The 898,062-nt window shown below is 50.6% G+C and overlaps 274 protein-coding genes across 274 annotated transcripts; 128 read left to right on the forward strand and 146 right to left on the reverse strand.

Moving 5' to 3' along the window:
- Nucleotides 1-1,780: 1,780 nt before the first annotated feature.
- Nucleotides 1,781-7,651, reverse strand: TRIVIDRAFT_161911 (uncharacterized protein; the record flags this gene model as incomplete). The annotated part of the gene is made up of 1 exon (XM_014095636.1): nucleotides 1,781-7,651. A coding segment is annotated over one exon (5,871 nt), but the record flags the coding sequence as incomplete, so codon positions are not given.
- Nucleotides 7,652-8,660: 1,009 nt separating this feature from the next.
- On the forward strand, nucleotides 8,661-11,621 carry TRIVIDRAFT_42199 (uncharacterized protein; the record flags this gene model as incomplete). The annotated part of the gene is made up of 1 exon (XM_014095637.1): nucleotides 8,661-11,621. The coding sequence occupies one exon, from the start codon at nucleotides 8,661-8,663 to the stop codon at nucleotides 11,619-11,621; it is 2,961 nt and encodes a 986-aa protein (XP_013951112.1).
- Nucleotides 11,622-11,954: 333 nt separating this feature from the next.
- TRIVIDRAFT_42361 (uncharacterized protein) lies at nucleotides 11,955-13,937 on the reverse strand (the record flags this gene model as incomplete). The annotated part of the gene is made up of 2 exons (XM_014095638.1): nucleotides 11,955-13,741; nucleotides 13,799-13,937. 2 exons carry the CDS (start codon nucleotides 13,935-13,937, stop codon nucleotides 11,955-11,957), a joined length of 1,926 nt encoding a protein of 641 aa, XP_013951113.1.
- Nucleotides 13,938-15,454: 1,517 nt separating this feature from the next.
- Nucleotides 15,455-17,183, forward strand: TRIVIDRAFT_80426 (uncharacterized protein; the record flags this gene model as incomplete). The annotated part of the gene is made up of 3 exons (XM_014095639.1): nucleotides 15,455-16,232; nucleotides 16,315-16,494; nucleotides 16,546-17,183. 3 exons carry the CDS (start codon nucleotides 15,455-15,457, stop codon nucleotides 17,181-17,183), a joined length of 1,596 nt encoding a protein of 531 aa, XP_013951114.1.
- Nucleotides 17,184-17,918: 735 nt separating this feature from the next.
- On the forward strand, nucleotides 17,919-19,378 carry TRIVIDRAFT_173456 (uncharacterized protein; the record flags this gene model as incomplete). The annotated part of the gene is made up of 1 exon (XM_014095640.1): nucleotides 17,919-19,378. One exon carries the CDS (start codon nucleotides 17,943-17,945, stop codon nucleotides 19,263-19,265), a length of 1,323 nt encoding a protein of 440 aa, XP_013951115.1.
- A 654-nt stretch (nucleotides 19,379-20,032) lies between these two features.
- On the forward strand, nucleotides 20,033-21,952 carry TRIVIDRAFT_231965 (uncharacterized protein; the record flags this gene model as incomplete). The annotated part of the gene is made up of 4 exons (XM_014095641.1): nucleotides 20,033-20,105; nucleotides 20,186-20,340; nucleotides 20,399-21,510; nucleotides 21,589-21,952. 4 exons carry the CDS (start codon nucleotides 20,045-20,047, stop codon nucleotides 21,626-21,628), a joined length of 1,368 nt encoding a protein of 455 aa, XP_013951116.1.
- A 207-nt stretch (nucleotides 21,953-22,159) lies between these two features.
- Nucleotides 22,160-24,346, reverse strand: TRIVIDRAFT_194948 (uncharacterized protein; the record flags this gene model as incomplete). Its single annotated transcript, XM_014095642.1, has 3 exons — nucleotides 22,160-22,467; nucleotides 22,537-24,149; nucleotides 24,180-24,346. The coding sequence occupies 3 exons, from the start codon at nucleotides 24,344-24,346 to the stop codon at nucleotides 22,160-22,162; spliced, it is 2,088 nt and encodes a 695-aa protein (XP_013951117.1).
- Nucleotides 24,347-26,134: 1,788 nt separating this feature from the next.
- On the reverse strand, nucleotides 26,135-28,415 carry TRIVIDRAFT_42523 (uncharacterized protein; the record flags this gene model as incomplete). Its single annotated transcript, XM_014095643.1, has 3 exons — nucleotides 26,135-27,158; nucleotides 27,232-27,917; nucleotides 27,996-28,415. The coding sequence occupies 3 exons, from the start codon at nucleotides 28,413-28,415 to the stop codon at nucleotides 26,135-26,137; spliced, it is 2,130 nt and encodes a 709-aa protein (XP_013951118.1).
- Nucleotides 28,416-29,165: 750 nt separating this feature from the next.
- On the forward strand, nucleotides 29,166-31,332 carry TRIVIDRAFT_231966 (uncharacterized protein; the record flags this gene model as incomplete). Its single annotated transcript, XM_014095644.1, has 3 exons — nucleotides 29,166-29,874; nucleotides 29,930-30,107; nucleotides 30,169-31,332. The coding sequence occupies 3 exons, from the start codon at nucleotides 29,421-29,423 to the stop codon at nucleotides 31,250-31,252; spliced, it is 1,716 nt and encodes a 571-aa protein (XP_013951119.1).
- Nucleotides 31,333-31,609: 277 nt separating this feature from the next.
- TRIVIDRAFT_42043 (uncharacterized protein) lies at nucleotides 31,610-32,543 on the reverse strand (the record flags this gene model as incomplete). The annotated part of the gene is made up of 3 exons (XM_014095645.1): nucleotides 31,610-31,693; nucleotides 31,759-31,952; nucleotides 32,333-32,543. The coding sequence occupies 3 exons, from the start codon at nucleotides 32,541-32,543 to the stop codon at nucleotides 31,610-31,612; spliced, it is 489 nt and encodes a 162-aa protein (XP_013951120.1).
- Nucleotides 32,544-33,331: 788 nt separating this feature from the next.
- Nucleotides 33,332-34,912, forward strand: TRIVIDRAFT_231968 (uncharacterized protein; the record flags this gene model as incomplete). The annotated part of the gene is made up of 1 exon (XM_014095646.1): nucleotides 33,332-34,912. The coding sequence occupies one exon, from the start codon at nucleotides 33,366-33,368 to the stop codon at nucleotides 34,815-34,817; it is 1,452 nt and encodes a 483-aa protein (XP_013951121.1).
- Nucleotides 34,913-34,942: 30 nt separating this feature from the next.
- TRIVIDRAFT_75569 (uncharacterized protein) lies at nucleotides 34,943-37,133 on the reverse strand (the record flags this gene model as incomplete). The annotated part of the gene is made up of 7 exons (XM_014095647.1): nucleotides 34,943-35,806; nucleotides 35,880-36,434; nucleotides 36,493-36,535; nucleotides 36,588-36,673; nucleotides 36,765-36,786; nucleotides 36,848-36,980; nucleotides 37,072-37,133. The coding sequence occupies 7 exons, from the start codon at nucleotides 37,080-37,082 to the stop codon at nucleotides 35,115-35,117; spliced, it is 1,542 nt and encodes a 513-aa protein (XP_013951122.1).
- Nucleotides 37,134-37,566: 433 nt separating this feature from the next.
- Nucleotides 37,567-39,468, reverse strand: TRIVIDRAFT_65884 (uncharacterized protein; the record flags this gene model as incomplete). Its single annotated transcript, XM_014095648.1, has 4 exons — nucleotides 37,567-37,609; nucleotides 37,741-37,818; nucleotides 37,951-37,973; nucleotides 38,173-39,468. 4 exons carry the CDS (start codon nucleotides 39,466-39,468, stop codon nucleotides 37,567-37,569), a joined length of 1,440 nt encoding a protein of 479 aa, XP_013951123.1.
- Nucleotides 39,469-40,121: 653 nt separating this feature from the next.
- On the reverse strand, nucleotides 40,122-41,339 carry TRIVIDRAFT_56998 (uncharacterized protein; the record flags this gene model as incomplete). The annotated part of the gene is made up of 2 exons (XM_014095649.1): nucleotides 40,122-40,309; nucleotides 40,382-41,339. The coding sequence occupies 2 exons, from the start codon at nucleotides 41,337-41,339 to the stop codon at nucleotides 40,122-40,124; spliced, it is 1,146 nt and encodes a 381-aa protein (XP_013951124.1).
- Nucleotides 41,340-42,735: 1,396 nt separating this feature from the next.
- Nucleotides 42,736-44,039, forward strand: TRIVIDRAFT_216854 (uncharacterized protein; the record flags this gene model as incomplete). The annotated part of the gene is made up of 2 exons (XM_014095650.1): nucleotides 42,736-43,058; nucleotides 43,180-44,039. 2 exons carry the CDS (start codon nucleotides 42,977-42,979, stop codon nucleotides 43,806-43,808), a joined length of 711 nt encoding a protein of 236 aa, XP_013951125.1.
- Nucleotides 44,040-44,257: 218 nt separating this feature from the next.
- TRIVIDRAFT_82809 (uncharacterized protein) lies at nucleotides 44,258-45,178 on the reverse strand (the record flags this gene model as incomplete). The annotated part of the gene is made up of 6 exons (XM_014095651.1): nucleotides 44,258-44,380; nucleotides 44,433-44,603; nucleotides 44,660-44,772; nucleotides 44,831-44,913; nucleotides 44,985-45,015; nucleotides 45,080-45,178. The coding sequence occupies 6 exons, from the start codon at nucleotides 45,122-45,124 to the stop codon at nucleotides 44,344-44,346; spliced, it is 480 nt and encodes a 159-aa protein (XP_013951126.1).
- A 1,438-nt stretch (nucleotides 45,179-46,616) lies between these two features.
- TRIVIDRAFT_88235 (uncharacterized protein) lies at nucleotides 46,617-51,086 on the forward strand (the record flags this gene model as incomplete). The annotated part of the gene is made up of 3 exons (XM_014095652.1): nucleotides 46,617-49,380; nucleotides 49,473-50,320; nucleotides 50,378-51,086. The coding sequence occupies 3 exons, from the start codon at nucleotides 46,617-46,619 to the stop codon at nucleotides 50,501-50,503; spliced, it is 3,738 nt and encodes a 1,245-aa protein (XP_013951127.1).
- Nucleotides 51,087-52,580: 1,494 nt separating this feature from the next.
- On the reverse strand, nucleotides 52,581-54,166 carry TRIVIDRAFT_125459 (uncharacterized protein; the record flags this gene model as incomplete). Its single annotated transcript, XM_014095653.1, has 3 exons — nucleotides 52,581-53,278; nucleotides 53,361-53,823; nucleotides 53,948-54,166. Coding segments are annotated over 3 exons (1,380 nt in total), but the record flags the coding sequence as incomplete, so codon positions are not given.
- Nucleotides 54,167-57,419: 3,253 nt separating this feature from the next.
- Nucleotides 57,420-61,341, reverse strand: TRIVIDRAFT_82811 (uncharacterized protein; the record flags this gene model as incomplete). Its single annotated transcript, XM_014095654.1, has 2 exons — nucleotides 57,420-60,818; nucleotides 60,916-61,341. 2 exons carry the CDS (start codon nucleotides 61,339-61,341, stop codon nucleotides 57,855-57,857), a joined length of 3,390 nt encoding a protein of 1,129 aa, XP_013951129.1.
- Nucleotides 61,342-63,952: 2,611 nt separating this feature from the next.
- PKA4 (uncharacterized protein) lies at nucleotides 63,953-65,937 on the forward strand (the record flags this gene model as incomplete). The annotated part of the gene is made up of 3 exons (XM_014095655.1): nucleotides 63,953-64,130; nucleotides 64,232-64,877; nucleotides 64,975-65,937. The coding sequence occupies 3 exons, from the start codon at nucleotides 63,953-63,955 to the stop codon at nucleotides 65,300-65,302; spliced, it is 1,152 nt and encodes a 383-aa protein (XP_013951130.1).
- Nucleotides 65,938-66,181: 244 nt separating this feature from the next.
- Nucleotides 66,182-67,842, reverse strand: TRIVIDRAFT_41569 (uncharacterized protein; the record flags this gene model as incomplete). The annotated part of the gene is made up of 2 exons (XM_014095656.1): nucleotides 66,182-67,541; nucleotides 67,706-67,842. 2 exons carry the CDS (start codon nucleotides 67,840-67,842, stop codon nucleotides 66,182-66,184), a joined length of 1,497 nt encoding a protein of 498 aa, XP_013951131.1.
- A 2,383-nt stretch (nucleotides 67,843-70,225) lies between these two features.
- CK1a (casein kinase I) lies at nucleotides 70,226-71,613 on the reverse strand (the record flags this gene model as incomplete). The annotated part of the gene is made up of 2 exons (XM_014095657.1): nucleotides 70,226-71,326; nucleotides 71,602-71,613. 2 exons carry the CDS (start codon nucleotides 71,611-71,613, stop codon nucleotides 70,226-70,228), a joined length of 1,113 nt encoding a protein of 370 aa, XP_013951132.1.
- A 4,830-nt stretch (nucleotides 71,614-76,443) lies between these two features.
- TRIVIDRAFT_205553 (uncharacterized protein) lies at nucleotides 76,444-78,699 on the reverse strand (the record flags this gene model as incomplete). The annotated part of the gene is made up of 1 exon (XM_014095658.1): nucleotides 76,444-78,699. The coding sequence occupies one exon, from the start codon at nucleotides 78,697-78,699 to the stop codon at nucleotides 76,444-76,446; it is 2,256 nt and encodes a 751-aa protein (XP_013951133.1).
- Nucleotides 78,700-80,466: 1,767 nt separating this feature from the next.
- On the reverse strand, nucleotides 80,467-81,340 carry TRIVIDRAFT_205554 (uncharacterized protein; the record flags this gene model as incomplete). The annotated part of the gene is made up of 2 exons (XM_014095659.1): nucleotides 80,467-80,612; nucleotides 80,701-81,340. 2 exons carry the CDS (start codon nucleotides 81,338-81,340, stop codon nucleotides 80,467-80,469), a joined length of 786 nt encoding a protein of 261 aa, XP_013951134.1.
- Nucleotides 81,341-81,614: 274 nt separating this feature from the next.
- Nucleotides 81,615-82,794, reverse strand: TRIVIDRAFT_216857 (uncharacterized protein; the record flags this gene model as incomplete). The annotated part of the gene is made up of 1 exon (XM_014095660.1): nucleotides 81,615-82,794. One exon carries the CDS (start codon nucleotides 82,756-82,758, stop codon nucleotides 82,228-82,230), a length of 531 nt encoding a protein of 176 aa, XP_013951135.1.
- Nucleotides 82,795-92,273: 9,479 nt separating this feature from the next.
- On the forward strand, nucleotides 92,274-92,648 carry TRIVIDRAFT_226772 (uncharacterized protein; the record flags this gene model as incomplete). Its single annotated transcript, XM_014095661.1, has 1 exon — nucleotides 92,274-92,648. The coding sequence occupies one exon, from the start codon at nucleotides 92,274-92,276 to the stop codon at nucleotides 92,646-92,648; it is 375 nt and encodes a 124-aa protein (XP_013951136.1).
- A 3,047-nt stretch (nucleotides 92,649-95,695) lies between these two features.
- Nucleotides 95,696-97,389, forward strand: TRIVIDRAFT_205556 (uncharacterized protein; the record flags this gene model as incomplete). Its single annotated transcript, XM_014095662.1, has 6 exons — nucleotides 95,696-95,883; nucleotides 96,184-96,289; nucleotides 96,389-96,621; nucleotides 96,688-96,802; nucleotides 96,898-97,118; nucleotides 97,341-97,389. 6 exons carry the CDS (start codon nucleotides 95,696-95,698, stop codon nucleotides 97,387-97,389), a joined length of 912 nt encoding a protein of 303 aa, XP_013951137.1.
- A 3,096-nt stretch (nucleotides 97,390-100,485) lies between these two features.
- Nucleotides 100,486-101,341, reverse strand: TRIVIDRAFT_65898 (uncharacterized protein; the record flags this gene model as incomplete). The annotated part of the gene is made up of 3 exons (XM_014095663.1): nucleotides 100,486-100,505; nucleotides 100,598-100,678; nucleotides 101,113-101,341. The coding sequence occupies 3 exons, from the start codon at nucleotides 101,339-101,341 to the stop codon at nucleotides 100,486-100,488; spliced, it is 330 nt and encodes a 109-aa protein (XP_013951138.1).
- Nucleotides 101,342-101,909: 568 nt separating this feature from the next.
- TRIVIDRAFT_123419 (uncharacterized protein) lies at nucleotides 101,910-104,630 on the reverse strand (the record flags this gene model as incomplete). Its single annotated transcript, XM_014095664.1, has 3 exons — nucleotides 101,910-102,169; nucleotides 102,383-103,230; nucleotides 103,297-104,630. Coding segments are annotated over 3 exons (2,442 nt in total), but the record flags the coding sequence as incomplete, so codon positions are not given.
- A 2,963-nt stretch (nucleotides 104,631-107,593) lies between these two features.
- On the reverse strand, nucleotides 107,594-109,296 carry TRIVIDRAFT_214216 (uncharacterized protein; the record flags this gene model as incomplete). Its single annotated transcript, XM_014095665.1, has 2 exons — nucleotides 107,594-108,991; nucleotides 109,056-109,296. The coding sequence occupies 2 exons, from the start codon at nucleotides 109,280-109,282 to the stop codon at nucleotides 107,692-107,694; spliced, it is 1,527 nt and encodes a 508-aa protein (XP_013951140.1).
- Nucleotides 109,297-109,993: 697 nt separating this feature from the next.
- TRIVIDRAFT_88251 (uncharacterized protein) lies at nucleotides 109,994-112,270 on the reverse strand (the record flags this gene model as incomplete). Its single annotated transcript, XM_014095666.1, has 3 exons — nucleotides 109,994-110,865; nucleotides 110,948-111,282; nucleotides 111,706-112,270. 2 exons carry the CDS (start codon nucleotides 110,967-110,969, stop codon nucleotides 110,237-110,239), a joined length of 651 nt encoding a protein of 216 aa, XP_013951141.1.
- A 2,854-nt stretch (nucleotides 112,271-115,124) lies between these two features.
- Nucleotides 115,125-118,520, forward strand: TRIVIDRAFT_10609 (uncharacterized protein; the record flags this gene model as incomplete). The annotated part of the gene is made up of 3 exons (XM_014095627.1): nucleotides 115,125-115,157; nucleotides 115,235-115,549; nucleotides 115,632-118,520. Coding segments are annotated over 3 exons (3,237 nt in total), but the record flags the coding sequence as incomplete, so codon positions are not given.
- Nucleotides 118,521-118,828: 308 nt separating this feature from the next.
- Nucleotides 118,829-120,186, reverse strand: TRIVIDRAFT_124186 (uncharacterized protein; the record flags this gene model as incomplete). The annotated part of the gene is made up of 2 exons (XM_014095667.1): nucleotides 118,829-119,128; nucleotides 119,209-120,186. Coding segments are annotated over 2 exons (1,278 nt in total), but the record flags the coding sequence as incomplete, so codon positions are not given.
- Nucleotides 120,187-121,600: 1,414 nt separating this feature from the next.
- On the reverse strand, nucleotides 121,601-123,263 carry TRIVIDRAFT_75597 (uncharacterized protein; the record flags this gene model as incomplete). The annotated part of the gene is made up of 2 exons (XM_014095668.1): nucleotides 121,601-122,837; nucleotides 122,905-123,263. The coding sequence occupies 2 exons, from the start codon at nucleotides 123,178-123,180 to the stop codon at nucleotides 121,977-121,979; spliced, it is 1,137 nt and encodes a 378-aa protein (XP_013951143.1).
- A 2,022-nt stretch (nucleotides 123,264-125,285) lies between these two features.
- Nucleotides 125,286-126,611, forward strand: TRIVIDRAFT_41863 (uncharacterized protein; the record flags this gene model as incomplete). The annotated part of the gene is made up of 3 exons (XM_014095669.1): nucleotides 125,286-125,820; nucleotides 125,879-126,083; nucleotides 126,146-126,611. The coding sequence occupies 3 exons, from the start codon at nucleotides 125,286-125,288 to the stop codon at nucleotides 126,609-126,611; spliced, it is 1,206 nt and encodes a 401-aa protein (XP_013951144.1).
- A 1,915-nt stretch (nucleotides 126,612-128,526) lies between these two features.
- On the forward strand, nucleotides 128,527-131,541 carry TRIVIDRAFT_183269 (uncharacterized protein; the record flags this gene model as incomplete). The annotated part of the gene is made up of 6 exons (XM_014095670.1): nucleotides 128,527-128,807; nucleotides 129,656-130,094; nucleotides 130,147-130,192; nucleotides 130,243-130,914; nucleotides 130,992-131,257; nucleotides 131,315-131,541. 5 exons carry the CDS (start codon nucleotides 129,675-129,677, stop codon nucleotides 131,408-131,410), a joined length of 1,500 nt encoding a protein of 499 aa, XP_013951145.1.
- A 449-nt stretch (nucleotides 131,542-131,990) lies between these two features.
- TRIVIDRAFT_161465 (putative polyketide synthase) lies at nucleotides 131,991-139,649 on the reverse strand (the record flags this gene model as incomplete). Its single annotated transcript, XM_014095671.1, has 11 exons — nucleotides 131,991-133,379; nucleotides 133,446-133,486; nucleotides 133,541-134,935; nucleotides 134,999-137,984; nucleotides 138,041-138,420; nucleotides 138,462-138,702; nucleotides 138,760-138,962; nucleotides 139,035-139,100; nucleotides 139,168-139,255; nucleotides 139,318-139,374; nucleotides 139,431-139,649. 11 exons carry the CDS (start codon nucleotides 139,647-139,649, stop codon nucleotides 131,991-131,993), a joined length of 7,065 nt encoding a protein of 2,354 aa, XP_013951146.1.
- Nucleotides 139,650-143,252: 3,603 nt separating this feature from the next.
- TRIVIDRAFT_183270 (uncharacterized protein) lies at nucleotides 143,253-145,745 on the forward strand (the record flags this gene model as incomplete). Its single annotated transcript, XM_014095672.1, has 6 exons — nucleotides 143,253-143,425; nucleotides 143,469-143,602; nucleotides 143,660-143,783; nucleotides 143,852-144,058; nucleotides 144,127-144,468; nucleotides 144,520-145,745. The coding sequence occupies 6 exons, from the start codon at nucleotides 143,253-143,255 to the stop codon at nucleotides 145,289-145,291; spliced, it is 1,752 nt and encodes a 583-aa protein (XP_013951147.1).
- A 107-nt stretch (nucleotides 145,746-145,852) lies between these two features.
- TRIVIDRAFT_41812 (uncharacterized protein) lies at nucleotides 145,853-146,407 on the reverse strand (the record flags this gene model as incomplete). The annotated part of the gene is made up of 1 exon (XM_014095673.1): nucleotides 145,853-146,407. One exon carries the CDS (start codon nucleotides 146,405-146,407, stop codon nucleotides 145,853-145,855), a length of 555 nt encoding a protein of 184 aa, XP_013951148.1.
- Nucleotides 146,408-146,696: 289 nt separating this feature from the next.
- Nucleotides 146,697-147,449, reverse strand: TRIVIDRAFT_75606 (uncharacterized protein; the record flags this gene model as incomplete). Its single annotated transcript, XM_014095674.1, has 2 exons — nucleotides 146,697-147,092; nucleotides 147,278-147,449. 2 exons carry the CDS (start codon nucleotides 147,380-147,382, stop codon nucleotides 146,859-146,861), a joined length of 339 nt encoding a protein of 112 aa, XP_013951149.1.
- A 2,198-nt stretch (nucleotides 147,450-149,647) lies between these two features.
- On the forward strand, nucleotides 149,648-150,951 carry TRIVIDRAFT_65910 (uncharacterized protein; the record flags this gene model as incomplete). Its single annotated transcript, XM_014095675.1, has 2 exons — nucleotides 149,648-150,681; nucleotides 150,762-150,951. 2 exons carry the CDS (start codon nucleotides 149,648-149,650, stop codon nucleotides 150,949-150,951), a joined length of 1,224 nt encoding a protein of 407 aa, XP_013951150.1.
- Nucleotides 150,952-152,249: 1,298 nt separating this feature from the next.
- Nucleotides 152,250-153,167, reverse strand: TRIVIDRAFT_160998 (uncharacterized protein; the record flags this gene model as incomplete). The annotated part of the gene is made up of 3 exons (XM_014095676.1): nucleotides 152,250-152,739; nucleotides 152,880-152,955; nucleotides 153,065-153,167. 3 exons carry the CDS (start codon nucleotides 153,165-153,167, stop codon nucleotides 152,250-152,252), a joined length of 669 nt encoding a protein of 222 aa, XP_013951151.1.
- Nucleotides 153,168-153,784: 617 nt separating this feature from the next.
- Nucleotides 153,785-155,311, reverse strand: TRIVIDRAFT_216864 (uncharacterized protein; the record flags this gene model as incomplete). Its single annotated transcript, XM_014095677.1, has 4 exons — nucleotides 153,785-154,207; nucleotides 154,276-154,601; nucleotides 154,666-154,867; nucleotides 154,965-155,311. The coding sequence occupies 4 exons, from the start codon at nucleotides 155,235-155,237 to the stop codon at nucleotides 154,046-154,048; spliced, it is 963 nt and encodes a 320-aa protein (XP_013951152.1).
- Nucleotides 155,312-156,046: 735 nt separating this feature from the next.
- Nucleotides 156,047-158,559, forward strand: TRIVIDRAFT_88274 (signal recognition particle receptor alpha subunit, Srp101; the record flags this gene model as incomplete). The annotated part of the gene is made up of 4 exons (XM_014095678.1): nucleotides 156,047-156,533; nucleotides 156,604-157,561; nucleotides 157,633-158,159; nucleotides 158,233-158,559. The coding sequence occupies 4 exons, from the start codon at nucleotides 156,300-156,302 to the stop codon at nucleotides 158,476-158,478; spliced, it is 1,965 nt and encodes a 654-aa protein (XP_013951153.1).
- A 962-nt stretch (nucleotides 158,560-159,521) lies between these two features.
- TRIVIDRAFT_112157 (uncharacterized protein) lies at nucleotides 159,522-166,379 on the reverse strand (the record flags this gene model as incomplete). Its single annotated transcript, XM_014095679.1, has 5 exons — nucleotides 159,522-163,187; nucleotides 163,227-165,040; nucleotides 165,137-165,897; nucleotides 166,018-166,109; nucleotides 166,167-166,379. Coding segments are annotated over 5 exons (6,546 nt in total), but the record flags the coding sequence as incomplete, so codon positions are not given.
- Nucleotides 166,380-169,461: 3,082 nt separating this feature from the next.
- On the reverse strand, nucleotides 169,462-171,177 carry TRIVIDRAFT_80446 (uncharacterized protein; the record flags this gene model as incomplete). Its single annotated transcript, XM_014095680.1, has 1 exon — nucleotides 169,462-171,177. The coding sequence occupies one exon, from the start codon at nucleotides 170,703-170,705 to the stop codon at nucleotides 169,788-169,790; it is 918 nt and encodes a 305-aa protein (XP_013951155.1).
- A 2,776-nt stretch (nucleotides 171,178-173,953) lies between these two features.
- Nucleotides 173,954-177,426, forward strand: TRIVIDRAFT_42143 (glycoside hydrolase family 35 protein; the record flags this gene model as incomplete). The annotated part of the gene is made up of 8 exons (XM_014095681.1): nucleotides 173,954-174,465; nucleotides 174,521-174,770; nucleotides 174,823-174,855; nucleotides 174,909-175,004; nucleotides 175,068-175,202; nucleotides 175,277-175,345; nucleotides 175,402-176,014; nucleotides 176,087-177,426. 8 exons carry the CDS (start codon nucleotides 173,954-173,956, stop codon nucleotides 177,424-177,426), a joined length of 3,048 nt encoding a protein of 1,015 aa, XP_013951156.1.
- An 835-nt stretch (nucleotides 177,427-178,261) lies between these two features.
- Nucleotides 178,262-180,792, reverse strand: TRIVIDRAFT_11250 (uncharacterized protein; the record flags this gene model as incomplete). The annotated part of the gene is made up of 2 exons (XM_014095629.2): nucleotides 178,262-180,323; nucleotides 180,377-180,792. 2 exons carry the CDS (start codon nucleotides 180,790-180,792, stop codon nucleotides 178,262-178,264), a joined length of 2,478 nt encoding a protein of 825 aa, XP_013951104.1.
- A 2,827-nt stretch (nucleotides 180,793-183,619) lies between these two features.
- Nucleotides 183,620-184,213, reverse strand: TRIVIDRAFT_42615 (uncharacterized protein; the record flags this gene model as incomplete). The annotated part of the gene is made up of 2 exons (XM_014095682.1): nucleotides 183,620-183,821; nucleotides 184,143-184,213. The coding sequence occupies 2 exons, from the start codon at nucleotides 184,211-184,213 to the stop codon at nucleotides 183,620-183,622; spliced, it is 273 nt and encodes a 90-aa protein (XP_013951157.1).
- Nucleotides 184,214-186,664: 2,451 nt separating this feature from the next.
- TRIVIDRAFT_205577 (putative phospholipase C) lies at nucleotides 186,665-189,779 on the forward strand (the record flags this gene model as incomplete). Its single annotated transcript, XM_014095683.1, has 5 exons — nucleotides 186,665-186,688; nucleotides 186,831-187,337; nucleotides 187,430-188,937; nucleotides 189,049-189,213; nucleotides 189,608-189,779. The coding sequence occupies 5 exons, from the start codon at nucleotides 186,665-186,667 to the stop codon at nucleotides 189,777-189,779; spliced, it is 2,376 nt and encodes a 791-aa protein (XP_013951158.1).
- Nucleotides 189,780-195,157: 5,378 nt separating this feature from the next.
- Nucleotides 195,158-197,427, reverse strand: TRIVIDRAFT_65919 (uncharacterized protein; the record flags this gene model as incomplete). Its single annotated transcript, XM_014095684.1, has 8 exons — nucleotides 195,158-195,603; nucleotides 195,899-195,956; nucleotides 196,089-196,099; nucleotides 196,158-196,181; nucleotides 196,718-196,751; nucleotides 196,791-196,920; nucleotides 196,984-197,150; nucleotides 197,281-197,427. 8 exons carry the CDS (start codon nucleotides 197,425-197,427, stop codon nucleotides 195,158-195,160), a joined length of 1,017 nt encoding a protein of 338 aa, XP_013951159.1.
- Nucleotides 197,428-199,748: 2,321 nt separating this feature from the next.
- Nucleotides 199,749-201,108, reverse strand: TRIVIDRAFT_65920 (uncharacterized protein; the record flags this gene model as incomplete). The annotated part of the gene is made up of 4 exons (XM_014095685.1): nucleotides 199,749-200,015; nucleotides 200,494-200,574; nucleotides 200,712-200,873; nucleotides 201,046-201,108. The coding sequence occupies 4 exons, from the start codon at nucleotides 201,106-201,108 to the stop codon at nucleotides 199,749-199,751; spliced, it is 573 nt and encodes a 190-aa protein (XP_013951160.1).
- Nucleotides 201,109-201,932: 824 nt separating this feature from the next.
- TRIVIDRAFT_214226 (uncharacterized protein) lies at nucleotides 201,933-202,721 on the forward strand (the record flags this gene model as incomplete). The annotated part of the gene is made up of 3 exons (XM_014095686.1): nucleotides 201,933-202,466; nucleotides 202,527-202,642; nucleotides 202,700-202,721. 2 exons carry the CDS (start codon nucleotides 202,350-202,352, stop codon nucleotides 202,623-202,625), a joined length of 216 nt encoding a protein of 71 aa, XP_013951161.1.
- Nucleotides 202,722-204,900: 2,179 nt separating this feature from the next.
- TRIVIDRAFT_205579 (uncharacterized protein) lies at nucleotides 204,901-206,036 on the forward strand (the record flags this gene model as incomplete). Its single annotated transcript, XM_014095687.1, has 4 exons — nucleotides 204,901-205,315; nucleotides 205,389-205,507; nucleotides 205,607-205,666; nucleotides 205,908-206,036. 4 exons carry the CDS (start codon nucleotides 204,901-204,903, stop codon nucleotides 206,034-206,036), a joined length of 723 nt encoding a protein of 240 aa, XP_013951162.1.
- Nucleotides 206,037-207,933: 1,897 nt separating this feature from the next.
- Nucleotides 207,934-209,037, forward strand: TRIVIDRAFT_88276 (uncharacterized protein; the record flags this gene model as incomplete). Its single annotated transcript, XM_014095688.1, has 4 exons — nucleotides 207,934-208,051; nucleotides 208,149-208,320; nucleotides 208,377-208,524; nucleotides 208,596-209,037. 4 exons carry the CDS (start codon nucleotides 207,934-207,936, stop codon nucleotides 208,923-208,925), a joined length of 768 nt encoding a protein of 255 aa, XP_013951163.1.
- Nucleotides 209,038-209,884: 847 nt separating this feature from the next.
- On the reverse strand, nucleotides 209,885-212,111 carry TRIVIDRAFT_113898 (uncharacterized protein; the record flags this gene model as incomplete). The annotated part of the gene is made up of 2 exons (XM_014095689.1): nucleotides 209,885-211,805; nucleotides 211,873-212,111. Coding segments are annotated over 2 exons (2,160 nt in total), but the record flags the coding sequence as incomplete, so codon positions are not given.
- A 1,803-nt stretch (nucleotides 212,112-213,914) lies between these two features.
- TRIVIDRAFT_194983 (uncharacterized protein) lies at nucleotides 213,915-215,001 on the forward strand (the record flags this gene model as incomplete). The annotated part of the gene is made up of 3 exons (XM_014095690.1): nucleotides 213,915-214,001; nucleotides 214,101-214,862; nucleotides 214,978-215,001. 3 exons carry the CDS (start codon nucleotides 213,915-213,917, stop codon nucleotides 214,999-215,001), a joined length of 873 nt encoding a protein of 290 aa, XP_013951165.1.
- A 266-nt stretch (nucleotides 215,002-215,267) lies between these two features.
- Nucleotides 215,268-217,038, reverse strand: TRIVIDRAFT_115373 (uncharacterized protein; the record flags this gene model as incomplete). The annotated part of the gene is made up of 2 exons (XM_014095691.1): nucleotides 215,268-216,066; nucleotides 216,128-217,038. Coding segments are annotated over 2 exons (1,710 nt in total), but the record flags the coding sequence as incomplete, so codon positions are not given.
- Nucleotides 217,039-217,602: 564 nt separating this feature from the next.
- Nucleotides 217,603-218,204, forward strand: TRIVIDRAFT_42099 (uncharacterized protein; the record flags this gene model as incomplete). The annotated part of the gene is made up of 2 exons (XM_014095692.1): nucleotides 217,603-217,635; nucleotides 217,749-218,204. 2 exons carry the CDS (start codon nucleotides 217,603-217,605, stop codon nucleotides 218,202-218,204), a joined length of 489 nt encoding a protein of 162 aa, XP_013951167.1.
- Nucleotides 218,205-218,964: 760 nt separating this feature from the next.
- TRIVIDRAFT_42176 (uncharacterized protein) lies at nucleotides 218,965-220,285 on the reverse strand (the record flags this gene model as incomplete). Its single annotated transcript, XM_014095693.1, has 2 exons — nucleotides 218,965-219,996; nucleotides 220,217-220,285. The coding sequence occupies 2 exons, from the start codon at nucleotides 220,283-220,285 to the stop codon at nucleotides 218,965-218,967; spliced, it is 1,101 nt and encodes a 366-aa protein (XP_013951168.1).
- Nucleotides 220,286-221,763: 1,478 nt separating this feature from the next.
- TRIVIDRAFT_42518 (uncharacterized protein) lies at nucleotides 221,764-222,921 on the forward strand (the record flags this gene model as incomplete). Its single annotated transcript, XM_014095694.1, has 2 exons — nucleotides 221,764-221,903; nucleotides 222,000-222,921. The coding sequence occupies 2 exons, from the start codon at nucleotides 221,764-221,766 to the stop codon at nucleotides 222,919-222,921; spliced, it is 1,062 nt and encodes a 353-aa protein (XP_013951169.1).
- Nucleotides 222,922-223,553: 632 nt separating this feature from the next.
- On the reverse strand, nucleotides 223,554-225,270 carry TRIVIDRAFT_41678 (uncharacterized protein; the record flags this gene model as incomplete). The annotated part of the gene is made up of 3 exons (XM_014095695.1): nucleotides 223,554-224,942; nucleotides 225,020-225,099; nucleotides 225,174-225,270. 3 exons carry the CDS (start codon nucleotides 225,268-225,270, stop codon nucleotides 223,554-223,556), a joined length of 1,566 nt encoding a protein of 521 aa, XP_013951170.1.
- A 2,301-nt stretch (nucleotides 225,271-227,571) lies between these two features.
- Nucleotides 227,572-229,004, reverse strand: TRIVIDRAFT_14632 (uncharacterized protein; the record flags this gene model as incomplete). The annotated part of the gene is made up of 3 exons (XM_014095633.1): nucleotides 227,572-227,648; nucleotides 227,706-228,750; nucleotides 228,807-229,004. Coding segments are annotated over 3 exons (1,320 nt in total), but the record flags the coding sequence as incomplete, so codon positions are not given.
- A 3,598-nt stretch (nucleotides 229,005-232,602) lies between these two features.
- TRIVIDRAFT_41721 (uncharacterized protein) lies at nucleotides 232,603-234,964 on the forward strand (the record flags this gene model as incomplete). Its single annotated transcript, XM_014095696.1, has 4 exons — nucleotides 232,603-232,995; nucleotides 233,149-233,253; nucleotides 233,313-234,684; nucleotides 234,765-234,964. The coding sequence occupies 4 exons, from the start codon at nucleotides 232,603-232,605 to the stop codon at nucleotides 234,962-234,964; spliced, it is 2,070 nt and encodes a 689-aa protein (XP_013951171.1).
- Nucleotides 234,965-236,784: 1,820 nt separating this feature from the next.
- On the forward strand, nucleotides 236,785-237,664 carry TRIVIDRAFT_65931 (uncharacterized protein; the record flags this gene model as incomplete). Its single annotated transcript, XM_014095697.1, has 2 exons — nucleotides 236,785-236,802; nucleotides 236,876-237,664. The coding sequence occupies 2 exons, from the start codon at nucleotides 236,785-236,787 to the stop codon at nucleotides 237,662-237,664; spliced, it is 807 nt and encodes a 268-aa protein (XP_013951172.1).
- Nucleotides 237,665-238,154: 490 nt separating this feature from the next.
- On the reverse strand, nucleotides 238,155-238,925 carry TRIVIDRAFT_120882 (uncharacterized protein; the record flags this gene model as incomplete). The annotated part of the gene is made up of 2 exons (XM_014095698.2): nucleotides 238,155-238,621; nucleotides 238,757-238,925. Coding segments are annotated over 2 exons (636 nt in total), but the record flags the coding sequence as incomplete, so codon positions are not given.
- A 675-nt stretch (nucleotides 238,926-239,600) lies between these two features.
- Nucleotides 239,601-240,303, forward strand: TRIVIDRAFT_82826 (uncharacterized protein; the record flags this gene model as incomplete). The annotated part of the gene is made up of 2 exons (XM_014095699.1): nucleotides 239,601-239,746; nucleotides 239,822-240,303. 2 exons carry the CDS (start codon nucleotides 239,737-239,739, stop codon nucleotides 240,142-240,144), a joined length of 333 nt encoding a protein of 110 aa, XP_013951174.1.
- Nucleotides 240,304-240,424: 121 nt separating this feature from the next.
- Nucleotides 240,425-240,876, reverse strand: TRIVIDRAFT_42597 (uncharacterized protein; the record flags this gene model as incomplete). Its single annotated transcript, XM_014095700.1, has 2 exons — nucleotides 240,425-240,697; nucleotides 240,760-240,876. 2 exons carry the CDS (start codon nucleotides 240,874-240,876, stop codon nucleotides 240,425-240,427), a joined length of 390 nt encoding a protein of 129 aa, XP_013951175.1.
- A 634-nt stretch (nucleotides 240,877-241,510) lies between these two features.
- On the forward strand, nucleotides 241,511-242,554 carry TRIVIDRAFT_6465 (uncharacterized protein; the record flags this gene model as incomplete). The annotated part of the gene is made up of 2 exons (XM_014095624.1): nucleotides 241,511-242,240; nucleotides 242,295-242,554. Coding segments are annotated over 2 exons (990 nt in total), but the record flags the coding sequence as incomplete, so codon positions are not given.
- Nucleotides 242,555-242,778: 224 nt separating this feature from the next.
- TRIVIDRAFT_82827 (uncharacterized protein) lies at nucleotides 242,779-243,865 on the reverse strand (the record flags this gene model as incomplete). Its single annotated transcript, XM_014095701.1, has 2 exons — nucleotides 242,779-243,617; nucleotides 243,697-243,865. The coding sequence occupies 2 exons, from the start codon at nucleotides 243,772-243,774 to the stop codon at nucleotides 243,024-243,026; spliced, it is 672 nt and encodes a 223-aa protein (XP_013951176.1).
- A 2,163-nt stretch (nucleotides 243,866-246,028) lies between these two features.
- On the reverse strand, nucleotides 246,029-247,754 carry TRIVIDRAFT_65937 (uncharacterized protein; the record flags this gene model as incomplete). The annotated part of the gene is made up of 4 exons (XM_014095702.1): nucleotides 246,029-246,960; nucleotides 247,142-247,267; nucleotides 247,331-247,468; nucleotides 247,562-247,754. 4 exons carry the CDS (start codon nucleotides 247,752-247,754, stop codon nucleotides 246,029-246,031), a joined length of 1,389 nt encoding a protein of 462 aa, XP_013951177.1.
- A 1,527-nt stretch (nucleotides 247,755-249,281) lies between these two features.
- TRIVIDRAFT_226812 (uncharacterized protein) lies at nucleotides 249,282-253,556 on the forward strand (the record flags this gene model as incomplete). Its single annotated transcript, XM_014095703.1, has 7 exons — nucleotides 249,282-250,569; nucleotides 250,639-251,613; nucleotides 251,682-251,915; nucleotides 251,983-252,042; nucleotides 252,106-252,153; nucleotides 252,228-252,383; nucleotides 252,448-253,556. The coding sequence occupies 7 exons, from the start codon at nucleotides 249,282-249,284 to the stop codon at nucleotides 253,554-253,556; spliced, it is 3,870 nt and encodes a 1,289-aa protein (XP_013951178.1).
- Nucleotides 253,557-254,456: 900 nt separating this feature from the next.
- TRIVIDRAFT_161679 (uncharacterized protein) lies at nucleotides 254,457-255,725 on the forward strand (the record flags this gene model as incomplete). The annotated part of the gene is made up of 2 exons (XM_014095704.1): nucleotides 254,457-254,735; nucleotides 254,790-255,725. Coding segments are annotated over 2 exons (1,215 nt in total), but the record flags the coding sequence as incomplete, so codon positions are not given.
- A 2,594-nt stretch (nucleotides 255,726-258,319) lies between these two features.
- TRIVIDRAFT_194996 (uncharacterized protein) lies at nucleotides 258,320-260,843 on the forward strand (the record flags this gene model as incomplete). Its single annotated transcript, XM_014095705.1, has 21 exons — nucleotides 258,320-258,391; nucleotides 258,461-258,483; nucleotides 258,606-258,635; nucleotides 258,693-258,731; nucleotides 258,793-258,829; nucleotides 258,888-258,937; nucleotides 258,995-259,086; nucleotides 259,145-259,203; nucleotides 259,259-259,496; nucleotides 259,554-259,582; nucleotides 259,673-259,701; nucleotides 259,779-259,901; nucleotides 259,953-259,989; nucleotides 260,044-260,078; nucleotides 260,135-260,139; nucleotides 260,204-260,229; nucleotides 260,288-260,323; nucleotides 260,383-260,451; nucleotides 260,506-260,646; nucleotides 260,701-260,727; nucleotides 260,790-260,843. 21 exons carry the CDS (start codon nucleotides 258,320-258,322, stop codon nucleotides 260,841-260,843), a joined length of 1,251 nt encoding a protein of 416 aa, XP_013951180.1.
- Nucleotides 260,844-261,186: 343 nt separating this feature from the next.
- TRIVIDRAFT_42584 (uncharacterized protein) lies at nucleotides 261,187-262,429 on the reverse strand (the record flags this gene model as incomplete). The annotated part of the gene is made up of 4 exons (XM_014095706.1): nucleotides 261,187-261,323; nucleotides 261,394-261,546; nucleotides 261,621-262,295; nucleotides 262,360-262,429. 4 exons carry the CDS (start codon nucleotides 262,427-262,429, stop codon nucleotides 261,187-261,189), a joined length of 1,035 nt encoding a protein of 344 aa, XP_013951181.1.
- A 2,507-nt stretch (nucleotides 262,430-264,936) lies between these two features.
- On the reverse strand, nucleotides 264,937-267,986 carry TRIVIDRAFT_161862 (uncharacterized protein; the record flags this gene model as incomplete). The annotated part of the gene is made up of 4 exons (XM_014095707.1): nucleotides 264,937-265,077; nucleotides 265,123-265,526; nucleotides 266,928-267,041; nucleotides 267,125-267,986. 4 exons carry the CDS (start codon nucleotides 267,984-267,986, stop codon nucleotides 264,937-264,939), a joined length of 1,521 nt encoding a protein of 506 aa, XP_013951182.1.
- A 2,337-nt stretch (nucleotides 267,987-270,323) lies between these two features.
- On the reverse strand, nucleotides 270,324-271,125 carry TRIVIDRAFT_161460 (uncharacterized protein; the record flags this gene model as incomplete). Its single annotated transcript, XM_014095708.1, has 3 exons — nucleotides 270,324-270,755; nucleotides 270,814-271,009; nucleotides 271,061-271,125. 3 exons carry the CDS (start codon nucleotides 271,123-271,125, stop codon nucleotides 270,324-270,326), a joined length of 693 nt encoding a protein of 230 aa, XP_013951183.1.
- A 934-nt stretch (nucleotides 271,126-272,059) lies between these two features.
- TRIVIDRAFT_161834 (uncharacterized protein) lies at nucleotides 272,060-273,384 on the reverse strand (the record flags this gene model as incomplete). The annotated part of the gene is made up of 3 exons (XM_014095709.1): nucleotides 272,060-272,742; nucleotides 272,815-273,087; nucleotides 273,144-273,384. 3 exons carry the CDS (start codon nucleotides 273,382-273,384, stop codon nucleotides 272,060-272,062), a joined length of 1,197 nt encoding a protein of 398 aa, XP_013951184.1.
- Nucleotides 273,385-274,845: 1,461 nt separating this feature from the next.
- Nucleotides 274,846-276,449, reverse strand: TRIVIDRAFT_134508 (uncharacterized protein; the record flags this gene model as incomplete). The annotated part of the gene is made up of 2 exons (XM_014095710.1): nucleotides 274,846-276,107; nucleotides 276,185-276,449. Coding segments are annotated over 2 exons (1,527 nt in total), but the record flags the coding sequence as incomplete, so codon positions are not given.
- A 1,619-nt stretch (nucleotides 276,450-278,068) lies between these two features.
- TRIVIDRAFT_214232 (uncharacterized protein) lies at nucleotides 278,069-279,289 on the forward strand (the record flags this gene model as incomplete). Its single annotated transcript, XM_014095711.1, has 2 exons — nucleotides 278,069-278,845; nucleotides 278,914-279,289. The coding sequence occupies 2 exons, from the start codon at nucleotides 278,352-278,354 to the stop codon at nucleotides 278,993-278,995; spliced, it is 576 nt and encodes a 191-aa protein (XP_013951186.1).
- A 613-nt stretch (nucleotides 279,290-279,902) lies between these two features.
- TRIVIDRAFT_88285 (uncharacterized protein) lies at nucleotides 279,903-281,766 on the forward strand (the record flags this gene model as incomplete). The annotated part of the gene is made up of 4 exons (XM_014095712.1): nucleotides 279,903-279,939; nucleotides 279,994-280,425; nucleotides 280,557-281,164; nucleotides 281,346-281,766. The coding sequence occupies 3 exons, from the start codon at nucleotides 280,304-280,306 to the stop codon at nucleotides 281,534-281,536; spliced, it is 921 nt and encodes a 306-aa protein (XP_013951187.1).
- A 4,406-nt stretch (nucleotides 281,767-286,172) lies between these two features.
- On the forward strand, nucleotides 286,173-287,767 carry TRIVIDRAFT_210509 (uncharacterized protein; the record flags this gene model as incomplete). The annotated part of the gene is made up of 1 exon (XM_014095713.1): nucleotides 286,173-287,767. The coding sequence occupies one exon, from the start codon at nucleotides 286,173-286,175 to the stop codon at nucleotides 287,184-287,186; it is 1,014 nt and encodes a 337-aa protein (XP_013951188.1).
- A 775-nt stretch (nucleotides 287,768-288,542) lies between these two features.
- On the reverse strand, nucleotides 288,543-289,776 carry TRIVIDRAFT_57040 (uncharacterized protein; the record flags this gene model as incomplete). Its single annotated transcript, XM_014095714.1, has 3 exons — nucleotides 288,543-289,131; nucleotides 289,191-289,331; nucleotides 289,445-289,776. The coding sequence occupies 3 exons, from the start codon at nucleotides 289,774-289,776 to the stop codon at nucleotides 288,543-288,545; spliced, it is 1,062 nt and encodes a 353-aa protein (XP_013951189.1).
- A 1,356-nt stretch (nucleotides 289,777-291,132) lies between these two features.
- On the reverse strand, nucleotides 291,133-295,826 carry TRIVIDRAFT_82830 (uncharacterized protein; the record flags this gene model as incomplete). The annotated part of the gene is made up of 2 exons (XM_014095715.1): nucleotides 291,133-295,609; nucleotides 295,666-295,826. The coding sequence occupies 2 exons, from the start codon at nucleotides 295,824-295,826 to the stop codon at nucleotides 291,358-291,360; spliced, it is 4,413 nt and encodes a 1,470-aa protein (XP_013951190.1).
- Nucleotides 295,827-296,516: 690 nt separating this feature from the next.
- Nucleotides 296,517-297,648, forward strand: TRIVIDRAFT_111432 (uncharacterized protein; the record flags this gene model as incomplete). The annotated part of the gene is made up of 4 exons (XM_014095716.1): nucleotides 296,517-296,746; nucleotides 296,819-296,907; nucleotides 296,971-297,102; nucleotides 297,170-297,648. 4 exons carry the CDS (start codon nucleotides 296,694-296,696, stop codon nucleotides 297,343-297,345), a joined length of 450 nt encoding a protein of 149 aa, XP_013951191.1.
- A 242-nt stretch (nucleotides 297,649-297,890) lies between these two features.
- TRIVIDRAFT_161136 (uncharacterized protein) lies at nucleotides 297,891-298,453 on the reverse strand (the record flags this gene model as incomplete). Its single annotated transcript, XM_014095717.1, has 2 exons — nucleotides 297,891-297,920; nucleotides 297,971-298,453. Coding segments are annotated over 2 exons (513 nt in total), but the record flags the coding sequence as incomplete, so codon positions are not given.
- Nucleotides 298,454-299,122: 669 nt separating this feature from the next.
- On the reverse strand, nucleotides 299,123-299,898 carry TRIVIDRAFT_120935 (uncharacterized protein; the record flags this gene model as incomplete). Its single annotated transcript, XM_014095718.2, has 3 exons — nucleotides 299,123-299,462; nucleotides 299,520-299,578; nucleotides 299,653-299,898. 3 exons carry the CDS (start codon nucleotides 299,896-299,898, stop codon nucleotides 299,123-299,125), a joined length of 645 nt encoding a protein of 214 aa, XP_013951193.1.
- A 409-nt stretch (nucleotides 299,899-300,307) lies between these two features.
- On the reverse strand, nucleotides 300,308-301,280 carry TRIVIDRAFT_187281 (uncharacterized protein; the record flags this gene model as incomplete). Its single annotated transcript, XM_014095719.1, has 3 exons — nucleotides 300,308-300,928; nucleotides 300,996-301,138; nucleotides 301,231-301,280. The coding sequence occupies 2 exons, from the start codon at nucleotides 301,122-301,124 to the stop codon at nucleotides 300,614-300,616; spliced, it is 444 nt and encodes a 147-aa protein (XP_013951194.1).
- Nucleotides 301,281-302,053: 773 nt separating this feature from the next.
- On the reverse strand, nucleotides 302,054-302,540 carry TRIVIDRAFT_161869 (uncharacterized protein; the record flags this gene model as incomplete). The annotated part of the gene is made up of 4 exons (XM_014095720.1): nucleotides 302,054-302,152; nucleotides 302,201-302,260; nucleotides 302,309-302,349; nucleotides 302,405-302,540. 4 exons carry the CDS (start codon nucleotides 302,538-302,540, stop codon nucleotides 302,054-302,056), a joined length of 336 nt encoding a protein of 111 aa, XP_013951195.1.
- A 1,730-nt stretch (nucleotides 302,541-304,270) lies between these two features.
- TRIVIDRAFT_173557 (uncharacterized protein) lies at nucleotides 304,271-306,043 on the forward strand (the record flags this gene model as incomplete). The annotated part of the gene is made up of 2 exons (XM_014095721.1): nucleotides 304,271-305,308; nucleotides 305,371-306,043. The coding sequence occupies 2 exons, from the start codon at nucleotides 304,304-304,306 to the stop codon at nucleotides 305,689-305,691; spliced, it is 1,326 nt and encodes a 441-aa protein (XP_013951196.1).
- A 210-nt stretch (nucleotides 306,044-306,253) lies between these two features.
- Nucleotides 306,254-306,913, forward strand: TRIVIDRAFT_173559 (uncharacterized protein; the record flags this gene model as incomplete). The annotated part of the gene is made up of 3 exons (XM_014095722.1): nucleotides 306,254-306,322; nucleotides 306,398-306,700; nucleotides 306,756-306,913. The coding sequence occupies 3 exons, from the start codon at nucleotides 306,311-306,313 to the stop codon at nucleotides 306,834-306,836; spliced, it is 396 nt and encodes a 131-aa protein (XP_013951197.1).
- Nucleotides 306,914-307,998: 1,085 nt separating this feature from the next.
- Nucleotides 307,999-313,140, forward strand: TRIVIDRAFT_205611 (uncharacterized protein; the record flags this gene model as incomplete). Its single annotated transcript, XM_014095723.1, has 4 exons — nucleotides 307,999-308,821; nucleotides 308,880-309,510; nucleotides 309,619-310,584; nucleotides 310,641-313,140. The coding sequence occupies 4 exons, from the start codon at nucleotides 307,999-308,001 to the stop codon at nucleotides 313,138-313,140; spliced, it is 4,920 nt and encodes a 1,639-aa protein (XP_013951198.1).
- A 464-nt stretch (nucleotides 313,141-313,604) lies between these two features.
- On the reverse strand, nucleotides 313,605-314,258 carry TRIVIDRAFT_42533 (uncharacterized protein; the record flags this gene model as incomplete). Its single annotated transcript, XM_014095724.1, has 3 exons — nucleotides 313,605-313,690; nucleotides 313,803-313,909; nucleotides 314,173-314,258. The coding sequence occupies 3 exons, from the start codon at nucleotides 314,256-314,258 to the stop codon at nucleotides 313,605-313,607; spliced, it is 279 nt and encodes a 92-aa protein (XP_013951199.1).
- Nucleotides 314,259-314,816: 558 nt separating this feature from the next.
- TRIVIDRAFT_65955 (uncharacterized protein) lies at nucleotides 314,817-315,576 on the forward strand (the record flags this gene model as incomplete). Its single annotated transcript, XM_014095725.1, has 3 exons — nucleotides 314,817-315,053; nucleotides 315,238-315,374; nucleotides 315,453-315,576. 3 exons carry the CDS (start codon nucleotides 314,817-314,819, stop codon nucleotides 315,574-315,576), a joined length of 498 nt encoding a protein of 165 aa, XP_013951200.1.
- Nucleotides 315,577-316,642: 1,066 nt separating this feature from the next.
- Nucleotides 316,643-321,863, reverse strand: TRIVIDRAFT_112252 (uncharacterized protein; the record flags this gene model as incomplete). The annotated part of the gene is made up of 3 exons (XM_014095726.2): nucleotides 316,643-317,620; nucleotides 317,686-318,339; nucleotides 318,405-321,863. 3 exons carry the CDS (start codon nucleotides 321,861-321,863, stop codon nucleotides 316,643-316,645), a joined length of 5,091 nt encoding a protein of 1,696 aa, XP_013951201.1.
- Nucleotides 321,864-324,901: 3,038 nt separating this feature from the next.
- On the forward strand, nucleotides 324,902-326,491 carry TRIVIDRAFT_195017 (uncharacterized protein; the record flags this gene model as incomplete). Its single annotated transcript, XM_014095727.1, has 2 exons — nucleotides 324,902-324,941; nucleotides 325,032-326,491. 2 exons carry the CDS (start codon nucleotides 324,902-324,904, stop codon nucleotides 326,489-326,491), a joined length of 1,500 nt encoding a protein of 499 aa, XP_013951202.1.
- A 726-nt stretch (nucleotides 326,492-327,217) lies between these two features.
- On the forward strand, nucleotides 327,218-328,389 carry TRIVIDRAFT_183329 (uncharacterized protein; the record flags this gene model as incomplete). The annotated part of the gene is made up of 5 exons (XM_014095728.1): nucleotides 327,218-327,311; nucleotides 327,584-327,763; nucleotides 327,837-327,988; nucleotides 328,046-328,142; nucleotides 328,204-328,389. 5 exons carry the CDS (start codon nucleotides 327,299-327,301, stop codon nucleotides 328,224-328,226), a joined length of 465 nt encoding a protein of 154 aa, XP_013951203.1.
- A 977-nt stretch (nucleotides 328,390-329,366) lies between these two features.
- Nucleotides 329,367-332,021, forward strand: TRIVIDRAFT_195019 (uncharacterized protein; the record flags this gene model as incomplete). Its single annotated transcript, XM_014095729.1, has 1 exon — nucleotides 329,367-332,021. The coding sequence occupies one exon, from the start codon at nucleotides 329,367-329,369 to the stop codon at nucleotides 332,019-332,021; it is 2,655 nt and encodes an 884-aa protein (XP_013951204.1).
- A 1,118-nt stretch (nucleotides 332,022-333,139) lies between these two features.
- On the forward strand, nucleotides 333,140-335,032 carry TRIVIDRAFT_80466 (uncharacterized protein; the record flags this gene model as incomplete). Its single annotated transcript, XM_014095730.1, has 6 exons — nucleotides 333,140-333,289; nucleotides 333,504-333,522; nucleotides 333,583-333,594; nucleotides 333,745-334,028; nucleotides 334,104-334,487; nucleotides 334,557-335,032. The coding sequence occupies 6 exons, from the start codon at nucleotides 333,251-333,253 to the stop codon at nucleotides 334,791-334,793; spliced, it is 975 nt and encodes a 324-aa protein (XP_013951205.1).
- A 402-nt stretch (nucleotides 335,033-335,434) lies between these two features.
- On the reverse strand, nucleotides 335,435-336,664 carry TRIVIDRAFT_65961 (uncharacterized protein; the record flags this gene model as incomplete). Its single annotated transcript, XM_014095731.1, has 1 exon — nucleotides 335,435-336,664. The coding sequence occupies one exon, from the start codon at nucleotides 336,662-336,664 to the stop codon at nucleotides 335,435-335,437; it is 1,230 nt and encodes a 409-aa protein (XP_013951206.1).
- Nucleotides 336,665-338,037: 1,373 nt separating this feature from the next.
- On the reverse strand, nucleotides 338,038-338,497 carry TRIVIDRAFT_42401 (uncharacterized protein; the record flags this gene model as incomplete). Its single annotated transcript, XM_014095732.1, has 2 exons — nucleotides 338,038-338,411; nucleotides 338,473-338,497. 2 exons carry the CDS (start codon nucleotides 338,495-338,497, stop codon nucleotides 338,038-338,040), a joined length of 399 nt encoding a protein of 132 aa, XP_013951207.1.
- An 866-nt stretch (nucleotides 338,498-339,363) lies between these two features.
- Nucleotides 339,364-341,045, forward strand: TRIVIDRAFT_133319 (uncharacterized protein; the record flags this gene model as incomplete). Its single annotated transcript, XM_014095733.1, has 5 exons — nucleotides 339,364-339,395; nucleotides 339,477-339,556; nucleotides 339,611-339,706; nucleotides 339,792-340,087; nucleotides 340,152-341,045. Coding segments are annotated over 5 exons (1,398 nt in total), but the record flags the coding sequence as incomplete, so codon positions are not given.
- Nucleotides 341,046-342,121: 1,076 nt separating this feature from the next.
- On the reverse strand, nucleotides 342,122-345,750 carry TRIVIDRAFT_226841 (uncharacterized protein; the record flags this gene model as incomplete). The annotated part of the gene is made up of 7 exons (XM_014095734.1): nucleotides 342,122-342,333; nucleotides 342,405-342,621; nucleotides 342,676-343,124; nucleotides 343,182-343,340; nucleotides 343,407-345,065; nucleotides 345,126-345,206; nucleotides 345,267-345,750. 7 exons carry the CDS (start codon nucleotides 345,748-345,750, stop codon nucleotides 342,122-342,124), a joined length of 3,261 nt encoding a protein of 1,086 aa, XP_013951209.1.
- An 823-nt stretch (nucleotides 345,751-346,573) lies between these two features.
- Nucleotides 346,574-354,175, forward strand: TRIVIDRAFT_82840 (putative myosin type II heavy chain; the record flags this gene model as incomplete). The annotated part of the gene is made up of 4 exons (XM_014095735.1): nucleotides 346,574-346,707; nucleotides 346,774-347,059; nucleotides 347,115-353,387; nucleotides 353,453-354,175. 4 exons carry the CDS (start codon nucleotides 346,574-346,576, stop codon nucleotides 353,912-353,914), a joined length of 7,155 nt encoding a protein of 2,384 aa, XP_013951210.1.
- A 371-nt stretch (nucleotides 354,176-354,546) lies between these two features.
- TRIVIDRAFT_226843 (uncharacterized protein) lies at nucleotides 354,547-355,467 on the forward strand (the record flags this gene model as incomplete). The annotated part of the gene is made up of 2 exons (XM_014095736.1): nucleotides 354,547-354,861; nucleotides 354,949-355,467. The coding sequence occupies 2 exons, from the start codon at nucleotides 354,547-354,549 to the stop codon at nucleotides 355,465-355,467; spliced, it is 834 nt and encodes a 277-aa protein (XP_013951211.1).
- A 1,880-nt stretch (nucleotides 355,468-357,347) lies between these two features.
- TRIVIDRAFT_232012 (glycosyltransferase family 69 protein) lies at nucleotides 357,348-359,004 on the forward strand (the record flags this gene model as incomplete). Its single annotated transcript, XM_014096113.1, has 2 exons — nucleotides 357,348-357,532; nucleotides 357,589-359,004. 2 exons carry the CDS (start codon nucleotides 357,376-357,378, stop codon nucleotides 358,929-358,931), a joined length of 1,500 nt encoding a protein of 499 aa, XP_013951588.1.
- Nucleotides 359,005-359,125: 121 nt separating this feature from the next.
- TRIVIDRAFT_42568 (uncharacterized protein) lies at nucleotides 359,126-359,422 on the reverse strand (the record flags this gene model as incomplete). Its single annotated transcript, XM_014095737.1, has 2 exons — nucleotides 359,126-359,272; nucleotides 359,336-359,422. The coding sequence occupies 2 exons, from the start codon at nucleotides 359,420-359,422 to the stop codon at nucleotides 359,126-359,128; spliced, it is 234 nt and encodes a 77-aa protein (XP_013951212.1).
- Nucleotides 359,423-360,879: 1,457 nt separating this feature from the next.
- On the reverse strand, nucleotides 360,880-361,924 carry TRIVIDRAFT_183342 (uncharacterized protein; the record flags this gene model as incomplete). The annotated part of the gene is made up of 2 exons (XM_014095738.1): nucleotides 360,880-361,481; nucleotides 361,549-361,924. The coding sequence occupies 2 exons, from the start codon at nucleotides 361,922-361,924 to the stop codon at nucleotides 361,111-361,113; spliced, it is 747 nt and encodes a 248-aa protein (XP_013951213.1).
- Nucleotides 361,925-362,593: 669 nt separating this feature from the next.
- Nucleotides 362,594-372,860, reverse strand: TRIVIDRAFT_161348 (uncharacterized protein; the record flags this gene model as incomplete). Its single annotated transcript, XM_014095739.1, has 17 exons — nucleotides 362,594-363,148; nucleotides 363,206-363,298; nucleotides 363,368-363,466; nucleotides 363,528-363,600; nucleotides 363,654-363,755; nucleotides 363,832-364,008; nucleotides 364,106-364,220; nucleotides 364,595-364,638; nucleotides 365,115-367,337; nucleotides 367,399-367,882; nucleotides 367,938-368,409; nucleotides 368,464-369,702; nucleotides 369,755-370,003; nucleotides 370,061-370,916; nucleotides 371,248-371,531; nucleotides 371,588-372,240; nucleotides 372,296-372,860. 17 exons carry the CDS (start codon nucleotides 372,858-372,860, stop codon nucleotides 362,594-362,596), a joined length of 8,283 nt encoding a protein of 2,760 aa, XP_013951214.1.
- A 490-nt stretch (nucleotides 372,861-373,350) lies between these two features.
- On the reverse strand, nucleotides 373,351-375,294 carry TRIVIDRAFT_42380 (uncharacterized protein; the record flags this gene model as incomplete). The annotated part of the gene is made up of 7 exons (XM_014095740.1): nucleotides 373,351-373,692; nucleotides 373,741-373,801; nucleotides 373,852-374,294; nucleotides 374,350-374,631; nucleotides 374,682-374,949; nucleotides 375,007-375,158; nucleotides 375,214-375,294. 7 exons carry the CDS (start codon nucleotides 375,292-375,294, stop codon nucleotides 373,351-373,353), a joined length of 1,629 nt encoding a protein of 542 aa, XP_013951215.1.
- A 1,443-nt stretch (nucleotides 375,295-376,737) lies between these two features.
- On the reverse strand, nucleotides 376,738-377,442 carry TRIVIDRAFT_214252 (uncharacterized protein; the record flags this gene model as incomplete). Its single annotated transcript, XM_014095741.1, has 1 exon — nucleotides 376,738-377,442. One exon carries the CDS (start codon nucleotides 377,330-377,332, stop codon nucleotides 377,108-377,110), a length of 225 nt encoding a protein of 74 aa, XP_013951216.1.
- Nucleotides 377,443-377,725: 283 nt separating this feature from the next.
- Nucleotides 377,726-378,796, reverse strand: TRIVIDRAFT_210527 (uncharacterized protein; the record flags this gene model as incomplete). Its single annotated transcript, XM_014095742.1, has 1 exon — nucleotides 377,726-378,796. The coding sequence occupies one exon, from the start codon at nucleotides 378,725-378,727 to the stop codon at nucleotides 377,726-377,728; it is 1,002 nt and encodes a 333-aa protein (XP_013951217.1).
- A 1,085-nt stretch (nucleotides 378,797-379,881) lies between these two features.
- Nucleotides 379,882-381,110, forward strand: TRIVIDRAFT_57063 (uncharacterized protein; the record flags this gene model as incomplete). Its single annotated transcript, XM_014095743.1, has 3 exons — nucleotides 379,882-380,122; nucleotides 380,246-380,808; nucleotides 380,955-381,110. The coding sequence occupies 3 exons, from the start codon at nucleotides 379,882-379,884 to the stop codon at nucleotides 381,108-381,110; spliced, it is 960 nt and encodes a 319-aa protein (XP_013951218.1).
- Nucleotides 381,111-381,436: 326 nt separating this feature from the next.
- TRIVIDRAFT_210528 (uncharacterized protein) lies at nucleotides 381,437-383,896 on the reverse strand (the record flags this gene model as incomplete). The annotated part of the gene is made up of 3 exons (XM_014095744.1): nucleotides 381,437-381,658; nucleotides 381,728-381,806; nucleotides 381,882-383,896. 3 exons carry the CDS (start codon nucleotides 383,894-383,896, stop codon nucleotides 381,599-381,601), a joined length of 2,154 nt encoding a protein of 717 aa, XP_013951219.1.
- A 471-nt stretch (nucleotides 383,897-384,367) lies between these two features.
- TRIVIDRAFT_42384 (uncharacterized protein) lies at nucleotides 384,368-385,186 on the forward strand (the record flags this gene model as incomplete). The annotated part of the gene is made up of 3 exons (XM_014095745.1): nucleotides 384,368-384,475; nucleotides 384,555-384,729; nucleotides 384,786-385,186. The coding sequence occupies 3 exons, from the start codon at nucleotides 384,368-384,370 to the stop codon at nucleotides 385,184-385,186; spliced, it is 684 nt and encodes a 227-aa protein (XP_013951220.1).
- Nucleotides 385,187-385,651: 465 nt separating this feature from the next.
- TRIVIDRAFT_88338 (uncharacterized protein) lies at nucleotides 385,652-388,200 on the reverse strand (the record flags this gene model as incomplete). Its single annotated transcript, XM_014095746.1, has 3 exons — nucleotides 385,652-386,099; nucleotides 386,170-387,523; nucleotides 387,588-388,200. The coding sequence occupies 3 exons, from the start codon at nucleotides 387,856-387,858 to the stop codon at nucleotides 386,030-386,032; spliced, it is 1,695 nt and encodes a 564-aa protein (XP_013951221.1).
- A 4,370-nt stretch (nucleotides 388,201-392,570) lies between these two features.
- Nucleotides 392,571-395,390, forward strand: TRIVIDRAFT_80473 (uncharacterized protein; the record flags this gene model as incomplete). Its single annotated transcript, XM_014095747.1, has 2 exons — nucleotides 392,571-394,124; nucleotides 394,182-395,390. The coding sequence occupies 2 exons, from the start codon at nucleotides 392,571-392,573 to the stop codon at nucleotides 394,575-394,577; spliced, it is 1,950 nt and encodes a 649-aa protein (XP_013951222.1).
- A 351-nt stretch (nucleotides 395,391-395,741) lies between these two features.
- Nucleotides 395,742-396,639, reverse strand: TRIVIDRAFT_65978 (uncharacterized protein; the record flags this gene model as incomplete). Its single annotated transcript, XM_014095748.1, has 3 exons — nucleotides 395,742-395,976; nucleotides 396,080-396,563; nucleotides 396,630-396,639. The coding sequence occupies 3 exons, from the start codon at nucleotides 396,637-396,639 to the stop codon at nucleotides 395,742-395,744; spliced, it is 729 nt and encodes a 242-aa protein (XP_013951223.1).
- A 1,435-nt stretch (nucleotides 396,640-398,074) lies between these two features.
- TRIVIDRAFT_183357 (uncharacterized protein) lies at nucleotides 398,075-399,484 on the forward strand (the record flags this gene model as incomplete). The annotated part of the gene is made up of 1 exon (XM_014095749.1): nucleotides 398,075-399,484. One exon carries the CDS (start codon nucleotides 398,075-398,077, stop codon nucleotides 399,011-399,013), a length of 939 nt encoding a protein of 312 aa, XP_013951224.1.
- Nucleotides 399,485-400,634: 1,150 nt separating this feature from the next.
- On the forward strand, nucleotides 400,635-402,793 carry TRIVIDRAFT_65980 (uncharacterized protein; the record flags this gene model as incomplete). The annotated part of the gene is made up of 3 exons (XM_014095750.1): nucleotides 400,635-400,721; nucleotides 400,788-402,448; nucleotides 402,508-402,793. The coding sequence occupies 3 exons, from the start codon at nucleotides 400,635-400,637 to the stop codon at nucleotides 402,791-402,793; spliced, it is 2,034 nt and encodes a 677-aa protein (XP_013951225.1).
- A 186-nt stretch (nucleotides 402,794-402,979) lies between these two features.
- On the reverse strand, nucleotides 402,980-403,831 carry TRIVIDRAFT_42424 (uncharacterized protein; the record flags this gene model as incomplete). Its single annotated transcript, XM_014095751.1, has 3 exons — nucleotides 402,980-403,340; nucleotides 403,437-403,559; nucleotides 403,698-403,831. The coding sequence occupies 3 exons, from the start codon at nucleotides 403,829-403,831 to the stop codon at nucleotides 402,980-402,982; spliced, it is 618 nt and encodes a 205-aa protein (XP_013951226.1).
- Nucleotides 403,832-404,063: 232 nt separating this feature from the next.
- TRIVIDRAFT_80474 (glycoside hydrolase family 18 protein) lies at nucleotides 404,064-408,148 on the reverse strand (the record flags this gene model as incomplete). Its single annotated transcript, XM_014096114.1, has 3 exons — nucleotides 404,064-407,332; nucleotides 407,402-407,864; nucleotides 407,936-408,148. 3 exons carry the CDS (start codon nucleotides 407,987-407,989, stop codon nucleotides 404,553-404,555), a joined length of 3,297 nt encoding a protein of 1,098 aa, XP_013951589.1.
- Nucleotides 408,149-410,567: 2,419 nt separating this feature from the next.
- Nucleotides 410,568-411,425, reverse strand: TRIVIDRAFT_65983 (uncharacterized protein; the record flags this gene model as incomplete). The annotated part of the gene is made up of 1 exon (XM_014095752.1): nucleotides 410,568-411,425. One exon carries the CDS (start codon nucleotides 411,423-411,425, stop codon nucleotides 410,568-410,570), a length of 858 nt encoding a protein of 285 aa, XP_013951227.1.
- Nucleotides 411,426-413,421: 1,996 nt separating this feature from the next.
- TRIVIDRAFT_65984 (uncharacterized protein) lies at nucleotides 413,422-415,987 on the forward strand (the record flags this gene model as incomplete). Its single annotated transcript, XM_014095753.1, has 2 exons — nucleotides 413,422-413,464; nucleotides 413,526-415,987. The coding sequence occupies 2 exons, from the start codon at nucleotides 413,422-413,424 to the stop codon at nucleotides 415,985-415,987; spliced, it is 2,505 nt and encodes an 834-aa protein (XP_013951228.1).
- A 509-nt stretch (nucleotides 415,988-416,496) lies between these two features.
- TRIVIDRAFT_232022 (uncharacterized protein) lies at nucleotides 416,497-418,055 on the reverse strand (the record flags this gene model as incomplete). Its single annotated transcript, XM_014095754.1, has 1 exon — nucleotides 416,497-418,055. The coding sequence occupies one exon, from the start codon at nucleotides 418,053-418,055 to the stop codon at nucleotides 416,805-416,807; it is 1,251 nt and encodes a 416-aa protein (XP_013951229.1).
- Nucleotides 418,056-422,109: 4,054 nt separating this feature from the next.
- Nucleotides 422,110-426,011, forward strand: TRIVIDRAFT_195041 (uncharacterized protein; the record flags this gene model as incomplete). Its single annotated transcript, XM_014095755.1, has 2 exons — nucleotides 422,110-422,317; nucleotides 423,802-426,011. The coding sequence occupies 2 exons, from the start codon at nucleotides 422,110-422,112 to the stop codon at nucleotides 426,009-426,011; spliced, it is 2,418 nt and encodes an 805-aa protein (XP_013951230.1).
- A 1,191-nt stretch (nucleotides 426,012-427,202) lies between these two features.
- Nucleotides 427,203-429,203, reverse strand: TRIVIDRAFT_133414 (uncharacterized protein; the record flags this gene model as incomplete). The annotated part of the gene is made up of 2 exons (XM_014095756.1): nucleotides 427,203-428,989; nucleotides 429,041-429,203. Coding segments are annotated over 2 exons (1,950 nt in total), but the record flags the coding sequence as incomplete, so codon positions are not given.
- Nucleotides 429,204-429,894: 691 nt separating this feature from the next.
- On the forward strand, nucleotides 429,895-430,930 carry TRIVIDRAFT_183364 (secretion-related small GTPase; the record flags this gene model as incomplete). The annotated part of the gene is made up of 3 exons (XM_014095757.1): nucleotides 429,895-429,963; nucleotides 430,026-430,089; nucleotides 430,161-430,930. The coding sequence occupies 3 exons, from the start codon at nucleotides 429,895-429,897 to the stop codon at nucleotides 430,715-430,717; spliced, it is 690 nt and encodes a 229-aa protein (XP_013951232.1).
- A 641-nt stretch (nucleotides 430,931-431,571) lies between these two features.
- Nucleotides 431,572-434,872, forward strand: TRIVIDRAFT_214259 (uncharacterized protein; the record flags this gene model as incomplete). The annotated part of the gene is made up of 5 exons (XM_014095758.1): nucleotides 431,572-431,802; nucleotides 431,884-431,993; nucleotides 432,060-432,394; nucleotides 432,460-432,775; nucleotides 432,843-434,872. 5 exons carry the CDS (start codon nucleotides 431,762-431,764, stop codon nucleotides 434,870-434,872), a joined length of 2,832 nt encoding a protein of 943 aa, XP_013951233.1.
- A 718-nt stretch (nucleotides 434,873-435,590) lies between these two features.
- On the reverse strand, nucleotides 435,591-438,904 carry TRIVIDRAFT_57076 (uncharacterized protein; the record flags this gene model as incomplete). The annotated part of the gene is made up of 5 exons (XM_014095759.1): nucleotides 435,591-435,630; nucleotides 435,704-435,908; nucleotides 435,977-438,416; nucleotides 438,525-438,711; nucleotides 438,825-438,904. 5 exons carry the CDS (start codon nucleotides 438,902-438,904, stop codon nucleotides 435,591-435,593), a joined length of 2,952 nt encoding a protein of 983 aa, XP_013951234.1.
- A 2,000-nt stretch (nucleotides 438,905-440,904) lies between these two features.
- On the reverse strand, nucleotides 440,905-441,144 carry TRIVIDRAFT_9375 (uncharacterized protein; the record flags this gene model as incomplete). Its single annotated transcript, XM_014095626.1, has 1 exon — nucleotides 440,905-441,144. A coding segment is annotated over one exon (240 nt), but the record flags the coding sequence as incomplete, so codon positions are not given.
- Nucleotides 441,145-443,895: 2,751 nt separating this feature from the next.
- On the reverse strand, nucleotides 443,896-445,438 carry TRIVIDRAFT_210537 (uncharacterized protein; the record flags this gene model as incomplete). Its single annotated transcript, XM_014095760.1, has 4 exons — nucleotides 443,896-444,713; nucleotides 444,775-444,853; nucleotides 444,906-445,165; nucleotides 445,268-445,438. The coding sequence occupies 4 exons, from the start codon at nucleotides 445,392-445,394 to the stop codon at nucleotides 443,896-443,898; spliced, it is 1,284 nt and encodes a 427-aa protein (XP_013951235.1).
- Nucleotides 445,439-446,304: 866 nt separating this feature from the next.
- On the forward strand, nucleotides 446,305-447,690 carry TRIVIDRAFT_82848 (uncharacterized protein; the record flags this gene model as incomplete). The annotated part of the gene is made up of 2 exons (XM_014095761.1): nucleotides 446,305-446,437; nucleotides 446,528-447,690. 2 exons carry the CDS (start codon nucleotides 446,305-446,307, stop codon nucleotides 447,022-447,024), a joined length of 630 nt encoding a protein of 209 aa, XP_013951236.1.
- Nucleotides 446,459-447,690, reverse strand: TRIVIDRAFT_216889 (uncharacterized protein; the record flags this gene model as incomplete). Its single annotated transcript, XM_014095762.1, has 1 exon — nucleotides 446,459-447,690. The coding sequence occupies one exon, from the start codon at nucleotides 447,612-447,614 to the stop codon at nucleotides 447,126-447,128; it is 489 nt and encodes a 162-aa protein (XP_013951237.1).
- A 359-nt stretch (nucleotides 447,691-448,049) lies between these two features.
- TRIVIDRAFT_88351 (uncharacterized protein) lies at nucleotides 448,050-451,607 on the forward strand (the record flags this gene model as incomplete). The annotated part of the gene is made up of 2 exons (XM_014095763.1): nucleotides 448,050-451,075; nucleotides 451,139-451,607. 2 exons carry the CDS (start codon nucleotides 448,661-448,663, stop codon nucleotides 451,208-451,210), a joined length of 2,487 nt encoding a protein of 828 aa, XP_013951238.1.
- Nucleotides 451,608-452,605: 998 nt separating this feature from the next.
- TRIVIDRAFT_216891 (uncharacterized protein) lies at nucleotides 452,606-453,416 on the forward strand (the record flags this gene model as incomplete). Its single annotated transcript, XM_014095764.1, has 3 exons — nucleotides 452,606-452,708; nucleotides 452,853-452,990; nucleotides 453,064-453,416. 3 exons carry the CDS (start codon nucleotides 452,699-452,701, stop codon nucleotides 453,225-453,227), a joined length of 312 nt encoding a protein of 103 aa, XP_013951239.1.
- Nucleotides 453,417-453,521: 105 nt separating this feature from the next.
- TRIVIDRAFT_42183 (uncharacterized protein) lies at nucleotides 453,522-454,155 on the reverse strand (the record flags this gene model as incomplete). Its single annotated transcript, XM_014095765.1, has 2 exons — nucleotides 453,522-453,828; nucleotides 453,971-454,155. The coding sequence occupies 2 exons, from the start codon at nucleotides 454,153-454,155 to the stop codon at nucleotides 453,522-453,524; spliced, it is 492 nt and encodes a 163-aa protein (XP_013951240.1).
- Nucleotides 454,156-454,488: 333 nt separating this feature from the next.
- On the forward strand, nucleotides 454,489-454,893 carry TRIVIDRAFT_41848 (uncharacterized protein; the record flags this gene model as incomplete). Its single annotated transcript, XM_014095766.1, has 2 exons — nucleotides 454,489-454,768; nucleotides 454,841-454,893. The coding sequence occupies 2 exons, from the start codon at nucleotides 454,489-454,491 to the stop codon at nucleotides 454,891-454,893; spliced, it is 333 nt and encodes a 110-aa protein (XP_013951241.1).
- Nucleotides 454,894-455,312: 419 nt separating this feature from the next.
- Nucleotides 455,313-455,955, reverse strand: TRIVIDRAFT_41964 (uncharacterized protein; the record flags this gene model as incomplete). Its single annotated transcript, XM_014095767.1, has 3 exons — nucleotides 455,313-455,661; nucleotides 455,723-455,820; nucleotides 455,866-455,955. The coding sequence occupies 3 exons, from the start codon at nucleotides 455,953-455,955 to the stop codon at nucleotides 455,313-455,315; spliced, it is 537 nt and encodes a 178-aa protein (XP_013951242.1).
- A 555-nt stretch (nucleotides 455,956-456,510) lies between these two features.
- On the forward strand, nucleotides 456,511-459,260 carry TRIVIDRAFT_80481 (uncharacterized protein; the record flags this gene model as incomplete). The annotated part of the gene is made up of 2 exons (XM_014095768.1): nucleotides 456,511-456,849; nucleotides 456,942-459,260. 2 exons carry the CDS (start codon nucleotides 456,511-456,513, stop codon nucleotides 459,258-459,260), a joined length of 2,658 nt encoding a protein of 885 aa, XP_013951243.1.
- A 1,880-nt stretch (nucleotides 459,261-461,140) lies between these two features.
- Nucleotides 461,141-463,010, forward strand: TRIVIDRAFT_111446 (uncharacterized protein; the record flags this gene model as incomplete). Its single annotated transcript, XM_014095769.1, has 2 exons — nucleotides 461,141-461,270; nucleotides 461,340-463,010. 2 exons carry the CDS (start codon nucleotides 461,180-461,182, stop codon nucleotides 462,716-462,718), a joined length of 1,470 nt encoding a protein of 489 aa, XP_013951244.1.
- A 1,421-nt stretch (nucleotides 463,011-464,431) lies between these two features.
- TRIVIDRAFT_57087 (uncharacterized protein) lies at nucleotides 464,432-465,361 on the reverse strand (the record flags this gene model as incomplete). The annotated part of the gene is made up of 5 exons (XM_014095770.1): nucleotides 464,432-464,514; nucleotides 464,569-464,803; nucleotides 464,869-465,005; nucleotides 465,060-465,086; nucleotides 465,160-465,361. 5 exons carry the CDS (start codon nucleotides 465,359-465,361, stop codon nucleotides 464,432-464,434), a joined length of 684 nt encoding a protein of 227 aa, XP_013951245.1.
- Nucleotides 465,362-466,300: 939 nt separating this feature from the next.
- Nucleotides 466,301-468,501, forward strand: TRIVIDRAFT_42239 (uncharacterized protein; the record flags this gene model as incomplete). Its single annotated transcript, XM_014095771.1, has 5 exons — nucleotides 466,301-466,501; nucleotides 466,568-467,850; nucleotides 467,903-468,202; nucleotides 468,286-468,374; nucleotides 468,428-468,501. 5 exons carry the CDS (start codon nucleotides 466,301-466,303, stop codon nucleotides 468,499-468,501), a joined length of 1,947 nt encoding a protein of 648 aa, XP_013951246.1.
- A 214-nt stretch (nucleotides 468,502-468,715) lies between these two features.
- On the reverse strand, nucleotides 468,716-469,900 carry TRIVIDRAFT_41594 (uncharacterized protein; the record flags this gene model as incomplete). Its single annotated transcript, XM_014095772.1, has 1 exon — nucleotides 468,716-469,900. One exon carries the CDS (start codon nucleotides 469,898-469,900, stop codon nucleotides 468,716-468,718), a length of 1,185 nt encoding a protein of 394 aa, XP_013951247.1.
- A 799-nt stretch (nucleotides 469,901-470,699) lies between these two features.
- On the reverse strand, nucleotides 470,700-472,022 carry TRIVIDRAFT_117849 (uncharacterized protein; the record flags this gene model as incomplete). Its single annotated transcript, XM_014095773.1, has 2 exons — nucleotides 470,700-471,068; nucleotides 471,156-472,022. Coding segments are annotated over 2 exons (1,236 nt in total), but the record flags the coding sequence as incomplete, so codon positions are not given.
- A 3,730-nt stretch (nucleotides 472,023-475,752) lies between these two features.
- TRIVIDRAFT_42602 (uncharacterized protein) lies at nucleotides 475,753-477,450 on the reverse strand (the record flags this gene model as incomplete). The annotated part of the gene is made up of 2 exons (XM_014095774.1): nucleotides 475,753-476,057; nucleotides 476,124-477,450. Coding segments are annotated over 2 exons (1,632 nt in total), but the record flags the coding sequence as incomplete, so codon positions are not given.
- A 1,037-nt stretch (nucleotides 477,451-478,487) lies between these two features.
- Nucleotides 478,488-479,637, reverse strand: TRIVIDRAFT_66007 (uncharacterized protein; the record flags this gene model as incomplete). Its single annotated transcript, XM_014095775.1, has 3 exons — nucleotides 478,488-478,765; nucleotides 478,823-478,901; nucleotides 479,086-479,637. 3 exons carry the CDS (start codon nucleotides 479,635-479,637, stop codon nucleotides 478,488-478,490), a joined length of 909 nt encoding a protein of 302 aa, XP_013951250.1.
- Nucleotides 479,638-481,427: 1,790 nt separating this feature from the next.
- On the reverse strand, nucleotides 481,428-481,955 carry TRIVIDRAFT_41799 (uncharacterized protein; the record flags this gene model as incomplete). The annotated part of the gene is made up of 1 exon (XM_014095776.1): nucleotides 481,428-481,955. One exon carries the CDS (start codon nucleotides 481,953-481,955, stop codon nucleotides 481,428-481,430), a length of 528 nt encoding a protein of 175 aa, XP_013951251.1.
- A 1,325-nt stretch (nucleotides 481,956-483,280) lies between these two features.
- On the forward strand, nucleotides 483,281-484,361 carry TRIVIDRAFT_42534 (uncharacterized protein; the record flags this gene model as incomplete). Its single annotated transcript, XM_014095777.1, has 3 exons — nucleotides 483,281-483,329; nucleotides 483,492-483,736; nucleotides 483,804-484,361. The coding sequence occupies 3 exons, from the start codon at nucleotides 483,281-483,283 to the stop codon at nucleotides 484,359-484,361; spliced, it is 852 nt and encodes a 283-aa protein (XP_013951252.1).
- Nucleotides 484,362-484,667: 306 nt separating this feature from the next.
- On the reverse strand, nucleotides 484,668-488,655 carry TRIVIDRAFT_183390 (uncharacterized protein; the record flags this gene model as incomplete). Its single annotated transcript, XM_014095778.1, has 6 exons — nucleotides 484,668-485,806; nucleotides 485,873-487,534; nucleotides 487,617-488,203; nucleotides 488,260-488,322; nucleotides 488,385-488,510; nucleotides 488,568-488,655. 6 exons carry the CDS (start codon nucleotides 488,653-488,655, stop codon nucleotides 484,793-484,795), a joined length of 3,540 nt encoding a protein of 1,179 aa, XP_013951253.1.
- A 531-nt stretch (nucleotides 488,656-489,186) lies between these two features.
- On the forward strand, nucleotides 489,187-490,347 carry TRIVIDRAFT_183392 (uncharacterized protein; the record flags this gene model as incomplete). Its single annotated transcript, XM_014095779.1, has 1 exon — nucleotides 489,187-490,347. The coding sequence occupies one exon, from the start codon at nucleotides 489,187-489,189 to the stop codon at nucleotides 490,168-490,170; it is 984 nt and encodes a 327-aa protein (XP_013951254.1).
- TRIVIDRAFT_80487 (uncharacterized protein) lies at nucleotides 489,526-492,440 on the reverse strand (the record flags this gene model as incomplete). Its single annotated transcript, XM_014095780.1, has 7 exons — nucleotides 489,526-490,282; nucleotides 490,373-490,712; nucleotides 490,820-490,994; nucleotides 491,059-491,478; nucleotides 491,558-491,704; nucleotides 491,761-492,233; nucleotides 492,344-492,440. 7 exons carry the CDS (start codon nucleotides 492,438-492,440, stop codon nucleotides 490,279-490,281), a joined length of 1,656 nt encoding a protein of 551 aa, XP_013951255.1.
- Nucleotides 492,441-493,438: 998 nt separating this feature from the next.
- On the reverse strand, nucleotides 493,439-496,083 carry TRIVIDRAFT_183397 (uncharacterized protein; the record flags this gene model as incomplete). The annotated part of the gene is made up of 1 exon (XM_014095781.1): nucleotides 493,439-496,083. One exon carries the CDS (start codon nucleotides 495,781-495,783, stop codon nucleotides 493,612-493,614), a length of 2,172 nt encoding a protein of 723 aa, XP_013951256.1.
- A 2,012-nt stretch (nucleotides 496,084-498,095) lies between these two features.
- Nucleotides 498,096-501,553, forward strand: TRIVIDRAFT_41658 (uncharacterized protein; the record flags this gene model as incomplete). The annotated part of the gene is made up of 2 exons (XM_014095782.1): nucleotides 498,096-500,911; nucleotides 500,992-501,553. 2 exons carry the CDS (start codon nucleotides 498,096-498,098, stop codon nucleotides 501,551-501,553), a joined length of 3,378 nt encoding a protein of 1,125 aa, XP_013951257.1.
- Nucleotides 501,554-501,815: 262 nt separating this feature from the next.
- Nucleotides 501,816-502,712, reverse strand: TRIVIDRAFT_41996 (uncharacterized protein; the record flags this gene model as incomplete). Its single annotated transcript, XM_014095783.1, has 1 exon — nucleotides 501,816-502,712. The coding sequence occupies one exon, from the start codon at nucleotides 502,710-502,712 to the stop codon at nucleotides 501,816-501,818; it is 897 nt and encodes a 298-aa protein (XP_013951258.1).
- Nucleotides 502,713-504,841: 2,129 nt separating this feature from the next.
- Nucleotides 504,842-505,486, reverse strand: TRIVIDRAFT_66016 (uncharacterized protein; the record flags this gene model as incomplete). The annotated part of the gene is made up of 2 exons (XM_014095784.1): nucleotides 504,842-504,872; nucleotides 505,029-505,486. 2 exons carry the CDS (start codon nucleotides 505,484-505,486, stop codon nucleotides 504,842-504,844), a joined length of 489 nt encoding a protein of 162 aa, XP_013951259.1.
- A 1,096-nt stretch (nucleotides 505,487-506,582) lies between these two features.
- Nucleotides 506,583-508,123, reverse strand: TRIVIDRAFT_66017 (uncharacterized protein; the record flags this gene model as incomplete). Its single annotated transcript, XM_014095785.1, has 3 exons — nucleotides 506,583-506,707; nucleotides 506,769-507,933; nucleotides 507,983-508,123. The coding sequence occupies 3 exons, from the start codon at nucleotides 508,121-508,123 to the stop codon at nucleotides 506,583-506,585; spliced, it is 1,431 nt and encodes a 476-aa protein (XP_013951260.1).
- Nucleotides 508,124-510,213: 2,090 nt separating this feature from the next.
- On the forward strand, nucleotides 510,214-510,993 carry TRIVIDRAFT_42592 (uncharacterized protein; the record flags this gene model as incomplete). Its single annotated transcript, XM_014095786.1, has 3 exons — nucleotides 510,214-510,500; nucleotides 510,586-510,752; nucleotides 510,845-510,993. The coding sequence occupies 3 exons, from the start codon at nucleotides 510,214-510,216 to the stop codon at nucleotides 510,991-510,993; spliced, it is 603 nt and encodes a 200-aa protein (XP_013951261.1).
- A 164-nt stretch (nucleotides 510,994-511,157) lies between these two features.
- Nucleotides 511,158-515,522, reverse strand: TRIVIDRAFT_112751 (uncharacterized protein; the record flags this gene model as incomplete). Its single annotated transcript, XM_014095787.1, has 8 exons — nucleotides 511,158-511,776; nucleotides 511,928-512,230; nucleotides 513,033-513,617; nucleotides 513,678-514,003; nucleotides 514,058-514,543; nucleotides 514,604-514,906; nucleotides 514,969-515,185; nucleotides 515,245-515,522. Coding segments are annotated over 8 exons (3,117 nt in total), but the record flags the coding sequence as incomplete, so codon positions are not given.
- A 9,745-nt stretch (nucleotides 515,523-525,267) lies between these two features.
- TRIVIDRAFT_66021 (uncharacterized protein) lies at nucleotides 525,268-526,476 on the reverse strand (the record flags this gene model as incomplete). Its single annotated transcript, XM_014095788.1, has 3 exons — nucleotides 525,268-525,494; nucleotides 525,553-526,297; nucleotides 526,357-526,476. 3 exons carry the CDS (start codon nucleotides 526,474-526,476, stop codon nucleotides 525,268-525,270), a joined length of 1,092 nt encoding a protein of 363 aa, XP_013951263.1.
- Nucleotides 526,477-536,599: 10,123 nt separating this feature from the next.
- On the reverse strand, nucleotides 536,600-540,057 carry TRIVIDRAFT_183402 (uncharacterized protein; the record flags this gene model as incomplete). Its single annotated transcript, XM_014095789.1, has 4 exons — nucleotides 536,600-539,222; nucleotides 539,278-539,307; nucleotides 539,400-539,715; nucleotides 539,985-540,057. The coding sequence occupies 4 exons, from the start codon at nucleotides 540,055-540,057 to the stop codon at nucleotides 536,798-536,800; spliced, it is 2,844 nt and encodes a 947-aa protein (XP_013951264.1).
- An 817-nt stretch (nucleotides 540,058-540,874) lies between these two features.
- TRIVIDRAFT_173647 (uncharacterized protein) lies at nucleotides 540,875-542,672 on the reverse strand (the record flags this gene model as incomplete). The annotated part of the gene is given in 4 exon segments (XM_014095790.1): nucleotides 540,875-541,217; nucleotides 541,292-542,086; nucleotides 542,102-542,271; nucleotides 542,325-542,672. The coding sequence occupies 4 exon segments, from the start codon at nucleotides 542,632-542,634 to the stop codon at nucleotides 540,945-540,947; spliced, it is 1,548 nt and encodes a 515-aa protein (XP_013951265.1).
- Nucleotides 542,673-543,032: 360 nt separating this feature from the next.
- On the reverse strand, nucleotides 543,033-544,104 carry TRIVIDRAFT_42490 (uncharacterized protein; the record flags this gene model as incomplete). Its single annotated transcript, XM_014095791.1, has 2 exons — nucleotides 543,033-543,873; nucleotides 543,932-544,104. 2 exons carry the CDS (start codon nucleotides 544,102-544,104, stop codon nucleotides 543,033-543,035), a joined length of 1,014 nt encoding a protein of 337 aa, XP_013951266.1.
- Nucleotides 544,105-544,545: 441 nt separating this feature from the next.
- On the forward strand, nucleotides 544,546-546,809 carry TRIVIDRAFT_42068 (uncharacterized protein; the record flags this gene model as incomplete). Its single annotated transcript, XM_014095792.1, has 6 exons — nucleotides 544,546-544,587; nucleotides 544,640-544,735; nucleotides 544,809-544,914; nucleotides 544,978-545,594; nucleotides 545,662-546,458; nucleotides 546,539-546,809. 6 exons carry the CDS (start codon nucleotides 544,546-544,548, stop codon nucleotides 546,807-546,809), a joined length of 1,929 nt encoding a protein of 642 aa, XP_013951267.1.
- A 270-nt stretch (nucleotides 546,810-547,079) lies between these two features.
- Nucleotides 547,080-548,081, reverse strand: TRIVIDRAFT_57100 (uncharacterized protein; the record flags this gene model as incomplete). The annotated part of the gene is made up of 1 exon (XM_014095793.1): nucleotides 547,080-548,081. The coding sequence occupies one exon, from the start codon at nucleotides 548,079-548,081 to the stop codon at nucleotides 547,080-547,082; it is 1,002 nt and encodes a 333-aa protein (XP_013951268.1).
- Nucleotides 548,082-549,051: 970 nt separating this feature from the next.
- On the forward strand, nucleotides 549,052-551,154 carry TRIVIDRAFT_226907 (uncharacterized protein; the record flags this gene model as incomplete). Its single annotated transcript, XM_014095794.1, has 4 exons — nucleotides 549,052-549,181; nucleotides 549,276-550,009; nucleotides 550,060-550,455; nucleotides 550,522-551,154. The coding sequence occupies 4 exons, from the start codon at nucleotides 549,052-549,054 to the stop codon at nucleotides 551,152-551,154; spliced, it is 1,893 nt and encodes a 630-aa protein (XP_013951269.1).
- A 595-nt stretch (nucleotides 551,155-551,749) lies between these two features.
- Nucleotides 551,750-553,731, forward strand: TRIVIDRAFT_42427 (uncharacterized protein; the record flags this gene model as incomplete). The annotated part of the gene is made up of 6 exons (XM_014095795.1): nucleotides 551,750-551,918; nucleotides 551,986-552,460; nucleotides 552,541-552,609; nucleotides 552,682-553,118; nucleotides 553,197-553,460; nucleotides 553,595-553,731. The coding sequence occupies 6 exons, from the start codon at nucleotides 551,750-551,752 to the stop codon at nucleotides 553,729-553,731; spliced, it is 1,551 nt and encodes a 516-aa protein (XP_013951270.1).
- A 722-nt stretch (nucleotides 553,732-554,453) lies between these two features.
- On the forward strand, nucleotides 554,454-556,065 carry TRIVIDRAFT_42205 (uncharacterized protein; the record flags this gene model as incomplete). Its single annotated transcript, XM_014095796.1, has 3 exons — nucleotides 554,454-554,746; nucleotides 554,804-554,861; nucleotides 554,920-556,065. 3 exons carry the CDS (start codon nucleotides 554,454-554,456, stop codon nucleotides 556,063-556,065), a joined length of 1,497 nt encoding a protein of 498 aa, XP_013951271.1.
- A 1,001-nt stretch (nucleotides 556,066-557,066) lies between these two features.
- TRIVIDRAFT_161840 (uncharacterized protein) lies at nucleotides 557,067-559,147 on the forward strand (the record flags this gene model as incomplete). The annotated part of the gene is made up of 7 exons (XM_014095797.1): nucleotides 557,067-557,392; nucleotides 557,575-557,904; nucleotides 557,956-558,203; nucleotides 558,275-558,393; nucleotides 558,475-558,732; nucleotides 558,853-558,913; nucleotides 558,978-559,147. 7 exons carry the CDS (start codon nucleotides 557,067-557,069, stop codon nucleotides 559,145-559,147), a joined length of 1,512 nt encoding a protein of 503 aa, XP_013951272.1.
- A 92-nt stretch (nucleotides 559,148-559,239) lies between these two features.
- On the reverse strand, nucleotides 559,240-562,421 carry TRIVIDRAFT_216898 (uncharacterized protein; the record flags this gene model as incomplete). Its single annotated transcript, XM_014095798.1, has 1 exon — nucleotides 559,240-562,421. The coding sequence occupies one exon, from the start codon at nucleotides 562,196-562,198 to the stop codon at nucleotides 559,427-559,429; it is 2,772 nt and encodes a 923-aa protein (XP_013951273.1).
- Nucleotides 562,422-562,813: 392 nt separating this feature from the next.
- Nucleotides 562,814-563,634, forward strand: TRIVIDRAFT_42052 (uncharacterized protein; the record flags this gene model as incomplete). Its single annotated transcript, XM_014095799.1, has 2 exons — nucleotides 562,814-563,008; nucleotides 563,077-563,634. The coding sequence occupies 2 exons, from the start codon at nucleotides 562,814-562,816 to the stop codon at nucleotides 563,632-563,634; spliced, it is 753 nt and encodes a 250-aa protein (XP_013951274.1).
- A 268-nt stretch (nucleotides 563,635-563,902) lies between these two features.
- On the reverse strand, nucleotides 563,903-565,148 carry TRIVIDRAFT_42564 (uncharacterized protein; the record flags this gene model as incomplete). Its single annotated transcript, XM_014095800.1, has 4 exons — nucleotides 563,903-564,040; nucleotides 564,107-564,637; nucleotides 564,838-565,020; nucleotides 565,086-565,148. The coding sequence occupies 4 exons, from the start codon at nucleotides 565,146-565,148 to the stop codon at nucleotides 563,903-563,905; spliced, it is 915 nt and encodes a 304-aa protein (XP_013951275.1).
- A 1,378-nt stretch (nucleotides 565,149-566,526) lies between these two features.
- TRIVIDRAFT_88377 (uncharacterized protein) lies at nucleotides 566,527-567,712 on the reverse strand (the record flags this gene model as incomplete). The annotated part of the gene is made up of 3 exons (XM_014095801.1): nucleotides 566,527-567,466; nucleotides 567,529-567,589; nucleotides 567,650-567,712. The coding sequence occupies 3 exons, from the start codon at nucleotides 567,710-567,712 to the stop codon at nucleotides 566,586-566,588; spliced, it is 1,005 nt and encodes a 334-aa protein (XP_013951276.1).
- A 3,199-nt stretch (nucleotides 567,713-570,911) lies between these two features.
- TRIVIDRAFT_41605 (uncharacterized protein) lies at nucleotides 570,912-573,689 on the forward strand (the record flags this gene model as incomplete). The annotated part of the gene is made up of 3 exons (XM_014095802.1): nucleotides 570,912-571,319; nucleotides 571,392-572,118; nucleotides 572,281-573,689. The coding sequence occupies 3 exons, from the start codon at nucleotides 570,912-570,914 to the stop codon at nucleotides 573,687-573,689; spliced, it is 2,544 nt and encodes an 847-aa protein (XP_013951277.1).
- Nucleotides 573,690-575,008: 1,319 nt separating this feature from the next.
- Nucleotides 575,009-575,880, forward strand: TRIVIDRAFT_232043 (uncharacterized protein; the record flags this gene model as incomplete). The annotated part of the gene is made up of 1 exon (XM_014095803.1): nucleotides 575,009-575,880. One exon carries the CDS (start codon nucleotides 575,009-575,011, stop codon nucleotides 575,675-575,677), a length of 669 nt encoding a protein of 222 aa, XP_013951278.1.
- A 95-nt stretch (nucleotides 575,881-575,975) lies between these two features.
- Nucleotides 575,976-576,715, reverse strand: TRIVIDRAFT_216900 (uncharacterized protein; the record flags this gene model as incomplete). Its single annotated transcript, XM_014095804.1, has 2 exons — nucleotides 575,976-576,331; nucleotides 576,422-576,715. The coding sequence occupies 2 exons, from the start codon at nucleotides 576,642-576,644 to the stop codon at nucleotides 576,153-576,155; spliced, it is 402 nt and encodes a 133-aa protein (XP_013951279.1).
- A 243-nt stretch (nucleotides 576,716-576,958) lies between these two features.
- Nucleotides 576,959-579,056, reverse strand: TRIVIDRAFT_183414 (glycosyltransferase family 2 protein; the record flags this gene model as incomplete). The annotated part of the gene is made up of 2 exons (XM_014096110.1): nucleotides 576,959-578,499; nucleotides 578,562-579,056. 2 exons carry the CDS (start codon nucleotides 579,054-579,056, stop codon nucleotides 577,186-577,188), a joined length of 1,809 nt encoding a protein of 602 aa, XP_013951585.1.
- A 2,754-nt stretch (nucleotides 579,057-581,810) lies between these two features.
- Nucleotides 581,811-583,340, forward strand: TRIVIDRAFT_82861 (glycosyltransferase family 31 protein; the record flags this gene model as incomplete). Its single annotated transcript, XM_014096108.1, has 1 exon — nucleotides 581,811-583,340. One exon carries the CDS (start codon nucleotides 581,811-581,813, stop codon nucleotides 583,338-583,340), a length of 1,530 nt encoding a protein of 509 aa, XP_013951583.1.
- A 578-nt stretch (nucleotides 583,341-583,918) lies between these two features.
- TRIVIDRAFT_226920 (uncharacterized protein) lies at nucleotides 583,919-584,347 on the forward strand (the record flags this gene model as incomplete). The annotated part of the gene is made up of 1 exon (XM_014095805.1): nucleotides 583,919-584,347. The coding sequence occupies one exon, from the start codon at nucleotides 583,919-583,921 to the stop codon at nucleotides 584,345-584,347; it is 429 nt and encodes a 142-aa protein (XP_013951280.1).
- Nucleotides 584,348-584,803: 456 nt separating this feature from the next.
- On the forward strand, nucleotides 584,804-585,151 carry TRIVIDRAFT_226921 (uncharacterized protein; the record flags this gene model as incomplete). The annotated part of the gene is made up of 1 exon (XM_014095806.1): nucleotides 584,804-585,151. One exon carries the CDS (start codon nucleotides 584,804-584,806, stop codon nucleotides 585,149-585,151), a length of 348 nt encoding a protein of 115 aa, XP_013951281.1.
- Nucleotides 585,152-586,260: 1,109 nt separating this feature from the next.
- TRIVIDRAFT_57114 (uncharacterized protein) lies at nucleotides 586,261-587,741 on the forward strand (the record flags this gene model as incomplete). The annotated part of the gene is made up of 3 exons (XM_014095807.1): nucleotides 586,261-586,362; nucleotides 586,457-586,654; nucleotides 586,716-587,741. 3 exons carry the CDS (start codon nucleotides 586,261-586,263, stop codon nucleotides 587,739-587,741), a joined length of 1,326 nt encoding a protein of 441 aa, XP_013951282.1.
- Nucleotides 587,742-587,968: 227 nt separating this feature from the next.
- On the reverse strand, nucleotides 587,969-590,572 carry TRIVIDRAFT_66042 (uncharacterized protein; the record flags this gene model as incomplete). Its single annotated transcript, XM_014095808.1, has 3 exons — nucleotides 587,969-588,721; nucleotides 588,812-588,840; nucleotides 588,904-590,572. 3 exons carry the CDS (start codon nucleotides 590,570-590,572, stop codon nucleotides 587,969-587,971), a joined length of 2,451 nt encoding a protein of 816 aa, XP_013951283.1.
- Nucleotides 590,573-591,021: 449 nt separating this feature from the next.
- On the reverse strand, nucleotides 591,022-591,952 carry TRIVIDRAFT_216901 (uncharacterized protein; the record flags this gene model as incomplete). The annotated part of the gene is made up of 1 exon (XM_014095809.1): nucleotides 591,022-591,952. One exon carries the CDS (start codon nucleotides 591,901-591,903, stop codon nucleotides 591,082-591,084), a length of 822 nt encoding a protein of 273 aa, XP_013951284.1.
- An 801-nt stretch (nucleotides 591,953-592,753) lies between these two features.
- On the forward strand, nucleotides 592,754-594,010 carry TRIVIDRAFT_41902 (putative PQ-loop G-protein coupled receptor protein; the record flags this gene model as incomplete). Its single annotated transcript, XM_014095810.1, has 4 exons — nucleotides 592,754-592,812; nucleotides 592,870-592,892; nucleotides 592,954-593,096; nucleotides 593,153-594,010. 4 exons carry the CDS (start codon nucleotides 592,754-592,756, stop codon nucleotides 594,008-594,010), a joined length of 1,083 nt encoding a protein of 360 aa, XP_013951285.1.
- A 1,381-nt stretch (nucleotides 594,011-595,391) lies between these two features.
- Nucleotides 595,392-596,683, forward strand: TRIVIDRAFT_88386 (uncharacterized protein; the record flags this gene model as incomplete). The annotated part of the gene is made up of 2 exons (XM_014095811.1): nucleotides 595,392-596,107; nucleotides 596,173-596,683. 2 exons carry the CDS (start codon nucleotides 595,466-595,468, stop codon nucleotides 596,230-596,232), a joined length of 702 nt encoding a protein of 233 aa, XP_013951286.1.
- A 420-nt stretch (nucleotides 596,684-597,103) lies between these two features.
- On the forward strand, nucleotides 597,104-599,047 carry TRIVIDRAFT_195091 (uncharacterized protein; the record flags this gene model as incomplete). The annotated part of the gene is made up of 3 exons (XM_014095812.1): nucleotides 597,104-597,217; nucleotides 597,666-598,329; nucleotides 598,602-599,047. The coding sequence occupies 3 exons, from the start codon at nucleotides 597,104-597,106 to the stop codon at nucleotides 599,045-599,047; spliced, it is 1,224 nt and encodes a 407-aa protein (XP_013951287.1).
- A 1,319-nt stretch (nucleotides 599,048-600,366) lies between these two features.
- Nucleotides 600,367-601,877, forward strand: TRIVIDRAFT_75728 (uncharacterized protein; the record flags this gene model as incomplete). Its single annotated transcript, XM_014095813.1, has 2 exons — nucleotides 600,367-600,991; nucleotides 601,123-601,877. 2 exons carry the CDS (start codon nucleotides 600,442-600,444, stop codon nucleotides 601,803-601,805), a joined length of 1,233 nt encoding a protein of 410 aa, XP_013951288.1.
- An 84-nt stretch (nucleotides 601,878-601,961) lies between these two features.
- TRIVIDRAFT_42120 (uncharacterized protein) lies at nucleotides 601,962-605,197 on the reverse strand (the record flags this gene model as incomplete). Its single annotated transcript, XM_014095814.1, has 3 exons — nucleotides 601,962-602,252; nucleotides 602,319-605,093; nucleotides 605,150-605,197. The coding sequence occupies 3 exons, from the start codon at nucleotides 605,195-605,197 to the stop codon at nucleotides 601,962-601,964; spliced, it is 3,114 nt and encodes a 1,037-aa protein (XP_013951289.1).
- Nucleotides 605,198-605,730: 533 nt separating this feature from the next.
- TRIVIDRAFT_75730 (uncharacterized protein) lies at nucleotides 605,731-606,924 on the forward strand (the record flags this gene model as incomplete). The annotated part of the gene is made up of 3 exons (XM_014095815.1): nucleotides 605,731-606,142; nucleotides 606,209-606,456; nucleotides 606,519-606,924. 3 exons carry the CDS (start codon nucleotides 605,792-605,794, stop codon nucleotides 606,796-606,798), a joined length of 879 nt encoding a protein of 292 aa, XP_013951290.1.
- Nucleotides 606,925-607,686: 762 nt separating this feature from the next.
- Nucleotides 607,687-612,605, forward strand: TRIVIDRAFT_66050 (uncharacterized protein; the record flags this gene model as incomplete). The annotated part of the gene is made up of 4 exons (XM_014095816.1): nucleotides 607,687-607,992; nucleotides 608,062-611,998; nucleotides 612,091-612,159; nucleotides 612,274-612,605. The coding sequence occupies 4 exons, from the start codon at nucleotides 607,687-607,689 to the stop codon at nucleotides 612,603-612,605; spliced, it is 4,644 nt and encodes a 1,547-aa protein (XP_013951291.1).
- A 13,441-nt stretch (nucleotides 612,606-626,046) lies between these two features.
- TRIVIDRAFT_161209 (uncharacterized protein) lies at nucleotides 626,047-627,774 on the forward strand (the record flags this gene model as incomplete). The annotated part of the gene is made up of 4 exons (XM_014095817.1): nucleotides 626,047-626,167; nucleotides 626,222-626,674; nucleotides 626,736-626,966; nucleotides 627,020-627,774. Coding segments are annotated over 4 exons (1,560 nt in total), but the record flags the coding sequence as incomplete, so codon positions are not given.
- Nucleotides 627,775-631,560: 3,786 nt separating this feature from the next.
- TRIVIDRAFT_127669 (uncharacterized protein) lies at nucleotides 631,561-633,058 on the reverse strand (the record flags this gene model as incomplete). Its single annotated transcript, XM_014095818.1, has 2 exons — nucleotides 631,561-632,202; nucleotides 632,441-633,058. Coding segments are annotated over 2 exons (1,260 nt in total), but the record flags the coding sequence as incomplete, so codon positions are not given.
- Nucleotides 633,059-634,714: 1,656 nt separating this feature from the next.
- Nucleotides 634,715-636,170, reverse strand: TRIVIDRAFT_214285 (uncharacterized protein; the record flags this gene model as incomplete). The annotated part of the gene is made up of 2 exons (XM_014095819.1): nucleotides 634,715-635,598; nucleotides 635,657-636,170. 2 exons carry the CDS (start codon nucleotides 636,147-636,149, stop codon nucleotides 635,258-635,260), a joined length of 834 nt encoding a protein of 277 aa, XP_013951294.1.
- Nucleotides 636,171-641,297: 5,127 nt separating this feature from the next.
- Nucleotides 641,298-641,783, forward strand: TRIVIDRAFT_226936 (uncharacterized protein; the record flags this gene model as incomplete). Its single annotated transcript, XM_014095820.1, has 1 exon — nucleotides 641,298-641,783. The coding sequence occupies one exon, from the start codon at nucleotides 641,298-641,300 to the stop codon at nucleotides 641,781-641,783; it is 486 nt and encodes a 161-aa protein (XP_013951295.1).
- Nucleotides 641,784-643,308: 1,525 nt separating this feature from the next.
- Nucleotides 643,309-648,521, forward strand: TRIVIDRAFT_195099 (uncharacterized protein; the record flags this gene model as incomplete). Its single annotated transcript, XM_014095821.1, has 14 exons — nucleotides 643,309-643,521; nucleotides 643,581-644,097; nucleotides 644,169-644,389; nucleotides 644,442-644,721; nucleotides 644,784-645,017; nucleotides 645,079-645,845; nucleotides 645,910-646,072; nucleotides 646,125-646,493; nucleotides 646,552-646,675; nucleotides 646,730-646,801; nucleotides 646,969-647,033; nucleotides 647,087-647,705; nucleotides 647,765-648,229; nucleotides 648,305-648,521. The coding sequence occupies 14 exons, from the start codon at nucleotides 643,309-643,311 to the stop codon at nucleotides 648,519-648,521; spliced, it is 4,326 nt and encodes a 1,441-aa protein (XP_013951296.1).
- TRIVIDRAFT_75737 (uncharacterized protein) lies at nucleotides 648,477-650,440 on the reverse strand (the record flags this gene model as incomplete). Its single annotated transcript, XM_014095822.1, has 4 exons — nucleotides 648,477-649,460; nucleotides 649,527-649,981; nucleotides 650,042-650,175; nucleotides 650,306-650,440. 4 exons carry the CDS (start codon nucleotides 650,438-650,440, stop codon nucleotides 648,949-648,951), a joined length of 1,236 nt encoding a protein of 411 aa, XP_013951297.1.
- Nucleotides 650,441-651,014: 574 nt separating this feature from the next.
- On the forward strand, nucleotides 651,015-654,165 carry TRIVIDRAFT_183439 (uncharacterized protein; the record flags this gene model as incomplete). The annotated part of the gene is made up of 5 exons (XM_014095823.1): nucleotides 651,015-651,040; nucleotides 651,130-651,245; nucleotides 651,340-652,495; nucleotides 652,548-653,277; nucleotides 653,336-654,165. The coding sequence occupies 5 exons, from the start codon at nucleotides 651,015-651,017 to the stop codon at nucleotides 653,870-653,872; spliced, it is 2,565 nt and encodes an 854-aa protein (XP_013951298.1).
- Nucleotides 654,166-654,194: 29 nt separating this feature from the next.
- Nucleotides 654,195-657,189, reverse strand: TRIVIDRAFT_161776 (uncharacterized protein; the record flags this gene model as incomplete). Its single annotated transcript, XM_014095824.1, has 7 exons — nucleotides 654,195-655,514; nucleotides 655,576-655,761; nucleotides 655,813-655,904; nucleotides 655,967-656,081; nucleotides 656,139-656,291; nucleotides 656,356-656,827; nucleotides 656,882-657,189. 7 exons carry the CDS (start codon nucleotides 657,187-657,189, stop codon nucleotides 654,195-654,197), a joined length of 2,646 nt encoding a protein of 881 aa, XP_013951299.1.
- A 443-nt stretch (nucleotides 657,190-657,632) lies between these two features.
- Nucleotides 657,633-659,670, forward strand: TRIVIDRAFT_42056 (uncharacterized protein; the record flags this gene model as incomplete). The annotated part of the gene is made up of 3 exons (XM_014095825.1): nucleotides 657,633-658,030; nucleotides 658,082-658,388; nucleotides 658,456-659,670. The coding sequence occupies 3 exons, from the start codon at nucleotides 657,633-657,635 to the stop codon at nucleotides 659,668-659,670; spliced, it is 1,920 nt and encodes a 639-aa protein (XP_013951300.1).
- Nucleotides 659,671-659,815: 145 nt separating this feature from the next.
- On the reverse strand, nucleotides 659,816-660,460 carry TRIVIDRAFT_66059 (uncharacterized protein; the record flags this gene model as incomplete). Its single annotated transcript, XM_014095826.1, has 1 exon — nucleotides 659,816-660,460. The coding sequence occupies one exon, from the start codon at nucleotides 660,458-660,460 to the stop codon at nucleotides 659,816-659,818; it is 645 nt and encodes a 214-aa protein (XP_013951301.1).
- A 3,686-nt stretch (nucleotides 660,461-664,146) lies between these two features.
- cdc42 (GTPase Cdc42) lies at nucleotides 664,147-666,121 on the forward strand (the record flags this gene model as incomplete). The annotated part of the gene is made up of 4 exons (XM_014095827.1): nucleotides 664,147-664,320; nucleotides 664,618-664,737; nucleotides 664,995-665,373; nucleotides 665,523-666,121. The coding sequence occupies 4 exons, from the start codon at nucleotides 664,301-664,303 to the stop codon at nucleotides 665,586-665,588; spliced, it is 585 nt and encodes a 194-aa protein (XP_013951302.1).
- Nucleotides 666,122-666,961: 840 nt separating this feature from the next.
- On the forward strand, nucleotides 666,962-668,324 carry TRIVIDRAFT_57134 (uncharacterized protein; the record flags this gene model as incomplete). Its single annotated transcript, XM_014095828.1, has 4 exons — nucleotides 666,962-667,093; nucleotides 667,158-667,284; nucleotides 667,343-667,672; nucleotides 667,741-668,324. The coding sequence occupies 4 exons, from the start codon at nucleotides 666,962-666,964 to the stop codon at nucleotides 668,322-668,324; spliced, it is 1,173 nt and encodes a 390-aa protein (XP_013951303.1).
- Nucleotides 668,325-673,541: 5,217 nt separating this feature from the next.
- Nucleotides 673,542-675,899, forward strand: TRIVIDRAFT_42055 (uncharacterized protein; the record flags this gene model as incomplete). The annotated part of the gene is made up of 1 exon (XM_014095829.1): nucleotides 673,542-675,899. One exon carries the CDS (start codon nucleotides 673,542-673,544, stop codon nucleotides 675,897-675,899), a length of 2,358 nt encoding a protein of 785 aa, XP_013951304.1.
- An 893-nt stretch (nucleotides 675,900-676,792) lies between these two features.
- TRIVIDRAFT_42126 (uncharacterized protein) lies at nucleotides 676,793-678,388 on the reverse strand (the record flags this gene model as incomplete). Its single annotated transcript, XM_014095830.1, has 2 exons — nucleotides 676,793-677,305; nucleotides 677,366-678,388. 2 exons carry the CDS (start codon nucleotides 678,386-678,388, stop codon nucleotides 676,793-676,795), a joined length of 1,536 nt encoding a protein of 511 aa, XP_013951305.1.
- A 2,322-nt stretch (nucleotides 678,389-680,710) lies between these two features.
- On the forward strand, nucleotides 680,711-683,191 carry TRIVIDRAFT_41718 (uncharacterized protein; the record flags this gene model as incomplete). Its single annotated transcript, XM_014095831.1, has 2 exons — nucleotides 680,711-682,524; nucleotides 682,681-683,191. The coding sequence occupies 2 exons, from the start codon at nucleotides 680,711-680,713 to the stop codon at nucleotides 683,189-683,191; spliced, it is 2,325 nt and encodes a 774-aa protein (XP_013951306.1).
- Nucleotides 683,192-684,046: 855 nt separating this feature from the next.
- On the reverse strand, nucleotides 684,047-685,762 carry TRIVIDRAFT_57138 (uncharacterized protein; the record flags this gene model as incomplete). Its single annotated transcript, XM_014095832.1, has 2 exons — nucleotides 684,047-685,411; nucleotides 685,535-685,762. The coding sequence occupies 2 exons, from the start codon at nucleotides 685,760-685,762 to the stop codon at nucleotides 684,047-684,049; spliced, it is 1,593 nt and encodes a 530-aa protein (XP_013951307.1).
- An 889-nt stretch (nucleotides 685,763-686,651) lies between these two features.
- Nucleotides 686,652-687,400, reverse strand: TRIVIDRAFT_118802 (uncharacterized protein; the record flags this gene model as incomplete). Its single annotated transcript, XM_014095833.1, has 2 exons — nucleotides 686,652-687,038; nucleotides 687,107-687,400. Coding segments are annotated over 2 exons (681 nt in total), but the record flags the coding sequence as incomplete, so codon positions are not given.
- A 499-nt stretch (nucleotides 687,401-687,899) lies between these two features.
- On the reverse strand, nucleotides 687,900-688,928 carry TRIVIDRAFT_92543 (uncharacterized protein; the record flags this gene model as incomplete). Its single annotated transcript, XM_014095834.1, has 2 exons — nucleotides 687,900-688,413; nucleotides 688,482-688,928. The coding sequence occupies 2 exons, from the start codon at nucleotides 688,821-688,823 to the stop codon at nucleotides 688,108-688,110; spliced, it is 648 nt and encodes a 215-aa protein (XP_013951309.1).
- Nucleotides 688,929-695,423: 6,495 nt separating this feature from the next.
- On the forward strand, nucleotides 695,424-696,950 carry TRIVIDRAFT_75749 (uncharacterized protein; the record flags this gene model as incomplete). Its single annotated transcript, XM_014095835.1, has 2 exons — nucleotides 695,424-695,626; nucleotides 695,708-696,950. 2 exons carry the CDS (start codon nucleotides 695,462-695,464, stop codon nucleotides 696,374-696,376), a joined length of 834 nt encoding a protein of 277 aa, XP_013951310.1.
- Nucleotides 696,951-697,116: 166 nt separating this feature from the next.
- On the reverse strand, nucleotides 697,117-699,693 carry TRIVIDRAFT_195114 (uncharacterized protein; the record flags this gene model as incomplete). Its single annotated transcript, XM_014095836.1, has 4 exons — nucleotides 697,117-697,811; nucleotides 697,863-699,380; nucleotides 699,449-699,585; nucleotides 699,680-699,693. 4 exons carry the CDS (start codon nucleotides 699,691-699,693, stop codon nucleotides 697,117-697,119), a joined length of 2,364 nt encoding a protein of 787 aa, XP_013951311.1.
- A 345-nt stretch (nucleotides 699,694-700,038) lies between these two features.
- TRIVIDRAFT_41568 (uncharacterized protein) lies at nucleotides 700,039-701,789 on the forward strand (the record flags this gene model as incomplete). Its single annotated transcript, XM_014095837.1, has 2 exons — nucleotides 700,039-700,457; nucleotides 700,511-701,789. 2 exons carry the CDS (start codon nucleotides 700,039-700,041, stop codon nucleotides 701,787-701,789), a joined length of 1,698 nt encoding a protein of 565 aa, XP_013951312.1.
- Nucleotides 701,790-703,406: 1,617 nt separating this feature from the next.
- TRIVIDRAFT_42145 (uncharacterized protein) lies at nucleotides 703,407-705,069 on the forward strand (the record flags this gene model as incomplete). The annotated part of the gene is made up of 4 exons (XM_014095838.1): nucleotides 703,407-703,532; nucleotides 703,594-703,990; nucleotides 704,082-704,625; nucleotides 704,685-705,069. 4 exons carry the CDS (start codon nucleotides 703,407-703,409, stop codon nucleotides 705,067-705,069), a joined length of 1,452 nt encoding a protein of 483 aa, XP_013951313.1.
- Nucleotides 705,070-708,605: 3,536 nt separating this feature from the next.
- TRIVIDRAFT_42428 (uncharacterized protein) lies at nucleotides 708,606-710,083 on the forward strand (the record flags this gene model as incomplete). The annotated part of the gene is made up of 2 exons (XM_014095839.1): nucleotides 708,606-708,913; nucleotides 709,021-710,083. 2 exons carry the CDS (start codon nucleotides 708,606-708,608, stop codon nucleotides 710,081-710,083), a joined length of 1,371 nt encoding a protein of 456 aa, XP_013951314.1.
- Nucleotides 710,084-710,995: 912 nt separating this feature from the next.
- Nucleotides 710,996-714,047, forward strand: TRIVIDRAFT_57142 (uncharacterized protein; the record flags this gene model as incomplete). Its single annotated transcript, XM_014095840.1, has 3 exons — nucleotides 710,996-711,209; nucleotides 711,298-713,896; nucleotides 713,963-714,047. 3 exons carry the CDS (start codon nucleotides 710,996-710,998, stop codon nucleotides 714,045-714,047), a joined length of 2,898 nt encoding a protein of 965 aa, XP_013951315.1.
- A 357-nt stretch (nucleotides 714,048-714,404) lies between these two features.
- Nucleotides 714,405-715,064, reverse strand: TRIVIDRAFT_41674 (uncharacterized protein; the record flags this gene model as incomplete). Its single annotated transcript, XM_014095841.1, has 1 exon — nucleotides 714,405-715,064. One exon carries the CDS (start codon nucleotides 715,062-715,064, stop codon nucleotides 714,405-714,407), a length of 660 nt encoding a protein of 219 aa, XP_013951316.1.
- Nucleotides 715,065-717,684: 2,620 nt separating this feature from the next.
- TRIVIDRAFT_42399 (uncharacterized protein) lies at nucleotides 717,685-720,231 on the reverse strand (the record flags this gene model as incomplete). The annotated part of the gene is made up of 1 exon (XM_014095842.1): nucleotides 717,685-720,231. The coding sequence occupies one exon, from the start codon at nucleotides 720,229-720,231 to the stop codon at nucleotides 717,685-717,687; it is 2,547 nt and encodes an 848-aa protein (XP_013951317.1).
- A 477-nt stretch (nucleotides 720,232-720,708) lies between these two features.
- Nucleotides 720,709-722,922, forward strand: TRIVIDRAFT_66076 (uncharacterized protein; the record flags this gene model as incomplete). The annotated part of the gene is made up of 2 exons (XM_014095843.1): nucleotides 720,709-722,449; nucleotides 722,723-722,922. 2 exons carry the CDS (start codon nucleotides 720,709-720,711, stop codon nucleotides 722,920-722,922), a joined length of 1,941 nt encoding a protein of 646 aa, XP_013951318.1.
- Nucleotides 722,923-723,410: 488 nt separating this feature from the next.
- Nucleotides 723,411-725,092, forward strand: TRIVIDRAFT_66077 (uncharacterized protein; the record flags this gene model as incomplete). Its single annotated transcript, XM_014095844.1, has 2 exons — nucleotides 723,411-724,299; nucleotides 724,353-725,092. The coding sequence occupies 2 exons, from the start codon at nucleotides 723,411-723,413 to the stop codon at nucleotides 725,090-725,092; spliced, it is 1,629 nt and encodes a 542-aa protein (XP_013951319.1).
- Nucleotides 725,093-725,421: 329 nt separating this feature from the next.
- On the reverse strand, nucleotides 725,422-726,439 carry TRIVIDRAFT_42357 (uncharacterized protein; the record flags this gene model as incomplete). The annotated part of the gene is made up of 2 exons (XM_014095845.1): nucleotides 725,422-726,161; nucleotides 726,226-726,439. 2 exons carry the CDS (start codon nucleotides 726,437-726,439, stop codon nucleotides 725,422-725,424), a joined length of 954 nt encoding a protein of 317 aa, XP_013951320.1.
- An 808-nt stretch (nucleotides 726,440-727,247) lies between these two features.
- Nucleotides 727,248-728,300, forward strand: TRIVIDRAFT_42027 (uncharacterized protein; the record flags this gene model as incomplete). Its single annotated transcript, XM_014095846.1, has 1 exon — nucleotides 727,248-728,300. One exon carries the CDS (start codon nucleotides 727,248-727,250, stop codon nucleotides 728,298-728,300), a length of 1,053 nt encoding a protein of 350 aa, XP_013951321.1.
- A 56-nt stretch (nucleotides 728,301-728,356) lies between these two features.
- TRIVIDRAFT_57148 (uncharacterized protein) lies at nucleotides 728,357-728,818 on the reverse strand (the record flags this gene model as incomplete). Its single annotated transcript, XM_014095847.1, has 1 exon — nucleotides 728,357-728,818. The coding sequence occupies one exon, from the start codon at nucleotides 728,816-728,818 to the stop codon at nucleotides 728,357-728,359; it is 462 nt and encodes a 153-aa protein (XP_013951322.1).
- A 725-nt stretch (nucleotides 728,819-729,543) lies between these two features.
- Nucleotides 729,544-732,116, reverse strand: TRIVIDRAFT_226964 (uncharacterized protein; the record flags this gene model as incomplete). The annotated part of the gene is made up of 4 exons (XM_014095848.1): nucleotides 729,544-729,614; nucleotides 729,670-730,655; nucleotides 730,717-731,668; nucleotides 731,714-732,116. The coding sequence occupies 4 exons, from the start codon at nucleotides 732,114-732,116 to the stop codon at nucleotides 729,544-729,546; spliced, it is 2,412 nt and encodes an 803-aa protein (XP_013951323.1).
- Nucleotides 732,117-734,211: 2,095 nt separating this feature from the next.
- Nucleotides 734,212-735,612, forward strand: TRIVIDRAFT_161046 (uncharacterized protein; the record flags this gene model as incomplete). Its single annotated transcript, XM_014095849.1, has 5 exons — nucleotides 734,212-734,503; nucleotides 734,602-735,090; nucleotides 735,166-735,288; nucleotides 735,359-735,476; nucleotides 735,555-735,612. The coding sequence occupies 5 exons, from the start codon at nucleotides 734,212-734,214 to the stop codon at nucleotides 735,610-735,612; spliced, it is 1,080 nt and encodes a 359-aa protein (XP_013951324.1).
- A 190-nt stretch (nucleotides 735,613-735,802) lies between these two features.
- Nucleotides 735,803-737,124, reverse strand: TRIVIDRAFT_66082 (uncharacterized protein; the record flags this gene model as incomplete). The annotated part of the gene is made up of 3 exons (XM_014095850.1): nucleotides 735,803-735,906; nucleotides 736,048-736,138; nucleotides 736,336-737,124. 3 exons carry the CDS (start codon nucleotides 737,122-737,124, stop codon nucleotides 735,803-735,805), a joined length of 984 nt encoding a protein of 327 aa, XP_013951325.1.
- Nucleotides 737,125-737,528: 404 nt separating this feature from the next.
- TRIVIDRAFT_205738 (uncharacterized protein) lies at nucleotides 737,529-738,765 on the reverse strand (the record flags this gene model as incomplete). Its single annotated transcript, XM_014095851.1, has 3 exons — nucleotides 737,529-738,419; nucleotides 738,510-738,553; nucleotides 738,756-738,765. 3 exons carry the CDS (start codon nucleotides 738,763-738,765, stop codon nucleotides 737,529-737,531), a joined length of 945 nt encoding a protein of 314 aa, XP_013951326.1.
- Nucleotides 738,766-742,235: 3,470 nt separating this feature from the next.
- Nucleotides 742,236-744,332, forward strand: TRIVIDRAFT_205739 (uncharacterized protein; the record flags this gene model as incomplete). Its single annotated transcript, XM_014095852.1, has 5 exons — nucleotides 742,236-742,239; nucleotides 742,298-742,667; nucleotides 742,743-742,850; nucleotides 742,918-744,076; nucleotides 744,141-744,332. The coding sequence occupies 5 exons, from the start codon at nucleotides 742,236-742,238 to the stop codon at nucleotides 744,330-744,332; spliced, it is 1,833 nt and encodes a 610-aa protein (XP_013951327.1).
- A 1,601-nt stretch (nucleotides 744,333-745,933) lies between these two features.
- On the reverse strand, nucleotides 745,934-746,479 carry TRIVIDRAFT_195125 (uncharacterized protein; the record flags this gene model as incomplete). Its single annotated transcript, XM_014095853.1, has 2 exons — nucleotides 745,934-746,174; nucleotides 746,271-746,479. The coding sequence occupies 2 exons, from the start codon at nucleotides 746,477-746,479 to the stop codon at nucleotides 745,934-745,936; spliced, it is 450 nt and encodes a 149-aa protein (XP_013951328.1).
- A 1,202-nt stretch (nucleotides 746,480-747,681) lies between these two features.
- Nucleotides 747,682-748,062, forward strand: TRIVIDRAFT_41771 (uncharacterized protein; the record flags this gene model as incomplete). The annotated part of the gene is made up of 1 exon (XM_014095854.1): nucleotides 747,682-748,062. The coding sequence occupies one exon, from the start codon at nucleotides 747,682-747,684 to the stop codon at nucleotides 748,060-748,062; it is 381 nt and encodes a 126-aa protein (XP_013951329.1).
- Nucleotides 748,063-748,208: 146 nt separating this feature from the next.
- TRIVIDRAFT_124432 (uncharacterized protein) lies at nucleotides 748,209-750,370 on the reverse strand (the record flags this gene model as incomplete). Its single annotated transcript, XM_014095855.1, has 4 exons — nucleotides 748,209-748,646; nucleotides 748,700-749,108; nucleotides 749,164-749,586; nucleotides 749,637-750,370. Coding segments are annotated over 4 exons (2,004 nt in total), but the record flags the coding sequence as incomplete, so codon positions are not given.
- A 1,584-nt stretch (nucleotides 750,371-751,954) lies between these two features.
- Nucleotides 751,955-753,559, reverse strand: TRIVIDRAFT_57150 (uncharacterized protein; the record flags this gene model as incomplete). Its single annotated transcript, XM_014095856.1, has 1 exon — nucleotides 751,955-753,559. The coding sequence occupies one exon, from the start codon at nucleotides 753,557-753,559 to the stop codon at nucleotides 751,955-751,957; it is 1,605 nt and encodes a 534-aa protein (XP_013951331.1).
- Nucleotides 753,560-754,348: 789 nt separating this feature from the next.
- On the forward strand, nucleotides 754,349-755,099 carry TRIVIDRAFT_42222 (uncharacterized protein; the record flags this gene model as incomplete). The annotated part of the gene is made up of 3 exons (XM_014095857.1): nucleotides 754,349-754,450; nucleotides 754,535-754,870; nucleotides 754,947-755,099. 3 exons carry the CDS (start codon nucleotides 754,349-754,351, stop codon nucleotides 755,097-755,099), a joined length of 591 nt encoding a protein of 196 aa, XP_013951332.1.
- Nucleotides 755,100-756,611: 1,512 nt separating this feature from the next.
- On the reverse strand, nucleotides 756,612-757,431 carry TRIVIDRAFT_42563 (uncharacterized protein; the record flags this gene model as incomplete). The annotated part of the gene is made up of 2 exons (XM_014095858.1): nucleotides 756,612-756,922; nucleotides 756,987-757,431. 2 exons carry the CDS (start codon nucleotides 757,429-757,431, stop codon nucleotides 756,612-756,614), a joined length of 756 nt encoding a protein of 251 aa, XP_013951333.1.
- A 733-nt stretch (nucleotides 757,432-758,164) lies between these two features.
- TRIVIDRAFT_57153 (uncharacterized protein) lies at nucleotides 758,165-760,080 on the forward strand (the record flags this gene model as incomplete). The annotated part of the gene is made up of 4 exons (XM_014095859.1): nucleotides 758,165-758,267; nucleotides 758,329-759,100; nucleotides 759,178-759,407; nucleotides 759,467-760,080. The coding sequence occupies 4 exons, from the start codon at nucleotides 758,165-758,167 to the stop codon at nucleotides 760,078-760,080; spliced, it is 1,719 nt and encodes a 572-aa protein (XP_013951334.1).
- A 279-nt stretch (nucleotides 760,081-760,359) lies between these two features.
- On the reverse strand, nucleotides 760,360-761,480 carry TRIVIDRAFT_41640 (uncharacterized protein; the record flags this gene model as incomplete). Its single annotated transcript, XM_014095860.1, has 3 exons — nucleotides 760,360-760,795; nucleotides 760,871-760,963; nucleotides 761,017-761,480. 3 exons carry the CDS (start codon nucleotides 761,478-761,480, stop codon nucleotides 760,360-760,362), a joined length of 993 nt encoding a protein of 330 aa, XP_013951335.1.
- A 508-nt stretch (nucleotides 761,481-761,988) lies between these two features.
- On the forward strand, nucleotides 761,989-763,400 carry TRIVIDRAFT_42039 (uncharacterized protein; the record flags this gene model as incomplete). Its single annotated transcript, XM_014095861.1, has 4 exons — nucleotides 761,989-762,164; nucleotides 762,229-762,338; nucleotides 762,433-762,544; nucleotides 762,653-763,400. The coding sequence occupies 4 exons, from the start codon at nucleotides 761,989-761,991 to the stop codon at nucleotides 763,398-763,400; spliced, it is 1,146 nt and encodes a 381-aa protein (XP_013951336.1).
- A 2,096-nt stretch (nucleotides 763,401-765,496) lies between these two features.
- TRIVIDRAFT_41607 (glycoside hydrolase family 27 protein) lies at nucleotides 765,497-767,279 on the forward strand (the record flags this gene model as incomplete). The annotated part of the gene is made up of 5 exons (XM_014096107.1): nucleotides 765,497-765,589; nucleotides 765,670-765,940; nucleotides 766,015-766,226; nucleotides 766,298-766,540; nucleotides 766,608-767,279. The coding sequence occupies 5 exons, from the start codon at nucleotides 765,497-765,499 to the stop codon at nucleotides 767,277-767,279; spliced, it is 1,491 nt and encodes a 496-aa protein (XP_013951582.1).
- A 412-nt stretch (nucleotides 767,280-767,691) lies between these two features.
- Nucleotides 767,692-768,657, reverse strand: TRIVIDRAFT_57156 (uncharacterized protein; the record flags this gene model as incomplete). The annotated part of the gene is made up of 2 exons (XM_014095862.1): nucleotides 767,692-768,089; nucleotides 768,150-768,657. 2 exons carry the CDS (start codon nucleotides 768,655-768,657, stop codon nucleotides 767,692-767,694), a joined length of 906 nt encoding a protein of 301 aa, XP_013951337.1.
- Nucleotides 768,658-769,268: 611 nt separating this feature from the next.
- Nucleotides 769,269-771,602, reverse strand: TRIVIDRAFT_75751 (uncharacterized protein; the record flags this gene model as incomplete). The annotated part of the gene is made up of 4 exons (XM_014095863.1): nucleotides 769,269-769,880; nucleotides 769,949-770,700; nucleotides 770,784-771,270; nucleotides 771,431-771,602. 4 exons carry the CDS (start codon nucleotides 771,545-771,547, stop codon nucleotides 769,662-769,664), a joined length of 1,575 nt encoding a protein of 524 aa, XP_013951338.1.
- A 5,920-nt stretch (nucleotides 771,603-777,522) lies between these two features.
- TRIVIDRAFT_226980 (uncharacterized protein) lies at nucleotides 777,523-777,933 on the reverse strand (the record flags this gene model as incomplete). The annotated part of the gene is made up of 2 exons (XM_014095864.1): nucleotides 777,523-777,709; nucleotides 777,869-777,933. The coding sequence occupies 2 exons, from the start codon at nucleotides 777,931-777,933 to the stop codon at nucleotides 777,523-777,525; spliced, it is 252 nt and encodes an 83-aa protein (XP_013951339.1).
- Nucleotides 777,934-784,724: 6,791 nt separating this feature from the next.
- Nucleotides 784,725-785,813, reverse strand: TRIVIDRAFT_216911 (uncharacterized protein; the record flags this gene model as incomplete). The annotated part of the gene is made up of 1 exon (XM_014095865.1): nucleotides 784,725-785,813. One exon carries the CDS (start codon nucleotides 785,645-785,647, stop codon nucleotides 785,138-785,140), a length of 510 nt encoding a protein of 169 aa, XP_013951340.1.
- Nucleotides 785,814-787,924: 2,111 nt separating this feature from the next.
- Nucleotides 787,925-789,908, forward strand: TRIVIDRAFT_205752 (uncharacterized protein; the record flags this gene model as incomplete). Its single annotated transcript, XM_014095866.1, has 3 exons — nucleotides 787,925-788,170; nucleotides 788,251-789,462; nucleotides 789,516-789,908. The coding sequence occupies 3 exons, from the start codon at nucleotides 787,925-787,927 to the stop codon at nucleotides 789,906-789,908; spliced, it is 1,851 nt and encodes a 616-aa protein (XP_013951341.1).
- Nucleotides 789,909-791,938: 2,030 nt separating this feature from the next.
- Nucleotides 791,939-795,136, reverse strand: TRIVIDRAFT_66098 (uncharacterized protein; the record flags this gene model as incomplete). The annotated part of the gene is made up of 1 exon (XM_014095867.1): nucleotides 791,939-795,136. One exon carries the CDS (start codon nucleotides 795,134-795,136, stop codon nucleotides 791,939-791,941), a length of 3,198 nt encoding a protein of 1,065 aa, XP_013951342.1.
- A 1,169-nt stretch (nucleotides 795,137-796,305) lies between these two features.
- Nucleotides 796,306-798,959, reverse strand: TRIVIDRAFT_11204 (uncharacterized protein; the record flags this gene model as incomplete). The annotated part of the gene is made up of 3 exons (XM_014095628.2): nucleotides 796,306-796,934; nucleotides 797,019-798,746; nucleotides 798,806-798,959. The coding sequence occupies 3 exons, from the start codon at nucleotides 798,957-798,959 to the stop codon at nucleotides 796,306-796,308; spliced, it is 2,511 nt and encodes an 836-aa protein (XP_013951103.1).
- Nucleotides 798,960-800,765: 1,806 nt separating this feature from the next.
- Nucleotides 800,766-803,664, reverse strand: TRIVIDRAFT_75754 (uncharacterized protein; the record flags this gene model as incomplete). Its single annotated transcript, XM_014095868.1, has 3 exons — nucleotides 800,766-801,921; nucleotides 801,997-802,971; nucleotides 803,362-803,664. The coding sequence occupies 3 exons, from the start codon at nucleotides 803,608-803,610 to the stop codon at nucleotides 801,115-801,117; spliced, it is 2,031 nt and encodes a 676-aa protein (XP_013951343.1).
- Nucleotides 803,665-806,051: 2,387 nt separating this feature from the next.
- On the forward strand, nucleotides 806,052-808,388 carry TRIVIDRAFT_214294 (uncharacterized protein; the record flags this gene model as incomplete). The annotated part of the gene is made up of 2 exons (XM_014095869.1): nucleotides 806,052-806,060; nucleotides 806,515-808,388. 2 exons carry the CDS (start codon nucleotides 806,052-806,054, stop codon nucleotides 808,285-808,287), a joined length of 1,782 nt encoding a protein of 593 aa, XP_013951344.1.
- A 14-nt stretch (nucleotides 808,389-808,402) lies between these two features.
- TRIVIDRAFT_216912 (uncharacterized protein) lies at nucleotides 808,403-809,162 on the reverse strand (the record flags this gene model as incomplete). The annotated part of the gene is made up of 3 exons (XM_014095870.1): nucleotides 808,403-808,695; nucleotides 808,789-808,854; nucleotides 809,003-809,162. The coding sequence occupies 3 exons, from the start codon at nucleotides 809,078-809,080 to the stop codon at nucleotides 808,609-808,611; spliced, it is 231 nt and encodes a 76-aa protein (XP_013951345.1).
- Nucleotides 809,163-811,995: 2,833 nt separating this feature from the next.
- On the forward strand, nucleotides 811,996-815,207 carry TRIVIDRAFT_41642 (ARK family serine/threonine protein kinase; the record flags this gene model as incomplete). The annotated part of the gene is made up of 4 exons (XM_014095871.1): nucleotides 811,996-812,875; nucleotides 812,924-813,021; nucleotides 813,087-814,177; nucleotides 814,220-815,207. 4 exons carry the CDS (start codon nucleotides 811,996-811,998, stop codon nucleotides 815,205-815,207), a joined length of 3,057 nt encoding a protein of 1,018 aa, XP_013951346.1.
- Nucleotides 815,208-815,643: 436 nt separating this feature from the next.
- TRIVIDRAFT_42610 (uncharacterized protein) lies at nucleotides 815,644-817,170 on the forward strand (the record flags this gene model as incomplete). Its single annotated transcript, XM_014095872.1, has 1 exon — nucleotides 815,644-817,170. One exon carries the CDS (start codon nucleotides 815,644-815,646, stop codon nucleotides 817,168-817,170), a length of 1,527 nt encoding a protein of 508 aa, XP_013951347.1.
- Nucleotides 817,171-818,082: 912 nt separating this feature from the next.
- On the forward strand, nucleotides 818,083-819,474 carry TRIVIDRAFT_226990 (uncharacterized protein; the record flags this gene model as incomplete). Its single annotated transcript, XM_014095873.1, has 1 exon — nucleotides 818,083-819,474. One exon carries the CDS (start codon nucleotides 818,083-818,085, stop codon nucleotides 819,472-819,474), a length of 1,392 nt encoding a protein of 463 aa, XP_013951348.1.
- A 1,204-nt stretch (nucleotides 819,475-820,678) lies between these two features.
- On the forward strand, nucleotides 820,679-821,986 carry TRIVIDRAFT_226991 (uncharacterized protein; the record flags this gene model as incomplete). Its single annotated transcript, XM_014095874.1, has 1 exon — nucleotides 820,679-821,986. One exon carries the CDS (start codon nucleotides 820,679-820,681, stop codon nucleotides 821,984-821,986), a length of 1,308 nt encoding a protein of 435 aa, XP_013951349.1.
- A 761-nt stretch (nucleotides 821,987-822,747) lies between these two features.
- Nucleotides 822,748-824,094, forward strand: TRIVIDRAFT_226992 (uncharacterized protein; the record flags this gene model as incomplete). Its single annotated transcript, XM_014095875.1, has 1 exon — nucleotides 822,748-824,094. The coding sequence occupies one exon, from the start codon at nucleotides 822,748-822,750 to the stop codon at nucleotides 824,092-824,094; it is 1,347 nt and encodes a 448-aa protein (XP_013951350.1).
- Nucleotides 824,095-824,660: 566 nt separating this feature from the next.
- Nucleotides 824,661-825,605, reverse strand: TRIVIDRAFT_42510 (uncharacterized protein; the record flags this gene model as incomplete). The annotated part of the gene is made up of 2 exons (XM_014095876.1): nucleotides 824,661-825,346; nucleotides 825,407-825,605. 2 exons carry the CDS (start codon nucleotides 825,603-825,605, stop codon nucleotides 824,661-824,663), a joined length of 885 nt encoding a protein of 294 aa, XP_013951351.1.
- Nucleotides 825,606-826,136: 531 nt separating this feature from the next.
- Nucleotides 826,137-827,159, reverse strand: TRIVIDRAFT_24738 (uncharacterized protein; the record flags this gene model as incomplete). Its single annotated transcript, XM_014095877.1, has 1 exon — nucleotides 826,137-827,159. A coding segment is annotated over one exon (1,023 nt), but the record flags the coding sequence as incomplete, so codon positions are not given.
- An 816-nt stretch (nucleotides 827,160-827,975) lies between these two features.
- Nucleotides 827,976-829,241, forward strand: TRIVIDRAFT_88418 (uncharacterized protein; the record flags this gene model as incomplete). Its single annotated transcript, XM_014095878.1, has 2 exons — nucleotides 827,976-828,667; nucleotides 828,738-829,241. The coding sequence occupies 2 exons, from the start codon at nucleotides 828,164-828,166 to the stop codon at nucleotides 829,062-829,064; spliced, it is 831 nt and encodes a 276-aa protein (XP_013951353.1).
- A 395-nt stretch (nucleotides 829,242-829,636) lies between these two features.
- TRIVIDRAFT_66108 (uncharacterized protein) lies at nucleotides 829,637-830,356 on the forward strand (the record flags this gene model as incomplete). Its single annotated transcript, XM_014096115.1, has 3 exons — nucleotides 829,637-829,776; nucleotides 829,833-830,009; nucleotides 830,071-830,356. The coding sequence occupies 3 exons, from the start codon at nucleotides 829,637-829,639 to the stop codon at nucleotides 830,354-830,356; spliced, it is 603 nt and encodes a 200-aa protein (XP_013951590.1).
- Nucleotides 830,357-830,516: 160 nt separating this feature from the next.
- TRIVIDRAFT_75759 (uncharacterized protein) lies at nucleotides 830,517-832,058 on the reverse strand (the record flags this gene model as incomplete). Its single annotated transcript, XM_014095879.1, has 2 exons — nucleotides 830,517-830,831; nucleotides 830,886-832,058. 2 exons carry the CDS (start codon nucleotides 832,056-832,058, stop codon nucleotides 830,610-830,612), a joined length of 1,395 nt encoding a protein of 464 aa, XP_013951354.1.
- A 313-nt stretch (nucleotides 832,059-832,371) lies between these two features.
- Nucleotides 832,372-834,570, forward strand: TRIVIDRAFT_88422 (glycosyltransferase family 57 protein; the record flags this gene model as incomplete). Its single annotated transcript, XM_014095880.1, has 2 exons — nucleotides 832,372-832,600; nucleotides 832,683-834,570. The coding sequence occupies 2 exons, from the start codon at nucleotides 832,372-832,374 to the stop codon at nucleotides 834,218-834,220; spliced, it is 1,767 nt and encodes a 588-aa protein (XP_013951355.1).
- A 322-nt stretch (nucleotides 834,571-834,892) lies between these two features.
- TRIVIDRAFT_205766 (uncharacterized protein) lies at nucleotides 834,893-836,201 on the forward strand (the record flags this gene model as incomplete). The annotated part of the gene is made up of 5 exons (XM_014095881.1): nucleotides 834,893-835,016; nucleotides 835,073-835,144; nucleotides 835,201-835,275; nucleotides 835,337-835,919; nucleotides 836,015-836,201. 5 exons carry the CDS (start codon nucleotides 834,893-834,895, stop codon nucleotides 836,199-836,201), a joined length of 1,041 nt encoding a protein of 346 aa, XP_013951356.1.
- Nucleotides 836,202-836,927: 726 nt separating this feature from the next.
- TRIVIDRAFT_139551 (uncharacterized protein) lies at nucleotides 836,928-837,334 on the reverse strand (the record flags this gene model as incomplete). Its single annotated transcript, XM_014095882.2, has 2 exons — nucleotides 836,928-837,104; nucleotides 837,176-837,334. The coding sequence occupies 2 exons, from the start codon at nucleotides 837,332-837,334 to the stop codon at nucleotides 836,928-836,930; spliced, it is 336 nt and encodes a 111-aa protein (XP_013951357.1).
- Nucleotides 837,335-838,193: 859 nt separating this feature from the next.
- Nucleotides 838,194-839,329, forward strand: TRIVIDRAFT_66113 (uncharacterized protein; the record flags this gene model as incomplete). The annotated part of the gene is made up of 2 exons (XM_014095883.1): nucleotides 838,194-838,199; nucleotides 838,280-839,329. 2 exons carry the CDS (start codon nucleotides 838,194-838,196, stop codon nucleotides 839,327-839,329), a joined length of 1,056 nt encoding a protein of 351 aa, XP_013951358.1.
- A 1,334-nt stretch (nucleotides 839,330-840,663) lies between these two features.
- TRIVIDRAFT_12401 (uncharacterized protein) lies at nucleotides 840,664-842,629 on the reverse strand (the record flags this gene model as incomplete). The annotated part of the gene is made up of 2 exons (XM_014095630.2): nucleotides 840,664-841,534; nucleotides 841,602-842,629. 2 exons carry the CDS (start codon nucleotides 842,627-842,629, stop codon nucleotides 840,664-840,666), a joined length of 1,899 nt encoding a protein of 632 aa, XP_013951105.1.
- Nucleotides 842,630-843,333: 704 nt separating this feature from the next.
- Nucleotides 843,334-844,154, forward strand: TRIVIDRAFT_66115 (uncharacterized protein; the record flags this gene model as incomplete). Its single annotated transcript, XM_014095884.1, has 5 exons — nucleotides 843,334-843,345; nucleotides 843,407-843,505; nucleotides 843,572-843,668; nucleotides 843,724-843,874; nucleotides 843,932-844,154. The coding sequence occupies 5 exons, from the start codon at nucleotides 843,334-843,336 to the stop codon at nucleotides 844,152-844,154; spliced, it is 582 nt and encodes a 193-aa protein (XP_013951359.1).
- A 74-nt stretch (nucleotides 844,155-844,228) lies between these two features.
- On the reverse strand, nucleotides 844,229-845,194 carry TRIVIDRAFT_41875 (uncharacterized protein; the record flags this gene model as incomplete). The annotated part of the gene is made up of 4 exons (XM_014095885.1): nucleotides 844,229-844,404; nucleotides 844,470-844,631; nucleotides 844,683-845,077; nucleotides 845,148-845,194. The coding sequence occupies 4 exons, from the start codon at nucleotides 845,192-845,194 to the stop codon at nucleotides 844,229-844,231; spliced, it is 780 nt and encodes a 259-aa protein (XP_013951360.1).
- Nucleotides 845,195-845,612: 418 nt separating this feature from the next.
- TRIVIDRAFT_42016 (uncharacterized protein) lies at nucleotides 845,613-846,393 on the forward strand (the record flags this gene model as incomplete). Its single annotated transcript, XM_014095886.1, has 3 exons — nucleotides 845,613-845,649; nucleotides 845,713-845,996; nucleotides 846,061-846,393. 3 exons carry the CDS (start codon nucleotides 845,613-845,615, stop codon nucleotides 846,391-846,393), a joined length of 654 nt encoding a protein of 217 aa, XP_013951361.1.
- A 1,040-nt stretch (nucleotides 846,394-847,433) lies between these two features.
- On the forward strand, nucleotides 847,434-848,344 carry TRIVIDRAFT_42299 (uncharacterized protein; the record flags this gene model as incomplete). The annotated part of the gene is made up of 2 exons (XM_014095887.1): nucleotides 847,434-847,503; nucleotides 847,554-848,344. The coding sequence occupies 2 exons, from the start codon at nucleotides 847,434-847,436 to the stop codon at nucleotides 848,342-848,344; spliced, it is 861 nt and encodes a 286-aa protein (XP_013951362.1).
- Nucleotides 848,345-850,401: 2,057 nt separating this feature from the next.
- TRIVIDRAFT_195155 (uncharacterized protein) lies at nucleotides 850,402-852,460 on the forward strand (the record flags this gene model as incomplete). Its single annotated transcript, XM_014095888.1, has 6 exons — nucleotides 850,402-850,686; nucleotides 850,749-851,129; nucleotides 851,191-851,439; nucleotides 851,509-851,997; nucleotides 852,062-852,377; nucleotides 852,438-852,460. The coding sequence occupies 6 exons, from the start codon at nucleotides 850,402-850,404 to the stop codon at nucleotides 852,458-852,460; spliced, it is 1,743 nt and encodes a 580-aa protein (XP_013951363.1).
- A 1,953-nt stretch (nucleotides 852,461-854,413) lies between these two features.
- TRIVIDRAFT_161339 (putative polyketide synthase) lies at nucleotides 854,414-862,008 on the forward strand (the record flags this gene model as incomplete). Its single annotated transcript, XM_014095889.1, has 8 exons — nucleotides 854,414-854,925; nucleotides 854,975-855,147; nucleotides 855,193-855,488; nucleotides 855,556-855,679; nucleotides 855,735-855,847; nucleotides 855,900-860,018; nucleotides 860,181-861,080; nucleotides 861,136-862,008. 8 exons carry the CDS (start codon nucleotides 854,414-854,416, stop codon nucleotides 862,006-862,008), a joined length of 7,110 nt encoding a protein of 2,369 aa, XP_013951364.1.
- Nucleotides 862,009-863,044: 1,036 nt separating this feature from the next.
- TRIVIDRAFT_216915 (uncharacterized protein) lies at nucleotides 863,045-865,176 on the reverse strand (the record flags this gene model as incomplete). Its single annotated transcript, XM_014095890.1, has 1 exon — nucleotides 863,045-865,176. One exon carries the CDS (start codon nucleotides 864,779-864,781, stop codon nucleotides 863,609-863,611), a length of 1,173 nt encoding a protein of 390 aa, XP_013951365.1.
- A 2,031-nt stretch (nucleotides 865,177-867,207) lies between these two features.
- Nucleotides 867,208-867,948, reverse strand: TRIVIDRAFT_42092 (uncharacterized protein; the record flags this gene model as incomplete). Its single annotated transcript, XM_014095891.1, has 1 exon — nucleotides 867,208-867,948. One exon carries the CDS (start codon nucleotides 867,946-867,948, stop codon nucleotides 867,208-867,210), a length of 741 nt encoding a protein of 246 aa, XP_013951366.1.
- Nucleotides 867,949-868,581: 633 nt separating this feature from the next.
- Nucleotides 868,582-869,346, reverse strand: TRIVIDRAFT_66123 (uncharacterized protein; the record flags this gene model as incomplete). Its single annotated transcript, XM_014095892.1, has 1 exon — nucleotides 868,582-869,346. One exon carries the CDS (start codon nucleotides 869,344-869,346, stop codon nucleotides 868,582-868,584), a length of 765 nt encoding a protein of 254 aa, XP_013951367.1.
- Nucleotides 869,347-870,801: 1,455 nt separating this feature from the next.
- Nucleotides 870,802-871,994, reverse strand: TRIVIDRAFT_16448 (uncharacterized protein; the record flags this gene model as incomplete). The annotated part of the gene is made up of 3 exons (XM_014095635.2): nucleotides 870,802-870,909; nucleotides 870,972-871,573; nucleotides 871,724-871,994. The coding sequence occupies 3 exons, from the start codon at nucleotides 871,992-871,994 to the stop codon at nucleotides 870,802-870,804; spliced, it is 981 nt and encodes a 326-aa protein (XP_013951110.1).
- Nucleotides 871,995-877,737: 5,743 nt separating this feature from the next.
- TRIVIDRAFT_227013 (uncharacterized protein) lies at nucleotides 877,738-879,684 on the reverse strand (the record flags this gene model as incomplete). Its single annotated transcript, XM_014095893.1, has 3 exons — nucleotides 877,738-877,899; nucleotides 877,960-879,185; nucleotides 879,327-879,684. 3 exons carry the CDS (start codon nucleotides 879,682-879,684, stop codon nucleotides 877,738-877,740), a joined length of 1,746 nt encoding a protein of 581 aa, XP_013951368.1.
- A 6,684-nt stretch (nucleotides 879,685-886,368) lies between these two features.
- Nucleotides 886,369-887,311, reverse strand: TRIVIDRAFT_66126 (uncharacterized protein; the record flags this gene model as incomplete). Its single annotated transcript, XM_014096116.1, has 4 exons — nucleotides 886,369-886,479; nucleotides 886,575-886,678; nucleotides 886,955-887,103; nucleotides 887,247-887,311. The coding sequence occupies 4 exons, from the start codon at nucleotides 887,309-887,311 to the stop codon at nucleotides 886,369-886,371; spliced, it is 429 nt and encodes a 142-aa protein (XP_013951591.1).
- A 5,631-nt stretch (nucleotides 887,312-892,942) lies between these two features.
- Nucleotides 892,943-893,847, forward strand: TRIVIDRAFT_227015 (uncharacterized protein; the record flags this gene model as incomplete). Its single annotated transcript, XM_014095894.1, has 4 exons — nucleotides 892,943-892,963; nucleotides 893,073-893,165; nucleotides 893,287-893,370; nucleotides 893,557-893,847. The coding sequence occupies 4 exons, from the start codon at nucleotides 892,943-892,945 to the stop codon at nucleotides 893,845-893,847; spliced, it is 489 nt and encodes a 162-aa protein (XP_013951369.1).
- Nucleotides 893,848-898,062: the final 4,215 nt, after the last annotated feature.

An 898,062-nucleotide genomic window follows, 5' to 3' on the forward strand; every position in this document is an offset into this window, starting at 1 on the left:
TTTAAAGGAAAAATATTTTAATAATTAAAATAATTTACTATTTATTTATAAATTAAAATCTAAATAAATAAATTTTATAAAAATTTAATAAAAATACAAAAATTCTTTAAAAATATAATATAAAAGTATAAGTTAAATATTTAAAAGAAATATATAAAATAAATATAAAAAGTTAATAAAATATATAAAGTTTAATTATTTAATATATAAAAAAAAGGAAATTAATATATAAGTTAATTATTTAAATAACTGCAGTTAATTATTATTAAAAAGAAAAATAATTATAATAAAGTTTTACTATATTAATAACTTTAATATATTATTTATTAATAATAAAAATTAAGCTATATAATTAATAAAACTTTATTAAGTTTTTTTTATAAACTCTTTTTTAAGTATAACTATTTAACTCCTTAAGTTTTAATATATTAATATATTATTACTTATTTAACTAACTATTATTAGTAGTATTTTATTATAAAAATATAATTATTTATTAAAATTTAAAATTAAAATTAAAATATATATATAAAAAAGTTTAAATAATAAAGTTTAAATATAATATAAAAACTTTAAATTATAATTTAATAATTTAATTAAAGTAAAAAAATTAATTATTTATTAAATAATAAAAAATAATAATAATTTTTAAAAATAAATTATATATTTTAAAAAATTTAATAAAATAATATAATATAAAAGTAAAAAATCTTTATAATAAAAAATAATTTAATAATTAATTAAAAATTTAATATATAAATAATTAAAATAATTAAAAATAATAAAAAACTATTTATAATTATAATAAAATTAATAATTATTATAATAAAAACTTATAATAAAAATATAATTAATATAGTAAAAAAAATATATTAAAACTTTAAAAATAAATAAAATAAAAAAAATTTAATTTAAATTATTTATAAAAAAAAATATAAATTCAGTAGGTTAATTAATAGTTAATAATTAAAAATTTAATAATAATTATTTTAATTTTAGTTTTTTTAGATAGTTTATTTTTTATATTTAGGAAAAATATTTAATTTATTATATATATTATTTTTTATTTATTTAATAATTTAATTAATAAATTATAAATATAAAAATATAAAAAATTAAAATAATATAAATAATTATAATTATTAAAAGTTTTTAAAATACTAAATTTAAATTATAAATTTATATTAATAAAAAAAAGTAAAAAATAGTTTTTTAAATAATTATAATTATAAATATATATATATATAAAAAATATAATTTAAATTTATTATTTTAATATTAAAGTTTAATTTTTTATTATTATATATAGTTAAATAAATTTAAAAATTTTAATTTTAATTAATTATTTTTTTATATTTTATTTAAAAAATATATTTTTTTAATTAAATAATAATAATAATAATAATATTAATTAAAATAAATTTTTATAATTTTTAAAACTTTATATTTTTTTAATTAACTTTATAATTTAATTCAATTAAATATTTAATAAAACCTTAATAAATATATAAAATAATATTTTTAATTTATAAATAAATTAATTAATTATTATACTATTATTTTTTTAATTTTAATATAAAAATAATATAATTTTTATAATATTTTTTTTTAAATAATTAAAAAAAGTAAATTTATATTTATATAAAATTATATTAATATATTAAAAATATTATTTTTTTTATTAATTACTTTAACCTTTATATATAAAATTTATATAACTATAATATAATTTTTTTAATAATTATAATTAATGTTTAATAAATTATTTTTGTAGTTGAGTTTAGTTAAACTTCAGCCATTGGGAATACCAATTCTGAATTTGGTTATATAAATCATACACCAATTCTTCAGCCACCCAAGTTGGTTTGACTAACCCTACACTCTCTTGCTTATCTTCTTTCATTTTGGTAGGCATTTGTATAGAGATCCTTGTCTGACCAAAAATCCAGCTCTTGGCAATATCGTCTCTAATGCTGGTTGAGAAACTATTGACGTGTAAGTCAAAGGTTAGAGGCTGTTCCATGTCAAAGCCTTGGAACAAAAGGTCAGTATCTAGCGAGCCGCTTCCTATCTCAGTGACATCGACAAGATATCCTTGTGCGGCTGTTGCAAATGAAGCAATATGGCGAATTGTGACAGCTATCTCAACAAGGCATAAATCTTCAGGTCTTTCTGCCTTGATAATCAACAGTGATGGCCACAGTGCATTCAAGATGGCCAGCGCCTGTCTCAATATGTGCACCTGAGGACCAGATATACTCCCATTACCATGTCGCATTATTCTCATACCTTCCACAATAGCTCGTGTGGTAACAACAACATGAGGGAGATCATTGTTGTCAAGCTGCAGTGGCAACATCCGTCCACGTAGTAGTAAGCGTAAAGCTTCGGCATATACATCCAGAAGGGCGAAGGAGGAGCTGTCCGTGAATGAGACTCTGAGGATGGCTGGTAGCATCTTTCCCAGCACAAAAGCCAATATACTCTTATGTTTCATGCCTCTCCGAAGCATACTGACATCATGCGTAAGATTTCCATTTACCAGTGCGTGCTTAAAATTGTTGAATAGGAGAAAGAACAATTCATGGGCTGCCCTAGGATCTCCTTCTTCTATGCGAATGCCATACGAGAGCATGCTGGGAATCTGAAGTTGGAAATCTTGAATGGGCGGAGAGTATTCTCTGCTGACCTGGAGAAAGAAGTTGTCTATTGTGCAAATATCCGATCCGTGCGCCTTGATTGATGATATAATGTGTTGAACCAAGGTAACGTAACGCTGATGGTGTAGAGTATCTCCATACATCAAGTTCAGGTCATTTCGCATCTGTTTCATTGCAAGCTTGAGTGTTTTAGAGTATTCTAGATCAAGGGCTCGTTTAATACTGGGGTCTGCGCGGCGAATACTTTTGCGCATTGACGTAACCGCAAACTCAAATAAGAGTTGATTGGTTTTATAACTCGGTTGAGTTATTGACTCGGCCATGTCGTTAGGAACGAAACCTTCGGCATAGCAATAACGTTGTATGCCAACGAGATTTTCGTACTTCATATATTTGAGGGGCCCGATCAATGATAGAACCCACACTTCAAATATTTTGAAATCAACGTCAGAAAAATCATCAAATCTGTGCTCCAGGAGTGTTGATATGAACAGTGTAAAATGCTGTCTGTGTGAGGGATCCATCGTGTGTAACTGGTCTTGGAACAGGCAGTACTTGCCAGCCTTGAACATGTCTGATATTTTCAACAGGCCACCATTAATAAAGCCTATTCCCATCCTTGCAGATAATATGATAATCTGTCTAACACACCAGGTCTTATCAGCCACAGATCCCCTCATGAGGTTGGACGTTTCTGTCGGAAGTGATAAGACACATCTGGCCATTGAGAAATAAGTGCGAGAAATATCTTGCTCTAGGATGAAGAAAGCATCATCCGCTTGCGCAGAATCTAAAATTTGGCTTTCGCTCTGTTGGCTCTCCTGGCTATCTTTGAACTTTTCGACTGTGAATACAAAGGTGTCCAAGATAGTCAAGGCTGCCCGTAGTATAGACCACTCTAATTCAGAAGGCGCAACTGTAAAATACTTGAAAAGTTGTTCCAAGTGAAGGGTATTTAAGCAGTACGTCGCCGCCTCTAAATCTGGAGCGTATCTCATCACGTCCAACGACGCTGTCAATGATAGATGGAGAATGTCCATCACGGCTGCCTTGTTCTTGGATATTGTGGCTTCAACAGCTTTCTGAGTAACAAAACTACTCTTATCCTTGGATAGAGTTAGATATTGTTGATGGATGTCCGCCGCGATACCATCGAATTGCACTAACATCTGCTGGAAAAAAGTATTCCTCCATTTGTTGAAAGGTTTGAATGATGCTTTTGCTTCACCAGAAGAAACGACAAACCGTGCAAGTTGAGCCCATGATCTGATATTTATCAGGCATGCCTCTTTATGAGAACTAGCAGGAGAAATAAGCCCCTCTATGAGAGCCACAGAAGGTCGGACATCAGGTGGTGCCGCCCAGAACAGAGTACCAATGAGATCATGGTGATTTCTTAAAGCGGCCAAATCTCGTTCATGAATGTCGTGTTCCTTGAGATATAAGCGACTATGATTTGGTATTGTTCGAGTTATTAGATTGCGTATGTCCTTCTCTGAGCCAAAGTTCCCAAGTTTTTGGATGCTTATGGCCAGCAACTTTAGGAATATATGAAAGCAGCAGTCATCCTCTTCAACCTTGAGGATTGGCCCATCAGCTAGAGTCTCCAGAAATTGTGGTGACCGGTAGACTTCTTCATTCCTGAGATGAGCAAGCCTCCGTGATCCAAAGAAGTCAAAGATAACGCCAACAACGGAAGCGCTACGAAGCCAACCCCATTGTTGAACTAGGTAGTGGCATCGCGAAATAAGAGCCCGGCAGTAGCTATTGAAGCTCGCAGTCTGCTGATCATTCTCTTGGTACAACTGGAAGACGCGCCGGATAAGCTTCTGAGGAATTGACCAGCCCTCATTTTCTGTCTTGTGTCGTTTCTCGGCAGCTATTTTCCCAGCGCCATCAAAATCAAAGAGCGGGAGGAGTGTGAACAATGTCTCCCAGATACGCTCAAATTCACGAGCGTCTGCACTAGAGAGAATGTGTGGCTTTAATATAACTGTTTCCAGTGCAATCCAGAAAGAAACTTGTCGCGAGCCTATATGCTCAAAAGTTTTGATCAGCATGGCCCATGAATGCATTTCGACAGCACTTTCCCGCAATACACGACCGCCGTAATTGAGGTGGCTAAAGTCTTTATAAATTTGCCTGACTTGATTGATACCGCAGCGGAGAAGGACCGAAATCATCAAGTGCGCCAATAACAATGCCGTTTGTTCTGCGTTAGGGTGCTCATCCACGAGTTGTGGTGTAATTTGACAATGTTTTACCACCATGGATGACATTAGCAATACTCTGTCCAGTATTTTAAGAAGAAGTTGACGATTTTGGGCATGATTAAATGAAGCCTGCCCAAGCCCGACATTGATTCGATCGATAAAGCTGCGGAAAACTTCTTGCAGCCGCGGTATAAGAGGGGGCATTTGCGATTCTTTTCCCGTTGAGTTGAGGGTATCTTTTACGTAGTTCAAGGTAGAATGGACGGCATCGATAGCGTAACGTCCGTCGTGGAGACTCCCCTCCTGACCTTCCTCCAGTCGCTCAGCGATTAAATCAAATAAAATCCCAATTTCAGATGACACTTTGGGATTCCAGGAGCCCCAGACAAAAACCTGGTCACCCAGTTTGACTGAGATTTGTGTTTCAAGGTCAGATATTCTCATTTGTGAATCTTCGATCAAGAAAGTCTTTAGAATACCACTGCCTAGCACTGTTGATTTGTGAAACTGGACTTCAGGGATGAGAGGAAATATTTCGAAATGATGGGTGTATCGGGTACCATAGGGACCTAGGCCATAGAGTTTGCTTTTCTCTGATGGAGCGTCGTTGATTGAAATAGGAACATCCAGTGGAAGGGGGTCAGCAGCATGGGTATATTGAGGTGCTGTGACATCAATTCGACGAGGCTTGGTGCTTTTTCGGGGTCTTGCTTGCCTTGCTTTTTGCTCTTGTCCCTTGGACGTACGCCACACCGCGTGCTCTGTGGTGTAAGATGTCGTAACACCACAAGCAGAGGCTAAGATGTTGTTATTTCCAGCCAGCCGCCAAGAATGTTTCTTTTGCTTTTGCTTGTTGAAAATATGGTCCAGAGCCCTCTTCCTTGAGCGAAAGGAAGCGACGGCTTCCCCAGCTCTCCCATCCAGCTCCAGCTGAGCTTCCCTTAAAGCACGCGAAGGCAGATGATTGTTCTCGCCTATTGTTGACGTGAAGAATTTGCTGGTACTTTTAAATGATTGGTTCCGCCTGTAGCTAACAAAGCCACTCTCACCATGGTACTTGACAAATTTTCGGGAAACGCCTCTGAGTGCACCGGACGTGGTCTTTGAAGCCAATTCACCATTTGAAAGCTCTTGATCTATATTTGCGGTCTGGCGCCACCTTGTATTGGACCTGCTGGCTGCCGATACGGAAGGTCGCTGTGCAATCAACCCTGACTTCCACTTCTCCATAACAGACATAGCATCTAACTGGTCTTGCCTTGTAGCCAATCTGATGCTTTTTTGCTGTACGCTACTACGTCCCTGATTCATAGTTTGTTTAGCAGAGCGTGCAGCAATACGTATGAATCTAGGGGCATCCGGCTCTATCGTATCGAGAATACTCAGTAAGAGAGGGGATTTGAAAGGTGGTTTTAGTTTGCTGATTGACTTCCCGTAATTATCATTGTTCGACGACAACGAGTCATCCGAGAAGTGATCAACCGCCAATGATGCAGACAATTCGGGATTAGAATGGAAAAAACCGGTTATCGTCTGCTGCCTTGAACGAGACTTTGCGAACTGACTCCGAGATCCGCTTGACACTTTAACTCGTTTCCTGTTTCTTTTTGATATCTTAGGAAGCTGGAGCTGACGCTTGCTACCAATGGCTACGGGAATCATAGGGTCTTCTTCTGCAGCCGAATGTTCATCGGCCTTATCGTTCTCTAGGTCTAGAGGATGTGAGGATAGCATTTCAGATTGACGCTCAGATGTGTCATCCGCTGTATACCGAACAGGGCTCTCTTCGTCGAGTTCCAATAGAATCGCATTGAAAGCAGTAGAATCAGGGGCTACCGGTTTGGTAATAGCTATTCCCCGCTGTTGTTGGTTAGGAAACCGATGCTGGAGTTTCCTCTTGGAACTCCGGTAAGAATTATTCTTATTCGTTTGCTGATCTAGTCGAAGCCAAGAGGCGGGAAGGACACCTCGAATATGACGCCTGAATTCAGTCACCACCTGATGTATATCACTCTCGGCTTCACTTATGGTTTCTGAATTTTCTCGATGCCTTTGCTGGCCTTGTCCGGTTTGACTGTCGCGCTCCTGAGACGATACTGAGATCACAGAAGCAGAAGCTAGAGGTCTAGGGGACATTTCTGGGGAATAGCTTTGCTGGTTGATGACTTTACTGGGGGCAGCCTGCTGAGTATCTGAATCTGACCACTCTGCAAAAGGGCCAGGAGACCTTGGTACCCGGCCAACGGTAGAATTGGGTTCCGGCGAATCACTGTAGATAATATTTCGCCTCCTGGTTCTCTGGGTCAAGAGTTGGATTTGGGACACTTCTCGTATCTCTTTATTCTTCCTGCTAGTCTGTGAGTTCCGTCTCAAGAGCTGATTCAAGTCTGGCAAGTCTTGGTCGAAAGCATCATCATCAACTGCGTTCGCCGGCGGGCTGGTTGAACTGTGGCTGGCATTTTGATTATTGGGCTGGGGCATATTTGGCCAAGTCGGAACAACATCTGGCGTACGAAGCTCTCGTAGGGAGGTTGTGAAACTGTTAAACTCTGTGTTGTCGGTTCCTGGCGGCAAATCATTATTTTGGCTGTCCAGATCAAAGTCCTCATCCTGTGAAGCTTCTGGTAGCCGGCCTCTCCCCGTATCAACTACCAGCTTCACGGGTATAAGTCCATGCTGCCTGAAATCATTGCTATGACGCGCAAGGTCAATAGCATATGGATGTTCTTGGATCAGTGTTCGAGGTCGTAATGATCGTCTGTGGCCGGACGTGGCCTCTGTACGCTCCCAGTTCGCATCATAATGGCGAACATCATCGCGTCCAGATGTCGCTGAATAGTTACGGGAGGTTGAGAGTGTTGAGACGAGGGAGACGACGTCGTTGCTCCTCGAGGTACTTTTATCTCCAATTATGGAGCTACAGGCATCTTGTGTGTCCTGGTTGCTGCGGGAAGCTACCTCGTTAAATGTAGATACGAGAAAGGGACTGCTTGTCTCTGGACCATTCAGAGGGGACGGTTGTACCTGATTCTGAGAGGTATCCTCGGCTAGGGCAAATGAGATGGTTGCAGGGTCGGACTCGGGATTTTCTCGTGAACCTGGCCCTCGTGATGATGGAGGGATATCCAAGATGGGGGTGTCATCTTGCCCGTCATTGTCGGATTCAGGGACGTCCCAAATATCGTCTGCGTATTGGGCTTTGGAGGCGGAGGATATAACTGGTATTCGCGCGGGAGATGGAGGCAGCGTTTCATCATCGACAAAGTAATCGCCTTCATCTTCGGAATCTGGTATTACTCCAAGCTCCCTCCAGTTAGACATTGTTTGTGTCCATGATGCTGGTTTACATTAACGCCTGTATCGATGTTAACGCGTAAAGAGCTACACGCTTTACGCGCCCCACCAAGCAATTCACACTGGTACCTAGAGGAACGTACAGTGTTAGAATGTCTACTGAATATCGTTCGCACACTGGCTTTGCCTCTTTATGCCCCACTCTACAAGCAACTTCAGACTCTACCAGTTCGCCAATGCTGAATATTGCGGTAACCCTCCCATCTATACGAACACGAGTATATATTCCATAACTATCCATTGTACCTCCTTTCCAATGAGTATTTCATTCCGCCCGATACACTTGATCGTACTCGAACACATTCATAAAGTTAGGTTCGAAGTACTGGCCATAAGATCCACCTGCTCTCTAATTGCTTGATGGTGAGGTTTGTAAGGAACTCTTAGCCAGCTACTCAATTGGATGGGGATGCAGACTGCTGGAATCTTGCCAATGGTTCCATTGACCGTCAGGCTATCAACACGCATTCCACGCGCCTTACATACGTCTGCCATCCACCTAAACAACCGCAGTGGGGGAAATGGCGTCAAACCCGCCGAGGACTCAATAGATCAGAATGACGAGGTCGAAAATCAACCCGGTACAGAAACATCTGGTGGGCGATGGAGAGGGAACGCAACAGGCTCCATGAGAGCACGCCACCAACGGAAAAGACAGGTTTCTGCTCTGCCTCCCGTTGAACTATCTCAGAGCTTTCTGCAAAGTAACGTATCTCTCTACTCGCCCCAAGAACCACCACGACTACCCACTGCGCTGGTAGAAGATGCAAGATACGCAAAATTGTCTCCACTTTCAGTCGACCAAGGGCCGTCCTTCAAGCAGAAGTCTGAAGCTCTGGAGATATATTTTGAGACGGCGTTGAAGCACCTCTTGGGTAGGGGTCGTGAACTCGCTATGGACTTGGAAAATTCTCGTTTAGACAAGGATGATCGAAGATGGGAATCTCCAGAGATAATAGCAAGGGCAGTTCGGGTCGGGGATATGACTATTGACTCGGCCACGCATTTGGTAAACGCCATATACCCTATCCGACAATCTGAATATTCCTACCAAGTGCGGCCCTTTTGGTGGTCTCACGTTCCTAAAATTCTCAGCAGTGGCCTGCCGGGCCATCGTGACCAGCTCTCCTCCCTTCTGGCTTCTTTGGACGATCAACTTGACTTTGCTGAGCAATATGAATATCCCCTGCCCCATGTTATCGCCGACCTCCCTGTTGACACATTCGTCGCTCTGCGAAAGTTGGTAAATCGCGAGTTGACTATATCACCCCCGCCAACATTCGATTACAAAACGAGCAAGAGGCCAATTACAATTCTTGCTACATCGGGGTACGGAGGGAGGTCGATTTCAGAAGCCATCGGAAGATACTTTGCACACCACAGCGGCGCAGACCTGATTCAATTGGATGCGTACGATCTCTCAGAACTTGTGGGTGACTATTTGGGTCAGAATTGGGCTTACTCGCGTGGCCCCCTTTCAATGCTGGGATTCAGGGCTGCTGAGTTGAATGGCAAAATCGCAGGCGGTCGGGATGAGAGGCCCCTTCAGACCCAGGATGACGATTCTGATGCGGACGTTGGAATCGCCACAAGTAACTCAAGCTCATCGACTGTCGTAGAAGAGCTTCAGAAATTACGCCAGGGAGAGTATGAGAGTTTCAGTAAGTGGGAAAATCTAAAGATTGACAAAATATTGGACCAAATTATTCGGTCGGCTAGCCTTGGATCCTCTCAATCTCGCACTCGACCAGTATTGATCCATCTTCATGATATCATTGAATTGGGCATGACAATTGAAGGATCTCTACTGATTAACCGACTGCGAGCCCTCGTGGACATTGCCTGGCAGCAAGGGTTGCAAATTGCTATACTGGGTTCCTCGTCATGTGAGCAACAGTCTGAAGAATACCAGAATACGATCAAGGAATTTGCTACTAGCGATTTCGTCGTCACCCGCCATGTCCAACCAGATTATGTTGAACGATATATTACACCCAAGGGGAATGTTCGAACTCAAATGCCATTCCATCTACAAAAGGCTGACTATCTTGTTGAGAATGTTAACAATATTACTCGTATGCTGAGAGCTCTGGATCCCGGATCATCGTCGGAGGTGTCCGGCCTGTCACTCGAATCCATATTATCCTATCTGCGTTCATCAAACCCGAAATTTTCGATGCTACAGAATTCAATTCTCCCGGCACCGGAGATTTATCACTTAGCATGTGCCTTCAAGTCACAAGGCAAGACAAGTGCTGATAGCTCGCAATCCGGCTTCCAGGAGCGTTTTACCCTGGGCCGTCTTCAGCAGTGGAATGGCGATAACCTCTTCAACGAAGATCGTGCTGAGGGAGATGCTTTTAATGGAACTCCTTCGGCTGGCGATGACCCCAATATTTTGGAGGGCCGTGCTACCCTGAAATTGAATGAATACGAGAAGCGAATAGCTTCTGGTCAGATTAATCGAGAGAATCTTCGAACAACATTTGCAGACGTTCATGCTCCACCCGAAACTATATCTGCTCTGAAGCTTCTCACCTCACTCTCCCTTGTGAGACCGGATGCATTTTCATATGGTGTATTATCACAGGATAAGATTTCAGGGTGTCTCCTATATGGACCCCCTGGAACAGGTAAAACTATGTTAGCAAAGGCGGTTGCTAAGGAAAGCGGCGCAAACATGCTTGAAGTCAGCGGCGCGTCGATCAATGATAAATGGGTTGGGGAAAGTGAGAAGCTCATTCGCGCAGTCTTCACCTTGGCCAAAAAATTGACCCCATGTGTCGTGTTTATCGACGAGGCAGATTCTTTATTGGCCAGTCGAAGCATGTTCGCCAACCGGGCTTCTCATCGTGAACATATCAACCAATTCCTCAAGGAATGGGACGGGATGGAAGAGACAAACGCCTTCATAATGGTTGCGACCAATCGACCTTTTGATTTGGATGATGCCGTCTTGCGGCGGTTGCCGCGCAAGATTCTTGTTGATCTCCCTCTTGAGGATGACCGACGGGCGATTTTAAAACTACAACTCAAGGGCGAGATATTGGATGACTCTGTGTCGTTGGATGAATATGCGAAACGAACCCCGTACTATTCGGGATCGGACCTTAAGAACATGTGCGTCGCTGCAGCAATGGCGGCAGTAGAAGAAGAAAATGAAGCTGCAGCCAAACACAAAGGCCCTCATCCCTTTCAATACCCAGAAAGACGGATTCTTCGGAAGGTTCATTTCGAGAAGGCCCTGAAGAGTATTCCTGCGAGTATCAGTGAAGATATGGTATCTCTGAAACTAATCCGCAAATTCGATGAGGAATACGGCAACAGAAAAAGAAGCGCCAAGAAGTCAAGCATGGGTTTTGGCTTTGCTGAGGATAAGCGTCATATCAAATGATTGACGGCCTATCTAACCGCAAGGAGTTCAGTAAACTATTAGGGAGTTATAACAAAACATAAAAACTCCTGCAAATTTTCGAGGGGTTTCAGGGACATTGTTAGACCTCGATTGCATTTATTAATATTAGAAGTGACGTACATACATGAATCTGTCTAGCCGGACTTAGTATGTCAAGTATACGGTGGGACGGTAAAAGTAACTGGTATCAGAACCACAAACTCTCATCAACTACAGCACTTGAGCGTGTAGATATGGGCGTCTAGCATTTTCGAGCTTACTTATACCTGGGCTGCTGGTCCCAGGCCGTGAGACATCGGGAACTCGAGTTTGTTATGTGCTCTCCGTCGATATTTGGACACCTTCCTCGCCCAATGCCCTAGAATAAGTGTCCTGTGCTCGCCGTAGTGCATCCAGCGTCGGTTGCATTATCTTGCCAACGACATCACGACCACCCCCAACCATATCTGGTTTCCATCGGATTTTCTTCCCCGTGCGTTCGAAGTGGTTACGAATCTCCTGCTTTCGTTTTTGGATGGCATTCTCTCTTTCAACCTCGGCCTCGTCAGCCACAGCCTGAATACGTGTCATGGACCTCGTTAGAGATTCAGCCAAGTATTGGACCTCTATGGCACGGTCAGGGTCACCAGAAAGAAAGCCATCCCAAAATTGGTGAAGAAACTCAATCGTTGTCGCATGAGTTAGAGCACACTTGTCGGAAATCAGAGGAGGTATCCCCATTGGAGAGGTATCATCCGAGGCGCGTCCGTATTTTTGAGAACGTTGTTGTTGTATGCCAGCCATTACATCCTTCTCTGCTTCTTTAATTGCGTTACGAGTCGTGTTGAGTCCAGATCTTGACTCGTTGTCACTATCACTATCTATGTCGAGATCTATGTTAATTTGAAGTCCAACATCCCCAGTTTTGTCAGGCCTGATAGTGTGCAAATTTTGCATTTTGGCGAGAATGTCTTCAGGTCGTTGATTCCTAAGCATGTCTTTTCCTTTTAGAGCGGTGGAATCTTTTGATGAGAAGAAGTTATTCCGTTCTTTGATACTAAGCATAATGCGCTGTTCTTCACCATCCCCTCTTAAATCACGTAGAGTTAGCTCTCGAGATGTATTATAGAGTCCCTGAGCATCATATGCCGTGTTGTCCGAGGGAGGAACATTTGCCATGATCTTTTCGCTCAAACTGTTGAGTGTCCTAACGATAGGGATATTAGCTCGAGGTCGCATTTCGACATCCTTGGCGTTGCCGCCTTTGAACCCTCCTTGGTTCTCTTCGTTGCCCTCAATGTCGATTATATGAGGGACTGGTTGGACCGTAATCTTAGAATGAGCATCCTGGATATTGCTATCGACATTGTACTTGTCAAAGATAGCATCTGCAGGGTCATTATCAGTGACACGCTCCCCCTTAAGCTTCTTAGCAAGTTTGCTGAGGAAAAATCGCGACCAGAATTCCGCCTCCGTAAGTCTCGGTACATTTTCATTATATATTCGTTTGATTAATGGATGCTGGGCAAATATCATCTGAACCTGCTCGACGCTAATGTTCAGTTTCAATTCCCCGTCCACGGTTCGAGGTTTGACAGTCGAAAGGACGTTATATGCGCCTTTTTTTTGGTTTGTTTCAATAGCATGGGCCCTTAGCAGATTTATCCTCATGGACCAGAACTGAGAGTTGAAGGCAGCACTAGTCATTGAATCTGGCTTAGTCGATATGGCGTTCATGTACGTTTGGTGCAAACTTCTGTCTTTCTTCATGAGGGACTGCTGTAGCTCAATATTCACTTTCAATTGATTATCATCGAACCATTTTGGAGGAACGGGCTGTGCGTTTACACCACCTGAGGATGCCAGTGTGACGGAGCTCCCTGCTCCCTCTCCATTTGCAACGGGCGTTGAGGTTGCAGTCGCCAGCTTGGATACGTTTGCATCGCCATTCCTGAGATCAGCCAACAGTCGCGAGAGGAGATCTTTGACAGCTTGAGCTTCTGCTTTGGCTTCCTGAGTGTTGAAATGAAACAGGTAGGTGATAGGGTCGTTTGCATTCTCGGACTTTTCAAATATTTTCAGCATAACTTTGGGAGAGCTGTCAGGAGTTTGTTGAAGATCTGACAGTCGTTAGCTGTAGTACTCAAATCTGAAGAAACGCCGCGGAGGATGAATACTGGTTATGTTGGTAACAGGCAGCGAAACAGTTGCTGGGCCTCCCGAAACTGGGGTCCATGTTATGGCTTTGTGATCAATTGTGAATGACAGGATGCCCTCTTTTTTTTTGAAGAGAGTGTGGCCCGTTGGGCTCGCCATTGCATTTCAGTTTCGGGAGTAGGATGGTTGATGCAATCTGGAGATATGATGTGAGGCTCAAATGTATCTGAGTTTGGCTTTAGATTATAAGTTGCATCGTTGGAATAAGTTTGCTGCGTCATGGAATGCACAAGCTACTAGTATGCAAAGTAGCGATACTGTGGGCACTAAGTGCGCGATAAGGGAAGTGCAGCGTGGAACTTCATAAACTAGCCTTAACAGGGGTAATTATACTCAAGTAGCAATGAAATATTGCCACAAAAATCTAATATTTATTAATATAGTACTATCTTATTTAAAAAGGGGTTTTATTGATTTTTTTTTTGATTTTTTTTTAAAAAAAAACATATTTACTAGTCTTTAGATTTTATACTTCAATAAAATGCAATATTTTATTATTTTTATGTTATTTTTTAAACAAAATTTAGTGTATGTATATAAATGTACATATATGTATATATATGTGTGTGTATGTATGGAGTATACTCCGTAGGTAAGTATTTAAACAGAAAAACAGGTACTAAGAATTTAGATTGACTATGTTAAGTCCCCTCATATACCCACGACCCCTTTTGCTTACCAACCTGTGGGGCGGCTGGTTTACTTCCCTAGGTTCCCATACCTCTCCTAATCCACACAAGACAATCCACCACGACTCATTATTTACGACTGTTGTAGATTGTCCAGTTCTACTGGCCCTGTTGACCAACTTGTTTCTTCACGAACGGGATTATTTTGGAGTATTGGTTGTTTTAACTCGGCTAGAACCGGCATTATCGGCCTCGAAGCCTCTGCTTGCTCATCGTCCCGAGTGTTTTCCTGCTTTGCGCCCGCGCTTGGCAGACTTGCAACATCAAACCCTTTGAAGAAAACGGACTGCTATCTTCATCACGACACAAGCATAAGTTAGAGCCTTGACAGGAGTTTGCTTTACCGAACTGTCTCTTCCGATTAAAATCTTGCGCGACATCTCGCTTGCCTATCGTCTCATCTTCACTCGACTGGCAAGGAACGCTGCGCTATCTAATCGAATCGGCCGATCCCAATCTCACTTCAACGATACAAGCCAGAACGTCAAGGCCCGGAATATTGTTGAAGCTGGCAGGCCATACTCTTCTGCCAAAGGCAAGGCCGTCGACGCACATCTTCCGTGGGTTGCTGCAGTTGAGGGTTGCTGCAGTCCCTGGACACTGCTGCGGAAGCCTAAGATCTCCCTTTTTGTACGATATGTGGTAGGTGTGAGTTCCCCGACTATGTGCACTCATCAAACAGGCATACCGGGAGCAAACCATCCTAAAGTTCAGATCTTTGGTTAACCAGAGGTCTTTTGGTGCCCCGCTTTATGATATCACACTGCTTTTACCCTTTTTTTTTTTTTTTTTTTGCAGTTGCGATTACTCTCAATCTGGATATCTATCTTTTACCCCACACTCAGATTCCCTACTCTCGCTACCCTGCTAAATGTTTACCTACTAACAAATTGTATGTTAACTGCTTAAGCAGAACAACGAATGATAATGTCTCCTGATGCCGTGTCGTTGTTATTTCCCGATCGGCCTATTCGGCCCCTGCCGAAGCGTCGACTTCGCGAGAGATTATCACCTGAGGTTGCCAACTCGATCAAATATCCCTCCTACATCCATGACCACGTTCCTCTTTTCTACTACCCATCCTACACCACGAGAGATGATAATGGAACATCAACCTTGACGACAATTGGCTCCACTATTCAACACCACCGTGATGATTCTAAGCGGAACTCTACGTTACGGCGGAATGGAGCTGCCATGACGGCTGTAATCAATGACGAATTGCGAGGATCGCTTGTAATGGGACCCTCACCAAAATTCCAGGGAATGGTCATACAGTCTTCATTGACATTGGACCCGCTTCGCCAAACGATTGAATTCCCACTAATAGCGTCCACTGCTTCCTCAGTGGATGGCTATGAGTCTTTCGAAAACACCAATAACAAAAAGAAACGGAAAATCCCCACTACTGGAGACTCAATAGCGAATAACGGCCTTTCTTTAAGCAGCGACGTTAACGCATTGCCGACTTCTATACGACCTCGATCGCCGGTGAACGAAGTACACATTGGTAGAGCGCAGCTGCCCCCGGCAGGGCTTTCGGGAAATACTTCCCATGTGACAGGCAGTCAAGGATTGTCTGGTTCTGGTAGAGGGAGACTTGGACGGTTAAGAAATGGACGTAGCCCCTTACGAGCTTTGCCAGACGGAAGCAATGCATGGTCCAATCGTTCAAAAGCTGGTTCATCCCAATGGGCATCGTCTGGTATGTGCCTTTGCTTGCTCTTCGTGCGCAAATGTGCGATAGGCGCGGTAAGCTGTGCGTCGGCTGACAAGTTCGCGTATAGGTCAAACCGGAAGCGGTATTATATCTACTGCAATCGCTACTGCTGAGAAGGTACCTCTACAGGGACAGGAGAATGGAAGTCTCTTGCAACCACGCGTGGCCACATACAGGGAAATGCCTGCCTCTACGCAGTTCACATTCACTTGTGAATCACAAACACCCGGTGCTATACAGTGGCCTGGTGAGTTTCTTGAGCCTCTACTATAACTGTCATCCACTAACCGCCTTCAAGGTCGTCCCGTAGGCCATGGCACCCCAGCCCAGTCGTTACAGCACTTACCAACTGTGGCTCCCCCGAGCCCTGGCTTACACCAGAGTGCTTCATCGAAGCAAGCTAATAGGCTCCCCACTGGCTCTACCAGGAAAACTCGCAGTCGCTTAGAGAGGGAACTTGTCATAGCTGCGCGCACTCGGCGGCAGATTGCGACAGAGAACTATTATCATAGCCTCCCAGACTCAACGGAGATTTGGATATGCGAGTTTTGCGAGTATGAGCGTATTTTTGGCGAGCCACCTCGTACTCTTATTCGAGATTACGAAATTAAGGATCGTCGACATCGGCAGGAAGAAGCAGATCGAAAGCGATTACTAGAAAAGGCCAAAGCAAAAAGCAGGAAGGGGAAGAAGAACAGTAAAATAGCCACGAAAGGTGGCCATTCAGCCGAGCATATCACGGATCAACCCCACGCAGCAGCTCGACCATCTGATATTTCCCCTGCTCTAACAAATGAACGGGGTCGCTCGACCCATTCCGATGACGGATATGAAGACGACTATGAAGATGATTATTCAGACGCACCGCCTAGACACATGCCAGCCGTTGCGAGTACCCACGCAGATCCTCTACCTCCCCCTCGAGCGAAAACATAGGGTTTCGGTCAGCTACACGAGCGGCAGGACTTGGCTAAGCAGTTATTCTTGAGCAATGATTATCATTTATGTGCATTGTACACCCGTCATGACTATCCCCCCCTTACATGCGATCAATGACCATCGGACATGGTGTCTAGATTTTATGATTTTAATACCCTGGGGCCATTGCAGCGGGTTTTGCATGTGACACTCCTTGAAACACCCCCAGACTGGACTGAAAAATTAAAGCACACAACACACTTTAGGCGGTGATAATTGAACTACTCAGAAATATAGGTCTAACCAATTGCTAGTCAGTATTTCCTTCCATAGCTGGAAACCGTCTCCTACAAAGATGCTAATCTGGAAGCTGTCTTATGCTTCAGTTCGACCGGCTTACACCGCGAAGCTGCGAAGCCAGCTTAGGTAACTGATATTTGTATGGCATAACCTCGGTAGGGCAGCTAAGCAGTTTTCCTGTAGATGTTAGGTGAATGTTATGGATTATTTTTCCCGGCTTCCATGAAAACACGACCGTTGCCATACTGGCAGTGGGGATGCAGAATAATCCATCGATTTCCAAATCTTATATAAGGAACATTGATAGGTATGTGTGTCATCGGGTCTAGCTCGGATAGTGCTGTGGGGGTTTTAAAGAATAGATGAGGGGCATTTCATCCCACCTTGAACTACTACGACTTTGAACCGAATGCAGTCACTCGAGAGCTTTTCCCACAGTGAGCCGGCAGGGATATTCCTGCCCTGATAGGCCCAGCTATGGCCTCTGCTAAAATTGTTCAGCTGCAGTCCCTCAAGCCCGATCTCCACGAGCGTGCCTGGGTATCGATACCGCATCCGAATCTCCCTCTGATTGCAACCGCTCACGGAAAGAATGTCACCGTCTTCTCCCTGTCCACGCTTTCTTTGCACAGCGTGTTAGCCGATGGCCACTCACGTTCCGTCCGGAGCGTTGCGTGGAAGCCTAGCCTGCCGCCGAATAATCTATGCCTCATCACAGGCAGCTTCGATTCCTCCGCCGGCGTGTGGCGCTGGGCCAACGGGGATGATGAGAGCGCCGACTATTCTGCCGATGACCTTAGCCAGGACATGACGAGAGGGATTACGAAGGAAGATTCTGCCAAGGCTGGCGACTGGGACTATAACCTTGTGCTTGAGGGCCACGACTCGGAAATCAAAGGCTGTGCTTTTTCTCCATCTGGCGCTTACCTCGCAACCTGCTCGCGTGACAAATCTATTTGGATTTGGGAAGACATAGCCAGTGCTGAGTCCGAGGACGACTGGGAAACGATTGCGGTTCTCAACGAGCATGAGGGAGATGTAAAAGCCGTAGCCTGGTGTCCTGACGTCCCCGGGCGCAATAACATTGGGCAGCGCTATTACAGCGTCGATGTGCTCGCCAGCGCCAGCTATGATAATACGGCACGCATCTGGCGCGAAGACTCTGATGGGGAATGGGTTTGCGTTGCTGTCCTACAAGGACACCAGGGAACGGTCTGGGGAGTAGAATGGGAGCCACGGCCAATGAATGATGCATTTCCCAGACTCCTGACATTTTCGGCCGATGGAACTATCCGTGTATGGACGCTTGAGCAAGGAGAGGATGGTGCGGATGACGGAGCGATACCACAAGATCGCCTAGGTGGTATACCAAGCACAATGAGAAGGTCCTTCAGGGAACAGTGGAATTGCACAGCCGTGCTACCAAAGGTACACGACAAGGACGTATATTCAGTTACATGGAGTGCCGAGTCTGGCCTTGTAGCTAGTACAGGCAGTGATGGCGTTGTCGCTTTGTACAAGGAAGACAGCGACGATGTATCAAACTTTCGGCCTCCACCAGGAGAGAATACCGCTGATGGCTCTTCACGCTCGAATCACGATGGTTCCGCTGCCGGTGGTCCACAGTGGCAGCTTTTGACAACGGTACCCAACGCTCACGGCCCGTACGAGATCAACCACATCACCTGGTGTAGACGACATGATGCGGGATCAACAAGGAGAGGAGAGGAGGAAATGCTAGTCACCACAGGCGATGACGGAGTAGTTCAGTCATGGCAAGTTGATGTGAATTCTTCATAGCCGACACAGTAATGCAATTTATTGCATTAAGGTAATTTAAGTATACCGGGATTCTTGTCGAGATGGCTAGTACCTAGTAGCTATTTCTGTACATAATACATGATGATAAAGATAAACAATTTAAGTGACGCTCATAACAAGGCATTTTGCGAAGGTCAACTACTAGGCATAGAATAAATTAACACATTTATATGAGTAATTATACATACCTATATATATCATATTTATACATCATTTGTATTATATTTATATTATAAATATTTATAATTATTCAATAGTACGTTTTAAAACTCAGTTAAGCAAACATATAAATACGAGTACGATATACTCCGTATAACACTTTCAGTACCGTATGTCAATAACTAGGTACCCCCAAGTGGCCCCACTTTCGATTAAGCACGGAACCTACCTAGGCAGTACTCCGTACCTACCCAGAGAAGAGGTCTAGGTACCTTGCTTCCTAGGCCGTACCTGTAGCTACAACAGCTCTTTTGAGCCGTCGCTGCACAGGCCCTGCTGCCTCCTCGTCTTCTTGTACTTGTACATGGAATGTCGCATCTTGGATACCGACATCGTATCCCTGTCAGATATTCACAAGCTTCTGCCCACCAGCATTACCTCCTAGCGGACTGCGCTCCGCCTATGTTGCTTCCCTTGACTCATTTCTATTGGCGCGACGCTTCGAAGCACCATCGACGTCATCTTCCCCAGCGATAGTTCCCACGAGCGGCCTCACTTTCCAGATCTCTTCTCGGAGCAACTTGTGCCTGACGACGACGATGGCGACCCCAACGCTCAACTTCATTACGTTCAACCAAGACCATAGCTGCCTTGCTGTTGGTAAATACTTTGGCCCAGATACCCGGCGCTGCCCCCTCTTCTGCCTACGCTGGCATCGTGGACTGACTGGCTGCTTCAAGGCACATCGAAGGGCTTTGGCATTTATCACACGGACCCGTTCTCACGCATATTCAGCAGCGATGACGGAAACATCGCCATCATCGAAATGCTCTTCTCAACCTCCCTAGTCGCCCTTATTCTTTCTCCTCGCCATCTTATCATTCAAAACACCAAGGTAGGTGCCTAGCAGCAAACTAACCAGATTGACGTGTTGCTCATTGCTGCAACTGTAGAGGGCTTCGGTCATATGCGAGCTGACCTTCCCATCCGCCGTCTTGGCCGTACGACTAAATCGCAAGCGGTTGGCCGTTGTCCTCGAGGAAGAAATATACTTGTACGACATTAGCAACATGAGCCTTCTATACACCATCCCTACCTCGCCGAATCCGTCGGCCATATGCGCGCTATCAGCATCCTCCGAGAATTGTTTCATCGCATATCCACTTCCCAAACCTAGAGAAGAGTCTGATAGCAGGCGGCCCCCTCATGCTCCTCCACAGTCGGCATATGTTGCTCCCACGTCTGGCGAAGTTCTCATGTTTGACACCTTGACGCTCAAAGCCGTTAACGTTATAGAAGCTCATCGCTCGCCGCTATCCTGTATCAGTCTCAACAGCGAAGGCACGATGCTGGCGACTGCAAGCGAAACTGGTACCATCATACGTATATTTTCGGTGCCCCGAGGCCAAAAGCTCTATCAGTTCCGGCGTGGAACATATCCTTCAACTATATACAGCATGTCCTTCAATCTCAGCTCAACGCTGCTTTGCGTCTCCTCCGCGTCAGACACAGTACACATATTTCGACTGAGCCCTCCGCCTGGGCATACCACCCCGGCAGGTGCCCCAATTGAATCCCTAGGTTCTCCAAGACAAGATCGGTGGTCCCGAGCTCGCAGCCACGATGGTGCAGATTCACCAAGTAATAGCACAACTGAATCCCCTAAGAGTGAAACCGCAGAGCTTGGAAGCAATGGTCCTGCTCTAGATGCCAGTGCCGCACCAGCCAACCGCAGCCAAAGTGGCTCCTTTAGCAGTATGCTGCGACGTTCGTCTCAAATCATGGGCCGCGGAGTTGTCGGCGTTGTAGGCTCCTATCTTCCACAATCAGTCACTGAGATGTGGGAACCACTCAGAGACTTTGCCTATATCAAAATTCCCAAGACCACTGGACTCGGAGCTGGAGCTCGATTACCCGGAGGGCAAAGCTCTAGTCCACTTCGCAGTGTCGTCGCAATGAGTAGCAGCAGCCCCCAAGTTATGGTGGTAACCAGTGATGGTGGCTTTTACGTCTATAACATTGATATGGAACACGGTGGAGAGGGATATCTCGTAAAACAGTTTTCGTAAGAAAGCTCCCTTCCAATCATGAGTCTATCTCGACCCAGCGTTCAGATTTTGCTAACACGATTCTTCAAATGTAGAGTTCTAGAGGGAGATAGCAAAAGTGATCCTTCGGCATAAACAAGGTTAGGTGAGCAAATGTAACAAGTTCCAGCTGATTGTTGCTTCTCCAAGCATTTTCAAGACGGGTATAGGTAGTATCTTTTAGGGGTAATAGGGCAGGTCTTTGTGTGTTTTTCCTCTTCTCGTTTTTCCCTCTTGTTTTTACTTAATGATGTATTCAAGCAATGCCGTCGTCTCTGGTGCCAGCATCTGGGGGGTTCATTCAACTGTAGTGTGTGTCTTGTACGTTGAGGTCTGGGACGTCACTGGCAAGTCAATTGTACAGCCAACCCGGTCAGGGATGGAAAAGTAGGAATACTTGGCAATCATAATTATGATTATATATAATAAAGCGCAGTGAGAACCAAACTTGGACAATCAAAAACAGGCTCCAGATGCGGCAGGTCGAGTTCCAAAAAGCCAAAAAGCCAAAAAAAAAAAAAAAAAAAAGAAAAAAAGAAGAGGAAGAGGAAGAAAAAGTGCGTTCCATTCAGAAAATCCACAGGTGATATCAGAAAACAACATCGCCAAAACTACAGCCTGACAACATCATCTAGAATAGGGGCGGTTCATGAGGGCAATTTCTCTGGCAATCTCCCCCCATTCCATTTCCCTTCTATATGGCTCCGAGGAGCCTCCTTTCTGTCGAAGGAACTCCTCCCAGCGCAAAAGCTCGTACGCAAAAAGCAGATGTGGCTGAATAATAACATTGAGGCGGCGAGCCCTGACGAAACAGTAAGCGCGTGGAAATGAGAGATTAAGCGCCCGCATAACCTCCGCTATGCAGATAGTAGCACTTCTGGAGACCCCGACGCGGCAATGAACCAATGTGGCCGTGCCTTTCTGAACTCCTCGGTCTATACAGCAGCCAGTTAGCCTTTGTGTTGCCCGCCAAAGCCAAACAAACTCGAGAGGATCAATCTCACCAATGAATTCAAGACAGCGTCCAAACTCTTTAGTTAATGGGTCGATACCATTGTCCTGAATACCTTCGACAAAGCAAATGTTTCCAGAGCCCCATTTCTGCAGGTCCTCCTCTGACCACGACGCAGATTCTCCAATACTAAGTATCTGATGAATGTTAAGCTGCGCTAAGAGATCCGGGTTGTTTGCGTGGACGAGGTTACCAAGATAGAGATAATCCAGGATTCTGCTAGGAAGCGAGCCATCCAAATCAGAAAACCACGACGGTTCGGCTCTCATGAGCTTCGTCATGTCATCCAGGCCTTTTCCCGAGGACATTGGAGATTGGCACAGCAAGCGAGGACCTATGGCCGACAGGAGCGATACATCGGAGGGATAAGCAAAGAAATTGCGACGTTGAGTCGTATGAAGCTTGAGCCAAGCATCGGGTACAGGCAACCCGGTGTCATAACTGAAATAAGCAATAGCAAGCAGAGTTGATTCTGTATATCCGTCGGGACAGTGGATGAGGATTTTTCGGCCTCCCGCGTCGGCGGTCGATTTATGAGACTTGAAATGCTGAAGAGCATCGCTATCGCTATTCTGGGAGCTAATGGAATGGGATTCGGGTACAGTGTTATGGGAGATGTGATGGATCCATTTACAGGTGTTAATAATGGCGTCGGCCTCAGCTTGTGACCAGGTCGGGGGCATGATACTCCCAGAGGAAGGAAAGCAAATAGAAGTTGGACGGGGCAACTCGCGAGGATGCTCAGCAATGAATTGAATGGCACTTGGATCCAGCCGGCCCGTATCACTGCATTCGATGAGGACATCAAATCGTTGCTCCTCGACACTACCAGGCTCCGGGCTAGGACCCAAGTAGACGTTGTGGCATATCTCGGAGGTTTCTGTCATGTTCCGCATCTCTTGGTGTTCTTGCTGCACCAGGTCCAGCACCTGGCCGGTAGAGTTACCGGAGACATCGATGGCTACCAGGCTACCATGATTTTCCTCAAAGGTAGAAAATGGACTTGTACAGACGAAGGTATTATACACGGGCATGTTTTTAGCCTGTGCATGCTGTTTATCTCGCCATCGTTGTTGAGCGACAGCAATCTGCCACGCAACCCTCCGGGTCTCGTCAGGATTCAACCCATAGACGATGATGTCCGAGGTGGCAGCAACTTTGGCAGGCTGGATGTGAAAGTTACGAACAGATAGGCCCATCAGGGGATCTGCATCGATGAATTCGGGAGCTGCCCCGGGCCGCATGAATTCCGCCGGGGCAATGGCGCCCTTGAGGCGAGCAAAGCTGAGGTCGCCATCTGCCTTGACAATGGTGATTGCCCTCAGGCAGTTTGGCGTATTCCCAAGGGGGCACTGGTGGCCATCGAAATAGGTCCGCTGCGTGTGGTTGTCCGGATGCAACCCGTGCAGCCAGGGGAAGACCAGCGAGGGGGGAGGGAGGAGCTGTCTCGAGGCATAATCTAAGGCTTCGGCCACGCTCGCTGCATCTATCTCATATATCGAAACGTGGTCGCCATCAATACAGACAAAGTCATCGGGCGGGTAGAGCAGGGAAGCCTGTGACAGGGCTCGGGGATGGCTTGGGGAGGGAGAATGCGTGTACGAGCTGGTGTCTTCCTCGGAAGTGTACTCGTACAGGGAGACAGGGCTATTGGGAATCGGAATGGGAACGGAGCCAGGCAATTGTGGGGGCGATGCCAACCCGAGCGTCTGAAGTGGAGAGGGAGAGTTGACGGGAGTGTTTCCGCGCTGAGATGCGTTCTTTGGAGGCAGAGCGGGTCTTGGGACGGCAATTGTCGCCATGGCTGGATTCGGCAGTCGCAGCTTCAATGGAAGATGATGGTCAGAGGCTGGGAGAGCAGCAGCACTGGCATTTTGTCCGGGGGCGGAAAGGGAGTCTATCTCGTCCAGCGCTTGCGGAGGTTGGCGATAGTTTGCTGGCGGCTAACGGGTTAGGAGAGGGCTGGGCCGGCGACAAGAGCTGGGTACTTGTATTATACCAGGCTAAGGAGTTGGAGGTTACCCCAAAGGCTGGCGGGAACGACCACGAGACAGGGATGTGTCGCGACAAGGGCGACAAGCTGGGATTCTGCACACGACCAAGAAAGAAAGAATAAAAAAAGAAACGACGCTGAGGATGGATTAGTCAAGAAAGTAGCGCGGCCTGCGGGAAGCTGTATATTGGGCGGGATGGTGCATAAAGTAGGTGGCTGGACGAGAACAGGATGCGCTGCAATGCGTGTGTGAGAGGCAGAACCAGAGATCGTTGGATATGGATACGTACAATACATACGAGTACAGTAGCACATGAGCTAGTACGGCATGTAAGATAAGGTAGCGCAAGCAAGCAAACAAAGAAACTGCGGCCTGCTACTGGTAACGCCCCAGGTAAACCGTACAAAGTAACCGTGGCACCATACTGTGCGCGCTGCCAAGATTATTGGCTGGGCAGGCAGATCAATTGAACCTAATACACGGAGACGGTCGCATGATGAGGTGCAACGGACGGTGATGCAACAGGCGAGATGCTATTGGGCGTGGCCTGGTCGCCACTGCAGCAGCCCGTGAGCTCAGAAATAGGGCCCCTCCTTTTTCCACAGCTGTACTGTACAGTAATACATACTGCTGTAACGGGAAATGCGGGGAAGAGGGGTTGCATGCATTTTGCATTCTTGCGCTTGATGGTAAAGAACTGGAATGCTTGCAATATAGAATACCTAAGCATTTCAAGCAGCACTTGATTACTAGTAGGCATGATAGGTATCTTGCCTTGCATACAAAGAGAGAAGGTAGGTCACTAATGTAGCCAAGCCAATATGACAGGTAGCAAACCAGTAACCGTAAAACTACCTAAACGTAGCAGCGGCTGCAGTAATACCAGCAAAAAGCATCCATGGATCGATATGACAGCTCCCTCTTTTTCTTTGTGTCCTTGTTTAGGCTTAGTCTGCTTCACGATAACCTTATGCCCCTAACTAACTACATGGTACTAAGCAACTAACGCAAATCCATGGTCAGATCCCTTTTCACCATATTGCACTAACGCGATTACTGATAATCCGGTTCTCAACTCAATGCAAATCTCATCGCCCGAGTATTACTACTACTAGCTACTCTCTATTATCGCTACTATAACCGTTGCCTACCTACCCTATTACTTCGCCCACATCATGAGTGGTGGCTTTCAAAGGGCGCTGCCACTTGCGCTTACTGTATTCTGTGGTGTTGTGGGTGGTCAGTAGCCAAGCAACAGCCCTGCAATTGACACAATGCTGATTCTCGGAAAGGTTTTTACACTTTCCAACCTGTATTTGCTCCCCAGGACAACTCCCAACCAGAAAAATTGCGAGGTAAGAGGTTCCATATAGTAATACCCTCCCATAACCGGTAGTTAATGTGTGTTCGTCTATAGAATCAACAAAGAAATAAACAAGGCACAGGCATAGTAGAGCCTCTCCTTTCGAGGCCTCATTTCCGCGGGTGCAAGCCACTGCTTACTGAAGCCGGGAACCATCTTCTGCTCATACCACATCTTCGGCGTCAAGTAAGATTCATTGATTTCATTAGAATATTATATGTCATGCCGTGATATTAAATAAACGGGGCGTCTATACCCCAGAATAACTTGTCCCAATCTATTGTATTCAAGTCCATCTTCCCTTCAAGCATCTGCCAATGTTGGTCCATTAGGACGCTGTCAGGCTCAGGGCCTATGTTCTGCTGCTGCATCGGATTCATACGGAGCTCATGATTTGTTGAATCGGGTGTCATTGGAAATGTTTCCCCGTAAGGTGACATCCCCGACACCTGCTGCTGTAAAAGATCCAGGGCGCGATGCTTGATCTTGTACTTTTTGAGAATCTGAATGGACAACTCCAGCAGCCTCGCCGCCGGTGGAAACTGACCCTGTGCCTCGTGCAAAATCTTCCACGCACCAGTCACTTCATCTTCCTCCTCGCCATTATCTTCCGCATCACCCTTCAGACAGGCATTCAACACAAGTGCAGTGCTGGCAAGGAACAGGCTACGCAGGACCATTGCCAACCTCAAACGGGAGTTGAAGAAGGGAAGACATTGCGCTTGCAGCTGGTGATCAAGCTCGAAAACCACCCTTGCTGACCTCAGGCAGACGTCGCGTGAATATGCATATGCAGGATCGACAGTCCCCTGGGCTAGATAGGGGAGGTGAATCTTGCACAGCTGACGATGAAGTAGCAAATTTAGCATATAGCGTTGCGCAGTGATAAATGGCGAGCGTCTGGGATCAGTGATGGGAAGATCATCTAGACTTGAACAGTCGAGTGCAAGGAAGTCTGGGGCTTCCCGAATGAACTGGTTGAGCTTTGCGTCTGCCTCCAACACACCTTTATACACCTCGGATTCGGAGGTTGGCGTGCCCAAAGGCGTACGGTCAACCAGCGCCCGACACACTTCTGCCAGACGGATGCGCTGGACAAAGTAGGAGACGCAGGTGGCCTCAGTTGCTGGCCGATCAACAATTTCTGCCCCCTCCATGATGTCCTCGTCATTTGCATTTCGTGGCTTGTTTACTGCCATCTGGTTTTGGTGGATGAGATAAAAGCCTTCTTGGGGACAGTTGAATTGAGCGAGTGTCCTTGAGGATCGGTTAGCAATCTTGGACAATGGTATGTCTGTCATCATATGCAAAGAGACTCAGTCAGACTTACCAGTCAGTTGCAACCATGAACCACCACACTCTCCTACCAATCTCCTTCCTAGCCTCGCTCATCCGAAGAAACGTTAGCATTGGGCTGCCTTGAGGGTCATCGAGACGATGCAGCGACAGCTCCGTGGCCATTGCAACGGCCGACATGAAGACACTACGGGCACGGAATGAGACGCTCTCGTAATTACAGAAGACGAGAAACAAGATGGTGAGGCCCTGGATGCATTCCAATGACGCATGCGCAGTTCTCTGTGCATGATCGACGACGTCCATTGCCTCCTTGACCCAGAAGGTTGACTGCGCATTCGCCTCGGAATAGTCTGAGAACAAACACCTGATATCATCGGGGGCCGACCACGCATATGTTGTACTTGCGCAGATGCTAAGGAGCAGCAATATGCCGCCAACGTCGACACGAACATTTGCCTCCAGCCCTGCGTATATGTCTTCCACGAGACTCTGCACTGTGGGAACGTGTATGATGTGGTAGAACAAGGAAATATCAGCTATGTACTTCTGCAGTATGATGCGCATCTCATCTCGGCGAGGCAGCCAGATGCACTTGACGGCATCCACCGGCCCAGTCATGGACGCAGGATGCCCATTTTGAAAAGCATAGGATGGCTGATTTGGGGCTAATCGAATGGGACAGGTACGGAAGATGATGGGGTCAGATATCAGGGAATCCTACTCTAGATCTCAGTCTCACGAAGCACATCTTACCGCGCAGAGACAGCCCCTTGGGGATGGAATGCTCGGGCTCACCATCAACTTTTGGTCGGAGCATGACCGCTCCAGCTCCAGCGCATCGGCTGTCAGGCGCTGCAGTCTAGGTGGCACTGGGCGCGAGGCCATGACAGGAGCTTGCGCTTGTGGTGCTGGCTTCTCAACCCCCTTCTTGGCGCTGTCTTCCCTTTCGCCCCCTTGGGACGCGACGAGGTTCTCCAGGCGCTCCAGACGGGCCAGAAGCTCCAGCGTCGACGCATCCTTCAGAGCAGGAGAAGCAGGAGACTTGACTTGCGCTTGAACTCCCGCAGCCGCTGCCGCCGCGACCGCGATTCCTTCATGTTGGCAAACAACGCCGCGAGACGTACAGTTGGAGCATGGAAACTGTCGGCTGCAGCGCAACTTGCGTACCCTACACAAGTGGCACGAAATTGGACGTTGTCTCGGTTGGCGTCCCATTCTGGAATATGATTCAACTGGATAAGCCAAGAATTTACTACGAAGAGTCCATGGAACAAAAGGAAGCAATTGCCATCAATGCCCATGGGCATTGGGGGAGACGCTTATCGAAAGATTTTCCGCGGAGTTTCCGCGGGCATGATTTAGTTTCTGACATCATGCCATGGCACAGCCAATAATAATAGCCCAATCCGATTTTCTGCCAGAGTCTTCTGCGACATAAAGAGGCTTTTTTACTCATCAAACTCATGCAAAAACTCAGCATACTCGTACAGTTGTCAAGGCAGTAGCCAATGTGTTGATTAATGTTTTGGTTTGAGTTGCTTTATTGTTTGTTTTAATAATGCACTACTATTCAGGGATAAATATTCTGAGTTCACAAACCAAATTTCCATGTGATATTCATCTATCCCTCATAGCCACTAGTGTCTTTACATTACTGAGGTTGCAGCGAACTCCTCCGTACTATTGGGTATACTTACTACCTGACTATAATGTTTAAGAACATATATTCCCCCCAACCTGTTCGACACTCTATGCACTTATTCAACTAAAGCCCCCATGCCCAAAGCAGAGCTCTAACGCAAACAAAAGTCAATCTCAAACTAATTGGCTGGCAAACCGGTCTACGGAGTTTAAGCTTTTGGGGAGCTGCTTACCTCAGCCTGATATCTCCAGCGTACTCCGACATCGTCTCACTGCTTGCGGATCTTGGCTTTTAACACATCAGCTGCTGCAAGACAGTATAAACCAAGACACTTGGTGTGCTTGAGAGCGCACTCTAGAAGATATTCGATTCTTGTTTACAATCTGAACTCCTAATAGCGTTGACCCCGCCCATCCCTTCTGCACAATTTCTACATATTGATACAATATCTTGAGACCCTATACGATGACCTGAGCGGGTCGCCACGCCCATAAGTCAGACCGTCCAACTGCTTGGACCCCTGAACACCACCACTTCCATTGTCTAGATATGCCCTACCGCACGTCTCATTATTCACGATGATGGCACTAAGCCGGGGGCGTCTCTTGTCCCATTGGTGCTCTTCCCCAATCCAGAGATATCGAGTCACCCTGCAACCAGGTCGCTATAGCCGTCATCTATCGATATGCCCGTCTCTTCGGTCTAAGCAGACGCCAGACTTTAGCTCTGGCTTTACCAGAAGCTATGATCCTGCATTGGAATCTGGCCGTGGCCCCATGTTTAGAAAAGTAAATTTCGGAGTGCCGCAGTTCTACCCTCGTGACTTGAAAAGGCGTGTGGATGAATACGTCGTGGGCCAGGACCGTGCTAAAAAGACAATCTGTTCTGCCATCTTCAACCACTACCAGAATCTGAGGAGGAGGCGTCAGTACGAGCAGGAGGACAAGGAGAAACATGAAAAACTCATGCGCCAGCGGTTTGCCCGTGATAGGGAGCTGTCTCAAAGGCGCTGGGATGCTCTCCCTCTCGAAGGTAAGTTCACTGCTCACAAACGTCGAGATCTCTGCCGGTAACACAGTCTATCCAGACGAAGTTCCCGGACAAAGTTCCTCGGCCCGTCAAGCATCTGAGCTCGCATCCGAGGCAAGCCCTAATGCTCCAATCTTTAAGCCCGAGGAGCCGGCGGCTGTTGAGCACGTCAAGATTGACAAGAGCAATATCCTCGTGATTGGCCCGACTGGCGTTGGTAAGACGTATATTCTAGAGTAAGGGGCCTACTCCTAAATGCCATGATTGCTGGCGCATTCAGCTGATGGAAAATCCCAGAACTCTGAGCAAGAAGATACAAGTACCGCTCACCATCTGCGACTGTAACTCCCTAACCCAAGCAGGCTACATCGGACAGGATGTGGAATCTTGCATCGAAAGGCTGCTTATAGAAGCCAATTATGATGTCAAGGCAGCAGAGCACGGGGTAGTGGTTCTAGACGAGTTTGACAAGCTGGCGAGAAGAGAAACAACAACGGGTCGGGATGTCAGCGGTGAGGGCGTCCAACAGGCCTTGCTCAAACTCGTCGAGGGGACCAAGGTCACTATCAACGTCAAGGACAACCGCTCGTCTCGTGCTGCTACACCCATTCCTACAAACTACAATGCATCTGGTGCTCCAACATCATCGATGCCAGTTAGCAGCCCGCCAGGCAAAGTGGACCAGTACACCGTTGATACCACCAACATTCTCTTTGTCTTCTGCGGTGCCTTCGTGGGGCTAGATAAGATCATTCTTCGGCGAGTCTCAAAGCCGGCAATGGGGTTTGGAGGAGACGTTCAAAGTCAACACGCCGGGACGGGAAGCACCCACAGCCTGCCAACCGAAACATACGCCCATCTAGCACACTACAGCCCACAGTCGGCATCAAGTTTCACCCCACTAGACTTGGTAGTGTCTGAAGACCTCCAGCGGTTCGGCTTTATTCCTGAAATAATAGGCCGCCTACACAACATCTGCGCTCTCAGCCCCTTGTCGAAAGAAGACCTCTATCGAATTCTCACTGAGCCACGCAATAGCCTAGTGGCCCAGTATACTGCGCTGTTTGAGACATACCCATCTCAGCTATACTTTACAGAAAAGGCACTGAGCGCCATTGCAGAACGTGCCCTCGCAGCCGAAACGGGTGCCCGAGGGCTGAAGATGGAGATGGAACGCGTTTTAGCTGAACCAATGTTTGACGCTCCAACGCCATACGTTCTTATCACTGAAGCCTGCGTCAAGGGGCTTGAGAAAGCGGCATATTGGGGGAAAGACGGACGCCATGAGCTTAGCCAGCGGCTAGAGGAAGAGCAGTTCAATGCACACAACCCATTGCACTCACTAGAGCAACTGGGGCAGGCAGAGGAAGGCAGGGGGTGAGGCTTGGGAAGCATGTGGAAACATAATTTTTTCGGAATAGTAAGTGCATAAGGGCAGCTCGAAGACTTTTCGAAGCAAACATTTTTTTTTTTTTTTTTTTTGTATGTATCCGTGAATTTGTTTGACACCACCATCTCCACGGGTCGACGGAGAAAGTGATGACATGGAAGAATGGCACTGGCTCCTGATGTAGCATCATTCTAGACTCGTCACTTGAATAATCAACGCCATGCGAGAACCCTGTCTTGCATACTCTCTAGGACTAAGCTATACATGTACAAATATCGTTTTGATAAACCTCTCCCATGCCCGCCTGGATCGTGCGAAGCATCGAGTTGTATTATCTTGTGTGTTTTTTTACTGTTTAGGGGGGGACTGAACAACGCCCTTGCCAGTATAGCCAGGGGAAGAGATACCAGTGAGGGGATCAGCACCTTGAGCCTATTCGAACAGGTTAGTCATGTCCTGGCAGCGTCAAGCAGCATAATGAAGAAATATATATATACCTTGAGAAGCTCGTTAGTGGCCTCCTGGTACTCCTTGTTCATGGTGTAAGGCGCAGGCTTGGCGGCAACTCGGATACCGGCGAAGAGAGCGAGACTGGCGGCGAGGCCAATGGCAACTCCCCAGGCAACACGAGCGTTGGTTCCGGGAGGGTCAGCGGTGCGGGGGCCGTGAGGACCGAAGGCGATCCAGTAAGCTATCGCCATGATATCGGGTCAGCAGCTGAAGATGATGACAATGGTAGCAGTAGCAGAAGTAGTGACATGTGTAAGGAATGTTGTATGTGTATTGAGAAAAGCTCTTTGTGTTGATTGGCATGAATGAATTCTCAGTCCACTCGGTCCAAGAATTGATGGTATTGAACACCTCGGCCCGTTTCGATTTGGCGAACAGTTTCCATATCAATCAAGCGCGGATTGCCGGATCGTCGTCGTATGAGCTGATGTAGGTTCTCGCGAGTAAAAAAAAAAAAAAAACGGAAGAGAAAAGATGTTGCAGCTCCCGGTCGAGGCGAGAAGCTCAACCCAGCTCCTCCGGGAGGGATTTTCGCAAAAAAACTCTGCGGTGCACACCTACCGGCTTTCTTCTCCTGCAGGGTCAGGTCGTTCCAACTGCCCTTCATACGGTCACGCAGGGCCATCCACAGGTCGGCCTGCTCCTGGAGAGGCATTCCCTCCCAGCGTTTTTCGATGTTGGCCAGGGTCGGGTTGGACAGCGCCTGGCTCGACATGGCCCTGGTCGCAGCCATTCGGGTGGTCTGCGTCAAGGCATTGCCTCGCAGAACCATAGAGCGCAACATGTTGTAGGGATTGCGATTGACGGAGCTCGAGGGAGTTCAATTGAGAGGTAGCAGCGAGGTTGACGGTGGTTGCGGTAGTGCAGCGAGGGGATTTAATTCCCGTGCTCCATATGTCCTTTACTAGACAAAATCATACGACTTCTAGTTGGCTGGTGATGAGTATGGAGCGATTAGCGCAAAAATCTTTGACTACCTCTCTCTGCCTACCTAGTAGTACCTACCTGTGGCCAGCTAAGCTACACCCGCACTACGAAAATGTGCTGTAATGTGTGGGTAATCTGGGAAACACACAGGAAATAGTGATATTAATTTGCCCAATTAAATGCTTCCTGGTTTTATTACTAGATTACTATATATTATTGCTATTAGTATTATTTTATTAAATACTTTTAATTTGCTGAGATAACATTATCTTTTTATTTATTAACTTTTTTGTTTAAATAAAGTATAATATTTTCATATACAATGCCACGTTTTAAAAATAATAATATTATAAATTCCATCCTTTATTTCATTAGGAAATAAATTTTCTTTTAAAATTCGGTTAAATATCGGTAAATAACAAGTACTAATTGGCCTAACCGAGGCTATTACGCAGCGTCAAAACAAGCGTTTTTACACTCATCATAACCGTGGTGGGATAGGGCCCTGTACCCGGGCGCAGGCTCGTTCCGAACTAGCGGGCTGTGCATCGCATGGCTGATCTGCATTGTCATCAAGCAGCAGGCCTTCCAAAACCGCATCATCACTCTCTCTCTTTGCGCCAATAGTTCCACATGGAATGTCTAACAAGGCTTTTCGCCGGCAACTATGGCTGAGACATCGCTTGTGAAAGCCCCAGAACTAGATAGCCCGCCGACAAGGCCCTACCATGCGAAGCGCCCTCACAAAAAGTCCAGGTCCGGCTGCCAGAACTGCAAGGCGCGAAAGGTGAAGTGTGACGAATCGAGGCCCGTCTGCCGGTCATGTAAACTGCGAAAGGCCGAGTGTGTCTATGTCTTACCCCAAAAGCCGCATCACTCCCCCGTGACGGCGTCAGCGTCATGGCATTCGAGCTCGAGCTCGAGCTCGAGTTCGAGTTCCTTCGAGAGTCGACCACTTACACATCTTATCAAGTCCGCGACGTCTTCAACAAACCTCGCCAGCATATCTTCGGCATCGTCGTTTCTATTTTCCTCGCCCATACTCCCATTGGACGAGAGGGTTAGTGACCAGACTGTTACTATACCTGCTGAGCTACTATGGTGTCCGATTGGCATTGACAAGGCGGATATGAAGGCGTTATGGTTCTATTCGACTCAGACATGCGGCTCTTTTTCTACTGTCGCAGACGACGGGCATAAATATATCATGAGAAGCCTATTGGTTCGATATGGATCCGAATCTCCGTTTCTCCTCGACTCCATCTTCGCCCTCGCTAGTCTACACATGCAACGTCTAAATCAGCGGTTCGATCCGAAGCGTGCTCTGGCATACCGGGTCAAGTCGTTGGCGGGATATCGCAAGGCAATTGAAGAAGCTAACCCGGGAGACTTCCCTGCTCTGCTTGCCAACTCTCTGCTCCTAACGGCTTTGTCATCCGAGAACTTCCGGGAGCCAGACGGCGCTCATTTATATATCCTCGACTGGCTTGTTGTGTGGAAGGGCATCACCCTCGTCATCGATCTTGTTTCCAAGCCTACTGTGGTCGAGAGTGGTTTAAAGAGCCTCTTCTACCGTCCTCCCACCGACGTGGTAAAATCTGCCACCTTTATCCCCCGTCAACTTCTCCTCCTGGTTTCCTCCATCACTCCAAGTGACCCCGATTACTCCTATAGTGAGGCATATATTGAGACGTTGAAGTACTTAGGCAGTCTATACATGGACTTGGTTCAAGGGCCTTCATCCATGATGAGTTTAAGGATTATAACCATCTTCACATTTCTTCCTACCAAGTTCATCGATGTCGCGCGTATGTCGCGACCGCGAGCTCTGATCATCCTTGCTTACTTTGCGACTTTTTTCAAGCTGGTTCAACGGGAAGTTTGGTGGCTGGAGGGCGTGGGAGACCGCACAATAAGAGACATTTGCGGCCATCTTGATCTGGAATGGCAAGACTTCTTACAAGTTCCATGTGCGGCCCTTGATGCTCAAGGCCGCAAGCAACTGTCCAAGATCATACTTGAAGATACCGAGCTGGACTCGCCTCAAAACTACTTTCTAGAATACGAAGCACACGTGGACCAAACACAAGATTTGCTGCGAGATTACTGTTCTCATTAGCTTCGTCTTGTCATGTCTCTAGAGTCTTCGTCATCTAGAATATTTGAACTTGTTTGGATAGAACTTTGATAATAATATGATGAATTTAAAAATGGACAAAACATATGATGCTACATCGATATTTTGAATGATTTTTTTTTATATATTAATGGTTGCAAAATTTCTCAGCTCTTGTACATATAGCCCATGGATAGCACGTTTGAAGAACTCTTACTATCAGATAGCTGTTTACTACTATACTAGTCTATACACAGGCCAACTATTCCCAGCTCTTGGGACGAGCTAACTGAGGCCTTTTTAATTCTTCTCCAGCTCCGCCAGAATCTTCTCACCCTTGGCCTTGGCTGAAGCCAGGTCACCAACCATGTAGAAAGCAGCCTCAGGAAGGCTGTCACCCTCACCGTTGAGGATAGCCTTGAAGGAGGCAATGGTGTCCTTGAGGTCAACGAGCTTACCCTCGATACCAGTGAAAACCTGGGCGACGGTGAAAGGCTGGCTGAGGAAACGCTGGATCTTTCGGGCACGCTCGACGGTAAGCTTGTCGGCTTCAGACAGCTCGTCCATACCCAGAATGGCAATGATATCCTGGAGACCCTTGTACTCCTGGAGGATCTGCTGGACGCGGGTGGCGGTCTGGTAGTGCTCCTGGCCGACAATACGGGGGTCAAGCATACGGGAGGTAGAGTCAAGAGGGTCGACGGCGGGGTAGATACCCAACTCAGAGATACCACGGGACAAGACAGTGGTGGCGTCCAAGTGAGCGAAGGTGGTGGCAGGGGCAGGATCAGTCAAATCGTCAGCAGGGACGTAGACAGCCTGGACGGAAGTAATGGAACCCTTCTTGGTGGTGGTAATACGTTCCTGCATACCACCCATGTCGACGGCGAGAGTAGGTTGGTAACCGACGGCAGAGGGAATACGACCAAGCAGAGCAGACACCTCGGAACCGGCCTGGGTGAATCGGAAAATGTTGTCGATGAAGAGCAACACTGTGCAGGAGAAATTAGTTATGTATATTCAAAAATGGAGCGAGAGCGCGCAGCAAAATAAATAAAAACTTACCATCCTGGCCTTCCTGGTCACGGAAGTACTCAGCAATGGTCAGACCAGTCAGGGCGACACGAGCACGGGCTCCCGGGGGCTCGTTCATCTGACCGAAGACCAGAGCGACCTTGGACTCGCCATCAAGCTGAATGACGGAGGTCTCCTGCATTTCGTGGTACAGATCGTTACCCTCACGAGTACGCTCGCCGACACCGGTGAAGACAGAGTAACCACCGTGGGCCTTGGCGATGTTGTTGATCAGCTCCTGAATGAAGACGGTCTTGCCGACACCAGCACCGCCGAAGAGACCAATCTTTCCACCACGAGCGTAAGGAGCGAGCAGATCGACGACCTTGATACCAGTGACCAGAATCTCGGCAGAGGTGGACTGGTCAGTGAAAGACGGGGGATCAGCGTGGATAGGCAGGAACTTGTCGGTCTTGACAGGTCCTCGCTCGTCAATGGGGTCACCAGTGACGTTCAGGATACGACCGAGAGTGGCAGGGCCGACAGGGATGGTAATGGGAGCACCAGTGTCGGAAGCCTTGGCACCACGGACAAGACCCTCAGTACCTATTATGCTCATGAGTTTTCAAAGTCCAATGAGAAGACGAGAGTGGGATGTCCTTACCGTCCATGGCAATGCAACGAACGACATTCTCACCCAAGTGTTGCTAGACAAGACGTCAGATGAGCTACTTAACAACAGCCACCAAATGTACTTACAGCGACCTCGAGGACCAGCTTCTGGTTGTTGTTGGTGGTCTCAAGAGCGTTCAGGATAGGAGGCAGCTTGGCAGTGTCGAACTTGACTATGGAAAAATCAGCCGCCTGCTCAATGGTGCCGCAATGCTTCCTATACACGTCTATATAAAAAAAAAAAACGCAAGGGTTTTCACTAACCGTCGACGACGGCACCAATGACCTAGAGCGGCTATTAGCGAACAGTTTTCACCATTGACCGATTGATCCCAAGCACGGCTTACCTGGTGGATCTTGCCATCTCCAACGCTCTGGGTGCTGGCGAGCCTGACGAGGGGGGATCGGGGGAAGGCTGGTCGGATAGCTCGTCGAGCGGCAATTGATGGGCGGGCAGCCCTTGCGAGGGACGAAACGCCGCTGTCGGGTTGGCACGGTTAGAGGATTGTTCCAATTCGCATGCAGGGCAGGGGATCAATGCCCAGCGCCACATTGAAGCGTGAGGACTCACCTCTTGAACATCTTGGCAGATGACAGAGAGCAATCAGCGATGGATATGCAAATGAGTTGGTTAAGGCCGGGAGAAGTTTTCAAAATGAGCAGTTTAGGACGGGAAAGCGACTACTCCGGTAAGAGCTTTCTTCCGGGTCACGTGCAGCCACTAGCAATGGGTTTTCGGCCATCGACCCCATTCCCCCATCAATCCGGCCGCCCACTCAAAGGCTGCGAGATTTCCAGCAGCCTGCTAACGGTACGACTCCGTGTCTTTCCGGCTAGCAGCGCTGCCAAGTTTCCTCTTCGACCACCTTACGGCCAACCCTATTTGTTGATGTTGCTGTGCTGCGTGCGCGTGCCTCAGTGCGTCTGTGAGGGGGTGATGTTGAAGAGGTTGTACCCCGGAGTATACTTGATAGATACTTGGCAGGTATTGTCTAAAGCAAAGGTATAAATCACTCGGGTCAAGCATTTCTACAGACATTTTTGGGAGGTTCCTTTTTTTTTTCTCTTATTCCTTTCCCTTTTCTTGCGCGTGTTTCTGGACAAATATGCTATTTCGTATCAGGTCGCATTGCTCAACGCCTGGGTATTCAGGCAATAAGGCTTACAAGCCTCGTCGCAGCTCTAAACAACAACCGAGAGTCGCGGGGTGCAGTGGGGCGGAAAGTTCCTCGGTACCTACACGCTGTACTCGATGCGCGCTTGCAGCCAGCTTCTTGATATGATGCCGAATACATGATCAATTGATACTGAACTTTCCCTATACATACTACTAGTAGTAAATTACCCGATCAAAACGATTCCTCCATGCTCCGAGATCTATTTTCTGACTTCCTCTCTTAAACTCCAAACAACAGAGTGATTATGTAAGTGAAACCATCATACTACCCACTTAGGTACTGTAGTAGTACCTACCTAGTATGTTTCGTTATATCCATTTCAATGGCAACTAAAATTCCACTACCCAGTGCTCACTACTAACTACACATACCTATCCAATCATCTTATACTGCCAAAATCATCCACAAGTGTTCAAACATATCTATTATACAAAAATCATGCTCCCAAAGGCGAAAAACACGTCCCAATTCAATCCTCCTGATGCCCCACTTACATGCCCTAACAGCTGTTTCCTAGTCAGAGCATTCGCCTGCATCCACACGTTCTTCTCATGCTGTATAGACAGATACAGATAAAAGCTCATGACCATCCAAAACGGAGTTGCTAGAAAAACCACTGCTGATTGTGCCCAATTTTGCAAGAAATCCGCTACTCCCTTGAAAGAGGCTGACCTTTTCACACCCGAGAGAAACAAGTCTTGTCCTGCCAGTGACCCAACGTTTATTACGCTGATAAAGTCGAGATATGACTTCTTCGCCGTATCGAGATAAGCTTGAATGAACCGGACCACCGTAGATATTTGCGCCGCAAGTGAAAATGCCGGCGTTGATGAAGGCTTCTTGATCGAGATGGGTTGCTGCTCATTGTCGTCTTCTCTCGGGTAGTTTGGTTGCCGAATCTGTCCAGTGGGCGTCTCAGTATTAGTAGAAGCATCTGCAAATGAAATTGGCTTGACTGCTGTATTCACGAGAGCGGCGTTCTCTGCCTCCAATGCTGTAATTATCTCATTGCGAGACTCCAGTTCTTTCTCTAGAACGGCGCATTTTTGACTCATTGCTGCCATTCTCTCATCTCGAGACTCTAGTTCTTTCTTCAAGAGATCACGCTCATGAAGAATCTCTTGAAAGTTTGCCTCCGAGTTCTGTTTCGATTCTGCCTCGATAGAGTTGACAGTGCTGTTCTCAATATCGCTCACAGCGTCCATCGCAACATCGCTTGATATCGACCGACTCGAATGTGATAAGTCAACTGGAAGCGCATTCTCGTCGACAGCGGCGTTGTATATGCCCTCATCATCGCTCTGATCGCTAACATCGGCCAGTTCCTCGTGAAGTGATTTTACAGCTGTGCCGTGATTCACAGCGGGAAAATACGTTTCCATGTCATCCAAAATAGGGCTGTTCTCTCCTATAACAGAAGTAGCATCATTATCCATTTCGTCCTTATTTTCGTTTTCGTACATCCTCCCATCATCGTGTTCCCAGGCCTGTTCATCCGAAACTGCTTCTCCAGCAGCTGCTGGGTTGGTACGCTCGTCCTTATTGCTTAGAAGCACAGCTGCAGCTCCTGTTGATTCATCATATTCGTTCTTATTCGTTAAATTGGTAGTTGTAGATGCTGCTCGGCCGCCATGTTCATGTTGTTTGGTTGAGGTTCCAGCTACCATTCTCATCCTGCGCTTGGGAGGAGACTGCATTCCCACATCCCGTTGAGCAAATCTTTCAGGAATATCGTTGCTCCAGTTGCCTGGCTGCTCGACGCCAACCTGGTTTGATTTGTTGCTGGACATGTTCAATTTAGCTCGTGGTGATAGATGTGATAATTCAAGGATTAGTCAATAATAGAATGCCTTGGAAAATGACACAAGTTGGACTGTGATGCCAAATGAGAGCGCACAAGTATATATACGCTCAGCTGTGCAAATAGTATGTCTTTATTTCGAGATCATAAAAATGAGTGTCTACTGCTAGCAGAGGCACGACGTATATATAGTCAATCATGAAGCTTGGTATTCTGCCTTATAATTAAAAGCAGACGGCCAAAACAAACATATGCCTTTGACAAACCTTATAAAGAGTATTTTAATCAAGACATGTCTCTTCTGTTCAATGGCGATGTTGAACAACTTCCTTGTCGCTTTGCTTGATTTCATTCACACCGGCTTCCTTATCATTATGCAGCCTGTGAAGAATAGAAGAGACGTTTCCACTTTCTTTATCATGCAGGCCACAAGTTATACCAAGGGAACAAATAGTAGGGGGGGTGAAAGAACGTTGTTCATAACATACGGGCACGGTCCATCTGACTCTTCTTCCGGCCAAATCTTCATCCCTCTTGTTCCATTCCCCCTTTGTCTATAATTAGACATGAAACGCCAGGGGTAAGCAGAATTTCCACAGACGCAAAGAGTCAAGTTCAAATTCAGCTATCCAAAGGCCATATTTAGCCATACCAGCCCCTAGCTCCTGGGCCAGAAACCGCCAATTCTCGCCGGTGTTCAATCATGGGCTCTTTTATGCCCATTGTGTCGATTATGTCTTGCCATGTTTCCATATCCATGGATAAAATAGCTTGATGTTTAGATGTTGCCTGACGAATAACGCCGTCATCATTCTCTCGGTCTACGGGTGCTGCAAGTGGTATCAGTATCAGCTGCATATTGCAGAAGCTCATTGTGTGCTTTGCATCGATAAAACACTTACCTAACGCGGGGAGACCGTGCTCGTCGAAATCAATCTCCACCCTCCCATCGCGGATAAGAAAGCTCACGTAGAACAGATTCTCGATAGTCTGCCCAAAAGATTTTGGGTTAACTACGAATCGCATCAAATCGATTCCTCCTGTACTCCGAAGCCCATGCTGGTGCATAATCCGGGTATTCTCCTCTTCGTCCATGTCGTCTGTGATCAAGTCTGCCACTGTTTGCTGTGTATCTGCTTGAATCTTGTAGAGCTGTTGAAGAATTTTTCCGCATATGACAGTAAGGTCGTTTTCTTTCTTGGCTAGGTCATCAACGTTGAGTATTTCGGGCCTCGTCTCTGTCAAACTATTTGGGCGAAAGGGGGCATTTCGCTTTGCTGTTTTGCGTGCCTTCTTTTCCACTGATAAGGGGCCGAGAAGGAAGCCGGGCAGCGCAGGCCGTCTGATGTATGGCAAGCAAGCAAAACGGCCAAGATGAGCCCAGTTCATCATGTCTCCCTCGTCTCCTACATCGCCATTATCGTCGTCGTTTGATCTATCGTGTATTGTCCGCCTCCGCTGCCTCTGAGTGCTCGAAAGTTCCAAGGATTGATCACTAGTAATCCCCCCACCATTTCGCATATATGCGATGGCCTTGGAGATGAAGTCATCCACGTCAATCCCCTGTGATAGGCTGCCTTGGGTAAGGCGCAATGTTTTCCGGTATGACAGGTCGGTCGTACTGACAAGCAACCGTGAATCAATGGTAGCTTCTGTGGTTTGCCGTACTTGCTTGGACAGTTCATTGGCCCGTAAGATAGTCTCGTGTAAGCCGTGAGAATCGCCCTGCAGATATTCCTCGCTGTTTTCTGTGATATCGCGGAGGAGATCGCGGAAACCCTGCTGGACCTTCCGTCTTTCTTCCAGAGGTTGATCCGGATCATACACATCGTCCAGATCGTCGTCGTCGTTGTCGTCCATCGTAGAAGCTGGTATGGATTCTCGTTCTCGTGAAGTCACATCGGTGCGCTTTCGTTTAGCGCTCGTTTGAGCTTGTGAATCTTGTCTCTGCCGCACAGCTAGGCTTCCTCGTGAGGGCAGACGGTGCGATTGCTCTGAGCCATCAGACTGCGCACCTGGAGATTCTGGATTCCGGGCTGACATGGCTGCAGATGATTGTTGTCATAATCGTGATTGAAGGACAGACAAATTTCATAAGCAGAGCATAGCTGGGGTTCTGGTGAGGGCAATGGCCTCTCGCTTATTTGGTAGCAGAGGGGTTGACGAGGCCAAGATACATGCAAGATGTAGGTCTGCATGCAGCCTAATTGATACCTTGAAGTCTCAACTCAAAAATGCTATAGCGGCATGACAAGCACTGGACGCGCTTTGCGTGTGAACCCTTTACGCGGTAAAAGAGCGCTAGCCTTGGGCGGTAACCACCTACACAAATACGCTAATTCGCGCGTGTCAAAAGGCCCGTTAGTGCCCCCAGAATGTACATACCTAGGTACCTAGTAGTATTACTCCGGGCCGTTCTCCGTATCAATCCTGAGATGCTCCGCAATCAGATACAGCAAAGACCGAACGAATATGCAACATGGTCAATACCTAGTACCTGGCTTAGCACTACTGCACTTCGTACCTGATAAACCGAACAAGGTCCCGGTTAGCAAGGAATTGCGCCATGTCGGCTAATCGGGCCAATTACTAGCTGTTTTGGCTGCAACGTGCGCTACCAGTGAGTGATATTCTTGGAGCTGTTGCTGGATTCACAACATCATATACATGTAATGGCTCAGAAACATTAAGCTTGCCAAGTACCTACCTACCTACATCGACCTATAGTAGTGTCTCCGTTTGTACTTGGAGCATCGGCCAGGACATTTCTCTCTTCGTTTCCTACCTTAGGCACCTAGTATACAGAAGGTACAGTATCCATTCACTTATTCCGCCTTGGGGATGGATATCCCAGAAGCACATGCCAGCCAACCAACCTAAACGGCGGCGGGAACCAAGCCCAACATTCCATACATAATCCGCGGTTCAACGGAGCATTTTTACCTGCAGAAGCCCCAATAAGCACAACAGGCGGTAAACCTTAGCTGCCTGACCTGTCCACTAAAGGCCAGCTCTGCATTTCTAGACCTCCTCCATGTGCTCTAGGCACAGCGCCAAGGTTTGCTCCGCCGCTCTCCCCGCCCCCACGGTTCTCGATAACCACCTGCGGAGAGGCAGAGTCGCGTGATGACTCGCTGGCCTGCGCATTTCAGCCCAGAATCCGCTGTGCAAGCAAACATAAATCGTACATCTACCCCTTTAACTGAGCCCGAGCGTCGTCGTCACCCTCGCCATCCCGCACAATACCAGTGTTATTCGCCAAGGTCCCGCTCCGACAGTGATCAGGCTTATTCGCATATCATCCTTGTTACGGTCTGGATATATATATATATCTCTTCTCTTGGTTAACGCCGTGCTGCTTGACATTTGCTACACTCTACATCACTCTGCTTGTATGAATCAGGCTGAAGGACATATTTCTGAAATATAACCACTGCATCCATCATATTCTTGTTGCTGTCTCATCCGTACTCTCTACCAACTGCCTCGCCGTCATCATGACTGGACTCGTGTCTGCGCCTCGTTACAGCGCAGATGACTTTGATACAGCCTCGATTCGCTCTGCGGCTCCTTCATATGGTATGTGTAAATCTGTGGTTAATGTATACACAGCTGCATGGATGTTATTGAGAAAGACTCGGCCGCCGATGCATCCTGGCGGTGAATGTCCTGAGAGAGGAATTACTAACGGAAATGGCAGTCTCGGAGGTGCCCTCGTACCGTTCCAGGACTACATATAACGAGGCCTCTCCGGCATATACGCCAAGGGTAACAACTACACCGACGACAACGACAACAACTGCAGCAGCAGGGCCGTCGCAGAGGATTTTCTCGGGAGCATCAAGCTCCCTGGCTGGAAGACAGACAATCGGGCTACCACCGCTTCCTCCATTGGCTTCACCGAGGGTCCTAAGCGAACATAGTTTCCGTATCCCTACATGGTCAGCTGGCAATGCTCCAGCAGCCCGTCACTACCGCAAGGTCGCAGAGAGACGGGTCATTGATGGACGAATCCAAGCTGCGGCTGAAGTGATTGGTATCACTGCCTCCACGATTAACAGGCAGAATGAGAGCAACGAACCTCCTATTCTCCGTCCGCTGGAGGATCCTTATTTGGTGGGTGAGCAAGCTGCTGCTGAAGCCCGCCAGCAGAGGATAGCCCGCGAGGTTGGTGAGGATATGTTGAGGGAGGAAGATAAGCAATGGGATTGGATGTTGGCTCAGATGAAGCGGCAGGAACGCGATAGGAACTGGACCCGACTGCGACAAGAAGCAGTCAACACCCGGCGGAAAACGTTACTTCGACGAATTGGCGGACGGCTACTATAATGACGATTTGGTCTACCATCTACCATCTACCATCTACCTATCTTGTTAACCATGTTAACCACGCTATCATAGTCTTTTTTCAGGAGTTGACATTATATGGGATTTACTTACAATTATTTACCTTACTTACACCTACCAAAGGCAGGTCACATCTGTGTATATTCAGTCTCTTGAAGGAATATTCTCACGTATCTTGTACGGGAAATGTGGTAGTAACATATCGTTTATCTACAAGCCACTTTGATTCCAACGTCTGCACCACCAGTACTCTAGGAAGTGTATTACTCTTTGTCACATTTCAGATGGGTTAACAAAGATCTCTAACACGGACAGCCTGAATTCCAACCCTCGTATTTACGCATTTCGCCCTTTCGCACAGCGTGTAACAAGTAAGACATCACCTTTGCCAGTCTGCTGATGTGCACGATGTCCAGACACACAAACACTTTAAAAAATATTGAATATTGACCGGAGCCATTCAGCTGTAAACATCGTTTAAACAGTAAAAAACATGTCCGTCTCGGTGCTGTCGAATTTAACTCTTTGTGTTGAGCAAAAGTGCAACAATAAGTCTGAATCAGTAAAAGTTAGCATAGGTAAGATGATACGAGCAATATTGCATACCCATAGAGACCCAGAACTTCGCCAAAGATAAGAATCAACACCATGCCAACGAATATTCTAGACTGTGCCATAAAAGCACGAACGCCACTATCACCAACAATACCGATGCAGTACCCAGCTGCAAGCCCAGTCAATCCCACCGATAGGCCGCAGCCAAGGTGCATGAAGCCTCTAGGTTGGATGTTAGCAGATATGAATCAGGGAGACTCTCGATCGACTCGACGAACGTAAATAGACTGTAGCTCTTCGCTGAGGGAGCGGCAAGGTCTTCGGCTATGAGAACTGCAATGACAAGCGAATAAACCGCCAGGATACCGGACATAATGACGGGGATCAGACACTAGTATTTGTAAGTAACATCCCATTTCCAAAATGCAGGACGAGCTTGGACGCCGCACCTTCATAATGAGATCCGGCCGAAAAGTTCCCACACCGGCGATGCCGATACCTGACTTCGCCGTACCATACGCAGCACCGATACCTATTATTTCGTATAGTCCTTAGTATAATCGAAGACGATAGAGGGGCCAAGTGGGCGAAAGGAAGTCGTACATCCAAATATCATTGCAGCCGCGATGCCGCCCTTGACGGAGCGTGTCAGTCAACTGCTGTCAGGGGCCTCATTTCGCTCAGAGGAGAAAACTCACCATGCCGATGAACGGCGCAAACTTGGGAGCGAGTTCTGACTCCATGATTGTAGCTGTAGCTATCGTCGTAGCAGGAGAAAAGGTAGAGACGGTCGACGACACAACCACGCGCGACAAGATGGGAGAAGAGATGCTTCGGCACCCGGTGTTGAAACAGGCGTCATCACGGCCAATAGACGCAGCGCATATCACGTGACAGATCTCTGTTCTCTTCCATGATTGGCCAGACTGAGCTACCCTGCATCCTTGAATGAGCTTCGGAGTGCAGACTAGTGCTCCGTGTGCTTGAAAGGCATCTGCAACTAAAGCATTGGGATTCGTATTGCCCGAGGTTCTCCCAGCTGAGTGGGACGCTGGATACCGCTAAAGTTGCACTTATTCGCTTGGCCTTATCTGTATGTTAGCATTAGCATTAGCATTTGGGAGTTGAGTGATCCGCATGATCCTTAACTGTGTACTCTGCCTATCAGAATACGGAGTCGCAGGTTCCATTCCACCATCTCAGTGTACAATGCACGGGGAATTTACTCGGTACCTGCCTTGTAACTGCTTTGAAATGTCCATGGAGGTACCAATTCGTGGGTTTTCAGGATCCGATCCTCCTACTCGTAGTGTGAGGCAGCAACAGCAACAGCACTGCCTGCAGGTTATGTAGAGGTTAGAGGTACTTGGCAGGTACAGGTAAAAGGACTCGTACTAACCGGGGCCAAAAACGTGCCTAGCTCCAGGTCGCTTTGAATGCGCAGTGGCCCCCATAGTGGCACGCTGCATTGTCTTCCGGGTATGTCAAGTCCCCTGTAGGCGGTGCGCCGGTGCCAACAGCACGCCGCCAAACAGGTACGGAGCACTCAATACCGCCTGTATCCCTTAGTATACGTCTGCACAGCGACCACTTCTCATTCCCCAGCTGCCTCAAGCAGGTCATCAGAGACAACAGCAAAGCCGCCTTACTGACCATAAGGTAGGTCGGTCGGCCGTCAACCAACCTCTGCCGATCCAGCTGCCAGGCTCTGTCGATTTAAATTGCTGGTTGTGCATCGCGAGGCGTCTGCTTTGTTGCATTCGAAAGGCTACCGGGGGCTCAAACCGCGACCGCCATCATCACCCACGCCACAAGCAAATCTTGCGCCCACTCCCCTGATGCCACCCTCTTGACACGACGCAGCGTCTTTTCTTCCTCGTCTCAAGGCTACGAAATAGCGACATCGATAGAGCCGTTGCATATTCACCCATCTTGGCCCGGTGACTACAAACGCCCGGGAAAGGGAGACGAGCGCTCCACCACCCGCTCCCCTTTCTGGCACGGCCGAGAATTCGTTTTCAAGGGGAACGCTCGACTCTAGGCTCGGAACATCGAACAACTTCTACACTGCTTCACGACTAGACGCGAGGCAACGCTACTGGCTGGATTGGAGAAATCCCGACCACCCAGTAGCTGGCTTGACGCATCACGCCCATCTTCGTTTGTCTCCCCTCGCCTTGGCCTTCCGAGTGCCCGCCGTCTGACTGATCTCGTCCCTCTTGCAGCGCAGCGAATATGGCCGACTATCAATACAACTCACGGGCTCCTCCTGGCCAACGCCAGCGGGGTTATCCCGATCAGAATGGTAACTACCAACGAGATGCCGCGTTCTCAAACATCTTTGGTGCTGCCCCCCCTCCTGGGAGGTCCCAAACCATGACATCGTCCTCCGTCCCACCAATGCTTGACCAAGGCAGGACACATACGATGTCGTCTGCCTCTGGCATGCGCCAACCGCCTCCTCGCCCCGGCCAGGGATACTATGATGATCGTGGGCAGCAACCACCGAGACCTCGACCGGCCGATAATTACATGGCAAACGGCCATTATCCGGGTCAACGCTCTGCTTCTGCTTCTGGTGGGCCTCAAGCTCACTCGTCTCAAGGACAATATCTGCAACAGCAACAGCAGCAAGCAAGGCGCCCATACCCGGGGCCCCCAAGCGCGGCGCCTCCACGGTTTGATTCTCGTGGCCCGCCGTTGCCATCTGGTGGCCCCAGGGGTCCAGTTCAGAGACATTACCCAGGAGGAGGACCAGGTCCTGCGTTGAATAGTGACCCATACCGATCGCAGTCTTTGGCTTCAATGCCTCGCCCACAGATGTATCCCCCAGCGCAAAATTCTTACCAGCAATCGTCCGCAAACCATTTTCGACAAGCACCCTATACGCAGCATGCTGCCCAGTCGAGGACGACCGCTCAGGGCCGGGTGGTGCCAGATCGTCACGAGGATCGCTCAATGTCCTTGACTGGAGTCTACCATCCTCAAGATCGCGATGGCCAACAAACTATGAGCGGGCGAGTTATTCCCAATCGGCGGGCACCCACTGAGCTCAACTCAGGGGCCGGATATCCGGTTCAAAACAGCGGCTACCCCCCTATGCCAGGTTCTCAGACGCGGACAGCAAGCATGGCCTCTTCAACTAGTGGTGCGGATCATGGAAGGACTTTCTCCATGGCCTCTGTGGCTTCGACAATAGCTCCATCCGAATCTGACTCGGCCACACTTGTGCAAAGACCGTCCAGGAGCAAGTCAATTGAGAGCGAGCGCCCGACGACTGCCACAACGAAAATCCGCCCTCCGCTTGTATACCCAGCTCTGCTTTCACGAGTGGCCGAGTGCTTCCGGCAGAAGATTATCGTGGGCGACAGGACGAAGAACGAACTCACGTACAAGAATGCCTTCAGCGGCTCCGAGGCAGTTGATGTGCTGTCCTACATCATCAGGACCACCGATCGAAATTTGGCTTTACTGCTCGGTCGGTCTCTGGATGCGCAAAAGTTCTTTCATGATGTCACCTATGAGCATCGACTGCGAGACTCACAATCAGAAATGTATCAATTCCGAGAAACTCTCATGGACGAGCCCGAAGGAAAAAACCCCGTCGATGGTGTATTCGTATTGCTTTCAGAGTGTTACTCTCCTACCTGCACGAGAGACCAACTCTGCTATTCCATTGCTTGCCCTAGAAGACTAGAGCAGGTTTCTAGACTGAACCTGAAGGTTAATCCTGGTGGGCTGCGTAAGGAGGACTCGGCCAATGTCAACGACGACGAAGTCGACCAAACTGATGAGCAAAAGCTGTGGATCAACTCCGTACCCAAGGAAGTTGCTGACGCGGTGAGCGAACGAGAAAAGAAGAGACAAGAGGTTATATCTGAGATATGTTACACTGAGCGAGATTTCGTAAAGGATCTCGAGTACCTCCGTGATTTCTGGATTATTCCTCTGCGATCAAAGGCCTCGCCCATCCCCCTGCAACGCCGAGAGCGAGTTGTCAAGAATATTTTCAGCAACATTATCGATCATCCAAGCGTCCATAATGTCAGCTCGCGGTTTGCAAGCTCTCTGACCGCCCGACAGCAAAAAGATCCCATTGTGCAAAACATTGGTGATATTTTCTTGGAATTCGTGCCCCAATTTGAACCCTTTATTTGGTACGGCTCTAAACAGTTGGAAGCTAAGTTCGAGTTCGAAAATGAGCGATCAGTCAACCCTTTCTTCTCCAAGTTGGTTGACGAAATCGAGCGGCGAAAAGAGTCACGAAAGCTGGAGCTAAACGGTTACCTTACCAAGCCAACCACACGTCTGGCTAGATACCCTCTACTGCTGGAGAATGTGTTGAAGTATACGGAAGATGGCAGCCCTGACAAGGAAGACATTCCGAAAGTCCTCACCATAATCCGAGATCTCCTTGGAAGAGTGAATGCGGAGTCTGGTAAAGCCGAGAACCGTTTCAACCTACGAAGACTTCAGGAGCAGCTTCGATTCCGACCCAACGAACGGGTCGATTTGAAACTCACTGAAGATGGTCGCGAACTTGTGTTCAAGAGCCAGTTTAAAAAGTCGCCTACTGACCCTGCCGAGTTGACTGCTTTCCTCTTTGACCATGCTGTTTTGCTTGTTCGCATAAAGCAGACCGGTAAGACGGAAGAAGTCAAGGCATATCGACGACCAATTCCGCTAGAACTGCTTGCTATTCGGGAGATGGAAGAAGTCATCCCGTCCGACGGCACCGTTAAACGCACATCTTCTAGCATAATACCAGTCATACGGGCCAACGCGTCTGAGACTAAAAAGGGAGACGGCTGGCCGATTACCTTTAAGCATCTTGGTAAAGCTGGATATGAGCTTACCGTCTATGCCTCGAACCAGGCAGCACGGAAGAAGTGGCTCGAGTATATTGATGCCGCACAGCAGCGCCTCCGGGCTCGTGCGGACTTCTTCACCACCAACATCATCTCAAGCAACTTCTTTGTTGGAACGAACCAGGTCAACTGTGTCTCGCCATTTGGTAAGTCTTCAATACATTCTCGCTTTTCCCTCACTCCATTTTTCGCGCTTGACAATCTGTGTCTAACCCATTTGCAGACGGTGGTCGCAAACTTCTTTACGGCACCGATAACGGCGTCTACATCTCGGATCGCAAGAACAAAGATGCAGTGCCCCGACGGATTCTTGAAACAGCCAGTGTTACCCAGATTGATATCCTCGAAGAGTATCAACTTCTTCTCGTACTCTCTAACAAGACACTACAATCGTATTCACTGTCTGCCCTGACGTCCGATGACCCTGCTCTGGCCAAGAGACCTAAGAAGATTCAGAACCACTGTAGCTTCTTCAAGACTGGCATCTGCATGGGACGGCATCTCGTCTGCTGCGTCAAGTCCTCAACACTATCCACCACGATCAAGGTGTTTGAGCCTAATGACGCCATGACGAAGGGCAAGAAGCAGAAGGGTCTCGGAAAGCTCATGGGTGGTGGCTTTGATGAGCTGAGGCCATTCAAGGAGTTCTATATCCCAACAGAATCGTCGTCGGTTCATTTCCTCAAGTCAAAGCTTTGCGTGGCCTGTGCCAGGGGCTTTGAAGTTGTCTCTCTGGAGACTCTGGAGACACAGTCGCTCCTTGATCAAGCGGATACCTCATTGGATTTCGTGGCTCGCAAGGAAGGAGCTAAGCCTATTCACATCGAACGCCTCAATGGAGAATTCCTGCTTAATTATTCCGAGTTCTCCTTTTTCGTCAACCGAAATGGATGGAGGGCTCGACCGGAATGGCGAATTGACTGGGAAGGCTCTCCTCAGAGCTTTGCGCTCAGCTATCCTTGGATTCTTGCGTTTGAGCCCAACTTTATTGAGCTGCGCAACATTGAGAATGGCGCTGTACACATTGTACCACACAAGAATATTAGGATGCTCCATAGCAGCACTCACGAGGTATGTACCAGTGGCTTAACTTGTTCCACCTACTCTGTTACTAACCCATTCCACCAGATTTTATTCGCCTATGAAGATGAACGGGGAGAGGATGTAGTGGAATCTATCGATTTTTGGCAGAGCAACAGACGATCAGACGTCTTTGGTGCCCTGCCGCCATCACAACCTGCCCACCCGCGATAGTGGTCGCGTTTGTTCTACGACATATTAGAACCCTTAATTTCCAGGAAATCCTTCTTGTATCCCATGAAAGCGCAAAGATATTGTGGCTCATCGCTGAGAGCAATATGTTTGAGTGGACAGTTGTTTTCAACCTATTTCCTTATTTTTTTCTCTCTCCCCGATTACATACACCGTATAAAGCGCTGCGACTCTAGCTGGGTTGGGACAGGGGTAACCTCTTTACATAGGCGCAGAAGAATCAAGAGACATCCTTTCAATCACCGATAAGCGTCTCGCAGAGGCTTGTCTCATATAATTCTGCGGTTCATTTTCTACTTTCCCTTGAATGTTTTGGGTTCCCCTTTCAGTTTGTAAGTGGGCGACGGAGGAAGGCTGGTGAGTGAGTGAGTGAGTGAGCTTGCTCAGGGTTGTTTTGAGAGCGCGAGGCGAAGCTGTGGTATTGAAGTGGAGGAAAGACATGTACTTAAGTCATGGACAAGGAATTTTTGCAGCTTTTGGAGGATACGTCTGGAGCTTTGAGAGAGAGCCGTAGCGGCAGATAGGTTTTGAAGCGGAGGCTTTATAATTGGAGGCGGATTGATTCACGTGCATAGCATATTCGTATTTTATAGTAGATGAGGCAGCCCGCAGCTTTTTTTTTTTTTTTTTTTTTTTTTTTTTTTTTTGGCATGTTTGTTCAAGATTTTACTTGTTATATTTGCGTTTCTCGATCTGTGCGGATGGAAGGTCAACGCTGCCTTGGTCTATATAGTGTTTGAACCTCGTTTCTCAGGGCTGAGCATAGCATAGCATAGCATAGCATATAACCGTTTATTTGACAAGTTTGGACTTCTCTAGTATCAACTACACGCCCTGTTATTGGTAGTTGTGCATACTCTCGGTAGTATCCAAACTACCTAGGGTAGTACTATATCTAAAATACCCAGCCGTTTCCTCATCAAGGATGCAATGGTACTCTGCAGTCCAGGGAAGCGATTTGGTAAAGGTAGTAGCCAGTTTCTGTCTACCTGCTACTATCGCCATGTATCTTTTCACTATCATTACTTACAACCTAGTAGATGGTACGTCTTTTGATATCTACCATCATCACCACCTTACAGCATTAAACTTGGATCACGGGATGCTGGATAAGCAACTTGGACTACTGGTTGTTAGTAAATCTCCAGGCAGTTCAGAGAGTTGTTTGTACCTACATATAGTAGGTGGCAGAAAGAAGCGACTCGCACAGCAACAACCGAGTCTGCCACGAGAACTGATTGAGAGATGGCACGTTATGAAATAGCTTCACGTCATGAATTGTAAGAATAATCTTTTTCTTCGTAGCAATCTACGTCTTCTAATAAGGAAAACCAAAAACCAAAATCCCGGTCACCCTGCGTCAAAGTTTCTCTCTCTCTCTCAACCAAAAAAAAAAAAAAAGGAGAACAAAAGGGCCAACGTCGAGATGGAGGGCGTCTACCGGTTTCAAGACATTCTATCGGAGCCTAAGTCGACGATGTACCCAGCCAAAGCTGCTAGTCACTGAAATTTCTCCCTGTTCGCATCTCCGGCACCAAAAAAAAAAAAAAAAAAAGGTAAAACACAAAAGGAGAAGGGAATAAAGAAAAGCTCCAAGCTGTATGTTTCCCCAATCCCTTTCCCCCACTCGTTTCTCCTCGTTTTGTCTGTGTTAGAGAAAACAATTCGAGCAACCCCAAATTCTGTCATGCATGGCAAGAAGGAGAAAAGGAAAACAGAGAATCAACGTCGTCCAGAAAAAAAAAAAAGCAATTCCATATATTAAGTACACAGCCCGCTAGGATCAAAACAAAAAGAAAAGAACTAGTCTTCATATGCGGGCCTGATGAATAACCAAGACTGAACTCTTAAATCGACAGGCTCCTTTCTGCCCGAACGTTACTCCTCTAGGGAGAGACCCCCTTTGCCGGCTCTCCCATCATCATGCGGATATCATATTTATTGACCATAGAACTGAGCATTCGTATCGTCCAGCTACTCTCATACTCACGCGCCCTGCCAACTGCAATACTGATATTGCTTAGGTGGCCATCCCTCCCGCCTCAGCATTTCGGTTTGGTCGCCTGCCTCCCTTCAAACTCTTCATTCGGCCTAGGAGGCCGGATGGCTTAGCAGGAGCCTCATTGGAAGGGGATGGTAATTCGTCCGCGCTTGTTCGTCGCTCCAGAGCACTTCCTGAGCCTCGTCGTGGCATGGGCGGCGGCGAAAGTCTGCCTTCTCGTTCGCGTTCGCGTGGGGGAGGTCTGGGGACGGTGATGCGCTCTTCGCCAAAATCGTCCGAGTCGTAACGGCCATGGCCAGGCATGGGCCTACTGCTATAGTCTGGTCGCACCCTCTGTTTGATTCTCTGAGCCACAGACTTCTTCCGCTGCAAACCGCCTTCGGCCAATTCTTGAGCATGCTCTACTTGTCGGCGAACAATGGCCGATCGCGCAGCCGGCGTTCCTTCAAGGAAAGTTGAAGTGCCCAAGCCATGGCTCTCATCACCGTGCACCAAGGTTGTGCGTGCCTGAGCATCAAAAATGATGGGTTCTCGAGAGCTCTTGCCCTTTCCACTGGCAGCAAAGTCCTGGAACGCCTCATCACCACCGTGGCCCATAAAGGTCGAGTGATCGGCCTGCGCATTGAGGGGGCCGGAGCCGCCCAGTGTGTTATTGAGGGAGCCCTCAGGAAATGCTTGCATCGGAGACAGCTTTTTGCTGTTCTGGCGATTCCGATGAGGGTTCAAAGCATCAAAGGGTCCATCGTGGTGGAATACTGCAAGGATAAGGTCAGAATACAACACAAAGAGCTACGGAGGTCATAGTCAAAGGGTGCCAAGGATAGTGGATATACGAACAGCCTGTGCCGTAGATGCTGGTGGCGTCCAGCTGATCAATAATGTCCATTTTACGGCTGGGACGTGTTGATTTGGTCTTGCTATGCTGGCGGCGCCTGGCCTCAATCATCCTCTTTTCTTCAGCCGTGAGGGACTTGCTATCAAAGTCCATGACAGACGAGTCGGAGTTGCGCCTTGGGCGTCGCTGCACCGGCTTACGAGGCGGCGAATCATCCAGAAGGCTGGGGCGGGTTGTCGGCTTTGGCGCTGGCGGCTTTGATCCAGGTGGAGGCGGCTTGCGAGCTCTCAGGGCCTCCTCCTGGGAGCGAGTAGGACGATGCTTCTCAGCAGCTTTGCCAGACGCGGTGCTCTCGCTTTCACGGCGAGGAGGCGCGGGTCGGTCTGTAGGGCGCTTCTTCAGCAGTGTTGAATCAATGGGCTGCTTGACTGAAAACGCAGGAGAGTCGTCAAGCGTCAGAGATCCCTATGTGGTAGCCAAAAACGAACGGTTAGCGCTTGGGTCGGTCAGATAGTCTCTGGAGCTCTTCCTCGTCCCATATCCAGGGCCGTGGACGTGCGAGAAGGGAAGGCCACGAGGGAAAACGCACGAAGATCTCCTCAGCAGTGAGAGACTGGGTTTTGGCTGCAGCTGCCACATCGGCAGGCCGTGGAGCGAGCGGCTGGTCCAGGAACGGGTTCCGCGACAGAGGGCGCGAGGACGGCATTGGGTCGTCGAAGGGGGATGTAGGCGTCGTGGGAAAGGAAGTGTTGAGGTGGCTTGGAGAGGTAGCGCGATAGTTGCGGAAGGGATTGTTGGATGCGAGGCTGTCGGCATTGTTATCAATGCTGCTGCCATTGAAGGACAGGCTGGGCGTCTGTCCTGCGGGTTGCTGCCCTATAGGAGTCATCAGCTGGAGTCAACGGACAAGTATAGGCAAGATAGGCGAGCGATGGGCAAACATGAAACAAGACGGCATCCCGTCTCGTCTACATGACACAGCAGGAGGGTCGAATGGCGAGATGCTCTGGCTGGGCTCCTTGGATCTTGCTTGGATGCGCCGCCTGGCCCGCTTCGGCCCCTTGACTTGGTCTGTTTCGACGGGATGATGAGAGGCTTCATGCAGATGCCCCCATTCGTCTCGATAGCCCCTTTGCGCGCGTCTTTGCCGCCAGCCATTCGTTGTCGGCAACACGGCAGCGGGACGACGAGGTCCAACGAGGGCCAAGCAGGATGCAAGGCCGACACGACAACGCAATCAGATCAGATCAGGGCAGGGCTGGCGCTTACCGGCGAAGTAAAAGCTGTTGGCGGACATGATGGCTATCAATTGATGGTGTCCAAAGGGGTCTTGAGTCGGTTGACTCGCGACACAGGGGATCTGGCAGGTTAAATTCCTTGGTGCAAGGCCGGGCCTAGCGTCACTCCAGGCCAAACAAAGCAGCAGCTACTGTGATGGCATCTACCCAATAGCGGTACTATGGCCGGGACTGGGACTGTACTGTAACGGGGACAGCAATTCAAACAAGACAGGCGACCGAGTTGAGGGACTGGAGCGAAAGTCACTGGAGGGTTGGTGCACGAGGGAACAAATCTGTAGCGACGGTAGCTGGTTGATTGGCTGAAACACTCCAGATTTGCTTGGAGCAGTCCAGAGTTGCAGCTGTACAGTAATTAGAGCCGCTACCTACTAATGTACCTGTATGTACGAGAAATGATGAGCTGCACAGTCCCGCGCTCCGCAACGAGGCCTCTCCACACTGTGCCAATCCCACTCCAACCTTAGCATAGTAGTGCTCCGTAGATGTCCCTCCAGATCCAGAAAAGGGGGTCTGTCGCCCCCTGTTGTGCTGCGAATTTGGCGATCAACACGCAGCAACGCAACCGGCCAAAGAGACGCAGCGGCTGGACGAGCGGCTTCGCTTGGGGGAGGGCACGGATGCAGCAGTCAATGCAGTATACAGTGCCTCTACTACGGTACTACCAAACAGAGATCAATGCTAATCTGCCGCGATGCTCAAAGGGTTCGGCATGTCCCCCCCCCCTTTTACTGTACTCGAGATTATCGCTTGGAGTGGTGGACCCCCAGCATTATTGAACTCCCAATCCGCCCCAAAGAAGCAAGGACTGAGTGCTGGAGCCGTGCCAGAGTTGACTTGCAGACGCCGGGCTAAGGCCCAAGAGTGCTAGAGCGTCTTCCGCATGAGGCAGCTGGCCGCTATTGATGCATCGGTTCGCAACGAGTTTGGAGATGCAGGTCCAGGCACAAGCAGCCTCCATCTGTTCTTGGTACTCGTACAAGGATGTACATGCAACCTCGGAGCACGCCGTCAGTCGCAAAAACAAAAAAAAAAAAAAAAAGAAAAGAAGAGAGATGAGATCAAGTGAGATTAGATGCCCAGCCAAGCAAATGCCAGATGCCGCCCAGGAATGTTTGAGGCCGAAACCAGGAGCCCCCAACGCCAGGGCGGCAAAGCGGCCCCGTACCCGGTACAGTACATGTACGAGCGCTCATACGCTCATACACTCATACGAGTACTCGTACAGCACAGGCACGCGCAGTGGAGGGGGAACATGACATCGACCTGAAACATGAGTGTATCACGCTCGCACGCGCAGGTACTCCCTACTTTGTGCCTGTTGACTGAGTGTGTGCATGGCCTGGCGATTGCTGTCCACCTGATGCTGTACCAGTGACTTGTGCGCGATGCCTCCCAGTGCGAGCTTCCAAACTCGAAGCAGCTGTTGAATGTGTGCGAGGTACCGACTTGTATTGTGTTGGAGTTTATCCAAGTACTGGGTATTCCCCCGCAGCCCTTCCATTTCATCTGCTAGTTTTACTCCATTGAAGGCAGTTATAGTTGCTCCGAACTGCAACTCTTTGCCGATTTTAGCCATCCATGATATTACTCTAAATCAATAGCCGCCTTTAATCACACGATCGTACTCGTACATACGCATTGCTCTGCAGATTCGAGTAATTTTAAGAGAGCAAAGGAATCGACCATCTCTTCTCTCCCCACTGAATCCCGAGTATGGTACTAAAAACAAAGAAGCAACTAGCACTCCTCAACCCCTCCAAACAAATTGAAGACCAAAATCAAGAAACATGGCCTCGCTCACCTTCCAATCTCCAACATCTCAGCGGGGGAAATGAGAGATCAATGCCCTCCCCCCCGTGATCCCGCTTGTTTTTGTTCTTCTTCTCCTAGGGAAATGAACCAAAAAAAATGCCCATCCACCCGAACCTTTTTGCTGCTCTGCCTTTGGCTTTTGGGCTCTACTTTGCGAGAAACAAGCAGGGGGGGGATTCACCCGCCGCTAGATTCCCATGTTTAATGACGGCGATCCCTGCTCCTGAGAGGGGGGCAACCCGACATTGATATGGACGCTTAATTCTCGGCATGAGATGCCGCAAATATAGCCCTCGAAAAATCTGCAAATGGCTGATGAGAGAGACAGGCCCTGAAACAGTTGAGCGTTGCCAGAGGAGGCGAGTGGCCTCATGCCATTTGCACGGATCAACGCCTGCACTCTGTACAAACAAGCGATTCAAACGGGTTTGGCCATGGATTCAAATTACACGTAAATAGCACTGCTACCTTGCCCATACAAGGGACATGCTATGTACTACTCGTACTAGTCTAGTACTGTATATTCCCGTAGACCTGCTCCGTACAAGTATTGCGTCCAAGTCGCCCCGTTGCCAATTACGACCAACCCGAATTCAGGGTCCTCATCAATCTTGGCCTGCCGACTAGTATTCACGACTGGCATTAACTCGCATTAGGGCCGTTTCTTGGTCCCAACAGCTGCAGGTCTCTCTCTCGGGGTCTGGCTTTGTTTGTACGGACGAGCCATTGGGTGGGTATGCCTGTTACCTAGGTATTCGCATCGCATTGCATTAATGATACCTGGTAGGTATAAAGAAGGCATGGAAAGATGCTATATTTAATAAACAAAACGACACGTGGATTTAGTCTGCACTTGATTGGTATACAAAAATATATAAAGCCAAGCCCAATTACAATTGGTCAGTAAAATTGAATGCAGAACATGCCCTCAACAAGTCGTTACAGACTACAACGAACTATTGGTTTTTCATGTATATATCTCATGTCTAGGCAAAATCCCACAGCAGACCACGCACATCCATAGCCTCCAACACACGCATGGAAAGGGAGAAGGAAGAAAAAAAAAAAATCCAGTTGTTGGCCATGGCATCTCAAGCCAATCCCGTGCCCCCTCCTCTATCTTCTTCTGTTGATTTATTATGTACAAGTGCTCCCATCCTATCCTGACTGGCAGCGTGAAAAAAAAAAGAATGAGAAATGATTAAAATGAAAAAAAGGAGAGAGAGAGAGAGAGTGTGTGTGTGTGTGTGAGTGAAAGAGTGAGAAAAGAGGGGTGAAAGCTCGCAACATGCATTGGAATCCGATACTTTCATTTCCCATCAGAGAGATCAAAATTACCTGACATAGCTGTGTAACATTCATCTCCATGCTTCCAGTAACCCGTTACCCTTCAAATTCTACGACACCAGGCCCCCCTGTAGTCGATGAGCTATTTGCTCGGCGCCGCCCAACTGCCGCGTCAACCTCTAATAAGTTGTGATCGTGTCCTGGCTCTTTCGAAGCCGTCACTGACCCAGCTTCCGCATCTGCTCCATCTAAAAGATCACGGTCTGTGCTCATGACCGATCGGCGTTCAACGTCTGTGCTGGCACCTCCTGTTCCCCTCCTTACACCAATCGCAACACCGACATCATCATCGTCCTCCTCGTCCTCCTCCGTCCGCTGGCTGGGCAGAGCATTCTTTTCAAGCTCCCTTTGGGCCTCTTCCATTCGCCTTCGCACCTCGCTCGCCACGCGCATTCCGTCGGTAACAATATTATCCAAAACGCCGCGCAGGCCACGGCCACCTCCAATGGGCCCGGCCTGAGCCTGTGCCTGTGATCGCGTACTAAAGCCCAAGTTGGAAAATGTTGTAAGTGGGCCATACGAAGAGCTACTGGTGGTTTGAAGGCCCTCGATGATGTGGAGCGATGCTGGGAAGGACGACTCAAAGAACTGTTCGAGAAGTTCGTCTGCCAGCACAACCATTCGGAATGTCGGCAAAGTGATGTGAAGGGGATGGGCTGGGTCGAGCGCCGCGTTAGCTGCTTCGGCCTTTTGCCTTGACACCCGCCGGCGAGATTCGTTGTCGACGCTGTCGCCGCGGGAGTCCTGGTCACTCGGACTCAATAGATCGACAGACTTCTTGGCTTTCGTGGGGGTGGCCGTCGGTGATGAATCAAGCGCCAAGAGGTCTTCCTCTTCGTCTTCACTATCATCGTCGTCCCCAATGGCAAAGGCGTTTGGATCAACCATTTCGTCATTCGACACCAATGAGTCAAAGCCGGTGCTGTTTTGGTTCTTTGGGTGATCAGGGTCGGCGTACTCAAAACAGCGTCTGATGAACGCACTAACACTGCCCAAAAACCGCTCGGCGTTGGAGATTTCAGGAGGTAGACTGGTCTGCGAGTCGCTGGCGCTCATTCCATCGCCGTTCAACCCCATGGTTGAAGCCCCCGGGCTCAACGTCCCCTCCAGGCCGCGACGGGATAAGAAGAGCAGGGCTTCGGATATACGCAAGATGCCCTCTCGGTCCACCTTACCATCGTTGTCGTCATCATACAGCTCAAAGAAATACGTGATTGTGCCCATGATGTCCCTCTTGCCTTTGATCCTGGCTAGACCGGTTACCACATTTTGGAGGGTCAAGGCTGATGTGCCGTCGACATCCCACTTGTTGAAGATGCGTCGTAGAAACTCATGCTCCGCAGGCTCAGGTCCGCTTCCCCAGGGCGACATAACGTCGGGCGTCTTCCTGGTGTTGTAGAGCCTGGCTTCGTTTGCCTGGGAGTCTGAGATGGCCCATTTCGACATGCCGGCCAAGAATTCGCGGAAGGCATCGTAATCCATCAGGCTAGTGCTTGGTCCAAGTCCGACGCGGCCCTTTTCGACTTCGTTGGGGGCGGCCGAAGAGAATATGTCGGAGCCTCGTAGTCTGCTACTCTTTGCTTGGCGCTGCAGCTCTTCCTGAATCATTCGATCTCGTTGCTGCCGCTCGTACAGGACATTGTAAAATCGGTCGTACAAGGAGCCCAGCTCTTCAGGGCTCAGCAACTTGCTGTCAGGCCCCAGGTTGCGAATTGCCGTTCTCTTGGCGAAGCTCTCGATATTGCTCAAAACGGCATCCTTATTCTTGAGTCGAAGCTCTGTAATACTGCTATGAGTAACTCCGGCAAACTCCTTAAAGGCCACAACCATGAGCTCCTGAAATCTTGTCACCGCCCTCAGTTTGGGATTTTCTGATTTTGGATGTGCAGATTCGTCGAGCCTGGCAAAATATGATTTGAGAACAGATATGAAGGCACCGTCATCGGCCGCGTCCAGCAACTCTTCGCCATTTATCCGAAGGATGGCAAGGCCAACTTGGAACAGTACCTTGGGACCCTCGACGAAAAAGACGTCGAGCACACGGAAAGCAAACACCAGGGGCATTGAATTAATATAGAGAGAGAGAAACCAAGGAAGCGATACGACGGACAGCTGTACGTCGCTCTTTACAAGATGCTCCCACAGAATGGGCATGGTCTTTTCAACAAGAGACTCAAAAACTTTTTGATCCAAGAGAGTGCCGTACATGGTGGTGGAATAGTAGCCAGGAACCAGACGATCGCACAGAGCGGAGAGAAGGAAGAAGGCCTGTGGCTCGGACATGTAAATGAGCAGTGCCGCCACGACAATATTCATAGCCTGGCAGTAGCCCACATCTGGATTGACCCAACTGTAGGCCGTGAGAACGCGGCGGAGTCTGCCGATGCCCTCCTCGCTCTGAAAGCCGGGGTACTCGGGTAAACTGCGATTGAGATCCTTTTCAATCTCATCAATTGCAAGCGATTCCTGGCCTTTGAACTTGGCCAACGTATCACTGTACAATGTTGGGTTTTCCAGTCGGAGATATAAAGAGCCAGAGGTTACCTCCCATATCTCGCCTCGCAGGCGGTTAGGGAGACCAACACGAATGAGCTTGTGAAACGTGGGTTGACGGATCAGCATCATGTTTCGGCCGTTGTCGCGAAGATATTCAGCCCAGAGCCTCATCTTGGCCCTGTCGCGGAGCTTCTTTGGATCTCCAGGATACCGGAAGGCCATGCCCAGTCCCGCATCTGGAGGTGACACGCTCGCCCTGTCGTCGGTCCGCAAGAGATGTTCGGAGTAGCACTCGGCCACCACCTTGCGCAGCTTGCCCACGTTGCCCACTCCGGCTCTCAGACCTCGCTTTAGGCCATCGCAGAACCTTTCACAAGCTTGCCGGGTGCCTGCCAGGTGGATCGTAATGCGCTGTTCTCGAACATCCTTGCCGCCGTTGTTGCCATCCTTTGGTTTCGCGACGTCCGCCAATAAGCCATTCCAAGTAGTTATTGCGAGAGCGAACTTGGGTGATATGCTTGTCAGCCGTACATCTTTACTGACGTAGATTTCGAGGGGAGGGTGAGGGGGGAGATGCCGTCATCCATCCAACTACACATACCTGAAAGTTTTGGCTATTCAGTCTCTCCACTCGCCTGACGGCGCAGAGGGGGAATGTGAAGCCACTCCCACTTGGCCCGCTGCCATTGGTCTGCCCGGTAAAGGCGGAAGACGTCGAAGTGCTCGCCGATTGCGTAAAGCTCGTGGGCGTTGTCGAGAAGCAAAGGTAGGCCTCTGAAAGGTGTAGCTTTCCAGCATAATGCCACCCCCTGTCATGGTCCGGATCGCCGCGCGTAGTGTTTGAGGGCGGTATGGTCAACTCGGCATTGATCTCATATAGGGGCGTCTGCGAGGATGGGAGGCGGAACTGGCTCTGGAAGAGGGAGGCTTTGGAGGGATTGCGGTCCGAGTTGGAGAGGTTCAGTCCCTGAGTGGGATCGATGAGCTGCTGGGCCCTCTGGACGATGTTGGTCAGGTTGGAAAACATGGTTTCGAAGGCGTTCAAGGACGCATGACGGTGTTATGAGAGAAGCAATGGCACCAGCCCACGCGACCGCAGAGAGACTGCCGGCCGTCGGATGGCTGAAAGAGCCGTTGGGTGCTCCGTTTGCTGGCGTCGGGCTGCCGGATCGGGCCGTTGCGAGGGAGAGAGCAGAGCAAGATGCTGTAGCAGAGGCCGGAGACGCGGCAGAAGGCGGCAGAGAGCTGGCAGGGCGAGCAAGAGGGAGCGGATGCGCGGGAGCTGAGGATGATGCCGGCGATGGTGGCTTCGAGGGGGAGTTGTGGTGGTGAGGGCCAGTTCAGTCGGGAGTTCAGCAGTGACAGCAGCGGTCCAGGCTGCAGCTGTCTGCTGTTAGCGGCCGTTGGCGGGGCTCGACGGAACCCTGTGCTGAGTTATTCAGCCTGGTCCCCCCTCGCCAACCAGCGAGTCTGCCTTAGCTGCAGGGCTGCAGTTCCACGGCCAACCACTGCGCTGCATTCCCGGGCGGCACTGGTGGACGCTGTAGCACCAGACCATCGAGTGCCTGGAATGCACTAGCAGGTCCGCTGATCCCGCGCAACAACAGGGGGGCCGAGGTGCCCATCTCGGCACCTGGAGCTGTTCGTACTCTAAAATTCAATTCCGCCGTGCAGCGTTGAGACGTCAGCAAGAAGGGGTTCAGGCCAGGGGGTGAGGTGAGATCTGGTGTTCAATGCTTCGAGCTCGGTGAATACCTCCTACTTAGTAAGGTAGCTGGCAACAGTACAGTTGTGCGAGTAATGGTGCTGTACAGTACTATAGGTACTCGTATATTGACCAGACATGCACCCTGCCTACCGGTTCTCCGTGTTAATTTTTGCTTCCCGGTCCATGCTCGTACTCTTACGTGTATGAGAACCTGAAGCTGTTTTAAGTTGAGGTCTGGTAAGAAGCCAAATTGTCCCTTGTGCCAGTGACGGGGCTCAGACAGGATACATGTATCGTCAGGAATTGTCAGAAATTATGAATCACCAGCACGATTGATTGAATTCAACCCCATCGCAGCATTACATGTACCCTTTTGCGCCTGATTTTGATCTTAAGCCGGCATTGGCACCTACTGTACAGCAACCTGAATCCATCGCCCGGCCGCAGAAGCCGCGAGCCCTTGGCAATGGATCAATCCAAGACTCCGACACGCAGCATCTCCATAAAAAGGCCGCCATGTGGTCTTTTATTGGCCCTGGGCCACTGCACCTGAAAAGGGCACAGTCGCATCACTAATCTCATCCAGGCCCTGTCAAATGCGGTTTGATGACTTACATATTTGATGGAACTGCATGCATGCCCCAACCCAAGGATGGAGATGGATGTATTGTGATGTCAACAGCGAAATAGGATATATGCACTTTTGACTTATAAATCAAATCTGGCACGGAATAGAGAATGTGATGCGATCGATACTTTTTACTATGCCCGAGGCTTACCAAGGCCAAGGCAACCTTAATAATCAATTGATGCGATGGGGGAGAAAAAAAAAACCCTGCTCTAGTCCAGGTACTGATTGACTCGTATTTGCCGCGTACCGTAATCCACCAATGTGACAGGTAGATGCTACTACGGTACTAAGCGTTCTAATAATACAACCAGGTTAATATAGTACCAATACCTAGGTAGGTAGTAGACAATAACAGGTGATCTACCAAGCAGTCCATATCAACAACCTGATGCGGCAGAAACCTCTTGTAATAAACAAATGCACCATCCAGAGTGCCAAATACGCAGCCTCGCCCAATCGATGGCATCCCCAACATCTCCATCAATCATCAACATCAGCTCCCCCAAAAAATTCCGGTCCCTCGCGATGCTAGCCGGTAGCGCATACATAGCGTGCCCCTTGGTGTATCGACACCAGCTGCTAGGGCCCCTCTAGCATGTCGCCCTGTTGCGTCATAACCGCCCCTCGCCGAATCCCCACGATGAAATGGATGCTGCTTGCACTAGTTTTAGTAGATATTCATCAGCCTCAGCCTCTGCTGTCTTTTTTTTTTTGCTTCTGCCTCAGATTCCGCCTCATTATTCTGCCTCTCTGCATTTCACCCTGTGCTCACCCTACGATAACCCGAAGCTCCAGAGGCATCGGACAAGAGCAAAAGCAAAGGCAAAGCAAAGCCAACGACCTGCTCTTGTTTCAACCCCCGGCCAGAGAAAGGTAAAAAGAAACAAACAGCAACAAGAGAGAGCAGAAGAAAAGAGAAAAAGACATCCATCAGTCAGCGCCAAGTCCGACGGGCCAACCGTTCCTATCGATCCCACCCGTCATCCGCCGGATTCCTGTCGCCAGATCCTCCGCTGCCTCTCCCGCCATGCTTCGATTGATGCTATAGCCCGACATCTCCCTCCGATCCTTGCGCTTTTTCCTTTGTGTCGCCTTCCACAAATCGCATCCGATCTTTTGCACGCGCAAAGCTCTCCCTCGCCCTCTGTCCCTCCGTCCACCCGTCTCCTTGTCCTCTTTTCTGTCCACGAGGCCATGGACCTCCCCTGAACCGCATCTGCCAACCAACTCACCAATTCATCGCCGGAAGCACACCTACGGCCGGCCTCGTAGCCATTTTTGCAGCCCACGGCCTCGCGGATGGCGGCTACGGTTGCTGAAACGCAGCCGGCAACTCCTGCGCTATCGATCGGCATGGCATCGCCTCATCAGCTCCATGCCGGCAGCGCTCCCTCTACCGATTCCGCTCCCGCACCTCTACCGCCTACTCGCAGCTTCAAGCTGTCTGATTTCAACCGGGTGCGGACGCTGGGCACAGGTTCGTTTACACCTTCTTTACTCCCCCATTGTCCCTGTCTAGTAGCAAGACTCGAATCGCGATAGCTGGGTTTTACTAAATAGCCAAATCTTTTTATATAGGCACGTTTGCGCGAGTGTGTCTTGTCCGCCCTGCCAGCGCCACCAAACCTCTAGAGGAGGAAAAGAACCCTGAAGTATACGCTCTCAAGATCCTCAAGAAGACGGAGGTGATCAAACTAAAACAAATCGACCACGTGCGCAATGAACGAGCCATACTGGCAGACGTGGCTGGCCACCCCTTCATCACCAATCTCCTAGGCTCCTTTTCCGACAACGAATCATTATACATGCTCCTCGATTACGTCCCCGGCGGCGAGCTTTTCAGCTATCTACGGAAGTACCGCCGGTTCGACGAGCAGGTTGCGCGCTTCTACGCCGCTGAGATTGTCCTTGTATTGGAGTTTTTGCACGAGCGGCAAGGTGGTGTGGCTTATCGAGACCTCAAGCCGGAAAACCTCTTGCTGGACCAGGATGGACACATCAAACTCGTTGACTTTGGCTTTGCGAAACGGCTGGGCTACAAGGATGACAGGCCAGTCGAGACTTACACGCTCTGCGGTACGCCCGAGTATCTTGCGCCAGAGGTCATTCATAACAAGGGCCACACGACGGCGGTGGACTGGTGGGCGTTGGGCATTCTGATATACGAGTTCCTGACGGGCTACCCTCCGTTTTGGCATCAGAATCCTATTGAGATTTACAAGCAGTAAGTTTTGGACGTTTGGCAGTTCTTATAAGCTCCCTCGCGCTGCATATTACCTACTCCCCCTTTTTTTTTTTTTTTTTGCTAACCTCGTGCCAAGGATCGTCGAGAAGCCCGTCGTATTCCCACAAGAGCCAACCATCTCAGACGAGGCCAAAGACATCATCAAGTCGTTCTGCACAATCGACCGCTCCAGGCGCCTGGGCAACATCAGCGGAGGGGCCGGCCGCGTCAAGGCCCACCCCTTCTTCAACGGAGTCAGCTGGGATGATATCCTCAGTCGTCGGCAGCGCGGCCCGATTATCCCCCCCCTTCGATATCCCGGCGACGCCCAGTGTTTCGACATGTACCCCGAGGAAGACGGGACTCGCATCCCTTACACCGCCGACATGGCTAATAGATACGACCGCTACTTTGAAGACTTTTGAAAAAATACTACCGTCATAAGTTGTGCAATCTTTTTTTTTGTTTTTGTTTTATTCTTTTGGCTTTGTGTTTCAAAAGGCACTGTTCTAAATTTACTCGGCGAGGGTGGGTGTAATAGGTAATCGCGGTTGCTCTTCTTTTTATGATATATCACCGCTCACCAGTAAATGACTCGCATTGTGCGTGCGCTTCTACTTGGTATCTGCTTTTTTTTATTATTCCCAATACTATTGCCTTCATTTTTTTTTTTTTTAAGGGGGGGCCCTTGGCGCATACTCCCTTTTGGGGCGGGGAGGACCTTTGAAAGAGATGAGAGACGTCGATGACTGCTAGGGAGACGTAGCGTATGACGACGCTTTTCACAAGTACATGGTTAATTAATGAACAAAAGAAAAAAGGAAACAAAGAAGAAAAAGATAGCGGAAGAGGAGATGAGTCTCTTGGGAGCCAAGTCAGTCTGTGTTGTATAGCCTCACAGCAAAGGGGAAGGAATATTATTAATGTGCGCGCCCTGGGTGTGATGAAACGACGTCTCTCGACCGTGTGTATGCATATATATACATGTATATATTACCATGTTACTATATCTATCTACCTTGGCAGAATAGCCAGACGATAATGATGAATCATTATGCAGAGCGAACTGCAGCAAACAAACACTTCTAACACATGCTCCAACAATATCCTCAGCCGCCATTAAGAAAAACAAACCCTCCCCCAAGACAAATGGAAATGAAAGAAGCCACGCAACGCCAGCCCTCCAACTGCACTGCCGCGTTTAAACAACAACCCCTGTCTATGCTCCGGTACCGAAAAGATGTGAATTCCAAGCCAATTGGGAATTAGATGGGCCCTGCCCCCCTCCCCCGGTTCACACAGCCTCACATGTACGCAGCACGATATAGCCAGTATCCGCCCGCGCCTGTGGCCAGCAACGAAGCCAGAATATACGCCCCTTGCCTCGTGCTCCCCAGAAACATGGTCCACCCGGCCGCAATCTCGCGCCGCCGCGCAGCCACTCGGCGATCCCAGGCCTCCGGGTCGATTTCCACAGGCAACCGCACTCGCGGATCCACGCCGCTTCCCCCGGGTGAGGCGGATCCGGCAACGGACTCACGGACCGCGGCAGGGGGTGCGAGATCGCCGGGGGAGATGAGGGGCACGTCGACGCGGAGGAAGACGGGGCGGTGGTCGCTGGTCCGGATGACGGGCAGAGCGTCGTATTCGCGGACATTCATCTTTGCATCGACCCACGACGGGAGCTCGAGGTACAGGATGCGGTCTGTCCAGCCGGGGTACCGGTGCGAGGCAAACTCCCATTTCACTTCGTCGACGGAGCTGCCGGCGCTGCCGGGAGGAGGCGTCTTTGAGTCCACGACGTACTTGTATGTTGGCGGGAACTTCACAGGATACTCCGACATGCCATGGAGTGTCCGGCCGGCCAGACGCTCCCGAGTGAGTTGATCGAGATGCAGGAACTTTGTGTAGTAGTTTTCCGATCCCGGGTCCAGGTTCGGGAACGCAGAGTAGGGCGTCGGAGACGTGGTGGAGATGCGGTAGTTGAGGTCTCCGGCAACAAACAGGTGAGACGAAGGCTTGAAGACGGAAAGGTTGTGAAACTGCTGCTGCAGCCGGAGGTCCTGCTCGTGGTGCTCCTCACGCAGCAAACGGGCCTGTTCTGAAGCATCACCCTCCTCGGATGACAGGCTCTGGCTCCTCGACTCGGCGTCTCTCCTCATCTTGGTCAGCACCTCTTCCGGGTTCTCAAATGTCAACCCTCGCATGATGGCCCCCCAGTTGGCATTGCGCCGCGGGAGATTCCACTCCATGGCTGCCAGGTGCGTCGCCACAAATGTCAGCTCCGTCGACTCTCCACCGACCTCGTACAGCGCCCTCAGACCAACAGCCCCCTTGTTGCCCATCTCGGCAGCACCGAATCCCACCTCGGCCTCCTGGACGTCCTTGAGCCGGGTCGGATCCCTGGCGAAGAGCATTATGGCAGTGTATCCCACGTTGAGGGTTCTGATGAGCGTGAAGTGGTTTCCCCCATTTTGTGGTTGTGATTGCGATTGTGATGCAGGAGTAGAAGCAGCAGCGGCGGCTGAGATGCCATTATTCTCTCCATTTTGTGAGTGCAGTGAAGCTGCGAGGTTGAGAGCCTCTTCATACCGTTCCACGTATGGCTTCAGAAAGTAATCCCCAACGAAAGCATAGCTCAGGGGAGCAATCTCTTGTAACGACCTTTTGCCGAATAAGTACACGATGCAATCATTTTTCGTTTTTGTTTTGTTTTCAGAAATATAATCAAAAGACGAAGATGTTATAATGAAAAAAGAAGAAGAAAGGGGAAAAAACATATAAAACAACCTTGAAAGGATCGTGATGAGGTAATCTTCTCAACTTACAGGACAACCACCTCTGGCAGTTCCGCGGCATTCCGCGCCAGCGCAGTCTGCAAATGGCCCGCGAAAACAGGCACGTTGATGAGCTTTGCAGCGCAGTTAAACGTCAGGACCAGCAGGTCCAGCGTCGAGGGCGTCATCTTTGCCGCGTCGCTCGGCTGGTCGGTTCCCATGCTGCGTCTGATTGAGAGAGGAAAAAGAACGAATGTCGATGACGGCTAGAGCAGTCTGGTCTGGTCTGGTCCGAATATTATAGCTGGTTTTTTTTCCTCGCTTTTTGTTGGATTTTGGCGGCAAAGCCAAAGCACCGTGCCGGACACCGTGTTCAGACAGAAAGAACAAAAAGAGGCCGCTCAAGCGGGGTTTGACGCTCAATCAAAAAACGAGGAGACGGGCGAGGAAATGGACAAACGGCTGAAGCAACAATTGAATCTGGCCGTTGCGATTGGACTGGAGCTCTTGCAGAACCCAGACACAGCCTCCCAATATATATACCTGATCTCTTCAGCTTGGCTCTCCAGACTCCAGACAACCCAGCGGGTACTTTGCTGTACGCCCAACGCCGGTAGGCATTCCGTGTGGCTGAAAGGTACAGCCAAGTACTCGTACCGTCTCGGCCATGCAGCTGCTGCCAGGGTTGCCAGGACGGAGCGGTCGACTTGCCGGCTAACCCTGCGTCAGCGCATAAGAATAAATGGACGACTCAGGTCAGCTGCAGGCAGTGCATGCTGCTAACCTCACTGCGCGACTGCTTAGGTGGTGCCAGGCAGTAGCACTAGGTGCTAGTTACCACGGGAATTCCACTTACAGCGGCTGTAGGCACCTGTAGGCACACTGTCAATACCTGCTCAGGCAGCTGCTATAGGTACATGTAGTTAGTGCTCCAGCTAGGACCCGACTGCAATTGCCACTACCACTTCCACTAATTGGCACAACGCCATGGGGCTCAGTCAGGCAATGGAACATGTGATCATGGGTGGCCTCGTGGGACCCTTTGCTGGCCCACGCACGCGACTACATCCTCCATTCGCATACACGCATTTCTACAACACACTTTGCGGGTGAGACACCAAGTGGCACTTGCATCGGCGGTGTAAAAGGAAAAAACAAAAAATCAAATTTGATTGCAGACTATATGACCTACTACTGGCTGAGCTGAGCGTGTTTCTTAGCGACAAGAGATCTTTGTGGATGCCTTGACCGTGCCATGAATCTTTGACCGTCTTCTTGTCTTCTGTGCCGTCAAAACCATTGCCAAAAGGCGGCGACCTAAACGACAAACACCCAGTGGTAACAAAGAGTTGGCATCAGATGCCATGGCCGTGATCCGGATACCATATAGTAAGCCATGGTAGTGATTCCTTCAAGACACTCCTCCCGGACATATTAGGCTAATCCACCACAAGGTGAATCTTGTCTTGCCGGTAAGCCCAATTGCAAGCGGAATCGTGTCAAACTTGTCGCCATCGCCGTCCTCCACCACGTCCCTCAAGGTGAGCTTCGCGGACAACCTTCACTATCAAAATAGTAAAATGTTGATGTCTCCGCACCAAAGAGACTGCCCCTTCCACTTGCAGGCCAATCTCATCGACTTCCCCAGAAGCTGCCCTTCGACACGCCGGCCTAAAAATAGAAAACAATAAAATCGAACCGAGAAGTAGAAAGTATGATGCGTAGTATTAATGACCAAGGAAAGATAGGAGAACGCCTGCTCACTGAGACGCAGCTGTACCGCAACGACTGAGCTTGGGACCATGGCAGAAGAGTATTGTCAAGAACCATGGGTCCAAGCCCGGCATCCTAAGCGCTCGAGCTGGCAAGGCGTATACGGCAATCTCTCAAGCGTTGGCGAGCCATCAGAGAGGGCAGCCATTGAGTTTCGAGATTGCTGCAAACAGTCCAACAACCAAATGTTACCGGACGTGCCGTTCAGATTAACGTCTCCAAATCACAAGGAAGGTGCTTTTGGGTGGAGCATTGAAAGGCTCCATCCAAACAAAGCACTTCCCGGTTATTCAGAGTAATCCGAGCCATGCGTCAAGTCGTGAATTTAGAGATGCGTCGAAGAACAAGATAAAGCGATGCGTAGGGGCAAATGGAAAGAATGAAACAAAAGGGAGGGGGCAGATGCATAAAGGCGAATTTGAGAACCACAAAGATCGACCACGGCCTTAAGACGACCAGAGCCACCGTCAGATGACTACTGTAGGCTTGTTGAGTGTCTGGAAATGTCGATCTGGGGAAATAAAGAGAGGTTCTCGCAGCAACCCGCCATCACTTTGCTCAGATCCCACAAGAGAGGTGCAGAAAAAAGCCCAGAGTGCTATCTTTCAGTTTGGCCGATAGCTGCCGGAGGCATATCCCGCTCCCTTTGAAGCAGAGCGAAGCCTGTTTAGCGTCCACTGAGTCAGCCATACTTGTCAGCAAAGTTCCCTTCAGCGGTATCAAGAAAATACAAATCGCACGGAGGAAAAGTGACCCCTTACGATGAAAGAGCTGTTGGGCTAAGCTAAAATTAGAAACTCACATCCTATCGCTTCCACCGATGGCACGGCTAGTGTCCGGGGTATCAACGCCAGCGCCAGAGCCACGCTCGAGCATCTTGCGGCGAGAGCTGGGCACAGCACCAGGCTTGGCCGTAGTAACGGCGGCGGCAGCAGTCATGCGGGAAGCCCGAGCCTTGTCCTCATCCTCGGGGTTCGCCTGGCCGGCAGCCTGAGCAATGGCCTGGGCGTTCTTCTGGTACTTGTAAACAGTCCAGTCGAAGACGTAGTCATACTGGAAGCCCTCGCGAACAAAGAGATCGCGGAAGATCTTGCGCAGGTAGCTGTAGTCGGGCTTGTCGTCGAAGCGCAGAGATCGGGTGTAGTTGAGGTAGATGGCGAATTCGTTGGGGAATCCACGGCAAAGAACCTCGGTAGGGGTAGTCATCTTCTTCTCCATGATGCGGTCATACTTCTGCTTCTTGGTGGCAGCCTTGAGGCCCTGCCAGGGGAGGGAGCCTCGGCAAAAGTACAGCATGACATAGCCGAGCGACTCCATGTCGTCACGACGAGACTGCTCAACACCAAGATGGGTGTTGATGGAGGCATAACGGGCAGTGCCGGTCAAGTTCTTGTTCTCTCTGTATGGGATGTGGAAGTGAGTCTTGGGATCGCGGTACTTCTTGGCAAGACCGAAATCGATCACGTTGACCTGGTTGCCACGCTTGCCAATACCCATGAGGAAGTTGTCGGGCTTGATATCTCGGTGAATGAACGATTTGGCATGGATGTATTCGATGCGGGAGATGAGCTGGTCGGCAAGAAGGAGGACCGTCTTCAGGGAAAATTTGCGGTTACAAAAGTTGAAGAGATCTTCCAGACTGGGACCGAGGAGGTCGAGAACCATGGCGTTGTAGTCACATTCAGTTCCAAACCAGCGGACGAAGGGAATTCCAACGCCGCCGGCAAGGGACTTGTAGACACGAGCCTCATACTCAAGCTGAGGATGCTTGGCCTTTACGGACTCAAGCTTGATGGCAATTTCCTCTCCAGAGATAATGTTGGTACCAAGGTAGATGTCGCCAAAAGAACCAGAGCCGATCTTTCGGCCAATCCGGTATTTATTACCGACGCGAAGGTCCTGAACAAACGCAAAGACAGATTAGCCGGTGATTGATGAAAAAGAAAAGCATGATGCAGATGAAATTGGTTGCTCCACAGATGGAGCCATCTCTCGAGCAGAGCAGCGGTGAGTTCAATCGGGGCAGCCGATAGGTGCACTGGCCAGCGGTTCACACGCTGAAGCCGATGCACCCAGCTTGGAAGTGTACCACGAAAGAGAGAGAGAGAGAGAAGGAGAGAGAAAAGAGAGAGAAAAAAAAAAGAACATTTCCAGAAAGAGAGTATGATGCTTACCATGGTCGTCATGGTGACTGTATTGATCGGGTACTTCGTTCCTCGTGGGAAGGAAGCAGGCTCGTCGATTTACGCTGGGTATCGGAATCGGTGAAACTGCAAATCCTGACGGGGTATTAATATAGGCCACTTGATATTCACCAGGTAAATGAGAATAGGGTAAAGCCCGGCAGCGAAGGATGCAAAATGCAAATGTAGACAGGGGGAAAAAAATAAAAGAGATGAGGGAGAAGAAAGATCAGAGAGGCTGTGATGAAATGGTTTGACAAAGGGAGTGGGCCTAGGGGCCTGCTGAAGGGCGGTGGCTAGATACGCCACCAGCAAAATCCGGTGCTAGGCCGAACTATGCATGACAAAGAGCCTGACGAGGCCAAATGTTTGCTCCAGGACAGGAGCAGAGCAATGCCATCAAGGCCGCGAATACAGCAGAGAAGAAATCAATGCAAAACAGGGGAGAAAGACAGAGATGGGTATGAAACCATCGAGATGGAAACCGCAGCGGCCAACTAACCTGCAGAGGAGAATTTGGAACAGCAGCCGATGAGGCGGGAGCCGAATTTGATATGTCGGTGACGAGGTGCGGCTGCGTGGCAATCAAGGGCAGGCCTGAGCGAAAGAAGAGGGAAAAAAGCGTATTGCAAATCGAAGATGCTGCAGCGGGGCGCGTCGATGAATCGAGCGGGAAAGCGGCGATGCTCGAAAAAGCGTGCGGTGATGGGCCGACGAAGCGATGCTCTCGTCGGTGCGAAGGATGTCAGGGAGAGAATGAAGGGAAGAGGGAAAAAAAAAGCGGAGGGAGGAATAGTAGAGTAGAAGAAGGGGGGAGCTGAGATTTGGAAGGGCGCCTGAGCCTGAGCCTGTGCGCGGGCGGTCGAGTGCTGTGGCGCGCGCGCTGCTGTGGGCGCTGTAACTGGGCGCTTGGCGCTGAGCTGCAGTGGGTAGTGGGCAGAGCAGTGAACGAGTAGCAATCCAGGCCGCTGGTGACTGGCCAGGCGGCCAGGCGGGGGAAGCATCGGGTGCTACCGAACAGGGCCCATGGCAAATTGCTTGGGCAATGCAACACGGCGGCGGATTGTCCACAAATAGACAAACATGGATGGAATACCTTACAGATGGCATTGACTGCTGGCCGGAGGATTGCAGCTTCTGCGTCTGCGCTGGTCCACTGCTGTTTGCAAAGGATGCAGTTGCAGGCCAAGGTAGACTTGTGGTACCTGCAAAGTACCGCAACGGAGCATCGCTCTCAGCCGCAGTTGCTGGGTGGCGCTGGTGTCGCTGGTGTCGCTTGATGCGTCCACGCAAGGGAACAGCGCAGTGACCTGGTGAGTACTTGTACAGCCATCACAGCAGATAGATGGCCATCGGTCCAATGCTTATAGTGCCTGTGCGGTCTCGCCAACTCGCCTACTCGCCTACCACTACGACTACGACTACCTCCGGAGGACCAGGTTGCTGAATCGCGCCCAACCTCTAGTCTACTTGCCCATTCAAGACATTGATGTTTGAGCAGCGCACTGGCCCTTTCTTCCCTTTTTTCTTCATCGCCATCTTCTCTCCCTACTCTTTTTTCAGGCCATCCTTTTCCTTAATTGTTATCACTTTTCTTTCCATCTGCTCACATAAAAAAAATGGGTCGAGATGCAAGTCACGTATCGGGTTGATTTCGTGTTCCAACCAGTGCTCATCGTTTAAGCCCCTCTCCCCCGTCGTTGCAGCCTGGTGAAGCCCAGTTCAACCCAAGTGTGGAGCTGAGCGGTCGCTTAGGTGCCTTTGCTGTGCCTACGAGCCGCGTCGGGGAGGGAGGGGAGACGCCAAAACAAAAGTGAAACGGAGAAGAGAGCACAAAAGGGAGAGAGATCCAACCAGAGGCTCGAGTCCATGACCGCTCTTCTGATGGTGGGCGATACAGCTGAGGCTCGGTGAGGCATGGCGGCGCTAAAATTGATTGTCCTGGGAGGCTATATTGAAACAAACATTCAAGGACGGGGAAACAAGCATACAAGAGTCTGCGAGAGGCGCCCTCAGCCGCATCAACTGGCTGCCAGTGGCAGGGTTGTTGAGCCACAACGACAGGGGAGCGGCTCACCGAGATGCCTCATTTACCGCCTTGCATATGATCACTGTTGTAGCCAGCCAGACGTGCAGTGCTGACGTGCGCTGGCGATGAACTGGCAAATATGCCTCGAAATGTGGCAAGCCCTCGGGGGTTTGTCGTCTGCCCGCCTGCAACCTCATCTCGGGATACGAGGGTCCCGAGAGCGAGAGGGCTCGCGAGTGGGCTGGCACCGCATTCATGCATGATGTGGCCATGATTTTGCCGCCTCGGACAGCGCAGTCTCCTCACGAGGAAACACGGCCAACATTATATTGCGCAGTGCCCGGCCTCGTGGTCTCTTTGAAACCTTGAAACGCCGCTGGCCATATCTGACTTCTACTACGGGCCAAAGCTCCAAGCCCAAGCTCTCTCTCAGTTGGCGCGTGCCCGCGTCTGGTCCGGTAGCGAGAAAGGCTCAGGGCATGCGCTCGTCATCTGGACGGCAAGCGAGAGTGCACAGCAAAACCCCAAGGGAAAATGCCTGCATCTGCAAGTCGGACAGCCTCACCACGTCGCCTGCAACCCCCTCAAAACGCCACCCTTGCGCTCTCACCTGACCACCTTTGGCATGCGAAGCCAGATCGGCACCTGTTGACCAAATTCCTGGGGTAGTCGAAATCCCGAGCGCCCATGGCTCAACATTTTTTTCCCTTTCGCTGCGCCCTTTGCAACACGACCGTACCTGGTGTTCGGTCACACCGACCGGCGATCTGAGCCTCTAGGAGGAAGAAGGAAAAGTGTCTAATGTGAAATGCAGAAGAAGAAAAAAAAAAAAAGTCTCGCCCGTGTCCTTCAGCTCGCTAATTCCGTCCAACAAATCCGATGTTTACTTGGTCGTACGAAGCGAACCAGGCCAGTAATCCGGCCAGACAAGTCGACTGATGGCTATGCACAATGCATGCGACGTGACTACCACAAACGTGCTCGTGTGTCGGTTTCAGCACTCGCTCAGCTCAATCGACAAAAAAAGACCCGAAAGCACAGGGTTGTCGCTTTGGGCGCCTCTGCATTAGTAGTATCTACACTTGGCCTGCCTAGTGCCGTTTAAGTGATTACGCAGAGATAAAAGTCTCCGCGGGTACGTCAATGGGTCTCTAAATCCCTTGTACGAGTCGTGCCGGGCTTCTCGCCTTGATTCACCACCAATGTCTCGGAAGCCCTTGTCCGCCTTCGTATCGTCGAGAAATCGGTCAAGAAAACAGCAGGTTTCCCCCTTTTCTCCCTTTTTACGAATAATTCCCGCTGTCTAGCATCGTGCCTCGGCCCCTCACCTGGAACCCAACAAGCTCTCTCTGTCCTCTACAGTATACTGTACGAGTACAGAAGAGGACATGCAAAACCAACACCAAAATCAACAGGCTCCGCCTTCGTGTATGCGTAGCTGCGCACAATGTCGGGCCGCCAGCGGCTACCTCTTAGTCGCCGGCCCTGTGCACAGCCCAAAATAGATTGTCCCCCACATTGATCACATCAGCCTTCAAGCCTCGAACTTTGCAGCCATTTCTGCGTACATACTGTAGTAGGCAGTATGAGCACAGAGTTACCAAGTACGAGTTACCAAGTACTCGTAATACTTGGTCTTACGTTTGGTCCTAACGTATAATACTTGCTGCCCAGTGGTAGGTAGTCTACTGCAGTCCGTGTACAGAATACCCAGTGTCACAGCATTGTAGTACCTACTAATATATTGTGTGGACGAGACACACATAAGACACAAGACGCAACTCGCTACTTGCGGCATCACCAGGCCATCGGCACCTCATGTGGCAACCAGAGCCTCCGTCACAGTGCGGTCGCACAGCGTCAAAGTAATCTCAGCCGTGCTCGACCGCTAAGTAATAATCAAGCATGCTGACCAGCAGTTGCTGCCGTCCACCCCAACAAGAGAAGGAGAAAAGCGAAATTAATCAACAAGAGAGAGAGATGCCCTCCCCCCTCATCATGACTCTTTCTCTCGTCACTCGTGACGTGCCAGCCAGATTTTGACGTATCAAGTGGACTCTAAAAAAAAACAGAATCATGCATAAAGCTCAAAAACTGGGGACGGGAGGGAAGCCGCGCTTTTTTATCTCCCTCCGTGCGGCCGTAAAATCTCTCACTTATAAAGATCGGAGGTCACTCTCCTTTTTTCTGTTTTTGCGGCTGTGCGGTTATTTCGTTGGATGGTCCGTCTTCGGAGAGCCGCAGCGAGGGGCAAAAACTGATTACATGATTTGTACGTCTTTGGTGATTTGATGGTGGAGAAATGGCACGTCATTTAAAACGGGCTTGCAGAAGTCGATTGCTTTCTGTGAAAGTACTGCTCTCTTACAATGCCCTATATAAAATAACTTGATACCAAGGTAAGCAGCTTATTTAATGTAAAATCGTGTTCATATATCCACGTCTAGTGCAAAAAGAACAGTAACCGCATAGATATGAACTGCGTTTGATGACATCTCTCCATACCAATGATGCAGCCCCAATATGTTGCAACTCCCAAAGCTTTCCAACACGCATATATCTGTTGTGAAGGTCATGGTATACGTAGCTATCCCTGAAATATGATTATGCCAAAAACCAGCCCCCCAAAAAAAAACCAAGCAGCACGCCGCTTGCCTATAATATTCTCATTCGCACACATGATAGACATGTCAGCCCCTTATCAATGCAAAAAAAGAATATTTTCGCCAGATATGCAACATCTATACAATAGATATTTGATAGTAATAACAAAATAAAGCAAAAACACAAAACTTCATTACCGTCTAACTGGGGCGAGGAGGCTGAGGGGGTGGCCGATTAGACGACCCCTGAGAACCAAGCACCGCATCAAGCTTATTCTCCAGCCCTTTGCCCGTCTTGTCTATCCACTTCAACGCCGACGAGCTGCTGAATAGCCGGCCGCTACTCGTCCCCCCGGACTGCCGCCGAGGAGGTTGAGGTGGGGCCGCAGGCGGCGGACTGAACACTCTCTTGGGCGGCGGAGGATATGCCACGACGTTTTGAGAGGTAAATCCCGCGAAGAACTGGGGCTGCGTTGTTGCTGGACGCGGTGGCAGGGGAGGAGACACGTATTGACCCTGCGGCAGGTTTGGAGAGGAAGGGATGTTGCCATTAGCCGCCGCATAGGTAGGCTGGGTTGGATATTGGTGCTGATGGGGGGCTATTGCCGGTCCGTATGGTGCGTTGTAAGCGGAAGGGTACGTAGCAGAAGGAGGTAGCGTGCCTGGCCTTGGGGCACCAGCATACCCGTAAGTCGGCGACGGCTGCGGAGGCGGATATTGTTGATAGGCGCCCATCGCTGCCTGTTGGAATTCCGGTCGCGGCGGCTGAGGAGGCGGGCTCACGGTTGAAGATGCGTAGGTAGGTTGCGGGATATCGTAGCCGGATGTCGGTGGTGGAGGCGTAAAGTGCTGAGTAGGCAGGTAAGATACCGGAGCCGGGGGAGCTTGCGATGCCACTGGAGGCGTGGGAGTCGGGGGAGGATACAGATTTTGCGGCTGGGCTTGGTTGATGGGCTGGAATTGAAAGGAAGCCATCTGTGGGCTAGGGACGGATGAAGCTGGCGCAGAATTGGGCAGTCCGTATGCTGGGTGGCCTGGAATGGGGCTTGAGGTTGGAGGGTGGCCTATGGCAGGACTTGGATGTGAAGGGCTTGGTAATGGGTGAGGGTAGCCTGTGACAGGGCTTGGGTTTGAAGGACTTGGTAACGGTTGATACGGAGTGCCAGTTGGTGCTGGATGAGGAGGCACGGGAGGTTGAGGGTTGTGATATGGGGTTGGAGCGGCCATTGGTGGATGATTCGCTACCGCTACCACTGGAACAGGTTGCTGAATAGGGGGAGCAGTGGGAGGAAGTGAAGGCGGAAGAGGGGGCGGAAGAGGAGGGGGACCTGTTGCTGCTGGCGGCGGCGGTTGATTTGGCTGATGATACTGAGGTTGTGGCGGCATCACTCCAGCCAAGGGCGCCTCCGCTGAACCAGGCGAATCGATTACCGGGTGTTGTTGCTGTTGCAGTTGCTGCTGTTGCTGCTTGGCGAGATCCGGAGATGCAGATCCCGCCCAAGTCGTCGCCCCCTGAGGAGCAGCTTGAGAAGCAACAGCTTGAGCGGGAGGAGCCTGGGGAGGAGCCTGAGGAGGAACGGTCCCTACCGCCGGAGGCCCGTGAGACTGCGCAGGCGGCGGCGGCGACGTAGGCTGTGGAGCCACCGGGGGAGTCGGAGCCGTCACCACCTCATCCTCATATCCAGCAGGACGATACGGCCGATACGGCAACGTGGTTGCCCCATCACCATGGGGACCATCAGACGGCCTCTGGGGCTTCACACTAAGCGGCGCAACCGGTGCGACGCTCTCTTCCGGGGGGAGATATGGCTTGAATGTCGGCGCGGCGGCCGCGGCCGGGACTTGCTTCCTGGATAACTTGAGAGGCGCAATATAAAATGGTGCCGGCGGCGACGAAGACTCGCTCGTCGCTGGGGGGAGAGGACCAGGAGGGGCGGGAGAGGCGGGAGAGGCGCCATCTCCTGCGGGTTTGTTGTGATTACTACCAAGATGTAGCGGCGGGGGTGCTGCGGAGGCGTCTTCGATCTTCGCTTCCGCAGTTCTAGATTCCTCCGCCTTGGTCCCTGATCCACCAGCACCAGGCCCTGCTGCTGTTGCTGCTGCTATAGAAGCCTTCGGTCCATCTTCCTCCTCGCCCGGCGACATGGGCCCAAAATACGGCCACGGATTCGCCAGCGGCTGTTGTTCCTCACTCTTCGCATCCGCCTTGCCGGGCTTCTTCTCCTCCTCCCCATCGACGCGCGACTCTGTCCTGACGTCCTGATCCAGGTAGAAAGGCCACGGGTTCGCCTGCACGGCGTCTCCGTCCTGCGCCTGCACCGGCTTCCTGGTTTGCCCCTCCGGCCTCGGCACCATGGACTCGCCAGGCATCTCGAAGATTTCGCCGTCAAGCTGAGACCGGCCGGAGGTGTCGAGCTCGACAGCGCCACGCGGCGGCGGGTATTGGCGATGCGCCATGGCTAGGGGGGGTAGGGAATATGCACAGGTTTGTATTATTTTCCGCTTCTTTCCCCTCTTGTCTTCTCGCCGCCGTCGCCCGCTTTTATCGCTTGTTGCTGTTGTGTGCGTGTGTCGTAGTCGTCGTCGCTTTCGTCGTCGTTGGGGGGCGCTGTCGCAATCACAATCCGGAAGACCAGAAACCGACAGAATCACGCAGATGCCGCCACAGCCATCAAGACTCGACCAGTAAACTACCTGAGCTTGCCTCTCTTCCCCCTTTTGCAGTTTCTCGTAGAGCGAATGAAAAGAAAGAAGAAACGAAAGAAACGAAAGAAACGAAAGAAACGAAAGAAACGAAAGTAGAGAACAACAGGCTCGTCGTTGCAATAGACTCAAGGATGTCGCTGGCTGGTGTACAAGTACAAAGAAAGCCAAGCAACGAAAAGGCACATACGACGAGCCACAGCCGCGCAAAAGCGGGTCAAAAGCCAGCCACACGCAAGTTGGGAAGCTACTTATAGTAGTACCTTGCAAGGTACAGGTATAGCTGCAAGTACCAAGTACCTCCTGCGGTGCGGCTCCATATTGTGTCCTCGTAATAACCCAAGTTACTTCTCCCAGCCCTGCGGCCGTTGGATCGCGCTGCTATTATGCTAGCCCCAGATACAGTGCAGTGCATGTACTCCATAATCAAATTAATTGCATAATGCCGGCAATAAACTGCCTGCTGAAGCTGAAGCTGAACCCTGCTCGGCCTTGGCCTTGCTGTGGGCTGTGGGTGCGGCCAAGTAATGCTAGCCGCACGATGCTGTCGAACCTCGTCGTCTTTTTCTGGGGGGCCCGAGACACTCGACAAGGCTCGTGACGGAACTACTATAGTGCTGGCATGCGATCTGCGCAAGGGCAGGGAATAGCCATGTGCCGCCGAATCCACTTTGTCTTTGCCTCTCGTTTGCAACAACATGGGCCAGTATGTAAGTGTATGTACGAGTAAGTACTACCTACTGCTAGTATACATGCTCGTACATACCTGCGAGCCCCCTTGCATTGCCTCCGTCCCGTCCAGATGGATGTACAGGATACGGAGCATGTACGAGTACTGCATATACACCACGGCGGCAGACCAGCATACGCCCGGCTCCTATTGGACACGAGGGCGTGTCGAATCTGCGAATCACATTGTCACGGCCCAGCCCGATTCAACCTCATTAAACCTTGAAGGATAACCTACTCCTACTTCAGCTTCATCCGCTGAATACACACACCCTCGACTCTTGGACCGAAACTTTGCATGACAACGGCGTATTACTTCACCAAACAGTAAGTAGAGCAGTAAAGCAAGGCCATACAAACAAAACCATGAAAAGTGAAAACATGTCGTCAATAAATTTCATCTTGAGACGTTAAATCCTGTTCGTCTAGCCCTCCGCACATATATCCTCAAACAAAGTAGCCTTGCCGGCTCGTCATTATATCTCGTCATCCGCTCCATAGAAAAAAAAACGCTTGCAAAGCCGCCAATTAATTCCATATCCCAGCGCAGCACATAAATCGCTTGCCCAAGATGCTTCCGCTCCAAAGCCGTAACATACAAACAGGGGAAATACATTCCGTCGACCAAAAACAAATGACAAGAAATACCGGATTTCATTATAATCCCAACATGGTTGAAAGCAATCCAGCCAAAGGAACACGGGGGTAAAATCACCGAATAGCTACAAAGTGACAAGATACAAAAAAGTAATGTGAAATGGAGTCGTCGTGACAGGCATCGCCTGAAAAGCTTTAGTCGTCGCCGTTCTTCGCTCCACGCTTCATCCGGCCGGCCCATCGCCGTTTTCCCGGCCTCGTCTCGAAATGAGGCGCAACAGCGTGGACGTCGGCCATGGTACTCTCAATGGCGGCACGAGTTTTGTTTCGGTAGCAGTCAACTAAATAATTCTGTCAGCACTTGCTCTCTCATAACATGAAGAAAGTCGCGTGGAGATTGGGTATTGAAGAGAGGGAGGGGATACTCACGCGCTCGCTGGAGGAACACAGTCCTTCCAGAAAAGACTCGGCTCTGCAACCAAGCCATACGGTATCCGAGATCATTCAGTCGCACCTCCTTGGTACGGCCTGACTTCCTCAGTCTTGGAATGGTCGCCTCTCCCTCCTGGCCCTCTGCCATGGTAACTTTAACCACTTCACCTCTCAGCTTTTCAGCACCACGACGGGACGCCTCACGACCTTCAGTCTCCTGAGTGCCATCATCCGAAAAGTCGTCAACGAAGAACCGTGAGCCCGTGGCACTGGGGGGTGGGCTCTGCATCTCACGAGGGAAGTAGCTTCGGGGAAATACGCTGGCTCCCTTGCGGAAGCTGTCGGGGATCTCATTGGTATCAACGCCGTCGAGCGTGACACGCACGCGAAGGCGCGATCCCCGCACATTGTCCTCAACCAGGATGAACTTGCGCCTCTTAGCCTCCGGGATATCGGGGAACAGATCGTCACCGGTATCGTCAGCGCGACTGTGGCTTCTCGCCGGTATGGCCCCGTTAGTCCGAGGAGCCATATGAGACATCGACCCGCCTTGAGGACCGACAGGGTATGAGCCCGGACCCGCGTATCCCGCAAAGACGTGAGCCTGTCTCACATCGTCACTACCAACAGGGGGCATCTGAGCTGTTGGCGCCTGGTGGTGGTGATGGTGATCCTCGTAGGAATTATTTCCTTCGCCTCAACAAACGCGTTAGCCTTTACTCTCCATAATTACTACTCGGTGAGCAAACGCGAATGACGGTGACAAGGAAAAGACCAATACTATGAACATAAAGGACAAGAAAGGACACGAAACGTCTTCAAAACTTTTATAGAGCAAAATGCAAAAAGAAGACAGCAAACAAGCAGAATAAATGAAGAACGAGAGCAGCGCGAGAGGGAAAAGAGTGTTTAGATGCGTAATTGAATGAACCCCTAATTAGCCATAGCAATCTGAGCTGCCAGCGGGAGGAAGGGGGGGATAACTTTTTATAGCCTTAAGGCGTATTTGAACTCATCTAAGAGTCGCGCGAAAACCAGCAGCAAAAGCAGACAACTTGACAGCAGCGGCAGCCGATGCGACTTTTATGGTAATATACAGGATTGTGCCAACCGAGGGACCGACTATCGACCTCTTGCCATTAAGGCATGCTGTATAAGATAGGTAATATGATGCGCGGTAAGACAAGCGAAGCCGGCCCATTGCTATTTAACAAAAAGACGTCAAGAACACAAAAAATTGTTACAGTACCCCAATTCCTAAGAGTCATAGAGAGCCGAAGAGGGAAAAAGGAAAAAGGAAAAAAGGTAAAGAAATGATATAAAAAAACCAGCAGTAAAAAGCAAAAGGGGCCGATAAATAAAGAGGGGCCCCCCTTCAAACAAGAGTGTAAAGTGCTTTTTGGCAGTGGGTTAAAAATGAGTTGGTATCATTAAATCAACACAACGTTTCGACGGCGTAAAAACTGTCTAGTGAGGTTTGCAAAGCAAAAGTGATGCAAATACAGCAGATGCGACAGCAAGAAATCACATCTGGTGAAACATACCGACTTCTTCTCCACCCGGTGCGCCGTCAGGGTGGCCCCCGGCATGGTGATGGTGCATAGGCTGCCCCATGCTGCCTATCGTTGGCTTGCCCATGTTGGGTGCATGAGCTGTGGGCATGGGTGCGGGAGCGGCAGAAAGGCCTCCTGGTCCACCAGGGCCCGACATGTGGGCGCCGGGGTGCGGAGCGCCCTGGACCTGCTGCTGCTGCTTGCGGCTGTTCATCTTGGCCATACGGCGGACTCGTCGGCTTCGGAGCCGGGGATCTTGGTTGCTGTTGCGCCAGCTGTCCACGGCGCGCTGGATCAGACCTCGCTTGCCGCGCAGAGGGATGTTGAGCTGTGCCAAGGCCCAGCCGACCCTGTTGCAGTCGGTCTCGTAGATGAGACGGTTTCCGCGGTACTGGTCCTTGGGGCAGCACGCTCTTGGGTAGACGCAGTTTTCCTGCTTGAACTCGGGCGAGAGCTCGTCAATGTTGACCGACTCGACGTCGCAGCGGATCGTGTACTCCATCTTGACTCGGTCTCGAGAGTACTCAAAGGCAATCCACTGGACGCCATTGCCGTCCTGCCTCACGACGAGAGGAGTCGTCGCGGGGATGGGGCCGGGGGCAGCATTGGGGTTGACCGCAGGACTCGGGTTTGAGGGGCTCTGAAGCTGTGGCGGGCCTTGTTGATGGTGGGGTTGCGCCATGGGAGAAGGCTGCGGCTGCTGTTTCTGAAGCTGCAGGGGAACTTGGGGCTCGATCTTGGGCCGCGGGCTGCCCGTCATGCCGGCCTGCGCATGCTGTGCGTGCTGCGCCGCGTGCGGCGGCATCTGATTCTGCGGTGCCGCATGCGACATCATCATGTTGGGCTGCGAGGCCATTGACTGCTGGTGATGATGGGCGTGCTGCGCGTAGGGAGAGGGTGCCGCCTGATGGGGCATTGACTGGTATTGGGGAGGAGGCTGGTAGTACATGGACTGCTGCAAATGCTGCGACGGCGGCTGGCCGTACAAACTTCGGTGCTGGTCATGCTGCGATGGTGACGCTACTGATGCGGGAGAATTGGACTGTGGTGTATGATATGACATTGGAGGGTAGGGAGGTCTAGGCATTTGGGCGGCGGCCATCATGTCGGAGGTATCTGGGAAGCAAATCCTGCGTTAGCAAATCCTGGGACGCCGAGGAATCGCGCGTGCAAGCGTGCGTTTGCTGGCGCAGGGCGACGACTTACCGGCGGACGTGTATCCGCTCGTGGCACCTGGCGTGCTGTACGGGCTCGGGTGGTTGTAGTAGTTCAAGGCTTCGGGCGTGCTGGTAGCCTGGTTGCTGGCCTGGTACGCCTGCGGGAGAGTGTGCTGCGACGAGTATGCGCCCTGGTGATGCTGCGGCGGCTGGTGTTGCGGGTGCTGCTGGTGATGCTGGTGAACAATGCTTGGTGGGCGCGAGTGCTGGAGCTGCTGTGAAGGCGGGTGACCTTGTTGCTGGTGGTGGGCTTGATGCTGCATATGGAGAAGACGCATCAGTAAAACTTCAACGTCGAATAACTCATTAAGCTGGTAAAGAAAAACATGTTGAGATAGGACGCGTTTGATGTTTTATCTGCCCCCTTGACAGACTGATGGCCCAGGACGGCGTGGTGGGGTGGGCCATCCCCTGGCGACTGACCGGGATGACACGGGTGAGGCGTGCTAGGCCTGAAAGGACAACGCCGGTAGAAGCAATCTTGGTCTCGCGTACCGGAGGGCAGGGCTTTGGGGTAGAGGCAACGTGGGGACGTCGTACCGCCTAGCTCCAGATGATGAATTGGGACGCCAGCGAGGGATGAGCGGGAGACCGGGGGGATGGCTTGCGAAGAAGGGGAGAAGGAAAAGTGGCAGGGCGGTTTCTTGAGCCGTCGCAGGCACAGAGACGACCAGCCAGGGGGAGAGCAGGAGACCTGGCAGCAGGACAAGGAGGGGTGGTGGTTGAAGAGGAGCAGGGGATCCAGCAAACGTTTGGAACCAAGGACTGACGTGGTATGCAAAGTACAGACAGATGCTTACCGCCGTACCGTACAGAACGGTGTGGTTGAGAAGCTATCGTATGTACGCTTCCTTGAAACGAGACGGCTTCTATGGGGAATTGCAGCGCAGAAAAGAACGCAAACGCAGAGGCAAACGCGCTTGGCAAGAAAAGAGGCTCGGCTTTCTCTCTTCCGAGGAATTGTCAAGCGGGCTTTTAAAAAGAAAAACTCGAGGAACGCGCAGAGGATTGAGGAAAAAAAAATTGGAAAAAAGAAAAAGGGCCTAGGTGACCCAAGTCCCATATACTTTTTGGGTCTGCTAGCAGGGGGAGGGGGTGTCGGACGGGGGAGGCAGCTTGAGAGCGACGGGGAGCAGGGATAGGCCAGGACCGGGGCAGACCAGTGCATGGGAGACGCGACAGGGGCGCAGAGGTTTTGATTAAACGGCCAATAACGGCCGTGGGAGGTCGAGCCAGGGGCGACACGACCAGGACCAGCTGCCCAATCAGGCATTGGCCAGCCGGGCCTAGCCAGCCGACCAGGATTGCGCCGGGATTGCCATCACCATGTTCCGTCTCGTTAGCCCACAGGCGGTGTGTGTGAGTGGGCAAGACAAGTCGACAGCATGTACCGGTACTCGCTCGCTCGAATCTCTCGACGGCACTAGCATGACGAGCGACAATGCGGACAGGGAGCCGGCCATGCATCATCATCGCCATCCATAAGCCGGCAAGTCAAGCTGGACTCAGTGCCGTATGAGTACAGAAAAGGACAGGACAGTACTGCATAAGCACCTGGACCGACACGTACAGGCAGGTACGTACGAGTACAGGCACAGCAAGTCGTACGCTCAATGTTGGACAGGAGGGCATGGGAGGGCCCAGGCAACACAGAGACAAGACAAGACAAGAGACTGATGATAGACCAGATGAAGGTTCCCCGGTTTCGGCTACCGGCGCGGCGGGCACCGAACCCCCGACGAGACCATTCTCTGCCCCATTCTTTCTTGTCTTGTGTTCTTGTTTGCGTCTTGCGCCGCCATGGTAGAGATGAGATGGCTTATGTCTCTGCAAGCAAGAAAGCTGCCCTCGTCAAGCCAGATGCTTCTCGTCCATCAGCAGTGGCATGGCATGGCGCCGCGGCGCGCCACTCCGGGCAGCTGAATCAGCCTTGGGACGAGACAGGCTTTGTGAGAGATGCAGTGCTTGCGGCCCCCCACTCAGAGCTTGACGATTGGGTCGTATTGGACCCGTGGAATCCAACGCTGTGTTTCCGTCCATTGCTGCTCAATCTCCACTGGTCTTGGGCATGTGCAGTCCTCGTAGCCTTGCTCAGGTCTGCCCTTGTATGTACCAGGTACTCCGTACTCGTACAGGCATGCTTGTACTTGTGCTTGTAAGCGCGGCTCAGACCGATGCCAGCAGTCAACGTGATGCTAGGTACCTGTACTCGGACGAGTACAAGGCGGCCCCTTGCCCTTGACGCAACTGTGCTCAAAATAAAGATTGTGGAGAGCTGTGCTATTCGGTACAACCACGCCAAACAGCTCCCAAAGCTGCAATCGCTTGAAGATGCAGGTTGATTCTAGCGACGCAATGAGTGAGGGCTGTTGGCCGCAGCCCTCTTTGCCTCTTGACCACTGGGTCATGTCTGTCCCAATGGCAGCAGTCAACCAGGCCAGGGCTCTTCTTCTCGCCTAGCTTCATTGCTCCAACATCATTGACTGACACTGCGGAGCACCAGACCGGTGTCATTAGGCCCACTCGACCCTGTCGTAGGTGGCGCGCCCTGGCCGCTGGTGAAACAGGAGCTGCCCACTCAGTGAGTCCCGGCCTGGTTAACCTTGCGACATAGGACGCTAGCGAGCTTCATGGCCACTGATCACACCAGGTTTGAATGATGATGGAAGGCTTTACGAATTGCTTGCTGACACCGCTTGGTGCTGTGATTCTGGATGGAAGTTGCAGGTGGAAATAGTAGTGTTGAGAGTGAAGAAAAGGGGGCGCAGGAAGGTCAAGAGAGAATTTGCCTACTAGTTCATTTGTGTGGTCCTGAAAATAAGCCCGGGTCTGGCTGAGGGTCGCCATGATAGCAAAATCAGAAAATAAATCGAGGGCTTGGAAATTCTAAACAGTGTCAAGATCAGTTGGCTTGAGTTTAAATGAGTGAAAATGTCAAGGTTATGGTATGAAAATTTTGGCTTGCAGACAAGCTTGCTTACCTTCTTCGAGGGTGTTATTTTAGCAGCCGGCTCTTCAAAACTAAGTTTAGGATGAAGCCGCAAGCCAGGTCATCCAGTGAAGAATTAGGGATAGAGGGATAGGCTATTATATCTGGCCTTTTTTTGGGTTCGCTGATTCAAAGGATCAGCCGCCACGTCTCTCTCTCATTGCTTTTTTCTTTCTTTCTTTCTTTTTTTTTTTTTTTTTTTTTTTTTCCTTTTTCCCTTTTTGGGAGCCGCGGGATAAACGCGTCCGAGCAAACCCAGCGCAGAAGGCAATATGTCTGGAGTAAGGCGACAAAAAGAAGTGTGTGTGGTTTATGCAGAGAGAAGAATGTGATCAATCCACTCTCGCCATGATACATGCATGGGAAGGAAGCTCCGAGAGAGTGTGATTGAATTCCAACAATGGATATTTATAGGCGGCATGAAATATATATGAAGCAGTACTCACTTGGAAGACGAGATGCTTTCGACGATATCCAACTTGTGCCAGCTATAAGGACCAATGCGCAGAGTTATCGCGTCTTATTAAAGTGTGCTTGTATGCCGAATCGCCAAAATTGAAGCAATATCCCGTGCTGTACAGACCAGACTGCGGATGCAAAGCCACACTCGTCGCAAATGGCTTGTGATATCTCGACCGCCCAAAGTCGAAGGCAATTGGTTGCTTCGACTACTCGTACCTAAAAGGCAAGCCTCCTGCAGGCGTCTCGCTCAGGTGCTAGGTTCTGCGGTAAATGCTACTCGAGTTGTTACATTAGTTCATGCAAGTCCAAGGATATTGCGGCATCCCATCAGCGACGCTCGTGGCAATGCGTACAAACCAGAGCAAAGAAGAATGACGGCAGCCGGTATCACCGCGGTACAAGCACTCGTACAAGAGGACTGAGCTGGTTTGCAAATGTCTAGATGTAAAAAGACGCAGTCCGATTTAACATGGAGCCACGCAGAGTAAATAAGCAAATGAAGAATGATGGAGGGGAAAAAAGCGAAACCGGGATAAGCTCAATCACAAAAGAAATTCGAAGGTGATCATCCTATGCACACGACATCGCTCGAAGAGGGTAAGGAGATAATACTCGTACCTGGAATAATTTACTCCGTAGCGGTGCTAGCTACCTCCAGCAAGAAGGTACAAGTACCTTCTCTGTCAGGACGGGGTACAGGTACCTGGTCCAGGCAAGGTACTGTACCTCTTCTTTGCTGCTCAGTCCGTCCTGTGCCATACAAGTTTGGTGCTGGCCCCTTTTACCCTGGGAGGCGGGCGATTCCGAGGCATCGGCACTCAAGCTTCGGCTTACAGACCTGAACAGGGGTGCTCTCCAAAGCACTGATGCCAGTAGTACATACACGTACTAAAGGAATAGTTGTAGTATATCGATCGGCCTGTATCCAGAAAACTGGTAGAGCTCGCCGACCGACCAAGGAGCCTCCTTTTTTCCAGAAACGCCGGCCGACGCTGTCTGCGACCTGGCAATGGTGCCTAGCTGATACTGTGCCAACGGCCAAGCTAAAAATGATACCTCGAAGCATACGAGAGAGTTACAAGTACCTCTCCGTGTACCTTTCTGGCACTCTCCAAAGGCCAAGCGCACAAAACGACTTAGCAGCATGCTAATGTGGCTAGGTCGTTTCTTTTGGACATGGTGGTGGATAGCAATGGTGGAACCCATCCAAGGAGAAGACCTGCCAAATGGTTAGCGGATTCGGTCAGCACTAAAGCCCTTGTCAAGGCGCGGCAAGATGCCTGCAAGTTCAAAAATGCTACAATACTGTCTTTGGTAGTGCCTATAGAAGATCATAGCCACAGGTACCTAGAGGCTGAGGCAGGTGTTGCGCAGCGGCGATGCCATACATACAAGTATTAATAACAGCGTACATAGTAGTGGTGGCAGTACGAGTAATCCTGTGCTTAGGTCAGTCGGGAGGCGTCACGCAAAGCAGTGGCCAAGTCGCATGTCCCGGTTTGGTCATCCAGGAATAGAAACTGCTCTGCGAAATATTCACGCCGCCACTCTAGGCAGATTGGCCGTGGGGCCTCCCTCTGCAAGTAGACAATGGCTGCACATGTACGATATGTGTAAGTACTACAAGTATGTAGCGATATTAACCTGTATGGAATGGTACTGTACATGCTCTTTTTCGGATACGGCGCGTGGGAGTGGCGGGGAGCCGTCGACCGCTCATCTTCCAACTTCTATTGGCCTGGGACATGTCAGAGCCTGTTTGTGTGAGGAATATCTGCGCAACATTTGTAATTGACCTCGTGCCGATGCGTGTCGACATTAAGCCCGGCTTGGCGTCTCGAGGCAGATTGTTGCCTGTTTCTCGTTAGCTTTATTACTTCGTCCTCAGTCCTTGAGGAGAGTGGTAGCCACCTCTGCAGTGCTGACTGCTGCTTTGTTGCAAGCGGCTTACAAGAGGCATGTTGCACAGTCGCCACAAGCGTAATGAGCTGAGGGCATTGTTAATGCAAACTGGCAAAGGTATATCTCGTAGGTTGGTAGTGAGTGCCACCGAAAGTGCAACGCCCATATGGTATCGGCAATATTGATATCCCTCGCCCTCTCTCAGGTGATCCTCCTGTTCGGTACCTATGTTTCGGACAGAGTGCAACACCGCTTGGTAAACCGTTGCCAATTGAACCAAAGTAGGAACAAAAGCATGTCCACTCTTGTCAATTTCCGTTTCTGTCGTGGCTGCGGAGAACCTCACACAGTTTAGTCGCGGTTAGGTCCCCTCTCAGATACCCACATGCACAAAACGGGCCGGACCAGCCGCCTGGGCTAAAGATTTTTTGTCTGCGTGCATGGAACGAGCAAACAAAGGCATGCGGCATTACCGACTCTTCTCTACAGGTCATTCCGTACCTTGCGTCGTCAAGTTCACGATACCAGACCATGGAGGTTAGTAGACGGAGTCCCGGATGGATGCCGCATTTCTCTCTTAGCCTGATGCGTGTATGCTGTCGGGGAGAGGCCTCCTCTTTTGGCCGTCGTTCATTTTTCCTCTCCGTTTGGCTCTCCTCTTGGCTCTCCTCTTGGCTCTCCTCAGCAAAGAATATCAATCAGGTCGACATTTGCGCTACAAGTCAATGTAGTGGCGCCCACGCCGCCTATACAGTGCAGCACTGTAGCTGCGAGGCACGCAAATGCTCTTCGTTATTAATAGTAGCCCATGGTCCGAAGCACCGCACACGCTGGGCGTGCGTGGCGCGTGCCAAGACTTGGATGAGGAAATTGTGGTGTTCCACAAGGTTCATAGTTTCTCATGCTCAGCAAAGCTCTCATGATGAAGTGGCACGGCACGAGATGAGGGGCCCGGAGTCACTTCTGCCGCCTCAATTCGGCGCAGATGCGGAGGATAACACCCTCTCGTAGCCGCATAAATCCAACTAGTGCCGCTGCTACCTGCCTTAGTATGCCCCAATGCCACTAAGGCAAAATGACACATTTTTTAATTTCCTTTTGAATGTCCGCAGTACAGTAGACAGAGAAGAAGGCGGTAAAAAAATTTTCCTCTGCCCACTCGTGCAGAGATTCTTTCGAGTAGAAGCGAGTGCCCAAGCACCACTTCTTGCGTAGGGCTTTGCTGTGCTGTATCCGCTGGCAATGAATGGCCAAGCGGTCCTTTGACTCGCAGAAAGACACAGCTTTGCCGGCTGCAGGGCGAGGAGGCTGATGCACGTGGAAGCATGGAATGCCACTAAGATGAATGGGCCTAAACAACGTTGGCGCCGCCCAGGATCATTGACAGGCAGTCAACCCTCTCCAGATGCGCATGCCTGTTCGCACCAGACTTCGTGAGATCGTCTAAGATCCAGCCAGCCTTCTTCCTTCGTTGCGCATCTCATCTGTGGTAGCAGCGGCATATCATATTCCGATGCGGCGACGAGGGGTCATAAGTGGATAGCTCGTCCGGATTCCCAATACCAGTTAATGCCCGCACAACACGATGCGTATAGCGTACCGGAGTATACCTTTTCGTACACTACATTGAGCGGAGCGGTCAGATGGGGAGAAGCCGGGACAATCTCCCTCAGACTCCGGTTCGTCGCCGGCGGAATTCGCAGCAATATCCACGCAGCTTTCTCTGATCTTGCAGCTTGTCCCTCTGGCGTGTCGCCCGTGCACGCGGTCATCAATCGCTAAGACCGCCGCTGCCGAATGGTCCGTCAAGGGCCGACGCGCTTAATGCTCAAGCTCCGGTGATTATGCTCGTTCAAGGAGGCCCTTGTGTCGAGAAATCTTGGGGTATGTCCGTTTTCTTGGTAGGAGCTTGACTCCGGCGTCATCCCCCCATGGCACGGACATCTTTAGAGTTGTCGACGCAGGACGGTGCAATACGCGTGCTTGTTGCAGGGATTTGGCACAAAGGCCAACATCTGGCGGATATGCGGTCGAGCGGCAGACCGGGATGGACAGAGTCCAGCCATTTGGTTGATGGAGAAGGAAATCCTTGCTCGTCTCTTGTGGAATCTCGAGCTCGTCTGGCGGGGGGCTCCTGGTCGCTGTTGCCTCTCCTAGCGCGAAGATACGAGGGTCCTCTTCGCCCCTTCCCATGCCTTCTGTTACATGGCATCCACTACACAAGATGCAGTACTGGGTACTTTGCATCTCGCTTTCTGCTGCGTCTTGATCAAAGTTCAGGGTACTCTGCATCCTATCCTTAGTACATTGCATGTATCTTTTTCCTTGGGGCTCAACAGAAGGATCTTGGGCATGCTTCTAGAAACTCAAGATCTCTCTTCATCAAAGACCCTAGATATCCCTGGCGACAAAACCACTACCACCTGCTAATGGAGAATTTGAAGGCAAGGTAGAATCGGTACATTGGTGGTACATCAGCACCAACCTGTGAAACCACCATCCGTTTATTTCTCGCAACTGACGCCGTGGCGATCCGCGGTGGTTAAAGCGACGATCCGAACCCAGAAAATATGTCAGCGCCAAGACTGCAATTGAAACGGCGAGTTTGCTTCAGAGGACGGCGTTATCAGTGTAAAACTCGCCTTGACCGTTAATCTCATCGGCTTCCGGGTCCTTACTGGAGAGGGAATGGACACTTCAGATACAGTACCTGTACAGCACTGCCATGTACCCGTTCAACTTACTCTCAACGCAACTACACGTACGCCGTCGGTGAAATCATACTGACATTGTCCGGAGATGCCGACTGCAGGCATGTCATTCGCACAACTAAAACAGGAAATAGCCATTGCTCAAGTCCGCCTCGGTGTTAAGGGGCAATATCTGGACATGCTCAGCGACTGATATTCCCTTAGTTGATTCTTCTTCAGGCTGAATATTTGACTAGCCATCATCGGGGATGCATGTCCCTTTGCAGGTGGAGAGGCACTGGCAGGCCGATTCGCAAGTTTCGGCCAAATGACCGTTTTGGTTGCGGCTCAGTCGCGGCGCTACTGTGATTTTTGCAGCCGGCAATCGTCGATTTCAATTCATCCGGTGTGAGATCTTTTTTTCGAGGGGTGAGATAATCCAGCTCTGACGCGATGGCAGGCCATCTAGAGAATAGGGGCCAATAGTACTATCTCTTACGAGGGCGTGGATGAGTAACCATCCATATCTACCTACCTTACTTATCTGGACTCAGCGTATTGAGTAAGGGTTAGCGGTAAGATCTTAGTACCTGTAACGTTTAACTCCTCTGTAAAGAGCAAGGCGTCTGGATCATCGAGTACAGTAATATGATAATGTACGATGAAAAGTGATGAGCTCGATGGAAGCAAAACAGAAGATGCTTACTGCCAATCAATAATAACGCCGGCGTGTTCTTTTACAGACCCGCCAGGAACCATGTCATCGGCTGCTCTCAATGGTGGCAAGCGTCACGTCGATGTCCTTGCGCAAGGCTGGAGCACGAGCAGTGGTAATCCTAGAACGGCAGATGCTGCTCATCGACGGCGCCTCGGCCGCCCCCTGGCTTGGCCCCGTGAAGATGGGCGGTTGGTACGGAGTAGAAGATTGATAGGCCATCAAGCTATCTCCATCAATCCCTACCGCGTGGCTTGTGCAGAAGCAGGCTCCGAAGATCTCAACCGCGGTACGGAGAACAGGCTATGGGTTCTCCCCGACGATTCTGTCAGCGCTTACTGCACACAGACGCCGACAGGTCCTACGGCTGTTTTTGCAGCATTTTGCACCCAAACTACAGAGTACAGTACAACTTAGACCATGGCGGCGCATTAGACACGATACAAGCTCATGTAGTATCAAGCGTGGACAATTTCTCGGACAACAAGACAGTAAGTGATTAGTAACGTAACCTCAATAACAAATCATGCCACTTTTCATCCCCCTTCCCCTCTCTCTACAAAATACCTGTACCGGGTAAGTCTGTCTCTCGATCAATGCTCTTCAACACCACATGATTCAGCGTGCCATCCTAGCTCCACACTTTGCGAGTTGTAATACCAGACTCCGTACTCGATATATATTGGTGCTGTGCTGATACATGTACAATTAGTAGGTACTCCTCGCACGTACTCCGTACTCCGTACTCCGTACACACAGAAGATACAAGTACAGTACATGCGAGTATACATAGTACTTCGTACTGCTCCTATGCCCATTACCACTAACACACGTTCGCTAAGGCAGGGAGGAGACAAGAAGGGTGCGAGCAGGGATCCTCGGCCGCTGTGGGTGTGCTTCGGTAGAAGATTCGTGGCGACATGGTTTCCGGCAAGGGCTTTCCGGCCCCACGAAGAGACCAGTCCGCCGGGCCATCTGAACGTGGCTTTGTTCTCCTTGGCTTGCACTTGTTTAGTTGAGACAATAGGCGCCCAGTAGCTCTCTGGGAGGTCACATCAGGACTCTCGGATTGTGACAAGCGCTTATTCTTGGACATCTTTTTTTGGTGGAATGATTGACAGAGTTAGTGCTTCGCTGATACTCGGGCTCGGGCGGTACGAGGTCAATACCTCTTTGGAGGTAGCATTAGCAGGTGACCGGAGCGCCGATTGCTCTACGGGTACATGTACAGAGGTACAGGTATGTAAGACGCTTCATGCATGCTGCACTGTTTACCGCTCATTGCGAGTATCATCAAGTCGCCGAAGCTGCTCCATCCAGAGGCTCAAAAGTTCTCTGGAATTAAGCCGAATTGCTTGGCATATCCCAATCCAGATAATGGAGGTAATTCTCTACCAACTACGATGACGAGGAGAATGGTTGTAAGAATTCGGTGGTGATGAAGTACAGTATCTTGATTCACAAAGTCCCTGATACAGATGCTAGGTACTGTAGGTACTAGGTAGGTACCTAAGCTGCAGCACAACGTACAGCAATATCATAGCAGTTCACATCAACAATAAGGAATTGGGAATCAAATTAAAGCATAGGTAGGTTTTATACTACCTAACTTCTTCATCTTGTACATACGAGTACGAGTACCTTTCTGCATTACCATCTACCTACCTACCTACACCTATAAGCAGTGGCCTGAATAATGGGGGGGTTGGGGATACTGACTGGCGGACAGACGTACCTACTTGGCGTGGCGTGTGATACCTGCAACATGGCAAGAGCCTTCGAGGCAACGAGCAAGTGCCATGGGACGTGCAAGTACAGTACTTTGCTCTTCTACTCCGTACAGGTACGGGAGCGCGCGGGATGCAGTAAATCCGAGCGTCATTGCGTTTGCTCTAAGCTTAGTGGGCTCAAATTTTAAACACGAGAAACCTTTAACATAGCGCTACACCACAATGGCTGACATTTCATCTCACGTCTCAAGCTACTCCACCACGCGATGCCCGATCCTGCCAGGTCTGACGGAGCAGATGTCCCTGGCAAATTCAACTTTCGATTGGCGGACAATCAATCACGGCGATGCGGGTTCTCCAATACGGCGTAGCACCAGACCATCGCGTACTCGTACGAGTAGCTCTGCAAGACGGGTGCGTAACTTCAAAGTTAGCACATGCGTCGTGCACAATTTGACCTGTACGAGACGCTGCGCCCACCGTGAGCGACCGGAGGCACTGCCATGAGAAATTGGTTATGGATATGGATGAATATGAATATGAATACCTGTATGAATATGAATAGGCGCTTTACCCAGCACCAATGATTCATACTGACGGAGTACAGGCACAGCCGGAGTCGGCGCGGTCAGAATGGCTCTTGTCTGCCTCTGCAACCAAGCCCTAGGTCCTCGTACGCACACACAGCGACTCTTTCGCCGTTTTGTTGCCTAGCCATAATTCTACTAGGCGGACTGTCTGTCCGTATCAAGTGCCGATTTCTTGGCCAAGCAGAGTGGCTATGATACTGGCTAATAAGAGCTATCACAAGTAGTGGATACTCCGAGCCATGGACGCAGATTGGCCGATCGCCGTTATTGAGATGTAACATGATGTCGGTCAAGGAGACCCAGCATTACCAAAGCAACAAGAGTCACAAGACCGGAGGCTCTTTCGTCGTGTGTTGCAGAAACGGCCCCCAAAAAGAAACGGCCCCATCGCGCAAGTTCGCCGTCTGCAGGGCTTATTGCGGTCACCCCCCTTCACCCTCCTCTTCGTCTGCAGTGCATGTGTACTGCTCGTACGCACACATGTACCAGTACTTCGTCAGGTACTTCCGCATCTATACGCGAGAATCGTCACTGGCGAGTCTCAGTCCCATCCTACTTGGGATGTTACTGAATCTATTAGCTGCATGCGGGAGATGGGAGCTAGGATGACTTTCCGGCTCTCCGGTCTCTGCCTGCATGAGAGGGAGACAGGCCTTTTCATTCGAAGCATGTACACGATTAAACGTGCAAGCGGTGCAGGCCGATTGAACTCGGTGCTCACATCAAGTGCATTGTTCCAATAGTTGGAACGAGTCCGCGTCTTGCGACAGGTAATAGCTACCGACCTCGCTACCACCTAGTACTTTTCCGTTCCCAACTGCCACGCGCTTCATGTCATCAAAAACTTGCATTGCCTCGCATATGGCGGTCTGACGCTCTTCATTGTCTCTCGACACTTGCTTGATGCATGAAGTCAACCTCCGGCCACATAAGCAGCTTTCTTTTAGCTCTGCCGAGGTCTCGTGGAGTCCGTCATCATCATTATGCCAAGATTCGTTGTGCGTTGCCTTGAAAGCCGCGCCTGCCGTTCTTCTTCGATATCGGATTATTCTCCAAATGGCAGTGTTATTCTGTACCATGTGGTTCGTACTTGCAGACGATGTTACTTGGCTTGGACGGATTCAAGCCGAGGTGGGAGGCCAATATGCACACCCATGTACATGCTTCAAGGCATGCTCCTGAAGCGATTGAGGGCCGTGGGGGTATCCAACTCAAAGCCCCCGGGCATCTCCATGTATACTTGATGCTCTACGGCAGGTCAAGCGAGCGAAGCAAGCAGAATGAGTTGGCTTCCTCTTACGGGACTTTAGTTTCCATATGCGCTGGCGTTCCGTAAGTGGCATCCCAGCGACAGATCCGTGCATAGAACTGACCGTTTTCTCTCCCTTACCAGCGCAGTCCCCAAGACACATCTGAGATGCATGGCATCCAGGCACTAATACCATCGTCCACCTGCAGCCGTTAGCTAGGCACGGTTCGTGTCCTTAGGTCGAGAGTAAAATATGCATACAGGTATGGCACTGCGGAGTATTACTCGTAATTGTACCCGTAGTAGGAGGCGTTGATTGACCACTCGCGTTATATGATACATCACTCCGGCTACCTGTATACAGATGCTAACTTGGTGAACAGGTACCAGTACAGCACACTTGGATTTTTAACTGCCAAATGCGACAGTGGCCTGACACGTCCCCGCCTCAGCTCTTCGTCTTCCCTGGCTCTGAGCCCCAAGGTAGCGGTGAGTCGGTGAGCTTCGAGAAACTTGTTGCATACGGAGTGGCACTGCATACACATGTGAGTTGGCATATTTGGCGATGCACATGATACGCGACTGCAGTGTTGTGGCAGTTTCCCCCAAGCACTGCAGCCGTACCTGTACTCGTATGTGCTGGCGCTTCGATCTTCAGCAAATGACCTCGGGGTATCTGTTACCTCATATCTGTACTTCGTACTTCGTACGAAGTACGGAGTACACTTCGCTAAGATATATGACAATTGTGTCATACGAGTATTAGGCGGCGAGCAAGTACCAGTAGGCTTCGTACGGGAACTTTCCTCTTCGTTTCATTTGTGAGTGCAATACCCCATCTTTATTCTCATGGCCCATACTAGTATAACTCTATGATTTCGACGGAGTTTGGCCCGCTATGCCAGACACACGAACCTGTTTGTCGGAATCACTTTCAGGAAATCGAGAGAAGTTGGCAAAGTACTCCGTACCGCATGGGGTGAGGTACTGTATGGAGTTCCAGTAAGTACCAAGGGAGCTTGTTGGAGAACAAAGTGGGTAAGAGATCTTCCAACAGCGCCCCAAGAACCAGCCCCTATCCAATATATCTGCCCTAGAACGAACAGGGCAACAGGGGTGCTGCAATGCTACCACAAGCAATTTTCTACGTGCATGGAGCCCTTCCCAGTCTTATTCCTGAGAAATCTGCATCCCCTGCCAGGCAGCAAGCGGCCCGGACGCATTGGGCTACACCCTGTGCAGCACCCACTACACCCGTCAAAAGGCATCCATTGATCCCTTCTTGCATCCGAGACTCCCTGCTAATCTTCGTGGGGAGGTAAGACGGCCAGCACGGCTGCAGCCGCGTGTATGTCATCGTGACCAGGGCATCATTCGCCACGGTATAGTGGAGAGAGAAGCGTGCACTCTCGCCGCAACGAGTTAGCCTGCCGCTGGCGCGATTTGTTGCTGTCAAGGACTAACGGAGACTTGACGCTTCTCACCTCGGGCTCAGTTTCGCTCCGTTATCGACGGTCAGCATACCTGTGCTGTACTGTAGTCCGTCGCGACTGCACGCCCGAAACTTGATGGCATATGACAAGGTGTAAGACAGGAGCTTTGAAGAACAGCTCACGCTGCAATAAAAGGTACAAAGCGGTATTGCTCTTCTTTGAGTTGCGCAATACAGAGTGGGCATTCATGTTTTCATCCACCTTTTTTAACTTCTCCTTTTTTTTTTCTCTCTCACTAATTTCTCTTTTTTTGTATTTCTTCTTCACTGTTGCTCTCTTTTAGCGGCGTTCGATAGCTCGAAGACTAATCATACGTCCTGACACGTTATTATTATGCATGGGCACCGCAACGGCCCGCCGATCCCCGTTACTCATGTCAAGTACTCCGTACGAGTACTCATACAAATGACATTGGCAATGTGAAAATCTTTTGGTGCTATCAAGTGGCTTACGCTAGGTACCAGCTACCCACCGCCAGCAATATCAACCAATTTTCAAACGTCTTCATATGCTCCATCGCAGCGGCTCCCCCTCCTGTGAAAAGAACGCGTCCCACAAAATCAACTAAGGCAGGCTCCGCGTCAACCTGGCACACGATTCATTGGTCCGGTTCTTTTCTTGTGCGGTGAGATGGTGATGAAGGGGGTGGGGGCGACTATACCCAGCCATCATTGGGGAAATTTGATATGGCAGTACGGAGTGTAAGGGCACAAGAAAAAAAAACCCGCAGGCAAAGGACATTTGAGGGTATTGTTTAAAGTTTGGAGCTGGGCAATTCGCGTGATTGGTAATGCTTGGGAGGGAACTTTTTGAAGAGGGGCTGGCGTTTGACATACAGGTTCACGGCGAATTACGCAGCACAAGTATACAACACTCTGGTCCTGATGCTTTGCTGATCTGGATGCTAGGGTATACGCGCTTGAGCCACAAACGATGAAGAATGGGATTGATATTGTTTGTTCCCCTGCTATCAAGCCATGGAGGCTAGAATAGGCGCAGGGCAGGGCAGGGCAGGGGAGAGTACCGGTGTGTTCCGGGGGTTGACGCTGCCATGAACAAGGACGGAGCGCTGTACCGCAGTCTGTGTACGAGTACGCTCTTCCGTGTGCCATATTGACATTGGGTTCCAGGTATGCACATGTGGTATTGTGTGCGCACATCGGAGTACACATGCGACAGCATCATGTGAGACTAGCAGAAATCTACTAGGAGCAGAACAGAGTAGTACAAGCGGCATACCACCACAAGTACAGTACGGTGCTAGTACTTGTACGAGCTTGCTAACCCGCAGCTACCCTTTCGCGTGTCCAACACGGATGTGCTCCGTCCAGAGCGGCGGTTGGACAGACAGAGTACAGCAGCAGCATGTACGAGTACGGAGCGCTCTCTGCTACCATCTGTTACCGCCTGTTTGTCCACAGCTTGTTCTACTCCTTCTAGACTTGTTCTTCAGTCTCCTTGCGCTGTCAGGCAAGCAAGGGGAGAGTGTGGGCCGATGCTAACGGATGTGCATATTATTAGACTGACTGCCACGACGGACAGCCAGGCACTCGTACTAGCACTAGTACGAGTACAGTACAGCACGGTCCAAAGGACAGGCAACACGACGCAGAGGAAAAGCAAACCGCCACGACGCGCCGGGAACAAGCAGACAGGAAGCCGGTCGGCGCTCCAGGACAGAAGTAGTGAGATTCCCATGCCTGTCCTGTGCGTCTGAATGAACTGCACAGATTAAGGGGGTGTGGGTGGGTTTGGTGGAGAGGCGAGGGCTGGAAAAGGGGCGCGGGGGCCTGGCAGAAATTTTGTCTAAAGCTCACCCCCCTGGCCAAGTAGATGATACTTGAGCCTCGCTGGAGCTGGAGACGAGAGAGACGGTGGCGGCGTGGGGTGTCGCAACGGTCTAGACGAGTACTCGGTACCTGCTTTGCTGTCCACGAGCTGGGGGCGAAGAGCTTACTGTACTTGTACAGATGTGCGTACGCTGTACTCTGTACATGTACACATACGAGTATAGCACGATCAAGGGTGCCTGGCAAGTCGTCAGTGTGCCATTTAGACGTGCTGGTAAGGTTTTGAGCCATCTTGTTGGCAATGACTGGCAACTCGCGGCAGTGGTGACATTCCAGAGGAGGGGAAAGGCAATAATTGGGGGCTGGGAGGAAACAACGGGCGAAAACCGGCTTGCCCACGGCTGGAGGCGACCGCGGCGGCGGAAAAAGGCAACGGCTATTCGTGATGCGTTATAAAAAGCAAAGAGCAGCGAGGCGAGCATGAAAAAAGGATCGATGGAAAAGCAACAAGACGGAAGATGGTGGACAAAAGAGGGTAGGGCGGGTTAATTGGTTAGTTGATTTGCCCCCGTAACGGGATACTAGCGGTGACATTTAGCGCTTGGCTGGGCACTGATGGCGCTGGAAGTCGATGCTTTAGCAGTGGTGCGCGGCCTGGAAGAGGGGTATAGTACCTATACTGGACCACTACGGAGTATACTACTCGTACTACGAGTATACTATTGATAGTATCCAAGTACACGTACGGGCAGAGTACCTTGGGTGCCTACTGCAGGGTGCGAGTACAGGACCACTCAGGTGGGTTTTGATACTGATGCTGATGATATCATGGCACCATGAGCACATGCTGGAGTAACAGCCGCCCACCACTACGAAGACCAGAAAAAGGAACTTGTGTGGTTACAGATTTGGTGGTGCTTAAGCTGCCACACTGGGGGGAGAGAGAGTAGCAGTGTGGAGTATTTGTACAGAGGAGATGAGGGAATAGAAGGGAAAAGAAACGGGATGTTAATGGGAGGAGGGGGGGGGGGGCTCCTCTGTGAAGAGACAGAGGGAAAAGAGGGCAGTATTACTACTTGACGGGTACATGTCGGGCTCATGGCAGATACAAGCGACATTGAGCCTTGAAGATCAAGAGCCGACGGGCAAAAAAAGATCTGTCTACTATAGGTATCTAGGTAGGTAGGTAGGTACTACGGGTAGGTGCTTGTCGCTAAGAAGTAGCCGGTACAGGTACAAGACAAGTTGTTGTGTTCCAGGTTGGGAGAAGGATTCAAGGAGGAGGAGGGTGGTTTTACCAAAGCAACAGATCGGCCATTGGATTCGGTGGGAGGACGTCATTTGCAGCTGCGTTCGTATTCCCCTTGGGGGTTTTTTTTTTGTCTCCCTCTCTTTTCCTTGTCTACTCTTGTCGTCTCTTTTCTTTTTTCTTTTAATTTAAATTACACGTCGTACGACCAACTTCAATGGTGAGGAAGTGGTGTGGTTGCATGTTTAGTGCTTTGTACTCGTACCTTTCCATTCGTACTTGTAGCGAACTCCAAAGTATAGAGTACCGAGTGTACTTGAGTTGCTCTTGATGAATATTGCCTGTACTGTAGCCATGGAGATCTGTAGATGTTATACGCGAACTTCCCAGTTATCCCACCCACCCACCTACCCTGTACCACTCAATCGCATCCCCGACATCAACTCCATTCCCCTTCATCAACAGCCCATCTCGTCCCCGGAAATCAAACAGTCCACAAAATACACCCTTTCGTCAATCTGAACCCGATGCGATACACGAGCACAGCCCGCAACGATCCTTCCCCCCTCCCTTCTCCGGGATAAGAGGAAGGGGGTGGTAACACCAAGCAGTACAAACAAGCAACAAGAGAACAAGCACCAACACACAGCTGTTGTTTATTTTATTTTATTTTATTTATTTATTTCATTTTTTTTGGCCTGCTACACATCGCCACACATTGTATCGCCCCCAGCCGAGACAGGGTTCGGGGGGCGACAATCTTTACCTGCACGAGTACTTACTCGTATGCCCTCTTGCCCCTCCGCAAGGTGTGTGAGAAGGGGGCGGAAGGGGGAATGCCTGCAAGGAACTGCTCGTGCTCGTGCTTGGGGCCGAGAGAACGGGACATGGAGTTGTTGCTCCGTCTCGCTGGGATAGCCGAGTATCTTACCCATGTTCCCCCCATCTTGGCCATGCGAGGGGGCATGAAAGAGGAATGTGCCAGAGGCAAAGAAACAGTAGTCTCCATTATTACGGCATGTCTCAGATTGACGAAGCAGATGAATTGTAGATTCCGTTCTTGGCCGACAGGAAGAGACAAATAGTGTGTATATCGCGAACGTTGGATGCAAGCAAATCACAGGAAATCGTCGCAGTTCTGACATGCCTATGCAGGAGAAAAATCAATCCAAGCTTTTATTCCCTTAGAGCCATGTGTAAAAATAAATCCAAGAATATGAAGAAACCAATAAATCCAAATCTCTCGCTCGCCATCATTCATTCATTGGCACATAACCCTCTACTTACACAAGCGTAGATTCGTCAACCCATTTTTACTTCAACATATAAAAAGTAAGAAAAAAAAATCATTTGATATAGCCCAAGCAAAACGCCTTGTGTCGTTTCAACCCGTTTGGAGATGAGAGGGAAAAAAGAAAAAAAGAGAAGAGAAGAAAAAGAAGAAGGAAGATGGGAAAAGAGAAATAGAAAGAGGAGACATGCTCATGATAACACGCACGCAACACAAGTTTGCACGCCTAGGTAGGAAAATGCTGTAGCTTCGCTCCAAAAATGCTTTTCATAAAACATCATCATGCCTCTCGATGGGATCGGTGATGATGGTGGTGCTCCGCGTCTCGTGACCTGGACTCATACTCATCATCCTCATCACGCCTGTGTCGGCGTCGCCTCTCTCGGTCGCGGTCACGGTCACGCTCGCGATCAGGCTCACGAGGATCTACCACCTCGAGATCGTCTCGATGACGGCGATGGCGGTGGCTTCCTCGTCGTTCCCTATCGTCCTCGTACTCTCGATCGTACTCCCGATCATATTCGCGGTCGTACTCACGACCATACTCTCCATCATAATCCCGGTCATCGTAATCACGGTCGTGGTCTCGACCATGGTTGTCTCGGTCTCGATCTCGGTCACGATCGCTGTCATGATCACCGCCGGACTCCTTGTTTCGCCGCCGCTCTGTTTCCACGGGATCCATATGTTAGTCATGTAAAAGAGTGAAATAGGACTCAGGGGGAGATGATGGTTATGTTCGCTCATCAGTCGCCTTACCTCTCAAGACCTGCGTGGCAGCAGCATATGCCTGAATCTCTTCCTTACTCAAGACTCGAAGGACAATGACAAAGTCATCACGGAGCTCAAACCTCTCCTTGCCGATTTCCAGGGCCTCTGGGTTGACAATCTTGCGGTTGATCTTGGTCCATCGAGCGCCCGGTGGGACTTCTTTCAACTTCTTATCCTCCTTGTGCGGCGCCACACCCTCGCGAATAGGATTGAGTTCCTCGGGGAATTTAGCGCTTGGCTGCTTGAGAATACCCTTGAGAGGCTTGTCCTCCTTCTTCTCGCGCGGCGGCGATACCACACGGACTTGCTTTTCCTCTGGGGAACGGAGAACTAGATCACGCCCACGGTTGTCTTCCCCAGCAGGTGACTCAGACCGACGATCTTCTTTAGCAGGAGGAGATACGCGTTCTTTGCCATTGGTTTCAGCCTTCTCGCTATCAGATGTCTTCACAGCGGCGAGCTGCTCCCGGATTTGTCTTAGATCTCCAGTGTCATTGGGATCAAAGCTGTTGGAGGGACGATGTCTGCGCGCTGACTTCTTCCCCTCATCAGAATCCGAGGATACAACTGCTACCGAATCGCCATTCAGCTTGGCTTCGGCTGATCGCCTGTTCCGATCTCTGGCCTCCACATCTTGCTTTGTGGCACGACGCTCTCGGTCCTCATCCCGCTCGTCAGACTCATCAGAAGCCCGGCGTCTCCGTGACTCACTCGGCTCTGTCTTCTCATCCTTCTTCATATTTGATGAGAGGCCACTGGCTGCTGCAGTGGCGGTGGCAGTGACAGCAGCAGCAGCACCTGCGGAAGCAACCTTTTCTCGGGCTCGGGATCGGTCACTGTCTTCCTGATCCGCGTCTCTCCTACCGTCTAGCCTCTCACGGAGGTTATCTTTATTTCGGTACCAATCATCTCTCTCGCGGTCAGATCCCCGCTCTTCTTCATCGCGAGGCCGCTGTCCTTCCTTGCCTGGAGCCTCTATTCTCTTACGAGAATGCTCTCTCCTGGACGACTCATCTCTCCCTTGGTCGTCTCTTGGATCCCAGTAGCGGCCCCTGTGGTCTTCAAGGTCGTCAGGCTGGACCCGTAGACCGAAACCTCGGGAGGTGACGCTGTCGTCATAGAACCGCCGGGGTTCAAAGCCGTCATCATCGTAGCCTCTGTAATAGTCTTCGTGATGAGAGCCGTGAGCTCCTGGCTCCTGCGTGAGCGAAAGAGGTCTGGGACGCCTGATGGTTCGCTGCTCTGCAGATCCTCCAGCAACATCCAGAGGCCCGGATGAGTTGGGGTTGGGGGGAGCTGGTGCCGCAGGGGGAACGTCACGACCGTTTTCATATGCTCGGCCAATCTTGTCAAACCCACGGGTCGAAGGTGGAGGACCACCTCGACTGTCATAAGGCCGATTGGCACGCGTGGGATCAAGCGTCGTGTTGACGTTGAAGCTTCGCTGGTCCGCATTATAATTGATATTGGGGCGGGAATATGTCCTGTCAAAGCTGTCATGCCTGCGGGAACGGGCCGGGGCGGGGGCGGCCCCATGGTCTAGATCATATCGAACCAGCTCGCCGGCATTTGTATACTGGTATCCGTCATCCCCGTAGTCAATAGCGGCGTTGCTGTGCCGGGAGTTGCTTGGGTAGACAACGTGAGGCCGAGAGTTGCGATAGGCATCGGCATCGCGACTGGCCAGCACGATCTCGCCTTGCTCTCGGGAGCGGCCAAAGTCGTCGCTAGCAGAGGAGGTATGATATGGACGGGCGGTGCTCCGGGATCTGATGGACGACGCTGGCTGAGAATAGAGCCTCCCGTCACTGGATCGATAGGTGTCTTGGAGGACAGGGCTTCCTCTGTGGGCGGCAAGGACATCGGCAGTGTGCGGAGCTGAAGGGTGCGGGCGGTGGTCCTGCATGGTCGTGACGATGATGGGAGGCCTGGCTGACGCATCGAGAGTAGAGCGCCGGTTACGGCTGGGCTCACGAGGGCCCGGCCTGGGAGCCCGCGGCTCTGGGTTGACGGTCGAGTATGATCTCGGAGGCACAACGACGCCTGCAGGAGGCGCAGCTGCTGTGTAGCCTCTGGGGGTGGCTGCGGAATATCTCGTGGGCGAAGCGACGTAGTCCGCGTCGTTGGCATACAAGGCTCCATATCCGCCCACAGCGGGCAGAGAGATCCGGGCCGGGTTGTTGAAGGTGGCGGACCGGCCAGCCGCAGGATACCCTCCTCGATATCGGTCAGTCATGGTGCTGCTGGGCCCGGACACAAGACGAGGCGTCTCCCAGACAGATGCGAACGGCGGCCGACCCGATATAAAGGATGATGCAGAATGGAGACCACTGAGAGCGGCCTGAAGTAGAGCAAAGCAGATGATGCCAGAGTCACACGTCACAAGCGGCTGTCAAAATCCTGTCACAGCCAGCCGAGCAATGCAAAGAACCGGATTTTTAGGAATGAGGGGTCGCCGTCCACGTCGTGAGATAATAATTCTGGTGGGAGAAAATCCTTGTATATATGATCGCGGGGTTCCCTGTCAGCCTTAGTACCAGCAATGCATCTATCGGCTCTACCAGGGGTCCGGGGTTACGAGGATAAGAATTGAAGGCACTCGGCAGGGTAAAAAAAAATTTCAAAGGCCCGAGCCATGCAGCGCAGGGTCCAGAAAAAAGAAGGGTTTGCTTCGTGAGTGATTCGCCGACGCAAGGGAGAGGGGACGTGGACGGTTAATGTGCGCGATGCAGGCAAAACGGTCTGGGGTCATGACGACTTTGCCTGGTGCCAGGGGTCGATAGTGGGCAGAGTCCCCGTAGAGTTACCGCTAGGGAGAGCCACCAACGCCACTACAGGCGCTGTAGGGGCACCGATCAGCGTGCTAATTGTGCCTATTCTTAGCGGGACAGGGCGCCCTAGCAGCGGTCCGGTAGTTGCTAATCAGCGCCCGCTGCTGTGGCTCGAGCTGATGGGAGCTGCGAGATGCTGTGGATGGCGATGGAAGCTTGTGGTGGCATCAGAGTTGCGGTTTGTGATGATGAAGCTTTGTCACGGAGCTGTCCCGCTGAGCTACACATGATTAAGCTCTGCGATTATCCTCGGCTCTGCTGATTCCGATGCAGCTCTACTGGACTTGGTAAGCTTCTCCCGGACGTTCGGATGTGGAGGAACAACCACATCAGCGAACGACAAGGAAGATGCCAGAGCGTTCTTGGGCTGGTAACTACATGTATGTACTGTATTTGCCCACCTAATGAAAACCTGAAAACGGGCTCAATTCGTTATCCGGCCAATTTGGGCTCCAACATCTAGACTCAAGCCTTACAATTCCGGAGGAGCTGCCTTGAATCCTTGGGCGCAGAACTACGCTGGTAGACCGGAATAGCCTCGTTTGGCAAATCTGGGACAAATACGATGATGACGTCGCGGCTTGATATCGCCACCACGCCAGCGTCAGAGCCACAGCTGACTGCACGCCTCCGGTTGCCTTTTTCTCTTATCGGGGCCATGTGCACAGCTATTCCAATCTCGTCGCGCCCAATGATCGAGATGATTGTGTTTCTCGTCTCCGTACCGGCGGAGTGGCCCCCTTGCTAGCCATGTTCCCAAACCCGTTCGTGCGAACAATTAGCCAGGAACACCACTGGATGAGCTAATATGCCGCATCTCATCTGGTGTCACCTCCGGGTTCTGTCAAATTTGCCGGGCTAAAGAGATTCCCATCTGCTGAATTGGGAGTCTCTAAGCAGGACAAATACTGGTATGTGGGAGACGACCTACACGATACGGAGTCGAAGATGAAACCATTCGGGAGCCACGGCTTCTCTCTCTCTCCCTCCCTCCCTCCCTCCCTCCCTCCCCTACAATGAGTCTTCCAACTAGCAAACCTTACTCCACCGTCATACGAAAACCAAAGTTCGGCGGCTTTCATCTTCATAACAAGAGCACGCCGTCTGATTGATCGCGGCACTCTGGTGCCTTTCCCCTGGCCACACCAATCCTGATGGCTAGTTCTCGAGTGGATCTGTGTCAATACACGGCCGTCAGGTTGGGCTGCCATACTGGTCCATGCTTGTGCCCAACTTGACCGGGGGGCTTAACAAACCTCGGCCTTTTCTTACCAAGGAGCTTCGATCCTGCTGGAGAATTTATAAAACATGTGCGGAGATGTGACCCCCTCGTTGTCTAGCCGAGACACAAGCATGGATCTCTCGCCTGCTTCCATCAGAATGAATGGCAAGCTCTTTGGCTACGAGCTTCGGACGACTGGCCCCTCAACACGCAATAGTTTCTGCAAAGAAATGCTATTGGAAGGCCAACGTCTTGTCCTAATGCCGTGCTATATATACACGCATCTACATATATACGAATGTATGGATTGGGTTCATGTTTATTTATACATCAACCTATAGGCATGCGGCATACCCAATACGGCACTTGATATCGTACCTCCCGTCTGACACGTGCATGCACGGGAATATGCCATGCATAGGCAAGAAATACATACAGGTACTCTACGTACGCCCGTATGTGGGTGTATGTGGGCAGGAGGCGTGCTTGCATGCCCGTTGCATACTTTGGCAAGGTTGGCTTCAAACCTTGATAGCCGGGAAACGGAGGGACATGCGAGTACGGAGGGTTCAAAACGTTGGGCAGGGAGGACATGGACGTAACAACCCATGGGAGGATGGACATGGCATGGCATTCCCTGCTCTGCCGTCTCTCGTTCAGGATAAGACAGTCTCTGGGCATTCCCAAAACCTTGGTAGCATCGACGTCGAAAGCCCACTCAACAAGTCCCACACTTAGCACATGCCGGATCCCTGTTCCCGTTGAAGCCCAATGCGGCCATTTCCCGCCAAGAACAAGCGCGGGTTGGGCACATATGACAAGGGGGGATGCCACGGTATTTCCAGAAGCCATGAGACGCTGAGCCGTCACGGTTGCGTTCGAGCCCGTATTCGGATCAGTTACTTTGGTAGTTTTGGAGCTAGGGAAAGCGTTGTGGTTGTTGTGAGAACTGGCTTCGTATTCTGCTGTGAGGACGGGTGCTTCAATGAGACGTTATCCTCGTTGCCCTTAAAGATGTGTTGGTAGGTATGTATGTAAAATTGTGACATTCTTATCATGGTCATCTTGAACATGTTCATCTCTCCAGTCATTACATGCAAGGCGTGATGAGATACAGATACTGGAAGTTGCTGGACTCGACAAGTTCGAAATTACTTCCATTCAACATACTTATAACTTACAACAAGCGAATAGACATACAGAGTAAGTCGGCATGGAAAAAGAACTAGTAGACAACTCATAATTTAAGCCAATGAACCCATCGGATCCCACAATGGCAAGACAATGGGCTCCTGCTTCAGCACATCTCTCACCTCCTTGCTGCAGAATCTGGGGTCCACGACTGCCTGATAGACAAACTCGTCCATCCAGGCATCGCTCATGACAAACCAGCCCTTGTCGCCAACTGCAGTGCCCCAGCTGTTTTGTACTCTCCATCGAACTGGCTTGCCCGTCTTCTCATCCACATGCACCGCCGTCAGGACCATGGCGTGCGTCATGAGACTCTCGCCTGTCATGAGTCTCTGCGCCTTGGTCATGCCCTTCAAACCGGTGTTGAAGCCCGCCTCGTAGTCAAACAGATCCAGATCCATGATACCCGCAACTCTGTCGCTGAACTTGCCAACATCACAGCCAAAGAAGATGGGCAAGCCGGACTTGAGCATCTTTACACACGTCGACTTGAGAGTGTCCATTTCCACGTTGACATATGTAATGTCCCGGCCGCCGACGATGTTGCCGAGCCTGGAGACGGTGAGCTTTCTCAACGTATCGTTGCGAGGGTCGTGGACAAGAGAAATCATGCTCGTGATGGCGTCCGAGGTGATGCGGAACTCGGAGCTGTAAATGTCCTTGGAAAAGGCCTTGGGCGTCGTCTTGACCTCGCGAGCCTTGCCGTCCTTATCCAGGAACTGCCACGTAAACTCCTCGCTCGGCTTCGGGGGTTGTCCGAGCAGGAGCGTCATGATAAGGGCGATTTCCTTAATCGCATACACCTTGTATGCGCTGACAACGGAAGACGGAATAGGGACGCCGTTGCACAACTCGCGCAGCTGCAACGCGAACTCGCGGAGCTTAGTCTTAATGATGCTGTTGAGAATGCTCGAGTTCATGGCGTTCCAACTATCAGGATACAGACTCTGCGGGACAAGGCCGTACTTCTCGACGAGGTTGTACACCATGTCCCACTGGCCGCCGTCCGAGATAAGGTCCCCGAGCAGCCTCTGCACAACACGGCTGTCGAGGTCATCCTTGGCCGTCTCGACAATCTGCTCGAGGAACCAGTTGGCCTTTTCAAGCTTGTCCCAGTAGAAGAGATAGGCCTGGGACAGCTCAAACGACGCCAAGTTGTGGCGCTTCATGAGCGCAACGCGGAAGACGTTTGTCGAGGCGAAGAGCCAGCAGCGCCCACTGGACCGCTGGTTGGTGATGGGGTCGCCCTCAAAGGGGATCTGGACGTTGAAGACGTGCTGGTTTGCAATCTTTGTTGATGGCGAAGTCAGAGCTTGCCGAGGATCGGACGAGCTCAAGGCAGCATGCGCCAGTCTGAAGAGGTAGCCCTCACCGTCAGCATCCATGATGCCACCATTCAAGAGAACCATCAACTCACCTGTTCTTGGGATCCTTCATCACACTGTCTATAAAGACCTCGAGTGACGAGATGGGTAGACCCTCGGCCTCCCGCTTGATCTCTTCGTGATACTCCGTCTTCTCGGCATCGCCGCTCATCTGGACCTTGAGATAGTCTCCATCTTCCACCTTGAAGCTGCGGAGACGCTCCAGGATGAGCTTCTCACTCTCCGAGGCAGTGACTGGTTTAGACGGTTGGCCACCCATAGTAACGAGTTGAGCAAGATTCTTTGTTGTGTGTCTGCCACGTATTTCCTCTCGCCGAGAATGATTATATCATTACCTATATATGGACTTACCTATCAAGGTGCGTCGGAAGCAGCAAACTCTCGGCACGCGATCGATGAGTCGACGTAACGCTGGAGCAGCCTCTTATCATCCAGACATGGTTCGCCTGCATACACTTTGCTTATCCGGCCTCTCCCCCTCATTCCCCTCCCTACAACTCAAAATCGCGAGCTGTCATTTGTCGGCTATATTCCCATGGGCTGGTTCTTTTGCCGCGCTATCTGCTTTTGGCGATTGCCTTGTACCGCCCATAGGTCTAGGGTATCTGCTTACGTATGGTCCTCCTTCAAGGCCATACTTTTCTGCTATTAAACGATTGCAGCTGCATTGAAGGCATCTGGAACAACGACGAAAGATAATAAGTACAGGCGTAGGGTAGGTTAGTAGCATCAAGTAGCAAAGCAGCATACTCCAGGCACGGTGGGGCCAAGCAAAGAGCGCTATCAGCTCTCACAAACCAGCCATCGTGTACTAATATGTGGGGTTTCCCCATGTATCCCATGACCATTCAGCTGGTTAGGGGTACCTTGGTGGTACATGGCCATCATGTTGTCTACGCGTTTGGGAGCAGCGTCGAGTATACGCGACGACAAGGACACACTTCACGACATAATACATCACTGAGACAATGCAGCACAAAGACATTATGCAAAATCCATCTTAATTACAGTGCGGCATATAGGTAGATCCTATCTACTGGGCACTCTGCCTCATGACCAAAATACAACCCTAACCGATCCAAAAATGACAAACATCCGTTCCGCGCACCCTCCAAACCCATGGGGTATATTTCACATTATTCAGACTAGAACCGAGCCTGGAATATCCATAGGATGGATGTATAACCCTCCCTGAGAACAAAGCAGAGAGTGTTTACAAGCGAGAGCCGTGGATGACCTTCATCTCGACAGCGAGCTCACGGCCGCCATCGTTGAGGACGAGGACACGGACGCTGCCGCGGCCGGACTCGAAAGCCTGCTGGAGACGAGACCAAAGGTTGGACTGGTCAATGACAGACAGACCCTGCTTGACATCGCCGGTCTCGGTCATGGCAGTGACGAAGCCATCAGACATGTCAAGGACACGGTACTGCTTGAAGACAGGGCCGAGCATGGTCTGGACAACGACGCTGGGAGCGGGGTTGGCAATGAAGGAGGACTCCTCGTGCAGCTGCTTGGTGAAGAGGTCAACACCAAGGTAGCGGTACTGGCCAGTGGCAGAGGAGGTCGAGATGCGGATGACCTGGCATGGTCGGCCCTGGAGCATCAAGAAGTCACCCAGACGGATGTGGTGGCAGGGGATGGACACAGTGTTAGGCTGCGACTCGGTAGCGGGAGCTGGGCGGCGCGAAGGATTAGCATCGTGGCGGACATCAATGTCAACATGCTCTGTGATGGTAGTGTTATTATTGTCACTGTGGTGATGATGATGGTGATGGTGGTGATGAGGGAGCAGCTTGTCCACAGCCTTGGCCACGCCTTGGCGGATGGAGTGGTAGGAGCCTACCGGCGACACGCGTTAGCGTACGCTTGCACGCGTTGGCAGACAGAAGGAAAACAACAAAGAAAGGTTAGTATAGCTTACCCTCGTCGTCGTAGTAACCCATCTTGGCTGATTGTTCGGAAGGATACGGAGTAGACTCGCGGATTTCCTCAGTGATCTTGATTTCCTCACGGAACTTAGGACGGGCGATAGAAACACGCTCGTCGACAGTGATGTCGGTGACCTTGTGGACAGGCTTCTCGTGTCGAGGACGGCGGACCTGAACTAGTTCAAGACCGGTGGTGGCTTCAGGCTGTTGAGGACGGAAACGTTCTCGGTATTCACGCTCAGCAACGTCAATGGGGTTGGACAGGCGGCGAGAGGAATCGACTTTGACCTGAGTCTCAGTGTAGTCGCGAGGAGGAGGTGGGATAGGTCTAAAAGTACTCGAGTTAGTTGGAGAGATTCCCTTTTGTGCTTGAGCTTCCCTCGTCTCTGGGCCAACACCTGTGGGCCCGGACACCCCTGAGCCGGGATAAAATAGCATGGCTGGGAACCCTAGCTGAACTCCCACCCCGGCTGTCAGCTCCCCATAGTGAGCTCCGCCGCCCTCCCCGTGCCCATTCTCATCTCCACTCGCAATTGACGCGTTCTAGAAGCCGCGGCAAAAGCTGCAAGGAGAATACGAAGGGCAATTTCAGCAGCCGCTCTGGCAGGCGGTCCATCGCTTTGCGTTTGCTCGGGGTCCCCATTACCGCCCTCTCTCGCCCCTTTTCCTGCTCCAAGCGGCTCACACCGCAAGGAACAGAAAAACACGGATAGAGCGAATCTGATGGCAAAGAAAAAAGATATCAACTTACCGGAACTCTTCCTTTACGAAGCGTTCGGACTGGCGGGAACCGGGACGGCGGTGACGTTCTTCCTCACGAGTGATACGGACCTCTTCTTCAAAGCGCTGTTCAACGCGAGGAGGAGCTAGGTCGGTGCTTGGGGGGAAAGAAGAGAGTTGACCCTCCCGTCCGGCTGGTTTCTTTTGAGGGAGGGTTAGTTGAACCTCCTCGTGAGTGGTGATTTGAGTCTGAGGGCGTGCTGCTTCGTTGTCCTTGTAAGTGGACGGGAAGATGCTAAAGGGCACGGGAACTCGGGCTTCAAAGTCCAGGTTGACGGCTTGCGCTGGCGCGAGAGAATCTTCTCATACAACCTTCCGTAAGATCACGAAAGGAAGACAAGAAGGATCCTCAAGCTTTTGTTCCTGAAACAAAAGTCGAAGAGAGAGAGAAAAGAGAGAGGGATTGAATACCTCTGAGAGTCTTTTCTTTCTTTGTTCCTTTGTTTCTGGCGGGCGATTGAGATAATTGGAGGGAAGGAATGGCGGATCAGAAGCAACGACGCTCGATGGGCTTTTGAGGTCGGGGGCCAGGCCTGCGATTGTGGGCGTGCTCGCTGTGTTGCGTTGCCAAGGAGGGTAAGCCTATCGGCCCTCCATGTTTACCTGCCACCGGGACTGGCCATGTTATTGTTTATTCTCATCACAAGCGGCTTAGTCTTGTCGTATCCTGGGCTTCTCGTCTCCGCCATCGTCTCCACATTCAGCCAACCTCATCCAACTCCCCTGCAAGCTCAGCAAGCTCAGCAGGCGTCTCGTCCACTGGTTTCCCGAGGCTGCGTCTCAGGCGTACTAGAGTCTCCAGTCGCCAGTGGACTCCTCGGACATGATGCTGCAACCCAGCGGTAAGCGGATGGGACCCCAAGGGCGACCAAGAGCTCCCCAGCCTCCTTGCTTCCCTGCTTCCCTTGCGTCCCCCTGAATCGACCGCTGATTGACCAGTCAGGCTCGGCGATTGATGTTCATGGCTACTCTGCCACTAGTGGCAGTAATAAACCGGTAATGTAATCTAGTACCTGTAGTACCCCATAGCTGTGGTAGCTCCCCATATTGGTGTGGTCAGCTCCGACCCATTTTTAAGCGCGACTGTGGCCTCTCTGTTTTTTGGCCAGCAGTTGGCGCGACTGGTTCCTGGCCTAGAGGGTTCCCCGATCCAGCCTCATCTGCCTGCGGGCGAGAGAGCGAGAGGGGACAAGACAGCAAGCGAGAGAGGCTGGGAAGCCAACTCAACCCGTGCCGTGCCATTGAGTCTGGTAATACTGAGAGTCCTGCTAGTGACATGTGCCGCACTCGTATGGCGCCACCGGAAAAGAGTTTTGGCTTATCAAGGGAGGGCAGGCTCCGTCCGAGCTGATGCTGCATCTCTGTCCATCGTTTATCCCCCTTCGCCAATACCGGCTGGAGGAGGTCTATCAAGCGCCCACTTTTGTGATGCACATGCAGTCTTAGCTGCAGCAGCGCAAAACAAGAGATGGCTGGGGGAGGGCTGCTCTCGATCTTGTCGCGCGTTCTGGCTATTAGCTGGCCACACTCGAGGCCCAACGCTGGTCGGGGAGCTGCACTCGCACGGCTGCCATTGGCCAGCTTGGCGTGCCGCCCGCCTGAGACTATGGCTGTGGTTTGCTGCATGTAAAGGGTGCTCGCTCCCTGCCACCCGTGCGTGTTGACATCGTGTAAAGCCGCCATTGGGCTGTTTGATGCTAATGCAGCAGGATAATTGCGTACTCGATTGTACGGCAGCTGTGCTGTAGCACCCGAAATATGTGGCTGGGTGGCAACAAGCCGACAGACTCGTCGGATCGGTCTAGAGGGGGGCCTTGCCTAGCTCCAGGCTCAGGCTCAGGCTCAGATAGAGAGATGGCTGGCAAACTAGTCGACCAGTCGCGGGCCAGGCCTCGGTCCGCTTTTCGGGCAGCTCATTTCCCTTCAGTTGGCCATGACGTTCTGGTGGGAATTGCAGCGGTTCCTTGTGCCCAATCCATGACAGATCTGTCCCTTTAAGCTCCCTGTGTCGGCCGCCCCTGGTTTGCCTGTACCGTACCGTATACCGTACTCGTACATTCGTCCTCAACATTAGCATGGATCTCGTGGGCATCGACTTCTCGTGCATACTGTATCGTACAAGGAGCTGCCAAACGCTGGGAGCCTTGGCTGTCTTCCCGTCTCCTCCACCTCAATTATCTGGTTGCTGGGACGACATTTGTCCAAGATGATCCTTCTGCCTCTGGGGGGTGACAAGGATATCGCCAGCGTTTCAATCTGTACCACTTGGACAGCACCAGACGTCCAACAGAGCGGCAGGGAGCAGGTCCGTGCTGCGACGCGTCGTGCTCGCGAATCGCGGGACCGAGGAAGAAGCTCAGTTTCGCGTTTTCGATTGGACTGGTGACATGGACGCGGCGGGTCCAATCGTGGCAACATGTGCCTCGGTCGAATGGCTTCAGCTGCTGATTTCCCCAGAGGTTTGCCCGGAAGAGAGTGAAGCCTTGTTCATTGCATTGGAGCACCCGTCACACCAACTCAAGATTAGCGGCCGCGTGGCCTAATGGCTAAGGCGCTAGATTTCGGTTTCAGAGAATTCACCCTCTCTAGAGATTCCAGGTTCGACTCCTGGCGTGGTCGTCTGCTTTGCTTTTTGCTCCCATTTCTCACTTTTCTTTTTGCTCTGGTGGTTGTCAAATGGGCCAATTGAGTCGACGTGTTGTTTACAGCTGCTCTGCAAGGAGGCGACGAGAATTTCGGCTGCAGAGGTCCTTCCCTAATAACCCCCAGCCTCCTCTTTTGACTGTTATGTCCGCTTTAGGTAACTTCTAGTGTCTCTCACTCGTATCAGAATGTCTCACCTTTTCGCAGACTAATTTCTCGACCGCATGTTTTACTGAATGCTATTCGTCAGCCGGTGGTTCATCTCAATTACTGCCATGGACAGGGCAATCTGCCACCTCAGTCTTTTTGCACTGCCCGCCTTGGGCTCCGGTGCTTGCACGTGCTGCAAATCAGCATCAGCTGCTGTCACTACTATGCACAACAACTGGCGTGTTGTGCATAGCACTGTACAGTAGCTGCCTGTGCTACTATAGCCAGAGCTACATATGCTTGGCTTGCAGTTGTGTCCCCGTCAGAGAATACTGCTACTATCTTTTGCCTACGTAGATGCCATGCAAGCTTCATCTAACAGCGACTTAGTTTTCGTAGCTTCTTTATAACAATCACTCGTTTCTTATATCGTTGGCCACGACGAGCCATTATGCGTTATGCGAAGCCACGTGATGCCCATGCTTATGTCGTCACAGCTGCCCCGCGGCCAAGTGCCCCACGGATCCAAATGCAGTTTCCCACCATTGAAGCTTCAAATATATACGCTTCAGGGTCTGCGCAAACTCAAATCCCAGCATGAAGCAGAGGTTTTCGTCTCTAGATGTCAAGGTACTTTGCAATTCTCTCGCTTCCTCTCGGTATGAACAAACGTGACCAATCGCCTGCTGACCACATCCTTGGGTTAGGTCATTGCGCACGAGCTCCAAGGGAGCTTGGTGACTCTACGGCTAGCGAATGTCTACGACCTCTCCTCCAAGATCCTCCTCCTGAAATTCGCCAAACCGGATAACAAGCAGCAACTTGTCATAGACAATGGGTTTCGCTGCCACTTGACTGACTTTGCCCGAACAACTGCAGCGGCACCGTCTGCCTTTGTAGCTCGGCTACGCAAATATCTCAAGACCAGGCGATTGACGTCCGTTGCGCAAGTGGGAACCGATAGAATCCTCGAATTCCAGTTTAGCGATGGCCAATATCGCCTGTTCCTCAAATTCTTCGCCGTAAGTACATTGCTGTGTTCTGCCTCATGAGCGTGCATCTATTCCTGAAGCAGTTGGAGGCTAACTTTGGGTGTTGCTATAGAGTGGAAATATTATTCTCACAGATGCCGACCTAAAGATATTGGCTATTTCTCGCAATGTTAGTGAGGGAGAGGGGCAGGAGCCCCAAGGGGTTGGCCTACAGTACTCTCTGGAGAATAGGCAGAACTTTGGTGGCATCCCTGCTTTGACAAAAGAAAGGATAAGGGATGCCCTTAAGACTGCTGCTGAAAAGGCTGAAGCAAGCAAAGTGGCCGCTACTTTCTCCGGTTCGAAAGCGAAAGGCAAGTCTGGTGGCGATCTACGGAAAGCGTTGGCAGTATCTATAACAGAGCTGCCTCCTGCCCTGGTTGAAAATATTCTTCAGGCAAATAGCTTTGATGTCTCCGCCAAGCCGGCTGATGTGGTTGATAATGAGCTGCTGCTGGATGAACTGGTTAAACACTTGTCTGAAGCTCGTGATATTGTTGAAAACATTATCGCATCTGCCACCTGCAAGGGTTACATTTTCGCCAAGAAAAAGACGGCTCCTTCGAGTGGACCGGACGAGACGGATCAGGCTCAAAAACATGAGGGATTGCTCTATGAAGATTTCCATCCATTTGTCCCTCAAAAGTTCAAGAATGACCCCTCTATTCAAGTATTAGAATTTGAAGGGTATAACCGAACGGTTGATGAGTTCTTTTCCTCTCTAGAGGGCCAGAAGCTAGAATCTCGTCTTAGTGGGAGAGAGGAAGCTGCCAAGAAGAAGCTTGAAGCAGCCAGGCACGAACAGGCCAAGCGAATCGAAGGTTTGCAGGATGCACAGGCGATGAATCTTCGCAAAGCAGCTGCGATTGAAGCAAATGTGGAGCGTGTGCAGGAAGCCATGGATGCGGTTAATGGCCTTCTCGCTCAAGGTATGGACTGGGTAGATATTGGAAAGCTCATTGAGCGAGAGAAGAAACGACAGAACCCGGTTGCCGAGATCATCAGCCTTCCCCTGAAACTAGCAGAAAACACCATTACGCTTCTCCTCGCAGAAGAGGAGTTTGATGAGGACGAAGCGGCAGAGGACAATCCTTTCGAAACGGACGATAGCGATTCTGAAGCAGAGGCGAGCGAAGTCACGCCAACCAAGGATAAGAAAGCCGACAAGCTTCTCACTGTTGATATCGTCCTCAATACAAGCCCCTGGAGCAACGCAAGAGAGTACTATGAAGAGCGAAGGTCTGCTGCTATGAAGGAGGAAAAAACTCAGCTTCAAGCGAACAAAGCCCTGAAGAGCACCGAGCAAAAAATTGCAGAAGATCTGAAGAAGGGTTTAAAGCAGGAGAAGGCTCTTTTGCAGCCCATTCGCAAGCAGATGTGGTTTGAGAAATTCATCTGGTTCATCTCTTCGGATGGGTACTTGGTTCTTGGAGGGAAAGACCCTCAGCAGAGCGAAATGCTTTACAGAAGGTATCTGCGCAAGGGAGATGTTTACTGTCACGCTGATATCCGTGGCGCCGCGCATATTGTGATAAAGAATAACCCAAACACGCCGGATGCCCCTATCCCTCCCGCAACTCTATCACAGGCAGGGTCACTGTCAGTATGCACCTCAGACGCCTGGGACTCCAAAGCGGGCATGGGCGGATGGTGGGTGAATGCGGATCAAGTATCTAAATCGACCCCGACAGGAGACATCCTACCAGCTGGGAACTTTACGATTCAAGGAAAGAAGAACTATCTTCCTCCGACGCAACTTTTACTTGGTTTGGGTTTTACGTTCAAGATTAGCGAGCAGAGCAAAGGCAAGCATTTGAAACACCGAGTGCATGACGAGCGCTCTTCATTAGCCACAGAGACTGCGACGACGGGTGAAGATGAGTTACAAAACGCTGAAGAAGTTGATAATTCAGAAGATTCGGGCGACGAGTCGGAAGAAAATCAGCCTGGAGACGACAAACGAGCCAATCCTCTGCAAGGCTCTGGCGACGAGGACGAGGTTATAGAGGACGCATCAGACAAGTTGTCAACTGTAAAGATCAGTGACCAGCCTCAGAGCGATGAGGCTGAGCTGTTGCCTGTGGATACAACTAAAGAGGAGCAAGGAGAGGGAGCAAACGAGGCGGATGCAGACGAAGAAGAAGATGACAATGAGGAAGACGAGGTAACGCCTTCTGAACCAGCCACGGAAGTTTCTGAAGCCCCTACCCGGGCTTCTGATGTTACTTCATATACTACAGGAGCCTCAGAGGCAACAAAGAAAAGAGGCCAGAAGCGTGGACAAAAGGGAAAAGCAAAGAAGATTGCTCAGAAATACAAGGATCAGGATGAAGAAGACCGCGCCACAGCAGAAGCTTTGATAGGAGCAACGATAGGACGACAGCGTGCTGAAGCAGAAGCTGCCGCGAAAGCCCAACGGCTGGCCGAACTGGAAGCCCAGAAGGAGCGCCGACGGGCTCAACACGAACGGAAACAAAAGGAAGTTGCAGAACAAGAGGAGATTCGCCGCGCGATGATGAACGAGGGCCTAGATGTTCTGGAACCTGACGAGGCAGAGAAGGCGACAAACCTGGACACGTTGGTTGGCACGCCGCTGGCTGGAGACGAGATTCTGGAAGTCGTTCCCGTTTGCGCACCTTGGAGCGCCCTGGTTCGATACAAATACAAAGTCAAGATGCAGCCGGGCTCCGTGAAGAAGGGCAAGGCAATCAAGGAAGTGCTGGAGCGGCTGAAGACGGACTCGGCCAGGAAAGGAGTCATAGACGAGGCGGCGAGGGATTCGGAGAAGATGTGGCCCAGGGAGATTGAGCTCATCAAGGCACTCAAGCCAGAGGAAATCGCCAACAGTGTACCCGTCAGCAAGCTAAGAGTCATGATGGCCGGTGCGAGTGGAGGGAGTGGCTCTTCTGGCGGAGGCGGGAAGAGCAAAGGTGGCGGAAAGGGTCAAGGAAAGGGTGGCAAGGGAGGCAAAGGGTCAAAGAAGTAGAGAGCCAAGCGTCCAAAGAGAAATTGAGGGGAGTAAACAAGCTTGTATATGTGTGTGTGTATATATCTATATCTATATATGCCTAAATATATAGTTATAAATACTAAGTTATTGCATCCCGGGAAATTAGGGCGCAATTGTAGTCGTGCCATGTCATTCGTTTCCTAGCCTCATGCCGATCCCAACCGGCGTTGTTCGAACAAGACCAAATCAAGTAGAAGCCATCATACTTCATACATCTCACTAACGTATATCTAGTCTTACCAATTTCCTTACCTACTGTTCTCCATTCTTCGTATCTCATTGGGCATCCGCGCAATGCACAGCTCGCGGCAAAACAGCCCCCACTCACCACTCGTGGCTTCACGCACGGCATCCTGCAAGTCCTGGCCATAGCGCTCGCGGTAGGCCCTCTTGACGTCCTGCATGTGGAACGAGTCCCAGTGGAAGCGGACGAGGCGCGAGATGAGCAGCTCTCGGCGGAGCGAGTCCTTGCGCGAGGCGGTGATAGCGTGTTGCAGGAGCAGGGCGTCTCGGACGGGGCGGTTGATGATGCCGTTGAGGATATGTGCGAGGAGTTCGCCCTGGATTAAATGAGTTTGTTAGCATTGGCGATTTCATACAAAAGTTTTCGGTTCTTAGTTGGAAGGGGAAAGCTACATACCACAAGGTTGCCGCTCTTCTTGAGCGCATCACGAGCAAAGTTGCTCCGGTATTGGTGTTCGTACTCCTTGAGGACAGCACGCAGATGGCCATCGCTTCGCTGGACGACAATGGAGATCATCATCGTCTCTCCACCCTTTTCGGATTTGACCGCCTTGTGCAGGTCTTCGACATCCTGATCAATGAGCTTATAGTCGAGAGGCAGTCTGCGGCCCTCGTAGTCGTATTCCTCCATACGACGCTCATCCAGGACCATCAAGACGGCCTTTTTGAACTTGTCCTCCTTCAGCTCCGTCTTCATGCACTTGGTCAGGCTGTTGTCGTACTTTTTGTCGGAAAAGGAGTCCTTGATGCGGCGGATCTCTTCGTTTGTCCGCCCCATGAGCGACTCAATGAGCAGCTCGCGCCGGGTCTTGTCGCCTTGGTACCAGAAGTTGGCCCAGTAGGCCTCGCTCTCCCATTTGCCAAGAGCAACGGCGTAGCACGCCTTCATGAGAAGTGGATCTTCGTCCTTGAAGCGGGCGCGAATGTGCTTGGCGATGTTGACGCCCTTGCGGTCCGTGCCCGTCTTTACAATGTGCTTGTACTCGGAACGGAGCTCCATGACCTGCTCGTGCGACAGGCTGGGGAGGATTTCGATGAACGGCGCAACGTCGGGCTTGTGAGTGCCCTTTAGCGCTCGCGCAAGGCGAGACGCAATGTCCTCGGCATCGTGGAAGCGAGCCCGTCGATTGAGCCTGGTGCCGTCTTCACCATCCGAGACGGGTGAAAGGGCATCCACGACTCTCGGAAGCTCCGACGGATGCTTGGACGCAAGCAGGAGAGGCGAGGGCATGGGCGAGCAGTTCTGGTATGTGCCATGGTATGATTCAAGCAGCGGAGAAGCCGGTGCCGAGGCGAGCGACAGGCTTGCGCCACGGCCGGTGTTAACCGTCAGCGTTGACATGCGGCCTGTGGGCGGCTGCGGTGATCGGTCTCGGCCGCTTCGCCCGTCCCTTGACCGCGAACGCGAGCGGTCACGGCCGCCGGCAACATCCACGCTCAGAGTGTTGGACCGTCGGTGAGACCTGGAGTCGTCCCGGTCCGAGTCCGAGTGCTTTCGCAAGTCCACAGACTGGGAGGGGCGATGGCGGCCCGAATGTGGCGGCGGCAGGCCGTAAGCCAAGTCGTCGTCCTCGATTCCGCGGCCATATTTTTGGGGTAGATACTTCAGCTTGTCATCGTCCGGGTACGGCAGATGGCTGCCAGATCCACGGGGGGATCTCAGGTCGTCGTCCGGGTATACATAGCTGGACTCGCGGGAGTCGCCGTACGCAGGGCGCTGCGGCTGCTTGGGCTCTTCGATGAAGCGGCCATCGCGAGACCTGGACCTGGCCCTAGGATTGGTGATTGAGGCCAGGGAAATGGTCGCGCCGGGATGGTCCATGGCGGGAGCTGGGCGCGGGGTGGCGTCTGGGGGAGGGGATTTGGGTTTGTGAAGCCGCTGGTTAGTGCGATCCACCAGGCGCTGTCGAGGATCAGCGAGAACAAGTGCAGTATCGACCTGGTCTCGGGCGAGCAGCGACAATGGCGACGGCGACGATGGTGATGGAGGAGGAAGAGAATAAAAAGGCAGGACGAAAAGACAGCGGCCCATGAATATGGATGGCGGTTACAGCACAGGCTCAGCGCATATGCACCTAGCAGTAGCAGGTGGTGCTAGTAAACTCCAGGCCGCCTGCATGTGCGCTACGCCCTACCGTGGTTAGAGCGCAGAGCCGCTGCAGGAGTTGCGGCAGTTCCAGCGAGCTGAGGCGCGGTGAAGGGCCACCAAAGAGGGACCAGGGCCGTGCCTATTGCGCTGATCTCTCGCTTCTATTTGATCACGACGGAAGCTGAAGCTGCTGCAAACAGTCTATACGAATATGACTGCTGGGCATTGATGCCTTGGGTACTTTTGGCAGTTGAGTCATTGTCATTGTACATACGCAGGTATAATTAGGCATCATCGCCATCACGAAACAAGAGAGGCTGTAGTTGTGGGAATCCTGCCTGCAACAACACACACCCACAACGCAGCAGAGCAACCACCACAAGCGCGCGCTCCAAAGAAGAAACATGTATGGCTGAAACGAGCCCCGTCATACGACTCAACTGCTCTGTTTCCTCCCACCAGCCCTACGAGAGTTGGTGGGAAAAAAGTCAATAGCGCCCTCTCATGGCCGTCATCGTATCCGTATAATGAGTCTGTGCTCTCCATCTCTACACCGACTAGGCAAAGGTCAGCATGACCCGAAACTAGTGCCCTTGCAGAGCCTCAATCATGTGCGCATGTGTGCCTCGCCATAACGATTGACGCATATTAGAAATATGGTTCCCGTGAGTCCGAGTAAGCTTACTCGGCCATTAAAGGTACATGCATCGCGTGTTGTTTGGCTCTATGATGGGGCTCGGGCAGCGCCGAAAGGGCGGCCTATATCTGAAGGAAAATAGTACATGTACATATACATACAGGTGGATTGGTTGCATCTCATCTCAACAGGAAATGGGCAGCAGTCCAAGATAACCACATAACCATATACATCAGATCTGTGCTCAGCTTAGCACATTGATTTTGTATTTTATTCATCTCATCTCATCCATCTCATTTTTCCATACTTGGTTCCAGTAGTGTGTCCACAAGTCCGAGCTTGTATGTATGCATGTCCTTCCCCTTGCGTCCCTGGACACGTCATTTTCATGTCCACTTCCGCTTCCACTTCCACTTCCACCTCGACTCGATTCGTCATCTCAACTTGATTCGTTGGGTGCTCTGCCGCCTCGCTGAAAGACGTACAATGCTTCATCCTTGCCCGCAAAGCTTGGCAGGGGAATCTGTACCACCTTGGTCCACTCCGGGTGCTCTTGCTCCATAAACACGTCCATTGTCATGCTCTTAAAGCCCGTGTATCCATTTGCATTCTGTGTTCCAACCACGGCAATTGTGTCTCCTTGGAAGGCATCGACGAGACCCCTGGTAAAGCTGCCCTCTGTGCCTCCTCCGATGCCGCCTCCGACAACGGGATAGACGAGCAGCAGGACCAAGTCTTTGCCGTTGTCGTTCTTTCGTAGCCATTGGACGCCGTCCATGATGACGGTGTCGTCGACCCAATTGACCCTCCACTCGCTTTGCATGTTATCCACTGGGTAGACGGTCAATCCATACCGCCGAAGCAGAAAAGTCCAGTACCCGTTACCCGAGCCCATATCCGCAATGGCTCGGCCGTCTGCCAGGAGTCTCAACACTTGCAAGCTCTCGTGCGACGGTGTAGCACAGCCAAAGTGGTGCATGAAAATCGGGAGCACATGGTGGCTCGTCGCCACCCGCTCAGATGATGTGCACGGCCCGCACCACTCCAGATTGCGGCACGACCAGGCCCAGAAGTCAAAGTACGGGTTCTGGCTGGGCGGCTGCTTGGATTTGGGAATTGTTAGCTGTGAGGCGAGTGCCGGGTGCACATAACGCTTCTCTGCCATGTGCCGCGCAACCTCGGACCGGATCGACGCCTTCTTTGCGTTGGTCTCAAAGTTCTTGAGAGCCGAAGCCGTGGCCGTCGAGGGGCTGAAGATGGAGATGTACGCCTCGATGTCTGGTAGCGGCGGAGGTTCTCTCTGAGAGTTTGCTTTCAGTTCCGGTTCCATGAGTTGTGCAAGGGAGGAAAGAGGGCATTGATCTTACAGCTGTGCCATCCTCGTCACGATACCAGGTGTGCAGGCCATTGACGCCGCCCAGCCCGACAACGTGCTGTACCTCAGCCAGCTTGACACTTGTCACGGCATGATACGTAAAGGAGTCCCTCTCGGGCAGGCTAAGCAGGGCGCGGCTGGCGTTGTATAAGTCGTTTGCTGCCAACAACTCGCGGGCCTGCTGGAGTCTTGGGGCGTCTTGGATGACTTCATCTGGGACGAAGGACGGGCTGCCCACGCAGCGAGGGGCCTTGGGAGTGCGCGACATGGAAGTGGACGGTTAATTTACTAGGTGAGAGTCGCACAGAGATATTGAGCTTTCGAGTTGAGAATGGGAGTGAGAGAAAATCATGAGCTGGCGTTGATATGATGGACTCGAGCATCTAAGACTACCTAGTACCTATGTCCGATAAAAAAAAAGTGGGCTTCAGACTGTGCAGCGGTCTTATTCTTGTGTATCCGGTAGAAATGTCGGATTTAAGGAAAGGAAACCGTGAGATGTGCTAGTAGTCTAGTAAATTCTCAAACGGGGAAAACTTTAACAGATATCTTTGAAGTAATGGATTGTCTAAGATACAGGGTAGTTGGGGTGGATGAGCAGATTGGAGTGAGACGTCGAGTGAAAGTGAAAGTGAAAGTGAGAGTGAGGGGAGATGAGATGAGAATGTGTGAGTGAGTACATGTGGTGACCTCTTATGATACAGTACTACTACCTGTGAGTGCTTGCCGCTCACTCACCCGCGCTGTCCAGTAGCTGATCAAGGTCCAGGGATTGATGTGGTATAGTTCAACACAGCTGGAGACAGACCCGCCGCCACTGAAAATCCCCCGCCAACCACCAGCCAGATGCGAGATGAGAGTACTGTAGCATCAGAGCTATTTCACACCAGCCCAACATGACCTTGTCGAGCTCTTCTGCAGGTACGAAAGCCCATCTGGACACGCGTAGTTGGGCTGCCCAATGAATAGTAAATGAATGAATGAATGGATGAATGAATGAATACATGGGTGGATAATAGTATGGAGCAGTACGAGTACATCTATTCGTATACTACTCGTAAGTGTGAGCTTCCCGCGTTGGACAGGGCAAACCAACGTACCTCTCGGCTATTGTTGGTTAAGTGCCGTACCGAGCTTGCGCATCCTCTGAGCTTGTTTGTTGGCCCTGTAGCAGTACCAGTACCACGCACTACTACCTATAGGTACCTACATGTATGTATTGACACTGTCAAGCACTCCGTACCGGTACCAGTACTCGCAGTGAAATTGATCCGTCCTGGTTACCGCATCGAGAGCCTTTGGCGTCCTTGCAGCCTTGCTCAACTGCTGTTGGCGCTGTCCTCCTGCACGGATCACAGATCAAATCTGAGTGTGACGGCCATCAAGCCGGTGGCGCCCCCTAATGGCTTCGCCCCACGCCTCTAGAGCTGCCTGTATCGAAGCCTTTCAGCTGGCGTTGCATTGGTGATTGGTGAACGGCGACTATATCAGGCCCTGTCCTGCTAGCTCGAGTGCAGGTGGTCTTGTCTGGCTCGTCCGTCAAATGCTAATGCAGAGCGAACCTTCTTTCCAGCTTCCCCACCACCGATCCCTCGACATCTCTTTCATACCTCGAATCTACGCTGTTTGACTTTAATCAGATCCAACAGCTTGGGCGCCTATTCATCCATTCTTTCATTCTGTTCTGTCATACAGTCCCTCCTGGAGCTCCCCTGGAATCGTGCAGCCAATCTCCATCTCGCCTCTGAGGGGCGGCAGGCCTCTCCGTACCTGTCTTGTGCTAGAACAGCATAATTGTTCCCCCGAGACATTGCGGCCTCCAGTCTCCCGAATGAAGACAACTTACGTATTTTGCCCAACGAGCGCTGTACTAAGCAGTCGATAGATAAATACATGTCCCGGCGTACCGTCCGTGACCTGATCCCACCGCTTGGCCATTAAGCGACACTCGTCCTTCTTCGAGCGACTGCGGCCTCGCCGTTCTTTGCTTTCCCCCTTCTCTCTCACATCAGATAAACTATGCTATACACTTCCACCTCATCTCACTTAACCATGGATGGATATTCACAAGATGACTTGAAGGATTCGCCTCAAATGATACCAGACTCTTCTCCCGCCAACGGCACGACGGGTGCTGGTAGTCAGTCGGCCAGCTCTCCAAAGGAGAACCATACCACCGCCAACAACATCACTGGCGATGCTTCATATGGCGAATATAAACCTCAGCATCTTACTACTTCACAAGTCAACCATCATTTTGACTATAAACTACCACCCTTGCAACTACCCGACACTAGGGAAGAGCTGACAGACAAGCCATATGGCCAAACATACCAAGATACACAGGGCGAGATCGTCATGCCGCCTCTCAATATGACCAAGGAAACCGATGAAAAGCCAGCAGATGGCTGTCCAGAAGGATCCCCACCGTTGGGAAATGCTGCTAGACCAGAGTCTATATTGGTTCCTTTAACTCACCCGAACGGCGTCTCCATATTTCCGGAGCTGTCCCCTTCTGAGCAAGAGCAGCTATCTCTCGAAGCGCTTGACCAAGCTGAAGAATCAATCATCGCCGATAGTGCAGAGAGCACCGATGGCGGAGCTGGCGACAACACATCTGATGGCACGGCATCTGACGCCGGCTATGACAGTGACAGTGCCACCTCTGCCAGCACATCTGCCATGTCCTCGGTCCGCGATTACATGTATGAGAATGGCCGGCGGTATCATCGATTCCGTGAAGGCAGCTACAACTTCCCCAATGACGATGTCGAGCAGGAGAGGGAAGATATGAAGCACGCCATGGTCAAACTACTGTGCAGCCAGAAGTTGCACTTTGCCCCCATCGGTGAGAATCCCCAAGAGATGCTCGATATAGGAACAGGGACGGGCATTTGGACGATTGAAAGTGAGTATCTACCTTGGCCACTTTGCTCAGCGAATTACATTAACGTCCATTCAACTAGTGGGAGACAGATTCCCCAGCGCTCACATTCTGGGAATCGACCTGTCGCCCATCCAGCCGGACTGGCTGCCGCCCAACGTCCGATTCATGGTCGACGACGTGGAATCACCGTGGCTGCATCCCCGAAACCATTTCGACTACATTCATTCTAGGCACACCGTCATGGCAGTACGAGATTGGATGAAGCTCTTTCGAAGAGCCGTAGAGTAAATCTAACCCCCACCATCATCCCACGATCATCACTGCTAACCGGCACGCGCGCCATTAGGCATCTCAAGATCGGCGGCTGGATCGAGCTCCAAGAAATCCACCACACCCCCAAAAGTGCCCTTGCGGGTGGAAACGGGGAATTGCCCTCGGATCACCCCGTCGCCCGCTTTTGGAAGCATGTGACGGACGGGCTAGCCGCCCTTGGCATTGATCTGGATGCCGTATCCGATGGAAGGCTATCCGACATGATGCACCGAGCAGGCTTCACCAATGTCACGGAACGCGTGCTACATGTGCCCATCGGGACATGGCCCAAGAACAAGGTCCTCAAGACAGTCGGTCTCTACTGGCGGACCATTCTCCTGGACGGGCTGCAGGCGATTGCCCTGGGCCCCTTGACTCGGGGCCTTGGGTGGAACCGGGAGCAGGTCGAGTTACTCCTGATCGAGGTTCGGCGGGCGTACTTTGACAATGCTCCGCTCATGTACATGCCGTTTCACGTCATTTACGGACAGAAGCCGTAGTTCTGTGTAATCATTTGTCATTTTCTTGGCAATATATAGGTCTTGGATTAGTACTTGGATCTGTCCGTACTACCCTACTGCAGGTGTCATTCTATGGTAATTTAATTATCGTTCTTCTAGATAGTGGTATTTATTAAAAGCTAGGTACAAGATACCTCACTAATATGGACAACTGGGCTGAAAGGGTTCATTATACATGGGTAGTACTACTCTGTGTGCCCCCTTTTCTGCATTGTTTTATTGACCTACTCGTATACAGTATGCTGCAGTGTGAAGCACAACAATGGCGAATAATTTGCACACTCGTAAAGGAAGTCGCTGGACAAAAAAAAGAAAAGTGACAGCCCCGCGCCTAAGCGATGAATGTGGTTCACTCTGACCTAGCATGAAGTCAGGGATGGCTGAGGGAGAGAGACCAACTAACCGCAGCCGTGATATACGAGTTGGCCAACGAAAACACCCGCTGTGATCCACCTACATCTGTCATAACTTACCAAAGAGGAACATGTCCGAGACCTTTGCGGCCAAGACTGCGTCTCGGCCGCAGTTTTCAGAGCCCGGTGTAATCTGGAGCTGCACGTCTCTCTACTTTGGGAGTGCTGTGTACATCCTGTATTACGAGTACACCACTTCCCCTATATCAGAAGATGCAATGACAGCAAACAGTCTCACAAATGGCTTCACTCACCTACAGCACTTCTCCCTCGGGCAGTGGCGCGGCGGACCAGCTCCCGGTGGCGTTCTGACCAGGGTTCCCGGCGATATCTCAATATGGACAGCGATGTTTGCGGACGCAAGGGCTGAGCGAAAGCTGAAAACACGGCAGGAGATGGATACCACTTGTAGCAGTGCGGGTATGGCTTGTCGTACCAAAAAAAGTGACAGGTACTTCGTCCAAGACGCCGAGTGCCACGCTAGTTCATATAGAAACCCGATAGCGGTGGAAACTGGCTGAACTATTCGCTGCTCTCCTGTCAGTTTGCGAGAAGTTAGTGACAGATCATTAATCGAGGTGGCACAGCGTATGTATCTTTGCCAGGTGGTACAGTGGTTAATGGGGATTGTCCAAGTCCACTTCTGCCGGGGTGGCGTGCGGTCCGCGCCTTGGATGTCTGCCGCTAATGGAGGAGCGTATCAGCTTCGTATCAGCTTGGGAACAGGGCACGATGGAGAGCCAATCTGCGGAGAGAAGAAAAGGCTGAATACTGAGGATCCAAGAACCGCACTGGCGGCTCCAAGCCGTCGTGGTTTCAAGTCATGCTGCCTTAGCTTGAGTAGCGCAGTATTACTCGTAGCCTGATATTTGTTGCATGATACTCGCAGCTTCACCCCTGCCATGGCCGGGACCAACACATCGCCAACAGCAGTGATTTGTGATGATTTGAACATTGTGACCCCGTCGTTGATTTTGAAGTTGCTCAAACCCGAACGGAGGTTTCGGGTATATTTTCCTACAGGGTCATGATCTGATCTTACTGACGGCGATTAGCCATCCCGGTGCTGCACGAGAGCTGACTGGCATTGGGAACGGGTACCTGGTACCTGTGAGAAGGGAGCACCTCTACAGCACTACGGCTCTGGATTGGATGCTCCGTAATTCTGGAGACTGAGGCCGCTCTAGTCTGTCGGGGATCGCGGATTAGGACACCATGCTTGCATGCTTGACAAGGGTTGTGCTAGTCTCCGGTTCTTGCATCGATCGACCCAGGCTTACCGCGGCCTGGATGCGGAGAGTGTCGGCCATTTGGACGGAATATGGTGGTGCTCGCAGTATCAGTGCCAACAGCTGCAGCTGGGCCATCTGGGATTGGGGTTAGTTTAATTGCTGTGAGTCTCCGTGTCTTGAAAGCGTGACATGGGCCTCTTCTTCTTCTTCTTCTGACTTCTCTCTATTTCTTTCTCACTGCGGCCGTATCTGGAGACTCGACCTGCATTTCTCACCTGAAAGCTTTGCGCGTGTTATGAGCACAACGACGGCCGCATCGAGGACCGCAACTCGTTGAAACGAAAACTCTGGCTAGTGCAAGCGGTAATAAAGCAGAGGAGAAAAGGTCGGCGTCTAAGAGAGACTCGACGGAAATAGAATACGACACATCATATCGCTCTTTCCCCTTACGCAAGAGGGGTATCCCCGAGCTCTTGCCACTCCTGGTAGCATCGTCTGCAAAAGCAGCCTCAGGCAGATTTGGCCTCATTGTATGTGCAATTCCTTTTTACCAAGTGCTTTTTTGCTCTAAATTTCTCTCTCGCAACATCTCCTTTGTCTGTTGATCGCCGAAGCCATTGCGTGAATAATTGAGTGCCCTTGCCAGCTCGATGGCCCTTCTATCTATGCATGAGTGAGAAGAAAGGAAACGGCACTGTCTATCAAAGACATGCCCTCTTGCATATGGCCAAAGCTTCGTGAGGCATCAGCTATATCACAATTGTCACCTGAATGTGAGACTTGAAGGTATAGGGAAGTACTCAGCTGGGCACTTGCTTCACGAGACTCGTCTTCTTCCCCATTGCCGAACTTGCTTCCCAGACACGTCTATGAGACAAGAGACATGTCTGATATGCACGATCGGAAAGGATAGATGAGCATCTCCCATGGCGGATGCACACCAGAGCTTCAGCTTCTCTAGTTGCTGAAGTATGGATATTGATCCTCAATAGGGCAGTGAGATCATGAGAGCTTGGGACAATGGCCATTAGGGCTGTTTCCATATGCCGTGAGTCATAGCTACATGAAGGCGAACTCTTCCTTCACGCAAGTGCGCGGAATGGAACAGATGATGACTTCCTACTCTTTATATTTCGTGGGCATGGATCCTGGAATATTTACTTAGTTTCAATGTTGGACATATCCCTGACTGCCTGACGATGGGCAGATCTGAAAGAACATCTGGCAAATACAGCCATGGCTATACTATTTGTTGCTCCTTTCTTTCTTTTTTAATTTTTTTTATTAAATACCTGAAGGGTTGCTCTCAACTATCTTTCTCTTTCTCTTCAATATTCGTTCTAGAATTCAGGTCGTTTTCTAACCTTGTTTCCTCCAGCTTTTGATTTGAACCTACAATGGCCAAACTCAGAGTCCCTTCGTGGCTATCCAGCGAGCGCAATGGATCCACAGCCAACATGGATGTTGACAAAAAAAGACTCAATCGGCGATCATTTCCTGGCCTGGCTACTACGAGGTCGAAAGAAGAATCTCTGCAAAAGAAAGAAGAAGAGCAAAGCGAAGTTTCGAAAGTAGAATCTCCTGAGTCTCGAATGCTTGTGCTGGCGGAGACGATCCGCGTTGAAACCGAGAGGCTGCAGACTTACCTCCAGTCGAATGGTATTGCTCAACCAAGTCTCAGCGTTGACGGACCCGACGATTTCCCTCTCTTACCCGACGAGATTCAACAGAGTCGTCAAAAGATTGTTCTCGCTACTAAAGAGCTTACAAATCTCGTCAGGGGTCCTCGTGAAAGCGTGAGATACGATGTTTGGAGTGTAAGATCTGGTGCACTTTCGTCTTTGCTTTTGTACTAACTTGACTTGATAGTATTTGGATACTTTGAGCTTGCAGCTCATCAATAGCTATCAAATTGGTACGGCGAAAAAAGCATTTATTCCAGGACCTTGACTAACCGTTGTATAGCTAAACTGGTTCCACTGGATGCTCCTATCAAGCTAACTGAACTTCAATCCAAAACTCCATTGGAACCTGTCAATCTTGCCCGTGCTCTACGGCATGCCATGACTAACAATATATTCTGCGAACCATCTCCTGGTCTCATTGCCCACACTGCAAATTCACGTATCTTGGCACAAGACACCTCACTTCAAGCTTGGATTGGCTTCAATTCAGAAGACATCTTTCCCGCTGCTGGTCACGTAATGCAAGCGTTGAAATCCCACCCCGAAGCAACCTCCATAACTCACACAGGATTCAATTTTGCTTTCAGTACGGTTGGCGAAGAGCCCATGTTTGTGACCCTTGGTAAGGATCCAGTCAGGGCCAGGCGCTTTGCCAATGCGATGCTCAGTTTCACAAACGGAGAAGGCTATGAAGTCAGCTACTTTGTAGACAACTATGACCTTTCCGATGTGAATGAGCGCGGAGGTACGTTTGTTGACGTCGGCGGTAGTCATGGCTTCGTGTCAGTGGAAATGGCCAAGAAGTGGAAGAACATGAAGTTTATCGTGCAAGATTTGCCAAAAATGATAAGCAGTGCGCCGCAACCCATTTGCGAGGATGCCACCGTAGCAGAGAGAATCTCCTTGCAAGTCCACGATTTCTTCACAGAGCAACCTGCAAAGGGCGCTGATGGTAAGTCGAATCTCATTGGCCGTCTTCCTCTAGTTCCATGGGCATGGCTGGCTGACTGACTTCGAAAACGATGCTAGTTTACTACTTTCGGTGGATTTTTCACAACTATTCCCAACCATATGCCGTTAAAATTCTGAAGAGTCTCATTCCTGCACTAAAGCCCGGAGCTCGTGTCGTCATCAATGATTACTGCATACGAGATCCAGGATCAGAGAATCCTTGGGATGAAAAGCTCATGAGAAGCATGGACATGATCATGGGCACTCTTTTCAACGCACAGGAGCGAGAAGAAAGAGAGTTTTGCGAGTTATTCAAAGCAGCTGATCATAGGTTTGACTTCAAGGTATGATGGTCCATATTTTTAGCTCTGAAAATTGTACGGTCGCTAATATTCTTTTAGGGAGTCTACAGGGTTGAAAGTTGTAAAATGAGCGTGATCGAAGCAGTGTGGAATGAGAATGGGGTTGAGGCTCAGGTCGACGAGTGCAAGGAATAAGGCGTTTTGACTGCAATGAAGGTGATGTTTGGAGCGGGAATAACGGAGGATGTATTGCTTAATATGCTGTTGGCGATTAATTAATTGACTAGATAGTGAGCAGATGACAATGGTTTGTCTTTAATATCCATAACTGAGAAGCCGTATCCAGAGGCATCGATACGATCTGATTTAATGATTCTGCAGCTAGAATGTTCATAGCATGATACTGCAATTGTATCATCAACAAGAAATCCGCGTAATTGGTTTAGTGGTAAAATTCTCCGTTGCCATCTGAGCAACGTCGGGGAGCCCTGGGTTCGATTCCCAGATTACGCAGTTCATTTTCTTTTGCCCCTGTGAGCTTTTCTTTTTTTCTTTTGCATCATTAATTGCCTCGATTATTTTCGACGGAATGTATCAGAAATCGCATGAACTTTTGCCTGCCTGCCTGCCTAGTTACCTAGCATCTAAAGAGATGGCTCGCCTGTTTTCTCCCCGTCCGTGAACTGGCTATTACATTTTGCTGTCTTCATATCCGCCCTTTAACCTGACCCAATTTTCCTTCCTTGTCTTTCGTTAATCGTCACTCCATTTTGCTTTACTCCGATTTCCCTCCTCCATAACCTCCCTTCACCGCGATTGTGTTTGCCATCTCTGTGATGGGCGAATCACTGAGAATCTCAAACACAGATAATTGGACGCCGCAATTATTTAGAATCCAGCTTCGAATAGTGACAGCCACGAGAGAATCCACGCCATAAGCAATCAATGACTTATTCATATCGATCTCAGAGGGCATCGTATTCATTGCCTTAGCTAGCATCACGGAGAGGCCGTCGCGGACAATGGATGATGCCTCATCAAAGCTTACAACAGAGGCTATCATAGTCCTCATGTCTCTATTGCTTTCATCTCCATCAATGAGTAGATTTGGCGGAGCAATGTCAACCAAGTTGAGGTACGAGTAAAGGGCAGTGCGAGTCCAGTATGGGTCTGCAGCGTTGATCTGCGCATTAATACCTCCTGTTCCAACAGCCACGGTGATTTGAGGAGGAATAGGCACTCCCGGCGTTATCTCTCCTGTGATGGCATGCTTGACAACTGTGAGAAAATCTTCATGCTGAATACCAAAGAAACCGTTGGATCGTAAAGTATCCAGAATATCTTCATTCTCAGCAAGCATACCAGCTCCCAAGACCGGACCGAAGTCAATGGCCACAGCACGCTCCCCTTGCTTCTGGAGATATCTTGCAAACGAGTCTTGAAAACAGTTGCCTGCAGCATAATTGGCTTGGCCGCGGTTGCCTATAATGCCTGAGGAACTGGCAAGAAAAATATAAAAGGGATTTTGATCTGCAGCCGATATGCTACGATATAAATTCCACGAGCCAAGAGTTTTTGGTTTGATGGCTGTGTCCCAATCCTCAAATGTCATGTTATTGAAGACGGAATCCCTGAGTACCGCAGCACACTGAAATACACCGCGGATGGGAGGCTTATCCAAGGCAATAACATCCTTGATGAGGGAGTCTAACTCAGATTTGTCGCAAATATCCACAGCATAGGCTCGCGCGTCAACACCTCTCGACCGCAGATCCTCGATGAATGCCTTCGATGCATCTGATGATGCGCCTGATCGAGAAATGAAAGCTAGATGCCGGGCGCCATTACTCACAAGAAGCTCAGCTATGCTCCTCCCGAGGCCACCCAGACCACCTGTTAGCAGGTATGTCCCATCTGACTCAAGAGACTCCTGAAGCGACTTTGTAATATGCTCATTCAATACAGGAACTGTGCTCGAGTCGTCCTCAGCCATACATAGCGAGACAAATCCAATATATGGCGTTTGCTGAAGGTGTAGTAGACCATCTTTCAATTCGCCAATGTCGGAAACTTGTTTGAGTTCGGCGGGTAAGGAGAGTCTGAAGGCAACAGTCTGGATAAACTGAGTAGCTCGTTCTAGGAGTTCTGCTACAAAATCAGGATCCTCTCTGAGGAATTGATGTAGATCCCAGTTGGAAACGGTTATGGATGTTGGCGTACGACTAGAGACTGGAGTCGCAGACTTACTCGCGAATCGGACGATGCTACCACCTGTTGTAATATTAGCTGAGAGTTGGAAGTGAAAGGGGCACAGCCACGACTTACATTTTCGGACGCAATCGAATTCCACGTCGAATGCTTCCAAAGTTGGGTTAAATAGACAGTCCACTCCTTTACCATCTGTAGCTCCTAGCAGACTGGCGACGAAGAGTCCAGAATCTGCTTCCAGTATATGCTCTCTCGGAACGCCATGTCGTTCTAGAATCTCTCGCTGTCGATCAACCTCTGGACCAATAACAGTAGCAAATACCTGAGCTCCAATAGCCACTGCCAACTCAACCGCAACGAGGCCAAAAGCACTAGCACCGCTATGTATTAACACCCTGCGGCCTCGTTTTACTCTCCCTATATGAATGAGGGCGAAGTAAGCGCTGACAAGAAAACTTGGGACAATGTCGGCGTCAACGCGTTTCACGAATTGAGATTTGACTCGCACCAAGTTTTTGATCGAGCCATTAGGAACCAAAGCAACAACGTTGTCGCCTACAGACAGCCCTCTGACTTCGCTGCCAACCCGAGTAATTTCGCCCCTAACATCCAACCCGATAGTCGAACCCTGAGATCTTCCAAGGACAATCTCGAGATCAAGAATGGATAAAGGTGCCTCCTTAAATGCGATTTCGACCTCGTCTGCTCCTAAATCTTGCCGTTCAGACTTGACGAAAAATAAATTATCGTCACTAATACCCGGTGCGTTGATCGTGAGTTGCAGACCAAAGTCGCTAGCGAATGGCTTCTGAGAGATCTTCCCAGAGAGGACTTCGCCTTCAATGATGCGGTTGATGGAACGGAGTGTTGTGAGACGAGGGATGTAAATCTTTCCACCATCTTCGGCGAACTCTGTATCTTGTACGGGCCCTTGCTTAGATCCAAAGGTCGTATCCAGAAGAGACGATACGTTGTTAACAACGGCGGAATCATCGAGCTTTGATTTATCCGCCAAGTCGAAAATGACAATTGAGTTGAGGAGATCTTCGGAGATTAGAGTCCTAGAAAGTCCAATGATGGGACTTCCGCGAGGATTCTCGCAGCTCATCAGGGCTCCTCGAGTGACCCAGAAGACATGATCTGCCCGTTTCTGTATCACGCAAAAGGCGTTGAAATCTTCTTTCTCCCAATCAAAAATGGAGTAACCACGAGGCACAAGTCCAGAAAACTCAAGCAGCGAAATGACTGTCTTGCCATCGATTGCACTCGGGTCTTCAAGTAGTCTGTCGACTGCTATAGACGAGACACTGAGAGGGAGTTTGCTTGCTTCTTTCATTCGACTGATAGCAGAGATAAACTTTTGAACTTCAGAGCCAACTTCTTTTGGGGTGATGATGATGACAGGACTGGTTAGACGAGAGCGTTGGCTATGTCTATGAGCTTCCAGGAGAATTTCGACTTCGCCCTCCACGAAATGGATGTAGTCCCCGCCACCTCTTATAATGTGGTTATCTATAATCGCCCGGGCACTGTCAATGTCGGATGTGCTTTTTTGTTCGCCAATTTGCTGCTTACTCGACTCTGTAGGGACGGTGACTTCCATTAGTAAGACACCACCAACTTTCAATTTCGTTTTCAATAGGTCGATATCCGCCTGGATGTCACCGCAAGCAACGATTAAGTGGTAATCATTGCTGATAGCTGAAAGATCCGATATTCTCTCAATGAACGGTTGCAGCGAGGTGTCTTTTACAGAGGAAAGAATTTGTGACGCGGTATCATCTCTGTCCACTTCAAGAATGGTATATCTCAGGAGCTGAGGAGTCACGTCAGGATCTGAGCTGACTGCCTCGATAGTTGCCTGCGAGAGCTGATAACCGCCGCCGATTTGGAGAATCGACAATCCCGAATACTTGTGAGCCAGAATAGTGACTTGTTCGACGTACGAACTCGGCCGAGCAAAAGTAGCGTCTTCCTTCCAGAGGATCTGGCTGCAAAGATTGCGATTGCTGGGTAGGAACCCCCCTTCTTCGGGCGATGGATGAGGCAATGCAGTAAAACTTAGGCCTTCAATGACAACATATGCTTGATCTAGTGCTGTCTGCCTCATGACAATAGTGGCTTCTGCGTTTCGAATACCAGTGGTGCTAACTGAAGAGTAGCCGGTAAAATCCGCGCCAGACTCTGCACCACCCAAGTTTTCTGCCACAAAGAGACTTTTAATGAAAACAGGAACCATTGGCGATGGCTGTATAGCCAAAAGAGTTTGGATCATGGAATCCAAAGTAGCCGGGTGTAAAAGGTGTGGATACTCGAACTTGCAGGGCATTTTGGACTTCGTATCTGGGATCTTGATTCTGCTCACACAGTGGCCATCGCACTTGCGAACCTCTGCAATATTCTGGAATAAGGGTCCGTAGTTCATTCCGATGGAATCAAGGTGCTCGTAAAGTTGTCGTGGAATGATTGACTCCTTGCAATTCTCGCTTATAGCATTGTGGCGAACCTCATACGATCGGAAAGCAGCTCCCCAGTTTCCAACCTTGTAATGGAAACGTAGGCTGCCACTGGCGTGTCGATTCCATGATTGACCCTGAAGACGAGAGTAAATGGCAAATGATCCTTCTTTAATCTTTCCGTGACCCTCCGTATTCACCGGATATTTTTTTATTCTTAGTGAGACTTCCAGGCCGTAAGCGGTATTGGGAATGGTCATGGCTTTCTCAATGCTCATATTTACAAGCTCATAGCCCAGAAGATTCTGGGTGCCTTTGGATAATTGCTTTGCTCCCTCCAGAACCATTGAAATCATGCCGGCGGCCGGATAGACGATTGTCTTTTGCACTTGATGATCTTGAATCCAAGGGTTTTCTGAGATGCGCAAGAAACCTCGCCATATAGGCTCAAAGGATGCAATGGAATCAACTACTCTGTAGCCGATAAGGTCCATTCGAGGATTCTCTCTCAGACGGCTCTCACGACTCATTTCAGTCTCGTGCCAGTACTTTTTAGTGTGATCCCATACATATGATGGCAAATTGGAGAGACACCTCAAAGACTCATGCCCATGGCCCTTTGATACGGTGTTCTTCATATTCACTGGATACCCTTTGGACCACAAAGTACCAACAAGATTGAACACTGTTTTACACCCATTTTGTTTCCGTTCAAGGACTGAATGGTATGATGGGCCGGCAACACCAATCATGGCAAGCACATCGGCCGTTGGCGATTGAAGAACGGCACTGGGACTAAGTTCCACCAAAGCGTCTGGACGATCATCCACCGGAAGGTTCATTAGTGACTGAACTGCCGCAACATATTGAACAGGAGAAACCATGTTATTTGCCCAATATTTGGCGTTCAATTCACTTCCCATGATCTCTTTGCCGGTGACAGAAGAAAACATTTTGACTCCTTCGAAGCAATCGTTGGCAATAATCTCGTCGAGAGCTGCAACGTAATCGTCTTCGACAAGCTTCATATGGGACGAATGATAAGCAACCTTGACATTTAGGACCCTGTTGAATATGTTCTTTTGGCGCAGATCATGAGCGATAAATTCGATGGCGTCAGCTTGACCAGAAATTGTAATGGATCGAGGACTGTTGATGCAAGCGATTTGCGCCGACTTATTAACCCTGGCGAGATACGCTGATACCTCTTCAGTTGACATTCCAACTACCATCATGCCTCCTTTCAGCTTCGAAGCTCTGAATGGAATACTGGCAGCAGCGAGGCCGCGATAATAGGCAATTCTCCAAGCGTCATATCGTGATATAGCCCCCGAGGCATAAGCAGCAGCAATTTCTCCCGAAGAATGCCCAAGAACATACTTGGGTTGAATATCAAAAGATTTGAGCAAATCGACAAGGGCGACTTGAAGAGCGGTTGTTGCCGGCTGGGAGATTTCAGGATCAGATATACGTGTGTCTTCGCCTCCTCTAAGAATCTCTTTCAAGAGATCGAATCGAGATCCCAGTACAATTTGTAAGAAGCAACTGGCCTCCTTAAGACTGGCGCTATACACGTTGAAAGACATGAGATCTGTACCCATTTGCGCCCACTGGGCACCCTGACCACAGAAGACAAAGCCAAGCTTTGACTGCTTCTTCAGCGACGAGCGAGTCAAATGAGTCGTATCGAAGGCTAGAATTTTAGCCACAAGGTCTGACGCAGATTCGGCTATGATGAACCCTTTCCACTCGAGATTAGATCGACGGCAGCCGAGAGTGTACGAATAGTTGCGCAAAGAGTCTCCGGTGTCTTTTTGAATGGATTCAAGAAACTGAATATGAGATTTCATAACGCGGGAAACACCAGGATTGTCATTTGCCGAGTAGCAAAACAACCGGGCTTCGGGCCTTGCTTCGGTTGAGGCTCCAGCGCTACTCTGTGGTGTAACGTCGGTAGAGGAGTGGTTTGCTTTCAGACCTTTCAGCGTAAGATATCCTGGGGCTTCATCTACCACGACATGGGCGTTTGAACCACCAAAGCCGAAGGAGTTGACACTGACACGACGAATGCCTGGGATAGGCCAATCACTAACTTCCGTCGGGACCTAACATGCAGTTAGTAAACAAGAAATTTGAATGACCGAAGATTGGGAATTATAACCACCTTGACTTTCCATTTCTTGAAATCAATTTTGGGATTCCCCTTTATGAAATTAATGTTTGGTGGCACAAGACCGCGTTCCAAAGCCAAGACTCCCTTGATTAAGCCAGCAATCCCGGCTGCACCTTCAAGGTGGCCGATGTTGGTCTTGATAGAGCCCACCATGACAGGGTTATCAATAGTGCGGATAGAAGCGATGCTTTGAGAGATAGCTTGGAGCTCTTGCCAATCACCTGCCTGCGTTCCAGTGCCATGACACTCGATGTAGCCAGTCTGAGAAAAATCAAGACCGGCTGAATCATAGACAGCACGGATGTTGGCAACCTGAGCGTCTCCGCTAGGAAAGGTAATGCCTAATATCTCGTTAATGTACCGTCCATCTCTTGGAAGAAGATGATTGTTGGATGTTGTCTCAACATACCTTTGGTTCGGCCATCCTGGTTAACATTGCTAGCCCGCATAACGGCGTGAATGGTATCGTTGTCTCGGATAGCATCTGTCAGACGCTTCATGACTACAACACCAATCCCTTCACCTCGGCCATAACCATTTGCTCGCGAATCGAATGTGAAACATTTTCCGTCCGGGCTTAAGAAATTTAACGCCGTCATCGGCAGCATAGTTTCAGGAGACAGAATCATGCCAGTTCCTGCAGCTAGAGCCTGATAAAAGGTCAGTCACAGGCCATTCATGCTGTGAAGTATTAGTTCAATTCTTACCAATGACGTCTCGCCAGTTCGAAGGCTCTGTGCAGCCAAATGCACTGCAATAAGGCTGGAGCTACAGCCAGTGTCTACTGTCATGCTCGGGCCATGCAGGTTGAGGAAATATGATATGCGATTCGACATGATAGCAATCCCATTTCCTGTTGCGGCGTATTTCGGACCCCAATTCTGGTCACGGAGACTGATGTATTCATAGTCTAACGTTGTGCAACGTAAGCTGTTATTCCTGAAGGATCTTCGGAGAGACAAGTGGGTATTATTTAACTTACCTTTGACAAATGATCCCACATAGACCGCAGCATCACTACCATCAATATCTTCTTTACGAATACCAGCTGAATTATTGCATACGTCAGCGTTCTTAGGCTTGTGGAACCAGCTCAAACTCTGAATACAACGTACCATTCTCAAGAGCTTCGTACGAGACTTCAAGGAGCATACGCTGCTGAGGATCAACTGCGTTTGCTTCCTCTGTCGGGATTGAGAAGAACTGGTTCATTTTTGTTAGTTTGTATTCGACGCTAGTCCATGGAATTTTGTCATTGTTCTCACAGGAGCGTCAAAAGCACTGATATCCTCCTTCAAAAAATGTCCTCCTCGAAACGAAAGCTGTAGCAAGTCAGTACGGAGTTCATAATATGTAGAGAACTCAGGCAAGAGCATACACTTCCCAACCTCTGATTGCTTGGGTGATAATATCCGTCAATATTAAGTCGGTCTTTAGGAAATTCAGACCACTGAGACTCTTTCCGCTCCAACACATCCCAGAGCTTTTGTGGCGAAGTAGCTTCGCCAGGAAATCGCAACGCCAAGCCAACAATGGCGATATCATCTACACTGTTGGCACCGAGGCTTGGGACCTCTCTTCTTGGTGTTTCGCACATCATGTGGCATTCCCAGATGAGGAGTACCTACTCCCCCTCCGCACAAGTGTACCGGAGCCTCTGAGAGGAAGTAGTTTTTTGGGCCAAGTGGAGGTGTAGTAAGATAAATCAAGAAGGACTCGAGGGATAGATGGAGTTGAACAAAGAAAATGCCCAAAGAAGAGGAGTGCAGAAGAGTGAGTAAAGAGTGGAGCAAAGAGTCCTCGAAGTGTTTTTATATATTGAGGGAAGGGCTGATGAGGGCCGTTTGCCCACCTGCATAACCCAATCACACCCACACTCATTCTCCTGTACAAACGGAGTTATCAACGCCTCGCTGCGTCAACTGCAGCCTAGTCAGCCTTCCTATCCATAGTGACGCAGCCAATTGCATGAAAGGCGCTCTTACGCACACACGGTGAATGGACCGTCGGAGCATCATCCAAAAGGAGTTGGTTGAAGGCGAACGGCCTGCGAACGGGCATTCCAGTAGCGGTAGCCAGGCGCGCAAAGCTCAACCAATAGATCAAGATGCGGATCAACTACTCTTGAAATAAAGTGTGTGCACTACCCGCACTAAGTGGCCAGAACTGCAGCTTCTAATCCGGAAACGGGCCGCGGTGGTGACGATATTTGCTAAAGTGTTGACCCATGAGACAATGAGTCGCATTGGGAATCCTGCAGGAAGCTGACCCATGCTCCTGCAGATGAAACATGGAGCATCGGAGTAGATAGATCGTAGGAATGCCCGCAGGCTTGATTCCCGTTTATCTGACAAACCCATACGCAATGCCCCGTCGGCATCTTAGCCCCAGTACTTTTCAGCAAGTAAGAGACTCGCAGGTATTGCCCAAAGGAAGGGAATCCTCCCGAAGCTTGCATCTGAGGCATCCGATCGACCAATGAGGGCAGGCCGTCTTGGCTGGAGCGGCTGAAAAGAGTAGCTGCATCTCCGTTGACTCGGGTTACTGCTCATTAATCCTTGTCGATGACATATACGGTAATCGTTATAGATTTAATTTCCTTCACGCTTCCACTCTTGGGGTATTAGACACTGAACTGCATCTCTAAGTGGTAGAAAGTGACTATCGGTCTTTGACGTCTCTGGATTTAAAATTCCACCACATCGCAATGTTACGGCCTGCTGAAAGAACATGCCATAGAAACACCGATACCGTTCAACAATGGAATCAATACTAGGATTTGGTGATATACATCCGACCGTACAAGCTGCGGTTCAAAACCTCTGTTCAACATACATCGAAATAATGTTCGGGTACAGACATTTGGCCTTGGTGCTCGCTGACCGATGTTGCTGCGTGACGGAATAAGGAACTCAAAGATTGAGGTGCCTAGAGAAGGGAGAAAGAGACGGTGTAACAGCGTTCGAGATAGGGTAAAGACTTATATGGAGCTGAATAGAGGAGCTGGTATTTTTTGTTTGTTGTGTTCATGCGCAATTCTTCACATATAAAACTCGAGATTGATTGATATGTGGTGATAAAGTTAATAGCCCTTCAGAAAGAAACATCCGCAAAGCTCGGTGTCAATATCAAGTCGAGGCAAGCTCACAACATGAAAAGAGGCAGATGAGCAAAATGCACGTATGCGGGGGTGAAAACACATGGAACTCTAGCAGATGAACTCGAGGCCCTAGTACGTCCGGAAGGTATTGGCGGTAAGAGGCGGCTCCAAACTAGAGGTGGTGGCGGAAATTGAAGCTCTCCAGTAAGAACTCGAAAATGATCTAAGTTTAGCTACGGAATCAAGCATCGATTGCGCAGTTCCCCGTTCAGGGGTCATCATATGATGGTTTCCAGGGCCCGTTACCATGGGACTGGTTTGTCAGATCGATATGGAAGCCTCAAATATTCGACCCGCCAACACCGCCGGACAGAAGCAGAATCTCTCGTGGGCTCAATATGTGGTATGCCGTAGTATTTCATTCCTTTCCCCAGCATTTACTAGAAACTCTTGTCCACCGGGTCTTGTGAGCATGTCTGACTACAGAATACAAAGGTTTCAAAGTTTCATGATACTTAGCTGGATTGACATAGAGCATTTGCCATTATTTCCAAGGCCAGCCTGGCAGGAACGCAGGAACGCAGGCAACCTGGTAGACTGTGCTGGCTCAATGTCATCAATCTAGAGACCATGGGACTGTAGCTCGTGGTTCGACCGCTTCCTAGTTCCCGCGACCACGTAACACATGGAACGGCCAAGCCGAGCATATGCCTAACGACTTCGTTGTATTAATACCACGGCGAGCTTTGCGGGATCTCCGTCGGCGCCATACCTTCTTCACTAGAGCAAACATTCTGGGTTTGGTCCATCAATCCGTTCCGCATATGTTCGAAGCGCGAGCCATAGACTTGATGGCCGAGTAGATGAAATGCCGATGCAACGGGCCGTGCAATTGGCTAGTTGACTCCAGCCGTTCTGGATACCAGCCGCCAGATCTGTTGCAAGGTGGCTTGAGCGGCGGCATGCTGGTCCAGATCCTCGTGCGATGAAACAAACCCCTAGTGGCACAGATTCAGCAGTTGATCGCTATTTTCTCACGCAAGTGCTCTCTCATCGCAAGCATCTGACTGGCCGGAAGACATGATGTGTAACCCGAACGCAAACGAACGGCTCGGTGCTGGCGTCAAATGCCAGCCAGCATCTGGCACGACGTGTGCATTTTGCGACCTGTCTCTAGCGGTAGCGGTATAACGTCGCGACATATACCAGAAAGGCCGTTGCCACGCAATTACTTCTCTGGCATCATACAACAGTGTCACTCTGGCTCAGCTACCCTTCCGATACCCACTGAGCCGTCCGCTGATAGAGTAATTGGCTGTTCCTAGTGTCCATTAAGCATAGAGCGTGGGAAATCTGAAACACCCAACAAACCTGTGAGGTCGTCGCCACCGAGACGTCTGGCCGATGAAATGCATTGATGCTGGCATACGTCTTTTCGAGAGCCTGCTGGACAACGTGGTCACGCATCTCCTGTAAGACACAGGCTACATACAGCGCCATGAGCCGCACAGGTGCAACCGAGTCCAGAGATGTTTCGGATACTTATTCAATGAGCACCCTCCTCTTGGACAGGGACCGTCATCCATCGCCCCAACTCGCCGGCCTGTCTCAGCACGACTATGTCTGACTTCGGCTCCCACAGCTCCCACAGCTCCCACAGCCTGATGATCGCCATGACCGTATATGATTTATCATAGGAACAAGAATAAACGCAAAACGGTCTGAATTGTGATCAATTTCCGTATTTTGGGGTTCAGACATCTTTGAAGCTGATAGTTTCACGAAGAAGTTGCATCTTGTCTCAGGCCCTGAATTTGTAGTGTGGGCAGCTCCTTCCCTATGACGGCAAGTCGGGGCGCGATTGACCTGCTTTACCAGCAAAAATTCTCTTTGCCGGCTTTTCTCCTCCTACTTGACAGCCCTCGGCAGCAAAGAGTCCAGCTTCAAAACATAAGCCTCTCTTCTTCCTTTCTTCTACATCCACTTGCTCAAGATCCAAGTGCTGAACAGCTAAGCGGAACCCCGATTTTGGCATCTTTGGACAGACCCAACAGTTGCCTACAAAGAGTTGAGAAAAGACAGCCACCTTCCTCAGGAATCATGACGACGACAGAGTATCGTGTGTCACTCTCATACCCAAATCCATCCCTGGGCCAGATGGTTGCAGGATCGCAGGCTTCCAACTCCATAGACGACGAGGCTTCACGAGCAAAACTCGGCTATGGAGGCTCGACAAAGGTGAAGGGTGTGCAGCAGGTAGTTCTAGTCATAACGTATGGCCTTACCCCTCCAGTCTTGCGGTTCTAACTGATACAGGCTCCTTGTTGGCCTTCTAATCTCGACCCTCGATACGACGATCGTGTCTACATCGCTTGTGACGATATCGAATGACTTGAGTGACTTTATCAATGCACCATGGATCGTGTTGGCATACCTGCTGACATATATGGGTTCGGGCCATGTGTTTGCACAAGTACAGATTTGACTTCTCTAACAGAGCTTTGTAGGTTTCGCCGTCTGCATCTCCAAAATGAGCGACATATACGGACGAAAGAACATTCTGGTTCTTTCTTGGGTCATCTTTTCTGGATTCTCTTTGGGCTGTGCCAATTCTAAACACATGACTGCACTGTACGTATAGTCCCGATCTCAAGCATCGCAGGACAAAAGGAAGGACGATAGTGACTCAAGCCCATCAGCATTGTGTGTCGTGCTTTCCAAGGCATAGGGGCATCGGGGTTGTACAGCTTGACCCAGATAGCACTTGTTGAGGTCGGTCCCATCCACCGCCCCAGCCTAATCGGGGCTATGATCGGAGCAACACTTGCCATAGCCTTCGTCCTTGGCCCTCTTCTTGGAGGCCTAATCTCCAGGCTCTCTGATTGGAGATGGCTCTTCAACCTTAAGTGAGTCTGCAAAAACGCCTGACGTGCTTGATCTGCGTTAAACGGTTATTTACATTTACCTACTTTAGTATTCCCTTTGGACTAGTTGCCATTCTCGCCATCACGAGTTTCTGGCCCCTGGAGGAAGTCTCTCATCTTCTCTCTTGGGAGGCTTTTGCGAGCATAGACTTCATCGGCAGTGCCACTCTGCTTTGTAGCTCGTCTTTGCTCGTCTTTGCTATTCAGCAGGCTGGTTCTCAGACATTTGCTTGGTCCAGTCCGGTAATTATATCAGCCCTTATTATATCAGGGATAAGCTGGTCTGCGTTCATATACTGGGAGGTGGTTTTAGATTCGAAAAGGCACCGTCACATTGAGCCAATATTTCCAATTCGGTTAATGTTGCACAGGGTCTATGCGGCGAGCCTCTTGTAAGAGTACAATTTCCCTGGCACCATTGAACATGTTTTGACGCGCGGCAGGCTCACCCTTCTCACTGGATTTCCGTATATTTCTCTTACAATCATTATTCCGGAGCGGTTTCAAATCGTCAATGGCGAGGATGCTCTCATGGCTGGCATTCATCTCTTTCCACTCCTTGGTGCCTGTGCTGTTGGGTCTTTCTTGGGTGGCGCTATATCCAGTAAACAAAACAACACGTCGTATACGCTCATTGCATCATCCTGTCTCCAACTCTTGGGACTTGGGCTGATGACGACCCAGTCGGGAGCAAACAGTGCTGAGCCGTCTCAGTATGCCTACCAAGCAATATTCGGACTGGGAGTCGGTCTCTGCTTTTCGGCGACGACAATTGTGACGAGCATTTCCACGGCTGAGTCGAGTGAGAAAGCCACAGCACAAGGGGCCGTTGCCCAGGCTCGAGTGTTGGGGGGAAGCATAGGCCTCTCAATATGCACAGTCATTTTCAACATTCACGTTAACCGATATCTAGAAGGTCACCTAACCGAAGCGCAGCTCGAGAGCCTTCACCGGTCTCCACTGTCAGGGCTGCAGCTTCCAATTGATCAGCGAGATCTAGTCAGGACGGTCTATGCTGGAGCGTATTCCGAGGAGATCAAGATACTAGCTTGTATTTGCTCAGTCATGGTGGTTGCCGCCTTTTTCACTCTAGAGAGGCATCCCACACCGTTGAAAATCGTGAGTTCAAGATCGAAAGACGGACAATACTCGCGGCGCGGCAGTGATTCGGAGACGGAAATGACAGATCTTCGCAATACCCACCGAATCGTCTGAGTTGGCTTGCAACCATTTGGATCACAACTCCTAATGCGGCTTTGTTTCGGCATTGCGCTGTACCTCCGAAGGACCTCTTTTCAGCCTATACAACATGATAACCTTCACATCCAAGGTAAAGTTATGGTATAAGCTCAAGTTGTGGTGGACCTCTTTTTCATTTTATCCGCTTTGTAAGATGCTTCGCTATGCTATGGGCTTATTTTTTGGAACAATTTGATCAAGAGCCAGCAAATCATATGCTCTCGTCTGGTGTTATAGCTTTGATGTCATAGGTGACGGTCGATTAGATCAATGTATGATATACGATATGAGATTCTTGCTCCGCCTTTGTCATAAAAGAATGAAGACATAAATAAGATTGAAACAAGATTGAAACCAGGAAGGACTTCAGGGCTTGGTCGTGCGGTGATGGAGTAAATTGCATGTACTGGAAAGTAAGACATTCTTGGAGAATCCCATCCTTGGGTTGAGATGAACGTGCGCTGGCGGTTTGTTGAGGAGGGCCGTGATGCTAATCCTGATCTGCTCTGTCAGAGTAAACGCAGCTGCTGTCAAGACTTATGCGCTCAGTACAGGGCCCTCATCGCCGTAAATTGGGTCTTTGCTGAACCACGGCAGTTCCTTGATGTTGTTAATTATCGACTCTTCACCGTGTTTACCGTAGCACATGTCCCAGTCCTTGCCGTTAGGATAGCTTCCAACCATGAGAAACGGATCGCCGTCCTTGTCTTCCAGGAGACGATGGCTGATGCCGGCTGGAACGATGATGATGTCTCCCCTCTTGACCACCGGCTCGACACGTCCGGGATTGCAATCACCTCCAAAACACAGCTTGGCACGACCGGCTGTGACGCACAGGACCTCGTGAGTCGTACTGTGGAAGTGCGTGGTGTCATACATGGTGTAGCGCCATTGAGGGGTGACGACGCCGATTTTGAGGAGATGAGACTCGATCTGTTCTGCTGAGGCGTCTGTGGGGGAGAAGGCGGAGTGGTAGATGATGAGGGGCTTTGACTGGAGCGAGGAGTTGGGGATGAGGTCGTGAGCTGGGATTTGGTGTTTGGAGATTCGGAGCTTGGAGAGGGGAGTTGGATTCAGGTCGGAGGCACTCATGGTGAGCTACCCTGGAGAGATGGGGATGGGGAGCTGGGAAATGTGAAACAAGCGGGATTGATTCGGTGTTTGTTTCGATTGAAGATCGATATCGTTGGATTTGACGGTTTATGTTTGACGCGAAAGCGAGAGGCTGGTTGGATTTGAGAGTTGGAATTAACATGATGTAATGATGGTGTTGCGTGGGGGTGTGGCAGGGTTAATATGGGACGTCATTTCACTTTGCCAAGCAATTCTAAATACGATGGAAAACGAGATCGAGATAACAAGTAATAGTACCTGGTTGGTTAGTATAACGGCCATTCTAATCACTATGGAGCAAGGCTTATGCCAGGACAATAAAGTTTTGCTGAGTTTACTTTATTTCTTCTTCTAAAGTGGGCATCTATTTCAACTCAATGCAAGCGCTTACTTGCACATTGTCCCGGCCCCATCAAAGAGGAACGGCTTTTCAGGGCGCAACACCTCCGACGACCTGGGGCTTGAAGTAGACGGTCATGATGCCCTCAACACCGAGAGTCATGGCTGTCTTCTTGAGGGCCTGGTGCGCGGGACACTCCTCGTCGTAGTACTTCATGTCCTCGAGGCTGGCAAACTCGGACTTTGCAACGAAGGTGAAGCCCTGGGAGCGCTGGTCGGGCTCGGCGGGACCAGCGGCCACGGAGAGGATGTAGGGCTTGCCGTCCTGGATTGTTGTATACAAGTCAGCATTTTATTTGCATCTTGATATAACATGATTTCTTTGCATTTTTGAATCTGCCGGAGAAACATGAGGGGCGATATCGGGATATCAATGAGGGGTCGCTGCCGCCCTAGTATGTGTGTAGCTTCATTTTCAGAAGGGCAGGAGGAAGGGAGGGGTCAATTAACCTTGCTGTTGTTCTCCTTGAGGGTCTGATACAGTCCAACAAGCGTCTTCTGGCTCTCCTCGCTTGGGAGCTTAAACATGGTAATTCGGTGGACGCGGTCTGCCATTTTGCCGGTTGCTGACGAAAGGAATCTGAGGGTCGCGGGGTATTGGATTGAAGGGCGCGGGGTGATTTGCCTGGAGTTGAGAAGCAGAGGCCGAAGGACACGGGAGGTCATGGAACCTATATATAAGCAGAAAGAAAGTGAAGGAGACGGGGAGAGAATCGGAATCGGAAAAGGCAAAAAAAAAGGGACCCAACAGCCAGAGAGAGCTGAGGTGAGCTCTACTAAAATACGACAAGCTACGGAATACAGAGCCCAGATCCGTCACTAATTGTATTATCCTCGGGGGAATTAGCCCCGCGGCTTGGATCGGGAATGGCAGATTGCCTAGTTTGACCGAGTAAACAGCAACGGCAGCGGCTATTGCGGCGTTGAAGGGTGAGGTGTTTTGTAGATGGATTTACTCATTGATTAATTAGGATTCTGACATGTGTACGTAGTAGATATCATATCAATAGGATTCTGTGATTAGTGTTTGGTCACAGTAAGCAAGCCGTTGTTGGTACCTCGGGATTTGTGTCGTGATCCGGATAGGGCTGGAGAGAGATCCGCTCGGGAGATGGAAACAAGCGGCGCGGAAATGCGAACCGCTTTAGAGCGACGGTGGGTCCTAAGCCGTTGAGGCGATGAACGGTATCCTGAGAAAACGAGAACGAGTACATATCTAGTATACTAAAATATGCCAAAATAATGTAGATGGCGGCATGTGATTGGATGCATTTTCGCCGGGATTTATCTTGTCGTATCTGGTAGTTGTTACTGCAGACAAGGGCCCTTGTTTTAGGGCCAGCACTTTGCCGTATTTGATTGTGTTCGGCCCAGGGGGCATCTGTGTGTTTCTCCATCATTGACAGGCAATATGTAACCTGTCAAAATCTGATTCTATTTTCTAGATAGATTAGGCATTTTCTTTGAGATTTGCTTGGGGTTGACGACGGCGCATTTGATGTTGGTATTCTTGGATTTTATAAAATGGTAGACGTAAGAGAAAACGGAAGGGTGAGAAGAAGTACCAGATAGAAGGAGGAGGAGAAGACAACTTACCTTGGTATCTTGGAAGTAGCCATCAGGGTTTCATCATAACAGTATTAATTCCTGTGCTGTCAAAATGACATCACCTTCATAGACATGTGAGGCTATTCACAGTGGTCGTCGTGGCGAAAAGAGTGCCTGCTCCAGAGTACGTCGATAGAGAGGCACAGAGAGATGGATCTTCATATCTCGGTAGGTGTCCAACACGACTTGATGAAGTGTAAGTAGCGATATTAAATGCAGGTGTAAGGTACATGTGCCTTCAAAGAAAGCGGAGTGACGCATTAGAGGGGGCGTTGGGTACCGATGGATACAAATCCCAGAGGTCTTTCTCCTGTCCAGCCCGCACAGCGTCGAGATATGCAGCTCTTCAGATCTTCAAATCTTGTGAGGAGCTCTGCAAGTCATGATAATGATGGCATAATGGGAAAATAAGTCTCGCAGAACACACAAAGGCGGCGATTTCTAGATATCATGTGCCTCCTGCCAGTACGTGGCTTGTCTGCACTGAAGAAGCCAGCGCCTCCAATGCCCCCCCCCCCTTAACTCTGCCGCTGTCTTTCTCTCTATAAATGACATCCGGGCTCCCACCTTTCATCCAAAAAATTCATCCCTCCTTGATATCCACCATCTACCGCCAACTTTCAGCTTCAGCTTCAGAATTCTCCCCCAAGCGTTCACGTTGCCCCTGACAATAGCAGCCTGCCAGCTGGCGACTGATTGAACATCCCATCACCCACATATTCTTTTTTCCTATTTTTCTTATTGGATAAATAAATCACTGTAGCAGCTGGCAACCGGCCTCTATCAGTGCTTTGCCTTTATTTATGCCCAGCACGCGTCAAGGCGGATACTTTTACTGATCTGCCAGCTGGCGGCGCCTCTGCCTCGACCGTGTCGTGTATTTCTTTCCCTCCCACACGCGCTCCGGCTGTTTACTTTCTTCTTCCTTTCTTCTTCCTCTTCACACTTCCCTCCGCAATCATCGCCAAACCCCTATCATTTCATCAACGGTGCCCTTTCCAAAGCATCGTCACCATCTTTTAGCAATCAGTCACTACAAGCCAAAAGGCCCTTATCCTGCTACCAGTATCAATCTACACAACCTCTTTCGTGAGCAATTTCCCCCCTTCCATCGCTATCATCACCGTTGCCGAGAGAGTTTGGCCTCTAACTTTGAGTACCTACCTATTGGTACGCCAGACTTTGGTACACCTTTAGCATCTTGACTTCAAGATGGACTTCTCCCTTAGTTACCAGTCTGGCTATCTTCGAGACTGCAATTACGGGTGCTACAATGTTGCACATGCTGGCTCCCAGCAGAAGAACCCTATCTTCCATCACTGGGAGATGACTTCTCCAGGATACAACTACCATTTCTGCGTAGTTCACCGTGTCTTCCACTGCATGGCTACCGCGTCAAAGATTGACCAGCCATGCTGTGGCGAGTGTGCTCCTGCATACTACAGTGGAGTCCCCGAGGTAGCCTGGATCAGACAGAATGACTACCACTTCGCCTTCCAAAGTGTACAGTCCGGATTTATGCAGATGATGATCTCTCTCAGTGATCGAGGAGATACTCGTGGCTACGTCTCAACAGGTGATCAGCCAGACTTCCAACCCAGCATCATGTTCGTCTTTCCCTCCGACGCGCTTGAACATGGCTCGGCACTCGAGGCCATCCCACGACAGTCCGCCAGCTACACAGGGCTCGGTTCTGTCACCATGGCCCACCGACGTCAGCGCGGCTTGATTCTTCTGAGATTTACTGACTACGATGGCTTGACTGGCTGGATGCTCTGTGGCCGCAACATGACTCGGGAATCGTTTGCGCACCTGGTCGAGGCCGAGCACAACGGCGATGTCGTCATGAAATCTGCTCGGCTCTGGGCTTGCCAGCAGCTGGGCGGCCCTATGCTTCAGGATATTCGCTGGGTGGTTTGGACCATTTACATGATTTCCAGCAAGGCCCTGGCAAACCCCCTCCCAACTGAAAGAGAATTCTGGTTCTGGCGCGCCTGGCTTTGGTATTGGTATTCCAAAGTTAACGAGCTCGCGGAAATTTACCATACGACCATCTCCAGCCCGGAAGAGGACTGGTTCAACCGGTCCCCATCCGACAATCACCCTGTTCCTCATCCTTCCAACGATGAGGCTGAAGTCTCTGCTGAGCGACATGACACTCCTGCGCCGCCTTACCAGGTCGACGCACCGGATGTGTTCTTTGTGTCTGATGAAGAGAACGAGGACAATGCTGACTCCGCTGACCAGTAAGTCGGTGCTGCTTGGGCCGCCAACATCTATTTCATCCATGTAAAAGAACAGAAACTGACTTCGTTCTCTTCTTTAGCCTCAAGCATTCTGAGTCGCCTTCTACCGACTTGTGGTCTACCGAGTCGTCCTCCACCGAGACTTCGTCTTCTGGAGTTCCTTCTTCTGAGACTGCCGTCCACGACTCCTCCCTCTTAATGACGGGGCTCGCTACCACTCTGGCTTCCATCGATGAGGATGAGGATGCTGAAGCCGATGGCGATCAGTAGGTAGTGGTTGACTATGAGATGTCTTCCTCTGTCTAAAAAAAAAAAAGACGCTGAGGAAGACGCTCCCGGCGAAGATCCAATCCTCTCACCTAAAAAGCTAGAGGCTATCTTGTGGCTTGAGCTATGTCACTCAACCTTTCATGTTCTGCTTTTTTTTTACTTCCTTTATTTCCTTTGGTCGCCTTACACCTTTTCTCTCTGTTGCTTGGCTTCAGGACGGAGAAGAATTTGTTATTTGTCTTGCTTGCAAATTTCGGTTACAACCAGCTATCGGAAAATCTGGGTTCGTTTACTGTTGTTTTGTTTCTTGCCTTTGCCTACAAACCATGTCCAGGATCAAAAGAAACTTGGAAACAAAAATTGAGAAAAAAAGAAAAAAAAAAAATTGAAAAAAACAACAACGATACAAAAGAAAAAAAGAAGTCTCGGTCGGGTTGGTTTTCTTTCTTGTTGTTCTGCATATTTCGGCCAGGGTTTATCGGCCAGGGGTCAAAATGGAATCTGATCTTTTTTTTTTCTGTCCTCTTTCTTTTCGGCATATCACGGTCAGGGTCGGTAACATGGGAAAAGTTTAGTTTGGTCTGCTGTTTTGTCCTTTTCGGATGATGATAGGACACAAACCCTTGCAAAATGACGAGGGGAAAAGGCAAACCTCTTGTGGTTTACTTTGGGGTTCTTTCATTGTGGCATATTCTGGTCAAGATCGACCAACAACAAAAAAAAAAAAAAAAAAAAAAAAAAAAAAAGGCGAGAGAGAGGGAGGGGGGGGATTACGGTTTGATGTGCTATTTGTTCTGTTCTGGTTTCTTCATTGGAACTGCACTTTGGGGAGGAAGACATCCAAGAGGCATCTTGTACGCATTCTTTTACTTTATTCGCTTTGAGATGAGGTCATACCACAGGCAGCGGTGGATTAACGTGAGGGCTTAGGACCTCTTGGACTTGGCAAGCGAGCGAGTATGATCACTGCAAAGGATAGCTGAGCTTAGGGATAGCGCTGGCGTAGCAGCGGTGTTTGAGTCAATTGAATGAGTTTTGTATTATTAACCAAGTGCCAGAGTACATGTTGCAGATGTGAGAGGGCCACTATCTTGTGAATGAAGTGGTGCATTATTCCTTTCTATTTTCACGCTTTTTACTCCAGTAGGTGTCTACTCTATCAGAGTCTATCTAATGACATGAACGGTGCTTGCTCGACTCAGCCTTCACCAACCAAGCTGCTCAATCTCCATCGACGTCTGCTCTCAGCTATGCCTCCTGAGCGTGAATGAATAAAGTATCCAAGTTTCTCAGTCATCTCAGTTGCCCATGGCCAAAGAGATGTAAATCCCCCACGCAACTCCCGCCAACGCACCCACCAAGTTCCTCCCCTGCACAGACTTGACGAGCGTAAAGTTGATGAGCGACACGGCGGGCCAGAGCTTGGCGGCGGCAAACATGAGCGCCCAGAACTCGGCCTTTGCCTCTGCCCAGACAAGCCCAAAGTCGACGCGGTTGAAGTCGACGGCGCCGGGGCTGGACCAGAACTTTGCGGCGGCGGGCAGGTTGGTGATGCGCGGGGCGTGGACCATGGCGTGGCGCAGGGAGCGGGTGAAGGTGCTGAAGAGGAGCGTGTTGAGCGCGGCGCCGACGGTCTGGTCGAGGAGGAACTTGAGGATGGTGTTGACGATGGAGAGTTTTGGGGCGGGAGGGGGCTGTGATGATGGGGATTTCTTGGAGTCTGAGGGTTGCTGTTTCTTGGAGGGGGGTTGGGGATATGCGGGGAATGTCGACTCGAGAAAGTCTTGCCTGTGAGGGTGTTAGTTTACTTGGTCAAAGATATGTCGTGCCATGGGATATTATCATGCTGTGATGATGGGAAGTATATGATTTGGGTGTTTTTGCGGCTGAGATGGGAAAATAGCCGACGGTAGAAAAGAAAAACTCACCAGAGAAAGTTTGGCGGCGTGCTCACCACGGTGAAGATGACATATTGGAACACGGGCACCCAGTCTATCGTCACGGCTTCCTATAGGTCACGGATCGTATTAGTCGATGATCGTTTTGTATATACAGCTTCCACAAAGAAACGTGGTATCCGAATATCATCAATCATGCTGCGGATGGTTTTCACTCACGTTGTTCCGGTATGCGGTGATGGCTTGCGCTAGAATGTTGGACAAGGCTGCCAAGAGGGAAGATTGCAGCGTTGCCTGGATGATGGGTGATGGTGCCATGGTTGGCGATGCTGTTGGAGATGCCAAGTTATAGATGGATGGTATATATGTTTATGCGTATAGATATTTATAGAGGAGAGGAGGAAGAGGAAGAAACGAGAGGGGCGTGTCGGTTATGAATGAATCAAGAGTTTTTAAGAGGACTCGAGGCTGGACTATGGCGAGCGACGGATAGAACAATCCAGCGCAATATCTAGCCTAGCACTAGGGCGATAAAAAAAAAGCGTCTACGAGTATGTGTTCCACCAGGCTGCAGAACTCCATCGCAGCCTAATCAAGCAATAGGCCAGCACGTCACTCTTATAAAGCAGCAATTGGCGATGACAAACTGTTCCTGCAAATGCTGACACGTGCAAAGCAACATTACCATCAGCTCAATGCAACGGCATCTAATCATGCATTTGATGTCATTTCACTTGAGAACACCTGTCATTACGGACAGTGTATAAGTCTTTCCTTGTATCTTGTGCCGCTGATTAAATTCCCGAAACGTGTCCCTCCAGCACCCGCCATGAGGATGGAGGATGCCGGGCACATGATCGTTTCCTCTCCTCTTCTCTTCTTGAACAAGCCATGGCTTCTTCTTCTACTCAACCAAGAAGCTTCAAGTGTCATTTGGTGAATAATTAAGTGGAACAAGTCTAACCCCCGCAGTGGAGCGGAAACCCCCAAAACGCCGCCGATAGCGCCAGCCTCACTCTTCAACGCTGGTCCCTATGCCTATACCATATATGCACACCACCGCTGGACCTCTTTATGCCGTGTCTAACGCCTCTCGTGATATCCTATGGTGTTCTTTCTTCTTCCTTCATACATGCAAAAGCTTTTGTTTGGTGCCTCATTCCTGTTTTATTTCTCTTTCCCCCATCAAGGCGGTTTCAAGGTCTGGTGAGAAGCCACATGAAGAACAGCTGGACAAGGTAGGAGTAGAAGAAAAGGAACTGTGTCCTCTGGTTTCGCTTCACCCTGGTGTCCGTCTGCATAGGTCCTCCGGAGTTGGCGGCTGTTTCAGGTAACAGGACGTATTTCAGCGATCGCATCTAAACATCAGGTTAATTAGCACTGCTATATCACGGAATGGGGGTTGAGAACCGATGTTGTAGCATACCAGGAAAAGGGAGTTGGCCAAGAAAGTATAGATAAAGACCAACCACCCAACCCAGCCTCCAGTGCCCTTGCCACCGTTGACAATCTCGGCAATGGCAATGGTGACAATAATACCAACAAACTTGTAGCCAGAGTAGGCAATCAAATCAAGTAGCTGGGACTGGCTGGAGATGCTCAGGAGGTAGCATCCGACTTTCAACGCGATGATTTCGAAGATGACGACGCCGAGCGCAATTGTTGCTGTGTATCCAAGAAGTTCGGGGTTAAACTTGCCCCTGACACCGGCAACCAGAGTAGATAGGAGAATGTACGTGACCAATGCCATGACTACATGTTCATGTTAGCTGCCGTTCCCTTGCATATAACTGGTGTTTCGATGCGCGCAACCGACCTGGTATGTACATATCGGGGCTGTTGATGTCGTCTCGCGGAGGCAGATATCGCAGCTCCTGGCCGTTTGCTCCCACAGCTTGTTTGCGGGACCAGGGCTTGTGCCTCCAAGGGAAGAGGACCAGGAAGAGCTTGTTGACGACGTAGAAGTTGGAGACATTGAAGTAGTACTTGAGCGCGGAAACATTGACGTAGCGGCCGATCTTTGAAGCAGAGTACCTGGTTAGCTGGATGGACACAAGAAACGGTTCTGTCCAAAGAGAAGAGACAGAGACAGAGACAGGGGCATGATGAACACACGTTCTGTTCCACATATTCCTGGCCGTGCTTGAAGGCAGTCTGGCCAAACTGCGCCGCGACCTGGGCCGTGGGATCGTTCATGAACTGGCCGTATGCGCCAAAGGCGTTGCCTATGTTGCCGCCCTGCTGCTGCTGATACGGATTCCCGCCATAGCCGAGCTGTTGCGACTGCGCGGACCCCGGAGGCGGAGGCGGTGATCGGAGCTGGGGAACCGTGGAAAAATGCTGCGGCACCGGGTGGTGCAACGGAGGGGACTGCGCCGCCCGATGCATTGTTGCAGCTGAAAAGAAACGGTAGAGGACGAGAGAAGGAAATACTCTTTCGGTTCGGGGGCGAGGGCGCGTCGAGGGGGGCGAGGCCGCTGGTGTTCTTACAGGGAGAGGTGAAGATGGCGATGTCGAGATGCCAGGTTGAAGTGGTTGATTTGGCTGCTGCAGCGTCATACATGCGCTGAGCTTGATGCGCGCATTGGGGGCGTTGCAGGGGAGGAGTACTTCCAGGTACGTGCGGCCATGCGCTAGACACCCTGCTCAGTGCAGGTACAGGCCCCGTACTCGTGCTGGGCACTAGAGCCGCCGCGGGCCTCTTGAGTGCTATACCGTGGCCTCTACTAGCAGCTCTAGGGCCCTTTTACACTTTACTAGGCGCATGGACTTTTACTCGTGCAGCCCATCCCGTTGACACGTGATCCGGCTTCTGTCCTTTCCGCGCGTCGGCATCGGACCATGCCATGTACAAACTAAAATTCCCATCGCGTACTCCGGGAATCCGATATTCAGATGGAGAATCCAGCATTGTGAAGAGGCCAGAAAGCTCGGAGACGCTTCGGCTACCGATGGAATTAATTGAGCATGGCGAAATGCGCGAGAGGGTGTGGCGTCTCTAGACCTGATAGACCTGATAGACCAACGAACTGACTTGCCTTGATTGTGCCTTGCATCTTGCTATCTCGTATCGCATCTCTCTCCGTCTTATTAGTAGTACTTGTTCGCCACCTCACAACTGCTAGCGCAACTTGTCTCTCGACTTGCGACCCAACTCTGCGTCTGCCTCTCGCTGCAAAGACAAAGAACGGTGTGAGATTGTAAAACTCTCCGTCCTACATAATTACCATCGCTTGGTATCTTGATTTTTGCCAGGGCTGGGACTTCCTTGCTGGCCTCTTGTCGTTGCTTTGCTCTTCCACCACCTTCCACTCCTTATCGTTTATCTTGATGACTACACCTTTTCCCTGACCTCTTCCAACGTCCACTCTCTTCCTCTCTCCACGGCTCCGACCAGCTCGCAAACTCAGCCTCTGGTTTCTCGAATCGACAGCGACTGGCTAATTCAACATGTTGGATGCGTTTGAGATCCTCACCACCTCCGGCGTGGTTCTCTGGTCGAGGACGTATGCGCCCGTCAGCCCCTCCATTGTCAACAATTTCATTGCCGACACGTTTATCGAGGAGAAGTCGGGCAGCATTGCGCCCACCGATTCGCAGTCGGCCGCGACCAATCCTGCCTACAGAAGCGACCAGCACACTCTAAAATGGACCTTTGTCAAGGAATTGGGCTTAATCTTTGTGGTATGGACATGATCTGGGCGGTCCGGATCTTCTGCGCACACCGGGTATACTAATGACTTTGCTACATCAGGTTGTCTACCGTTCTCTGCTACACTTGTCATGGGTTGATAAGCTCGTGGACAACATCAAAACCATCTTTGTCGAACTCTACGGCGATCAACTTAAGAAGCCCCATACGACCCTCGTCGAATGCCACTCGTTTGGTGAATATTTCGACCAGCAATTGCAGGAGCTAGACAAATCGAGTCATGTCGGATCTATAAGTCCTATAGACGAGGAAGCTTCCTCTCGCTCCTCGGCGTCGGGCCTGAAATATAGAGGCCATGCGCCCAATGGCACTGCCCAAGATACATCGGCTGATTCGACGCCCATCCCAACACCTAACGCTTCACGCCCCTCAACTCCTGGCAACTTGGTTGTTGCCAAGGCTGGCCCCGTAGCCAAGATGTCCAGAAGAGCTCGCAAGGCCCACAACACTGGTTCAGCACCTGTATCGTCTGGAGACGAGGCTTTGGCTTCAACTCGACAGAAGAAGGGCGCCAAGGCCACGAAGAAGGGGCGTAAATGGAATGCCGAGGGATTCGCTGACGAGGAAGACGACGACGTACAGCTGGATTATTCCCGGCCTAATCTCACAAGTGACTCAGAGGCTGAGGCAGTCGGGCGGTCTAGCGCTCTTGATGCTGTTGAATCGTCCACCTGGGGATCCACAAGCAAGGGCAAGTTCATTCTCAAGGACTTGGGAGACGAGGTGCACGACATCTTGGCCTCAGCAGAGGCCCAGAAAGCCGAGAAGGCCGCGCGAGCAGACTCAAAGACTGGTCTTTTGGGCACTGGAGTCAATGCCATCAGTGGGCTGTTCCGAAATGTTGTGGGCGGCAAGACGCTGACCAAGGAGGACCTTGACAAGGCCATGAAGGGCATGGAAGAACATTTGCTACGCAAAAATGTGGCGCGCGAAGCCGCCGTTCGTCTGTGCGAGGGTGTCGAAAAGGAGCTGGTTGGCGTCAAGACTGGAAACTTTGAGAGTAAGTGCAAATGCTGGCCCCCTTTTTATATCGTCTGTCTTCTAGGAAAGGTTACTAATTACATATACTAGGCATCAACGCCAAGATCCAGACGGCAATGGAATCGTCTCTTACCAAAATGCTCACTCCTACCTCCTCGCTCGATCTTCTTCGCGAGATCGACTCCATCACAGCTCCTCCAGTCACCTCTCTGCGCAAACCCCGACCCTACGTCATCTCCATCGTCGGAGTCAACGGCGTCGGCAAGTCCACCAATCTGTCCAAGATCTGCTTCTTCCTGCTGCAGAACAAGTACAAGGTCCTCATCGCCGCCGGCGACACTTTCCGTTCGGGTGCCGTGGAGCAACTCGCTGTGCATGTGCGAAACCTCAAGGAGCTCACGGCCAGAGAAGGCGGAAAAGTCGAGCTGTACCAAAAGGGATACGGCAAGGACGCCGCCGCCGTCGCGAAGGATGCGGTTAACCATGCTGCTCAGGAGGGTTACGATGTCGTTCTCATTGACACGGCTGGCAGGAGACACAACGACCAGAGACTCATGTCGTCTCTGGAGAAGTTTGCCAAGTTTGCCCAGCCTGATAAGATTCTCATGGTTGGCGAGGTACGTCTCCCTCATCTCACACATATATACTTACTTGATGTATATCGCTCAATTGCTAATATCTTCTTTCCAGGCCCTTGTGGGAACAGACTCTGTTGCCCAGGCACGCAACTTTAATGCGGCCTTTGGCTCTGATCGCGCCCTAGACGGCTTCATCATCTCCAAGTGCGACACCGTGGGCGACATGGTCGGAACCCTGGTCAGCCTGGTCCACGCGACGAACGTGCCTGTTGTGTTTGTGGGAGTTGGTCAGCATTACTCTGACCTGAGGAACTTTTCGGTCAAGTGGGCTGTAGGGAAGCTGCTGAGCAGCAATTAATGTGTAACAAAAAAAATTCATGAGTAGACGACAAAACCTTGTCCTAGTAATTGGATATAATACGAGTTAATTTTCACCTCTACCACTTCTCTCTGATTCGCTCTCTCACACACACGCTGCCTATCAAACATCACATAAATGGTAGCAAATGTATATCAAATCGACAAAAAAAGGATTCCTAAGTCTCATTGCAAGCTTCATTTAGTCCATTAATACTATAAGTCTGCAGACGAGTTCCATACTCTGCATCCGCCGCCGTTTAGGCTACGACTATCCATTTCATGCGTCCATTCGTTTCAACCCCCTTTTTAAGGTCACATTAATCACTAGGCAGCATGAAAGAGCGACCTGATTTCATATCCATCCCTCCCACCATGCATATCAAAAGAGGAAAAATAAATAAATAAAGAAAAGCAACAAAAGGGAAAAAGAAAAAAAAAACAGAACTTAGGAAAAAAAAAGGCGAAAAGAAAAAGAGTATCAAAAGCCCAACACGGCAAGGGCCAGCGCCAGTTTATAAAGATAATCGAAATGTAACAGTAATTCAAGAAAGATAATATGTACCAATATCAGCCACCAAACACTTCCAATATAAACACCTCTTTTTTTGGGGGGTATGTTTTTCATATTTGTGAGTTGTCGGGGTTGTGATGTATGTGTGCGTGCGTGTAGTAATACCAATCTGAGGGATCTTTTTTTTTTTGTTTCGTTTTGTTTTTTAGAACTTTGCGTGTATCTTCAATCATGTGAATATCAAGCAAACAGCACAAAATCCAAACGGGTATCTCTTCTAGGGCTATGTGTAATCGCAGTCTGGTATTGATTTCGGGGGGTGAATCGTCTCAAAGCACATCGTAGGTGAAATATATATCTCTTCTTCTCGAGCCATAACAGAGGGCATAAGCGTCAAAAGCAAGATACAAAGGAAAGGTTATAAAATAAAGACGAACAATGCCACAGGTTATGATCAGACATTGTTCTAGTAAGCCCCTGACATTTCATGCCATCTTCTTTTCCTTCATCGCGATACAGCAGGTTTAGTCCTCTTCAAAGAAGTCATGGTCGTCAAAATCCCCAGGCTGCGCGTCCTCGTCATATACAGGTTGGTGCATAATAGGAGGAGGTGTCACTGGTTCAGCCGCCAACTCTTGACGTCGATGAGAGAGGTCTGGAAAGCGAGATTTGTCAGATCGATGGGATACGTTGGACTCTCGACGTGTCCGATCCTGAACGCTCTGACCTGTAAATCGCCTTCCAGTGCTGGAAAACGCGGTAGGCTGTAAGCGGCCGTCTGGGGTGGGAGACTGTCGAAGAGCTGTGGCCGGAGGGGTAAGGAGTCCGCTCAGAATGCCCCCGTTCTGCACCGGGTCATTTCTGCTCTTAGAGGGAGTGGAATTGCCCGTAACAGCGGGCGAACTCAACACTCCTGAAATGCCTCGGAAGCCAGACTGGCCACTCTTGCGCCAATTGCCCCAGGCGGCTGCGATGGGAGCAATGGTTTGCGCTACACGCGGTGTTGCAGCTTGAATTGTCTGAGCAATGTTGGGGAGGCTGATGGCTGAGCCACCATTCATGGCCCTCTCACGCTCTTGTTCTTCCATTTGCAAGTTGGCCTTTAGTCTGATGGCAGCATCCTTGACGGCGGCGCGGTCAAACTTATCTCCTGAGAGTGCCATGATAATATCTTGGAGATCTCCCTGTCTCACAGCAAGAAGCTCGCGCAGCCAGATGATCTCGTCGTCACGCTTAGCGATCTTGGTCGCAGCGTCGGGATCAAGCTCGGCGACGGTCTGCTCAAGCTCCTCAATGCGCTGTTCGCGGGCCTGCAACTGTTCTTGGAGGACCATGATGGATTCCCGGAGAGCTTGTGGGGAAATCTTTTCTGGCATTTCAACCCTCTCTGCTGGTTTCGCCATCGTGGGGCTCAAGAAGGAAGAGTCAACGCCAGCCGACTTCGCAGCTTGAGCTGCGGCGGCAGCGGCCTGCTTCGTAATCTCAAGCTTCTCCTCAAGATGAAGTATGCGGTCCTGGAGGTGTTCAGTCTTGGATGTGGACAGACTGAGGCGCTCCAACAGGTGTTGCTCTGTTCGCTGTCCATCCTCAACTGCGTTGTGGACTTGGCGTTCATAGCGAGTTTGGATATCCTCCAGTTCGTTTTGGTGCTTGCGTTTGAGTTCATCTAATTCGCTGGCACTGCTAGATTGAGCACCCTCGAGAAGCATCTCATTCTGTGCCTTGGCGGTGTCGATCTCAAGCTTGAGATGGTCAAGTTCAGCGCGCAACTTCGCATTTTGCTCCTCGTACTCTTCACGAACGACGTTGACTTGGTTGTTGGCAGCGTCGAGCTCAGTCTGCAGAGACATGCGAGTTCTCTTGACTTCGCTAGCCCCTGATTCTCGGGCCTCTTCAAACTCACGTTGATATCGAGCAGAAGACTGCTGGAGCTTGGCATTTTCGGTGCGTAGCTCGGACAGCATTTCCTCAAGACGGTTGCATTCATTGACAGCACGCATACCGGCTCGCTCGTTATCTTGGAGTCGCTCCATCTCAACCTCTAGGCGTTCTCGGGTCTTGGATTCAGCCTGCAGTCGCGCTTCTAAGACATCTTGGCGTGCCAACATGGCCTGATCCCTCTTGATGCGTCGCGCATTCTCTTCGGCGACCTCGCGGGCGGCCTGGCCCATGTCCTCTTGAAGAGCGAGGAACTTGCCACGCCATGATTCGCGAAGTCGCTCGTTTTCTTCGAGTTGGGCAATGACGTTGTTGAGCGACTTGTGAAGTCGCTTGTTTTCATCCAAGGCATGGCCAAGCTCGCCATTGCTGCGGCGTGCGGCCTCATCAGCGCGCTCAGTCTCCGCTCTCCAGGTATTATTGTCCTGGCGAACGTTGCGCAGATCGGCTTCGAGGACGTTGATCCTGTTGACCATTTCGGCCTGATGGTGGGTCCAGTTATCACGAGCAGCCTCCAAGGTAGTCATTTGCATGGTAGTCTTGCTAGCAGAGTGCTCAAGTGTCTTGATGACCTGTTCTCTTTCTTCCACCATTTCGCGTAGTCGAGCCTCCTCTTCAGAAGCATTGCGGAACAGGCGCTGAATTTCGGACAGGTTATCCTCAGCAATGCGTCTGTTCTTGACTTCCTGCTCGTTGGTATCCTCCTGGGTCCTCAGCCTCTCTTCGAGGTCGGCAACACGCTGGTCGAACACACTGCGGTTGATGATTTCAATTTCCACCCGAGTCTCTGCGGACTGCAACTTTCGGTTCAGCTCAGCTGCTGCATCTTCTGCGGTTCTGCGATCGGCAATCTCCCTTTCAAGCTTCTCTTGGTCCTGGCGGTGTCGCTCTTCCAAGTCTGCGGTCTTTGCCTGAAGTTCGCGAATCTGGGCGGCAAGCTCTTCATCGGGCTTCGCTTGGAGCATGTTCTCAAACGGAGCAGGAGAGGTGCCGTCATCACGAGGTGTGGGCCTGGCACTGGAAACCAACAGCTCCTTGATCTCGTCAAGAGATCTCAGCAGCGTTACATCATCGTTAGTCTCCGTGTTGGGAGCTGGCTGGCTGCGTTGCTGTGTCGCTAGAGCTTCGACGACAATTGAGCGAATCTGATCCAGCCTACGGTCTCTCTTAGGGCTCGTTGAGCGACGAGGAAGTGGTTCGTCATCTTCGTCGTCAGCATCACTTTCTTGATACTCCATTGAACCGCCACGGACGTCACGTCGAGAAGAAGGAGCACGTTGGCCCTTGGATGCCAAAGATTGATGGAGAGAAAGCAAAGCTTTCTCAAGAGGCTCGAGTCTGGATGCCAACAGGCTACCAACGACTTCGTTAACGTGACCATCGAAGAATTGGGCACGGTTCTGAAGCTTCGAGTGTTCATCCTCAGAAAAGGCGCCTTCCCAATCGCTTACCGGCTCGCTATCAAGTTCGCCATCTCCAAACGCGTTGCCACGTCTGAGAACTTGGGCACTCAAAGGTGGATCCACAAATGGATCTTCCAGCTCGGTGCTCAGCATTGGCTGAGAGGCATTGTCCGGTACGTCCCTGTACTGGCGTGGAACAACACTCCTTCCTTCGCGTGCATGATCTGAAGGAATATTCAATTCCTCAGACGACTCGTTGATCTCGACGGATGGCTGAGGATATTTGAACGTCTCAATGGACTTGTTAACACCCTGAGAATGATCCATCTCCATTCGCTGCATGACTGCATCAATCTCCTCAAAGGTAGGCTCGCGCCCTCCACCGTTAGTGGTCGGTGTGGGATTCAAGGTGCTGACATCTTCCTGTACCAGCTCAACTACGGCATCGTCTTGCTCAGCAGTAGGAGCAGGAGTCGGTTCTGCAAATCGGGAAGCAGCCAAGCCCGACGATTTAGGCAGAGGCAATGCGAAACGAGACCCAGAAAGACCCTTGGGAGTAAGCTTGCGTCTCGTGTCCACAAGCCGGGGGTCTTCGGGGGCAGAGAGAACCTGAGGCTGTGTAGATTCGGATAATCCTTCTCCATCGGAGCGAGGTTCGGTTTCTTCTGGGAGAGATACTGGGGTGGCCACCGACAAAAGCCTAGGAGTGTGCTCAAATGACGATGTCCACTTGGCAGATGCTTCCGCCGGTGAAGTCTCGGAAGGAGCCGCAGTCGTAACTTGAGTGTCAATTTGATCGACAGATGACATGGAAGTGTCGGCGGGCAACACGGCTTCTCCATCAACAGAGCCTTCCTCGGCAATGCTTCGTGATTCCTTAACCGATGACTCCACCATTGCAGTCTCTTCTTCCTCGACCAACTCCTCAGCAGAGTCGTCTGGCTGATCAGCAAAGAGAGGCACGTCATCAGAATCGGACAGATTGGCACTCTTAGCCCTCTTGACTCTGGAGATATCACCAACACGTCCGTCAGGGTCTCTCACATCACCCTCATAAGCCGCTGATGCGTCGGCAGACGCAACACTAGAGGGTCTCATGATGGGAACAGCCTTAGTCCTCTTAGTGATGTAATCATCAGGGACAATGTTGATATTGTTGATATTAAAGATGGAATCGGTCCGCCTCGGGAAACCCTTGGTGTTAGACTCAGCAGGGGCTGGGGCTGAGTTGCCTTGGGGCTGGAAAGGTGTGAAGGCGGGAGCATCGGGTCGGAACTTGGGCCCGGATGAGGAAAAGCTGAATTCGCTCTGCCCAGGAGCAAATGCTGGAGCATTGACGTTGATCTTGCTCGCTGGGGGCTGTTGAGGCGGGACTCCAAAGGGAGTCTGGTCCATGTCCTCGGGAGGAGCAGCATGGAAGACAGCAGGCTGGAAACTGCTGGCAGAGAAGTTGAAAAGACCAGGAGTAAAAGTGCTGGTGGGGTTGAACTTGAACTCTGGCGCTTCCACGTTGAATTTAGACAAGGAAGACTTGCTGTCCTGAGCTGAATGCTGACCGCCACCATTGGCGAGTGACACAGCATCCTGCCAGGGGTTGCTTGAAGCAGACATGTTCTTTTGGTGCTGGCTAAAGGCTGCAGCGAAGTCAATGTCTTGTATCGGGGTGCCGAGATTGCTCGGGTTGGTCTGGATTTCATCATAAGCCTCGTCAACACGCTGGGCCTCTGGAATTTCATTCAATGGCGCAAACTGCGGCAAGCCACCCTGGTTAATGCCCTCAGAAGAATCGGTCTCCCGATAGAAGTTTTGCGTAAGAGAGTGGCCGCGGCTGTGAGGTCGTGGATGATGCAAGACAAGAGGCTTGCCTGGCTCGTTAGCAAAATGCTCAACCGGGGCAAAGCCGCCGGTGGAGGGCTGATGAGCATGTGCAGACACAAAGGGCTGGTGGTTGATGGACTCAGCTCTGGTCTGAGGATTGTAGTCTTCGTGCTCCAACTCATTCCGCAATTGTTCTTCCAGGTGATACTCGGCATCATCAATCTCGGCTTGCAGCTGGTCGGCATTGCGCTGTGCAGGCTCCGGAGTCTTTGAAGGGCTCTTGCCCACATGTTCCTCCTCCTCTTCATCCTCCCTCACGTCTTGAAGGCGAGGCGAGGCTCTAGCATATTGCTGTGGCAGGTATTGCAGCGATTGATGCCTCTGGTGCAGATTAAACGCCGGGCTTCCAGCCTGGTTGAATCCATCGATACCATAAGGAGATTGGGGAGAAATCATGCCGTTGAGGCTCATGATTGACGGCGAATCGTGAGGGCTTAGACCCTGCAAGACGCCAGCCTGATTCTGCCATCCTTGAGGTGGTTGCTGGAAAGGTGAGTTGTTGGCAGGGAATGAGATGGACTGCCGTGTATTGAACTTGCCATGCACACCAAAGGGAACTGGTGAAGCACCCGTCGGCAAGCCAGGGCTCTGGGCGGCTGCGGCGCCGGGGATGAAGGGAGACGGGAACGGGAAGCCGGGTATCGCGTGATTGCTGGATGCTGAGGATGTCGGAATTGGAGGAGAGAAGGGGAGTGGAGGATATTGAGCCGAGGGCATGCGAGACGGTTGTGAGGATATTGAGGGCGCAGCTTCAGGCTCATCGCCGCCAAATGAGACGCCAAGGGCTCTTAGCTTGGCTTCTTGCAACTCATTGACGTAGTTCTTCCATGCTATGGGTAAGTGGTAGCGTTAGTCGTCAGCACGCTCCAACAGCAAAAAGACAAGAAAAAGAAAAGAAAGGAATTTTAAACCGTTATAAAACTTACCATTCAAGTCCGGCAAGACCACAGTAAAATCTCGGTCGTAGCGCTCTTGCGCCAAGTCCTCAAGGCTGGGCCAGAGCTCTCTGCTTTGGGATTCACCCACAATGTGTTCCTCGGCCGGCAAGTCGAAGCCGTCTACATTGTATCCCAGCTCCGTCCATGAATCAAACATGCGTTCAATCTCGTCCTGGCGAAGTGGGAGCGGCGGCTGTCCTGGACGACCGCGCTCATCATCTCGCGGGATTAAGATCATAATGTTCTTGCCCTTCCATGGTACCTTTTTCTTAATTCGGGGCGCGACGACGGGCGGTTCCCTAGGCAAGGGTTTATCTGCGACTTTGATGGCGGGCATGGTGAAATGTTCAGCCTCTGCGGTCGCCATGTCGTTGTGGTGCTCGGAGATAGGCAGGGCTATAACTGAGCCCGTCTCGGTGGCGACTGAGCTTGCCATTTCGTCGTCGATTTCTGCCTGAGTGGGATCACCGGCCTTTAGAGTCTCGATGCTGGAGATGGCGCGGGGATATCGAGAGGTGGATCGAGACTTTGCCCTATATCGGCCAGAGGGCGTAGGTGTTCGAGGGTCTCGACGGCGGTACCACTCAGTTTCCGAGCCGCTCAATGAAGAGTGCTCGCTGCTGTCTCCGTCGCTGAACCAAAGTCGAGCCTCAGTATTCTGGTCGCCGGCGGTGTGGGTGCGGATCCAGCCCTCTGTGAGTCCCCTGTTCCTTCGCCTGGCCCTGTGCACAAGAACGGCGGCAGCGGCGCTGGTAGGCAAGAGCGCCTGTGCTGGTGCTGGGGTTTGCGGTCGTCCCCCTACGAGAAGAGGCGGCGGGCGCAGGAAAGGAGTGTTGATATCCAAGGAGTGGATGGGGGAGCTTTCAGACCCCTCACTCTCAGACTCGTCGCTGGCGTAGCTCTGGCGGCGGAGGTTGAGGTCGTTGCGCAGGTAGGGAGAGCCCCAGCTGGCGGTACCAAACTGCTCGTCGTCAGAAGCGAGGTTGTCGTCGCTGTCGTCCTGGTCGTCGTCGTCGACCTGGAAGTCGTGAAGATCAAAAGCAGGTGCCCTCAAGATCGCCGAAGCCCGTTCGGATAGCTTGGGGGCGGGAAGAAGAGGAAGGATCGGAGACGATCCGATGTCGTCGTCTTCGTCGTCGGCCGTGGAGGCAGTCGACAAGGCGGGAGACGTCGGCGTTCTTGATCCCTCGCTGGAGTCTCCGAGGCCGTCCTGCGCAGGTGCAGCAGGAGGAAGAGGGATTGTCGACGACGGGGTTGAAGACGACGTCGTAGCGAAGTTCTATACGGGGACAAAAGGAAAAAGAAGACGAGAATTAGCTACTCTGCACTTTTAAGGCACATACATGGCGGTGTTGCTGCATAGGAAGCGGGCCCCCATGCCGTGCCGGACTGGAGATGTTGCTCACCAGGTGAGATCAGCGCAGACGAAAAACGTGTTCGCCTGCAGCTGATTCTCAACATCCGCCTACTCGAGGTCCCTCTACTCTAACTCGTCCGTCCAGCCGACCGTCAACTGCCAGGGACACCACAAAAAAAAACAGCAGCGGTTGGCCGTCTGGGGGGGTGAAAATACGCGACGCGTTGGCAAGCCGCCGCAGTATTAAAACCTGGAACTAAATAAGAAAAGGGGGGGCGGTGGGAAACTGGGGACAGAAAAAGGCGCGGGTGTGTGAGTGCGAGAGTGTGTGTGTGTGTGCGTATCGTACAGTATCTGGCCTGGCTATCTGGAGTCGGGAATAGCAGAGTTGGACAGCCTTGCAAACATGAAACGAGCGCCGGGACGAACAGACAGGACGATTCGATGCGTGGCCGGCCACATTGAGAGGGCGGGTCTGGGGTGAAGGAGAAGAGAAGCTGGAGACAGATTGGACAGCGAGAGATGCAGAGAGATGCAGAGAGAGAGAGCGGAGGGGAGTGAGCAGCTGCACGACGAGCAAGGCCAGGTGTCGTGGCCCAGTGGCCAGCGAACAGCGAACAAGCAGCTCCAGCGCCCTGCTTTGGGCGTGAGATGTTTGGACAGACTGGACCAGGCCCTATTTGCTACTGGCCCGATGGCATGTATGGCCACATCGTAGCCACATCGTACTCCATAGCATATGCCCGTATTATGGAGTCGAGTCGGAGGGTAGCAGCGGCAGCACTAGCACATGACAATGCAGTCTCTCGTCGCAGTACAGTAGCAGCATATGTTGCTACCTACTTTTGCACACCGGTGCCAGAATTTTAATGAGGCCCGGCCATAATAGCCCAATGCCGTCCGTGACAGAGACGGGGGCGGGCGGGGTACGAAGCTCGGAGTACAGGTACTTAGCACCGAGGTGAAGTGGACATGAAAGATGGAGGCAGAGAGAGGCACTGCTGGTAACAACGCCTGTTTCACCAGAAGCACTGCTGCTCTCTCCCAAGGCACCAAAAAAGCTCGCTTCATGTTGCTCCTACTGTACATACAGTATTACCGACAACGACGCAAAAGCCCAACTCTAGACTTTTCCAGACGCCAGCGCCACCACATGCGGCAAGGTGGACGCCATGCATTGCAACTTGTCAACCCAAGGGACAGTATGCCAGTTGGTGGCTGAAAAAGGCTCAAGTGTTGGCGGTGACGAGCGGCTTGTCCGCAGCCATGAAAACGCAGAGGTATCCGGTACCTAGACACATACGGGGTTGCGGTACTTGTACGCGGTGCAAACGTACCAAACGTGGAGAGACATCTCGAAACGCTCGGGTAAAAAAAAAAAAAAACAGAGTCCTCCATGACTTGCCAAACTGAGCTCTCTAAGGTAGTACTCGTACTATTGGAATTTGTTCCCCATGTCGAGTGGGAGCTGCTAAATAAGGATACCCGTGCTAAGCATGAACCAAATGCTATGGATACTTCCATCCTTAGTACCTCTGGGCGGCGCGCCAATGGTCTTTAGAGCACTCGTGTTAGCAGCGCCTGCGTGTAATCGCAGCTTTTGGGCTGTGGTTAATGGCCGGGCGCTAGCACAAGAGGCAATGGTACTCCGAGAGCGTGTACCAAACCGCTGCTGTGAGAGGTCACTCACCTGCGACGACGTCCGCTAAAAGCTGTCACGCTGAGAGCCAAAGCGATTCACGTGCTGCGCAGATCGATGCTTGATTCTCATGACCATCCATGCCGATTCGGCCACCCTTAGCTATTTACATACATACCTACGAGCTGCTCCTTGTTAGTCTTGCGTCAGCGATTTGATGCGACGCGAAACAGACATCAACCCTCAGCATCTCACGAGCATTCTCCAGTCCCAAACTTTGTCCCCTCCACCAGCGACGCTCTTGTACCTCTACTTCCCCAATTCCCTAGCTCCAGGGGTTCGGGGTCGGACCTCGGGAGCTAAGACCACATAGCAGGGGCCACAATCCCACGAAAGACGAGGCTACAGATACAAGTATGAGCCACCGTCTTGGAGTTTCGTGCCACACCCAGCAAATCCCAAAAGTTTTGCGGAGCATGGGGAATCTTTAGATTGGCCCTAGCGCAACCACCTCTCCCATGCCTCATGGGAATATCCCTGTGCTCATTTAATGAGCAAAAGATGCCACTGCCCTTCTGGGCGATGCTAAGCAACCCAAGAAAGATGAAAAACGACGGCAAAATTGGTCCCCCAAGCGTGCCAAGTACGAGGTAGAGGGCGTGCAGGAAGAGATGCGATTACTATCTGTACGGCTGCCCGAATGCAGGCATTGGCGCCCACTTGGATGCGACGCGCTCGCGATGCATCACGGCGGCTAGTCCTGCATTGTCCTGTTGGAGCAGCGCCATTGGCTGTCTAGATGAGACCGACGCGGCATCTGGCCAGGGATATGTGGCCAGGGCTGCAGCTTTTTTTTCGAAGCAAAAGAGAAAACAAGACGAAAAGCCTACGCCGAGCCTCATGGCATTGCGTTTGCCTTGGGTATCGTGGGTGAGAAATTGGGTAGCAGTAGCCTGTGCTGACGTCTGCTCTGAACCTCGCCACGAAAAAAGATGTGCGAGAGAGAGAGAGAAAGACAGAGAGACAGACAGATCTGCCCACTTCGTTGCTGCAAGGGAAAGAAGGCGTGATGAGCCTCCAAGGCCAGATGAAATGTCTCTAGAAACAATGCATCGAAAAATCCACCTTCCCCATTGTGAGGAAAAGGAAATAGCATCACCTCCACGTAGCCATTGTGCTTCAGACATTCCAAGGGAGAGACACATTGCGACATTGTCATCGCATGGTTACAACGGCTTGCCTAAACCAATGATTGATCATGTCAAACCCAGGCGATCGAATAATGAAACAGAATGAGCAAGTTAGACACATGACCATGGGACGTAAAAGAAATATTTATATTCAGTGTTCCAAGTAATTAGTTAGGTATCACGCTTTCTTTCCCTATAAACAGTATCAATTCTATATGCAAAGCAACAGAAAAATAAAAGAGCTCGCTATGCAGTTTGCAAACCAGTCTCGCATACACGTATAGTAGCCTCGCTCAGATTCTTTTTTTTTTAATTTGTTCCTCCGTCCTTCCAAAGTCTGCGGCATCGCTTGTCAAAATCTTCTCGACATACATCGTAACCCATGCTTTGGGGTGGACCATATCCGCATGCCGCAACAGCTGCAAAAAGAAAAAAATCCCACCGCAAAATACCTTAAAAGTTAGCCGATGCATTTACTGGCTGGTGGTAATTCTCCAACGTCGACTGGAACGGATTCCGCTGGCCACCCGACGAACTACCTCGGGGAGACTTCTCCGCGGCAACGATATCAGCGTTGTAAGCCATGAGGCCATCGGCTTCCTCGGCATGCTTCTTGCGGCCCCAGACTCGGAAGGCGACCAAAAGGAGGGCGCCGAGGATAGCAGCACCGCCAACGCCGACAACGACACCAATGATGGTGTTGCGAGTCTTAACCGACATGCCGGTGGGCTTAGAGGTATCGGCGTTGAGGGCCGCAGTCTCCGTGGTCTTTGTCGTGGTAGTATGAGTAGTCTTGGAGCCATCGGTGTTGGTCATAACAACTACTTCAACCTTGGTCGAAACAAAGGTAGTTTGTTGCGAGTCTCCACCCTTGTCATCTCCGCCATCGGAAGTCTTGTTGTCGCTGCTCTCCTTACTGCTGGACGTGGTGCTTCCAGGGGGAGGCGTGGTGGATGGAGCAGAGGCGGAAGTTGAGCTCGAATCAGGACCGGCAGTGGTAGAACCAGCCGAGGTAGAAGAAGGAGTAGTAGTAGTGCCGCCCGGTGCAGGAGTTGAAGAAGAAGATCCGTCCGGGGTTGGGGTAGAGGATGGAGAAGCAGAGGTGCTTGATGATGAATCGTCGGATGACGTGGTCTCAGAGGGCGTTGAGCTGGAAGTTTGGGAGGGTGACGTCGGAGTCGAGGATGAGGATGGGGTTGCGTTTTCCGAACTTGAAGAGCCGGTCAAACCATTCAGAGTGTCAGAAAGGGAATCTGCTCGTCGGATCAACGCTCTGTGGTGAACTTTTTGATTGTCCCACCAGGTGGCCTGCGCTATGCAGAGGATAGACACCACCACGACCAGCACCTGAACAAGCCTTGAAGAATACATGATGAATGTTGTTGCGTAGCGTAAGAAGAGATGATAAAGAGAGATGAGTTCAAGTTGACGTAGAGCAAAGTCTCTGAGCTCTCGTTAGTCGGATTCGTCGGGGGACGCCTGGGAACGTCGACAAGAAGGTCGGGTCGAAGCCACAGGGCTGGTTGACGCGATACTGGGGTTCTCCCTTCCTGGCGCTTTGGCTTTGGTAGACAAGACGGCAGGCTAGACGGGCGTGTTGCTGTCAAGAAGCTCCCGATGATGAGGCCAGGAAAAGAGAGCGGACGGCCGAACGAAAAGAGTAAGAATGAAAGAAAATAAGGTGCGTTTGTATTTTGCTAAGTGGAAAGAACGAATGGCGCCGATATGCGAAATGAAGCGATGACCTAAAAGGCCTTGTTTAGGGTGTGCAAAAGCGTCAAAACGAGGGACGAAAAGGAGAATGATTGAGAAGTGAGGATAAAACGAGAGTATTTTAATATTGAGGTGACAGGGTTTGACAAACAAAGGAACGGCGAGAGCTCGTATTCCAGCCAGCGGGAAAAGAAACCCCCCAAAATCCCACCAGAGCCGTGCCACATTGACAGCACTGTGCGCACTGTGCGCGGATGGCAGAAACGACCCGGCGCTTTGTTGTGCTGGCCCTGAAGGGACTAGGGCTCTCGGGGCAGGCCGCCTAGCTCGCTGTAGCGGCCTGCGCCTCCGCCATCTTCTGCCCTGTGGACCTGCGCCAGCCAGTGCGAGACGGGTGGCCGGCCACGGTGCTGCGCCTCTGGTCTGCGTTCTGGGGGTCTCTACAGCTGTCTGTCACGCGACTGGCCAGCGATGTGCTTGTGCGATGCCTGGGGAATAAAATACAGCTCTCACTTTGCCTCGCGACAGCATCAATAATATCAACAACATCAGGCCAGAGCAAATCGTGGGCAGACGACCATGATCACATCTCATTTGCCGGAGACGTTAGCTATTGCATTAGCCGTCTGTGTTGCTTCTAGCGCGAGCTATTATTAGCTCAGCTGTCTTATCCTCAGCTTTGCACAGAGCTATGCAAGTCCAAACAAGCACATGTACGTGCGCGAGAAGCAGCAAATAGACGGCTCTCTTGCCTGTTTGACCAAGCTTGAAATTGCATGCACTACTGATACAACCCAGATCATTGGCTGGGTGCGCGTCCCGTTCAGGTGGGATGAGTCGGAGCAGTTGTTTGCACACTGTGCTGGCATCTACTAGGTAGGTACCTTACCTATCCTATATGGATCTGTATAAAATGATGTTGTACCGTATATTTGTACGCGCAACACTCTGCATGCAGGCAAGTAAACGCCGTGTACTCCGTACGACTCCGTACAGATCCAATGGAAGCCCGAATGGCCTCGTGCTTTGGCGCCCTCACAGCGGATTGACGCCCAGGGTCTGTCGTCTCTTCTCTCCTGCTGTCCCGATACCCGCCGAACCGTGACACGTCGCTCTCCTGCCCAATGATTCCTAGGGTTTCATCGATGCCGAGTCAGTGCGACAATTGTCGCAAGCCTCTGCACGCTGCCTCTCCTGAGCGCTGCAGCTGAACCAATGCTCGGTTGTAGACTCATTGGAGAGACATGCCGCTGCACTCGCACTCGTACGACTTGGCAATCCTCTTACAGCTAGATGAGTACGTATGCTCTGCAGCACAGTGCGCCATCTGCCAAGCAACGTTAATGCAGATTAAGTACCGGACAAACGCAACACAGCCCAGGGACCAAGGCCGTAAGTAGCCACAAGATTCGATCAAGGAACGGCATGACAGGTAATTATGGTGCACAGCCACGTCTTGGCTAGGTACCTACCGGTAGCTTGGTGTCTCTCCGATCGACAGAAGTCGACGGAGTAGTTCCGAGTTATGACGAGCCTGTTCATGCATCGCTTGAGAACACTCGTATATAACCAATAGTCTGTCAATCAATTATATCATCAAGGACGACAAGTTCTTAAAATCAAGAAAAGGTAGAAAGGGGAGCCGTTTGCAATTTGCGCATCACGACTTGGATCCTACTCCTGAAAAGTACCCGAGTACGGAGCATATAGACATTGCACGTAGCATAAGATAAGGATCAAAGCCTCAGTCTAGAAAGTGTCAAATTGACGACCCAGTCAGTTTGTTTCACACTGACCACTACAGTGAAACAGGCACGGCCCAGAACAGGAAGGAGAAGATTACGGGCAATGGAAATGAATGAGATAAACCAAGGTCAAATACTAAGGGTAGTACTATTTGCCTAAAGCACAGTAGATGGTATATATCAGGTAGTGCTCAATTGAGTTTGTAAGCATCGAAAGAAGCTCATTCTAGTGCTGGTTTTTTTCGGCACTAAGTGGCAGAAACCCGGCGGAAAATAGGAGGTTGTCTCATGGGTCAGGTTTATTGGGTATTTCGGATGAGACAACGGAAGACAGCTATGACGTCAGGCGGATTTATAGCTAACAGAGGGATGAAGTGCGAAAAGAGCCAGCAACAGTTGTCAATGGCGTGTTTTTGCTAATTTCGGCATGTAATCGACTCTTTCTAAAAGAATTGAACCGAGGCGGAAATGCCCCGAATTACTCCAGAAGAGAGAGAGGCAAAGAAACCCCCAGCGCGCATTTAGAAATAGCAGCGTCATTGCCTCAGGAACGAAAACATTCAAGTAACGGCAAAGGGAAGGTGCGACAAGCGATTGCCGCCTTCGTAGAGATGCCACCGGCAAAAGATATATCACATGATATAACCTCGTCTAAAATGCAAAAGAAAGGAGGCGAAAGAACTGCAATTCGGTCAGTCAAGACCCGAAATCCCATGATGACCAACCACGGGAAATGATGTCTGAGAGATTCCAAGGCGCGCCGGAGCAGGCCGCCACAATTCCGCTGCCGGCAGGATCCAAAGATCCGCATGTTTCTCTTTATAGGCAAAAATCAGCTGCAACTCCGAGTACGCGCTCCAATGACGAGACACGCTCACCTCAACCCCGCGATCTAAATCTCGCCTCGTTTAGTCCATCTACCACATCAGTCTTTGTATACAGCACTGCCTAACCGTGAGAGCAGCATTGCTACCATGCAGTGGAACCTGGAGACTTCGGTCTTGTCCCGAGCCCCTCATGTGTGATTGGCATGGCGATCTGGGTTGAAGAGAAGCATAAATTGGCTGTTGTCGCGGTTGTTGGTCCAATTGGGGGTTTCAATATTCTTCCTCAGGGCCACAAAGGGAGAGAAAAACAGACAAGAAGGATACGGACATAAAAATGAAGCCAGACTCTCTATTGTCGGCGTTTGCGCTGCTGCTTACAGGCACCAGTGCCTCGAGAGCCGGCATCCATGGCGGCCGACCTCGTGAGGTTGTGCTTGACAGCGCAAAAGGGCCGCTTCAGAACATTGTTACATGGGACGAGCACTCTCTATTCATTCATGGGGAGCGTGTCATGATCTTCTCTGGCGAAGTCCACCCTTTTCGCCTACCGGTACCGTCCCTATACCTTGACTTGTTCCAGAAGATCAAGGCCCTTGGTTTTAACATGGTGTCGTTTTATGTGGATTGGGCACTTTTGGAAGGCAAGCCAGGCAATTTTCGTGCCGATGGCATCTTTGACCTGGAGCCTTTCTTTGAGGCTGCCACCAAGGCTGGCATTTACTTGCTAGCTCGTCCAGGGCCTTACATCAACGCCGAAGTGTCAGGAGGCGGATTTCCCGGCTGGCTGCAGAGGGTCAAGGGCATTCTTAGAACCGATGCTCCTGATTATCTGCATGCCACAGACAAGTGAGTCCAACCTGCTTCTGAAGACTACAGGCTCTTTTCGGCTGATGCATATTAGCTACATGGCACACATCGCGTCGATCATTGCAAAGGCACAAATCACAAATGGGGGACCGGTGATTCTGTATCAACCGGAGAACGAGTATAGCGCCGGCCATGCGGGCGTTGTGTTTCCAAACAAACCTTACTTTCAATATGTTATTGATCAGGCTCTAAATGCCGGCGTCGTTGTCCCTCTGATCAACAACGATGCTTTCCCCGGTGGCACAAGCGCCCCTGGTACAGGTCTAGGATCTGTAGATATCTACGTATATCTTCCTATGAGATGTGACTTGACGGCATTAAGCTAATATGCTACAGGGCCACGATGGTTATCCTGTTGGTTTTGATTGTGTATGTTGAAGGCATCATCTCTTGTGTGAAGATTTATTACTAAACATGATTAGGCTCATCCTTATTCCTGGCCAGAAAACGGTTTACCTACGACGTACCATCAGCAGCACCTCAGCATAAGCCCAAATACGCCATTCTCCCTTGTTGAGGTTGGTATCACTTCTCTGCTACTTATTATACTCTTTAGAATTATTATCTAACACCCATGTTAGTTCCAGGGCGGTTCTTTCGATCCATTTGGTGGATGGGGTTTTGAACAATGCTCTATTCTAGTTAACCATGAGTTTGAGAGAGTCTTTTATAAGAATAATTATGCGGCTGGCGTGACTATATTCAACCTATACATGGTATGTATTCTCCCATCAGCACATGGATGCTACATGTAAGGCGAGAGCAAAAAGTACTGACGCTATCAAACTAGATATTTGGCGGTACCAACTGGGGTAACCTCGGCCACCCTGGCGGTTATACATCATACGACTACGGATCTGTTAGTATTAAAAGATGCCCTAACTTCCAAACGGTCGAATGCTGATTGATCGATAGAGCATCAGAGAAGACAGGACAGTCGATAGAGAAAAGTATTCAGAACTGAAATTGCAAGGCCAGTTTATGAAAGTCTCCCCTGGGTATATCACCACCACTCCAGGCAACACAACCCAAGGTGTATACAGCGACAATCGAGACATTGCGATAACGCCACTCTTGGCCGAAGAAAGCGGTAACTTCTTTGTTGTGCGCCATGCAAACTACTCAAGCACAGCGTCGACATCGTATACAATCAAACTACCCACTTCCGAAGGAGAAATCACCATCCCTCAGCAAGGCGGCTCGCTGACTCTAAACGGTCGGGACTCCAAGTTTCACGTCACCGACTATCCCGTTGGGAACTACACATTGCTGTATTCAACTGCGGAGATATTTACGTGGAAAGCCTTTGCCGACAAGACGGTTCTGGTTCTTTATGGCGGCGCGGATGAGCTACACGAATATGCTGTCAAGAACCCATTTGCAGGTACAAAGGCCACCAAAATCAACAAGATTGAAGGAAGTAGTGTTACCGTTCACACTACCAAGGATTTGACTCTTGTTCTTCAATGGACGGCTTCCCCCGCCAGGCAAGTTATTCAATTGGGTGACTTGGTCATCCACATGGTTGGTAAGTATTGATTCTGTAATAACACTCATCCGTATTTCATCTTCTGAAGCAAATGCTAACCACCGGCTGTAGATCGTAACTCTGCATACAACTACTGGGTTCCCACTCTCCCTGGAAGCGGTAACCAGCCCGCTTACGGCAGTTCCTTGATGAATCCCGCTGCTGTCATTGTGAACGGGGCCTATCTCGTCCGCTCTGTAGCCATTGAAGGCTCAGCTCTTTCCCTGCAGGCGGATTTCAACGTCACAACTCCGCTAGAAATCATCGGCATCCCACAGGACGTCTCGAGACTTATCGTCAATGGAGAAGAGTTGAAATACACAGTTTCAGAACTCGGAGACTGGATCACTAACCCAACCATTGAGCTTCCAGATATCCAGGTCCCAGACCTATCAAAGCTCACATGGTATCGGCTAGACTCTCTTCCAGAAATTCACAGCAACTATGATGATTCTCACTGGCAGCTTGCTAGCCACAGAACGTCTAACAATTCCATTGCACCTCTCAAGACACCTGTGTCGCTATACGGCTCAGACTACGGCTTCCACACCGGAACGCTCCTTTTCCGCGGCCGCTTCACGGCGTACACCGCGCAACAGCAGCTCTTCCTCACTACCCAGGGTGGATCCGCCTTTGCCAGCTCCGTCTGGCTCAACGACCAGTTTGTCGGTTCCTTTAACGGCTTCGACGCCGCGGAAAGCTTCAACTCGACCTACGAGCTCAACAATCTCGTCCGAGGCCGGCGCTACATCCTCACCGTCGTTGTCGATTCTACAGGCCTCCACGAGAACTGGGACATTGGTCTCGATGGCATGAAGGGCCCCCGTGGCATCATCGACTATACCCTCGTCTCCTCCAAGGGTTCCAACGTGCCCATATCCCCCTGGAAAATCACCGGCAACCTCGGAGCTGAGGACTACCAAGATGTCTTCCGAGGCCCTCTCAACGAGGGTGGCCTCTTCTTCGAGCGCCAGGGATTCCACCTCCCGTCCCCCCCGCTCCACGCCTTCTCTCGCGGCTCTCCCTACAATGGCATTTCACGCGCGGGCATCGCCTTTTACGCAGCCAAGTTGCCCCTTGACATCCCCGCCGACAAGTATGACGTCCCGCTGTCTTTCGTCTTTGACAACACCACCAGCACCGCGCCATATCGCGCTTTGTTGTACGTCAACGGCTTCCAGTATGGTAAATACGTCAGCAGTATTGGCCCTCAGACCGAATTCCCTGTCCCAGAGGGCATCCTCAACTACAATGGTGATAACTGGATCGGTGTTGCGCTCTGGGCACTGGAAAGCCATGGTGCCAAGGTCCCAGGGCTTACACTCAAGAGCCGCTCGCCGATTCTTACGAGCAGGAACAAGGTAGAGCTAGTCAAGGGACCAGCGTACAAGAAGAGACACGGGGCATACTGAGCATTTGTTTTGCTTCCCAAGACAAGATTTTTTCAAAGAAACATTTACTATTGAAGAAAGATCATCAAGTCATGTTAATTCGAGCTTCTAATAATACACTGTCCAGCGTCCTTAGATGGTGCCCAGACCGCGTGCAAAAAATAATACCCAATTGTATTTCCCTCCGTCGCGTATTTTCCGTAATTTTTACCCTGGGTTTTTTCTCTTTTTTAAAAAAAAAATGCAAACAAAACATATGCAGATAGCCCACAAAAGAAAGGGTATCGAAAAATCCCGTGTGTTAGCCAAACCAATGCTGAAAATTAATGTACAAGGGCGCATGGCTTATGGACGCAGTAGAAATGCCGCCAAATAGCAAAAAGTATCAAAATATGAACTTGTTGAGGAACTGAGAGAAGGAGAGCGAGGGAAAAGAAATAGAAAGAACTCTGTGCCCGCAGATGTGAAAAAAAAAAAAATAAAAAAAAAAAAATAATAATAATAAAAGAGAAAGAGAGAGAGAAAAGAGAGAGAGAAAAGAGAGAGAGAAAAGAGAGAGAGAAAAGAGAGAGAGAAAAGAGAGAGAGAAAAGAGAGAGAGAAAAGAGAGAGAGAAAAGAGAGAGAGAGAAAGAGAGAATCTGTCGTTTTGAAGAGCACCAATATGTGTGATATCAATACTGCAGTCGACAAAGGATATCAATACAGCAAGTGAGTTCGCAGAAAATAAAATGGCAATATAGCTAGCCGTTTCGGCAATGAGAGTCTGAAAGATATAAAGATAGATGCTCCAAATGCAGAAAAGAGACGATGATGTCGAAAATTATAATTATGTTATTATATCTGTTTCAAGACAGTTCAGATTCGAACTCCCCTGTAAGTCGGAGGATTGCCGCGTGTAGGCTGATTATGTCTCGGAGAGATGGGACTTTCGAGGACGCCGTGTCCGCTGCGCCGGATGGCTTGTGCATCTTCGGCTTTTCCTCGCTGTGCATGAATTCCGTCCCAGGAACGGTGAGGCTGGGCTAGCGGCCAACCAGAGGAGCGGCTTGGAGACGTTCCAAAAGCTGGCTCCCTGAATTGCGGCGGGATGGGTGGTGGGACGCCAGAATCCATGATACCACGGGGCCGTGGAGTCCTCGGTGACGGTGTCCCAATGGTTGAATAGGAAGAGCGGTTTGCTGCACCCTTGTTGAGGGGGGTGCTATCCGGTATCGTAACTCGTAGTTCTGGTGCTGACGATCGATCTTTCAGAGAAGAGTCTTTGGCATGCTGATCCGGCAAAGCAGGGGTGTGTAAAAGGGCAGCCGCTGACGCCGAGTGAGAGTATGGGCTGTTGCTGCTGCTCGCCGCCGCGGAGCTTACGAGTGAAATCGCCCGTTTTCTCTTTTCCATATCGGCCTTGATCGAAGAAGTTGTCGTCCCTGCAGCGGATTTCCGGCGACTCAAACTCAGGGATGGCATTCTTGACGTCGCGGCTTCAGCAACTTGTCGCAGCGAGCGTCGCTTTTTCAGCGATTTAGACCCATCCATCCCAGAATCTGGTTCAGGAATATCGTGGCCATGTGCGGCACTGTCAGGGGGAACCAAGTTGTCAACGCTCATGATTGTGTTGAGGGTTGCGCGGCCTCCATCCGTTTTGCGAGAAGGCGATCGAGATGAGGAGGCAGTGGTGTGGTGTTTTTCATTGCGTTTCGTTCTCGGCCTCGTAAAGGGAGAAACAGATTCGATGGCTTCCTTAGTCGTGCCATTTGTTGGGACACTGGTTCTCTCCCTTTCTCTTTCTAAACGGACAAATGGCTTATATAGCTTGCCTTGTTTCTTAATTCCATCCGCAGTAATGATTGGGGTCATTGTCGGCTGCTCCAAGGCTGGCCGTCGTATTTGGTTTTGGCGAATATAGCTATTGTCATCGATACTTTTCGAACTCGGAAAAGAGCGCTCCGAAGCATTAGAGCTGTAGCCACTGTCTGCCTTGGAGGACGCGCGTTGCGAAGACTCAGATGACGTTGTAGAACCGAAGCCACTGTTAGATCTCCAAACTCCAACACCCTTACCAGAGACTCTTTCGTTGTCTTCCATATCGGAATATCCTAAGAGAGGGCTAGGGACTTTTGACAGCGGACTGGGCATCAAGTCAATCAAGGGAGGCTGTGCCTTCTGGCTTGACGGCTGTGAAGCCTTTTCGCTCAAGTTGAAACCAGAGACAGACGCCAAGGCTCGAGATTCTACCCCGGAACCAATGACGGTGTGACGATGTTTGCGACGCGCCATGTTCAGTTCAATGCCCGCATCCTCAGGCGGCGGCTCGGAGCTTGATTCGTGTTGCTGGTTAGTTTTGTCTTGCGGGCTTGAAGGAGGAGATCCATTCATAATCTTCAAGGACCCAAATTTGATACCCCCAAGTTGCTTATAGTCTGATTCGCACGGAGTGACGGCTCGCTCCAGTGGCGCAAATCCCACAGACATGGGAGGCAGGGACATGGGAGGCATGGAAAGATGTCTTGGCGATTTGGAGCTAGGGTTGAATGAAAATTGGCCATCTCCAAAAACCGGCTGGCTCTTCCGAGAACTTTTCCTATCTGGAATGGAAAGCCTGTCCTCTCGCCTTGGCCGCGTCGCTACGCCAGGCGTTTGAATAACAGAACGTCGTCGTACCGGAGCGTAGAATGATAGATCCGAGGTTGTCCTTGCCAGTGAAGCGCCTGCAATACTAGAAGCTCGCCGCTCTTGGGTTTGGCTGTGGCTTTGACTCTGTCTCCGGCTCTGGTTCTGGCGCATTCCAAGTTGGCTGTTCATGGCGGCTGTCTGGAGCTCTTGCAAGAATTCTGAGCTTGACCGAGGCAGCTGCTGAGAAGCGTAAAACTGTAGCAGTTCAGATTGCATCGACGTACCCCTTGACAAGCGATTGCCATGCCAACTAGTTTTTTTGTCAGTTTCACCAACGGTTTAGAGAAGCCAACATGAACAGACCTTTGAGTCCGTGTAAGAGGCCGCTCGGCATTGCTGTGCATTACGGAGCTCGTCCTGCGCATCTGGCTGCTTGCCGTCGAGTTTGCATACAAAGAGTGCGATCTCGTGTTTGTAATGGGTGACTCTGGTAGAACGGGGCTCCGCATATAATCAGATTCGCGCCGAGAAAGCCGTCTGGTAGGCTCATACAGCCTCTCGACGTAAGGCTCTTGTGTCGTATCACTGCCACATTGTGAATCTCTCGAGGAGAATGGTATTGAGGCTGCAAGGTACGATTCTGAAATACGGGTGCTGCTTGACGCAGCTGCTCCCGTGGGATTCTGCGGCCTCGGCATTGCTCCATGGCTAGCCGCTCGAGGTTTAGACAGCTTCTGGGAAGGCTTCCGAGGCGCCTCTGACGACGGTGTATTCCCCATCAAATGGATTGCCCGGGTGGGAATTTAGAAGAAGAGGAGGAGAGGGGAAGAGGGTGATGGTTTCGGAGAATGGGCGAAAATCGTGGGGAAGTGTCGTGGGAAACAACAACCAGGCCAGCTGTGTGAGGTGCTCAAATCAGGTGTGGAATGTAGTCGTCGCCATGTCTCTCCAAACGTGGGCACAGAATTCAAAACATGGGGATGTACGGGGTACTCGGCAGGGGAATTTGTAGGAGAATTGTAAGAGAGTTCGACGTCAAGCCGGAAGTTAAAGATGAAAGAAAATAGTAATAGTACACGCAGAGCATGAAAAGAAAAAAAAGGTTTGGATGAGGGCGTAGCGCAGTCGGGTATATAGTTTTTTTTTTTTCCTCTTCCTCCTTTCCTTCCGTCTTCGCTTCCCAGAATTGAGGCGACAAATGGCACCGTGATGCTTAATCGTGGGGAGGGGTGAAGCTTTTTGACCAGAACGCCACCTCCGAATGCTTGTTCTAAGCCGACGCCGTTGCGCCTCGAATCCGGTTCCGGCGTCAGTATTCTCGCCTGGTAGAGAGGATCAATGGGGAATCAGATTGAAAGGGAGTCAGTTGGACAAAGGAATGACGCGTTGGAAAAGCAGCTGGCTCAATGCGAAGAAAAAAAAAAAGAAGTCTGGAGGGCCGAATAAACAAGCCAAACAGCCCAAGGTCGCGACACCAGGGCCTGGCGATGGCCTTCGCACATCATCTCCCAGAGCAATCCAACAAGCGGCTAAGCTATCGTATATGCGCTGCGCTGCTCCACAATTCTCGCACGCCGCTGATGGAATTGATGAGGCTTCCTGGTCGACGGTGACAGGGGCGACCAAATTACAACCGAAGCTACCCCTGTGAGATTGCCTGGTTGGTCGCATTGCAGCCAAGAGTTCGTCATGCTGCATGTCTGAGACAAAACAGATTGGATTGGCACGACAGCCGTGTCCACCAGAATGCCGGAGCACCCTGTCCCCCTCGTCGTTGCGTTGTTGTTTTCTCTACCTCTACGGAGAAGCTCCTCCGTTCAATGCGACAGCGACTGACGGGTGGTGAGACGACGAAGGTGAAAAGAAGCATCGTGGAAAGCCCCATCAATCGCAAAAACCTTGGCAGCTGAACATTCGGAGCATCGTTATCCTTATTCGCCGGCGGCTGGGCTTCGTCGCGGCCAGCTGGAGAGCAAGATTCGGGGCTAGCTGGTCTAGCGCGCTCAATAGCTACGAGAGAGTCAGCCCATGGCATTCAAGTCCGAAATCCGGATTGACAGTGGGAGAATATATCACATCATCGCCTACCTGTCTGGCTGTGTGTCTGTCTGGCTCTCTCACTGTCTATTCGTCTGTCTGTCTGTCTGTCTGTCCCGGTCGAGTCCGCGCGTCTGCCTTGGTTCTGTGTGCCGAGTAGCGACTGCAGCGGAATCCAGCCAACCAGGTCAATCAATCGATCAATCAATCGCGTCCATCACCAGTCCCATCAACCAGCGCTAACGTCAACGACGGATCATCGGATGCTGCAAGACTGGCGACTTTGCGGGCACGTCGGTGCAAGATCTCCATCTGGCCTGCATGGCGTGTGGGGAGCCCTCATTACAGACAACGGATCCCACCACGATCTAGCGATAATTACCGGAGGCACCCCAGCAAGATGCGGCGAAAACGATGAGGTGCTTCTAATTTCAGCGCGGCATTCCAAAAGCCCGACCAGCACGTTGAGCAAAGTCACAATGGCAGTGGAGGGGAGAGAAATGAGCTGGGCGATGACTAAGCTACCCCTTTTGCTGCTGTAACTCAACTGCAACCTGTAACATGGAGCAATATCGAGTACGAAGCATTCCCTACTAGCAGTTGTATCAGGCAAGCAGTTTGATGAGGCCAAGGTTACAGGTGCAGCGCAAGCAATTACTGTCCGAGACAGAGAGCTCTTGTCTCCATTGCTCAAGCTACTGACTCGGAGTGCTACTCTTAGGACGTGCTAATACGAGTAATTAGTAGTAATTAGTAGTGAAAAGAGGCTGGATCCATGAACCAGTCGCAATACTTGTACTCCATCTGGAAATCACCCCATCCATGACAAACCTGCGGGCGATCCAATCCCTTCTGCTGACTGCCTCCCACAAAAATGAAGCAAAAAAGCTTGGGATTGTGCTGACTGGCCGCCCCCGGCAAGCGAAATCTCGGTTCCGCCCAAAGACATGGTTCCGTTGCCCATTGACGGTGGAAATAGCATTGCATCATTGGGCGAACGGCACGCGCGGACGAGAGGCTGCCGTCGCCGAGCAATCAGTTGGTTGAGGTTGCTCGCGCCAACTCCAAAGTAGAAAACATGTCTCACATTAGAGTTACCCTAGACCATCGTGAGAGTAGAGTTTGGAGGAATGGCTTTTTTTCTCTCTTTCTTCTTTTTGTTTTCTTTCACGTGCATCTTGGCACTTTTATTCTTTGCCCTATGACGTGATGTAATGATTTCGCTTTTTGCATTACCAATTGCTTGCATGAATAATGCTGGTTTCGATCTAGCTGTCAGTTCGACTCTTGCCATAGTCTCATTCTGATTCTACATAATGCATCGTTATTAGTGTGGTTTTACTCAGCAATTGAAGTGTTGATGCACCCAAAGCACGTGGCGTTTATACAACAAAGACAGAGCCATTCAATGCCTCTGGCCACTTCATTCAGCAACCTGTATCATCTCGGCTCTCACCATGACGGCGGCATTCGTAAATGGGACTAAATGCTATCTGCATGTCTCAAATCTTCTGCTCCCAAGCTGAGTGAGTGGCGTTGCACACTCAATCCCCTCCAAGTCGCCGAAGCTCATTCTCCAATCACATACGTGCAACCTTGACTCCCAATCCAAACCTCATGCACTCGCCCAGCCTCCACGTCCACCCTGGAGCCGACGCCATAAGTCACCTTGTTACGATCCGCCTCGTTAGGATACCACAGTGTCATCTCGCCCTCGACAATCAGATGCGTTGTCAGCCCGCCATGCGAGTGGGGAGGGTAGTGAGAGTTTCTGCAGCAGCGCATTAGCGACCGAGCACACAGCCACCATTTGACCTGCTGGCGATGGAACATGAAGAGATGCTTCCGTAGAGGCCGAACAACGAAGTGAGGAGGGAACAAGACAACGCCATCAACTGATCATTTGAATGAACGTGATGCAGCCGCTCAATGGCACTGGAAGCATTACAAAGGGAACCACATGAAGACAACAGCATGATGTTCGTGCAGCAGACTATTACCAGCACTAGATATCCGGCTAATACGCGTATCAACCAGTCACGACGACTGACACCTGGGCATGCAAAAGAATCGATGCTCTGGTTCGACTTACGGGCCGTCACTCCAGGTAAAAACGCTGCCAAACCCCCACGATCTGACCTGCGCCTCATGCCGGTCACCCATCTTGGCGAATGCGTGCTTTTTCGATTGCACGCCGCGCCCCGCAGGATTCTTCAAGGCGAGCCTTTGCCGTTGTGCTTGACGCCCGTTTGGGCAGACCGAACGAATGAATAGGCGAAGGGGCTGCTGATGCGGCGTGAGAGGGTGGCTGAGTTTAGTTGTTGTGTCTTGTGTCCCGTCTGCGGGCACAATCGAGGCATAACAAAGAGAAGAAGAAGTTTGATGAGAGACGCAGAAGGGGCAGAAGCAGGAATGAATGAATGCAAGAGCAGATGACGCTATTCACAGTGGGTGACCTCACTGGCGCTGCCCCACTAGCCCCAGGCGAGAAGCACCACCAGCAACGGTGCCACGCCCCGAGCCGCAGCGCTGGGAGGCTTGGACAACCTTAAAAAATTATTGGACAGCGTCACTTCACTTGACGGCGATGGCGATGTTGACAACCACCCAACGTGTTGATGTTGACATTGACATTGCCATTGACATTCATCACCGTCATCCCCTTCATTTGCATGAATGAATGAAAGAAATGAACAGGTACCTAGACTTGGCCAAGCCATGAAACAAGAACAAGACGAGACCTGGACCAATTACTTGCTGTCCTGCTCCGTCCAAAATCTGCCCAAGGCATTATCTCCGCCCTACGAGGCCACCAGGCCACCACTTTTTCAGCTGGCATCGGTCCAAAGCAACCTAGCCTCACCACACATGCATCGCAAAGGTTGCATTGGGAATCCCTCCCCGATAGCCCTGCTTGCGAGACTCGTAGAATCGTGTCACTTTGTGTGATTTTGGTGCCCAAGTCGGATCCGACTACTGCTGTATCTGGAGTAGGGCGGCATGCTGGGAACAAGCACCATCCCCAGTTGCGCCTTGCAGGTGCTCTTGTCCAGACAGATCATTCATCATCCGCAAAACATGGCCATCTCATCTCGCCCTATCAAGCCAGCCAGCCAGACACGGCAACCAACCAACCAACCAACCCGGGTCCAGCCCTGCCAAACGACTGATGGTACGTACCCTGGCCTGGCTGTCCCTCTCATTCTGACTCCCCTCCAATCCCGTTGCTCGCATCCGACGGCATCTCCGCTACCGCCAGCCTCACTCGACCCAGCGCCCAATCACCGGCGACCGCATTTCAGACAGCAACGCAGAAGCACAGCAAAGCCTCTTTCCCTCGTTCTCACAGGCTCCTCACAGGCTGGACACGGGAACAGCACAAACGGGAGGCACTTGGTTCAGACAGCAAAGTGGGAACCTCGAATGGCCCTCGGCGATGGCGACTGGCCTTGAGTAGGGCTGTGCACGCGCCCCTCTAAGCTCTAAGCAGCACAACACGGTCCCGCCCCATGCAGAAAAGCAAGACACCAGACAAGCCCAGGCGAAAGAGACGATGTTCGAGTCAGGTCGCTTCTGCCGCTTGGGTCTCGCCATGGCCGTCCTCGCACTGTGCGCCCTCCCCGTCCGCCACAGCGCCGCAGCCCGAAACTTGAGGCTCAACAAGGCAACAAGGCGCTGCCCTCGCACGGTGCGCGCCGTCGAGCCGCCCCGAGAAGCCCAGCCCAGCCTCTCTCTCTCTCTCTGCCAAATTGATGACTGCAAATGCCTGGATCCAAACCGCTCCACTAAAGACCCTCCCCGGAACGCCGTCCCCCAGCAAAGCCCCCCCAGGGAGAAGCTGTCAGTACACGGCACATTGCCAGTGGCCCTTACTGCACAGTGCAGTACGAGTGCTCGTACGAAAGTGACAAGGTGCTGCTGCCGACTCACTGCACATGCACAAGTACTAGAAGTACGTAGTCCCAGACCCTTACCGTCCCAGTCCCAGCGAAGAGGGGACCCTCCGCCAGCTTACCCAAACGAGAACCATTGGCAGCTGAAATAGCACCAGACCTCTGCTAGTGAGCTTTGCTAGTAGCGGCACCTAAATTAAGAAGCTGACCCGATTCCTCTCTCACCAGCTCGTTTCGTTTTACCCTCTCTCGCTTCCTTCATCCCTCTCTCGAAACCTGCATTCTTGCGTCGATATTGTGCCTTTGCAGACGACCGGAGTGATTGACAGACTCGCGCACAAGATAGAAACCAAAAAAATTAAAAAAAATCCCTGCGGTTACACAGCTGATCCAGAACGGGAATCGAGAGCCGCCTTATATAAGACAAGACAAGACGAGAACACACGACAAACGCCGGGCAGCTTATCCACCCCAAGGGCAGCAAGGGAAAAAAAAATTATTGAAAATCCCATCTCAACACCGTCATCCTCCGCCGACGTCTTGATCCTCTGAAGCCCCTCATCACATTTCGCCCAAACCCTCTCGTTCCTTGTCCGCCTTCCGAGAGCGGCTGGCTTTTGCTCGCCTCTCATGCGCTCCTCACCACGATAGCGACAGCGACAGCGGTAGTATCTCGCTTCTCGTCCTTGTCTTCCTCCCCCACCACCCCCAGCCAGCTACCATGTCTCTCTCCTGCGGGCTCTTTGTAAGTCTCCAACTAATCTTGATATTGTTTTCCCTTTTTCTTTCCAAATATATCAGCAACTCCTATTCTCTGTCTATCCCTCTCTGTCTACAGTGCTATGCGCAAGACAAGTCACCACGCTAACACATGGCCAACCCTCCAGCGCCGTCGTTCAAAGACGGACGAGAAGCCGCCAAAGCCACGGCGGGCCCGCACCTTTTCCATCTTCGACCCGAGTCTCGATGCCCTCAAGCGAATGATCAAGAACGCCACAATGATCTCCCCGATAAGGCTCGGCGATGGCGAACCGACCCTTTCGCGCGTCAACACCCTGACCCGCGAGCATTCCATGACGCCCGATATGATTACTATTCTAGAGAGTGTATACGACGATCTACGAAAGGACGACCCTGAGTTATCGAAAGAGGCATTCATCAAATTCATTATGGAGATTCAGGGCGAGGTCATTGTCCAGCTGGATAAGGAAACATACACGTTGGGACAGTTTCTCTACGTCTTGGCACACGAGTATCGTTGGGACGCCATTCGGAAGCCGTCACAAAAGGACTACTCGAAACCCATCACCAACTACTTCATCAACAGCAGCCATAATACTTACATCAGCGGCAACCAATTGGCATCCAAAACCTCTCCAGAGGCCTACATGAATGTACGTATCAATATGCTTCATGAGGCTGTACAGAGGCGAATGGGGACGGGCTTAGTGTGTGTACTGTGATACTGACCGGCTATCTCATCTAGGTCCTAAAGAGAGGCGGCCGTTGCATCGAAATCGACGTCTGGAACGGCGACGATGTTCTGGTCAATGGCAGATCCAAATCCCCATCTGGCAACGGCCACTCGAGGGCCATTTCTGGTATTTCTGGAAGCTCTCTTCCCTATGCGGCCGCTGCCGTAATCGAAAAGATGGAAGACAAGCTTGAATCCGCCAAGGGCACTGCGAAAGGTTACCTCGGAAACTCCAGCGGCAACGGACGCTCAAGAAGCACCAGCACCCATAGCAGAACCATGACCGACGACACATCGTCAAGATCCAGCAACGTCTACCTTGCTCCGGTGGCCAATGTCTCCAGCGAAAAGTTAGAGGTCCCCCGCCTGTCTAGGACTCGTCACTCTCTGCCTCCGGGAGAGCCCATTGTCACCCACGGCTGGACATTTACCACTCCGTGTGGCTTCCGCGAGGTGTGCGAAACGATCCGGGATCATGCGTTTGCTCACGGCAACGACCTGCCCATCATCATCAGCTTGGAGGTTCACGCGGATCACAACCAGCAAGAGGTCATGGCAAGAATCATGATAGAGGTCTGGGGAGATATGCTTGTCCAACAGCCCTATGAAGGCTGCGATCCCAAGTTCAGAGTACCCACATTGGACGACCTCCGGCGCAAAATCATGGTCAAAGTCAAGCGAGCAGTCGCCAAGATCAACAACCAGCACGACGTCACGGCTTCCCTGCCCGTTTTGCAGACAGAAGACGACGGCTCGACCTCCGACGACGAGCACGCCCCCCCTCGTCTCCGCCCAGCCGCCTCTTCGCCGGCCGGAGCCCTACCCCAGCAGGATGAGAACGGCAAGGTGACGATATGCAAGCCCTTGAGCGACCTCGCCGTCTACACCCGCAGCGAGCGGTTCAAGAGCCTCAGCACCCCTCAGGCGAAACAGCCCACCCACATCTTCTCCATCAGCGAGGACAGGATTCTGGACCTGCACGAGAAGTTCCCGCGCGAGGTCTTCACGCACAACAAGAACTTCTTCATGAGGGCCTTCCCGGCCGGCCGGAGGATCAACAGCTCCAACCCGGACCCGAGCCTGTTTTGGCGCAGAGGCGTCCAGATGGTGGCCATGAACTGGCAGAACATGGACGAGGGCATGATGCTCAACGAGGCCATGTTTGCCGGCGAGGACGGCTGGGTCCTGAAGCCCGCGGCGTACCAGGGCGCCGACAAGGCCAGCGTCACGCTGGACCACGCTGCCAAGCACACGCTGGACCTCACCATCACCTTCTTCGCCGGCCGCAACATTCCGCCCGAGGATGGCGAGGACACGAGCGCCCTCCGTCCCATCATCAAGGCCGAGCTGCATATTGGTGAGGACGACAAGGACGGCCATGAGCACTCCTACAAGCAGCACACAAAGGCGGCCAAGTCATCCAACCCCATATTCATGTCCAACTCGCATCACAAGAACGCCGGCGACAAGTTGCAGTTTCTCAACATCCCCATGGTGGTGGAGGAGTTGAGTTTCATTCGGTGAGTTTCTGCAATCAAATTTTTTTTCTTTTCCCCCTCCTCTGTCAACTCCCCTTCTTCCCTTCTCCTTGACCCGGGTTTTTGCGCAACAGAGGACTCTTTGTGCCACAGGATAGCTGCTGTTGAGCTACATGTTGGACAAGTACGACGTGATGCTTTGGGCGGCAGCTGGCAAAATCGACCAAGTGGTCGGGGGAGAGCCTCTCTGATTCCGGTCTCTAGGCTCGCGTCACATCGTATCTTTCCCCCCTTCCTGTTGCTGTCCAAAGCTCTCGTGTGTGTGCGCGAGTGTGAGAGTAGCGCTTCGGATCCAGCTTCTCGGGTCCCGTTTGCGCAACCGTTCCCTCCCCTTCCCCCCTTTCTACCTTTTTGGCCTCGCGGCAAGTTACCGTCGGGAGGTTACCAGCAATAGGAGCTATATTCTCGTTGGTGTCCGTGGCTTGCATTTGCTAGCTACTAGCTCTTGGCTGGCTGGCCGCACCAGATACCCCTTAGTTTATTTTAGCTGCATTTTTACCTCATAGACAAGCTGCTTGAAAGCAAAGTGCCTCCCCCCCCGTTCAACCGCCGCCCTTCCCCCCGGTGGTATCACAGCTTACGGCCGAGAATGACAAGACCAAGCTTTTAAAAAGGAGAAAAAAGAAAGAAGGCTAACCAGGAAACAAAATAGACTCAAAATTGAGGACAACTCGCACACCGTTAGTTCACCGTGTCTCGCCTGGGCATGCATCCGCCTTGACCGGCTGCAGCGAGGCTACCGCTTCATCCGCCTCTACGACATGAAGGGCAACGAAATCGTGGGCGGCAAGCTGCTTGTCAAGGTTGAAAAGGTGTTACGGTAATGGCCGTAAGATGACGCTGGCACCCAAAACACGGGCCTCCCTTGTTTTTTTTTTTTCTTACTTCACATTTCACAGAAACCTGGAGGATATTTTCATCCTTTTTTGATTTGTTTTTGGTTTTTCCAACTCAGCGGTTAAACAGAAAGATGACATTTTTATTCAGCGGCCTTTTCTTTTCTTTGTCAATTTGGTTTCCTTTATTCCCCTTTTTCGGAAACCTCTTAGAGAGTCTTGGGAAGAGAGAGAGAGAGAGAGCGTGTATTCCCTCCTCGTTAGCGTTATGGAAACGGCGTCCCTCGTTTGGTTCATCTTAGATATTTCGGGCTAGAGGGGGCTCATGCATTATAGAAAAACGCATCTATATGCCCCCATTGGATTATCGGGGGAAAGTCTTCTCGGCGAAGACGAATATATTTTTTATTTTATTTTCTTTGGGAGGGGAGGGGGGGCGTTTGGAGGAAGACAGTCTTCGTTTGCCGTCTTGGCAAAAACATCAAATTGATATCAAAGGCCTTAGGCCATGCATTGCCTGCGTCACATACCATCCACTGCGTTCTTGTGCATGTTGTCTGCTGTGAAGTTGAAATCTTGTTGATTGGCCAGGGCGTATGCGTATGCGTATGCGTATGCATATGCCTGAGACGGCAGACTGAAGGATGCTGTGTAAGAAAAACGCAGTTTCTCCTCTCCCAGCACACACACTCCAACGATCCTTTCCTTTCGGGCTACCAACACTTTGTAAAAAAAGCCTTAAATCCTCCTCGGGAATGGCACACGGGTGTAGCCACGCTTCATCCATGGTGTAACAGGCCATGCAGCTCTAACGTCGGCCCTGCTGAAGATGGCATGCCCCCCCCCCCCCCCTCCTCGTCCTCTTTTCTATTCCATCCACACCACCGTCAAGGGTAGACGCAGATTCTGCTGCCAACTTGTTGCAAACTAGCGAAACGTCGCCGCGTGAAAAAGAAAAATGTCACCATCTCGGGGAAAAAAAAAATTAGAAGAAAAGAGCATGAAGAATGGCCTGCCCGCGCAGTAGTGCGGCCGCTGAGCGCGGGAGGCTCCCGGAAATTGGTCGCAAACCGTCACGATCCAGTAGCGAACCAATTGGCTGCATCGCTCTCCGCTGACCAACCCGCTTCAGGCCTTCGGACTTGATTCGTCTCCTTCTTCTTTGCTTCGTTCTTGTGCTCTTTTTTTTTTTATCTGCGCCGACGCGGCTAGTGGCATCGGAGCAAGGGCTGCTACTACGATATCACGACGCTGTTGACCGACGCAGGCGATTGGGCGACCCCCCCTTCTGCCAGCTCGGATGCGGCTGTTTCCGCAGTGCTCCTAGGAACAAGCCGCAACGCCGGGCTATTCACCGTCGGCAGACCTGTGCCTCAAGGTGTACGGAGTAAACGTCGCGGTAAAACATGGTCTGGGAGACACGGAATGGACCAAGCGTTGCACTGCCGACGGTCGGTGGCCGGACACGCAGGCAGCCGAGTACGAGTCCTCCACCATCAACTCAATTGACAAACCACAGCCCGCGGGCTGCCGATATTGCTTCGTGCCGGCTTGGCTGCCAGTGACGCAGTGAAACCTGCTAACTGAGCTCCGGTGTGTACCAAGTATGGCACGAAATGATGACCTGTGCGTGCTACTAGCTGTGGTCTGGCAAGCTGCATTTTGTCATGTCCTAGCCGCCGTCGACACGTCACAGAACGTGCCAGCACCCCATCCATGGTGCGACTTTTTTTTTTTCCCTTTCCAAGTCTCTCTCTGTCTCCTTCTCTCTCCTTTCTCCCTCTCAGTTTGAAGTGGGGGAACAAGTTTAGGCATAGCAAAAGCACGTCTGGTCAAGAGAGTTTGGCGTAGCCTGATAGGTCGTGGCCATTGGCTTTTCATTGGTCCAGGTGTCTTGAGCTATATGCGTCCGGCAAGGAGATGTCTGCAGAGCAGGGCATCTTGACGGGTTCCAGTTTAACCGGATAGCCTTGCCTCTTTCGAATGCTGTAGAAAAAGGGCTCCTTTTCAACGCCATGCTTTTCACCGGTCAGGCCGTCAAAGATAAACGACAGGAAGGAGATGCTAACTACCAACGGTAACCTGTCGCGAGGTTCCTTGCAGCTCGAAGCCATGACCTAATAGCCGCTCAGATGAATTGTGACCGGTGGCAGGACTCGCCGAGGTGGAGAGAGAGAGAGGAGGAAGCCAAGCGTGGTGTATCTTCATGCAGCCGGGGTCTGGCACCTGCGTCGACACATGAAGACGGACTCCATCCATACCAATTGAAAGTATGCCTTATACGCCCATCAAAGATCCGCAAAGCGACAGCAGGAGTGGAAGGCTACTGCAGATTCTATATTAGCCACACAAGGGATATTGACCGTTGTGGTTAGCAGTCGGCGGGCTATAAGTCAAGCGCCTCTCAAGACGCATGTATCAAAACAACCGGCCCAACAAGTCGAAATGGCCTATCAACCAGACCAAAACAGTGGCACCTTGGCAACAGTAAGCCGTCTGGCTGCGACAAATCAGTGACACTGGGAACAAATCCTCAGAAAGCTGTTCCCATCTCACGCCCCCCCCCGGACAGGGCCTGTCTAGCAGAATAAGACAAGTGGACAGCGAGGTCCGGTCACGAGGGCTGGGCATATATGCACACCTTGTCAATGGCGAGATTTGGCTTGGCCCCCGAATTAGAGTCACGTCGGCGATTGGCTTGTAGCATATGGCCTTTGCGTAGCCACGGGTTGGTGGTCTCAGTTCACTCTCCAATACCTTTCACCGTAGCTATCTGGTCCAGCAAATGGGGACCGCGGCGGTGATTTCGAGTCCATATCGGCTCCGCAGGAGGCACCACTTTGTATATTTCAAACGTAAGATGTGAAGACGGGGAATGCCTGCTTAGCCCAATAAGACGGCTGCGGTTAACTGTGATGGCAGCATGCAGCATTGCCGGGTGCGTAGGTCATCGTTTCCTCGGGCAACTAACTGACCGCTTCATCCAATCACTTCCTAGGCGCTAAGGAAGCTCTTCGAGGGGGTTGCCCTGTCATGGTACGGCTTTAAAATGTGGTTTGATACTCCTCCCGCTGGTGAAATGTGAGACATGCTTCCGCCGGTGGCTTGGCCGATCTTATCCCCTGGTCAATGGAAGCTCCGCTTTGATAATCCAGCTTGGGCCATTGCATTCTTGTGAAGCTCTTTGGTCCTAGTTTGAGAAGCACGGCTTTGGACTCTGCCATAGGGGGGTTAGGACTTTAGGTGACACGGGATTCTAACGGGAGAGCAATTTAGTATACTTGGATTGCCCTTGTTCCGCCAGCCGGCTGGTAATCTTTCGCGCCACAAGTCAAGGCTCTCGTAGGTTGCGAGGCTCGAATGCTTGTCCAATAGGGGGTTTCAAACCAATGCTGCCATCCATGTTTGAATCGAGGGCGAAAAGAGAGGCGTTTAGGAGTCACCAATGTGCATTAACTTGTCATTCAGAACCTAACACCCTCCCCCGGTTGCATTTAATATGCACAACCACCCTGCAAAAGCTCAGTGGCACGGACAACACGGACATGTCTGGGCACCTCTTTGATGCGGCATACATCATACTATTGTAATAGAAGCAGGTTGAAACTCTGTTTCGACAGAGCGTCTGGGGCTCCGTAACCTATAACTTGGCAGCACTACTGCCAGGCAAGAGGTTGATTCATTTCCTTTGGCATTGGTTGAATCCCTTGAATACGAAGGGATCCCCTCCTAAACGCTCTCACGCTTGGCCACTAGCAACTCAATCTAGAATTTCTCTAGGAGCTGCAACCAGACGACCGTTTGCACTATTTCCCAGTAGTTTAGCATTTCCATGTAGTACTCCACACATGCCTGCACTTGTAGTATAGTACGCATTTCGGTATAGAGTATCCGTAATTCCAAGGAAACTTCCAGCCCAGGCCGGGGCAAAAGTTCAACTACAAGGTAGTTTTGCTAGCTATGACCCCACTAGCCTTTGCAGCCGCTGAGATGATCAAGTGGGGTGCGAGAGCATGGGGTGAGGGTCGTCTGTTCTCCAGGTACAGAATGCTGGATTTCATGAGCCAGGAGCGCGTACGGAAAAAAACAAGGACGAAAGGTTATTTGTCTTGCAGAGACGCCTGGGACGGTGGCTGGTATCTCCTGGGTTTGACTCGCCATCCAAGTAAGTAGGCTTTGTCAGATGTTGCACGGCTTTCACGATATGACAGACCGGTGTTTAATTTCAACGACCGCTAGCACGGGACGAAACTGGCAATATGAATCAAAAGAAATCAGATGTCGACCCGGCTCGGAGACGTATCCAAGGGGGGGAAATCGGTGTCTGTGCTTAACTAGTTTAAAAAAAATAAAAAGACAAACCATTGTCAGCTCATCAGAGTCGTCATATGTTACAGCAGTTGCGGCAACGAAATGCTACAGCATGGCTGTGGTGAATTTTGCCCTGCAACACGGAACAAAGAGCACATACCTGTAGGCAACCTCTGACTAAACCAGAATGCCATACAGTATAGCGGCTCACCATGGGAAACATACCGTCGTGTGCAGTTTGCCGAGTGGAGGGAGAAAAGGGGATCCGCTTTGTCAATAGCGCTCTGGCTGGGTTCCCCTGGCCAAGCTGAGCAAGCCAAATTTTGCTTTTTCATACACTCGTCAAAGCGACCGCCTGACCGTCGAGCCATCTGAGAACTGACAGCCGCAAGTGTCTCTCGTGACACCGGGTCCCGCAATGTGTGGCCATCGGCGTTTTTCTTTTTTCCCTCTTGCTTTCTTTTTCCATGGCAGTGCGGATTCTGTAATTTTGGATGGCACCCCACGGCAAATTTGCCATCACCCGCGGGTTTGAGTCCCGTCGAAAAAGCATAAGGGAAAAAAAAAAGAAAAAAAAGGCAGCGAGAGAGTGTACGAGGCGGAGAGGCAATCGCACTCCGGGGGTTGGCTGCCGCGAGCCAGAGAGCAAAACAAAAAGTGGTCACGAGCTGCCGTCTACCTAGAGTAGTTCGCGGCAGCTAGCTTGAGAAACGGAGTGCTTGTACGAGTGAGTACGAGTGAGCACTCGTATGCCTTTGCGCAGATCGCGGTGCTGGGTTGGCGGAGAGCAATCTGAATCAGTCGCCGGCCGGAAGAGGAGGTTTACGGCGAGGTCGCAGCTATTTTGCATCGCAATGGCGTCAGGCGTCAGGCATCAGGGGCGAAGAGGAGAGATTGTCGAGGCCTGAAAAGAGAGTGGAGGGGGTTTGTTTATTCCAGTCACGGTACTCGTCCTGGTACTGTACCAGGGAGGAAGTACAGTAGAGGAGAACAAGCTGGAGGATTGCCAGCCCCAAAATTTGCTTCCCTTGCAGCTTGGCCCCCGTTGTGCTTGCCTATTCCAGCGGCGCCAGCCCGTATCTGGCAAAGCAGATGAGCCGCCTATCTAACATGAATCCTGGCCGTGGCCATGATGACCTCAGGGTTGGAGGCAGGTACTCGTACTTGTACTTGTGCTCCATCCACATGTGCTCACCCATCTCAATACGACGGCAGCACATTACCGGGTGGTAACCCTTGCGGATCCCCGACCAGCCCTGAGCTGGATGGCGCCCACGTCCAGAGGAGGCAGCTGAAGAATGCAACGTCGAGACAGCACACAGCTCCGGAAGATATTGAAGGTGTAGCCGCGTAGGATTGAGACTTTGGTCCAGCCAGATTCGGCTCCTCCAGGCCAGAACAGCCTCCTTGGCGGAAAGGGGGTGCACCTGGGAGTTGTGCCGGCATGTACGAAATACGGAGAGCGCAAAGTCATTCGTCCCGGGCGATGCCAAGATGCTGGAGAGAGGGCTAGACGGATTCAGGACTAGAGAGGCCCAAGTGCTTCCGGAGCATTCGAAGGAACATGCGAAATACGCATCGAAAGACAAGTTGGAAAAAAAAAAGGGTCGACCAACTCGTCATTGCTTCTAAATGATGACTTGGAGCAATAGCATATCTGACTTGAACTTGCTTTTGAGCCGAGGCTCAAGCCCGAGCATCAAGGTGAGGCACTAATAAACCTAGCCCAGGCCATGTACTCCGTAAGTTAGCACATTTGATATGGACCAGACATGGCCTTTGCCGCACTTACATGGAGGGAGCAGGGTTAGGCCAGGCCAGGCCAGGACGGAGCAGAGCAGAGCAGCTCGTCAGCTGCGAGGCATTGTACAAGAACAGTATATTGCCAATTTCGAGTCGTCAACCATGACTGCACATGATTTGCCAGCAAATAGGCGGGTGACTGCGGAGGAAATAGAGGGCGGCTCCGTATTCCGTGCTCCGTACCTTGCCAGTACCTGTACGACGGCAGAGCATGACCACTACTACAAAATAAGGTAGTACCTGTAAGCATACATGGGCAAGGGCATCGCCAGCGATCTAATTAATTACAGATATGTGGTTACTAGATGGTGGGGTCAGAGCACCAACATGACCTTAGTACCCGCGCCTGTTCCTGTACTCTGTACCTTTTGCAGTGGTTCCATGTTGGAGCAGTGGAGCCAAATCCAGGGCAAAAGACGAGGATGCTCGGGTAGAGGAGGTGGGGTTTATTGCGTCTGCGGGTAGGTACCGGTACGGGATGACGGAGTATTCGATACAGTGAAATTATTGGTCGTTGGTTGACACGTTTCTGAAAGATGATAAGCGATGGCGAGAGATGATGAGTGAGGCAGACGGTACGAAAATATGGAGTACGCAAGAGAGCGAGGGAGCGAGGGAGCGAGGGAGATAGGGAGAGGAAGAGGAAGAGGGAGAGAAAGAGAGAGAGAGAGAGAGAAGGACGACGCTCGAAATTAACTAGCAGCATGCCGTGTGAAATTGGGCTGGGCTGCGACCGGCATGGCCCAGAAAATGGACACGGGTTAAATAATGCAACTGTGACCATTCATCATCACATCTTCACCTGTACTTACATGCCGGCAGCTGCACGCCTTGGCGTATTCGTACCTGTACTTGAAATTGTAGGGACGCATGGGGCACTCGTACATATGTATGTATGTCCAACATGAGCCAAGGCCCGCGTCTACTGCCTCTAGGTAGTAGTAGAGCGAGTGCAATGTCGGGACTTGTGCGCTGCGCATTAATAATGGCAACGGCCAAGTACATGTTGTCGTACCTGTATAATCCCGATTCGATATTGTCGTGTCATCTTTTTTCGGCAGCGCCCCAAGGCTCGTACCGCACATTAGACGGCACCGCGCCTCGTTTAGCCTGCGAAAAGCCTCTGTGCATGCCCAATCGCAACGCCTCGAGTCCTGTTAGTCGTGCTCGTAGAAGTTGCGGAACCTTTCCGACACGTTCACGGGGTGAAAGAAGCATGAATGAGACGACGTCCTCGACCGCAAGCTACTTGTTCGGAAAAAGCAGTCCTTTTCCCGTTGTGCCTGCAATCTAGCATCAGGCTCTCATCGGCAAATATGCAGCCCCTTGCCGGTAAAAGTGGCATCGATATCAAGTGGCACTTCGCAGCACATACATCTCCGTGCCTCGGAGGACGAGCAGCAGTCGAGGTATTATCCGTGGCGCTGACTGTCATGGAGTGCTGCTTGACACGAGGCGTCAGACTATCAATCGACATTTGAGTAATGGCCCGCCAAGCAACAGCATGATGCTCCATAAGCATGTTTTACTGTGCCAGGCCATGACGATACAGAGCTGCACCCACCACCCGCTTCCGCATACAAGCAGTAGTCGGCATTCGATCCCATTCGCAAGTCGCCTTGCACAAACCGGCTGTGATCCGCAGGCAGGCCATTAGCAATCTTCTGGTTGGGGTTTGCTGCTAGTGGCTTAGCCTTCCTGTGCCGGCAGCCAATGCGGTGCCGCGGCCACCCTGGTCCATCTCTTGAGAAGTTTTCCCATCACCGCGGAACCTAGTTACACCACCTCTAGCCTTGATATTCCGTACCTGTCATCGGCGTTGTGTGTGTTTCCGTTCGGACTAAAGGTTGTACAGACACGCACGCAGTACGAAAGCATGGAGCGGTGCATCCTGTAAAATTGGTCCCTGAAGAGGTAATTTGAACAGGGAAAAGGGTAACCGGGTATGCAGAGGCACAGAGTACGAAACGCTCGTGCTTTTCGCATTGATGATGGCCAAATGTTGTGTGTGCAGTGCTCGTATATCATGTATGTGGCACGTGGTCCCGCCGTCCTGGGGGATAGGAGGAGTGCGCGTATGAGAGCCATCGAGGGGAAAAAAAAAATAAAGATTAGATATGTACCATAATACCCAGAAACAAGGACTGCGGCCGCCTCTGCCTTGGCCCCCCCCTTTTGAGCACATGGTGCACGCCGCAAACTTGCAGGAGTTTCATCGAGAGACTACACAACTAGTACCTGCACGGAGCGTTCGTAAAGTTCCCGACGACCAGGATCGCTTGTGGCTGGAGGGGCGATAGCTGGATAAGATGTCTGATCCAAGATGTAGGATGATGGAGCTGGTCTTGGTGGATCTGGTAGCGCGGGAGATGCTAAAGCAAGAAGCACCTTGCCATGTATGGAGCCCTTTGCGTGCCTTATTCTCGTTTCGTACCGCCAGACTTGCTCCTGTAGCTCGTATCAAAGGCTTGGGTAGAGTACCGTAACATGAGAATTTTTGCTTGTGGCAGCGCTCTTGGCGATTGGCACGGTTGGACCACTCTTCGCTCATCGCCCATCGCCCATGACATCCGTAGGCCAGACGGCTAGTATTGGGTCTCAGGGGTTATCTGAGAGGATCGTCGCGGGGGTTTGGGGTGAAGCTGCAGCAGACCGTCATCGTACTAGTAATCGCCGACAAGGAGAGTGGAGGCAGGCGGCATCGCTCACCGTTGCAGCCCAATACCATCACCCATCGTCAGCGGTGCTGTGTGCTCGCGTAAGGGCAGATTCGCCTCGATGCCGCCTGTGTCGACAATGCTGCTCGTAAGCGCACATGTTGCTCATTTCGGGCTCCGTAGAAGGAGTGCGGAGGCTAGAAATTCATCCGCCCCACGCAGAGCAAAGCAGAGTGGCTCTCTTGAAGCTTGCCAAATTGTGTCTTGCCCCATGGTGCTTGGATATGATCCGTGTAAGTCATGGCCGCCACTTTGCTTACCTCGAGGCACCATTACTATTCCCTCTCTTCTCCTCGCGCTCACCCAGTTACTCCGTGTCCCTTTATTCCCCCCATACCGTCTCCGCTTCGGCCCTGTGTAATCCGGGAGAAGTCGGCGCTGAGATTGGGATTTCGCCTCGGCGGCAGCATGCATACTGGAAATGAAGGAGGCGCCTCGTCGATGGTCTTTTGTCGCAGAAGAACAGGCATGCGGGAAATCACGCGCGCAAAACGTACGACGGCAGAGCAAGTGGCCTCTTGGTGCATCATACGTTTGTGTGCAGAAGTGGATTGCGCATGCCGGTCTGGAGCCGTTGATTGATTCAATGATCTGCGTGTCGTCCCAATCGTCTGTTCCAGCGAGCCAGGGAGCTAGCGAGGCAATTGGTAGGGCTCAATCGCTCCATGATGCCTGTTGCTGGTGGTGCGTGTAACTGTACAGTGCTGTATGTAGGTGGTAGGTAGTAGGTAGGTTTAGCAGCAGGTGAGGGGTGGGGATTCCGTGCCTAGCTTCCAGGTTGAGGCTTGGCAGGCTCACAGGTAAATTGCAGTCTGCCACAACGGCAAGAGTACGAGTGCCAAAAAAAGAAAGAGAGAGAGAGAAAACTAGAGGTGGGAAGAGTAATCCTGACTGACTGATGGGCAATTACTCGTGTATTGCAGTGGCATTAGCACCCGTCTCCTCTCTGTCAGGTACTGTACGAGTACCTACGGTACCTTCTCTGCCGTGCCCCTCCACCTCCAAGCATCCTTGTCTCTGGTTCTCGAACAGCGTCAGCAGGATTCTCTCAAATTTTCATTGCCCTTTCCTTTTTCTTCTTTTGCCCTTTTTTTCGTTTCTTTTTTTGTTAAGCGAGCACCACGACCTAAGTGTGTGTGAGTGACTGAGTGTGTGTGGGCAGGCAAGACGCCAATTTGAAATTGCAGTAGCCAAACGGAAGCAAGAGAGATAAACCAAGGACGAACCCAGTCCCAACGCCCTTTGCAGCATTGGGCATCCGGCCATGCGCTGCCTTTTGCCGGCTAGCAGCCAGCCATGGACGCTCATTTGTTGGGCCCTGATGCCTCCAGGCGGCTCCATGCACTTGGGACAGGCCACGGCCGGCGCCAGCAATGACACCAAGTGGCTTGCGCTGGTGGTGGTGCTAGCACGACTAAAATCGAGAGTCTGCGATCCTCAGATGCCGAGTGTCGATGTCAGCAGCTGGGGAGGGACAAGGGCTCGATTCCATGTGTCCTGTGCGTGCGAGTACCGGTACCAGTGCAGGTACTCGTAGGGTATTGCCTCCAGTACTTGTAAGGTACCTATGCCTATTCGTACTATGGAATGGCATGGCATGGCATGGCATGGCATGGCATGGGGTGGTATCGCGGCATCTTCCAGCTCCTCTCCAGCTCCATCCAGTCCACCAAGTACTGTACTGTACCTGGCCGGCAAGATGAAGCGCACAGAGTTCAGCACCTCCATGTACTGCAGCCTGCGAATCAAATCACCACAACCTCCCTAGTACCTGCCCAGTACCTTAGGCCCTGATGCTAGCACCTGCTAGTGGGCTGCTCGTCCTGTCGGTAGCGTCACTCCTCGACATGGAAACCAAGATCGCATCGCACCCATTCGCGCTGCCCATTGGCCAGGCTCGCCAGCAGCTTCGCTGCAGTAACCCAGCTGGGCAATTGGCGAGGTCGGCGGAGCTGGTACCGAGCAGGTACTGCCCAAGTTAGCTGGGTACTGCGGCTGCATGCTCAGCTCCTCCAGGGAACATGCAAGTACAAGCGCTCGTACCATTCAGATACGATGCTCTACTGCACTATACGGTAGGTACTCGTACACTGAAGTTGCTCTCTCGACATCCAGATGTGATATACGACAAAGCCATTCGCCGGCCGAGTCCTCTCCTCTCATTCCCTCTCCTCTCCTCTCCTCTGCATTCCTCCATTCCACCACTACATCTCGCATCGCCAGCTCCAAATCCAAATCCCAATCCAAAACACTGTACAGTACAGCGTAAGCATCAAATCTCCCGTCCTTTCTTCTCCTCTCCTCTCCTCTCCCCCGCTAACGCTGCCCCTCCCTGTGGCCGGTTCTCGTCTCGACCCTTGCCTCACACCCCTTGCTCGAGTTGCGGGTGCTACCAGCACAACACCTCTGTCTACTTGACGTACATGCAGCACCATGTTCAGCGGGTGGCACAAGAGCTGTCCCGGCAAGCGGATGGCAGAAGCCATCGTGGCGTGCATGAACAAGACGACAGGCATCACGCACTCAAGTCACTCCCATGCAATGCCCTCATTCATACAGTACAGCACACACTCCCATACTACGCAGTACTGTACGCTCTCCTGCGTGTGCAAGCCACCGGCAGTGCAGCAGCGGCGAGAGAGCATCAATGCCGTGTCAGTTCGTGTGCACAGCTAAGACTTGTGCTTGGCCAGCATCATGCGTCACGTTGCCAGAGACCAGCTCCCTTGCCTGGCCCTTGATACCAGGTTCCTGGACCGGTGCTGCCAATGGCAAAGCCGGCCCATGTCTGAATCGCTCCACGGCCTTGTCATCTGTCCCCAGGCCCGCACCCCTGCCCCTTGCCCTGCCCTGCATTCCCTTGGATAGCTTTCTTTTTCTGCTGCTCCACCCAACGCGCCTCTGCTGTCTGTCTGTCTGTCTAAACAGTCCGTCTCTCAAGCTCAAGAGCCGCCGCACGGCGCCGCTGCACACCCCCCCGGGCCACAGTACTTGTACTTGCTGCCAGTCCCTTCGTAGAGCCACCCCAGAGGAGGCTCAGGTAGCAGTACTGCCAGGTACAAGGCCCGGCCGCTCTCAAGCGCCGTTGTGCTCGGTAGCGAGCAATGAGATGAGGGCATCGTCTCACAGCCGATATGACATGTCTGCTCCCACACTGCGGGCAGGGCCAACTCGGAAATCCCACCCCCAACAAGCACCTCGAGACATCGCCTTGCCTCCCGATCAACGGACGGATAGCCATGGCCGCTGCCCGCATTAGCTCGTCTGCTGGTAGTGGTACTAACAACGACACAAGGGCCTGGCCTGCTTTGCCTCTGCCGCCGCCCCCCAGTCCGTTTTCTAGCGCCATCGACTTGTCACTCACAACTTTGTTCCTGGAGAGTTTGCCAGCCGCTAGCACTCTGATACCAATCTGATTGCCCCCGACCAAAAACCATAAATAAATAACATAAATGCCAATGAGCCCCCACACTTTGGCCCAAGATCGATCAAGCCTCTCTCGATTCAATTGTGTCTAGAGCCATCCGCCGGGCCCTTCCCCCTAGCCAACCCCACGTTGAATCCTCTGGACATATAATACGCCTATCTTCCCGGCCCCAACACCATCATCATCTCGCTCGCCAACTACCACTCTCACACCTACCATTGCTTTCTCTCTACTATATAACATTGGACCAGTCTTAGACTTCTTGTCACATACCTTTGCCTCTTCAGACATTCACCAGCCATGCCTATCTCACATACTCACCGCGGCACCCACGCACCCATCTTCCCGCTTCTACCGGAACACCCAGTTCCTTCACAATCCACCATGTCTGACGGCATCATCATGGTGGGACCCAAGGTCAGAAAGAGTTCCTGGCTGTGCTGGTCACCACATGCCCAACTTACTAACTCTGAGTAGGTCCCCGGCACAAGATGCCCAACCTGTGCCCTAGATGGCAAGGAAGTCTGGGTCATCCCAGGCCGATGCTGCGGCTATTGCGGCACCCCATGTGACTGAGTACCATCTTTATACGCGTGAGTTGAACAAATCATGGATATTCTAGAGCCAACTTACTAACACTTGCTTCCCAGATCGCCAACCTTTTTTTTTTTTAAAAAAAAAAAAAAAAAAAAAAATACAACGCAGAGCAAGAAAAAAAAGAATCATCTGCTTCAAAGAGACGGCGTTATTGGAATGACAGCACACCACACTTTTTTCGCCTTGATTTCGATATATGTCATCTCCATTCCACAACGGGAAAACCGACAAATCCCTTCTTTCCTGGCACCCTTTTAAACGTTCAAGACAGCCGCGCCTGTTGAGGCATCATGCCAAATCGATCTACACACGAGGTGCAGCCAGCACGAGTGGTCACCCTTTTTCCCCTCCTTCCCTGCTCTCACTCTTCCTTTCCCTTGCAATTGTTGCCTTATATCGTTTCTTTCCTTTAAAACAAGAGAGAAAAAAGTCGTCATGTGCGGACAGAACGGGCAGTACGGGTTTAGTTCCATGTTCAAAGGGCGGAGTCTGGAAGGCCAGGGGAAAACACAAAATTCTGGGCTTTTTTTTTCCTTGCTTGCTTTCTTGTTTTCCTTTTGTTTCTTTTTCCTATATTCGGACAGGGCGAAATATTTGGCACGAGCACCGCAGCAAGTCAACCTTTCTGCATAGGTGCTCTGCCTGGGGAATAGGGCGCTTTCTTGATACCAGCATGTTTTACGTGTAAATTAGATGTAGCATGTACACTAATACTTGACGATCTTACGAGACCACTCTTGCCTTGCGATTTTATTGTGGTGCCATCACGAGACCCGGTGCACAATGGTCGGCGAAAGTTGTTGGGCACGAGTGCCTCAAACATGGACTTACTTGGATTGGCATGAACCAATTGCCCGGTACGGTTGCTATTGTATGCAGGGAGAGCCAAATCATGATGCCGTTTCCAACATGCAAGGATGTGTTTCACAGACAGATGGTTGAATGCATCGTTGCATACGAAGAAAAAAAATATGCACTGACACCCCGTATGACGTGGGGGGTTTGGGGGGGAACACAGGTCCTGCTGCGGCTTGTACTCTGGAAGCCGTGCGAAGTTCCATGCGAGACATGGGCTCTGGCGCCGGGTATTGAATGACGAATTTCCGGTCATGGAGCTAAAGGCTGTCAAGGTGGCATGCTGCACGACGTAATTCGCCAGACGGGCTCGATGCAGAGTACCCCTTCGGTATCACAGTAAGTAAGGTATGGGCACCAGGGAGTGTACCTACTACTTCGTAAGGAGGTTAGGTTGAATAGGAGGTAAGATGCTACCAAAGCATTTAGTAAGACATGGAAGATGCTGACCTCTCACAGACGGGCAGGCTGAGTTGTGCAAGTAAGGCGGGAAAAAAAGAAAAAAAAAAGGGGGGTGAAACGGCGCATCGTTTGCTCTTCTGATACTAGTGGTGCCGTCGGAATAGACGGGAGTGAATTCCGCATCAAAATAGCCAGGCTAATCTTTTGCTGGCGGCGGCATTGCAGACTGGACCGACTCGAAACAGATGGCTGGCAATATTCGTGGGAAGATGACATTTTGGATGGGGGGGAACCAGACCAGGCCGGGGGAGACACCTAGGTGGCTTTTTTTTTTCTACCGTGTGTCTAGAAAGCGCAAAGACCAAAGACCATGACAGGCCATGTTCCCACCCCCGTCAAAATTGACCTGTCTTGCCTCTCCTAGACGCTACAAGTATAGGCCGTCCAGGGGCTCCCATCTTGTGACCTGTTGACAGGTTGGAACTGATGGCGCCGGAGACATCTGATGCGTAATGGCGACACTAACGATTCGTGAGTGTCAGGCCTGGGCTGTGAGCTGAGCGCGGTTTGGCGTTGAGGAGAGCTGAGGCTGAGGGGCCACGCCTGGACTGACTTCAGCTCATCGATGACGCTTTGTCTTGCCGCTGCCAATAGCCCCTGCCGTTTCGCATCTGATGTTCCCGGATCCCTGGGTCTTGGGAGCCCTTTTGCGAGCAATCGAGGTTCCAACTATACGGAACAACACGTAGGTGCGGCTGTATAAATTGCATGTACAGATTGGATATAGCTAGCGCTTAGTTTTCCGACCAGTCGGGTCTCAGCTGAGCCGCTGACGGCACTGCCGGGCACGATTAGCTTTAGCGACGGAGCACTGCTGCGTCTCCCGTGTTTGCGAGTAGCCCCCCGGGGGATATCAAGGCTGTTTGATCCATGTGAAGCGGCCATTCCGTACGAGAGCGCCACCGCTATGGAGTAGTTGACAGCAGTTGTCTCAAACATGACATATTTGTCCCCGGGCCAGCAACGACCGGCCAACCCTCCCCACCTCCCTAACCCCGAGACAGCCTTGGGATACCCACCGGACAGGCAAGGTAATGAAATGAGGCGAACCTGCAGCAGCCGATCGCCGACGGAGAAAGATCGCATATTGCTCTACCAATGGCCTGTTCCAACACCCTCCCAATTGGGTATTACTGCTGCTAGTAGCAGCAACAACAGCAGCAAAGTCTCCGGGACTGGACACGGCGGGGCAGACGCACGCACTCCTCATGCTGAATCCGTGGCGGTGACCGCCTTTTTGCAGATATCTCATGACAGATTGGGTGAATATGTGGGCATGGGGAGACGCTTTGGGGAGGGGCCAACTGGGAATGCTATGCAGGGACCACTGACCGCCAACAGGAGACCCAGTGGTGTGTCTGGTCAATGCTTTGGGTCGCCGCTGGCAGACAGATAGTCTGGGTCACTGGACCGCACTAGCTGCAGGCCAATATGCCGAAGAGATGGAAAATTACCAGCTAGCTGGGTCCCAAGTGCTGCAACAAGGCATGGGTGTTGGATGTAAGGGGGAAAGCTTGGACATGATGCAAAAGCCGGGTTGGGTGGTCTGTCCTGACGTTGTCTGAGGTTCGATTTTGGTGCATTAGCTATTTTCCTTTTTGTTAGTGACAGGTTGGTTTACGAGATACTAGTTTCGGGCTTAGGAGTGGGCTACCTTGAGCTATCCCCCGAATCGTGATAGCGGCAACAGCAATGGCTTTGAAGTGTGTGGTGTATGAATATGAAGTGCTTCGTATATTTGTGAATTGTGTGAGAAGGAAAAGCCACTTTGGCGCTTTTAGTGTTGGTGGTTTCAGCACTCTCTGTCTCGTCTGATTCCTTCTTTTTCTCGCTTTGGTCTCTCATGTGGCCTAGTTTCCATCCGCCAATGCAATTCGGACAGGGGTGTGCTGATGCAGTTGCTGCTAAACCAACTCCAGAGAATAAACTGCCCTCTCTCCATAGATCAGCAATCCAAAGGGAGGAAAATGGAAAAATACGGAACAAGGGGGGACTACCTGGAACCCAGAGAATTGGGATTCGAAATTTGGTGTCCCGGAAAGTGTCCGTTGGCATGGCGCTAATGCCGAGTAAAGGGGATTGTGATTCCAAAAAAGGGCGAGAGTAAGTGAGGGCTCGTGATTCGTGACGCGAGGTGAAGGTAAACATAGTCATGATGGTCTGTCTGTTTGTATGAAGAGGAGAAGAAAGATGGTGAAAAAGAGACAGAGGGGGATATTGAGAAGCTTTGGTGCCTTGGTGTTACAAGATGGGTAAAAATCGTCAAGTGAATCGGAGGAAGGTACCTTGGGGAGTTGCAATGCGTTCTTGCTACATGTTGTAGATACTAGGCCAGGAGGTGCCTCGGGCAATATTAATGGATGACATTTGGTAATTCATACCTACAGACGGAGAACAGTCTGTAACTTCACTTTTTCTTTTCTGCTTTTCAATTTGCCCATGGAATACGGAGCACTGTGGTGATCATTCTCTTGATGGACACTTTCATCGTTTCATTTTCGTCTCTGCTAGAATTACGCGCTTGTATCTTCACTTAGTCGGCAGGCAGGTACTTCGATAAGCAGCGGCGTTACTGCATGCAACGCCCTCCAATCCAATCCAGATGATTGGATAGAAGACAACGAGGGAGTCGACAGCTCAGATCCTACCAAACCACTTCCAAACGTCTCGTACCAGGCGATTTACAGCTTTTGGGTTCCTGAGCCCTCCTCTTATAGACAGTAGATGTTCATAAAACGCGAATCACGGAGATGATGAAATCACTACCCAACATCAAAAACGAACCCTGAGTAGCGCACGTCACTAATAACCCTAGCATGATTTACACGAGAGGCCATTATCCGTCAGAGACAAGACAAAGCACTAGTTAATACGACCAAGGGAGCAAAGCTTGGAGGGAATGGCGATATCGCAGCTGCCGACCAATAGCTAGTGCAGGCGTTCTGGGAATGCTACAGAATTCCTCTGGCTTTTGGTCGGGAGATGGATAGCAGGGAGGGTAACGATGGCATTGCCTTGAGTGTCGTGCATAGCGCGTCCCATGCAAGTTGGCCTGAAGCTACATCTTGCCCAAACAATTCCAGGTCACAATGGTGGATTTGTAGTTTGACTGGCTTGAGAGTTACATGAGACGATGCCTTGAAGAAGGACGCCGAATTTGGCTTTCATCTTGACAGTGAGATCCAGAGGGTCTGCACCGAGTGCGATTTAGTTTCTATGATGACTATGAACACCATCAAAAGCCTTGCACATGCTCAATTCAGATTGATTAGTGACAATGGAAACATTGATTGATAAGTACTGGTACTTGGAGATCTTCTCTCGTCTCTTCTGTGATGCTCGGTTTGCAATATCCTGACATCACCAGGCTAACAGCCAGCCCAAACCCCGCCCCCACCTCAACCTCGGCCTCTAAGCTTCTCGTAAGCTCTGCGACAGCTCCAACCTCCACTTGGAAGCTTGACAAGGGCCTGTCTTGTCATGTATCCGGTGGTAGGTCATAGGTATGGATGATACTTGCATCTCCACCGAGTGTTCGGCCTATCTACTTACCGTACGAGTCGATTAGTATGCATGCACTATCCGAGTGTTTGGACATACGTCAGCGGCCATGAGCAGCGGATGAAGCAATCATTGAGTGATAGTGACAATTGACAAAACCCAACTACACCAAACAGCAGCATCTCCCCCAATATTGCAGCCCAACTACTTGCTCGTCCGGCCCGACCCGCGCAGTTTGATGAGGCATCTTCGTCTTCTGTCCTCAGTGTCCGCCTCCATCGCTGGCCCCCGCAGCCTCCACAGCTGCCCCTCCAAGCTCATCTCATCCCACCGGCAGCTCCAGACCTGCTGTCAACTTCGCCCTCAACTTCGCCCTCAACTTCGCCCTCATCCTCTCTCTCAGCCCAAGCCTCAACACCATCGTCACTACCACCGCCAATCCGTCGCAGCCGCAGCCCAAGCCCGCATCATGTCTACCATGCCCGCCTCTCACGGCCACAGCGCCGCCTGCTGCAACATCCCCCCCATCGTGTCCAAGGGATACCAGCCCAAGGGCTCGTATGAAGAAGTCGGCGGCTACAAGACGTGTATGTTCCCCATGATCACTATCCGATGCACATGACCACCATCCTCCCGGTAAAAAGTCCTTGTCACTGAGTCCATTTGCCTCTTGTCCTTGTCTAGATGTCACTGGCCCCGCCGACGCTACCAAGGCCATCGTTGTCATCTACGACATCTTTGGCTACTTTGACCAGACTGTCCAGGGAGCCGACATCCTGGCCTTTGGTGACGACCACCAGAAGTACAAGGTGTTCATGCCCGACTGGTTCAAGGGAAAGCCCTGCCCCATCGAATAGTAAGTCAGGTGAACAGTTGGATTCTAGCAAAAACAGCTGACCTGACCTCTCGCAGCTACCCTCCCGATACCCCAGAGAAGCAACAGGCCCTGGGCAAGTTTTTCGGCGAGTTCCCTCCTCCCAAGATTGCCGGCTATGTGCCCGAGTATGTGGATGCTCTCAAGGCCCACAGCCCGGCTGTTTCCAAGCTGGCCATGCTAGGGGTGAGTCTATCACTATCATGGTTGTATTCGTGATGCTAGCAGAATACTAATGTGTTTGTTGCGAAATAAAGTACTGCTGGGGCGGCAAAGTTGTTGCTCTCACAGTCAAGGCGCCAACCAACCCCTTCACTGCTGCGGCCTCGGCTCACCCTGCCATGGTCGACGCTGCTGATGCCGAGGGCCTCACCATCCCCTTTGCCCTCCTGGCATCTGGAGATGAGAATCCAGAGGACGTCAAGAAGTTTGAGGAGAACCTCAAGGTTCCCCACCATGTCGAGACGTTTGCCGACCAGATCCATGGCTGGATGGCGGCTCGGTCTGACTTGACCAAGGAGCGGGTCAAGGCTGAGTATGAGAGAGGTTACAAGACGCTCTTGGAGTTTTTTGGCAAGCATTTGTGAAGGGGGACTGTAAAAGTTTGAATCATGTGCAATGGCAACTTGCAACAAAAGTAAATGAGAATGAGGCAAATGAAAGAAACTGCAGCAGGAAGCTTTACTTCCACTGCAATCTAAGGAGAGCTACCCGTCCGTGATGCCATGTGTCTGTCCTTGATGTTGCCGGATAAGTGTACTGCTACAATGGATGGACCAAATAACAAGACCACAAGAGAGGCACTTGGTGTACAATTGTATTTTGAGTAGAATGAATGCCGATTCATAGAGCCATTATTTTCAAACAATATGTGTAGATTACTACACTGTGACAAGATCAAATGGCTGAAACCAATGCCGATAAGATCAACCCATTAAGGACAAGAGATGAAAGCTCAAAGATATCAGGTTGCAGATCAAAGCCACTTACACCAGAAGGCAAAAGGATGATGTACAAAACCAAACATAGGTAGATTTACTATAGTTATGAAAATACAAGGGTAGCTTCCTCTTTTACAACACACTCTGAAACCGAACAGGACTCCAACATAATGTTCATTACTAAGATCACGTACGGTATATCATCACTGCGACTCGTTCACTTTCAGGGTCGTGTGTACTTGGTCAAAATATGGAACGGATCTAGGTTTCAGCAGACCATCAGGTGGCATAAGTTAATAAAGTCATAAATCCCTGCCCAACATGCCACCATTAATCTCTCATCACCTTTCGTGTATTTCCTATCTTTTGAATATTCTAGCTTTATTTGTAAGAAACTCCCTGACAGTTCTGCGGCGTGGTTCCTGCTCATTAATTTGGGCCTGGGTATGCCGTATTCTTGCAAGGACCTCCATGCTCCAAATCGTATCGGGATGCTTCTCCCCAAGCACCTCCCGCCGAAGATCTAATACTTGCTTCGCTAACCTCTCAGCTTCATTATATCGGCCTTGTGCATTGTATGTTATCGCGAGGTTTGCCATATTCCAAATCGTATCGGGATGCTTCTCCCCTAGTACCTCCCGCTTAAGATCTAATGCTTGCTTCTTTAACCTCTCATCCTCATTATATCGGCCTTGTCTATAGTATATTGCTGAAAGATTTGCCATACTCCGCATTGTATGAGGATGCTTCTCCCCAAGCACTTCCCGCTGAAAATCTAATGCTTGCTTCTGTAACCTCTCAGCCTTATCATATCGGCCTTGTGTATAGTATACTGCCGCAAGGTATGTCATACTGAAAATCGTATCTGGATGCTTCTCCCCGAGTATCTCCCGCTGTAGATCAAATCCTTGCTTACTCAACCTCATAGCCTCATCAAGTCGGTCTTGTGCAAAATATATTGCCGCAAGCTTTGCTATGCTCCAAATCGTACTCGGATGCTTCTCTCCGAGGATCTCTCGCTGAAGATCTAATCCTTGCTTCGTTAACCTCTCAGCTTCGTCGTATCGGCCTTGTACATAGTATGTTGCCGCAATGTTTACCATACTCCTAATCGTATTCGGATGCTTCTCTCCGAGGATCTCCCGCCGAAGATCTAATACTTGGTTCTTTAACCTCTCAGCCTCATCATATCGGCCTTGTTCATGGTATGTTATCGCAAGGTTTGACAAGCTTATAACCGTATCGGGATGCTCCTCTCCAAGCGCCTCCCGCCGGAGATCTAAAGCCCTCCGGTCAACTGGCTCCTTCTCTCTCCACCGCCCTCGATCATATAGAAAATCCGATACTCTTCCGAGTAATGCTGATGTTTCAACCGCCTTCCCGCTTATCTCTGCCCACTCTCCTACTCGTATAGCATGTGCTATAAACTGCTCACATCGTGCCCATGAGTCTTGCTTTGATACCGGGAAAATATCATCCACCATCTGCAGAGCTATACTCGAGTAGTATGCCTCTGCATTCTGCGGCTGATTATGCCGAGTCGTAATCTCACTAAAGGCCATTTCCATCGGCCCTTGAACCCACAGACCGTATCGAACAGCCTCCTGGAGAAGCTTGTGCATCTCATAGATCCGTAAACCTCCCTCCCCTCGACGCATATCGAGAAAAGAAAACTCCACCAGTCGCATAACAGCCTGCTGCACCTCAAGCTTGTGAACCTGCTCAGCCCTACCCTCCTCGTCAACGCTGTACCGGCTGGCTGCCACTATCAACTCGTGCGGTATGTCTTGGCTATCTAGGTATGCAATGACGTTGAGAATTCGGTACGACAGCTCACTTTCCTCTCGAATTTTCTGGGTTGAGATTTTCCAAGTCTCGAGCACGCTATTCGACACCTCGGGCCGTCGATGCCGATCAAAACTGTTCATCTTAAGTAGGTCCCATCGGCTGGAGCCTTGTGTTAGCAGATCTAGGTATTCCTTGATCGTCATCGATGTCCGCCGTATGTATGCTCCAGCCTGCGAGACCGCCAATGGAAGCCGCTGCAGCTCTTCTAGCAGTTGATCGATTCCCACGTCTTCCACAGCCAACCGATCACCTCTAGTTGCCGCGAGAAGAGCTGTCGCCTCACCCCTTGTCATGGATGAAACCTCGATACCTCGAGACGAGCCGACGAGCGTGCCTGTGATATGAGCATCACGGCTCGTCCATAATATCGTTCCCTGCGGCCCCCCGGGGATGTACCTAGATAGGCGCTCGTTCATCCCTTCTTCGCGATCCACTCCAAATAGCTTCAGATTATCAGCATTATCGAGGATGATTACCCATCGCGGCTGTGCTTCAATGCTGCTGCGCACCGCATTAAGCAGATCTGACCCATCAAGGCTCTCGTCGACTCCGAGCTTCTGACCAATCGCCTTATAGTCAGTTATAAAAGTCGCTTCACTGTCTGCATGCACCCAGAAGACACAGCAGTTACTATCGTCACACCGTCGATATGCATAATCAAGCGCAATCTGTGTCTTGCTGTGTTTTTATTAACACCCGTATGATTGCCTGTAAGATAGAATAATCGACCAAGAAAAGAACTTACCCTGAACCTCCTAAGCCCCAAAGAGCAGCGCTATGGAACCCTGGGGTTTGCGGCAGGAGCTTGTCTAGTCTGTCGATAAGACCCCGACGACGAACTAGATCTTCGTTGGGGGGGTATGGAATAACGCGGACGACCTCAGCGCGGGCCGGCCTGCGGGGCAGATGGAGGTGGACATTGCCCTGGTGGATGACAGTGTTGTCGCCGAACTGACTATGGCTGATATCGCGCCGCTCATGTCCCGAAGCTGCCATCGTAAAAAGTCATTCAGCCTTAAAGCTTGAGTTGGGGAGATGAACCATAAGGCTAATTAAAGAGGGGGATTAGCCATAGGCTGCGGGATAGGTGAGATAATAGTAGGTAAGGCACTGATAGAACTACCTAACACGGCCAGCCTGCTCCCCTCACGTGATAATATGCATTATATATTACTAGAAGCCTTGTGGGAAGCATAAGATAATACGCTCTATTCACTTCTAATATCTTTGTATCGGAGGGCGCTTTGTATTTGCTATGTTGTATTTAATTTGAATTCTGGAAAGAGCTGTGTCGCCACTTCTCTTATTAGTCTGTTGATAAAGTGAACCAGCGCAACTCAAAGTGACCCAAGCAACTGTTAGTACAGAGAGGCTTTTCAGGTATAAAGAGCTACTTACTAAGGTAGGCAATGGTTTGTTAGGGACAATTGTGAGAATGCTACCCTAACAGCTCAACAGATGTATGCATTCGGCACTTTGGAGAGCTCAACTTCAAGCTGTCTTGCGGCCTCAACCGCTGGCCGACCGCTGGATCTAAGGACTAATAGGCTCAATAAGGCCGCCTTAGGTCTCAGAGTGCCACAAATGGCCTTGACGGGTGCAGCTCCAACAATAAGGGCATGGAGGATAATGTTTGACTTCGTGCGGCCATCAGTTGTCGCTATTTGTACAGGGAAGTCTAGGGCACCGTATAAGAGTAAGTGCCTTCCTAATACACACTCCACGGCTGGGAACGGTTTCATCTCCAGCCTTGAAGCTGTTTCTCAATCATTGGTTCAATCAATATATAGGTTCAGGAGACGCTTTCGGAAATCTGCGGTTCTATATATGCATACAATAAGTGTTCGACATCATCATTGTCTGTCGTCTACATAGCAGGTCTTCTTTACGCTCGCCTGTCTAGCTTCAGCGACAAGTTGCGTTTCTAAAAACTTGCAGGCGAAATAACAATGCTAGGTTTAATTCGCCTGTCCGGCGCTTATGATTTATATACAATTTACACTCGATATTATAGAGTGTTGTTGATTCGTCTTCGTCAGGTGTTTCTGGCCATTGACCAGCGTATGGCTGAGACACAGGAGCTTTCTTTGCAGACCTAAGACCTGCTAAGCCCCAGTCGACCGCATTCGCTCTCCTAGTATTGCTCCAAATGCTAGGAATGTAGATCAGTACTAATATACAGAGCTGGTACTGCACAAAACGACTCTCACTGCCGTATCGCGACGATAAGACCATTGACTAAAGTGTACTTGTATACTAGTACTAATAATGCACCTGTATTGGTACCTAGAGACGACCCAGCATGATTTTAGCTTCCACACCTTTTTAGCCCCTTGTGGTTTTCAGCGTGTGTAGAAGTACAGCTTGGTACATGTACCTTCATGTACCCTCAACTTGATTTTCTGAGAGAGTATCAGAGAACACCGGAATCTCATTATGCTCACAACAATACATACAAGTAAACATATAGAATATAAAAGACATAGCAGAGACATGTAAGCAGAAAAGCAGAGCCCATGAATTGCGGCTCTGCGGGCCGGAGCGGGGAAGCGGCAGCTAGCAAGATGATTGGCAGCGTGGAGCTGAGGCCATCTCACGTTCCTACCAACGTCTCATGAATGAGTCTGACGTAGCACTCATACAAAGATTACGCAAGTCAAGACCAAGACGGGCCATCTCTCGTCTCTCGTTGTTGGCCTTGTGTTGAAGTTGATCACAAATCTTTTTCGTTTCTTTATATAAAACACGTTTTTAGAGGGTAATCGGTTCGACATATAAATCGCAGCCATGGCTCAGCCCAGCGTCTTCCTCTGGGCCCTCGACACTCGCAATCTCTGGCCCGAGGCGAGCAACACCAAAGATCTCCCCAAATACGTACGTTTTTGTCTATTCGACACGTCTCTTCATCATCGTGAATCATTATCATCATAAATCAGCATCATTCCCAGCTCACGGCTAACACACAACCCCCAGGCCCATCGCGCCCTCGCCCTGCTCTCCCCAGACGAACAGGCCGCCGTCCTCAAATACTACTTCGTCAAGGACGCAAAGCTCTCCCTCGCATCCGCCCTCCTCAAACGCCTCGCCATCTCCCGCCACTGCCGCGTCCCCTGGCGCTCCGCCACTGCCGTGCGCGACGCCCGCACCAAGCCCGTCTTCCTGCTCCCCTCGGGCGAAGAGCCGCTCCTCTTCAACGTCACCCACCAGGCCGGCGTCGCGGTCCTCTTCGGCGCCTACTTGCCCCCCGCGGGCGTCGCCATCGGCACCGACATCGTCTGCCCCGGCGAGCGCCGCGACCGCGACGTCAAGCACGTCCAGACCCAGGGCTGGCCGTCCTTCATCGGCATGCACGCCGAGGTCCTGTGTCCGCTCGAGGTGCGTCGCATGCGCGGCCTCCCGTTCTCCACCCAGCAGCCTGCCAAGCTGCTCGACTACTTCTACGCAAACTGGTGTCTGCGCGAGGCCTACGTCAAGATGACGGGCGACGCTCTCCTCGCGCCCTGGTTGCACGACCTGGAGATGAGATACTTCTCGCCGCCGGGGGAGGCGCCGCCCGAGGGCGCGGACAAGTCGCTCGAGGTCTGGTTCAAGGGCGAAAAGTTGACCGACGTCGACGTCAAGCTGGACTGGGCGCTTGGAAACGAGTACATGATTAGCACGGTGGTGAGAAGGGGCGAGGGGGGTCAAGGCCTGGAGGTTCCGGAACCGGAGGTTTTGGATTTGGAGGAGACGCTGGCGAGTGCAGAGGCGCTGTTGAAGGAGCTGGGCGAGTGAGATGGCGATTGGGCTGCCATGTTCATGAGTTGAGATGAAACAAGAAGAGATGGAATGAATGAATGCATCATGACAGGATAAACGGGATTACAATTGGTAAACAAGACAGTTACATCTTCTAGATAAGAAAGAATCCTTATTTTTCTCTTCCTATATATCTGTGTCTTACCTATATCTGCTTGATTTACACATACATATATGTAAACGTACATTTATTTGTCAAGCACAGACACTTGTAGCCGATCATGAAACAGAAACAAGGAATTCCACATTGATTCTTTATTCATCTAACTAATGTTGTATTTATATATAAAGGGCCTATGTTGCCGGAATCCCTTACGTCTCGTAATCCTTTTCCTCTGCCCCCTCAGACGGCGCTTCTAGTGAAAAGGAAAATACCTTGTGCCCTTTCCTTCCCGTTCGTCCCTCTTCCGCACTTTTGTCTTTGCTCTTTTCTTTCTCCTTATCATCATCTTTCTTCTCGTCATCCTTCTTCTTCTCATCTTTGGTCATGTCTACCACGCCGTCCTCCAACTTGCCAATCGTCTTGACAGCCTTGCCATTCCCGTCTAGGTCAACCACCACGTCTACCGTGTCTAAGCTTCCATCTTCCGTGTACATCCACAGCTCCTTAAACTCCCCATGCACCAAGCTAGTCAACAGCAAAGATCCAAGCACGCCCGGCACGAGATACAGCAACGCCGGCTGTCCATGCTTAAAGATGAGCAGCATGGCCAACGTAACTAACATGCCCAAAAAGTATCCCACCATGGCGGCGGTAAAGTACGTCTTGGGGAACCTTGACGCGGCAACCTCGGGGGGGAGGTTTTGTGAGCTAACAAGGCCCAAGGCTTGACGAGTCCAGATGCGCTCTCCCCAGTTTCCTTTGACGTCGACATAGGAGGTCTTAACCTCCCTGTGCTTGGTCTCGCTTCGCGTGGTAATTTCCCCAGAGCTAGAGTCCTTCTCGATTATCTTCAAGTCGGTAGATTCGTATTTGATCTTCCTGTAGTAGTGGATCCAGAGATCAAGCCGAAGTGCCCAGCCAATGACCATTCCTGGGATGACAATATCTCCCAGTCCGAGGATGCTCTTCCTGGAGGCGGCTTCATATGTGAGCTTGATTGGTACATCAAGAGTCGTAGCCACCGTCACCATATAAGGCCTACGGAAAAAGATTTGTTAGTCCATCAATATACACAGATAATAAGAGAAGAGTAACTCACGTGTAAAACACCATAAAAATGTCATAGAAGAAGAGACCCCACAGCACCAGCGACCCCGTGAGGAAATCAGTAGGAGAGAGAATCAAAAACGACCCGTAGCACATGCCATAACCCAGCATATTGGACAGGAACGGCCACGAGGTCGCAAAGTAGACAATCGCCGTCACCACAGCCATCAGCAGCGCCAGCATGTGCGCAAACTTGACGTGCGCCGTCTCCTTGCCCATTCCATGCACAAACATTTCCAGCAGCCAGTGCCTCGTCAGGAGATCCCTCAGGTTCCAGGCCTTGTTCTGCAGCCACGCCACCGGCGTAAGAAATCCCAAGGAGCCGGGAAGCGGGTTCGTCTCGCCAGTGCCGAGGCTCTCGATTTCGTTGCCTACATCATCGCAAACCGCAACCACCCTCTTGGCCTGATCGACTCTGCGAAGCTTCCCGTCCCTCCCACGCCAGAAACGAGGGAACACAAAGGACGTCAGCACTTGGATCCCGTGTGCATAAAACGTCAGCAAACTCGCCATCGACATGGTCGTCATGTAGGAGCGAAGAATCTTGTTGATGATTGCCGGGTCCTGGAGCCACTGGATGAGATAGTAAAGGCCGACAAGGACACAGGCAGCCATGATGGGAAATAGGATGGCGTCAGAGAGCTCCAGGCCCTGGGTGAACGTCTCATCGTCCTCCTTCCGGCGTTTCTTGTCCTTTGAGACAGCCGCCGATGGTGGACGACGTAGGGATGCATGGGCTCCGAGATATATAATTCCCATGGCACCGCTCACGAGCTTCAACTCAAGTAGGAGGAAGCTGACATCTTTCAAGGTATCCAGTATTGTTGTGGGAGAGGTAGATGCTGTGGTATTTAATGTGACGTTGAGGCTGTCCAAGCCCTCCATGAGGGTGACGTTTGTAGCAGCCATCGTCTCTGTTCAGATGCTGCTATGGGATAATGATCAGAATGCCAGTTGCTGAAGATATTTTGTGGACATGCCCAGCAATCGAAACGTGGTCTGAACTTGACACGGCTGGTTCTATGACGTTGACGGCGGCAGACAGAACATTTCAGGATCCAGATGGTGCAACACTGTGAATCAATATAGTCCAATGTTGTGGGGAAAAGAACAAGTAAGAAAAGGAATGGTTGTGGTTTGCGTAAACAGTATTTGACACGGAAAAAAAAAGAACGAAACCCAAATCCCCCAAATCGTTGTCCTCTATAATGGAACCTCGAATCCTAGGCTTTCAGGTCGTGTGCGCCACAGGAAATGCAGTGGGTTTCAGAGGAGAAGCCACTAATCGGCCATTGCTGCAGCGCCCAGACAAGGCAGCCAATGGCGCGCCACGATAGCGATAACACACCAAGCTCTCCAGCACCAGCATCGCAGCCTCGTCCTGCAGTGACAACCAACACTTGATCCTCCATACATCGTTTTTCTTTCCAAGCTGCAACTCCTCTAACCAACCCAATCTCGCCAACCATGACTACAAACGTCGTTCTAGAAACCTCAATGGTAATTCCCCTCCTCCCAATTCCTCCCATCTCCAACAACAAACCAAATCACAGCCAAAAGCAAAAAAAAAAAAAAAAAAAAAAAACTTACTGACCCTCAATCTCTCTCTCAAGGGCAACATCACCCTCGAGCTCTACACAACCCACGCCCCCAAGACCTGCAAGAACTTTGCCACCCTCGTCACTCGCGGCTACTACGCATCCACAATCTTCCACCGCGTCATCCCCGACTTCATGGTCCAGGGCGGCGACCCCACGGGCACCGGCCGCGGCGGCTCCTCCATCTACGGCGACAAGTTCGAGGACGAAATCGACCCGGCCCTCAAGCACGCCGGCGCGGGCATCCTCAGCATGGCAAACGCCGGCCCCAACACAAACGGCTCCCAGTTCTTCATCACGCTCGCCCCTACGCCCTGGCTCGATGGCAAGCACACCATCTTTGGCAGGGTCAAGAACGGTCTTGGCGTGGTGAAGCGCATGGGCATGGTGCCCACGGGGCCAGAGGATAGGCCTGTTGAGGAGGTTAAAATTTTCAAGGCGTGGGTGGTGGATAATGAAGAACAGCTTTGAGAGGCTTCTAGAAGTTCAGATATTCGGTCGGCAGGGAGTGGCATTGTGAAAAGGAAACACGAGTACGATCATCTGGATGCATTTAACGCGGGCTTTTACATATTATGTGCATTCAGATGTTCATGTATATATGGCTTGTGGATTGGCATAGACGGCACGGCATGGCGTTTTGTTATTCTTGCTATTATTTTATTTGGGAAAGCTATTCACCCATTTCTTCAACCCACGCGTCAAGGGCGAACCAAAATGACAATGAAACACCATCAAAAAGCATTTCACGCGACAGTAGACTGCACAATAGAGCTGAATACAAAAGAATGGGAAAAGGAAAAGAAGGAACCTCCTTGGTTTATACATACAGACTTCATTAACCTAGCGCAAAAAGAAGCAATGAACTGAAATCATGATGCAAAGAATCGTTTTCCCCCCCAACGCCAAAATTCCCGGTTTTCCTCGGGATGCTGGTTGTATCGTCGTCTTTATATAAAAGCCAGTCAGCCAGCCCAATAGCCAACCTGCCCCCAGAGCTGCGAAATCAAAAAAACGCAAAGCAAGCAGTCTGGGGGTTCATTTTTCCGTTTTTCGTTTTCCTCTCTTGTATCTCTGAAAGAAAAGGAAGTAATAGTAGTAATACAGTATCCATGGATATCAAAACTCCAAAGGCCCTCCGCTTCGAGTCTATCCCGTATCCAATCTGCCGGTAGTGATCACGCAGAGCAGAAGCAAGCATGATTTCCAGATTGCTTGATTTGGCCCCCCCTTAATGATGTCCAGCAGGTGGGGAGGAGAGCGTTCCCGACGACTCGGATTCCCCATCGATATCTCGACCGTTCTTCGACATGGGTGAGCTCAGGGCCGGCTTGGTCACCTTGAGCTTCTTGATCGGGCTCTCCGTCTTGGACTTGATCTTATTCAGCACCTTTGGCGAGGGCACGTCGTAGTCGGCCTTTTGTTCCTGGCTCAACGAGCTGCTCTTGATCTTGTCCTTTTTCAAAGAAGGCTTCGTCTTAATAATGACCTTCTTCGTCTGGCTGTGTTTAATCTTCTTCTTCTTGGGGCTGGTTTCCGAAGAGGAGTCGTCGTCGCTCACATCTCGCTTCCTGGGGCTCTGTGCCCGAGACGTCGGCGTAGGCGTGGCCTTCTGAGAGGGAGGAGGCGTCGGCTCGTTCTGGGAACCACTGCCATTCATCCTCTGAGCGGCTGCTCGACTGGCGTTGCGGCCACTGTTGCCAATGCACGATCCCATGTGATTATTCAGCCGTGTAACCAGGATGCACCTCTTGCACTTGCTGCAAGTTGCAGAAGGGAACGAGAGAACATTGGGAGGGCGTTGTTCGGGGGCATCCGATCCGTCCTTCTTGTCCATGTCCTTCTTCTTCTTGCCCCTTCCTGGGCCTGGTCCAACCCAGCTCTGGCCGTAGATGTCGCACCCAGGCTTCTCGATGAAGGGGTGCTTCTTGCAGTAGACAATCGTAGGGTCGGGCTTTCGGGCGCCTTTGCCGTCGGTTGGATAGAGCAGTCGCGGCAGATGGCATCGGGGACACAGGATATCCGCCGTTGTCTTAAGAGGGTTGCCCTTTAGGAGCACCTTGCCGTCTTCGTAGATGGCGGCATCCGTTTCGACTCGCACATCGGGAGCTGAGTCGGGAGTCGAGCTCTCTGAGGCATCCGAGGCCAGCTTCTCTACCCGAATGGCAGCGGTTGTCGCCCTCGCCGTCTTCTCCTCTCGATGCGTCTTCATCAACAGGTCCGACACGATGTTGTATAGCATGTCATCGAGCACCGAATGCGCCTATAGCGACGAGACAGGGAATTGTCAGCAGCAGCATCTCACCGAAGAGAGCATTTCCAAGTTTGATTGGTGATGCACGCATGCAGCAGACTGGTCCTCGTCCGCAGGACACGGGCAGCGGGCAAAACGCAACGCCAGCGCCGAGGCTCTGGACCCAGCCAAAGTGGTGCCTCGCAGGCAACGGGTGGGAAATGGGAATTGCATCAGATCGACGACTTACCAGCTTATCCATGCTGCCAGCATCATCCCGGGCACGGATTATGCCCGCCCGACCCGAGGCTGAATTCATGATGTGCCGCAGTAAGCCCTGGATAGGGGAGGAAGGGGTTTTAAAAAAAAAATGGTTCCAAGAGCTGAGGTGTGTGTGTGTGTGTGAGTGTCGGCTCTGTGCAACTTGGCGTCGTGTGATGGATGACCGAGCAATGCCGGGCGGAAAAGGCGGTCCCGGATTCTCGCCCCCGGTTGATCTGACGGAAAGGCTAAACAGAGGCAAACAGAAGCGATGGTCGACTGCACGTTGAGGATTCGAATCCGAACGCTGGTGCTAGCATCAAAGTACTTTTGGTAGTGGTGCGCCGCCGGCGGTTCTTTCGTCACTTTGCACTAAGCATTCCGCTGAGTAACTTTGGGGGGTTGGGCTGGCGTGAGCGAAGGGCGATCTTTTTTTATTGCTTTGGCAGCGCTGATATTCCCTCCCGAGCGATGGAAAAATAAAGCGATGGTTGGGAATTAATGTCCGCGCGCTCTCCTCTCCTCCTGTCTTGGCGACTTGGCTCTGCCCGGATTAATTGCAGTGGCTACGCAGAGGGAGATACTCTGCTGGCGCAAAGCCGTGAAGAAAAAAGGTGGATTAGAAAAGAATGGAGTGTCAAGGCGATTGAGTGCAGAATCGGAGTTTTGGGGTTTAGGAATCAAATGCACGCCAGCGTGCTGACTCTCCAGTGGCTGCTCTGCGCTGCAAAGTGATAACCGGCATGCCGCTAAGGCGCTTCGTGGTAAATAATTGCGGGATCCCCCCGTGGCAATTTTAGGCATTTAGGGGACGAGATGCCTTGCGCTGCAGCTCTCCAGCGGCTGGCTACCGCTGAGTTACAGCGCGCACAGGCCCTGTACTGTACGTTGCATCCATGTACCTTGTATCGATGTCAACTGATACTGTCCGCAGCCAACCAATATAGACAAAAACGCCCAGCCGTCCACCCCTTACATACAGCAAACGAGAACGGAAAAACAGGCGATGAGACGCCAAATCCGGGAGCCCAGATTGTAGATTCCAGATTGCAGATTGCATCCCCCCTGACTAGCCATGCGATGCGAGCCCAGCATCCCGCCCAAGTCCCCTGACGCGGAACATTTGCAGCCTTATCGCTGATAAGCACCCGCTGGAAATGGCCTCCCGCGAGCGCCGTTTGCAGCGGCCTCCACCAGTAAAGCCCCTGAACGCGCTGCGAGGCAAACGGACCTGGACCAAAGAAAAAAAAGAAAAAAACCTAGCCCGATTAAAAGCCAATCCAATCGTAAACCTTCAACAATCCTGCACCTTTTTCGTAATTTACATTCTTACGGCACTTCTCCGGAGGACGTGGCTCCCTTGACATTGATTCAACTACATTCTTTACAGGCCCTTTTTATAACCGGCAGGCTTCGCTCTCCGTCTTTTTGCCTTTGCAACTTTTCTTCCGTCCTGCATTTACATCTTTTTTACTGCTCTCATCACGCGCGTGAGCCTCTCTGGTTTCTCGGCCTCGGCCCATTTTTCTATTCATCATGTCACTCCCTACCACCGCCAACAAGCCCTCGCAAATGTCCATCCGATCCTTCTTCCAGGCCAAACCGCCGCAATACGCTCCGCCGCCTTCGAGCAAAAGCAACGGCTCGACCATCTCCCTCGCGCCGGCGCCTCCTCCGTCTCAATTGCAATCTCAGTCTCAATCACAGGCCCAGGCCGCCGAGTCCGCCCCGCCTCCGGATTCTGCATCCCCACACTCCGCCGCGCCGCCAAGTCTCTCTTCATCGCGAGCGTCACCTCCGGCGAATCGAGACCAAGGCCAAGATCATAACAGTCAAGCCTCAAAACACCCCCGGCTCCCTCTCGAAGCATCCATCCGTCCCATCACCACCGCCGACGTCAACGCCTTCCGCCGCCTCAACTCGCTGCTGCTCCCCGTCAGCTATCCCGAGACCTTCTACAACCGCGCCGCCGACCCCGTCACCGGCCGCTTCTCACGCCTCATCTCCTGGTCGCACCAGGGTGACGACCCCAAACCTGTTGGCGGCATCGTCTGCCGTGTCGAGCCCGACGTCGACGCGCGCGCCGCCGGCTCCCAGGTCGTCCAGAATATCTACATCCAGTCACTATGCCTGCTGTCGCCATACCGCTCCCTGGGCCTCGTCTCCGCCGCCCTCGACGACATTGTCGCCGCTGCTGTCACCGACCCAACCCTCAACGTCCAGACCGTCACCGCCCATGTCTGGACCGAGAACGAAGAGGGTTTACACTGGTATGAGGCGCGCGGCTTCCGCAAGCAGGAGCCCGCCATCCAGGGCTACTATATCAAGCTGCGCCCCGACTCGGCCTGGCTCGTCTCCAAGCCCGTCAGCGCCTCCGTCCTCAGCTCTCTCCCCTCTTCGGTGCCCCCGGTCTCTCGCCCCGACATATCTAGCACCACCGCTGCCGTGTTGAGCCTGCCGCCCATGGCAAGCCAGCCCCCCGTCAGGCCACCTGCCAGAGTCGCATCCGGCAAGTCGTTCCAGAACCAGCGGCCCGAGACGGAGTGGAATGATCTCCCTGCAGACATGGCGCCGTCTCTCCTTGGGCCGCCGAAGAATGGCAGCGAGCCGGGATCCGGCGCAAGCTCCAGGAGCAGCTCCACCGTAAGAAGGAAGAAAGATAGATCATACCCAGCTGCTGCATTTGGACAGTGAAGCGCATCACAATATAGAACTGCTAGGAAATCATGCATTATCTGATTGCAAGTTCGTCAAGGGAAAAGAAAGAGAAGAACAAAAAAAACACTCAAAGAAATAGACATGGAACCTTGGGAAGAATCTTAAACGAGCATCGTAGAATCTTTAATTACAATCAACTACTATCCATCCTTCCCTTCAAATAGACATCGCCTTCCGGCGAATCCCAGACAAGCTTTAAATCCAAAGACAAAAAGACCTGCTCTCTCCATATCATGCATGACATCGTACAAAATCGTCCCAACAGGAATCTTGATATACAGAAAACTTTTTGTCCACAAGTGCAAAGACGCCTCCTTTGGATATTCCCCGGAAAATGAAAAATGACCCAAATTATGAAACAACCCAAATGACAACACCACCTCAACACCATTTCTCCTCTTAATTCCTTAGGGTCCATGTATTATATCTGCTCCACAAAAATGCGGCAAGTGCGCCAACTCCGACGCCGGTGGCAACCAAGACTGGAAGGGATAACAATGAGGATTCTTCTACTGCAAAGTTTGTTAGCTAAAATGCAAAGGAAAACGGATGGGGAGAAAAGGGAGAATGCAAGGAAGACGAAAGAGGACAAAAATCTTTCGAATAGGTCACATACCAGGAGACTCGAAAGGCTGAGAAAGTCGGCGCTTGATATCCCGTCGCAGGTCAGCAAGGAAGTCTCCAGGCTTCTCCATCTTCTGCGCCATCAGAGCGATCAAAGCGGCACCAACACCGCTGCCGTCCTTGGCAATACCAATGCGGATCTTGTCCGCGCCGCTGGGGCCGATGCCGTCAATCGCGCGCAGGGCCTCGTAGATCATATCCCGGAAGAAGGGGTAGTGCTCTACCAAGCTGCCGTCCACGCCAATGTCGACAATCTCCTCGGCGGGATCATTCAGCTTTCCTGACTGGAGAACGATGGCGCCAATGGCGACGGCTGATAGCCTAGCCGCTCTGCGGACGACAGCGCCAGCAACGGCCTTGAATGCCTGTGCATCCTCCAGTGAGGGGGTGTACACCTGGAGCGTGTTCTCCAGCTCTTGTCGGATAGCCACCAGCTCGGGGGTGTTGTCGGCAGCAGCCACGGACAGGACGGCGGTGTCCAGTCCCCACTGGAACAGGAGCCCAGACTTGGGGCTGAGGTTCGTCGTCGTCGACCAGTCATTGGTGCTGGAGTTTGTGTCACGGAAGAGGGACGTCTCGTCGTCCTTCATCATGTCGGCAACCGCGAGTCGCACAATCTCACCCAGGAACATGCCGGATACACGCTTCTCGTACATCTGGATGCCCGGGTTAACACTGTCGCGATCCAGCGCTGCGTCCCAAGTAGTAGTAGGGAGAACGTTGAGCTGGTTGTCGAATGAGCCCCACTCAGTGTTGATGACCATTTCACCAGTTGAGGTATCGTACTCGCCCTGGATGGGCTTGGTAATGTTTGAAGTCTTCTCAATGTAGGCGCCGTTGGTTCCGGTGCCGAAGATGGCACCGAGGAGAGATCGGTGCTTTCCTGTAGATGTGTACGAACGCGCCATGAGGGTTCCCACAGTATCGTTGACCAAGGCAGCCACCTTGACGGGAAGATGAAGTCGGTCAATCTCGTCTTGGAGAAGCTTGCAGACATCCTTGCCAATTGCGTCCGGAATGTCGAAACCCTTGGTCCATCGGATAAGATTGCCCTTGTTGATGCCAAGCTGCTGTACGGGGAAGCTGAATGTGAAGCCGAGGCGGAAGATCTGCTCATCGCGATAGCCCTCTGGGAAGCTAGTCGTGTTGCGACGGTGGGCGGCGCTCTCAAAGTGCTCTCTGTGGTGCTCTCGGAGGAAGAGCTCAATTTGTTTCGCCAAGAAAGCGAAAAGGTCTCTTGCCGTCTTGGCCACCATGAGATTCTTGGGAATGGCAACCTTGCTGTAGGTCAGGTTGAAGGTGCTGTCGCCGTTTAGTGTAACGGAGCAAACGCGAAAGTTGGTACCGCCCAAATCAACAGCTAGATAAATGCCCTGCAAAAGAAAAACATCAATTTCGTCAGCTAGGCCGTCCCTCGTCAGCGAACTTGTAGAGCGGCGGGACAACTCACCTTTTCTGTGCCGTTCGGTACAGCAGTCACGTAGGAGGGAATCTGACTGAGACTGGTTCCATCCGCCTTTAATCCCTCGTCTGCGATGACGTTAGTGGTGAGCACACACACGAGCGACGACCAATGCGCCCGAGGGAATTGGCGCTGAGCTTACTGGTCTGCTTCAAATATTCTTGGACATGGCGGTTGAGGTCCTCGTCCGAAAACTCGAACTCGGACACAACCTTGTTGGTGTGCTCTGCTAGGCCCATTGTGAGGACTCGCGACGTAGGGGGTGAGAGTGCGTAAGGCGGCAGCGGGCAGATGAGCTCGTCGTGGACAGTGAGTTGCGAGGTCAGAGAAGAGAGAGAGAGAGGCCACAGAACGTTGGGATGGAGATGAAGGAGGGAGAAAAGCTGGCAGGCCCACGGCAGTTGGAGGATGGCAGATTGTATCTTGGCGTCATGGAGCAGCAGATGGGCCAGCTAGTTGTTATAAACATTAGCGAACCGGCCACAATCGTGCGTACAGTATACTTTTCGCGTGATTCCGTGGAAGCGCATTCAGAAAGCAAGCATGGATAGCACAGGGATTAGCCCCAACTCTGGGGACGGCGCGGGGCGTTTGGCCGAGAGCTCCATGCTTAGCGTAGCCTACCATTGAGCGTCTCCCGCATGCGTAGAGGCGGCGGGCGAATCAAGGCGTCGACACGACACGTCTCTCCACTCGTCACAAGGCTTGTGGGAAGCTCACGGCCACCGGAATATCCGTCCTGCTGGGCAAAAACTCTGGAATGTTCCTGTTCCCCAACGAGGCGGCATCCACTGAGGAGGAGGCTGTTACGTCGAGACGGGGCAAACAGATGGAGTAACGCGGGCAATGGGGTTTTCCAGAAGGCAGCCTGAGACGCCCGGGCAACGAACAAGAGGAACCATGACGCTCACTCACCGTGGACAGCACAGACAGTACGAGGATGGACAGCAGCCACACTCGACTGGCGACGGACAGTGTCGACTTCGGCCGTTCGTCTTTTCCTGGCACCACCCTGTCGCCGTGGCCGTCGCGCCACACGGCGCCGAGGCCTCGAACCTTGTCCTCGTGGCACGCCGTCTTGACGGTGGTATCGTGTGCAGCTAGCAACGCAATTACTATGTAAGCATTTCGGACCCCAATCCCGCCAAGCTTCTCCAATTTGCGCCGTCACTCACAGTACATGCTCCCACTTACACCCTCACGATTGTCTCCGGACAACAAGCTCGGGCAGTTGGGCGTGGAGAGACAAAGGCCATGGAGCCACCCGCATACGCAGCTGCGGAGCGAATGTGGCCCAAGCTGGAGACTCTGAAGAAAAGGGCCGTATACCGCGTATGTACTCCGTCCTGCGTACGAGGAGTCTCGTGGTAGAGAGAAAAGCGCGCGATTTTTGGCTTAGCAACTTAGTTGGGCTGGCGACTCAGCGTCCTTCCAGTGGCGTTCATCAAGTGGTGCTGCGGACTTGGCCCCTGTACCGTTTAATTTCCCCCCAAATGGCCCGAAGATGCAGGATGCAGGCACAGAGTGCCACTCCAACGCCAAACAGCCACCGCCGTCTCCTGGATTTGCCGGTGATGACGGGCGATCACGACGCTGCGATGGCACGGCCAGATGCAAAGTTTCGCCGAGTAGCCTTGCTGTTGACCCGGGAACCCTAAGCTGCAGAAATCTCTCGATCCCGTATACTAGCGTCAGGTGCAAATACTACTATGAGTATGTATCTACTCGTATATGACGCAAGGCAAAAAGCAGGCCGTCTTGACAAAATATCGAGCGAGTCCGACTTCGCAGAGGTTTGGCTGAGGATTCGATAGGGACAAGGCGGGCCAGACAGATAGAGCTGCAGGTAAGAAAGGACGCAATTTGTGCCGTGGCGGGTAGCAATGCCTTCGCGAGGAGAGATAAGACACCCAGAGGATCGAGTATTCCGGCAGACTCGTCAATTGTGTTCGGCTTCGCTTAGATAAGGGTCCTCGTCGATTCGATCTCACAAGACAAAAAAACGCCTACTCGATTCACAGAATCACGAACGAGAGGGGGAGCTTCAGCGGCCCGAGCCAGGAGCTGTCTTACTTGGGGGCCTTATATCATCGCGGCATGCAGAGAAAGATGGGGAACTCGCCTCCCTCAAAAACGAGCAATCAATTATTGGGCGCGGGGAAGCTGGTCTCTTTCGACAAAGCGACTGGTCTCCAGGTTTTTAAAAAGGCGGTATTCCGTAGTAGTATCCCCTCGCTCACCCACTTTAGCCTGACCCGGAGACCTTTTTTTTTTTTTTAATCCTACATACTGTACGTGTGGATAACTGGCCCATAGCTTCAGGCTCTTTCGAGTAGAGGCTGGACGGCATCGAGCCGCCACTACACGTCGTCGTACAGAGGCAATCGGACAGGCAGTCAGAAAATGGACCAGTGCTAGGCCAGATCGCAGCAATGTGGACAAGTGGACCAGCTTCCATAGGAGAAGCAAGAGAGGCCAGATGGCAAACACCTACCCTGGTTAAAAAAAAAATCAATATGGAAATAATATCCGCCTCAAGCCTGCCCCGAAATGACGAGAAATGCAACCAACAAAAGACCCGCGCAGAATAAGAAAACAGAGTTCCGATGTTCATCACCTAGGTGCCACAGAGTTTTAGAGAGAGGCTAAAACAGACGAAGTAGAGTTTTCTTACCGTCACGGTCCAGGCTGTGTGCAACAACCACGAAGACATTTAAAGGCAGCCTGAGAGCGCTATAGACTCCACCTCGAGCATAGTCGTCGACTACTCTGCTTTTGACAAGGGCCATTTTCGGAAAATATGCACCCACACAGGCTTCGATGACACAAAATGCCCAAAAGAGCACATATTCGTGGTCTACCACTGTCGAAACGGCGAATCCCCCAGATGTTATAGCAAATACGAACATGAGCGTGTTCAATGTGTTGTCATTCGAATACAAGGAATTCCGAACCGTCGTAATGTTGGATCCAGCCATCATGGCGCACATGAAACTCGAGAAGATGAGACCGAAAGGGAGCTCGTCCTGATGTCCCGATTTTACCCTCACACCCTTCAAGGCAGCTGACCAGAAAAACACGAAAAGGTACATTGGACCTTCGAAGCAACAAGAAACAAAGTTCACAGCCATAACCTTAGGGCTGGTTAATGCTGCAAGCATGCGATGCTTCAGCTTCCAAGCATCTGGGGTTTCCTTCGACGTCTCGATGCTACCATAGTTTTCACGCCACGTCGCCAAGATGAGCATGCTGGCCCCGATACAGCAGCCAAGGCTGGCAAGAAAGGGTCCCAGCCGAGAGTCGAACCATTGGACGAGGCAATTCCCAAGTACACCGGAGAATATTGCCGTAATACTGCTGGTGGTAGTCATGTTTGCAAAGACTTGGCTGAGAGAAACTATGCTCTCGTCAACTCGCAATAGATTGTATTCGGCAATCATCCAAGCCTCGAAGACACTAAACAACAATGTTGTAGCAATGCCCCCGAAGAAGCGGCCGAGATATAGGATGTTGAGGTTCTGGCTAAGCATAGTAAGGCATGTTATCCCGTAGCAAATGCAATATGCAATGCAGGCAGCCCGCCTCCCATAGCAATCCGCGAGCTGTCCTGCAAAGGTGGCGCTCACGGCTCCCGAAACAAAACCCGAGGCGTATAAAAGTGCGACTGTATGTTCTTCGAGTTGCTTTTCGTACTTGTAAATCGCGTATGTATAGGGTCCCTATATTGGGGTTTGTGTCAGGACAGTTTAGTTGGAGAAAAGTATTTTTTGCACACCTGAAGCCAATCTGCTGCGACCACTAAGGTGTATACAAAGAGGAATTGCCGTTGAAACTTTGTAGCAGCTGCTTTGCTTTCCTCATCCTGAGGGACACCACGACGCCGCCGCTGGTGGCACTGAGCGCGATGTCGACAGATGAAAGAACACAGGTTGACGACAACCAACACAACCAGGTTCACTTGATAAAAGTCCATTGTGGTTGGTTATGTGTCCTTCCCCTTCTCGTGCTTGAAATTGCTGAAGTTTAGAGGGCAACTCTAACTTTGTCAAAGGAACAAATCATGGAATTATGTGTAGTCCGGGCTACGTGGAGTTGTTCATGCATCGTTCTTTCCAGATCTATTACCGACTCGCACCAATCGCCTCTTGAGACGAGGCAGGTGCCCAAGCTGAAAGAGAAATGCAACATGAGGAAGGCACCTGACTAGGTACCTGTCTCTCTCTAACTGCCCGCGATACAATTGCCACTCATGATTCACCTCGTTACTATTTTCTTCTCGTTGCTTGCTACCTACCCTGGAATAGTGATGATTCGTTTAAGCGACACCGTTTCGCACGACAACGCCTTCACAAATATTGTCTATTGGCTGAATAGGTACTCTGTAGCCTAATGGGGTGTACTGGACTCACTCGTGTAGAGATTGTCTCCGAGCCGAAAGTTTGAGCTCATCTGTTTATTTAATAATTGGGCTGGCCATTTATACTTTCCATAGCAACCAGCAAAAAATAATTTGTGAACCAAGAGAAGAGAAGGGGGATAGAGGCTGAGAGATAGATATTCATCCCTACGGAGAGAATTCTATCACATGAAGCGAGAAAAAAGGTTTGAAGCACACACACAATATAGGAAGAGGGGAAAAAAAAAAAAAAGACTTTCCTCCATCGGTCAGTCAGTTCGCAAGAATAGAAAATATCTGTCTGTATGGAATGATGGGTGGGTTTTTTGCTCAAATGGGCAAAAAGATGCGACCTGTGTGGATCGAACACACGACCTTCAGATAACAGGCGATTGAAGTTATAGACTTCAGTCTGACGCTCTCCCAGCTGAGCTAAGGTCGCAAGCTATTTGTTGGGGCAAATGCGAGAGTTAGACGGTATTAGTACCATTCATTGCTGGTGAAAATTGTGTGGGGACGAAGGGTTTTTGCACCTAAAATTGTTTCCCTGCAAGTGAGGACAAAAACAGAAACAATAGCGGCGGCGGTGGAGACTCGTTGCGGCTCTGCACCGGCCCCTTGGAGAAGGATAAGCTTACACGTGATTGCAGATTGCTTTGGGGCATATTATTGAGCGAGCGAGGGACGAACGAAGTTCAGTACTATGTAGACGCGGATTACTAAATGAAAGACTCCCTATTTCAGGCCAGTCTATAAATACCGCCTATTACCACATGGGCTTCATCCTCATTCTCATCAGCGAGAGTGGACTTTCAGACGATTACTAACACTAACAATGCTCGCTGCACACAATTTCTGTCCTGTCCTGTCCTGTCCTTTCCTGTCACTATCAGACGCCCCACCGTTCTGCAGCCCGAACAACCCCGCCTTGCCCAAGGCAAAGTCCTACCCGCCAAGAGCCAAAAGTCCTGGGCTAACATTCTCTCCGATGCCCCTACAGACACGAGAAGAGAGGACTCTTGCCTGTGGGTGTGGCACGTTGCATTACTTTGTACTTTGGCTGCAGGTGCTACTGTATTGGGTCTATGTCCTCTAGGTTAGCAGCCCGAGGCCTCCCTCCCGGGATGGTGAATGGTGGGAGCTAATAGGGAGGGCTGGATGTTGGAATACGGCATGTGCAAGTATTTTGTCTCTCGGGCCATTTGGAAACAAGAGTGGGCGGAATATTTTATTTTTGCTTGACGCTTGGGTCGATTTGCGAGTGGCTTCGCCCCGCCACGATCAACGCCTCCACAAATCGCAATGCCAGTGGGAGTGCATACGAGAGTAGGTGCGACAAGTTGGTTGGCAGAGCCCACTTTGCCCACGCACGCACTCGCTGTGATATGCTGAGCGATTAGAAAGAAACGAAGCGGCGACTTTTTGCGTACTGTAAGTATTACTGTACAAACAGCATTGGATTTGTCACGCAGACAGAGAATGAGGGCATTCGCTCCCTTGGATTGCTTTTACATTCTAGATCTGGCCCATCTTTGACTGCATCGCTAGCAGATGGCAAGCTCGCCATTAGCCCCGCCACTGAACCATGCCATTGGCACACAGAGCTGCCCGATCCAATATTCGTGTTACTGCTGCTGCTGATCGCTGTCCGACTTTCTCAGCCGCACCTATTGCACAGGTACGAGGTAGGCCTATGAGAGGCCCTGGATGGGGCACCCTGGCTCTTACACGGCTGGCTAGACATCCATAGCTCCAGAAGAGCTGCATGTACGGAGTAGGAATGGCAATTGTTTTTTTTTGCACGCATAGAGGAGCATGAAAAATAGCAGAGGAAAAAAAGGGAGAGAGAGGAAGATAGCAAAGCAAAGAGGCACGGGGAGGCACGGAATGGAATCATGTCAGTGCTGTTAGCCTTTCGTGGGCCCCGGATCGAGCAAAGCTAGCGCGCGCAGTTGCTCAAATGTCTACGCAATACGGAGTGCATATATGGGGGAGAGGCGCCTTGACGTCAAGGCCGCGGGTGATTTCGTCTTGATACGAAGTACGAAGGTGTCTGTGTGATCCCAATCTGCGCTTCGACACGAGGGTGCATGTTGTATCGCAAAGTGGCATTTGGTAGTAACTACGGAGCCGGCCGTCGTCAATCGAAGCCATGTGCTGTCATCGAACGTCAATGTCAACGTCAGTGTCAGTGCCAGTGTTAGTGTCAGACGGTGTGGTTCTTGCTGGGGCTGCTTGCGCAAGGCACATCGCCAGCCCCAAGGCTTTCTCGAGCTGCGGCTCAGCCCTGCCCAGCAAAGGGCACGGATTGATCTTTTCTGAGGGCCGGTTTGCTGCTCGCGGCGCTGCACAGCCAAACTGCACCCTTGGCCGTGCTGCTAAATGCTGACTGCCAGGTCGGCTTGGCCCTATCCCAGCCCTGGTGGGCGTGGGGGAATGTGCAGTACGAGTACTTGTACAGTAATTCGGGTGCGGTACTTGCATGTAAGCAACGTACGAGCGAGAGCGCAAGTCCTGTGCCTTGTCCTGTGCAGTCCTGGGCTGTTGTTGGCTTTGGCCACTTCTTGGTAGGTACCTGGTAACAGGTAGGGGACTGTACCTACCTACTCCGTACCTTATCAAATCAAATCAAATCAAACTAAATCAAAACCAAACCAAACCAAACCGGTTGTGCGTGCGTCGTGCATTCTTCCCTCCAGTCCTTCTGCGCGCTGCTCCGTTTCCCACCTGCTAAATTACCCGCTGAAAGATTCCCGTCCTCCTTAGGACTGACTCTCTGCTGCGCGCGCCAGACACTAAAAGGCGCCAGACACTTCGCAACGGACCTGATCTTACCAGACCCGATCTAAGCCCAATCCTCTCGCCCCGGCAAAGCACCCTGCGCCTTCGTCCCCCATCAGCCCTTCTTCTCCCCTCCACTCCTCCTCTTATTTCCCCTTCCCGAGTTGCCCTTCTCTTCCCTCTCCATATGAGTTCTCTGAACTCTCGTTTCAAGAGCCTTGGTCTCGGCAAACGCAAATCCACCGCCAGCATCCAGAGCGTCCAGGGCGTCCCCCCCACCAGCACCAGTACCCCTCCTCCGGCCCAAATACCTCAACAGCTTCAACCTCAGTTCCCGCAGACGCACTCGCCGCATCCCCAGACGCCGCCTCCTCCAGGCTCGTCCACCGGCCCAATGAACCACCAAGGCCCGGGCGCCCGTCCGCCCAGCTACACGGCTGGCAGCTATCCCCAACCGCCTCAGGGTGCCATGGGCCGCACCAGCCCTATGGCTCCAGGCCAGAACCGCACCCCGCCATCGCAGATGACTGGTGGCCCTCCGCCCATCAACACAGGCGCTCCCGTCGGCTACCCGCCCAACATGAATCCCTTGGGCCAGATGCCTCCTGGAATGCCTCAGGGCGGCCCTCCTCCAGGCGCTCCAGGCTTTGGCCAGCCTACAGGATATCCTCCTGGACCACCACCCGCGGGAGGTCCCATCGCGCAGCAGTTTCAGCAGAACAACCCAGCGGCCGAGGTCGAAGGCGCGAGCAGAAGCAAGGCCCAGCTCATCGTGGGCATCGATTTTGTTAGTAGCCCCCGATTCTCAAACTGTAAAAGCCTGTGCTGCTCGACAGAGCGAGAAGCAGGAGGCAGGAAGGAGGAAACTAGAAAAAAAAAAAAGACCACGAAAGCAGAAAACAAGAGCAAGACTATGTTTGCTAACACGACGTATCCATAGGGTACGACTTTCTCCGGTGTTGCCTTTGCCTTTGCAACCAACAACGAGGCCAAGGAAGACATTATCACAGAATGGCCAGGCGCCGGTTCATACACCAAGCAAAAGGTGAGGAGTGCCGCGCCCTTGTTGACTCTACAAGAGGATTGGAGCTGACGCGCAAGCAGATTCCCACTGTTCTCTATTACGACCAGTACCAAAAGGTGGTTGGCTGGGGTCCGGATATCGCTGATGCTCTGGCTCCCACTGGTTACCCCAAGCCGGGTGTGCAAAAGGTTGAATGGTTCAAGTTGCAGCTGATGCTCAGCGGCAACACATACATTGACCCCATCAACCTGCCCCCTCTGCCTCCGGGAAAGTCCGAAATCGATGTCGCTGCCGACTATCTCTTCAAGCTCCGCCAAGCTATGCGGTCATCCCTGCAAAAGACTCTTGGAGAGGTGTTCAACAGAGAAGAGCGCAACATTCGATACTACCTTACCGTGCCGGCCATCTGGAACGACGCTGGCAAGGCTGCCACCCGTGCTGCAGCCATTCAGGCCGGCTTCCTCCGCGACGAAAACGACAACCGCCTGACTCTCGTTTCTGAGCCGGAGGCGGCAGCTCTGTTCTGTTCCAAGACGGGTCTGCTCAACCTCAAGGTCCACGATGCCGTCCTGATTGTTGATTGCGGTGGAGGTACTGTTGATTTGATTGCGTATGAAGTCGAAGATGAGAATCCCTTCACAGTCGCCGAATGTACTGCTGGATCTGGTGACTCATGTGGCTCCACCGCTCTGAACCGTAACTTCAGCAACATTCTGCGGACCAAGATCCGAAAGATGAAGCTTCCAGATGGATCCAAGACAGCCGGCCGTGTCTACGCCAAGTGTATCATGGACTTTGAGAACCGAATCAAGGCTGATTTCCGAAACAACGGTCAGAAGTGGGCCGTTGATGTCGGTATCGAGGCTGAGTTCCCCGAGGCTGGCATCGAGGAAGGTTACATGACCTTTACCAATGAAGAGATTCTGCAGTGCTTTGAGCCTGTCGTCAACAGAATCTTGGAGCTGGTGCGAAACCAGATCATTGCCATCCAGGCCCAAAACCGGACGCTGCAAAACATCTTGGTTGTTGGTGGATTTGGTGCCTCCGAGTACCTGTTCCAGCAGATCAAGCTGCATGTCCCCCCTCAGTTCCAGTCCAAGGTTGTCCGACCCATGGACTCGGTGGCCGCTATTGTCAAGGGCGCAGTCACTGCTGGTATTACGGAGCGTGTTATTACTCACCGTATTGCTCGACGCCACTACCTCATGGCGACCCTGCAGCCTTTCAAGGAGGGCTACCACCCCGAGGCCTACCGAGTGCCGTCACTGGACGGAAAGGACCGATGCAAGTTCACTAGACAAATCTTTGTGCACAAGGGCCAGAAGGTTAAGAACGGCGAGCCTTACAAGGTGTCCTTCTTCCGACAAGTCGCTCCAGGAGCTACCCTCATGTACGAAGACGTTTTGTATGCCTGTGACGACGACGTCTGCCCCGAGTATACAAAGGATCCTCGTAAGTTTCTCTCTTATCATTATTATCACCACTTTCCCCTTTTTTGATCACGAGCAACACTAACGCATACAATTCTCTAGGCATCAAGGAAGTTGTTACTCTCACATCCGACCTGTCCCGCAAGAACCTTGAAAAGGACTTTGAGCGAATGGATACTCCCCAGGGTACCTTTTACAGAGTGTACTTTGATATTTACCTGACTCTGGACGGCTCAGAGTTTAGCGCGGAGCTCGTGTGCCAAGGCGAAGTTATGGGCCGCTGCCGAGCCCGCTTCAGGTAAACAGTGAGAGACAGGATGAGGAAGCTTTAGCAGTACATACCTCTTTACACGTTGGGAGCTTTGATGAAGACAAGACAGCTATCACGCCTTGAAGTCAAAGATATATACACACATGATACCTATCCGGGGGACGCGGCCAAAACGAGGAAGATATACAAGGCCCAGCGCTATCTAGATAGCCGGCGGGGCGCTGAGAGAAAAGCCAAGGGGGACTGTGGGCTCTTTGTTTGCTATTTTAGCAAGATGATTTTTTATTGTTGTTGGATTCGAGCATAAACAAGCTGAGAGCAGAGCATGATTCGACAACCACTCTTGCTTGTTGAATGGGGAGGATGATGAATGAAACGAAAGAAGATTACGATTGGCAATGTCATTAGTCATTAATAGATAGTCGGGCACGGCTAGACCAAGGAACATGTTAGTCCACAGCGTTGTGCCATTTGGTCTTGCAAAGAGTTGTAGCGTCCGTATCCTCCTGCGTGGTTTCTTCCTCCAATTCGACTATCAACTCCTATGGATAATATGCCCAAGACTATTACAGCATTAAAGTTGTATTGCGAGATTAGATACCAGTAGTGTACATCCGATAAATTCTGGCGGGATTTCGCACAAGTGCCGCAAAAAGAAAGTCTGCAACAGCACCTGCTCTTTCACGGAGTCACACGCTAAACACTCTCTGATACTCTGCAATCGAGCGGAAGGAGGAAATCAACACATCGTCCATTCGACCAAATATTTGAACTCTGTCTCCTTTTCTTCTTCCCATCAATATTATTATTATTACTATCAATTTCAAAATATCTCCTTTGTAGCCAAGCTGCTTGGCTATCTATCTATTTTGCAACCCTCATCTACGTTCCTGGATTTCGATTCGCTTTCTTTTCTTCTATTATATTCTTTTCCCTCTTATTGGTTTTGAGAGATATCATCAGACGCCGCAGTATCCAATCACCGCGCGTTGATTTTCGGCTCTGTTGAACATCTCATGCACCTCCAGGAACCCTGAGATCCGCGCTGTCGATCATCAGCGCATTCTCCGCTTCAGTCTGCTTCCTCTTTCAGCTGTCCCTTGGCCCTTATTTCTGGCATCAGCAACACTATAGGTTGCAGTGTTCTCCCTGTTCATCTACGAAGGCGCGTCTGTCCCGATTCTCCTAGAGCCGGCAAATCGACTGATCCGGAACAAGATTCCAGCTTTGTCAACTCCTGCCCCATCGGCCCTTCTGGTCGATCGTCGAGTCTTCACAAGCGGATCATCAGGCTTGGGTTTCCTCATATCTTGATTCTACATTTCCCTAGATATACGGCTGTAGCTTGCTTCACGGAATCTAGGCAGCACGGGTATTCGAACTCGAATTCACATCATACGGAAAGCCATGCCGCATACCTCAAGTCGCTGGAGACGAAGTACTAATTATAAACATTCAAGGATCAGAAAAGTGATCCTGGCATTGGTAAATACCCTGTTGCTACTTCCGGATACTCAAGCAGCAAAAGATTCATCTATGAACCACAACTGGCAAGCGGCCTTCTTCAGCAGTGCCTTGGAGAAACCACAAAACGCGAAAAAGAGAGGCCCCCCTAGTGAGCTGGATGAGAAGGTCCCCCTAGTAGTGACCAACAAATGTGATTCGACAATATGGCCTGGCGTTGCTACGCAGTCTGGAACAGGGCCTGGAATTGGAGGATTCGAATTGGCAGCCAACAAAACCAGGAACCTATAGGTAGGTCCTGATTGGCAAGGTCGAGTATGGGGCCGGACAAACTGTACTGTCAACGGAGAGTCGTGCGCCTGCAAGACAGGAGACTGCTTCGCAAAGATGGACTGTGAATTCAGCGTATGTGACACACCCTGACGCATTGGAGTTGCTAAGAATCATGAAAACGAGTCTTAACGAACTATACATGTAGGGAGCTACTCCTGCAACACTGGCAGAGTTTAACCTGGCCGGTGGAGTTGACAATTTGCAAACGTTTTACGACATTTCTCTCGTCGATGGCTACAACATACCCATGGGAATAAATTATATCCCTGCCAAGAACACCACCTTTATTCCACCGAACCTCACAAACTGCGCTTGCATTGCTACCACGGGCTGGGTGTACTCGCCCACAGGTAACGGCACCTTTTACTCCAACGTCACCTATCCGATCCCCTTGGAGTCGGAGGAGACAAATGAGAGCGTCAGTGCATGGTGTCCGTGGCTGAATCTTGCCTTTCCTCCCACCCATCCTGGAAATGGCATATACCCCTATCCTGACGACAACGTTCAACGGCCTGCCTTTGCTCCATGCAACAGCGCCTGCGCGGCCACCGGAACAGACAAGGACTGCTGTATCGGCAAGTATCACGACCCCAACATCTGCAAGCCATCGCAGTATAGCAAGTCAGTCAAGGCCGTATGCCCGGACGCCTATAGCTTCGCCTTTGATGATCAGCAGTCAACCTTTATCATTCCCAAGGGTGGCGGCTGGGAAGTCGTCATGTGTCCTGAAGGCCGGTCGACTGATATTCTCCGCAAGCTGGGTTCGGAAATGTTTGAGTTGGCAAGTGGTGGTAAATTGTCGTCACACTCTCTCAAAAGGCTCCGAAATGCAACCTATATCATGGAAGAGCGTGGGTCTGCAGGCGTTGTGAGACCATGGACAGTCATGGTAATGGTCTGTGTCGTTGTTGCTTGCACCTGGGCAACTTTCTAAGAGTGCCTGAACAGCGATGGCGACAAGATTGGCTGAGGCGAGACGCTTTTGCATATTCCTTTCATCCCGCAGACGAGCTTTTCTCCCCCTATAATACCTAGAAGTTATAGATACTAATCACTTTAATCCCCCCTCTATCCAAGTCGTGACACATGAACAAGCATACTTGAAATGTCTATCTTGAAGTATTTGATTTATTTTTTTCTCTTTTCTTTTCTTGTTATGATGGCGTGTATAAGAGTGCGAGTCTAGTCACTCCGACGTGCTTCATCTCGTCTCTGTGGCAACATGTATTCCAACATGGATTCTTCCTCCTTTGAAGTAAATTATACGATAAAGCCTCCAACGCCTGCCTCGAATCAATCAAGTTGCTCGGCTAGTATATCTCTGCCATCTCCTTTCTTGACCATGGGCCTGCCATTGTGCGTGCTATTTCTTTTATAGCTCAGGGTTGGCTTTAACAAGGGTTTCTTTCTCTCTTTCGCAGCACCTACCGCTTGCCCTTGCTCTTTCTCCTGCGCTCCCACTCGGCCCTCTCCTCCTCGTCGCTACCGCTGAACTCGGCGTCGTCGTCATCGTCGCTCTCCGGGGCGCCATTGGCCGCGAGATCCGCGGGGTCGACGGGCCTGCCAGGCGGGGGCGCGCTGGGGGGCGTGCTGACGTTGACGAAGTCGCCGGCGTTCTGGTTGGCGTACTCGTGGCGCTGGATGAGGTCGCGGAGCTCCTGGTTGCGGGGGTCGACGAGCTGGAAGGCGGTGAGACCTCCCTTGTTCTTGATGCGCGGGTTGGAGCCGGCCTCGAGCATCATGTCGATGAGGTGGTGGCCGAAGGGGCGCTGGGCGGCGGGTTCGGCGTTGAGCCAGCGGACGGCGGAGTGCAGGGGAGTGTCGCCCTCGAGACGGTTGATGGGGTCGCATTCGAAGTCGGGCTGGTCGAGGAGGTGGTCGATGATGTCGTCTGGAGGGAGAGGGGTGTGTTTTTTAGTTTTGATCTTGGATATATCGTGGAAGGACGAGAAAGGGGATTGGGGGGCCATGGCAGCATGATGAGACGGGGAAACCGGGAGAGGGGGGGAGGGACGGTTAGGCATACAGTTACCGCGGGAGGCAGCCTCGTGGTAGAGGTGGTTGCCCATGACGGTTGTGGTTTCGTTGAGCAGCTTGGAGATTTCGGGATCGGACTTGTCTTCGAGGAGTTCGGTCAAGAGCTCGACGTTGTCGCGCCGGCAGGCTTCGATGAGCTGCTCCTCGATGGAGGCGCCCTGTGAGAAGGTATTAGCATAGAGGTCTTGCGTCTTTTCTTGCTTGCTGGGTTTCGCTATATATGCGTGTTGTGTGTATGTATATGCTTGTTTTGTGTTTTTCGCCTGGGCATGTTGTTTATGCGTGGTAAATTTGGGGGGATGATGTGACGCACCTCGTGCTCCTCGCCACTCATGATGGGTCGTTTATGAGACTTTTTGTTCTTCTAAAAGTGCAGGTGAATAACAGACCAGTTCGACGGGGGCTGGACAGGCTCGGATGCGCGCGGGAAGAAGGCGAACGACGCTGGGAAACAGCAGAGAAAATAAAGAAAGAGAAGGAAATTGGGACGAGGCGAAGCAGTTTGATAGCGATACGGATAGGAAATGGCTGCAAGTAGCGGTGATAGGCCGGGGAAGAAGCAGCGCTGGGCTTTTGGTGGAGGGGTTCGCAGGTTTGGCTTGGACAGCTAGGGGGGCAAGGGGGAGGCTTAGCGGGGTCGGTTAGCGCTGTGGTAGCAGCTGTTATAGGGCGTCTTTTTGTTGTGTTTGGTTCTGCTTGTTCCCTTTTTTTTGCTGACACGGCGCTTGGGCTTGGAGGGACGGACCCCACCACGGAATTGTTTGGCTCATCGACTTTTTGACTTTTGGGATGCCGAGCTTCAAACAATCATTTTTTTTCTTCCAAGACTACAACTGCATACTCGGAGACTGCTGGTTATTCTGCAGAGCGCGCAACGGATCGCATCACTTGCTACTATTCCTGCCTGTAAATCCACATCTATCCTTTCATATCTTCTATCCCGATCCGGGTACAAATACCACAGCAACCATGCTCCTTTGTAAGCTTAAAAAATGATTCCATATCGTCTGACGTTGCGCACATCTAACCAAAAGCCCCTTCACCCGGCCTCCAGTCTGCCCGCACTGCGCAAACATCCTGACCGTCTCCCTGACGCTCAACCGCACAAACCGACTCGAGTGCCGGACATGCCCGTACGAGCACGCCATCACCGACCCGGTCTTCTCGCGCCGCGTCTTCGAGCGCAAGGAGAGGGAGGACGTCTTTGGCGGGCCGGGCGCCTGGGACAATGCGCAAAAGTCAAAGGCTCAGTGCCCCAACGAGGGGTGCAACGGCGAGGAGGCGGCGTTTTTCCAGGTGCAGATTCGAAGTGCCGATGAGCCCATGACGAGTTTCTTCAAGTGCATGACGTGCGGTCACCGATGGCGCGAGAACTGATTGCTGCTCCCTTGGGCTCGTCATGATGATTGGATTTTTTTTTACCCTTTGGTATTTCGGCGTTTAGGATGGGATATGGGATCCTTATGGAGTATATGTGGTATATTTCAGCCGCCGGGTTCGCTTAAAAATAGACATTGAGAAGCGTTTTCTTTCGATAATCTCGGCAGTTTGTTCGGCTGTGCTCGCTTGTTCGTAGTTGTATCCGTATGCATCGTCCGTAAAGAAAAAAGATTCATTGCTGTCCATGCTCAAGCCCAATCGTAGCTTATGCAAACTCTCATGGCTCGCGATGCCACTGCACCGACGCCTTCATCTCGTCCTCTACCAGCCGCTGGACCAAATCCGGGCTCATGATATCCTGCCTGAATCTCTCGCGCTGCAGAAGCTGCAAGTGGCGCAGCGTCGGCCCCGGATACGTCAGATACTTGAGGTATGGCGGCTTGGACCAGTACTGGAGATAGTCGAGGTAGGCGATGAAGGCAGGTTGGGTAAGGAGCTTCTGCGACGCGAGGTGGTTGAGGTAGTAGGGATTGGCGAGCGACTGCACAAACTACGGCGTCGAGGTTAGCGGAGCTTTTGCGAAATGCGTGGGAAATGGAAGTTACGGCGTACCTCGAGCTCGATCTCGAAGCGCGAGTAGCCGCCGTATTTGGGCTCTTGGTCTTGATCGGCGGCTGGAATAGCAGGTGGAGAGCTCATGGAGACGTCCTGAGGTGCCTCTGAAGCCATTGTTGTTGTCCTTGAAAATCAAAATAGTATCTCGGGAGTTCTGGTGGCGATGCGGATACGTGCTTGAGCGAGTCTCGAGCCAGATGTTGAATCGCAAGCTGTGCTTGGAGAGGAAGTTGCCTTGCAGCACCAAAAGTTGTCGATCCTCGTAGGCTCTAACAACAAGCACAGGGCCCCACTAAATTCCCCTGGGATAAGCGCAGCTCCCCCACACTCGCTCTCATGCTGGACCGAGCTACTGACATCAACCTCGCCCAGTGATTTCACCAGGTGCTGATAATAAAACTCACCATATTTTCGCCTTCTCACCTTGTTGCCTGCTGTATTTCTTCTATTTGAATATATACTGCCCCCTGAATCGACCTTGATTCCGCAAAAGGGCCGCTACTCTAATGCTCTAATGCTTCTGAGCCGCTGGTTCCGGCCCGTACATGCTGCCTGGAGCCTACCGCGGAAAAACATCAGCTGCACTTATAAGCCGAGCAGCAGGCATCAACATCAAAACTACAATAAAACCCCAACATCATCATCACCCACACCTACAAGTTCATCATTCTCAGACAAACCAGCATCATATACCACTACAAGCATTGACAGAGTCGCCTCCATCATGCCAATTCCTCCCTTGTCTGCTCCCTCTTCTCCCTCCTCCGCCACCATCAAAACCCGCGTCCTCATCATATCTGATACGCACAGCAATGTCCCACAAACCAAAGAGGACAATCCCGTCAACACCGAGGATGAACTCGCCACTCCCAGAGGCAAGCTCTACGCTCCCTCGGGCTTCAGATTCCCGCTCCCAGACGCAGACGTCGTGCTTCACTGCGGCGACCTGACAAAGCGCGGTCGGCCTAGCGAGATCCGCAAAACATTCTCCATGTTGAGAAAGCTAAGCTCGCCTCTGAAGTTAGTGATTGCGGGAAACCACGACTTGGTACTTGACGAGAGGTACTACTGCGAGCAGATCGGTGACCGGAGCGATTATGAGGAGGTGGTGCAGATCATCAAGGAAGCTGAGGAGGACGGGGTCAAATATCTCACCGAGGGCACGTATACCTTGGATCTTGCCAACGGCTCACACCTGCGCATCTTTGCAAGCCCATATACGCCTCAGTATGGCTATTGGGCGTTTCAATACCCTCCCGGAGAGCACAGCTTCGACATTCCGGCCGACGTCGACATTGCCATGACCCACGGCCCTCCCCTAGGTGTCCTCGATTACACATTCAGCAAGAACAACGCAGGCTGCGGAAACCTCTTCCGGTCAATACACCGCGCAAAGCCCAAGATCCACTGCTTTGGCCATATCCACGAAGCATGGGGCGCTCACCTGATGCGGTGGAAGGCCGATACCGACGTGCCTGGTCTGAATGGCTCGCCACAGCAAATTGACAGCTCACAACCAATCATCTCGCCAGCTACCGCTCTTGACTGGGATAACTCCCGCCTCATTTACACACTCACGCCACCCCCTATAGCCATCCCCACAAACGATGCGGTGGCTGATAGGGAGGATCAGAACCTCATAGAGCTGAGCAAGGACCGCGGCTGCTACGTCGACCTGACAGAAGGAGAGAATATACTCAAGCAGGGCGAGGAGACACTGTTTGTCAACGCCGCGATTATGAGTGTTAGGTACCGCCCATCACAGATGCCCTGGGTGATAGACGTCGACTTGCCGAGAGCGACGGCATAAAGATGTGATGAAGACATCAATTGAGATGTCGGAGAATCATACATGATGAACAAAGGATGAGAGAGACAATACAATTCCACTTACATTCCACCTCGTCTCCAATTGGACGCTTTTGCGATTCCTTCTCCGAGAAAGAAAGACACTGCAGTGTCTCCAACCAGCTCAATATTCAAAATAGATACGATTAATGCTGTGAAAGAAAGAGATGCCATAATATATCAGCCTTCATATTATTGCATTGTGGTATTAAAAAGCGCTCAGTCAGAATCTGCATTACAAAAACAAAACACCAAAAAAATCCTTGACCAGATTAATCAATCATGGTCCCAAAAGAAAAAAGAAAGGCCGTTTTGAATGTCCACGCCACTTCATATTATAAACTCGTCACATCATGATTACATGCTATCCCAACACCTTGAACCATTAACGATGAGTATGATAAACCGTGCATTTACAGAGCCATCAAAGCGGCCAGGACGGCACCGAGGACACCAGCCACAGGGGCGGAAGCATCGTTGCCAGCGAGGGTGGTGGACGCAGGAGCAGCAGAGGTCGAGCTGCCTTCGTCGCCGCCAACAAAGGCGGTAGAGGTGCGGGTGACGACGGAACGAACACCAGAGGTGGTACTGTTGGAAATGCCGCCGGGGGCAGAGGTTGGGATGGTGTGGCCAGCTGAGGTGGGAGCACTAGAGGCGGGAGCAGAGGTCTCTGAAGCAGTAGTCTCGGTGGCAGCAGTGGAAGCAGGGCCAGTGGTGGTTTTGCCGGCCTCAGTGGTGGAGTCGGTGGTAGAAGCGGCAGAAGTCTCGCTTGAAGGTGCAGTGGTGGAAGCGTGAGAAGAGGCTGCAGAAGAGGAGCCGCTGGTGTCCTTCTTGCAGGCCTCAGCGGCAGCAGATTGAGCCTTTGCGAGGTCGCTGGCGCTGCACTTGCTGATGAGGCAAGGGGCAACAAGGCCGGCGAGCTTGGCCTGGACGTCGGCCTTACAGGCGCAAGCGGTGTCTGTGAGAGCGCAGCCGGCCTTGGGGATGGCGTCCTTGAGGCAGGGAATCTACATGTGCGTGTTAGTGCCGGAACGAACAAGAGCTTTATGACGAGCCTGTGTCCATCTCGTTTGAGATTCAACTTACAGCGCAGTCAGGCTGGCCGGTGAAGTCTTGGGCGGCAACCAGGCCGGCGAGGAGGAGGGTGATGACAGAGGCCTTCATGGTGAGGGTTTTGTTCTGGTTTTCTTTTCTGTGTGAAGGAAAGCAAGCGAGGTCTTTCAAGAGCAAGGACGGAGAGCTCAGGAGGGAGAGGTATCAAAACTTCTGCGAGTGAAATTGGGAGGGGAGGAAAAGAGGTGAAGCGAAGTCGGTGGGAAGGAAGGCCTCTTTTTATCAGTCCACCCATAAGTTCTGGCTAGTACGGGCGAGAGTAGGATTTTTTTGGTCGGGGGCAGGGGGAGGAGCAACCGGGGAAGCGAAGCGAGCAGAAAGTGCTGGCAGCTCCCCCAGAATGCACGGCCTGTTCTAGCTCTAGCGGATGCAGGGCCCTGATATTCAGCCGTAATCGCTGCTGAGGGCGACTGGAGCTGCCCCATGAGTGCTATAAGCTGGATTGAGCCCACTGATGTGATGCGTTAGTGCTGTCCATTTCTCGTACTCGGAACGTGCCTAAAAGGAGCAAATGCAGTTGAGCTTTAGCATGAAGGGCACCTCTATCCAAGCAAAATCCCGCCACAGCCCAACGAGCCAAAATCCCGCCGCGTAACAAAGAAAAGCAGCTGGCGAGGACGGTCGCTGATTGGATCGTGGGCGCGGTGGCGGGGGGAATAGAGACGGCGCCACCTGCAAGGTACATGCTGCTAGTCTTTGCAGCTATTTGCTGCCCTTTTTTGCATGGTTCGTGTGGAGGCCAGAACGGAAGCGTGCTAGGCTGGAACCTCGTTGGGGGGGGACGTGTTTCGGGTGTATTTTTCACTGGTTTTTTTCTTTTTTCCTTTACGAGGTGGGATTTGGAGGGTCTGTCTGTGTTTCTATTGATGTAGGTGTAGTAGTAATACACGTATGCCCCTGCATGGGTTGGTTAGTACTTGGTGAGATTTTTGGCACCAGTATTATACAAAGTTTGAGCATCCGTGGCTAAGCTAGCAACAGTAATACTATTGGTAACACCGGGATAATAATAACCATGCTGCCCGTCTCTGTCATTTCGGATTCTGCCGTGTCTCAGTGAGATGGAGAATAGAGTATAGACGTTGACAGCTGGTGGAGACGGGGCGGGTTTTCGTTTGTTTGATGTTTGAGGCGGTGGATGACTGTGTCTGTTCGCCCCCCTTGCCGTTGCCGCTACTGGCAGATGGTGTAACGCGTTCCGGTATTGTAGCGTTGTCATGGATGTACTCGTATTATGTCAGTTGTCGAATGGGAAAAAACTAGTGGCTGGCCTGAGGGGAGAAGAGAATGTGATGGAAGTGAATTGGTGTGGTGTATTACTCGGCTCTGTGTTTACGTTTTGCTTGTACTTTCCCGGTCTTGGGCTAAAGTCAATTGATTTCCGTGCTAGGCTATGGGAAAGAGCATCAACTGTGGATTTCAAAGTTGTCTCATAGACCATGCTATACGAGTACTGTACATGAATAATGTACTATCGCAAAGACATGTATATGAATAGGTACCTGCCACTTTGTCTCTGTACCCCGATTCCGTAGCATCGGGAGAGGACCCCTAAGACTTGATACAAATTCGTACCGACAATCATAGGGCACATGCCCAGACTGTCGCACATTTGACTAACAGTATCTGTTCTGAGACACAGTAAGTGAGCATCTTTTCTTGAGTATGATTCTCTCTCTCTCTTTCTCCGCCCGTACTCTGGTCGCCTCACCCGCGTATTCGGGTCGTCGGTGTCTCGCGTCCTCATACTTACATGTACTCTCGAATATGAACAACGCCACCCTCGTACGACTTGATAGATGCCGCCTCGGAGATTTGCTCGCGACACAGACACATTTCATGTATTAAATTGTAGACTCCTAGCAGCCCTTTCCAATACCCCGACAGCCGTCACTCTTGTACTATACTTGGCAATTGGGTGCGGATAGCATAAAACCCAGCACGCGCCGCAGCCACAGCCACACCCAGCTGAGCAGTCCATCAATGCAACCTCGTATAAAGAAAGACTGACACACTTTGCGGGGGTCTGTTTGATTCCAGCCCTTTTCGATGGGGCGAGACGGGCCGACGGCTTGGCTGCACTAATCCGGTAATTGTTAACCTTGAATGTGTTGCCTTGATGACATTTGGCGTAGAAGCTCCGTGTATTAATAGCACGCAAACACAATTTGGATTGGGAGACATTACGCTGCGAAAATACAATAAAACTAGCCGTGATTTTTTTTTTTTTTCCATTATTATCTGGAGAGATGGGGGTATATGTAGTTGGCGGAATGCCTTAAAACTCATTTTCCTCGTAATGATCTTATTCGCCTTCCTCATTATTCTCCCCAAGTCCCTTTTCATCAAAAGCTGGTCTCATCTGTCGCCTCATGCGTCTTTTAGATGGCCCCCCTCTCTGATGTGCTGCGTTCTCAACATGTAGGGTTAGCCCTCCCTGCTTGAACGCTTCGTTCAAGAAAGTAACCTTTCGAGTGCTTGTAAAGAGCAGTTTTATGACACTTTGAGTCGCTGCTTCATTTACCAGTTCCAATAGCTCATTAAATATGCTAAGCTCGTCCTGGAATCCATCGCGCTCGTAGATGTATGCTTCATCAACTAGTATCACGAGGGTGATGTTCCTCGGTAATGAGCTTATAAGCCGGTAGAGGAGTGTGAACAGCTCTCTTGGATCACGTTCTCTTATAAGCCTTTTGTTGGTATCCGCATACTCTCGCCCGAAATCGAAGCAGTGTTGTTGGCATAATTGACTGATCAGGCTAGCAAGCATCGCTCGGGCTTCATCGTTTCCATGTTTGGAATGAAGGCCACAGAACCATGTAAGACAGATGAATCGGTCGTGTGAATTGAACATGGGCTCTAGCGAGGCGCAGAAGGCTGATATAGGGGAGATGCCTGCATGGGTTTTTGGCTGGCTTTGATTCCACAGGATAAGGAGCTTTCCTGACTGGAGCGACATGAACCAAGCGCGGAATTTCCTGTCGTTGACTAGTTGTTCAGCGCGTGATAGTTCTTCGGCCTGAAGATGAGCCTTTCGCTGGTTAATAAACCTCAGGTCGACGTCCGTATTTTCAACATCGAGGAGTTTTTGCAGCTCCTTTTCATCGAGGTATGTCTTAGATATATCGTCTTGCTGCTGCACCAAAATGAGAGCATTCGGACTTGGTGATCTGGAGCGTAGTATCTCAATCTCAGCATGGAGGTGCACATTCTTTTCTTTCTCTCGTGCCAATTGAGCTGTTTCGAGATTATTAGCAATGGCTATCAATTGTAGGTCTCCTTATCTGGATGACCTACCCATAATCCGTCTCTCTCTTTTTTGTGCCTCTTTACCAAGGTTGGGAAAACATTAGTTAGTCAGCGGCATTGTACACATTTATACAGAAAATTCTGGGACTCAAGGCTTAAGAGGGCTTACCACTCTGCTTTTTGCTATATTCATTCATCAGACTAAGCATTTCGTTATGCAATAAGTCAGTCTTCTTTTCAGTTCGTCGTACATCCTTATGTATTAAGTCAGCCTTCGTTTCAATACGTTGCCTATCTTTTCAGAGGTAGAATTATGTTAGTCAAGTGTATAGATGATCATCTCGGTGATTCAACTTACGTTGCCGAGAGGCCGCATAATTCGCGGTGCTGCTTTTTGTTCGAAGGGTGGTAATCTTTTCCTCAATGGACTTGAACGATTCTTTCAAGTCTTTGATGTATTCGGAGCCTTCAAAGACACTTTTGGCCAATCTCTTTCCTTTGGCTTTGTCAGTCATGACTCACGATGACTCAATCATTGAACGAAGTCCTGTTCTACTCAAATTCTTTCATATTATGCTCTTGGCCATACCTCTCGAGGTGCTGAAAAATGCAATTGTGTTTTCAACAGCACAAAGAACAGCCACCGTCAAGTCAATCGCGGCATTCCTCACAGTCTGGCTCTCCAAAAATGATGACAGTAATGACTCAGTTTCGGAGAAAATCTCTGGAAGATTGTCGAAGGCACCGAGTACTTGAGTGCGAGCATCGGCCGATGTCTGCATAGCCTGAGAATATCACTTGTTAGCGGTGTCGGCGCGGCCGGACGTCATCAGACAGTTGTACATTCAATATGAATTGAATAGCTCCAAGGACTGGCGATGAATAGGGGTTACTTGGCGCAACACCTTGGGCTATTTTAACAATATTATTTCCCTTCGTTGCATGGTCGGCACCCCAACGAAACGCTTGTCCGAGTTGGCCACTTTGGTTTAAGTAATCTGACCGAGCTTTTTCGAGCTTAAGAGATATGCCTTGCCAGCTTGTATCGTCTCTGATCTGAAGTTCTACCTTTTTTATCTTGGGAGGGGTAGTTTTTTGAAACTTCGTTATAGCATCGGGAAATATTTCATCCCAATATTCCATTTCTTCAGTACGAGTACTGGGTTCAGAAACCATAAGAGAAGAGTCGTCTACTGGAGAAACCGCTGGTAGATGATCGTTAATTTGCACCGCATTGGGTTCAGGCCCTTCACGAAAAGCTTCATTTGGTCCATTAGTGACGTATTCAGAGACAAATTGCTGTGAAGCTACATCAAAACGAATATTGGGATCATTGAAGGCTTGGGAATATTTTGGTAAGCGGTTTTCGATGAAGTCAACTGATGGCGGCTGGTTACCCAGTTCAGGAATTGCCGAGCGTGGCCTCGTCATGGAAAGTGGCTCCGAAAAATAGGATAAGACAGAATTCTCATTTAGGAACTTGGATTTTAGAGATCTTGAATACCGAGCTGGGGCTGATGATAGCAAAGTCAATCTCTCCTTATGGGAGCAGGATAACGAGAGAGCTAGAAATCGCGTCCTCGAAGCCACGAATTTGTCACCATCCTTCACAATACCCAAAGAGATATCTAGCCCCCAATATAATCCTACAGAAGTTTCCTGGATCTAGTTGTGACGTGTCATTGCAATTGGCCGAACCTGATTTTGGTGAGCCATTTTTGTTGTTGCATTGCACTGCCCGTTGTTCAGTCATCGAAGGCAGTGTCCATTGGTCAGCTGTTGATTAGGGCCGCATAGTGGTGTGCAATAAATGCAGCCAAAGAATGCGCCTATGTCGGCAACCAATTATTGTCATTTTTAGAAGCAATATGGCGTCTTAAGAGTAATAAATCATATATTATTTGAGTACATTTCGGAGGCACCGTATGTCGTTGAGCCTATTTTGGTGATCGTCACACTGTCACACTGCATTGCCAGCTGTTGTGTTACCGAAGGCAGTGTTCATTGGTCGACTCTTGATTCCAGCGCGCATAATGGGTGCATTAAATGCAGCTAAGCTATGCTCAATTGTTATACCTGATCTTTTGTACTTGCTTAAAAATGTGTGTAGTTTCAATGTCGCATATTAGGCACCTCGGCTGTCCACTGATGATATACATCCTGGTTCTAACTCTTTAATATTGATACGCGAACTTTATTAACTGTATTCTAACAGGATATCGGTTTTGTTTGTTTGCCTGATCTCTTCCATTATCAAGGATTCCTACTCCAGTAGCCGTGTCGAACGATACCTGTAGTACACGCGTACCATGGCAGCTACTGAAATCGTGACGGTGCGGCCAGATTGCTCCGATGGCCTCACAGTTGAGGTCCAAAATCTCTTTGATGCCTCCAATGGACAATTACATGATGAATCTCAACAAAATAAATTGCACCAGCAAACTTCAAAAACCGCGGAAGTTGCTGTATCGGCAGACATTGCTCCGATTGATCCCAATTCTACCGTATTGGATGAGATTCGAGATTTGAGAGAGCAACTTCAGCGTCTGCAAATGCAAGCCAGCGTCGACTCATCGAATGCAAAAAAGAATATATTGCAACCCTCACCTGACGAATTCAAGAAGCTGCAGAGCATCAAAGATTGCCTGCGTAAGCATCGGCACGAGTGGGATGATCTAAATGGCTTGGAAGCCCCCTTGAGTGAAATTTCACTACAAGAAGCTATTGGCCATCTAGATAATTCTTCCAGTTATAAGCTAAATGCCAGTATTAGCCTTGCGCAAGGTAGCAGATACTGGGCAAACTACTATCTCAGTCAAATCACTGAGTCCGACGATGAGGATGATGAAGACTGTGGCGATGATTGGGAACGATCTCGACGCGAGACATTGATGATGAAACGCCGCGAACATCTGAGATCAATGGAGTTGAATGTAGAGAGTATCACCGAAGAGTTGATGCGAATGCGCCTAAGCAGAAGGCTGCGGAAGAAAGAGAAGGCCGCCAAGTTGCAGCAAGAAGCTGAAATGAGAGCTGCCAAACAAGAAGAAGAACATAAAAAAGATGGAACGTCTACTGCAGATGAAGAAGAAATTCCGACTAAGCCTGAACCGATAATTTATGCGGTGCCGAAGGCCAACTTAATTGATTGGACCTCATTCAAAGATTTAGGCCGGGCAGCAGAGAGTATTTCTTGCGTTATTGATGTTCTTGTGGGTGAGCCAGTGATCGAAAAAGAAAGTTGGGAACACAATTGGAAAAGGCGTGGTCGCCTTGCGGAGAAACCTCAAGCCCAGAAACCTCAAGCCCAGAAACCTACAGCAGTGTCTTCGGGACCACGAGGTCAAGGTCCTTTACCCGAGAGGATAAGGATTCACTCTAGCCTATTTTTGAAGATTTTTGCGAAGCTCATTGACCCTGATGGAGTCACGCTGGATATTAACACGACATCTGTCGTATTCCTTCGGCCGTTCAAAGCAATCACCCAGTATGAAGATAGAATACGAGAGTGGCTTACAAGGAGGGGAGAGAGCATTGAAAAACAAGATGAGATGGTTAACCCCACCGTTGAAGTCAATAATGATGATAAAGAATTGGGTGAGATAAAGCGCTGAGAGCACTTTGGCACCATGGTTTGGAATGCATTACAGACTAACGAAATCATAGAGTCACCGACTGCAATGGCGCATTTAAGATGTGTCTTGGATTTCTTCGATGCTCATATTGCGGCAAGGATTGAGTTTTTGCAAAGTCCCGGATGCCGCAAAGTCTTTTACTCGGACCTTTGGCATGTTTATCGACCAGGAATGGAGGTGATTGGCCTCGACGGCAAACAAGCATACCGCGTTATTCAAGTCACCAGTTCTAGACACCGGCCCATTTCTAATCGTCAATTCTATTACAACTATGCATATGCGCGCAAGGATGATACCAATTCTGAACCTGCAGAATTCACTATATATTCCTCTTACATCGACTTTGATGGAAAATACATCGGACCGGTTCTACGCACATTCGAAATCAAAAGATTCGAAGGGGAAAGGGATATTACCTCTTTAGAGGTTTATCCGCTCCGGTTTCACAAACTTAAACGAAGCGAATTCAATAGTATGCAATGGAATGAGCTCGAAAAGCATCCAGAACAAGATCGATGTCGCGCCAATCTTATTCAACGAGGGGCTAAATTCGTTGAAGCCGCCGGCATTAAGCACATGTATTATTCCGGCTCGACTATGGTCGTTAGAGAAGAAGTCGAGAGTCAAGTAGTAGTTGACTTTGAGACATGTTTTGCGGCGGAAGGCGAATTACAGGAACACATAAAACGACCTTCTCTAGAGAGCTTTATTGGTGAGAGTATTGAAGGCCGGGACAACCAAGGATTATCTCTCGAACGGTGTGAGTGCTGTCTCTATGATACTGTCTATGAAGATGACAAATTTGTGGACAAGAATCAACGCAACGAGTATATAAACTCCGTCCTGTCTAAGAAGAATAGGGAAGAGCCCCCATCTGTGGCAATTTTCCCGAGGCTATTTGACGAGATAAAGACATTGTCACCTGATGATTCTGCTTTCTCAGATGATGAACTGGTCATCATGTCTTATCGAGTATTCGGATTTGTTCTGCGTAATAGAAAATGGGGTATGTACCGATACGCTGAAACAAATTTTGATGTCGCAAGCGACGAGCAAAAGCTGACTCCATGGCAGCACAGCTAGATCTCACCTACTTGACTGAAGTGCGGGAGGCTATCCCGCCAGCTCTAACTGATGAGCAGCGAAAGAGAGATGACAATGGTGGAAAAGAAAAAGATACCGCATTCGACCATCTTGTTTTGGAGGATGGTCATAAAGATATGATTGTCTCGCTTATTACTCAGCATTTCCGAGACAAAGAGGTAAAGGGGGCTCAAACGGAACAAGTAGATATTGTGAGGGGAAAAGGTGCGTTTGTTGTCCCTATGACTCTTTTCCTGTTTCATCTTGAGTCGTTGTTTTAACTAGACTATAGGGAAGGGCTTGATTCTGCTCTTGCATGGTGCTCCTGGTGTTGGCAAAACATCTACTGCAGGTAAGCCTTATTTAAGAAAACCTACAAATATAGGATATGAAAATAACCCTGAAATCCGCATAGAGGGCGTGGCTGAGCGTTTTAGAAAGCCTCTTTTTCAAATAACATGCGGTAAGAGGCATCCAGTCTACGAACTTGAACCAACTTTCCCATGTCATACTAATACTGATCAAATTGTCGACTAGGTGACTTAGGAGTGACAGCAAGAGACGTTGAAAAGACACTCCAAACTAACTTTAATCTTGCCACAAAATGGGGATGTATTTTATTATTAGATGAAGCAGACGTTTTTCTTGCTCAAAGAGATAAATCAGATTTTGTACGGAATGGAATGGTAGCAGGTGAGTATATAAACCGCTTGATATTCGCTCAGAGGATAAAGCTAATCAATTTATATCTTGCCAGCATTTCTACGGGTTCTAGAATATTATGCCGGAATCTTGTTCTTAACAACAAACCGCATTGGTGACTTTGATGAGGCTTTTACCTCGCGAATCCACATTAGTCTTTATTATCCCGAACTTGATAACGATAAAACAATCGACATTTTCAAGCTTAACCTTGATCTCATTCAAAATCGATTCAACAGAATGGGCCGTACAATTCAGATAGATTATAAGGGGATCGAGCGTTTTGCAAAAATGCACTATTGGTGGTATTACGATTCCCGATGGAACGGGCGTCAGATCCGCAATGCGTGCCAGACAGCCTTGGCGCTCGCAGAATATCAAGCCCAGCAAGACAGCAAATCAACCGAGCTCGATTCGAAAGTCCCCGTCAAATTAGGTGTCGATTATTTCGAAACCGTTCGCAATGCTTATCTCGAATTCACCAAGTATTTGGTTGATCTTTATGGCGCCAGTACCGCTGCAGTGGCTGAGGAGAGATACCTTCGCGCGAAAGAGAAGGCAAATGGAGGACGAGATCCATTATTTACAACAAATCAACTTCTTCGAATGAAGAAAGATGGAGCCGAGCCTGGGCGCTTCAAATCGCCTACTCTGCAGCGAAAGCCGAGTCAGGGAGTGTACAACTCCGGAGAGGCTGATCAAAGAAGCTGGGAAAGGCGATCTCTAAAGTCTCAGAATGCCAGCTCCATTCGCGATCGCAATCAAACTGACTTTTCGTCGTCAAATCCAACGGCTGGCCCGATCCAGCGTTTCTTGCAATCAGAGAGATTGGGACAGCCACGAGATTTATCTCAGCAGCTGGATATAGAGAGGGAGTCGAGCAGCCGAAGCTATAACAATAGTCAGCGGAGCAAAGGAAAAAGAGGGTCCCAATCAAACTGGGACCACGATGACTTTGAAGAAGATGGCAGCGAGTATTCTGATACGCAACGGCGGCGCCAGAATCAGCGCCAGAAACGGCGACAACAAGAGCCAGATGGGATGTCGGAAGAAGAGCAAGAAGATGACGACGATGATTTCAGTCTTGAAGAAGAAGCCGCACCAGCAAACAACCGTGGTCGAAGAGAGCCAGATGAACCCCGATATACCAGGAACAGGAAGTAATTGTGCAACGCTGGATGTTAGTGAAGATGATTACAGGACTGTTCAGGACCTTCTGGTAACCTGGGCTTAAAGTTCACTTCGTCACTTTCGTTCAAACATGTACAGACACGCATTTATGTAGATATTAAATTAAAACCTTGATAAATGAAAGTCGGGTTACGGCTACGGTAACGGTCACAGGCCTGCTGAAGCCCTTACAGATTGAACGCGAGCATCGTGATCAGATCGTGATGGTCTCGTTCCTTCTAACTTGACCTACCTATGTTACCCAAAATTACAGCACTTTAAGCGTATCTCACTCAGTAATGGCGTAGGAGCCTACACTGTAAGCCAATTGTCGCGATCTATGTATGTTGGGTTGTATTAACAACTGGGCGTAGTAGAGCCCGGTCATCCTCGATTTGCTCGACTACACCCGATCAACGTGGGCCTGTCTGATATGTCCCTCATTAAGCCTTACTTATGGCACTCAATTTGTACACCGTATCAATGCAGCGTGCAGAAACGAATGAAAATCACAGCCACCTCTTGTGTGACATTCTGGCGATGGCTATGTTGGGGTTTGGGATTTGATTGGCCTTGCTATCCTGCATAGCTACCAAGGCTCGACTGCATGTTGGCTGATGCCTAACTGCAACAAAATCACACGTATGCGCACACTATTGGGCCATATGGCCATCGGAATCAGGGCAGAATGATCATATAAGTATTCCTGACGAGCCTACAATGCTAATGTGTTTTTAAGTGCTTCTTCATTCATCTCAATCCAAAACAAATATTATTAATCTGCTTCACTAGGTAGCTCACTGCCTTGGCCCAAGCTTTACTGAAGTGGATAATGCACTTGAGAAACTGAATTTTGACGATCGCTCAACTTCACTGGCTGCGAGGTCGACCGCTATGGATTCATCTACAGAAGTTGGGTTTTTCCGCCTAATCACGCTATCACCAGGCCGATGGGCCGACGAAATATGTTGTACACTTAAACCTTACAACAGATTTCGCGACCAATTTCCTCCCTACAAAGCCCTATCATATGTCTGGGGGCGTTGGGGACGACGAAACATCCCAGAGATCTTGGTTAATGGCAACAAAGTCAAAGTGACAACCAATCTTGAAGCTGCCCTAAAACATTTGCGAGAACAAGAAAAGGAAATAACTCTCTGGATAGATGCACTGGTAATAAATATCCCTATCAAACGAAGTAAGGAGCATCATCTAACCGAAGCATAGTGCATTGACCAAAGTAACATCCCAGAGCGATCATCGCAGGTTGCTCAAATGCGAGAGATTTATAGTATAGCTAGCGAGGTTATCATATTTCTCGGCAGTGAGCAAAACTGCACCAAATCAAATCCTCGGTCGTCCGAAAGTCAGCGCCCTCTCGAGAAATTTGGAATTGGTCCAACAGATGCTTTGCTTGCAAGGCAAAACTTCGACATCTGGAAGACATCACCCTTGAAGGTGCCAGTCCAAGCCTTTGAAGTTTTCTCTCTGTTGACTATCATCGCCGGATACGAATCCTCCTCGAGCCTTTTGAAACTTCCAAAGGATATTCCAGAAGCTCATATGGCTGCATTTTGTGAGGCATTACGATGCACACTACTTGTCCCCTGGTGGGAGCGCATATGGGTGGTTCAAGAAGCGGTTGTCGCTAAAAATATTACTTTAAGATACAGCAACGCTTCGGTTTCATGGGAGTTGCTAGTCAAAGTTGCAGAAGTCTCCTCTCGATGGGAGGATGGGTATGGAGAATATCGTACTTTTATCTCAGCCAGCGACCTCAAAGTTTTCAACCTTTTCTCGCGTGTCTCCAGCCTCAATCAATTCCGCAGAAACTGGAAAGAGTCTGGGGGGGCAGATATCCTTTCACTACTACGGAATTTTGGTCATCGCAAGGCTTCTGATGATCGAGACCGAGTTTACGCTCTTCTAGGGTTGTGCAACCAAGGAATCTCCATTCAGCCTGATTACCAGCTAGATGTGACAGAAGTGTATACGGCGCCAATAATCCAGACCATAAAGAGTACTAAATCTCTGTCTGTTTTATATGGCGATCATAGTCGCAAAGGGAGACATGATTTATCGTCTTGGGTTCCGGATTGGAGTGCAAACCTTGATGAAGATGAACGCCGACGTGCTGAGCTTTTCACTCTTTATGATGCTTGTGGCGGCGTCATTCCACTGCTAGTGGAGAGTAATACCAGCGATGCCAGCATACAGGAAATCATAAAAAACGAGATGGCCTTGTTCCTCGACTCTCTTAAGATTGAGCGCGACCCGAAGCGCCTCTTGCGTGAAGGTCTTGCGCCAAAGTTACGACGTTTAAATATTCAATCGACTTCGCCTATTATGCAGCAAATTAAGAACATTTGCAACTCCTTAGTGGATTACTGTCACAAGGACGGCTGCAGAGATTTACCAAAATATAGCCTGATTGCAAGGGGTTACACGGGGAGATCTCTAATAGTTCATGCTATTAAGATCGGAAGAGTATCCAAAATCACAGAGCCATTATATTCACACTCCGATATGAAAACGGCTGTGGAGGTACTTGATAGCTGGGCAACAGGGCCTAGGGCAGAGAGCGTCAAAAAGGCTTGTCACGAAGGCTTTTTGAAGGTCATCATGGCTGATGTAAGGAGATCTCCAGATGGGCTCTTAAGACGACTGAAAGATGAGGATACAGCCATCATGAAGAAATGGTTCAATCAAAACATACTGCGTGGAGCCCTAGATGGTCATCAGCATCAGGCAATGAAGTCTGACGATGATCAATTTTTTGAAGTCATGAGACTAACAACAACCAAACGAACATATTTTTCCCTTTATGTTTCTAATGAGATCCATTCAATATTACAACGCTGGATCAACGATCAAGAAACATTACTAGCAAGAAGCAGGGAAATGTTGAACGAGAAGGCCACCATATACACCATTATTAATCAAGATTATGAACATAGAAACCTCTTGCGCAAGCTCAGGGAGCAATGCGACATCTTAAAAAACAAAAGTAATGAGGTGATCCATACTGAATTCTACGACATGGTGATGCGTATAATCAATGCATTTAAAAGGTTTCTGGATGATCACATCGAGAAAGTCAATAATGATGCTATGCTCGATGATGAAGAATTTCGTAATATAGGACGAAATAAGATTGCTGAACATAGACTATTTCTCAATCAACAGAGGAAGGATATTGAATATACGGCTATGTGTGGGCATGGCCTGGGTCCAATGCTGATGAAGGAAGACGACGAGATATACATTCTGCCAGGCAGCAGCCTGCCGCTGGTTCTACGGCGTGTGCGCTACAAAGGCAAATTCTGCCATCAATTAGTTGGAGATTGTTTTCTTCGTGGCGCAATGGATGGGAGAACAGCCTCTCCGGGCGGTAATGTTCTCGATTATATTAACCATACAAATTCCAATCTCGAGTTTACTGACTACTTAGGCTCCAGCTCCCCCAATGCTGGCCAGTGTTTTTCTTTACCAAAAGGTAATCGACTAGATTGGTTTAGTGGAAGAGGAAATAATGGACGCATAGTTACCTTAGAAATTGTGTAAATAAATATAATCTTTGTATTTGGCATAAGTATAGATATAGTGCAGCGATATAAGTATGGAGTCTGTTCTATACTTATAAGTAGATACAATCTGCGACAGTGTGAAACGGGAGAAATAAATCGTAAAGTAGTCCATAAATCCGGTGATATTAGTTAAAGTAATGGAAATATACTATGCGATAGGATCGTATTATATTGCGAGCCTCCTGCATAGATTGGCCTCCTGTAATCACTGGCTTACAAGTCGTGGTGAATGAAGAATCACCATTTATGTGTAGCTTCCATAGCTAATACAAATTACTACACGACATTCCCCGTCTGCTCCCAATTCGGACGTTTAGGTTGTTTTCACTTCGACTAAAATCTTTTAATTAGGCAGGATCACTTCAGATGTTATCTCAGAGCTCCCGCCAACAAAACTCATCGCCTCCGATCAGGAGACCCGGAGACCCGCGTCCCCACCATTTGATGGTTGTTTCAATTATATCGTCTATCAGAGCTTAAGACTGCGTTTTATGTTTTGAGAATGTCACTGATGTCAAACCCCCTCCTGCTACTACTTTTATAGTTTTAATTGTAGGTAGAGTAGCGCAGGGATTGGTTAACTTTAACCACCAAAAACGAGATTTTTAGGAGTCTAAGGGTGTAAAAAATGGAAGTCGTTAAACATAAGAGAGCTTGATGGGACCCCGAATTTTCCATCACTTATGGTCGTATGTGCCTGAAAGTATTGCAAAGCTAGATTATATGGAAAGAAAAGTATTTATCCAACAAGCCAAGCTATCCAGCATAGTTTTTTGTTTCTGGTGGGAAATACTAATGCAGTCCCTCAGCTTTGCAGCCACGGCGGTGCGATAAGATAAGCCCCCCACTAGAAGAAAGCTGCAGTGACTCAAATGGCTGCTATAGCACATGCGTCAAATCTTGGATCTTTCAAACCAGCGAAAGCTGCAAACAGAATCCGAAGCAGCCATGGCTACGATCATTGTAAGCTGCTGAAACTTGGTACACTATGCGGAATACGAGTTGACATTAAATTCTCCAAAGCTGGGCGCCCAATGGGGTTGGTATCTCTTCTTCTGTGTTCCCATGCGACTGATATCGTACTGTACTAACATGATTGCGACTCTGTAGGCGACGAAGGCGTACGACCATTTCCATATTGCTACCATTCCTATGCGACTGCTACTAACAATGGTGACCCGGCAGAAAGGAAAATTGACTGACATCCTTGCCCCCGAGGCACAACTTTGCGCGCGAGCTGCGGTGAGTCTTATCCCAAGCCGACCAGTATAAGACGTCTCTATCAAGAATACATGCTAAGACGACATCCAGGGTGGCCACAATGCCGGACGTGGGTCGATTTACCTTACAAAGTTAAATATTATAACTAACCATAAATAATATTTAAAAAGATTCCATTGTGTGAGCTGAAAATGTTCTCATTGTATCATCTTTGATCCTGAGTTGCTGACGATAGCTTCAATAGTGCCAATGGTGTCTCGTACAGGTATGCGCAAACAGGAGACATTACATTACGGCGCAAAATACTTATTACAGCTTCTAGCTTCCACTTGCTTCCTTCCGGCCTGGTCAATCCCAACTGGTATGTATTCGTGATTTGGCGATTTGCAGTGGATATAACATACTAATTATGCTTCTTAAAGTCGGAACCTTATCGGTTCTTCCGTGGTGGCTCACATTGTACATGCCCCAAAATTGCTCGATACTCAGTCAAGGGCTTGTCTAATGCATCAAATAGCCTTCTTTCTTCTCGGAATTAGAAGAACTGGAGCGAAAAGGACTTTCAAAGTATTACTAGTCTAGATATTCTCTCGATCGTCAGAGACCATGCTAACAATATACTAGCGTCCATGATCGAATCTTCATCAGCGACAGAGTCCACATTGATCTGGACCTCCACGTTGCCGTTGACGGCTTGGAAGAAGTCGAACTTGGAGGTGATTAGCTATATCATTGATACGGGTCAGTTATATATGCTGACTTCCCATCACTCAGACCGCAAGGTTGGAACGACAGGCCGCGGAATTGGTCCTGCTTACAGCACGAAAGCGGCGGTAAGGACCCAGTCCGAATGATGTGGCTAGATGAGCTTTACTGAACTAGATATAGCGAAGCGGTATCAGACTCGCAGAGGTCTTCAATGAGGAACTTTTTGAGTCGAAGCTCCGACGACTTGCATCAGGTTACCAGAAGCGATATGGCGATCTGCTCAAGTACGATGTTGAGGAAGAAATCGCCCGATTCAAGGTGTACCGACCCAAGCTTCGCAAATATACTGTCGACGCCATTGCTTTTATGAAGGACGCGCAAGCGAAGAATACGAAGATCCTTTGCGAAGGAGCAAATGGTAGGCTAGATAACCCCTCTTACCATTATTCTTATTTAGATGTCCTGACCTTGTTAGCTCTTATGTTGGATCTTGATTGGGGATCCGTAAGTCAAGCCTATAGGAGTGATTCAACTCTTGCTACTATTTATAAGAAGGCATGCAGCTTTGCGCGGGTATTTGTTGACTTTGTCTAGTACCCATACGTGACCAGCAGTTCTACCGGGTTCGTACCATTCAAGAGGCGGCAGATGTCCCTCATCCACTCCAATAGTTGATGGATTTGGTACTTACTTGAAATAGCATCGGCGGCATGGTTACTGGACTTGCTCTTGATATCAGGAAGATCGGTGAGGTTATTGGCGTGGTCAAGGCCTACACCACTCGTGTGGGTTCTGGCGCGTTCAAGACTGAGGATCTCGGAGAGTACGGTATTTCTCATTCTTAGCAAGCGAAGAGAGCTAACCACTCCGATAGGATCGGCAAAAAGCTTCAGGAACGAGGTCGAGAATGGGTGAAGCTTAAAGTCCTCCATCCAGTTGACATGACCGCAACTGACGGGCCATAGGGTACTTCAACTGGTCGAACACGGCGCTGCGGCTGGTAAGCATTCACCTGTCTAAGAACTTGTGATGAATAGTCTTGACTAACTGAAACAGGCTTGGTATGTGCTCTCTCTATCTTAATCTCATGACATCTAGAACCCATTATTGACTAGATTCTTGTAGATCTCGTCGTCGTCAAATACACCACGGTATAGATCGTATATTCACTGTGCGAAAAAACTATTGTGGGTATCTAACGTACACTAGGACGTCAACCATTATACGGCGCTGAATCTCACAAAAGTAAAATATTGCGTTTCTTATTTTTTAATTAGAGGAGCATGTACTAATTCGATTCTCAGCTTGATGTCTTGGACACTTTCCCGACCATCAAGATCGCCATTGCATACGAAGACCCTGAGACCGGCGAGGTGAGATTCTGAGCTCTTTTTGGCAAGGAAATGGCATTTACTAACCCTTTACAGAAACTCGATTCGTATCCTGCATCATTGGATGTTCTTGACCGTGCCAAGGTCATCTATCACGAGATGCCTGGCTGGAACCAGTCGACTACCAACGTGAAGACCTTTGAAGAGCTTCCCAAAGAGGCCCAAGACTATATCCTGGTTAGAAATGTCATATTTGCCTTAATTCTTGATCTCACTAATTTGTTTGACTAGTACATTGAGGAATTCATTGGAGTCAAGGTATGTTTTTGTTTTTCTTTAAAAGGACTTAACCCATAAAGATGCAAATTGACAATGTGTAGATCAAGTGGGTTGGTACCGGCCCGGACCGCAATGCCATGATCACTCGATTTTAAAAAGGCTACGAAAGCACATATTTGGTAAGTGAAAAAAGCAGAAGTGTATGTGAAGCGTCGCCTAAAAACATAATATAAGCAAAGCCAGAAGAGCATTCTAGAAGTCTTGAATAAGACACGCCAGGTTATAAGATAAATTAAATAAAACCAGCTTTTCTAATAAATAACATGGTTTGCTATTAGACCTGTATGGCTTGTTTTTTTGTAGGGAACTTGTAAAAGGCCGCTGCAGTATCGCGCCTGTTATCCAACTAATACGTAGGCATGATTCAGCATTTAAGCTTGAGAATGGAGACTTCCAAAGGTAGTTGCATCTTCCCTGTACTCTAATTCTTTCTATGTCCTACTCTCCTTTCAGTGAGAAGCTTTGCCCAACAATTAGTTCACTGAGTTTCCAGAGTTTAGCTGCCGAGTCGAGGTCGCTAGCGTAAGCTTCAGCAATACCATTGTGACAGTCTTCCAAATATATAGATGATTCAGCTAGAAATATCAGTAAGCACGTTATCTGGATGTAGTATGCAACGACATAGGAAGATTGCTTAAGGCGCACCATTTAGTGATGGATCGAAGGCGGCAAAAATTGAAGTTGCGGCGCCCTGGTCGAGAGATTTGAGGGCGGGTACGTTTCCTCCTGCTGGCGCATTCTTAATGGAGGCTTGCAGTTTAGACAAGTCCATGTGCCGGATAAGATTTGACATTACGGCTAGAAAAAGAAATTGTCAGCCTACATAAAGATATCAAGGGGCATTGCCCATCAGGCGCAGAGACGTGGCATACTTCCTGGATGTACACTGAATGACAATATTCCACTCTCGGCTAGGGCATTCCGCAGATATAGAGAGAAAAGAATATTGGCTGTCTTGGACTGGCCATATGCTACAAATTTCTCATATCCGTTGCTCCATTCCAAGGTCTGGCCTCGGCTTTTGTATGCTTCTTCATCTGCCTGCTCTTCCGGAGGTACGGCCTTGTTCTCAAAGTTCCAATCACTGAATCGAACAGGCGAAATGCGATGGCCATTGCTGCTGAGGTTAATAACGCGTGTGTCACCTTCGTTCCTGGCATCTTTTGCTGCAGCTTGAAGATTCTTGAGAATTAAGTTGGTGAACAGGAAGTGGCCAAGATGATTGGTCGCAAACTGAATTTCAATGCCGTCTTCAGACAGTGTGCGATCTGGCACGGCCATAATTCCAGCATTGTTTATCAGAACGTCCAGCTTCGAAATGCGAGAATTAACGTCTGCTGCTGCTGCACGAACAGACTTCTGCGATGATAGATCAATCAACACTGGTTCTACAGTAGTGGATGGATACACGGAATGAATATCGGCCATGACAGAGTGGATGTTTTTCATGGTGCGCGAGCCAAGGAGCAGCCGCTGCGGCTGTTGTGAGGCAATAGCCATAGCCGTAGCAGATCCAAGACTCCCGGGGCTTATGCCAGTGATTAAGACTATTTCATGATAGTAAGATACTTGTCTTAAAGCGTGGCGGTCATATGTTCGAAGAAGTCTCACCCGTCTTGCCGCGAATTCGTGTTGCCAAAGCCTTTGCAACTTCTGTTGCTGTAGATCTAGTGTTAAACATTGTTGGGGTATTCGGGTAGTCCAGAAGAAGAAGAGGGCGAGATACAAATCATTATGAGCGAGGCCACTAGACGGACGAATCGATGTATTTATATTGTTGTCAACTACGCAAATCGCACCAAACAGAAGTTTGGAGTTAGTTCTCATCCCCTGTAGAATAATGATTGTTCTACCTAATACAGGTTGCTAAAGACACAGGGGGGGATCCACCGACAAGATTCATTCCAACTACGGAGTAGTTAGTATTGCTTGATTAGACCGATTATAATTGTGTCATCATTCTCCGCTGCTGCGTCTATGTCGAATCAAAATTCGGTCAGCACAGTGAACAAATATACCAGCTTGGACTTGAGCAATCCTCCGCTCCGCATCCCCACCTCATACCAAGCCATTATAGTAGAGGCTCTTCCCGGGTGTGGCATTAGTCCAGCAGAAAATCAGTCAGCATCCCCATGAGATGTGTGGACATAACCGTCTGTCCGTATGAATGACGACGCGTTTTCGCAGCGATGAAGTATCATCCGCAATAACACCAGAGACACATGAGCCCTTCTGGTATGGGTGCACAATCACGCAATGCCTCACAAGACGGGCGGAAGGACGGGGCCGAAGTGGCGGATCCTATAGTTCGACGAAAGCTGCAGAATCGTGTGAATCAGAGGGTTTCCAGTACGTGATTACCACTCCATTTCTCCGCTATGCAGTTTGTTCGCGCTCCTCACCATCGAGCAGGAGAACGAAAGTTACGACGAGAGGAACAGGCAGGGATCCAGCGGAGGTCCCGAGGCCGACCCAGGACGAATGCTCAACCTGTCAATCCTCGCGTCTCCTCAATGCTGACGTCGCAAAGCGCCAGCAGGTGTGTTGATAGTGAAACAGGCATTGAGCTTGTTGGATTTGCTCCAGGAAGCTCTTCGCCTTTGCAATTTGCCTTTGTGTGTTCCCTTGACGGCGCTCAGACCATGGAGGTTATGGATCGGCTGGCCTACGCTGTGAACCGTAGCCTCTTACAAGGCAATCCCACATCTGACCTACTCCTGTCTGTGACACAGCTTAATAGCTTCCGGGCTATAAGGTACAACATGGATGCACTTAATCTCAATCTAGAGACAATAAAAGATCAAAACGCAATCTCATCCTTCAATGCACCAGCTGCAACATTCAACATGTATTCCGTACCACCGAGCCTTCACCCAACAAGTCTCCAGAAATCTCAGGTTCATCATCCTTACATAGATCCTCTACCCGTTCCTTCGCTCCGAGACGCTCTCTTACGCTATGAGGGGTTTTACAATGACTACGATTTCTGTAGGGACATGATTGGGGAAGTTGGGAAAGCTGGCATTATAGTTTGGGGAGATCCTTGGGATCCGTATGGCTTGGAAGTGTCAGAGGGCTTTGCTAACAAGTGGTTGTGGCTGTTGCAGAGTTGCCACGAGGTACTTGTCTCAACAAATTACTGGCGGGCGCAGCGTGGAGAAGCTGACTTGTTTTTTCTTTGACAATGTCCAAAAACACTACTGGATATGGTATATAACTGCTCACAATTTCGCTGTCACATCGACATTATCAACCCCCCCCCCCCCCCCCCCCCCGCCTAGTTCCGGAGTAGAAGCTTAATGCAGTCTCAATACAGAGGTCATATTCATTCTAGAATCTTTCCTTGGCTTAATTGAATCGGCAACAGCCCGTGAAACTAAAGTCTTGGATATCAAAGCTATAGTACTGGTAGAAGCGCAGAAAATATGTCCGATGAAGGTTCAAGACCGAAGCAAACAAGCCTGTAGCCAATATCGATGGTCTTCTCATAGGTGAAACGATAGCAGACGGCTAGAGCACAGTAAGGCATCCCTAAGTCCCCATTCTGCTTCCTCTTCGTCACCATTTGTATTAGCGTCCAAAGCTGCATCAACAATGGAGGACAGATCTGTGGTAGACGACTGATTTAGGCTTCGACGGAATGGCCCCTCGTCAATAGGTCTGCCTATACTTACATAAAAATACACCTTAGCCAAATAGTAGTCATCGTGTATGAGCCTCGATGTCTATTCCACTATGCTGAGAGTTCCAGATGTACTACACTAATCTAAAGGATCAAAGGCCTTGACACGTGTCTCATTTCTTCTGAGTTATATGTGCTGGGAGTTTGTCACGCAGATCCCATAATACCGTGGCAATATGATTGTGGATAGTGACGCCGCGTCGTTGGATTATTACCTTCAGGCGCCAGGGGGGTTTTTAGTGATCCTTACCAGGTAGAAAGCGATGAAGTGAGCGATGACCGAACCATTTTCTACCATTCGTAATGGTTACCAGGACTCCGTAATGGTACGGTCATCGCCCACTTTTAGAAGCAACGAAGAGTCCTGGAATTTTTCTATCTCGCTCTATAACTCTTACTATTTATTTGGCTGTTGGTTTGTCTATCCTAGGCGGGAGGGAGATCTGTGTGATCTTATATTATGCAATGACACTGTATGTTTCTATCTATTCATAGATAAATCATTCTTACACTGTTTCTACGCTCTCTAGGGCACTCTGTTCTGTCTGGATCTGCTGCAACGAGATAGGCCGAATGACCTGGCCTGAAAGCATAAGGTGTCGAATTGCGTCACCGTGAGATTTGATAGTAGCTCCATCCAGTAGTTCCTAAACTAGATTAAATCTCCAACCATCTTGCTAATGTGTAAGAACTTCCCAAGCCTGGACTATGGAAGATTCCATGACAAGATTCCAGGTGCCTCTCCAAGTGATTCTAGCTTGCCGTATATTGTAGAACACCTGATATTTAAAGAGCGCTGCTAAGCCCTTTCGTCCGTTCCAAATTTCCATTCTTTCCAGTTGTGGCATCTTTGTAGTCACTGCCGCCGCAGCCTGAAGCATAGCTCTAATCTTGATTGGACTTTCATCTGGTGAAAGCAAGTTTGAAGTCAGTACAAGCGAAGTTAGGTTTGGCCATTCCCAAGACGGTTTGATGATGTTAAAGAAGTGGCTAGCATCTACGATAAATGATGCTGCAAGATGCTCAAGCTTAAGGCTAGTAAGCGCGACCATCTGGCTGACAGCTGGTGTTGGATTGCGAATACTGTCGCATTTAGCTACAGTATGAGGACAAAAGTCTGCGACCACCCCCAAATTTCCCCACACCTGCAATTTTCACCAACAATTACAACCTCAATTTTCTCAATCAAAAATAACTATTATTCAATAAAATTATAATCATTTAGTAGCCCTGAATTTACCATTTAATATTTTGTGTACCAACCCCGTACACGAATAACTGTGCGTAAGAGGCGAGGGAGTGACTCTAAGAGGTCTCAAATCTAGTCCTGGGGTATTACATCCCACGCCGCCTTCGCACAGGCTTCAAATCTTGCTTTATCTTCTTCGTTGTTTTTTAAATCTCGAAGGTCTGGAAATAAAGAACGCATCTTCCTCTTCAGCAAGGCCCAGGCATTCTCAATGGGGTTGAGATCGGGCGAGAACGGCGGCCAGTCAATCCATGAGATTGCATTACAAAGCAACCAACTTTGAGTTGCCGCTGCATTGTGTAATTGAGAGTTATCTTGTTGAAATTCTCGTGTTCCATCGTACAACGGTAGAAGACCTTCCTCGAGTGCTTGGCGATAACTCCAAGCAGAATAGCCCTTATTTTTACTTCTCAAATCTCGTCTCATCGTCACCAACGGGGTCCTTCCCGTTTCCCAAATTGCCGCCCAGAACATAATAGAAATTAAAGGTTTAACATAATCCAATAGATTGACTAGACCCTGATTGTATTTCTCTTTAGGTGCTCGGAAGAGAAAGACGTTGGGGTTGCTTGATTTATTCGCTGCCGTAACTTCGTCCAAGAACATCACTTAGTCTAAGTATTAGCCCAAAATCATCACTAACTTCAATCGACCATACCGTCATCAATTCTTCAACTCTTAGCAACCAAGTACGTACAAATTGAAGCCGACGAGCTGCTGCTTCTTTTATTATCTTTAGACGGTCTAAAGCTTTCCATTTGCGCAAGAAAACACCACGAATAGCACATTTAATAGTTTTGTAAGACACATGACCGCCGGCCTTATCAACTAAGGCATTCCAACTAACCGAACGGTCTTTTTTAATCATTCGCACGATGTAACGAACCTCTGTACGACTAAGCTTCTTTGGCCGGCCGCTGCGTGGCTTTTTCTCTTCCGTTTGGTCAGTGGTCCATCGTTTTTTAATGGCTAGGACCGTCAAGTGTGTAGTCGAAAACTCGCGCGCAACAGCCCACGCAGACTTACCGGCTTCTAACATCGCGAGCATTGCAGCTCTTGCTGAATTATTAAATTCATGATTTCTTTGACGATTTCCCGATATAACGGTACCAAAAGTTCTATTTTCTGACATATTTTGATAGAATTATATAAGGTTGAAGTTTGGGGGTGGTTGGGTTACGCGTTGCGGGGAAACGCAACCGCGTCAAAGTGGTCGCAGACTTTTGTCCGCAGACTGTAAATCAACACCAAACTGGAATCGCTGCATAATAGTTGGATACTGTTGATTAAAGTTCTCAAAGACCACAAGTCTCTTAAGATCACTGTTAAAACGTTGGATAGACTCGAAAAGATATAGATACTCTGAGGATATATATTATTAGCAATAGTGTACCTATATAAAAGGGATCGGGTAATAACTTAGGCTGATGTGCAGCCACACTCACTTCTATCTGTATGCATCTTCATAAAGTCCCATTCTCTCCAGGGTTCATAATGGACTTCTTGAAGTCTGGGAAACCAGGCAAACATATGTGCAAGCGCTTCTGGCTTCCATCTCCGCCGGTTCTGTTGCCGGAGAAGTAATGTGGTTACCGCCGGGACCGATGGAAGCTGATCCCACCATTGTAGCTCTTCCTGATCACTATCAAATGGTCCCTCTCCCATGACTGAATGAAAAACTTTGAGAACTGCCCTTGAAGGCGGAGCGGAATGTCGGAAACCATTAACCCATCCATTTTGAGGATCATTATAGACTGGTTTGCTTGAGACTATCTGATCTATGCTGTGCCGACTGCCTAACGGGTCTAAAGGAGTATCGGGCATAAAGGTCCGATATTTAAACCAATGTTTTGAGTCACTAGGCAAATAGATACTAATATCGAGTATCAAACCGGCGCCAGGACCCCATCTGCTGAGAACGGAGAAGAGATTCCGAAATGATGTGGTGATAGGACAGTGATCTGTATCACTGATAGTGGTTGCTTCTTCATAATCCGAGCCTGCACCGGCTGGCGCGCACTTGGTGCAATCGTATTCATCAAGTTCCAAGCAGAACCAAATATAGCTAACAAAAGCCCGATTGCGATGAATTATCGAATTGAAATTAACGAGTCGCGATGGTGTCAGTTTGATTTGAGCAAAGTTATGTCGCTCGAGCTCGGTCTGCCACTCTCTGGACACTGTGGCCAAGCGACTCAGTCTGCATCCACCTTGCACCAGGGCTTCTAAGATGAGAAGTCGAATTTCTCTAGGCAAGCCATCCCAAGTTGAATCCCATTGTTTGTTGCTAAGTGATGTTAAAAACATCATATGATAGACCAAAAGCGGTGATAGTTGTGGCAATGGAGCGATGTAAGAATACGAGTTGGAGAGTACAAGATATAAACGTGTGCGATAGCTGTGAAGAGGAATGGAATTCGGCGACCATCAGATATGCGAAATAACAGGTAAAGGGTCGGGTTAAATACATGTACCCATCTGCGTATCTCCGCTCCATGCCGGAGTGAAAGGTTATGAGGCGTAACAAGCTTAAATGCTGGCCTGGCTCAGCGCCACAGAGCTCATCGCAAGCCCCATAATCGAGATGCTATGAACTTACGTGTAGCATGTGGAAATATTTTAAACAAATAGAATTTGAATTGCATTTATTGTCCACGCCTGGCTGCTACACGCGTCCAATATACATGTACTCGCCAGTACATTAGTTGTAACGCGCTTTCAGGTGATGGGCTCTGGGCTAGTAGGTCTCCATCAATAGGTTATTATACATAGTAATCTCAATGACTACGAATATTTATGGAGTGTCTGCAGCGAATACTGGCTCCTGTACTATCTGCATTTGTAGTTTATTATGTATATTCAACGTACGAAGTCAACGTTGTTCCTTCTATGACCAGGCGCATACAATCATACGCTGTAGAAAATATAAAGTTCAAGTGATGTCTATTACTTTTAGTGTATGGGGCTCTAACTTTAGCAATGAATAGTTTGTATCTTAGTTGCAACCAACCAAACCAGACCAAACTAAAAAAAAAAAAAAAAAAAAAACTCCCCTAACCAGCTACATAATCATTATATCATATCTATAAAAGAAAAGATCTAATAAGGCTAGGTAGTATATAATAAAAATAGCTTATTAAGGAAATATAAAAAAATAATGCACAAGATAAGTATATAATTATACTAATCAAGCAGTATTATAATTATTAAAACACCTTTACGGCCTATCACATACGACCATATCCATTAGAAAATACGGGATCCTGTCAAGTTCGTGTATCGAGTTCAATTGCCTCTACAGACGGCAGCTAGTGCTGCTCTTTTCGGTGGCCGCCACCTCGTTTGTGTAGACCGGTGAACCGACATCTGGAACTCGCGTAATGCTGCCGTGGCTTGTATACTGTAGATAGAGGGAAAAAAAGATCATCACCTCATTTGACGCCAAATAATTTTTCTAGAATAAGTGATGCTTGACTGAGAAGTAAGCGTATGCATGGAAAGGTTAACGTTATAGACATAAAATTGTATGACCAGTACCTCCGCGATTTCGGTATTAATATTGAGCTATCTAATCGTAGTACTACTCAATCGTAACTATCCTTTTCAGATTCGTCTTGGGTCATGATATGCCAATTCTTCCAACACCTCATGCTAGACCTATAACATTCTGAACATATCAACAACGAGCTATTTATACTTTGACAGAATTTATAGGGCATGAACGCTCTGCCTTCAGGAATACATGTTATGCATGTATTACAAAAATCGAATTCTCATTAAAATCGAATTCTCATTGAATGCAACTGAAAAATTCCATTTAAAGCCTCGCTAGCGTTAGGATGTTCATCTGGACCTTGACCATGTTGGAGCAGATGGCTGGATACTTCCTCTTCATTCTTGGCTCCCCAAAATAGAGGCCCCTCTGGCTTGTTAGGTACACCGACATGTCCCTCCAAAATCGGCAGAGCTAAGTCGACAATATTCTCATGGCCGTTCATTACAGCAGCGGATAGTTTCGTTATGCCGTAGTTATCCTCACACCTCAAGTCAGCCATGGGGTTGCTAGCTAAGAGGCCAAGAACAAGACTGTGCCCTCGCCACGATGCATGAAATAGCGGCGTCCGGCCGTCAGCATCACGAGCATTACAATTAATTTCCGGTTGCTGAAGTAACATTCTCACTGCATCAGAGTACCTGTGAGATGATGCCAAATGTAGTGGCGTTAATCCGCTACTTTCTGTTGCAGTAATGTCTCATCCTGACTCTAGAAGAATCTTTACGGCGGATGTCTGGGCCTGCACTGCGGCCCATAATAGGGGCGTTCTCTTTGTGTTGTCTTCTGATTCGATATTCGCTCCCCATTCCAAATGTAGTCTTATAATCGCTTCTCGGCTCCAAAGGGCAGCGCGTGAGAGCGATGTAAGACCGTCTACATCCCTTACGTTCCACAGCCAGACTTGCGACGGTGGCAGAGCTAACGTGGTTGACTGGCAAGACAACAGTTGAGCAGTGTTTTACAGCAACATGTACTTGGTTCTCAATTGTCGCACAGCTGAAGGCGACATTAGAAAGGTATGAGGGTTGTCTCTTTTACTATTTGGCCTGTCTTGCCCTCTTAAATCTCGACGACATCATATGCCAGTCTCACATACCATCAGCGTCGTTTTCATAATCAACCTCCCGAACTGGCCAGCCGCCGATCGTAGACATCCTCGAGACAGGAGTTCCCTCTCCACCCCAAACCGTGTGTGCAAAAGCATATACCATATCAGTGCCGTTTAAGAAGGCCCCGCTTGTCCACAGTTTGCCATCCCTAGCCCATCGTTTCTCAACCCAATTAATGCTTTGCGCCCGTTGGCGTAGTAGATCTATCATGAAACGCGGGGCAGTTGCTGTTTTCCCCCCCAATATACCGGCTTGGGCTGCAACCTCAACTCCAGCACAGATTGTGAGAAAGGCAGAGCAGTCATTCCAAGCCTTTCGTACAAAGGCCAACTCGGCATCATTTGGAACGTAACCAACATTATGCGCACCAATGAGAACTATATCCAATGGCGGACAAGTCTCGAAGGAATGCTAGTTTGTGTAAGCCACGAGTATGCAAGGAAAATTAGCGACAAACTTCTGAACTCACTGTTGGAACCAGAGATATGGCACTAGTCAGGCGGCTTTGCTTTGCGCTGCCTACCTCAGATACCCAATGAAAATTGAAATCAAGTGCCTGAGCCTTGACTTCCTTTGAAACCCACACATCTGGCACGGTTTCAATATATTTCTTACTGAAACTATGAAGCATATCTACTGGCGCAACATCAAGAATTTCTGTCTCGCTGTAGAGTTATCAGTGGCGAACACGATTCATAAACATGAGAAATGCAAACCCATTCATTAGTATAACGCCGACTTCGATTGGCCTGTCTGGCTTCGCAAGGTTAAAGACGGACATCTTATAACAAAATTGGAGGGAAGATGTTAAATTCTTAATCACGAAAGACTTTTTCATATGTCTTTTTGCGAAGCTCGCTTAAGTCTGGAAAAGTTTCTGGACTTTATATACTGCCCGCCACGATGTTACCAAAAGTACATCCGAGACTCCTCGGCAACGAGGTTGTCAGCAAGCACTCTCTGGAACTAGTGCGATTAGGCCAGTCATATTGTACCGATTGGGCGTGTGTCAAGATTGCATCGCGATCGTCGCAACATCTCAACAGGCTTATGAATTACATCCGAGTCATTTCGGATGTAGATGATTTCATGTCGCCGGAGTGTGTCGCGTTCTATCTTTGTAATTGATGGGAGTTGGAGCTCCGCAGAAAGAAGATGGCTAAAGGCTAAGGACAAGGGCTCTTTTTTGGCCAAGTCATTGATGTGATCTTCAGATATGCAACCGGATTGGCTGACGCGGCCGACTATGTCAGAAGTGCAATAGCCAACATGGCCCAAAGAGAGAGATGGCCCCAGGAGTATCGAAAATTATTTTACTCTTACCTACTTATAACTACATTATAACTGCTTAAGAGCTACTCCCTGTCCTCTCTGATAACATAAACCTATAACCTAGGCTTATTACCTTAGGAACCCTTACCCTATACTAGGAATAGGTATCAGGAGGTTACAATAGGCGCTGCTGCCCTTAACATTACTAAAGCATACATAAAAGGCGGCGATTAAAAGGCAGGATAAAAAAGATCTTAAATAATAGGAGGAAGAAAAAGTTTAGCTAATCTTAGGTATAATAGGCGAATGTGTTAAGGGGCTAGAAGGGGACAGGCCAGAGCCAGCCGTGGAGACCGTGGTATGTCGTTGCTTATTGTAGTTAAGTATTTATTCGCGACGCTCGTTTGCCTTTTATTATATATGTTGCTTCTAATAATATCATTTTATAATTCATATCCCAAACCAGGCTGGTTAAGCTCATTAACAGCACTTACATTACTTCTTTTATAATGCTTGGTGTCCCACTTAGCCTTCCAAAGAGCAACAAGATATACCAAGCAAATAATAAGTACAGCAATAGAATACCCGATAACAACTGACCTAGATGCATAAGACCAAGTCAGTCCGATGCCACCATTAATAATACCAAGTAGTATTACAATATGTCCAAAGTAGCGATGAATTCTGCCAAATATAGTGGGAGAGTTAGTCCTCTTAAAGACCCAATGGTGCCAGGATCCCATTCCTAGCTGAATGATTAGTGCGAGACCGATCATAATACCGATGATTTGATGTGTCGAGTTAGCTTTCTCCGACTTGGTAAACATAGTGCTGAGGTAAATCCCGATTATAAACCCCACAAAGGTGATTGTAGAGGAGAGAGTTTGATTTATCCAATGCCATCGAACACTTCGTGGGAAGATGCGAAGGAATGTTACACCAAGAGGCATCATTATAACAAATGTGCCACAAAGGCAGAGAGCGTGGATGATGCTTGGCCAATTGCTATCAATCGTGATGGATCCGTCCATATTAGAGCCAGCTGCAGTTGTAAAGGATGCAGGGAGTCCTGCAGAGTCACTAATTGCACGCACCATATCCATGGTAAAGCGCCCTAGCAAGACAGCTTAAATTAGCGGCCAAGTTCGAAAACAAGAAGTGCTGATGAGGTGATGGTGTAAAAGGTACTCTGTCTAACCGTATCTTGAATGTCTCTCAATGCTAGCAGTTTTAGAGTTGCTCCGAAGCATTGCAGCCGTTCCACCACTTGGACCCAGGGCATAAATCCATGACTGAGACGAGGATTTAAGATCTAGCGAGCCAGTTCCCCAGTGTACGCAATTCGAGCATCGTGCGTTAAGTGTCATTGTATTCCCATATATACCGGTTCCATTTAGGATATCGACCGCTAGTGCAGACGAATAGACCGGCTCTTGATGACCAGAGCAGAGACGAGGGCTAACGGTAACATCTGCGATGTAACATTAGCCAAGCTAAATCTCTTTCCACAGGTAGAGATGAGCGGACTCTTCCCGTTTGCAGCGGCATAGAGCAAAACCATAAGTGAATTTTCCATATTGCGCCCTGTTCCCACCGCTACCCAAGAGTAGTCAGTCGGTCCGGATAGGTGGAAGTAAATATCGGTTGAGTTCTTGGGAATACTAAGTGCGAAAGTATAATTGGGCGAGTTCTGCCCGAGAGGCAGGATAAAGGTGCTGGCGCTAAAAGCATAAGCAACAGGTAGTAATTGAAAAAGAAGCGCTTTCATATATGAATTAGCAATAAGACTTTTGGAGTTGCAAATATATTTCACAGCTGGTAGGATCTAACAAACCTAAAGAAAACATTCTTTTGTTAGTAGATGGGGAAAATAGTAGCATATTGAAAATTTGGTAAGAAAAAAATATATAGTGAAGGAAAAACTTATACCAAAGTTCAAGGAGGATATTGGCCATGTATAACGTGGTGTTATTCAATCTCTCCTATTCAAGATCTGACAATTACCTAGCCTCTGGTTGGTCAGAGAATATAGAAAGAGAGATTTCTTAGGCTTTCTAGTATGTTTTACAAGTCAAGGACGGGTGGGGCCGATATCCACCAATAATCATATAGTACGCGTAATCAGTTGCAACGCCACAAACCAAAGTAAGATTGGAAAAGCAAAATCTTAATGGAAAACAGCATTATTACAGTACTGTATATTATTAGCCATGCCGTCATACTAAGTTATAATTCTCACTCCGTATCTTCCACCATAATACGGAGTAGACCACCAAGAGGCCTGGATGTTTTGCGACTTGCACAGCTGCCATTAGTCATAAGGTATAGCGGGGTTGTAGCCAATCATACCGTGCATCGTGTTTCTCCAACAGGTGACTCTGCCCCACTAAGCCGTGCACAATTAGGTTCATAAGTCAAATTTCTGCAAGGTTGAAGCCCATGTAAGCGTAGATAGCAGATAATTCGGCATTCTGTCTGCTCTCCCAGAGTCAAGCTAATAAGAGGCAGATTAGTAGTCAGGTGGGTGACTACTGGCGAACACCGGCTGTTGTATGTTTTTTTTTTTAGTTGTAGATGCCTTCCATAGCAACTTAAGGCCAACTACCCCTGAGATCAAGCACATACGACCATAGGTAGTGGAAAATTCGGGGTCCTGTCCGCTCTCCCAGTGTTAAGCTAATGAGAGGCAGATTAGTAGTTGAGTGGCTGACCATCAGCGAACACCGGCTGTTGTATGTTTTTGCCTTTTTGCTGTTTTGATTCAGCTTGTGAATTTGAACCCAGTTGTCCCTATGTGTGTGCCATCAAGCATATACGACCGTATCCATGAGAGTGTACGGGATCTCGTCCAGTCTATCCAGGTAGCAAAATTACTTTTGAAGATGAACAACTAACTTGCAAGCAAGTCCCACTTGGTGGAAGTGGAACCCGTTCGCTTTAGAACAACTGAGCGTAGTACTACTATGTATATACTACATGCCCGTGGTAAGGGGGAGGAACATACGGCGCCGGAGCAGTTGGCCTGACCTTGGTCAACAAGTATTGCCACTGCTCTTCATCATTACGTTCACTATGCCGGATAGGCAAAGCACCTGATACGAGATAGTGCCTATTAGTATTCAGGCTCGTTGAATCATGTCTAGCGATGTCACCTATACGCCGCTCTACAAATCCCATAAATTACTCCTCATAAAACTAACATGTCATCATCCTCCGTACCAAATCACCGATCGTCCCAACGCTGCCGGCTCATAATAATGGGCCTCGCAGGATCCCAAGGCCCTCGAATCTCGTTCTTATACCTCTGCAGTCCAATGAGCCACCAGCTGCATCCACCCGTGGCTATTGCCGCAATAAGGATAGACACCACCATGCCTCCGATACCGCGCTTCCACGGCCAACCGTCAGGCTTCGGTTTGGCCATTACGACTCCAACGCCCCATCCGGCCCCCAGAATCAGCAACACGGTTAGAATCACATGCTGCTTGAAACTACGGTGCTGAACGTATCGCCGGAACACGGGAAACAGACCAAAAACCTCAATACTGAAAAGGGTTAAGCAAAACACCTGCTTAGTAGAGGGTAAACGGCTTGCCAGCACGGTCGAGGCCATGAGGGCTGCGTTTGTGGACAACGACGCAGGGAATTTAGCTCCGACGCCGCCCGAGTAGTCAAAGAAGAATATGTTGATTGCCAGCAGCCAGAGGGACATGGCCCAGATGCTGTCGCTAGAGGTGGACTGAGTCAGGGATTTGAGAATGGGGCTGAGCCCGAGGAGCGTGCAGTAAATTAGCAAAGCCGACTTGATCGTGCCGAGGCGCTGATGCAGGCGGTTAGACTCGTTTGGTATTGACGGAAAGTCGGGTATCACGTCCGAACTCGCTCTGCGCAGTAGAGGTTGGCCATCGGCACCGATTCCGTGTTGAGGAGTTCCCCTTGGTGACAGCGGCGATGTGGGCGATGTCGGAGAGGTGGTGGAAGAAGGAGACGGAAGAATAGTTGCCCTCATCTGCTCGTTATCTGGAATCTGAACTCTGATATTAATCGTCGAGTTTCCAGCCGACGGACGCGAAGAAGACGACTCTGATGTCGGACGGCTCGACGACGTAGTAGAAAGGGGACGGGGCGTGATGATGGGTCGGCGAATGCTAGCTGCACGAGCTCGTCGCCGTATGCTCTCGGTCTTGTTCACAGAGGCAGCAGCGCCGCCCGCGGTTACTTCGTCCTCCTTGTCCTCCTCCTCCGAGACCCATCGCTCCCAAAGGATCCATCCCAGAAAGGTGGCGAAGCTGCTCCCGCTGACGAGCGACACGGGCGACACTCGCCCGTGGAAGATGCCCCTGAAGCAAACAATGAAGAGGACGACGGAGCAGACGTGCTGCAGGATCACCGTGGAGTCGGCCACCAGCGGCCAGAAGTCGTAGGGCTTGAGCCGAGGGTTTCGCTGCAGGTTTTCGAGAAATGTCGCCTGATCGGTGTAGTTGTCCGGATCTAGAAAAGGGGGAAGAAACGAGATCGTGCCTGTTAGCCTTCTGATGGATTCCAATTCCACTGATAGGCAGACTTACACGACTGCTTCACCCACATGAGCTTCTTCCACGCCCTCTTGCGCCGCCGGCTCCTGCTGCGGTCGTCCTTGAGGTGCCTCAGATGGGACAGCGGATCGGCCGGCCCGTCGCCATCGTACGGCTGTCGCAGCGGGTACGTGAAGGCATCGTGCGGCGACAGATGCGAGCGGTCCAGCGCATTGAGGCCCGCGGCGTGGCTCAGCGCGGGAAAGGGCGTTTCGTCGTCGGTCGGCGAGGGCATCGCGGCGAGGCTGCTCGGGAGGGCCTTTTGGGGCTTCGCCTCAGCCCGGCGCTTTCTGTCAGCTGCTAGCAGTGTTTGGGGCTCTGGCGACGGCTGCTAGCATAGAGCTGGAGAGGGCATCTGGGGCGTTTCATGTGGTGTTGGCCGTTGCTTGCATGCGACACAGAGTTTGGGCGCAAGAAGTCGTGTGTTGTCAGGACAAAAGTGCCCTGGCCTGAACGTCACCCGCGGGGCTAGGGGGACTAGTGCACCAAGTACCGGTCACTGGATGCAACGGTTAGTGGCCACCAGCCAACCAAGTACCGAATACTTTGCTGCCATGTCCCGTTAGCAGCTGGAAGCCCCAATACGGAGCACCAGCGATTGAGCTCTAATCCCTCCCAGGCACGATTCTCAATGCCAAAATTCAATTCAATCGCCTATATCGTCCCTCAATTGCCCCCCTTACGTAACGTCCCAAGTCCGCCTCGCCGTCGAGCTTCTAGAATGCGGACGGACGCTTAAAATAAACAAAATTGCAATACGAAGGCCAAAGCCTCGGCACTTCACACCCGGCGCCATGTGAAGAGAAAACAGGCAAAGTGCCAAGAGAAATGCATATCTCAAACTAAATCGTATTGGCGATCAGCGTGTGTTAGGGTTACCCTTTCGGGAAATGGGGGCGTCGACTGTGAGAAATAGAAGCCTTCTGGTGTTCCCTCTCTCTCCTTTCTTGTTTCGGTTTTTTTTCTCTCGTTATTAACCCCAAACGGGCCCAGGGCATTTACCAAACATAGCCCTCTTTTTCCCGTGTTGAAGAAATCTCTTTCCCTTTCAGCCACCAATGGCTTGCTTCAGGTGGTTGCTGGACGGGGGCGTCTAAGACAGGAACGGACGTCCAATCTCATGCAAACAAAAGGCATGGCCGGATGGCCCGTGGATCGGAGAGCATCTCTCTAGCAAAATGACGGCTTCAACGGCTTGCACTTCCGCCTCGTAATCCCATCTTTGATGGCTTCTGCTGGTCTTACCTGTTCGGATACCTACCGAAGCGGAGTGGCCTTGCAGGCCCACTATCACGAAGGGATCCAAGTTGCTAGTCGAGTCTCGCCCGCAACGCACTTACACGTATTCACTCTTCGGTAGCTAATCTCAGCAACACCATCGCTAAACCAGTAAGCAGCATCACGAACCTCAATTGCTGGGGTGGTTTTGTTTAGTAGAAACGAGCCGTGAAACCAGCTGCTCTCGTGTCCATCGCCCAAGTCTCCTGCTCTCCCCCCCTGCCCTTCCATCGTCAATTACTTGCAACCGCCGTTGAAACAAACACCCTCAGCCATTCATCTTCATACTCGCTGGCCCACGCAGCGATGCGGCAATTTGCATGCACACCCCTGTTCACGTCAATAAATCTCTGTGCTGTCCATCTCCTCCCACGGGCCATTTGCCCGTTTGTGGCCACCAAACGAGGCATGGCCGACGTTTGCTGCGCCATGCTTAGCGGATTTTCTCACTCACGCATATTGCTCCGACCCAGTCATTTGCAGGCCGTCAACGATGATGGGCTGAGCCCCCCCGAGACTGTCTCCTCCGCCCCTCTTGTTTAAAAAAGCTTAGTTGTTTGTGTTATTATGTGTCTTTTTATTCTCCTTGTCTTGGCTCCTTTTTCTGGGTCGAGTCTTGTCAAGTTATCCTTGGCATATCGTTCAATCGTTATTATCATATATCATCACATCTAGAATCTTTATTTGATAATCAAGAAAAACATCAAAAGATTCTACAATCATTAGGACTTTATGCTACGGTTGAGCAAGTTCCCTATTCTACGTCTACCCGTTGATTCGTCATCATATCCAGCCTCCGCTTCGGAACTCCGAGGAACAAGATAAACCACAAATCACTCTTTCATTCCTTTCCATCAACATCATCGACATCTATCTATTCAAAATGGCCATCAGAACCACTTCTCTTCTGTTGACCATTCTCTACGTCACCGGGCTAGTACTAAGTGCCCCAACGGCGAGGGATGTTTCTTCACCCCTTGACGCCATTGCAAAGCTCTCCCAGGCTACGTCTAAGCGAGACTCGTTAACGGATCCCAAGAAATATCGTCTCTTCAGAGTTGACAGGGCTCTGTGGGAGAAGGTATCCAAGACTGACCAGCCAACGAAATACTTCCTCGACGCAACTCTCGAACTTCTCGAGACGAGCCAAAACACCGAGGTGGTGCCCGTCTTTCCCTCCTCTGACAAGGGGAAATCCGTCATCATCGATACCAACGGCGACTTGATGGCATCGTATGGGCATGACAAGTTTGTCCCTGTCTGGAGCCGAGAGCGGAAGCATCGTCATCACCTCCAACGTGCCCTGGGCCAGCGGTTTGCTTTGTTCATCTTGGGCTTTTCTCTTGCCCTTGCCATTATTTGCTCTTGCATGAGAAAGTAAGTCCACGGTAGCATTACAACCATTCCAAATTAATCTGTTGGTTTCTAATTTGATTTCTCCATAGTTTGTGCCGTCCGCAAGATGATTCTGAGAGCAAAGAACCTGAGCCTGGTGCGGTCGAAAAGGGGGTTGATTCCCAAGAATGAGAAGTTTGTAACAAGATAGCAGTCAACTTTACACTGAATGGAGTACACAGCTGGCCGATGAATGTGTGCCAGCCGAATCGATGACAGACAAATGATGGGATGGAGGCCCTTGGGATTGATTTACACTTGGGGCGTTGAGGGATTTATCAAGGGCACTTGGACGCCAACCGAGATGGATACAATGTGGGTTTGTGTAAGCTGGACGAGAACATGTATATCAAGCACTGAACATTTTACGAAGCATAAACTCTATATATCTATATATATATATAATTCTAATCATCTATATTCAAGAAAATCGAAGAAGACGCATGAAAATGAACTGCCAGATCAGATATTTAGAGTCATAGATTAGAATTTGATTACTAGGTCTCGATAGACGCGTGTACACCTACATCTAGTGGTTCGCTAGTCCTACTAGTTTAGCCCTAAAATCATAAGGTTATTTACTGCTTATACGTGCCATCCTTCCCGTTCCTACGAGAGTCTCTCCATACCAACCGCTCGGCTTTTGGGATTAACACGATTATACTAATGCAAGCCATCTCTTCATTCGCCTGGAAATTGCCTGATTGCTACCTCTGATACGATAAAGTAAGAGCAGCCAAATATTATATCCATCAAAGGACAGGCTACTCTATGCTGAAAACGCTTTTCCCCTACTACATCTATTCGTCTTATATCAAATTCAAGCAGTCAAATGTCCACATTTGGACAGAACGCTGAGTGCCAAGAAACTAGAAGGCAGAGGAGCAAAGCTGATTAGCCCGCTGGTTCCACACTTTCGGCGAGCCGGATTTTTCTTTTAACCTCGGGCCAAGACATACAAGCCGCACTACAATTACGCTCCCTCTTGCAATCCGAACAAGAGCGCGGGAAAAAAGAAGGGGGAAAGAAGGGGGAAAGAAGAAGAAGAAAAAGAAAAGAGGGACACTGATGTCTAAGTAAATGCCCATGCCTCATCTAATTTTATTGTCTATGGGTTCCTAACCGACAAGAAACGGCAAAATCACCTGACGGGCTACTTGAAGATTCTCGGCGTAAGGTGGACAACAGTGGGTTAACTTGGCGCTAAGTGCACTATAAGTGCGGGAGCGGTTAATTTGGCTGCGGAGTATGGGGTAACATTGAATATAACTACCTACTCCGGACTACCAAGATATCGACGGCGCTTTGACTGTTGTTCTTTCGCCGTTTCTTGCAGGGCGTGTTCGAGAGGCATCTCATTCCTACAATTCGTGTTTCATCTACGGAGTACAAACTTACCGATTTCATCGTCTTTCTTCCTTCTTATTTGTTTCTGTGGACATGGCCATGGCTACTTACGACACGGCGAAAACTCAGTTCGTCAAGGTGGGCGGCCTTACCTTTGCCTATAGACAACTCGGCATATCGCATGGCATCCCGCTGGTATTCATCCCAGGTTTCAAGTGAGTCGCCCAGTTGATAAATCTTCATTCGGTTCCTCCCTTCTTCCTCGGAATCCCGCAAGATTGAGACGTGGTCGTTGAAAATGGCCACTGCTGATACCGTCGACTTTGCCTCGGCCGTTGCGATACAGACAAACAATGGATCACTGGGACCCAGCGCTGGTCAACCCCCTTGCGGCTCAGCGTCCAGTATTACTCATTGACAACGCCGGTGTTGGCCGATCCGAGGGCGACATTCCCGATACTTTTGCCGGTTGGGCGGCGCACTACAGCGCCGTGATCAATCAAATCCTTGGCCAAGGCAACAAGGTTGACGTATTAGGCTATTCCATGGGCGGCTGCGTTGCGCAGCTCATGGCTCTGAACGCGCCGGAGCAGGTACGACGATTGGTGCTCTGCGGGACGATTCCGAGCTCCGGAGACGGCGTTAAACCTTCGCCCGATGGTAAGGCATTCAAACGCCTCAAGGCGGCCAGAACTGTGCAGGAGGAACGGCAAGCTTTCGAAGACGGTTTCTTTGTGCAACGCTCTGAGCGTAGTCGGGAGGCGGGTAAGCGAGCATGGGAGCGTATCGCCAACAGTAGAAGCGACGCCGGAGAGGTGAGATGCGAACCAGTACCTCCGGGGCCAGCTCATAAGCAGGCGCTTGCGTTTGTCAGGTTCATGGATAAGAAAAACGCTTCCGAGGGGAGTTATGACCGGCTCGGACAGCTGCGTCTTCCGGTGCTAATCGCCAATGGTGAGTCCTCTCGCGTCTCCTTCTGCCCCCCTCCCTCTCCCTCTCACTCTCCCTCTTTCCCCCTAAATCTAATTCTAGCGGCTGCCCTCTAACCAATGGATCGAATATCCGTCGGGCCACTGCGTAAAACAAGAGAGAATCGGGTGCTGATATGCAGCTAATTTGCTCTGCGCGTCTGTAGGTTGCGAGGACTTGCTGCTACCTACCGACAACAGCATCCTGATATGGAAGATGCTTAGCTTCGCGGATGCACGGCTGCATTTGTTTCCGGATTCAGGACATGGGTTTCTGTACCAATACGCCGACGAATTTGCGAAGCTTGTGAATGACTTTCTTGGCGGCAGCAGCTCGAGTCGCGGCAGTCGGCTTTGAGCGCTCCGGAACGTCCACCGTATGAATGATACTAGTGTCCATGCCTGTCTCGTACCTTAGTGAGCATGCAAGTCGCGTCTATTGACGACGACGCGACACCACTGGTTTTCCTCATTGGTCTTTCATTGCTTTTGGGTCGCTGCAAGCCCCGCCGCGAACAGCTAGGTCGTCATGTAACGAGAAAAATGATGACCCAGGGGCAGGTAGATTAATGGTAGCATTTTGGTCTGAACAATACCGCGACGTGCTTCGTAGCCATCCCCGGGCATCCTTGTGCGTGCTTCCCATGGTGCATGATTCCCCCTTTGAAGTTGGTATCACATGCAAGACGGGCCATTTGTTGCGAAGTTGTACATGGTGGTCCGTAGGTTAGTACTCAAGGTAGGGAGGTAAGGGAGCCAGCCAATCATTTACGAGCGTTGACGATAACAATGTTGCAGCTCGCAGTGATTGATCAATGGCGGCAATGCAGCTGAGCAAGTAACCAGTCACCCCTTGAGAAGGAACATTAAGGGGGGGCCTTTTTTTCTCTTTCTCTCTAAATTCAGCGGCAAATGTGACGGGAGCAAGAGTCCTTCCGAAGGACGGTTGTCGGGATAAAATCACAATGCTTGGCTCTGCCTTTGCTTCTGTGCCTCTCTCCACACTTTGCTGACGAGAAAATGGGTAGCACGAGCTATTACTAGTAGCAGCTCCGAAGGGTGGTATAGTTGTGCTTTGTGCTGGTTTGTCTTTACTAGTGATGATCATAAAGCTTGTGCACTCTTGGTAAGCATCAAGGGAGGGAGCTAGCAGGCAAGGTTAGGTAGCAGAGCGCCGCTGCCGGCTTTTGCGTTACAGTCGTCGGCCCGTATGTCATGTACGGAGTGCTCGTACTGGTAGGTAGCAAAAAGTAGGTAGTACGGAATGATGGAAACCGGGGGCGTTTGGTCATCTTGCTTGACAATGACGACGTCTTTGTCTTGCAAGAGTGTCGGGCAACGACGACATGACATTGGATTTGGCGCCGATCCAGCGAAGCATGAAGGCGAAGAAGATTGGTTGGTTGTTTAGCGTTGTCTTGTCAGAGTATCGGCTGGCCACCAACTTGCAGCTCCCTCCGCCTCAGCCGCTCTTTATTCACGAGGACAGTCAGCCACCTGCCCGCTCCATCCAGCCGAGCGAGCCTTGCTTGGGTCGACGAGTCCCTTTCGACGAACGAGAAAAAGAGGCCAAGTGCAGGATAGGGGCCAGCCGGTTCCCGCTATTGGCGTCCGTCACGCCACCCGGCGGTCCCGTTGGCAGCACACATTCTTATCCTGCCTAATGAACGGCGAGACAGAGCTGCGGGTGACAAGACACATCCGCGGCCCCCAAAACAGCAGAGAGAGTCGCGATTGGGAAGCTGCACGAGTGTGGAAGTGAATCTTGACTGCTGGACACTCAGGCTGGCTCAGGAAGACCAGATGCCGTCGTTATGGATCCTGGCCTCGTACAGTACGGCCGCGGATAAAGAGGCCATGTTCCGTTTTGCCTTTTTCGCTGCTGCTTTGCTCGTAAACCTTGGTGCGTCTTTCGAGGCCCACGCACGCAGCAGATGCAGATGATGAGGTACGACAGACGCAAGCTGCACGCCTCAGAGATGGTACCTACATAAGGTAAGCAGCGTCAAGGCATGTACGAGTATGTACAAGCAGTGCTCCCAAGCACAGCTCCGTACATGTACGAAGCTGTAGCGGGCGGCAAAGACGAGATGCAGATGCAACGTTCAAGGCAAGGCAGGGAGAGAGAGACGAGACAGGACCGATTTGATTTGACCGGACAAAGAGGAGAGGGAGGGAGAAGCGGGGAGAAGAGAGAGGCAAAAGGCAACTTTTTGAGCATCCGAGGGCTGGACTTGGAGCCGACATTAGTATTATTCCATGGCAGGCAGCACGTCTGATTGTGACTCCGTACAAGCTGCCCAAGTACCAGAAGGTACTCACGCGGCATCAACTTTTGCTTGACTCCATCCCCGTCCTCGTGTTGGTGCGCCCGCGGCTGATGCTGATGCTGGCAGGCTGAAGCCCGTAGGTTCCAGGTTGATATATTACAGATTACAGCCGCCTCCAATTGGCAGCTGAGCTGATGAAGCCAGCTGGAGCTCTGCATCGCTTCCGGCAGGGGGGCTCCAGCGCAGCGTCGCCAACATTTAGGCGTTCACCCACTGCAGCGTGCGCTAGGCTCTGGCGGGCACCCTGCCTGACGGGCGAGTGATCAGCGCCTAGGGAGCAGAGGCTTGCAGGTAGCCGCCGTCACAGACCGTCGGTGAGGGCCAATGGCAGTGAGCAATTCTGACCTCATCCCTGGCCAGCTGCACAAGCAATTGATGGGGACTGATGGATGGCAAATGGGTGTGTGGCAGGGGCTGGGCTTGCCGGGCCGCGGTTGCCTTTTGGCTGCCTCGATTCTGTCCAATCCTGCGCGTCCCCGTCCCCTCCTCTCAGGCCCTGCTTTCCCTTTTTTCTCAGGCTGGTAGTGCACCACCACTGCACCACTGCACCACTGCACTGCACCGCACCTACCTGCAGTGGCCCTTTCCGCCGCCCAGGTCAGCCGGCCAGGGTAGGTACTGTACGTATGTGGCAGTCGCGAGTGCAGTCGCGAGTGCACACGAGTAATTCATACCTGCCAAACCAGAGCAGAGCAGGTCCATGGGCACCAGGTACCTCTGTACACTACAATCCTGTACTGTACTATACGAGCACTGCAAGTACATGTCTCACGAGTGCTGGTATCTGTAGTACATGCGCCTGTAGTATTCCTCCGTACAGTGACTGGCAGCTGACCTGGAACAAGCTTTGGCGGAGGCAGGCGCAGCTCCGTCAGCAGGCCAGTACCAATACTCGTACGGTACTTGTACCTGTCGCAAACGCGGCGCGACTTTGTCCTGCCCCAGCGCACTGCACCCATTCACGAAACATCATTGAATGGAATTATGGATTGTGCGGTGCGGTGCGTGCGGTGCGTGCGGTACCGCCCGTCTTGTACCGTGCCTGTCCCTACCTCCCGTCCTTGCTCCCGCCCACACCAGCGGTGTTCCGTGTCCATCAATCCTACTGTAGCTGTAGCTGTGCGAGTAGCTGTACGAGTACTAGCTGGATGTACCTCTCCAGAGAGAGCTCTTCTAAGCTCTCTCTGGTGCTTGCTTCCCTGTATTACAGTAGCACCCGTAAGCTGTGCCCCTACCCGTGTCTGTGCTCCATGGAGGCGGCCCGCGGTCCTGATGCAAAACCTCCATGTCACCTTGTCATAATCAGTCATGCACTCGGAATTGCTTCGTCTCGTCTCGTCCTGCGTCCTGCATCGCCTTGCCTCGCTTTCGCGCCCTGCGTCGCCTTTCCCAAGTCGTCTCTAGCCGCAGTCGCCGTCTCCATCCACTGGCCGAGCCGGCGAGCTCCGCAGACGGGCTCGACTCGTCGTTTGTCTTTGCCTGAAACGCCGTCGAGCCATTAGTCAGTTACTGTTCAGCTGCAGCCGGACCAGCAACCAGAGAAGCGAAGCCGGGGCGAGGAGCAGGCAGGGCAGCTCGGCCTTCCCTTCTGCTCAGCTCGAGCCCAGGATTCGCCCAAATGGCGCCGCCACTCGCTTGCCGTCGATGGTGCTAACTCTGCTAACACTGCTAATTCTGCTAATTCTGCTAATTCAAGCACCAGATGATGTACGAGCACAACCTTGTCGACCTGTATATCCACCCACGCCCGCGATGGCCTCAGGCGCCGGATCCAATAGCCAGGTACGGACCCGACAACAACGAGGGATGGATCTGTTTTCGGTTCTTGTGGCCCCGTTCTCGCCAATCCCACGCCCCCGGGATCCCTAGCCTCATGCTCGCACCCATCCGCACATTGCCTGGTGCTACCTCAGGGACTCGTAATACACCGCATGCATAACAGCCACGAGCATGTACAAGTATTACTCGTGCATATACAAGGACATGGCCTCGTATGCGCCGAGACGACGCACCCCGTTTCGCTCAAGCCGTTTTGCGGCTGCTGCCAAGGTACTCGTACCGCGAGTGGCCGTAGCTGTACGCAGCAGCTCCAAGTACACTGCCTTGTACCTTGCTTGCTCGGTATGACCATGACCACCGTCTGCGCACATCCTTGGCCTCTTGTCTGTGTCTCACACGCGCACATCCATCAGTCCATCCTATTCATCCCACTCATCCATCCAATCCATCCCATCCTCCCAAGACCCTCCCCCCGTACTGTACTTGTGCCTGCCACGCCGCAAATGGCGTCTCCCCAACAACGTGCTCCGTCAACCTACATGACGCTGCGCCCGACGTCCGGCCTTGTCACACCCCTTACATTCTTAAAGGGACGGGGAGACCCTGCGGCTGCTCTCTTAGCTTCTCTCACCTCCGCGTGATTCGAGTCCTTTTGGTGATAGTGTCCGGATGAGACTTGGAGTCGTGATCCGATATCCAGCATACTCGTATCTTCTTTGTACACCTCCTGCTCCTCGCTCGCCAGAGCACCCATCATACCATCATACCCTCATCGCACACGCGCCCACACATATACGCGCGCATACGCACACACATAACCATAACCCATTCCATATACACATACGTGCCGCAGCTCACTTGACTTGCTGTGACTCCTGGTTCGCAATGATACCGATTCATTCGCTCCCCAGCGCCGCCGACGGCGAAGCTGATGACCAGTCCAGTTTCGACGACGACGTCTCCTCCGCCGGCCCGGGCTTCTCTCATCTGCCCGCTGAGCTTCGTCTCAAGATATGGTCCTGCTCGGTGGAGCCGCGTATCGTCATTCTCGACGATCTTGTCCACAAGCCAAAATCGTATCCCATCCCTGTTGTCACTCGCCTAAACGCGGAAGCTCGCATTGAGACCAGAGAAGGCTATGAGCCAGTAGGCCGTGGATCTCACATTCACTTCGCCAGAGACATACTCGTCTGTGACCCCAACATCTCTGACCAGAGCTCCAACACTCCCCTAGAAAAGCTGGCCCCGCGTGTCGAGAGGCTTGCCTTTTGGGATTGCTTCCCCGACGATGGGCGTATCGAGGGGCCGGGCCACTACTCTGCCTACCTGGAGAGGTGGTATCCTCAGGAGCGGCCTGGAAAGGTTGAGTTTGACAAGTTCTGGTTCCCAAACCTCAAGGACCTGTGGATCGTTAAAGTTGGCGAGGTAGACAGGTCTTGGATGGTTGGCGTGGACCAGAACCTGCCGTACGACGTGCGTCTAAGAAAGACAGCCCGGCAGTTTCGATACTGGATAGATGAAAACATTGTCGAGATTGCGCCATTGGACTTGGATGAGCCGGAAACCAAGGCCGTGTTGCGGCAAGGGCGATGCGGCAAGGAGGACTGCCAGGCGCTGAACCATGGCCGGTCTAAAATGGTTTCCAAAGTCATCTTCATGGATGGCAAGTATCGCGTCATGGAAGGCTCCGAGGGCTGGCAGCGCATCATGCCATGGTCTACCAAGATGGCACAGGCTACCGAGAAAGACACCTCAGAAAACAGAATGAGATGGATCATTGTGGAGAGGATATTAACCTTTTCATTGAGATGGGAAGGCCCTGACGACGAGGTAGCGACTCCAGCTCGACGAAAAGCGCCAGAGATGCCAGCACGACGGATGATATATGAGACAAGATAAAAGGGGGAAGAAAAACCTCTTCGCTCAATCCAAAATTCTGGCGACCTACACAAATCTACATGGCAGCATTTCTATGAATTTTTCATGGATGCTTACTTTTCGCAGCACAAACTGGAGCTATACTACCTACACCATCGGAAAATTGCACGCTCAGCAGAAGCGTGCTTCGACACTTCAAATACAGCCGCGATATGACGGCACATCCTCAATGAAAACAACACACTAATTTTTGATCAATGAGCACTAATCTCTCGGGAAACGCGTCTCAAAAAACACCATTTGGCATTCAAGAGACACGCAACCAAACGGAACAAAGTCGAGACAGACAAAAATATACGCGATTTCAGCTAGCCCGGTCATTACAGCATTGCGCAAACCACTTGGAACATCATTTGTCAAGCTCAATTTAATTATTCGTTTACGCCGTGAATTACGAGGTTGGCACCGGGCTATTCACCAGAAATATCATCGTACGACATCATCAGCTTAGATCCCTTGGCTAGCTTGGCAAGCATTGGGCTTCAACGATATTGCACGAATGGAAGGATATTGCGGAATCAACACTTGAACCGCTGGACTGGACAGGAAAATTAATCATGGTGACAGTTTATGCATTGGAACGGCACATGACGGTCGACACGCGCTCGCGGGCGATGAATGAACTTGGAACCACTTCTTTTTCACTTTACGTCAGCACTAGCGATTCTCATCGCCCAAGCCGTGATATTCAAAGCTACCCGGCCCATATGCAGTAAATGGAAAGGCGAAAACGAAATGATGGGCTTGCAGAGTTGACAATGTGAAGGTACTGTGATTTCTCTGCATTTTGCCTCGTTTCTTCTTTTCCTTCGATTTTTCTTCTCTTTCTTTCTTTCTTTCTTCTTTTCTTCTCTTTCTTTTTCGTTTTTTTTTCTCCGCTCAGTTTGTTTTTTCTTATACGGAGCTTTTTCTAAGTGTTTGAACTTTGGATGGAAAGGAAACAAGATTGCTCTTTTACGGAAAGGTGTTTTTGACAATCCCTCTTCAAGGGGAATATAGGAGTCATTCACGGCAGGCTAAGATTGGAAGCGGAGAACTAGCAGACTAATAAGCCCTTCGCAGGGACGAAATGTACGAGTTTGATGAGTTAATGCAGCAACGAGGGAAATGCTTCATGAAGGTACCTCTTTGCTTATTTATATAAATCGTACCTGTTTGAGATGACTCGGTGGGTGAAATCTGATAGTTATGATTTGACAATGGGAAGCTAGTTTAATTTGGTATATCTACGTCTATGCATTGGGAAACACAGCATAACAACGCCCGGATCTCAGATGCAATCTTTCGTGCTTCTTAGTATGTCCTTTACGCAATTCTTCACCTCTTGATTCGATTAAGCAGGGGTTCTCCCTTATCCCACCTCTCCAGATTCTGGAGCATTACTTCTGTTATCCGCTCGGTCAACTTGGTAGACCGCCAGCTGATGTGTGGCGTGATGAAGACGTTGGGAGCTTTCCACAGCGGGTGTCCTTTTGGCAAGGGCTCCGGGTCTGTGACATCCAGAGCGGCTCCACGTAGCAACCCTCCTTCAAGAGCCTCAATCAAGGCGGGCGTGTCGATAATGGGACCTCGGGCGACGTTGATGAGGAATGGCTTCTTCTTTCCAAGGATCTGGAACTGCTCTGCCCCAATGCAATGTTTGGTCTGGGGACTCATGGGGAGACTGAGAACGACAATGTCCAAGTCCTGGCTGAGGAAATGGTTGACTGCTTCGGGGCCGGAGCCTGAGAACCACTTTGTGGGGAGGAGGCCGTCTGGGTCACTGGTGCCGGGCACGATGTAATCGGAGAGCTTCTTGGACTCTGGGGTTGGCCGAGGACTGAGAGTTTGGACGTATATTTCCATGCCGAGGGCATGGGCTAGGCGGGCAACTTGCCTGCCGATTGTGCCGTAGCCCATGATGCCCCTGTTTGTTGCACATGAGCTGGGGTATTCGGCCGGAGAGCATTCTTTGAGGCTACTTACATGCGGAGACCGACGGAGTCAGTGACGGAGGGTCCTGAGAGGCCCATTTCCCAGACACCTTTTTCTGCTTGGTCCATGTAATTCTTGAAGTGATGTGAGTGAGTGAGCCAGGCACCGATGGCCCATTCGGCAATCTGAGGGCTACGGTTATAGACTGCACCGTTAGCACCGTTCTTGATCACATCGACTCGTTCTCGTCCCATTTGGCTCATTTTCACCATCACAAAGAAGGGGGGGGGAAGAGAACAACCTACGGGTGAACGCCGCTCGTGCAGCAAAACGCCACATCCTTGTTCAGAAATGCCTCATGCTCCAACCAAGGATCCCAACCTGCAGACCCTAGCTGGACGAACTTGACGTTCTTCATCTTGGCCGCGCTGGGTGGTGGGAGGATGGAGAGCATAGTGACGCCCTCCCAAACCTCGTCTGGTAGTGTGTCGGCATTTGTCATGCGGTTATTGACGATGGGGGCGATTTCGAAGTGGACGCGGAGCTGGGGGAAGCGCTTTGCGAGGGTATCGAGGAAGCCATCTGGCAGGGGGAAGGGGAAGTGGATGAGGAGTTTGTCGTCTGCTGTGATGGCCATTTTGGGGGTGGATATTATGCCGAATGAAAATAATGAGAATTGAAATTGACAGCCAGAGAGAAGGGTGAGATTGCGTCTTGTTGTTGACTTATATAATGTTGGAAGCTGCGGTTTGTTTGGAGCTTCACCAAGCCTCAGTTATATAAGACCTAGTGAACTCTAAGTTTTGGGCAATGAGTGAGACACAGAGGGAATGGCGAAAAGTGTAGTAGCAGGATGAGATGAGAAAGCAGCACAAAATAAAAAAAGAACTCTTAACAGATTTTTTATGTACTTTTGTCTCTTTTCCTCCCCCCTTGTTTATTTTCTCACAATTCCTATGTCAATCATGACAGCTCACAAGGCGTTCCGCGGACTTCATCAGCGCCGACTGAAGCCACACGGAATTTGTTCCGACTTGGCATATAACAAGCCCAGTTCATGCCGACGTGGGGGTTTCGTTGAAAAGCATGACCAGGGATGGATTTCTACAATAAGAATATTCCAGCGTTAATAGCTGTTACAAGAGGTGAGAGATGAACAAGGCGTTCGTATAGGAATAGTATATACGATTGATGGATCCTCAGGGTATCCGCCTCTCCCGATCCACCCGAGTCAACGAATCGCCGCGCCACTATTATCCAAATACTTATACAGTTGATTAATTGGATAATCCAACATCCTTCACTAACTAGATAAGTGTAGGCTGATCTAATCCTTCTCTCAGCAACGGCCCAATGAGCAAAAAACGTTCACACTAGCAGGGCTGTGTAGGTTAAGATTAGTAGGTAGCCATAGCTTTTTTCCATTTTCGATGTTATCATTTATTCCCTATTCTGATCCTTGTGAGATCTTAGAGCTGAGTTTAATTGGAGCTGGTCGCGATATTAGCTCTGGTGAGATTTTAACACGGGATCCTACTCGAGGCAAACTTACTGCCTTTTTCGAAGACATCTCTCGCCTGGCCCATAATCGCCACTCTGCTTGCTTTATTCTGCTAATAAAACGGAGATAAACTGGTACAGCACAGATACACGTAATCCCCAATTTCCAAGCTCCAGCATATCCGAGGAAAGCTCACATCGCATCACATAAGCTGTTTTCTCGTCATCTGTAACCTGTCATCCTTGCGAGCCAGTATTTTTTCGGATTCCAAATGTCGCACAACCTCCGGAACGGCTTGATCAGTGGTGGAACGGAAACTCACGGCCTTCGGCCCGCGGCCGAGTTCCGCAGTCTCCAGCTCCGGAGGTGCGGCAACAACCACCGCCGGCTCGTGTTCCGTCTGCCTTGTGAGACGACTCCATGTCTCCTCCAACGACATTCACCATGGCTTTGCGTAATCTGTAGACTTGACAACTATAAAAACATAATCATCAGAGTTAATGCCTTCTCGATTCCTTGGCAGGGAGTCATTTTGATATTAGCAGATCAACAGGTACATGTAGTTAAAACTTCTATTCCTAACCATTTCCATTCCAAGTCCTTGCGGGTAGATGACAAGAGCAGACTGGCCCCATACGCCATTCTCAATTACTGCCTGCACCTGCAGTCATCTATAATTATACACCTCGCCCCGTCAGCCCCAAAGCACTATAACCGTCAGCTCCCCCTCTTCCCATTTCTCCTCTGGCTCGAGGCCCTTGACCAAGGTCCTGTAGGTGTTTTAAAGCGTACAAGACTCAATCCAGGCGATGCCGTTGCACCTTGTGCCCTGCTTGGTACATTCCTACCTACACGTTCCCAGTCTCCGTTGGCGCCGCCTTTGCGATGCTTTTCGCTCTCTCCGTCGCTGTCATCCATAGCCGAGCCTGGCAGCAGGAACGTCTTAGACTGTGATTTCCTCACGGCACCTTGAAGAGCGGCCCACGACTCCACCTGGCCTCTGACAGCTTCTTCGACGCAGTTGCATTCATCTCCAGCCGGGCAGAACATCTCGCCCGCAGCATGCCACTCTGCGAGGCAATCTTCGTGACTCGCGCACCCGCACGACAGGCACGGCGGGAAAAGGGCGTCGACAGGTTCCAGACAGTATACACAGCGGAGTTGATTCTGGACGCGATGACACCTGTCGCAGGTTCCCACTGCTCCTCCGACCTTGGAGTCGGATGAGGTGTATCGTAAGGGGTCCAATTGGGTCTCATGAACGCGGCAGATACCCGTTACGTCCAACCCACGGCCCGAGGCAGCCAAAATTTGTAGCTGATCCTTCTTGCCCATGATGATGGGTGACGAACCGGTCTTGAGATGAGATGCATTCCCACTTGCCCCGTCGTGGAGGGTAAACGAATCGTGAAAGCTTCCCTCCACTCCACCAAAAGGTGACTCGTCCTTCAAGACGTTGAATTTCATGACTTCGAGCCGGGCAAGGGGTTGTCGCCACATCTGCAGCATCTCGGCATATGCATATCGGTAGTTGGCGTAAATGTTGGCTCGGCTCGGCTCCAGCAGAGGCTCACTCAGCCAGCCGTCGTCATCGAATATTGTTTGATCTTCCACAAATACAGAGACGCTCACTGGTACGAGGGACATTAGGTCATCTCGGCGATATTCATCGTCTGACACGGAATTCCTGCCTCCACTAGAATCTCCCACAGGATACGGCTGCCCCGCGCTGGAATATCCCGTACGCGGAGTCAGCGTATTCAAAATCATCTCTGCTGGACTTGGTTTCTTCCTCAGCTGTCCTGCAGGCGGTGACGACGAACTTGCCCCCGTGAATGACCGCGGGAAGTTTGTTGAGAATGCGCTTAGTCCGGTGCTGACCCTTGAGAGAGGTCGGTTGGAGGGAGATCGCGACAGCAATGTTGAAGGGGGCTCTGCATCGGCGGTTGGAGGCCTCATTTTTGATGGCGGCGTCTCACCGCAGGAGTAAGAATTTGTGCCAGGCTCGCCAGCCCACATGATCCCATCGTCTGATGCGTGTGAGCCAGCATAGGGAAGCGGCGTGTGAAGAGTGCCCGGGGTGGTCATATTCGAATGCGGTATACCTCTGCCATAGATATTCCACATAGTGGCATCTGTAGGGAAGTAATCTAGTGAGAAAGATGGTGCCTTGAGAGGAAGCGGTGTTTCCTGGGACGGGAGTTGTGACTCCACGTAGGCAACACTGTCATCGGCTGATGATTCACTGAAGATGCATGAAAGCATCGCCAACATTTGTATGTCGGCAATCATTTCAAAGTAGTTGAAGAGCTCCTGGATAAAGTCCTTGGCCAGAGGGTGCCGGCCCCATTTCACTCGACCTAGTAAGGCACCGTCTCCTGCTGGAGTGTTGGCTTGGTCATTATCCAATGCGCGAGTCTTGGAGACAATATCGCGAGCAATTACAAGGATAGAGCTCCGTCTCTGATTGCTGGCCAGGACTTCGAGGGGTATGCCCTTCTTCAAAAGCAGGGCCAAGTACTGCCACACATTCATAAGTTCAGTATAGCCGTATTTCTCTGCAACTCTTGCGTTATGCTCGCAGACATCTGCTCCGTCGCCGAAGATGGCATACTCTTGCGCAAACTCCTTCTTGGAGGGCAAATCTGGTCGTAAATCATGGATAGATATCACATTTCGAGGTCGGCCGATCCGTCGGCGGCTTGTCCCCGTACCTGTGCCGGTGCCTACTCCTGTCCCTGTTCCACCGCCGCTAGATCGAATAGATCGGTCCTCGCTCCAAGTCTTCCTAAGATGGCGGCTTGAATGATACCACAGGCTCATTTTATGTATTGATGTAGATTCAGAGTCGCTTGATGAAGAAGATGACTCGTCGGTTTCTTCAGAGTCTGATTGATCTTCTGTAGCGGAAGCTTCTTCAGTAGTATACTTGTATCGTGGAGGAGGGTCATGTGTCAAGCGGCCAAAGCCTGCGAAGTACGGTTCCATCTTGGGGCGATCTTTATTTACATCCGCACTTGTTTGGAATAAGACCCGTGCCTTTTCTTCTTTTGTTGGGAAGAAGCAAATAAGTCGACCATCATGCGAAAACCGAGCGCCGCAGGTCAAAGGAGGTGGCGGGATAATCAGACGGGCAGGAGTTGCAACTGCGAGTTCTGCATCGGCAGGAGGAAGCTCCTGGGACATGGATGCCGATCCACCTGCGGGAATGTCTTCCTCCTCTTCTGTCGAACTATCATCGGCCAGGCCATCAAGATCATCATCTAGATCGCGAACGTTCTTAAAGAAGGTAGTGCTGGATTCGAGATCAACCTCACCTAGCAGGTAGGTGAATATTACTTCCAGACAATTTTGCTTTCTTCGTAGAAACTGTTCAGCAAGTTCATGTAGCTCTCGGTCAAGCCGCTTATGCATTTCCTCTGGCATGAATGAGCTTTTCTCAATAATGAACTTTGGTGCTTTAAGCTTGGGATACTCTATTGGTATATCGATCTTCACCTTGATGAAGATGGCTTCTCCATCTTTTCCCCATGGGCCATTGAGCGAGGCACTCAACGTCAAGTTGTCCATGTCGATATTGTCCCATTTGACCTTTGGTATCTGGGTACTAACACGCAGAAGCTCTTCTTGAATTGTGTCTGGCTCACCCCATTGGTCATCAGGATAGCCGTGGCCCATAATGCCGGAGTCTTTGGACATCAGCCGCCTTGGTCCATCCAGTAAACCTCTTCTTTTTGTTATGCTGATGCCTTTCATCCACCCGATTTGGGCTTGACTTGGGTCAAGCCTCTTGCCCGAAGCACTCTTGACTTTCATTGATGGCCCACGCCACGCCGGTCTCATCTGACGACCAAAAGGCGCAGAGGATCGTGCGGCAGCCGTAAGAGCACTTTGCTTGTGGCCTGTGCCAGTCCTTGCATCTTTCATCGTACTCGTCCGCTTGTCAAGCGTGGATGCATCATCAACTGTGCGGAACGTTTTGTATGTCGCACCCTTCCGAGTAAGGCTGATGCCGTCCAGAGCCGGGGCGCCTTTCTGGTATCCCACGGCTGAGAAAATGTTAGGGTCGATGCAATGAAGTCTTAACTCGTTATCCGTTCCCCAGGAAACAAGTTGAAATTCCCGCTCGTCAATGTTATCTTCTGAAACTCCACCTCGAGTTCTCCATAGGAACTCCTTCGCTTGGTGACCTCCATGCCCAGGAAATACGGCAACTGGCTTCTGTGACTTTTCGATAGTCTCGTCCTTGGACCACAAGCGGTCATACAAATAAAGATCCCCAGGTTCGTTCTGAGGCATTGCAAGAAGGCCGTGGCCAAACGGCGTATGGCGGGCTCTCCAAACTGGATAGTCCGTGCGAATAACATGCTCCAATTCGTTGCCGTCATTGCTGTAATCCCAAAACTTCATACTCTGGTCCAAGGAGCATGTTACAAGACCAGTCGCTTTGGTTCGGTTCCAATCCAAGCCATAGATTTTGGACGTATGTGCGGTAATAGATTTGACAGGCTCCGAAACCTTTCGCTCGTCCCAAATGCGCAGCCAACGATCATGCGATGAAGCTAGGATATGGGGGTCGCGACGATTGTATTTGACTTGAGTAGCACCGGCAAAGAAATCACAAAAAGTAAGTACGGGTTGGCGAGGCCGACGTAGATCCCACCAATGCACATAGCCATCTACGGAGCAAGTTGCAAGGAGATCGGGATGGTGAGCTGAGAAATTGACGTCGGTAATGGCCCTGGTATGGCCCTGGAGAGAGTGCTCAATTGCGCCAGTGCTCGAATCATCCCGGAGATTGAGATTCCACACCAGCGCACGGTGATTTGCCGTTGAAACGACCCAATAGTCTCGAGCTGCGAATGGAGACCATTGCACGTCGACAACCAGCCATGGCTGGCCAGAGCCTCGAAGACGCCGTGGTGGGCTGTACGGCGAGTCTAAATCAATAATTGCAAGTCCTTCAGGTCTAAGGGGAGGCTGTCAGCATTCATTGCGATGTTCCTCGACGCGTTCTCGACTTACGATGCCAGGGCAATGTCCCTTCCCGAAGGCGATATGGTGGCAGAGCCGACGACGCCCTCAACATGGATTGAGCCGTCGGCCTCGAAGCTCTCACTGTCATACGCCGATTTAATGATCCGGCCCTTCTTGGGCGAATCAGCGAGCTGGTCAAAGGTCGGCATCGTCCTCTTTTCTCTCCTGCAGGTTGAATGTGTCTCGCATGTCGCGGCTCATTTGCGAGCCCTGGGCAGAGTGCTTGTCCAAGCTGAGGTGGCAGTCGTGTTGCTGCCGGCAGCTATTGGCAGCTCGCATTATCCATTCGACTTCATAAGAGCGAAACGGGCCGCCTTCTGGCTACAGAAAGTAATCAATCGGCTGAGCGCCGTCAGATGATGCTGCGATGGTGGTTGAGTTAGGCTGAATGCGCGCCATGATTTGACGGCAAGGGGCGTTGACGCTACAAGTACCCTGCAAGTCACTAGGTTGGGTGGTTAATTCGCATCGGTACCTGAGCTGGACTTTCCCCTTCTGTAGGGGCCTATCAAGGTGCTGTACCGCCCACTACAGCCAGTGTATCGCTTCCAGGTTCTGATAAAGCGAACTGCGCCGTACCGGTAGCACCGAGTAACGGGCCGTCCAGCACAGAAAACTTTACTCTGATCGTCTCCGAACAAACATTCAGCCTTATGCAAAGCAAGCAGGCGTCATAGAGAGCACTCATCAGGCAAATAAGAGACTCGTCGATACTCCACTGAACCAGAGAAGCCTTTAGAAACAAGCAAAAGCAAAATCTTGCTCTTCTTGTCGCCCTCTGTTTCTGCGCCTCTTATCGCAAACAGCCCCTCTGCTGCTGCCTTTGCCGGGCTTGTCTTTTCAGCGTCGCATGCCCCGCCTCATCTTTCTACCCTGCACAACTCAGCCTTCGCGCTAAACAGCGACAACTGCGATCTGTGTCGTCAGCAGAAGAGTCTCAGACCACTGTCTTTCCTCTATTCCTACTCTTCTAAGCAGACCTGTGTTGCTCCTAAAGCCGACGAGAATACGCCAAGATGGCCCTCCCAAAGCGCATCATCAAGGAGACTGAACGCCTTATGGCCGAACCGTGCGCCCCTCCATCCAGACGCTCCCAGTCATGTCGCTCCTGTCCGTTTCACTGACATCTCGCTTGGTGTAGAGTTCCCGGAATCAGTGCTGTACCTCACGAAGACAACCTGCGGTACTTTGACGTCGAGATCCACGGTCCCGCGTCGTCACCATACGAAGGTATTATGGCCGGTCCCTTGAAGATGGCGCAAGCGGGAGCAGAGGTACTGACAGAAGCATAAGGCGGCATTTTCAAGCTCGAGCTGTTTCTCCCAGATGATTATCCCATGACTCCGCCCAAGATTCGATTCCTCACCAAGATTTTCCACCCGAACGTTGACAAGTTGGGCCGCATTTGCCTGGATGTGCTGAAGAGTACGTTATTAAGAACGAGCCTCTCGAAGTTTGAATCTTGTACAAGTATGCTTACATGTCGTCACAGACAACTGGTCGCCTGCGCTGCAGATCCGAACGATTCTGCTCTCCATCCAGGCCCTCCTAGGTGCTCCCAACCCCGATGACCCTCTCGCCCCCGATGTTGCCAAGAGCTGGAAAGAAGACGAGGTGGCAGCCATAGCAACGGCAAGAGAGTGGACAGATAAATATGCAAAGGCGTAGACTTAGAACCGGAAGACGAGGGACGAGGGGATGAAAAGAGAGAGATATATGCATATATATTTCCAAGATCTGTGATATGTTTTGCGATCAAAACAGGGGCTTGCTACGGGGTACGAGCATTACTATGGGAGGAGTTGAGAGATTATCCTTTTTCTTTGATTTGGTTTCATATATTTAGAAGGCTCAAATTTGTTTCGAGATGGGCCGCAAGCGTTATTGTCACGCTTCTATGGTGTATGTTTTAGACAGTACAAGTGGTCTTGCAGACAGATATACCACTGGCGCAATACATCATCACATAACACTTGCTGTTAGAAATTCATTATTAGAATTGATCCTCCCACACAGTAGTGCCCCTCCATTTTAAGTCTATCGCCACTTCGAGATTTATGTTTTAATTTTTTCTCTCTCTTCTTGTGCACAAATACATATGGGGACGCAGGAGATGGAGAAACAGCAGAAACTTGACGCCCCTGCCCCGAGTTCTTGTATCTACAATGCTAGAGTACACATAGGGAAGTTGAAATTGGGTAATAATGAACTTCTTAGACAATGGCAAGATCGCCAAACTTCTCCTGCACGGGGTATTAGCGCTGCATGTCACAAAGCCGGGAAATGCACATACCTTGTAACCAGGCACCATCCATCTGCCCTTGGACACCAGCTCGGCGGTCTTCTCGTCGATGGACTTCTCAGCGGCGGCAACCTCATCAACGGTAAGCTCGTCGAATGGTCGGGCCTCCTCGATGTTCTTCAGGGTAGCGGCCAGGTCCTTCAGCTCCAGGTCGACGGCCTGCTTGGTGGCCTCTGCGTTCTTGACGGCCTCAACCTCGAAGGCGTCAATGGCCTTGATCTGGCGGGAGACATCGTAGGTGACGGGCTTGAAGGCCTTGAATCGCTTCTCGATCTCGTCAATGACGGCCTGGTTCTTCAGGACAGAGCGGTAGTGGGCGAAGTCGACGGCGGTAGGCTGCTCAGACAGCTGCTGGACCTTTCGGCGGGCGTCCTCGTTGCGCTTCTTGAAGGCCTGGAGGGAGGTGACGGTCTGGCCGCGGAGGCCCAGGGACGAGGAGACCTTGACCCAGTCGAGCTTGAGAGCTGCGCTTCGCTATTCGGAAGAAAATGAAAATTAGCTCATGAACGCCGAACGCAATGTTGCGCATGTCGGTCGGCCGTCGACCGCCACGTTTCTCCGTGCGGCATTCGACAATCGAAACATCTTGCGCCAATTGGGGAACAAACTAACCGTGGCCGCCATTTTGAGATGTGATGTGAGGTCTCTTTTGGGATCAGAGAGCGAGATCTTTAACGGAGGTTGATTGACTTTGCCGAACTTGCCAGCCCGGGGCCGCTTGCACAAATCGCATCACGTGACTTTACGCATGACTCTTTTCTAGCCGGCCGCTGCTAGTTTGAGCTGGATGCATTTGATACCCCCTCCTTGATGAGCTTGTGAGGAGCTCAGGTCGTTCATTGGGTGCGGGCGTGCAAAATAACAAGGGATTAGACTATCGTAGAGCACTGCAAGATTTACCATCTTGCATATATGTAGCCGCTTATGAGCGTCATCTTCATACTGCTCCTTAATTTCTCGAATGCCGTAAAAGCTTTGTCACAATGGCTCATAGAAACATGCACAGTCTCGTCTTTCATGCCATCATTTTCTTTCTTCAAGGACGAGTAAAGCTCTTGGATGAACAATAATACAGATCCCTAGGCGCATATAGTTGCGCAGACTAATGAGATAATTTCAAGCACCCTGCCCATATCCACGCCATTAGATACTCAATGCCATAATGGAGTTGACAATATCATTGTCGTTCTCCTTTAGTGCTTTTACGGCCTTCTTGCGGCTGACGTTGGCCTGGGTCATGACGAGCTCGATGTCCTTATCTTCCAGACCCTCGGCATCAACCTCCTCACCGTCATCCTCTTCCTCTTCCTTCTTGGCCTCGGCCTCGCCCTCCTTGCCGTGGTCGTGGTCGTGGTCGTGATCGTGGTCGTGGTCGTGGTTGTGGCCAGCGTGCTCAGCCTCGGCGTTGGCCTGGGCAAGCTGAGCGGCGGCAGCCTGCTGAGCGGTGGCGTTGATGTCCTCGATCTTAGCCTCACCAAAGACACTGCAACTAGGTTAGATGCATGCTACACCATTCCCCGGGAGGATTTTTTTTGCTCACATGTAGGTGTTGCTGTTGGGGGACTTGTAGACTTCGGGGTTGTTGATGACAAAGAGGATCTGTGCATATCCGTTTAGTCTCCATTTCCAGATCTCAACCCAGGCAAGCCGCCTTCAAATCTCGAGAGACCTACGTTCTTGGGGCGGCGGAGAGTGACGCGGGTGATGCCAGGGACTCGGACCAAGTTGCCCTTCTCCAGCAGGGCCTTGCGGGCCTTCTTCTCGTAGCGAGAGTGGACTACAGCAGTAGAACCGGCGGGGAGAGATCCATCGCCAAGCTCTTCAGCTTCGGATTCATCGCTGGAATCATCCTGTTCCTCGACCGTGGGCTTGGTCTTGGTCTCGTCGTCGGGAAGCTCTTCAACTCGAGGGTTGGCCATTTTGGTGACTGGTGGGGGATAACGGGATTAGCTTGTGTCCCCTCTTTCTTTTCGCACGAAAATATTCTTCTTCAGCGAAATGAGCCGGGCGAGCTTCTCTGTCACCTGATGCCGCCCTAGCCTTTTCAAGAGGGAGAGAAAAAGCTGCAACGATCGATACTCACATTTGATGCGATTAGCTTGAAGATTAATCTATTTTGTTACTCCGACGTGACGCTGCGCAATGCCGATTTGTGTTGGAGATTTGAACTGCGAATTTCTAGGGTTTGGGTGGATGATGCCGGCTAACCCAAATTAGGTAATCAAAGGCTTTTTGGTCGCAAGGCGTGAGCCAAGACAATTGCGCTCTATGGCAGTAGAACTCGGAGTCCCAAAAAAAGGTACAAGTCGCATGTGGTATATCAGGAGGAAAAGGAGAATTCCGTAGTGTTTGATTTACATGCATTTCATAGATATTTTTTGACTACACGAAATCACAGTGATCCACAATGAGAATCCTCCCTATAAGCTTTGAATTCATTTTGTCTGAATTTCCGTATTGACGCCGTTCATCATAAACGATGATATGTGACAACATACAGCCCTTCCAGAACGGGAGCAAAAATGAATCCAGCAGATCTTTTGCTGCTGTAAATGCGTTTCCTGCCCGGGCCCATGTCCCTCATTCTAATACCATCCGATCAACCTCTCCGTGACTCCAGAGCGAACAACCCAATTATGCGGAGGCCTTGATCTTGGCCAGAGCCTTGCGCTCCTCGAATCGTCGCTGCTTCTTGAGGCGCAGAACCTTGAAGCGGTCGAAGTCGGTCAGGGCCTTTCTCCGCTCAATCTGCTCGCGCTTCTTGGCCCAGTTGCTGCCCTTCCACTTGGCGTCGATCTCGGCCTTCTCCCAAGCCTTGGTCAAGGCGGTGTGTCGGGAGCCTCGGGGCAGGTTCTCGATGACGAACTGGGAGAGAAGAGCCTTGCTGAGGTGCAGGGCTTGTCGGGGAACCTTGAGCTTAGGGTCTGAGGAAGGGCCCTCAACGAGAACCTAGATGTCATCGGATTAGCCATCCGGTTTGCGGATTCGCATTGCGCCAGGGAACACGTCAACGTACTCGCTTGTGGTCGATGATCTCGACGATGGCAGCCAGACGGCCGTTGTAGGGGTGCTCGCCGTTGATCAGCAGAACACGGCCGACCTCAACGAGGCGCCAGTTGGATCCCTCAATCAGTGCTTCGCCCATTGTGACGGAATCTACTTCGATGTCGTGTTAGTCGGCTGTGTTCATTCGACGAAGTCGCAATTCATTCGGTGTATGAATGAAGTGGAGGAAGACGCGTGTATCATACCAGATGTCGACGATTATCTGCCGTTCGGGTGGATGTTCTCTGGAGCAGCGTTCACCTTCCAATGACTTTTTGAGGGCTCGGCTATCTAAGAGTGTGCGGGCAGAAAATACCCATTTGCCCTAATTGAAAATTTTCGGATTTTCTGTTTTGCCTTGCTGACTACGCATTTGGCGCCTTTGTGGCGCACGGACCAATTGCTGTTCCTTTTTCTTTGCGTCGACTTCGAGCTAAAATTTTCGAGCTCTTCGTTAATTATCTTTGCTGGACCTTTTGAGGTCGAAATGCAAGATTCCTAGCCAGGAATCGATCAGATATTCCTGTGATTGTCAAGGTAAGAATGCATTTTTCTTTTCCATCAAGCAACAGTACTATGATGAGGTAATTTGCGGTTGATCACATGCGGTGGCTCCCTCGCCGGGGATGCTATACCAAATGAACAAATGAGAAACTTTTCTTACATATTCTGAACTTTTGTTGTTTATCCTCGTTTACTATTCATTCTTCGTTTGGCTTGAGCCATGGCTGACAGAGATTTACAGATGATATATATATGTATAGCGTTCAATTCAATTCAAAATGTTATTCATTCAATCTTTATCCTCTCTTCCGCAGTCGTGATCTCTCAGTGATGCATGCAATCAATCTATTTTTGTGTTTTCTTCATGGTCTCGATATCGTGAGACCTGTCCATGGCCATGGTTCCACTCATGTTACTCGTCGTCGTCGAGCCCTACTGTGCTGAGTGAGACTGCGACTCTCCCCCCAGACCTCACCTCTGATCCTGTGTTGACAATGCACATGATGTCGACCCATCCGAATCCAACTATGCCTTGCTTTTCCGTCTGAGATATTCTTCATCGTCAGCCACTAGCTCAGCGTCGACTTTGGCCCCCTTTGAAGGTTCATTGCCGTGCATTTTGGCCTTGGTCTTGTTAGTTGATGGTTCAGAGACAGGGAATTGAGCACTGACCGGCAGTGTCGGGTCTTTTTTGATAGATGTCTCAGTGTCATATCCAGGCTCTGCTCTCCGCTTCAAATAGATCAGATGCTGTTCCAAAGGTGAGATCAAGCAACCTACCTCTTCTGCAGCTAGCCTATTCGCAATGGAGCATTGGTCTTCTGAGCTTAGGTCAGCATAAACACCAGTATAATGCGATCTATGGAAGATATTTACTTGAATCAGTTCCGATATGTGATCCATGTTGGCCCTCGTTGTATCTCTCTGCTTGTTGCATCTCAGATCTCTTTGCATTTCTTTGATCACCTGCTTCGTATACTCCAGATGTGCCGACGCTGGGATACCCGGACATGACTAGTTGCTGTTTTTATCAGTAAGGTGAAATCGGCTGATACGGTTGCTAGTTGTAACTCTTTGCAGTGCGTACTACAATTGGTGTCAAAAAGTGTTTTCGAGTAACTATTGGGGCTCTCAGATGCTCTTAAATACATCGATCTTGAGCAAAATCGACGGTTTTGAACGATTCTCCACATTATTATGTGACTTCATCCTACGTCATGGTTGTTGAATCTCAATGATTGACATAAAAACTAATGTGTAGAATCTGACGCTATTGTATTAATAGACAAATGATATCTGTAACTGATTATCAAGTTTGGTGGACTTGTGGGTGTGTTGATGTAAATGTAGTGTCGAAGGTCGTTCCCAGCGAATCTCATGCCGTATTCCGGACGGCATCCATGTATACGCAGCACGATGGCACAAATGTTCGTTCCACCTCGCAGCAAATGCAACATCGACCACTTCTATAATTCTATGTTTTGATCTCTGCACTCGCACCTCTGTGTAAACAGTTCTGATGTTTAGTTGTGTTGACCCAGACTACCCTGCACGGGCAAGGTATAGAAACCACACAGCGCCTATACATGCCGAGTCATCTCTGATGGCTGCATTCGATTCCTCGATATTCTATCGTCCTTGAAAAGAAATATCCCTCTGCATTTTCTTCCGAACTGTCAAACCCAATTATATCGTACCACGCACTTGGGAGCTTTTACATGATTGGATCGAAAATGTGATATATGACTATGGTTACAAGCAACCATGGCGCTAGTGGCCCATGTCTTGCCCCTTTTAAGATGAGCCTCTAGCACCTTGAAGCGAATCAATACTATTCGTCCTTCCATTGGTTCTAGAATCTCTCGATTCTACATGTATCGCCAACAACGCCTGAAATGAGCATCTTCAGGAGCGGCTCAGCCCCAGGGACTAGTACCCGTCTGCGTTGCTGCGTTACGTGGAACGGGAAGCATTTTGGGGCTAAACAGCTACGGAGGATCATGAGACGGGGGTGGCTCATCACTGCTACAATCAATTATAGAGCGAATGGAGCCCCTAATGACGAATCTCCATAAACACGCAAGATGCAGAATAGCAATATGCCTATTATAGATTGAGGATGTGAAACTGCTAGTTAATGCAGTTGTCCATTCGGCTGAAGAACTTGCTCCGCAATACGACTTCAAGACGGTGGCGCCCCCGTATGTGGTACAGATTCACCGCAACATGGCCAACGCTGAGATCCACTATTAGGGGACCAAGTTGATCTACTAGCTAGTAATCTACCGAATAGTACGAGAATGTACTCTTTTGGCCTCCTTTTCCGGTCTGCATCACGGCAAAGGCAGCTGTTCTTCTCCTTGGAGAGACCGGCAGCCAATCAGTGGAGACGCAAGAGCCGGGCGAGCGGCCGGGCAAAACTTTGGCGAAATTGAGCAAAGCTTAGCAGCTGTCAGGCGCAAATCAAGCAAAACCGCAAATAGCCTTTGTTGCCATTGTAAGTTCAAGCCATTCCAAGCGGAGAGGCTTAGTCCAGACTAGGTTTCGCAGCTTGGAATCTGCCGTGGGCGTGAAGGATACCAAAATGCGGAGCCCCATGCAATCTCGCAGGTGGATGCGCTGGCAGGCGTGTCCGAAGAAAGCGGTTGAGCGATATTAGGGGGATTTTTTTTCTGCCATGGTTCGATTTGTTTATAATATCGTTGGTGCGCTTTTCTAGGAGCTTGGTTCCGTTTTGTGAAGCTCTGGCTGCTCTCCAATTGCGATACGCTCACCATGACAAGTGCCTTGGTTTACGACCGCGGTCTCACCCGCGCAGACTATATTGTGCTGAAAAATCTGGAAAACGACATTGCTCAGAGACGGGATGCCCAGCCAGATACTAAAATCGACAGCGACTGGCACCATGTCTCACCCGGGTCTCAGACCGAGTCACAGCAGGGAGAGGAGACGGACTCAGCTGCAAAAGACATTGGCCTCCTCAAGTCCATGAGAAATCCTGGAGATGCTCACTTTGAGCCTACCATATTCGTATCCATCGATGACCTCCCTGGCCGTCTCCCCAAATCAGTCAACAAGCTGGTTCTACAGCCGTTTATCAGCTGGGCACGGAAAACAGCCCGTTTTGAGACAGACGTGGTGTTCATCGTTCATCTGATACTGTACTTCACGACCTCAGTACCAAGCGCAATTCTGCTGTTTCGAAACTTCAACCTCATCCACGGAATTATTCATGCCATCATGCAAGTCTACTATGTTGGCACCTACACTCTTATGATGCACCAGCACATCCACCAGCGTGGAATTCTGGCCAAGAAGTACTCCACATTCGACAAGTTGTTCCCATACATTACGGACCCGTTGATGGGACATACCTGGAACTCATACTACTACCACCATGTCAAGCATCACCACATCGAGGGCAACGGTCCGGATGACTTATCCTCCACAATTCGCTATCAGCGAGACGACATCTTCCACTTTCTTCACTACGTTGGACGGTTCTTTTGCCTCGTTTGGCTGGACCTTCCCATGTACTTTGCCCGAAAGAGCCGCTGGGGACTGGCTGTGCGTGCGGCAGGGTGTGAATTCGGAACTTATTTCTTCTATTATACCATGGCAACCTTTGTGAACAAGAAGGCCACCATTTTCGTGTACATCATCCCCTTCTTGTTGCTACGACTGGGATTGATGGCGGGCAATTGGGGCCAGCATGCTTTTGTTGACCCCGATGAGCCGGATTCCGACTATCGATCCAGCATCACCTTGGTGGACGTTGCAGTGAGTACAGCCTAAATCTTTTGTTATGGCTTCAATCCGAATAGGAACTAACTTGCTTACAGAGCAACCGATTCTGCTTCAACGATGGCTATCACACTTCTCACCACCTCAACCCACGCAGACATTGGCGTGATCACCCAATCCATTTCCTGGAGCAGCGAAAGACGTACGGCAAAGAAGCCGCAATCTTGTTTCACAACATTGACTTTCTCATGATCACCTACCGCTTGATGGTCAAGGATTATGAGCACCTTGCCAAGTGTATGGTTCCTCTTGGAGCCCAGGCCGATCTCACCATGGAGGGGCGAGTCGAGTTCTTGAAGCGTTTAACGCGCAAATTTTCCGAAGAAGATATCCGGAAGAAGTTTAAGAAGCAGGCGTAGAATTTGATGCCCGTTATAACGGTGACGGCAGAGTCTAGTTCAATCTTCATTGCCGTGGCTACCCCTGATTTTCTAACTCCTAGTGGCATAATGGCTGCCTAATGGAGGAAATCCGGCAATGAAGACTACATATTGAACATGGAGGGAGTTCTTCACAGAGCTGGTATATCTGGTTTCGGTATTATGGTTGACGCATTTGGGTCGCTCGTCGCACGTAATTGCAGATGGGGATGGCGTTTTGGAATAAGGGCGGGAGGAAAACAGACGTTGGGTCGAATCAACGCATAGAATTCTCATGGCTAGAAGAATTATGGGAATAGGATCAGAAATTAGAAATGCATGAATGCCGCATTGTGGTAATTTGCCCAGAAATTACATTCCAGGCATGAATGGTTACATTTGGTAGCTTAGCTGATGCCTTGCCTGTTTAGTAGCGGCCAGAAACAGGTACTTGCAGGTACTCTTTTGGAGCTCCGCACGGGCCACTTGAGCTTCCACTGCTGCTAATGCGCGGGATAAGTTCTGAACGAAAATAACGTCATTCACGGCAACATAGAGCGCAAAACGAACTGCCGCTTACAGCTTGAGATTCCGCAAATATCCTCCATAATAGCCCAAAATGTTCCGATTTGTATGTCAATTTGGCTACCCCAGCTGTAACATTATTCTCTGCAGCAGCTGTTACTGACCAAGGTCCGTCGTTTAGCACAAGACGCTCGACATCATCACGCTCTTCCACAAGGCCAGCTCCCCGGCCTCTGTGCGAGTTTCCAATCTGCTGAAGCAGGCTTCGACAAGCGCCCAGAAGAGCGCTACTCAAGATTCCGAGGCTCGCCGTGATCCGTTTGAGCTGAATATTACCGAAGACGCCCCCACTGTCGACCAAGTGCAGACAATCTTGGAGTATGTCGGCCAGAGCGGTGCCTCTCAGATCGTCAAGGGGGCAAGAGATGACAAGGATGCGCTGAAGAAGTTCAAGGAGAACAAGGAGAATCTGCTGCGACCATTGGTAAGTGATGCGACGAAAGGCAGCTTGCGGAATCCGGTAACTAACGCCTCGATAGACCGTTGACTGGAGTAATGGCAAGGCGATTGCGGGAGACAACGAGTCCGAGATCTTGAAGCTCCTCAATGCTCAAAAGTGAGCACCATAGAAAATCATGTATAAACAGCTTTTGACTCTGTATCTTTTATGAATGTATACCCCACTCTTACCATGGACATTTGGGCATTATAGACGGCAGTAAAGAGAGGGGGAAATAGGACTGCTCTTTACAACTGATACTTTGACGCTCCCCATGGTATCTTGAAGCCTAACACCGCACAACAACCTGATAACGTAACAACGGTAGGTCTTTCAGTTAGGCTGTACTACCTTGTAAAGCCTCTGGAACTGAACTTGCGCTTCAATTGACAGGCATCAACGCAGCGAGCCAACTCGTTGCATGTATTATTTCTGCAGCATCAGGCACCTGGTAGTAATCAACGTCTATGGAGGGATTGGTATGGCTATCAGTATTAAATTAAGATGAATCTAATAGATGCCAATATTCGCGAGAGAAAAAGATGCCATCTGAGCAGCCAGGTGGAGCTCTATCGAGACAACTGTCAACCAGCTGTCAAATTGGTCTATCAGGCCGATTCACCTCGCCATCACTTTCTTCTCTGTGCCCTGATAGATCAGATGAAATATTAGTAACCGCACAATAAATTCACCTGAAAAAAACAAACATACAAACAAGCAAAAATCCTCTCACTTCTCTCTCCATCTCGTCTCTTCTCGTTACAGCGACTTCATTCTCATCAAGGCAGACCTTCATCGTTCGATACAACGATCCTTGGATAAGCCAACAGAGTTACTAGTTGCAATTCGTGCCAATTGCCTCTCAAGATCGCATTTCGCCTCTTTTCAGTTGCCCGATCATCGTTTCGGAACAAAGCGAGGATACTACTCGTTGCGCAAGTTGCACCTTCCTCAAAAGAAAAGAGTACTTGCACCTGAAGTAAGATATTTTACAGTCATCTCATCTCTGCAGCGATTCCTTTCTCCACAAAATCATCCCGTTCTCGTTCTCTCTCTCTCGCATCTATCTTGATCGCCACGGGCTCTTTTTTTGGATTTCATTCTTGCTGCTTTGCTTGAGACTTTGCTTGCGTGCGAGTAACCTTTGATGCTCGCGTCCTCTCCCTTTGTTGATCCTTTCAACCTTCTTTTGTCTTTTCTTTGTTTTGAATCTCGAATTTCCTATTCTTTCAGAAGTCCTTTCAACCTTTGTACTAACTCTTCCGTTGTCAAGAGCCTCCATCATGGCCGAAACCATCAAGATGAATCTACAGCCGGCTCCACATCCTGTTCTCTATGCGGCTGGGTTTCCTCGAGTTCATGCCGAAAACTTCCCGCTCGGAGATCGCGCAGCATTTGCTAAATATTATCCATATGGAATTCCCGTCACCTATAAAATGATGCATGGCGTGCACTCTCATGGAGTGGCTCAGACCTATTTAGAAGACCACCTTCCCGTTGGATTTTATACCAATGTGCCGTCCAAGGCAAAAGCCTTCATTTCAACCTCGAATGGGAGTCGTCCATTTCGCAAATTGGATCACATTTTACCCCAGCGTCGAATCCATCTGTGGTCCAGAGACGAAATCCAGGCCATTTGTAACTCGCTCCGCAAAGTCTACTGGAATGAGCTGAAGCATATGCAGCAGCCACACTGCTGGGATGATTTGTGGACATTCTTCGACGCCCATGACCTCTATCATAACGGCTGCATAAATCTTTGGAACGTCATCAATACACTCTGGGATGAAAACAAGCTCATATCCGTGGATGTAAGGCGAGAAGTTGCTGCGCATATCGGTCACTGGGCGGATGAGTGGCTGAAGCAAAAGCAAAATCGGGAGAAATTAATCAAATGGCAGGAATCTCATGGCCCCATCTTCCGCATTCTGGATGACCAAGACCATAACTCTCTGGGATTGATACACGATGATGTGGTGCCACTGATAGCAAGCGCGTTGAGAGGCCGTCGCAGCTTTCTCCTCTCCAACAAGGAGACGGAGCAAGTTGAAGAGCCTGCAGACTTGATGACGGCATGTCGGACAAACAGCATTGAAAACTGGCTTAGTAAGTTGTTTAATGATTGAATGAATCCAAGTGACCACAAAGACTAATTTGTTTCTAGCTGGACAGCGAGTTTTTGAGAGCAATGGTTTGCCGCCCCCTCCCGTGTCTGAGCCCCATCGCGGCCCGTCGGCGCTGAACGAGCCAGCTCCCTGCTTTGTGGAAAATGGGAAGCATTACTTTCTCCCACAGCATTGTTTCTCACATCCAGAGCCATCTCACAGACCTGTTCAAGCTGTTAAAGCTTTGCAGAAATCCGTCGAGGCCGCTGTACCCTCGCGACAACCCGAACTTACCAAGTCTGGTGTAGTCATCGTTAACGGCAGTAATATACCAAAACAACTGCAAAACTCCATCAACAAAGCAGATAAGAAGAAATTCGGTGAACTTGAAAGTCAGAATGATCCCCGAAGAATTGCATCTATGCCAGAGACATCATCTCCTGTGGCTTCAGGCTCCAGTCTAGATACAAAGCGCAATGAGACTTCGATGGCGGCTGTTAATGGAGCTACTTCCGTCACAGAGACAAGACGAAGTTCTGAGTCAGCGACGTTGCCAACTTGTAGCAAAAAGTCTCCAGACCACACCTTGGCCTCGGAGAAATGTGGCGGAGAGAGCATGATGGACAAGCTCACCAGGGAGGTCGCCGAGCTGGAACAAGTCAAGCAAAACATTGCATCTATTGACCAGCCGTATGATAAGAGAGAAACTTTCGTACCCAATAGGAATCATCTCTATCAACCTCGAGCTATCGAACGACCTGATTAGTACTCAGGGGCGGCTCGAAAACTCGAAAGCAGAGTTCACCCGGGAGATGAAGGCCAATTCCCACCATATGAAGCCATGAGACTTGAACGATGTCAAACTCAGGTTACAGATGGGCCTCTTGACAACCATGCCACAATGAGGTCATTGCATTCCTCCCAGAGAGTCCGCAGGTTAACGCAGGATCAAAGACAACATTTTGGGAACTCGCCGGATGACTTCACGAGACAAAACCTCGCGGCTCCCATGAGAGCGTCACCGGAGCCGACTCCTTTCTATATGCAGCCGGAAAAGCCTTTCATACAGCACCTTGCATCAACCAATGGATTCCCACGACATAGCAGCAGCCAATACTCTTCCGCAAATAGACCGGCACCTCATGCTGGCCCATATAGGGAGTTTTCTGGGGCGTCTGAAATCACCCCTTTCCAACAAGTCACTACTGGAGCGCATTCTGGCGCTATGCCAGCCATAGCACCAGCTTCCAAATCGCGCAACTTGGCTAATAATGGGTCTGATGAAAGTATTCAGTTTGCTCAACCAGCTCGGCCTGAATTATTGCATGGATCCTCAACCTCCTCCTTGCACAACGAATACCGAAGTGGCGGCCAATCCTATAATAAGGTAGCCCAGCGTCGAGAATCGAATGGCCGAAAGGCTCAGGGTTGGAATTCGGGCCAGCAGGCTCAATTGGAACGTCATACTGCTCCTCGCGAGTCCTATTTGAATAAATCATGGAGACGAAGTGCTCAACCGGATAGCACTCGACAGAGCTCTTGGTGCCTCAATCCTGCAGGTCCGAACAATGTGGAATACACTCCTTGCGATTGCAGTGGCTGTACCGAACGCAATAGGAGCATATGGGTTAGGATTCGCGCTGAGACTCTTGGGCCGAATATGGATATTCAAACGATCCTCAAATTTGGAATCGGCAATAGGTTTGGCCCAGTGGAAGAGGCTTATCCGGCCCCATCGCAAAGTAGAGATGCATTCATCGTGAGGTACTGTATTTTGGCTATGTCTACTGCTTGTTGATTTATACTAATCTTGCAAATAGATTCGCAAAGGAGTCATCTGTGCCACAAGCTCTTGCAGTTGGTTCATGCAAGATTGCAGAGAAGGGCATTGAAGTACTCATTCGGCCTGTCTATCGATCGAAATGGATGAACATCCACCAACACCAGCAGACAAGGAGGCTTCCATCAATACCAATTATACATCAACAACCAATGTGGGCTTCCTCAAGCCCATCAGGCATGAACATTGATCATGGGCATACAGCAGGTCCTAGTCCGTCGTCGTCGGCGACTGCTACACATACTCCAGAACGAGGCCAACTTGGCATCTCGTCAGGTCACAAAAGTACCGAAGTCTTGTCCCATGCAATGGAATCAAGCCAGAGTATGACTCAGGATACTGCATTGCCCGTTGTTGAGTCCGCTATTATACCAGATAACGACCAGTCAAGGGAGATCTTGGAGACCGCTCACAGTCATGGCCGAGCAGCCACTGTAAAAGACGAGAAGCACCACGAGCCCGAACAAGATTTCACTCGGCCTGCAGTTTCCATGCAAACAAAAAAGTCCAAGAAGAAAGAGATTCTGTCTCAACCAAAGCCTCTGCCGGCGGAATCTGCTGGCGGGAAAGACAGTAGCTGCAGTCAAACGACGCCGGGGAGCGAGGATGGCGGATATACTTTGCCTAAGAAGGCTCGTATTGCATTACCAAGCAGTCCTCTGATGCCAGCTAGTGTGATAGTGGAAGTCTCCAAAGCAAACTTATCCACTGCTGCTTCTCATTCAGATACAAGAGATGACAGTGGCACGCCGAAGAGTCAGGAGGGAGAAAATAAAGAAACTCCAACACCTGAAAAGGTGGCCAGCCCTCTCCCATACACTAGCACTATTGACAAAGTTGTGCAAAATGACACGAGCGTGGAGATAAACAAACTAGCAGTATCAGCCGACTTGAAGAAGACACAATTTTCTGCTTCCAAAGTGGTCGCAGATTTACCGTCAGCAACGAAAACCTCTGAAAATATCTTCACAGAAGATGAGATCAAAGAACGAAAACAGGCCTGGAATAGGATTCCTATGCCATTGGATCCACGGAAATCCAAGAAACTAGGAACGTCTGTCACTTCCGGCCAACTAACTCAAAAGAAGCTCTCAAGTAATGCGATGGAGGACACGAGCATTTCTGTGGCGTGTATTGAGGAGCAGGTTCAGCTGGAGCCATCTGGCATTCCAGGTGTGGACGAAACAAAACCCGAGCAGTTCAGGAGAGGAATTGAGGAACCGGTCAAGGATGGAGTTCAGCAGCTTACGAAAAATGAAGGCCCCGGCCTTGAACAAAGGCACTTTGTGTCAAAAGAGTTGCCAAGGGCCAGGATTAAGAATGATGAAGATTCTTCTTCTTCTAAACTAAAGCCGTCTGAGCTATTCCAATCAGTATCAGTGCAATCGATTGAGGATTCAACCATACCCCCTGGGACGGTGTTGTCCATTAATGAGAACAAAGCAAGTGATGAGGCAAATAACCAAGGCAAGCCGAAAAGTAAATGGGGCAAGAACAAAAAGGCCAAGAAACGCCTAGCCTCAGCACCACAGAATGAACTGCAAAAAGAGACTGGCAGCCAGGAGGTGTCGCCGTCCGCCTTAGGAATATCCACGATGCCTGCGAAGGAGAAGCCTCAGATGAATCATGATACTCTCATACTGGCCCCTACAATTACCGAGTCCCCTCTTAATTCTATTTGTCTGCCTCTAAAGATTGATAGATCATCAGTTGAGCCGTTCAAAGAGTCCAAGGAGCAGGCAATAACGGGTAACAGAACTCAATATCCCTACGATACCCTACCGCGTGGCCGACCGGATTTCAGGAATAATGCGGGCGGCTCTCTGAAAATTCCGAAGAAGCGAAAGAACAAATACCCTACCATCACTTCAAAGACATTCGAAGCATCGGCAGCTAGCAAATTTGCACCATCACAGTCCAGATTTGGTGCCGGCGGCCTGATGCCAACACCCAACACCGAGAGTGCAAGTACAGGCAGTTTGGCAACCCACGCAGGAGAATCTGATACTTCCAAGAAAAGCCGCTTGAATCCACTCGCAACTGCTTTCGTGTCTCCTCGCAAGGCGACTGCCGGCACTGAGACCGTTTCGTATTCTCCTAGAGCAGCCTCTTCCCGAGCAGGATCAGGAGAGGCCCCTCTCGAGAAAATCCAGCCCCCCGCTACGTTCAAGATCATAAAAAGGCCAGTGACGGCACATAACTCGCCGTCAAAAGCGCCACAATTGAGAGAAAAGTTCAGCCAAGGGTTCAGAGGGGCTGACAACTTCGAGAGCTCGACCAAGCAGCAGGAGAACAGTCGTAATGAAATCCAGCGCGACTGGTCCAAAGACAGACACCAACGGGAACGCGAAAACATCAAATTGGCGAATTCGAATGCTGCGTCGCCTTCAAAGGATGGTAGAAAGAAGAATGTTGATCTCGATACGCAGGATTGGCCTGCATTGCCGGTGTCTCGGGTGAGGTCTTCTACTCTTCAGTAACGACATGTCTTTGGAGAATATGAACAGACCATTTCCCCTGTTAACAACAGAGCCTGCCTTTATATTTTCTAGCTTTTCCTAGAACGCTATTGGGCATATAATCATGAGTTAGAGTGTGTAGCTTTTGTTGCGATATAAGCATCTGGAAGCCTTTTACATGTGTAGAAATTCAGATATTCAGTATTTTTTCTCAGTCTTTTTAGTTTGCGTCTGACTTCAATTGATGACGTTGTAATGTACGACTCTCTGCTCAGCATCGCAAGATGTTTTGTTAATAGACACATTTTCCATGGAGGGCAGCATTGAAACATTGGTATAGTTTTCATCTATGCATTTGGACTCTTACATCGTGGCGCATATACCGTTACGCCATTTGATATCTTTGTTTCCCCCTCACTCGAACGCAGTCAAAGCTATGCAGACAAGTTTTCTTCTTCTTTTTTATATATACAGTCTCGTCACATTTACGCCTTTACCAGCCCTGAAACGGTATCCTCGATCTGCTTGTCTGTCAGGCCTTCGAGAGACTGTGACTTTTCGTTGCCAAACTCTAGAATCATGTCTATCGTTAGCACGCGGCTTAAATTGCCTTTTCCTCTTCTTTTATTCCGCCTCATATGTTTCTCTCTGGGTTTGGACGGGGAAATATATTGCAAACGTACCGAATCTGGCGTAGACTTTGGGGAGGGTGCCGGCGGCTTCGCGGAGGAGGATCGGGGTGTTTGGGTTGGCCTGCTTGATGACAGGGTATTGTTTTGTCAGGAAAGATCTAAGACGAAGCTTCTGGTCAGTCTTGTGTGTCCGTATAATGCTTCTCTTCTCCCTCCCCCACCATGGGGGGTTGTAAAATGCGCTCTTGGGTTCGAAGCTTGGTAGATAGTTGGGCTGGCTAGCTCCGTAGCATGTAATTGAACAGCGAGATTATAAAATGCGAATTCTCCGAGGATTTCGCCTGCGACCATCATGGCTGCCATGCAACGAAGGGGGGGCTGTTGGTTTGGCTGGGAGGGAGATTTGGAGGGTTTTCCGTACCGGACGGCGGCGCTCTGCTCGGAGGTCTGGCAGAAGAGGAAGCGCACCTCCTTGAGGGACTTTGCGAAGGCGAACTTGGCGGACATTTTGGACGGGAGGGAGTTGGAGGGGGTCAATTGGGAGAGGCGGAAGCGGCGAATTGTCTGGAAGCCTGCGTTAAGATGCTTGTCGTTGAGAGAGAGGCTGCTTGGTCGTTATTTTGGTGGAGCGACTTGTGCACAGCCTTGCATAATTGTGCTATGCAAGGGACGAGAGGTTGCACAAATCTGACATAATCCGGGAAATGCAGCTAGCGATGCGACGCATATCGGGTGCATAAAGTAAAGTCCGGTGTCGCTATGGCCGGGTGAATCCCGGCGCTAACGCCCGCGCATTATTCGGAGCTGCTGGGACAAGTTGCTGCTGCTCTCTTTATCTCGTCTGCTCTGCTCAACCTCCAGAAAAAGGGCCGCGTTTGCTTCGTCTCTTGATTCCCCCGGCGCTTTTTTTCGAGATAGCACATCTACAGTGAGTCGCTTGCTTCCCCAATAAGACAGCATTTTCTCTTTCAATTCCGGAAACAAAACTGCGCGGAAACATATACACTATACATTACACAAAACACCAAGAAAAGGCTGACTCGGGACAAAATCGCAGAGCTCGTCATGGCCCCAACGAGCAACATCCTGCGCGCCGCCCGGCCGCTGTTCCGCCAGGGCGCTGCTGGACCCTCGCCCTTCTTCAACAGCCAGACGCAGCACATGTTCCGCAACCAGTTCCGCCAGCAGAGCAAGCGATGGCAGAGCACGACCTCGGAGCAGCAGTCGGCCAGCTGGTTCAAGAAGGCGTGGGAGAGCGAGGTCGGCATCAAGACGGTGCACTTTTGGGCTCCCGTCATGAAGGTGAGAGGAAAAAAGACGCCCTTTATTATTATTATTTTTTATTTCCCTTGTCTTCCGGCCGTTTTTACTTTGCGCGTTTTCGCCTTGTTGGACGTTGCCATGTATAGACATATAACCCCCCCGAAGTCCTTATGTCCGTTGTGAGATTGATTCATCTCTGGCTGACTCAAAGCCGCCATAACAGTGGGCTCTCGTCTTGGCAGGCATCTCTGATCTGACCCGACCGGCCGAGAAGCTGTCCTTTGCGCAAAACTTCTCCCTCATGTGCACCGGTCTCATCTGGACGCGCTGGTGCTTCGTCATCACCCCCAAGAACATGCTGTAAGTTTTTATATCTCCGATACTACTCGCCGGACTTGTTATGTGGGATCAGCATTGACATGTTTTGGATTGCTATAGCCTCGCTGCTGTCAACTTCTTCCTCGCTCTGGTCGGAATTGCTCAAATTTCTCGTATCACCATGCACAACCTGTCCAAGAAGGATGGTGACGAGGCTGCTGTCGAGGCCAAAGTCAAGGCTTAAAGAGATGGAGGTATTCCTTACCTAAAAAACACACACAAATAACCAAAGATACTACGGGGGAGAGGGGGAGAGGAGGGGAAAAGTATGGTATACCTAATACATTATTTCGCGATATCATGAAAACAATCTCGAGCTTGATAGAGACATCGTCACGCAGAGATTCGCGACCAACCAAAACAAAAACACTCCAAAAAAAAAAACAAGGGGGAGGGCAGAGCAGTTTACCTATGCTTATTTCCCGTGGCAAATGTTATAGGTTGCTTGTACGTGCTTTATCGCCTAGAGGAGGGCTTTTTCATTGTGTCTTCACCGATTGGCAACATCGGGCATCGAGGGGATTTACTTTGTTTTCGGCAACTTTTTTTTTTCCATTGGATAGTTGCGTAGGGCCCTAGAAGCAATTTTACGTTTCCTATCCGATACTGACGTCTCCGTTTCCTCTTCATCACAAGCAGCAAACGACTCCTATGAGAAACTCGTAATCACACTCATCATGGTGCAAATGGCATAACAAGCTGCTCATATATTCCAAAGATGTATAGTGGTATAAGGAACACACTCTCCTAGCAGACTATTACCTAGACAGATCTCTTACATTTTTTGTATCAAAAAGGGAATGAAGGAAAAGGAAAAAAAAAAACCATCCAGAAGCCTCGTCCTTCCCTCTCCACAGGCGTTCTTCCCGTCTTCCTACCAGCGCCACGCAAAAGGTGAAGAGAAAAGAGAAAAAAAAGAAGAAAAGAAAGGGAGAGAAGATTAGAGGGATCTACTGCTCCAAGATCCTGGGGAAAGGGGATATAAAAAAAAAAAAGAAAAACAAGAAAATTGTATGGAAAAATAAGAGGACCAAGCCAACATCCCATCCTTCAGATGGTGGGCAGCCCTCTTTACCCCTCTGTCAGCTGCATCTCGTCAAGGGGGGGACAACACCGAAAGAAGCCCGAAGAACAAGGCAATATTGCAACCATGAACCAACCATGCTGGTTTATAGGCTAAAACAGCGGCGTAGACATGCCTCATTCGTACAGCGTCCCTCTACATGTCCATTAACTGCGCGTCTATTTCATCATTCGACATGTCCGTCATTAAGAAGCATCTCCAAAATGATTTGTCTTCCTGACAGCTCAGGGTGCGACATGGCGATCTTGACAGTTCCCTTAGAAATGTCACCCGCCGTGGACAACCCGCCATTGTGTCCGTAGACCTGCGAAGCCTGGGCCGCATTGTCTCCAGTCGGGCCTCTGATGCCAAAGTCGATCAGTCGCACGTCCCGGCCAGCAATGATCTGTCGTAGCCGTCCGTTTTCGGCATTTCGAACCTCGACGTAGTCATCGTTGTACAGAATGAGATACTGTCCGTACATGGTTGCGCCCTTGGCCTTCTTCTGCTTGCCTGTATATTCCATGATGAGGGTCCTGCTGACCTCACCGTGTTTATCGACATACACAGCGCAATCTTCATATGTTAGGATGAATTCGTTCTCATTAAGTCGGAACATTCCCAGAGGATGCTGCTCTCGGATACGATTGGCAATATTGGCAATTGCCGGCGCTTTGAGATCCGGAATAGAGATGGGTTGCTTCTTGTCAAGCGTTAACATCTCAATACCCTTGGCTGTGGACACGGCAACATAAGTCTGGAAAAGGCTCAGGGAGAAACACTCCGTAGGGAAGAAGAACTCGTCAAAGTCACGGAATGACTCAGTACTTCCGGAAGCACCCTTGCCCCTACCGAAGAATCGCGACTTCTTTTCTGTAGACTTCTGAAGAATAGGTTCGAGGACCTTGAACATGGTGTGCAGACCTTCCTTTCGTTTGTGGAAGAGCAGCGTCCGGTCCTTCATCCTTGCCGTTGCAAAGTATGTAACATCTTTGGCCAGCCTCTGGGGAGCTCGTCTGGGGTTATCATTGACCGGCGGAGCGTATTCTGAAACTGGGGCGATTACGTCCAATGGATAGGATATTAATGACTTGTCTGCAATCACAACGCACACGTTGAACTCTTCTAAAACGGCGATCTGCGTGACCCTGGCGATCTGGACAGTCTAGATTTCCAGTTTGTTAGATTTAAAATGTCCATGGGTTAACACAAGCCTCCGGATACACTTACTCGAGTCCATCCTCGCGGATTGGAAGGGTCGGCAATATAGATGCCATAGTCTGTTCCGATTGCAATGACAGCCTTGCCAAACGCTGAAAAGGCGGTAGCGCAATTCACTTGGGCGCGACACACGGGGGCAACACCTTGTGCAGAACCAAGAACGCCTTCTAGTTCCTCAATTGCTCGGTCAAGTGGCGTACCCTTGACAGGAACACCGGCTGATCTTGCATGAGGAGAGCTGATGTCGTAGTGGAACGCAGCATCAGCAAGGACACGAAGCCTAAAGGGCTCCGCATTTTGGGAGAACAGCCCTTTGGCATGTGTTGTTTTCGCCTCAACAATCTTTGAGCACCAGTCTGCCCGATCTCGGGCGGATGATGCATACAGCGTGTACACTTCATGACCTAGATGCTTAATCTTGAAGGGGTAAAGAATGTTGCCCTCGATATCGTTGGACTGTGTTGGGGTGAGCGCTGCTACTGAACCAGTGGTGGAATTCGTCGCAATGTGCTCAAGGCCTGGTCGTGAGCTGAGTTGAGTTGTGGATCCAGCGCCAGCTGGTCCGACGGCTGCTGTACGGGCCAGAGGAGCTGTGATTCCCTTTTGTTTAATAACAGGATCGTCGTTCATGCTTTCCAGGAATAGAAGAGGCATCGGTATAGGCTACGCAGATTAGCATTTTCGTCTTGAACGTCGAAAATAGGAGAAAACGGATAGGAAAAGCTCACCTCTCTGGAAACATCATACTTCTTTTCTCCTCTGCCATCTCTAGAGACGACCACCTTGGCCAAAATGAGATAGTGGTCAAACAGCAAGGCATGAGTGTCCACCCATTTGATACCGCTTGAACTCAACCTCTGCAAGTCACCCTGTATTATAAGGACTCTGCCAAGATGGTCAAGGTTCAGCAAAGCCTGGAAGCCCGGACGCAATATGAGCATTCTGTCAAGCTCCATCATTTCCACTCTCTTGTTAGTCTCGGCAACCTTGGCATCACATTCCAAAGTAACGACACGGACTTCTTCAATAGCTCTCTTGAGAATCGTCATCTCTTCGCTTTCCCCAGCCATTTTCCGCTCTACCGTTTCGAGTAGGAGGATATAACGCTGGAGACGCTGCAGCGGAGTGATGAGGAAGTGAGTCCAATCTTGCTTCAGAGACGCCTTATCTTTCTGCTTGTCTTCCAAGAACTTCTTGAACAAGAGATTTCGACCAGCCTCCTTGCGTATCATATACGCAGCACGAGGGTATTGGGTCGCATACTCAATGTAGTCAGTCTTGGCCTTTCGAATCCACTCTCGGAAGATATCGCTGAAGCCGACGATCCAAGGTCCCTGCTCCTGCTGGCGATACTTGAGCTGCGCCAGGAGATTTTCTTTGTTGATGCGCAAAACCGTATCGAGTTTTCCAAAGACTGCAGCGAGGAACTTGTCACGTTTTTCAGGGTTGATGATGGGCGGATGTCTAGTGCGCAAGTCGTCTCTGTACAGGGTACGGAAGATGTCCAGCTGCTTGATGTAAAGCTCCTCACCAGTGACGATTTCGTGTAAGATATTCTGGCGTTCCACCTCCTTCTTTGAGCGGGATTCGATGTCTTCTTTGGTCAGCTTATAAAAGACGTGCCAGTCGTCCGCTGGCTTCTCTGTCAAGCCCTCAAGGTCCACCTTTTTGAGGGTGCGCATACAATGGGTGGAATAGCAGCGGCCATTAATCTCCACATCATGCAACTTGGGCGCATAGCATCCAGACCCAGTCAACTGCCATAAAACTCCTGAGATGTGACCGGTTCCAAATTTGATCCATTCCTCATCTGGCAAAAGGACGCCGTACTTGAGCATGTGAGCCAGTACAGTGCTGCTGAGGGCTTCAGCATCAGCGACGTTCATGGTCGGAACTTTGAAGGTGAACATAATGGTCAGCGCCTCTTCGACAATCTTCTCCTTCAGGTCAAGCTCTCCTTCAGCCATCTCACGGACCCAGGCCTCAATACCACTGAGCGCCCAGGGTTCTGGGCATCGCTTGAAATCAGCAGGCGTAAGTTTCGACGGGATAAACTTCTTCCTTCTACCGCCAGTGGGCAGAGTAATGCTGTCGAAGCCTCCCACTGGCGGATTCATGCCACCATCATATTCGGTGATTGGTACTCCCGGCGTCGTTTGCTGTTGCCTGGCCATCTTCCTGCGCTCTTCAGCCGCATCGGTCCTTGATCTTGCAGGTGCTTGCACCTGCGGTGTATGGCTGTATCCCGCCAGCGAAACTGATCTCTCTGGCTGGTGTGAAAGGCTGGTAGTGCTAGTATAAAAGTTCTCTGGATTATCGAGCTGCTGGCTTCTTGAGTCTGAACTCCGAGAATACGAATGATAGCCGGTGCGACTAGTAAGTTGCCCAGAAGTCATGGAACTGGTGTCGGACCCGGGAGCCGGAGGGAGGGATGGTAGCGGCCGGCTCGACAGGCCAGGGTGATAAAACAAGTCTTCATAATCGTCCTTTGACGGGGAATCGGTTCCGCTGAGGTGTGAATGAATCGAGACTCTCTCATCGCCCTCATCGAAACTGAGCCGCTTGGCACGAGGTGCCTGTAGGCCACCTGTGTCACCATAATCCACCTGGGCAGGTCGGGCATGACTTGGCGTTGGCAGAGGCCGTGATGGATCCTGGGAGAAAGAAGAGCCTGTGTAGTTTCCAATATCATTACCATACGTAAGTGTACCAGCGTAACCACCACTAAGGCCCCCTAGGTCCATGAATCCCCCAAAATCACTATCGCTGCTGTTATCTTGCTCTTCGGGCGGCGGGGGAAGCGGGTTGGATTGTGGCGGGTGCGCAATGGTGGGCGCATCGTTGTATATAAAGGTACTCCCACTGAACCGTCTTTCTTCTAGCTCGGCTTGCTGCATCGCCAGTACGCCAGCAGCTCCTTCTAAGTCATCAGAGTCATTCCCATCCTCATATACGGCTTGAGACGCTGCCCTGCTTGATGGATGATGGGCAAGCGTCATCTGGCCATTGGCGGGGAGCGGCGAGGGGAGTGGCCGAGGTTCTGATCGACCATCTCCTCTTCCTAATTCAGCTTCGATCTCTTGCATAATGCTCTCCTGGTCATAGGGTTCGTCGTCGTGGTAATTGTGGGGTTGAGGAAGTGGACGGCCATTAGCATCCCATGGAGTTACTTCCTCAGGCAGATCGGCCATAGGTCGATTCGGCAGAGGGGCATTTGTTGGATGTCTCGTTATCCCGGGAGATCCAAGAGGCTGCATATATGGCGACGCCAAGGAGGACCCTTGTGAGTCTGATCGACCGGGCCGGTTAAAGTAGGCACCGCTATCATTCGTGGGGTATGCTGGCATATGGGAAGTTGTAGGATATGGAGCCTGGGAGTTGGAAGAGTAAGCTGCGGGGCCCGGGCTGCCACCGTTGGAGCCGTATCCAGTGCCGTAGCCTGGAGAGGCATATACCGAGGACTGTGATTGAGTTGCGAATGAAGATGGACTCGTGGGCATAGTCTGTTGGTATGAGGCCGTTCTTGTTGGGGAGTGCGTGGGATATGGCACGCCTGGAGACTGAGGCGGGAAGGACGGCGATGCCTGCCCTGCTCCAGCGCCGTAAGACTGATCATGGCTGTTGTTGTACCCATGATATGTGGGATGTCGCTGTGGCGCTGCGGAAGCGTAGGCGGCGGGGTTGTATGCCTGAGGGGCGTAGTTGGTCGGCGAGGGGCTGCCATAGGCGTTGTTTGAGCTGGACGAAGACGCAGAGTATCGCGACGACATTGTCTGTTGGTGCATCGGGATATTGGTCGACTGAGAGCGATGGAAATTGGAAGGCTGGGCGAACGTCTGGGGGTTGTACGCAGCGTGCGAGGGCGTGGGCGGTGCCTGCTCCTGCTGGTATTGGTGTGCGTATCCAGACAAGGCGCTGCCAGCGCCAGACGGTGACCGGCCAGGAGGGTAGTTGGTCGGGCTCGATATGAAGAGGTCATCCTCGCCGCCGCTGGCAGAGGGCCGGTGTGTTATGTTCGGGTTGTAGTGGTTATGGCCACGGCCCTCATAGTAGGTGCCATCGTCGCCAGAGTTGAAGCTCGCCTGGCGGGTCATGCCGGGCTGCTCCGCGGGCTGCTGGCTTGCCACTGGATACTGGACTGGCGGGACTTGCCCGTAACGGTGGCCCTCGTTGTTTCGAAAGGACATTGTTGGTGGTGAGGCGAGGGAAGCGTCGGCGACACGGGAGCTCTGCAACAGCTGACGCCTTTTTTTGGAGGGGGAGGGCTGTCCGAGACGAGACGAGCCTCACGGGTCAACTTTATCGCGATAACGTGGCAGAGCGAGCGACGAGCAGCATCAAATGCAAGCAGCAGTAGACGGCTAGGCTGCTCGAATGAATTTCCCTCCGTTGTCTCCGAAAGGCTGACAGGACAGCCCGACAAGGTGGAGTTTGCGCGAAGCTGCTCTGTTGGCTATGCTCTGCGATGCGAAGCCACTAGCAGCACTGCGCCCGAGCTCGTCGTGGAGGTCGGTCTGGCAATGCGGATCGCAGCGTAATAGTAAGAGGACTGGGAGAGTCAAAAATAGGCCCTGACACTGAGAGGAACCCGTCGACGCCAGTCAGCCGTGCTGCGGGAGATGGCGCTTTGATCAAGCCTCAAAAGAGGAGGCTTACATTGACAGCAGAAACGCCTTGGGGTTGGTTGTTGTGCGCTGGAGACGGCTGCCAATCCTGGAAACCACGGGGCTAGCCCAGCTGGAGGACGCTGGAGACGCTATAAAGGACGATGTGAAACCCGGCCCAAGATTCGCACTTTGTTGCAGGGAGCGTAGCGTATCGACATCTGGCACACCACTTTGCCTGCTAATGCCCACGAATGGGGCTCGTCTTCTACTATAAAAAGCTCACGGGTCCTCTTGGCTACAGGTAACGAAATATGCCTATATAGAGCCTACGGTCCCTGAAGAAGCAGGAAACCTTCCATGGACAGCCAAATGCGACCCCACGCGGGAGTCCCCCGGCTGATGCTCTCGCCGGTAATCGCACATCCCACGGATCGACTAAATTTAAATGTCGCTTATTGGCACCTTGGTGTGAACCAGGCGAGGGCATTTCAATGAGAAAAGACCCGTTTGCATCCATGGAACACGTGGAGCGCGCTTTCTCTGCAGAAAAGTGAACATTAGAAGTGAATACGAAGCCTCGCTCTCAGGCCTCGGATCGCCGAGCCAGTATCTACCTGGCCTCAGATGTTTTGGAGGGAGCATCGAGTGAGTGGAATTGACACTGTGTCTTTCAGAGCCTTGCCATTAAGTACGAAGGCGCAGGTACTTCGTATATACGAGGAATGAAGGGCCCGAAAGGGGTGGCTGATGAGGATCAGCACCGTTGTCGCTTGTACACATTCAGGCGCGCCGCAGCAAGCAGGACAGTGCGTAAAGTGCCAAGACGAGGTCGCCCATTTCCCAAGAGAAAATTACCAGAGTGCCAGAGTGCCGGTCTCATATTGGCTGGACGAGAGAGCATTGAACCGGGCTAATGGCTCATGGCCCCAATAACAGAAGGCCTCCATCCTTCTTTAATCTATTAATATGGCGTCGAAACTTGGTTGAAACAAGAACACGCCATCGCAGGGGCCGTGACCTCTTGGGAGGCCCAAGCAATACGAGGATGCCACCCTGGTGTCCCCCCAAAACGCTCGGGAAAAAAATTCACCAAGAGAGCCAGATGATTAGGTTCCGATAGCGATAATGCTCCTGGTCATTTGAACCCAAGTAAATACTAAGCTTGTTTGGTTCGTGACCACTGTCTTCCCCATCACGCACCAAACCCGTCATGCCCCTGCATAATACTTGAATACACATCTCAGCATCATATCATGGGTATTACATATTGCAACAACACCATGCATCCACGGCCAGATGTACACTGTAAACACTTGTGTAACTGCCGATGCTACCTGCGTCACCGACGTCTCATTCGGGATTAAACACGCATGCCAGGCAGCACAGTTTGCCTCGACAGAATGATGTCCACAGCCCGTCACACAGCCTGCTGATGTCATACAGCGCCTCGGGTCTTTTCCAAGCTGGCAAGTTTTGATGCATATCAGTCAGTCTACCAGGTAGATGTAGATTGCTACGTGCTACAGGATATGCAGCAATACCTAAGCAACACCGCAGCTGAATTACCCTCTTCAGCCTTCTTACTTCAACATCCTGCTTGCGCCATTCATGATTCTCCCTGGCAGAGATCCGCAAGTTGTAGTGGCTTCCAGCTCCACCTACCCGGACCGCTCCGTGCCGAGATGCGCCGTAGAAACTTCTATCTCCTATGGCAGTCGATAGAAAAGATATGAGGCCATGTGTGAACGCAACCATTTCGAAGAGTCTGTCCATATACTAGAAACTGAATTTGCGCGACGGTTCTCAGTGTCTTTGTGATCATCCTTTATGCCCGCTATGATGCGAGGCATGGCAGGCTGATATCAGCTTACCACAGGCCTAGAAAAATGGGGCGATGCCGGATTCCGATTCCCCGTCTTTCTCCAGCTGCATCTCGACCAAAAGCATTCGATTAAGTAACCTATGAATTGATCATCTATTTGTTACACCAGGGATTGTATATTTTGCTTCCTGGCTTTCAGCTCCGACACACATATAGGCAAAACACTCAATTAAACTGGATAGAATGGTGAATGGGACTAGGCTATTAGGAACGTATACCATACATGCCTACTAGAGGTAGGTACCTACCAAGGTGGATGTAGGTACTAGGTACATGTAGTATTGACACACTGAAAAGCGGTGTCCTAAAGTACATGTAGTTGTTTCTGATAGAATCAAGTAGTCTAGTTTATTTGTCTTCCGTACAGCACTCATGCATGACCACGGAAACTCCTTGTTTCTATGTTTTGTCTTGTCTCAGACCTCCATACGAGACACACAGCAACTTCCAACGGCTCACAGACCGCCACGTCACGGGCCGCGAAACTGTAAGTCTCAGCTGCATCCAACAATGGATCTATATAACCCTAACATGTTCTTCCGGTTTCTTCCTCAATTTCTCTATGATCTCCAAAGAGAAAACCGGGCCATTCTATCTGATTCGCCAGGTCCTTGTTAAGCTTATTCTAATCTTTAACTCTCTCCAAATAAGGCCCGTAAGACAAAATACCAGGCTGGGCTATGATTACGTTTCGCCGCATTACGGCTATTCATTCAGGGACAAACTCTTGTAAACCATGACGGCGGTTGCACAATTAATATTAGGCAGCCCGCTTGGTCTGTTACCGTTTACTTTCCTGCTCATTCTAGTTGTTGTCAAGATTGTGGCACATCAATGGAGAAAACGACTCGGGCACCTGCCCCCAGGACCCCCCGGCGAACCAATTATAGGCCATCTGCGTATTATACCAACTGATAATCCAGAGTACTTCTATATGAGATTGGCTAAGGAATATGGATCCGACATCCTATCATTCAATGTTCTGGGCCAATCCGTCATCGTTCTCAACTCGGTCCGGGCAGCCACTGATATTCTCGACAAGCGCGGTGCCAACTATTGCGATCGACCTCGATTCGTTCTTTTCGAAGTCATGGGATGGCACAAAACGCTTACCTTCCTAAGATGGGGCCCTTCATTCAAAATGCACCGTCGTATTCTACAAAAGAGCTTTCAAAAGAGCAACATTGGACGGTACCGCGGCTTACAAGAGCGAGAGGCGATCATATTGCTCAGAGGAATTAATGACAAACCAACAGAATGGGAAACAATTCTTCGACGTTTTGCTACGGCCATTGCTCTTGGAGTAGGGTTTGGTATCAAGGTTGAGACGGACACAGATCCTTTTATTCGAGTTGCTGCGGACGCGGCCTATGCGTTAGGTCATGGAGGAGCTCCTGCCGGGACACCAGTCGATTTCTTTCCGCTGTTCAGGTTTCTACCGAGTTTTCTTCATGACCGATCTCTCAAGTTTGCCAACCAATGGAGATTTGCCATTGTCAATTTGCGCAATAAACCATACGAGACAATCATGGCGTCAAGAACTCGAGTACAGTCTTTAGTGCAAGAGATGTTAGACCAACGGCAAAACCAGGTGGAGCAGGGCCAAGCTCCTGATATATCCGAGGAAGACATAAAGGGTGCTGGCGCTGCTGTGTTTGCAGCTGGCCAAGATACTACCTGGAGCACATTGGTCGTGTTTATACTCAACATGGTGCTACATCCCGAGGTCCAAAGCAAAGCCCAGCGCTTATTGGATCAGGTGACAGGAAGAGATCGATTGCCTACCTTTGACGACAGACCCCATTTGCAATATATAGACTTCATAGTCCAGGAGACCTTTCGGTGGTGTCCTGTAAGCCCATTAGGAGTTCCCCACCGCTCATTGAAAGATGACTTTTACGGAGACTACTTCATACCAGCCGGCTCGTTTGTCTATGCCAACGCTCGCGCCATGACCCATGATGAGACGGTTTATAAGAATCCCGACGACTTTGACCCAGATCGCTACTCTCCCTTGGAGGAAGGCGGCCGAGGAGAGCCACTACCAATTGGGCAGTTTGGCTTTGGCAGAAGGATATGTGTCGGTAAACATTTTGCAGAGGCTACGGTATGGATTGTGGTTGCGGTCATGCTGAGCACTATGAATATCGAGAGGGAAAAGGACGCCAACGGCACTGAAATCATGCCAGTGGTTGAGTTGACGAATGGATTGACTAGCCATCCCAAGAGTTTTCCTTGTCTGATACGGCCGCGGGATGAGAAGAGTGTTGCCGTTGTTCGAGATGCACTGCTATGTATAGCGGGGCGGGATATTCCAACTACGTGAATGAGAAAGTGCCTGTTTCGACATTGGCTGAGACAAGCGTCGTGTTGAAATCGTAAAGTTGAACCGCCGCTGTATTGTAAATATTTGTTCAATTACTCGTCGTCGGATTCTGCATGTTGATTAGTCCATCTAGTTCCCTTGACTCTCGTCCAATCACGATAAGAGGAGGGGTTGATATGTTGGTACGACAGGCTGAGAACCGCCGCGCCCTTCCACGTCCTGATGCTTCCTCTATCGGAACCCCTGCTTCGGTCATGATTGCCGGTAAATGATGCCCAATGTCTGCCGCATTGCGGAATCGCTCGCCCTTTCCTCATTTGGCATTTGTCAGCGGCCTTTGGCTTTGCAAGTTAGCGTTGCCGGCGTTGGAGTGACACCGTCTGCAAGTCAGGATGACGCCAATGACGCAGCGGGGCAGAATGGAGCTGACAGAGCTCCCGAGAAGCTCCAAAGGGTTCCCCCTCACCACTCGTACTCGTACCTAAGGCAACGCAAAGCCTCTACTGGACACTTTGGGAGCCAAGATGGGACGGGGGCCCGGAATTGTTAGCAGCAGCAGCAGCAGTTAGCAGTAGTTGGCAGTAGAATGCAGCAGAAAGGCTATGTGCCGGGCGAGGAGACAAGCAGCAAGTGCCTCGGATTCGGAGCGCCCCCCACCCTGAAACGAGCTTGATTTCGTAACTCCGGAGCCCAAAAGCTGCCTTTTCGCTGGTCCGTTCCTCTTCAAAACTCTGTCCTCTCCACCTCTTCATCATCGTCATCAGTAGCTCTCCGTTGAACGAAGCAATTGTAAACACCACCGCCAAAATGGTCAAAGCAGGTAAGACACCTCCAAGTCCAACAGCTCCCAGAGCCAGCGCCTTGCCCGATTATATATGGGTAGCTGTCGCTAGTTGAGAGGGGCGGCATGCTGTGCCTCGTCTTGCGCTCGTTTGAGGGGGTTTTTGTGCTCAAACGGCATCGCTGGAGGGCGGGCCGCGCCGCAACCTTGATAGACACGCGGGCCTGTCCTGCCATTGAGAAGCTGGCGTGTCCCTTGATAGTCCAGCTGTTTGCGCCGTCACGACACATCTGGCTAACCCCGTGTCGCAGTCACTGTCCTCCGAGGAGACGCCAAGGTCTCCGGCACCGTCATCTTCGAGCAGGCCTCGGAGGGTGCCCCTACCACCATCACCTACGACATCACCGGCAACGACGCCAACGCGAAGCGTGGCTTCCACATCCACACCTTTGGTGACAACACCAACGGCTGCACCTCTGCCGGCCCTCACTGTAAGTTGTCCCGAAGCAGAGTGCCTTGTGCGGACTCAATTCGGCTTTGCTGACTTGCCAAACCACCCGACAGTCAACCCCTTCGGCAAGACTCACGGCGCTCCTTCTGATGAGGCCCGTCACGTTGGTGACCTCGGCAACATCGAGACCGATGCTCAGGGCAACGCCAAGGGCACCATCACTGACTCTCTGGTCCAGCTGATTGGTCCCAACAGTGTCATTGGCGTAAGAAACGTCCGTTCAGCATTGCCCCAAGAAGTCTGCTAATGATCCATTGCTTAGCGCACCGTTGTCGTGCACGCCGGCACCGACGATCTCGGCAAGGGTGACAACGAGGAGTCCCTGAAGACTGGCAACGCTGGCCCTCGCCCTGCTTGCGGTATGTGGTCCATTTGATGTGATTCATTAACAGCCCAGATACTAACGTGGGTACTACCCAGGTGTTATTGGCATCTCCTCCTAAGCTCGCTCAAAAGTTCTGTAGCTATGCTTGGCCTAAGCTCCTTGAAGATTGAAACGAATCTATAGAGCAGCGAAATACATGTAGCTCGGGTCGACATAGGTTCTGAGTAGTTATAGTAAACGAACAAATAACAAGAAAAGAAATGAAAACAGCTTATCTCAAGAAACGTGCCTGAATTGCGTACAAGCTGCATCGTGAATTCGTGACGATGGAGGGGTAATGCTGGAAGCGCAATTACATCACATCTTGCCCCGGGATGCTGCTTCGAGCTCGTGGATGGCCGCAGTCGTTCATCGCTGCAATTCCAGCAGATCCATTATCGACATGCTGTGCAACCTGCCTAGGTGCAAGATAAGTTAAGCAGACTCCAGTAGGCATCATCTTTGCCCAAGGACCCAAGTATTTGCCCTCCAAATCGATCTTTAGGCGCAATTCCCGTTGCCCCTCCCAAACCTGTTGCGCCAGCCCCGCGCTCCGTTTCGCTTAATTGCCTGTTTCGGGGCCTTCCAGCGCTGTCCATCCGCCACCAGCCAGCAAAAGATCCCCTGGGCTCCAGAACCCCACAATGAAGCCACCTGGAGCAAGCTCGGGCTAACTCGAGCTACCAGATTGTTAGCTGGCAACTTGACACAATAGCAGGTACTCGGTACTAAAGAGTCTTGACACCTTTCCAAAAGGCACACGACAAGTTGCTTTCTCCAACCGCTCTGCAATTTGCTCCTTGTTACTCAATTCATCATTCCAAGCTCAATCTCGGCTTGGTAGAATCCCAGATATCCTCCCATCTCTTTCTTGGTCTTCCGCTCAGGTACGTTTGAGGCTCAAGATACACCAATCCCGGTCCGCCTGCTATTCCTCCTCATTGTCCCTCTTTCTCCGCATGGCGGTGACAGCTTCCAAGCTGCTGTGTCTCTTCAAAGATCGTAAAGGGTCATTGACATGCACTGTCATCTCAATCACTCCGAGAACTCATCTACCTATGCCAATTGTCATCTCATTCTGTTGTCTGCCAAAATCATCTACTCCACAGCAGAAGAGCATCCGAATAACATACAAGCCATCTCTCCCCAAGACAGCTGCCGTTGCTAACCAGAACCGACCCAATTAGGTCTCCCCTTGTCTCCCCCTTACCGGCCCATCATGTCGAAGACTTTTATCGGCAACGTCAAGAGTGTCTTGAGCGGCGACACCTTGATCCTGACCAGCCCCAACAACCCCGCGGCCGAACGCACCTTCTCCCTTGCCTATGTATCAGCTCCCCACCTGAAGCGAGAGGGAGACGAGCCATTCGCATTCCAATCCCGTGAATATCTCCGAAACCTGGTGGTCGGAAAGCCAGTCCAATGCACAGTCCTCTACACAATTCCCACGACCGGCAGAGAGTTTGGTTCTGCTCAACTCAAGGACGGAACTCTCCTTCCCGATGAGCTCATCAAGGCTGGTTGGCTCAAGGTCCGTGAGGATGCTGGCCGCAAAGAAGAGTCAGAAGAGCTCCTTGAGAGGCTCGAGAAGCTTCGTGCTCTCGAGGCCGAGGCCAAGGGTGCCTCCAAGGGACTCTGGTCAGGCGTCAACGGCACCATTGAGGTACAAAACGACCTGGGTGGCCCCGAGTTCTTGACACAGTGGAAAGGCAAGACTGTGGACGGCGTTGTCGAGAGGGTGTTGAGCGGTGATCGCCTGTTGGTTCGACTGCTGCTCTCTGAGAAGAAGCATGTGCAGCCCCTTACCCTCCTCGCCGGTGTTCGAACTCCGTCCACCGAGCGTACGCTTCCTTCTACCGGTGCCACACAGCCTGCTGAGGAATTCGGAAACGAGGCCAAGGCATTCGTCGAGTCAAGACTGCTCCAGCGACAGGTTAAGGTTGAAATTGTCGGCGCCAGCGCCCAGGGACAACTCGTCGCCAGTGTCATCCACCCCCGAGGCAACATTGCTGAATTTCTGCTCCAGGAGGGATTGGCCAGGTGTAACGACTTCCACTCAACCATGCTGGGAGAGAAGATGGCACCTCTGAGAGCCGCCGAGAAGCAAGCTCAGTCCAAGAAGATTCGTCTACACAAGCACCATGTGGTCAAGGCAGAAGCCGGAAACCAGGAGATGACTGTTACCAAGGTTGTTGGCGCCGATACGATTATGGTCAAGGCAAAGGCCGACAGTGCGGAGAAGAGAATCAGCTTCAGCAGTATCCGAGGACCTCGCACCAACGAGCCTTCCGAGAGCCCCTTCAAAGATGAGGCTAAGGAGTTTGTGCGATCAAAGCTTATTGGCAAGCACGTCAAGGTGAGCGTTGATGGAACCAAGCCCGCTACCGAGGGCTTCGACGCCAGAGACGTGGCCACAGTTACCGAGAAGGGAAAAAACATCGGCCTTGCGCTGGTGGAGGCTGGATTGGCCTCTGTGATCAGACACAGGAAAGACGATACTGACAGAGCCCCCAACTACGACGAGCTGCTTGCAGCTCAGGAGAAGGCCAAGGAGGAGAAGAAGGGCATGTGGTCTGGAAAGCCTCAGAAGGCTAAGCAGTACCTGGATCTCTCAGAAAACACACAAAAGGCAAAGATTATGCTTGCCACCCTACAGCGACAGAAGAAGGTGCCTGCCATTGTTGATTTCTGCAAGGCTGGCTCTCGATTCACCGTTCTCATTCCTCGTGAGAACGTCAAGCTGACACTGGTTCTGGGCGGCATTCGTGGCCCTAGAGCTCCTCGTCCCGACGGACAAGGCGGTGAGCCATTCGGCAAGGAGGCTCTCGACCTAGCCAACCGACGATGCAACCAGCGAGACTGCGAGGTTGATATCCACGATATGGACAAGGTCGGTGGATTCATTGGTGATTTGTACATTGGCCGTGAAAACTTTGCCAAAGTCCTCGTTGAAGAGGGTTTGTCTTCAGTACATGCCTACTCTGCTGAGAAGTCCGGCAACTCTGCCGAGCTATTCGCAGCCGAGAAGAAGGCAAAGGAGGCCAGAAAGGGCTTGTGGCATGACTATGACCCCTCACAAGACGAACAAGTCGACGAGGAGGCTGAGGCGGACGCGCCCGAGGCAGAAGTCACACTGGACAAGAAGCCAGCCGATTACCGAGATGTCATCATCACCAACATTGATGGTAATGGAAAGCTCAAGATTCAGGAGATTGGAAAGGGCACAGCGGCGCTGGAGTCTCTGATGAGCGACTTCCGAAAGTTCCACATCGACTCCAAGAACAACAAGCCCCTGACAGACGCCCCCAAGACTGGCGAGTTCGTGTCTGCCAAGTTCTCGGCCGATGGTCAATGGTACCGTGCCCGAGTCCGAGGCAACGACCGCACAGCCAAGGTGTCTGAGGTCATCTACGTCGACTACGGCAACAGCGAGAAGGTCGCCTGGTCCAACCTGCGATCCCTGGACCAGGCCCAGTTTGGTGTCCAGAGGCTCAAGGCTCAAGCCATTGATGCCTCTCTGTCGTTTGTCCAGCTGCCCACAGGTGCCGACTACTTCAGTGAGGCTATTGGCTTCATTGCTGAGCTGACCGAGAACAAGCGCCTGGTTGCCAACTTTGACTTTGTTGACAACAAGGAGAATGTCAGCTACATCACTCTGTACGATACCAAGGCAGACGGCTCTCTGCCCGGCCCCAACGACTCCATCAATAAGGAGATTGTGTCCAGCGGATACGGCATGGTGCCCAAGAAGCTCAAGGCATGGGAGCGCAGCAAGGCCTTTGAATCATACCTGAAGCACCTGCGAGAGATTGAGAGCGAGGCCAAGCAGGACAGGCTAGGCATGTGGGAGTATGGTGATATCACTGAGGACTAGAGCATGGGTTTTGATCCAGGTAGTTAGGAAGGAAAAGGTCTTTTTCATAGTTGACACAGCATAAAGCGAGAAACTGCATTCCCAATTATTAATCTCTATATAGGCAATGGAGGTTGAAAAACATTGTGTTGCCACAGGTGGGACGGTTGCGGAAATTCTCTGTTGCGAGCATTAAAGAGACTGGCAAGTGAGTGAGTTGTAAGTTGACACACTGCATACAGTACTAGGTCAGGTTCAACTCGTGGCAATGGCGCCGAAACCACCGGAATGTGCCGACATTTAGACCAAGGCGCAACCCCGTGATGTGCAGCTTTACTATTTCCGGCGTCGATTCTCCTAACGAAGCGATGGAAGCGATGATCACGCCCTAAAGCTCGAACACCACGGAAATGGGGCGGAAGCAGAACTTGGCCAAGGCCCCGTTGGTCAGCTGGCGCTTGTGCATTATTAACAGAAACCGAGCGTGGCCGGGCGAGGCCGGAGTCTGATCCGGGCAGATAGGCTACAGGGCCTCGCATAGCCTTACGGCGGAACCTTACGGCGGAACCTTATGACCGTTGAAGGGCGGCCGTAATACCCCAGTATGGAGAGTATACTCAACCCACTGGACTCCCGGAGGAGCAGCTTCAACTGCCAAATGGCGCCCAGCCAAAAGGTTCCCAAAGTTCCCGCCGGGGGTCGGTGGAGCCGAGAGGCGAAAAGCGCCGTGAGAGAGACGGTGACTGTGGCACGTTCCCCAGTCGCGGCCACCGATATGTTCGCAGGCATGTTTGGCATGGTCGCCCGGCAAAACAGCGGGATGTGAATTGTGATTACCTCAGGTTACGCGATGGGTGACAAAGGCAAACGCAAACCACTGGTGCTGCTGGGAACTTTGGGAACTTTGCGACTAAGGCCTCAAGGCCCGGCGACTGTGGGGGGGCCACAGTGACTTATGACTTAATGGCCCCCGCTCCGGGCAAGGGGGGCGAAACAGTTGTTGAGCTGTTAGGAAGACGGAGATGCTTGTGGATGGATGGATGGATTGCTGGGCTGCTAGTAGGTAAGGCACTAATTGGCACGGAGGCCAGGCCAGGCCAGTCGGTATATATCATCTCATCCGCCAAACTCTGTTGTGCTGCTCTCCTACTTCCATCTCCATACCTCCACAACACAACCACTCGTCCTGATATCCTCCTTTCTACCAGCTTCTTTTTTCCCTTTCCAACATTCCTCCTCACACAGACACAATGAGCAGCTCTCTTGACCAGCTTAAGGCCTCTGGCACCGTATGTTCCATGTTCCCCGACCTACCCCGCCAAAAATTGTACCCCTCCAAACGAGGGGCGAATTGCTGCGAGCTTCCAACGCCCGGTTTCTCTGCTGGCCTTGAGCTCAGCAATTCGGCTTCATTGACCGACAAGGCTCGGCAATTGGCAATGGCTTCTCGTTTCAATCATCGGATCGTGTGCTGACCATTGATTTTCTTTTGGCGACAAACAGGTTGTCGTTTCTGACACTGGTAATTCCCGCACCATCCGCCCAACGTGTGATGCATCAGCTAACTAACTGCTTCTCACAGGTGACTTTGCTGGTTAGTCTGCCCTCCTCTCTCATTGAGAATCGTGGCTGCTTTTCTGCGAGCGACCTGCGTCGTCGGCTACAGACAGCAGCAGCAGTGCTCTCTCCCCCCCCCCGACTGAGTTCGACGCAACAGAAGCTGACCTGGAGACGCGTTTCACAGCCATTGCCAAGTACAAGCCTCAGGATGCCACCACCAACCCCTCTCTCATCCTGGCTGCCTCCAAGAAGCCCGAGTACGCCAAGCTGATAGATGTTGCCATCGACTACGGCAAGGCCCAGGGCGGTGACATCGACCACCAGGTCGACACTGCTCTCGACCGCCTGCTGGTCGAGTTCGGCAAGGAGATTCTGGCCATTGTCCCCGGCAAGGTCTCCACCGAGGTTGATGCCCGATTCTCCTTCGACACCAAGGCCTCCGTCGACAAGGCCCTGCACATCATCGAGGTAAGCTTTTGAGGGAGACGTTTATTTTCAGTCTTCACGACAAGAGGAGCTAACCGCCTTGCCACCGAATCATAGCTCTACAAGGACCTCGGTATCCCCAAGGAGCGCGTCCTCATCAAGATTGCCTCCACCTGGGAGGGTATCAAGGCTGCTGAGATTCTGCAGCGCGACCACGGCATCAACTGCAACCTGACCCTCATGTTCTCTCTCCCCCAGGCCATCGGTGCTGCTGAGGCCGGTGCCTTCCTCATCTCTCCCTTCGTCGGCCGTATCCTTGATTGGTTCAAGGCCAGCACCAAGAAGGAGTACACCAAGGAGCAGGACCCCGGTGTCGCCTCTGTCAAGAGCATCTTCAACTACTACAAGAAGTTCGGCTACAAGACCATTGTCATGGGTGCTTCATTCCGAAACACTGGCGAGATTACTGAGCTCGCTGGCTGCGACTACCTGACCATCTCCGTAAGAGCCCATGATGAAATACCTCTGCTTACATAGATCATTGACAACTAACACGTCTCTCTTTAATAGCCCAACCTGCTCGAGGACCTCCTCAACTCCACCGAGGCTGTCCCCACCAAGCTGGACAGCGCCGCTGCCGCTGCTCTGGACATTGAGAAGAAGACCTACATCAACGACGAGGCTACCTTCCGATTCGACTTCAACGAGGACCAGATGGCCGTCGAGAAGCTGCGTGAGGGTATCAGCAAGTTCGCTGCCGATGCCGTCACCCTCAAGGACATCCTGAAGCAGAAGCTGTCTGCTTAAATTGTGAGGTATGAGCGGTAGGGTGTGTGTGTATGTGTGGCGCGGGTGCCTAAGTTGCTAGCGAGGGAGAATGCCTACAAAGAATCGGCAACTCGAAGGTATATTTGCGATGAGATATGGTTTGGCTGTTGAAACAAAAATGCAGAGGGGTCCTAAAATGTGGTTAGCGGCCCGTGACTTTTATGTATCTACGGATTGTTTGAAAATAGCAAAAAAAGAAAAACGATTGTAATGCCCAATTCAGCGTTTGTTTTTATTGTAAGATGGTATTCTTGTATCATTCGGAATTTACGCTATACTGTGCTATAATACCATGTCCGCAAAGTGATATCCTTAAAACGCAATACAATGTTGGTATCTATGCCCACCGGTATCTTGCAACCAGCCATATAAAATAACAAAAAGAAAAAAGAAAAAGGGAGGAAGAGGATGGAGAGAACGCCGACAGTGTTGTCTCATCAAAGATCCCAAGTATATCAGCCCAACAGAGATGACAGAACCCATAGGTATCCAAGAACCATTTCTATCCATCAAATCGTTATATCCTCCTCTCAAACCAAAACCAAGAGCAAGCCGTGTATAATAAATCTCCATGGTGGAAAATCAACAACAAAAAAAAAAAAAAAAAAAAAAAAAAAATCTCAAGATTTCATATCCTTGCAGTGCACCTGCATCACCGTATGCGTAAACCCCTTACCGCCCTCCTTGCCCTCGACCACGAGCGCCGTCAGGGCACCGCCCCTGACGCAGCCCGAGTCGAGGCCAAACGTGTAGCGCTCCTGGCGGAACCCCCTCTTCGCGTCGTGGCCGTAGACGACGGTGTAGCGGTGCGACTTCTTGAGGCGCTTCTGGAAGCGGTTCCATGCGTGGGCCCACTTCTCGCCGTCGCGGCCTTCGACGGGGATGGCGATCTCGCGGTCTGTGTAGGCGTCCTTTTGCTCGATCGACTCGAGTGTCTCGCCTTCTTCTTCTGCTTCTTCTTTCTCAGGTTCGCTGTTGTCGGATGGTTGGTCGGTGGGGGAGGGTGATTGCGGTGCTTCGTCTGAGGTGTCGTCTGAGTCGCGCTTTGCTTTGGATTTCTTCTTCTTCTCGTTCTTGCGCAGTTCTTCGCGGGGGTAGATGAGGGTGCGCATGTTCATGACGGCCCAGGGATCCTGCAGCTCCGGCCGCACGCCAGGGACGAGGCCGGCGTGGGCAATGAACATGCGCAGCGGCTCGACGGAGAGGATGACGGGCAGCTTGAGCAGCCACTGGACGTGCTCCTTGCTCAGCTTGCGGCCCGTGGCCAGGAACTCGGACTCGCCACGGTGGGATTCGGCGTCGGCAGACGAGAGGTCCTTGCTGACGCCCGTCTGGGCCTCGGCCTCGGCCAGGGAGAGCAGCACACGGTCTTCGTGGTTGCCGCGCACGGCGCTGGCGTTGAGGCGCATCAGCCGTGAGACAACGCCGGGCGAGTCGGGGCCCTTGTTGATCATGTCGCCCGTCGCAATGAGGTGATCCCGCTTGGCGTCGAAGTCGACCTTTTTCAGCAGCGTCTCCAGCGCGGCGTCCATGCCGTGGATGTCGCCGACAATCACCAGCCGGCGCTTGTTCTCAAACGTGGGCACGAGCTCGTCGGGCAAGCTCGCCATGAGCGTGAGGCCATCCATGCTGGGGCGGCGGAACGAGCCGTATGTCATGGGCAGGTCGGCGTCGGTGAGCTGGACGTGGACGGGCTTTTGAGGAAGCACTGGGAACGGTGGTTTCTTGTCGTCCTTGGCCTCGCTGGCAAACGGCGTGGTGTAGAGGCGCGTTACGCACAGGTAGGAGCTGACGATGAGGAACAGGACGGCGGCGACGATGAGGAGTCGACGCTGCGTTTGGTGGGCCATGGGTGGCGAGAGGCGCTGTTGGCCAGTGACGTTCTGGTGTTGATGATGGGCTGCTGTTTGGGCCAATGTAGATACAATACGTGGCAGAACAAAAAGACTAGATCACCGGGAGATGGAAGCCATTCAGTCGGATTTCGAATTGGGGGGTCTTCAGTTGAAGCAAGGTCGTAGAAAGGGTCGTGACTCGAAAAGAGAGAAGAGAAGGCGAGGCAAGGGAGAGAGAATGCTAATTTTAACCAGATAAGACTATTGAAAGGAGACTCTTTTTTTTTACTCTCCTCAACCCAGTCTATAGTGTTTTTCTTATTCTGCTAGTACAGAGTACGCGTAGCCTTTATTGGTTTCTTTGTACTCGGCAAGATAGAGCCGAGTTTTACATTTAAAAACAAAAACAAATAAGGGTCTCGTGCTCTTCTGCAACAATCCAGGAATGCCTTTTTTGGGTGATGACGACAGCAGCTGAATGCCAAGGCGCTTAGAACTCTGGAGCTGGGCAAGCTTCTGTGTCGTTACGGGTTTTAGGTGGTATTTAGTACTTGTGCTCCATATCTACTACACCGTACATGCCACGCTGAGCGATGTACCCTGTACATGGATTACAATATCGGGGATTATCCAGATTGATTGATTGATTGATGCTACGCCAATCCATAAAGAAAGAAAAAGGAACAGAAGCTGTATAACAGTACGCAACTCTCTCTTCTCCGTATCTCTCTCCCTTTTTCGCTTCATCCCATTTCCTCCTTTTTAGTTTCATCTTAGTGATTTGGCTAGTCGTTGATTCTCGGATATCGGCAACGGACGACACGTGAGACGGCGGTTGCGGAAGCGCCGATCCGACGAGAGGCATTGCGTGGATTTGCTGCGTCTGGTTCTGGTTACAAGGAGGGATTGCATAAATGGTTTGTTGTTTGCGTGGTGGGTTGGAGTTTGAGATGGGATGAAAAGGTTGGATAAAGAGATTGGGGCTTGGTGTTGAAAGAGTGGCTGTATCAGAATAAAAGTGTGAAAAGGCTGTTTTGAGTTGCAGGTACTAATATAATATACACAGGTTCATTGGACAGTACATCACCAATGCCTCCATCATACAATACAGCTTCGCAGCCCGTCCATCATCCTGGTTCGAGGACCATGTAGGAAGCATATACACACAGGCTCTATAGAAAAGAGATTCACCACCCCCTTGTCTCTAAGTGCCCCCAAGTGATCAATTCCCCGCCTTGCAAGCACCAGAGATGAGTTGCCCCCGATTCAACGCCAAAAACGCCATACCATGCACCATAATTCGTTTTAATCTCTTCATCATCCCCTCTCCTCTCTTTTTTTCCCTTTACCCATCCCCTCTCTTCTTCATTCAAAACTTGTCCCCCTTTTTATTTCCCGCTCTGTGCCAGCCTCTGCTGCTCTAGCCGGTACTTTTCGTTCTCAGCCTCCCTCCAGTCCTGCGGAATGGGCTCATTGCCGTCCGTCTCCTTGACGCTGCCTCCAAACGCGGATTTGCCTGCATACAGCTGGTATCCCTTGCCCTGCTCCGAGGCTTCCACCGAGCGATACGTCACGGGCATGTTCCCCCGGAAGCGCTTCCGCATGTCGACCAGCCCGCGCTTGCACTCGCCGTAGCCCTTCTTGAGCTGCTGGCACTTGGTCGGGAGGGTCGATGACAGGGGCTCGCGGAGGCAGTCGGAGGCTTTGTTGCGGTAGATCATGACGCAGTCGGATTCCTGGAGACATTGCGCGAGGGCATCGCCTGTGGAATTTATCAGCGGGACGGGGCTCTGGCATGGTTTTTGAGGCGGGGGGACACATACGGAGTTCCTGGCACGAGTTCGGCATGTTGGGGGATGTTGCGCGCAATGGAGAAATGCGGATAGTTTGGCCGTCGGGCGCGTTGTCTTGCGGATCTTTGGGCGAGGCTGGCTTTTCTAAAAAAGTCGTTCGATGAAGCTTCCAAAAGGCTATCCGTGGGGTTGCTGTTTGATTGGTGGGCTGTGGGCTGCAGCTAGAATCGATTGACTTTGTAGCGCCCCACAGCCTCGTCAAGATGCCCATGATTACGGATCAATAGAACCTGCAGCAATCTCACCCCTGCATTTTGGTCTTGTCTTTTCCACTGATTCCACTATAGGTACCTATAGGTAAAGTACTCTGCTATATTACATGGTAAGCAGTTGTATCTACTAATGTGTATAAAAAAAAAAAAAAAAAAAAAAGGGCTACAAAGACATAGATCTCATATCGACCACAGCTTATGCCCCATACTTTTAACATTGAAACCATAAGACCCAAGGCGTCACAACATCATCCGCCACAATTCCTTTATCCGGTCCTAACTCAATACTGTATTAGCCAACTTGCCAACTCACTCTTCCACGTTGCCAAACATCTCGACCCAATCAGTTCCACTCCCGACTGCGCACAACCTGCTGGTTGGTCTAATCCCTTTCACCCCAGCTTTCTCTAGGGTAAGCCTCTAAAAAGGGCCCACCTGACACCCTTTGGGAGATTTACATGTGACATCACTTGGCGGCGATCCCCTAGATTTATTAGATCCTGCCTTGACTTTCTCCCAGAAGCCTCATTTCGCTTCCCATCTTCTTCTCTCTTTCTCTTGACGCAGGTTGCCTCGCCAGCACGAGGCGATAATGGAACACTCCTCATAGCACACATAGAACTAAGCGAGGCCCCGTTCTCTCCTCACAATGCCTCTTCCATTTATCGGCAGGCTGCATGCGTATGTACCGTTTCTAATCCCACGGCCTCTGTTCCGCAGGCGCAAGGTTTACCGCCGTTTGCTCATCATGGCTGTGTATAGCACCGAGTACATTTCGATTGTCGTTTCCTTCTTCCTTGTCGGCCTCGAAGCAATCGTCCGAGTCCTGACACTGGCATTGCGTTAGTACGAGCCATCCAACAGTGACGACAACTTGCTTACCCCTTTATATCTAGCCTCGTTCCTCGTCACCTTCTTCTACCGAGCTTCGCGACGACTCTTTAACGTATTTTCTTCGCCGGCGCAGAAGAAAGCGGAGAGCAAGAAGAAATGTCAGTTGTCACATGTCTGACGAAGCTCTCAGCTCAGCGCATGATTATCTCCCTTGTCTGTTGAGTACTGACACTTCTCTCCCAGCTATTTCTACTTCTGTGCGCGATGCGTCCGATTTCGTTGAGCTTTGCCAACTATGGGGTTACGAAGCGGAAGAGCACATAGTTCAGACAAAGGATGGGTTTCTGCTGGGCCTGCACCGCTTGCAGTGGCGAAGAGGCGAGGAGGGCACGAAAGTCAACTGCGGCCGAAACAGCGCCAAGAAGCGCGTTGCTTACCTTCACCACGGCTTGCTGATGAATTCTGAAGTCTGGGTCTGCCTGACGGATGAGCAGAGATGCTTGCCATTTGAGCTTGTGGAAAGAGGATTTGACGTCTGGGTGAGTCGAAATCCATATCCCCCTTTGTGCTGGCGAGAGTCTCTTCGCTAACGACTCGTCACAGTTTGGAAACAACCGCGGCAACAAATACTCTAAGAAATCTATTCACAGCTCTCCTACGTCGGTTAAATTCTGGGACTTTTCCATCGATGAGTTTGCCTTCCATGATATCCCGAATAGCATCGAGTACATCCTTGAGACGACCGGCCAGGAGAGCCTTTCATACATTGGCTTTTCGCAGGGAACTGCTCAGGCATTCGCAACCCTGGCCATCCACCCCAAGTTGAACCAGCAGGTCAATGTCTTTATTGCTCTCGCACCTGCCATGGCCCCCGCTGGACTGTCCAACGGCGTCGTCGACTCCTTGGTCAAGGCCTCACCATCGGTTCTCTATCTCATGTTCGGCAGACGGTCCATCCTCAGCTCCGCCACCATGTGGGAGACTCTCCTGTACCCGCCCTTGTTCTGCCGCCTCATCGACATGGGTCTGTCGTTCCTCTTTGGATGGCGCACCAAGAACATCTCCGCGAGCCAGAAGCTGGCCGCATACCCCCATCTGTACTCTTTCACAAGCACCAAGAGTGTCGTCCACTGGTTCCAGATCATCCGCAACAAGTGCTTCCAGATGTACGATGACGACGTCTACCAGCCTATGAGCTTGGCTTCGTCGAGCAAGTACTCAAAGGTCGCCAAGTATCCCACCCGCAACATCAAGACCCCCGTCGTCCTCGTCTACGGAGGCAGCGACTCCCTTGTCGACATCAAGTCCATGCTCAAGGAGCTCCCGCGCCAGACCGTCGCAACAGAGATCCCGCACTACGAACATCTCGACTTCCTGTGGGCGCGCGACGTAGACACGCAAGTCTTCCAGCACGTCTTCGACGCCCTAAACAGCTTCACCGACGCGGAGCACACCGAGGAGGAATACGATAGGTACCACATCGTCCGCCAAGAGAGCCTCGTCGGGTCCGCATACACTCTCGCCCATCCGCACAGGGACAGCGAAAGCGACGCCTCCATCGTCGCATCTTCGTCAGGCGAAGAGGCAAAGAATCTCCGACATCGCGCCCGAGAACAGCACGTGCAGATTGCATCGGACAAGGATTCCCCAAAGAAGACGGACGAAGCCCAGCCTGTCGAGAAGCTAAAGGGCGTCGGCGTACGCAGAGGAAGTGGTCTTCCGATTAATGGAGATGTCGTCGATGGTGTACGTGATGAATGAGCGTGAGTCGCTGCAAGTTCGCTAGAGCATCATCTAGACGGTGTCTTTTTTTCTTTGATATCCATATATATTCTTCTCCAATGATCTCGCACTTGGGTTGGTATCGATAATCTGGGCGTATTTTTTTTTTTTTTTCTTGATTGGGGATTGAATTCCACTTCTGTCTATAGCCATGTCACTTGAAAATATACCTACCTTATAGTAATACCAAAGCAAATCTTTTTTCATCCAAAGGCTTCACAAGGCGGAACAAGCACACAAAGTCCATGAAAACAAATATGCATTCAATTCAAATACTACTGATTCGCTTTGATAGCCCGCTCAATAGCAGCGCCATGACCATTCATAAAATGGAGACGCAGTAGCTTGCATAGCAAACCTCATCAAATATTATCAACCATCCATGTTCCAACTCTTTCTCGTTCGTGCCACGGTCCACGGCTCGAATCGTTCTAAGTAAGTATGAGATGCCTCCTACAAGGGGCTAATTGACCAAAAGAAAAAGAAAAGTAGTAGAAGGGGTATATCGACATGAACAAAGACATGTCTGTTCTAAACAATATGCACTGGCTGAATGCAGCAGGCAGGTTTCCATGTCAAGGAAAGACGCAAAACATCAAACCCAATGGTTGGCTTCCCATGGGCTGAGGCATTGGATGCAACTCCGATTCCGACGCCAGCTAATGTTGTGAAATGGATAGGATGGCTTAAATCTCTTACGCAAGATGAATGTGAGGGATGGTTAGAGTTACGTATCAAGGGGTGGCTTAAGGGGGAGGGGGAAATGGGATAGGCTTCATGACAAGGTCACGTCAAATCGTAACGCCACCCAGGGGGAGAATCTTGCTCTTGTCTCCGAGGAATTGGGCTCGGTAGTCAATAATGCCCTGGCTGATGGTTTGGAAGTCCTTGACTTTGCGGTTTCGGAAATCCGTCAACAGATGCCGCAGTCCGCTGATGTACTCGTGTTTCTTCTGCTCCTCAAAGTCGCCATGAGCGCCAAGCTGGAGGAGGATTTGGTCATCTGATCAACGTTATTTTTTCATGTCAGCGTTCTCTATACAACAGCTCGTAAGAGCTCCGGGATATACATACCCGGAGCTTGCATGCTCTCAAAGTGCTGAAACTCGCACTCTTTGCCCCTCGGACAGCTGTTGTTGACCAGTTCATCAGGGCACATCTCCTGCTTCACGTCTATTTTATTGCTGTATGTTAAAGAGCGAAGGCCGCCAGCGACGGATTGGGAATACTCGGGATGGAAGCGATATGCGTGAAAGTATCGAAGGGGCGATTCATACGGTACAAAAGTGGTCTGGAGGGCATCAGAGGCCGGGGCCGGGGCCGGGGCCGCCATTGCCTCACTTACTTGGTCAACCTGATTAGCTATTAGATATAATGATCGGCCATTCGCTTGCAGGGCAACGTCTACTTCTCTTCCACTTTCAGAAGCTGTATCCTGTTGAACGGTCGAGATCTGCTGCGTGGCGATAGCATTTGTCATATTATCTTGATCTTGAAAGCCATGGGGGCTCGTTTCGGGGATCGAAACAAGATCAGCTGGTGCAGGACTAAACGGGGTTGACGCTCGTGAGAGATTCCTTGATGGGCTAGATAATTCAACATCTGGAGGCTCGTAGTCATCAGATCCGTCGTCAGACTCTGAATTATTGGAATCGCCGGCTTCCGATATGGCCATGTCTTGCGCTTCCTCTACTGCTGCTGTACCGTTGGCGTCGTCGTCTGTCGACATGGCGCTCTGGATAGCGTCTTGGCTGGCGTTACCGACGATTACAGTTGCAGTATTGGCCGTTTGGACTGTGGTTAATCCATCAGTTGGTAGAGTTTGCTCAGCTTGCGCGGTTACGAGTATACCGGGCTGGTGCTCTTCCAGTGATTCTTCGATTTGATGCAAGGATGCCTCTTGACCATGTTGAGCAGAATTATTACTTTGAGGCGATATGCTCGCGATGTCCATTGCGTCTGTTAGCGGAGAAGAAGGACTTGGTGGCTTGGACGGAGTCAGAGCTTCATCTGAGAGAAAGATTAGTATCGATGGCATAATCAAGCTCGTATTGTAACCTGCAGATGAAGACGTACCTTGCTGCTCTTGTGTCTGTTCACTGTCCGACTCAGTGCCAACATCCAGCTTTAATTTCTCTTCTTCTTCTAGGGTTCGTTGAATTTCGCGTTGAATGTTTGCAACTTGAGCCTGCAAGAGTTGCAGCTTGAGTTGTTGCTCTCGACGGCGAGCTTCAATGACTGGGAGACGCTCACTGGCCGCACGCGATCGACTGCGCCGTCGTTCGTTTCCACTTTGAGGGCTCGATTCTGATAACTGATGCAGCACCCCAGGGGATGGGCCCGATATTGAGGGCGTTGAACGAGAGAGCTCTCGAGGTTCGATAGATGAGAGTGCAGGCACAACCGTATCCTTGTTGGCAATGGCCGCCTCAAAACTGCTATTGGGAGAATCATCATTCAATGTTGGTAGAGCCGGTGACTCTGGTCGCGACTGCCTTGCTTTCTTACGGGCCTCAGCCTCTGCGATCCTTCGTTTCATGGCTTCAATTTTCTTGGTCATGCTGTCCAAGTTATTTCTTGCGTGATTGTCGCCACCGCCGCTAGGAGGCGATGTTAGTGGGCTCGAATATTGCTGTGCTGCAGCCGCGCTGTCGCTAGCCGATGGAATGCTGCGCAGAGAAATAGAAGTCTTTAGCGTTGGATGTGGCCTCGAAGCCAACGATACTACCTTCTGCTCGGGAGAGTCAATATCCATTTCAGTATCATCTTCATCGTCGCTGACATCAATAAGAAATGGACGAGATCTTCTGGTCTGGCCAAAAGGACGCTTAAATGGCCTGGGATTAGAATCCACCAAGCTCGTCGAAGCTGGACGCTCCAAATTCAATAGTTGTATAGAGTGTGAGGGCTGTGGCGTAGAAGAGAGGAAAAGTCCAGGGATGGACTGAGGAAGCTGTCCATTGGGGCTCTCACTCTGGCCAGGCGTATGTTCCCTCGAGGCAGGATGCATGCCGCTAGTGGACGTATCGAAGGAGGCTGTCGCGGTGACGGTAGAACCATCGACATTGCTCTTTGCTGGGTGATTTCGATGGGAGAGTACGTCTGAATGAGGACGCTTTTGTCCTCGCGCCTCAAGCTCACGAGCCTTTCGCAAAGCCTCCATCTTCTGATACAAAAGCTTTGATTTCTCAGATTGCGTCTTTGCTGAACCTTGCTGTCTTGGAACTGGTGTGTGAGAAGAGGGAGTTGATACGGAGCCAGGTGCACGAGTGGGGAATGAAGCCACTGCCGCTGAGGTGCTTGGCTTTGAGTTTTTTGCAGCTAGGAGTCGCGCAATACGATCCTTGCGCTCTTCCGACTTGTCTTTCACCGGCGCGCTGGCAGGGTTCTCTTCGGTGCTATTTCGTCGTTGGTTGCTGTCGGTGTGCAGTGTCTCATCTTTTGTTCCCGATGTTGCCTCTTTTTCATGGCTAGACTCGGTAGCCGTGATATTACTTGGTAAGGCCTTATCAAATCCTAACTCTTCGAAGAGACCACCTAATAGCGTCTCGTCGATTCCTTCATCAACGTAATTCTGATATCGTACGTTTAATGGCCAAAGTCGTAAGATGGCATCCTGAGCCTGTTTTCGCGCAGTAGTAATGCTCTTGGCAGGCGATGCGTTGGATACAATATGGTTCGGTTCGCTTGTTTTGGGGGACGACTGTGATGATTTTGGAGGGTTCGATTGTGGTTCTAATGTTCGGTATTAGTCGTTGCATCAACTCTGCAATGCTTGGTCTTGGCAATGCTCACTATCAGGAGAATCAGCCATGGCTTGGTGGTCGATTTCTTGGGGCGATAGGTATGGGGAATATGAACCTGATCGATCCCGACCTAATGCTCGGTTAGCAATCTGGGGGACTGACAATTAATATGTAATATGCAATAACATACCGGCAGAGAAGGCGGCTGATGGATCTTCAGCCACCTGTATGCCATTCGGATTGCTAAACCCAGCGGAGTAGCCTGTATTTCCATGTGCGTATGGTAAATCGGCGATAACCTCAGCACCTCTTGGCTCATAAACATCCTCGACTTCGCCTTCGCTGACCTCGCCTTCCTCGCTCATATCAGTTTGCTGCGAAGGGCCATTTTTTTCAGTAGCGGCAGGAGGTGCCCGCCCAAACGAAGGCTGCTGGGTTGCCCAGGGAGCCGGCCACTGTGCCGTATTTTGCGAAAAATTTAGGCCTAGTCCGGGAATCACATTGTGCGGATTATACGAATCTCTGGGAGCTGGTTCGTTGTGTACAATGGTTTGCACAGCGCCATTTGGATAACTGTGAGTTGAAGCGGGATATGAGGGGTACGGCTGATGCGCATACGGAGCCTGTGGATGGTAGCCATGCATCGGGTCGTACCCATAACCGGATTGAGCCATCGCTGAGTTGAGGGGACAGCCCGTGGGACAAGCTCAACGAGCAGCAAGGCACGGCTGTTAACAGGGAGAGAACGTTGAAACTGGTTGCGAGTGCATGCGGGGGCGATGCTAATAGCCTGTAGAGGGCCTTGGCTGGGGTTGCTGTGGAAGTTGATATTGAGGTCGAAGCAACAAACACTTCATCTAGGCAGGAAACGAAACGGCGACGGAAGCGGACACGCCTAACTATGGAGAAGGAAAAAGAGCTCGGGAGCTGAGAAGTTCCGCAACAGCGAACCGGATCGAGGAAGCCTGATACACCAGACTAGCTGTCCCTTGCAGAGCGCGAATGAGGGAGGATTGACGCGATGATTGCCATGTGGGATGAAAAGGCAATTTCGTTTGGGCAAAAGAGATCAGCTAGCTGTGGTGGAAGCCATGCTATTCTTTGCTAGGACTAGTGCATCTCTAATCGCTGTTATCGCGATTGCCAAAGTCACGTGCGGCGCCTCTGTTTACTTTCGCGGGGTCTCGCCCCAGCAACCAGGGTGCTGTAAGCTGCATGTATACATTTACGGAGCTCCCCCCAATTGTCACCGCACCTCATTGTTGATTGTGTTTCTATACCTGATGCTTTAATTTTGGCCAAAGTGCCCGTGCATCTTTCTTGTACTATTTTCTTCTTTTTTGTCTAGCCTCCAGCAAGGCTTCGTTCTCTCTCTAATTTTCCCTTTGACTGCCTCCTATCCAGCAACCGAAGGTTACGTGAGGGGCCAACATCAACGCTGCTGCATTACAGCATACCGGTATGAGTTGGTCTGGGAACTCTAGTTGATAATCGACAATGTCATTCACCCCCAACGGCTCGGCGCCGCGGCGGAGTAATCCGTTTGCGAGAAACGCCTCTCCCTCACAGGCAATGCCCTCCTCTAGGCCAAAGTCAGTTCTCTTCGCCTCGCCATCGACCTCCCCCAGCGTGTCGACACCGCCATCTACGGCCTCCACAGCCTCCACAGCCTCGGTTGCACGGCCCCGAGCCAATAGCTCTTTCGGTACAGCGATTGTTCCGGCCGGCATAGTATCAAGACACCATCGAACCGACTCAAGGGCTGGGATGAGCTCGAATACAAGCACCTTTGCTCCCTCCTTCATCAAGGAGGAGGAAGACTTGAGACAGAACCATGATGCTGTCAAAAGCATTGAGGGCGAGAATGACTTTTCTGGCAAGCGATATGTCTGGCTTAAGGACCCGCAAGAAGCTTTCGTGAAAGGTTGGGTTATTGAGGAATTGGAGGATAACAAAATCTTGGTGCAGACCGACAATGGAGCTGTGAGTTATCTCCTTAGCATGGACATGTGCAATCGATGCTAACAAAGGTATATAGCAACGCGAAGTTGATGCCGAGAGCGTTGATAAAGTGAACCCCGCCAAATTCGACAAGGCAAACGATATGGCCGAGTTGACCCATTTGAATGAGGCGTCGGTCGTCCACAACCTGCACACGCGATACCAGTCAGACCTGATCTACACTTATTCAGGCCTCTTTCTTGTTACCGTCAATCCATACTGTCCTTTACCGATTTACTCCAACGATTATATCAATATGTATAAAGGTCGGAGTCGAGACGACACAAAGCCTCACATCTTTGCCATGGCTGATGAGGCGTTCCGCAATCTGGTCGAAGAAGGTCATAACCAGAGTATTTTGGTCACTGGTGAATCTGGTGCTGGAAAGACGGAGAACACCAAAAAGGTTATTCAATATTTGGCAGCGGTTGCGCAATCTGAGTCTCCAATCAAAAATCAGTCTCGGCACACAAACCTCTCCGAACAAATTCTTCGTGCCAACCCTATTCTAGAAGCGTTTGGCAATGCTCAGACGGTGAGAAACAACAACTCGTCGCGATTTGGAAAGTTTATCCGAATCGAGTTCAGTCGAGATGGCGCTATTACTGGAGCGTTCATCGACTGGTACCTACTTGAAAAGTCTAGAGTGGTAAGGGTGAATGCGCAGGAGAGAAACTACCACATTTTTTATCAGATCTTGAAAGGAGCAGATTCCAAACTTAGAAGAGATCTGCTTTTGGATGGACTAGATATTGGTGACTTTGCGTACACCCGCAACGGGCATGATAGCGTGGCTGGAGTGTCTGACCAAGAGGAGTGGAATGCGCTTCTGGAAGCTTTTGACGTTATTGGCTTCTCTGATGAAGATCAAATCTCAATTCTTCGCACCATCGCTGCTGTGCTGCACCTGGGAAACATTGACGTTGTCAAGGAGAGCCGGAGCGCAGACCAGGCTAGGCTGGCTGCGGACGCCAAATTACAAGCTGCAAAGGTTTGCAAGCTCCTTGGCGTGCCACTCGACCCGTTTCTTCAGGGCTTGTTACACCCCAAGGTAAAGGCTGGACGCGAATGGGTTGAGAAAGTCCAGACTCCCGAACAGGTTCGACTCAGCTTGGACGCTCTCGCGAAGGGTATATACGAGCGAGGATTTAGTGACCTTGTGGCTCGGATCAATCGCCAACTCGATCGCACTGGCATGGGCTTAGAAGACTCTCGATTCATCGGTGTTCTTGATATTGCCGGTTTCGAAATCTTTGAAAAGAACAGCTTTGAGCAACTGCTTATCAATTATTCCAACGAAAAGCTCCAGCAATTTTTCAACCACCACATGTTTGTTCTTGAGCAAGAGGAGTATGCCCGCGAGCAAATCGAGTGGCAGTTCATTGATTTTGGCCGAGATTTGCAACCAACTATTGACTTGATTGAACTGCCAAATCCAATAGGAATTTTCTCTTGCCTAGACGAAGACTGCGTCATGCCCAAAGCCACCGATAAGTCTTTCACAGAGAAGCTGAACTCTTTATGGGACAAGAAGTCTACGAAATACCGTCCCTCTCGACTAGGCCAGGGCTTCATCCTCACGCACTACGCTGCCGAAGTCGAGTACTCCACTGAGGACTGGCTCGAGAAGAACAAAGATCCTCTAAACAACAACATCACACGCTTATTAGCAGCTTCGACTGATAAACATATTGCAAATCTTTTTGTGGACTGTGCTGATTCCGATGACGATCACGGCGGACGGAGGAGCCGTGTCAAGAAGGGTCTATTCCGAACCGTGGCCCAGAGACACAAAGAGCAGCTTCACAACCTGATGTCTCAACTTCAGTCTACGCATCCTCATTTCGTCCGTTGTATATTGCCCAACTACAAGAAGCGACCGAAGTTGTTTGACAAACTACTGGTCTTGGACCAGCTTCGGTGTAACGGTGTGTTGGAAGGTATTCGTATTGCGCGAACTGGCTTTCCCAACAGATTGCCCTTTACCGAGTTCCGCCAGCGATATGAAGTTCTCTGTCCTGATATACCAAAGGGTCACCCGGATGGCCAAGTTGTGGCCTCACTAATGCTGGAAAGGCTCGGTCTTGACAAGACCATGTACCGCGTCGGTCTCACCAAGGTTTTCTTCCGAGCCGGCCTCCTAGCTGAATTGGAGGAGCAACGAGATGCCCTGATTACACAGATTATGGCCCGATTCCAATCTGTGGCCAGGGGATACATTCGCCGTCGCGCAGCCCATAAGCGACTTTTCCGCACGGAAGCCACTAGAATCATCCAAAGGAACTTCCAAGTATATCTCGATCTTGTCGGCAATCCATGGTGGCAGCTCATTGTAAAGATGAGGCCTCTCCTCGGCGCCACTAGAACTGCGGCTGAGGTGAAGAAACGAGATGCCATGATCAAAGACCTTAGTGAAAAGATGCGACTCGAGCTAGAAAGCCGTCAGAAGCTTGAGGACGAAAGAAGGAATTGTCAAGCTGAGATTGCCCGCATCCAGAAAACCCTGGAGAGCGAGCGCGCCCTTGCTTTGGACAAAGAAGAGATCTTCATGCGACTTCAAGATCGTGAGGACGAGCTGGAAGAGAAGCTGGCAGGCGCGCTGGAAGATCAAGAAAGATTAGAGGATCAGCTAGACAACCTGATGGAGGCAAAGAACCGGGCAGAGCAAGAAGTTGAGAAATATCGTGCACAGCTTGAACAGGCGGCTTCCCTCATCTCTAGGCTCGAAGAGGAAAAGACACGCTTGTCAGCCAAGGCAGTGGAGCTCGAGGCGGCCATCAATGATCTATCTCGGAGACAGTCTGAGCATTCTGATAAGGAAACCGCTATGGAAGGTGAAATCAAGATGCTCCAAAGCCAATTGGCTCTTAAAGATCGAAAAGCCAAGGATTTGGAAGACAAATTGCTCAAGCTGGACCAAGATCTCGAAGTCAAGCTATTCACCGTGCAGAAAGATCTTGACGCCGCTAAAGTTCGAGAAGTTCGCCTCTCTCGAGAGAACCAAGAAGTGCACGAGCAACTCGCGGAGCTTTCCAAGACATCAACAGATTACGAAGATCTTGTCCGATCAAAGGAAAGCGAGCTGGCATTGCTGCGTGATGATAAGCGGCAATCGGAAGCTGAGCGCCGAAGCCTCGAAGAGCAAAAGAGGGCTCTTACTGAAGATATGGAGAAGAATTCTGCCAGATTCCGCGATGTTCAAGCTGAATTGGTGGCATTGAAATCCAAGCAAATACAGCTAGAACGCGAGGCTCAGGATGCCAAAGTTTTGCTTGAAACTAGGCTATCCGAGGATGCGCAGGCTGAGAAGAACCGCAAAGTTCTCGAATCTCAAATCAAAGACCTTCAGGACGAGCTCTACACAACGCAAATGGAACTCAGCAGAGAGCGACAGTCCCGAGATGACGTCTTGCTGCTTGGGGAGCACAAGTACCAGGCACTCAAGGACGAGTTTGATCGTCTGAATGACGCAAAGATAATCATCGAGAAGGAAATGTATGTCCAGCAGGATACCTTGAGGCGAACCATGGAAGCGCGAACCTTGGTCGAAAAAGAGCGGGACGATGCCAGAGACGAGATTCGAAAGCTTCGTGTAGCCAAAACAGAAGCGGAAGAGGCTCGGCTACAGGCTGAAATGGCTGGTGAACGCCAAGCTTCGAAGGCGGCACGCGAAAGAGAAACCAGCCTTCGGAAGGATCTCGAAGCTGCCCAGGAGCGGCTCCAATGGTTTGAAGAGGAATGCAACAAGCTGAATCGCCAAGTTGAGGAGCTCAACAAGCTCATCCTCACATCGGGAGAATTTGGATTGAAGAATGATCAGGCCAAGGAGAGAATGGAACGTGAGCTCAACACAATAAAGAGCCGACTCGCGGCGTCAGAAAATGACAACAAAACACTGCTCAACAAGTTGCAACAGAAGGGTCTCGAAATCGCCAGAACCAGCTCTCGTGCAACAGAAGCCTCTCGGAGCCAGCTTCTATCTCTTCGCGGAGAAAAGGCGAAGCTCGAAGAACATAATGCAAAGCTGAACAAGCAACTAGGCGATGCTCAACTTAACATTGCGACTTTGGAGAAGAAGGTAGAGAAGCTTCACCTCAACCTAGAAGATTTAAATCACGAGGTTGCGAGGGAGGCGAAAGTTAGTAGGAATGCGGAGAAGGCTTCTTCCAACTTTACCGTTCAACTGGCAGAAGCAAACCGACTGATTGATTCGGAGCGGCAGCTACGGAACCAAACACAATCCACGGTACGCACACTGCAAGCGTCCATAGACTCACGAGACAAAGAGCTGGAAGACATGAGGGCTCAGATGCTCAAAGCCCTCAAAATGGTTGACCCCGAGGTTCAAGTCCCCCAGTCAAATTCCAGTAACGAGAAGGCTTTGCTCAAGAACTTTGACCTTGTGCGCATGGTTGAAGAGCTACAGCAGAAACTGCGAGTTCAAACCGTAGCCAGGACGAATGCGGAAAGCCAGTTGAACGAGATGAGGGCATTGAGAAACGAGAGCCCTAGTCGACCAGGGCTTGGAGAGTTGCATCCGAACGAGGCACCATTCCAAGACTCTCCTGGGATGAAGAAATCTGGCAAGGCAGGCCTGCATTCTAATTCAAATGGCGTGGGCCCTGGCCGGCGCTTCCATGATGCCAATTCCCGAGATCTGTCACAGTCTGACAGAGGCTTTGGTGCATCGGATATCAGGAATGGCTTAGAATTGAAAGCAGAAATCGAAGATCTCCAGAGTCAGCTACAACTAGCTCAGATGCAGAACCGACAGCTTCAGAGCCAACTCGACCGAAACTCAGGGTCTGATGATGCATACGAGGACGAGGCCTCAATCCTGCGAGTGCAAAAGCTTGAAAAGGCCAACAACCGCCTTCACGACATGTTGGACGATTCGGCCAAGAAAGTGGCTGCTTTAGAGAAGAGCATGCGAGCTGGTGAGCTCTCCCTGCGGGATATTCAAACACGCTCTCATGAGGAGCTTTTGGATATCTTCAATAGCCAGGAGGAAGCACGCAAATCTCTGTTGCATAGCCACAAAGATGCTGTTGCAGAATTAACCGAAGTGAAGGCTCATTTCGACAAGATGCGCCATGATCGAGCGAAGCTGGAAGTTGAGCTCCGAGATTCAAAGTCTGACCTTCAGGAGATGACTGCCGCACGCGAGCAGGAGGCTCAAAGCCGAAGCCAGCTATTGCAAGAATTCACCGACCTCCAGATCAGACTTGATGCGGAGACATCCAGGCTTGCTGACGTATCCTCAAGCCTAGAGATGTACAGAGGCCGAGCGGATGAGTACTTTAGCAAGCTTGAGCAGGCCGAAATTGCTGTTTTGAAAGCGACGAGAGCAGAACAGTTTGCCAAGTCACAGGCCAAGGAGGCAGAAGACACGTACGCCGAGGTTATGTCTGAGAGGCAAAGGATGGATGCTCTGATTGAGGATCTGCAGGGCCAAAACCATCGCCTTGAGGGTAGGGTAGAGGATCTTTCAACCGACTTGGACGCAGCAACGCAAGCCAAGAAGCGTCTTCAACACGAGTTGGAAGATTACCGTAACCAAAGGGCCATGGAGATTGAAGACAAGGAGTCGAGCATGGAGCAAACTCGCAAGAAGTATCAGACTGAGTTTGCTACCCTGGCCAAGGAGCTTGATCTTGCTCGAGAAGAGAAGCTGTTCAAGCAAGCAGAGATTACTAGGCTTCGGGAAGAACTTGATGAGCTTAGGTCGAAGTGGGATGATGAGGTGCTAAACAGCTCAACGTGGTCCAAGGAGAAGGCTCGATTAGAGTCCACATTGGTCGATGTGGCCTCATCGCGTGATGAAGCAGTCAGTGCGCATAACGAGGCCCAAAGCAAGATTGTTTCTCTGCTGTCGCAGGTGCGAACTCTTCGATCGAGTGTGGACGAGATCACCACCGAGCGCGACCTTCTTATCCGGGAGAAGAAGGGCGTCGAAGCTCGTCTCGAAGAAGCCAAGGCAGGCTTCGATGAGCTTGTCAAGGGTGGAAGCCCATCGCTCCGTGACGCTGCGGGTATGGATAAGGAAATCCTAAACTTGAAGTCTAGCCTTGCCCGACAAGAGGACATTGCACTCGCCGCGGTGGAGAAGATGCGGCGCGCTGAGGCACTGGTTATTGAGGTTCAGAAGGATGTGGCGGCCGAGCGCGAGAACGCTGCGGGCTTGCAGAAGCAGAAGACGTCGCTAGAGAAGAGCTTGAGCGAGGCGCAACTCAAGTTAATAGACCTTGAAACCAAGGGTTATTCGAGCGGCAGCCAGGACATCAAGTTTTTGCATAAGCGCATCCAAGAGGTAAGCTGCCACTCTCCCCCTTGGCCAAAAAGGTTCACGGTATCCATGTACTAACTACTTCCTAGCTTGAATCACAATTGGATAGCCATGAAGAAGAAAAGAACAAGTCTCAACGCTCTGTTCGAAACGTGGATCGCACTGTGAAGGATCTACAGACGCAGATTGAGCGCAAAGATAAGCAAAACACTCAGCTTACGGATGACGTGAACCGCATGCGCGACAGGGTCGACAAGCTTCTCAAGACAATCGATGAGCTGCAGGCATCGGAGTCGACGAATCAGCTCTCGGCTCGCCGTGCCGAGCGTGAATTGCGTGAGGAGAAGGAGAAGTGTCACCGCCTGGAGCGAGAGCTGGAGGGGTGGAAGGGTCTTCGTATGGAGAAGGGTTCGGCGCCGGCGGGAAGTGTGCGAGGCCGAGGCGTCACCTGGAGAACCGGCAGTGAAGGGGAGGATTCGACGCTGATTGACGTTCCACAGAGAAACAGCAGCCTGAACAGAGCTCCTAGTATGACCAAAGGCTTTCTGTAAAGCTGCTGGAGCGCGAATGACGTCTGCCGGATGAAGGGGTAAAGCGGAAGCATTGATGAAGCATGGCGTTTTGTGGCAGGTTTGTGCGACAGTCTTGTGTAATTAGGTATCAGGATAGGGGGGAGGAGGACGGTAGTAGTCATCACGAGCTGCAGGCATGCTCTGTATAATATGGGATTGCCATTGTTCATGATTAAGGGGGAAGATTATGTTATATTATATGATTGGTACGATATTAGTTAATGAGAGACGGATGAACATATGCAGAGAATTGGCTCTACGTTTCCTGGGAGTGTGACTGTAGACGAACGCCAGACTTGAACTGTGTGTGTGTATTACAGGTATTACGTGTTGTTGTGTATGTTGCCGAGGATTGAGGAAAGGTGCAACGCAAACATTTGCGGCGTCGTAATCGAATATTGCTTACTTAGTGCTGTTGCTGATGAGTATTTAGAGGCCCAAAACTCCGTGATGGGATCTTGAGATTCTCAGAGAGAGAATTCTAGCCGGCTATGCCCTTTATCGCTCTTATATCTTGACATCTCGATACTCTCCTCTTTTTCTTGTTATTATTCCAAAGTTTATTCAACTTTCCTTCCATCTTTAGAAAATAGAACCGTCGTCTAATAAAAATGACGAGCAGCGGCAGAAACTACGACTACGACGCCGGGTTCCAGCGCCCTCACCGCGACTCGATGAGGACGGGATACGTGCTCGTGTCAGAAGAGCGGGAGTCTGGCTCCGAGTACTCGGGCTCGACGTGCTGCTGCGAGAGCTGTGGGTCGAGCTGCTGCAGCTCCGAGAGCAGTGGCGAAGACGACGATGCGTATCTGAGCGACTGCTCGGCTTGTTGGGCGCGGCGAGATGCGTTGCGCAGGGGTAGGGCGGGATGGAGCGAGGGAGAGAGGGGGTATGCGGATTCGGGGCGTAGGGCTGAGGCGAGGGATGTGAGTTTTTGCTTTTCCGTCTGTTTTTGGGGTTGTTGAGTAGCGTTTTTTTTTGGTTGGATTGATGATATTAACGGGTTGTAATAGCAGGATCGCCATCATCACAATCACCGCCATGGACAGCACAGACATGGCGAAACGCGTCAGAGAGGCCAGCAGAACAGCGGCCATACGTCTCGAAACGACACCTCTAGCACAAATATAAACACAAACACAAACAGCTACAATATTACAGCGACGCCGGCTTACCGCAGCCTCACGGAGCACATCCTGGCCTCCACCAGACGCCTTCACCAGGACGAAGAAAACCTCCGCCATTTTCGAACGTGGATGCGCGTATTGGAAGATATCCAGCGTCCGTCACACGTGACCCTGAGCAATAGTAACGCTGCCCCTGCCCCTGCCCCTGCTGCTGTTGCTGCTGCGAGGACTGGCCAGGGCTCGTCTTCGGCGACAGCACTTGGAAGGGCGTCTGATGCCTCGTCTCGCGCGATTGCGGGTGAAGAGGCTGCAGCGAGACAGACTCGGGTGTATCCGCGAGGAGCGCGGGGATACTTCATGTCCGGGGGCAGAAGCATTTCCAGCAATCGGCGACGGAGACTGTGAGAGGCCTATTGCAATTAAATAGGATGTCATTTGTTCGTATCAGTTGGGTAGCATCGAGCAAAAGGATAGATTATCCATGGCTCGTGTGTGTATGATTAATCAACTGCATTGATGATACAATTGCTGCTAACTCGTGAGAGTAAGCATAACGATTGGTTCGTCCGATTGACAAGGGCAAAATCGCCGACTCCTAAAAGGAATTTCGGCCTGCTTTCTTACTCGTAATTACAAGTATACGGGGTACGGGCAGATGGAGATGGATAGGTCATCGATGCTTTTTATAGATCAGAGAGCCGCATGCGGTAATCGCCGAAAGAAGCAAAAAAAGAGAAGGAAAAAAGAAGGGTCTGGCCGGGGATTGAACCCGGGACCTCTCGCATATCAGCTGTAGGGTTTTCCCTAAGCGAGAATCATACCACTAGACCACCAGACCAATCAATCGTCTGATTGAATGTTGGAGAACGGCGCTGGGATTAAGGTATATAGACTCTATCTTGATTGTCTCGAAATGTCTTTAAGCTCAAGACGGAAGTAGGTACATAAGGTTGCGTCCACACCATGCACACCCCCTCGTATTAAAGTAACGCTACTAAGAAAACAAGCATTTGTCCCTCCAATCCTAGGCTAGGCTGCCGATAACAACGACCAGGGTGCATCTCAGACATTCGCAAACAGCACCGCTCTCCTGTGCGGCATAAACAGAAACGCCACGATGCCCAATCGCAGGCCACGCTGCTGCATGTCCAACTGGTGATGGGATTCGCTGTCCACGCCATGGGAAACAACGTGTTTCGCGACAAGAAACACGGCACTCGACTCGACTCGACCTGACAATGGCCCGCCCCCATCTAGTCGTGCTTGCGCGCTGTCACGATATTGTCCGACCGTGGCTAAACCGAAACGATAAGACCCTGCTTGCCTGACACGCAGCTAAGCTTTTTTTTTTTTTTTTCTTTTTCACATGGGTATGAGAGGGCTGAGAGAGATGGCGTCTTGGAGCCCGTGCTCTGGAGACCGCTCGGCTTGACCAGTGGGGGCTTAGCCGGTGCCAAAGAGCCCTGCCACATCAAGGCTGGCCAATAGCTCTGAGCTTGTTCTCGTATCCTGCCGCTGGAGAGACCGTTCCAGATGGTTGGTTATGTCCAGGGTTGGGGGGCTAGCGGCCGTGCAGGTACGAAGCAATTACGAGATGAAGCCCATTGCAACATTACGAGATTGGTCGAGCGAGAAACAAAGAGAGTCGGGGAGTCAAAGAGAGAGGGGAGAAGATGGGGGGGTTTGGGGAGGCAAGCAGGCTGACGAGAGAGAGGGAAAAGGAAAATGGGATGGGCTCGCTCTCCTCCTATCTCAGAGTGTGGGAAGCGAGATGCTGTCACACCGTGTCTTTGTCTCGCAGCTGTCCGTCCACTGCATGGCCATTCCGCCATTGGACCGGCCGCCTTCAAGTCGAGCTCCCAGAAGAGTGCATTAAAGCCGTGCCATGCTTGACATATATCTCGTATCAGCCCGGCGTATCCGCCATCGAGTCCACTTTGCTTGCTAGGAACGAAACGAGCATTTGCTTTGCAGGCACAGTTACCAACAGGTACGAGTAAGAGTAAGCACTTGAGGACTGCGAATATTATCACCATCACGACGACCCACCGCCTGTGGTCCGATAGCCGAAGGATCACTCAGTTAAGCAACAGACACGACACAGCCTCTTCTTCATAACCTTTCTTTGTTCCTGTGGCTGCACTGCGTTGGAGCCTTGGTGCGTCCCCTATCGAGGACCTCCGCCCAGTCCTGCTTTTGACTTTTAACCAATAGCTTTCTCCACGCCTGTCAAAAGCTCTCAGTTCCTGAGAAGTGTTTCCGGGCTCCCAAATTCTTTCCCTGTTCTCTTCTCGAGGGTGCCCAGTCTTTAAAATGCGCAGCAGAAGGTTACCGTTGGTGGCGGCTCCATTCATTGTCCTGCTATTATTGGGAAGCTTATACATTGGACGCGATCGCCTGTCGTGGTTCCCAAGCTCTCAAAGGCGCCCGATCCCATACAAGCAGCTGTCCAAGGAGGTTATACACAATGGTAAGCGGCTTGGCAAAGACACAGTACAAGTGGTGAACGAGGCTCTGACTGTCCAGGCTCTATCCTACCGGCGGAAACCATTAGCGAGTACCTCGAGACCATCTACAATGTGAAGCAATTCCCAACACTGGAGAATCTCGAGTGCCCGGCTATCAACGTCACACGATACAAGTCGCTCAAGTCTGGGAAACCATCGCCGAAACGACCGGCACCCTCTTCTCCTCCCCCAGTTCCATCCTCATCAACATCTCCATCAGCATCGTCGTCTCTACCTCTGTTTTCATTGCCTCCTTCATCTCTGTCTACATCCTCGCCCTCATCTTCAGCTCTAGCGTCATCGGCATCAGCATCTTCATCTCTCCTAGAATCTTCTCCATCATCACCATCCAGTACTCCTGCTTCTCTTCCTCGTTCACTCTCACACACAAGGCCCGCCGACGTCGAGATCCGTTACTTCTTCGCTCTCGACTTGAGGAACTGCATCGGCCTACTCCCTCGTCTCATTGGCAGCATCATTGAAGTCATTCAGTTCCTCGGCCCTCACTCATGTGCTCTCTCTATTGTAGAGGGAGACTCCCCTGACGGCACCGGGGATGTGCTCGCCGCTCTACGACCCAGCCTTGAGGCGCTGGGCGTCACTTACATCTACAACTCTTCCACCGTCCACTCGGCCGAAGGCAACCGCATAGCCAAGCTTGCAGCGCTGCGCAACATGCCCCTGGAGCCCATCTATCAAAAGACTCTGCCCATTTCCGACGACGCCAGCGTCATCTTTCTCAACGATGTGGCGGCGTGTCCCGAAGACATTCTCGAGCTGCTCCTGCAGAAAAAGGACCTCAATGCCGACATGACTTGCGCCATGGACTGGACGTATTCCGGCGACGATCCCACTTTTTACGACGTCTGGATCGCACGAGGAATGAATGGAGACTCGTTTTTCCACATCCCGGCCAGCGGCAATTGGGGCGAAGCGCACAACCTCTTTTGGAATGCGCCGGATACGAAGTCCCGCTTTGAGCAGCTGCGCCCTTTCCAGGCGTTTGCATGCTGGAACGGCGCCACCGTCTTTAGCGCCCAGCCGATTGCTGAGGGCCTTCGCTTCCGTACCAACTACGACAAGACGGGAGAGTGTTTCCAGGGCGAACCCGTCTTGTTTTGCAAGGACATGTGGTGGCGAGGCTACGGCAAGATTGCTGTCGTACCGAGCGTCAATCTCGAGTACAGCGTCAAGAACGGCAGGAGGCTCAAGCAGCTCAAGGGCTTTGTCTCCGATAATGTTGTCAACCACGACGCGCGAAGCGATAGGATTGAGTGGGCGGGCCCTCCAGATACGGTGCGATGCATGCCGACGTGGAAGGATCAGTTTTTCCAGCGGTGGAACAAGAGCTTGACGCCGTGATGAGTTGGAGCAGGGCAAGCAGAAATAGCCATTGGCTAAAGTAAAATAATATATAATGTATATCATATAGACGGGGTTGGTTCATATTGTTTGCGAAACGCGTTATGGATATGTCTTTTTTTTTTTTTTTTATTTGTTCATCCTCTCATTTCAGGATAGGTATATATATAACAATTTATTATGTATTCATACAATCAGTTGGAGCTTCCACGTCCGCCCTGGCCAACATCAGGGCCTTCTTTAATGCCTTGACTCTGTCCGCCGCTCGCATTCATACCCTTAATGCCAGCGCCTTTCTCGTGGATACCCTCCGGCAAGGGGGCAGTCTTGTCCTTTGACTTCTACACCAACTGCTGTTAGCATCGATTCTTGGTCTTGTGCTTCCACTCGGTTATAGAACTCACATCATCAGAAGTGACACCGTGGGCGACATTGTGAGTAGCCTCCTCAAAGGGCCCATTATCGCTTGAACCGTCTCCCTGGCGAGGCATATTGTGCGGATTTCTGTTTTTCAGTTTTCTTTTGCAGAGAGTTTTTTTTTTGGTTGAGCTGAAACAGAGGCGTTTTTGGAGAATAGACTTTGATAACAAATTGGAATGGGATAGAACTCTATTTATTATACTTATGCTTCTGGTTCCTCTGGACTATAGTATTTTGAGTTTCCGTGCTTTGCTCGTTTGTTTGACGTCATGTAAGTCTTTGTCGTAACCATGATGCGATTTTCTGTGGAGATGCATTTCTGCCACTCATCATTGCTGATTCCTCGATTACATCACTTGTCCCCAAACTACACGTAAGTTTTATATAAAAAAAGAGAGTTTCATTTTTTCTTCGCAAAACGTGGGAAAGAAAAAGGGGCATCAGTAAAACTGAATCGCCAAAAAAATTCCGTTGATATCATCGAGGAGCCCCTAAAGTCTTGGCAAAAAAGTGACGTCAGTTCTAGAAGAACGTAAAAAAAAAAAAAAAGGCATATCCATATTAAATCCAGTAATCCATGTGCCCTGTTTGTCTTGGCGATTTGGCCAGCTAGAGATCTCCCGGCCGACAGCGCCATCCCAAAACGGCAATACTTTAAATTCCGTTCAGCTTATTACAAAGCCGGACGAGTATTATTGCAGTATATTGAACGAGGATTTAATGAATCTTTCATTTTGGGGCTGTGAATTTGGAGTGAGATACTTTTTCACCCTAATACAGGGTTGCATTGAGTATATAAAAGATGATTAGTTCATTGGTGCTATAGAAATACCTGCATATTCTCATGTCTCCTGGTGTCTGTATCTGATGTGGTAAGCTTGGCAGCTTGTCATATATCAATTTGTCTTTAGCTAGAATGGACCATACTGTATTTCAACCAACCCAAACACTCAACAACAATAAATGCGTTATCAATATTTACTATTCTAGTTGCGACTCACTATATCATACCAGTAATTGGACATCCATGGCGCCCAACACTGATATAACACAAATAATCATGTCCAACTTCAAAGCAGACAGTATCGACACTACATCACCCAACATGGCCACCCGTATTCTCCAAATATCCAATAACATGTCAAACATGCATATAAACAAAGAGCTCAAAAACGTTCAAGATAGTGAGAAACGAGCTTACATGCATCTCCGAAGATAACTGGGCCTCAGTCCCTCCCTGATGGAGCAACACCAACACCAACTCCATTCGCAATCCAGCTCGTGTGGCTCATTACCTATCCACATATCCACATTGACACTTGAGATATCAATTAACCATTGAGAAAACTCGTCTCGTTGAAGGAGCAGGAACAACAACAGGTATTTGGTGCAGGTGTAGTAACAGCAAGCGACAGAGGCGGAGACAGAGAGGGGCAGAAACTTCGACATACAAATCATTAGAATGACATCGATATAAACCTTTTAAAGAGAATTCTAATATCACGGTTGACGCAATTGACTCGGTATTAGATGAGTGGGCAGATATCTCATATTACGAATAGCCCAAATCTTCGCTTGCTGCATTCACAAATGAAGTCTTATCCTTTCATAGCCCCATCTCTAGTGCTATGCCTGGATACTCATCCCACGAGAAGCTTTCCCAATAGAGCCTTTCCAAAAACATACTACTCAAGAAACTCCGAGACTCAATGCCCCTCGTCTTGCGCCCCCTCTTTCTTCATTCAGCAATACAGCCCAATCAATCCAGCGTCCCAGCCAACGCCACGGCACTAAACCTCAAATCTCCACCCTCTCTCTCCAAAAACTTCAGCGCTCCCAAGCTCAAGCCCTTTTCACTCAACACGTCCTCATTCTTGTCCAAGTCTCCTCTCCGAATGGGACCTTTTCTTCGTCCATCAAGCTCCCACAGGCCGCCATCGTTGCCCTTTACAAAGCAAACATAGTGCAGGTCGACGTCGTCTTGAGCGTCCGGGGCTGGGGTATCTCCCTCGGTGGCAGCCGCCTTGTGTGCATCAGCCAGTGCTGGTGTCTGTTCGAGCAGTTTGGAGCGTTCGGCAGGACGGAGTGGGGTGCTCTTCTTGATGAGATCGTCGAGTGTCGATCCCTCGGCTGTAAGTCGTCAACGTCATTAGCTAATGGACTTGTCCAGGACTCCCAAGATCAACACTGCACATACTGATAAACTCTCTCGCCGGTCCATTCGTCACGGCATGCAACAGACCCATCAGCCCGCACGCATTCCGAATCGTCTGCCTCCACCACAGCACGGGCTCCATGTTCCCAGTGCCGCTATACTCGGCCACCAAGCTGTCCTCTGCCATTCGGTGGCTCTCATACACCGCCGATATGGGAAACACTAGTAGAAGCGCCAGTGCTGGCCGTGGGATGAAGGCAAGTAGCTCGGGCTCGGTAAGGGAATAGACGTCATGCATTTGCAGCGCGGAAGACACGCCGAGCTTGTGGATGAGCGTCGTCAAGAGCTGCGGGTTGGCCTCGAGGGGGATGAAGGCCGGAGCTGTGGCGGCGGGATCGGGATTCGTGTTTGTCGACATAGTGGAGGGTTTGTTTGTGTCTTCTGAGTGTATCTGTGTGCGATATAGTAGGGGAGGCAGAGAGAGTCTATGCGACGCGATGCAAATAAGCAGAATGTCCAAGACCAAAATCCATATGTAAGTGGAGAGATAGGAAATAGCAGCTGCTTCATTTCGCATTGCGGGGTGTGCCTGATGACGTCTGCACGCGCTAAGCTGTGTCTGTAGTAGGCGCTAGAACAGCTGCTAGAACCACTGCTAGAACAAACAGAGTGGCTGTTGGCCGCCGTCGTCGCATCTATTACCAGACATAGACATTCCATCCTTTTCAAGTGATGTTTGTTTTGACGCCAATAACTGCAGTCGGATTGGTGAGGTCCAGGGACATCATCAACATGCTTCAACAGTGACTTTTCATTCATTCTCTAGGTGGCTTCGAGGGCTAAAAGTAAAGCAACATCTGCTACCAAAGACCACCTGCCATCCACGGCTCATTAAACTAACTATCCGTCTTCTCGAGACTCAATGACAATGGCCATGAAAAAGAAGAAATAACCTCCGGGCATGGCCTCTGACATATTACTGCACATTACCCTGTGCCACTTATCAATCGATGCAAGCATTCACCCCTGGTTATATAGCACACTTCTCATATGTGAAACGTCCGTAAACAGGACTCGAAGGCATCCTTTACGCCGTCGAAGCATCAGACTTGCGAGGACGACCTCTTCCTCTGCCCTTGGGAGCCGCCTTGGGCGTGTCCTCTTCTGCCTCAACTTCCTCCGCAGGCTCGGGGGCAGCCTTCTTGGCGGGAGTGCTTGACTTGCGTCCTCTCTTGACAAGAGGCTTGGGCTCGTCCTCCTCAACTTCGTCAGTCTTGGTCACGGCAGCGCGCTTGCGGCCCCTGGGGGCAGAGGCTGGAGCGGCCTTTCCGGCGTCTTCATCCTCATCTGCAATCGCCGCCTTAGCCTTGGGGGCCGATGCCTTTCGTCCGCGCGCAGTCTTGGCAGGAGCAGCCTTCTCCTTCTCTTCGACTTCATCCTCTTCCACAGTCTCCTCTTCAGGTTGTTGAGTCTGGACAACCTTTGCTTTCGTAGCCTTCGTGGCCTTCTTAGTGGCCTTCTTGGCCGGAGCTGGCTCCTCAGCCTCTCCGCCCTCTACCTTTTCGTCCTGCTGATCGATCGATTTTCTCGGTCGTCCTCTCTTGGCAGAAGCAGACCCTTCAGCATCTTCCTCGCCTGCATCCTTGGCGTTAGCCTTGGCCTTGGCTTTGGTCTTGGGTTGTTCCTCATCTGCCTCGACGTTCTTGGACTTCCTAGCTTTCTTAGGCTTAGGCTCATCTGCGACGTCGGCAGCCTTCTTGCGGCCACGCTTGTTGGCCTTGGCTGGAGCAGCCTCATCCTCACCCGCATCCTATTCAAGGTCAGTAACAATACGGGAATATATTGTGGAAACCTGACATACCTCTGCAGCAGCCTTCTCCTTGGCAGCCTTCTCTTTGGCAGCCTTCTCTTTGGCAGAAAGATAAATGCCCTTTTCGCCCAGCTTGTTCTTCTCAGGATCCTACAGTTTGTCAGACTATGAAACCCAATTTGTAACATGCAAAGCCAAAAATGAAACTCACCCCCTTGAAATCTTCGGGATCAATGTGGCCTTGCTTCACGCAGCGCCGAACCTTCTCCTTGATCGCATCGTCACTATTTGGCATGTCAGCAAACTCTGTCGATATGTTCAGGAGGCCTTGACTTACTTTAACTCGTCAAAACCGTCAATGGCATCATAGTCATAGTTGTCAGGATCACCACCACAAGATTCCTGAAGACCGGCAATCTGCGATCCAGATACGCAGCCCCTAAAAGATGATTGTCAGGCTAGAGCTCCATAAGAAGAATGCAAGCTCCGCATTAAGGGAAGATGGAGTAGCTCACCAGTGCTTCCATCGCCAAGAACCGCGATCTTGGATCTCAACCCAAGTGCCGAATCTGATTTCGTTCTTGAGAATCTTGACGCCTTCTTTCTTGCACACGGTGTCTTGACAGCCGGCACGGTTGTTGGGCGAGACCTCTACATAGTAGCATAACGAGTTTAGTTTCACTTTGGTATATCTCAAGTCTGCGACGCCCAAAGGGATGTTTAAAGCGCAAGGGAGAAATAAGGGGAAAGGAGGGGGAAATATTTATGCCCCAAAGGCAACAGCGGGACTTACCAATACGATACTGAGGCATGTTTGCAGCAAGACGAAATAAAAGCTGCGGGTGCTGTGAAGACGGATAGAATAGAGAAGAGGCAATATCTGTTGCGGTGGATGTTTCGTAGGCTTCAGACCAGACAGACTAAAATACGACGATGCAAGTGGGAAAAAGTCGGTGGCCCAGGCTGCAGCTTCTCCCTTTGAGACTCTGCAACAGGCGCACAGAAATGCAGAAAATTAAAGAAGCAGAGGTAGATCAAAGAGTCGAGAAATCCGCACGCAAAAGGCGGATGAATGTGAAAATAAAGTGAAAAAAGAGGATGAGGATTTTCTAAAGTTGAGTGGGAAGGAAAAGCTGGGGGAGGAGCTTGGTTTATCTGAAATTGGGGGTGGCGCGTCGCGTCAGAGAAAAGAGAGAGAAAAAAAAGTGACCTGGCCTAGGCACCTTGACCTCAGCTCACTTCCAGCGCTTCACACCACCAATGAGACAGTGATGCAACGTCGTGGCAGGTGGCAGCAGCGGCAGTAGAATCGGAGGGGGAAACTTCTGCTTATAAATAATTAATTGAAATAAAATAAAATAAAAATAATAATGTAGAGAATATTAAAATACATTAGTATTTAATTCACACGCAGGCCGATTGCGGTTCTGCGACTGATTGGCCGACAGGGGGCGAGCAGAGTGATTGATAGCCTTGGAGGTGATTCGATTGATCCCATCACAGCGCGGTCAGGCATTCGCCCGGTGACATACAGCCATGCGCTGTGAGAGAATGAGCAGAAACATGACACCTTGGGAACCTAGATGAAAGAAATAATAATAATAATAAAGAACACAGGCAGCTGTATCATCTATGCCAATAAATGCTTGTCATTTGCTCTGCTTTCCCCTCTCCCCCCCTTTATCAACGCAACGATATCAAATAGCTTTTCAAAATGTGGCAAAGAAAAACAAAACCCAAATCACCGTAAAATCATACCAGCCATTACGCTACCCATCATCTCTACAGGAATGGGCACCATCCAATGTACATGGACGCCAAGTTCCTTGGGTTGACCGCCTGTTTAATCAGCTCCTCCACTTGTCCCTCTACACTAAGGGGAATGCTCTCATTCGGTAGCAATCCCTTGACCTTCCTCTTGATGCTGTCAACCACGCTTTGCGGCTGTAGCTTGACCCCAAATTCACTCCGTTTTGCGGCTCGTTTATCCTTCTGCAGGTCCAGCGTGGGATCGTAAATAAACGCTTCCAAGATAGTCACAAGCGTCTCCTCCTGCTGTCGGAGAATACTCAACGTCAGCTCAGATGACTTTCGAAACGGCCCTTCATAGCCGTAAATACCCATCGCGGCTACCATGTTGTGCGTGAGCCGGAAAGGCACACGCTCTGGCTTGGCAAAAGTGAGGCCCTTGTCAAACAGACAGTTAAAGTCCACGTGGAAAACTCCTCCGCTTCCCTCCTCCAAGTTGACGTTCTCTCCATGTCGATCGCCCAGTCCGAGGATCGTGCCAACCATAGACATGACCGCGCATGATCGAGTGTATCTCAAGCGCGCGCTAAACCAGGCCGAGGGGTTGGGGAATTGTTGGATAAACCACAAGGGAAGAACGGGAGGGAAGCGCCCCAGCACGTCATCTGTAAAGATGCCAACCTTGCTGTCTGACGTCGACGCCTCTTCCATGAGCTGTTTAAGAGCGTTATAATCTGGGTGAATCTTTTGCGCGGCGTAGAGATTCAGCAAGATATCTCGCATCGTCTTGATTCCCGGCACCCATTCGATGATGCCGCACTCTTCGTTCAGTGGCACCACGGCATAGGTTCGTATATATAGTTGCCTCTTGCTGGATTCCGCATCTCGTTTTAATGACCGGTTGATGATACCATTGAACTCCATCAGCCGCTGGTCTGTACGGAGGTCATCCTTCGGTTTGATGAGCAGCATGTACGACTTCCCGTCACTTCCTCGCGCTGTCAGGCGTCTTGGTTTAGCTAGGGAGCTCAACACCAACACATCGTCCAAGAAGCAATCTATCGACACCACGTCACGCGAAAACGCCTTGTGCTTCTTTACGTGCTCTGAGACGGCCGGTAGAGTGGCTGTGAGCGAACTCTCCACCGGAACAACCAAGGGGCACGGCGTGCATTTTTGATTGAATCGCAAATCCTTGAAAAGGCTGGCATGCACAGTTTTGTTGCCGTGGAAGTCGCCGTTGTGACACGCCAGCAGTAATTGTTCTGCCAGCTTCTCTCCCGCTCTGATTAGATACTTTAGATCGTACGATGCCCCATCCACCTTCTTGGACACACTCTTGAGAGTCTGGAGGACCTGAGAACCGCGAGTCTTCCTTTCAGATGCCTGCCGGGTTGTCATAATACCAATTAAGCTCCACAACGCCTGGCGAGGATGGGCCTCCACAACTTTCACAATGATGTGCGTCAAGCGCTCAAAGACATTGGCGTTGGGGTGCGCGATACGAGCGACAATCTGCGACAGGGCCGTGTAGAAAATATAGGCCGGCAAGCGATGTATATACTTGTCCAAAAACGAATGCAGCAGACCTAATTGTTCGAGTCTCCGCTTGTGAAGCTCGCGAGATAGCGAAACCTTGCCTTCCGGGGCCTTATCAACTTGCGCCCCGAGATCAAGCCAAAGAGTGAGTATTCTTGGCAGAGTTTGGTACAGGTACTTGGTTCCCGAGTTCAAAGACCGCACGTAGTTCTCAATGACAAGCCTAGCGATCTCGCCAGTGACATAGTTGTCACTTTGATCATCCACCCTCAACGGCTGTTCGGATTCCAGTATCTTCTTGTAATGGCGACCAAGGTAATAGTGGCCTTTCTCCCATGTGGAATACGTCTTAGGTGGCTGTTGGTATTTTTCACGAAGGGCGCCTGCGTGTGTCTGGCCCGCTGCATCAAGCCATTTCGCAAGCAAAAGCTGTGCGCGAGCTGTGAGCAGCTTTTGATGGGAGTTCAAATTGCTTGCAGAGCCCATACTGAGCGATGACCCCGACTTTGTCATGAATTTATTCTGCTCAATGGCTCCTTGGAGGAGCTGGATAGCTTTACGGTGGTGAGAATCTCTGAATAGCAGCTTTGCGTTCTCAATGGTAGCTGCATCATCTCCGAGTTGAGACGCATGTAGCACTGCATTGAACGACTGATGTAAGGAATTTGTCTTCCTAGCAAGTCGAGAGCTGGCTAACCACAACCCAGAGATGTCGAGATCGGAGAATGTTGGTCTAAAAACTCATCATATCAGTGACAGTCCCTTAAACGGGGGCTTGAGCGGACAAAGCTTACCGCAAGAGTTGCATAGCTGCTCTTTGTATACCTAGGACGTATTGTCTGTCGTTGAAATATGCCCCAATAACTTCGCATCGGCCTTCGAGGAGCGACATCGTCTTCATACGGTCTTCATCGCTTTCTGGCTTGGCGCCAATGATGATTTCTAAATCCGTAAGAACGTGGCACTTCAACATTATTTCATGTGCCGCTTGGAGTGACGCAGTTGTCGACGATGTCATTGAAAGAGCGATATTCTCTTTCATCATTTTAGCGGTCTCGCTAAAAGTTTGCGTAGGAGCGCTTTTGTACAGGGATTCAAAGAGAACCCCTAAAGACATGTTGAAGTCCTGCAAGACGTTGCCTTGAAATCTATTGATGAATTTTTCCAAGCTTTCCCAGCGACCTGTAACCCAAGCAGCTTCAATTGCAAAGGGCATGATCCTGTTGTCATTGCTGAGTGAGTCTGTCCTCATTCCCTCGATATGGTTGAGCAGAACGTCTATATTTTTTGTTAGTTTCTGCGATTCTCAGGGAGAGATGTATTTGGAACATACCATGCTGGCCCGCTTGTTTTAAGCAGTTGAGTAAATCTATCTGAACCTCTGTGTTATCTGGCTTTTCAGCGAGCTGCATCTCATACCAGGTTTGTGCCGCAGCCCATCGCCCTGCTTTCTTATGACTCAAGATCTGTTGATTGATGTCCAAGACATGTAAATGGGCCGAGATACCCTCAAGTCCATCAGGTTCATCGATATTGGCATATATATCTTGTAGCTGCTGTAACAGCCGCGTCCGATCACCTGGTTCTCTCTTAACCTGATCCATCTTTTGTGCATGTTGCTCTAGATGAAAGAGAGCTCGAGCATACTCGTTACAGTCGATTGCGCGTTGTGATATTAGCTCAGCGGGAACGCTATCCAGCATGGCTTGGATTCTAGCCACACTTTCTTTTGCGGCCCCAGTCAATCGACCTGACCGCTTGGCATGAATCCATCTCATAGCGTAGTCAAGGAACCGGAAAACAAGCTATATAGCCATTAGATTGAAGATTCTTCGTCACTTTGTTATCAACACACTTACATGACAAAACCGCTTCATGTCTTCTTTTTCTTGGTAGGACGCATCCGGAGAGAGTTGGCATTTCAATATCTGCGTAATCTCTCCGAGAATTTGATCTTTCTCTGTCTGGCTACTCCTTGGTCCCAAAAGGACATGCAGCACAAGATACGGAAACAGAAACTCTGCAGTAGATAAATCCTTGACACGGATAATTCGTGTTAGAGGTTCAAAGATCATATCGGCGTGCGGATGCTGCCCTTTTCGTAGGAGATCTACAACGAACGCTCTCAACCAGTTGCCATAAAGTCTTCCTGGATGAAATATCGGATATTCCACGGCTTGAGGATTCATCGGTGCCACCATATATCTCGAGTTTAGAAATGGTGCAACCACTTCCCTCACGTATTCAGGTAGGGTCATCCATTTCCGATGTATTTCACTGCCGCCAGATATTCCAGCGGCATGGTTGGCACAAGCCGACCTAATTTCGCATCTTTCAAGTAGTTCCTGCATAGCATAAGATAGGAATCCCTGAAGCTTCATATCGGTAGTAGATAAAAACGACGGTACCAACACCTCTTGGAGCAAAAATAGGACGAAGTCGGTGGCTTCCTCCATAACTTCAAAATTATCCAAGACCACAATAGACCGCTGCTCCCGTACCGCTTCGGTTCGGTTCGAGTCCAAGCAGCCAATAAGCCCAACACACTCAACGCAGAGCCGAGTAATGTCGATGTGGACTCCATTGTATTTGCAAGCGCAGTCTAGGAGAGCCCGCAGTAATGTGGCAATGACGCTGTCTGGTCGCTGACTGATAGCAGATGTGTAGAGTGCACTTTGGTTATCTCGTAAATATGGTACCAAGTCGATTAACGCTTGGTGGACAACACCGGAATAGTCGTGGCCAATTCTGCCAGAAAATACCCCCAGAGTTTCTTCAAGGGCAAGAGACGGTCGAAAAGCACTGAGCTTAGCTTCAATATCACTCAAAGCTGCAAGGTGAGATAACGATGGGAGCCTCGCAATGTGTTTTTCCACAATATGCTCATATTTTCCCAAGAGATTATCGAGCATATCTCTTATTATGGTCATCGCTGCGGGCTTTAGTTCAGGCCAGTAGCGCTTCACAATGAAAAAAGTAGCCTCAAGCAAGGCCTCAACGTCTTCTTCATCAAAGTACTTGAGCATTGCTGCCCAGCATGAAATAGCTGGTTCGCGCAACGAGTCTTGAGACGCAGCAGATAAAAGACAAGCTGATATCTATACCTGCAATTAGTGAATTTGTGGCAATTTACCTGTTACTCTGACATACCTGCGGACGGGCAATTCTTGCATATGCTTGGCAAATTCGAATCATTTCCTCCAAAGCACGAATGCAGCTCCTTTGCTGCATCACCTGGGGATAAATCGAAATTGAATCATTTATAACATCTGTAAAGCGTGCCATAAGCCCGAGAATATGTGACTGCAGGAATCGTCCCACTAAATCTGTCTTCTTATTTCTTGTCTCCTTGATGGATCCTAATACCATAGATGCCATCATGGCCAAAGCTTTTTGTATCTAAATCTTGTTAATACCAGTCGTAAATGGAACGGCTATATGGATAAGAAAACGGACCTGGCGTTTACGCGAAGCATCGGCGTCCGCTGCAGCCTTTAATAGCTCTATTGCGGTCAGTACAGGCTCAGACTGGACAATGTCGGCAAGGCTGAGAGCGTGAAAATGAGGAGATATCTCATCTAGGCTAGATTTGACAAATTCTTCAATACTGCCCGACTCTTGCAGCATTAAAAGTGACAATACTGAGGCTGTATTGTGACTGTCCATAAGGGGTCGCCAGATTTCCGTCTCCTGACGTGCTTCTGCAATCTTTTGGATCACATCTTTACGTTTATCCAAGACGAGCCATGGGAGTGCATGGGATTGGATCAGAAGCAGGAGCTCGTTAACAGATATTTGTAGTAGTTCTGCTATGGCCCGACTTCGCTGTGGGCGTTGAACTATGTCTTTGGTGGCCATGTAGGCAAGACTTTTCCAAAATGGCTCAAAGAGGCGACGAGGCGTGGAACGCCGAGCCTCAGCAAGACTTAGCAGCTCATTGAAAGCGAACGCCGATTCAATATTATTACTGCTGCCCAAATATTCTAAGAGCTTTATCAGGACCAAGTTCAATTCATCTTCAGTGACGACTCTGCCAAGTTGACCCCAGGCCAAAATTCGAGTTTCGATTAAAAGTGGTGGGTCTGCCTCTGAAGCTGACTTTAGAAGAGCGATAGAATTCTTTCTATTCCTTGAAAGCAACGCTTCATCCATATTATGAGTGGGTTTTGGGGGCATAAAGAGTGCCAATGTTCTTCCTGCTGAGATACGAAGCTCCCTTATAGAACTGTTTAGCGACTGGAGACACCACTGCCCCGGGCCAGAGGTCTCCAAATTCAGAAAGGCTGCATCTTCGCAGTGCAGTATGAGCCTCCTGAGGGCAATCATAGCGGCTATCCGTGGCCGCCTGGATTCTGAGAATGATGGTAGGCGAACTACTTTGGAAAATATCTGTCTGGCTTCACCTTTTGCATTGTGTGACGAAATCTTCGGTGCGCTAGAAGCGCTCTCGTCACAGATAGGACACGTTATGGGGGCCGAAATAGAACCCAACGAACCCTTCATTCGTGTGTTATTATCGACGACGCAGCAAATCCGAGATAAAAGATCCAAAGCGAGAGACTGATTTGACTGGTTGCATTTTTCATAGCCGTTCCTATTCATATATCAGACTAAGCAATGCAACGTCGGTATAGAAAACTTACAGGAAGATCTGCTCAAACAGCACCACATCGTCGTCCGATGGCGGAGTGACTTGAAGGGTCTCAAATATACCATGCGTCAAAATTGTCAGAAAGTCTGTTGATTCTTCGGAGAGCTTTTGCCTTTTGTTCGCGTTCGCCGCTTGGTTAGGGGCATCATAGTTTAGGTGCAGATCTTGAATGCACTTTCGAAGCTCGGCATCCTGAAATTTCGACGGGCGTATGCTATCTTGGAAGGATTCTTGTGAGAGAGAACCAATTGATTGCCTCAGAAAAGTCACACTTCGCTCGAGGTTTATTAGTATCCAAAGCATTCTCTTGATATCAAGTGTGCACCACTTACCCAAATATCTGTATCTTCTCCAATAGTGGAGTATTGTGATGACAGTAAAATGAGTTCCTGAACAAGTTTCGACGCCGCAAAGCGGCCTATCGAGTAAGATTTTAAAGATGCTTGGGCAATGATTATAAGAGCCATGCAGTAGATTGACCTTGCCTGGTCGCCGGCAGGAGTTGGTTGAACCAGCTCCTCAGGGGGGGAAATCATCTCGCTACAGAGTAGAATGAGGAGAGCACACGATTTTTCAATGAGTGAGGCACTTGGGTGGTCACTAGTAATCGAAGATTTGATGATTTCCATAGTCAATTCGGCAAGTGGAAGAGGGGTGCTTTGGGATGGCAGCTCCCATCGCTTTTGGACATGACGCAAGTCCAGATAGGAATCTATAAGCCATGGCCCATTCTCCAACAGAGATACGCTGCTTGAAAAGGCCGAATCAGGCGATGTCAGGGGGTATGCGAGCACTCTCGCCAGGCTTGACGCCAGATGTAATCCCTGTCGTACGGTATAAATCGAGTACGATAGGCGTTTAGTCGTGGGTTGTTGATCTCTGTCCAAAATTTGATCAAGGGCAAAGGATGGGGGGAGTTCTAGATTCGTACGAAGATCTGCATGAGAAGGGACGAGAGATGGGCTTTGGAGATGGTCAAGAAGAGCTACATCAATTCGGTAATATTAGCCCCTGCCTAGAGAAGCAATGGAAGGACATACATGTTAATGATGCACGAAGATACAGTCCCAAAAACGGGGCTACTTTCCACAAACTCCCGGTTCGTGCGACTAGCAGGAGGATATACTGGAGAAATCCTTCAATGGAGCTATCCAGTTCAAGACATTGAGGGTGTCCCAAAAGTCTCAGCAGTTGTGGCAAAAGCCAAACCCACAGAGGCTCTTGGCCACGGAAGAGCAGTCCACGATTTTCATTTTGATGGAGCAATACTGATGGCGTTTCTTTGATTGTAAATCGCAAGAAATTGATGGCCTTCTGAGACTCGGTTCGTACATTCGCTCGATCAAGAAATGGGTCGTCGAGCTTTATGTTTTCGAGAACAACTCGACAGTATACATAGATAAGCATATGGTTGTGCTCAATTCGATCATTTGGTGATTTGAGGAGGTCTGGATTATCCTTCACGCGCTGGATAGTGGCCAAAAGTCCCTTGAGCTCGCTATTCTCATCGGTTCGGGAGACTTTGGTTGACGCCGCAATGCTTTCCACCAGCTGCGCCGCCAGCGTAGACGGCGGTGGACCGCCCTCGCGTGTGTCGGCAGCCATGTCCACGCGCTTGAGAAGCACAATGGCAATTTGGATCTCGGGTCATTGCCTGCTGGCACCGAAAGCGACGTATGCCGCGATTTGGCGTGGATGAACAAATGTTAGATTGTCTCAAGAGACGCGATCACGAAGAGGGGCAGAACGCGATATCACGTGACGCACTTTCGCATGCCTGGACCTCTATAGGCAGCACCTACCCGAGAACTTACAAGTACTAGGAACGAAGAAAAGATCAACTGCATCAACATGACAGCGTCAGAGATTCCGGTTGCTTCGATAATTTTCGTCTGATTCCCAGCTATGGATAGAAGAGCCATTACGACAACCAAAAGAGCAAGGCACACCTTCGAAAAATAGACACCCTTTATGTGCATCGACAGTAATCATCAAAATCAGATTCCTAAAGCCACAAAATTGACCAGATTACTCATATCGAACCTTGATAACGTCGTGTGTTACACCTGTGGTAATGTTAGGTTTAGCCTCATGCTCATTGGAGGTTGGGTAATAGGGCGAGCGAACCTCCAAGTTTCACCGTGTAAGTTATCATTGCGGACCCATAGCTTGCTTCAATTGCCCCGGTCAAGCAATAATATCGGTGCCATCCCATTTTCTTCTTTTTCGCAGATGTCTTTGCTGACTTGGGTATCTTATGCAGATCGAGAAATAGCGTAGCTACCCGTTTGGTAGAGCCGGTGATGTGTATTGGTGCTTCACGATCATCATCGTTGCTGAAGATCTCGATATCTGCCTGTGGTTTATGCCCCATGAAAACGGGTATATCGCACTGATATTCGATCTTAGAAGGCTTGCCTTCAGGGTACGATTGGCCCTGGACTTCGTTATTAAAGAACCATCATCTGTTCTTCTTTCGGCATACCTTGCGGATGAACCAACACATTTCAATAACGACCCATTCTTCTTCTTTGTCGGACCAAAATCTGTTCGCATCGTTAATAAATCCACATACGTGCTGGCCATGTTTTCTCACGCTTCGTTCCGGTCGTGCTTCGCCGGATCGTACTTTGCCAATAGGCAGGTGCCGTATGACCGTCTGGCGACCCGAGATGCAATGCCCACCGGGGCCATCGCGGGCTGGTAATTCCCAAGGCCATAGATAACGGCCCCCTTCACTACTGCTGTGACACCATTTTCCGGCTGAAGAACTCGCACTCCGGGAATGATGGCTTCTCGGACGCGAGCCTTCAAGTATTTACTCTGGCCAAACCCACCAACGAGGACGACAGCAGCAACCTCCTCGTCTGCCATTGATATCTGTTCATTAATCAAGCAAATTATGTCCTTCATAATTGGGTCCCATATCTTGAGTGTCATATCGTCTTGTGGTATTGTGAATCGATTTCGTCTCAGGCCAAGAGATGGGTCGACTTTCAGCGTAAGTGGCTCACCTCTAGGGGAAAAATCCTTCTTAAACTGAGCACAATTAAATTAACGTGTACCCGTCAGAGCCCCTCAAAAGCTTACGTACCGATTCAAAATCTCCCAAAGCAATGACGAGTCGCTCATCTGTCCAATATTTATCCCCGTGTGCCTGTTTCAAATATCGCCGGAACCTCATGTTGAGCATCGAAGACCCACATTTACCTCCAGTGCCCTCTGTGACCTCTCTCATTTGTAGGGGCTGAACTTTGGCAACCTCATAGGTGATGAGATCAACTGTTCCTCCTCCTGCGTCACAAACCACAAATCTTCGACCAGTTTGTAGGACAGAAGGGCTCAGGTATTTGACAGTGTATAACGCTGCCGCTTCCTGCAAACTGTTAGCGTCATCGCTGATCTGCAGTCTTGGTTGACACAAACAGGCTCTGATATAAGTCTAATCTTATTCTCTCCACCAAAGCCAGCTAATGATGCTGCTTTTTCCGTTTCCTGCTTTGCGCTATTTGACCAAATAGCTGGAACAGTAACAACAACATCCATTGGAGTTGATTGCACCACGCTGGGCGACATCTGGCCCTCCAAGACGCTGATAAAGTGGGCGTAGAGGCATGATAGATATACCCTTGTTAGTTCTTGAGCCGATTCTCCGTCTGTCTTTGCATTTGTATCCGGCGGTTCATCTAACCTTCTGTAGGTCATGGGATTAACTCAAAGTCGCCTTTGATTATCACGATTTGCAACTCACAGCTTGAAGAATCGACTTCTCTTTGCCGCTTTCGGGATCTGGAAGCCCCATTGCCAACCTGTTGCTATTTTCCGCAGCTCTGTCGGGACTTTGGGGCTATTTTGGGACGAACCAACTGACGGCCAGTCGGATAAAACATGCTGGACATCCGGCTTGGAGGCTTTAGCGCGGCGTGAAATATTTGCGTGCTGCTGCTTCTAGACTTACTTGAGTCGTCTCTGCCCAAGCGACGCCCGAAAAAGTGGTACCAAAGTCAATAGACACGACAATTCTTCTCTCTTCGCTCATGCTCAGGCTTTTTAGCTCGGAAAAAAAGCCTGCCACAGGAAATCCTTGGACCAAAATGTAGGTGACACCAGAAAACTTCCCTGTAAGTGGTGGGAAGGCTCGCGGTTACCCAGGCTTGGATAGTCAGATGCGCTATACACGGTGGCTTAGTAGAGAGGCATCGTCTCTAGGCATGCTATGAACTGGGGCTGCCGTTCAGTTCCCGATGGTGCCAATGGGATGCTTCCAGTAACCTTGCTGGGGCTCCGCCAGATATTAGGATAAAAATATGCCAAGCTTAGGACTCTTATGCTGACTGGTTGAGCTTCCAAAACAGTTATACAGACAATCATTGGTCTGGTGTCTCAATGCTGGCCTTGGGGCATAAACGCGCGCTTTTGCAGACAAGGCACCCCGGACCTGCATGCACAGAGCCGATCCCTTAACCCCATCAACGGGTATGTGGTGGAGCCCAACGGATGCCTGCTTCGGGCATGAAGATGCCATCCAGCCGGTAAGGGGGAAGATCCACCAGGATGACATGGTCAGGCTACGCACCGACAGTTCATCGTCTGGCAACCCAAGCCAACTGAGACTGTATGGAGTCATTTACGCCTCTGCCGAGTCGCCAATTCAATGCACAGGGATCAAGGTATTGGCCAAAAGGAAACTATTACGCACCATAAGCAAAAATAACAGGCGTGATCAATCAATGGCTTTCCCGTCACTTACTCCATAAACTTCTAGAAAACCATACTACCCCATTAGTTCCATTCCCTCACTTCATACCATCTGAATCATACCACACTCGAGATATTTACAGTTCCAAAGAAAGGGCAAAAAAAAGAGAATAATGGCACCCGCCCACGCAGAGACACCACACAAGCAAGACGACAAGAGCAAGCTGGAAGATGAAATTCGACTGCGCCAGTTCACCGAAGAAGTTTTAGATTCACGACAGGAAGAGCTTGAAGTACAGGAAAAGGAGAACACGGCGCTATCAAAGCAGGTCGAATCTCTACAGCAGGAGCTGAAAGAAGCGCAAGCCCAGCTCGCGCAAGCTCGAAGTCAGTCTAGTAAAAAGGACAAGGCTGTCGAAGAACCCAAGGGCCAGCCCATTCGCCCTTCTTCGCTGAGAAAAGACATTACGGAGGACGAAGCTCGGGAAGCATATGGAAATCTATGCGAAAACATCCAGCGCTGGGTTGAGCATCGCATTCGGCCTGTCCTGGACGATCTTGCTAGTGGTCACTTCCGCTGCCAGCCAAGCCCGGCTCAGTCAACAAGATTTGTATCGCTGATGAGAGAGCCGGCAACAAGCTGCCTTAATGTCTGGCATTCCGACGAATATCATTTAAGAGCACTTATAATGCAATACCTATGGCTCGTGTTCTTTTCCAAGTCTTTCTATTGCCCTTTGGATGATGGTGACGGCGAGACTACTGCTGCGTGGATTGATGAATTAGAGGGCGCGATGTCTAAGCTTCCCCGAGGTACGTTCTATTCTATGTAGCATTTCTATGGGGTATGGTAGCTAATAAAAACCGAAACTAGACATTTTGCACTGCAGAGAATGGAGATCTGAGACGCTCACAGCATTGACCAGCCAGAATTCATTCAAATCCAGGAGAGCTGCATACCTCAACCTTATCACCGAAGACCTTGCCTCTCTTCTATCGGTTGTAGTGCCATATCTAACCGCTGCAGAACTGCAAAGCTCTCTTCGGATAAATATCGTTGACCCAGCAGTGGATCTTGCCCACCGGCTTCAACTTTCACCAAATATTTTCACTTTCAGGTGGCCTGCACGAACCGCAAGAACAAAATTGGACACCTATGAGTGTCTCAACCTTGCTAGTGACGGTGTGCTTATTCCTTCGGGCGGGGCTGGCAAACCGTCCGAGGCTCTAAAGAATGCCTCGTATCTATTCGACGTTGCCCCTGGCCTCTTTGTAGAGGCGGTTAGCGGGGCAAAGAAGTCAGCAGCAAAGATTGTCTGCAGACCCACGGTATTGGTATATGGAGGAGAAAAAGATGGCGATATTCCACAAAAGGCCATGACCTTGACAAGACTCTTATGGGATTATTCGAATGGATCGAAAGCACGATCTCACGGTCCATCGCGAAATGGATCACCCAAAAGTAAGACCCTGATCTTGAGGCGGCATCGCTCAAAGCTCTGATTTATGACCCTAGGGTCTTCCAGAATGCGCCTTGACGGCGGATGGAGCTGGTGAAAAAAAAAAAACCTAAAAGACAAAAAAAGCTCGGATATCTTGACGATATTCCTAAAATCGTATAGAAAGCGTCAGCAATACTGGCCGGAAAAGCAATGACAGACGAACAATAGATTTCACAACAGTTAGACACTTACATTACAATGGATCTCAGGCTCCAACACCTTCTTCACCGCATCTTGTTTCCACAGCCTCTGGGTCCTTTCTACCATCTCTCATGAAAATGCCGGCCACCAACCCCAGCTCGAGAGGTGTACCTCCTGTACCGCCACGATGGGAATGTCACGAGGTTGGTTTGACTGTGGTCGCGGAGGCAGGGGTGGCACCTTTGGCTTTGTCGCCTGATCTTTTTTCTGGTCGTTCTCCTTCTTAGGGGGTTGCCAGGATTGAGATCGCCGCTCGAAATGCTGCTTCGATCGGCTCACCGATCGGCTCACCGATCGGTCTTTGCGTGCCGGAGAGCGGCCATCAGACCGCGCGGGTGAGTTCGCGCTTCTACCCCGGGAGACTGCTAGAACTTTGAGCCTGGGGGTCCCGGATGCCGGGCCCGAGGAACTTTTTTCGGTGCTCTCCGGGATAAAGGGGCGAATGCAGTTCCGGATGTAATCCTCGTCGACACCTAGGGCCCTGGCATCCGCAATACCCAGATTGATCCGATTGACGTATTCCTCCTTGGGATTGCTGTCAATAATGCAGCTTGGATTGACATATATGAGAACATCGTCTTGCCAGTGCACCAACGAATTCTCTCGCCGCCCCTGAGCCACGAGCCCGGCTTGTCTGCCCACCGTCGCGGGCCCGCCCTTTTCGACAATCCAAGCGATGGGACGGCGATACAAGGCGCTCTGAGCTCGATGGAGCAGAACTGTCATGTATCGCTTTTTGTATGCATTCTTTGCAACGCCTTCGTTTATGTCCAGTTTGGCTTCGTCGATGTCATCAATTTCGTACACAAGTCCATCTACCCAATGTCCCTCTGCCTGGGCGACGTTGGCGTATCCACGTTCGTTGATCTGCCATCGGTAGTTGCATAGACGGGCTATTCCGATGAATTTGCTATTGGGGCAACGACGGTTCATCTGCTTGATGTGCAAGTTACTCCCATAAGCAAAGTATAACTTGGTTGGCCGGCGGTCTAGAGACAACGCTGACGCTGCTTTCTGGGCTGGCACTTTGGACTTCTTCCTCCCCACTGATTGGCTGCGGATGGCCTCCATGGTCGAATTGGGAAATGGGCGGGGTGGCCCAAGGGTCGAGCTGTCGTGCTTCTGAGACCAAGTCCTACGGGCTGGCTTGAACGCGGAGGAGGCTTGAACTGTCTGCGCACATCCTGCGCACAATACCGCTGTCTTACATATTGCTAACTATTGCCAGTGATGTTAATTGTGAGGCGAAAATACGTCATGGCACGAGAATCAATCGTTTGCTCGACAGCCAGCCAGGATGCTCCGTTGGAGTGCGGCCGCCTCTTATTGTGGATCTCTGATGCCGTGCCACAGGTTGGGCAGCAAAGGACAGAATGACGACGGCCATGCAGGGCATGGGATTGCAGGCACCAATTGGACTTCACCACGTCTTGACCCGGAGAGACTGGGTGCCTCCTTCGTGGCAGTGAGCTCACAACCTCGGGCGCCTCTCTTTTGTTTTACCATTTGTTTGAAAAGAGAGTCACGGACATGCCCGGCTTCGGAGCATAATGCGTGATCCCTAGGTGCCACGTTCCCTACCGCCTCATCCACCGAGGGCCACCGTATTATAGGGGGACCGCTGTTCGCCTGTGGATTCCGCGCAAAGGGCAGTACAGGCACAGGCAGTATTGTCTCAATAGGAGGTAGGGGTGAAGATGGTGTTGGACAACGCAACGGTGGCTGGGCGGCTAGAGTTTTGCTGGCCGTGCCGCCCCATGCATGGCCATGATCCCTGCTGCTCTTGCACGAGTACGTGTAATATGCTCTGTACAAAAGCACGGGCACGAAGATGGTTACTATGCGTCACACAAAACGAGAAGTTGAGAAGAAGTCGACAATGTCATGTGAGCATGTGCATCCAATCTAAATGAATTGACCAATTATCCGCGCAAGCGTGGTTAATTGTGTCTAGAACCACGGGAAGAGCCAAGACCTGGCCGGCGAGTTAGAAAGCATGAAGTCGAAATCAGATATCAACGACCTCAATTAGGCCGTTTGGCAACCAAGTTTTTCCCTCACTTTATCTTCCCAACCCAACCTCTCTCAAATTAGCTCCGTACGTACCTGTTTGGAGTGGACCTGTGGTTGTTTTGCTCGGGCTGTAAGTGCAGCCTCAGCCTCATCTTTTTCTGGATTTTGGGTTCGAATCCGCCTTGACGACTTACACCATCTGCCTGACGAAGATGCCACATGGCATTAGGCACTACAATTTCGGCGTAGAGATCGAGGCCGTTACCAGGCCATATGGAAATTGCAACAGCTTCACCAACGTGGACTGGTATCGACAATTGGCGCAGAAGCTACGCAACAGGGGCATCCAAGCGGTCCATGACGATTGCTCCAAGTATAGCAAGCACCCCGAGTATTATGGAGGAAAGTGGTTCGTCACGCGCGACGGGTCGCTCAAGCGGCCACGACCATATGGTTGGTAATTCCGACTTGCACCCAGCTTGCTGCACGATGAGATTTTCATGTACATGTGCTTCATGTATCTTGTCATGCACGCACAGAGAAATATGCGCTGACGCAAATGCAAACCGGAAAAAGTGTGCATGGAGGTTGTATCCCCAAAGCTCGATACCATGCAGGGCGTGAGCCCTATCATATCCGACTTTTGGGAGGCCATGCGCGTGCACTTCAAGCCTCAAGAAGACGATTCATGCGGTGGGCATGTTCATGTCACGCCCGTCAACCTCAAAAATAAGTTCTCGCTTAGGACTCTCAAGAAGATTGCTTTCGCAACAGTCGTTTATGAAGACTACGTGGCAGAAATTCTACCTGCCGCCCGCCGCGATAACCACTACTGCCGTCTCAACAGCCAGAGCCTCGACTCTGGGCTCAACAAGACGCTGGGCTGGGAAAAGAGCGTCAGTGCGTTGCGCAAGGTGGCTGCTGAGATTCGATCCAAGAGCAGAAAGGCAGATTTATGCCATTACATGCAAGGCAACCGATACGTTCTATGGAACTTCCAGAACATCTATCCTCATCGCAGGAGAAGGCGGTGCACGGGGACGATAGAGTTTCGAGGCGGCAACCAATTTCTCAACACCAAGGGGACGTTGGCGTGGGTGGCCTTTGTGCTGGGATTCATCACCTTGGCGAAGGAAGAGGTAAGCTATGGTCCCCCCCGTCTGGGCTATTTCTTATTTTGCACCGACCGGTGAATTCAGGTAATGATGGGAATATCACGGTGGTGAAAGGGGATGGTGGTCCAACCTAGAAAAGTCATCTCGCTTATTGATACGCTTCGACACAGGACCTTCTCAACAATTTCTGTTCCTACGTCCCACCTACCGATCCCGGCTGGCCGCGCCGCGTCAAGGACTGGTGGAAGCGCATCCGAGAAGCGGCTAAGCAGTCGCGGATGGGCAGGCATTTGCCCGACACGTATGCGGAAATGCAGACAAAATGATGGTGCTTGTGCATGATTCTGTGGTGGTTTGGGCTGCTTTGCGGGACGCTTCTTTTTCGACGGCGGATGGCTTAATATGGATGGTTAGTACTCACTATGGTTTGTCGGACAGCCCGTCCGGTCAGTTTGATGAGGACCGATTATGAAATAACGATGTTACGACTATGTATTTTGCTCTGGGGAGTTTGGGACAGGGAATTTCTTGGGAACAGTCGGCGTTTTGGGATTGAAATCAGAAAAAAAAGAGGGACAGAAAGAAAGAAAATGGCAGATTACGGAACCTGGAGGTATATCATGGCAGAGCAAACGAACAAAAGAAAGCAAAGAAAGGTAGGATAAACTTTTTATTTATTTTTTATTTCTTTCTCTTTTCATTGACACTACAATGTCATTGACTCGACAGATGAAATATCTCGCCAAAAAAGGAACAAATATACATAGATTCATGACCACCGTTAAACGCCTGTCGTATATCCCATTTATGATGATTACTCTTTACTAGCGTCCTCTTCGAATAAGACAAGAACGGTTCCGGCTTTGCAGATATCCTAAGGGAGAGATGTGTTAGCTAAATGGGCACATGGAGTGGCATGGATATTTTCATGGAATGGACTTACTCCTTCCTTATGGGCGAGCTTCTTGATGACACCGTCCTGCGGCGACCGAATGACGGTTTCCATCTTCATGGATTCAATGCTATAAAGCTTTTGTTAGCGATGTTGTGAAATGGAAAAGTAGAGAGGGAGAATGCTTGTAACAAAATCAACTTACACAACAAGCGGTTCACCCTTCTTCACCGTCTGTCCCTCAGTAACCTCGTTCTTCAAGATCTTGCACGGCATCGGCGCCGCCACGGAGGCAGTCAGCTCCTTCAGGCCCAGGGCCTTCTCATACCACGACGGCGGCAGCAGCGCCAAATCCGTCTTGAGGCCGTGCTGGAAAATAGCCAGCTTGGTCTCGGTGCCGCTCTCCTGGGGAACGACGGTGGACTCGATCCTCTCGGCGGGGAACCGGGACTTGAGCTTGGTCACCTCTCCCTCGATGGTGGGCTCGCTGATGATGTTGCTAAAGAGCTGGGGCTCCTCGCCCTTGCGGGAGATGGTCACGTTGTAGAGGTTGTGGCCGGTCTGCGAGACGGCGGCCTCGACGACCTCGCCCTCCTTTTCGCTGTAGCCGTCGAGGACCTTGAAGGCGACCTTGCGCTCGCTGGTCGAGTTTGTGTTGCCGAAGCCGAGCGACTGGCCGTGCGGGCTGGAGCTGACGGTCTGCAGCTGGTTGCTCAGGACGCCAAGGGCGGCCTGGGCGAAGACTTCGTTGTTGATGTGTCTGGGCTTGAAGAGCTCTGCTCTCCACTTGTCGATGAAGCCAGTTTCGACGTCGCCGGCGATGAAGGCCTCGGACTCGCACATCCTCTTGAGGAACTCAATGTTGGTGCTCAGGCCGACGATTTCAAAGTTGCGCAGGGCGGAGGCGAGCTTGGCAATGGCCGTCTCGCGGTCGTCGCCGCGGACGATGAGCTTGGCAATCATGCCGTCGTATGCTTCGGAGACGACGCTGCCAGAGCCGAATCCCCAGTCGAGACGGATATCGGGATCGTTCTTGGCAGCATCCAGCAGGACGGCGTGGACGAGCTTGCCTGAATCGGGCATGAAGCCCTTCTCGGGGTTCTCAGCATAGATACGAGCCTCAATGGCAGCACCTCGCTGGTTCATCTGCTCTTCAACCTCGGCTTGGGTCAGCGGCAGCTTTTCGCCGGCGGCGATGCGGAACTGCCACTCGACAAGGTCCAGGCCAGTAACCATCTCAGTGACGGGATGCTCGACCTGCAACCGCGTGTTCATCTCCATGAAGTAGAACTTGCCGCTGTCCTTGTCCAGGATGAACTCGACTGTTCCGGCACCGACGTAGCCCACGGCCTCAGCGGCCTTCCTTGCCTTGTCCCAGAGATCTTGTCTGGTGACCTCGTCAAGATCAGGAGCGGGAGACTCTTCGAGAACCTTTTGGTGTCTTCGCTGGACACTGCAGTCTCGCTCGCCAAGGGCGACGGTGTTGCCGTGCTTGTCGGCGAAGACCTGCACCTCGACGTGTCGCGGGCGGACAATGTACTTTTCGACGAGCATGACCTCGCCGCCGTCGCCAAAGGAAGCCTTGGCCTCGGCTCTGGCGCTCTTGAGCTGGGTGAGGAACTCATCCTCCGTCATGACGATTCGCATGCCCTTGCCACCGCCGCCTCGCACGCTCTTGAGGAGGACAGGGAAGGTGATCTCCTTGGCGTATGCCAGCAACTCAGCCTCGCCCTGTTCGGATCCGTGGTATCCAGGAACGCAGGGCACGTTGGCCGCATTCATAATCTCTTTGCTTCGCGCCTTGTTGCCCATGTCGGCCATTGCGGTGGCGGGCGGGCCGACAAAGACAATGCCCTCCTCCTCGCATCGCTCGACGAACTTGTAGTTCTCAGACAAGAAGCCATAGCCCGGGTGCAGTGCCTGGATGCCGTGCTTCTTGGCCAGGGCGATGATCTTCTCGCCGTCCAGGTAGCCGTTTGCCGGGCCCAGGCCAAAGGACTGGAAGCCGGACGAGGCGTGCCATGAGTTGGCATCGACGTCTGTGTATACGGTGGTGGCCTTAATGCCCATGCGCTCCGCCGTCTTGTTGATTCGGATTGCGATCTCGCCTCTGTTGGCGATGAGCACGGAGCTCAGCGCCGCAGGCTTGGGGGCTGCAGACGTGGACAGGAATCGAGGCACGGGCCTCAGAGAGAGGCGATTGGCGCGGAGAGAACGCATGGCGACGGGCTGCAGCTGGCGATGGACAGGAAGGAGTTGCAGGAGTCGAGAATTGGACGCTGAGGAGGAATTAATCAAGGCCCAGGGCTCGTCGCCTTGTCGAGGCTCAACCGGGTAGATGGTCGATAGAGCCGAGCGCCGCGTGCCGCAAGTAGCCGCGGCTGCTTAATTGCTTGCCAGCAGGACGGTCCGAGTGTTTTCCCCACGACGTCATGCCGTTTTGGCCCGTTTTGGACGCTGGTTAGGTAATCGGGGTACTTGCTGTTCTGCGGGGATGCTCCATACTGGGCCAAGTATCTTAGCGATTCCCCTTTGCGGCTACCGTTTGCTTTCTTCCTCCTCCCCCCCACATACTGTACTCGGATCTTCCTCTAGCTTGAAGCATCGGCTGATCGGGCTACACAGCTTTCCCAGACGTCACGAGAGAAAACGGCTGTATCTCTCGGCTCGACACGATCCAGCATGGCCGCCATGGACAAGATCCCGCTCAACTACGAGGCGTCCGAGGGCGACACGCACAAGCGCCAGACGAGCTCGCTGCCCACCGAGGTGGTGCAATGCCTCGAGAATGCGCGATTCGTATGTTTGATGCTGCTGTGGCCAAGACGAGGATACACGAGGATGGGCGCTGACTAGATACTCGTGCGATTGCGAATAGCTTCACCTGGCAACATGCACCGATAACGTGCCCAACGTATCCCTCATGAACTACACCTACCTCCCCTCCTCGCCCTACTCGACCTCTCCCGTCATCATCATGACCACCAATCCGGCCTCTCGCAAGACGACCAACATCACGACCAACCCAAACGTCTCTCTCCTGGTCCACGACTGTAAGGAAGCTCCCAGGCACCAGATTCCTATTCAATGCTGACAACCTTCTCCCCAGGGGTCTCTCACCGTCCTCCTACCCAAGGCCGCCGCCTGTCCGGCGGATCCCCCGGCCCCGAAGCCCGATCCAGCCTCGCCGCCCTGCTCCTCAACCTCAACACATCCGCAATGTCCAGCATCAGCGCGACGATAGGAGGTGCCGCGCGGATAGCTCCTATTGGGTCCGCCGAAGAGAAGTTCTACGTCGAGCAGCATCTCGAGAACAACACCTTTGAGGAGGGCGTGCCTCTCTTCCAACCGCCGTCCAATACCGAGAATGCCGGAGGGCATTTTGTGGCGGGCGAGGAGGTGCGCGTCATTGTAGTCGATATCCAGAGGGTGAGGATCAGCGATTGGAAGGGAACTGTGAGGGACTGGGAGCTGGTTTCGGATGCTCCATTGCTCAATGGTGGTGCTTAAGGACCTTACCTGTGGTATTGTTGGGATAGGCTGTAATTGTATCATTCATGTATGAGGCGTACCTAGTTTTGGGCATTGGAAACGGATATGATGGAATGATCGAAATTTCAAAAAAGGAAGAAAATGGAGAAGAAAAGAAAGTTGCTGAGCCGCATACCTTTGACATCAAAGTAACATAGCTTTTTCTTTGGGCATGCTGGCTCACATACTCTGCTTTGAATGTGGCAAATGAAGTTATTGCAAATGAAGTAAATTCTGCAACAATATATGCTTAGTACGTAGATGGTATTCAATGGAGAAGAGGATTTCTGCTTCGCTGCTGTTGACAATCTTGTCCTTGTTCACCATGGCATCTTGTTTCATGTGTGCCTAATTGCTACTGTAAGGCAATGTTATTTCTCTCATTTTCAACGAGCAGCATACTACAAACAAAAAGATAATGCTTCATCTGCAAAAAGCTCTTATCGCAGAACATAATATCGTTCAGTGTAAAATTCATGTCGTACTCCCAAATACAGCTCCTTTGCATAACGATGCACAAGGCATGTCATTCCAAAGCTAGTCCTTTAAAGCTTCCATCGAGCAAAAAGTAACATCATCCACTAGATCCTACCATACTAATACAATTTGGTATCCTCTCACCCCTTATTGCTAGTCCATACCAGTCTATCCATGCCAGATGAAGTGTGGCTTCTAATTCACCAGTCCATCCCGTAAACGCCGAATGATGTATGCATTTCAGCAAAAGCGAAGCAAAGAAAACAGAAAAACAAGGCTCATATCTCATAAGAATCCACAGATGGGACAGTGGTCTCATAAGAATCCACAGATGGGACAGTGGTATTAATACACCTTGGCCCACTCGATAACCTCGAGCGCCATCATGACAAGAACAAGAGTAGAAGGAAGAATCCTATTGGATCTGTTAGTAAAAACCGCACAGTGATGTAAAGAGTTATATATCGACATCTTGAGATGCTTACCAGACAACATAGCTCTGAAACAGGATCCTGCCCATAGTCTGCTCAAACACATTGTTGATTTGGCAGATCTGCGCAAGTTGAAGCGCACTCGGCGCACCTGTGAGCAGGAAGCAGACGATGATGAAGATGGGATCATCAAGAATGCTGATAGGCAGGTACTTTGCAGTGAGGGCCAAGATGGGCGCCATGATTAATGTTGGCAGAACCATTCTGCTCAATAACGAGGCGATCAAGAGCTTGTTTCCAATCTTTTCCTCTTCCGGATCGACGGGAGTATCGTGAGCGGCAGTGTTGCGAGCCAGGTTGGCGCCGAGAACAACCAGGATCAAAGGCACTGCGACGCCTCCACTAGATTGAACTGCGTTGGTGACGCTGTTCTTTACGAATGAACCCTCTTCGAAAAACAACTGCTGAAGCCTCGGGACAGACGCAACAATGACCGCAAAGAGCATAGCCCACAGAGGAGGGTTCATGAACTCCCAAGCGAATTTGACAGATTTTGTGATCGATGCGTAAATGAAAGAGAGAACAGTCTGTACAGGCTGAGGGAGTCGCTGATACTGGCGAGTCATCGCACCGCCTGCTCGCTCTTTGAGAAATTTCAAATATTTCTTGACATGGCCAAAAACTCCTTGTTGGACTTCAGTCTCATCTCGAAGACGGATCTGGGGAAACGAAAGAATATCATCCTCCGGGTCGCTATCTGCAAGCGCATGTCCATGCGCAGCAAAGTTGCCCTTCTTGAAATTCAGCATGTCGGCATCCTCGACGGTCGAGCCAGCCAGCGAAGCCCGGGAGGTGTTCGCAATAGGCGTTCGTCCAGCAGGTATATAATCTTCGGAATCATTGCTATCGCCATCGTTTTCGGTGTCGCCGTCCAGGCCACTGATGAGAATCTCGGGCTCCTGCTCGTTGTTCGGCTCTTCGTCGCTGTATCTATATTGGCCCTCCTCGATCAATTCGTCCTGGTACTCTGGGTACTTGTCTTTGGTGGCCAGCAGAACGTGATAACCCCAACTCCATCTGACAAGCTGGCCAAGCTGCTGGAAGATGAGCAGATACAGGATGCCACGTGCGCCGACCTCGTCATCATTGTCGCCGGGTATCCTGTCCCAGTGGAGGCCCTTGATTGTTTGCGATAAGGAGAGCACAAGGGAGATTGGGAGCGAATTAGAGTTGCCAAAGACACCCATAGCAGTGACAAAGTTGGAGGCTCGCTTATTGAATCGAAATCCTTTGGCAACGAGAATCGAGACTATCCATGATACAAGCGTCTGTACCACAAAGATTGCGGGAATGATGGCGAGGTCGGACAGCTTGTCGGCGTTGAGCTGGGAAGCTAATTTGGTGAAGACTAGGAGAATGATGGGTCAGGCCGCGATTCAACGTTGGAGCGCAAAGGAGAGAAAGGAACATACTGAGGCAAGGCGTAAACAGCATGACATTTAAATTGGCCAGGAATTTTTGCTTATCGGCATCAAAATGACCAAGGCGCGCGACGATGTATCCCGGCAAGCTCACGCAGACCACCTCCAAGACGGCTTCAAAGACGAGCAAGCAGAGATACGATAGGGAGGGATGCGACGGCGCCGGCGCCTCAAAGACCTTGAGCGGCATCTCGTATGCTTTTTGCGCCATCACAGCCAGCCGAAACGACGTCGGCGGCGTGAGGGAGACGACGGAATCCATCAAGTGTAGTCGCAATTGATCGTACGTTCAGTGTCGTCAGCGTCGTGGTGGTAGGCTGTTGGTTGTTTTGTTTGTTGCAGAAGGGAAATCCGGATGATGGGCCAGAAATCGGCAGAGCAGGGGTGAAAGGGGACGCCCAATTTAAAGGACAAGGAAACAAAGAGTATGTCAGATTGACTTTCCAAAAAAAATCACAGACCGGGAAGCGCCGGTTAGGTGCTTCATAATCAGATCAAAGCGTCGTCAGCTAGGGACAGGTCGATGGCAAAACAACGGAGCTGAGGTGAGGCCAATGGGATGTCCAGCCAGCGTTCAAGGGTGCCTGATCAGGTCCTCGTCCTGGTCATTTATCAGGTAAGGCAGGTGTCATGGATTGTGCAAAGGTGCGAGGATGCAGGTTAAATGGGCTGCAGTGAATGCGAATGGGGCGTTGCGGGAGCCCATCTGGGCGTCTGGCTGAAGTGGAAATACCTAGGTATTAGGGGCAAGAAGAATGCAGGTCGCACAAGGCAGCAACCAACGTGTAGAACCCCAGAAAAAAAAATACCAGTGCCCTATGTATTCGCTCGTCTGACGATGCACCCACGACTCAGAGATAAGAGAGGCGAATGGTCGCGAAACACGCAAGAGTGACATGAGATAGGTGAGGCGCGGAAGAGCTGGGCAAACAAGCTTCTGGCTAGCGGGCCTCTTTGGGCTTTGGGGGGCCTTGTAGAGGCTTGAAGGGGCTTGTAGGCCCTCTAGCAGCCCTCTAGCAGCCCTCTAGGTGCCATTGACCCTCTTAGCGGTCCCCATCTGGCGTGCCACCGGCGCGTTGATATCACTCCCAATGGGTGTTTGCGCTGCCAGGTACTTGCGCGGGAGGCTTCCGCCGGCCAATGGAAATCGCCAATGCGCCCATGAGCCCTGTCCAGGGGCGACGGGGGCGTAGGGCTATCACAGTGGGAGCAGATTGGAGCGTGGCTGCAGAGGCTAGAGTCACGTGTATCCCATCGTTTGTCTGTTTCGTCAGCCCGCAAGCCACGGCGGCCAAGAGGCTTGTACGTGGCGGTGAAGCGCAGTGCTAGGTAATACAAGTCTGACAATTGCGAATCAAGTGAGACATGGAGGAGATAAGAGGCCTTATCTGTGCGATGCCAGCCCCCTTGGCAAAACATGCCAACTCAAGCACACGCCAGATTTCAAGGCAGTCTGCCGTTATGCTCCGTACTTTGTACCCCGGAGATGATCAAGCCGGCATTTGCTATCAACTTGATTTCAAGAGGACGGCTAGCAGCAGCTGAGATTGTCTCATTTCGTCAACCAAGAGGCGGCCAGTCAACGACTGCCAGCGAGCATAGCGGTCCCAACTCCGTCACTCCGTCACGTCCCAAAGCCTCGTTCTTTCAGGCAAGGGATGGGTACAATTGTATTACCAAGATGCGCAGTGGCATTTGATGTATAAATTAACCACCACTTTTGATAATTTCCCATGCTGCGCTATGTTCCTAAGCAAGATGCATGCATGTACAGTATACGCTCTATATCAAAATGCTCACAGCTGTAATCACAACGTGGAACCGCATAGTTAGGCGTGCCATGTACTCCGTATTCGTCACCATGATATGAGCTTGTGTTCATGCCTGTTTCAATCCATCGCCTCGCCTGCCCGATCGCCATCATAGTAAAAGAGAACGTCATGACAGACACGATGGAGGGGGGATTGCCCAGCAACCCAGCAAACGTTGCACACAACATAGCTGTTTGAAACGAATACAGCGCCGATCGCTTCTCAACTGGGCTCCCAGCGCAGACCTATGATGCATCATCGAACCATCAGACGTATTTCGCCGATAGCTTATCAGCTCTAGCACCGCATTAAACACTTCAGTGCCCTTTGTACACACGTTTATGCTCGAGTTCCAAGCTGTGCGTGTGCATCTCATCTCACCAGGTACCTGGTACTACGCTCTGCTGGTACCTGACACCTAAATTAACCCCATGCCAAGGTCTAAACCTAGCTGCAGAAGCGTATTTACGCCATCTCAGAACGAGATTGCAATTGACTCAAAAAAGACGGGAAAAAGCAATAGATGAGAGACAGCAGATGCAAGGGCAGCGCAGATTTGGCTCGTCATTGGATGCCGCCGTCAGCTCTTCAGGCAGCCACTGCGTCGCTATGCAGTGCCTGTCGCAGCCTCATCTTAGTAGCCCAATAGCAAGGCTCCAGATGCCCGATTGCATCCGGCATCACTCAGAAAACGATCCTGGGGTAGCCCTGCCTCCAGTAGCTTCGGTCTTTTTTGGTGACTCTGGGAAGCAAGGAAGCAAACGGAAAAATCGCCCCCCCCCCCTTAGGCGAAGTGGCCCGTTATTGTTCAAAAGCCGTGATAGGCCACTATCGCCCGCTTGATAGTCCAAGGCACGGCTCGGGGACCAGAGGCGGTTTCATCATGAGATCTGTCTGATATGGATCATCGGGCTTGCCAAGTACCATCCCATCTGGCGATACCTGGACCGCCGGTGGCGATGGGCGCCACGGCCTCGTAGATGGTGAGCTGCAGATACGAAACACATCGGCGGCCCAAAGTACCTTGGGGGTGGAGTCACGACAGCCACTTCAGCGCAGCAGGCACAGAGCATTCCGCCCGAGAGGCCTCAGAGTCACCTATCAAACGTCGTCGAGGCCACAAAGTCATATTAAGCATGCCGCGATGAGGGCAGATTGTCCCGCCGCTGGTCTGGGCACTGGACAAGATAGACAGTAGCGTGTGGTTGAGCGTTTCTGGTTAATAAGCGTTTGATTGTCATTGTGGGAAACGGCGATATATAACGCCAACAGCAGTCATCCACATGGGATCCTCCCGACCTCCTTACCTCCCTTTCATTTCCATCAATCACTCTTCTTTCTGTCCTTGACTATCCATTTGTCCTAAACTATTTATTACTGGTTTACGGTACTACGTTTCCTTTGCTTCCCAGCGGTGAACCCTGGTCTTCCTTGACATACATTCCCTCACTGTCCAGCCCAGCCCAAAGCTGACGGGCAACCTCACTGCACCACGTCACGTCACACAGCTTCAATACACAGCCAGGCCAGCTTCGATTCTCTGCTTGCCATTCGCCATTTCTCTGTCCCCTGTTGGCAAGATCCAAGGCATCCATAGGTCATTAACCACTCCAGCACTTTTATCCGGTGACATGACACTGATGCCCACTTTCAGGTCACGATAGTCCAAAGTCGCCACAGCCGCCCAATCCCGGCGCTCCAATTGAAGGCGCATGCAGCGTGCCCTGCTTCTACATGACGTGCCGGCACCAAGCCGCCTCCTGACGATATCTTGCAGCTCCTCGGCGCTATTTTGCCCATTTGACGCACGTCGCAGCTGTGTCTTTGCATCGTCATCGTCATAGTCTCATAGTCACTCCAGCACCAAAACTCCACACCAAAATACCCGTCAATTCCTTGGACAACCCCGCACAACCTTGCGAAGCTCTGCCATTGCTGCTAATTTCGTACTCCATACGACGCCCAGAGCAGGTTAGCACATCGACAAGGTGGTGCCGAGGCCTGATCAAATACCGGGCGCCTTCAGGTTTCTTCACACGACCAAAAATAGCCAGGGAATTGGCCAACGGCCGTTCCTGATTGCTGGCCAGGGAGGTGAGATTTGATTCCTGCTTCTCGTCTGATGCGCTGTACGTGTACGAGCACCTGGATGGCACCCTGACACCGCCGCAGCTTCAACTTCTCTCATCCATACAAGTGTATACATTACCATACCCGTAGTATCGTGACGGGCTTAAGCTCGGGCAGTTGTCCTTCCTTGTATGTATGCTTCAACCCCATTATAAACCATTAAAACCTGCCTTTCGTTGGGGCAGAAGAGAGAAAATTTTTTCTTTGCTCTTCGCAACTGCCGGGAGCACGGAGAGCAAAGCCTCATTTCACTTGGCAGACTGGGGCTGATTGTCGATAGCTCCGGGCGCAGAAACAAGGCAAGCGCCGTTTCATCCACCGTCATCCAGAAGCTGAAATCCGCATTGCTGCCATCGCATCCTGACGAAAATCCAATTCCGCAGTAAGCAAACCGTCACCTGCAGCCTTCGCCTTCTTCTTTCCCCGGCTGCCTTTTCGGATTCTTTTCCCCCTCTCGCCATTCTCTCTTCTCTCGCTCTCTCTCTCTCTCTCCCCTCTCGTCGCATCGCCCCCACGAACAGAAAAAAAAAACTAATCCTGTCAGAAGGCACACGGCGGTATAAACCGAGCGACAGCCGAAGCCAGCGAGCATCTGGAAAAAGTATCGACCTTTTTCTCTCTAGCCCAGCCGCTGGGTTGCAAAAGTCTAGACTGGCCTAGCCTTCGACGAGCGTAGCCCACAGGACCAAACCATCCGCCGTCCGCCTCCCGCATATCGGCCGTTGAAGCGATTGTCAGCGACGAAGCATCGTTGTCGCCTCCGAAACCCCACCTTGGTCGAGCTTCAAAACCTCCACCTCGGGCCACCCGCTTCGCCAACGTCCACCGCAAAAACCTCGTCCTCGTCACTCTTGCTAGGGTCGCTGGCGGCCCTTGCCTTTGCGACGCCATCACCCTCGATCGAGCATAGAGACTTCGGTGTATGGTTACTACCTTTGAATACTGGGAGGTCCTTGGTCGCCCCCATCTCTCCATCTCCCATCACGCCCACTCTGAGCAATAGCCGCGCAACTACATCTCTTCAACCGTCACAATGAGCGGCTCCGGCTCGATCCCAGCCACGCCGGACAGCGTGTCCGATGGCACTCACGAGCTCTCGCTGCAAGCATCGCCATATTCGGAAGACTCGTCTGTGGCCGGAACACCCAACGGCGATGAGCTTGGCGACTCTCCTAAGCGATTACCATCATTGAACACTTTTGCCGACCCTCGGAATATGAATCCCAACTCGACTACGTTGGGAATCCTGGGCAAGGCGAGACATCCTCCGCAAGCAACTTCGTCTTTTGCGGGCGGCATTGGAGCCATGGACAACAGCGTCATGGCCAAGGCACGAGCCCTTCATCAGCAGCGAATGCAAAAGGGCATGGCAGCGGCGGGCAGCTCGCCTGTCTCACCGATGCCCTCGCCCGGAGGCCCTGGTGCGCCCGGTTTCCCCGGCCTCCGCATGCCCCCAACCATGCAGCGTCCTGGTGCCGTGCCGCACCCCAGATCGGCACCTATCCTGCCAAAACCATCTCTTAGTGAGAGGAGAGCCAACATGGGCATGGGAATGAAGCTCTCGGATATGGGTGGCAGCGGCAGCGCCAGCCCTGCAGGTGGACTGCGCCGAGCCGGTGCTCCTTCTTTCACAGCAGGAATGCCTGGAAATGGCCCAGCGAGCGTTCCCAATGGCAAGCCTTCACTGGGATCCAAACTAGACGACTTCAAGAAGTACATCGATACAGAGAAGGGCTGGATTACTTTTGACGGTGCCGCTACGATTACCCGGACGGGAGTCAACTTTTCGAACGGTCAGACCTTCAGCATATCGCTGGATGAGGTGGAAATAATAGACGAGCTCGGAAAGGGCAATTACGGAACCGTATACAAGGTCAAGCATGCGAAGCCGACTGTGCCGCGCTTTGGTCAAGGTTTATCTGGAGCCAAGCTGGCACCCCATCCACACCGTAGTCAATCGGACTCGGCGGTCCCAGATGCTGCAAGCGCGCTGGACGGACGGACCGGTAAAGTCATGGCGATGAAGGAAATTCGACTCGAGCTCGACGACGCCAAGTTCACCACTATTCTCAAGGAGCTAGTCATATTGCACGAGTGTGTGTCTCCATTCATCATCGATTTTTACGGAGCTTTCTTTCAGGAGGGCGCTGTTTACATGTGCATTGAATACATGGATGGTGGTTCCATTGATAAGATCTACGCCGGAGGCATTCCCGAAAACGTACTGCGCAAAATTACCTACTCAGCCATCATGGGCCTCAAGTCACTGAAAGACGAGCATAACATTATCCATCGCGACGTAAAGCCGACGAATATCCTGGCCAACACGCGAGGCCAGATCAAGATCTGCGATTTCGGCGTCAGTGGGAATCTTGTGGCTAGCATAGCCAAGACAAACATTGGATGCCAGAGTTACATGGCGCCCGAGCGGATATCCGGAGGTGCCATGGCACAACCAGGCAGCGCGGACGGCACCTACAGTGTCCAGAGCGATGTTTGGAGTTTAGGCCTGACAATCATAGAGTGCGCCATGGGCCGATACCCATACCCACCTGAAGCCTCGTCCACCATTTTCAGCCAGTTGAACGTAAGTTTGCTACCGACTAGCGTTATTGTAAGCCGTTTACTAACTAGATATTTACAGGCAATCGTCGAAGGCGAACCGCCAGCCATGCCTGATGAGGGTTACACGGATCTGGCAAAGGATTTTGTCAAGAGCTGTCTGCATAAGATCCCCAAGATGCGGCCGACGTACGCTATGCTGCTCAAGCATCCCTGGATTCAATCCTTATCCAAGCCGGAAACAATTACCGAAGAATCCGAAGACGGTGAGGCCGCAGAAAAGATAGCAGAGGCGGTGGGACATATAGATCTAAACTCGGGCACCGAAGATGCCGAGGTTGCTGAATGGGTCAAGTCGGTGCTGAAGAAGAATGCGGAAGGGCATAACGGTGACGGTCCTAGCAAGCCAGCACTTCATGCCGCGCCTCTCGACAGCATTAGCCCCTTGGGAAGCCCTGTTATCAACCAAAGTCTATGAAGTACTGACACACGAATTACTTGAAGTCCCAAAAGACAGAAACAAGGAGGGGAAAAACATACGAGGGATGGAGTAGAAACCTGTTTGCCCCAATCGCACCGTTAGGCCAAGTATTTAGCCTCGTTGGGCTGGCCTACCAAAAAGCAAGGAGTCGGCGCCATGACATATGCCAACAGGAGCTGGTATCTGAGTTGGTTGAATTTATCGACAAGAATCAGATCAAAGTATCAAAAAGCGAAGGGGGGGGAAGTGAAGGACGGAGGAGTCATTAACGATTGTGTTGATGACTCTTCCTCTGTACAATTTAAGCAAAAGGGGTCATGAAGAGTGAGAGAAAAAGAAGAGCTGTTCACGTTCTCCTCTCCAATCACTGCAAAATAGTCGCCTGCATGTACACACAGCAACAACTTACCTACCTACTTACCTATTGGCCCCAAATTTTCTTAGACGGGGGGATTTTTGTTTTTTTCATCAAAGGGAGCTATAAGCGGATGATACTCGAACTTTTTTTTCTTCTTCTTCTTCTTCTTCTTTGTTTCATTTGCTCCATCATGGCACAAATCTCTTCGTCTTCTTCTTCTTCTTTCGGCCTCCTTTTTTTTTATCATATCTTATATATATATACATGTTTTCTTTTTGTAGGCGAAGCGGGGATGGAATGGACTGGGATGGAAGGGGGGGGATGCTAGGCATGGTGTATACGGCGGGAAGGATTTTGGGAGTTTTGTACGTATATGAAGACAAACAAGGCCAAGAACACGAGGGCAAGCTTGCAAAGTAATTATTATATCATTCATGTATATGATTGATCAAATCAAAGACGTACGGCATTTGCTCTCTGGTGGTGATATTTGTAGAGACCAGTTAAACTGAACTAGCAATTGTTATTTTCAAAGCCTATGTAATGATATTTGCGTGCTACTAGCGAGTGTAGGTGTTTGTAAAGAGCCATCATGACAATGGTCTCTAGGATCTGTTTCCTCCCCTGCTCCGTCATTAACACTGGGAAATCCTTCTCCATCGTATTAGGGCCATCTTGGCATCATCGAACACCCGTAGGCTGGTATTAGTAGTATTGAGTTTTCTTCTTTCTTTCTTTTTTCCTCGTCCTCTCCTACGCTTCTGTTATAGTGACTGTAACAAAATGATCTGCCGCCGTCACATTTACGAATAGTCTTCCTTAACCCGATGACCGTCATAAGAGCGTCCGCGAGAGCCCTTCTCACTCTGCCCGCGTTTCAGCCCAAAACTGTTGCTTGAACGAATACCGAGGGCGAATAGAACAGTAGAGAGGATAAGGGCCGCGTATGAACCCCAGAGAAAACCAAAGGCATAAGCTCCGATCTGGGCCGACCGGCCAGCATCGTGAAAACGGTTGCGAGCTTCAACAAAAGTAGCACTGTGTAACGACCGTTAGCGAGTGACCGTGCAAGCGGTTACACGAGAAGAAACCCATTTCTAAATCCATTGGTCGGGGAAATGGGACTTGGGGCTCAACATACGTTATAATAGATACGGCGAGGGTGTAGAAGAAGAGAGCAATGGCACAGATAACAAAGGTAAGCGCAGCACCTAGACGGCCGAAGAAGGCCAAGACGGAGGCGAAGAAGGCCAAGACCTCGAAGAAGAGCGTCATAAGCAGGAAGACCCATCCAAAGCGCCACATGTAAAAATAATGGAACGACGTTGTGTCGCTGCCATGGCTTCCACCAAGTCCCGGTGGCACGTTCTGCGCATTGCTGTCCCAGGCAAACCCGAATGGGATGGCAGGATGAGAATCTCCGCAATCTTGGTTGTCGAGACCACAGATGAAGAAGTATGTCCACTGGGAGATGGGTCGGGCACCTGTGATGCCGCTGGTGTCGGCGCGAAGATAGTATGTCTTTCTGAAGGGGGTATCATTCGTGACGCCGGGGAGGATGATGAACCAGATGAACAGGATGGAGGTGGAGAGGAGGATGAGGCCGACGGTGCTTAGAATGACGTCTATGGACGGTTTCATGGTCAGCCTGGCTTGCCTTTCATTATATGTGGGATGGGGATCAGACGTACTCTTGGGCATTTTGGTAGTAGTGGGCAGTCCGAGACGCAGTAATAATAATACTAAGTGTTGTGTCAAGACGCAGGGAAGAGATATAGGGATGCGGGATGCTGCAAGAATGACGACGGCACAGATCCTGCAGGGGACCCTGCTTCAGCTGGACTTGATCAAATGCTCATGAACAGACTCTCGTCGAGAGTAGAGAGTATAAACCAGTAGAGTAGAAGCGATTGGGAGAAGATGTAAGTAAGTATGTTGGTGATGGGGATAAAGACTATAGCAGTGCTGGATAGTGGAAGACGGAGAGACAAGAGAAACAAGAGAAAAGAAGCTGAAGCTGAAGAGAGCAAAGCTGATACTCGGACAGAGAGGGAGGAATTGGGGCAGGAGCGGCGGGGCTTGATGATGCAGTTATTGAGCCACGCAGATCCAAGGTTACGTTGCTCAGCTCCCAAGTACAAGCTACATCTACGTCAAGTGGATTCAATGGCTGGGGCTGCGTACAATGTACGCGACGTGTGAGTGACGATGTCGCCGCGAGAAGTCATCCACAATCACATTCTGGCGATCGCGCTGCTGCAGCTCCCGATGCTAGTCGAAGCCATGAAGCTTTTGGCGGGCTGGCGCTTGTTGTGGTTGGCTGGCGGCATCGTGGAGCAGGGCGATGACGACACGGGCAGCCGAGAAAGGACGAAGCCGTTCAATTGCGCTGCCAATAGTTTGCAATTGGATGCTGTTTTGTGAGGGTAAGCTTCTTTTTGCCTTTCTACAGTTGCCCAGCGCAAATTGAATTTGGCCGATGCTGAGACTCGAAGAAGCTACAGCAATCCCGTCAGCATCTTAAGTGCCAAATACGAGACGTCACTGGCACAGCACGAAGAGCTGCCAAAGGTACGAAGCACCAGCACCGCAAGGCAACTCGCCATTCATTCCATCCTTGTACGTGTATCCTCTCAGACACACAGCTGGCCGTCTTTGGCGCAAACCTTGTTGGCCAGCTCCACAGCGGATTCTCGAGCCGTTTGATGTTGATGTCATGAGGCCGGTGATGCGGCCTTAGCCAGGCAAAACAGGCAATGGATGAGGCGTTAGCATGTGGTGTGCCGAATTGCTAGAACGCGGATTAGCATTTCACATGACCAGCCCGGGCGGACTTGAAAGGGGCATCGAAAGCTGAAGCCCTTGATTTGCTGCTTGGACTCGGACTCGTCGTCACCGTTGAAGTTCGCCGGCAGTGTCATGTCACGTCAGCAGCATCCACAACCTTGCTTTAGCGTCTCGCGGGGGCTACAGGTTTTGCCTTTTGGTGCTGCCGAATACCGACTAACGTTAGCATGTACATGCCTGCGACTAACAGGCAATGCTGCGTCAACACCTGGCCTGGTCAACCTTTTTTTTGTCTGGTCCCATTTACGGCTGCTTTAACTGCTAGGAGGCACTCAATCCAGGTCACAAGATGTGGCACGTGCCTCGCCTGCAATTGAGGGCGGCAGCATTGTCGAGACGGCATTTGGTGCAAAAGACCGCTCTGTCGACAGAGGGCCGACGATGGCAGACGACGCCTTCAAAAGCTTCTCTGCTGGACCACCAGCATCTCACAGAAGATGGCTCTACTGGCCTGACAAGCTATGAATCCGCCGAAGACGCCCAGGAGCGGCATCGGGGTGCGTTTCTGACCTGGAAGGGCCTCCCCGAGAAGTCGAGGACGGAACATGACTGTCCTCGGCCTCTTCTCATATCATTTGAATCTACACCCACCTTCACGCTGGGTCGTCGACAAGACGAGCTTACTCAAGACCAGAAGGCGCACCTGGAGCGGCCGTTGGACGTCCATCTCCTGCGGTATCCTCAGCCCATCAAGAAGCTCTTTCATCCTCAGGTGAAGAAGACCAATCGCGGAGGTCTCACCACCTACCACGGCCCGGGTCAGCTTGTCCTTTGGCCAGTGCTGGACATGCATTCCTCCCTCTATCCCAAGTATAGTGTGGCCACGTTTGCCAGTCATCTTGAGGCGACAACACAACAATTCCTCTTAGACATGTTTGACATCCAAACGTATACCAACCGTGATGAGCCTGGGGTCTGGGTTCGGGCATCCTCGGGCCAGCCGCGCAAGATTGCGGCTCTTGGGGTTCACCACCGGCGGTACGTCACGGCTCTGGGTACGGCTATCAACATCGATGTCTCCGTAAAGGGCGGCGAGGATGTCAATCCGTGGGCTCGGTTCGTACCCTGTGGCCTCGAAGGAAAGCTGGCGACATCGGTTGTGGCCGAGCTCGGTAGTGCTGCTCAAGGCGTTTCGTTTGACTTGTCAGACTTAGCACGGCGCTGGGCTAGTATATTTGAAGAAGGGTTGATGGATGCGTCAAGAAGAGGTGCCGACCTTGGACGGTGACATGTTTACGCGCTCTTGACAAGTAACAAGCGGAGAAGCGGAGAAGCGCAGAGCGAGCATCACCTCGACAGAGAGCTGCATATACCTTCCTATCGATCGATATCATCTCTCAAGAGGCTATTCCTACCATCTCCGAGATCGACAGACAACGAGATAGCGGATCACGCCGCAGTGGCCGCAGTGGCCGCAATGATCCCATGAATCTGTTATCGCCAATCAATCACACTCTCTGGGAAGCCTCTTGGATGAACAACACATGGACATGTGACTCCTTCAACTCTGCCTTGCTTCCCCCACGATCGCATCTCGCCTGGAGAAACAGAGGATCGATTTAGCCGTGGCAGATGATACCAACGTCGTTAACATCATGAAACACTATTACGTGTAATCGCAATCTGTCCGAGAAGATTCTTCCCAGGATAACATTGACATTAGCCTATGGAATTACTATGAATTTACGAGTTTCCCTTGACTAAACTCTTGTCTTGACCTCATCGGCCTTATCAGTGTCGCTATGTGTGATGCCGATAGCGAGCAAGAGCCGGCCGGTATTGCCCGAGGTGGTTTGTCGTGTGTATCACCAATTGATGTTTCTGTTAATAGCTGGTGTTATTACGAGTATACCGCATCTGCTTATCTCCCATATCCGGCTGAAGAGTAGAGTGGAGCCCTGTCTTATCCATCTCTCTTATTACAGCCTCGAGTACTCATTAATCACTGCATCGCCAAAGATAGGGAAAACGAAGCGATTAATAGCCCGATGACTGTTATCTCATCATGCGTTGACATTCTATCTTATCTCTGCCATTGCATCCATTGCCGGCGGCCATCAGGCCTTCTCCGCGGTTCGTGTCAATCCCTAGAGCATGGGGTAACTTTGCGGGGGGGGCGGCACCTATCCATAGCAGCATCTGCTATCTCGACCTTATCGGGACCACTAACCTGTCAGGATCCTTCCATTCTCGAGCCAACCAGATCTTCATTCTGCCAAGGGCGCAGCTGATAAGCAGTTCTCTTACAACCGCTTTCATCGTCTAGCTTGCATTTGCATTTGCATTTGCGTTTGCATTAGGCATGGCCTCGATCCCATATCAGCTCCCTTGCAACTATCAGCGCTACCCCAGAAGCTGCGTCTTTGATACGCTTCACTGCCGATCGGCAGCCCTACGATTGCTTTGTGACACAAGCTTCATGTAATATCAGATTGCCGCAATTGCAATTCACAGTTGCGAGATCGCTGCTTTCCGATGACTGGTGTAATAGATGCTTTCATCCTTATCGTATCTCTTTAGTGAGAAATATCGCAATCTACAAGATGGAAAATCACCAAGTGGGAGTTTGGGGGTTACTCATGTCCAAGGAAGAGATTGTTGGACCTGGCAAGGCCTTGCACCACCATCCATCCGGTACTGGCCGAATCTGCGAAAGTCGTGATCGAATGCAGAATATCTAGATAAACTGCTTGTGCAAGATGCTACATATCTATGTATACCCTCCCTTATTACCTTCCTTGTTCTCTCCCATGTCTCCGGATTTGGACAACTCGCCGGCATAAAAAAAGATCTTGAATGAAACATCCTGGACAGCCTCGCCGGTGAAGAATCAATTCCTGGGTGGAATCATGTCGGACTCACCTTCTACCCCACTGGGCCAAGGCTATGGCTATGGCATTGTTCTGGGTCTCGGTTTCGCATTCGCCATCTTCATGGTGAGTCTAAGACATGCCTCTCTTGATACCCACCGGAACAGTATATCCTAATATACCTTGCAATAGATTACCGTCACTCACATTCTCAAACGGTTCAACAATGAAGTTCAAACGTCTGAAATGTTCAACACTGCTGGCCGTACTGTCAAATCCGGTTTAGTGGCCTCAGCTGTCGTCTCTTCTTGGACCTGGGCAGCAACTCTATTGCAGAGCTCTGGTGTATGCTACCGATACGGCGTTTCTGGTCCCTTCTGGTATGCCTCTGGAGCTACTGTTCAGATCTTACTATTTGCCACAATAGCCATCACGCTCAAGAAGCGAGCACCAAATGCGCATACGTTCCTGGAGGTCATCAAGGCAAGATATGGCAAGCCAGCACACTTCACCTTTATCGTCTTCGGTCTCATGACCAACATGCTGGTTTCCCTCATGTTAATCACGGGAGGAGCAGCAACCGTAAATGCGTTGACGGGGATGCATGCTGTAGCAGCCATCTTCCTCATTCCCATCCCCGTGGTGGCATATACGGTTTCTGGTGGTCTCAAGGCCACTTTCATTACTGACTATATCCATACGTTTGCCGTACTCATTATTATCATGATCTTTGCACTCAAGACCTACGCCACTTCGGATATCCTTGGCAGCCCCGCAGCTGTATATGATCTCCTCGTCAAAGCTGCCCAGGCCCACCCCGTCTCTGGCAACCGCGACGGCAGCTACCTCACCATGAAGTCTCAGGGCGGCGCCATCTTCTTCGTTATTAACATCGTTGGAAACTTCGGTACCGTGTTCTTGGACAATGGGTATTATAACAAGAGTATTGCAGCAAGCCCTGTTCATGCTTTGCCGGGATACATCATGGGTGGTGCGGCATGGTTTGCTATTCCGTGGTTGACAGCCACCACACTCGGCCTCGCGGCGCTGGCCCTCGAATCTAGCCCTCGATTCCCGACCTACCCTAACCGCCTCACGGACTCGGAAGTCTCTGCAGGACTGGCTCTTCCTTACGCCGCCGTGGCTCTCATGGGCAAAGGCGGCGCCATCGCGACTCTTATTATGCTGTTTTTGGCCGTCACATCGGCTTTCAGTGCTGAGCTGGTAGCAACATCCACCATCTTCACCTACGATATTTACAGAACCTACATCCGCCCCAGTGCCAGCAGCAAGAGTCTCGTATGGATGTCTCACATCTCCATGGTCGCTTATATGATCGTTGTTTGCTGCATCTCCACAGGCTTATGGTATAACGGCATCTCCATGGGCTACCTCTATCTACTCATGGGCGTTCTAATCTCAGCCGCTGTGATCCCGGCTACGTTGACGTTGCTGTGGAACGGCCAAAATCGCTGGGCAGCAACGCTCTCCCCTATTCTGGGTACAATCTGCGCCATTGTAGCCTGGCTGGTGACTGCCAAGAAGAAGTGCGGTAAGCTGGATGTCAACTGCACGGGGTCAAACGATCCGATGCTGGCTGGTAATGTGGTTGCGCTGCTAGCACCTGTTGTTCTTGTGCCGCTGCTGTGTCTCATTTTCGGCCTGGACAAGTATGACTGGCAGTCCATGATGGAGATTCGAAAGGTGGATGATCATGACATGATCCAGGCGTCGGGGCTTGACAGCGAAGCGCAACGAGAGTTGGAGAGAAACCAGGAGCGGACGGAATCCGAGGAAGAGCGCCGAAAGCTCAACAAGGCATTCAAGATTGCCTGCTTTGTCACTGTCTTTATGTAAGTTTGACCCATCTGGACATTGTAACAATGATTTAGGTTACTAACCTGTGAAACAGGGCGCTTGCGTTCCTCGTTCTCTGGCCGATGCCCATGTACGGATCCGGGTACATCTTCTCCAAATCGTTCTTCACCGGCTGGGTGACTGTGGGCATCATCTGGATCTTTTGCTCATTTATCTGCGTTGGATTATACCCGATTTGGGAGAGCAGAGCAACGTTGACAAGAGTGCTCAAGGGAATTGTCACTGGCAAGGCGCCGCCAGTGGTCACGATGGCTTTGGAGGGCGAAACAAGCGGAACTATGACGCCTGAGAAAGAGGCTATGAGGGAGGGATCAATTTAATTTGAGAAGAATTTCAAGTCTTGTTACAGGTTACCTGACTTTTCTTTCTTTCTCAACGACCTTAGTAATAATTCGCTAATAAACAAAAACATTGTATATTGTATATTCTATCAAAGTGGCCCAGCGCAACTCTATACTCTATCTATAGCATAACCAACACCACACGCCACCCCTCCTATACATCCCTCAAGCACTTCCATTCTCCGTCTCCTCAATCGTCTTCCTCAGCACTCTCGCCGGATTCCCCGCCACAACCACGCCCTCGGGCACATCCTTGGTCACGACGCTGCCCGCGCCAACCACCACCCCCTTGCCAATCGTCACCCCCGGCAGGACCGTCACGCCGCCGCCGAACCAGCAGTCCTCGCCGACGCGGATGGGCTTGCCGGACTCGGGCCCGCGCGTGCCGTTGCGCACGCGGTGGTCCAGCGGGTGCGTGCCCGAGTAGAAGCTGCAGTTGGGGCCGATGAGCGTGCGGGCGCCGATGACGATGGGGCAGGTGTCGATCCAGGTGCTGTTTGAGTTGACAAAGACGTTTTTGCCGAGTCTTTGTTATGTGACGTGAGATGTTAGTTTTGGGGGGGGGTCGTGTATAGATGGATTTGGTTTGTGATGCAAAAGGGGGGAGTTGAGGGGGACGCACTCAACGTTGTATCCGTAGTCCATCTTCAACGGCCCTTCGACCCATGGATAATCCTCCAGTAAGGCCTCATCTTCATCCTCACTGGCAGCCTTTGGCGGCAACGCATTTTCATCCCTAGTCATCCTACAAAACAAATAAATAAATAAATAAACACATCAGTAAGAACAACATCATCCAAAGCACCCAAAAATAAAAAAGTTCACGAGTGAAAACCCGCATTCAGTTCAAAGGGAATGAGCAACAAAAAACAAGTATACATACTCTTTCCACATCTCAACGAGCTCTCGTCTAGTAGCATCCTCGGCCGTGTTCAGCCTTCTGCACGCCTTGGCGCACTTCTTTCGGTCCTGGATGAGATCCGGTGTGAATGCCCAGTAGAGCTCGCCGCGGGCCATTCGGCGTCTGTTCTCTGCAAGGTCGATGGGTGTGCCGTCCGGGGTTTGAGCTGCCATGGTTGGTGGTTGAATGTTCGTTATTCTACTCTAAGTTGTTATGCTACGCTAGAAAAACAAAAATGTATATAATTGGGAGAAAGTTGGTCAGCTTCCGAAATGGTTACGAGATTGACCAAGTAGATCAAAGGGCGGACGAGCATAGTGCGGGGGAATCAGTTATAGTGTCAATCCGCTCTGGATAATTGACCTAGTCGAAGTGGGCCTTCGTATTCATTTGGTTATGATGACAACTTGGCTAAACTCGCGGTTGGCCAGGTTGTCAACTCTGTCAACAGCCCGGCATCTATACGACGTTTCCAATACAAATACGTTATGTGAAAAGATCTCTAGTGTAAACACCACTATACACTGCAAATAAGCTACACCGAGTCACTTTTGAAACCAGCCATCAGGATGAAAAATATAACATATTGAACCCGGAATGCGCTCCGTTAATGGCCTGTGAAATCATCGTCATAAGCTAAGGTATACAGCAAGTCCTACACATATCCAGACCGTATCGACATAAAAAAGAAAAATATATAATAATAAAAAGTTCTTCGTCAACCCATGATTAAGGGGCTCAGAAGACCAAGTATTTTAAGAAGAATGTCTGAAAAAGAATAAAGGCTCTCTTGGGAAAACCCATCCGTAAAATGCAAAAATCGAGCACGTCTATCTTCTACAGAACAAAAACATGTGCGGCCACAGCCATGACCAAACCAAGCAGGCTAGCACTCATCATAGAAGCACCGCTTGTCCCGGGGATGCTAGGGATCGTAGAAGGACCAACGGGCACGCCACTCCAGCTTCCAGAAGGCGATCCAGAAGGCGACGCGTTGCCAGGGCCGCTGCTAGGGTAGCTGGGAGATCCAGAACCCACGGGGTAGGCTGGCTTGCTTGGAGAGCTGGTGGCAACACTGCTTCCACCATAAGGACCTTGGGGAGCGCCAACAGAGGTGGTGGGCTTGGCAAGGGTTTGGATGCTGCTGGGGCCAGTGGGATAGGCAGCCTCAACGACTGGAGCACCCCCGGAAGGCTGGCCAATGTCGGTGTTTTGAGGGAACTCGACACTACCAGGTCCGACAGGGGTGCCAGTAGCAGTTGCCGTCACAGGGCACACAGTGGTGTACAATGGAATCGTCTCCGTCGTGACTTGGTTCGCTGGGCAGTTGGTGACATCAGGAGCGCAAGATGTGATGGTGTAGACTCTGGTCGTGTACACGGTGCTGGTGGTCCAAGGCTGGGAAGCCTCGGTAGTCACAGGCGCGGCGGTCTGAGTTGCCTCGCTGACGGGGCAGACGGTAGTGTACAGAGCAATAGTCTCCGTGGTCACATAACCTCCTGCCGGGCAGTCGGTGACGTAGGGCGGGCACTTGGTAACGGTGTGCACAGACGTGGTGTAAACAGTGCTTGTCGTGAGGGAAACAGTCGCAGAGCCAGCAGGGGTCGTTGTGGCCGGGCCGCGGGAGATTGTCGAGTTGGACCACTTGCTCGTTGTCGTGGGGTACACGACGGCAGAAGAGGTGGTGGTAGTCACATCCCTACCCACATTCGTGCTGGAGGCCGGCACCGTAGGCTTGCTTGAAGTCGACGCCTTCACCGACGTGGTAGAAGTCGTAGGCTTGGCAGAAGTGGTGGGCTTGGTGGAAGTGGTAGACGCCTTGGAAGTGGTGCTTGCCTTGGAAGTAGAGCTGGCCTTGGAGGTGGTGCTAGGCTTCACGGTAGAGCTCGCCTTGGAGGTAGAACTAACCTTCGAGGTGGTGCTAGGCTTCACAGTTGAGCTGACCTTGGAAGTAGTGCTAGGCTTTACGGTAGAGCTGGCCTTAGAAGTAGAGCTTGCCTTGGAAGTGGTGCTAGGCTTCACGGTAGAGCTCGCCTTGGATGTCGTGCTGGCCTTGGAAGTAGAGCTGGCCTTGGAGGTTGTAGACACCTTTGACGTGGTGGAGGCCTTGGAGGTAGTGCTCGCCTTAGAGGTGGAGGAGGCCTTGGAGGTGGAAGAAACTTTAGAAGTTGAGGAGGCCTTGGAAGTTGAGGAGGCCTTGGAAGTTGAAGACGCCTTACTAGTGGAGCTTGCCTTGGAGGTCGTGGACACCTTGGAGGTAGAAGACGCCTTGGAAGTGGAAGATGCCTTAGAAGTGGTGGTCGCCTTCGAGGTCGTAGAAGCCTTGGAAGTGGTGGACGCCTTCGAGGTAGTAGAAGCCTTGGAGGTGGAGCTTACTTTAGAAGTAGTGCTGGCCTTTGAAGTGGTAGACGCCTTCGAGGTGGTGGATGCCTTCGAGGTAGTGGAAGCCTTAGAAGTCGTAGACGCCTTGGAGGTAGTAGAAGCCTTGGAGGTCGTAGACGCCTTGGAGGTGGAGCTTACTTTGGAAGTAGTGCTGGCCTTTGAGGTGGTGGACGCCTTTGAGGTGGTAGAAGCCTTAGAGGTCGTGGACACCTTAGAAGTTGTCGATGCCTTGGAAGTAGAGCTTGCCTTCGAGGTCGTGGAGGCCTTGGAAGTTGTAGAGGCTTTTGAGGTGGTGGAAGACGCCTTGGAAGTTGTTGATGCCTTGGAGGTCGTGGAGGCCTTGGAGGTCGTAGAAGACGCCTTGGAGGTCGTAGAAGACGCCTTGGAAGTGGTTGAAGCCTTGGAAGTGGTTGAAGCCTTGGAAGTGGTTGAAGCCTTGGAAGTGGTTGAAGCCTTGGAAGTGGTCGAAGCCTTCGAGGTGGTCGACGCCTTCGAGGTAGTAGAAGCCTTGGAGGTCGTAGACGCCTTGGAAGTTGTCGATGCCTTAGAGGTAGAGCTTACTTTAGAAGTAGAGCTTGCCTTGGAGGTGGTGGAAGACGCCTTGGATGTGGTGCTCGCCTTGCTGGTCGTCGACGAAGCCTTGGACGTAGTGGTCGCCTTGCTAGTCGTCGACGAAGCCTTGGAGGTCGTAGAGGTCGTCGAGGCCTTTGTGCTAGAAACCGTAGTTGCCGAGGTGGTGGTGGTAGGGAAGGGGTTACATCCGACCTGCAGCGCCTCGAGCGCCCACTGGTTAAAAGTCGTTCCGTTGATGTTGTTTTGGTTACCAAGAGAATAATCCCACAGGGAAAGACCACCAAAGTGCGCCCTGTCCTTGTACTGGCAGACCAAGCTCTTCACAGCATTTGGGTCAACATAGCCTGTCTCGAATGACCCTGGGGCTGCCGGTTTGGCCTGAAGACCAATGTACAGCTTAGCCGACTTGCTCTTGGCGCTACCGGCAACAATGGCCTCCCAGTCATCGTAGTTGAACTTATCGCCGGCCGAGTTTCCAGGAATGGGATCACACGACGGGTTGTTGTAAAACTGGATGAAAAGCTTGTCAAAGGAGGCTTGTTGAATCAGGTCCTTCAAGACAAAGAATTGAGGGTTGGTAGGGCATTGGGGGGCAGCAGTCAAAATCAACGACGAATCAATAGAACGGAACGTCTCAACCATCTTGATGTAAGGCGCCATTGCTGTTGAGTGAAAAATATTAGCGTTGAATTCCAATAAGAGCACATTTCAAGAATAGGGGGGAATCTTACCCCAAGTTTGGTCGTTCGGCGGCTCAATGTCAAAATCGAAACCATCAACTTGGGTGTGGAGAATGGCACTCTGGTCAAAAGGGCGAGGGCCTCCCCAGTTTGGGTTGTAAGGACCAAAAGCATTGTAAAGGAAGGTGGCAAAGTTGGTGGCTGTGGTGTTGTCTGTAACTTTGTAGTTGGAAGGGAAGAGAGTAGAGTTGCTGTACACTCCTCCGATACTGAGAATGACCTTGACACCCTTGGATCTGCAGTAAGGAATATCTTGCTGAAGGCCCATGCAATGGCTCAAGAGTTGTGTGGGCAAGCCAGTTACGGGGTCAGGATATGAATCTGCCCAGCAGTTGGGTCCGAAGTTGATACCGGGATACCCAGAGGGGCCAGGGGCATTGTTAACAAAACCAAGAGTGATGGAATCAATACCACTATCGCAGTACGGCTTAATACTCTCGAGTGCGGTTTGTCCCTGAACATTAGTTGTGAGCGACGTGTCCAGCAGTTAGGGGGGAATAAGAGAGGCAAATATGGCAAACATACCCAGTAGCCGTTGAGGAGGCCAAAGGCCGCAACACCAGCCCTTGCGGAAACCATATTAATGACTGACTGTCCAGATTATACTAGAGAAAGACTGTAAGGTGGCCGAAGCCAGGAAAAGAATGAGTGTGATGATGATTCTAAGATCAACGAAAGGACGCAAACGAAACCGTCTGCAACTTGGCCTAGGAACCGAGCCGTCTCTGAGGTTGACAGAGCTAGAGTTGATAAAGAGAACAGAAAGAAGAAGAGAAGAAGGGAACAGGCAACGGCCGCAAGGCCACCCATTCGGATTTTTAGTTGCCCACACCTGCTCGGGCCTTACTGTAAACTAACAGCCCAGCCTACTCCCAAAATGCATCCATCGTGGACTCGGCCATTTCCTTTCTCGGCTTCCCCTGGGGCCTCACCTCACTAAGCCCATCTGATTGCGCCGCGGGACTGGGCTCATATGCGCGTTTGGTCTTGGCCCAATCTCTCCATAGTAAGCCATGACGGAAGAGCGGCTCCGTGAAGCCTAATTTGTCCATTCACAGCCTTTCCACTGTAAACCAATAAGGCAAACGGCGAGAGTGGGCAGACGAGCCCATGGACAAAGTAGCCGATGCTGCTGAATTCAGGAACAGGCATAGTGGTTTCTACAGACACAGCCAACAGCCCACCATTGGTCCAATCTAGGGTTCCGGCCGAGATTGGGTGGCCTGGAATGTGTATTCCCGTTGTATCCGTGTATAGAGACTTGGAGTTGCGGTCTTTTTTTCACGCAATGCCCATAACCGATTGCTACGTACAGTTGGTCTTGCAACCAACAACAGACAGGTACAAGCACAAATGTACCGGTACGAGGGCTACCTTAGTACCTAGTAGGGCCCGGCGGGAGACGACTTGATGTCAGTTGTCAGCTTGATTGGCCGCTTGTAGAACTAGTAGTGCTTAGAGTGGGCGAAAATAGCCCGAACTCACGACAGCTGAAAGCTGAACCTTTCCATGACATACATAGTACTTGAACGGGTATATAGATCCATCAAGCAGCCAGTTCACGAAGCATGATCCATGTTGATTGACAGGCTTTGATCAGCCATCACCAACACAACGACGTCGTCGATGCTTCACGTCTCCTCTTTCCAGGACCAAAGGCGAGCAAATGCGACATGAAAGGTATGAGGTTCGTCTCGCCTATTAGCATCCCGCGTTGGTGAAAACAGCGAAGGATCTGGACATGGATGACCCCCCATCTTGCCGTACGATGGCGAATCACAGGCGCCGGACGTGAGGAAAACGGCGTGTCCCCGTTCGCATGTGTCGTGTCCAGGTCCCCTGCAAGCCATTGTTTAGCGCGTGGCGCACAAGTAGCGTGTTCTTAGTCTCTAACTGGCAGTTTCTGCCAGAAGTGAAGTGTTTTTCTCGTAGGGCTAGTGCCAAGCCGTCCAATGAGGAAGACCGTTGTGCCGTCTTGGACGCCGCGTACCTGAAAGACCAAGGCGCTTAGATCTCTCGAGGACAGGGGGAACCTGAGTTCGGATTTCAGCCGGATTGTCGTGAGATTTTCCTATCATGAGCAAACCGTCCCACGTGTGTGTGCGGGGGTTGGCAGAGGAAGATTCTGCAGTGCAGGCTGTGCAGCTGCGAGGGGCATCTCTCACCTGTTTGCGTGCTTGCGTGCGTGCGTACATACCATGCTTGAAGCCTTGCAAGTACAGTCGTGTACCGCACCCGTACTCGTATGCGTGCAGTTTCAAGCATGGATACAGTCACGACACAGATGAGTTCTCTCGTGTCAGCCTATCGCGGTTCACGCATGGTACTTTGGAAGTGGGCTTCATTTCAGTCGGCCACTTCTACTTTGGGTGTTGTTGTTGGTAGAGAGGCGGAGGTCGGAGTTGTAGTGGGCGGAGCATTTCCCACTCGACTCGAAGCGAGCAAGTGCGAGTAACGTTAAGCCAGGAACTGGTTTTGCGCCCCGGGTTTATTACTAAGTTGCTAAGGCACAGCACCTTATCTTGTCTCTACACGACGGCGCCAGGCCAGAAGCAGTATGTCATGTCCTAGCACGATACAAGTCTCATTATGCATAAGGGACTAAATACATCCGGAGAAGCCCGTAGTGGTACTGGTTTCGAGTTTTTTCTTCGTCCTGTGCTCCTCATTACGTCATGGACCATCATGCTTAACCACTGCCAAGGTTATCTCGTTCTACAACGTCAAAAACACGAATAGCCTGCAAACCCATCAAGTTCGACAACGCTGCCCTCCCTCTTCCTCCTCCCCCCTTGCGGCTGCATGCAAACAAAATTGCGCTTCAAACACCTGCAGCCATTAACGTGCTCGTGTCTGTGTGCCTGCGTCGCCAAGACACACCACCGGATCTAAGCAGACAGGGGACCCTGGCCTGGAAAAACTCTCGTCACACAAAGTTGGGCCCGCGCTTTGCCTCTGCTTCGGCCGTTGCCTCTTTGATCAGCAGACAATTTATTGGCCATCTCTCTGCCGCTTCTTGAATTTGACTCATACGGGCCTTTTATTTCCATTGTGTCATGCTAAATTGCTAAATTATTGCAAACGCTACCACTACTGCTAGTACATATAATATACAACTCGGTGAACAATCTCTATAACAAACGGCATACGTGTCTGCTCAAGCCGTGTCAAGCACAACCACCTCGGCCTCGGCCTCTCCAATGCTTTCCACTACCAACTTGTCTCCAATCTGAACTCCCTCAATAAATGCGCCGTCTCCCTCAGAAAGCTCCGCGTCCTCTCGCCCATCAAGTCGGATCTTGGCCCTTCCGCCCTTGAGCATTGGTACGTGGACGTACACTTTCCGCTGTGTTGTTTGGGTTGCGCCGCCTCCAACAGTCCACTCAAACTTGCCATCGGGTGCGATGATGCCAGCGCCCATGACGAAATCTGCGTGAATGGGGATTGTGTTGGGAATGACGGGCTCTGCTTCTGCTTCCTCTTGTGCGGTAGCATCCTCGCCGGCCTTGAGCGGGCTGAGGATCTTTACAAAGCCCTCTCTTTTGTCCTGGTCTGGGAAATTGCGAGTGTGATATCGCGGAGTCAAGCCCCTCTTCCATGGAATAGCCCAGATCTGAAGGAAGTGGACCGTATCCTTGTTGTGCTCGTTGAATTCTGAGTGGGCTATTCCCGTGCCGCCTGTAGTGAATTGCACGTCTCCACGGTGCATGCGGAAGAATTTATCGGATTGGCCCCCCTCCTTGCCCTTGGCGAGCATAGAGTCGCGATGCGTCAACTCTCCGGATAGAATGTAGCTGAAGATTTCAAAGTCTCGATGAGGGTGGGTGGGGAATCCAGTGTTGGGCTTCACTCTATCCTCATTCAAGACCCGTAGGGATCCAAAGTGAGTGTACTTGGGGTCGTACCAGTCGGCAAAGGAAAAGCTGTGGTAAGTGTCCAGCCATCCTAGTGAGTTGTGGCCCCTGGTCGAAGATAGATGAGGTGTAATCTTTGCCTTTCGGAGAATTGAAGCCATGTCTGTGGCGTTTGCGGGTGTATGTAGATCGGAAGATGCGGCTTGTGTGTTTATGGGTGATGTAGAAGTGTTGCTGCTGAATATGGCTTTATAGTAAGCTGAGGCGTATTGCTCAACAGGTAAGATGTAGATGAGTGTGGAAATTGAAGCAACCAGAATTGCAAAGAGCAGAGGGAACCGACTCATTTATGCTCCGCCTACGAAGAGGATACGACCGAGAACGAAGACTACAGAATTCTCCAGAATGAAAGAGGTGCAAAAAGAACGCCCCAAGATATACGTAGTTTATTGGCGATAAATTTCTAAGGCTGACAATATGCTCTGTGTAGGTGGTACTGCGTACTAACGCGCCGTTCTATGTCAAAATTTCGTCACTCGCCCCATTACTAAAGCTTTGCTCAGCAGGTAAGCAAATCAGAGCCGCTAAAATTCATCACCAAAAGATTACACTAGCCTTTCTAATGGCCTTGCGCTTTGTATTTGTCTACTTTGCCGAGGTAGGGCACAGCGCGAGATGAAATCGCCGAAATATTATTCCCGGACCTGTTTCAAACACTTGTAAAACAATTGATTGGAAATTAAAGACTAGAGTCGCCGGAATCTGTAGATCCAGCCTTGTACTCCGTAAACGATACTGCTAAGATCGCCAAGGTACGGGTATGCTCCACTTTTGCTTGTCGCTCAGCGGTGGCTTACTAAGTGGTGTACGCACGTTAATTGGATGAGCCGCCCAGAAACTGATGTACATGAGGTACAGTCTTGGAGGTGATACATCTACCCTGTATCCAAAGGGCTGGATACGCGTTTCCGCTTTATAGAGGCGGCTCGAGTGGATTGACTTGAAATGCTTGATTTATGCAGTGGAGCTATAGGATATAAAACATACCTGGGCACTATACCCCCCTATGTTGTTGAATAGAGCAGAGTTGTAGTCTAGGTACCTATTACCAAGAGAGTTTTTATGATGCCTAGGTACTAAGTACTTAGTTACTCAACAGTATTATCTTCGAGAGAGTGCAGTTGAACAATTGCTTCTGAGATTTTGCTTCCTGAGGCTCAACAAGCATATTCATTTCAACCCCATGCTTGACGTATCCATTATCTTCAATTGCATTACGCTTCGTAAACGCCCGTAATCGCCAACCACAGGCGATATTCAGCAATGCATGCAAATTCACGTGATCAACCACCCACGCGTCCAATGAGACAGCCAGTCGCTCGTCATTGGTCTGATGCCGTCTTAAAGTGGGCCGCGACCACCTCATCGCCAGCTGAGCAAAGTGAATGCGTTGGCAAGAGCACCCCGCCAGATGCAGTTGTGTTGCCATGCTTAAATCAACCATGCTCCTCGTCTCACAAAATTATGCTCGTCAACCACTCATCCTATCCTGTCCAGTCCTATTCTATCCTCAGCTGCTCGTCAAAAGCCTCCATTGGCGGCTCGAATCTCCAAGTCAGCTTCAGCTTTGTTAGGCCGGACCCCTGCCATCCCAGCCACCCGATTTTGCGGGCCTCCGGCGGCTGCCTGCGCCACCCGTTTGCTAGAGCTTCACTACCGAAGCCCGATTCGAACGAGCCCGACCTTGCACGACGGAAGACAGAGGCGATTATCCTTGGGTAGATTAGCAGAAAATCATGCATATCATGGTCCATTGTTAAATACCAGATCCCGTTTTAGCTTCTATTCGGTATGTTGCTTCCGCCGTTTGTTTTCATGGCCAGGTGCGGGACGGCAAATCTTGCGCTGTTTCGGCCTGCAAGGCTCCTATTCGGCCCCATCCTGACAGCTTCCGAGCGCTACGGCGCTTCATGCATCTTTCGGTGGCTGGGACACCCTCCTGCGTCAGATATCCCCCCAGCCTTTTTAAAACCTAGCCATACACCTGATAACCCATCCCACACCGTACATCTTTCCCTCACTCTTGCATTGCGTCCTGCGCAAGCAATTGGTCAAACTCTCTCTTAGTGCAGTTTGCCTGCGCCCACCGCAGCAAGAATGAGCTACCAAAACACTGACCGTGACTATGCAGAGCCTCCTCGTACGTTGGCGCAGCATTGCAGATTTGCAGCGCACCCGCTAACATTTCTTCTCTCATCTAGGCTGGCGGCAGTCAAATACTCGATATCAGCCCGTCCCCGACAACGAAGCCTCCCCTTCGACACGCCAAAAACGCCACCAGAGTGGACGATCGAAGCGCGCCTCCCCAACAAGCCGACGTTCTAACCGCCAATCCTCACAAATCGACGATGAATCTGATGGAGTAGAAGTAGCTCCCCTGAGAATAATAAAGTCACGCTCTTCCGAGTTGCACAAGCCAGACCGGTCGTACGCGAAGCCATCCGCACAGCCTCAAGGATACCATGCCATTGAGCCAGAGGAGGACCCAGTAGTGCGTTTCGACGAAGCCCAGTTAGCAATGTTTGCTGCGGATAACGCCTCCCGCATGCCTAATATCAAAGATGAATTGGCTTTGGCAGCGGGCAAAGTTACTCCTGGCATTGACGACACACCGTACATTCAATATGCTCTACAAGCCCTAGTTGGCGGTCAGAGTGTATCGTTTCCATCACATCTCGTATCCAGCTCGTCTGACGGACATTCTGATCGCTATGAGCCGCTACGGGGATTTGATGAATCTGCGGCATACACCTCGCCAATTCATCAGGATCGATCAGTGAGGGATAACAACCCCCGACCAGAGCCTCTCCCTCAGAAAGGCCCTCCTACCCCTGGGCAACTTCCGCGGCGCAGCACGGCCTCGTTTGATCCGACGGGAGCAAGCTCATCACGATGGATTCCTGTTTCCAAAAACATGCAAAAAGATCTCGACCCACACGGCAGAACCCTCCAGTCCCTCAACTTCAAACCACGGATCCTACGGGCATTCTCAATGGTAATCCTAGCTATACTAATTCTACTTATGATGGCAGCTCTCATCTTCTCGGCCAGGTACTCGTACGCGCACTCTGGCTTGACGCCATACCCAGGCAGCATCTACTCGGGTCAATACTTTTTATTCCGCATATTGCCACAGCTATTGGCTGCTGTTATTTTCATTTACGCTCAGAATGTCGTAACTGCCTCTTTACGAATTTTACCCTTTACTGCGATGGCTAGTGAAGACCCACGAGCTAGATATTTGGCTCCTTTTCAGAGACTATATCCCAGTACGTTTTTGCTACCCCAGTTCATTGGGCCGTGGCAGTTCAAGATTTTTGATGTTGCAACGTGGCTGGCCATATTCACGATCCCCTTGCAAAGCTCAGCTTTCACTTGTATTCTCGTCCACGAGAAGTGGATTTGGGCGCCTGTTCAACCGGTTGTATGGGCGCTTGTCGGCCTGTATGGTATTCTGTTGCTGGCAACAGTCAATTTAATGGTGTTCTGGCTTGTGCAATGGACAGGCCTTGTTTGGGACATTCGTTCGATCGGAGATCTTTTGCCCCTATTGAACCGCAGCAATATCATGGCTAGCTACCGACGCGACGATCTTGCCGAGAACGCCAAAGTGTTTAAAGGCCAACTGCGCGAGAGATGGTTTGATCGACTGGGTTACTGGAAAGCCGAGGATGCGACCACTGGAGGCATTTGGTACACTATTGGAGCATCGCCTGTCCAAGATTCAGGGTTCGCGTCTGGCGCAATGGGCAAAGGGGCTGGCAACGATGTGTTAATCGGCTTGAAAGGGGCGGCGCCTCATCTTTTGATCGACAACACTCTTGGCAGATATCTGCCGCTGTATCTTCGTGATGGTCCACTCATCTTTTCCGTAGCAGTCACTTTTGTTTTGCTGGCAGCTCTGGTGGTTGTTTCTTTCTTGCCACAGACTCGGCTAGAGTCTGGGTTTCTGCCGATGCTGAGCGCAAGACCTGATCACAATGCCTTTTCGCCCGCCGACTTTGTCTTCAGTTTCGTGCCGGCTCTTGCTGGCATGATTCTCTTTTTGCAGTTTCAAATCGTCGATCAGTCGCTGCGCATCGTCCAACCATGGGCTGACTTACACGATGTGAATGGTTCTTTGGCTCAGAGATCGCTTTTGGCAGACTATGCAGCCTGTCTTCCCCTGCAGGCGACATGGAGAGCGTTGAGAAATGGACACTGGAGAGTGGCGGCCGTATCTCTGCTGGCTGCATTGTTTATTTTCATCCCAATCCTAGGGGGCGGGCTCCTGATGGCTTTAACGGGTCCTGATAGGGCGGTCCGGATGTATCCCAGCATGCCAGTCTTTGGCGTCCTGTTGGCATTCCTCTTCCTCTATGTGGGCGGACTCGCCTTGATGGTGCCCCACCGACGCCAATTCCTACTGCCCCGGGCCGTCACCTCGATTGCTGGAATTATCAGTCTCTGCTCTGCTGAGGAGCTCACACAAGATGCCGCGTTTCGATCTGTTCGAGGGCGGAGAGATCTCGAGAACCGACTGGGTGTCGGGCGCGACGACTCCCGGGATGAGAGTTCATGGTTCTTTGGCCCTGTGCTGGGAAAGGACGCAAACCGGGCGAGTATCAGACGCATGGTCGATTTTTCAGAAAAGATGCCAAGATCTTCAAGATCCATGGTTTAATGATTTGCTTTTACGTTTTATTTCCTTTTGTCATCCTTTCTCCTTGTTGAAAGCGCAGAGAAAATGAGCATGGCGTTTGATTGTTTGTATTGGTTGCATGATTTCAACATGCGGATGGAGTTGGGAGAGCTATCGAAGTTTGACATTCATGAGATGTGCTGGAAAAGGGTATACGAGTACGAGACGCGATGGGAGATATGAATGATGAGTATATAATGTGGAATGCACGGTGGTTGGAGATGGGAGACGACACGATGTAATGTCGATATGATACCAGTTTTGATGTGGCTGAAAACTACATGTACTCATTTCGTAGAAAACATGTTTTAAACCTAAGTCTTTATTTTGGCGCACAGTAAACACAGACAGGCTAAAGTTGTGACAGCAACACATTTTTTATGTATCCACATCTCAACTGTACTACGCCTTGGAATGTTCCCGCTGTTTGACGGGCGATGTTTCAATCTTGGCTCTAGAGCACTATGGAGGGAACGGGGGGAAACAAATTTATGCAATTGAATTTCATTATGGGCTTCATGAGCCACTGTCTAACTCCCCCAAGTAGGTACTTAATAATACTCCTTCCAATGCTGCCGTGTTGAACCCCAGTTCAATATTACAAAGGAAAACCAAGACGTAAGATAATCGTGTGTTAAAAGCAAATCATAATGAGTGGCCATGGTCCGCTTGCTTTGTAAAGAGAGACGTGAACAATGAATGAGTGAATGTGGTTCAAGTTGGCCCTGCCTCCTTGAATCAAGATGCAAACAAGATAATAGAAAACAAGAACAAGAACAGCTGAAAAGGTGCAACGCCGTCAACGGCTCCGCAGGCCTAGCACTGATTGCTTTAGGCTTTCCATAGTGTTTGTCCGCTTGCGTCGCCGGCGGTCCTTTGCGACGGTGGCAGCGTCGACGAAGGATTGCTGGACGGGGGCTTTGGAGGCTGAGCCGCGGCGGCGGGCGAGGATGCCTTCGGTTGTGTTGGGGCTCTGGCTGCGCCTGTGGAAGCGAAAGAAGGGCAGCGTGGGGGATCCCGAGGAGCTGCTTTCGTTGTCGTCGTTGTCACAGTCCGAGTCTGTGTCGTACTCGAAGACGGAGATGGGGAGTGGCTCCGGAGGTGGCTTGGGGCGGAGCTGTGTGGTTGATTTGTAAGGGCGGAGGGTTTGGGTGAGAGCAGGCTCAACGCTGATGAGGTTGGAGGATCGAGGCGTGATGAGAGATGAGTGAGGGGATCGATTGGCGAGAGGCGGCAGAGCTGGTAGTGGTGCTGTTGGTGGAGGAGAGGGAGGGGGATAGTGATAGTCCAGGGGGGTGGATGGCCGTGAGCCGTTGGAGCTGGTAGGGCGATGAAATGCCATGAAGGAGACGGGGGAGAAGGCCCTGGGATGAGGGCTCGCTGAACGATGTTGATGGGCGGCAGGTCTTGGAGGAAGAGGAGGAGCGTATTGAGGAGGATAACAAGCGTCCGTTGAGCAGGCAGCTGAGAGCTGAGAGCTGGAGCTCTGCCTTGAGCATGTGTTGGATGGCATTGACACAATCTTGGGGAATGCCGAGTATATTGGCGATGTTCTTCGCGACTGAATATCTGAGAGTGGCCAGGAGTTTTCTTGAGAGTGATGTCCCTGAGGAAGAGGCCGTCTCCTCACACACTGAGGCGAAGGAATCAAGGCCGGATAGTCTTTGGGTGGGACCATGGGCGGGACGGCACCTAGCACTGCAACAGAAGCCATTGCCACGCCTTTATTCTTGGTGCTGCCGTGAATGTGAAGTCCGGATTCCAGGAAGCTGTCCCAGAGCTCGTCCCCATGCGCGTGATAACGGTAATCGTCGTCGTCTGCCGAAGCCTCGGAGTCGGTGCGGTCGTCAATCAGGCCCGGCGGCGACAAAGGAACGGCGCCTGCACTTGCCTGCGAGCCGAGCGACGTCCTCTTATCCTCGGACTCATTCGAAGATCTCCTGCTGTTGTAGGGAGTGCGGGCGCCCTCGCTGCGAGGGTACGAGTAGTTTGCCACGGGGTAGTACTTTGATACGAGGGTGAGCTGGGCGAGCTTGCTGGTTCGCTCCATGACACTTCTCTCTTTTTTTTTTGGGTGGTTCAATGCTGTCTAGGGTTCTCCAGTTGGGAGTGTCGAGGTGTATGACATGGGTGTATTTTCCTTTTTTTTTTTTCTGTCAGTGCGTTTTTTGGTGGTTGGAATAGCATAAAGTCTTGCGTACTGAGACTTTATGCGAGAGGGAGGGTTCAAGGAGCAAGGAGGCATGATATACAAATAGTCTGTGAAGAAAGCAAAGACAATGTACACAATAAAGATACATAAACACATGCACAGTTGACGATAAACAACAAGAGACATGCATAACAGACAACTCTCTCGATCGATCGGATGAGACATTTTTCCCTGCGGGGAGGGCAAACGCACCTCCCCTTGCTCGTCCTCCTCTTTTTGCCCAAAGTTCGTGGCGTCGCAAATGTCTGGGTTGGGGCGTCGGAGGAGCCGCGCGCTGCCCTTGACACGGGAAGCATTCCTTTGCTCGACGCCGGCAAACATTGAGTTGAGGGCCTGTGCTGGGGTGTACGAGAATATTCCCCTCAGCTTCTAGGGATACTTGGGCTCTGCCTCTGCAAGGCTCTCTGGGGGTGATTTTTGCGGGTACTCGTTTGCATTCTGGATGGGGGCTTGGCGGAAGGGCGGAGGCATTGCAGTGGGCAAACATCATGAGGGATAGATATTTTTGGATGGGAAGATGGTTTGGAGGCGGGAGTTTGTTACGAGGGGGGAGAGCATGGATCAAGGGCTGGTCTTTGTATGGCATATGTTGGTTTGTCACTACGTAAGAGTTCTTCTTCTTCAGGTTTGGTGAAGGTAATCTGTAATATAAGATATATATGCAAAACACGAGGCGACGGAGAATATACACGTAGCAAGTACTCGTAGGAATAATTCGAATAGATGATTTCACCACCCAGAAAGTAATCGTGTGTAACATATAGTAGAACAAATATACCAAGTAGCTCCCTTTTCTCTGCCCATCAAGGTGCTCTCGTTGAGAAAAGAAGTCGAATTCCGGCCGTCGAGAGATCGGCACGTCCGCGGCCTGACACCAACTCCAGATCGGAACTCTCAGCTAAGAAAAGACACCATTTACGGCATCGCCGTCGCGCTCTCGCGTCCTCACTGGCAGCTAAGACTGTGCAAAGACCAAGCAAACGCCTGAGACTCAGACCCTGGCAAACGAACACGGGCGCGTCCCAATGCTTGGTCAGTGGCGTTAGGTACGACTTAGATGGCAAACAAACCTACGTGTGCGGTGAAGGGGCCACATAAAACATGTACTTACATGTGTAGTGAGATGTATCTCAACGTGAACGACCGAGCGCGAGACGTACTAGGTAGTAATTGAAGGCAGTACTTCGTACTCTGACATACTGTACGAGTACGTGTAGCCAAAAACAGAACACTATAGTTACGAGTTTATACGTGCTCCTGGAGTAACCAGACCCTCTCTCAATGAGGGGGATCCCTGTCTGTCTTTTGAACCACCGCTCGCCATCTCCCAACCTGCCGCCTGATCGGGGCCAGCTTAGTTCGCTATCCCGGTCGATCGGGATACTCTAGACAAGGGTAGGGGAGGATTTTGAAAAGCCAAATCGCCCAAACTGAGACATGCATGTAGAGACTGGTGTGAGACCGGATTGCTTCCGTGGGCGCCGCGAGAAATGGAGGCAACCAGTCTTGGACTTTTGAGCACTAGGCAGGCTTAAGACGTATTTCTAGATTAGGCTACCGCCCAACAATGAACTACAGGGAGATTTTCCATTTCCTTCTCGTGCCTCTTTATGAATGCATTAGAAAGGCTATATGTGGTTGGAGGCTATTAGTTCTGTGTAGACCTAATGAAAGCTACTATACCCCCGTACTGAGATTGAAATGGCCTTGCCACAGTTGCCCGTACAAATCGCAGCAAGAGACTCCATACTCGTATATTTCTTATCAATTGGTTCACTTCTCTCCTGATCTATTGGGCAAGACAAGGCTCTAGTATCCAGCTCTTGTGTGTCGGTGACACAGGCAATCGGCCCATCCACACGTGGCGCAAGAACAAGGTGCATGCCGCACGAAAGGCTGGGTCTAAAGAATGCAAGCCTCGTCTCTATGGCTACGCTTCACCTTGAGGAGACCTTCATAATTCCTGGAGAGACACAAAAGAGTACGTATATATGTAGGAGACGCCGCGCATTACGTACGCCTTCAGGCGCGTTCTATGATGGCTGGCACAGGGCATCGCGATGAAGATTTCAGTTGCTGAGCACAGGGCAGGAATTATACTGATAAAGGGAACCAGCCTCAAGGGCAAAATTCTCTTAATCTGAAGAGGGAAGAGATAAGGATAGAGTCCATGTGGTGCCGGTGGAAGACATGATCCGACCACATGTACGGCATACGAATCTGTATAACATAGCTTAACAGAGCGGTGATACCTCGTATGGGAGCAGTGCCAACGCTACGGAGGCTGGGGGGATCATTGGTGTCAAAAATTACCGTCACGCAGCTCCGTATATGTACCTTGGCTCACCTTATCAATATACCATCTCGAACTGGGCGCCAGCATATATGTGACGCCAGACCAAATGCTTGTGTAGAATATGCAGCTACTAGGGACACGGCAGTGGCAATTAGTTACAGATCGAAACGAAAGTGAGTACGATGTACTCGTGACTTGATTTTCTTCTTTCTTTCTTTCTTTCTTTCTTTTTTTTTTTTGAATGCGTTGGCCGGTCCTATGTGGACTCTCCATGTGAGCAGTTCTCATAGCCTACCCTACAAATATATGATTGCTATGATAGAGCTTGAACAAGGGCACGCACAAAATTGCATATTCTCCATGAAATTTGAGCCACTAGTTGATTCCTTTCTCTCCTTGCCGTTATAATTGATCAACTTCACATCCACAAGATATGTGGGCAGTGCCAATGCAATGGCGGCGCTGGTTGCAGGAGAAGAGTCCGTCCTAGTCGGCGTGTATCATGACAACATCGATTACCACATTGTGCAGAACAAGTACGAGGTCCACAGCTAAAGCCGCAATGCTGCATAAACACATCTAATTCTGGCAAAGGTGACGTCGTCTAGGTGATCCCCAAACCCTAGGCCTCCGGTCAATGGTAAAAGACGTCGATACTTGCCAACGATTGGCTCGCCCGACCTGAAGCTTCGGATATCACCTTATTTTGGTCCGAGCCGTGCCGCGCCGCTGCTAGACAATATTTGATACATGACCCGTGGTACAATTTCCGCAATGGCAGCGAATTGAATGCAAAGAACATGAGCTGGCCTCTCTATTCGACGAAGCTGAGAGACAAATGAAACAGACTGATTATTACGTCCAAGGCTCTACCTACTCCTGCGGTAAGCGTTAAGATGAGGCAACGGCTGTGCCAAGGGACGGCATATTGGGCTGTGGCAGAAGCTGTGTAACACACGCAGAGGCGCGCAGATACGGGAGGCACAACGCCTCGCAGTGAGTTGTACAGCTTCAAGATGAAGATTCATGACGTTTTGAATACAGTGAGCCTGATTCCTGGGCATCTTGGGTGGTGGGCGGTGATTTGCATGAGCGGCATTGTATAAGTGGTACCCGCCAGGTACTTGTATTAGGCTGTATAAGGGGGTAGAGGGGACAGGTACTGGTTTGGTATCAGACAGACGTGGCGCTTGCGACGTGGCGTACTAACCATGAAGGTGCCAACCTGACAAGATCAGCCTCATTTAGCGGGAGATCGGGGTGTTGCTGGCACTGACAAGCTGTCATCAACCCTCCATCCACTGTATTTTTGCGCTGAGTCTGCCTTGGGCGGTCCCTTTTTGATGCCCGTTTGCATGTATCTGCCGTCTTGTATTGTCATTGCCACTGCCATTGCCATCGTGGTGCTTGCATGAAGCAAGGTACAATGCATGCATCATGCATACCCAGACAGACAGACAGGCCTGAGACCTGATATATTACCAGGAACACGGCGAGAGACGCCCAAAAGTTCGAGTCAGGGATGGCCCTGGCCCCCTCCTCCTAGATCCCATCTCGGCGATTCGCATCGCTTTCCCCGGCCCACCGAATCCATCCATGGATCCCTCAGCTACTGGTGCTAGTGCTAGCAGATTTTGCTTAGCTGTGGAGGGTGATCCTCTTTTCCGAGCAGCTTTGCAACTTCGGTGCTGCTGGTCTCAGCTGGGGGTTGCGCACAGGTTGCCGCGGCTGGGACGATACATGATGCCGCCGTTGCGTAGCCGCAGAGGGCGCATGTACTTGCTCTGGCGATGCGACCTGCTGGGTACGCCGGAGCAGAATCCGCCAAGATGGCCAAGATGGGGGCCGTGATGCAGAGTGCTTGCTTTTCCATTGGGTGCCCAAATCGCATTTGAATCTTATCGTGTCCGCCTCCAGACGGTCGACGTTGGACCTTGAACCTCGCATCTTACCTCCAGAAACCGCTGCCTCCTTTCCAGCACATCCGCTCGCTGCATCCCCTGAGACGATGCCGTGGTAAAAAGTCAGCATTGGGCCTCAAACAGGTGCCAGCTCGCCGGCCTGCAGCCTGAAGCTCCACCAACTGAGCTTTGCTGGCCGTTTCTGTGACCTCGTGGAGAACGGGCAAGGGGGAAAAAGGACGGGCGAGAGAAAGTGGTTGCTGCAATACGGAGAGTACTCGTACCTTTACTGTACAGTCCCTTGCTTGTATAGCACCAGCAGCAGCACCAGCGCATCATCTCGACGCCTCGCCCAACAACGACACCGTCACACCCCCTTCTCTTGATTTTTCCGTCTTCTTTGTTTTCCCTTTTTGACGCATCGAGTCTTTGCTTGGGCCACGAGCCCGAGGCCAGCGCGGGAGGCATCCGGTCTGCTTGGGCCGTCGCAACGCAGCAGAACAGACGAAGAGACACACACCAGAGAGAGAGAGGGCATCTGCGCTTTTACCGCCTGTCTGTCTGGACATTGGGAGCCTGAAAAAAAAAGAAATAATAACCGCTGCACATCCATTCGTTTTCTCCATTCATTCATCCATTCACTCATCAATCAATCAATCAATCAACCAACCAATCTACCATCGATCCACCAGACCAGACCAGCCAGACTGGATCATTTCTTTGTTCAATCCATCCCCTGCCTGCTCTGGCCGCTGACCAGCCACTATAAACGCTACTGAATCCCAGCTTCAGTTGCGCGGAAAAGACGTGCGGTGCCGCGCTTGCGCACTCCAGCCCCCCATTTTCCAGCCGGTTTTCCCCTGCCACCAGCTTTTTTGACATCACCGCCCTGGCTCTTTTGCGCCTCTGTCTGTCTCTGCTCTGCTTCTGAGCTGAGCCAGCCTTCTCCCATCTCCTGCGGGCAATTGGGTCTTCTGCCGCCTTTCGCTGCACGATTCACCTGCTTGCATATCGCGTCCGGCTTCTACCCTTGACTCACGCAACTTTGTCTCGATATCCTAGTGCCTGCGCTTATCAATCCTCCCCCTCGGGTCCTTTTGGCGCAAATCACCTCATTGCTGGTCTGGATCTGGATAGCAACAATTTTTTATTTGCCTATCCTTTTTTTTATTGCTCTTGCTGAAAACACGCGCTTCTAGGGTTCTTCGGCTCGTTGGCTACGGCACCCAATTCGCCCACGAAACTGAACCCTGTAGTGGCATCCCTCGACGACCTCGCGCCCTTGTGGTTTTTGCCCTCTCCTCCTAGCATCACCGCCGGTTAGCCTGGCGGTGATCAACCTCATTCAACTTGTCTTTCCTCCCCCCTACGCTAGGCGGCGCCGCAGACTTGTCCCAACGACCTTCCCCCGTTTCTAACGACCGTTACGCGACCCACGAGAACACGCATTTCCCAAAGCAACGCCAGCAGCAACAGCCGCACTTGCAGACTGCACAAGAGCCTCCCAGCAGGCTCTCCACCCCGTCTTCGCAGCACAGATCTCTTCGCCGCACGCCGAAATTCGACTCTGTGCCCAATCACCAGCCGGAGCCGGAGCGTCGAGTTCACATCGCCGCTGCCTCGGCGGGCTTCTACCCGAGCATTGTATCGCTTTCGCACGACTCCGAATCGTCCATCACTGGGCTTGGGTTGTCGCTGTTTGACGAGTCCAACGAGGATAAGCGCCAGCGACCACAGACCCAGGGGCCGCGTCACGAAGCCTCCAGCTCTGCGGGAATCCAGAACCCACCGGCCTCCACTGGCGTCGCGCATACAAGACATCAGCCTAGAGTTCCTCGCATTTCCAAGCATACCCACAACGCAATCCTTTACGCTTTAGAGGAGGCTCTCCGTCAACCTCGCCCCTTCACAGCCGACGAAATTGAAGAGACTGCCAGCATGTCTGACCTCATGACTGGTGGCCTTCCTGCCACCTCCAATGGCACTTCCCTTGGCCCTGGTCGCATGCCAGCGGCCGCTCCCGCACCGACGAGCTCGCCATCAGGCATCAAGGGTCCTAGGGCGATCATGCAGGAGAGAGCAGCGAGAGAAGCGCGCCAGAGGGCAGAGGCACGGCAAAGAGCCGAAAGTGAACAGCAGGCATTGGAGAAGAGCCGTGCTGAGCAAGAAGCGCGAGTGCAGCAGGAGACGGAGCGTCGCAATGCAGACCGGCGCGCTGCTGGCGTTGCTGCTGGCCAAGGCATCACTGCTGAGGCTCAGCAATCTACTAACCCTTCACATTTGGGTCAAACAGGCCTGGACCCTTCACAAGCCCCGCGAGCGACCGCCGCACACAACCAGACCCTACCGCAGCAGCATCCGGCTCAGATGGCAAGCAACCAGCAACACCATTCCCCTCCTCAGGCTTTCCCGGCTGGGAACTCCTCGACGCAGCAGCCTGCATCTGGGACACTTGCCGGTGATACGGCGTCCGATCCCACCAAGCCACGCAATTCGTTTCCCCATGCTTTCGAGCGATGGGAAACGTTGTCTGCCCATTGGGAGGGACTGACGAGCTACTGGATCCGCAAGCTGGAGCAAAATAAAGATGACATCAATCGCGATCCCATGAGCCAACAGCTGGCGCGACAGGTTACGGATTTGTCGGCGGCTGGCGCCAACCTCTTTCACGCCGTAGTGGAGCTTCAACGCCTGCGGGCCAGCTCCGAGAGAAAATTCCAAAGGTGGTTCTTTGAAACCAGATCCGAGCTGGAGCGCGCCCACGAAGTGAATGCCATGCTGGAAGCGGCCCTCGAAAAGGAGAGGAGGGACCGCGAGCAAGCAATCCGCGAGGCTGTCGACCACGAGCGCGGAGTGTCCAAGACTCAGAAGCAGCTAGTGGAGATGAGAAAGGAGCTCGCCATCTCAAAGGAGGAAGCCCGTCGGGCCTGGGAGGAGCTCGGGCGTCGTGAGCAAGAGGAGCGTGATAGAACCCTGTCTCTTCAGTCAGGGCACCCCACGGTCGTGGGCGGAGTTCAGGTAGTGCCAATGACCCAGGGCGGCGGCCCCAGTCGACACAGCAGCACCAGGGAGCAAGGAAGCTACCAGTCCGATTACCAACGACCAACTTATTCCATTGAGCAGCCTGCCCAGGGCCGAGGACAGACCACCGCAGGAAGCAGCAGCTCCGGACAAGGACAATACCAATCTGGCCACCAGGAAGAACCGAGCCGTCGTGCAGGCGCTGGCTCCGAGGGCGGTTACAGCGAAGGTGAGTACCTTATCGATGCGCAGGGAAATTTCATCCTAGACGGGGACGGACTTAGAATTCCCTTCGCTGCGCCGCCCTCAACGTACACAGGTTCTGATTTGGATCCAGAAGACTACGACACCCCGGCCACGACAAACCCCAGCGGTGCGAACATGCCCTCGTCAACATCCGCCCCGCAAAGCCAATGGACCGGCGCCTATTCGAACCCTCAGGACTATTCTGGCCAGGGCTATGGGAGTGCTGGGTGGGAAGCGGTGCCTCGGCATCATCACCCTACTCGACTGAGCGATGTCATGGAGGAAGAGGATGAGAGAAGTCGGACCAGCGCCAGCCACAGCCGAATTTAGGAGATCGACTGACGCCATAGCCTCCTTTTCTTCTCCTCTCACCCTCCCAAGAACACCTAAATTCCTTCTAGCGTTGGATATTTTGAAAACGAACTTTGTTACATAGGAGCGCAGATGACCTTGTTACGACTACGAAGCCTTTTAGGCGCACACATTTGCATTTTGAACCGACGAGGGCTATGGTTTTGAGCTTTACGCCCCTCTGTTTCTCTTTTTCGTCTCTTCTCGTTCTTCTTTTTGCGTTAATAAGGCATAATTCCTTGGGATTAAAAAGACTCGTCACATTTGAATCAAGTTCATGACCGCCTTTTTTCTCTCACCCCCTGGTATAAATTTGCGAAAGATGGGACAGTTTTTCATCCGACGAGCTAGGCATCAACACCTTAGAGCAAGAAAAAGCCTGGGAACCTGTTTTGTTGATACACACACCTTTTTTTATGATACGCTGCGTTGATTTGCATTTTGCATTTTATTTTGCACTTTTGCTTCTTTTGTTTTTCCTCTCTGGGATGGGATATTCCTCTTTGCCCCATGGATTTTTTTTTCTCCCTAGCCGAAATGATTCAGGGAAGAGTGTACGTGTTTTTTGTTTGAGCTTTTTTTTTTGTGTTTGCTTTCTTATTTTTCAGAGAGAAACCGATAGATGAAAGATCGACGGGCCATTTTTTAATGTTTCTGCTGGAACCCCTTTTGCTTGCTCGTTTGCTAAGCGGCGGAGTTTGAGGAGAATTCAAAACCGTTGGGAACATTTGGGGGGGAGAGATGGTGAGGAAGTGTGAAGGCAGATTTTGGGGGGAAAAGGGAGTTGGGGGGCGTGTTTCCCTTGAAGTGTATTCATGTAAATGCCTAACGTTTATTCTCACAGGATATGATTATTCTTCTTTTACTTTTTTTTTTAATATCGCGTGTGCATGTATGTACCTATGTATGTGTGTTTGTGTTTTGAATGTAAATTGAGTACCTGGTTGTTTGATAGGGAGAGGCAACTCTCGTATGGTAGCTGGAAAGATACACCAAAGGTGAGGTTCATATTCAGATGGCATGATATTGTAAATACAAGTAGAAATCTAAATCCCATCTATATGACACTATTATGAAACCAAGCCATAGTATGATTTCTTTTTCCCCAAAATGTACACATAAGGCAAAAAAAACAGACCAAAAAAAAAAGTTCAATCAGTTGTCGCTCTCACCCTTGGCAGCCTTCTTCCCCTTTGACCGCTTCCTCTTCTTCCTCGTCCCGTCAACATCCCCGATAATGTTGCTCACCTCCTCGCCGTCCTTTGCTACTGACTTGCTCTTCTTCTCTCGCCTCCTCTTATCTTTGGGCTCCTCCTCGCCGACCTCCTTCGCAACCACCCGCTCAAACCCATACGTCGGCCCCGTATGCTCAAACTCGCCGCCAAAGACATCCCTTCGCCACTGGCGCAGCCGGGCCTTCTTGCCCAGGTGCTTCCTGTCCCGGCGCTTCTTCTCCACGTCGCGGAACGTGGCGAGCTTCTTCAGCCCAGCGAACTCGTTGAGCACCTTGTCCGACGGCGCGAGCAAGATGTCGCGCGCCGTCAGGCCAAAGGCCTGCGGCGAGGTCTCGCGGTACCGGAAGCCGCCGGAGCCGTTGCCCTTGAGCACGTCGTGGTCTGTGAGGTGCATCTTGGCGTCGACAAGGGCCTCGAGCTTGGAGCGCTCTTGGCGGGCCTTCTTCTGGGACTCTTGACGGGCCTTCTTGTGGTCTGACGACTTGAGCTTCTTGGCGGATGGCTCGTCTTCGTCATCCTCATTGGCGTCTTGTGCTTCGTCGTCTGATAAGGCGATGTTTGGCTTTGCCTCGCCATCTTCGAAATCGGGGATGATATCGTTGATGTCGATGTCGTCGTCCCACTTGGGCTTCTTGGGACGCTTCTTCTTGCTCTTTTTGTCGTCGCCTTCCCCATCAACGTCCATCTCATCGTCATCTGAAGCGACATTGGCTTCGTTGATAGCGTAGTAACCCTCGTCGAACCACTTCTTCATCTCATCCTCCCACTTGTTGTTCTCCCACGCATCATCCAGGAACTTCATCCACTGCTCATCCGTCAACTCCTTACCAAACGCTCCGGCCGCCTGCTTAATCTTGCGAAGCTTGCCCTCGGTTTCCTCGAGCTTCAGCTTTCGTAACCGGGCCTTGTCTTCACGGAGTTGCTCCTTCTCTGCCTCCTTCTTCTCGCGCTCAAGCTCTCTCTGGCGCTTTCTGCCAGTCTTTTCCTCTCGTCTGACGGATCGCGCAGCCGCAAAGTCTCTGGCATATGATTTTAGAACCTCGTTGCTCTTTTCTGGGTCCTCAAATCGCAAATTGTAGGCCTGTTCAAATTCTTCTGCCCGGTTGTCCTCTTCTCCATCATCAGACTCAAAGGCCTCCCATCTTGAGCCCTCATCCGCTACCCAAGCTCTCGCGGCCAAGAAATTCGACAGAAATGTTTCCGGATCCCTGTCTGCATTATTCACGTCGACTTCAGAGAGCTTCACGGCCTTTGCTCTAGAGGGGTGTAGACCGTTTGAATCTGATTGTGCTGGCTCTTTTCGTTTGATGAAGCCGTCCTCATCCTCGTCCTCTTCATCAGAATCTTCAGGTTTGGCAGCGTTAATCTCAGACAGAAGGGACTTTTTAATTGCGTCCTGCTCTTGTTGGTATGTTTTTGGTGCCTCCTCCTCGTCATCTGAGCCACCAATGTCGCCTCTTAACAATTTCTCTCGCTGATAGTCGCGGAGAAAAACAGGCTTCTCTTTCTTCTCTTTGGTCATTGTGTCGGCGTTCTCGTCATCGGGGTTATAGAAGGTAACATCCTTGTCGTAGACGCGGGGATCTTTGTTTCGAATTGCTTGTAGTGTGGCAGAAATTTGAACGTCTAGGTCTTCCGTTGCAAGGAAACCATCTTCGTCTTCTGTCTCATCGGTGGAAGACGAATCATCATTCTCCTCTTCCCTCTTGATCTTTTCTTCCACTTGTAGATGTTAGAGAGGGACACACTGCCTTGGGTCTTATTTGAACATACATCTTTGCTTCTCCTCGCGCTTTTTGTTATGCTCAAAACGGCGCGCATATTCTTCGTTCACCTTAAAGCTCGAGCTTCCAATGGCAGCTCCATCGTCTGATTCTGAGTCGCTGTCGTCAAGGAGCTTTCGTTTATTTGAATTGGACGGCTTGTCCTTGGGTGCCGCTGCTCGTGGCCCAGCCATTTTGGCAACTGTATCAATCCCCAGCTTTCTTTTGGATTCAGAAGCCGTAGGGAGGTGTCGATGCTGGCGATTGGGTGTATATGGAAATAAAAATTGCTTGAATCTTCAACAGGATTCGCGCCTGCAGCAGAAACTAGTCCCATACCAACTTTTTTTTTTCTGCCGGCAGATCAGGCCCAAAAAGTTTGGCGGGGAGCAGCCGGGCATAGGCGTAACTTTTGGCCGAGGCTGCCCCGCCGAAACCGACGACGGGAAAGTCGGGTACGCCCAAGCGGTTGCCGCACTGGGTAGAAAGTACTCGCTATGACGTAGATATGGTACGATTTAGCAAGTACTCTCTACCCTCCAGGCAGCTCGGCGCCTTGTACCTAATGATGTGGCTGGTGCGTAGGCTGGTTCGCAGAGACCTCGTCATCGTTGCGCCTCTTCGCCATGCAACCGGTACTTCGTACCCACCAGGAATTTGCTTGCTAGAAGCAGCGCCAATCCTCGCGCATACTTGCAGTAGCCTCTGTACTTACAAACCTCGCCCGCAGTTGAACGGCAGCAGTGATCCGCCAGCCCACGCACATCTCCAGGCAAATCTGTACTCTTTCGCCCTCCTAGAGGAGTCGCTTTTGCTGTATCTTACAAGTCGCAAGCAGTAGCCGCCGAACCGAGCCGGTAAAAGATGGCGGAAGCTCCAAAGCCCAGCAGCAGCGTCAAGCTGGTGCTCCTCGGTGAAGCCGCAGTCGGAAAGGTCGCCAATCCTTGCTTGTCGATTCCCCCGTGGTAGACAGCATTATTGACTTGTGCTTGCAGTCATCCCTCGTCTTGCGATTCGTCAACAACGACTTCCAGGAGAACAAGGAGCCGACTATTGGTGGTAAGCCATGTCTCCCCCGGCCCTCCCGCCAGACCTCCCGCTCTCGTCATCAGCTAAATCTTGCCTGGCAGCGGCGTTTCTGACGCAGAAATGCAATCTGCCCACACGAACCATCAAGTTTGAGATCTGGGATACCGCCGGCCAAGAGCGATTTGCCTCTCTGGCGCCCATGTACTATCGAAACGCCCAGGCCGCCCTTGTCGTCTACGACATCACCAAGCCCACATCTCTCGTCAAGGCCAGACACTGGGTCGCCGAGCTCCAACGACAAGCCTCGCCTGGCATCGTCATCGCCCTGGTAGGAAACAAGCTAGATCTGGCTGGCGAATCGCAGGGTGCAAGCGAGGAAGCCGAGGGCGGGGAAGAGGGCGATGCCCGCAAGGTGTCAACGGAAGAAGCCCAGGCGTATGCCGAAGAGGAGAGTCTGTTATTTTTCGAGACAAGTGCCAAGACGGGCCACAACGTCACCGAAGTCTTCACAGCCATTGCAAATGCGATCCCCGAGACATCTCTCAAGAGTGCTAGGGGACCCGGCGCAGCAGGCACGGCCAACAGGGCTGGAGAGGAGCAGAGAGTGAACCTATCAGGACCAAGGGATGCGGGCGCAAAGGATGGATGTGCCTGTTAGAGGGGGGATGTTTGATTTGTTATACAAGGTACAGGCTACGCTACCCGCCAGATGAGGTCGGATTTGTTATGGCATGTCATTCGGGAGTCAGAGTCTTGCGTTCCAGGAGTCATTCGCGTGTTATAGTTTTGTGCGCCATATCGTTTATTATTTAGACGTCTAGTTTCTGCTACAATAGTACCTCGCCAGCGTCCGACTGTTGTTGTGGCAAAGATGGGTGTGTTTCTGTAGCATTGCATTAGTGCCAGGAACTGTAGAGGTGCTCTCAACTACTCGTATATATTACCTGGCAATACCACCTTGATGCGTAAATGTATACATCCCCATCTTTGTCCAATGCTACTAGGCAAGACACCTACATTATTTACCTTTCATATGTACCTATGTATCTGAGCTATAAATCTGACTAGGCACCTATTTATTGGACGATGCAACGGATAGGTGTTTAAACAGTCAACTGAGTCGCCCAGGCTACAGCTTCAGGCCGCAATCGGCCACTTTGGCCATCTCGATTGGCTGCCTACCTGCCTCAAATCCTCAATACAAAAGAAGAAGGAAATAACAAAAGCCGTAAACAAGTAAACAAACGCCACTGAGTTATTCAAATCACCACGCACAAAACAAGCTTCACGTATTACTGCTACACAAAGGTTTTATTAAAGTGTAACCCATATCAGGCTTTACTACAGGTATTGCTCTTCTCAGAGAAGAAGGCTGGCACGTGACCCCCTGATCGCTGTTAGCCGCTGCTGGTCGTGCTCGCCGTCCGCTGTCAGATCCACTTCTTTTTTTCGAAGCGCGTCAAACTCCTCACAATCTCAGAACTTGCACCATACTTTCTTCATAGGGGTTGACCGATTGCTGACTTGCGACTGTGGCCCGTTGCTGAATGATTTGTGGTGCCGAGGCTCATTGAGGTCACGCCGTGACGTGGCCCTGCTCTGCTTCTTCCGGGACATTCTTCGGCCTGCATCTGGAGTCCTTGGGCCTTTTCCCCCAGAAACCTCATGGTCGTCAAGCGCAGATAGACCTGGTGCTGGCGACATGGCCGTGTCCATTTCCGAGGCTCAGGCTGAGCTGATCAAGTATGTTTTTCTTCTTCTTCCGCCCTGCCTGGCTGAGTTCCCGGCATGCAATGCAATGCAAGATACTGACTGGGCACGCAGCTCGTTGGCTCCCGACGATATCCCACACAAACTGCGATGCGCCAACTGCAGCAAGCTGGCTGTCAACGCCCTGCGGCTGCCGTGCTGTGAACAGGCCATCTGCGAAACATGTACGTCGTTCGGTCGAATCCTGCTGTGAATCAAGGTGCTTTCGGATCAGCTCTAATCGTTGATAGGCCACTCGAACCTCCCCCAGTCGTGCCCCGTTTGCGAGCATTCTCCGTTATCCGCTGCGGATTGCAACCCCAATAAATCTCTGCGCACTACCATCAGAGTGTTTCTGCGCACGGCGGAGAAGAAGCGAGAGGCATCTCGGCCAAAAGAATCCAATGACTCTGCGCCTCCGACACCGGTCGACGCACCGAAATCATTGCTACCCGACGTGGGTACTATAGCCTCTGTAGAAGGCCCGGCCGAGAAGGCAGCAGATGCTAGTGGAGAAGTGCCTGTACAAGATGCAGTGCCGCAGAGGGCTGATGAGCCAGCCACTGGCCACGAAGAGGAGAAACAGGTATGGGCTTGACCAACGATCAGCAATCACATAATCAGTATACTAATCTACCGCATCGTCTGCAGCAGGAGACAGTGCTAAACAGCGCGGAAGAGCCCTTGAAAGAGCAGTCGGCTGCTGCTGAAGCTCAGGAAACCGAGGGCCCCGATGATGAAGGCGATGATGCAGCCAACGGTCAAGAGCAAGACGCTGCTGCCGAAGGTGACGACGGTGCCGACCAAACTGGCAACGACCAAGAGCAATATGGTGCATCTGATGCAGCGAATGGTGGATTTCAGCAGAATATGATGTTTCCTGGTGGCGATTTCAACCAAATGCAAATGATGATGGCTATGCAAAATGGAATGGGGCCCAATTCATTTGGTGGGTTTCCTATGATGGGTAAGGCTCCCGGCCGTCTTGGCTTTCCCGTTTGAACCATTGTTTCAAGTTACTGACCATGGAGCAGGCATGCCAGGAATGGGCATGGACCCGATGCAGAACATGTACATGAACGGAGGCTTTCAAGGCATGGGCATGAACGGCATGGGGGGCTTTGGAGGAGGATTTGGACAAGGCTCCAATGATAACTGGAACGGTGCACAGTCATGGAATTTCGACCAAAATAATTACAATCAAAATGGCCCAGGCATGGGAACTGGGGACTTTGGGAATTTTAACTCAGGATTCCAGACAGGATACAATCAAGGTAATTATGGCCACTTCAATGATTATCGTCGCAACAACTACGGTCGTGGCCGTGGGCGCGGCCGCGGATTCTACGGGGGGTATGGCCGGGGGGGCTATCATCAACAAGGCGGCGGCATGAACTATCATGACCAAGGCCAATATTCCCAGTACAACCAAGGACAAGGGGCAGCAGCCTTCCAGGGCCAAGGTGAAGCTGGGCAGCAACCGACTTCGACGGCGGCAAGTGCTCAGGTTGACGAGAATGCCAGCGAAGGTGCAAGCCAGACCAAGGCATCGGATGCCCAAGGCGGCGCTAACACTGACGGGTCCAAACAAGATCCCTCCGAATCTGCATCTCGTGAGACCCTAGGCAATGAAGCGTTTTCTGGAGGCGCCTCGCGCCCATCAACAGCCCAACCAGACGGATCTAGTATGCAGAATCGAAATGGCGTGGCGGCCATTCGCTCCATCTTGACGGCGCCGGATGCACCTATTAATGCTCCCAAAGGCCCCAAGGCCATGCGTCAAGGACTGCCTAATACTAGCCTGCTGAATCTGCGAGCCAGGGGTTTCCAGGTTGAAGATAGTGGCCTGCCGGTGCAAAAACCTGCTGCCATCATATCACAGCCGCCACAGGCGCCGCCGTCGAATCCAGCTACTCAACCGGGCTCTAGAAGTAGTACCCCCAACCTTGACAAAATGCGAGACCGTGATCCCCATCGTGATCGCAGCAAGGAGCGACCCAAGGATCACGATAAACGTGATAGAGGCGGGGCGTCTGAGGACCCCCATAGCGCTCAAGAGAGAGACCGGGAGCGGGACCGAGTAGACCGCGACCGAGGGAGGGAGCCAGAGCGCTCCGGCTCCAGGATTAGTAGTAGAAGCCGAAGCCTAGATCGCAGCAGCCGCAGCCCGAGCCGCAGCCGTGGACATAGGAGCTCCCACAGGCGACAACGGCGTCAGCGTTCCGAATCTGTAGGAGAGGAGGATAAAGATGACTCGTACCGCCGGAAGAAGCACCGGAGCAGTAGAAGACACTACTACGATGACGATGACGAGCAGTCGTCTCAACGGCCAAAGGACGATAAACCAGCTGAACGGTCCAGATCGGCCTCCCCAGATGATGCCAAACGTTCTAGCCACCGCAGCCGCAAAGACAAGGACAAGGATCGAGACTATGAACGACGCAAGGACAAGTACAGAGAAGAAGAGGACGACCGCCGGGGATCGAATCACCGCTCATCACACCGAGACCGGGGAGACTATGAACAAACCTCCAGACGTCACGATAAGGAGAGGGACAAGGAGAGGGAGCGTGACAAGGATAGCAGCAGTAGCCGCAAGGAAAAGGACCGCAAGGACCGATACCGAGATCGGGATCGGGATCGAGACCGTGACCGTGATCGAGACCGTGACCGAGACCGAGACTACACCCGGCACGGAAGCGGCAGCAGGAAGCACTCTATTGATGGCACTGCAACCCCGAGCGGCGACAAGGGCTTTGACCCGCCCACGGGCCCGCGTGGCTTTGACATCAAAGGGGGCCCTCGAGCAGCCGGTGCTGGCTCTGCCCCGCAGAAAGATGCGCACACTCTAGAAAGGGAAGCTAGGAACCGCGAGCGTCTGCTGAAAGAAGCCCAGCGTATGGCCGGGCTCGCAGGTTTGGCGGGCTCGAAACGCAGCCGAGACGACGCCGATGATGGGGGCCGCAAGGGGCGGCGCAGCCGACGCAACGACATGGTCGACGGCGATAGCGAGGAGCGGATGCGGAGGTTAGAAGCTGAGAGAGAGGGAGGACGCTGGGGTTAGAAGCTATCCCAGACGGTGCCAAACACGAGCAGCAGTGAGTCCAGAGATGATGACAAGGCTGTGGCGCGGCGCATAAGAAGCCGGCTAGCCTGGTGGGAGAGTAGCGAATCTCTTATCAATGGATAGCCTGGACCCGCGAAAATATCGATAGAGGAAGAAACTGAGCGGCTATCAGGGGGGATACGAGAGCGAGAGGGTATGACTCGGCTGGACTTGAATGCTGAATGATGATGGAGCAATAATCGACTCCACGTACACTTGGGAGCCAAAAGGCTAGCAGGCGGGTAAATATTACATTTATAGCACAAAAATAGTCAAGAACTATTCTGCATTTTACTCGGTATTTTCAAACATAACTTTGTAGACGTCTAATCACTGTGATGTGTCATGTCATGGCTTGGTTAAGGAGTACTGGGTAGGTAATATTTCTCTCCTTCTAAGGCTTGTATTTTCGCCTTTCTCCAAAAAAGCAACGCCGGTCGCATATATGATATATGTATAAGCTAGAACTGCTCAAAATGTAGCCAAAGTATATTCCAAGTTTTGCGTGTCCATGGAAGAAAAGGCCCCCCTTATCCTTTCTTCCCACGCTTTCAGTTATAGAACACGTCCCCTTTTTCCCTTTTCAAAGTTGAATTTCATATCCTCTCTCCCGCATATTCACAGCTTTCCTTATTAGGTTTCCCCTGAGAAAGGGGCCACTGGCTACGGATTTTACCTAGTATATACCTTGAGTGCGATATTGGAAAGTATCGTACCTGTTGTTGCGCCCGAGCATGTTAGTCTTCTGGTCAATGAATGTGTAGGGAAAAAAAATATCTACAAACTCACAGTCGCGTGTAATAACTGCCATACGACTTGGCAACCAAGTCCGTCTCGACGAAATTCTCCGCCTCGTCGGCGCTGAGATGCAGCTGGAAGCGCTGGCGGAGCGTCGTCACGACATGTGTGACGCCGACGGCGAAGCAGGGCATTTTCGAGTTGAGGCCCATCATGGCCACCAGGTCGATGATGTAGTCCGCGGACCGTCGAAGTGCTGAGAGAGGGAATGTTAGAGGAAATTTGCCATCTAAATCAGTCAATCTGTGGTGTTGTTCAACTTACCCTGAAAAGCTTGTTTACACATCCTCTTGTAGTCTTCAAAGTCTGGTGAACCTATTCCTCCAAGGACATCCACGTACTCGTGTGTGAGCTTGAAAGGCGCAGCCTCGAACCCAACTGAGCCAGGCGAGTTGGAAAGCATGAATCCAAAGTCGATGTGGATAATGTGCCCCTCGCTATCAATCAGCACGTTGCCGTTGTGCCGGTCTTTCAGCTGAAGGATATAGGAGATGATGCTATACGCCGCTAATGAGCGTTTGAACGCCTCAAGCCCAGCCTTGTAGGGCTTGCTGTCAGGCTGGCCGAATGCCTTGATGAAGTGGTCCTTTAACGTGGCAATTCGATGCCGGGGGTTGTTTCCAGCCTCGATCGATGCAAGCGTGAGACTTCGCTTGAGCGAGTGCAGGGACACACCGTTGGCTATCGTTTCGACGAGTCCAGACGACTCTCCGGTTACGAGAATGCGCATCAGCTTGACCCAGACATCCACCTTTGCATCCACCCAAATCTTGTGACAGACGTTGATGAGCTGGCACGCAAAAGCCTCCTGACGCAAATCGGCGCCTGTTTTTACAATGACGCTCATGAGATCCCAGTTCTTCATCCACCCGTAGGGCGAGGACTTGCGAATTCGCTCCTTTTTGGCCTCCCAGGCTTCTCCAAAGACAGCCGCACTAGGGTCGTCGCGATCACCACGGCGCTGGACACCTCCCGTCTTGATGTCGTTTTCCATCCTGTCCCTGCCTGCACTAGCGTTGATATTGGGATCAATTGGTGCCGCTTCTTCTTCATCCAGATCCGCGTCTATGCCCTGCATCGCGCCGGCTGTGCTGGCTTTAGCCATGATGGTGTCAAACGTAGGACCGTGCTCGTCTGCGTCAAAGCTCTGCTCCTCGAGGCTTTGCATGCTCGCAATGATCTTGGCCCTAATCGCAGCCACTTCGTGTTTTGGTCGCTTGCCGCTCGTGGCCTCGAGTTGGGCGAGCATCTGAGACGCTGTCCTCATGTGCGTAGCCAGCGCTGAGAAATCTGGCTGGTCGGCGCGAGCCATGTTGAGCGTCATCCGCCGCCGAGAGCCGGGGCTGGGCGATCTCGAAGAATAGGGCCCTGACGTGCGCGGCGTAATGGCATCCAGTGTTGTAGACGCAGTTGTCGCTCCGCTAGAGAATCGCTGGTCAGAAGAGTGCTTTGAGTGATAGCCGGTGGAAGGAGGCTCGTCGTCAAACGCCTTGAGAAGCGGCGAGCTCCCTAAATCACCAGAAGTTGGTTCGAACACGCTGTCTATGATGGGCTCGGGAGGCTGAACAACCTGAGCGGCCCTGGGTATCTCCGAAGAGAGATCAAACAGTCTTTTCGTGGGCCCGCTGCCACCAAGAAGACTGGTCAGCAGCCGCTGGTTATCCGGGGCTTCGGGATCAAAGTTAAAGTCATCTCTCAACACCTCGACCATTAGTAAATAGGGCACCTTCTCAGCGCTGTTCAAGACCGTTGCCTCGGCGGGATTTAGCCGCACAATTCGATGGTGGCGGCTCTTCCCGGGCGCGCCGTCGATCAGTGTCGGCGGGCAAATCATGGGAATATCGACCTCAGCCGGTAAATCCCTTCCAATGAGGGCCAACTCGGCTCGCAGAGCGCTCATACGGGCGGGTTTCGGCACGGCGACAAGTCGGTTGGAGATGCCTTCAAGGGCAGACAAGAACTGAGTTTGCGATCTGAAGTAATGTTGCCTCAGAAGCTGTGCTTTCTGGGCCGGAGACATGTTGTTAGTGCCTAAAGCCGATTTGAAGTGGTGAGAATGTCTTCTATGGATGCCGTCCGTGGGCCTTGAGTTGACTCCTGCAGAAACGGGAGTTGCTGGCCGGGATGGTCCTCGTGGGGATGGCAGAGGCAGAGATGCGGTGCTGAGCCTTGCTTCTAGGGATTTCATATCCAGGGCAGACGGCCTTTTTGAATCCGGGTTCAATGGCGAACGAGAGAGCGGTGCTTGGGAACCAACTCGCCGTGTCGAAGGGCGGCTGTCCATGACCAAGCTGCCATCGGATGCGCCAGGTGATTTTGGTTCCTTGATGCGCCGGGATTTCGAGGTCGGACTGGTCACGGTGTTTGCCCTCGTGGGCTTTGTTGAGGAAGCTTTTGCCGTGGGCTTTGGAGTTTCACTCCCGTCTGAACTATCCTCAGTGATGGGTTGAGGCTTTCGGGCCTGTGCGACAGCAAGGGGGCCGGCCCATCTTGGTATCATTGGAAGGGCTACACTCGCAAGGACGAAGCTGGAGAGCACGGTGACGGGCAAGACGTTTTCCTTGATCTTGTGGTGCCGCGCCGTGTCTGCAAGTCCAAACACGATGTGCTGCACCTTGTTGTAGACTCGACGACATGTCTGAAAGGCATTAGACTGCGGATTCGACGACAAATCGTGCAGATATGTCTGAAAGAGCCAAAACGTCTGTAGCAAACAAGCCAGGTTAGCATTCCAGGGTGCGCGAACAAGCCTCGTCTCGTTTCATCTCATGTCGCAATTGGCGACCCATTTGGCTATACCCGTAGTACGTACCAGCAATGCGGCTGTCACAGACTCCTCACACAGATCCAACAAGAACTCCTCCAAAGCCATTGACTCGTTGTCGACGCTGATGATGAGGTGGCATAGCTGCGGCAGGAAGAACTCGATGTCCTCGTAGGGGAACTGTCGCAGCTTGTTGCATAGGACATAGTGAATGCCTACATGGTCGGCATAGCGACTACAAGACAAAAAAGGGCACGGGTTAGCCTATACACACAAGAGCTTTGCTGCTGCCGAGCTGCCGGAGCTAGGTAAAGCTCCAGAAGGAGAAGAGAAAAGGTGCCAACTCACGAGAGGTAGGAGACGGAGAGGAAGGGATTCGCATTGAAGACGTCGGATTCGAGGAATCGCTGCAGCAAGTCCCACGACATTGGGTCACGCGAGGCGGCAAGCAGACACTGAGGAATAAGAAGGATCGAATTGGCGGCTGCGATAGTGGTGCCTCATCTAGATGAGGGCGGAATGCGATGCAGGATTCAGCCGGTCTCGCATGGCTCTCGAAGCGGGGGATTGGCGACGGCTCTTTTGTCCAGCGGCAGTGAGGGCGCGCATGCAACAGCAACAGCAGCAGCAGCAGCAACAGGGCCGAAGCAGAAATGGATGCACTGTGAAGCTGGCAGAAATGAGCGTCGAGGTCGAGGGGGGGGAAGCAGAGCACGAAACAAGCGTTGGCGTCGAGGCGGCGGACGAGGCGGAGATCAATCAAAGTCCAAGTATTTGGCCTCGCACATACTTGGTGCAACACAATTGGAGGAGTTGAGTGACCTGTCCACTTGTTGCCGCTTTAGTGCCTAACCTTTCTGGCGGCCACCACTATCTACAGCACTATTGCTTGGCGCCGCCAGTCTTTTAGGGGTCCGCCAGGGGAGCTGCGAGCGTCGAGGCGTTGAAATGGTGGCACCGTTTCAATTCCTCTGCCGGATGACTTCTTTTAGCCCGAGTTGGTAGGTGATTTTGCAGCAGAGACGGGAGCCGTGGGCGGGAACACGAACGGTCCGCCCACACAGGGCTGGATTCATGTAATACTAGAGTAGATATAGGTAGGTACAGTAATCAAACAAACCGAGCGGACTTTCATGGTAGCAAGTACCTGGAATCTAGATATTACAATTGAGTGTTTCCCCATCTACTCCGTACTGTCAATATGTAATGTACGAGTAATGAACATGGTGTTTAATTCCGTCACCATGAGGCGGCCCGGTAATAAAACACACAGGCCAATGGAGTCGTCGGCGCCCGGAGTAAGGAGTTTTGCTCTCCGAAGTCCTGGCCAGCTGCCTCTGGACGCCCAAGTAAATTTGTCGAATTGCAGGCATCTCGCACAATACAACCTCTTAGATACCGTGGTAATACGGAGTGCAGCAGGCCTCCGTCAAGTGTCTGCGTAAGGCAAGGCAAGGCAAGGCAAGGCAAGGCATGCAATGTACTCAATTGTACACGCATACCATGCCGTTTACCCCATTCAGCTACCTACCTTAATAAGTCGACCTGACTCTGCTGCACGCACTCCAGGCGGAGGCTGGCCAAAGCCGTCCCCTGAACGCTTACTCGCTCGCCTCCAGCTTCCATATCCAATGCAATGCAGCTCATCTGATCTGGGCACCACCGACAACGTACACGTGCATAAACGGCGGCATTTCGTACGTCGCATAGGATTTGGACATTGATTGCTTTGCGCATCAGCAGACACAGAAGGACTCCCAATGGAGCGCCGTTGCAAATACGGACCAAGTGCTTGTCAACTGCACATGTCAGACAATACGCACCGTTGGCAGCTCCGTTTTTGCTGTCGCAGCCAGCCTGTGAAACAATGCGGCATCACCCGTCACATGCCATCCACTGTATCAGAAATCGAACCCATCCATGCCAAGGGCATACGGTAAGGATCCTGCAACTTTCAAGCCGCACGCGTTATTTTTGTTTTGTCTTCTTCGTCTTGAGCTGGAAAATACTAGTACTTGAGTTGTCCAGAGCGAAAGCTATTGAAGTGGAAATATGGCAACAGAGAAAAAAAAAAGGTTACAGTACTAAGACACCTCACGCAGTTGTCGTGTGCATCCAGATAGAGAGCCTCACAGCTACACGGCCATCTAGAATTCCGCCACCCCCTCCCGAATGTGTCCGTCCCCAACGCCGCTGTATGATAATAACAATGTGGTATGTTTTTGCCAGTAAACGCCAGTCATCCCAATCTTCGTTCCCGTCATCATGTGTGTGTGTGTGTGTGTGTGTGCTCGAGGTCATTGTGCTATTGTACCTTCTTGCGGCGGCCACCTCTGCCTCGCTTTTTGGGCTCCTCCATCTCTTCGTCGGTTTCGCTGTCGGCCTTGGCCTTGGACTTGCTGCCCTCCTTCTCATTCTCCACGCGGCCGACAATCTCCCTGAGAAAATCCCACTGCTCGTCTGCCTCCACCACCTGCTTCAGCATGGATGCCGTGACTCTCTTAGATCCTTTGTCCTTGGCAACATCCGCGCTCTTTGTGACGAGCTGGATCATGAACAGCTCTAATGCCTTGCCTACAGCAATGGGGGTTTGCTGAGCGACCTTGCCTACTTCCTCATCGGCCTGCATGATCCGCTTGATCCGGGCCGTGGGAAATTTTGTCCGGACAGGAGATGGTTCGACGGCCGGTGCAGGGGGCGGTGGCGCCACTAACTTTCGCGGCGGCATATCGAACGACGAGGACGGAGGCTGAATGGCGCTTCCGGAGAATTGGTAGGGCTCGTTTGACGTGGATAATGGCGGCAGCGGAGGTCTGAAAACCCGCTCCTCAGGCCAGTACGATACGGGAATTGCGGCGTTTGGAATGTGGGCGTCGAAGCTTTGCGCTCGCTGCGACTGCGATGGCGGGAAATAGGGCTCGTACTTGGGTTGGCTCGTGGGCGTGGCGACCGGGGTTTGGGGATACGCGCCGTAGGAGGGAGGTATATAGTAGGGGGAAGGGTCGGTTCGTATAGCTCCAAAGTGGTCGGCGGGAGGCTGTATTTTATATCCAGCCTGGCTGTGGCTTGCTGACGCTTGGAGTTGCTGAGGTGCGGTCTGGGTGGGGCTGCCCGAGAAAAACGACGACAGGTCCGGCGACCGTGGCGCGTAATTCGACGATTCTTCGGCCGACATTGTTTTTTTTCCAGCGGCCGTTTAGCGCTGCTTTAGTGCATCAACCTCGCCTGCTCAGGGCAACGACCGCAAATCAGTGGCCCAGGAAACAATGGACCGGCACCAGATTCTCCTCCGACAGGGAGCCTCCGTCGTCTCTTTTTCCTTTTTCTTCCCCAAGTCCGCTCCCCTTGCAGCGATTTTTTTTTTCTTCAGCGGCGGCGCTAGTGCTGGCTGCAGCCGATTTGCAGGTCCGGCTCAATGCAAAGCGACTGGGTCAATCCAAGCCAAATGACGCGCTGCAGCGAGATGCTAGTCTGCTGAGATGATGCTGAATTCGCGGGGGATAAATGATTTGATGGCGATGCCCTGTTGCTGTTGGTTGAGTAGGGTAGGGCAGGGCAGAGCCTAGACTAATGCACGGATGGACGGTCGATTACTTTCTTCTCGTTCTTCCTTTTTCTTTTCTCTCTTGACCCTCGAAGTCGCATGTCTTCATTTGGTACCTACTCAAGTGACGGGGCCAACAGACGGACGGGTTGCTGGCAGACAGGAAGCGGAGGCGATGCGACGGTGCAGGTGGTGTAAAGAATTGGATGCAGCCAGCTTCTACTCGTATGAGACGCTTCTTTTATTCAAAGCTAGACATCTAGCTATTGACGAGGAAAGAGGGCCTGTTCTCAATCGATGAGTTTGAATCGCCTTTTGTCCTTTCCAACGTCCCTTCTCTTGTCTTCCCTTTTTGTTTTCTTTCTCGCTAGTGGGGAAAGGGAAGGCGTCCAGAAAGATCCTGCCCTGCTGCGATTTATTTCTTGTTTTGGAATAAGAAGCCGGGCGCGCGACTTGAACCACTCACTCAGACGACGTCTCGGCAATATTTCAGCCAAGGAGAGTGAGAGTGAGAGTGAGGATGAGAGTGAGAGAAGTATAGAAAGTATTGCGGGATACAGTCATATGGCAACGGCTAATGAATGAGATGATGCTACACCAAGCGAGGACAAAGAAACGGCTTTCGGTGACGGAGCGCTCACCGCAGACCAAATGTGGAAATGGGGGTGGCTGCGATGCGGCGTCAAAAGCCGCCTTTTGCGCGCATGAGAGGAAGTGCGCACTGCTTTTGGGGGCGCGGTTGGAGGGGTCAACATGGCATCGACAGCAGGGAATGGCCAGGCGTTTATATGCGCATCCGTTCGCATTGAGCCTGAGTTGGGCCACCTGGGCTAATGGCCAAGTTGCACCAAATCGGGAGGGGGCGACAGCCACGAGGAGTCGATTCGCAAACTGCTCGGCGCGCACAGGAGGGAGGTCGAGGTAACCAACACCTGCTGGGCGCCCGCCCTAGGCTGAGCTACCGAGAACGGAGAACTGCCTTGGATGAGACTTGGAGCCGTGGCTGGTGGCACGCTGATGACGGTGGGAGGAGGGGGTGTGTCGCTATGAAGGATGGACAGCCTCGAATATCTGGGCTCGCTCACTGCCTTGCACTGGATGTCCTTTTCCCTCCTTCAGCCCTCCTTCAGCCCGGCTTGAGGTCGACACCCAAGTCCCCGTTCGTGGCATCACATCTGGCGTGGCGCTGCGTCGATGCGGCTCTTGGATGATACACACACCATCGGTACTATCTAGTACGATTCCATTCAACACGCAGCCTTACTGATTGTCGTCATGCATCCCAGCCGGCGTTTGTATCTCTTTCACGTCATGGCTGTTACAATACCTCTGGTCTCCCTCTACCGGCACAACAACCCACACGCCATGCTTACTTTTACTTACATGTCCATATCTTTTCCCATCATCAAGGCGGTTCCCCTGGCACGCAAGGGATGTGCGCATTCTCTCCGCCCATTGCCAGGCTCGCATCTCGCCCTTGGCCTGTCTTAACGCCAACCTGGCATGCGGTCGAGCCTCATCACATCACTCATCTCACCCGATCAGACGTGTCCAGTCCCAGGGAAAAGAAAGCTCAAATGTGTGGCTGGCACCGAGCTGGCGCTAAGCTGCCTGGAGCTGCCTAGAGATGATGCAGAACCCGCACCAGGCACCAAATCGCACCTCCGGTAAGCTGCAGTTCCTTTGATTCATTCCCGACCAACCACATCGTCCATGATCCTCGTCTCTTCCCTCTTCTCTCGCCCTGGCTGTGCGATGATAAAAACTAGTGAGCTTTAAATCTGAGCTGATCAGGAAATGACGAAGCCGAGCCCCAGCGCTCTGGTTCCCGACTTTCCGTTTATTGGTCACCATGATTACATTGTAGAACTTGATCTAATCTGACAGCCTCCCGTCCTGCCTTGCTTTGCCTGCCGGTGCTTTGTCGAATCGTTTTCTAATCTCCCCTACTATAGTTCGCAACCCGTATAGCCGCTTCCTTCTCGTGCTGGACAGGAAGAGCGACGCCACAGGCCAAGCGTGAATCCCACCGTCGAACCGCCGAGCTTCGATTTCAACCTTGCCGGCGCCTAGACGCCCGACGAAGTTCTCGATATCCGGCGCCAAGACCTCCTCTCCGCCGTACGTGATGAAGTAACCGCGCTCCGGGCTGGCTGCTTTCCACAGCTTGACGTCGTCACACCTTCCGGGCGACGCCATGCCACCGTGTATCATTGTGTCTCCAGCGTATTGGTGCCCGTACTTCCAGAGAGTGCCTCTATTCAAGTAGTCGACCGGGGATGGGAAGTGGAGGCTCGAAGCTAACGTGATCCAAGGAGAGATGAGCATGGCCATTCGCGGTATGGCAAAATTTGGTCGGATCCCCTCTGGCATGCCCTTCTTGCCCAATTTAAGTCCCATAGCCTGCTGGCTCTGCACCTGAATGCCAACCTCGAGCAGCATGCTGAGGATCAACGTGCCACCGGCTGAGTCTCCGGCAACACACACCTTGGAGGCATCCTTGGCTACCTCCAACACGTGCTTGTAGCCCTGGAGCGTCTGAAGAATCTGCGTGGGATAAATCTCATCCGGAACTAGGCTATAATCCAAGGCAAAGATGGCAGGGTTTTCGTACCCGGCATCAACCAGTAGGCTATGCCATGCTAGAAGAAACTCAAAGTAGAAGTAGCTCGATCCCATGGCAAAGCCGCCGCCTTGTTGTCGCATGCATGTGTTAGCGCACTTCGGCAACTCGCGTATGGACACAAGTCTTACCATGGGCGTAGTATATCACAATATCCGGCTCATCCTCGCCGCGCTGCTTGATCCAAATTCCCTTGACCTTGGCGTCTCCCTGCATACAGAACGTTAGCTAGGCACGTGAAGTTTCAAAAGGGGGTGTGAACCTCTCCAATGGTTTCTTCTTTCCAATACACCGGAAAGTCGTTGAACCCATGCCTCTTCATGCGCCACCTTAGAAAGGGCAGCGCCACGTCCTTGGAAAAGAAGACTCTGCCGACGTTGGCTGGTATGCTAGCAAATGCATATCGCACGCACCGGACGACGACGTCTTCAAAGATGGTAGAGCCCTTCAGGTGAGAAGACTTGTGGGAAGCATAGCTCCTGCAGTAGCGGTTCCACACGAACTGAATAGGAAGTGTAAGTACTGCAGCATCACATTATGTTTGTCAGATCATTTTGTCTCAGCTGTTGTGATTCCCCAGCGGTAGTAGCACCAAGGGTGGTTTATGAGATGGGCGTGGCATACAAAGAAATGGGATGGCCCTGAGAACGACAGCTGCGGTAGGGAAGAAACCTGCTTGGCGAAAGAGCTGTGGAGTAAGATAGATACAGAAGACGAGGCAGTCGATGAGAGATATGGGACCGAGGATCATGTTGGTGGTGGGATGCTCATAGCGGTTTATTATCACAAGATATTATTGTTTGGGGGGTTGGATTCAAATCATAAGAAGTAAGTCAACGAATGAGGTAAGAAGAAACAGCCCCTAGTACTCTGTAGATGCCGAACAAAAAAAAAAAAAAAAAGAAAGGAGCAGAAGGCGAATAATAGGAAAAGGAAAGGAAACAATTTAGGATTCGAAGATGATAGTATACAAGAAAAATGAAGAAAAAATAAAGAGTGTGAGTGAGTGAGAGAGCATGTGAAGGAATGAGTATGAAAGAACGAAGTGACACAACAATTAAAAGCAAATTTCGAGACAAGAATGCCGATACTTTAGGTAATATTCAACAAAAAAGACGGGCTCTGGGGGGCGCAGATTACAGCAAATCTGGGGTGATGCCTCTAATATTAAGGGTCAATCAAATCCTCCGAGTGGCTCGCAAAGGGTCTCCCCCCCGCCCCGATTTGAGAAAGCCCCGGATCGGGCGTCCTATAACGGCAACTATTTGGGAATTTTTAGCAAGGTTATGCTTTAATTTGCTTGCAAGACGTGGGTGGCTGTTTTCTATTTTAGAGGAGGACCTGATGCATACTTTTTTTATTTTTGTACGAGGCGCGAAGGATCCTGCGTGAGGCGTGGGCTTTGGGATGGATATGGGGTGTTTGGTTAATTATGTTGGGATACACAGGCACAGGCCCATGAACTTCCATTGCGAGTACGAGATTGCGAGGCGGTGGTCTGGTTGGCAATTACATAATACGGACACGAAGCTGGCTGGCTTTTTTGGTCGCATGAGCTTGTTCCCCCCCTGTCCATCAGACCGGGCCCTTTTAGGCTCTCACCATCTCCGTGGCTTCGATCAGGTCGAGCTCCATTTGCATTGGATCTCAATCCGGAAACGATGGGGGATCAGAGCACCCTGCAGGCCGTGGCGGACGCGCCTTTCCCCTTGACCGAGGTGGACAAATGGGTGCTTTCGCAGTCGGACGAGGATTACAAGCTACACGATTGGGACGACCTCAAGCACATTATCGGTGTGTGGATTCACGCTCGTTGGGCTTCATTTGTCTATCAAGAGGTGGCGATGGTATCGCTGATGCAGGCTAACACGTGCTGAAAAAAAGACACAAATGATCTTGGTGTTTTGAAGAGAAAGCCCTCGGATCTCCGCCGCTACATTGCCTGGACTGCAGAGACCAAGGCCAAGTACGGCACTATAACTGAATTCATCCTCCAGAACCGTCTACCCAAGGCATGGGGCCTGCCACCTTTCACACCCGAGTCCCAAGTCCCCTTTACCGCTGCGTCGGACTACAAGGTCCTGTTGAATGACTGGCCCTATGGATTGGCTCCAGGAATCACGCACATCGTTGTGTGGTCTCGCACCCCGATTCCTACCGACCCTGAGTCGGGAGACTTGACGGCTGAGAGCAGAGCCCGGGTGGAGAAGTTTGTCAATGACTACTTTATTAGAAAACTAGGGCTTGGGGGAGAGCAGCAGGTGCTATGGTTCAAGAACTGGGTTGCTCTGCAGAGCGTGAGGACTCTGGAGCATTTCCATGTGCTGGTCCGGGATGTTGATGATGATATGCTGGAACGCTGGACGGGAGAGCGGCCTTGACGGGAGTGAAGAATGAATTGATAGACGTTAGACACCTGCTTTTTTGCATATTTCCCCAGCCTTTTGAATAGAACACGCCCGAATAGATCCGTACATGGCATCTAAGCAGTCCTTCGTGATCGACGGTTCCCCTGCGGTGCAGCATTGCCGGCGTTGCCAGTATCCTGCATTTGGGCCAGCGCATTCTTGCCCATGCCCAAGAGTCCATAGCCCAGGTAGGCGCCGTAGGCAGGGACCACGGCAAATAAGAGCCAGCCCCAGTTTCCAAAGAGGATGACGGAAACGAGGGATGCCCATGTCACCCAGATGACATCAAACATGTACTCCGTCAAGCCGGCAGCCGCCAGATCCTCTCCCGACGTCTTGAGGGCCCCAGTTGCGGCATCGTATTTGGGTCGACCGGACGTTTCCAAGATGTATTCGCAGACGAAGCTCGGGACGGAGAGGAGGCCGTAGACGAGGAGAGACCGGGACCGGAGCAGGAAGTGGGAGAGCAGGAAAAGCACGTGGACGACGAGGGACCCGATGTGCAGGTTGTTTAGAGACGCCGCGTTGGACTTTGCGCGGTCCTTTTTCGCTTTCTGAGCCATTGTGTGAATTGTTCAATTTGGTGTTGAATGGCGCAGGATCTTGCAAATGGAAGCTTTTGGTGAAATCTGGTATCTTTGGCCAGTGGAGAGTTGACAAGGTGTACCAGCTCCAAGATTGGCGCAAAATGGCTGGGGTGTGGCGCCTTGTGTGGCGGCCTGTTGTCAACATGCACAAACTAGGTTCGTTGGTGGCGGCTGAGATCATCGATTCATGGTACAACACAGCGGGATACAGTGGGCTGCCGCCTGTTTCGTTAGCGGGCTGCCCGCTGTGCAATCGCCCATCCCTTCACTGAATGGCGGGGGGCCCCCTTGTTGCTAGGCAATGGAGGTACGTCGCGCCTGGAGCCAGCCTGAACCACACCACAACATTTGAACCTTGCGCGCCGCGACTCGAACCAAAAGTTGCAAACTCTCACGCTCCCTCCCTTGGCCCGCCAAACTCGAACTCGAACCCAAGACGCTGCCTGCTGCCAGGCGCTGAGAATCGCCTGTCGGAACTGCTGGAGCGCAGAGGCAGGCAATACTCGCTCCGGTTCAGGAGTCTGTTTCTTCCCGAAGCGCCGCTCGGCCTCTTCCATTCACGCTCGCTAAGACCCGCCATTCCATTCCATCCGCGACACTTCTTTTTCGCCTTGTGACGCATAGCTGCTGCAGCGCTCTTGTATTTGCTGCGTCCATAAGGGAAAAGAGGGACGAGTGACCTAGGACTCAGGGCAGAGCGCTGAAAGCAAAGCTGTGCATGTGCTTCACTCCCGCCGGTAGTTTTGTTGTTTATTCGAACGTCACCAACTTGCGCCTGCTGCCCGCCCATGTCCCGAACATAATATACGCAATATATCTTGTCTGCTCATTCGACCTCCTCCTCGAGATTCTCCGGCGGCTGCTCTTATCACGACGGTGCGGCACGATCTGTCCAACAAGTTCAACAGCCCGGCGTTGCCCCTCGTCATCTTTGGAGTTCTATAGTCGACCAGAGTCTCATGGCCCAGATACATCGGTGACGACCTTGCCAGTCTTCAGCGACTTATACCCTCACCACCAGGATGGCGCCAAGCCCGACTGCTGTCGGGGGCCTCCTGGGGCAGGTGGTTCATTATCACCTCGACAACGGCTCCTACGACAACGCCCTCTTCTTTGCCGAACGATACGCCGCGCAAGATTCTCGATCAAGTGAAGCCCCATACCTCCTGTCGCTATGCCACCTCCGACTTGGCGACCACCGATCCGCCTACGATGTCAGCAAGCCGATGGGATATCGCGGCGTGAACTTGGGCTGCAGTTGGGTCTTCGCCCAAGCCTGCTTGGCGCTGGAGCGGTTCAAGGACGGCATCACAGCTTTGGATAAGGCCAAAAGCTTGTGGTCGCAGAAGAACACCATGGGCAAACACAGCGCGACTACTCGATCTGCATATCCCGACGCTCCTGCGGTTCTTTGCCTGCTGGGGAAGCTGTACCGCGGCTACGACGATAAAAAGAGAGCCGTGAGCTGTTTCGAGGATGCGTTAAAGCTGAACGCCTTCCAGTGGGATGCCTTCAAGGCTCTATGCGACATGGGCGTCAAGGTCCGCGTGCCCAACATCTTCAAAGCCAGCGACAGCTTACTGCAGAACCTTGGTCAAGACTTGACTGCGTTGGTACATGCCGAGCTGAGCCAGAGCACTACCGCAACCTTGAACTCCTTTGAGCAGCCTCCTCCGAAAAAGTCCTCTATGAGATCCATGGCATCTGACGTGGGGGCTGATCCGTTTGGCATTAGCTTTTCCGCCGGGGACATGACTCCCATGACCGAGAATATGCTGGCGAATTCGGAGAGCGACTTTATTTCCAAAATGCACAATGCGAGAGTTAGGCTTACGAACTCGGCCAACAATCACCAGTCTGATATGGAAGGCCTAGAAACCCCAACAGCGCCACCGGCGGAGGCAATGATGTCCCGGTCTAATAACCTGCAGGAACCGCCCCATGCGCCCACGAGGAGGACTCGAAACGTCCAGCACATTGACCAGACGCTCGAGGCACCGCCGCGAATGAACTATCGAATGGGATCGAAACGAAGCGCTGCCACGCGGGAGAAGAGCAACAGCCAAGAACAGCCATTGGAGCCCATCTCAGATGCGCCTAGCGCCCCTACCGGAAACTCGCGATCCAGCGTCATCCCGGCGACTGATAGGAAACGAACGCTTGCCGGTCATCCGGTATCGCGATCAACCAACTTCGAGGAGCATGCAACCAGACGAAGCGCCCGATTGATAAAACCGTCGGGCAAGACGAGCTCGGTTACACCAGCCCCTGGAGGACCCCCTGCTGGACGAGAGTTGAAAAAGGCTAGACCCCCGGTCTCTCGAATCGTTCGGCCGGGTTCCAGCGGCTCCAACAATGTCGGAAGGGTTGTTAGCGGCAACCGAAAACCGCTGGAAGACCACAACGGAGACGGAGACCACGGAGAGACGGGCAAGGTTCAGGATGCTCCACCTCCCCCGGTCCCCAAGATTACAGAGCCCGATACGGCAAGGCTCGAAGAGGCCTTAAGATGGGTAATGGACTTGATGAAGAAGCTGGGGAGCGGGTACTATTTGCTGTCCCAGTTCCAATGCCAAGAGGCTGTGCAGGCGCTGGGTTCACTGCCTGCGGCTCATCAAAGCTCGCCCTGGGTTCTGGCGCTGATGGGACGTGCTCACTACGAGCAGGCGTCATACGCCGAGGCCGAGAAGTACTTTAGGAGGATGCGAGCGCAGGCTCCGTCACGGCTGGAAGACATGGAAGTATACTCGACCATTCTCTGGCACCTGAAGCGGGAGACTGAGCTCTCCTTTTTGGCCCATGAACTTGTGGACGCCGCATGGCACTCCCCCCAGGCATGGTGTGCTCTTGGCAACGCGTGGTCTTTGGCACGAGACCCTGAGCAGGCCCTCAAGTGCTTCAAGAGGGCCACGCAGCTGGACCCAAAGTTTGCATACGGCTTCACGCTGCAGGGACACGAGCACGTAACCAACGAAGAATACGACAAGGCCCTCACCACCTATCGGCAGGCCATCTCGGCGGACAAGAGACATTACAACGCCTACTACGGTATCGGGAGGGTCCAACAGCGGCTGGGCGCTTACGACAAGGCCCTCACGCACTTCCAGGCCGCCCATCTGATCAACCCCAACAACGCAGTGCTGGTAACGTGTATCGGAACAGCGCTTGAGAAGCAGAAACAAATCCTACCCGCCCTGCGTGCTTACTGCAAGGCAGTTGAGCTTGCCCCTCGCGCCGCTTCGACACGGTACAAGAAAGCACGGGCTCTCCTTGCTGTTGGGCAGATTGAGGAGGCACAGAAGGAGCTTGTCATTTTGAAGGATTTGGCCCCAGACGAGGGCACTGTGCATTTTCTTCTGGCGACGCTGTATAGGAGTATGAATGAGAAGCAGGAGGCGGTCCGCCACTTTACTATTGCTTTGGCATTGGATCCAAAGGTGAGAGGAAGCTCTATTTAAGATGATTTCCCTGACAAGACTGACTAACATGACTTTGCATAGGCTGGTCCGCAGATTAAGGAGGCGATTGAGAGTTTTGAGGACGATATACCAATGGACGACTCACTGATTTGATGATGCTCATGAGTATTGCTTTTTTTTAGGGGGGTTTGGATGGTTCTTTTTTTCTTGGGCATTTGATAATAGGGGCGCATAACAGCCACCATGTGTAATATGAAAAAAAGGGGGGTCGGTTTTTCTTTTTTTCTTTTTTTCCTTTTAAGAAAAAAACATCCCATTTCTGGTACTCACTTGCTTGGGCATGGGCTTTGGAAGCTTGCCGGCGGCTTGCAAAGGCTAGAATGAGGGTAAACTTGGGCTGGTCAAGACACGATCACGACACGGGGCCAGGGTGGTGAGTCTTTTGGCATGGCATTGGCGTTCTTTGGGGGCCTTGGAAGCTACTTGGCCGGCTTGGACTAGGGTCGAATTGAGAATCGAGAGCAATGGGTTGGTTTGCCTTGCTCGATGTATTGAATACTATAGTATGATGGGGAGGAGTGTATTGGCTGTATACCACTTTTTGCAGGCGTTTGGACCATGATGTGCAGTGATGTGGTGTTTTGACTGAATGAGGGAAGACGATGGTTGCCTACTTGTGTACTATCCCTACCTATTTCTCTACCTGCCTCTTACCTGCTAATTAACCTAAGTAGCATGTTATCAAGAACGCAAAGCTATTATTACTATACATGGTTGAGGCGTTTTGCTGAGCTTCATCGCGATTCATAAGGTACCTGTATTCCTGCTGGAGCTTGAAGCGTCTCTCTGACGCGCATAAACAAGGGGCTACGTAAGGGAACACACTGCTCTGCTCTGGTTTCCGGCAATTGGCGCGTATCTGCAATGTACCTACTGCTTTACAGAAGGGAGGCTTGCACCATCGTGTTTGTTTACAGCGCACTTTTGCACTGTGGCGAGTCGCTAGGTACCTGCGCGCTAGAACACCGTTTACTGGATTCAGCAATGGGCGGTCACCGTTTTGTTTTCCTTTCAGGGAGGGATAGAGTGCCTAAACGCGCCTCGCCCCCTGGCCGATGTTTTCCCGGGCTAGCTTTTGGGGGAAATCAGAGCAGTTTCGGCTTGGTCAGCTCGTAATAATTGCTGCTGAGCTGGAAAAAAGGGAGCCCCGCCAAAGCCAGAAATAGTCGCGTGTGTTGCATCCCGCCCTTCCGAGCAGTTTAAAAAAAAAAATAGGTGCACAAAGAGAAGAGAGAAAAAAAAAAAGGACACTAACAAAGAAAAATAGCACTTAACGGGCGGTACCTCAACCACAAGTAAAAAAAAGCAAAGCACCAAGTACCTTTCCACCAAAAGTCTGCTGCCACCCCACCCCCAAAAAGGGAATAGGGGAACGCTCAGCGCGCAACAAAGAGAGCAAAGCAGTTACTGATCCGGCGCTGATTCCCTGCGCGTATTTATTGCTCGCGCCCGCCCCCCGCATCTTTGCTCTCGCAACACTTTGTCTCTTTTTAACTGGTGAAGAAAACGTCATTGCAAAAGTGACGCGTTTTTAACGGATTTCTATATATCCCGACTTTTTCACATTTTAATACATTCATCATGACTGGCCGTAAGTATTCTTCATTGTTGTTTGCCTCGATGTGTGTTTGATGTACGCCTGTGTTGGATGTATGCGTTTATCTGCATTGCGTCGAACGCGTGTCGGGTCGAGAATGGAAAGTCGAGAGCTGTGATGCTGACTGTCGTGGTTTAGGTGGAAAGGGTGGAAAGGGCCTTGGCAAGGGTGGTGCCAAGCGTCACCGCAAGATTCTTCGTGACAACATTCAGGGCATTACCAAGCCTGCTATCCGACGTCTCGCTCGTCGTGGTGGTGTCAAGCGTATCTCTGCCAGTAAGTTTCATCCTTGCATCATCGGCTGCTGTTGGAAAAGAAGCGATGGGTAGCTAACGCGTTTGATTACCAGTGATCTACGAGGAGACCCGCGGTGTTCTCAAGTCCTTCCTCGAGGGCGTCATCCGTGATGCCGTCACCTACACTGAGCACGCCAAGCGCAAGACCGTCACCTCGCTGGACGTTGTCTACGCTCTGAAGCGACAGGGCCGCACCCTCTACGGTTTCGGTGGTTAGAGCGTTGGACGCGTTGCTTTGTGTCTGCGCGATGGCGATGTGGAGCTGGGGTTATCTGTGCAAATAACATGGACTCTTCTGTACTTTGATCGATTGGCGTTGGGGGAATGGGCTTACGAGGAGGCGTCATGGTAGACGACCTTATAAATGAGAATACCACATGAATACAACTACGATAATCATTCCGTGAAAAACACGTTCTCGCATTGGGTGTCTGTTTCTTTGTTTTGGCAATCGTGACGTTGACGTGGTCATTATAATTCCATCATTCATTACGTGTAACTTGAAAAAAATCTATAGGTATTTCCGTCCAGCAGCTGCTACCCTCGCTCTAAAGATGGGACTCCGAACCTCCATGTTTGCCTTGTAAAACGGATTCATGATGGCCTTGACCCAGTTGTCGTACACTTCCGTGAAGAACATCTTGATTGCCTCTTCGGTGGCCGGGCTCGTCGGGTTGGCGCCAATAGCGGTCGACGATCTGGACGTTGCCGTCGAGGTCGGGGTGGTGGGCTGATGCAGCAGCAGGAACTTGACGTTGCCACCGGTGACGAAGCAGGATATGTAATTATTGAAGAACTTGTCGATGCACTTCAGGTACCTGCGATGCGTGGCGAAAGGAAGTCAGCCTCGGCCATCTCATCTCCATCCCTTTCTGTCTTGCCACGGCTTTCACAACCACGAGGTTACACGCCAGAGAGCAAGCTACCCATAGGCAAAAACAGACTGAGCCAGATACTTACATCTGACCACTTGACCACTGCACCTCCTCGGCTATGTCCAGGCTCGAGTGAAGGATGAACTGGTTCAAGTGTCGCACTTGTTCAGTGAAGCGGGACTGGCCATCGCCGCCTTGCTTGGAGGTGCCGAACTCGTACTCGAACAGGGGATTGTCCTGGGTGCCGACAATGGCAAAGTAGTAGCTCATTGTGCTGCAGCGCCAAACATCGGGCGAATGCGCGGGGCCCAGCTGGTTCGGCAGTCCTTTTGCGGTTCGTGGTTCGCGATGCCCGGAACAACAGATGAGCTTATCGGATTGCGACTGTTGGAGTGGATGAGATACATACCTTAGTTGCTTAGCAGAGGTGGGAGGAGGGTGTGTGCGACCGCCATGGCGCATCATTGTTCCGCCCGGGACACACGCCCCCCAATTCCGGAGGGGCCAATCCGATGCGACCAAGTCCGGAATAACTGCATTTTGAGAGAAAAGCTTCTAAAACGCAGCGACTCTTCAAACCAGCACCAAGAAGAAAAGCACAACATGTTCGGCCCATTCCGCGCCACGAACCCGCTGTCGGGAGGTCTTTTGTGGAAGATCCCCTGGCGGCTGTCGAAATTCCAGAAGAGGCGGCACAGGCTGCGGCTGCGGGCCGTAGACAGCGTGGTTGCTACGCTGGACGCAGCGCTGGCGAAGAAGGGCCAGACGCTCGAGGCCATTGAGCGGTGGAAGGCCGAGATGCCGGTGGAGGAGGAGATGCTGCCGAGAGACAAGTACACCATGTTTGACCGGAAGGAGAAGAAGTACCGCAAGGGCATTCACAGTATGGCCGTGGCCCTCTGTCGCTGTTTTTTTTTTTTCTTCTGTACGAATGCTGACGCTGGGGAATTGCTAGAGCTGCCAAAGTGGACGAGAGTTTCACAGAGAGTCAACCCTCCTGGATACTAATGCGGGATGAACCGAGACGATTATACAACGAGCGATTTGCAATTTTATCCTGGATTGGGGAGAAGACATGGAGGGGAAAGATGGGAGACGACAGTTGCGACGATATAAGCAGAGACTTATTGTATACTACCTACTACCTTGCACTACGACGGAGTACTTTTGGAACTACGGCTGTATGGGATTCATGATGGAGAGAAGAAAGAGATGAAAAGAAAAAGAAAAGAAACTTGAGATTTGGCTGCATGAATCGGCGGATGACTGTAGGAATACCCGGATGGTGGTGCTCAACCTGAATGGCGCGATGGATTAAAATCAAGATAGAAACTTGCGCTGAGAAAATTCCAAATCTATTCCCGTAAAAGGTATCATTCCAAATATCAAGATTTCATAAACAAAACACTTCATCTGATAAACCTCTCCTAATCGTCGTATCTCGACTTCTCGCTCTGCAGCGCTCTACCCACACCTCCTCGGCCCTCGTCGAAGTCTTCCCGGTACTCGTCTCGGACCTGGCCGCCCGACTTGCCTCGGCCATACTGTCTCCCCTCCTCAAATCCAGGGTCCAAGTCTGTTCGGATGATGCGCTCGTCTAGCTTTGTGCCGCCAATGTACTTCATGCAGTCCAGAGCGTCCTGGTGGGTGTAGTACTCGACGAAGCAGAAGCCGCAGGGGGTCTTGTTAAACCGATCGAGGCCCATGATGAGACGCTTGATTTCGCCGCACTTGGAAAAGAGCTCGTAGACTTGCTCTTCTGTGGTGTAAAAGGAGCTATCGAGGTCATGTTAGGCCATGTGCCGAGAGACACGATGGGAGGGAGGTTGAAACGCACAGGTTGCCTACGTAGAGAGTCGTCGCGTTGGCGAGGGGATCAACGGCGGGTTCAGCAGCTTCATCTGCATTGTCGTCTCGGTCGCGTCTGCGCTTGTTCTAGAGGCTGATGAGCATTCATGCTGCGGTTTGAATGCGGATCACGGGGATGCTCTGGCTTGCACGTACTCTGCTGAGATAGTATGCACTCGGTCTGTCGAGGCGCTCGACGGTGCTTCTAACTTCGCCACGCATCGTGTGACCGGTGTGCGAACTTCAGATTGGGAGGGAGAATCGGAGCGAAGGGAAATTAAAGCAGTGATTTGAGATTGACTGTCGATGATTGCGTAAATGAGGGGGGAAGATAACGGCTGAGATGACGGAGAGAAAGTCAATTGATGTGAAGTCTTGTGCAACAAACGAAAGCTTCCAGCACAAGCACAAGCACAAGCAAAAAAAGGCTGAGCCTGTCGCTGATGCAAGGCACCTGTAGAAACAGCGCACTAACGGATCTCATAGGCGGGTACAGCGATTGCGAGTGGGCCCCCTGCCACCCAGTCGCCCCAGATAACGCGCTAAAGCTTTCTTGCTTCGCTGACAGCCGCGCTTTTTTGCAAAAGCTTCGAGCCAGCCTTGGATTGTTTTTTGGGATCCGGCAAGACGCCGCTCTCTTTGAGCCGTCAGGGCAAACACAGCTTCCGCCGGTTATTTCACTGAATACGAAGGGGAGAGAGAAAGAGCGAGAGAGAGAGGATACCAGCGGGAACAGGGACGAGGGTCAGTCTGACTCTCAAGCAAACAAACAAAGCCATGCCAAAGGTCAAGACCTACTCGGCAGCTTGGCTGTCGAAAAACGCCCCCGGCAACCAGCTCTTTGAGCCCTCGGCCGAATTCCTTCGATCCAGAGCCCTGTCACCGGCCAAGAAGAAGCAGGTTCCCGGGCCCAGGAGGACGATTGCTCGACGCGGAACGGAAGTCTTCGTTGCTGTGGGAAGGGAGATCCGATGGGGTGATCTGGTCTACCTCAAGGAAGAATGGACGGACAAGCAATCGCGGAGGAGGAGCAGCGTGGGCGTTCGAGTGAAGCGCGAGGACGATACTTTACAGTCGATTGATACGGATGCTACTGATATGGGGGCCGGATGGAGGGTGAGTTGATTAGTGTTCTAACGAGAAAGAAAGAAGGGATCAATATGCCGTGGCGTGACCACGACAAGACCTGCTGACACGACATTCTGCAGATAATCAAAACCCCAGTGGCCGACGACATCAGGCAGCTCATCATCTCGCCCAATACCAATCTTCTGGCGATTCTCACGACACACACTGTTCACATCTGCGCACTGCCCGACTCATCTCACCTCACGAGCGATGACATTAGCCCGCTGAAGCCCAAAACATACACGCTTGGGCCCACGACACACGTCACATCCCGCTCTGCCATTGTGTCCGCCCTATGGCACCCTCTGGGAGTTAACGGCTCTTGCATTGTGACCGTCACAGCCGACGCAACAGTCCGCGTGTGGGAGCTTTCGACGCAGGACCGCTGGTCGTTTGACTCTCCGACGACGTCGATAGACCTCAAAAAGTTGGCGGATGGCACAAACGTGGACCAGGACTTTTCTGCGTCGGTGTCAGCCACCAGCAAAGCCTTCTCGCCCGATGAGTTTGAGATGGAGGTGGCCGCAGCAAGCTTCGCGACTAAGGGATCCGGCGGCTGGAATCCGATGACACTGTGGGTTGCCATGCGCGAGGGTGATGTGTATGCGCTGAGCCCCCTTCTGCCACAGCGATGGGCACCACCGCCAACGCTGATTCCTTCTCTTTCGGTGTCCATCGTTACCACCGTTGGTGCCATCGAGGACGACCCCAGCGTAGACGACAAGGAAAAGCTCCTGGCTCAGCAGCAGCTTCAATGGATCGGCGAGATTGACTCCCAAGAACCTCAGATCATAGATTCTGTCATTCCAGGGGAACCTGCTCTCGAAGTCTACACCAGACCCTCGCGGCCCGGCGCCATCCCTCGCCTCCAGGGACCTTTTGACCTACTGTCGAGCCCGGAAACAGGAGATGACTTGGATAGCTCCATCACAGACATCCTGGTCATTGGAAAGAAGACGGAGACGGAAGACCTTATGCTGGGCGAGGAAGACGAGCTGGACTTTGACAACGGAGACCAGGAAGGCCTCTCGCTAACCATCATTTGCTTGTTATCCACGAGTGGCCAGGTCCGTGTGTACTTGGACACAGACGGAGTCCAGGCCCAGTGGCTACCTCCCAAAAGCAAGAGCAGGCTTAGCCGCGTATTGAATGCTGCTGACGCAGAAGCCCCTACTCTTCTGGCGTTCCAAGCCATTGACACCATGACCCCAGTCGAGGTCAACGAGGGTAGCTGGCCAGTCTTTAGCACGGACGTCGTTTCACGATACAACTTTTTCGTCACTCACCACGCGGCCATTACATTCATTTCTCTCGCTCCTTGGATTTTCAGGCTTGAGAGCGAGCTGCGTGGCGACCATGAAGCCGGCACCGACTTCCGCATTGGTCTCCTGGTCAACTCACAGTCCACCAGAGATAGGGTATACGCACAGCAGGCGGCAGATGTCGGAATCCCACTAGCAGCCTGCGTTGCCATCCGAGATCCCGACCTTGGCTACTTCCTCCTTTCGGCGACGCCTTACGAACCCATTGCGCTTACATTTGAAACACCCGACGACGAACAGGTCACCATACGACAGGAGAGCCCCGTCCGTGAGCGTGAGATGAGCATGGCACCTTTGGACTTTTACGAACCTCGACCAGTGTACAATCCTCCGCATACCTTTAGCGAATCGTCCATTTTGCCAGAGCTGCTGGAGCGCCTTCGCACATCTCGCCACAAGACCATTGTCAACCAGGAGGTGAAACTCAGCCCACTAACGCTGTCCATTTTCACCGACGCACACAAGGTTCTAAGTGATGAGACATACCGACTGGGTGTGGCAGCGGCCGAAGTCTTTCGCCGTTGCGAACTATTACAAGCGGAGCTACGGCAGCAGGTCAGGAAGGCAAACGAGGTCAAGGGCAAGATTGACACCATCAACGGATCTCATAGAGAGGATAACGAGCCGGATAACAAAATGTATGAGAGGCGGATTTATGAGGCCAAGGAGCGACAGGAGAGACTGACACGGCGGATGGAGGACCTGCGAAAGATGGTCAGCAAGACCACTTCGCGTGAACTCAGCGCCAAGGAGCGAGCGTTTGTTGAGGAGGTCAAGGCGATGGAGGCCAGCGTATCTGGACCAGCTCCCGGGGCTGAAGTCGGGACTAGAAACCAGGCCAAACAGCTATGGAGGCGGCTGGAAGAGGTCAAGAGATTGCAGGCAGAGCTGGTGGCCGAGGGCGAGGCCCTCAAAACGGCGAGCGGCACCTCGTCCCCGGCTAGCAGCGTGGAGCTGCGTATCCCCCAAGACATACGACGCAGCAAGCTGCAGCAAGTGCAAGGGCTATTGTCCCGAGAGTCTGCGCTAGTTGAAGCCGTAACGTCACGACTGGAGCGGCTCCAAGCCAGCTTGTAAAAAAGAAAAGAAAGAAAAAAAATCCCGGATTTGACTTGGGAAGAGGTTGGGAACCGATAGGACCAGAAAGGGCTATGATGGCCAGGGCAGGGAAATATGACGACTGGCAATAAGGACGTGTTGTTAATGAGCTCGAGGGTAATGGATTTACATGAGTGGCGAACGAACATTGGACCAATGCATTTTTTGACTCTAAATAGATGAACGTTTGTCACTTGGTTTACGTTGCCGTGGCTCTCCCTGCTCAAACCACAACCATGTACAGTAGATAACTAACACTTGAGTTTACGACCTACATACGAGACTCGGAGGCCGGGTGCCTAATCCAGGTACATGGGTTGATGGAAAGAAAGGAGTGCAACACCCCTGCCGGTGTCTCTGCCTGCCGCCAGCCATCTGAAATCAGGATTCGGAGAACTGACGGCACGAACGCCACAATAGAGGCCCACGACGTCTAGCGGACACAGCGCAGGAAGCTATTTACAGACGAAGTACTTGTATGGGATGTGATATCTGAGAGAGGGCTTTGTTTTCTGATGAATTCGTAACATGATTGGCCTTTCTTCTCTTTCTACTTGGACCAGCTCGCCTCCCATGCTGATAAGATACTCCCAGGAACCTGGACAAGATTGACTGCAAATAAAAAAGCGAGGCTATTAGTGGGAACGGGCGGGATCGGAAGGCAGGGCGAAGCGATTGCAGTTAACCTTGGTCGCGATGCTGGCCAGGCATGTTCCATCCACGACCAGGCGATTGGCCCCAGAGACAGACGCTGCGGCATCATTCTGCCATGCGCTGTGACGACAATACCGCAGAGATGATAGGAGAAGATGGTCCGACGGGGTGAATAGACCAAACAAACACGGCAGAGATTGAGGAGGAGCCGGTTTGGGACAATCATGCATCTCCGGGGATGCAGCTTGGCCAAACACAGGGGAGAGAGAGAGCGTGATGAAAGCCAGGCGGCAAACATGACATGTCCCTCTTTTTGAGACTTGCCTCGGATATGGACAAATGAGCATCTCGAGTTGAGCGAGAGCAAGGGTCTGTGATTTGTTTGCGACATGCAGCCCATGGTGCGAATTTGCGTGGTGAGTACACGTAGTCACAAGACTGCCTGGAGAAGAGGAGGGGAGGGGAGGGGGACGGGAGAGGAGAAAAAGCAAATATGGGCAGAAAGGACAAAACAATAGTTGGGGATGCTAACAATGCAGCTCTCAGCCTCTTGGTTGGCCTTGTTTGCCTTTTTTCGGCCACCCCTGGTCGGGGTCTGGTCTCAGCCTGACTGTCTGAGTGCAGTAAAATACTGCGGCTAAGACATGTGTGTGTGCGAGCGGCAGCGGCACGGGTTTAGGCTCGGCTTTCTCAGTCTTTTCTTTTCTTTTCTTTTCGAGTTATGCTTGATGCTTGATGGTTTGATTTCGGGAGAGAGCAAGGTTGGTAATAACCAGGGGCAACGCAGCCAGGCTATGGCCATTTGTTTGACGCCTTTTTCCGTCCCCAAGCGGTCTGAGAACGGGACAATAGTGCTCCTCGGTGGCTTGTTATGGTGGTACAAAGTATGGGGTATTTTGAGGAGAACACTTACAAGGTGGCGGGCTGGGATGCATGGGCAGTCATGTAAGGGAGTGAAAGCGTGGAAACGAATCGAAGCCAGAGGTCGACGCTGGCATAAAAAGATATGCAGAGCAAACGAGACGGGATGGATAGATGTTTATGCCATGTATCCAGGCCGTGGTGTCTTTTCCCTCCCAAGTATATAAGTCGTGGTGTTTCCCTTCTGGCAGTTTGGATTCTCTCTTTTCTTTCTCTTTCCTTTTCAACCATCAGATCGACCATTTTACGAAACTACTGTTCAAGTCTTTTTTGCCTCGTTTATCATTTTTTGCTACTGCTTTTATCTTTGCTTCTTTTTCCTTATGGAATTGACATTGTGCCATCCAAACACAAGCAACATGACTCAAACTACCTCTGACCATGGCGCGTTGCACTACATTGAGCTGATCAAGTGTGAGTTGAAACCACTTTCCCATACCTTACTTCCTATGAATAACATACTGACTTTTTCATCAAACACAGCGAACCTTCACGTCGTCTACGGCACCGAATGCTTGCTCGAGGTCCTCTCCCAGGTCCAGCCCCCCGACGAGTGGAGAGTCAGCATCCTCAAGTCCGAGGGCGGCGACCGCTCCGTCACCTATTGCGAGACGGGCGACGGGCTCTTCAACGTGCTGGAGAAGGCCCACCGCAAGTCGGCTGAGATGCTGAGCAAGTTCTTGTCTGAGAATTCGGACGATCCCGCTGCGTACGTGAGTCGCAAGAAGGCGGACACGAAGGCGAAGGCGAAGGCGAAGCCCGCCCCGGCTGTGCCTGAAAAGGAGAAGACGAAGGAGACTAAGAAGGAGACGCCCGAGGGCAATAATCTACTTTCTGAAGTGATTGCTGCCGCTCTTGGGCCGACGCCTGCTGGCACGAGCTTGTTGAGCTTGATGGGTTATGATCCGGAATCTGACTTTATGCAACAAATGGCCAACTATGAGAAGAATTACATGATGCCGGGCTTCATGCCGGGCTTCATGCCGGGCCACATGCCGGGCTACATGCCGGGCTACATGCCGGGCTACTTGTATGCCAGCGACCCGACTCAAGAGACTGTCTCCATCGACAGCGATAGCAGCCTTCGCTCGAGAAGCATCGTTTGCCCTAACTACGGACCAGCGAGTGCCTTCTATCGCGTAACTCCTTCGTATGGCTTGGAGCGCATGAATAATGAGTTCGAGTCCACCAACGGCTCGAAGGCAGCAGAGAAGAATAAGCCTGAACCTGTCAAACCGGCTCTGACTCCTGTTGCTGCTCTTGTTGCTACTCCTGTTGCTGCTCTTACTCCTGCTGCTCCTACTCCTGCTGCTCCTGCTCCTTCTACTCCTGCTGTTCCTGCTCCTTCTACTGAAGCAGTCAAGACTCAGGCTCGGGGCAAGGATAAGGGCAAGGAGAAGGCTCAGTCGGAGGGCCCCAGCGACATTGTCCGCATGCAGATGGAAAACCAAAAGGGCAGGCGTCACGTTCCTCCTTCATCGGCCTTCAGGAGCGTGCTCTTGTTTATTCGATGGCCCGGCTATGGCGAGACGGTGGTGGCCGACGAGTGCCAGCTCAGCATGCGAGCGGTGCAGAGCCGCGTGAGGCACATGCTGCGAACTCACGGCGCAGGTCTGTTTGGCGACAAGACAGCCATCCCGCCGGCCCCGTTTACGGCTGATGGGCTGGCCAAGTTCACTGTGACTGTCAAGACCTTGACTGTTAATGACCAGGTGGTTGTTCTGGGCCCCAGCTTTGGAGACGACATTGCGGTGGTCGCCAATGGCTCGGACAAGTCCAAGGCTATCAAGATTGAGATTGAGCTGACTTGGAACGCTCAGAGTTTCGCTGATCTGGTGAACATGCGGACTGCCGGCCTCTGAGTGAGTCTTGGGGAAGCTTGCCACGTTACATGTTGGTATTGTCTCTAGAGCGTGAGAATCGAGTCAAGTGGTAGATTGGTATAGGTGGAGGAAACGCAGTCATGATTGGATACGTGTATGCAGCTCAGGAGGAGCAGAGAATTATTGGCGAGAGGATATTCTTTGAATATTGCGCCTCTGATGACAGTTCTCTGCTCTGCCATGCGGGTTCTTTCTAGTGTGTTGGCTATGGGCACGGGGGTTTTACGAAGTGCGCCGGTTACCTTTCTTAGGAGATGACAATTGACTGTGTAAAAAAAGTTCTTTGCCATGTTCTTTCTTGTGTGAGTGAATGTAGATGTTGATTCATACCCCGAATCATGTGTAGGATGCACGTTATACTAGACGTCCATGTTGATCCCATTAAGCTGTGAATGAACCTGATTTCATCTCTCCAAAGATCATCTGCTACGGCGCTCTGTAAGAAAACCAACCAGGCTAAGAATGCTGTGAAAAGAAATAAATGAAGCCATCCAATCCATGCAACCTGCTTTGTCATGCCTGTGCAGCTGCATGCGGTCCCCCTTGCATGAGTTGCGCGGGTCTAGATCGATTAAGAGGCAGTAATTTATGCAAACGGCAGACCGGTCTGAGTCGTCATTTATGACAGACCACTCAGCTGTACAGGCCGATACCATGCGGATCGGGGACCAAAGTCTCGGCTTATCATGGGCCGATGCCAGACGCAAGGGAGAGAAGGCTTCCATTTTACTTGAAACGCCACATCATATGTCACGACGCTTCCACGCTAGGTCGATGGACACGGCACGTTTGTATGAATAGCATGTTGGGCTCTCTCGAAGTGCCGAGGACATGGACGGAGATGCTTCCGATGCTTCAATGGGAATGATCTGATTGAACCAAAGGCGTCCACGTGCGTTATACTACTGGTAGTGCGAGCAAGCATCTAAGCATATGCTGTGTAACACCAGCCACAAGAATGTTGGAGCTGATGAGCTTCGCACGAATCACATAGACTCGAGGACAATCTCGACGCCACCTGCAGCCGAGCTACACAGGAGAATAGGGGGAACGGTGTAGGCTTCTCTCGCTTGCCTTGTTTTTCTTTTATTATAGCAGGAAGAAGAAATATCCGTATACATCAAACATCATGATGGCGTGAAATCCCGATACTCCTCGGTGACAAGCTTACAACAGCACTATGAACCAGGTACTAGCTGCTTTGCTAGGAGAAAAGCAAGCTTAAGTACCGGGACGGAGCGGCTCGCCGTGCCGATCTAGTCTTTTTTTATGAGAGGGGGCACTCTGTCTCGCGCACTGACACTTTGACAGCCATACATGTATGAGTGCCTGGTGCGAAATTGGGCGAGAGTGAGGCTGAAAGATGGGACGCAAGGGGGTGAATTAGTGCCACCGGATGGGGGCTCCGCGATTGGAGAGGCCAGAAATTGACCTCCGGATGGTGCTCCGCTAGGACGCATGCTCCCTGCTCATTGTTTGTGTTTTTTTACGGGACTTGTACGAGTACGGGTAGGTCAAATGGGTACAAGAGTCGAGCTGAGAGCAGGGGACAGAGTCCCGTTGACCAATGCTAGATGGACGCGGACAAGATGAAGCATCACAGAGGTGGAGGGCAAGCGCCGATACGAGAGAAGGGTAGCACCAATGACGCTCATTATTCTAATGGGGCAAGTTGTGTAAAATGAATGTACCCTACTCATTCTTCTGCTGAGACTCCTTCTCATGCAATGTTCGGAATGCCGTCACTATCCGACTGTAGCTATCCGCCAATAAAACTGTCACGAGACGGTCAGGTTCACAAGCCATTCTGCAAGGGGGTGGTCACTCACAGAAGGGGACGACGGCCCACGGGGCGTTGAATCCAACGTAATATACCCAGAAGTAGAGAAACTCGGGTCGACTGTAGGACACGCTGTGGAAGCGCTGCTCAGCCCAGTTGGTGGCATAGTACAGGGCCACCCCGTAGAGGTGGGCGACGCAGACGACTATTTGGAAGAGGTGTCTGGATGGGTGGTTGGTGCAGATGCAGAGGAGCGTGATGAGGCTCAGGGGACCCCAAGCAAACTGGATGGATGTGTTAGATAGTTCTAAGAAGAGGTTTCAAGACTAGAATAGAAGAAAGGACTAACGACGGTGATGGTTTCGACACAAACGGTGAAGATGTCGGAGGTGAGATAGCGCGAGTCGGAGAGAGTGTATTCTTTCCAGAGCTGGGCAAAGAGGGTGTTTTTGCCAGAGATGTCTGTACGGTGAAGGATGTAGTACCCTAGATGAGGGTCAATAAGAGTCATTGCTTGTGTAATTAAAAGCGAGCACAAACCTTCAAAAGCAATATGCAAGAAGCCACCTGGCAACGAAGACTCTGCAATTAGCCATGTGTTTGAACCTAGATTCAACGCAATTGAATAGAAACAGCTTACACAAGGCAAACCACGACGCGGCAAACCGGTCTACGGGCCGGACACGGCGCCGGGAGTCGGAGGCGGAGCCGGCGAGGAGGTAGGCCGAAAGGACCACGGCGCCGATGAGGGTCCCGAAGATGGGGAGGGAGCGGGAGAGCGGGAGGTCATTCGGGCGGTAATTGGGGATGGAGACACCGAGCGGGTAGTAGGGATGGTCCATTGTGATTAGTAGTACTCGTATTAGGGCAAGTATCGAGTGACGAGGGTGTTGGGAGTTGGTTGAAGGAATGAGGGTTCTGGGCGGTTTGTGGAGCTTCTTGGTGGACAGGGTATTATGTAGCGGTATATTATTGCTTACCATTATTCAAAGACAGCAGCGGCTGACGGGCGTGAAGATGAAAGGCAATGTATTAAATTTTAACAATTTTTTATTTATTTTACTGTTTGTTGTTTTCCATGTTTCCAATTGATCAATTGCTCTATGAATTGACAACTCCATCACGAATCTTGCGTTGCTTCATTCTGCCTCACCTCCATCGCAGTCCCGGCTAATGTCAATCGATAAGGCCCACGTGGATGGCAGAGACACAAATATGGCTGCCTGGCCCATGTCGTCAGCTCATTCACAAAGCTTTGGCTCTTTCAAAAGTCCCTACCAACAATATTAAAATACTCTATTCTGCCCTAACAATAGCTGGACTATGGAGTTCACAGCCTCTGGCTGAAGCGCCTCGGTGACCCATTCGAGAAGCACTAACACAAGCAACCTTCTTCGATATGCTTGTCGGCAAGCTTCTATGCAGCCCACATGGGCCAGTCAGGAACGCTGCTTGGCTCGTCCGACAGCGGATGCCTCGGCCTAGGGCAGGCGGCTCAAATCGCTGAGTTCCGAAGGCCGTGATGCTGCTTTAGGAAGGTCGCCAATGGCCACCGCAGGGCCACCGCAGACCACAGAGATAGGCAATGCCAAGCTACCAAAGTTCTTCAGCGACGTGCTGACTTGCGGAGGCAGATCGGCTTATCGGGGAGGAGCTGCAAGGGTCCGGAGATGGCCGACAATGGATATAAGACAATGTCTCTGGCCGCTGTGTCTGTGTCTGTGTCTCTCTGTCTGTCTGTCGTCCAGAGATCTTGTCAATTGGCCCACAAACTCGCCGACATGAAGACTCTCGCCATTGTCAGCGGACTCGCCGCCCTGCTCCCCTCGGCGCTGGCCTGTGGGAGCGACTCGTCGTGCTACGGCCCTACCAACACGGTCGAGCATGTTCGCCATGTCAAGCGCATCCAGCCCGGAGCGCCCAACGCGGCATACGGACCCAAGGCGCCTCTTGAATGGGGGCAACTCAACTTCCTCCACACGGTACGCCGATGCCATCGTCAGTTTGGTTGATTACATGTATACTAACTCGCGTCTTGCTGCTATTAGACCGACACCCATGGCTGGCTCGAGGGCCATCTCAAGGAGCAAAACTATGGCGCCGACTGGGGTGACTTTGTCACCTTTACGCGCCGCATGAAGCAGACGGCTGGTAACATGGGCGTTGACCTGCTCCTGGTGGACACTGGTGATCTGCACGACGGCAACGGCGTCTCAGACGCAACCAAGATCGACGGCACTGAGTCCATGCCCATCTTCGACGAGATCGCCTACGATCTGCTGACGATTGGCAACCACGAGCTGTACGTGTCCGAGGTGGCGTATGAAATGTTCAACAAGTGGGCGCGCAAATGGGGCGACCGCTATGTCACGTCCAACGTCAAGGCCTTCAACCAGACGTCGGGCCAGTACGAGTACATCGGAGCCACGCACCGCTACTTCACCACCGAGAAGGGACTGCGCGTCATGGCCTTTGGCGTCCTGTTCGACTTCACCGGCAACTCCAACGCCTCGCAGGTGCTCAAGGCCGCCGACATGATCAAGCAGGAGTGGTTCACGGATGCCATCAACACCTGCGACCCCATCGACGTCTTTGTGCTCTTTGGCCACAACCCCGTGCGCCAGACGGACTTCTCCAACACGTTCAAGACTGTCTTCGCCGAGATCCGCAAGGTGCATCCCATCACCCCGATCCAGATCCTCGGCGGCCACAGCCACATCCGCGACTTTGCCGTCTACGACGACAACTCGGTGGCCATTGAGTCCGGCCGCTACTGCGAGACGCTGGGCTGGATGTCCATGACGGGCTTCAGCGACTGCAACAGTGCCTACAACGGAGTCAAGAACCCCCACGGCGTTGCCAACCCGACCCGTCCTGCCCGGACTGGCGCAAACTCTCCATTTGTGTACTCGCGCCGATACCTTGACTGGAACCGCCTGACATTTGCCTACCACACCAAGCAAACCGAGCAGGCGTTTGACTACGGCTCCGGTCTGCGTGTCACTCAGGAGGTCACCAAGGTGCGCGAGGATCTCAAGCTGGGCGATGTGTACGGCTGCGCGCCCCAGACGTGGTGCATCTCTTGCGTGCCCTTTGACAACTCGAGCAACATCTTCCCCGGTGTCGTTGTGCCCGCCGTTACTGCCATTGTCCTCAACAAGACGCGTGAGGACAAGTCTCGCCTCATCATTGGCAACACTGGCGCGATCCGCTTCGATCTGCACCAGGGACCTTTTACTTATGACGACAACTTCATCGTCTCTCCTTTCCGTGACATCTTCCGCTACATTCCCGACGTGCCATATGATTTGGCCAAGACTGTTCTGCCAAAGTAAGTTTATTCTTTCCCGTCGCAGCATGTTTGTGATGTTAATACGCCTTAGGCTTAACAATGGCCCTGCTGCCAAGCGTGATCTGGCCACCATGCCCGTCCCCCGCGACTCATGTACTGATCCTACTCTGGGTTACCTGACAAGGCGTGAGATGCGCCAGAGCCACGGTGTCGTCCGCCGCCAGGAGGTCGTCACCTCGGGCTATGCCACCACGGATGACTGGGGCACCGATGGTGACGACACTGAGCACACAGGCATTCCCAACTACCCCCTGCCCGGCTACTTCCAGGCTCAGGCCAACTTCCCCGAGGGCAAGGACCCTGAAGTCGTCGACCTAATCTTTTTCGACTTGTAAGCTTCTTCATTTTTTATTTTTTTTCCTTCTACAGTATATTGTAGAAGGCAATGGCAACATGTGGCTGACTTGTTTATAGCATCGAGTCAAACATCCTGTCGGATCTTGGTTCCAACTACACTTCCGCCATGGTAAGCTGCTACATCGACTGCAACTTTAGCTCTCAAGGTACGTCTCCCTCGTATGATCCCAGTCGCTCTGTGACATGAAGCTGATTGTAGTAGACTTTATGCTTCCTTATGCAAAGCTTGCGTGGCAAAAGAACATTGACAACTGCCCTGTTGCAACTCAATAGAGTGTTTCATGAATTAATGTATACATGAATAATTCAACTTAAAAAAATCAATAACTAGTCTTTGAAATGATGGTGCGTCATTAAAATACAATGAATACGTCTCACAAAGCAACCCGACTTTAAGCCACAACGCTACCGTTTATGAGTGATGAATAAAGAGATAGCTCCATTCTACTTCCCAAAAGCAGCCCCTTTTCAAAGCCATGCATGATACTTAATAGTATACATCTCCCTTCATCAGCACCCTCGCCGTTCGCAAGAGCTTGGCCTCCTCAATCTTGCCATTCTTCACCGTCGTGCCCACGTCCACCACGCCGCTAGGATGCCCAATCCTGACAACCTGCTTCTTCTCACCCCCCATCAACTCCGCCGCGATCGTGCCGTCAATCTGCGACGCCGCGCCCAGGCACAGGGACAGTGTCAGGGGCGCAGCCTTGTGCGCCTGTCCCATGGACATGGCGAGGCACTGGATGTCCGTCTCTGCGGATTTCCTGGCGCTGGCCGGCAGTAGCATCACCACCTTTGGCACGCTCTCGGTTTTCGGGTCCAGGCCCATTGCTGAGGCACCAGCCTGGCGGACTTGCTCGAGGCGGGCTTTCAGTGCCGAGTCTGCTTCGACCAGGGCCGGGGTGAGGTTTGCCGCCGCCGCGTCGTCGATGCCGAGACTCGATGTGGTGATGAAGACGCCCGGGTTACTGACGTCGACCAGCGATGCCCTGACACGGCTCCCGTCGGGAAGCTGCAGCTCGTCCACGGGATTCCCCGTCGGCAGCGCCCGCCCCGTCTTGGCACCCGCGGGATCGACGAAGCTGAGCGTGATGGGCGACTGCGTCCCCGGCACGCCGTCCATGGCGTAGTCGCCGCGCGGGGCGTAGGCGAGCGGGCTGCCGTCCAGCTGGAAGCGTGACACGACGACCTTGTTGGTGTTTGTGTTGAGGATGCGGAGCGTCGCCCAGCGGGAGCGCGTGGCGCCGTCGTACGAGACGCGGGAGGCGACGCGGGACGCCGGGACGAGGCCCATGTCCCATGCGGCGGGGCCGACGATGGCGGACATGTTGCCGCATGTGCCCGCGAGATCGAGGGCGCCGTCGCGGATGCCGACTTGGACAAAGGTGAATTCGGCGTCGATGGCGGCGTCGGCGGTGGAAGATGACGGCCCCACATCGGAGCCGGGACCGGAGGAGTTTGAGGACGGAGGGCCGACGACGACGACTTTGGAGGTGGAGGAGATGCCGGACCCCATGCCGTCGAGTTGGCGGGCGTATAGGGGGTCGGGAGAGCCCATTGCGGGAGCGAGGATGGGTTGCCACTGGCAGGGAACGGGGGGAAGGGAGGCGCGGTTGAAGAGGAGGCCGGTGGAGGTGCCGCTGCGGACGAACCAGGCGGGGAGGCGGCGCATTGTGTGTGTTTGAGTTGTGGCTGCGACTGCGTGGATGTGTTTGGGTATATATGAGTGAGGGGGGGGGGGGAGAGGGTGAGTTGTGAATATTAGCGTAGCGGTGGTGATGGTAATGCTGGGGAGTATTTGGGTTATTAGTCTATGTAGGTAGTTGATGCTATGTTAAGAACAAAATGGCAAGGAACTCGTGCGGCTTGTATGATATGCGGGTGTATTGAGACAAAGATGATTTACAGGATTGATTTACCTCGGCTGTACATTCTTCACAAGGCGATTGGAAACACACACCATTTGTAGCGGCAATTAGTCATCTGAGAATTCGTGTTTACTGCAGGGTAGTGCAATTCCCCAAGTGTTTGCAAAACCTCATGCGTCGTGATAACTCTCTGTAATACCGAAATGCCCTCTATAAAGATTTCCGTCATGGTAAACGAGGTTACTTAATACATTGTACCCATTTCCCTTGTTGAAAAGCGCCGTCATCCCTAAAATTGTTCCGTTGAATAAACCGCAATAATACCTGTCCAGGGTATCCGCTATATAATGCATGCATGCCATCGCTGCTCCGGAGAGCCCGACTCCAAAGAAAGAATAAGAAAAAAAAATGCAAAATGAAAATGCAAAATGCTTGTCCAGAAATCCCGCTTTGACCCTTTACCAGTTTCCGTTTCCATGAGGCTTTTCCCAAAAGTTCTGAAAAATAACCCAAGAAAGAAAGACCCAAGAAGAGTTTTGTTGAAAAAAAGGTTTCATGACAATGGCGTTAAAATCATCATCGGCTGGAAAGCTGCTGTCTATCCCAGCGGCCCTTTGGTTTGCTCTTGGCTAGTCTTCGGCCAATGTTACCGAAGCAGAGGCATGTGCAGAACAGCACGCTGAGGATCCAGATGCCCGCCTCGACCGTCTCTTGGCTGGCGATTCCGCCCAGCATCATTGCCGGCTCGGCATGGGGTTGTGCATAGAAGCTGCTGTTGGTCTGCATGAACGTGGTCGAGGGAGCCCGGATCATGTCGGGACTGACACTCAGTAGGAAGAGGGTTCCGACGAGGCCAACGACGGTGGACACAACCAAGGCAGGCATGGTTCTGTCAATCAACCACCAGAGAAACAAGTTGGCCAGTGCCACGGCTAATGAGACTTGTGAACTTGATGTCCACGAGAGACGACGCTGCATTGGTCATGGCATGTTAGTTAAGTTACGTTACGTTACGCAACGCAAAGCTCCACAAAGGGTGACACGGGAGTTTCGACTCACAACTGCAAAGGCAACACCGACAAACACGCCGATTGCTCTCATCACCAGCGCCCAGTCTGTTTCCAGCAAAGACTGCTCCTCATCCTCATCGTGCAGAGACTCGACCGACTCGACCTCTGCCTCGTCGCCGTCGCACCCAAACACGCCGTCCCACTCGCCGTCAACCCACGGCTGCAGCGCGCCCATGCCAACGCCAGCAAGCGCAAACCCCCACATGGCAGTGTACGATCCGTTGTATTGCGGCATGCCGTTGCCGGCGTCGGGCAGCTGAAGCAGGCCCTGCTCCCGGTGCAGGTGCGTGACGAGCACGCCGTAGCCCGCTCCCAGAACGAACAGAACCAGGGCTCGCGAGGCTAGCCACAGCGCCCTGGAGGCGGGAGTTGTGGATTGCTTCGAGCGGCTCGACTCGGCGGCGCTGGCGTGTGACTGGCGTCTCGAACGGTCCCGCATGAGCTCGTATGTGGCGCGGCTGACGCTTTCGCGACGCTTCACCGGGGATCCGGCGCCGGTCCCCCAGGGGTTGTGCAGCTCCTCGCCGTCATCTGCGCCATTGAAGACGTCCTCCTGGTCTGAACAGTCGTAAATGCCCGCGAGTGTGGACGAATTGAGGTCTGCAGTGGAGCGTGACTCGGTGAGAAAGGTGGGAGAGTCGGGGGGAGAGTCCTCGGACGGCCGCAAGCCAAGGAAGCCAGTCTTGAGCAGGTCGCGGCGGAAGCGGGCGAGCAGGATCTCGTCTTCGAGACGCTGCTCTTCGCTGTCACTCTCGTCGTCTTGGGGCGGCGTGATGATCTGGGGCGTGGGCGTGGAGCACTTGAGGTCGAAGACGAAGGGTCGGCGAGGGACGGGGCGAAACAAGGGAGGGCCGTCTGGTGTATCGCTCATGTTTATAGGTTTTTTTTTCGTGTGTGTATGTATTTTTTTTCTTCTCGCTGAGTATGTCGAATATGTCTCGAAGAATAGCAAAGGTACGTTGTGTTGTATGCTGTCAATGGTTCGTGCTGAGGTGAAAAGGCTAAGTTTGCCGAGCCCGTGTTTTGAAAATAACGGCCTCTAGATAGCGCAGCGATGACGGTGTGGCAGCTCCACCGCTAAGGCTGGGAACTTGGGCTTCCGGATGCGAGCAATGGTCTGATTAAGCTTCGGACTCGGTGGATCCGCGACGAAAGAAAGGGGATCGAACGATGATGTGATGCTGCGAGGCGAAGAAAAGACGAGAGCAGAGTCAGCGTTGCATTATTACATGCGAGGCCATTCAGATGGGAAAAGTGGTTCTTTGATGACACTCGGGTGGTAAGTTTTTTTTCTTCTTCTTTCTTGTTTTGGGCGGCGTCATGTGTTTTTTTAATGCCCCGACAGACAGGGGGGAGGATGGAGCCACCAAAGCCGAGACGAGATGGAGATTGGAGATGGAGGTGATAGTTCTCGGGTTGTGCCTTTTTCTTCTTCCTCTTCTGGTGACTTACATGGCTAGCTTGTTGCTGGCTGTGCTTCTGCTTCTGCTTCTGCTTCTGCTTCCTGCTGTTGGCCGTGCGTTTTGCTTGTGCTACAGCTACAGCTCCAGCTCCAGCTCCAGATCCAGCTTTGGGCACGACCCTGCGCAGGGCGGAAGGATTTGAGTGCTGCGTGCGCTGGAGATGGGGCGGAGATGTCAGCTTCGGCAGAATCCGATGTACGAGTAATCAATAGGTACTATATGCACGTTTTCGCGATGATGATGATAATGATAATGATATTGATGATGCAAATGCAAATGCAAATGCAACAGAGCGGTAACAATCACAACAATACCAGAAACTAAAGGACAAAAACGGGGAGCAGAGTCCAGAGTCCAGAGCCCAGAAGAGGGGGCACGCTTTAAATGGGCGTGTTCCAGCCGGAAGCGAATGAAACTCGTCTCGGCCCAATCTCTGCCATCACCACCTCTCGCCTCTGCTACCAAGACCAAGGAACGCAGCACATTCGTCCACGCCTCTCTTGCCTGTGCATGCATTGCAGCGCGCCCCTCAACAAAAATACCCGAACATTGAACCCAACGGCAGCACATGACTGGGCCTGGGCGGGCCATATTGCCCCCTTTCAACGGGCAACCCTGGTCGGACAGTGCGAACTCAAGCATTGAGTACCTATAGGTGTGTGTGAGTGAGTGTGGGTGGTACTACGTACTTAAGAATTTCAAGATGCAAGGAGATGGAGAGAGATGGAGAGAGATGGAGAGAGATGCATTAGCAGATGTAAACTTATAAAATACGAAGTCGCTTTGAATTAGTAGCTCGTCTACAGTATAAGGTTTTCTTGTATGCAGCAATCCGGCTATGTACTTACATGCCCTACATGTACACTCACGGAAGAGGCAACAATCCCGGGTACTTGCAACATTGAGCTCGCACAAACTGCAAATAGCCTCTTTTGACAGCGGGCAACTGTTTTGCTTCAGCCAGTTCAAGCGCATTTCCAGCTGGTTTCGACCGGGTTTCAGCTCCCGCAGCTCAGCTGTTTACTACCGTTTACTACCAAGAGATCCATAGGCCCGTGCTCATCTTCCACACATCATCTAACAATGGTGTAGCAATACTAAGCTCAGCGCCAACCGCTGAAGAAAGCGCCACAAAATTCTTGCCCAATTCGAATCCTCACATAATACCTAGTACTCCGTCTACACAACATACATATCCAATAGTCAAAATGCACGTCATACACCCACGTGTCTCTCTCTCCTGCAACGACGACAGCACGAAGTCACTACGGGTAGCGTAGATTTTATCCTCGTCGTTAGCCGCCGATTCCCGGCACTGTGCTGGGGCTGTTTAGGGGATAGGGCTTTTTTCTTTAGGCGGCTGCTCCGCATGTCAAGCTGCAATGTCCGTCTTCGCTGCACATCACGAGGGGGACGGACTGGCTCCGCGTCTTTCTCAAGGGATACACCCGTCCTATCCACACCCAGGGATCCGCCAATATCGAATGGAAGAAGGGACAAAGGGGGCATCATTTGGCGCTCCTTGAATGTTGAGCTGCTTCATTTACTTTACACTACGGCGTTTGAAACAGGGAATAGGTACCTGCTAAATAGAGGAATACGAGCACAGGTGCTTGTACTGTACCTTTTCTGGGTAGGTACCTAGCTACAGAAACAGCCCTCCAGCCAAGTACTACCTCCTCATGCACGAGCGGAATTAAAAATCTCAATCTATCGAAAATACAACGACGTCGAAGAAGGGGGCGGAAAAAAAAGTAAAATAGTCAGCTGGGTTGCAATTTCTCCGCACATTTTGCTTCGAAACCCAGCCGCATAAGCGACCCCCGGACACAGCTTTATCCACCGTCAAAAATTCACTGCCGCCCCCCCGTACTTGTATATGCATTGGCATTGGCACACGTATGTACGAGACAAGGTTAAAAGCAGCACAGCACTAACCATGCGGGCGACAACATAATTACAACGCTACCTTTCACATCCATACATATTTGTAGTGGCAGACCGGCGGTGTTAGGCTTTCTTTAACCCCCTTGAGTACTCCGTATATAGCCGCCGGAAGGAAGAAGCGCCCCCTCCCCGCCTTTCTCTGAATGGCTCTTCTTCGAGGCCACCTGTATGATTATTATATAGCATATATATACAGGGAATAATGTCGCCTCTGCCAATGGGAAACCTCGCATTAGGAATCGGGCGCCATTTCATCTGCGGAGCCACGAGACAACGGACGGCGCTTCAGAAGCACGTCGGCATGTGACGATGCCTGTCTCTCCCCGCATTTCAAATGCCAACTACTCATGTACGATCCCCATACTAAAGTAGACAGTTGGGTACTATTGCCTTGTCGGTGCTCGGCAACGCTTATCCATCAGACAGGTTTTTTTTTTTCAACTTCTTTCTTCTTCACAGGTACCTAGGTAGTATTATGTAGGTAGGTAGTAGTAGTAAATACAGGTAATAGCACCATTAGGTACGTACCTGTGACGATGTCAAACAGCAAACGCAAACGCAAACAAAAAAAACCCCCCAAAAAAACCCCAAAACGCTCCAGCCAACCATCGGGCAGACTTCTCTTCTCCTGTGGCGCCCCCTCGCGTTCCTGGTCCGCGTGGCGTCTCGTGAGCGGTCCCCAGATGCGTTTAAACTTTTGTCCATGCAGAATTCCCCCTCTTGTCCAGTATGACAAGCGTAAACCTTGAGGCTGCAGCCCGCTTCAAGGGCATTCCGCCTCCGAGAGACCAAAAGTCCCAACGATGCCGCAAAAGCTGTGTGGCTTGAACGAGTCAAATAAACGCATATTGTTATTGCTATCTCAGCTACTCTAAAACTCTCATTTGCGCAAAAGAACAAGGGTGAAAAGAACAAGGGTGAAAAACACTGTTGGGAGGGGGTCCATGTACAAGTGTGATGCCGCGAGGCTGTGGCTTGACGAGTCGATAAACGCAACTTGTTACCACCCAAAAGTGGTTTGCAAAAAAAAAAAAAAAACAGAGGGACTGGGACAACGATCGGCACACAGAATTGCGCAGTACGCATACATCAACCGCGCTAAATACCTCGAAATAGTGCTCTTATTGTCTCCATGATGCACATATTCATTTTGCGGTCCTTCTTTTTTTTTTTTTTTCAAATTAGTTCCCACCATGCAGGATGTCGAGTAAAGACTTCCCCTTCAGGCTTCGCTGGATCATTGACCCAAACGAACGAGTCTATTCCGCTACCGTCTTTGTTTGGCTGGAACCGGATAGAGTAATACTCTGGATGGTAGCTGACACGAAACTCACCCTTGAGCATTTTATTCCACGACTGGAGCCATGTAAAGGTATCTCCATGATGATAATGTAGTGGATGCTCTGGGAGAATACTCCCTGTGAAACAGATCATGAGAGGGCTCTTTCTTCTTTTTTTGCCCCCCTTTGCTAAATCTTCGTCTTCCGAGTCCGTTTCGTGCTGCATCCTTCCTAAAAGCGATCGCGTTCTGATATATATGTCTTGACCCGAAGCGTTTCGGTACAAACCTTTATACTGGTCAAGAGGCCTCTGAGGCCCTTTGGTTTGTCGGCCTTGTTCTAATTTAGCAACGAGCTCCCAGTACTTCTGGCGCGCGTTGAGTGCGCTCATTGAAGCGAGGAAGGGGTAGTCATTCTTGCAGGGACTGTCCAGAAGTGCCTGGATCAAATGCTGCCCAATCCAGTCTGCCGTGTCACTCCCCGTCGTCGTATTGCCCAACACTATGACTGCGGCTTCGTATTCCGGCAGCAGGGCGACAAAAGCGTTGGCACAGTCGTACATGCCCTGATTCCAGATCATCCTGACTGGAGCGCTGCCGCCTCCGAGAATTGGCATGTCTATCAGTCCTGGGTTGATTCCAATATCGCCAATGGCAGCAGGTAGGGTGCAAGTCGCCCAGCCGGCGGCATGGTTTTTCTTTGCCTTTCCATCGGTTGCAATGTCTCCCATGGGTTGGAGCGGGTTGAACAGCAAATCCACATCAGGAAACACCTCATTGCCTCTGAGGTTCCGAGCCTCATCATCTGCTGCAGGACCACGGCGTTTCCATGCTTTATTCAGAGCGATACAGTACTTGGCCAAATCATTTGTGGTGCTGGTCATGCCTCCAACAGCCGCTGATAGCTGAAAATCTTCCGTGTCAAGGCAATTCACTACTTCATGGGCATACTGCGAGCCATTAGACCCAGCACTGTACCTTGGTCCCGACTGATGTTTTTCTAGCCATACCGTTTTGGTATGAGCCATTTGGAGAGGTTCCAGAATATTCTCTTTCAGTTGTCTCACATAGTAATAGTTATTTTTCGTTCTAACGACCCCTCCGAGCAGAGCATATCCTATGCTATTGTGAAGGAATTGAGATCGTAGATTCGCCTGAGGCTGAAGATCATTGAATAGCTGTACAAATTTGTCTATTGGGCCCCAATCCATGCTGAAACGACAAGCATACTTCGCCTGTAGCAGGTTATCAGGTGTTTGAAGTCCTGTGCGATGGCCGAGAAGATCACCGATCGTTGCATCCTTGTTTTTAACTTGGGGGAAAATAGCTGAAACTTTGGTATCATAGCTTAACTCTCCTCTGTATACCTGCTGAGCCACGCAAGCCGCTGTGAAGCCTTGACTCAAAGCGCCGATGGGGAGAATGGTGTTCGAATCCATGGGCACTTTGAATTGGAGATTCTCGTAACCCATGTTTGCTGTCCATATAATTTTGCCTTGAAATATGACGTGGGTAGCTAAGCCGACGATGCCAGCGTTTTGGAATATTTTGACGACCCCAGCGCGGGCCTTGTTGAGATCCTGAACTATTTTGTCCGCAGACTTGGTAATGGCTCCCGCCCTATTTACGCCTGGCTCAGTCACATCGTCTCACTTGGAATATGGGTGAAGAAAAAAGGGTAGGGGAGCGCCTTACATTGTGTAGGTAATGAATGGTCCTGGACTGTTGTAGTATAGAGGGGCTTCGATTGCGCAGAATTAAAGATTCTGATGAGCCAATACAACTGGAAAGTGAGGCCATATTTATATACTTATCCCTGGTGCGTAAAACGATGCAAAGAGGCTTCAATGGGCATCCTGCTTTGGTAGCGTCCTTTGATGGGCAAGGCAATGCCCAGTCCATTTGACCAACAACATTGTGTGCCTGAACAACCTGAGCACGGAAAGCAGCTGTATCTACGGCCAAAGAGAGGTCAGTCTGCATCCAAAGCTCGCGAGTCCCGTCTTTGATGAAGCTCGTTTTTCTGCGGTCTGGAGTAGTGCTCGGGACACGTTGCGGCCATTGCAGAGAATGCGTCTATTTTTGTCGCTTCTTTTGTTCAACGCCGTTGCACGTTGTTCAAAAATAAAAATGCCAATGTCAAAAGTTGAGGCATGACTGGGACAAAAGAAGAAAAAAGGATAAGATACTGTCTACTCCGTATTGGTCATGGATACAATCTAAGGACGTCAAGTAGCCCCGCATTATCAGTCTAGAAACAGGAAAGAACGCCCCCGCGACAATGCCCCGTCTAGAACAGCAAGAGTGCAAACGAAAATGAACAAAGAGCCATGAATAGAAACAGAACACATGCGACACCGGCAATTGGCCCGCTCGTGCGTCGCTGAAAAGAGAAGAGACAAAAACAAAAAAAAAGAGAAGAAGAAAGAAGAAGAAGAAAAAAAGACAACAGAACAACAAAAACACAGAAAAACAAAACATCGAATCCCAAAGGAATCAAGCAAAATCGTGTGCTAAATCACACATCTTCCTCTTCCGCCCCCCCCCCCCCCCCTTCCTCCTCCTCCACCAAAGAAGACCTCTGCGTCCAGCGCGTCGCGTCTCCTCCCGGATGACGAACGGCTGGTATCCGCTAGGCGTCTTGCGCCGGATCAGCTGTGGCCGTCGAAGCCGGGGTTGTCGAAACTGTGGCCGGATCAGCTGTGGCCGTCGAAGTTGTGGCTGTCGAAGCTGGGATTGTCAAAGCTGGCGCTCTCCCACTAAGGGACGATCGGCCATGCATGATATGCATGGCCAAAGCCAGCATCGTCTCGTCATGGATAATCCTTTCGAATTTTTCCAGCTTGGCAATTGCAGCGGTAAAGTGTCGACCGTCGCTACCGCATCTGACAACTGCTCGGAGATAGTTCCCTTCGAAGAGCATACAAGGTTAGCACAGATAGGGAGGCATGCAAGTCGGATACTCACTCCAAGCTGCCCTTTGAAGATGGTGTGCCGTGCGAATACACGCCTCCAGGTAAGTTGTACACAGGTCGCTAAATTCTTCCTTCAGGCGTGTGTTGTCAGGGAACATGTTGAAACAATCTTTTAGCCGTGGCATCATTTTGTCGAGGCCGCGAAGCAATACTTTGATGCTCGATAAAATGTCGTGGTTGCTTTTCGCACTCTTTGAACTGGTAACCCGAGACGACTCCTCAGTTGGGAGTAAGAGGAACAAGGGCACTACTCACCTCCAACAAGATCTGAGTTCCACCCCACAACAAAGGTAACAAGTAGTCTATCTTTGCCAGATTTGTGATAGCTTGGCTGATGGACAGCAGCCCGTCAACAACAGGTTTGATGGCAGTCAGACACTTGGTGTCGCCTCGTTCCTCATACTTGCTGCACATGTTGAGAATGGACTGACGAAAAGATTCGTAGCTCTGCCCACTTTTAAACACATCCACCCCCTTCGTTTCCATCCACACCTCGTTCCAGAGCTGATCCGCGGGCCTTATGTCGCCAGACGGGGGGCCTGTGGCGGGAGCGGCGTTATCCTCAGACGAGCCGGGCGCAGGAGAAATAGCATCTTCCTGAGACGGGACCATCGTAGGAGGAACGGCATTTTCCTCAGACCGGAGGATCATGGTTGGTACAGCAGTTTCTTCGCCGGAGGGGAGTATGGGAGGAACGGCATCTTCCTCAGACGAGGCCGGCGCGCTAGCCATAAGAGCGGTACTGGTGGCACGCTCCCGTCGACGTGCGAGCAGGGCATTGACGAACTGCCTGGGATGGCTCTGCATTTTGTCGACGGTTTCTGTTCGTCCTTGTCGCTGTTGTTGAAGTGGAAGAGGACCAGACTTTGCAATCGTTTATCAGACACCAGCTGAGCAAGACCTGGGCCTGAGCTGAAGGACATCTTTTTATATATGTATGAATGGCCATGGCCAAACCCAAACGACCAATGCTCAAGATGTCACATCAGTCACTACAGTTGCGAGTACCCGTTCCGCCCGTGATGCAAAAATAAGTTGAAACGTCAAGCCAGCCGCAAATCCAGAGTACGGGCCAACAAGCCGACATGGACGTAGAATGCATCAACGCAGTTCTTCCGTGTCTGCCTCTGAGTGCCTACCTCTTGGATCTAGATATCAGTAAAAGCACCTGCGGAAAGTAAATTCACTAAGTGATTCAGCGCTTTGGAGGCCAGAGCGTTTGCACGTACTCAACAAGCAAGGGTCGAGAGGAGAGCCTCAGACCAATGTGAAGTATAGGGACGAGGGGAAGCGTTCTCCCAGTCCATTTCTCTGCATGCATTCCTGTCATAATGTATCTTGCGTACTCCCTTTCCCTGTCATAGAGCTCTTGCACTCTTCCATTCCCTTCATACGAGGATGTGCAAAGAGGTGCCAATTACGACAAGCCTTCTGGATTATGGAACAATGAGGCAGTTTACACGACGCTTTGGGCCAGAACCATGTGACATGCCGTTGGAAATGGCCAATTCGGTTTGCATGTACATAGAAATCAGCATCCTAGCTGCAGACAGCCGCGAACACGATCTCTGGCGTTGACCAATGTTTCTGACGCTCCCATGGTAGAGGCAGTTACTGCCTTGTCAGCCGTGTTGAGGCGGTGATCAGAGATTGATGGGGGTGGAGAGTGAGATGGGAAGGGGGGATGAGAGACGGGAAATGGGAAATGGGAAACGGAAAACGGGCAAAAGGTGAATGCTGGCTGGCATTCATCTAGGTTGTGGCCGCTTGCTGCTGGGAGCCCATACAACTACAGGGATTCCTGCTGCTACTGTTGCTGCTACCGCTGATGCTCCCTAGGTTTTCTCTTTCATGGACGGTTCGAAGGAGATTCTCCTTCACTAGAAGCGTTCGCAGTCATGGCAAGCACGCGTGCTGCGCGCGTGCTTTACCTACGCGCGGCTCCGTTTGACTGCGTTGTGCTACGTGATTTGAGTCCGGGCTGCCGGTTAGAGATGCGGCCCGGATGGTCCAATCATCAAACAGAATTCCGCATTCGCTCACATGTGATACTGCTTTGTACGGTGACTGACGCTGTTGTGTTCAAACAGAGGAACAGCCAGTGCCTGGCCACATACGCGGTCTCATCCCACCTTGCCCGGTGCGTTTATCGCATGCACCTACCTGTCCTCTCTTTGCAATGCAAGTCCATGCAAGATGCCTTCACATCACCACCAAGGTATAGCAGAAATGCTCTCTCAGGTCGAAGACATGCCGCTCTAGACTTCCATAGCAGCGCTCCTAGACGCACTCTTGGGGAGCAATGGCGGCTTCAAGAGAATGGGCACCGGATGCTTGCAGCTGGTCGTTTGTCATGAAGACAGAGCAAATCCTCAGTGGAAAACAAGGTGAGTGGCGACGAACAGACAGATTCGAGAAACGGAGTCAAGCGCTCTGCATTGAACATGGTTTAAAACACATGAGCCAGCCTTCATGTCCTCCCTATCGATGCGGCGATGCATGCGGCGATGCATACCATCAACAATCGAGTTTACGAATGCTCCAATCTCAATGCCACCGAACGCTCCATCAATACAGTCGACCGAATACACGTCTGATCAAGCCTTGATGGCCGTTGACTCCGCCATCAGCTTCCGTCGCTGCCACCTCTGCTGATGCAGCGCCTTGACCTCCAGATCCAGGCCCGGAACCGGTCCTTCAACCTCAATGTGCGGCGCAACGGCATTGATCGGAAGCGCCGCCACGGGCCCCTTTTCGACATTCGCCTCCTCCATCCAGCTCTGGTACTGCGCCGTGGAGGAAATGTACACGATCCGGCCCAGCCCGACATACGCATGAGCCGCTGCGCACATGGCGCAGTGCTCGCCCGACGTGTACACGACGGCGGATGCGCGCGCCTCGGGCGTCATATTGAGATGCGCCCATCGAGCAAGCGTCAGTTCGGGATGCAGCGTCGCATCGGCCTGGAGGTTTCCGGCTTCTCCTGTGACGGTGCGGTTGCGGTCTTGGTGGATGATGGTGCCGTTGGCGTCGACCAGGACGGAGCCGAAGGGGGCGTCGCCGGCTTCAAGGGCTTCGCGGGCGAGGCTGATGCAGAGCCTGAGGGCTTCTTCTCGGGATGCCATTATGGTTTGTGAATGTGATTGTTTGGTGTTTGAGGGGATTGAGGGTGAGAATGGCTGGGGGAGTCATGTCGTTGAAAAGAGGTGAGGCGCAGCACAGATTATGGGGTCGTGTAAGTGGTGGAATTGCTGCATGAGAGGGGGGGGACTATGGGGAAATAGACTTTTTGAGCATCTGGACATCAAGCAGATGTGTTTTCCTACGAGTTCATCTACGTGCTATTCATCAATTACGATCAGTGTTCGAATGTAGTTGTAATTTACCTCTATAGGTTCATTCCTGCGGCGGGTTTCCGCTTGTGCTCGTGCTCATGCTGTGGTTGGCAGCAGCTTATATCCGTATGCATCAAAGGGATATCGTCGGGCTCGGCTAGTTGCAGGTGCTGGGGAAGAAACTGCTGTTCATGCAGGTGTTTTTCCTCGACGGGATTATTCAGCGCACCGCGAGAATGTCTTGAGAGGGCGCAGGAGACCGGGCTGGACTCGGTGATTAATTGTATTTTGGCACTACGTCGAGTATGGGGGGAAATCCATGTATCCCACTGCGGCTGGCTACCTATCTTAGTGCTTCATGGTGGGTTGGTGAGTTGATCGACTAATACTTGGAGGTAATACTTTGCACACGGATGACAATCACGAATATCCTCAGCCGCTAAAACCAAATGACATTGCAGCTACTACTACTCCTAGCCAATCAATTGTAAATAAAGACACAACAAAATATCGCTCGTCCTGCAAAGAACATGGATACCCAAGCCCAATAGTCCATCCAAGAGACAACTGAAGCCATCTCCTCCGTACTGCATATATGCATGTCGGGCCGACATGTGGGGGATCCCCCGCATATAGCAATTCGCAACAACTCGCTAACCGCAGCTGGCGCCCCGGCTAAGCGCATACAAGTGCGACTCGGCGAAGATGAGGTGAGCCCAGAATAGGAAATCCACGACGAACTAACGGCTGACCACAGAGGACGCCAAACCCAACTTACGTCAGGCTTCACATCAGCCAAATGGCCATTGGCCGTCATCGGAAGCCTCTCCACCCCTTGCATCTGCTGTCTGCGAGACCGACGAGTATAAACACCCGTGAGATGGCCGTTGGGCATGAGCCGGATGCTCGTACTTTGTATCCTCTGTAACACAAGGAGCCATCTCCCGCCTCACCCACTCACCCTTTGATCCCCCCGGCTGTTTGTTATCTTCTGCCTATAAAACACCATCGTCGTCGTCGTCATGGCGCCACCCACTGCTACAGCCACTGAGGAGGAACAGAGCCAGCCGCAGAGCGTCCTCAAAATGAACGTCGCTGCTGCTGAAGAAGAAGAGATGGAGTGCCAGTTGGCCAATCTTAGCCGCGGGCCCAATCCTCTGCGAGGTACATCCATCCCATTTGTCATTCGCCAAAATAGCCCACCATTTCTCTGGTTTTGAGAACAGACCTGTATCATCTTCTTCATCCATTCATCTTCATCCCATCTCATAAACATCTCATTACAATGCCTCATCCAGACCCTCCGCTAACCACTCACTGCATCAGGCATCCCTACTTTCCCCTCCTTTCACGAGCACCGCAAGCACATTGTGCTGCACATGGCCGCCGTCTTCCGCAACTGGGCTCGTCATGGCTACACTGAAGGCATCTCCGGCCACATCTCGGTTCGCGACCCAGAGTTCCCGGACTTGATCTGGATGAACCCCATTGGCAAGCACTTTGCCCTCCTCAACGGCAGTGACATGGTCTGCTTGAGAATTAGCGATGGCGAGATTGTCGGTGGTAACAGGGTATGAGAATCTAATCCGCATCTATTTGGATGAATCGATCAAGGGTATACTGCTGACTTTGTTGTAGACTCGTCCTGTCAATAACCCCGGCTACTATATCCACTCTGAAGTCCACAAGGCGCGCCACAACATCCACGCCATCTGCCATGCTCACACCATCGCCGGTCGTGCCTGGTGCGCCTTTGGTAAGCCTCTCGACATGATCACCCAGGACGTTTGCGACCTCTACGGTGTCCTCGCCGTGGACACCGAGTACGCCGGCATCGTGACGGCCGAGCAGGAGGGCAGACAGATTGCAAAGGCACTTGGTCCCAAGGGTAAGGCTGCCCTGCTCATTAACCACGGCATCATCACTGTTGGACAGACTGTCGATGAGGCTGCCTTTTTGTTGGGCTTGGTGGAGCGCAGCTGTGAGATTCAGCTCAAGGTCGAGGCTGCCTGTGCGGGCAATCCGAGCTTGAAGAAGAGCATCATTCCGCATGAACTTGCAATGAATAATTATATGATGGCGGGTGAGAAGCATTGGCTGTATGAGGAAGCTCAGCCGGATATTGAGCTCGAGATTGAGCTGGCGGGAGAAATCATCTCGCGGGGTCTGGACGATGTGAAGATTGATACCCCGTAAGGATAGGGCGCGATTGCCAGGAGGACAAGGAAACAATTTTTTTTTTTTGAATTAATGAATGAATGATGCGCATGTAGATTTGGCTATGAGTTTCTCCTCCTCCTCTTTACTACCCCTTTTCTTACTTCATGAGGCCTCAGAATGATGACTGCCACTCTTCACAAGAGTCATTCTAGACAGAGTATGTTCAGTAGAGACTCCATTGGTGCTGCTCGATGCCCTGATATAGTGGTAGCAGATATCATGAAGACGAATTATCTTTATCTGCTACCGCACTTGAGCGGTTCATGTCTGGAACAATTTGGTGTCATCACAACAAAGCGTAAAGTCTATCCATTTCGGCCTTGTCTAACGCCCAATATCTCCACCCCAAATTCTCTCCAAAATATCTATAAATACTCTACAGTGCTTTGTCCCACCGTCATCCTACCTTATTTGATTTCCGTCCACGCGGCCCGGGCCATTCTCGCCAGTCTCCGCAGATCCCGCACCGGATGCCCGCATGCCAGGGAAAGCTCTCTCCGCACCTGTGGAACAAACGGTACGACGTGTCTCGACTCGAACAGCCGCGGCAGCGCACCGACAACTTCCAGGGCCAGCTTTCCGCACTCGGCCTCGACCTCGGGGCGCATTTTTGCGGGGACGTAGCCCGAGGGTAGCCAGTCTGGCCGCGTCAACTGTGATGCGGCCTTGAGTGAGAAGCAAGGCAGCGAGATGTCGATCAGGCTCTTGGCGTATTCTTGGGCTTTTTCTGGAGATTCTGCCAAGATGTTTTTGAGTATCTCGAGCGCGGGCAGGGTATCAGGACCAGGACCCAAGCTTTGCGACAATGCCATTGATACGCGAAGGATCTCCACGCAGTCGTCTTCCCAAATGGAAAATGGCATGTGCTTCACCATTGATAAAACGGCAATCCTATAATTGGTCTTGACAAGCTGACTTCCAGCTTCGGCATCTTGGCTTGTTGCAATGTCGAGCATGGGCTTGACCAATTCGAAGTAAATCCTCTGCGTCCAAAGCGGCTTCACAACGGCAAAGCTGTCTTTTGTCAAGAACTTTTGCGGTGCAACAACCATCTCCAATCTACGAGCCAGCAGATGACCGGTGGTTTCATTTCCGGGGGCATCTCGCAACCGCTGAATCAGGGCTCGAGCTTGTGTGCCGCCTGGCCGACGTATCAGACCGCTGACGATTGCGTAGATGGAGGATACCTGTTCCAGATAGCGTGAGGCGTCATCGTTGTCGGAAGAATTTTGAGCATTTTTCAAGGCAGCTTCTAATCGACTTTCCAGCCTGGCCATCAGATAACCGAGGCTCTCAACCTTGTACTTGTTCGCCAGAATAGTCAGGATAGATCTGGTAATAGGTCTTGTGACCGAGTTCTGGGTGAGAGATGCACTCAAAGTACCGCTGATTAAAAGCTCTTGCGCAACTCCAGAGTCAAACTATTCAGGAAGTTAGAATTGAGGGAGAGATTCAGGAGACAGGGAGAAATATGGGAGATGACTCACGAGCTTTGCAACAACAGACGGTCTCATGGCCTCCAAGAGTCCGAAAGAAAGAGTATTGACCGTCTTTTCCGTCAACCAACCCCATGATGATCCTTGCTCATCTGTGTACTTCTCCAGCTTGGTCTTTCTCTGTTCCTCTGATATGGAGGGAGGCACGGGTACTAGTTCCTCTTGGAATAGATTCAAAAAGTAATGATCGAGTTTCAGTGAAGCCTGCTGTGCTTCACCCATCTCGCGAGCAACGAAGCCGGCAAAGTCGGAGACAAGATGGAGATACTGATACTCGGATGTCTTGTCAGAGCCATCAAAGTCGCTGCTGAGCTGAAGTGCCGGACTCTTAGTACCCGGGATAGGGCCAACTACAGCCGTGGCGCGGCGATAAAGACTCCGAACAACCACCAGAGCAATGAGCAAAAAGTCATTGCGGAGCTCAGTAGCAGTTACTTCCTTCGGCGGTGTTGCACTACTGTAACTTGGCGCCGAACCGTCATCTTCTTCTCCTGCAATGATTCTTAGCTCTGGATACTTGTAAGTAACCCGGTACAACCACATAGAGCCATCGAAAGCCTGGTCTGCCTCTGGCTCATGCTTCAAGCAAGCGTCATTGAAGTAACGAGAGGTAGTCTGAATACCGATAATCAACGCACACCAAATCTTTGGGCTAGCTTTTGCGTCTATCGCCGCAATTAGTTCAGTAGTCATGATATGAACCAGGGCCAGGAAATTATGTCGCCCAGCGATAAGAGATTTGGGTAATTCGGAGCATCCAACATAAGCCAACAGAGAGCCAATCTTTTGGATTTTCTCAGCAGCTTCATCACTCTGATTCTCACGACTGCTCTGAACGACTGACACAAACTGGTCTACCAGAGGTCGGAAACCTGGTGCGTAGGCTTGGATGGCTCTGTGTAGGGCCTTGGCCGTCTCGTTCAGAAGATCATCCGAATTCGAATTTGAAGAATGGTTACCAAAGCCATTTAGTGCAATGGCGAAAAGTGCTTGGCAGATTTCGGAACTTGTTGCTTCTGGCAGAAGCAGCCCACTATCTTTCTCCAACCCAAGCGGCACAGTTCCTTGGGAGACCAACGCACCCGCCCCCTGAACAGCCTCTGCTGCAATTTTCATGTCGTCGAAATTAGCGTTTTCATTGCTTCCAAGTGCGACGGGGCCTTTATACACCTCGTGGTAAAGATTCTTGAAGATGCCGTCAATAGCCACGAAATCGCTCTTTTGCTCATCTGTCATCTGTGTCTGCGATAAGAGAAGTCGAGTTTCCAGGATGACATTAAGTATTTTCAGCAGGTCTTGGCTATGGGTCACTGATTTCCGGTGTCGTAGATTATCCTTAAGGTGCGTGATTGTTGGCGCCACCATGAGAACAAATGCGCTTGGATTTGCGCTGAGAACACTAACGATGAGACGGCCAGCTGGAGTAGTGTACATTGGATTCGAAAGGTCGTTAACGCAGTCGCGTGTCACATCTAGCGTGTAGTTTCGAAGATCGTCCCCCTTGAGCCTTGTTGCGAGCGTTTTCAACACTTCGAGAGTAGCCCAGATGGCATCTTCGATTTCTCCGTTTCGTACTTCATACTTGAGACTACCCCAGGTCCGACTAACGTATGGAATAATGGATTCTTCTGGGTTTGTGTACTCTTCGAGACACTCTTTAATGGTTTTTAAAACATCGACCTAAAAAAAACATGAGATTCGTCGAATACTGAAGAAAAGAATAAAACCAGCCTACCTTGACGTTGACCGTGACACCGTCTCCTTGGTCAAGCTTGCCTATCAAAAATGGCAGCGAAAGAGATGCGAGACGATAAGTTGACGAGAAACATTTCCGAAGCTGAGATTTAAGATCCTCTGGGGTAATGCCGCTTTGTGACAAGCGCGGTAGGGTGATGGGGTAGTATGCCTTGAAGGCAGCAAAGACAGCCTCAAGGACCTCCTGGGAAGGCTCATATTGCTGGAGAAAAATCCTCAGTATGTCAAACCACACAATCAAACAGTCTGGGTCTCTCTCATTCCGGCACAGCTCCAGCAGATTGGTCATGAATGTAGAGGAGGGGCCGTCCCGTTGCTGTAAATTGCTCGCGATTTCAGGGGTGACAATGAGTGTTCTCAGCAACTCATAAACTGCAAGACGAGTCTTGGCAGTCTGCCTTTGGAAATCTTCCTTCATACCGCACACTTTACCGATGATGTCGTAGCCACTCTGCGACTGAAATGCCTTCATTGCTATAATCCGAGACAAGGCCGTGGCCGAAGCTAGGATACCAGCTTTGTGGTCAATATCGAGCATGGCGCCGAAGAAGGCAATCAAGAGTTTCACTAGAAAATACTGTAAGTCGAACTGGGTCGTGTCAGCATCTAAGGGTCATGTTTACCTTGGCTCAATTTCAGGAGATCTGGTTTCACAAAATCCAACGTATGAGACAGAAACTCCAAAGCTGAATCGCATTCAAATTAGTACAGCATCGCTATGACCAGAAGATGAGAGCTATTTTCTCACCCTTCGCTCTTGATGTCCAATCAGGAGTTTCTTGTGAATCTTCAGTCTCGTTACCAGGCATCCACGGCTGAACAGCCTCTACCCACCGGGCAACAGGGTTGGAATTGGCCGGAGCTGTCTCGAGCTCTAAGGAAGGACACAAGTTAGACATATTACGTTTCCAAGCTTCAAAATAAAACATACCCTTGGCCGCCCTCTGGGCCAAATCCGTTAGTTTGGCCTCATCTTCCTCGAGAACAAAGTCGAGGGCCAGCTGCCGAAAGTCGGCCATGACTTCTATGCGCCTGAGTAAAGCCTAAACAAGAACCCGGGTGGTTCCCAAATGATTCAGAGTCCAAAAAAAGTCCAGAGACCTTTGTCTGTCAGCTCTCTTGCAGCGAGCGCTCCCCCAATGGTCGATCCAACGTTATCATGCAAGTCTCGGTGAGTCTGAGCGTCCAATCCCAGTCACTATCGCGGGGTAACTTTTGTACGACCAGCCGCTCTCTGCCGACGACTACACCGCTCCTTGTGTCCCTCGGGATGAGAATTGGAGTTTCCAGCAAGGATTCTCTTCTGTAGAGCGTCGCTTCAGGGCGTTTTAGGCCACTCGGATGCAGAGCAAGGACGGATTTGTAAACATTAACGAGCGGAAGGACGCCAAAATCGCAATTCCGCCAGGACGAACATCGGCCATGGTGGGGTGTTTTTTTCTTGGGACTCGGGCCCCACTTTTGGCAATGACGGAAGAATCCCGCGTTCGACTTGCTTCTTTGCTTGAATCAGCACTCGCACAACCAATTCCAGCTTCATTGCCTCGACCATGATTCGAATACCGACATTGAGGCATCTGGCGACCAATTCGGTGCGCTTCGCCACTCGATCCGCCCAGCAGCGGCGCTGGGCGCAGGTCGTCGACGTCCGATTCCACACGACGCAGCCTTCGCAGGTGATCCTCGAGAAGTACCGCGAGAAACTCAGCCAAAAGGCGTCGCAGGAGGGCCACGGAAGCATTGAGGACCTCAAGGCCGCGTATGCGGACAAGATACAAGAACAGCGCAAGAATGACGCCATAGACGTTCCTTCAATAGAGGATCTGTCCTCGGCATCTATCCCGCAGACCGAGGGCACACCAGTCTCCCAGCCGTATCGTGGGCCTGTGCCATCCTCCCCCAAGCCCGCTCCGAAGGGCTCTTCTGGCGAAAAGCCCGCTATCAAACCCCTTGGCGATATTCTCGACCTCGAAAAGGTCGCCGACCTGCCTGAGAAGGAACTCACAGCCATCTGGCGCCTTCGCCATGCCTCGTCTCCGCAGACGCTCTGCGCCGTCATCCCTGCGCCAACATACGAAGCGATGGAGGATCTGGCGCGCAGCAGTCCCTTCTTTATCCTTCCGGTGCCACATGAGGACCAGGGCGCAGAAATCCACCTTCTGCAGTGGACCTTTGATTCAGCGTCCAAGACTAGCACGGTGCTGTTCACGCAGCTGGTTGAGTACAAGACCAGAGGGGAGTTTGCGCAGCCACATACCACTGTGACGCATCACCTCGATCTGATCAAGGATAAGGGCCTGGTTCTCATGCAGGGCCAGGTCATGGAAGGGCGGGGCGTCCAGCCGGACCACGCAAGATGGTTGGTTATGTGCTTGCAGCGCTTCTACGGCGGGTGGGAGCAGAAGGGCGACGAGCTGGATGGACATAGAAAAGAGAGGGCGGAAGAAAGAAAGAAGCTGCTCGAATGGTTTACAAAGGGCGATCCGAGATTCAGCGTTGAAAAGCTTCTAGAGGAGGCTGAAAGATTGGGATGATTTGACGTGATGGAAAATAGACAGCTTTATGAACACCAGGATAGATGAAACGGTAGACCCGTTCATGTGTATTTCTTATATTGGCACTAGATGAGACTTCTTACAAAGTCATCTGCGGCGTCGAATTGTACAATTAAACAACGGCTAAAATTACACGACCTCTTCTACCATGAACCCAAAACGCCCGCTCTCTTCCACTTACAGCTTCGCCCTTGGTGCCGCTGCCTCCGCCTCCTCCTCCTTCTTGACCTGGTCTCTCAACAATCTCCGCAGAATCTTGCCTGCCTGAGATTTAGGAACCTCCTTGATGAAGCGCACGCCTCCGCGCAGCTTCTTGGACGGTGCGACCTTTGCATTGAGCCACTCGGTGATTTCCTTGGCCTTGGCCTCAGACTCCTCGACGCCGGACCTGAGCACGACATAGGCACGCGGAATCTCGGTGTGCTGTTCCTTGTCCCAGATGCCGATGACGCAGACGTCGGCAATGTCTTCGCGGCCAATGAGTTTCTCCTCGAGCTCGGCGGGGGGGACTTGGAAGCCCTCTGTGGTGGGAGAGTTAGTTTCTCACATACTGGATAAGACAAGCACGGCTAGAATTCGCCTATTGTTGAAATGTGCCTGATGATGTGGGTGAGGATGTTGTACTTACTGTACTTGATGAGCTCCTTCTTGCGGTCGGTGATGTAAAAGTTGCCCTTGGGACAGCAGTAGAAGATGTCACCCGTCTTGTACCAGCCATCCTCAGTAAAGTTCTCTTTGTTGAGTTCAGGTCTCTTCCAGTAGCCTGAGAAGACATTTGGTCCCTTGAGGAGAAGCTCTCCAGACTGTATTTTCATCATTGTTAGAAAGAATCTCAGCAGTAGAAATCTCCGCCAATATGCTTCTTACCTCGTTATAGCCCAATTCTTTACCGTCCTCATCCACAATCATGGCCTCCATATTCGCATACAGCCTTCCTACGGAGCCCTGATACTTGTACCACTCTTCCGGCAGCTGTACCATGACGCCGGGAGACGTCTCGGACAGTCCGTATCCCTGCTTCACACCGACTTTGAGGCGGTCCCACACCGAAACGGCCAGCTCCCTGCTCAACGGGGCAGCGGCTGACGTGATCCATCGCAGCGACGACAAGTCGTACTTTGAAATGACGGGGTGCTTGCCCAGGGCGAGGACGATGGGCGGCGGCACATACATGAAGGTGACGTGATTGTCCTGGATCAACTTGCATGCCTTTTCGATGTCGAACTTGGGCATGATGACACATTTGGCGCCGGTATGGATTGTGGTGCCCAATACAACAAAGAGGCCCTGGATGAATGAAGATATTGATGTTAGTATATGATTTAAAGCATTGCGGTTCTGTTTCGTCTCCCAGGGACGCACGTACGTAGATATGGAAGAAGGGAAGAACGCCCAGCTGAGTGTCTACTTCTCCTAAGATGCATCTGATGTCGTTTTGTTTCTCCGCCTGAGCGGACTGAGCAACCATGTTGTAGTGGCTGAGCATCACGCCCTTGGGCATGCCAGTTGTTCCCTAATTGAACGTATTAGTCGCCAATGAGAAATTCACATGAAAATGGGCACACTCACAGAGCTGTACACGAGATAGGCCAGATCCTTCTTGGGGTCAATCTGGGGCTTCTGAGGCTGGACTGGGGCTCCCTGGGCAGTAATCTCGGTCCAATGCCTGTGGACTCCCGTCTCATCCCGTCCGTCTCCCATCAGCAAAACCCGGTCCGCGGACAAGCCTGCAAGCGCCGCAGCCTTGCGGGCAGCCTCCAAAAACGGCTTCTGAGTAAGAAGAGCCTTTGAGCCAGAGTCCTTCAGCTGCTGAGCCAGGTCCTCGGGCGTGTACGTCGGGTTGGCAGGGCTAGCGATACCACCAGCCCAATGAATACCAAAGTAGAGTACGGGGACGTCAATGTTGTTGGGCGTGTAGAGGCCCATGACGTCGCCCTTTTGCCAGTTGAAGACATGGCGAAGGCCCTTGCCGAACTCGTGGGCGAGATGCTTGAGCTGGTTGAAGGAGTGAGACCTGCCAGTGTCGCAGTCGACGAAGATGGCTGGGATATTGTGTTAGCTGTGAGATATTACGGCACCTTTGTCGAAGAATGAGTAGTAATTTCAAGACAAAAAATGAGACGAGAAAACAGTCGCTTTGTAATATACTGACGTTTGTCGACGGGGTAGCTTTTGGGCTGCTCCAGGTGATATGTCCAGAGGTCGACGAGAGGGATCTGGACTGGTGCTTGAAGCGATGGGATGGGCATGGTCGCGGTCAAGTCGTTGTGTTATGTATATGTATCCAGATTTCTAAGTATTGGTAATCGAAAAATCGAAAGGCGGCCTTACACCTCTCGAAGCCGTCTATGCCAACAGAAACTGGTCAAGGATGGACAAGGGGGTAGAGACAATGCTGAAGTCTGGAACTGGCTTGCTTTGGCTACATGTAATATGAAGGCAATACTAGGATATCAAAGATATTTTCAAAACATGGGCACGCGGAGGGTATTTAGTATTATAAAGTAGGATAAGCAAGAGCTAGCCCTAGCACCGCATCGTGACCGTGCTTAAATGGTAGTAGTCACCTCGTTCCTTTTAGTACGAACCACGTCTCCGCGCTCAACCTAGGTATAATTGGAAATAACATCTAGTCCAGAGCTATACCTTGGTTGGTTTCGCGTCGTCGGCCCCAGCCCCGAACTACCGTAGCCTTCTCCGCGGGCTTGTACGGAGTATGCAGTTCTTGATGCTAGTTGGCCTTCGGATGTCAATCTTGTCCGCCTGGGGAACTCCGAGTTTGCCCGGCTCCAGACAGAGCCTAACCCGGGCTGATTCTGACTCGGGTATTTCTACATAAAGCACTCCGTAATACTATGACAAAAAGTCACATAAAGCAACATGAACCCTGTTAGTTGGATTCGGCGCCACGGAGAAGACGAGGGCGGTTAAAGCGGAGCTCTTTGCATCTTTTAACCTCGGTGCCGTGAACGGGGCGTGTGGGGCACCGTGAAAGAGAGCCAGAAATGGATTTCAAGCGCATGTCAAATGAGTCCACAGAGGGTTAATGCGGGGGAATAGCAGTAAGGGGAAATGTGCTTGGATCTGACCTACCTCTCTGGCGGATGCTGGCGAATCAAGTGTCGATGGTCTCGTGGATGATGGCAGATTGTGAGAAAGATTAATAATCACAGGTTGCTGAGCTCAACTGTCGGTAATTCATCCGAGTTTATGGAGCTTCAGTCCTGCCGCAATCCCTGGTTATGTTCCGACAAAGGCAAAGATGCTCTCTTGTCTTGAATTGACTCCATCTATAACTCCACATCTATGGTAACAACAAGTGGCATCCACCCTAGACTCCGAGCTTTTTGGTTCGCATTCGCATACGAGTACAAGTACAAGCTAACAACAAGGAGAAAACTGCCGTATATCCATGATCCCCTATTCGCTCGCCCCGGTCGCCACAGCCTCGGCTGGTTCCCACTGTGGCACCATATCGCAGCCCTCTGGAATCCTGCAAATGTCCCTGACGTCGCACGTCTTCCACAGCACCTCGCGAATTTCTCGAAATACCTGGGATGGCGCATCCATTGCCCAGATGACATCCAGGTGCTGGTACTCGGGAATCACTTTGCTGTGCACCACCTTGACGTGCGGCTCGCGGCCTGCCTCGAAACGCTTAAGAAGCCTCTGCCCGTCTACCAGATGATCATCGCCGCAAACCCACAGCGCAAATGGAGGCACCTGGTGATTGTACCATGCCGTGGAGCCTTTGATGTGGCGCCGCTGCTTGGTCTTGTGAGCCTGATCTCCGGATTGGTGCCTTTCGTTGCTGGTTTCGGACTCATCTTCATTGCTGCCGCTTTCATCTTGACTTTCTTCATCCCGCAGCACGTCTCTCGTCGCCAGGATGCACTTGTGTCTGGCAAAGCATTCGCGGCCGAGCCACCACCTCATCGACTCGGCACTTACATACACAGGCGCAAACTGAAACATGCGGTTGCGCAGGCCTCGATCCCATCTTTCATCAGTCCAGTCAAAGAGGAACGAGAAGACCTTGTAACCCAGCCATCCGTACAGCCGTGCATCCAGCAGCGCGTGCATCTGCATCATCAGGGGGATGAAGGCATGGATCCCAAACATGAGCCTGAACATGCCGGGTGAGATTATGCGCATGAACTTGAAGTACATCTTGCCAATGAGCGGTCCAGCATATGCCGCAGGGGCCAGAGCGCAGAATACGGTCAGCTTCTCACCCAAATCAGGTCGCTGCTCCTTTGCTAAGGCCACCAACGTCTGAGTTGTTCCCTGTGAATGGCAGATGAGGCCGAGTTTTTTGAATCCCGTCTCGTGCAGGACACGCGATACAAGCGCCGGTAGGTCAAAGACGCCCATCTGTCGAATGTTCCAGCACCACATCCGTGGGTCGCTGTACTCGAGCAGTACGTGCTTGGGCTTGAAGCCGCACCGGTTGTTACCCAGCCAAACATCGAATCCTGATTTACAGAGCCAAAATGCCAGACTCTGGTCATCGTTGCAACAATATGCCCCTGAGCTCTGCAGCAAGCCGTGCATCAGCAGCACGGGGAACTTTCGTTTCTTGCCCGAATTTCCCAGTCGTTGGGTTGGCTCCTGGAAGACGGTCGGCCCAAGCTTCTCTCTGCTTGCCTCATCCAAAGGTATATGCTCTCTAGGATCATAGACGTGCCAGAGTTCAATGATGAATCCATCCTCAGTCTCGACTTTGAAAGTCTCCACGTCAAGGCCAACTCTGCGCGCATAGTAACCAACATCGCAGATGATTGGGTCTTTGCCGCCCTCAGTCGGTGGATATTCATCCACTATGCTTTCGTTTTCGACATCCAAGCGCCTCTGGATACCCGTCGGGTCCCAGTCTTTTTCCTTCTCTTCTCTGATGGCTGCGTTTTGGCGCTCCTGCTCATAAAAGGGCCGCTTTTTCTCCTGACCAGGCAGAAACATTGCCTTGCAGTAATTCGGAATGCTTGTGAACAGCGAGCCGAGTACAATTACACCAAGAAACTCCATGCTCAGCACAAATGACGTAGACCTGAAAAACCAGCACTGGATATTGCGTAGCAACGACGGCGGTCCGTATAGCGGTAGGGGCGGAAATAGGGGATGCGTATGTGATGGAGGCATGGCATGTCTCAACGTTCCTTGTGATGCCTGTTGCCAAGACTGTCCATTATTCTGATCTTTTTGGGCCTCGGGTAGCTGTAAAGTCTTCCGGCCGCCCTCCCTGTTGTGGTGGTGCACAGCCGGATTTGAGACATTTGCTTGAACTTCGCTTCCCTTCTTAATCTCTACCTCTGCTGGCTGTCCTTGCAGTTCTTCGCGCAGCACGTTGAGCCTATGTGCTTCATGCAACGGCACGCCTGGCAGCCTGTTTCCATCCGATGTGACTATAACGGGATCCTGCGGCGTGACAAAATCTGCCTGCACAGCTACCGCTGCAGAGCCATCTTCCATTCGCTGGTGTGAGAGTTTCTCGGCCTGTTTGGCAAACTCAATTGCCTGCTGTGCAACCTCGAACGTCGATCGAGGCGACATGTCGTGTTGCGCCGAGGTTGGGGGATCTTCGTTGTGACCCATTTTAGCCAATTGGCGTTAACTGTGCTGAGAATTATTTCCCTATATCGTCTTGCTCTTTTTCAAATGCTTTCCCAAAACCCATATAGTCGGTAGCTGCCACTAAGTGTTGTGGTAATGCCTCACAAATGGACATCCAGGAGGTAGGGCGATGACATCAACGAGGTCAGGCCAGTTAGCAGTCAAATCCCTGCTATAAACAGGTTATCTCTCTGTAGATAACTATTAAAATAATGGATGTTGTGAAAGAACAGATATGGACAATTGCCATGAATCGTAAACCGGAGCAATTGGATCTAAAGAGTGAAACACCGGTAGGGCTCTAACCAGACATCATGAGACAATTGATAAATGCGGTGAGTGGAGGGGAAAAGCTGCATCTAAATCCAGAAAGCCTAGAAGGGCTTCCCCATTTCCAGAATGCATGCATTGATGTGTTTGGTAGGCGTGACGCAATCGAGTTGCGATTCATTAAGAGTCGATCCCTGTTAGGTGGCTCCATAATTTGCATCGATACTGTAATTCTCCGGTATTCAATCCAGTTTTAGCTTGTGAAATTGGCGATGTTTTTTGCCTCCTTGATGGCAGTGCTGGCCCAGTTGGTGGGGTGGAGGTGGCTGACTGGCCTGGAGATACGTGTATCGCTAAAAAATACATGTGAAACCTCCTATTGGGATGAATCTTGGACGGAATAGTGCAGCAAGGCATGACGAAATAATCAAGTGGAAAGCAAACAAGTTTCCCATTTGACATGATAGTATGATGCTAGTTCTTCACTTGGAATGCCTGCAAATAGAATCTGTACTGTATAGATGATGAGGCGAGTAAATACACCTGGGCAGGTGATTACCCCTTTACATCAGTAGGTAGTCCAGGGTAAGTCCACCCGCAGTCGAATCGCAGCGTGGGAACATTAATGTCCAACTCGAATCAGTGCTGCTGCAAAGCACCGCATAATGCACTCCAGTCCTGTAGATTAGCAGCTATCCATCCATCCCCAACTAAGCCATCCACTAGACTATTACCTGTACAACTTCTCCCCATGCCGTGGTAACTCCAGCAGCCGCTGGTGGAGCTGCCCTGCTGGTAAGCGTCCAGCTGAGGCCGGAAATCTGGGGTGCCAGTCCCTAAGCCGAGGCTGCCACGGCTACAGCCGAGCCAGTGCTTATAGTGGACATGGAATCTGCAGCGACACGACACGCATCTGCAGGCTTTTGATCTTCATCGCAACGCATCGCGCCCAGCACGCGCCGAATCCAATTGCCCTGGATTCCCTGGTGATCTCGTTTCCGTCCTTGATCACCCGTCTTGGTGTTTGACCGTGATTATTCTCATCTTCTTCTGACCTTGCCTGCGCCATGATCCAGCGGCTGCGGGGTCTTGTCAACTATTGAACAGCTCTATCCACCGACTCCTTTCCAGCTACAACGGCTCCTTGCGCCCGATCCTGCCCTACCTTCCCCTCAAACCTCTAGAAACCAGTCGAGATGGCTGTCTCAGACGGAGCGCCTGTCGTGTCACACAGGAGACGGAACCGCAGGCGGCGCCAGGACAAGCCGGCCATCACCGCCCGACTTGTGCTCGACGACCGCACCAAGGGCGACGTTGGCATCGTGTCCGACGACCTCTTCTCCGACCTCTTCCCGCACATTGCGAGTGGTAAGTGATGGCGATTGGCAATGCTCCAGTGTGCCAAAAATGCTACTATTGCACGCTGAAGAGAAGCTGACAAGAATCACAAAGACGCCAACGATGAGCTCGCCGACGACATCCACCATATCGCAGTCGCGCCATGGGCGCCCAATGCGAACCCCGTTGAAATGGCCTGGTCCGTTGTTCCCGTTCTGCGATCGAGCGACTTGGCCCATTCGACCATCCAGTTCTCGCCCTCGTCTTCAGCCCTCCAGAGCTTTGCTGTTACTCTGCAGCAGGTAGCTCCGTCCAAGCTGTCCAGCCATAGCCGCAGCGGCATCGAAATCCTTGTCCTCGATGTCGCCCCTGTTCCGCTCGAGACGGTATTTGTCAACCTCGAAAGCGAATTAACAAAACGGCTGGAGAATGGCGAAGGCACGTTTTACAAGGACCATCCGACAAATCCCAATGCCAAGGGCGTCGCCAACATGACGGCTGAGGAGCGTGTGGCCATGGCGCTCAGGGCGGCCCTCGGCAGCCTCAAGGTTGTTCACTCTGGCGATTTGTTTCCGCTGCCTCTTCCGCCGCATCCTGTCACCCATCTGCCGCCAAACCCGGGCAAGATCATGCTGTGCGAGCCCGTTGCTCAGGGCATTCTGACGGAATCTACAAAGATCATCTTGATGAGGGGGAGAGGAGGCAACCGACGACAGGCTCGTCCTGCCGCCTCAATGACCTCTAGTCAGCAGCTCAACGGGAATGACGACGATGAGGATGGCACAAACGACCAGTTCTTCTCTGCTGCCGAAGAGCGCGATCGGGCTGGTGCCGTTACCGACGACGCGGTGGTGGCGACGGAGACGGAGACGGATTTCTCGGGATCAGAACAGGAGGAGGAGCTTTCGGATGATTCCATGGACGAGGTGATATCTTTGGAGGTCCCCACACTGCCGACGACGAATTCGATGAATTCTATGGGCCCTGGAACGCCAATGACTGCTGGTACGCTCCGTGGCAGAAAAACAAACGGCTTTGCTACCCCCGGCTCCGTCTTTTCCAACTTTACATCTACTACTGCGCGCCCCGATCGAGCTCGCGGCAGGCTATTCAAAGTGCACGGTCTGAGAAAACAGATACCCTCTGATCTGCTGCATCCCAAGCCATCTCCCGAGGACGATGAAGAGGCTAGAATCTATGTGGATGTGGCGTCGCTCTCCAAGATTGGGTGCTTCTCCGGAGACTGGGTCCGGATTGAAGCCGCCGAGGAGCCTCCCCTGAATGGATTTGGCGCGTTTGGGCTAGGCAGCTTCAACCACCCAGATTTTGAAGTGTCTAATTGGCGGCCTGTTCGCGTATATGGCCTGCCCGAGGGCTACTCCCAACGCCCCGTCACACGGATCCCGAGTTCAAGGAAGGGCGATCGGCGACAATCATTCTTCGAGTCGCAAGTCCAGCGGCCGTCCAGCCCAGCCGCCTATGCTTCGCCGATCTTGATCGCAAATATTGATGGAGCCACCCACCTGCGCATATCTGTGCTCAAGAAGTCTTCATATCAGGGTAAAGGGACGCTGCCCAGATTCGCGAGCGCATCGCAGCCTCCGTACGCAAAGGATATCGCCATTCACCACATTAGGACCCCCATTTCCGCGGAAAGGGCGTACCAAACCGCCGTGTTGGGTGGATTAAAGCGCTATTTTGCTCATAAATTACGCCTTGTTCGGCAGGGTGATTTGATTGCCGTGCCGGTAGATGCGCAGCTGGGTCGAGCCCTCCAAGAGGCTCCCGGTGCAGGCGGTTCCGAGGTTGACGACGTAGTGGCACTTACGGCACGGTCTACCGAGTCTGGTGGGGAGACTCTATCACATCTCGACAGCGTTGCTTGGTTCAAAGTTGGGCATATCCAAGTGCAAAAGTCAGACGAGGATGAGGACGGAACTGCGGAATCTCTGTGGGGGACTGTCGCATGCATCGACAGCACAACTGTTGCCATGCACGGGTCAGGCTTTGAGACGAGCCGGATACCAGGTATCAAGGACAGCACTTGGCCTTACTATCTGGGCCTGAAGAAGACGCCGCAACGGGCACCAGACGGTGGCCCTCCGCAATTGGCAGATCGTGACCAGCAACATGTCCCCCCTCTGAGGCGCCAGCTGCGTGAACTCTTGGCTGCCGCAACGAGCTTGAGGGCTGTCCATCTGAAAATGCCACCTGTTGCTATCCTACTGACATCGTCGCACCGCAACATCGGAAAAGCGACAATGGCAAAAGATGCCTGCAGCGATATGGGTTTACACACATTCGCCATTGATGCGTATGATATCATCAGTGAGGGTGGAGGCAGCGGCAGCGATGTCAAGACAGAAGGCTTCCTGAGGACGCGTGCGGAGCGTGCTATCAGTTGTGGCCCAGAATGCTGTGCCCTCCTCATCCAGCACATCGAGGCGCTGACGGCTGATCGAATAGAGTCTTCGATTAAAGAGATCCTGGAGGATGTTCGCGTCCTCATTGCTACTACAAACGAGGTTGACAAGGTCCCCGATGGAGTCCGCGCGCTCTTCACCCATGAGCTCGAAATGGGAGCCCCCGACGAGGCTGAGCGAGAAGTCATCCTGAGGACTGTCATTGAAGACCGCGGCGTATCCCTGGAGCCAGCCATCGATCTCAATGCCATCGCCCTCAAGACGGCCGCGCTGGTTGCTGGTGACTTGCTTGATGTCGTTGAAAGAGCTTCGATAGCCCAACGCGCTCGACTTGAGTCGCTCTCTATCAAATCTAGCAGCAGCAGCATGCCCATGACGGTGCGTGACGTGCAGGTTGCTGGCGGCCCGTCGGCGCGCTGCCTGACAGCGGCTGACTTTGATGTCGCTGTTGAAGCTGCTCGTAAGAACTTTTCCGACTCCATTGGTGCTCCCAAGATTCCCAATGTCACATGGGACGATGTCGGTGGCCTCAGCAATGTTAAAGAGGCCATCACGGAGACGATTCAGCTACCGCTGGAGCGACCCGAACTGTTCGCCAAGGGCATGAAGAAGCGTTCCGGTATCCTCTTCTACGGTCCCCCGGGTACTGGAAAGACGCTGCTCGCAAAGGCCATCGCCACCGAATACAGCCTCAACTTCTTCAGCGTCAAGGGTCCGGAGCTGCTCAACATGTACATTGGTGAGTCAGAAGCCAATGTGCGACGCGTCTTCCAGAGAGCCCGAGATGCTCGCCCCTGCGTCGTCTTCTTTGACGAGTTGGATTCCGTCGCGCCAAAGAGAGGTAACCAGGGAGATTCTGGCGGTGTCATGGACCGTATCGTGTCGCAGCTGTTGGCCGAGCTGGACGGTATGTCAGGCGGCGAGGATGCTGGAGGCGTCTTCGTCATTGGAGCCACCAACAGGCCCGATCTTTTGGACCCTGCACTGCTGCGTCCTGGTCGATTTGACAAGATGCTCTATCTTGGTGTTTCCGATACTCATGAGAAGCAGCAAACCATTCTGGAGGCTCTTACTCGAAAGTACGTTCCCTCCTTTCGTTATCTACCTTGTAATCTTTTCCTTTAGATGAAACAACGTATACTAATCCCTATTTCCGCAGATTCACCCTGCACCCTTCTGTCTCTCTCGCATCAGTTTCCCAACGCCTCCCATTCACCTACACTGGTGCCGATTTCTACGCGCTTTGCAGTGATGCCATGCTCAAGGCTGTCACCCGCCAGGCCGCCGCGGTGGACGCCAAAGTCCGCGCCCTCAATGCCGACCCGGCTAACAAGCACGAGGTCTCCACGGCGTACTTCTTCGATCACTACGCCACGCCCGCGGATATCGCTGTCATGGTCCAAGAGGAGGACTTTATCGCCGCACACGAGGAGTTGATTCCTAGTGTCAGTGCTGGTGAACTAGCGCACTATGAGAGAGTAAGGGCACAGTTTGAAGGAGGAAGCGACAAGAAGCAGCAATCACAAGACCACGGAAAAAGACCTGGTTCTTCCGGAGGATCGAGGAGCGGCGGCAGGTCGTCCTCTAGCAAGGGCAAAGGCAAAGGAAAGGCCATTGCAGTCAGCAGTGATGAGGAAGAACAAGTCAATGGCAAAGGAAAAGGCAAGGCAGTGATGGGATTCCAGGACGGAACGGCGAGTGACGACGAGGACTTGTACTAGCGACAAGTGAAAACGTTCACCAAGTTCCTATAGAGCTTGGAGATCCACATGAAACTGATCACTACTTTAACATATACAAGAGGAGAGCGCATTGCAAAATGAGACATGTATCATAAATATATTGAGACTAGAGGTGCCGCAATAGAAGGCAATAATCACAGGGTACTTATAGGCTCCCTTTTCACCCAATCACACATTTTAATAGACTTGTCAAATATCACATCATTTAAAGTCCTTGGGATAATACCATTCGCTCTCATCACTAAACCTGCATAACTCCCTTTGCAACAAGAGAAGAGAATCGGATAATGAAACTGCCAATCCTGCCTGGGTACCTCCGTTTAGTAGCCTCTTCCAGTTCCTGCCAAGTGTTGGTTGTAGCATCAAGCTCTTCCCAAGCTTTAATGTATTCTTTCGTTTCTTCCAAATGATAAGTCCCGAAGTCTTCGTGGGATTGCATGTGAGATGGTACCACGACTTTTGGCTTCAGCTGGGCTACTTGATCGATAGACTGTAGCCACTTGTTTCGTAGCTCCGGAGTTTGGGCCTGGCCAAGGAATTGATAACAATGTCCATAGACGACGTCTCCTGCTACAACAAGATCAAGATCAGGTACATGAAGTACCGTGGATTCGCCAATATCGCCTCCAGGGAGGCTCAAGACGTGAAATTGGTGGCCTCCAACAACGAAGGTGTTGTCGTCTTTTAGTATGTCCACTTGTACTTCCGGAGGAGATGTATTTCTCAACTCCGGAGTTGTAGAAGCCCACAGACCCTCATATAGCTTCTTGTCAAGATTCTCTTGCATTTGAACATGTGTTTGCGGCGTCGCTAGAATGCGGGCTTCGGGATAATATTTCTGGATTACTCCCGCAGCGAAGAAATGATCGCCGTGGCCGTGGGTGACGTAAATATAGACGAGCTTCTTGTCTGAAATAATCGACTTGACCCATTGTGCGACTTCTTCTCCTTCACGATCTGTGGTTGGTGCATCGACCAGCACTGCTCCGTCTTGTGTGGTGATCAGGGTGAATGCAGTGGGAGAGAATTCGAAGGATTCTGTGTCAAATTGCCCTGGAAAGTTGACTTTATGAGGGGGCAATACGTAAACGTATGCTTGAATGGAGTCATTTTGAGCGATTGGCTGATGAGACGGCATGATGATAAGTTTTATTTTGTTGTTGGAAGAGGAAAGCTGTTGATGTGATTTAATATGTTATGAGGACTTGGGCGTAATTTATACTTGCGGCACAACGAGCGACCACTATTACTTTTCCGCTTCCCTGCTCGGTGAGGTGATTGCAGAAGATTACTTATCATCTCTGCTCGGATTCCATGATCAAATGTATCGTTCCATTAGATACTTTCCTGAAAGGCAACTCGAAACGCACATGTTTCGTGAACAAGTCCGTCCTACGGCGCTGAGCCTGTCGTCTGCAAATGTTGCGGGAAACGCGGCCGCGTTATGGTATACACTGATTGGTTCAACCAACTTCCGTTAAGAGCATGGATGGGGGCTAAAATGCCAGGTTGGACTATAATGGCCTAGTTTATTCTGATTCCAAAGGAGACGACGGAAGATGCCGCTGCTGCCCCCAATATTGAGGAGGAAACCATGTGTCGTTATTAAATGGCCAAGAACTTATATTTCACCGGGAGGATTTCTTGCAACGGTAGTTGTAGTCCCATATTTGGATTATAGGAGTTACACATGTCCATTGGCAGTACTAGAAATTTAAGATGTAGTTTTTAAGTTACCCAAATCTCCTGTTGTTAATCCGGTGTTATCTAGTATAGAAACCCCAATAGTTAAGATATATTGCCACATCATGGCTGCAACGGCACCTAGTATTTGATTCAAATATATGATTCAAATACATCATCCGAGTTGCAAGTTCAAAACTGGGAGACGTCTGACACCGACGTAGCGCGACTGGTCATATGTAATCAAGCATATGTTGAGTAATCCATTGGCTTCTGCTACTGTACTTGAGCTAGAAGCGTTTTGTCATCTTTTATTTTCGTACTTCACCGAATACCACATGAAAAATTCTTGAATGATAACTCTTCATATCTTATACTCTGAGTCGCGTGAATCGGACACCCTGGGCGCTCTCGGCTAGCCTACCAAGTCCCCCCTTTCCTACTGTCCTTCACCGTAAGTGGCTGTCTGGGAGGTGAAATCAACTACAACCGGCATTATCCAAGCTAATTAGAAAGCGTACAGCCACACCCATTGTGTTATTGACATCATTTTCTTAAGCGGACTCTGGCCGTCATCATCCCCGCAGCCAACTACCGTGATCGCGATGAACCTACGAGACAAATTTCTTATGCAATCCACTCCCGAGTCGTCAGAACGGTCGTGCCATTCATGTGAAATAAAATAGCGTCGCTGTACACCGGAAATACCGGCATGTAGCCTGTGCCTTCGCTAGAGTTTCACATCCTAGACAGGACTCTATTCGCACTTCAGCGTTTGATTGAAATTGAAGAAGCGCGCAGAGAAACATGATATTCTGTTGTTCGATTGCTGTCTACTATAAGTCAATCTCATCGGACCAGATGAACATACATGGATGTTGACATACAGAGAAGCGCGCTGTTACTCATACACACGGTTGTCTTGGCCGATTCACTCAAAGACTCGCCCAAGGAAAGTCAAGAGACCTCATATCTCTCGCTTCAATCAACCTTGGCAAACACTTTGCGTAATGCTCAGAGATTCCGGATTGGTGAGTGAGGGAGCATCAATGACACTTCTCCCTTTGTGTTGGAATGGATCTACCGATCTGCCACGTCGTTGATGTCTCGCGGCCCCGAGGCCGAACTTTGCGACACAAGCCAGAGTATCATTACGTTACGGACGATTTTGGAAATAATCGGTGAGTGATGGCGTGCTGCATGTGAGTCTCTTTCTTTCTCTCCATGGTAGCTCCTATCTTGAACACCTGTGATCCTAACGCAAAATTGCTTCTGTTAGCGGTCTATTTGGGACTCATAGAGACCAGGCAGGCTGTGGGATTACACTAATTACCTATTGTATACCAGACTCCCCTTCTATACAGAGCAACGAGAAATCCGAGCTTAACAATAAAAAGGATATTTCAAATAGTATTATGCATAAGCTGTATAAAATTCAATGCTCTAAAAGTAGTAGTCATAAGCAAGTCACTAAGTGCCACCCCCTTATACCGATCCATGTTTCAGCTATCAATATCTATGTACAAATCCCCACTGCAAAACATTTGCATGGTATGTTGTCATCAGCTTGCGCCGGCCACCTGCTCAAAATAGCTCATACAGCAGAACGGCTATACTGTTTGTATATGTGTCATGGCTTAGAAAAAAGTAATACAAGCTCGCAGTATGCCATCAAATAACCAAAATGCCTTCTACTCACACAAATCTTCTATCCAGTTGATATGAACCCGCATCGAATGTCGATTATAAACAATTTCCCTCAAATTCTTACGGGCAGGGATCGCCACCCAGTACAACCCAGTCAATAGCAACTTCTCCGTCTTGGTCAATGGTGTGGTCGGTTGGTGAAAGGATATCAAAGACAGCCGGGGAAAGGTCGAGAGCGAATTCTCCCAGATCACCAGTGGCATTGGCATCATCGATAATGGCGACTACTGCAGCTAACTGCTCTCTGGAAGAGATAAGGATTTCGCGGCCGCAGAAGGACTTGTAGTTTGGTACATCTGTCGAAATGGCGACGACAAGAGCTGAGGGATCATACTGGTGTCCGCAAGCTGTAATTTGGTTGGGGTCCGTGCCACGGTCATACCAAGTTGCCATTTGGTTCTCATGATCGCCGCAGTAATCTCGTTTGCCAAGGTGATTTGATAGCTTAGAAGTCTTGGTAGGGGTTGGTGTAGCCAAGGCTACGGCTGCTAGTGCTGCGAAGAGAGAGTATTGAAAGATCATGTTGGACTGACGACGTTTCATGTAAAGCGAGTACTTTGATAAAGATTGGAGCTGAATCTATCCAATTCTGTATCTTCTCAGAAGTTTTAAGCAGCATTATATAGTCTGCATCGCTAAGGGATCTACACGATATTCTCAGAATATTTCCAGTGACGGTATAGATGAGGCGCAGAGCAATCTGCCTTGCGCAAGTAAGTGAAACAATCGTTTTGTCTAATTTTGGCTAAGTAAGCCGTGAGTTTTATTATTAGCCATGTCAGTACTAACAAGCATGAGTCCAGCTGGCTCTAAAACAATACGAAGACACTAAATGGTGATCTGCTCTAGCCTCATCCACGCGTATGACGCACTACTTTATCCTTAGCATGATTGTATTAGCCAATCCCAACGATTAAAACAACCAAGTTAAGCAAGCGCATGGTATTTTACCTGTTTCTCTTCTATTCTTCAGCTGATGGTCTTGAAAAGGTGAAACAGGAAACAATTCCCATAGGACGAGCACTTGACGTCATCATCAGCCAGGAGAAGAAACAACGATACCCGGAAAGTTAGTTAGAGAAATTACTTTGAGCAACAGCTTGCTTATTACGCGAGGGTACGTTTATATTGCTCAACCGGCATTAGTGTTTTGGATATACACGTTATAAAAGCTAGATGAATAAGGACTTTAACGATTTGAGGGTAATACTGCTTGTATTTTCGAGCTTAGATTTTTTCGAATTTGGTCAACGCCAAGTTTGCAACTTCTTACATAGGGCTCGTCTTACATGCATATACAAGGAGTATGAGCATAGCGCATATATATATATATATATTTAGTCGGAGGCACACATCTGGTTGTATGTGTGATTTTGATACAGATCATCATAACGTCTCTTGGCAAGTGATATAACATTTTATTAACATTACCAATCCCTATGCATATGTAAAATGATTCAACGTTCTGTTCAATTTGAAAATTATCGTCCCAGCGCGTTGAACTGTAGCTGCTAACTATGTGAAACAATCTTGCGCCGAATAAGAACAGGTTTGTGGGACCTGAAAATAGAATGAGAAAATTTACTCCGAATTGCTACTTTGGTGATATTAAACGCCCCTAATTTTTCAAAGGCACAACGGGAGTAGTTTTGTGGAATAGACAATCTGGATCGAACTTTTGTTTCAATATCTCCAGTCGTCGCTGATTGATACCGAATGGTCTCTTATCCACAAGATCACCAGCTGCAGCGAATTAGTAGCTATTTCAGACAAGTCAAGTTGCTGATAGGGAAATAACTCTTACGTTCGATATAATTGGCATACTCCAACGCGGTTTTAGTAGTCTCCGGAGAATACTGGTTGCTGTCGATGATTCGTTGTCGGCACTTGTCCTGAATAGATCGACCCCACGCTCTATTTTCCAAATCCTTCTGAGCATCTGTCCATTCCAAGCCAATGATACCAGCTCTATAGAGACCACGATTGGCAAATGCCATCGACTCTATAGGCACGCTGTTGAGCTTAGTCACATCGTAAAACTCGATGCCCATAAATGTCATGGCCAAATCGGGATTTTCCTTCATCTTTTGTGCATAGTTGTCGAAGAGTTCTTGCACAAATTCAGCATCAACATGGTCTGTAAGAGTGATTGCTTTTATAGATTTGCGGCGCCCATGAGTGGCCATCGCGTTGAATAACCCGTTGACATGATTGTAGGGCATCATCTTCGCTGTGTTGACAACAGGCCCGAGCTTGAACAGGGAATCGAAACATTCCTCTGCCGCGGCTTGGTCGCCGTTATAAAATACATTGGCAACGACAACCGGGCCTGGCATCGTTGGTGGGCTCGCGAAGACAAGGATAATTCCTGCCTTGGGGTCTGGAGACTTCATCTTGGCGTTGAGTGTATCGATAATGGCGATCAGCTTGTCCGGGGTGAATACAACGCCTCCAGCATACACTTCATTGGTCTGGTCATGCCCCTGAAGTGTAAACTCGACGGTAACACCAAAGTTGTGGCCCGCACCACGGATGGCCCAGAATAAGTCGGTATTCTCATTTTCTGAGGCAGTCAGGAGGCTTCCATTGGCAATGACAACTTTCGCAGAGACAAGATTGTCAACCACGGTGCCATATAAGCCTGTAAGCCAGCCAAGACCGCCACCCAGAGTTAAACCGCCGATGCCCGTATGGTTGACAGTACCGCCAACTGTGGCAAGGCCCTTTTCAATGGCAGCGTTGTCCACATCTTCCCACAGGGCACCGCCTTGGGCAGTGATCAATTTGGAGTCCTTATCAACGCTCACATTGCGCATGCCTGAGAGATCAATGACAAGCCCGCCTTCTGAGGAACTGCAGCCCCCGGTAGAATGACCGCCCCCCCTAACGGTAATTTCAAGCTTGTTGTCAGAGGCGAACTTTACCAGCTTAGATACTTCTTCGTATGCCACAGGAACAGCGACAACACCCTATCGCGATGAGCCATTGTCAATTGACTTCAAGGAAGGGGCTACTCACAGCTTGTCTGACTGCGTTATCAGCCCACCGGGCAATTAGCTTCTCATATTCCTGGCCATCTGCGCTGGTGAACAATCGGGTGGATGGGTCCAACTGAGCAGCGAGCTCCTTGATTTGCTCTCTTGTGATAGTGTACCGCATATTAACTTATAGCTGATGATCTAGTATCGGATTTCGCTATTTAGTTTGTAGATGGAGGGAAGTGGTGAGAAATGTTCAGTAATATGAACAATGACAAATGATGGAATTTATATGCGGCTGTAATTGTAACAATTAAACCCAATGATAATAATAGAAATAAACATGCTTTTCGATACAAGCCACTTTTCTGACAGACCAGAAAGCTGTACCATCTCATACGTGGTACTAGTGATACATCTCACGCCACGTAAGCACACCATATAGTAATGTTGGATGCTTTGACTCCTTAGATTACGATTTTTTATTTGTGCCTAGTAAAGCTTTCCCCAGTTCAAAGCTAGTAGTGGCACCTTGGCAAGCAACTAGATATGAACCATGAAGATGAGGAGTGGTGTATTGAGATACGTGGCTGTGTTCAAGGCTGACATGGATCGTACGGAAAGTAAACCGCGGCGTTCGAGCTAATGATTATTACAAACCATGACAGCCTCAGCTAGGTCCATATACGAGTATACGCTTGCTACACTAGTTTCAGCTGGTCGAATGGTTGAACCGAATCCGGAAGTTGTAAGTAGTCAGTACAGCAGGGAACAGGTATGAGCTCAAGGACGCTACTAATATTAAGCGACAAACAAAACGAATACCTTGCGAATGGTTCCAGTTCATTATTATGCTCACGTAGGTAAATGGAGAAGTACGAAGTATAAAGTCTGTCTAGCTACAGGTAGTCATTATTTAGTGCAGTATGACATATATCCTCCAAATTACTGAGCTTACCCGATGAATTCTCCTGTACTTCCTATTTGGTAGCCTGATGAGCATTTTCCACAATGATTTCATAAGATAGCTTAAGGTAAGAATTGCTGGACCGTCATTGCAGTGATGAGAGAATCTTACAAACTGAGAGACTCTTACCATATCGAACTACGCGCGGGGTATCAACAGAGTATCTGCACGCAACAATAATGTTCTCGACTGCATGCTGATGCAAGGAAATCTAATTTGCAACCATGGATCGGAACCATGGATTGGCTGACTGCATGTATGCAGCTCCCCAACTGGCCAATCCTGATGATGCAAGCGCGCATAAGTTTCAGTGTTGTTGGTTGTTGCATCGAATAGATATGGTGACTCTCAGAATGAGTCAAGCGAAGGATTTTCAATAGATTCGCATTTATATTGGGCTACCACATAGGCACGAATCTTTGTTTCCTGAATGGTGTTTCTCGAGAATCCACTGTGTTGGTGCAGAATCTGGCAGCCGACTATAAGACCTAATCCTACGCTTAGACTTGCATGTGCATTTCATTAGTCCCAGTAGTAATATGCTAGATTTGTAAGCTTCTCATGGCAGCAACTTCTTACTCGAATGATCTATCGGCCATGAGATGAGTAGTACACCCAACTTGAACACTGATATCCCCCCTCTTATTTGATGAGGAACTCCCTTCGAAACCATGTATTGAAGTTTCCTCTCAACACCAAAGGCCGACCTGGATATCCAGCTACGCTTTTATAGATAATCTTTTGATATGTCACAAGGTCTTTTTCATGGAACCAACGACACTGAACAATCGCTTCACACATGTACTGCAAGATTTATAACTCGAGCTGTCCAGCCCAATCGACACAAAATGCTCAGCGATATTGAGGTCAATTATTTGCAGGGACTATGTAAGCATCCATTCACTCCTGTCAATCTTCTACCGCGCCTATTCAGGCGAAGTTCGGCACCTTAATGATTCTCCCAGTAGGGGTCTGCCGGCGAATCTCGGCAAATGCTAGTGGAATATCAGCAGCCGATTCGGCACCGACTGCCGGAGTTTGCAATCAGCATCTCTAATAAACGTATGATGCATCGCAGCATCGAAATATTCTCTGATTGTGATTTTCCATCTTAATATATATCTGCGACGTATAAGTTTTCATCTGCTTTTTACCGAGTTCTTCCATCCTAGCCTGTGAACAGAGAGCTGCGTGTATCAGACAGGCGTTACCAACTTGACTTCATACCTTACAGCTTCACCTCCCCTATTAATTGTAACCAACCGGCGGAGAACACAAAGGAAGAAAGCAAAACAAGATAAATCATGTTGAATTACGTCGAAGTAGCAGCTAGCTGGCTCTTCTCCAACGCAAAAGGCCGCGACGCCAAAGCTTTCACCAAGGGCCCCGCGTTCACCTCACACCCAGAACCGACCATCCCAATCACCTCCCCAGACTGCGGTGCGGATGGCGCGACTCTATCGCCCGATTACATGTTTGGAGGAGAAGGCCGCTTCCCAGAGTTGAAGTGGGAGTCAGTCGAGGGCGTCAAGCAGTGGCTGTTGATGTCGGAGGATCCGGATGCGCCGCTGCCAACACCAATCTGCCATGGGTAAGTTCAATTCAATGCTTTGAGGTGAGAACGTGGGTATGCAAGTATAACCGGAATATCTAACCTTTAATGTCATGTGTGAAAGGATATATCTTGGTATTGACAACGAAAAACTATCCGTCACAAACACCGATTTCAAGCAAGAAAGCGAAAAATCCACCAAACTAAGCGGCGGCTTTTACTACGGCACCAACCGCCGCAACAGCATCTACATCCCCCCACGGCCTCTTCTCAATCACGGCATCCATAGATGTAAGCGGCCTTGTTGCTACTTCACATTAGATGTGTACACTACAGGTTTGTAAGTGAATTGTGCTGACCATTTGTTTCTCTGGCTCTTACAGACTTCTTCGACATCATTGCTCTAAACGAGCCTCTGGATGCGAACATCATCGCCTCAAAACCCACGAGGGACCAGATTGCCAAGGAAATCAACGGCAAGGTAATAGCTTGGGGCCGTTGGACGGGACAATGCGAGAGGAGATGGAAATAATCAACAGCGTTAAAAAAGAATCTTGCTTCTCTCGTTTCTCCACCCCGTTCAGGTCGATACCCTTACACCTCTTGAGTAATGGCGATATAAGACACCAATTTTATCGCTTGCCTAATAATTATGCTATATACATTAAAAAGACAAAAGTCAAAATCCGCTCACTCTATCCGTCCAAAACTCCAAATGTTCAGCCCGACTTTGACTCCCTTCTTCACAGGCAAGCCAGCGTGCCAGGTCTCATCATACCCCCTCCCATCCGGCGCGAAATTCTCCCAGTATACCGCATTTCCAGGAACAACTTTGAACGTGGTCCCCTTTCCTTCTACATCTTCTCCCTCTGCTTTAATATCGTCACTGAGTCTCTTCTGCTCTCCTTGGCCATCTCCATCCCCAGCCTTTTCGCTTTTACACTCGATCAAATCACACCACTTCGGTGCATCACCACCCATTGTAGTTTCTAACAGCGGGAACTCCGTTCCTCCACCTTCTAACTCGTCTGACGCATCAATCCAAGCCATGAAACTGCTCACTCGACCCCATCCATCAGCATTGCCGCTCCAGTCAAAATGGTGGTTGTAATGCCCGCCAGCGACATATCGTTGTGTTCGCAATCGCTCTATCCAGAGGTCTCGCCGCCAACCTTGAAATGCTCTTGCGCGAGCCTCGATGCAGCGAACAATGTCCGTCCGGGGCAAGACTGCAACAGAAGAGTCTCGAACGGCAGTGTCCCGATGCGTAGCGCTGGAATCATGAGTAATGGTTGACGGCTCAAAGATAGGCTCGCTGCATAGGTAGATTTCATTAGCACTTTCCCGGCTTCTCATGTACTTCAAGTTGATATCCTCGAATCACGCCCATTTACACTAAAAACACAATGAAAACAAAGCAGAAAAGAAAAAGAAGACAACAATTGGCATCTCAATTCGACACCTACCTAATCTCAAGCAAATGCTTCCTCTCACTCTCACTCAAAAACCCCTCCAAATACACCACTAACGGCTCCCTGCTCAAAATCCGCGCCCCGTACGCGTCAGCCGGGCAACTCGGCACAGTCGCATTCGCCCCATCTATCGCCAGCAGAGACTCGTTCAGCTGCGGCCTCGGTGACAACGAATTCCTCGCGCGAGAGCTTTGCGGCAGGAAATACTGGGTGATGGGGTTCGAGACGAAAAGCAGAATTGCCAATAAGCCGACAATGTATGCAAGCATGTTTTCAATTCTTCTCCCCTTTGCCACTCTTTTTTCGGCTCAATTGGCTCGGGGCTCGGTAGGAAACAAGTTATGTCCAAGGAGAGAAAAGGAGTGACTGAGGTAAGAGATGGCAGCCAGTTTTCACATGTCCCAAATAGTTTGCAGATGAGGCCATGAACTCCGGAAATACGAAACTATCATGAGCGATGTGGGGGCCTTCAGTTATGTTATCGATCTACCTGTCACCTGACCAAGTTCTAAGCAAATGACTCTTGGCACTGGTCCTTTGGTTGAGACTCAGACACAAATGTCCGTGAAGCGTTGATTCATGCCGTTGACATTGTTTTCTATCAGTTTAACCCCCAAAAGTTCTTACCCGTCACCCCACGTATTCCCTATTCCGGCGCTTGGCCCACCGACTATTGGCCGCAACAGCCGGGAACCTCTCACATCATGACAGTAGTATAAGCGGTATGACGTTTTTTATGGCTATTTTAAGTGACATTAACATCATGTAGTCTATAGAAGTCCTTATATAATGTTCCGTTGGTAAAGAGAGGTGATGAGATCAACCAGTTTGATCTTGCTCCGTCCGTCCTTAACTCCAAAGCGAAATAGTGTTTTACAAGAGTTGCGTAAGTTTCCACGCACGGGGTATCGTACACTGCCTTAATCAAACCGCAATGCGCCGAGAAGAGAAAATTATCCCTTGTCCACAGCCGCGTAATCAACTGCCCCTGAAATGTCTTCGCGTCATACCAACTATTATTTTGCCGTGTTTCCACGCCCCAGGCTCATATCAATTTGTTGTGGCGCCATTCCAGTTATTGTGCTCTCCATTTAGTAACGCCCAAGGATCATTCCCGTCCCCCGAGTACTGTGCAATTGTCTCTGTGATGTGGTTGAAAAGTCCTTCTTCTGTGCTGTGCCAAAGTGGCGTTGAAATGCGCCCTTGAAACTGCCGAAGGTCTATCCTATTCTCCTCGGGAGTATTACCAAGACCTAAGCTGGGTGAAGTGTGGCTGCTTGCCGAAAAAGGCTCTGTTCCGGCTCCGCGTTGTATTGGGGATGATGCTGATGAGTTGGTGCGGTCTGGGAGCACAAAAATCGGGTCAACGGCTTGAGTATTCGTATTCATATCTACTTCCCCAGGAAATAGATTCCCACAGGCGCGGTTTGCAGGGGTATCCAGAGCTCCCTTGCTGATGCTGAAGCGGAACTCTCCTTCTGCAATCCCAGAAGTCCTGGGGATGGTCGTTATACCTGCGTCGGGCCCCGGGCTTACAGCTACCCGCTTCCTCTTATTGTTGACAGGGTCAAACGTTTTGGGAGCCACGTTTCGGGTAACTGCGCCGAGGATAGCATTGAAGCAATCTGTTGTGTGGTTTAACTCTGGTTGGATGCCTGTCAGGGAGGCAAGTGGCTTACTCATTCTTAAGCCGGATGGCCTCCTATGGCCCTTGGGTTGGCCAAGGGGCAGTCTCCCAGGCAACGGCGAGGACATCTCAGTGTGTTGCGATACTGAACTCCGAGCTAGTCGGGGGATATTGGATGCTGGACCGCCAAAGAGGTCGCGATATTTTGAGAGAGACGGAAGCCGTAGGCAGGATGTCAGACCATTACGCTCAATATCGAGACACGCTTGCTGGAGAAAGGCGGTTGTGACCTGGTGCAAGCGGCCAATGGCTTCCATTGCGTTTATAATAATCTCCAGGTTGGAAACGTCGATGGGAGTCACACCGGAGACAGGGTCATCCTTGGCCAAATATACATATACCGTCGTAGCACAATACAATGAGAGTGCACAGAGTTGCGTTTTCTGTCACCACCGTTAGTCTGGTATCAAAGAATGAGGAGGAGGAACGAAGCGTACGAAAATTGAGGCTTGGTGCGATGTCATCTTAATAATGCTGACAATTTCTTCAGCAGAAGTCCTCAACCTACACATGCTGTTCTGCTTGATAGACTCGTTGAATCCGAATTTTTCTGCTGTCTCAATGGCAGCGTGATGTAGACATATTACAGAAGCGTGCAAGTTCAAATTTGTATGCACTGCTGCTGGGTCCTGAGATCTTTGTGGTAGGCGAAACTTCTCGGGCAGAAACATGAAGAGACTTGAAAGCTTGTTGTCGAGATCACGATGGCGCTTCCAGTATGCGCCGTTCATCAAGTCCTCAGGGTGATCGGAAGGTTTCGCCCCGTGAACATGCCTCAGGATGGTCTTGAAGACCTCACATATGACGATAGCACCGGAGAAGCTCTCAAAAGAAGCTCCTGTAAATACTTCCTCCAAAAAGACTGTTTTCTCTTCTCGTCCTGACATGAATGCTTCCTCGGAAGATGGAAGGCGTGTCATTACCTGGAATCTGGTCAGCACTCCACATGTCAATCGTGAAGAAATCAATCAAAGAAGCCATACATCTTCAGACTTGATCATATTGGCCCAACCCGTTGCCATGTTTGCGTGAGCATCGATTGCAAACGCACCCCAAAAGACCCTCCTGCGCTCTTCCAGCTCGGTCCAGTTGGAAATGGGGCCAAGGGTTGGGGGGATATCGTCTCCTTCCCTGTCGAGTCTGTCCAATCCCAGCATTTGGACAAGGCGACAATAGCGAGAAGCACTCATAGATGCACGGGTGAATAACATGGCTTTCGCCTCGTAGCTGGCAATGATGGCCCACGCTTGGGCGTGAGCTACGGTGACGAAATGCTCGCCATCGCTCTAAGCCAAGGAGTTAGAACACGGAATATTTCAGATATACGCAGGGGGTGCAGCCAGCTTACTTTCATCTCGTCTGCTTCCATGTACTGCCGTGCTCTTTTGTAGAAAGCTTCGGCATACTGGTCATACTTGGGGTGGCCACTCGCAGACAATGCCCAAATTCCATACTGCAAACACATCGGCGGTTTCCTCGTCGGTGGTCCATAGAAGGCCTGATAGTAGCGGCCAGAGTGGATAATAGGGAGAAAGTGGTAGTGGGTGAGAAAGTAGACATTGTGCCTGTAGCTGTTAGAATTCTCTCCTTGATAGACACCACAGAGGAGTAAGTTTTGGCGTACAGTTCTTCAATCATCTCAAAGGGAGGCAGAGCCTCGGACATGCCAAGTCCCATGAGCTGGTTGTTCATGAAGGTACTACCTTCTTGGCTGGTGAAGTTGGGCATTTCAAAGGACACGGTTGGATCTGATGCGCTGCTTGAGGTGTTGGCATCTTGGCTGACGTTGTCAGCAGAAAAGGTGAAGTCGCCCAGGGAGATGTCGGCATCATCCAGGAGGATGGCTCCGTCATCATTGCCCTTGTTGACTTCTTTAAGATACTCCTCAACCTGAGCTGTAAGGCAGCAAATAAGCTTGTGCTCTGACATATAAGTGGCTAAGCAAAGGCACCTACCCAGACGAGCTTCTAGCTCCTTGACGTTCCGCCGCTTAAAGGTAGGTTTTCTCCGTGACTCGGGATACACACACTCATTCTTGACCTTGACGCAGCGAGTACAGGCGGGCTTCGTCCGGTCACACTTGAGCTTTCTGGCCCGGCACGAGACACAGGCAAGGGGCTCCGTGCCCTGCATCGACATCGATATCGACGCCGCGGAGGCGTCGGGTTGGACTTCAGTCGACGACATGGCGGGAGGCAAATCACATGCACAGGCGAAGTTGTCCACGGCTCAACGCGACGGCACACGGCAGAAGCCACCGGGGCCTCTATATAACAGCGCTGGAGCCCAGACAGGGTCGCGGTGGTGAAGGGCGATGCCGTTCGATATCGATATCCCGGAGAGATTGATACGGGCAGCAGCGTGAATGGCAGGCCAGCAGTCCAGGCTTACCAATGCGACTATGACACATCAGGTCGCGAAGTCACGTTTTCAGCACGTATCGGGGCCAACCACAATCTCCGGGCAGATTTTGAGCCGAAGTCCGACCTCCGATATGCCGACCTGACGGACTTTTCTGGCCGTAATTCCAGCTCGACGGATTAAACTGGCCAATCACGGATTCTTAGTTAAGCAGAAGACGGCAGCTTTTGAAGACGCCTCTGGGGTTTTGAATACCGATGGATGCGGCCTGGAGAGACTGATATCAAGCCACCGGCCAGCCACGTTCATCAGATAACGACGCAGGCTGGACCAGAGGCATACGAGGCATACGAGGCATGCGAGCAGGCTATTCTTTGGAAACGTGTCCAAATCCTCTGTGAACTGCGTCACCTCAACGCGGCGCTTGCGTTCACGCCGCCGTTGATTTCAGCTAAGGGAGTCACAGGCAGGATTCCGCCGACGTCATCGCCTAGCTGGATGGTTAGTACCTAGCTTCAACAGTAGGCACTTGCAGCTATGCATGGATGCATGTTTGTCAAACGGCAAATCCCCAATCCCTATTTCCGCGTTGGCACAAGGTATGTAGTCATCAAACCAAGCTGCATGAGTGACATGCGATAAATTTTAAAAAATGAGTCGTACGAGTACGTGCATCTGCCACGACATGCGATGAATAAGCGGCCATCTGGTATAGCAGCGACCGTCATCACAAGCAAACATTCAAGCATTAAACAAGCTTAATGGGGGATAGAGCAAAGTTTGCTTGATGGTCTGCCAAAATAAGTGATGAATAAGCACCCAATTTGCTTTGACCAGCGCAAGGGGCAGACGCCTGATTACTCTTATTGCCTCAAGACCGTTCACAACACGTCATGTTGTTGCCTGAAATTAACTGAAGAATTAAATACCCCAAGCATTAGACTTGTGTGAAGACAAAATATGATTATCTCTTACCGAGGTATTGTTTCCATGGAGCTGCTCATGCGGAATTGGAGGTTATATTTGTAAACAGCATGTCTGCATCATTGAACCGTGACAACTGGTTCGGCGAACAGCTATACCCAACCCTTGGACTGAAAATTAGAATCAAATGCTGTACTAAATTTGATTGGCAATACCCAGCTCACAGGATAGATGCTCATCGGTTAACTACGAGGTATCTACAATGAGGTTGGAACATTAATAAACTCAACCATCCATAGCGGGTAGAATCTACCTTGCAATCACCACAAACAATCCAACAAAGAGATGACAGTCAGATAATTAAAGATATCGAGTGCCATAGCTACCAAATAAGCACCGGGTACTGTTGCGTTCTCGTCAATAACGACAAATTGAGTCTGAAACTCATTGCGCGCATACCCATCCAATTCTCTTACTACAAATTTCCTCCACAACTCAACCGCGCAACAAGAATAAGATGCCCAGAAATCTTATATAGCTGCCCTACCTGTATGTTTTGCCATGGCCTATTTCAACGCATTTGGTTTGTATTATCGCGCGCCATTACTAGTGGCGCCACCCATCTAGACACAGGATTGTGGGACTAGATGAGATGAACATTAAATGCGGTGTGTGTTTACATTCAAGATCTTATCCTAACACAGCTCGGGTAATACATGTTTGTTGAAGGAGCATACTTATATTGTTACCGTGCATAATGGCTCATTCTCTTGCCCTTTTATAAAATGAAAGCTAGGACAAGTCAACCCGTAGCGATGAGATGTATTCAGAATCACGAAACGATGCACGCATATCGCGCAGCACATGCATATATATTCAACTGCATTACACATAAAGATGGTTCGAGCATTGATGAGGCTTGCTAACCTCCCAACACTCAATTTGCTGATCAAAGAGAGTGCGGATACCTTCTTACCTCTAGAATGAGATTCTCGCTGATGCATAAACACAGCCTCGTTGGCAATTTCCAGTACTGAATGACGAAATTTATACTCGCGATTTGAAAATTGACATGCATTCATTAATTAAGACAGTGAAGTGAAATCTCGCGGCAAGATACGTCCAACTAGCGTTCATCATCTCATATCGCACAATTCACCTTTCACAGTCATGGCTTATCATCCAAGCCTCCACAACACACATACAACAAACGTGAAAGATGCAACCATACATACTACAAAGTGAACGAATGGCTACAGGATATCAACTACTGCTCAATTCGCTCAATACTTGATCTAGTAAGCCACTCACCAGAATCAGATGTCTCCATTACTATCCCATAGTTAGATAGCGGGGACGTAGGAAACACAGTTGGCTGCTGAGCTACTGCTATTTGGATTTTTTTTAAATTTGGCTTTAGAGTGTACTGTTTTGATATTTAGATGCAACTCTCAAAGCTGTTTTCGCATCCTTGTGAAAGCAACGCATTTTGCCATGATGCATGTCAATATAGATTGCATGACACGTACTTTGAGATTAATTGCAGAATCAGAGACACTCACTTTTGCACATTCTGGAAGTACGCTCCTATCTAGCAGCATCATTTCATTACTTCTTCATCATCCAAGTCTCTGTTCTTATTCAGCAATCATGCTCCGCGACACATGACCGAGACACTCCACGTGATCAGAATAATCATGAGCAGGGTATGATTCGTACTACTTTTCTCAGTAAAATGATGCATCTTAGTTTGAAAAGTGTCTCAGGAATCGTTGATGCACTCATAAATATGTCAATGGTAAGGGCCGCAAGTTGGAACCAACATGCATCAACCTTGAAATGAACGAATAGATGGCTGATAGCCCGTTCATATCAAATACTCGATTACATTCCGCCTACCTTGAAATTCAAAGTCATTCAGATTCAATAGACCTCAGACGATATTTCATTCGATCTACGGGAAACCATTTCCGTCTTTCCACAACTTCCCCAGCTTGTGTCTCGTTTTGAAAAAGACTCATTTGCCCAATCAGCTCAAGTATATAAGTCTTTTCATATTGAATATCCCCCCCTCTTTTTCGATTTTTGTGACGGCTCTCTGGAAAGTCATCTACAAACTTGGAGACGTGTATGATAAGCATCTCAATAGAAGCGGCGCAATGAACAAGATAAAGAAGCCGTACTGGGGTCGGATTGTAGAATGACTCTAAATGTTCATCATAATGACACAACATAATTTGGACCAACGGCTTCTATTCATGATACAATATTCAGAGTTAGTCTTTACGAAACGACGTATCTGAACAAGTCAACCACCCAGGTACAATCTCCGTGGTGAGACAAATTAATAGGAAAATACTGTGAAGACAAAATCATGAGGTGACTCCACCGAGACTGAATGGACCACTTCATATATTTTATACGGTAGATGAAAACACGCATTCATAATCGTTGCTCATCTTTTAATCATCTCATAAGTAGAATTTCTCAATCCGACAACTCATAGCCAAGGCGCTTCAAGTCAGTGTTTACTTGTAAGGCGAGCTCTTTGTCTTTTTGTTGTAAGCCAACTACGTAAAATTTGCCCTCTGGCAGAGTAATCACGGCACGAATATTACACCGTTCTATATTACTGTCATTCGAGATGTTTCTACTGTAACACGATGATATTAGGGCTTACAGAACGTTTTTCCAGAATCCTGTCTCAGAATTGCCTAATATCAGCCAACCTTAAGCCAGCCTCCTAAAGAACGTTTAACGTTTGACGTTTAACTCACCCCTACAACTCCATTGTTTCTCCACGTTCAGGAGCGTTATACCCTCCTAAAATTTTCTACTGCTTACCTGTCAAACTAGGCGACTTACTAGAAGCAAGTTCAAGTTGCTTCCCTAGCTTCCATGCTGATGGAATGACACCTTCGCCACCACAGGTCGCCACCGGGGATGTCTTTTTCCCCAGTGTGGGTTTGCTGATCATGGTTTGTTTCGGGAAGACTTTCGAGTGTCAAAAAACTTCCCGCCGTCGCACCGCTCGTATATCTCGGCGCACACCCCCTCCAGAGAACTCCGCGCCGTCAGATTGCTAGATCCAACTTTAAAAAAAAATCTCGAGATCAACTAGAGGTCGGATAATCCGTCACCCAAGCAAACTAATCCATCATTGATTAGATCAAAGCCTACTCCGCAACTCATGGCAGATAGTGCAAGCCTTGAAAGAAACTAGAGTCTGGCCTAACTGTAGATACCCCATAATTCATTTGTTCCTCGACGTGGTTGTAGGACCCGTATTCCCGTAGCACGGAGCGCTTGCACTGACGCTAGAGAGTCGCGATGATATGAGGGGCTTTCGGGGGGGCACCTTTGCTGAGGGGCGAAAAGGGGCTGCCTGACAAGGCTGATTGATATACTTGTACTCGTAGCAAACGAGTTCATCTCGACAACAATGAATCCATCCATCAAGCGAGCTAAAGAGGCGTGGCGGATGCGGCCCACGCCTAATATGAGGGTGTTGGCCGAGGCTGCGGTATCCATTGTGTATTAGAACCCACATTCCGCCATATCTGGGAGCAATAGTCTAAATGAAGGGTGGAAGCGCGTGTCATGTCAGTCGTACGCGTACGCACCTGCAGTACAAGCCGTCCGAGGAAGAGGCGAAAGGATCTCCTTTAAGCCCACCTAGTCATGTCATGGCAAGCCAGCCATGTGCGCCCGTAAACGAATATTGCGTGGAACGTGTTCCCACCGGATATTCCGTGCCTGTCATGGCTGTCATCGAGTAATCAACGGGGGAGAGTCTTGGACTGCTTATCAAAGGGATTACTTGATCCTCATCAACCCCACCTTAATAACTGAGCTTCTGGAGAAAGACCAGAGGCCTAGATTGTCAAAGGCACTCCGTCCGAGTCCACCATATGGCTTCATGGAGGAGCAAGGACCCATGAACCCCCCACGTTAGACCATTTGAACAATTGACGCCCCGGTTTCGGAATCTTTTCAAGGATTCCATTTGCAGTAACCTGTGCAGTAGCTGGCGGGGAATCACAGGAGGTGCATTTGGTCGTTGCAAGCGCTCCAGGCCCCACCTCGGGAGTGATTTTGACAGCATCCCACCAGCAGGAGTTGCAGGAGTAGCAAGCAGTAGCAAGCAGTAGCAAGCAGTACCAGGCAGTAGTAGCAGCAGGCAGTAGCAGCATGAATTGAGGATGAGCCGGGGGGGAGGTCAGCGAGGGGCCTGCCTGAGGACCTGCGATATCCAGACACTGCTCCGTGCTGCCGGCAAGTAGTCTTGGTGGCCACATGTCAGCGGAAGCCGGCAGTTTCTGTCGTGAGTCGATATCATCTCATCGCGTACATAGTACGATACATACCAGTACTCGTACCGCACACTATCATACACACTATCATACACACTATCATACTGGAGGCATCGTGTGGATGCAAGATCCGGCCACGGGCGGTCTCCATCTAGCTTCGAGGGGCGGCAAGAGTTTGCGAGAAGGCCAGCCACGGCACGGCCCCAGAGCAGGGAAGGGAAGGGTACAAAGTCAATTCGCGAGAGCGAGAGGCTGAAGAAAGCAAGCCTCATTTCCCAAACAGGTTTGTGCAAAAGGAGTGGCGAGGGATTGCCGGGCTAGGCCGAGTGCAGCCTCGAAAATCATGCTTTTACGACGAGACGTAGTCAGCAGCTCGGACCGCATTTACCAGAGCGCCGTGCTGGTTCGGCGAAATGAGCACCGAGCGGAGCACAGAGCTTTTTTCAGTGCGTTGTGGCCCTTGCGCGCGCGGTGGACGAGTACAGACTTACAGCGATTATAGGTACAGTATCCGTACAGTAGAGTAATACAGTACAGCATGGACAGTTCCCGGTCTCGCTTAGTCAAGGGCAAGAACGGAGTATGTGCCACGACTAGTAATGGCAATACCTATGGAGTCTGTCCAGGTCCAGGTCTTGTTTTCCCACCCGTGCGCATTGATGTTTTTAGACCAATCTCCAGCATCCCATACTATCCAATATCACAACCCTCAGATGCAGCTAAGCAGGCATCGACGCTGGCGCTGTCCTTTGTTCGCCGAAAGCATGGCGTCTGCCTATCACCCCCCCTGCCGCTGCTGGCCTGGCAATCGGCCTCCAACACGTGGATTCTTCTCTCACCGATGTTGCATCCGCTGTCTCTGGTGCATTCGCTTATGCCGATTGACCTCTGCAAGACCGTCCGTATCGAATCAGGCTTCGCTAGCCCTGCTCTAGCACACTTACATGCATAACGCTCGTATGTACAACGTGCATACATGCATAAGCCGCAACCACAACGGGGCGACTCTGCTTGTCCACCAATCCACCAACGAGCCTCCACCATCAGCCGCACAAGGACCAGAACAATTGGATCGACGTCCCCAAATCCCACTTCCCACTTCCCGGCCCTCGTCCCACACCCGCAGATGTCAAAACCATCCCAGCACGCTAAAGATAGCCGCCTGGTTGGCCGGCTCGGGGAACCGGGAGAAACTGCCCGCGCGCACACACAGGCGCATCCAGCAGCCACCGCCGCATCAGGTCATCGAGCAACGTCAAGGAGAGAGGAGAAGGAAAAGAGAGGGTCAGCCTTGGTTCCTGTCCTGTCCCGTCGCCGTCTGTGCCCGCCTGTCAAGTCAGTTGATGTCAGCCACACAGGACAGGCACGAGACAAGGTATTTGTCATCTTTGCCGAGTAGTACCGCAAGCCACAACGGCCAGTATACGACCAAGGTTGCAAAAACATCGGACAAAACAGACGAGACGAGACGAGACGACGCTGGCGGCTCTTCGGGAGGATGCTAGTACATGCTACCTGTGCTCGTACATATTTCCGTCAGTCTTGTTTTGACACTTTTACCAACTCCCTGGTGCTGCATGGCAGGGGTGCAAAACCCTGTGCAGTGGTGGGACAAGGATTGCAGACCCCTGCACCATCACATCAATCACACGCTTCCCAAAGCCATCTCATCAACCTTTATTCAGCTGCTCCCAGACGTGCCGTTCCAGCAAGTTACATACGGGGGGTGCTCACGGAATACGACTAAAAAAAAAGCGCAAGGATTCATCGTGCCGTTAATATCCTTCACCTCCTATTCGTGCCGCCATCTTAGTCTACTTGCGCGAGGCGAATGCTCGCTTCGCTCATGTTAGATTGACCATCGCCAAGAGTGCATGCGCTATGGCATACCAAGAATCGTCATCAGCATGGTTCTTGCGAATGCCTCCAATGCTGTCTCGCCTGTCTGACTTTCTTTGCATATTCATGTGCGCCCTAAACTCTATCACATTCCAATTTTGATATACGCGAGCTTTAAAAGTGAGATGGAAAAAAGACTGTTTCAGCTGGCATCATCCATCATCGCATAGCCCAAATCGACACCCATGAATCTCGGATCGCCAGTCCAGGGCCTAGGGCAATGCACAAGGCTCTGCATTGACATAGCTTCGCCGACTCCACCTGAGCTCTGGTAAGTTCCGTGGCTTCACTGGGAGAAAAGGCAGCCCTGTGGCCAGTCAATCAAGGCATGACCCCTGGCCTATTGGGGGGAACCTTCCACATCCGTCACCGTCTCCCGTGCTCTTGGTCCAAAACGCGATGCTGCTTCCTTGATGTTTCAGTACTGTGCATATCCTGTCCTGTCGGCTGTTCACAGCCAAGAGCCAGGAGCATAAAGTCTTATATTGACTCTCTCGTACGAGAGACCCTCTCGCCAAGCACAGTAGCCCGTTGCGTGCCATGGCATGGATTACGGAAACGAGTCCTGCCTAGCATAGTCTGCAAATCTGAGCATCACTTTGCGTCTTGGAGTGGTTTCTGTCACTCCCCTCCCCCTCTCACCCCAGTCGAAGTATGCCGCGGCCGCATACAAAAAGTATCTCTTACACTATCATTATACTAGGAACTCACCAATCTCGCGCTCCCAAAGCAACGGACTGCCCTCCGTATCCCCCTCCTATTTTATTAACCTTTGGATTAATTTTGACTACTGCAACAGAAGCTCCATCGGTTGGACTAGCAGGTCTGTTTTGATATCCTCGGCTAATGGCTTATTTGCATTGCCCGGCTCTCGCACACTGTCTTAGCCGGATCGCTATACGAACTACGAGGTCAGCAAGCAGCTTCCAACATGTCACTTATACAGATGCGCCAGGATCTGCTCAGCTGGGTTCCAAAAAATCCTAGCACATCGAAAGACCGTGCCAAGCCGAAGGGGTGTGGCCGCCCAGGGTTGATTCTTTTTCCCTCTTGGGACACTAACATGCCGCCAATCCAGAAACCACCCGGCCAGCTATTCTCCAACAATTGCCTACTTGGTTTGCCGCAACGCATCGCATCATGCCTAGACCGCCACATCGACGCTTTTTTCTCCATTTCGATCCCATCTTGTTGACGGCCTTGTTGTGTCCCAACTTCTCCATGTGGCAGTGCGAGGCAATTTTCCCCCATTGGTGCGCCTGGCGGCACGATGACCTCAGGCTTAAGCCACAACTCGCCTCTCTACCGTTTGACTTCTGACAGAGGTTAAATGACGAGAAAAAAATGCCTTTTCACACGCCAAGCGACCGAGCCGTACCGGCAGTACTTGGTTCCTCACTCGTCAACTGCCATTGGCTAACCTTATCCCGTAGGCGCAGTCAGAGTTTGCCATGGGTAGTGACTCCCTCCCTCCCGAGGCGCGGGGCGGGAGAGATTAGAGCGCTGTTTTTTTTTTTTTCTTCTCTCTTCTGTCTTGCTTTTTCGCCTCCCGGCGACATGTACCTATCCACCAACACCCACTTGATGTCTCCCGCCTTTCCCCCTCCCGGGGTGTCAAAAACTATTTCACATCCCAAGGAAAACCTTAAACGTCCATACGAACAAAATGGAGCGCCCCCGAGGATTCTCCGGTTCCTATCGCAGACATCTCGGCGCATCTTGATACGTGTATGGACCTGGGATGGCGCTTCATGCCGCCCAATCTAGGCTTCTCTAGGACCACTCCTGTGTCCATAGCGTGGGAATCATCGCCACAATACGTGCGCCCTCCTGTGCCCTTTGGCCCTTTTTCCCCGGATCTCAACAGATCGTCGTAAAAGCCCACATATTACCAAGTATTCTTCAGCGCCTCACTATCATAGGAGTCACAAGTGGACAGATGTACAGCTTCTGAGCGGAGGAACGCATTCGTGATGAACGTCATGATGTCATTTAACAATTACTACTATTATTCGTATAGTCCCTTTTGAATGAATCCCAAACCCAAACCCGCCCCGTTATGCCTGTTTATTCCCATTCGATGTATCTTTTTTTATTAGTCTTTTTTCGCTTTTTTCGCTTTGTTCCCTTTCGGCCCTTAGACCCCCGTTTCATACACTGCCCCGCTTTAAGCTTCCGCGCCGATGGCGCTGAAGAATTTCGTCGCTTGAATGGGCCTCGGCCTCACTAAGGGGCGACGAGACGATGGACGAGGGATCAGATTTGCCTTCACGGCTGGGAATGGCCCGGCCTGCGGCATCAGCCTCTCCTCTCTCGTGTTTGAGCAGGTGAGGTAGTTGGCGCCTTCTTGCGTTGATGAACCAATTGGAAATCTGATCTGCAAAGGGGCGTTAGCCTCCGACTCGAATCGGCGGTTGGGATTGTCAGATACTTACTCATCTGTAGGCCAGTCTGGCGCACTAGCTCCTGCTTCTCGTCCTCTGTAGGGTATGGGTGTTGCAGGTGTTGAACGAACCAAGTCCGTAGTTTGTCTGTTGTCTCCTTGGGCAGATTGCCGCGCCTCTTTCGCTGTTTGCTCTCGCCAGCCATAGCTCCCAACTCTCCATAGGGGCTCGCGTGGTTCGTCTCCATGTAATGGGGGTTGTGATATACGCCAGCTGAGAATGGTGTTCGGTCATAAGGTCGACCAGGGCTTGAGGGTTGTGACTGATAGTGGCTGTGAGTGTTGTAGTGGGTATAATCTTGGCTGTACGCTCTCCCGTAGTCTCGGTAGTTGCTGTGGGTGCTCTCCTGGCTATGCTGGGACTCGTTGTCGAAATTCATGGTTGTTCTTAAGCTCGGCAGAGGGACACGAGGCCTTGACATGTCTTGTACCTCCATTGGCGCGGGAAGGGAATACGATGAACCGGGTGAGACTGTCGTTCCATTGACGCTGTGCCATCTCTCTACTCTCCTTAGAGCACTAGGGCTTTGGCGAGGAGAGCCGTGGACTCGATGCCTAGGGCCTCGATGCACCCGCGGCACTCTTCTCTGAGCCTCCTCCTCCTCTGCATCATCTTCATACCTTCCCCGCTTGCGAGGTGAAAGGAGAAAGTCGGGCGACATGAACCGAATGCTGCTGTCATGGGTTCGCGACCTATCGTCACCACCGTTGAAACTCAACTCGAGTTCGGGGAAAATCTAGCACAAGAAATTAGTAAACATGCCTACATTCTTAGAAAAAGAAAAGAAAACTCTACCTGTTTGAGAGAAGGCAGCGAAATCGGCTGCCCTTCACCTCGGGGTTCGAACATTTCCCAATCGCGGAACCGTTCACGACCACGGGAAAGCGTCCAAGGTTGGGGGGCGAGGACAGTCATGTCTAACGGCGCCGGATAGGACCTTGGCTTAGAACTCGGGGACTCTATTCTGGAAGAGCGAGGGTCCATAAAGGCAGCCCACTGGCAGAGAATCAAAAGGTTTCAAGTCGAAGGGCAATAGCTGGTAGAGTCGCTGTGTCAGCGAGCGGGCTGAACCCCTCCTTTTATAAGGCCAGAAACTTACATGTATATATGCCCTATGTTCGACTTGACTGTGGAGACAAAACGAATACGCAGGTAATGACGTTCGATCGAGGTTTTTCGGAAACTTCAAAACAATAATGCAAACCTAATCCTTGAAGAAAGTTGCTGGTTGGTCTATCAGACGCAAGCCCACGGCGCCGGAAGCCAGTATCGTGAAAGGTGGACGGGTAGATGCACCGAGCTAGCTCGATTGCCAAAACGGGGAATTGTTGAGAGGCGTATTCCAAAAAAGTATAGATATCAACAAAGAGGCAGAAGGCGTTGTGAATACGGGGTTGAGGGGAGGTAGATAGGTTGATATCAAAGAATTTGTAGAGTGTCGGTCATATATGCATGTAATAAGTAGAGTAGCAAAGGCCAACAGTAGCAGAGTCGAGATACGCAGTACGTAGCAAAGTGGGCTCGCGGAACTTAAAAAGAGCTCGTCGCATCATAGAGTGGTGGCATGGGAGGATGAGAGCAATATACAATGTACGAGTAGACCCAGCCTTTTCGATAGGAGCAGTAACATGGGTTCTTAGCGGCGCTGGATCAAAATGAAAAAGGGACGTCGCGACTCAGGCCAAGTGGCGCTGGTCTGACAGCCCACTATCCCCTGTGACTTTATACATTCCAACATGTACCTCCAGTCAGGCAGTCCAAGTCAAGTCAGTCAGTCTGCATGAGTTGCAAGCAAGTCCAGTCCAGGGACAGCACGGTCGCCACAGACAAGGACAGGGGAGCCAAAGTACTCGTCAAGCCTCGACAGGTCCTGGTGGGCCACCGGCTCCACGGACCCAAAGCCTGTTCTGATGAACCTTCGATTTAGGGAAGCCAGATAGAATGGTCACAGAAACGCAGGCAAGCGCCTAGTGGGTGAGTGGGTTTGGATGGGGGTGGGTGTAGGTGTAGAAGGCATCCCAGGGGGGGTGTTGTTAACTCAAGTGGTATTTCTGACATACTGTAGCCAGTCACCGAGCGACACAGACTGCAACCCTTTCGGTTCAGTATGACGGGTTGGCGGCAGGCTTTCGTATCGTATAGCAAAAGAAAAATTTTGCTTGGGAGAAGCACGAAATGGTCTGGCAGTCGTGGTAGCCTGTTGTACACGATGGAGCAACCGCATGTGTGGAAATACCAGCCAATACACAAGGGCCGTCCACATCGTCTCCAAGGGTCCGAGCTGCAGTATGGAACATGATATATAAGCTCTTGCAGGCAGGACCACAACCGAGCAACTGCAAGTACGAGTAGTGTGTACACGTACAAGCAAGGTGGTCAGTGTGAGCGAGAAAAGATGCTATCCGCTGGCTGTGGTTCGGATCCGATTGTACATGGAGGTAGATCTCTGCCGCCATTAGAATGCATTGCTAGTATGGTCAGATCAATGCTCCGTCGACGTGCAGCAGACGGCACTGACCTATCCACGACTTGCTCCCTGCCATCTGCGCTTCTCAGAGCGGCTACAAGTATAGGCGTACATAGTAAGTAATTTATTCGCAACACAAGCGTGTATCCGTTCGCCTCTCCTTGGTCTTCTATACATCCGTGTACTTGTGCTAGTGTAATATTGAGGCGCCAGGAGAGAGAACAAGGCAGTACTAATGCTGCTTCAAGCTCAGGGTACTTACCTAGTATGAGCTCTACGCAGTTCACAAAGACACGGCGTGTGTGACAGCCTGTTAGATCAGAGTATACTCGTAGCACTTTCCCAATCATCTGTAGTCCTCGAGGGCATGATTCCCTCCCTCTGGAATCAAGTTAAGCTGGAAGCGATAGCCCGAAGTGTGAGCGGTGTACTATGTACTCCGTCCCTCGTACTGGTAGCTGTTTTGGGGGCCGCGTAAGGATATCCCAGGCAAATGCAAAAAGTCCCCATATTAATACCCGATCGTCCAGCGTCAAGGGCTGCCCCAAGGGGAGCCGCCGAATCTATAGCGGCTGCGATGTGGGCACTGGCAGCCGAGTTATATAGATAGTGGAGAGGGCTAACATGGCACAGGCCTCATGCCATGCGAAGCGCGAAGTACCGAGAATGAAACGGAGCAGTACAAAATAGCATCCTGTATTCTGCGCCGGCGCAGATTGTCATGATGCGAGAACAGCTGTTGTAGATGACCCCAGCTTGAGAGCCATGGACTCAATCCGCGCGTCCTTGTATCAGAATATCCCCTTGCGTCGATCCAGTATTTTCCGCGCCGAGGCCTCCTCCATAGCTGGTGGGTTAGTGCTCAGCAATTTTGCTAGAGAGTCATGTCTCTCTCTCCCAGCTCCGCATCACGCAGCTATACCCGGAAATATGGTGCGCCGTTGACGCCACAAGACAAGGTGAGTTGGTGAGTAGCATCCCTTAGGCGACATGTTGCCCGCAAATTGCTGCGGCGTGCTTGCAAAACTGCCAGTTGCCGATATCATGTGCCATCTCCATGCCACATCCCCGGGATCCTCTACAAACTTTCGCCTCCTCCGTCTCGAACGTCTGGCAAATGCGTACTAGCAGTGGTGGCAGGTCGACAGCTGGTTTGCAAGGCTAGAGCAGGCACAGCTCTTCATTCGCTCCCTCGTCACCTCCCGTTCTCAACAGCATTTCGACCACCTTGGCGTCTATCGTATTCAGCCAGCCCCGTGCAGTTGGGAATACTGCTAGTGGTACACTTGTACCCCGCCGCTGGGGCTTCAGACACGAGGACCGTGGCCGTGGTGTCGCAACGCAAATGCACGTTCTTGTACGATGCTTGCCTCGCAAATGATTGGAATCATGGGTCCACCAGCTGTCAAAATCAATCTTGTGCGGCCGCGCCTGGCTTTGGCCATCAGCCTGCCCGCGCGCGTACGAGTGCGTGTGTATTAGACACGCCCTGTAAGCACCTTGTGCCTCGTACTAGTTGTCCTCCGTAGGTGCAATAACCCCAAAGGTGTAAGTGTCGTCCCCGTGTCATACCAGTCTGCCCTGGACCAGCTCGTACGAGGCAATTTGAGAGCGCCATGCGAGGTGCTTTTGCCACGTCCGCTGCCACTTGCTCAGAGGCCCATGCCCCCGTCTCTCCCCCTCGCACGCTGCGTTGACAGCGCTAAATGGATCTTTTTGGCGCGACGGCTCCAGCGATGCTCCTGGCCTCTCATTGAGCGAAGCTGGGGGGCCTGGCGATCTCTCTAGGGGCCAGATCGCTCGGCGTGGGTGACAGAAGGAGGTCTAGACAGGTGGGGACTTGTCATAACTTACTTGGAGCAATGGGCTGACGACGTGCTCGTCATTTGGCCGCATTCGCCCAAGTCTGAGGCGGCGAGCGAGGGAGGCCTGTTGATGGCCTGGCCGAGGCCAAAAGCCGACGACGGCAGCTGGCAGGAGATCAATTTTCCGAGCCAGGGCGGCTGGAAATTAAAGTTAGCGGCCTGCGATTGGTCACTGTACGGAGCCAGTGTTTACAGTTTCCGTGCACGGTGGCGTCGACACTGTACAATGCCCCTCAAGTGTACTCGGCGTCTCGCCCCTTTTGGCCTGTCCAGGCTGTACTGCCGAAGCCGCGAGCACAGTGTGCCATTTGCCACACCCTTGTCGTTGTGGCTGCCAGAAGCTTCAGCCCCTCCATCTCAACGTCTTGAACACTACAAGCCTGCCAAGGGTGAGGCGGCGATCGAGAACAGCTCAATGGCACACAGCTAACGGCCTCATCTCTGGCAGCTAATTGAGTGTTGTCGTGCTTTCTCGTTCGGGCAACCTCCAACGGCAGATACAAATGGCTCTCCCTGCTGGTGCTGGCGGAGATTGTACCAAAGAAGCGTCTCCCTCCACCCCCTCCCCGGTCCAAAATGACAGGTTAGAGATCTCCAAATCAAGCCAGGGCTTGTTCTAACTGACTTGCTTTGTTCAGGCACCTCCAGGTCCAGGTCCAGGTCCCAGGTTCAGGTTCAAATCAAGTCCAGTATGTGCCGTGCTAGTGTTACGTAGCATGTCTGTCCCGCGTCAACCACAAAAAAGATGTCGCCATACAGTACAGATACACAATGGAGACCACCAGGCACCTCTTTTGTCAAGCACTCGGCATCTCAGCATGTACGAGTACGTTGCACAGTGGTGCTACCGCGCCGTTGCTCCGTACTCTCGTGGGTGGGGGCTACGTAAATAAACCCTTCCTCCAAGGTATTTCCGGCTCAATGGTGAGCTTGCTGGTGAGACACCTGCAAGTTGACCAGGCTCTTCCCGTTGGGCGAAGAAACGTCGATGAATATTGATCCACCGTGATCCGACGGCATGCGGGCTGGGACCAGGTTGCAAGTGATGGGTGGCCTTAATGCCACAAGGAAATCTGGAACCAGGGCCTCGCCTAGGCGAGCATCCTACTCGTACAAGTACATGGCATTACTCGTGCGCCTAACAACGCGCAAATGCCTCCCACTGGTAAGCATCCTTATTGCATATGTCCCACAGCTCCTACAGTATCCATCGCTTAACTACTCAAGCAGACTGGGGGCCAATATTCACTATAATCAGTGGGGCCCGGGCCACTCCAAAGCCAATGTGGCAGTAATTTTCTACGGGGTATCATACGAAGTACAGGCATGAAATACGGAAGAGCCATACAGAGCGCGGGCAGTTTCTTGGCATACAGATGCCATTCGCAGTAGCGCCCGCCAGATCTGTTTGTCGTGTTCAGGAACGTCGGTAGGGATTACAGGGGCTACGCCCTCAATTGCTAGCTTGCAGTTCGCATCGTCGACTTCAAAAGTTTCATATGGGCGTCGAGCCTCGTCACAGAAGCCTCCATATTATGCAGCGGTGCTGCTATGCTCCATGTTACAGGCAACGCGCTCGCTAAACTGGTCAGCCATGGAGCCGACCCCATCCCATAGCGGCTCCCAAGAAGATCCCCCCTCATTATCGTGCCGTCTGCAACAGGTACGGTTACAGACACGGAGCATCAGATGTGATGTTTTCAAAACCGGCCTCATTGCGAGAAGAGGTGCCAAAAATAGCACATCGTTTCGGCCAAACATAAACAAGGCAACAAAGCTTCGAAGCTAGCATTGACGCCGTAAAACAACAAAGTTTTGCAAGCCGCAAGTTTGATGCCCGCCTTCACCGAGTTTATATGGCATACTCCCTGCTTGTGCACCTCCAGGTGCCGTACAATTATACTACCTACAGGATGCAGACGCAAGTGCGGCACATAAAAAAGCTCTCCCAGTGAGGCACGTGGAAATGATAACGGCATGGGCAGGTTTACCTACTATGTATGCTTTCTCGTACTTTTCTTGGCCGTTGAAGGCCAAGCTGCGTTTCACTTCACCCAACCTGGATCTCAGCTGCCCACTCGATTCCCGCGCTATCGGAGATGATTTCCTGAAACAACACCCATACGCTGGGATGGCTTCTGATTCGCTCGCTCTTCACTCTACGCTAGGCCAGTTAATATCCTAGCCTGCTCAGCTCATCACCGGCTTGCGGGCGTGTCATTGTGCTAGAAGCGACAAGCAAGTGGGCCGACTTGGCCGGACGTTGCAGATTGACGCGATGCACCTAGTATCAACACACCCCAGAGATCTCATAATATCTTACGGTGGACACGCAAGCTTGTCGGCAACGAATGCCGCTGCCAAAATACCCCGTCTCGCGGCACGTCCCATCAGAAGATATAGAGTCTGGCAGGTCAGATTGCAGAGAAGCCCGGATGCTTACGCAGTGCAGAACGGTTGCATCAGGGCAATAAAAGAATCGAGGTGGGCAGAAGTTACTCAGCACAAGTGTGCACTCCTATCATTGCTGACGCCTTTTGCCATGCTCCATCCGCTATTGCCTATTTGGCCCGTCGCTTCTCCGTAATACTACAGAGTTACGTGCCCATGATTTGACCATACTTGTACATATGGGGTGCTCTGTGCGAGGATGCACAAAGTAAAGAATCGGGCGCAGTGCCGGCCCTGACCAGGCAACAACAGGTCTGGTGACAGCAAGGGCAAGCATCCCCTACCCACACTCCCGAAGCAACAGGGGGGCCGTGCATTCGCCATTCGCAAGCCCAACTCAACTGGGCAACAGACACCTTTTGCAATCCAACAGCTCCTGGGGACGAGACACACAAGGCTGCTGCTGGGGGGGCCAAAGGCTTGTACGCCACACCCCGCGAAGCCACCAGAGGCTCCTAACCGCAGGCCGACACGATCAAACGCCTAAGCCTCAGCTGTCATCAGACGACAGCTGTGAAAGACGGAGTGCTACTCCATGGGCAACGATGATACTCGAACTCCTTTCTTCCTCAGCTCGTTTAGAAGCGCTCATTCCAACTCGGATTTGAAAATGTGATACTGCACTAGGGACCACCATGCCGAAAGCTTCTAAAAATAAAATCACAGCTTTGTAAGTACAGTCCTACGAGCACCAAGATCAGCCAACGCCCAGTCGCTCAGGGGGGAGTCCAGTGGTTACTTTATGACAGGTGCTGAATACTCCGTACCATTGCAATTATTGTGGGATCTCCATTGTGCCCGCCAGTATTGCGGTTTCGAGCAGTCCTTAGCTTCCATCCCCAGCGCCTAGTTGTTGCCGCACATGCTTTTATGGTGCTGACAGCTTTGGCACCGCGCGTCTGGAGTAGCGGTAGGGAGCTGCTCTTCTGCCAAGATCCAGTGCCACATTGTGAAGATCAGCCAGTAGCCGGTCTCCGGATCATCGACGAAAAATGAAATGCCACGCCGGATAGCGACATGCCTTGGCGCCTTCTCGATTTGATCCAGCAGCTGATGCTGTCCTTGACGGTCACATACAAGTATTCACCGCTTCTGAGCAACCAGGGTCTCTATGATCAAGTTCCCGGAAGTGGGCTCGGAATCTGGTGAGAGAGGATCGGCTACTGTCCTGAGCACGACATACATGTTATCGTAAGAAGTGATACCCAGACAGCGGAACAGAATCCTGCTCTTGTGTCTGTCCTACGAAGTATTCTGGAGTCGGAATCTTGTACCAAATAGCGTCTTTTCACCTTTCAGTACGGAGTATAGCACGGAACCCATCTGCTTTTATATGTGTCAGCATTGCACATCACTATAGACAAGTGCGCCCGCTCTGTAAGATGAGCAGGAGTCATATAAACACGGTTTCGGTGTCTTGACGTGCTAAGCACAAAAAGTTGAGTTCAGCAGGCCGATGTCTTATGATAATCGATGCACTAAGAAATCATTGAAGCATTTTCAAAACCTACCCATGTTGATTAACGGCTACAGTATTATGGGCTCGGTGCGAATCGCAACAAATTCTTTTTCTGTAAGTGCGGAACCCATATCCATACTCGCATCGAGGCGAGCAACCGAAACATCTGCCAGCCATTTTGTTTCAAGGCTTTCAGGGCCTTGTAAGTATATACGGGCAAAGATCGATAATTCCCAGAGATAGGGTTTGATGTGCTTTTGTCTCGGGTAACTTGTGGCACAACATGGGCCTACACGAGCTCGCGTGCGTCGTTGTGCTACTCTGAGATAAAGTCTCCAAGAGGGCTACTCCGTGCATGCCACTATTGTCCGATATTACTCTGTATACGAGTATACGAAGTAATGCAGGGGGGAGAGCGAATGATTGTATCATTGATTGTCTCACGATTAGATTGTCAATCAGTCCGTTTTGCTTGGCAACATCTGGGTTAGGATTTTCAACTCCTTCGCATGTGGATCAGGCCACTTCTCACAACGCAGAGATGCGATTGGACTCCTACGAACTAATGGCAATCTATATATGAATCTCTACTGGCGTTTTGGAAACGCAAGGGGCTGTGCTTTTTTTCTTATGTTGTGTGTGAAAATTGTACCACCAACACGTTCTACGTGACCCTGTGCCATCCCGAGAAGTGTTCATTCAACAACGTGGTGGTGCCGGGTGGCTGCGCAGGCTTTCCAAAGCCATCGACAGCCCGTTCCTTTCGGTGTGACGGACTTGGGGGAATCAAGATCTTATTGCTTTTGTGCGCTTTGGTGATGTCTCACACCCGTCGTCATTGGGAGCACCGTGTCGCCCACAATGCTCGTATCTTTTGAGTGCTCGGCGTATCATGCAGCTCTCTTTGCACCCGACATTCACCAACCAACGTACACTTTATGCATCTGGTGTCGCACCGGAAATCTGAATGGTGTTCTGATGCTCTGGCACGAGGGCACGGCACAGGGACGAAAAAAGCTACTCTTTTCCTGTCCATGTCAAGAAGGAGCCAGCATGACGCGGTTCTATAATAGCCTTGTTCTCCCAACACTTTACAATTGGACTACGACTTGACACGGTGATCCCCGTGGTAGGGCTGCCTTGCCAGGGTGGCCGAGAGTCATTCATGCAACGCTTGTCAACCCTGCTTAGTGCCCACAGGCATCTTAGCTGCAGGCCGTTGGTCATTGGCTCTGCGAGGTCAACCGGTGTGAGAAGCACATTTCTGTGCTGTACAAAGGGACAGGGGTAATGGACCTATCGGAGACAACCTGTCTTGGCGAAGTGAGGCCATGAGAGGAAGCAATGCCTCGTCGGAAAGAGGGGGTTCGGCTCCGTACTCCGCTCCGTACCGCGTGCATTGGGATTGAGTGGTCGGGAGGAGTCCTTTAAACCTGTTTTTCCTGTTGACACCGGGAAGAAAGATGGGGGGGGGTGAGGGGAAAGGCCCGTTCTGCACGAGCATGACAGGTGCATACGGAGTGGGAGCTCTGAGGGAGACAACTACTACCTTGGCAATGAGTGGCAGAACAAATAGGCGATGGGAGGGGTGTCGATGGCATGAGATGATATCGGGTTGTGGGCAGCTCTCAATACCTCCTTTGTTTGGCAAGCGTCCCGAAGATACCATTGGATGTTTTTTGTTTTCAGGGGGCCCTTTCCGTTGGACAGGCGGCGATTCAAAGATGGTTTGAACGCCGTAAACGATGCTCGCGCTTGGGAGTTAACGTTTCACATAGATGGGCGCGGGCTGTCGTCTAGTTTTGACTACGGTACGCTGCTGGGCTTATTTAGGAGATGTTGAAATGCAGTATTAAAAAAAAATGATATATGATTGGGATTATGGTGGCTGTTGACGAGAGAAAAGAAATAAACTCACGTAATATTTGCTTCATTCAATCTTGACCGGCGTTCAAGGTCTGACGTGAGCCTTGGACCAGAGCCTGCCACGCAGTTCAGCTTCAATCTGCATTTTGTAACCACGCGGGTAATTTGACATGTACAGATAGATGCGGGATATGCATTTATTTATTTTACATCATAGAGATTCACAGCTGGGCCTCTACTTTGCGACATTCCGTGATGACGAAGAAGGCCATAGTACGTGGCACAATTGCACAAAAAATGATGAAGCACACGGGGTGAAAACAGGGTTTAGAGCATTGTCCTCTTCCTAACCTTATATTGCTTAGGTGTAAATGAAGAAAAAGTATCAATGATTCTTGTGAAAGAAGCTAGATTTATTTATTGAGCTGTTAATAATGGCAAGCAAACAAGCGAGCAAGTCAATCCATCAACCGCGCCGTCAACTATATGTCTTGTCGCAGTATTTCTATTCTACTATTATAACTAGTTTCTCGCTAACATGTAAAATTCTCTTGGGTACAGGTGAAATGCACTGAGAGACGTTGGCGACCATGGAGGCGGTGAACATTGTTCTTCTCTTGTGAATCGATGACTTCGAGATACCAAAGGTAGAAATCTGTGACAGAGCGACATTTGTATAGTGTCATCCGGCGTAGTATAGAAAGAAGGACACTTCATTCTCGTAGCTCATATACAGTCCGAGAGAGCAAGCCAGCATCGTAAACTAACGGTGGCTATGAGCTGACTGAAATGATGGACAAACTCCGTGTTATTGAAGAATTATTTGTACCGAGTTTGACAAATATGCGAGTTTTCTATAAAGATTGCGTCTCTCATTGACCGAGTAAACTGGAGCATAACTACTAATCACTCCGCAAAGACACAAATTATGGCTAATGAAATGCTGTATTTTGCAAAGATTCAAAAAGAGTACATGTATATTTTAAGGCAACCCAACGCCGCTGGTTTTGTCCAAAGCTTACATCCATGGTATCATCATACCCCCATAAACACCTTGAAGTGCTGCTCGAGCACATTCATGCAAGAAAATCCGTGACCTCTTCATAAACTCATCCCATGCCCCATGCTTTATGCCCGCCGAAACACCTTATTTAATAAACCACCTCCACGTCCTCTGCGTAGAGGCTCGTCGCCGGGACTTCCCCTTTCTGCGGAGACCTGAACTCCAGACCGTGAGACGCCAGTAGAGCCGCTGCCCTTGGTAATCTCCACGTAGTCATCACCATCCTCCAACTCCGGAGGAGGTCGATCAAAATAACCCTCAGCAGCTAGCTTAGAACTAGGCGGCAATTGCTGTGGCGACGGTTGATATGCACGCATTTTGTTCAGACCACGGTCGAGGTATTCGACCATCGGTGCTTTTATGTCAAAGTTGTCGTGCCACGATGAGTCCCTGCCCGCCTGAACGTCTTGGATTTTCCGATACAAGTCGCCACACCGAGCCATTAGTTCCGCTTCCAACTCATGCTCCTGGCTCTCGACGAATTCTGTCCTCTCAGTAGTCCGTGTAGGAGAGGACGCATTCATACGTGATCGATCCTCTGCTTCTACATGAGCAAGCCATTGAGAGTATTGCTCATGGTTCTGTGTCGGATCGACAGCAGCTTCGTTGGACAGCTCTCCACTTTGCTGCTGGGCGTTATCTGCCTCAGGGCTCTTGCTGTCCACAATGTATTGCCCAAAGGACGCACTAAACTCGCGATAGTGGCCTTTGAGAACAAAGCTTCTTCCTGTCCATCCGAACTCAGAGAGCTTGCGAAGTAAGGATGTTGCCGAGGGACACTCCCATGCACTCTCTAGTCCACGAGAGTAAAAGACTATGCATCTTGCTTCTTGCCATTTAGAAAAGGCTTCATGCCCATGCTCTTCTGAGATGGTACGGCCAATCATCTCGGGTGAAGCGTCTCTGATGAAGTTTTGGGGCACTCGAAGGTTTACGGCATCGCGAATGTGCGATCTTTGGTAATCTGATGGCGATCGGATATCAAATAGGAGAGTTTGTCCGGGCTGTGATATTTCGAGTAGCCGGCTGAGATCCGCCGGCAAGATCAACAGTGGACCCCCTTCCTCGCTGAATGGTATGCCGCCAACCTTCATGGTAGCCAGCCGGTTTGTGACCAAATCCCGTTCGCGCCGGTGGTGGAACCATAGGCCGAGGTGGAAAGGCTCTATTCCAAGGTTGGAGGCGAGGAAAGCACTCTCGCCATCGTTTGGAAGTGGTTGTCTCTGGTAATATTCCTCCAGGCGCTTCTCAACGTGTGCAGAGAAGCTTTGAGGCTCAGGAACATCGGAACCACCAAATGTGGTGCGTCTTTGCGATTGTTGTTGATTAAGAATCATTTGCCTGGATATTACAGGGCTGGTGCTGAGAGAAGATGGGTTTGCATATGTAGCGGGAAGAGATGTTGCGGAGCTCATGGACCTGGAGAATGGCAGTTGTCTGTTCGACGGAGATGAAGAGGGAGCTGGTCCTGGCTGTGGCGTTCCAGGCTGGCTAGCCGGAGCTGCGTTCCGAGCTGATCTCACATCTCGGGCGGAATTGAAGCTGAAGGAGCTTCTAAACTGGCTGCCAAAGCGACTGGCCTCGGTTGGCGCAAAGGTGGTGCCTGAGACACCAGACATGAAAGAGGCCGAATCCGGGCCTACCGTCTCCGATTGAAACCGAGATGCCGGTACGGAAGTAGTAATTGGCGACGGTTGTGGTTTCTGGGCTGCTATGTTGTTTGAACGGATAAAGGCGACGAAGGAAGTAGCTGGATCCTCTGGTAGTAGATCCCAGATCATGACAGGCATCGAGACCAAGACCAAGGTAGAGTGGCTCTTGAAAACACCTTGAATCTTGACGTACCGGGCCATGGCGGGGAAGGCATTTAGCCATTGTTCCCATGCATTGATATCTAGCCTTTGATCATCTTCCAATGCCAGCGATATCATCACATGAGGGGTGTCCTCGGTGGGTTCGTTCGGAACGACGTTTCCGACAAGAGCATCTGCAGGATTTGCTGCCCGTCCACCAGCAGTGATCATAGGTGGCGTCTGGCCGCCGACAGGGCCTCCCATGGGCTCTATATCCTGGTGGGGGATGGTAGGAACCGAGTGAGATCTCTTCTCCTCCGGCATCGTCCTGGACAGCTCGATGCTTGGTGCTTTATGATTGGCCGTCATCATAAAGTGAACAGGCGTCGAGCGGGCCTCGAAGTGCTTGCCGTTGATGGTGATGGGCCTTGGATGCTTCAAGCGTGCGAGCACCTCGGCATGAAGCATAGCAGCGGAAAAGACTCGATGCCGCCATTCCTGCAAGACTTCGATGAGGGCGTTTGTGAATGAGTACCTTCCGGGATCGGGGGCGATGGCGTCCCAACTGGACGCTGATATCGTCTCCGTGATGCTGTTGCCGGTAGGGAAGGTCGCGCTGGCAGCTCCGGCGCAGCAGTCTAGGAGGATGAGAACGTCGGATTTTGATCGTTCCAAGAGTGTCTGAATTGCGGACCATCTGGGAAGCGTCAGGAAAAGTGCATTTCTGGATAGACCTATCGAAAATTACTCACTGCAACCAAGGCGAGTCGGGATCTCGCGTACTATTCAAGCCATGTTAGACAGTTGACTCTTTGCGGCGATAATCAAGATATGGGTGAATGAACGAGTGAAGGGAAACCACGGTAATACTTACGCACACCACGTGCTTTGCCTTGATTCATCAATTCGGGCATGGCCACCGTAGTACATAATGAAAAGGGTATCGGGCGATTCGTGGTCCTTGATGAGCTGGCCAATTCTCATCATGAGCTCCAGATGCGAGTTTTCGGACGGGATAGAAAAGATGTCGGTGCCAAACGCATAATCTTCTCGCATGCACTTTTCCAGATCCTCGAGCTCAGGAAGAACAAACAGGTCGTCGGAGCCCCAGTGCACAAGCAGGGCCTGGACATTTTTATAGCGCTGAGATGCCCGGCCACGATTGGGAAACGCCCGCGCCGCCGACTGTGCTCACTGTCAGACTGCCTCTCGCAGGAATAGAACAAGGACAAGGGTCAACGCACATCTTCGAGCCTCTTGGCAAACTGCCCGATATGCTTCACATGGAAGCTCGCCCGGCTGGTGTCATGGGTTGCAGATCGCGCATGTACATCTCGCGCCATGCCCTGTCGCAGTCGCTGTGAGCCCATTATTCGCTCTCACACTTCGACAGTCACATATATACATGCTCAACACCACGGAGAGCAGAGAAGAGCGGGGGAGAGGGGGGACCTTGAACGTACGGGAGCGCCGTTTCTTATACCAACTCCATCTTCGCGGCCGCGAATGGTGACGTACGGCTGGCCGCTCATTGTTTGCTGTATTGCTTGGACCTGGACTTGAGCTCGGACAAAGCAAACGATCGGAGACTAGCTGTGGGCTTTCCCCAACTTCACCCCACATGCATCTGACTAGAGGATTATCGCGTACTCCGAGCGTTGAGGAAGGAGAGTTGCAAGACTAGCATGGAGAGAGAGAGACTTTGAAGAGGAGCATCGCGGCCGTGGAAAAGACGAAACAAGCAGCGTAAATTGAGGCCGGCGAAGAGACTTTGATGTCAAGGCCAAGTGGAGTGAGGGCCGTTGCACGTGGATCAGCAGCCCATTTTTGGCGGCCTTCGGTGAGGTGTCAAGTGAAGGTGCTGGCCTTGCCACAAGCCACTCGGTCCCCAAAGCGGCTTAGCGAGGTTGCACTGAGCGCCCTACGTTTCCGCAAGGCGGCTTCAGTGCTGTTTTCAGAGGTTGTGCTGAGCTCTTACAGTACCGGCACAGCGGCCGTGCACCAGCCACAACAGCTTACAGCTTACAGCTCCAAGCACAGCACCACGCAATACAGCGCAAGATCGGTGTCCCAGATCGCACCAGCGCACCAGCGCACCAGCCACAGGCACGATTCATGCTGCGCTACTTCGCCCGCTGGCCTCGGTGCCCCATGAGGAAATACGGCTTGTGTCCTGGATCCAATTGCCCGAGCCGCAAAGGATCCAGAGGAGCTACTGCTTATAGCTGCCGCAAAATAGTTGCCCAAACTGGCCACCGATTCTGCTCTCCTTGCTCCTTGCAGGGAACAGTCCTCTCCTTGCAGGATCTGCAGCTCATCATGCGTGATCCATATTAAGGTACGCAACTTAGAACGCCAATCGTCAATTGCTACCAGTACGCTATGCCCAAAACAGGCCTGTCTCCTGTTGCGCCGTGTCTTATATCTCCGGGCCAGATTCCTGTCTCTTCTTCTCGGTGAACAGGAAGATTGCTAGAGCCTCAAGGTGTAACAGGTGTCCTCTACGCAGGTACACAAACGTTGCATAAGCACTACTGGCCGAGGCAACGGCCAGAGTCGAGATGAGTGACGGCCATTTGAACTCTTCGGGGCGGGAGAAGACAATGGTGGACGCAAAGGCGAGAAGCTCAAAGGCATTCTGCCACGCAGCCTCGACGGAAGAGAAGACGCCGCGATTTTCTGCTTCAACCTCCTGAATGATGTTGTTAGAAATGACGACGCTTTTAAAATGGCCTTGTGCTGCCGGCAACATGCAGCTTTCCTTACCTCTTGGACAATGAGCTGGACACATAGGTCAAACCCTCGCAGCCCCAAACGACTAAACACCGTGCCCCCAACAAGCCCGCTTGCCGAGATGAGCGAGTCCTTTCCATCAAACGTCCAGAAGATGCATACTCCCACAACCAGCATGATGACTTGCCAGCTACTCATCCAGAGACCAGCTCTTATCGCCCCGATTCGTCCCATAAGCCAAGGCGCCGCCCACGTAGACAGCACCTCGAATATCACGCCAACTGTCCTAGCAATGCCGATCTGCATGGATGAGTAACCCGAAGAGAGGAGATATGTAACCATTTGGCCTCCAAAACTAAGGACTGTGAAATATAGAACCGCGCCTGCAATGGAGGGGAGGAATGCCTTGTGTTTGAAGTACAAGGAGAAGTCCTGTACAGATTTTTTACTCATGGCAACCACCGGCTTCCAGATCATGCTGTTAAACGTCTTTTGGGTGCGAGATGACTCTGTTTGTGGCGTAGTACTCCATTGCAACGTTGTCTTTGCCTGTTGCAGCTCCGGAATGTCGAAATAGACTCGAGCGATGGTGAAGTACTCGATGGGGAGAGTTGCGGCATTCATAGCAAAATTGGCAATCATGGCCACTTGAGATGATTGGGCGTCTATCATGGCAATAAATAGTGGCCCAAACAACTTACACAGCAGATCAATCCGCCGCATCTGAGCATTCATAACCCGAAGCGCTTCTGGGTTTCGTTCTGCTACGACCACAACCTGGCAATTAGCCAGATGTATTAGCACACACCAGGAATAAACAGAAGACCACTACAACTAGCTCACCCAATCTTTCTCGACAGAGACTAGATTCAATATCGAGCATAGCTTCTCCACGCAGGCAAAGAACGTGACAACTACAAGCAGGCCTGCTCTTACACCAGAAGTGAGTGGTATGTCAGCAGCTAACACATAGAAGATGGCGCAAGATGCCGCAACTACAAGCCTCTGGAAAACTGTTGCCTATTAGGAAGCGAACTTATTACAACAGTCATATATCTCAGCTCACCAATAGAGACGCGAACGACTTGAAGCCGGTTTCCTGTGTCAATGTACCACCCAACCGCCGGCGCAAAGACAATTGCAGAGAGGCCGCGGACGAGAGCATACAGAGACATTGGTAGCAGGGTTCCTGGGAAAACAGCTGCCAGGTAAAGAACCGCCCCAAACTCAAAGACCCTAGAGTTCCAGGTCGACAAGAAGTGCGACACATAGAGCCGGCGAGCGACTGAAGCCGGGACATGGTCATGGCCATGGTCATAGGCTGGGCGAATGGCGCCTGGCCCCAGCAGAGCCAGTTGCTCCTCAACGGATTCCATGGTGCCAGTTTCGAAGACAGAAGGTGACAAGAATTGAAGATACACTCATATTGAGAACTGTAGAAAGAAAGTACATGTGCACAGTTTTTGTTACCTAAGTATATATACCTGTTTCTATATAGAAAATATTGACTCGTGCTTATATCCCGAGTTTGAGTTTCATTGCATTCACCGCAGATGGAGCATTTGGCCAAGCATCAGCTCCATGTCAAAAATGGTGCTAAAAACGCCACGGACAAGATGTTGTCCGATTACATAAGACGAATTCTGCCAATGGAGAGCTGCTCTCACAGCGAGTGGCCTGATCACCCATCTATCCACTCAAATGGACATCACGGCACATGTAAATTCGGGGTTGAGCGGAAAACGGCACATTATAAGTGCAAGTATTTGTTACGTTACAAAAAATCCAGCCTCCATGCGTCTCCCAATCTAGTGTTGTCTTCTGCAAGGCCCCCATGAACAATTACCGCATCCCCCTCTTGTTGCTTCAGAACATCTGCGGCAAACCATCCTCGGGCTGCTGGACTCTCTCCAGAGAATGAGGCCTTGCTCCATGCTGAGGATTTGATATTGAAAACCCATGCATCGCTCAGCATCTTTCCGGCTCCAGCATGACCAAGGGATGAGGGATCCCGCTCTCCAAACATGGTAACCAGTGCACTTTCGTTTCCTGGTAACTGGACTGCTAGAAGCGTTGCTACACTGCGCGCCTCTGGTCCTTGGACACCATCAGCGGTGAATGCAGTAGTGTGCCACTCTTGAGAGGCAGTATCATAAATGTTAACCTCGCCTCCTTGCTCCGATTTCCCGTCAAAGCCACCCATGCGATAAAGCTTGCCTTCGCAAAAGGCGATTGATGTACCGCCGCGTGCAGGTCCAGGAGCAGAGGGGAGCTCAGTCCAAACAAGAGTCTCAGTATTGAAAGCCCATAGATCGGAGAGACGTCCCTGGGTTGGACAACCTGCGTGAAGATATATAGTTTTCTCACCGTCAAATGCCATTGCATGGTAGCTGCGGGACACGGGATAGGTTGCAGATTTGGCGGAAATTTGCTGCCAGGTAGAGCTGGTGCCATCATATCGCCACATGCTTCCATTTTCTTCAATTGCGTCCATGGCTAGACCTCCGCGTCCAGAAAACAGCCAGATGCTGCCATCAACGGTGGCACTAGCTGAGCCAACACGTGCGGAGGGTGCATTATCCGGAGCAGGAAGCGTCTTGACTTTGCCTTTGAAGCCTGGAGTTAGAAATCTGCTGAGATGGAAGAGCGAGGTAGCTGACTCTACCTTTAAAGTCTGCATCCACGTCAATTTGATCGACGTTGCTGTCCACGGGTTGCCGGGGCAGGAGTTCTCCGCCAAAGATCAAGACTCTGGAGGCATTGGCCGACAAGATATGCGAAGAACGGCAAAGGCGAGAGGCCGCCACAAGCTTGGTCCAACGAACAGAGATGCTAGGAGTGGCCATTGTAGGCGGTATGAGATAGAGGCACAAAACTATGAGAAGGAGGTGGAGAATGGAGAGATGTATTGCGACGGCGGAGTAGGCCTTACTTATATAGATGCATCTTGATATTGATGATTACCCTCGGACATCGTAGAACAAAGAAGCATGAGGGCACCTCTCGTCCAACAACCAAATTACCAACATGAAGCAATGGAGTGCCGCGCAATGATGTAATATGATTGGACAGACGGAGAGAGAGTGGAATGATGTTGAAGCCAAAAGGGACTAGCGTATATTATGTAATCGGATACTGTGATTTTTATCCGATTAGTCAACCATTTTTGGAGTCGAACGATATCCTTCCTCCCTTTTAGCTGCCAGTGCTTTTGGTTGACCTGTCTGGCGCTCTCTTCTGTGATTGCCTGATAATTGCGCCCCTGCTAGTGCCTACCTGTTGCAATTATGCCCCCGATAAGGGCCTGTGATGTGTGCTTCAAAAGAAAGGTAGGCCACTTCCCTAGAGGATGTTATGACAATCCTGACTCGATCTCTCTAGATAGAATGCTGCCGTCCTGGCCCTAGCCTACCCTGTAACTGGTGCAGTCATCAGAAGTTGGCATGCGCAGTTACCAGAGAAAAACGAACATTTTCTGTAAAAAGGTATGCTAAGGGCTAAAAGAAGTTGTCTAGCTTTTGGCATCATTAACACATGTTGCAGGACAAAGGGCGTAGACACGAATAAGCTGCTGGATCGGATTAGGCACCTTGAAAACGCCCTCGCCCAGGCCAATGCATTTCAGCATCCCAATGTACCTGAAAAACCAAGTGGTCGTGGGGACTTGATACTCTTCAGTGTTATCAATGACGACTTTTCTGAATCGCAACTGACTGAAGAATGCTCGAAAGAGCAAACCACTCGAGACTTGCCTCCCGTAGGACAAGCTAGTCCATCTTCTAAAGATGGTATTCATGCACATATTGTTTTCACAACTCGCCTCTTTGGACGAAACTGGTACCATAGAGGATTGCCAATCATCTCCGAGAGTGGCCTGGAATGGATTGCTTCCAGAACTGACCAAGATACGGCATCATTAAAGTCTTACTTGCCCAGAGGTGGTTCTGACCAACCGGATTGGACCTTTTCAGCTCTTCGGGGATACGCTCTCATTGGAGAGCCATGGGATTTGCCTGATAGAGACTTGGTGCGCAAGTCCTTTCGATCGCTCCCGAGCTCTTCCTTTCACATATTATTTCCCCTTCTCGACCAAGTGCTTCTTGAAGAGACTATAAGCATAGCCTACCAATCCTTCCAAGGTGTATACGCCTCTCAGACTCATGCGGCAGCAAGAGCATGCCTCTGGGCTGCATTCGCCGCTTTGGCTCATTTGAGGGTGTCTGAACATTTCTCTGCGTCTGTCAGTAGTGAGATATGCGCAGCGAGGGCACAATGGTTTCTAGGACTCCTTAACGGCCCCGCAGATTTGCATACTCTCCAAACATTATTACTATTGGTAAGTTCATCTATCCATCTGTATCTTGATCCAATGAGTTTGAGAAGTAGCTAAACTCTAGAATTAGCACAGGTACCGAACAGCTATTGGCCAGTATAATAGTGCTGAGGCGCTGCATTCAACCGCATACCGAATGGTGTGTGAACTCAACGGCCACTTACAACATCCGATGGATCGTAAGGATGCTGAAAAATCTCTCTTTGAGCGCCGGAAAGACCACATGAGGAAGCTGTTCTGGCTGTGCTATATATCCGACAAGGATCTCGCCCTCCTATCCGGGCTACCTCCTATCCTCGCCAACGAGTACTGTGATATTGGCGGGATTGATGAAGAATATTTGAACCATGATACTTTTCTACAGCTATCTAGTAATACCGATACCGAAAATATCGGCACTATTGCCTGGAATAGAGCAATCCCATTTCTGCCAGGCGACCCGCACCTCGGAGTCTTGAAAGAGAGGATATTTCGGCTACTTTACTCGCCCTCTGCGTTAAAAATTATCGATAGTGAGCTGCTCACTCGCATTCGCCAGCTGGATGACGAGCTTGAGAGCTGGCGGTTATCCGTTACTGCAGCACTCCGCCCTAAGCTATCAATTCCTCCAGGTCACGGCGTAGTGTCCACTCGCAATTTTTTAAGTTATCTGAGATCAGTCCAGCTGCAGTTGGAATATCACTATCTTCTTACCATTATTCATACGCCAGTTAGAAGATTTGGAGCCGCTCAGGGCGCAGAAACTAGTCCGCCCGAAGAACTTCATAGTGCGATGCATTCAAGTATCGACCTATCACTGGAAGCCAGCCGCTCTACTCTATATCTACTCAATGAGCCAATCGCGATGCTCAAACAAGAAACCTTCTGGTAAGTACTAAAGGACCCTTTGCAGCAACTTGAGAATCTTGCGAGAGTTGTAACCGATACAAAAACTGAATGAATGATAGGCATACCATCACTTACCCACTTGTAGCCGCAATGTCATTATTTGTCAATATTCTCATACATCCTGTTGGTGCTCAAGCAGTAGCTGATATGGAATCGCTTGCTTTGGCGTTAAAGGTAGTCAATAGGCTACGAACTCAAACCGTCACTGATTATGAGACCAAGCACAATGAACAAGCAGGCAGATTTGTAACAGAATTATTAAAATTAGCTAACGGTGCTATTTCGAAGGCAAACGGAGCTTCAGCGCTGGACAAGGCAACTGTCAAATGAGGTGGAAAATATGGCGAGTGGACAAAGTTGGAAAATTAAACACATGTCCCGCGGCTTTATGTAAAACGAACTGGTTACGATGAACGATGACTAGGATTGTTGAATGTGCATTGTGCGGGGATATTCTTTTTGTACTTTGTCCTTTTGCTGGATATATCGCCAGCCTTAATGCTGCTTATAATGAATGATGTTGTGAGGCAGGGTCTATTTAGGGATGAAACAATATTCAGATCGTCACGTTTGCAGAATCAATTTCTACTTCAAAGCACCTTATTCCGGCGTCAACTCAACCCCAATCCTCATAAACTCGTCCCCAAACTGCAGCTTCGCCTTCCACCTCTCCGGCACGCCGTCAACACCATCCCTCGCGCCCAATAGCCCTCCCGCCACGGCTCCATTCGTATCAGTATCGTTGCCTATCCTCACCACGTCGACCAGCACATCCTCCAAGGACCTCTTATCCAATACCGCAGCTATCGCCAACGCCAACGTCTCCAGCACAAACCCACTACACGCTCCCTTCATTTCGCCCAAGTCGGGACCATCCCTCGCCATCCGCGCAATCGACAGCTTCCTCCCAAGTCTCACGGCCTTCCACACATCCCCGTCTTTCTTATTTTCCAGCCTCTCCGCCAATATTTCCCCGGCGTCAACTGCACTTTCTGGACTTGTGTCTCGTATTAAAGCCGCGACGATGTGGTTATATACTGCACACGAAATCGTACACCGCTCGTCATCATGCGTAATCATGCTTATTCGCATGCTCTCCTTGACCAACTTATCTGGATCGCTCTGAAACAATCCCGTTGCTAGACATCGCATCAAACTACCGTTCCCTGCCTTTCCTTCCCCCGCACCAGCCTTTTCAGGATCAAGCGTCTTTGAGAACTTGTGTAGTCCTGCTCTTGTGGCCAATCCAACATCTCTAGGCCGCGAGCCGGGTTTCCTCCCAGGCCAATCACCCCTGTACCAGTTTAGGAAATGCTTCCCCGCGAGGATGGCGACATCTTGGAGCGGGTTGTCATGGAGCTCACGGTATGCGAGGAGCACGGCGCGCGTCATGTCCGTGTCGTCGGTGGCATGGCCGACGGGCCAGGAGAGGAGCCCGCCGCCTATGATGTCACGCAGGCCGTTGGGATATTGGGTGTGGATTTGGGTGTGGCATTTGAATTCGACACTGGCGCCAAGGGAGTCGCCGGCGTGGAGGCCGAGCAGGGCGCCGACGACTTTGGATTGGCGTGGGGTGAGGGGCGTTGTAGGTTCGAGAGCCATTATGATGCTGCTGCAGACAAAAGCTGTATGACAGTTTGGGACAGAATTAGGAGTTGGACGGGGTTATTTGAGTTCTGGTTAGTTTTGAGGTGGAAGTTCGTCAAGGCTGGCCGTCATCAGAAGGCTGCTAGAATGGACGATAGCTTCTGTGATGGGCCAGCCACACACGGATAGCTACTGGGGCTTACTGGTGGCTTAAGAGCAGGTGGTATCTGTGTGAGTGAACTGTAAGACCTGGAACACGGCACAGCTTTTAGCGATGATAACAAGAGGTCATTATGAGATACAAGAAGAGTATTGTAGCAACCTATTATTAATATGATAATAATATCGTCTTTCCATGATGTTCTTATAATATAATATGTCCTTGTCAATTTTCGAGCCGGTGAAGCTCGATTACCCTTCTGTCGCGCTGGGCCCGGATCTGAACTCCAGCGATGAACAAGACGGTTTTTAAGACAGATTAGTGGAATATCATGCTTCATACGAGTAAATAAGCAAGAGGTACATGCTGATGTTGGTGCCAAGCCAGTGTGAGGCAAGGGTAGAAATCGCAACACTTATGAAGCCTTCTACTGTATATGTATCCTGCTTTGACTAATATAATATACGTCTTGTCGGACTATATCACCTTTCAGGTGAGGTTGCAGTGCGGCAGGTAGCAGAGTTGTTACATCGACATGTTGGATGACTGCCGGCAAGTTGTATGCAATGGCATTGCCTGTGATAGTGGCTGGTGTCAGCCTAAAGTGCCTCAGCTGAATGGCCAAACTGCCTTGTCCGCGCAAGCTCAATGGATGAAACAGCGCGCACCCAATCAACTCCATCCCAGGCAACAGTTTCTTTTTTACAACAGCTATGGCTTATATGACCGCGATACGGTAGTGACTTTCGAGTGTGCTTCCCTTGGTTATTTCGCTGTTCGCATTGCCTTATACGCTACATAGCATTGACATCTCACTTGGGAATCATGACGCTGTCCACCGACAATGCGTTGGTTGTCCCTCATCCGCTGGGTCTTGACTACCACATCTCACTCCAGACCCCGTACTGCATACTGTGTCGCTATGCTGTTCGACCTGGCGAGATAATTGCCGCAGGTGAGCTACATTGACTCTCTGGATGCCTACTCGCATACATGTACCTGGCAGTGCGTGCTAGTTTGAGTTGTATTTCTAACCCTGTTCTTCTCAGTTTTCGGGCATTGGGGCTCGCCGTCTTATCTTGCATATACTCTCGGGTTTTCTTTCCCAACAGTCGCTCAATTTGAATATGGCGCTACAGTCTATGAGAAATCGAGATCGACCTCTTACCCATGGCTGTTTTGTCGCAGAAGCGATTGTTACAACTGTGCAACGCTGCATGACACGTCCATCTATCATATAGACTGCTTCCATATAATTAGCAAAAACACAGCATCAAAGAGACCAAGTCTCCGTGATATTTGGACAATTGCTTCGTGGACAGAGTCGCTACCCAAAACACGCTATCAAGCACCGCCCGATATTACACTTGGAGCTGTAGCTGATGAAACTCTCATTGACGATCATGAATCGATTCTCGCTCGTGTTTGCAGCATACCACAGGAATTGAGAGACATTATTGCACAACGCTGTCCCGAATCTCCTGCTTGGAGGCTTGTGTCAGCACTCAGCAGATGGCGTATTTTTCAACCTCTATTAGACCCTGACATTGAGATCAAAGGGTTTTCGTTTGATGATATCAAATCTTGGTGCCGAAGAGATGGAATGGTTGCCGGTAGCGGTGGGAGCGGCAAAATTAGGATCCAACTGGATGACCTTGGTGTATCACGTCTGGACTACGTAAACGACTCACCTGCTCTGCCAACTGCGGCTTCTCGCTCTCAAAACGCGTGGTTTGTTGTGGAAGAAGTGTCTGAGATGCAAGAGGCCCGCATTGAAACCAAGGTGAGTTGATTATCGTCATTCTGCGGCAAGCAACTGACTCTTATCATAAGGGACCGTTTATGCGAATTCACAAACTGCCATCTTTCCATTTATGGGATACACCAGTTCCACCTGATCCGGCCCTCACTCGGTGGAATCGTGAAATTACAGGTAACCTGCGCATTCTCCGCATCCGGTCCATCGCTCTTAAGGACATCACGGGCCTCACTGTATTTTGCCAACACGGCGCAGTGCGCTGGATCTACCCTCACCACGAGGAGACTTTTCCTGGCCCTTACTCTTACCCATGCGACAATTCGCCTTCCATGGCACAGCTCGTACCGTCGGCAATAGAGAGCAGCTCCGTAATAGCCATTTTCTTTCCTCTCGCCAAAGGGGAGAAGATTAGTTCAGTTTGGGTCCGCAGGTGTGAACCCTATGATGATAGCATCCCAGATACCCTTGCTGTATGTTGCTATGAAACTGCTTCGCTGCATCTTCGGACAATTGTTACTGATCAAACGCGTCTCTAGGTAATCACGACAAGAGGCAGATTCCAGCTGTTTGGCAAATATTTGTGTCCGACTCGACCAGAGGTCCATTTCCAGCAATTGAGTGGCAATAATACGGCCACGCATCTCTTATTCCAGGATGTAGATTTCCCGTTCCAAAGGGTTAGCTACTTTGCAGCTGTCTCAGCTTCAGTCAACAATACCGGCATCTCACCCCTCGCCCCAAGCCAATTAGCCCAATCGCGGGGATTCAGCTGGAGTTCGAGCTTCTGTTATGTATCAATAGTGGGATTGGAAAATGTTGAATTGATATGGCTTTTCCGGCGGCAGGTTCCTGAAGGAACACCAGAAAGGGACCGTCTGTGTTTGGGAATGATGCTTCTATATGAGGATGGAACGTTAGCAGCCGCAGGGAATTGTCGCCAAGGACCGGACATTGACGTGCAAGTTATAATGCTGCCGGGCTCAATCCATTATAAAATCAGCCACAAGGCTGGTGGAGTTGCCGTCGAGTGCGCTACACTGGACGGGGGCCGGGATGCCATTCTTGGTGATGAAGAAGGCTGGCAGTCGATTGACATGCACTCTAGATCAGAGATGAGGTTTTGGTTTGATGATTCAAGAACCATTTGGATCACTTCACCTAGCACATGAATCGATTATTTATTACTCTTAGCAAAACTAAAAGCGGTGCGGTAGTCCGGATTCCGCGGCATGCGGACATTCCTGCGTTCTCTGCATTAATATACTCCGAACTCCCTATATGCCCAGTTATATACAATATTAATCTATCTCTTCACTTAATGGATCCATAGGACGTATCTTGGCATCACGGGTGCTCTCTATTTTTGATCCTTTTCATCTCCACAGGACCATTTCAAAACGAGAATGATCCATCGTCGCCATTGTGCGCTAGTCACAAGCTGAATTCATGGCATACGCAATCCTACGTCAAGACTAAGCTTCCATCGCTCGCAAAAGATGGTTTCTCTGTCCCAACGAAGGATTATATTGCATGAACTAAAGGTGAGCGGCCGCCAGTCAGTCGATCTAGTGTCGTGCGGGGCATCAAACTGACAGGGGGATCGAAGACAAAATAAAATCTTATGTTTTTTACTTTGGCATCGCATTCTGAGATCCGTATATATAACTCTATATGTACGCCTGTTCCGCGATCCGTCCATGCTGCTCTAGTTTTCCCACTTGTTACTGAAACTCACTCATAGGACTGCCTGAGCTTAGGATCAAAATGCTGCAGAGTCTACAAGCGCAGATTCCGGGGCTGGCTTTGTGGCTAGTCATTACCATACCATGCCTCGTCGTTGTGCTTGGGATTATCGAGCGACTGGTTGTCAATTACCGGCTGAGCAAAGTCGATGGAGTCAGAGCCTCCATCCTCGCTTGGAACCCAGTCACCTGTATGAAGACGGATGGCTAAACATACCAAGTAACAAGCACCATAACAGGCACTAACTGAGTCATTAGCATTTTACCACTTCTTCAAGGCAGGTTACATGCATGCCAACAACCGAATGCTCGAGAATTTCTTTAGCATGTTCAAAGATGCAGACCCGAGATGCCCCCACGCCGTCGAAATGACCATTTTTGGCCGCCGATCCATATTGACCGTTGATCCCGAGCATATCAAAGCGCTTCTCACGACAAACTTTACGCAATTTGGCAAGGGTGAGATGTTCCACAGGACATGGAAACCATTCCTAGGCGATAGTATCTTTACGACAGATGGGCAGATGTGGCAGCAGAGCCGGAATCTGATCCGGCCAATGTTTATAAAGCAGAAGATTAGGGATCTGGACATTCTTGAAAGATGGAATGACGTGCTGATTTCAAAGCTGCCACCCTCGGGACAGACGGTCGATATTTGTGACTTGTTCTATCGTATGACGCTGGATGCCATAACAGACTACCTGCTAGGTCACAGTGTCGATAGCCTGGACAAGTGAGTTATCCATCATCCTTCCATTTATTTTCCTTACAGATGCATTTTCGCAGTAGTATAGTCGGCTGACACGTCGAAAGCCCAAATGGTGAATTTACAACCGCTTTTACAAAGGTCCAACGAACTCAGATGCTTCTCGCAATCCTCGCGTAAGTGCCTTGGTCAGATCCTCATATTACCCTCGATTAGCATGTTTAGTCCCTTCTTAACCCTTCCCATAGACCCCTCAAACGCTTCATCCCCAAGGGCGAGTACATAAAGGGCATCAAGATCCTCGAAGCGTTTATACAGCCCTTTATCGAGGCAACCTTAGCCCTCACACCAGAGGAGCTGGAGTCGATATCCAAGTCGGACAAGGAATTCACTTTTCTGCACAACATGGCCCTCTTTTCACGAGATCCAAAAGTTATTCGCGACCAGATCATGGCAGTGTTGTTGGCGGGGCGAGACACAACGGCAGCGACTCTGTCTTGGACACTCTATGAACTATCCAACTACCCTAAGATCTGGAGCAGACTACGAAGCCGCGTTCTTGAGACTGTCGGACCGGATGCAGCACCAACGTACGAAGATCTTAAGGATCTAACGTGTCTTACTCATGCGTTGTACGAGACCCTGAGACTCTATCCTGCAGTCCCCTTCAACGTCAGGTCATGCCGTGAGTATCTTTGCCTCTACAACCTTCCGATATTTAAAAAACCTTTTTAGAACAAACATTGACTCAATGTAACAACAGTTGAAGACTCGACCTTGCCAGGCAAGCCAGGCCAACCAGACATTGCAACCCTCAAAGGCGACCACATCCTCTACAGCACCCTCGCCATGCAGCGCATCAAAGATTTCTATCCTCCGGTGTCCGAAAAGTTTGCCGATCCGGATATTTACAGCCCCGAGCGATGGGAACACTGGACGCCCAAGCCATGGCAGTTTATTCCCTTTAACGGCGGGCCTCGAATCTGCATTGGGCAGAATTTCGCCATGACGGAGATGGCTTTCACATGTGAGTTTTGTTTTTCCGTCTTGATGCTATGCTGTGGGAATGAGAGAGTGCATACATGCAGTTTGCACATATACAGGCAGTCTGAGCCGTGGGCTGATTTTTCTACTCCTTTTTACTAACGCGTTACTGTACAGTGGTTCGTCTTCTGCAGCGATACGAAAGAATCGAGTATAGGGGAGACTGGGCAGCGCAGTATCTTAAGGCAGATATTGTAGGCTGTCCGGGACAAGGAGTGCCGATTGCGCTGTATGAAGCGAAGCAGCGGTATTAACTTGAATAGTCGAGGCTGAGCTGAAGGGGGATGGATTCCAGGGTATGAGCACACGACCAAATATGGATAGGAGGTTTCGCTGTTTACGAGAAGCCATAATAGCTACTGTTTAGGGGCTGGAGAGTTATGCTTTTCACTACACAAGAGCTATTTGATAGTATGTTGAATTTTAATAATGGAATTGATTACTTCTTGTTTCAGTTGAGACTCTCATGCTTACTTGAATATATTTTGTCAGTGTACCTTATGACTTATATGTAAGAGCCATTGCTGTGGGCAATCAGCGCCTCTGTTAGTCCTCATAACCTCTGGCTGATGTCATGCTTGCAAGTTGAGATTTCATAAATTGGCTTGATGAAACTTCATTTTATGAATGTCACTTGATTCATTTCACAATAAAGCGGTTGAGCATCAAAGGAGGTACATACGCAACGCCCCAATCTGGGGGTTAATGAGCTCCCCCTTAAGCTAGTGGGGTCAATCCCCTATAACGGCTGTGGAGGTGCCTGAACGCCCGCTAAGGCGGCATTGCAGATTTAGTGGACACCTCAGCCGAATCATTCCATCTGCTGTCGTCATATCAAAACAAAGAAACAAACATTCAACGTTTTCATCGTCAATTACCTATCAACGATCGCCTCTGGATCTTACAGCTGCAACAATATTCATCCAATTTCGTAACAAATCTAGCAATTTGATTTATTCACATCTCGTCAGCAGCCATGAGGGAGAGAATCACATACTTTCGCCCGCAAGATGCGGACATGGACCCCAACCAGCTGGAGATCCACGACACCAAAGTCCAGGGCCCGGCGATAGAGGCCCTCAAGGAGCACAAAATCACGCTGACGCTGCCGGAGCTGCCCTCTGAACTGGCTGGGCTTCTTCGTGATCTCGAGGAGCTGCATCTGAGATGGGCGACGCCGGCGAGTTACAACACTCTGGAGCCGTTTAGCTCCCGCATCTCTCCGGGCCTCCACGTATCATATACTCCTCTCAAGGAGGACCACGACCCGTTTGTTTAGCCCTGTTGCCTTTGTATGAGACTCTCGATGGCTAACGGTTGGGACAGGGAGAAGCTGTGCACAGCATTGCAGGCGTTTGGGCGGCTAGACTGTTCATCACCAGATGTGAGATTCATGTATATGTAACCCAAAGCAAAGCGCCATCATCTAACCAATTCTACAGGTCTTCATCAACCTCAGTGATGGACGCCAACCAGGCTCTCCCGCTTTGTTCTTCTACAACGAGCTGGAGAAGCTGGACGGGTTTGCCAAGAGACTCGGTCCTGTAGTCTGCTCGGGGCCAGCTGCTGCTGAATGTAGGAAACAGCTTCAGGACCTCAAGGATGCCGTGAGCTTGGACATGTCTTACGATTCCACCTCGGAGTCTGTCAAGATCCAGGCCCTGTGGCCGCTGCAGAAGCGAGAGATATCCGTGCCTGCGTCACCCAAGGGCCGGACTGAAGTCGGTATCCTAAGCAGAGGCGCCCCGCCCGGAATGGAGGCGCATGAAATCGGCGTCTCGGGCGTTTTGGCTGTCATTGGGGAGACAAAAGAGCCATCACCAGCTTTATTTGCCTTTGCAGCGCGGCACAGAGCTGCATCGGGGTCTTTCACGTCCAAGTTCCAGCAACCAACAGGTCTACACCCCACTCTGCAGCTGAGTCTGAGCACGGCGGCACCTCCGCTCGATGAGGACGCCGAGTGCGCTCCATATGCATACCTCACGTTGCCAAAGGTTATCTTCGCCGACAGGTACCAGTTGGCGGACGAGCTGTTCCTTGCGTCGAAAAACTTGGCAGCCGCAAAGTACGTGAGCGAGCCCGTGGATCTTGAGGCTCCCGCATACACAACCAAGGAATGGGGATCAAACGTACTTCTACAACTGGCACCTCCCAAGGGCAAGGCCGCAGCCAAGGACTGGACCGTCGAGGTGCCTCTTCATCTACGCTATCTCAAGCCCTCCCCGACAGGCAAGGAAGAGGCTGGAATTCCTTACCCCGCGGTGTTCTGGGCGTGCGGTGGTGAGGAAGACGTTGGCTATGCCGTTAGCCCATTTGACCGACTCAACCTGGGGTACGACGGCCTATTCAGCCCGGGCACTACGTTTTGGCATGTGAGCCCCGAGCCGGAAGCTGGTGACCGCCTCATCAACAACATCAGCGTCCCTGTGGTGACGGAAGGAGCATCTCAGTGGGTGGGAGTTGGAACGGCGGTTGCTGTGGCACTGGGCTTCATTTGGGTCTTGATGAAGTTGATGGGAGGATATGCAAAATCTGGACATGACACAGTAGCCAAGACGGCAGAAGACGAAGGCAAGAAGGAGAAATAGGAGACAGCTGTTGGATGATTGGATTACATGCATGGAGGTACGGATTTATACAGGCTATGGCAGGAGAGGACTAGGAATGGATCTTGGATGAAGAAGAGCACATGTAGGCTGGATATGGACCCAATAGAAGAATGGCAATGCTTGACTTGTAAGATATCACGGTTCAATAAGGATTGAATAACATCAACTGATCGGATGCTGTCATCAGACCACGTGACGTCCTCCGGCCGGCAATCGGGGTTAACAGAAGCCCGGCCCCGGCCTGTTTATGTCTAAGGCAGTTGAAGCCTGCAAAAACCCGATGGATTCAACGATGCCACTGACATCTTCGGGAGCAGCCCAAAAAAAAAGTGACGGGGAGCTTGTTCCAGATCGTCGATTCTGATGCCGAGAGCCAAAAGGGCGCGAGCCATGACATGTGACTAGAGCCTCATCCCGCTATCCCACAGCGCCGTCACCCCGATTTCCGACTTGGCAAAGACAACAAAGGAGAAGAGAGCACTTGAAGTCCCCTCCCCCCGGACTTGGGCAAAAAACATTGGCGCAGGGGAATGTTCCTGCGGAGTGATTGAAATCAGCGGTTTGAACATCCAGACTCCCGGGCTCGATGGCGCCGACGCCGCCGTCAGCGGACTCACCGAGCCATGATGAGAGGACCAGGCGGAATGTGGCCTGTGTCAACTGTCGCAACTCAAAGGTGAGCAGGACATTCGCTGTTTCTTCTATAATTTGTTTTGAGTCTCATTTTTTATTTTTGGACGTTTATCAAAAATACTGGAAATGTGAAGGCTGATGTTGTAAAAAGGTCCGCTGCAAGACGAGCCCAGTCTCCGGCCAGCCATGCCAGAGATGCGCCAAGCTGCAAATCTCATGCGTTGTCGATAAATCTCATAAAAGAGTCACAAAACGAAGGTATACATGGTTATTTCTCTCATTGTACAATATAAGCAGTTGCGAAATTCATTTCGTCTTTGCTCAATATGATAAAAAAAACATCCATCATGGCTGACTTCTCACAACCCTCATATAGCAAGCTGGAGCAACTGGAACAGGAACTGAGAAGCATCCAAAAGGTCGTCAACACCAAAAATCCCAATGGCGAATCTGCTTGGTCGCCTCCAAGCCCACTTACGGCCTTCTCCGCAGCTTCAGACCACGCGCCGTCCTCAACCGCCCAGACACCAGCACGGCCTCCCATGTCCATCCAACTCGTTGGACCGCCATCTCGCCCCCCCGAGAAGAAACAGAAGAAGGTCGGACCTACCGAGGCTCGCGTGCTCGGCTCTATTCTCATTTCTGGACAAGATGTCGACTACTATTTTAGCAAGTGAGTTCAGACCACCATCTCTTCTCAACGATACTAAACACGATGAAAAACTAAACTTGATAAACCCCTCCCAGGTTCCTACAGCACTTTCACCCCTTTCTCCCCATCCTGCGCAGGAAAGAGCCCGATGAATGCTACGAAGCCCAGCCGATGCTCTTCTGGGCCGTCCTATACGTGGCAAGTAGGCGATATGCAAAAGACGGCCAGCTCTTTGGCGCCCTCGTCGAACACATGACCAAGAATCTGTGGACAATGATGTCGCGCACGGTGCTGGGCCTCGACGAAATCCACACCATCCTCCTCGTCTGCGCGTGGCCATATCCAACCATCCGCTTCGTCACTGATCCTTCCTCCATGTTTGCGGCTATTGCTATGAATGCTTGCGTGTCGCTTGGCCTTCACACCGGCCGAGGGTCACATCCACAGTTTTGCGTGGGTAGTCGACACGGCTATACGTCTACAGACGAGGAGGCCTCATCCACGTGGATAGCATGCTGTTTGATTTCACAAAGGTCTGTCCTCGGTTCTCCATTTCATCATTTCTTTTGCTAATACACTCATAGGACATCAGCAAGCGCAGGCCACCCACCCCCTTTCATCCAACACAGCGACACCCGCTGCAAAGCCGCCCTCGAATCAAACTACTGGGCTGATCTGCTCGCCACGTATGAGCTGCAGCGCTTCCTCAACCGCTTTCACATGGCCATGCACGCGCAGACTTCGACGGTAGGCAGCATCCCGGAGAGCGCTGTCGCAGTATGGGAAAACGAGTTCGAGGTGCTCAAGCCGCTCATCATTCGCTTCGACACTGGTAAGTTAAAACACATCAATACCCCAGTACCCTTTAAAGAATACTGACACTCATCTTTCAAAAAAACATAGAAATATCACGGGTTCTCAAACTCGCAGCATTGCTTGAAATCCAGCTCTTCTACTTCATGTCCCCCTCCACCATCACCGCCACAAACAACAACCTCATCATCAACGCAAACACCGCCATCGTCAACCCCCCGCCCCCATCCCCGTCATCATCCACCCCAGTCCCCTCATCAAACCCTTCCCTCCGCATAAACACCCTCAAGGCCTTCACCACCGCCCGCTCCCTCATCCTCACAGCCCTCGACCTCGACTCCCGCTCCAAATTCATCTCTCACTGCCCCGGCATCCTGTGCCGCGCCCTCACCGACGCCGCAAACACAATCGTCTACCTCCTCCATTCCGTCTGGGGCCCCGACTCAGACGCCCTCTCCCCCGACGAGGCGAATCTCCTCGCCCAACAGGCCTACTCCGCGATCATGCGCTGCTCCGTCAAGGAACAGGACATCTGGTACCGCGGCAGCGTCATCATGGAGACGTTCTGGTCCTTTAGGAGCTACGTCCCGAAATTCGATTCCGTCCCGCCCTCATGGGTCAGTCGCGGCGCCGCCGGCATCACCTACGCCTGTCTGGAGAGGTTCAAGAACGGCCTCCTCATGGCGCAGAAGAGCACCGACGGCGTGAATAAGTGTCTTGAGATTATTCGTCAGTTTTTTCACTCTTCTCCTCTTCATGTCGTTTCCGTTTTTTTCTTTGAGCTAACGTTAAGACGCAGAATTCCGTACGGATCAAAGCTCAGGTACAAATACCGTCGCTCAAGATCAGCCAATGACCAACAATGTGCCAGCCAGTGATCCATTCCAAGACGTAGATTGGTCCATGTTCATGGACGATTTTGGCTGGACAGGAGAGGATGGCGTCTTGATGAGTCTGATTTAAGTAGCATGGGGATAATGGTCTTTTGTTTTAATTTTCATTTTCTTGCATATACCACTAGTCATAATGCATTATTGGGATGGGAGCCATGTTTTGTTTTTTTCAATGAATCCTTGTTTTTAGTTCTAGCTATGATACATTATAGAGGGTCAACTTTAATAAACACTCAAACCAAACTATTGTTTCCTTATTCCTCCTAAACTCCACATGCCTTGCATGTAATGAAAAATGAAATACTTTTCAGTGAAACTTTTTTTTTTTTTTTTTTCAGAATCAGTCCGTTTAATCATAAATGTCTTCGTCCATGTCCTCTCCAATCACATCCTCAACGTCGTCCTCATCATACATGTCTTCGTCATCATCATCCGTTCCGCTGTCGGGGTGGTTCGACAGCACAATGATCTTGTTGTCATCAAGTTCCACCTGAGCAGTCTCGCCATCGCGAATACTGTTTCGAAGAATGAGAATGGCGAGCCTGTTAAGCACTTCCTTCTCAATCAAACGAGCTAGTGGTCGAGCTCCGTACGCTGGAGAGTAACCTGCATTGCCCAAGTAGTCCTTGGCCTCATCCGAGACTGAAATATGGACCTTGCGACCATTATCTTCCAAACGTTTCTGGATCTCGGTGATACGTAGGTCGACAATCTTGCGGATCTCCTTGCGTGTCAGTCTATTGAAGATGACGACTGAGTTGATACGGTTCAAAAACTCGGGCAGGAAGTAGTTGCGGAGAGCGCTCATCACCAACTCTCGCGTGTTGGCATCGACTCGTCCCTCCTTCACGCCTGGGCGAACGAGGTACTCGGCTCCCAGGTTGGATGTCATGACGACAATGCAGTTCTTGCAGTCGATGACTCTGCCCTGGCCGTCTGTAATTCGGCCATCGTCCATGAGCTGGAGAAGCACCGTCAAGATTTCTTTGGCTGCCTTCTCAACTTCGTCAAACAACAAGATTGAGAATGGCTTTCGTCGGAGCGCTTCAGTCAACTGACCACCAGCGTCGTGGCCGACGTATCCTGGTGGGGCGCCAATCATGCGACTCAGTGCATGTCGCTCCTGGTATTCAGACATGTCGAAGCGAATCATGGACTTTGGATCGTCGAATAGAAACTCGGCTAGGGCCTTTGTAAGGAGCGTCTTACCGGTACCTGATGGACCACAGAACAGGAAGCTGGGTGGTTGATTTGGGTTACTGAGCCCTGAGCGTTGAAGTCGGATGGCATTGGCGACAGATTGGACAGCCTCCTTCTGGCCAACAACAACCTTGCTCAAGACCTTTTCCATTTGGATAAGCTTCTCCTTCTCCGAAGTCCTTAGTCGGGTAACCGGGATGCCGGTCCATCGCGCAACAATTTCGTTGATATTATCTGCCGTCACAATATCGGTGACCATGACGCTGGTGTCGCCATTTGCGTTGAGCGCAACATCTGCGGCATTCTTCTTCTCCTCCAGTTTCTTAATCAGTGCCTCTTGTTCGAGAATGGCACCGTACTTGAGATCGGCAGCCCGTTGGTGGTTTCCTGCGTTGATGGCATCCTCAAGGCGCTTCTTCAAATCTTCGAGCTTGTCCTTGGCCTGATGGATTTCATCGTTTCGTTTGATATCATTCTGGTACTTTTCGCGGAGGGGCTGAAGTTCTTCTTCCACGTTCTGTGCATCCTTCTTAGCCTGTTGCAGGCGGATCTGGGATGCCTCGTCATGCTCCTTCTCCAGAGCTGCAATCTCAATCTTGAATTGCCTCAGCTTGCGCTCAAGAGAGTCGATGATCTCGGGTTGTGATTCTCTGGCGACTCGGACTGCTGCGGCGGCTTCATCGATGAGATCAATTGCAGAGTCGGGCATGCGTCTCGAAGTGAGATATCTCGCGGCAAGATTGGCAGCAGCCACCAAGGCGCTGTCGAGAATGCTGACTTTGTGGTGGCTGTCGTATTTGCTTTTCAAGCCACGCAAGATGGAAATAGTCTCTGGAATGGTAGGCTCCTTGACAAGAACCTGCTGGAAACGACGCTCAAAAGCGGCGTCCTTCTCGACGTACTTGCGATACTCGGCCAATGTCGTCGCACCGATACAGTGCAGTTGGCCACGAGCAAGCATGGGTTTCAGTAAGTTGGCAGCGTCCATACCACCTTCACCAGACGAACCGGCTCCCATGAGAAGGTGAATCTCGTCAACAAAGAGAACAATCATCTCCTTGGACTCGGTGACCTCTTTCAAAACGCCCTTCATTCTCTCTTCAAATTCACCACGGAACTTGCTACCGGCAACCAGCGCACCGACATCAAGCGAGAGAAGCTTGCACGCCTTTAGGTTGTCGGGAACGTCTCGGTTGACAATTCGCTGCGCCAGGCCTTCGACGACGGTGGTCTTTCCAACACCAGGCTCACCAATGAGAACCGGGTTGTTCTTTGTTCTGCGTGACAAGATTCGCACTACTCGTCGGATTTCTTCTTCCCTGCCAATAACAGGGTCGATCTTCTTGTCTCTTGCCAGGGCGGTCATGTCAATGGTGAACTTGGCCAAGTTTTCATTCTCTTGCTCTGTATCTGCGTTTTTGCTGTCGACCCTTCGGGTGCCGCGGATGGCTGTAACAGCTTCTTGAAGTAGCTTGGGCTTGGGGATGTTGCCCTCTTTGAGACAAGCCTGAATGCCGACATCCTCTGATAGGGCCGTGATCAGATGGTCAACTGCGATAAACGTATCCTTTTGGACCTTTTGCAAGTCTTGGGCCTTTCGCAGGACGGCGTGGAACGAGGGTGACAGCGAGACCTGATCAGGGGGAGGGTCTTGGCTTGGTAACCGCACCAGAGTCTTTTTCAGGGCTCTGTCGAGCAGCTGAGGATCTCCATGTGCTCGTTCGACGGCTTGTCGGAAGAGAGTGACGGTGGTCTGCTGAGGACCATTCTGTTGGTCTTTGGATTGGTCGACAGGGGGTTCGAGTAAAGACACGGCCAAGTGAACCGGTAGGAGCTGTGAGTGGCCGTACTGCTCAGCCATGGACATTGCGTCCTCGATGGCCTTTTGAGCACGGTCCGTGAAGTCCATTCGCGAAGTCATGGCGAATGTGTGTCAAGAAGTGTAGACTGTGGGATGATGTAGTCGTAGCGTAATAGAGTCGAGAAATGACGGTTGGGTATTATGTTATAGCTTGAGAGGTTAGGCTGCTATTCAAAACAGCGGGGTATCAGATTGTTTGTTTTGGTTTGTTCGTTATCGTCGTAAAGTTGATTAGCAAGCAAGCAAACGGAGTTGCAAGTCTTGGGCTTCTGCCTCTGCTGTAGAGATTAAGTGAAGTGAAGATGAAGATGAAGAAGAACAAGAAACGAGCAAACGGAACGGCCTGATGCAATTTATGAGGCGTTGGGTGGGGTGTGACAAGTGACAGGTGGGCAGACAAATGACAGTTGAAGCTGCCAGTAACTGCCAGCTCCAGCTGGAGCTGCCCAGAAGTCACTGGAACCTGGAAGACTCATCTCGACGTCACCAGAATGCGCTGGGCGAAGTGGGGAGCGCGCCCTGTGATTGGCCGGCGCAATCTTATCGGACCAGTACTCAGTACATGAGTACATGGCCGACTTGGTGTCCATGTCACATGACCCCGCGCAAGCAGTTTGTCTGGTGATTTTCTTGTAGGGCGAATCGTGCGACCAGCTCAACCAGACGACGGCAGCCATGAATTCCGCCTCGAGACCCGGGCAGGGCCAATTGTTGGGCCTTTTGAGATCCGGCGTGCGGTTTGCACACACGGGCCGCCAACAAGGGGCTGCGGCCGGATCCAAGGGCGCTGAGAGCCATGGAGAGAATATCTGGGTGTTTGCCCACAGAAGATCAGAACAGGTCATTTACAGCCTCACCAAGCAATTGGATGTCAGTTTCCCTTTCCCTCTCTCCAGCTTACAATCTGCTAGATCAAAGTATCTTACCGTGCTTAATAGGGGTTCCATGGCCTGAAGCAGCTGCCGTTCAACGGCAAGAAGACAAAGCCTGCAAAGCTGCGCAAGGACTATTGGTCACCGCTCGCCCACATTCGATTCCAGCCCGGCCAAGGTTCCATCGGCCGCTCGGTATTCCAGAAGCTGCGAGAGCTGAAGCACCTTCACGAGGTTGCATGGACAGACGAGTTGCGACACAAGCGGCCGGAAGAGTACAGCAGCCAGGACAAGAAGAAGATTGCCGAGGAGAAGGAAAAGGGATTCGACTACCAGCCAATCCGGAGCAAGCAGGAGCGCGGAATCGCCCTCAATGCTCAGAAGAAAAATGCGATTGCCGACATGGCATCCGTTTTGGCGGGCGAGGGCCGCGGCAACAAGGTCTTGACTGCAGAGACTGAAGGAGGCGAGAAGGAGTTGGTTGATGTCACGGTCAGCTGGGCCAACGACCAGGATAAGAAATTCGCTGAATCGTGGTCGAAGAATGTGACGCACTCTCTATTTGAGGCTCCGACATATACCTCAGGAGAACCCGAAAAGAAGGTCACCAAGACGACGGCGTAAAATGGGGATGGAGTTTGATACGAGGAGGAGATGGCACACGACATGATACGAGTTGTAAAAAGGCACAGGAAGATGTATTAGTAACGGCATGATGGGGGTGTTTTGGACCGAAGACTTGTTTCCAAAAAGCGACGTTGATTACGGACATAAAAAAGAGTTCGGTGGGCCATAAGCCAGACCGATATACTGTATCATAGACCAATAACACAAAAATAGTTTCTAAAAAGAAATGATTCCTTAACCCATATCCAAACCTTCCCAATTTTCATTAAACAGTAATGCAGAATTGCTTCAAATATTCGTAATGAGGAATGTTTTCATCAACGGTCTGGCGAATTACTTTTTGCGCCTCAGGACCGTACTTTTCCGCCCACTCTTTATTCTCAGACTCAACCGTTGAGGTTTTCTGCCCCAAATAAGCAAATCGTTAGAAATTGCGTACTTGATATTAACTAATTCGTTCTTAACGTACCTGAGCGTGAGATCGCGCCTGGAAACAAGACGTCTTCAGAGCGTCATCGTGAAAGCCATTCCACTTGGCAAACATATCCTGCGCGTACTGTCGATCCTCCTCAGTCCACTCCAGCATCTGCGGCTTGAAATCAATGCCAATGCGCGCACAATACTCGCGGATGACAGGCTCCGGCTTGTCGAGCAAATCATCAGCGTCAATGGCAGTGATGTGGTCTCTATCAACGATTCCGCGTTCCAGCAGAAAGTCCAGGAGCCGGACGAGCTCCACGTAACCCGCCTCGTTGGGCATGAAGTAGTCGAAACCAGTGATTTCGCTCAGCGGAGGGATGGTGCAGCGGTAGTAAGAGGGGATGGACCGCTTGGGGTGGCGGATGAGAAACGTAAAGTGGAAGCGCTTTAAGATGTTGACGGGCAGGACGGTTGGATTGCCGGGTTCCTTGCCGCCGCCAAGAGACGGTGCGATTTGTGATGGCCTCTCGTCGGGTGGCATCAGGTAGTATGCCATGTCCTTGATGAATAGACGCTTGCCCTGGTATGTGTAAGCATCGCATCATTTTCAGGCTCCTTTTATTCCCCCAAAGCACACCACGAGGAAGAAAAATGCAGCTCAATCAAAGGAGACTATGGAGATGGATATGGAAATGGTGATTAAGGCTGGCTTGGAGACTCCCACTCGGGAATCGTCCACCCTTGATCAAAGGACACTCTCTGGCACGGGAGAATTCGAACCTCTTTTTCCGCATCCTCGAGACTCTCCAAGACATCCTTGAAAGTGGTATTGCAGTACTCTGTGTTATGGCGATAGGCGGCATCATCCCTGAACCGGTCGCTCAAGAACTCTGGGCCAAAGTAAAAGGCATCGCCAAAAGGCTCGTGTCCACACTCGAGGATATCTCGACGGGCCATGAACACCTGCGCACGAGCACCTCGTTAGTAAAGACGTAGCTGGTATTGGAGGAAAGCAGTCGTGCGTGTACCCTTTCAAAAGCCGTCGAACAGGCCCTGGGATGAGTTGCAGCAAAAATTGGTCGAGGAGCCATGGTGAAATAGAATTCAATCCAACTATACAGATACAGAGGACTTCAAACAGAATACGACGAGTGAACGGGATTTAAAACCTCACAGGGGGGGAGCAGCAGACGACATATATACACTCGAGATCTCGGATCATCGCACGGGGGGAAAGGCGTCTCGCAGTACCTGAACACTGCCCACTGGCATCTTATCCAATGCAAGCCACATCCTAGGAACCCCCGAGGGACCGAAACCTTGCCGCTTTTCTGGATCAAATCCCCAGACGGCGGCTTAAGCGTCCGCAAGATCACCACTCACATGCCCGGAACGGAGCCTCGCGATCAAAGGCAGCTCGAAGCCGTCCAATCGCCCGAGCCACTCGTATGGGCCGGTCCACTCGTACCTTACGGAGAGGCCCTACAAGGCCTGTCGCCATTCACCACCTTTGGCTGCCGTTTGGCAAACAGCCTTGCTTCTGCGACGTCATGGTGTCTTCACGCAAAGGGCCGAGGGCAACTTCTTGGGGAGCTGAGCCAATGGCTTTTGAGTGGGCTCGTGGCGCTAGGCTGCCCCGGTTTCTTTTCTTGCTGCAAGTCATCCAAGCGAGCTCTCGATCTGGAATGGAAAAAAGAAACTTGTTGGGAGAGCTCAGCAGCGAGCTCAGGTAAGGAGGTTGGACGTGGCCGAGCTGGCAAACGTGATAGGCTGTCTCAGATGAGATAGAGGGCGAAGAGGTGGGCATGCGACCTCGAAGCTTCGGACCAGGCACCGCCCATCGACCAAAACTGGCTTTGCTTTTACCCCCCCTCAAGATTTGCCGCATGTCTCCGCACGGAAGCGGACGATAACATCCATGATACCGTTCGCTAGGACCAAAAACGGAGAGATTTTCATGGATCCCTACAAACTCCAAGGTGACCCCACGCCGACAGTCCGAGATGCTGGCAGTCGCCGCAGCCTCCCATTGGCCATCCACAACAGGACCTATGCCAGGCTAAAGAAGTGTTACACGTCATGCTGGCGCGGTTCAAGGCGGCTTCCATCTAACAGTCGGGCAGTTGATCCGATGATTGATAGCTCTCTAGTGTTAGCCCGAGTGCGCGCATCTTGCTGCCATTTCTGTAGCTCGTAGATCTCACATGCTAGGCACATCCTCAAGCACGTGTATCGCTATATTTACCTTTCATCGTACCTTTACCCTTTATCTAGCCAAAAATACTGGCATAAAGTCAACTCATCTCGGTGATGGAGAAGAGAGGCCAATATTCATTCACTCTCGTGGCGGTCAAGCGGCCTTGGCAGCCGAATCCTGAGAGAAAAAAAGACTCGTCATCCTACTAATCTGTGTTGGTCACTTAGATGCAGTAGTCGCTTCGCAATGACTTAATTGGGAAGCATTTTAGTAAGACAGGCTCTCCTTGGGTCCTGTCTTATTCATCCCCGCCAGTTATGTACTGTAATAGCTATTTGTACCTTTCCCAGCTTCCAAGTAGTCTCCAGCTCTGTGCAACCCGATCAATGGTATCCAACGCCCCCTTTACTCTCCCGTCTGGGTCATCGTATTTGCTGCCCTCGAATTCAATGAAGAAGATGTACTGGAAGGGGGCCAACAGGCTAGGCCTGCTGTTGATGCTCGTGAGGTTTAGGTTGTAAGCCTTGAAGCCGCTCAAGACCTCGGCCAGGGCACCTGGGGATGTGTGCGGCACAGTGAAAGATACCAGGGTCCTCGTAGTAGCCTCTCCAACGGATTGTTTCACTAGGTTCCAGTCCTTGGGGACGGTCGTGTTCTTCCCGATAATGAGGAAACGGGTGGTGTTGTCGTCACGGTCCTCGATGGACCTGGCAAGCATATCCAAACCGTGCATGAGGTTGGCAGCAAGCTCACTAGAAATGGCCGCCCAGGTGCCGGTTGTGTCCTGGCTCACAATTTCAGCGGCCTTGCTTGTCGAGCTGACATCGAAAATCTCAACGCCCTTGAGGTATGTCGAGATGAAGGCGTTGCACTGGCCAAACGCCTGAGGGTGAGAATAGAGTCTCTTGATGTGTCTCAGATTCGCGAGGGGTTTTGACTTTGGTTTCGACGGGCGCGGATCGTTGAGAGTAGGAGTGCATGTTCCCGATCCGTCTCCGTGGTCGTCCAGCTCCAGCAAGGGGGATGGATTTCGGTGTCCCACCAGGCAGTGATGTACGTTGACAAAGATTTCGCCGTCGACAGTAATGTCTTTGTACCGGCCATTGCGGTCGGCGAGATTATCGAGGGTGAAGACGACAGAGCCATTTGTAGAATTCTCAATGGGAACCACGCCGGCCTTCACTTCTCCGAATTGAACCTGGTCAAAGACGTCTAAGGCGGCACATATTGTTAGAGAGCACAGAGCGTCGTCTGCCTTTGGCTTGATTGCATACCATCTATCGTTGCCGCAGGCCTCAGCTCCCACGATGACTCTGGGAACACCTGGCGTACCGCCTACGTGGTGAGCTCTGGTTAGCACTCTCCTTTTTATATGGTGCGTCATGAGAGGGTTACCTGATGCGAATATGATGCAATTGGGCCCAGAAAGCTGACAACGGGCTTCTCAAGTGAAGCCATGGCGAAATTACAGAGCTAGCAGGCTATGTGGGAGCAATGAGGGGGTATTTAATTGATCCTCGGCAATGAGGAATCTGAGTGCTGCTGTCCGGGGAGCTGCGGCATGTAACCGCGAGGAAGCTTCAGTTCAAATGACTTGGGCACGAGTGCCGAATATCGGATTTACGGCTACCAATGAAAGTGGATCTGGCAGTTGCTGATCCCAGAGGTATCAGGGATTCTCGAGCTTGCTTACGTCGCTATCCAGGATACTAACGATACAGTGAAAAATGAGATGAAGGCGCAAGAAAGCTGATTGAGAGCTGTCCAAAGCTCTTTTGTGGTGCCTGACATAAGGATGACTGCGACATCTGGAAACCGGTTTCTAAGCCAGTGTCGCGCTCTAACGGGTATACGTAGATTTTGTATGCAAGTATGTTAGTGCGCAACTTTGGTTTATCGCGGGGTCCAAAAGACGCCATCTACGAGCTGTGATATCGCGGAAAGCTTGGAAGAAGCTCTCGACGAGCTTACGAGGCAAGCTTTGCGTAGCTTACAGAGTATTATATAAGATTTTACAGGTCGAAATTTGAGCCAAACAGCGTTACTAGATGGATGTGGTATGATCGGTAAGGATTTTTTTATGCGATCTTGATGAGTAAGAAGAGGTGTAGAATTTACTAGCACCTAATAATGGATAGTATTTCGTGCTGTCTCACTTTGAGACACACAGGGCATCTATTAATAGTCCAAATGCAGATCAATATCACATCCATGTTTGATTTCGCTTGACCCAATAACATGGCGATGTGATGAATAGAGTGATACACATCACGAGGGCGCAAAGTGAGGGTGTCCGCCGTTTGGGGTTGATTGCGGCGATGCCACTTGTTTGTATGCCAGCTCTCAGGCATCCCGGCAGGGATTGATTGATTCGCGTCGGCCCGGTCAAGAGCCGCTGCGTGATTGGTGCAGTGTTTCAAGCGCCGGGCTGTCACCATGTGAAACATTGTGCGGACGAATTGCAGTTGAGGGCATCGTGTCGTATGCGCAGGATGCTGGACATGCTGACTTGAGCTCGACTGGATTGGCGCTCTTTGAGAGTGGAAACATGCATTATTATCGCGCACGGTCTTTTTGATGCCGCCATCATACTCGTACTGGAGGTATTAGGTTGCATGGGTGTGAGCACATGGAATTGAAACCACACTCAAGAGGCTGCATTTGCCTCGTCAAGTGTGCGTCTGCACATGCACTGCCAGCGAACAAAGCAGGCTGCAGCGTTGATTTGCTGCATTGGATCAGCGGCCGAACCCCCGGCGTTCTAGAAGCATGAGGCCACTACGAGGATGCCAGCAAGCGATCAGCAGCCCGTGCGATTCGATCATCGTCAGATGGATGGATGCGAGTCGCCGTCAGGCTCCGGTAAGCGTGCAGTTCACGAGTCGAGTTCAGGTAAGAGGACCTCGTTACAGGGCACAGGGAGTTGCTAGCGTGTGATGGAATCGGAAAATCGCCTGCTGGGGCCCAAACAGTCGTCATCGGCCCAGGGTTTTCCTGACGCCGTCGTCCCTGTGAGTGGTGAGTGAGCAGACCGCCTTATCAGCTCGCTCATAGCGAAACGAAGCAAGGCCACGGACCACACGATGGACGAGCCACCAAAATGCGGTGGGTGCGAGATGAAACTTCGAAACGCCGCTGGTTTCACGTTTCGCAGATGGCGGACCAATGGCGCGCGCCGTTGCTCACAGGGGTCGACCAGCCAAGGCGCGAGGCCCACATGGAACCCTGGAAATGGCTCGCAGGAGAGGGAAGAGTGAAGAAAAGATGGAGGATGATGAGAGGTTCATTCCACCGGACAAAAATAGAAGATGCTTTAATTATGATCTTACTACCTTATCGACATACTGTACTTTTACAGGCTGGCATGGGCCTATTATAGGTACTGTAGAGTATATCTGTAAATACGGAAGCACCGCGATGGGTGATATTAGTAGAAACGAAGCTCGGCTGCGAATCTCACTCGACACCGGGGCTGATCCATTTCCAGTAGGCCAAAGCGGATACGATATTGCTGCTTGTATGCTTCCAGCCAGCTGTGCGAGCAACAATTTGATGTATTTGTATTTGTACTCGTACTGTGTCCAGAAATTGACAACTCCATTGGCGATGCTACCTGTGAAGGAGACATGTATGTATACATCCGTCCATGGGGCCTGTCGTGAGCGTTGATCTCCTCGGCAGGAAACCGGATGCGGTACGGAGTACTCATACAAGCAACCTGCAATCTACCTAGATATTATTAGAAGCTCGATTTGCGTCAGAATCAGGCTGCTCGTCACCTCAGCGCCGGCATTAAGGACGACGGCCTGCGGCCCGGTTTGTCCATTGTTTTGTTTGAGTCCCCTACTCAATATATGCCATGAATGGTGAGGTACACGCCGCAGCGCCGGAAGCTACTGCTTAGCGCCAGGCCCAGGCACAGAATCAATGCCGGAGACGTTTTCAGCAAATCGTGCCTCGTGCGTGCCGGGACTGGCGCTCCTTTCATCAGAAGTCGTCAACAAGTTCCATGGACTGGAGCCCATCAATCTCAGCTTGTCGTCGCAGCTGTGTCGCAGGTTGCAGGTACGAGTACTTTGCACTGCCGGCCCTGCGCTTCTTCAGCACACCTTTTTAGCGCATCTCTGCTGATTTCCACGAGGTTACAGGGGGGGGGGGGGGGGGGGGGGGTCCCGCCGTGGCCAATCGCCACCAATCGCCACCAATCGCCCATCTGCCTACTGACATACCCTAGGAGGAGAAGCGCCCCCGCCTGGCCGCTATTTTCTCGTCTGGGCTCAATTCGTTCCCGTTTGGCTTTGATTCTTTTAACCTCCAGCTTGCTCCCCTTTTTCCCTTGTCGACGCCGTCGATCGACTTCAGCCGGGAGCCTGTGTCGTGACGACGCCGCAACCACGGACGAGGTGGCCTGCAGTTCTGGGTTCTGATTCGACGGTGGAAGAAAAAAAAAGAAGAGCAAAATCGAGACTGGCTACGGGCGAAGACGCATCGCAACATCGAGTCGACGGCTACAAAGACGTTCAACAACTGCAAACGCCGCGGGTCGCGTTTACAATCGGAGCGCAGCATAATATCTCTCTCGTCGAAACTAATCCTGGAATACCAAAACCTCTGAGCAAATTCATCAACAAACAAGTCACAGGAAACAAGAGGCAAAATGGCGATGCTCGCTAAATCCACGTATCCGGCCACTCTAGGAGGCACCACCATGGTCGCTTCCGATTACTCCTCCGGCCTACCAACATCGAGGAGAATACCGGCCATGGCTGGCAACTCGCACGGCTTCTCGAGCCCGACAGAGTCAGAATTCTCTGATTCAGACGGCCCAGATTCCGTCAAGAACTGGGACGAGGACAGAGTGTGCGACTATCTCGCCAGCGTAAAGTGTGGGGAATACGAAAAGCTGTTCCGCAAGAACCACATCAATGGCGAAAACCTGCTGGAGATGGACAAAGAAGTGCTCAAAGAAATGGGAATCGACAAGGTTGGCGACCGCGTGCGCCTCTTCCTCAGCATAAAGAAACTGCGAACAAAGGCTTATGCCAATCAAAAGAAGAGGAATAGGGTGAGTTTTCCCCGGCATACCTATTATTCGGGCGGAGCAGAGGGGACAAATACTGACGGTTTCCCCCCTTAGGATTCATTTGCTGGACTGGATATCCTTCCTATTCAGAGCCATGGCTCTGCCATGGCCTCCAACGCACGATCCGCACCTCTCAACAAGCGCTACTCGAGGCAGGTCGACATGTCTGGCGCTGGCGCCTCCGACCACGGAAGACCTAATTCAAGACCTACTTCTCCCCAGCCAATACCGGAAGTGCGAACACGACAGCAGTCGCAGCCACAGCAGCAGCAATATCCTACCGGTAGAGGCTATGTAGCCCACGGGAGCCAGAACCCGACGTCTAATACCTCAGGTGGCCGCCTAATTCCTACTCACACGCGGAATAATTCTAGCCTGGATGGCTCCCTCATGGCCACTCTGCCTCAAGGTCAACACATTATCCGCGTCATCTCCACCGGCGGCGTTACAAAGGTTGTCAAGATTGCTGAATGCAACACCTGTGAGGATGTCATGCGCGTTACCCTGCGCAAATTCGGTCTTCGCGAAGATCATGAGCGAAACTACTGTTTCTGGGTCCTGACCGGCATAGATGCTGATCCCAGTCAATGCCGCCGCCTGGGCGATACGGAGCTGTGGCGCATCATCAAAGACCAGCGGAGACCGGAGCGGAACCGCTTGATTCTCAGAAGGGTGCCGGCTGGAGAGCCCGGCGAGGCAGAACTGCAGCGCGCTGCCGCCATTGCCATGGAAGAAGAGCAGCAGAAACACGCCCGAGCGCTAGAAAGCGTTGATAAAAGGAGTCAGATCAAGGTACAGAAAGTATTGGGCGAGAGTTGGAACGAGAAGCTTCAAAACCCCATGTCGCCCGCCTCCTTTGCAGCCCGAGAGCGAAACACGGCAAATGCGTACAGAGAGCTGGACCGACCTTCTTCGCCTGATCGCAACCCGCTAAGAAAGGTAGGACTCCGTCAATTTGGAGGACTCCGGCCGCCGAGCGAACTTATCGCATCGGATCTGACATCGTACTTCCCCGACCACGCCCGCGAGGATATCGACCGGACCGCCAGGCTTTCCATGAGGAGATCAACCCGCTTGAGCAAAATCAATAGCCGACTTAGCGTGGCGAGCAATTTGAGTTTTGCTTCGAGCATCCAGGATGCCCCTCCCATCCCTACCATTGCCGACTCTTGGCTGGGTGGAAGCGCCCATGTAGCCAAACTTCGTCTCCAGGGGCGAGCCCCAACTATATATAGCAGAGATTCGATCGCCTCATCGATGCTTGGAACCCTGCAGGAGGAGGTGTCATCACCCACGGAGCCAAACCGCAAGTCATACGTCTCGTTTTCGGATGCGAGCGACACCACTGGGCTCAGCGTCACCGATCCCGAAGGCAACACGACGAGCACAAGCTACTATGATGCGGATGGATCTACTGGTTCCGGCTCCTTCCAAGAGGTTCAGCAGGCCCTCAACGAGGATGAGGATGAGGCTGACGAAGAGCTGGAGAGCTTCTTGGCGGGAGACTCGTGGGACGATAACAAATGGATGAAGGGAGCCCTGATTGGACAGGGATCCTTTGGCAGCGTGTACCTCGCGCTGCACGCAGTGACTGGAGAGCTCCTGGCCGTGAAGCAAGTTGAGATGCCAGCGCCTGGTGCAAATAGCCAAAACGACAGCCGAAAGAAGAGCATGATTGATGCCCTGAAGCGCGAGATCAGCCTCCTCCGAGAGCTGCGCCATCCCAACATTGTGCAATACTTGGGCTGCAGCTCTTCTGCCGAGCATCTCAACATTTTCCTCGAGTACGTTCCTGGTGGCTCGGTGCAGACCATGCTCAATTCGTATGGCGCCCTCCCGGAACCCCTGGTGCGCAGCTTTGTGAGGCAGATTTTGACAGGCCTGTCGTACCTACACAACATGGACATTATTCATCGAGACATCAAGGGTGCCAACATCCTGGTCGACAACAAGGGTACAATCAAGATTTCTGACTTTGGCATTTCCAAGAAGCTGGAGGCGTCCAACATCCTTAACGGAGCGGCGAACAACAAGCACCGACCGTCGCTTCAGGGATCAGTGTTCTGGATGGCCCCCGAGGTTGTCAAGCAAACTTCTTACACGCGCAAGGCTGACATTTGGTCTCTGGGATGTCTGGTGGTGGAGATGATGACGGGTTCGCACCCTTTCCCGGACTGCAGCCAGCTCCAAGCCATTTTCAGGATCGGTGGCGGGAAAGCAACTCCCACCATACCAGAACATGCTAGTGACGATGCGAAGACGTTCCTGGGCCAGACCTTTGAGCTGGACCACAACCAGCGGCCAAGTGCGGACGACCTGATGCTCAGTCCTTTCCTCGCCCAGATTACTTAGAATCTTGCTTTTCGTATTTTCCACTTTTTTTTTCCTTCTTTTTTAATTTTGATCCGCATTTCCATGGACTCAACAAGGCAGGCACTATCACAAGAACAAATATCAATAGACGCAAAACGCGGGTGATATGAGAAGGATATTATTACATCATATATGGAGACGGGCATGGGATTCTTTGTTTTTTCTTCTTCTTTTGCTTGTTCTCTTTTTGTCTTACAATTATGAAAAAAACGAGTTATGGGATTGCTCGAAGACAGTGAGAGCTTCTGGGAGGATTGTTTGCAAGTACAGCCTCAGGGGTTGGAGGCAGCCCGCGCCAGGGCTGTGGTGGTAATGGGCAATGCATGGGCGAAGCATTGAGAGGGGGGGGAGGAAGTGATATCATGGGCATTTAAAGAAGTGTATTATATGAAACCTGCATGAATGATGATGATTTGATACCTGAAACGATATTGTGTTGGTGCGTAGTGTGTGTGTGAGAGAGAGTTGTTTGTCATTGTAGGAGTGACGAAGACGATGAATAGGTAATACTGTTATAGGATTCTACAATGGACAAACAGAAAATAACGCAACTAACATGGTATGTCGGAAAAAGAGGTCGGAAATATATCTGTAGAGCAGGGAATAGGATAATATAGGAAAAGAGAACTGGACCGCGGACTACCCTTTTCTCTCTGTCATTGCCTATCCACGACATGGGGAACCGCCGGAGGACTTGCTCTGCTGCCTGGACCAGAGTCGGCTGACCATGTACACACAAGTACCTCCACGTCTCTTGGCTTGTTCTCGTCATCGCCCCCCTCGGTTACCGAAAAGTGTACAAAAGGAGTTTCCAAAAGAGAAAAAAAAAAAAAAATCCTGGTCAGAAAGGGATTATTGAAATTTCTTCTTTTGTCCAGGAATTTCTGTGCTTATTTCTTTTTTTTTTTTTTTTTTCTGTGTGTTTATTAATTTCTGGGTTTGCCTTGTTCGGCGTGGCCGTGCGCACAGCCTTGCATCCCGCGCGATCTTGATCGGCTTGAACGGCCTCCCGTGGGCGTTTTTGGCAGACAGCCTTGCAAGAAGTGGACGATTTGCTCTTTGATATTTTTTTTTTCTTTTAAAAAGGTACGGGGTGGATGGAGTGATGCCTGAGGGGGGTTGATTGTTTTTGCAGCATCATTATCGACGATCAATTACTTTTTATTGGCGGTTCGCGGCCGCGTATTAGTTTGTCACTAAGAGACTAAACGAACAAACTGAGACAGACGGAGTCATCTCCATTACAAACACACGCAGATACTCAGATAAACACAGACACAATCACGGATACAGACGAAATGGATTCGCAGGGGAGCCAGGGCTCGCAGGACAGCACCCTGACCATCACAGACGAGAACAGGAGCGAGATTCTCTACTTTGCCTACGGAAGCAACTTATCGACGGAGCAGATGCGGCAGCGATGTCCCTATTCTACAGCCGTCGGGTTGGGGAAGATTACGGGATGGAGGTGGATCATCAACGCGAGGGGATATGCAAACATTGTGAGGGAGGGAGGATATGAGGACTTTGACATGGAAGGAGAAGAAGTTGACGATGAGAAAATTAAACTACGGGGGGAAAGCAGGACAAAGGATGAAGGCGAAGCAAAAGAGAGCCACGTCTACGGCATGCTCTATCTCCTACCGGTAGAAGACGAGGAGCGCCTAGACCGATACGAGGGCGTCCCGTGGGCCTACGAAAAGCTCCATCTCGAAGCCTCGTGGGTGAGCAACACGGACAGGCTCAATCGGGGCCAGGACGGGGAGCAAGCAGCGGAAGTAGAGGAGGAACTGACACCCGTCAAGGTGCTGGCGTACGTCGACAGGCAGCGCGTGACGGAGGCGAGGCCGAAGGAGGAGTACGTGGGGAGGATGGAGAGGGGGATTGAGGATGCGGTGGAGAATTGGGGGATGAGCGAGGAGTATGCGGATCGGGTGATGAGGCGGTTTTGGGTGGATGGGGGGTAATTTTGGCATGTTTTATTTGCTTTTTGCTTTTTGGTGGTGATGGGAGATGATGGTTTTATGGGATGATGTGGTGGTGAGAGTTGATGATATGTGAGGAATTCGTTGGGTTGCGGATCAAGGGTTGTTTATGCTTAGCATCTCCACTACTTTTACAATATATATAAGCTCAGAGTTAAAAAAAAAAAAAGAAAAGAATAGATATCATTGAGAATTGAATCAAATCGTGAGTTCAAGCGATAGCTTTTTTTGGATACGGCACGGCACACGTCCTCTGCCTGAACTTACATAAACGAGTCATCCAGCAAAATCTGCAAGCGTGATATAACTTTTTCTATAAACAAATGGTATCTATATCATCATCCCTTCTGACCTAGGATTCAGCTTCCAGTCATGCGACCAGCTCTCAAAGCGTATCAAATCTCCCCATCATCGCCCTCCATCTGTCAAGACATGCTCGCTCCTCTGAATTTCAATCTCAGGCTGGGAAAGCCTCCACAACCGCCTTCGCCGCAGCCTGGATCTCGGGCGAAATCTCTCCCGCCATGCCCATCATAGTGCGCATCAACGGCGGGCCACTCACGAGCTGGTCCAGAGTAATGGAGCGAGTAAAGGTGTCCATGTAGAGCTCCTTGGCAGCATCTTCGCCTCGCTTGGCTGGGCAGGCAGATTATCACTCGTTAATATCAATGGACAAAACACCTATATAGATTTTCGTATAATGAGAATGAAGGGAATATTGCTCACTGATTTTGATCTGCCCCGCATGCTTAAACTGGTATCCCTCCTGTCGAATGCCGTCTATCTCAGAAAGCATATACTTTGTGCGCTGTGCAAAGTCCCAGACATGATACAGACCCCCGCTAGACGACGAGCGGCTGAAATGGGGGTTTGTCTCGACGGCCTGGATCAGAGCGTCGAGCTTTGCGGCGATGGCGGCGCGGACTTCGGGGGAGGGAACAGGGCCCATTTTCAATGCTTAGCAGTCTTGATGGTTTCGAGATGAGTGAGATTTGAGTGAAGTGAGTGAAAATGTTCAAGTGTTGAGGTGATGAATAGTAAACAAAGGCGATGAAAACAGTGGGGGGAAAGTAACTGGCAATCTTTCCCTTTTTTCTCCTGCCTCTTCTCGCTATTCACTGCAACTGCAAATTATGTCATAACCTGGTTGCGAGTGGGTTGATCAGATCCATTCACAGAGCGCGTCAAAGTGGGCGTCTCAGCACTTGTTAATCAAGGCAGAACCACTTAACGCGTCTCTCCCCACAAGATTCATATTAATGTATCAAGAAAATGTCATCGCTTTTCTATCATGCTTGTCTAAGATATTAATACTTCTAGTGTACATAAAAGTCATTACCGGCGCTCGTGAAAGCGTCCAATTACCCGTTATCCATATATCCATCATGTAGCATCACATGCGCCCCATCTATTAGTACTTCGTTCGTATCCTTCCGCAATCTCACTCTCCAACTCAACATCATCCTCCACCATTATCATCATCGCCATCATCATGAAGTTTGATGAATGGTAAATCTCCAGGCCACCGCCGCCGCAGCCGCAAAACTCACCACCATGGCCGCCAAAATCTCCCTCTCCTGCATCTCATAGTGCGTCGCCAGCCATCGCGCCACGCAGCCAGCCACGACGCCCATCCAGCCAACAAAGAAGCCCGTCTCCCACCAGGCCTGTCTGATGCTGTCCTTCTTCGCCAATTCGCTGCTGTTGCGCATGCTTGTGCCCCAACCATCAGCCGTCAGGGTAAACAGACTCCAGACGTGGACGGCAGGCAGCGGCAGGTGGTAGAAGAACATGCCGGGGACGATCCATTTGAGAGAGGCGCGTTCCAAGCGGTGCGGGTTGCGGAAGAGGTTGTACAAGGCGCTGGCCACGATACGCACAAGCAGATCGGAGATAAAGACAATGATGAGTCGCTCGCCCGTGAAAAAGTACCACATGGTAGCAACAAAGGCGATGATGGGGCCAAACTCGCGCTTGCTCATGCTGTAGAAGAGCAGAGGATGCGTGATGAGGTAGACTTTGGGCTGCAGAAGCGACTCAATATGCGTGGCACGCGCCCACCGGACTTGCTGCTTCAACCAGCGCGCCAGCGTCGTGGGAGTATCAGTGGCGGTAAGGACGTCGGAAGCGAACACGACACCCCAGCCGCGCTTCAGGAGGTTAGTGGTGAGGTGGCGGTCCTCGTTGATGATCATGCGCTTCCCCATCAGCGTCTGGAGATACCAGGGGATCAGGATGGCGGGCATCGCGGCGAGGCGGAATACGGTGCTGGGGCCGCTCTGGCAGTCGCTCGTGGCGGTGAAGGCAGGCATCGAACGGGTCAGATACAGCTCGCCCCAGTAGACGGTGGCAGCGAGGTTCGTCACAGTCGTCTCGTATCCGTTGTGGACGACGAGGCCGGAGCTGGCGCCGCCAATGGTAGGGTCGTAGGCAATGGCATCAACCGTCTTGTGGATGGAGCCGGGGAACACGAGCGTGTCCGAATCGGACGACCACAGGAACTCAATGCCAAGAACATCGGCGATGACGAGGGCAAAGATGAACGTGGTGAACATGATGCCCTTCTTGTGCATGTGGCGTTGGCGGAGGCATATGTGACGCACGCTGGTGAGGTCGACCTTTTCTTGCTCGAGGATGGTTCGTGCAAGCTGGAAGCAGTGCCGAATGGCAATCTCATAACACTCGCTCATGTTGACGGACTGGCCGTTTTGCTTGCAGATGGAAACATGCTTGGTGATGAACTGCTCTGCCACCTCACCAAGAGGCTGGGGAACATGAATAACCTTTGACTGGCTGGGATATACCTAGCGGGTTCACTCGTGTTAGTCGACTTTGATGTTAAAAGTGTGAAACTATGATGACTTACATTGTTGAAGACGTCGACCATGTCCTGGTCAGGCACGTCATCTCCGTCAATGCCAACAAGGATAAACTTGCAGTGCATGGCATTCTTGTAACTCTCCAACGCCCTGGTAAACAAAGCGGGATCCTCGCGCCATCCCACCACCGCAGCCATGCAATCCAACCTCGACTGCGGCACAATCTGCGACTCAGAAAAGCCTACTTTCTTTTCATCAAAAAAACCATCATCAGACTTCTCATCCACAGGAGCCATCATCGGCTCCGGAGCTTCTTCATAAAACTGAAGCCTTCGGCCTTCATTGACAAGTCGGTTCAGCTCAGTGAGCAGGATAGTCAAGATGAGATCTAGAGTGACAGGGTAACGACAGTGGATGGCAAGGGTCCAGTAAGCAGGAGTAAAGAGCAAACAGCCTGCAATGTTGAGTAGCATGCGAAGCCATGAAGTCTGGCGGCCCTTTGTGACGATTTGGGGGACCGAAACATCCCGGAATGAGTCCATCATGGTTGGTCCGTAGCGAGCGAGTGGCTCAGGGTTTAGCAACCTCTGAGAAGAAAAAGCGTAACGAACAAGAAACGAGTGGCTGCAGATTCAAGACCTGCACTTGTTTAGACTGCCTCGGCAGGAACAGGAAAGAAAAAAAAGAAAGTCTCAGGAAACGGTGCAAGATAAGGGAAAAAAGGGGGAGCTAGGGACTGTCAAAACCTGAGCTAAGCGTCCGTCAACTACCTTAGCTATTATGGATACTCGTCTGACTTGTGATGCCGAGATGTCTGCCAAGTTTCCAGGCAGCAAGAGGCGGAGTCCCAGGAGGGTTGCTGCAAATGACTCTTTCAGGAATGTAACACGACATGAGAATTATTCTCGTATGCCATGATTAGTCGAACATAATGTTTGCTGAGCCGCCACTTCGAGAGAATAGGAAAAAACGTGCTTATGTTGTTGCTTATAGTAGGCCCGAGACTGTTCCTGGCTGCGCCCAGCTTCTCGATCTGGAGGACTATGCTCTTCTTTTTTTCTCTTCTCTCAACAGCCTTGTCAACACCCCAGTCTTTTTTCGCCTTCTTTTTCATTTTTTTTTTCTTCTCCGGCAATCTTCCATTAGCCTTTTACTGTAGTTCCTCGGGGGGCTTCATCCCGCTTCTCCGTATAATTTTACGAGTAGCGCGCATTGGGCTTTTCTTGGCGGATGTCGGGCTAAAGCTGTCTCGGCTTAGACACGACGGGGGGGCGCAGCAAGGGTTAATTTGGACGAAAACCAAGGCCAAAGAGAAATCTGCCGGCAATTGGCCTGCTGTACGAATGGGATCCAGATCCTTGTTCTCTTATTCTCACTTTTGAGCTTTTTCCAATATTGCGAATCCTTGCACTTTGTCTTTTTGTATAGGGGAGACTTAACCCCCTTGCGGAAAGCTCAAGTTGATGGTTGAGCAAAACACATTGTTCCTACAGAACACAATGCGGAATAAGTACCCATGAGTTTGAAATTTCTTTCGACCTGGACGCTTTTTTTTTATTCAGGCAAGTTGTCCGTGCTTGTTTCACAAGCTGTTGTTGGCGGGGCGAAGTTGGAAGCAGAATCTGTGCTCAAGCTATCAAGGCAATTGCTCAGCTTTAGGAGGGCGATTCACCGATGCAGTTAGCCTAAATTCGTGAGAGAATCCACACACTGAATAGGCCGAAATGAGGATAGTAGGTAGTTACTGTTTGAGGGCATCGCCGATAGAGGAAATGCCGAGACAGCTGAGAACAACAGAGTCCAAAAATACAACCAACAAATGAGCGGGGGCAGCTAGCCACCGTGGATCCTGATCCTCTTAAGCAGTCAAAGCATTAGCTTCGTCGACTCAATATTAACTTGTCCAACTTTTGTAATGTTTTCCTCATCTCATCAGCAAGCATAGCACCCTTTTCTAAGATGGGAAAGACGCTGTGTTTCCCGGCTTAGACGGGGAGCTGGAAGCTGTAAGTACTGTGACATGAAGTTTCGTGATGCAAACACTCGTATGTTGTAAATATAATCGAAAGTACTATCCTTAACGGCGTTTCGTAAAGTAAACCAACGTGCAACGTTATATACACAACTTCCTTAAAAGACTAGGACAGCATGTCAGCATTCAACTCTTCCTGCCTGTATAAGTCGACTTATATCCACGATGACATATAAACAATACCAAAGATTAGAAATAAAAAAACAAAAGACATATACATTTTGTGATCATACCTCTATTCCAAGTCAACAGGGTTACTCGTGTGTATGACTTGTTCGTACAAAGTAGCACAAGTGATAATTTCGCAGCTGGTGCGCTTGGATAGGTTGCGTGATCCACGTCGAATCCTTTCGGGGCGAGCTAACATGAGCGATTCCCGATTCCGGTCCACTTATTAGTCGTCATATGCGTTAACTCCCGCCTCTGCCACAACGCCAGATACGAGCGTGTAACCATCAAGTGCGCTTTAATCTCCGATCCCGCCACTCGTTCCTTTCTACCCTCCTGTATAGGTAGTCGAATAGTGAGGCAGTGTAGCTTCATAACTAAACAAAAATGCGCAAACCGATACACAAACAGCTGAGGCAAGGAAGAGAAGAAAACAGCAACATGAACGATTCCGACAAAGCCGCTTTATCCATGGAACAGGGACCAAATTTCTTACACCGGCGCCATTTTTCAGTTTAGCGGCACTCCAACCAGGGGCTGAGTGGTCTTGGCCCGGCTGTTTCCTGTTTTGGCAATCTGCTTCTGGGGCCATCCAGGGGCTGTCCATGAGGCATACCAGGCATTGATTTTTTCCGCAAGTGTCGTACTACTGCTCGTACTTCGTACAAGCGTCTTTCAACTTGGGGCGACGGGAGTCATGCAAGCCAAAGGGGGCTTCTCTCTTTCGTGTCTGTGCAGGAACAGGTGCAGGAACAAGTCACGCTGCCTGAATCTGACTCAACCCGGCAGCATTCTCTCTTGGCTCGCCTGGATGTACTCGTATGGATCAAGACCCTTTTGCGTGCATGTGGAATCGCCGGACGAGTAGCACTACTTATACGGAGTATGTGCGCTGATAGTGCCAAAATATAGTTGGCGATCCGGTTCGGCGTGAAATCCCGGCACGAGATCGACGCCAGCTTAAGCCCTTCTTTTCTTCTTCCTTTTCCTTCTCTCTCCCCCCTTTCCACAACTTCCGAGCCAATCTCTCACTTCGGGTTTGCGGTTGCGAGTTGGTGATTGACCAGACGCGTTGCCGCCGTTGCATCGCTTCACGATGTTGGTAACATACAAAAATAACCGGCTGATACCGGCGCTCATCATTGCCACGTGCTTTATTCTTTTCTACTGCCTTGTTGACCCCTCACTGGAGAACTATGGGTACAACCCAGTGGTCAAGCAAAAAGGCATTGTCGTGGAGGAAGTGGAGCTGTCTGGTAGCCAACGGAAGCCGGTCGAGGTAGACACAGGCTCGACGGCGGAAACGGCCAAGGCGCCTGCCAACGAGGTGCAATATGTTGCGCCAACCAACAGCCAGAAGACAACAGACAAGGAGAAGGAGCCTAGCAAGGCCATATCATACAATGGTCTCTCAACGGATGACGTTCTCCTCATCGTCAAGACTGGCGGCACCACCATTTGGAAGCGGATGTTGGTTCATCTCACCACGTCGCTCTCCCACGACCGCATTCCCCTGGACAACACCGTCATCTACTCCGATGTGCCGGAGCGGATTGGCCCCTTCAACGTCATCGACGTGCTAGTCAACATGTCTTCCACTGCAAAGGCCCAGCCCGACTTTGACGTGTACCGGCAGCAGCCCGAGTACATGGCCAACAACTACTATGTCGAGGCCGCGGGAGTCAATGGTGATGAATGGGGCCCCGTGGGAGGCTGGATCATTGACAAGTACAAGTTCATTCCGCTGATCCAGCATGCCGGCGACAACTGGCCCAAAGCCAAGTGGTACATTTATATGGAAGACGACGCATACCTCTTCCTGCCCGGCGTCCTGGGCTACCTCGCCAAGTTCGACTGGACACAGCCGCACTACCTGGGTAGCTATGCGGCCAAGTCAGACGTCATATTTGCCCACGGCGGTGCTGGCTTTGCGCTGTCCAGGGGAGCGTGGGAGCAGTCGTTTGGGAAGCAAGGCAACGGGAACGGAAGCCTGACAGAGGAATACTATCAGTATACGGCCGACCACTGCTGCGGCGACCAAGTACTCGCCCACGCACTGCGCAAGCACGACGTCAAGTTTGGCGAGAACGGCGGCGACGGCAAGTTCACATTTGGCTTCAACCCCGTGGTGCACTGGGCCTTTGCTTTTGCCAGTGCCAACTGGTGCAAGCCGCTGCTGTCTTGGCACAAGGTGCACAACCGAGACATTGCCCGCTACTATGAGCTGGAGCAGAGCTGGGACTGGAGCAAGCCGCTGCTGCACCGCGACTTCTTCAACGCCATGATCCTTCCCAACATCAAGGAGCACGCCGAGTGGTGGGACAACTACTCGGGCGTCTTCGAGGTCTCGTCCGGCAACAGAGAGTGGGCTCCCAAGCCAGGCGCAGAGAATGGCCACTACGACAAGGAGCTGTGGGCAAATGCCTGGGAGTCCGTTGAGGCGTGCGAAGCGGCGTGTCAGGGTTGGTCAATGTGCATGCAGTGGAACTATGTCGAGGACCTGTGCAAGATGGACGACAAGATATACATGGGCCAGGGCTATGCGCCGGGCATGTCGCAGAGGAAGACGGCCCTGAAGCACACAAGCGGCTGGATGTACAAGAGACTGGAAGATTGGAAGTGCTGAGAGGATGATATGGCGGTTGTTAGACTTGATACAAGGAGTTGGTGATGGGTTTCTTACCCGTGGTTGTTGAAAATATTTCACTGGGAGCCCGTCTCTATAATGAGCTGCTGAGATGATGGGCATCTCTTGGGCTGGTTTAATGACAGGCGTTGGTGAGCCTTGCAAGGCAAGGAATATCTGGGAAACTTGCTCTTTTGTATCATCAGATGGGATCTGTTTGTAAAATATCCGGTTGTTAATGAAGCTACTAATTTTATGTGTGCGTCGCCAATGCCTTATCTTATCTCGTTGGCCGCTTCTGATTCTAATGTCCTAATGAAGGAGCGACGAGATTTGCCTGGTACGAGGTAGTTAGGTACCTGACTCCTTAAAGAAGTAAGTGGTGAAAGGAAGGTACTGTCTTGACCAAAAGGACGAACGAGCAAGTGTTGCCTGAGGCAACTGGATGCCGATATTTAACTTATCTAGACACGATCTCAAGAGCGAGATACTGATTCTTCACACACTCATCAGTCATATTTGCCCATCATCTTCTATTCAACAGACTCCAACAGAGGCATATCCAATTCTTCCCAAACATGGCAGAGGAGCAGCCGAAGGAGCTGGAGAGCGCACCAAGGCCTCGCGAAATTATCCGCCTTCTCCAATGTCCCATATGCTACAAGCTTATTACTGAGCCAGTCATACTACCATGCGGTTATCAATGCTGCCGGTTGTGTCAATCTCCTCAGCTGTGCCCGTTTTGCAGGCAAATCCATACATCCAGCTCCCAAATTGACAAAACACTCTGGATGGTCAAGACCTGCTTCGAACAAGAGATGGACCGCTTGCGAGCGGCATCGTCTCGCGTCAGCATGTGCGCAGAGGTTGGAGTTCAGGATACAATTATCCACAAATCATATTGGCATGGCAAGCTCTTAGCGATGTGGGATCTTGCCAAAGACGGCAGCTTGAGACTGGACAACGATATCATCTACATCGAGCGTTCCCCAACCCCGGACGACTAGAGCTCTCTCGAAGGACAGGCATTGAAATCTGCTCAAGTGGCCGCAGAGAACCACTTGATGTGTCGGTTGTGCAAAGGGTTGTTACAAAATCCTTGCGTGGCAGCTTGCGGCAGCGCGTTCTGCCGCGGATGTCTTTTTCTCGCCATCAGGACGTCGACGCCATGCCCTTATTGTACCAAGTTGTTATCTGAGATGTCGCCCAGCCATCAAACACTCGCAGCTATTTTAAGGACTTTATATAACGATCAGCAGGTAGATCACTTGCGTCGACAGCTTGTATCATTTAACCGAGAATGGAAGAACCTCCCGATCGTGCTGTGGAGAGAAATGATTGCACCCAACACAGCTATGCAGCTAGAGGGTTTCATGAAGGGAACGACAGGCCACTTGAAAACGGTGCAAAAAGCGGTGCAACGAGCAATGCAACAAAATCGGATCCTTGGTATACTGCTCATCATGGACACGGAGAACACCAGGGTTTCTCATATCGGGACGCTCGCACACATACGCAGCGCAGAATGGCATGGAGGGGACTACTGTGTGGTGGTGGATGGCATGTCACGTTTTACATACGGCAATCTCAATCTTGCCGACGGCCTCGTCACTACCCCTACGAAGCCATATGTAGACGTGGACCTTGAAGAGTCCATGTCCCCCTTATCAGTCAACCAAGTGCCGCCGCCTGGTGACATTACGACTCTTCTGTGCCCACAAACCTTTGAAGATTTGGATTGCATGTCAATTCAAGACCACCTGAGAGTTTCCCACTGGTTCGTGTCGGAGATGATGTCGCATCCTGAGTAGCTCAAAGGGAGGAGTCATCTTTATCTGTTAGGCCCTTGCCCAATAGAAGAGGCTGATTTGGCATGGTGGCTGGCCATGATTCTTCCGTTTAGCCCGCAAGACTGGACTAAACTGCTTTTCACACGCAAATATCGTGACAGGCTCCGGTTATGCTGTTGGTGGATCATTTGTAACCAAGCTAAACTTTGGAATAAAAAGAACAAGTATTTTGGACAGAAGAGGGGGCCAAAACGAAATTAGCACAATTCAATTATTATTATTTTAAGTTTATTCATTCAGATTCTAGGTTCGGGCGTTTATGATGCCTGTCCAAGTTGGTTATAGTATTCCGTGTCGCGAAGTTAACAGTGAAGAGCAGCCATAAGAAATTAGTGGCCATAGTAACAGATGCTCAGGGATCCGTGTATCTAATCAAGATAGGCCGCATTGAATAATAGGCATTTCTTCAGCCCTTTGATACAACACTCGACCCAGTTACTGGGGTGCTGAAGAGCGCCTCTCTTGAAAGGGAACGGGAACCAAGGTGGCGATAGTGGCTGAGATGCTGGCTAATAATTCCCCCTGTTTTCACCCAGAATGAAGCGTCGCAAGGTCAGATTGGATGAAGTAACTCGATACCACCAGGACTGTTTCACTTTGCTTTGCTTTCAGCAGAATGGATGGTTACAGTACATACAGATACTGTCGGGCATTCACCCAAGTAGTTGCGTCGAACAAAGGGAGAAGAAAGAGGTTGGCTATCTCGTTGGCTACGGAGGCGTAAAACCAAGTGATGGATGATGGGGCATTAACCTATAGCTCAATGAATTTACTTGGGTTTCAAAATTGCCTTCAACTCTCGAAAGAAGAACTGAAAAGAAATGATTTAAATTGTCCTGTGAATATGTAGTGTGAGTCGAATTCTAGCCTTTGCGGGTTTACGATTTACTTTTGTTTGGGAGATGCCATGATTGCTTGCTTTGGAGGAGGAATAGGTATATATAGATGGATCCTGTTGCCAGTTGAACGAGAATATGCTCTCTTTATCATCCACGAAACACGCACTCATTCGACCAAGAGACCCATATCTATATCCCCTTCTTGCCTGTTTCCTACCATTGGTTTGTATTATGCCTCCACAGCCTCTCTATGGAGGGGGGCTCCGAATTCGACCCTATCAGCATCGGCCTCCGAAAGATGGCAATTCGTTGTTTGCCAAGCTGCCACCAGAGGTATGTGATTGCTGTTAATTTGCTCTTTCAACTGTACATCATATGTTGCGTGGAAAGGGAATAGGACTAACTTATCTCACCCCTATTTGTCAAGATCCGCTGCAAGATATGGCATCTCCTCTTAGTAAGACCCAGTGGTCCGGTTATGCCGGTACACATTCCCAGAGACACTGCGACAGAAACATTCTTTTCCGTGGAAATGTCTCCAAATGTGACATTTGATCTTGATGCCATCATGCAGACTTGCCGGCTATTTTATCAAGACCAAGAAGATTATCTAATCTTTTACAAGGTCAGTTCACTCTAACACTTGGTCCAAGACTTTTTTTATATGCTCATATTTTTCCATATAGTACAACGTGTTCCAGTTCCCTAGAACTCGTGATTGCCTCACTTATGTCGCCGCCATCACGCCGTCTCGTCGCAAAGCCATCCGCAACCTCACCATCGCATCGGATCCCATGCCCTATTATCCCGAGAGCGTCGCAAACCGCGAGCCTGGAGATCGTCTACGCGCCATTGCCATGCTTTGTCCAAATCTGCGCGTTCTCAGACATGAGAAATTCTTTTACCGCGCAGAGAATTTGACCGACTTGGCCGGTATGCTGTCTGGGTTCCTAGAGCCCATTGTTTCCATTTTGCCATTGTTAAAGGAGGTTTACGTCCGTGGCGCCAATGGAGGATATATGCAGATGGAATGCCATATGACTTTGAAGAGCATAAAATTCGCCTGGAAAACGTCAACGGTTCAAGATCCGCATAACTGGTCAACGAGGCGTACAAGATTCAGCGAACGAGGCGAGAACATGCTAACGGCGGTTTGGGATATATTATGTCAAAGAAGGGAAGAGTTTTGCAGGCCACTCCGCTCTAGCCGTCTGAATGATGCTATTGCATCTACACCCATTCTCACTCTTGGAGAAGATCGCTGGCAGCAAGGAGATGCCATCAACGTGCCACAAAGTCCTGTGCCTAGCCTAAGAGTCGGGGCAGCATTAACAGTAGCGCCCGATTTCATAATCAATGGTTTGGGGACTGTGAAAAGTATTTACTTCCCCAGGTTAGGCGGGAGCCCTGAATTATATATTGGAAGCCAATTCTACACTTGGGATGCCATTTTTCATTCCAACCGTATGTCAGAAACTCACAGCAAAGGATACCTATGGAGTGTTGTGAACTTGTTCACAAGAAAGTACATCCCATGGGTGTATTTTTCGCGAACTAGCAAAGGGAGACGCCACGGGAATCGGAGTCGTCAAAGTTTCCTGATTAACTGCATATGGCGGCTTGAGTGGCGAGACAGGGCTGCGAAACTGGATGTGTTGAAGGAATTATACCGTCGTTGGGACAAGAGACCTCGACGGCGGCGACAGCGGTGATACCAACCTTTTATATTATCTCTTATCTGGTAGCTAAATGGTTGGTTAGTAGACGAATAGACGATGTGAAGATTCTAGCCTTTCCCTAGTGAGAACAAATAACCCATCTTCACCTTTCGCCTTGTTAATCTTCAGACCCGGCCTTGAAGAATCTGCCCATTTCACAACCTTGAGAATAGCCCTACACATTTTGAGACTTTGAGATCTCCATGGTAACTACCCTTGCCTCACCAGTCCACCGCTCCTCCTGTATCTGCTGCCATTGATGGATCCCCCCACGCGGGCACCGCAGGCGGAGGCTGATATGATGACCACTTCGGATCCACGAACGCCGCTTGCCCATTGTCATCCGAACACCAGCTTCCCGGCATCTTGGACTGTTCCTGTTCACCCGATACACCTGTCACAGCGGCTGCGGGGATGACATTGTTATCTATCATGGAGGTGTTTGGTTCATTCCCTCCTGCTGGGGAATTCGACTGGCCTTGATCTTGATTTTGTCCTTGCCCCCAGCTACCGTTGTTGCCGTTATTATCGTTCGTCTGCTGGTTATCGTTTGCATTCCCATCGCCCCAGGTACCACCGCCATTGTTCGCGTTATCAGAAGCCCCCCAGCCTCCCTGATTATTCTGATCATTCCCAGCTCCAGTTCCCCATTGATCAGCTCCTGTGTCGTTGTTATTGTTGCCCCATTGATCATTATTATTGTTCGTCGTGCCCCATGTATCGCCACCATTGCCACCAGAACCCCATTGATCGCCGCCTCCCTGGTTGTTATTGTTGTTTGCGTCGCCGCCATCGCCCCATGCACCTCCATGATTGCTGCTGTTTGCCCATGCTCCGACGCTCCTTCGCGAATTGGTATCCCAGTTGGGGCCTGTATCTCTGTTCCCATTTTTGGAACAGTTGGAATGACCAGAGTGAGATGGCGGTTTACCGTTGGAAACAGAGCGGTTACTGCCCATGTTACTGAAAGGAGACTGTCTTTTCGTATAATATGGGTTTGGCTTCATGGCGTTAGCATCAGTTTGATGAATACAACCGGAGGAGTCTTCTGAGCTTCCACATACCTTTGTCGCCTCCGGCATGACGTTATTGTCTGGTTCTCGTGATTTATTATTTCCTTTTTTCTCAGGCGTGTCGCCTATACCATTGCACATACTGAATGCGCCTTTCGTTCCCTGCTTGTTCAGTTGCTGATCGTACCAAGCTGCAGACATTGGATGCAGTCCCGGGTAGTTGTACGGCGGATAGCCAGGAGGCGGCACCATGGCATTCCAACCTGGCATCGGCATGCCTTGGGTAATCGGTACATGCTCATATCCATGTGGCGGGAGATGCTGTTGGGGTGGCGGCATAGGCATTACGTTGTTGTAGCCATGATAATATGGATTTTGCACCGCATGTGAACTGCTGAAAGAATGCCGGGGGGCAGCAGTATTCTCGCGAGCAGCAAACATCTGCTGCCCATTTTGTCCATACACAGACCCGTGATATACGCGAACGACACCATGTAAAGCATCGTAGTATGCATTTGGAGGAGGGTCATCTTGGGTTTCGACCACGCGCTCCGTTTGCATGACTTCTGCGCGGATAGGAGCAATGAGATTCGGGGGGCGAGAGTTCGTGTAATGATAACCTCCTGAGCAATGCAGCTTCAGGTCCATGTCCTTCGCCTTGGGAGTTGGTGTAGTATCGTCAACTTCCTTTTCCTTTCCTTTCCCTGTTGGTGTTTGTTCAGACTTGGATTGCTCTGCTTTCTTCGCTTCGTCTGCTTTTTCAGGTTCATTTTCAGGCTCCTTTTCTTCGTCGGACTTCTTTTTTTCTTCGCCTTTTGGACTGCTCGCTTTCTTTTCAGTTTTTTCAGCCTTTTTACTATTTTTGTTCTTCTTCTTCTTGTCGGGAGACTTCTTCACTGCCGCTTCAGATTCGCCTTCAGTTTCCTTTGCTGATTCCGAAGTTTCCCCTCCGGTACTGGAGACCTCGGCCTTCCTTTTCTCTTTTCTCTTTTCATTTGCTTTCTTTGATGGTGTGGGTTGCTCTTCAGCTTCAGACTCTGCTTCAGAAGCTGATGTCTCAGGCTCTGATTCGGACTCTGTTTCTTTCTTCTTTTTGGTTGCTCCCTTCTTGTCATTCTTTTTGCATTTCCTCTTCTCGCAGGTAGGCCCTTGCTTCTGCTTCTTTCTTCCCGAAGCGCATTCTTTGCATTCACATGTTGGGTGAGGTTCGGAATCGGGATCGCTGTCCGAACTTTGGACTGGCTTCACTATCTTCTTGCTCTTGGGGGACCTTGTCTTTGACGTCTTGGCTGAAGCAGACGAACTTTCGGAAGATGTCTCTCCCGCAGATGAAGTTTCAGCAGCAGAGCTCGCATTCGAGGAACTAGCCTCGGGAGTTGCCTCTCCGGACGAGGCAGAGGTAGAAGTGACATCTGCAGTAGACTCTGATTGTGTCTCCTCCTCCTCGCAGAATGTAACTGATGTCTTCTTCTTCATGGCAGATTTCTTCGGGGTTGGCCCTTTCTCGAACCGAACCTTTTTTACAACTTCCACCGGCTCTGGCTCTGTCTCAGATTCAGGCTCAGGCTGGGGATCGGGTGTTTTAGACACTGCGGCCGGTGTCTCTTTGTTCTCTCTTAGCCTCTCAGGCCGAGGGTAAGTAACTGTGAGTGTGTCTTCTCCAGATTCATCATCCGTTGTTACGTGGAGTTTTATGACGTCTCGTCTCTTTGACTTGGGTTTTGGCGGTTTTGGAGGAGGACCGAGAGCGGATTGGATAGTTGTTCCCACCATCCACTCGCAAAGGAGGGAGGGGCCCGCCTTCTTGGGCATGATGGTGACAATAGTAGCAGCAATTATTATTTCAGAATAACTGTAAATGAGATTTCATTGATGCCCGTGTAGATGAGGGGAAAGTGAGGCAAAATATTAGCATGAGCTGCGAAATCGTTGAAGATTGGAAGCGCAACTAGGTAGTAGAACAATAGCTTGAATAGACCCGAATGAAGATGAAGAGAAAATGATAACAGGAAAGGAACAGATACCTAATGCAGTACCCGATGAAGTTCGTCCATTTAGTGATGTGTGAAAAAAAAAAAAAAAGAGGGAGGAGGGGAGAGAGAGGGCTGAGATGAAAAGAAGAAGAGAGAGAGGTAGGCTGCTAGCCAAATGTGCGAGCTGCCAAACTTCCAAAATCTCATGTCAGCTGGTTTCATCTGACCGCCCACCCATTATCAGCCACTGCCTACCCAAGCAGAAATAACGCTTCCATCATTTTCATGCCCAGCTTTTTTAATTGTATTCTGTTGTTCATTATTCATACCCATTTAGCTACCAAGTGATCAGGTGCTGGCCTCCCTCTCCTGGATCTCTCTCCACTGCCTCTCAACTCTGATATTCTGCCAAAACCTCCATGTTGCCAGTACCACTGCCAGTGGCGGGCATCCCAGCATCAGCCATGACCACCACTCTGGATTCGCTGCCTTGAGCTTCCGTATCTCCTCGTCCAACTTGGCCTTGAGCTCGTCCTTGGATCCGTCGTTCCATAGCACCACTCCCCTTCCCTCGCCCCCATAGAGGCATCTCTTTGCCTTTAGCCGCACATCCATCTGGCTCTTGACTCTGTTCTCGGCGTCTTCTCTGCTGAGATCTTGGTTTCTATCCATCAGTCTCTTGAGCTGCGTCTCTGGCTCCGTCACGGCAACCACCATTGTCGTGCCACAGAACTTATCCAGCCGGCTTTCAAACAGAAGCGGGACATCCAACACCACTGCCCAGTAGCCTTTGAGATAGCATGCCGTCACCATTTTGACCATCCCTAGCCGCACAGCAGGGTGAACGATTCCGGAGAGCACCGCCCTGTTTTTCTGCATCTGGGGCTCATCGCCAAAGACGAGGCGCCCTAGGACAGCCCTGTTCAATGGACGTCCCTTGCCATTAGGCCCATTCTCTGGCATACTATCGGAAGCTGGGAGAAGCAGGTCTGGGGCCATGGGGCCAAAGTGCCTGACGATGGCACGATAGCCTCTTGTGCCGGGCTCGACAACCTCTCGAGCCAGGACATCGGCGTCAACTATAGGCAACGAGTGCGGCGGTGATGAGAGCAATGAAGCAACCGTTGATTTGCCGGTCGCAATGGACCCGGTAAGCCCGATGATGAGCATCTTGCAGTTTCTGTTCTGAGTTTGCGGATTACTATGAATTGAATTGAAGTGATTGCGTTGCGGGATGAGCTTGTTATTGCTGGCACGGTGACTAAGCCAAATAACCTCGGCGTGGAGAACTGCATGAGCTTGTGTTGGACGAAATACAGGGGGTCCACATCGCTACTAATATATGAAGCTACCAAAGCTGCAGCCTACAGAGGTACAAACAGAATGCCCACCTGGGGCATACAAATTACCTAGGTACCTGTATCTTCCACCACAGGATTTGCTTATGGCGCCAGATCCTATTCGACACCGAGTCGGAAAATTTCAACTAGCAATCAGATGCTATTTCTGCTGATTCCAGAATTTTGCGGATATTTGTCTACCATCGTCAATCGATTGAATCGAATCAAACCCTTGCATGAGATAATACGGCGTCACTAGCGTTTTCAGCGTCTAGGTGGAGACTCTTCTGAAGCTCCATCTCTGCCTGTTATTTCACGTTATTTCACAGCTCAGAGACCAGCGGCGCGAGGGCACGTGCCGCATGCGGCCGCATTAGGAAATTTCCTTCTAGCTACAACTGTGAGACAAGGGAAAACCAAGTTTTGCCTGCGGCAGCGCCGTGACGGAGAAAAAAAATTGCCTGACTCAATGATTCCTTCTCCTCATCTTCCCTTCCTCCAAAGAAGAGTTCAGTAGCGTGTCTGAAGAATCCTCGAATTGCCAATTTGCAACGTCGCATAACCGCCATCTCCATCTCCATCTCCATCTTTCATCGAGGCGCCGTCATCGCGCGGCATCATCGTCATTGACTTGAGCTCGGAAAGCTGCAGCAGAGGCCAGTCTGTTAGCCTCCGCAGCCATGGCCCCTCCAACGCAGACTTTCAACCTTGATGTCGAGGCAATCTCAGGCATTTGCGGGTAGGTTCTGTCTATCGTAATTGTCGATGCCATCGCTGACTCTTGTCCTTTCACCAGATCCATATCCATTGCCTGTTGGGGTCAGTGACGTCGTCGTTGTACAAGGGTGGTTGTGAGAGCACCCAGCTAACTCCTCTCCAGTCGTCGTGTTCTCTCCGCAAATCATACAAAACTTCCAACGTAGCAGCGCCGATGCCCTATCGATTCAATTCATCATTGCTTGGCTCCTGGGAGATGTCTTCAACATCCTCGGTGCCGTTTTGCAAGGAGTTCTCCCCACCATGGTATGCTGCCCGTTGCTCGCGTGACCTCGACAGGGAGCTGACACTTCTGCTTCTAGATCATCCTGGCGATATACTACACCATTGCCGACCTCGTGCTGCTCCTCCAGCTGTTTTACTATCGCGGATTTACGTGGCGCGACGAGCCGATTCCATCCCCGCCCAAGACAAATGGCAACGCTTCCTCTACATCGGCATCCGCCTCTGCTCCTGTGGATGAATATACTGCCCTTATTGCCAGAGGAGACCACCACCATCATCACCGAGATCACCACGGCCGGCGTGGTTCGGATTGGTCTGGCTTCTCACCAGCAGTGCCGCATCTTCTCGAACCACCAACCACTCCGCAACCACCGCCGACTGCCTTTCAAACTATTGTTTGGAACTCAGTTGTGATCATCATGGTATGCGCAGCTGGCATTGCTGGGTGGTTCTTGGGTGAAAAGGCCTCTGGTGATAAGGAATCTCCCTCCGACGGCGGTGATAACTCTCTCGAGTTCAACACTTTGGGTCAGGTATTCGGATATATTTGCGCGGCTCTCTACATTGCTTCTCGATTGCCACAGCTCATCCTCAACTGGAGACGCAAGACAACTGAGGGTCTTAGCATGCTCTTCTTCTTGTTTGCCTGTCTCGGAAACGCAACCTATGTTCTGTCCATCATTGTGTACGAGCCGCACTGTGGCGAAGAGGCGTGCGAACCAGCTGAAGCCAGACGACTCTACGGCAGATATATCCTGGTCAATCTCAGCTGGTTGGCTGGCAGCGCCATCACTCTTTTGATGGATTTTGGCGTTTTCGCACAGTACTTTATGTACCGCGTGGAAGACGAAACCGACGAAGAATCCCGTCCCGAAGATGATACCAGCGCCATTGACGAGTCTTGGGATAACAGACCACTGCTTGACCGAGACTGAGATGATCATTGATATCTGATATGACATCTCTTCTCTCTTTTTTTCTCCCCTTGTGCTTCTTCTCCTCCCTTTTTTTCCCGGTCACTTGTGCTCAGCATCTTTGGAGTAATCTTTTGTTTCCCTTTTCTAAGCTTATCTTATCGCATCTTGTTTCTTTATTCCTAGTTATTCCTTTTTTTTCCTTAATTTCTTTTTTTTTTTTAGAAAATTATTTAGGTCCGGTGCAGATTGATGAGCAGGGAAACACTTGGTAAAAAACTTGGGCCGTGGCAACACGGTGATCATATGGTTCAACAGGACAACAAAATGGGCGGATATTTGTGCAATTCAGGATGGCTGCATATTTTTTTTTCCAATTTTATAGTTTTTAAAAACTCACGACTACAATCATAACGAATAAAAATAATTGTTTAATGTGAACTGCAATGATCTTTCAGCCACGCCACAAAATTGCTGCCCTCTCTCTTCCTATACACTTTGAATTTTTTGACAGGGCTCGGCCAGGGATTGTCGGCAAATTGAATTTCCGCTCCTCAAGAGCTCAATTTGATGGTGTGCTAAACCGAATACGGGCTAGCGCATGGTTCCACTCTCGAGCAAGAATAAAACTCGAACTTCGCTGCCAGACTTTGGGATTTTCTTCTTTTCTTTTTTTCATCATCAGTTGGGTTATTCCTACACCGTCAAGTGTTTTAATAATTCAAACGGCGGCTCCGCTATGCGGCTTGCTGAGGGTTAACCTGATTCTCTGTGGGTTTCCTTCCGTTCCCGGCCTCCAAAATTGAATGTGATACACTTTCCTATCAGCCGCGAGTCGACGCCTCTAGAGGGCTGTGACTGTGGGTGTCTCTCGACATATCTTTGCCTTTATAGTCAATTTTTGCTTGATTTAGTGCAGGCTAAAAGGCCAAGGGTAGAACTGCTCGTAGAATTTGAAAATATCTTCTTGGCTCTGATGTCAAGAGGATGTAGAACCTCTGGCTCTGTTTCGTGATCTGCTGTACCGTATATGTTGAGAAATTTTTCAGCAGTACGAGCAACGGAGACTACACAGCACGAACAGCGGGTGTTTTGATCGTTGAGGCGTAAAGCTACTCTAGGCCATTTGAATTTAAACTCGAATGAATACTTCGGCTATTTGTTGATATCCCTTGAACCACATCGTACAACGCCTTGACTAGCCGAAAGCTGAGCGTTAAAAGCGCCTCAATACCAAAATTTGCCATTCTTCTTCAAGCTTCTGCGCATCAAATATTTGCACCACGTGACCCGCTTTCTCCGAATTCGAAGACCCGCGCACGGACCACTTTGCGCTTCTTCCCGAAATTTTTTGAAAGTCGGAGGCGCCAACAGGATCTTCCGGCTGCGACAGGTTTCTGTGGCATCAGTTCACTCTGTCATCGACACTCGCAGCGCTTGTTCTCGCCCTCCTGTGCTCACAATCAGACGCCCAACATGTCTTCTCTATGGAATGCGTTTACCGGAGGCAACAAGCCCGCCCAGCAGCAGCAGCAGCAACACCAGACCTTCTCCGATGCTGCCCCTCCTACCACCAACCTCTATGACCCGACCCAGGGTGCGGGCGTCGAGTCTTTTCTGCAGAGCTCGGCCTTTGCGGATCCTTCACAATTGCACCCGCTGGCTGGACTGAACAGGGACACTCTGGAATACCTCACACTCGAAGACTCAACGCTGTCCGACCTGCCGGGCGGCCAATCCGTCCTGCCGTCTCGAGGATTCACCGATGACCTCTGCTACGGTACCGGTATCACATACCTGACGGCGCTGTCTATAGGAGGTGCATGGGGTTTCCAGGAGGGTCTGCGGAAATCAACCGGTCAGCCCCCCAAGCTGCGACTCAATGCCGTGCTCAACGCCATGACGAGGCGGGGTCCATTCTTGGGCAACAATGCGGGAGTTGTCGCCATCACATACAACTGCATCAACTCGCTGATTGGCTACCTGCGCGGCGAGCACGACGCTTTCAACACAGTTGCTGCTGGTGCGCTCAGCGGTATGGTCTTCAAGAGCACCAAGGGTGTTCGGCCAATGATGATTTCTGGCGGTCTGGTGGCCTCCGCAGCCGGCGCTTGGGCGGTAAGTCGACCATGCATGATAACTGCATGAAGAAGATGACAAGGCTAATGTAGCATGCTGGACAGATTGTACGACGATCCTTCTTCTCCGTCCCCGAGCCCCATGCCGAGCACGCCACCTTGTAATAATATAGCAAACACAAACAACCTATAACGAATACCATATAAAGAAGAAGACTCTTCTGACGACACACGAACCACTACTTAATCTACCACATACGGGTGGCCCAAAAAATGGCTTTTAAGATGAAAAAAAAAAGACACTGAGCTGGAGGAGGCATGGGAATTATTAAAACAGAAAATTCAGGGAGCGCCTCCTCCGGGCCAGTGCCAGATGTGTCGTGGGAGTTTGGACTGAAAGAAAAAAAAAACACATCTGTATGGTGGTGATAGATGATCTCTCCTCCCCAAAGTGAACTGTACATTATATCGGGTAACCGGTCAGCGAAGCATTTAGACCTTATAGGCTCGGGGGCGTCTGGTCATGAATTTCAAAGTTTGGATTCAAAACGAGTGTGTCTGGACAGATGTGTATGATGGTGGAATTTGAACAAATTTATGGCAAGAAATTGTGCTTATTTGCAGCTGAGTGATGTGCAGTGTTTGTGCTGGAGAGTGGATTTAACGGAAAAGTGATAAGGGAATTCAACTTTTGGAAATCGAGCCGCCTAAGAGGATCTTTATAGAGTGGTCACCGGCCGAGGAATGGCATGAATGAGTCGATATGTAGGCTTCACAGCTTGGAATTGTTGACTATTAACCTATTGTTACTGGTGCGAATAATGGACAAGCAGCGAAATTGCCTTTGAGATAAATGCTAGGTAGATAGTCAAACACTGTTGCATCATCGCCCTCTTCACTCCATCTCGCTCCTTAATCCTCACCCTATACAACAACTACTACAAAACGCCCCGAATATTACACCTCCTTTCTTCTGCTCTCAGGATTTCAACCTCATACTTCGGTATATCGTTTGCGCGCCTACTCAAATAACGACATGTGTCTGCCTTGTTTCCCCTGGACGTGGACAGAATATGAAGACCCGTTGGATTCGATGCCAGAGCAACATGTGTGGGTGCATGACGGGCAGGCGTGGTCTCTGCAACGATATGTGAGTGTAATTTCCTGCTATCTTCTTGCTTCTATTTCATCTTTATGTCTATTATTTGTTATTGAAAATTGTTTTGTTTCGATATGTTTCGTTTCTCGATTGAGGAACTGGTGATGGCCCCCCTTTCTGCCATCTATCTCATATGGCTGCAGCTCTTCCTAGGATCAAGAGAGCGTGAACAATGAATTGGACGCAGCTGTGGGAGTTCTTTTGGATGTGGATCGAATAAACAGAAGACGGGCAGCTGTCTTCAGATGATGAAAGTGAATTGGCCAGTAACCGCAGCTCAGCTCTGTCTTCTTTCACTCTCTGCCCACTTCGCTTCCGCAGCAACAAACGCACCTCTCTTCCTCTTCCTCCCTTTTCCTCTTTTCCTCTCCTCCAATCCATCCTCGCTGAGATTGCTGTGCATCCCCTGAAAATGCCCGAAATTGCACCGGATCTCAAGTCTCCCAAGACCCCCCGACGGATGAAGACTGGAGGCGAGCCCCTTCGTCAGGTGCACTTCCAGAGTCCAGGCACCACCAAAACCACAACTTCCACCTCTGCTTCTCCTCCCTTCTCTTCCACCTCAACCACTTCCACCACTCCGACTTCGGCTGCAACCACCGAAACCACCAGCAACCAGCCCGAGAGCTTCCCTCAGCTCGGCGCACCGCCTCTCAGCACTCTGGGAGCTGGCCAGTGGCACACGGCCGTCGATCCGACTCAGAGCGTCAAGTTGCCCGGCCAGCCGTTTGCAGGTTTTGCACCTGGCCAACATCAACCCGCTCACTTTCTGCGCCCTCAGCTCTTCAACGGCCCGTTTCCTCCTGCGCAGCCTCAGCTTCCTACCCCAATCACCTATATCGGACACCCGCAGCCCGTGAACATCGCCATGGCCGACTACCAAAACGCAGCCCCGATGCATGTTGGCATCAACTTCCAGCCTCCCGTGCCCGATACCACGTTTGGCCCGATTCCGCACGTCTATGTGCCTCGCTTTGACGGGAGCTACGTGCCTGCTGCTCTTCAAGTCGGTCTCCCCCCGGTACAGTTTGTTTCCGCCCCTGCTGCGTGCTCCGTCGTGATGCCAAAGACATTCTACCACAACGGCTACACTTACTATGCAAGTTGACCCGCAGCACTTCTCCCTCGGCCGGTGCTTTTCTTCTTGTTCTTCTTTCGTATATGCTCGCCGATATGGTGCCGTGTGGCCCGTTTGCTTTCCATTTCGGCTGCCTCCATGGGCTGGCTCAGGGCTTCTCTTCTCTACTTACCCTCTGATATTTTACACAAAGCTTTTTTCTTTCATCTCATGTCTTCTTCGCTTCGTTTGCTTTCATCCCTCACCATCACCCACTAACATGTCGTCTCTAGCAACCGACTGTTGCCGGCGTTCCAGTCACACACCCAAGCTACGTTGTTGCTCAGCAGCCTGCCATCGTCCCACAGCCCTTCGTCGGCCAACAGCCTGTCATGATTGGCGGGCAACCAGCTCCGGCTGCGATCCCCGTTCAACAATTGCACGCTGTTCCCGCGATGGGCGTGCCTGGCGTCGGCGGCGTGCCCGTCATAGCAGGTAATGGTGGCCAAATCCCCGATGTGTCTGGTCTTGGGAGAACCCCTGCAGAGGAAACCGTGCGGCAGCTTCAGTTTGCGCACGCGAACAAGCTGTTCGAGCCTCAGGAGTTCAAGCCATCGGACGATGACCCATCTCGTTTCTACTATGTTCGCGAAGTTGACGGTAATTGGACCCAGCGCAACCGATTTACTATTGACCACCTAGGTGACTGTCGATGGTACGTCACCGACGAGGGTTGGTTCTACGCCGTGCGGATGCCCAACTAGAAGAAACGAGTGAGACGAATAAAATTTGCCCTCAGAAGAATGATGAAAAAGGAGAGTTGTAAGTACTCGTCTGAGTAATATGGGGTTGACCAAACAATTAAGACTGGAACAGGCACATTGTAACCCGTTTGCTTGCCGCTCCCGCAGTCGCTACGTCTCAACGTAGGTTAGCAAAATCCATATTAAGAAATACTCTCGAAATAGGGCAATTCATACTGATCTTCTACTAGGATATCGCTCGGGATATGTTTGAAACTCGCCTATATCTGGTCATTCAGGTATATTTGTTCTGAATTGTCACCAGTTGATTGTGGAAGCTAACGCTTCAAGCAGCTCAAGCCGGTTTATGGAGGAAGGTGTAGTTTAGTAAATGGCACCTGGCTAGAAACATGGGCAGTTTTGAACCTTGATAGTTTCTTCTGGCACCTAGGCCACTCACGAAAACGACTTGCTCTGGTTGGTGCTCGTTAGCAACACTACACATACCAAGTTCATCTCAGTCTTATGCACACGTGTCTTGTCTGCCAAGTGTTTTGAGTGAATCTTATTGAGATATTAACAAACAAGGACTAGATGATGCGTGCGGGTTCACACCAATCTGGCCATAGCCCACATCAGTCGTCTCGATCCCACTTCATGCTTGCACCACTGCTAACGAGTCAAAAGATGAACCGATCGATCGAATGCCCACCGAGACTTTGGATAAAAGAGGCAAGGGTCTCCCGCCCACCACACCTCACAGGCCCATGTTCCTGGCATCGAACCCTAAAGCTGCACTCCGAGACCGAGACTGCGGCATCGTGCGGCAAACCTGTCCAATGGCGATGCATCCTTTTGCCGCAACTATGCAATTTGGAGCCGTTCTCCCTTCCCCAGATCCTAGCCTGCAGTGGCGTTGCAGATGTCAGCCTACAGAAAGACCAAGAGCACCACCGTCTACTCCATGATACCCCAGCTTTTTGGGTATGAAGAAGCGCTCAAACACTCCGAATCCCGAAGCTACGCCATCTCCAGACGAGGGTTTCGCTTTGCTTCGTGATGAGTAATGGCGGCACTGCTGGAACCCCTCACTCTGGCAGATTCCATATATGTATATTAATCAGCCCGGATGGAACAGCAAAAGCTCGACAGAAAAGACGGCAAAAACCGACGCTTATCTGGACGCTAGAGAGCGGAATATACGCACGATAGCCGGATACCAAGGGAATGAGCTAAGCTAAGGGAAAACGTCATTATAAATCGCATACTACGAGAGGTGTATAAGCAAATTCACCACAGTTGCTCTCCATAATTTTTTTCTCGGGGCCATTCAAACAGCTTTCTCGTTCTTCTTCTTTTCCCTAATCAAACAGTAAGAAAATCCGTCCTGCCGGTTACCCAGGCCACGTTACCAAATGTCACAAGTCTTCAAGCCCGGCCCGCCCTCGCTGGCCAACGACGACTCCATGCTTTCGCGCAGATTCGGCAAGGAGACATTCAACTACTACGGCGGCGGGCTGTTGAACCGCTTCTCTTTCCTGCGCAACGACATCAAATTCATCCGGCAGGCGGCAACAGCACCCACAACAAAGTTCGTAGCACTGCGCGACCTCAACCCGCTGATTGAAGATGCGCGACGACTGGCCTTTTTCGGACTCAACGATGTGAAGCCACTGATTGGGGCGGATCCGTTTGGGCGGTCCGACGAGGAGAAGAAGACCGCTTTCGACTCTACGAAGCTGAGCCCGACGCTGCTGTTCCTGGGCTTGTTGCCGGATACACCGCAAGGGGTGGATTTCGAGACGACCAAGCACGGGGTGGTCAATGGACAGCCGTACTTTGCGCTGGATGTGTCGCCTCAGGGGAGCTTTGCGGAGGCTGCCGATGAGTTTGTAAAGGCAGCCGAGGCTAAGGGATATTCAGTGCAGACGAATGTGCGGACCATGACACTGGATCCTGAAGGAGGTAAGTTGGAGAGACGTTTTTAAACCTGTTGGATCTCATTATCATGCCTCATTCTTACTCTCACTCTCACCCCTCATCCCCCCACTTCCCTCTTATGAGAGATAGTCCTAACAACTCATCTTGTGAAACAGCCGCCGTCCTCGCACAGGCCCGCTCGCTCATCGACTGGAACGTCCGCAACCGCTTCTGCGCCGGCTGCGGCAGCCTCAACCTCTCCGTCGAGTCCGGCTACAAGCGAGTCTGCCCGCCCACAGACTTCGCTGGCGGCTCCGAGCCCACGGCCCGCGCCGACTGTCCCACGCGCCACGGTATCTCCAACGTGTGCTTCCCTCGTACCGATCCCACCATGATTGTTGCCGTCGTCTCTAGCGACGGCAAGCGCATGCTGCTCGGTCGTCAGAGCCGCTGGCCGCCAAAGTGGCACAGCACTCTGGCTGGTTTCATCGAGCCCGGCGAATCCATTGAGGATTCCGTGCGCCGTGAGGTTTGGGAGGAGGCTGGTGTTCGAGTTGGCCGCGTTACCATCCAGTCCAGCCAGCCCTGGCCGTATCCATCGAGTCTGATGATTGGTGCCATTGCGCAGGCACTGCCCGATGGCGAGGACATTGCCCTGCTGGACAAGGAGCTGGAGAGCGCCAGTTGGTTCACGTTTGAAGAGGTCCGGGAGGCGCTTAAGAATGGCACCAGTGCGCTGGGCGATCCTGCGCCTGAGGGATACTCGGGCCCGTTGTTTGTGCCGCCTTCACAGGCTATTGCTCACCAGCTGATGCTGGCCGTGGTGGATGGATACTTGGATCCGGCTCCGAAGATGTAGGTCGACATATTTTTGTAGAGTACGAGTTTTACAGCGAGCAGGCAAGAGGGAAAATAAATAGAATAAACATGTAGCATGACTGTACAAGATTAATGAGTCAATAGTCAGTCACGTTGAGGACGGATGTGGAAGCGCAGACAAGTTGTACATTCATTCTTATGATATCCTCTCCATTTCCGGAAACACCACTCCCTCCAACAACGGAGCGGGAGTCCATTCGACGAGCCCACGCTCATATCTCACAGCCCAGACGGCATCAGCATTGATGACCTCCAAAGCATCCCTTACTTCCCGGTTCTTCTCCATGTCATCTGCTAGGAGCTCCAGAATCTCATCAAACATCTCATCCTCTACTCGCACGTACGAAACGATGGCAGTGAGAAGCCTCACCACTGCCTCCCATATCCTCACCGGCGAAGCATGTTGACCGAGTCCTCCGCCCAGCGCCTGCTGCGCTCCCCCGAGAGCCCTTGTGGTAACCTGAAAGCCATCGGCAGACCGTATAGGAATCACGATTTCTTTTCCCGACTGGCTCTTTGAAGAAACATTCGGGCGCCCCTTGTCCCTGGACGCATGCTGCTTGGCTTTGCGACACCATTCGCCGAGCCCGTCCCACCACTCTGTCTTCCAGCGGGTGCTGAGGAAATCGCCCGCCGCTTTGCACAGTCCGGAGAGTGTTTCGCAGGCTTCGACGACGACAAAAGTCTCTGGGTCGTGGAGCCTTGCGATGACGACTGGCCAGATGGCATTGACAAGGGGCAGAAACGAGTCCTCGTCTGCGGCGAGGACAGATGATGCCGCAGCGACGAGTTCCAGCAGAGACCTTCTGAGCGTCGGAGTTGGCGACGTCAGGTAGTGCTGCGTGAGGGTTGCCACGCGCTGAACGAGCTGGTACGTAGGCGAGTTTGGCGGTTTTTCTTCCTCTCTGGGGGGTTCTTCTTGGTCTTGCTGACCCTGTCCTTGAGCCAAGTCGCTTGTCCACGGAACCCCAGGGTGTCCGCCCTTGACCCCTATGTTTTCCATCTCGGCTTTATCACGCTCTTCCCTCTGTTTCCGTCTATCAAGGATTTCCAGAAGCATATCTAAATTCTCCATCGCTTGCGTTTGTTTCTTGTGGTTGGTGGATGACCGCTCAGCGTCAGTCAGGAGTCGACCATCCGCCTGAGTTGCCTGGTCTACAATCTCCTTCAAAACGGAGAAGAGGCTTTCCACGAACGATGTGTACCCGTGATAATTTTCCAGAGCGGCAAACATTGACTCGACGACATCATCCAAGAACGGCACCAGGCGAGGCCCCGCCAACCGCACCATCATTCGCAAGACCTGCGTGGATGCCGGGGAGATGTCAAGCGTGTTAAGCCGCAGCGAGACCGAGTTAACCATGTAGTCGACGTTGTCGATGATCAACTCGGAGACGTTTGAATACTGGCATGATAGTGCTATGCTGTTTAGCGTGGCAATGGCATGTTGCTGTAGGTTACCATTCTCCGATCCCAGGAACGTGGCAACGGGGAAGAGGACATCAATGAGCTCTGGTCGAAACTTCTCTCCTGATCTATGCGCAGCATAAGCCATTATTTCAAGAGCAATAGCTTCCAAACGCCAGTCAACCTGCGCCATCTCGGTGTGTGAGTCTAGTACTTGAACAGAAAAGTCGTATAGCTCGTCAAAGACTTGGTTTATGTCTTCTGATTGCTCAGTAAACGCCGACAGATCGAACAGCGCGTCCGTATCTTCAGAGCCGGCATGAGAGGCCTTGATTAGCTCAAAACACAGCCAATAGGCAGTCAACTGGTTGAGCGATGTAGATTCTCGAACACAGTCTAGCATGTTGGCGGCAATTTTCGTATTCTGCGAAATGGAGCCAACAGTTCGTAAAAGACTCATTATCTCGCCCTTCAATCTTCTTTGTCCTTCGTGACCTAATAAAACTGGCTGAAATTGCGATTCGCTAGTTGCGGTTGAGGCAGAAGACCCATCATCAAGCAGCAGTACACGGCTGTTGGCATTGGGTTGTTGTGTTTTTGACGCACTGACAACTGCCATTATGCTTTCTCTCAGAGTACTGCTGATTGAATCATCGAGCGTCGACGATTCGATTCTCAGACTCCGCAACAGTTCGATTCCCTTGGTCAAATTGTAGACTGCCTGCTCCTTTACCTTCTCGTCACTTGCCTGCACAAGGCGGGGAAGGCTTGACATCCAGTTGTAGACTGTTGATTTGATGCATTCGCCCAGCTCGGGATATATATTGACCAAGTACCTCAGGCTCGTTTCCGTCATGGAGTCATGATCTGACTCTTGGTCAAGAATCACTGATGTCTCGACAAGGATGGTTGTGCAGTTTGACAAAGTAGTGTGGCATTCGTCCAACAAAGTTACGCATAGTCGCCCCAGAGCCTCACGGACTTCAGCCGCCTCATGGGTCCGTAGCCTCATCATCACCGACAAGGCCACCTGGACTTGGGCCACAGTAGCCTTTAGCCACGCTGGGCTGAGAACTTTGGATTTGTCGGCATCGGTCTGGCTTTCGGTTTCTTTGGCGATGATAGACCGTGTCCGCATGTCAGACAGCACCCGTGTCAGGACCACTCGCACGGTTCCTAGACATTTTGCTATTACCAACTTCTTATATCGAGATGGTTTCGATAACACCGTTGCAAGTGATGAAATTGTTCCCGGGAGAAAACTGGCCAGCGCAGCATGCTCCTTAATAGCTCCGTAGACTGCTTCCAACGTCCTCAGTGCCTCACGCTGAATCTCTGCGTTTGCTCCCTCCGAAACACCATCAAGCATAACTGTAATTCCATGTCCCAGTGCTGGCAAAGACTCAGGTTCAGATAGCCCCGCCGCCGCCGCGACGGATGAGCCTGCGGTGGTGAGTAGCGCAGTTTCGGCCCGGAATGCCTCGAGCACCGTCTCTTCGGGGATGTCTCTCCTGGGGGATCCCGGAACGCCATCTATGATGAATATGAGGAAGCTGAATATCTGTTGTACTAGTTTTGCAGATATTCTAGTCTTCCATCCGTGAACGATTAGGATATTTAGGCATTTGACGCAATCCTCCACCACATTCATGGGATATTGCTCCAGCTGACGAAAGATGTTTTGTAGCGGGAAAAAGACATATTCCGCTAGCTTCTCATCAAGAGCCAGTGGACTCTTGGAGATTTGCTCGTTCAAGATGGCGAGAATCTGTTTAACAAGTTCCAGCACTTCTCGGTGCGTATTTGGGTCTCCCTGCTCCCGGATCGCCAGCTGGCTCACTTTAATGCAGCATGGCTTCAGCTAGATGGTGTTAGACGACTATGACCGTCTTGGAGAATACATATATAACGACTCACTTTTTGAAACAACTCGTTTCGTTCTTTGGCGGCTGGAGTTATTTCCATGGCCCACTAAATCACAAAGCTTTTCGAAGATCTACCTGCACATGATCTCTTGTCCCTTCTGATTCGCACAGCTACGGACGTTGGTGAGATGGATTATAGGAGAACCTCGGGTCGCAAATGTAAAGATTTTGGTGCGGCTGATTGCGGCTTCGGCTCCCACTTACCAAGAGCTGCTCTCAAGAGGAGGGCAGGAAGAAGTTGGTGATGCTATTCATGTGAATATGACTGGCCAGCCAAGCTTAATGGACAGTTTGAGCTATTTTGCGCACTGTATTTATCAGCCTAATGGGCGTCGGTCGAACCATTGACCATCTCGATTAGCGACTGCCGGGCGGAGAATTTTTGGCTAGCCGCAGCCACTAATAGGATGCTGGCACTGTGCAACTCCCTCTATCGCCAGCCTAGAATGCTACTCTCAGATATCCGATGCTGATCGGCTGTATTAAATAAGCGTCTCTATGTAATTGCGTTGCATTGCCCCTCATTATAAAACGTGTCCATCTGCATCAATAGGCGTTGAAGCTTGATCCATAGCATACCAGTGGTGCATTTAGTTTCAATCCACAACAACTTCAGACTTCAATTGAGACTGTCATGGCTTCTTCAGGTCCTTTTCCTCTCTTGGCTCACCCGTACCGGTCTGCCGCTCAAGGCTCCTGTGCCTACGAGATGGGTAACACAGCCTCCAAGAACGCCCTTGTCTTCATTGGAGGTATGAAGGATGGCCCTCATACGACGCCGTACATTCGAACTGTTGCTCAGCGGCTGGAAAAGACGCCCGAGTTGAGCTTCTCCGTGTTTGAAACTCGACTGAGGAGCTCCTTTGACGGATTCGGAACCTCTAGCCTGGCAGACGATGTTCGTGACATCTCTACGTTTGTCAAGTATCTTCGCTCCATTGGCCGGGAAAAGGTTATTCTATTTGGTCATTCAACGGGGTGTCAGGTATTCCCTCTTTTCTCCTCTACCGCCTGGATCTGGGTGGATATCGATATGCTGACGTTTTTATAGGACTGTATGGAATACACAAACTATGCCAAGCATTCCAACAGCCCCGTGGATGGCTTCATTCTGCAAGCTCCCGTTTCGGACAGAGAGTCGCTGGAGACCTTCCTTCCGGATTACCAATCCAAGCTCGACTATGCCAACAAGATGATTGCTGAGGGAAAGGGAGCCGACTGTCTGCCCAATGAGCATTCGATTGCCATGCTGAACGCACCGATGTCAGCAAACAGGTTCCACGACCTCTTTGCCAAAGGGTAAGTTGGCCACTCTGCGAAACCTCGCCAGGCAACACAGACACGTTGGTTAATCTTATCAGGGGTGCCGATGATTATTTTTCTTCCGACCTGGATGACCAGACAGTAAACAAGTTTTGGAGCCGGTTCAGCAAGCCTGTGCTTGTGCTACACTCGGAGGAGGACGAGTTTGTTCCGGCCAGAGTTGATCAGGCGGCGCTGAATAAGAGATATCAAGCGGCAAGCTCATTCGTCAGCCCATTGTCCGGCCTCATACCGGGAACCGGTCACACTGTCTGGCACGAGGAGGCTCAAGAATGGCTGGCAGGGAGAGTTATTGAGTTTCTCCAGACTCTTACCTAAGCCCGCTGAGCTCAAGAAATAGAGTTGTGTCTCTGTGATGCCTGGCGGTGGCGTAGGCTACTAAGACACATACATACGTATACCTCCACAGCTGTGCTTTGTAATAGCACTTCTACTGAGCCACCCACCGCATTAGCACACATCCGTCAAACCTTGTGACAGCTGACATGTTTCTCATTTCCATTTACAGCACACAGCTTATTCGAGTAGTTAGGATACGGGGCGCAGTATTACAACAACACCAGGCGCTCCAGGGTAGGCCCCGCAGCCCATATCCGGCGGTCGGACATATGGCATCACCGTAAACCGGAGGGATTACTTATTGGCAACTTCTTCCTGCGAAGCTCCGGATTTAATAGCCGGACTAGCTCTCCTGACTCCATCACCATGTGCTCCGTATGGGGAATCAGCAGCATCCCATTCGCCAGCTGCCACTTGGGGGCCAGCGGAGAATAGCGGCCCCTTTGGCGGTTCCTGCTGGGCTGACAAAGCATCGCGTTTCTGTGCCACAGGTATCCACGAGTTCGGCGCAAGGTACCAGCTATTCCGTACATTTGTACTCCGTACCCACATCAAATCCAATCCATCGTTTCCGTCACTCTTCGGTCGCTCGGGCTGCCTATTTTTTTTCCGTCGTCTCTTGCTGAGCAATCACCGCTGTCTTCTTCATCCCATCGCCTGCTGCGAGTCGGGAGACTTCCAATCGCTGCAGCATCTCGGGTCTCGCATTGGCTGTTTTGCCCCAAAAAGCCCTTGCGTCACTGACCGATAATTCCCAACCGCAGCTCCGACTTTCATCGCTGCGATCCGAGCTTCGATTCGACCGACCGACCGACGAGCATGCGGTAACGACCTGATCCTCTAGTTTGAAAGAGTTGGATCGCAATAATGGATCCGTACGACGAGCAAAAGGTGCTGCTGCACACCGGCTCGTTCACCGGCTACCGGCCCTTGCAAGAGCTGGGAAGCCACTATCTCGCCGCGTCCGCCTCTTGTAAGCGCTTCTGTGGCAATGAAGAGGGCTGGGGCCCGCTGAGTCCGTTCCGGTTCGACTTCACGCCGTGCTTCGTCGATGTGTGGATTGCCTCTGTTTCCGTCTATGGCATCGTCCTTGGCTCGGTTGCCATCTGGTGGCTTCTGAGGAAGAAGCAAGAGCTCACGACAGCCAAGAACGCGCACTTTTGGATTAAACAGGTACGCCGCGCACGTGGGATTTCTATATTGCTTTGTCGTGGAGGGACTTACATGCTAACTGCTGCATAGACCTTGCTGGCTGCCATCATCGCCAATGCTGCCGTTCAGTTTGCATTTCAAATCGTCAACTATGGAAGCACCTGGTACGGTGATTTCCGCGCCTGGACCACTGTTCTTCTCATCCTGTCCTTATTTGTCATCTTCACGATCCAATGGTTGGAGCATTCACGCTTGAGAAATGCCAATGGGGTGGTTCTGTTTTACTGGCTACTTCTGCTCATCTCATTTGCGGTGAAGCAGCGCTCGCTGATTTCCCAGCAGCTCTATGCCAAGAACCTTCCCTACTTTATCACCTACACCGTCGGCGTTGGTCTTAGCGTGGTTGAGTTTTTGGTCGAGTGGCTCTGGCCTCGCTCAACCCCTAGCAGCTATGAAACCATTCTGGAGGAAGAGGAGTGCCCTGAAGAATACGCCACCATCTTCTCCAAGCTCACTTTCGCTTGGATGACGCCAATGATGAAACGCGGGTACAACATTTTCTTGACTGAGAATGACCTCTGGGGCTTGACTCGGGCAGACCAAACCAAGAACACTGGAGAAGCTCTCGAGGATTCGTGGAAACACGAGCTTAAGCGACGCCCTAACTCGCCCTCGCTTTGGCTGGCCTTGTTCCGAGCCTACGGTGGCCCCTACATCACTGCTGCTTTCTTCAAGGTTGGAAACGATGTTGCGCAATATATCCAACCTCAGCTTCTCCGCCTCCTCATTTCATTCGTCCGCTCTCACGAGAAACGATTTGGAGAGGAGCCCCAGCCCGTCATCCAGGGCGCTGCCATTGCGCTCGCCATGTTTGCCTGCGCTTCCTTCCAGACCACCATGATTCACCAGTACTTCCAACTGGCTTTCGTCACTGGAATGCGAATCAAGGGCGGTTTGGCTTCGACAATTTACCGAAAATCGCTGCGACTTTCCAACGAGGGACGATCGTCCAAGACAACCGGTGACATTGTCAACTACATGGCCGTCGACGCCCAGCGTCTTCAAGATCTTACCCAGTTCGCTCAGCAGGCCTGGTCTGCGCCGTTCCAAATTACCATCTGCATGATTTCCCTCTATAACCTTGTTGGATGGTCCATGATGGCCGGTATCGTCGTCATGATCATCATGATGCCCGTGCAAGGCTTTGTCGCTCGTATGATGAGAAACTTGCAGAAGGACCAGATGAAGAACAAGGACGCCAGAAGTCGACTGATCAATGAAATCATCAACAACATGAAGAGCATCAAGCTTTATGCTTGGGGCTCAGCATTCATGGCCAAGTTGAACTTTGTCCGAAACGAGCAAGAACTGAAGAACCTCCGAAGAATTGGCGCCACTCAGGCCGTGGCCAACTTCACCTGGAATACTGCGCCCTTCTTTGTCTCTTGTTCTACCTTTACCGTTTTTGTTCTCACCCAGGATCGCCCTCTGACTACGGAAATTGTTTTCCCTGCCCTGGCCCTCTTTAACCTTTTGACCTTCCCTCTGGCCGTGCTCCCCATGGTCATCACCTCCATTGTTGAGGCCTCGGTTGCCGTTGGTCGTCTGACTTCGTTCCTCACTGCTGAGGAGCTGCAGCCGGATGCTATCACTATTGGCCCAGCTCCTCAGGAGATGGGCGAGGAGACCGTTATCCTCCGAGATGGCACCTTCTCTTGGGACCGACACGAGGATAAGAACGCGCTGACAGATGTCAACTTCACTGCTTACAAGGGAGAATTGTCCTGCATCGTTGGAAGAGTCGGAGCTGGCAAGTCATCCTTCTTGCAAAGTATTCTGGGTGGTCTCTGGAAGGTCAAGGGCTCTGCTGAGGTTCGCGGCACTGTTGCATATGCTTCTCAGCAATGCTGGATCCTCAACGCTACCGTGAAAGAAAACATTGTGTTCGGATATAAATGGGACGCCGACTTCTACGAAAAGACAATCAAGGCTTGTGCTCTCATCGATGACTTCGCTCAGCTTCCCGACGGCGATGAGACCGTCGTTGGTGAGCGAGGTATTTCTCTTAGCGGTGGCCAAAAGGCTCGTGTTTCGCTGGCTCGTGCTGTCTATGCCAGAGCCGACATCTATCTTCTTGACGATGTTTTGTCAGCCGTCGATTCTCACGTTGGCCGACACATTATTGAAAACGTCCTTGGCCCTCGTGGATTGCTCTCCACCAAGACTCGTATCCTCGCCACAAACGCCATTTCTGTCCTGAAGCAAGCTAGTTACATCAGCCTCCTCAAGGATGGAGAAATTGTCGAGAAGGGCACCTATGAGCAGCTTGTCGCTAGAAAGGGACTTGTTGCCGATCTCTTGAGAACCGCAGGGCATGACTCTACAAACCCCTCCAGCAGCAGCTCTTCCGGAGAATCTAGTGAAACCTCCACCGTTATCGAGCCTCTCAGCAGTCAAGACAAGGAAGAGCTGGAAGAAGCACAGGAGCAAGTGCCAGAGATGGCGCCCATCAAGATTGGATCTTCTGTAGCTGACAAGCCAAGATCAAGCAGCATGGCGACTCTGCGACGTGCCAGTACCGCCAGTTTCAAGGGTCCTCGAGGCAAGCTTACAGATGAAGAAGTCGCAAGCTCCTCCAAGACGAAGCAAGCCAAGGAGCACGTTGAGCAGGGCAAAGTCAAGTGGTCAGTATACGCCGAGTATGCCAAGGAGAACAACCTTTATGCTGTGGCCATTTACCTCATTGCGCTGCTCGCTGCTCAGACGGCCAACATTGGTGGTTCCTTCTGGCTGAAGGAATGGGCCGACCAGAACCAGAGCATCGGTGCCAACGACCATATTGGAAAATTCATTGGCATCTATTTCGCTTTTGGTATCGGTTCTTCACTCCTGACTGTGCTTCAAACACTCATCCTGTGGATCTTCTGTTCCATCGAAGCCTCTCGCAAGCTTCACGAGCGTATGGCCAATGCTATTTTCAGGTCTCCCATGTCTTTCTTCGACACCACCCCGGCTGGCCGAATCCTGAACCGATTCTCTAGCGACATTTATCGTGTCGATGAGGTGTTGGCTCGCACGTTCAATATGCTTTTTGTCAACGTTGCCAAGTCAGGCTTCACCCTCGGCATCATCTCCTTGTCCACACCCCCTTTCATCGCTCTCATTCTTCCCATCGCGCTGGCATACTACTGGATTCAGCGCTACTACCTCCGCACATCTCGTGAGCTGAAGCGTCTGGACAGTGTCAGCCGCAGTCCCATCTATGCTCACTTCCAGGAATCGCTTGGAGGCGTCGCCACTATTCGCGCCTACCGTCAACAGGAGAGATTCCAGCTTGAAAACGAGTGGAGAGTCGATGCCAACCTTCGCGCCTATTTCCCTTCCATTAGCGCAAACCGCTGGCTTGCCGTCCGACTTGAGTTTATTGGAGCTCTCGTCATCCTTTCGGCTGCCGGCTTTGTCGTCATGGCCATTGCCAGACACGTTCCTATTAGCTCTGGCATTGTTGGTCTGGCCATGTCCTATGCTCTGCAAATCACGACCTCTCTCAACTGGATTGTCCGCCAAACAGTTGAGGTCGAGACCAACATTGTGTCTGTCGAGCGAGTGCTTGAATACGCGCGACTGCCTAGCGAAGCTCCTGAGATCATTCCCAGCAGGCGACCTCCCGTTGCCTGGCCCGCCAAGGGTGAGGTCGATTTCAAGAACTACAGCACTCGTTACCGCGAGGGCTTAGACCTGGTCTTGAAGAACATCAACCTCGACATCAAGACTCACGAGAAGATTGGTGTCGTTGGCCGAACTGGTGCTGGCAAGTCCTCGCTGACTCTGGCCCTGTTCCGACTGATTGAGCCCGTCACTGGCCAAATCGACATTGACAACCTCAACACCTCTTCAATTGGTCTACTGGATCTTCGACGTCGTCTTGCTATTATTCCACAAGACGCGGCGCTTTTCGAGGGCACCGTTCGAGACAACCTTGACCCGGGCCATGTACACGACGATAGCGAGCTTTGGAGCGTGTTAGGTACGTATTTATCAAATCCCCAACTGCTGTTTACTAGGCAGGGCGCTTCTTGCATGTCAAGATTGAACCGTTTTGCTAACTTGTATGTCAAGATCATGCTCGTCTGAAGGATCACGTAGCCAGCTTGGACGGCGGCCTTGAGGCCAAGATCAACGAAGGAGGTGAGTTTTTAAATACCCTGACCTGGCTACATATTTCCATCCGCTACTTCGTCCCGTTATTTCCCACATTCTTCCAAGGTATTCAAAAAAGCTAACTGAGAAAAACTCCTCCAGGCTCAAACCTCTCTCAAGGTCAACGACAGCTCGTCTCTCTCGCCCGTGCCATGCTCACCCCATCCAACATCCTCGTCCTGGACGAGGCCACAGCAGCCGTGGATATCGAGACCGACGCCATGCTCCAAGCCACGCTGCGCTCCCCGCTATTCTCCAACCGCACCATCATTACCGTCGCGCACAGACTAAACACCATTCTAGACAGCGACCGTGTCGTCGTGCTGGACAAGGGTGAGGTCGTGGAGTTTGATACACCGAGTGAACTGTACAAGAAGCAGGGTATCTTCTTCAATCTTATGAAACAGGCGGGTCTCGAGATTGAATCTTCTTGAATACCTTAAAAAAAGAATGTTTATTTGACTATATTTCATTGGTTCTATTTCCCTATACTTGTTCATTCTACGTTGTTTTTCATTTCTTCTACTATGAGACTGCTGAGAAGGAAGATTATTCGGTAATTATGGTATTATGATGCTCAATGTATGTAAAACGAAGGGATAATAACAAAAAAACAAACAAACAATTTCCATCACGTAAAACCATATATTACCTCACCACCATATTGTCCTTAGCCCATGGCGCGTAACCAACTAAACAAGGGGCCGTCCGCGGAAAAACAGGATGTTGAAAAAGAAAAGAAAAGAAAGTTTTTGTGCAGACGGAGCATGCTCGGTGTGTACGGAGGTGTATGCAAGCAGAACAGAGCTCCTTACGCCCTCTGTACCTGTACATGTGCTGTATGCCTCCACGTATAGTAAACACGCAGCCTGATTTGTGTTGAGGAGAATCGATACATCATATCCGAATCAGGTCCATAGATTTCCCACCCTCCTTGTTCACCACCAAGTGGGAATAACAAGGGTTCAACACATCGGTACTTGGTAGATACCGTCCTACTGTGACCACACCCCGCTTATATCCCTTGTTCTTGGACATTCTTGCTTTATTAAGCCTACTCGGAGTACCGTGCCATTGATGCTACAGTACTTCATACTCCGGGGAGTGTAGCTTATGCGGCCCTGGCATCACAATCAGGTGATTGCCGGGGTTTCGTGTATGCGTGCGTTGTCTCTCCTGTCTGTATCCTACTGCGGACGCAGGATACAGAGAAGGATGAGGAACAAGGCACTTGTTTGGACGGCGTCCTGTGCTACCATGCATTCTCTGGCCTTTGTCAAGCCACCACCACCGTTATGGTGCAGGCTGAGTGGGACTTGACGGGCTGCGGGCAAAAACACGGTGATAGCTAGCAGTGAAGGGTGCCTTGATTGCCTCGTACCTGCAGGGACTTTGAGACTTGATACGAATTCGACGATTGCCTGGAGAGCTACTCCGCGATGTATACCGGCTTGTGGGCGGCGATAAGCTAGTAGGTACGGTACGGTACAGGATGCCGTGCGGGTTGGCGAGCGGTAGAATAGGGAGCAACGGGTTCTCTTAGTCCGTAACACTAATGCCAGGCGGGATTACCTGAAGCCGAACTTGTTCAGCTCGGGTGCGCTCCCCGTGAATAACATTGTGCTACTAGTGAGAATAACAATAAGAAGCAGCAATTATACCACCGACTCACGTCCCTATTGTCTATGCATCGCCTCGCTTGACAGGTTTGTGACGGAGATAGGCTGCTTACCTGGGATCTACATAGGCACGTCCGTACCCCATACGGGCGAGCTATGCTAGTACTCGTACATCCAAGTCTCGTAGCATGAAATGGATGGGTGGTTGGCGAGATGTGGTCCCGCGGATGTACCTGTATATGCACGCTGGTGCATACATATCTGTATCGGCTGTACTCCGTAGAATGATTGCCCTATCTGTGTGAGAAGTGACACATGACGTGGTTGGTAGCATTTCCCCTTTGAGACCATGCTTTTGGGTACCCGTTTAGCCATTGCCGGTTTTCTTGCTCGTCTCGCGTCCTGGCCGAGTTTGATGGGATTCGCCCGAACAGGGGAACGACGAGCAGACGGGCGACAAAATGCGAAGCGGATTGCCATGCTAGCTGCATTAGTTCCTCCTTAACCTTTGGAGCCAGATGCCTGTAGCGTACAGGGTGAGGCTTTGGTGAATTTAATGTCCAACAATAGGTGGCTATTGCTGGGCTAATATCGGCACTTGCACGCTTCTGCAAACGGGTAAAGGGTTGCCGAATGGGTATAATCCTTCCCTGTGCCCCTTGCCACCTTTCGTAGCAAATGCTCCGTATAATACAGGACATGTTACGATATCGAAGCTGGAGCTGGCACGAGCTCTCTCCTGGAGGATGAATTTCGCACGATACAGCCTAAAGAGACAAAAACCACATAGTAGCGGTAAACCATTGCTGCCTCAGACAGAGCCTTGCTGACTGCGAATAACCATTCTCTCCAATTCTGCGCTAGCCCCGGCGAAAACGCCAGATGCGATGCACTATGCGAATAGCTGACTCGGCTTGGCTGATCTGTGTCGTGTTCAGTCCACGTTGGCAAATGCACGAACAGGGCACCGCAAGGACTCCCAGTGTTTTTTTTGGCAAGAATCAAGTAAAAGAAACCACGGCCTGCAGCCAATAGACGCGCCCAGTCAATCAAATCATGCAATGTGGCGCCAAATCTCGTAGCCAAGTCCTTTCATGTACAGAGAGGATTAGAGCTCGGCGAATATGCAGTTGTTGGCCATTAGAAATAGGGCTAGCTACCCTCTTTCCTTGTTGCGTTTCTTGTATCTCTGCAGAACGCCCGCGCTACCCACATCTTGCGGCACTAATATGTAGGTAGAGGCATGTAAGAAGCCCAAAGCGGCGAATGGAAAGACGTTGACAGGAAAAGAGGGATCAAAGGAATGCCTGCACCGACTCGTGAACTTCTAGCGGTGTGAGGCGAAGGACGCCATCTCTCTCCATCATTCTTCAGCGTTCATCTCAGCGACTTCTGGATAGCAGCAGATGTTTGGCGCTGCAGTGAAACAGTGCTGATGCAAGTCAAAGTGTTCCAGCACCGAAACTAGCGCATAATGAATAACACACTTACCAGCCGCGAGCTGGAAGAATAGCACTCCCTAGCTTCCAGACTTGTGAGGTAGGGAGAATATTACTTCTACTAAGCATGTAGTATGGGGAGTGGCGCACTCTGGTTGCCAAAGCGATTGGCCGCCGCGGGCGTCCAGCTCTCGTGGCAACCTCCTATGGGGGGGTTTGCGTCTCTAACTCCGAACCGATCCATTTCATGACGAGATTCAAGGCGACTCTTCGGCACCGATGGCGAACTGAAGCGACTCTTGGCTTCTTGCGATTGCAGTAGTGCTGGCAATAGCCACTGCAGCTACTGCTGAATACGCAGCGCTTGGCCACACTACCATCTTTCGTTGGTCGCCAGGTTGCATGTAAGGAGGTGGACTGGCCAAGCTTCTCCTGCAATTGGCCCAACGAACAGACGGGAAAGCTCACTACCTGCGGGCCGTACTCCTAGTGTGCGGTTAATGTGTTGCTAGTCTTCCATATTTGGTTTTTCGTGCATAATCTGCTTGATTCGTTTAGTCTTGTTCATCCTGCGGAGAAACGATTGGGACTAAGAATAGCTGTGTTTTTTCATCAGCAGATCATGCTTTGGCTCTGGCAGCCCTCAGGTGTCCCTCTGAATGATTAGGTGTGCCATGAGGACCTGCGCCGATTTTGCATCAATCATTGACGCCAAGCAGATGTCACATGTGCGGAGGATACACTCCGTGCCAGCCAATCCTTACATGTTGTTCACTCGTACCGGTACTTCGTAGGAGGTAAGATGATATTGGGCACGCCGCGGATAAGAACGCCACAGTTTCATGGCAAGAGGCTGGAGCCGTAAGTCCGTACTGGGAAATCTTGCTCAGCCAGACAAGGATAAAACAAACTTATCGGCGGATATCACATCCGGAAGGATTTCATCTAAAGCAAGGGCTAACCGTCCAATTGGATCCAAGCCGTGACGAATGCTAAGTGTGTGCTAGTAGAGCTGTCAACATGGGGGCTTCAGGTCAGCGAAGAGACAGAGTTGTGCGTTACCAGACTGTCGGGCTTTGCTGGCACGTAGGAGCTGCCCGGTTGCCAGAATATTGCATACTCAGAACAGACAATGACTTTCTGAACCCCCCTCTCCCCATCCAAGCAATCTGTACCACGACTGGTAGCAGTACATAGACAAAACGCCCTATTAGAGTCGTAGCCGCGCAGACTGACGCTGTATTTTATTAAACGCGTAAAAACCGAAGGTGTTTGCTTTATCAGCTTCGGCACAGCGTAGGGAATTTGTCAATGCATCTCCTCTCCGAAGCAAAGAAACATCAAGTTCAGGTATAGGGATATTCGAATATGAGAGGTGGATAATATGTCAATGCCTTTAGATCGTCCAACTTCCTCCAACTGTAAATTCTAGCCTGTCGTCTACCTGAAGCTGCTACATAATTAGCTCCCGCGGCTACCACGTCTGCTGGTGTTGATGGTAACAGTTTGTGCGGAGTAGAAGGACGGAATATCGCAACCTCATGGCCCATTTTTTTTGCGACAGAAAAGGTTGCACTGGGAAATCAAGAAACAGGTGAAAATAGGCGCTTCACACGTGTGCCTAGTCAAGCGAAGGCGGGAGAACATCGAGCGAGCCTGATGTAAGATTCTAGGACTGCAACAGGATCCCCCCCAAGTCGACAGGAATAGCTTCGTCTGGCGAGCTTTCCGTGCCCCGCGAATGGAACATAATAGAGTACAGCAAATCCTTTAGAATCTACCCCTGGTTGAGTGCCCAATGGTATGCCGACTCTGTAGCACTGCTGCCGCACCTAGGATCGCCGGCTGCCCACGGGATAGATAGGCAGTTTCACTGAGACACTACACTTGGATCGATGGAAAGCATGTATCATAAAATTCTTCAAATTGAGCCCTAACTCCTTGACCAGCAGTGTTTTAACGTGCTGGTGTGAGCACAAAACAGTGCTTCATATTTGGCGGTATTAAGGATCAGCACCAGCGATACACGCCGCCTATCTCCATTCAACGGCGTGCAGCTGGCGAAGTTGAGTTGGTCCGACGGTGGCAGCCCGGAGAGTTTAATTCCACATAGGAAAGCATCTCCGACGCATGGCATCGGAATTCAGCACAGGCACCCCAGGGCCCAGTGTCGACGCATCGACCAATCTCCTGTACTCGTATGAGTGGTTGTTTCCTTGCTGTTGGTCCCGATAGCACCAACCAGCCGTTTTTTTGGCTCCTTTTTCTTTGCTTTTTTTCATTGGGGCTGAAACGCTGACGGCGTTCAAAAGTCCCAGATGCCAGGATTAGCATAAGATGATACACTGCGAAGCGATTGTCCTGGACGAGTCATATCAGTGGTTGTCGTCACGGTAAGATGTTGTCTCTTTTCTCCCTCTCGCTCCCCGCTGTCTTCCCCTTTACTGCATGGAATGCGTGGGGCCTGGAAATCCCCTGGCCATTTGTTTGTCTTTCAGCTGAAAAGGCAAAAATGCTGCATTCGACAAGCAGACTTCGCTTGACCGGATACATATGCCTTGGTCCCTGTCGGGACGGGATGTGGTGCTTGACAGAGGTCATCAAAGGCAATTGAACACTAATAACTACGACTCGTCCCTGCGGCTGAACAGAGCTGCGGGTCGCACTTGGACCGACCCCCTAACAGCAGTGGCTTGAGAGAGTTGCCCTTCGATTTGCGGTGGTGGTGCTTCTCAGCACTTTTGGGTTAATCGAAGTACATAGCATGCCGTGCCACAAGACGACGTGTCTTGTACTTGTTAAGTCGTTGGGATATGGAGGGGTGACCTGCCGCGCAGCCAAGTGTTCACGGTGTGCTGGTAGTTTGCCTTTGCGCTTCAGCTCAGCACCAGTCATGGTATCCCAGCGTCGCGGTATCCTGGCAACCTGGGTAGTGGTACATCCAAGCCTTGTCTTAAAGCCCCCCACCTAGAAAAGCAAAGCTGGAAACGCGAATCTTGGAGACATGGCGCCACGTCTCTGGGCTTCTCCACAGTGGCTTAAGACAGGCAAGGGTGTGTTGCCGGTCGTCCGGGATGGCGCTGCCAGGTGCTGCCAACTTTGGATCTCACTGGCAGAGGTGGTTCCCGCACCCACTGGCTCAACCACCATGTCGGATTGACAGGTCTCACCACGAGACACGACACAGCCAGACGTCGACGACAATGGCTTCCATTTGCGCCTCCACCGCCACAGTCGACAGCTCCTCGTACAGAGGCATGTGTGAGGTTGCGGTCTCAACCCGTAATTTTCGAAGCAGTTTCAACTCGGTCTCGATTTGCCCTGGTGATTAATAGTTGAGCGTGGTTGGGCCAGCAGTGCTAAGCATGCTTGGAGTCGCGCAGGCCGCTACGAGAGCGCCTTGGCCGGCAGCCGGAAGGCGTTCTAAGTCTCTGCTATGTGGAGGACGTCGGCCAGCGAAACTAAGAGCTCGAGCCGTACCGCGTCCCACCAGAATTGTTGACCCGTTAAGACCACATGGGAGAAACCACTAAAAGACAGCTGTTAGCGGTGTTTCCGGCTTAAAGCCAATGCTTGGAGAGAAATTACCATGATAAGAACATTTCTTGTCTCCTCTGGACATGTAGCTGCACATATACCTACTTGTACGAAGCACTTTTACGCAGCAATGTCCAGTCGAGGAAACATGGGCCGTAGGGCGCTGTTTGTTGAAGCCTCGGATCCTTTTCCGCAATAGCGGCGATAAGCGTCAAGTGCCTGTTGGCTGGGTCGTATAAAAACTCGCGTGAGAAAGCACTGCATCTTCGGCCAACCTTTTCCGCATCGTCGGATAAGATAGTCGGCAGCTTTGCCTGGGCAAGCAGCTGAAGTCAATGTATGTATTAAAGGTCTGACCATTTGCAAAGCTGGGCTCCATGGCGGCGACTAGCTCGACGCGCGAGCCTGCTTTTGGAAGCGAATCAATCCCGGGAGGTCTGGGCTGGGTGTCGACATGAGGATGGTGTTGGTGAAGAGAACCCGTACTTGTACATGTAAGACGGACCGGGCTGACGATGCGAGGTGCTGCTGCTAAATCCTTACTGCGGCCTTGGTGCCTCGACGTGGAAAGACACCTGCTGGCCTCTAGGGACTAAGGCACCTTTGCCTTCGAAGCATCTTGGCTTCATTCCAAACGCACAGAATGCCCCTACAAGTGGTGTAGTGCTGATATTGAGGTCCATCAGATGTTTCAAACAGTCATTTCACACTGGCTTCCCTGTGACTGCCCAGCTGGGAAGGGCCTGGCTGTCACTGTCTCTTTCTTGTTGGCTCCGACCTGCTGGAATGGCAACTGCTTCTAACGGGAGTCGATCTCAGGTGCAGCCGTTAGGCTGGCAAGCTGGGCAGGCACTGTACTAGCCCGGGACTTGGGTAGCGTTAACGTGGTCTACCCCACGTGTTGGCCAGAACCAGCACCCTCTAGGTACCTCTTAGCAGCAGAGGGGTACGAGTGTAGTACAGTACAGCGCTCCTGAGCTGCAGCTCTGTGCTCCTTCCTTCACCTTGGACACATGCAGCAGCAGGCACTCGGCTGCTGCTTCTCTAATGTGATCTCATTGAACTAACCGCTACGACCTAGCAGGTGCTAAGCACAACCTAAATTATTGCCCAGGCCGTACTAGCGTTGGTGGTCCATGTCATTGGCTTCGCAGTCGGACTTCTTTCGATGCCCTCCATTCATCTCAGCTCATGTAGCTAAAGGGAGTCTCTTGATGTGGCGTCACAGACGGGGCCCAAACCTCCAAGCTGCTCTGCTTTGGTCACATTTTGCCAGCTTCGTGGATCTCGCTCGACTCGATTCTTCGGCATGCCAGGCGAGAATAGCCTAAAATCGGAAGCAAGGCAAGGGGAACGACGTGAAGGGAGAGCACTTGGGCTCAACACGAGTCGAACAAGACAAGGTGCTGCGATACAGGCTCTTGGGTCCGGAGGATTGCACTTCAAATAGGCGACTCCGATGGTGTTCTCCATTGCGCCAAGCTGGAGCCATGGATGGAGCAGGCTGGGTCTCGTGACGGGGCACGCCTGCTGATCAGCGCATACAAGAGCATTTAGCGACATCGAGCCAAAGCGCCTTTTTACTCATGGCGTCTCCCATCCCTGCTTCTGCTTCTGTGCCTGACCTGACGACGATCTATTGATTCAATGGAGGTGCAATCAACAGCAACAATGCTACTGCCAATGCGAACAACATGGCATCAATGTCAGTCGGTGCCACTCTCTGCTATCGCTGAAACCATCTCCACTCGTTCCCGAAATCACTGACTAGCAAGCCCGCAACGGTTCATGACACGGAAACGTGGTCCAAGAAGGTGGATTAATTGGAGCAATCCGTGACGGGCGCATGCACAAGACTCTGGTGTTCATCCCATTTGACCGCGGCCGCTCAAGAGGGGGGGGAAAGGGGGGAGCAGAGCAGCTATTCGCGGGGCATGATGATACGATGAAGAGCAAACTCGTGGCAAGCCGATGGCTGTACTGCTGCATGCGGGCGACCCAAACGGTAAGCAACTGCATCATGCTAGGAGCATGTCCTGAACTCTGATTAATTACAGGCAGTATCAGATCAGAGCGATCAAAGAGATAACCGGCAGCCAGCTCTCTATTGGCCTGGCCCACAGAACACGACGCCGTTGATGCTGATGCCGCCAACCAGCCCTTGGTTTCCCTCGCGACCCCACCTCCTTTGTTTCCCCATATGCCGTGGAGCCAGAGCTACGGTATGTTTCACTTGTTTTTTCTGGCAGCAGAATGAACCTGGCGTCGCCCATTTGAGTGCATTTTGGACATCGAGCACTGCGCCCATGTCTTGTCTCATGGACAGCGCCACCATTGCTGCCTCATACTAATTGAGCGTCAGCTAGCATTGACGCTGTGCCTTAGTATGTGTATACTAATCTACCGCTATTGTCGGGTGGCACTCCAAGTATCTGCTCTCCAGGCTCTCGACTTGGTGCCGATAACAGCAACATGACGCCAGTCCTTTTCCATCCTGAGAGATGAGCCTCCGTTCGGGGCACTAAACTATAGTAGCATGATCCAATGTTAATTGGATTATGCAAAGCCATGGCCCGGTAACACCTTTAATTAGCATCTGCTCTCTTCTCGGCCTGGCCATTACAATTCCCAATTTTTTCTCCATGTTGCCTTTTTTTCTTTCTCTCTTTCTCTCGTTTAACGAAGTGCTCGTCTCACCGTTAGCCCCAGAGGCTACGCAATCCTCGCTGGTCTAGACAGGGTTATCCTGGTGCAGCCGCTTGTCATCCTGGACACCAGCCCTGGCAACCTGGTTAGCAAGGGCTTGAGTGCCGCTATTAACTTCCCGAGCTTCCATGCGGCACAGGCACAGAGTGCGAATTACCCCGTAAAAGCACAGGCACACTCGGAACTTGCTGACCAACGAAAACGTCAAGTCTCGCCATTCTCTTGGTTTTCTGCGCCAAGGGGAGAAGAGAATAACGAAGGGAAAATGACCCCTGGGAGTTGCCTCGGTTCTCCAGGTGGATACTCCCCATGCTATATTGCCCCCGTACGAGAGGGAAGAAGAAGAATGAAATAAAAAATAAAGTGAACCGAGTAGCTCCCGTGCCATGGAGATGGGAGAGCAATTCTCAATACTGGTCAAAGCAAGCCCTGGTGTGAGACAGAGCTAGAGGCGACGCTACACAACGCAAGGATCGTGACCAAATCGAAGGAGATGCGTTAGCACAGTCCCAACGCGCGTTGTTCTCAGCAGAGGTGCTGGCCTTGGGCGTTTAGTCACCCCAAACCCAAGCCCTTCCTGGCCATGGTGTTACGGTTTGGCCAATGCCTGCTCCGGCTTGAGCGAATGAAGACGAGTTTGGCTGAGGGGAACCTCCCTCGGTACGGACACCTGAACTCTATACAACGACTGGCATCTCCCTGGACTCCCAAGGGTGGTGCTACAGCTGCTGGTACTAGCACCAGTGACTACTGTACAGCAGGTGGTGTGTCCCGTCGTGTGCTCGTACGTGTACTTTGTATACGTGATGCTGGTACTGTACAACCCACAGAGCATAAGCCGTACAGCTTTGTTTCGGGAGCCGGTTGCTGCAGTCCGTCTAGTGTGCTGCACGAAGCTCAAGTGCCTGATATCCGTTTCTAGCCACGCGCAGCAGCTTTGGACCACCCAAGATGCCGCGGGGATCACGACTAGTGAGCACGATGACCCATCGGCGTGGTCGCGACGAGAGCTCGAATCTCTTGTTCTCGAATCCGCCCCTCTGCCTCCATTTCCGTGCCGCTGGCGACGGGACAGAGTGGCACATGGTACCTTGGAGAGACAAGGACGCGCTACTACGATGCCCTGGGTGGTACGGTACCTACCATACTGTACTTGGTATACCTTGCCGGCCCCCTTTGTTGGCCGATGGAGAGTCTGCCGACGGCGGTAAAAGCACATGTCCTCGTCCACAGAGCGATTGAGGTGTTGGTTCTGGCGTGCCAAGGCCAAGAACTTGGGAGCTTGTCCTGCCACGATCCCGGCGACTCGGCATCAGAGTGCTGTGCTGTCCAGTACCCAAGAGCCAAAGTACGAGTACTACATAGTATGTACACCTGAGGAGAGGAGTCCACCACTATCAATATTAAAGTCTGGGACGGTCCATGCTATTGAGACGTCAGTGCTAGGTACCCGACCAGGGACGGAGCTGAGTGGGTTCCCAGTTGGTCGTGTCAAACTGGACCCGATATCTGTCCCTCCACACGCTCGTTCTGGGACCTGTACCGATGTCAATATTGATTGATCGGTCTGGTACCTGCTTGTGCCTTGTGTCAGTGTCTGTGCCGACGGACACGCGGGACTCGTAGTGTCAATACCTGTACTGTACTCGTACTACCACTGCACCACCTATAGTACTAACCCATCCATAGCTCAACATGAATGCAGCCAGCAGACGCGATGGGTGAACTGATGTGACCCGGCTTGGTGCGGTACAGCAAGCTCAGCAAGCACAGCAGAGCATTTTGGTCCATTCAACGCCTGGCTGGCCCTCCCTGCCCGCCCTGCGCCCGTGTCACCCTGACTAAAACGCTCTCGCGGTGACATGCCGACCATCAAGGCCGACGCCGTGGTTTAAGGCCGTCGACGGCCCAGACCCTGGCCAGGTGGGTGTAGCATTTGGGCGGCCGCTACTGCTGGCGTCGCTACTAGCACGACCGCGGTGCCCTGGAGCAGCGCCTGTAGCCGGCCTAGAACCTGCCTTGGCAGCTAGCGGCCACTGCTAGCACTGCAGCCCGCGACGCTCCAGGCATCGCCGCAGCGGCACCCCAGCCTGCGGCCTCTGGGGCTTCCAGCACGTTTGGCCAGGCGGGCCGGACGATCTCTGGCTTCAATGCCTCGTCGACCAGGCAGTTCCTCGCGCATGCATGGCAACGGGGCCCAGAGAGGGAAACAAAAGAAAAGAAAGGCAAAGAGGGAAACGAGGGAACCAGAAAAAGAACCCCGGCCTGCGCCTGCAGCTGCGTCTGCGTCCACGTCCACGTCCTCAGCAGCCAGCGATTGGCCCAGCAAACAGCTGCGTTCCAGCTCCCTGCCTGCAGCAGCAGCAACATCCCAGCGAGGCTCTCCGTCCGCCTTTTCGCTTCGTCCATCCTCACCTCCAGCCGCTGCATCTGCACCTTACAAGTACCCGAACATATGCTCCATGTCCCTTTTTTGCCCTCTTTGTCTTCTCATGCCCTGCCTCGTTGACTGCTTTGGACCTTTGCTGCTTACTTCTTCTCTCTCCTGTCTACTCCGTACTCTCTCTCCTTTCTCTCTCTCTCTCTCTCTCTCTCTCTCTCTCTCTCTCTCTCTCTCTCTCTGTCTGCACCCTTACTCTCTCTCGCGCACCTCTTGTCTTCTCTCCTCACGCTCACGCCTTCTCGCTCTCCCGCCTTTTCTTCTGCTGCTTCGCTCAAATCCTCCCTTGCTCTCCTTGATTGGCCATCTGACAGGCGCGCTCTTCTGCGACGCTGCTGACACGCCAGCCGGTTGGGACCAAGGAGGCTACCGTCCAAAGTGGACTGGCCAACACCAGAAAAACGGCCGCGAGTAAGAAAGCGACAAGAGAGACATCTGCTGTCTTTGTGCGGGGCCACACAGCTGCCATCGTCCGGGTGGGTTGTTACTAATTGGCCCATTCGATCCTCTGCCTTTGATCTCATATCAACCGGCACATCCTCTCCGTCCTCAACTTGCAAGCAGCTTCTGCCCTTCTCCCGGTGACTGCCGCTCCCACCCAGCCCGACTTTTGACTCTCGTTTCGCTTCGGGCTCGGATCCCGATCTTCTTCTTCTTCTTTGGCCTCCTTGGTGTTTTACTAGAGTCCCAAGAACTCGGCTCTAGTCTACGGGCGTAGCTTCTTCTTTTTCTTTTATAAAAAAAAAAGAAAAAAAAGAGAGGGATTCCATCTAGCACGTTGGCGATATTCTGAGCTTGTCGCCCGTACTACCACGCCGAACCTTGTGTGCCCATGCCAGAGCTAGCTAGACATTGCTACACATAACTCTTGCTGCTTCTCCTCTCTGCACTTTGGCCATAGCGATTTGGGTTGATTTCTCCGACTGCTTGATATTCTTGTCGTGTCCTGGAGCGCACAATTCCGTACCTGGAGTCAAAATCACACCGTCTCTATCTAGCTCTAGTCTTCATCTGATTCGTCCGACACCACGGCTTCTACTATAAATCGATCGGCAGCGCCTTGCACAAACAAACTTCGCCTTCCATCTGCTGGTATCATCAAGCAACACGGCGTCTGAGAGCGTTCTATTTGCCTGGCTGTGTCCTCTCCCATTAGACCTGTCACCGAAGCTTTGGATAAACGCCAACCTCGACATTATCTTGCCCGTTTCTTCTTCAACACGATTCGGCTTCCCCCAGCTTGCTTGCACCTCGTCTCGACATTGGCTGCTACTGTTACACAGCCTCGCCGGTTTTTGCACGCTCGGGTATAACAGCGTCCTCGCACACGCCCTCCTAACTGCCAGCAGCGCCATCCCATGAGATCCTGATCTTTCACGAACATGCAATAATCCACCTATCGCCTTACTTTTCAACAATCGCACACCACCACCTTGATTGACCCATTCCTATTTGCCGTCTCTGCGCTACCTTGGGAGCACAGACTGAATATCAACCGTCTCACCCCTTTACAGCACGACGTTGGTAGCACGACATCGCGAGACAAATAAATTCTCTCCAACTCTAAGAGAATTACAACAGTACATTCTGAGCAAACCATTGCCGCCGGCGCTAGCTTCTGCATCCTTGGCCTCTCTTTCTGGCCTATGCAAACCGAGAGTCGTACCAAGCAGAGCCAAACTACCTGCTGAATCTCCTTGGGGACTCGTTGGATATTTGTTAAATCCGCCTGCCTGCGCTTCGCTCGTACTGCCACAAACCCAGAAAACGCTCAACCTCTCCTCCAGCCATGGTTCAGGACTGGACCCGGGATTCGTTCCCCCGTCACCCGACCTTTCAGCCTCAGTATTATGATGGAACCACTGCGCGCCACCAATCTTTTTCTTCTGAGCGATACACCTCTGATGTTGTTCAACGACACCACTCCTTTCCACAGGAGCGCGTTGGTGTAGAAGCTGACAATGCCCGTTTTCAAGAGGGCAATGACTCGCGCCGCCCGCCACTCATGGTAAGTTGCATATGATGCCGTCGGCCTTGGACTTTTCTGACAAGATGCGAACGACAGCAAATCGACGAGGCACTGAGAACCCACTGCGGCATTGTGGCCAAGCACTATTTTGTTGCCGCCATCAACGAAGATGGGGCCTCCATGACCTTCTTCAGTCCTAGCCCGGGACGTGGGATGACGGACAGCACCATCCGCCAGTTCTTTGACGCCGGCAGATACCGCCAGGTCATGTCTCGCATTGACGCAGGTAAGATTCTCCTGTAACCCACCCCTGGGCGGGTTGCTAATGTGGATATCAAAGGCGCGGACCCTATGCTGGACGACTATCTTGAGGAAGGCTTTTACAACCGTCCCGCTGCTTTTAACCGTAGTCGGGTGATTGACCGCCGCCGCAACTCTGGATTCGGTGATTGGAGTGACAGCCCCGTCCGCCAAGGCCGCAAGCGCGCAAGAGGACCGCGGGCTGTAAATGATGAAGACGATGTTCCTATGACTGTCTCGTCTCGTAGAGGCATCAGGATCGGCGACTCTCCCGCTGTATGGAGTTTCTATGAGCAGCGATTTAAGAACTGCCAACAGACGGCTTGCAAGCTCATTGCCAAGGCCTGGGTCAAGGCCGTGGAGCCCAAGAAGCAGTCTACGCATCCTTACACCGGCAGCGATGAAAAGGCGCCTGCTTGGTGGCCAAAGCCGTGGGGGCCTACCAAGGACGACAAGGTCCGGCACAAAGAGCCCGATCACTTGTACAAGCGAGGTTAGAAAGAATCACCCCTTGGAAGCACTGGAAGAATCGATGAAGACTGACTAAAAAGCAGAACGTGTACATCTTCTCGCTCACATCCTTAGATTAGTGGTTGAGCCCAACACTAAGCAGCATCCTGATATCCAAAAACTTGGCTTGAACGTGAAGAAGCTCGAAGAAACAACAGTCGAGGCCCTTTCATCCTTCTTCATGGACAATGAAGCCAACGCCAAGAAGAGGCCGTTCCTGAACGAAATCTTCAAAGTAGCTCGTCAGGAGGAGCGATACAAGAATGGCGAAATCGGTAAGCCGACCCAGGTCAAGTTCAGGCTTTTCTATATGCTAACCGCAAGAAAGATGGTTCGACCGAGGTCTATGTTATGGCAGAAGACAAGATGCCCGAGAGTTACGCTTCGGACAATGAGGAGGCTACGTACATTAAGGATGAAGATGATCATGAGGCCAGATCTAAACCCCTGGCTGCTCAGTGCCTCCCTCATCCGGCAGCATCAGAGCCCAGCTCCGCCACAAGCATTCGCCCGCCCACCTTTATAAATGACATAACGGTCAGAGCCAATGCGTTTCCACCGTCCATGATTGCAGAACTTCCCGCGCAGCCTCACACATTTGTCGAAAGCGCTACAATGTCCGTTCACAGCAGCCAGCCCGTGGCTACTACTGCTGCTGCTAACATCGCTCTCGACATGGTCGCAAGCCCTCACGACGCCAGCCGCCGGCCATCAGTGTTCAGTGACTACGCCAGCCCTGGAGGGATGTACAGTCAGCAATGGCCACAGGCATCGACGAATACCAACGCATCCACCATGTATCCTTATGCTCAGCAGCAAACCACCGCACAGTCAACGTCGTTTGTCGGCTCCGGGGTTTCGATGACAACCAATCAGCCCTTCATAGCCAATTCTTTTGAAGCACCGCAACGGAGCGAATATGACCAAACCGGAACCTCTCTATTTCGATCGGGGGACTTGTCTCAGGCACCCCCAGTCACCCAACAGCAGGGTTACGGCTACGCGTTGCCAAATGATGCGCGGGGAATGAGGGTCATGACCCAGGTTGTGGATGCCGCTGGACATCGCCCGTCTCTACAATAGAGCGGCACAGCAACAAGGCATAAGGCAGTGCGCACAGCTATGCTGGCCTTGGGCTCAACGATGGGTATGGCGGCCTGGTCTAGACAGTACAGGGCGCGGTACGCACCGGAACGCATGATGACACTTTGTGTGTGAATTTCGATTGTGATTTTTTTTCCTTCTTGTCGTTGCTTATTTCAAGTCTTTACGAGCCTTGGCGTTTACTGGGCTTTCGACAGCCCGCAGGGGGCTTTCTATTCTGCAATTGATATCTCGACGAAGCAGACGGATCTTACTTACGCTGCCTCGGTTTCTCCTTTCCACTTTTTTCAAGGCTGCCTTTTCCTGTCTTGACCCTGTTTAGTGCTTGTGTGTGTCTGCGAGTAGGCTCTCGCGGTGGGTGGATATTTGCCTCTGGCGGATGCTTTGATGAGTTTCTGCGATAACAGTCACCTGGCGGGCACAGCCTCTGATTTTTCAAAACGTAGTTTTGGTTTGGCACCTTTGAGACTTGACGCACGCTAGCGTAACGATTGCAATGTCGGGGAGATTTTTGGCTTTGTGTGGCATTTTCATTGGAGTTTTGTTTCTAATCAATATGGATGCAGATGGATGGGCTGATATGGTGAGGGAGGCTGAGTGGTTATGGGATGTAGAACGAAACAAACAAACGAAGCGAGCGAGCAAGCGAGCGACTGTCATCTTTTGGGAAGCTTCAAGTATCTTGGGAAGAAAATTGGCCTTTTCTTTGGGCGGGTATCTGGATTTTGTATTTTGTTTTTTCTTTCTCGTTTTGATATGACGGTACTTAATTTTTGATGCTATTATTTAATGGGTATACGTGCATGAGGCAGTGATGAATGCTTTTTCTTTTTCCTTTACAAGTTTTGGTATCCTTTCTTATGGGCTTCGCCTTTTTCACTGTCATTTGCAATTGTTCTCTTACACCCGTGGACTCGAGAACCCCCTACATGACCTTTCAATCTTCCTAACTGAGAATAAACGGAACATCTCCGAGCTGGGAAATTCACACACGGGGGATTTAATTGCGCATCGTTTCCTGACCAACAGTTTTCCGAGCGGGAGAAGATGAAAAAGGGGGGGCTTGTTTTTGGTGTCGAGGTGCTGGATTCGGCATGTATGGATGCATAGCCGCGGGCTGGGGTTAGCTAGAAGGATAAGTTGCATGGATATATATGCAGGCAGCGAAGTAGGGAAGCCGGGCTGATGATTAAAGGGTGTTTCATAGCTTGGAAAGGCGAAGACGGGATTGGAGCTGAGATGGAAGAAGAGATGAGGTGAGTGTCTTGATCTCATTCCCGTCTTCATCCCTTTACTTCCCTTTCTTTAAAGCACGGCCGGAAAGAAATCTGTGTGGCTTTTGTTTGTCGCTGTGAAGCTAACGGGACAAGGATGTGTGGAGTTGACAAGGAGAGTTGCCGAGCGAGAAAAGAAGGGGCTGCGACGAACTGATTCTGGGATTTGCTGGAGGCGGGGATCGGATCGACGGGAAGGGGGGAGGGGAATGAAATGTGATGTGGTATAAGTGATTGATTCTGATTTATGCGTGTGCGTTGTCACTTGTTTAACATTTTGCTTGAGCCGGGTGTGGAGATTTTTGTGATTTGATGGGGAATTGGGCGAAGCGTGAAATGGAGCTTAGGGGAGCAAGACTTGTTGGACGGTAGGAATGGAGCCTGAAAGCTACCGATAGGTATGGCTTATGCAGGCTTTTGGCGAATTGTAGCTGTGGTGGTGTATGTGTGTTCCAGGAAAGACGCCAGGGGGGTTGGAGAGTTGCGATAGAGAGGAGGAGAGAGAGAGAAGGAGAAAAAAGTGATGTGTCATGTATCCGGCAATGTACTTGTACAGGCACGGGCTGCGGTTGGTGAGTTGCAGTAGTCTACATGATTCAGGACAAGGCTACTAAAGCATGTATGTCTGAGTGTGGGAAGTGGAAGAGAGGGTGTGTGGAATGGAGCCGGATGGATGGGATTGGAGGAAGAACGAGGTGAGTTGAGTGTGTTCAGCTGGCTAGGGGTGCAGGATGGCTAAACACTTGGGGAAGGGAAGGGATGGCGAGGGAAGAAGAGCGAGGCTGGAGGTTGAGATGGGTTGTTTGGGTTTGACTGCGAGACTGGATGCTGTATCGAGGTGGCATGTATTATTGGGGGAGTGTGGTTTGTGATCTGGGGAGAGACGATGTGATGGCTCGATAAGGAGAAGGGCAAGGGTCCGCTCTGAAGCAAAGCAGAGCAGAGCGTGATGAACCTCTCTTACACGGCCAAGCAACGACGCAGCAAAGAGATAGCTCAGCTTCTCTTGTCTCTCGCCTATTCACCAGATTGCAGCCAGTCAGTCACCAACACATATCCGCTTCAGCTGCGTCCCCCCTCCTCGCAGGTCTCTCCCGCAAAAACGCCAGCGCTATTTCTGCAGCTCGCGTAAAATGCGTGTGTGTGTCAGGTAACAACAACATCCCAATCCCAGTCGCCGCAGCGAAAAAAAGAAAAAAAAAAAGGCCAGGTCCCTACCACTCTCTTACGGCAGGGCTGGGACGAGGAGAGAAAAAAAAATGGTGAGCGGTCTGGCCCGTCTCGCCTTATACTTCCGGGGCGTGTACCGGTACTTCTTGGGAGGGGGGATGACAGTGTCTTGTCCTTGCTTTGGATTTTGTTTGGTTGCCTTGTGGGGCTGGGCAGAGGTTTGGGTGTTGGTTTAATATTTGAAGGTGCGTTTATTGCTATTGTGGTGCTCTTCAGATTAAGAATTGGAGAGAGTGAGGCTTGTAAGCGAAGGAGAGGGGGGAGGGAAATGGTCTGATTCTGATTCTGGGCGTGCATGGTGCGTTTCTTGGTGATGTGTGCAAGCAGATTATATTATGCCCGAGTATCATAGATGTTGAGAGATATGAAGTACTGCTTGATTGCCCATCTTCGCTTTTAGCATCGACGTGCGAATATAAGCTGACAGTGGAGACTTTCATTGCGAGTGTCCTCTTACACGGGCAAAATACAAGAGGTGATAAGGGGATTCTCTTTGTGATTCGATCCGGATGTCACAAACGCGTTAAACTGGGCCGGAAAAAGATGCTCTATTAATACAACCCTTGTTTTTTGATGACCACTTAGTTCCATCTATTTTCCCTCCGGTTTCCTTCTCTAGCCCTGCCAGCCATCCGATCAAACCGGGTCGATTCTTGCAGGCAAAGCACCCAACCAACTCCTCCATTCTTTCTATCCTAGCCAAGGTACATGCACAGTATACAAACCAAATATCAAACGCAAGACCATGTCGAATGTCACCACCCAATGTAATATCGTATCATCAAAGGTACCTCTTTCACGTATATACCCTGTCCGCAAACCCTTGTCCCATGTCCTCGGCTCGACCATGGGGGGTGGAAAAAAAGGAAAAACAAGAGCAAAAAGTGACAAAAAAGTTAACGAGGGGTAAAAATCCGAAAACAATGAAAGAAATGGGCGCGGAGGGCAGTTCGGAGCCAGCTCCGTCGCTTTGGTTGGCTCTCCGTTTTCTCGCCCTTAGTTTTTTTTTTTTTTCCTTGGTAATCGTGTGGAGAAGGAGATTTTTGTTCGTGATGATGAGCTCTTTGTCGGGCGATTGATTGTCAAGGGCGAAAGAGATGTTGTTAGTTGAAGTATGTTTTAGGGGAGAACTTGGACAAGCCCCGGGTTGGCGGTTTTCGGTTCTGTATGTTTGGTATAACAACATACTGTATGCGACAGAGAGCTATGCCAAATGGGATACTGATGTGTCGTATTTTGGTTTTCACGGCACCAAGTTTCCCTCCCTGCGTATCTGCCACAGAGATGCAGGCTCAGCGACCTGGCAGGGGAGTTTCAAGTGGTGGATGGCGTCTCCAACGCAGTTTACGTCGCTTGAGATGCGCTCCTGGTGTATCGTGAGAACGCGATCAGACCGGATCGAGGCAGCTGCTTCCCACGCCTTGACCACATCAGGGCTCATCTCCAGACGCCATGTCCCGCGCCAGGCGATGGACACATCGCCTCCGTCGACGCGGTAGATAAAGGCACAGGCGTTGTCCTTTCCACCGTTCCACAGCACAAAGGTCTCTAATTCGGGCATCTGCCTCGCTAGAGCCGCTGCCCTGCATAGCAAGTCCCCAATCTTGTCGTGGGTGTCCAGGCTATCTCTCAGGAGCTGTGAAGTGAGCGCCACACTCTTCAGTTGTGACCATGTCCACGACGGCTTGCAGTGCCGAAAGATGTGTTGGGCATCGACCATGAATGAGACGGCGAGGTGCTTCATGCCGCAGCTCTTCTTAGCAAAAGCGTCGCCTAGGCCGTCCGCAATGGCAATCGAGTTGATGGTGAATGTCGTGGCCTCCTTGGGAGTGTATTGGGGAAGAACTTTGTAGAATTTGGGCGAGTCCTCAAACACTACCAGGTTGGTGACGCCCCTGGACAACTCATGTAGGAGTGCACGACGTAGATCTAATTACCAGAAATGTTAGCAGTCATTGATAATGAACAAAGCTAACAAAAAGACAAAACGTACCCCTTAAATGGTGCTCTCTCCCGTTTGAACGTGCATTCATATGCACCGCCCATGGCTCATAGCTCATGCTCTTCAACGAAGGCAATGCCCCGAGCATGGCACCCAATCCAGCTGGCGAAATGCACCTCCGAAGCTGTCGACGAATGACAAAGCCAGTAACACCGATGACCCGAGGAAGCGGCTTGCTGGTGAAACTCGAGTCCAGCTTGATAGGCCGGAAGAGGCGTTGCACGGCCAACTCTGTCGCCAAGGAGACTTGTCTGCCGTCGACCCAGCCATGTCGGGGGTCGTGAATCCGGCCAATGGGGCCGTCGTCTTCCCCGGTGCGGCCGTCGGAAAAGTACAGCGGCTTGAACCAGTGTTCGGAGTCGCTGGGCGAGATGACGTTGAGTTCCAGCGTCAACTTGCCATGTTGTCTCTCTTGCCAGGTGCTGAGGGCGGTGAATAGTTTCCGGATCGCCTTTCTGACGGTTCTACCAGTACTTTCTGGACGGGAATTCCAGCTCGCGGAGCATGAGTATGGGTCTCTAGATAGTTCGATTTCGAACCAGATGTGGTGGACCAGATGTCTCTTGTGCTGCGGAATCATGACGTTCAATTCGTCAAGACAAGGGACTTCAAGATTCAGCTTCTTGTAGTTTTCTTTTTCTATGAAATCCTGCCATTCAAAGTTGATGGCCGCACAAGAAGTCCATCCAGGAAACTTTTCGCAGGTGACCTCTTTCATTATCATGAGGCGAATCTCAGGGGGAAGGTCCATCCATGATGATCTTGGTGGAAGGGGCACTACGGGGTATCTGCCGGGGGAAGAGATGCTTGCCATGATGGGGGATGTGAAGAGAAGGGTTGATATCAAGTGCGCGGGTTGTTGGTTGGTTGGTTGGTATATTGATGAATGGGCAACTGATGACTTGGAAGCACTTGATGGGTTGTATACTAGAAGATGAAGTATGGTAGCTTTATTGGGACAGGCTGGTCTTTATAAATGAGATACAAAAGTATGTGTCCCATTGTTTACATTGGAAACTTCCGTAAACATGCTCATGCTTTGGCTGTTATATTGACGATATGACGCAAAGGAAACTTCCGGATCGTTGGTATATACAGAATTTCAAGGTGGCTAAAAGTTACTGGGGAAAAACACTGACGATGGCTTATTTCGATGAGATTCGGAAGAAACCTTCAGGCCCGAGCTTGCTCGATACATATGGATAGATGGATTTCACTAGGAGGAAAAGTAAACAACAACTAGAATTCACGATTGTAGTGGACTATTTCCTTTGAACTTTAGTAGATGGCCTTGTACTTTGGCATTATCTACGGGTTGAAAAAGTGCTTGCTCAACGTCACTCCGAGCTTCAAATATCCGATACTTTATTTTGATAAGGCTTAAATAAAAGAGTCTTATCAATAGGTACTTGCTACTCACACAGTGATACGCATATGTATTCTTGTATATATATCCAAACCGTACCTATTATTTACTTTCCCAAAGGCAAAGTAAACAAATGACTACAAGCCACCGACTACACAGAAGGGATCTTCCCAATTACGCTTTACACCCCCCTCCGAAGCATCGGACTTATAACCCACCAGCAGGAAATGTTAAGAAAAACAAATTACACTCCAGGTTTCCCTTTTCCTCAACTACTCCATGTTCTTGTATCCTCTTAAAAACACACCGCCACTAGAATCACGCCCAGCAACCAGGTCGTCTACAACGCGCGGCCTATGAAATTGGAATAATGTGTGTGGAAAATAAAAAGTCTTTTAATGTCACGGCAACTTCTCTTCCGTTCCCCGTTTGTCTCTTTGTCTCTCTCGTTTCTTTTTTCTGTACATTATTTCCCTAGGGATCATGGGTTGGGTTATAAACCTTGGCAACATGGATGAGAAAAGGAAAGAGAAAAAATAAAAAAAAAAAGGAAAGGAAAACATGTGATCGGCTTTGGCTAAAATGACATGTATATGGAAACACCACTACGATGGTTTTGATCTCAGGGACCAAATTCGCCTCTTTTAACCCAAAACTGAAAAGGGGTCCCATCGCTCAACTACAAACTACAGTAGACTAACATGACAGTTAAGACAGACAATTAGACCTCAATCGAGTTATTTCTATTTTCATGCCGGATATTCACTCTATGCCCTCCTAGTGGCCCCCGAAATACAGCTAAACTGAGACAGACAGCAACAGGGGTCTGCATCCAACCAATTGGTTCTCTGCAGCTTTGCGGCCAATATGGCTAGTAACCGCTTGAATGCATGCATCGGATTCCCTCGAGACTCGCGGAGATGCAGCCTCTGCTTCCGCGATCTTAAGGCAGGGAAGCCTCCAATGACAACCCCTGATCGGATATGCTTCGTGATGACAGCACGGCAAGGCACAGGCTGGGCATCAAGGATCGTACACATTATCTTTGGTCCCCAGCATCGGAGAGCGCTAAACAACAAAAAAGCTTTGCTAATTACGTAGAGGTATTCCCATGTAGCCCAAAGCCAAACCATGTCTGCGCGTATCCGACGCGGTCCAAAACGCATGCGCAGGTTCCCCTTTGTAGTCCTCCAAGTACATCCTACCAAACGCCAAGCTGCTGAAAGAAGGAATCTTACAGTGAGAAATGGTATCTCTCCAGAGCTGGGCCCAGTAAGAATAAAACAAGATTGAGAAAGAGAAAATAAATCGAGGACTTTGGTAAATGAAAACAAAACGGTTCGAAAAACGTAGTCATCATCATTGCCGAGGCAGGCGTGGCAGAAAGAGGCCGGCAGAGGATCCGTATTGACATAGCCTTGCGAAACGGAAGGGGGGAGAAGAAGAAGAAGAAGAAGAAGAAGAAGAAAACATTCATGACAAGTCGTCTCTCTCGTGCTGCATCCTCGCCTATGTCGAAACATAGTAAGCTTCGGAAAAGCTCGAGAGAGATGTTTGAGGGTGGAATATCACCAATGCATGTCCGGATTCCTAACTCGACGGCATACCGGCATTGGGCTCTTCCTTGGGTGCGGCTGGTGGCTCCAGCCCAGCCTGCTGTGCAACTCGCTTCCACGTCTCCAACTCTCGGTACAGCCGCTCGCACTCCTGTTTGAGCTTATCGTTGGACGCACTGAGCTCAGTTATGGCCTGCTCCGTAAGAAGCTTTTCCAATGTCCACTTTTCAATGTTTTGCTGCTCGTTCTCTTTGAGCTGGGTGATGAAACTAACAGCCCGCTGCAAAATCGACCCCTTGTTCTTCTCGCAGCCTGGGACAATCTTGGCCAGCTCGTTGATGCCTTCGTTAATGGTCTCGCGGCGTCGACGCTCCACTACATCCGCGTGTTAATATCCAGCGTTTCCCCCCGAATTCAAGACTTCATGTCTTACCTTCTTTGTGATTATCTTTCCGCATCTTGTGCCACTCTTCTGAGCCAACGCTCGGCTTGGGGTTGGGAGGAGGCGGCGGGACTGCGTATCTGTGCTGTGGAGGAGGAGGGTGAGGTTGAACGCCGTTGGGCGGAGGAGGGGGCTGGCCTTGGTTGACCGTATGATCCATCAGGGGGTCGGGCTGTTGTGTGACGTCTGTGGTGAATGGGGTATCGTGCTTGAATGCGTCGTGACCGTGGTCGGGCTCGACGGGTCCCTGTGCAGAGAACTGCTCCTCGGTTGATGGGGGCACATGGAGGGTCGGGTACATGCCCAGGGCAGCTTGGGCTGTGCTCGTTGCATTGGAAGGATCTGAAGCATCGGTGTGATCCGCAGCGGCAGCTTGCTGGAGGGCGTTGAAGTCGGCCACATTGACGCCGCTCACTGCCGCGGCTTGCGAGGCCTCAATGGCATTCTCGATGAAGGCGGCCGTGTCCGCCGGTGATGCTGACATGGCTGCTGGAGGAGCGGCACGCTTTGTGCGTCCGAGGTTGGGGCTTTCTAGTTCGCGCTTTCGTTTCTGGCCAGGAGAGCCAGGAAAGCCAGATAGATCGGGGTGTTCAGTGACAAGTGCCTCGGCCATCATCTAGCCGTTTGGGTAGGGGAGGAAATAAACAGCGGTGGCGAGCCGATGCAGTTGACCAGCTGAGAGTTTGAGCGCTTGACGGTTGGGCTTGCCAGATGAACTTTATAGTAGATGTTTGCAAAGGCAAAGTCAGCTGAAGTGCATGTAGCTCGACAAGTCCTGAGCCTATCACTCCGGTTAGACGACGACACTAGAATACGGTGCCTGCAAGGACAAATTAAGGAAGCGCGAAAAAAGAAAAGTTTCAGCTTGACACTTATGGTCCATGCCAAACGCGGGAACTCATATCACTCGACAACAATGGCGGCAAGGGAATGCAAGGCTGAGGTAGAGATGAGCAAGGGGGTGCTTGCAGCACAGTGCCTGGTCACGGACGAATATGGGCGATGCGAAGCTGCAAGAAGTGCACATTCGCTCGACTTGAGCCAAGACTGATGTCGTGCACGACGCCAATGCAACTACCGCGGTGGTCTGAGACAGCGGGAGGACGTCGGACGTTGGCCGTCGAGTGCGGTGCTCCTCATTCATCGCGGCTCACTTGAGCTCAGGGTTGCAGTGAACCCGCATCGTCACGATCGCGATGCTTCCCGCAGACAAAGGCATCCATCCGTCCACCCAGCGGGTACAGACGCCGCGGTGATTCAGCCTTGACAGCATCGAGCAAAAAGCCATGATGCAAGCGGCACATTCGATGCAATGCGGATCGCGAGCGCGGGTGATGAAGCTTCAGATGCGAGCTGGTGCGCGGACGGGGCGACGATGCTACGGCTTAGGAGTGCAGAGAGGAGCAGAAGGAAAAAAAAGAAAAAAACAACTCGTCGCAAAGCATCTCCCGTTGCTGCTGCATGGAGCCCCGAAATGCGCAGCTCGGCCATCTCGAAGCCATCGTGATGAACAAAACGTGTAGGGAAGTGCATAGCAGGGACATACCGTGACGATCATGTGCTCTGGAGCCAGATCACGGGTTTGGTCGTCTCACGTGTTTTGCGTGATCAATCTCGTGATATCGCGCGACGGGGTCCAAGGCGAGTGTAAGTCGAGGCGGCAACAGCTCGAAAAACGCACACGAGGGCATTAAAAAGCTGAGAAAAAAAAGTGCATGAAGAAGACGAGAGTCGCGACGGCCGTGGTCAAGGGCCTCAAGTGACAACTCTTATGCTTACAAGGCGTATTTTCTGCTCCCAGATGCGTCTACGTAGCAGAGAGAGACGGAGGAGAGGCGCTGAGGGACAAGGTCGGGTCACGCGGCGGCAGAAGGGAGGCAACACGTGCAAGCAGCGGGAGGCAGTAGTGATGAAATACTGGCGATGCCTTGCCCGCGGCTCTGCGCTAGGCCGCGTTGGGGGGTGATGATTGCGGCCTGAGGCTGAAACCCGGGACGACTTCGTTTGGGAGGGGGGGGGAAGGGCACAGCAAGTGCTCCGTACAGTACTGTATTTGTGTATTATGTACCGGATACTTTGTGCTATATACGGAGCAGGGACGGAGCAGTACGGAGCAGTACATGCACCTGGACAGGCACGGATGGAGCCCAGATTGTGGCCTGGCAACCTGGTAGGGGCCGCTGGGGGATGCTGCTTCAGGGCCCGCGGGCCAATCAGCGCGCGTGACGGGGCACGTAGGCGCAGCGAATGGGGAGAAGCGCCGGCGCCTTTTGCGAGCGCATGGGTGCTGGAAGGGCTGGAGATTGGGTGGAGGCGGAAAAGGCAACCGGCGCATGATATGGACAAGAGCAGCGCTTTGTTTGTTGGGTCTGGCGCCTTGAGGATTGTACTCGTACTACCTTGTGTACTTGTACTGTAGGAGGGATTGAGAAGTGATAGGTAAGGTACTAGAGATAAGTACTCAGGTACCAACAGTTACCGAGTACGAGGTACTGCAAAAGTACAGGAACCTACTGACACATCGCGGTGACGGCTGCTGCTGCCGGAAATCACCTGCCAGAGAGGCGGACGGAACAAGCTCCGTCACGTACGAGTAGGTACTCGGCACCTCTCCGTACATGACGACGCGATAAGAGGCAGCACCTCATTTGTACCCCGTACTTGTACTCCGTACTTACCAAGCATTATTCCCCTGCTCACTGCTCACTGCTCAGCAATCGAGTCGAAGCAAGCATCAATCAATCACGGCCCTTCCCACTTTGGCCGTCCGCGTCCTCGTCCCTCCCAGGTGGGGGCTCAGCAACATCAGGCAATACCACGTCCAGCAGTGGCCCCTCCCGCACCGCCCAAGTATCACCTGCTAGGGGCTGCGGGCTGTCTCTCTCTCTCTCAGTCATCAAGTACTCGTATTGGATCCAGCGTGAGCAGCTCTCGCAGACGATGGCACCAAGCCTTGCATATGCATAGGTTCATGTTCACGCTCACACTCACACTCATGCTCACACTCACGCTCACACTCACATTCACCGCGCCGCACCGCTGCTCTTCACCGTCTCAAAAGCGCCGGCGCCTCGACAGACGCCATGAATCTGCAGTCACCTGAGGCCAGAGCGAATCACTTGACTGAGAGGCAACGGCCCTAGTGCATGGGTGAGACACTCACTCATGCGGCCCCCAAATGCTGAGCTGACGGTTCGTCGGTTGCAGCAGCCTTGACTCTTGATTTGAAGTCGGGTGTCTTACAGACAGACAACATGGTGTTATTCACAGACTGATGTCAACTCTTCAGCTCGACTAATCAGCTTAGATATGCTGAAAGAGCTATCAGCGCTGCCTTATGAGAGGCCATCATACCTCCCGCTCTCAGAGATTCACGCCCGTGCTGATCATGTACTATGTAATATATACATGAGCTGACACTAAGACGTAGCGAGGGGGTGCTCACCCAATAGTTGGCAGGCCCGGTGACATGACATCTTATAGTGTTTACTTAGTGCCAAGGTCGGTAACAGAAAGCTAAATGAAGCGTATTGATCCTTCGTTCGATTGAGTAATGACAACACACCTGACGGGGCTTCATGCTCACCGGGACAGCAACTGCCCAGCACTTTGGGTCGGCTACCGTCTACTATAATAATTCTCCAGGAGGCTAGTAAGGATAGTCTAACTATCTGAAGCTCACCGTCCAAGAGGACTGACCTTGGGCGCTCAGAGCTAATGAGAACCATCCAGCTTAAGTCACGGTGAATCCCAAGACGGAGAGGACGCAATAAAGTTGGACGCAGACAAGGCCACTGAGATTATGGTTGACCGACAATCGTCAGTAAATGAGTCCCTGGCAGCGAAACGAAAAGGGAAGAACATCTGTCATCGACTGTCCTGGGTTTTTCTTTCGTAGTGAGGCCTGAGGATCATTGGAGCGATAATCCCGGTGAGGGAAAACAATACCGATGTGGTAATTGAGAAATACCAGAGATACTAGAGATACTAGAGATACTGGGGATGCCTATTAGATATTAGTGATACTACCATTACCTCTTAAATATTATAACTAAGTTAAGATATTTAGAAATATTTTTATTACCTTTAAGTCTATAGTAAGCAAAGCTTTCATAACAAGGCGATTTCTGGACACCATCGACAGCCTTCGATGCCTGAGAATTGGCGGCATCGTCGACCGGCCCCAGATCGTCGTGGTGGGCGATCAGTGCTCGGGTAAGAGTTCAGTGCTGGAGGCGATATCACGAGTTCATTTCCTCGTCAGCGATGGCATCTGCACTCGGCTTCCCACAGAGCTGGTGCTTCGTTGGACGCCTACAGAGAGCACCGACTTGAGGATCAGATTTGTCTTCTAGTATCTAATATGGACGCCCTCGACAACTAGTTCGTCTTCAATCGGTAGTCTCTCTTCGCTTTTTCTTTCTAGTATCGCTAATATCGCTAATATCGCTAGTATCTCTAGTATCCCTAGTATCTCTAGTACCCCTAGTATCCCTAGCATCTCTACTCCGTAGTATTCCTAAAATCTTGGTGCAGGCAGGTTTAGATTTCCGTTGTCTTGGTGTTGCTATTGAGTACCTAGGTACGATGTGATGTATGTCACGTGATCCTTCATCATCATGTATTACCCCATGCAACGGGTGTTGCCAGAGATGGAATCAACATTAAAATCACAGAATGGTTCGGCTTCATCCTCCGCTATCCCCGCCTATCACAACTACTCTTTCCCCGGCTGCTCACATTCGCATTATTTAGTTTCGTCATCTAGCTTATTCTGCGTCATATAGCCCGGTACTGCAACTATAGGCAGCCGATAGCGATCCCGAAGGGCGGCTAGGAATTGACTATGACACTGCATTTATAGCCTGTGGCATTGTTATAGGCAATAAATGGCATGGATGGCTGGCAATCAAAGACTCTGGTGGAAATTTCCTGGAGCTGGAACGTCCCGATCATGGTATTCTGACTGGCGAACTCTACTACTTTTGCTTAGATCGCCAGAATCCTGCTCGTGCGTGTGTACTTGTACTCTGAAGAAATCTCCCCAACTATTTGCCCTCGTCTCTGACTGCGTAACCTAATACTGCATGATATTACCTAGATAGATATTCTGTCATTCCGTCTTTTGACCATTGGCGATTCCCGCATAATGATATTCCTGAGCCTTGGGCGGGACTAGTAATTCCCAACTCTAGACATGAGCTGGATGTCACATTTCGAGATTCAACCTGCCGAATAACTGGATATGTGAATGCAACAGAAGCGGCACACTTAGTACCAGCGTCAGCGGTTGGCTGGTTCAACTCAAATTCGATGTCAAGGTAGGTCTTGCTCTCGAGTCCAGAGAGTGCAGCATCTACAAGACTAACAAAGATACATTTAGATACTGCTCTAATCAACTAGAGGCTTTTGAGATCAATGACGGACGGAATATGATTCTGTTACGTCGAGATCTCCATTATCTTTTCGATCAACGGCGCCTAGCTTTTGTTGTAAAACGGTCTGACGATCAACGGCGCCAAGCTTTTGTTGTAAACCAGTCTGGCAATCAAAATGCTCAACTTGTAACGCACTCACTCATCCCACCTGGCGAAATTGGGGCAACTGAATTGGCGCATCTCTATCATAATAGATGTCTTCAGCCTTTAAGTGGCATATCCCTCGAATTCCTACTCGCGCGATTCGCTTGGTCCATCTTCACCGACGCGCTATATCCTTTTTGAAGAACCATGGGATGTTCACTGTTCAGATATACGACCCGGAAGTTGACCAGTATGCGATCAAAGACCTGAGATCCCTTCAGATAAAGGGACTCTCTCTAATTTTTAGCAGAGATATTAGCAGCCGCAGGAGGCAGCACAGTGAAGACGAGCCAGAAGAATACGATGTGGAAGAAGAAGAGGAGGAAGAGTCAGAAGAAGAGTGGCCCGGCCGTGGTCGTCGGAGAAGACGTAGCTGGGACTATTCAGTGCCAGGCCTTCAATTTGATTTGAGCCCTAGCCCAGCGGAGACACAGAATCGCGTAAATCTCGAAGGTTCAGTAGATGATGCAGATGAATCCTGTCGAAAACGTCCGCGCGTGGAACCATTTCTTCGTGATCAGGCTGATCAACTCTAAGCCGATGTATCTTCACTCCTTTATCTACCTAGTTTGTTTATTTAGCAACAGCATTTGATAGGAGCGATAGTATAGAAAGTAGCTGATATTAGCTGATATTAGCGATAGTAGAGAAAGTAGCAGATGGTAGCGATATTAAAGAGATTAGTTGATAGTAGCGATGTTAACAGAGGCGAGCGATGCCGAGAGAAAAGCCGGTAGTAATATAATTGAGAGAAAGGATCCGTTTTCACAGTCAAAAAGGTACCGGAGAGTGCAGACATGAGGTTGATGCTGGAGCTCCAACATTTCGACATACAACATACGCATCCGCGTAAGCCAAGCCCAACATCAGCCATCATGACAACAACAAACATGTCTATCACTTGAGGAGAGGCGATGGGAAAAGTTGAAGAGCTCATTAAAACCATCTGAACTAAGAAATGAGATAATGGATTAAACGATTAGCTTGGCTGAGCAGATTGTGATGGTTCTGCCATCTGATCTTAAGATCTGGTTGGAAAGTTGGGCAGCGAATACGGAACAAGAAGATGGGCATGAGCAAGTAGTGGATTTTATTTCCAGGGGTTTCAGGAATGCCGTTATGGGTTAAACTGAAGGGCCCTGGAGCTGTCCATTTAAAGGAGACATATCTGATCCTCCTATAAGCCGGTATAATCGGCATAGGATTTGAAATAAGATGGCAAGGTAGATGATGGGATGGATACATGGCGAATAGCACCTGTATAATGTTACATGTCCATGTATTGGATACCGGATATGGAGAACTCCAATGCCAATATTCTATTTGCAAGGCATATAAATTGTGATAATTAGCTACAATTGCCGTTCAATTCTCGCATATTCGAGGCACATATAAGCAGCAATTGTTAACGTCGGTTTCTCTATTCCTTGGAGCATGCTCACTGGCGACGTTGCCGAAATGGGCATATAAATGTACATGCGCGCTGAAGCTATACAAATTGGTAAAGGATGCCGAAGGATTCGAGGGTAAAGGGCAAATAATTCCAATTGGAGGTTGACAATAAAGCATTCGCATACAAAGAAGCGTGCATCTGCTGGTTGAGCGGAGACAATTGGTTGAAGATAAATATACCTGACTTATTTACGTACACCTACCAAGCTGCAAAATTTTGAGGTAAAGCTGGTGAAGCCATGGCACTTTTGCTATCATGTAGTGATACTTCTCCATCTGCGATCAATCACGAGATGCAGGCACTGAACGCGGAAGCTAGCGGCCACTCTCCCAACCCGACCCCGCTAGAGATTCGCCAACCCCAACCTTCAGGCGCCTCGCTAACCCTCCATGTTGTACAAGTACATGCCAGGCAACTGATGTCATAAGGTACGAACTACATCAAGCAACCCATCCTTCGATCAACGTCCCCTGCAAGGCTTCCTGTCTTGCGCGTCACCTCTACAGTATTAATCTCAATCATTCGGTATCCATCAATCAGCATTTTGCATCTTCTCATGATGCTCTCGGTCAATGGATCTACAAAGGGCATTTACATCTTTGGAAGAGATGGATTGCCCACGCGGCAGTGATCAGTACTTTGGACCTCAGGTCGACCCTCGATGTAGACCATTCGACTTCACTCTGCTGTTCGAGGACATCTTTTTTGTCTGCTTGCCGGCTGTTTTATTTCTCATTCTTGCACCCATACAGATATGGGGTCTGTTCAGGAAGCGAGCTGCGTTTTCCGTGAGATCAAGAGCTCTCCGGCGATGGAAATCGGTTCGTCTCGCCGACTATCAATACCAAAGGTGTAACTGATACTTACAAATTCTCTGCAGATAGCTTTTGCCGCTATTCTTGTGGTACAAGTCATTTACCTTGTCTCTAGAGCTCAATATGCCGAACTGCGAACTAGAGTATCGCTTCCCGCGGATATCTTGAGCTCAACAGCTACGGTGGCAGCATTCTTCCTGTCTAGGGCAAGCCATGGACGATCGCTTCGTCCTTCAACAGTCCTTGACCTGTATCTATCCCTGTCAAGCGTCTTGAATATTGCGCGGACAAGGACCCTGTGGCTGCTAGCCGCTGGCAGCCCAGTCCCGATTCTCATGACTGTGAATCTCTCTCTCACGCTATTTGCCCTTCTATTGGAGTCTGTTGAAGAGAGAAAGCGTCTTTCAAATGGCTCACCAGAGGAGTTTAGCGGAATCTGGGCCAGAATCAGTTTTTCTTGGCTCATCCCATTGCTCAAAACAGGCTATGATAAAATTCTTTTGCAAGATGATTTACCTAATCTTGATACTAGGCTTCAAAGCAGGTTGCTGCGTCGCCAGTTGATCACAACTTGGTCTAAATGTGAGAACAGACGCCAATTCACTCTGATCTATCCAATTTTCTCTCAGAAAGCTAATACTCCCATTCTCCAGATGACCCAAAGGCTCGACATAGCTTAGTGAAAGCATGTTTTCGTACCCATCTTTCAACTTTACCTTCTGCCATGATTCCAAGATTGTGTGTCACAGCATTCACTTTTGCTCAGCCCTTTCTAGTTGAGACTACCATCAGATTCGTTGGCGACAAGAACGCCGAGCCCTATCACGGAAGGGGACTGATTGGCGCATGGGGTCTTGTGTATTTGGGCATTGCGGTAAGTCAAATTTTACCTTGCAGGCTCAAATATTCTAATGGTTCCTATACAGTTGTCAAGATCTTTATACAAGTATGAGACGTCCAGATTCATCGCTAAACTAAGGGGAGGCTTGATTGCCCTTGTGTATCAACGATGCCTAAGTATTCGCGCCGCCGACGAGGGAGATATATCTGCCGTCGCCCTAATGGGCACCGATATTGAACGTATAGCTAGTTCCATGCAGCTTCTTCATGAAACCTGGGGCTCTCTTATTGATATAGCAATTGCATGCTGGCTGCTAGAGAGGCAACTTTTTCTAGCATGTCTTGCTCCAATTGCTCTCGTGTTAGGTATAGCCCGCGTGCACCCGCCATTATTCGCTGCTCTTCATATACTGATGTTAGTGTCGCAGTCTTCATCACCATTACCTCGCAAATCTCGGTTGCTACCCAGAGTGCACAAGTAGCGTGGATAGAAAAAGTCCAAGAAAGGCTGCGTGCGACCACTTCTTTGCTTGGAGATATTAAAGCTATCAAGATGCTTGCATTGCCGCAAGTCGTATCGAGACTATTGACCAATCTCCGAGCAGACGAAATCAAGACGTCGAAAACGTTCAGAGAGCTTCTCGTTGCCACATTAATGCTCTGTATATCTTCCAAAAGATTGCCATAATACGCTTAAGCTCTGTTACTAACACACAAATATAGCACTCACACCCATGAATCTCGCTCCAGCTGCAACATTCGCTGTCTACGTTATCATATCCGTCTTCTGGACCCACGGATCCTTATTTACGACTCAAGCCTTCACTTCACTAGCTCTAATAGGCTTATTGACAGGCCCTGTGATAGTTTTCATCCAGTCCCTGCCCCAGGTTCTGCAGTGCGTGGGATGTTTTGATCGAATCCAACAATACTGCAATTACGCAGACATTGCTCTCAAAGACGAGAACTACTATGAACCCGGCCACGTTGACCTACGCGATGAATCCGAAATTCACCTCCTGTCACCGGATGGTCCTCCCGAGCCTTTTGATGCCCCGCATGACGATACAATCTCCTTGCACAGTCAGGGCTTTAAATGGAGCAAAAATGGTCCAGTCATACTCAAGGACCTTAAGCTTGATATAAGTCAAGAATCCATTACTGCAATTACTGGGCCAGTAGGAAGTGGTAAATCGTCATTGATGAGTTGCATTCTGGGTGAACTGATCGACACATCATCCCCAGAGGGTCGACCGAAAGTATCTCAGCAATACTGCAAACATGTAGCATACTGCTCTCAGCAGCCCTGGCTTGAAAACACAACCATTCGCAACAACATACTCAGCTCATTACCATATGAGAAGAGATGGTATGATGAGGTCATCTCTTCTTGCGGCCTCAATGCCGATCTGAAACGCTTTAAAAAAGGAGATAAAACGAACATTAGCAGCAGAGGCCTCAACCTGAGTGGTGGGCAAAAGCAACGCATAGTCAGTCTTGTCCTTTTCATCACCAAAAGTTTTGCAAACAACGTTAACACAAGACTCTTGATAGGCCCTAGCTCGAGCCATATACGCAAAGAAACCGATAGTACTTCTCGACGACGTATTCAGCGGCATGGATGCCCATACCATTGATGTTGTCTCCTCCCGCTTGCTTGGACATATAGGCCTTCTTCGCAGGCAGCGGGCGACTGTCGTATTGAGTACTCATAATCGTATGTAAAAGTTCTGCTGCATGATCCCTCAAATCACTCACAAGGCTATCAGGCAAAATTATGGCGCTTGCGGACACGATCATCATCCTTGAAGACGGGAAAATCATTGCAAAAGACACTTCGGCTTCCTTGCTTCAGAGCAACGGCTACGTCAATAAACTTGGATTGCAGCCCACAGATACTGGAGATGTCACTGAAACTGCCGAGGCCTCGAAATTGCCGACAGCGGAAGAGGTTTTCGATATAGCTGCCGACGTCGCCATCAACATCTCTGAAGAGACGGGTGGCAAGCATGCTGATATTCGACGTAAAAAAGGCGAGCTCTCAGTGTATGCATACTACCTTGCCAGCTCTGGCTGGTATTTTGTTGCTCTGTATAGTGTTGCTGTTGTCGGGTGGATCTTTTGCATCGAATTCTCGAGTAAGTGGCCCAAGCCTACTCTCATGTCTTATTCAACATGATGTTGACCGTACCCCAGATATATGGATGAAGTGGTGGTCCGCTGCCAATGCTGAAGAGCCGGACAAGGATATCTGGATATATCTTGGCATCTACGGCCTTCTTGGTATTCTCGGCACGATAAGTGGCTGTATTTGCGCTTGGTAATCTGCATTGCCTCCTGTGGTATAAGGCATAACACTCACTCATATATACAGGGCGGCTTTCATTTCCATCATATCGCGGTCAGCTGCTCAGCTACATTCGAATCTTTTGCAAGCAACACTAAGGTAAGTAGACGAGTGTGAAAGATCCTAGTTGCGGCGCATTGACTAATGGTTAATTAGAGCGCCGTTCTATTCTCGATCGACGAGAGATATTGGAGAGCTCCTAAATCGGTAAGACCTTTGGATTACCTTCTTTAATAATCTTCAACTATTAACCCTGTTTCATCCAGGTTCAGCAGAGATATGGAGCTTATAGACATGGAACTACCTAGCAATATGGTCAATTACACTTCCAGTTAGTTCATTGTAAGACCCTTTGAAGAAATCAAGCTAATAATTTTCTCCCAGCCCTGGTCTTATGCATAGCCAAAGTCGTCATCCTTGCCATTTTTACTCGATATCTAGGAGTGACAATTCCTTTCTTTGCCATCTTTATCTATTTCCTTCAGAGCTTCTATCTGCAAACGTCACGCCAAATCCGACTGCTCGCTATAGAGGCTCATGCACCGCTGTTTACCCATTTTAGCGAATCAATTGCAGGAGCAGTAACCATCAGGGCGTTCGGATGGCAGTCGTACCACCAGGAACGCAATTATCGCCTCATTGATGCTTCGCAGCGACCTGTCTATCTGCAGAGCTGCATCCAGCATTGGCTTAGTTTTGTGCTTGAGATTATGACTGCTGTGTTGGCAGTTCTTCTCGTCTCTACAGTCCTTATTTGGAAAGACAGGTTTAGTCCTGGAAGCGTTGGCGTGAGTCTCATCACTGTTATTGGATTCAGTGAAGTGCTGGTGCGACTTGTTCAAACTTGGACGACCTTGGAACCAAGTATTGGCGCAGTGTCAAGAGTCAAACGCTTCGCAGAGGAAACAGAGACGGAAGATCGAAGTGAAAAGGGAGTATACGTGCCAGCTACATGGCCACAGGCTGGCGTTATTGAATTCGCAGGTTGGACCGCATCTTATGGGTTCGTATCTCTCCTCAAAGATCATCTTGAAGACACTCACAGCTAACTCGTATCTGAAGTATCGCAACGGATTCCAAACCAGTACTAAACGGCGTATCGTTACTGATCGAATCTGGGCAACATGTCGCAATATGCGGTCGAACAGGCAGCGGCAAAACTTCTCTAATACTTTCCCTTTTACAGATGACTGAGATTGTCGAAGGCAGTATCTCGGTAGACGGCGTGGATCTTTCGACTCTTACCTGTGCGGAAGTGCGCTCACGTATTAATGTTGTGCCACAAGATCCCTTCCTGATGCCAGGCACCGTTCGCTTCAACGTTGATCCCTTGAACGGTGCTTCAGATGAGGACATTGTTCGCGCGCTTGAGGATGTGCGATTATGGACCATGATAGATGAGCAGGGTGGGTTAGACAAGGAGTTGGATCTATCTTCTTGGTCTGCTGGCCAGAAGCAGCTTCTTTGTTTTGCGCGGGCAATGCTGAAAAGGAGCAAGATTCTCATCTTGGATGAAGCAATGAGCAGGTAACAAAGACTACCTAATATGACAACCCCTTCTGGTTATCGCTCTCGTTTACTTTTGGCTAATATTTTCTGCAGCGTCGATAATGAGACAGAGACCATCATGCAGGAAATCATCGACACGCAATTCAAGGAATGCACCGTCCTTGCAGTGATGCATCGCCTACAGCATATTCGCCGCTACAACAAAGCTGCCGTGTTTGGGGACGGCAAGCTTTTGGAGTATGACGATCCCAAAATCCTTTTGTCTGGAGACACAAATCTCGCAAAGCTTTATTCTTTTTATGAAGGTTGATAACTGCAGCTGCATTATTATAACCAGGCTTTACTTATTCCTCAATTCCCAACGTGACACTTGATATTTGATCTCGTTGATAAGCCTCAAGTAGCCGCGATGCCCCACTTCATCATTGAGCGATCACGGAGCTTCTCCGAATTTTGACTTCCCTCCCCAATTAGGCAAGCTGTCCCAAAACCAGCCCCAACCAATTTTATGCTCCTTTTAGATTCCACATATGAAGAATGTCGCACTAAAGGCACTCTATAATTTTTGTTTTGTTTTTTTAGGTCTTCAAACGAACATAGAATTAGTCATGTCCATCTGGATCCTTCCCGCCCTCTCTATCTAAAAGCAACGTAGTACAAATAAGGCGACAAGTTTTGAGGAATCATTAGGGCTATGTGGTGGGGTGCATCAGCAGAAAAGGTCAATTGCATCCATTTTACTTGGAGAAGTAGTGGTTCTCATCGACGGTACGTCCGCGGATGTACTGGGGCTCGGAGCCGGGAACGTAGATGTCCTCGAAGAGAATCTCGGCCTTGGCGTCAGGGATGGACATGGCCTCAGCAGCGGCAACCTCCTCGGCAACGTGGCTTCGGGCAGCCTTGTCGATGCTCTTGAGCTCCTCCTCGGTGCTGACCTCCCAGTCGAGGATCTTCTGCTTGAGTCCGGCAATGGCATCGTTGGTGGAGCGCATGCGCTGGATCTCCTCACGGGTACGGTAGGTGGTGCCGGGGTCGGACATGGAGTGACCACCGTATCGGTAGGTGACGTATTCGAGAACCATGGGGCCCTTGTCGGCAGCAGTCCATTCCTTGCCGTACTTGACAGCGGCCTTGACGGCAAGAACATCCATACCGTTGACCTTGAGGCCGGGGATGTACTGTCCACGCTTGTAGTAGTCGGTCAAAGCAGAGGAACGAGCAGCAGAAGTACCCATACCATACTTGTTGTCTGTGGCATGTCTGTTAGCCCTGCATTGCGTCACACGATACAAAAAAAATTGTCTTCAAAACTCACTCTCGCAGCCAAACAGAGCAGGAAGGTTCCACAGCTTGGCCATGTTGAAAGCCTCAAAGACCTGGCCCTGGTTGCTGGCACCGTCACCATACAGAATGACACTGGCGTTCTTGCGGCCGCTGTACTTGTGGGCGAAAGCCAGGCCAGCGCCAACAGGGACCTGAGCGCCGACAATGCCGTTACCACCGTAAAAGTTCTTGGCGAACATGTGCATGGAGCCGCCCTTTCCGTAGGAGATACCCTCACGACGGCCGAGAAGCTCGCCGATGATGGATCGGACAGAGCCACCACGCATCATGGCGAAACCGTGGCATCGGTAGGCAGTGATGATGTCGTCCTCCTTGGTGATGGCATGCTCGATACCAACAGCAACAGCCTCCTGACCAGTAGACAGGTGGCAGAAACCGCGGATCTTCTTCTCCTTGTACAAGCGATCGGCAGCCATCTCCATCTGTCTGAGCGATTATTAGTACTCTGCACGGCAGGTGGCTCTGAAGGTGCTTCTTGCTGCATACCTGATGGCAACCATCTCGTAGTACATCTGCTTCAGCTCCTTCTTAGTCACCTCAATTGTGTAAGGCGGAGGGTCCAGCTCGTAGGTCTCGAAGCTCTCGTCGCTGAGAGTAACCTGGAAGGGCTCATCATCGGACTATACGGGATAGCTGTCAGCCGCCGCTTCACAATTCCATTCACAGCCATTGGCCTGCAAAACAAAGTCCCCCAATCCACCGCATTCCCGCACATTGCATGCGAGCAAAGAAAAAGCGCATTGAGCATACCTTGGGCACCGACTGGGAGAGAGACGCTGAAGCGGCATCGGTGGTGACGGATCGGGCGGCGAGGGCAAAGGCCGCAGGGGCTCTGGTGCGCAGAGGCAGAGCCCGGGGGGCTCGAAGAGCTGCTCTGGAGAACATCGCGACGGCTTGCGTCTCTGGGAAGTTCTGTGGAGGGAATTGGCGAGGAAGATGGCAAAAGATCTCTCCAAGCTAATAAGCTTCCGAAATTTCGCAGTGTTGAGTATAGAGGTTTGATTGTTGGATAGAGCTAGGCCGGGATGGGACTAGGGCGGGAATCTCACGCGTGGGGCAGGAGAAAAAGAAGAAAAAGGACAAATCATTGGGGCCGCAGATACTCCGAGCGATACTCGGATGCTTTCGTAATACTGCGTATTATTTCGTATCTGCTACGAGTACGGAGTACGAGTCTTTGTGAAGCACCTACCCTAGAGCATGGTCACGTGAACACGGCGCGTCTCGTGATTTCCCCCCCGGACGCGAGATTCAATTAACGCGATTCTGCCTGCTGAAGCGCGTCATGCTATTGACGGAGCTGACCAGGAAGAGCTGTTGGTGCCTGGCCACCACCACTAATTCGGCCGCTTTTCTTCATCATAAATACAGCTCCGTTTTCGCTTTGGGTCGCCTGAGATTTGCATCATCTCAATTGGTTCGTCGTCAACCGGTCTCGACAAGAGCATTGTATAACGTCATGGCTCCGAAGCAGGCGACTCTGGGGTATGTGAAGTCAACGCAGCAGACGATTGGGTGTGTCGATGGGAATGCTGCATGCAATGCGAGCTTTGCTAATCACGATGGGCGTCTAGGAAGTTCTTTGGGGCGAAGAGTAGTGCGCCGGTGAGGCAGACGACGCTGGCTTTTGCGACTAAGGCGGGGAGCAAGGAGACTGCCAAAGTCAAGGCTGAGGAGGATGGGTCTGAAGGTGACGCAAGTACAAAGGAAAATTCAGATCCAGAAAAGGGTAAGATGCTTCGTTGCTTCCCTTTGTTCGGCCACGATTGACTCATCGTGAAAAGATTCAAAAAAACGGCCGCGATCACCAAAGAAGGGCAAGGAAGCAAAGGCAGCAGAGGTTGAGACCAAAGTAGACGAAGATGAGGAGGACGCTCCTGTTACGAAAAGAGCCAGACGGACACGGGTAAAGATTGAGGATGATGAAGACGAGGCTCCCCAATCGCCCCCAAAATCCCCAAAGAAGGAAGAAGCTCCAAGCAGCCCTCCTGCCAAGAAGAGGAGATCGCCGAGCCCCAAGTCAAGCCCCAAGTCGAGATCCCAATCGCCGAAGCCAGCTAAAGCAACAAAGGAGAAGAAAAATGCTGTGGTTAAGGAGGACGCTGACGAGGTGATGAAGGACGAAGCATCTTCAGAGTCTGCGTCAGAGGTCGAAAGTGATACGGAAGAAAAGAAGGCTGTTACTGCCAAGGCACGCAAAGCTCAGCAGACAATGCTCCAGAAACATGAAAAGGACCCATATCCCGATTGGACAGCTGGTACCCCTGTACCATACGCAGCTCTTTGCAAGACGTTTTCTCTCATTGAGCTGACCACGAAACGATTGATCATTATGGAGCATTGTTCGCGCTTTCTGCGTCAGGTTATGCGGCTCACTCCCGATGACCTGTTGCCCACGGTCCTTCTCATGATCAACAAGCTTGCTCCTGATTATGCGGGCATTGAGCTCGGTATCGGTGAATCTCTCATCATGAAAGCTATCGGCGAAACGACTGGAAGAAGCCTGCAGGTTATAAAAGCTGATCAGAAAGAGATTGGTGACTTGGGTCTTGTAGCCGTCAAGAGCAGATCAACACAGCCAACCATGTTCAAGCCCAAACCATTAACTGTGAGAGGTGTCCATCAAGGATTGATGGGCATCGCGACAGTAACTGGTAACGGTGCCCAAGGCCGCAAAGTCGATGGAATCAAGAAGCTTTTGTCCTCCTCCGATTCTCACTTGAAGGAAAAGGTAGACATCACCAAGGATAAGGGCGGCCCCAGCGAAGCAAAATACATCATCCGATTTTTAGAGGGAAAACTTCGACTTGGCCTAGCAGACCGGACTGTTTTAGTTTCATTAGCCCAAGCCGTTGTAGCCCACGAAGCAGAGGTCAAGGGCAAGATCCCCAGCACTACAGATTTGGAGAACGGCGAGTCTATTCTCAAGACGGTTTACAGGTTTGTGCTCGATGACGATTTTGTTTACGAACTTGAAACTAATCCAACGTAGCGAGCTCCCTAGCTACGATGTTATTATCCCAGCCATGCTTCAATACGGCATTGCCAATCTGAGAGAACACTGCAAGCTCCGCCCTGGTGTGCCCTTGAAGCCTATGCTGGCCAAACCAACCAAAGCCATCACAGAGGTTCTGGACCGGTTCGAAGGCCAGACATTTACATGCGAGTACAAATACGATGGTGAACGTGCTCAGATTCATTATGTGTCCAAGGACGCTCCACAAGGCTCAGGAGTCTCATCTATCTTCTCTCGCAATTCAGAAGATCTATCCAAGAAGTATCCTGACGTTCTTGAGAAGCTGAATACGTGGGTCAAGGAAGATACAAAGAGCTTTGTTCTTGATTGCGAAACCGTCGCTTGGGATGTTACGGAGAAGAAGGTGTTACCTTTCCAGCAACTCATGACTCGCAAGAGAAAAGATGTGAAAGCCGAGGACATCAAAGTCAAGGTTTGTGTCTTTGCCTTTGACCTGTTATATTTGAACGGAGAAGCTGTTGTGGAAAAGTCGCTTCGTGAGCGAAGAGAACTTCTCAACACTGCGTTTGCTCCAGTTGAGGGTGAATTTGCATTCGCAACGCACATGAATGGCCAAGAGCTGGACGAGATCCAAACGTTCTTGGATGAGAGTGTCAAGGCATCTTGTGAGGGTCTGATGGTGAAGATGTTGGATGGCAAGGAAAGCGGATATGAGCCCAGCAAACGAAGTCGAAACTGGCTCAAGGTGAGCATGATTCTCTGTAGAAAAGTTGTGCTCAGTTTATACTAACGCTGTGAAATAGATCAAGAAGGATTATCTCTCCGGTGTTGGTGACTCCTTGGATCTGGTTGTCCTGGGGGCCTACTATGGCAAGGGCAAACGAACATCCGTCTATGGTGCTTTCCTCCTTGCCTGTTACAACGCTTCAACCGATACATACGAAACTGTCTGCAACATTGGCACTGGTTTCTCAGAGCAAGTCCTCGAGGACCTCTATGCCCAGCTTTCACAAATCACAATCGCTCGCCCCAAGCCGTTCTACTCACACTCCACAGGTGGACAGCACCAGCCCGACGTGTGGTTCGAGCCACGCTACGTATGGGAGGTCAAAACGGCAGATTTGACACTCAGCCCTCGCTACAAGGCGGGATGGAAAGAAGGCGTAGACCCAGCTGGCGAGAAGGGCATCAGTCTAAGATTCCCTCGCTTCATCAAGATCCGGGATGATAAAAAACCAGACGAGGCAACCTCTAGCAGGCAAGTTGCGGAAATGTACAGGAAACAGGAGAGTGTGACGAAGAGCAAGGGCCCTTCAGTGGATGACGACTTTGAGTATTAAAATAGAGGCTATCGCTGGGTAATCTACGTATGTACCGATATTTATTGGGGTGGCAGGTTTTGGGTTTATCATTAAGAGGGTGCTTTTTTTTCTGTACGAGTTATGAGATGCATTGATTAGATACTCTGCCATTGCATATTATTCATATTATTATTGCTATTTTCTGGGGGACAAATCTGCCTGCTGATGGCGCGCATTGTGTGTGATATTTTCAGTTTATTCAACATTACGGCTAGCTGTCCAGGATAGCTTCCAAAATCATGTCTACAAATCTAAAGAACTCAATATACCGCAAAACGACCTTTCAACTCCATGTCCATCCTTATAATATCGACCCCCTATCCGTATCATCTGCGTCATCCGGTCTCAGTAGGCCCCTCTGTTCCTCATCTCTACCATCTTCGTCCATAATGCCGCTCTCTTGCTCTCTCACCCTGGATCCAGATCCAGAAGAGGCAGAGAGGCCGACGGTACGTCTCGTTTCATCTGCTCCATTGAGGACATACCAAATATCCTTTTTAGTAAGCAGGCCTTGCAAGACGCCCCGATCTGTGAAGAGCATGTATCGAAGGCCCAGCTTCTGGAAGTAAGACACGACGAGATGCAAAGGCGTGCGAGACGGCAAGGTAAGCGGCGTCTGATCCATCCACGGCCGAAGATCGAGCGAAGTGCGCGGGTCTGCGAGGGGCTGGTGCGAAAAGTAGGCCTCTGTCTCTGGGGGCAGGCTCCGCGGAGACTGGGACGCGGTCTTCAGGTTATAGCTGAGCTCGGCGCGGGAGATGTAGCCCAGCAGAATGGCCTCTCGAGGGTCGGAGATGACGGGAAAGCCGCGGCAGGGATGCATCTCGAGGATGCTGCTGAGCGAGGCCATGGTGTGTCCCGTGGCGGTGAGGACGACGAGGTCTTCGATGCGAGTCATAATCTCGGCGACGGGGACATCGGGGATTGCCACTTCTTCGCTGTTGTCGAGGAACGGGTATTCGTTGAAGTGAATCCAGGACTCGTAGATGCCGCGTCGTGAGAAGGCGTCGCCGACCCATTTGGAAATCATGACGGCGACCATGATGGGCAGGACGTATGTGAGAGCACCGGTGAGCTCGAACATGATGACGACGATGGAGACGGTCATGCGTGTGACGCCTGCCAGAGCTGCTGACGCCCCGACGATGGCATATGTAGCGGGTGTGATGCATGGCACGTCAGGGGCACACGTCTTGAACAAGAAGAAGCCGCGAGCGTTGTCCACCCAAATCTCCATCAAGATACCCATAGCACGGCCGATCAAAGCGCCAATGGCCATGGACGGCAAAATGATGCCAGCAGGAATCTGCAGTCCAAACGTAATGGTGGCAAGGAGGAAGCCGACGAGAGCGGCAAAGATTAGGAGAACAATAGTGCCTGCCGATGCTGCGCCAGTTTTGCATAAACCAATTTGGTCATCGAGGTTCTGAGAGCACTCGGTAAACAGATTGGACACAAGATCAGAAGTCTGGAACTTCATGTAGTGGTTCGGGTAGTTTACGAGGGCAGTGAGGAAGGCCACGGCCAGGACTTGGGTGATGGGACTTGGGAGCCAGGACTTTGCCTTTTTCCATCGGGCGACGGCCATGTTGGCTTTGATGAAGAGGCCACCGTAGACGCCCTATATGATACAATCGTCAGTCCAGGGTGGAAGTGCAAGGCGACAGCGAAAGGCTACTTACACCAATGATGCCCAGGATGGCATACGGCAAAATCTCAAAGCCTTGCCAGTCATGGCTATACTTTGTCTGATACATGACGAGCTTGCCGGATCTAAAGGGGTCAAAGGCCTGAAGAATAACTGCGGCGGCCATGGCGCAGACGAAGCTCTGCCACATGGTCTTGTCCGGGAAGAAGTAGGAAATTTGCTGTTTCAAAATCAGAATCTCCTCCATGTCAAGATTTAGCAGATTTCATACCTCAAGACTAAATAGCACTCCTCCTATGGGGGCTCCAAAAGCGACTGAGATGCCTGATGCTGCCGCCGCGGAGAGTACCTCTCGTTTACGAGCTATCGGGTTAGGTTAGCAGATAGCAAGGCAATTGGTTAGATACCAATGATATTTGACTTACCCTCGTTGTCATTGATATTAGAGAATAGCTTGATAAAGATGTTGGCGCAGCAACATGCTACATGCACCAGAGGGCCCTCCTTTCCTAGCCACATGCCCGAAGACACAGCAAGAACCTGTCCAAGTCGGTCAGCGATGGTAATCGATAGAGTGGAATAATAGACGAATCTTACCAAACCAAACGACTTTGTCACTAGAGTCCACGGGCCCAGAAACTTGCGAATGACGAATCCTCCCAAGACGGTCTTAATCTCGGGGATACCACTGTGCTTAGCATGGATGGCATATTCCTGCACGAGCAGTGCCGCACAGTATGCGAAAAGGACCTGTCCAGACACGCCAGGTCAGTACGCCCCAAAACCGCATCATCGCAAAAGGAATGCCGCATACCCCGAAAGCCAGGAAGAAGAAGTACTCGATGAACCACTTGCCCGCGCCCGAATGGATGCCCAGAGCCTCGCTCCAGAATCTCCATCCGGCGCACTTGGAGCCCTGGTCGTAGCCAAGGCAGCAAAAGTTCTTGTTCAGATAGAAGTGGCCGCCCTCGGGACCGCTAGTACAGAAGCCAAGTTTAATATCGCCAAGCCAGTCGGTCGTGATATCGATCAGCGCCGCAATCACGCCGACCGCCAAGCCCGTCAACAGCAGCACGATCCAGACTTGGCTGGCGTCCAAGAGGTGTCTGACATAGCCAATGATGCCGCCGCCCGAGCTCGACGACAGCACTCGCAGGCGCTGTCGCTCTTTTGTGTATTCGAAGATCCAGTCGATGGCTGTCAGGTCGTCGTAGCCAACTCGGCGCCCGGGGCCCTCGGCATACCAATCGTGGGCGAGGCCATCTTTCGAGCTGGCTGCCGTTGCGCTTCCAAAGACTTGCTCCCGCAGCGACCCAGAGACGCTGTTCAGCGAGTCGGACGGCTGGTGTCTGCTGCTGCTGGGAGGTCGCTTCTGCGGTCGCGGCGGCGAGGCGGATGAAGAGCCCGTCAGGTTAGAAAAGACTCGCAGCGGGTTGGACAGCAGCGCGGGCTTCTGCTTGCGCTTAAAGGACAGCGGCGCACCCAGATCGCCATGGATCGGGTCGTGGTCGAGGATGTCGCTGTCGTGGTCGCTGTCGTGGTCGCGGTCGTCGAGGAAGTCGAGCTCGTCGGACGAGTCCGGTGTGATGATGGCGGGCGTCTGCGAGGATGATGAAGCTGAAGGCAATTGGTCGTGGGCTCCAGACATGATGCGACACTCTATCCCATCTTCTGCTGGCCTGATTCACCGAATCGAAGCTGCGAATCTCGAATCGCCGTTGGAGGAGCCGAAACCAGCGCAGCGCAAGGGCGGGAGGGGCGGATGGTGATTGGCTGGAGGGGCTTTACAGGGCCTTTGCACAGTGCTTTGCGCCTGAGACTCCAGCCTGAGGACGAGTTTCTACTGCTTCAGTGGCATTGATAGCTTCAAATACTTGCATGTCCACTTATTCATAACATCAACAACTAGAAATTATTTCATATTTTGAAATTCTTCTCATCAGCCTGTATATTTATCTCCTCGCCCACAACAGCAAACAGATACACATCCTACTGAAACTACAATGCCGAATCCAGGTCCTATCGCATATTAAGTGGCTTATCAGTCATCAGCTTGAACAGCAAAAAAAATTCAAATAACACAATAGCAAAATGGACTCTCAAGACGACAAAGCAGAGGCATCGCCATCTACGACACCTAACCCTAAACAAGATGAAGCCAGCATTTCCAAAATCCAGACTCTCCTCCAAGCACAAGACGACACCCAGCGATTTGTTGGATTGGCTCTTCTCAAATCCGTCCTAGACAACTCTCCCAGCCTCCAACAAAACGATGAAGTTCTGCAAAGATTATGGGACAGTCTCCCGGCCAAATTCCTAGACAGGTTGCTACGCACTGGATCAAATCCGTCGAAACGGGACTCCAAAGAGATGCTCGACTTGGCTGTGTCTGTTCTGCACACCTTTGTTGCTCTCTTGCCTGCTGAGGCGACGTCTCAGCCCAAGTTTACAGATAGGATTCCCAGACTCGTCGGTGCCGTGTTATATGGGTTCGTCCGTCATTCAACTGTCTCGAGTGCACTCGCTAAGTTTACAAACAGGTCTGAAGAAACGGTCAAGATGCTTTTACAGCTGCTTCATGCCCTCGTGAGCTCTCAGGAGGGTGCTATGGCACTTGTGAAAGTGGAAGACTTGAGCTCCATTACGGAGATTGCGCCATCGCACGCCGTTGCAATGGATATCCTGCGACATGCTTGGCTAAACGCCATGGTGGTCGTAGACGACACATCATACTTGGCTGATCGTATAGATCGCAATGTACAGGCTCTGGTATCGTCATTCCGAGGCACCGACGCCGTGACATTTCTTGAGTTTCTAGGGCTGCTGCTACGGCAAGCAAGCTCAGAAGTATGTTGATTTTATCCAGAATTCATAATTTACATCTGCTAACTCGAAGTGAAATTGTTCGGTTTAGATCATTCCACCAAATCCGAAATGGCTAAACTCCGTCATCAGCTTCATTCGAAATCTCGTAACCAGTCGGCCAAACTCAGCAGCGCGGTCAGCATACACAAACGCCGCCGCATCTCTCCTCCGGATGTATCCTAAAGAAGCCTCGGAGTTGATATTCAAGGCGGAAAAAAGCGATGAGAAGCCATTCTCCTATCTATTCGTCAATCTTCTTCTAATCGATATCCGCTCATCGGCACCTTTATTGCTAGAGCAGCTCAACAAGCCAGAGTATCCAAGCATGTCTCGCAGGCTCGCTTCTTCATTCGACATTATATGCATCTTCATCGGACATTTGGTTCGCTCATTGGAAGATGAGTCACTCGAGACCCTAATCATGTCACCGGACAATCTTCTCAAGCTCCGAAAGAGTATATCAGAAACCATGTCTGTCACCATCGAGTACCTTCGTGATCGGTGGGACGCCACATTTGCTGGGGCCATGGGGCTTCATCCAGATGCTCGAACCGGGAAGGCGGAAACTTCGATGGGATCACGGCTTACTCTCACATGGGACTCTCTAGAAAACATCGCTGATGAAGATCCTTTCATTCTCTCGGCTGTGAGGGCCCTCGCCATATGGCTTCGTGAGGACGAAAACGATATGTTGAGGAAGGAAGCCACTGGCTTGACAGACATGTTTATGGACCTCTACCGCGGCAGTTCAGCCGAGAAGCTCGACTTTCGATCTCCCGTCCTCGTCGCCCTCGAAGGTCTAGTCACATTCGACAAGGGCCGCAATATTCTTCTCCAACACGACGGTTGGAAAACGTTAAGCAAAGACCTTGTCGAAATCCTCCAGCAGGATGCCTCTGCCATTAGCGAGGACGAGACATCTCGCGGCATCGAAATCGTCCGTGTGTTGCTCCAAGTTGTGGAGCAAAGCAGCGATACAGTCGAAGAATGGATGAGCCTCGTCACGGCGGTGGCGGCGTGGGATGTCTTTCGGGAGCGACATGCTCGTCCTCTGGTTTTGGAACTTCAAGTTGCGGGTTTGCAGCTTTGTTGTGCGTTGTTGATAAAGGCGAGTCTTGGTATGAGGAAGAGATATACGCATTCTATTAGTGCGCTTGTGGGTATTGCGACGCAGCTGGAAGGAGGGATTCCGAGGGGCAGCTTTTTAAGGGAGGCTATTGACGATGTATTAGAGGTTCTAGGGGGGTTGTCACGTAGCATATGAAGGCATAGCGTAGTATCTCACGGGAAGTTATCAAGTAATATAGAGGTGAGATACAAAACATCCGGCTCAATACTTATACAAGATTTCAGTGCACATATTGCTGGTAAACAAGATAAAATCACTAGCCTCCGAACATTCTTTCCCATCAGCTCGCCTCAGCAGCCTCCTTTTCTGCCTGAGCAGCAGCCGCCGCCGCCGCCGCCTCCGCCTTTGCCCTCTTCTTCTTCGCCCGACGGATCTCAATCTCGACGTCCGCTATCCGGGCTTTAATAGAGGCGATTCGCGGGATGATCTGCTCTACCATCTGGATAGAGAGAGACTTGGCTTCTCGAAGGGGGGCAGGGACAAGGAGGCCGAACCGGTTCAGAGGATCCCTGTTCACCTTCTTTGTCTTTTTCTTGTCCTGCTCCTCTTTGTCTTCATCTTTGCCCTCGGGACTGGCTTCAGAATTTTCCTGGGCGGCGGCGGCGGCGCTCTCTCCTTCAGGGCTGTCCTCCTGTTTCTCATCCTCCTCTTGATCTTCTTCATCGGGAGGAGAGTCCAACTTCTTGTAGGTGAATACCGGTACACCATCTTCTCCATCCGTGATTTTTATCCCTCTTGTTGCGCGCATCGCCCCGTTAAAGTGGTCTGCGTCATATCTCATTCCCCGCTCGCCAGCGAAGTTTGCTTTGGCCAAGTTTAGGTGCACGCCTGATGTCAGCTTTGATAGCTCTAGTTGCAGTGCCTCATATTCGTGTACGAGGTTTAAAAGACTCGCAAGGAGTGAGTCGATGTGGTCTTGATCCATTTTGAGGTTTTTTTTTTTTTTGGGGGGGGGGGGGGGGCTGGGCAGCTTAGGTGAGGTTGAAAAGGCGAAGTTGAAGAGGTGAAGTTGAAAAGGCGAGGTGGAAGCTGAGGTTTAAATGTTGAGGTTGAAAAGTTGACGTCAAAGGGAAAGGCGACGTCAAAAGAAAAGGCGAGTTTCGGAGATCCATGGTGGGGGATAAGCTGAGCCACCTAATTCGACGATGCAACTCGAGACTGCTCTTTGTTTGCTACGATGCAGAGGCTTCTGCCTATTCACGGTTCACAAGAAATACAAAGGCATGATTTTCTGTCGATTAGCTATCTGATTCAGCATGAAGGAAAATTGCTATGATGTGGTCATGCTCAACACAGAATCAGCCGTCGCAATCTCCAACAACAAAAAAGACACGATTGTACTTGCAACGTGAGGCTCTGCTTGCCCCACCACTAAATGCTACATTCGTTGAAAGCCCATCAATGAATCAGTATAAAGAGGAATATGCACATAAACTACATATGCGTCGTTCAAAGCGCAAATAATTTATTCAGCTAGGTTTGCAGATGCTCTGCTCTTAATGTCGTGCTGGGCCATGCGTTATAAAATCACATATGCATGTAGGGTAGCCTCTAATCAAAGAGAATTGCTAAAGGAAGCAGGCTAGCCACCATCCTGTATACATGTAACTTCAACCTCCTACACTCTCTATCAACCCGGTCCTTATTATTGTAGCAAGCGTTCTGTCACCCCGAAGCACAAGTCGAGCAATTACATCACACAGTCCTGACACAAAGCTCATGGCAGCCGATGTGGGATCACGGGCAAATGCATTCATCTCCCGCCACCGTCGTCTAGAATATCGATGTGTTACGCCATCATCAAGGTTGGCGACATCAAAAAAGACGACGACACCCCCTTCCAGCGCTAGATGGCTCTCACCGGTTTCGGTGAGCTGCAAGAGCGCATTTGCAGAGTAGCACGACAGGGAATCTGGTGTGGTCAGGTGCATATGGCGGCGACGTGCAATCTACACTTCCCCTTCATTTTACGACGCACAGCTCCATACGAGGTAATGCTACTAGCCACATCTCTGCGGCGTGGAAACAATCGGGTGATTGCCGTCTGGTGTGTTTCGTATCGCGCTGAGGAGATTACCTATGTTTGATTGCCGACGCAGGAGATAGATGAGAGGACGGGGGGGCCCCCAACACAAGCTGTACTTCATACGCACAGTATCTCAGAAGCCAAGACAAGTGATCCGGTGAGAGTAAGTACAGGTACAGCTACGACGGCTTGGTTAGTGGTGAGCTCGTTCATTTTAATTACACAGGCGCCCAAGCTAGAGCTCCAAAGGATTGCTCCATTTCACGCCGGCAGATCGAGACAGGGATGCGAAGGGGAGCAAGAAGGAAGCCCCAACGGTGATTTCACCTGATGGCGGGAAACGCTCGCTAGGAGAAAAAAAGCATATCTCGTTAAGGAGGCAGCTCACGTGCGCTATTAGACGAGGAGTATCAAGGATCTGAAAGATGGAAAAGGACATGGAGCATCTTTGATAGGGAGAGATTGAGGCCTGACCGTTAAAAATAGCGTGGCTACCCGTCCATGCTTTCTTCCGTTTCTTTTTGGTCCCCTGTCTGTAAGAGGCACGCGCTCTGGTATCATTTTCCTGCAGCGAGATGATGGAGATGCAAGATGCGTAGTGTCGAAATTTGATTTTGCAGCTCTTCATTCCTTTTCTTCCTCTTCTTCTCGCTTTCTTGTTCCCTTTACTGGTGCCTGTTATGCGGAGTAGACAGAGCCACAGCTGGCTGCATGGGCTGAAACTTGGGTTTTGCAGTAGCTGGTTTGGCAGATGGGCTTGCAAGGGGCCCGGGAAGAAGCCCCGAGAGCACGATCCTGGCGATTAGCTTCTAGGCTTTGACCTCTGTTTCTCTTTAATGGTTGATTTTCGAGGGCTGCATCGCAATTTTACCCGGTAGAACTCGACTGTGTATCGGAGAGTAGAGTTTTGTGTGGCGTTGAGAACACGGCAATTTTGTGTTACTTGTCCGTGGAAAGGACATGTAGGTCTACCTACCTTGGCACCTTGCTCAATACCTACCTAGCAGGTAGATACGAGAGCTCAGATACTGGACAGGAGAAGTTGCAGGCAATGGGCCATTTACGTCATCTCTCTGTAGCAATCTGCATTCGCAAACAAGTCAAGAGCCAAAGGCTGCTTTTGCTCTGATATCCCTTGTTTCACGCCAACTGCGGCCGCGCTCCACATGATATTCCTGGTACCTGGTACCACGCGGGAGTTCTGTGAACTGTGGGCGCGCATATGACGGTTTTGGTCGGCCCAAAGTACAACTACCTGTGCCGGGCTCATCCACTCCAAACAAGACCGTGCCCGTGCTGCCACTTTTACGGAGGCAGACAGCCAGCAGCTTGATCCGGATCAAGAGGTTGGAAGCCCCCAAACTAATGCCTTGAAAACCTGTACTCGTATAGCAACTGTGAGGGCCATGTGATTGTACGACGTGGCCTGTGCAAGCTACCTGTGCAGTATCATCAAAACAAAACTTGTCTCTTCTCCTTTAATCGCGACATGACCCAACCAACCGCCGCCTCCTGGCAAATCAGCTAGGCGCAAGCTCAGCGAACCAGCCTCTTCTTCTCCCCGGTCCGCCGTTGTCGCGCATTGAGCAAGCCCCCCAATTACTGCTAGCCCAAATCCCCAATCCCAATCCCAATCCCAATTCCATCCCCCCCTTCAGCCACCCGCCTGGGTGCATGCTGCACGCGTCCAATGGGCACAGGATGCCCGCTGTTGCTACTGCTGCTGAGAGGATTCACAACTAGACGGGTTTAGTATAGCAATATACGAGTAGTATAGTACAGTGTATCAAGACCTGGTAGACATCAACTCCTTTCCTCGACAGAATCAAATCAAATCAAATCAATCAATCCAGTCGGCGGAGAGGGCCAGGCGCAATCAATCCCCACCAATCACCCTGCTTGCTTCACCGAGCCAGCCCATCACCAACCCCGTCCGCCTCTTTGTGTGTGTCTCTCTCTCTGCTGGTTCCATTGTTAGCATGCCCTGAACTTCACTAGCACTGCTGCGTATTACTCGGTGACGGTAGCTGCTAGCAGTTGACCATCTCGCCCAAACGAGGCCAAGCTCCGCCAAAAGCTTCCTGTCCCGTCTCCTCCTTGCCCCCCAGTTTCCCCCCCAGTCCCAGTCCAGTCTGGCCAGCACACACAGTTGAGCACAGGCTCAAGGCATCTGCCAGCACCGGCTAATTCGTGCTGTGCTGTCTGGTATCTCGTCCACTGGTCCTACACTCCTCGGTGCTACTTGACTAAATGCCCACGTACTAACAACACTTTCAACCTTCCATCAATTGGTACCTCCTCCCCATCCAGCCCCATTGAAGGCTCCAGTCCTTAGCAGAGCACCCAACTAGACACCCACTGAAGCTTTTGTCTGCCCCCGGAAACTTGCCTCGCCTCACCTCACTTTCTCCCCCCCCATCGTGACAAGCTTCCCACCAAAGCAGGCCATTTTCCCTCTTGATAAGCCCGCCTACCCGCCCAGCGCATCCACTTACTGGCCTATCCAGCCTATTACCTGGACCAACCACCGCCGCTACTGCTGCTACTGTCACTACGACTCTCTCCCGCCAAATTAATCTTCAACTCCAAAACTCCAGAGCCTCAATTCGCAGCATCAAAACCTCGTCCTCGCATCTTCCCTCCCCGCGGCACGCGCTGCGATAAGGCATCTCGGCCTCCATCTTGCCCTCCGTCGTCAGGCCTCCCTCTTCGTCAAGGAACCGCATAAGCAGCACCACCATGGTGGTCGCAACCATCAAGTACGATCTGCAAGCCCCTCTGCCATGCTGCATTCCAATCCCCTTTGCATCTGCCTCGTTTCTCCCGCTTCCTCCTGGTGCTTCTTCTTCGTCGCCCTCCTCCTCTTTTGATCTGCCTGCCATGTCGGCATCTTGGGGGGTTCGTTGTGCATCTTTCGGATGCCATCGTCCCTCTCCCCGACCTGCTGACAGGGAGGGGGCGGTCAATGAAGCTGCGATCCCTCTGCCTCTCCTGCTGCAGCACACCTCGACCGGGTTGCATTTTTCATGATGGCTAACCTTGCAATTCGCTTCCAGGTGCGTTGTCGTCGGCGACGGTGCCGTTGGCAAGACATGTCTTCTCATTAGCTATACCACAAACAAATTCCCTTCGGAATATGTGCCGACCGTTTTCGACAACTATGCCGTCACCGTAATGTGAGTGGCATCCCCCCTCCCCATTTCCTAGTAGAGGGAAAAATACAAGGAAAGGCTAGGAGAGAGCAAGGCTTTCTGAGTATCGGTCGATTGATTTCTACCACCGCGCATCGAGCGACAATGGAGAAAGACATGCAAGAAATAAATCAAACACTCCTCTGCAGTGGAAAGATGGCCTAGCACTTCTCCTGGCGAAACTTTCCGTCGAGCCAAATGACCTGGTTCGAGGGACTCGATGACTGACTGGCGCTCGATAGGATCGGTGATGAGCCTTATACCCTGGGACTCTTCGATACGGCTGGACAGGAAGATTATGACCGACTGCGTCCCCTTTCATATCCCCAAACCGACGTGTTCCTCGTCTGCTTCAGCGTCACCTCGCCTGCCTCGTTCGAAAACGTCCGCGAAAAGTGGTTCCCCGAAGTCCACCACCACTGCCCCGGTGTCCCTTGCCTCATTGTCGGCACTCAGGTTGACTTGCGAGACGACCCCAGCGTCCGAGAAAAGCTTGCCAAGCAGAAGATGTCCCCTGTCCGCAAGGAGGATGGCGAGCGTATGGCGAAGGACCTGGGCGCTGTCAAATACGTCGAGTGCAGTGCGTTGACGCAGTTTAAGCTCAAGGATGTGTTTGATGAGGTATGTTGCAATGAGATAATCCTTGAGAAAGGGAAGGAAAAAGAAAAAAAAAGAGGGAGAGAAATACAGAGCGAAAAACATACAGAGAAAGAGAGAGACAGAGTCTATTGGTGTTTGAAAAGTTCCGCGCTGACCCAACCCCATTATAGGCCATTGTTGCTGCTTTGGAACCTCCCGCGCCCAAGAAGAAATCCCACAAGTGCCTTGTTCTATAAGCCATGAGTCTCAGGAAATTGCGTCATAGGATATTGCCATTGTTTCACTCAATGGTCGGTTGACCAGAAGGGATGGGTTCTGGATACATGGACGAGGTCAATTGGAGACGGGTGGATGTGTTTGGACGGGGTTGATAGACTTGGACGAGTTGGGCTTGCCTACCCACGACGGTTGATATCACTGGCAAATAGGGGGTTGTGATTTACTTGTTTCCGTCAAGGAAATCGTGCGATGGATTTTCCCCTGTGCCTGGTCATGGCAAAAGCAAGACCTCGTCCGCGATGGGCACGAAATGGGTAGTGGCGAAGAGCTTCCTAGATGCGGCCTGCTGCGTTGTCGGCAGTCCTTGCCCGTGCCTCTCCGTCATTACTCAATGGCCTCGAGACCAGAGGCCGGATCTACGTTCCCGTCCATTCTCGTTTCTCTCTATATTTTGGGCCAGGGAACTTATAAAATGCAGACAGGCATGTTTCGATAGGAAAGTTTGGCGATTAGGAGTGCAGTTAAATTGACCGGACCTTTTGTTATGCCCATTTTTCTTTTTCTCTCTTTCCCTTTCTTCTTTTCTTATTTGTGATGCCAAGCTATGTATTCAAGACCTGTGAAGTGACTCTGGGGCCAAGATCTGCTCTGCCTGTCCAGTATCCCTTCCACTTGGTAAGTGATTGTTGAGCACAATGCTGGGGTTGATGACAATTGATGACAACAATTGAGCAGTTGCTGAATAGGTAGCTTTTATTCTTTACCCCCACGTTTCTTCATCGATGCGCTATGTGCATGTAGAATTGCCCCATACATCCTTACTACCGCGGCATCAACGGACGCAAGACTCAGGGTCTATGGTTAACGACATAGGGCGTCATCACCAGCATCAAAACAGTCAAATGCGCCTCAAAGGGCGTTATCTGTCATGATGGACCTCTCCGGCTAAGGTTATTCCCATCCTTTATTCTCTCTAATCGGCGCTGCGGTCCACCCGAAAGGGCAGTTCGGGGTCATTGCATGTAATCCAAAGAGGGGGTTCTCCACCATTGCTGCTTCAAATCCAGCGACCAATGGATGCGGCTTTTTGAATGGGGGGATGAGTACATGTATTTGGGGGTTAGGTTGTGTTATATCGACGTGATTTGGGTAGTTTCTTCTGTGTGATGTGTGATTTTCTCTTACTAGATCGGCGGATGGCGCATTTTTGTAGCGTTGAAGGGGGGATTGGGGGGATATATATTGGGTTGAGGTGCTTGCTGTTTTCTAGACTTGGAGCACTTCTTCATCTCCGTCGTTTTTGCCTTAGTTGATGTATCGAGAGTTTTGTTGTTACTTGAGTTATTGTTATCCCAGCTGGTAGAGACAAGTGCATAAACAGCAAATAAACATGAAGACGGCTGTGCTTCTCAGCTGGCTCTTCTGGGGCAGTTTGTCCGCGGGTTGCAGCCATGAAAAGCACGACGAGAGAGAATGGACCAAGGAGGAGCTGGCCGAGCTGGAGGCGAAATGGGGAACCGATGTGAGATTAGCTTACAGCTTTTGCAAAAACACCAAGATGGAATACTGACCCTTGAACCTGTTAGTGGTCGTTTACTGGGTTTGGATCGTTTGCGCACCTGGACTACGTCAAATGCCTGACGAATCCTGCCGAGAAATTCGACATTGCCATTGTCGGAGCGCCGTTCGATACGGCTGTGAGTTACCGTCCAGGTGAACATCGTCCTCATCCAGAAAAAACAACATGAGCACGTAGCTGACATTGTCCAAGGCGCGCGTTTCGGCCCCAGAGCCATCCGCCAGGCGTCGTCCCGGCAGACGGCCTTTCGCGGCTTTAACCCGCGGGCCAACATCAACCCGTACCAGAACTGGGCCAAGATTGTGGATTGTGGCGATATTCCTATCACGCCGTTTGATAATAACATTGCCAGGGAGCAGATGACGCAGGCGTTTAAGGAGCTGGGTAGGAGAGGGACTGTGTCGGCGCTGAGTTCAAAGCCAACGATTATTACGTTGGGGGGTGATCATAGTCTTGCGCTGCCTGCGTTGAGGGCGCTCAAGGAGATATACGGACGACCTGTCCGGGTGCTTCACTTTGACGGTAGGCTTTGGAAACTTGGGGCGATGTGAAGGATTCGATGGATGCTGATTATGGTGATTTTTCGATAGCACATCTTGATACGTGGGATCCGGCGGCGTATCCGTCGTACTGGGGGACGACTCACTTCAACCACGGGTCCATGTTCTGGATGGCTAATCAAGAAGGCCTCTTGTCTAACGCTACGAGCGAGCGGTCTGTGCATGCTGGCCTTCGCACACGGCTCAGTGGTGTCACGAATTTCGACCACGAGGACGACACGGCGCAGAATTGGATCCGGTTCTCGGCGGACGATATTGACGAAATAGGCACCAAGGGCATCATCGACGGCATCATGAAGGCCCTGGGCACCGAGGACCCGATATATTTGTCTCTCGACATTGACGTCTTGGACCCGGCGTTTGCTCCGGGGACGGGGACGCCGGAGCCGGGCGGGTGGACGACGAGAGAGCTGATTCGGATCCTGAGGGGCATCGAGGGGTTGAACATCGTGGGGGCGGATGTGGTGGAGGTGGCGCCGGCGTATCAGGGGCAGGGCGAGGAGACGGCTTTGGCGGCGGCGCAGGCGGTGTATGAGATGTTGAGCTCGATTGTGAAGAGGGGGATGGGGGAGATGGGGAAGGTGAAGGGTGTTGGGGGGAAGGATGAGCTTTGAGATGGCTGGATGTGGGAGTTGGGGGATGGATATGGGTGTTGGTGGTTTGGTTGATGGGATGGAGTTTGGAGGGAGGATCGGGCCTAGGGTTTATGACTATGTGATTTGATTTTACCACACTCTCTATTTTTAATTATTGAGATTGAGGGTGGTTAATGGAAAGAGATGTGGCATTTATGGGATGTAGGAAGTGGTGTTGCTCCCTTTCTGGCCTTGACTGAGGCAATTCCTATAAACTGTATACATGGAGGGTACTCTCGAAGGATTGAATGAATAGGTATAGGAACAATACAGTACTAATCTCTGATTGGTCTGTACAAATGGATTATTCTTTGTTTGAAACTGATTCGCAATGTTGCCAGCTGGTATCTAAATGCAGATTGTTTGTCTGCTATATGCAGTGAGCCTAGAATTCGAGTCCAGCGGACAGACCGCCGATGGCTTGGTCACCGAACACGAAACAAAAGCACACTGATGTTTGTGGATTTACTTACCCCCAGTTACAAGTATCCCACATCTCTACCTGTATGAGGTATGGTGCATCTCTGTCATCACAACTTTGCCGTTGCGGCAGCGGCGTGCATGATACTGGATGTTTGCTATACTGGAGCAGTACAAGTACATGCATCCAGCTCACAAAGTCGATGCAGCTATACTAGGTAGGTAATTATAGCACAACAAATCAAACAACAGCCTTGTCAATGCAGATTAATGCAGATATCCATGCAGACTGCAGGCCGCCCCATCCCACATGGCATCGTCACAAAACGCTCATCTAAAGGACTGGAGCTATCAAATCTCGTCGCATTTGGCGTTGGAGCGGCTATGCAAGGTACCAGTAAACGGTCACTGCTCCAATGCGGAGTTTAGCTGTAGCCACCGCTCGAAGCGGCTAAAGCGCTGCGTGCAAATGAAAGATGGATCATGGATGGCTTTTGATTGCAGAATTGCCACATGCTCGTACGTGCTCTCAGCTCAGCCCACCCATTGTTCAAATGTTTGTACTGCACAGTACTCATACGAAGAGAGAGAGAGAAAAAAAGGACCCCAGCTAATTTCTCCGAGACAAGGTGGTTGAGTGCCTCGTGCTTTTTTCAAGGACGGGATGCAGGTAATATTGGATGTCTCCGTATAAGCAAGCAGCGGTATCAGAATGCCATAGCCACGACGCCTTTCCGATCTAGCCGTTATGCAGTTGTGCCGTTTCGTCTTCTGGGGGGTTTCTGTTTCACTCGCGGTTCAAAGGCCTGCTCAGGGCTCCGCAAGCTGTTTGTACAGTGTATATGCTTGCTTGTGTTGACTCTCTGTTAATGTTGTCATGGCCGCATCAGCATTAGGTCGTCCGCTTTCAATGGATGGCGCTGTTGACCCAGGCCCTTGTTCCTGTTTGCAATCGGCGGCCCTCATTTCTCCAAAAAAGACATGACAAGAGAAAAAAGAAAAGGGCTACTGCTACCTGGCAGGACATCATCAGCTGCACAGGAAATGAGGCAGCACACAGCATTTCATTTGATACGGGATCAACCCTGTGCCCAACTCTGCCGCCACTGGCGCATTCCGAGCTCGTCAAGGCAACCCTGGAAAAAGCACACCGAAGCTCAGGTTGGTGCTAGGTGGCACGACCAGAGGCCATACTCGTGCTAAGAGAACTACCGCTAGTAGGCGTAGCCACAGCAAATACGCGAACAACATAGCGTTACGGGGTTAGTGAACGGGATGAATAAGATGACAATGGGGGGGTGTCCTGCATGAGGGCGGCGAAATTATGGATGGAATTCGCTAGAACGCGGTCAAAGATGGAGCAGAAGACGGCCATGGCTGCAGGTGAGAGACAAGATGTGCGTGGCGGTGAGAATTGCGGTTGGCCAGGAGAGGAAGCCACAGCAGCAGATTGATGTGGCCGGCTATTATTATTATTATTATTTTATTACAGGTATTATTATTATTATTATTATTTTAGATTTTATCGTCTTGCAGCGTGACGCACACGCCAAGGTCTGTCGGTGGCTCTCCTATTACAAGAAGGTAATGTAGCATTGGCGGTTGCTTTGATTGTGCAGCTGGAATAGGGATTGGTGCCCGAGTAAGGAGGCGTCCATCCTTTTTCGATGGTGATGCAGCATGGCCACGGCATGGCATGGCATGGCATGGCATGGCATGACATGGGAGGCAGCTCTCGTCATTCATCGTTGCCGTCTTCCCTTGACATGGACTTGAAAATAGTGTCTCGATCCATCTGTCTGTTCAGCAGCAACTCCATGCAATTAATTACCTAGTGGCTGGGGCCCAGTCTGGAGTCTGCCTTTTAATAATAGCTCCCCATCAATTCGAGATGATGGATCGCCGGCTTGGTACTCGCACAGCACCAGCAGGTACCTATACCATTTGAACACCTGTCACTGAACTCCTTTTCCCGCGCCTTTGTACCCCGTACTTCTGGGGCTGCTGTGCTGTGCTGTGCTGTGCTGTGCTGTGCCTCAGCCTCCATGCTGGCCACATGTCTTTTGGCGTGCTGTGCTGTCTCGTACTCTTCATCATCTCGACACTTTACGGGTGCATTAGAGTTTGCACCATGCAGGTCAACACATGAGCCTGCTTCCTGTAATTTGGATCCCATTCATGCCACGCCGTCTTGCAACAGGGCACTCCTCCAATGGTTCCTCGACCCGTCTGACAGCAGTATGGCCTGCAAGTACCTATGGAGACTCCAGGCCTTGTACCTGTACCTGGCACTGCAGCACTGCTAACCCAGAGTGGACGCCGCATCCGGCTTATACCTGTACTTGCAGTACTTGTACTCGTGGTACGGGTACTCGAGCCTCGAGCCAATCAATCCCCATTGCGGCGTCGAGTTCCATTTGCCGTGTGCTCCTGTCGGCGGCCATTCATCGTGTAAGGTACCTAGCGTTCACTACTAGGTAGGTGCCTCATCCATAGCTGCCTGTACCTGCGTTTCCCAGCGTTCCTACGTGTTACAAGACGATCTTCCAAGGTACCTCCATATTCGTATTAGACCAGTGCGCCCCCAATGTCTTCAATATTCGACGACAAGCAACAGCAGTTCGAGAGGGAAAAAAAGAAAAGAAGAAAAAGGAAAAAAAAAAAAGAGGCCACATTCCCGTGCCCCACCGCGCTAAGGGAAAAGAAACGCTGGCTGAAAAGCATGGTACCGCCACACCTGTTTCACTATGGACAGGTACATGGTGGCCGCACCCGGCGCACGAGGTGTCCCCCAAAGGGCTCCAGTTCCCCCCTGTCGTTCAGGCACTGCACGCCACTGCAACCCCTAAACCGCGCGCCAGTCCCTCTCCAGTAGCGCTGGGTCCAGCAGATGCAACCCCTGCGCCGGGTCATTAAACTACCACCGCAGCCAATTCCATCCCCGTCCCGTTTGGGCAACTGTCCATCTCGAAAAAGGTTCTGGCCAGGTCCAGGTACCACCGCGTCTGCGCAGCGCAGCGTGTAGAGGTACCGGTACCGGTACGGTCAGTGTAGGCGTCGGCAGGTACCGCCAATACTTGGCCAAGGGGCCAGAGTGTGCGCTGTACAGTAGAGGAGGTACATACAATACCGGTGACCGTTGCTGGACACAGGAGATGGTACTTAGGTAGGTACCTTTGGTACGACCCCGTATCTGTACTTGTACCTGCTCGTACCTTCCTTGGTACCTTTGTACTTGCAGTTGTGCTTGCTCCTGATCCTGTGCCTGCTCTGCTCCTGCTCCTGCTCCTGCCCGTCTCCTGCCCGTCTCCTGCCCTCTGCTTCCAGTCTGCAGCTGCACGCTCCTGCCACCTGGACGGGTAAGGTTCTGGTAGTGCCAAGTAACGGCGGCTCGTACTGCTACAGAGGGTGCTGCTGGCACACGCGCAACCCAAGGTACAGGAACCTCCAACTCAGCCAGACTCGCCACACTGCTCCCCGTACACGCTACATGCCCTCGTCCTACGCCCCCCCGTCATCCCCATCGTGCCAGGTACCGCTACTCGTCCCTCGGCCACACCAACAGAGCGACTAAACCACCCCCTGGCCTCTGTTCGTCGCTCTCTTTTCGCTTCCTCTCCTGTCTGTCCCTCCGCTCTCTTTTCCTCCTCCGCCTCCTACTTCTGTTCCTGTACTTGTACGAGCTCCCATTGCTGGCCCTCTTTTCTTCCTTCTCTCCTAGCCTTTCAGGGTTCTAGTTTATCTTCTCTCCTTCCGGCCCCTTGCTCGCGTTGCGCTCTGCTCCAGAAAAAACTGCCGCTGAGCACGCTTCGCCGGTGGCCCGTTATTTTCTTCATCCCTTATTACTCTTTGCCTTCATTTGCTCCATCGTTGCTCCTCTTCTCTTCTGCCTCTTACCTTTACTCCTCTTCCTATTCTTCTTCTCCCTCCCCCCCCCGGTCCTACCGATCTTGCTCCTACAATTTAGTTGCGCCAGGCCCTAGACTGTTCAACATCCACCGCGTCGTTTCCCCAGCTGGATCGACTGGACTGTCCCGAGCCAACGGTCTAGGCTGTCAATCGCCGTCTTGGAAAGCCAATTGGGTCCTGTCCGCCGTCGATATTGGATATACTCTTGCTGCGATAGGCCCTCTCGGCGACGCGACCTTTATTCTGCCCATATTCTTACTAATATTATTGCTCGACTAATCCGCTTCTTCGCATCCCGAGGACCCTGCGACCTTGTCTATTCGTTCTTGTTAGCTTTGCTACCCTCGCTCACCGACACTCTTCGATATACCTGTGGCGGCTTTATTCACTCAATCGCATCCATCTTCTCGCAGCGACTGCTTACTCGTACGCCGCCAGTTCGCCTCGTTTTCATGTCACTGGGAGCTTGCATATTGCCGTTTTAATAATTGCGACTTTTGAATATTCAACGTTCGACTGCTTCCAGTTCATAATCTGCTTGGATTCAAAATCAAAAACAAAGTCACCTTGCATACATACCTCCATCCATTCATCGACCCCCTTTTCTTTGGTACAGCGGTTTGATCTGTGGTGGACCTCGTGACTTACCTCGAAGAGAGACGCATTGCTATTTTTACCTTGGTTTCTGCACAAAACGAGTTCGATTCGTCAGCAATTCTGTATTTGGGCTCCCGTCAACAACCGGTTGCTCGAATCCTCTACCAGCATTAACGTTTCGTGCCTTTCCCAGGCACGTTGAAATCTCTCAAAACGGCTGTTCTCGGTCACGCTGGGCGGGACTCTCTCGTCCCCCCTCACCTCCTTGGGATGCAGGAGCTTAATGGAACTGCTGGCCAGGGAGCGCCAACCGGTGCCAACGGTGCGCGTTTCGGCCATGCTTCCAAGCCCTCCAACAGCGATACTGGTTTCTCGCATGGAGCCTTCACCTCCAATATCTCGGGCTTCGCTGACCGCCACCCTCGTCGCGCCAACATTCCCACGCTCAACACTCAGAACATGAACCAGAACCAGCCCAATGGCCATGACATGACTCCGGGAACGGCTTTTGATATGCAATTCACGCCTCTGCTCCCATCGCAGCTGCTCTTGGGCAGCCCCTTCCAGCCTGGAAGCCCTGCTGCCTTTGGTAGCCCTCAGTTCCAAGGACTGTCTGGCTTCCAGCAGACTCAGCATCAGCAGGCCAATGCTCAGCAGCACAACGGTGGCATCTCGAGCCCCGTGCAGCCCAGCATGTCTCCTCAGTCTTACCAGGCTTTGGTTTCTCCCTCAACCTATGGAGCGCCTCAGTTCTTCCCTCCCCAGTCGCCCACTGGTTTCAACATGCAGAGCTCCATGCAGCCTGGTTCTCCCGTTTCCATGGGCGCCGGCGTCGTAACGGGCACCAGCCGAACCGTCTACCTCGGCAACATCCCTCCCGACACCAGCGCTGAAGAGATCCTGGGCCACGTCAGGAGTGGTCAGATCGAGTCCGTCCGCCTGCTGCCCGATAAGAACTGCGCCTTCATCTCCTTCCTGGATGCCAGCTCCGCCACCCACTTCCACTCGGATGCCATTCTGAAGAAACTGTGCATCAAGGGCCAGGATATCAAGGTTGGCTGGGGCAAGCCTTCTCAGGTCCCAACGTCTGTAGCGCTCGCCGTTCAGCAGTCCGGCGCCTCCCGAAATGTCTACTTGGGCAACCTGCCTGAGGAGATTAGCGACGAGGAATTGCGCGAGGACCTCGGCAAGTTTGGTGCCATTGATACCATCAAGATTGTCCGTGAGAAGAGCATTGCCTTCATCCACTACCTGTCCATTGCCAACGCGATCAAGGCTGTAACCCAGTTGCCTCAGGAGGCCAAGTGGCAAGCCCCTCGCCGTGTCTACTACGGCAAGGACAGATGCGCCTACGTCTCCAAGACGCAGCAGCAGAACGCAGCCCAGTATCTGGGCATCGCCCCCGGATACGCACACATGCTTACTGGTGCCGATCGAGATCTCATCTCCAACGCTCTCGCACAGCAGTCGGTGGCTGCCGCTGCTGTTGCCACGAGCGCTGGTGGAATGAACAACCTTGGTAACCGAACCATCTACCTGGGTAACATCCACCCGGAGACTACGATTGAGGAGATTTGCAACGTGGTGCGAGGTGGTCTGCTGCACCACATCCGCTACATTCCCGACAAGCACATCTGCTTTGTGACCTTCATCGACCCCACAGCTGCTGCGTCATTCTATGCCCTCAGCAACCTCCAGGGCCTGATGATTCACAACCGCAGACTCAAGATTGGCTGGGGCAAGCACTCTGGTGCTCTCCCGCCCGCCATTGCTCTCGCTGTGAGTGGTGGAGCCTCACGCAATGTCTACATCGGCAACCTAGACGAGACTTGGACGGAGGAACGATTGCGCCAGGACTTCACCGAGTATGGTGAGATCGAGCTGGTCAATGCCCTTCGCGAGAAGAGCTGCGCGTTTGTCAACTTCACCAACATTGCCAACGCCATCAAGGCCATCGAGGCCATCCGTGGCAAGGAGGAGTACAAGAAGTTCAAGGTCAACTTTGGAAAGGATCGATGTGGCAACCCCCCTCGCCAGGTCCAGCAAAGCTCATCTCCTCGCGGCGACGGAGTCTCATCGCCACCTCCCAATGGCTCACAGAACAGCAACTCGCCTTCAAATGGAAACACGCCACAGCCGGCGGCAGCCATGTTCAACGCTTCCAGCAACCCGCTGACAATGTACCTGAACCACATCCAGCAACAAGCCCAACAGCAGCAGCAACAGCAACAACAGATGTCTGTGCAGCAGAACATTCTGTTCAACACTGCCCAGTCGAATGACCTATCACTGGATGTTCCTCAGCAGGGTCCTATCGGTGGACATGGACAGTCGGCTAGCATCTCCAACGGCTATTCCATGAACGGCTCCATGTCGAACGCCACCACCATTGGCGGTTTGCTTGCCCCCGGCAACGGACGTGGCCAGCACAGCCGCGCCGTCAGCCTTCCAGTTCTTGCCCCCGGATTCGAGAACGGAGGCATCAGCCCCTCAGAGAGCAACGGCAGCACTGGCGAGAGGCGTGGCCATCACTACCAGGCTAGCTTCGGCGGTATGGGAGCCTCGGGCTATGGTCTGGCTATCCAAGGAGGCCTAAACGGCTGGGTGGAAGAGGAAGTGGCCAATTAAATTTGGGCCGTGGACGAATATAGTAGTCCCTTGTTGGACTTCTCACGCATATGAACAGAGTGGGGTTACGGGGAAAGGGTTTACCTAATTTGTTATAATTGCTTTGGAGTCTTTCCGCCTTGTCCTTAATCTTGTTTATGGATTCCTCATTCCCCCTCTTCATTTTTTTCTTTTACCAATATTTCATAATTACTTCCTTCGGTGTACCATGTTCAAAACACACTTTTTTCTTTTTTTCTTCCCTTTTTCTTTTTTTAACCATTCTCCAATTCCCCAGAAATGATCCCCCGAAGCGCTGAGAAGAAGAAACTGCGAGATTAGCACTTGGCTAAGCGAAAGATATGCAATATCCAAGCGGGCCGTTTGATGAACAATGGCTTGCCCAGTAGGAAGCATGAAATGGAGTGGGAAATGATGAGAGGGCTCAGAAGACGAGCCCCTAAATAAAAGATGGAAAAACAAGACGGGAGGAGTGGCCAAGCCCTGGTGATGAAGACCGGGGGCGGCCGAGGTTGGTAATTTGTATGCGGGAGGAGGATGAGAAACATCTGCATGTATGTCGTTATGGAGTTTTGCGGCGGGTCGGGTATCGACTAATACAATTGAATAAGACCATGACTATAAGTACCTATCGAGTGATGTATGATGCCCGGGTAAATGTGATGACTGCGTCTTGTGCTTTCTTTAACTCATTCTCTAATTGTCTACACACACATGGTAGTTGCCTAGATAACAAATATCATATCCAAATAACGCCATTCGCCATGATTCCCTTCATCCAATGCATATTACAGATGCCTCATCTCATTCCATGGGTCCCCCAGGAGTTGGAGGATTCGCTCCTTTGACTCAATTGAACAGCAATTGCTGCTACCAATACTCAATTCCAGATCTCAGTACCCAGCAGGTTCCGGCTTCTCGGGAAACGCGGGCCCCTTGACATTGGTGTGGCACTGGCGCTTCCAGTCCAGCGGCGTAAACTTGTCGACGATGGCCTTGAAGGCGGCGAGGGTGCAAAAGGACTCGTCGCCGTCGAGGTGGTTGCCGGGGGTCTTGCAGCCGGGGATGACGACGGGGCTGTCGTTGTAGCGCAGGCGCACGAAGTAGCCCTGCAGAGACTCCTTTTCGCGCGGGGTGAGGTCTGGGGTGGGCTTGCGGCCTATGGGAGCGGGCTTGGAGGAGGGCCACAAGGATGAGAAGAGGGATGAGGATGTTTTGGCGGTGCCGGTGGCGGAGTCGTCGTTGGAGCGGAAGAGCTCGATGGCGATGTGGCTTGTGAAGGGGGGCCAGGCGTCGTTGCCGAAGGCGCCCAAGCTGGCGAGGATGCCGGCGAGGGTGGTGTCGTGGCAGCCGCTGAGGCCGAAGCGGAAGGCAGCAGCGTCGTCGTCGCCATTGTTCTTGTTGCTCTTGTTCTTCTTGTCGTTGTTGGCGGTAGAAGAGGCCCCATGCTGGCCAGGCGTCTGGACAAACTCGGCGTCGGGGGGCGGCACATTGCGCTCGGCGGTGGAAACCATGCGGGCGACTACATCTCCCATCAGGGCGCCGATGCCCAGGGCGCGGTACTCCTGGCTCTCCTTGTATCCGGTGAACCACTCGTCGACGGCGATCGTCTCCATGATGCTCCGGGCCTTGGGGTCGTAAAACTCCTTGGGAAGCCGCGTGGCCGGGCCGTGGGCCAGCGTTGAGTTGACCGTGTCCATGATGCCGCTGAGGCGGGGGCGGGAGTCGACGGCGACGCGCGGGTTGTCAGTGGGCATCCACTTGCCCAGCTTCTTGGTCAGATAGGCCATGTCGTCGGTGTCGTTCCAGCGGTTGGCGGCGCGCTGGGCAAAGGCCCGCGACAGGGCGGCGAAGCGGCGGCAGTTGCTGTCGTTGGGGAACAGCGTCTCGTCGGCGGGGGACCGCGAGACGATGGTCAGGGGCGGGAAGTCGGCGTCGCGGGTGTGAGGCGGGTAGAGGCCTAGGAAGGCCTGCTGCATGGACTCGAGGGCGCGGGGGATGGGCGTCGCGCGGAGGTAGAGGAAGTCGGCGTCCTTGATGCTGGCCGGCAGGAAGCCCAGGTGGTCGACGTAGAGCTTCCGGAGGCGCGAGCCCAGGGCGTATGTCGTTTCCCGGCCGCGGTCCGTCAGCATGCCCAGGTCGCAGATGGAATCGAGCTCATTGCTGGGCCCAGAGGCCGGGATGGCGGCATCGCTTGCGCCAAAGGTCTCGAGACGACGGCGCCACTGCAGCTCGGAGAAGGTGCCGTCTGAGGCGGACACGGACTCGGCGCCGGGGCCGGACGGGCCAAGGACGACGGACCGGAGGCGGCGCACGGCGCTGCAGTAGGGCCAGAAGGCCGGCAGGCCGGCATTGGCGAAGCGGGCGTTGACGGGCGTTCGCTCGCCGTGGCGGAGCAGGATCTGGACCTGCTGGAGGTGAAGCTGGCGCGGGTAGAGCTGGGCCAGCTCGGCGTCTGAGTAGGGCGGGCGCGGCTGCAGAGTCGTCATGGCGATGACGATGTCGGCGAGGGGGTTACGGAGAGGTGAGAGGGGATGGACAGAGAGGCTGGCCAGGAGGCTGTCCGCATTGGTCCCAGCGGCGAGGCTGTACGATGATGGGAGGTTTGAGGTTTGGAAAAGGTTGGAGGCCGAAGCTCTTTGTGGTTCGATGTCGTTGAATGCAAGGGATTGGCCACTAAGCTGGAGCTGATCTAAAACGATGTCTAGGAGAGTGGCCCGATTGGGCGGCGTTTTGCCGAGGCTTGGACAAGCTGCATTTTAGTCGCAGCGAGAGGAGGAGCTCTTGGTGGCATGACATGATTCTGTTGCTTTTTGCATGCATTGATGGACGGTCACAGGAGTTTTCGTAGAGGTTTTGCTTGGCTAAGTTGATTGGGAGGCGTGTTCTTGTGTGGTGAGTGTGTTTGCACTACCTACTCCGTACCTGGAGATGATGTGACACGAGAATAATGAAAAGAGGAGAAACAAAGTTGCTTATCCAGGTCCACAAGGGGAAACATTCAGCTGACGGTCAATGGCAAGGCTTTTTTGCGTTTGAGTTGTTGCTAGGTGCGTGCGGAAATTTGCGAGCTTATTATGCGTACATATTATGCCTCGAATAGGTAGGGAGCACGGCGAGGCCAGTCGTGATACCGAGTGCTCCGGATAATACTACTAGGTAGTAGTGCATGCACATGTACGAGTAATCATGGCAATAATTCAGAGGCAGCTTGATGATGAATAATCGAATTCACAATCAGGAATCTTGTCTTGCATCGAGGGCAAGCTTTGTTGTTGGTGTTGAATTCACATGTCTTCTAATATATCAGGGCCAAATGAGACTCGTGATAATACTGCATGGAATCTACCCGCCGGATATTCCAGGCACAAGCGCCCCCCACGCAATGCGTCGAAGCCCGACCATATGCCTAGAAGGGAATATCCGCGGACCCTGAAAGAGCAATAGGTTCGAATCTGTCGCATAAGCTTATACGCCGCTCGAGTTCCTTTAGCGGCCTGTGGGTTATTATTAGGAACAGACACAGTCGGCAGCGGCCGAAACATGAGACACACGTAAGCAGCTTCTCCAGGGCTGATGAGGTCATCAAAGCTACGGAGTTGGCCTCGAGACTCTCCCCTCACCACTTTTCCCCCCTTTGATTTTCTCGAAATCTCTCACTCGCCGGCCAGAGAGAGAGGCCTCTTGTTCGCTCTGATCGCGGAAGGCCGGGAGCTCCATGGAGGGAAATAGGAATGGGAAAAACCGGGGCTGGATCGCATCGCTAAGCGCCGTCGAGGCCTTTTTTTTTTTCGTCGCCTTTTTGAATTCCGTTGTCACATGGGAAGCGGATGAACAATCAATTATGGGTCGTCGAATTGCATGCTGGTTACAGCATACGAGTCGAGCGCCCCTGGTCTGTCCGCCGTCCTTTTTTGCATTGCATTGCGAAACTTGGAGGCTGGGGTCTATCGGGCTTCGCTTCTCCGCAGCAGAACCAGGGAGCTCCCTGTGCGATTTGATTTGCTTTGTTCTTGTTTTTTGCGTCGCCGCAGGATGATGTTAGATGGCTGATGATTGCATCAATGACGAATGCCTGACACTTGGACAGGAGATCGACGCCCAGCCCTTTGGCCATGGCGGCTCCTTTTGCAACAGGTTCCGGGGCTTAGCTCAGCCCTTTAAATTCCTCTCGACACAGAACGAGACGAGATCTGAGCCCAGCGGCCTTGTTCAGATCTGGAGGCGACGGTAAGCTCTAGCTGCCAGCTAGCAGCGGCGGCCAATCACGCAGAGGACTCGAGATCCAGCAGTTCGTTGGCCACAGCTTCAGCTTTTGGCGCTGCGCCGGGTGGCTCGGCTCTCTTGTCACAGCCCAGTGCTTTTAAGTCTCTTGAATCCTTCTCTTTCGCCCTGTCTTTGCTCCTTTGTTGAATCTATTGAATCCCTCTGAATCTGAACCATTTGGATGACTCGGCCTTGCTTCAAAGCATTCTCCCCTTTTCTGTCTCATTCAATCTCATCCTTGACCGCATAGCTCTCTCTCGTCGTCTCCTCTCCTTCCATGCTACGGTACTATTAGTTCGCTAAAGAACAATCATCACCGTTGGCGAATCCGCGGCCCCTATTGGTCGGCTGTCATTCCCATCTCAAAACGTCAAGATTGCACATGCTTGCGTTGCCTCGTTTCCATCTCCACCGCCTTGCATCCCCGTGCTGTAGATTTTTCCCGTTTCCCTATTCTTGATCTCTTGTCGTCCATCTGAGTTTCGGATATATGGAGCACAACCGTCTCAGAAACAATGACCTACGCTAAAACAACTCCGGGGCCGATGCGCCGGGATTCTCTCACCGAGGAGGGAAACCTCTCGGACGACTTGATGATTCCGGATCAGGATGACGCCCAGGCTTTTCTGCAGCCCGCCATGAGCGCGGCAGCCAGCCATCTTACCTCTTTACACACGCCCGCAATTGAAAAGGCTGCTGCCCTGAAAGGCTTGGGAGCTAATGGCTTCTTTGACGAGCCCGAGCTTCACGTGTCCGGCGATGACGATGGAGATGGAGATGGAGACGGAGACACAACGCCGGAAGCAGCAACGTCGCCCAAGTCGCCTTCGCACATCCCGAGAAAACCCACCATTCAGCTGGAGCCTGGCCTCAAAGACGAGCCACGACGACTCGCTCCTTCATCCCCATGGAAGTCTCAGGCGCTGACAAAAGACGGAGGGCCCTTCAGCGACGCCCGCGGCATTCTCCAAGCCGCCTTTGAGCCCACACGCCAACGCTCGAGATCCGCGGGCCAGGAGGCCTTGAAGAAGCTTCAGCAGGCGTCACACTTCCTGCCGTCGCTGCCCAAGTCGTTCCTGTCCAGCTTCACCGACAGCAAGCAGAGCCAGCGCAGTCGATCGGCTGCTCCCCGACGCCATGGCCATTCCTCGTCGAATTCGAACTCTTCGCCGTCTCAGAGCCCAGCAAACGGGCACTTGGATCCGAATGCTGCCGGTACAGAGCAACGACCGCCATTGCTGCGCAGGGTGACATCTGACGATAGCATGCTCTATCACAGCCTGTCTCGCGCTTCTTCCCTGGGCGATAACGATCGCTTCACCGACGTCCGCAGCCAGGTCAACGTTCGGTTCATGGCCATCAAGGACAGCTTGCCCGACGTGCCCAACTTCAAGATGCCCAGCATGCCCAGCCTGGCCAAGCTGCAGGCAGTATCGAGGAGGTCGACCATCTCGCTCAACAACATCTTTTTCAATGAGCCAGCCTCACATTCCAAGCAGAACCTGGATCAGGAGCCGACGACGACGACGAGCAGCAACGCCAAGGACGACTCGGAACGCCTCGACCGTGTGCTGGAGGAGCTGACAGGAGACATTGTCATCATGGGCGGCTACCGCGGCTCGATTTTGCGGTCTGCCGAGCCGCCTCACCAGCAGCTGTGGGCGCCGGTCAAGCTGGGGCTCAACATGCGAAAGGCCAACCTCGAGGTGGGCCTGGACGACGAGGACGAGGAGACGATGGAGGAGCGCATCATCCCGTCGGGCATGCTGCAGCACATCGGGCCCATTGACATCTCGCGCAAGTTCTTCAAGAAGCTGCGCTCGTGCGAGAACGCGAGGACCGGCCGCCTGCGCGTGTGGGATTACGGCTACGACTGGCGCCTGAGTCCCTCGCGGCTCTCCAAGGGGCTGCAGGACTTTCTGCAGACGCTGCCGTCGAACCAGCCCGGCGTGCCCGCGGAGTCGCGCGGCGCCATCGTCGTCGCCCACAGCCTCGGCGGGCTCATCACGCGCCATGCCGTCAACCAGCAGCCGCACCTCTTCGCCGGCGTGCTGTACTGCGGGACGCCCATGCGGTGCATCAACATCCTGGGGCCCCTGCGCAACGGCGACGCGGTGCTGTTCAACGACAAGCTACTGACGGCGCAGGTCAACTTCTCGATCCGCACGTCGTTTGCGCTGCTGCCCGACGACGGCTTCTGCTTCATCGACCGCTACACGGGCGAGTCGTATCCCGTCGACTTCTACAACCCGGACAACTGGGTCAGGTGGCATCTCAGCCCGTGTCTGGCGCCGGCGCTGCCTCCGTTTAATCGCCCGGCGGCGCACTCGCCCCTGGCCGCCTTCTTCCCCAACAGCCTGTGGCCCCGTGGCGGCGACGGCCGCGTCGACAAGAGGAGGAACTCCATGTCGGGGCTTGATTCCGGCGCGCCCAAGGATGTCGTCAGCAACGTCCAGAACCGCGCGTCCATGGCACCACGGCTCGACGGCAATCTGCATCACCGCCATACCCTCAGCATCCCGCTCTCTCAGTCTCCGGCCCAGGCCCCTTATTCCAACACCGCCCTCCCGCCGTCTCCCCCCTCGTCCGACATGGATCCGGAGCGCTTCCGTCGCAACTACGAGTATCTCACCCGCACCCTGGCCTCCATCAAGCAGTTCCGGTCCGAGCTGGCGCACATCCCGGCCCATCAAGACGCCAACGCATATCCGCCCCTGGCCGTAATCTACTCCAAGAGCATTCCCACCGTGTACGCCGCGCGGGTCAACGGCCGGGACGCGATCCCTTGCTCCGACGCGTACGACGACCTGGTCTTTCGGCCTGGTGATGGCGTCGTGCTGGCAAAGGAGAGCATGTTGCCGGACGGATACTCGATTGCAAAGGGGGGCAGGGTGAGCACCGAGCGAGGCCACGTCTCCATGATGGGCGACATGCCGGCTTTGGGCAAGGCCTTGGGGGCGCTTCTCAAGGGGAGACGGAAGGGTATTGGATATGGTGCCGTGAGCAGCCCAGCAGCAGCGCCGTAGTCGCTTGTTTACCCTTTTCCTCGTCATCTCTCTTGCTCGCCATCTCTCTTGCTCGCCATCTTCTTCCTCTCTTTCTTCCTTTGCTTCAAACCTCCTAAGCCGCATACCACGATGACGGTCTTCTGAAGAGGGAAAAGGAAACTACACACGCCATCACATTTTACGCACAGCATATGATTTCCACAACATTCAGCATGAGCGTTTTTGTTTTTTTTCCCGATATCTTTTTTTTTTTCGAGTCACTATGGCATATCAAAGCAAAGGCATCCCAGCATGAACATGAACATGAACATGAACATGAACATGAACATGAAAACATGAGCATTCGCATCATACCCCCCTTTACATACATGCAGCATTACGCTTACCCTGCCTCGATCTACCTGTACTTGTACTTCTATATACCCATCTTTGCATATTGAAACAAACACGAACAAATATACATGTACATACAATGTAAGGGGGCGCATCATTTTGAAATTCTCAGAAAAATAGGAGAAAAAGGCCCATGATTTAGTTTTGTATGATGTTGTGCAAACATGTCTTATGTATATACGTATATATGTGCATTGCTTGTAAATATCTTGTGATGATGCCGTATGTCCTTTTTTCCCCCGGGTAATTTCAAACGCTGTCTATGCATGCATGCCGTCATCGATGGTATCGTATACAAAATAACTCCCTCATGGAGACCTGTGGTATACACAAATAGCATCCATCCAATGGCCGCCACCTCATTCCGGGGTAGTAATACAATCCAATGAGCCCAAATTTCCAATATCCTAAGAACTCAAACCCCTTGATATCCAAATCCTTATTTTTTTTTCCCCTTTCCCCCCAAAACATTTTCAATCTCTACCAAATCGGCCGAGAAGTTTTCATAGGGTCATCTTCCACCTCACATTCAGGATCAATCTCCGTCCCCAAATCTCTCGCTTCCAGAAACTTGCGGCCGGTGAGCTCTTCTGGGAGATACTTCTGTTTGACTTTGCCGTCCTTGTAGTTGGGCGGGTACTTGTACTCTGCTCCGCAGCCCAGATCGCGCATCAACCTCGTTGGAGCGTTTCTCAGGTGCAGCGGCACGGGTAAGCTCGCCACACCAGGTTCTCGAAGGGCAGCAAAGGCATTGTTCAGGCCGCGGTATGCGCGGGTGCTCTTGGGCGCGAGGCAGAGGGCAACGGCGCAATGTGCCAGGGGGATGCGAGCCTCGGGCAGCCCAATCTGCTGCGTTGCCGTGTATGTGGACGTGGCGAGCGTCAGCAGAGTGTTATCTGCCAGGCCGACATCCTCAGAGGCGATGACAACCATGCGGCGGGCGATGAAGAGGGGATCCTCGCCGGACTGGAGCATGCGGGCGAGGTAGTACAGGGCAGCGTCCGGGTCGTTCCCCCGGACTGACTTGTGGAAGGCGGATATGGTGTCGTAATGCTGGTCACCGGCGCGGTCGTAGACGAGCGTCTTGGTGAGGGATTGTTTCATAACATCTTTTGTCATGCCCTCGCGGAGGGTGAGAGATAGGGCGAGCTCGAGAAGATTGAGTGCCGTGCGGGCGTCGCCATCGCTGAAGCGAGCCAGATAGCCCATCATCTCATCGTCGATCAGGGGCGAAGGTGGGTAGACAGACTCCTCGGCCTGGCGAGCCCTCCTCAGGATGGCCACGACGTCTTCGGTGGTGAGCGATCGCAGCGTAAATGTGCGGCATCGTGAGAGCAGCGCATTGGCGACTTTGAATGACGGGTTCTCGGTGGTGGCGCCGATGAGGGTGATTGTGCCTGCTTCGACGGGCCGCAGGAAAACGTCCTGCTGGGCCTTGTTGAAGCGGTGGATCTCGTCGCAGAAGATGATTGTCTTGCGGCCCGTGAGCTGCAGTTCGTTGGCGGCTTCCTGGAAGAGCTTCTTGCACTCCTGCACGCCCGAGCTGGTGGCGTTGAGCTCGATGAAGCGGCTGCCGACCATGTGGGCGATGCATCTGGCGATGGTGGTCTTGCCCGTGCCAGACGCTCCCCAGAGGATCATGGACGGCACGCGGTTCGACTCGATCAGCGAGCGCAGAACGCCATCAGGCCCGACGAGTTCCTGCCCGCATACGTCATCCAGCGTTTTGGGCCGCATTCTCTCGGCCAGGGGGGCCGCGCGATGCGTCTTTGTCTTTTTCAATATCCGCCCGTCTTGGTCTGCGCCATGGCCGTTTACGTCTGCCACATCTTCCATCTGCCTGTCCTCCATATGCCTGTCTTCCTGAGGTTGTCCCTCTCCGGGTCCTTCCCCAAAGCCCCTCTTCTTGCCAGCCAGCGGCGGGAACACGACATTGGCCTGTGGTGTCTGGGCCTGTGGTGTCTGGACCTTGAGATCGGTTATCTGCCGCTTCGGCGCGGGTGTTGAGAAGAAGCTTGAAGCGCTGCGTTTCTGCGGCTGTGATTGTGGAGGAGCAGGCGTCGCTCCATTCTGAGCGCTTGTCTGAGGAGGAGTCGAAGAGCTGTCGAAAATGAATCTGGTACAACTGGAATCGAGATGGTCGTTGATGTCGGTGGGTTTGACGGGTTTGTTGCAGATGGGGCAGGCGACTGCCATGGCCGGAGAGGAGGGGGAATGAGAGAGAGTATTGAATGTGAAGAGAATATACAAGGAATTGTAAAAGCGACGGGTATTGCAAATGCTAAATTGAGTGTGTTGTAGCTAAAGCCCATGCAGCTTTGGCATTGCTAGAAGATGAGGTTGAAGTTGGAGTTGAAGTTGGCAGCTGAATTGACTTGGACGGTGTAGCTGCAAGTTTGGTCGCGAGTCTAGGTTAGTCAGCTATTTTGATGGAGAACGCGCCTGGCACGCGATCCAAGACAACAAGGCATAAAAGCAATTAAAAGACTGATATTTATATTTGTAGCCTTATAATTACATACTATATATAGCATGAATGGCTAAGTCATTGGGTTTAATCATTCAGCTTTAGGTTCTTGGGCCAACGCAAATTGAGCTGAAAGTGGGATGAAAGCAGCACATATCAATAACCACTATCAACTGGGGGATTATAAACGTGCAAGACTAACAAGATGCATTGATGTCAACAAATGGCTGCTTTCAAGATTGTTCAATCCCTCTCAAATATATCATCCCTCAATCCTGAGTCTTTTCTCCCTATACTTTTTGCTGCCCCCTCACGACCCAGAGGTATCCCCATCCTCAACCCTAGACGTCCTAAACAGCGTGTGAATGATGCTCTTCTTCTTCCTAACTACCTTGACGCTTTCCTCTGCCCCAAGCACATTCTTGGGTTCCATCTCTGAAGCCGACGTGACATTGGAATCCTTTGTATGCTGTGGAGTGTTTGGTGGTTGTGTATTTGGAGACGTAGGATCCGTCTGCGGGGATCTCTTCAACGAGAGCGACTACTGTTCAGTTAACACAGTCCACATCCTCTCAGGCCATCAACCAAATAGAGTAAACACAGCATTACAACCTTTAGTCTTCGTCTCTCCTGCACCTTGTTTCTTTCTCTCTCAATATCCCTCTCACCCGCTACGGCTTCCGAAACCCTCCCCGCCACAGTCTTGCTCCCCCACGCGAGACACTCTTCTGTCACGGGGATAAACCGCACCATCCCTCTGGCCGGCGGAATGCGGAGCACAGCCTCCATGTGCTTCTGCAAGACAGCGGCATTGCGCTTGTTGGTAGCAGGCTGGACTTCAGAGGCGAGGGCCGTGATGGTGAGGGTGTAGGCGGGATCCAAGGAGCCGCCAAAGAAGAGGCATTGGCTATGATGCAGGGAGATGACGGTGGAAGAAGGATAGCGGTTATATCTTGCTGCAAGCTGGTGGGAAAATGTGGTGAGAAAGTGATGCTCGCTCTCGATCTATTCGTTTTAGTAGATTAGTTAGAGATGCTATTGTACTGCAATATCGAGGAGATACTCGCTTTGACGTTCGTCTTGATTTCCGCATAAATCAGAGCCTCTCCCCGCACGGCTGCTGCAGCTGAATTGGCACCAGATCGCTCATGGAGTGCATCGTGGAAATACTGGCTTCGTTTCGCAGCCAGACGCTCTTTATCGCTGCTGTGAGTTGACGACACGCCCTTTGAAGCTTCAGCTGGGGATGAAGCATATTGAGGTTGGGTCCGAGATTCGCTTTCCAGAACAGTCTCCAAACTCGATATCTTGCTTTTGGGTTTGAATTTCCGATCAGAAGCGGGTGATGGAGCCGTCGCGGATGGATCTGGGGTTGCTTTGACAATGCTCAGAACTGGGGATTTGTTTGCTTGGGGGAATAGAGCTAGCTGATCCATGATGAGATGATGTGACAGTAGAAAGATTCGAGACCTGCTGTCAATTGCTCTCTTTTCTTTGGCATACAAAAATATCGATTTCTTGCTGGAGAAAAGTCAGCCCAAAGTGAAAAGGCTCTCACCGCATCTGTTACTCCCAAGTGAGAGTATTTTGACCCGTGTTGGTAAATAACTGGTATTGTTTCACATCCGTACCCGCATTATCTTCTATGGTTTATCCAGGTGCGTGGACAAAAAAAAAGGTCGCACAGTCACCATTGAATGGTTTGCGGGTAGCCTACAGAAACACGGGCGGATGCTTGCCATCTAATCAATGTTTGCTGGTTTATATGCAGTATCCCATACAAGTATATTGCGGTTTAATTTATTTGAGTAAACTCATTTAAATTCCCTAGAATATTTGTTTGTGCTGTATATGTGCCTTTCAGATAGCCAACGCGCGATGCCGTCTATTCTCGCACTAGAAATAAGAAATTATATTACATGTAGCTACTAAATTGAACAGTGTCCGATGATTCTCCCGTCGTGTACCTCATCTCAGCTCGTGCCAATTGTAGGAGAGCACGAAGCTGCTCCTATTAACTGCCTCTTTTATATGGGCAGCTTCTCCAACTTTCCTCTTGTCCATGCTCATTAAATTATGCCTTGGTAGTCTGTCGCTCCAAGACAGCCTGGTAGCCCGCAACTGCAAGAATGGCCGCCTCCAGGGGAACAAGCAGCACAGAGAGCACCACGCCGGCCTGGCTCTGCTTGCACAGAGTGCCAAAGTGCGGCTGCATGCTCATGGGGACATCATTCCAGCGGCATGTCCAACTCTGGAAGTTGTCTACTGTAGAAGAAGAATTGACGGCATAAAAGAGAGACATGGCAACGAGAGAGGCAATGAAGCCTACGGCGGGAGCGGCAAGGCTGGCGATTGCGTGGGGGCCAGTGAGGCTTCGTAGCTGCATTTTCCAGTAATGTTAGAATATGAATCACCCCAAGATAGATTTGAGTATTCTTCCAGACTTACAGCTTGAACCTTGCTAAAGAAGAGAGACACAATATTGGCCACCGTAACAACAACTCCTCCAGCAACCAACGCGGTAGTGGGGCGCAGGTCAAACTGAGACGGCCATAGCGGAAGATAGAAATCAACCGGGAGATATGTCTGGTGGTAGACCATCAGTCCATTGGCGGAAACGCCCAAGACGGTGATGCCAGCCGCCAGGGCCAGAACCGTAAGGGCAAGTCGTGAGCCGTTGACGACGTTGATGAGGCGGAGGTTGGACTGGAGCTGGGCCTGCAGCTGGAGATCTTGAGCCTCGACTTCAAACTCAGAAGAAGAGAGCTCGTTTTTCAGACTGGAAGACATTTTGGGGCTGGTGGATTGGGGTAACATGAGCGAATCAAGTCAAACCAGTGACGAGTGCCGAGGGAAGATCAACAGAAGGCAAGAGAAGAAGAAGAAAGAAACTCGAATAGAACCCAAAAGGAAAAGGAAAGGAAACCAATTGTTTGGACACGACCTGTTTGCCACAAAACAAAAACTACGAAATACAGAGGGAAACGCAGCGTAAATGTACATTTCAGCAGCATCATCTCCAGGCGCTTCGACAATCTCCGATGCCTCGTGGAGGTGAGGCCCAGCCAATGGCGTGTATCGTTTCAAGGCCCAAGATGCAGCCCAGATGCAACTCTCCTCCTAGGCGCGCCCATCTATCTGTCCGTCCACCATCTCGCCTATCCAGAGACGCGAATCTTGCGCATCGCGAAACGGGATTGGCTGGTTCTGTGTGAGCAAAAATCTGGGGTCACATAATGTTTCCTGGGCACGGCGCTTGGGCGAAATGCCGGGCCAATGAGAGCCGAGGCGAGATGGCCGGAAATAGAAACACGATGTTTTGTTTTGGCTTGTTAGCAGGATTTTGAACCAGGCGGGCGGCTAAAATGCACGAACTTTCTGGGTGAAGCTGGCGTGCTACGGAGAGAATTGCCGAGATCAATGATAAATTGCCGGTTCTTTTCTTGGTGTTCTTTATCTGGGAGCTGAATGTACGTGTGATGGTGGATGGTGGGTGCATGTGGTGAGGATGCTAGGGATAAGAGACGAGGGAGTAAGATTAAGGCTTCACTGTCGCGCGCGCCAAAGAGCATCAAATTACGAGTCCGTGTGGCAAGGCGATATACCTGATGCAAATGAAGGGCTGCACTTGCTGTACTCGTACTCCATTCATCCTCTTCTCAACTTGCTCTCGCATGAACGACAGATAGATTACATGTTTATCCTGAGTCGCTCTCTCGCAGCCGACAAGTATTTGCGACGACGAGGCATTATGCAGGATTTACAGCTGGGAATAAATTCCTATTCCACTGCCAGGAATTAGAAACGGATACAATATCCACATAGCACATTGTGTTTATATCATGTAACTACAGGTATACAGAAGCATCAACTCACTAGACAGTCAAGTGCCAAAGCCCTGTGGGGAGGAAAACGGTGAACATGGGATTTCCATGGGAATTCCGTCGCCAACATGGAAAAGTGAGAATGGAAAAGCCTCAGCAAAGGCGACGTTTGCACGGTCCGGCCCGCACAGCAAAATTAAAGCATCGCCACTCCACTTGCTCCGTATTATGCGTCTTCCACTCTTCCTCTCTCGTTCTGTGTCAGAGTCTCCTCTCCATCTCCTCTCTCGCCGTGTTATACTGCTAGTACTATGGAGTTTAACCACCAACTCTAAGCACGGATAGATTACTGTGCTCCGTTTCAGTACCGCTAGTAATCCCACCTAGCTGTTCAGCTGCCATCAGAACCCTGCGGGTGGGGATTCTGCCTCTCCTCGGCTTAGCCTGCGGATGGAATGTCATTAAGACAGGGGGGGTGTGGATGAAACAAATCAAAGAGTGTTTCCTTGTCCTTGTTCAAGGAACAGGCTTCTACTGAGATATACGAACAGACAAATCTCAGCCCTGGAGACGGTCGTGTGCGAATGCTGTGTGGGGGATGGTTGTTGGGACGAGGTTTTCCATAGCTTACAATAGTAGAATTGATAGTCATGGGGAAGATGAGCTGAGCTGGAGGTTGTTTATGCACCGCCGGTGAGATGGAGTCGATTAATATATTTTAGATGGCTTTCTGAGGCTCAGCTCTCTTGATAGACCTGCAAAGCTGAAGGCGAAAGACGGCGTTGGGCTTGCGACATGTACTCGACTTGTGTTGGTGGCATGCCAAGGGAAGAGGCTTGTCATATTGGGAATGACTCGTCAAGTGAGTTCAGGTGAATGAGATACGCTCAGAAAAAAGGAAAAGAAGGAAAAAGGGAAACCCGAAAACGAAGAGGGGGAAAAAAAAAGAGAGAGAGAGAATTGACAAGGACATCGACAGTACGCATATTGTGACAATCCAGGGTGGGCACTTATACGCACCTCTGGTCTGCATCTATATACACGCAAGTTATACTACCGGCCTGGTGGTTATAGAGTTGGCTTCATTGCCACCATTAATAGATGTTCTTGAAAGTGAATTGATGTGCGGGATCCGAGAGAGCAGGGGACCTTCCGTGCTCCGTCCTGCTCCCATCATTCGCTTGTAGCTTGTATCGTCTATCGCGACGAGCCTAGGTACGCCGTACTCGTCCATGAGCCGAGGCAAAAGCGCCCGTCGTCCCCATTATGCCCGGCCATGATGCCTGTTACAAAAACTTCGGCGGACATGGATCAAATCTGTTGACAAAGGCAGTTGCTCTGTGTGTACTGTACTGTGTGTTGGTTGGGTGCTCACTGCTCCCCTCCGTGGGCCCCTTGTCTACCACTTTGAGGCTGAAAGGGAGTCAACGAGGACGCCTACCAAGCAGTAGCCCTGTAATGCTATTCGCGGGTAAACGAACTGGAACGTCACTGTCTGCCTGCGCCTTGGATTGATCCCTGTAGATTGTTCCAGTTCCCAATTGATTCCATCTCACGCATTGCTTCAACACCCCCGACGGCTTCAAAAAAGCATGTAGTGTACATGGATTCTCGCAGGCTGTAGTGTACATGGATTCTCGCAGGCACCTTTCCCCATTGCCTTTGTGTTTAGTCGTTCGTCCACGCTCTCCTTTCTCAAATCCGTCAGCTGTCTTCTATCCTTTATGATAGCACGATGTCACTAGATTCGACGATGGATCGTCGAGAGCGGATCCGCCGGGGTGGTCTTCTTGGACGGGACTAGCAAAAGGAGACTTTTGTAGTTCGGCGATTTCATGTTTAATGGACCCCGAAATCTAAACTGCTTTGGCACTGCGCTGCTGTTTGGGATGGTTCTATCGAGCACCATCTGTCATCTGCTGTAATTGTACCTCTTTCATTTTGGCTTTATTATTTATTTATTTATTTATTTTATTGTAATGAGATGGCAGCCGGCATCTTGGACCGAGACCTGTATCTGCCAGGGGTGTGGACGTGATACGCATCACCTGGCTATCCAATACCTCTCCAGGCATCGAAAGAGACACATGTAACCTTGTCCGCACGCTCGTACTTCGTATATTATCAATACCTTCCCATGGCTACTCCTCTGTGCCACCTACTTGTATGAGTAATTGGGGGATTACTGCGCTAATCCGCAATTTGATCAGTGTCGCGCATGTCTCAGTTCTCGGGAGCTACCGCCTCCACCAGGGAGCCACCAGCTTTGATCGTCGTCCTATGTATGTACGTGTACGAGCACGGAGCACGGAGCAGGACATGCTGGCAGCGCATGAGGGCATCGGACTTTATCGTCTTAACATGCCCATCATCGAAGCGGCCGACGGGGTCGATGTCTACCTTGGCCTGCGATTCTGGGCGTTTTCCCTTGGGATGGGACATTGCAATGATCGGCTCCAGCGTGGTGTTGCACAGGACAGGACTGACAGACAGCCTGGGCTAACCAGATGGAGAGCTCCAACGCCAGCGTCGTATTGTATTAATCTAGCTGTACGGAGTACTAGCTGTACATATTTGTACGAGCTTGCATAGCTACGGAGCATTACTTGCATAGAGTTATATACACTAAGCAATACAGTGGCAACAAGCAACAGGAACTATGGAGAAACGAGAGCTCTGGTCCTCTCGGTGTGAGCAGGCGACATTCCTCCCACGACGCCCCAGTAGTTTCTTCTTCTTTTACACGGCAATCGCCAAGTCGTTTTGACATATGCACCCCACAGCATAACTTGCACTCGTAATTACACAAATCTAGACCCTCCAATCCCCCATCCCACCTCAGCCTCCAAAAAGTTCCCCTCAATGGGTGGGAAAAATGGCCTGCGCGGGCGGTCATGCGTGTCTTAAACCTTGACGTCGAGTCAGGATCCCGCGACCTGGTGTCGAGGTAGCATCATGGCGGAGAACGAGGACACAGGCGGACAAAATGCCCCAAAATAGAGAAGAGGAGGTCTTTTTTTTTTTCTTCTTCTTGCTTCGTCATTTCATGCAAAAGGGTCTCGAATCTCAGCCCTTCTTGTTGGTGTGCGAGTATAGCGCGGACGTGTACTCGGCGTTGCTGAGATTTCTGATGTCTCACCTGCTGTGTACGAGTACACGTACGAGTATGGCTTGTTACTAGCACGATGCGGTACTCACAGGTCAATGCTTGACGCGTTGGTAACACGGGATACATGTACTATCGTGACGGTAAAACGCCACAGGGGGACATCAAGGTGCCCAGAGCCTGATGCTGTTGGCAGGCAGTCTGATGTGCATTGCAGCGTGCGTGCCAGCTTGGACGCGAAGTGCTTGCGTCGAGATTTGCTTGCTGATGATTGCTCTTCCATGTCTACTGTAAACCCTTCAAGATGAATCCTTACTTGCACGTATAATAATATCCATGCCACTTCGTCCGCCAAGACCTCCCTGCCTACCTATCTGTCTGCACTCCGTACAACCACCTCCTCTCCCGTTCAGGCCCCATGTAGGCTAAACGGCCCCTCGTCCCAGTCCACAGCCGTGCAGGGGTCACCAACTCTTGGGCCGTCAAGATCCACCTGGCTAGGCCGCAAGCAATTTTGCACATCACTGGATTTGGCATCCCCTGGCTGCTCATCTTGCTCGTCCTCTTCGTACAGTCCAGAGTAAGACACAGATTGTGGCCGGTCGGGGGTTAGGCAGCCCGTCACCGATGCGCTGGAAATACAGAAGTTGTCATTGGCCAGAGTGCGAAACCTTTTTATTCCTTTCTGCCTTGATTCTGTGCGATTGGGCAGGTGAGGAGCTACTGTATGGTGATAGCATGGATGTGTGCTGATACGTAAGTGGTTGTTGTGCCTCCAGAGTCGAGTCTTCTCCACGTCTACCTACCTAGTATACATGTAGTATTTCCGCTGTTGGTATACTAAGATGAATACCCATAACTACTTGTACGCCACTTGTCTGGATGGCATTCGCAGTGACGTATCATACTCTAGGCCCACAGCTTGCTTGAGCAGCTTACACCTTGTGAACAAGCCTCAGTCTCTCTGTCTGCCCGCCTTATGGGTGAAACAACTTGCCAACCTGATCATGCCCTCCTCCTCTTCTTCAATCCCTCCCCTTGCCTTGACACAACCTCAACTTGACAGGTCTCAGACCTTTTCCAAATCCGGGCAATGCATTCGTTCCCTGCCCGCATGCCGCCACGCCGCGTCGCGCCTCTCGCCTTGCCCGATCCAGGGTCGCCTTCAGCCCGTCTGAGACATGGCAAGGGGGGGTGGGAAAGGCCAAAAGATTGCCACTTCTTTTTCTCGATGGGCGCTTGCAAAATCCGATTCCTCCATCCTTGGACCTGCCACGGCGATCGAGCGACCTGTTTGTGCTGTCTGCCAAATTTCACGTCCCGCTGCCACCAAAGCACATTGGCACACTATACAGAGTCGCTGTGGCTTTTTGTTCATCTGCCACCCCCCATGTCGCCTGGGTTCCTTTCCTCGCATTGTACTGGATTTGTTTACTGCCTGTAGTCTATCGAGCGGAGAGCAGCCAGAAATTGGCATCTAGCTACCTCCAAGGTACCCACACGGTCCCTCCATCCCCCCCGGTCACCCGAACTGATGCAATGTCGACCATGCTCGGTATGCAGCCCGGGGCGAGGAGAGCCCTGCCTTGGCTTGCCGGAAGAGAAGAGATCCGGCGACGCCAAGGGGAGAAAAGGGAAAAGAGGAAAAAAAAAAAAAGTGTCAACCTGCGTAATGAGGCCAGCCTGCCGCGGATGACGATGGTGGGTACTCCGTACATAGAGTCGCTGTCAAGCCTTGCAGTGAACATGAACCCCTCGCAGCCCGGGTTTCTTCCTTTCTTTTTTTTTCTCTGTGCTCGCCTGGCTGCTCATTATGACGAGCTGAACCCTTTTCAATTCTATCAAGAGCTGAGTGGAAATCATATATAGCCATAGAGTGCCTCGTCCTCAAATCGCTGAAGCTTGTGCCATTCTCTGCTTCTCCCCCCGCAAGCTCAGACCTCCTCATATAAACAAACACCCTTTCTGACCCACGCCCTTGACATCGTTGGCTGCTTGTACATCAAGCTCCCACTTTTATATTAGGACTTCCAGGTACCAACTACCTCATTGGGTCCAGCAATTACCCAGGTCCTCGTACCTCGTCCTGTCGAACCCCCTCCTGGCAGAGTCGGAGAAGGGAAACGGGGACACTTGCGTATCCATCTTGTTGAAAGCCCACAAGTACTACTACCTAGTTCAACTAGGCACAACGCTACAGAGCTTGAGAGCAGCTTCATCCTTGACGCCACACGAACCTTATTTCCTTGCTCGCTCAGGTTCGAGTTCGCTGCCACGATACGTACCTTGCTTGGCTCTTATAAGATTCGGCAGAGCTTCAAGGCACGGCAGAACAAGGAACCACCCGTGCCAAGGGTCCTCCATTCTGCATAACCCCCGGCTTTTGATCTGGGGCATACATATAAGTGGCATTGCCTTAGTGTTTCTTATACATACAGTCACGCAGCCCTCCCACCGAACTCGGCACATATCGACATCTTCCTCCACCAGCAGCAGCAATGGCGATCCGACCGACATCAGCGCGCTCTCGTGCCTCCTCCTCTCCTCGCAAGACCAGATCTTCGGTCGTCACAAAGCCCCGACTCTTCAACAAGGTTCCTTCTCAGAGCCTCTCTCAGACTCCCTCTCACAAGCCTGCAATGCAGCAGCAGCTTGGCTCGTTTGTACGTCCAATGCCTTTGCTTCCTCCTCATCCTGCCTCATCACAGACAAACTTCGTAGCTAACACCTCATCTCGTGTCTAGCGCTCCTTCGATAAGCTTCCCGCAGAACTGCGTTTGAAGATCTGGGCATTGAGCCGCCCCAGCCCACGCCTCGTCTCCATCCAATGCGGCAGCGATATCTCGTCCATCTCCAAGCCCAACCCACGAAGCGCGAACACTGGGTGCACATCGCCGACTCCCATCCCAGCCAGCCTCCACGCCAGCGCCGAATCCCGCGCCGAAGCTCTCAAGACATACCGCCCCAGCTTTGGCTTCTTTCGAGGCTCTGGCCAGATCTTTTTCAACTTTAGCATCGATATCATGTACTTTGGTCCTCGCGAGGGCTTCATGGCCGCAGACTCGCAGTTTCACACGTGCATGACGCTGTGTGATCCGGCAGAGCTTGCGAGCGTGCGCCGCTTGGCCATCAGTGATGCCTTGTTCTGGATTGGCGACACGTACAATTCCCTGACGGCTGCGAGCTTCACTCTGGAGCTGCTGAAGCAGATTTGCATGCGCATGAAGGGGCTGGAGGAGCTCATCTTCGTGCCGTGGGAAGATGAAATCAACGCCGTTGAAGCTGTAGTGCACGAGCGCATGACCAGGCAGATCCAGACGGCTATGCAGAGCATTGCACAGCTGTATCCATCCTGGGAACCGCCTGCATGGAAGATTGTACCCTTGAGTGAGCTTCCCAGCACGACTGGTTGAAAGTTCTTGCTGCCAGCTTGAACCAAGAGATACTATGCAAGAGACTCGATATCACGAAGAACACCGGAAACAACACCGCTGAATAAGAATAAGTATATGTATATACGACATGTCACGATACGCAACAGATTCTCAGGCATCACGTATAGGGCATCCCTCGGATGGGACACCAATCTCTCTCAGCTTCGAACCCGGAATATGTATATATATAAGAAGCATTGGGCGCAAAGGGAGAGAGGAGGATAAAGTGATGGGCCTGCTGTTATGCAGAAAGGAAGCATCGATGGAATATGATGCTACATGCACCACCGCAAACCCTGCCGCGACGAAGCAGGGAGTAGGTAACTAGGACCCGAAGCTGGATCGAGGGGACATTTCGAGTCGACAAGAAGAGATACTCTTGAATATAGAGGGATCCTTAGGACGATGAACGAAAAAAATTAGGCCAATTATTTTCATGTTACGTCGACGATAATTGGAGGGTTCAAAAGCGCAGTATGGCTACATGCAGTAGCACAATAGGATTAATGGAGAGCTAGCAATATAGGCTCATAGACTGATATAATATTATTCGAAAGAACAAAGACCTCCGTGAATAAAGTGAACATGACTCCCATTAGATGATTACAAGACTTCAAGACATCAACTCTAGCATGTGGTATATACTATGCAATAACGTTCCTTCATATCCATATCAAAAAATGCAACAACGCCAATATCCTAGATCGTATAATGCTATTTTAACTGTTGGTAGCGTCATCCCCTCCCGTCAGATCGATAAAAGATACATCGCTCCGCCTAACAACACTAGCTGCGATGCCACGAGCTTGAAGCGATTGTACTTCTCGTGCGAGTCTCTCTTCATACTCGTCTTCGTCGACTTCAACTTCCACAAAGAAGCCGGTGTTACTAGGGATATATAGTCTCTTTGCTGGCGCGGGAGTGGGACTGTCAGCGTGTTGTGGCGGAGGAGAGAGGGCCCTTTCTTTGCTTGTTGTAGGACGCGATGTATGTGGCGCTTCGGGGCTGCTGGATGGTATAATCTCAATTTCCCTGTTCGTCAGTCGTGTAGTAGCGTTCTCTCGGCTGGAGTTTGGGTTGTATATGCTGCTCTTGGACGATCCAGGGCGATCCGTCTCGGGAAGTTTTTGTGTAAACATGTCCATTGACATCTGCTTTAGCTTTGTTGCTCCTTGAGACGTCTTGTGGAGGGACGATGTCTTTTGCTTTGGTTTCGTTATTGAAGAAGTCGGTGTATCGTGTTCACCTCTTACCCGCGATGTAGCACCAGCCGCACGAACCGACCGTATTGACCTGGGAACCTCATCACCATGATGTGAGGAGGTGGCTGCAATTGGCGATGACGGCAAAGACCGTGAAGGTGGCGATGCGCTGCCGGCAGGGCTGGACGAAATGACGATAGCTTCGAAAACTCCTGCATCGTCATGACGTCTAGTTGAGTCTGGTGAGCTGGTTATTGTCCAACCGTCCAAGCTAGGAGGTGCGTTGGGCGTGGGTTGCTTACTGGGCTTCCGTAGTGATGGCGGTGTTTGTGGTCGGAGCAATTGGCTTGGTCGCGGGAGAGGAGGGAGAGACACTTCTGATGATTCACTGAGCTCACTAGCCTCCATGTCATCCTTGTTCGCGTCGAAAGCACCGCTGCTGGTAGCTTTCTCCTGTGTTTCCACCGCCTTGGTGATGCGAACGAAGCTATCGAGAGCCCCATGAGGCATCGTGTCAACCTTTTTCGCCTTCGATGTTGTTGCTTTCTTTTTAGTTGGCTTCCGTTTTGTTTTCGCCTGGATCCCTTCTTCCCAAGCTTGGATAGCTCTTGGTGCAAACCTCCTCGCCACTTCTTCTAGAACCCAGGTGAGTTCTGGCTTTGTAATGTCAAACGTCTTTCCACTGCCGCCCTGGAGATCCTCAACACTGTCTGGAGCCGTTGCAAACTCGTCGTCGCTATTGAGAGCCAGGCCGCTCCGAGCATATGTGATTTCTTCTTCAACCTCATTTGAGATATCGATGGGCACAATTTCTTCGGGAATATAAGCGAGTCGTAGTTCGGGCGTGCCGTCTGTGCTGAAATGGCTCCGGCGCGCTGATATTTTCTTGACGAAAGAGTCCCCGTTAATGCCGTCCTGGTGAATGCGATTTACAAACAGGCCCTCGCTGAGCACACGGATGAACTTGATTGCACCGATGCGGAAATCCCAGTTAAATGTCTCCCTAGTAAACTCTCTCAGACCATCCAGCTGGATTTCCCTGGTTTCATTCAACCTTTGCCTGACAACTTCCAGTGTGGATTCCGGAGACACCACAGGATGAGTGTAATAGCGAAGCACTTCTACACTGGGGAAATCCTCTGGAATGACCAGAGCCTTGTGGCGAGTGCGAAAGTACTTGCTTTCATTTGTCTGAAGCTCGTGTCTCAATGACTCTTTCCATTGGCGGAGACCTTCTGTATCCGAGGCCCGAAGCTGACACAGAGACTTCCCAAAGCCTGCCTTGGCAGCCTCGCATGCCACCTTTGGTCCACAGCCGGGCACTCCCTCAGGGATATAGTCGCCGCCGCTCATAAGGGCAACCAACACCATCCCTTCTCGATCGAGACCAAGGTTGGCCATGTTCAAATCCTCGACGTCGTACATGGAGACGTGGGTTGGCTTTCCGGCCTTGCCCTCAGCCGACCAGTTCCGCAGCGTTCGTGTGCATCCAAACATGATTGTGTCCACATCTTCACTCAGCACCGCATCGACGATGCCGTTCTTCTGTAGAAAGGCGCATTCGGCTTCGGCCTCGCCGGGTGCATCGTGGACCACGAACCCAAAGAGTCGAATCAGCCTCTTTGCGTGAGCCGCTGCGAATCCATCGCCCCTGCCGGACCGCCTATGACGTTTGAACTTAGGCTTATTCGGGCCATCGAAAACAAAGATTGGCTGGATCGGCGTGCCCAGAAGACGGACGAGTCGGTAGAAGAGCGTTCGGATGGCGGGGTTGGTGCCACCTGATTGAACCAACATGTTAGACGGAAACTTGCATAAAGCTGGCTATTATGAGGCTTTGCAAACTTACCACGAGCAGCCTGATTTTGGAACTGCCAGATGGCAATGTCAATGGCGAGACGGTAGGGTCGATTGTGCTCGGCGAAGCTGTCGGATGCAAGCTTGGACAGTGAGATCCTCTTGCCTGGGCCTAGCTCTCGATAAATCCTACAGAGCGTGAGACTTCTATTAAACAATGCGGAGACTTCAAAAGAGAACGAAGAAGACAAAAAGAAAAAAGAAGAAAAAAGGAGGTACTTACCCTTTGATCCCCATTGATGCCCTCTAGCAGCTCCCACCCTCGGCCCTGTCATGAGCTGAGAAACGGCGGATGATGGTGATGTTTACTTGCTGAAGCCGTGACGACAGAACCAAAAACATTGGGCTCGGCCGGGGTGCCTTATCGATATCGGTGGATCGGCGCTAGCAACACCCGCCTATTTTCATAGGACAGGCTCAGACACTCTAAGAGAGCGATTGAATTGCGATTCGGGCATCGTGATTCGCTCATGGACCAGGAAAAGGAGACCCAAGCAACCGTAACTCACTGCACATAGAGCCTCTCCCTTCAATATCACTCACAGCCACTGAAGAGCATCTGCTATAGCCGCCGTAGGGGCCATGTCCTCTGGCACGGGGCCGGCGCTGGCTCATCGTAGCGTGGCCAGCATCCGCTCAGCCCCAATTCTCCAGGAGCAGGCTGGGTCAGGCACAACGCCACATACGCCTCCGCGAACAATCTCAAACACATACGGCTCGCCTGCTACGATTAGAGCGGATGACGACTTTCTGATTATCCAGATTGGCTCAAGGTTTGTCCGGGCCGGATTCGCGGGGGACAACCAGCCCAAGGCGGTGCTCACATGTGGGCCGCAGGACCAGCGACGGGCTGGAGATTTCAGGGATTGGCAGCCGGCTGGGGATGTTGACCTCCAGTCGGGGAATAAGGATCATGAGTTATGGCGGTACGACCTGAGAGAGGTCGATCTGGGGCTTGTTTACGACAAGCTGGATCGTCTGCTGAGAGATGCGTTTGGAAGGTGAGCGTGAGCTGGGCTTCACTGAGGGACGCTGATGTTGACACTCCTTCTAGGTGTTTGCTGATTGACTCTCGGCCAAGAAGAGCAGGCCTCGTTCTTGACTCTGGAGTGCCGATTCCAATCTTGTCTACTGTACTGGACCTCTTGTTCAAGGGCTTTCAAACACCAATGATCTCTCTCATGTCCACGGCCTCCATGTCTGTTGTGGCGGCTGGAATCCGCTCAGGACTGGTCGTCGACATGGGATGGGCTGAGACGGTAGTCACCAGTGTGTATGAGTACCGGGAGGTCAAATGCACGCGCAGTGTAAGGGGAGGCAGATATCTCAACGATCGACTCTACGAGCTTCTTCAGAAGCTCTTGACTGGCAAGGAGGAAGACGACGGTGCACGGGTCATTAGCTTTGCCGAGTGCGAGGATATCATGTGTCGTCTGATGTGGTGTCGGCCGCCGGCATCAAAATCACCTCAGGCACACAAGCCGGCCCAAAGACAGTCACAGCAGCTGGACACAGTGGAGGAGCAGGACGAGTCGGAGCCCGAGCCCGAACACTCTCTGCAAAACAGCGTGGCAAGCATCCCGCTGAGATCCATCAACCCACCCAGGACGGTTGAAGTGTCGTTTGATAAGCTTGCTGACGTGTGTGACGATACATTCTTTGCTTTGTCAGTTGCGCCGACAGAGTTTGATGATGAGGATTTCCCGGTTCATCTACTCATTTATCGCCATCTGCTACAGCTACCAATGGATGTGAGAGCTATATGTATGCCTCGCATTGTCTTCACGGGCGGCTGCTCAAACATTCTGGGCATCAAGGGGCGCATTATGGAGGAGGTCACAAGCATGGTAAAGCGGAAAGGGTGGGCTAATGTCTCTGGAAAGCATGTGGAAGAATCACGAAACAGCCAATTTTCTGATCGAAGAGCGAGCATCGCTAGATCAGTCAGCTCAACAGCGACCGCGTCTGACCTCGGAGAAGAACAGGAATCTTCACGGCCAAGCTCGATAGCTTCACAGTCCGACATCTCAGATCCCATCGAGGCAAAGGTAGCACGCCATCGGCCGCAGATTTCGCAAATGCAGGGCGAATTCCGCACTCTTCATACCCTTGGGCCCTGGGCTGGAGCAAGCTTGGTTTCCCAACTCAAAATCCCCGCCATGGCCACGGTAGACCGCGAACTGTGGCTGCAGCAGGGAGCCAATGGCGCGACGCGTCCGAACGAAATCGACGTCAAGGCACAACAACGACAGAGTATGGGCGCAGGAGGCTTTATTCGCGGCAGCGGAGGCCATCATACCAACTGGACACTAGGAGCTTGGGGCAACGTGTGAAGCATTTCTTTTTTTTAGCGGCCTTGCTCATGCGCCACCTGGACGAGATTGGAGCGACTCTCTCTGTTAGTCCTTCCAAAACGAATGAGTTTCGATTTGCGGAAATTCCAAAACGAAGCATCGCTCCAGAAGCTAGCGCTGTATGCCCAATAGATGGACGAAAATGATGGGGAGTTAGCGACTATACCTTTTTCTTTTCTTTTGCATCTTTTGTCATGAAGTACATGATCTAGATCTTATGAATGACTACCAAGAATAGACTGGCGTTAGACGTCGTGGCCTAGTTTCCTTGCCCAAATTGGTTTTGCACCTTTACTAATTTTTCTTACTCTGCTTTCTTGCGGCTGTATTTCGTATAGTTGGAGAGGCTGGGTCGATACGTTTCGTGGTGTATTTGCGATGATAGTCGTCGTTGTTACCGATGTAGCCATCAGATTCGGGATGGAGAGGACCATTTCCCATCAATGTTCAGGAAACCCATATAGCGCCTTCGAAGGATCTCAGTGATTAACATTGTGTAGCCCAGTTATTTCTCTCATCCCAACCTCCTTCCCCCGCAAGGACTTAGTTTGTCATTGATCTCATCCCCCCAGAATCGAATACCACCTTGGCGGGTCCTGAAAGTCGCTAAAAAGGGAGCTGAGAAGCAACGATTCCGAATACCGGTCATGGGAATCCCACGTGCGTCACATGAGAGAAGCATCAAATACGAGTCATGATGGGGAAACGCGGCGTCGCAAAAGCCAACCCATGGCGGGTTTGTGGATAATGTCAAAAACGCCTTCTATCGGCACCTGTCCGACGAGAGCAAAGAGCCGTATATATAAGCTGGAGCTAGCCAGAACAAAGTTGCCGTTAATGGAAAACCATTGAGCGCCACCGGAGAAAATATGGACAAAGAACAAGGCCTGAGCGGGCCATTTTCCACGAATTGCTCCCTTTTGCGCCCAGAAGAGCGGGTAAACGTTCTGGCTGGCTGGTGAACGAAGCCATGGTTGTGGACCTGGAAAGGCGCAATCTAGCGGTGCCAAGCGGGATGGAGGTAAACCGGATATGAAGCGTGATGTCGACGCCACTTGGATAGATATTACCGACAGAACGAATCAGAGACTGCCGCTTCTCCCCAGGAAGTAGGACTCTGGGGAAGACCCCACGTTATGCCTGGGAATTCAATAGCATTTGCCTCCTCCATGTGTCTTCCCCCACAAATGGAACCCCTCGTACGCGTTTAGCCCAGCTCCCCGACTTTTCTTACCCCCACAAACCATGCTCACTAGCGGTAGTTATGCTCGGTTCTCGGTCTGCCGACGCCATTATTGGGCGGTTCGTGTTGCATGATGAGGAGAGAGGGGGATGCAGTGTGTTTGGAATGCAGCTCCCGTGATATATAACGGGGAAGCTGTCCCCCAGGGTGAACCTGTGGGTTCTCTGATTCTATGCCGATCCTTTTGTGCAGCGGTCTTGACTCCAAAATAGATATCCGAAATCATGGCCACTGAATCAAACGAGGCCGCCTATCCTCCCCCTTCTCCTGCAAAGGATTTGGACGATGTCGAACATGTTGAGAAGGATCTCAAGACAGTCGTGGCCGCGGTCACTGACCGCCCGGTGCATGAGATGTACCTAGAGGCCCTGGAGCGGTATCCCAATGACGAGGCCATCGACCAAGCTGACGAGAAGCGACTGTTGCGCAAGCTGGATATGCGCATCTTGCCCTTGCTAGGCATTTGCTACTTCTTTTATGTGAGCTTCCATCGGACAATGGCCATTTGGTTATGATGAGGGGGGATTAACTGTGGCATAGTATGTCGACAAAACAACCCTCTCCTACGCCGCCATCTTTGGCATCAAAGACGACCTAAAGCTTGTGGGAGACGACTACTCATGGCTGTCTAGTAGCTTTTACTTTGGATGGCTGATCTGGGCCATCCCGTCCAACCTTCTCATGCAGCGCAGCCCGCCTGCATATTATCTTGCCTTCAACATTTTCATGTGGGGTGCCCTGCTCATGTGCCAAGCGGCAGTGAAGAATCTCGAGGGATTGCTCGCCCTGAGAGTCTTGTCCGGAGCGTTTGAAGCCATTGCAGACCCAGCGTTTATGCTTATCACGTCGATGTATTATACGAGAGCGGAGCAGCCGTCACGCATTTCGGCTTGGTATGCGTTTAATGGAATTGGTGTTGCGGGTGGTGGTCTCATTGGTGAGTGATGGCATCTTCGATATGGAGTCTTTGGGGTGGAGAATGTTGTTAGATATAAGGCTGTGGTGCTAATATGATTGATCTCCTGCAGGATACGGTATCGGTCAAATTAAGAGCTCTTTGCCCTCATGGCGCTACGAATTCATCATCGTCGGTGCTTTTTGCGCAGTTTGGGGAATCTGCCTCTTCCTCTGTCTCCCCAACTCTCCTCGAACGATCTGGGGCTTTAGCCATGACGAAAAGCTGCTCATGATTGCCCGCATGCGACGCAACCAGACGGGTGTAGAGCAGAACAAGATCAACTGGAAGCAAATCAAGGAGGCGTACCTGGATTACAAGACTTGGCTCTTCACTCTGCTTGGTTTTGTGTCCAACATTCCAAATGGCGGCATTTCCAACTTCTCTACTCTGGTCATCAAGGGATTGAATTTTGATACCCTGCATACAGCTCTGCTGGGCATTCCGCAGGGTGTTTTGGTGGTGATTTGGATTGGGTTGGGTGCTTTGGCAAACAAGTTCATGCCAAACAACTGCCGTACGCTTGTCTGCGCTCTGTTCATGTTGCCCACGATTGCGGGCGCGCTCGGATTCCTGCTTGCTCCAAACGACGCATACGTAGGAAGACTGATTTGCTTGTAAGTCCATCCTGTCGACCTGACTTTCACATCACCGACTAATGTGTGACTCCAAATAGCTACCTCACCGGTTCATACCAGGCGTCATTCGTCATCTCACTATCCCTCATCACATCCAACACAGGCGGCCAGTCCAAGAAGATGATTGTCTCCGGCATGATCTGGTTCGGCGCTTGCATTGGCAATATCGCTGGCCCCTTCTTCTACAAAGCCAACCAGGCACCCTCATACCACCTGGGCATTGGCTCTCTCCTTGTTGCCAACTGCATTGAGCTCGCGCTCTTTTTTGTCTTCCGATACGCCTTCATCTGGGAGAACAAGCGCAAAGAGAAGCTCCGAGCAGAGCTGGAGGACCGCGGTGAACTTATTGCTGGTGAATTGAACGCCACGGCGTTTGTGGATATGACGGATAAGGAGAATCCGAATTTTGTGTATGTTTATTAATGCGGGGGATGGCATAATGTTGCTTTTCATGCCAAAGAACTTATGTTTTTATGACGAATCTCTGCTGTATGCGCTTTAATGACTACCTTTCGTTTTTGGTTTACTATGTGTTGAATTCAGCAATCCAGAGTGAATTCCGGCATATGTGGCCCGTTTGGAGATGACAGCGTAGTATTATCTTGACGTGGCAGAGTGGCCCTTTCTTTCTAGAGAGCATCATGGGTGCCTTTGAGGTCTCAAAATAAGCTTTTGCATGCATTTGCATCGCATGCGTTTGCGACGGCCCCTTACTGACCGGGAAGTGGATGCAATGGCGCCAAACTCCCACGTTTTCCGCCGTCAGTGTCGCGGACTCTCGCATGGCAGCCCTGCCTGGCTGGCGGGCAATTCCGGTCCGAATAAGCAGCACAAGGTTCTGTCATGACAAGCTGCTGACCGATACACGTATGATGCGCATTGAACTTAGCCGCGGTTGCTGGCGTCGTACAAAAGAGGTTGCTTTCGCGAACGGGACAAGGCGCAGCGGAAATCCTACCCGCTCACATTCGCCCTTAGCACCAGCCGTGTGAAGCAAAATGTCCGAGTGCTAGCACTAGGCACGGACTAAAACAGAAATATTAATTCGTCCTTTGCCCTCGTAATGCCACTGACCACGGAGCAGTCAATGGAGGAGCCGGAGTTAAGATCCGATCGGCCTGCGACCAATAATACTTGTGTAGCCCAATCGACTTATTGTTCATACAAAGTACGAGGCAGAGCGACATTGGGGTCGGCGGATTTGCACCTACCTGCATGTGCTCGCAGGTTTCCTGTGAAAGCATGTTGAATTATCTCTATCTGTGACACACTTAGGAGAAATCGCCCTTTCCAAGACGGATTCTTCAGTCATTTTGTCCGGCAGTACAAATGCCCGTAGCAAGAGGGCATCACATGGCAGCAGTGCTCTGTTACGAGCGTCCCAGCGAGATGGCTCGACCCCAGTATTGTGTTGGACGGGGGGTTGCTCTGGGTAATATGGATGTTGAAAAGCTTGGATACACAAGTACAAGTACGAGTAAGCGAGGGCAGCGGGCCATGGTTGCTTAGAAAGCCTAGGTATGCGCAACTGGAGAGCTTTGGGCTGGGAGTTGGTGCTGATGGTGGAGAAGAGGCTCAAAGAGTTATGTGACAGTGCTTCTTTTAATATAAAGATATCACTCATATCGGCGTCCGGACAGTATCGAGCGGCTTGCTACCACTGTTTTGTTCTGACGTATAGGATAGTTGAAGCATGCGATGGTCGATTTGGAGCTTCTATTGTTGGCCGTACGGAGACATATCTTTGGTTGGCTCTCCCATGATGTGATCATTTATGCGCGGTTGGTTAGATGATGAAACCAGAAAAGAGTGGAAAGCAAACACTGAAGATGGATGAACTGGAAGCTATACGTACCTGCTACCGGACCGGCTATTATTACCTGCTGCCTGCGTCCGCACAAGCAGGACTTGTTCGCATATGCACAGACTCGGTATGGCTCCTGAAACCAAGATGTAACCCCGTATTGGGCGACTTTGGTGCGGCACGGACTCATTCAGGCCATTCCTTCATGCCAATGGGCCCAAGCTGTCGGGTCGTGACGCTGACGGACTGTGGATGGCCGTGCAAATACACGTAAGATGACGGTTACCAGTCTGGATTTGTATGAGTACTGGCACTCCTCCATGCCTATACTCGAGACGAGCTGGCCTCAAAGAGGCACCTTTGTATATGTACGAGTGCATACTGCACATGCACTGCTCCATAGGTATATGCAGGTATGGATACCAGGCAGGCGTTGCAGATGCTGATTCGCCTGTTCGGTGCCCAGTGTTTGACGCTTCTGGCTTCCTTGGCCTCTCTTTTCCGGGTCGAAGCCCGTTGGCTGGCTGCGGGTGTGGCATGTTGGTCAGCCCGGTGCCCTGTTCCCGGTTCTGCAGATGCATTGCTGCGCTGCGATTTGACGAAGCGAGCAGGGGGATGGCGACATGCTGAGGTGCTCATCTCACCACGCAGCGGGAAACAAATTGCGAGCGAATTGCGCTGCAACTCGTGCATGAGCGCTTTGTGTTTCAAATGCCAGCCGCTGCCGAGTGCTGTTGCGATAGAGGAAGTGGACACATGCTTATTCGATCAAGAGCCCTTGTTGTTGTCATTGTCAAAGTGCAGGCAGCACTCTGGGAAGCTGTCATTGAACCCTAACCCTGTCGTTCCCGAAGTGGCCGCGCCATGTCCGCAATGTGGCGCAGCTAATCAAACAGAGTTGTGCTGCTAGTTCCACCAAAGCGCCCAGAACGTTGGAATTTGGCCACCACAGCGCCAGCCAAGCGAAGAGAGGGTACTTTTTTAGCTTCCTTTTTCTCGGCCTTGTTCTTTTACCATTTTACCATTTCCCCTTGTTTTAGGTCATCTATTCTATTCTTTGCCTTTTCTTGTGTTTGCTCTATTTTCGGAAAACGAAGGGGAGACAAGATGAGAAAGCAAGACGACATGTATTCCTTCTCCCCGCGATTCCTGATCAATCTAACTGGGTAACTCTCAGCACAATCAATAAGGATTGGATCAAATGGGATGTAGCAACAGCGTATCTTGCTCTTAACGCCAAGCATACGACTGCTAATTCTAGAATTCTTCGCATATGTCTGCAGCTCTGAATGGATGAGCTCGTAAAGGAAACGGATGGAATACAGAGTCCATCCCAGGATCTCATCCGATGCATCCATGGCTGACGGATATGACACGCGCTACTCCCCTGGCCGGCTTCGTGGATCACAGCCGTAGTGTAGGCGCAGGCTGCTAGCAGGGCCGGGATTGCCTCGTGCAGCCGCTGCCAGCGCCTTGCTAGTGTCCTAGTGCCCTGGAAGACCCCTCCGTGGCGCGCTCCGGGCCCTCCCAACCCGCTGTGCCCGCCGAACCCACAGCGAGCCCACAGTGCTGCATCCTCGCCTGGCGGCCCACTCAGGAAATTGATCGACTGTCTCAACTTGTCTTCATGCTTCTCTCGTGCACCTTTTGCCTCTGTACCAAACCTTTAACTTTTTCTCTTCGTCGAGGCTTGTGTGCGAAGCGAGTGCTTTTGAGGCCTCGTTCCATTCCAGGCGGCTTGTGCTGGCCGGCCTTCTTCTTCTATCCTCTCTTTGCTCTCATCTTTTGCAGCTTCAACTTTGTTGTGTTGGTTTCGTTCAGCCTCTTCATCGTCCATCAGCCAGCCCCCCTCTCCAGTTGTCCGTGCAGCAGTCACTCGTTCTTTTGGCTTAATTCCGTCTTACTTTGCCTCTCGTTTTTGCATTCTCTTCTAGTCGAACGAAACCACATGTTGACGGGACATGCAATCGCTCTTTTCTCGTTGATCCGACTGGGACATCTACGCCTGTCCCTTGTTGCCTGTACTGGATGCCCAGTATCATGTTTTCTAATTCAACCTTCGCGGCCGTCCATTCTCGATAAACTCTCCTGTCCGAACCAATCACACTGCAACTTCTTGTTGTGCTCCGCAGTCCTATAACGCACATTACGAAAGATGGTATCAAAGAAGCGAAAAAGTCGCAAGGGGACTCGTCAACAAGGGCCGCAAAAGACATCTACCCGCGATTCTCAGTCACACAACACCGATGATGCAAACGATGACCATCAGACCATCAAGGCCAGCCAGGAGGAAAGAGACGAGATGGGCCGCGAGACTGACCATGTGGAAGACGAAGACGAAGACGAATTTGAGGTAGCCTCTCTTTACCCGGCCAGCCAGCTTCCCCGCGGCGCAATGAGCACCTATAGATTAGGAGGCGGCCAATTTGTGACGGGGGATTCGCAAGCGATGGGTTCAGACCTGTAAGTGGCCATTGTGCTCTTGCCCCCTCCAAATACTATTTTCAAGTGAATTGCTGGTGCGACTATTTGGCTGTTTGACTCAACAGGTGCTAACTATCAAACAAAAGAGCGTCAACTCGGTCTCTATGGACCATGGACCTAGACTATCGTGAGCTCCATGGCCGTAGGTATTGTCGCGATTATTTCATGCCAAACGATGAGCTTGAGCAGCTGCGTGTGACTTTGCTGCATCAGGTTTTCCTCCACATTTTCGATGGAGAACTAACTCTTGCCCCGCTTGAGGAGCCGCCGACGCATATTCTTGATGTTGGGACCGGCACTGGAGATTGGGCCATCAGGATGGCCGAGATGTTTCCGGAATGCGAAGTTGTAGGCACCGACATATCCGCCATTGCGGAGACCGAGAGCGTCCCCGTCAATGTGTTTTTCGAAATCGAGGATGCTGAAGACTGGGACCGGCCGCCGGACCACTATGACATGATCCACATGCGCTGGCTGGCGGGGTCATTCCGCGATTGGGGTTTCGTTTACGACTGCGCCTACTATTCGCTGAAGCCCGGAGGTTGGATAGAGGTGATTGACTTTGACGGGTTTGATGGCCTTGTTTGTATCGACCACTTCCCGCCCGAATCCCCCATCCATACGCTGGTCAAGGATATCCACGAAGCTGCGGAGCTGGCAGGACGAAAGCTGTCCATGGATCACCTGGATGCGGGGCATCTCATAGACGCGGGCTTCGTGGATGTTAGAGTGATGGAATATTCGCTTCCCATGGTGTTTGGTGAGCCGTCGGTCGACAGGCTTTGGTTAATGGCTCTGATAGATGGCGTTGAGCCCTCAGCTTTGCGTCTTCTCACCGAACACATGGGGTGGGACCCCGAGGAGTGCAAGGCCGTCTGCGAGCAGGTAGCTAGGGAAATGGCTAATCTATCGAGAAATGCCGCCGCAAAGGATCTTGTTATCAAGCTTCGCCTCGTCATAGCGCGGAAACCTCTTCAAGCACCCAGAACAAATGCCGCTTGGCCGGCAGAAGAGCCCCTTAGCTTGCGGCCTCGGAAGGAGGGAGGAACTCCGGAGCCTGAGTCTAGACAGGGCGAGGTGACTCAACCAGGTGACGACCTAACAGGGCTTCGTCCTTTGCGCGATGCCATACCGATTGGTACAAATTGAATCTGAAACAGGGACCCTGGTTTTCCTGTTATCAAACAGACACGCGACAGCGACATGATGCTATTTACAATGACGAATTTTAATGAACACAACGAACTCGACCGCAAGCAAGCGTTTTTGAATCCTTGTTTCCATTTTGCCAAAAGGGATATCCTTTTTCACAACCATGGCCAGATGATAGGTTTCTTTGGCCCACGAATCATTTATTTTGGCTTTCTTTTTCTCGGCTGGATAGCGACTAAAATAGAGCCCCCCCCTGGCCCTTATTTTATTGTGTAATTCCTTGCTGAGATATCCCATATTCCCCGAGGTTGTACATAGGTTGGAGGCGGGGAATCGAGGGACAGGAGAGTCGGAGAGTTGACATACCCAAGGTACTAAGGCACCAAGCTGCTGAAGAGTACCTGTAGCCTACCACTTTGTTTTAACCGACATGTGAACTTGTGTATGGTTACATGCCATCTTGATAATTTTTTTTTTTTGGATAAGAGGGCGTTAGAGTAATGGATGAATGGAAAACATGAATTGCATCCAATAAGTACATGCACGGGCAGGAATTTACATCCCGTCTTCTAACTTGAGCCTGTGGCTCTGGAAGTACTCCCGTACCTCCCTAAAGCAACAACGGCTTAGTGCCATCTGTAGCTCCCTCCTCCACCGCTTTCTGCTGGCGAATTAGAGCTCAAGGGCTGTTGAGCTGCCAGTGACGCAGCCTGGTGATTCAACTCTTCTCCGCCATCACCAGCCTCGAGCTCCGACCAAGCTTCCCTTCAGCCTTACAGCCTCCCGTCTCTCATTCCGATCGCCTCTTGTGGGAGCAGCTTGCGCTTGTCTTTGCTTCTGGCGACAGAGAAGCAGGACTTCGCCTTGTCCAAGCCCCGCGCGAGCATGCCTGCTTGAGAAGCCGACGCCATGTCGCTTGATCCCAACGACGGATTCGTCGCCGCCGAGGCCGCAGACCCGGAGACCGGCGACCTGCCAATCTTCACCATCGAGCGAGTACAGCTGCAGTTCTCCATAGCGGCCGATTTTGCAGCCGCACAGGTTGCCAACAATGTCATCATCCTAGCCCTGTCCAATGGCCGGATTCTGCGCATCGACCTGAACCGACCCGAAGATATTGACGGTGAGCCTACCCGGAGGATCTTGTTGGGGGTGGGAGCGAAGCGGGAACAAGGGAGAGCATTTTGGCTGACCTGCACTGTTTGGCGCAGACATTGACCTACCAAAGAAGCCGTCCGAAATCGGTATTATTCGACGCATGTTCCTCGATCCCACGGCGTCGCATCTCCTGGTCTGCACATCACTTGGGGAGAATTATTACCTACATTCGCAGTCCAAGCAGCCTAGGCTTCTCACAAAATTGCGTGGCGTCTTGATCGATAGCATAGCATGGAACCCATCCCTGCCAACCGCCTCTACGAGAGAGATCCTCATCGGCGCCGCAGACGGCAACATCTACGAGGCTTTCATAGAAACGTCCAACGAGTTCTACAAGAAGGAAGTAAAGCATCTAAAGAATTTGCATAAGCTCCCTGACGGACCCATCACAGGCCTCTGGGTGGATAACCTACATGGCAAGACCGACTTGCGGAGGGTCATGATTGCTACGCAGAGCAGGCTGTTCCACCTCGTTGGCAGAATTAGCCATGGCTACGATGGCAGCGGCTCTATTTATACCAGGATGTTTGAGACGGAACAACCCGTCATCCACGAGCTTTCAAGAGTCACTTCGGGGGCGAGCTCCACCTTCGTCGTGTCTCCCGATCCGCTTGATACCAGCCCTCATGATGACGATGTGCCGGATCGAGCATATGCATGGCTATCGTCGCATGGTGTCTATCATGGGAAATTACTGAACTCACCTACGGATTCTGCGCTAGGTTCCAAAGTCTTTGCCGAGTCCAAGATGCTCCCAAGAGCTCAAATTGTCACACAGGGGTCCGGGAGCAAGCGGAAACCGTCTACCGAGACCATTGATGCCATTGCTCTCACTCAGTGGCACATTGTGAATCTGGTTGGTGGCCGTGTTATTACTACCAATCGCCTTACCGGAGAAATGGTATCCGAGCACGATGTGCTTTCTGCTGGCCAGAAGCCTATCGGATTTTCGGTAGATTCTCAAAAGAACACCTTTTGGCTATTCACTTCCGAAGAGATCTTTGAGATTGTGGTGCGCGACGAAGATCGGAACATTTGGAAAATTATGATGGAAACGCAACAGTTTGAACCAGCTCTTCAACAGGCCCGCTCGCAAATCCAGAGGGAGACTGTTTCTGCGGCATTTGGCGACTACCTTTCTACCAAAGGCCATTGGAGCGAAGCTGCCATGATATACGGCCGGAGCAACAAGCCTTTTGAGGAAATAGCGCTCAAGCTGATTGACAGCAACCAGCCAGATGCGCTGCGTATCTTTCTACTCACTAAACTAGGCACGACCAAAAAGTCTGCCGTCATGCAAAGAATAATGATTGCGAGCTGGCTGGTCGAGATCTTCATGGCCAAGCTGAACTCCCTCGACGATGCCATCATCACCCATGCAGATCTGTCGGAAAAAATGAATCCTGCAGAATCCAGAAAATTGATCCTCTCAGCGAAGAAGGAATTTCAGGATTTTGTTAACAAGTACAAAAGTGATCTCGACCACAAGACGGTGTACGATGTGATTAGCAGTCATGGCAGAGAAGAAGAGCTTCTCTACTTCGCGAATGCTATCAATGACTACAACTACGTCTTATCTTACTGGGTACAACGAGAGAGATGGACTGAGGCGCTCAATGTCCTAAAAAAGCAGACAGATGTGGAGGTCTTTTATCGATACAGCACTGTCTTAATGTCACACGTTGCCCAAGATACAGTGGATATTCTCATGAGACACTCGGATCTCAACCCGCGACGACTGATTCCGGCCTTGTTAGAATATCACCGTGGCTTTTCTGGTGAAGCAACAGCCCAGAACCAGGCCATAAGGTATCTCAACTACGTAGTTTACCAGCTCAATTCGACGGACGCAGCAGTTCACAACACGCTCGTGTCCATCTATGCCTCACACCCCTCCAAAGACGAGTCAGGGCTGCTATCCTATCTTCAGGCACAGGGTGACGAGCCTCGATACGATTCCGACTTTGCTTTGCGTCAGTGTATCCACCACCATCGAACACTGTCATGCGTTCATATATATACCAGTATGGAACAATATCTTCAGGCAGTTGACCTAGCGCTCTCCCATAACGAGGTTGAGCTAGCTGCGGTTATCGCTGATAGACCAATGTCAAATCCCCAACTGCGAAAAAGACTATGGCTAGCTGTTGCGCGGAGAGTCATTTCTCAGTCTGACGGCATCAAAACCGCTATCGAATTCCTGAAGAGATGCGACTTGCTAAGGATCGAAGACCTAATTCCGTTCTTCCCCGACTTTGTAGTCATCGATGACTTCAAAGAGGAGATCTGCGAAGCCCTGGAAGACTATAGCCGAAATATTGACAATTTGAAGAAAGAAATGGATGAATCTTCGCAGACGGCGACAAATATTAAGCTGGACATTGCTGCTCTGGATCACAGATACGCCATCGTGGAGCCTGGTGAGAAGTGCTATGTGTGTGGGCTCCCCTTGCTGAGCAGACAATTCTTCGTCTTCCCTTGCCAACACTCTTTCCACTCGGACTGTATGGGACGGAAAGTGTTGGAGCAAGCTGGTGTTGCCAAGTCAAACCGAATCAAGGAACTCCAGATGCAAATCCACAAGGGTCTTGTGAGCGGAACGCAGCGGGAAGCCGTTGTGGCTGAGCTTGATGCTTTGGTGGCGTCAGCATGGTGAGTCTCGCTCTTCTTTATTTGCATTGACACCTTCCTATTTCACATTGCTAACCAGTTTTATAGCATTCTATGTAGCGATTTTGCCATCAAGAGAATAGACGAGCCGTTTATCACGCGGGATGATAACCCTGATGAGTGGGCATTATGAGGTGGGCATAATATACTTGGTGGGACATATAGAACTGTAGATACCCCAACCTGACAATCATAAAACTTATTAGCGATAAATACATTTTGTTTGGGATACAGTGACTTCTTTCTTCCTCGAGTCGCTTGCGTGTTAGCTGCGGTGGAGTGCGTCAAAAAGTTCAAGAGAGATAAGCAGGCATGTGTGTAAGACTATGTACTATTGAAGTAAGAAAAGTGCGTATTGCTATATACAAAATATTTCACCAAAGAGTATTTCTCAGATGATCACACCCCTCCTCCCCGTTGAGATCACCAATATACAGCAATGCATTAAGGGAACTCAATGCTAGCTGAAAATGTACATCACCCAGACTGCTTAGAGAGCGGCGACGATCTTACCAGTGCCATACTGGATGTTGTTGACAGTCAATCCGCTGGGGTGAGGGTCACCGAGCTGGTGAGGGCAGCTGGCCTGGTTGCTCACTTTGAGGTTGAGGTTGCAGACTTCATTCCAGCCCCAGTGGCACACGGGGTCGAGAAGGTTGATGAGCTCGTAGTTCTTGGCAACCCACGAGTTGGGCTGGTTGAGGCAGCTGGCAACGTAGTTCATGCTGTTGGCAGCAGAAAGAGGAAGCTTTCCGTTGTGCAGGAGATCGCTGCAGCGGCTGTTGTCGACGTACTGCCACTGAACGCTGACACCACCGCCCTGTTGAGGCTGTACGGTGGCAGGCTGGCCGAAGATGAGCTGGTTCCAGGCATCGTAGGAGATGTCGTAGGCTCCGCCAGATTGATCGATCTTAAGGACAGTGAGGCTGCGACCCTGGTAGGTGAGCTCGACGCAGATGTTGTTGCAGTCGACAGAGCTGGGCCAGTAGGCAACACGGTTGGTGTTGATGAGGCAGCCGAGGACGCCGACGGAAGACGAGTATTGCTCGTGGGGAGTAACGGAGGCGGTGTTGGCACGAGGGAGAACACCGGCCGAGACAGAAGAGGCGGCAGCGGCTGCAAGGCCGACGATGCTAAGGAAGGAAGGCATCTCGAAGAAATGAGTTTGTTTTCTTAAAAAAGGAGTGTGGTCTTAAAAGGAGTGTGGTCTTGTCAAGAAGCAGTGACAAGTTGTTCTTGTTGCCTGATGATGATATTCCAAAAAGGGGCTTACGAGGAGGAACTGGTCGGATCTTATATGTCTTTTCCTGCCTCACGAAATAGCTACTTCGGAGGAAACAAAAATGAAGATCACCCTACGCCCTCCCCTCTTGGCCAAGCATAACATTATGGAGTTGCTTGCTTTAGTGCTCACTAGTCCATTGCATGCATCACCGGAATCGATCAAGTTGGAATGTGACAATCTTACTGCCTGTCATAGGATAGGCTTGTTCGTGGCTGTGAGTCCTTGAATGTGTTGGGACGGGGGGTTGAGATCCGATGCATTGCGCAAACCTCCTTGCCAGGTTGGCCGAGAGGATGAATCCTGCGGGAGACATTACTCACGACAGTCTCCAACATATTGTTTCATGCACTGGCCCTACAATGTACGTAAACGGACATCTCCTTTTTCCATTCTATTCATAGAAGGAAAAAAAACACACCATAAGCCAATGGGCCCGTTATAGTCGGTAGATGGAATCGATTGCCTCAAGGATATGTCGAAAGGATTAGAAGAGAGACCCTTGTTCGGGTCTTGTCTTTTGCCTGTTTAGGTTAATGACCTGTCAGGCACGGCGATGCCATTGGACAATGTGGGATGTGCGGCAACGGGGATGTCAACCCTGAGTTTAATTGATGCGTTCTTTTCAAGTGACTTTCCTTCCTGGGCTTAGAACCTTCGGTGAACGCGTGTGAAAGAAAATATTTGCTTGATGGGAATGTATTAGGAAGAAGTTTGCTGACTACGGGAAGATATCTTGATGCCTATTTCTCTTGGCAGGATGAAAGTTTTAGGTCATAGGAATACTCTGAACTTCCAATATTGAAGACGAATTTGGCAAGTGATGAGGCGTGTTTCCGTATTTGGAAACTCTTCTATTATGGCCATCATGGTCTATCGACTATTTGCTACAAGCATCTTGATTCCTACGAACTATCGACCCATGAAGAATATTGAGCACAGCCTCCTCTGATCCTTCTGACTGGGTATCATGTTGACCTAATGAGCGGCCTCGGAAGCGTGAGAATGAGCAAATTGAAACGTGGTTGATCCAGAAGCGCAACTTACTTGTTTGCTATCTTCTTTACCTTGGCTAATGAAAATGCATCTAAAATACTTCTGACAGTTGGTGCAATGGCTCTTTATTAACAATTGCAACTATCTAATATTGGTTGCGTTAACCGTCCATGTTGTTGGTTGTCATTGGTAACAGCTGATGGAAACACTAGTGCACAACTAGTTGCTTCAATCCATACATGTAATACTTGGTGGTCATCGCAGCAGCTGATATGGCAGAGCCCTTGGCGGTTAGAGCTGTAACGCTGCAATAATAAGATTGGTATGGCATCTAGACTGAGGCCCAATTCTCTGCTAATAATTATCGGAATGTGCGCCACGCTTGTCCTCCGACCTCGCAAATAATGCATGCAGCCAGACAGTTAGCCTGCATTTGCTAGGACTTGGAGAGGAAACTGGATGGTTGTAATTTGCTTTCCATAGGGCGGTCTTGGGTCTCTACCTTGGGGTTATCGTCTTTTTCTCTAGTTGTCTCTGCTTGTTCTACCTGCTATAAAAATGCATTGGAAGAGGCCAAGCCATGAGTGGTTTTCATCCTAGCTTGAGATTTATAATTGCCAAGACGACGATCCGGGCCGTTCCTATAATAAGCTTGCAAGGCATGTGGAATCAAAGACAATTTATCGTAGTGGATCTCAAACGAACCATGCGTTGTTGTCACCTGGCTGTCACCTGGCTGTGAATATATTTGGGTTGATTCATTTACTGGAGGTGAAGCTCCCTGCATTGAGTACGGTGCACTGTATGAGGTTCACCAGACCAACAGACCTTAATGCGGCCCCCGAGATGGTGCTCATGTTACTAGTCTTTTTGCCAACATGAGCGCGTATGTATCGTGTTATTATGTAGCTGTATGACACGAGGTGTTCGCTGGCCAGGTTACTATTGGAGATGCCTATATGACTATCTTTTGCATGATTACCTTCTTTTGAAGCTAAGAGAGAGCACGAGCATACATCCAAATGAGACGCTCTACACTGTCCATTCTGACAGAAAACTTATGGTTGGACAACGATGAAACTCTTGAGCATGTGCCAACATCTTTCGACGATGGACCGTGCACGTGGGGTTTCTGTAAGGACCAGACATCAGGGTAACCACAGCCAACTGCGGAAAAGATCACAGAGCACAGATGGAGAGCTGTCTGTGCTTCTTGACGACGAATATCCGGATGAAGCTGGGTACCTTGGTCGAGTATTTATACAGTACCGACGCGAAGGTCAATGTTTCCTACCTAAGTAAACGGTACAAAGAACTGATCTTGCGTTGAATTGATTAGCATGATTTATAATACTTAGCCCTGCATATATGGAGAATGTGATTGAATGTCACTGGAACTAGCTGAATTTGTTATATACCGCCTTTTGTTCAAATAAAACGCCTCCTCATTAAAGGAATGACTTGGCACTCATAGCTTGCCTCGGCCACACCATCATGAGTCCTGCTCAACTATGGACTGTAATCTGTGTTGTAACTCCTCAAGATGTGATTTCCCATGCTCATCTCTGTAATTCTCCAAGATTTCTCTCCGCATGACTCGTCGCGGAGCTCTTCTTCCTGTAAACAACTCGAATTGCGCGCAACCTTGCTCTGGAAGCAGGTCTAGACCGTCCATAGCCACCCAACCTCGAGAGGCACCATCCCTAGCTTGCTTCAAGAGCGGCGTGTTTAGCGTCTTGTACCCAAGTTCGATAATGACGCCTCCTGTTTGATGGCCTAGCCATGCGTCTGGCATTCTGAACTCGGGTGAGGGCGTGTTGCCTATCGGATGAGTTGGAATGCAGGATATGATGACGGATGGGTATCTATATTCCGATGGCCAAGGCTCCTCGAGTGAAGTAAAGATATGGAACTTTATCTCTTGGTCGTTGGCTAGAGAAGTCTGTTCGGTTTCTTGAAGTAGTTTCTGGAAATGGGAAACCAGTTTCTCCGCATTCTCTGTCGTTCGGTTGTAAATGGCAATGTTCTTGATGCCAACCTGGAGCATGGCATAAACTGCGGCACGAGCCATACCTCCTGCACCTATGATGAATCCCCATGTGGCCAATCTTACGGCGTTGGCTGGGGATAATCCGCGTCGGATGCATGCTCGGATACCGATCCAGTCCGTATTCTCACCGTATAAAGCAAGAACAGGGCCAGCTCTATTGACGCCAGCTAAAAGCGCAGAGCCTGTTGGGATAGTTCCATCGGGCTTGAGCTGGCGAATGGGAATTAGAGTGTTGGCAGCACCGATCGCTCTGGCGTGGGGGCTGAGATATTTGGTCAAAGTCGTAACTTCAACTTTGAAAGGTAATCCAATTGATGCTCCGCCAAAATTAGGGTCGTATATTAAATGTTCCACGCCTTTGAGAGACTCGCTGGAATAGGGTTCATAATGGTGTGGTATTCCGCAGGATGACAATGCAGCATTGTGCATCGCTGGGGACATGCTGTATCCCACATTGGCTCCAAACACGTAGAGTCTCATTGCATCATATACAAAAGACGCATATAAAGCATTTGTAGCTTCCTTCGCTGTGATGTAGGGGAAAGGAGCGCATCTTTCGTCGGCTCGTATCACAGGGCTGGGAGCCACCAGCGTAAGGACTTGGTTAAAGCAGGCCGAGTGCCGACCGAGATGCCCGCAGTTGTATGCGATAAGTGGTATTTTGTGAGATTTAAGAGACAAAATTTTTGATTTGAATCGTGAAATGACAAAATTATCCTCCATAGTTTTGGCTTGTCGAACTAATCGGACCATATCACAACCAAGTTGGCACGCTTTCTGGTACCAGGATGTCCAAGCTGGAGATTCCCAAGATTGAGAATCTGTTGATACAAAGTAGTTTCCAATAATCTTTGATCGGCTCTTTGCTGAAATGATTCTAGAGAGATCAGAATGATCGAGGCGCAAATCGACTGTGAGCATTTCCGGGGCCAGAGACAGGGTATGTGAAAGTAGATCCAAGTATGATCGCACTACCATATTGTTTGGAACTTCAGGCAACTTGATGTGCAGCAAAATAGGCAGCATGGTGCTTCGTCGTACAATTCCTACGGCCTCAGTAATTTTGTTCGTTAACCCATCGGCGCCGTCAGAGAGATCTCCCGTTGTTGCCAAGTTGTTGACGAAGATCTGAACAGCATCCACACCGATTATTGATTCTTCCCAATCTTGAGTTTCGCTCAAGATATCTTGAATATGGACCGAGAGACAGTATGTAAATTGTCTATCCTCAGGTGCAATGCTGGCAAGCGGAAATGCAGACTCAAAGAACGGGATCGTACCCGCCGGATATATGAGCGATAAGAATTTGAGAAAATGCCTCTCAGCTTGTTTTAGAGCAAGATACGGTGCATTTGTCGTGAATCCGCGATCGTTGATCCCATTCCCCTCAACATTGGTCTCGCGGATCTCGGAGACGTTGAAAAACTCCAAATTGGTACAGCTGCGATAGAACAAGTTGCTCATCTTCATCAAGTTGTACACCTTTGTCCTATCCTTGAGCTTTAGGTGACCTTGGATAGCATCGATATCCCGCAGGACATGGATGACCGGATTGGTGACTGCAAACTGTCGAAGGAGGCTTTGGACTTTCCTCTCCATCCAGGGACAGACGATGATGCATCCTGTCGGATTCTGCTCGATGATTTCTTGAAGTACATCGGCTTGTTTTCGATGGCACTCGGTGTTTCCATTGATTTGCTTGAAGTTTGAGCTGGAAGAGCCGGTAACTGACTGGAATGCCGCCTCAACATTGATGACTTTCTTTTTTAATGCGGACGCGGCCATAATAGCCAATGTCGATTTTCCGGAGCCCCGCAGCCCTACCAATGCTACAGAGGCATCGGAACTGAAGCTTGGAATCTTGCCTCTGGTAGGAGTGAACGGCGGCGTAGGAGTTCGTGATGTGACTTCTGACTCAGACGATGAATTGATGAAGGCATATGGCCTCAGCCGACCATCGACACCGACCGGCCCTTCACTGAGACTCATCATAGCAGCCAACGATCTCTTGACGCCAGCCATGATGTTTCATTCTGTTTCAATTCAAGAGTATCTGTAGTTTTCTTGGGATGTGTATGAGTGCTAGATTTCTGCTGATGAGGTTTCAACAAGGCGCTGCCGATAATTCTAAACTTTGTTCATAGCAACTGGGGATAAGTATTTACCCGGATTGAATTTGCCACCCACTAAATCTCTAGCCTCGTTTTACCCCAGGTTTTCCCCAGCCATGCGTCCATCCAATGGCAGCGTTGTGAATCACAAGAATTACGCAAGTTTATCAAAAAGCTGCTGAGAGAGAATTGTGAAGGTATTTCAGCTTTTCTCAGCATTCATTCATACAGACTTGTGCAAACTTGATGCTGGCGTCGAGTAAAATGATGCTGGCGTGGGAATTGGAGATTTGACGAAACAACGATTCAGACCGCATCTCTCATAGCAACTGCCAGCTAGACATGACTGGCCAGAATGCCGCCCCGAAAGAGATCCACGGACGACCTGGATTCTGCTAAGAAACCGGATACAACCGCCGCAGCAACGAAACGACGCCGAGTGTCTCTGGCCTGTGATGGTTGCAGAACAGCTCGAGAAAAATGTGACGGTAGCCGCCCACACTGTGGCCGCTGCGTGTCTCAAAACCGCCCCTGCTCATATACACCAGCATCCAAGAAGAGAGGTATCCAAAGCGGGTATCTGAGAGCAATTGAGCTGTCGCTGGCATGGTTGCTGGAGAGTATTCCTGATAGCGAGGAAGCGCTTTATCAACTACTGGTCAAGGATGATGGAAAAGATGGCGCGAGTATTCTTATGAGCAAAGGCAAATCTGCGAACAAGTTGCATAAACAATGGAGCAAGTGCCGGGTTCATAAAGAGATTGAATCATTGCTTTGCCAAAGTGGTACGCAAAAACCGGAAGCGTCCAATACTGAGGACTCCGAAACAGACGACGATGTTGGGGAAGAATCGGCCAGCATAACGAGACTGCCGTTGGCAGGATCTCATCCGGAAAACGTGGCAAAATTTGACCAGGCTTTCTCTTTGAAAGAGTCCAAGTCAGCGAAAGATCGAGCTGTAAAGCTCCCCTCGAATCATCAACACCTTCTCGAAATTTACTTTTCATATACCCATTGCTGGCTTCCTATACTCGACCGAGAGGAAGTCTTTGCAACTGCAGCGATATGCAATTCACAAATTCAAAATGTACCTGGTTATACTGGGGAGAATAATGTCGTCCCGTCCAGGCTTGCCGTTCTCTGGTCTGCTATGGCCATCGCGGCCTTCCAAGATTCACACTCTTCAGCTCCTCCCGTGAGCGAGGAAATTATGTCGCCAGCAGAAATTTTCACAGTGGCTCGCAGCTTGATTCCTCAAGAAGAGGATCATTTTACTATTTTGGATATTCAAGCAATTCTCCTTCATGCAATTATTCTTATCGGTCGTGAGAGTATGCTGGCCGCGTCTTTAATAGCAGGAAAGGCCATGCGGCTTATTTCTTATATGCGATCCAGTAGGATATCCCAAATGCACAGCGACGGGCAAAGATCAACTCTAGCGAAATTGGCTGCCGCTTGTAATCTTGTCGAGGCACTGACATCGATGTGCATTGGACAGCCATCGCACTTGTTGGATACGGAGAATTTCCAAACAGCCGATCTATCTCAGGATGAGTTGGGCTTTGGTGATTCTTTCTGTCCGACTTACGGCTTTGGAAAGCTTTCATTAAATCCTGAGTCTGCCCGCCCCCAAACCACCCATTCCCTTATCGCTTTGGACCAATTGAGTCGATTCGCTCGGATATTAAGTACGCACGCGGCCGGAAAGATTCATCAAAACGGTTCTGTCAAAGCTGTTACTGTCGGAGATCTCGTGTCATCCTTGAATCCACAATTCAGCTTTTGCAACTCTGTCATTGCTGGAGAAGCAACGCCAATGCTACCGTCGGCTTTCCTCGCCCAGGCCATGTTCTTGGCCACTACTGTAGAACTTGTTCCGGGCCAGCGATCGTCGCTTATATCCAACTTCTTGGAGGTGGTCGAGTCTAGCATATCGAATTTTGGGGCTTGTGGCACCCCGCCCATCACTGTTGCGCTCTTTTTGCTTGTTCAACAAAAGGGAATAATGGATGAGATGCGGACATCTGAAGCAAACAGGTGGAATTTGGCATTGACCACGATCAAAGCTGTGTGGCTCCAGGATGAAATAACTAAAAGTACTGCATGCATTTCGCCCAAGACATTAACAACAAATAACTCCTGGGGAGGAACCGTCGGCTTGGAGCCATTGGGCCGGGATAATCCAATGGGTCAAGGCAGAGATGATTACCAAGAATCTCCGACAGGATCATTTAACCAAGGATATGGGTTATTCCCAACGGATGTACACATGCCCGCCAGCACCCAGGTGTATACAGCAAATCAGCATAAATATTCTCCCGCGCAACTCCCACCAAATCTTGGTATGATGTTTGTACCACCCTCGGTAGGCCCAATACAGCCAATTGGACGCGTTCTACAGGCGGGGGAATCCCATACCGATTCAGTCGACTACGATGCCATCTTAGAGGAACTAGGAAACATTGATTATGCTGACAGCATTGACATGGACCCCCAGTTCATGATGAATCTCGGATTCGCTCCAGGTTGCACGTTGGAAGAGATGTTTCATGTGGACTCTGGAGGCTAAGAGCGTTTGCTTCATAGAATCCATATATCCTTACGCACTTTTAATCTTCATAACATTAATACTCTTAATTCAGAACCACGAGCACCTCTGTAGTTTCCATCATTGTCCATAATACGTAGGAGGCTGGTGAAGGTCACATGGATAGTCTAGTGGCAGCCAGTGTTTGACGCTGGTTAAAGTGCTTCCCACTTTGAGCCGTCTGGATATTTCTTTATCCAAGTGTGGGTGGCGGCTCCACATCCCGACGCCAATCCACCAAGATCTTTGTTCCGCTCCCAGTCCTTCGACCCCAGATTCATCACAATCCCGACCAAGTGTGCATGGACTAGCTCTTCAGTACCGACTTCTTCCCCGTGGGGGAAGCTGTAACCTGCCCAATGGCTTGTCATATCCCCTTATAAGTCAATCAATGATCCCCAGAGCCTTCCTTCGATTCTAGAGGCTCCAAGTCAACTAGCACTCTCGAAGTGTTTGGACAATCTTTCACCATGACTCTTCTTACTTTGAAGGAGGATCGGCCTACGCCCAAGGCCGTCTACAACTGGAGGGTGTATGCCTGTGCTGCTACAGCATCCTTTGCAGCATGCATGATAGGATACGACTCTGCCTTCATTGGCACCACTCTTGCCCTCCCTTCCTTTGAGGATGAGTTCAACTTCGCGCAATACTCCAAGTCACACCTCACACTTATTCAACAAAACATTGTATCCGTCTACCAGGCTGGAGCTTTCTTCGGGAGTTTGGCCGCCTATGTCTCGAGTTACTTTCTTGGACGTAGGAAATCTCTCCTCGCGTTTGCCGCCTTCTTCATGATTGGAGCCGGCATGATGCTGGGCGCCTCTGGTAGTCGCGGCCTTGGCCTGATTATCGGTGGCCGCGTGCTGGCTGGCTTTGGAGTGGGAGGATGCTCTAACATGACACCTATTTACATCTCTGAGCTTGCTCCACCAGCCGTGCGTGGACGCCTCGTTGGTCTCTATGAACTTGGGTGGCAAATTGGTGGATTGGTTGGATTCTGGATAACATATGGTGTAAACACGACCATGGCACCCAGCAAAACACAATGGCTCATCCCATTTGCTGTCCAGCTGATCCCCGGAGGAATGCTCCTGATCGGTGCTGTGTTCATTCCCGAATCTCCTCGCTGGCTCTTTTTAAAGGGTAAACGGGAAGAAGCCTTGAAAGTCCTCTGCTGGATGAGACAGCTTGACCGTGATGACAAGTATATTGTGGAGGAAGTGGCCTTCATTGATGAAGATCTGGAGCGCTATCGCCGAGAAGTCGGCGCTGGCTTCTGGAAGCCGTTCTTGGCTCTGAAGGAGCGCAGAATTCAGTGGAGATTCTGTCTTGGTGCTCTTCTATTCATTTTCCAGAATGGTGAGTTCTTTACAACTTGCTACATGAAATGACTTCTTGCTAATGATTTATAGGGTCTGGCATCAACGCAATCAACTACTACAGCCCGACTGTCTTCCGTAGTATCGGCGTCCAAGGAACAAATACAAGCTTTCTCACCACAGGAATCTTTGGAGTCGTTAAGACAGCCTTGACTATAGTTTGGCTGCTAGTACTCATCGACCACATGGGCCGCCGCAATCTTTTGATGATTGGTGCCATCGGTGGTTCTCTCTGTATGTGGTTCATTGGAGCTTACATCAAGATTTCCGATCCTGCCTCCAACCAGACCAACACTACATTATCTTCTGGTGGCATTGCCGCCATCTTCTTCTTCTACCTATGGACTGCTTTCTACACCCCATCCTGGAATGGAACGCCATGGGTTATCAACTCAGAAATGTTTGACCAAAATACCCGATCTCTTGGTCAAGCTAATGCAGCGGCAAACAACTGGTTATGGAATTTCATCATTGCGAGATTCACGCAGCAAATGTTTGAAGCGTGGGGATATGGTGTTTATTTCTTCTTTGCATCTCTCATGATAATCTCCGTCGTCTTTGTGTTTTTCTGCATTCCCGAGACAAAGGCGCTACCTCTTGAAGCCATGGACCGGCTGTTCAAGATTAAGCCGACATGGAAGGCGAACAAAATTTTGCTGGAAGAACTTCGAGCTGAGAATCAGGATTTCGAGCAGAATACGCGAGGGATAGGTTGGGATAATGAGAAGGATACTTCGGCCGAGCAGGTAGAATGCGGAACTGGAAATGTGTAGAGTTTGATCAGTATGTAGTAAATGCTGCATTCCATGAGTAAATTTAATACTCATACCATAAATTTGCATATAAACATTGTTTTGCGAGCCTTTGTTGCCATTATGAACATACTCCAATAAATTGAACTTGATCAGAAAGATTATGCTAAGCGGGTGACTTTAACGCAAACTTCAAGTTACCTGTAACCGACTTGAATTCAACGACCGATTTCTTCTTCCAAGGCCTTTTCCTACGAGTATTTCTAAAGCATATATTACACCTGAAGCATTAATTAGTGAATAGTCCGATTTCTATTTATGAATGTGCAAGTAATTCTTTTTTTATTTATTTACAATTTCGATTGAGATCTTTGAGCTACACTCGCCGCAATCGCGGCCTTCACTTTCTCAGCTGGTAATCCATCAATCGTGTTTCCAGTCCAATACGTGTCTTGTTCCAAACCCTGCCATATAAGTGCCTCAGTTCCCAGAATTACATTCCAACCTTTTTTCTCTGCAAGCATACCCAGAGCGGTAAATGGCGTGGGATTATAGCACATTTCAAGCATCGCGCCTTTGTGCTTCTTCTCCAACAAGACTTCTGTGATCTGCCTTGCTAATTTCTCGTCGCTTGTTTGGGGGGTGAAATCTGGTACACATGCAACAATGGCACCAGGCCCGTCAACACTTTTCGCCTGTTCTACTGTGGCAATATGTAAGAGATCTTTGCCGTAGCCTCGTGATGTACAGTCTCGGATGACGGCCTCGACTTCTGAAGCATCGCGGTTTACGAGGTATATCTCTTTGACGTTCATCCACTTTCGTAGGGCATAGATGGCGCTTCTTGCGGCACCTCCTCCGCCGATAACAAGAGCTGGCCGGTTATGATATGTGTGGGCTGGATCCTTGACGTTGTAGAAAAAGGAGTCGCGGATACCAATGACATCTGTGTTTGTACCACACAAGATTCGCTGACCGTCTCTCTCTCTGAAGAAGACTGTGTTGCAGGCTCCCACATCGCGACACTCGTCCGTCATTTCATCAAGGTGAGGAATAATAGCCACTTTGTTTGGCATTGTGACTGATGCACCTAGTTGAGAAACATGAGATTAAATTGCGACGTGACTGTTTGGAAGATGGCTAAATTCACGTACCGTAGCATGATGGATGCTGCAACAGATTTAAAAAGAGCTGAAGATCTGCCGAATCAAGACGAAGCTGGCTCCAGCGGAGGTTCAGGTCGTCGTATATGACTTGGTGAAGGAAGGGAGACAGCGAATGTGTAAGTTTTTGGCCGAAGAGATACCCGTGCTTGTCGAGACCCGCACGTTCAATGTCATTGACAATAGATTCAGTTGATAAAGCCATTTTCGAACGCTGGGGAATATGTCGCAGAGTAGTGATGTGAACTTTGTCAAATTCTATAGTTGAGGAGAGTCTGAACTGGGTCATAAGATTACTCGCATGGTGGTTTTGAAGAGTGAAGATATTAAGAATAAATTCCAAGTTACAGTGACTGTGGATTTGGAAGCGAGTTTGACGGACCACTGGCAAGGGCGCTCGCTTCGACGAATATCCGGCTTTCTCCCCTTGCTAGGATTCAGTCACTGGTTACTGTATAATACGGAGCATGGGGTGATGACATAGCCGCGATTATCGGTGGATCGAAGGCGAGGTTCCCCGCGATCCGGTTAAAGCCTTATCCAGACAAGAACCGGCGAGCGCCTCGATTGGCTGGCTATGTTATTTTACGGCACCTTTTACGAAGCTTACATCTCTCTGACAAAATTCAAGACAATGGTGATGGCCCTAGTGGATTTTTTCGGGCACCATCAAGGCCGCTCCGTAGCGGATGATGAAGCCGTCTCGGTCACTCATGGTTTCTGCCAATCTTTCGTACACCGAAAGGGCTAATCTTTATCCGACATGATTTCATGGAAATGATTTCTCACTTTTTACATTGTTAAATACAAGGGGTTATGGTCTGATTTGGGTGGATGTGATAAGGTGAGATTTGATAATATCGTCTAACATTTGCTATAAGATAGTTGAATCTCCCATTGGTAGTGTAGAATTCAATAAAAGAATAACTCATGAATAAGGACTAAATTACCAAGAATATTATCATCATCATACTACACAATCTCCCCTTTTCGTCTATAATCAATTCATCAACATGATGTATCAACCAAGTATTTGTACCGTGTCACTTGGACGGTGCTCCGCAGGCCATTCTCTTGAGCACAAACTTGACATGGCAAGAAAGTACGGATTCCGGGCTATCGAGCTGTTCTTCGAAGATCTCATCGATTTGACGAAGACAATGCCTGGAGGCGACCAGCCGAACAATCAACTTGTAGCTGCGGCCTTGATTCGTCAGTTATGTGACGAACGGGAATTATCGATACTATGTTTACAACCATTTATGCATTATGAGGGCCTACTAGACCGAGAAATACATCAGCAGAAAATACAAGATGCGAAATTATGGGTGCATCTGGCGCATATTCTCGGGACTGATATGATACTGCTTCCGAGTAGCTTTCTCTCTCCTTCAGAAGTATCGTCGGATATGAATTTGATCGTCCAAGACATGGTTGAGATTGCCGAGATTGGCCTTGAGGCCTCACCAGCCATTAAATTCGCTTACGAGGCTCTATGTTGGGGCACGCGAGTCGATACGTGGGAACTGAGTTGGAATGTTGTGCAAAGAGTCAACCGCCCAAATTTTGGTATTTGCCTCGACACTTTTAACATTGCTGGCCGAATTTATGCAGACCCATCGGTATCCTCCGGCCGAACCGATAATTGCGATGAAGCGGTTGAAGCCTCTCTACATGAGATGATTGCTTCCATCGACCCGAAAAAACTATTTCTGGTGCAAATGGCAGACGCAGAAAAACTATCTCAGCCACTTGACAATAGCCACCCATTCTATAACCAGGAGCAGCCGCCGCGAATGAGCTGGTCTCGGAATGCCAGGTTATTTTACGGGGAGAACCATCATGGTGGATATCTACCAATCAAGCGAATTTTGGACGTCATCATCCGCGACATTGGATATCAAGGCTGGCTGAGCTTCGAAGTGTTTAACAGAGTATTGTTAGATAGTGATGGGCGAGTACCGGAAACAATGGCAAGGAGGGCGGCACAGTCATGGAGGCGGATGGAGCGCGACTTGTCTCTTGGACGGTCAATTATGGATTATAAGACTCAGGCTCTTTTGTAAATTTATTTTTTGAAGCTTTAATGATAAAAAATTTGTTGTTTATTAACATGTATACTCTACAGCTTAGATCCTCCAGTGTTAACCTTCATATGCTTCGCGGCAAACTCAATTGCGGCAGTATATCCAAACACGCCCAATCCACAAATGACCGCCTGCGCTTTGTCGCTCAAGTAGCTATGACGCCTCCATTGCTCCCGTGCGTGAACATTCGAGACATGAATCTCAACAAACGGAATTCCGACGCCAAGGAGAGCGTCACGAATCGCTACGCTCGTGTGAGTAAAGGCGCCGGGATTGATGACGATTCCATCAATTTCCCCTCGCGCCGCTTGGATCTTATCTACAATGGCTCCTTCATGATTGGATTGAAAGGCTTCGATTTGTATAGATAGATCCGCTGCTTGTATTTTTGCTTGTTTGACGACGTCGTTTAGTGTTGCTGAGCCGTATATTTGTGGTTCTCTAGTTCCCAGCAGATTGAGGTTGGGGCCATTGATAAGAAGAATTCGTTGCGCCATGACGAAAAGTAGTTTATTGCAAGGGATGCAATATGTAAATGATATGTTACTGGTGATTATATATACCTAGTTACAATACATCCAGTCCAGGTATATATGTGGCGGGCGAACCGGCTCCACAAGGCACATCCATCGGGTTAAAGATTCATCCGCTTAAGTTCTGATTCTCTACCACAATCATATTTCCATATATGGAGGACATATATGCGGCATGCAGCGTATAAGTGCATCTGAGTCATCTTTCTGAGACTATTTTCTGTAGCTATATTTACTCTGTCCCTCAACCGACGCTATCTAGCTATATCTACTCCATCTAGATAAGCCGGCTATCTCGAGGATAAGGCCATGTAGGTACAGAAGATCACAGTAGTTCACTGCATAAAATGTAAACGATTTTGTGACTCTAACCCATTTATGGAGAAAATAAAGATGAGACTCTTGACGACGTGGTGTGATGGGGGAAAATTGTCATCAGTAAAGAAATATATTGCCAATCTATCTATCTATCAATCTGGAAGTGCTGTTGAAGCAGCTATTAGAGTCCAAGCCATGGATTCATTTGGACATTTCATTTGTTGAACAATGAATATTCGAGACATAGGAAAGAGAGAGAAAAAACACATACGACCGCCGATGTACCACTTCCCATTCGAGCCAGCTCTGCTCAAGAAAATATAAGGAGTTGTTTGGGCACTACTTTAAGTGTTTGTGCCGAGAGGATTTGGTTACTTTGCTGGATTGAATTGGTATCGAAGGCAGCCAGCATCAATGTATCCGCCCACACCGCCGTTGATGCCTGTTAACAACACAAGTTAGCTGTGATCGTTTCATAGAGGATGATACAAACTTACAATCCCTGTATGTCTTGACTAAGATATCCGAACAGGCCATGTCATTTCCTAGAGGAAGCATGGCGTTCTGACTGTCCACTGTTGTCTCGCAACCATCAATCCAGGAAACGGAAAAGTATAGGTTTGTCTCGATGAAACCTGTGGTGGCCCAGACGGTCGTATTTTGAGGGCCCATATAAAGGTCGTGTTGGCCCTCCAAAAAATATGTCTCACAAAATGATTCGGCCTGTCTCTTCTGGTCTCCTTTATGGACGTCGCCATGTCCTGGAAAATTGGCCTCATCTTCACACACGACGGGCTTTACCTCCAGGGGAGTTTTCGGCATCTCAGTGGGCTCAGGAGGTGATTCTGTGGTGGAGGTGGAGGTGGAGGTGGAGAGAATGGGTTTGATTACAAGATTGTATGTACCACATCCAGCATCAAGGAAACCCTCATCGTTGCTCTTGAATTGAAAGCACTCATTTCTGATAATGTCCAAGTAGTCGAGACATGACTTGCGGCACTCAAAAAGAGCTCCACTCCAACGGAATTCGAAGCTCCAATCGCTGCAGAGGTTTCTCTTGGTCAGGAATCTCCTTGGGTGTATGCCGGTGAGACCTCCCCCCAGATCTATGGGTCCAATCGGTCCAAATGTACCATCAAGGCCCGCGAAAGTCTTGGTAAAACTTTTACCTAGGTCCGCCTGTACTTCTTGACAGAAATCGGTACTAAAAGAATTCAAGCAGAAGACGGGGATCCCTGGTGTATTACCGCCACAAGAAGCTACAAGATTCTCATCATCTTCAAGTGAGATGCCTTGTTTCTTGAAAAAGTCGTCGAAGTATTGAATTGTATCGTTGCCGGTAATTTCTAGAATCACATCTACATCAGGCTGAAATGGCTCATCGCTCCAAATGATGGGTACCGAGGTTGTGATGGTTGTCGTAATGGTGCTTTGCTTCCCTGACACACAGCCACTGACAGAGGAGCATATTCCGAGAATGGTGCTGTTGCTATTAGCTATGTTTCTTTGGCCCCTGCCCCTTCGAAGGGTGAAACAATGCTTACCTTGTGAATCCTGTCCCGCTAGAAATATATGACACAGTCTTGGTACACATGGGTGGCTTCGTTGTGGTACATTCTGCAGTCTTGGTGGTGGATTTGCTCTTTTTATTGTCACCGTGATCATCGTGGCCCTGAGGATCGTCATCGTGGACATGGTCATCTCCTGGATGTCCTGATTTGGGATCTGGATTAAATGCTGGAGGCGAGGGAAGCTTGAATGGTGGAAATTTCAATGGTGGTAGTCCAAGTAGAATCCATCGCCAACCTCCGGGATATATGATAACATCATCTTCGTGACCGTCAGTTGCAGTGGTTGTTCTCGTGTTGGTGGTGTACTTGGGATCCCGAGTGGCTATGTAAGTTGCTACAACCCCCTTGGAACCTGTGATTATCGTCTCAATTATGCCGCTGGTTCTCGTAGTCTTTGTCGCTTTTGTAGGGTGGGGGAGGCTAGCCGATGGACCCTCAGTGGCTGTGATGGCTTTGTGTTGAGAGGTAAGTGAGCTGGCCTTTTGCATCGTAGAGACGGAAATAGTACTCTTCTCAGCGGAAATACCAGAAATATTGCTTCCGCTAGAATGTGCACCAGTAGCTTTCCTCGCAGAAGCTATAGAGGTATGGCGTTTGCTGGAATGCGCAATGGTGGTTTTCCCAATAGAATTTGGGGTGGTATGGCTTTTGTTAGGACCTGAGCTGGTAGTCTTCCTAGTAGAAGTTGTACTAGTACGGGTTTTGTTGGAATCTAGACTGGTAGAGTCCATGGTAGAAACTGCAGTGGTACGGCTTCTTCTAGAATCAGACCCGGTAGTCCTGCTAGTGGTATGGGTGCTGCTGAAATTTGAGCCAGAGGCCTTCTTGGTAGAAATCGTATGGCTTCTGCTAGAATTTGAGTGGTTGGCTTTCTGGGTAGAGTCGGAACCCGTAGTCTTCTGGGAAGAAGCTGCTGTGGTAAAAGCTGTAGTCTTCTTAGTTATCTATCTTCCAGTAGAAACCTCTATACTCTTCGAAGGAAAAGCAGTAGTGTCATGTTCTCTGTCGGTCATTGTCTTTGATTGCTGGTCGTAATGAGGCATATCAGTCTCTAACGTGTGTCTAGATCGGGTGGAAGCTGGGGTCGTGGTATTTACCGAATTTTTCTGCGTGGTAGAGCTGCCTTTGTCGAGTGGGTGAGACGAAAGACTTGTTGAAAATTTCTCTGAGCCCTTTGTGGACTTGGATTGGCGAGATTGTCGAGAAGTTTCATCATTAGAGGGTCGGGTAGTCCTTGTAGCTATGCTCCTCATGGGTGTGGTGGTAGTCTTGGCGTACGTCGTTGAATGGGTAGCTGCTGAAGTCTTTGGTGTAGGTTTCGCAGAATTGATTCGACTTTTGCCGCTAGTCGCCTTGGTCTGGCTAGAAGCCATTGTGGGCGTGTGCGTTTGGGCTGCTGAAGATTTTGGCTGATTGACCGACGAAACCAGTGTCTTTGTAACTTTTTGATGGGAGGAAATCCCAGAATGGGACTGACTCTTACTGAGATTTCGGGTGTCTTTCGTGAAGATGGTTGTACTGACGTGTTCGGGAGTAGAAAAATGAGACTCAGCGCTGGTGTAGTGCTGGGGAACTGTATAGTCCTGATGAACGATATGATGCTGGGAAACGGTGGGAGAATGGGAAGAGGCATGATGCTGAGAAACGGGATACTTCTCAGAAACAGTTTGATGCTGGGAAACAGTGTGAGACTGGGGAGCTGGATACTGTTGGGAAACGGGAAGAGAAACGATGACCGCGTTTGAAGTATGTGTCGCGATGAAGATACTTTTCGGGCTGCTAGACATAGTCAAAACCGGTCCTTGGTAGGCCGCTGAATTGTGCATAGGGCTGTGATGATTGATTGGAACGTCACTCGTATGTAGAGAGGGTAGCCTTGCGACGGAGGAAGACGGCAAGACAGATTTGCTAATTGAGCTCGTGTAGGCTAACGGAGTAGGCAGGCGACCATAAGGGGAAGAAGTAGTTGGCTTGCCATCTTTGAGATGTATAGATGGGAATGCTAAGCAAGGAACAATAAGGAAACATAGTTTCCAAATTGTATGCGCTTTAGCATACATGAAGACAAAGAAGAATGGGGGAAGTATGTCTCAGCAGAGCAAGAAACACAATAATAAAAAGTGGGTTTAGAATCGAGAAGCAATAATCAAGAGCAGTGGTCGTGATATGTAGAAGAACACTGCGACGTGATGAGTTCATATATTCTCGGAATTTCAACAGACGTCCACCTGTAGTCATTAATGCCATCCTTATCATTCAGGAGAACTGTGCTGGATCATTTAGGCGCTTCTTCTCATTACCAACAATTGAGGCTGCTGCCTGTTACTTGTTTGTTGTTTGATCATGCGTTTCATGATATTTGTTTTCCAAATTGTTGCCGAAGGCCATGTCCAAATCCGTTATCCTCTAGACATTTGCCGGCGTCTCCGGGCTGCTAAAACTGCAAGCTTTCTCACATACTTCAGATTTCGATCGCGATAAGCAAAGCTAAGTCAGATTTGATTGAATGAGGCTGCCCCATGTTGTTTGCTATTTTATAGCAAGTTTCATGGTGTTTGTTGTCGAAACTGTTGCCGAACGCTATGACTATAAATTGGCGATATTTGCCGGCGTCCCCGAGCCGCCAAATCTGCAAGTGCCCTCACCGACTTCATATTAGGACCCTGGTGGGAAAATCTGTGTAAAATATTTCTGTAACTTCGAAACAATCAACGGTGTTTGTGAGCCGCCACGTCTGCAAGCGCCCTTACCGACCTCACATCACAATCCAAGAACGGGAAGGAATACAGGGGGCGCATTTTTGAGTCGGTAGCTCGCCGCGCTTACTATCACTCACGACTATTACTCAAAACAAATCGAAATGTCGGACTGTGATCTTGATGAAATAATAGTGTTATATGAGATACAACGTCTACAAAGCTAGATGGAGTAGATTCAAGGGGATGAAGTGTTGTATTTAGGGAAAGTAAATGATACTGGAGGAAATATACGCAAGCAGACAAATTAGACACATTTAAAGAAAGTCAACATATATAGATAAAAGGGGACAGAGATAGATGGAGTAGATACACATGAACGAATTAAAAAAGGCCATTGCATACTAAAGCAGCCATGTATGTACCCTTCCCATGTGTGGGTAAATCAGCCACAAGGATCAACATTGCCACTACTGTCAAGCAAACAACCTACCCGCCAACAGATTTCACGTTTCATGAGATGTCAGAGCGTTGAGGCAGCAGCATGAGGATAGCTCATCGCCATGAAGTTGTTTCTACACAAAAGGGCCATCTTTTAGAGAGTTCCCAAGTATATATAGTGGATAGATTACTGCTCAAGAGTTATTCACAAACGTTGCGCACTTTACATTGACCAATTCATACACTTCTGCAATAATCGTCTATCCTTTACGTTTACCATTCCCATTCTTCCGTTCTCGCGATGCTCATATCTTTCCTTTTCGGGCTTCTGATGGGCATCCATTGTGTCTCTGGGTTAGAGAAACCGCCAAATATTGACATCTGGGACATAGATGAGACGTGCAAACCCCATCTACCAGTCCTGCAAAAAGCTTACAATGATGTCGCCGTTATGGCAGCCAAAGCTCTGGAAGACATCCAGTTTGTGCAGCAACCCCGACCTCAGTACAATACCCGATCGAATAAGAGAATGCAATGGGATCGCATTGCAAGGGCTATGAAATGCATGTTTGGATTTATGCCAGGTGAGCAGGGGACCGACAAATATATGGCAAGAGTTCTCTGTAAGGATCAACCAACCCTTTCATCCCCCCCCCCCCTTTTTTTTTTTTTGCATGGATTGGCTCTCCTGGAAAAAGTTTCTTACTTGAGTTTGTATCAGATGTTTACCAGACGATGAACGAAGCTCTCCGAGGCGATCACAACCTTCCAAAGGACGGATTCACCAAACGTCACAACAAGGCTTTGTGGTTGTGTGACGATAAGCTATGGAAATGGCATCATAGTGGAATGTCCGACCCCAATAATCCATCGCTTCTCCCATTGTTCCAATCCAGGGAGGACATAATGAAAGGTAAGAAAGGAGTTTGGATCTATCGGGACAGATATATCACCAATGATGATTCCCGCAGCCCTGGTATCTGCGGCCCCGACTCCCATGCCAAAACGCATGTCAAATACGACATGATAACATTTTGTCCGACTTCGTTCACTGGTAAAGTTGCCAAGGCAGAATCGCCAGTCGACGGGAAGAATGGAGTGGTGGTGGGGAAAAACCTTGATGAATTCGGGCGATATAGTCTTTCGCGCATAATGTTTCATGAGCTCGTACATTGGTATGGATCCAAAGGCGTGGAAAGGCAAAAACGACGTAAGTGACTTGCGAAATTTTGCATATTAACTCTATTTGGTGTGTGCTGTCAACTGACTTCATTATCCTGTCTAGTTATTGATCAACAGGCGGTTTCAAAAACCGGTCAACTTATGTGGTTTCGAAAGAATGGAGAGAGGTTCGAGAAAGAGGCTGCTCCTGAACGACCTGATAAATCATGGAATGCTCTTAATACTTGTAACTCTGCCCCCTGTTCGTTGTTTCTGTTTTGTTGTACTCAAGAAGCTAATTCGATTTGCCAAAATAGATTATTTCGGTTGGGTCGAAATGCTAGCACGTAGATATGATGGCGCGGTTGCCCAGAATTCAGGACCGGGCAAGGCCACTGAGACAGCAGAAGCGTATGCTTACTTTGCCATGATGGCGTACGTCCCCGACTCCTCCTCGGCCCCTTGGGTTACGGGCCGTCAAAGGTAGCGAGTGCTGACAAAACATTCTTCTAGATACTTGGATAATTTCGACTGGGCTGTAGATGGGTTGGCAAAACACATGGAACTATGATTGATCTTCTGATGGAAAGGCTAGGAGGAAGGAATACATCGTGTAGGTTCATGTAGTGGCCCCAATAGGTATCTACCTAGTAGGTACCTATGTACGGAGGAGTTTCCCGAAAAATGGGGCATGCTCTAGAGGGAAGAATAAGCCTGGTCGTTTATCATGGAGGGTTTTCGCTGCACAGGCAGGTAGGTAATTAGATATTTAGTAGGTAGCACCAAGCAAGAATTTGGAGATGGGATTTCAGTTTGCTGATGGCATATACGTTACAGCTCGCCACTACTGTCGTCCATGGATGGACTGTACAATGTTGAAGGGCATTTCCTAATTGTTGTCTAACGTTAAAAAAAATCATGCCGAAAGAGGTATGGAAAAGGTGGGTTGCAGAACGCCTTTAGAGAAGCAAGAGAGGATAGCCAGCAGACACTACTGGGTACCTACTACTAGAGGCAGGTAGGTACATGTAGACATAGGTTAACTCGAGTGCGTATGACGGGGGCCTAAGCGGCCTTATGAAACTAGCTGACTTTACCTAGGGAGGTAGTAATAGTCAATTTATCTAGGGCTGTGGCATCGATCTACCAAGGCCTCCGCGATCAAAATACATGAAGGTAGGCTGTAATCCTAATCCATCTAGCTGACCTCGATGATTCAGCGCAATAGCTTTGCTTGCCCATATTAATACCAGTGTCCATAGTGGTACCAGTGAGCAAATTCACTTGCAATTACCTCTTTATCCTTCTCGTCACGGGCAATCTCTCCCTTGTGATAAGTCCATGACGAAGCGGTAGCGCCCACTTTCTCCAGTCGTTCGACAACAGTTTCTTGCCAGAAATTGCTTGGAAAGTGCTCTTGTAAGTGGGGGGGTAGAGCGCGATCGGGGATATCAGCATCGTGGAATTCCTTGCGCTGTTCTTGGCCCCGCCACTCTAAATGGAAAACGAAGCTGACTTCATCTTCACCAGAGTGTTCCTTACAATCATCACCCACATGGAAAAGAGACCCATGCATCAAAGAGGAATCCGTAATATCGTAGAAATCAAATGCAATCATTTGCGTGTCTAAGTAACTTCGGATATCGCTCTCGATTTCCCTCAAGGCGGGCTCGATTACATGGACTGGTCCTCGAATTGTCATGATTTCCGCCATGAACTGCATACCGGCTCCGCGAGTGGTGAATTCTCTAATATTATGTCCCCGCATCCTACGATAGAGGGTAACCATAATTTGAGGCTTCTTGGCGACAAAACGGCTGAGGGGCTCGAAAATACAATCGAGATTTCCTGAGAGGAAAGCGGCTGGTGGTCTAGCGCCATTTTCCCAGGCAATAATCAGAACGACATCAAGTTCATCATCAATCGATTCTCCTTTACAAACATAGCCAAAATTGAGCTGGTGTTTGATCGTGTCCATAACTTTGTACCATTGTTCAGAGGTGTCTATTTTATCGCGATGGTCGGGATGGAAGGAAAGACGCACGACGCTAAGCGCATACGGTCGCTCCTCGCTTTGATCCATGGTGAGCTCTTTTGTCGTTGTTGTGGACAGTAATCGAAAGAGTTTTGAGTTGCTAATGAAACGAAGTGGAAGAAGACAAACTATTGCGGGGTGTGACAAGCACAAGCAGTTACCTTCGCCCCGATTAATGGATGTCAATTCTCTTTGCTAACCACATACTAAGATTCACGGTAGCACAGGCCATGTATGCGACAGTGCTAGCCCTGCTCTTGGCTAAATCATGAATCCTACAGGCCCAACAGTAAATCCAGATTCTGATTCATATTCTTAGCTTCAATAAATCCGAGTATTACAATGTATTCACTCCTAGCTATGTAGCTCCTCTCCTGATGCTGCACCCCTCCCCCCCCCGCGGCATAATGTTGGCTATCCCCGCAATGGTCAATCAGTCGTAAGTGAGTGCTCTAGTAACTATAAGGCCATAAATTTTCAAACTCCTCTGCGATTAGCAGCTTATTTTTTTCATCTCGAGCAATATCTGCGTTTTGATACAACCAGGATGAAATGGAGGCACCCTGCTTCTCTAGTCTCTGTATCACAACTTCTTGCCAGAAGTTGCTAGGAAATCCCGGAAGTTGAGAGCTGTCAGGGATATTGGGATCCTGGAATTCAGCCCGGCCTTGTTCGTCACTCCATCGTATAACCAGAGCAAAAGCACATGGAGCGTGGCTTAGAGGGTCTTCATTCGCTTCGGGGCTATCGTTGTCATCGAGGCGGAAATATTTTAATCCAGAAAACGTGTCATACAGCAGGCCATGGAGAACTTCTGCGACTTCTCTCTGCCTCATATAGCTGTTGGCTATCTCTTGGATAGCCTCAAGTTCTGGCTCAATCGCTTGTGCTGGTCCTCGTACTGTCATGAACTCATTGATAAAGCGGCTGTGGCAGCCGCTTCCCGTTGTGTCGAATGTTCCAGTAGATTGTCTGTCCATTTTCATGACACGATAGACAGTGTCCGTAATCTGCGGTCGCTTCGCTAAGAAATTGTGTAGGGGGGAAAATATAGAATCGAGATTCTCCGAGAAGGTAGCTGGTGGCTTTGCAGCATGCTCCCAGGCGATGAACAAGACGATATCAAGTTCGTCATCAATTAGCTCTCCCTTGCATACATAGCCGAAATCAGGCTGTCGCTTGATGTTATCCATAACTGCGAACCATTCTTTAGAGGCGCCGATTTTATCGCGATGAGCGTGCTGCACAGAGAAACGCACGATGCTGGTGGCAAATTCTCGCGTCCCATCCGTCTTCATCGGGGTTACTTTCTTGGGCGGCATTGTGTAGAGAGAGCTGATTTCCTAATAGAATGAAATTGAAAGAGCGAGAATGATTAAATTGCACAGTTGTTGTGAGGCGAAAGGTCTGACGCTTCTCCAAGTCACACTTACATCTTCCGTACCAATGTTCAATTGCTTGGCCCTTGGCCTTTGACCTGCAGCCCCACCCTAGGCGGAATTATGGATTTGCAGATCCGTTTGCCCCAGAGTCTATTCCTACTACATCACAGCCTGAGCCGTATTTGTACGAGGTGACATTACATCACTGTACTCATCGCCATCATTGAATGCCAGATCTTGTTATCTAAGTAGGTATGTAGTAACTAACGTGCTTAGTAGGTTTAACTACCTGCTTACCTCCCTCCATGTATGTGGTCAATACATGAATATGTACTCTCATATAGCTTCCATTACTTTCCACCATAGGCAGTTCTGCGGGCAGATCCTTTGCGTGAGCAGCCAAAGTTGCACAAACCAACAGCACAGTGAGGCTTTAAGCTTTACAAAGACACAGGAGACGAGCTAGAATTTTGGGCGGTTTCACAGATGACACATACTGCCAGTGCGTGAATGTTGCCACCAAGCACTAGCGGGTAGCAACGTATTCTGGCTGCAATTGAACAAACACAAAAGCAGGGAATGTGCTATCCAGCCCTGCTGCTAGCCGCCTGAAGCTGGGCACTGAGCGCTCTGTGCATGAAGCTGGGCACTGAGCGCTCTGTGCATGATGAAGTTGTTTAGGCAACAGGCAGCGGCAACACGTGTCTACTTTGGCCGAATGAGTAGAGTCCAAGCGTTTTGCCACAGTAATGCTGTTGGGAGGCACGGAAGCTGCTCTTGATTTGGTGGCGCTTCCCCTGTCCTGTAGGCGTAGCACTTTAGACAGATTTCTGTGAGGACTGGAGTTATGGATGCAAGGACATGGAGTACAGAGTGGTGTCGATGATGCTCTCGAGCTTAACTGGTGGTTGGTGTAGAATATTGATATATGGTTTTTTTCTTTCTTTCTTTCTTTCTTTCTTTCTTTTTTTTTTTTTTTTTGCTGCCTAATAGAAAAAATCTTTTCGAAATTTTCGATACCTTGCCTCTATAATATCCTTCATTTTTTTGTAGCATAAAATTTCCGAGAGTGTGACCCAATTCCTCCTTATCCGAGGCGATTTTCCATGAAGAGCCCTCAACACCTCCTCTGTCTGGTCACTATTTTACCTTCTGCCGTCCCATATCAGACAGCATACCATGTGTTTTGCAGCTGACACATAGCTAGGTAATGCTCTGTATCATGAGCAAAGATGTATAGGTGATGCAAGAATAGATACAGTCTTCAAATACTATGGTGAAGCGATAGGAATACCCTGAACGAGGTAGGTATAGTAATCACATCTTGGGAGGGGATCCTGGCGCTTAGAATATGTCCAAGAAGACTTTGCTGAGTCGCGCAAGATTCATAGGTGCGGTAAAGGAAATATGACGCAGTAGTGATGGTTGATGTATCTGAAATAGCACTATAGAAGAACTTATTCCCTGAGAAGGAAAACACTGCGATAATTCGTTGCCACAGGGCGGTCGCCTGCCAAGCCAGTGTCTTAGGCATGTAGGCTCTAGCAAAGAAGCCTCCGAAGTATTCGCAGTGACTACGCGAAAGTTCGCTTGTGATTGAACATTTTTTGTAGAGAAACAAACAAGGCATATAAAGCTCACTCGTACTCACTCAGATCTAGCCACCTGGTACCCGGCGTAGAACAAAATTGCGAAGATGGAGGGATATTCGTTGCCCGAATCTATGCCTGTGGGCGAATCCACGCCTACATAGAGAGGCAGTTGCTTCTGTGGCATGTTTTCTTCTTATATCTAGTATTTAGCGACAGGAAGCAGGCTTGATGAATACTTTCATTTTCGTTAAGTCCATCGAATTTGCACCTTATACGGAGTAAACCCCTACTTTTACCCGGACATCATGTCCCGATTCCAATAGTCCCAATGAAGTAAGCTGTACGAGTACTAGTATCGGGAGTAAGGAATCGCGACTGTTTTATATCCATCTCATACCCGTATCTCAGGGTGGGGTCTGTTTATGGTACAAGGAAGTCCAACGGCTTTTTCTTTCTAATCATTGAAGCGGCCACACTTACGAGTACCTGATCAATAGCGCAGACATATCGGGCATTCGTCGTTATCTCATCTGCGCTATTATTGAGCCATGGGTCTAGTATATCCGCCGTCGCTTAGAAAAACCCCCACACTCACGTTGCTTTGCTTGGATGATCGTCGGAACCATACCAATTTCTTCTAGAAAGCGTGGCACCCAATGAGGCATCGCTCGGATAATATGGAGCAGAATGAGAACATGCAAGATTACTGCTATCGGCAAATGCAGGTAGAGTGACAGTTGGGCGAGACTTTGCGGGGTCTAGCTCATGATTGTGTATGATGAAGTTCAGTGAGATCGTGTTCAATTAGCCTCTACAAGCTAATGTCTGATCGTTGTTCAAGCGGTGAATTTCCAATTTACAAACGCTTCGAGGTGGTGATTTGTACGCAAATGATGAAGCAAGTTGGAGGCAGACTCTAGAAGAGGACGGCAAAAAGGCAAGACGAGAGAACGAAATCGCCATTTTCAGGAATAAGAGGAGATAAGAACGGCACTTGTGTCCACATAGGGGTAGTCTTTCCGGCGCCGACGCACTCGTTATCAGGAATCTGAGACTATAGAAGGGCCTCGCACCTAACGCAACGATGCTATCACGCAACCGCACCACCTGCCTCCCCTCCATTCCAGGGGCCTTTTTCAAGATGCCAAGAGGATAAAACGAACAAGGGCAAAAGCTGGGGTGCCGCTGGATGCGTCAATGCCGACAAATCAGCGCCTGTCGCAACCATGCTTCTCCATTGCGCCAAATGCTGGTACGGTGCCGAATTGCCGGATTGTTGTGTCGGAGGTCCTGATCGCGTGGCATCTGATGGACCTCAGTTGGGGATTATGTCCGTAACGATATAGCCCAAGGATGATCAAGCCTGGAATCGCCAGCGTATTATTGGCTGGTCTTCCCTAAGGGATATTCAAAGTCCATGGGCAAACGAGATAGTCGAGCCGGTGGGTGATAAGAGAGAAAGAGATGGTGATGGTTGGGTCTACAGTAGCCCTCATTCTTCTCTTTCGCCCCCTCCCAATATCCGTCGTCAATGACTCTGGTTTGACCTCTATTTTAGATGCGGCGTAGCAGTCGAGTTGGCGCTTTCGGGGTATTGCATATGTTTATTTTAGAGTTGTAAAAACGGCGACGCATGGTCAGGAAGATCCAACCTGCAGAGAGCGAGAGGGAAGGGATGATACCATTTCCCATGCCCAAGCAAGGAAATGAAATGGTCCATAGAACGGCCACCTGCTTGCCGACGCACGCAATCGGCCGGACTCACCCCATCATATCGAAAGAGAAATCGCAGCAATATACTAATATTTGGGAACTTTTGTCTCAAGTAAAGCCTAGCCTCGGTGTTTGTGCCGATCTGACTCGCAAGCCAAATGATCTGGTCGACTCAATTTTCCACAAGGAAAGACGTGATAGGGAATAGCTCCCTGGGCTGCATGTCGTGTTCCACCCTGCGAGTTTGCGGTTTAATTGTGGGCGGGACTGGGGTGTACAGATTGCACGTTTTCGTGTGTAGTGGTGGTTGTATAGCAAGTTCATCCGCTCCGTGATAAATAAGTATGGGAGGACTGCCACGAGTGTTACTCTCAGGTCGTATCGAGGTAAGAGTAGAAACGCTTTCGACATAGCCTGCTTCAGCTGAAAACCAGCTTGCTATCCAAAGCATTGTTTGGATAATCCCTCCTCGATGAGTATGTGCTGCCCTGAGGCATGAGTTAGCATATCGGGATCGCTCACCAGACAACACAGACGCAAACCACGTTGCTGATGGTCCCACGCATGAGCGTGGCACCGCAGAGATCCTCTCCGGCGCAGCACCGATCGAGAGCGAGGAGCTCGGCATCACTATCGATAGACTCCATGACGATATCGAAAAGGTCTCCCTAGAATCACCCGATGGCAGAGAACCAACGGAGGAGGAGAAGATTACTCTCCGCAAGGTCGCCGGTTCTATTCCAACCATTTCTTGGGTACTTTGTGTAGCCGAGCTCGCCGAACGTGCGAGTTACTATGGCGCCACCCAGGTTTTCAATGATTTTATGCAGTTCCCTCTTCCTGAGGGCGGCAATGGCAGCGGAGCTGTTCCAAAGAGCAATCCTAACGGCCATGCTGGTGCACTGTAAGTGACAGACGCCATCCCCACGATAGTCACCAAGGAAAATTCCTAGAGTAACCGATTTCGTCTCTGTCTTAGGAACGAGGGCCTTCAATTTGCCTCTGCATTCAGCACTTTGTTCACGTTCTTGGCCTATGTCTTTCCAATCCTTGGTGCCTACATCGCAGACACGCGTCTCGGAAGATTGTAAGTGTCATCGATGCGGAAAGAGTAATAGTAGGCGCAAAAGTGCTGACAAGGCTCTCTCTATTAGCAAGACGATCCTCCTTGGTGTCACCATTGGCGCTGTTGCCCACGTTATCATGATTGGTGGCGCTGCTCCATCCCTTCTCAAGGCTGGCAAAGGCCTCGCACCATTTATTGTCTCGTTCTTCACTCTGGCCATCGGTGCAGGCATCTTCAAGCCCAATGTGGCACCAACTGTCATCGACCAGTACACGAATCAGCGACAAGTAATCAAGGTACTCGAGTCAGGCGAGAAGGTCATCGTCGATCCCGAGCGCACGATTCAGCGGGTGATGCTCATCTTCTATGCCATGATCAATGTCGGCGCCTTCTTTGCCATTGCAACCACGTACACTGAGAAATACGTCGGCTTCTGGCTGTCCTTCCTTTTGCCAGGCATTGTATACTTCTTGCTCCCCTTCCTTCTGTTGGCCGTGTACAAGAGACTCGTCATCAAAAAGCCAAACGGATCTGAGCTGACCAACTTCTTCAAAATCGTTTGGACTGGTCTCAAGTATAACAAGTTCCAGGTTTGGAAGAAGGACTTTTGGACAGTTGCTTCGCCGTCCAAGCTGGCAGAGCGTGGCATCCAGGTGGCATGGACTGATCGAGCTGTCCTGGACGTGCAGCGTACTTTTGAAGCCTGTGTCGTCTTCCTGTACTTCCCCGTCTACAACATCAATGATGGAGGTGTGGGCGCTGTGCAATCGAACCAAGGTGCGTCCATGACGAACAATGGAGCACCGACTGATCTGCTCGGAAACTTCAACCCTCTCGTTATCATCGCCGTTGCGCCAGTCCTTTCGTATGGCCTGTATCCGCTGCTGGCTAGATATGGCATCAAGTTCGGTCCTATCCGCCGTATGACGTTCGGATTCATGCTTGCAGCAATTTCCGGTGCTATCGGTGCCATTGTGCAATGGAGAGTGTATGAGACAAGCCCTTGCGGCTACCAGGCCAGCACTTGTGACGACGTGTCACCCATCAACATCTGGTGGCAGATTCCCAACGTCGCCCTTGGTGCCATTTCCGAGCTCTTTTGCAACGTGACTGCGTATGAGATGGCATATGCGCGCTCTCCACCTCATCTCAAGTCCGTCGTCATGTCCCTCTTCTTGTTCACTACCGCTTTATCGAGTGCCCTTGGCGAGATCCTAATCCCAGCCATCGTCGATCCGCATTTGATTGTAAGTTGATCGAATTATACCAAAATAAGGTGAAACAGGTTGCTAACTGTCCTTGTTAATATAGTGGGTATGGGCTGGTCCAGCAATTGCACTCTTCGTCCAGACGATTGTCTTCTGGCTTAGGCACCATAAGCTTGATGATGATATATACATGTTGGAACAAGAGACACCTACCCAGTCTCAGGCTCAGCTAACACAAGCCGGAGAGTTGGAGACGGAGCAGGAAACGGTGATTAGGGATGTAGAGAAGGCATAATCAGCTGAACTTACAGGAGATAAAGGTTTTGTAGGAGTTGGGTGTCCACGTCACATCAATCCTGTTGCCATGTTTTGAATGTGGCGACACTCTTGTCTTATCGGTGCTTAACACGCGTATTAGTCGAGAGGATGGGGAAAGGTGTGAGTGGCTGGGTGAAAGAACTCAAGGTGCTGGTGGCAGCCGTAAGAGTAATAAGAAATATATGATACCCATTCTTTTCAAGAATTTAGTCGAGCCGACCACGGAGCGATGGTCTCGTTCTGTATAAGTAGAATGACTCCGAAGCCGACTCGGCATCGGGTTCGGCCTCGGGTCGTCTAGAGTGGAATAGCTCGAAAAGCATCGCCAGGGATCATTTACGTACAATGAGGCTCATCAATCCTGTAGGAATTGAAGCTTAAGCTATATAGACTAGGATTTAAGGGCTGAGTGGCTGGTTAATATACAGTCAAGTCCAGGTTCAGCGTCCGCATTGTTAACATAGAGATTTATCCAATTAGGCAGATAAGTATGGAGCACAGTGCGCCTTTGTGATTGGAAAGTCTCTTCCATAACAGCCAGAATTGGGCTGACCTAATAATAAACTTGTGCTTAAAGCAGCAAACATACGAGTACTGTCCTATCCTAGCTTTTCCACCCACCAACCCTTTGAAGTCATAGCTCCTCGACTTGAACAAAACACATGCACAAACCAATCTTACAACTACATGCGAATTCGGCTTCCTCATTCACAAACACAAGTATATTAAATACCCGGTGCACGGACCTTGTTAAAGTGTCCACAGGCGCAGACATACGTACACTCAATTAATCAATTTAAACCAGCGAAAACGGCCCAGGATCATTTTCCATCGTCACCCAAAAAACACTCATATACTCAAATCCAAGGCATGGGCCCTCGAGTAAGTCAAAATAGTTACAATCTAAAACTCCAAACAACAAACATGCGCATGTTCTTACAGTCTACAGAAATTCATGGCGCCAATCGCAGCATTCACCATGGCAAGCATATTATTTGTGTACGCCCAACCAGCCTTAAGCCGTTCGAAAAACTTTTAGTGAGACTAACCGGCATAGTTATACGAGATCGTCCATAAGGGCAGCCAGAAGAGAATCAGGTCGGGGATAGCACACACAATATCTAACAGCATGTAGACATTAAATGCACACATAATCGAAGTAATGGCTTTATTTAATAACGAAACTCCAAGGCTGTGTGCGTACAGGTAATGCTACACTACATGTATGCTCTACACATTGTGCCTTCCTCCTTTCTGGGTTTCCTCCTACATCTGAATGTTCCTCTGTATTTCGATACTTTTCATCGCTATCTTGGTAAGATGTCTGGAACAAAGAGAAAATGGTCTGGAGGAAGGCGTATTCTGACAAAAGAAAAGTTCCATTCCGTGAACCAGATTCGTCTATACCTACAACCATTTCCATGTGGGGGTATCTCGGGCTTTTCTCGTTTCGAGCAGCCGCGTCCTCCGATAAATCTGTATACATAGTATGTATGTGTTCAGGAAAGATGAGTTTTGTTTCCGAAGCTTGCAGGGAAGGCTCCCTGTGATTTGCGGTGTTCAATTCCTCCTAGGTGCCTACTCATGATTGACTTTCGTGTCCGTGGATTTTGGCTGGCCTTCTTGCTTTGCACAGTACAGGAATCGCATGATGTATTCGTATGCCAGCATCGTGACAGTGGCGGCGGGCACAGCTCGCATCATGTTGCTTCCCAGTCCGGCGTACAAAGGCCTCCATCCTTCCTCTTGAAGGATAGTTCTGAAAGTCATCACGCTGCCCCGATACTTGCGGTTGTCGACTATTCCGCCTTTGCCTAGCCTTAGCACAGCGATACCCAGGTCTTGTAGAAATTGTTCACAAGCAGCCGGCCGCCGTTGAGTCTGCGGGCGTGTTCAGATAACTTCATGGGGGTACGTAGCGCTGCTGGCCAAAATCCTGGACAACATCGAGGCTGAAAGAATGCCGAACCAGTGTGCTTCTCCTGAACCCTCACCCATTCCATGTCCAGTGAATCTAGTTTTGAGATATTCGTAAGTAGGCAATTCCACAGCTACGTGCGTCAATCCGAGGAGTACAGGCGTGAGACCGGAGTAGAACGATACTAATCCTTCAGACGTGTACATCTTTTTGGTAGCATCAAGAGTAGATCGGTAGTGCCAGGGATGGTTCAGCGTCGGTCTGGCAGTCAAAGTGTTTCCAGGCTTCGGATGCATGTAATGTGCATGATCTCTGGCGGGAGAATATCTCTGTGACATGAGCCGGGTCTTGATAACCCAGATCAGATTCGTAGCAATACTGGCACCAGCAAAGATGGAACACCAAAAATTGATTAGATGCGTGTTATCTGCGATAATGCCAGTATAAACGCCATATACGAATAGCTATAGAATCCGGCTATTCAACTGCGGACGAGAACGTACCGTAATATTGGGCCATCCAGACCTTGCTCTTTTTATGGACGGTAAACAAAACTGCCCAGGTGGGCAAGTATCCCATAACAATCGGACCCAAAGTCTTTCTTCTCTCCAAATCACACTGGTTGTGCCAACCAGCCCATGGTACATCCGCAGTTGTCTCACATGTCGTCCGTATTGCAACACCCTATACACAATAATTTCAACAGTTCAGTATATTGATAACGGCAATCGGGTCACCTATCCAACTGCACCCCACTTGTTTGCTAGTTGTCGTAGTAGGCGTAGTTGCATCGAGTGGAAATTTTGAAGAGTGAGTATTTGTACGAGAGCTACTGAAATGGGAATAAATAATCCGTATTCATGCTCGGGGTCAGCAAAGGCTTTGGTGATATTAAGGAGAGCTTGGGCGTCTGGGAAAACAGAATGGGATGACTGTTTCAGCGAGCCAAATGTTATCCTATTTATATAGTGGGTCAATAGAGAATATTCTAATTATGGTATATTCTTTCTCTTATATAGAGATACACAAACTTGTCATCTTTTTGCATTATTCTTCCTTGGGGTCGTACTTCGTCAAGTCACGATACATCTAAATTCGGACGCATACCGATGCTTAATTACACAAGTCAAAGATACTCCTCTCCGATATATCACTCTTAGTCTAAAAATTTCGTCATTGATATCTAGGCAGTAGCATTCTAAAATGGCGCAACCTCTCTCTCTCGGAATTCTCAATATTCGCAAAGGCTCCCTTGATGTTGAAACTAGTGATCAGGCAGCGATATTTGCTCCAACCATAAAATAGCATTGAGCTTCCCACCAAAGTCATCAATATTCAAACATTTTCCAGTAAAAAAGAAATCACAAGTCGAAAGAGAGCGTATTCATTGGTTTGCAATCTACCCATAATGCATCCACCAGCCACATTCGCCGACAAACCAGAAACATACCAAGCCACACTCAAAAGCCTTTTCCACGGCAATCCTGAGGACACCGAGGCAGATCTCTCGAAAATCTTTACTCCTTCATTCAAATTCGAGGCCGGTCCTGAGAAATATGACTTCGCCGGCTTCGTAGCGCACATGCGTCGCTTGCGCGAAATGAAGCTAGATGTCGATCTCACGACGGTGCAGTTCTTGCGTGATGGGAATCAGCTGGCGGAGCGCCATACGTCGGTAACAACGCTGCAGGATGGCAAGGAGCTATCAGCTGAGACATTCATGTTTGCAGAGATTGCAGAGGATGGGAGGATCAGTTGGATTATTGAAGCTGTTCAGTCAAGGGCGTAGGTCCGCGTCGATGTAGAGAGTTGCTTAATACAGAGTGTGGATATATTATTTCGTACGCATAGCTCATAAGTACATGAAAGAATTAAGTCGGACCACAGCAGTGATGGCCCACATTAGATATTCAGCTGAAATCCGTCCATAGAAACGCTAACCATTGCATCAAACTGGGCCCAGCCCGTCATCTCGGCAAGAGAGTCGGTAGGAGTCACGTAGATATCGCCAATGCCGCCCATATCCGTCATATTCGCCCCCAACTCGGTAACCATTGTTCCATCATCAGTAGTTCCAAATGCGTCAGTTCCATTTCCGGCGTTTGCCATTACAGCAGCCTGTCTTTGGGTTGGTGATCGTGCACTATTCATCTGGCCCTGCTTCGTCTGTCTCAGCGCTTCAAGGCGTAGCTCTTCTAGGACGAGGCAGTATCGTGCGACCAAAGACCCGTCTTCTGCTAGATTAGAGAGCTGATCCTGACAACGGGTCGCGGCAGCGAGGTAACCAGAATATGATTCTTCAGGCTCGTTACTCTTCTGGATAGTGTAAACGTAGAGGATAACTGCAGCGGAGAAGGCGAAATATGACGTGAACTATGAAAGTCAGTTAAAAGTGCCCAATTACAAAGTGAAATCGCGTGAGTTACCCAATATGCTCGGAAGAGTTGTCCTCCTTGATACATGTCATTAACTGTTTTAGTAATGTTTGTAGCTGCCTGCAAACATTCATGAATGCTTTGCTCTATACGTGCTTCGAATTCATGATCGTCTCGTCGAGGTCTGCTGCCATTCTGCAACTGCGCAAAGTTGCGAAGCAGAAACGGCCGGTGAGTGAGAATCATAGTGTGCCAATAGGCCAGGTTCAGGACGTTTTTTTGGCGCTGGAAGATGGGTATAAGCGGCATATTTGTCACCGGATCGAGAAAATGAGCGACATCTGCTCGCCACTCGACGAGTTCCTTCGTGTGGATGGTTGCAAAAGCGTGTTTGTCATTTCGCGAGGTTGTGTGTATGGAGTAGACGTTGCGGAGAATCATGCTCAGTATCCGAGACATCCTGACATACTGATTAGCTTTCATAAGAGCAAATAGAAAAGGTGAGAGTTTCGTACTTGGCATATGCAACTGGCCCCAGCATTACTGACTGTCCATGTGTACTACCCTGGCTGATATGATCAGCATAAATCTGATGGTCGTCTACACAGGTTGGTAGCTCTTGATCGATATCGTCGTCATGAAAAGTACGCGGCCTCCCAAGCGCCATGCTAAGGTAGTTATCCAAGGCATATGCGCTCCAGAACGTCCTCCGCCGACATTCTACCTCAATGCGATCGATGCGATCAGCATGGCGCTTTCGATGTAAGCCTATGGCATAGGCAAGGCGTGCGGCGGTTCCGAAGAGGTTCCAGCAATGATTGATGCGTGACTCGGATAGGAGCCAAAGACACTGCAGCAGTCGAGCTTGGATACTCGCTAGGCGGATAGCTCCCTGTTCTCTTGACAAGAGTTGATGTGCGGCAAGGAAATACCGGACACTGGAGGCCAGTTAGCATTTGATCCGAGGTAGGGCTCGTAGAGAACATACCTCACGTCGGCATCATCAGACGTTGGCCTCGGGCTCATATGCGCTTGGGCCAAAGCAAACACCATAAACAATACTGCAGTCCGGGTCGATGCATCCTCACTGCTGTGCATCTTCCCCTTAGTCTCATACAGCTCGTCCAGCCATGTCTCTATGGTCTGCTGGTGCAGGAACCTGTCCACGGGAACAGCAAAGTCAAAGTACCTCTGGACGAGACGCGTGGTGTCACTTCTAGACAACATCATATACAGCGTCGGGTCAAAGTACGGCGCCTCGGTCTGCAAAGAGTCAAGATAGGGCAAGGGAGCATCGCCAAAGGTGAAGATGGAGGACCCTTGCGGAAACGACACAAACTGGTCTAGCCTCTTTTGAATCCTAAGCAGGAAGGAAACTCCGGAGGATGGCCCGACGTAGTGGCCCTCGAGGTCGGTCTGCACAGGTTCCGGAGAGGCCCGTGATAACGGCTCTGTGCCGGGTTGTGTGGGGTCACCGAGAGCAGAGTAAGAGTCCGGAGGCTCGCCGTTGGATTGCTGCTGCTGCTGCCGGTTCACTCCGGGGCTCTGGCGGTTTGCGGCATGCCATCGCGATGACTCGGACTGCTGGCGCTCATGGTGTTGCTGCTGCTCGGTCTGCGGCTGTGGCGGCGGAGAGGCGCGATTGCTCCGTCGAGAAGCCATTGCGGCGTGTCTGCCGCGAGTGTAGGCGGCATCGTATGTACAGCTTGCATTGGCCTCTATGCATAGCCGACACGGCTGCAATCCCGTACAGCGAATCTTTCTCCTATGGCAATGTCAGTGGGGGATGCTCTCGAGCTGAGACACGTCAAGGGGGCTTTCGGGATGGCGTCTCACTTCTTGCACCTATCGCAGGCACGCGTCACCCGCATCCGCTTCGAATCTCTGTGGTCTCTACCCGCCTGGCGCGGAGGCGTCGACGGGTGTGCGCCGTCGTGATCGGCCACGGATATCATGTACCCGTCCATGTTGAGCGTTGATATCCGAACAGGACTGACTTCCGGGACACGGACGGAGAAGGACGGCTATGCATTGGGCAATGCTGCCGGGAAATCTGACGGGCCGGCAGTGGTTTGAAAGAGCTGTTTCAGTGCCTACATGTAATCAATTCGCGAAATCTCATGTAATGTGGGCGGTTCCAGCATTTGCCTATTGGCATAGTACCACGTACTCCGTATTTAGCCACAGGAACACACGAGGGAACAAGGACAAACGCCGCGGCCGATTGGGTCTGTCCGGCTAGCGTGCTGCTAGCTGTCTTCATCATTCCACCATGTACATAAACTTGTAGCTGTTCCTGGCCACTTCGCGCCAACCAAACAAGAGGTGGGCAAGACTGCTTTTCTTCACCTCTTAGATTGCGAGAGACCATTATGTAAACCTTGCATACCGTACGAGTATGCCGGCGGCAAAAGTTCCCCGCGCTTGGACAAGGTACTCCAGACTTGGCCCCTAAGGAGATGGAATCGGGTGGAACCGTGGTTCTTGACGGCTCAATACGAGTAGGGCTGTTCTCCGCGTCGCCGGATATTAAAGGTGGATAAGAGGCGTTGTTTCTAAATGCACACAAAGACGAAAACCCCAACACCGGTAAATGAGAATTAATAGAGAACGCCTATCTTGCGAGTGATCCATGTACGAGTATGAATGGCACTGGCATTCTGCGGTGAATAATGCAGGGTTTGTGAGACTGGGGTGATATCAAGATGTCCGCTTACGGAGCATGGGTTCCAAGACGGCTCATGGCCCAGTACGAAGTAGTCATCCTCCCGCTACAGGTAAGAACTAAAGACAAAATTTTGTCCCTACTATCCTTCAAATTGAACATTTAATTACATCTTCATGCTTCATGTTTCCTGCGCTTCCTGGGTTAGATGTTGGTTTACGCATACATACACCTCACACATAGCATTACGTCTAACTACCTCCCAGCGAAATGCTTTTTTGTATGTAATATTACACTAAAGTACTTCACAACTCAATTGAAACCATGAAAGTTTGCATCATAACATTTTTGATTAAATCCGAACAACTAGAGTAAATAAGTTGCTGTAACTGAGAAACCCCACACTCCATCGCCATTCTGACAAGAAGCGGCATCACAAGCGGTGAAAATCACACTGAAACAACCCCAAACACTAAATTCATATGCTCTCTCTAGCAAGGGATAGTCGAATGACTCGTCGTGCATTCGACATAATCAGCATCCATGTTATCATGATCTCTTCTCCGCTCTGAGGCGCATCTCGCCTTACATGGCCGACAGCGCGCTACCCAAAACCCTGCCCCCTGAACAAAATGAGACGTTTATGCCAAGTTGTCGTCATTGAAGGCGTCAATCTTGTAGTTGGCAAACTTGCGAGCGGGAACCCTTCTAGCGAAGAGGACATCCAGCTCCTCATAAGTGCGGCCCTTGGATTCAGGAAGACGGAAGTAGGCCCAGACAGTCATCAAGAAGCAAGTGCCACCCCAAACAAAGCCGGTGTAGCCCTTAAGGTTCCATTCGGAGGGGTTCATGAAGTAAGGCTGGAGAACACCAGAAATGACACCAGTGATGGCATATGAGTTTCGGGCAAGGCAGATAGTCTTCTGGCGCAGACGAGTTGATCCGAGTTCAGCTGGGAGAGCCCATCCGAGTTGGCCAACAGAGAGCTGGAAGATGAGAGTCCATACAAGGGTGAGAACAGCCTGAGCCATGGCGAAAGAGTGCTCGCTGGTGCGGGCGTTCAAGCCGCCGATGAGGATAAGAACAGCGCACATGCCTCCCATTCCAACCCAGTAGATGGTTCGGTAGCCGAAGTTGGGCATGATGAAGAACCAGCAGACAAGTGTGCCGAAAAGGGCCATTCCAGTACCGCCAACGTTAAGGTGGTAGGTTTGCGTAGGGGTCAAGCCGATTTGCTGGAAGAAATAGGTAGAGTTGTAAGCAAAGGAAATACCGCAAAGAACCTGGCCAACCATGCACATGCACGAAATTTCAGTTCGACGCAGCTCGAAGCCCTTGAAGCAGTCCCAGTATGAGGTTCCGACCTCGAGCTGCTCCTCGAGGTTGTTGGTGTAAATGATGAGGTTGAGAGATTCCTGAATTTCCTCCTCGGTGGGGTTAGAACGCAGGGCTCGGAGCGATTTCTTGGCTTCCTCAATCTTTCCAACTCGGACAAGGTGCCACGGGGTCTCAGGGGCGAAGAAGAGGATAGGACCCAACACAACAGGCCAGAACCACTGGAGGGCAAAGGGGATTCTGTACGCCCACTGGGTCTGGTTGTTGACCAATCCAGCCAAAACTCCAGAAGCAATCAGCTGTCCAATGATGAAACACATGTTCGTCCAGCTGGTAAGGTAAGTTCGCAGCGCCATTGGCAAAACCTCAGAGGCGTAGGCAGGGGCAGTCGTAGCGAAGATTCCCCAGGGGAAACCGCAGAGCAGCTCGCCCACCAGGAGCACGGTAGTGTTGGGGGCGAAGAAGACGATGAAGACGAAGCAGCTGAGGAAGAAGAGGGAACCTGAGATAACACGCAGGTGGCCAAACTTGTGGACGAGGTAACCGTTGAGCAGGGTTCCGAAGAAGGATCCAACACCGGAGGCGTTGCTCAGGCCGGCTTGCCATGGCGCCGTCAGCTGGTAGTTGCCAGAGATCTCATTGAATTTTCCATATCGCTTCGCAAACTCAGGATAGGCGTAGAAATTGCCTAGCAAGCTTGTGTCGTAACCCTCCATGATGACACAGGCCGAGATAAGAAGACACCAGGCGATAGCCTTGGGGTACTTTCGAACAGCTTGCATCGGCGTCAGCTCATGTTCATGCTCGGCGGCGTGCTTCGCGTTATCCGCGATCTCGTTGATTCCAGCCTTCTCCCCCGCCTCAATTGGGAGGCTCTCCTCGTGGAGAGTGGACACGGCACCCTTTTCCATGTTGACGATCGACAGGCGCAGTGGAATTGTGAAAATGCAATGCAGTTAAGAAAGCACCAGAGGAGACGAATTGACAATTGTGAGAAGCGCCAAGATGGGTTGTCTTGTGGTGTTTTTGGCTCGCTCACCTCACCTCTTGATGATCGACTCACACCGGCTTTGGGGATGTCCAGGTCGGTGGTCTTTATAGATTGTCTCACCTGCATGCCAACCACCATCAACGACCTTTCAAGTTTTCTTCTCCAAGGGTTTGACCCTGCTTTGACCCCTTGCTCACCAAAAAGACGGCATGGTGAGATCTAGACTCCCCATACCCCACAATCGGCTAACCCCCACAAGAAGCAACTGTTGACGGATCGCTGATCCGTCCCAAAGGCTCTTCAACAAAGTTGGCTGCCAACCCCCGAACATTTCTCCTGCCTGTGGCGCGGGGTAACGCCGGCTTTCGGCCAACCTGAATGCTGGAATGGCGACAGGGGGGGGGGAGCCATGAGGGCTGGAGCTTGTGGCTTCAGCTTTGCCGCTAAAGACTCGACTATGGAGCGCCGCTTCACTGGCGCCGAACGCTGGTCACTGGCTGTTGCTCGTTGGATTTGGCAGGAGAGGGCATCTCCGACCCGTGGCAGCGGTTCATGGCCTGACGGATATATTGTGCCGGCAACACTTCACATATCCGAGTGGCGGCGTTCAAATAGCCTCATTGGATCTCCAGTTTACCGTTAGAAGTTCACCATGAGTATTCCGTAGCGGACTATTGTTATTGCTCGATACTGCCAGGGGCCGTCAACTATGATATTGGACGCCAAAGTTACGGAGGCCACGATCCAGGCCACGCTGCTCAATGGATTGTCTGGAGTATGCGCTCAGGGCATCACCGCCTATAGGAACAAGGTTAGCTGAAGATTTCCCCATTTGGATAATGATCCTTTTCCTGGGCTATTTGACTGATTGCTTGTTTTTCCGCGGGGCACAAAGTCGTTCGATGAAGTCGAGCTAGAATCCATTCTGCGGTTTGTTGTGTACTCGGCTCTTGTTACACCCCCCAATTACAAGTGGCAAGAATTCCTGGAACGCAAATGGCCGTCCAGAACACCTATCGATGAACCTTCTCCGGACTCAAAATCGGATTCAAAATCGTCGGAAAAGCTCAGCCAGACTGTAGTCAAAGACCGTCTCAATATAACTAATACGGCAATCAAGTTCATATTAGACCAGTCGATTAGCGCACCAATTAATACGGTGGCCTTTCTATATCTCATGGGTGGTATGACATTCCAAAGTAATGCTCAGATTTGGAGCAACATCCAGCATGTGAGTCTCCACAGTTCATGGACGAACTGGTTCAAATGTAGGACGGAAAGGAACGAAGCTAACGACCAGCATACAGGACTTCTGGCCCATGCTAATTGCGGGATATCGCGTGTGGCCCCTCGTTGGGCTGCTGAACTTGAGTGTCGTGCCTTTCGACTACCGACAACTGGTTGGCAGCACAGCGGGCCTGTTTTGGGGCATTTTCTTGAGTCTTAATAAAATGACATAGAGAGATGAAGAGGATATAGATTCAGTACCAATTCGGGCGTATAGAGTATACATTATGCTGATAATACCAGAGAAATTCACCATTAACACGGCATTTGAGCGTTAATTTGTCTTGGCTTGTACCGGCACATGGCACCTTGGATGAATGAGGTCATAACATACACCCATATTGTCTATCACAGTGCATGATACTGGAATAAGAGTAGTCGATCGTTTAGGGAAAACAAGTCCGATGCATGTCCGCTAGCACATCCCCAGGCCATCACGAGAATATCCTGGATCCACCTACCCCGGAGCATATACTAAACACTAAACGGCTTTAACTAACACCACTGTGCAACAGATGAATACGAACACATGTAGTATACTCAGGAACAGATACTATCTATTCCCATAAAGCACTAGAATCCAGGTACTTGGGATCTTCGTGGAATCAGTGTTGCATCCCCAAGCACAGCCCCGATCACATCACATAACCTCCGTATGCCTTGGACAAATGCCGAGTCCATGCCGCTGCAAACTTTCGGTCCGAAGGGTAAGCTTGTAGACTCCCCTGCAACAGAGTCACGTTCAGTTCATCCGACCCGCATCTGCTTGCCACCACAAACTGTCCTCGTAAAATGCCAGGTAATGCTCCGACTTCCATGTTAGCGAGATCTAGTTTAAAAGCAAGGATTTCTTTCCCAGTGACATTAGCGGCCTTGTTCGTTTTCCGTAAAAAGCACAGCGCCTTGACTAAACTATCCGCGGCACAAAATACGCCGCCGTCGAGTGATGGCGGAAAATGGGAGCTGTTTTCCACCAACAGATATTTGTATTTCCGTCGGAAAATCCACCACTTATACGCACGACATCAGTAATTATCAGCCTTGTTTATATGAATACGGCGTTAAAAAATGATTCCTGTTCAATAATTCTTTTAATTGAGCGGCTTAATAGCCGAATAATGTTCCGAGCTGAAAATTGAGTAGCTGGTAGAGATGTCCATGTAGCAGAGAAGGACGCTAAGATCATTTGCAAACTGCCAAGGCCGATGCTACAGCAGATACATGATTTATTTCGGCATGGTTTTTAGAAACAAAAGAACAAAGACAAAAACAAATCACAAATAGCGTAACTGGGGCTAATGAATATCGGAGCAAAAGTTCTTTAGACTGCAGATAGCTTTTGCCTCGCATAAGCGGGAAGACACATGCGCCTACCTATTGGCAGGCTGGGGTGACAACAGGTGGACACGGGTGTAACTGGCCATACACCAAGGAGACATGACACTTCGTAGCTGTATGAAAATATTTGCCACTCTTGTCGGACCTTTGTCAATGTGGAGGCAAAGTTCAATAGCCATATTTAGCGGAGTGTGAACTCTTGTCGAGTGAAGTGATGGTCCAACATATTGAACAGGCGTTTATCTGAGAATATCAAAGTAGAATGTAGCTGACGATCAAAATATTACGCGAAGGTATCCTGAAATTGGTGTAAAGCTCATATGATTTTTGACGTTACATTCTATTAATCAAATCCATGCACCATCCACCGAGTAAACGCTACCACTGACGAAACTGCTGTCAGGACCCAATAAGAACAGAACAACCTTGGCAACCTCTTCTGGTTTCCCTTGCCTCTGGAAGGCGGTGGGATCATCAAAAGGGGCATCTGCAGGGCGTCCAGTCGCGTCCCAGGACTGCTGCATCATTGGCGTGTAGATTGATCCAGGGGCCACTGCATTCACCCTCACCTCCCGCTTGCCATACTCCTTGGCCGCTATCCGAGTCAGGCCAACAACCCCATGCTTACTGGCACCATAAGCTCCGTGATAGGCCAGACCTGTCGAGTGGCTAGGCGTCAGATGATGTGTAAATGAAACCATGTAACCGAAATGGCCACTTACCGGTTATGCCTTGGATCGAAGCCATATTGACAATGGAGCCACCGTCTTTGATATTTCGGAGCTCAGCTCTCATGCAGTACATGCATCCGGTCAGGTTCACCGCGATGATCTTATCCCATTCGTCGTCGTCCAGTTCCCCGACCGAATGAATGGAGTGGTGCTTGCCGATTATGCCCGCAATGTTGGCGGCGCCATCCAACTCTCCGAACGTCTTGACAATGCCCTCGATCCAGCCTTCTACCTCCGCCTTTTTCGACACATCTACCTTGGTGGCCGAGTACTTTGCCCCCTTTTCTTTCATGTAAGCCTCGGCCTCCGCCAGGGCGGTTGTGTTGACGTCTGCGAAACACACGATGGCACCTTGCTCAGCCAATAGCTTCACCGTGGCTAACCCAATTCCACTGGCACCACCAGTGATGGCGTAAACCTTGCCTGCAAATGCCATTTTATAATCCTTTCCCTATTCAAGACGTTGGCGCCGACACAAAGTTGATTTTGACTATCTCTGCAGTCGAGATGGGGTAAAAAGCACCTGAAAGTGAACAGTGGACCGCGAGCTGGATGGGCAGAGAGATGGAGATGATGGATGAGCCAGTCTCGATACCTTTGACTCTCAAACACACTATATACCTACAGTGAGAACGATGAAGCCCTGAGAGATATTGGCGATGATTTCGATAACTCCATCAGTCAGCAGACTGAGCAAGCACAAGTTCACCATGTGGAGGAGTTGTCCCGAGTGCGGGCAAGCTCCACTGTTTCCGATGCACTATTGGCCGTGTTCCGCCCAAGAATCCGCGGCCTTTTTTTGAAGGCAACGGAACAAAAGCTGTCGTGGAACCTTACTAACCCTCCACGGTGTCTGAAGCCTGTGACGGAAACGGTACAGCCATTGTCTTGGCCATTACTCCGCATCAAAGGCCCCTCTCCGGGGCCGATATGTGAAATGCGATGTGATACAAGTCATGAGTTTCAATTTGCATTATGAAATCGATAGGGAAGTTTTCGATACATTGTATACTATTTCAAATTTGCCCGAATTATTATCGTCATAGTATTTCATAAAGACTCTCTAGATATCCTACAATGGGCTGGCAAAGTTTAGCTGTTCACGTTCCTGCGCCACTGGACCAATCATTGCCAATAGCTACCCTGAGGCACGATATCACTTAGTCGCCATGGTTAGAAGCTTCTATGACAACACTGAGGCCCTAGTTCTCGACGGGCTTGAGTCAATTGCCCTGCTCAGGTCAGACATTTCTCTAGACCAAGCAACAAAGAGTATGGCGTTTCCGATGCAGACTAACCTTTGCCCTATTAACTAACGCATCCTTGAATCTAGCTGTTTGGCTGCATGATCGTAAAGATTCTCAAACTGCGCTGATATCCGGAGGAGGGGCTGGCCATGAGCCTGCCCATGCTGGATACGTTGGCGATGGAATGCTGACGGCTGCTGTTTCTGGATCCGTGTTTGCCTCCCCCAGCGTTGCACAAATCTTATCCGCGATCACCAGAGTTGCTGGACCGGCGGGTGTGCTGCTCATCATCAAGAATTATACAGGTGATGTGTTTCACTTTCGATTGGCAGCTGAAAAGGCCAGAGTTGCTCTTGGAATCCCAGTCGAAGTCCTCACTGTTGGTGACGATGTATCTGTCGGCCGTCGCAAGAGTGGAAAGGTTGGGCGCCGTGGTCTTGCCGGAACAGTGTTGGTTCACAAGATCTTGGGAACTTGCAGTCGTGATACTGGTGCGCAGCTCTCTAAGCTTTTGGAGCTAGGAAACGAGGTTGTTTCGAATCTCGTTACAGCAGGAGTATCACTAGAGCATGTTCAGATCCCCGGTAGAGATGCAGCTCCCGCAGCCGTTGGCGATCAAGTGGAACTTGGAATGGGAATCCATAATGAACCAGGCTGTCTGCTGCTAAGCCCTCGACCACCACTGGCGGATATCATTAATATGATGCTGGATCAGCTGCTAGATACCAAGGATGAAGATAGAGCATATGTTGACTTTGCCGATGCTCAGCATGTTGTCTTGATGATCAACAACCTGGGTGGCCTTTCTCCGCTTGAATTTGGTGGCATCACTGGTAAAGTGGTTCAAGCAATAAGTAGGTCAAAATGTCTATTCGCTACAAACCACGAGATTAACACTCTTTTACCATTTCAGAAACCCGTAATATCACTCCCAGCCTCGTTCTCTCAGGAACGTACATGACGAGTTTGAACGGTCCAGGTTTCAGCATCACCCTTCTTAAGGCAACATCAGAGATGGTCGGATATTTGGAAGCTCCTACAAATGCAGCCGGGTGGGGAGCTCTCAATGTCAGCCGCTTACATGACAAGCCTCCTACCGAGGCATTAGCTCAGGTCAATTTGGATGAGGGCCACGCGAAGGCTGTTGAATCTTCTGGAATAGCATGTAAGTGGTCGTTTTGTCTTCAAAGACCCGAGAACTATTCGCTAATTCATTGCTGGTAGTTGACTCTGCGATCTTCAAACGCGGAATCCTTCGATCATGCCAGAACCTCATCGATACAGAGCCACTCATTACTCAGTACGACACTCTTGTTGGAGATGGCGACTGTGGAGTGACCTTGTCGCGGGGCGCAAGAGCTGTGATGAGTCGCGTGGATGAAATATCCGATCCAACCGACGTGGTTAGCACAATAAATAAATTAGCCGGCATCATGGAAACCGATCTTGATGGAACTTCGGGAGCCATCTATAGCATCTTCTTCACAGCATTAGCTGCGGAACTACGCGCTACGACGTCAAGCTCTATGAACCACGAGGCCTGGGTTCAAGCAGCAAACAGGTCTCTTGAAAAGCTGCAGCAGGCCACGCCTGCGCGACAGGGCGATAGAACTCTTATGGATGCGCTAGAGCCGTTCATCAAATCTTTAGTACAAGGAAGATCGCTGGCTGATGCTGTTGCCGCGGCGAAAGCTGGCATGGAGGCAACAAAAGGCATGAAGGCGTCTTTAGGACGTGCCGTTTATGTGCCTGAGAACGTATGGGATCAGGTACCGGATCCTGGAGCGCAGGGTGTCGTTTGTATTCTAGAAGGGCTTGAAGCTGCGACCCATGAGTGAAGGCCTGAAGCTTCAGAAAAATAGATAGATGTAGGGAGTAGACTTCAATGCACTGCATATCACCACCTCATTTTGCTCAAAGATTGCTATGTGTAAGCCACGTGCTATTCACTTTAATGTGCAAAATCACATGTCAGAGCTTTATCGTTGCTTTAAATAGAGTAAAAAAAAAAAGGCGACAGTCCTCTTCTAAATAGCAAACAGAGTATCAGGATCTCAGCAGCATCCGCGTCAGCTGTCTCAAATGAAGTGAATTGAGTTGTTCTATATTAGCTAGATTTACAATGTGTTTTCTATCTGCTCAATGTCCGATAGGTACAACTTGTGCAGCGCTGCCCAATTCTCTTCAGGCAGTCGACCCTTCAACGGCAGTCGGCCTCCCTCGAGAGCTCCCAGCCCAGTCTTGCGAATGATACCCTCACGGATGCCAATGATTCCAGTTCTCACAATAAACTCTTCAGCACGGCTAACAGCGAACTGTAGCTTTCGAACCTCGCGCAAGACATCCTCGGTGAAAGATGTCTGGTTTGCCAGCGTCATGAGCCTGACGACCGTCTTGGGGTAAAAGGCAGCCAGCCCATCAATCACACCCGCGGCGCCAAACAGAACTATCGGACCAAGCTGCTGGCCGAAACCGCTGTACACCCGGAACGCGCTGTGATCGATCTGAGGGTCATTGGATACTTGGACGTGGTAAGAAACATCTCCATGCGACCTAGTTGCCACGTCTCAGGTTAGAGGCCATCTCTCGGAAGCGCAACGGAAAATAGGATTAGAAAACAACACGCACATTTTACATCCGACGATTTTCGGGTGCTTGGCCAGTGCTCTGTATGTATCCGGTTCCGCGATAAGCCCATTCGTAACCCCCGGATAGTTGTATCTGGCTTCATCAGACCCTTGCACACGGGACGAGAGATGAGGCCTGGAACTCACATCAAAATGGGGATCGGGCTGCGATCTGCAACCGAAGTAAACCAGTCAATAAGGTTACTTTGATTAACAGCCTTTCCGAAATAGCCAGGCGCCAGGACTAACCCCCACTGGGCTCCGGCCGCTGCATAGTCCTCCAGCCATTCGAGTGTCTCTTCGGTGCTGTTTGTAAGCACCCCAGCCATTATCGGATAATTTTCGAAGCCAGCATTGTTCAGCCCAGCCCGTACTCCGGCAACGAGGTCGGATCTCTCTTTCCGGGAGAGATGGATGGCTTCGCCCGTTGATCCGAGGATGGTCAAGCCCGTGATGCCGGCCTTGGCCAGAAACACGGTATGAGCCACCTGGGTTTCGATATCGACCTTGGGCTCGACGGCACCGTTCGAATCAGCAGCCGATTTGAAAAAGGTTGGAACCGGCACAAAGACGCCCGGAGGCGGTGCCGTCTGAGATGCGGAGGTGGCCATTTCTGTAGCTGGAGCTTGTGAGTGTCGCTATACGGCCTTGACGAATGCCAAACCGCTGCCTTTTATCGAAGGAATCAAAGTATCTCAAGTCTTCAAGCTGTCCCCCATCCCATCATCAGAGCGTCCTCCCACTTCAAATAACTCCCCTGTCGGAGGATCATCGGACCTTGCTGCTCGGGCCACACTCTCCCGGGCAGCAGCTCCATCCCCCACATGATATTCGATTCCCCCTCTCTGCTTTTCCGTGTCCGGAGAGCAACGGGAATGGTGGGGGCAAGCATTTAATCAAGCGGGGGACCCTGTTTCCCGAAGAGGTAAGCCGTAGGAGGCTGTGGAGTTCCGCGGCGACATGGCTCTTTTATGTTTCTCCCTGGTTTTTCGCCGGGGACCTGATACTATACAAGCATGTAAAGGTTCCAGAAGGCACGAGTGCAAGATTGTCTTTTCACCGACATTCATATGAAAGTGTGATTGTGACTGTGTTGGAAATTACGGCAAAATCGACGCGATGGCGAGAATCAAATCTATGGAATACTTTCGCGTCCCGCCCCGCTGGCTGTTCGTAAAAGTCACTGACGAGGATGGAAATGTCGGCTGGGGTGAGGCCTCGCTGGAGGGACATACACAGGCGGTCGAGGGATGCTTAGATGCGTGGTTCGACAAGTTCAAAGGCCACGATGCTGAGTACGTCCCATTGGATCCAGCATATGGACCAAATAGGAAACATGCTTACCAAATTCATGTACAGTGACATTGAGCACATCTGGCAAATGGCATGGCGGACTGGATTTTATCGAGGTGGACCAGTCTTTATGAGTGCGCTCTCTGGAATCGACATTGCACTATGGGATTTAAAAGGTAAATGAACAAAGCGAGAAAGAATTATCGAATGGCATAATTTTTTTTTTTTTTTCTCATTCTGCGCGCCAGCCTGAAGCTGACTTACATCTAGGCAAGAAACTCGGTGTCCCGATATATCAGCTCCTTGGAGGCAAAGTGAGGCACAAGCTCAAAGTGTATGCCTGGATTGGAGGTGACCGCCCAGATGAGGTGGAACAGCAAGCGTAAGTTTTAATATTGATTTCTTTATAGGTTTATCTGATTCCGTTTTTGATTATTTATTTTGTTTTGTGTTTATTTCACCTGCAATTGGTACTGATCATCTGAAACAGCCTAGCTCGCAAAGAGCAAGGATTCCATGCAGTCAAGATGAACGGCACAGGAGACGTTTGCTGGCTCGACTCACCATCAGTGCTTGACGATGTAGTGCGAAGGATAAAGGTCGTCAAAAACCTTGGAATGGATGCTGCAGTCGATTTCCACGGCCGTGTCCACAAACCCATGGCAAAGCAGCTTGCCACTCTCCTCCAGCCGCATCGACCACTTTTCATCGAGGAGCCATTGCTGCCCGAGAACTTGGGCGGCATCAAGGAGCTGTCGCAGCTCACGAGTGTCCCAATTGCCCTCGGTGAGCGACTGTACAGCCGATGGGACGTTCGTCCGTATTTGGAGGCAGGCTGTGTGGACGTGCTGCAGCCCGATATCTGCCACGTCGGTGGTATATCTGAGCTGAGACGCATCGCATCAATGGCTGAAACATACGACGTTGCTTTGGCTCCTCACTGCCCATTGGGTCCAATTGCCTTGGCCGCAAACGTGCAAGTCGATGCTGTGTCGTCCAATTTCGCTATCCAGGAAATGAGCATAGGCATCCACTACAACAACACAGGGCAGGATATCGAGACATATATCAAGAACCCAGAAATATGGAAAGTTGAAGACGGCTACATCAACGTGATTTCAGGCCCAGGTTTGGGAATTGAAGTCGATGAGGACATGGTCCGCAAGCTGTCCAAGGACTGCCTGCCGTGGGAGTCTCCCTCGTTCAGAGGACCGGACGGTGAAATCAGAGAGTGGTAATAGAGCTTTACAAACATGGAAACACTGATAAATGCGTCGTGGTCTTGATAGAATACATCTTTGGGTCGCTGTATTTATAGGAAATGTTCAGATACAATCAAATACTAAGGCTCGCTATGGCAGCTTGAGAAGAGTCAAAGTCGTCTACAGTCTACTATCAGGCGCTCAAGTTTACTCGTTAGGCTCAAATATTCAAATTATTCGCAAATAAGCATAATTCATGTCGGAGATGAGCGGGTGATATGAACGGGTCAGAGATGTTAGCAAAATCCTATCGCAGCAATATCTATGCTAGAGACGACGAGGTCGATTACACAGAGGGAGATGGTCCAATTGTGATACTGCAAATCAATTTGAAATTACACCTGTCCAGCGTGATCATGTAAACATTCATACTTTCAAACTATAAAAACAATAGAAGAAACAGAGCGACAAGTAAAGTAGCGAGAGATACCCTAGAATGTGGACATACCGAACGTGTCCTACATCGCTCGAATCATATGAAGGCATACCGCTCATCTACGGAAAATTACAGGGACTTACAATGAAAATAATGTTCTACTACATTATAGAGCTTAGAACTGGGCAGAGAAATGCTTTAAAAATCTCGCCATATGAACTACTCATTCAACACCTTGTCGACTGTGCAAAGGTTCTTCGCTACAGCCTCCAAAAGAATAGCAGTATCCACATCCTGAACCAACAACTCTTAAGAGTCTTGCTAGTATGCACATCATTAAACGGCCAACTAAGACAACGAATCATCTGTCCATCTCTTTCCAGTTCAGGCAATGATGCAGGGTCTCGAAATCATGCATCGACCTTCCTTCCTCATCCGCAACATTCAACCAATCATGGATTGCACAAACTCCCACACCACACAACTATAAACTCACACTGCATAAACTAGGGTTACTTCATCAGAGGATCTCTTCCGGCCCTGCATAGGCACCTAAATTTCCGACTTGCATTGGATGGTGGATGACGGCGTTCCGTGCCCAGACAAGAGAAGTTCTGAATAGGACGCTTAGTCAATCGCCATCTCCGATCGATTGATATTTGAGGCACCTATTTTATGTCTCTGCCATATACGACATATATCAAGTACCGGATGGCAGTGAAGCATCATTGAAATGAAGGAGATCCTCGTTGGTCTATGTTAATCCTAACTCTCTCCACGGGGTATAGAAGCTGCTAATAAGAGCGCCGCATAACTCTATGGAATTCTAGAGACTCTGGTACATTGTTTGAGGTCGTTTTTGAATAGAGGATTAGGCATACAATAAGAAACAGTCTCCTTCAGCAGACCACGCCGTAATCTCTCTCCAGAAGCAATAGTCGAGTGTACGAAATAAAATTGAAGAATGCCATATTAAAACTATTCTTTCTTCCTCAAATTCAAATAATAGCAGGCAAACTTTGGCAAGGCACACGATTCCCTTCCCCCTCCCTCACTGATGAGAATTGCCGAATGACTAAAGACTTCAAAAGCCCCATTGATTCAATATCCATTTCGACCGTGCAATACAACGCAACTTAGCCGCGAATTAGTGCAACATGATCAAAATAAACCTTCAAAAATAAATTGTCCCGGCCGGGTAACCAGGTTCAGAATCCCTCAACCAGGCTAATTTTCAACGGCAGTGCTTCGTAGATGACGATGTAACGCCCTCGGCTTGCTTTTCCGTGGCCTCGGACCATTCTTATCCGTGCCGCTGCACAATTACCCCGAACAATTCTCCAACAGACGGGCGATCGGCCACTAGTTTCCTCGTGACCACGTTTCTTGCTAAACCGGGCTGCTAGACACATTATGAGGAAGGCGGAAAACCCTCGTGGCATCGGACAAATACTCGTGATATCCCCAATTGGAACCCCGCATCAGGAAAACGGGATTCCGTGTATAGACCCTGGGGTGGATAGGTGGATAGGTGGCTTGGCGGGGTGAGCGTTGAAGCTGTCTAGGAGGGATTGAAGAATTCTGTATTTATATGGTCCCTATCTGTGAGGATTTCTGCTCTGTAGGGCTTTTCGAAAGCGTCGTCAATCATTCATTTTTTAGCTGGGGGACTTCAAACTCATCTTGCAGGTACAAGATGCTTTCCAAAGGTGCGCTGGCTGTCGCGGTCTCGGCGATTGTCGTAGAGGCAATCGACAATGGCCTTGCAAGAACCCCGCAGATGGGATGGGTAAGCCTTCGTTCCGTTTTCCCAGGAATTCGAATGAGTTTCCAAGGGATGATGGAGAGGTTTACTGACTTTGATACTAGAACAACTGGAATTCCTTTGGTTGTGACGTCTCTGAGCATCTGCTGCTTGACCACGCCAAGCTCATCACAGAGTATGGCCTTCAAGACTTGGGATATGAGTATGTTGTGCTAGACGACTGCTGGTCCGATGGACGTGACAGCAAGGGCAAGCTCATTGCAGACAAGAAGAAGTTCCCCCGTGGAATGGCTGCTGTGGCGGATGACTTGCATTCCCAGGGCTTCTTGTTCGGCATGTACTCCAGCGCTGGTGAACTGACTTGCGCGCGATATGGTGAGTTGCTCTAAATTCTCACGACAATTGAGTCGGCTCAAGCGAATATTTCGGCGTCTCTAACCTTCAGATAGCCGGTTCGCTGGATCACGAGATGGATGATGCCCAGAGCTTTGCGGATTGGGGTGTTGATTACCTCAAGTACGACAACTGCTACCACATGGGTCGCTTCGGCACTCCCCTCATCTCCTTTGAGCGCTTCAACAAGATGGCAGAAGCTCTCAAGGCCACCGGAAAGAACATCTTCTACAGTCTTTGCAACTGGGGTGAAGATTATTCCTACAGCGTAAGCCCTGCTAAATCCTTGCGTCCGTCAGTTACAGATTCAGGGAGGCTAACACGCGTCAAACTGTTTAGTGGGCTGCGTCCATTGGTAACTCATGGCGCATTTTCGGCGACATCTATGATTCTTTTGCTCGCCCGGATGATCTTTGCTCTTGCAACGACCCCGCCAACCCGGCTTGCATTGCTCCTGGCACTCACTGTTCGGTGCTCGCCATTATCAACCGCGTCGTGCCTTACATCGACCGTGGTCTCCCCGGTGGTTGGAACGATCTTGACATGCTTGAAGTCGGCCACGGTGGCCAGACTGAGGAAGAGGTAAGTTTTTTGTTTCTTTAATGGGATATCATATACGAAAACGTAGATAACTAACAGTTTCGAACAGTACAGAGCTCACTTCACGATTTGGGCTGCGCTAAAGGCTCCCCTCCTCCTCGGCACTGATCTTCGCAAGTGGTCAGGCTCTGACCTTGCCATTGTCACCAACCCTGCCGTCATTGCCATCAACCAGGACCCCCGAGGTCGCGCTGTTCAGCGTATTCGCCGCAACTTCAACGTCCCCAAGGATGAGTGGGGTGTTGGTGAGACTCACATCTGGAGCGGCCCTCTCGCCAACGGAGACCAGATCCTCGTCTTCCTCAACTTTGCCAACGAGGACCTTGACATGGGCGCCACTCTCGAGGAAATCTTCCTCACCAACGGTGTCGGTGGCACTGCTCCCCAGAACAAGCAGGACTGGGCCGTCCACGATCTCTGGGGCAAGACTGGTGGTGCCATGAGCAACGAGGATGCTCAGTCCATCCTTGACGCCAACAGCGCCGAGGGACGGAAGCAGAAGCTCCAGAAGCTGGGATGGTACAACTCCACCGAGCTTTCTTATGCCGAAGGCTTGAAGCGTGAGGACCCCCGTTTGTTTGGTGAGCGCGTTGACACTATCAAGTCCGGCGGCCGCCTCGATGTGCGCGTGCCCAGACATGCTGGCAAGGCTTTCCGCCTGCGTAGCCTGAGCGGCGAGAAGATCAAGCAGAAGAGCCACCTCAAGAAAGATGAGCTGTAAGTCAGGGGAACACTTAGATATACGTGGCTACGAAGAAACCCTTGTAATTCATAGCAATGATTTGCGCGATGACTATGCTAGCATTGGTTGATCATGATGGGTGGAATGGGAAAGGATTTAGAATAAATAGGTAGAGTATCGCATTTGATAAGCTGTGATTTACTCCTAGCATAGATACTCCTAATAAAGGATAGAATTTGCAAGAGCTGTTGTGTTTTCCTAGCATGAATCGTTAGTCTAGGCTGGGGCTGAAACAAGCAATGTGTGTTTGAGCTTTGTGAGAAAATAGGATTAGTACATATAATGGTAACCTAAATAGATGGAAAGGATATAGAGCAAAACAATCCAGATATATATACATATGTACTCCGTACTCATTCCCCGTTTAGAAAACAATCTACAACAGATTCGCTTACTTCGCTCCCACAACCACACTGCCCTTCACAGCCAATCCCCCCTCAGGCCCTTCGATCCAAACATCCCATTCCTCTTCCTCCTTAGTTGCATTACCCTTCGTCCGTCTTACACAAACTTTCATCTCCTCACCAACATACAACGGCGCATAATTTCTATACGCAATAGACTTGACCACTCCGCCGCCATCCTTTGGCGCAACATGGTCGTTTAGGACGCGGAGCATGAGTGCCAGTGATAATGGCCCGTGAACGAGCAATGCGCGGTGTCCGTCCTGGGATTTCGCGTAGAGAGGGTCGATGTGGATGGAGTGGGCGTTGTACGTGAGAGCCGAGAAGTGGAAGAGATGCGTTGGTGTGGGGATGAGAGAGGCCGAATGTGTAGGGGGATGAGCATCTGTCTTGTTGCATTAGTTATACGACCAACCGTAATGTCTGTCATATCATAATCACTCACACTTGACAAGCCGTCCACCAGGCCCCTGATCCTGATGCTCCGTCTTACGCATAAACACCAGCGTCCTCCTCTCCTCGATATCCCACTCCCCAGCATCACCATCATGCCCCAATCCATACCTCCTCCACACATCAACAAAAACCTTCTCTTCCCATCCCTCCCCTTTAACTCTCACATCTCCAATCTCCTCCTTACAAACCCACGGCCTCCCATCCAGCACCAGCCTCCTCCCCCCAAACCGCACCTCCCCCCCAGCCCACAGCCTCTTCGTAAACTCCTCGTCGGGCGCATGATCCTGATCCGCGCCATCACTAGCAAGTCCCGAAGCCGGCGTCTGCAGCGGGAAGTACACCAAGTGATGGCCCTGCGGCAAAGTCCTCCCCTCCATCACCATCGACGACCCCGAGGCAAGCGGTGTGTGCAAGAGATCAGACAGCGTCGTGGTGAGTAGATGGGACGGCATGGGAATAAGATAGTCGTGGATGACTTTTGCTGGCCTGCTCTTCATTTCTTGGACATTGACCGGGCTGCAGCTGCTTGAATGCGATGAGAAGGGTGCTCTGGCCGAGGCGTGGACTGAGGCGATGCACTGCCATTCGCGGCGGCAGAAGAGCCTTGTTGCTAGCCTTCTGCGCGGCATAGTATATGTATTAAATCTGTGTATATATCAATTTTTAAAAGAAAGAGAGATAAAATATGTATGTGTATATTATGCGAGAGAAGATGGCTAAAGATGGACGCCATTGAAAGTGTCAGGATATAGTTCTAGTACGTCAATTCCCATCTGCCATAAGGCTTATCGATATCGAGCACCTCGGTCCAATGCACCCCAAGAGCTGTACATCCGGCTATGAGCGGCACTCATCGGAATCGCATGAAATGCCTTTCCAAATCACGACTTATAAGAGATTAACCTTTTTGATGATTCACATTCTTCCTAGTCTAGTCTATACGAATTGATCATCAAACACGGGAAGCGCGGGATACTAGTATGACGTCAAGGTACACAAGCAATCATCTAGAGAGGCAGCTATTAGAAGATGCTTGGATCACTCATCCACCAAGGTGAAGAAGTCGTAAAAGCTCGTCACTAGCAAAATAAACGATTGGCCCAACAATCTAGACAAAGTCCTTTTTTATAGAATCAATCTATTCCTAACTAATCCTGCAGCACTCGTGCACACCATCGCGAGATGGGAGCTTGCAATTTTTAATACCCTTCATTAACCTAGCCTTGCCTAGTATCATATCCGTTTGCCTCATACCAATCAGAAAATAAAAGGTGATGTCGTGACTGTCATTAAAACAACTGCCCGTGCCACCTCAACTAATCCACACTACGAGCAACCATTTCTTCACTTCAACCCGTTTCTCCATACTGAAACGAAGTGAAAGGTGGCTGCAAGATACCCTTGACATTGCCCGACGACGAAATTTCAATGCGTCTGTCCAAAAGAGATAGCAAGCGGTTGAAAATTCAGTCTATATAGAGACATGCCACATGACTCCCGTCTACGAGAGGTAGGCGGTGGAGGAGGTGACGTTGTTCTTGGTGGCCCAAGACTTGATGTCGGCCTCGGAGTTGTCATAGGCTCCAGACAGGGCGAACTGGCTGGGGATACCCTCCACTCGGTGAGTGGAGTTGATGTTCTTCACCAGCACAATCTGGAAGCAGGTAGCGGTACCCTGTCGAGCAGCAATGGTGGAGTAGGCCAAGAAGTACTCCCAGATCTGCAGTCAACAATGTTAGCACAGGTAATGCCTTGGTATCAAGCATGTAGCAATAGGAAAATACTTACGCGGAACCATCGCTTGCCGTACTTAGCCTCAACCTTGTCACGGTTGCCCATCCAGTTGCGGTACCACTTCCAGAGAGTAGAAGAGTAGTGAACGCCAATGGTGTCAACACCCTTGACCTCGAAGCCAGCGCCCTCCAGCTTGTCAATGACCCAGCCGAGAGGAGTGGAAGCATCAGCACCAGGGAAAACATATTTGTTCATGAAGAGACCCCAGATGAGATCCTCATACTGCCAAGCCTTGCGAAGACCAGCAATCTGGAGGAAGAAAACACCATCGTCGTCAAGCATGTTGTAAACCTGGGTGAGGAAGGTCGAGAAGTGACGGACACCGACGTGCTCAGCCATCTCAAGACAGGTGATCTTGTTGTAGCGGCCCTCGGGAACGGGAATGTCACGGTAGTCCATGCACAGAATCTTGCTCTGCTCCTCGGGAATGCCAACCTTGCGCATAGCGCTGTTGCCCCAGGCAGTCTGGTTGCGACCAAGAGTGATACCGGTAACCTTGGCACCATAGTTCTCACTAGCGAATCGGGCGAGGGTGCCCCAGCCGCAGCCAATATCCAGCAGTCGCTCGTCCTTCTTGAGCTCAATCTTCTCGCAGACAACAGTCAACTTGTTGTCCTGGAGCTGTTCCAGGGTCTCCTCAGAGTTGATGTCAGAGATGATACCAGAGGTGTAGATCATGCGAGGGCCGAGGAACCAGCCGTAAAAGTCATCGCCGCGGTCATAGTGGTCTCGGACCTGTTCCTCATCTAGACGAGGGGGGAAAGGACAACGTCAGCACATGTGTTCACAATGAGGAGAGACGACGATAGGATGCGTGAGGGGGGCTCACCTTGAGAGCGAGTGTGCATGATGAGCTCAGGAATCATGCCCGTCAAAAAGTACTTGATGAGGCTGACGGTGAAACGGAAGCTGGCCCAGTCGTGACGGTACTCCATGACCTCGAGGCAGTCGCCCTTGAAGTCAACATCGCCGTCAAAGTACATCTCGTGGAAGGTCTCCATGGGGATCTTGCTGGTGCCATGGTACTTGAGACGGTCGGCCTCCTTCTTAAAGTCGAGGTAGTACTCAACGGGACGGCCAGGCAACTTGGCCTTGTCCGTCTTACGAGGGGAGATGGCGGAGATGGTGAGCCACCATCCTGCCAAGATGGGCAGATCAAAGATGAGGGCGAAGAAGATGAAGGTCTTGAGGCCACCGCCAACCTTCCACATCAACCAGAAAGGGACTCCTCCCAGGATGGAGAGCAGGATCTTGTTGTTGAAAGAGTCGGAACCCGGTCCATCTGCTGGGAGGGGCGCATTCTTGATGGCAGGGTACTAGAGGAAAAGCAATCAGCTTACTACTCTTTCAAGATCCAATTGGGGCAGGCTGCTGAGATGCTGCAGCTGGACATGCAGCATATAGTATGTCTCACGCCATTGGACGTCCATGGAGGTAGCTCGGCGTAAACATAAGTAGGTAAACAAAAAAACGTACCTTGGTGGTGCGGACGCCGCAGTCCTCCTCCTTCTCAAAGGTAGGGGCGGTGGCCTTGGGAGTCTCGATGAACTCGAACTCGCTCTCACTGCCCGTCACGCTCGTGGGCTTGGACATCTTGACGGAGCTGCCAATGTCAATTGGCGGTTGAGGTCAAGGGAGGAGGAGATGGTGACAGAGTTGCAATAAGGAAAGCACAGAGCAGAGCAGAGCAGAGCAGAATAGAGGAGCGAGTTCTGGCCAGATTCTCTGTGGCCCCGGGCGGTGGAGCAAGCTGTGGGCCGGCGCTTCGCTCTGCAGCTTTTGCACAGCTTTCAATTGGATCTGCGGCTTTGCATCGACCAAGACTCGAGCTTTTTTGGAGGGCGAGAAACCGTTGTTTGAGCTGGCTTGTGAGAGGGGCGGTGAGGGGCAGATACCTTAGCAGTAGCTGCGTTTGGCGGGCGGGTGACGGAGGGGCTATTGCGCTGTACACGCAACCCGTAGCCGAGGAATAGCAGCCGCATGTGATTTGGCTGGACGCTGCTAACTGGGAAGCTTGCGCAGCTTGTAGAGATAGCTCGCGAGCAGGTACCGGTTCTGCTGCAAGGAAAACCTAACCTCTGCAAGCTCCAGAGCGACCAGAACGACGACGAACCCCTCATTGCTTCCATCCCTACACTGTTAGTGCCACTACCGAAGTAGGTGCTAACATTCATTACACTTAATGTAGCAGGGCGACAAGAGGATGCCTCCCGCCAGCAAAGCAACGCAACGCAGCGCAGCACAGCGCAAACACCGACGCAGGACAGGAGCACGTCTCTCCTCTCTTCCGTTCCAGGGCTCTCTCTCTCTCTCTTCCGTTATCAATCTCTGCCTAGCGCCTATCCAAGGGCCGCCGAGGCTGTGCCGCCACAGAACGTGATGCCTCATGCCGCCAAGCTGTGGATTCTTCATCCTGCAAGCTCTCTTTTTTCCTCCGAGGTCCTGGAGGAACGTGCTCCATCAAGGCCGCCTATCCGGCCTTATCAGGACACTTCATCGCCGATAAGCCCAGATCGAGATCAACCATGCCTATCATCGCTCAGGTGCCATCATCTCCACTACCAAGCACAGCAGAGACGAATCCTCTGGTGATGTGATTTCTCACTCGGGTACTGTCTGCGATGCCCCCGTCAGAGTCACTTGGCCTTATTGCTTTGCAAATCCACTGTGCGCACCTACCCTTGATGCATAGATCCAGGCTTCTTGCAAGTCGAGAACAAGTCTCACCGCTTCAACACTTAGCACCACCAGAGATCCCGCACTGACACAATTTCCCAGGTCCATGATGTTATCAGTCTCTGACCTGTGGCGTTTGAACGGACAAAACCGGCTGTTACGGTTAATTGCCCAGGCTGCTAGTGCTTGGCGGCATGAAGTTGTCGACTCCCGGTGGCCATATCTAATACCGATACGCTGGTAGTAGATAGGGAAAACGCACCGTTTTGGTGTCAGGCCTCACACCATGGACACGGCTCAAAGCTCCTTCATCGAGAAATCGATCACGAGGCTCGCCAACCTTGTCTTCCCCTCGCATCGAATGCGAGTAAGCCTGCTTTTTGATGGTCCCCCGACATGGAATATTGAGCTGCTTATCCCGATGTGAGGATGAGAATACGATAGCAGTGCGCCGGTATGCAATGCAAAGGCCTGTTCTGGCCGTCTACTGGAGGGAATCTCTGTCGACAGGCAGCGGGTCGCCGCCAACTTGGCCCGGCTGACTTCTCAACACGGATACCGAACCCTTGTCAACGGCCGAGCAGGGTAGCATTGGTAAATACCTGCTTTACACCTATGCACCTTCCTATGGGAAAACAACAAGGTTTACCAGTTGAACGGGTCTTGTGATGAAAAGGCACGCCCCAACGTGACCAACGGGCTCCTTTATCTTTGTGATAACCTACATATCTATGTATGTAGGTATTCAGCCGTCAACTATTACCGACTAACCACACCAAGTTTCTTCATCGTACTCGACTGCAAATACGAGCCCGTCGATTTCTGCTCGGCGTGGGTTCAGTGACACCTTCATGCATACCCATCACACCCCCATTGCCCATGGCTCTTTGCCATGGTATCTAGCGTTATGGTTATCGGCCTCGGGCTCCACTTACACGGTCGAGGATCATCGTCAAGACCCCGTCCCCGGATTTCGGATAGTGAGGCTCCCAGGAAAGCTGACAAGCGGGCGATCATACTCCGCTCTTTTCATGCACCCCCGTTGCATTCTAGAGATATCGACTCTCTCGGAAGCAAGGAAAGGGGGTGGTAGTTTCGGCCCCTGGGGAATGGCTCGGACCGCGCCAGGAAGGTAGCATCATATTAGGTGCATCTCATGCCGCCTTACCAAGCCTTACATGAAGCCAACAAGAGGGTTTACGCGAACCTGAAAGGGCAGTATTCGCGCCCCAGTCCCAGCAGTTCAAGTCGACACGGGCCGTGATTTGCAGGAAAGCTGAGAGATGACTCCGCTTCAAGTAAGATTTTGTAGTCACAGAGTCACATGAGCCTTGAGAAAATAGCGATTGGTTCGAGATCGAAGCAAGCTGAAACCTCTACATTTCGTAATCACTTATTTTCTAATCGCATCGGAACTCACCGCGACGAGCTAAACTTGGCAACAAGAGTAGTAGTAGTAGATGATATTCCCCAATGAAGCTGAGAATAAGGCAAGGATTAAGGGCTTGGAACTGTCTTGCTCTCTTGCTTCGCTATTGGCTCCCCTTTGGTTTCAATTATTTTTTGATTACTTCTCGTAAACTCCATAGCCAACCTCGTTCTTTCTAGGCAAAAATACGCTGCTTGAAAGCTGAGAACCCCGTAAGCAGTCATGTAAGCAAAGAAGAATCGGCGAACATGTGGGTGGCTTGAGCTGAGCGGGCGCTGGCGAGTATTATTTCCTAGCGTTATTTCCTGTCTTCTCATTCTTAATAAACCGCATGTCATCAAACCATGTGGCATCACGTAAGTTAAGCCAGGAGCTATGCCGCGCCAAGCAGCAAATAGAGCCAAAATACGGGAGTACATCAGCGTATCCTTACACACGGGTACTTTTGAACAGATCCAGATAAACGTGCGGAGCCAGTTTCAAGGGTATGTATTCATTCCTTGCTTCTCTCTCTCTCTCTTTTTGTTTGTCTTATAATATAGGCGGGGTATCTTCCCATGCTCCCCTCCCCTTGTTGCCACAGAGGGGGGAAAGAGCATAAATCAGTAAATAAGCATCAGCCCGGGAATGCGGGAGATTTTCCCAGGCAGTTACAAAGGCCCGTCCCCATGGGAAAGACGGGATGACAGGACCAGGTCAGGCCTCTTATTTTGAGAATTGCTAGGCTTGCTACCGAGCTACGCGGCTTATCAATATTACCTGCCAGTAATCAACTTCGGTTACTATTCGCTTTATATTCGCCGCTTGTGCAACCCTGCCAAGGGTATCTGAATCGCGGTGGAGGTAAGTGGGCGAATGCTTGAGGAGGTTATGTCTTGTAAAGGCAGATAGGATTTTGCCAGATGGAGAAGCAAGATCCATAGTCTCGTCGTGTCAATACAGACAGTTTACCTAAGAAAAGTAGCAAGAGCTTGAAATACCAGAACTATGCAAGTCTTGCAACCGCTTCATGAATGGCAAAGGTAGCAGCAACTTCACGCAGTAGTACAACTTCGTACTCATGCAAATGCCTATATCAGATTAGCATCCTTAACCGCCGGAGCAGACAGGCACTATTGGGTAAGTCAAGGTATCCTTGGACCAACTCATTCTCCAAAGCCTTGATCCACGCGAAGGTCGTCCTATCTGGCTGCTTCTCCTCATCTCAACCGCTGGCGTTGCGTCAGACAGGGAGTTTAGACACTCATCGTCGAATAAAAATAACCCACGGTCCGGCTTAGTTCAGCTTGGGGAGGGGTGCAATGAACAAGACGGGACACGAGGTACGGAACATTGAGTGGAACGCGGAATATAGTGCAATCGACCTTGAAACACACTTCGGCTGCGCATAAGGGTGGTGGCGTATCTGGGTTGCATGAAATGCATGTAAGATTGTCGATGGACTACTAGTGCTGTAGCATGGCCTGGTGATGGGAATTTTGCTGCTGCGGCTCCTCCTTGGCATCCCATATCGATTTGATCATCAGATGTCCCGTGCATCGACATCGCCTTCGCATCGCTTACTATATTTAAAAAGCTTGATGGTTAACTGGTTAAAGCGTTCTACCGATGCGTCGTCTATAAGCATCCATCTCGGCAGTTCAGTAGGACATTGTCGACACCTTCCCGTCTTACCAGTAGTATTTTATCAGACAAGCGAAGTTCCCGCGGACCCTTTACAAGCTCAGCCAGAACATACATATTCCAGTTGCGGTTGATTCAGCTCGTCTTACCTTCTTCGCCTATTACGTAGCAGTTCCTTTTTAGCGTCTAGGCGGGTTGTGTCCTCTCTATGATGTCTGCAAAGAGCATTTGTTTAGCTCGCGTCCCGTTAGGACCTAGCTGGACAATCAGATACTGGTCAGGGGTTAGATCATTCCAGAGAGTTGAGCGGCCGTGGCGCCAGAGTTAGATCTCATCGATCAGGAGCATTTAGCCCAATTTCTAGATATAAGTGTACCAAGGTAGAAGCAGTGCAAGTACGTCGTTTACCGTCGCCTTGCCTTTTACCTGTGCATACGCATATGCGTGGCGACGGGGGCGGTGATGACGACGTCAAGGCCAGACAGGCTCTGATTGAGGCTGATAGAAGCATGGCACAACAGATCTTGTGGTCAAACAAGCATCATTGGGCATTACGGCTGAGTCGGCTTGCATAAGAATAGTTATGACATGTCAAGTTCGTCCGGTGTGGTGGGTGTGTGTGTTTAAACCACGGAATTGTCGCGGTTTAGGCCGGAACGCCACTAACATCAGAGGCGCCGACAGACACCCATATCCGTGGCAGTTGTAGCAGATTATAACGAAACCACATCGGCGGCGCCATGTGGCTGAAGAGGACGAGATGCTGGATTCAGGTCCAATGTTGTGAGTTCCCTAGCCAGGGGGGGCTAGAAGAAAGGCGTCATATAGGTACTGTATGGCGCCACACCTGCGGAGACACGGCTTGAAGACAGAAACTTGCCTGGCACCAGGCGCAAGAGTCAGGCTTCCCCTGTTATAGTCAGAAGGCAATAAACAGGGCATGGGGTGAATCTCTAGGTTGCGCTGAGAGGGGAATGAACAAGCACAATAATAGCTGTAAGTGAGCAAAACAGCCACGCTGGCATAGTGTAAGTGTGCGCATAAGCCGCTTCAGTTCTCATCTCACCCCACAGTTGTTGACGTAGGATGCTTGAATGAAACATCCAATCTAGCTCAATTAGCCTCCCATATTCGTACCAGCAGTTCGTGAATGCTGGGCGGGCCAGGGCGGATCATCTGCCACTGAGTTGGGGCGAATTTCAGATCATCTGCCTGGAAGAGGCGTGAATGATGACGCCAAATCTCAACAAAGTTGATATGTTATCGGTCATATATACGATTGGGCAGAAACATGACAGAGCGGGCAGTGTAACCTACCGAGTCAACCGCGCACGCTCTGTATTATCAGCAAACACCTCGGGGGCGGTATAGCTCTGTTTAGCCTCCAGGCATTTTTTTTAATATTACCACACTGCTGGGATTTGGAGCAAAGGTACCCGTTAAGCCATGTATGCGAGGATGGCACGATAGCACGATACCGAGTATAAACGAGGCTTACTTGTATGAGATGTGATGTTGCTCTGAAAGATGAAGCCATAGTACGGCGAAATATCTTGGTCCGCGAGATGCACTCTTCACGGTGAGCTATCCTGGCCCTGCGCTGAAGGGCTGGGTAATGGCGTTATGGCGTTATTTTGTGTGAAATAGATTTGGAGTTGACTGTCCGTTTTAGGCGCGAGTATATGACGATTCCCGAAAACCTCGTCCTTTCAGCCTCGAGGAAACTGGGCGGGCAGGGGATGATGGTTAGCAACAACGATGAAACAGCCAAAGCTAGGGTTTTCTTCACACAGGGTGGCTTATCCTTCACCACAGACAAGACCAATCACGGTCCAGGCGTTCAGCCCCATGAGAGTTCAAGAAAAATGTATGACGATGGGCCAAGAAACACATAGACAAGGCCCATGGCGTGTCGCAGGAGCGGCTTCAGCGGCTTGTAAAAGACTCCCGGCTGCACCTTGTGGCCATATTGCGCCACGTAGCAAGAAGGCTGGGCAAGGAAATCATAGCCATCGCCATGGAAAACACTGCATGCGATTTAGGCACCCGCAGGAATTTCGATTACCAGGCCCCCAGGCTGTGCAGCATAACAACACCCCCTGTGCCCATCGCTCTGACGGTACGGCTATTACGGAGTCCTCGTATAAGAGCGAGAACAAAAGACAAGGAGTGGGAGTGAGACACACCTCCACATCGAAGCGGCACCTCGGAAACCGGAGATCTGGGCTCGCGGCGGCGGCGGCAACGGCATGTGGGCGTACAGGTACGTCCTCGCTAAGTGAGCATGATAGCCCTGCTCTATTTTGCATTATGAGGGATTGGCGATACCGCGATAATATCACGCCAACACAGGAAGCAATATGAGATCAGAAAACGAGGCAAGAGAGAGAGAAGAAAAGCCCGCATGCGAGCGCGACATGGCCGGCCCCCAGCAGTGCGGTCCAATCATGTTGAGATGGACCAAATATGGATGATGCTTGTCAGATGCGAGTCGTCTTTGGTTCTAGCGTTTGCTTAGAGAAACGCATCTCGATTTAGCGAATCACACATTTCTCCATATGAATCCAGGGTGGATACTATATCTCTCTTATGACAGCGTGACAACCGATAGTGTTAACACTGGTTAAAACACATCATTGCCTTGGACATGGCAACTCTGTCATCAAACAACAAGAGTGCATTGATACTTGTATGCTTGCGAGGCTGTAGCGCTTGGGTAACATAAAGGTGCGCTGATCCTGGCCTGATGGGTCAAAACGGCACGAGAGCTACTGTTCAGCTTTCCGGCAGAAGATGCCGATGCCGTAAGTTTGTTGTCTGTCACGTAGCACGAGCTCGGGGTTCGTGTTCAAGTACATGTATGTACGAGTGTGACGAGCGTGAGCTCTAGAAACATGACGGAAGTCCGTCTTGGCCAGGGATCTAGATCGATTGGAGCAAGAGTAGCATTGCGCCTGTCTCGTCCTTGGCCTTGGCCCTCGTTGCAAATATAGCTTCTGTACTCCGTAAGTGTGTTGAGAAGGCGTCTGCAGTGGAACTAGAACCCCAATGTAGTCGTAATTAGTCGTTGTTTTCGTTGCCTCGTCTCACATGTCTCAATCTGCACTGGCATTGACACAACGGCATTGCCTGTACAGTAGGTTAATGTAGCACCTCCGGCCACTACCAAGTCTAGGAATGATCAGACGGGGCGCAGGGATTCCTCAGCGCGCGCGCAGCCGTGCTAGAGACTGGCTTGCACTAGAACAGGCACAAGAGCTGAATGGCCATGCTGGGCTGCTTGCAAATTATGTACCGTAGTCGAAGGAGGAAAGCTCTGTTCCCGACAGTCTGGCCCAGCCACCCGCATGTTCTAGTACCAACCGGTCGTAGTTTGGTCAGACGCCTTTTTTCCCTTGAACAGATTGCGGCGATAGCTTAAAGCCCAGAGAAAGCTTGTAAGCCCGGAGGATCAGGCGAAGTCCGTCTGATAAGCCAGGGTCCAGTCGATTGCGAGGCCGCGTGAGAGTCGGGATGAAAGGCATGTCATGTCGTGGATCAAAATTCTCCGAGCCATTTGCGAGGCGGAGGAGAATGAATCGTCGAATCCACCAGTTGTTGGGACCTGTTAGAGTCATCGTTATCGTCGAGCCTTCCAATTGCAGCGTTAGAGGAGGTAAACGGCTGTGACTGCTGACTCTTCTTGCCAAGGCAAGTAGTAAATGTCTGTTTTCCGCTTAGCAGAGCGGGCATTTAATGTTCGTAAATGCGCATATGCTTCCTAATACAGGGCTAGCAGCCCTTTACGGTAATATTGCGGTATTCTGCGGTAACACCGACCTTGTGTTTGATAGGTTGTTGTTCGTGGACGCGGATTGCTCCTGCTGTGAGTGCCGAGTCAAGTGATTTTGGCCTCAGCGGCCGCTGGAAGGCACGTTGGAGCGCTGTGTCGTCATCAGAGTCAGTTGCCCCAATTGCCGAACCACCGAATGACTCTGATTCAGGCTTCAGGCTTCAGACTTCTGACTTCTGACCTCTGACTTTCTGCGCTCTTCTCCATCTTCTCTCCTCCCTCATTGCCACCTCGCCATCGCGCCCTTCCTTCGCCGCTGTCTCGGCATGCCTGTGCTGCGGCTTCTAGAAGAAGCGGAATCCGTTGCGGGTGTGAGACATGCAAGTGCGACGGTTCCGCTCTAATGGGGGTCCCTTTTTGCGGAGGCGTCTCCAACGAGTGCCGATGGCTTGCTGCGCTGCCCGAAGCCCGCACATGGCCCACGGCAGAGTCAACGCCGTATCGGAACCGTGCGCGACCATCGACAATCGCCAGTCTTGGCTAAGCACAGCACAGCACAGCACAGCTGAGAGCAGAGCCTGGTTCATTGACAAGGAGCCGGCGTGGCATTGCCCTATCCCAGGAATCAACTCCGTGCCGTACTGTACGTTCAAACTAAGCCCGGGACGTCTTGCATCACATCGCCTTGGCCTAATTGCTCTCTACCTGATACATGAACTGCTACCTCAGTTGGCTTAATTTGGCATAGGTAGTGACTACCTACATCGTACTCGTACCGTCAGGATGAATACGCTTCGTATGCCAGCCAGTTACAATACGCATTACGCAATGGCCCTACATGTGCCCAGTTCAGGCTCGCTCCTTCTCTGTTTATCTGTTCCACCCGTGATACATCGAAGTACGCTCGCAAAATAATGGTGGCGACAGGGAAATTTTCTCGTCATTCACCGAGTACCTTTGACGACCACCCTGACGGGCGTCTCGACGGAGCCAGCTCCGCCCTATACTAAGCTTCACCGAACACTTCTCTCGGTAAAGAAAATCCCATTGAGTCGGTCTCGCTAATGGCCTCCTGTGGCGTCTTTCCCCCATTGTCTTCGGCCGGCATTCGGTAAGGTCGCCCCGTCGCATGGATGGGGATGGAGAGGGATGGAGGGTTGAATGGATGGATGGGTGGCCTTTTTTGAATTGGAGACACCCTCGTACCGGGCTGCCCAGAAGCATTGATTCCCACGCGGTATCCCCGCCTATCCATTGGCCAGGCCAGTCTTTTAGCTACCACCAGGCGAGCAACAGCCAGTGCCGCGGCGTCCTGCCGCCATCCATTAGCAGGCCATCTGGTATAGACTTATCCCTTCTGGACCTATCTGTGGTAATCCCGGCCCCCGTCCCAGTTTGGCCGGTCTGGTGAGGCGTCGTCACTGGCTGGCTCGGAATCGGGATGTGGCTATGAAATCTAAGGATTTAGGCATTTATGACAGGCTTCTCTTATGAACGTGACCAAATCTGCAACCAGCTTCTTGCGACTGTTGTCCGCCGCGCCTCACCGCCAGCCCTCAAGGTGTTTGGGTCGCGGATGTGTGTGTACAGGCATGCAGCTTGGCTTGAACGGGACATGACGGTACTCGTCAGAAAGAGAGGGGAGGCGGCCATGCGAGCGTGCGTCTCTTGATTGAGCGGCAGGCACAAAATGGACCTACCGGAAGAGGGGAGCAGAAGGAGGAGGGGTGACCAAATCCCTTTTTGTCATATCACGAGAGGCAGCAATGATACATGCTCCGTGCAATACTCGTATGCAGAGGTATGCGCTTGGCACTCCTGATATACGCATTCGGCAGAACATGGTTGAGCTGAACACCCTCAAGAAGAGCCTTGCAGCTAACCCCGTCCCTAATTCGGAGTAATCCTTCTACCCCAGTATATATGCCCAAAGACTCGGAACCTCGCCTCCTTGATCCATGGCGGTTCTTGTTTTCCCCGTCGACGGAGCCTCCCCAAGGCCGGCCGGTACGTCACGGAGGCGGCGTGGAGACTGATGAAGGGCCAGACTCATGGAGGGGGGTGTGTTGAAAACTCTCACGCACACAGGCCGGCTTGTCTGCCTCTCTCTCCTTCTCTCTCTTCTACTGGCGCTTGTTGATTCTTACTCGCTCACTCGCGCGCACTCATTCACTCATTCACACCTAGCGCACACACCGGCGGACACACGCACACACCAAGATACAGATACCAGGGGCCGGTTGCCCACCCGTCGTTTGCGGCGTCGCTCATCATGCCGAAGCGAGCATGGATTGCTCATCAACTGCCATGATTCGGTTTTTTTTCGTTGCCTGCACACGCCTCACCTGCTCACACTCCCCGTCCAGTCACACTCCCATCACCTTACTCCAGGTCCTGTCCTCAGCCCTACTTTGTATCTTGAAGTGGAGCATGAGAAGTTGACCCAGTTTACCAATGTACAGTAAGAACTACTACTAGCATCCATTGACAGCAGCCTTATTGCCCTTCATCCACATACTAGTAAGCGCCGCAGCAGGTGTTCATGTGGCCTGCCAGCTTTACATCTGCCAGAAACCCTGTCTCTGAGTCCTCATTTGTCTTTATCAAGGCCACGGATTGTTCTCCTGCTCCTCTTCCAAACTTTAATAAGGCCAGTCATATCCCAGGTTTTGTTGTCACAATCACCAGTACATCTCTCATCACACCTACCATTGGACGCATTCTTCCTTTCCTTTATTCCTCTACCACTCCACAGGCAGAGCAGTCTACGGAACTCTTCGATACAAATCTCCAGCTGTTGTTCGATAAGTCTTGTTTGCGGACGCAGACTACCGCTTTTCTGAACTAAAGAGGCTGAATTAGCGAAGCAGCTAAAGCTCCAACGGGGCCCTTTATATCACATTCATATCCGTTCTGTCAACATGAGAAGCCTCTCTGACAGAGACATACGGCAAGCCATGCCACCTCCATTGTCATCACGCGGACCAATAGAAGAGGACGTTCACATATACTTTGAGAACCTCACCCCTGGCATTGTATCCTTCTCCAATAAGAAATGCGCTCACGCCGTGACGCACGACTGTCCATTTCTAGCTGACTCCAACTGCGCACTCTGCACTGCATGCGCCTACGCTGCTGCAAATGGTCAGCCATGTTCTTGATTGATGCCATGCTAGGGCTGGCCCTCCCACTGGAGGATTTTTCGGGGCTGTTCGTTTCTGCTGCAAAGACCAAAAAGTCTTCTGGCAAAGGGTGCGGCTGATGGGGGTCCCCCTGGCAGGAATGACGTGAAAGGATGGAAGCAAACCGGCCAGCCTTGAACATTAAAATCACTGCCGAGACATGCGCTGGAGCCGCGAACCTGGCTGTGTTTATGCTTTGTCCATGTTTGGGGCCCCCTTATGCCAAGGCTATTCTAAAACACGCATGTGGACACCGGACTCGATGGAATGTGCAGCAAACGAGGGTGATTTTGTCGGAATATCCAGATCGGGCGTAAACTTCTGGAAGCCGGGGTCCCACGTTTGCCGTGCTTGTTTCTTCTCTGTCTGTCCACTTCCTTTCCCATATTGTTTCGGGTTTTCTTCTTTTGCTGTTTTTCTTTTTTCCTTGGATGGGATACACGGAAGCTCTTGGGCATGCAAAGAGCTTTGACGCAGCTTCTAGACTTGCGTGCGCCTTGCAAAAGGCACATTTCGGAGGGGTATACGATAAGGGATATAACTCATGCGGGACCATGACAGGGCCCCTATTTTTTTTTTTTTTTTTTTTTGCTTTTCTTTTTTTTTCCTGCCTTTTCTATCTGCGGTTCTTAATCACGAGGCCACGAGAAGTGGATGGGGTTGGAGGGTGTCATTCTGTCATTCCCAGTATTACCATACACGTACAAGGGGGGCATACATGACGCACCGACAGGATCACAGTCGTTTTTTTTTATATATTCTTTGTTGTCTTTCCATCTACACAAGCAGCGTGTTGGATTTGAGGTTCTTGTCTTACTAATGTAACATAGAAATACAGATTCCTTCCTCTAGCGTCGTCTCCTGCTCATTTAAAGCCCAGTCTCGTTGACTCCATACTCCCCTTGCCATGTCTGTGTGTCCTTGCATTCAAGCTCCTGGTTTCAAAACGCATCTCCTGATCAAGTCAAGCCAGACAAGGCGCATTGGGTGCAGAAACCCCATGTCTAAGCGGTGACGATGACGCCATGACCATGCCGGCACCAGATCTCCTCATCTCCTCATCTTCTCCTCTCCTCCCGCAACTATTGTCCACAGCAACCCCCCCCCCCCCCCCCCCCTTCTTTGAGATTCCATTTACGCAACAACACCAAAGCCCATTCGACTCCGTAACTCGGCGCCGAGGCCCTCGTTCATCCGAGGTGGAGAGCTCCATCGGCCCGTATCAAGCCGACTGAGCAAAATCCTCCAATCCCCTTGTGCTTTTTTTCAACCCATATCCAGGCTAGAGTGCTATGGATCTAATCCCTGCCTCCCTTTTTTTTTTCTCCTCTCTCTGGCTGTCTGGACCAAGCTGTCAAATTTGCCCCTCATCTTCTTTTTCTCTTTTCGTTCTATGCTAATACAGGTATCTGTGTGGGTATACGAGTAATGCGGGCTACGGAGGGGCGTTTTTTGGTCGGCGACTCTGGGGATTTTGGATGGATTCCCGGAGAACTGGACTGGTAGCAGGTTTTTTTAAAACATCCGTCGGATCGGATAAGCCCACGTTTGTTTGATAATCAATCAATTGTTTTTTTTTTTTACATAGAGATCGACATGTCTGATTGACGGGGCTTTTTTTTTCCCCCCTTAAAAGTCAATGATCGAAAATGGAAACTGTCAGTTCTAAACGCTAATTGGCGAGGTGTAAGATGTCAAAAGTGTATATCGAACTGGTGGTTTTTTTTTTTGCCTTTCCCCTTGCATTAGCTGGGTATGCAGATGCGGGACGAGAAACGGGCGTGTTTGATGATGTAGACGAACTCAATCCACGGGAACTTTATATTCTACTGTTGATCATTGGCGTTTGTGGTTTGCTCATACAAGCGCTTACGGTTTGCTGATGTTTTGCGTTCTGCAGACATGTTGTATGCAAGCAGTAAGTTTCAGTGGGAAGGGACTTCGTTGTGAATGAAGATGGCTTCAAACTAAGATGTCATCACTGTTCAAACTCTATTTCAGGCATAATTTGAATATGCTTGCCTACATGCTTCCAAGCAGCGAGTCTACGTTCTACGAGAGTCACTTCCACACAGATGCACAGCAAAGCACAGAGGTAATCATGACAAGCCAGCCTTGTTGATTGAAATGCAAAGGTATCTAAAAGCTTTTTGATTCATGTCTCATCCCAAAGAGAGCCCAATCGTGGCATATCCAGAAAAAAAAGCGTTCGCCGCAGCCAGGGCACCAAAAAGCCCATGCTGCATCCATACGCCCATCTGATGCATCGACATTGCTGTCGTCAAACATCAGCCCGCCCATCCAGGGCGTAGAAGTGAAGTCCTCAAAAACACCGGGTATCGACCCAACTCATATGTCATCTATCCACATAGTAATCCACCAGTTAAAAAACCACCAAGCGTCCTTCCCCGTAGAAGAATATGTAAGAGTAAAGAATGGAAGAATAGAAGGTTGTGAAAAATATCCGGAGCTTTTGGCACCAGATAGAAAAGGTTGGGCGTCTAGAAGACGAGAGCAAAGACGGCAGCCAGGGCGACAGCAATGACGCCAGACTGAGCCATATCCTTGGCAGCACCGCTGGTGGGCACGGTAGGGGGAGCGCTTCCGGTACCAGAAGGACCGCTACCGGCAGGGCCAGTAGGGACAGCACCAGTGCCAGAGGGAACAGTGACAATGGTGGTGGGAACAGTGGTGCCGACGGGGTTGGTGCCAACAGCAGTGGCAGAGGTGGAGTTGGAGACGGTCCAGACGGGGTAGTGAGAGCTGGGGAGAGCAGAGGAAGTCTCGACAGCAGAGGTGGTGACCTCAACGGTAGTGCTCTCAGCGGTGGTGGTGACAGCGGCCTCAGAGGTGGTCACAGGGACGGTGGGAGTGCGGTAAGGGCAGTTTGTGACGGTCTCGGGGCACTGAGTGATGGTGTAGGTCATGGTGGTCGTGGCAGTCAGGGTCGAGGTGCTCTCAGCGGCGACAACGGCAGCGCCGGCAGCAATGAGGAGGGTGGAGAACTGCATTTTGAAGGTTGTTGGGAATGAGTCGTAGACTTGACTTGAATTCGGACTTGATTTGTTGCTGAAAGAGAGCAGTGGGCAAGAAGCACCGGGCTAGTATGCGTATAGCGGTTTAGAAGAGAGTGTGTATAGTAGCAATGTCGTCGAGACAGCTTGATTTGAAAGAGTGTGGTGAGTGGTGAGAAAGAGAGAAGAATCGAAAGAAGGGCTCAAGGGGCCCGTTTCCCTTTTGTCTTGATTGTCTGCTGCAGGTGGGAAATCTCTGACAGTTCCACCAGGCAGCGGCCACGTAGGATGGCAATGGATCCCAACGGAGCCTGGGCGCGACCGGTCAACCTGGCATGGCGCAGACCATCGAGCGGCTTGTGGACTGGCTTTGTGAGCTGGCGGGTTGGCGCATCCAGGCACCTGTTGTGATTGGACACTACCACGCAACAAAGACCCGATGGTGGACCTGAGCCAGCATCTCACTGGCCATCTCGCGGTACCTTGCATAAATGGCCTCTCGGAAGCGCATCCTAGATCCATTGACCCTCCTTTCCGTTGAGCTATTCTTGCATCCGGGAGCCGGGATTGGCCATGTGCTGAGCTCGATATGCTTCTTCGGCGGCGCTGGGCAGAATGCAACCTCAGCAGCTATTGGCAGAAGCTGACGACAGCAAGGGAAAAAAAACTTTTCCTATTCTCGCCATGTCACTCGAGGCTTTTCTCCCATCCACGTCCGAGCTGGACACTGTGTGCATGTACGCCGCCGTCACACATAATCCCTCACCCACTTGGTCCTTGCCTGTGCTTGTGCTTGTGCCTGTGCCTGTGCTTGCTCTGCTTGAAATTGGCTCTAGGCCGGTAGCCGTGGCCGGGCATGTCGTGGGCGTTTCAAGCTCGCCGTTGTCAGCGCCAGTGCAGTCTATTAAGGGCGACCTCATTTCGTTCCCCTAATCTTAAGCTTTGGTCGACCCCGGTCCCAGGCCATTGCGCGCGCTTCAACCCCAAACAACGGCAGCGCCAAACAAAAGGCCAGGCCCTTCGAAGGGCGAAATTGGGTGTTTCCAGGCTGTTCTCTCCCCACAGGCAATTTGCGATTTGCTCCCCCGCCCGACAAGAGGCGGTACCGTGCTGTGAGACGCTCGATGCCCCTTGCTAATACTGTGTCGGACAATTAGCTGCTTGGAGCAGCAGTTCCTGTTGGGCTGACTCACGAGATGGACGCGCTTGACTCGCTCGTCGAGATTCTGCCAAGGCAGAGAACTTTAGGTCTATCAATTGGCAGCGTGCATTCAGACGCCACACTAATATTGATTGGGATTTTTTTCCTTTTTTTTTTTTCTCTCGTCGGTGGAGAGAGGCCGTTGTTCAAACCGGTTTGTGAGTGGCGGCGCGATATTTCTCGCGTGCTCCATATTACTGCAGCTTTGGATGGAAAGACCGAAAAGTCCGCCAGCTTAGTCAGGGTTATTTTCAGCTGCAGCTGGATGCCTCAGGCGACCATTGGTCTGCTATTGCGCGTTGTATGACTAAGGCGTTCTATTTTGCTTGAAAAGCAATACCTGTACGATGGGCTGTAAAAATGAAGAATAAATACAAATTGAACATCATTACTGTGCAGTGAATGTTGCTTTCTGCTATGTACCATCTACCTGGATCCTACAGAAAAGGTTCGCCGATCTTTCAGCTTCGGCTCAGCCGGTTTACGGGAATGGCCGTGTCTGTTTCTGTTTTTGTAAGTACGAGTATAGAGAGCTATACTGTAGCAGTTTAGATCGATCTTCAGCTCTTCTCTCTCTTGGCTCAAATGCTGTCTGTCTCAGCAGCTAATTATGCCTGTTTCTCATCCCGCAGGCCAACAAAAACACCAAAGCACAGCTCGTAGATGCTCATCGCAGCTGAAAGACATGTCCAGATCCATCCCTAGCACTGCTGCCACCCTGCCTGGCGATACGAAGCCCAAATGAAGCTGCAATTTACAGGTCCCTTGCAGGCTAATTAAGGGCCCATCCTAGCGCTGCCCATCACAGTTTCCCGCTGAAGCGACCCCTTTTTGCCAGCCACAGCGCTCGATCCAGGCACTACTCTACTCCGTATCCATAATTACTTGCTGCAACCCCGCCCCCACAGCTTGGGCCATCTCCCGGGTAGATGCAAACAGCTCAATGCATTGCGGAAACTTGGACGCGACATCGTGACTCGGAATCCAAAGCATCAAGATTAGCGATCGCTTAACCTCTGTGCAGCTGCTTCTGTGTGTTTTCTGTCTTGTTTTACTCAGCATAGCATAGCACCATGGCGTCCTACTCGACCGATCCGGCGCTGTACATCTACACGTCTCTGACGGCCGGCTCCTCACACATTGTCACCGCGACATCGCGTCTCGAGACGATTCTGCGAGCCAACCGCGTTCCTTTCAAGGCCATCGACATTTCTACCGATGACAAGGCTCGCATGCTTTGGGGCCGCCGTGCCGGCAAGGACGAGAACGGCAGGGCGAGGAAGTTTCCTGCGCTGGTGCAAGAGGGGCTTGTTTTAGGGGTAAGGTGGCCTTTATGCTGGCAGCTTACAGCTCCCTCCACGGGGCATCTGGGACACTTCAGCTGACCGTAGCGGGATAGGATATTGTCGAAATCGAAGAGTGGAACGAGTATGGCGAGCTCAAGCAGCACATCAAGATCTACTACGACGAATTCACCATTCCCGACATCAACCACAAGTATCCCGAGCCGGTCAAGAAGAAGAAGACGGTCAAGAAATCTGCCGCCGCCGCTGCTGCTGCTGCCGCCAGCGTAGCCGCCGGTGAAGCTGCACCTGCTGCCACTACTGATGCTGCCGTTCCTCCGCCTCCCCCTGGCCCAGTCCCTGAGCCCAAGGTTGGCGGTGGCCCAACCCCAAGGGCCAGCATAGATACTGTGCGATCCGTACAGTCTGTGCAGTCTGTGCAATCTATTGCCGACGAAGCAGCAAAGAAGGCTAAGGAGCTTCGTCTGAACGCTTTGCGAGAAAAGGTGCATGGAAAGAAGAAGGAGGAGCCAAAGGAGGAGCCAAAGGAGCCAAAGGAGATGCAGGAAGAGCCCGAGGCCGTCAAAGAGAAGACAGAGGAACCGGCCAAGACCGAGGAATCGAAAGCAGAAGAGCCAGTCAAGATCGAGGAAACAAAGGCTGAGGAGCCCAAGGAGCCCGAGCCAGCGGCGGAGAAGGAGAAGGAGGCCGATAAGGATCAAGATAAGAAGGAAGAAGATGAAGCCAAGCAAGACGATACCGTGAAGGACAAGGTCGTGGAGAAAGAGGCCGAAGAAGTTAAGCCCGATGCAAAGGATGCGCAAGACGAATCTGATGAAAAGGTTGGCGGATCTGAACACGAGGAACATGAGGAACTTGAAGAAGTCAAGGAGGAGGAGGAGGGAACTGACAATGACCACGATAATGATAACGACGACGAAGACGATGTTGATGAAAAGAAGGAGGCTGAGAATGAAAAGGAAGAGGAGAATGAAAAGGCCGAGCGAACCGCAGAGGGAGAAGCCGTCACATCACAGCCCACCCCTGAGCCTGCCCCAGAGGCCACAGCCAGCTCGGACGAAAAAGCCAAAAAGTCGTCCAGCGCCGAAAAGGGCAAAAAAAAAACTTCTTTTTCTTCTTCTGCTTCTAAAGACGCCAAGCCCGGAGACAAGGACAAGGCGAAGCCTCAATCCAAAACGTCAACGCTATCTTCGTCTGCCAGAAAACCTGCGGCGTCTCCATCCTCGGCCAAGAAGCCAGCCTCCTCTCTATCATCCTCCTCGTCCACTAGAAAGCCTTCCGGGACGCAGTCCTCCTCGACGAGGAAGGTATCTTCTTCCGCTTCTACATCTACATCAACAACCTCCTCCTCAGTAGCAAGGTCTGCTTCAACAACGAGAACTTCTTCAACGGCGAGATCGACTTCCACAACAAGAACCCCCTCGACAGCAAGATCAACTTCAACAACAAGAACTTCCACAGCCAGATCTACCTCTACAACAAGAACACCGTCAGTCGCAAGATCCACGTCAACCACAAGAACGCCTTCAGTGGCGAGGTCCACGTCAACAACAAGAACGTCTTCCGTAGCAAGATCTTCTTCAGTAGCAGCGAGGTCTTCGTCAACGGCGAGATCCACGTCAACAACAAGAACCAACTCAACAGCAAGATCCTCTTCAACAACGAGGAAGGTGTCTTCTTCTGCAGCACCATCTTCGCCTTCATTAACACGGAAACCTACTACTTCTTCCACTCGGTCCTCGTCTACAACTAGAAAACCAGCAGCAGCCTCCTCATCCTCAACTTCATCCTCATCAACCAGGAAACCTTCTTCTTCTTCTACTTCGCTAGCCTCAAGGCCGAAGGAGAGTACCAAGGATAAGGACAAGGACAAGGAGAGTACCGGTAAGTCAGATAAGCCGACAGCATCGTCATTATCTTCAACAACTACTTCTGATAATCCAACTACTCCCGCCCCGGAGTAAGAGTTGTTATTTTTTTTTTCTTTTATGTCATCAAACTTTCAAAGGGTGCATTCACCTGCAAATCTTTCCTTAAATTTTTCTCATGTTATGTCTAATGGTCCCTGTGCTACGAAGGGAAGGGGAGCATACTTGTGTGTATATGCTCATATTGTACGATATCCCGGGCGAGGCCCGATTTAATACTTTCTCGTCACTTCCAATTTCTGGGAGAGATTGAATCTTTCGAGATGGAAGATGATACTTTTTTTTTCTTTGCTTTTCTTTTTTTACGCTTGTAATTTATAGCATTCTCACAAAATGCAGTAATTTTCTCGGGCCATATTTTTGATTTATTTTTGATGCATGTGAAAACGTGATGTTGGATGGGAGATGTGATTGTCGAGGGTGTGATTTATGTGGCTACAGATTGGAATGATGAGTTACTACCTATGCCCTTGATTTGCATGCCTATATCATACATATTAAAATGCCAAATATAATTACTGGTTTCGTTGTGTAACATGTCAAAGTGCCTGGACAACTACTACTACCTAGGTAGGTATCATGTGCCTGAGATTCAGAAACTCCTACCTAGGCACCTATTATGGTAATTTTTATTTCACGATATTTTTAACCCCACTGCAGTAAGTACTTATAACTTTTGTGTATTAAAGTCAAAATTAGGCACCCAGAATTATCATGCGCTTAAATGTATTATGCTTAAATGTATGATGACTTCTGCCAAAAACATTTTCTACATTCCATCTTCATTCCATCTTCACAGCATTTTTAACCTCTCCCAAGGAAGTGTTGATATCATAAAGACTACTCTGTACTGCATATTATTACCTGCAAGTTGAATGGTATGCATGAAGTGGCGAGCTTTCACAGCATTTTTAAGCTCCCCCCAGGGGAGCATTTATACCAAAATAGAGACTTATTACCCCAAATCTCGCTACCTATATCCAGCACCCCAGGTACTTGGCTTTGCTACGCCTAGGCCATAGAAAATTAGGGTGCCAACTTTTCGCATGACTCAGCAAAATGAGCAACGACTAAGCACGTTTTGCGTACGCAAAGCTACCTCCCCATAATGTTTTTACATCAAAATATTAGTTAATGTACCACATTTTGAATAACAAAAAGCAGCTATACACATCTCTAGTATTGGGATTGTTTAAAAATATAAAATAATATATAGAATAGGTTTTTTCAGGTGAAAAATGTAGAGTTTTACTTAAAAGCGTAAGTACCTCATGGTATTTCCCTACTCAAATTTAGGGTACTGGATAGCGACACTCGGGGGACTAGATAACATTTCCCCGCATACAGGATAACCTTGCGAAGAATCATATGCCTCCACGTCACACTTGCATACATGTAGCTTTTTCGTTTCCTTATCTGCGGATATGGATTTCACAGCATTTTTAGCATCCCCCGAGGAAGTATTTATATCAACATAGGTAGAGACTAGTGCATATCCATGTGCCTCCATGCGTCACAGGGCGCATTCTGCTGCAGGCTTTCACAGCATTTTTAACCTCTCCCGAGCGTTTGATTGCTGCTAATATTCCTACCCTACATCACAGACATGACGCAGAGTAGAGCACCTCACAACTTATTCATTGTATAAATCATCCTTTTGATGTATTGTATATATGTATTCATTTATTTGAAAGCAATCAAGATGCCCATTTTATACTCCATATTTCCAAAATCACCCGCGCCGCCCCCATCCACCAGAGAAACCTCCCTTTCCCACCTTTCTTCCTCCATTACACCACCAAGATATAGGTATTCATATATTAAAATCATAGTCCAACCATGAAAAAGTCTATCACTACTCCGCCCATCCAAACACCTCGCACACCGCCAAGGTATTACTCCTCACTCCCGTCAGCGCCACCAAAATGCCCACCAAGTCCATCGCCAGCAACAACAAGGCAGCAAGCATGAACCGCGGGCAAAACACGCGATACAGCATCAAATGCCGCCTCAGCCAGCCCGCCCAACTCATCGTAGTCAGGGCCTCGACCGCGAAATACGCCACGAAGACGCCCAGCGCGCGGGCCGTCGTCTCGAGCACGCCGCGCTGCTTGGGGCCGACCTTCCACAGCACGATGAGCGGCACGGACACGGCGGCGAGGATCTGGCCTGCAAAGGTGTTGAGCGCGACGACGAGGGGGGACCATGGGTAGCGGATTGAGAAGAGTGGGATGAAGGCGCTGTCCCACTGGATGCTGGAGAGGACGGCTTGGTGGCCCGTCTTAAAGAAGTAAAAGTTGCCCAGGATGGCGAGCATGACGGGGCCGATGGATTCGCCCTTGAGCTGGTTGAGATCGATAATCTCAGCCAAGCAGAGAATCTGCCACATCATGAGCGCCAGAGCACCTGATCCCATGGGCTTGGTGACGAGGATGCACGCGGCGAGGAAGTTGAGCGGCAGGAAGAGATAGCGAGCGCCCATGGCATTGCCGTATCCCAGAATCGTCACGAGCTGTCCCGTCTTGGCTGACGTAGATAGGATGGAGATGTTTGGCGGCGCCCAGGCAAACGACGTCGATCCGGCAATGAGAGACAGCGCCAGGATCACCTGGGCCAAATAGACACCAGCTGACTTGAGGGTGCTCTCGGACAACCTGTCGGCGAGCCACCCGCCGTTGTTGGCGGCATCAATGGTCCAGTACAAGGCGGAGAGGAAGAGGCCGCCACGGAAGGCGTATCCGATCCATGTGGGAGCAAGGCCCTCGTATGACTTGGAAGGCATGAGGAAAGCCTTGATAACGTCGGGAAGGACGAGGAAGACGGCAAAAGGAATGACAAGCTGCCAAGGGGCCGAGGTAGAAGACGTAACGGACGAATAGTAGGTCGAGGTGCAGTAGGGCATCTGCTCCTCGCGGCAAAGCTTCGAGTACGACGCCAGCCGCCCAATGATGATGAATATGACTGTGTGATAGATGGCCATTGTGCGGTCCACCTTTGATTCGATGCGGAACGAGGATATCAGAGCAGCCACACCAAACGTCGCAATGAAGAACAGGAGGATGGAGTCTTCCCAGATGGTGTACGAGTTGGAGGCGAACCCAATAGAGTGGCTAAGAGTGAGAACAACAGACAACCAACCCCAGAACGTGCGCGGAAGGATATTGAGGATGGTCCTGCCAGAGGTAGATAGTGCGGAAATGACGCCAGTAATCAAGAGCGTAACTACCAGAGCTGCGAGGCCATCCAACGGTTGCTTGCGGTACAATCCCACGGCAATCAAGACTCCCACAACGAAGAGCACTCGGGCATCGGCCAATCCGCCCAAGAGATTCCGGTGGAGGTGCTGGTCCGGGTGCTCCTCCTGGTCCTCGTGCTTGAGATTCATGAGCTCCAGCCGCCTCTCAGCATAGTCAAGCTCGGCATCGTTGGCCACGACAAACTCCTCGTCTGCAGGCCTCGACGAATACATGACCAGCATCACAAGTCCAGCAGCAGTAACAAACACGCCCGCCACCATCCTAGGCACGTCGAACCGAGCCCACAGCCCCTTGTAGACCTGTAGAGTCTCATTTTCGAATTCCGTAAGGGCATTGTAAGCGTCCTTGTGGCCCAGCCCAGCAGCATTGGCCGCTACCCATAGAGCAGCCGGAGAACCCGGCTCCTTCGTCTGCGAAATGCCACGGGCGCCAAAGTACGACTGTCGGTATCTCTCGATTCCAGCAGATGCAAGCCGCGAAACAGCAGCCAGGTTGGCCCAGTCATTGCCTTTCTGTCCCGCAAAAGCCTCCTCAATCGGCTTTCCGAGGTTGTTGTATGGGATAGGGATACCCAAAAGCAGCGCAAGAGTCGGCACCAAATCGATCTGGTTGACGGGGCGAATTTTGGCATTGGCCGGCGGGACGGCAAATTCAGGTGACGTTCTGCCGAAAAAGGGTCGCTTCGAGTACATCCACAGGGCGGCCTCAACCTCATCATCGCTCTCTCCTCCATGGTCACCCTTTGCGTCCATGCCGTGGTCGCCCATAACAATCAGAAGGGTATCATCGTCAATGGATCCCGCAACTTTGGTGATGAATTCGTTCATCTGCTGCAGCTTAGCCGTCATGGCAGAGTGATCAGGCCCGTAACGGTGTCCAGCATGGTCAACGCCCAGGCAGTGGCCAATGAGCAGATCCCATTGGTTTTCCTTGGACGACTCCAGAAGTGGGAAAATGTTATCAATGACGCCATTGTCGACAGTGTGCAGGTCCCAGACATTGAAGCTATCGTACGCCTTGCTGATGTTGGGCTCAAAATAACCAGGGAACAAGGACCACCAGGTATCATCTCCGAGATGCGCAATCTTCTTGCCCGAGTCCCTCAGCTGCATCAGCAAATTGTCCTCGTCAATGGCGGTTCCGGCAAAGTTGCTCCCCGCATCGATAAACGTCGGCAGCGTCCCCGTCGTCAGGCCCTTGAGCCTCTGCAGCGTCGTCGTCGGCGGGTCGGCAATGAAGGGCCGTAGAAACGCATTCTGGGGCGCCTTGACTGCCGTGTCGTACAGGAAGGGGAATGAGTTGTGGAAGGCATGCGCCGTCGCCGGATCCTCGGGAACGGTAAAGTCGTAGCGCAGGGCATCAATCAGAATCACCACGGCCCGGTCAAACTGCTTCGGATGCCAGCATCCCTTGTTCACATCCAGCGCAGCCTGGCCGACTGCCAGACCCTCGACCGGCGGCGCGGCACAGCTGGATTTGTCGTCGAGCACGAGCCTCGTCAGCAGGAAGCCGCTGGCAAACAGCCAGATGCCAATGCCATGGACGGCCAGCAGCCACGTCCAGAAGGCGGCCGTCCACCACCAGCGCCGCTCGTAGGCCTTCTGCCTCTTGTTGTTGAGCAGTTCGCGCTGCCGCTCCAGAATCTCCGTCTGCTCTTTCTCTGTCGGCAGGCCCTTTTCTTTGGCCTCAGCATCCCGGGCCTCCCGAGCCTCCCTGGCCGCCTTGGCCTTTGCAAACTGCTTTGCAATGGCCTTGTAGTCGAGGCCGTCGCCCGCCTTGGAGCTCTTTGGAGGCATGGTTTTATCCGCGGGTCGCAGTCAAGACGCAGGCCATTGGCCGCCTCTTGGGATTCAGGCAGTGAATAATGGATGCGCGGGAGATTGGACGCAAGGAGGTGATGCTGGAGAAGATTGCAAAAAGATTAGAAAAGCAGAAAAAGGAGAGATGGATATGGAAACAAGGGAAGAAAAAGAGAAAAGTCGAGCGTCGGGCTACGGTGTTCCCCAGCAGAACCACATTAGCTAGACAGCAGCAAAGCTGGTTGGCTAAGAGCTGTAGTGGAGCTGTGCCGAAGCCGACGATGAAGTGCGTGGTTAATCGCTGCTGGAGAATCTGCGCTGAGACATTTAAGCTTCCAGGGGATCCGGCAATTCCAGAGCCCTGATAATGGCTGCGTGCTACAGTGCTCCAATGCTATAGTTACCTGCAATTTGGGCGGCAATGCCCTGCAATTGGCGCCGGAATTGGGGAATCGTTAGCAATTGAATCCTGATGACGTCGCGGATCCTAGACTTGCGCCTAAGCCATTTGCCGGCAGATGGAAGCGCGCTATGGCGTCAATCCTGTATGTACTTTTCGGCATCCATATGTATCTACCTTGACATCAACTTCAATTCAAAATTCACTTAGGAGATTCAATTAACAAGATTAAAAGCGAAAAAATAAACAGCGTTTCATTCATAACTGCCATACTATCAATAAACGTAAGCCTCCCAGCAAACCCCATCTCCCATCACCCCCATCTGTCTTTTTTTCTCTCAAAAATATACAGTCATATACGCAATGGCCCATCTCTAACCCAATCATCCATCATCCTTGGAACATTCCCATTCATCTCAGGCATCCCATTCCGTCGTCATCTTTGAGAAGAGAAATGAAAAAGACAAAAGAAAGAAGAAAAAACATTATCAATCAAATGCAGCAAATGCAGAGTTCTTGAGAATGCCATCCCAAACGCCTCTAATAGATAAGGAAAGGTATCCTACGACCTCAACGCATATGCGACATCCCATCAAGAGAAAGGAAAAAGATAAAAAAAGATAAATCACAAACCTCCACAGCCTAGTTCTGTATGTACACAGGCAGCCCATGGCTATGTTCATGAAGCTATCGGGAGACGAGCATTGCGTTGACCCGCTAGACTGCTCAACCTGGATGAGAGAAGAAAGGGGGGTTGGAGATTAAATCAATATCCCCTCTCGGTATCATCATACGTGTCAGTCGTATATGTGTCCGTTCCAGATGGGGGAGGGTGGCTGCTGCTGGCTCGTCGTCGCTCCGCTCGCCGCCTTCTTCTGTTGTCTGCAGCCGACTCGTTACCCTTGTCGTCCTTGACCTCTGTTGGCGGTGCGGTTGACGGTACGACTGGCGGTACAACCGGTTGTGCGACCGGCGGTCCGCTTGGGACTTCCGTCGGAGGTCCCATGCCACTCCATGTGCCATGACTGCCGACACTAGAGACGCTGGCATTGGGCAGTTGCATGGGCGGCGGTGCTAGGTGAGCCGAGGGCCCGGGTTGACCGGGCTGCTGGGCAGGCTGGCCGGAGTAGTAACCTGAATCTTTGCCGCGTCTGTCCTTGGCGTACGATGGGTTTGGCGGCGAGAGCGGTCCTACTCTGCTGACATCGTCCTGAACTCTGCTTTCGACCCTGCTTTCGGCTGCCGACTCTGCCCTCCTCTGGCTATCATCCCTGCGGTATCGGCGACCCCCCTTGGTAGGAGACTCGGACAGGCTAGATTGCGAGTTCATTCGGCTTCTCCGCGCCAAAGACTCCTCCTCAGTAAGCTTTCGCAGTGTGACGTTTCGGTCTTTGTCTTGAACCCGCGACCTGGAGCCTGCAGCCTGGCTCAACGAGCTACCAAATCGTCCTCGCTCTTTTGCCGCCAGGTTGCTAGCACGCGCCGCCGCCTCAGCTGCAGCTCTTTCGCTGTCCATTTGTCGTCGAGACGGATTGCGTCCCGTGGGCCGGTCGGCAACAGAAGTCAAATCAGATACCTCGGAATGGAGAATGCCGTGGGGGTCGCTGGGCATGGCGGGCATGGACAAACGCTCGCCACGCCTGGCTGGGGGCGATCCGCCAGGGGCCAACGCGGATGTGCTAGGTGGCACTCTGACAGCGGCACTCAGCGGCGCCTTTTGAGGTGGGCGAGAGAGTTCAGTCTGAGTGTCAAACGTAGATTCCGTCATGTCTGAAGATAATTCGGTTCCTGTAACGGTGCTACGCCTCTGGGGGGGCGGACGGCGGGAGTCCCTTCTAATCGGAGATGTGTATTCGGTGTTGGTGTTGCTGTACCTAGAGAACTGAGTGCCAGACCTCATCTCCTCTTCTTCCCTGAATCGTTCTTCTTCCTCTTTCCTGGCGCGGTTACCGGCGAACTTTTTGGCGAGCCATCCGACTCCCAAGGTAGCAAGCACGCCCTTGGCAAACCCGCCGCCACCACCGCCAGCTCCATCTTGCGGCCGTCGCGAAGGAGAAACGTAGGACGAATATTCGGAATCATCATATCGTGCGTTGCCGCGGACATTCGAACGAGGTGGTGACGGACGTCGAACCGAGTCACGGCCTCCAAAAGCGGAAGCGGTCTGAGTAGGGGCAGGGGCGCGCGACGGCGGAATGGTGGATGCATCGTCGGTATACTCGCTGGCGTATTCGCTGATGGTCATGGCGCGTCCAGACCTGTTGCGGCGCGGGGTTTCGGTAGATACAGCCGAGTATTCCTCATCTCGTCGATCACGACGGCTCATAAAGTTGGAAAAGAGCTTTCCAGCACCAAAAACGGCTGCTGCACCCCCTAATGCCTTTAGCATGCCATTACCGCCGCTTCGCTGCGCCGGAAGATCCGAGTATTTCTCCGAAAAGTAGCTTGGCCGTGATGAGATGACGGTTGGGCCACGGCTTCTCGCCATGGATGGGGACCTGCTGCGAACTCGGCTACGATCATCATCATGATTCTTGCGTCCTCTGGTCAATGCAAACACCCCTGCGGCGGCGGCAAGGGGGCCTAGCCATTTCATTTTTGAATGGTGCTCCTCTCTATGCTCAGAGTAGTACTCGGATTCGGTGATGCGAGTGCCTGCTTCGGAGCGACCTCCCGAAATATAATGGTCTCGACGGCCCTCGGCCTGGTAGCTGAGAACAAAGTAGACCAGCAACAGGAATCCCATCCAAACGGCGTACAAGATGAAAAGAACCTTGGGCGATCCGTACAAGGTGAGGCCGAGAGGTATCTGGACGATTCCAAGGATTGCGATGGCTCGACCCAGCCACTGATGAAGCATTCTGCGAAGGGACCGCATCTTGGCAATGTGCTGGATTATTCGACCGCCGACGAGCTGAACGACGAACATGACAAAGATGGCAACGCCAATTCCATGGTGCGGGTTCGACAGGGCTCGCTTGGGGCCGACGGCGAAGAAGGGCAATATGAAGGCTGCCGTCAGGAGCAAGCAGGAGAAAACCTGGAGGCGGGCGTGGTATCGAATCGTATAGGCCGGGTCTCTCGAATAGAACCTAATAAGCATCACGGAGAAGGGGATCAGGAAGAGAAAAACCATGGCCGCCAGTATGCCGTGGGCCAAGATGATGGTGTGGTACTGGTGGAGCGTGGAGAAGCGATTGCCCATTCCTGCGTCAAAGCCTGTCAGACAAGAACGAGCGTGGTTGACTCAGACAGTTCAAACTCACCATTGTATCGCATGGTGTCAAAGTCGGTGCCCTGCAAGTTGGGGAGCAGGAACGTGTTCTTGGTAAAGTCCCACGTCCCATCCCCCACCACCATGGTGTCGGAATCATAGCTCACGGACCCGGGCGAGGAGAGTTGGTCTGGTGCCGGCGCCATGACGGCGACGACGAGAGAGGACGGGAGGCGCTGGCGATGCGATCAAGCTGAGTGCGATGCGATGCGCTGCGATGTTGCTCAGCCGACGTCTCTGGGGGTGCCCGCAATCAGTCTCCCCCTCCGTGTATCCGGCCAAAACAGGCGTGTTCCGTCGTGGGCTGTCGCAGGAATGCCAGAGTCGTGCGATCCGCCGCGACGGGCAATGGGATTTGATGTTTGTAAGTCGTCGAAATGTGGGGGGCTGGTGATGTTTTCCACTGTGTCGTCTTGTGTCGTCTCACTGCAGTGCGATGCTCATTCATTCATTCATTCAATCAATCCGAAATCGCGTGTGACATGGCCAAATCGCAAGAGTCAAAATGCCAAAAACAAACAAGGCAAAAACCAGCTTCCCCCCGAAAAAGGTTGGGAGGGCAGAGAAATGTCAATTGCTGCCGCTTTAGTACAAAGTAGATGCAGCAGCTCCTTGGCTAAACGGACAAGGCGGTGCATCCTTACGAGGCCTGCAAGAGCTGGAGCTGGACCCTCCGCAGCGCAGCGCAGCTTCCCGTTGGCGGGGCGACGGGATGTACCCATGTACACCGCTAAGAGGATTGAAGAGGCTGGAAATGGGGTTATGTAATGCGATTGCGGACTGCTCATTGGACACAGATCATGTGACAACACCGCCTCATCGACCCAAGAACAAGGGGCGCCACTTTTCGGTCAGCTTGTGTGAATTTTTAGCTCATCCAGGTTGTTTTCTTTTCTCTCTTTACGATCAAGGATCCATCCAGGCACGCCGCTTCTCGACAGAGCAGTATTACAGGCCCTACGGTATGCTATTTGATGGATTGGATGCCAATTACTTGCCTGCACTACGGAGTACTGTATCTGCACTAATTATAGCACTACTGCCGCCTTGCGAGTTTAATTGCTGCTTGCATCCGTTCATGTTCATCAACCACGCACACTTTTTGTCAACGTCGGCAAGCCGATCCAATGGCGCGGTGCCACGGCGTCCAGCCCTTTTTTAAGACCCCTACAGGTGGCTTTTTTTCGGACATGGGCACAGCGCATCCACCAGGCCGTTTTCAACACTACAGTACAGCGCTATAAGTACAGTACGGCATACGAGGGAACAAAAAAAGAAGCGCGCTGAGGCCAGGCTGTTTTTCGCTTGTTCTTGCTCCTGCATTAGGCAATCCCGCAATGGCTAGTTGTCTCTCGTCAATCGGAAGTGGTGAAATCGTCTTTTTTCCTTTTCCTGCACATGTCCATTCCCCCCCTTGTTGGTGCTTGAAGAGTGAGATGGTGGCCGTCTTGGCTCCAAGGAGCGATTGGCGGTCTACCGGCTTGCCAGCTCATCGATCGACGCAAAAGGGGAGGTTATCTGTGATTTGCCACCTGGACACGGAGAATACATTATGCAAGTGCTTCATACTTGTACGACTGTGCCGTGCCGTGTAGTTGATACAATTGATGCGCCATGCTGTCCATGCTTGTTATGATTTCCATCCATCAGGCCAAGCTCACTCGACACTGCCATGCTGCAGATCTTCATCGAGCCGAAATCTACCCTAGAACCAACCACCCAAGCCAAATGTTACGCGTTAATAGCAGGCAAGATGAAGCGATGTTTCAAACATTTATGGTACAATCACGCTTTAACCAAAGATTTATATGCCATTAGTATTTGTATTAAACTTGGGTGAGCGAGAACGATGACCACTATGGGATATCACTGTTGTAATGATGTGTGAGCATAGCTACCTACTATTAAAGCATGCTCCTCATAAGTCAAAACTATCAACTGTCACTACTCATAACGACAGCACAAACAATGGTATTTCCAACTATAGAGTAGAAATTCCTAAATGAGATTCATTCATGGCTCATTAATATACAAACAAATCTTGGATACCCAATTATTCGAAAAAAGAGGTCGTCTCACAACGGCGCCTCAGCCGACGCTCTGACCCTATTCAATGCTCCTGATAGCAAGGAAAATGCAAACTCCTCCAATGTAGGCCTGCCTGGTTAGTTAATGGGCAGGCAGTCCTCATACACGTAAATGACATTCCCCCATCTCTATACTTCTTTTCCAACAGACACATCATATCTACAATCTCACCCTCTCTGTTTGCCAAGAGGAAGAGCTAAACCAAACCATGCTTTACCCTAGCAAATGGGCCGGCGGGATGCTGTCAAAGTTGCTGATGATGGATTCGTCGGCGGCAATGCTGTTGATGACGTCTTCTTGGGTGAATCCAAGCCAATACTGTGGATTCTTTTGCTGCTCCTTCTTGATGTGGTAAATCTCCTGGGCCACACCCTTGACCTGTCCTCGCGCTCTCTCTGCGGCGCCCCATACGGTGGATAGCTCATTGAGGGCGCCGATATTGAGGCGAATCTGCTGCCTTAGGTCGTCATCGTCGTGTTGAACGAAGAAGAGCGCCCATCTGTTGAGATGCACGATGGAAGAAAGGGTTATGACACAGGTGAAGAAGTGGGTGTGGGAAAGCAGCGGCACTCGGTGTGTAATCAGCTTGCTGATTCCGTTTGCTGACGCCATCGTGTGCTTCGTGTGCTTGTTGAAAAGGTCTCCCGCTGGAACCAGCTGATATGGTGCGCAAGAGGTGATTTTCTGAGAGGGCGAAGAGTCGAGCTGCGAATGAGGCTGGTGAAGAAGGATGGACGTGGCATACATCATCATGTGCGCCTGGAACATCATCTCATCGAGCTTACCGTCAGAGGTGAGTGAGTCCCTCTTGTCCTCGGGCAAATGGAGCCGCCAGTTGGTAAGAAGATTCTCGATCCGCTCCAAGTTTTCGTCATCTGGTCCGTAGATGGGAGGAGTTCTCATGAATCTGCCCAGGTTTCGGCCACAAAGGATTCGATATGCAAACGAGGAGAATCGGCGCTCGTCGCCAGAAAATTCTCTGTCTTCTAAATCTTCCAGGCTCATAGGTTGAGGAATATGCTACAAGGAGTGTTAAATAAAGAGTCTGGATTGGGGGAAAAGGAAAGATGTGGAAATAAAGAAATTGTCACTTACACCGGCCAAATACTGGTGTTCCTCACAAGGAAGGCTGACTTCAGCGGGCACGTCATAAAGCAAAAAGTTGGTCATCCTGTGGACGCCGGCAATCATGCCGTCAATGATGAACAGATCCCACCATGTTCGCCGCCAGCTCTCCTCTAGCACTGGGTTGCTCCGTCCGTTTAGCGTAGCAAAGTGCGCTTTGTTGAGGCCAATCTGAAGAGCCAGCGTCTCGGTCCGGCCTAGCAGCTGAGCTGCCTTCTCATTTTGACAGCAGCCATCCAGCGCCACAATGGACAGCATCATGGCCTGAACCTTGAAACCGTCCTGAGGCTGGGTCGGGTCGTCTAGAAGACGCATGGCGTCATCGTACAGATTCAGCCGTGATTTGCCGACATCAATGAAAAGCGATCCAACCCATCGGATCACGGCCATGAGTGGGTCAATGGAGTTTTCATTGGAAAAGCGAAGCAGGTGCTCCTTGGGGAGCACAAAGGGGTGTGATCCATGAAAGTAACGGTAGAAGGAGTCGATGCACCTCTCCTGGAGGGTCTGCATGGGAAAGTGAGCGGGGAAGGGCAGGTGGGTACCCGTCACCAGATTGCCGGGCTCAATGCCATTGATGCTGCAATACGACCGGTACAGCTGTGCCTGCGAGACGGCAGGGGTGGTTTGGAAAGGCGTTGTTGGCGCAGCGTCGGGCAGGAGGCCGGTAGGGCTGAAGCTCTGCATGCCCATCGGGGTCGAGGGAATCGGCACGGGCATGGCGCTGGAGACGCCGGCGCCCAGCAGCATGGGGCATTCTGACGGGGCGAGGCTGATGGAATCCGTGTCGGGAGGAGATGTGGCGTGGCGTTTGTTTGGGTTGTGTGCTGGTCCTCGACGGGGTCCCTTGTAGCCGCGTCGAGATGCTACGTAGATGCACTCGAAGTTGGAGCCGACGCATCGAGAGCACGGAGTCTGTCCATCGCACTTGAGATGCTTGCTCCGCTATTCGACCAGGAACAAACTTGTGGTTAGCGAGAGTGGTCCATTGTGTCAATGCGCAATCAAGTGGAAGTCGGGTGTCGGGGATCTTGGCAATCATCAACATGGCAAAACGGTACGAGTTTCATGGCTGGAGGCTACAGCGACCAACACGCGATACACTGGGTGCATCTTTCTTCTCTTGTCGCGGTTCTCTCCTCTCCTCTCCTCTCATAATTTTCATCTTCTTCATCTTCATCTTCTCTTCTCTTTCCCAGATAGTACCTCGTACCGAACCAATGCATCGAAAAAAATGGGGTTTCTGAAGTTGTCGCTGGGGTATCAAACGGCCATCTCCAAGCGAGGTCGGCGATGACAAAAAGCATGGAAAGAAAATAAGCAGCGTCCACTTACGCAAGCCAAGCACGCGGCAGGAACTGCAGATTCGCGTGAGCGACCGTCGGCGTCGTCTTTCAGATCGGATGCCTTGACTGGGTCCTCCGGGCTCCTGTTAGCCAGGCCAGCCTCGGGCACGTCGGCGACTGCGTGAGGAATCCGGACTCCATGCGTCGGGGAAATCGGCGACTGAGATGCAGATGACGAGGAGTCGGGCGGCGACAGGGTTCCGGCGGGAGTCTGCTGCACACTAGAACTGTTGGCCATGATGCTGGGTTTTGAGTTGTCAGACGGGCCTTGATGGCGAGAGAGAGGCTCGTATCTGCTGGTAACGGAGAAGAAGAAGTAGGAGAAGAGGAACTCTTGATTGAACTGAAGCTCAGGGGAGGAGGTTCGCTGGGCACGCCCGGGTGGGGAAATTTTATGGTTCAACGGTGCGGGCAAAGGTGCTGCGCTTGGTGGTCCAGGGACTCCCGGCTCTGCCACTCGGCGGTAGCTGGTACTTGTGTCTTGTCTGGTCTTGGATTTCCAGGTTTTCGTCACTTTGGCTGTGCCTACGGTAACAGCGGCCGGGAAGCAGGGAGTCGGGATGAAAAGAAATGAGATGAGATGAAATGAAATGGCCACCTTGTGTCTGCCTGGTGCTGTCCGTGGTTTAACTGCGATCCGGAAGCCCGGATATCTCGGGCAATGGCCTTGAAAAAGCTGCTGTTGCGCCTCTCTCGAGTTCCAAGGCTCCAAGGCTGTGATTCACAATTGCTGGATTCAAAAATCAAACAGACAGACACAGGCACAGACACAGAGCAGGTAGAGGGTACCGGGGGCGATTGCGTAAGATGTACCTGAGACATTAAAACAGAGTTGGGCGATGCATCTGTGGTACCATCCAGTACCTGCCCAGGGCCCTGCTAATCTCGACCGGCTCAAATGCTGTTGGATCAAGCGTCCGATCATTCCCCATTACTAAGATGTGCAATGACATTCGAGTGCATTGATATCATTGATGTATATCTCGCAGTAGGTACCTACTGTACATTGGTCCTTGAGTGGAGGCAGTGCTGTAATACAGCATCAATCCATTGAGGACAGTACAGAGGGCAGCAGAAGTACAATACACAAAACAGGTCGCCCTCCTCCTCGGGCTAGGCCTTGCCTTGCATGCAAATGCCCGCCTTCTCAACGTTGCACAACAGCCCGCACATCTCCAAACGGGTTGCCGGACATGCAGCCAGCACCGCGGCCCGGTAGATGTGAGACAGGGCCAGGCTAATCGCAGAGGTGCAGAAATTAGGCGGGCTCTTGGCCGCGATCTAGCGCCCTAGCTGTACTCGTACTAGAGAGGCGCCTGGCACAGTGGTTGGACGCCATCACGGAACCCTCTCCGCAGGTCAAGCCGCCTGTAAGAACGCTGAAAGCCTGTCAGATGCTAGGGGAGCGCCACTCTGGCCATGTGCGAGAGGCCGAAGCTGGGACTGTACGGGAGAAGAATCCAGTTGATATTGGGGCATAGAGATAAGACGGTGGGTGCGAACTAGGTTCCTAGTAATAGTTGTTAGACAGGGGAATGGCCATTGAAACAGCCTAAGATGCTGTCTTGTGCAGTACGAGGACTCCTTTTCTTTCTTTTTGTTCTTCTGCCGTCCCGTTGTCGAGCACACCATACCCAAGTTCTGCAGGTACATCCGAATGGGATCAAGTGGAATCGGTCACGCGTGTGAGTAGATGCACTATTGGGCATTAGTGGGCAGTACTTTGTAAGTCGCGGGTAATACTGGCCTCTACGGAGTAAAGACCCCCGAGATACATGTGCTTTCTTACTTGTGATTGATCTTATGATTGATCTTAGGTAGTACCTATGTACGAGTACTATGTCACAGGTGCCTCTTCACAATTGCGGTAGCGTGGACAATATACCTAGGTAGTGCTCATCTTCTCCGCAACTGCACTAAGACTAAATCTCTGGCGCCATCCGCAGCGGAAGATGGTTTTGAACCCACCCACAACAAGCAAAGGCCTCTGCTCTCCGGCCCCGACTGCAAGGGAGCACAACCGCGGAACCAGCGACATTGTTCTCAGGCTAATGCAATCTGTGAAATGAGATCCAGAGAGGCCGTCTTTTCACGGGCCAATCGCGGCGCCCTATCGTCCCGACACGCGCTTTCGCCATCTCACAGTGCTACTCAACGACTGTGTTTCGCTGCTGTGTAACCAAGCAGACGCCGAGACGAGACGCGAGCGCCACCAGTAGGATTGGACTAACAGCTGCTAGTTGGAAGCTACATGGGCTATTCGTGCCGACTACGTGGATGGAGACGATCTAAGCCTTATGTTAGGGGGGAGGCAAAGGGGCGAAAGAGCACCAGCAACATGGCTGGATCCATCCTCGGGACTTTGTCTCAAGTCTTGGATCGGGCCTCTTTCTGGATCCCTTATCCGCGGGACATGTGCCTCCGGATGAAATGGCTTTTTTTGTCTCTCTTTCTTTGTACGCGTCTGATTCAACAAAGTACGGGTCTAGCAGGCATCCTGGTGGTGGAGAGGTAGAGACCTGAAGGTAGGGCAGGACAACCTGAAGCTGCATCCAACAATTGTGAAATGAGGCGGTGCCTTGCACATGTACTTCATCCCAACCACAGCTCCTTTACCAACAATCCAATCCCCTTCTCCTTGCCTCATCCCTCTGCCGTCGGTTCGGTCCACGATTCGCCATGGCCTCGGTCCTCTTCCGCTCCATCCCCACACCATCTCGTAGGCAATTCGCTAGTCTGGTCCAGCCCTCGTTACACACATGCAACATGAAATAGCTTGAGCTTACCTGAGCTTGCACCAGCCTCCAACCACCACCCAACAACCGTCACATCCCTCAGCGCCTGCATAGGGAGATTACGGCCTGGAAAGAGATCTATAACCCCCGTCTACATACGAGTACATGGATCCCGTCTCCCTGGCTGGCCTGGCTCTTGGCGTTGCATCCTTGGGCCTGCAAGTCTATACCGGCTGTATCCAAGGCATGTGCTTGGCCTAGACTCACTCATGTGATTAAGCTTGTGTGCAAAATTATGTTAACATTCTGCTGGATTTCCCCTGCGAAAAGGCATACAACTGCTGGTCACGGCTCTCGGCTATGAAGATGACTGTAAATACCTCAATCTGCGCCTCCGCCTGGAGCAGCAGCGTCTCTTCGCCTGGAGCGAGACGTCTGGCCTGCTGGACGTGAACACGGAAAACCAAGAGCGTATCCTAAATTCAAACGTCTTCAATCTCCATCGCCAGACCGTTTTAGATCTGCTGGTGCAAGTTCAATGCCTGTTTGACGAGTTTCTCGAATATCAGAATAAGCACAACAACTTGACTCCCGTTCGCGACAATGGCGATTTCCTCACCTCCCCTGAGCAGGATGCCAAGCAGGCCAGCTTTCCCATATCGGAGAAAAAGAGGATGTTTATTAAAAAGGCCATGATGAACCTCAAGCAAAAGTCTCAAGAGGGCTTGAAAAGGCTCAAGTGGGTATCATTTGACAAAGAAGGGTTTGAGCACCTGCTGTCCAAGTTTACTCTCTTGAACGACAGCATGATGAACATCCTGGACCACTCGCTGCAGGTTGAAATCCGACACACGGTGCAAGACACAAATCGGGGCGTGTTGCTTCTTCATCACAAAATTGCTGACCTTAGCCATCTTGTATTGGCTCTCAAGGCTCAACTGGAAGCCAGAGATGTTGGTGCATCGACACGCACACGAATGTCCAATGTTGAGAGAGAAGCAAGCATGGCTGAGCTGAGGCAGCTTTCCAAGCTGGCCAAATTCAAGGCCTTCAACGAGACTATTGACCCCAAGTCAGATGGTCCCACGGTGATTGATGAGGCTGTGGCATCGTTTCTCGGGCTTGCCAAGCCCGGGGACCCGCGCCTTGTCCAGATTCCCAAATATCTAATAGAGTTAGACCCAAACGTGGATGACTTGGATGACCCGCGGTGCGAGGCCATCATGAAGACAGACAAGGGAAGAAAAAAGGTGTGGATTGAGTGGAAAGACTATGATACCGCTGGGAACCCTGGTTGCCTGTCTAAGGCGGACATTGTTGATAGAGTGCGAAAGCTGGCTTGTTTGCTCAATCATAGCCCGAAGCCCGAAGCTTTCCGGACACCTCACTGCATCGGTTTCTTCGACAAAGCCGACCCAGATGTTCCAGAAGATGATGTCGACATCCTCGACCGGCGACTAGGTCTGATATTCGAACGACCGGACGGTGGCGATGTGGACGATAGCCTCCCACCCGTGTCTTTGCGGGAGCTACTACTGGACAAAGCAGTACGCAAACCCAGGGTTACAGACCGAGTCAAGCTCGCGCACGCCCTTAGCAATTGTCTGCTCTATCTCCATGCGGTCAACTGGCTGCACAAGGGTCTTCGCAGCCACAACATTCTCTTCTTCAGAACAAAGTCGGGCCATGTAGACTATTCTCAAGTTTACCTCTCAGGCTTCGACTTCTCCCGCCCCGGCGGTTCCGACGAGGTTACAGAAATCCCCGGCTACGACGCAGAGCACGATTTGTACCGACACCCGCTGGCGCAGTCGAACCAAGGCAAGGGCCGTCAGCGATCGAAAAAGAGCTTCGACATATACAGCCTCGGCGTCATATTGGTGGAGCTGGCGAACTGGAAGCCCGTGGAGGCGGTGCTCGGGATTGAGATGAGGCTGGCAAAGGGCCAGTCGGATGTGGTCCGGCACGTACGGAGCCAGCTACTTGCTGCAGAGCAGGTAGCTGATGTTGGCGCCGAGATGGGAGAGAGATTTGAAGAGGCGGCGAGGAGATGCCTGACGGGCGAACACGAGCTGGGTTTGGAGGCTGGTGAAGACGAGACGGCAGATGAGGTGGCGGAGCGGTTGTCGGTGAGATACTATGACGATGTGGTGAAGAAGCTGGCGGAAATCGTGGTATAGGATGGGATATATCATGAAGCTGCGTGAAGCTAGATATTAAGCAATCGCAAGAAAAAGAAGCCAATAGGATTAGATAGATAAAAGAACATGGCATTGTGAGCACATGGTGGAATTTGCACGCGAATGTGTAATCTCTTGATATGTAAAAGTTGTGGGTATTGCTCTATTCGTCGAGACTGAATAGTCTGGGATATCATATCATTAAGTGGCCAACACGCCGTTTTGCGATGTCGGCCAAAGAAACAAGCTCCTGGAACCCTCCCGTTCCCTCCATCCATGTATTTCCATGTTCAATATTCATATATGATCCTCGCACAACGTTTAGCAGCAGAGGCATTCGCAGCAGTCCTCAGTGCACTCGCAGCACTCGAAGCAGGCAAGACCGGCGCAGATACCGCAGCAGATGGCCTATAGAGAATGAATGTCAGAAATCATAGTCAGAATCGCTGATGTGGCTTGCTTAGGGAGCGGGATTGGGATATATATAGAAGTAGCACTTACACCCTTCTCGCCCTCGCCACCACGCATGTTAGCGGTGGTCTCCATGGCCATGGGCTGGACGGGACGCTGCGAATGAGATGTTAGCAAAACAACAATTCACACATTTTTCTTTACATCTATAGCTGTATTGCATATAGATTTTTTTTTCTCGTCTCCCGTTTCAACAATCGCGCTGAAGCTTGGCAGACAGCGGGCGCATTGGGTTGGCACATACCGGCTGCTCGGAGCTGATTCGGGCAGGGGCCTCGGCAGTCATCTGCTGGGCGACCATCTGGGGCTGAGGAGAAGACATTTTGTAGATTGTGGTATAAAAGAAAGGCGTGAACCGTTTAGAATAAGTGAAGGTGAGTATTTATTGTATAATAGTGCAAGATGAGAAGGAAAAGAGAAGGGGGAACTAAACGGGTGGAGGGCGAGGACCCATGGGCTCTTTTTAAATCAACTATCGTGGGAGGGCGAGCTGCTCTGCCTCGATAGCAACCGGCAGACGCAAGACGCAAACGCATCAGTCACACCCAGGGGCGCAGCATCAGCTTATTGCTAATTCCCAAGCCAGCTAGCCCATCAGGACGATCCCAACAGCAGCCGAACATGCCATCCTGCTTGTCTCGCTGGCTGGCGGTAAAAGGTACCGTCTTTGCTGTTCCCACGGCGCTATACAGGTTTCCCATGCGTAGATACTACCACATCTCGCCTAGTCCGCGGACACTGCCAAACGGATTTATCGACTGGGCTTGGAACTCGGGGTGGGCCATTCGCCGGCTTTCTTGGTTTCTGGTACACGACACGACATGGGCGGGCGGTTTGCACGGCACGAATGAGCCGAGCGGTGCTTAGCATGGGATTTGCTCATTGGTGGACGAGGCTTGGGATTGTCGAGATGGGGCTAGTGGTGTTTGGGATGAGTTGCAAGTGTGTTGGCATTGGGTGGTTTTTTTTCATGCTCTGTTCCTTGCGGCCTCCCATAGGATATTTTTTTGCTGTCATGGTCCTTTGAGATGCAGGGCAGTCCACTCGTGGAGATGATACTGTAGGATGAGGCCATATACAAGTAGTAGTACACGGACACAGCCCCGTGAGACACTCTGTTCCATCTCCTACATGTACGCGGTATCATATGCAAAATATGAATACGAGTATAAACACCAGCCGTCGGAATTCTTACCCATCTCAGAGATATTTCGAACGCGTAGCCCGGGTCTCGTTCCCACGGAACACGTCCGTGTCCAATTGCAGACGCTATTACAGCCACGTCCAAGGTCACAGGAATAAAGATCTGATGCTAGCAACAGCCACACGCATACGCACTCCTACAACAGGTATAAGCAGTAAGTCAATAAATCAAAAGAGGACAAGTAAGAGCAAATAAACAACACACTAAAAGAAAAGAAAAATAAAATAAAATAAAATAAAATAAAAGATATCCCACAGAATATTGAAGCTAGTTCGGGATAAGGCTGGCTGAAGAGCAGAAGCGGTGCAGTAGTACGAGTACAAGCTTTACAGTGTTTGTTTTGTATTCCCATCCCCATGCACAGGGCGTGGTATTCGGGCATGACGAACTGCGTTGCATCACAAAAGGGAAACAAAATCCCTGGCCGTTCATTTTCCTAAATCGAAGGAATGTAGCTCAAGCGGGGGCTCCATCGAAATCGTGGCTGTTCACGGCTTCTCGGCATATGGTGCCTGAAGCCGTGCGCTGTTCTTGCGGGATCTGGAACGGTGCCCTTTTTACGGTGAGAGGAGATGGACGGGCGGCTACGTCAGAGAGGCGAATATGCCAATAAAAATAGAAAGCCATTCCTGATGCTGCATCTCTAGTAATTGGACTTTTACATAGGCAAATAGGGGCTTAAGAATATTAAATCCTCAGTCCGGTGAACACACAAGTACATGTACATGTACCTTGTGGTGTAAATCACTCAGGCCCTGCGTCATGCTGGCGGTCCCTGAAAATCACATGGAGTGGCATTGCACATGTAAATCTGCGACACCGCCAATTAAACGCCCGTCAAGCTTCTCCAGAGGGAATCAGACGCGGGAAACCTTGCATAATTTTGAGTTTCACCAGGCAGTAATCTGTGGTTGAAGAGAGAGCAAACATTGATGTGCAGTGGACAACTTCAGGCCCATATCATCCATACCATTCATTGATCCAGGCTCTGTCAACGGCTCGTGTCTCACTCAAAACGAGGGCCCAACCGAGTCAACACTCTTGTCAAAACGTCTGTGCTTGTCGATTAGAAAATGCTTGATTCAGAGTGGGACGCCCAGCATCGGTGTCTGTAGATTGTCGAACCATCGTCAATAAACTCAATCACGACTACTTTCATGCTTAAAAGCCCAGCACACCCCTCGCTACTTAACCTCCCAGCTCTATCTACCCCGTACCGATGCGCCGGATCTAGCCCATAAAAAAAAAAGCCGCACCTAATTACTACTATAGGTAGATCGCCATCGTGACCTGATCTCTAGATTGTAGCCAGCATCGACCTGTCAAGCGACCCTGATCACGCGGGAGGGTCAGTAGACGGACACTGTCCTTTCCTTGGCCCGTTGGACGGCGATTGTTTGATGCCAAGCGGTGTCCAGTCTTACTGTACATCCAGCTTCAATCCAGCCATTTCCCCCATCTTTTAGGGTCTCTGGGTCTTTGGGTTTGGGTGAGCTTCAAAGCAGAGATGATGCCTAACGCTCTCCCATCTCCAGCGACTCTCTCCCGCGGGCCAACCAAATGCCGGGCCCATGACGTCCTGACCCCAGCAATTATTAGCCGACGATATCCCGATCGCATCTCGACGTGGAGCCCAGGGGGTCTCTTGGCTGTTCTAGTCGGACCTTAGTCTTGGAGCGAGGCTGGCGATTCTAGGCAGGCCTTGTTCTGTCTTCAATCCCAAGGGCCGTGTGTCCTCTTTGAAAAAAACAAAAGAAGAAACCGAAATCTCGCGGCCTGTGCGTCTCCAGCCATCGCTAGGCAACGACATCCGAAGCCTTGCCCGGCCCTTGTGTTTTCGCCCGCCAATGTCTTGATCGCTCACTCGCATCTGGCGGTATCACCATCTCCAGCGCGCCCCTCCGCCCTTGCTAGTCCAGTACGTCACCACGTCGGGCCCTTTTCTCCTGCACCCAACGAGGCTGGCCTTTGCTACACGACACGATCGAGACGATCGAGACGCCCTCAACGCCATGGCTTCGTACGGCCATCGAATGGCCCCGCAGGCTCACCATCCGCACGCTGGATATCCAGCCTCGGGGGTGCCGCCAGCAAACGTGCCCCCGGCCGGCACCTTTGCCCCGGGAACCAAGATCCAGGTCGGCAACCACCGCGTCCAGATCCAGAAATACCTGTCCGAGGGCGGCTTTGCCCATGTCTATCTCGTCAAGCTGCCCAAGGCCGTCGACGGCACCGATCTGGCCGTGCTGAAGCGAGTTGCTGTGCCCGATAAGGAGGCTCTGCGGGGCATGCGAACCGAAGTCGAGACGATGAAGCGTCTAAAGGGGCATCAGGCCATTGTCACCTACATCGACTCCCACGCGTCCGAGCTGAAAGGCGGCGGCTACGAGGTGTTTCTGCTCATGGAGTTTTGCGATGGCGGCGGTCTGATTGACTTTATGAACACCCGCCTGCAACACCGCCTGACCGAGCCCGAGATCATCAACATCTTTGCGGACATCGCCGAGGGTGTTGCGTGTATGCATTATCTCAAGCCACCGCTGCTGCATCGAGATCTCAAAGTCGAAAACGTTTTAATAACCAATCGCGCCTCTGGCAAGCGGTTCAAGCTGTGCGATTTTGGTTCCGCTGCTCCTCCGCGACCAGCCCCCATGACGGTAGTCGATTGCCGCCTTATGGACGAAGATGTTCAGAAGCACACGACATTACAGTATAGAAGCCCCGAAATGGTCGACGTCTACCGAAAACAGCCAATTAATGAAAAGTCGGATATTTGGGCATTGGGCGTTTTGCTATACAAGCTCTGCTACTACACGACCCCCTTTGAAGACCAAGGGCAGCTGGCCATCTTGAATGCAAGCTACAGATACCCCAGCTACCCAGTCTTTTCAGACAGACTAAAGAAGCTCATTGGTACGAACTGAGCCTCTCCTAACTTTGCAAATTGCTGACTTTGAATAGCCTCTATGCTTAAAGAAAATATGCAATCGAGACCCAATATATACCAAGTTCTAAAAGAAGCCTGTGCTATGCAGGGCCGGGAAATGCCAATCCACGATGTTAGTCCCTATGCAAGAAATATCAACACAGTACTCGTCTTGAAACTAACACCACGTCACCTTAGATTTACTCCGGCCGAGCGAGCGCAGACCCCAGATTGAGCCAACATGCTTCCGCTACAGACCCGAAATCACAGCAGGCGCCTGTTGTGGGTGCTGTCTTTTCGTCAGCACCCGTCAATGAACAGCAGGCCCTTCCGGACATCACACCAATGAGAAGAGGTCGTCCGACTCCTTCACCATCTCGGACACCTGTACCAGGAAAAGTCACCGATGGCGATCCATTTGCCGCTTTGGACTCGAAAGCTGCCGCCGCCGCCGCCGTCCGCAGGGCAGAACCTGATGAGCTCTCATCCAGGTTCCCTCGTCTCGACGAATTCTCCTTGCTTCTTGACCAAAAGACTTTCAACTTTGATTCCACCCCAGCTTCGCCTCGTCCTCAGAAAGATTTGAGTACAAAGGTTGCCGAACGATTGGCCGACGAAGCATTTGCATCTTCTAGGAGCCCCGGACCTTCAACACCGGCCCCTAGACCACACTCTGTTGCGCCAATCTCGTCTCGTCCTCCTCCAGATATTTCAGCACTATCCCTGGAAAACAAGCCTCTTCCAAAGTTGGTGGCCTCATCCACGGCGCAGTCCGGAGTTAGCCGAGCACAGTCTATTATTACGAGCAACCCTGAGCTCAAGGCCATTGCTAACAAGACGGCAACCTCCTCATATGTTTCTACGGGGACAATGACGGAAAAATCCCCCGACAAGGAGCGAGCGGTAGACGTGGAGCGAAGCAGACGCTCTTTAGATGTAGAAACCCCACGCGCGCCTGTAGCCCGTGCGGCAGCTCTTACAGGACAAAATACCGCCAAGCGACACTCTGGCGGAAACTGGCCGTCGGCAAACACTCGATCTTCGTCTGTCCAGCCGCGATTGAGCCAGAGCACTGTTGCCTCATCTAGGACGTCGTTGGATATTCTCAGCTCCCAAGAAGACTTGATAGACATGAGGTCTTCTGCTGGCGATCTTGTCGGTAAGCCGCGGCCTCTTAGCTCTACATTTGAGCCCAGCACTCTGGAGTACTTGCGCGAGAGGGAAAATGCATCAAAGCCTTCTTCTCGCCAATCCTCCACGAACCGACATTCCTCTTGGCATCTACCTCTGTCACATTCCAACACAGGACGGAATAACGATACCGGAGCGAGCTCGAAAGAACCCACATCTCGTAGCTCCAGAAGTATCGAAGTACAGGAATACGATCAAGATCGCCAAGGACAACGACCTGAGGCGCCTGCCTCGACTTCCAAGAATTTGCTTGCAGGCAAGTTTGGTGGTGCATTCAAGAGGTTCGAAAACAATGCCTCATCCGATAACGAGCCAGAAGTCAGATCTTCATCGCCCAGCAAAGACCAGGGACGTCGTGCATTGACGCCGATCCAGGGTTCCGAAGCAGCAGACGACCGGAGCGATTCAGATGGAGAAGGACACAGCCACATGACAGCCGAGATGCGTCGTGACATGGAGCGTCGCCAGTTAGAAGAGGAGGAAGCTAGAGTAGAGGCTGCGCAAGCAGAATATCGAAGACGGGTTGCAGAAGGCGCCGGATCACCCTCCAAGACTAGACCCGCCACGGCTCCAAAGCCCATGGGAGCAGCGCGAGCTGCCAGTATACAGAACAGGGTCCAGAGTCTGTTGAGCGAAGAACAGAAGCCAGCAAACGTGCCGCGGACAGCCCATGGGTACGGAAGATTTACAGATGCTGAGCCGGCACCCGGGGAGGCAGACAAGCCCCGTCCTGAGGTGAAGCGCAAGCCAATCGTGGCTGCAAAGCCTATCGTTGTAGACCCACGACGAAGCGATGGCTCCCTGGTCGATGGTAAACAGGCTGCAGGTTCGGCATCAGCTTCTGCGAGCCTGCCAGCCAAGAGTCAAGCCAAGCCAACAGCCCCCAAGAAGCCTGTTCACCTGAACAACATACCCACGGGAGGTAGACATGCCTCCTCACCAACCAAAGAGAGGGATGAGCCTACATTTGAGCGTTTGATTGCAATCGACCTCCCCGGACAGCCGATGCTGGAAATGACTTCGCGCGACAGGGAGGACTACATTGAGGATTTTTCAAAGCGTTTCCCGAGTCTGAGTACCATAGAGTTGAGCCGAGAGGGTGGACGGGAGAGGGATGCGTCGCGATGATAGAGATTTTTCGTTCTTTTTTTATATATTTATCTTTTTATATTTTTTTTTACTATTATTAACATCAACGTTTCACCTTTGTCGGCAAAAGCATTGGGTCGAAATTTCACGAAGCAGATACAGAATATATTGAAGCATATATGGGAGCATTCACGGGCTGTGGAAATACAATATTACTCTCCCTCCTTTCTTTTCTTTCTCTTTTCGTGAATAATCGTCTGGTTGTACTCAGTAAATGGTCCTCCTTTTGCTGGCTCTGCTGAGATTTGGTAGTTATGCACCAAGCCAATAATATGCATTAAAGATACACACCCACCTTCTGCTTATCTTATCGCCCAGGTACCCATAATATTTTTTTTTGCCATTGAGAGGCTGCATCTAGACTTTGGATTGCTCTCCCATACATCGTACAACAAACACCAAAATACGACACAAGATGGCGAAAAGAAAGAGGCAATCCGCTGCTGCCAGCGAGCCTGTTGCAGAGCCTGTAGCTACTAAGAAGTCAAAAACTGTCGACGAAAAGACAAAACCCACCAAGAACAGCACAAAGGCCGTTGAAGCAAAGACACAGACAAAGACGAAGCCGACGACAGCCAGCACAAAGTTTGTGGAGGAAACTATTCAGATCGTCGCCGGATCCTACGACCGAGTTCTCCATGGACTGACGGCCGCAATTGGCGACAAGGGAGACGCCGAATTCGCCGATACGTTCCTCTTCAATGCGCACGCATCCGCCATTCGATGCGTCGCCGTCTCTCCTGTGTCTCCCCCGATCCCAGGGCAAACTCAGAAGGTTCTGCTGGCTTCTGGCAGCACTGACGAGCGAGTTCACGTATACAATTTGTCGGCGCATCCACCGAGCAAGAAGAATCGCGATGCATTGGCTAGCGTGGCCCCGAGACCGATCCTGGAGAACCCCAAGAACAGAGAGCTGGGAACCTTGCTACACCACGACTCAACGATTACAGCGCTGAGATTCCCTACGAGGTCAAAGCTACTCTCGGCGAGTGACGATTCGACAATTGCTGTGACACGTACACGAGACTGGGGCATGCTGAGCAATATCAAGACGCCGAAGCCAAAGGCACATGGCCGACCGACTGGAGATACAGCGCCGTTCGGCGGCACACCGTCCGGAGTCAACGACTTTGCGATCCATCCCAGCATGAAGCTGATGATTAGTGTCAGCAAGGGCGAGAGATGCATGCGACTGTGGAATCTCGTCACCGGAAAGAAGGCGGGCGTGCTAAGCTTTAGCAAGGAGATGCTGAGAGAGGTTGGAGAGAGCAAGCATTCGAGCGGCGAGGCGCGGAGAGTGACCTGGGGAACTGCGGACGGGGCGGACGAGTTTGCAGTTGGGTTCGATCGCGACGTGGTTGTCTTTGGCATGGACAGTGTGCCAAAGTGCAGGGTCATGCCGACGACTAGGGTCAAGATACACCAGTTTAGCTATGTTACGGTTGATGAGGAGGCGGGCGATGCGCTGTTGGCTGTGGCGACAGAGGATGGTCGTGTTGCATTTTTCTCAACAAAGGCAGACGACCTCTCAAAACCCGAACCATCAGACAAGGACGACAAGAAGGCGCCGGAAGCAACTCTCCCCGTCGCCAAGTTCGTCGGCTACGTAGGAGGAGAAGGCGTCTCGGGCAGAATCAAGGACTTTGTCGCTATACCCAGCACCGGTAACCCCGGTACACTGTACGTGGTTGGGGCAAGCAGTGATGGCAAGATTAGGGTGTGGACGGTGCAGGCGAAGGAGCTGCTGGAGGCGGCGAGGGAGAAGGAGGCCAAGGTTGAGAAGCCGGCGGGAGTGTTGAGGGGGACATATGTGACGCATAACAGAGTTACTTGCTTGGCGGCGTTTTTGATGGTGGAGAGGCCGGAGGGAGCGGAGGATAGTGAGGAGGAGGAGGTCGAAGAGGGCGAAGAGGATGATAGCGAGGAGGACGACGATGAGTAAATGGCAGTGATGAAGTGTTGTGGGTGCTGTATGGAGTAGCGGTTATGCAAATGTAATGAAAGGGCATGCAGATGTACACAAGGAGGCAGATTAGAGCATGTTGGTGCTACCGCTCTTGCGAGCAGAATGATAATGTGACTGTGTCTAGCATTTTTAAGATTGATAGAGTGATTGGTAGAAGATGCTTTCTTGGCTCCAGCATGTTGTCGTGCTCCAACAAGTGCTACAGTATGCAATCACCCTGACGACTTGTCAAAGGATTGTCTAGTTACTGCTCAGCAGGGGTGTGTATTATGAACCGTCTCGTATAAAGAGTGAGCGAATGGCTGCAGAACAGAAAGCGGCAATGCGAGAGGCAGAAGGATATCCGAACCTATCAACAATTGGTTACTTGCAATGACCCGTCATACAATTTCGCCAACAGGGTGCAAGATTTGACCAATAATCACAATGGTAGTAATTATCGTGAAGGGGACCAGCTGTTTATAAAAGGATCGTCTTCACAAAGGACCACTCGTAACATTACGCCAAGAAGGCGCCTAGGTATGTAGACAAAGAAATCGCAAGCATGCCCTCTAAGCCAGCCATGCACAAAACATCGACTAGTTTTTGAAAGAGCTTTCTTTGAGTTCGGCGGTTATTTAACTGAGAGATTTCCAGCTTGGACTTGCTTCTACATGTATATAATGAAGGCTCTCTCCCTCCACCTTCTTGTAGGAAGGGTAAATATCGATACAACAATCTCTGAAGATACATTACCTAGCTGTTTGTCTTTGAAGCCGAGTAGCTCTATTACCTTTTTGAGACTTTACTGATCAACGGCTTGAACATTGGAACTCGCCTTTCATTTTCCTTATTCGGCGCTGGAACTTCGAATCAAAGAGCTGCTCGTTTAGCAGCCATCTATTTGCCATGGAATTACTGGATCTTCCCGTGGAGATCCTCGTCGAAATATGCCAGTATATGGGTCCACACCATGCACCTGGGCGAGAATCTGGAACTCTATATCGTCTTAGCAATATTTGTCGTCGTCTGGGTTGCATCGCGCAGCAAGTTCTATACCGTGATGTCAAACCTCACAAACTAGGACCGTTTTTACGCACCATCATTGCTCGACCAGATTTGGCCGCCCAGGTACGCTGCTTTAATTTTTTCTACCGGTGGGTACGAATAAATCCCCTTTCGAATGAAGAAGTCAAGGAGCTGCGGGCGAAAGCAAAAAGTTTGAACATTGAGGAGTCCATGTATTCTCAAATCAGGAGGCTCAGAAAGCGTCATAATCGTACTGTTCATGAGAAATTCCATTGCCTGCGGATCCTTGAACTGTCAGTGGCACTGCTCCCGAACATGACGACACTGAACTTGGAGATGCAAGTTATGGATAAGTCTGATGAGATACCGCATGCCCTTATAGCAGTCGTTCAAATGGAGTCTGTTAAACGCATATGGTTCGATGCCGGTCAGCTGTTTAACCTTGGTGCCTCGAAGAACTTCTTTGCCATGATGTTATATCTTGAGGAGTTAAAAATATTGAAGTGTGGAAGGGTTACGGAACCTCTATCATTGTCTAGAATTCGGTCTCTAAGTTTGACGCAAAGCTGTATCAGCAAGACAAGTCTACAAACACTCATCAACTCCTGTCCGGAATTGGAATGTTTTCGGTATATTCAATGGGGGAAATTTCACTCTGGGATAGATTATGGACCCCATTTTACGTGGGGGCAAGCGCAGCGCATACTGCAGTTGCGAAGGACGACACTGAAACAAATCGAACTTGATTTCGAGCGAGCTTGCCATGACAAAATCTTCCCATTAGCACCGGAGGATTACTATGACGGTTTCAAAAACTTCGATAGACTTGAGAAACTGTCGTTGCAAACAACTCGCTTTGGCACAAAAGACGAAGATGGCAAGGGGCTTATTCCAAAATTCCCAGCAGATGTGCAAGACTTGATTGCCAAGCTTCCCATGTCGCTCACTAGCATCACCTTCTTCGGGTCGCACAAAGATTGGAACGGGATAAGGGTGCTTGCCGAAGCAACTAAACAAGGGTATTTCCCAAGGCTCAAGGAGGTGATGGCGGAACAAAAAGAAGAGGACCTGGAATATAAAAGGTCTCACAACTTACTTGCCGCTTGCGGTGTCGACTATGACGAGCTTTATACCAGGGGATTTCTTGAATGCTCGGATTGCCTTTGGGGGGTTCCGCATTCCTATCACTACTTGTCTTATGATATCTATGAAGAGAGTGATAGTGATGACGAAGAGAGCAATAGCGAAAATAATGAAGAGAGCGATAACTGAGGGAGAGAGGGCGATCACGATGATAATTCCCATAATTAAGACTATCGCTAAGGCCGTCACCACTGTCATTGCCACGACGACTGCCATTGCCAAGACCAGTACTATGACCACGACTAGAACCACAATAACCACGACCATGACCACGACCATAACCACGAGCATAGCTATCTGTACATGTGGCATTTGTTTACTCGTTAAGAAGGTTCCTCTACCTACGAGCTATGCAAGTTGTTTTCCTTTATTTTCCAAAAGCAAAAAAGAAAAGAAACTAGGTAGAAAAAAAAATCCTTTAGTCGTCTGTCAGTTCTTAGTTTCATTTGAGGAGTAATTGCGGTTGATATGGAAGATTCTTGGGTACATATACATGTAGTTAGCATACAATGATGATTTCGTTGGCATATGAGCCTGCTGTAGTAGAGACATAAGATGACTACCGAGTAGTCCATTATTATAGAAACTTGACGAGACGAGCATGATGTTATGTTTTCGCTTTTCTATCTTATTGTAGAACCAAACGGAACTTGCCCGGGAAATTACTTCTAATCTGATTCGCCTTCCACTACGACAGACCTAAAGCAGGATAGCTTCTACATTTACACAGCAAGAGCGTGTTTCCTCTAGTCTCCTGGGATAGCTTCATTTCCTAGGTATGCAGCTGAGCCCACGTGTGATGCTTGTTTTAAGCACTTACTTTGACATTACACAAGCTGCACATATGTATTAATGAAGGCGTCTCCTCTCGAATCACAGCCTTGCAGCATCACACATGTCAAAATCAACACCGATACCCACCAAGGGCCTGTGTCAAAACGGTATTGATGCTTTATGGAGTTTAAGCCAGGCGGATTAATGAAATCTTGGTCGGACATCATGTATGCAATCGTACACATAATACCGATTAATACATACTGATATTTGCCCTTCTTCCATGCATATATATCTGCGTAAGTAAACTATGAGTTTAATGCGAACCGAAGTGAATGCAATGTGAACGGCAAAGTGAATGCGTGCCAGCTGGCGCCTGATACCTCAGGCGAGAGGAGAGATATCGGAAACACGCATATTTCTCGTTTGCAACTCTTTCTGCATCAACCGTGCGCACAACAACAAAGATTTTGCACAATCCCAAACTTTCAATCTCCTCTTTCAGCACTGGCATCTCGAATTAAAGAACTGATGCTCTTTTAGCAGCTCCATATTCGCCATGGAACCGATCAGCATCTTCACCACTTTACCCGATGAGATTCTCATCATGATCTGTGGAAATATGTGTCGGCATTGCACTCATCCATCGAAAATGTCCGGCTCGTCTTGGAAATACTGCGAATCGACTCTATCATCTCTTAGCCAGACATGTCGGCGCTTGCGAGATATCGCGCAGCCGGTCTTGCATCACACTGTCACTCCTTGGAACATGATACCGTTTGTGCGGACCATCATTGCGAGGCCAGATTTGGCTTCTCAAGTTCGCCAATTAAACACTAACGAAGTCAACGAATCTGAGCCTTTTCAAAGAGATATCAAGATATGCCAAGCAGAAGCACGACGCCTCAATATTAGAGACCGTAACGAGTTGGCTCGAACTCTGCTGGATAACAGAATCACTTATTATCATCTACTCCTTGAGCTGGCACTGGCGCTGCTTCCGAACGTAACCAAGCTGAGCCTCATGATGCCATTTGGCACCGACTACCAATCAGAAGATTTTTTCAAGCTACCCGTTGCAATGAAGTTCGTCAGCAGCTTGGTATTGCTTCCCCAGGAACCAGTTGACCTTGGCCACCTAAGGAGCTTTCTAGCCATGTTGCCACGACTTGAAAGGTTGGAAATAGAAGCGTGCCAATGCATTACGCAGCCTCTACCTCTCGCCGAGCTACGCTCCCTAATTATTGAAAGAAGCGGCATGGGTGCAGCGAGCCTCCAGATGATTGTTCGCTCTTGCCCGAAATTAGAACATTTTGGGTATAATGACTGGGAGGGACATTATCCTCCATGGTATTCGGGGGACGAAGAAGACGCGTGTTCATGGGGATCGGTGCAACGCATATTACGCTTACGAAAGACGACTCTGAAGCATTTGAATATCGCCTTTGGTCGGGCTGACGATTTTGATTACGACATGTCAGACCCAGCAGTTTATCTGGGTAGTTTCCGCGAGTTTGCTAGGCTGGAGACGTTGTGGGTGTTAACAACCAGCTTTGGCATAGATGGCGATCGAAATCCTTCATTCCCAGAAGATGTGCAAGACTTGGTCGACATGCTGCCTGAATCGATCACTTGTCTCGCTTTCTGTGGCGACCATAAGAATTGGCATGGGATAAAGACGCTAGCCCTGGCAGTTCAACAGGGGTATTTCCCAAATCTTAAGCATGTGGCGGTGGAACAAGTTGAAACAGAATTTGAAGAGTCTCGCAAAGAACTTGCTACGCTCGGTGTGAGCTGCACAAGTTTATACCAAAGATATATACAGACTCATGCTTATTTCGGATCTTATCTACGTGGTCAGTCTTGATGGCCGGTTGTTGAATTGTCGACTGTTGAAACGCCAGTTGTTATATGAGCGATCAGAATCTGGAAGGGTTTACCAAAATTGGTCACGATGCCGGAGAAATTAGATGTAGAACTTGCGAAATGTTGGGAAATATGAAAGGGGATATTGAACCAATGTTACTATTCCTCCAACTCCGTTGAGTGAGGATTGCGTTGGCAAGATAATAGCACTTAGTCGGAAGGAGAATGATGGTTTCGTTCGTGCTTGAATGAACCTACTAAAAGAGAATCACGCAAACAATACATATATACATATATAAGTATGCAAATACAGCCTTCCATACCTTGCCTTCCGTATCCTGTCCCACGATAGGACAGAGTGACTCGACAATTCTATTTCCATTAGTCAGTTAATATGAGAAACGTACAGCTCCATCACTCATTAAAGGCATTCATTCGCTGGGAGTGTCTTCCTTTTCATTTCCTGAAATATATCTGTATCTTATGATAGAATTCACCCGCCATCATTTACATGTTTCACAACAAGGCCCCCCAAGATAAAAATACAGATGAAGGACCTGAGGCTGGTGCTCCTCGGGCATATCGGCACTGGTCTGAGCGCTTGCTCTGTTTGCCCTCTGATATAATTTCTCCGTTTGCAACGCCATCACCTACACCAACCAGACACAAAAAACAATTGTTCTGCAATATCTCAGCCTTTCAAACCCCCTGCGTGTACCGACATTTCGGGTCAGAGAGCTGCTCTCTTACGATCTATTCGCCATGGCACCGGCCGACCTTATCACCTTGCCTAGCGAGATTCTCCTTTCGATTTGTAAAGATATGTGTCCCCACTGCTCTACTTCTGCATCAAAATGGAGTGACGAAGATTACAAACGGGGTCTGCGATCTCTCGTTCAGACATGTCGGCGTTTGCACGAGATCGCGGAACCGGTTCAGTATCATGATGTTCGCCTTGGGGATACTAGAGGGCATGCTATATGTTTTCTGCGTACTCTCCTTGAGCGACCAGACTTGGCTGCCCAAGTACGCTGGTTTAGCAATATCGATAGCAGCTCCTATTGGCTATTGTGGAAGGACATCGAGGCTTTTGGAGGAGCAGCACTACGTCTTTACATCAACAGGATTGGCGGATGGTTTGGGATGGCACTGTGGAACGGAATCGACTGGCACCAGGAGCTCCTTGAATTGACGCTAGGCCTCCTCCCGAATGCAGAAAAATTGAGACTCGAGGCGCCGTACTGGTACGAAAAGGGCTTTAGTAGCTTAATCACAGAATTTGTCCCCATGGAATCCGTCACCATGTTGCAAATGATTCCTGAGGAAGAGTATAGCCTTGGCGTCCGCCGCGGCTTGATGGACCTTGGCCCCCAGCGCGACTTTCTGGCCATGATGCCATGCCTGAAGGACTTGAAGATACATCGATACGGACGCATTTCAGAGCATCTGCCTCTTTCTGAAGTTTGTTCTTTATCGCTCGAGGACTGCTGCATTAGCAAGCGGAGTCTACGGAAAATCATTGACTCTTGTCCGAAATTGGAATGTTTTAATTACGTATTTAGAGACGTCGGAGTTGTTGACGCTGATCCGTTTACATGGGGACAGGCGCAACAAATGCTGCGCTCCCGAAGACAGACTCTGAAGAAGGTAAATTTCGAGTTCGGCAAAATGTACCTTACTACTAGGGACGAGCCTTTAGAACCGGGAGATTACTTGGGCAGTTTCCACGACTTCGAGAAGCTGGAGACGCTGTGGGTGCGAACGACCAGTTTTGGCGCGCAAGATGATGATACAACTATCCCCACGTTCCCGGCAAACGTTCAAGATTTGATTAGCAAGTTGCCTGGATCACTTATTTGCCTTGGCTTTTGCGGTTCACATAAAAATTGGGATGGGATAAAAATACTGGCAATGGCAATTCGAGAGGGCCATTTCCCGAAGCTCAAGACTGTGATGGTGGAACAAGAGCAAACGGAGTTTGAAGAGTCATGTGAGATCCTGGCTGCCGTTGGTGTGGTTTGCGGGTTTCTAAATAATGAGCTTTATGACTCTTTCCCGCGTTGTCTCCATCGACAGTATATAAAAAAGAGTAAGAGCCGACGTCACTGATCCTTTGACTAAGAAATGGAATTTGGAGGTTATTGTCTTTTCCAGTATCAGAAAATAGAAAAAGAAACAGGGTCCCGAAGAAGGTTCACTATTTTTGAACTGCATTGGAGGGAAGTTGCGGCGGAAGTAGGAATTGCTCAGTCCATAGACAGAATGCGATTTCGTCCTTTTATAAGCCGGCTGAAGCAGAGTCAAGCAATCTTCTCGATTGTGCCAATAATTGTCCAAGTGAAAAGGGTTGAGATGGTTGGCCCTGGCCCTGTATTTTTCTACTGAGTCGGATCAAGAAGTGTGGACTCATCAGAAAGATACACCCTGTTCTCATTCATATCTTGGTATCTAGGTGCCTGGCATTTTCGCGAGAGAAATTTGCAGCATTTTGCTTTTAAATATATTCAGAAATGGCTTTTCTCACTTATGTCCCTGGACACCTTTATCCTGTTGTCATTTAATATGGGCAACAAGTCTAGTTCTGATGCCTCTACTCCTAAGTGCATAGACCCTCATCTGAGCTCTGGCTCTCCATCACCAACGTCTTGCGGTTTAAACATGACTATTGCACTTAATTACTGCCTTCTTTCAAGCCACAGCTTTGCGGCATCATACATGCCCAGATACAAACCACTGCCCACCGCCGTCCAAGCACAGCGAAATGCTCCTCCACGAAAGAAGCCCCGGATCCCTCTCTCACGGTAGATATCGTTCATAATCCTCATAATGGACATTCCTCTACGATGCTGCTGCGCTTTATTCCTTCCATCCCCGCTATCCACTCTCACCATCATCCGTGTTTTAATCACATCGCTCGGCGTAGTCACAAATGCAGCCAGACCTCCAGCCATTCCAGCACTGGCTCCGGCAATCAGCCCCGTTTCTCCTACGCCCCTCGTCTGATTCTCTCTCAAACGTAATCTTCGATCCCATAGGCGTGTTCGTAGATTCTCAAACAGCGGGAACTGAAGTGCGGTAAAGGGCAGATTACGTGCAACCAGCGCCGAATACCCTGTAAACAGCCCGCCAGCAGAGCCCGTCGTGAGCAGGCGGCGGAATGCCATCAATGACGTCGAGTTACGTGAGCCTTCGGCTTGCAACATTTGAGCGTTTTGCTTGATTACTTCGCCTGGTGTCAAGACGAGGCACGAAGCCATCTCAGCGACTCCTGAGGCCAGTGAATGGGTTATCGGCTCGGGCACGGGTAGATGCCGCCCGAACACCCCCTTTGCAGTCTCGTATGTCGAAAAGAAGACGCCGGCTAATGAGTGAATCAGTAATTGTCTTGAATTCCAGATTCTCAGAACACATGATGCTATACCTGCCGGTAAAGTGGCAAGTATCACACTGCCGATTCCTTGGTAGAGGCCACGCAAGGCAAGGGGTCTTGAGACGGGAGACTTTATGAAATCTTGACTCTGATACCGTGTTTTCAGCGTGTCGAGAGGATATATGAGCATGTCGACTGTGAAGGCCGCAGCTGCGCCGGCCTTGTCCAGCAGTTTGTAAGTGTCCGGCATACATTATATGTAGTACGAGTTTATGAACAAGTACCAAGATAAATAGTAACTTACTAGATATATCTCCTTCATTTTATCACCCTGATACGAAGCTTCTCACTCATTTGATTTGCGTGTGGTCAATTGGCGTCAATCGACGTGAATTTGGCCTTTTAATTCCATCATGGCAGGGTCAATGACATCATGAAGCTGACGTGACGTCCAATCACAGAGCCTTGCAAATCCATTTTTGTGTAGGCCATCACATAGAATAATTTGCTTTCATGCAATCACAAGTCTAATGACACCAAAATATTTGGTTATGGCTTTGTCTTCTTTTATGTATTCCCAAATAACTAATATACATCAATGGATAGCCCATACCGCAGATTACTGATACACACAAAAACAAAAAACCAACGAAAAAAAAACCGTCTTCACCCAATTCTACCCAAAACTCTCTAAACCAATGTGCCCGTATGCTAGCCGCTGTCTAATATCTATTGTCGGATCCATCTCCTCTTCGTATATCTAGAGCTTGCTCTTGATGCCGGCTGCATCTTCCGAGACGACGACAGTGACAACGCAAATGTCGTCGACTTTTCCTCCGTGCCATCCTTCCTGGGGATAGTACTTCTTCACCTCCTTGGCAAAGGGTCCGTCCCTCTTCGTGTTCACGCTCGCGAGTTTGGCAGCCGTCACGAGTTCCGTCGCCAACAGACTTTGCAATGTCACAGCTTTTCTTATTATTGCGTCCTGGGTGTTGCCGTCGTGTGGAGAGGCGGTTAGATTATCCAGAGAATCGGCCACGGTGACTGCTTCGTTGGCAGCCATGTTCCATGCGCCGCTTTTGACCATGACCCGGCTCGCGATTCGGAGAATATCCTGGTTGAAGAGATTGTCCAACACGCCATCAGTAGCAAAGACGAGAACATCGCCATGGCGCAATTGGTGATGCGTTACGTCGGCATCCCGCGGCAAATCGCTGAGTTGTGCTCCCCCAAAGGCCGCCATTCGGGCAGCAACGCTAGGAGGTACGACTGAAAGCTGGAACGGCGTGTTGAAGGCATGAGTTTGTGGTTCGGAATAAGCATGCACTGCGTTCAAGCGCAATTGCAAGAAGCCCGAATCGCCCAGGTTGGCCACGTCCAAGACACCTCCGGGTCTGGCAATCGCGACACAAGCCGTGCTGCCGCCAGCAGGCACATTCGGATCCTTGCAAACCGCGTCGTATCCCATCTGCATGAGCTTCCTCGCTGTGAGAGCTTTGTCACTTGCCGCGGGATATTCGTATGCCGCAGCTGCCATATAGTCGCAGAATCCATGTGAGAAATCAGCTGGGTCGACGCCGGAGTCCACCCAACCGCCTACTCCATCCGCAACACCAAAGGCTACAGAGCCAGACTCGTTAACTCGGCTCACGAAGAAAGCATCATGGCCAGATTCGGGTCGCGAGGATTTTCGACGGTGGCGAGGCGGCTGGATTCGGTTGTATGGGTTGAAGTGGAACACGTGAGTCGACGGGTCGTACGGACGGTCCTTTGCGATAAAAGACGCGGCAATGTGGTAGGAGAATTTCGAAGAGGAGGAAGAGGACAAGTCGGAATAGGAGCGCAGAGGCTGCGACATGTGTCTGTATGTTAAAAACTGCGACGCCTGGCAAGTCCTGGGTGCGCAACTAGAGGCTATTCGGACGGTTAGCAGGCAAGGCGATGTTGGCGACACAAAGTCGCGTCACGCAGGGCCACAAACCATTCAACAGCGTTCGCAGTGATGGCGAGGCAGTCAATCTGCCAGAGAAAAACATGGCCGTCTAGGAAATGTCGTCTGCGATGGATTGTCGCAAAGAAAAAACGAGCATCGATGGGCGAGGCAGTCCGCAGCGGGCGCGCAGTCGCCAATCAGGGCAATACTTTAGACAAGCAGCTTCTTCGCCATTCCATAGCCACAATCCGGGCTCTTCACGGTCATGCGGCCAAGTCGTCAGAAAGCCGCCCGCGCCGAAAAAAAAAGAAAAAATTACTGCTGAAATTAAAGGTGAGGCAAACAAACTCTACAGTATGGGCGATAACAAAAGGATTCAATCGGGATTATTAAACCCCACCAAAATCCCCAAAATCTTCCCCCACGACCATTTGCGCGCTAAGGCACGTAATGATTAGCTAATTTTCCAAGTCGGCACGTGCAAGGGTCTGCAGCTGCTGGCCCGGGCTTTAGCCGGCTGTCACGAGCTGCCGCCTGGCAATTCCGACTTTCTCCTGCTTAGCCGAATTGTCAATGAAACGACTGTGATTGGCTGGCCCGTGGCCGTGAATCGAGGTCTCATAGCCGAGGAAGAGCCACTTCCATCTTCCCAGCTTCTTCCATGACGACGAGACCTCGAGCCGCCACCGAGTATCTTTGCAATTGAGCGGCTGCCAGGAGGAACCAAGAGCTTCGATTGCCTTGGCTCGAATCAATCACCTGCTGCAAATCCGATCCCTCCCTGTGAGCAACTGTAGCGCAGCTTCAAACGCGGGGCTCCCGGATCTGAAAAAAGCAATCCCGAGCAAAAGCATCGACACGAGACAACCGCAACCATGGCCGCTCTCCGCTCATCTACTCGAATCCTCAGCTCCTCTACGAGGGCAGCTTTCCGACCCAGCGCCGTCTTCTCGCGCTCCATGGCGTCGGTCAGCGAGACCACTGAGCAGCAGCCCAGAGTCAAGTCGTTCCAGATCTACCGATGGAATCCCGATACCCCAACCGAGAAGCCGCGGCTTCAGACCTACTCCATTGACCTCAACAAGACGGGCCCCATGATCTTGGACGCCCTGATCAAGATCAAGAACGAGCAGGACCCGTCGCTGACCTTCCGGAGAAGCTGCCGAGAGGGCATCTGCGGCAGCTGTGCCATGAACATCAACGGCCAGAACACCCTGGCTTGCTTGTGCCGAATCCCCACCGAGTCTGCCTCCGATGTCAAGATCTACCCTCTGCCGCACACCTACGTCGTCAAGGACCTGGTGCCCGACTTGACGCACTTCTACAAGCAATACAAGTCCATCCAGCCCTACCTGCAGCGCGATACCCCTGCTGAAGACGTATGCCGGCATCCCGATCTAACCTGACCCTTGTGTAGTTTGAGCAAGCTTTGCTAACTATAAGAAACAGGGCAAGGAGTACCGCCAGAGCAAGGCGGATCGAAAGAAGCTGGACGGTCTCTACGAGTGCATTCTGTGCGCCTGCTGCTCAACCTCGTGCCCCTCGTACTGGTGGAATTCCGAAGAGTACCTCGGCCCCGCCATCCTGCTGCAGTCATACCGATGGCTGATTGACTCCCGAGACGAGCGCACGGAGGCCCGCAAGTCCAAGCTCGAGAACTCAATGAGCCTGTACCGTTGCCACACCATTCTCAACTGCACGCGTGCTTGCCCCAAGGGCCTGAACCCCGGCAAGGCCATTGCCGAGATCAAGAAGCAAATGTCTCTTGGAGCATAAAGAGCGAATTAGGTTGTTATTGGGGGGGAATGAATAGGAAACAAAAATTGGGCGGATAACTTGAGGATTCACTGCCGCTGTGTATTAATCACCGATGGAATTACCATCTATCGATGTTCGACTAGGGAGAAGAGTAAAAATATCTTTTTTTTACATAACCAGTTCATTGTACTCTCGCAATGTTTCATTTTGTCTAGCAGTCTGTGATTCCGACTCTCCGCCTTGGCGACAGCAAATGGTGAAATGTCACGAGTCGGTGCATTCCTTGGCCAGTCCATTCTGAAAACACCAGCATACTCAGTCCGACGCCACCGTTTCAACCAGCCTCTCCCTTGCACAAAGTCGGTCCGTCCCCTTACACCACATGGCCTTTTCTCGTCGCACAAAAGCCGTCTCCATCCCGGCTGATGTCGCAAGAGGCGTGGCAGGCACGACTTTACGCTGTTTGTTTGTATAAATTAGCGTGCAGATCTTTTAGAGCAAGTCCCAGATCATCATTCGTCCCTCAAGCGTATTACCTATTCCTATTATTAGTATCATTTATTCTCCGAGAGATCTTGTTCGTTACGACGATGAAGAGAATGATACTGGCTGCGGCTCTTGTTGGGGGAGCTGCTGCCCTGGTGGCGAACAAGCCTATCAAGGCGACGAATACAGACTGTGGAATCATCTGCACCGACGAGGTGAACGAGTGCGGCCAGAAATTCGGAGGGTATTGATTCTTCTCCCATTCTTTAATATCTGTGCTAACGCTAGAGAACGCGATAGGTGCTACGATCCCTGTGTCGATCCGGTTCCCACGCCGCCTCCTTGCACGGTTCCATATGTGACTAGCTGGCACCCAACACCAATGCCAACTCCTACTTCTCCGGTCGAAATCTATAATTGCAGCGCGATTACCGTCTGCGTGGATGGAATAAACAGCTGTGGCATTCCCTTTGGAGGGTACGTCTTATTATGATCGCCCGTCGCCCTGTAGAGGCCGAGGATTGCTAATATGATACAGATGTTTTCCTGACTGCAAGCCGTGGAATATCATTGTGCCTCCATGTCCAGAGGATGACATTGACGCTGTTCCGTTCAACCCATTTAACCCAATTCCGTCGACGCCAGCTTCAGAGACTCCGCCTTCAGATATTCCAGCTTCAGAGACTCCAGCCCCAGAGTCACCAGCTTTGGAGGCACCAGTCTTGGAAGTTCCATTTATAGAAAGCCCAGTGGCAGAAGTAGATGAAGATGCAGATGGCCCAGTCCCGTGGATTCCTGGGGACTTCGATGATTGGTTTGACTGAATATCACGAGTTGGTGGAGTTCAAGATTCTGTTGCTGTTCAACTGACGGCTTCTCCTATTTTTTTTTTTCTCGTGGCACAAGGTAGAGAGGATATGCGGCTTGGAGCTAATTTGAACGCAACTACCTACTTTTGGATACCTACAGTAGAAAAATTCGAATACCTATTAAAGATTCCTATTTTTGTGATATGCAATACTCCGTGAAACCCATACCTATGCTAATGCCAATAAATACATGTACCCAAGACCCCTTTCAATAATACGAGCTCCTTGACGCAGAGCCTTCAACCAGAGTCTCATCATCAGAACTAAACTCTCCCCCAACATTTTCACCCTGTTCTGGGGGAGCTCGCATGGCCTCCAGTACATCTCGATCTAAAACAGGGAGCTGATAAGGTTTGATGGTGTGAATCTCACGGCCCGAAGGCATCTTGTTTATTAAAGCGTTGATAGGAGGAACAGGTCGTGTGTTCATCTAGACCGCCAGTTAGCGGAGTGAGGGGGCAAGGAATATCATCGCAATACATACCGTATCATTAATCTTGTTCCATTTTGCGTCTAGCATTTCGAGAATCCTCGTCTCCTCCAGTTTGCCAGCATCGGCTCCCCAGGTAGTCTCCTTGTCAACTCGGCGATCCTCCCTCTTCTCATTGAACCCCTTCATCGTACGACTAAAACTCAACCCTTTCTTCGCGTCCTTGACCTCGACACCGAGTTCATGTAAGCCAGCACGTGCCCAGGCAATCCCTTCTGCCGTCTCGCCTCCCAGCTCGGCGTCAATTCCAAAGAACCGACAGGCCTTTGCTCGGCTAGTCCGCCGTAAATCTTCCAAGTACCGCAAGAATCCAGAGCTGATACCGCTTGGCCCAGCCTTGGCTGATTGGCACAATGCGGCAGCTTTTGCAGCATGTTCAGATGCGGCGAGGCAGAGACGAGCGTAGAGATGAGCTCGAACTTTTGGAATGTCTGGAGCCTTGAACATCCACTCCTTGTCGTTTTTATTCCTATCTTGTGCCACAGCTGCCGGGTAGGGGTCGTCCTTTAATACAGCCAACAGCGTGGCCTCGGCGTGGCAGAGGGAAGAGAGAGCACGGAGCGTAGCAGGAGAAACATCGACACACGGTGGGCTACCAATTACCTGCTCACTTCTCGTGGCGATGTAGTCGTATATAGAAGCAGCCTCTAGCAGGTATTTCGTGGCTGTTGTCATGATGGTTGTCCGCTCTTGCGTCCCCTGGAAATCCAGAGTTGTAGAATACAGAGGTTGAAGCGCAGCCCTTGCCATGAGGACATGAGCGAAGCCCAAAGTAGACAGCGTAAAATAAAGCTCATGTTCCAATGAAATGATATTTACCCGGGGACGTTCGCGCCCAGGCACAAGGTCGCCAGAAAGCGTTGGTCTCCATGAGATGGAGGGAGTCGACTCCAACACTGTGTTGACTGTCTCGTTGCCAACTGGCTGATTACTTAAGCCGGCATCAATGGCGACGAGATATGGAAGATAGTGCTCTAAACTGGAGATGACGGTGCTCAGATTTGCAGTTTGAGACGAGGGAGGCAGTCTTTTATGCTTCTTGAGCGCGTCTCTGACAACCCCGCGATAAGTGCTCGCGCTGAGGGGCAGCGATGGGTGAGAGTCAGAGCTAAAGGACGATGAGAAGGAAAAGGCCGAGGTGGTCGGTAGGACGAATGGAAATGGCATTATCAGCGGCTGGTCTGTTGGCGGCACTGGTATTCGGTTTCAATGTCTTTTCGAGGCTTGGAATTGGAGATGGTGCAGAAAGAGACATTGAATCCGCCAGGGCCTTGGCATTTACACCAAGCATCACCATACAGTGCAGATCCGTGTCTTTATTCACACTGTTTCTCTCCAGATATTGGAGCTCCACTGAAATTCCCCAATCTGGAGATGCTGCCAAAAGCTCCAAGTGTCACTTCAACTGCATCTCAACTGCAACTCTGCAACTCTCCAGGCCAGCATCGCCCGCAAATCCTCCTCCTCATGCGGTGACAAAATGCCCGCCCCAAGTCCTGCGCCGCACAAGCCTCGGCGGAAAGCCAACAAGGCCGAAAATGACGGCGACAAGCCGCGCAAGTTCGACGCCCTCGTGCGCACCCCGGCCTTTCCCTTGGCTGCCTTCATGTGGCCGGCGCGCACGTCGCTGTCGCAATGGGAGGTGCTGCCGCTGGTTCTGATGGTTGTTGGGCTGTTTCGATGGGCGGCCGGGCTTTGGGGGTACTCTGGTGAGCGATTGGACTCGTTGCGTGGTGTTTGTGGTGTTTACTCGACCTGGGACTGACGAGACGGCGCTGCGGCGCGATGCAGGATTCCAACGACCGCCCTTGTTTGGCGACTACGAGGCTCAGCGCCACTGGATGGAAATCACCGCCAACCTGCCCATCTCTCAGTGGTACTTTCACGATCTGGAGTGGTGGGGGCTGGACTATCCGCCTCTCACGGCGTATCACAGCTGGGCGCTGGGCAAGATTGGCTCTCTCATCAACCCGGAGTGGTTTGCCCTGATGTCCTCGCGCGGTTCCCACGACCCAATGCTCAAGATTTTCATGAGGGCAACCGTCATCGCCTCTGAATATCTGATCTTTGTCCCCGCCGCTACGGTCTTTGTGCGACGGTTCAGCAGACTCAACGGCGTGAATACCTGGACCAGCAACCTGGCTCTCGTTGCCATTCTCATGCAGCCGTCGTTGATTCTCATCGACCATGTGCATTTCCAATACAACACCGTGATGCTCGGATTCGTCGTGGCCAGCATGTCGAGCATGCTCGCCGAGCGATACAAGTGGGCAGCCGTCTTCTTTGTGGCCGCCCTGGGCTTCAAGCAAATGGCACTCTACTATGCCTTTAGCGTCTTCTCATATCTGCTGGGGAGGTGCATCACCACTGGCATCAATCCCAGTAGGCTGTTTGGCATTGCGTTGGTGACTCTCATCTCTTTCGGCGTCCTTGTACTGCCTCTGGCACTTGGCGTACTCTACGACAAACACCGCGGGATTGAGGCAAGGCCCGAGCTTAATGGAGCTACGGCGCCACTTCCCATTTTCCCCTTTATCGTCAATTACATTGACCCTCAGAACTTTTACTATCCCATTGTTGAGCAGCTTGTCCAGATGGTCCACCGAGTATTCCCCTTTTCTCGTGGCCTCTTTGAGGACAAAGTCGCAAACTTCTGGTGTGCCCTCAACACCGTTATCAAGTTGCGCAACTTCCCGGTGGAGCTTCTTCAGAAAGCTGCTTTGGGAGCAACTCTTCTTTCCATCATCCCTCCTAATCTCATCCTGTTCCTACGCCCGCGCAAGTCAGCACTTCCGGTTGCCTTTGCGGCCACTGCATGGGGCTTTTTCCTCTTCAGCTGGCAGGTCCACGAGAAGAGTGTTCTGCTCCCACTTATGCCCATGACGCTGCTTCTGGCCGGGAAACAAGGCATGAGCGGCGAGGTCCGTGCCTGGGTGGGCTTTGCCAACCTCCTGGGCGCTTGGACTATGTTTCCTTTGTTGCATCGAGTCGACCTCAGGGTGCCGTATGCAGCCCTCACCCTGCTTTGGGCGTACCTCCTTGGCCTCCCTCCAACCTCCTGGAGCGCGCCCTTCCAGGAAGGACAATCTGGAGTTGTCCAATGGGGCACAGCTCTGCTACAAAGCACTTTCTACGTCATCATGGCGGCGTGGCATGTTGTCGAGGCTTTTGTTGTACCACCACCTGGCAAACCTGATCTATGGGTTGTCGCCAACGTCGGTGTGGGCGCGGCAGGCTTCTCCATCTGCTATCTGTGGTGCCTCTGGAGGCTTTTACGAGAGACGGAATTTCTGCCAAGTGCTCCAAAGACCAAGTCGAAGACGCAGTAGAGATGGATATAGGTGTATTTCGTGATAGCTGAAGATGAAATAAGCCAATCCCCATAGGCTCTACATATCCCGTCGACTTTAAACGACGTTGGCCCAAAGCAGCTGCCTGTTGGGCGAGATGGGCTGTGCAACAGATGCTTGGCACTAGAGATAGAATATGCATGTTGGACTTTATGTTCCACGCAGTTAACAGCGGTCAGGTATTGATGGAAGCAACAGACCCTATTAGAAGAGAGGGACCACAGAGCAAAGATTCTGTAGACGAAAGCCTCAGCGCCCTCGATAGATCCATAGACGATCAGTTAAGCATCAAATTCTATAGCAACATTAATTCGAAGCATTTGCGAAGTACCCAACAAGCCTCAGTGACCCCCTTATGCCCGTATCCGGCTGATTTTCATCAAAACTCTCATGCCAAGTTTACGCAGAGCCGGATAGTGGCCTTTGCATTCTGTGTCACCTAGTGTTGTCCCCATTGATACGTTGTCAACTGTTTCATGCCTCCGCAGTGCCATGGCCGTTTGTCTTTGAGGGTTGATACTACTAGAGACAGCCCACAAAATCTGCATCCCATCTCTTCTCTTCTCATCCCTCCTGTTGGTGATGGTTTGTGGTGTTTTTGTGAAGGGCATTATGTGGTAATTAGAGCGAAGACAATTCTGTCTCTATACTATGATGCGGTGTTTTCGAATACTCGTGCTTGTGGCGGCGGTGGTCAGTGGAAGCGACTTGGAATTGGACCCAGTGAGGGTGACGACTATTACAACGGTGTTCGATGCAACATGGACGTCTATGAGTATGTATTCATGGCAAAGAGCATTGCTGAATGAGTGTACTAACCATGTTTCGCAGATGCTATCCTCATAGCGGAAACAACGATGACGACGATTATAACGATATCCGATGGAACATCGACGCCTACTGGTGTGTATTCATGGCAAAGAGCATTGCTCAATGAGTGTACTAACCATGTTTCGCAGATGTTATCAGCGAGGTGACAGCAATAACGCTGACGACGATTATAACGGTGTTCGATGGAACAGCGACGCCTACTGGTGTGTATTCATGGCGAAAAGCAGCGTTGAATGAGTGTACTAACAAGTCGTATTTTCGCAGATTCTATCGAGACGTCGACAGAGTCATCTGTTAGTCTTCCATCAGTATTTATAACTCTGCCTCGGCCATCAAGATCGTCTTCTTCACAGCTTGCATCGTTCATCACCAGAAGCATACCGCACACGATGACCACCGACTCAATCCTCTCGTTTACAACCATGACTTCTTCTCCTTCTTCTTCTTCTTCAACACCGGTAGCTACGCAACAACCAGAAACCGTTCAACCATCAACTACCGATCATTCAATATCATTGGGTAAAATCTGGGGCATAGCCATAGGATGTATCATACTTGGCTTCATCCTCTTTGTATGCATCCCTCTTTGGTTACACAAGGGCGGTGGCTATGAAGTCTTGAAAAGATGGTTCGGCGGGTCTCGCAGGACGGGAGATGAGGATCGGGAAACAATTGAGCAGCTACAAGGGCAAGGGCTTGAGACTCAGGAGGTGATGCCGCCGGCTGAGCTTGATGCCACAATGGAATATAGGGGAAGCGCTTCAGTGCTGGAGGGGCCTTGTTCTCACCATCCTGTGGCAACGCGTATTGCGGAAGAATTAGATGGCAGTAACGTGGCATCACACAAGTAAGTAACTTCCAAGAACAAAAATAAGCTTCGGTGAGTCTGAAGATAATATGCTGGGTGAACTTCATGGTATAACTAACATGTTTAAATCTCAGTCCAGTGTCTATATCCCAACGACCAGAGTTCGTGGCCGTCGAACTACCCACGTCTGTCGACCCGGGAAATTCGCCTTTGCCGCGATATGAAGACTTAGATACGGATGAGAGACATCGAGTGTTTTCGTGGGCTGCGCCTGAGTCTACATATCGGCCGGAGAAGTTGGGGATAGAGGATAGCAATTGATGAAAGAAAAGTTTATTTGGGTATTTGATTTGCATTTATTGTTGTTTGGTTGGACATGCTTGTTGTCATAGATTTGGGAGTGAGCTTCATGTTTGGATGGTATTGTGTTTGGATAGAATTACGGCCTCTGATGTTTAATTGAACAATATTTTACCACTCTGCTTGATTATTGCTGTGTATTAAATAATTCAATCCAATTTAATTGCTGTATGAAATATTTACTTTCCAACCCTATAATCATTATCTTGTTGAATGGTCTTTGCTGTATTCTCACTTGACGAACCCCTGGTGCAGGGTAGTCGAGCCACTGTCTAAGACTGAACCCATTTCGTAGAGTATTTGCGTAAAAAGCACCAGGCAGATTGCGAAATTATAAACTCGCTACTCAGAGCCATATTCTCTGGTTTCAAAATGGCAAATTCATATGGAAAGAATGGGATGCCATGTCCACATCTCAGCTACGGTCAAAGTCACGTCGCCCACGTCGCCCACAAGTATCACACACCGCACAGTTCAAGATAGGAGAAACGAGTATTCGAAAAACGGCAAGTCGTCAATTTCATGATTGGACTTTGTATGTCAGCTGATTAAGGCCGCCATGCCAGCCATGAGCAGTCAATCCTCCCACGCCACCAGAGCCATGCTAGACTAACCGCACAACGTGCTCGTAACTTTTCCGAAATTCGTAGAGGGTCGTAACTTTGCAAATCTTTAGAAATAGATTGCTTAGTCGAAAAGGCCGAAACCCATATCCTCGTCGGACTCCTCCTTCTCCTCGACCTTCTCCTCCTCCTTGGCCTCAGCGGCGGCAGCGCCACCAGCAGCAGCGCCACCAGCGGCAGCAGCAGCGCCGGCACCGCCAGAGGGAACGGAAGCGAGCTTCTCAGAGCCAGCGGCGATCAGCTGGAAAGGGAAAGACTGTTAGTTGCACTGCGGGAGAGAAAATTTTTCAATTATTGTTGCAGGGAACATACCTCGTTGACGTCCTTGCCAGAGAGCTCAGAGATGAGCTTCTCGAGACGCTCATCCTCGGCCTCAATGCCGACGGAGCTGAGGACGGCCTTGATGTCCTCAGCAGAGGGAGAGGCGTTGCCGCCGAGGTTGAGAAGGAGGTAAGCTGCGAGGTGCTTCATTTTGAAAGTTGCTGCAAAAGAGAAATCTTGTTAGGAATCCTTGGTCTTTTTGCACACGGCGGAATGCAGCAGTTCGACGAAAGCGACGGCGATGTCTGGTCTCGAGCTGATGGGAATTGCTGCAGCTTCCAGAGAGAATGAGGCACTCACTTTTAGAAGGTTCAAGAGGAACACGAGAAATCAATCACTTTAACCGCAAGTTGGGCGGAGACTGAAGCCTTCGAGTTCTGGTGGTTGATGGCTAGTTGTCGGAACAAAAGTAGAAAAAAAGTTCCCGCTTGCAGAAGATGCAGGGCAATTTACATCTGTGGGCGCTAAAAATCGTAGCTTAGGCGAAAGGGCGATCCGCTTTAGGGCGTGGAGTTCAGCCCCAAATCCCTGATCGCACCGCCACAGATGCGTCACGTGCAGCCTTACTTCGTCCCCGGCAGTGTGGCGCCAACTATTTTTCATCCGTAGCTCTACCGGCAAAAGGTGCGTTGGCCAGCCTCTCACCTTACGCTTTTTCTCTGGACGTGCCATGCCAACTCGCTGAAAAACCTACACTCTCTATCTCGCTTGTCTCTGCTGACCGGAGCTTTGCATATCTTATCCATCTCTCATAATCCCTTCCCTCAGAATCTTCCTCCGATTATCTCGAGGCGCGCGCACCCGTTCGACAAGCACCTTTCCAAGGGCCATTTGTTTCTTTGCGTGAGGGGAGCGTGCGTCGGCGCCGATTCGCCTCCTCTTCGCTGGTTGAGCGGAGGAGCAACTTCATCTATGAATCACGGCGCGTAATCATCTCAGGAGGGCTACGTGAAAGATTTCGCTGGAATAATCACGATTTTGGAGGAATACAAGTCTCCCGACAGACACGATGCCGGTGAGTCGCCGCTTTCCCCCCATTCCTTTCCTGGCCAGGCTTGGGCATCAGTAGCCGTGATAACTAATGCGGATTACCAGATTGGAGATCTTTTAGCCCAAATTAGCGGTGGAAAGTCCTCGGACAGCCCTGCGCCCGCTGTTCAACGACTACCAAGCGTTTCTATCAAGCGAAAGGCAGATGATGATCTCGCTAGGAATGACTCCAAGACACCGCGTCTCTTCGCACAACCGGCAAAGTTGCCACAGCGACCCGTCACCGCCCCTTTGCCGAGACCGACCCCGATCCCTTCGAAGACGGTAAATATTGCTAGTCGACCAGCCAAGCCGGTTGTTGCTAGCAAACCACCACCGGCGCCCTTAGCCGACCCGAGCAAACCCAAGGCTCCTCCGAAGAAGGGTTCCTATGCCGAAATTCTCGCACGAGCCCAACGGGCACAGGCCGTGATGGGGCAAGTCGGGAAAATTCAACACAAAAAGGTTGAGAAAGGAGCTATCAAGAGGGAAAAAGAGAGGAGCGATGTGAGGGCCGCACCATCGGGTGCTCTGGGGAAGAAGCCTCCTGTTGGCTACAAGGGGTCGTCGAAGCCGGTACAGCGCAACGGTACCAACGGGAATGCGACTTCAAAAGCTGATCGGAACGGTGCGGCATCCCGACCCACAGCCAAGGCCACGACATCTTCAAGGAAGGCGCCCGAACCAGAGCCGGAGAAGAAGGTGAAAAAAGCAGCGGTGGCAACCACCGGCTACACCGGGACAGCCCGTCCCAAACCGGGCGCAATATCGAAGAAAGGCAGCGCTCAACGTGGTGGTGCCTTACTCAATGCGCCTCCCCCCAGATCAAACTCATCCAGACGAGGAGGCCGGTACGAAGATGACTATGACGAGGAGATGGACGACTTCATCGATTATGACGACGAAGAAGACGACAATCCACGCTATGGTTATGCGTCAGATGCTTCATCCGACATGGAGGCTGGCATGGACGACATTGATGACGAAGAACGAATGGCGGAGCAAATTGCTCGTCGCGAAGATTTGCAAGAGGAACGACTTGAGAGATCGCTAAAGGTGGCAAAGGAAGAGAGGAAGCGTAAAGCCCTCGAAGCCTTACGGGCCAATCGACGCTAAAGGAAGGAAGGTGAAAGTTCCTCCTTTAGCTGTGTTTTACCTTTGGAAATGCATGCGATTCGTTTTCTCACAACTCTTCTCACCCTTGGACATTGATTGAGTATTCACGTAATTCTTGAAATGGATCGCTTCATTGCGGATTTGGGAAGTGGATAGCGGGATGAGTTTGCGCAACGGAAGAGAGAAATGGGGGAAAATCGGGAAAAGAAAGTGAGTGGCAGCGTTGCAGCAGAAGTGGCTGCCGTGTGTCTACCGTTTCAAGTCATTAGCGACGGAGTTTTATTTTTCAGGTCTGCGCTATCCCCAGACTTGTGGACTATTTCTGACTTCCCCAGTCCGTTTATTTTTGCTTTTTCTTCATATCTGCCTCTCTTTTTTTAGGTAGTTTCGTCTTGATTTTTTTTTTCTGTCAGCGGTGTTTAAAGGATTGGAATTTGCATTGTATGGCGCAGAAATAGGAACCTCACTGCCAAGTGTCCTGGTTTGGACATTATGTGAGCATAGCTAGTTTTTTTTCTTGACAAGGAAAGTCAACGCGTTTATAATTGTCATATGGTGCTTTGATATATACCAAACCAAGCAAAAACAAAACAAGTCTTATTGGCTACCGTAACCTAGTATGAAGCCCATGTAACAAAAATCCCAGTCACGACCTATATCCGAGAAGCAAAATATGGAAAAAAAGAAATGACAAAAAACACAATTCTAGTAAGGCCGTCTTTTTTTTTGTTCCACCTGTGCTGTTATATAGCATCAACTAAGTTGTTCCCTTGTACGGTTACGTTTTTCTTTTTCGATTAGATCAATCTGAATCCTATAAACAGTCAATGTAAGAAAATCGTTAGTCGTCAAGGCAGATAGCTTCTTGGTGCTCGCCACGCCCACACGATACCTGGTTAGTTAGGTATCTTGTGAGCGCAGGCGAGCATCCAAGAATGCACCAGCCCACGTTTTGAAAGCATGAGTGGATAATGATGATAATAGGAGACATCGGTATCCAAGCCAAATAGAAAGAGTGTCTCCTAAAGTATCAAGCCCGGAGGCAACGCCTGCTATTCTAATAGCCATTGACGCCCCCTTTTGCCTTCAAATCGACTTTGTTACACTTGCAAAAAAGAAATAGAAATAGTGAAGCCAACGCCGTCCAATGATTGTTTTTTTTTTGTCGAACAAAGCATGTATATTCCGAAATAACAAGGCAGAAATAGAGAAAAAATGTGACCACGAGTTTGTAGATACGAGGTTTCAAATGTTGAGGTAAACATTGAGTAGTTCCAACAAATTGGGAGAAGATGGGGAATATATGCGTGTGTATGCAGACTCAAACGGTTGAATCAAGGAAGATCGTCACTCTGCGATTGCTTGCCACTTGAGCTTCCGTACGGCTTCAGGAGCCAACCTTGATAATGCCTTACCCCCTGAGCGCTGATACTATTAGCGGTGGGTATGATGGAGGGAGGCGGATTGGTTCTGCGAGGCGGCTCCCTCTTGGCAGGCTGCGGAGGGATAGCAGGAAGGGAAGACGTGGAGGGTGGCAGTGTAGAAGCAGAAACAGAAGCAGGCGCAGAGGTTGATGCAGGTGTGGACGCAGAAGCTGGTGTAGAAATGGATGCGAGTGTGCGCTTTTCTTCGCCGCTGGCCTGGGCCGCTGCTGATGCTCCAGCAGTGTTCATGAGGCCCTTGTCGCGAAGATACTGAATAGACTGAAGAACAGCCAAGTCTTCTTGCTCCTTGTCGTTTAGAATCAGCCGCTGCTGGATGGTTAAACGGCCATTGTTGGCCTCGCGTTCCTTGATGGCCGCTTCCCTAGCTTGGGGATCATGGACGAAGCGGCACTTGCCCTTCTTCCCGCAAGTTCCACCGGTAGAATAATATTTGCAGTGTCTGGTAATATCAGCCTTGTTGGCCGAGGGAGGAGGAGTAAGCACCGTTTTGGTACGGCTGGACATGACTTCTGGCTCATCATCGGAGGAGTCTTCAGAGGGATCTCGCATCTCGTCACCCTCATCACCCTGTTCTCGCTTCCTTTTGATGGAAAACTCGACTCTGCGCAGTTGCTTTCTCAGTCTATCAGCCTCCTTCTCCAGAGAGGCAGCCTTGTCCTCTTCTCTTTGCGCCAACTCGGCGGCCTTTTTGGCTTCGACGCGCGCTCTGGTGGGAAACTTCTTCTTTCGCTCTGCAATGAAAGCCGCAACATCGCTAATGCTAAACCAAAGGAAGATGGTTAATAATGGCACAGTATATAAATAAAAGTTAGCATCACGGTACTTACTTGAGGGCTTCCTGGCCAATGAGTTCAGTAAGTGTCTTTTCTTCTCCCTCGTCATCTTCTGTTTCCGAATCGACTCCAGGGGTTAAGCCCAGAGTGTTGGTCTTTCTCTTCTTCTTTTTGCCAGCTGATGGAGATTCGGGTTTGTCGGGCTTTGAAGCGCTGTCAACGTTGTTACTGGGTGTCTTTGGAAGGCGTGACTTGTCACCGGCTCCATGATGATGATGGGAATGATGACCGCCTCGCCCCTTGTTGCTGCCATCCCTATGCCCACCACGCCCTCGACGAGAATACTGGCTATGTGAGGAATCTTGGTGGCGAGAGGTGGTAGGAGGGGGTGGAGGTGCTGCATAAGCATACTGCGGCGGGGGATAATGAGCAGCTCGAGGATCAGGGGGGTATTGCTGAGGGAAGCCACTAATCATCGGAGGGGGTGCCGCATCATATTCATGGCCGTGACGGACGGGAGGCACCCCATGAGATGGCTTGTGGCCCCCGCGATCGCCGTAGCCTCCACGGCCTCTGCTGCCACCTCCAAATGCCTGAGGAGCTCCTTGACTGTTCCACTGGGGCTGGTTCGGTGGAGGAGGGGGGGCTTGATAGGGGTAAGGTTGAGGGGCGGCATAAGCAGTCTGCTGGGGGTACTGAGACGGGGGATAAGGTTGAGGAGCGTAGTTTGGATGGTAATTCGACGCAGAGAGCGGAACAGGAGCATGGGGATGGGCGTGGTGTGTAGGAGCATGGCCATGCTCTGGAGCCCACTGCGGCTGAGGAGCTGGATAGCCATTCGCTGGAGGATGGGAGCTCCCATACGGCACAGCGTGTTGGGCAGGGTATGGCTGCCCAGTGTATTCATACCGCGGCTGCGAGCTATGGTAGTCGCCACGGCCCCCATGGTAGTGGCCACCCCGACGGCTGCCTGATCCGCCGCCGCGATTCTGGCCGTAGGGAGTCGAATTCGACTGTCCGTAGCTGGCACCGCCAGAAGTAGGGGGCGGAGGGGGAGGTGGTGCGTAGTTGTACGTCGACATCGTTCACGGAGTCATATAGCGCTGCGGACGGGCGTTTTTTGGTTTCTTTTTGGGAAGCTGGTCTGGCCAAGCAATTCGGTGCAGGATCAGCTGCTGTGATGTCCGAGGAAAAGGGTCAAGACAGGACAGGAGACGGTGAGCGTCGGACTTCGAGACTTCTCGGTTTCGACAGAGGGCCGTTCGGTGCGGGAGGAGGAATTCGACAACAACAGCGTCAAGACGAAATCAAAAAAAGACACGGATAACCCAGAATCACTGTCCTAAGTGCAGGGCCGCTGCTAGAAATTCGGATCGTCGGCGTTGGGGCCACAGACGCCGCTCAGATGCTTCTGAGATGATGGTTTCGCCGGCAAGTTCCACGATGTCTGACTTTCTGGGAAAATGAAGTGCTGTTGGGCAAAAGGGTCCACTAGGCTGTTGTAAGCAGGCGGTGAGGCAGCATGTGGTGTCGAGTAGAGCGGCGCTAGCCATAGCCGGACTAGTGCTGTCCGGTTTAGCAATCGTTTCGCCGATTTTCTAACTTTTTACCACTGCTGGATTATATATGATGTAGAACTGCTTCGGCTGCTTCAGCTGCTATTCTTGGTGACAAACAGAGATGCATGCTATGATATGACGGCGTCTTCTCCGTGATGGTTTCTTAGTCTTATAGCCGCTTATGAACGACAGCTGAAGAGGCAGCTACCCTTTAACATCTTGCCATCATGTTTATCCTGGTATGTCGCTGGTGCTCTCAGTTCACCTCATGTATGCTGCTTCTAATCTACCGAGTCATAGACCAAATTCTCCGATCTGGTGCAGATCTCTCCAGAAGACTTCTCCAAGCACAGTATTGTAGCAATAGAGGACAACATTAATGCCAAATACGCAAACAAGGTTGGTTTCCTACGCTCTGCATCCGCTCCCGAAGCGTAGCAGCAGTTAATGATCATCTTGGTACAGGTCGTTCAAAAGATTGGACTGTGCATATCCTTGTATGATGTTTTATGGACGTCTGAAGGCTTGATAGGCCACGGAACAGGCCTTGTCAACGTCAATGGTAAGTAGCCCCTGTTCGTCTCTACGGCGTTTCAGCCATGCTTACATGGTAGCAGTCGAGTTTCGGATGATAGTATTTCGACCTTTCAAGGGAGAGGTCATGCTGGGCAGAATACGCAGTTCAACGCCGTCCGGCATTCATTTGAGAACGGACTTCTTCGACGACATTTTTATCCCATATGAAGAGCTTCCCCAGGGGGCTGAATAGTGAGTCCACCATGGGATTCAATCACCAAAGACGAAAAGAACTAACAGCAGGAATAGCAACCACAGCGAGCAGATTTGGATATGGAATTTTGATGAAGAGCGCCTGTTTTACGACAATCACGAAATGGTTCGTTTTCAGGTTATTGACGAAGAATGGCACGACCAGACTCCAGCCGGCCCCACTCAAGCGGAAGACACGCCGGCAAAGACGCCTTACAAGATCAAAGGAAGCATGGCTGCTGAAGGTCTTGGAGTGTGTCTATGGTGGGATGGTGCCTGATTGGATTATTAGAGGCGTTTGAAGAGCATAATGTATTAATGGCTATTTTTCCATCTTGCTGGGTTTACACAATTTTACACCTTGATCCTTTCCAGCAGTCGCTCCTCGATGCCGTCCAAGACGGAGTAGTGCTCGATGACGGCCAAGTTTTCGGCCTCGGCCTTGAACATCTTGTGAGGATCCTGGCCAGGGGCCATGGGACCAACGGGCATCTGTTGCTGCTGCATCTGCTGGGCAATTTGGCTCGCAGCTGAGGATTCGTTAGAATATACTCTGCTATACTTGATACAGGGATGCTTATATATGGATACTCACCGTTGTCACTTCCAAGGAGGAACACATAGACAAACTGGAGACCGAAGATACACAAAAAGTACCAGCTGATACTAGACATCCACCGTGGGTCCATGTCCTTGGTCAGAACACCGGCCTGGAGCATGCTCTTGAACTTGATTGTAATGGGGAATGGCAATTTCACTTGTTGTGGTCAGCACTAGCAGAGGACAAGACATATCGGTAGTGACATACTGATGACATATCCGCTGAAGAAAGCATTGATCCAGCTCATAATCAAGGTGTTGGGGATAATCATGGCCATGTTGTTCTTCATCATGCCCATCATGCCCTCCATGGCGTTGGGATCCGACATTGGGTTCGCCGGAGGTTGGCCCTTTTGCTGCGGTGCCTTGAGGTAGGCGCCAGATTCGAATCCGTCAATGAGGAAATCACGGCGAGTTTCAAATGCCTTGCGCGATAGCACGTGGTAGTTTGTCCTGAGAGCGGCACCATGAGCGAGGGCACGCTGCTCACGGATAGCTTTGATGTCGGCCTTCTTCGGGGTCGTCGCCATGAGGACAGATGCGTAGTGGCGGAGAACACCGGTCAGGACCATGACAACGGTGATGGGGATCAGGATCCAGTAGCTATGCGTGGAAATGCCATGTTAGCTGTCTCGTCTTCTGCCTGCCGAAGCTGTACTTGAGGACAACGAACAAGAGCTGGGGGTCCCTATGCAGGGTCTGAGCCGGTAATTGCGCCATGACGGGATCGTTCAGCTGTTGAGCCACACTCGGAGCTGATGCGACGCTGTCTTCAAAGTCGTGCGGCGTCGGCAGTGGGCAATGATGCTGCGATGGAGGGGGAGATTATGCAATCCATAAGCTCGTGAAGATGTTGAGGTGTACTGTACTGTAGGTCTGCTAGGTACGGAGTATCCTACCGCCGGCAGCCGGCAGCCCCACATTCTGGCGCAACAAGCTCTGTGTTGGCCAATTGAACTCGGCAGATCCCCACGATCTTAGTGCATATGTGTACTGTAGCACCTCGTTACTGGCAGCTTACAGCGAAGCATTGAAGTCAACTACAGGCCACCTCTGCCACAACTTGAACCACCAGCAGCAGCATTTGCTTTGATCACACCTGTCCTGACGATTCAATCAACGGGAGTATAACATAGCCATGGCCGCAGAAAAGATTTCTCTATATAATCTCGCCGGTAAGTTGAGCTGCTCATGCTACCAGCATGTCGCCACTGATTCGACTGACACGGTGGCTATAGATCTCAAGAACACGAGCGACGATGCGATCCCCAACTACCTCAACTCCCTAAAATTCAAGCAGACACACTTCCTCAGCGATGTACGGCTAGGGCTTGGGTACAGCGCATTCCTCATCGCTGCCGCTTGTTTCGCATGGGACTACAAGCTGGGCTTTGAAGACACCAAACTCTACACAGCTGTCGCAGTGGCCGTCTATACCGTTCTAAACGGCCTCTTGACGTTCTGGATGATGTTTGTGGAGAAGGGTGTTGTATACCAGGGCATTGCGCCATCGGGAGAAAAGGTACCCAAAGAACCAATATATAACATTGACGGCGAGCGCAAGAGCTGACGAGACAAACGCGCAGATTACAGTAGCCAGCGCAACGAAGAAGCTGGACCCCACGTATAGACTCAGCATCACCGTCACGGACAAGTCCGCCAAGTCACGGATCATCGAGGTGGCCAAGCCATTTGCCTCCTTCTTCGACGAGAGCGGCTACTTTGTCGCTGCTCCTTTCCAGCAGATTCTCGCCACGGCGGTTCCCGTAGTCGGCAAGCTAGACCCCAAGCGCATCAAGTCGGAATCTCAAGATATGCTGAATGCGAACCCGGAGCTCTTGGATGCGATTCTCGCCGCGAACAGCGCATCAGCTACGGGAGCTGAAGCGGCGGAGGGTGGAAAGCGACGAAGGGCGTGAGCGATTGGAGGGAGTTATACCCTGGATGGGAGTTAGGGAGGTCAAGGATTCACTATGAAGAAAAAAATAGGACACCAGCCCAAAATCATACCTTTGTCATCTATTCTGGACTACCTGCAGTGTGTAGTAAGGTCTATCATGGGATATTGTTTGCGTATAAGCGAACTGCATGTGGAGGAGAACACGATGGTCAAGATGCAAGATATAAAAAGGCTGAAACCATGGTTAAAACGATGAGAAATAGATACCAACACTTGAGATGTCTTGGAGATTTCTTTAGTTGATTTCTGCTGTTGCTGCCAACGACATTTCGATTCGTACAGCCTTGACTGCGCATTCACAGGATTGGTTGGTATGTCTGGAAGCTAATGCCCGTGACTATGATAAAGCGTAACCTCCAGATGGGCGACATATGACATTCATGTATTCATAGGCAACATCTTATATCACTTGCAATCAAATGGTGTATATCCTTCCTCATTTCATCTTGGCGCCGCACCGTAAACTTCGCCTGTTTGGGCTATCGGTCCTCGGGCAGCGACAGTCCGGTCCTCCATGGTCCAAGAAAAGAAAAGGATAAATATCCGATATGACATTTCAATCACATGCTTACCGATGAAACATTAAAATCCATTTCTCCCTGTTCTTGTGAGAAGACGCAAAAAACAGACGCAACGAGGCACAAGCACAAGTTACACAACCTGTCAGCAACGGCAACTCCATAGCCTCCATTAGTAAGTTGTTGGATCTTGGGGCGCCGCTTTACTTTTTTGCCGGGCATCGCGTATTTGCGAGCTCCAAGAGTGGATCGATGACATACGGTAGTAGCTCTGGAGATGGAATTGAGATACTAGTAATAGCAGGGATTTGTGAGGTTAGGTAGTATCAAGGTGAGACAGTATGTGATGGGGGCCTTTTCCAAAACTTCGGTTATCACCAAGCCCTTGCCCATCACAGCCCTTCAATCACACTCTTTCGCTCATTATATCCTCTGATTCATTTTTTGTGATTGATAGTGACCTGCGTCAACACAACTCGCCATGGCCACGCCAGATCGTGTCGTTCCGATGCGCGTCATCGTCTGTGGCGTGCAGCGAACAGGAACACTGAGTAAGTCCGTCTCTTCCAGATGCTTCACATTTCTGACTCTTCCGCGCCAGGCATGCGTTTGGCTCTCAAACAGCTGGGTTTCAACGATTGCTACCACATGCAGAACCTCATTGAGAACCCCGAACAGGAATGTCCGCAATGGGTCCACCTCATCGAGGCTCAGTATGGTGGAAAAGGCACCGTCACCAGAGCCGACTTTGACAAGGTGCTGGGCAACTCGCAGGCTTGCGTCGATGTTCCGGCGGCGCTCTTCGGCGTCGAGCTGGCGGCCATGTATCCGGAAGCCAAAGTCATCATCCTGAATCGCGATCCGGAAAAGTGGTACTACAGCACCCTGGAGTCCGTCATCATGGCGGCGAATCCTGCATCGCCGTGGGTCAAGCTGCAGATGCTCTTCTGCTTCGTCTTTGATCCGGCGTCCCGCGCATTTGCCCGCTTCGGCATGGCCATGTCCGGGCTCGCCTTTCGATACAATCACCGGACGGAAAAGGACAAGGCCCTCGCCTGGTACGCGGGCATATACAAGCGCTTCCGCGATGAGATTCCCGAGGCGCGCCGCTTCGAGTATAAGATCCAGGACGGCTGGGGCCCGCTTTGCGCATATCTCGAGGTTCCCGTGCCGACGGTTAAGGATGAGCAGATGGGAGAGGAAGTGGAGGCGCCGTTCCCGCATGTCAACGACCGCGAGACGTTCCAGAAGGACACGCGGAAGAGGAGGGCTCGGGCATTAAGACGGGCACGGGACAATCTGGTTGTGGGGGCTGGCAAGATGGCTGTTATCGCGGCCATGGGCTATGTCGGATATGCTGTGTGGAAGACACGCCTTGGAGGGAGGTTTTGATGCGGGTTTCTGGATGCGATGATTTTACACATGCATGGTTGCGCAGAGTACATGTAGCCCTTTTCTTTTCGCTCGTTTCTGCCATGTATTGATTGGTTGGTTAATTCATGTACATACATATTCCATCTATACTCGACACTCCCACGCAATTGCATTTGCGATTGACCCATATCAAATACCAAACCTCGATAATCCCACCCAAAGGAAACGCAAAACAATCCCAAGCCCGTAAAAACACTTCATTTCGATTCCGTATGACGCCAAATTGCCCCCAAAGCCGATCACTCCCCAAAAGCGCGAATTCCCGGGCGCTCTCACTACCTGCATAGAACAGATCCTCTTAGATTAATTCCTGGTTCTGGTTCTGTATCCCCACACCATCGTCACTGACATCATCGTCCACTAAAACCCACGTAACCATGTCTTTGATATCATAGCACATGCATGTATGTAGACCCAAAATAGGTATCTGTCATCCTCATCATAGCAAAATTGGAATTGAATCCGATTTTGCAATCATCGCATCGTGCCCAAGAATCCCGATCCCGAGTGGCAGGGCCGGGACATGCTCATTCGTCGCGCTGCGGATTCGTTGCTGCTTCGTCGTTCGAGATAAGCCTCCCGTTCGGGGCTGCTGCTCAGCCCTTCATGATGCTGCTGTTCTTGCTGCTGATGGTGATGATGATGGTGTTTCTTCTTGTCAATGGTATAGCCCGTAAAAGGGTTCTGCGAGGACGACGAAGCCTCGTCCATCTTCAGTGACTGGTCCATCTCTGTGTATAAGAGGTCGTGCGAGACGTGATAGTAGATATTGGTTGATTAATGCAGCATCAAGAATCGCAACATTCAGCTTCGCAACAAGGAATCCAAAGCTTGATCTTGCGTTCAATGCCCGATCCAGCCGCCCTTTATATATATACTTTTCCCCTGCATTCTGGAATGCCGAACCATCCACAATTGATCAACGCCACTGTTCAGTAGTCACCCGCCATCTTTGACTTGACATTTAAGCGCAGTCGCACCAGAGACGGTAAAGGTAAGATTTGCTGTTGGCAGCGTGATGGTGCGTCTGACAATTGGCTGGGCCCCCGCATCTTTGGGGATTGTTCAAACTTGGACGAATGGGCGCTAGACGAGAACAATATATACTGGGCGTGAGGTTGGAGAAGAGCCACTCTTACGCTGACAATGGTGTTGGGCAGCAGGGCTAGAACATTTGAATGGTGTGATCAGGGACAATTGCGGCATATTTTCTCTTGGTGCCATTGGGAAAATCACCCGGATAGGGCAGAGTGCCATCGGATGTGATCTGAGTATTCGAATCCGTCTCTATTGACTAGTATGGGCATCCAATTACTTAATTTTGCTGTATTTTGACGGGTCACCGTGATAAGAGACAGTTAGTCCAAATATAAGAGCTGGCAACAAGGATAAGATAGGTATACACAGAAATTAAACGAATTCAATTGAAGACAGGGCTGTTTGAAGGCGTATACTTCTATATATGTCGCCTGCGCACGAGCTGTCTCTTCTTCGAGACGACTTTCCTCTCTGCGAAGTGTACGGAGACTGGCAACGGGTTTTGAGTCTACCAGTATTCCTATCTAGCTAATGATGGTATTAATTCTGCCAAAATAAGGCAAAGACCATGAGGTGGATGCAAAATTCCATACGTAGTATGTACCTTCTTGCCGCACCAAAATTAGGGAGTTTAGTCGGCTGCCGTAGCGGCCTTTGCGTTTGTTGTTGTTGTTGCCCTTCATATAAGGGTAGCAGGGAGAGAATTTGAGACATGAGGTTTCCTAGACGCAGATCCCGTAATATGTTTTAGACACAGAGATGCTATTTGGTTACATGTAGCAAGTAATGTGGACTTCCTAATTTCCTACTGGCACACTCGTATCTAGACTTAGACGAGGGCGTTTGTATCTGTGCCGTCCTGTCTGCCAATCCCAATTTATAAATTTAGGTCCTGTATTCGTATGTCTTCATATTAAAAATACAGGGGAGCGCCGTTCTCGTGGATATGGCTCGAAATTTTGCAAAGTGCTTTCATCATGCCGTTCACAACCCCATCTTACATCCCCAAACTGCCTTTCGACCTTCCAGACTCGGTACCTATCCATGAGTTCCTCTTCAGCGATGGGTACAAGTACGGTCGATATCCGATTATAGATTCTCGCCCACCCTTCACCTGCGGCATCACCGGAAAGTCGCATTCCGCTACTGAAGTGAAGAATCGTATAGAATGGCTTTCAGCTGCGCTCGCATCGGAATTGGGCTTTGAGGTTAATGGTGGGAGCGAGTTTGACAAGGTCATAGGGCTGTTCAGCGTCAATACAGTATGTATTCATGAGCGCTTAGTCTGTGATTCTTTAGCTAAACGAATCTATCCGTCGAACAGATTGATACCATGACCGTCTCGTGGGCGGCCCATCGCTTCTCGGGAGTGTCGTCGCCCATCAGCCCTTCGTATTCCGCTACCGAACTCACAAGACAGCTCAAGGCAGTTAAATGCAAGGCTCTCTTCACATGTGCGACCCTTCTCTCTACGGCCCTTGCAGCGGCGTCTGCGGCGGGTATCCCAAAGACGCACGTATATCTGATGGAAATCCCGGAGAAGGCACTGAAGGGCTCCATAGTTCCGACCAATATCAAGTCGGTCGACCAACTAATTGCCGAGGGAAGGAAACTCGCTCCTCTGCCGGAACTGAAGTGGGCACAGGGTCAAGGTGCCCGTCAAACTGCATTTTTATGTTCCTCCAGTGGGACATCTGGACTACCGGTAAGCATGTGCTCGATCGATGGACAATTTGTAATCACTATAACTGACAGAGGTGTCTCAGAAAAATGTCATGATCTCTCACAAAAACATTATCGCCAACACTCTACAGATGAGCACATATGAATCCAACTACAAGAGCGGAAAGCCAGAGTCGCTCCTAGCTGTGCTTCCCATGAGCCACAGTTACGCTTTGATCGTCACTGGACACTCTGGCGTATATCGAGGCTACAATGCAGTCGTACTTCCGGGATTTGATCTTGTTGACGTCTTGGAGGCCGTGCAGAAGCAGTCTATAGAGACGCTATGGATGGTGAGATGCCCGCCATGTAAAAAAATTAGATTCTATAAAGGACGCTGAGATTAACACGCCAGATATTAGGTCCCTCCTATGATCGTTGCTTTGATCAAGAACTCGGCCATCACCGCCAGATACAGCCTCGACCATGTCAAGACAACCATAGTTGGTGCCTCCAACCTCACAAAAGACGTCAATGAACAATTTTCCCGCCTTTTCCCCAATTGCCAGCTTATCCAAGGATATGGCCTCACGGAGACTTCGGTCGTTGTATCTATGCAAAACAAGAGAGACATCATGTTTGGCTCCTGCGGCCATATTTTCCCAGGATATGAAGGTCGACTAATAAGCCGCGATGGCGAAGAGGTGACCGAGCTGGGCACTCCTGGAGAACTTCTTTTACGGTCGCCGACAGTAATGTTAGGGTATCTTGATAATGAGAAAGCGACGAAGGAGACGTTTACAGAAGATGGGTGGCTACGAACAGGCGATTTAATGGAATTTCGCAAGAGTGATGACGGGCACGAGCATCTTTTCATTGTCGATCGAGTCAAGGAATTGATCAAGGTTAGGGTAAGTATACTTCGAGATCCGCCTGCGCATACCAGACGCTATTTTCCTGCTAACTCTCATCAAGGGCCTGCAGATTTCTCCAACAGAAATCGAAGCTCTTTTGTCACGTCACCCTTGCGTCGCAGATGTTTGCGTCGTTCCAATTCCAGACGATTCTGCGGGCGAACTGCCACTCGCCTTCATCGTGCCATCACCTACCGGTAAGGCTGAAGACGAGCGCGTCCTTAAGCAAAAGATCCACGCGTTTGTCGATAGTGAGCTATCGGAGTATAAGCGCCTAGCTGGAGGAATCGAGTTCCTTGAAGCGCTGCCTAAATCAGCCAGTGGCAAGACGAAGCGAGGCGAGATGAAGGAGCGGGCAAAGAAAATATCTGAGACAGGTAGGGCAAGGACTTTGCCAAGAGTACTACGGGTATATGTGTACGAGTCTTCTGATGAAGAGGATAGCGAGGATGATGAGTGATTTTGCAATTTACGCAACAAACTAGGCGCTGGTCATTGTATCCGTTTAGAACCCACTAACCCTATCCATTCGCATGACTATGCCCACTCTTACCCTTTGGCTATTTCTCCCTTTCTCGTATCGTGGAGTACAATGAGATTGAATGCGCTCCCTTTTTGTTAAGCTAGTTGGGCTTGAAAAACTGACATCAGTAATGGCGATAGTTACTACTGAAACATCATTTGTACTGAGGCTTAAGGGCGCCGTAAGTGCAAATAATATCTCATCGATAACAGGGAAGTAATGATCTGTCGTATTATTATGAAACACGACATGTCATGGGATACAAGCCACAGTCGGTTTCCACACATACTCTCTTTCTGATGTCACTTGGCTGGACAGTTGAAGCTATGCCTGGACCATTTACTATACGACATGTCATAAAAGGAGTACGTTATATATATCACATGGGAGGTTCGAACCTCGATGATACAGGGATAGAGCCAATGAAGTTGCAAATAGAACATCATCCACCGGCTATTACTACTTATGGGGCTTCTGTTATGGAGAGCATGTTGTCACGGTTGTGGCATCCATGTTATGGTGGTGAAACTGCAGCACGCAAGGTGTTAGCAAGCAATAGTTCCGAGACATATTTATCTTAACGAGGAACACCTTCTCTAATGACATGGGGACGTATATGTCCCGCCTCAAACAACATAACCCTACCAATTTATATATACATGTAGTGTTGTATCACAAAAGTTCACTTTTAAATTCCGGGAGTCTTGCGTAAAGATCAGTTGACTTATGTGTACAATGCATTACCGTAGCGCCTCATTGCCCCCTTGCTTCATGTATCATACGAGCAAAGTCCATCATCCAATGATTTCAGCCACGACGTCTCATATGTCTCTCCTGTATTCGTCAGTGCCTCCAGTGAGTAATGGTAGCCTTTTTAGATTATGAGATGTGAATAGAAAGAAGCATTGTGGCGTCGGCAGCACATCTTTTCTGAACACTCTTTTAGACATGATGACGGAATGTTATATGTGACATGACCAATTTGCATTGCCATCGGCAAACCGTCGGAGTGCCTTTCCCGTCTTTTCTTTCCATCGGAACTCTGCCACATGAAGGACGTCAGTTTGAGAGGTCGTAAGGCCAAATATTCTCTAGTAACAGTCGAGGGCGCATTGGTGAAAACTTACAGACTCAATAGCCAATGTTCAAATTGCCTTTGCATATCCTCATCAGTCGTGAGTAGGTTGGGGGGAATATATTTTAAGCATTTCGTATTAATTACCATTTAAACCAACGAAATGATATGGGTAATTATCCGAAGACTAAAGAGAATTACTGAATTATATATCACGTCCTTCAATCAGGTATGAGAGCTCCGGCAGTTACCCACAACATAGGGACTATACTGCCTAGGGATGGATGAGACATGGACACAAATTGTCTCAGAGCATTGGCTTGCCAATCTTAAGACGATTGAAGTAGCCCAACACCAGATTTTCCTGACAAGGGTACATATCCTATCGGAGAAATTATCACCAGCAGTAAAATTGTTAAGTGGAGAGTAGCAACCATGCCACTCCCACCAACGCATTCCTTCAGGGTATTGTTCGAACTTTGCAGCCCGCATCCCTTCCTTCGGCATAGTACGGCAGAGTATATACTTACTTTCAGCCAGGTTAGAGGGATGAACACCTTTCATGGACCGACCTCATTCCAGCCCTCTCCTCAGCTGTAATTTTCTTCATTGGCAATCACATACTTCCACTACTTGTAATTTTTTCTTACGACTTCAAGAAATAGCTGGCAAAGGCATCGGTCAGCGTATTGACATCGAATGGCATAATAGCGAACACGAGGGGGTATGATAGTATGGCCAACCCCAGAGGAGCTCAACAACCGCAGCGGGCTTCTAACTCGGACAACACATGCAGTGAGGTGTTGATGCCTGCAATGGAACCACTAGATGGTGCACCACCAGCCATTGCTATTGTTGGAATAGGTCTGAAGCTCCCTGGCGGTATCACAACGACTAATGAGTACTGGGATCTCCTCATAAATAAGAGAAACACACGACGACAGGTACCTGCGAATCGATATGGAGCACACGCCTTCGAGAGCCAGCTGGGAACGCCTGGTACGTTGAAAAGTACATACGGACACTATTTAGACCGCGATCTGGAGAAATGGGACGCATCATTCTTTTCCATGAGCAAAGCCGAAGTCGAGAAGCTTGATCCGCAACACAAGCTGCTACTGGAAGTGATTTGGGAATGCATGGAGAATGGCGGACAAAAGAATTGGCGCGGCCGCAACATTGGCTGTTATGTCGGCGTCTTTGGTGAAGATTGGCTGGATCTATACGCCAAAGACCCTCAGCATCTCGGTACGCACCGAATCTTAACTGGAGGGGATTTCGCATTGTCCAACCGCGCGTCTTATGAGTATGACTTGAAGGGTCCTAGGTATGTCGATAATCTGGCGTTATGCTTTCACTGGTTGACGAGTCGAAAGCATGACCATTCGCACTGCGTGCTCATCCTCGCTTGTTGCACTCCACGAGGCCTGTCAAGCCATTTATACGGGCGAGTGTGAGTCTGCAGTCGTTGCTGGGACCAGTCTATTCCTGTCGCCAACTATGACAATTGCCTTATCCGAACAGGGAGTCCTCTCACCAACGGGCTCATGTAAGACGTTTGACGCCAAAGCAGATGGCTATGCTCGCGGTGAAGCAATCAATGCAATCTTCATCAAGAAGCTTGAAGATGCTATTCGTGATGGTGATCCGATTCGAGGCGTCATCAGAGCTACAGCCACAAATTTTGACGGTAAGACTGTTGGTATTACAAATCCTAACCAGGAGGCACATGTAGCTCTCATGCGTCGTGCTTATAGCGTAGCCAAGATATCCAATATTAGTGATACAGCATTTGTGGAATGTCATGGAACTGGTACATCAGTCGGAGATCCGATGGAAACAGGGGCGGTAGGCCAATTCTTTGGCAACCATGGTATTTATATTGGATCAGTCAGTCATCTCAGGTGTAGATTGGTTTCCGTCTCCCCGAAAGACAGGCTAACAGTGTGTCTTGCAGGTGAAACCCAACATTGGCCACGGTGAGGGTGCATCTGGTTTGAACAGCTTGATCAAGGCTGTCTTGTCTCTGGAACATGAGACAATCCCACCACAGGTCAACTTTTCCGAGCCTAGTCCCAAAAGTGAAGCGATATTCCGAGTCTCCATTGCTTCTGGTGATGCTAACAATCATGATAGTCAAATGGGATAAATATCATTTCAGAGTCCCAACAGAGCCAACTCCATGGCCAAAGGACCGCCTAAAGCGTGTATCTGTGAATTGCTTCGGTGTGGGAGGTGCCAACGCTCATGTATGTAGTATAAGTTTGCGATGTTGAATTGTATTCACTGACAGTCAAATAGGTTATTGTTGATTCAGCAAGGCCATACGTCTCACAAAAAGAAAAGATTAATGCCGCTCTCCCACAACTACTGGTCGTTTCCGCCCACCAGTCTGATTCATTAAAACAAAGAGCGGCTGAGATATTCAGTTATGCTAAACAACATCCAGATCGGCTGCCAGACCTTTCATACACTCTGGGAGAGAGAAGAGAAGACTTAGGCCAGCGAGCCTTTGCTATTTATGATGGCGTGAACCCTCCCGAGCTCTCCCCCATAGTCAAGCACAAGGGCCCCCCTCAAGTCAACTTCGTCTTTACTGGACAAGGGGCTCAGTGGGCAGGAATGGGTGCCGACCTTCTGGAACAGTATTCATCATTTCAAAGTGACATACGAAAAATGGATGATACTCTTAAGAAACTGTCACATCCTCCACAATGGACAATAGAAGAAGAGCTCAAAAGACCCCATGGAGAAAGCAAGATTCAACAACCAGAATTTTCGCAGCCAATATGCACAGCTCTTCAAATAGGTCTCGTCAATCTCATCAAAGGATGGGGCGTTATCCCTATGGCTGTGGTCGGCCACTCCAGCGGCGAGATGGGCGCTGCCTATGCAGCTGGTGCTTTGACTCTCGAATCAGCCATCATAATCGCTTACTATCGCGGCCAAGTCACACAACATCATGGGCGAGTTGGTGCTATGGCAGCCGTCGGCCTCGGTCGCGAAGACGTCACGACCTATCTTCAGGATGGGGTTGTGATGGCGTGTGAGAACAGCCCCAAGAGTGTTACTTTGTCGGGAGACGTGGATCGTCTAGATGAGGTGATTTCTAGTATCAAAAAAGACATACCCGACTGCTTTACTCGTAAGCTGAGAGTTGAAAGAGCTTACCATTCACATCACATGTGTGAGATTGGCGATATATACGAGAAGTTACTTGATGGCCTCGTAAAAGATGCAAAGCCCGCCGTGCCATTCTTCTCCAGCGTCAACAAAAAGCAGATCAAGAGAGCTGGCCAGCTGGGGCCATCGTACTGGAGACAAAATTTAGATAATCCAGTCTTGTTTTCGCCAGCAGTTCAGCTTATGATGCACTCTGCTACTAGAAACACAGTCTATCTTGAGATAGGCCCCCATGCCGCTCTCTCTGGCCCGCTTCGAGATATATTCAAGTCTATCCACATGTCCCATACATCAACTTACATTCCGACACTGATTAGAGATGAAAATGGACCTAAATCCATCCTCAGCTCACTTGGGCGTCTATACCAAGAGGCTGTCCCGGTTAACATTGCGGCCACAACGGTAGGCCGTACTGTGCTAACAGACCTTCCCAATTACGCCTGGCAGCATGATACCGTATGCTGGTATGAAAGTCGAGTCTCACGGGAATGGCGTCTTCGAAAATTTCCTCCTCACGAACTCCTTGGAAACCGCATTCTCGAATCTGATGATTTGGAGCCTTCTTGGAGAAACATTTTCCGGTTGGATAATGTTCCTTGGGCTAGGGATCATAAGATTCAAGATGATATTGTTCTACCTGCTGCAGCTTATATCGCAATGGCCATTGAGGCTGTAAGACAGCTTAATGATGGCGGTAAAACGGATGCGTCTCTAAGACAGGTGGACATCCAAAATGCCTTGGTATTAAAGGAACAACAAGTACACGAAATTGTTACACATCTTCGACCAGTTCGTCTTACCTCAAAGCTTAATTCAGCTTGGTACGAATTCTCCATTTCATCGTTCAACGGCACCTCCTGGACGAAACACAGCACTGGCAAAGTCCGGGCAGGAAAGGAAATTGGTGCTGGCTCCGAAGATGTCGGAGGACAACCGCGTCAAGTTTCCACTGCCGGATGGTACCGCATCATGAAGAAAGTTGGATTGAATTACGGCCCTGAATTCCAGGGCTTATCCGACATTTCAGCCTACCCAGGGCGGAATACCGCTGCTGCTACTATCAAGAATCGCGATCCAACAATAGGTCCCTACTATCCTTTGCACCCCAGTATTATCGATCTGGTACTCCAAGCTTTTACCGTAGCGATTGCCGATGGGCTAACTCGCCGACTAAAACAGCTTTGTGTGCCAACTTATATCGATGAGTTATATATAAACAATGGTCAGCCAGAGATGCGCCTCGGCACGGCTGCAGTATCAAGCGCAACGGGAGCAATTCGCGGCTCTGCAACCATCATGGCAGATAATGAATTAATTTTGAGTCTAAGAAACGGGGAGTTTAGTCCTCTAGAGAGTGGCGATACAGATGAAGCTTTTCCGCTACCCGCTGCCCACTTACACTGGAAACCCCATGTTGATTTCATTGCTCCAAATAACCTCATTCAATCAGTTCGTTCGCCTCCAGGCGAAGTGGCTACAGTTGAAAAGTTAGCTCTTTTATACCAATTAGACGTGCTTCGACGTTTCGAACGGCTTTCACCCCCTGCCCATCTGGCACACTTTCACAAATGGCTCCTTAAGCAACGTACAAAGGCTCTCAACGGGAAGTACGAGCATGTGTCTGATTGCACACGTCTCGCTCGCCTCAACTCAAAGAAAGCCAAAGCAGAGATAGAAGCTACAAAGAAGCTCCTTCTACACACTAGCTGCGCCAAAATCTCTCTGCTTCTTAGTCGACTGGCTGCAGCAGCTGAGGCAATCTTTAAGGGCGAAGAGAACGCCGATGACTTACTCAAGCAAGACCCGGGATTTGATGACTTGTGCGGGTTTATCAGTGGGAAGAGTGATTTCTCAGTGTTGCTTGGCTCTCTGGCTCATGCCTATCCAACGATGAGAGTATTGGAGCTGGGATCCGGGTCCATATGTACCACTCCTAAGGCTGTAAAAGCCCTCATCAACTCAGCCGGCGAGCGCAGTTACAGCAAATACATCTACACAGCCCAAAGCGAAGAAATTCTCCAGCTTGCCCGTAAGGGACTGGAGGGATATGACAATATCGAGTACAAGATCCTGGATATCTCCAAGGACCCTAAATCACAAGACTTTGACCTTTCTTTATTCGATCTTATCATAGCCAACAGAACCCTTCATTTGTCTTCTCATATTCAAGATACCCTTCAAAATGTTCATAAACTCATAAAACCAAATGGTCGATTACTTATCCAAGAATTGTCACCTAGTGCGAATTTTTATAAATTCATAATGGGATTCACTCCACAGTGGTGGAAAGATATGGCAGATGATCGCATTGACGAGCGCCTGTGTGAGGCACACCAATGGCATGAGATTCTCATGGATACTGGGTTCTCGGGGAGCGAAGGCCTAATTATGGACGATGACCATATTACCGCGAATATTCTCACAAGCGTAACTGCTCCTATTCGCGAGCCTGGAAAGCTCACTCTCCTTGGGCATCTCAATTCCCGGGATCACACATATGCTCTTTCTGAGTTACTTAGTGAGCAAGGCTATGAGGTCGAATTCCGTACTCTTACACAAGAGCCTGATCCGGAGGCAGATGTCATCTCCCTCTTAGACCTCCATGACACAATGTTCTTTGAGATGACTGAAGATACTTTTGCTGCATGGCAGAACTATATTGGCAAGTTTCCTGCTGAAAGGGGGCTATTATGGGTAACTGGCCACGCTCAGGTCGGGTCACAAGACCCTCGATACGCGACTACCATTGGAGCAACTCGCAATATTAGATCTGAGCTCTCCCTAGACTTTGCTACATTAGAGATGGACTTAACAAATTTCGACGCCGAAAGTGTTCTATATGTTTTCCACAAATTCTGCAACAGAGTCAAGAACGATGAATTTGATCCTGATTGGGAGTACGCAATTGTTAATGGAAGAGTCATGATCCCGCGATACCAGTGGATAGATATCACAGAACATATGGGAGAAGCGCCATCTACAAAGTTCAACTCCCCCAAAAAGCTCGAAATTGCTCGCCTGGGTCAACTCCAAACGCTACAATGGGTAGAGAATGAAGCAGTCACTATTCAAGGTGATCAGGTTGAGATTGAACCCCGAGCAGTCGGTATGAACTTCAAGGATATTCTTGTTGCCATGGGAATTGTTGAAGGCTACAAGCCTGGCCTCGGGATAGAGTGTTCCGGCGTCGTCCGTAAAGTTGGCAAAAATGTCAAAGGTCTCTCCTCTGGCGATCGAGTGATGACTATTGGCCACGGATGTTTTACGACGAACTTCATCTCAGACGCAAGCCTAGTTGTTAAGATACCAGAAAATCTTAGCTTTGAGGATGCTGCTACAGTTCCATGCGTCTATGCCACTGCGATCCATGCCCTTATCAATTTAGGCGGATTGTGCGAGGGCATGTCAGTTCTCGTCCATTCCGCCTGTGGTGGAGTTGGTATTGCGGCACTTAACATTTGTAAAATGATAGGCGCCGTGATATACGCGACTGTTGGTAATGCTGAGAAAGTCCAGTATCTGATAGATAACTTTGGGATTCCTCGCGAGCACATCTTCAACTCTCGTGATGCTTCATTCTACGGCGAGCTTATGGCCGTCACAAAAGGGCAAGGAGCCGATCTAGTGCTTAACTCTTTGTCAGGAGAATTGTTGCACATGTCGTGGAAATGCGTTGCTCCTTTTGGCAAAATGCTAGAGATTGGAAAACGCGACTTCATCGGCAGGGGGCAACTTGGGATGGAAATATTCGAGTCTAATCGCTCATTTCATGGCATTGACATGTCGCAAATGGCCGTTGAAAGGCCAGATATGTGTAAGAAAATTCTACAACAATTCAACAAGTATTATGAGAAGGGCGTTATCAAGCCTATCACGCCTATAAAGTCATTTCAGGCCACGGATATCATCGAGGCTTTCCGATACATGCAGAAGGGGCAGCACATCGGCAAGATTGTTGTGTCTATGCCAACAGACCCATCAGATCTCCAAGCGGCGACAAAACTTCGAAGTATAAAGTTCAAAAATGACAGAACATATCTGCTAGTTGGAGGTCTCGGCGGCTTGGGCAAATCTGTCTCCAATTGGATGGTAGAGAATGGCGCCCGTCACATAATGTACTTGTCACGATCCGCTGGAGATTCCAAACAAGATAAGAGGTTTTTTCAGGAGATTGAAGCACAAGGGTGTTCAGTCCAGGCCATCAAGGGGAGTGTCACACTCTTGCATGATGTTTATCGGGCGGTGGAACAGGCGACAATGCCAATTGCAGGCGTTTTCTTAATGACCATGGTTCTAAGGGTAAGTTCATACGTCTCATATATTTACAATCAAATACTAATAAAAATATGGATAGGACCGCTGTATTCTGCAGCTTTCTCACGATGACTGGTTTACAGCCGCCGGACCCAAAGTGGACGGCGCCATCAACCTCCATCAAGCTTTGGAACACTGCGATTTGGACTTTTTCACCCTATTCAGCTCCATCTCCTATGTAGTAGGCCAAGTGGGCCAGGCAAACTACTCAGCAGCCAATGCTTATCTGACGGCGTTTGCTCAATTTCGTCACCAGCAGGGCTTGCCTGCCGGTGTGGTGAATGTAGGTGTTGTGGACGACGTTGGATATGTGGTTGAGAACCCAGCTCTCCTGGAGCAGTTTCGTGCTCTGAGCTTCTACACGATGGGAGAAACTGATCTTCACGATGCCCTCGCTTATACAATGTCTCATCAACATCCATCAGCATCCTCTTCGGACGATGGTTTCTTCAACCCAGCGGAGCTCGCCGTTGGCCTCAAGAGCACGAAGCCGCTCTCTGATCCCAACAATCGCTCTATATGGAGGCGCGACCGACGCATGGCCCAAGCACATCTCCAAGATGCTGGTGCAATTTCTGATTCTTCGGCCGGATCCGAGGACTTTGGCCATTTTATGAAGAGCGTCAATACTAGCCCCTCGCTGCTTGATACACCGAGCAACCTCGACTTTCTGACTGCTCAGATTGGCATGTGCATTTACAACCTGATGTCACGAGACGTCAAGGATCTAGACCTCGGCCTGAGTTTGACCCAGCTGGGGGTTGACTCGCTTGTTGCCATTGAGATTCGTAATTGGTGGCGCCGTACGCTTGGAGTCAACCTCAGCGTACTTGAGTTTATGAGTGCTGGAAGCATTGCCAACTTGGGCAAGTTGGCTGCCAAGGCCATTAAGGAAACCTACAGAGCCGCATAGAAATCACATGGCATTGACGACTTACTATGCCATCCACCAGGTTGCTCTACTAGCCCCCTCCTCCCTTCATCTTACCTATATGGTGTTGATCTGCCTCTTCGGCGAATTCCTAATGAATTTCGTTGTATTTTTGCCTGAAAGATGTAAATTTCTGTCATGTCAACTACCTAATTTGAGCATCTTGTGCTCTAATTAGCTCCGGAAAGGGATACATGGTCATACCAAGAATATGCTCTCTCATTGACACACCATTTCCTATGTCAATTTCAATAATATGTCATCCTTTTAGCATGTACTTCTCTTAATAATATTTCTTACGTACAGTTTTAGTTTAGTCAGCCTGCGATAGTGCTATGTTTCATACAAGTCATTGTCTTCCCTGCATTGCGTTGTTGTCTTTGGGATGCGATGCAATCATGGGCCGGAATGAAAACAAGCGGTGAAGTCAATATAGTCTTCTCATTTTCCCGAATCCTTCACAATACGCCACAATAATTGCGTGGACAAATAGCATACTCAAATAGCACCTCCTTGCAGAACGTCCTTCTGCCGATTCGTCTGGCTGAGATGACTTTGAGCAGGATCCTGTAAGGGGGGGCGGACATTGCATGTCGCACCCACTACATATCAAGATACCGTAGGTATGCAAGTAGAAGGGTAAACATGCTTGTAGGCCATACTATGTATTGCTTGCATATGGAGGCTGCAAAGCTCATGTACACTCAAAACCTGAGCACATGATCCATTAGTTAACACATATACATGCATCTCGCCAAGGCAAAGCACAAACAGGGGATCAATATGCTATGGCGGGGCTTCGTCAATCTTATATAATCCTTCAGGGTTTTTGCGATGCCCACGTTGAGCTGTCTGGTGTCGTCCCTCTACTCTCATCTTTTACACTGGAAATTCATTCTGAAAGGAAGTTTTGGTCCAAGTAAAAATTGACTAGAACTACATATCTTAAAAATTCTTTTATTCGATTCGTCATACGATACAGTGCTATCATGATCACTAAAGCTCGAGTACTTTGATGTAGTTACCAATTTTGGGTACCACCCTTGTCAATTGTAAGTGAAAGCTACCTATGGAGAATCGTAGACACATGAGCAACATTTAAACCAGCAACACAGAATAGTAAGATGAGCAAGGCCAAGTAAACGATTCCATCAATTTTTTCCTATTGCCGAATTCCAAAAACATATGTAGACATCGTCAAACCATAATGCGTGTCTCAAAAGCTGGAAGGGGGGGGAAATAAATAAAGAGCAAAAGAGTGCAGTTCTGTGAAATAGGAAGCAATCCAGCTCGTGAGTCAAAACCAACAAGATGACACATAAAAGTTTCCTGAAAACAACAATGGGGGCCAACATTCTCGCATTTTGTTTCTCCTTGCACGATACGTCAGGGGTGAAAAGACGTCCAAAACATGGAGAGAATAGTGTCAGCATGCCATGCAGCCCACAGCTCCCACGATCGCCCACCGATGCAACTAACGGAATATAATCGCATCCAAATGTCCGAGATCACCATCGCCCCACTAGTTCATCCCATATGTGAGCAAAGACCTCTAAATAATAGTCAAGTCATAGTGCATTCTCTAGTTGGCACCGGGCAAGTAAAGCGGGATCTCCATAGGTAGTTCTTTGTGAGGGTTGAGCGAGTCGATGGCGCCAGACACGTGAGTCCGTTCCACAGGCTTGCGAGTGAAGAACACAAGCATGTCACGATGGGCTTCCTTCGTCTTGTCGACAGGGAAAACAGGTGACAAGCTATGCTTACGCTCGTGGTCGACAACCATGAGGGTGTCAAGGAATCTCTTGTGCTGGACTCGACCAACCAAATGAATGGGCTGGATCTGTTCCAGGGGAATACCAGTCTTCTCCTCCATGTCATGCATGAATGTAGCAGCACTGTTATCTGTCATGTTGTAGCTCCCCAAAAACGTGGTCATGGTGTGATCGACGCCATCAGAGTGCACACCCTCGAGTGCAGGCTCTCCCAGAATATGGGGAGTGGTAACAGTGCGGAGACTAAACAGGGTGCACACCCACTTGTTGATTCCGTACTCTAGCTTGGGGCGGTGAGCAATCTCTATGCCGTGGATGATCATGGCCTTGAAGACAAAGAGTGCCTGGAAGATGGAGTTGAGTTGCAAGTCGTTCTGGACCTCATCAAAGCGGCGAATGGCACCAGAGTCGTAACGGTTGAAGTCTTCTTCAACGGTCAGGACAAAGGGCTGGAACTCTAGACGGCGGATTGAATGTGTATCAAAGTCGAGACAGAACCGGCTGTTGCGAGTCAGGCGGAAGGGTAGAGTAGGGTCGTGGTACAGCTTGTCTGAGACAGTCTTCATGCCGGGGATGTCAGATTCCTTGGCACCGAGTCCCAGCATAAGTTCAATCATCTCCTCAGACTCGACGAAGATGGCACGATCACGCAGGTACTTTTCGCGGAGCTTCATGATCTTGCCGATAGTCTCATAGAACTTGGGTTTATATGCTTGATCCCTGACGTTAAGTTGGGTGTAACCCTCTACCTGGGGGGACGGCTGTGTAATAGACTGCTGCTGTTGTTGAACCTGTTGAGCTGCAAAGGGGGGAGGTGGCGGGCCGGTGCTCAGCGGCGTCTGGGTTGCGATAGCCTCTACGGCTTTGGCCTTGCTAGACTCGTGAAACAAACGTTGGCTGCCACGGTTGGTGATGATGGGTGAGGAACGAAGCAGGGGTGCAGAAGCACGGACTGCGCGTTGGGCGGACCTAAATGAAGACATGTTGTTGATGCGTCAAGATGATAAGATTTAGAAGAGTTTGTTTTTTTTAAATTGCAAAACAAGAAGATCTTCAATTTGTTTTCAAAAATCTTTTAATGATCAGGAGTCAGTTCAGGATGGCTCAGGATAGCCCCCTATCAGGAATTTGTAAGAGTAGCTCAGGATAGCTCTCTGTCAGGAGTGAATAAGAGTAGCTCAGGATAGCTCTCTGTAACAAAAGAGAAATCAGGATTTGAGTTTAATGGCTCAGGATAGCCCTCAATTAAAGTCTTGCTTCTGCTGTCAAATTCTTTTCCAAGAAAACAAAAAAAGAAAACGATCTTAGGATAACTCCCTGTGTAAGATAACGAAATCAGGAAGAATGCATTGATAAAAAGAGCTCAAAGTGTAGAATGCTTGTGTGATCCAAAGCGATGATGCGAGTCAAGGGAAGATGGGAAATGGTGCCTTCTTATTCTCAAAAGGGGTGCCCACGGTCAAAAGGGTTTTGAGACACAGAAACGGCTTGTGGTGGGGAGGAGAAGAAGGGAAGGGAGGGAGGTACTGATCAATCACGAAACCCCAAGCGCTGTGACGTTTGATTCGGGTCCTTTGAAGCAGTCCTACACAGAGTAGCATCGCGCCATACTTGCCGAGAACCACGTCCATGAGAAACAAGGCAAATCAGTTGCCGTCTTTACTCCCTCAGCCATCCTTGAGACACCCTAGCGCGGTATTCTGATGTCAGCCAGTACAGGCCTAAATGGGGGGAGTCGTTGCCTACGCGAGATCACACAAGTTTTTAGAATATGCCATGATGCAGCTTACTACGAGCACAAGGCAGGGGCAAGATCAGACATGCTTAGTGTAGCCGCCTAACGCCCTTCCGACTATTCTCGGTACAATATCTGAACATCCGACGCGTCTACACGCCGGTAGATGTAACTGACAGACGCAGCACTACGGTGATCAAACCGAGGTGGAATAATAGGCTCATAAGCTTATGTCTATGCGACAGCATATAAGACATGCTCAAGTAAATTGGAGCTCTGTCAGGCCAATGTTTCCCGTCACAGATGTCCAGATACGTCAGGTTAAGACGGGACAGCCAGACACAGCTTGTACAAGTATTAGCATCGGGAGTATACCGCCCAATCCATGCTGGGTAAGTACATGTACTCGTACTATGATGAGCTCAACCCGAAGCGAATGAGGTGGATGTAAATATATGAACTTCACATGTTGCATTACCCCCGCCTCGATATAGCGTTTTTTGATGCGAGGGGGCCTGCATGATGTCTCAGTTATGGATCGACAGCCAGCCAATGAGTCTCCCTACTATTGTCTAAGAGATGGTAGACCAGCAGCCGGTGAGTGTTACTAGCGGCCGGACACATCAGCCCTGTGCCGCGCCGCGCCAGAAGGAGACAAAAGTGCATCTGGGGCTGTGGCCACCTCCCTGCATGTACTCCCAGCGGGCTATTTATTACTCTGATGGCTGAGTCTGGCTACCAAGCCACATACGCAAACGTATCCCCATTTGGAAACATGGACACGGGAACTATCAACTGTTTTTTGTAGGTTACGCAGCCCCTCGTGTGCGTGGGGATATCATCTAGTCAGTCATGATGGCCTAGACGGAGACGAGGGAAAGAAAAGGTCCGAGCCGTGGGCAAGTGGCGTATCACTCTCTTCTTGTAGCACTTTCAGATACACGGCCCAATCAATATACCTGTGGATGATGGTAGGTGTGGTGTGAGACTTGATACGTCAACATGGTGTTCTAGCTAGGCGGGATGAGAGACGCAAATCCGACGCAATGTGTTGGAGCCGAAGCGAAGCGATTCGCAGTGCGCGGTTGAAGAAGAGACGTTGCTTTTATTAGCTAATGCGGTGTACCCGTGCAGATGCAGTCCAAAATGCCAGGCAACACGGAATAATTGATGGCTGGGAGGGTTAATGAAATGGCTTTTACTCTTGGTGTTTAGTTGACCACGTAGCCTGGTACATTGACTTGGATTTTGTTCCTGAAACGATTGCGGCGTCCCTGTGGAACAACCAGCATTCGTGTATGAGTTTACGTTTATACTTGACATGGCAGTATTGATAGCGATTGAGCAAGTGTGGGAATATATCAAGAGATTGGCTTCAAGTAGACCAAGCAAGCGTATGTATTTACAAGATGAACCACCACTTTCTATGGGCGTACCTCAATTGAGTGTGACCACGGAATTGAGTTTGCCTTTGGTAATAAAACAACCAGTATGGGTTATAGCCCCGGATATAGTTGTCCAAAAACGCATAAACGGAGTTTGAATTATTACATGCCTATATTACAGCCCTTCTACAGCCATCCCATGCAATGCAAACGGCCCAAACCAGGCCACCATCCGACCTCGTCTCCTGCGGGGATTCGTGCCCTCACCTCGTTGCTCCGTCTATTACACCTACACCACGACCACCTGCATGCATCTCTGCCATACCCTCACAAATGTGACGATCGCCATGAGTGCCCACGCCTCCCCCAGCTCACCGGTCGCTCCACTATTAATGAACTCGAACTTGGCAGCCTTTTTCACACTCATAGTCGCATCTGCCCAGACGGCCAGGATCTCTCCGTCCGTGTTCTCATACGTTGTTGCCTCTCCGTCATCCTTCTCGTCGTCCGAGCCCGCATATGCATCCGCGTAACTCTCCGTGACTCGCCTCAGTTTCCATCCATGGGTCCATTCATGCAAGTCCTTGACTTCTTTCCCGCCGCTGCCCACCCACTCAAACCGCTCGACACGTCGCGTTGTTTTCTCCCCCTCTCTCTCGGGCACGGGCACGGCAAAAGAATACAGGTAATTGAAACCCTTCCTCCGGTGTGACATTTTCTCCTCAATGACTTCCTGACCAGGCCCGAGAGGAGGCAGCGTGACGACATTCCCCATGGCCGTCTTGCCAGAGTTGCGCACTGCTGCGAGCGGGGGATGTTCCAGGGTAGGGCCGTTGTACATGATGAGGTCCCCCCACCAACCTTCTGGGAGGTTGAATGTGTAGAGCGGCTCAGAGCCATGGAAGAGGGATAGGCTGAGTTTCTTCCATGAGGGGTCGTATTTGAGCTCAAGAGTCTTGGGGAATGTCACCCCGTCAAGCGAGGCATTATGAATTTTCCGGTGAGCTTCTTTTGATTCGGCACCGCCCATTGTGACAAGGGTATGTAGGATGAATGTGGCTTGTAATTGTATATGAGATGCGGGAGAAGAGGTGAACACAGGATTGATAGATGGGTGAATTCTTGTTGAAGATGGAAGTAGACGACAAGAGAAGATGCTGATGATGAAGATATCCGTCAAATTGCTCCCAGATCAACAGCTTTATATCTCCAACCCGTTCCTCTGCTCGCATCGCCCGATAATCCTTATTTCAGCCTTGGCCCCTCCGAGTTGCCAAATGCGGTAATACCCAGCGCTGGCGAGGCGTTGAGCGCCAACATGGTAGCTGTTACGGAAAGGATCGATGCACAGCCACACCAGGGAGCCAATGGTGATGCAAAGCAGAGCATGTTGGCCATGATGATCACGGGAATTGCGTCAAATCATGTCATCTAAATATAACTGAGTGCTATCGCGGTGATGAAGTTTACGATACACGTGCGATGAATGCCTGGTTATGCTCTATCAGGACACGGCGAGGAATGCTGCTGAAGGTTTGACATATTAAGGTCAGGGCTCGTGCGTCCACGATAAGACAGGTAGATCGAACCAATGCTACATGTAGAGAGATATGGAGGGAACAATTCCAATAAATACATACATCTGCTTCTTCTATGTAGCCACCTATGTACTCTTTGCAGCAGAATCAACCGCATCTGCCATCTCCTTCATGTTCGTAAACTTCCACGAATACGACACCTTGTCCGCATAGGTCTCTGGATCTCCGCCCATGACGCTCTCAACCTCCTCGCCTCGCTCTATCCACGCACTTGACAGTCCAATCTGTTTTGCTGGCACATGATCGTGATGCAAACTCTGTGCGGTGTGCAGGATGTCTTCCTTCTTCACGCCCAAGTCCTTGTCGCAGTGCTCAATGAGGTACCGGAAGTTGTTCAAGTCTGGCTTATATGAGCCAATCTCCTGAGCTGTGTAAATGGCATCAAAAGGGAAGCCTTGGAATTGTTTCTCCAGAGTGCGCTTGAACGAGTCGAGATCCACGTTGGAAAGGATCACGAGCTTGAAGTGCTTGTGCAACCGCTTCAGCGCGTCGAGCGTGTCAGGATAGATGGTCCAGTCGCCGACGCCGAATCCAAACTTTGCCTTTGCCTCCCCGTCGGCCGAGACGCCCAGCTCCGTGGCAAGATTGCCGTATGCGGTGGCTAGGACAGCATGATAGAGGTATGTTGGGTTCGCGGCCTGAACGAGACCCTCGTGCCGGACAAGAGCTTTGAGCAAGCCGAGACGGTCGTTCTTGAGGGGATGCGAGTCGGCGAGCTGTTGATTCAACGGCTGGAGGTTGTTGTAGATGCCAGATTCCCAGTCCACAAGAGTACCATAGCAATCAAAGGTGAGAGCTTTGAAAGAAGTGAGTGGTCGTGTCGTCGCCATCTTTGGTACAGTTGCTTCTCCTTTGCAAATGCTTTCCCGTTTTCAGTCTTGCGTTTCTGATGATGCTCGACTATCTTAATTTATATCCGGCTTTTAACTGCAATGTATTGCAAATCTATTATGACAGAGTACGGCTCAAATCTTCGTAAATAGCTAAAGTTTCGCCCCGCCAATCGATGCAGCAGCATCTGGAGCTGTGAACTAGGCGGGGTTGGTCATTGCGGGGCATTTCATATGACGCTCTCATGGCCTCCTCTAGACTTACTCGCGTTTACTTGCATCATGTTATGTCACACGTAATGCGCAATCACGCTCTTATCACAATTCTGATTCGGGATATTGGGTGTCATTCACAAAGCTCGCCCAAAACAGTCGCTGCTGCAAGGGATAGTCTCATTTGTATTCACAGATGCCATCCGTAGTACTGCTAATTCTCGTGTATTTCGAGTCTCAGTACATATTTAGAGCACTTGGCTACATGTAGCCTCCCTGCTTCTTGTAGTAGGCAGTAAACGAGGATGTCTCGAGGTATGAATACCCCAGAAAAGGCGAAATGATCTCATACTTGCTCGAATTGCCTCATTAGATAGCGAGAGGTCCGCATAACGTTACCCAATTTGCGTGCTCTTCTCCAAGATAATGATGCTGACCAAAATGTATTACACTGAGAAAGGGCCATCCTACGTCCCGGCGGAGATGCGTATAAGGCTCTGGATACGGTAGCGTGTCATCGCCACATCATGAGACATTGAACTTGCATAATTGTACCCTTTGGTTATCGGGTCTTGACTGTTCCGTCCCATGAATCATAAAAGATGTCGCTTACTGTCGGGAGCAACAAATGAAATGCGTGATTCATCTATCCTTTAACAAAGCAGGTTGGGCTGCATTGAAGGACTTCATCCCGCGTCTAGCCGGCCACTGAGCAACCCTTGATAGCCCCAATCGAGTCTTGAAGCACTTCTCAGCCGATTAGTCCTTCCTACAAGACTGGTGGTGAACCCTTGCACATTTGAATCGGTTATACCATTTTCCTGACTCCTCTTGAAGCACACCTGGCTACTCGCCTTGCGCACTGAGAATACTAAATAATTGGAGAGACATGCCAACTGACCATTTTAGGCGCTCATATGCAAGTACTATTGAGGATACAGAGCGAAGAGCCTAATGCCGTCTCGGTTTCTAGATCAGTCATTCAAATTACCAAGAATCATATGTAGCAGTCATGGTTTATGCGAAATAAGAAAAAAGCTGTCATGCATAGCAGCATTTCAAAACTCTTCGTCTATTCAATGTATCCCATTTTCCAAGTTCTGTTCCATCTATTACTTACTGCAAATAATTTTTGGTCCGTTGCCACTTTACCAGGCATACCTCTGTTTATAGACGCCCTGTAAGACGCAAATCAATCTCCCAGTCATGCTTCGAGCAAGCACCGCACGGCCAACACTCAATTTAGAAATAATCCAGCTTTGGCTTACCACCGAATGTCGGGTTCACAGTATTTCCAATGCTGTCTAGAATCTCTAGTGCCAGATTCAACTGTTTAGTCATGTCATTGATCTGGATGGGCAGTGTCAGCCATCTTCTGGTTATTTCACTCATCATGACACTGGAGTTCTTACCTGGGCGTCATTGTCCTTATCAAACATCTCATAGTGGTTTGAATTTACATCAAGTACCGCCTTTATGAAGTCTGGGGAGTTGCCTGCCCAACCCAGAGTACGATCGCCACGATACTTGTCTATTATGTACGGCTCCGTTCTGCCTTCTGGGAGTGGCATCAACTGAGTGGCTCGTATCAAGACTGTGGGCGGTGCTATTATTGATGTCTCCTCAGCCTGCGATTCCTCGGATGGCTTGCTATACTCTGGCACTTCGATTGGTGACCATGTCCCCTGAAAAGGTTTATACAACACTTTGCCAGGGGCCACGGAGTATCGCCTTCCACTAACACCGAAGAAAACGGGTTTGCCATTGCATGCAGGTCCATCCCACTTGGGCACTCCCCACTCGTCAAGCATCTCGTCGCAGCGGTCGAAGCACTTTTGGACGGGCTCTGGAATCTTTTCGAGGACGGGATCGTCGGTAAGGCCTTCGACCTGACTGTAAGGGATGTGATATGGCGTGTCCATCATGACAATACCCAAAACTTTGATAGTAGCCTCGGGGTCTTCAGCCAGAAATCTCGCGACGGCGAGGGACAGATATCCACCGAGGGACCAGCCTGCAGAATAGAATGACATAAATATGTTAGTCTCGCGGACATTGGAATTACAGATTACGGTGCGAATCATAGACAGTCATCTCCAGCAGAAATTCCACTGAACGAAGTGTACCAGTATGACATGGTTTGCGCCTCTCATTCTACACATACCGCCTAGCAAGATGTTGCCTTTGATGCCCGCGGATATCATGTTCTGGATGTACAAACGCGCCATCTCGTCCATGCCGCCCTCAAAGGCGCCTCCATCGAAGAAATGAGGATTGTGCATGGCCCATACTTCGCGATACAAGCTCCCCAGCAGAAAGTATCCAAACGTCGTGCCGCCTCCATCGTGTATCAAGACCAATGGAGTGGGTGGATTCGCCCGCTTGTAGGCCGGAGTGACTTGAACTCTGGTGGGATTTGGGCCGCCTTCGTACATTATAAAGAGATGTAATGTTCGCTCACTGTCTGCTAGAGTTTGGAGAGAAAACAATCAAGGGATTGCGACACAAAACAAGGAATGCGCTTGCTCAAGCCCAAGAAACGGAAATGCTATCAATTCATCTCCCCGCCATCGCCGGCTGATGACACGAGCTTCCTTTGAGTCTTACGTCCCACAAGTTTGGGCTCTGTTCGGGCGAAAGCTAATCCACCCCGACAATTGGTAGATTCTCAGGCCGACTATCTTACTGCAGCTATAAGTTATGTAAGCTTGCGTTCTGAGTGCAACAAGTACGAGTAAGGGGTATCTAGGGAGTCTTCCTACAACTAACGATCTGTACAGGGATGTAGAGCGGGTTCGCAGCGGGCCCGCGATATTTTCGGAGCACACACCAGCTAAACATAGTAGTATTATAGGTTTGATCTTGGCAATGCGGTTACAGTGGTCAGCTGATGGGAGATGAGATCCGCTACAGCTGGGCTGGAGTTGCGACTGCCGCCCCATACACGATCGGATGTCGCATTTCAAGTTCACGCGGGTTGACATGCTGCTTCAATTGAGCAGTTGGGCAGCAATTTCAAGAAGACGAGAAGGTGATTCAATGCCACAAATACACTGTGTGACATGGCACCGCTACGCGAAGCAGAGAGAATTGCAACAATGTCTCACTCTTAGCACTCCCTGCAGCTACATCTATGGACTATTGCCATTCAACTTCAATATCCATCACCTCCCGCCGCGTAGCTGTCGGATTTGCTGCTTTCTGTTAATCTCGATCGGCGTCTCTACTCCGTACAGGGCGACCAATTGACAAGTAAGCACTTAGCCTCGGCATTTGTGCTTGAAAATTTCTTCTTGCCAATCGAATTGCAGCATAGGCGAACAATTCCTCCCTGCAGCTTCCTTTGTCTCAGAACGGCGTTAAAACGCCGCTTTGCTTCGGAGCCGCCTTCTAAGATGCCTGAATATGAGATGAGCTGGCGCAATTTCCCTCCCTACATATGAGGCGGCGCCTCAAAACGCACATTTGCGCCCTCCCCGGTCTGCTGCATCCCCTTGGCGAATACTGCACTTGTCCTGCCAAGTATTAGCTTCAATGCAGAGAGAAGCTGTAGCAATTAAAATTACAGCCCGAAATACCATATCTATCCCCTTGTGCATGTACGAAGCACCGAATATTACACATAATTTCGAGATTCATCCCTTGCGTCTCGTCTAGATAAGAGCGGGTTGCCTCAAGCACTTGTAGCTCCGTACTCGTATTTTCGAACGGCTGAGAATGTTGACTGGTAGTAGTAGCAATACAAGATCCACTACCGCAGTGATCGCCGCTGGAGTCAGGACCAAAGAGATCAGGGACGGGAGCAAGGGTTAAGGGCGTGTCTCCTCTTTGCTTGCACTAAGCCTTATTAACTGGATATTACTCAGGTCGCACCCCATCTGAGTAATGCGATACCCCTTGCCTCTAGCTGCGGCTGAGATACTACATCCCAAAAGGGGCAGCGAGTTTTTGACTGGTAAAATCCTTGACTACCTATGTAGGCCAAGGTTGCCTATGGTTGATGGTGTGGGCTCCCTGGTGGCGTCTTAAAAAAGGAGAAGAAGAAGACATTCGTTCAATACCATTGTAGAGTTAAGCAAAGAGACGGAGGGGTTCAGAGTGAAAGCTTTCGGAAGTTAGACTATTGGTATTTCATATGCGTATCAGCACAAGCTACATCAATATGCATTCAGCAATTGATGGGTCGAACATGTGGAGCGTGGCAGCTTCCTAAATAGAAAGATTGCAATGATAGTTTCCGTCCATGTAGATAAGGGGAGCTTGGTTTCTTAGGAGGACCATTATAGAACGCCGCCTCATTATCAACGTCGATATGAAGTATAACTGCTAGGCATATATCAGAATCGGTGTTAGATCTTTGTGTCTTGTTCTTCTTCTAGCTGTCCCCATTATGTAGCTCTATTACCTGTTTTTTCCCCTGCATATTGACCAGCGCCATGTATATCTCATCCCAATACAACTTTCCGCAGTAGATTCTTCAAGATCGTGGTTTATTAAACGAAGGTTATCCTGCATCCCAGGGGTGCTGAAGAGCTACTCCCTTTATTAAGCAGATAGATCATTCTATCAGTTAGTAAGAGTCGTTTTAGTATTAATTATTATGGAGACGACGTATTGGAGACCTAGTTTTATGGCTACGCCGCATTGCATTGAGATGAACTGGAGCTACGATTCATTTGTTGCTAGTATGTTAGGCAAATACCTTACATTCTTGGCCTTACTATAACTGATACCTCGTTTGACGGTCAGGCACCAAACTCCATGCTTGTTTTTGGGTAATTTACTCCCGGACCAACGACGATTAGGCGGCATGAAGTACTGTATAGTGGACATTCAAGCAATTTGCCAAGTGGTAAACTTGATATGTACATTAAGGTTCCTTTTTTAAATGGAATGGGTGTCATCACAAGATGTTATGCGATCAGCTCTGCATTCGGCGGTCAGGTCACATTCATTTAATACTCTTAGTAGCGTGAGCTAGGTGATTATTATGTAGCTTGCTGGTCAAATTCTGATGTAGAAGACTGTGGCTGTTACTTAGACTAGTCCATCAGAATACATAATGTCTCAGTTTCAAGGTCAAAGCTGAGACTGAGAGTGTATTCACCGACCTCCATTATGTTCATTTGTAGAGAAGAATGTCGACATATTATGGAAAACACAGGGATGCATCCATTACGCGATATTAATTCACAGCCAAGACAGCATCAGCGTTATCATTCTGAAATCGTATACATCAATAAGACTGCAGCAGAAAATGAGACACTGGATACTATCCTTTTCATCTGGTCAAACTAACATGGAGAAGGGATCTCAATAAAACACCTAGCTCCTGGCTCAGTGAAGCGTTTTCGCGTACATCAAGACAAGAGAGTAACGATTACCAGGGAAGCAAAATCGAAGAGAATAGCTCGGCTCACTCGTCGATCGATGACCCCTTTCCGTATGTGGCCACTGGCAGGAAATGCTGATGTGTTTGAGTGGTCTCAGTGTAAGCCATACTCACGAATATTATTGCTTGAAATCTTATCCTTTTTAAGCTGTTCATGGCGGAATCTCTACAGTCTCTTCTCCAAAGAAAGAAATTGATACCCATGGAAACAGATCTTCGATGGATGAGACTTGAATACTACATCACGATACTTGCATCCGACTACAATATAATGGCAACGGGAACCAAGAGAAGTTAACGAACGATTTTCCAATCCAATTCATTTACCAGCATAGCTGACCTCTTGTCTAACACAAACTTTTAAATCGGACGTGTCTGATATATAAACAATCTATATACCAGTAGATGTAAAAGGCGGTTGTGACAGAAACGTCTACTTTCGACTATATCATGTGTGAGTGTGAGCGCAGAAGCCCCTCAATAGTCAAATTCAGCTTGTATATAAGCTAACCACCTCGTGTATACGGCTCATAGATCATGCTGCATTCTCAGCTTACTCTACTCTGCATTCATCCTTTTCGCTTCTAGCACCGCATATGTTTTAACCGCCAAGTTTCCCGTCGGTCGCTTCCCATGTTGAATGGATAGGCGATTCTAAATTTCAGGGGGGAATAGATGGGAACATTTAGTTGCTATGGACCAAGTTCCGCTGATGTTGCATTATGCTCACAACAGTCCGATGATAATAACCTTTCAGCCTATTCGCTGCAACATCTCTTGTCCCATTAAAAGATACAAAGCCTCAGTGCGTTACGACAATGCCGGATCAGAGCTTATTCCATGTGTTCCTTGGCGCATACAGGCATTGGCTTCATCATACATTCCGTTCAGCCAGTCGAGGATAGCTCTTCTTCGCCATTCGTGGCCTACGCTTCGTCATTCCCCCTTCGACCTCATAATAGGAGCCAATATACGCACATTGCTTACTATTCGTTGAATCATACATATTGCAACTCATGTAATCAATATTGCACTCTCAATACTACCACCTATTCTTACCCTACTACACCAGACGTCAAGTGTTCCTCACATTGCATACATCAGACATCCAGCGCTTGAGCGCTTGGGCATCTAAAGCAACGTCGGGCTATTCCCCCCCGATCCCCCTGTCAAAAGGAGTAATATCAGCAATAAAATAACCCGATAGCGGGATCTTGCGGGGGAATACCACTTCATGTAGATCGTCGCTTGCAGCACACTTACATTTAATAAGACGCACATTGCCTTTGTAGGCAATGATACCATTAGACGGCAAGTATGGCGATGGAAAAAGGCGGTAAATTAAGGAAACGGACCAAATCATAGTTATACGACCGTCAGTATCTCAATACCTCACACTCTTCAGCTCATGGAACAGTTACATTGGGAGCATGCTCGTCTCAAATCCACGGCTAAGACAGGCACACCACATATGGAGCAGATTCTGCAGCCTAAATAGGAGAGAGAATGAAAGAGAGAGGGAACATGGGATGAAGTCGAAATTATGGAAGGATGACTGACCCAACTACTATATTGGTTTATCCACCATTCCCGATCCCGATACTCCTCGAATACAGCCGCTGGGCAAACTGGTAAATCCACACATTGAGCCATTCAAAAACAGTCTATAATCACCAACGGAACCCCACATCTGCTGAGAATAATAATAGTTGGTGAGATGAGGTCGGTAAAGAAACTGGGGATGGCGGTACCAGACGGTGTCAACCCTTGCTCGGGGCATTTTCAGCCCGTATTGCTTCATTTAGTACATGCATAAATAATTTTTCGAAGTGGATTTGGCAAAGAGCAGCCAGGATAAGCATCGCTTCTTGCGTATCCTAAACCAATTCGACCTCCATCGTGCTGATTAGATTGACAACATTCCTACTAAGCTGTCTCAATCACATTCATTTTAGGAGATTCATAGGCAATGCAGGAGAATCTGGAATGGTTTCTTAATGATTGTTGCATCTCACAAATGACCAAGATACAAATTCCTATAAAATATGAAACATAAAACCGCATATCACCAACAGATTGAACTCCAGCCAAGGGTCTGTAGTCCTGAGCTTATTTTAGTGCCACTGCTGGCTGACATCCAAAAACTCCCACAACGCCTCAGGCTTGTAAGTGTTTGACCTGCTTCTTACTAAATGTCCCTGCTACAGAGCCAGGCTGTAGTCGTCCATCATATATCCATGAACATTATACTAACATGAATTCCTTTTTTCCCCTCCCAGTGGAGTCTCCCAAAATATCGTCAATGAGTCGTTAATGTATGGTAAAAAAGAATCTCCATGTATCCTAGGAGTATGACTTCCAAGGCAGCTTTTATCGAGTATACGCGTGCATATGTGATTTGGTTCGTAGAGAATCATTTCCCCTTTGTGTAGTAATGGTATGAGGATGGATAATAAAAGGAATGCGAGAACTGAATGCTAAATGAGGGGACAAGGAAGAACAAAAAAAGAAATCCAGGGAAAACAAAAAACGCTCCATACACACAGAGCCGCAGGATAATGTGTATGATAATCGGCATGTTGCCTGAAATGCCAACTAGCACACAGCTACCACAATAGGCTGATCTTAATCCGATAGCTAGCTGCACCTGTCAATTAAAGTTCCATTGGGGTACGGGCCACTACTAATTCTGTATTATGGCAACGTATCAACTTTCTGCGACAGCAGACCAAGCCAACCAAGAGATGTGAACCGTGTTGAAAGTAGCACCAACCGTGCATCTGGTTTCAGAGACAAGCGCCAAGAATTTGCAACAGCTGGTCTTTGGGCATCCGACCCGAGAAATTGACAAGGAGAGTTGTTGCTAACGCCGTGTTTGAACGGTCTCTCTGGAAGGAATTGCAAGTGCCAGAAGCCAGAGCCATGGTCAGAGCCCAAGAGTTGGGTAGCTTGTAGAAGTCAGCGGTCTGTCTTGAGGTTCAGGAAGCTTTAGCCACAGATTTACTCACCTCATCTTGAATTGATCGCTTTAGATTAGTAAGGGCCTCAGCGGTGGCTTCCGGGTTAGTTGGGTCGTGTGAGTTGAGAAGAGGTTCAATTTTGGACATTACGGATGGCCGAGCGCCGGCGCCCTCTGATATCAGCATAGACTCGGCAGTTTTAAGTATCTCTTCCTGAAATCCACGGCGTTCCCACGTGCTCCATCCTTTAGTAGCTCGGAAGACGTCATCAATTACTTTTGGGAGCCGTCTATTGCGACTTAGACGCTGCTCGTTAGCCAACGGAGAAGCTTCCCCAAAAGTATCACAGTAGTAAGCAGAGACAAGGGCATCAAAGCTATCAAATCCAGCTGCCTGGATATTTTCCATGATACTCCCAATGCGTTCGCCTAGAGCAGTTTGGGCAACTGGCTGGAGTGCAGGTCGCATGCTTTGGTTGGAGCCCTCAGCGACGGGACTGCCCAAAACTGCGCTAGGAGTATTGGCGGCAGTAAGTGATGGGAAGACAATGGAATTATCAGATGCAAGTGGAGGGCGACTCTTGGGTATGGCATCTGTCTTCCACACATCTCCGGTGGACTCATAAGAGAACTCCATAGACTCTGCATGTGCGGGAGAGAAGGTATTGGGGCACGGTGCTTGCTCAGCCTGTGTTACATTGCCCAGAGCTAGATCCAAGTCAGTCCATGTGGGTTCTCTCAGAATTGTTTCTATGGTGGTTCCAGATTGCAACTCACGCTGTGGCGGTACAGCATTGTTGGGGGCATAGGAAGGATTGAAGTTGGACCCTTGCTGGAGACTATTGAGGCGGTGCAATAGTTGTGTTTGAAAACGCAAACAGTCGAGCACGAACTCGTGGGGGACTTTGGAGACTCGTTCTGAGAGGGGATGACCTGGAGGAGAGAGTAGGCCGTTGGTATCGGGGGAGGGCTGCGTTTGCGGTGGGCTGTTAAGAGCGTTGCGAGGCAGATGCTGGAACATGAGCTCGGCTCCACTGCCAGGCCGTTCATACATGCTTGGTTGCATCTGGGGTTGGCTAATAGGAGTCTTATCCTGAGGCATTGGGGGTGGGGAAGGCTCGATGCCGGGCATCTGATTGATAGCCGTAAAGCCTCTAATGGGTCCACTGGACGGTGGAGAGTCGATATTTTCTGCGTTCTCTGTCTGCTGGCTCTTCCGTTCGTGACTATCTAGTCGGGCTTGTAGCTCGCCAAGGCGTGCCTTCATGCGGTGACCTGTAAGTATGGTATATCCCTAGTTAGTAATGTGGTGCTTCTCTCACAATTGCAATGTTGTAGGAAGATATAACAGCCAATATCAATAAAAGAAAAAAAAACAGGGAGAGCAGATGCTAAACAATAAAGAGGTAGTCATACGATATGTTCTTTGGGCAACTCGGTTCTGTATCCTCTTCTTTTGCTTCGGGTCTGTGACCTTTGTCCAGTCGTCTTCTTCCCGGAGCGGGCCGTGGTTAACAGGCATCAACGCCTTCTTCTTCTTAGTTGACCGGGCAGGAGTTGTCGTGATATCCGCAGGATCAACAGTCCCTGGCGGAGTCGAAATAGAAAATCTAGGCGTTGACTCTGATGATAGGGGTCGAGATTGAACTTGGAAAGCTGAGTCTGGAGGGGAAGATGAGGGTGAAGCTACTGAAGTAGAAGAGGCACATGCCGTCATTGGAGGAGTGATAGAAGAGGGCGAGGGGTAGTCCCAGATTCCTGCTGTAAATGGCATATCTTCTATGAACCCTGTTTGAGAAAGAAGCAAGACGAGGTATGTATATGAGAGGATATACACAGCAAGGCAAGACGAGATGAGATGAGATGTGATGAGATGTGATGAATCGATCTTGACGGAGCTGGAGCATGAATCCCTCAGCTGAACAACGGCACTGGCTCGATATATATACAGACGTCAAGACAAGCCTTGGAGATGCAATGCCTCTTATATTGTGTGCGTGTATACGAGGTAAATGGCCACAGAAAAAGCACTAGCAGCATCCCACCATCCCAGACAAGGTCCAGGATTAGAGACGATGCTCCCGCGTCTACGGAGGACTTGGGTAGCTTTTCCTAAGCTGCTTAGAGGCGCAAGTATTTTCATGGTACCTGTACGAGGAAGAGGCTTTGGGCTGCTGCTTTACGCGGCTACAGTCACACATCCGCATGTATCAGATACGCTGCCCGTACCTCAACAGCACGCACTTACTTGGCAGCCAGGGGGGATCTCTGGGGGTGGATGCAGCTGATCCCCCATCATTCTCGAACACCCCTGCCCTGACTCGACTATCGTAGAGCCACGCCCGCACACCCCACTGCGGGTGTGTTCCACCAGCGAAAGGATTCCCTCTGCTGCTTCCACTAACCCAATTCCTGATCCACACCTCCCTCCCTCAACCCCCCCTGTCTCCTACCTCAGCGACTGACAGACCAGAGGCTGGCAGGCACAATCTGTCGACGTCCAGCCCAGCAGGACTGCTGCCCAAGCACGAGGCACTTACCAGTCTGCAGTACAGGTACGTGGCCCTGCAAGGAAGAGGCTGGGCTTGCGCTGTACCGATACCTACTATTAGGTATGCAATATCTGGGGGCATGAAATGCAGCGCGGGGCAGGCTCGGCTGAAGAGCATCTCCGCCTGCCTCTTGCTCGACTGGAAGACTGGGAGCTACGAGTATGTCACCGTCCAGTAGTCATGCGGCAAGCAAAGTTGAGCGTTCAGGCGCCAGACAACAGGCACCACTATATTGACCGAGTGTTGCAGCGGAGCACCTGCAGGCTCTCCTGTAGCCCTGCCGTTGCTCTGCTGGACTTGCATATACATACAGGCGCAGGTACATGTGCAGGTTCACCGGCGTACCTGTGAGTACTCCGTACATGTACATGCTGCACATGCGCTGGCCTCAAGCTAAAGGCAGGGCACAGGTCCAAGTAAGGGTCTCGCTCTAGGAGAGTGTTCGGCGCCTCAGTGGACTAGACAAGGGCCTTGCAGCGGCACCAAGTCGCCTCATCGGCCGTGCTGCTACGCCGCCCGTTCATCCATATTTGATCCATCCATCGTCAAATGAACCCACCAGCTCATCAGTGCCTCTTCCAGCCATGCCCTTACCGCCGATTGTGCCTGTGCAGTAGCCTCAAATTAGCACCACCTGGGCCTGGCCTGGCCGGAGCCCCGGCTCTGCCCTATCCCAATATGAAGTCATCCCGGCAGCACGCAATGCAACCCCCATATGAATACACCATATGAGAACCTTGGACGAACAGCAGCTAGCATGTGGCTGGAGAAGAACTTGGGAAGACGAACAGGACGGGATGCCAATGAGAAAGCAGCAGACGAGCATCACTCAATGGACGAATGTGGACTCCAGCCCGGTCCCCAAAGGATCTTAGCTCGCTGTTTCGCCTTGAATACCTCGTCTTGTTTGTACAAAGGTGATGTAATAAAGTGTCAAGCACTAACAGAAGGGCATTTCCACCCCCCTCAAGCGAGACATGGCTCGATGAGGTGATTTGCGACTTTCACAGGCTAATGTAGGGACAGCTGTTGTCAGATATCACATTCGGGTTCTGTCCTCATCGTGGGCGCCGTTGATCTGGCGTCCAACAAATGGATGTGTGGCTGAAGGCTACGATATATCACTCTACAGATAGCAAAAAAGAAACTCCATCCTCTATTGCACTCGGTATTATGAGATGCTGGATTAAGGTTTCTGTTCAGCCGGGCAGGGCATCGAACCAAAGAGTTCGGCGCTTGGTGCTAATATCTCGTACGACATCCCGTCTGCCGGGTCTCTGGATCTCGACTTCACACGGGAAAAGCATGTTCTGGTCCAGCTAGCCACATGTATCCTCAAGTTTCCACTTTCATGCTGTCTTGTTTCTTGTTCAATCTCGCCTTTACTCTGCCAACTACGGAGCTGATTCCGATTCAATCACTTGGTCCAATCATGTCCCCCCCAGGCTTCAGTTTCCCTTGAATGTCTCGGTCGATCAGTGACGGCGCACATATTGCCGCTCGGGGTCTCTCCTTTCCGCTGCCTAAGAGCGGTCTGGCATTTATCGGACACCCAATGGGCATTCATGGAACCAATCTTGTTTGCCAATTGCATGTCTGGCGCTAGTCACTGTATGTGTGAGATGGAGAGTGCATTCCCAAGTCAGTGGCGTTTCTTCGTGTGGACAGCCAAGATGGCAGCCATCATCTCGCTTTCTGCTATGCAATTCCGGGAATGGATCTTTCCACACAAATCAATTACAAACCTCTTCGGGCGTGGGTAACCCGCACCTTGTCGCGGTTGTACACAAGCGGGCGGGCGGGTTCACAATGCGGCTGTATCACTACGGCATCTGCCATTTCAGCATTCAACTCTCGAGTTCAGGATGGCTTTGTTAAGATATGCTCAACCTCGCGCATTGTCGCTGTCATCTCGTGGCCCTCCATGCCATTCACGTTGTACGACAGGTGGCGAAAAAGAAGGAGGTGGGCGGCCTACGGCAGTTGGCTTTTGCCAAATTGTTCCGTCTCCGAGGCCTTGACGGGGAATGTAGGGCATGAACGGTGTGGGAACTTTTGTACTACCTATTACAGACCAGGGCAGTCATGAGGTTGCCGCCGAGAATTCTGTCAATTCTCACCAAATTCAGCCTCTTTGCGAGGGCGGCGGTCTTGGAGAGAGAACACGCCAGCTGTGATGGTCAGCGAGACACCTGAACAGAGCCAGTGCCACGAGAGGAAGAAAAGGAAGGAAAAAGGAAAGAAAAAACCAGTTAGCAATCTTAATAAGGTGGCTGTCCACATTGATTCCCACTTAGCTTCTTCGGCTCGCTCCCCTGCCATTAACATCCTTGCCAGGCTTTAGATGAGATGGCGTGGCGCACTGGTAAGTGGTACCACATATAGTCGCAACACAGCTGCCCATTCTCATGTAGGCGTTTCCTGATTGATATCCATGACAGGGCTACCGCATACAAGGTCCGAGGCTTGCACGCGAAACACGGGGCCAAATGCAAGCAGGTGCTCCTTCTCCCGTCCAACCGGTACTTTGGTTTACCTTGCTGCATTTTGTAGCTGTCTCGGTGAGGTAACATGAGCAGTGTCTAAGACATGGCCTCCAAAGAGGTGCGAGCATCGTGTCTCGGGGCAGTAACACCATTTTACCGCCGTCCATCTACGGTCTGTGCTCTACGGATCCCGGTCTCTGCCGACGGCTGGGCGGATAAAGGCCCCCGCAGGCAGATTCTTGCAAAGAGACAGCGAAAGGCTGAAGAAAGAAACCCAGGAGAAGAAAGAAGGGATACCTAGACGCAACATGGTAGCAGGCGAGAGCAGTCAGCCTCGGGAGAAAGGGATAAAAATGAAGCCTAAGTGCTACCACACGATGCTTGTCCTTACATTCCCAGGCTCACCTGTTCCGATACGCACCCGCACCCCGTGAGCATCGGGTCCGCAGCGCATCGCCCAATGGGGAGGATCGAAATGGAGGCAAGGGATGCGCCCAGACGAGGCCCACAGAGCCTGGGCCGGCAGCTGGGAGATCTCTCCTGGCGCCAATCCAGTAATCGAGATCGCTTAGATTCGGCCAGAGTCCCCTCTTCATTTGTGCTGAGCACGACGTGAATCACAAGCCCAAGGCGTGGCTGCTTAAGCTCGTCGGGTTAACATGCTGGCTCTCCACCTCGCCTGTTCACAGCATACTTGGTTCCAATGGCCTTGAATTTTTACTCTTTCTCAATGGTATGGGTGGGCCGAAGATGCAATGCGACGAAAAGGAGAGGAAGGGGGCTTGATGTTGACTGGCCACTGGTGAGCCAGAGGCGTCCTTCGTGCTCTCGATGGCTCTTTACATGCTGTTCGTTCCCCTCGTCTCTCTTCACTTCACAAACGCAACCGCAGTACCACTGTGCACGGCACTGCCATCACCTGCTACTCATTGCTCGGACATTTTGCACAATCTACGCTAGTCCACCACCGCCCCATACACCAAGATCAACACCATGACGGTCCCTTCTGGGGAAAGGGGGGATTCCTGTCCCGCTACGGAGCCGCTACGGCACCATCCGCCTCTCTATTTTCGCTGGCCCGGTCGAGCGTCACATTGAATCCACAAGCAAGACCTTTATTTGCACACGTGGGCCTTTTCTGAGGTCATTGTCTTCGATTACAGCTTGGTCAATCCATCCAGCTATCGGTCTGGCAGTGACAGCAGAGTTGGAGATGATGGGCTAGGGATTTCTTGAATGCAGGCCAATGCTACTCACCAGCGCCATGTTGTGAAAAGAAACAGTGAAGCCAGCGAGGCAAGCAACTGCAGCCACCACGTCTCCATTTCACATCCTTCCCTGCTCAGTATTGTTTACTTACACCTCCCAATTGCAAACGGCACGGTGCAAGTGAGAATAGCGTCTTATTCTCGCCGTTCAACGCGAGAAATGCCCTCTAGCTATGATTGGCAACATACCTACGGAGAATTTGCCTGGACACATGCAATCAATCAGATCCGCTAGCTTCCTAGGATCACACGAGCCGCTTCAATGCCTTGGCTTGTTTTGTTTTCGGAATATTTTGCAGAAACTATTCCTCGGTGGCTGTCAACGTTGCTCAACTTTGACGGTGATCACAGCGTTCTATTGATCGCATTGGTTGAATACTAGCTCACTACTGCATCTACATTCAATGTTGATATTGAAGTGAAACCATGACAGACGCCCAAGTGTGTCTAAGTAGAACTCTAATGTCGTCATTTTCATCCCGTCATAGTCAAAAAGAGGTACAAAAACAGCCCACTCCAAGACATACCAGTGGTGGCTCTGTCTGCGAAAGCTCGTTGGCTGTCGGCCTGTGTAAATCAATCTTGGACACTAGTGGCGCACGGCAAGAAAATCAAGAAGAGACTCGTCCATTGGTAACCTTTCCTCAACGCAAAAGCGCCGTGTTCTCTCATTACCGCTCGCTTATGTCTGTCTCTCACCTTACAGGATGTGGCGCATGGCATGCAGGTTCTCGTTGCGAATAAGCAACATTGGTGGCCGCTCAATGATCAATCAGCTTGGCGCTTGGCGCCTTGTTCACCTGCGTTTCTACAAAACTGAAGCTATTTGCTGCTTGGCTCATTCAGGCTACATTATGTGCTGCAACCCTCCAGGCACTGCTTGGCTTTGTTGTCTTGGATGGTACGAATAGTCAGCGTTGCTTCGCAAGAGCTTGGCATGATGACCTCCGAGAGCTTGTTTCTCATCTAGTATCGCTAATGTCTAGTACGAAAATAATTTCTCCAAGTACCACTGGGGAAGCCTAGAATAAACGGCGCGACAGCCAATACTGGACGTCTATACTAAATTTGCCAGTAGGGTATATGCAGCATGATAACGATGTGGATGTCAACAACATGAAGCTTTGTAACCATCCAATATGTACCGCCCCAATTTTCAATACATTGATGTTTACAGCATAAGCTCTATGCCTATTTGAAATCGGGGACTCGTAGAAAGGATTTGCTGCGTAGGGGCCAAGAGCTCAAAGGCCTAGTGGTGAGATGCAAGGCCGACGGAGGGTGCTGATGATGAGACGTTTCATTGGCTTTCGTCTCAATTGAGGCTCCTGATTGGAGTTATTTTTTATAATGCCTGCAAGCCAGGCGCAACCACATCCTCTTGAATCGGGCTGGCCGCTCTGAAGAACTTCCAAGAGGATCCTTCGAGAGCTTTTGGTCAATTAACTTGAATTGGATGGCACTTTAGTTCCCTTCCGAATAAGGCACGCAGAGAAGCGAACAGCGAGCGTTCGGGACCCAGACATGCCCATGTGATGCGCACACCATTAACATCTGAAGGGGTATGGCGTGCGTGAGAAGCTGAAAATATTGTTCACGCCCGCCAAGATACCCGCCATGTTACTACGGCTCTCTAGTCTTTCATGAGGCCAACAGATGCCAGTCGCTTCCCACTAGAAGGTAGCGATTTTGGGGGCAAGGTTTCCTTCGAGCAGCGGCCCGTTTTCAGCGGTGGCTGAGCAACACGACGACATGCCTCAGCATATGCCTCCGCGTTCATGTTCCCTGACTGAGACCCGATCCGGGCGCATTAGCGGCGCATCGTTCCGAGCCTAGACGGAAGAGAGGGGTGTGTCCCGCAGGCCCCTAACGCCGATGATGCCTCAGCTGTACAACAGAGCAGCAGAAATCCAAGAATGCATTACGAGCGGAGAGAAGCAATTCTTGGACATGTACATGAACATCGAGAAACTCGTACAAGAACTCCGAGCAGCATGTACAGGAACTTCCAGGTCCATATCGCTCAGGCCCCTTATCCTTTCTAACGGCTCTTACAGCAGATTCACATGACCGCCCTTGGGACTGCTCCAGCCGCTGGTGAGCAAATTGATAGACACGCGCGGATGATTAGCGGCATATAGTAGAATGCCATCTACGAGTATGTGCGGAGACGCGGAACAGACTGCATCAGAGATGGTCCGTTGGCGGCTAATTGCAGCCCTCCGGGAAGCGTCCCGAGGTCGTACTCAACGTCGGTGCTTCCCTAGAGGACCGTTTGGTGTTGCAGTTGAGCAGCTGTGTAAGGCAAAACGTGGCACTCTACGTTGTCATGGAGCTCCTGGGATAACAAAAACACACCTTTACACATGGCGGATAAAGGCCTGTGTTGTTGCTCGTCCGAAAGTGGGTTGACGATCGCCGGAAGATGTGTACAAGCACGCAGTAGCAATCGACTGGGATGGCTAATAACAGTCAACATGAGTGAAACAGTGTAGTGAGAATCCAAAATTTCCCATCCCAATACTCTGGTTATGCTGCAAGGGATGCAAGACAGCAGAACGGAACAAGACAAAATTTGGAAGAAATTCCCAGGAGAGGACGGCCTCAGGCCAGGGATGGACGGCACCTGTATCGGCCACATGTCGGCTATTTAGATTAGAAAGCTTGTTCTCTTGATTAAATGGCGTTTTTCATCAGCATATCTCTTTCAAGCCAGATTAAAAGGTAGTGGCACTTACATGCCGTGGCAAATAGATAGACCTCGTGAAGTGAGGTATATGTTGTTAATGTTAACGCCATATACCTTGGCAGCTCAGATAGAGTTGAGGAAAGGAGGGAGTCTGCGGGGTGTTGGTACGTTGCACCGCATGTATCGATATCAAGTGCGCTTAAGCATTGCGGTAGTATACGTTTTACATCAAAATATGGAGTTGGGCAAAATGTATTCACTCGTAAAATTCACAGCTGCTACTTCACAGCATCGGATCCTCAAAGTTCGAAATGTGAGCGAATGTTGAAGAATTAAATTACCACCCTCCAGCTCCTCCCGGAACGCTAAAGCCGGAAGCATGAGCCGGCACGAAAAGCAAAAACATGATGATGCAATACCACCCACAACGGAAGTGATATCTATATTAAATGGCGAACTTTTGTATAGAAACTTGGATGTTCGGGCTGCATATGCAGAGTATGGAGCGCAGATTGGGCTCGTATAGAGAGAAGTTGGTTTGGTGGTGGTGGCACGTATGCAGATCCGGGGGCCACCTGAGATGAAATGGGATTGCGTAAAAGAAATGCTCTTTTATACAGCGAAATATTGATAACTACATTTTGAGCTCGAATATATGCTATGAACAGATCTATAGTAGCGAGATGTCGTCTTACAGTTAAATATATCAGTAGGCATTGGTGGTTCTATGTCTCCTTACTCATAATATGGCATGTGGTATTTACTTACTAACCTAGACTGAGATACTGATACCAGGTACGTAATTGTATCTACATATACTACCTAGATTCATACATTTGCATTCATACCGAGGAGCATGCTTGATGTCTGTCAATTCATTCGCTGCTCTAGAGCGCTCGCCATATGCCGATGAGGGCCGTGAGAGTCCGCAGCTCGTAGTCACGTTCCTGCAGCTTGCAAAGTGGGCTCGTGGAACACATGGGTTTGCCAACGCGCCTTAAGCCCGCTGAGGCTTTTTATGTGTGTTTTTTGTGGAAGGGAGGGGGGCAGGATCTTCCTGATCTCTTGATACACAGCATGCGGTGCGACAAAGAGGTCTCTTTTGCCACGGGTGGGCGTTGTCCGTGATCTATGTGGTTGAATTAGATGTTGAAATGAAAAGCAAGTTGCATTTCAGCTTAGCAATTAGGACTTGAAATCAGTTGGTGGTAATCAACGGATAGCACGCTCTAAAAATTGATGTACACGGGAGGAATCAACAGGTGGTTCTTGTGTGGGGAGAATTGCACCACCTGGGCAGACAACGCGCCAATTTCAGTTGCTCGTAACGAGTGCGTTTGTCCTCTGCAGCTCAGCACGACCGCTAAATTGCCGCCTGTAACCACGGGATGCCGTGCTTGGCTTTTGGAGCCTGAATGCAACACCTCCTCCACTTAGGTCTGAACAGAACATCAGCTCCCTAGACGCTTTCGTCCTACAGTGCTTGTACAAGGGCTAATTGCTTCTCCAAGTCTTACTTGCCCCAGATAGCAAGAAAGCAGCATAATGAGTGTTTGGCGTGCTGAATGCTCATACCAATACATCTCAACCATGTCAACATACCGTTGATTCAACATGCATCAACATCATCATTCGTGGATCATAATATTCACTTCATGAATATAACTGCTCAGTCTGTATAAACTAAAGCGAAAATGAACAGGACGACTGCTCAGCCTACACCCAACACGGCGCATTAAGGTACAAGCACAGCCAATATGTAAGTCTAAGCGCCTCTTGTTTTCCCGCCCCTGTTATTTGGCCACATCAAGCGGTAGTCATCGATATCTTGAGTTCATTGTTTCGTACTCATAACCAGTAGCTGACCAACAGCGTTAAGATCGAATGGATGCGGATCTGAACTGGATGAGACTTGGAAGAGTCAGGAGGTGCATACAAGGTAATTTAGCCTTGTGTCAGCAAGTACTAGACATAGGTAGGCAAAAGTATACTTGAGATGCTCTGATACAGTGACGTACCGCTAGAGAATAGGGGCTTCCCATAAATCAAGTACATGTACGAGCACATATTTGACCGCACATTGCTTTATCCTGCTTGTTGATTGGGCATATTCTGGTTCAGTACTTGCTTCAATACGTCAGGCCATCTCGCACTCCGGTTTCATACCACCAAAGCCCCCCTCCCACTTTCCAGATCCCACACACCATTTCCAATCCATCTGCGATTCAACCCTTGGCTCTAGGATGAGATGCTTCGTTCTGTACACAAAGTACGAGGCATTGACTATTTGTAAGACCGCTCCACCCACATTGATTCAGTTCAACCCATTCCCGACGTCGCTTCTCAGACGTGGGCTGTCGGCAAACAGCCGCCTCGTTGATCGCACCGCTTTGGATGCCTGGAATTTCTACAGTAGACTACAGAGGGAGGGGTGGGGGTTTTTCTCGAATCACATACAAAATCGAAATAATAATTCCATGGGATAGTTTTCTTTTATTTCTCGCCTAAGGTGGCGTATGAGCCGATTCACAGCGCGTACTGATAACTATGAGGTATCAAAGTACATGTAATATTGCAGCCCTTGAATTGAGCGCAGGTACCGGCTACTCGCGTAATCTCAGCATATCAGCTATTAGAGGAGAGCCGTCGGCACTTGCTGTCAAATGGTCATCAAGGGAGATGGCATGGGCCATCGCCGTCACCTTCTCTTTCTTGTACACACTTCCCATTGACCCGGTTGATCTGAGTCGACTCTCCTTGATCCAGGTATCCCAAATGAGACACCTGGAGCTTATTCTCCCTCTCAGGAGTGGCTGGTGAATCTAGTAGCCTCGAGGAGATCTAGTTATCAAGGCGTATGAACGGCAGCATTTGTTACTAAGAAGAATAGCACTTGAGCACAGCTAAGCTTTAGATGCCTTGAGGCCATTCAAGGAGGCGGTCTGCTCTTGTTCACCCACTCTTTGTTTTCAGCAGTCCTTCTTCCTCCTTGACAGAACGCGTAGACATACCACTAGTACGAAAGCCACCGTCAAAATCACTGGCCAGTGCCGGCCTCACATGTCAAAATCAAGACGGGACTAATGATCGGCACATCTCGGCCAGCTCCGCAGATCTTGAAGCTAGTTTACTGGGCCGCGTAAAAGATGCTAATACTGTATTAACCTGATTCTTACCCGTCCAGCCTCCCTTTGCTTCCCCTGGCATGGTATCATTGGCGTTGACAAGTTTAGTGCCAAGGTGCAAGACTGTCACAGCCACCAATCAAAAATACGAGGCAACGCAGTGTGCTAACGTCTCTCCAGTAGCGTCAGTAAGATGCGTTTCAAATTCTCCGTTGGATCTAGTGCTATGATTTTCATGGCTTCCTCCCTAAAGTGATGGGTCAACTTTGACTGTTTCAAAGAAACTAGCCACCAAAAACACAAATTAAATTGCCAAGCCTCTCGTGAGGCAATCAAGCCGTTGCAGCTTCATCAATTTGGCACATGACTTCGGCACGAATACTCGGACTTCAACCTTCGTATCCCGACCGCTAGGAGCCCGCTGCTTCTGTGTCTTACTACAAGCTGTGGGGGGCTGAACCCGGTGAGGGACCTTTTTCTTACCTGTCACAAACCAACAAACCGGCCGCCATGCTATGCAGGGAGAGAGTACCCAACTCAACTCTACCGCCCCTAGCATAGATTCCCGGCTTAGGCTCAAGGCCGCCAATACGGTTGCCTTGTGTGAAACAATCGCCGACCAACATGCTTTAGGCTGTCAACCGTTCGCCTCCATGTCTTAATCCCCGATAAAGGTAATAATGCCCAATTCTGGGCTGCTGGATCAATGACCCCCCATGGACTGTGTCGAGCTCACTCTGGGCCAGATTGTGTGCTCTGTCACGTCATTTATCCAAAATACAACAGACCGAATGCCTTTCTTAAGGTGTTGAGCAGGATCATATACTACCACTCTGGCTTAGTTAGAAGCAACCTAGGAGAGCAGCCACAAATGCTACGCTATGTAGCTACATGTAGTAAGTTTTCACATGAACGGGGCAAAAGGCGGCACCCCGTGCATCACTTCCCGCCCATTCTTGGTTGATTTCGTATGCCGAAGAAGAGATGACTAGAATCTGGTAGCTCAATACGATGTGAGTTCCTACATGCAGAGGTACTAGAATACGAAGTACATTGCTAAAATGCATACTCGTCCCCATTTTATGGAGAGCTGCAGCGTTCTTGATATCAGATGAATCCTAGTTCCATGAATAAAACACTACATAAAAATTACTGAAGATGCAAAAGAATCGAAGAAGGTGATTGCAAACAAGTGAGGTCTTGCCTTTCGCATAAGACGAGCAGAAGACGCCATAAACGTGTCATTATACGTTGTGCAGCCAGATTCTATAGCTTGGCTCTCTCGCATAGCGATGTCGGCACTTGCACCCCTTCCTACGATAATCTCACCTAAGTCGACGTTCTACTAGTAAGCCCGGTTACCATTTTGGCGTTCCATCGTTGAGGCTTGGACGCCTCCATCCTGTCCATCAGAGCATCTCCGGCAGTTGCATAGCCTCGTCCCCGGATCTCCCTCCCTTCATTCGGCTAGGCCATTTACTTCCTCTTCTCCGAATATGTTCTCTCTCTCCCTCCTTTTTTTTGTCTTTTTATCCGTCTTAATCTCATACGTTTGGGCAAATTGAAACCTGTCCTAGGAATATTTGGGAATATTCGATACCATTGATTTCTCCCTAATTTCACCATTTCCGGGTAACCGAAGCTGGACTGAAACCGGTATCCAGCCTAGACGAGAGCCGACATTCTGCTGTTTCCTGCAGCCAGTACTCAGCCTTACCGGCTAACTGATTTCACACGGCCGGGGAATCTGCCCAGGAGCTGGCAGCATTTCTCTTCAAAGGTGGTGTCGTGCGTGGGAGGCTTATTGGAGCATTGAGGGGACAACTCGTTGGCATTCCCTGCAACGAGATGCATTTGGGGGGGCCACGGGTAAGCCCACGCTCTGTATTTTGCCCCCTCTTTCTCCGCACCCATTGCGTTTCTGGAGCGGCTAAGGCTGTATCGCCGGCCGGTTCCCTCTCGAGAGGCTATTGACGGCGCGCGAACCAATATCAGGCGGTAGCTGTACTCTTGACTCTGGAGATTCAGCCACCACGAGAAAAACATACAAGCTCGAGTACGAGCCTCATTATCCTCCTCCTCTGCCATCAATAACAAAAGAATAGTTCGTTCACCAAGAGCTACGAGAAAATTTCCGGCGTCTAATTTAGCTCCTCCTCCTCCTAAATCTCCGGACCTGCTTGTCATCCGCACTCGTTCAAACGTTACTTAATTCCTGACCAACCTGATGGTGTGGAGACAGCCCTTTGCTTGATCATCTTGAAGAGACTTGATATTATATACATCGGAGCGAATCCCACCCCAGCTTTCTAACTATTCCAACCAACCAAGGCTGCGGGAATCTCAACAACGTTAGAACGACATACTCTGCCGTCATAGCCTCTTTCAATTTTGCCATCAACGCCCTACCAGCACCGATTAGTATCTGTTAACCATCAAGCACTGCTGCCGGGCTCTGGGTCATCTTCTCTCTCCAATTGTCGCTGTCTCGACCACACCAACTTTATCCCAGGTCCCTAAGGAAGCGGGCCTCCGAGGGCGTGCGTGCACAACAAGTTTGGCACCAGGCTAGGCCTGAGTAAACAGTCCTTTCGCACTTGCTCTTGCGCTGCTTTTTCGTTACAAGTCAAGTAGTGAGTCCTCCACCGTCTGACAACGGGTTAATTGAGCACCTTGGGGTAACTCGGAACAGCTACCCGTTTTGTGTTAGATGCCACGCCGGAAAACTTCCGATATGATTCCTGAACCACCAGCTGTGAGCTTTCTCTTGGCTCCATATCTCCAATTGATGAAATAGTTTGCATTTTCGCGCACCAAACCACTGATACAAGCTTTATTCGATTAGAAAAAGGGCCCAGTATGGACAACACCTTGTCGGCCGTGCGCCGGCCGAATGATAAAAAATCCCGGCCATGTCTGCCGTGGACAGGGTGGTTCGTCTTCTCCTCCCTCCTCTCCACATCGAGCTACTCTATTCTTCTTTCTACGCCGGGGGGGTGTTCTGCTGCGGATCCTCTGCGGATACGTGGATATATGATATAGCTGACACGAACCCTGAATGTTGGGCTGGGGCTTAATATAGAGAAGAGCGCCAAGTGTTCTCACTGCGTCGCCGGTCACCACAAGTGCGAGGACGTACGTGGTCCCTTCAGTCGTCATTAGTGTTGCCTGTTTTTGGTATTCTTACTATTAGACTGCCTCCAGCAACGTCATTCCCTTGATTACAAAACTCCTGCTGAACACCTCCTGTACATAGCTGCTCGTAGACCAAGATGGCAAAATCAAGCCTGCCGCGCGCGCCGTTGCGGCCGCATCCCTCAAGGTGTCCCAGGGCGAGGAGGTTAGTGTTTCATCATGAAATCATTTGTTGATCATGTTTGTCTTTTCCACGCTCAGCATTAGTGTGCATATTGGGGGGGGGGGGGGGGGGGGGGAGTGAATGCGTCTGAGCGATTGTTTTTCTCAACGCGGTTTTGCGTTGGCTTCACCGGCCTAGCTAACAAGTTCCATCCTGCTCAATCAACAGGTCACGGCATACGAAGATTTGGCCACCAAATACAACTTGCTTGCCCGCCGGGAAGCCAAACGAAGAATGCCGTCAGCGGCTGGTTCTGTTTCAGCTGCTGCTCCAGCCATGAGCACAGATGCTCTAGCTGAGCTCATGCGCCGACAAACCGAAATCCTTTTGGACATACGAGCTGAGTTGAGTGCAATGCGCGAGAGGTCGGGCGCGGGAATGCCGCCGGTGGAAAGCTCGGATATGTATGAAGATGACTATGGCTTTGACCAAGAGATGGATAGAGAAGCTGAAGAGTAAAGCGTTGGATCTTAGACACACAACACTACTTGCATTGAGTAAATGGCTGGTTGGAAGGGCCTCGATCAGCAATAGTGCTGCTTCTAGATTTTGTTATTTATTGGCTCTATTTATTTCTTCTTTGAAGCCCAGTTTATTAAAGGGAAGCGAAGACTTTTCCCTTTATTTGTTTTATATCATACGACATTGGCGTTGGGGGTCAGGTGCTTGCTGCAGCGAAATAGACGGAAGGAAACGAACAGAGGCCAAGACTACCTTACGAGGTGATGACTGTGTATTTTGGAGATACAATTTGGTTAGATCTATATGAAGAATTCTAGGTACTTCAAGTGGGATCACGCAGACCCTAGTGCTTGAAAGGGCGTTTTTAGCATACTAGCTAAATTTAAGGGCCGCTTTCGTTAAGAGAGGAGCTAGATTTATTTTCTGCATGAACCTATTTTCCCGCATGAAGATACCATTCCCAAGTGGTTATTACGAATGTGGGGAGAAGATTAATCTAGATGATCTTAGCATCGCTCGCTTCGAACAAATATTCTGGAGTGTGCTATAGAGTGCTGTTGACGACTTTGTGCCCATAGAGGCTGCAATTGGCGCCTCTGTATGAATATACTGCGTGGGCAGCGTGGCTTGCTGCAGGATCTGGATATACGTGTGACTTGCATCGCGAGTTGTTCTAGACCTATTTCCGTCGCCAACTTCAAACTATTAATTCGTGCATGTACGTGGGCCGAAGAAATCCGAAAGCTGAATAGCAATCGCGGTGGCGTGGAGGGCTAGACACGTGGTTGATTTGCAGTGGGTTCATCTGGATAGCTGGAATGATGGTTGGATGAAGTCCATGTTGAGCAGCTTTTTGAGCGGAAAATGGAGTAGTGAGGCAGTGTTTGGCATATCTTCGGTCACGGAATTGAGTTGGAGATGGTTTGCAGCGGATATACACTAAAGCAGTCAGCAGGACAAGAAGGAATGTTCAGTGCAAAATCGACTATTGTGGTGCCACATCGTGGCATTTTGGGGGTACCAGCTTGGTGGTGAAATTGCTCGGGTGATTGGCTGGTAATTTTGCGGACTATGCCCGTGATATCTTTATAAGATGTTTGCATGCTACTACTATTCCAAGATAATGACAATTTTATCTCGAGCACCCTGTGAGAAATAATTTATAATAGGTGCTTTGGTTTTGGTGGTGCATTGCATCGTGGCCACTCTTCTTACCTGGATTTTCAACGCGCTCAATCGACAAATTCGAAGCAATCAGGCAATTTTGAGAGTCACCTGAATCTCATAGCAAATTCGAATATACTCAAGTATATAAGTACAGAGAGGGTGGCTGTTTGTCTTCACATATCATCATATTTTTGCCCGTTACTACAGATTTAATAGCCGGAGGTGGAAGATTACCGAATTAGGAAATCAGTCTGATACATGGACCAATTATAGTTGAGCGGATAAGAGAAGTGGGGCTATCGACTTGGGAGGCGGATAAAGAGAAGAGCAAATTTCAAAAGTAATCAACAAGACAACAGAATAAATCTCATACCATGGAAGTGTCTCGATTCTATATTTTGCTGTGATCCCTCCCATACATGAAATACCGCCCTTATTGCACATGCATAAAGGAATTTGTTGCGGAATTGCTGTTCGTACTCTAGCGGGGGACGCTACTTAACAGTTCACTTAAAGTACCTAGATTCGGGTCAGTTCCCGCCATGACTTTGATACGTGTCTGGTCTCTCTCTAGCCTGACAGGTGAAGCTGAAAACTTACCCTCTCAGTTCGGAGAACCATTGTGCAGGTGCTTTTTTCTTCTTCCAAGTCTTCCACTCTATTTCCATCCCTATGTGAATGACTAAATGCCGCGATTGGTTCGAGCTGCCAGGGTTGCAGGAGGCTTCTGATGGTGTGGGTGTAGTAAGGATGAAAACAGGTGGGGGACGAGACAGCCTAACCAGACACCAGACAGGGCTCGTTGCAGGCTTAATGCATCCCCCGCCAGTCTGCTACGATTCAAAGGATCAGTGGTACGTTAACCTTGAACTCTCTGAGAGGAGCGTCGACCACCAGTCAGATGCAAACTATGTCGCTTACTCTGTACTAGAAGAAAGCCTACGATTATGATCCCCTGTGAGCGAGTTCCTGATGATAGGTCAATGCGCAGGCAGGTTGGTAGTGAGAAAACAAAGCTAAAGAGGGTGTGAGAGAGAATCCCGTACCAAAGCGAAAGAGGATGGTACCTGACTACTAGCAAGGTATCATTGAAATACCAAATCCTTGCAGCGTCTTGTTGAGAAGGTGAGATACCTGTAAGAAGGAAGCTAGCTTAACCAACAAATTCGCCGAAGATGGAGGCTCACAGGAATTTTGAGACTCTTTTGAGGCTGGAAGTTAATGCAAGGAAGGGTTGACCATCATGGAATCCAAAGGAAAATAAGATAGACTGCTTATTTGGGTGAGAGGGGATCACAGAAGTGCCGCTACATTCAGCTGCGGAGCAGACAACTAACCTAAGAAGAAATATTGATGGCACCGACGCTGTCTGAATTGAAAGACGCGAGCCTCATTCGTTCATTACGTTCTCTGGGGGCTGCTGCTCAAATTCCGCAGTTGTATTAATGCTTATTAGTCCTTGTATCATGGTGTCGGGGCTGCCGAGAAGTACACCAGCCAGGCGTGTAACTGTTTAAATACCAATCGGGATACAACTTCCACTGCCAAGCATGCAGAGTGACGGCGCTGGCTGCGGCATGTGCAAAGTCGTATGTTTTTTTTACTGCAAGAAAATCCTTTACCTGCCATTAGCCTGCCTTCGGGTTGATTATCCCGTTAGTACCTGTAGTGTTCGGTATTCGATTTGGTCCGAAATATCTTGCTAGTGATAGGACCCCCCGCAAAGATCTGCGACATGTAGCCAAAATTACCATTTTGGTTTCTCCTTGTTTCTGCAGGAAGTGCCTCTCCATTAGGCAACCAATCTTTATGGGTAGAAACAGCTAACTACCTTAGACAGACCAGTGATGCAATGTAACGGAACTCACCGGTAAGCGTTTCTGGTCTTTGAGGCGTTTGGAGCTGACCCTTCACCGGTCAGGCATAGGAATGATCAATAGCTTCAAAACAGGTTTCGCGCCAAGTATTTGGCCTGGAACCCGTATTAAACCCGTTGCATACATCAGCACTGCTGACCAGCCCCCTAGCACCCTAAGTAAACTTCCACGGAAGTGTGTACACAACAAAGCTTCAAATCTCGGCATATATCGCCAACCTCCGAAGGAGTCCATCCCCATTCCTCAAATCTGTGCATATAGCAAATCGTCCTTCATCTTCTTTAGGCTGCCTGTGCGAAACCTTTTTTTCGCTTATTCTTTCCTCACCGAGCGTCCAATAGACAATCTCTACTCAATCACGTACATACACAGTAATGAATAGATTCTTGTACCTAGAAACCGGAGCAAGAGCAAAGACAGAGTAATCGCTGAAAGGCATTCCTCATTAAGAATGGTAGGTATATAAGGATATCTGAAGAACCCGGGAGTTCAGCACAACGAGTCTGGAAGATTGGAAAAGGATACGGCTGGGCATGTGGAAGCTAAGTTTTGTGATAAAAGTTCCTTGAGCTCAAAGATGCGCGGTAAAAAGACTTTACTTGTATAAATTATTTAAAGTAATGAATCGCAGCGCCCTACATAATTCGATGGGAGTTTGAGGCTTAACCATACGATTAGATTTAACTGTAACATACAGATCTACCCATAATCCTCACAATTTTGCTAAACTTCGCAACGTATAAGCCATAATGTAATTTGCAAAAATTATCTCGAGCCTGGCGGTATTTTTAGATCACGACGTTAGTAGCATACTTGATATAGTCAATGGGAACTCCCATCAGCCATACAATTGTCGAACTTGAGCTTCTTTATGCGGTCATTCCCGTCGAAATGCAGATTCAGGAGACCACATGGGGAATTCCCTTCTAAACAACTCAAGAATATAAGACGCCGAATATATATATGTATTGTCTTTTATTTTTGACTTGCTCCACACCATTTAAGTTACAAGTCTGAGTGCCGTCTGTTGAATAATTGATATGTGAGAGCGAATGTATAGAGACACTAATTCCATCAGATGTATCAAGATTTTTTAAACAGGAACTAATAACACGGTGAATTTGTATTTGCCAGTTTGCCACTTGAATTGAACACCTCCACATCGGGA

Source organism: Trichoderma virens, assembly GCF_000170995.1.
Source record: "Trichoderma virens Gv29-8 chromosome Unknown TRIVIscaffold_89, whole genome shotgun sequence".
NCBI lineage: Eukaryota > Fungi > Ascomycota > Sordariomycetes > Hypocreales > Hypocreaceae > Trichoderma > Trichoderma virens.